The following is a 1,153,433-nucleotide window of genomic DNA, read 5'->3' as shown; positions in this document are numbered from 1 at the left end:
CCTCCTCTCCCAGAACTTGGGAGGAGCAGGTCTTGGCTATACTGCATCCTGAGGGCCTCGCAGGAGTAGCTGGAGGAATGGACCTGGTAAGTCAAACCTTAAACTACCATATCCCCCACCCTACCTTCATGCTATCACCTACCCCCACCCTTGCCCTCACCTCCATCACTCCAACTCCTCACACATGTCCCACTATCACAAACCACACATCCCAAACCCAAGCCCTGCATGCAACACCAAAGCATGGACACCCATCACCAAAGCATGTCCACTGCACATACCCATACACCCCACTAAACCATTATCACAGAAGGTCCCACACAAGAATGGAAGCAATGGGGTACAGGGTCACCCACCCATTGTACATACAGATGCAATAATCATGCCTTTACACCCCTGCAGGACCCCTACCCAACGTCACCGGACAGGAGGGTCCAGACATGTCCACTCTACCCACAGAAGAGGCCCACAGTGATGACAGCAGCTCTGTCCAACTGGATCTAGATGACCAGCCCGGCCCATCTGGGACCTCGGGACAGTCAGTTCCCCTCACACTGGCACAGGCCACTACAGAGCTTCCCCCCTCTGGAAACACCAGCACAGCACCCACCCAGCGGGCCCGTACCTCTGTCCCCAGGACACATCAAGCAGCAGTTTATCCACCACTACAGGGAACCCAGGCTAACCCACCACCCCAACAACACCAGGGACCTGGGGGCAGTGGTAGTGGGCACACGGTTCAGGGGACGGAGGCCCAGGAAAGCAGAGGAACTGGGAGGGCTGCTGTGCGACAGGGGGAGGACAGGTCGAGAGAACCCACTCTCCACAAGGCCCCTCTCTAGGATCATGGGAGCCTACCACCATTCCCAGGAGACGATGGAAACGGTACTGGCCAAGTTTCAGGAGACCCAGCGGCTGCAGGAGGAACAGTATTTGGGGTTCAGGGAGGAACTCAAATCCATCAATTCCACTCTGGGCACCATTGTAGGGGTGCTGAATGAACTCGTCAACACCAGGAGGGACACTGTGGCACAACAAGGGGCCCCTGACACTAGCCTGGACGATGAACTGCCCACCACCTCCGCCTGCGCTAGTGGACAGGAGGCACCGCCACAGGATCACCACACCAGCACCTCACCCCCGGCAGATGGAGAACCAACCCGCAAGCAGTCCCTGAGATCCAGGACAAAGACAGAGAACAATGCCAAGACCCCCGCCAAGAAATGAGACCAGTCTGATTGTCATCCTTCTGTCCCACTTTGTCACCCTGTCCATACTTAAACTGCCCTAGTTCCACTTCCTATGCCCCTTTGGACAATGCACCTGTGAGACTAATAGACTGGACTCTGCCATGGACATTCCTCCACCATCACCCCTGACCATTTTACAACCCCCTCCACTATTTGGCACTTAAATAAACACCCTTAAATCACAAAACAATCTGGACTCAGTCTGTGCTTTCGAAAATGTGTATTTGCAATAACTGTGGAAAAATGCTGTATCCAATGTAATGTCAACATACCTATGTCACACAGCTTTAGTCCATGGGGAAACAAAGCAGAGGTCACACAGTGGGACCCACATCTGTGAAATCGAAAGGGAAAGTGACAACTCAGTGTCCATACACTGGGTGAAAATGACAGACAGAAGAGAGGTAGAAGAATTAAATCAGATGTAGCAGGCAGTGTTGTCTTCCTACCTGTGTCTCACTGAAAGTATTGTTGGATCACCGTGTTCCTGTTGTCTATGTACTCTTCTTCTGCTTCCTCATCTTCACTGTCCACAGGCTCCACAGCTGCCACAACACCTCCATCTGGACCATCCTCCTGCAGAAAAGGCACCTGTCGTTGCAAAGCTAAGTTGTGAAGCATACAGCAGGCCACGATGATCTGGCACACCTTCTTTGGTAAGTAGAATAGGGAACCACCTGTTATACGGAGGCACCAGAACCTGGCCTTCAGGAGGCCGAAGGTCCTCTCTATAATCCTCCTAGTTCACCCATGGGCCTCATTGTAGCGTTCCTCTGCCCTTGTCCTGGGATTCCTCACTGGGGTCAGTAGCCATGACAGGTTGGGATAACCAGAGTCACCTGCAAATGTCGAGGGACAACTGTTAGACACACACTAACTCTTAGGGACATCCCCAGACCCAGGCACCTAGTCACACTGTATTGGGTCCATGTCCTCACCTAACAGCCACACATGGTGCCTCTGGAGTTGCCCCATCACATGAGGGATGCTGCTATTCGCAGAATGTAAGCGTCATGCACTGAGCCAGGAAACTTGCCATTTACATGGGAGATGTACTGGTTGGCCAAACACACCGTCAACTCTTCCGGTTTCTGTACACCTGTTCACTCCTGCGTGGGGGGACGAAGGCCACATGTGTCCCATCAATGGCACCTCTGATGTTGGGGATATGTCCCAGGGCATAGAAGTCCCCTTTCACTGTAGGCAAATCCTCCACCTGAGGGAAAACAATGTATCTGCGCATGTGTTTCAGCAGGACAGACAACACTCTGGACAACACGTTGGAGAACATAGGCTGGGACATCCCTGATGCAATGGCCACTGTTGTTTGAAAAGACCCACTTGCTAGTTAAATGGAGTACTCACAGCACCTGCACTAGAGGGGGATTCCTGTGGGATGGCGGATAGCTGACATCAGGTCTGCTCCATTTGGGCACACAGTTCCAGGATTGTGGTACGATCAAGTCTGTAGGTGACAATTACATGTCGCTCCTCCATTGTCAACAGGTCCACCAGCAGTCTGTACACCGGAGGATGCTGCCATCTGCCCCAGCGGACGTGCTCTATGGATGAGAACAACGATCAGAGGGTCAGCCAACACTGAGGTACGTAAACACAACTTAATAGGAAAATGTTTGAAAATCGACATATGGCTGTATTCGTGTTTAAGCAAGGCCTAGATATTTGTGACGCAGTCAAAATTAATGCCATGTGGCCCCCTGAAATAGCGGCTGCCTGACCTGTAATGTGGGACAAGGGGATATGATGTAACTGCACTGGCGTTATACACCGTTGCGGTAGGCAGTCGAAGACCGCAACGCAATCCTGCATTGGTTAACATTGGACCCAATGGGTCCCAGGAGCCAATGACGATGTACACCGGCAGTAATGGTACGCACCGCCGCGGACTTCACCGCCATTTTCTGTCTGTTCAATCACTTGATACCTGATCTTCGACAGGAAGTACCTACACTGCTGTGACCTCAGTCTGGAGGAGACAATGGCTCCTGTGTCTGGGGGAAGGGCCCCTGCCTTCAGCACGATGGAATTGGAGAAACTAGTGGATCGGGTCCTTCCCCAGTACACGCTACTCTACGGTCCTCCAGACAAACAGGTGAGTACACTGAGAGCATGCTGTATGGGCAATGCCTGTTTGGAGTGGTGTTGAGGAAAGATAGGGGGGGGGAGAATGAGGCGTGAATGATACGACGGGGAGTGCATGAGCATCATGGCAAGGGTAGGGATGCGGGCCAATGACTGTGACGGTGCAGACGGTTATATCTTCTCCTTTTCCCCTGTACTATTCCTGTAGGTCAGTGCCCACCAGAAGAAGGATATTTGGTGTGCCATTGCCAAGGAAGTCCGGACCCTGGATGTCCACCACAGACAGAGCACCCACTGCCGGAAAAGATGGGAGGACATTTGCCGCTGGTGCAAGAAGACGGCGGAAGCCCAGTTGGGGATGGCCTCCCAACGTGGGAGGGGTGCCCGTCGCACCATGACCCCCCTGATGTTCCGGATGCTGGCGGTGGCGTATCTGGAGTTGGATGGGCGCTTGAGGGCTTCACAGCAGCCACAAGGAAGTACACGCTCATTCTGCTGATTCAGCGCGTATTGTAGGTGTCTGGGTGGGGGAGTTGGGCTTTGGGCTCTCCTAGGCCAGGGTGAGTTTAGTAGGCAAGGGCCCTTCTTAAGGCAGGCCCTGTGGCACCCCACCTGTGTTCAGAGCCAACTACACCTAGTCAGGCTCATGTGACTTCCATGTGTGCAGCAATCGGGCATAGTCCCTGTAACCTATGTCCCTGTGATTAATTAGGGAACTCTAAGTGCACGGCGTAGTGCAGGGGGCTTCTGTGTCTGTAGTGTCCGCCAACGGTAGTGGTATTGGATGCACTCAACATGTCTTTCTTCTGTGTGCCCCCCCTTTTTGTGGTCTCCCTGTTCTTGTGTGCATTAGCATCATCAGGCGGAGAAGCAGTGCCACCGGAGCAGGAGTGAGCTGCATCCCACATGGCCCTGGAGGGCGACACAACGGAGTCAGAAGCCACCAGCGGGACGGAGGGCAAGGGGAGCTCCACGGCAGGGACAGGAGCTGAGACCAGCGACACGGACTCCTCCTCTGATGGGAGCTCCCTTGTGGTGGCGGGCACCTCTGTGTCCCCCGCATCTACAGGTACAGCCGCCACCCCCCCCCACCAGCACCGCCCTCCCAGCAGCTCCTCAACGTGTGCCCCATGGCTGCTCACCCAGGAGGGTGGGCATCTTCTTCGCCCCGGGCACCTCAGCCCCTGCCCCAGTCAGCTCTGCTGCCCTCAGTGAGGAGGACATTGACCTCCTCAGGTCCCTCACTGTTGGGCAGTCTACCATTTTGAATGCCATCTAGGGTGTAGAGAGGCAGTTGCAACAGACCAATGCATACCTGGAGGGCATTCATTCTGGTCAGGCAGTCCAACAGGGAGCTTTTCAGAGTCTGGCCTCAGCACTGATGACAGCCATTGTCCCTGTCTCTAGCCTCCCCCCTCCAACTTCCTCCACCCAGACCCAAACCCATGTACCTCAGCCTATCCCAAGCACACCATCAGACCAGCATGCACAAACGTCAACACACAAGGGAAGCTCAGGCAAACATAAGCACCACACATCCCACAGGCACTCACGCAAGCATCATACACATGCATACATACCAACAGCCACTGCCTCAACTGTGCCCCTCTCCTCCTCGTCTCCCTCCTCCCTCCCAGTCTCGTCTCCATTCACCTGTATGCACTACATCTTCAGCCACTACCTCCATCACCAGCACACCCACCACCACACCCCGCTCACGTGCAGTCACCACCCCCACTACCATTCACACATTCCGTGTCCTCTCCCAGTGTGTCTGTGAGCCCTACCTCCCAAGGTACACAAACGCAGCCACACACCCACCCAACAGCCATCCACCTCACTACAACCTCCAGCCCATGCACCTTCACCCAAAGTCAGCAAACTTACACCTCCTACAACCACTACCTCATCCTCCACTCCCAAACCCCCTCCATCTACCCGTCCCAGTGTGGCCAAAAACGTTTTCCTGTCCAACCTTGACCTCTTCCCCTCACCTCCCCCACCCCTTCAGTCTCCTAGGGCTCGCCTTTCCAGGTCCCATCCCAGCACCTCAGCCACAACATCTGCGGGAACAGTAGTGCCAGTAGTAACCGGCTTCTGGAGTGCGCCAGGCAGCAGGGCAGCCAGTGTGCCAAGGAGCCAGACCAAGGACAGTCCCCCACCTCAAAAGCACAAAAAGTTGGCCAGTGCCCGGCAGGGGAGAGGCAAAACATCTACCACCAAAGCCTCTCCCAGGGGGACAGTTGGGAGTGTGTAGACAGCTGCGCTACCATCCAAGGTGGGGAAGGGGCACGGAAAAACAGTCAAGTCTGCGAAAACCTGCATGGCGGACAAGACCACCACCAGCACCGCTAAACAGGACACCGCCGCCACAAGCACCGCTGCCAAGGACACCGCTGCCACCAGCACCGCTGAACAGGACACCGCCACCACAAGCACCACTGAACAGGACACTGCTGCCACCAGCACCGCAGGTCAATGAGCGCCAAAGCTTCTGACGCTACTGAGGCCACCACGAGCAGGATGAATCACTCTGGGCACAAAGCCCACTCCAGAACCAGTGGAGTAAGGCATCCACTACCTCTGTCCTTGGCAGGATGAAGCCCTCTGGGCACAAAGCCCCCTCCAGAACCAGTGGAGAAAGGCTTCCACTACCTCGGTCCTTGGCAGGATGAAGCACTCTGGGCACAAAGCCCCCTCCAGAACCAGTGGAGATTTATATCCACTACCTCTGTCCTTGGCAGGATGAAGCACTCTGGGCACAAAGCCCCCTCCAGAACCAGTGGAGTAAGGCTTCCCCTACCTCTGTCCTTGGCAGGATGAATCACTCTGGGCACAAAGCCCCCTCCAGAACCAGTGGAGACTGTTATCCACTTGAGAGACTGTGGTTTTGCACTCCCCAGGATGCAGCAGTGGGCAGCCCACCCACTGGAAAGACTTGTGAGACTGTGGCTTTGCACTCCCCAGGATGCAGCAGTGGGCAACCCACCCACTAGAAAGACTTGTGAGACTGTGGCTTTGCACTCCCCAGGATGCAGCAGTGAGCAACCCACCCACTGGAAAGACTTGTGAGACTGTGGCTTTGCACTCCCCAGGATGCAACAGTGGGCAACCCACCCACTGGAAAGACTTGCGAGACTATGGCTTTGCACTCCCCAGGAAGCAGCAGTGGGCATGGAGCCCCCTCGTGGATCTGGCGTTGTGCACTCATCCGGCTGAGGTGCCCCCCTTCCCTTCCCCGTGAGTTGCCTGATATATTTCTATCTGATGCCCCAGCAGTGTTCTCTCCGCTTTGATCGGGTATTGAGTGTGGGCCTCGCCCATGCATTTTGGGCCCAGTGGTCCACGGACTATGATGGTGGAATACCTTAGACTTGTATTCTTGGTGTATATATTTGTTTATAGTGTAAATATATATATATATATATATATATATATATATATATATATATATATATTTATATGTATTTTTGATTACTGTATTTGAATAGATTGCAAACGTTCAACTCATTTCCTTTTGTCCTTGCATTCTTCCAGGGGGGGTTGGGGGTTGTTAATGTAATGTATCAACATGTACTTGTGTGTGTGTTGTAGTGGGTGAGGGTAGGGGTGGGAGTGTTGCGTGTTGCGTATGTGTGTCACTCTTTTTTCCCTCCTCCCTCCCCTGTGTCGTAGGTGCAGTACTCACATTGGTCTTCACCGCCGTCTTTGTTGTTCCTGGTAGAGGAGCAGGAAGATAAAGGCTGGGAGTATCTGGAGCTCGGGTTCCATGGCGGCCTGGTTCCTCGTGGGGTGTGTAGAGGTGAGCCTTTTTCCTTCCAAGTCCTGTTTCCGCCGTGTTTTTGTTCGCGGTGAATCCGCCCCGGAAAAGGTGGTGGATTGGACTGTTGTAATACAGTGGGCGGAACCTTGTCTTCCACCTGTCTGTTGGCCGTTACCGCCGCGGTGTTTGTTTGTACCGCCGTGGCGGTCTGAGTGTTAAAGTGGCTGTCTATGTTGGCGGTTTCCGCCGCAGTCGTGATTCCATTTTTTTTACCACCGGACTGTTGGTGGTTTTACTGCCGCTTTAACACCGACCGCCAGGGTTGTAATGACCACCATAATTTCTTCTTTTGTCTCCACTTCCCCTTTCCACTGAGTACTGATGAGTTTGAATCTTCAGTCAACACTCAAAGAGAGTCAGTGGTTGGTAGGCATGGGGACCAGCAGATCACATCTCATTTCCATGAGATTGCACTGCCTGAAAAAGAATCTAATGAACAGGTTAGTGCCATAACATTACTCACACTAGATTCTGACGCCCTTGCCAAGTACCAGCCCATCACTAATATACCCTTCATCAGCATGATTATGGAAAAGTAGTCTATACATGTAACTTAAGATCACTTCAATATTAAACATTGACTGCATGATTATCAATCCAGCTTTAGATCATGATAACCCCACCCTCTGACATTAATGGACCTCTCAACTGTCTTTAATACTCTTAACCCCCTCATCAACACCCTGAAATTTTGAATGGGATCAATTTGAAAAATCCTTCACTGGCTTTCCTCCTATCAATATAACCAAATCAAGTCTGTCTGCATGGGAACCTCCAGGTTCCAGAAGATCCCAATCAAAGACAGATGTTCCCAGGGAGGCATTTTCTTTGCTGTCATTTTTAACCCCTACATAAAGCCTACGGGAGCTTCACTCATGGATAAAAATTCCCCGAAACAATGCCAACACATACACAACCGTATTTGAAGGACTTTTCTGCTCCATTTAGGCAATGCTTCAAAAACTGCTTGCACTCCATCCGTACCTGGATGTCCAGCAGCTTCCTGATTCTTAACCAAACCAGAATCCTGCTGTTTGCCAAGAACACCAAGCAACAATCAGTCCAAACATGCCTCAATTACATGAAACTGGACGGATTTGAACACCAACTTTATTCAATGCCACTTTGCTCAGATTCACCCTGGGAACCAATCTCACCAGCAAGCATCTCTTCATCAAGAAACCTACGATGGCCTGGTGCAAACTCTCTCTACTAAAGAAAGTGAAACCATTCATCCCAGCAATGTCTTCAGAACTGCAGTTCAAACTCTCTTATTCTCATATTGTGATGGTGGCTCCACAGAATGCCTGATAGCACACTGGTCTCCTCAAGGGCATCCTGCATGCAGAACACCTAATCAAGGGCCAGAGGAAACATGAGCACATAAGCCTCACCCTGAGGTATCTCCAGTGCCAGCTCTTTCAAAACCATCTGCATCATTCACGAAATCATCACGATTCACAGTCTTGTCTATTTAGCTGATAAGATCACCATCTTCGATGGTTCTTTGCACATCCGCAGCTGAGACAGCAGCAGACAGTAGTAGAAGTGCAAGAATAGAGAACACGCCTTGTCAATCTATACACCTAAGATATGGTGTCTGACACCTCAGCATTTATCAGGACTTTCCCAACCCTTCTCCCATTCAGGAAACAGCTGAAGACAATCCTCTTTAAATAATACTACACTATAATACAACAGCAGTTCACTTTACCTCCTAGAAATCTGATGCCCCTCCTATCACATACTAGCTACAGGGAGTGCAGAATTATTAGGCAAATGAGTATTTTGACCACATCATCCTCTTTATGCATGTTGTCTTACTCCAAGCTGTATAGGCTCGAAAGCCTACTACCAATTAAGCATATTAGGTGATGTGCATCTCTGTAATGAGAGGGGGTGTGGTCTAATGACATCAACACCCTATATCAGGTGTGCATAATTATTAGGCAACTTCCTTTCCTTTGGCAAAATGGGTCAAAAGAAGGACTTGACAGGCTCAGAAAAGTCAAAAATAGTGAGATATCTTGCAGAGGGATGCAGCACTCTTAAAATTGCAAAGCTTCTGAAGCGTGATCATCGAACAATCAAGCGTTTCATTCAAAATAGTCAACAGGGTCGCAAGAAGCGTGTGGAAAAACCAAGGCGCAAAATAACTGCCCATGAACTGAGAAAAGTCAAGCGTGCAGCTGCCACGATGCCACTTGCCACCAGTTTGGCCATATTTCAGAGCTGCAACATCACTGGAGTGCCCAAAAGCACAAGGTGTGCAATACTCAGAGACATGGCCAAGGTAAGAAAGGCTGAAAGACGACCACCACTGAACAAGACACACAAGCTGAAACGTCAAGACTGGGCCAAGAAATATCTCAAGACTGATTTTTCTAAGGTTTTATGGACTGATGAAATGAGAGTGAGTCTTGATGGGCCAGATGGATGGGCCCGTGGCTGGATTGGTAAAGGGCAGAGAGCTCCAGTCCGACTCAGACGCCAGCAAGGTGGAGGTGGAGTACTGGTTTGGGCTGGTATCATCAAAGATGAGCTTGTGGGGCCTTTTCGGGTTGAGGATGGAGTCAAGCTCAACTCCCAGTCCTACTGCCAGTTCCTGGAAGACACCTTCTTCAAGCAGTGGTACAGGAAGAAGTCTGCATCCTTCAAGAAAAACATGATTTTCATGCAGGACAATGCTCCATCACACGCGTCCAAGTACTCCACAGCGTGGCTGGCAAGAAAGGGTATAAATGAAGGAAATCTAATGACATGGCCTCCTTGTTCACCTGATCTGAACCCCATTGAGAACCTGTGGTCCATCATCAAATGTGAGATTTACAAGGAGGGAAAACAGTACACCTCTCTGAACAGTGTCTGGGAGGCTGTGGTTGCTGCTGCACGCAATGTTGATGATGAACAGATCAAAACACTGACAGAATCCATGGATGGCAGGCTTTTGAGTGTCCTTGCAAAGAAAGGTGGCTATATTGGTCACTGATTTGTTTTTGTTTTGTTTTTGAATGTCAGAAATGTATATTTGTGAATGTTGAGATGTTATATTGGTTTCACTGGTAATGATAAATAATTGAAATGGGTATATATTTTTTTTTGTTACGTTGCCTAATAATTATGCACAGTGATAGTCACCTGCACACACAGATATCCCCCTAACATAGCTAAAACTAAAAACAAACTAAAAACTACTTCCAAAAATATTCAGTTTTGATATTAATGAGTTTTTTGGGTTCATTGAGAACATGGTTGTTGTTCAATAATAAAATTAATCCTCAAAAATACAACTTGCCTAATAATTCTGCACTCCCTGTATGTCTTTGCCTTGGACCCTGTACAGTGCTTCAATGTTTTTCAGCGACGTTCCTACTATATAAATTCCAAATAATGCTTACATATATAAAAATATGGGTGCAGTGGTCTTTAAATGAAATAGCGAGATTATACAACTTTTGCAATGTACATTTACACTAGGCACGTGTCAGGTTCAAACAGACATGTTTTATGAAAGACCACCTGTGTTGGAAGAGAGAGAGGTAGTCACTGTTTTTCCACTCTATTAGTAAATTACACACTTACCACACATTTCACCTCTAGTTCTATGTTTAGAAACCCATATTTTCTTACTTTTACTCGTTTTTCAGCATATTATGACGTCAGCATGAAAACTGGCAACTCTGAGAGTTGTTATCGAGCCTCTACGATGAGTAAATAGAACTCTAATTGGGAGCCACTTTTGACAGTTTGATGGGTTCTAAAATCTGGGTCGCTAACATGCACCAAATCCCAGTCTGTCACAACACGCGAAGTTGCCTCCTTTGTATTTTATTCAATGTGTCTTTTTATGATCTCCTAAAGTATTTCCCATTATCCTCGATAGGCTACCTCCTTTGGTTTCAAGAACAGAACTGCAGTCTGGCTTAATATGATACCTGTCAGTCTCACATCGTACGGCATGATAGCACTCTAATGCATTTTTAATAAAACAAGGGTTTGACTGTAATATCTTTTCTCAGGTTTGTGGGAGACAACCACTGTGGCAGCGCTTATCAGCCCTTCTTTCACAAAGTGGTTGCCGTGTCCCTTCAATCTGGCATTTCCTGAGCCAAATCTCAAACTGCTAATGATCATGACCCAACGTATTAAGAAATCAAGGTAAAAAGGGAAGGTTTTATCGCATCCAGTGCTGGGAAAAAGTGGGATCGAGCTGCATGATGGAACCAGCAGCTGTTCTCGAGACAGACCCCGGATCTGAGCCGTCCCATCTCCTTAATTTCGCGGGGCCAGGTTAACTAGCATTTTGAATGGTTGCGCTACGTTTGAGGTAGAGCCATGACACAAAATGTTAGTATTTACAACCATAGCTTTGTAAAGAAATGTAACTCAACGCAGCGTTTTACCCTGCATTGTGTTACATTTCCGTGTGGGAGGTTTTCCATGGGTGGAGCATGGCGTTCCCATGCACCCACCCAAAGATTTCACTCGATCCCATATTTATAAAGATTTGTAAACCTGGGATTGTGTGAAACCGCTATGCCGCCCAGTGGACGGTCTAACAAGTAGAAAAAACTATTTTTCCCATAGGTATTTTCTCCTTCTATGTATACTGAAGAATGCAGCACACATTTAAAGAGGAAAATGCCTGGAGGGCTTGTTTTGTACAGGAAGCTATCATTTCCTGCACAAAAACAATTCTCCTTGCTGTGCAGACCCTCTTGTACCACGGTGCAAGTGTGCATCAGTTGGTGCTAGGCTGCCTGAAGTGCACCAGCACTAACAGAGAGCAGATGTGGACCATATCTTAGTAGATCGGTGAATTTCTGCTCTCTCCTTTCAACCAACGCAATTCAGCAAGTTGTTTTGCTGCACTGCGTTGCATGAAAGGTTAGTACATCTGGCCCCTGGTGTAGTGTGCACACCCCATGCACATTCACTGAGTGCTCCGTTGCACCTGCCGTGGAGATGCGCCCTTTATGGACCAACAATTGCTTTTCTCTGAATTGCATCCTAATCCTGACCAGGAGCTGTTTAAGCTCAGATGAAGCCCAGTGCCGGGCCCATTAGAGGATTCAAAGATACAACTAGCAATGGCAAAGCCAAAATGTCTTGCCTATGTGAGATTTATTCAATTTGTTTATTTATTTTTGTGATGTTGTATGGAATAGTATAGTACGGTCAGGGGCACTAGAAGGATGCGATGTGTTGCTACATTCTCCATAGAATTATGGAACTGTCACATTTGCCTCATGATAAATTATCTGGGGCATACTCTGCAGATTTTACCCCAAAAAAGTTTCTTCTAATTCAAATGGATGAGAAGATACTAAAAACTTGATGGTACATGTTGCCGTGCAGTGGAAGGCCCTTCACAAAAGTTAAGTGGTCACCTTTCTTTTGCTTATTGCTCTATTTGCGTGTTACGCTGGTACTTAGGAGGTGAAACATTTAATCAGACAGTGCTAACATATTTGAAAATGTCAAAACAATGAAGTGAGATTATCACTAAATGTGCTAAAACCTTAACTGTGAGGATTACACGTCTACCAGTTCCTCTGTTTATTACTCTATTGCCATTAGGTATTTTGTTGTAAGATATTATTGTAAACCTTATTGTTATTTAAGCCTTATGTTTACTATGGCTCAGATACTATTTTTGTTTTGTGAATCACATAATTCAGTGTAATGTAGAAGATCCCCCCCCTTTCTTTAACAGTTCAGGGTATGCGGTGCGTGCTTGGATTGGCACATCGATTATGTCGTGCATTAACATGACACTGGTGCACCCCGGGGCCATGGCAGAGTGTTTTCGAGCGTCTGCACACTTCAGACAGTGATCTCTAAGTTGATATCCGGGTGTCTTGGAAGGTACCAAATAAGGGTTACAAGGACCAAGTACCTCCAATGGTCCTGTCCCTCTTACAGCAAAGTCTTCATCACAGGCTCCGGTGCAGTCACATGTCTGGTGCAAGGCACGCACAAACTGGGCTGGGAGCTGCATGTTTTTTCCATACCTTGGCTGTCTATCATGCGTATCTCAGGCAGTAGACACATTGCACATCACAGAAAGGGCATGTGGGTACAGCCATCTGCATATGGAACTGCAAAGATTTACGTATCTCCTAAAGGGCAATACGGCTAGCCCTGGGACACCCTATGACCACAAGAGCATGCATGAGAGCCTGGACCGTGATACCATCTAGTCTTTCGTTTGAGAGCCGGGGTCATTTATATCTCCAGTACGTTTAGTGCATGAACATGCCGCTGACCCTATCCTGACTAGTATCTAATGGAGAGACTCAGATCTGTGGTTATAGGATAATTCGTGTTGCACCACTGCTACATGTTATAAGGTAATTTTTCAAGGAGCCAATGCTTTACATTGGTAGACATTGTTCAGTGCTGAGTAACTGCACTTCTTTAATTGGAAAGGGAGAGCAGCTGCAGAAGTAAAAGGGTACTCTGAATAGTGAGTACAATCACAGCCACATTTCCATTTAAAGAACTGGTAAGGGCTCTGCTAGCATCATAATATTCAGGTGAAGGCATCACTAGCATATTCAAAAGAGAACTCCAGTACCTGGGTATCCTCACTTTCAAACAGATGATCGTTCCCGCCTTCAACAAATAGGATAAAGTTTCCAAAGTTAACCATCTGCTGTTGAAGTTTATGTGCCAAGTCACACACACAGCGCTTTGCGGTGCTAAACTTCTTACATGTTACTTAACCATTATTATTAGAGTAGGCTACTTTCAAACAACGTGGAACTGGTGTTAGGAGGATGCAGATATACTCGCATCTAGTCACACAAACTTGCAGACATACTCTCCCATACATGAACGGCACACTAACACATTCATGAGAATGCTAACTTTTAGAAACTGGGTTTCAGGTTGGCACAACCCTAGTCAGGGTAAGTCACAAACACAGCATAAATTAACCAGTGCTCACCCTCTAGTAGCTTGGCACAGAGCAGTCAGGCTTAACTTAAGCGGCAATGTGTGAAGTATGTGTGCAACACTTCAAACAGTAATACAGTGAAAACACCACACAAAATGATACCAGACCTGGTTATGAAAATATAGCTTCTTTTAACAAACAAGACAAGACAAAGCAACAAAAATTCAATAAGTAGAATTCGAGATATGAATTTGTAAAGAACAAACTCAGTTGTAGTGCTTAGAAACATAAGGCGCTGACTGGGGCTGTCTGGTCACACTGGTCTAGATCAAACCTGAAAAGTCATGCCGACTGCGATGGAGCTTGGGTCAGATACAGGGTCCAGCCTAGGCCAGCTGAAACAGTTCCTTTGTTCACTGTTGTGTCGATGTTGAGAACAAGATTGGAGGAACAAAGGAGGCAATGCGTCGGTGTCGATACCGAGGATGTAGGTGAGGCATCGGCTCTGAGTTGCACATTCAGGATGCATCAAGAACGGAAGCGATGTGCGGCACCAATGGAGATGTGATGTCCTCGATCTTTGTAGCAGTGGCAACGCATTGGCGTTGATGGAGATGCAACAGTTCTGATTGGCACAACAGCATCAATGCATGGATCTTGGCAGTTCCAGAAGTTTATGCCCACTTCCAAGGGCCCATGAGTGGATTAGCACCACTTGCAGGGCAAGATTCTCAGATAGTAGAGTCCAGGTGTTGTAGGTGATGAGTTGGAAATATTTTCTGCCCCTGAGACTTCAGAAGAATAGGAGGCAAGCCAGCAAGACCTTGGAGTAACTCTGGTTCTGGGTTCAAGTGTTGTGGATTCAGTCCTTCTCACCCAGGCAAGGACGACAGCAGACAGCAGGTCAGCACAGCATGAAAGCAGTTATTCTAGAGAAGCAGCTAGCAGAGTAGCAGTCCTTTTTATCAGTACACCAGTCCTTCTTCTTGGCAGAGTATCCACATGTTCAGAAGTGTACTGAGCTGATAGGGACAGAAGTCCAGTTCTTTTACCCAGTGGTGCCTTTGAAGTGGGGGAGACTTCCAAGAATCCAAGCAGAATGCCCAAGACTCGGGAAATAGTGGAGCCAAGAACAGACACAGGACAACCACAAAGCCTTCAAGAATGCCATCCGCAGACACCACCAACTCATCCGAACCGCCAAAAGAACCGCCTTCAAAGAAGGCATCGACAACAACACACACAGCTACAAGGAGCTCTTCAACATCGTGAAGGCTCTCTCCAACCCCGGCTCCAATATCAGCGCCATCCCGCAATCACAAGACCTCTGCGACTCCCTAGCCACCTTCCTCCACTGCAAGATTGCAGACATTCATGACAGCTTCAATACCCAGACCCCCCCGTCAACCACCAACACCACAGATTCATCACCCCCCAGCCACACCAGCATCCTGATCTCCTGTACCCACGTCAACAACGACGACACCATTAAAATCATGAACACCATCCACTCCGGCTCACCATCAAACCCCTGTCTCACCACATCTTCAACAAAGACAACGCTGTCATCGCACCCCAACTCCGGAAGATCATCAACAGTTCCTTCGAGAGAGCTGGATATAAGCCAAGTTCAGTGCCCTCCTCAAGAAACCCAAGGCGGACCCAAAGGACCTCAAGAACGTCCGACCCATCTCCCTGCTCGTCTTTCCGGCAAAAGTCATCACGAAAATTGTCAACAAACAACTGACCTGTTCCCTTGAGGAGAACAACACTCTGGACCCGCCCCATTCCAGATTCTGCAGCAACCACAGCACCAAAACCACCCTCATCGCCACCACCGACGATATCAGGACCGTACTTGACAATGACAAAACCGCAGCCCTCATCCTCCTTGACTTCTCGCCCGTGTTTGACGCCGTCTACCACCACACCCTACGCACACGCCTCTATGACGCAGGGTTCTGTGACAGAGCCCTGGATTGGATCACCTCCTTCCTCACCGGCAGAACCCAGAGAGTCTGCCTCCCTCCATTCCGCTCTGAAGCCACCAAAATCATCTGCGGCGTACCCCAGGGATCGTCCCTCAGCTTGACTCTCTTTAACATCTACATGGCTCTGCTCACAAACATCGTCCGATCTCACAACCTCAACATCGTCTCATACGCTGATGACACCCAGCTGATCCTCTCCCTCACCAAGGACCCACCACAGTCAAAACCAACCTCCACAAAGGAATGAAGGCTATCGCCGAATGGATGAAGAACAGCTGCCTGAAACTGAATTCTGACAAAACTGAGGTCCTCATCATCGGCTCCACCCCGTCCGTATGGGACGACTCCTGGTGACCTGCCACACTGGGAACCACACCCACCACGCACACAACATGGGACTCATCGATATCAATGACCCATCAAGTCAACACAGTTTCTTCCTCCTGCTTCAACACCATCCACATGCTTTGGAAGACCTTCAAATGGATCGCCACTGAAACCGGAAGGATGGTCACCCAAGCCCTCGTAAGCAGCAGACTGGACTACGGCAACGCCCTCTACACAGGAACCACAGCCAAGCGCCAGAAAAGACTGCAACACATACAGAACGCCTCCGCACGCCTGATCCTAGAAATCCCCACCACAGCCACATCACAGCCCAACTGAGAGACCTGCACTGGCTCCCCGTCAACAAGAGAATCAGGTTCAAACTCCTCACCCACGCCCACAAGGCACTGCACAACACAGGACCAGAATACCTCAATAGACGGCTCTCCTTCTACACCCTGACCCGACAGCTTTGCTCCGTTGACCTTGCCCTCGCCACCGTCCCAACCATCCACAGAATGACTGCCGGTGGCAGATCACTCTCACACCTCACCGCCAAGACGTTTAACACTCTTCCCACCCACCTGCTACAGACACAGTACCTATTTACCTTCAGGAGACACCTCAAGACTTGGCTGTTCAAGCAGTAGCAGCCCCTCCCCCCCTCATTGCCTTGAGACCCTCACGGGTGAGTAGTACACTTTACAAATGCTTTGATTGATTGATTGATTGATTGATTGAAATAAGGGTTTTGAAGTGCACAGAGGTCCTTCTTTCCTGCCCTGGATCCAGACTCACTACGGGGGTTATATGGCTTTTTGTGGGGCGACAGAACACAGCCTATTCAGGTATAAGTGTGAGGCTGTAGCGAGCACACCCCTTCTATCCTGCCCAAGATGGCCCATCAGAATGTTGATGGCCCATCAGTGGCACCTCAGCTCCCTTTGTGTGTGTGTGTCCAGAGGGAATGCCGAAGTCCAACTGTCACCCCACACAGGATGTGTATTGGAGACAGGCTGCAGGGCTAAGAGCAGGAAAATGGCAACTTTCTAAAAGTGCTATTTTCAAAATTGTAACCATAAATCTGACTTTATCATTGCAATTGCACAGGTACTAAACATGACAGGTTCACCCTTCACAATCAAGAATTACAGCCTATTAAATTAAATAAGAAATCCCCAATGTTATCCTGTGAGAGCAGTGAGCCTCACAGTAGCGAAAAACAAATTTGAGTGTTTTTCACAACCAGGATTAAAAGGTATATGTTCTGCTTTTTATTTACACTGCGCCATGCCCTATGGGCTACCTAGGGCCTACAATATGGGTGGCTTATATGTAATAGAAGAGGAGTTTAAGGCTTGGCCAAGTTGAAATGGCAGCCTGACTCTGCATTCATGCTGCCATGGTAGGCCTGGGATATGTTTTAAAGTGCTACTGAAGTGGATGGCACAAGCAGTGTTCCAGACCCACTAGTAGCATTTAATCTACAGGCCCTGAGCATGTGTTGTGCTATTTGCTTACGACTTATACGCAAATTAAAAATGCCATTTAGGTATATACCAATTAAACCATGTTTTAGGGAGATATCACATTCACTTTAGCACTGGTCAGAAGTGGTAAAGTGCAGAGAGCCCTAAGGCCAACAGAAATCATCTTAACACATTGCCTCTTAAATTAAGCCTGACCGCTCTAAGCCAAGCTACCAGGAGTGAGCACAGCTTAATTTAGGGTGTGTTTGTGACTTACTCTGACTGGGATTGTGGTTCCTGCTTGGACAGAGTGTATAGCTCTGCCAATCAGAAAACCAATTTCTAACACTCTCACATATTTAACCTTTACAAAGACACAGCATACATATACACAGCCTACACGTACATCCTCTTACGCTCTTACACAAAAAAGTGACCATTTGTTAATTTATTTATTCATGCATTTTTAAACAGTGTGTATATTACCCAAATGTGTTAGAGTACTTAACAGTAGACATATGTTATTACATGGAAGGTTACAGAGTGTTCAAAATTACCAAATATAGTTCCAGCAGGTCAAGGATTACAAAATGGTAAATCACTACAAAAAACAAATTGTACAAGAAGTATATACAACAGTGTAATGTTTGTAAGTGTCTCATGAAATGGAGATAGCGTTGTTCTGTGCTACGACGCAAGTGAACATATTTTCACTGGAGAGGACTAACTGCAATGTCTTAGCTAAAATAATGTTGAAGGAGGAGGGTTTTCAGTGCTGTTCTGAAGGTCGACAGTGAGGTGGCAGTGCATAGCTTTGGAGGTACTGAGCTTCAAATTCTGTTTGCACTACCTGAGAAGGATTGTGCCAGTAGTCATTTTAAAGGACCGGAGTTCTAGCAGCAAAGCTTTGGTGTTTCACAATGGTGTAGAATCTACTAAAAGTTTGAGTTTCTCTTCTGTGCGTGTAGGGCCTTATCAGTGATGCAAGCAGTCTTGCATACAATCCTGGCTTCAATGGGCAACAGGAAGAGACAGACCAGCATAAGGGTGAGGTGGTCATTCCTTTTGGCCCTGTAGATGAAACATGGTGCCAAGGTTAGGATCAATTTCAGGGGGGTAAGATGGGTTTTGGGGAGACTATTTAAGAGAGAGTTACAATAGTCGATTTTGGGGAGCACCATTGTATGAGCAAGAGAGTTCAGATCTTGCTCTGCACTGTAGCCACAGATTACCCAGAGAAGACACAGTTACTAGCACACTTGTCTGGCCATGGTGATGATTTGAGACTGCAAGTTGAGCTTCTTGTCTTTTATGACTCTCAAAGCACTGTCAAAGATGGTGGGTTTACTGTTGAAAATGTTGAGTGCGTCCATCCAGGACTGTAATGGAAGTGCTGATTTTGATTAGGAGATGAAAAGGAATTCAATCTTGGAAGGTTTCAGTTTTAGGTTATGAGATGTCTTCTAATTTTGATCAGACTTTAGGGTGATTGTGAGGCACAAGATGTTGTTTGGTGAGGACGTTTAGAAATAATTATGTGTAATCTGCATATTGATTGTAGAAAATACCTACTTTCTTAAGGAAAACTCCAAGTGGCTCGATGTACAGTTTGAATAGGGTCAGGGCAAGAATAGACCACTGGGGGACCCCTTGCTCAACCACCATCGGTGCTCAGAGACAGTCATCAAGTTATATTCTCTGCAATCTGTCCAGATGGATTAATTTGAACCACTTAAGGATCATGCCATCACTGCCCATTTGATTGGTGTGTGGGTGTCTAGGAGCATGTGATGATTGACTGTTTTGAAGGCTTATTATAGGTCAAGAAGAATCAGGAGGCAGGTGATGCCTGAGCTTAGTATTCAAAGTGCATCATAAACCACCTGTAGTAATGCTGTTTCTGTCCTGCGCTGTATTTGAAACCATATTAGTACTGATCAAGCAGGTTGATGTCTTTGATGTGTTTGGTGAGTTGCTCTGCTGCACAACTTTCAATGATTTTTGCAAGGAAGGCAGATTGGAGTTTGTGAGATAGTTGTTGAGGTCATTAGTATCTTCTGAGGGTTTTTTGAGGAGAGGGGCGACTGGTTCAGTTTTGAGGGAGTCAGGAAATGTTCCTTGGCTGAGGGACAGATTTGCCACTTTTGTCTAGTAGGAGAACATTTGAAAATAAAGGTCTTAGCAAGTTTATATGGGATTTGGTCTACAAAGTTATTTGAGAGTTTGGTTTTCATGATAATTTTGACTGTCGTCCTTCTTAATGAGTAATATTTGTCAGGTGTCTTTGGATTTGCACACTAACAGAGATGTAGGATGGGCGTAGAAGTGTTTTTACTTTGGAGTCAAAGAACTGTATAAACTCTTCTGCTTTCATAGATGAGTCGTCATTGCCAAGATGGCGACTGGAGCGGCAGCATAATCCGCAGCTCCGCTCCCGGACAGTAAAACCTCCTGATTTCAGGCGATCTCTGGACCTCTCTGGCAGATCGCTGTATGCCCTGCTGTTCCAGGAGTGCCTCGCTGAACTCTGGCCCCCACCGAGGAGGAATTGTGGCATAAACTGAGGTGACGCCGCTTCAGCGGCGTTCCGAGCGCCGAAGCAGCGTGGCCTATTGCAGAGACGTGTGCCGCCCCTGGTGAGTGGATCTGCTACCATCGCTGGGCGCTGTCCCGCTTGTGCGCACCGGCCTTAGACACCTGGGAGTTGCACACCCCGGTGCTTGTGACTGACTGGGAGATGTGAGGGCTCACGTTCCTGTAAGCTGGGGCCTCGCAGCTGTGATGCCACGCATTGGCGGCATTTATCGAGCCGGGACCTGACTGGCCTACGCATTCTGCGCTCCGTGGTCGTAGTTTCAGACCCAGTGCGGGACATGAGCCTGATCACCGGAAATGAGATCAAAGGCACGCAGCGACAGCTCGAGATCTGGAGCTGGGCCCTGGGGACTAGTGTTCTCTTGACTGCGCACTGGCATCGCATCTGGCTGGCCTACATCGTCGGCCCACTTGACCTCACCCAGCAGGGCCCAATACTTTGCCTGGGCCAGAGGCTTGCCCTATCTGGGCTCAACAAGCAGTGAGTTACGGGTGAGACATCAGGAGTCAATCATCCAGCGCCCCCTTTGGCAGCGAAGACCATCTCACCAGATTTATTTTGGGTGTTGCTCGTGCTGTGACCTGGTGCCCATGGCCCAGTCCAGTTCTTGGCCACGCTGACAGTTGTGTGCATTGTGCAGCCCAGTGGAGCGGGGCCCATGCCACAGAGGGGTGGAGGCCTCCTGGTGCTCCGGGGACACTTGGTGTGATGCCTGCTTCCTCCCCCTTGGCAGTCATCACTGGCACCAGCCTACTTGGCGCGAGATCGGTCGGGCAGCCCTCCAGGGCCCTCCCCAAGGCTGAGGAGGTCGAATGGGAAAATCAAAGTCAACTAGAATACCTGTGGGGACCATGGACGCGTCTGATGCCCGGCAAAGGGGCAGGATATGACCTCTCAAGCACTACGACAAATGGAAGTCACCCTGCATAACCACACCTTGCAATTCGAAAGGGTACTACAGGCCATAATGGACACCAAGACCATCCTGGAGATGAAAATCAATGCTGTAACACTTGATGATAACCTACTCCGGACCGACCATTGTGCTTTGGCTGAGCAGGTTACGGATGCAGAAAAGGATGTGGCCAGGCTAACCCCCACCATGAGAGCACTCCACGAGAAGATGCTTCACTTGACAACAGAGGTGGACAGGTTGCGGCGCAGGGCGGAGGATGCAGAGGGAAGATCGAGATGGAATAACATCCAATTGGTGGGCTTTCCGGAGACGGCAGAGGGTCCCAATACAGAATTGTTCATAGAAAAGTGGCTTACAGACATAGGGGGTCATTCTGACCCTGGCGGTAAAATCCACCAGGGCCAACGACCGCGGGAGCACCGCCAACAAGCTGGCGGTGCTCCCATGGGCATTCTGACCGCGGCGGTACAGCCGCGGTCAGAAACGGAAAACCGGCTGCGCCGCCATGGGGATTCCGACCCCCATACCGCCGTCATGTTCCTGGCTGTTTTGGCCACCGGGAACAGAATGGCGGTATGGGGTGTCGTGGGGCCCCTGGGGGCCCCTGCATTGACCATGCCAATGGCATGGGCACTGCAGGGGCCCCGTAACAGGGCCCCACAAAGATTTTCAGTGTCTGCCATGCAGACACTGAAAATCGCGACGGGTGCAACTGCACCCGTCGCACCCCTTCCACTCCGCCGGCTCCATTCGGAGCCGGCATCCTCATGGAAGGGTGTTTCCCGCTGGGCTGGCGGGCGGCCTTCTGGCGGTCGCCCGCCAGCCCAGCGGGAAACCCAGAGTAGCCGCGGCGGTCTTTTGACCGCGCAGCGATATTCTGGCGGTCCCCGCCAGGCCGGCGGCTTCCGCCGCCGGCCGGGGTCAGAATGACCCCCATAGTCTTCCTGGACAGAGTCCTGAAGTTCTTCTCAGTGGAGCGTGCCCATAAGGTTCCAGGCTGACCCCCGCCACCGGGAGCGTATCCCCGCCCTTTGATAGCCCGATTATTTAATTACCGGGACAGAGATCTAGTTCTACAGTTGTTTCGTAAGGAAGGCGCACTGAAGTTTGAGAATGCATTAATAACGGCTTATCCCGACTTCACTGCTGAAGTTCAAAAGAAACGTAGCTCCTTCTACCAGGTGCAGCAGCGCCTCTGCGAACATAACATTAAATAGGCCCTTCTGTTCTCTGTGAAACTTTGTGTTCAGGATGGCCCTAAAGCACATATTTTTGCCTCTCCGGAAGATTCATGGACCTGGCTCCATGCCACGGGTCTCGCCCAACCCACGCAGCTGGAAGATACATGGGGGAGATGGCCGCCTACCAAGGGGAAACGTAAGCGCCGGACTCGTTCTGAGATTAAACCCACCCCGACACAGGTAGTAGAGGAGCGCTCTCGCCTGTTACGAGAGACCACGCGGTTTGTGTCTAATCCCTTCTCGGCATTATGTGACCTAGTAGACGCTGAAGCTGACCATGAGGATCATTATGAATCTGAGGACTCACCCCGGGGCCCGCTGCTCACTCCACGCTCTGCAGATGACATTTGATCCAAACTCTCTATATTTATGGATACCCTGCTGTGACAGTGCCCCTCTGTTTTCTCCGCGGCTGGGCGTGAAGTCCCCCGCCGGACCGGCGACTGGGCAGAGCTGGATCTGTGACATATCTCTGGGGTCTTTTCGTTGGAGCAGAGGGCAGCAGGGCCTGAGATGCTATCCGGATGGCTGGGAGCGCGGACCCCGCGGTCTGGCTCTCATCCCCGCATCCTGTTCCATATGGACCAGTTCTCCCTCACGCCTGCTTGCAGGTTCTGTTCTGTTTTCTCATGTATATCATTAATGTGTTATATTGTTGTTTTTCTGCTATTCTTCCTTGGGGCTTTCCTTCTATTCTCCCATGGGATTGATTTGTTATTGCCACACAACATACACAGTATGAGGGGCTTGGGGTGTGCTCTTGATCCTAGGGGACGATGGTGCCTGAGAGGGTAGTGTAGTCAGTGCCCGTTGGGAGGGTGGTGGGTCAGGTTCATTGAGCTCCTCCAATGTCTTATATTACGATATAGCCATGACTACACAAACACAGGTACGCACACCACGATATAACATGATCACATGGAACGTGAGAGGCATGGCTACTCCACGTCTTAGATATCCATATTGACAGGTCCTTCCCCCCACTGCCGTGTGCCCCGAGCAGGCAGATCTCGCATGAGCTTGAGGCCTGGAAGGTGAAGAATGGCTTGTGTGACGTCTGGCTGCTGAGGCATCCGATGGAGCGTGAATACTCCTTCTACTCCCCTATTCATGACCTACACACCAAGATTGACTTGATCCTTTCTCCACCCACAGTAGTGCACAGGGTTCATGCCTCTGACTACTTGGCTCGTACTGCATCAGATCACTGCCCGTTGCGTGTGATTTTGGGTTGGGGCCGCCCGAGCACACGGATCCCTACTGGCATCTGAAGGTGAAGGCATTGGCCAACCCCCCTTCTGTGTGGAGCTCGCCCAATGCTTATCCACTTACTTTTTACACAATAATAACTCGACAATACACCGCGCGACTGAGTGGGATGCCCATAAGGTGGTAATACGGGGTCACTGCATGGTCGCTTCTGTGGGGGTTGACGTGCCCTGATTAGGGAGCTGACTGAACTGGAGTCTAAGGTGCGTGAGGTGGAGATTGCAGTGGCTAGGAACGAGGTGCCAACAGATGTGCTAAGCTCCCTGAGGGCCAGCCACAGAGAGGCCGATTCTGGACTGGGCAAAGATGACCATAGGCATTACATGACAAAACAGTATGCTGAGGGAGATAGATCGGGCCGCCTGCTGGCTTGGCTTGTGTGACAGAATCCTCATTCCTCTCCCATAGGGGCAATCTGTTTGGACTCAGGTGTGATAGTCAATTCCCAAGTGGCAAGTAACAAAGCCTTTTATACCTACTATCGGACATTATAAGCATTCCCTCCTCCTCCGGCGGAGCGAGTGGTTGGCTTTTTGAGCTCTATCCCCTGCGGCACCTGCAACCTGAGCAGGCGGATGCACTGGATGGCCCCATCTGTCTGGAGGAGATACGTCTCGCACTGACCCAAATGGCCGGCAACAAGGCACCTGGGTCGGATGGCCTCCCGGTGGAGTACTTCGCGTCTCAGGCAAATCACCTTTTACAGCCCTTGCTCCAGCTGTTCAATGAAGCGTACGACCAGGTGAAATTTCCGGGCTCGATGTGCGAGGCCCTCATAGTGGTGCTCCCAAAGCCTGGTCGCGATCCTCTCAAAGTTAGATCATATCGCCCTCTCTATCTGCTGAACACGGATTGTAAAGTGCTGGGGAAAATATTAGCCAATAGGCTCCTTCCATTTATACCACAACTGATCTATGAGGATCAGTCGGGTTTTATACCAGGTAGAAGCACTTTTGTGAACATTAGGAGACTGTTCCGTATATTACACAATAATAACTCCGAGTCGTGCAGTGGTGATTCCATTGGACATCGAGAAGGCGTTTGACACGCTGAGCTGGGACTTCCTTATTAAATCTCTTGGCGCAATGGGATTTGGCACAGGATATATAACATGGAATACAACATTATACTCTAGTAAAATGGCCCGTGTCAAGACGGGGCAAGTTATTTCAGATTCCTTCCCCATATACTGGGGCACCAGACAAGGTTGCCGTTGTCTCCCTTGTTGTGTGTCATAGCTATGGAACCATTGCCCGCCAAGTTACGCACACAGGCATGACAGTGGGGCATTCCAGAGCTACGCACACACTACATGATTTCCCTGTACGCAGATGATGCCTTAGTGTAATTGCGCGACCACACTGTCTCTGTACCCGGGATGATGGAAACACTTGATACCTTTGCAGACATCTGTAGCTTACGTGTCAATTGGTCCAAATCCTGTATTTTTCCCTTGACTCCTGTACCACTGGAGCTCCAATCGGCACTACCACACTACCACTTGCCGTGGTGCCATACCACCTTTAAGTATCTGGGCATACAGGTGTTTCACTCTATGGAAGACATAAGGAATGGTAATATAGACAGAGTTCTTCGTTCCGTACAGGGCTCATTGCCCTTTTGGGGGGCTCTTCCCTTATAACTCATGGGTAGAGTGGCTATCGCCAAAATGCTCATCCTTCCTAGGTTCCTATACTATTTTGCAGCGCTCCCGATTGTCTTACCTCACTCATTCTTGAAGTCCCTACAGTCAACAGTGACTGATTTATTATGGGGAAAGGACAGATGCCGGGTAGCACTGACCATGACACCGTACCCACAGGGGGAAGGGGGCTTAGGTATGCCCAACTTCGAACTGTATTATGCGGCTGCCCAGCTGCAGTGGCCAGTCGCTTGGGTGGGAGGGAGCCACACAGCAGAGCGTACAGTGTTGTAAGATACGCTTGCACCATTGCCAATGCTGGGTTGGCTGTTGGACAAGTCCTGCCCCGCTCCACGTGGCTACGTCCTATTGGAGGCTGCCAAGACATGTTGGCTGCGATATGTTCACAGTAAGGGCTCTAATGTACAATATTCTCCTTTGATTCCTCTGGCACACTTATCTAGGGCCCAAGCCCTGTTAGTGCATCACAACATGGCCCCGTGGCGTGAATCAGGCCTTGTGAGCATTGGGGAGATTTACTCGGACAATACACTGCTGTTCTTTGGTGAACTAATGGAGAGTACAAGGATACAAGCACTATACAATACTTACTGCGTACCACATGGGGTGCAGGCGACGATGAACCCTTGACATCACAGATCCTCACATTGATCCTCTCTATTGGTGGTACACGGGGAGCGATATCACGATTATATACTATGCTATTGTTGGGGTTTGCCCGGATCCGGAACGCGGGAGATCCCGTTGGGATGTAGTACTCCCTTACCCCTTATCACAAGCGGCCTGGGCAGCGGCGCTTTCCACTGTCAAAAATGTTTCTCAGAACCCTAGACTCCGCTACACCCAATTTAATTATATACACCACTCCTACTTATCCCCATCCCGCATAAAACAAATGTTCCCCGCGTCGGATCCAGCATGTCCCAGATGTGCAAAGCCATTAGCGGATTTCTATCACATGGTGTGGGAGTGCCCCCCGTTAGCCATGGCTTGGCAAGGCATCACTGACACAATGGCTGACATTACTGACCATGTTTTAAAGAGGGAACCTGAGTCCTGCTTGCGGGGTCTGTGTAGCCGCGCCAAGGGGGGGGTATACAATTACACTGATTTATTGACCTGGCCTTCATAGTGTTTAAGCATCTGATAGCGACCCATTGGAAGGCCCCACACGCCTCAGGATATGCCAGATGGCTACATGATCTGCTGCAGTGGTCCTATGCCAAGGCCTAAACTTTGCGTCAGCTACAGTACAGAGGGAGGCTTAGAAATAAGGGATGCCTTCATTGTAAGCATTGAGGCTAAGAATGACAGACGCCCACCTTAAACCCCCCGTACACATCATTACACTGGACAGGCACATGTTCTCCCTGCTCTTGGGTTTCTCGCAACCTGATGACGTTGCTTTCTTGGCTCCCTTGGTGCGGGCTGCTGTGCTAATATGGCGCCCATTCACGTGGCGTGTGCCAAATATGAGAGTCCCTCTCCCCATCCAACCGGTCATGATGTAGCTAAGGCTGTCCTCTTGTTATTATTACCCGGCACCACTCGACGAGTACAGTGGATCGCTTTAGATGCTCCGTTGTTATGTGACTGCACCCACTGGATCGGGAACTGACGTTCCACCCTCGCATAATACATTATATCACTAATTCCTATTATGTGGCACAGTTAACTGTTGGGGTTTCAATTGTATTTTTGTGTAATTGCTATAATTAATGTCTCTATGACTATGTAATTGGTCTGCTACTTTATGTGAGCATCTGCTCCGAGAGTCTTTGTTACAATTAATAAAGAGATTTGAAAAAAAAAATAGATGAGTCGTCATATTTGATGTGGACGTGGATGGGCTGTCTGTGGTTTTGACCAGATTGAAGGGTTCCTTCTCTTGATTTTTGTCTGAGTTCAAGAGGAATCTAAACGGATTAGGTTTCTCACAAAAGGTATGTCTTTTGTACATGGACATTGCATTTCAGAGGCAGCTGAGGTTAGTGGTGAATGGCGACTGCCTTTTCTTTTTCAGATGTCTTAATGATTTCTTTTCCTCATATAAGGCCTTGCTGAAATATGAGATGGGCGGTTTAGGTTGTGTCTTTTTTCTCTGGAGTGGAGCCAAATCATCAATAGCATAAATAAAAGTATAGGCTAATAGCTACATTTGTCAGTCACTGCCAGGTTGAAGTGAAAGGAAAAAAACATTGCTAGATTTGCACACTCTTAACCGGACCTGAGCACTGGTGGACCTTTACTGCTGATCGTGCAATGCCCGGTTTGTCTTTCTTGTGCCCGTGCCCTCCTCCCCCACCAGGCTCAGGGACTAAACAGTGAGCGGGCATCATGGAGACATGGGGAGAGAGAGTGAAAAAATGCTTCAGTGAAGAGCAGATGGTAAATGTAAATGTAAATTTAGCACTTGTATAGATCACTACTCACCCGTTAGGGTCTCAAGGCGCTGTACTCATACCGCTATGGAACCCCTTCTGGCTTTTCCCTGTGAGGTGCCCACTCCTGGGCACCCCCAGGGTGAAGCCAGGCATCCAAGCGCTGTTGGGGCCGTTGTGGAGATTAAGCAAGCTATTGCCCAGAGTTGCAGAGTGGGACCCATTAATTAGATTAGGCACCGAGGCGAGAATTATCTGGTCCAAGGGAATTGAGCCCAAGACCTGCCAAAGCGGGACTTGAACCCTGGTCTTGAGCCAGATCTCTGCTTCAGGGTCTGCCGCTCTAACCATTGTGCCACACTTCTCCACTCCATGGTCAGCCGGAGGGGGGGGGGGGGGGGGGGGGGGGGGGGGGGGGCTCATGGTGTCTGAAGGCCTTGTTTCTGCCACCCGTCCTTCTCCCCTTGCCCCCACTGTCCGGTGGCTGCCCTTTCCGTGCAATCAATGAACATTGAAGTTCAGTGAAAGGATGAATGTCTGGGGCTCGAGTCCCCCCATTGTTCCCCCCAGCTATTCCTTAGTAGGAGTTAATTTACTAGAGGCTCCCCAAGCAGCACTCAAGTTAAACAGTCTCGCCACCAGGCTGATCTGTGAAAGTACATATAGAGAGTGAACAAAGGGGGGCAAAGGCAAAGGTGGGGGGCGGACACATCAATGGAGCTTTCTGCTTGGTTTTACCGGTCCGGGTCACATGGCATGACTTAAGCTAATGAAGAGAACGTGCACGTGCATTGGGCAGGACTCCAATGGATTCCAATGCGCTTTTCAGCTACACTTTGCAGCAGTAATGAGGAAATCTGCGCTGTGTCAACTTAACAAATTAATGCAAACTTCTACATTCTGCTAAATGATGGGTTTTCTAGAATCAAGGATGGGTAGCTTTCGCACATCAATCTTGCTTATTCTATTGCCAGGATAATGGGTGTGGAGTTCCTTCATGTCACATGTTGTTAGCCAAGCCAGCACAGGTTTCTTCTTTTCAGTTTTAGCGTCCGTTTGCTTGACTCCAAGGAGTAGGATGCCACAAACAGGACCCAGCTGAGGTGATGTCTCTGTAACAGCACACTTTGAAGGAGGTGGACAGGTGCAAACAATCAAGTAGGAGGGCTGGGAAGTTATAGAGCACACACAGTACTTTGGTGTGTTTGCCAAATCTAAAGAATGTGAAAACCAAATACTTCAAAGCCGTCTGGAGCGAAACTGACAAATGAAAACAAGATGCCGCTAACTAATAAAAAGAAAAGAAATGAGAGAGACAATGAGGCCAACCAGTGATAAATATTGAGTGGGCTCCAAGCATTTCAGTTGCATTTGCATATGTATGTCTGCGATTATGCTACAAATTGCTGCCTATTTGGCACACGATGTAACCAGTTTTTGTTGGAACTTTTAAATGTGTTCAATACTATCCTACAGCATCTATTTAATCAATCTGTGAACAAGGTTTAAAACATATGCCTTGCCTGTTACAGGGAGATGTTTAACATAGTCACATTACTGATTCAACTATTTTCCATAAAACCCAAAGGTGTTTCCTAAACATTGCTTGCTGGCATCTGTAGCAGGCATATTAATGTTGTAATGAGTTTTTTATGTCTCACATGATTCTGCACATGCACTTTCACTTGTGAGACATTTTTTCATTTACAAGTGGGTTACAGCCCACCATTGCTTACCATTGGTTGGCTTCATCATCGCAGCTTTTTACTTGCTTGTCTTTGGTCATTGCAGCCTGGCTTCACTTTCTAGTTGTGTGTTTGTCCCTGCCCTCAATCATGGCTTAAGTACTGCTTCCTTGCCCAGTGTCCCTCTAGTGGTCATACTTTCGGAGCTACTTTTTTCATGTACTTTCAGCACTCTACATCTCTCCCCACATCCTGCACTGCATTTTTGCCTGCCCCTTCCGGTGTTGTTGTTTCCCAGTCGTTGTTGATTGCCCAGTCCCTCCAACCCTGTTCTGCATTGTTACTTGCTCCATTATTGTTGTATGCACTGTCCCTCCCACCCCACTACTTTGTTGTTGCTTGCTTCATCGTTGTTTGCCTTCTCACTTTCTTCCACTTCCGTAGGTGCCTGCCCCATTCCTCCCGCCCCTTTCTCATCCCTTTCTGCGGTGTTAAATATCACATCCTTTGCGCTCCTCTTCAGCATTGTTGCTTGCCCTGGACCTCTCCCCTGCCTCATTGTTGCTCATCCATCATTGTTGCTTGCCCCGTCTCTTTTGCCCTCCTTCCATGTTGTTGCTTGCTCTTTCCCTCCTGCCACCTCCTGTTGTTTATTATTCTATCCCTCCTGCCTGCACTGAGTTGTTGCTTGCCCAGTACCTTCCATGCCCTCCTGCAAAGTGGCTTGCCCCATCATTGTAGCTTGCACTGTCCTTCCTGCCCTCCTCCTGCATTGTTGCTTGTCCCCTTCCTCCAACCCTCCTCCAGGTTTGTTGCTTGCCCCGCCCCTTCCTCCCCATCCTGTATTGCTGCTTGCACTGTTCCTCCTGCCTTCCTCCCATGTAGTTGCTTGCAGCATCACTCTCGCATTCATAACTCTGGTGGGTAATGCACATAGTGGAGAGAGAACTTACTACTATTAGAACCCCGAAAATTGCTGCAAATGCATAGATTTATGTAGGTACCTTCATCCCAGTACTTTCAGTGAACTGATCCTGACAGTACTCTCAGCACTGGCAAGGTAAAATAAAAGGGGGTTTAGACGAGTGCCTATTGGGCTCTCATTTTCTGTCATCTCCCAGCATAAAAATCCAGAAGCCACAATCTACAGAGCTCTCACATTTCCTAGATCCATTCTTGGGTTGATTCATATTTTTGCTTTGCATTTTTTACTTGCCTTCTGGGACTTGAAGTCCTGATGTTGCCATTGGATAAACTGGATCACAGAATACAAAGTAAAACCCTGGATCGGATGAGCTACTCATGCAAGGGCCTGTGAAGCAGCAGGGGTCCGTAACCAGAAGTCACTAAATAAAAGATAGGCTTGGAAGCAGTTCCTGGGAAGAGTGAGAGGGGGACCTGGTCTTACCTGCAGGACCAGGATAACCAGGACGATAAGGACCAAGAGGACCCGGAGTACAAACAGGGCCAGGGGAACTGAGATTACTATGATTAAGAGGACTGGACTAGGGGAGTGCACAATTATCTTAATTTGCTTTCGAATAGTTACATTAAATTACTTTTAATTACATGAAACGCAAATCTGTCATTTTTAGTTACAGTTCAGTTTAAAATATGCCCTTGCAGCAGTTCTAGATACGAGAATGCATTTCACACTAAAAAAAGCACAAAAGAACAAAAGCACTGTGAGCAACAGCCACTTATGTTCTGTTGTTCCTGTGCTTTCGCACAGGGGGGATCTCCCACTCTAGAAATCTCATTACCCATATTGAACGTTGGTCCTGTTTAACATGTAAAAAACACAGCAAAAGAGATGACAAATGGCTCTTCGTGATTACTAGATACAGCTCTGCTATCTCCGCACTAAATAGTATTCTCAAACGTCATTGGCATATAAGGGACCTTCAATCACCCACAGCAGGGGGTTTACTCTGAGGCAGAGACTTTGTCCTAGTCATATCATGCCCAATACACAGGACAATCCTAGGATGTGGTTGACCAACAAACCGACAGGGTTCTGTAAGTGTGGAGGTGTATAACCTGTCAGTTTGAACTAGACAAAACTTTGACTTTTTTGTACAATACGAACAAGGTCTATCACATAAGGCAATGTATTAATTGTAAAATGAAGTTCACTGTATATTGTAATGTTTGTGTGTGTGGCAAGATCTACGTAGGAAGCACTGTCCGGCCTCTCAAAGAATGGCTCCAGGAACACATTAGAGCTATTAGAAATAACTACACTAACCACCCAATAGCTGTCCACTATAACGCTGTACCTAATAATAAGACGGAGATATTGAACATCATATTTCATGGTATTACCCACTTCTTGAATCATCCGAGAGGGGGAGACAGAAATGGGATGCTCAGAAAGTGTGAGGCCAAATGGATTATCAAATTATGGGCTGTTGACAAGGGACTCAATACAGATCGAGAATGACATGCGTTCCTAGACTAGTGGCCCTTGTGTGTTCTACTATGTTTATGATGCTCATATGTGGTATTGTCTGGCCCCGTTGTGGCATTGTCTGACTATAGGGAGGAATATGCTATCTGGGCCCATGCTCTTGTATTACTCCAAAGACACCTTATTTGTGTATCTACAATGTCTTTCTTCATGATATATCTTCATGCATCATATTTGTTAAAAACATACACCTTGTTAGTGTAATTATTTGTTGCTTCATACCCTGCAAATTATGTATTGTTCATTATGACATATGTAATTGGGGGGTTGTGTTTTTTTCATATTCATAACTCCTCACATGTATCCTGCGTCCATACTTGTACTTTTTACCATTGCTACTGTCTCCCCCTTTTTTTAGGATTGATCTCTATAGCAGTCACACATCCTTCTTCTCTATCTAAGCACTGTGTACCTTCTTGGGACCTATGTTTATATATTTAATTATATATATATATATATATATATATATATATATATATATATATATATATATATATATATATATATATATGTATATATATATAATATATATTGTTCTCTCTTTAAGTTTTAGGGTCCGTGTTGATCTCACATTTACTTCCTCCAGGTAGATATTATGGCTACTTACTTCGTTATACGTGTCACTGTCAGGACCTGGAAGGGATAGTAAACAAGTTACTAGACACTAATATTGCCGTTATGTTTATTAGATTATAGATTCTCTTCTTTGGTTTGGCAGTATGTGTATGTAGTATGTTTGCACACTTCTGTATATTTTTAAATGTGAGGGCCCTGATGGGCCAATACGCAGGATTTTGGATGTTCCAATATGGCCGCTATGGTTATCGGCTTGTGTAGTCCTTTCTTGCCCTCAGCAGTACATAAGCGCTTGCCAGTACATACACCCCTATTTATTGTCGGCAGTTACAAAATCCAGGTGACTTTTCCGGATGCAGCCCCGCCGGTCTACGCTCATAATACAAGGTAACTTTTCTAGTGGTGTGGCTGGAGTGCTTATCTTTATGTTCTTGGACTTTCGAGTCAGATACCCATATACTCAGATGGAACAATACAGTTCATTGGTCAGCGTCCCCTCACCTCACATTATGTTTTGGCTATACATGCTGTGTTTTCTGAACTGCAGCTATGTGTGCCTTTATATTTAGTGCACATCCAGTGTGACTACTTTCAAACATATGTGTATAATACAATTAATCATTGTGTCCTGAGACCATTCCACTATACACACAGGTGGTCATTATGACATTGGCGGTGAGTGATAAAGTGGCAGAAATACAGCCAAGCGGCTGGCAGTTATTACCCCCAAATTTTGACCATGGAGGTGAGAACTCCCATAGACAGCCAATGTACCACACTATCCGCCAGGGCGTTAACACCACTCACCACAGCTGTAGCCATCAACAGCCAGGTAGAATACAAGGTACCGCCCACCATATCATGACCTTCCAATCCACCATGATTTCCGGAGCAGAACCAACACCATCAAAAGCCTGACGGAAACACTGCACAGAAGACCAAAAACTCACCATCAGAGACACAGAGAAGAACCACGCCGCCATGAAACCAGAACTGCAAGTCTTCCCAATGCTCTTCTAAGCCATGCTCCACCTGGAACACCAACGCCGACGAAGACGACGACAGTGAGTACAGCCGCCTAGCACAAGGGAGAGAGGGAGGAAAAGGACAGTGACACATACATGCACAACACACACCATTCACACTCACACCATACACACAACTAGTTGCAGAGAAAAAACAATGGCACACGAAATACAGCATAATAAAACAAGGACTAGAATTCTGAAGTACTGAAAATGTATTAGCAAGACATAAGCCACCACATGAACCTGATATGTACAATTGTCCACAAAGGGCAAATGCCCAGTCCAAAGTACTAAGGGCTCACATGGCCATAGGGCACAGTCCAAGGCTCAACTTGTTTCCTGACGACATCCTCACAGAACTGTGCAGAGGCATCATTATTGAAGTGGCAGGCACCTCAGGGGGAAGGGGGTGGGGGTCACCTCAGCCGAAGTCAGGAACTTGCCCACTGGTTCTGGAGGGGGCTCCATGCCCATTTCCCGTTGCTGGGGAGTGCAAGGTCACAGTCTCCCAAGTGGGGAACTTGCACACTGCTCCTGGAGGGGGCTGATTACCCATTTCCCTTTGCTGGTGAGTGCAAGGTCACAGTCTCTCAGATGGGGAACATGCCCACGTGTTCTGGAGGGGGCTCCATGCCCATTTCCCTTTGCTGGAGAGTGCAAGGTGACAGTCTCTCAAGTGGGGAACTTGTACACTGCTTCTGGGGGGGAACTCCATGCCCATTTCTCTTTGCTGGGGAGTGCAAGGTCACAGTCTCTCAGGTGGGGAACTTGCACACTGCTTCTGGAGGGGGATTCATGCCCATTTCCCTTTGCTGGGGAGTGCAAGGTCACAGTCTCCGAAATGGGGAACATGCCCACTGGTTCTGGAGTGGGCTCCTTGCACAACAGTACCTGGCCGGTGGCCCACATGTCCGCTGCTGGAGGTGAGGGCTGCACCGTCTCAGCTGGAGGTGAGGACTCTGTGACAACTGTGCAGGGGCATCATTATTGAAGTGGGCAGGCACCTCAGGGGGAAGGAGGTGGGGGTCACCTCAGCCGAAGTCGGGAACATGTCCACTGCTTCTGCTGGGAGCTCCATGCCCATTTCCCTTTGCTGGGGGAGTACAATGTCACAGTCTCTCAGGTGGGGAACTTGTACACTGCTTCTGGGGAGGAACTCCATGCCCATTTCCCTTTGCTGGGGAGTGCAAGGTCACAGTCACTCAGGTGGGGAACATGCCCACTGGTTCTGGAGTGGGGCTCCTTGTACAGCAGTATCTGGAGGGTGGCCTACATGTCCGATGCAGGAGGTGAGGGCTGAACCGTCTCAGCTGGAGGTGAGGACTCTGTGACCACTGGTAGTGGTGATGGTACCCAGCCAGCCTCTGCTGGAGGTGAGGGCTGCTGTGTCTCAGCTGTGGAAGGTGCCTCCTGGGCAACCTCCATTGGAGGCAAGGGCTGCTGTGTGGCAGCTGAGTTGAGGGCTTCTTCACTTTCATGGCAGGAGGCGAGGGCTTCTTCCCTGTCCCAGCTGGTGGATAACGATCCTTCCCCTTCCTGGCTGGTGGAGTGGGATCCTTACCCTTAATGGCAGGTGGAGTGGGATCCTTCCCTCTCCTGGCTGGTGGAGTGGGATCCTTACCCTTCCTGGCTGCGGGAGTGGGATCCTTCACTGTCTTGTGTCCACGACTATGAGGTGCCTCCATTGTCCCCGTGGACTGTTTGGCTGAGGTGCTGGGCTGGGTCGTTGGGACCTTGCTCTTATGGGAAGGATGGGGGTGAGAGGGAGGGAAGTGGTTGAGTTGGGATTTGGGTGCTAGTGCATGGGGAGTGTGCTGATGCAAGTTGGATGGTTGTTAGGTGTCTGAGTGCCTGCGTTTGTGTCCTTTAGGAGGGAGGACAGACAGGGCAGGGAAGGACACAGGGAATTTGTTGATGGATGTTGTGGAAGTCTCTACAAGTGAGATGTGTGTGCTGCTTGGTGTGGTGATGCTGGTGGTGGATGTTGAAGCAGTGCATGTAGGTATGAGTGTGGACGTGACTGTAAGGGAGGTGGAGGAGGAGGAGGGGCAGACAGTGGAGGCAGTGCATGTTGTTGTGTGTGCAACTGTCTGGTGTTTACGTGAGTGCTTGTGAGCTGAAGTGTGGTGCCTGTGTTTGACTGTGCCACTCTTGTGTGTTGTCTTGTGTGCATGCTCATCAGTATGTGTGCATGGGATGGGTTGAGGTTGAGGAGACTGCGACTGGGAAGTGGTAGTTGGAGGGAGGACGGAAGGAACAGGGACAATGGCTGCCATCAGACAGAAGGCCAGAGCTTAAATTGATCCCTGTTGGGCTGCCAATCCACTGTGGATGCCCTCCAGGAATGCATTGCATTGCAGCATCTGGGATTCCAGCCCCTGGATGGCATTCACAATGGTTGACTGCCCTACAGAGATGGATCTCAGGAGGTCAATAGCCTTCTCACTCAGGGCAGCAGGGCTCACTGGGGCAGGGCCTGAGGTGTCTGGGGCAAAGGAGATGCCCACCCTCCTGGGTGAGCAGGCACAGGCAACTCACTGAGGGGCTACTGGGAGGGCAGTGCTGGTACGGGGTGGTGGCTGTACCTGCAGCTGGTGTGGTCACAGAGGTGTCTGCCACCACCAAGGAGCTTCCATTGGAGGAGGTATCTGAGTCACTGTTGTCACCTCCTGTCTCTGCTGTGGTGCTCTCTTTGCCCTCCATCCCACTGGTTCCCTCGGCATTGGTAGGCTCTGCCTCCTGTGGAATGCAGATCCTTCTGTCGCCGGTGCGCCTGCTCCTCTGCCAGATTATGCCAATGCACACATGGTCAGGATGACAGAAGGAAAAAGGGGGGGAGAGAGAGAAAGGGAACACTGGGTTAATTACAGCACCAACCCCACAGTTGGCATACACAGCACCGTCACACACAGGGATCAGGATTGAGCACTATGCATTGCACTGCCATTGATTTGGGTAGATGGTACAACAAAATGAGGGCCAAGCACACCAACTGCACCCCTCCTGGGACCCACGAAGCCCTGACTGACATGGAATTCAAACTAGCTAGGTTACCTGCATTTACCCTTGAGCTCGATCACGCTGCAATGTCTGGCCTGGCATTGAGGGGCATCCACTAACTCACAACCACCACCCGGATCCCATGCCACCTACCAATTATAGTAGTAATGCCCACTGTACTCACTCCTTTGTGGCTGCTGTGATGCCCTCAAGTGCCCATCCAGCTCTGGATAGGCCACCACCAGTATGCAGGCCATCAGGGGGGTCAGGTTCCAACAGGCACCCCTTCCTCATTGGGAGGCCATCCCCAGCTGGGTCTCCATGGTCTTCCGTGTCCAGCCTCTCAGGTCCTCCCACTGTTTCCTGCAATGGGTGCTCCACTTGCTGTAGACCCCCAGGGTCTGCATGTCCTTTGCAATGGCACACCACAATCCCTTCTTTTGATGGGTGCTGACCTGCAGAGGGAATGCAGACAGGAGGACACCATAACACATACAATCCATCCTGTCACACATATGGCCCACCAATCCCGTTTTCATCAACATTGGCACACACATCATCCAACGCACACCATGTACACTGCCACCAGACACTCCCCGATGATGCAATGCTTGCACACACATCCCCATGTATTCTTCCCACATGCATCATGCCAATGTTGTACTTACCTGTTGGTCTGGAGGCCCATACAGCAGTCCATACTGGGGTAGGACTCCATTCACCAGTCACTCCAACTCCTCCGAAGTAGCAAACGCAGCACACGCAGTGTAGGTGTCGTACTGTGGAAAGTCAGGAAACAAGTGAGGATTTGGATAGAAAATGGCAGTCACGTCCGCAGCGGTTTATACCGTCACCACCGGCACTGCTCCCCAATGGCAACTGTACTGTATAGAGTCCCATATTAGCCAATGAGGAAATGCACGGCAGTGCAATACCACCTTCGGTCAGAATGCCTAACGTCGGCGGAATTACCTCACTTCCACCTGTCCCAGGATACAGAACAGGAGGTCGCCATTTAATGGTGGTGGACAACGATCAGATAGACCATAACTGCGTCATTGCCTAAAATTGCACACGCATTGCCATTCCCACTGTCTCATCACATTGATGCTCTATGTATAGGTGGTCACATTGATCAAATTGTGACAGCCTACTCACTCTTGTGTGCCTTAGATACCTACCGCTGCGGATAAATAGGAGGAGGAGACAAACCCCCATGTACAGACCCCTTGTGGACTTGGCTACGCTGGAGGACAGGTATATTATACTCACCTATAGACTGGACAGGGCCACAATCACAGAGCTGTGTGCCCAGTTGGAACCTGACCTGATATCAGCCATCCGTCACCCCACTGGGATCCCCCCTCTTGTGCAAGTGCTATCAGTGCTCCATTTTTCCTGGCAACTGGTCCTTTCCAAGTGACAGTGGGCTTGACAGCAGGAATGTCACAGCCAATGTTCTCAGTCGTGCTGGCAAGGGTTCTGTCTGCCTTGGTGAAGCACATTTGCAGCTACATTGTTTTCCCCCAGATGGATGATTTTGCCACTGTTAAGGCAGGATTCTATGCAATGGGCCATATCCCCAATATTATTGGGTCGATTGACCGTACACATATTACGTTCGTTCGTCCCCCCCACCAGAATGAACAGATGTTCAGGAATCGGAAGAGGTTCCAATCACTGAATGTGCAAATGGTGAGCCTGGCCGACCAGTACGTCTCCCATGTGCCTGCCAAGTATCCTGGGTCGGTGCATGACGCCTTTGTCCTGAGGAATAGCAGCATCCCAAATGTGATAGCCCAACTACAGAGGCACAGGGTATGTCTAATAGGTGAGCCAGAGTCCCCACCCACTGTATGTCAGTGTATGCCTTGAGGTGTTATCTCCGTAGGATTGTTTAAGGCTAAAGTTTGTCCCTCACTATTTGCAGGTGACTCTGGCTACCCAAATCTTTCGTGGCTCCTGACCCCTGTGAGGAATGCCAGGACAAGGGCTGAGAACTGTTATAATAAGACACATGGGTGAATCAGAAGAATAATTGAAAGGACCTTTGGCCTCCTGAAGGCCAGTTTCAGGTGCCTCCATCTGACAGGTGGATCCTTGTGCTACTCACCCGGGAAGGTCTGCTGTGGCATGCTGCATGTTGCACAACCTAGCCCTCAGACGGCATGTGCCTTTTCTGCAGGAGAAGACTGGAGATGCCCCAGTGGCGGCAGTGGACCCTGAGGACAGTGAGGATGAGGAGGCAGAGGATGAGGAAGTGGACAACAGAACATCAGCTATACGTCAATACTTCCAATGACACACATGTGAGACAGTGGAACTGATCATTGCTCTGAATATTGATTTCATCTGTGTGACTATGGCATGATGGCATTCACTTCCTTTGCATCTAAACTTACTATCACGTATGGCTTGCCATTTTACAGATGTTGGTGAAATGACAACAGTGTCCTGGTGTGATTACTACAGACAGTTACAAGGCATTAATTGTATGCTATCAAAGTGTCCATATCATTTGCACCAGATGTGTCTGTTCCCCTAAATGCACATTTTCAACACATAAAATACTATTGGTCGAGTTGTGTTCAAGGGTGTTTATTGTGGTGCTATAACATTGAGGGTAAAGTGCAATGGAATGGGGTGATGGTAGAGGAAATTCCAGGGTATTGTTCCAGTCTGGTTGTAGCACAGGTGCAGTATCCAAGGGGCCATAGGAAGGGGAGTAAAGGCAGTTCAAAGTGGACAAGGTGACAGGGTGGGACACAAGGGGGACAATCAGGAGAGTCTCATTTCCTGGCGGTGGCCTTGTTCTTGGAAAGTGTTTCTGGCTTCTGTCTGGGTCGCAGGGAAGGTTTGCAGGATGGTTCACCTTCTGCAGCGGAGGGGTGCTGGTCGCCTGTGGGTCCTGTGGCAGGGCCTCCTGCCCACTAGCTGCAGAATCAATGCAAAGACACACTATGGGGCATATTTAAGGGCACCTATCACCATTCTAACGCCATGTGGCTTTAGAAGGCCAAAACGCCACAGAATAATTACAAAGTGGTGCAATGCATGCATTGTACCACTTTGTAACCCTTTGTGCTACACAATGCCTGCGCCAGGCATAGAAAGAAAACAGAAAAGCACAGGCAAGATAGGTGTAAGCAAGAGGTCACCGAATAAACATTTCACAGAGAAGCACTTTGAAAGAGGACCTGTCAAAACATGATCACCGTACACTTATTTGTATTACTTTCCCTCATTTCCAGGCCAATTTATCCCCCACCCAGAAAATAAGAGCAGGCACTGTTTAACTGGGTTTTATTCACAAAATGAAAAAAGTAGTTCAAATTTCTCGCACAATCAAGTACCTAGAGGTAAATAGTGGGTTTGGCAAAGTATTTACTGCATGCATTAATAGTTCTGGGGTGCACCAAACAATCACTTTCAGATACATTTAAATCATGGTGCTATTCCGCTGTCTGCTCAAGGTGTTGTTTTACACAAAGGGAAGTCTAAGCCTGCTAAATAGATTTCCCTATTTTTTTTCTTCACTTGGGGCCAGACGTATGACATCGAGTTTTGCTACTCACAATTTGCGACTCATTTGCGAGTCACAAAACCAAATGCAAAACAGTGTAACTCACACTGTTTGCGATTCCCAATGGGGTTGCAAATGACCTACCTCATTCATGAGGGAGGTGGCAATTTGCGATTCCATTGGGCATGGCTGCACTCAAAGGGATGGTGGTTCCTTAAAGAAAAACGAAATTGCTTTAAAAAAAAAAAAATGAAAAGTTTCAGTTTCATTTTTTCAGAATAGGCAGTGGTCCGTGGTACTACTGCCTGCTCTGAAAAAATATTTTCACATCCATTCACAAAGGGGAAGGGGTCCCGTGGGGACCCATTCCTGTTTGTGAATGGGTTAACACCGATTTTAAATTGGTCGTAACTGCGATTGTTTTGCAACCGGAGTTGAGGTCACAAAACAATCAAACATTCCCCTGAAGATCACAATTAGGAAGGGACACCCTTGGGACGCCTCTTCCTGATTGCGAGTCGCAATCACTATTTTGTGAGCCGGCTCGCAAATTAGGGATAGTACATTGGGAAAGGCCTTTTGTGATCACATAATGGCATCATACATCGGGCCGTTGGTGTTTTTGCTCTTGTTTTTTGGCTTCTAGGTGTGTAGTTTGCTGTCTCCTTGTGTGAAGTCTAACAGTTTGCTGTCTACTTATATGAAGTTTAACTGTTTCATAGGTGTTGCTGTTCTGCATTTGGTGTTGATGCTGGCTTACTTTATGTGCCTTTTGATGTTTCAGTGTCTCTTGTTCAATCTAATATTAACGGACATCTCTTGCAGCCAAATTCACAAAACATACACATTTACACCTATAGAATTAATTCTTCCAATGGCTGTAAATGTACTACTTTTTGAAATTCACAAACAGTAGCAGTGTATGCCTAGAAAGCTGAATCATTTGCAGTTTCTGGTCTTTCTTCCAGCAATGGAACATGTCATTTTTAGGTCGCAGCCTACCAGACAGAGCAGCTGCCTGCTGTGCTGAAGACATCCTGAGGACTTTCAGAAAGTTCATCTAGGAATGCATTCAGCTCATTGATTACTATTGGCTTTGTGGTTTGTAACTCACACTTCCTGGCTTTCCATTTGCTGGTGTTATGTGCTTTAGGCTCTCCAGGTTCAGTTTGTCCCTACCATTGCCTAAACTGTGTTTTTTTTATTCATCCGCAAACTCGCTTTTTATTAACACGTCTTTAAATCTTGTTCTTATCTCAGCACATTTGCTGTCAAATATCAGACGCTGTCTTCCAAGGGCACTTATTTACTTTTCTTTCTCTGACTTCAAAGTGAGAGGATTTATGTGACGATCTTGCTAGATACTTGGGGTAGGAAAGTGCCTTTTTCCATCACACAACAACCTTTAAATGAACTGCATAAGTATTTCAGAAAATATCAGAATTATGAATACACAACTGAAGCACATTTCTTGGTATTTCTGAAATGCGTTGGAAACAAATACTTTAATCTGATCAGAATGAATCATTAAACTAGGTGATGCAATTTTCACTCATTATCGCCTGTGCACTGCATAGTTTTATTAGTAAAACTGTATATCTGTGGAAATGTAATGGTCATTTCAACTGAAAATCTGTTGCCTATACTGGCAATGTGCTACCACACCATAAATGCTCCACTCTATGCCACTCCACTCTACTCTGCACCACTACACACCACTGCACTCTGAACCACTCCACTCTATGCCACTGCACTCTATGCCACTTCGCGCTATGCCTCTATACTCTACCCTATACTACTCTACTCTAGGACAATGGACTGTTCACTACACTACTCTACACCACTGCACTCTTCACCACTGCAATCTACATCACTCCATTCTAGGCTAAACAATCTATTCTGTGCATCTTCACTCTATGCCACTGTACTCTATGCCACTTTGTAACACTTCACTCTACTCCACTGCACTCTATGCCGGTACAATCTATGCCAATGCACTTGACTCTGTAACACTTAACTCTAAGCCCTGCACTCGACGCCATTCCACTGTACACCACTCTAATCTACTCCGCACCACTGCACTCTATGCCACTGCAGTGTACATCACTTTACTTTACGCCATTACACTCTGTGCCACTCTATGCAACTACACTCTACACTGCAACACTCCATTCTACAGAACTTCACACTACTCTGAAACAATCTACACTACACCACTGCACTCTGCTCCACTCAGCACCACTCCACTCTATGTAACTACACTCAATGCCACTCTACTCTTAACCACTGCAATCTACGTCAATGTAATCTACACAACTGCAATCTATGTCACTGCACTCTATGCCACCACACTCTCCTCTGCATCACTGTACTCTATGCCACTCCTCTCTAAGCTACTCTATTCCACTCTACACCACTGCACTTTATACCACCACACTCTATGGCACTATACTCTGTGCTGCACCACTCAATGCTGCTCTATTTCTCTACTCTACACCACTCTATGCCACTGCACTCTATGCCACTTAACTCTCCTCTGCACTCTATACCACTGCACTCAATACCACTCAACTCCAGTCTGTGCCACTGCCCTGCATCACTTAACTCTACACCACTCCACTCTGCATCACTCTACTCCACGCCACTGCACGCCACTGCACTCTGTGCCACTCTATTCTGCATCACTCTACTCTGAGTCACTCTACTCTGTGCAACACCACTCTGCACCACTCACTATGCACAATTCCAGTCTACTATGCACCACTTGAATCTATGCCACTGAATTCTACGGCGCTGCATTGTACACAGCCAAATTTAATGTCACTGCACTCAATGCCACTGCACTCTTCACCACTATACTCTGCAACACTGTATGCCAATACACTCTACCCCAACCTGCTCTAATGTATGCCACTCTAGTGTATGATACTCTACGCGACTCCACACTATGCCACTCCAGTATACATCACTCCCTGCCACTCCACTGTACAACACTCTACTCTTTGCCATTCCACTCTATGACATTGCATGCCACTGTCCTCTATGCCACTAACCTTTAGCCATTCTGAACAGTAGCAATGTTGGTGAAAAACATGGCTAAAACACATTGGCAAAGCCACTAGCTCTTGAATAACCGAGACTTATTGGCTTTGCCAATGCTTGTTTTAACTTGGTTTGGGATCATTTTTTTGTGATAGTTTTTACTTTATCACTGTTGAAACTGTTGAACACATATTTTACACATTGCTTCTTAGTTAGGCCTGACTGTTCTGTGCCAATCTACCTGAGGGCCGATCACAGGTTAATTTAAGATTGGTTTGTACCTTACCCTGACAAGTATTGTGGTAAATTCCTGACCACACCCCAGTCAATCATAAGCTCAGATTCTCTGAGCACTCACTTTCTCACTGTGCAAGAATGTTACAGGGAACAAAGATAACATTGGAATATGTCAAAACAATGATGCATTTTTAAGGGTGGGGGAGAATAATCGAATGGGTCACTTTTGAGGGATGGGATATAATAAAGTACCACAAAAATGCAATTTTGAGCCTGAAGATTTCTATGTTTCTTGTTATGTGTTGTGATTTTCACAGTTGTGAACTGTATGCAGGGTACTATACGTGTCAACAGGCTTGCTGTTCAAGCACATTTTTTTGAGGTTTTTTTTGTTTCTTCCTTTTTCACTCAGCATATAAGACCATGCCCCAGTGTAACATCCCCTTCATGTACACCCAGATAAAATGCTGGGGTATTCTTTGTCCTTACACAGATCTTTGTTGGAGCAAATGTCAAACCACTGCCAGGATGGAAAATGGTAGAGAAGAGTTTGTGAATGTTTACAAGGTCACAAGTTTCTCAAAGCAAAACGCACCTTTACCCTCCAACTACCTACACCATGCCTGGGTTTACTAGTGTGTAAATGTACATAGTCATGGTTTAATAGTACACATGTGAATAATCCACCAAGGAATTCCAGTAGCTCTGGCTTTGTAACAGTTTTCTGTATCGGCAATATGCCTCCGGTTGCACCCATTTTAATTGATGGCATATAACAATCTTGCAGCACAAAAAGATCTCATAGAACAGTGGAATTCTGAAATCCTAAGTCTAACCTGACATCTCCAAAAGACTATATTAATCCTAACTAGTCTTTTTTTAAAGAGGATTTGGTTGGATTTTAGGTTTTCTAGTTATTAGAATATAAGATTTGATAAATGGAGGAGGAGGCCTTTATATTTTCTCTGATGCTCTCATACATCAAGTTTTTCACTATCGTTGACTAACATAATTCTTATAATAGAAAAATGCAATCATTGATAGGTGAGAGATTTAAGAAGTATAAACACATACTTGTGCTCGAATATAGTATTAGCCAGAGCAAAAAAAAAAACAGCTAAGGAATTAATAGACATGAGCTGTTGTTCTGATCAAATGACCAAACATATCAAAGAAACTGTTTTAAGAGTTTGGGATGAGGTAGATTCAAAGTTCGGCCACAACTGCACATTGTGCAATGGCAGAGTTTCCTAGTATCAATAGAGCCAACTGTACATACTACATTAAGGGTTTTCAGCCCTTCATGGTTACTGTCAGACCATTCTTGTCACCCACACTAAAGCAAGTGGTATTGGGTTTAGCATGGACCATTCATATCAATGCTATTATCAATCAGTCACCATCAATGCTTGTCATCTATTTTGCAAGGTCTAGTTTCCCTTTGGCTAGGTGTGTCTCCATTATCAAAGACAATTTGTGAATGCCCAGTTTTAAACACAGTGCTATATCACTCTGTAACCAATAAGGCACTCAAGACCATACAACAAGCAATGGGGCAGGGACTGACCACTGGAATCCAATCTTTTTGCAAAGGGACTACAGCTAACCACAGGTGAAAACAAAATAGTAGAGTTATAAAAAAACTAAGAACAGGGGAATACAAGGATTTTTGCAGGGAGAAGATTGTCACAAGTAAAGAAGCACAGGTAAGAAAGAAGAAAACATAAGCGCAAGAAGGGGACTTGCAAGACAAAAGGGCAAATATAGAGACTTAATAAAGTAATGAGAAACTAAGAATTTTTATCACTCAAGCAAGCATGCAAGAGCAAAGTATGAAGGTGAAACTGTAGAACCAACAAGGCAGGACAAGGACAGACAGACCTAAGTCCTTCTAACAAGTAATGCAGTACAGAGCTGAAAACTACTCACATTCAAGACAAGCAAAAGGAGCCAGAAAATGTAACAAGCCAGAGGCATGAACTCAATTTCAAACTAAATACTGCAAGAGGGGAAATGCAAGCAACAGACAAATAGTGCGAGGAGGAAAAATAAGTAAACCGAGAAGCAGATGTATCTAAGGAGAAAGCTGAAGGTGCCAGCCACATCCAGTCCCCCCGAAGAGGCACACAGTGATGACAGCAGCTCTGCATGCCTGGATCACTATGACCAACCTAGTACATCAGGGACCTCTGGACAGTCGGCTACCCTGCAACAGTCCCAACCCTCCACAGAGCCTCCCCCCTCAGGAAACACCAGCACAGCATCCACCCAGCGGGTCCAACCTCTGTCCCCAGGACACATCAATCAGCAGTGTGTCCACCACTACAGGGACCCCAGGCAACCCCACAAACCCAAGACAATCATGGACCTGGGTCAGTGGCAGTGGGCACATGGTTCAGGGGACAGAGGCACAGGACAACAGGAAAGCTGGGAGGACTGCTGTGCAACAGGCAGAGGAGAGGCCCAGGGAACCCACTCTCCACGAGGCACTTGCAGAGATCCTGGGTGCATACCAACATTCCCAGGAGACCTTGGGCCAGTTAATGGCCAAGTTGCAGGAGACCCAGCAGCTGCAGGTGGGACAGTTCCTGGGGATCAGGAAGGACCTCAAACATATCCAAACCATCCTGGTCACCATTGCAGGGGTGCTGGCTGACATGGTCAACACTATGAGGGAGGCAGTCGCACACCAACAGGCCCCTGACACTAGCCACACCGATGAACAGCCCTCCACCTCTGCCGGCGCTAGTGGACAGGTGGCCACCAGCACCCCACCTCCTTCAGAAGGAGAACCACCCCGCAAACGGTCCCTGCGATCCAGGCAGAAGCCAGAGAACATTGCCAAGACCCCCCCAGGAAATAAGACTCTCCTAATTGTCACCCTTCTGTCCCACTCTGTAAGCCTGTCCACCTTGAACTGCTATTGCTCCCCTTCCTATACCCCATTGGACAATGCACCTTTAATATCAATAGACTGGACTCTACCCTGGACTTTCCTCCATCATCAACCCAGCCCATTGCAACACCCCCTCCACTTATTAGCACTTAAATAAACACCCTTGGAACAAATACAAGTATGGGGTCTGTCAATTGATTGAAATATGTATTTGTTTAACAAACTGTAAACATTGCAATTTAACTGTACAGTCATGTATACATAGGTGTGACCTGTAGTGGGCGGCAGTAAACACACCAGGATCCAAAGTGGGACACAGAGATCTGAAAATAGAGATGCCAAAGGTTACAGTAAGTGGCCATAGAAATAGGGAAATCAGGCTGCCATGTCAAACACAAAACTGCAATGGAAAGTGAAGTTACAGTGTCTTACCTGTGTGCCACTGGAATTACTGTTGTATGAGGGATCTTCTGTTGTCCACATCTTCTTCCTCTCCCTCCTCTTCCTCACTGTCCACAGGTTCCACCGCTGCCACAAGACCATCTCCAGACTCATCTTCCTGCAGACAAGGCACCTGGCGTATCAAGGCCAGGTTGTGCAACATGCAACATGCAATGATGATCTTGCACACCTTCTTGGGTGAGTAGTATAGGGATCCACCTGTCAGATGGAGGCACCGGAACCTGGTCTTCAGGAGGCCAAAGGTTCTTTCAATGATCCTCCTTGTTCGCCCATGTGCCTCATTGTAACGTTCCTCTGCCCTTGTCCTGGGATTCCTCACTGGGGTCAGTAGCCATGAGAGGCTGGGGTAACCAGAGTCACCTGCAAATATTCGAGGGATACCTGTTAGACACACACTCACCCTTAGGGACAACCCCATACCCATATACCTACATCAACTGGGTGGGGACCATGGGCTCTCCTATTAGCCACACCCTGTGCCTCTGGAGTTGAGACATCACATATGGAATGCTGCTATTCCTCAAGATGAAGACATCGTGCACAGAGCCAGGATACTTGGCATTCACATGGGATATGTACTGGTCTGCCAAACACACAATCTGCACACTCAGAGAGTGATAACCTTTCCTATTCCTGAACACTTATTCATTCCTCCGGGGTGGGACAAATGCTACATGTGTACCATCAATGGCGCCAATGATGTTGGGGATATGTCCCAGGGCACAGAAGTCAGCTTTCACTGTTACCAAATCCTCCACCTGTGGGAACACGATGTCGCTGCGCATGTGTTTCAGCAGGGCAGACAACACTCTGGTCAACACGTTGGAGAACATGGGCTGTGACATCCCTGATGCCATGCCCACTGTCGCTTGGAAGGAACCACTTGCCAGGAAATGGAGTACTGACAGGATGTGCACTAGAGGGGGGATACCTGTGGGGTGGCAGATAGCTGAAATCTGTTCTGGCTCCAATTGGGCACATAGGCCCTCCTTATGAACATGTCTGTGTGGGCCACCATGCCGGCGGTGACGGGAAATCCCACCAGTCAGCATGGCGGCCCACACCGCCACATAATGAAGCCATGGAGGGCTGCTTATAGGCAGCCTGGCGTGGCCGGTATCATTATCTGACAGGGCAGCAGTGCTGCCCCTCGGATAATGATCCCTTAGCCTCCAGCCTAACCTGCCAGGGAAAGGCTGGCAGAAGGGGTGCACTGGGGCACTCCTGGGGCCCCTGCACTGTCTATGCACTTGGCATGGGCAGTGCAGGGGCCCCTGTGCAGTGCCCAATCGCGCAGGTCACTGCCCCACTTACGGGCAGTGATCTGTGAAACGGGTTCAGCTGCACCCACTGCACAGAGGCATTGGCGGGGCAGAGGAATGTACATTATATGGTTGGCGGGGTTCTGGTGGCGCTGACGGTCACTGAGAAGACCGCCAGCATGAACACGGCGGTTTTCACCGCCGTGTTCATAAGGAGGGCCATAGTTCTTGGATTGTAGCCCTGTCAAGTCTGTAGGTTAGGATAATGTGTCTGTCCTCCATTGTCGCCAGGTTCACCAGGGGTCTGTACACTGGAGGATGTCTCCATTTCATATTAATCCTCAGCGGTTTAAGGCTAGGGAGGATAACGGTGAGCAGAGGGTCATATTCACACATCTATTGAAATAATGATGCATCTCGTCATTTACAGAACCAGTATGGGAATCCGAGAGTCAGTTTATGTGCCAATGTCTGCTGTGACGCAGTTAGGTGCCATGGCCTGTGCCCCCCTGGAATGGCAGCTGACTGACCTCTGAGGAGGGATAAGTAGAAATGAGGTAATTCCGCTGGCGTTGTGCGCTGTTGCGGTCGGCGATCAATGACCGCCGTGCAACTTCGCATTGGTTAACATTAGGCCATATGGGTTCCAGGAGCCAATGGCGATGTACGACGGTGGTGACGGTATGCACCGCTGCAGTCGTCACCGTAATTTTCTATCTTAACAAACAGTTTGTGCTGAGCCTTGGTTCATTTTCGTCATTTTCTATCTATTCACTCACTTGCTACCTGATCTTCAACAGGAGAGGACCTACACTGCAAGTGCTGCTGTGACCTGTGTCTGGAAGCGACCATGGCTCATGTATCTGGGGAAAGGGCCCCAGCCTCGACTTCGGAGGAGTTGGAGAGACTGGTGGATGGGGTCCTACCCAGCACACTTTACTCTATGGTCCTCCAGACAAACAGGTGAGTAAACTGTGAGCATGATGCGTGGGCCATGAATGTATGGAGTGCTGTGTGTGCAAGCCACATGTGGGGGGGGCTGAGGTGTTCTGGCCAGAGTGCTGCATGTATGGTGGTCAATGTATGTTTGTAAGGAGATGAGAGGGATATGCTGGACCGTCCAGACGGTATGACTAATCCCTTTTCTGCTGTATTTTTCCTGCAGGTCAGTGCCCATCAGAAAAAGGGTATTTGGCATGCCATCCCCAAGGAGGCGTGGATCCTGGGCGTTTTTGACAGGCAGAGCACACACTGCCACAAACGGTGGGAGGACCTGTGCTGCTGGGCAAGGAAGACGGCGGAGGCCCAGCTGGGGCTGGCCTCCCAATGAGAAAGGGGTGCCCATCTTACCCTGACCCCCCTGATGTTCCGCATCTTTGTAGTGGCCTATCCGCAGTTGGATGGGCGCTTGGGGCATCCCAGCAGCCACAAGGGGGTGAGTACAAATTCAGAATCATGACTTTGGGCGTGTTTAGGTTTTACCTGGGTGGGGATGTGGACTGTGGATGCCCCTGGGCCGGGCGAACATGTCAGGATAGATCCCTTTTTGGGTAAGCTCTGACGCACTCCAATGGTGTTAGTGGGTATCTACTACTGGTCAGGGCCCTGTTTGTTTCAGGTGTGCAGCTGATGTTGTTATGCTATGTACCCCATGGCTGGTGACTATCTTTGTAACTGGTAGTGCATGGCCTAGTGCATAGGTCTGCTCCCTGTGTGTTGTATACGCCAACGGTAATGTTGTTGCTGGCACTGACCAATTGTATCCTCTGTGTCTCCCCCCCTTTTTGTTTTGTCACCCTGCCCTTATGTGCATTAGCATCATCTGGTGGAGGAGCAGAGGCACCGGTGACAGCGGGAGCTGCATCCCACATGGGCCTGGAGGCCGAAGCCACTGACGGTGAGGGCACAGTGGGATGGAGGATAAGGGGGGCACCACAACGGAGACAGGAGGGGACACTACAGACAGCGACTCTGCCTCCAAAGGAAGCTCCCTGGTGGTGGCAGACACCTCTGTGCCCACCCCAACAACAGGTACAGCCGCCACACCCCCTACCGGCGCCGCCCTCCCAGCAGCCCCTCAGCGTGCTTCCTATGCCCCCTCGCACAGGTGGGTTGGCACCTCCTTTGCCCCAGGGACTTCAGGCCCTGCCCCAGTCAGCCCTGCTGCCCTCAGTGAGGAGGCTTTTGACCTCCTGAGATCCCTCACTGTTGGGCAGTCAACCATTCTGAATGCCATCCAGGGTGTCGAGAGGCATTTGCAACTAACAAATGCATACCTGGAGGGCATTCACTCTGGTGTGGCAACCCAACAGAGAGCATTTCAGGCTCTGGCGTCTACACTGATGGCAGCCATTGTCCCTCTCTACAGCCTCCCCCTCCAACTTCCTCTACCCAATCCCAATCCCCTCAACCCCAGCCTATCCCAAGCATACCTTCAGACCAGCATTCACCCAAATCAACACACAGGAGTGGCTCAGGCAAAAACAAGCACCACACTTCATCTCACAGGCACTCCCACAAGCACAATCCACAGGCAGACACACCACCATCCACTGCCTCCACTGTGTCCCCCTCCTCCTCGTCGTCCACCTCCCTCCCAGTAGAGTCTCCACTCACACCTGCATGCACTACATCCTCATCCACTACCTCCATCATCAGCATGCCCATCACTACACACCCCTCACTGGCAGTCACCACCCCCACATCCATGCACACATCCCCTGTCTCCTCTTCCTCTGTGTCTGTGACCGCTCCTCCCAAAGTACACAAACGCAAGCACACACCCACCCAACAGCCATCCAACTCACAACAGCATCCAGCTCATGTACCTGCACCCATACACAGCAGACAGACACCTCCTACAAGCACTCCCTCTTCCTCCACTCCCAAACTTTCACCCTCTTCCCACCCCAATGTCCCTAAGCAGATTTTCCTAGCAAACATTGACCTCTTCCTTACCCCTCCCCCCTGGTCCTTTACCTTTGGCCAGGGTGGCCAAAACCCAGCCCAGCACCTCAGCCACCAAGTCCACGTCCGCTGTGTTTTCTGCAGCTGTCAGTGGCTCAAAGAGGGCACCCATCAGCCCAGCCAGTGTGCCACCAACCCCTGCCAAGGCCAAGGACATTCCACCACCTGGCAAGGTGAAGAAGGGGACAGTATCCAGCATGGGGAAGGAGCCACAACCACCCAGTAAGGCCACCTCAAAGACTCCAGCTTCCAGACCCAAGTTGACACCACCATCTACCAAAGGCAGGAAGAGGCACAAAACACCAGCCAAGGCACTTCAGCCAACCGAGCCTGCAGGTGAAGGCATGGTGGATACCAGCACAACCGCCAGCACCGCCACCTGCACCACCGCAAGTGCCACCGCAAGCACTGCCACCTGCACCACCGCCGCAAGCACCGCCCCCTGCACCACCACCTGCACCGCCGCAAGCACCACTACTGTCAGCAGCAGGAGCCCCAGTGGGCAGCTGTCCGAGGCTGCAGGACAAGGGCTGGAGCCTCCCCCCACCACTGGCAGCACAGCACCTGCACTGTGGCCAACACCGCCACCTGAACTGCTGACAGTAGCACCACTGCCAGCAGCAGCAGCCCCAGTGGGCAGCCATTTGAGGCTGCAGGAGAAAGGCTGGACCCTCCCCTCACCACTGGCAGCACCCCCACCAGCACCAGCACTACCACCACTGTGAAGCTGTAGCCGTCGGCGGATGGACTGTAGCCCTACGTCCATGGACTATCATGCATCCGGCTCACTGCAAATCTCGTGGCTCTGACACCCAGGTGAGGGACTGTGACCTGGCACCCCCCAAGTGCTACATCACTGCGCACAAAGCCCCCTCCAGAACCAGTGGAGAAAGGCATCCACTCACCCTATCCTCGGCAGGTTGAAACACACTGGGCACAAAGCCCCCTCCAGAACCAGTGGAGAAAGGCATCCACTCACCCTATCCTCTGCAGGATGGAACACACTGGGCACAAAGTCCCCTCCAGAACCAGTGGAGAAAGGCATCCACTCACCCTATCCTTGGCAGAATGATGCACACTGGGCACAAAGCCCCCTCCAGAACCAGTGGAGAAAGGCATCCATTCGCCCTATCCTTGGCAGGATGAAGCACACTGGGCACAAAGCCCCGTCCAGAACCAGTGGAGAAAGGCATCCACTCACCCTATCCTTGGCAGGATGAAACACACTGGGCACAAAGCCCCCTCCAGAACCATTGGAAGAAGTCACACACTTGAGAGACTGTGACTTTGTACTCCCCAGGACCAAGCAGTAAGAAAACCACCCATTTGGGAGACTGTGGCTTTGCACTCCCTAGGACCAAGCAGTGGGCAAACCACCCACTTGAGAGACTGTGGTATTGCACTTCCGAGGACCAAGCAATGGGCAAACCACGCACTTGAGAGACTGTGGCCTTGCACTCCCCAGGACCAAGCAATGGGCATGTAGCCATCTCCAGGAGCAGTGGCGTAGTACCATCTTCTGGCTGAGGTGCCCCCCCTTCCCCATCCCTCTGAGGTGCCTCTGTGTTATCGACCTGGTGCCCCTGCAGTGTTCTCTCCATTTTGGGGCAGGAGTCAAGTGTGGGCTTGGCCCATGTGCTATAGCCCAGGGGGACACGGACTATTTTTGTGTGGACATTGTCCCTCATTTTGTACATATTGTATATGTTGTACATACTGTTTTTTTTTTTTTATGAACGCATTTCTCTAAATTTCTAATATTACAATGATTCGACTCCATTCCTTTTGTCCCTGCGTTATTCCTGAGGGTTACGGGGTGTATACGGAATGTTGTTGCATGTGCTTGTGTGTATGGTGTTTGGGGTGGAGGTGGGGGTGTTGCCTGTGTGTGTGTCACTCTCTTTTTCCTCCTACCTCCCTTGTGTACTAGGTGCAGTACTCACCGTGGACGTTGTTGCCGGCATTGGTACTTCTGGTATACGAGAAGATACACCAGCATGGGTAACACCTGTATTTCGGGCTCCGTGGCGTCCTGGTTCTTCCTTGAGCGTCGAGAGGTGAGTGGTTTACCTTCAGAACACTGATTACGCAGTGCTTTTGATGGCATTGGTACTGCCCCGGAAAAGGTGGTGGATAGGCCTCTTGTAATAGTGTGGGCGGAACCTTGTCTTCCGCCTGTCTATTGGTGGTTACCGCCGCAGTGGTTGTTGCTACCGCCGTGTTAAAGTGGCTGTCTGTGTTGGCGGTTTCCGCCGTGGCCAGATTAAATTTTTTTACCTCCAGCATGTTGGCGGTATTACTGCCACTTTACCACTGACCACCAGGGTAGTAATGAGGGCCTTTGTTCTCTTGCACAGGCAGAAGCAGCAACTGCAGGATAGCTCCTCAAAGCACAGTGACAGCCAGGGCAGAACTTCTCCTTAGCGCTTCAGCTCTTCTCCAGGCAGAGGTTCCTCCTGATGTCTAGAAGTGATCTAAAGTCTGTGGTTTTGAGTGACCTTCTAAAACCAACTTTGGCCTTTGAAGTAGGCTTACTTCAAAGGGAAGTCTTTCTTGTTTGTGAAATCCTGCCTTGCCAAGGTCAGGCCCCAGACACACACCAGGAGGTTGGAGACTGCATTGTGTGAGGGCAGGCAGAGCCCTTTCAGGTGTAAGTGACTACTCCTCTTCTCCCTCCTAACACAGATGGCTCATCAGGATATGCAGGCTACACCCCAGCTCCCTTTGTGTCACTATCTAGAGAGAGGTGCAAACAGCCCAACTATCCAACTGACCCGGACAGGGAATCCACAAACAGGCAGAGTCACAGAATGGAATGGTTTAAGCAAGAAAATGCCTACTTTCTAAAAGTGGAATTTTCAAACACACAATCTAAAAACCAACTTTACTAAAATATGTATTTTAAATTGTGAGCTCAGAGACCTCAATCCCCACATTTCTATCTGCTCCCAAAGGGAATCTACTCGTTAATCATATTTAAAGGTAGGCCCCATGTTAACCTATGGGAGAGATAGGCCTTGCAACAGTGAGAACCAAATTTGGCAGGACATATAAAACTCAGAAGTGCATGTCCCACCTTTCATACCTTTCCAGTCGTCTTTGTTCCCCATGCAATGTGGCCAGGGACCCTTTTTGTATAGTCAATGATAGTCCTTTACCTATCTGTGTTTTTTGTTTTCTGTTCATCTTGTTTGTCGTGTGACCATGTGTCTGGTGGCCATTTTGCTTAGGCAGCCAGTAGTCCTGCATGTGTTCTTCTTTGGTGTGGGGGCCATGCCTCCTTTCTGGTTATGGTTTCACCATGTGGCTGGTGGCCATTTTGTGTATACAGCCAGTGTGCATTAGGGCTGCATGGGTTATTCTTTGTTGTGGTGGCCATGCCTCCTTGCTGGTTGTTGTTTGACCACATGGCTGGCTGCCATTTTGTGTGTTATTCAGGCCTAATAGGTCAGTGCTTATTACTAAATGTACTGTATGAGCAGTTTTTTTAATTTTATTCTAAGCATTTTTTTGCATTTTTCTTCTCCACTGCTCCTTGCCTCCCAAATCCCTGTGGTTTTTCTTGCAAGTAGATCAGCAATTGAAATCTATTTTTTTTTTAATGTATTCTTTTTTTAAAACTTTTTCACAACCTTTATTTTATTTCAATGTATAATATCTGTCTATTACATTACATTACATTATTCAAGGATTATTATTCCATTAGTCACCAGCACCTCCCTGAGTGCCACATGCCAACTTGATGCAGACAGATAAAGCTCACAGTTACATTCCGTATGTTGTAGTTGTTGCTCTTTCTTATCCTTCTTGACTGTACATGATAATGAAAGTTAATGTTGGTGTGTTGTTTGCACAATGGATACACTGCATTTCATAATTATTTATAAGTTTAATTAAGTAACCATTAACCCCTTAGCTGCTGGGCCTTCCTCCCCTTGCCCGCCATCCCCCCAGTGCTGAGCCCTTTTTTGGCTATCTGGGGTAGTTCATGCTTAGGCTTTCATAAATTTTGTCCACATAAGCTATCCACACCAAATGTGCGTCCTTTGTTTCCAACATCCTAGGGACTCTAAAGGTACCCTGAGTTTGTGGGTTCCCCTGCAGGAGGCCAAGAAATTAGCCAAAATACCGCTAAAATGTAGTTTTTTTTTCTCAGAAACATAGGAACAAAGGGCTGCAGAAGAAAGCATGTGTTTTTTTTCCCTGAAAATGGCATCATCAAAGGGTTTGCGGTGCTAAAATCACCATCTTCCCAGCTCTCAGGAACAGGCAGACGTGAATTAGAAAAACACATTTTTCAACACTATTTTGGCATTTTACTGGGACATACCCCATTTTTACAGTTTTTTGTGTTTCAGCCTCCTTCAAGTTAGTGACAGAAATTGGTGTGAAACCAATGCTGGATCCCAGAGAGCTAAACATTTCTGAAAAGTAGACCACATTTTGAATTCAGCAAGGGGTAATTGGTGTAGATCCTACAAGGTTTTTCCAACAGAAAATAAAAAAATATTGAAGTTGAGGTAAAAAAAACAGTAACTTTTTCCGGCAACGTTATATTTTCAAAAGTAATATACCTTTACATCTGCTGGACTCTTCTGGTTGTGGGGATATATACAGCTTGTAGGTTCATCAAGAACCCTAGGTACCAAGAGCCAATAAAGGAGCTGCACCTTGCAATGGATGTTCATTGTATACCGGGTGTACAGCAAATTATTTGCTGAAATATAAAGAGTGAAAAATAGGTATCAAGGAAACCTTTATATTTCTAAAATGGGCACAAGATAAGGTGTTGAGGAGCAGTGGTTATTTGCACATCTCTTAATTCTGGGGTCCACATATTAGCATGTGAATTACAGGGCATTTCTCAACTAGATGTCTTTTTTACACACTGTCTTACATTTGGAAGGAAAAAATGTACAGAAAGGCAAGGGGCAATAACACTTGTTCTGCTATTCTGTGTTCCCCATGTCTCCTGATATAAATGGTACCTCGCTTGCATGGGTAGGCCTAATGCCCGTGACAGTAAACTCAACATGGACACATCACATTTTTACATTGAAATCTGACGTGTTTTTTGGAAAGTGCCTAGCTTTGGATTTTGGCCTCTGGCTCAGCTGGCACATAGGGAAACCTACCAGACCTGTGCATGTTTGAAAACTAGACCCCTAGGGGAATCCACGATGGGGTGACTTGTGGGGCTCTCACCAGGTTCTGTCACCCAGAATTCTTTGCAAACCTCCAAATGTGGCAAAAAAACACATTTCTCTCAGATGTCGATGCTGCAAAGTTCTGGAATCTGAGAGGAGCCGCAACCTTCCTTCCACCCAGCATTACCCCAAGTCTCCTCATAAAAATTATACCTCACTTGTGAGGGTAACCCTAGTGCCCGCGACCAGTAATGCCCCAAAACACACTGTGGACACATCACATTTTCCCAATGCAAATGGATGTGTTTTTTGCAAAGTGCCTAGCTGTGGATTTTGGCCTCTAGCTCAGCCGGCACCTAGGGAAACCTAGCAAACCTATATATTTTTGGAAACTAGACACATAGGGGAATTCTGAATGGGGTGACTTGTGGGGCTCTCCCCAGGTTCTGTTACCCAGAATCATTTGCAAACCTCAAAATTTGGCAAAAACAAATCCCTCAGATTTCGGTGCTGCAAAGTTCTGGATTCTGAGAAGAGCCACAAACGTCCTTCCACACAGCATTCCCCCAACTCTCCCAATAAAAATGGTACCTCACTTGTGTAACTAGGCCTAGTGCCCGCAACAGGAAATGCACCAAAATACAACTTGGACACATCACATTTTTACATTGAAATCTGACATGTTTTTGGGAAAGTGCCTAGCTGTGGATTTTGGCTTCTAGTTCAGCCGGCACCTAGGGAAACTTACCAAACCTGTGCATGTTTGAAAACTAGACACCTAGGGGAATCCAGGATCGGGTGACTTGTGGGGCTCTCGCCAGGTTCTGTCACCCAGAATTCTTTGCAAACCTCCAAATGTGGCAAAAAAACACATTTCTCTCAGATGTCGATGCTGCAAAGTTCAGGAATCTGAGAAGAGCTGCAAACTTAATTCCACCCAGCATTACCCCAAGACTCCCTATAAAAGTGATACCTCACTTGTGTGGGTAAGCCTAGTGCCCGCGACAGATAATGCCCCAAAACACACTGTGGACACATCACACTTTCCCAATGAAAACGGACGTGATTTTTTGCAGAGTGCCGTGCTGTGGATTTTGGCCTCTAGCTCAGCCGGGACCTAGGGAAACCTAGCAAACCTATATATTTTTGGAAACTAGACACATAGGGAAATTCAGAATGGGTGACTTGTGGGGTTCTCACCAGGTTCTGTTACCCAGAATCCTTTGCAAATCTCAAAATGTTTCCCTCAGATTTCGGTGCTGCAAAGTTTTGGACTCTTAGAGGAGCCACAAACTTCCTTCCACCCAGCATTTCCCCAACTCTCCCAATAAAAATGGTACCTCACTTGTGTAAGTAGGCCTAGTGCCCGCAACAGTAAATGCCCCATGACACACCATGGACACTTCACATTTTCCTAAAGAAAACTAATCTGTTTTTTGTAATGTGCCTAGCTCTGGCCTTTGTCTTCTAGCTCAGTCGGCACCTAGGGAAACCTAGCAAACCTATAATTTTTTTTAAACTAGACATATCGGGGAATTCATGATGAGGTGACTTGTGGGGCTCTCACCAGGTTCTGTTACCCAGAATTCTTTGCAAACCACAACATTTGGCAAAAAAAAACACTTTTCCCTCAGATGTCGATGCTGCAAAGTTCTGGAATCTGAGAGGATCCACAAACTTCCTTCCACTCAGCATTTTCCCAAGTCTCCCGATAAAAATTATACTTCACTAATGTGGGAAAACATAGTGCCCGCAACAGGAAATGCCCCAAAACACATTGTGGACACGTCACTTTTCCCCAATGAAAATGGACGTGTTTTTTGCAAAGTGCCTAGCTGTGGATTTTGGCCTCTAGCTCAGCCGGCACCTTGGGAAACCTAGCAAACCTATATATTTTTGGAAACTAGACACAAAGGGAAAGTCAGACTTGAGTGACTTGTGGGGCTCTCACTAGGTTCTGTAACCCAGAATCCTTTGCAAACCTCAACATTTTTCCCTCAAATTTCGGGGCTGCAAAGTTCAGGAATCTGAGAGGAGCCACAACCTTTCTTCCACCCAGCATTCCCCCAACTCTCCCAATAAAAATTGTACCTCACTTGTGTAAGTAGGCCTAGTGCCCACAACAGGAAACACCCCAAAACACAACATGGACACATCACATTCTCCCAATGAAAACTAATCTGTTTTTTGCAAAGTGCCTAGCTGTGGTCTTTGGCCTGCAGCTCAGCCGGCACCTAGGGAAACTTAGCAAACCTATACATTTTAGAAAACTAGACATCTATGGAAATTCATAATGGGGTGACTTGTGGGGGCTCTCACCACGTTCTGTTACCCAGAATACTTTGCAAACCTCAACATTTTGGAAAAAAACACTTTTTCCTAAAATTTTGGTGATGGAAAGTTCTGGAATCTGAGAGGAGCCACAAATTTCCTTCCACCCAGCATTCCCTCAGTCTCCCGATAAAAATGGTACCTCACTTGTGTGGGTAGGCCCAGTGCCCGTGACAGGAATAGATCACACAACGGTCAATGTTGGCCCTTACATGGGAGCAACTGTTGACCATGGGGTTATCCATTCATGACGCAGGCACTAGGTACAGGCACTCAAGTGGAGTAGCATTTTTATCAGGACAGGTTGGGAAACACTGGGTGGTGGGAATTTTGTGGATCCCAGCATATTCCTGTAGTTTGTGTGACAGAAATGCAAGAAACAATTGAGTTTTTATTTAACATTTCACATTTGCAGGGTATTCTGGGTAAGAAAACTTTGGGGAATCCACAGATGTCACACCTCTGTGGACTCCCCCAGATGTCTAGTTTCCAGAACTGTCTAGCTTTGGTAGGTTTCCCTATTTGGCAGCTGAGCCCAGGACCAAAAACGCAGGTGCCTGTCTTAAAAAAACCATGTTGTTTTGTGAAAGATAAGTTTGATGTCTCCACAATACGATTTGGGCGGTGGAATTTTGGGCTTAACTAAATTAGGGAGGTCCCAAGAAAGCACTCTCTCTGTGCTTGCTGCCGCATGCCCCTGCTTCTGGATTGGGTTAACCTGCTATTGTGCTGCTGCACAGACTGGGCTTAGTAAGGGGCAGCAGGACTGTCCTCATCACCTCCCTCATAATCAATGGAAGAGGAGTTATCGAATAGGACTCCTCCAACTGAAAAATCACTCCCAAAGTCTGCGCCATTGTCCTATCCCTCAAATGCTGTCTCAGTCTCTGATTCTACGTCAGAGCTGTCCTCTATTACCCGAGTGAGGGCTTGAGCAGAAGTCATCAAATGAGATGCCATCTCTGCTAGGGGCTAAACTGTCGCTCTTAAACACTAGTCTACATAGACAGTCACAAAATAGCTGGTGGGTGTGCGTGATACATGCAACAGTAGAGGTCACCTTACCTTCGCTTCTTCCCTCAATCAGCATGTTCTTTTAAGACACTCAAACAAAAGACACACTAATAATTCACCTTGTCACATACCAATCCTGATAGTCTTAAGCACCTCTAGCGCCCAGTCCAACAATCATTATTGGTACTCCCCCTCCCATGACCTCTTCCTCAGATTCCTTCACTACCGCCTAACAAAAGTGCCCTTCAGCTCTCCATAGCCGGATTTTATTTTAAATTATTATTATTTTTTTAACCCCAGGGAGGAGCGTTTCGGGCACGATCACGCTCCCCTAGGGGTAAACCTACCTGTTTTTTTTTTTAAACGCCCCCGTTGGGGGGGGGGGGCTGGCCGTTTTCCAAGGGGGCAGACCCCCCCACAAGTGAAATCCCTGGTGTCTAGTGGGGTTTCCTGGCTCTAGATCGCAGCTGTGCTGCAATCAAGGGCCAGGAAACTGGTACAGGAATGTCTTGTTTGAAAGAGGAGAATCTCCCCGGGGAGGCTTGTTTGGGACGCAAGGCCGCTTCCTGCTCCCATGGGGAAAACAGATAGTGACGTCAGCACGCCTTGTGGCGTGCTGTTGTCACCAAGGGGTGGGTGGGGTGGTGGCAGGGAAGATCTTCCATGTCTCCTGTTTTTTTTTAAACCCCTCCCTGGTGTTGGCCACTGGTTGTGACCTGCACCAGGGAGGTAGTGTTTGCTTTTAGGTGCATGAAGAGATAGGGACATCCACAGTAGTGCCAGACAGAAGGCCTGTGCTTGGCGTGACGCATGACCACACTCACAACCACACAGACATCTCTTCAGCTTATGAAGCTAAGTGCTACTGCCAAATGACAGCTTCAAGATGGCCCCAAAGAAAGCTGCTACCAAGAAAGTGGCTAGTGATAAGAAGGAGCTTCCCACCACTGGTATGTCGCCCAGACCTTTTTTGGGCAAAGATGTGTGCCTGCCACACCAGTCTCTAGGCAGTGAGCTGGGAGTACCACTCCTGCATCAGCAGCTCCATTCTAAACTAGACCCAAGCCCATGTCTAGCACAGAAGCAGCCTCTTTAATCATGGGAACACCGACAAGCAGTGATGTTGAATTGCACTTATCTCTTTCTCAAAGTAGTACCCAATTGTTGCCAGAAATGTAGGCCAGTGAACAACAACAGCCTCAGCCAGTAATAACAGTTCCTCCTGAATTAGGATCATATCAGGATGTTGAGCTTCATGCACCGGAAGCCAAAAAAGCCCCTCTATCACAAGATCCTCTGTCCTCCAGATCTCTGCCATCTTCTTCCTCAAGCCCCCCTTCTGATGACCAAGGCTCCACTTGGATGACACCTCAGTCTGAGACATGCCAGGAGAGGCAAGGATTGAAAAGGAAGGTTCCTTAAAGGCTTAGAGTTATGGATGAAGAAGAGGAGGTTGACGAGTCTGACAATGACCCAGTCATCATGAATGCTAGCCCAGCCCCAGTGGATAAACATTACCCCATCTTATCAACCTGCTCAGAGGGATGTGGCACCGATACCACCACCTCCACCTCCACCAGCTTCCATATTTACAAGGCCCTGGGTGTGACCTACATCCATAGCCACCTCAGTAGAAGAAGGGACTGCAGAGAGGCAAAGTCATCAAAACAACATTCACCTACCTGCCACTCCTTCAGACATTGACAGTGGCACCAGTGTTAGAAAGTTGAGCTCCCCAGTTTGGGACTTCTTACCGGTTAGTGAAAAGGAGCCAAACATTGCCATATGCTTCATTTGCCGAGCAAGTGTTAATCAGGATAAGCTTGGTACAAACTATGGAACCGGATGCCACACAACCCATTTGAGAAAATACCACAAATTCTGCTGGGAAGCGCACCTTAGTGTCCAAAAGGAAAAGCCTGCAAGTGGTGTTATTGAAGGTGTTGAAAACAGGGAATCTGATCTTATCATGATTGAATGTAAAGGTGAAGAAGAGGTGACATTTTTGGTGCACAAATCAGCTGTGTCCCTAGCAGTGCAGTAGTATTGTCTCCCACATCAGCAATATCGCACTGGCACAGGAAGACTCAGAGTCAGAACGAAACACCAAGGTATGAACCCACAGTGGTTGCCCCCATGAGATGCACATTGAGCCTACCACCACCTTCAAAGTCGCCTGCATCAGTGGCTCCAGCAAAGAAAAAAATCCAGTCTTCCATTACTGCCATGTTTAGGCAGGAGGGGCAGTACTAACGCAACCACCTGATGGCACGTTTGTACAACGAGAAGCTCCTCCCTCTTTCCTCCCTTTTTCCTTTGTGGAAGGAGTGGGTTTTCTGGAATTTGTGGTGGCTATCTGCCCGAAATGGAAGGTTCCCAGCCAGACCTATTTCGCCAGAGTTGCTGTTCCAGCCCTACATCACGATGTGCTAGAATTAGTTGAACAAGCTTTGAGAAGAGTTCTGTCCGCACAGTCCACCTGAAGAAAGACGTGTGGACAAGTTGCCAAGCCACTGATCACATGTGCATCCCTGCACACTGGATCTCTTTTGTGGGGGTTATAGAAATGATACTGGCACTTGTCGACACAGCTGAAATTTTTAATTGTGCTCAGAAGCATGCAACAGTAGCTATGTTCGCAATGGAGAAACCCCATTCAGCTGCAAACATCTTGGATGACTTCAACAACAAGGTCTTTAAATATCTGCGCCCCAGAGATCTTCACATTGGATTTGTAGCCATGGATAATATCAGTAAAATAGTTAAGGCCGTGTCAGATGGTGGCTATTTCAGGGTCCTTTGTTTAGCGCATTACATAAACATCATTGTACAGGACTTCCTCAAAAAGGAACACAGAGTCAATAACTTACTGTCCACATGCAGGACAATCTGCACTCAACTTAGCCATTCTTTAAAAGCCAGCAAGCTGTTGAGGATTATCTAGCATGATAATAGAATGCCAGTTAAAGCCCTCATACAGGAGGTGCCAATACATTGGAATTCTACTTAATACATGTAACAACATCTGTTTGAGCAGTACAGACCGATCAAGAAATATGTCATGCAAAGAGGGGATGCAACTGTGAAAGGCATGATCATTGAGATGGACCAATGGGGCCTGGTCAATTGTCTGCTAGAGATGCTGCTTCCTTTTAAAATGTTCACATGGGAAGTCAGCAAGGAGGACTGTACCATAGTCCGAGCTATCCCATTGGTGCATATGCTGCAGAAACAGCTAAAGTGCAGAGGTATCTGGAACGTATACAGGTGTGGATGAAAATACAGATGCTGGCCACTTTCATTCCTTTTTCAGATGGGGATGTTTCAACCTACAAAACATGCATTACTGAGCAAGCCAGAGACCTAGAAAAAGAACAGCTGGAAATTAGAGGCCCACTCACAGGCAGAAGTTCAACTTACATAAAGCCTGCAGACAGTGCTGTTAGCTCACAGCAGCCACAATCAACACCAACAACAACAAGAGGAACAGGAGGAGCAGCCCCAAAATCTGCATTGGTTGGTTTCTAAAGGCAGGGCTTAAGTCCACTGCAGAGGCGAAGGCAAAAGAGCTCGAGCAAGGTGAAGCACCAATGGCTATTGAGATGATGGTCCAGGCCTACCTAGATGACCCAACGGAGGTCTAGCTGGGTCAAAACCCATTGGTGTATTGGTATGGGAAGAGGTGCCAATGGCCAGTGCTCAGCAGGCTGGCAATAAAGAATCTGGCTTGCCCCGTAGCCAGTGTCAAAATAGATGAGGGTCCAGTTTCGACTTCCTGTATACAGTAGAATGCCAAGTCACTAGTGAGATTAAATAAACGTGGGAGCTTGAACCGGGGGAAATGGACCCTAATCCCCCATTTGTGAAATAAACTTATTGGTAAATGGTAAGTTCCCACTTATTTATTTTGATTTATGGGCATCTAATTGCCTTCAAGAATACCAATTATACAATATTTCGTGAGCATATGATGTTCCTTAGTTGATTAGAAGAATTTTCTGAGACATTTAGTCGAACTTGGGGTTTATAGAGCAGTTTTAATTTGCTTCATATCGTGCAACAAATAGGTGAAACGTAGAACATAAAGAGTACTCAGCCAACACGTGTTTCGCCCTATGATGTGCGTTCACCAGGGCTTTCTCAAGGCTGTAGAAGATGAAATGAAATAAAATTCAAAAATTGAAATAAAAACTAATTAGTCATTTAGATCAATAGATCAATAGATCAAAAACACCAAGGGGGTCATTCTGACCCTGGCGGTAAATACCACACCAACAGGCTGGCGGTGCTCCGCCGGGCATTCTGACCGCGCCGGTACAGCCGCGGCCAGAAGCGGAAAGCCGGCGGTGTACCGCTGACTTTCCGCTGCCCATGGGAATCCGCCATTCTGACACCCCATACCGCCATCCTGTTCCTGGCGGTTCGCCCGCCAGGAACAGGATGGCGGTATGGGGTGTCGTGGGGCCCCTGGGGGCCCCTGCAGTGCCCATGCCAATGGCATGGGCACTGCAGGGGCCCCCGTAAGAGGGCCCCACAAAGAATTTCAGTGTCTGCTTTGCAGACACTGAAATTCACGACGGGTGCAACTGCAGCCGTCGCACCTTCCCACTCCGCCGGCTCCATTCTGAGCCGGCTTCCTCGTGGGAAGGGTGTTTCCCGCTGGGCTGGCGGGCGGACTTTCGGCGGTCGCCCGCCAGCCCATTGGGAAACCCAGAATGACCGCCGCGGTCTTTTGACCGCGGTACGGTCTTCTGGCGGTTCCCGCTTGGCGGGCGGCTACAGCCGCCCGCCAAGCTTAGAATTAGGGCCCAAAGCTTTGTTGTGCTACCATATCCCAAAAGTTCTGTCAGTAGAAAAATTAACAAATATAAATACCCGTGAAAATAGAAGTGCGGTTGCACAGATCAATTCCTGGTAAAGAAAATCAGAAGAAACATATGAGCAATCTGTGATATCTGTTACTATCTGCGTGTTCCTTAAAAAGGCAGCGGACGAGGACGCAACTGAACTCCTGTAGCCAGTGTGTCTGCTAAGCGTGTGTTCAGTGAAGCTAGTGCAGTTGTGACAGTGAGAAGGAGCAGTCTCTCGCCCCAAAACGTTGAGAGATTGACCATGATCAAAATGAATCAGCACTTTCTACCACCAAATTACAGCATACCTGAAGTACAACAGGAGATGGATGAGGGTGATGATTGGTCGGACTCAGGTCATGGTAGGGTGACCAACTTCTGGGTGAACCACCTGAGTTTGAGGATGAACTCTACTTCCCTGAGTAGACCTGGGGCACCACAGAAATCTCTACTTTCTACTATGAACTGCTTTGAGAAAAAAATTGCTAGCTAGGGAACCTTATTATTTTCTATTGTTTGTTTCTGTCTAAATGACTAATGGACGGCAACTGTTATAGGCACATGTATGGCCAAATTGTAGTTGGACCAGTGTGCATTGAAGAATCCCCCAAAACCCTCAAAATCACTTCAAAGAGACTAGAGAGACTATGCCTGCCTCCATTCTGTGCCTATCCTTTCTTTTGTCCCCTAGCAGGACTGCCCCAGATTTTTGATTTGCAACTTACTGACCAATGTGTGTTTTGTTTCCTGAATCGGAGAGGATCACCAACGTACCACTATGCTTAAATGGAACAGGTAAGTAGTAATGTTATATGTCTCAGTGATTGATACGAGGGATACTTGTTTCAATGTTTAGATGGTTCACGTGACTCATTTCTAGTGGTGGCAGATAGTGAGAGTGGGTGTTTAATTTATATTGTTTACCTATATTATTACTCTAGCTTGAGTTTGTATCTTGATTGATTTACATTGTTGGTGGCATAATAATAATGTGTGATAATTTTATTTCTAAAGGTGCTTTTTTCCCTTTCCCTTTGACACTTAGCAACATTTTTTTGCAAGCGTTTTCACACTCCTTTGTTTTCTGGTTCACGTTTGTCAAAGAATACCCGACCAGCCCATTTAGCTAACAAACAAAATTCCAGTTCAGAAACAAAAATACTCAATGTTTATCTTGTTGTTAAACACAGCTATGTGCTATAAGTTGCTGTATCTCAATTGGGTCTCAGATTATGGAGAATGATGGAAGGAATCAGAGCGTGATTTGATAACTTAAAGAACTGCCAGAAGAAGGAAGTTATCAACATTTTTGGAAATCAACATGGATGATGTGAGGATGAGTCTAAAAGGTGTACTCCAATCTGTGGACTGATGATGAGAGGTGCGTCTATGAGTTGATTCAGGAAATGCTATGCTGCTGTGTGAGTCTGCTGGCTGGCTCAAACTTGAAACTATGTGGAGGTTGGGTGGGGGTTTGTAGGAAACTGGAGGAGACAGACATGTGATGGATGATAATGTCACATTATGCACATGATCTAGGCTAAATGTTATTTATGATGGTCATAACAGTTGTGAGTTTGATCATACGATACATGCTGCCACTTGTCAGTGATTGTTGGTTGTTGTAATTGCTCTAACTTAATTGATCACACTTCAGTCATAAAATGAATGATCGCAAAGGTCTTTGCTCTTGGTCTGCCACCTCTGAGTCTTCTTGGTACACTACTCCTCATAAAGCTTACCTTCCATTTCAATCCTTCTTGATTCTACAAAATTATGATAATCCTTTCTGTTTTACAATCCGCAGGCCTTCTCTTCTCCTGCACCATAAGACTCATGCTTACCTTATCGGACATCTTCAGGCAGGCACCCAATAAGGTTGATGGGCCAATTCAAGAAGATTGCAGTGGCACCACCCAATTTGTCAAGACAGACTAGTGTAATTTTTCATTCCATCTTCTTTTTTTAGAACTGTGTGTGTTGGCTTCACCCCAAAATTAATCATATGTACTATGTTGCAAACGTATGTGACAAACATTTTTAGATATATACAGCTTGGGTCTCACTGGGGCTGACAGAATGTAAACATTATCTCTGTGTCATACACATTCATGTTTTTCTATTCCTCCCACAACAGGCTGCTGATCATCCTTTCCCAGATGAATATAGTGTTTGTGTAGTGTTCATGAAAACCCTAACCATCTTCCCCGGGGCTGAGCGATTCATTGAGGTGTTAATTAATAATTTGCTTAATTGATTATTCACACACTTGGTGGGGTGGTTGCGGTAGAAGCAACCTCAACTCAGTGTGGAGGATCTCTATATGAGTTCACCCACGTGGAGTCTGACCTTGCTTCTGATCCCTTCACTGTTAGTGCGCTAGCATGCTATTACTACACAACCATGCAGCCCTCACTTCATCCATTCAGGTTACAGAATTATGGAGCACTGTTGTACTTTTTAGGCAATATAATTGGCAATGGCAAATCTCTTCTCCCCACTCCTATGGGTCAAATTTTACAGAATGCACTGCAGAGGCTAGAAGAGTATTAGGACAAGGATACCCATACATAACTGCATAAATAATTGTTATACAATGTCAGCAGATTTGTAAAAAGAGGTAGTGCTAAAAGGAATACACTTTCACCAGATTTGAAAAACATGCTGTGTAAAGACTGCAGTTAAACACCCCAAAAAAGATTTTACACATAAAGAACTGTAAATAACTGTTTATTTTTCCCCAACCCTTACCAAATGAATAACTACCCACGCCTTCCACCCACAACTGGCCCACCCGTATCCCCAAACAAGTGTCCTTTTCCCTGACCAAAGGTAAGAAAAAAAAACCTCTCCATTTGGCCACGGTGAGTAAAAAAAAGGAAAGTCCTGCAAAAACTCATTCCCACCCTCTCCAGCCACAAGTCGCGCCCACAAAAATAAAAGGTTAATAAAGGGGTAGAGGTGAGCGCTTGACTAAAGGCGGGCGAGTATTGTTCTGAAGAGTGCCTCCATACATGCCTGATAGGCCTCGATCAGTGCCAGCCTCCGAAGGACAAGACATTGGAACACAGTGTCTGAAGGGGGGCAGCATGGATGATGTGACGGCCGGCTGCTGCCCTAGCACTGTGGCATAGTTTTTGCTGGGCTGGAGGTGCTGTGGCCTGGCAGCGACCCTGAGTACTGCCAGCAACTGCTGCGGCCTCCTCTTCCCCAAGCATCACTAGCTGCTGGTACTCTGCCTGTATTGCCTCTAGCTTCGACCACCGTAGCAGAGCTGCTATTTCCTGCCGTGATGGTGGACCAGCATAATAGCAATATCAAGATAGAAGAAAGAAAGATAAATTGTAAACAATGATCTGAGCAAAACACTTGTTTAGAATCATGTAGTGCAGTGGCACAGTATCAGTACATTTGGTAGTCACCTTAGGCCATTCCATTTTAAGTTGATAACTGTCACAGCCATAATATGCACTATGGAATACAAGTATTTTTCTCTCTCCTGTTGTGCTAAATTAATGATGGCATTGCTAGCACAGCTGGCACCCTTGTCCTACTCGTTACTGTCTGAAGCTGGGGCAGCTGTACTAGAAGATTATTTTATTTCAATGGCCCTGTTCTTCTTTGTACCTGGAATGCAAGGTCGATGAATACTAAGAATGAAATATGCTATGCAGAACAATATAATCAATCATGCAGACATCCTGTCTGCTGTAAGTAGGCGGTGGGAAAAGTGATGCACTTTAGTACAAGGAAAGGATTAAGGAATGGGACATAAATTGTATTTGATGCATTCGCATCATCACAGACTATCCCATTCAGGAAAATCAAGGCACTTGCTTATGGACCACTTTACTCACTGTCCTCATGCCCCTGCCTTCACCACAGTTTGTAATAACTATTTTTGTTCCAAAATAATACATTTGCTTTGCAGTAAGGAAAGTAATCTTCTTAACACACTCAACTGCAGGGTAAAGTAGAGGGGATTAGGATGGGTAGGTAGAGTACACAATTTACTGATCAATCAATTCCTCATCATCGTGTGCCTAAGGTTTGGCTAGTAGTGTGACTCACTCTGGTTGGCAAATGTTGAAATGGAAAAACTAGAACAGAAGTAAATCCATTATGGAAGCCATAATGAATTATATTTATCATTTGAAAATGTGGTGCAAGCAAAGATTGGGTTTTTCAAATTATTCAGAAGTCTGGGACAGAACGTGAGAAAGATTAAAGTATTGAAGTACTAGGAAGTGACTGACACAGTGGGCACTGGGAGGAAAGGTTGTTTTTGCATTGCCATACATTGAAATGAGTTTGACACATTAACTCAACATAAGCTGACAGACGCACATTGCACAGCCAACATTGCATTGCTGATTCTGCCGAATTGAACCATGCAGCGGTGAAAGGTCACAGCGAGGGAGGGAGAAGATGGTAAATTGATGCTGACCTGGGTTATATATTACCTGCCTAGCTTGAAACGTACTGTGAGTCAAGGGAATATTCTGAAATACCATCCAAACTTTTGCATAAAACCTTTGATAAAAACATTCCAAGCAAGTAAATCAGATGAGAAGAATGCCCCCATCCAGAAAAGCTTCCTTGTTTCTTCATTCCAAGCATTTATCTACTCATCATTGCAAATGTGTTCTTGTAGTTTTATTCTTTCACCCTTGGCTTTAATACACACCACTTAAGCTAAGCCTTACATCCTCTCATCCATTTCTTTGCCATTTAAAACCATCCAAATTCCAAACATGGCTCTCTACTAACCTTTCACCAACATCCATTTACCCAATAACCACCCATGCATCCTTTCGCAGATTCACACATCCAAGAGATATAACCCACCGGAGAAGCCGGTTCACATACCCATGCATGGAATCCTTTTACCCATACCCTTTTACCCACCTGGGCTGGCATCCTTTCACCTGTATACCCATTTGTCCATCCTTTACCCACCTATTTATCCTATTTACCTCCTCATCTCCCACCTACATGATTATTATGCACCCTTTCACCCACACACACATCCTTACACTCATATTATATTTCACCCATCCATTCTACTTCCATCCTCCTTTCAATCTTCCAAAACACATCATAGATCAAGATAATTTTACGAACCTTAGACTGCTGAGTTGCAGATAGAAGAGGCCTTTAATACTTACTTAACTTCCACTGCATCCGCTAAAGCAGGGTATTGACCAGTTAGTCAACAACAACACTAGTACACCCTTGTATTGACTATATTACTAAATGTCAATAAGCAAGCAATAGGACTTACCACTGCTGCCGCAGAGACTCCCCGCTCATTGGCTCCTGCAGCTGCGTCTACTCTGGCACTGACACTGCTGGCCCCGGCAATGGTGGTCAGTGTGGGTAGGAAAAAACATTACACATTTTAGACGTCACATACACCTCCCACTAGTTTTTCTTTTGTAATAGCAAAATACAACCTCAATACATCACTATATTTCGGTTATAAACGTCTCTTGTATCAATTTATCAGGGGGAATTTTATTGATTGGCAATTTTTAAAAATCTATGTAGTCAAGTAATAAAAAAAACTTTGGTAATGGAGGGGCAGAAATGGCTATTGATGAATGTTTTTTTCAAGAGAAATAAAAGGGTGCACAACTTGGTCAATAAATGACATATGGTCTTGGCAGGCTAATGCAAAGGGACTATCCTTCTCATACTTCCAACCATGGTGGACTGTCATCGACTGTTAGTATATTAGTAATACATACACAACATTGGAGGGTAAAAATAATTACATGACCATGTTCAAAAACACTTTTTTCACCTTTTTTCTAATGATTGAGCTGCAGCAAGAAACAGAAAGCCTTCTCAAGAATAGCATGTGAAGCATAACTTACATGGCCATGCAATTTTCAGTACATGTGTTCCGTGAACTTTACCACCACTCCACAAGATAAAATACATAAGGGGAGAGAAAAAGCTCACTGACAAAGCAGAAGAAAGGAAGCTACTGACAGACTAGTACAGCCAGACAGGTTGAAGTAAAGAAACCTGAAAAATAGAAAAGAAGTAAATAGGATAATGCAGGGATAAGAATAATTTATGAAACAGATAAGTCAAAGTGGAGTTGGAAAGACAGGCACTGTAAAAGGTAGAAAATAATTCTAAGTGTGTAGCGGCAAAAGTTAGGGAAAAAACTATTAATATTAACAGCAACAGGAGGACTTACTGGGGCCAGCAAAGCCATCTACACCAGCACTTGTGGAGGGGCCACCTTCAGCTGCCTTGTCCGCTTCGTCACCACCGGCCCTCCTCCTGCTCCTGGATGCTGGAAGATGTAAAAAAAAAAGATTAGTGGTACTGTTAATCTCTCCAAGAATATAATTTTTTTTAATGAACAGGCAAGCACAATAACATTTCTACATCAGAGGTTCAGACCACCTGTATAATAATAATAATAATAATAATAATAATAATAATAATAATACTAGTATCTTGGACCATGCTATTCCAAATTTCCTAACCCTATTCCAAATTTCCTAAACTACATTTTGGAATTACTAATAAATAGCAATGAATGATTTCTACAGTTCTCATCTGATTCTAAATTTCTCAATTTATAGATTGGATATATGCAAAACTACTACACATCACTGGGAAATTGCTTAGTAGTTGGCACTGTACAAGCTACAAAAAAGTAAATGCACAGAGAAGTAAGAGAACATGCAAACTCACTAATATTAAAGATCACTATCTTAGTCAGGGCACAGAGGAGTCTCTGCATTTCTTCTTAATTAGCCCAAGCAAGCGCCAAAAACAAGTACAATTGGGCAGCGCCGAGGTACTTGTCTGGATGACGATCACGTAATATTATATTTGTAACATAAAGTTAACTTACCTGCATGTGAGCAGCATTTTTGATACTGGTGAAGAAACTATTAGCATAAACCACAACTAATAATTAATTATTACTCACCGAGCTCCACATCCTCGACACCAGGCCCGTCTCCCGATCTAGGATGTCAACCCACCAGTGTGTCAGCTGTTGCTGGGAATGCCGGGCCACAGAGCTGCAGAGCACAGGCCGGTGCACCCTCTCCCAGCGTTGCTGGCACTCCCAGAGGCTGTACCCAAACCCGGGCCTGTCACCAGCTGCCAAGGTGGAGGGGAGGTGGTGCTACACATAGATCACCTCCACCTCAGAAAATTTGGGGCATGGCATCACCACTTCACGTGCTGCCGCCCGCAAAGAAGACGGCTGGTGCTTGCAGTTGGGGGCCTGGCCATGGCACTGAGGATTTGGGGGGGAAGAGATAAGGAAGGATTAGTAAGAAGAAAGGGAAAAACAATTAAAGCAAAAAATTGTAAAAGTTAAAAAGTTGCAAAAAAACACACAAAAATTAGGAGAAAAGTTAAAATATAAAAAGAGAAAGAAAAAAGGTAATATAATAAAAAGGAACTAGGAGAATATAGGTTTTAAAATTGGGGGATGGGAGAGATATAGAGAAGAAATAACTAGGTCTCAGCACCATAACCAAACAAGATGGCCGTGCCCATGCGTACCACGTGGTGCCGTTCATGTGATAATTCCAGCGCGAGGACGTACTTTGTGTTGCCAGTGATGTTGAACATCACGCAAATGGGCACGGCAAGAAACTTCGCCCCCTAGCTGAACTCCACATAGCGCAACAGAGTTTTTTTGCAATTTTGCAGAGTTCCACATAGCACGGCTGCATGAATTCCGTCCAGGCCTTATTTGGGGTACCCGATGTAGAATACCTTAGCCATGTAGTTTTGTGGAAGGAGATTGCCTAGCGTTTTGGTTCCTTGAAAGCCAGTGAGGAGATGTCAACCCCAACATATTGTGAACAGCTTCAAGCATTTTTATGAATATGTGAGTACTATGCAAAGTTTATTGAAAACTTTTCCAACCAAGCAGAACCAATTGAGTCAAAATAAAGAAGGAATTTTCGAATGTCCCACTAGGGAGCCATATTCACCTGGTAAGCCATTGTCACTAATGTCACTACTGTCACTAATAATGGTAAGCCATTATCACTGCTGATGCCAGTCGAGTGGGGGAAGGAGACATTTTGTCTCAAGGCAAAGGTGAATCACAACATGTTATTTCATTTGCGTCGCGTACACTCAAAGCATAGGAGGGGTGGTAACCAGTCATTGAGAGGGGAATGTGTGCTTTGACGTGGGTTCTTGAACATTTTAAACCATATGTATGGGGACCCAATTTCTATTGCATACTGATCACAAACCCTTTTCCCAATCTAAAATGGGACTAACTTTCATTCCAGAAAGGCTACAGCGAGATAAGTCAGATTGAGTGTCAGATTCAGTACATTCCTGGTGGAAATAAAATTGAAAAATCTGATTGTATTTCGCACCATCCACAAGCTAATTTGATTTGTTCTAGATTGAGGGTGAGCAGCAGGATGTTGATTGCTGGGTAGCAAATATAGTGTGGGGTGGGAAAAAAGGTATTGATGACAAAAGTTGTGAAGAGGATCGAGTAGTGGGGAAAGATATTGAGCATACCATTAGGTAGTGGCCTAGAGAAGACAATCTTCTAATTGAATTACAGTCATATATCAAGGTACAGGACCTATAACGTGTAGAAATGGTCTGGTATTCAGAGGTGATAAACAAATTCCACCTTAGCTGATGAGGAACAGACTTGTTGACATTAATCATCATGGACATTTGGGTATGAATCTTAACAACAACAACAAAAAAAGGTTAAGGGAGACCAATTGATAGCCAAGAATGGACAGGAGTGTCAAATACTGAAATGAGAAATGTATCATTTGTGCACATAATGACAGAAATCTCAAGTGCAGTACTTCATCTAGGGCCGAGATTAATATACATGACAGTAGATTGAGGGGCATTCATTTTGTTGGCCCATTTCATGTTCTTCCAACTGCTCACCATATCACCATTGTTTTAATTGACAACTTATCAATGATTAGGGTGGGGGGTTGTGCGGGGATCCAACACCAAAAGTGTAATCATATTTCTCACTTACATTTTTTTTAAACAAATTTTATTGCTGTAATGTGGTGATGATTCATACAGACATTAACGAGCCAGATGTATCAAAATTCTCATTGTACATTAAGTATTGTTAGCTGTCGTTCGCTTCTTTGCAGAGCAATGGGATAACCGGTGTGAGCATCTTTATACAAATATAACATTTTCCATCAACTTTAGAGAGTTTAATTCCCATTGGTATCTCTATAGCTAGCGTGAGGGTCAAGCTAGCCTAGCTTGTTCACCCAAATGGTTGACGCACAGATAACAGCTAGATTGAAATGCACCTCGTAATTTAGACTATGCGTGTCCGTTGAGAGTGTGTGGTGCTCAAACAAAATGTAACTAGTCCCCTCCTTCCCCCCTCAGCTTGTATCCTGTGGTGACTATGGCGGTCATTACAACATTGGCGGTAAATGCCGCTTACCGCCGTGCAGAAGACCGCCAACACACCGCCGCAGAAATCCGCCACAGCTATTATGACACACAGCTCGGAATCCGCCAAAATTCAGACACCCACACAAGTTGGCCACACCAAAGGTCAGTGATAAACTGGCGAAAACAAAACCTCCACCATCACGCCAACAGAAATGCGCCCACACTATCACGACACACGAATCCACGCGGCGGTCTTTCAACCGTGGTAATCCGTTGGCAGTACACACCCCGTGCTCAAAATACACACACTTTTACAAAACACAACCACATTGCACAATTCGAAATACACACACCTGATACACATACCCACACCACTCCCACACACCCAATACAATATAAAACACACACCCACATCACCCACAAACCCCTACGACCACAAAAACCGAGAGAAGGCCAGAGAGAGACACTACAAACAACTACCAAGCATCCACAGGCACACAATACCATCACCCACATAACTTCCACGCACCTCACACAACACACCACTAAATACCACCCGCTTATCACTACACACACCACCCCACACATCACCCACACCACCCCATGGCATGGCAAAGACACCCCAGGTTCTCTGAGGAGGAGCTCAGGGTCATGGTGGAGGAAATTGTCCTGGTAGAGCCACAGCTATTCGGATCACAGGTGCAGCACACCTCCATAGCTAGGAAGATGGAGCTATGGCGCAGAATAGTGGACAAGGTGAACGCAGTGGGACAGCACCCAAGAAATCGGGATGACATCAGGAAGAGGTGGAACGACCTACGGGGGAAGGTGCATTCCGTGGCCTCAAGACAACACCTTGCGGTTCAGAGGACTAGCGGCGGACCCCCACCTCCTCCCCTACAACTAACAACATGGGAGGAGCAGGTCTTGGCGATTCTGCATGCTGAGGGCCTCACAGGAGTAGATGGAGGAATTAACTCTGGTAAGTCAAATCTTAACTATTACATCCCCCACCCTACCTGCATGCCATCACATACCCCCACCCTCACCCTCACCCCCATCACTCCAACTCCTCACAAATGTCCCAACATCACAAACCACACATCCTAACACCAATCCCTGCATGCATCAACAAAGCATGGACACCCATCACCAAAGCATGGCCACTGCACATACCCATACACCCCCCTAAACCACCATCACACAAGGTCCCACACAGGAATTCAAGCACTGGTGTACAGTGTCACCCACCTATTGCACACCATGGCACACACAGATGTAATAAACATCCTTTTATACCACTGCAGGACCCCTACCCACCGTCACCAGACAGGAGGGTCCACACATGTCCACACCACCAACAGAAGAGGCCCACAGTGATGACAGCAGCTCTGTCCAACTGGATCTAGATGACCAGCCCGGCCCATCGTTGACCTCAGGACAGTTGGTTCCCCTGACACAGTCACAGGCCACTACAGAGCTTCCCCCCTCTGGAATCACCAGCACAGCACCCACCCAGAGGGCCCATACCTCTGTCCCCAGGACACGTCAATCAGCAGTGTGTCCACCACTACAGGGAACCCAGGCTAACCCACCACCCCAACAACAACAGGGACGGTGGTAGTGGGCACACGGTCCAGGGGACGGAGGCCCAGGAACACAGGGGAACTGGGAGACCTGCTGTGCGACAGGGGAAGGACAGGCCTAGGGAACCCACTCTCCACGAGGCCCTCTCCAACATCATGGGAGCATACCACCACTCCCAGGAGACGATGGCAACGGTACTGGCCAAGTTTCAGGAGACCCAGCGCCTGTAGGAGGAACAGTACTTGAGCTTCAGGGAGGAACTCAGATCCATCAATTCCACCCTGGGCACAATCGTAGGGGTGCTGAAAGAAGTACTCAACACCAGGAGGGACACTGTGGCACAACAAGGGGACCCTGACACTAGCCTGGACGATGAACTGCCCACCACCTCCGCCGGCGCTAGTGGACAGGAGGCACTGCCACAGGATCATCACACCAGGACCCCACCCCCTGCAGAGGGAGAACCACCCCGCAAACGGTCCCTGAGATCCAGGACAAAGACAGAGAACAATGCCAAGACCCCGCCAAGAAATTAGACCACCCTGAATGTCATCCTTCTGTCCCACTTTGTCACCCTGTCCATCCTCAAACTGCCCCAGGTCCACTTCCTATTCCCATTTGGGCAATGCACCTGTGAGACTAATAGACTGGACTCTGCCATGGACATTCCTCCACCATCATCCCTCACCATTTTACAACTCCCTCCACTATTGAGCACTTAAATAAACACCCTTGAAGCACAAAACAATCTGGAGTCAGTCAGTGATTTCGAAATAGTGTATTAGCAATTACAGTGACAAAATGCTCTTTCAAATGTAATGTCAACATACCTATGTCACACAGCTCTAGTCCGTGAGGAAACAAAGCAGATGTCACACTGTGGGACCCACATCTGTGAAATCGTAAGGGAAAGTGACAACTCAGTGACCATACACTGGGTGAAAACAACAGACAGTAGAGAGGTAGTGGTGTTAAAGTACATGTAGTAGGCAGGTTTGTATTCTTACCTGTGTCTCACTGGAAATATTGCAGGATCACCGAGTTCCTGTTTTCGATGTCCTCTTCTTCTGCTTCCTCGTCTTCACTGTCCACAGGCTCCACAGCTGCAACAACACCGCCATCTGGACCATCCTCCTGCAGAAGAGGCACCTGTCGTCGCAAAGCTAAGTTGTGAAGCATACAGCAGGCCAAGATGATCTGGCACACCTTCTTTGGTGAGTAGAATAGGGATCCACCTGTCATATGGAGGCACATGAACGTGGCCTTCAGGAGGCCGAAGGTCTGCTCTATTGTCCGCCGAGTTCGCCCATGGGCCTCATTGTAGCGTTCCTCTGCCCTTGTCCTGGGATTCCTCACTGGGGTCAGCAGCCATGATAGGTTGGGGTAACCAGAGTCACCTGCAAATGGCGATGGACAACTGTTAGACACACACTAACCTGTAGGGATATCCCCAGACAACCATTCCCACTGACTTGCTTCCAGGTGCTCACCTAATAGCCACACACGGTGCCTCTGGAGTTGACCCATCACATAGGGATGCTGCTATTCCGCAGGCGTAAGCGTCATGCACTGAGCCACGGAATTTGGCATTAACATGGGAGATGTACTGGTCTGCCAAAACACACCATCTGCTCATTCATGGAATGATAACTCTTCCGGTTTCTGTACATCTGTTCACTCCTGCGGGGGGGTACCAAAGCCACATGTGTCCCATCAATGGCACCTATGATGTTGGAGATATGTCCCAGGGCATAGAAGTCACCTTTTACTGTAGGCAAATCCACCACCTGAGGGAAAACGATGTAGCTCCGCATGTGTTTCAGCAGGGCAGACAACACTCTGGACAACACGTTGGAAAGCATAGGCTGGGACATCCCTGATGCTATGGCCACTGTAGTTTGAAAAGACCCACTTGCTAGGAAATGAAGTACTGACAGCACCTGCACTTGAGGGGGGATTCCTGTGGGATGGCGGATGGTTGACATCGGGTCTGGCTCCAGCTGGGCACACAGTTCCAGGATTGTGGCACGATCAAGCCTGTAGGTGATGATCACATGTCTTTCCTCCATTGTCGACAGGTCCACCAGCGGTCTGTACACCGGAGGATGCCACCATCTCCTCACATGTCCCAGCGGATGGTGCCTATGAAGGACAACAGCGAACACAGAGTCAACCAACTCAGAAGTACGTACCCACAGCTTACACAGAACACGAATCATAATCCAAAATTTGGCCTGTATGAGTTTTGAGGCAAGGCCTTGGTATGTGTGACACAGTTAAAAATTAAGCCTTGTGGCCCCTGAAATGGCGGCTGCCTGACCTGTAAAGTGGGACAATGGGATGTGAGGTTACTGCCCTGGCGATGTACACCGTCGCGGTATGCGGTCAAAGACGGCGGCGCAATTGTGCAATGGTTAACATTGGACCCTATGGATCCCAGGAGCCAATGACGATGTACGCTGGTGGTGACGGTATGCACAGCCGCGGACGTGACTGCTATTTTCTATCTGTGCAATCACTCGATACCTGATCTTCAACAGGAGAGGACCTACACTGCAAGTGCTGCTGTGACCTCAGTCTGGAAGAGACAATGGCTCGTGCGTCTGGGGAAAGGGCCCCTACCTTCACATCGGAGGAGTTGGAGAAACTCGTGGATGGGGTCCTCCCCCAGAGCACACTACTCTACGGTCCTCCAGACAAACAGGTAAGTACACTGGGAGCATGCTGTATGGGCTATGCCTGTGTGGACTGGGGTGAATGAAAGATGGGGGGGGATTGAGGCGTGCATGAAACGACAGTGAGTCCATGTGCATCATGGCAAGGGTAGGGATGGGGACCAATTACTGTGACGGTACATTTGGTAATAACTTTTCTTTTCCCCCTGTACAATTCATGTAGGTCAGCGCCCACCAGAAAAAAGATATTTGGCGTGCCATCGCCAAGCACGTCCGGACCCTGGGGGTCTATCACAGACGGAGCACCCACTGACGGAAGAGATGGGAGGACATTCGCCGCTGGAGCAAGAAGATGGCGGAGGCCCAGCTGGGGATGGCCTCCCAACCTGGGAGGGGTGCCCGTCGCACCTTGACCCCCGTGATGTTCAGGATCCTGGCGGTGGCGTACCCCGAGTTGGATGGGCGCTTGAAGGCATCACAGCAGCCACAAGGGGGTGAGTAAACTCTCATTCAGCTGAATTTGCGCGCGGTGGAGGTGTCTGGGTGGGGGAGGTGGGCTGTGGGTTTCCCTAGGCCAGGGCGAGTGTGCTAATTAGGTCCCCTTGTTCTGGCAGACCCTGTGGCACCCACCCTGCCCCAGTCTGCCCTGCTGCCCTCAGTGAGGAGGCCATTGACCTCCTCAGGTCCCTCACTGTTGGGCAGTCTAACATTTTGAATGCCATCCAGGGTGTAGAAAGGCAGTTGCAACAAACAAATGCATTCCTGGTGGTCATTCATTCTGGTCAGGCGGCCCTTCAGCGAGCTTTTTTTACTCTGGCCTCAGCACTGTTGGCAGCCATTGTCCCTGTCTCTAGCCTCCCCGCTCCAACTTCCTCCACCCAGAGCCAATCCCCTGTACCTCAGCCTATCCCAAGCACCCCGTCAGACCAGCATGCACACACGTCAACACACAAGGGAAGATCTGGCAAACATAAGCACCACACATCCCACAGGCACTCACGCAAGCATCACACACATGCAGACACACCAACATCACTGCCTCTACTGTGTCCCCCTCCTCTTTGTCTCCCTCCTCCCTCCCAGTCTCATCTACACCTACACCTGCATGCACTCCATCTACAGCCAATACTTCCATCACAGCACACCCACCACCACACCCCGCTCATGTGCAGTCACCACCCCCACTGCCACTCACACATCCCCTGTGTCCTCTCCCAGTGTGTCTGTGATGCCACCTCCCAAGATACACAAACGCAGGCACACACCCACCCAACAGCCATCCACCTCACGACAGCCTCCAGCACATGCACCTTAACCCAGAGTCACCAAACGAACACCTCCTACAACCACAACCTCTTCCTCCACTCCCAAACCCCCTCCAGCTACCTGTCCCAGTGTTCCCAAGAAACTTTTCCTGTACAACCTTGACCTCTTTCCCTCACCTCCCCCACCCCGTCCGTCTCCTAGGGCCCAACTCTCCAGGTCCCAACCTAGCACCTCAGCCACAACATCTCCGGTACCAGTGGTGCCTGTAGTCACTGGAATCTGGAGTGCACCGGCCACCAGGGCAGCCAGTGTGGCATGGAGCCACAGCACGGACATTCCCACACCTGTGAAGCATCAAAAGGTGGCCAGTGCCCGGCAGGAGAGGGGGAAGACTCCAGCCACCAAAGCCCCTCCCAGGGGTACAGGTGGGAGTGTGGAGTCAGCTGTGACACCTTCCAAGGTGGGAAAGGGCCACAAGAAAGTCAGCAAGTCTGGGAAGAGCAGCACGGAGGAGAAGACCGCCATCATCCCCGCTGCCCAGGAGGCCACCGCCAGCACCAGCCCAGCTGGCCAGGAGGCGACCGCCATCATCCCCGCTGCCCAGGAGGCCATGGCCAGCACCAGCCCATTTCCTAAGCTCCCTTCGCGAGTCCGGGAGCCGCGGACCCCTCAGGGACTTCCAGTTCCTTGTCAGCTCCCTTTTGGCTAATATAAACGCAAGGTCTTGGAATCTGCTAGTGGCCTTATTCCTGGGTGTATGGGGGAAACCAATGATGTATGCATCTAGCGGGTGTGCGGGTAATATTGATCTCTGTGATGTTAGCAACTTCTGCGACCACTGTGTCCCAGTATGACTCCAGCCAGGGACAGGACCAAATCATGTGGAAGAAATCCACTGCCCCCATTTCACAGCGGAGGCATTTTGCGTCTCTCATTCTAAAGTGATCTCGTAGTCTGAGTGGGGTGAGGTAGGCTCTGTGTAGTATCTAAAACTGTATAAGCCGGAACCTAGCATTTCTGGACACGTTAGGCGTTCTTTCCAGAATGCGTACCCAGTCGGTATCCGGTAACTGCGTCCCCAGATCACTCTCCCATTTCTGCTTCATTCCCAGTAGGGGAATCCCTTCCTCCTCCTAAATCACACTGTACAGCCCAGTGACCGCCTTATGTGTGCACCCTGTCCTCAGCATATAATTACTGAGACCATGTTGACGAGGTTCAGCAGCTCCCGTCCTCCAATGTCGCCCAACGGTAAGGGTGAGCGCGCAGTGTAATAGAAAATGGCCCTGCGGGAGGTCATGTTCCTGCCTAAAATCCTCAAAGGGTAGTAGGTTGCCCCCTCTGTACAACTCCCCTAGCCGTGTGACCCCTGCCTCAACCCAGGTGAGTAGGCCCCTCCCATCCCAGGAAGCCAGCGAAGCCAGGACAATGGTACATCAGGAGAGTACGGCATACTCAGTCCTACCCTACTGAGGCATCGCCTCCAGCATCTGCGGATAACGGCAGGTTCAATAGACTTCGTCCGTCCTCTCCCTGTAGCATTAAAAAAGATTCCAGACAGTTCAGAAGTTGGGGGAACCATCAGGCCCCCTACATTCTCTCCAACACCGCCATCTCCCACCCATCTCGCTAGCCATTGCAGCTGCGCAGCAAGATAGTATGCTTCAAATTTGGGCACTGCCAAACCGCCCCCCGCACAGGGTCTCTTCAGTGTCGCCAATGCCACCCTGCATCTGCCCCCCCAGACAAATATGGTGACCGCCATGTTCAGTTCTCTAAACAAGGCGCGCGGTACCCAAAGGGGCAATGCCGCAAAATAATACAGCAATCTAGGCAGCCCCACCATCTTGAGGAGGGTGACCAGTCCAGCCACTGATAACAGGAGCGATCCCCAAAAACCAAAGCATGATCTCAGAGCCCCCACCGCCCTTCTGATGTTACAGTCTAGGATATCTGTCTGGGAGTGGAAGATTCTCACCCCCAAGTACGTGATACAGCGCGGATCCCATGTCACTCCGCCCAGCTCTGTTGGGGGTACTGCACCCGCTACCATCAGGAACAAAAATTATTTTTGCCAATTGATCCGTAATCCTGATAACTGTCCAAAGCATGCCAGTAGTGCCTGTGCCCCCTCCCTTTCCAGTCCGGTATTTCGTAAGAATAAGAGGAGGTCGTCAGCACAGAGTGCAATCACATGATGCCGGCCGCACCTGACCAGGCCTTGGTACCAGGCAGCCGTCCTGGGCTCCATCGCCAGAGCAAACAGAAGTGGAGACAGCAGACATCCCTGCCTGGTGCCCCTGCCAACTGTATATTGTGCTGAAATGCATGTGCCCGTCCTTACCCTTGCCTTGGGGTCAGCGTAAAGCAACTGTGTCCATCTAATAAAGCCTTCCCCAAGGCCCATGTGAGCGAGAACTCCATATAGGTAATCCCACTCCAGGCTGGCAAATGTCTTCTCTATATCTATGGCAAAGACTACAGAACCTAGGTCAGCAGGGGTCGCCAATTCCATGAGGGATAGCAGCCGGCATACATTCTGGGCGGTGCCCCTAGTGGGGATGAATACCGCTTGGTCTGAGTGGACCAGCTGTGTCATGTGTGGCAGTAATCTCATTGCTAGTACCCTACTCACTATTTTGTAGTCCGTATTAAGCATGGAGAGGGGACTGTATGCCCTTCATTCGTCAGGGGGTTTACCGGGCTTGATCAATGGAACAATTAAGGCTTCAGCCGTCGAGGCCGATAGACAGCCAGTCGATCGTGCCTCATTATACAACAACGCCAGCTTGGGGGTGAGTGTCCGTGCATAAGTTGCATATAACTCGATGGGAAGTCCATCAGTGCCCGGGGTCTTTCCGCGAGCCAGGCCCGCTATAGCTGCCCCGATCTCCGATACCTCGATATCCCCACTCCGCCTCGGTCAGCGCTCATGGCGACAGTGCCGATAGGAAATCTTGCAACTCCACTCCCGTCCCAGGGGACGAGCTGGTGTAGAGGGCGGAGTAATAATCGTGGAAATACAAGTTTATGTTGGCTTTATGATAAAGTTTTGCACCCAGTGAGATGGTAATCTCCATTATAGGGGTCCCTCTCTTGGCGGGGTTAGCCAACCATGCCAGCAGCGCCCCCGTTTTATCCCTTTCAGTGTGGGCCATTGCAGTGTACTGCTTATAGTCGAAGCATCTTAGCGTCTCGATAAGCTCTGCCACTTTTGCCCTGGCCTCGTGCACCTCCCCTCACCTCTCCGATGATCTAGTGCAATTTTCTCGAGTTGCCTAAGGTCCCTCTCCTCAACCATTATATCCTGTAGTAAGGAACCTCTAATCCCAATGGAAGCCGCCATACAGCGACCGCGCATCACTACTTTGAATGCCTCCCAGAGTGTCTGTGGTGAAGGAGCTGTAGGCTCGTTGTCTTCAAAGTAGTGGGTTATATGTTCCCTGATCTGTTCCCTGAAAGCGGGGTCTGTCAGCGAGTCTGGCTGAAGTCTCCAGGTGGGAATGCATGTGGCAGCTCTTGCCCAGGACAAGTGCAGTAGTAACGGATTATGATCGGAAATGGTTTTCACCAGATATTCCACTCCCCGCATTTGTGCATGCACCTCTGGAGTGCTCAGGAACGTATCGAGCCGTATATGGAGATCATGGGCAGCGGAATAATGAGAATATTCCGTGGATACAGGGTTCAGAATTCTCCATATGTGTATCAGATGCCACTTTGCCTGCCAATCTGTGAACTTTCTAGCAAGCGAGTAAATTGGGGATTCCCGCAGCGGTGGGTGGGATCTATCCATGCCTGGGTTAGCCATGCAATTAAAGTCCCTCCCTATCAACACCGAGTGAAGCATGTGGGGTGCCAGCATGGTTGTTAGTTTGTTGAGAAACGCGCCCTGGTCTATGTTGGGAGCATACACATTGATCAAGGTTATATCTCATCCACCCAGACGGCTGGTGACCAGTACATAGCGTCCGTCGGGATCTGTTCATGTGTTAGTGACCTGGAACAGGACCCCCGCCCTGATCCATATCAGAGTGCCCCTTGTGTAAGCTAAATAAGTAGTATAAAATAGTTGCCCCCTCCACCTCCTATGCAGTGCTGTGCCCTCAGCGGCCGTCAAATGGGTCTCTTGTAGCATTGCTATATGCACCCCTCTCCTGCGTAAATAGGAGTATACCTTGTACCGCTTGGTTATATTATGCATCCCTCTTATATTCCAGGAAATTACCTTGTATCCCTGCTGGTCACCCATGGCAGAGGCCCTCCAACCACCTCCCTCGCGCAACCACCACCTGGCCAGGCGACCTAGACTGGCGCTTCTTGTAGGCATAAATTCATCACAGGTTAGGCTGAAAACAATTCCCCCCCCTAAACAACCAAAACGCCCTCAACTCCCCTTCCCATGGGCAGGTTGCGAAACAGTCCCCCATCCAAACTGTATCAAACATAAGTCGTTTCTAGGTAGGTAGGCAGGTATAATCTCTCGAGCCATCTGAGGGATCAAGCCAGTGGCTAGTTTAAATGTTTTGCTACATGCCTTGAGAGTCGTGTGGGCCTCAGGTCTGGAGGACGAGGTACAGATCGGGTATCAGACGTCAAGCACCAGGGCCAGCCATCAGATAATGCAGTCCGAGGTTCCAGGTGTCACTGTAGGTAATTCTAGGCTTGTTGCAGCTGATCCTGCCGACTCCGCCTCAGAGTCCGATCCTTCGGGCCCTCTCATTGTATCAATTCAGCACGGGCTACCAACTCCCAAGCTGAAGGAGGCCACCGCTGCTCAGCTTCTCTCCGCTTGTGCTTCCTCCTGTGTGGGCACCACCGTGCTCCGCATATGCCCTTTCACGTCTCAGTGTCTGCTGCGGGGTCTGGGTTCTCAGGCGGTCCCTATCCCCGTTGAGTCCCCCTGCTCTTCCAGCCTGTCTCTCACTTCTTGTGGCGTGCGGAAAAATCGCACTCCCTGTCATTCGCCACCCTCAGCGTATCAGGGAACATCATTGCATACGAGATGTTCATTTGCTGGAGACGCTTTTTAATTTCCAAGTATGTTGCCCTTTGTTTCTACACCTCTCTGGAGAAGTCTAGGAAGATACGGATCAAAGAGTTTTCCAACCTTATTTCTCCTGCCTTTCTGGCCTGTGTCAGTATATGGTCATCATCAAACACAAGCTTTATTCAGTCATTTTTAACCATCAAAGCAATAGAATCACAACAGCTAAAATATAAAGTATACATAATAAATACAGAAAAGAATAATTTAAAAAAGAGGAAATAAAAAACATGTATACTAAAAATCCTTGCATGCTTCCCCTGAGTGCTATTTAGCCACCTAAACCCATCTCTCTTTCTCGTCCTCATTAACGTCTAGTAAAAGATCACAGTAATCATAAAAAGTGTTATATATAACCAAGAATTAAATAAGTTAAAAGCTATAATCACTTAAAATCATTTTGGCTTTTTAGATAATGTGTGCGTGTATGCCAAGCGGCCACAAGGAACTTGCTAACCGCACAGACTAAAAGGGTAGAAGTGTCCCTCATCATCAGCCTTAAAGCATCTTTGCAGTGTCTCATGCCCATATTCCTACAAGCTGGGCGGAGCCACTTCCGCCAAGCAATCCCATAAGTAGGACAAATAAACATGAAATGAACTACAGTTTTCGTAGTGCATTTACAGCTAGGACATAGATCTTTTGTCAAAGTAGGACTCCAGGTGCTGCTAAAAGACTTAAGGGATAAAAATCTGTATCTAAACGGAACATACAAGCTTTTGCTTAGTAGGTCGGAAATTAGAGTACCACTTGAAGTCAAGGAATTGGGATGTCAAATTGCCATGTGACATACGTAGCAAATAATTTTCCCTGACATAAGACTAATAGACTGTTTTCAAGTGTTGCTTCTGATCCCTCCTTAGGTTGTGGGGTTGGCTCCAGAAGTCTCTAAGGGCTAGATGTAGCAAAGGTTTTTCCCCATTCTGTGTCTATGGGAAAAAGTGTTTGTACATATGGCCCTAAGTCCCAAAGTATGAACCTATCTCGAAATGTGCTTGAACCAATGAATCAAAAGTACATTGGGTCTATCCAGGATGTCTTGTAGACACTCCTTGTATACAATTAATTCAGGAGTAGTACAAATGGGGAAACATCCTTTTTTACAACTTTTTTTTTACGAAGGTCGTGGTTAACGAAAGAGCAACAACGCTTTTTTTAACCACGACTTCGTTTTTTTGTGCCTTAACTACGTATGTTCTGAACAACAAACATGCGTGGTTAAGGTACAAAGAAGGGACTTGGCGAAGGTAAGTGGTGGGTTTAGGTTTTGGGGAGGGGGTAGGGGGTCAGGGGGTTTTAGGTTTTGGGGTGGGGTTGGGGGGTGGGGCATTTTTGGTTTTGGGGAGTGGGTGGGGGGTCAGGGGGTTTTAGGTTTTGGGGTGGGGTTGGGGGGGTGGGGCGTTTTTGGTTTTGGGGAGTGGGTGGGGGGTCAGGGGGTTTTAGGTTTTAGGGTGGGGTTGGGGGGGTGGGGCGTTTTTGGTTTTGGGGAGTGGGTGGGGGGTCAGGGGGTTTTAGGTTTTGGGGTGGGGCATTTTTGGTTTTGGGGAGTGGGTGGTCAGGGGGTTTTAGGTTTTGGGGTAGGGTTGGGGGGGTGGGGCGTTTTTGATTTTGGGGAGTGGGTGGGGGGTCAAGGGGTTTTAGGTTTTGGGGTGGGGTTGGGGGGGTGGGGCGTTTTTGGTTTTGGGGAGTGGGTGGGGGGTCAGGGGGTTTTAGGTTTTGGGGTGGGGCGTTTTTGGTTTTGGGGAGTGGGTGGGGGTCAGGGAGTTTTAGGTTTTAGGGTGGGGTTGGGGGGGTGGGGCGTTTTTGGTTTTGGGGAGTGGGTGGGGGTCAGGGGGTTTTAGGTTTTGGGGTGGGGTTGGGGGGGTGGGGCATTTTAGGTTTTGGGGAGTGGGTGGGGGGTCAGGGGGTTTTAGGTTTTGGGGTGGGGTTGGGGGGGTGGGGCGTTTTTGATTTTGGGGAGTGGATGGGGGGTCAAGGGGTTTTAGGTTTTGGGGTGGGGTTGGGGGGGTGGGTCATTTTTGGTTTTGGGGAGTGGGTGGGGGGTCAGGGGGTTTTAGGTTTTGGGGTGGGGTTGGGGGGATGGGGTGAGGGATGTAGGGTGAATGGTGCCTATTGCTAATGATTTTATCAGGAATGCCTTTACAACGAAATATCGTTGTTAAGGCATTCGTGGTAAAATCATTAGTAGTAGCAACGAGGTCGGTGTTCCGACCTCGTTGTTAAGGCAGTAGTTTTTTTTGCAGTCGTTGTTTCGTCGTATATTCGTCCAAATGCGTACCCAAAAAAGTAAGGGTCTTAAGGCAAGTACATCAGAGATTCGAGAGAACCCGAGATCCAGAAACACTGGAATCAATGGGGTATTACGAGGGCATGCCAAAAGAGAGCTTACAAAGCTGTTTTCTCCCACAGAAAGTTTACTAACATTAGAGAACCCACACCTCTGCACCATAGACCGCAGCACTTTGAGCCTTCGCTAATCAAATGTTGATAGCTGGAGAAACAGCATTCACAGTAGTGGATTTATAAAAATGCAGTGCTTTTATCAATCTGAGCCTCCCATTGTATGTTGTTACTAATTCTTACCCCTAAGTAGTCGATGGAACATACCTTACCTAGGGGGGTCTCATTAAAAAGGATGGTACATCTTTTGTAGAACAACAGCCCAGGGTCATAAGTTTGATTTTATTGAGATTGACCTCCAATCCATAATCTGCACAAAACGCACTAAACCTGTCCACTAGAACCTGAAGACCCATCGGTGTTTTAGAGATCAAAATAGAGTCATCGGCAAATAACAGAATCAGAATTTTTAGTTTATTCAAAGAGGGGGCATCATTTTGGCAATCAGTTCCAACTTGCACCACCTCGTTGATAAACAGAGTAAAGTGAGTTGTGGCAAGGACACAGCCCTGGTGGACCCCCCGCCTAATATCTATCCAGTATGTGGTCCCGATCCTTGTAGTGCAGTAGGCGAGTTATTACCAGCCGCGGTGCAGCCCCCGGAGGAGGTGCCCTCGCAGGGACCCTGTGCGCCCTCTCAATGGCGAAGAAGTGCAAAAGGCCCTCGGGTGCAACAGCTTCAGAAATCCAACACTCCAAAAACTCAGGGAGGTTGCGCTGACCGACCTGTTCTGGGAGGCCTATTATGCGGATATTATTTCTTCTGGACCTATTTTCCGCATCTTCAGCTCGAGCGGTGAGAGCTTCTGTTTCCTTCTCCAATTTAGTGATTCAGGCCTCTGCTGCAGTCAGCCCCGGGCCGAGGGTGCCCAGCGTCTGCTCCGTTGCTGTTACTCTTTCCACAAGGCGGCGCTGGTCCTCCCGGAGTAGGCCCAGATCAACCGCCAGGGAGTCGATTTTTGTATCCAGGCTCTCCCTAGTGAAGGTAATGGCCTGCATGATATCGGCCAGCGAGGGGTTCCCAGATGGGTCTTCATTCGTGCCATTCCGCAATGTCTCGGTAGGGGAGGACAGAGCGCAGGCCCGCCTGCTCCTTCTTCTTCCCAGTTTTGCCCATCCTAAGTGGGAGAGGGGGCCCTCTATTTTGAAAAGTCTGCATCGCCGTTCGCCCCCAGCCAAAACTGCCTGATGAAGCTGCTCTGCTCACCTCCTTGCGCCTCCCTCGGATTATGCAGCACAGAGCACTCTGTCCAGGCAGGCAACTGTACAGGCCCTAGTCCCCTGCAGGGCCGCAGGCCAGTGTCCAGAGTTCCTCATGCTGTAGGCCCCGTCTTACTGCGATCATGGGGAGAGAGTGTGTCTCCTGAGGGCCCCACAGTCCTTCAGGCCGCAGCTGCACCTTCCCTGCTCCTCTGCAGGTAAAGTGAATTCCAGGACCTTCCAAGATCGTATTAGAGCAGCTGTGCCTTCAGCATAGTCCCAATGTACGCGTTGACATCAAAGTCTAAAGCAGCCCCTGCCTCACCGATCATACCAGGCCCCTCTTCCATTTGCTGAGTCCCAGCACGGCCGCCATTTTGGGGACAGGCAGCTCTCAAGCTCTGCCGCCTCTGCTCCCCTGAAACACTCCTCTTCACTCAGGGGGTCGCCCCTGTTTTGGTCGTCTCAGCAACAGCCTCTTCCCCCTGCCGGGCACCAGTGCAGTTCGAGTCCGCTCAGCGGGGACAGGGGTCGTCTAGACCAGCACAGCCACCATGTTTAAGTCAGGCGGCGCGCTGTTGTCTCAACCACCGCCCTCCAGAGGCCATTTTTGTCCTCACCCGGGGCTGGAAAACTCCTGGTTTTTAAACCCCCGTCCTCCAGAACCCATCCGACAGGATGTGCTGCTGGTGTTTCAGGCAGCGCCGTCAGGATGGGCCTGTTACGGAGGTCCTGGGCCGGAGCTCCTCCTCGTGGCTGCTCACTCCATGAGCACCAAGCCACGCCCCTCCCATCATATTTCTCACATACATGTTTGATAGAGAAGGTTTCCCATCTGAACTTGTATCAGATAATAGGATACAGTTCATTTCTTTGGAAATAAATGGGTTTTGTGCAATGGGCAGCAGTTAAACACAAGAAATGCAGCCTCTAACAGGTCAATGGTCAAGTGGAGGGAGCAAACAGACTGATCACTGAGTGTGTCAGATGAGTGGGTGTAGATATTGGAGATGCAATTTGAGCTATGCTGTGGTTGTATCGCAACAAACCTTATGGTGTTACTATTATTTAACAATTTAAATCTTTACGTGGTAGAACTTGTTATGATTTGTTATGTCCATCCTGGCTTAACTGTTTGAAAAGAGTGAGAGCTAAAATTGACCGCATTTCCCATGATGATTTGATTGATAGTGCTCATAAAAAAACATGTCTCATTCAGGCAAAAGAGTAAAAAGTGATATGAAGCAAAAAAAAAACAAAGGCCCAAATTTAAGACGACCTTGCGCCACTTTAGCACCACCTTAGTGTCATTTTTTTTCTGCTAAGGAGGCCTTTTCCCTGCACCAAATTTACCTAGTGACGCAATGCATGCATTGTGCTATTTTGTAACCCTTTGCACTGCATATATGCAAAGAGGGCAATCCCCCGTTATAGGGGGCCGAAAAAATGGCGCAAAGGTATCTGAGAGATTTCTTTGCGTCATTTTTTTCAGCATTTTTAACGTCTGCTCAGAGCAGGTGTTAACCCCATAGGTGCATGCGTCAGCCACTGTCCAACACACGCACACCCTCTGTGGTGTGGGTCACGACCAGTGGCCGATGCCAGGGAGGGGTTTTAAAAATACTCTGGTGCACCAGAGGATTTTTTTTTTACCCCAGAAGACGCGCAAAAACTTCTGCGTCTCCCCCTGCCCCCCCTCCCGCCCATCTGTGATGTCAGCGCACCGTGATGTGTGCTGACATCACACTTATTCCCCGCCAGAGGATTGAAGAGCAGGTGAGTGTCCTTTCCCCACTCTGGTGAGGAAAAAAGGCCAAAATGGACTCCCCAGATGCCAAGAAGGCCAAGAAGTCGCCCCTTTCCATCAATGCTTTCCTCGCACTGTTTTCTGAAAATGGATCGCAGCGCGGCTGCGATCCATGGCCAGGAAATGGCCCTAGGCACCAGGGATCTTTTGTGTGGGGGTCGGCCCATGTGGAAGAGGGGCGCACCCCGTGGGGGAATCATTTTAAATAAAAGTAATGCTAGGGTTCTTCTGTGAGGCGGTCGCAACCCCAAGGGACTAAAATAGTTTTTTTTAATAAAATAAAAAATAAGCATTTCAAAATGGCAGGGTCGGCCCACCTTACACAGGCTAATTAGGGGGGGCACTACGTATTTTCTTTCAAAAATAGTTTCCTCTGGGGTGGGTGATCACACACCCCAGGGTATACTTAAACCAAAATGAAAATGTTGGGGTCAACCCTCCTGACATGGACTGAAACCCTATGGGGGCATATTTTTTTTTTATACATGTGTGGTTTGCCTTGGGGTCACGATCAACCCCAGGGAAAGCACACGTATAAAAAAAAAAAGTGATGTGTTTTCCTGGAGCCACAATCGGCCCCATGGAAACCGCACATATATAAAAGTGATATATATATATGTATATACATTTATAGAGTTAGATTCTCTCTATATTCAAATAGATCTGCCTTTTGCCTAGTGGAAGTTTTGACACCATAAAGTAGAGGAGATGGTTTATATGCCTGCTGCAAAGGGTATATATGTATTTAGCTGAGTGGATTAGTAAAGCCAGGCTTTACCTGTGCTTTAAAACAAATTAAGTGTATGTGAGAAGGGGGCAATGGAAAGATGACAGGCACTATTGCTGGGTGGTAGTGAGGGAATTAGAGGAGGAAGTCAAGGACGGGGAGCACCAACAATGACTGTTGCGCTAGGTACCACTAGCGGTAAAGGCTGTGATGATGGGTATGTGGTCAGGTGAAGTTATAGTGTGTCTTTTTTGTTTTTTTTAGTGTCTTCAGAGAATCTGTTGATTCAGAGAAGTGAAGGTAAGGTGACTTGACATTTATTGTTCCACACATCACACAAACAATCAATTTTGTGACCCTATCTGCCTTCTACATAGGCTAGTGCTTTAGAGGAACAGTTTAGCCAGTAGCAGAGATGGCGCCTCATTGGATGACTGCTGCTGAAGCGATAACTGGGGTTATGGTGGACAGCTCTGAGGCAAGATCAGAGACTGAGATAGCAGATACTGAGATAGTTTCTGAGGGAGAGGACAGTGGGGCAGAATCTGGGAGTGCTTTTTCAGTCGGCAAAGTCCCATCCGACAACACCTCTTCCAGTGATTCTGAGGGAGACGATGGTGACAGTTGTGCTGTCCCTTCGCAAGCACAGTCTGTGCAGTAGGACAACAGCAGGTTAGCTCAACCCAGAGAGCAGGTGCATGTGGCGGCAAGCCCAGAGAGCATGCTTTCTTGGCAGCCCCCCGATTTAGTTCAGCCCCAAATTCCACCTTTTATTGGTGATGCTGGATATAAAGTTGATACGGTCAACTTTTTGCCTGTCGACTACATCCATCTATTTTTGGATGTTCACATCCTTCAGCAAATTGTGTGGCAAACAAATTTGCATGCAGAACAACTTCTGAGGGATCATGGAGGCACTCTAGGGCCCGTTCTAGAACACGCCAGTGGACTCCCACTGCGCTGGTGGAGTTGAAGATATTTTTGGGCCTTATGCTCTAAATGGGGTTAGTGCAGAAACCCACCTTGCAGTCCTACTGGATGATTCACACGGTTTGGGTAACCTACATCTTGGCAGCATACATGAGCAGAGATCGTTTTTTGCTATTGCAGTGCATGCTGCATTTCAATTACAATTCTGCTGCATTGCCCTGGGACCATCCAGACAATGACAGATTGTTCAAAATGCAGCCTTTCGTGGAACATTTGTCTGTCAGGTTTCCAGAGATCTATAATCATGGAAAGAATATTGCAGTTGATGAGTCCTTGATCCTGTACAAAGGACAGCTGCTGTTCAGATAGTACATTGCAGGCAAAAGAACTAGCTATGGCATAAAGCTGTACGTGCTGTGTGAGAGCACTTCTGGCTATGTGTACAGCTTGAGAGTGTATGGAGGAAAGGACTCCACCCTAAACCCTGTAGGTTGCCCTCCCGCATTAGTGGTCACAGGTAGGATTTTATGGGAACCTGTCCTGCCACTCCTTCACAAAGGTTATAACCTTTATGTGAACAATTTCTTTACAGGAGTAGAGCTGTTCAATGAGCTCTACAAAACTAGCACCGTCGCCTGTGGTACAGTTCATTGTAACCACAAAGGATTCCCGCAGGAGCTTGTTTGCAACGAGCTCCAGAAATCCCAGAGTAATGCCTTGAATTCCAATGAACTGTTGGCAGTCAGGTTCTCTGATAGGTGTGATGTATACGTGCTCACTACAATTCATGATAAGAGCACTTCCCCATTACAGTTTGGGGTCAGATGGCTGAAGTCCACAAGCCCATCTGTATACTTGATTACAATAAGTACATGGGCAGAGTGGACAAGAATGACCAGGTTCTTCAACCTTACAATGCGAGTCGTAAAACTGGCACTTGGTCCAAGAAACTGTTTAACCACTTGAGCCAGATGGTAACCAACAGTGCGTATATTTTTTATCGTCAGACAACCACAGCGAGACTCATGACTTTCCTTGACTTCCTGTTGTCTGCAAATGAAAGCCTCTCTGCTCTTATAGGAGCAGCAGCCTCCACCTAATATGTTCTGGAGGATGTGGCAAGGCTGAAGGAGCGTCACTTTGCTGATCGCATTCCTAAAATACCCAAAAAGGATCGTCCATGTCGTCGCTGTAAAGTGTGTTCGAAGCATGGAAAGGGGCAGGAGAGTTGGTATTACTGTCCCAAGTGCCCATCTCAACTAGGCCTCCGTGCCCCTACTTGCTTTATGTTGTATCATACTAAATCAAAGTTCTGGGAAATTGACTGAGGTGGATCTGCCTTTGGATAATCCTTTCGGTGGCTATGCATGGATAACAAACGTCCATGGGCCACTGCTTTGTTAGGCAAGCAGCCACTGAATTTTGCTTCATCTACTTCAGGATCTCATGGACTTCCTTATGGCCTCCTCAACACCTATATTCACCGTCAGAATGTGGTAGGTGTTCTGTTCAATAAACGTGCATTATAGTCCCCATACTACACATACTAGTCGACAGAACATATGTCACATTGTCACGGAGTACCCTGTGTGGCAAAATGTTAAAGGCATGACTGAATTCTGAGGTGCTTGTTAGGGAACATATGTACGCTACGCAAGGACCACCATGATTGCCAACAAGAACAAAAGTAAGTGTAATAAGTCAAACAAATGTCCTGTTGGGCAAATTCACCAACATTTCTACAAACTCAATTTGTCGCTTTACTTTCAATAAGTGTAATAAGTCAAACAAATGTCCTGTTGGACAAATTCACCAACATTTCTACAAACTTAATTTGTAGCTTCACTTTCAAAGCAAAAGTAGAAGTGTTGGTGAATGAGTCCCACAGGATATGTGTTTGAATTTTTACTTTAGAGACCTTAGCATTTCATCACCAGCATGTCTGCCTTAGTTTCAATGGTAGATATGCTCGCCCAGTTTGAGGAATACGCCTCCCAAGGCATACTTGGACTCCCCCAACTTGCATCCACAAACTGGAAGGAGTTGGATTTAGCACAGTAAGGGCCAGATGCAGCAAAGGGTTTTACCCATTCTGTGTCTCTGGGAAAATGTGTTTGTACATATGGCCCTAAGTGCACTGATGGCGCATGAAAGACGTCTTCTTGAGCTTCAAGCAGCTAATGGCGGAAGGCATTAGTGAAGTTTCACTTGGCAATTATACAGGATTATTCAGGACTCGAATGAGGACAGAGACATGAACGGGTAGGGAAAGCTTATGGTACGTGTGCTTTCACAGGAATATTGCACAGGTAGAAGGCAGATCATAAAGGTAGCACAGATGCACATCATCTACACCTATGGATTCAAACCCATTGGTGCCATCCCAGCACTGAAGAACAATGACATGTATGGGTCAGTGTTTAACCTACTTTTCATGTTCATCCTCCACCAGAACTTAGTAGATGTTCAATTTGCTGTATGATAAGTGCATTACAGTCATGGGACTGCACATACTGTTGGCTGGGACATATGCTGCATTCTCATGGACTACCCTGTGTGCCAAACACTACCCTTTTTCATAGACTATGACCTTCTCTTTAGGGGACATCACAAGAATTCCCCAGCATCTCTGCCTTAGTTTCAAAGGTAGATATGCTCACTCAGTTCGAGGAATAGGCCTCGCAAGGCATACTCGGACACTATCAACTTGCATTCACAAGTTGGAGGGAGTTGGATTTAGCACAGTGAGTGTGCTAAAGGCACATGAAAAACATATCTTTCTGAGCCTCAGGTGGCTGTCATTTGAGTCATTAGTAAAGGTTCCTTATGCATGCCTTCGGTAATGTTCAGGAAGAAGGAGGCGGTTACTTGACAGGTGGTAAAATGTAGTCAAACTTATTCCGTCATGTGTTGTAGGAATGTGATTAGCCCTTGTCTGGCAGCAGTAAGTTAATGTGAGTGCAGTGATTGATTGGATTGGGCCCGTGGCCGGTGGTATGAAAGGGTTGTTTGTTGTGCGTGAATGACATGTGAATGGACATTAAGCTGTTGGTGCCTTGACATGGCTTTATGGCTCACCTTTAGAAGGCTTGGTTTCATTATTCAGATACTTTCATTAGTATACATGCTTTGAAACCATAATTTCTGGTGGTGCTAAAACCAATCAGTGTGAGTGGTGGATTAACTTTAACATACTAGTAAAAGGGGAGTCCAAGGGTGCAGGACTTGCGTGGCTCTCACCAGTTTTTCTTCGCCCAGAATCCCCTTGAAATAACAAACTTTGCATAAAAACACTTTTGCCTTGCATTTCAGTGAGGGGAAGTCCTGGAATCTGCAGGCAGCTACAAATTTTCCACCACCCAGCGTTCCACTAAGTCACCAGAGAAAAACATTGCCTCACTTATGTGGGTGGGCAAGTGACCACGACAGGGAAGTACCCAAAACGGATTGTGGAGACATCAAAATTACCTACCACAAAACAGCCTGGTTTTGTAAGACAGTCATCTGAGTATTTGGTCCTGGACTTGGCGGCCCTATAGGGAAACCTAACAAACCCAGACATTTCTGAAAACTAGTCACCAAAGGGCAGTCCATGGAAGTGTGGGGTGTTTGGATTCCACAAAGTTTTCGTACCCAGAATACCCTGCAAAGGTGAAATGTTGATTAAAAACAGTATTTGTCCTTGCTTTTTCATCACAGAAACTACAGGAATGTGCAGGGATCCGCAAAATTACTACCAGCCAGTGTTTCCACACTTGTCCTGATAAAAAACACAACCCCACTTATGTGCCTTTCCCTAGTACTTGCGTCAGGAATGGATCACTTCAGGGTCAACATTGGCTCTCATGGAAGGACTACCATTGTACCTTGGGTTTTCCATTCCTGTCTCGGGCACTAGGCCTACCCACACAAGTGAGGTACCATTTTTATCGGGAGACTAGGTTAAATGCTGGGTGGAAGGAAGTTTGTGCCTTCCCTCAGATTCTAGAGCTTTCAATCACCAAAATTTGTGGGAAAAGTGTTTTTTCCCCATGTTTTGAGGTTTGCAGAGGATTCTGGGTAATAGAACCTGGTGAGAGCCCCACAAGTAACCTCATATTGAATTCTCTTAGGTGTCTGGTTTGCAAAAATGCATAGGTTGGGTAGGTTTCCCTAAGTGCCAGCTGAGCTACAGCCGACAATCCACAGTTAGGCACTTTGCAAAAAAAACAGGTCAGTTTTCATTAGAAAAATGAGATATGTTCATGTTGTGTTTTGGGGTGTTTCCTGTCGCAGGCATTAGGCCTACCCACATAAGAGAGGTACCCTTTTTTGGGAGACTTGGGGGAATGCTGAGTGGAAGGGAGTTTGTGGCTCCCTTCAGGTTCCAGAACTTTGCATCACCAAATTGTGAGGGAACAAGTGTTCTTTTTTGTAGAAGTTTAAGCTTTGCAAAGGATTCTGGGTAATAGAACATGGTGAGAGCCCCACAAGTAACCCCATCCTGGGTTCCCCTTTAGGTGTCTAATTTAAAAAAATGCATAGGTTTGGTAGGTTTCCCTAAGAACCAGCTGAGCTACAACTCAAAATCCACAGCTAGGCACTTTGCAAAAAACAGGTCAGTTTTCATTAGAAAAATGTGATAAGTTCATATTTTATTTTGGGGTATTTCCTGTTGCAGGTACTAGGCCTACGTACAGAAGTGAGGTACCATTTGTATCAGGAAAGTTGGGGAAATGCTGGGTGGAAGGAAGTTTGTGGCTCCCTTCAGATTCCAGAACTTTCCATCACCGAAATGTGAGGAAAAAGTGCTTTTTTGCAAAATGTTGAGGTTTGCAAAGGATTCTGGGTAATGGAACCTAGTGAAAGCCCCACGAGTCGCACCATTCTGGGTTCCCCTGGTGTCTAGTTTTTAAAAATGCACAAGTTTGGTAAGTTTCCCTAAATGCCGGCTGAGCTACAGCCCAAAATCCTCAGCTAGGCACTTTCCAAACAAACTGTCAGTTTTCAATGTAAAAATGTGATGTGTCCATGTTGAATTTAGGGGCATTTCCTGTTGTGGGCACTAGGCCTACCCACACAAGTGAGGTACCACTTTTATCAGGAGACTAGGGGAAATACTGGGTAGAAGGACGTTTGTGACCCCCTTCGGATTCCAGAACTTTCCATCACTGAAATATGAGGAAAAAGTATTTTTTTATACCAAATTTTGAAGTTTGCAAAGGATTCTGAAAAATAGAAGCTGGTGGGAGCCCCACTTGTAACCCCATCCTGAGATACCCTAGTAGCCTAGCTTTAAAAAATGCATAGGTTTGGTAGGTTTCCCTAAGTGCCAGCTGAGCTACAGGCCAAAATCCACAGCAAGGCACTTTGCAAAAAACAGGTCAGCTTTCATTAGAAAAATGTGATGTTTTCACATTGTATTTTAGGGCATTTCCTGTTGCAGGTACTAGGCCTACCCACACAAGTGAGGTACTATTTTTATCGAGAGAGTTGGGGGAATGCTGCGTGGATGTAAGTTTGTGGCTTCCCTCAGATACCAGAACTTTCCATCACCGAAATATGTGAAGAAAGTGTTTTTGTTTGCCAACTTTTGAGGTTTGCAAAGGATTCTGGGTAATAGAACCTGGTGACAACCCCACAAGTAACCGTATCCTGCGTTTCCCTAGGTGTCTATTTTTCAAAAATACATAGGTTTGGTAGGTTTCCCTAATTTCCGATTGAGCTACAGCCCAAAATCCACAGCTAGGCACTTTGTAAAAAACAGGGCAGTTTTCATTCGAAAAATGTGATGTGTTCATGTTGTATTTTGGGGCGTTTCCTGTGGCAAGTACTAGGCCTACTTACATAAGTGAGGTGCCATTTTTATTGGGAGACTTGGGTGAATTCTGAGTGGAAGGAAGTTTGTGGCTCCCCTCAGATTCCAGATCTTTCCATCACCGAAATATGAGGAAAAAGTGTTTTTTTACCAACATTTGAAGTTTGCAAAGGATTCTGGGAAATAGAAACTAGTTGTAGCCTAGTTTTGCCAGGCCTCATGCAGCAGCTGAATTACTAGTGTGATGTAGAGAAGCTAATGTGCTGAACTGACGCTGAACTGCTTATTGTTTAACAAAATCTGCTCAGCAAAAATTCTATGCGTGAACCAACGGACAGGAGATGATGGAATCATAAATTTAACAAGAACTGTGTAAAGCAGACGAGATGTACTTTCCCAGGACTCGAACAATGGAGACACTGACTGGAGAAGAAGATGCAAAAAAAATTATACCTGACGGGCCGGATGATGAGAACATCGTACAGTGAACCAATCGACACTTTGAGAACCTTGTAATACTAGAATTAATAGATTTGAAAAACAGAAATTATTGGGTAGAGTCATAGCTGATGACTAATTGACCAATTAGGAATTGGGGGATAGTCTGGGTGACTTTGATATAATGCTGTCACAAGGGGAGAAAACTTCAGAATAGATGTTTGAGGTTAGGCATGGATGTTCGAAGAGATTTGAGATTCTGTTATTGGGCTTATGCTCTTGAGAGCCTGAGGTGATGCTGATCGATTAATGACCTAAAGACGAAGACTGACTTTGTTGCTGATCCATACCGTGGATAGGTAGCTATGACTATATGACTGATTGACTTTTTGTGCCTTTCCTTTCTAGGTACCAACAGCGCTGTTTAATAGTTTTTCTCCTAGCTAGATGTTTTTCCAAATTCATGTTCTAAACTGTTTTCGCATGAAGTCCCGCATGCTAATGCTAATCAGGGTTAGGTAGGTTTCCTATTCTGTGACGCTGACATATATTGGTGACAAATGATTGACAGACTGATTTGCTGAACTCTGCTACTCATGTTAACATATTCATAGTTATTGGCTTATGTTGAGCCATTAGAATGCATGTTTTCTCAAGTTCTGATTAGGTTATGTTATTGGTGGTCACTAATGAATTAATCTTGAGTGGATTTGAATAAAGATTTGAATTAACCTCATGATTTAGTATTGTAACTAATAGGGAAATAACATTTTTAAAATGCATATTGAGTTGTGGTTTTTCATGAATATTGATGTTATTGACTACTGAAAAAAGCACATTGGTTACACCGTACCTAGGATACTCCATGCGAATCAAAACGTTCATTGTCCTATACGCGTGCCCTTATAAGTTTACTTATTAAGGTGTGGTATCGCTAGCAGTTTTTGGTAGCAGCTTGATGGTTAGTTTCCTTGCAGAACTAGTTATGTGGTGACCAATGTTTATGGTGGTAGTTTAAATTAGGGTAGTTATTCATTTTATGAGATTTGAATTTTGTTTTCTGAAATGGCAGTTGTAGCAAAGATGATGTCCCCTTAAGCCCAGAAATGACTTTCCCAGATCCTGGATCCTGCAAGTAGAGTTGGGTATGCTCGCGGCGTCTTTGTGATAGTGTGAAAGTGGTAAATTGCGCTTACATAGGATTATGCAAATCGCAGGTGAATTGTGAGGGAAATAGGGGGTCTGCGTACTCCAGTTGAGGTTTAGTAGGAGTGTGCGTACTCCACAGTATGAGAGTAGGGAAGTCATCTAACTTCATATGTGTGTGGCGCTTTGTGCTAAAAGAATTGTCAACGTGGTTTTTGGTGATGCACGGACCCTGCGTGGTCTAAGACTCTGGAGTATATTGACAAGTGTAGGAGACACTTGGTTATATGTTGTAATCTGCCTGGTTTAGTAGGTTGATCAGGCGTGCTCAACAAGTCGGTGTGTGAGTTAAGTGGGTAAGAGAAAATTTCGACTGAGATTTGGCGAGTCCTATGTGCACCAGGACAGACCCATTGATCAGTTGAGAGTGAAATTTGCAGATCGAATTTTGCTTGCGAATGTGGGAGACTGAGAAAGAGGAATAGCTTCATGAGAGAAAAGGCCATCAGTGAAACTCCGTAAGGTCTCTGAAGTGATTGTGTTCCTTCCTCTAGTAAACCAGCAGGTTTGTTTTGGTTAATGGTTTTGGTCAGTGCTCGCAATAATTTGCATTAGTTTTGTGTGAGTTGGAGTTTAGGAGGATAAGCTGAAAGACTTTGTCAGCCACTTTGTGTGAGTGTGACGTCAGAGTAAGAAGCGCTGGGATAGGTTGGTTAGTAAGAAGAGTCGCAAGCAGATTGGCAGCCATCTGTGAGAGACAATTGGTTGAGAAGGCGGCTGATGGGAATCCTGGGAGTAAAAGTCATTTCCTTATTGAATTGAATAAAAACATAAGAGAAGATGAAGTTTTTCAAGGCGTTTAGGAGTGCCATGAAGGGTCATACATATATTAAGGCGACAGTGGGGGAGCCTACCCCACCGGAAAATTCTCCTGCTTATATTGTAATGGAGGAGCAAGGTGTCGCACAATGTCTGTGGTTAAAGTAGTGGTGTAAATTTTAGAGCTTTAGCTTTTCCAGAGCATGGAACATTTAATTTGAGAATTTTGGATCAGTTGTGAATGACATTGTATGAAACAAAGCCTCTTCTGAGACCATCACAGTTTGAGGCATTAGCAGATTGGGAGCTCATAGTGAGACAGCAACAAGAAATTAAATTCCAGAGAAGAATAAGGAAGGTAGAGAAGTCTCTAGCAGAGGCAAGATGGGATTGGGAACAGAAAAGGCGGAGAACTGAGACGTTGCAGCGTGTTAAGTTGTTTCCTGCTATCACAGAGGAAGTTGAGTGGAAAGGGAAAGAGGAAACTAGCAAGAGTGATAAGAGTTCGTCAGGGGGTAAGAAGAAGAAAAAGACCTATGTAGAAGAAGAAGATTCAGGTGATGAGGATCTTATTACTCAGGTATTAAGAGACCGACCTCCACCATATGCGATGCATGAGGGGGTCCAAGTACTAGTACTGCTCCAACTGCCCCAGCTTAGTTGTCGGGGACAGTGGGATCAATGCAAACAAATAATGGACAGGTACAAGAGGTAGTGCAGAGTACTCCTAATGTAGTGACTACTTCAGTAGTCCAAACGCAGATGCATCCACCACCAATACAGAGAATTTATCCAGAGATACCAATATTTGAGACAAGCTCGAACTTAGTGGTTCCTATGTAGCAAGTGGTCCCGAGGCCGATGTTAGTTCAGACCGAGCCGACTCCAATGTTGATGCCCCAGGCATAGCCACAGTTTTTGCCGAAGTTCAAACCAATGACAGGGACACAGTCAGATGTGACACCAGTAATGAATCAGAGCATGGGAGTAGCCCTTCCACAAAATGCGGGTGTCAGAACGGCACCAGATGCAATATCGCTGCTGATTACTGTTGTTCCAGCAGTACCATTATTTGCGCAGAAAAAGTCGATTGAAGGAGAACAGGGTGAAATGACAAAAAGCCTTGTGAGGAGGGGGGTTAAAGAGCATGTACAGGTGGTTTCATCTATGGGTCAAACTTTTGATGGATCTAGACCATTAATGGATCTTAGTCCACTTATTGCTCTTCCAGATGCGGTAAATGGCCTGAGTGTAAGACAGAGCTTGAAGCTTTTGACACCGCAAACTCCAGGAGCAGTGGTACAACAGGTGCCATTGCCGAACGCAAGTAATATTGCATTACAGGGATTGACAGCACAGCAGTTAAATGAGTGGTCTGATAGTCTGAATACCCTATGAAACATGTCCAAGGGTGAAGAGCAAATTGATTGCGTAAGGCTGGCTACAGAAGTGACTGAATTGGTCGAGGGATCAATGGGAGTGAATAGGTTAGATTCCTATACCGAAAAAGAGTTGAGATATTTGTGCCCAAGAATTACGAGAGAAGTGGCCAAGATACATCAGAAATTGGCTGACTTAGCAGAGAAGCATGACATAGAAATTGAGAAAACAAAGCATTTGAAACAAAGTTACAGGTTAGATTTTGAGGCAAAAGATTTTGAACACATGAGGTCAGCGGGGATGAAAGTGCATCTTACAGAGTTATTGCAGAGTGCTCATATCTGGGGAGCATTAGAAAAGTGGGAAGGCAGATGGGCAAAGAAGAAGGATAAATGAAAAGGAGATCACAAGAAGGGTCCGTTGAATGGTACCAGCAGACAGATAGATTTGTGAAGCTTTTCAAATGTCTGTGGGAAGACCTGAACACTCTGTTGGAGATAGTTGTGCCAGCTGATTTGTGGGTTGAGTGCAAGAGAGCAGTGGATTGGCCGACGAGTGAACCGGAAAGAGACAGAGTTATAGGTGCACCATAACCTGAAGTGATGAAACATTATTATAAGGTGATTGAGTTCCTGAAGACAATAATCTTGCCTAAAAATATTGATTGGCAGAGAATTGACAGAACAGTGCAGGAGGTAAAAGAGTCGATACATGCACACTATGAGAGGCTGTCGAAGGCGTTCAAGGAGTACAGTGGCAAGGAAGCTATTGAGCCGAAAGACATGCTACACTTCATGTTCAGGTTTGTGGAAGGATTAAGACCTGAAATAGGACAGATGATTAAGAGTCATTTGATTTGTTGGCAAGCAAAGCCAATTGATAAGGTGTTGCAGTATGCGAAATACTGTAGTGATGAGATTGAGTTGAAACAGAAAAAGCTGAAGGAGAAAGCAATGGTGATGCAAATTAAGGCAGCTCAGACAGGAGTGCAGGGAGCTTTTGTTCAGCAGATGCCGCAGCAGCAGGCAACTGTTATGTTCCAACCTCAGGTGAGAGGTAGAGGTCGTGGAGCTAATATGAATCATGGTCCAGATTTGAATACTGTAGTGGTTCAAAATGATGTGTAAGGGATGAAAAAGATGTTGCCATGTCATCTTTGCGGAAATGTGGGACACTGGAAACAGGGGTGTCTGATGATGGTGCAGGATGATGTTGTTCAGCAAAGTGGTGATGTCAATACGTTTCAAACTGTAAAAGTCGCTGGGATCAAAGGACTTAATCCAAATTTTCAGAATAACATGAATCAAGTGCAGAGTTTTCAACCCATGCAGCAGATGCAATTGACACGTGCACAAAGGACACAGTTGCAATCAATGCAGCAGCAGGTTTCTATGGTACCTAGACAGTAAATGCAGATACCTCAAGCCCCGATGGAGCAGCAAGAGTTGATGCTTACTCTGCAGGTCAGAAAGAAGACAGAAGTAGTGGCACAGTGCACCAATTCCAATTACACAGTGAGAATGAAATAAACCACAACTGGATGTGTGAGAGTTCGGATGAGGAGCTGTGCATGCTTGCAGCGTCCCTAGAGGAAGATCAGGGAGGGCCTTTTGTGAGAGGGAAGGTGATGTGGCATAGGGCCTCATTTCTGGTGGACACAGGAGCTATGCGCTGTACAGTGAGTAGTGCAGAAGTTCAAAACTTAAATCTTTCAGGCAGAACAGTTCAGGTTGTGAGGATAGCGAATAGACAGTTGATACATCCGATCACAGATTAAGTACATGAAGAGATTGGCAACTTACAGGGACTGCATACGTTTGTAGTCTGTGATTCAAGTCCAGTATCCCTACTGGGAAGGGACTTGTTGTGCAAGACCAGATGTTTGATTAATTGTTCAACTTCTGGAATAGAGGTTCAAATGAATAGTGATGACGAGGAAGAACAAACTCCTGAAACTGAGAATGAAACCACTAATGAAGAGTACCCAATGAGTGAGTTTTTCCCAGTGTTTACTGTGAAAGAATTACACACAGACTTGCAGGGAACAGTGCAGGAAAATGTGTGGGACCTGACAGGTAAACAAGTGGGTTTGATTAAGGGATTTGAGCCAATTTAGATCACTTTGAAGCCGAATGTAGTGTTCCCACAGCTTCCACAGTATAACATGGCACAAGATGTTCTGATGAAAGTGGCGCAGATAATTGGAGATTTTCTGAAACAAGGGGTTTTAAAAGAAGTGTTGAGCAGGCCATGTGATTCACTGATAATGGGCTTGAAGAAACCTTCTGGGAAAGTACGAATTGTGCAAGATTTGCAAAAAATTAATGACACGGTGGTCAAGTGTTGTTCCGTAGTGACAAATCCAGCAGTAATATTGTTTCAAATTCCATGTGATGCAGAATGGTTCGCAGTGGTTGATTTGTCACAAGCTTTCTTTTCTGTGCCTCTTCATGAGGATAGTCAGTTTATTTTGGGATCAAATTCCTAGACAGAGTCTACAGCCAGTGCAGGCTTCCTCAAGGGTACATGGAGTCACCATCCTTGTTCAATCAGATTTTGAAAAAGAATTTGGAGTCATTGGAATTGCCATACCAAACAACTCTGGTGCAGTACATTGACGACTTACTGATTGCATCCAAAACGAGGGACGAGTGTAAGTATGACTCGATTGCATTGTTAAATCATTTAAGAAAATTTGAACATAAAGTGTCACCATTGAAATTGCAGTACTGTCAGAAGTCAGTGAAATATTTGCGACACCAAATTGAGAAAGGGTCAAGGAGGATTTCCAGAGAAAGGATTACAATGATAATGCAGAGAAGTTCCCCGACTTCACAGAGAGATGTCAGAATGTTTCTGGGAATGGTAGGTTATTGTCGTCAATGGACTCCAAAGTTTTCTGAGATTGCTAAACCATTGTAGCAGTTGACACATAAGGATGTTACAGATCCCATTACCTTAGATCAGGCTCAGAGGAAGGTGTTCACTGAGTTGAGAGAGAGTTTGTACAGGGCTCCAGCATTGGGAATGCCTGATTACACGAAGCCATTCATATTGTTTTGTCATGAACGTGATGCTTATTCTTTGTCTGTCTTGACACAGGTCCATGGAGGTGCTTATCGCCCAGTAGCCTAATTTTCGGCTACCTTGGACCCACTTGCAGCAGGCTTACCAGGTTGTTTGTGTGCAGTTGCCGCAGTTGGTCAAAGCCTTTCACAATGTGAGGGAGTAGTGATGGGATACGCTTTAACGACAATGGTACCTCACTCTGTTGAGATCTTACTGACAAGGATGAAAACACACTACGTGACTGGTGCCAGACTGACAAGGTATGAGACGAGTATTCTAGGTGCTCCAAATGTAACATTGAAAAGATGTACAGTGCTGAACCCAGCAACATTACTTCCAAGTGGTACTGTTGAAATTGAAATGGAAAAAGACATTGAGCATGATTGTCTTGAGGTAACTGAGTTGTGCATGAAACCCAGACCTGATATCAGAGATACACGATTGGAAGAAAATGACCAAATTGTCTTTGTTGACAGCTCATGTCTCAGAGATGGTACAGGAGCATTGAGAGCAGGATATGCTGTGTGCACAATTAGAGGTACTTTAGAAGCTTTTTGGCTTCGAGGTGTATATTCTGCACAAGTAGCAGAATTGGTAGCTTTTACTAGAGCGTGCCATGTATCTGCAAGATTGAAAGTTACCATCTACACAGATAGCCAATATGGATTTCCAATTGTCCATGATTTTGGTCAGTTGTGGTCGCAAAGAGGTTTCCTAACCTCTACTGGTACACCAGTGAGAAATGGCGACAGAATAAAGGAGTTGCTGTATGCAATACAGTTACCTGAAGAAATTGCTGTGGTGAAATGCAGTGCACATCTGAAGTCACAAGACTACATCTCACTAGGAAATGGATATGCGGACCAAGTCGCAAGGTTTTGCACATTGAACTGTATATCGTTCAAAGACAAGTGGGAACTGATGTCAGATGAAGATAATACATGTACAAGTTTTGCATTATAAGTGATTGATACTTTGGAAGAGTTGAAAACATTGCAAAATAATGTTAACAAAGAGAAGAAACAATGTTGGTCTAAACTGAAATGTGTTCAAAGGCCTGATGAAATATGGGTTTCTGAGGAAGGTCAGATGGTCCTGCCAAATAGTTTATTGTCACAAATGGCCAGGTATTATCATGGGCAGACACACATTGGGAGGGATGCAATGGTTTGGGTGTTCAAAATTGACTGGTTCAATCCTAAATTTAGGCAGGCAGCAGAAGCAGTATGTCATCGCTGTATAATCTGTCAGCAGCTAAGTGTGGGAAAAGGGACAGTGGTGAATTTGAGCCACATTGGAAGAGCAGAAGGTCCATTCAGAAGAATATAATTGGATTTCATTGAGATGCCTGGGTGTGGAGGTTTGAAGTATGTGATGGTGATTGTGTGCATTTTTTCGTCATTGGATCGAAGAATACTCCACAAGAAGAAATGACATTCTCACCGTAGCAAAATTGTTGCTCAGGGAGTTGATACCACATTTCGGGTTTCCAATCTCTTTAGAATCAGATAAGGAAACCCCCTTCAACAATGAGGTGATTAAATTCTTGTGTGCAGCACTAATCATTGAGCAGAAGTTGCATTGTAGTTACCGCCTTGAAGCATCAGGACTAGGGGAGCAGATGAATGGTACTTTGAAATCCAGAATTGCTAAGATGTGTGCAGCCACGAATCTGAAATGGCCAGATGCATTGCCTTTGGTGTTGCTGTACACCTGACAGGAAGACTGGGCTCTCACCCCACAAGATCCTTATGGGCAGAGCAATGAGATTACCAGCAGTTCCAACATATGAACTTGTAAACATTACAGATTATATGGTGTTGGACTACTGCAAGGGGCTGGCTGATGTGGTTCACTCTTTCTCTCAGCAGGTGCAGGCCACTACTCTGCCACCCATCCATGATCCAGGGCACAATCTGAGAGCCTGTGACTGGGTCGTTGTTCGATAACATGTTCGCAAGACGTGTTTAGAGCCACGCTGGAGAAGGCCATACCAGGTGGTCTTAACAACTATGACAGCTGCGAAGTGTGCAGGACTTCCGAACTGGATTCATGCGAGTCATACGAAGAAAGTGGCATGTCCACTGGATCGTGAAGAAGTGTTGTTTAGAGCACCAACAACAGTGAAACAGGTTGTCGCACCTGAACCAGAAAAAGAACCAAGAGAGCCTGAAATTGAACAAGAGCTTGTGGAAGATGGTTCTATGACCCCCGTAGGAGACGAAAGTGAAGAATTACAGGAGGGTGCGGAATAATCAATCTCCATGGATACAGCAGGAGAACCTAGCTCAGCAGGGGTTCTCTCAGAAGTAGACGGTGCTGAAAAGCAGACAGAGCAAGTGCCAGACCACAAAGGAGAGGGAGTTAAGACGCAGCAAAGTCAAGGTGATTCGACTCCTTCTGAGCCTGTTGCAGGTCCATCAAGAGAGAACACCATAGAAAAGGAGAAGGAGAAAAGTCGAATCTTGAGAAGAATATTAACAGAATTATTGAGAAGAGGAGATAGTTGGCCTGAACCACAAATAGAGAAAAGAAAGGAAGTGATCATAAATGAAACAATAGAGGAAGAAGTAGATACCTCGAGACAAGAAGAATTGAGTGAAGGAGAAATAAGTGGTGATCGAAAGTTGAAAAGAAAGAGAATAGCAAGTCGGTGTTACACAGGTCCTGAATGGGTGGATGCAACTACTAATGAATGGCAACAGAAGTTTATGTCCTTTTGCTTTGATAGAGAGGTTCTGAGTCAGTACTTTGATGTATCCTGAAGGTGAACAAGGAGCTGAATTGTTGAACCAGTCTGAAATACCTTAAAGAGACTGTTGAAAATAAACCGGAAGAGACATTGATAGCCTGATTTGACATAAAACCGGATGTGACAAGCTGCTAATCGATTTTGACAAGGGAAAAGGGTTCCTGGATATGAAACTGAACTGTGAGAGAAGAATTTTTCCTTATTTTTGATTTTTACCGCACTTATATAAGAGTTTCTTCTGCTTTCTGACACTTTACAGATCATGGCTGATTTAAATAATCAAGTTAGAAATGCTAGGCGCCTTAGATATATGAGCATTGGATTGGCGATTATGTGTGGGATTTTGTTTATAGGAGTGATTGGGGGAATGTCTGTTCTTGATATGAAAGGAGACAATCCTACTTCTGCTCCTGAAACTACTACACTAACGGCTTTAGAGAGGTTTAAGTTAGATAAGAAGTATTTGCATAAATATACTATTGATCAAAGAGAGCTTTCTACTAATGTCTTCTATCGCTTGTTGAGCTGATGGATGCAAGGGATTGTCTTGTGTGTACGCAAATTCCTTCATCAGTAGGGCAAGGAGTTATGTACCACAGCCTACCATTAACCTGTGGAATAAGCTGTAGTCTGCTTAGAACAAGAACAGAAAAGATTATAGAACAAGGTTCTATAATCAAAAATATATACAGTATTTTTACTCTAACTATGATGTGGTGTTTTCATTTGTTCCTATTATTCGATATCTGAGTAGAATAGCTAAGGATCATGATATAGTATTAGTTAGAGGATTCATTGAGTCTACACTAACATTTGGAACTGCTTACGCACATAAAAGTAATCTCACATGCTTGCTTACGCCTTTTGAAAAGAGCTTTCTAGAGCATACTGATGATAGGAGAAAAGCACTCAAAGAAAAACTAGAAAAAAGCTTAGAGAAAAGAACTTGCTTACACTGCAATTAAGATGCAAGGGAAATTAGCTTTAGATGCATTACATGTAGTAAAGCTTTGTAAATATAGGCCATAAATCACTCACTGACACTTTATTTGTGGGAACAATTGAATGTAGGCATGTGTTTTTGTTCCAGAGTAAATGGACTTTTATGTTGAATGGTCAGGGCCCTGCAATTCCTGGTATCTATTATATATGTGGACTTAACACTTATTATCGTCTTCCAAGAAAATGGTATGCGAGATGTTATTTGGGAATAGTTTTCCCAAAGATTTATCAGATAGATGATTTAAAGAAGTTTCCGAAATTGACTGAATTACAACATAAGCGACAGAGGAGGGACTCCTCTTCTGCTATTGTGGGAGATATATTTGTTGTGGTGATTCCTTCACTGGGAGTCATCCTCAACTCAATCAGGATACAAAAGTTGTCTACTATTGTCGAAAACATGCTGACAAATTTTACAGGGGTAATAATCCTGAGAGATACAGAATTAGCTGCGGATAGAGCTATGACGCTTCAGAATCGCCTTGCTTTAGACATCCTTCTAGCAAAGGACGGAGGAGCCTGTAAAAGGATTAGCTCTAGGCATTGTTGCTCGTATATTTCTAACAATAGTAAAGAGATAAGAGATTTACTTACTAACCTGACTAACTCAAGTAAGGATTGAAAGAATTGAAAGAACCAGGTGTTTGGGAAAAGTTTGGAAAGGGATTTGCTTCAGTGGGAAATTGGCTTAGTAACATTTGGAATGGGATATTATTAAAAATCATACAGGGAATATTAATTGTGATTGCTTGCATTTTAGGATTATGGGGTTCATGTAAATTGTGTCAAAAGATTAAACTGAAAAGGTCTCAAAATAACCAGAGGAGGTAAGAATGAAACAGAGAAAGAATTTATAGGGAAGATTTGAGAAGTAGATAAATACTGAAGAAATTGAGCTATGAAAATGTTTATGGGAAAAGTAATGTGATGATATATTTAGTCATCAGAGGAGGGACTGTTGAAGCCAATATGTTAATTTGTAACATTAATGAGTGTTTATGCATTTTGAATAATAATAATAAAATGTAGAGAAAAATAATGTCGAACAATAATGTGCACGTTTGAAAATGTGCCCTCGGAGAGTGGTCACCAAGATTCACAAATGTACTAATAATATGAATAATATGTATGAAATATAGAAAATATATTAAAATTATGTAGTAGTATGTCATATTGAGATATATAATGTATGTTTCGCATTATATTGTAGAGTTAACTTAGCCAAAGTTGTGGCCTAGTTTTGCCAGGCCTCATGCAGAAGCTGAATTACTAGTGCGATGTAGAGAAGCTAATGTGCTGAACTGACCCTGATCTGCGTATTGTTTAATAAAATCTGCTCAGAGAGGAGATGATGGAATCATAAATGTAACAAGGATTGTAAAGCAGACATGATGTACTTTCCCAGGACTCGAACAATGGAGACACTGTCTGGAGAAGAAGATGCAACATTTTTTATACCTGACGGGCCGGATGATGAGAACATCGTACAGCGAGCCAATCGACGCCTTGAGAACTGTGTAATACTAGAATTAATAGATTTGAAGAACTGAAATTATTGGGTAGAGTCATAGCTGGTGACTAATTTTCCAATTAGGAATCGGAGGATAGTCTGGGTGACTTTGATATAATGCCGTGACAAGGGGAGAAAACTTCAGAATAGATGTTCGAGGTTAGGCGTGGATGTTCGAAGAGATTCGAGATTTTGTCATTGGGCTTATGCTCTTAAGAGCCTGATGTGATGCTGATTGATAGATGACTTGAAGACGAAGACTGACTTTGTTGCTGATCCATACCGTGGATAGGTAGCTATGACAATATGACTGATTGACTTTTTGTGCCTTTCCTTTCTAGGTACCAACTACGCTGTTTTATAGTTTTTCTCCTAGCTAGATGTTTTTCCAAATTCATCTTCTAAACTGTTTTCGCATGAATTCCTGCATGCTAATGTAATCAGGGTTAGGTAGGGTTCCTATTCTGAGATGCTGACATATATTGGTGACAAATGATTGACAGACTGATTTGCTGAACTCTGCTACTCATGTTAACATATTCATCGTTATTGGCTTATGTTGAGCCATTAGAATGCATGTTTTCTCAAGTTCTGATTAGGTTATGTTATTGGTTATTGGTTATGTTATTGGTGGTCACTAATGAATTAATCTTGAGTGGATTTGAATAAAGTTTTGAATTAACCTCATGATTTAGTATTGTAACTAATAGGGAAATAAAATTGTTAAAACACACATTGAGTTGTGGTTTTTCATGAATATTTATGTTATTGACTACTGAATAATGTTTTGCTTATTGGTTATTGGTTTGTGTATTGATTATTGATGCCCATTGGTTACACCGTAGCTAGGATGCTCCATGCGAATCAAAAGTTTCATCGACCCAGCGCTAGCACTTCCCAAAATGCCAGCTAAGCTACAGCCCAAAGTCTAAAATGAGGCACTTTGCAAAAAACAGGTCAATTTTCATTAGAAAAATGTGATGTGCTCATGTTGTGTTTTGGGGCATTTCCTGTCGCAGGCACTAGGCTTACCTACACAAGTGAGGTTCCATTTTTATCAGGAGAGTTGGGGAAATGCTGGGTGGAAGGAAATGTGTGGCTCCCTTCAGATCAGATTCAAGAACTTTGCATCACTGAAATGTGACGAAAAGGTGTTTTTTTGCCAAGTTTTGAGGTTTGCAAAGTATTCTGGGTAATAGAACATGGTGAGAGCCCCACATGTCACCCCATCCTGGGTACCCCTAGCTGTGTAGCTTTCAAAAATACACAGGTTTGGTAGGTTTCCCTAAGTGCCTGCTGAGGTACAGCACAAAATCCACAGCTAGGCACTATTCAAAAAATAGGTCTGTTGTCATTAGAAAAATTTGCTGTGTTCACGTTGTGTTTTGTGAAGTTTCCTGACGCGGTTACTAGACCTATCCACAAAAGTGAGGTACCATTTTTATTGGGAGACTTGGGGGGATCCTGGGTGGAAGGAAGTTTGTGACTCCCCTCAGATTCCAGAACTTTGTGTCACCGAAATGTGAGGAAAAAGTGTTTTATTTGCCATATTTTGAGGTTTGCAAAGGATTCTGGGTACAGAATCTGTGGAGAACCCCACAAGTCACCCCAATCCTGGGTTCCCATTTGTGTCTAGTTTTAAAAAATGCATAGGTTTAGTAGGTTTCCCTAAGTGCAGGGTGAGCTAGAGACTAAAATCCACAGCTAGCCGCTTAGCAAAAAGCAGGTCAGTTTTCATTAGAAAAATGTAATGTGCTCATGTGTATTTTCGGGCGTTTCCTGTCACCGGTACTAGGCCTATCTACACAAGTTAGATAACATTTTTATTGGGAGAGTGTTGGGTGGAAGGAGGTTTGTGGCTCCCCTCAGATTCCAGAACATTACATCATCGAAATGTGAGGAAAAAGTGTTTTTTTCCAGGTCTTGAGGTTTGTAAAGGATTCTGGGTAATAAAAACTTGAGAGAGACCCACAAGTCACCCCATCCTAGGTTCCCCTAGCTACCTTGTTTTAAAAAAAGTACAGGTTTGGTAGGTTTCCCTAAGTGACAGCTGAGCTACACCCAAAATTTACAGCTAGGCACTTTCCAAAAAACCCGTCTGTTTTCAATGTAAAAATGTGATGTGTTCACGTTGTGTTTAAGTGTGTTTCCTGTCGTGGGCACTAGGCGTACCCACACAATTACCACTATTGGGAGACTTGGGGGAATGCTGGGAGGAAGGAAGTTTGTGGCTCCCCTCAGAATCCAGAACTTTCCATCACCGAAATATGAGAAAAAGGTGTTTTTTTGCCAGATTTTGAGGTTTGCAAAGGATTATGGGTAATAGTACATGGTGAGAGCCCCACAAATCACCCCATCCTGGGTTCCCATCTGTGTCTAGTTCCAAAAATCCATAAGTTCGGTAGGTTTCCCTAAGTGCCGGCTGAGTTGCAGCCCAAAATCCACAGCTAGCCACTTTGAAAAAAACTGTTCAGTTTTCATGAGAAAAATGTGATGTGTTCATGTTGTGTTTTGGGTTGTTTGCTGTCATGGGTCCTAGGCCTACTCACACAAGTGAGGTATCATTTTTATCAGGAGACTTGGGGAAATGGTTAGTGGAAGGTAGTTTGTGGATTCCCTCAGATTCCAGAACTTTCCATCACTGAAATATGAGGAAAAGGTGTTTTTTTTGTGCAAATTTTGAGGTTTGCAAAGGATTCTAGGTAACACAACCTGGAGGAAGCTCCAAAAGTCACCTCATCCTGGATTCCCCTAAGTATCTAGTTTTGAAAAAATGCACAGGTATGCTAGGTTTCCCTAGGTGTCGGCTGAGCTAGAGGCCAAAATCCACAGCTAGGCGCTTTCCAAAAAACACATCAGATTTCAATGAAACAAATGTGATGTGTTCATGTTGCATTTTGGGGCATTTCCTGTTGTGGGCACTAGGCCTAACCACACAGGAGAGATACTATTTTTATCTGGAGACTTGGGGGAACACAGAATAGAAGAACAAGTGTTATTGCTCATTCTTTCTCTAATTGTTTTCCTTTCAAATGTAAGACAGTGTGTAAGAAAGAAGTCTATTTGAGAAATGCCCTGTAATTCACATGCAAGTATGAAGACCCCCGAATTCACAGATGTTCAAATAACCAGTGCTTCTCAACACCTTATACAAAGGTTTCCTTAATACCTATTTTTCACTCTTTATATTTTACGAAATGAATTGCTGAATACACGGTATACAATGAAAACCCATTGCAAGATGCAGCTCATTTATTGGCTCTTGATGAACCTGCAAGCCCTACATATCCCGTAAACAAAAGAGTAACAGCATATTGCCTTAAAAAATCTGCCATAGCTGGAAAAATTTACTGACGAAAACTTAGACATAAATGGTTGTTTTTTCTACTCAGTTTCAATATTTTTTTTATTTCAGCTGTTACTTTCTGTATGAATACCTTGAAGGATCTACACAAATGATCCCTTGCTGAAATCAGAATTTTGTCTAATTTTCCATAAATGTTTATCTGTCTTGGATCCTCCATAGGTTTCACACCCATTTCTGTCACTAACTGGAAGGGGAGAGAAAGCACAAAAATAGTAAAAATAGGGTTTGCCCAGTAAAATGCCAAATATATGTTGAAACATTTGTTCTTCTGGTTCAAATCTTCCTGTAACTGAAAGTTGAGAAGAGGGTGACTTTAGCTCCTCAAACCATTAGATGATGTCATTTGCAGGGGAAAAAAACAGATGCTTACTTCTACAGCACTTTTTCCCCTTTTTTTTTAATAACTGTGTTTATTGAGTTTTATAAATTTTGAACATACAGTGCAGTGCAGGCCATGCAAGATATAATATTCATATTGTATTACAATACCAAAGATATAATTGAGCAAATTCCAACCAGAGCCATTTGTGTCCACTATATTATTGTGGCCTATCCACCCCCCAAACCACAAAAAATCCACATGAAACCAAACATGACATGTAACTTGTTAAAAATTGATAAATGTCAATACCATAGTTGGCCGTCACCTGATCGAAAGGCTCAATGTGTGATATCACCCCCCTCATCCTCTGTACTATCTGCAGAGCTTGCATCCTCCCCACCCAAGAACAGGTCCAGTAAGATTCCCCAAGCCGCCAAATCAGTGAGTACCTTTTCATTTCTACGTACAAGGTGCACATGCTGCTCCTCAGCCACACCCCACTCCATTAAGTCCTGTATCCAATCGGGGAGCAATGGATTCTGGGTGCTCATTCATCCAATCGCTACCCTGCACCTGGCCAGCACCAACGCCAGCTGTGCTAATTTATATAGAATACTCTGACCCTGCGGTTTCTGCACCACTCCCAGTAGGCAGGCCAGTGGTGTTACCTCTATCCCCAAGCCCGTCACCTTCTCTATTTTCGCCACTACTTTGTGCCAAACATTGTTTACCAATCTGCAAGTCCAAGCCAAATGCAGGAAGGAAGCACCCAGCACACCACACCTGGGACACCCCGCTCTACGCCCTGTGTCATTCTTACTTAGACGACTAGGCATGAGGTACGTTCTGTGTACAAAGTTAAAGTGCAGTAGCTTAAATCTGTTATTACATGACAACTTACGAACCATGGATAGGGCCAGATCCCAATCAGTATCCGATATGGGTGCCCCCAGGTCCCTTTCACACGCCCTGCGACTCACACCCATTACAGTCTGCTGATCCTCCCAAAGAGCTTTATAAAACCAGGTGATCAAGTGCAACCCCTCACCCCAGTTAAGCAGGCCATATAGCACTGCAGAGGCCCCAGGGGCCACCGGGAAACCACTCCAGATCTCACGTGCCATACTTTCAAGTTTAGCGTATTGCAGGAATTGACCAGATCCCACACCGAAAAGTCCCTCTTCTCAGTGAAAGAAATGAACTCCCCATTAGGGTAAAGATCCCCAGCTACCTCGCAACCATCCAGTCTCCAGGCTTCTACAGACAATAACTGTTCCATTTCCCGAAAGGGCGCTAGATCCCATATTCTCAGTTTCCGGTCGAAAGGAGCTCGTCGGAGCACGCGTTTAACTACCTGCTCCCAGATCCCTGCAGTGGACCAAATAAGGAGCAACGGTGACAGACCTACCCCCGCCACCAAAAGATACATCAATGCCTGCCTATCCAACACTCCAGTAAACAGTCTCTTCTCCCAATTATCGGAAGCTGTCATCCATTTAGCAGCAAATTGCAGGTGTGCTGCGTAATAATAATGTCTACGATTGGGAATTGCTAGTCCTCCCGCCTCAAAATCCCCCTGCAGGACCGATAGAGCCACCCTGCTATGTCGTTCAGACCACACCAAACAAAATAAAAGGCTGTCTAGCCTACAAAAGAACCGAGCAGTCAATGGATACATGGAATTCTGGACCAAGTACAGGCACCGTGGCAGGAAGACCATCTTTGCCACCGCAGCTCTACCGATGACAGAAAGAGGTAATCTATTCCAAAAAGAGACCGAACGCTCCAGACCAGCATCCACCCGCTCAACATTATGTTTATTGTGTGCAGCAACAGTGTGTGTGACCCAAATGCGCAAGTATCGGAAACTCTCGATCTCCCACCTGAGGCCAGCCTCAGGTAAGTCAGCCTGGGGGACACCGCAGAGGGATCCCAAGGGGAACACAAGTGATTTTTTCTGATTGACCCTGAGGTCAGAAACTCCCCAAAACACCTCCATCCTCTATAATAACATCAGAACCAAGACACTGGGTTACCGAGATAAACCAGTGCATCATCTGCATATAGAGAAACCACATGAGTGACCTGCCCACCCGGATCCCCCACAGAACCATGCCCTCCCAAAGCCATATCACCAGAGGCTCCACAGCGAGAGAAAAAAGGAGAGGTGAGAGCAGACAAACCTGCCTCGTACCCCTACCAATCTCCCATGAGTCAGATAGTTCCCCCCCACCCGAACCTGCGCAGTGGGAGCAGTGTATAACAGTCGCACCCAGGCACAGAACCCAGGACCAAACCCCATACCACGCAGAACCTCCAGCAGATACCCCCACGTATCGAAGGCCTCCTCAAGGTCCAAGGACACCAGTGCCAATTCAGTTTTCTCACCCTCCGTCTCATGCAGAACATGCGCCAGACGACGCAGATTGTAAGATGTGCTGCGCCCAGTATAAACCCACACCAATCCTCGTGTACCAGACCCTGGATCGCCCCACGTAGTTGAGAGGCCAGGATCTTGCAAAGTATCTTAACATCGCTATGTAACATGGTGAGTGGGCAATATGATGAAGGATCACTGGGGTCCCCACTCGGCTTAAGCATCAAGCACACTATTCCCTGTCGCATAGAGTCTGGCAACCTGCCACACTCGCGGGCTTCATCAAACACTTTCAGAAGCCTCTCCTGCAGGGACAAAGAGAACATCTGATGCATCTTGATTAGAAACCTGTCACCACCTGGAAACTTAGACTTATACATTGCAGCTATTGCTTCGCTCACCTACTCAACAGTGATCGCCACTTCCAGGGCATCCCTACTCTCCTCAACCAGCAGAGGAAGACACATCAGCTTCAGAAATCCCCCTACGCCCTCTTCCGGGGGTACCGGACCAGCCCTTGAGACCTTCCGCAGGTGATCTACCATTTGTAAATGTTTCACCCTCCACATTCCGAATGTGCAGTATAGGAGGGGACTCCAACTCCCTCCTCAGAATCCACGCCAGGAGCTTCCTCCTGAAGCAGGCGCTGCCTGTATGCTTTGAGGGTGACCCAACTCAAGGTATCCCAACAATCGTTAACTTCCTTGTATAATCTAAGTTCCTCCCTTTCAGCTGCTCTTGTGACTGGAAGCTTCCACTGCAGAGCCCCTAGTCTCACCTTTAACCCTGTGAGCTCTCGCTCCATTCGCCTGTGCATCCTGAATGCCTTACCAATGCAAACCGCTCACACCACAGCCTTCATAGCCTCCCACTCCAATCCCCTAGAAGCCGTTGTATTCCAATTCAATTTCATATAACCAATAATGGCCTCCCCCACCCTATCTCTGCACCCCATATCCATAAGAAATTCTGCAGGTAAGCGCCAACTACACGCAGCACTGATGCTCGTTGCCCCCCATTGTAGTTGCATCAAGACAGGTGCGTGATCAGACAGAAACCGACCCAGATGTGTGACCTCTAATACCTGAGAACCGTGAAGACCGGCCAGAAGAAACCTATCCAAACGAGTATGAGTATTATGGGTTCTAGAGTGACTGGTGAATTCCTTACCCTCTGGGTGTAACTCCCTCCAACTATCCCATAACCCTAACTGGCTCATCACATCCATTCAGTATGCAGTTGTAATCCCCTGCCCACAGAATAGGCTTATCCACACTCTCCCCCAGGATCTCCAGTACTTTGGTGTAAAAGGAGGGATCATCAATATTGGGTGCATAAGTGTTAAGAATAATGATGGGTGAGCCATCCAGCATGCCCTCGATTAGAACATATCTCCCCTCAACATTAGCCTCACTATATGTGTGGGTAAAAGGAACCCCTGGAGTCACCCACACTGTCACACCCCTCGCTTAAGACGAGAAGGAGGAAGAAAACATTTGACCCCACCATTTCTCAGAAAGCTTTTGTGCCTCCTTCTCCATCTTGTGTGTCTCCTGAAGACAGGCGACGTGCACATTCTGTCTCTTTAAGAAGGAGTTTACCCTATTTTGCTTGGAAAAGCTCTTCAACCCCCTGACATTCCATGTCAACATGTTAATCTTGCGACCCATATTGGTACTGAAATACCAACCCCCGTGCACTCATGCCTCCCCCTGACGTCCATCCCCCCATGTGGAGGTAAAGAACGTACAGCATGCATGTCTTGCCATTATACCTACAGTGTAAAACCAACATCAAATATTGATGAACTGTGCCCATCGAACCCCTCAAACATTCAACCCCCCACCCTGGACATACATTATAACAACCAAAACAAACCACCATACTGCAGATCCAGTCCGTAAATGCTGCCAGGACAACAGCCTAATCCCCACCCACCCATTTAAAGACCTACCACAAACGTGGAGCAATTACCCCCTACCCAGGCATCAATGTAGTGTTGCCCACACGTGAACCATAATTACTACATATTATCAGCATTGCCCCCCCCTTAATGTCCAACATCGCCCAAGCACCGACAGTGCCCCTTCAGGACCCCATGCACCATCTCGCAGCACCATCGTCCAGAAGCAGACCGCTCCCACACAGACCTAGGCCCCCCAATAGAGGGCACGACAAGCAGCTCCAAGTGTCAGCAATAAAGTCAGACCTGTGCGGAGGCCAACAAGAAATCCGGCTCCGGCCTTCCGCCAGAGCCATCCACCGACCCAGTAGGCAACACAGCCATCGTCCCATCCTGTTGTATCCCAATCCTGAGGCCAGGGTCCTCCACCGACCCCCGAGCCACAGTGTCCTCCGATAGGCCACCTCCATGGATTTTCCAGTCAGGGCCAAACTGCCCGGAGCGGCCTTATCCCACATCTCCAGCCATTTCCAAACATCCTCTGGGTTCTCGAAGAAATGGGACCTGCCTCCAGAGAGTACCTTTAATCGCGCAGGGTATAGAAGCATATATCTGACATTCATGGCCTGAAGCTTTGCCTTCACTTCGAGGAAGCTCTTCCGTGAGTTCTGTACCCTGTTGGGGTAATCAGGATAAATTGAAATTTTCCCGTTCTCAAATACAGCCTTGTCTGAATCACAGGCCACCTGTAGAACACAGTCCTTATCTCTATAGTTTAGGAGACGGGCGATGATAGCCCTCGGGGTGCACCAGGTCGTGGAGGCGCCACAAGCACCCTATGAGCCCTCGCCACCACAAACACTCTGGAGAGTCCCACCGGTTGCAGCACATCCTTAGTCCAATTTTCCTCAAAGGTTTTGGCCGCTGACCCCTCCGCACGTTCCGGGAATCCCAACAGTCTTATATTGTTCGGCCTTCAGCATCCTCCAGCCATGCCTCAGTCTTCCGACCGTGGAGGTAGCCTGCACCATCTGCTTACGCAAAATCCCCACCTCTGTCTGCAGTTCCACAATAGAGCCATCTGCCACCTTGACCTTGTCCTTGCCCTTTCTGAGATCTGCCCTGAGGAGGTTCATCTCCACCGCCACTATTTCTATCTTGCCTTTGTTAGAATAATGATAGCCTACGCGACATGGCGCCCAACTTGGGGCATGTCGCGTAGGCTCTCATTATTTTAATGAGACTACTGGATTTTGAGCAGCAAGATCGTCCACAGTGTGGGAGACTGACTCTGACCCACGGTGGATGACACTTGTCGCTCCAAATCCGGGCTTTGCTCCGGCTAACTAGCAGTGCCTCATCTCTCCCAAAAGGTAGAGACGATTGGGCAGCCGAGCGCATGACATACTGGTACTTCTCAGGGAAGTCGTGGTCACTCAGGTCACAACCGATTCTCTCATACACAGTGCGGTCTCATATATAAATGACAATAGAAGCAGTATAAGTTTTAAAGATTGGTTTAATAAAACAACTGCATTTTAGATAGCAAAGCGCGAGCAGCAATAACCAGAACTACACAACACAACAATATTAAAATAGTGATGATGAGAGTGAAGCATAAGAATAATGCTATCATAGTGCCACTAAAGTCGATGGACTATTCTCTATCTAGATCATATTTCGAGCACAGCATGTTAAGCTCTAATCCTGCCTTTCAGGTTCCCCGGGATGACATCAACCCTCATACCTGAGCAAAGGCCTGTGATCTGCGTCAGCATCTGCAACGGAGCATTCAGCATACAGTTGTGGTTCCCTGGCTGGAATCTCCCTCTTGACGTGTAATAGGACTAGAAAGTGTTTTCATAACTAACACAGCAGATGTTCTAAGAAAATGTCCCTATGTAAGGATGTGGATTTTCTACGAATGTTTGAGACTAAAATTCTACCATGTTTACCGGCAATGTACCAGACTATAGACTATAGCCTTGGCTGAAGCACAGGGTGATCAAGAATGCGTTGTTTGAGAACACAGTGCTGAACTAAGCAAAACAGTTTGATGAAAAAAATTAAAACAAGACCGTAAAACTGGTTATTGTAAAAATAACAATGCGAAGCTGAATAAAATATATCTGGGTCAAGGTGCACAGCGGCCTAGTGTATTAAACTAACGTGCATGGAGCTATACTTAAAATGTTTACACAACACCCTCAAGAGCCACTCTCAAGCCCTGAATAGCATCAATAATCTCGGCTCGTGAAGGTTCTTCAGCGGTCGTCATCCCACTCTGGCCATCGTCAGGATCCCCCCAGCCGGACAGGGTGCTGCAGCAGGGGTACCGGAGTGGTATATTATTCCATAGTGTTTCCCTGCAAGACATTGGTCCGCCGATGTCGCCCCATCCCAAGGCAGTCGTAGACCTAGACCGTATTGTTCTGTGTTTAAGCCTGGGAAGCCAAGAAGACATCCATAGATCACTGGATCCGAGTGTCACCTCTGCAGTCTCAAGGTGCCAAAACACCCCAGCACCTGTTAGGCTGTCTCAGACCAGGGAAGGTTAAGCACCCACATAGGTACCACCGCAGGCCCAGCACCCTCATTTCCTGGAGGCCCAACACCAGGCAGGTGCCCTGATATCTCCTTTGTCCCTGGCGACTCCAGGGGGTCCCCCCATTCAAACTGTGCTCCAACCTGTTCAATTGCAACCAGGCACTCCCTCAAATGTCTCCTCAGCTGCTCTGTTGGCTGATAGTGGCCACTCAGCAACAGGCGGTACCGAAACAATCACCATCCCACGCCACTGCAATCCACTGTACGGGCCCAGGTCCCATAAGCCAGCATCCGCAATGTGACCAAGCAAAGTCCGAGGGCCCCCTCCTCACAGGGGTCAGCAATTAGCTCCCGAGCAGGCACAGCTCTAAACCTGCAGCTGACATCTCCCAATCTCATTCGCGGGCTCCAGGGCCCCCCTCCGTTGAGCGCATGGGCCAAGCCACCTCCAGGCCTCCAGGTGCTGTACAGGCCCGGCTGGGCCAGCCCGATTCGGGTTCCTGCTGTTCCAGCCACCAACCTGGGACCCCCGGAGACCACAACAAGCCCCCAGATGGCCGCCGGCAATTGAAAATTCCACAGGGGAGAGGGATCCCCCCTCCGGACCCAGCTGCCGCGAGTGACAGTCACTGCGGCCCAGCGTCTTCAGCCCACGCCGTCCTGCGCGCAGATCCAAGAGCACCTATGTGCTCCGGAACAGGCCGATTCCAGCGGGCAGCAGCAGCCCGCGAACCTCAGGGCTCCGGATCACGTTGCTGAGGGGGTGCAAAATGTCGAGGGCACCCCAGGATCAGTACAGTACATTGCGGGAGCTCACTTGGAGCACATCCCGCCAGCCATCTTGCCTGGCCAACTCCCCTTTTTCCCATTTAAAAAAAAAAATGTTATCTTTATTTTGGCTAATTTCTTGGTGTCCTCCAGGGGAACCCACAAACTCTGGTTACCTTTACAATCCACAGATTGTTGGGAAAAAATGACGCAAATTTGGCCTGGATGGCTTATGTGTATAAAAAGTTATGGGGGCCTAAGCATGAACTACCCCAAAGAGCCAAAAAAGGACTCAGCAGTGGGGAGGAAAGGGCCAGCAGCTAAGGGGTTAAAAGGGGGCCCACCATTGTTTACAGTGGGCCCCTTTGTACTGTTCAAGGTTAGTGCCAACATTTTGCCACTAACCCTGAATGGTACATCAGCAATGTTGCCGCTATTGCCCCCACTCTGCACCATGGTGCACCGTATCTTGGGTACGGTGCACTCATGGTGGCAGTAGGCGGTGCTAAGGGGGCACACGTAAAGTGACGCTGCACTGGGTGCAGCACCACTTTCCTTAAATCTGCCCCTATGTTTGTTTGCTTCAGGAAAAGGGACTGGGTGTGGGTCAAATTACCCAAATCCAAGGTGCTGAAGAGTGAAGTTTGATTTAGCCCCTATTATGAAGTAGATGACGTTAGTCAAGATGTGTGTGTCTAATAATATGTATGGCATACATAAAGAACAGCTTTACTTTAATGCTGTCTCCAAACGCAGCAGGATATGCAAAAGTCAGATTAAGCTCAATGACTACGTTGTTTGGGAAATCATTTTTCACATTTCTGTCGTTTTAATATTTCTGCTTATACTGTATTTTTCTTTCTCGCTATCGTTCTCTGATGATTATTATCAGGGCCACTGGAATTATGCAATTGCGCGGCAGCTGCATTTTTCGCCCAATCACGTATTTGCTGCATTTGCCACATATACCATATAAAAATTGTTTCTAGTTCTAATGCTTCAAAGGTTATTAAAAACATAGTGACATGAGTTGCTATGCAGAGAAAGGCCATTGCTGTGGCTTGTTGTTCTAATTGGATGTTAAACTGGTGCTGGTGAGGTGCAACTTATGCCCAGACAGTGTTAACAAGTGCAATAATTGGAAATATCACAAAATATGCGCATTACGCCGCACAAATTGCCTGTCTTTGCAGCATAATTTTGTCAACCCTGCTGCTTATATTGGCCCTCCCCTGCCGCATAATTCCAGAGGCCCTAATTATATGTCATACGCATGTACACTCTATTTTTTTACGTTTCTTTTTATTTTTAATGTTGAAAGGAAGGAAATGTGTTGTGACACTTCTCTGCAGTCTCGTTTCTATGCCTCGCTGTGAAACGTTTGTTTCGCTCCCTACTCTAGAATCTGGACTTCGGGAACGTTACAAACGGTGCTGGGAGGCGAGGAGGCAAACGGACGGTGGTCGTTACCTTTTCGTCTCGTAAAGTGGTTGCCTTTATGCTATACTCTACCTGAATAAAGCAAATATATTTACCTCATGTCAGCGTAGTGTTGGGGGCATCTCCATAACTGTTTCCAAAACAAAAATTAATCGACAGGTCGCTGTTTTTATCTATATTTTCGCATTACAATATTTTTACTCGTATAAATCACAATCAAATACAAATCCGGCCAATACCCATATACATCACTCATGCTTGTAGACAGAAAACCTATCATATAAACCTCAGAAGTAATCTGTATGAATAAAAATAGGGGCTTCACCCATGAAAAACTGTCATTGTGCTCATATGAGCAGCAAAATAGCCCACAGAACTTAATGATGAATACTTCATGAAATAACGTCAATATGTAACTCCTCAGATAGAATAAATCACTGGAATGTTGGGAGTGCCATTAAGGACAATGGAGACGCCTATGGTCAATAATGGCTGACATAGACCAGTATTTGTCTTCCTGTTTTTTCTTGCTAACCTTCGTGTATGTTTGCCCTGAATGTGTGGAATGTCCTAATAGTAATATAGCCTTTTTGGCTCGGGCTATACCATATGTGAATGGCCTTCGTCCTTGTTTTATGTAGGCCTAGGAGGAACATACGGGGTTTCATTCCGTAGAATTTGACTGAGTTGCCTTAAAACTGTGTGAGATTCCGCAGACCCCAGCTGCTTGTGCTGATTTTTGCACCTGGAGATTGACCCACACCATAAAATCGGTGCGGATGGCTTCACTTATCGCACCAGTGGGCACTACTTCCTTTTGCCACTCGAGTCACATTTCTACTGGAGTCACAGCTTCTTAAACACGAGCAGCAGCTTTCTCAACACGAGCATTAGCAACCTGCAGGGACCGCTAATATTGAGAAATCTTGCCAGGAAGCGGTCTAGCGCATGATTTCTTGATCGTGCTCACCAACTTAATGTTGGCGAGACGCATGCAACGCAAAACTCTGCCACGCCATGGTTGGCAGAGTTTTTCTGGAACTCTGCCCTCCGCTTGTAGCGCGGAGTGGGCAAAACTCTGAAAAACTCTCCTGGAGGAGAGGATTTTACCGTCCACCCCTAGTGTTTTTTATGTCATTGTTTGCAGTCTGAGCATGTAATTCGGGTTTAGGACTTTTATCAACCTGCATAACCCTCAGCCCTATAATCCTCTGCTATGATATGGAACATTAGGCCACCCATTAACAACAGAAAAATACCCTTATTTCTATCCCTCCGATTGCAGTTCCTTCCATACAGTCCAGACAAAAAAGACGAACAGAGCAGAGATTACCTGAATATAAAACAGCGGCACAACAAAGGTCCCCTCAGCACAGTACACTGTGTATGGGTGGCAGGCCACAGACTAGATCAAGGGGGAGGGGCCCCCTTAAGGTACTTTGCAGGGTGGCCCCTTCGAGTTTCGTTACGCCACTGATATCAATGTGTGTTAATTTTACATGCAACCTATCACATGATATCACATGATATGGAAAAGTACTTGGGCCCAAAATATGAAAGGGCCTAGCCAGCATCAAGTGCTTAACGTGTCACCATCTCCCAAATACAATTAAGAACGCCGATGGACACAGCTGAGAAAGTATTAACTACCCACATCGACTGATCTGACCACATAAGGAATCTGTGGCACTTGGCTGGTGAAGTTTCTGAGCTGTAAAAATAAACTCTTTGGATATATTTAATGAAATAATAGTTATATGTTGTAATCTTTCTGTAAAATGCCCAACTGCCAAATCCTTTTTGGTGCTAATGGCAAGAAAACAGAAATACGATGACTTACTTGGAGAATAACTAGTGTTGTGAGAAGATCATAGTTTGCTGCTTCTCAACTTTATGTAATTTAGGGCCTGATTTATGTTTTAACGGATGATCTGTTGTTCTAACATGTGGTAGGAGGAAACTACTCTTTCCCCATGGGAGATGGACTGCCCGCCAAATTTATAAATGACTGCCAAGCAGGCCGTTATTTATGATGCATTGGTAAGAGCCGCCGTCACTGCACCAGTTCATTTGTTTATTCGTTTTTAGGGTTAGGCTCTTGCGCATGCGTATCGCTAGCGAGACGCTTTAGGTATTAGAAAAGGGTTCGGAGCCCCGTCAACGTCACGTCAGTGTCTTTCATTGGCACTTTGGCTTGCCTGTTAGAAGCTGCTTGCTTTGATTAGTGGAAGGCACGCATACGTCATGCCTTTTCCGGTGGTTAGCCCTCCTCGAGCGCACTGCCCAAGGACAGAAAACATGCAAGGCTCGCTGTTTCCCGTCAGGTTTGTGGACTACTTTTTCTCTATTTTCGCAGTGCGATCTCGCTGGGCAGAAGTCGAGCACTTACAGTTAATTGCACTTTTGCTGATTACGTTCATAATTGCACTTTTGCTGATAGGTATCATTACAAGTGAACTGATGCTTATACTGCGTACGTCTTAAATGTACCTGCATAATGTATATAAGTGAAGCTTGCACTTAAACTGGCAGTGCACTTAAGTCCGTTGCTGTTGTACATGCTGCAGAGATCCTTTAGTACCCTGCATGTCACCGAATAGAATCCACCTTCAGCGTTCCTAAATAAGCACCATTAAATGCTTTAATATTACCATCTGCCGTTGTGTGGGAGAAGTAAATGGACTAGGAGTAATGAATATGTAAACCACGGCTGTAGAGTTTTGTGGATTTTGCACGCCCCACTAATATACAAGGTGCTAACAGAGCGTGTGTAAAGCTTGAGGGCAAAATGTGTGTCTAACATGTGCATCAATTATGCACGTTACCAAATGCAGAGTTTGTGTGCAGATGCTTTTTGGCTGCGTGCTGCGCTTATGTAAATACTGCATAAATGTGTTTCAAGGTGTTAGCACAACTCGAGTACAGCTGCTTGCAAAGTTTGGGCACAGAATGTATTCCAGATACACGCAGATTGCAGCAAAAATGTATCACTTGGTTGTTTCCAGAGTCTGTTTACAAAAGGCACATTCAAAGTTAGTACGATTGTGTGCAAGTTGATTAAGGGCTGTACATTTTCATCAGGGTGAGAAAATGCAAGTAGAGAATCAGTATATTTTTGTGCACGTGTGCACGTGTGTAGAGCTTGTGCAAATGCTGTGAAAAGATGGTCTTCAGAACAAAGTAAAGCCTATTTACAGGCAGTACGCAGTGCAGGCTTCATGCTCAATGTGTGTAGTCTGTGCACATTTTGAGTGCACAGATTATGATATGCGCAGATGCTGAGTGTAACTTGCCGAATACAGATTTATTGTGCAGAACATGCTATGGCTAATGTGGGCTGCGTGAAAGACACCTACAATTTGTCCGTATAGCTACATAAATTGTGAACATGTGGTGAGAAGAGGATGTGTTCAGGCAGCTTGAATACCGATTGTGCCTAGTCTACTTCAGGGTGGAGGTTGGTTTTGTGCAGTAGAAGTACAGAAGGTGTGAGTAGGGAATATTTAATAATTGTATAGAAATTGTACTTATACAGTCTGTGAACATCTTGTTTTCAGAACTTTAGGACAGGCTGTCTATAGAGTTAGCGTTTCCGTAAAGCAGAAAACTGCATAAACGTTGTTGGCAGACCTTGAGTAAGTGATGTTTGCAGAGACTGTAGTTATCTGGTATTTACAAGCTGTGTACAGGCTCGAGTATGTTTTGTGCATGTTGTCAAATCAGGCCGATAACATTTAATGTTAAATTCAATGAGTTACGACAATTTCAAATATATTAATTTTAGTGTGTCTACAGCGCATGGAACGTCTCTTTATGATAATCTAAGTCTGGTGTGGTGTTATGGGATGTTTCCTAAAATATCTCCTTTCTTAACTAACTGCAGATGTGCATACAAAATATGACTTTCATTGAAGCATGTACCACAAAACACAATTTTCACTTCTCTCCCCATACAAGCTACCTGGTTAAACAAATTTTGCATATTATCAGATTCAAACCTTGGTCTTTGGGAGTAAAACGCAGTGCTGTAACAACTGCACTATATGGACTGCTCTTCATTGATGGCGGATGAAACCACTAATTAGCATTTATCCTGCTCGGACATTTTGCCGTGTTAAGTAATGAATCATGTTTTATCAAAGCTGCATTCAGCACACAATCTCTCATACTTACGTAGCAAGCGCCAGGAATCACAGACTATATTAGATAGCCCAAATGTAAAGAGATAATGTAGTAAACTTGTACAGACAGCTGTGCATGGAAGGAGGACGTTCTGAAAGTTTGGCGAAAATGTGCAGCATAATGGTTTGTCTGACATCCTTTAGAAACATATTTAGAGAGAAGCGTTATCAAGCACTAAAATGGCACACGCAAATGAGAGTGGAAGCCACAGACAAAATGTTCATTTTTATCTATAAAGTGTACACATACGGAGCAGAACATACAGAGTAGCATTTTTCAAATCTTAGGAATAAATGAAAAAGAGAAAAGGTTTCTTTTTTAGGTTGAGCGTGCAAGAGCTTTGACTTGTAGGAAGTAAGCACTGTGTGCTTTTAAGCATGCCCATCACTTTCACTTGTTTGTGGGCTTGCCTTTCAAAAATCCATTATCATCACTGGTAAATGTTCTACGTTTGTCCTTCCTTCCCGCGGTTTTGTTTCCGCCTTGCAGACTGCCCTTGTTACATTGATAACTGCACGATTGCCGATATGTTTGACTAAGAGCAAACAGCTTTTTCTTTTTGTGCCTCTCCTTCGCGCTCATGCTCATGGCAGCGGTGGCGCTTTGAATCAGCTCGCTATGTCAGCTGTTTTACTTTCCATTTTCAATTTAAGTGGCAAGAAAAGTCGTTAGGAATTTACAATGCTAATAGCTTCAACTAGAGCAAATGCGAGACCCATTGCATTCCAAATGCTTGTTTTATTAAAATATTCAATTTTTTGCTCCCTCCTATAGGAGCCCTAAGGGCCTTAAAATGATAGTAGATATTCTTCTATTAATTCATTTGATTTTACCTGCCTTCCCCTGCCTCCTCCTTGGGGCCCAAAGGATCTAGAGGGACACTGGCTTTTTAAAAATTATTTTGTTTGAATTGTGCCTCCCTTGTAGAGACCCCATGGCACCTGGAAGGACACCAGGTATTTTAAAATTAATCGAGCCCTCGATTGATACCAGGCATTTTTATGTTAATTCTTTCAATGTTATCCTGTCTTTCCTTCCTCCCATAGGGGCCCCATTGGCCCTGAACGGACCCCAATTATTGCTTTTATCAATTTATTAGATTTTTATAATTTTGTTATGAAGATGATGGTGATTTTGACATGCATTGCATTGACAAGACTTGCCAAGACTCCATCCCTTCCTGATATTTTTTGCCTGCAAGTTCACAAGAGGCTACTGACTGAGGCAGACATAAGTCTGACAATTAGATGGCCTCAGAGACTAGGGACCTCTCTGCTGAGTGCTTCGGCTCATGCTGCTGCTCATACTAGCAGTACAGATAAGGAACCCAAAGCAGTAGTTTCCTGCTAAGAAAGTGGTCTGTGAGGAGAAGAAGTCTGTTTCCATCATTGGCATCAAGCTCTCATCCTTTTTCCGGTAATGCAGTATGCCTGCTGTACCCTCTACAGGGAAGGAAGAGTCTGGGGTTAGAATCATCCCAGGATTAACAACAGCACCACCATCAAAACCGAAACAGATGTCTCTCAACACTACAGTGACTGCAGCCACAGCTGAGAACAGTGAGTCTGAAATCGATTTGTCCCAGGAGATAACAAAATCTTCTCTACAGGAAAATCAACAGCAACCACAGTCTGCTATACTTCATCTTCTGGAGGTAGGATCATTGAAGAACAGGAAGTTAAGCTAGCTATCAATCAAGATGTTTTTGTAGTTTCTCTTCCATTGGACACATTGGGGCACATTACAACATTGGCGGTAAGTGCCGCCTACCGCTGCGGCAATGGCCTCCAAAAGACCATCAACGCGGCTAACATCCATTCACCAAATTATGACCACACCCGGATTTTCGCCACAAGAAGGGCAGAAATCCGTCTGTGGCCATACTGGCGGATGGTGTTAAGGTGGCACTGCTACCACCAGCAGCGCCAAGCCAGTAGACCAACGCCAGCCATATTATGAAAAATAATACGGCCTGGCGTATCTGCTGGGGAGTGTTAGGTAGGGTGGGTGGGTCTCCTATCAGTGGTAGAGAAGGAATACCCCATCACTGGTAGGGGCTACCGCCATGGTTTTCGTGGCGTGACGAACACCACAAAAACCATGGCGGTGGGCAGGGTCAAAATGCCACCGGCGGTACATTAGCGGCCGCTGGGCTGGTGGTTCTTATCTCTGGACCAGCGGTTGCTACCGCCATGGCTGTCGGTATGGTATATTGGCGGGTAGGCTTCAGCTAACCGGCCAATGTCATAATGTGGCGGTATGTACCGCCAGCCTGTTGGCGGTACTACCGCCACATTATCACCGACCGCCGGGGTCATAATTACCCCTATTGTCTTCACAATCAACTGAAAGGAAAAGAAAGAGCAGTCCATCATCTTCTCTTAGACCCTCTTTCAATGATGACATAAATTGGACCCCGACCGCAAATGTGACCTGTCATGAAAGAAAATTGAAAAGGAATGTTCTGAAAGAATTGGAAATTAAGAAGATGATGAATTAGTGTTTTTTAGTGTGGAGAGTGGCACTGAAGAACTGCAGTTCACCACTAGTCAACCTGCCCCGAGTCATATATCACCACTAAGACCACCTCCTTCCAAGAGCCCAAAAACCTGCAGCAACAACCACCACCCAACCACCACAGTCACAACCTATACTAATAAAGGGCAAATAAAAACACTTACCTCCATCACAACAAGTTCTTCAGACACTAGCTCAATAAGAAATTTCTCCTCCTCAGTTTGGAACTTCTTCACACGTAGGACGCATTAGAAGCACATTGTAGAATTGTCAGTTTGCCAAAAAGCAATGCATTGTGGTAAGCCAAGGGGATATTATGTTACTGGGCACAACTAGCCCATCTGAAAAATCACCACACAATCATATGAGAATAGCACCTCAAAATTATAGCTGACGATGAGAGAGGCAAAGAAGCTGAACTGATATAAGGAGGTGGTGGTGAGAAGGAAGATGCTGTAATGAGAAGCAACCCTGTGGCTGTCGCTGAAAGTGTGCAGTCATTTGGTCTTGATCCTTGTTTCTTTTCTCTTGGCTAGCAGAGTGGCCCTGACCAGGCTGACCAGACAATATGAGGAGGGTGGTCTGAAAGTGCCACAACTGATTTGTATTACTATGCTATGCACATGCAGCACGCAGAACAGTGGCTGGAGTCTAAAGACAGCCGGAAGTAGCAGCTGCTGGTGGGGATAGCCGACATCTGGCAGCTAGCAGTGATATTAATGAAGAGAGCTCAGGCCCCAGGTGGCATGCCGTTTGTGGTGCAGCAGACAGCGTGAATTTGGCAATGACTCATCACAGTGGTGTTGAGGTACACCCCATTCCACCGGGAGTTGCTGTTGTGGATACTGGCAACGATACAACAAATGGCTGACAATATGTTCTATCGGTCATGGATAGATGGTGGCTGTGACTTACTGGGGGACCTGTAGCCCAGTGAGAATTTTATTACCTTCAAGTATGGATGCATAGTGTTTGCACTGGGGACGGAACACTATTCACACTACATCGGCTTAGCAGAGGTGGCTAAACCTACATTCTTCCCATGATACCCAGGCTTCCTAAATCTTGAGCACCGTGTTGTCTTGCGGGTCGGGCAGACATTTTATCTCCTTGCTATATAAAACCATGAGGTCAGACACGGCGGGTGGCAAACTGTGGGCTCGTGCACCTTGGGATGCAGACCTTAGAACACCCTAGGAAAACAAGTATTGGGCACGCATCTGCAAACATAAGCAGTTTGTTTTGTGCAACACCTGCAGGGTTCTTTATCACCTATTACATGCTCACTCTGTTTGAAGCTGTTGCTGGGGAACCCAGGGAGCAGATTTCCTCCACTTGACCTGAGGCTAACAAGCAGTACATAACTTCTGGAACCGGATGGTGGGTGAACTAGTGCAAGTTGCTTCCCTGTGGGTGGAGGTGACCCCTCAGTATTGCTCGTTAGGGAACATAAAAAGGCCTAAATGCCATAAGATGGCATATTCATTCTTGAAGTTAGCATTGGTGCTTGCTATGAGCAGGGTAGACATCACTTGAATGAGTCAGCACGCCCCAGAGATAGCTAACTGGCACAGGGATGTGGCAGAATGGTCCTTAGCTGAGGAAGTTCATATGATGCACAGTAGATGTGATGACAGGGTAGAAGAGGATCTCCTAATTTGGCAAAGTTTGTGCAACAGGCTCCTGGACCCTGGCTCCACCTCAACAAGTGATGATCGTGAAACCTCTAACAGCTCTGAAAGACAGCCATATTGCCGTCGGGTTAATTACGAGGCTGCTGCAATGTTAAGACCCTGTTCACTGCAGGGCCGGTGGTTGGAAATGCTGTTTCTACCCACCCGCCCCACAGTGAACTCCAAATAGGGCCTGCTGTGTTCGGACCGCACAGGCGGGCTCTTGGCGGTATGAGTTTGGTGGGCGGCCTCCCCTGCCCGCCAAACTCATAATGAGGGCCTACATCTCCTTAAAGGGGGAGAAGCAAAGGCTAGCCACTGGTCTCAATCCTGAGGATGCTTTTTGAGGTATTCGGTTTATGCAACAGTTGCATAGTTCTCGATGGAGAAATTACATACAGCTGCCAACAATTTGGATGAATTTAGTATCAAAGTCAATGAATGGTTTCACCCTAAAGGTCTCATCAATGGATTTGTTGCAGCTGGCAATAACATTGGCAAAGCCATGGCTGATGGAGGATACTTCAGAGACATATGCATACAACAATATATCAACCTAATTGTGCAAGATTTCCTCATAAATGAAATAGTATTCACCATCATACTGGTCATCTGTCACAAGGTTCGCACACATTTACACCTTTCTTTCATAGCTGTAAAGCAGCTGACGATGATTCACCATGCTAATATAGTCCATGCAAAAAAACTATTAAAAGAGGTGCCAACACATTGGAACTCCACCTACTTCACACTGCAACACCTGTTTGAACAGTGCAGGTCTATCAATTATCATGCATTTCAAAGACGAGGGGATTCAACTGCCTAAGCCATCATGGTGGAGGTTGACAACCGGGGACTAAAGGAGTGCCTGATCCGAATGCTGGTACCTTTTGAGATTTTGACAAGGAGGTCAGCAAGAAGGACAGTGCCATAAACAAAGTGATCCTGTTCTTGCACATGCTGCAGGAACATTTGCAAATGTGTAAAAACATTTACCACTGTCAATGAAGAAGCAACTGCTCTGGTCAACAGCTTAATCCTTTGTGTGAACACAAATCAAATGTGGCTTAAAAGAGATTGTGTCCTCTGAAGAGTAGATCTGTGCCATGATATGGTACATCCATGGTCCAAATAAAGCACTGTCCTCTTTCATTTCTTTTTCAACTATAGATGTCTCAATTTACAAGAATTGGATTGCCAGGAATTGGGGTGACTTAAAAGATGAACAATTGGAAATTTGAGGCCATAGCAAAACTGAAGTGCTGGCTTCAACCTCCAGAAAGTGCGGTGTTGGCCCAGAACTGAGAAGCATGTTGTAACTGCAACAGTAATACACACCAGTGGTAACACCATTGCATGCTAAACTTACAGCATCAACAGCTCCACTTCCAACATCTGCAATGTGATTTTTATGGATATGGGAGGACTAAAGTTGAGTGGTCAGATGCTGGCAATGTAGAAGCAAGTGGCAACAGCTATGACATATGAGAAGATTGTACAAGGTTATTTTGAGGGTCCAGCAACACACAAGGATAATGGACAGAGTGCTGAAACTTTTCAAACACTCACCCCCAGTCACAGATCTTTGATTTAATCCATTGTTCTTTTGCTTACTATGCCACCCTTATGGTCATCCATAGAGTTTGAAATGACATCAGCAAAGGTATGTAAGGGGGAAAGTTAGAGTTTGGTGGACAATGTACTCTGCCACAGTGTCCCTCCTATTAAAAGGCGGGTAGGCAACCAGGTTTATGGTGACGGAGTACAATTTACTCGGTCAGTGTACACCTTCTCTAATAGTCTGAGGGAGTAGGAACCACCCGAGGTAAGCCATCCAACCATCTGCCCTATTTAGGCAAGCGGATGGATGTTTTTTTTTTCACTGCCTGGTATATACTGGCTGTGAGGGGCTGTAAAAAAATGACCCTCCCATAGCATGGAGAAAAACTCCTATGATGTGGGGCCCATTATTATTTTATTTTTTTAAACCAAATTTCTGGTTTGAGGGTTTGTTTTTGAAAAACAAATCGTTGAAAACATTTGACGGCTGGTTTTCATATTTGGTGATGTCATCTAGCACATGTTTCCTACATTGCAATGATGATTCCTGCCAGTGTACAGAGATATCCTGTGGACCTGTCTAAAATTTGCATTCGGTTACAGGGAGAATTGCAGATGTGAAGTTCCTCCCCCGCCTGCCTGTACTCCATCTGCCAAACCCTGAATGAGGCCCTCTGTCTGCCATGGAAACTTCTAATTCCTAAAAAGAAGAAGATGCCAATTCCCATGCTCGGCTGTCAGTAAAGATTCAAAGGGCTGCACTGCTTAATTATGTATATTGCTTCCATGCAAAACAGAAACACGTAGTTAAATGGACACTGCACCTGGAGCACGTAACTTACATCAATAAATGTCAAATGATGACTGATGATTCATGTGATGGAAGGGAGGTTTTAAGTAAACTTAGGGGGTCATTATGACCCCGGCGGATGGCGTTAATATGGAGGAAAGTACTGCTAACAGGCTGGCGGTACTTTTCTCCATATTAAGACATTGGTGGTTTGGCTAAAGCCCGACCGCCAATGTACCACACCGACCACCACAGTGGTAATGACCACCGGGCTGGAGACTTCAGTCTCCAGCTCAGCTGCTGTCACTTGCCCGCCGGTGGGATTATGACCCCATCTACCACCATGGTTTTCATGGCAACCTTACCCCCACGAAAACCATGGTGGTAGGCACTGTCAGTGATAGGGAATCCCTTCCCTGTCAGTGAAAGGGGTCTTTACCACCCTCCTCCCCCTCCCCAGATTCCCCCTCCCCAGACTCCCACTACATACATGCACCTTCATTCACACACGAACACATGCAAACACACTCATTCCCACATTTATCCACGCATGCATACATCCATTCACACACATCCACACACACTGACATACATACAAGCACAGACACAATCACACAACACAACATACACGCACTCACACATCCATACATGCACACACATACAACATGCATCACACACATGCATACACGCACGCACAGACATACACCCTCACACCCCCACACACACAACACCCCCACCCCCTTCCCCTGTCGGAGCACCCGACTTACCTGTTGTCAGAGAGTCCTCCGGCAGGAGACGGGACAGGGGACTGCTGCCAGCAGCAGCGTCCGCCAGCAGAACACGCCAGGCCGTATCATGAGTCATGATACAGTCTGCAGCGGTCTACTGGCATGGTGCTGCTGCTGGCAGCAGCGCCTCCTTACCACCATCCGCCGGCATGGCCACAGCCAGATTTCTGGCATCCTTCTGGCGGAAATCCGGCTGTGGTCACAATAGGGTGGACGGCTGGTAGCATGGCAACCTTACCGCGACAAAAACCATGGTGGTAGGCACTGTGAGTGACAGAGAATCCCTTCCCTGTCACTGTTAGGGGCCTTTCCCACCCTCCTCCCCCTTCCCCAGATTCCACCCTCCCCAGACCCTACCACTACATACATGCACTATCATTCACACATGAACACACGCATACACACACTCATTCCCACATTCATCCACGCATGCATACATCAATTCACACACACATCCACACACACAGACATACATACAAGCACACATGCAATCACACAACACAACATACATGCACTCACACATCCCTACATGCACACACATACAACATGCACCACACATCCGCATACACGCATGCACAGACATACACCCCTACACACACAACACCCCGCCTCCCTCCTCTGTCGGAGCACCCGACTTACCTGCTGTCAGGGGGTCCTCTGGCAGGAAACGGGACAGGGCACTGCAGCCAGCAGCAGCGTCCTCCAGCAGAACATCGCCAGGCCGTATCATGGGTCATGATATGGTCTGCGGTGGTCTACTGGTGTCCTGCTGCTGGCAGCAGCGCCACCATACCGCCATCCACCAGCATGGCCACAGCCAGATTTCCACCATCCTATGGTGGAGATCCAGCTGTGGTCATAATAGGGCAGACGGCTGGTAGCATGGCAACCTTACCGCCACAAAAACCATGGTGGTAGGGACTGTCAGTGACAGGGAAACCCTCCCCTGTCGGAGCACCCATTTACCTGCTATCAGGGGTTCCTCTGGCAGGAGACGGGATGGGGCGCTGCTGCCAGCAGCAGCGTCCGGCAACAGAACACCGCCAGGCTGTATCATGGGTCATGATACAGTCTGCAGCGGTCTACTGGCGTGGTGCTGCTGCTGGCAGCAGCACCACCTTACTGCCATCCGCCAGCATGGCCACAGCCGGATTTCCGCCATCCTTCTGGCGGAAATCCGGCTGTGGTCATAATAGGGCAGATGGCTGGTAGTAGCGGCGACGGTCTTTCGGCGGCCGTCGCCACGGCGGTAGGTGATTTTTATCGCTGGGGTCGTAATGTGCCCCTTAGTATTTAATGTTTGAGTGATCATTCTGGATCAATGAATCAATGTTTGCTTTTTCTTTAACTGAAGCCCATCATTTCTTAGTTCTTCTGAGACCACTCATTTTCCCTAGACCAGACTAACACTTGCATTTTCTTGGTGAACAGGCTTGTCTATTATTGGACAAAAAAGTCTGTAAGGATCATTAACAACATCTTGAAAAAAGCATCAATGCCTATCTAATTTCAATGGCAAAATCAGCGACTCATAGAACAGGCCTACCCCTGTGGACAGGAAAGAGGTGAGTTCATTAGAATAATTCAAACTATTGGAAATTAGTAATTAATTGGTTGTGGACCTGCTGGGCAAGGCTGAATTGTGTTATTGTTTGGGTGATCAGGGTCCCAGAAGCCAGTTTTCTGAGATCAGTAGGAGATTGGCTCTCAGTTAATGTTATACCAGGAAGTTCACCACACTCTGTCTCCTCATTCACTATGTAGAGTAGTCTCTCCATTATTTTTATTTTATTTTCTCATTCCAAGGTCATTCTCTTCTTCAAGGAACCTCCATGGCACTCCTGCTTTGCAGTCCACTCCTGCTCTTAAAACTGACAATGCCAGAAGAATGCAGTGGCATGATTTGTAAACAGTATCACAGTTCTTTAATTTTTAATCTTTAATCATAAATAAAGTTTAAACTGTGTGGATGGTCCCTCTTTTGCATTCCAGTCAAGGTAACTAAAAACAAACTTAGGAGCCTGTGAGCTGCTAAAAAATCCTGAAATAGGCTACAGAGGTGTTGGGCTCATGAAGTTGGTGAATGCTGTGTTGGTCTCTCTCTCTCTCTCGTCTTTCCCTAATTCTTCCCACCCATCCATTCCTGAAATCCCTGTCCCTCTTCCTCCACGTTTTGCAATCTGTTGTCATATTATCAATGTGTCCTCAACAGATCCCACACTTGGCGGGCGGATGTATTATAAACCAAAATAAATGTTTCATGGGGTGGTGCCCCAAAATTTCAAATTTACCCTAGCCGCTCCTCTAGTTTACTCTTACTTTGGCAAAAAGGGACAACATAGTGAAGAAAATAAATTATATAACAGTGTTAGGTCAAAGATAGTTGATGTACATTATTTTCCACAATCAATGTCGTACAGCAAAAAAATATATAAAATGGTTTTACCAAAGCTAAATAACTTCCTCCTGAGACCTGAATGTTTATTACACTTAGGGCCAGATGTAGGTAGCATAAAAATTGCAAGTCGGAAATTGCGATTCAATGCAAATCGCAATTTCTGACTTGCAAAATGGAATCCAAGAAAAAAGTGCTACACCAATTTGCGAGTCGCAAATGTGTTGCACTGCATTTTGCAAGTTCACTTTTAGCGAGGCCGCATTTTGCGACCTCGCTAAAAGCGAGCGTGCAATTTGCGAGAAAGGTGTCGCAAATTGTGACTGGCTCACAAATAGCCTGCAGGTGCTGCACAACAGTTTGGAAATTCACTTCCTGGCTCTTGGTGATGACATCAGAACCAGGAAGCCATCAAATACACCTGGGAGGAGGGAGGACCACACCCTTTGCAAACTGCTGTGCAACACCAAGGAGAGTGGACCTGCTGGTACAAAGGAGGAAACAGGCAGTGCTGGAAGAAGAAGAAAGCTGAAATTTTCAGACAAAGAACTGGAGGTGCTGACACAGGAATGCTACATCACAAAATAAAATGATGGACGGAGTGTTGAAACTTTTCAAACACTCACCCCCAGTCACAGATCTGGGTTTAATCCATTGTTATTTTGCTTGCCACGTCACCCCAGTTTGGACCCAGCTATATGCAAATCAGTCTTGACCCTGCTCCCGATGGGAGCAGTCCAGCCTGAACTGCCAAGCCAGGTCCTCCCTGGACAGGATTCAAGCATCCTGGGTCCAGTTTCAGGGTTTCACCCTTCATCAGCCAGGTTAGCTTGAATCCAGTGGTGCAGCAAGCAAAGGACCCACGTCTGGGCATACCCTAGCCACTTAGGGTGCACAAGGCAACATCACAAAATAAAAGGATGGACGGAGTGTTGAAACTTTTCAAACACTCACCCCCAGTCACAGATCTGGGTTTAATCCATCGTTATTTTGCTTGCCACATCACCCCAGTTTGGACCCAGCTATATGCAAATCAGTCTTGACCCTGCTCCCGATGGGAGCAGTCCTGCTCAAACTGCCAAACCAGTTTCACCCTTCATCAGCCAGGTTAGCTTGAATCCAGTGGTGCAGCAAGCAAGGGACCCACGTCTGGGCATACCCTAGCCACTTAGAACAGAGGAATGCTGCCTGCACCACGACAAACTGTTTGGGAAGGCAGCCTTGAGTGTCCCAGACACAGAAAAGACAATGATTTGGCAGCAAATTCAGGAACGGATTAATGCCATAGGGGTGAGCCACCGCACCCTTGAGGAAATCAAGAAAAGGTGGTATGACCTGCGCTCCAGGACAAAAGAGTGGGTAGCAGGGCGGCTGAGAGAGATGAGGGGCACCGGAGGAGGCCCATCCATTGTCCTACCACCAACAGCCATGGAAGCAATGGTCGAGCAGACCCTGGAGCCTGAGGCCGTAATCAGAATGGGAGAAGTGGACAATTCTGCGTCAGGGACATCCAAAAGTAAGTACCATGAGATACGCATTCACACCCACAAATGTAGTATACACACTCTCCCAGTACACAGCAGCAGGCACCACCAGACTAGCTCCATTCCAGTCTAGCAACCTCTAGAATAGTGCATTATGGGAAATGTAGTACAGTAGTCAGCATTTAGGCAAATGTTTATTATGAGGCATAAAACAGATGTGAGAGACTGTAGTGTATTCCCTATGTCCCACAGGTCTCCCACAAGACACCCCCAGCAGCGACAACAGGCAGGGAGGAGAGCATGGGCCAAAGACAGTGCAGGAGGATGCTGCAGAAATTCCTGGTTGCAGACAGACAGTATGCAAGGCACAGGGAGCGCCACACAGTGGCACAATTCGACCGCATGGCTGCTTCAACTGGGCGTCTTGCAACAAACACAACTGGCCTCTCTAGACGGACAGTGAGCTTACAGGTTGAACTTGGCCCCTTTGTGGGCGATGTGGCACGTGGACTTGGCCGCATCAGCCACGCAGTGGACTTGATGGAAGCTAGGCAGGTGGCAAGGGGCACAGTTGAGACCCCTCAGGACAGTGAGGATGGGTCCACAATAAGTAGTGTGTCTGCCAGTGAGTCCCGTGTGCTAAGGAGTGGAAGTGCACAGCAGGGGTCAGGTGACCCACCTGGGATGAGCCATGTTGGGCGCACAAGGAGGAGGGTGTGAGCCACCAGACAGCATGATTCATGAGGCACATGATGTTAATGTGTCCTCATAACATTAGGACAAATACAGACTTTAACGGACAGCACTTTTCTTTCACCATATAGTTTACAAATAAAAAGGTTTTGATTGTTCCATTACACAACTGGGCTCTGTGTGTCTGACATCAGTGAGTGTGGTGACAATTGTCACGTACCTGCCAAAGTATTGGGTTGCAATGTGGTTCCGTCTCTGTCTGCCTTATTTTGCAATGTTTCTATCCCCAGGCTGTCGGTGTGGTAGCTCTTGCTCCTCATCCTCCGAATCTGTGTCTTCAGGGGTGGGATGTAGCCAACGTCTGGTGGCAATGTTGTGTAGGATTGCACAGGCGGCGACAATCTTGAATGCTGTTTCTGGGGCATGCTGGAGTGCACCTCCACTTTTGTAGAGGCATCTGAATCTTGCCTTTAACAATCCAAAGGTCCTCTCGATGACAGTTCTGGTCCGCCGATGGGCACTGTTATATCCCCTCTCGTTCTCATTGCCAGGTGTTAGGTACAAGGTAAGTATCCATGGTCTTAGAGCATATCCACTGTCACCTGTTTGCCAAAAATAAGCAATGTTAGCAGGGCATGGATGGTTTCCACAGTGACCTGTATGTAAGGCTTCAGGGTGTATTCAGCAATACCTAATAGATATCCGTCTCCAAACTCCCCACATTCTAGGCGTTGATGTATCCCACTGTGACTGAATATGTATGTCATGTGTACTCCCTGGAAATTTGGCTACAATGTCAGTAATGACATTATGACGTCGCATACCGCCTGGATGTTTAGTGAGTGGGTACATTTCCTTTTGTGGAACACATATTCCAAATTTGCAGGAGGGCAGATTTGTATATGTGTCCCGTCCACACACACTATTACATGGGGGAAGTTGGCAATTCTGTAGAAGTCCAACTTGGTGCTGTTAATTTCTGCCTCATTCCTGGGTAGGTATATGTATCTGGACATGTGTGTGAGTATGGCATCTAGGAAACATCTGAAGAATCGTGAGAGTGCACTTAGGGATACCCCACCTGCCATGGCAATCACCCCCTGATAGCTACCCGAGGCCAAGAGGTGCAGTAAGCATAGCACTTGCACATGTGTAGGGATGGCGCTGCCACGCATTGTCTGTCATTCAAGCTGCGGATTGAGTAGTTCAATTAATTCTAATATTGCTGCACTGCTCAGTCTATATTTGTCATAAATCTCCTCCTCAGTTTATTGGAATAGTGTCTGCCTGGTTCGGTATATCCTCTCCTGTCTCTGCATCCTCCTCCTCCTCTGCTGGGCAGCGTGGACTCTCCTCCTCCATGCTGTCACATGCAGTTCAGCCATTTTGAGTAATCCAGATGCCTTGTGGGTCTCCTTTTATACTTTCGTTCTGGTTACCACATGCTCTGAATCAGTGGTAATCTGGATGTGCAAAATGGGCTTTTTGCGACTAGACGCAATTTGCGACTGGCTTTTTCATATGGTTTGCGATTCGCAAATTGTGACTTCCTATTTGCGGGTCGCAAAATCAGGTCACACATTTTGCGAGTCGGTAATGGCTCGCATAGCTATTTGCACTTCGGAAATGGGATTTTTGCATCCCATTTCGGATTTTGTGAGGTCACAAATTGCGAATCGGGCCATTAGCGACTCGCAAAACTTTGCTACATCTGGCCCTTACTTTGGTAAATGTCTCCCCCTTTCCACAGGGCTGATTTATGTTGGTCTTTTTCTTGAATTTTCCACTAACTCAGTTTCTTATTTATGTTTCAAGTTGCAGATTTAAAATCCTTCTTTGCTGGTTCACCTGCTCAATTCTTTTAGGACCAGCTCTGTGAAATGTTCCTGATTTCATTCTGTTAGGACCACCAATAGTTAACTGTTACAGCACCAAGCCTTGGGGGTTGTGGCAGATAATACAATTCTGCTCAGGTAAGTACTGGAAGGAGGGAGTTACGAGGTTTGAGTTGGACTTTGCTGTGTGTATAATATAATCTTCTGCATTCCATTGGTTGTTGTAAGCAGTATGTTTCCTCAGTGTAGTGATTAGGTTCAGACAGAGGGTAGGGCAGAACACAGGTATTACTACTACTGATTGGTGGGAGGGTGGGTGTTCTCAAGTAATATCAAGCTATGAAGGAGCGAGGCAATGGCAATCGATCATCAGCTTTCCACCACTGGTTGTAGTGGGGTGGATTAGAGAGATGCACTATGGTGAGTCTGGAGGTATGGGAGCTCATATCAAATAAAGACTAGAAAGTAAACTAGAGCAATGAAGAGAGTGGACAATTTCTTTGTGATGGGCCAGGTTTGGGGCTTAGAGTCTGCTTTGATGATTGATATGTGGAGAATCCTGCTTTACAAATATTACAGTAAACAGAACAACAAGAGGTGTGGCCTAAACAGTCAAGATGCTGGACTTGTTTTGAAAAGGCTCCTGGATCTCCTCCGCCATCCACCGCATTCTTCTTTTTGCGCTGAGCACCTACCTCATGCAACCTACCATGAAAATTCTACATGCCCAGATCTAGGCTGTGAGGCTGTGAAAACTCACCTCTGCTTGCAGACTGATGAGGAAGAATGAGCAATGAGTGAGAATGCGGACAACATGGCACCTTACCAATGACACTGACAGAGCCCGCCATGCTTTTCTAGTGGCCCGATAAAGCTTGACCCGGAAGGGCCGATATCACTTGTCTCGGCAAGGCATGGTGGCACGTCGGTGGTCATTGGGAGGCGGCACGGGAGCCAGGAGCTGCTGACGCATCTTTGCTGCTCTGTGGTCTCATGCCTGAACCAGAATCTGATTGAATGATGTGGGCAGAGTCCCGGCTGGGTGGCACATATCAAATCAAATCATTAACATTTATAAAGCGCGCTACTCACCTGTGCGGGTCTCAAGGCGCTAGGGGGGAAAAAAGAGGGGTTATCGCTGCTCGAACAGCCAAGTCTTTAGGAGTCTCCGGAAAGCGGAGTGGTCCTGGGTGGTCCTGAGGCTGGTGGGGAGGGAGTTCCAGGTCTTGGCCGCCAGGAAGGAGAAAGATCTCCCACCCGCCGTGGAGCGGCGGGTGCGAGGGACGGCAGCAAGTGCAAGGCCAGCGGAGCGGAGGGGGCGGGTGGGGACGTAGAAGCTGAGGCGTCTGTTGAGGTATTCCGGTCCCTTGTTGTGGAGGGCTTTGTGTGCGTGGGTGAGAAGACGGAAGGTGATCCTTTTGCTGACTGGGAGCCAATGCAGGTGTCTCAGGTGTGCGGAGATGTGGCTGTTGCGGGGTACGTCGAGGATGAGGCGGGCCGAGGCGTTTTGGATGCGTTGCAGGCGGTTTTGGAGTTTGGCGGTGGTCCCGGCGTAGAGGGTGTTGCCGTAGTCCAGGCGACTCGTGACAAGGGCGTGGGTCACGGTTTTTCTGGTGTCGGCGGGGATCCAGCGGAAGATCTTGCGGAGCATGCAGAGAGTGAGGAAGCAGGCGGAGGACACGGCGTTGACTTGCTTGGTCATGGTGAGAAGAGGGTCCAAGATGAAGCCGAGGTTGCGGGCGTGGTCTGCGGGGGTCGGTGCGGTGCCGAGGGCCGTGGGCCACCAGGAGTCGTCCCAGGCGGACGGGGTGTTGCCGAGGATGAGGACTTCCGTTTTTTCAGAGTTCAGCTTTAGGCGGCTGAGCCTCATCCAATCTGCGACGTCCTTCATACCCTCTTGTAGATTGGTCTTGGCGCTGGCGGGGTCCTTGGTGAGGGAGAGTACAAGTTGGGTGTCGTCGGCGTAGGAGGTGATGATGATGTCGTGCTTGCGTACGATGTCGGCGAGGGGGCTCATGTAGACATTGAAGAGTGTCGGGCTGAGCGATGAGCCTTGAGGTACGCCGCAGATGATCTTGGTGGGTTCTGAGCGAAACGGAGGGAGGTAAACTCTTTGGGAGCGGTTAGCGAGGAAGGAGGCGATCCAGTCCAGGGCCTGGCCTTGGATCCCGGTGGAGCGTAGGCGGGTGATTAGGGTGCGGTGACAGACGGTGTCAAAGGCAGCCGAGAGGTCGAGGAGAATGAGGGCGACTGTTTCACCGTTGTCCATCAGGGTTCTGATGTCGTCTGTGACTGAGATGAGGGCGGTTTCCGTGCTGTGGTTGGTTCGGAATCCGGTTTGTGAAGGGTCGAGCAGGTTGTTGTCTTCCAGGAAGGTGGTCAGCTGTTTGTTGACGGTCTTTTCTATTACCTTGGCTGGGAAAGGTAGAAGAGAGATGGGGCGGAAGTTTTTCAGGTCGCTTGGGTCAGCCGTAGGTTTCTTTAGTAGGGCGTTGACTTCAGCGTGCTTCCAGCATTCGGGGAAGGTAGCAGAAGAAAAAGAAGAGTTGATGACGGTCTGGAGGTGCGGGGCGATGATGTCGTCGGCTTTGTTAAAGATGAAGTGCGGGCAGGGGTCCGAAGGGGCGCCGGAGTGGATAGAGTTCATGATGGATTTGGTTTCTTCCGTGTTGATGTGGGTCCAGTTGTTGAGGGTGATGTCCGGGGAAGCGGGTTCAGTGGTGTATGGTTGGGTCTGGTGTCCGAAGCTGTCGTGGAGGTCGCTGATCTTGCGATGGAAGAAAGTGGCGAGGGATTCGCACAAATCCTGTGAGGGCGTGACGGCGTTGGCGCTGGCGCTGGGGTTGGAGAACTCTTTGACGATGCTGAAGAGTTCTCTGCTGTTGTGGCTGTTTTTGTCTAGTCTGTCGGTGAAAAAGTTCCTTTTGGCAGTGCGGATCAGGTGGTGGTGTTCGCGTGTAGCGTTCTTGAGGGCGGTCATGTTGTCCGCGGTGTGGTCCTTGCGCCAGGCCTTCTCAAGGGCACGACAAGTTTTCTTTGATTCTTTGAGGGTGTCAGAGAACCAGAGAGGTTTTTTGGTGTTGGTCTGTCGATGCGTGCGTTTGAGGGGAGCAAGGTTGTCAGCGCAGTTGGAGATCCAGTTTGTGAGGTTGAGAGCTGCGTCGTTGGGGTCGGTGGTGAGGGTGGGTTGTATGGGTGAGCAGCCTGGGTGGACCAGCTATTCTACCCTCCTTCACTGCCTCTGTGATGTGGCAGGGCCTACCAGTTCTATTGGGCCTCACCTGGATTTACTGGAGGAGCTGTATTGATCAGGCTCAGTCTCCTGGCTGCTTGAGCTGCTCCTTGCAACATAGCATGGGGGCAGCAGGCCGGGAGGTGAATCATATAGCCCTGCATCCTGGGCCTACCCCACATTGTCACTCCTGCCAAGGCTCCATCAAGGATGGAAGCCCTATCTAGACCAATTTCAGGCTGTAGGGGCTAATACATCTGTATGGCCTAAACACCTGCTGGACGCAGATGGTCAATACTCCTCCACGGTACAGAGATAAACATCAAAATCAGACCCCTAGGTGCTTGTGCTGCCGCTATGGTTCTCAAGGCAAGTGGACCAGGGAGAGGCCTACTTTTTGGACAATCTCCTAACCATATCCCTCTTGAAGAGAGACATGAATTACCAGCAGAAGAGCTTGCACTATAGACTCGGTCCTGGTGACCCTCTCTGCTTGACACCTCACTTGATCAGGATGGGCACTGCGGGTGCTCCCACAGTGCGATCAAAGTGCGCATCTAAAACAAACAGATCACGCTCCTCCACAAATCGGGGCAACCTCTAAGGGTGAACCCCGGCTGCTTGTGCTACCTCTGCAGATCTTGAAGCAAGCAGGCCAGGTTGAAGCCTACCCCTAACAACCGCCCCTTGGGAAACACCATGACTTAATCTATGGATGTGTTGCGCTGTCGCCCAAAGCTTGTCAGCCGTCTCTTCATCTACACTGTTTGCAGCAGCGATGGGGAAGGATGAAAGCCCACCTCTGGGAGCCCAACTGATAATTGATAACATTACCACTTACCCCCCGAAGGCCACCAAGCATCAGGCCATTTTCCCTCTGGCCTCAAAGCCCCTAACAGAAACAGAAGAGGTAAGAGTGTACTTTGCCATCCTCCATCAAGATCTATGCCATGTTGGCAGGAGGGTCACTGAGGTGGAAGATAGAGTCTCTATCCTTGAAGATGATGTCACTGACCTTAAGACAAAAGTGACTGCATTGACCTCCACCACTTGCATTCTGGAGGCAAGGGTGGAGGATGCAGAAACCCGATCTAGATGTAACAATCTTCACCTTGTGGGATTGCCAAAAGATGGGGAATCCCTCTGGTCGCAACTATTTATAGAAAATTGGATCAAGTCTTGGCTTTCGAAGGGGATTCTTTCCCCCTGGTTCATTGTGGAATGAGCTCTACCATGTGCGCCCTTGTGCCCTATCATTGTTAGAATCCTGAATTACAGAGACAAGAGCATCATCCTGTGCTACACGTGCACTTAGGAGAACCTTACTTATCAATCGACCCCCATTATGAGCTTCACAGATCACACAATGACTATCTAAAGGCAAGGCAAATCATTTGAGGGGATAAAACTTAAACTGAAGGCAAAGGCCCTGCAATTTATTTTGCATTTTCCAGCTAAACTGAAGGTGATCTTCAAGTCCTGTACCTACATTTTGATACACCAGAGGTGGCCTGAGAGTGGGCGGCAGAAAAGAGTGTCATGATCCTTCAGGTCAGGCCCCTGGAGAATAACTGGTACCGCCTGTCACCTCCTCCACGCTGCTCCAGCCATGCCGGCAGACCAAATCCAGATGGGGACAGACTCTTGCAAACTTTCACCTTAATTCTCATACACTGAACCTGGGGCATCCAGATGAGGTGGGAACGTTCCCTACTGCTTCACCAGTCAACACGGGTCTTGACACCTAGCATGCTGGTGAAGAGGATTCCCCAGAGAGACAGGAGCAGCAGCTGTGAGACACCTCCGGACCTATGCTGTCTCTAGTTACTTGTCCTGGGTTCAGGGTGCTCGATGTATGTGGAAAAATGATTCTGCTTCAGAGGAGGTCCACCTTGAATACTCTGCAATGAATTCTGTTTTTGTGGTTGCTAGAGATGTTAGGGCAATAGATGCTTCTGGGGTGGAAGTGTGGGGTGGTGGTTTGTTGTTAATTTGTGGGATGGGATTTCTTTACAGTTTATAGTAATCCACATTTGTTATATAATTCTGTGCACATGCACATCCACCACCGCAAGTCTAGTTTCTCGACACTGCGCCACAAGAATCAGTTCCTAATAAGCCCTGTGGCTGAATTTCACCTCTTTGATCGTATCAAGTGCACAGCAGTTTTTCGCTTCATCAAGCGGCATCTGCCAGGTGTCGTTCTGCTACAGCAAACCCACCTCTTAGGCTCCTGTTGCTCCTTTTGCACAGATTCGGTTATGCCTGGGACTTTCTCCAACAGGCTCTCCCTCGAATATTTTGGTAAATTCTGTGACATTCTCTCTCCACAGTTAGGTACCTTTTATCATGAAGTGGCGCAACTCGACTCTTTCACTCTCGATCTAGACTTAGCTACAATAGTGGCCCTCCATAAAGCAGGCCACCCCCCCAGGATGCGTGCCTCATATCACCCCATCCTACTGATAATCACCAATATCAAGATCTTCACTAAAACCATGGCTACTAGGCTCCAACAGGGTCAGGGTGGGTGGCGGGGGAAATATTAATAACATTTTAAAAATAAACATACCAACACACTTTACTCTGCTGCCGCTCCTCCATCTCCTCAGCATGCTGCAGGCACAGGCTCCCAGCCTACCCTGCAGCTAATCCTGATGCTGGTCTGAGCAGTGTCAGGATTGGCTGGGAGCGCCCAGCCAGGGTGCTCCCAGGCAGACTGGAAGCCTGTGCAGACTCTTGCTGGGCTGGAGAGAGCCCTGTGCGCACTTTTGTTTGGCCGTCCCAAGACGGGCGATCAAACGCACATGCACTCTGAGGGGGAGTGCTGAGCACTCCCCCTTACACTCGTCAGCCCTGTGGCCCCACCCATTTACAATGAAACAATAATAAACACTGTTTATTATTGTTTCCTTGAAAAGTTTTACAGCTGCCGCTGCCGGTGCTGGCAAAGGGGCAACGCTCCACCCCCCTATCAGAGGAGCCACACCTTTTGGATTCTCTAGTGCATTCAGATTAATTCAGCTTTTACCCCATCATAGCACCAGGCACTGTATCAGGTGCGTCCACACTGCTCTGGCCCATATCCATGACATACCTGACTCCACAGTGTTTCTTTTAATCTACTTCAAAAAAGCTTTCCACTCAGTCGACAGGACTTATTTAGAATTAGTTCTCCAGCGTATGGGTCTTGGCTCTACCATTCATAAATATGTCTGGCTCCTACATAAAGTGCACTATGCGCACATCCTCATTCATGGGGTCCTGTCTCGTACCGTCGTGTTTCGGCTTGAAACCAGGCAACGGTGACCTCTTCCCCATTTCTCTTTGCTCTGGCCATACAACCTTTGACCCAGATTATCCGTTGTTTTGCCTGGGTAAAGGGTTGGGGCTGGGCGCAAGAAGCTAGAATGGCACTGGATGCAGACAATGTTCTCCTTTTTTTGGCAGACCCCAAGGCATCTGGCCCTATGGTGCTAGACATCCTCAGGGTATTTGAAGAGGCCTCCATACAAAACCACATAAATCGCCCCTTGTGCCAGTGCATGGTGACAACGCCACGGTCTCCTGGCATTCAGATATCCTGATCCATCATCTCAGTTTTAAATACCTGGGCGTACATATCACTATGGTGTGGGAGCTCACTTGTCACTTAAATCAAACTCCTCTACTAAATACTACTAAAGTTCACTTGTACACCTGGAATAACCTCCCTCCTCACACCTTGTGACAGGCAGGATTGGCACTTGAGGGCATCACAGCAACCACAAGTTGGTGAGTACAGTAGCTATCACTACAACCTACTGCTGATGGGGTGGTATCCAGGTGGTGGTTGTGTGTCAGTGGGTGCCCCTAGGCCAGGCCACACATAGCAACGTAGGGTTGAATGGAAAATACTGCTTACCTAGCTTGTTAGAATTCACTTCTGGGCAGGGCATCCTGGGTCCCAGGTGTGCTGCAGTTGGCAGTGTGTGCCCGTCCCCCTGCATTGGTGACTAGCCATTTCACTGGTAGTGCAATGCATGGTGCATAGGCCTGTTCCCTGTGTGTGAGGATGCTGTGTACGCCAACAGTGGTATTGGTGCAGTCATTGACTCTGTATATTCTTTTGTCTCTCTCCTCCCCCTTTCTTGTCCTTGTGTGCATTAGCATCATCTGGCGGAAGAACAGAGGCACCGGTGACAGAGGGAGCTGCATTCCACAGGACCCTGGAGGCAGAGTCCACCGATGCTGAGGAAACCAGTGGGACAGAGGGTGAGGGGAGCACCACAGCAGAGACTGGAGGGGACAGCACAGACTCTGATACCTCCTCCAATGGTGGACACCTCTGTGACCACCCCAGCTGCAGGTACAACCGCCACCCCGTACCAGCACCACCATCCCAGTAGCCCCTCAGCAAGTTGCCTGTGCCCGCTCACCCAGGAGGGTTGGCATCTCCTTCGCCCCAGGCACCTCAAACCCTGCCCTAGTGAGCCCTGCTGCCCTATTGAGGAGGCTATTGAGCTCCTGAGATTCATCTCTGTAGGGCAATCAACCATTGTGAATGCCATCCAGGGGCTGGCATCCTAGATGCAGCAATGCAATGTACTCCTGGAGGGCATTCACCATGGATTGGTGGCCCAACAGAGCTCGATTCAGGCTCTGGCCTCCTCTCTGATGGCAGCCATTGTCCCTGTTTCAACCGTCCACCCACCAACTTCCATTTCTCAGTCCCATAGTCCTCAACCTCAACCCATCCCAGGCACACAGACAGAGGAGCTTGCACACAAGACAACACCCAAGAGTGGCACAGGCAAACACAAGCACCACACTTCATCCTACAGGCACTCGACAAACACCATTCAGTTGCAGACACGATAACATCCACTTTTTTCCACTGTCTCCCCCTCTTCCTCCTCCTCTACCTCCCACCCAGTTATGTCCAAACTCACACCTGCATGCTCTACATCAATATACACTACCAACATCATTACCACACCAAGCAGAACACACACCTCACTGGCAGACACCTCCACAACATCCATGCAAGCGTCCCCTGTGTTCTCTCCCACTGTGTCTGTCCTCCACCTCCTAAAGGACACATACGCAAGCACTCAGACACCCAACAGCCATCCACTTTACAACAGGATACAGCCCATGCACCTGCACCCAAATCCAGCAGACATACACCTCCGACGACCACCCTTTCATCCTTCACTTCCATTACTCCTCCCTCCTCTCACCCCAACGTCTATAAAAAGCTTATCCTTTCCCAGATTGACCTCTTCCCTACCCCTACCCCTGTCCTACACATATGGGCAGGGTAGCAAGGACACATCCCAGCACCTCAGCCAAACAATCCAGGGGCCAGTGGTAGCACCATCTGGTGGTAGGGATACCAGAACAACAACACTGAAAGGGAAGGAGGCAGCACAACCTAGAATGAAAGGGAAGAGTCCGGCACCAGCTGTGAGGAAGGGGAAGGAGCCTGCATCAGCTGTGAAGAAGGGGAAGGAGCCTGCACCAGCTGGGAAGAAGGAGAAGAAGCCTGCACCGGCAGGCAGAGAGGAGAAGATCCCATCCACCCCTTCCAGGAAGGGTAAGGGATCCCCAACCCATGACCAGGAGGAGAAAAGGCACTCTACGCCAGTGGAAGCTGTCAAGCAAGCACCGCCACCACCACCAGCTGTCACAGGGCCCCCACCGCCAGCCATGGATGTGCTGCCATCACAGAGTGCAGGGGCTGACCAGGAGCCTCCCACAACCACCACCACAGTGCAGCCATCACTGAGTGCAGGGGCTGCCCAGTAGCCTCCCCCAACCACCACCAGCATGCATCCATCACAGACTGCAGGAGCTGACCAGGAGCCTCCCACAACCACCACCACCGTGCAGCTATCACTGCGAGCATACACCATGTAGTCCAGCCTCCAGGGGCTGCTGTGCGGGCTGCCCCCTCCAGAACCAGTGGGGTATTCACCCACTCGAAAGATTGTGGCCTTGCACTCCCTAGGAAATAGCAATGGGCATGTTGCCCTCTTCAGAACCAGTGAGAAAGACACCCACTCGAGATACTGTGGCCTTGCACTCCCCAGGACAAAACAATGGGCGTGTTTCCCCCTCCAGAACCAGTGCTAAAGACACCCACTTGAGAGACTGTGGCCTTGCACTCACCAGGACAAAGCAATGGGCATGTTGCCCACTCCAGAACCAGTGGGCTTGTTCCTGCATCGCATCCAGCTGAGGTGCCTCCCTTCCTCCTAAGGTGCCTGCCTATTTGGCAACTGATACCCCTGCAGTGTTCTATCTGGATTTGGGCTGGATTTGAGTTGGGCCTTGGACTGTGCCCTGTGTCCATGTGGACCCTTTGAACTATGGATTGGGCAGTGTCCTTTTTTTATACAAGTGTACATATCTGTTTCATGGCCAAATTTGATTATTAATTTTGTTGTTGAACTGATTACAATCACTTCTGTCAATTCCTGTTGTCCTTGCATTATTCTGCAGATTTTCTGGGTCAAATTGTTTTGATAATGCAGCTGGTTGTGTGTATTGTTTGTGTGTGTCGGGTGTGTGTTGTGCGTGTGTGTGTCACTCTCTTTTTCCTCCCACCCTCCCTTGTGTGCTACGTGGCTGTATTCACCGTTGTCGTCTTCGCCAGCATTAGTTTTCCAGGTGGGGCACACCATAGAAGGTCATCGGGAAAACTTGCAATTCGGGTTCCATGGCGGTGTGCTTCTTTCCTGTGTCTCCAATGGTGAGTCCTTGTTTCTGCCAGGCTTTTGATGGCATTGGTACCGCCCCGGAAAAGGTGGCAGTTTGCAGGGCATTATTATGGTGGGCGGAATTTTGTCTTCCGCATGGTTGTAGGCAGCTACCGCCGTAGTGACTGTTGTTTCCACACTGGCGGTCGGTGTGGTATATTGGCTGTCTATCGGAGATATCACTGCCATGGTCATAATTTGGAGGTAGTTACCACCAGCCTCTTGGCGTTATTACCGCCACTTTATAACTCACTGTCAGGATCGTAATGAGTGCCTTAGTCTTTAAGAAATGCAGCAGATCAGTTTATGACAGGGGTTGAGGTGACAGACACTATTATTGGGCATCCAAGCTTCTTGTTCTCAGTGATTAGTTGACTGGGGGCTGCGATGACCTGACATACCAACTTCAACTGGTCCACCTAGGTCTTGATAATGTGATATACCAGACCCTATGGCCAACCCATCCTCTCCCATACTGTGGAAGTCACCAAGAAAGTTTTTCTTGTTTGGCCAGTCGCTAGCATGTTTCCTGGCTGGGACAAAAGGATAATTCAGCAAACACCTCTCTGAAGAGGCCTATGGCTCAGTCTTAAGATACAAAAGGAGCGCTTCCAATGCTAGGATTTGATTGGAATGGTGTTACAACACTGGGTCATGTTTGGAGTGAGTCACACATACACTCATTTCAGGACCTACAGATGGCTTTTGCACTCTGATGTAATCAGGCCCATAACTATTTACAACTCCAACATGCATTCACAGTGTACAAAGCAGAACTCACTGATATACATGAACTTAGTCCACTTGAGGAGAAGTTGCTCTTGGGACTCCTGGGCCATGGTGGCATAGCTCAGATTTACCTCTCCCTGGTCTGCAGTGTCCCAAAGGTGCTTGGGAAGCTTTGGCACAAATGGGAGCAATGGCTGGGCAGTCCGGAGGACAGTGAATGGCGAGAGACCTGCATGACCCCGTGAAATTGCTATGCCAATGCACCTACGAGTAATATTACTGCATTATCTGCACATTACTTAATTTACACTGCAGCAGCTCTGGCATGCTGGAATTCTGTCCGCCTCTCACTGCACACGCTGCTTGTTTCAAAACACTGATTTCTTTCACATGATGTGGCAGTGTCCTTCTGTGGCTTGTTATTGGGAGCGTACAGCCCAGCCTATGTTTCCAGTGCTGGGTAGATCGATCAAGGTAATGCCTAAAGTGGCTTTGCTGGGCATTCTAGATGAGATTGGGGGAGCCAGTGGGGACCGGGCATTTGTTGACCTTGCAACAATGATTGCAAAGAAGAACATTGTACACAAATGGAAATGTCAACACTGTCCAATGCTATTGCAATGGAGGGCTGATATGGACTGGCATGTCGAACAGGAAGAACTGATTTACATAGCTAGAGACTGCCCCCACAAATTTTCTAAGATATGGGCCAAATGGAGGTAATACTATGGCCTTTCGATTCTGTCTGGAAGCGCGACTCTTATATTCAATGTTTCAAACTGAATGCTTGAAGACCTGGGCGCAGATGGTGTATGGTGTGGTTAAAGTACCTTATTTTATGGCTGTAGTGTGCAGCAAAATCGATAACATTTGTTCATGAAAGGAAAGAACAATAAACTGAACAACTAATCATAATAATACTAATTAGTAACTAGAATATATAAAAAAACATAATGTAATTAAAAATATTTTTTTAACAAAAATAAACTCACTCCATCGACAGGCCCACCCATTCCCTAGTGCCTCAGAAAACTATCTTAATAAATAAGCCTACCTCTTTCTTAACTGTCCCACCCTCACATCCCACAACAGTCCCAATCCCCAAACTCTCAAAAAGAATCCTAATGGGTCTGCCACTTCTTCAACTGTCCATCATCACCAACCACAACAGGCCCACCCTCTCCCTATATCTGCCTCTTTATATATATCTCAGTCTTTTCATTATCGTCCTCTGGTTATTTTTCACTTCCTGCAGCTCTTTGACAATTTACTGATGGAGGACTCTGGTTGGGGTGGGGGTAAGTGAAGCCAAACTCAGCTGCATACTTTTCCTACCATGATGGCAATGTCTGGGTTCCACTGGCTGCATACTGGAGGCAGCGGCCACCATTGCCTCCTCTTCTTCCTCCACATTAGAATTATACACACACATACACACACACACACACACATATACCTTGCCATAGAAAAATATGGAGCATTACATTTATGCTGCGCAATTTATTGGACTACATATCATGCAACATTGATTAAGCAAACCTGGATGAATGGCATTATGCCAGTACAAACACTGGCACATAGCAATACTTCTAATGACCCTATTCTTTCCCGACTCCTGAAGTTCCACATCAAGCTGCACACCACCATACAACACCCTCCTTTGTACAGCAAATGCATTATTATTCCTGGATTAAGGTCTAAAAAGTTAGGTCTTGGCCAAGGTTGGGTTATGGACAGGTGAGGTCACATGACTCATACCACACGTTTAATGGAATTTAGAAGACGGACCACTGTAAGAGTTGGCCTATGAGAAAACAAACTTAGGAAGAAGCTGTGGGAAAATGTGGCACATGTGGGTATCAGAGGGGCAGGATAGCAGGTAGTGATAGGTATGGGTGGGCTGAGACAGTGGGCAATGGATAACACACCTCTCCTAGACCCTAATTTAAAAGGCAGCAAGGCAGAGACAAAAACAAACCTAGGAAGGTAGATAATTTAAAACGGATTGGGGACCAGGCTTAGAGGCAAGGAAGAAGCACATTAATAAATACAGCAATGATTAATGACAAAGGAAATGTCCTTACCACCACGCGTCCCAGCAGCCGCAGCTTTCCTCTGATCCCCCCACGACAAGTTGGTCAACCTGGGCCTCACCCTCCTCTATGGTGCGAGTGTGGACCTGGGTAGGAACTTCTAGATAAAAATTGAAGGCATTTCCTTAGTAATAATATTATCACCAACAGCAAGATCTCAAGCTAAAGTGCTACTTTAAAATGACGTATTTCTATATTTTAAAAATCAAATAGGCAACACGAACAGCGGGGCTGAAGCAACATAGAGGATTGAGGTGGTGGAAGCAACAAAGAGAGTAGGAGAGACAGTGAAGATAAAGGCAAGAGAGAAAAATGTGGAGTATGTGGGAAGGAGGCAGAAACACATGGAAAAGGAAGCAAGTGGGTATAAGCACACCAAGGAGAAAGCAACACAGAGCGGTCTAGTGGGAAACATACGGGTGAACAAAAACAACACAGGGCATGGCGGGGGAGAAGTACACTAGGAAAACAGATGGAAAAATGTGCACTCTCTCATGGCTTGCTTAGCCAAAAAGAAAAAAATTACTTATAGTATGCAGTGTAAGGACATAATTAATATGGTCATGCTCCAGAGGAGGGACAAAGATACAAATGTTAAAAAAGGCTTACAAAAGCAAATGAATAAAAAGCAATCAAATAAGGGTGAAAAAAAAGCCAACCAAAGGTAAGGAATGGATGAGCCCTAATCCCACTGTAAGGTGACAATACATCTGTTCGCAAACAAACTGCTTGCACTGTCTAGTAGATAAGACCTAAAAAGGAAGGTAAAAAGGAAAAAGAGATAGAATGAAATATTAACGGTACACTAGAAGGTGTTTGAGGTAAACACACACTAAAGCAGATAAGTTGGGAAAATGTTAGAGAAAAAAACAAAATAGAAAAAAGAGAAGACAATGGTGTATATTAGGTGATATTAAATTGTTCAATCTAAGAAGAGTAAATTAATAAATATGACCTACCAGCAACAAAGAGAGTGCTTCTTTAACTAGGAGGTGACACGTTTCTATGCTGGTAAATATATCACTGCAGATACGAGGTTAAATACTCTCAAACAGTACCTAATTTGAGTCAGTGGGGTCAGGTAGGAGCCACCAGCATATACTTTTGGGTACATGCACTGGTTTCCAAGCATCCGATATTTGCTGAGCGCAAGGGAGGGAAAAACACACAGATCGGAAAGACAGAGGAATAGGAAGAGAAAGAAAAAGATGGCAAAACCATCACAAACAAAAATCAGGAACCTGCAAGAGTGACAAAAAGGGTCAGGGTGTGTTTGGTAATAGATTAAATGCTACCAATCTTGGTATTTGGCACTCCAACGTTTAACTGCTCTGGTCGTCAGCCTCTTAGCAAAGGTTCAGGCATTGGCACTCTTTAGATCACAAATTAACCACAACTATCTACCCTCATTTGCATAAAAACTTACAGGTTATTGCGTCATGAAGTAGAGGTTTTTGTGGCTCAAAAAATGGAAATCTTCAGGCTTGAAATTGCATTTTTGTGGCACTTTAGTATGTCCTGGCCCTCAAAAAGTAACCATCTGATTATCCTCCCCAACCCTTGAAAATGCACCATTGTTTTGACATGTTCCATTGTTAGCACTGCTCCCTGACACATTCTTGCGATAAAATCGGTGCAGTGAGAAACTGAGCTGTTGGTTGACTCGGGTATGAGCTGGGTCAAGCATTAACCACAGTGTTTGTCAGGGTAAGGCACAAGCCAATCCTTAATTAACCTGTGATCAACCCTCAGGTAGATTGGCACAGAGCATTTAGGCTCATCTTAGAAGCAGTGTATAAAGTAGTTGTGCAAATTTCAACAGTAATAAAGTAAAAACTACCTCACAAAAAGGATCCCACACCAGGTTAAAACAAGCATTGGCAAAGCAAATAGGTCTCGCCTACGCAAGAGCTATTGGCTTTCCCAATATGTTTTAGCAATGTTGTAAACCAGAGTGACTGCTGTTCAGCATGGCTAAAAACTAGTGGGGTAAAGAAGTGTCGCGTGGAGTGGAGGGTTATGGAATGGAGTACAGTACAGTTGGGTGGCATAGAGAGGAGTGAAGTGGAGTGCCATGGAGTAGCGTACAGTGTTCTGGAATGTCGTGAAGGGAGTAGAGTCCCGTAGAGTGGAAGGACGCAGAGTTGAGTGGTGAGAGTGAAGTACAGTGTCAGAGTTGAGCAGAGTGTTGTAGAATAAAGTGGCATAAAGTGGCAAGAAGTAGTCTAGAGCAGAGTGGAGAGGGGTATACGGTGTTGTGTAGAGTGGAGTAGAGTGCTGTAGAGTAGAGTGGCATATAGCAGAGTTGCATGGAGCAGAGTAGAGTGGAGTAGTGTAACATAGAATAGAGAAGAGAAAAGTGCCATGGAGTGCCACAGAGGGAGCTGCATAGAGCGTTGTAGAGTGGAGTAGTGCAATAGAATGGCATGATGTGAACTAGAGAGTTATAGAGTGAAGTGACGCAGAGTGGAGACGTGTCAGTGGAGCAGAGTTTAATGGAGTAGAGCATCAAAGAGTGGAATATCATGTAGTGGAGTGCTGTAGAGTGGAGTGGAGTAGAATGGAGTAGAGTGCCCTTCAATGAAGTGGCATAAAGTAAAGTGGAGCAAAGTATATTGGTGTAAAGTGCAGTGGCACAGAGTGCATTGGTTTGTAGTAAAGTGGTGTAGTGTATTGTCATAGAGTGCAGTGACGTTGAGTATCTTAGAGTGCAGTGGCATAAAGTAGAACAGAGTAGTTTGCAGTGGCATCGAGTGGAATGGCACAGAGTAGAGTGGCATGGAGTAAAATGGCATCGAGAGGAGAGGTGTGCGGTAGTGCAGAGTAGAATGCAGTGGCATGTAGTGTCTTAGAGCGTAGTTGCATAGATTGCAGTGGTGTAGAGTGCAGTAGACTGGGATAGAGTTGAGTGGTGCAGAGTAGAGTGCAGTGGTACAGAATACAGAGTAGAGTGTCCGAGTGCAGGGTTATAGAGTGCAGGGTCATAGAGTAGAGTGTTGTACAGTAGAGTGGTGCAGAGAGCAGTGACAGAGTACAGTGTTGCAGAGTAGAATAGGGTGGCATAGAGTATAGTGACATAGAGTGCAATGGTGGAGAGTGACATCATGCAGTGGCAAAGAATGCAGTAGCGGCATAGAGCAGAATGTTACAGTAGAGTATAGTGGCATAAAACGCAGTGGTGCAAAGTAGTTGCGTAGGTAAAGTTGCATATGGTGCATTGGTTTTGCTTAATGTGGTGTAGAGTGCACTGACATGGAGTGCAGTAGTTTAGAGTACAGTGGCATAGCGTAGACTGCAGAGGCATAGAGTGATGCAGCACTGAGTGTAGTGGTATGAGTAGAGTGGCATAGAGTGCAGTGGCATAGAGTAGATTGTTGTAGAGTGGAGTGGTGCAGGGTAGAGTATAGTGGTGCAGCATAGAGCGCAGTGGCATAGAGTGGTATATAGTAGAGTGGCATAGCATTGATTACCGTGGTGTAGAGTGGAGAGGTGCAGAGTGGATAGAGTGGTGTAAAGTGCAGTCGCATAGAGTGCAGTCGCATAGTGTAGATTGCTTCAGAGTAGAGTGAAGCGGTGAAGAATGTAGTTATGCAGAGTGTTGTGGAGTGGTATAGAGTGAAGTGGTGCAGGGTGGAGTGGCCTAGGCTGGAGTGGTGTAGAGAGCAGTGGGAAAGAATGCAGTGGTGCACAGTAGAGTGGGGTATAGTCACTGGCATAGAGTAGATGGTGCAGAGTAAAGAGGCGTAGACTGTAGTGTCATAGAATTCAGTAGTGCAGAGTAGATTAGAGTGGCATAGAGTGCATTGTTATAGAGTGGCGTAGAGTGGTGCAGAGTAAAGCGCAGTGGCATAAAGAGAGCGGCATAGACTTTGTTGGCAGAGAATTCAGTGCCTGCAGAGTAGAGTATCGTAGAGTGCAATGGTGTAGAGCAGAGTGACTTAGAGTACATTGGTGTAGACTGCAGTGGCATAAGGGTGCTGATTAAAGTAACAGTGTGCAGTAGTGTAGAGTGGCATAGAGTGCAGTGGCGTACAGTGCAGTGGTGCAGAGTACATTGGCATACAGTGCAGTGGCGTAGAATGTATTGCTTTTGAGTAAAGTGGTGTAGAGCATTGTTGTGGAGTGCAGTGGAATAGAATGCAGTGGTGTAGAATAGAGTGGCGTAGAGTGAAGCTGCGTAGAGTGGAGTGATGCTGAGTGGAATAGAATGGTGTAAACTGCAGTGGCATAGAGTAGATTATTTCAGAGTAGAGTGAAGTGCCTTAGAGTGTATTGGTATAGAGTGCAGTGTTAAAGAGTGGAGTGGCGTGGCATAGAGTGGAGTTGTGCAGAGTGGAGTGGCCTAGACTGGAGTGGTGTAGAGTACAGTGGTGAAGAGTGCTATGGTGCATTGAAGAATGGGTTAGAGTGAACTGGCATAGAGTAGAGTGGTGTAGAGTAGACAGGTGTAGAGTGAAGTGGCACAGAGTGCAGTGTCAGAGTGTAGTGGTGCACATTAGATTAAAGTGGCATAGAGAGGATTGGCGTACAGTGTAGTAGAGTGGCAAAGAGGTGCAGAGTAGAGGCCAGTGCTGCAGAGTACAGTGTCATAGAGTGCAGGGGTGTAGAGTAGAGTGACACCAAGTTAATTGGTGTAGAGTGCAGTGTTGGAGTGCAGTGGTGCACAGTAGACTAGAGTGGCATATCATACATTGGGATAAAGTGCAGCAGAGTGGTGCAGAGTAGAGTGCAGTGGCATTGAGTAGAGTGCACAGAGTAGAGTGTCACAGAGTTCAGAGGTGTAGAGTGCAGTGCTGCAGAGTAGCATACCACAGAGTGAAATGGTGTAGAGTAGAGAGGCATAGAGAGCAGTGTCAGAGTGCAGTGGCAAAGAGTGCAATGGTGCAAAGTAGACTGGCATATAGTTAATTGGTTTTGAGTAAAGTGGTGCAGAGTGCAGTGGCGTAGAGTGCTGTAGCATAGAATGCAGTGGCATACAGTATAGTGGCATATAGTGCAGCTGTGCAGAGTAGATTGGCATAGAGTGCAGTGATGTAGAGTGTGTTGGTGTCAGGTGTAGTGGCGCAGATGGCAGTGGCATAGAGGAGATTGTTTCAGAGCAGAGTGAAATGGTGTAGAGTTCAGTGGTATAGAGAAGAGTGGTGTCTGGTGCAGAGTAGATTAGAGTGGATTGACATAAAGTGCTGTGACATAGAGTGGAGTGATGCAGATTAGAGTGGCATTAAGTAGAGTGACATAAAGTAGAGAGGCAGAGAGTGCAGTGTTGCAGAGTATACTGTTTTAGAGTACAGTGGTGTACAGTAGAGTGGCATGGAGTGGATTGGCGTAGAGTGTAGAGGTACAGAGTGCAGTGGCACAGAGTAGAGTTTCATAGAGTGCAGTGGCATAGGGTGATGCAGAGAGCAGTGACAGATTACAGAGTGATGAGCGCGCAGTGGTGTAGAGTGCAATGGTGCTGAGCGGAATGTTGCAGAGTATAGTGGTGTGAAGTGCAGTGGTGCAAAGTAGTTGGCACAGGTACTGTGGTTTAGGATGCATTGGTCTTGAGTAAAGTGACATAGAATGCAGTGATTTAGAGTAGAGTGGAAAATCATAGGGTGCAGTGGCATAGAGCAGATTGTTTCAGAGTAGAGTGGAGTGGAATGGTGCAGGGTAGAGTATGGTGGTGCAGGGTAGAGTGAAGTGGCATAGAGTAGTGGTGTGGAGTGCAGTGGCGTAAAGCAGAGTGGCATAGAGTAGAAGGGCATATAGTGGCACAGCGCTGCTTGCAGTGGAATGTAGTGCAGTGGCATAGAGTATAGTGGTGCACAGTGCAGTGGTGCACAGTGGATTGGCATAGGGTTCAGTAGCATAGAGTTCATCGCTTTTGAGTGGAAAGTGGTGTAGAGTGCACTGGCACTGGATGCATTGCTGCAGAATGCAGTGGCATAGAGTACAGTAGTATAAAGAGCAGTGCCGCAGCGGGAAAATGAAGGGTGGTTCGGAGGGGCTGAGGGCAAGCCAACAGAGGGTGATTGGTAGAAGAGGAAGACAAGTAGCCACAGCCAGACAACAGACGCGTGTGGGGAGGGGCTGGGGCAAGCACATGGCCAACGGAGGGCTGGGCGGGGGCTGAGGCAAGCCACAACAATGAATGGGACTAGAGAAGAATACACGGTGGGAAACGTACATAAGTGAGTCACCTGATAAGCACACACACTCTCGTAGATTGATTAAACAAAAAAGGAAAATGTATTGCCTCATAAAGCAAGTAGTAGGACACACGTAATTTATCCATATTCCAGAGGAGGAACAAACATAGGAAGAGGAAGGAAGCCTAAGGAAGCTGACATATAAGAAGCAAGCAAATGAAAGTGACAATGAAACCAACCAATTGTAAGAAATAGGCGGCCCCTGAGCCCCAGTAGGATAAAAAAGGTCTCGCAATAGACAGCTCATGTGCTGTCCTAGGCGAGATCTGAAAAGGAGGCTGTTTAACATTTTACACATTATTTGTTTTTCACAAAAGTGTCAGTCCAGTCATTTGGGAGGTTATCATACATTTTCTGACTTAAGAAGGCCTCAGCACAAAATGTTTCAAGACCACTGGGTTATTAGGATGTCACCCCACTCAATGGTGGAGATATTCACCTGCCCCATGGAAATTTTCAGTGGTGGCAACTATTTTTGGAAGTTGGCCGAACGAATAATGGTATTAGCAATGGAGAAATATAAACAATGTTAAGTCATTTCACCTTTTAACTACTCGAAACTCTTCGGCAAGTGTAAAAAAGCTGCAAAATAAAACAGAACATTTAATTTGTAACTGTGTAAATGTATAGTACACAGTAACTAAACTTTCTAAATTACAGCCTGAGAAAATAATGCGAAAATGCCTTTTTCCCCATCACGGTTTTATAGAAAACCTTGCAAATCAGTGTCTTAAATAACTTAAGAGATGGTGCCAGAGGTAGGGTGACCAGAAGTTTTAAAGTTAAAAAACGGGTCATTTTATTAAAATAAAAAATAACTAAAATGTTACTACAATCAAGCGCGCAGAATGACAGTGGTCATAAGAATAGAATTACAGCAGAGGCACTAAGGACATGAATAAAATCAAATTTTTTACAGTCAGTATCATGATTGTTTATTGAACTGCTTTCTAATAACAGCTTCTACCCATCTCTGATTTGGAAAACATAAAAAGGCATCTCCCACCGTTTTCAGCTGACCCTCTTTAAAAACACGGACATAAGCGAAATTTCCCAAAATCTGCTGGGGCAGCTGATGGAAAAACTGTGGCTGTCCCAACAAATCCAGGATGCCTGGTCACCCTAGCCAGAGGACCTTGCCATTATTTACCGAAATGTGTGCCGTGGGATTCGACCCACTGCCCTCATTCCTTCTGGATTCCAAACACCCTTCCAACCAGTAGCACTGCGCCCAACTGCACCTGGAGTTGTAATCGCTTAAAAAGCCTGCCCTTTCATTCAGGTGTGTGAAAAGCAGGGGTGGGGTAGACCCCTTGATAGATGATAGACACGCAGGCAAGACACAAGTAGGGGGCCTTCTTACTACAGCGGGAAGAACAATTCACAACAAAATATTTTAATGCGATGGTCCGGTGGGTAGAGCTGAGAAAAGGTGGGTTGGAGTGGTTGAGGGCAGAATGTAAGGAGAAAGAATGCAACAGACAACAGAGGCCATATAGAGGAAGACAGAGGAGTAGGATAAAAATGGGGATGAAGGAAAATAATGCAAGATTACTCCATGTTATATGGAAACCATTTTCAATGCTGTGCATTCATTATTTACTACTTCCTCTACTTATTATTAACTACTTAACTTAGCACTGTGCAGCTTGCCCTCCTTCTATTTGTACAGCACTCTGGCTTAGTCGCACTTTATACAATCACTTAATAAATAAATAACCCGATTAAATTATGTGATTTGTATCCCTGGTTTATGTCAACGTAACCAGTTGCACTGTTACTAACATAACTAAAAATAAGGATTATTAAAATGAAAAGGCCTGGGCTCAAACACAGCATCCAGATGACAAGATGACACCTAGCCGCTTTAGAGACAAGCAATAGAAAAAGGAGTGGGGCATAAGGCAAAAAGTGAAACAAAAAAATGAGATAGAAGGATGCAAGCAACAGAGAGGGGTAGTGTAAGAGAGAGATGCAAACTAGAATAAGATGCCTTGGGCGCGGGGCACGGGGCACGGAAGGGAGCAAGTGACAATGGGAGGAAGGTGTTTGGGGATGGAGACAAGAAAAAATGCAGAGCAAAGAGCAATTTCAAAGGCATTTGAAGAGTATGGATGGAGCAATAGGCAGGGGGAGTGCGATAGTGGAAGAACAAATAGCACCTCAATCATGTCGGGAGCATTGGGCAAGCACAGGTTAAGATGAAATAATCTATGCTTGCTCCTGTCATCCGGTGGGGTTTGGGGGTCTGTGATGCCTCACCACGGGTCATGGAGGCATTGCTGGAAAGTAGAGAGTCTCCCCTTTTCAACTATGCCTTTCTGACTTGTTTTCCTGGCTATGGATCACGACACTTAGCACAATCCACAGCTAGGAAAACCAGTCGACCACCAGGGACCTTAGAAAGGGGGTTTGTCTGCGTGGTACCGGGCTGGCCACCATGGAGGGGACAATTGTGTTTTTTTAAATTGGTGTTTTTTTTCCCTTAGGGAGAGCGATTGCACCCCCATAAGGGAATATATAAAATGTTTAAATGAAAAATAAATAATAATTAAAAACAGTAATGAAATTGTCAGGATGTCAGCCCTATTGATCACAGGCTGACCCTAATGGGCTCCAATTTTTTTTTTTTAAATGTGTGGTTTCCCTAAGGGCTGTGATCGGGCCCGAGGGAAACCACACATTTAAAAGAAAAGAAAAATAAAGCCACCTTGGGAATGAAATCCGTCTCTCTTGGACCACCAGGGTAAAACACACATTTCTAACCCTGTTGCATAATTTGATGCTCTTGTGCTGCACAATTCCATTGACCCTAGTAATAGCATTGTGATTTTCACAAGGAGCATGCCTGTGAATAAAGTTGCAGTGGTTACTAATTGACTCTGTCCTTCCTGATATCAAAGGTGGATAAGTAACTTTGAAGGATTACTTTTATACTGGCAAATGCCCACCTTCCCCCCAACAATAAAGTTATGCATAAACCACGTTAAAAATATGCTGTAATATTGGGCATGTGAAAAGGTAAAGTAATGCTGTGTCTTTTCTGTCTTTTTTTAGTGTCTTTGGAGAACCTGCACATTTAGGAAAGAAGATTAGGTACGCTAACTTTGTCTTATTTGCTGTTGCACACATCTGACATGCACACACCCACTGATTGTTTTAGACCAACAAATCTGCCTTCTATGTAGGACAGTGTTTTAGAAGGAGGGCTTTAGCCAGTACCAGAGATGAGGTCTTGGTGGATGACTGCTGCCCAGGCCCTAATGTGGATTATGGAGGGCAAGCTCTGAGACAGGATCGTAGAATGTGACTTCAAATACTGAGGCAGCATCTGAGGGAGAGGAAAATGGAGCAGAATCAAGAAGTGGTTTTTCAGTTTGCAGACTTCCATCCTACGATTCATTGTCCAGCGATTCTAAGGGACACGATGATGCAGCTGTGCTATCCCTACCAAGCACAGTCTGTGCAGTGGGGCAACCGTAGCAGGTTAGACCAACCCAGAGAGAAGACACATGTGGCTGCAAGCACAGACGGAGTACTTTCTTGGCAGCCCCCCAGATTAGGTCAGCCCCAAATTTCACCTTTTACTGGTGGCACTGGATATACAAGTCGATGTGACCACTTTTTTGTCAATTGACTATGTCCATCTCTTTTTGGATGTTGACTTACTTGAGCAAATTGTGCAGCAAACAAATTTGTGTGGCAAACAATTGCCGCAGGAGCATGGAGGCACTCAAGGGCCTCATTCTAGGGTACACCATTGGACTACCACTTTGCTTGAGGAGTTGAAAATAGTTTTAGACCTTATTCTCAAAATGTGGTTAGTGCAGAAACCAACTTTGCAGTCCTACTAGTCTACTCACATGGTTTGGGTAACCCCTATCTTCACACCGTACATGAGCAGAGATTATTATTTGCTATTGACAATTCTGGTGCATTGCCTTGGAACCATCCAGACCATGACAGGCTGTTCAAATGTGTCCTGCTATGGAACTTTTGTCTGCCAGGTTTCCAGAAATGTACACTCCTGGAAAGAATGTAGCTATCAATGAGTCATTGATCCTTTATAAAGGGTGGCTGCTGTCAGGCAGTACATTGCGAGGAAAAGAGCTCACTATGGTATCATGTTGTACATACTGTGTGAGAGCTCTACTGGATTTGTGTACAGCTTGAGAGTGTATAAAAGAAAGGACTCCACTCTAAACCCTGTAGTTTGCCATCCCATGCTAGGAGTCACAGGAAAATTTGTATGGGAGCATGTCCAGCCACTCCTTCACAAATGTCATAACCTTCAGGTGGACAATTTCTATACAGGAGTAGAGCTGTTCAGTGAGCTGTACAAAGCTGCCACTATTGCAGGCAGTGCAGTTCGTTGTTGTCACAAAGTATGCCCCAAGGAGCTTGTTTGTAGGACGCTCCAGAAATCCCAAAGCACCGTATTGCATTCCAACGAACTGGTCACAGTCAAGTTCTCTGATAGGCGTGATTTGTACGTGCTCACTACAATTCATAATGAGAGAATTTTCAGCATCACAGTTTTGGGTCAGCTGGCTGACGTCCACAAGTCCACCTGTATACTTAATTACAACAGGTACATGGGGTGAGTGGATAAAAATGACAAGGTTCTTCAACGATGCAATGCGAGTCATAAAACATGCACTTGGTATGATAAATCAGATGGTAATATACAATGCATATGTTGCTTATTATCCAGCAACCACAGGAACAGTCATATTTTCCTTTGTCTTTCATTTTTCAGTCATTGAAAGTCTTTTTGCTACAGAAACGGCGGCTTTCACTTCATATGCTCTGGAGGACGTGGCACGACTGCAGGACTGACTCTTTGCTGATCACATTCTTGAAATAGCTAAAAAGACTCAACCATGTTGTTGTTGAGGAGTCTGCACTAATTAAGCAAAAAGAAGGCAGGAGTCCTGTTTACTGTCCCCAGTGCCAATCTCAACCAGCCCTGTGTTCACCTACTTGCTTTGTGTTGCACCTTACAAAAGTGAAAAGTGAAGTATTGGGAAATTGATCGAGGTGGTGCTGCTGTTAGGTAAACCTTTCAATGGCTGTGCATTGATGCCTAACTTCCATGCCACAACTTGACTAGGCAAGCAGCTGTAGATGTTTTGTTCCTCTACTTAAAGAAATCATAGACTTCCTTATGGCCTGCTCAACACCTTTATCCGCTGTCAGGATGTGGTAGCTGTCCTGTGTGAGAATTGACAAGTGCATTGTAGTCCCCACACCTCATATAATGTTGAACAGAACATAGTCCACGTTGTCACAGGGTACCCTGTGTGGTAACTTTAAAGGCTTGACTAGATTTTGAAGTGCTTTTTAGGCAACTTATGAATACAACACAAGGACCACCCTGATTGCCCACAAAACTAGAGTAAGTGTCATAAGTCAAACAAATGTCTTGTGGGACTTTTACCAACATTTCTATTTGCTTTGAAAGTTTTTAAACTCAAATAGTAACTTATATCATAACTAATGTTATTGAAAAAGGGTACAGGACACACTATCTTGTACAATGATTGTTCTCACATCCTTATTGTATGGACCATATACAACTTCCTATATTTCCACATTAGTGCAGACAGCAATGCTCAGACAGTGAACAAGTATATGTACAACAACGTAGAACAAGATGCTGAACATGTCCCAAGGTTGGATAGGATGTTATATCAAGCAAATATAAGAGAAGATTCTGTCTGTTTATATATGGTATCTCCTGGTGAACCATAACATGTTTTGAAAGCAACTTAGGGAGAGGATATTGATGATTTGACCTGTAGATAGTCTTTGAATCTAATCAGAACAAAAATCGTCTGACTAAACTTTCCTAGAAGTCATGAAATCTTGGGACTTTCAATGAAGCATTCTATAAGCAACATGTACAAGAATAATTCAACACTGGGGGCCTCATTACGAGTGTGGCGGTCTAACCACCGCGGACCCGGCGGTAAAGACTGCTGCATTACGAGTCTTGCAGTTTGGCTAAGTCAAACCGCCACAACGCTGCCAGTGCCGCCGGTCATGTCAGACCGCCACGGCCTAAGACCGCCAGCCATATTAGGAGTTAGCAAACTACCAGGCATTTCGCGGTGGTTGCCCTGCCATGAAAACCCTGATGGTAATGCACTCGGCAACAGGAATTCACATTCTTGTCACTGGCGCACGCACCTCCACCCGTCCACACACTTTCAAACACCCCCCCACCTGTCCACATATTTACAAACACACCCCCACCCATCCACAAACTTGCAGACTCACCCTCCACCCGACCGCATCCATACATACAAACCCCCCCATCCGACCATACGCATACATACAAACACCCCATCTGACCACGTGCATACATACAAACACCCCCAATTGACTGCTCGCATACATACAAACACCCCCACTCGCTCTCACACTGACATACACACACCCCCACTCGCTCTCACACTGACATACACACAACCCCACTCGCTCTCACACATACGCACCCTATCCGCATTCATACGCATACACATACATATCCCCCTCCAGATTCATACACACCCCCACCCCCTCTGCATTCAAACACATACAAATTCTTCTGTGCATTCACACACTCACCTACTCCTCTTCGCATTCATATACATACATATCCCCCTCTGCATTCATTCACACACTCCTCCCTACACGCATGCATGCAGTCACACACGCATGCACACCCATTCCCACACACACACACACACATACTCGCACACATACACACACACAAGCACCTGCCACCCCCCCCCCCCCTTTTGGTTGCTCCACCTACCTGTCTGGGCCGCACAGCAGCCTACATTGAGGTGGGTGTCCAGGAGGGTTTAGATATTGATGTTTCCACCATCAATGCTGCACCAAAGTGCAAGGACCGCCGGGCTATATTACTGATCGTAATATGGCAGGCAGAGTCCTTGCAGCATGGCGGTTCTGGTGGTGGAACCGCCTCTCTCTGGCCCTCGGCCGGCCTGGCCGTGTCGGGTTTGTGACTGAAATCTGTGGCGGTCTTCAGTCTCTGACTCATAATATGACATTCGTGAGACCGCCGACACTGGCCGGATTTTGGTGGCCGCCAGCACAGCGGTCTTCCAAAAAGACTGCCAATGTCATAATGAAGGCCTGAGTCAACAATGTATACCAGGCCACTCAGTTAGTCAGACAGTTCCAATGAGGTAAATAAATTATTCAGGAGATGTAGACTTTTGTATTGTGTTAAAAAAGTGGTCACACCTACATGTACAAGAGTTTTCCTAGACAAAGCCAACAATGCGAAACGGTGGCTTGGTTCCTTAGACAGTCACGTAGAGGTAAATAGATTACTTAGGAAAATCAGAGCTTTGCATTGTACCACGCCACTAACATGGTTGCAGATCATGTGACGGCATGACACAATCTAAAGGAGTGCTTTTCCCCTCACCAGGGGACTCCTACTGATCAATCAGTTTCTGTCATGGGTACTAAGCCTAGCCACACAAGTGAGGTACCATTTGGGGGAATGCCTGGTAGACAGAAGTTTGTGTCCACCCAGATTCCAGAATGTTCCATCACAGGAAAGAAAAATGTGTTTTTTGTTAAAGTTTGATGTTTGCAAGGCATTCTGGGTGAAAAACCCCAGTGAAAGCCACACAAGTCAGCCCACGCTGGATACCCCTAGGTGTCTAGTTTTAAAAAATGTACACGTCTACTCAGTTTCTGTAGGTGCTGGCTGAGCTAGGGTCTAAACACTACAGCTACCTACATTGAAAAAAAGTTCATTTGTAAGTGGAAAAATGTGATGTGTCCATGTTGAGTTTTGGGCCATTTCCTGTCACAGGCACTAGGGCTAGCCACAGAAATGAGGTACCATTTTTATTGGAAACCTTGGGGAAATGCCGGGTAAATGGACGTTTGTGGTTCCCTGCAGATTCCAGAACTTTCCATCACAGAAATGAGAGGAAAATTGTTTTAGTCAAAGTTTGAAGTTTGCAAGGGATTTTGGGTAAACATCCCATGCGAGGACCACGCAGTCAGCCCACTCTGGATACCCCTAGAGGTCTAGTTTAAAAAAATGTACAAGTTGGCTAGTTTTCACTAGGTGCCAGTTGAGCCAGGGGTCCAAAATCTACAGCTGCCCCATTGGTGAAAAAAAGAATGGAATTTTGTGGCTTTCTGCAGATCCCAGAAATGTCCATCCCGGAAATGTGAGGAAATGTGTTTTTTAGTCAAAGTTTGAGAATTGCAATGGATTCTGGGTCAAAAACCCTGGTGGAAACCATGCAAGCCAACCCACCCTTGATACCTCTAGGTAAGAAATATACAGGTTTCACATAATGGTATAATGCTTTTGTAAATCAGCCATTGTGGCAAAAAGTTACATATGAAAATGCTTACACAAATTGACTTTTTTGTCCTATTCATTTTCAATATTTCTTTATTTCAAGTTATTTTCCTTAGGAAACTCTTGCGGGATCAGCACATATGACCCCTTGCTGAATTTGCACTTTTGTCAACTTCTCAGAAATCTATGCTTGCCTCACCCACCCAGGGGTTTTCTGTTGTTTTATAACACAAACTGTAAGTAGGTTGAGAGGCCAAGAAATAGGAAAAATGGGCTTCCTCTTTGATAAATGCCAAAACTGTGATATAAAACTTGGGCCCATATTTATACTTTTTTAGCGCTACATTTGTGACATTTTTTGATGCAAAAGCAGGGCAAACTTACAAAATACAATTGTGTTTTGTAAGTTTGTGCCACTTTTGCATCAAAAAATGACGCAAATGTAGCCCTAAAAAAGTATAAATATGTGCCTAGGTTTTTTGTTTCGGCTCTGCATGTTCTTGAAACCTGGAAAGATGGTGACTTTAGTAAAGCAAACCTTTAGTTGATGCCAGTTTTAGAAAAAAACACTTTCATCTGGAGCACTTTTTTCCTATTTTTCACCATATATTCTAAAGTTGCTATATTTAGCCTTTTTCTCAGTCCTCTGCAGAATACTGCACAAACCATGGGTACCTTTAAAATCCCCTGGATGTTGGGAAAAAGGACGCATATTTGATGTGAATACCTTATGTTGAAAAAAGGCATGGAGCCTGTTGGACTTGGCCCTTTTTGCAGGGTCATCCGAAATCTTTTTGGCTCCTTCCTCCTATTTGTTCTGACCTGTTTTTGTTGGCCATATGACCCTGGGCACTTTACCTAAGCTAAACAGTGCTAAGGTGTATATGCTCTCTGTGTAAATTGTATTGTTGATTGGTTTATCCATGATTGGCATATCTGATTTACTATTAAGTCCCTAGTAAAGTGCACCAGAGGTGCCCTGGGACTGTAAACCAAATGCTACTAGTGGGCCTGCAGCACTGATTGTTCCACTCACCTAAGTAGCCCTATAATCATGTCTCAGGCCTGCCACTGCAGTGTGTGTGCGGTTTTAAACTGCCAGTTTGAATTGGCAAGTGTACCCACTTGCCAGGCCTAAACCTTCCCTTTTTATACACCTAAGGCACCCCTAAGGAAGGCCCATGGTTGCCCAATGGGCAGGGTGCAGTGTATGTGAAAGGTGGGGCATGTACTTATGTGTTTTACATGTCCTAACAGTAAAATACTGCCAAATTTGGTTTTCACTGTTGCAAGGCCTATCTCTCTCATAGATTAACATGGAGGCTGGCTTTAAATATTATTACAGTGTAGCTTCCCTTTGGGAGCAGATAGAAATTGGAGTTTAGGGTCTCTGAATTCACAATTTAAAAACACATCTTTTAGTGAAGTTGTTTTTTAGATTGTGTGTTTGAAAATGCCACTTTTAGAAAGTAGGCATTTTCTTGCTTAAACCATCTGTGACTCTTACTGTTTGTGGATTCCCTGTCTGGGTCAGTTTAACAGTTGGGCTGTTTTCACCTCTCGCTAGACAGTGACACAAAGGGAGCAGGGATGTATCCTGCATATCCTGATGAGCCATCTTTGCTAGGAGGGAGGGGAGGAGTGGTCACTTACACCTGAAAGGTCTGTGCCTGCTCTCATACAATGCAGTCTCCTACACGTGGTGTGTGTCTGGGGCCTGGCCGGAGCAAGGCAGGATCTTGAAAACAACAGAGACTTCTCTTTGAAGTAGGCCTACTTCAAAGGCAGAAAGGGGTATAAGAAGAGCACCCAAAGCTCCTGAATCTCAGATTACTTCAAGGATTCAAGAGGAACCTCTGCCTGGAGAAGAGCTGGAGAGCAGAGAAGTGATGCCCTGACCTCTGACTGTGCTGGGCTATCCTGCAGTGGCTGCTTCTGCCTGTGCAAGGGGACAGAGACTGGACGTTGTTGTATTCCTGCTTCAGAAGTGATTCCCAGGGCTTGAAGCCTCAGGGACAGCAAAGGCTTCATCAACCAGATCTGAATCTACTTGCTGTGGACTCTAGCTTGCCAGAGGGTGCCATTCCAGTTCCTGGACCTCTGGAAGTGAATTCCTGAAGTAGAATCAGTCTGGCGACACTGGACGACGTCATGCAACTTTGCAAAGGATTCCACGGCCTGGAATCGCGACCCCACTTGCCACAAGGCTGTAGACCTCACTGAACACGAATCCGACAAACCTGGGAGCTGACATCGTAGAAGTTTGATGACCCTGTAGGCCACTTGTCGCTGCTACCACTGATCCTGCCCGACTTCGCTGACACCGGAGTGCTGTAAGTCCAACGTCCATGACAATCCATCACCATTGTAGCGCCTGGAGCCCTGTGATGTCATTGCGACCCCATGAGGTCTTCCCGAAGCATCGTAACTCCCCTGGACTTCTCATCTGCTGGAACCAAGTGACTGACTTCTCAGCTGACACCGCCTCAACTCCACTGCCCTGTAAAGAGGACCCAACGCCGCTGCGGAGCCGCTTTCCCCGACTCTGTGCACCAGCATGGCTTCCACTTGTTCTGAAGGTACTGTACCTGGGGGTCGACCGACTCCCTGAACAGCGCCATTGGCGTCGCATTGTAGTAAATGACTCCATTACAATGAAGCATTTTACCAACTTGCAGTGTTTTTACCTCAAATCAGAATTTTTCTTGCTTTTAAGTGCTAAATTCGTTTTTTTTATTGTATATTGTGTATTTTTATTTTATTTGGTCTTGTTTATTTAGATAAAATAATTAACATTTTTCTAAACCTGTGTTGTGTCATTTTGTAGTGCTTCACTATAACACTGTGTGTGTTTGTCCAAATACTTAACACATTGGCTCTGAGTTAAGACTGCCTGCTCATGCCAAGCTACCAAGGGGGTGAGGGGGGTTTGACTGAGTGTGATTCTCCTTTACCCTGACTAGAGTAAGGGTCCTTCCTTGAAAAGGGGGTAACCTGACTGCCAACCAAAGACCCCATTTCTAACAAAGCCCTAAGTTGAAACTACTCCAAATAGCCAAAAAAGGGGCTCAGCACAGGGGTGAAAAATTCCCAGCAGCTAAGGGGGTCAATAAATAAAACAAGACCAAAACAACAAAATGGAACCAACCAATAGAACCAGCGATATTAGTGACAATAGCACCATAAAGCACAAGCGCCAACTTTGGGTATTTGGCTGCACTGGACTGGGGCAAATTCACAATTTTAGGCCGACAGTGATGGCCTGCACACTGGCTACAGGGACCGAGCTAGGCCTACTAAACAGTGTACCTTAAATCCTGGTTTGAGGAGAATTGCGTGGATCGCCGTTGAAGATGCATTGTGAAGGCAAAAGGATGCACGGTTTCCAAGATGTAGCGAGGCTGCAATGTGTGGGCCTCCATTAGCGTCCAGGACCCTATAGACAGAGCTTGCGATGAGAGGTCAAGTATCGGGGATGTGGCTCACAGTCGAGACGATTTGTCGATTCTAAATAGCTGGAGGCTGAGATGCAGATTCTGGTGTCATCGTCAATGCTGCCATCAATAAAGGTTAAGAGGGCCTGTGCTGGGAATGTGTTGCACAGTTGGGGGGATACAGCAGGTCTAAAGAGCTGTGATGCAACATGGCTTCTTTGCGACAGGTCCAATACGCACAGCAGCGGTGATGAATCATTTCTGCTTGGCTTTGCACCATGCAGGACAGGAAATGAGTCGGTTCCATTGGATCCACAGAAGCTGGCAAAGCCCCTTAAACCCACTTTCAAGGGTCTAGGCCCAGGGCTGCATCACTTGGCAGGGCAGACTCACAGATGGCAGTACCAAAATGTAGGTGCAAGGTTGTTTAACCCTGTTGTGTCCCTGAGGTTTCAGCTCAGGAGGCCAGCCAACTATACCTTGGGGTCACTCTGGGTTCAAGAGATTTAGGTCCAGCCTTCTCACCCAGGTAAGAGGGCAGCAGGCCAGCACAGCAGGGTAACAGTTCCTTCTGAGCAGCAGTCCATCAGAGTGGCAGTCCTTTCAGCAGCACAGCAGTCCTTCTTCCTGGAAGAGTATCCACAGGTCCGAAAGTGTTCTGAAGAGTTGGTGTCCGAGGTCCTTTTATGCAGAAGTGGGGTATGTCTTGGTTTCCAAAGGCCTACAATATGGATGCCCAACCTTTCAAATGGGTTTCCTATGAAAGGAAAGGTTTTCGAGGGAGCCTTGCACTCCCCTACAGACCTGTTTCCGTCCTGGCAGGTAAGACAGGACCTGCATAAAGCATCAGAATCCCTCCTCACCGGGGGCCAAAAGAAGTAGGTGACAAGTCTGTCAAAGGTCTTATCTTGCCTAGATGTCCTGCCAGAGGAACATCATTAGTCAGATCAAGTAGGAAATACGAAGGACCTATAGCACTGAGGGACCAACAACACATTGGTTGCACCAGGCTCATGAACCTTTAGACTTGCTATACAGGAGACCATTTTCCCAGTAAATCAGGTGATCACCAGAGGTAGCACCAGCTGTCTGAGCCTCGGCTTGTCGCCATATTGCCATAAAGTGAGGCACTCCATCTGTGACTTGTAGAACTCCTTCCAGGTGGGTCCCTCTTCCTGCTGCCAGTTGGTCAGCTCAGGTAGGTTCTCCAGGGCAGCAACATTGTCCCCATAGGCTCTGGTGCGGCCCAGTTTAGCCCCTTCCCAAACTGCTGGAGTTTCAGGAGTGGGGTTTCCCATGCCCCTTGACATTCCTCTTTTTGGCAGGCACCTAGGTCATTCTTCCAGTGCTTCAGGTCCTCCTGACTACCCTCTCGGGCAGCCATGGACTGTGTGGTTAAGCACACCCACTCAGGGAACCCTAAAATCTCCAAGTGTGACCAGCGTTCTACCTCATTCCAGATAGTGTGCTGCAGGTCATTGCGAAGCAGACAATCCACATGCATGAACAAATTCACTTTCAGAATTGTTATTTAAAATCTGACTTCATCATAAGTTAGAATTGTTCATTATGATTCCAGAGACACCAAATATGAACTGGTCTCCTGTTCCTGTTTAGAAATTGCACTTATAAAAAGTAATATGTTAACCCCAATTTTATCCTTTGGGAGAGATAGCCCTTGTGTCAGAATTGGGATAGTGCACAGTCTAGGGTCTGCCCCAGCCATGGTTCCCACTTCTGTCACAAGACCAACTAGTATCATGCCCCCATGCTCCAAGTCGCATCACAATAAGCTGACCCTATGTGGCAAAGCTCATAAGGCTGCTGGGCCAGGGCATTGGTGGGCACGTTGTGCTCATAATTATCACTAAGTCCACTCAAAATGGGCACATAGACTACATTTTCCACTTTTCCAGGGTGGCAGCAATTTTGGGCTTGCAGATCTTTAAAATCCAGCCACACCCTTGAAACATGCTCACTATTGGTTGACTCTTCCTGGTGACGAAGCTGGAGCTGGGAGCGGCTTCAGCGTTTCTTCCCATTCCCTGGAGTCAGAGTTCTGGTGACATTGTTTCTGTTCCAGCGCTGCTTCTTTCTTGCCTCGTGAATCTTTGAGACAGTGCATTGATCTTCATTCAGAGGGCAGGCCATCTGGCGGTAAGCGTATCAAGAGAGGGAGGCATTGCATGTTTATTAAAGCCGCAAGTCAGGGTATCAGAAAGGTAACCCGATGTGCTGGCTTATTTTTGTTTTGCAACAGAGATTTCTTTAGAAAAGCGATAGAACTTTGGAAATTTTGTTTGACATTTTGTAGTTCATACTGCTGTCAAAGTTAACAAGTCTTTTACCTGTTTTCAACCGAGCGTACTTATACTTTATCCAATAGCACTTCTGTGGGGGTTTCTTTCACGCATGATTACTCTGAGTGTAGGAGTGTCACAAAGATACATTTGTGGAAAGGAGATTCAGCGCTAACCATTCATGTGTTTTAACTACAGTCTTAGTCTGGATGTTTGTGAGTAGGATTAAGCGCTTGGTGGGTGAAGTTATGAGTGGAAACATAAGCCTGTTGATAATTACGAATTATTCTTTATGCTCAGCCCGATATGTGGGGAATGAGATAAAACCTCTATTATCCATTTTAGATTTTTTTTTTTTACTTTGATTAGTGGCATTTTCAAAAATATTATACCCTGTGCTCACTATTCATATGGTGTAGTCCTAGTTTCACATACATTATGAGTATTATTGTCTCATGGTTGGTACTGCAGTGGGGCCATGCCCGTAGCAGGTGATGGTAATGGTTCTGAGTCAATCATATAATATGTATATGCCTGTACATCATATCATTAAGGATTACATATCGGATATCAAATGCACAATATAATTCCAATTTATACGAAATAAACTTTAAACAAGACTCTAAACATTGCACCTGTGTGTCTTATCATTGCAGGAGTTCACATGGTAAATCATGTTGGGGAGGAGGCTTCCAAAGCAGGGAGCTAGTGCTTCATTGCAGCATAGTCCCAAGTAGTAGAGGGTATCCACATTAGCAGAGTGCGGTGGATGTTTAGCTTCTGCACGTGCAGCCAGCATGCATGGCAGCGACGCACAGCTGGTGGGCACCATGTATCTGTCACTGCTGCCAGTCATGCAAATGTGTGCTTCTAGGGTGTTCATTAGGTGTGACCCCCTCCTGGGGTCTCATATGCTCAAGTGTCGAGCCTGGCTCTATCCAGAGTGTGTACACTATAGCATTTTTCTCTCTGTCTGTGTCTCGTCCCCTCAACTCCCATGCCCCCAGCACCAAAGGCCACAGCGGGGCAGGGGATCACGTGCACACCCCCTATGCCTCCTCCCTCCTCGATGCGTGTGCCTCTGCCTGTGCCCATTTCTCCACGTCGCGCCTCCAGTCTTCCAGTATTGGGCCCACAGGGGACATCCTGACCATGGCTATCTGGTGTCTGGCCAGTACCAAGGCCAGATCTAGGAATCTGTTGCCAACCTTCTTAGACATTGGTCTAGGGAATAGTCCTAACAAAATGAGAGAGGATGCAGCCGCCAGTGACCGATTCATTGTGCCTCCTAGCATTCCCAGTACCCTGAGCCAGAACTGTTGAAAACTGGGGCACCCCCAGGTCATGTGGTCAAAGTATGGGTCCATAGCGTTTCATCTAGGGCACCCCCTGGGTTCTCCTCCGTACGGTGTTCTGAGCCTGTGTGGTGTTAAGTACGTTCTGTGGATGTAATTGTATTGAAGGTATTTAATCCTTGAATTGGGAGAAACCCTATGCGGGTAAGCCAGGACTTTCCGCCACTCAGGGTCCGTGATCTCCCTTCTCAATGTTGCCTCCCATCTAGTTCTTAGCGCATGCAATGACTTTAAGGTCAGTTAATTTATTTCTCTATAGAGCCAGGTGAGTAGGTGGGAACCTTTGTCCATAGACAGATAGAGCTGAAGCACTCTGTGCACGTTGGTTTCAGCATTCACTGTATCCCACAGGCCCTGCATAGTGCGTGACATCATGCAGTAATTAAGGAACTGCCCTCCTGGCAGGCCAGTTTCGGCAGTCAGGTCTTCTAATTAGATTACAACATCAGCCCAAAAACAATCCCCAATGTCACCAATCCCACTTCCGTCCAGGGCTTCATTTGGCATGCCGTTGAAAACTGCACCGGTACACCAGGAGGTACGCCCACCACCGGCAGCTCAGGTGTGTTCGGGGCTCCTACACCAGTGCGCCTCAGCCAGGGCCACAGTCAGGAGGACACCCGGGGCCAGAACGAGAAACCCGGGGTCAGGCATTTTAGCCAGCAATAGGCCACTAATAATCTTCAAAGATATTGTACCTAGGTCAGAGAGATTTCTGCCCCCCAACCACTTCACAAACGACTGTAATTGGGCTACCAGGTAGTATAACTTGAAGTCTGGCAGAGTGTGAATAGGGATGTCCGCTGGCAACCACCTTCACAAAGTACTTCTCTAAGGATGCCATCAAGGCCCTTAAACCAGCACACCAAGACAGACACTGGAAGGTTAATAAAAAAATATAGTAAGTGGGGTAGCATGATCATTTTAGATAGTGACATGAGCCATCAGATGAAGCTTGAGGGAGCACCAGAACGCCACGCTGGATTTCAGAGATCTGTTTACTTTACCCAGATTTCCATCTCAAAGGTCCCCCGGGTCATGGAATATTTGTATCCCCAAGTATTTAAATGTGCAGGCCAGGGAATATCAGGAAGGCAGGTGTTGGGACGGGCAGCATCCACAAGCAGTGGGAACACATATGTTTTTCTCCTAATCACCTTTAGGCCTGAGGGTCCCTCAAACTATTCAAGTATTTGTAAGACCCTGGGGATCCCAGTTGACTTGTCTCGCAAGTAGACTAACAAGTTGTCCGCATACAATGAGATAACATGATTAATATCACCCCTCACTACCCCTTGGTCATGGCCTTGTATGCAAAACTGCACTGCGAGGAGCTCAATGGCTAAAGCAAACAGAAGGGGGAAGAGGGGACAACCCTGCCAGGTAGAGGGAATATGTTGTAGGTATTGGATATTGTTATTCCAGTCCTTAACTGTGCTACTGGATAACTATACAGTAACTCCACCCATCACACCTAACACTCGCCCAGTTCCATGCAGACCATCAACATTCTCAGATAGTCCCACCTCAATGAGTCAAACGCTTTCTCCAGGTCGACCAATAGGAGCATGGCGTTGGGTTGCTGTAGGTCACCGTGGATGTGCAAGAGCGAGTGCAGAAGTCTAAGATGCAGGGAGGTGCTGCGTGCAGGTACAAAACCATTTTGGTCTTCATGTATTAGTTGAGGCATATGGGGGAGCAATAGCCATGATCTTGCTCGATATCTTGAAGTCGCAATTCAGCATGGATAATGGTCGGAAATCAGTCACCGATGACTCTTTAGATTTGGTTTTGGGCAAGAGGACCACCAGTGCCTCCCTCATTGTCTCTAGAAGTATGCCTTTGCATACGCTTCCATGTACAGCTCAACCAATTGGGTGCTAGGATACCATCAAACGACTTATAGAACTCCATAGGGAGCCCATCCGTACTGAGCATTTTGCCAGCTGCCAGCTGTTTAATGGCTGCCATGACCTCCTCCAGTGTTATTGGCTCACCCAGGGAGTCCGCTGCTTTCAGGCCAAGAGATCGCAACAGTAATGCCCCTAGCAAAGCTGCAGTGCGTCCTCGGGCTACCAGTAGAGGGACATGTAATAGGTTTTAAACGTGGTGTTGATGCCTGAAGGGTAGTAGTCATGCGTCCCATTCACAAGCTAGTGACTGGGTTGTTCTCATTCCCTGGGCGAACCAGCTAGGCCAGCATTCTGCCTGACTTACCCTCTTCCTTGAGTACTGACGTCAGGTATTTCTGGTAGTTATCACATCATAATCTTTCCAAGGTCTCATTGTATGCCTCACATGTACTGAGCAGCTGTTGCTGCACACCCTGCCGTGTGCCATGTTCATTGTCTCTTGCATGAATTTCCAGTTCTAGGCAGGAAACCCCGCATCACTACTTTTAAAGTCTCCCAATCTATACTCCGGGACGGAGTGGTCCCCTTGTTAATAGTGATGTGTTCTGTTAAGTGTGTCTTGAGAGAGTCTCTGAAGACCACATCCTCCAGTGGTGCCGGATGGAGCTGCCATGTAGAGTTCAGGGGCCTATGCTTGTGCAGCACCAGGTTGGCAATAATGGATGATGGTCTAACAGGGTCCGTCCCAGGTATCCGGTATGCGCAACATCAGAGCTAAGCGATTTAGTGCGCACAAGCAATCTATTCTAGTGTGTAGGCAGTGGAGACCCGAATAATAGGAGTAATCCCTGTCTTGGGGGTGCCGGGTTCGCCAGACATCCTCCATACCCCAGTGGTCCATCCAGACTGCCAGTTCCTTTGACACCTTGTGAGCCACAGCCCCACACAGTGGAGGTGTAGAGCGATCCATCTCAGTGTCAAATGTACAATTAAAGTCCCTGCCCAGCAGTAGCTGCCCCCCGGACAATCGAGCCATCTGGCCTGATGTCAGGATACTTCAATTCGATTTCCTCAGAAGCAGAAGATAACTGCTCAGTCCCGACCCGAGCTACTCACAACTAATTTTAATCCTTCGTGCTGAGTACCCCGGAGGGGGAAAGGGGAATGGGATGGTAGAGAGACTGCCACAGAGATGATGAACGCCAGTACTCAGTCTGCCTCTTCACATCTAAGATTGGATGCAGCACCTGCAAGAGTCACAGTCGCAATTACTAGGGACATACAACATCAGTTTTTCACTTTCTACTCTCAACACTTAATTCTCTTTAATTCGATTATTTTTTCACTCACCCTGAGTTCTCTGTAGCCTTGCTTCTCTCTATGAATGATAGCTCTTCTTGAAAAATGCTTATTACTGATTCTGGAAGAACTTCTCAACCTTTGTTAGAGATTGGTTTTATGTTGCTATATATATATATATATATATAGTTAGTGATCATACGTTCTCCAAATCAGCTGATGTTATTTAATTTCTCCTGTCTTATTGTGACTTCTGTCAATACTTGTATTTGTAAATGCTTGTTTATTAAAGTTCGTTTCTCCTTTCGTACTTCGACATTTGCTGATAACTTGTATTTGTAAATGCTTGTTTATTAAAGTTAGTTTCTCCTTTCTTACTTCGACAACTGTCGATAACTTGTAGTTGTAAATGCTTGTTTATTTAAGTTTGTTTCTCTTTTAAACTCTATTTTGGTTTATTACCATTGAATTTGTAAATGCTTATTTGTTAACAGTTCGTTTCTCCTTTAAACTTGGCCTTCGTTTATAACCTTGACATTTGTAGATACTTGCTCTTTTAAAATTCGTTTTTTCTTTGACTTTAATATCTTAAACAAGAACCTACTAAACATAAGGTTTATTCATACATTAACTCTGTAGCCTTGCCGACTTCCACGGTAACGGTCTACTATCAAACTCTTCGAATAAACCTTGACAATATTTATCCGTTTTCTGTAATATAATCTTCAAATGTAATTTTACCTCACAGGAGTTTCTGCTCTGAAGCGCGCTCTCTCTCCACACAGCTGATTCCTGTCAGACCTCAGTTGAAGTGCAAGGCTTCCAGCTGGAGAGCTCGTAACCTAGCAACCAACCGATTGCAAGACTAGAACTGTAACTAACCTTCAGGACTCACAGCGGCCATCTTGGATCTTCTCTCCTTGATTCTTCCTTTGAAATAAGCGCAAGATTACTCTACAAACCTTCTTCCAGTTTGGGCTTTGCTGTCTCCACTGAGGATATCTCTTTGCTTTTCTCATGCACTTCTTTGATTTGACTTGGCAAGTTTGTGTGGTCATGACACCTGATAGGACATGTAGAAAAGGGACCTTGTCTTCGTTTGGTGCATAAATATGTCCCGGGGTGGTCACGTGCCTCCCATGAAATCTCCTTTCCACTAGCCCATATCGGCCATCTTCGTCTACATCCATAGCGATGGCTTCAAAAGGGACATCCGCCCTCAACCATATCAATGTGCCCCTTGGAAATGCAGAATATGTGGTGGTGTATATTGGGCCCCTCCACCTGCTCCGCAGACGGTTGCCCTCCTGCGCGGTAATGATTGTTTCTTGGAGTAGTGCTATGTGGACCCCTCTCCTCTTAAGATATGCCAGGATCTTATGGAATCCAGCAATGATCCCCATTCCTCAGATACTCCATGTCACTAGTTTGTAATCAGCCAGACTGGTGAACAGTGGTCAGTTCGGGGCATGTGTCCCCCAACAGAAGCTTTCCATCATGAGCCATCACCATCCTACTGCCCACCCGGATCTTTGCTGATTCATCAATATTCGAACACACAGGCACAAACTGATAATTCAACAACAGGACCCAACTCCCACACCCCAGGTCAAACCCGCAATCGCCAGATGCACAAACCATAAAGATTGAGGCCCAAATTTATACTCATTGACGCAAAACTGGCCGGCGCAGTTTTGCGACAGAAAATATTACCGCCGGCTAACGCCATTTTGGTGCGCCGTGCGGGCGTCAGATTTATACTTTGACGCACGGCGGCGCAAACAACAGGTGGGAGTCATTATTTTTGACGCACACTGCAGCGTCAAGTCGTAAAGGAAAACGACGTTAACGCAGCAGAAATTACTGTGGGTCGATTTACAACACCGCAAACCAGATATGCGCCGTTTTGTTTTATGCAATAGCGTAAAAAAACACAGCGAACACAGCCATTTCACCAGAGGAGAGCCAAAATGGATCCCAGATGCCACTACAGACCCCAGGAAGATGACAGCAGACCAGGAACCAGCCAGGAGGACCCACACAAGAACCAGGACACTTTTAAGAAGAAAAGAAAGTGTCGCTTCATTGCAGAGGAGCAGGAAATCCTGGTTAAAGAGGTGACGGAACACCAGCACCAACTGTTGGTCACTTCAAAGTTGCCAATTAGTAGGAGAGAGGCTATATGGCAACAAATTGTCGACAAGATTAACAGTGTGGCTGAAGTACGCAGAACTGTCATCGAGTGCAAGAAACGCTGGCATGACTGCAAATGCAGGACCAAGGAAAAGATGGCCAGGAACAGGAAGGCAGCACTGCAGACTGGAGTGGGGAGTCCAGCACACCAAGAGGCCCTGGACCACATGGAGCAGATGGTCGCAGCCGTCATCCCTGAGGAGATCGTCACAGGGATTCAAGGACAAGACAGCGCAGACTACCAGGAGACAACGCACATGCAGGGTAAGTCGCATGGGGAATTATAATGCAATAATGTCAACTTTGAGCATGGGGGGGATACCGACCACTAAATGCATGGAAGTCATCTAATACATGGAGTGGCATGGGTAAAGGGGCACGGCATAGGAGTATGGCCCTTCAGAGAAGACCTGGTGCACACCATTACACAACACCAACAACAGTCCCATGGGGGCATGCTGTCATGCCAACGATGGAGAAAAGGGAAAGCCACGACAGGAGGGAAGGCCACTACGTCAAACTTACATCCTGGCACTCGTCAGCCAACATTCCTCCTACATTAACTAGGGCCCTATTAGCAATCCTCTAGCCAAACCGACAACTGCAATATAACTGCGACAACAGTTGCCACTACCACCTCTAATCTGTGTGCAGCTCAAGTAGCCAATGGCAGTAACCTCCCCATGGAACATACACACCTAAATTAGGGGGTGAGGATGACATCTGCAACAATCCCCTGAAACAAGACAAAGGCCCCAGTACACTCAAATGTCAATGCCCATAGTTGTCACAAACATCAGCCAATGTAAACAACAATAGGAGCGACACAGCACTAAGGATACACCCATGCTGCATATGTCAGGGTCCATCCTGTGCTTGGGTAACAAGGCAACATCCCAAATGTCATACTGCTCAGACAACAGCATTAAGGAGGGGACACATGTAACTGCTCACTGAAATACACCTGCAAAGTCAGAGGACGAAATAGGACACTGATACGACTATCAGGGCAATCCAATGTAACACACATTACCCAACATCAGCAGGACCCTTTAACAATGTCAACATCCATATCAGATCATAACATTGCCATGCATAGGATATGCAACATGTCAATTACATTTAAGTCGATGTGAACGATCAGGGATTGGGGCAGGTCCAGATTGTTAAGTGTGCTGCCAGGGCCATCAGAACACCCACAGCCAGTGAAAGGTCTCACCATGAGAATGGATATACACGGAGGGTCGAGTAGGACAAGAAGGTGGCAATTCTCTATTTGGCATAAACCAACACCTAGAGGCGATGAGGCTGACAAGTCTGATAACTCAATAACATACATATGACACACAGGTGGGCCATAGGCCTGAAACAATGCCCATCTGAAGGACTGCAGATATTAATACAAAACAAGATCACAAAGTGAATTCATCAAAAGGCAGGCACGTCACGTCAAAATTGTCACAACACAGACACACTAATTGCACCCTGTTTCATTGCAGAGGAAGATGGATCTCCTGCCGATATGCCTGTCCCAGATTTCGCTGATGACTTGGATGACGAGCCGATAAACATTCCCCAGGAGACTATCCAAAAGGTCCTTGAAACCCTCCAGACCCCACCTTCTTTCACAAGGAGGAGCACAGAACAAGCAGCCGTTGCAGAGGAACCACCCACCACCCCAATTGTAAGACCTGCCAGCTCCAATACAGCTGAGGACTCAGACGACACTGGCACCAGCTTTGGGAGAACTGTAGTTGGAGTACAGCGGGAGCTGGCCAAGGAGGTGCGGGTGGGGATGCAAAATATGGCAGTCAGCCTTGAGGGGATGCATTTGTGCATGATGTCATCTGCAGATCAGGCAGCTGCTATGCAAGCCCTAACATCTATCTTGCAGGAACTGCAGAAAACCCAGAAGGAAATCAGCACAGCTGTAATACAGTTGACCCAACACCTACAACAGCAATCCTGTCAACGCATGCACGAATGCAACATTGAACCCCTCAGGGCCGATCTGACTGCCTACCATCATGATGCGGCTGCTATTCTCAAGAACCAGCAGGCCCTCCTTGCAGCAGTACTGCCCTTAAGACCTTCACAGGGAGCAGCGACCGGGATGTCTGACTCCACGTCTTCTAACACTGAGGTGTGTGTTGCCCCTTCACAACCAACAACAAGGACAAAGCAGGCAACACACACATCAGAAGAAGAAGACATGGAATAGATCACATTCACAAGGAAAATGACCCGGAAGCACTAGTTCCTGCCACATGGCCAACTATTACTAAAGTCCTGCGTTCTGAAACATGACAGTCTTACAACAACTGTACTCAAGCACTGTTCTGCTAACCACTGTATATCTTGTCACCCAGCCCAGTGATTGTCTCTCTCCTACTCATTGGCTGAGTCTGTCCCTCTGCACTGTCTGAAACAGCAACCCCAGCATGACAAAAGCATTTTGGTAAACCCTTGTGTTGGATCACACTGAAAGATATCACTATAATGGACTCACAATCATGGACAATGTACATATAGCACTACAGCACTTTTCAATAAATAGCACTTACAAAACAAATCTGTCTCTGGGTAATGTGACATATCAACTGCGCAGTAGATAATTGAAATGTCCCTACTGTCAAATAACGTAGCCAGATATTATGTAGTTAGAGAAATCTGCACAGTGACCATGATTGCATCATACTCTGCCCATCCTGAGGGAATAATCTGATGAAGTGAGAAACCATACACCACCATGCTGTGTTGGACAGAAGAATGCTTCCTCATGGGATAACTAAGTCATCAAATAGTGCCCGCTAAATGTTGTCAACATGCAAAAATAACACAATAAACGTGCCACACTAATCTAAGTAAATACTAAAAAAACTGCACAAATGAAGGTGTCTGAGTTAACATACAAATAGGTAATCATGCCGAACTGTGTCACAAATGATGTATGAGGGTCATGAAGACAAGAATACAAGATTGCCAATGAGAACTCATTTTATAAGGGTGTGCATGATCATCACACTGCAGTCAGACCTAAAACTGTTTCCCCAATATCAAGTCTGGAAGCACTGTTAGTGACTTTGAAAACACACTTATCAACAGAAACACATTGGGAACCATATTAACTGTGATTGGTAGTTGCAACAAAGGGTAGACACTTTGCAAGGTAGCTCTGGGTTAGCTGCCAATCGTACAGCTCAGTTGGGATTTGTTTTTGGCATTGGACACAGATGTTATAGTACAAAAGAGATGTACACCGAATCCAAACCCACGATCAAGTACCATTCAACACATACTATTAAGGGGTAGCCAAATATTTATTAAAAGCTAACCATAGATGAGGAAACTGAAGGAAAAATCTTACCTACCCCAATCTACCCTGACTACTCATTACCCACAACTGTCCCTAACTAACCTAAGCTACACTTACTTATCACATGTAACGAAAAGTTCTAAAAATCTACCCCCCACCCCCCTTATGAGACGGGACACATTGAGGACAACACATACTAACCTAAACACATACTATACTATCCTAAACAAAGAGATATATTTTTGGTAAATTTTTGTTTTTTTGTTGTTGCTTTTTTTCTTTTTTGTTTTACACACAAGAACCCCAACATAGCCAAAACACATGTAATAAGTCAAAAAAGAAACAAGCAGGACCCCCTACCCCCCACCCACTAACACTGACTAAACTAACAGCCTATACTAACCTAACACTAAGCCCCCTAAGCCCACTAACTATAAGAACAAGGAAAGAGGAGGGAGGGGAGGGTATCATGTCCATCTATTCAACTGTCTAGAGGTTGGCCCTCCGGAGGGTCCTCTTTATATCCTTGACCCGCCGTTTAATGTGCCGCACGTTCCAGCTCAGGTGGCTCACCTTGCGCAGCACTTTGCCCATCTTGTGTTCAAGTCTATTGAAGGCTGCAGGGTCAACAGCTGGAGCAGTGGCAGTCTGGGTACCGGTGGAGGAGGTCTGTGTGGGCTGTCCTTCACCGGTGGCAATGCTGGGGCCAGGAAGTCCAGCAGATGTAGAATCAACAGAGGCAGCTGTGGGTGGGGCCACCTGGCTCTGATTGGTGTTTGTTTCTGTAGTGGCTGTGGTGGGCACAGTAGGCCCACCCTGTGAGAAGGCTTGCCATGCCCCGGAGGCACGTTCATGGCGATATCGCCGGGCCATCCTCCGGAACCCCGACTCCACCAGCAGGATTTGCTGGTATCGCATGGCCCGACGCTGAAATTCACGGACCTGGTCTGGAGTCATGTTAGCTGCTGTGAAGACAAATGCAGATATGCCACATTAGTAACTGCATTGTGTGAAACGGCACAGCAAGTTAATCAGACATTACATCTACTGTACTTCTAACAGCTCATATCACGATACAGAGCATCGAATGTCCCTGAGGAAGTACATGGCAGGCCAGACAACAAAGGTCACATCACACAAAGCACACCCATAACCCACAAGATGGGTAACAACTGGCCTTGACTTGCAATCTGAGTTCTGACAGTTAACATCTAAGAATCATGCTGCATATCCTCCACCAAGAGCTGGGCTACAAATGTCAGTGTACGGAAAGCAAAACTAAAGCCACATGGTCTGCAAGTTGTAACTGGACTGTCCAGTATGGTACCAAGTGCCAAACCTGAGTGTATATACTACTATGCAACCAAACCGTCACTTATTCACAGGTATGTGTAACATACTGGTAGCATCAATACTAGGTACCCCATTCACAAACCCATGGCCGTGTTTGAGGGGGGGCAGTGGATACACAACTATAATTTGCCAACAACATGTACACCGAGGAGTGTATAGGCTAATCCACACACATTTGTCTCTACAGACACACCACAGGTAAGGTCTATCTACAATTTGGAGTCAGCAAACCCTAGACCACTCATAGGGTCAGACATGTCAGGAAAATCAGAACTTAGTACACAACATATACTTCCAGTGAGGCCTGACTTACATCAGACACAGAGTTGCTAGAACACCCATGATCATGAATTGCATGCACACCTAGGCCATGAAACTCAGGTTCCACAGACTTGATGCACTACATGCTGCTAGGAGGTTCTACCTACTGTTTCAAAATTACGTAGGTAAATAGTGAAGCAGATGTCTATTGGGAAGCTATTAGCTCCACCAATCTTAGGGAATGTGGGTCTGACAGGCTGACTAAATAGGGGCTGACTTCCATTGCGACTCTTGGTGATACAAGTGTCAGAGACATTACTATCCCCTGTACTCACAGTGGGGCCTACAGGGATGTCCTACAATCCCTACATGATACCATTGGATACGCATTGGCTAACTCAAAACATGTGAGAACTGCATTCCCACTCATGGAACAAGTGAAAAACTTGCCCAACGCATCACACCTTGCTATGCGTCCAACTCACGCGAGTCCATAACCAGCAAACACAACACATAACAGACATATCAACACTTACTGTAGTGGTCGGGGTCCTCAAATGTCGCCACCTCTCCCACAGTGTAGGGCGCCGGTCCACCTGTAAGGTATGGAAGGAAGAAATGTGCTCAAAATCTTTGCACAGTGCAACATTTTCAGTATCATTTACAATGTGTAGGCTGAATAAGGACATGGCAGCCATTCAGACATGATGGTACTGCATCTGATGTTTCACGGCCAACTTGTACATAGCATGGGTCTCCTGTGACAGTTACACACATATCTGCACACATACATTGGCCCTAACTATCATGTGGTTGCAAACTTGCCCCATAATTGGTGAGCACTAAAAAATATGGAGTGTAATCGTCTCATCATGTGCATCCAAGATAAACATCCAACGCCTGGTTACTTGAGGACTGCATTACCAGTCAAACATGCCTTGTGGCCATGACACATTTAGTGCACATAGGCCCAATATACAGAGGGAGGGGCAGGGACTCCTGTAAGCCATCCTGTTGTTACAGTATAGTCAATTGATGTGGCCCAGCTATGGTGATTTGCACCAACCATGGAGATGTAAAGCCATGTGCATACACTTGGACTGCCATCCATATTTGGATTGTGGCTCAACCGATTCCAACAAACATCTTAAGATGTTAGCTGAGGGCACCTTACACCTTTTGACGATGTTTTCAAATCATTAACTGACATGTATCCAAAAAGATCAAGAAACACAATAATCCCACACATTCATATTACTTCTGTGAACGCTTTCCTTCTACACTCACCAGACTAACATGAGAACAATGTTTGAGCCACTTTGCTATTATCAATTGACGTGAAGGCAGCACTCATTTTCAGCATCATGTAGTGATTCTAAAGTCAGTCTAGCAATTGCGTCAACATTGTTGGCCTACATGTTGGTACATCTGTACTTCTCTGTAAATAATACCCTATATAGACATGATTGGCTCCTATTTTGTTAGCTGTGCTAACAAAAAGGCCGCACCAATTTCCTTCATGGTAAAGTTACCTGTAAGTTTGCTGAGCACGTGCTACCTGACAGCTAGCAATTGTGATCCTTGCCATAGTGCATCAATGATCCCCTTATATTTCCCCAGCATTACACACAGTCATCAAGTTAGCTGGCAGACATTGCACTAATCCACTGATGTCACTACAGAGCATTTAATCGTGCACAATATCAATAGTCGTACTCACCAACAGTGCCACCAATCATGATTCCCAGGTGGTCCAAGAGATCCTGCTCCCTGGTGATGAGGTCAGCCACCGGTGCTTCAGCTGGTGGTCACTCCTCTGGCTGGCATACACACGCTGCAGGTGATACAGCACCTTTCCCCACCGGATTCTGCGCGCCTCTGTCGGGTACCCCTGTATGACCCTGCCCCCTGCCTGGATCATGAGTGGCAAGAAATGTGTCACCAGCCAGATGAAGCCCCCCAACTCCTCTTCCCCCATCCTGCCAAGACGTGGCCTACCAGACATACTTATAATTGAAGAGAAGGAATAGGGGTAAAAGAAATAGAAAGGGGAAATGGGTGAAAGTAGGGGTAAAAAGAAAGAAAAAAAGTAAACCTAAACACTAAAAGAGCCCAACTATCCCCAAACTAACACTACCCACAACAGACTCCCAGAAACAAGAAATACACTAGATAAATGGACAAATGTAGACAAAACACAGTACTACAGTATACACAAACAATATTTATTTCACAAAAGGACTTTACAGATAGCACACAGGACAAATACAGCACAAAATCTCTGGACAACACTCTCTACACAGCCACACAGTCTAGAAGGATCATAGACTGCAAAGTGAAAGTGAAAGTACACCCACTGTACATGATCTGTAAACAGGATATCCTATTACATCACTTCCTGTATGAAAAGTCCCCCCTTTTTCGCGTTATGCATAATTTTTTGTTGCACAAAACTGTATTTGCGTCATTTTTTTTGACGCACAGACGTGAATATTAACCCGCATCCACATAATGATACCTGGACTGTACAAATATCTGGATGCGGGCTAAATTTCACTCCTGTGCGTTGAAAAAAATGACGCAAATACAGTTTTGGTAAAAAAAAATGACACACACCGCTAGGGACATCAAAATTAGAGTGCGTTAACTGGTTTGGGGCATTTTTACTTGTTTTTTGGTTATTTTACATTTGGAACACATCAGAGATTGGCTAATTGAAGACAGTATGGTGTTGATGGTGTATGTTCACATGTGTGACATCATACTGCAGCGGAACATCATCCACTACACCCTTCACAGTATGTTCACAGATGGCTGACGTCATAGATGGTCATATGTGTGCCCTACATATATGTGTGGCACAAATTGTGCATGTTTGCCATAAGGAGAGGATAGCAATGTGACGCACATATGTACAATACCTAATTGACTTTGGCTCAAAGTGTGTGCTTTGACAACTAATTTGTCGGTTGACCAAGTGTGTGTGTACATCACAGGAAGCATTATTGTACATTTGGTTGTATGAATGTGACATCCATGTGTCCAACCCTAAGATGCAAGTAAAAATTGGAATGAGAAAGGGCATGTGTTAGTCATACATGTAACAACACCCGCAAAGTATACTTCCAAGTTTTAGGGTCACGTAGACACCACATGTGACATAGCATGCACCAGATGGATGGCAGACGCATCTTCATGTTCATGTCAAAGGTCCACAATTTCTACATCCTATGTCCTGGAGTATTGGTAACAGCTTCCTAGGCACTAGTTGATGAATCCCACAGTGAGTCATACACATGCATTGAGGAAGTGGGTACCATGTTGTTTGCACAGACAGACAAGGGTCAATCTCATATGTATGATGACACCACAGTTGAGGCCATAGAAGTAAGCCCCAACTATGAAGTGGCTGTGGTGGACCAGCATACAAGACCGCACATGTCCACATATTTCCAGTGATCAATTGCACATAGGTGTCTTGTTCATGTGTGTGGTCCAATGATGATCCTGTAGATTGTTTGGGGTGTAATTTGTCACAGTTCGGACCAGGACTCATCATGAGTCAGTGGCAGCTATTCCTGTAACTACTGAGTATCCTTTGATGATCAATGTGAGTAAAGTAGATGTGGACATGTGAACCAACACTAAAGACGTGTAATGAGACAGTCAACAGGGCAACCTTGGTGTGCTGAGTGAGATAATGTCTCAATTGTCATGTTCCGACAGGTGTCATTACAACATTTGTACACAGGTTGGCCTCTGCACTTCCCACTGTATCTGGGAACATCATAGCCTATGTGCTGTTTATTCTCGCATCTATTCACCACACACAGCCCATCACTATGTTGTGCGCACTGTGATGCTGTGTGTGAACTGTCATGGTTCTGACATTTGTGTATTAGTCATGTACATTATCAGAGGTTCCTGGTTGTGCTGAAAGCCCCGTACCCAATCCCTGCCTATGACCCTGGGACACTGTCACACTTTGTCATTCATGCATAACTGCAACCCAGACAAGGGATGGGCCATGAATTTTGCATTTCCAAGAGGATTTAACTCAAATGGTACAGTTAAAAGGCAGATGATGCTATACAATGTATTTGTGTATGCATGGAAGAAGCCCATGCCCAATGCCCCATGATGAATGGCAGATTTGCTAACGCAAGTGTGGTACATATGTAGACACAGGGATACTTTAGTGTGACGCACAGACAGTTGCCAGTCAGGCTGACAGAATGCAAGATGATTCAGGAGCCAGCTACTGGACAAGTTACATAATCAGTGGTCTGACTGAGACTGTTTGGAGGACAAACTAGACAGTTGACATGTCAATCTGTGTACGTCCTGTGTTTTTGAAGGTGACAAATGAACCCAAGGGCTGTGTTACACGGCTTAATTACTATGAATGGTTGACGGTGTATTTGACATATTGGCGACTCCTATGCCGTTCCAGGCATCATCAGGGGCAGTGCTTTTTGTAATGGGTGGTGTGCATGGAGGTGATCACAAGTGTGGGCTGCATTTGTTTCTCACCAGTCCTGTAGGTGAGACTTGCATTCTAAGGGCCAACAGACATTTTCACAAGGGGAAGCAATCTACATGTGCTAACAGGGCTTTGAAACTAGAAGTCAGTGTATAAATTGACCTGACGTCCATGTAGTCAGATGTTCTATGACAATGGCATACCTTAGGAAAGGGTGTAGCACACTGGTTTGCTAATGTTGGTTTGTGTGTGTAGAGGAGGTATTATCAGGGTACACATCTTAGTATTCCAAGAACCTCTTCCGACAGGTGGGTTGTGACCAGGTGCATGGGTGTGTCAGGAGTTAGGAAATGGGCTGACATGTGCATGGAATGTCATGTGCGCAATGCATGTCATATGTGTGGCACTTGTGCTGTCTATGATCTGCTTCTATGGAACTCTAGTCACAGATATTCCTTGCATATATTGGATGCAGTTGGACTAACTGCTGTCAAGGGTCTTGTCAGACATTCCTGTTAGTGATGCCAAAGCACATTGACTGCCTCATGTATGAGGCTTGTTTTCCCCTTATTGAGTGATGGTGTCATAGTTGTGTGCCATATGCTGTGTTGGACCTCGCTTTCAACATGTATGTGTGAAATAGTTGTGGTCCTCTGCTATAGGCCTTCAAAGGAGATATGTACATGATATATGTCATTAAGAGTGTGTGTGTGTGTGACCATTTTATGTTAGGCATCACATAAGCTCTGGGATGTTCTGTGTCCTACTCAGTATCTCAGCAATGCTCCATGAGGCAACACTCTTATTCTGATGAGTAGAGATGAAGGTGTGTAAAAAGGAATAGCCAGACCATGATATGGTGATTGTAATAGGTATTCATTTAAATTAGTTAACTAAAGTGGTGAAGGTGATCATATTCAGAAGAAATGATTTACAATCTGTTGCCACCTGTGTATACCAGCAGCTGTGTTCTGTAGTTCCCCCTCTTGTTGCAGGCCAGCATCCTCCTCTTCTCCTCTTCAGGCATGTGTGGCTCTGGTTCCAGGAGGGGAATGTTTCTTCTGATGCAAATGTTGTGCAATATTGCACATGTGAGGATGATCCTACAGACCATCTCGGGGAAATATAGGAGGCTACCACCAGTGATGTCGAGGCAGCGGAACCTTGACTTGAGGATGCCGAAGGTCCGCTCGACAATGCTGCGTGTCCTCCTATGGGCCTCGTTGTATGCACGCTCTGCAGCTGTACTCGGGTTGCCAAATGGTGTCATAATCCATGGCTGGATGCCATACCCGTGATCAGCTGCAAGAGAAAATTAATGGGATCATGTTGATGTAGATGGCACTATTGAAAAGACCTTTAATGACAGTAGTTGTCTTGTGTTGTCTGTGACTCTTTTGTGTGCTAATGTGACATCCTATGCTTGTAGGCTATACCATCTGCATTGTGTTGCTTCCTTGGCTGAACAAGTGTTTGTCTGCTAACCGTTTGTCAGCAGTATGTTTTGGGATTTGCAGTACAGTGTGCCATCCCTAGCATTGTGACTTGTGATACAGGTGTCCGTGTGTCTTCACTGGGGGTGAGATGATAGTTCCATGCACAGTTAAAATTGAAAGTGTTGTTAACACGTTCATATCAAAGTACCCTGGACATCCCATACCTTTAGACTTAGGCAATGTATAAATGTAAAGGTCATTGGGACACTTACAATTTGCAAGGTGACATTTCGGCAACCACACTCATTGGCGTCTTCACATTAGGCTGTACAGTAAATTCCGATGTGTGACAGGTTCAATGGTGACTTAAGAAACATGGCTAGCGATGTCACGACCTCAGTGTGTTCCTGTCGACATGTTGCTGTTGTGGTGTATGTGTTGTGTGTCCTAGAGGGTTGCTGTGCAGTGTGTATATATATGTAGGTTTTTGTACTTACCAACAAGTAGTCCATTGCAATACCGTCCATCCTGGAAGTGTTCATTGATGGTGCAGTGACGGATGATGTATGAGTCATGTACACTCCCAGGATATTTAGCCACAATGTTGGTGATCAATCCCCGGTGATCGACAATGGCCTGCACATTGATGGAATGTGTGTGCTTCCTGTTGCGGTAGAGGTCTTCAGTTGCAGCAGGTGGCACAAGGCGTACATGTGTGCAGTCGATTGCACCAAGGACGTGTGGGAAGCCACTGATTGCGTAGAACCCCTGTTTAGTTTCCTGCTGCATCTGGAGTGTGTTAGGGAAGCAGATGTGGCGGGGTGTCAGTCGAATGATGGCGTCCAGTACTTTGGGCAAAAAGGCGGAGAATGATGGTTGTGATATTCCGCCAACCAGGGCACCAGTTGTTTGAAAAGAGCCACTTGCCAGCATATGAAGTACGGCAAGCAGCTTTGTTTCTGTTGGGATGGTCCGGGGTGTCACCAAAGTGGGGGCCAACTGCTGTTCAATGTTTCGCAGCAGCTGCTGAATGGCCTGCCAGTTCAACCGGTACCTCTGTATGATGTTGTGTTCCCTGAGGCCCTGAAGGGTTGATCTTGGGTGGAAAATCCTCTCCTGCCTTCTGTGCTGCCTTTGGGGTCCCAGTGGGTGTTGTTGTAGCTGCTGTTGTTGCTGCTGGACTCTGCGTCTGCGTGCACACTGGATTAGAATCACCTCCATGTCTCCCTGTTGCTGCTCTGCTGCTTGTTCTGTGTGTTCTGATTAAATACAGGTGTATTTGCCCCATTTTAACGCCTGCCCTGACCCAGTCGTTAATTTTTGACGCAAATCAGGCTGTGCGTCATTTTCTGGCTCCGCCTCCCGGCCGTGCGTCATTTTTGCCCAAAAGCATAAGTACGACGCACGGCCGTTTAAGCCATTTTTTGGACAGGAACGCCTACCTTGCATATAATTAACGCAAGGCGGGTTGCCGCATCCAAAAAATGATGCACACAGCGGAATTTTGTCGTCCGCGCGCAAAACATCTCTGCGGCAGCTTTTGCCACCAATGGACGGGGCGGGCGGCCTGGGGCTAGGATCTAGCTGGCACTCGGTGCACTCACTCCAACACAAAAAAAAGAGTGAGCCACTGCTCAAGTAGGATACCATATCGGTCCCTTTGGTGACCTCTAGGAGGCCAATAATGCGAACATTGTTCAGTCGATTGCGGCTTTTTGCATCCTCCGCCCTGCGCTCCAATGGAAAGTGGTCAGTCAGTTGCGCTAGTTGGGCTTTCATGTCTTGGTGGGATGGGTTCAGGTCCGTTAATACAGTTTCATTGTTCCAAACCCTATCAGATAATTTCTGGTGGTCGGCTCTCAGTAGGCCCAATTTGACGGAGATAGGGCGCAGAGCTGCATGCGCAATCACACTGCTTCAGCAACTCAGCACCCACGGGCTGACAGGTGCCTGTGGTCAAGGGTCAGCTGGGTCCCTCTGCAAGCCCTCCGCTGCACAACAGCCGTGCTTGCCCAACACACTGGCTTCCCACCCAGTGCAGGCCTCCACGCAGGTGCCGCAGCTCCTCAGCTGCTCACGGCCGGTGGCTCGCTCCCCCATGTCACAGGGGGGACTTTGTTTCCACCACCACACCGCCCTCTCCTCCGCGATCGAGTGGGGGTCAGGAGCAGGGCCCCGAAGGAGTGCTACATGCAGGATACATGTTGGGCTGACGCAGAGCTGGTGTATCACGAGTCCGCCATGACAGTCAGCCAGGCCATGCCCTCCCATCCATTCTTGATAGTACTAATCTTGAGTGAATTGAACTCAAGGAAAGAATTATATAATATATACGCACAACCAGATTTGTCTCGAATCTTGAGAGCAGAGTATTATTTTGTTTGCTTCTTCTTTTATTTTTCAGGTCTCCTTCTCCGCAGTCCCAAAATCCTTCCCTTCACCTGGCAGCTCCAAGACTCAGTGCTTTAATAGCCGTCTGAGTTGGTGGTACCTGGAGGTGGGACCCCTGTTGAGCATCGTGTAGGTCCTGAGGAAACTATTGACACCTTGCAGTAGTGAAAAACACATTTAAGAGTTATTCACTACCAGGACATGTATAACTTAATAGTACATGCCCTACGAGATTCAGCGGAGTTCCACGAACACACAGAAATCAGCAAGTATCGCTGTTCATGCTGATTTGTAATGCCGGGAGCTTGTTCTTTGGGAAAAATCAATATGAAAGGACCACACGGCGTACCAAAGGGCGCTGCCACGCAAATTGATTTTTCTGCTGCTTGAGTAGATTTTCCACTCGAGCAGCAGTTTTCTCATGGCGACTGCCTGTGTTGGGAAAATCTTGCCAGGTGCCATCCTAGCAGCCACCAATCACACTAGGGGATGCCAATTCTTGCTTGCCAACTTACCGTTTTATGACCCGCACACAAGAAAAAACTCCACTAAGGGGGAGTTGGAGGAATTTGACAGGACATTGCAAGCAAAACGAGTATTGGTAAAAATCCCACCAACTCTGCCAGCGGAGCAGCATTTATCAGTCAGTCAATCAGAATTCTCATAAAGTATGACTCCTCACCTGTAAGGGTCTCAAGATGCTGAGTGGGGAGGGGTGGATCTGCGGTTTAGTTGAAGAGCCAGGTCTTGAGGTCCTTTGCAGCTGTGATGGTGACTGCCTGAGTTGCAGAGGCAAGGAGTTCCGGGTCTTTGCAGCGAGGTAGGATAAGGATCCTCCTCCACCCATGGTCTTGCAGATCCGTGGGATGGTAACTAAGGCCAGTTGGGTGGAGTGGAGGTCTCTGGTGGGAGTGTAGAAGGAGAGGCGGTGGTTGAGGTATGCAGGTCCAGTTTTATGGAGGACTTTGTAGATGTGCATGAGAAGCTTGAATGTAATTCATAGGTAACCAGTGAAGGTTTCTCAGGTACTGGGATGTGGCTGCAGCGTGGGGTGTTTGGGATGAGTCTGGCAGAGGCGTTCTGGATGTTCTGCAGTTTCTTTAGGAGTTTCTGGGTGGTACCAGCGTAGAGTGCGTTGCCATAGTCGAGTCGAGCATTTATCACCCACTCCTACTTATATGTATTAAATAGGAAGGTTTGTTGCACTAAATGTGACCTGAAATCACCCACCGTCTTGAAATGAAAGCCTGAGAGAACGAGACTGGTCCAGTGTTGGACTTGCCTTTCAGGTCTGGCACTGCAAGATGGATCAGGTTGTACTGGTCAGATATTGAGCATCTATGTTTACTGCGTGATTCATTACAGAACCAGAAAAAACTGTCTCCTTCAATCTGACAGTGCGAGACTGCCCAAAAGGACGATACTGTCAAATACTGGGCAGGTCTTATTTGCAGTCACGACTCTTCGGGGCCGCAGGGGGCGGGGCGGCACGCTGGGGCAGAGGATTTGGGAATAAATTAATACAATTAAAAAAAATGAATGAAAAACTTACCTCTGCGCTGTTGCTCCTTCCTCACAGGAGGCACATGCTCCCAGCCTGCCCTGCAGCCAATCCCGACGCTGCTCAGAGCAGTGTTGGGATTGGCTGGGAGACCACAACCAGGGCGTTCCCAGGCAGACTCGGAGCCTGTGCCTGCTCTCTCCAGCCCGGCAACACAGTGAGAGAGAACACTGTGCATGTATGTTTGGCCAGACAGAGACGGCCGGCCTAGCATACATGAGCAATGAGGGGGAGTGCTAAGCACTCCCCCACAGTGCTGTCATCCCCAGTGCCCTGCCCCCCTAATAAAAAACGATAATAACACTACAGTCTTAGTGAAAGGTAGTAAAAGGTTTGCAGCTGCTGCTGACGGAGAGAAGAGGGGGCGCTCCTCCGCCTTCCATAGCGGAGGAGCGGTCACTGCTTATTTGTATTCAAGTCTGTTGTGTCCATTCAGCTAGCTCAAAAGAGACAGATCATGCCAATGGGGCGTTGATCTGTTACACTTGAGCTCACCCAAGGATACTTTCTGAGGGTCAGGGACAGGTGGGCTCTTAGGACAATTAAGAGAAGCGTCCGGACAGTAGTGACTCCTGCTGACATGACGAACACTGACGGCCTACTCTTTGCACAACAAAAGTGACTCTGCTCTGATTCGTTTGCCGAAAACTGTGTCAGCTGGAGGGCTCTGCTCGCCTGTTATACTCCCTCTCTTTCAATTAGAAAGTTTTAAATCTCATTCATCACAGACCCACCGCGCAGTTTGAAATGAGGGGAGAGGGCAGCAGACAGGCCCCTCAGATCTTTTTCATTGTTTCACGCATAAAAGTAAGCACTTCCGACATCCTGTTGCCCACTCTGCCTTAATTGGGATGAGCTGGAGCTCCAAGACCAATAATAGGGGGGGTGTGGGTTCCTTTTTTGGTTATTTGGCAGGAACATAATGTAAAAAGTACAGACTATTTACAAAAGTGTTGATTTTTCAATTTATTTAGCTAGTGAATCATGAAATTACAGAATTCAGGATGTTCCGAGCAAAGCAAAAAAGTCTTGCAGGGTGAACTAAAGCATTTACACTAATGAAAACTGTAAAGTTAGAACCATTTTGTTGGCTAGTGATTAACATTTAAAAGAACATTGGAGCTCTATTGAGGACAATGAAGTGGCGTGCACCAAGGATATCTTTCTATTTCTCCCTTTTAATTAGTAACATTTTACCCGCAGTGGGTAGAATGTTCTAATAGTCTTGTAGCCCTCTTCTGCCTCGGGCTATAATGCATTGTCATGCTATTTTCTATGTTTTTACTGAATATACCAGACAACATAAAACGCAGGTAGCAATTTCTGCAGTTTTCATTGTTTTTCTGGTGTTTTCGAAAACGTTTTCTTTACAAATCCTTTGCATTTTTGTGAGTTTTTAGCGTGAAAATCTATGGTTTTATCTCTGGATCAGCTTGTGGGCAGAGTGTGTATTTGTTTCCCCCAATGGCCTGCTGAGACTGGAGTCTAGGAGTGAGTGTTCAGATGTGTAATTTGGCAATTACATCTGAGCACAAAAATTGCCGAAAGGCATTGGAGATTTCCCATTGAGACAGTATAGGCTGCAGTTTTTCTTTCTTATCTTTCACTAATAATAAGTCCGTTTCGCAGAGGGATGGCTGTCTGAATTTCCCAAAGACTGATTAAAGAGCTGAAATTCTGTTAACAGGGTTCAGTATTCAAGTCATAATATGGTTGGGTGGCAACTCTATATAATTTCTATGATGCTAGCCACCAATTCAACTTTCCATAGTGCAAAGCCCTATCAAGAGGGGGCAGAGAAGGTAGAAAATGAACAGGCCACAACAGTGCGTAACATAGGTCCCTGCTGCCTGGGTGGAGGGACGTCAACCCCTCAAGATGGCCCTATCCCTTTAAGGGGAACTCATTAAGCCCATATCTGTGAGATGTGGTAGAGGCAAGGGCCTCTCATCACAACCTGCAGGGGTCCATCATTTAGGTTATGCCAGTAGGGGTTGGATATGTGAAGCTCTTTCACCAGTCACAAACAGCCCATAGGGACCTTTGCGACTGGTGAAAGGCTTTTTGCCATGTGCCATCCTCATTTTGCGAGTCAGTAACCTGTTATCAACCCGCAAACTAGGAATTGCGACTTGCTGTTAAGAAAGGGTGTGCCAACGGCGTCCCTTCCTAATAGTGAATAGCAGGGCCATGTATGTTTGTTTTGCAACCGGTAATACGGTCACAAAACAATCACAGTTACCACCAACTTCAAGTTGGTGGTAAGCCATTTGCAAACTGAAAGGGGTCCCCAAAGTACCCCTTCTTCTTAGCAAATGAGGATGCAAACATTATTTAAGAGCAGGCAGTGGTCCCACGGACCACTGCCTACTCTTACAAAACAAAAAGAAACTTTTCAGTTTTCATTTTGTAAAGCATCCCATTTTCCTTTAAGGAAAATGGACTCCATTACAAAAAAAGTTTGCTTTATTTAAAAGCAAACATAGACATGGTGAACTGCTGACCCCAGCAGGCCACCATCCCTGTGATTGTAGCCATTCACAATGGGTCACAAATTGCATACTGCCTCATGAATACTGATGAGGCAGGTCCATATGCGACTCACTACGAATCGCTAACAGTCTCAAACACTCATACATCGCAGTTTGTGATTTCCTTATAGTGAATCGCTAAGGTTCGCTATTAGGAAAGCACTTTTTGGTACAGCTGGCCCTAGAGGCCCCTGTCACCTTAGGAAGGTGGACTACATGCCGCTACAACAAGGTGTCAGGGAGTGAGGGGAACACTATTCTCATATCATAACTACAGCAAAACAACTTCTGAAAAAACAGCCAGGTCAGGGACAATGTAGTTTCTACAAGATTCTGATAAGGTCAACCTTTGGAAATCATTACTCGGAAATGGTAAGGCGACTGTGTGCATCTAAGGTGCCTGGCCTGAGACGACAGACAATTTCTGCCAGCTAATGTCCCCTCCTTTTATTTCATTTAACCAGCGATAAGTAAATCCAATCAAGAGCGCCCGAGTGAGACCAATATTTATGATGCATTTGTTTACTCTTTGTGTGTCTGCTCGAAATAGCATTCGTAATGCAGAATTAACAGTCCCTGACAAATGCAGTGAGTTCGATGTCTTTTGAGATTTACTGCTGGCAAAAAAGGCTCCCACAGTTCCCGTACATTGCTGTTCCAGAGAAAATGAAAATTGTTACAGTTCTTGTCCACCTAATACAGGATCAGGCTGAAACAAAAAATAGGCCAGGGCACCAAAATAAAAATGGCCCCCATTTGTGAATTAGATGGCTGAAACAGAGGCCCATATTTGCAAATTGGGGCCATTTTGGACTAAGGGGCTTTTTTACAAGCCCCTCTGTGCGGCATTGTAAGTTTTAGTGACAGTCTGATGGCACATACTGCAGAGCCATATTAACAAGTGCAAATAAATCCACCCAGCATGGCTTTTCATGGCCTTGTAAATATGGACTGAGGCAACGCAGCTCAGTCACTCCGTTGCCTCACCTTGCAATAGGGAGGTGTGCCATGGGTGTTACGGTGGGTGTTCCCATGTAACACCCCTGACATTTCACACATTGCTAGATTTACGAGAAATTTAGTGAAGCTATAAATGCATCAAAAGCCTGCACCTCTTCAGGGGAGGCATAAGGGAGGCACAATGAGGAGAAATACCTTTATTTCTCTTTGTTTTCCTTTTTCTATGTACGCTGTATTCTGCAGTACACATAGAAAGAGGAAAACACATCTTGTGACTGTATTTGTGCAGGATGGTGTCCCTTCCTGCACAAAACCAATTATTCTTGCAACGTAGACACCTTTGCACCATGGTGCCAGAGTGACTGCATTGGCGCTAGGCAGCCCATTGTGCACCAGCACAGGGGGAAAGGACATGAAAACACAGTATCTTATACACACAGCACATTCCTGCCCTTTTCTTTTGATGCCGGCCAGTGCAGCAAGAAGGCTTGCAGCGCTGCCATGCACTAAAAACATGTAAATATGCCCCTAAGTGTTTTAAAAGGTATGGATTTAAATGTTCTGCAGGCAATGATTGTATTAATAACAGGGTAATCAACAGTAAAAATCAACCCAGCAGACCATAAAATAGGCCCACAAACAGCTAATAAAAAGGCTATCACACTGACCTTTAAGACCATCCCACGACATTGCCTGATTGACCTACAGGTCAGTCCGAATTTGGCATAAGTAAAGGAAATCAATGTGGTTCATTACGTTTTTACCTCTTGTGAGCAGGAAACCATTTTGCTCTACTTTTTTCAAAAAATGGCTTCAAACTGCCGTTTTGTGGCATTGTTAGCAGAGATGCCAAAGACTATGTACATATTGGGCCCAATTCACAAATCTAATTTCAGCCCTAAAATATATCTTTGCGGACAAAAATGTCTCAATTTACACCTTGATGTGTACACGAAAGGCTACCTATCAGGTGTTAATGTTTTTACTGCTGTGTAATTGAATGCCATGACTGCGTGCAGTTATTCAGAAATATATACCCATGGAAGGGGTGGGGAGAGGGCAGATCAAGGTGCAGTGTACTTTGAGTGTTGTGAAACCCACAAACCCATAAGTTTGTGGCCATTCATAAACTCTTGTCTGACCCTTTCCCAGTCTGAAAATGGTTGGAGATTTGCTTTAGCAAAGAGCTGGAGTAACTTCCCCTTCAGGTTTAGAATGGCAGTCCTCAATCTTTGGGGGATGTATGGAAAGGGATTCTCCACAGAAAAAAATGTTTTCCCCAGGAGAAAAATAGAAAAATAACAAAATCTGTATTTGGAAGTTGGCCTGCCATCTCTCCAATGTGATGTTCTACTATGCACAAGACTTCACATCAGGGAAACTTGGGAACATGTCATATGGGGTAAATTTATCTTTTGTACATTTCCTAAAAATCTAAAATGGATTTGATTTGCACCTATTTTGAACATACCATGTGGGAAAATCATCCTTTAAGCCTGTTCATCCCATTTTTTTCCTGACTGATACTGGGGGACTCTGATTGTGTCATGGGCTCTGCTAACCAGGCCCAGAGCCAGTAGTTTGATGGAAAAGGTACATGGTACTGTATATACTTACAATTGTCACTGACAGACCTCTGTAAGTGCCTAGAATACCATAGGGCAGGCAGGTTTAGAGGCCCAGTAGATTTCCTGCACTGGAATGTGCACTTCTGTGTTGCCTACTGTCACTTTTGAAGGCAGCCCTGCTTTGCAGACTGTCTTTAAAAGTAAAATATTTGCAAACTGGACTTTAGAATTAAAGGTACTTTCCAAAGTGGTAATCTACCTTATTTTTATATATGCCATCGCTAAGGTCTCCCCTAGTTTCCTCAGGGGGTTGGTGCCATGTAACTGTAAGCAGGGACATTAAAAAATATGTTTTATGTGCCCTTTTGAGGTAAAAACTGCCCATTTCGTTTTACCCCATTGTAGATATGAAGAGCCAGATGTACAATGCTTTTTTCTGGTTGCAAACAGCCTGATTCGCAGAATCAGGACATTAACAACTAGAAAAAAAGCATTTCTGGATGTACAGACCCCATTTTGCAATTCAGTAACCCATTACCGGATTGCAAAATATTTTTGCGAGTCACTATTAGGAAGGGGCATGCCAAGGGTGTCCCTTCCTAATAGCGAGTCCCAGGGCAATATGAGATTGTTTTGAGAGTGTGAATGTGGTCGCCAAACAATCGCAGTTACCACCAACTTCAAGTTGGTGGTAAACCATTCACAAATTAGAAAGGGTCCCCATGGGACCCTTTCCCCATTGTGAATGCAAGTGAACATATTTTTTCAGAACAGGTGGTTCGGACCACTGCCTACCCTGAAAAAATTAAAATAAATATATATATATATTTTTTTTAAATGTATTCCGTTTTCCTTTAAGGAAACTGAACTGCATTAAAAAAAAAAAGCTTTATTTAAAAAGCAGTCACAGACATGGTGGTCAGCTGTCCCCAGCAGACCACATATCTGTGAGTGCGGCCATTCTCAATGGGATCGCAAATTACGACCTACCTCATGAATACTGATGAGGTAGACTGAATGGTTTTAGCTCTCACAGATTCAGGGGGGGGTCGACGACCACGGAAGCACCGCCAACAGGCTGGCGGTGCTTCCTTTGCTATTCCGACCGCGGCTGTAAAGCCGCGGTCGCCCAGCCGGGTCCGGCGGTTTCCTGCCGGATTTCCCCCGGCTGGGAGAATCCTCCATGGCGGCGCTGCTTGCAGCGCCGCCATGGGGATTCCGACCCCCTTCCCGCCAGCCTGTTTCTGGCGGTTTTCACCGCCAGAAATAGGATGGCGGGAACGGGTGTCGTGGGGCCCCCTAACAGGGCCCCAGCAGGATTTTCACTGTCTGCTTTGCAGACAGTGAAAATCGCGACGGGTGCAACTGCACCCGTCGCACCCCTGCAACACCGCCGGCTCCATTCGGAGCTGGCTTCAATGTTGCAGGGCCTTTCCCACTGGGCCGGCGGGCGCTCTGTTGGCGGTCGCCCGCCGGCCCAGCGGGAAAGTCGAAATGGCCCCCGCGGTCTTTTGACCGCGGAGCGGTCTTTCGACGGGGGAAGTTTGGCGGGCAGCGGTCGGAATGACCCCCTTAATGCCTTGATGACTGTGCAGAACTATTGCAGGATTTGTATCAATTGGGTTACACAGTTCCCCATGGTTGCATATGTTCGCAAAATCCACCGGCATTATTCCTGATCCCAAAATGTATTTTTCCCATTCAATATAGGGTGAACACAATTCTGCTCCTTATAGTATTGTTGGGGTAATTTTGTTAGTTTGAATCATGGGGATTCGCTGGGCATTTCTGGGCCTGGTGTGGATGGTGGGTGAAAGATGGGGGATTTTTTGTATTAAATATGTTTGTCTGTTTGTGTAGAAGGAAGGACTCACCATACTGGCAGTTAGATACTCATTACTATAGTCGCACTGTATGAGCATGTGACGTAATATAACTGACCTGCCGATTGAGTTCCCACTCATGACATGGAACATCAGGGGCATTAACAACCCCACAAGGGGAAGCAGGTATGGCAATATCTCACTCGTCATGGTGTAAAAATGGTGCTTTTTCAGGAGACCCACCTGCCCCCCAGTGCGCCAAAAACATTTGCTTCACCCCGGGGCCCACACTGGTACTTTTCAGTCTACAGCGCATACTCTCTTGGGTTCTTCATATTAATACACCGGTCAGTTCCCTTCACCCCTAGAGTCAGCTACATAGACCGGGATGGCAGATACATAGCAATCACAAGATTTTTGGCAGGCATAACATTTTGTTACCTAATGTTTATGCCCTGAATGTGGATGCCGCTGATTTTTTCCTGGAACTGCAATCAGCGGTGGAGTGGGCTGACGTCTATCACATTATACTGGGAGGCACCCTAAATATATGCCTAAGTCCTCTACTAGACCCTACCTCTGCAGGCGCCCTGCAGCAAACTGAGATTGCTCCACATTCTGCAGGATATTTGTGCTAACCACTCCATCCGGGATGCATGGTGTTATCGCCAGAACGTGAATCCAGGACATACGTTTTACTCCACACCGCACAATTCCTGGTCCCGCTTAGATTACTCGCTACTATCACTGGCGAGCCATTCCTGGCTGAGCAACGTAACCTCCCTCTCATTCACCCTCTTAAACCACACCCTGGTTCAGGTTGTGTTGGATGTCGCCTTTGGGGGAAATGTGGAGCAAGGCTGGCGCTTTCCCTACAATGCCCTCCATGATGATGTTTTCCGTGAAGAGCTCCGTGCATCCATAATCGAATTCTTTGACCTCAATGTTGGATCAGTGAAAACACAGGCCACCCTATGGGAGGCCTCTAAGGTCTACATCCCAGGTAAAGGTGTATCCAAACATGCCGGTGTCCTGCCCACCATATGAAGTGCTCTCTCATGAATAGAAGCAGCTCTGCGCAAACTTGGCAAAGCAGGTGCGCAGCACCCTTCTGAGCCACAACTCCTGCATTATGCATCCTTGAAGGATTAACTTTGCGAGCTAGGCAATCAAGAGGTGACCCATCTGGGTAAATATGCCAAGGTGCGGTGCTATGGTGAGGGCGAACATGCAAGTCGCACACTGGTGCAACTGCTCAGCCCACAGAGCAGTAGTGACTATATTCCAGAGCTCCTACTTGACGATGGGACACGAGTAACAAACAATAGCGCTGTGCTTGCGGAGCTCTCAAGATACTACGCTAGTTTATATACTTCTTGCTATTTGGAAGAGGCTAGAGATATGGCAAATTACCTATCAAAGATAGCTATTGTCTGCCTCTCCACACCACAACAGTTCCTTAGCAAACCAGTTTCTGAGGAGGAGATAATTAATGCAATAGACTCCCTGGATTAATCCAGAGCCCCTGGACTGGATGGCCTTTTGGGTGTTTTTCAAAGAGGCTACAAACATCTGCTTGCACCCCATCTGCTGGTCATGTATGCTGAGTCACTTGATACTGGGGTCTTACCCCCGACTCTTCACAAGGAGGTGATAATACTCATAGTTAAACCTAGTAAAGACCCACTGCACTGTCAATCCTATAGACCACTTTCATTGTTAAATTTTGATAATAAGATTCAACCCAGCTATCTCTCTTACTGGAAACCATTATCTCACCATTGTGGTCGGGAATTGTTCCTTATTGTTCCACGTCTCTGAATTTGCATACATTATTTTTTGTTCTTAACAGAGTTTCTCCTGAAATTCCTGCAATAGTGGCATTCCTCGATGCCGAGAAGGCCTTCGATTCGCTGGAATGGCCTTTTTTGCTGGGTACCCTCCAGAAATTTGGCCTGCCCCAAGTGTTTCACTTCCCTCATAATGGTTCTTTACTCACAACCAACAGCTCGAATTTGAGCCAGTGGTTCACTCACAGCTCCATTCACATTAGCTAGAGGGACGGGACAGGGATGTCTATTGTCCCTGATATTGTTTATAACGGCCATGGATTCACTGGTTTGGGATTTACAAGAAAAACACCCCCACCGATGTTCACAGTTTTTGACCGGTCCTGTGCTTCTCTCTTTATATGCAGACAAACATTTTGTTGTTTGTATGACAGCCCACGGTTAACCTTGCCCCCATCGTTCGAGAGGTCTTAAGATTTGGTCGATTTTCTGGTCTTCAAATGAATTGGGATTAATCTGATTTGTTCCCGTTAACTGATGTTACAACTCCAGTAGAGTGTGAATACCCTTTAAAGTGGTAGAACAACATGGTCAAATACTTGGGCTCTCATGCACAACGCAATAAAGAACAGGTCATTCAGTTGAACTATGGCTTGACGATTGACCGATTGACGATGCAGATTGAGGGATGGATTTACCTGCAGTTCTCTATGGCCGGCCGGATAGCCATTATTAAAATGGTGTCCTACTTTGTTTTTTATATATTTTCCTCAACATCACAATCCCCCCAAAGAATGCTTTGTTTGCCACGCTTTGGAGATTACATCTCAAGTTGGTCTGGGCTGGCCGTAGACTATGAATGGGATGGGATATTTTAGTGCTCCCCTATGAGCGTGGTGGGTTAGGGGTACCATATTACCGACTTTATTATCTAGTCACACAATGTCAATATGCACACAATTGGTATCACAGAGATGCATGTCTTCCATACAACAAACCAGAACACGAGCAAGCGGTTGGAGCCCTGGTGGACTCTCTCTTTCTCCAAGGGATTCCAATGGACCCTACAGACATTAGACTCTCTCTACCACATGCAGGGCCCAACAAAAGCTTCTTCAACTTCTGGGCTGAGATCTTTTATATTTTCCATCAATACCCTTTGCAGATAACCAATGGCTACCCCTATATAGGAGACACTTGATAAAAATGCACTGAGGTATACGTTGCACACATTCGGAGACCTTTTTCCTGATGGTCAAATTCTTTCCCATTCTGACAATGCGTGCTTTGCTGCAGTGACTCCAATAGACCATTTTCTATTGGGACAAGTTCATAGTGTTCTACGTGCTCAGGACCTCTCTTACCCACTAGGCCCTCAGGAGATCACCCCACTTACAGCTCTAATCGAGAATGTGGACGGTGGTCATCTAGTTTCTAAACTCTATCATACTTGCTTGGCACTGCTGCCAACCAGAGATGGCCATATCTGGGGCTTATGAGAAACTGAATTACAACACCCTTTACTGGACAAGATTTGGTATTAATGCAGTCAACAAACCAAGCTAATCTTCTCCGATCATAGACACTAAATGATGCACTTTAATTATCTCAGGTGTACATACACTACTTCCAGTTAACTAGCCAAGACTGACCACAAAAGTTCCTCTGCATGCCCTAAATGTCTTGTGACGACACCAGTTTTGAACATCTTACATGGAAGTGAACCCACATTGAGAATTTGTAGATGGCAGTTGTCTTCCAGCTCTCTTCCATATTAGGACTTTTTCTTACTCCTGGTCCCCTCCTCATCCTGTTAGGCTATGTGCATTATGTACTGAAGGGGGTGAGCAGATTCACTGCACCAGCACTACTACTTACAAAGAGTGAAATAGCTCTGCACTGGGGAAGCAGGCACTGCTCGACTATGGCTAGGTAGCTTAAAAGCCTCACTTTCTGTGATAACACTAGTGAAATCCATGCCTCGCTAATGCTACCTTTGTCCCCCCTGAAGGACATTTGTCAACAATTTGGAACCTACTTACAACAACTTGAACAACAAGAACCTGACCGAACAGACACTTAAACACACAACCCAGGTGTCACAGACCACACATGCAGCCTCTCACTCCACGGTGCACTGCATGATCCAGGAGTGTTTCTGTTTTTGACTACCTGTTGTTTTTACATAGAATAGATAGTTTATTGACATGCTTCCCACTATGCAATTATCGTGTCCTTGTTTGTATAGTCCTTTCACTATAATGTTCAGATTATTGTGCATGCTCTATTCCCCCACGATGTTAGCTGTTGTATGTTTTTTTCTTTTTCTTTTTTTGTACTCCTTACTGTTTAGCATGCAAAATGATATATAAAATGTTTTTTAAATCCTGTCTGCTTGCAGCTAGCTACCAGGTGTTGAGCCAGGGGCTGATGTATTGTTATCTCGACTGGACTTTAGTTTGGAGTAGTGCCTTATTGCTAGTGGTAGCTATGTACTTATCCCTGCTAACAACCGGTTGTATGACAGAACCATGCATGCCTTAACAACACGGTCGGATCAACAACAGTGCCTTTTCCACGCATGCCTTTACCATGCATGCCTTTACAATGAGTTTTGGTGTAAAAGCATCCTTAGTAAAGGCACATGTGGAAATGGCTTGCGTGGTTCTGTCATACAGTACCCTCACCTGCCCTGAGCCCCAAACTACCCCCACCCCTAATAAATAAACTACCTAGACACCTCGCACCTGCCCTGAGCCGTAAACCCTTCCCCCACCCGAATAACAAAACTACCCCGACCCTCCCACTCACCCTAAGCACTAAAAACTAAACTAATGAGACACCACCCTAAGCCCTAAAAAAAAACTATCCCAACCCCCCACTACGCCACTAAAAATGAAACTACCCGAACCCCCTGCCTGCCCTGAGCCGTACAAACTAAACTACCCCAACACCCCCAACCACCCTGAGCCTCAAAACCTTCCCCCACCCCTAATAACTAAACTACCCCGAAGCCATAAAACTATCTCCACCACCCAACCATGCCCATAAAAACTAAACTTTCCGAAACCCCCACATCTGTCCCTAAAAACGGAACTACCCCAAAAAGCCCACCCACCCTGAGCCCTAAAACGTTCCCGCCCTAATAAGTAAAACTACCCTGGCACCCCACCCACCCAAAGCCCTAAAAAAAACTATCCTGACCCCCAACCTCACCCCTAAAAAAGAAACTACCACATCCCCCCGCCATGAGCCCTAAAAAAAACTGCCCGACCCCCCAACCCTGCCCCTAAAAACTAAACTACCCCAACACCCCACCCCGTACCCTAAAACCTCACCCCTAATAAGTGAGCCCTAAAACCTCCCCCAATAAATAAACTATGCTGACCCCCACCCACCATAATCCCTAAATCCACCCCACCGCCAAAACCTCTCTCCCGTTCCTTCCTCCTCTTCTCTCCTCCCTCCTCCCACCCTTCCTTAAAACTTTGTGCCCCTATAAAAATAAACTACCCTGCCCCGACCCTAAGCCCTAAAAACATACCCAACCCCCCCACCCTGCCCCTAAAAAAATAACCCAACCCCCCACCTCCCCACCTCCCCAAAGTCCTTATTCCACCCCACACCCATAAAAACTACCCCCAACCCCTCCCCAGCACCACTTGCCTCACTGCATACTCTCCTGATCCACTCTGCCTTTTTATGTGCCTCAACCATGCATATGCGTAGTTTGACACATGCATGGTTAAGACATGGAAAAAGGCTGGTGTTGTTCGAGCAAGCGTGCTTACGCCTGTGTGGTAAACGTCCGCATTGTTCACAACAAGTTGTTTAGGATGTTTCCCCTAACAACTCAGCTTCCAACATACCTATTCTAGATCCACTCAAGATTAAATTAAGGTGCACCAGTGGGGCAGTATGACAAAATGCACCCAGCTGTCTGCTTGTTGGCCAGGATGTGCAGGTGGAGAGGGGGGCAAGAAATCCATGAGCCTGTATGGGAGGAGATTAAAAGCCCCCCCGTGTTGTGGGCCAAATGGGTTGATGGACTCTCAGACCCAGGCCTCTGTCTATAGCCCGAGGCTGTTGTTGCCTGTGAGTTGGTATAAGGGTGCAAGATCACCTTTCAGCCACTAGGCTCATCGTATGACCTGGGGATGTTGCTATTCAGGGGGTGGAGGTGGGAGCAATGCTGAAGGCAGTGTCAGGAAGGCTGGGGGAGGTAATGGGTGCACATGAGTGATGTGTCATGGAGCAAGCACCAGCCACTATCCCAGAATTATTTTGTGGGTACAAAGCCTCACCTGTAAAACAAAGTCCAGTATTCTTGATCTGAAACTACCAAGCCTTGATTTTGTACAACTGACAATTTGGGCTTTGGAACCACCAGATAACATGAAATGAGGCTCAATGGTATCTTCGGCAGCGACAGTGCTCTGCCTAAAACATAATCAGGCCCATTACCTCTGTCTACCTGCACCTGTCTTCCCATACTACATCCTTATGTAAAATAGTATGCAACTTCCCTTTCTTTTCCTTTGTCACTGTGGAAGCAAATTCCACAACTGATTATTTTGTACCTTTAATTAACATTAGAGGGGAAATGCTATGTTTTATTGTGTTTAATATTACGAATTGTTAAGTTTTAAACATGTGTAGGATTAGTCACGTTTTCAATCACACTTTAAAATATGTATGAGCATTGTTAAACATTGACTTCTTTTCTCATTTGTATTCTGTGTAACAAAGAGTCTCAAAAGTGACCATCACTACTATACTTGTACGAAATTAACTTAGCCCTATAGACCTGTTAGCGATGTAAGCTTTTAAAGTGTATTATTTACTGTTCATGTTGTTCCTGAAAAAAGGACCAATTTCACCTATACACATTTGAAGGCAATTTCCTTGAGGCCGAACAGAGATGCTAATTATATCTTAGATGTGCTTTTGTTTTCTGTTGTAGGGCATAATACAGAATTATTTAATAGATGTACAGTAAAATCATATTACTATGTGACGTCTTTTCTATTTCACTATTTAATAGTAATATGTTCCTTTTATGTCTAACCACAGTAATTGTATAATTTCAATGTTTAAAAAGTGTATAAAAATTATCTTTTAAGAGTCAAGCCAAATTCCATTTCGGTCTCCTAAGAGTGCAGATACCATGTTAGTCTGTTTAATGGTCTATACTTGAAAAATTTTCATATTCCTTCTCTCCTGTTAAATTGGGCAGTACTTGAGACAGTATGCTCTTTGACTCATTATTTGCTTGTCAATGCCAAATTTGGTCCTGACAACGGACTATATTAGGGCTCAGCTTGTACTACAAATGCGGGTTTACATTTATTTACATTTTGAGGTTTTTTTATTGTGGGACTAACCATTATTCTTTTTAGCCTTCTGTAATGATTAAGTTTAAAAAAACAAAAAAGCAACAACATGGACTGCATCTTTAATCTTCTCTCGTGTGTATTTTACTGTGTGGACTTCCTTTTGTGAATTATTTGGGTTTACATGAAATACTATTGCTCTCATCTTTAAACACTCGCACATAACGCTGGTTCATCAATCAGCCCTTTTATATAGAAATGTGTCAACATCGCAATTGCTTTTTTGTATTTTTGTCAATGCTGTCAGGAAGCAAAAAAGGCTATGAGCAAGAAGCATTAATTCATGACCTGAATGGGCACAATAGATTTACATAAATGGAACTCTAATTTTAGTTATAAAGATGATATTAAATCGACGATGAAGGTTCATCTGTTAAGGAGCATTGACAATCAAACCTTTGTTTTTTAGTACAAGTATACAGCCATTTCCTTATTACCTTTGTGATCTGGTAATACACTACCCAACATAGAGAGCGACTCACCTAAATGACCAAGATAAAGACAGTGGCATCATCTGCCCTTTGATCCCCATTGGCATAATAGGGCTTGCCCCTTTCTCACACTTAACCCCTCAAGTGCTCAGGACAATGAGCGCAAAAAACAGAAAGTGAAAATGATGCCCACATCCCTACTTACTTCCTGATCCTGCTGCTGATATTGTCATGACCCCTGGTATCAGGGATCACAAGGATTGTGCTAGTGGTACCAAAGAGCTAGCCAGGGAGAGCTACTTTATAAGCTCATGTTGGTAGTTCAATTAGCATCTTAGATCCACGGATCTCAGGTAAGTTAAGTTATTAACCGATACTTTCCCTAACAAAAAGTCAAACATAAGGGCTTTCATAGTGCTTATTTTATAATGTAATCGTGTACGTTCACTAATTCATTCTTTCCTGTTCACCTTTTGTACGCACAATGTGTGCATTACTATAAATAGCACAGATCATTTCTTCAGTACCCCTGGTCTGGGCACCTTCCTCCAGGCAAAAACGACCTCAGCTCTGGCCTGGGGCCTGCATGACTCAAAATAAAGAGATCGTATCCCCGTGTCTCCCAATTCAAATTTCAAAATGCGAGCCTTGATGGCCTGATAAAATGTTGTTGCACAAAACTGAAAGATTGACTTAAAACAGGTGACGTCATCTTACGCACCACATCAAATGTATTGGCAAGCACACTGGCAATACTGCATTATGTATTACATTTTTGGTGACAACTTGTGATATCAATGAAATTAAGTAATTTAAACTAAATCTCAAAAAGTAAAGTGATAGTTCTGTGAACTCACCTAGCTTAAGTCACATGGAAAGAAATGAGCGTCCCTTTAACATCTATTTGGAGGACAGCACAACCCTTGTTAAGGCAAGGGCAGAGATATCAACACCCCTGACAATGCCTCTGAAAGATTTTTTTCTTCACAAAACTCCACCCCATATTACTTCATAATGTGGTCTAAAATTAAGTCATTTAATCCGAATAAAGGGGAATTAACACACCAGTTAGTTGAAAGTGTTATTTTGGCTGTGGAGAAAATTTGGGCAATGAATAATATGTGGTCCCATTCATTATTAATTGTAAATATTTTTGCTCGGTCTGTACTGATTTTTCTGTAGCTGAAATACTAAAACAACTAGTAGCCTAATTTATCATATAAATATCATCTATGGAGACACACACATGGTATCTGTTTAGGGGAAAACGAGTTACACAGGTCTCTACCACAAGCACTCAAAACACAAAGCTACTTTTAATGACTGAAATAGAGCCACGCATGCACATCCAAGTATCCAATAGTAACTGAGAAATACACCTAAGAAAAACTTGATTTTGAGACTATCACTGGTTTGGTACGAATGAGTTTAATTGGCCTCACGTCTAAATTTAAATAGAGATGGATCAGGACTTCTTCATTCGTCTGGAGTCCACCCAGTAGTGGGATGTTAATGGCTTTTTTTGCACTGTTTATAGGAAATCGTTTCGTTGTGTGCCGTGTACAGGGGTAACTTGGTAACATCGCGTTCATACTGGCTGAGTCTTGAGGGACACTCTCCCTGCACCTGTCCCTACGATGCTACTCACAGCCTAGTTTTAATGAGGCTTTCCCACTAGTTTCAGCTGAAGTGCGTGAGTTCCCGGATACCGGCTACACAATAATGCTCGTGTTTGAATGACAACCAATAACTAATGTGCTGTTTCCCAGTGCTTTAAATGGGCAGGTACTGTCCCGTACTGAGTACCTCCACTTCTTTCATTTGGAAGGGAGAGTACCTGCACTTCTCAGCACTGATGCCATATATTTAAATGGAGAGTAACCGTACTTCTCAAGAGCAAACGGGTGACCTAGAAGAGTGAGTACCTGTACTGCGACATTTCCATTTAAAGAACTGCTGTTACCTGAAGCGATATGTAAATAATCAAGAAAAAGAAGCCTGTGTAAACTTTAATGCTGAAACTGAAAGGACGAATATGAAATAAACCTCGCAAATGATCGTTTTGTTATTTTTCATATAGCGCTGTATATAAGGACACACCTTTTTCTCGCACACTCGTTGTTTTCTATGAAGGAAGCTGCTCTGAGTCAAATCAATGAGAAATACAAGAACACATTTCAGATTTTGTTTGACATAGCAAAATGGCCGTGATGCTTGTACAAAAATACAGTCGCTCAGTCGGTATAATTTGAAATTACTTATTGGTCTGGTAGATATCCTCTAATTCTTCTTAGCACATGTAGCCTTATACAGTACAGATCATATACCTTATTCAAAGATGACTAGTTATTGCATCTCAGTACTGCATGCTGCATAACCCAGTTTACGCTCAACAGACCTCTATTATGTTTGAGCATTAAAATGCGTCTGTGTCCTGGTCTGAACATAGAGCAACTGGCCTTTTGGGTTGCAAGGTGGAAGTATGCCGATCAAAGCACATTGGCGATGGGTATAACAAATACATAAATCTACATAAATATATATGCACGCACCAGAATTGGCAGTTTGAAGCCAGAATGTGAAATTAGTCCCCTAGAATTACCCAGGAAATGCCATGTGTGATGTATTTTTCTCATGAGGGCATCACTGCCTACAGGTTTTAAGCACTGGAGCGGACAAGTCACTGACGTGCAATGCACTAAAGTTTATGTTTCTGTATGCCCTACTTCATCACATTTAGTGGTAAAGTGGGATCAGCGCAGCCAATCAGAAAGTTAATAATGCTGGCTCTAACTACTGCTGTTAATGCACAGTGGGCACTAATGTCAAACAAATTCTCTGTTATTATGGTGTTAAAAGCAGTGGTGTCACCAAGATCTAATAGTTTCAGTGTGCAACACAATACTCAACTGTGGCTATTGACAAGATTAGGGTTCAGTTTCCATGCTGATTTACATTTGTTTACATTTTGAGTTTTTTAAATTTGATTGACTTTCCAATACATTTTATGCCTTCTGCAATGATTACTAAGTTTTAAATCAACATTTATGGTTTGCACCTTGAATCTTGTCTCATGTGGATTTTACAGTGTGGACTTTCTAATGTGACTTTTTTGGGGTTTACATGAAATGCTATGGCTCTTGTCTTTAAAGACTCACACATAATCCTGATCCATCGTTTAGCCCTTTTATGCTGAAAAGTGTCAACATCTTTATTGACTTTTTTGCATTTTTTTCAGTGCTGTCTGGAAATAAAAAGGGCTAAAAGACATGAAGCACGAGTTCATGACCTGAATGGACGCAGTAAATTTACATTAATGAAACTCTAATTCCTTTTGTAAAGTTTATATTATATTATATGATATTATATTATATGATATTATATTATATTATATTATATTATATTATATTGTATTATATTATGTTATATTCTACTATATTATATTATGAAGGTTAATCTGTTAAAATTAATTGCCAATCTTTGTTTTAGTACAAGCCTACATCTATTTCCTTATTATCTTTCTGACCACCTGGTAACCCACTTTATTTATGGAGAGTGAATTACCAAAATGCCCGAGATCAAGACATTGGTATCATCTGCCTTTTGATCCACAGTGGCACAACAGAATTGATCCCTTTCTCACTTGCTTCGAACATTAATGATTTTATGTCATTGTTTCTGCTAATTTGCAGGTTTTGTTGGCAGAAATATATTTGCTAACTAGGGCAAACACATGTTGGCACAGGAACGTGGATTGCCACAACCAGCACAGAACAGAGGGAGGATCAAATGTGGCAATCTTCACTCTTCAAAGATCAAACCAAATACAAGCTAAATTTTTTGCCAATCTGTTAAAAAGCTGTGACCGCTTATAAACCCTGTCTGTCATCCTGGTGCAGTGAACCAATCTCATCAAAATGTGATGAAAGGGCTACATGTGACACGAACAAACGTAACACACATATTACACTACCCTAAAAATGAGTAGTCGCCTGAAGAAAGCAAGCAATGGTGCATTCATCAAACTTTGCAATGTCCCAGGCTTATCCTCATCAACATGCTCTTATAAATAAAATGAGAGAGAATAGGCCACCTAAATGTGGTGCCACAAGTAGGTGGTAATTAGGTGGCAAGCTGTTGGTAATGGCCCTTGACCTGCAGGGTCATCCCCTGAATTTTTGCCTTCCTCCTCCTCGCTTTTTGACCTCCTGTTTTGACTGTGTTGATCTTATTTTTTGCTGGCTTCAGAAGTGGATTCTGTTCACTTCTTCCACTGCTGATCAGTGCTAAAGTGCATACGCTCTGTGTCCAAACTGTGATAAACTGGGTCTCTTCATGGTTGCCATATATGATTTTTTGGTAAGTCCCTAGTAAAGTGCACTATCTGTGCTTAGGGCCCATAAATCAAATGCAACTAATGGCCCTGCAGCACTGATTGCATCACCCACTACAGTAGTCCTTCAAACATGGCTCAGGCCTGCCACTTCAAAGCCTGTGTGTGCTGTTTTATACTGCTACCTTGACCTGGAAAGTGTCCCCACTTGCCTGGCCAAACCTAGCTTCCTTATTACATATACGTCACCCCTAAGGTAGGCCCTAGTTAGCTCCAAGGACAAGGATCAGCATATTTAAAAAGTTGGACATGTACATTTAAGTTTAACATGTCCAGATAGTGAAAATCCTTAAATTATTTTTCCGCTGTTGCAAGCACTATGTCTCCCATAGGATAATATTGGCATTACCTTAGAACAACTTTTAAGTGTAATATCCAATTGGGAAAATATAGAAAAATGAAGTTTGGTGTCTCTGGACTTACAATTTAAAACACATATTTTGGTAATGTTGGTTAATAAATCACAGGCCTGAAAATGCCACTTTTTAGAAAGTTGGCATTTTCTTGCTTTAACCATTCTGTGCCTTAACCTGTCTCTGAATACACGTCTGGGTTTAGGTGACAGCTACACTTGTGCATGCTCTCTAGACAGCCATGACGCAGGAGGGGCTAGGTGTGACAGGGTATACATCTGCATTCTTCTGCATACTGATAGTCTTCCTGGGGAGGGAGAGGTAGTTCACACTTACGTCTGAATAGGTTGTGTCCTGCCCTCACACAAAGGGTTGATTTACACCCCACTAGTGGTCTGGGGCCAAGGATGGGTTGTAAGGGATCCTGGTGCACTTCAGAGAGTTTCTTTTGAAGTCATCCCTACATCAAATGCCTTCTTGGGTGTAAGTACTGGACCTCTGACACCATATACTAAGAGCACTTCTGGACTGATGACATTCTGCCAAGAAGAAGGACTGCTGTACTGCAAGGAGGGACTGCCACTTTGCTGTTTGCATTGCTGTGTTGAATTGCTGCCTAGTGCTACTTGTCTGGAAGTGAGAGTACTAAAAACAAACTATCTACATCTTGCAATTCAAAGTTTCTTCAAGGGCCTGACAGAGCTTGCCTCCTGTTTCTGAAGTCTCAAGGTCATCAAAGACTTCAGATGCACATTGCTACCAGCACTTGGGCTCCTCTGCTGTGAGTCCTGCTCTGCCAAGTGGTGCCAAATCCAGTCCTAGGCCCTGGGAGGAGAGTGTGCTGCTGCAACTCAAACTGATGTATCGACACGGCTTGTCAATTGGAACTGATGCATAAGACCCAGCATGTTGATCAAAACCTCTGCATCCCACTGCAGAAGCGATGCCCGCCGCTGCCTGCACCAAAGCCGTGGATGCTATTCGCCAACTGTGTAATGCAACAACACTGAGTTACAACGCAGCTGTGACTTGACCGACACAGCACCAATGCATCGGAACTGGTACACATCGCTTCTGGACATCAACGCATAAACAACAAGAGTGTACCCTTCTTGCCCTGACTAGGAATGTGATATCTACTTGAACAGGGTGCAAACCTCTGCCAACTACAGACCCAATCCCTAACACAAGTGTCCTCTGATGCAATGTGTTAAATGCACATCAGATTTGCTTCTCTTCCTAAACAAGGTCATCTAATGATGCGCCGTCACTAATTAACATAGAGCAAAATTCATAAAAATGTGTCAGGGCTAATCTGTTGCCCATGCTGTAAATAACTGAAATACACATGGCCAAAAACGTTTGATTTTTATGCCCTGTGTGAACTACTGGTCAACATGCTTCACTGCCTTGCTTTATGGCAACTTCTTCAAGGAAGATGGACCAGTTGAAAGGTTATATTAGCTGTTGTGTCCTTAATCTACTGGTGCTCCACATAACTTACTATACAGTGCCAGCATGCAACTCAGGGCCAGATGTACAAAGCTTTTTTCAGGTCGCAAACCACCTATTCGCAGAATAAGGGCATTTGCCACCAGAAAAAAGCATTTTTGGATGTAGTAAACCCTATTTTGTGATTTAGTAACCCCTTACCGATCACAAAATAGCGATTCCGTTTCAGGAAGGGGCATGTTAAGGGTCCATTCTTAATAGCGACTCGAAGTAGTATGCAAGAATGTTTTGCCACAGAATTGCAGTAGCAAAACATTTGCTTTTTACCACCAAATTCAATTTGGTGGTAACCCATTCGCAAGTGGGAAGGAGTCCCAAAGGGATCCCTTCACTTTTGTGAACACATGAAAAAAAATTTTTTAAGGGCAGGCAGTGGTGGTACAGACCACTGCCTACTTTTAAAAAATGAAACTGAAATGTTTCATTTTTCTTTTTTAAATGCATCCTGTTCCCCTTAAGGAAAAACGGATGTATTTAAAAAGATAAAAGTTGCTTTATTTAAAAGCAAACACAGACATGGTGGTCTGCTGTCCCCAGTCGGAATATTAATGAGGTGGGTCAATTGCAACCGAGTGGGAATCGTAAACAATGCAAAACACACTGCAGACATAGCTGTTTGTGATTTCCTTATTTTGAATCACAAAGATTTGCAATTAGAAAATCACAGAAACGAAGCTACATGCATATTGCCCTTAGTGCTTAATTTGTATCAGTGATTGAAGATGTTGGGAGCTGCTACTCATGTTTTGGGACTGGAACTTACTTATTTTTTATCATACGTCTTTCCCAGAGCAAGAGAGAAAGAAAGGAAGAAAAAGTATAAAATAAAGATAAGAAAACTGTGAAAGTGGAACAAACAGGGAAGAAAAACTTTTGAAAAAGATAGAAAGTGTGGAATGAGGAATAAAGAAGCTTGATGTGTAATTAAGATTAGGCAACTTTGACATCCTGCAGCCTTATCAGTCGTCAGCACAGGTGCAGGCTCCTAAAAGACTTGCTGGACCCCTTAATCTGTTATTTTACATTGAGGACTGGATTTTATCCCTGTACCACTATTCGTGGCAGTGTAGCAGTTGCGCCAAGCAAAATCATGCCCCTCTGTAGAATGCGATGAGGGCCCCTATTTGTCCCATATCTCACAGATATTCATTGGCCTGTGCCTGAATGGGATCCCCTTGAAGGGTTGGAGGTCTTACTGTGCTCCAGGGGCTGCAGGGGTTTGTCTTTCACTCCTGGAGGGTAGACACAGGAGATCCTTTCCACCACAGAGAGTTTTGTGCAGAGGTAATCTTGATCGCTAGGTGTATAAACAGAGACAGAGGTGGACTGCTTCAGCCAATACCTGAATTGAGAGTCATGGCTCAGTCCCTTGCATGCTGGCAGTGCAAAATTCAGGGTTCAATACAAAATCAAATGTGGTGAAACTCACAGGGATAAGTACGATTTCAGGTCTCAGTTTGTGGTGTCAATTACGTATGTTGGCAAATCTTGCAACAAGCAAACCACCTACTATTTCATATAGTAATAATGCCACTGATAAAAAATACTTTATAAATATTGCAGTATTTTCATCATGATTAACCCCTTGCATGCATCAGATGGCTGGAAACCTTCTGATGCAGCTGTGGGCATTTGCGTTGGATGGCTCCCTGCATTTGTGCACACCCCCACCGGGCATGGCAGCGGAAGCACTTCTGCTGCCACCTCCCCACTTGGCGAGCTGATGACTTCAGTACGCAAGGCGCACCAACGTCATCAAAACCAGCCATGGCCATGCTGAAGCCATTTGCTTCCAGCGCGGTTAGAGGAAAAGTAGGTTTTTTCTCTCCGGGGAGGCTTTGGGGCCGCCAAAAAAGCATTGGCAGAAAGGAAAGGCTTTCCTTTCCCCTAATGTCTCTTTGCAGTGCATTCCTGCTGCGTGATCTCTAGTATCACCCAACAGGAATGCAATTACAGGGCCACCAGGGATTTGTTTGTATGTTTTGGAACAATATTGTTTAGTCTGAGGAGTGTTCCCTTTGGCTCCCGTCCCGTCTGGCTGTCTCTGGCAATTGAGTGGTATCGTTTTTGAGTATATAGTTCTTTGTGATAAAGCTACACTTTGTTATCGCTTATTTTACACAGTGTTGGTTGTGTTGCTTTTATTAGTAAGGATTATGACTAGCTGCAGGATTACCCCTCAGCAGGTTGTTGCTATGCTTTTTGAATCTTCCTCTGACCATTATTATGACACTAACTCTGCATCTGAGGCAGAGGAAGAAGTGCAGGATTCTGCCAGTGAATTTTTGGTCCGAGAGAACTTTTCTGATAATGAAGCCATCACTACACACACTGCTATCCAAACACCAGTACACACACTCCATCAGCAGTGTGATTGCTGTGTTAGGCAAGCGGGCACATGAAAGTGATGGGCCCTTGAATGGCTCTGTCTTTTGATGTGAGTGTTGTAATGTGCTGGGCCCACAGCTGGTGGTGTGAATGGTCTTGAGTGTGTCACATATGTAAGGTGTGTGAATGGACTGTAAAGTGGTTGTTGCCTTGATGTAGCTTTACAGCTCATGATATGTGAGTCATTGTTTCAGTTTTTCGACCTTTCAATTATTAACAGTGCATTTAATTTGTGTTAAATCTCTTGTTAATAAAATTTATATATTCAACCATCACTCACCCTTGTGCCAAATCCAGCCTGTAAGTGTGTGTAGTTGATAAATAGATGGTTGTGCAGTAATAATTGTTTTTTATGTCTTTCTCTGCCAGGGTGTGCATTTTCTCTACATTGTCTCTTGTTATGATTGTTGTACTGTGCTGGGCTAGTGGCTAGTGAAGTGATAGTCTTGTATGTGTTACGTATGAAAAGGGTGTGAATGGCCTATAAAGCGTTTGGTGACAAGTCAGGTTTTTACAATTCACAAGCTGTGAGCCATTGGTTCAGTTTTGTGACCAATCAATAATTAACAGTGCATTTAATTTTTGTGTAATCTCTTATTAATATAATTTTATATATTGAACCATCACTCACCTTCGTGCCAAATCCAACCAGTATGTATGTGTACCAAGAATGAGAGTGAGAAGAGTGAGCTCGCTCATCTTCCAAAATTACTATCAACAACCACAAGAAATGAGCACACTATCAAGTCTCTTACTTCTGTGATGTACCAAGCACTCAAATTATGAAAATCACAGTTTTTAACCTTTGACCAAGGTTACCACGACTAAAAACATGCCCCACATGGCCAGTTTATTGCACTTTTCTCCATTGTTAATTCAATTTACAAGAAAACCCATTCCACTGTAATCAGGCATCAAAGCACATCTCTGACATGCTAGGTGTCTCGGGTGGGACCCCAGTGATGAAACGTGCCACCAACTAGGTTGGTAGGTGAGGGGTCTTTTTAACACTAAAGGGTGTTTGTTCCACACTTTGAGTGTTTTGACATCACAGAAGCAAGAGACTTGGTAGCGTGCTGGCTTCTAGTCTACGGAAAATCAACAAACTCTAGATATGTTAAAAAACTAGACACCCTGGGGACTACAGGGTGGTGTGCCTCTCGCAAATCCTAACAAGTTTTCTTACCCACAATGGCCTGCAAACCTCAAAATGTTACTAAAATGACACATTTTCCTCTAATGACTGTGCCTATTCTCCACAAACAGATATATAAACACAAATTTCCTACCACCCAGTGCTCCCCTTGCTCTCTAAATAAAAATTATACTTTACTTGTGTGGGTGCCCACAACAGACTCAGCCTAAAACATATTAAAAAAATACCCTGCCCTTTTGGACCTGCTTTTGTTCCCACTCAAACTCTACATTTGTTTGTCCCTTCCTTGTTGCACCCACACAAGTGACGTATCATTTTTATCGGGAGACTGAGTGATAGGAAATTTGTGGCTCTCCTCAGATTCCAGAAGTTTCCATCACAGAAATGTGAGTTAAATGTGTTTTTTAGACACATTTTAAGATTTGCTAGGGATTCTGGGTGAAACAATGTGGTGCGAGCCACAGAGGTCAGCCCATTCTGGATTCACCTAGGTGTCTAGTTTAAAAAAATGTACAGGTATGCTAGGTTTCATTAAGTGTTGGGGGGGCTAGAGTCCAAATTTCACAGCTAGGCACACTACAAAAAAAGTGTCTGTTTTCAGTGGAAATATATGATGTGTCCATGCTGCATTTTGGGTCATTACCTGTCACAGGCAGTAGGCCTACCCGCGCAAGTGAGGTATAATTTGTATCGAGAGACTTGGGGGAATGCTGGGTGGAATGAAGTGTGTGGTTCCTCTCGGACTTCAGAACTTTCAATCACAGAAATGTGAGAAAAATGTGTCTTTTTAAACAAGTTTTGAGATTTGCAAGGGATTCTGGGTAGCAAAATGTGGTGAGAGCCACACAAGTCACTCCATCCTGGATTCCCGTTGGTGTCTATTTTAAAAAAATGTACAGGTTTGCTAGATTTCCCTATATGCAGAGTGAGCTAGAGTCCAAAATCCACAGCTAGGCACATGGCAGAAAAAGGTCAGTTTTCAGTGGAAAAATGTGATGTGTCCATTCTGCGTTTTGGGCCATTTCCTGTCCCAGGGACTAGGCCTACCCACACAAGTGAGGTATCATTTGTATCAAGAGACTTGGGGAAATGCTGGGTGGAAGGAAGTTTGTGGCTCCCCACAGATTTCAGAACTTTCAATCACAGTAAAATGAGGAAAATGTGTCTTTTTAGACAAATTTTGAGTTTTGCAAGGGAGTCTAGGTAAAGAAATGAGGTGAGAGATGCGCAAGTCACACCAATCTGGATTCCCTTAGGTTTCTACTTTTAAATTTTTTTACATGTTTGCTAGGTTTCTCTAACTGCTGGGTGGGCTAAAGCCCAAAATCCACAGCTAGGCACATTGCAAACAAAAAAAGGTCAGTTTTCAGTGGAAAAATGTGATGTGTCCATGTTGCGTTTTGGGATGTTTCGTGGCCCAGGCGCTAGGCCTCCCACATTAGTGAAGTATCATTTTTATCGGGAACCTTGGGGGAGTGCTGGGTGGAAGGAAGTTTGTGGTCCCCTCAGATTCATAACTTTCAATCACAGAAATAATGGGAAAATGTGTTCTTACACAAATTTTGTGGTTTACAAGGGATTCTGGGAAGCAAAATGTGGTGAGAGCCACACAAGTCATCCCATACTGGAATCCCCTAGCTATCTAGTTCTCAAACATGTACAGGATTGGTAGGTTTTACTGGGTGCTGGGTGAGCAAGAGCTCAAAATCTACAGCTAGGCACATTGCAAAACAAAGGTAAGTATTCAGTGGAAAAATGTGATGTGTCCATGTTGCGTTTTGGGCTGTTTCAAGGGGCAGCTCCTTGGTATGGTGATAGAGCGTGGCCCCACTGGCTGAGCCAGAAGCAGAAAAAAAAACAATAGCTTACTATTGTTTTATTTTTCTGCTTCTGGCACAGCCAGCAATGCAGGGAGGGGCAGGGCTAAGCCACAGGGGGTGGGAGCGGAGAGGTGCGGAGAGCACACCTAAGTGCACATGTGTGTTTTGCCAGCTGTCTGAGGCCAGCCAAACACACATGCGCACTTAAGCCCATATTAAGACTTTTTTAGCGCTGCATTTGTGTCATTTTTTGACGCACAATCGGCGCAAACTTGCAAAATACAATTGTATTTTGTAAGTTTGCGCCACTTTCGCATCAAAAAGCAGCACAAACGCGGCATTAAAAAAGTATAAATATGGGCCTTAGAATTCTCCAACCCACCGTGTTTACCAGCCAGGCTGGAGAAACTGCACAGGCCCATGGGCTGTGTCTGAGCAGCAGTCCGAGCCACTCAGACCAATCTTGGTGCTGCTTTCATGCTCAGTTTAGCATGAAAACAGCACCAGGATTGCTGGGGAGCCTGTGCTGGTGTCCCAGCACTGAATGCTGGGACACCAGAAAAGGAGGGAAGAGTGAAGCGGCAGGGACAGAGTGAAGGTAAATGTGTATTTTTTTTTAATTTTCACCTCGTCTCCGTCCCCCACCTCCCCTCCCCTTGAGTTATTTGGCGGCCGCCACTTCCCATTTCCTGTCGCAGGCACTAGGCCTCCAAAAGGAGTGAGGTGTCATGTTTATTGGGAGACTTGGGGAAATGCTGGGTGGAAGAAAGTTTTTGGTTCCCTCAGATTCCAGAACTTTCCATCACAGAAATATGGGGGAAATGTGTTTTTACACACATTTTGAGGTTTGCAAGGGATCCTGGGTAACAAAATGTGTCGAGAAACACACATGTCACCCCAACCTGGGTTCTCCTAGATATCTACGTTTCAAAAATGTACATGTTTGTTAGGTATCCCTGGGTGCTTGGTAAGCTAGAGCCCAAAATCCACAGCTAGGCACCTTGCAAAAAAGGGTCAGTTTTCAGTGGAAAATTGTGATGTGTCTACATTGTATTTTGGACCACTTTCTCTCGCAGGCACAAGGCCTACCCCACACAAGTGGGATACCATTTGTATTGAGAGACTTGGGGAAATGCTGGGTGGAAGCAAGTTTGTGACTCCCCTCAGTTTTCAGACCTTTCCATCATAGAAAAATATGGGGAAAGTGTGTCTTTTTAGACAAATGTTGAGTTTACAAGGGATTCTGGGTAACAAATGTGGTGAGAGCCACACATGTCACTGCATCCTGGATTCCCTTAGGTGACTACTTTTTTTTAAATGTACAGGTTTGCTAGGCTTCTCTAGGTGCTGTGTGAGCTAGAGCTCAAAATCCATAGCTAGGCACATTGCAAAAAAAAAGATCAGTTTTCAGTAGAAAAATGTGACATGTCCATGTTGCGTTTTGGGCAAATTCCTGTCGCAGGCACAAGGCCCACCACATAACTGAAGTATCATTTGTATTGGGAGACTTGGGGGAGTGCCTGGTGTAAGGAAGTTTGTGGTTCCCCTGAGATTCCAGAAGTTTCCACCACAGAAATATGGAGACAATGTGTATTTACACACATTTTGAGGTTTGCAAGGCATTCTGGGGAACCAAATGTGGTGAGAGCAACACAAGTCACACCATCCTGGATTCCCCTAGGTATCTAGTTTCCATAAATGTGCAGATTTCCCACGTTTCCCTAGGTGCCGCATGAGCTAGAGCCCAAAATCCACAGCTAGGAACACTGCAAAAAAAGATCCAGTTTTCGGTGGAAAAATGTATCCGTGTTGTTTTGAGCCATTTCCTATCATGGGCACTAGACCTCCCACACAAATTAGGTACCAGTTTTACCAGGAGACTTGGGGAATTGCTGGGTGGAAGGAGGTTTGTGGTTCCCCTCATTTTTCCAGAAGTTTCCTTCACAAAAATATGAGCAATATGTGTCTTTTTAGACAAAGTTTGTGTTTTGCAAGGGATTCTGGTTTAACAAATGTGGTGAGAGCCACACAAGTCACCCCATCCTGGATTTCTTTTGGTGCCTAGTTTTCAGAAATGTACAGAATTGCTAGGTTTTCCTAGGCGCCAGGTGAGCTAGAGCCCAAAATCCCATGTCAGTTTTCAGAGGCACAATGTAATTTGTCCTCATCGCTTTTTCGGCAGTTTCCTGTCACAGGCACTAAGCTTCTTCACACAAGTTAGATACCATTTTTATTGGGAGACTTAGGGTAATGCTCGGTGGAAGGACGTTTGTGGCTCCCCTCAGATTCCAGAAGTTTCTACCACAGAAGTATGAGGAAAATGTGTTTTTTTATACAAAGTTTGAGTTTTGCAATGGATTCTCGGTAAACAAATGTGGTGAGAGCCACAAAAGTAACCCCATCCTGGATTTCCCTAGGTACCCAGGCCCATATTTAAGAAAAAGTGGCACATCCGAGCTGATGTGCTAATTTTTCTGTGCCTCCCACTACCGGCACCTAACGACACCATGGTTGTGCCATGTTTATAATAGGGCACACCATGGCGGTTGTTAGGACAATAGGGTCAAAAAATGTTATGCTATTATGGCGCTTTGCTACACTAGCATCAAAAATGTTGACACTAATGTAACAAAGTGCAAGGAGGCTCATGGGTTTCTATGGGAGGGTCTTTTTACCGCCTGCTCTGAGCAGGCATTTTGCTGGCCTTGTAGCGTCAAAATGCCCACCCCTGCATACATTATGCCTGGCATAGGCATAATGTGGCACAAGGGTTTACAAAACAACGCAATGCATGCATTGTGCCACTTTGTAAATATGGCATGTAGAAAAAGCCACTTTAGCACTGCCTTACCATCAGAAAAATTACGCTATTGCAGAGCAAAGGTGGCGCTAGGGGCTCTTAAGTATGCCCCCTAGTTTGCAAAAATCTACAGGGTTGATAGATTTCCCTCAGTGCTGGGTGAGCTAGGGCTCAAATTCCATAGTTAGCCGCATTGCAGAAAATGAGTTAGTTTTCAGTGGAAAAATTGAATGTGTCCATGTTGTGTTTTGGGCCATTTCCTGTTGCGGGCACTAGGCATACCCACACACATGAGTTACCATTTATATTGATAGACTTAGGGGAATGCTGGGTGGGAGGAGATTTGTGACTCCCCTCAGATTCTAGAACGTTCCATCACAGAAATATGGGGAAAATGTTTTTTTAGACAAATTTTGTGATTTGCAAGGTATTCTGGGTAAACAAATGTGGTGAGAGCCACACAAGTCACCTCATCCTGGATTCCCACAGTTGTTTAGTTTAAAAAAGCACATGTTTGCTAGGTTTCCTTAGATGCCAGGTGAGCTAGGACACAAAACCAACAGCTAGTCACATTGCAAAAAAAGGGTCAGTTTACATGGATAAATGTGATATGTCCACATTCCATTTTGGGCCATTTCCTGTCACGGGCACTAGGCCTCCCACATAAGTGATATACCATTTTTTATCAGGAGACTTAGTGAAATGCTGGGTGGAAGGAAGTTTCTGGCTCTCCTCAGATTCCAGAACCTTCCATCACAGAAATATGAGGAAAATGTGTATTTTTAGACAAAGCTTAAGTTTTACAAGGGGTTCTGGGTTAACAAATTAGGCGAAAGCCACACAAGTCACCCCAGCCTGGATTCCCCTAGGTTCCTACTTTTCAGAAATGTATGGGGTTGCTAAATTTCCTTAAGTGCCAGGTGAGCAAGAGCCCAAAACCCTAAGCTAGGCACATTGCAAAATAGTCTGTTTTCAATGGAAAAATGTGATGTGTCCAAGGTGCCTTTTGGGCCATTTCTTGTCAGGGGCACTAGGCCTACCCACACAAGTGGGGAACCATTTTTTTTGGGATAATTAGAGGAATGCTGGGTGGGAGGATGTTTGTGGCTCCCCTCAGATTCCAGAACTTTCCATCAGAGAAATATGAGAAAAACATGTTTTGTGAACATATTTTGAGATTTGCAAGGCATTCTGGGTAACAAAGTGTGGTGAGAGTCACACAGTTCACCCCATCCTGGGTTCCCTTAGGTGTCCAGTTTTTAAATAAGTGGAAAAATGGGATGTGTCCATGTTGCACTTTGGGCGTTTTGGGCCGTTTCCTATCACAGGCACTTATCAGGAGACTTAAGGGAAATGCTGAGTGGAAGGACGTTTGTGGCTCCCCTCATATTCCAGAAATTTCCATCACAGAAATATAGGGAAAATGTTTTTTTGGACACATTTTCAGATTTGCAAAGGTTTCTGGGTAAATAAGGAGAGCCACACAACTCAACCCATACAGGAGGCCCTTAGGTGTCTAATTTAAAAAAAAGTGCAGGTTTTCCCTAGGTGCCTGGTGAGGTAGATCCCAAAACCCACAGCTAGACACATTGCAAAAAAAGGGTCCATTTTCAGTGTAAAAATGTGATGTGTCCATGTTCTGTTTTGGGCCATATCCTGTCACGGGAAATAGGCCTCCCACACAAGTGAGGTACATTTTTATCAGGAAACTGCAGAAATGCTGGGTGGAAGGAAGTTTGTGGCTCCCCTCAGATTTCAGAACTTGCCATCACAGAAATGCAAGGAAAAAGTGTCTTTTTAGACAAAGTTTGAGTTTTGCAAGGGATTCTTGGTAAACAAATGAGGTGAGAGCCTCACAAGTCACCCCATCTTGGATTTCCCTAGGTGCCTAGTTTGAAAAAATGTACAGGTTTGCTTGATTTCCATAGGTGCCGGGTGAGCTAGAGCCCAAAATCTACAGCTAGGCACAATGCAAAAAAGGTCTGTTTTCAATGGAAAAATGTGATGTGTCCACACTGAATTTTGGGCCATTTCCTGTTGCGAGCACTAGATCTCCCACACAAGTGAGGTACCATCTTTATCAGAAGCTTTGGGGAAAGGCTGAGTGAAAAGAAGGTTGTGCTTCTCCTCAAATTCCAAAACGTTCCATCACAGAAATATGAGGGAAATGTGTATTTTTTGACAAAATTTGAGTTTGCAAGGGACTCTAGGTAAAGAAATATATTGAGAGTCACACAAGTCACCCCATAATGGATTCCACTAGGTTTCTAGGTTTCAAAAATGCACGTTTGCTAGCTTTCCTTAGGTGCCGGGTGAGCTAGAGCCCAAAGTCCACAGCTAGGCACATTGCAAAGAAGGGGTCAATCTTAAGAGGAAAATGTGATGTGTCCATGTTGCATTGTGAACCATTTCCTTTAGCAGGCATTATGCATCCCACACAAGTGAGGTGTCATTTCTATCGGGAGACTTGGGGGAAGGCTGGGTGGAAGGGAGTTTGGGAGGTTTGCAAGGCATTCTTGCAGAACCTGCTCAGAGCCACACAAGTCACTTCATTCTGGATTATCTTTTGGGTATAGTTTTTGAAAATATACATATGTGCTAGGTTTCCCTAGGTGGCAGCTGAGCTAGGACCTTAAGTCCAGAGCTAGGGTCATTGCAGACAATCAGTCCGTTTTCAGTGGAAAAATGGGATGTGTCCACATTGCATTCTGGTCTGTTTCCTGTTGTGGGCACTATGCCTACCCACACAAGTGGGGTACCATTTTTATCAGGAGACTTGGGGGGAAGCTGGATGGGAGGAAGTTTATGACTCCCCTCAGTTTTCAGAACTTTCCATCACAAAAATGTGTGGAAAATGTGTTTTTAAACTAATTTTCAGATTTGCAAGGGATTATGAGGGATTATGGGTAAGAGAACCTGGTGAGAGCCACACACGTCACTCCATTCTGGATTCCTGTAGGTGTCTAGTCTTTAAAAATGTACAGGTTTTTTAGATGCCAGGTGAGCTAGAGGCTAAAATCCACAGCTAGGCACATTGCAAAAAAGGGTCCGTTTTCAGTGGGAAAATGTGAGAAGTACACATCGCATTTTGGTCTGTTTCCTGTCGCTGGCACTAGGCCTAACCTCACAAGTGAGGTACCATTTGTTGGGAGACTTGGGGGAATGCAGAATAGTAGAACAGGTGTTATTAACAGTTGTCTTTCTCTGCATTTGTACCTTTTAAATGTAAAACTGTGTAAGAAAAAAGTTATTTATAAAAATGTCCTCTAATTCACATGCTAGTATGGGTACCCACAAATTCAGAGATGTACAAAAAACACAGCTTTTAAACTCCACATCTTGTGCCCATTTCAGAAATACATAGGTTTCCTAGATACTTATTTTTCAATCGCATTGCTGTATACCCGGTACACAATAAAAATCAATTGCAAGGTGCAATTCATTTATTGGCTCTGGGTACCTCTGGTTCTTAGTGAACCTACAAGCCCTATATGTCCTTGCAACCAGAAAGGTCCAGTGGACATTACAGTATATTGCTTTTGAAAATCTGCCATAGTCAGAAAAAGTTACAGATAAAAATGAGGACACTAATGGCTGTCTCTTTCAACTCAATTTCAATATTTTTTTATTTCAACTGTTACTTTCTAAGGGAAAACCTTGAAGGATCTACACAAATGACTTGTTGTTGAGTTCATACGTTTGTCAACCTTTCAGAAATGTACAGCTTTCTGGGATCTGCAATTGGTTTCACACGCATTTCTACCACTAACTGGAAGGAGGTTGAAAAAAAAACATGGAAAAATGGGATATGTCCCAGAAAAATGCCAAAACTGTGTTGAAAAATGTGGTTTTCTGATTCAAGTCAGCCTGTTCCTGAAATCTCAGAAGGTGGGAATTTTAGCATCACAAACCCTTTGTTGATGCCATTTGCTGGGGGGAATACAGATGCTTTCTTCTGCAGCACTTTTTACCCATTTTGTCCCCCCCCAAAAAAAAATTAGCTGTATTTTGGCTAACTTCTCGATCCCCTTCGGGGGAATCCACAAACCCTGGGTACCTTTAGAATCCCTAGGATGTTGGAAAAAAGGACACAAATTATTTGGTGTGGATAGCTTACTTGGACAAAAGGTTATGGGAGTCTAAGCATTAACTACCCCAAATAGCCAAAAAGGCTTAGCGGGGGGGCAGGAAGGCCTAACAACAAAGGGGTTAACTGCTTAAGAGAAACATGAGTAAATAAAAAAATATATTTTTGAAACATTGGTCTCTGTTACAAGTTGGCAACAATTTCAAAAGCATCTTTTCAGAAAGAAAACATTTTTTGTCATTCAGAGACTCCAAAATATCAAACAAGTGATCTACTCAAACAAAAGAAAGTTCATAGTCAACTTCATTACATCATCCCCAGGCAGTCTTGTCTTAACTGGGGGCATTGCAATGCTAGCATCAGAATTAGCCTGGTATCACACCCATAAACTGTTCAGCAGAACAACCTTTAGCACTATGTCACCCAAGACATTCCTGTTTCAATGCCCATGTGAAAAAGTTAGAGTAACCAGTTGCCTCTAGCTCATTGTGTACACTGATTTCAGTCTTGGGCTTTTTTGCGATCACTTCCTGCTGTTTGGTGCCATAGTCTTGTTTTACCTTCATTGGCCTAATTAGACCTATAGCACCTGAAATAAATGATTTTAGGTGAAAAGTTCAGGACCTGAGACACTGTCCTTAATGGCCTGAAGTGTGGTGGTTTCCCTAGGAAAAGCATACTTAGGTAAAGCGGAAGTCTGACTAAATGAACATTAAAGCATCATATGGATTTCCAATGAAAAATCAACAGTAGGTGCACACTTGAAATACGCATCCTTGATAACCAAATTAAGTTTCAAATGTTGTATATTACCGAAAAAAGATGCCAGCAAAGACAACAATAAAACATTACTGTAAAGTTTTTTTTATAGTTCATGGAGAACATAACTGGTGTTCCTGTTTCCTTATTTCCTGTATCCAAATCTGAGGTTTCTTTGACCCAGAAAGGAATGGGTGTAAATGTTTTTTCTAAACCTGAAAATCCCAGTTGTTAAAGCAACTGGTCATTCAGGGATATAGTACTCCTGTTAGACTCTTCCTCCTTGGGGTGGTTTCCCCCTAACTTTTTCCTTCAGGCCTCCTGTTTTTCCTGACTTAGTGTTTGCTGGCCTAAGGAGTCTGCACATGTTACCACTGACAGCCAGTAGTAAACTGCTTGTGCTCTTCTCCTAAACCATGGAAACATTGGTTGAGACCAAATTGGCATATTTAATTTACTTATAAGTCCCTAGCAAAGTGCACTATATGTACCCAGGGTTTGTAAATGAAATGCTACTAGTGGGTCCGCAACACTGATTTTGCCACCCACCTAAGTAGCCCCTTAAACATGTCTAAGGCCTGCCATTGCAGAGCAGGTATGTGCAGTTTCAAACTGCCATCTCGACCTGGCAAAATCAACATTTTGCCAGGCTCAACCCGTTGTTTTTAATGCATATAAATCAGGTTGGCCCTGAACAGCCCAGAGAGTAGAGTGCAATTTGCTTAACAAGTAGGACATGTACTTTAAAGTTTTGCATGTTCTGCTAGTACAAAACTCTTAGGGGCATATTTATACTCTGTTTGCGCCGAATGTGCGTCAAAAAATTTGACGCACAATCGGTGCAAACACTGCCCCATATTTACACTTTGACGCCCGACCCCGCTGGCGTCAAAATTCCACCATGTGCGTCATTTTTTGGAAGGGGGAACCAGCCTTGCGTTAATTATATGCAAGGTAGGCGTTCCCTTCCAAAAAATGACTTTAAGGCCTGTGCCCCTTATTTATACTCTGGCGTCATTTTGACGCACAGGAGGGGGTGGGCCTTAAAAAACGGCGCACAGCCTGATGTGCGCCGTTTTTTAACGCCTGGGTCAGGGCAGGGGTTAAGGGACCTGTGGGCTCGGAAGGAGCCCAGAGGTGCCCTCCCCTGCCCCCAGGGACACCCCCTGCCACCCTTGCCCACCCCAGGAGGACACCCAAGGATGGAGGGACCCATCCCAGGGAAGTAAAGGTAAGTTCGGGTAAGTATTTTTTCCGATTTTGTTTGTGGCATAGGGGGGCCTGATTTGGGCCCCACTACATGCCACTATGCCCAATGACCATGCCCAGGGGACATTAGTCCCCTGGGCATGGCCACTGGGCAAGGGGGCATGACTCTTGTCTTTGCTAAGACAGGAGTCATGTCAATGGAGGTTGGGCGTAAAAAGAAATGGCGCAAATCCGGTTTGAGGCCTGAATTTTGCCTCAGACCTGACTTGCACCATTTTTTGACGCACACCAGTCCGCAGCGCCGGCTAACGTCATTCCATTAATAAGGCGCCCGCATGGCGCGTTGGAATGGCATTAGCCGGCGGTAAAATTTTTGACGCGCAGCTGCGTTGGCGCAGTTGTGCGTCAAAAAGTATAAATATGGGCCTAAAATTCGTTTTTCACCACTGCAAGGTTATCTCTCACCTAGGATAACATTGGAGTTGCCTTATAACATTTTATAAGTGTAATTTCTAAAGGAGAGGAGATAACTGGTTCAGTTCATATTTGATGTCTATGGCATCCTAATTTAAAATCCTAACTTAAGGTAAAATCAGATTTTAAATTAAAATTGCAATTCTGAAAATGCCACTTTTAGAAAGTAGGCACATTCTTATTTTAGCCATTTGGTGCCTGCAGCCTGTCTCTGGTCACATGACTAAGGCCCTCATTCCAACCCTGGCGGTCTCTGACCGCCAGGGCGGAGGTCAGCGGAAGCACCGCCAACAGGCTGGTGGTGCTTCCTGGGCTATTCTGACCGCGGCAGTAAAGCCGCTGTCAGAAAAGGGGAACCGGCGGTTTCCCGCCGGTTTTCCCCTGGCCCAGGGAATCCTCCAAGGCGGCGCTGCTTGCAGCGCCGCCATGGGGATTCCGACCCCCTTCCCTCCAGTCTGTTTCTGGCGGTTTTCACCGCCAGAACCAGGATGGCGGGAACGGGTGTCGTGGGGCCCCTGCACTGCCCATGCCACTGGCATGGGCAGTGCAGGGGCCCCCTAACAGGGCCCCATACAGATTTTCACTGTCTGCTTTGAAGACAGTGAAAATCGCGACAGGTGCCACTGCACCCGTCGCACCCCTGCAACTCCGCCGGCTCCATTCGGAGCCGGCTTCCTCGTTGCAGGGGCTTTCCCGCTGGGCCGGCGGGCGGCCTTTTGGCGGTCGCCCGCCAGCCCAGCGGGATAGTTGGAATGGCCCCCGCGGTCTTTTGACCGCGGGGCGGTCATTCGGCGGTAACCGCATGGCGGGCGGCGACCGCCGCCCGCCGCAGTCAGAATGACCGCCTAGGTGTAGTTCACATTTGGGCATTGTATATTCCTCCTAGACAGCGACACTCAACGGGAGTTTAGGTGTGACTCAATGGGCCATCACTGGCAACATGGGAGTAAAGGGCTGGGCCGACCCTCAAATACACCTGAATAGGCTGTGTCCTGTCCCCACACAAAGGGATGCATAGCCCCTGAAGTTAGTCTGGAGCCTGAGCAGGGAAAGCAGGGCATCTGTGTACTTCAAAGCATGTCTCTAGAAGTTTCTTACCACTTCAAAGGCACAAATGTGCATAAAAGAATGACGTCTGAAATCACAGCTTCAGTACAATTCTGGGCCTGTGGATACTCTGACAGGAAGGACTGCTGTGGTGCTACAAGGACTGCCACTTTGCTGAACTGCTGCTCTGAAAGAACTGCTGCTCTGCTGTGCTGACCTGTTGGCAGCTTCCCTCTTTCTTGCCTGGAAGAGAATTACTGGACCTGCATCTCCTGAACCCAGAGCATAAAATGACTGCAAGGGATAATTAGCTGGCCTCCTGATCTAAAGCCTCAGGCTTCCAACTGCCTTGCTTCTACACCTGGACTCTGCCATCTGTAAGTCTACCCTGCAAAGTGTTGCCCCCATTCTGGACCCTTAGAAGTGGACCTAAGGTGCTTTCCAGCAGAGCCAATGCACTGTCTTTACAGAGCAGTGCACTCCGAGCAGAACCGTTGCATCTCCTCTTCGGATTAGTGAATCCTGAGCAGAGCTGGCACATCGCTGCTCCTCCATTGATTAGTCCTGAAGCAAAGATCCTCCATCGCCTACATAGTCCTCAGAACTAACTCATCACCCGTAAGGTGTAGCGCATCCACAGTCCAGGTCCTCACATCCCTCATCAATGTCATACCAGGCTCAGTGCTTCTCGGAAACCACACATCACCAGCTGCAAGTCGCATCCCTCACATCGGACCTTGCACCAGGTTGATGGGATCGTACACAACGACACAACAAGACCTTTGACCACAGCCTCGCTGCATCACGGAACTGATGTATCACTTTGGCTCTGTGGTGCGTCTTTGACTCAGCTCAACACAGTGTTCAGCAGCCCTAACTGAGTCCCTGAGATGGCCATGCTCCATTGTGGTCAGCCTGAACTTGTGACTTTGTTCCGGTCCGGTGCAACCAGATATCCCCGGTTGGCTAGCTATGCTTTTAGGTGCTATTATACAGTTCATTCTTTAAAAATCCATAACTTGGATTCTACTGATTGGATTTTTGTAGTTTTGATCTTGTTTCATTTACTAAATTGAGCTCTATTTTCCTAGCATAATGTGGGATCTGTTTTGTGTGGTTTTTCGCTGTTTTACTGTTTGAAGTGTTGAACAACTATTTTACCCATTACCTTCAAGCTGAGCACAGGTTAATTTGAGGTTTGTGTGTGTTTTAGCCTGACAAGAATTGTGGGAGCTACTTGACATGGGCTCACTCCCCAGTCAACCAACAACCTAATTTGTCACATCCCCTAAAATGGTGACTGGTATGGCTCTCCATGTACATAGTTAATACAGTTCATACAACTGTCAGAGATTAGAAGATCATTCAGACACCTATGTGAAGTTTCCACAGGTTCATTTGGAAAAACAAACAACTGTGAATTTGCTATGCAAAGCAACAGTATGTCCCCTCTATTAGCAGTAAGCATCTAGTGCTATCGCCTCCCCAGTTTGAATGTCCTTTTAAAGGATTACCACATATATGCTTTGAATGAGAATATACATGTTACAAAAGCCAAATCTGAGACAGCAGGTGCATGTCATTATCGTGAGAAGACTGCAAAGGGACCTTGAATGAGATATAAGAAATGCAAACTTCCAGTCGCTGAGCAAGCCACATGTAAATCCTCGCTTAGTAGTGCCAAGCATGAAATTGAGGCTAAATATATATGAAGTGATAGGGCAGAACAATCTGCATATAACATGGGCACAATATGGAAAACAAGATGGCAGTAAATTAATCAATGTGGCCTCAGCCATTACAGTGATTTAAACAAAGCAACTTTTTGTGCATTTCCCACAACGGTATCCCATCATCATGCACCTACATCATTGGTGAACTCATCAATCAACCCTTTGTATACAGAGTATTTAACGAACCACACTAAAGTAAAAGATTTGCACTAGAACACACCAAGGTTATATGTGACACACAGCGTCCTCTGAGAGGAATGCCAGTCAGTGTTCAGCTACCAGCCAGGGGCGGCTCCTCCGCAATGGCAGAGAAGCGTTTCCCCACTGGCCAAGAGTCAGGAGAGGAAAAATGAAACAATAGTTCCACTATTGTTTTAATTTTCATTTCAGCCAGCAGTATAGGGAGGAGAGGGGCGGGGCTGGGCCATGGGAGGTGGGAAGGGGGAGGAGTACAGAGTGCACATGTGTGTATGGCCGACTGTCTCAGGCCAGCCAAACACACATGCGCACTTAGTAACCGCACAGATCCCAGGGCTGTGTCTGAGTGACAGTCTGAGCCATTTAAGATTGTTTTGTGCAGGAACGTTTTCCTTCCTGTAGAAAAACAATCTCCCCCTCAATGCAGCCATCCTTGCACTTCGGTGCAAGGGTAGCTGCTTTGGTGCATGGCAGCAAATTTAGAATAGGCACAGGGGTGCGCTGTATTCTAGTACATCCCTGCGTTTTGAAAATGATGGTGCGTGACGCTTCAAAATTTGGCGCAGCGCCTCACACCATCATTTTCTGTTGAATCTGGCTCTGTATGTTTTAGAGAGTCAAATAAAGTATTATATTTTACCAACCAAGAATATCGATGCCTCAGAGCTATGATTCGAAGATTATGATAATTGGCATAAAAACTGAGAATATCTCTCTAATCGTGGTGCAAAATGAGACATGTTTTACAATAGAAACAATGTAGTTTAAGGAGCATTCACATCCTTGACAAGGAGGTTTTTAGCGTAGTATGGATCTCATTGTTTCAAAAGCCGAACTTAAAATTCAGCACAGGAGTGCAAACCAAAATGGAATTTCTTCATACTGGTGAAATGTAGGGCTCACAAGTCACTCAATAAGCAATATGAGACCGGTGTGCGTAGGCCTCATGTGGGAAAGTCTGGATGTCTCCTCACTGAACACGAAATTGACAAAAGTGGTCACAGTCTGCAAAGTGCTCATCACTGAACAACATGTAAAACAGAAACCCTGTGACTAAATCACCAGATTCTTGGTTCGTGAGATGTATTTGATGTGTTGCAAGGATCCATTACGTTCCATAGACCCTGCCAAGAACAAAGTGACTGGTGGTAAAATGATAGTCATTCAGGTTATGGCTATTTTCGATTTTGATGTGGCTTGTGTCATAGTCACTTTTCAGTTTGTTGCACACTGTTTTTTTGTTGCATGAACATGTTACTGGTCTTGGGCCATGATACCGTTGGCTAAATTAACCAAACAGACTAGGACAGGGTATACCGGGAAGCTAAAAAGCTTTAGAAAATTCATGTTTTTTTAGAGGTCCTCTATTAATACAGTGAAAAACTCAAGATATCTGACATTGAGTAACTGGAGAGTGGAAGGGGTTGATCACATTGGACTACACGCTAGCCAGAACCATTACCAAACCAGAGCCTGGCTGTCCAAGTGTTTATTTTAGAGAATCATAGAGCAGTGGCTCCTAATTACGAGTGTAGGGGTACGATAATAATAGCATCTTTTAAAATACTATACCGTTGGGATCGGAATATAAAAATTGTGATAATTATCACCTACTACAAACCGTGCCCTTAAAAATGGGACATAACATGTAGAGTTTGGTATTTTGTGTAGCAAAATGTTAAAAAATGCCACCTACCAGGTATTTTTCTGCTGGAAATGTATCTGGGGAAAATTGCAAGGGATGTGGTAATTATACAAAACTTGTAATTCCAGTCAATTTGCAATCAGTAGTTGCAGAGGGATCAGAAAAAATAGGTCACGCATGATGATTTCCTGACGTTTTGTGATTCTGGCTTTTGAACTACTAGGATAATGTTCAGGTTTGTCCCCTTCTCTTTTTATGAGTCTAGTCTTATCCTACTAGAGTCATGTTCAAGGTTGTCTCCTTCTCGGTGCCAATGTAAGCAATCTCACTTTATAGAAATAATTTTAAAAGATGTATTTTGCCTATTTGAATCCACTACAAAAACATTAAAATAAAAAATGCATCTTTAAAAACTTAATAAAGTTGGTGGTTTGATTTGCTAATGATACCTCTGGCTGTGGTGTGATGTCCATCTCTATCCACGTGCCAATTCATTTTGTCTTATTTATTGTGAGGGAAATTTTGATGGTGATACAAATAATATTAAATATATTTAAAAAATACAAATTGATATAGTTAAACATCAATTAACAGTCTTATAATACTTCAAATGTGGAGGGAGCAGCCTACAGCACTCTAGGCAGCGCCTAATCAAATTTTCCAACCCTGGTCACCACTGTGAGATTATGGCGTCAGGGAGCGAGGTAGAGTTAGTCAGAAAAATATTCAAGCAATTTATGAGCCTGATGTGCTGTTTGCTGTGCTCCGAAGGCTCTAAACTATGCAAATCCAATATCGCCGGGAGGGAAAAGCAGGCGCCAGAAGAAACAAGCGAGCGCGGGAATTTCTGCGTATGCGAGTGAAAGTGCTAACACTGACTAGACTCTACCGTCGGAGGAAGAAACTCCGAGACGGGAGATATCCTGTAATAATGCACGTTACACGCAGCGCGAGGAAAGCAAGCACTAATGACAAATCAGCGAACAACAGCACTGTAGAGAAAACTATGTAAAACGGAGCAAAGTACTTAACTGGCTGCGGAAGCAGCAAAGAAAGAGGGAGTTCCATTGCCTCTGGGGTTTATATAGACTATGGTGGTCATTCTAACCCTGGCGGTAAAAACCGCCATGGCGAATGACCGCGGTAACACCGCCAACAGGCTGGCGGTGCACCGCTGGGCATTCTGACCGCGGCGGTTCAGCCGCGGCCCGAAACGGAAAGTCGGCGGTGTACCGCCGACTTTCCGCTGCCCTTGAGAATCCTCCATGGCGGCGGAGCGCGCTCCGCCGCCATGGGGATTCTGACACCCCCTACCGCCATCCTGTTCCTGGCGGGTCTCCCGCCAGGAACAGGATGGCGGTAGGGGGTGCAGCGGGGCCCCTGGGGGCCCCTGCAGTGCCCATGCCAATAGCATGGGCACTGCAGGGGCCCCCGTAAGAGGGCCCCAAAAAGAATTTCAGTGTCTGCCTAGCAGACACTGAAATTCGCGACGGGTGCTACTGCACCCGTCGCACTCCAGCAACTCCGCCGGCTCCATTTGGAGCCGGCTTTATCGTTGCTGGGTCTTTCCCGCTGTGCTGGCGGGCGGCCTTTTGGCGGTCGCCCGCCAGCACAGCGGGAAAGCCAGAATGGCCGCTGCGGTCTTGTGACCGCGGTGCGGTCATTTGGCGGTAACCGCATGGCGGGCGGCGACCGCCGCCCGCCGCGGTTAGAATCACCGCCTATGTGTTCTCTATGGTTGTTGTTTATACTTTGAACTCTATGATATGTTTTCGTTCAATAACATCTTCTCTGATTGGCTGCTGTGTTGATTAAAGCATAGAAAGAGAAGCATAATCTGAGCATAGAATTGAAAATTCTTGACGCGTAAGCTTGAAATTTTTTCATTGATATAGTTAAACATCAATGGCACCGGAAAAACTCTTTTCAAAACTTTCAACATCTGTAAACAATTTGTAGTAAACCATGTGACTGAACAATTGTCAAAAACTTTAATTTGAATTGCTCCATATTATGACATAATCCACATGTTTCGAGAATAGGTAAAGGAAGGATGGATCCCTGGAAAAAAACACACAGTAAAAGTGAACTTATAATTACAAAAGAAAGCCAAAAACCACTTGTAATTGGCATCTCTATACACCTATATTAACAGACAAATAACATAAGTTGTGTACAGTCTTAAACTATTCTTGAAGAACGCAGTGTTTATATAACATTCAGAAAGGACAATTAGACTCTATGTACCCTGTATAGGTAGAGATAGACAACTTCATCTTGTTGTAATGTAGTACATGAGTGACGGGTTGACAACCTATACTGTGATTTAAGAATGTTAAAATTTGTATTATATGTGCTACACAGAAATGTTTTGGGTGTACAAGATGCAAAACTCTTAAATAGCAGCTTCAGAAAATTGGTTCTCTTCTTTGTAATTTTGTCATCAAGTGGCCCACTGTACAGGCCCTTTGCCCATCTTCTATTGAAGCCAATCCCTGCTGTGCATGGCTTTTATCCTTTGGCCATTCAAAGAGGTAGTTGGCAGTAGGGCCTGTGCGCATCTTTTTTGTGGCCAGTCCTCACTGTGCAAAGGGGGGACAGAGGTGGCTTGACCAAAGTCTAGGCCCTACACCCAAGCCAATGTGTGGTCTACCCCAAAGGTTCAGCAAGAGCTGACAACAGGGCCTGGCCTGCACCTAGAACCAGTACACAAACATTGGTGTGGTGTATCCCTTCAGTTTACAAACTTTGGCCCCATACATGCAAGCTCGGGCATGAGACCCATGGACATGCCTTGCATAAGCTCCATGTACCACCAAACCAGCTATGCATGGCTGTCATATGTATGGAGTGGGTTCTGCATGAAGAAACTGCACCAATGCATGTACCACAAGCCAGTTGCTCATGGCAGCTGGTTCTGGGTGCGGAGCCTGGTCTATGGCCAGGCCCTTACTTAGGGCATGTGCAATAATTTCTAGACAGCACTGAGCACAAACCCTCACCTACAGCCAGGTCTTGGCAGCCCGGGACTCTAATGCTCACTCTACATGGTCTTTGAGTTGTATAGGTGCACTGTGAATTGTTTTGGTTTCATTTTCTGGGTCAATCGCAATATAAGAATAGTTTTTCTTTTGTTTTCTGGTGGTTTCTGCCCTTCAGCAATACACCACATGCTCACAAGGATAGGAGGTACTTCCCTGGTCCTCGTCAGTCTCCAAAAACTTTCCAGGCTTTGGTTCAGCAAACAAAAGTGTACTTAAAAAGGCTTGTTGACACCAGAGTGAAGCATTGTTTTCTTCTGTGTGAAACTGGTCCTGTTAGTCTTCCCTCAACTTACAATAAATTACATCTCATGTTCATCTCTTTGGTAATTTGACGAGATGAGGATAACTACAACAATGCATTAGTAGGATGGCCATCTATGCTTTGTGTATTTGTCTGCTATTTGTCTTCTCCTGACTGATGGTATGTGTGTATTACGGCAGTGATGTACTATAGTGGCATTTTTTAAGTGTAGACATTATCATGTAGGCCGATATGTGCAAGCTCTGAATTTATTCAAATAATATTAAGTAACATTAATATTTGCATTCCATGTTTTCAGTTAAAGGCTCCACTCTTTTTACTTCCCCCAATGTCCATGCTCAGAAAATGCAGTGCCATCTTTCTCAGGGTAATCAATCATGTTTGCTGTTTCAGGCCTGATAAAGGGTGTCGACTTTATTATGATAAAATAGCTTGTTGTAGGAATCAGAACAGCAACTCAAGAAAGGACTTTATACCAATTAATGCTGATATGAACTATTGTATGACTGGCTGCAAGTGAGACCAAAAACAGACCAGTCAATGTGGCAAGCTCAATGGAATGACTTTAAAACCAAATTCAATTTAAAGCTCTCTGCCTTAGTTAAACAAAGATTATGAGATTACGTCTGCACTCTTGCAAGAAAGAATTGCCCACGTGTATGCATGTAAACTCTGCGCATATCTAAGATGGTGTTGTTACAGACTTAGGGCCTCATTTCAACATTGGCAGTCCAAGGACTGCCAATGTTGCAGTGGCGTTAAGTCTGCCACAATTCAGGTGGGTGGCCCTCCAGGGTACCATCTTCCCCGCCTGGAACATGGTTCCCGACAGGCTGACAGCGGTCGGAGTCGTGTTCAGCCACTGAGCACCACCATGCTGATCACAAGTCCAGTTTCTGCCATCCTTTTCATTGAGAGGACCCCACCATGAAAAGGCTGGCAAAAAAACAGTGCTGGGGCCCACAGGGGGAGCCCGCACTGCCCACAACCATGTTGCGTGCATTGCAGGGCCTCCCCTGCCCAGCATCCTCAGAATGCTCACTTTCTGCTACGGCAGACTGTGCATTCGGAGGGTGCTGGGGGCACCCTCCGTGAGACAACAGTGGCCTCGGCTCCATGAGGAGCCAAGGCCAGTGCCACCACATGGTTTCCACTGGGCTGACTGGCAGAAACCTCTTACTTCAGAGGTTTCTGCCAGTCAGCCCAGTGGAAGAATTGTAATGAACCCAGGGAAGAAACTGTGTATCCTCTCCACGGGGCTGGCAGGCTGACGGTCGGCCCTGAAGCCGTGTAATGAGACCCTCAGATGTGATCCAGCTTGGTCTATATCTCCAATTGCTGACTCCAATTAATTTTTACTTCTCTGTTCCGAGGGGTGAAGAGACTCACTTCCAAATATTTCAATTAATTTCAGTGCAACCAAATGGTCACACATTCAATCTCAGAGACCAACTTAAAGTTTCAAAGGGCTTTGTTACAAGCTCAAAGTCAAACTTCCATAAATGAGTCTCAAAACCATGGTATAGTTATACAGAATCACTAAAGGAGAGTTAAAGCGTTGCACAATATTGAATCGGATTAGCATATGCAATACCAATAGCTCAATAGCAACAATGCAGAAAATTGAGAAAAATGTTTGGTGTTTAAAATCCAGATCAAATTCTCCTGCCTACTCGTTGAATCTTGATTCCTAACTAGTCTACTATCTAGAAGGACTTCATAGAAAGGTCAGTATAACAGACCTTCTGTAGAACATTCTGTCAAGAGAGGTGTGTGCAGCATAAAGCCGCTGAATCTTTAGGAATATGAGGTCTATACCTCTAAAGAGGTCTGCTCTGCTCAAAGGAATAAAGGCATCTGAACCTTTCACTAACTAAACCACACTTAAATCTCAATCCTTCCACAAATGACATCATTGTTGAGCTCTTTGTGAATGCCTTGCTGTTCCCACTCTGGGAAGAAACTTCACACCTGATCTTGTAAAAAGAGTTTTCTTTAGGTAGGTGCAGCTTCACAGTATAAAAAACACATTTCAAGGAAAATTCTGCTATAACAGCTAGTACTGGAATAGGTGATTGGAACAGTTTGAAGCAATTCCAAATTAACACCCATAATACACCTAAATTATTAATAGCAATTTAGTAACATGAAGCTAACCAATGAATTATAAATGGACAGCTTTCGATGCATGCGAGGGAAACATCAACCTACATTTCACAAAAATTAAATTAGTTTGAGATACTAAAGAGGAGAGAAAATTGGGCTCTTGTGGAAGTGGTGTTATTTCACCAAAATCACCGATAGAGCTGCTTACCTGCCATTAGATCTCCAATGTGGAAGTTTTGTCACAAGAAATTAGACCTAAATCCCTGCCCATACTAAATCATCCTCACTCAAAACTGCACGATATTTCACACACAGTGACTGATGACAGGTACAACGAGCTAATAAAATGACCACAAGCTAAACCTATTTGAAAATCTGTATTTTAAATAGGTAAGTTAACAGGGATTTCAGTGCATCAAGTTAGGTATAGCAATTGCTACTGAGGGTTACATTCATATGAGACCACCAATGATGGGGAAGGAGGCAATAAAAGATCACTGAAGGCTGCTTGTGAAACATTGCTGAGCATCTCCTGTAAAGAGGTGACAGATTAGCCTGGGAAAAATAAATAAATATGTATACTGCAGGGCGCCAATAAATCTCAGCAGTGGCTCTGTGTCATTATTCATAGGTATTTCTCAGGGCACTTATGTGTAGATAGTTGAATGTTGCTGAAAGCCTCTGAAAGTAGGTTATACTTTTATTAAGTAGTTATACAGGCTTCTTAGGTTTAAAATGGAAAACCGCTGCCTCAACTTTGTGTTTGTGGGAAAATGGTGCTTAAAGAATCTTTGTTATTTTAGGGCAGGGCCAAGAGGGCGACCGAGTAAGTCACTCAGCTCTGCGCTCCAGCAGCCTCACCTCAGTTACCAACCTGAACTGTGCTGATCATGATCCTGACAACCTGCCTTGGTCTTCAGGGACCGCGGGCCATGGGACCTGCTGGCTGCTGTTTGGAAACCCCTGCTGCATGCTGCAGCCTGGACACGAGGTGTCCTGGAACAAACACTGCTGGAGGAGATGGATGGCTGAGCATGGCATGTAACACCCAGGATCTCGCTCCCTGCCCCCTGTTTGACCAATCACTGTATCCCAATCAGCACCGCATAGAGGTCCTGGTGCTGTCTCCACCGTGTCATACTGATGGGCCAGTCCCAGAGAAAGAGGCAGGGAGCCAAGGAGCCTGACACAGCTTAGCTGGGGCTTTGATGTGGAGAAGGAAGGCACTGGGCCCTGGTGATGCAGGCCCAGTGGCTTGGCTGGGATTGGTGGGGACCATGACTACAGTAGCCGTGCCCTCTCCACCAGAACAGACATATAGGGTCCTACCACCCTATGGAGTGAACACGGTCACCCATGTTGAAGTCTGGGGCTCTGTGCATGGACATGTTTCATGGTGGATGAGGACACTCTTCATCCCCCACTGGTGAGCGCACATGGAGTGGCACTGGGAGAACAGGGGTTACCTCATTACTTGTCAGACCAGTGGGCACTGAGGATCCAGCATGACATGGTGAGGCCTGAAACACACAAGGATCCAGAAATGGGCTGATGTGACGCAGAAGTGTAGAGGCTCTTCAATGAGCAAACTGCTAAAAAGGTGGAGAGCCCTAGTGCTAAACCCTTTTCTCAGTTCACGAAAGGGAGGTACTAGGAGTTTGGTATCTGCACAGCTGCAATCATTATGGTAAAACAAAAAACTGCAAAACCTAAAAGCCACAGTGGCCTCCTGTAGGAGGCTGGACTAGCTTGTAGTGAGTACCAAGGGGTACTTGCACCTTGCACCAGGCCCAGTTATCCCTTATTAGTGTATAGGGTGTCTAGCAGCTTAGGCTGATAGATAATGGTAGCTTAGCAGAGCAGCTTAGGCTGAACTAGGAGACGTGTGAAGCTACTACAGTACCACTTAGTGTCATATGCACAATATCATAAGAAAACACAATACACAGTTATACTAAAAATAAAGGTACTTTATTTTTATGACAATATGCCAAAGTATCTTAGAGTGTACCCTCAGTGAGAGGATAGCAAATATACACAAGATATATATACACAATAGCAAAAATATGCAGTATAGTCTTAGAAAACAGTGCAAACAATGTATAGTTACAATAGGATGCAATGGGGAAACATAGGGATAGGGGCAACACAAACCATATACTCCAAAAGTGGAATGCGAAACACGAATGGACCCCAAACCTATGTGACCTTGTAGAGGGTCGCTGGGACTATTAGAAAATAGTGAGAGTTAGAAAAATAACCCTCCCCAAGACCCTGAAAAGTGTGTGCAAAGTGCACTGAAGTTCCCCTAAAGACAAAGAAGTCGTGTTAGAGGAATAATGCAGGAAAGACACAAACCAACAATGCAACAACTGTGGATTTCCAATCTAGGGTACCTGTGGAACAAGGGGACCAAGTCCAAAAGTCACAAGCAAGTCGGAGATGGGCATATGCCCAGGAAATGCCAGCTGTGGATGCAAAGAAGCTTCTACTGGACAGAAGAAGCTGAAGTTTCTGCAGGAACGAAAAGGGCTAGAGACTTCCCCTTTGGTGGACGCATCCCACTCGCCGTGGAGAGTCATGCAGAAGTGTTTTCCCGCCGAAAGAACGCCAACAAGCCTTGCTAGCTGCAAATCGTGTGGTTAGCGTTTTTGGACGCTGCTGCGGCCCAGAAGAGACCAGGAGGTCGCAAATTGGACCAGGAGAGAGAGGGGTCGTAGAGCAAGACAAGGAGCCCTCTCCAAAGCAGGTAGCACCCGGAGAAGTGCCAGAAACAGGCACTACAAGGATGCGTGAAACGGTGCTCACCCGAAGTCGCACAAAGGAGTCCCACGTCGCCAGAGACCAACATAGAAAGTCATGCAATGCAGGTTAGAGTGCCGCGGACCCAGGCTTGGCTGTGCACAAAGGATTTCCGCCGGAAGTGCACAGGGGCCGGAGTAGCTGCAAAAGTCGCGGTTCCCAGCAATGCAGTCTAGCGAGGTGAGGCAAGGACTTACCTCCACCAAACTTGGACTGAAGAGTCACTGGACTGTGGGGGCCACTTGGACAGAGTTGCTGGATTCGAGGGACCTCGCTCGTCGTGCTGAGAGGAGACCCAAGGGACCGGTAATGCAGCTTTTTGGTGGCTGCGGTTGCAGGGGGAAGATTCCGTCGACCCACGGGAGATTTCTTCGGAGCTTCTGGTGCAGAGAGGAGGCAGACTACCCCCACAGCATGCACAAGCAGGAAAACAGTTGAGAAGGCGGCAGGATCATCGTTACAGAGTTGCAGTCGTCGTCTTTGCTACTATGTTGCAGGTTTGCAGGCTTCCAGCGCGGTCAGCAGTCGATTCCTTGGCAGAAGGTGAAGAGAGAGATGCAGAGGAACTCTGATGAGCTCTTGCATTCGTTATCTAAAGTTTCCCCAGAGACAGAGACCCTAAATAGCCAGAAAAGAGGGTTTGGCTACTTAGGAGAGAGGATAGGCTAGCAACACCTGAAGGAGTCTATCACAAGGAGTCTCTGACGTCACCTGGTGGCACTGGCCACTCAGAGCAGTCCAGTGTGCCAGCAGCACCTCTGTTTCCAAGATGGCAGAGGTCTGGAGCACACTGGAGGAGCTATGGACACCTCCCAGGGGAGGTGCAGGTCAGGGGAGTGGTCACTCCCCTTTCCTTTGTCCAGTTTCGCGCCAGAGCAGGGCTAAGGGGTCCCATGAACCGGTGTAGACTGGCTTATGAAGAATTGGGCACATCTGTGCCCAAGAAAGCATTTCCAGAGGCTGGGGGAGGCTACTCCTCCCCTGCCTTCACACCATTTTCCAAAGGGAGAGGGTGTCACACCCTCTCTCAGAGGAAGTTCTTTGTTCTGCCATCCTGGGCCAGGCCTGGCTGGACCCCAGGAGGGCAGATGCCTGTCTGAGGGGTTGGCAGCAGCAGCAGCTGCAGTGAAACCCCAGGAAGGGCAGTTTGGCAGTACCAGGGTCTGTGCTACAGACCACTGGGATCATGGGATTGTGCCAACTATGCCAGGATGGCATAGAGGGGGCAATTCCATGATCATAGACATGTTACATGGCCATATTCGGAGTTACCATTGTAAAGCTACATATAGGTAGTGACCTATATGTAGTGCACGCGTGTAATGGTGTCCCCGCACTCACAAAGTTCAGGGAATTGGCTCTGAACAATGTGGGGGCACCTTGGCTAGTGCCAGGGTGCCCTCACACTAAGTAACTTTGCACCTAACCTTTACCAGGTAAAGGTTAGACATATAGGTGACTTATAAGTTACTTAAGTGCAGTGTAAAATGGCTGTGAAATAACGTGGACGTTATTTCACTCAGGCTGCAGTGGCAGGCCTGTGTAAGAATTGTCAGAGCTCCCTATGGGTGGCAAAAGAAATGCTGCAGCCCATAGGGATCTCCTGGAACCCCAATACCCTGGGTACCTCAGTACCATATACTAGGGAATTATAAGGGTGTTCCAGTAAGCCAATGTAAATTGGTAAAAATGGTCACTACTCTGTTAGTGACAATTTGGAAAGAAATGAGAGAGCATAACCACTGAGGTTCTGGTTAGCAGAGCCTCAGTGAGACAGTTAGGCACTACACAGGGAACACACACATATAGGCCACAACCTTATGAGCACTGGGGTCCTGACTAGCAGGGTCCCAGTGACACATAACAAACATACTGAAAACATAGGGTTTTCACTATGAGCACTGGGCCCTGGCTAGCAGGATGCCAGTGAGACAGTGAAAACACCCTGACATACACTCACAAACAGGCCAAAAGTGGGGGTAACAAGGCTAGAAAGAGGCTACTTTCTCACACCCCCCCCCCAAACGAAGGACAATAAGGCTAACCTTGGCCAGTTGAGACTTTATTGTCTAATTGGTGATAAGTAGAGAGTAGCTCTGCAATAGACTGGTTACTCCCTTTATCATCCACTATATGGTTACTTCCCTGTGGGGATGTAAACCACCCTGTTTGAAGTTTTTTAGCTAAGCAACAATGTGAAGATGTATTTTCAGAGTTTCTATCAGTAAGTTTTAGTTTAGAGCAGTGGGAATTGTCCACTGAACCTATTTGTAGTGATGGAAATGCCAGACAGGGATGCTGTCTCAGAAAAGCCATAGCTGGGCAAAAACTTTGTCCATATGGCTGGAAGAGAGACCAAGGATGCTGTTTCTCTTGGGTTGGAGCAGGGCAGGGATGCTGTCCTATGAGCTCCACACTAGGGCAGGGATGCTGTCCTAAGTGTTGTGAGGCAGTGCAGAGTTTCTGCACTAAAGTTTCTCTGGGAGGGTTGGAGGGATGCTCCATGTTAACTAAAATGGTGCTCTTTTTCTCACCAATGTTAGTTATCCCACAGAGAGGTGCTTCCACCTCAGGGAGTACAGTTTTGCCAACTGATGATTCCCTTGGAACAGGTGCCACCCCAGGAGAGGTTTCTCCCACCACAGGAATGGTATCCTGAATGGTAGGGTGGTTAGGGGATACTGTGATACCCTTTTTACCTGTTGATGGAGAGGGATCCTGAGTTTTCAGGCCTTCTCTCCTTTGCTTTTTCATTTCAGTAGAAATGAGAGGGAACAATTCCTCAGGGATGCCCAGCATGGCTGCATGGGCATAAAACTCTACATCAGCCCAACCTGAGGCCTCTAGGTCATTACCTAAGAGACAGTCTACAGGTAAGCTAGGTGATACCACCACCTGCTTAGGGCCAGTAACTCCACCCCAACTAAACTGAATTATATCTAAGGGAAGAAACTTAGTGGAGTCATGGACATCAATAATCTTATACTGTTGTCCAATGATGTGTTGATCAGGGTGCACTAGGTTTTCAGTCACCAAAGTGATACTGGCACCTGTGTCCCTGTAGGCCAAGGCCTCAACACCATTTATTGAAACTGTCTGCCTGTACTTATCCATTGTAAGGGGACAAGCAGCCAGTGTGGCAAGGCCAATGCCACTAGGTGTGACAGAAACTGTCTTGGGACTGACTACCCCAGTTTCTATGATGGACCCATAAGTGAACCCAACTACACCCTTTGCTTGACTGTTGCCAGCAGTCCCACCACTAGTACCACTACTGCTAGGGGCACTAGAGCTTGATGTATTAGTGGTGGTAGGCTCAGGGGGTTTACCTGGACAGGACTTATCCCCTGGCCTATGGCCTCTGTTTTTACACACAAAGCACCAAGGCTTTTTAAATTGTGTAGGTTGAGAAGAAGAGGAAGAATTTGTTTTATCCCCACCCCCTGAAGAGTGTTTAAGATTTGAAGTGGAATCTTTGGTTTTACCCTTGTCCCCATGCTTATCTTGAGATTTTTCACCATCTTTCTTCTTATTGTTCTCTTTGTCACCACCTGTATGAACTTTTCTGTTCACCCTTGTTCTGACCCATTTGTCTGCCTTCTTTCCCAATTCTTGGGGAGAGGTCAGATCAGAGTCCACCAAGTACTGGTGCAACAAATCAGACACACAATTATTAAGAATATGCTCTCTCAGGATCAAGTTATACAGGCTGTCATAATCAGTAACTTTACTGCCATGTAACCACCCCTCCAAGGCCTTCACTGAATGGTCAATGAAATCAACCCAGTCTTGTGAAGACTCCTTTTTGGTCTCTCTGAACTTTATCCTGTATTGTTCAGTGGTTAAGCCATAACCATCCAGGAGTGCATTCTTAAGAACTTTGTAATCATTAGCTTCATTTTCTTTCACAGTAAGGAGCCTATCTCTACCTTTTCCACTAAATGATAGCCATAGGATAGCAGCCCACTGCCTTTGAGGGATATCCTGTACAGCACAGGCTCTCTCAAGTGCAGCAAACCACTTGTTAATGTCATCCCCCTCCTTATAAGGGGGAACTATCTTGTGCAGATTCCTGGAATCATGCTCTTTTGCAGGATGACTATGGGGAATACTGCTGCTGCCACCATGGGTTTCTAAACCCAGTTTCTGTCTCTCCTTCTCTACTTCTAAAGTCTGTCTATCCAAATCCAGCTGTTGCTTCTTGAGCTTCAGTCTGGTTTGTTCCACTCTCAATCTATTGAGCTCCCTTTCTAACAATCTGTCATCAGGGTGGGTGGGAGGGACATGCCTTGAAACAGAAGTATGGTGAGAATGGACAGAAGGAGACCTGTCCCTTACAGAGGGCACCCTAACAGCTTGGCTGACAGTGTAATGTGAGAGCACATCATCTGGATGATGTGACTCCACCTCAGTACCAACTATGCTAGACTGTCTAGTAATGGGCAGGCTAAGAAATTTCTTTCCTGAACCTTTTCCTGGGGGAGTCCCTGGATCAGATTGAGAACCATTAGCTACTTTTTCAACAGATGGGGCACTTTTAGCCTTATCCTGTTCTCTAAGCATATTAAGTAACAGTTCCAAGGAAGGATTCTTCCCTACACTCAAACCTCTCTCTATGCAGAGACTCCTTGCTCCTTTCCAGCTAAGGTGATCATATGCAATCTTAGACAGGTCAACATTTTGGCCTGTGCCAGACATTTTTAGAGAGAGTTAAAGTGATAGAAAAAGAGAAAAAAAAAGTTTTCAGAACTTTTTAGAAAGACAGAAAGATTTTTTACACTTTTAAGAACTTTTTGAAAGTTTAGAAGTACTTTTCAGCACTTTAGAAAAGAGTGAAAAGAGGAAATGCAAGACTTTTTAGCTATGTGTACACACACTGAACTTGTTTTGTATATTTTTCTCTTATGAAAAGTACAATGACAAGAGTGGTAAGTAGTCTCAAAGCACTTATCCCACCGCTGCACAACCAATGTAGAAGGCTGGACTGGCGTGTAGTGAGTACCAAGGGGTACTTGCACCTTGCACCAGGCCCAGTTATCCCTTATTAGTGTATAGGGTGTCTAGCAGCTTAGGCTGATAGATAATGGTAGCTTAGCAGAGCAGCTTAGGCTGAACTAGGAGACGGGTGAAGCTACTACAGTACCACTTAGTGTCATATGCACAATATCATAAGAAAACACAATACACAGTTATACTAAAAATAAAGGTACTTTATTTTTATGACAATATGCCAAAGTATCTTAGAGTGTACCCTCAGTGAGAGGATAGCAAATATACACAAGATATATATACACAATAGCAAAAATATGCAGTATAGTCTTAGAAAACAGTGCAAACAATGTATAGTTACAATAGGATGCAATGGGGAAACATAGGGATAGGGGCAACACAAACCATATACTCCAAAAGTGGAATGCGAACCACGAATGGACCCCAAACCTATGTGACCTTGTAGAGGGTCGCTGGGACTATTAGAAAATAGTGAGAGTTAGAAAAATAACCCTCCCCAAGACCCTGAAAAGTGAGTGCAAAGTGCACTGAAGTTCCCCTAAAGACAAAGAAGTCGTGTTAGAGGAATAATGCAGGAAAGACACAAACCAACAATGCAACAACTGTGGATTTCCAATCTAGGGTACCTGTGGAACAAGGGGACCAAGTCCAAAAGTCACAAGCAAGTCGGAGATGGACATATGCCCAGGAAATGCCAGCTGTGGATGCAAAGAAGCTTCTACTGGACAGAAGAAGCTGAAGTTTCTGCAGGAACGAAAAGGGCTAGAGACTTCCCCTTTGGTGGACGGATCCCTCTCGCCGTGGAGAGTCGTGCAGAAGTGTTTTCCCGCCAAAAGAACGCCAACAAGCCTTGCTAGCTGCAAATCATGCAGTTAGCGTTTTTGGACGCTGCTGCGGCCCAGGAGGGACCAGGAGGTCGCAAATTGGACCAGGAGAGAGAGGGGACGTCGAGCAAGACAAGGAGCCCTCTCAGCAGCAGGTAGCACCCGGAGAAGTGCCAGAAACAGGCACTACGAGGATGCGTGAAACGGTGCTCACCCGAAGTCGCACAAAGGAGTCCCACGTCGCCGGAGACCAACTTAGAAAGTCGTGCAATGCAGGTTAGAGTGCCGTGGACCCAGGCTTGGCTGTGCACAAAGGATTTCTGCCGGAAGTGCACAGGGGCCGGAGTAGCTGCAAAAGTCGCGGTTCCCAGCAATGCAGTCTAGCGAGGTGAGGCAAGGACTTACCTCCACCAAACTTGGACTGAAGAGTCACTGGACTGTGGGGGCCACTTGGACAGAGTTGCTGGATTCGAGGGACCTCGCTCGTTGTGCTGAGAGGAGACCCAAGGGACCGGTAATGCAGCTTTTTGGTGCCTGCGGTTGCAGGGGGAAGATTCCGTCGACCCACGGGAGATTTCTTCGGAGCTTCTGGTGCAGAGAGGAGGCAGACTACCCCCACAGCATGCACAAGCAGGAAAACAGTCGAGAAGGCGGCAGGATCAGCGTTACAGAGTTGCAGTAGTCGTCTTTGCTACTATGTTGCAGGTTTGCAGGCTTCCAGCGCGGTCAGCAGTCGATTCCTTGGCAGAAAGTGAAGAGAGAGATGCAGAGGAACTCTGATGAGCTCTTGCATTCGTTATCTAAAGTTTCCCCAGAGACAGAGACCCTAGATAGCCAGAAAAGAGGGTTTGGCTACTTAGGAGAGACGATAGGCTAGCAACACCTGAAGGAGCCTATCACAAGGAGTCTCTGACGTCACCTGGTGGCACTGGCCACTCAGAGCAGTCCAGTGTGCCAGCAGCACCTCTGTTTCCAAGATGGCAGAGGTCTGGAGCACACTGGAGGAACTCTGGACACCTCCCAGGGGAGGTGCAAGTCAGGTGAGTGGTCACTCCCCTTTCCTTTATCCAGTTTCGCGCCAGAGCAGGGCTAAGGGGTCCCCTGAACCGGTGTAGACTGGCTTATGCAGAATTGGGCACATCTGTGCCCAAGAAAGCATTTCCAGAGGCTGGGGGAGGCTACTCCTCCCCTGCCTTCACACCATTTTCCAAAGGGAGAGGGTGTCACACCCTCTCTCAGAGGAAGTTCTTTGTTCTGCCATCCTGGGCCAGGCCTGGCTGGACCCCAGGAGGGCAGATGCCTGTCTGAGGGGTTGGCAGCAGCAGCAGCTGCAGTGAAACCCCAGGAAGGGCAGTTTGGCAGTACCAGGGTCTTTGCTACAGACCACTGGGATCATGGGATTGTGCCAACTATGCCAGGATGGCATAGATGGGGCAATTCCATGATCATAGACATGTTACATGGCCATATTCGGAGTTACCATTGTGAGGCTACATATAGGTAGTGACCTATATGTAGTGCACGCGTGTAATGGTGTCCCCGCACTCACAAAGTTCAGGGAATTGGCTCTGAACAATGTGGGGGCACCTTGGCTAGTGCCAGGGTGCCCTCACACTAAGTAACTTTGCACCTAACCTTTACCAGGTAAAGGTTAGACATATAGGTGACTTATAAGTTACTTAAGTGCAGTGTAAAATGGCTGTGAAATAACGTGGACGTTATTTCACTCAGGCTGCAGTGGCAGGCCTGTGTAAGAATTGTCAGAGCTCCCTATGGGTGGCAAAAGAAATGCTGCAGCCCATAGGGATCTCCTGGAACCCCAATTCCCTGGGTACCTCAGTACCATATACTAGGGAATTATAAGGGTGTTCCAGTAAGCCAATGTAAATTGGTAAAAATGGTCACTACTCTGTTAGTGACAATTTGGAAGGAAATGAGAGAGCATAACCACTGAGGTTCTGGATAGCAGAGCCTCAGTGAGACAGTTAGGCACTACACAGGGAACACACACATATAGGCCACAACCTTATGAGCACTGGGGTCCTGACTAGCAGGGTCCCAGTGACACATAACAAACATACTGAAAACATAGGGTTTTCACTATGAGCACTGGGCCCTGGCTAGCAGGATCCCAGTGAGACATTGAAAACCCTGACATACACTCACAAACAGGCCAAAAGTGGGGGTAACAAGGCTAGAAAGAGGCTACTTTCTCACACAACCCCCTCCCCCCCCCAAACGAAGGACAATAAGGCTAACCTTGGCCAGTTGAGACTTTATTGTCTAAGTGGTGATAAGTAGAGAGTAGCTCTGCAATAGACTGGTTACTCCCTTTATCATCCACTATATGGTTACTTCCCTGTGGGGATGTAAACCACCCTGTTTGAAGTTTTTTAGCTAAGCAACAATGTGAAGATGTATTTTCAGAGTTTCTATCAGTAAGTTTTAGTTTAGAGCAGTGGGAATTGTCCACTGAACCTATTTGTAGTGATGGAAATGCCAGACAGGGATGCTGTCTCAGAAAAGCCATAGCTGGGCAAAAACGTTGTCCATATGGCTGGAAGAGAGAACAGGGATGCTGTTTCTCTTGGGTTGGAGCAGGGCAGGGATGCTGTCCTATGAGCTCCACACTAGGGCAGGGATGCTGTCCTAAGTGTTGTGAGGCAGTGCAGAGTTTCTGCACTAAAGTTTCTCTGGGAGGGTTGGAGGGATGCTCCATGTTAACTAAAATGGTGCTCTTTTTCTCACCAATGTTAGTTATCCCACAGAGAGGTACTTCCACCTCAGGGAGTACAGTTTTGCCAACTGATGATTCCCTTGGAACAGGTGCCACCCCAGGAGAGGTTTCTCCCACCACAGGAATGGTATCCTGAATGGTAGGGTGGTTAGGGGATACTGTGATACCCTTTTTACCTGTTGATGGAGAGGGATCCTGAGTTTTCAGGCCTTCTCTCCTTTGCTTTTTCATTTCAGTAGAAATGAGAGGGAACAATTCCTCAGGGATGCCCAGCATGGCTGCATGGGCATAAAACTCTACATCAGCCCAACCTGAGGCCTCTAGGTCATTACCTAAGAGACAGTCTACAGGTAAGCTAGGTGATACCACCACCTGCTTAGGGCCAGTAACTCCACCCCAACTAAACTGAATTATAGCTAAGGGAAGAAACTTAGTGGAGTTATGGACATCAATAATCTTATACTGTTGTCCAATGATGTGTTGATCAGGGTGCACTAGGTTTTCAGTCACCAAAGTGATACTGGCACCTGTGTCCCTGTAGGCCAAGGCCTCAACACCATTTATTGAAACTGTCTGCCTGTACTTATCCATTGTAAGGGGACAAGCAGCCAGTGTGGCAAGGCCAATGCCACTAGGTGTGACAGAAACTGTCTTGGGACTGACTACCCCAGTTTCTATGATGGACCCATAAGTGAACCCAACTACACCCTTTGCTTGACTGTTGCCAGCAGTCCCTCCACTAGTACCACTACTGCTAGGGGCACTAGAGCTTGATGTATTAGTGGTGGTAGGCTCAGGGGGTTTACCTGGACAGGACTTATCCCCTGGCCTATGGCCTCTGTTTTTAAACACAAAGCACCAAGGCTTTTTAAATTATGTAGGTTGAGAAGAAGAGGAAGAATTTGTTTTATACCCACCCCCTGAAGAGTGTTTAAGATTTGAAGTGGGATCTTTGGTTTTACCCTTGTCCCCATGCTTATCTTGAGATTTTTCACCATCTTTTTTCTTAGTGTTCTCTTTGTCACCCCCTGTATGAACTTTTCTGTTCACCCTTGTTCTGACCCATTTGTCTGCCTTCTTTCCCAATTCTTGGGGAGAGATCAGATCAGAGTCCACCAAGTACTGGTGCAACAAATCAGACACACAATTATTAAGAATATGCTCTCTCAGGATCAAGTTATACAGGCTGTCATAATCAGTAACTTTACTGCCATGTAACCACCCCTCCAAGGCCTTCACTGAATGGTCAATGAAATCAACCCAGTCTTGTGAAGACTCCTTTTTGGTCTCTCTGAACTTTATCCTGTATTGTTCAGTGGTTAAGCCATAACCATCCAGGAGTGCATTCTTAAGAACTTTGTAATCATTAGCTTCATTTTCTTTCACAGTAAGGAGCCTATCCCTACCTTTTCCACTAAATGATAGCCATAGGATAGCAGCCCACTGCCTTTGAGGGATATCCTGTACAGCACAGGCCCTCTCAAGTGCAGCAAACCACTTGTTAATGTCACCCCCCTCCTTATAAGGGGGAACTATCTTGTGCAGATTCCTGGAATCATGCTCTTTTGCAGGATGACTATGGGGAATACTGATGCTGCCACCATGGGTTTCTAAACCCAGTTTCTGTCTCTCCTTCTCGACTTCTAAAGTCTGTCTATCCAAATCCAGCTGTTGCTTCTTGAGCTTCAGTCTGGTTTGTTCCACTCTCAATCTATTGAGCTCCCTTTCTAACAATCTGTCATCAGGGTGGGTGGGAGGGACATGCCTTGAAACAGAAGTATGGTGAGAATGGACAGAAGGAGACCTGTCCCTTACAGAGGGCACCCTAACAGCTTGGCTGACAGTGTAATGTGAGAGCACATCAGCTGGATGATGTGACTCCACCTCAGTACCAACTATGCTAGACTGTCTAGTAATGGGCAGGCTAAGAAGTTTCTTTCCTGAACCTTTTCCTGGGGGAGTCCCTGGAACAGATTGAGAACCATTAGCTACTTTTTCAACAGATGGGGCACTTTTAGCCTTATCCTGTTCTCTAAGCATATTAAGTAACAGTTCCAAGGAACGATTCTTCCCTACACTCAAACCTCTCTCTATGCAGAGACTCCTTGCTCCTTTCCAGCTAAGGTGATCATATGCAATCTTAGACAGGTCAACATTTTGGCCTGTGCCAGACATTTTTAGAGAGAGTTAAAGTGATAGAAAAAGAGAAAAAGAAGTTTTCATAACTTTTTAGAAAGACAGAAAGATTTTTTTAACTTTTAAGAACTTTTTGAAAGTTTAGAAGTACTTTTCAGCACTTTAGAAAAGAGTGAAAAGAGGAAATGCAAAACTTTTTAGCTATGTGTACACACACTGAACTTGTTTTGTATATTTTTCTTTTATGAAAAGTACAATGACAAGAGTGGTAAGTAGTCTCAAAGCACTTATCCCACCTCTGCACAACCAATGTAGGAGGCTGGACTGGCTTGTAGTGAGTACTAAGGGGTACTTGCACCTTGCACCAGGCCCAGTTATCCCTTATTAGTGTATAGGGTGTCTAGCAGCTTAGGCTGATAGATAATGGTAGCTTAGCAGAGCAGCTTAGGCTGAACTAGGAGACGGGTGAAGCTACTACAGTACCACTTAGTGTCATATGCACAATATCATAAGAAAACACAATACACAGTTATACTAAAAATAAAGGTACTTTATTTTTATGACAATATGCCAAAGTATCTTAGAGTGTACCCTCAGTGAGAGGATAGGAAATATACTCAAGATATATATACACAATAGCAAAAATATGCAGTATAGTCTTAGAAAACAGTGCAAACAATGTATAGTTACAATAGGATGCAATGGGGAAACATAGGGATAGGGGCAACACAAACCATATACTCCAAAAGTGGAATGCGAACCACGAATGGACCCCAAACCTATGTGACCTTGTAGAGGGTCGCTGGGACTATTAGAAAATAGTGAGAGTTAGAAAAATAACCCTCCCCAAGACCCTGAAAAGTGAGTGCAAAGTGCACTGAAGTTCCCCTAAAGACAAAGAAGTCGTGTTAGAGGAATAATGCAGGAAAGACACAAACCAACAATGCAACAACTGTGGATTTCCAATCTAGGGTACCTGTGGAACAAGGGGACCAAGTCCAAAAGTCACAAGCAAGTCGGAGATGGGCATATGCCCAGGAAATGCCAGCTGTGGATGCAAAGAAGCTTCTACTGGACAGAAGAAGCTGAAGTTTCTGCAGGAACGAAAAGGGCTAGAGACTTCCCCTTTGGTGGACGGATCTCTCTCGCCGTGGAGAGTCGTACAGAAGTGTTTTCCCGCCGAAAGAATGCCAACAAGCCTTGCTAGCTGCAAATCGTGCGGTTAGCGTTTTTGGACGCTGCTGCGGCCCAGGAGGGACCAGGAGGTCGCAAATTGGACCAGGAGAGAAAGGGGACGTCGAGCAAGACAAGGAGCCCTCTCAGCAGCAGGTAGCACCCGGAGAAGTGCCAGAAACAGGCACTACAAGGATGCGTGAAACGGTGCTCACCCGAAGTCGCACAAAGGAGTCCCACGTCGCCGGAGACCAACTTAGAAAGTCGTGCAATGCAGGTTAGAGTGCCGTGGACCCAGGCTTGGCTGTGCACAAAGGATTTCTGCCGGAAGTGCACAGGGGCCGGAGTAGCTGCAAAAGTCGCGGTTCCCAGCAATGCAGTCTAGCGAGGTGAGGCAAGGACTTACCTCCACCAAACTTGGACTGAAGAGTCACTGGACTGTGGGGGCCACTTGGACAGAGTTGCTGGATTCGAGGGACCTCGCTCGTTGTGCTGAGAGGAGACCCAAGGGACCGGTAATGCAGCTTTTTGGTGCCTGCGGTTGCAGGGGGAAGATTCCGTCGACCCACGGGAGATTTCTTCGGAGCTTCTGGTGCAGAGAGGAGGCAGACTACCCCCACAGCATGCACAAGCAGGAAAACAGTCGAGAAGGCGGCAGGATCAGCGTTACAGAGTTGCAGTAGTCGTCTTTGCTACTATGTTGCAGGTTTGCAGGCTTCCAGCGCGGTCAGCAGTCGATTCCTTGGCAGAAAGTGAAGAGAGAGATGCAGAGGAACTCTGATGAGCTCTTGCATTCGTTATCTAAAGTTTCCCCAGAGACAGAGACCCTAGATAGCCAGAAAAGAGGGTTTGGCTACTTAGGAGAGACGATAGGCTAGCAACACCTGAAGGAGCCTATCACAAGGAGTCTCTGACGTCACCTGGTGGCACTGGCCACTCAGAGCAGTCCAGTGTGCCAGCAGCACCTCTGTTTCCAAGATGGCAGAGGTCTGGAGCACACTGGAGGAACTCTGGACACCTCCCAGGGGAGGTGCAAGTCAGGTGAGTGGTCACTCCCCTTTCCTTTATCCAGTTTCGCGCCAGAGCAGGGCTAAGGGGTCCCCTGAACCGGTGTAGACTGGCTTATGCAGAATTGGGCACATCTGTGCCCAAGAAAGCATTTCCAGAGGCTGGGGGAGGCTACTCCTCCCCTGCCTTCACACCATTTTCCAAAGGGAGAGGGTGTCACACCCTCTCTCAGAGGAAGTTCTTTGTTCTGCCATCCTGGGCCAGGCCTGGCTGGACCCCAGGAGGGCAGATGCCTGTCTGAGGGGTTGGCAGCAGCAGCAGCTGCAGTGAAACCCCAGGAAGGGCAGTTTGGCAGTACCAGGGTCTTTGCTACAGACCACTGGGATCATGGGATTGTGCCAACTATGCCAGGATGGCATAGATGGGGCAATTCCATGATCATAGACATGTTACATGGCCATATTCGGAGTTACCATTGTGAGGCTACATATAGGTAGTGACCTATATGTAGTGCACGCGTGTAATGGTGTCCCCGCACTCACAAAGTTCAGGGAATTGGCTCTGAACAATGTGGGGGCACCTTGGCTAGTGCCAGGGTGCCCTCACACTAAGTAACTTTGCACCTAACCTTTACCAGGTAAAGGTTAGACATATAGGTGACTTATAAGTTACTTAAGTGCAGTGTAAAATGGCTGTGAAATAACGTGGACGTTATTTCACTCAGGCTGCAGTGGCAGGCCTGTGTAAGAATTGTCAGAGCTCCCTATGGGTGGCAAAAGAAATGCTGCAGCCCATAGGGATCTCCTGGAACCCCAATTCCCTGGGTACCTCAGTACCATATACTAGGGAATTATAAGGGTGTTCCAGTAAGCCAATGTAAATTGGTAAAAATGGTCACTACTCTGTTAGTGACAATTTGGAAGGAAATGAGAGAGCATAACCACTGAGGTTCTGGATAGCAGAGCCTCAGTGAGACAGTTAGGCACTACACAGGGAACACACACATATAGGCCACAACCTTATGAGCACTGGGGTCCTGACTAGCAGGGTCCCAGTGACACATAACAAACATACTGAAAACATAGGGTTTTCACTATGAGCACTGGGCCCTGGCTAGCAGGATCCCAGTGAGACATTGAAAACCCTGACATACACTCACAAACAGGCCAAAAGTGGGGGTAACAAGGCTAGAAAGAGGCTACTTTCTCACACAACCCCCTCCCCCCCCCAAACGAAGGACAATAAGGCTAACCTTGGCCAGTTGAGACTTTATTGTCTAAGTGGTGATAAGTAGAGAGTAGCTCTGCAATAGACTGGTTACTCCCTTTATCATCCACTATATGGTTACTTCCCTGTGGGGATGTAAACCACCCTGTTTGAAGTTTTTTAGCTAAGCAACAATGTGAAGATGTATTTTCAGAGTTTCTATCAGTAAGTTTTAGTTTAGAGCAGTGGGAATTGTCCACTGAACCTATTTGTAGTGATGGAAATGCCAGACAGGGATGCTGTCTCAGAAAAGCCATAGCTGGGCAAAAACGTTGTCCATATGGCTGGAAGAGAGAACAGGGATGCTGTTTCTCTTGGGTTGGAGCAGGGCAGGGATGCTGTCCTATGAGCTCCACACTAGGGCAGGGATGCTGTCCTAAGTGTTGTGAGGCAGTGCAGAGTTTCTGCACTAAAGTTTCTCTGGGAGGGTTGGAGGGATGCTCCATGTTAACTAAAATGGTGCTCTTTTTCTCACCAATGTTAGTTATCCCACAGAGAGGTACTTCCACCTCAGGGAGTACAGTTTTGCCAACTGATGATTCCCTTGGAACAGGTGCCACCCCAGGAGAGGTTTCTCCCACCACAGGAATGGTATCCTGAATGGTAAGGTGGTTAGGGGATACTGTGATACCCTTTTTACCTGTTGATGGAGAGGGATCCTGAGTTTTCAGGCCTTCTCTCCTTTGCTTTTTCATTTCAGTAGAAATGAGAGGGAACAATTCCTCAGGGATGCCCAGCATGGCTGCATGGGCATAAAACTCTACATCAGCCCAACCTGAGGCCTCTAGGTCATTACCTAAGAGACAGTCTACAGGTAAGCTAGGTGATACCACCACCTGCTTAGGGCCAGTAACTCCACCCCAACTAAACTGAATTATAGCTAAGGGAAGAAACTTAGTGGAGTTATGGACATCAATAATCTTATACTGTTGTCCAATGATGTGTTGATCAGGGTGCACTAGGTTTTCAGTCACCAAAGTGATACTGGCACCTGTGTCCCTGTAGGCCAAGGCCTCAACACCATTTATTGAAACTGTCTGCCTGTACTTATCCATTGTAAGGGGACAAGCAGCCAGTGTGGCAAGGCCAATGCCACTAGGTGTGACAGAAACTGTCTTGGGACTGACTACCCCAGTTTCTATGATGGACCCATAAGTGAACCCAACTACACCCTTTGCTTGACTGTTGCCAGCAGTCCCTCCACTAGTACCACTACTGCTAGGGGCACTAGAGCTTGATGTATTAGTGGTGGTAGGCTCAGGGGGTTTACCTGGACAGGACTTATCCCCTGGCCTATGGCCTCTGTTTTTAAACACAAAGCACCAAGGCTTTTTAAATTATGTAGGTTGAGAAGAAGAGGAAGAATTTGTTTTATACCCACCCCCTGAAGAGTGTTTAAGATTTGAAGTGGGATCTTTGGTTTTACCCTTGTCCCCATGCTTATCTTGAGATTTTTCACCATCTTTTTTCTTAGTGTTCTCTTTGTCACCCCCTGTATGAACTTTTCTGTTCACCCTTGTTCTGACCCATTTGTCTGCCTTCTTTCCCAATTCTTGGGGAGAGATCAGATCAGAGTCCACCAAGTACTGGTGCAACAAATCAGACACACAATTATTAAGAATATGCTCTCTCAGGATCAAGTTATACAGGCTGTCATAATCAGTAACTTTACTGCCATGTAACCACCCCTCCAAGGCCTTCACTGAATGGTCAATGAAATCAACCCAGTCTTGTGAAGACTCCTTTTTGGTCTCTCTGAACTTTATCCTGTATTGTTCAGTGGTTAAGCCATAACCATCCAGGAGTGCATTCTTAAGAACTTTGTAATCATTAGCTTCATTTTCTTTCACAGTAAGGAGCCTATCCCTACCTTTTCCACTAAATGATAGCCATAGGATAGCAGCCCACTGCCTTTGAGGGATATCCTGTACAGCACAGGCCCTCTCAAGTGCAGCAAACCACTTGTTAATGTCACCCCCCTCCTTATAAGGGGGAACTATCTTGTGCAGATTCCTGGAATCATGCTCTTTTGCAGGATGACTATGGGGAATACTGATGCTGCCACCATGGGTTTCTAAACCCAGTTTCTGTCTCTCCTTCTCGACTTCTAAAGTCTGTCTATCCAAATCCAGCTGTTGCTTCTTGAGCTTCAGTCTGGTTTGTTCCACTCTCAATCTATTGAGCTCCCTTTCTAACAATCTGTCATCAGGGTGGGTGGGAGGGACATGCCTTGAAACAGAAGTATGGTGAGAATGGACAGAAGGAGACCTGTCCCTTACAGAGGGCACCCTAACAGCTTGGCTGACAGTGTAATGTGAGAGCACATCAGCTGGATGATGTGACTCCACCTCAGTACCAACTATGCTAGACTGTCTAGTAATGGGCAGGCTAAGAAGTTTCTTTCCTGAACCTTTTCCTGGGGGAGTCCCTGGAACAGATTGAGAACCATTAGCTACTTTTTCAACAGATGGGGCACTTTTAGCCTTATCCTGTTCTCTAAGCATATTAAGTAACAGTTCCAAGGAAGGATTCTTCCCTACACTCAAACCTCTCTCTATGCAGAGACTCCTTGCTCCTTTCCAGCTAAGGTGATCATATGCAATCTTAGACAGGTCAACATTTTGGCCTGTGCCAGACATTTTTAGAGAGAGTTAAAGTGATAGAAAAAGAGAAAAAGAAGTTTTCATAACTTTTTAGAAAGACAGAAAGATTTTTTTAACTTTTAAGAACTTTTTGAAAGTTTAGAAGTACTTTTCAGCACTTTAGAAAAGAGTGAAAAGAGGAAATGCAAAACTTTTTAGCTATGTGTACACACACTGAACTTGTTTTGTATATTTTTCTTTTATGAAAAGTACAATGACAAGAGTGGTAAGTAGTCTCAAAGCACTTATCCCACCTCTGCACAACCAATGTAGGAGGCTGGACTGGCTTGTAGTGAGTACTAAGGGGTACTTGCACCTTGCACCAGGCCCAGTTATCCCTTATTAGTGTATAGGGTGTCTAGCAGCTTAGGCTGATAGATAATGGTAGCTTAGCAGAGCAGCTTAGGCTGAACTAGGAGACGGGTGAAGCTACTACAGTACCACTTAGTGTCATATGCACAATATCATAAGAAAACACAATACACAGTTATACTAAAAATAAAGGTACTTTATTTTTATGACAATATGCCAAAGTATCTTAGAGTGTACCCTCAGTGAGAGGATAGGAAATATACTCAAGATATATATACACAATAGCAAAAATATGCAGTATAGTCTTAGAAAACAGTGCAAACAATGTATAGTTACAATAGGATGCAATGGGGAAACATAGGGATAGGGGCAACACAAACCATATACTCCAAAAGTGGAATGCGAACCACGAATGGACCCCAAACCTATGTGACCTTGTAGAGGGTCGCTGGGACTATTAGAAAATAGTGAGAGTTAGAAAAATAACCCTCCCCAAGACCCTGAAAAGTGAGTGCAAAGTGCACTGAAGTTCCCCTAAAGACAAAGAAGTCGTGTTAGAGGAATAATGCAGGAAAGACACAAACCAACAATGCAACAACTGTGGATTTCCAATCTAGGGTACCTGTGGAACAAGGGGACCAAGTCCAAAAGTCACAAGCAAGTCGGAGATGGGCATATGCCCAGGAAATGCCAGCTGTGGATGCAAAGAAGCTTCTACTGGACAGAAGAAGCTGAAGTTTCTGCAGGAACGAAAAGGGCTAGAGACTTCCCCTTTGGTGGACGGATCTCTCTCGCCGTGGAGAGTCGTACAGAAGTGTTTTCCCGCCGAAAGAATGCCAACAAGCCTTGCTAGCTGCAAATCGTGCGGTTAGCGTTTTTGGACGCTGCTGCGGCCCAGGAGGGACCAGGAGGTCGCAAATTGGACCAGGAGAGAAAAGGGACGTCGAGCAAGACAAGGAGCCCTCTCAGCAGCAGGTAGCACCCGGAGAAGTGCCAGAAACAGGCACTACAAGGATGCGTGAAACGGTGCTCACCCGAAGTCGCACAAAGGAGTCCCACGTCGCCGGAGACCAACTTAGAAAGTCGTGCAATGCAGGTTAGAGTGCCGTGGACTCAGGCTTGGCTGTGCACAAAGGATTTCCGCCGGAAGTGCACAGGGGCCGGAGTAGCTGCAAAAGTCGCGGTTCCCAGCAATGCAGTCTAGCGAGGTGAGGCAAGGACTTACCTCCACCAAACTTGGACTGTGGGGGCCACTTGGACAGAGTTGCTGGATTCGAGGGACCTCGCTCGTCGTGCTGAGAGGAGACCCAAGGGACCGGTAATGCAGCTTTTTGGTGCCTGCGGTTGCAGGGGAAGATTCCGTCGACCCACGGGAGATTTCTTCGGAGCTTCTGGTGCAGAGAGGAGGCAGACTACCCCCACAGCATGCACAAGCAGGAAAACAGTCGAGAAGGCGGCAGGATCAGCGTTACAGAGTTGCAGTAGTCGTCTTTGCTACTATGTTGCAGGTTTGCAGGCTTCCAGCACGGTCAGCAGTCGATTCCTTGGCAGAAGTTGAAGAGAGAGATGCAGAGGAACTCTGATGAGCTCTTGCATTCGTTATCTAAAGTTTCCCCTGAGACAGAAACCCTAAATAGCCAGAAAAGAGGGTTTGGCTACTTAGGAGAGGGGATAGGCTAGCAACACCTGAAGGAGACTATCACAAGGAGTCTCTGACGTCACCTGGTGGCACTGGCCACTCAGAGCAGTCCAGTGTGCCAGCAGCACCTCTGTTTCCAAGATGGCAGAGGTCTGGAGCACACTGGAGGAGCTCTGGACACCTCCCAGGGGAGGTGCAGGTCAGGGGAGTGGTCACTCCCCTTTCCTTTGTCCAGTTTCGCGCCAGAGCAGGGCTAAGGGGTCCCCTGAACCGGTGTAGACTGGCTTATGCAGAATTGGGCACATCTGTGCCCAAGAAAGCATTTCCAGAGGCTGTGGGAGGCTACTCCTCCCCTGCCTTCACACCATTTTCCAAAGGGAGAGGGTGTCACACCCTCTCTCAGAAGAAGTTCTTTGTTCTGCCATCCTGGGCCAGGCCTGGCTGGACCCCAGGAGGGCAAATGCCTGTCTGAGGGGTTGGCAGCAGCAGCAGCTGCAGTGAAACCCCAGGAAGGGCAGTTTGGCAGTACCAGGGTCTTTGCTACAGACCACTGGGATCATGGGATTGTGCCACCTATGCCAGGATGGCATAGAGGGGGCAATTCCATGATCATAGACATGTTACATGGCCATATTCGGAGTTACCATTGTGAAGCTACATATAGGTAGTGACCTATATGTAGTGCACGCGTGTAATGGTGTCCCCGCACTCACAAAGTTCAGGGAATTGGCTCTGAACAATGTGGGGGCACCTTGGCTAGTGCCAGGGTGCCCTCACACTAAGTAACTTTGCACCTAACCTTTACCAGGTAAAGGTTAGACATATAGGTGACTTATAAGTTACTTAAGTGCAGTGTAAAATGGCTGTGAAATAACGTGGACGTTATTTCACTCAGGCTGCAGTGGCAGGCCTGTGTAAGAATTGTCAGAGCTCCCTATGGGTGGCAAAAGAAATGCTGCAGCCCATAGGGATCTCCTGGAACCCCAATACCCTGGGTACCTCAGTACCATATACTAGGGAATTATAAGGGTGTTCCAGTAAGCCAATGTAAATTGGTAAAAATGGTCACTACTCTGTTAGTGACAATTTGGAAAGAAATGAGAGAGCATAACCACTGAGGTTCTGGTTAGCAGAGCCTCAGTGAGACAGTTAGGCACTACACAGGGAACACACACATATAGGCCACAACCTTATGAGCACTGGGGTCCTGACTAGCAGGGTCCCAGTGACACATAACAAACATACTGAAAACATAGGGTTTTCACTATGAGCACTGGGCCCTGGCTAGCAGGATCCCAGTGAGACAGTGAAAACACCCTGACATACACTCACAAACAGGCCAAAAGTGGGGGTAACAAGGCTAGAAAGAGGCTACTTTCTCACACAACCCCCCCCCAAACGAAGGACAATAAGGCTAACCTTGGCCAGTTGAGACTTTATTGTCTAAGTGGTGATAAGTAGAGAGTAGCTCTGCCATAGACTGGTTACTCCCTTTATCATCCACTATATGGTTACTTCCCTGTGGGGATGTAAACCACCCTGTTTGAAGTTTTTTAGCTAAGCAACAATGTGAAGATGTATTTTCAGAGTTTCTATCAGTAAGTTTTAGTTTAGAGCAGTGGGAATTGTCCACTGAACCTATTTGTAGTGATGGAAATGCCAGACAGGGATGCTGTCTCAGAAAAGCCATAGCTGGGCAAAAACTTTGTCCATATGGCTGGAAGAGAGAACAGGGATGCTGTTTCTCTTGGGTTGGAGCAGGGCAGGGATGCTGTCCTATGAGCTCCACACTAGGGCAGGGATGCTGTCCTAAGTGTTGTGAGGCAGTGCAGAGTTTCTGCACTAAAGTTTCTCTGGGAGGGTTGGAGGGATGCTCCATGTTAACTAAAATGGTGCTCTTTTTCTCACCAATGTTAGTTATCCCACAGAGAGGTACTTCCACCTCAGGGTGTACAGTTTTGCCAACTGATGATTCCCTTTGAACAGGTGCCACCCCAGGAGAGGTTTCTCCCACCACAGGAATGGTATCCTGAATGGTAGGGTGGTTAGGGGATACTGTGATACCCTTTTTACCTGTTGATGGAGAGGGATCCTGAGTTTTCAGGCCTTCTCTCCTTTGCTTTTTCATTTCAGTAGAAATGAGAGGGGACAATTCCTCAGGGATGCCCAGCATGGCTGCATGGGCATAAAACTCTACATCAGCCCAACCTGAGGCCTCTAGGTCATTACCTAAGAGACAGTCTACAGGTAAGCTAGGTGATACCACCACCTGCTTAGGGCCAGTAACTCCACCCCAACTAAACTGAATTATAGCTAAGGGAAGAAACTTAGTGGAGTTATGGACATCAATAATCTTATACTGTTGTCCAATGATGTGTTGATCAGGGTGCACTAGGTTTTCAGTCACCAAAGTGATACTGGCACCTGTGTCCCTGTAGGCCAAGGCCTCAACACCATTTATTGAAACTGTCTGCCTGTACTTATCTATTGTAAGGGGACAAGCAGCCAGTGTGGCAAGGCCAATGCCACTAGGTGTGACAGAAACTGTCTTGGGACTGACTACCCCAGTTTCTATGATGGACCCATAAGTGAACCCAACTACACCCTTTGCTTGACTGTTGCCAGCAGTCCCACCACTAGTACCACTACTGCTAGGGGCACTAGAGCTTGATGTATTAGTGGTGGTAGGCTCAGGGGGTTTACCTGGACAGGACTTATCCCCTGGCCTATGGCCTCTGTTTTTACACACAAAGCACCAAGGCTTTTTAAATTGTGTAGGTTGAGAAGAAGAGGAAGAATTTGTTTTATCCCCACCCCCTGAAGAGTGTTTAAGATTTGAAGTGGGATCTTTGGTTTTACCCTTGTCCCCATGCTTATCTTGAGATTTTTCACCATCTTTCTTCTTAGTGTTCTCTTTGTCACCCCCTGTATGAACTTTTCTGTTCACCCTTGTTCTGACCCATTTGTCTGCCTTCTTTCCCAATTCTTGGGGAGAGGTCAGATCAGAGTCCACCAAGTACTGGTGCAACAAATCAGACACACAATTATTAAGAATATGCTCTCTCAGGATCAAGTTATACAGGCTGTCATAATCAGTAACTTTACTGCCATGTAACCACCCCTCCAAGGCCTTCACTGAATGGTCAATGAAATCAACCCAGTCTTGTGAAGACTCCTTTTTGGTCTCTCTGAACTTTATCCTGTATTGTTCAGTGGTTAAGCCATAACCATCCAGGAGTACATTCTTAAGAACTTTGTAATCATTAGCTTCATTTTCTTTCACAGTAAGGAGCCTATCCCTACCTTTTCCACTAAATGATAGCCATAGGATAGCAGCCCACTGCCTTTGAGGGATATCCTGTACAGCACAGGCTCTCTCAAGTGCAGCAAACCACTTGTTAATGTCATCCCCCTCCTTATAAGGGGGAACTATCTTGTGCAGATTCCTGGAATCATGCTCTTTTGCAGGATGACTATGGGGAATACTGCTGCTGCCACCATGGGTTTCTAAACCCAGTTTCTGTCTCTCCTTCTCTACTTCTAAAGTCTGTCTATCCAAATCCAGCTGTTGCTTCTTGAGCTTCAGTCTGGTTTGTTCCACTCTCAATCTATTGAGCTCCCTTTCTAACAATCTGTCATCAGGGTGGGTGGGAGGGACATGCCTTGAAACAGAAGTATGGTGAGAATGGACAGAAGGAGACCTGTCCCTTACAGAGGGCACCCTAACAGCTTGGCTGACAGTGTAATGTGAGAGCACATCATCTGGATGATGTGACTCCACCTCAGTACCAACTATGCTAGACTGTCTAGTAATGGGCAGGCTAAGAAGTTTCTTTCCTGAACCTTTTCCTGGGGGAGTCCCTGGATCAGATTGAGAACCATTAGCTACTTTTTCAACAGATGGGGCACTTTTAGCCTTATCCTGTTCTCTAAGCATATTAAGTAACAGTTCCAAGGAAGGATTCTTCCCTACACTCAAACCTCTCTCTATGCAGAGACTCCTTGCTCCTTTCCAGCTAAGGTGATAATATGCAATCTTAGACAGGTCAACATTTTGGCCTGTGCCAGACATTTTTAGAGAGAGTTAAAGTGATAGAAAAAGAGAAAAAAAAAGTTTTCAGAACTTTTTAGAAAGACAGAAAGATTTTTTAAACTTTTAAGAACTTTTTGAAAGTTTAGAAGTACTTTTCAGCACTTTAGAAAAGAGTGAAAAGAGGAAATGCAAGACTTTTTAGCTATGTGTACACACACTGAACTTGTTTTGTATATTTTTCTCTTATGAAAAGTACAATGACAAGAGTGGTAAGTAGTCTCAAAGCACTTATCCCACCGCTGCACAACCAATGTAGGAGGCTGGACTGGCTTGTAGTGAGTACCAAGGGGTACTTGCACCTTGCACCAGGCCCAGTTATCCCTTATTAGTGTATAGGGTGTCTAGCAGCTTAGGCTGATAGATAATGGTAGCTTAGCAGAGCAGCTTAGGCTGAACTAGGAGACGGGTGAAGCTACTACAGTACCACTTAGTGTCATATGCACAATATCATAAGAAAACACAATACACAGTTATACTAAAAATAAAGGTACTTTATTTTTATGACAATATGCCAAAGTATCTTAGAGTGTACCCTCAGTGAGAGGATAGGAAATATACACAAGATATATATACACAATAGCAAAAATATGCAGTATAGTCTTAGAAAACAGTGCAAACAATGTATAGTTACAATAGGATGCAATGGGGAAACATAGGGATAGGGGCAACACAAACCATATACTCCAAAAGTGGAATGCGAACCACGAATGGACCCCAAACCTATGTGACCTTGTAGAGGGTCGCTGGGACTATTAGAAAATAGTGAGAGTTAGAAAAATAACCCTCCCCAAGACCCTGAAAAGTGAGTGCAAAGTGCACTGAAGTTCCCCTAAAGACAAAGAAGTCGTGTTAGAGGAATAATGCAGGAAAGACACAAACCAACAATGCAACAACTGTGGATTTCCAATCTAGGGTACCTGTGGAACAAGGGGACCAAGTCCAAAAGTCACAAGCAAGTCGGAGATGGGCATATGCCCAGGAATTGCCAGCTGTGGATGCAAAGAAGCTTCTACAGGACAGAAGAAGCTGAAGTTTCTGCAGGAACGAAAAGGGCTAGAGACTTCCCCTTTGGTGAACAGATCCCTCTCGCCGTGGAGAGTCGTGCAGAAGTGTTTTCCCGCCGAAAGAACGCCAATAAGCCTTGCTAGCTGCAAATCATGCGGTTAGCGTTTTTGGACGCTGCTGCGGCCCAGGAGGGACCAGGAGGTCGCAAATTGGACCAGGAGAGAGAGGGGACGTCGAGCAAGACAAGGAGCCCTCTCAGCAGCAGGTAGCACCCGGAGAAGTGCCAGAAACAGGCACTACGAGGATGCGTGAAACGGTGCTCACCCGAAGTCGCACAAAGGAATCCCACGTCGCCGGAGACAAACTTAGAAAGTCGTACAATGCAGGTTAGAGTGCCGTGGACCCAGGCTTGGCTGTGCACAAAGGATTTCCGCCGGAAGTGCACAGGGGCCGGAGTAGCTGCAAAAGTCGCGGTTCCCAGCAATGCAGTCTAGCGAGGTGAGGCAAGGACTTACCTCCACCAAACTTGGACTGAAGAGTCACTGGACTGTGGGGGCCACTTGGACAGAGTTGCTGGATTCGAGGGACCTCGCTCGTTGTGCTGAGAGGAGACCCAAGGGACCGGTAATGCAGCTTTTTGGTGCCTGCGGTTGCAGGGGGAAGATTCCGTCGACCCACGGGAGATTTCTTCGGAGCTTCTGGTGCAGAGAGGAGGCAGACTACCCCCACAGCATGCACAAGCAGGAAAACAGTCGAGAAGGCGGTAGGATCAGCGTTACAGAGTTGCAGTAGTCGTCTTTGCTACTATGTTGCAGGTTTGCAGGCTTCCAGCGCGGTCAGCAGTCGATTCCTTGGCAGAAAGTGAAGAGAGAGATGCAGAGGAACTCTGATGAGCTCTTGCATTCGTTATCTAAAGTTTCCCCAGAGACAGAGACCCTAAATAGCCAGAAAAGAGGGTTTGGCTACTTAGGAGAGACGATAGGCTAGCAACACCTGAAGGAGCCTATCACAAGGAGTCTCTGACGTCACCTGGTGGCACTGGCCACTCAGAGCAGTCTAGTGTGCCAGCAGCACCTCTGTTTCTAAGATGGCAGAGGTCTGGAGCACACTGGAGGAGCTCTGGACACCTCCCAGGGGAGGTGCAAGTCAGGTGAGTGGTCACTCCCCTTTCCTTTGTCCAGTTTCGCGCCAGAGCAGGGCTAAGGGGTCCCCTGAACCGGTGTAGACTGGCTTATGCAGAATTGGGCACATCTGTGCCCAAGAAAGCATTTCCAGAGGCTGGGGGAGGCTACTCCTCCCCTGCCTTCACACCATTTTCCAAAGGGAGAGGGTGTCACACCCTCTCTCAGAGGAAGTTCTTTGTTCTGCCATCCTGGGCCAGGCCTGGCTGGACCCCAGGAGGGCAGATGCCTGTCTGAGGGGTTGGCAGCAGCAGCAGCTGCAGTGAAACCCCAGGAAGGGCAGTTTGGCAGTACCAGGGTCTTTGCTACAGACCACTGGGATCATGGGATTGTGCCAACTATGCCAGGATGGCATAGATGGGGCAATTCCATGATCATAGACATGTTACATGGCCATATTCGGAGTTACCATTGTGAGGCTACATATAGGTAGTGACCTATATGTAGTGCACGCGTGTAATGGTGTCCCCGCACTCACAAAGTTCAGGGAATTGGCTCTGAACAATGTGGGGGCACCTTGGCTAGTGCCAGGGTGCCCTCACACTAAGTAACTTTGCACCTAACCTTTACCAGGTAAAGGTTAGACATATAGGTGACTTATAAGTTACTTAAGTGCAGTGTAAAATGGCTGTGAAATAACGTGGACGTTATTTCACTCAGGCTGCAGTGGCAGGCCTGTGTAAGAATTGTCAGAGCTCCCTATGGGTGGCAAAAGAAATGCTGCAGCCCATAGCGATCTCCTGGAACCCCAATACCCTGGGTACCTCAGTACCATATACTAGGGAATTATAAGGGTGTTCCAGTAAGCCAATGTAAATTGGTAAAAATGGTCACTACTCTGTTAGTGACAATTTGGAAGGAAATGAGAGAGCATAACCACTGAGGTTCTGGTTAGCAGAGCCTCAGTGAGACAGTTAGGCACTACACAGGGAACACACACATATAGGCCACAACCTTATGAGCACTGGGGTCCTGACTAGCAGGGTCCCAGTGACACATAACAAACATACTGAAAACATAGGGTTTTCACTATGAGCACTGGGCCCTGGCTAGCAGGATCCCAGTGAGACATTGAAAACACCCAGACATACACTCACAAACAGGCCAAAAGTGGGGGTAACAAGGCTAGAAAGAGGCTACTTTCTCACACAACCCCCTCCCCCCCCAAACGAAGGACAATAAGGCTAACCTTGGCCAGTTGAGACTTTATTGTCTAAGTGGTGATAAGTAGAGAGTAGCTCTGCAATAGACTGGTTACTCCCTTTATCATCCACTATATGGTTACTTCCCTGTGGGGATGTAAACCACCCTGTTTGAAGTTTTTTAGCTAAGCAACAATGTGAAGATGTATTTTCAGAGTTTCTATCAGTAAGTTTTAGTTTAGAGCAGTGGGAATTGTCCACTGAACCTATTTGTAGTGATGGAAATGCCAGACAGGGATGCTGTCTCAGAAAAGCCATAGCTGGGCAAAAACGTTGTCCATATGGCTGGAAGAGAGAACAGGGATGCTGTTTCTCTTGGGTTGGAGCAGGGCAGGGATGCTGTCCTATGAGCTCCACACTAGGGCAGGGATGCTGTCCTAAGTGTTGTGAAGCAGTGCAGAGTTTCTGCACTAAAATTTCTCTGGGAGGGTTGGAGGGATGCTCCATGTTAACTAAAATGGTGCTCTTTTTCTCACCAATGTTAGTTATCCCACAGAGAGGTACTTCCACCTCAGGGAGTACAGTTTTGCCAACTGATGATTCCCTTGGAACAGGTGCCACCCCAGGAGAGGTTTCTCCCACCACAGGAATGGTATCCTGAATGGTAGGGTGGTTAGGGGATACTGTGATACCCTTTTTACCTGTTGATGGAGAGGGATCCTGAGTTTTCAGGCCTTCTCTCCTTTGCTTTTTCATTTCAGTAGAAATGAGAGGGAACAATTCCTCAGGGATGCCCAGCATGGCTGCATGGGCATAAAACTCTACATCAGCCCAACCTGAGGCCTCTAGGTCATTTCCTAAGAGACAGTCTACAGGTAAGCTAGGTGATACCACCACCTGCTTAGGGCCAGTAACTCCACCCCAACTAAACTGAATTATAGCTAAGGGAAGAAACTTAGTGGAGTTATGGACATCAATAATCTTATACTGTTGTCCAATGATGTGTTGATCAGGGTGCACTAGGTTTTCAGTCACCAAAGTGATACTGGCACCTGTGTCCCTGTAGGCCAAGGCCTCAACACCATTTATTGAAACTGTCTGCCTGTACTTATCCATTGTAAGGGGACAAGCAGCCAGTGTGGCAAGGCCAATGCCACTAGGTGTGACAGAAACTGTCTTGGGACTGACTACCCCAGTTTCTATGATGGACGCATAAGTGAACCCAACTACACCCTTTGCTTGACTGTTGCCAGCAGTCCCTCCACTAGTACCACTACTGCTAGGGGCACTAGAGCTTGATGTATTAGTGGTGGTAGGCTCAGGGGGTTTACCTGGACAGGACTTATCCCCTGGCCTATGGCCTCTGTTTTTAAACACAAAGCACCAAGGCTTTTTAAATTGTGTAGGTTGAGAAGAAGAGGAAGAATTTGTTTTATCCCCACCCCCTGAAGAGTGTTTAAGATTTGAAGTGGGATCTTTGGTTTTACCCTTGTCCCCATGCTTATCTTGAGATTTTTCACCATCTTTTTTCTTAGTGTTCTCTTTGTCACCCCCTGTATGAACTTTTCTGTTCACCCTTGTTCTGACCCATTTGTCTGCCTTCTTTCCCAATTCTTGGGGAGAGATCAGATCAGAGTCCACCAAGTACTGGTGCAACAAATCAGACACACAATTATTAAGAATATGCTCTCTCAGGATCAAGTTATACAGGCTGTCATAATCAGTAACTTTACTGCCATGTAACCACCCCTCCAAGGCCTTCACTGAATGGTCAATGAAATCAACCCAGTCTTGTGAAGACTCCTTTTTGGTCTCTCTGAACTTTATCCTGTATTGTTCAGTGGTTAAGCCATAACCATCCAGGAGTGCATTCTTAAGAACTTTGTAATCATTAGCTTCATTTTCTTTCACAGTAAGGAGCCTATCCCTACCTTTTCCACTAAATGATAGCCATAGGATAGCAGCCCACTGCCTTTGAGGGATATCCTGTACAGCACAGGCCCTCTCAAGTGCAGCAAACCACTTGTTAATGTCACCCCCCTCCTTATAAGGGGGAACTATCTTGTGCAGATTCCTGGAATCATGCTCTTTTGCAGGATGACTATGGGGAATACTGATGCTGCCACCATGGGTTTCTAAACCCAGTTTCTGTCTCTCCTTCTCGACTTCTAAAGTCTGTCTATCCAAATCCAGCTGTTGCTTCTTGAGCTTCAGTCTGGTTTGTTCCACTTTCAATCTATTGAGCTCCCTTTCTAACAATCTGTCATCAGGGTGGGTGGGAGGGACATGCCTTGAAACAGAAGTATGGTGAGAATGGACAGAAGGAGACCTGTCCCTTACAGAGGGCACCCTAACAGCTTGGCTGACAGTGTAATGTGAGAGCACATCAGCTGGATGATGTGACTCCACCTCAGTACCAACTATGCTAGACTGTCTAGTAATGGGCAGGCTAAGAAGTTTCTTTCCTGAACCTTTTCCTGGGGGAGTCCCTGGAACAGATTGAGAACCATTAGCTACTTTTTCAACAGATGGGGCACTTTTAGCCTTATCCTGTTCTCTAAGCATATTAAGTAACAGTTCCAAGGAAGGATTCTTCCCTACACTCAAACCTCTCTCTATGCAGAGACTCCTTGCTCCTTTCCAGCTAAGGTGATCATATGCAATCTTAGACAGGTCAACATTTTGGCCTGTGCCAGACATTTTTAGAGAGAGTTAAAGTGATAGAAAAAGAGAAAAAAAAAAGTTTTCATAACTTTTTAGAAAGACAGAAAGATTTTTTAAACTTTTAAGAACTTTTTGAAAGTTTAGAAGTACTTTTCAGCACTTTAGAAAAGAGTGAAAAGAGGAAATGCAAAACTTTTTAGCTATGTGTACACACACTGAACTTGTTTTGTATATTTTTCTTTTATGAAAAGTACAATGACAAGAGTGGTAAGTAGTCTCAAAGCACTTATCCCACCTCTGCACAACCAATGTAGGAGGCTGGACTGGCTTGTAGTGAGTACTAAGGGGTACTTGCACCTTGCACCAGGCCCAGTTATCCCTTATTAGTGTATAGGGTGTCTAGCAGCTTAGGCTGATAGATAATGGTAGCTTAGCAGAGCAGCTTAGGCTGAACTAGGAGACGGGTGAAGCTACTACAGTACCACTTAGTGTCATATGCACAATATCATAAGAAAACACAATACACAGTTATACTAAAAATAAAGGTACTTTATTTTTATGACAATATGCCAAAGTATCTTAGAGTGTACCCTCAGTGAGAGGATAGGAAATATACTCAAGATATATATACACAATAGCAAAAATATGCAGTATAGTCTTAGAAAACAGTGCAAACAATGTATAGTTACAATAGGATGCAATGGGGAAACATAGGGATAGGGGCAACACAAACCATATACTCCAAAAGTGGAATGCGAACCACGAATGGACCCCAAACCTATGTGACCTTGTAGAGGGTCGCTGGGACTATTAGAAAATAGTGAGAGTTAGAAAAATAACCCTCCCCAAGACCCTGAAAAGTGAGTGCAAAGTGCACTGAAGTTCCCCTAAAGACAAAGAATTCGTGTTAGAGGAATAATGCAGGAAAGACACAAACCAACAATGCAACAACTGTGGATTTCCAATCTAGGGTACCTGTGGAACAAGGGGACCAAGTCCAAAAGTCACAAGCAAGTCGGAGATGGGCATATGCCCAGGAAATGCCAGCTGTGGATGCAAAGAAGCTTCTACTGGACAGAAGAAGCTGAAGTTTCTGCAGGAACGAAAAGGGCTAGAGACTTCCCCTTTGGTAGACGGATCCCTCTCGCCGTGGAGAGTCGTACAGAAGTGTTTTCCCGCCGAAAGAACGCCAACAAGCCTTGCTAGCTGCAAATCGTGCGGTTAGCGTTTTTCGACGCTGCTGCGGCCCAGGAGGGACCAGGAGGTCGCAAATTGGACCAGGAGAGAAAGGGGACGTCGAGCAAGACAAGGAGCCCTCTCAGCAGCAGGTAGCACCCGGAGAAGTGCCAGAAACAGGCACTACGAGGATGCGTGAAACGGTGCTCACCCGAAGTCGCACAAAGGAGTCCCACGTCGCCGGAGACCAACTTAGAAAGTCGTGCAATGCAGGTTAGAGTGCCGTGGACTCAGGCTTGGCTGTGCACAAAGGATTTCCGCCGGAAGTGCACAGGGGCCGGAGTAGCTGCAAAAGTCGCGGTTCCCAGCAATGCAGTCTAGCGAGGTGAGGCAAGGACTTACCTCCACCAAACTTGGACTGTGGGGGCCACTTGGACAGAGTTGCTGGATTCGAGGGACCTCGCTCGTCGTGCTGAGAGGAGACCCAAGGGACCGGTAATGCAGCTTTTTGGTGCCTGCGGTTGCAGGGGAAGATTCCGTCGACCCACGGGAGATTTCTTCGGAGCTTCTGGTGCAGAGAGGAGGCAGACTACCCCCACAGCATGCACAAGCAGGAAAACAGTCGAGAAGGCGGCAGGATCAGCGTTACAGAGTTGCAGTAGTCGTCTTTGCTACTATGTTGCAGGTTTGCAGGCTTCCAGCGCGGTCAGCAGTCGATTCCTTGGCAGAAGGTGAAGAGAGAGATGCAGAGGAACTCTGATGAGCTCTTGCATTCGTTATCTAAAGTTTCCCCTGAGACAGAAACCCTAAATAGCCAGAAAAGAGGGTTTGGCTACTTAGGAGAGAGGATAGGCTAGCAACACCTGAAGGAGCCTATCACAAGGAGTCTCTGACGTCACCTGGTGGCACTGGCCACTCAGAGCAGTCCAGTGTGCCAGCAGCACCTCTGTTTCCAAGATGGCAGAGGTCTGGAGCACACTGGAGGAGCTCTGGACACCTCCCAGGGGAGGTGCAGGTCAGGGGAGTGGTCACTCCCCTTTCCTTTGTCCAGTTTCGCGCCAGAGCAGGGCTAAGGGGTCCCCTGAACCGGTGTAGACTGGCTTATGCAGAATTGGGCACATCTGTGCCCAAGAAAGCATTTCCAGAGGCTGGGGGAGGCTACTCCTCCCCTGCCTTCACACCATTTTCCAAAGGGAGAGGGTGTCACACCCTCTCTCAGAAGAAGTTCTTTGTTCTGCCATCCTGGGCCAGGCCTGGCTGGACCCCAGGAGGGCAAATGCCTGTCTGAGGGGTTGGCAGCAGCAGCAGCTGCAGTGAAACCCCAGGAAGGGCAGTTTGGCAGTACCAGGGTCTTTGCTACAGACCACTGGGATCATGGGATTGTGCCAACTATGCCAGGATGGCATAGAGGGGGCAATTCCATGATCATAGACATGTTACATGGCCATATTCGGAGTTACCATTGTGAAGCTACATATAGGTAGTGACCTATATGTAGTGCACGCGTGTAATGGTGTCCCCGCACTCACAAAGTTCAGGGAATTGGCTCTGAACAATGTGGGGGCACCTTGGCTAGTGCCAGGGTGCCCTCACACTAAGTAACTTTGCACCTAACCTTTACCAGGTAAAGGTTAGACATATAGGTGACTTATAAGTTACTTAAGTGCAGTGTAAAATGGCTGTGAAATAACGTGGACGTTATTTCACTCAGGCTGCAGTGGCAGGCCTGTGTAAGAATTGTCAGAGCTCCCTATGGGTGGCAAAAGAAATGCTGCAGCCCATAGGGATCTCCTGGAACCCCAATACCCTGGGTACCTCAGTACCATATACTAGGGAATTATAAGGGTGTTCCAGTAAGCCAATGTAAATTGGTAAAAATGGTCACTACTCTGTTAGTGACAATTTGGAAAGAAATGAGAGAGCATAACCACTGAGGTTCTGGTTAGCAGAGCCTCAGTGAGACAGTTAGGCACTACACAGGGAACACACACATATAGGCCACAACCTTATGAGCACTGGGGTCCTGACTAGCAGGGTCCCAGTGACACATAACAAACATACTGAAAACATAGGGTTTTCACTATGAGCACTGGGCCCTGGCTAGCAGGATCCCAGTGAGACAGTGAAAACACCCTGACATACACTCACAAACAGGCCAAAAGTGGGGGTAACAAGGCTAGAAAGAGGCTACTTTCTCACACAACCCCCCCCCCAAACGAAGGACAATAAGGCTAACCTTGGCCAGTTGAGACGTTATTGTCTAAGTGGTGATAAGTAGAGAGTAGCTCTGCAATAGACTGGTTACTCCCTTTATCATCCACTATATGGTTACTTCCCTGTGGGGATGTAAACCACCCTGTTTGAAGTTTTTTAGCTAAGCAACAATGTGAAGATGTATTTTCAGAGTTTCTATCAGTAAGTTTTATTTTAGAGCAGTGGGAATTGTCCACTGAACCTATTTGTAGTGATGGAAATGCCAGACAGGGATGCTGTCTCAGAAAAGCCATAGCTGGGCAAAAACTTTGTCCATATGGCTGGAAGAGAGAACAGGGATGCTGTTTCTCTTGGGTTGGAGCAGGGCAGGGATGCTGTCCTATGAGCTCCACACTAGGGCAGGGATGCTGTCCTAAGTGTTGTGAGGCAGTGCAGAGTTTCTGCACTAATGTTTCTCTGGGAGGGTTGGAGGGATGCTCCATGTTAACTAAAATGGTGCTCTTTTTCTCACCAATGTTAGTTATCCCACAGAGAGGTACTTCCACCTCAGGGTGTACAGTTTTGCCAACTGATGACTCCCTTTGAACAGGTGCCACCCCAGGAGAGGTTTCTCCCACCACAGGAATGGTATCCTGAATGGTAGGGTGGTTAGGGGATACTGTGATACCCTTTTTACCTGTTGATGGAGAGGGATCCTGAGTTTTCAGCCCTTCTCTCCTTTGCTTTTTCATTTCAGTAGAAATGAGAGGGAACAATTCCTCAGGGATGCCCAGCATGGCTGCATGGGCATAAAACTCTACATCAGCCCAACCTGAGGCCTCTAGGTCATTACCTAAGAGACAGTCTACAGGTAAGCTAGGTGATACCACCACCTGCTTAGGGCCAGTAACTCCACCCCAACTAAACTGAATTATAGCTAAGGGAAGAAACTTAGTGGAGTTATGGACATCAATAATCTTATACTGTTGTCCAATGATGTGTTGATCAGGGTGCACTAGGTTTTCAGTCACCAAAGTGATACTGGCACCTGTGTCCCTGTAGGCCAAGGCCTCAACACCATTTATTGAAACTGTCTGCCTGTACTTATCTATTGTAAGGGGACAAGCAGCCAGTGTGGCAAGGCCAATGCCACTAGGTGTGACAGAAACTGTCTTGGGACTGACTACCCCAGTTTCTATGATGGACCCATAAGTGAACCCAACTACACCCTTTGCTTGACTGTTGCCAGCAGTCCCACCACTAGTACCACTACTGCTAGGGGCACTAGAGCTTGATGTATTAGTGGTGGTAGGCTCAGGGGGTTTACCTGGACAGGACTTATCCCCTGGCCTATGGGCTCTGTTTTTACACACAAAGCACCAAGGCTTTTTAAATTGTGTAGGTTGAGAAGAAGAGGAAGAATTTGTTTTATCCCCACCCCCTGAAGAGTGTTTAAGATTTGAAGTGGGATCTTTGGTTTTACCCTTGTCCCCATGCTTATCTTGAGATTTTTCACCATCTTTCTTCTTAGTGTTCTCTTTGTCACCCCCTGTATGACCTTTTCTGTTCACCCTTGTTCTGACCCATTTGTCTGCCTTCTTTCCCAATTCTTGGGGAGAGGTCAGATCAGAGTCCACCAAGTACTGGTGCAACAAATCAGACACACAATTATTAAGAATATGCTCTCTCAGGATCAAGTTATACAGGCTGTCATAATCAGTAACTTTACTGCCATGTAACCACCCCTCCAAGGCCTTCACTGAATGGTCAATGAAATCAACCCAGTCTTGTGAAGACTCCTTTTTGGTCTCTCTGAACTTTATCCTGTATTGTTCAGTGGTTAAGCCATAACCATCCAGGAGTGCATTCTCAAGAACTTTGTAATCATTAGCTTAATTTTCTTTCACAGTAAGGAGCCTATCCCTACCTTTTCCACTAAATGATAGCCATAGGATAGCAGCCCACTGCCTTTGAGGGATATCCTGTACAGCACAGGCCCTCTCAAGTGCAGCAAACCACTTGTTAATGTCATCCCCCTCCTTATAAGGGGGAACTGTCTTGTGCAGATTCCTGGAATCATGCTCTTTTGCAGGATGACTATGGGGAATACTGCTGCTGCCACCATGGGTTTCTAAACCCAGTTTCTGTCTCTCCTTCTCTACTTCTAAAGTCTGTCTATCCAAATCCAGCTGTTGCTTCTTGAGCTTCAGTCTGGTTTGTTCCACTCTCAATCTATTGAGCTCCCTTTCTAACAATCTGTCATCAGGGTGGGTGGGAGGGACATGCCTTGAAACAGAAGTATGGTGAGAATGGACAGAAGGAGACCTGTCCCTTACAGAGGGCACCCTAACAGCTTGGCTGACAGTGTAATGTGAGAGCACATCATCTGGATGATGTGACTCCACCTCAGTACAAACTATGCTAGACTGTCTAGTAATGGGCAGGCTAAGAAGTTTCTTTCCTGAACCTTTTCCTGGGGGAGTCCCTGGATCAGATTGAGAACCATTAGCTACTTTTTCAACAGATGGGGCACTTTTAGCCTTATCCTGTTCTCTAAGCATATTAAGTAACAGTTCCAAGGAAGGATTCTTCCCTACACTCAAACCTCTCTCTATGCAGAGACTCCTTGCTCCTTTCCAGCTAAGGTGATCATATGCAATCTTAGACAGGTCAACATTTTGGCCTGTGCCAGACATTTTTAGAGAGAGTTAAAGTGATAGAAAAAGAGAAAAAAAAAGTTTTCAGAACTTTTTAGAAAGACAGAAAAACTTTTTAAACTTTTAAGAACTTTTTGAAAGTTTAGAAGTACTTTTCAGCACTTTAGAAAAGAGTGAAAAGAGGAAATGCTAAACTTTTTAGCTATGTGTACACACACTGAACTTGTTTTGTATATTTTTCTCTTATGAAAAGTACAATGACAAGAGTGGTAAGTAGTCTCAAAGCACTTATCCCACCGCTGCACAACCAATGTAGGAGGCTGGACTGGCTTGTAGTGAGTACCAAGGGGTACTTGCACCTTGTACCAGGCCCAGTTATCCCTTATTAGTGTATAGGGTGTCTAGCAGCTTAGGCTGATAGATAATGGTAGCTTAGCAGAGCAGCTTAGGCTGAACTAGGAGACGGGTGAAGCTACTACAGTACCACTTAGTGTCATATGCACAATATCATAAGAAAACACAATACACAGTTATACTAAAAACAAAGGTACTTTATTTTTATGACAATATGCCAAAGTATCTTAGAGTGTACCCTCAGTGAGAGGATAGGAAAAAAACACAAGATATATATACACAATAGCAAAAATATGCAGTATAGTCTTAGAAAACAGTGCAAACAATGTATAGTTACAATAGGATGCAATGGGGAAACATAGGGATAGGGGCAACACAAACCATATACTCCAAAAGTGGAATGCGAACCACGAATGGACCCCAAACCTATGTGACCTTGTAGAGGGTCGCTGGGACTATTAGAAAATAGTGAGAGTTAGAAAAATAACCCTCCCCAAGACCCTGAAAAGTGAGTGCAAAGTGCACTGAAGTTCCCCTAAAGACAAAGAAGTCGTGTTAGAGGAATAATGCAGGAAAGACACAAACCAACAATGCAACAACTGTGGATTTTCAATCTAGGGTACCTGTGGAACAAGGGGACCAAGTCCAAAAGTCACAAGCAAGTCGGAGATGGGCATATGCCCAGGAAATGCCAGCTGTGGATGCAAAGAAGCTTCTACTGGACAGAAGAAGCTGAAGTTTCTGCAGGAACGAAAAGGGCTAGAGACTTCCCCTTTGGTGGACGGGTTCCTCTTGCCGTGGAGAGTCGTGCAGAAGTGTTTTCCCGCCGAAAAAACGCCAACAAGCCTTGCTAGCTGCAAATTGTGCGTTTAGCGTTTTTGGACGCTGCTGCGGCCCAGGAGGGACCAGGAGGTCGCAAATTGGCCCAGGAGAGAGAGGGGACGTCGAGCAAGACAAGGAGCCCTCTCAGCAGCAGGTAGCACCCGGAGAAGTGCCAGAAACAGGCACTACAAAGATGCGTGAAATGGTGCTCACCCGAAGTCGCACAAAGGAGTCCCACGTCGCCGGAGACCAACTTAGAAAGTCGTGCAATGCAGGTTAGAGTGCCGTGGACCCAGGCTTGGCTGTGCACAAAGGATTTCCGCCGGAAGTGCACAGGGGCCGGAGTAGCTGCAAAAGTTGCGGTTCCCAGCAATGCAGTCTAGCGAGGTGAGGCAAGGACTTACCTCCACCAAACTTGGACTGAAGAGTTACTGGACTGTGGGGGCCACTTGGACAGAGTTGCTGGAGTCGAGGGACCTCGCTCGTCGTGCTGAGAGGAGACCCAAGGGACCAGTAATGCAGCTTTTTGGTGCCTGCGGTTGCAGGGGGAAGATTCCGTCGACCCATGGGAGATTTCTTCGGAGCTTCTGGTGCAGAGAGGAGGCAGACTACCCCTACAGCATGCACAAGCAGGAAAACAGTCGAGAAGGCGGCAGGATCAGCGTTACAGAGTTGCAGTAGTCGTCTTTGCCACTATGTTGCAGGTTTGCAGGCTTCCAGCGCGGTCAGCAGTCGATTCCTTGGCAGAAGGTGAAGAGAGAGATGCAGAGGAACTCTGACGAGCTCTTGCATTCGTTATCTAAAGTTTCCCCAGAGACAGAGACCCTAAATAGCCAGAAAAGAGGGTTTGGCTACTTAGGAGAGAGGATAGGCTAGCAACACCTGAAGGAGCCTATCACAAGGAGTCTCTGACGTCACCTGGTGGCACTGGCCACTCAGAGCAGTCCAGGGTACCAGCAGCACCTCTGTTTCCAAGATGGCAGAGGTCTGGAGCACACTGGAGGAGCTCTGGACACCTCCCAGGGGAGGTGCAGGTCAGGGGAGTGGTCACTCCCCTTTCCTTTGTCCAGTTTCGTGCCAGAGCAGGGCTAAGGGGTCCCCTGAACCGGTGTAGACTGGCTTATGCAGAATTGGGCACATCTGTGCCCAAGAAAACATTTCCAGAGGCTGGGGGAGGCTACTCCTCCCCTGCCTTCACACCATTTTCCAAAGGGAGAGGGTGTCACACCCTCTCTCAGAGGAAGTTCTTTGTTCTGCCATCCTGGGCCATGCCTGGCTGGACCCCAGGAGGGCAGATGCCTGTCTGAGGGGTTGGCAGCAGCAGCAGCTGCAGTGAAACCCCAGGAAGGGCAGTTTGGCAGTACCAGGGTCTGTGCTACAGACCACTGGGATCATGGGTTTGTGCCAACTATGCCAGGATGGCATAGAGGGGGCAATTCCATGATCATAGACATGTTACATGGCCATATTCGGAGTTACCATTGTGAAGCTACATATAGGTAGTGACCTATATGTAGTGCACGCGTGTAATGGTGTCCCCGCACTCACAAAGTTCAGGGAATTGGCTCTGAACAATGTGGGGGCACCTTGGCTAGTGCCAGGGTGCCCTCACACTAAGTAACTTTGCACCTAACCTTTACCAGGTAAAGGTTAGACATATAGGTGACTTATAAGTTACTTAAGTGCATGTGCATGTAAATGGCTGTGAAATAACGTGGACGTTATTTCACTCAGGCTGCAGTGGCAGGCCTGTGTAAGAATTGTCAGAGCTCCCTATGGGTGGCAAAAGAAATGCTGCAGCCCATAGGGATCTCCTGGAACCCCAATACCCTGGGTACCTCAGTACCATATACTAGGGAATTATAAGGGTGTTCCAGTAAGCTAATGTAAATGACACAGGGTGCCAAACAGAGCAGCACCTCCTGGGAGCACCACTGCCATTTGCGGTAAGACTCTTCAATTACTGGGATAGAGATCACATGCTACAAGCATCCAGAGCAACAGGGCCATGGGTGATTGAGTACAGTCAAGTAAGCATTTCCCAGACTACACCACTGAGACACAACATTGCCAGTAGTTATTCAGTGTGGTCAAGCAGCACCTTAGAGCCCTCTGCATGAGATATGCCCTCATGTTCCTGGCCAAACTCTGAGTCATGGATAAGGGAAAGGTGCACTTTTTTGAAAACCTGGCAGAAGCACACTCATGGTTGAATGCCATGGGGGTCACTGAGGCCAGAGCTCACAGTGACTCTGCTGGTTCTATGACACAATATTGAAACCACAAATATTGTGTCAAAAATATTGATCACAAAAATATAGTTTTGCTATACATATAAAGGTAAGTAAAAAAATATCGAGAAAAATCATTTAACACTAATATCGAAAACAATAATTTTTTAATATATATGTAAATAAAAACAGTAAATCTTAAATAATAACATATAACATTAATATAATGTACATTAAATATATTTAAGCAATATCTAACAATATATAAATATATAGGGCCTCATTATGGCCATGGCGGCCGGAGTGACACCGGCGGTAACACCGCCAACAGGCTGGCGGTATACCGGCAGTGTATTATGACCGTGGTGCATTAGCCAAGGCCATACCGCCGGCCCCTCCAACTGACCGCCAGGCTTCCACCAGGCGGTCATATTCCCCAGCGCAGCACCGCTACCCTGGGGATTATGAGTCCCCAACCGCCAGCCTGTCCATGGCAATTAACACTGCCATGGAAAGGCTGGCGGCAAGGGGGACTCGGGTGCACAGCCCCATCGCGCATTTCACTGGCCGAATTTCGGGCAGTGAAATGCGCGACGTGTGCTGCTCCACCCGCTGCACATCAACATTGCCGCCGGCTCTATTATGAGCCAGCGGCAATGTTGATGTGACTTTCCCGCTGGGCTAGCGGACAGAAACGGTGTTTCCGTCCACTGGCCCAACGGAAAAGTCATAATAGGGAGCCACAAATACCGCCAGCACTGGCGGTATAGTGGGGCCTGTGGTTTCGGTGGTCTTTTTGTAAGTCCCCCGAAGTCGTAATGAGGGCCATAGTTATTTAAAGAAACACGCACATATATGTATAAGTGGATGTTTATATACGCATATCATGTAAAACTATTACAACAAATATTAATTTTAAATTATATTATATAACTATATATATATATATATATAATGTTGTCCCATAAACACAAAACAATAAAAAATAACAAATAAAAATCAAATAAATTTAAAAGATTTCCAAATTAATTATACATAAAAAGTAAACAATAGATCAAAATACATTTAACTAAAAATATGTGAAAAAACTACATACATTTATACATATTAATGATATAAAATTGAATACACGTACACACAATAGTAATATATATCTATAAACAATATTAACCAAATTATTAGGCTACAGCAATAATATAATAAATATACTATTCCCACTCCAATCTATACAACAGTAGGGAAAGCATTCCCTCTGTAGTTTATGCATCAGTAAGGAAAGTATTGTACTTAGAACAAGTAACATTTACTATTCCCACTCCGGTCAGTGCAACAGTAGGGAAAATGTTGGACTCATGAAGGGCAAAATTTACTATTCCCACTCCAATCTGTTCAACAGTAGGGTAAGCGTTGGACACCTGAATGGTCAAATCAACTATTCCCACTGCAGTCTGTGCAACAGTAGGGAAATTGTTAGGCTCAGGAGGAGTACAATTTACCTCCACCTCCAGTGTGTGCAACAGTAGGGAAAGTGTTAGACTCAGGAGAGGTTACATTTACTATTCCCACTCCAGTAAGTGGAACAGTAGAAAAAATGTTGGACTCGGGAAAGGGAAAATGTAATATTCCCACTCAAGTAAGTAAAAAAGTAGGGAAAATGTTGGGCTCAGGAGAGGTAAAATTTACTATTCCCACTCCAGTATCTAAAACAGTAGGGAAACTGTTGGACTCAGGAGAGGTTAAATTTTCTATGCCCACTCCAGTAAGTTATACAGTAGGGAAAGCGTTAATCTCTTGAGGGGTAAAATTTGCTATTTCCACTCCAATGTGTGCAAAAGTAGGGAAAGCGTAAAACTAATGAGAGGTCGAATTCACTATTCCCACTCCATTGTGTGCAACACTAATGATTTTGTTGGACTCAGGAGGGTTTAGGTTTACTATTCCCACTCCATTAGGTGGAACAGTAGAGAAAACATTGGACTCAGGAGGGGTAACATTTACCATTCCCCACTCAAATGTATGGAACAGTTGAGAAAGTGTTGGACTCAGGAGTGTTAACTTTACTATTCCCATTCCAGTGTTTGCAACAGTAGGGAAAGTGTTAGACTCAGCAGAGGTTACATTTACTATTCCCACTCCAGTAAGTGGAACAGTAGGAAAAATGATGGACTCTGGAAAGGGAAAGTGTAATATTCCCACTCCAGTAAGTAAAAAAGTAGGGAAAATGTTGGACTCAGGAGAGGTAAAATTTACTATTCCCACTCCAATATCTAAAACAGTAGGGAAACTGTTCGTACTCAGGGGAGGTTAAATTGTCTATGCCCACTCCAGTAAGTGATACATTAGGGAAAGCATTAATCTCAGGAGGGGTCAAATTTACTATTTCCACTCCAATGTGTGCAAAAGTAGGGAAAGCGTAGAACTCATGAGAGGTTGAATTCACTATTCCCACTCCATTGTGTGCAACACTAGTGATTTTGTTGGACTCAGGAGGTGTTAAATTTACTATTCCCACTCCATTAGGTGGAACAGTAGAGAAAACATTTAACTCAGGAGGAGTTACATTTACCATTCCCCACTCAAATGTATGAAACAGTTGAGAAAGTGTTGGACTCAGGAGAGTTAAATTTACGATCCCCATTCCGGTGTTTGCAACAGTAGGTAAACTGTTGGACTCAGGAGAAGTTAAATTTGGTACTCCCACACCAGTAAGTGCAACAGTAGAGAAAGCATTGAACTGAGGAGTAGGCCTGGGCAGGGTTCGGAGTTCTGCTCCCTGGAACTCCACGAAGTCCAGAAAAAACTCTGTTGCGCTACGCAGAGTCCCGCGAGCGGTAAAGTTTGGGTATGTCACACTGCTCAGGCTGATTTTCAGTGCCAGGGGTCTCTCGTGGGATATAACATCAGTGTGAATGGCATCACGCAGAGCGCTAGAGGGCGCTTACTTCTTTCCACTGCTTGAATAGATTTTCTACTCAAGAAGCAGCTTCCTCAATGTGAGCAGCAGCTTTCTCATCATCACGTTCAGAAATATCGCTCGCCAACTTAGAGATTTCTCTTGCTCGTGGTCGCCAACTTAGCTTTGGCAAGCGTGAGAAAAAACTCCGTTCCGTGCCACTTCGCAGAGTTTTACTGAACTCTGTTCGGAGCACAGAGTTGGGGAAACTTTTCAAACATCACCAGAGGATCGGAATTCTTCGCTCACCCCTACTTAGGAAGGGTAAAATGTACTATTACCACTCCAGTGTATGCAACAGTAGGAAAAGCACAGAACTCAGGAGATTTACATTTACTATTTCGACTCCAGTATGTGCAACAATAGAGATACTGTTGGACTCAGGAAAAATTGAATTAACTATTCCCACTTCAGTCAGTGCAACAGTAGGAAAAGGATTGGACTCAGGACTCAGGATCAGTAAAGTATACTATTCTTACTCCAGTGTATGCAACAGTAAGGCAAGGATTGGACTCAGAAGGGGTCAAATATACTATTCCCACTCCAGTTGGTGCAACAGTATGGAAAGCATTTGACTCAGAAGAGGTAACATTTACTATTCCCACTCCATTCACTGGTAAATTACAAAGAGAATACTTCAATTCAAACAAACAAAATATTTTGCCAACTCTTTTAAATACACCAAAATATAAAATTCTAATTGTAAAAATTAAGGACCTGATTACAACTTTGGCGGTTGGACCACCAGTCCTTTACAGTGGCAGTCGGAAGAACACCACCAAACTGGCAGCATCCCAACTGCTGCATTACAACATTTCTGGGTGGCTGGCGGTGGGTTAGCAGCATAGTCAAGGCGGCGGCATGCTTCAGCTGAAGCCAATGCTGGTTACACAGCTGCGCCTGAGGCAAGTCGTGCACGCTGTTTTCATGCACCATGCCGTGTGTGGCAAACACTGCATGCACCAATATTGCATGCATAGGAGGGAACAACATGGGCCCCATCTACAACCCTTATTGGTTTCTTCGCCATGGGGCCCTTTTTTGTGGCACTTTACAAGCCTTTCCGCCAACCTGTTCATTGTGGTGTTCCTGCCACGAAAAGGTCAGCAGAAAGGCAGATCTTAATAGACATGGAGGTGCCAATGCCGCCACCTCCATTGCCACCATTGACCACTGTTGTCCCTACCGCCGCTGCTGCGGTGCGCAAATGGCTGCATCTTGTGGTGGTCTGAACGCACAGTTCGTAATGGGCAGTTGGATCGCCGAGAAAGCAGCTGTTGGACTGCGAAAGATGGCACGGTTGTTCTAAGACAGCTAACGTCATAATCAGCTCCCGAATCTCTTCATTTTAACAACAATTTGAAAAAAAACCATAACTATTACAAATGTTAATAATTATTATCAATTAACATAAATAATGGTAATGTAATTAAAATACTACACTATATTCCTACAAACATAACAACCAACAATTAAAATGTAATAAAAATAAAGTATAACACAATTAACCTATGAAATAAAAAAATAAAAAATAAAAAAATTGAAAACTTTTTTTTATTTATAATTACTTAACTACCTTTCCCTCATTACTGTACGAACTAAACACACCCATAAAATATAACTTCCAGCCCTGTAACCCTAAAAACACAGCAGACACCTAACATATAATCTAAAAAATACCAGAAGTACACAATTTACATAATTAATTATTAATTACCTACTTAGTAATAATTGAAATCAATTATTGATTCATTACAGTTAATTTACTTCCCACCCTGTACCCCTATAAACCCCACAACCTGCACCTAAAACATAACTTAAAAATGAATTAACTAGAGAGGTGAAATAATTAATTCTCAATTGAATAATTAATAATAGTACAATATTAATTATTAATAAATTATGAAATAAATTACTTCCCACCGTGTATCCTAAAAAACCCACAACTTGCACCTGAACCTTAACTGAAAAAATAATTTAATTAGAGAATGTACATAATTAATCATCAATTAAATCTTTCATAATTTATAATGAATTTAGAATTAATTATAATCAAATTACTTCCTACCCTATATCCCTACAAAACCTGCACCTAAAACTTAACTGAGAAAATATATTACTTAGAGAATGTACACAATTAATTGGCAACTCAATCATTTATAATCATTAAAAATGAATTATTAATTAATTATAATTAAAGTACTTTGCACCCTGTGCCCCGAAAAAAAACCACAACCAGCTACAACACTAAAAATTACAATAAACAATTAAATTAAATTAAAAACAACTAAAAATGTACACAGTATATTTAAAAAAAAATAACAATAGTTATACAAACAATTTATGATATATGCAATTAAAACATATACTAAAATACATAAAAATAATTAAAAAACAAGATTATTGATGATATTTTTGAAAACGATATTAACAACAAAGATATTTTTAACATTGATGTTAACATCATAGATAATTCTGCAAACTATATTACCAACAAATATATTTTTAACATCTATATTTACAAAATAGATATTTTTAACTTTGATATTACATACCTCTAAAATGTATATTCTTGTCAAAGATTTTCCTGCATCAGGATATTTGTGAATCACAATATTTAAAACTTGAGAATTTTGTATCTCAAAATTTAAAATTTGATATTTTGATCGAATACCGACTCTGCTGCTGCTACGCAGCCCTGGATTCACAATAAAGGACCCTGCAGAGGATTCAAAGGCCGACCAACACAAGAACAAGCAGCCAAAGAGCAGGCCATGATAGTGTAAGAGATCGAAAGGTACACACTAGTCCCATATCTTCGAGCTAACGAGAGGAGAAGTGGCTACACATGAATGTTGACGGATACTGGAGGAGGCCCTGTTATTCTAGAGGCATGGCCACCCGCTTGAGCCCATGACAGCGGACTTTATGGGTTAACTAATGGACACTCCTATATCCTTGGTTGGTTTACTGTGTTGCCTGGGGTGTGAGCAAAAGCACTGTACAAGAACCCTACTATGTGGGGCTTGGGGGTGCAGAGTGAGAAGGGTGGGGTGATGCATCCTCTGGGGGGTCTGCGTGGAGCAGTAGGCAAAGAATTGAATGAATACATAGTGCCCCACTGACTACCGAATGCACACAACACTCAGGCACCGGTTTCGGGTGCTTAAGTTTTAGCGAGGCAAGTTTTGAGTCCTCAGCCAGAGATGGGCTTCACATAGTTCATAATTTGAGTGCACATGCTGGAATACAGAATGTAAAGATATCATATGTAGATCAGCCAAGCTCACTGGTGTGGAGGTGTGATGTATACTACATGACACATGGGATATAATGTACAATGCAATCACAAACATCCCCTTGTGATAGATTATACTCACCTGGAATGTTCGGGGCCTGGGCACCCTCATCAAGGACTACAGAATTCATTCCTACTTTAAATGGAGAGATGTACATTTTTCATACTTACAAAAAACACACATGATCACCATGGAACTCGACAAACTTCACAAATGTTAGTGGGTCACATTGGTGGGCACCATATACTCTAATTTCCCAGGAGGTTACTTATCTGGGGTGCACCTGGGCTTCTGTCCCAACTGACACACCTCAAGACACCAGGAGGGTTGGTAGATAACGCTGGAGTGGCTGCATGATGGAAAACGCATAGCTCTGATAGCAAAATATGCCCTCACACACAAGTTGTGACCTTTCTTACCACACTCACCCTCTCTTTACTTTTCGATCCCACTTTGCCATGCATATGGGGAGGTGATTTCAATGTGGTATCAAGCACTGACATCGACAGACTGCATACCCAAGTCCCTGGGGTGTAGTTGCTGGTAGCATCAAGGGGACTATCCCAAGAGGAGACAAATGTCACTGTCACAGAGATATGGAGAGCCTTCTACCCAGCCCACAGAGAATATTTGTACTATTATTTCATACACACCTTACACATGTGCATAGATCTGGTTTATTGTAGCGAGACATTAGTAGGTAACATGTTAAATGCGGAATAGCTGTGCTACATGCTCTCCGATCACAACACTCTGGAAAAATTGCTCCTTGTCATTTAATACAATTTAAATAAAATGTATAAAAATACTTTTATTAAAAAGGCAAAAAGCAGCTTACATTGCAGTATCTCCATACAAGAATTTCTATTCTCACTTCTGAAGCCTCCAGATTAATGTACCAAGTTCTAGGTCAGGACAATATTAGCCACATGCTCACTGTGTCAGCAACAGGGTGATGCATTTTGCACATACAAGCACAATATGTGGCACATTTTCAAGGGAATGGGTGGCATTTCATGTATGCCAGAAATATCACCTGCAGCTTCTAGCATTTAGAGGTTATGATTCTTATACAAAAGGCTTGAAATTACACCATTGACCACATCTCAAAAATGAAACTTTGTTTGGGTAAAAATCCTATTGCTGGAAAACAGGACGAGCGCAAACGAGCTAAACGGAGGTGTCTGTTGATTGTGTCACCCATTACTTTGCACTTTTTAGTGTAAAATGTGCCCTCGTGCAAAAAAGGGACACAAGGATGCATTTCACACCAAAAATGGTGCACGATGACGGCATTTAGCATAATAACGCGTATTTCACATTAATTTTTGCGCATTTCGCGTAACTAACTGCCACAGAGGAAATTGTGCACATTTTGCCAAGGCCTAGAAAAATGTCACAATGCTGTAGCCAATAAAAATACCTATTATGTGTTAGAACAGGGGCGTTTAACGAGGTCCAGTGAGGGAATTAATACACCCGGGAATCAGGATAACCACTGACTATGGAATGATGCCAAATAAATGAATTCAAATGTATCCAACGTGAATATTCTCAAAATCTGGCATCACACCAACCATGGAGGACCAATTACACCCCTTACACCCCTTGACAAAGACCTTGAATAGAAATTCGTCTCGCATTGCTACAGAAATCCTTCGCCCCTTTCCTACCTGCCCTCTACTTGATTGCATCCCGTGGCTCCGCTCCTTTCCACGCCGCTTTGATGCCTTTTGGGAAACCGTTCTATGACAGACTCTCCATAAAATGTAATTGCATTGTAATTCACACATAGATCCCTGAATACATTCCTTCTTGCAGTAATAGGGCACCACAAAGTGAAAGAAATAAAATGCCAAAAGCCAGCCTCAGCCTCGTAAAGAGCGAAATTGAGGCTGTGCTATTCAGTTGACTGCTGTGGGGATTGCTCCGCTTGCAATATTCGGGGTAGTCACTGAATTTGGGATCCCCGAATGACTCATAAATCCATTTTACGTGCTTTCTTGTAATTACCTCAGGGAGAGAGATTTAAGAAACAATAAACGATAAAAAGCCAGCATTGATCACTTTGGTGAACCACCATGAGTAACAATGCCATTTAAGACTACGGCTTTGACTGTATTATTTATTAGCGATAAAGGTGACTTTTGATGAGGGTGATATCAGCAAAATTTGTCATTCATAACAGAATCTGTGATGTTCAAAGGGTAGAAGTAAGAGCAAGTAACAACATTTTTAGAGACAACATAGACCTAATTAAAAAAAGAATGCAAATAAAGTGGTGCTTGGCATCTTCAAACTTCTTTATACTAAATGAAGAAAAAGAAAAATGCATAACCAAAAAGTAAATGAAAGGTAAAAGAGCTTAGGAAGGCATTTAAATATGAAAGTGCAGAACTATTTTTAAAATCAAATGGTTTGGGGAATCTAACATATTTACTGGCCAGAAAGTTTTACTCCTTGGACCCTAAACTGTATGTAATTATTACTTCATACTTACCTGCAAGAATGAAATGACACACCTCCTCTTAATTCAATTTCAGAATATTCTCAGTCTTTTTTTATTCATCTGTACTGCAATACTCTTTCCCTTCATCAGAGAGTATTTACTCCCTTGACAAAGCCTCTCCTTCTAGTTAAAGATCTCCAGCATCTACTTGGCCAACAATTAAAGCAATTAGGACAAAGGTGCTGATATCACACCTGCAAAAAGAATGGATAGTGGACGGAATGAGGATCAAATCAAACATTCACCCCGAGTCACAGATCTGGGTTTAATCCATCATTTTTTTTTTTGCTCACCGTGTCATTCCGTTTTTGACCCAGCCATAAGCAAATCAGTCTTGACCCTGCTCCCCCTGGGAACAGCCAATCCAAACTACCAGGTTAAGCCCCCCTTACCAGAAACAAGCATTCTAGGACAGGTTTTGGAGTATCAACCATCATCAACCAGGCTAGCTTGAACCTGGTGCACAATGAGCACGGAACCCACGTCTGGGAGTACCATTCCCACTTAGGGAAACAAATGCAAAAAGAACATATGATGGACTGAATACGGAACAAATCAAGCATTTACCCCCAGTCACAGATCTGGGTATAATCCATCAGTTGCTGTGCTCACCATGCCATTCCAGTTTCGACCCAGCCATGTGAAAATCAGTCTTGACCCTGCTCCCCCTGAGAACAGCTGGACCAGAAACAAGCATCCTGGGACTGGTTTCAGGATATCACCCCTCATCAGCCAGGCTAGTTTGAGCCTGGTAGCATAGCAAGAACGGGACCCTGTCTGGGCATACCCTTCCCACTTAGGAAAACAAATGCAACAAAGAAAATATGATGGACTGAATGTGGAACAAATCAAGCATTCACCCAAGTCACAGATTTGGGTTTAATCCATCAGTTTTTTTGCCATTCCAGTTTGGACCCAGCCATATGCAAATCTTTATTGCTCCCCCTGTGAACAATCCAACCCAAACTGCCAGGCCAGATCCTTTCTGGACCAAAATCAAGCAACCTGGGAGCAGTTTCAGGGTATCACCCCTCATCAGCAATGCTAGGTTGAATCTGGTGGCACAGCAAGCACGGGACCCACATCTGGGCATTCCCTTACCACTTAGGGTGACAAATGCAAAAAGAACAGATGATGGAAGGAATGCGGAACAAATCAAACATTCACCCCCAGCCATAGATCTGGGTTTAATCCATCAGTTGTTTTGCCTGCCATGCCATAACAGTTTGGACCCAGCCATATGCAAATCAGTCTTCACCCTGCTCTCCCTGGAAACAGTCCAGCCCGAACTTCCAGGCCTGGTCCTCTCTGGACCAGAAACAAGCAACTTGAGAGCAGTTTTGGGGCATCACCTCCTCGTCAGCCAGGCTCACTTGAATTTGGGGGCATAGTGAGCACAGGACCCACATCTGGACATACCGTTCCCCCTTAGGGTGACAAGTGCAAAAAGAACTGATGATGGATGGAATGTGGACCAAATCAAACATTCACCCCGTCACAGACCTGGGTTTAATCCATCAGTTGTTCTTGTCATGCCATTCAAGTTTAAACCCAGCCACATGCAAATCAGTCTTGAACCTGCTCCCCCTGGGAACATACCAGTCACAACTGCCAGGCCAGGTCTTCTGTGGACCAGAATCAAGCATCCTGGGACCAGTTCAGAGGTATCACATTCTTCTGCCCAATCCCAATTATTTTCTCACATTTACCCCACTTTCTTTTCTAACACTTCCTCCTTTTCTACTGTAAAATTACCCCTCAACAGGATGAATCTCACTTTCATCAAGCACGTGCTTTATTCAAATGAGCTCTTCTCCCACCTGACATGGTCAAATATGGTTTGCCAACCTACTGTGACTGAGGCCTTGATTTCTGTTTGGGACCTGGGAAAGAATAGGAGAAGCTGTCCCTGGCATCTCCAGGTCAAAATAGGTAGTGCTACATCACCCCCTTGGTCTTGTTCACTCCCAGATAGCTAGTCCATGCTAAATGGCCAGCAGTTAACAAGCAGTGGCCATTCCCGGAGCCAATAGTCGTTCATTGTCCTCTGAACCAGGGTTCGTAACTCTCCCAGCCAAGGATGTATATCTCAGCACAGGCAGCACAATGAGGGACAGAACTGGTTTCAAGCCAGATCTGGCTCAGGCTGCCAAGCATATATTTTTATAAACGTACTTTTCAACTTTCATTGTCACAAATTAGACTTCATCATTAAATCAGATTTAAAAAAAAACATTTTGTAGCCTTTTCCTAAAGGTAGATATAGAGCTCTAAATCTTCCTCAGGAAAGGTCTACAAGGTCTATCAAGTGAAAAGGTTTTTAGCTTCTATTTTACTGTAAGGACACATTATACCCAATATGTAGTGTGTCCTATTTGTATATACTACCACCCTGCCCTGTGGGCATACAATGTACACTATAAGGGTGGCTTGTGAATGTGTAAAATAGGTATTGCCTTTATAGCAAAGACATTTTCCCTACAACGTGCCGCCGCAGCGCATTTTAACTGTAGCCCAGCCAAAGGTCTGTGGAGCTCCTGACAGACATATATTATCATAATATACGCTGCCCAAATATGATTTTTAACTTCCCATGCTAACGGTGCCCTTTAGGCACTATTTACTATAGACTTATATGGAAGCTAAATAGGCCAATTAGGGAGAGTCTAAAGTACAGACCAGGCTTTAGAGGGGAAACACAGGCCCTTTCCTATTGTTTAGCAGTGGTAAAATGCATAGTCTAACGCCAGACAAGTTGGGTCCAGAAAACAGTGAAAAAGCTGGAGCGGCCAAGCAGAAAAGGCAGATTTGATACAGCGATTTTATGACAAGCCAATGTTTAAGTTTTGATAATTTCAAGGTAAAATGAAAGTTTTGCGCACATGGAGGTGGAACAGAATATTACTACCATCATAGAACCACTAGTTTTGTCTTGCAGCCCTGACTCTGATGAAAAAAACGAATTCTTTCATCCAACAACATCATTATTTCTGAGATAGCAAAAACGTCTGAACTTATTAGAAAACCTTTTGATAAAAGCAGAAAAAGAATATCTACTGTAAAAGGTCAGTCTAGGTTGGCCGAAAGTACTGCTGTCATGAAAGCTGCTGCTGGCAGCCCGAATAAACTAGCGCAGGTATGAAGAAGACTCACGGGGTCGGAATGGACGCAGCACAGAGACCACCTCGCTGTAGGCGAAGCATAAGTGAGAAAGCAAATTAGGGAATCAATGTGCGAGATCCTCTGCCTTGGTGAGGCGCATGAGCATTGGAGCATACAGAAAGGTCTCCCCTGCCTGTCAAAATGGTTGCCATAGTGAGGAAGTAGATGAGAGAACTCCAGCAGTGCTGAAAATTAGCCTAAAACAGAACACTCTGGGGTTGAAGAAAATGGTGTCTCATTTCACTTCTCCGTGCTCGACTACCCTTCTTTTCTCAGTCTCCACTTCTAATTATTCTTACTGTGGCATGTTTGTATAAACCCCAATACCTCGTGCGCGGACACACACACACACAGGACCATTGGCTATGATTTTTCTCACATTTAAAAATTATTTACACGTTTTCTAAAACTGGGATCTTTAACCAAAAAGTTAATCTGCTGCACAATGAAAGAAAGATCTTGATTCCAGTGGTGCTGGAATGATGTTTATAGTGGTTCAATAACGTCACCTCACTGTAGGTGCAGGGAACACTTGAAAAATGCTGCCTGAGGAAGCCTTTGAAGGGCCACTTCATTACCTATTGTCCACCTAAACTCTATTTTCATGGGGTGTTGCAGCACCTCACATTCGACTGCATGATTCACTCAGAAGTGGGCGATATTGGGATGAGTGCTGTGCTTTACACAATGGCCGATTTTAGGACAGGTTACCTGTTTCAGTAGATCTCTCACAGATTTAAATTTACCCTTTGGGGGAGATTGACATGGAATTTACATGATCTAACTATAGTTCCGGTGTAGTCTTTTTTCTTTTTACCTATGTGGACAAAAGCTTAGGAAATCAACAGAATGCCTAAGTACTCTTTTAATCACCTTTTTCCCTAGAAATATCTTCCTTCCCACAAACCCTCTAGGGACATTTGTTATTCAGGTGCATGTTTAGGTATGCAAATGTACATGTGTCAAATTATTTGTGTTCATTAATACCCACAAGTTTGTAGAAGTTAAAGCGTTGTATTCCCTTGATCACTGCACTGAAAAATCTGTGGGAACATCGACTTCTACTTACAGAGTTGCATGGCTCAAATTAACTCATAATAATAATAAAACTGTACTCATATTTCCCTGTACTAATCCACCACTAATTCCTTTTGGGTTCCGAAGTAGCATGCTACTCGCCGAAAAGTGCTTTGACACCTCCTCAGGGGCAGTAAGTGCTATATAAATACTATTACAATACAATACAATACAATACAATGTGTTGCATAGGCATACCATAAATAGGTGATACTGCTACATGATTGACTTAAAATTCTCTGTCTTTGTACATAGACACTAACTTGTGTCTGGTTAATATATGATGACATTTGGCATGGAAAACTTTGTGAATTGGGCCCTAGGCATGTTAAAAATGGACCAACACCAGCATGCCTCATATAAGCAGTATATATGCCAATAATAAATTATATTAATGTATCACAACATTTGCCCATTCAAATGAAAGGTGAAATCAAGAGTCAAGACTATGACCACATTTTCAATTAGAATAAAACTGACCAACTGATCCATTCTTAGCCATGTTACTTAAAATATAGCACAATGGCATCATTGTAAAATTATAATAAAATCCCGATTGCAAATCGGGAAACAATGTGGGGACGCACGTTTTGCTCCTTCTTCTAATTGGTTGCATGTGCTATGGTAAATAAACTTGAGCTATTTGCACTGGGGTCGCCAGTTTCGGAAAGGGAAAAACGCACAACTTGTGCTTGCGCTTCCTCATTTTAATGTGAGCAAACTAGCATGCTCTGGGTTTTTTGCCCTCCAGAGTTTCTCTAGGTATCACCTTGCAAAAATCACGAAGGGGATGTAAATTGCAAGGGTTTGACTCCTGATTACAATCTAAGGTATAATTTTGTTGTGAACACAAACCCTTGTTTGCACATATAATATGATTGCATCATGCTGTAAGTGCAGCTCCTTTGTGAAGTTAATGTTCCCTCTCATCCTTTTCAACCTTTTTTACTATCTCCTATTGAACACTCTCCCTAACCCATCTTTAGTCAATGTTTGTTTGCTCTTTGGGTTGGCAAAAAAGGCCAATGACGAATTTGATGGGCAGCATTTCATATAAACTGACTGATCGTTCGAGACAGTGAATTGAAAATCAAATACAGACCTTTTGGCCAGTCAATATGCCTAAAATGTATTTTACTGAATGATCCTTCCCATTTTTGTCAATCCTATTTTGTTCCCCAGTCATATTCTTGTCTATCCCACGTGCCCCAATTCTGAGACACCTTCGTCTATTCCCCTCTTAAATTCCATCCAGGCCGGTTTCCAAAACCCCATTTTGACTATTATACTCCTATTCATCACCCTTCTTCTTTTGGTCTGCATGCTCCCTCTATGTTTTTTCTCTTCCAGCTTCCCTGTCGCTTTCACCACAGAGCAATTGTAAAAACATGCAAGTGAAAAAGCTGGGAGAATCTACAAGAAATGTGGCCTAAGGAACAGATCTAAAAACCTTCGAGAAAGGCATGGGCTATGTTACTAGTGGCACAGCCTAACACGTGAAATAGAGTCATGTGCTTCGCAAAGTCATAAGTAGAGTTTAATGGACAAAGTAATATCCAAAATATACAGACAACAAACTACTAATTTAACAGTTTATATCCCGTGATGTGAGCAATGAAACTCTTGACACGGCAAATTTAAAAGTAAACGGGGATAACGTAGTTATTAGTTTGGAATGAAATAGTACCTGAGCGCTGGCACACCACGGTAAGCTCAACAGTATGCACCATGTTGCTTTTCCCATGTGACATAAAGGCGACTTCTATTGAAGTTCCCTTGCAGCTTCAGTGGAGGGCATACAGGTTGGTGCAGTGTGTTTTTGCTGTAGGTGAAGGACAAATATAATGGGCCACAAATGGGGTGGGACGGTGTCTGTATGTTTACTTGCTGCCCAATCTGGAACACTGGTGAGATTTCTACAGACTGCAGATGTTGTTAGACGATGATATTGGGAAGACATATGAGCGCCACTACAAACATACCTTGCAGAACGCTCCACTTGGCAAGATCCCATGAAGTGAGAATTTTTAATGTATTATTATATCTCCTATGACACAGACAAGGGAAACAGTGCCTGATTCAGTATGGTACTTATTATTTATCGCATGCGCCCCCTCCGCATATATACTGCTGCCTACTTATGTCATCCCTCTGCCTACTCTCCCAACCAGTAGGAATGTACTAATAACAACCACCGATCATTCCATGTATGTGGTAACCTGTTGCGTACTTGCTGATACTCTCTTCTAATTTCAAAACTTTAAATAAAGCATTAAAAACAGATAATGAAACTGGGCACAGCCAGATAGAGTAATGTGCTGAATATTAGTTTTGGCCAGCTGAAGACGCAATTCTTCTGGCAAACTGATGGCAGCTATTGTACTTCTGATGGGAGTAGACCTGGCATACTGAGCCCTTCTATCTGCAACTCATACAGTGCAAGGACTTGCAGCTATTGTCTATTCTCTTCAATAGTTATAGAAAAACTTTTAAAACTGCATCGGAGAATGGATACATTCTTTTATATCTATGCCAAAGACACTCATATTCTCTTTTATAGTTTTATAGTTTTACTCAACTGAATCAGAATATGATAACACAAATTAAAAAGATATAGATTGACTAAGCATAAACAAAGATCAACAAGACCCACTAAGGGCTTTTAAGGACAGCCATCGATGAAAACATCCACATACACATCCCTAGGGCACGCAAAGACACACTCATCCCAATAAAATATACAGAAAGCAGCAGTCCTCTTCACTCAGGAGGTGATGCCGGTATTCCAGGGAGCATTTGGTCAATACACTTATGGCAGACTTCCCTTCCATCAACGTGGTGCATTTCTATAGCAACCAAGGAGAAGAAACATCCTCACATAAGAGAGTTAAGAAGGTCCTGGTGAAATGTTTACTTTTGCGCAGTGTATACAACTGTTTTGAATTTCCACAGGCACTTACAAAAGATGACCGAAAATTAGCTAACACTCTCACTGTCCACATATCTGGGCTCCTAAAAGAGTGATGGCATTGCCCTCTCCTTCTATAATGGGTACCCTATACTTCTATTTATTGATAATTTTACACTATCTCCCTGGCAGTTATGCACAGAGTTAACTCCTACAGAAATGGTATCAGACCATCAGTTTGCCAACTAGTATGTTAGAATTTCTAGCTGAGTTACAAACAGCCGATGATCAATTTGTCAGTTTTTAGCAGATTTCCCATTACCATCCACTGGTAAATCAGGTCTTTAGTACTGAATAAATGGTATCTGTCCACATCATCCCTAATGCTCAATATACTACGCTGGATAACCTGCACTGGATAGTGATAAAGTATCAGTTTACCACCATTAATTACCGTACATAAAAAATAATAATACATAAAGCCCTCATTGTAACACATGTACTAAAAATTAACCCATTACACAGTGCCCCAATGCGTAAATACTACACGGAGAGTCAGACAACTGTCAATCAAACTATTCAACCTGAAACGTCTACCAGTGCTCTTGAATATTGAAGACCCATAGGTCAGCCTCCATTTAATAACACGTTTTTTTCTAGTTTACTAAACCCCAGTCCTCATCTTTGAAGAAGTCAAGAGTTAAGAAAAAAAAGATTTCATACTTTACAGACAAACTTCACACATTTTCTTCGCACGTGGGTGAAGCATAGTTGAAAGAAAAGTGTACTATGAACCCTCAAATGATAAACAGATCTTGAATCAACAGAACCTGCTTTCTGAATATTTATCAGCAGAGGTAACATTTTAAAATACAGAAGATGGGCAGGTTTTTCATGTTGGTAAATTTACCAACGATTTGTGAAAACCTACAAAAAACTTAAGGAGTGTAACTTCATGATATCCCAGTAGCCTTTTACACCGTTCTCGTATAGCTCACTTGTACACACAACTGTTTGTGTACGTGTGTATTTAGGGGTAGAATTAGCTTCAACAAGCCAATTTATTCTGTGATCTACGAGAAAGGAATTTTGCACATGGAAGAAAATTTCTATATCAGGACACGCAATGTCAATGTATCCAGGTATGGCTTATAAATGAAAGTGCCTTTTTAATCATTAATGGGCTATGGCACTCAATAAGTCATCACACATGCACTCTGTCACTCATACATTCATTGGTTCACCCAGTGACTCATTCTTGCATTCACCCACTTACACAACCACAATAAAACACACAAATTCAACAACATAGGCAAGATAAATTAATAGAATAAAGGTAGACAAAAGAAAACATGCTCTAACCTAAACATGGTGAGCACATGTTTACAATAACAAATATAGTTAAACATAGCAGTGGGGGGGGCTTCATGCAAGAGTATTGTCCATAGGGTATCACTGCTTAAAGTTACAGCATGGCTGCCTGTAGGAGGCTGGACTGGCTTGTAGTGAGTACCAAGGGGTACTTACACCTTGCACCAGGCCCAGGTATCCCTTATTAGTGTAGAGGGTGTCTAGCAGCTTAGGCTGATAGATAATGGTAGCTTAGCAGAGCAGCTTAGGCTGAACTAGGAGACGTGTGAAGCTACTACAGTACCACTTAGTGTCATATGCACAATATCATAAGAAAACACAATACACAGTTATACTAAAAATAAAGGTACTTTATTTTTATGACAATATGCCAAAGTATCTTAGAGTGTACTCTCAGTGAGAGGATAGGAAATATACACAAGGTATATATACACAATAGCAAAAATATGCAGTATAGTCTTAGAAAACAGTGCAAACAATGTATAGTTACAATAGGATGCAATGGGGAAACATAGGGATAGGGGCAACACAAACCATATACTCCAAAAGTGGAATGCGAACCACGAATGGACCCCAAACCTATGTGACCTTGTAGAGAGTCGCTGGGACTATTAGAAAATAGTGAGAGTTAGAAAAATAACCCTCCCCATGACCCTGAAAAGTGAGTGCAAAGTGCACTAAAGTTCCCCTAAGGACAAAGTAGTCGTGTTAGAGGAATAATGCAGGAAAGACACAAACCAGCAATGCAACAACTGTGGATTTCCAATCTAGGGTACCTGTGGAAGAAGGGGACCAAGTCCAAAAGTCACAAGCAAGTCGGAGATGGGCAAATGCCCAGGAAATGCCAGCTGTGGGTGCAAAGAAGCTTCTACTGGACAGAAGAAGCTGAGGTTTCTGCAGGAACGAAAAGGGCTAGAGACTTCGTCTTTGGTGGACGGATCCCTCTCGCTGTGGAGAATCGTGCAGAAGTGTTTTCCTGCCGAAAGAATGCCAACAAGCCTTGCTAGCTGCAAATCGTGCGTTTGGCGTTTTTGGATGCTGCTGGGGCCCAGGAGGGACCAGGAGGTAGCAAATTGGACCTGAAGAGAGAGGAGACGTGGAGCAAGACAAAGAGCCCTCACTGAAGCAGGTAGCACCCAGAGAAGTGCCAGAAACAGGCACTACAAAGATGCGTGAAACGGTGCTCGCCGAAGTTGCACAAAGGAGTCCCACGTCGCCGGAGACCAACTTAGAAAGTCGTGCAATGCAGGTTAGAGTGCCGTGGACCCAGGCTTGGCTGTGCACAAAGGATTTCTGCCGGAAGTGCACAGGGGCCGGAGTAGTTGCAAAGTCGCGGTTCCCAGCAATGCAGCCCAGCGAGGTGAGGCAAGGACTTACCTCCACCAAACTTGGGCTGAAGAGTCACTGGACTGTGGGGGTCACTTGGACAGAGTCGCTGGATTCGAGGGACCTCGCTCGTCGTGCTGAGAGGAGACCCAAGGGACCGGTAATGCAGCTTTTTGGTGCCTGCGGTTGCAGGGGGAAGATTCCGTCGACCCACGGGAGATTTCTTCGGAGCTTCTGGTGCAGAGAGGAGGCAGGCTACCCCCACAGCATGCACAAGCAGGAAAACAGTCGAGAAGGCGGCAGGATCAGCGTTACAGAGTTGCAGTAGTTGTCTTTGCTACTATGTTGCAGGTTTGCAGGCTTCCAGCGCGGTCAGCAGTCGTTTCCTTATCAGAAGGTGAAGAGAGAGATGCAGAGGAACTCGGATGAGCTCTTGCATTCGTTATCTGAAGTTTCCCCAGAGACAGAGACCCTAAGTAGCCAGAAAAGAGGGTTTGGCTACCTAGGAGAGAGGATAGGCTACTAACACCTGAAGGAGCCTATCAGCAGGAGTCTCTGACGTCACCTGGTGGCACTGGCCACTCAGAGCAGTCCAGTGTGCCAGCAGCACCTCTGTTTCCAAGATGGCAGAGGTCTGGAGCACACTGGAGGAGCTCTGGACACCTCCCAGGGGAGGTGCAGGTCAGGGGAGTGGTCACTCCCCTTTCCTTTGTCCAGTTTCGCGCCAGAGCAGGGGCTAAAGGGTCCCTGAACCGGTGTAGACTGGCTTATGCAGAATTGGGCACATCTGTGCCCAAGAAAGCATTTCCAGAGGCTGGGGGAGGCTACTCCTCCCCTGCCTTCACACCATTTTCCAAAGGGAGAGGGTGTCACACCCTCTCTCAGAGGAAGTTCTTTGTTCTGCCATCCTGGGCCAGGCCTGGCTGGACCTCAGGAGGGCAGATGCCTGTCTGAGGGGTTGGCAGCAGCAGCAGCTGCAGTGAAACCCCAGGAAGGGCAGTTTGGCAGTACCAGGGTCTGTGCTACAGACCACTGGGATCATGGAATTGTGCCAACAATGCCAGGATGGCAGAGAGGGGGCAATTCCATGATCTTAGACATGTTACATGGCCATATTCGGAGTTACCATTGTGAAGCTACATATAGGTAGTGACCTATATGTAGTGCACGCGTGTAATGGTGTCCCCGCACTCACAAAGTTCAGGGAATTGGCTCTGACCAATGTGGGGGCACCTTGGCTAGTGCCAGGGTGCCCTCACACTAAGTAACTTTGCACCTAACCTTTACCAGGTAAAGGTTAGACATATAGGTGACTTATAAGTTACTTAAGTGCAGTGTAAAATGGCTGTGAAATAACGTGGACGTTATTTCACTCAGGCTGCAGTGGCAGGCCTGTGTAAGAATTGTCAGAGCTCCCTATGGGTGGCAAAAGAAATGCTGCAGCCCATAGGGATCTCCTGGAACCCCAATACCCTGGGTACCTCAGTACCATATACTAGGGAATTATAAGGGTGTTCCAGTAAGCCAATGTAAATTGGTAAAATTGGTCACTAGCCTGTTAGTGACAATTTGAAAGTAATGAGAGAGCATAACCACTGAGGTTCTGGTTAGCAGAGCCTCAGTGAGACAGTTAGGCACCACACAGGGAACATATATGCACACCTATGAGCACTGGGGCCCTGTGTGACAGGGTCCCAGTGACACATACATATAGGCCACAAACCTATGAGCACTGGGGTCCTGACCAGCAGGATCCCAGTGACACATAACAAACATACTGAAAACATAGTGTTTTCACTATGAGCACTGAGGCCTGGCTATCAGGATCCCAGTGAGACAGTGAAAACAGTGACAAACACCCTGACATACACTCACAAACAGGCCAAAAGTGGGGGTAACAAGGCTAGAAAGAGGCTACCTTCTCACACAACCCCCCCCCAAACGAAGGACAATAAGGCTAACCTTGGCCAGTTGAGACTTTATTGTCTAAGTGGTGATAAGTAGAGAGTAGCTCTGCAATAGACTGGTTACTCCCTTTATCATCCACTATATGGTTACTTCCCTGTGGGGATGTAAACCACCCTGTTTGAAGTTTTTTAGCTAAGCAACAATGTGAAGATGTATTTTCAGAGTTTCTATCAGTAAGTTTTAGTTTAGAGCAGTGGGAATTGTCCACTGAACCTATTTGTAGTGATGGAAATGCCAGACAGGGATGCTGTCTCAGAAAAGCCATAGCTGGGCAAAAACTTTGTCCATATGGCTGGAAGAGGGAACAGGGATGCTGTTTCTCTTGGGTTGGAGCAGGGCAGGGATGCTGTCCTATGAGCTCCACACTAGGGCAGGGATGCTGTCCTAAGTGTTGTGAGGCAGTGCAGGGTTTCTGCACTAAAGTTTCTCTGGGAGGGTTGGAGGGATGCTCCATGTTAACTAAAATGGTGCTCTTTTTGTCACCAATGTTAGTTATCCCACAGAGAGGTACTTCTACCTCAGGGAGTCCAGCTTTGCCAGCTGATGATTCCCTTGGAACAGGTGCCACCCCAGGAGAGGTTTCTCCCACCACAGGAATGGTATCCTGAATGGTAGGGTGGTTAGGGGATACTGTGATACCCTTTTTACCTGTTGATGGAGAGGGATCCTGAGTTTTCAGGCCTTCTCTCCTTTGCTTTTTCATTTCAGTAGAAATGAGAGGGAACAATTCCTCAGGGATGCCCAGCATGGCTGCATGGGCATAAAACTCTACATCAGCCCAACCTGAGGCCTCTAGGTCATTACCTAAGAGACAGTCTACAGGTAAGCTAGGTGATACCACCACCTGCTTAGGGCCAGTAACTCCACCCCAACTAAACTGAATTATAGCTAAGGGAAGAAACTTAGTGGAGTTATGGACATCAATAATTTTATACTGTTGTCCAATGATGTGTTGATCAGGGTGCACTAGGTTTTCAGTCACCAAAGTGAAACTGGCACCTGTGTCCCTGTAGGCCAAGGCCTCAACACCATTTATTGAAACTGTCTGCCTGTACTTATCCATTGTAAGGGGACAAGCAGCCAGTGTGGCAAGGCCAATGCCACTAGGTGTGACAGAAACTGTCTTGGGACTGACTACCCCAGTTTCTATGATGGACCCATAAGTGAACCCAACTACACCCTTTGCTTGACTGTTGCCAGAAGTCCCACCACTAGTACCACTACTGCTAGGGGCACTAGAGCTTGATGTATTAGTGGTGGTAGGCTCAGGGGGTTTTCCTGGACAGGACTTATCCCCTGGCCTATGGCCTCTGTTTTTACACACAAAGCACCAAGGCTTTTTAATGTGTGCAGGTTGTGAAGAAGAGGAAGAATTAGTTTTATCCCCACCCTCTGAAGAGTGTTTAAGATTTGAAGTGGTATCTTTGGTTTTACCCTTATCCCCATGCTTATCTTGAGATTTTTCACCATCTTTCTTCTTATTGCCATCTTTGTCACCCCCTGTATGAACTTTTCTGTTCACCCTTGTTCTGACCCATTTGTCTGCCTTCTTTCCCAATTCTTGGGGAGAGGTCAGATCAGAGTCTACCAGGTACTGGTGCAACAAATCAGACACACAATTATTAAGTATATGCTCTCTCAGGATTGTGTTATACAGGCTTTCATAATCAGTAACTTTACTGCCATGTAACCACCCCTCCAAGGCCTTCACTGAATGGTCAATGAAATCAACCCAGTCTTGTGAAGACTCCTTTTTGGTCTCTCTGAACTTTATCCTGTACTGTTCAGTGGTTAAGCCATAACCATCCAGGAGTGCATTCTTAAGAACTTGGAAATTATTAGCATCATTTTCTTTCACAGTAAGGAGCCTATCCCTACCTTTTCCACTAAATGATAGCCATAGGATAGCAGCCCACTGCCTTTGAGGGACATCCTGTACAACACAGGCCCTCTCAAGTGCAGCAAACCACTTGTTAATGTAATCCCCCTCCTTATAAGGGGGAACTATCTTGTGCAGATTCCTGGAATCATGCTCTTTTGCAGGATGACTATGGGGAATACTGCTGCTGCCACCATGGGTATCTAAACCCAACTTCTGTCTTTCCTTCTCTAATTCAAAAGACTGTCTATCCAAATCCAGCTGTTGCTTTTTAAGCTTCAGTCTGGTTTGTTCCACCCTCAACTTATTGAGTTCCCTCTCTAACATTCTGTCATCAGGGTTGGTGGTAGGGACATTTCTAGAAACAGAGCTATGATGGGAATGAACAGAAGGAGACCTGTCCCTTACAGAAGCCACCCTAACAGCTTGGTTTACAGAAACATTACTACCAGTATGGTGAGAATAAATGCTTTTGCTATGATGTGAGACAACACTATTTATATGGTGTGGCTCATCATCATTACCATCTATGCTAGATTGTCTAGTAATGGGCAGGCTAGGAAGTTTCTTTCCTGAATCTTTTCCTGGGGGAGTCCCTGAATCAGATTGAGAACTATTAGGTACTTTTTCAACAGATGAGGCACCTATGGCCTTATCCTGTTCTCTAAGCATGTTAAGTAACAGTTCCAAGGAAGGATTCTTCCCTACACTCAAACCTCTCTCTATACAGAGACTCCTTGCTCTTTTCCAGCTAAGGTTGTCATATGCAAGTTTGGACAGATCAACACTTTGGGCTGTGCCAGACATTTTTTAGAGAGAGTTAAAGTGATAGAAAAAGAGAAAAAAGTTTTCAGAACTTTTTGGAAAGACAGAAAAAAACTTTTTAAACTTTTAAGAACTTTTTGAAAGTTTAGAAGTACTTTTCAGCACTTAGAAAAGAGTGAAAAGAGGAAATGCAAAACTTTTTGACTATGTGTATATACACTGACCTTGTTTTGTATATTTTTCTCTTATGAAAAGTACAATGACAAGAGTGGTAAGTAGTCTCAAGCACTTATCCCACCACTGCACAACCAATGTAGGAGGCTGGACTGGCTTGTAGTGAGTACCAAGGGGTACTTACACCTTGCACCAGGCCCAGGTATCCCTTATTAGTGTAGAGGGTGTCTAGCAGCTTAGGCTGATAGATAATGGTAGCTTAGCAGAGCAGCTTAGGCTGAACTAGGAGACGTGTGAAGCTACTACAGTACCACTTAGTGTCATATGCACAATATCATAAGAAAACACAATACACAGTTATACTAAAAATAAAGGTACTTTATTTTTATGACAATATGCCAAAGTATCTTAGAGTGTACTCTCAGTGAGAGGATAGGAAATATACACAAGGTATATATACACAATAGCAAAAATATGCAGTATAGTCTTAGAAAACAGTGCAAACAATGTATAGTTACAATAGGAGGCAATGGGGAAACATAGGGATAGGGGCAACACAAACCATATACTCCAAAAGTGGAATGCGAACCACGAATGGACCCCAAACCTATGTGACCTTGTAGAGGGTCGCTGGGACTATTAGAAAATAGTGAGAGTTAGAAAAATAACCCTCCCCAAGACCCTGAAAAGTGAGTGCAAAGTGCACTAAAGTTCCCCTAAGGACAAAGTAGTCGTGTTAGAGGAATAATGCAGGAAAGACACAAACCAGCAATGCAACAACTGTGGATTTCCAATCTAGGGTACCTGTGGAACAAGGGGACCAAGTCCAAAAGTCACAAGCAAGTCGGAGATGGGCAAATGCCCAGGAAATGCCAGCTGCGGGTGCAAAGAAGCTTCTACTGGACAGAAGAAGCTGAGGTTTCTGCAGGAACAAAAAGGGCTAGAGACTTCCCCTTTGGTGGACGTATCCCTCTTGCCGTGGAGAGTCGTGCAGAAGTGTTTTCCCGCCGAAAGAACGCCAACAAGCCTTGCTAGCTGCAAATCGTGCGTTTGGCGTTTTTGGACGCTGCTGGGGCCCAGGAGGGACCAGAAGGTCGCAAATTGGACCTGAAGAGAGAGGGGACGTCGAGCAAGACAAAGAGCCCTCACTGAAGCAGGTAGCACCCAGGGAAGTGCCAGAAACAGGCACTACAAGGATGCGTGAAATGGTGCTCGCCGAAGTTGCACAAAGGAGTCCCACGTCGCCGGAGACCAACTTAGAAAGTCGTGCAATGCAGGTTAGAGTGCCGTGGACCCAGGCTTGGCTGTGCACAAAGGATTTCCGCCGGAAGTGCACAGGGGCCGGAGTAGCTGCAAAGTCACGGATCCCAGCAATGCAGCCCAGCGAGGTGAGGCAAGGACTTACCTCCACCAAACTTGGGCTGAAGAGTCACTGGACTGTGGGGGTCACTTGGACAGAGTCGCTGGATTCGAGGGACCTCGCTCGTCGTGCTGAGAGGAGACCCAAGGGACCGGTAATGCAGCTTTTTGGTGCCTGCGGTTGCAGGGGGAAGATTCCGTCGACCCACGGGAGATTTCTTCGGAGCTTCTGGTGCAGAGAGGAGGCAGGCTACCCCCACAGCATGCACAAGCAGGAAAACAGTCGAGAAGGCGGCAGGATCAGCGTTACAGAGTTGCAGTAGTTGTCTTTGCTACTATGTTGCAGGTTTGCAGGCTTCCAGCGCGGTCAGCAGTCGTTTCCTTATCAGAAGGTGAAGAGAGAGATGCAGAGGAACTCGGATGAGCTCTTGCATTCGTTATCTGAAGTTTCCCCAGAGACAGAGACCCTAAGTAGCCAGAAAAGAGGGTTTGGCTACCTAGGAGAGAGGATAGGCTACTAACACCTGAAGGAGCCTATCAGCAGGAGTCTCTGACGTCACCTGGTGGCACTGGCCACTCAGAGCAGTCCAGTGTGCCAGCAGCACCTCTGTTTCCAAGATGGCAGAGGTCTGGAGCACACTGGAGGAGCTCTGGACACCTCCCAGGGGAGGTGCAGGTCAGGGGAGTGGTCACTCCCCTTTCCTTTGTCCAGTTTCGCGCCAGAGCAGGGGCTAAGGGGTCCCTGAACCGGTGTAGACTGGCTTATGCAGAATTGGGCACATCTGTGCCCAAGAAAGCATTTCCAGAGGCTGGGGGAGGCTACTCCTCCCCTGCCTTCACACCATTTTCCAAAGGGAGAGGGTGTCACACCCTCTCTCAGAGGAAGTTCTTTGTTCTGCCATCCTGGGCCAGGCCTGGCTGGACCCCAGGAGGGCAGATGCCTGTCTGAGGGGTTGGCAGCAGCAGCAGCTGCAGTGAAACCCCAGGAAGGGCAGTTTGGCAGTACCAGGGTCTGTGCTACAGACCACTGGGATCATGGAATTGTGCCAACAATGCCAGGATGGCATAGAGGGGGCAATTCCATGATCTTAGACATGTTACATGGCCATATTCGGAGTTACCATTGTGAAGCTACATATAGGTAGTGACCTATATGTAGTGCACGCGTGTAATGGTGTCCCCGCACTCACAAAGTTCAGGGAATTGGCTCTGACCAATGTGGGGGCACCTTGGCTAGTGCCAGGGTGCCCTCACACTAAGTAACTTTGCACCTAACCTTTACCAGGTAAAGGTTAGACATATAGGTGACTTATAAGTTACTTAAGTGCAGTGTAAAATGGCTGTGAAATAACGTGGACGTTATTTCACTCAGGCTGCAGTGGCAGGCCTGTGTAAGAATTGTCAGAGCTCCCTATGGGTGGCAAAAGAAATGCTGCAGCCCATAGGGATCTCCTGGAACCCCAATACCCTGGGTACCTCAGTACAATATACTAGGGAATTATAAGGGTGTTCCAGTAAGCCAATGTAAATTGGTAAAATTGGTCACTAGCCTGTTAGTGACATTTTGAAAGTAATGAGAGAGCATAACCACTGAGGTTCTGGTTAGCAGAGCCTCAGTGAGACAGTTAGGCACCACACAGGGAACATATACATGCACACCTATGAGCACTGGGGCCCTGTGTGACAGGGTCCCAGTGACACATACATATAGGCCACAAACCTATTAGCACTGGGGTCCTGACCAGCAGGATCCCAGTGACACATAACAAACATACTGAAAACATAGTGTTTTCACTATGAGCACTGAGGCCTGGCTATCAGGATCCCAGTGAGACAGTGAAAACAGTGACAAACACCCTGACATACACTCACAAACAGGCCAAAAGTAGGGGTAACAAGGCTAGAAAGAGGCTACCTTCTCACACTGCCATGCTTAGAAGCTATGTGTTGACTATTCTGGAATAGGTACACCGTGGACAATTCCATTCCATGATGGCCACCTGAGTTATAGACAGTCTGATTTACATGCAGCCGCTGCACGTGGTAAGGCACATTGCAGATGAAATGAGTGGAAAAGAAGAGGCCCCTTAGCATTATAAGGCGAGATGTAGAATGCTTTAAAAAATAAAAAAGGGAGGAGAAAAGAAATGAAAAACTGACTTACAGAAGCAGAAAATTGAATCTAAGGGACTGCCCTGACAGTTCTAGCACTGGGGTACACTCATTTTCAGGTGGACGTGCACATGTGATACGACAAATACCATCATTCACAGGGCAAGGGACCAATTTCTGAATTTAGCTGACCTCTTGTTCTATGCTGTCATGAATTTTAGCAAAATGTAAATGACACTCATACAGATCAATGTCTGATGCAGTATTTTGTACTGATCCTGCCAGGCGGGAGCATAGTCCAGTTCCTTGCCCAGGAGAGAATGGGCAGTGTATGTATGAAGCCTTCTGGGAAGGGAAACACAGTGTCCTGGAGTGGACTCCCCAATACACTGTGTTGTACTATGTCCTGGGGATTGTGGTCCCCTGGGCAGATAGCATCACAAGGAGGGGGGCGTGCTGCCCTCCTCCCCTTTTTGTAATTATTTGGCCCAGTAGATGAGTTCCCAGTAGAGGTACAAACAGGGGTGCTGCATGTACCCAATCCCTTTATAATTACATGTAGCCGTGGGGGGTGCATGGATGTATGCATTAGTGAGGTAGGGAGCTATCAAGCCCTGAAGGAGACCGTTGACCTGTACTGGATTAAAAATTGACCAAAACATGTTGGCAGTCATATGTGGTTAGGTGAATCATTAGTCTTCATCTTTGCAGCACTCAGATTTGTTCTTCAGACATACCGAAGGTGCCTGATTAAAAGAGGAAATCTTTTGGGTATACTTTTAGGTATTTTCACGACAACATCTGGAACCCTGCGATTGTCCACAAAAAAGAATACCTAGGAATTCCCACTTTAGGATGAGTCCACCATAGTGGTATTATATACTCTGGGGTTGGGGGTCGCCAAGGACGAACCATGCCATAATATGTTGTAGATGAAGCAACCTCTCAAATAATGTTTTATATCCATTAGGTTAGGATTCTGTTGACTCAGTGAAAATACAGCACCATAGTCCATTTAGCACTCAAGCATTTTTGGTGATTTCAGTGGTAACAAGGACTATCACAGTGCAAATATTCTATAACCACGGTTTGTTAGCAAGGCTTGCAAAACCAACACCATGGCCTATTATAGTAATCTCTGAGATTCCATGCAAACAACTTCTCCAACGGCTTTAATGCAGAATAAAAAGAATCCACCCTTAAATGCCTATTGCCTTTTAAATATGTTTTCCACAATAAATAAGTCAGGCCTTTATCATAACTTAGTCATGTAGTCTTTATTGGTGACTCACCACAACAACCATCACAGTCCTGCTCTAATAAGCATAATCTTTACCACAGGGCAAGAAGTTCAATACAAACACTTCTTTTCAGTAGAAGCACACAGCAATTTCCTAATCAGATTCTCAAGGAAACCAACACAGGGTTGTAGCCTTAGCCCCTCTCTGAATAGCACTTCTGAAAGCTCTTTTCCTGTTGATCACATAAGGTCTGGTGACAGCTTTGCTCACAAGCCAGACCTAAAAAATGGTAGGAAATGTACACAGATGCACACTTCCCCCAACTCTAGAAGTCTTGACTGGGGACCTACTGACCAGCTACGGAGGTTGGGTTAGATTCTGCCTTTGCTGGAGTAAATGAACTGCTGCCAAGGTGGGAAAGGGTCATTGTGGAGTTTGTGAATCCCAGAAACTCATTAATCTGTGGAAGTTCAGAAACTCTCAAGCGAAATCACGCCTTAATCCACCTACTCCCTATTCCTTGCATGAGGTTTAGTACTGCACCTGATAGACATCTTTTTGTTGGTAGCTGTCAGTCATAAATGTATCCTTTCTTGGCTTTATATATGGACCTTCTTAGTATACCCAAAATGGCTCTTTGACTACGGTCCTCCGAGTTTTTCCAGGTCTCAACCTGGCTTCCACGACCAATACGTTTATTGAGTCATCTTACCACTAAGTGCATTACTCCATTTAATAGATGAATTGCTTACACGTGTAAGTCTTTAATTCTTTTTAAGCCCGCTATTATGGTGGTGTCAGGCATGTCGACACTATCCAAATGGCATTTTTCTGTTTCAGTTCAGTAATGCTAATTTATAAGACCCCATTATAAATTTCAACAAAATCTCGCTCTTGAACGCGTCCCTCCACTGCTTTCAGACTTGCCTTTCTCCAACTTCCCCCTCCTCTGGAGCCATGTCTGCGGATTTCTAATTCAGTTAGAGAAAGCTTGGAAGACCGACATATTTCTCCGGCTCAGGGGAATTGATATTCAGCAGATTTTTGCTAAGGGCAGAAATAGTTTAAAACTAAAACGTGAAATTTGTTTCTTTTCATGACATAAAAGACGGTCGAATCTCGCAGCTAGAACCGCCACATTTCTTGAAATGGGAACAATCTGTCACCGGGACAAGCGGCAAGGGTGGATGGATGCTTAGGGGTGTCAATGAAAAAGATGAAGGCACCTTTTAATGTACTGACTCTATTCCGAGCTTACCCAAAAAGGTATGACCTTAGTTGACTCTAATCCCTATAGACAGGACTGCTAGAATATTCGCAAATGTGCAGGAGAAATTTAGGCGGCAGGGTTGGCTAAATTATGTGACAAAATATGCAAAATATGTGGCATGTCTGAAACAAATTTGGCAGCAGGATTATTGAGCTATTTTGTCATTTTAACACAGATCAATTTTGTAAGAGAAAATGTCAATCTCTTAGAATCAGTTTAACACTGAAACATAAGCAGTTAATCTATGCAAAGAGTTTATCAGTCAGTGGGATTTGATTTAGTAACTTTTAATCAATTTGAGCTACAAACAGTTTTTGTTGAAATCTCCAAACTATGCAGCAACTCATGGATTAAGTTGCAAGTATATTCACCCAGAAAACACCACAACCGCAGAATCACATAATTGTAATTCCATTGGGCCTACTATAGACAATGTCATAGCTATAAACATTTCAGTGGCTCCAGCAGTCCCAAAGTAAATATGGATTTTCCACACAATCCATCAACTGCTGCATAGTTTGTAGTTTTTACCAAAAAACATTTCTAGCAGAAATTAATTTATATTTATTTAAGGAGTTGTACAGTGGGTGCAGTACCACACCAGAGCGATTGCTGCATTCCGTTAAATAAAGAGATCACAACGGGTTGGCAGTGGTGCCAGTCATGGTCAGCCATGGTGGTGCCAAGTTCGGCAACGCCGTGCTAATTATGACTTGCCTTTCCACCAGCCTTTCCATGGCACCGGCCTTTCCATGGCTCCTGAGAGCCGAGACCATTGCCGCCGCACTGTTTCCTCTGGCCAACCTGGTGGAAACATCATTATAAGGGGTGGTGAGGCCACCAGCTTCGCAGCCACCTTCCCACTACAGTATTGAAGTTCTGGTGGTCCGACCGACAGACTCCTGATCAGGCCCAAAATCTTTTTACCTTTAGACCTGTTTTTGCTGATTTATTTTTGTTGACCTTAGGATTCTGCACACTGTACTACTGCTGACCAGTGCTAAAGTGCTTGTGCTCTCTCACTAAAACATGGTAACATTAATTTACATATATGTCCCTAGTAAAGTGCACTACATGTTCCTACTGCCTGTAAACTAAAGGCCTGCAGCACTGTTTAGGCCACCCACTTAAGTAGCCCTTTAAACATGTCTTAGGCTTGCCATTGCAGAGCCTGTGTGTGCAATTTTAAATTGCCATTTTGACCTTGCAAGATAACCTTTATGCCAGGCCCAAGTCTTTTTTTTTAATACATATTTCACCCCCAGGGTAGTCCCTGGACAGCCCTGCGGGCAGGGTGCAGTGTATTTAAAAAGTAGGACATGCATGTTTACGTTCTACATGGCCTGGTAGTGAACAACTCTATCTCTCCCATAGGATAACATTGGAGTTGTCTCATTATACTCTATAAGTGTAATTTCCAAATGGGAAGAGATATCCAGCTCATAGTTGGTTTCTCTGGAATCCTAGTTTAAGATCCTAATTTATGGTGAAGCCATATTTTAAATTGCTATTTTGAAAATGCGACTTTCAGAAAGTTGGCATTTACTTTCCTCCAACATTTGGTGCCTGTAGCCTGTCTCTGGCCACATGGCTGGGTGTAGCTGGGCTTTGTGTATTCCCCCTAGACAGACGACATATAATGGGAACTGAGGTGTGACTGGATTGACCATCACTGGCAGAATGGGAAGGAGGAGCTGGGCTCAGCTTCACGTACACATAAAGAGACTGTGCACTGCCTCCACATATAGGGCTGCATAATCTCCTGAATGCATAATCTGAATAATCTCCTCCAGTTAGTCTGGAGTCAGGAATGTAAAGCATCTGTGCACTTAAAAGCCATGCCTTTAGAAGCTTCTCCCCACTTCAAAGGCACAACTGGGTATTAAGAAAAAACTCAGACACCACCATTTCAGTATAATTCTGCACCTGATACTCTGAAGAAGCTGCTGCCTTGCTACACTGGCATGCTGCCGTCTTGCCTGGGGAGGAAGAACTGGACCTACAACCCATCTTGAGCTCAGGACCCAGAGTGACACAAAGGGTTAGTCCGTTGGCCTCCTGCTCTGAGCCTCAGGGACATAACAGGCTCCCCAATAGCTCCTGGACCAGTCGTCAGCGAGTCCCTGACCCCCCAAGAGGTACCTCGTAGGTTCTGAACCGTTAATGTGGCTGAAATCAAGCTTTTGGGCTCTTGATGACCATAAACGGGTGCGTACGTGCTGCTCGCACTGAAAATCAGTACAAGCAGCTGTCAGTCCATCTCTTCGCACATCGGTATTGAAGGCTCACAGGGACCACCAGTGCAAAGCACCATCCTGCCTGTCTATGATGTCCGGCCATTCCGTGCACCATGCCAATCACTGTCTGCGATGCTGTCCTTGTTCCTCGAGACTCTCACCAACATGAACAGGACTCTGGGCACAAAACCTGAAAAGTTAAACCTTTCACTCTCTATCCAACCTGTGCTTCATCGCAGTCACCTTGAAATGTTTAATTTTGACCCAGTCCATCGTGACCAAATAGCTGCAGCTGGCACTTTCCATTTCTAGATGCTATTTCACAAATCTTTAAAACTCATAACTTCGTTTCGTTCTTGTTTTAGTTATTAAATTTTGCTCAATTTTTATAATTTTGTTAATGATTATATTTCTGTGGTGTTTTCACTGCATTACTGCTTGAAGTGTCACCTAAATACTTTACATATTGACTCTAAGTTAAGCCTGACTTCTCTGTGATAAGCTACCAGGGGGTTGAGCACAGGTTAATTTGGGGCTTGCTTGTGCCTTAACCCTGACTAGGATTATGGTTGCTGCTAGACCAGGGCGCACACCCCAGTCAACCAGTAATCCAATTTGTAACACTTAGAAATTAGATAAATACTTGATAAATATAAACTATACTACTGTTTACTGTCTACAGGGCTGAAATAGAAAAAGGTGCTTCCACAGAATCTACAGTCTGAACACAGAATAAACTTGAATTGTACCCACAGGCATATATTTCTCTGGAAGTCTGGTGGATTGTTTTATGTGTCTCTGTGGTTCTCCCCAGAAGCACACTACCATGGTCTCTCAATCTCTGGCAGACTGCATCACTGAAGCAGTTCAGGAAAGACCTCACGAGCTGGCTATTTGACTGAAAAGCACACCAACATTCAGTGACTTGAGACCCTATGGGTGATTAGCCGCGCTCTACAAATCCTTGATTGATTGATTGGTCTGCATCTTTTATTGAAGGTGCGGCTATGCCAAGGCCTTTCCTATGAGCTGTAGCACCACAGGGCTCAGTGATGGGTCAGGCCAACCAAGGCTCCATGACAATCAAGTGTTTTCTGTTGTGAACAATAAGGGCAAGAGATTGCACAAAGGACTGAGGACCTAATTACTAGTGTGGCGGTCCTCGGACAGCCACCCTCGTGGTGGGTGTCGGACCGCAGTGGGTGTGGTGGACCGACCCCCACATTGCAAGCTTGGCAGCAGCCCCACCAACCTACCGCCTTCTCCGCCGGGATCAGAGAGCTCGACGGGCTGACGTCGGTGCAGGTTGGAATCAGCCAGGGCAGCGCTGAAGTCAGCACCGCCCTGCTGATTACAACCTGGTTCTCCACCAGACTTTTCCAGCCCTTTCATGGCACTTTCACTGCCATGAAAAGGCTGGGGGAGAACAGGTGCAGTGGGCCATGGAGGGCCCCTGCATTGCCTATGCCCGGGGCAAGGGTAATTCCGCGGTCCTCCTGCCCAGCACCCTCGTAACATTCACTGTCTGCTGTGCAGACAGTGCGTATTACGAGGGTGCTGGTGCTCCCTAAGGGCGGCAGCATTGCCACCGGCTCGATTGTGAGCCGGTGACAATGCTGCCGCCACTTTCTCACTGGGCTTGCCGGTCAGCCCAGCGGGAAAGTCTTAATGGGGCTGACAGAGAGGTAGTCATTACTGTGGCAACCGCCCCGTCAGGAGTTTGGTGGACGGATGTTCCCGTCCGCCAAACTCATAATCAGGCCCTGACTGTTCTGCCATGGTCCAGATGCTGAATACTGTAAATACACACCTCATGACATTACTGATTTCTTTCCACTGGAGCATGCCGATGGCCAGAGACTTTTACTATCCAAGTTAGCCAATGCTGAGGGCCCTTCCTATGATCTGATACTACTTTATTATAACTCCCACTCTTTCTGTAGACAATATGCTTTTTCCTGTTATTTAAGGAGCTATTTAAGGACCGTTGGCCCTTAAGTACCTCTGTCTCAAGACTCTTGGGTTCATTCAGTCGAGTATAGCCAGAAGGCACAAGCTGTCTTGTTGGAAAAGACATATTGCCAGCTAATAAAAAATGTACAGTGTGCCTAAAGCATGCCCACTGCTGACCATTGAATGGCTTTATTGGCGTTAGCATTCATTTGTTTGCATTTTATTCACAGCTTGCCTTATCATCTTGTGTTTGGCTCCCCGCTGGATCTTAGCCTTTTTATTTGTATCCTTTCATTGCTCACTTTTAGGCAAGTTCTTTTTTCTTTTTGCCTAAGCAGTCCATGAGACTGCAAGGGTTATCTACCTGTGTCCTTCACATGCTCTCTTACACCAGCACTCCATGCTGCTTTCTCTCATACAATCCCCTAAATGTTAAATTAATTGACACCTTACTTTCAACCTGGATCGAGAAGTGTATTTTAAGATTATTATCTCTAACCATGAGACCTGGAGAGAGGCTTTGATTTGCCACCCACAGGGCCTAGGAAAGATTTCTCCCAGTCACTAATTGACCTGGTTTTCCCCTATATCAGAACTACTGATAAATTAATACTGCTGGTCAACTTTACCCACCATAGTGAAGTTAACAATAACCATGGTAGTGCAACTACTAGCTGACATGGAGACAGTCAAGCTAACTCAAATAATGACAGGCCCCACATATAGGGCTGTAAATACCCTCAACCTTATTTTTACTAATGTAGTGAAGATCACCTGTGAACTTCGTTTGCTGATCACCTGGTCAGAGCATTACCTAATCAGGTTTTCTTTCCATGTATAGCTGTCTATGGCAAGTCCAAGATGGTGGAACTTAATCCCCAGGCTCCCCAGAGGTTGGTTTACCCTTCACCTTTTCTGAGGCATTTAAGGACCCTACTCTATCTCCCAACTTGGATGTTGACTCTGCACTCGCTGCCTACAATGATTCATTAACTAACACCTTTGATCTTATTGCACCTGTTAGGATCCTCTATCAGCCCCCCTTCAGGCATCAAACCCCTTGGTTTTCAGATGTGTTACATCAAGAAAAATCCAAGTGCAAATGGCTGGGGCACAGATGGATGGTATACCGGGCTGCGTTATGGTTTTACAACAATATCAAAGCAGCACAGAAAGTGCATATATCCACGACCATTGATCAAGCTAGCAACTCCACCATGGAGTTATACAAAGTACTAAATAATTCTCTGAAACCCCATGCCTGTGCAACTTCTATTCCGGCCCTTGAAAGTCTCTGTGACTCCCTCACAGATGTCTTCTAAGAGAAAGGCGATTCCATCTATAAGAGTTTACCAGTCCACTTATCCAGCTCTGAGTTGGAATTCAACTTGACTTCTCCGCATCCTAAGGTCACTGCAAGCCTGGGGGATTTCAATCTCCACCATACTGAACAAGTCCTGAGGTGGTTTACTTGTACCAAAACAGGCTTCCCTTGCGATCACAGCGCTGATCAATCTTTCTATCAGCTCTGCAAAACTACAGCTGAAATGGAAACATGTGCAAGTGTCTGCACTCTTGAAAAAGCCATTCTTAAATCCCAAAGGTTTAGCAAACTATAGGCCAATCTTGTTGTTACCCTTGGTGGCAAAACCCCTTGAAAGCTTCATCAACAGTTAACTTATAGATGTTTTGGAGACCCGTAGGATCCTGCACTCCTCTCAGTCGAATTTCCACACTCATCATAGTATGGAGACAGCATTGCTGGTAGTAATATATAACATCCGCACTTCCTTGATGCTGGATCTCCAGTAATGCTAGTGCTGCAGGACTTATCCATGGCGTTTGTTATGGTCTCCCATTACACTTATGCATAGACTGCATGCTGCAGGCATTTATGGAAGTGTTACTTTAGCTGAGGGACTTCCTAGACAAATGTACCCAGAATATGTGTCTGGGCCATTGCAAATTGAGGGTAATGTACATCAATAAAGAGGTCTCGTAGGGCATGTGTCTGAACCCGACACTTTTTAACATTGTGGTAGCACCTCTGGCTCAGATCATAAAATCATTTGGTGTGGAGATCGTGTCATATGCAGATGACACACAGCTTCTCATCTCCTTTGGCCCTGATCCAGCCAAAGTAAAACTGCAGTTCTCTTACTACATGACAGAACTCGCCAACTGGATGGCATCAAACTGCATGCAACTTAGTGCAAAATCGAAATCATACTATTTGTTAGGGCCCAAGAGCTTTGGTCAGCAGACTGGTGACCTCCAGAACTTGGGCCTGCACCTGTGCCTAAGCATGTGGTGAAGAACCTTGGCGTAACAAATGATCATACACTGTGCATGAGAGACCAAGTTAGCTCCACATGTGCCATGTCTTTTTCAACCATGAGGCTCCCAAAATTGTCTTCCCCTGGCAGCCTTCCATCCCTAGGAAAAGTCTTGTTCAAGTTCTCACAGTCAGCCGGCTGGATTATGGAATGCTTTACTGGTGGCCACTAATGTCTCTCTCTTGGTTAAACCGCAAGTGGTACAGAACACTGTCATCCGCCTCTATTGTAATCTTCCGTCACAGCTTCCTTCAGTGCCCATTCTGGAAAAACTACACTGCTGCCCATTAGCAAACGTATTGTTTTCATACTCTGTTATCTGACACACAAGGCCTTTTATATGGCTCAGCCATCCCTTCTGCACTCCAGGCCTAGATACTATCAGCCTCCTCCGCAGCTAAGGCTATCTAATAAGGCCCTTATTCAGACCCCTTGCATCTGTACTGTTAGACATGGTAGCAGGTCTTTTTCCGACCTAGCCCGACTCCATTGCAATTAACTCCCTCTTCACATACACTCCTGTTCTTTTAAGAAGATGCTGAAAACCTAGCTGTTCTGATTATACCTGCCCTTGCCTGGCATCGCAAACACTGAGATACTCCTGATGGGGGTGAGTCAGGTGCTATACCAAGTGCCAAAATCATAATGAGAATAATAATAACAATAATAATAATAATAGTAATGCGCTTCTCCCTTTCCTGCTCTGAGTTGCTCTCCCCTTCTCTGCTCCTCTGTCGCCCTCTTTATCCACCAACTGGGGTGCTATTGTTTTTATTTCAGCCTGTTTTGGGGGGAGAGCCAGCCATCTTTAGCAATAAAAGTACCTTTGCACTACTTCATTTGTCATATATATATTTTTTTATTTACTGATCTATCTCGGATTGATAAAAATGTTGTGTCCCTGTCACGCCCATGCATGTATCATGAAGCATGCACGTGTCTATAAAATAATGCAGCTGTGTGGTCGCACTTTCTTATTTTGTGTTCATGCTGTACCATCAGAGCTTTTGCCAATGCTGGAGAGCATCAGCAAGAATGCACTTTTCTAGTGGCCTGTGTATCTTATATCTTTCCTGTGTATCTCATATCTTTCCCATTCGTTTTGGTCTTTGCAGATTGGATTTGTGCTATTTCCACCTTCTGAGTCCTATACTGCGCCAACCTTTCAGTGCAGTTCAGTGACTGTTTTTTAGGTCGAGCCTAGACAGCGTGCACGCACTGTCTGCAAGACCTGTTGGGATGAGTATAGGACTTTGCTCACATCTGCCGCTGCCTGCCACTCACCATAGGTTGCTCTTGTTTTGCTGCCTTCTAACTGGTTTGGCAGCTGATACCTCACTTCCTGCACAGGGCCGAGGAGCACCGGCCAAGTAAAGTTTAATTACGCCTGGAATGTTTTTCTGTTGTTGGACGGACTAGTTTTTTTTTTGTTTCCTGCCTCCCGTGTTTATCAGTAACCACTTGTGTTCACACGTGAGGTTAATTTTCTGCATTTACCTTTCACTTGGTTCTTACTTTACATAATCAGTAAATACAAGTAGTTGTGCCATGCATGTGTTTTGTACATTTTTTTTCAGGCTTTATATAGCATTAAATCAACCTGGGAATTAATCCTCAACAGCGGCTCTTTACGCACAGCGGGAGAGCTGATACTACAATCTCCAATGCACTCGGGGAAACTCACCCGATTATGCTTTGCAGGTATTCCTTTTACAATACATTTTTGGCAATAACTCAGCCTGTGGTGGTTGTAGGGCAATGAGACTACCACAAAAACATTCAGGCTCATATTTATACTCCTTTAGCGCCGCATTTGCGTCATTTTTTTATGCAAAAGCGGCCCAAACTTACAAAATACATTTGTATTTTGTAAGTTTGCACTGCTTTTGCATCAAAAAGCGGCACAAATGCGACGCTAAAAAAGTATAAATACGGACCTCAGAGTGATGTGCTCTTTCTGTCCAGGTCTTCTTGTGGGTCACTCTATTGTAGAGGGGGCCCAAAAATCAAAACCTCTTCCACCATTCCATGCATATTTAAACTCCCTTGTAGCTGGAGCCTTTGTTTTTTATAGCTGAGAGGAGTTTGTGTTATAAGGTCCTTGTTTGTAATAATATTCGGACAGCTTGCATGGCCTGCAAATGTGTGATACACTATGCTCTCCAAGGGCTGAAAGATGATAAATGCCCCAAGACATTACTAACTCAATAGGCTCCAATGGGACATCTAGCCACAACCAGTGGTATGGCATCATCCGCTAATGCACTAACAGTTCATTTCTGATAAAGGTTTAATGTATTGACAGAAACTCACCCCATAATGCTTTGCAGGCATTTGTTTCACAACACATTTTGGCCATAACTCAGCCTGTGATTTTTCTAGAGTAATGGGACCACTACCAAAAACATTCAGAACAATGTGCTCTTTCTGTCCAGGCCATCTTGTGGATCACACTTGGTTAGGGGGGGGGGCAAAATCATAACCTTTTCCACCATTCAATGCATATGTAAACTTTTTTTTGTTTTTGTTTTTATAGTGGGAACTTTTTTTTTTTTTTTTTTAGCTGGTAGGAGTTAGTGTTATAAGAGCCTTGTTTATAATAATATTCTTGTATCCTTGTTCATCCTACAAATGTGCAATACACTATGTTTTCCAAGGGCTAAATGATGATAATTACCCCAAGGCATTACTAACTCAGTAGACTCTACAGGGACATCTAGCCACAACTAGTGGTATTGCACCTTCTGCTAATTTACAAACACAGTTTATTGCTGATAAAGGTTTAATGCATGCACAAACACAGTTTATTTGTGACAAAGGTTTAATTTACAGCATGGCTAAATATTTCAGCCAGTTCACTGAGGACCTAGTACTTCTCCAGTCGTTTCCAGGTTTGGGAGACATTCTGAGCTTCTGACATCAGAAGAAGTTCTGGCAATTTTTGAATGACACTGTACTCTGAGTGTTTCCACAGGGATATCTAGCCATGACCAGTGGTACTGCACCTTCTGCTGTTTACTCTGCAGGGACATCCAGTCATAGCCAGTGGTACTGCACCTTCTGCTATTGACTCTACAGGGAAATCCAGCCACACAAGTGGTACTGCACCTTCTGCTATTGACTCTCAAGGGGCATCTAGCCACGACCAGTGATACTGCACCTTCTGCTATTGACTCTACAGGGACATCTTGTAATGACCTGCGGCACTGCACCCTTGTGCCCCTGACTCCACAGTTAAATGATATTTATTAGGCCTGCTAGGCCTGAAAATGTGTAATACACTATGGCCTCAAGGTGCTGATTATATGGTTACACTGCAGTGTTCTGTCATTCTTTTTGATGTGATTATGCCCTCTCGGGCTGAATATATGGTTACATTACCATTTTTTTCCAAATGCTATTTTTTACAGTGGTGCTCAGTAAAGGCTGTTCAGACCATTACAGTCTAATGCTAAGTGTATGAAGGAATGCACAAACACGGTTTATTTCTGATAAAGGTTTGTGTGCTGCATGGCTAGATAGTTATAAGGTCCCAAATGCGAGGGGGTTATTATCATTTACAACGTCAACAGCTCTAACTCTCGCTAATGCGAGACCTATTACTTTGCAAATGCTTGTTTACCATCATTCCTGCTCTTAAATATTAGCCGACCTTCTTCCTGCTCTTACCAAAGGTGCCAACAGCACCTCCTTTGTCATCTGAGTTGTCATTTGAGCCACATGACTAAGTTAAATGTATTCAGGATGTCCTGGAGACACTTTTTTATGATGTTTATGTATGTCAATACGAAAGTCCAGGGTTTATTAAAAAGGTGCTCCTGTGCTTTCTTGAAAGGCCAAGATCATTAATTATCCGTCAGTAACATTTGAATAGGATCTACCCAATTAGACTTAGTATAGTTTTCTTTCTTTCAAGCCCTAAGTCATTTCTATGTCAATGGCATCCCTATGTTATCAATTATTGCTCAAATGTTTATACACCTACATCATATTGGTAATATTGCCCCAGAATGTGCTGCATAATTTCCCTTTCTTCACACTTGAAAGTGATCATGATTCCCTAATTGTAAAACTAGGCCTCAAACTAAAAACATTTAAGATATAACAGTACTAAGTTGCACCCTGACAACAGGGACAACCCTCTTACCAATAACAGTAACATTAAATTGGAGGGCAGAAAACTACCCAAAGTATGCATGAATCATAAACACCCAGCCCATTATTTGACCAAATGATTGCTAGAGCTCTCTCTATATTTTGCGCTGCTTTTGCATCACAACAAAAGTATAAATATGGGCCTTGACCTTTGCTAACCAGTGCTAAAGTGCTCGTGCTCTCGCCCTAAAATATGGTACAATCAGCTTCTACCCAACCTCATATTTAATTTACTTGTAAGTCCCCAGAGAAGTGGCACTACCTGTGTCCAGAGCCTGTAAACTAAATGCAACCAGTGGGCCTGCGGCAGTGATTGTGCCACCCACTTGAGTAGCCCTTTAAACGTGTCTCAGGGCTGTCATTGCAGCCTGTGTGTTCAGATTTAAACTGCCATTTCATCCTGACAAAATAAACCTTTTGCCAGGCTCAAACCTTCCTTTCTAATACAAGCAAGTCACCCCCAAGGTAGGCCAAAGGACATGGTCAATGTATTTAAAAGGTGAGAGATGTACCTTTTAGTTTTACATGTCCTGGTAGTGAAAAACTCTTAAATTCATTTGTCACCATTAAAAGGCCTACCTCTCCCATAGGCCAACATTGGAGTTATACTATTACAACTAATAAGTGATCATTTCCAAATGGAAGCAGATAACAAGTTAATGTTGGTGTCTTAGGAGTTATGATGAAAAATCCTCACTTATGATGAAGTCGGATTTTAAGTTACAATTTTGAAAATGCTGCTTTTAGAAAGTTGGCATTTTCCTGCCTTAGCCATTTACTGCCTGCAGTCTGTCTCTAGGCAAAATTACTGGTTGTAGCTGACAGATGGGCTTTGTGTATTCCTTCTAGACAGCAATAAACATTAGAGAGTTTAGGTGTGCCTGGATTAGCCATCACTGGCAGGATGAAGGGTGGATCTTCATCATACTTGCACTTCTTAAATAGGCTGCGACCTGCCTCCACAAAAAGGGCTGAACATCCCCTGTAGTTAGTCTGGAGCCAGGACAGAGAAGACAGGGTGCTTGTGGATCTCAATGGGAAACCTTCAGATGCTTCTCACCCCACAAAGGAAGGCCCAGGTATAAATTTTGGACGCCAGTCACCAACTTGACGTTGAGCCACATGGGAACCGCCATTTTGTGAAGCTTCACCTACCCTGGCCCTCGCAGCTCAAATCTCTTGCTGACGGCAGCCTTGATGAAGATGTAGGTTCTTGCATCACAGCCTCGCAACTCTTTGGACTCAACACATCCCCTCAACTGGGACAACGGAGTTATCATCGCAAGCTCTCATTGATAGGATTCTCGACGATGATGCAGGGCCTCACAAGGCAGCTTTACAACTCCTCAGGAACCAAAGCATCTCCTTGACTGCATCACACCCCCTTGATGTGGGACCTCACAATTCTCCGCAACCTGGAATTAAGGTACTCTTGTTGAGTGGGACTAACTGGGTCCCTACAGCTGGCTTGAGTTCCATCGCAGTCAGCCTGAGTTTGTGACTTTGTCCCAGTCAGGTGCAACCAGATTTCCACAGCTTAGTGCTTTTCAGCACTATATTTATTGAAATCTTTAAACCTGCATACCCCCCATTCTACTGATTGGATTTTTCATCATGTTATATTTATTAAAAGCTATTCTATTTTTCTAAGCTGGGGTGGGGTTTTTCATGTGTTGAGATTTCAGTTTATTACTCTTTGAAGTGCTGCATAAATTCTTTACACATTGCTTTTATGGTAAGCCTGACTGCTCTGAGCCAAGCTACCAGAAGGTTCAGCACAGATTAATTTAAGGTTTGCTTGTGCCTCACCCTGACAAGGATTGTAGTTGCTACTGGGAAAGAGTTTCACCCCCCCCACCCAACCAGTTATCCAATTTCTCACAATAACCAACATGATTAATGACCAATATGAATGGTTCAATGAAGAATGTTGACTAAAGGTTCCTTGAAACTGGCACTTAAAAAAGAAACACTGTTCCATGGACTGTGAATTAATTTTAAAGAACCACAGAAGACACTATAAAAATTGATATTGAACAAAAGAATGTCAATGACAATCTATGTGTTGGAAAATTGTTTATTGGTAAGAGAGGGTAAGTACCTACACTTAGCAATAGGCCACAAACCTCCACTTAGGTCTAGTTAGGTCTCAATAAATTAAACCTAGCTCAACCCTTGGTAGCTTGGCAACAAGTGGCAAGGCTTAACGTAGGAGACAGAGCGTAAAGCATTCAAATATCACAAAACAGTAATGAAATAAAACACAGGAAACAGTTTAAAAATCCAAAACCAATCTATAACAATAGTGTAGGGAAATGTCTCCCTTGGCATGGTTACCCCCTAACTTTTTGCCTTTTGTGGATGCCAGTTATGATTGAAAGTGTGCTGGGATCCTGCTAACCAGTCCCCAACACCAGTGTTCTTTCCCTAAACTGTACCTTTGTTCCCACAATTGGCACAGCCCTGGCACACAGATAAGTCCCTTGTAACTGGTACCCCTGGTACCAAGGGCCCTGTGGCCAGGGAAGGTCTCTAAGGGCTGCAGCATGTATTATGCAACCCTGGGGACCCCTCACTCAGCACATGCACACTGCCTCACAGCTTGTGTGTGCTGGTGGGGAGAAAAAGACTAAGTTGACATGGCACTCCCCTCAGAGTGCCATGTCCTCAACCCACTGCCTGTGGCATAGGTAAGTCACCCCTCTAGCAGACCTTACAGCCCTAAGACAGGGTGCACCATACCACAGGTGAGTGCATAGTTGCATGAGCACTATGCCCCTACAATGTCTAAGCCAAACCTTAGACATTGTAAGTGCATGGTAGCCATAAAGAGAATATGGTCTGGGAGTTTGTCAATTGCGAACTCCACAGTTCCATAAAGGCTACACTGAAATCTGGAAAGTTTGGTATCAAACTTCTCAGCACATTAAATCTACACTGATGCCAGTGTGGGATTTATTGGAAAATGCAAACAGAGGGCATCTTAGAGATGCCCCCTGTATACCAGTCCAATTCCTAGTGTTAGGCTGACAAGTTCCTGCCAGCCTGCCATAACCAGACGGGTTTCTGGCCACCTGGGGTGAGTGCCTTTGTCACTCTGTGGCCAGGAACAAAGCCTGCACTGGGTGGAGGTGCTTCTCACCTCCCTCTGCAGGAACTGTAACACCATGCGGTGAGCCTCAAAAGCTCATGCCTGTTGTTACTGTGCCCCAGGGAATCCCAGCTAGTAGAGATGCCCGCCCCTCCGGACACAGCCCCCACTTTTGGCGGCAACTCCGGAGGAGATAGTGAGAAAAACAAGGAGGTATCACCCACCAGTCAGGACAGCCCCTACGGTGTCCTGAGCTGAGGTGACCCCTACTTTAAGAAATCCTCCATCTTTGTTTTGGAGGATTCCCCCAATAGGAATAGGGATGTGCGCCTCTCCCCTCAGGGAGGAGGCACAAAAAGGGTGCAGCCATCTTCCAGGACAGTAGCCATTGGCTACTGCCCCCCAGACCTAAACTCACCCCTAAATTCAGTATTTAAGGGCGACCCTGAACCCAGGAAATCATACTCCTGCAACCTGAAGAAAGAAGAAGGACTGCTGACCTGAAAGCCCCGCAGAGATGACAGAGATGACAGAGACGACTACTGACTTGGCCCCAGCCCTACCGGCCTGCCTCCAGACTCAAAGAACCTGCACAGCGACGCATCCAGCGGGACCAGCGACCTCTGAGGACTCAGAGGACTGACTTGCACCTAAAGGACCAAGAACCTCCTGAGGACAGCGGCTCTGTCCAGAAACAACTATAAAACAGCAACAAGAAACCAACTTTAAAGAGACTTTAACTTCCCGCCAGAATCGTGAGACTTCACACTCTGCACCCGACTCCCCGGCTCGAGTTTGGAGAAACCAACACTGCAGAGAGGACTCCCAGGCAACTCTAACAATGTGGACACTCTGAGTCGACTTCCCTGCACCCCCACAGCGACGCCTGCATATAGGATCCAGAGGCTCCCCCTGACCGCGACTGCCTGGTAACAAAGGAACCCGACGCCTGGACCAAGCACTGCACCCGCAGCCCCCAGGACTGAGAGGAACCACCTACCAGGTGAGGGCCAGCAGGCGGCCCTCAATCTAGCCCAGTTGGTGGCTGGTCTGAGAAGCCCCCCTGTACCCTGCCTGCATCGTAAGAGTGACCCCCGGGTCCCTCCATTGTTTTCAATACAAAACCTGATGCCTACTTTGAACACTGCACCCGGCTGCCCCTGTGCCGCTGAGGGTGTGTTTTGTGTGCTTCTGTGTGTCCCCCCCAGTGCTCTACAAAACCCCCCGGTCTGCTCCCCGAAGACGCAGGTACTTACCTGCTAGCAGACTGGAACCCGAGCACCCCTCTTCTCCCTATGCGCCTATGTGTTTTGGGCCCTCCTTTGACCTCTGCACCTGAGCCGCCTTGTGTTGCTGGTGCAGTGGGTTTGGGGTTGCCTTGAACCCCAATGGTGGGCTGCCTATGCCCAGGTGAGTGACTGTGTAAGTGCTTTACTTACATGAAAAATGAACTATTACTTACCTTCCCCAGGAACTGTTGATTTTTGAACTGTGTCCACTTTTAAAATAGCTATTTGTCATTTTTACCAAAACTGTGTATACTACTGTTTTAAATCAAATTTCTATACTTACCTTACCTAAAATTTGAATCTTGTGGTTCTAAAAATAAATTATGAAAATATATTTTTCTATATAAAAACTATTGGCCTGGAGTTAAGTCTTTGAGTGTGTGTTCCTCATTTATTACTTGTGTGTGTACAACAAATGCTTAACAGTACCCTCTGATAAGCCTACTGCTCGACCACACTACCACAAAATATAGCCTTAGTATTATCTAATTTTGCCACTATCAACCTCTAAGAGGAACCCTTGGACTCTGTGTACACTGTCTCTCTCTTTGAGATAGTATATACAGAGCCAACTTCCTGCATCAGTTTAAAAATCCAAAACCAATCTATAACAATAGGAAATATTTATAGCTTTAAAATGACCCCAAAAAGAATAAAAATGGATAAAGGGAACCGGAGATATGAATTCTTAAAGAATTAATGCTTTTTAGCGGTTAGAAACTAATAGAGCCAATCTGGTCATCTGGTCGCACCTTGACCGGGGCAAAGTCAAAGTTTAAGGCCGACAGCGATGGAGCCCTGCTCAGCCACAGCCCACGGGAGGCCTCGTCAAAAGTTTACCTTAGGACTTAGTTGATTTTCTGGAGTTTGTCTTCAGCTGGACCAGTCCTATTCGACCTCCTGCAACTCTTCCTCGGATCCGCATCGCGGGAGCCCTCGGTGGAGAGTTTTACCTTCGGACGTAGATGATTTTTTAAGATGAAAATCCCTTAACTGGGGCAAACCTGAATCTTGATCTGACTTCCTTGGAGCCCTCTTCGGATACACTGCCTGGGGGGTCCTGGTCAACTTTCTACGTTCGGACATAGTCACTTTTTTTTCAGAGATTTTCTTCACCGGGACAAACCTGCAAGTCAGGCCACGTCGCTGTTGAGGCAAGCCGGCTAGAGTTGCCGTGGTGGGTCGGTCCCTTTATGGAGCTTCTTTCAAAAAGTTCTCCAAACGTCTGGATCTTCTACCAGATGTTCTTTTAACGTTCTTTTGAGGTCCACAGCTCACCCAGGTTCCAGAAGCTCTGGGATGCTACAACTCCCAGAAATCACCTGGCGCAAACTCCAATTTGGCCACTGGACAGTGGTCAGCTGGTCAGTTTCTTCAGGAGTAGGGGCAGGGGACTCTGGTTAGCAATTTTTCACCTGTAGCGAACAGGGATTCCCTCTTTGAACCAGTTGAAGCCAAGCAAAATCCTCCTTGTGGTGAAGCCCAAGTGTGCAGCTGGTGCATTCCTCCAGAGTGCAGTGTCCAGGTGCAGGTCATGGGTCTAGCAGGGCAGTCTTTCTTCTCCTGTAGTTCTTCCTTGTAGGAATCTGAGGTGTGGGTGCAGGTCTACCAGTTTTAGCCTTGCTCCTGGGTGAAAAACAGGGGGTCCTGGTTCTCCAATCAGGTGCAGGGTCCTTCCGCCTGTGATGACCACTTCCTGAAAAGTGCAGCAAAAATCAATCCCAGGGAGCAACATTCCTCAAAAATACATCATGGCTGAAAATAATTTTTAGAGGTTGCATCTGGCTGAGCCCACCCACTGGTGTGGCTAAAAATCCTAAACACACCCCTTTTCTGCCCTCTCCTAATCTAATCAAGGGGCACCTAATTGTCTGTGTTTGCCGGATGTGAGGGAGGTGCTAGGTTGCTCCAAATGTCCGTCCCTGCCTTTAAAGACCAGTTTGGCAGCCCTTCCTGCCTTTTCATCTGCTGAGGGTAGTTCTCCTCCCCAGGCACATCTCTTTCTGTTTAGCCCAGGCTACTTCACACCTCATCAAGGCAGCTTGGTCAGGCTGCCAAAGGCTGGCCAATCAAAGCAAAGCACTACAGGGCTAAAGTTGGCAACTTTGTAGGTAAAGTTTAAAACTCTTTGCCTGAACAAGTTATATTAAATCCAACAATTGTATGTTGTGGGATTTATTTTAACAATTCATTTGATACCAAACTTGAGGTATCTGTCACCCTGTCACTTAAGGGGAGATTATAAATTAAAATAAAGTCTCCCCATTATAGCCTATGAAGGCCATTCACTACAATGAGGGAAACAACGAATTTGGCTGTTTTACCTCACCATGGCTTATAAAACTATTTTTATAAGGTCCCTGCTTATAGTTACAGGGCACCTGACCCTAGGGGCCCATATGGCACACCTTAGGGGTGACGTATATGTAAAAAATAAGGTAGTATAAGACTTTGGAATTACCTTTAATTTCAAAGCCGAATTTGCAGGTAACTTTAATTTAAAAGCAGCCAGCAAGGCAGGCCTGCCTTTAAAATGACACTGGGCACCTCAGCAGTGCACCTATGGGGGCACTACCTATGCTGGGGTCCCTAAACCTACATGCCCTACCATATACTAGGGACCTATAGGTAGGTTAATATTGCCAATTATAATTAGCCTAATTTGCATATCCACTTTACACAGAGCACTGGCCCTGGGACTGGTAAGCAGCACCCAGGGCACAGCCAAGAGTCAGTAACCACTAGTATATGTCCACAACGTTTGGGGGTGACCAGGGCAAAAAGGAGGACTTTCCTACACCATGATTTAGGATTATCTTAAGCAGGCCACACATTTGAGACCAAGAAATTCTGGGAATTTGTGTCACCGGTTACAATGAACAAGAAAGTGCCCAGAGGTATGTATCGGGGTCCATGAATGGCTTGGCCACTTCAATTGATTGTACTCTTGAAGTACAAGTGATTAATTAAGAGGGCAAACATTAAGTATTGCTTAAAACTAGCATTTATGGTACCAGAGATGGAAATATTCATAACTTTCCAGAAACAAGCAAGCTCCCTAAACCAAATGAGGTACTAATGGATTTTCATAAAAATGAAACAAAAGTATGGACCCTTCGTCTTTATAGGGTAATGACGCATCATACACTAATGCCCCCAGATCTTGATTCACTATCAAAATTATCCCTTTGCACAAAAGGTTAGGGAAACAAACCTTGCCATTTACAGACCTATATTGCTACTGGACAGTGGGGGACACATTATGGCCAGGTTCTATTGGACTGTATAAAAGATTGGCTATAGCATTGGCAAGACTGACCAGGTTTGAGACATACATTAATTTGATTAAAATACACTCAACTGAAAAGTGTTCCATTACATATGAGTTCATAGACTTGAAATCTGCCTTTGATCTAGTGGACAGAGAGAAAGTGTGGTTTGCTCTACATTCTCAAGGCCTTGACAGTATTATGATAGCAGCTGTAGAGGACTTATATACTGACAACATGGCAGTAGTATGCTATGGGCTGCAAGATTAATGTATTGAAACTTTTCCTATCATGGCTGTGGTTCAATGTGTTCCTGTCCTTACTCTCCTACAATTGAGTTTATTTTTGAATGATGTGAGTACCTATCTTAACGACTTAAATATTGATATCCAAAGGATTTGCAAAAAAATGCTATTAATTCTATTATTTGCAAACAATACTTTCTTAGTGCCACTAGTAGATATGTTAATGTATAACCTAAGCAGGAGGTTAGTAAATAATTCTAACATGAAGCGTTTGACCACAAATGATATCAAACAAAATTTATGATTGTGAGATCTCTTAGTCATCTCCCAATAACGTTATGCATCTCTCACCAGCAAGCTGAAACAGCAGACCACTTTGATTATTTAGGCATCTGCTTTGACTCTAGATTGTCCTAGGTGAAACGAAGGGAATATCAACTACTGTACTTAGAAAGGCCGCAACAGATGTCTTAACATGCAAGGTAAGATTGGGAGGAAAACTGATTAGTACTGTACAGCACGTCTATAAAATGAAGGCAGATGTAGCAGCTGTTGATGGAGCTTTAGGGTCATCTGAATGTCAAATCAGTTAAAAGAGTGAAAAATAATGTTTTAAGATCAGTTCTTAGATCGGGCCAAAGTACTGAATAATCCCATTACATCTTAGGTTTGGTGTCAATTCAATTGCCAATTAAATAGCTCTACACCCAATAGTTTATTGGCTGAGGCTACACAAGATCTTACATGCCAAAGCCTATGGCAAGGCTATGTTTGAGCCTGAGGCTTCCCAAGGCAAAATAAGAATCTGGGTTCCGGCACGTTAAGGTTACCTTGAGGGAGGTGACCCTTGGGAATCTCTAGATCTACCCCTCTCCTGCAAAATCGTATACCACAGAAATGATCAAGGACAAGTATTTGAAAAATAAGCATATTCAGCTCCTACAAGTGGTTGAGCATGGGTCTCTGATAAGCAGTTATTGTAATTTCCAAAAACGTTTTTGGGCTGTGAACCATACTTAAATAAAATCTATCCTGAAGCCAGACATACCCTTTACTTCAAATTTCATCTTGGTGCATTATCCACACATGGCCGCAGGTGTTATCTGGCAAACTATTAGAATGGGCACTGTGGCTGCACCTTTGGTGGCAGAAATACTGTTTAACAGTTTATGATTTTCCGCTCCAAAGCAACAGCCCCTCCTAAGATGTGACTGACACCTCTTTTTAAGAACTAAATAGAGAAACTGCACACAGATATGTAGGCCCCTTGGTATATGCCTGATAGAGAATTCACATACTATTCCAGGCCTCTCACTACTGGGCTGTATGGAGAATTATAGGCAAGGAAAGAAGCATTGTCCATGGATAGAACTTACTTACGAACTAACCTCGGTGCCTCTTGATGAGTTGATCTCTATGAACAGTGTTGCACAGTTTAGCAGCCATATTCATTTATAGTTGGGTTTTTTTTTTATTATTTTTTAATATTGTTGCTCTTTATTTTTAATGTAATGTAGTTGTTACAATTAAGTAAATAGTATCAACTGCTAGTAGTTTTATTGTATAGATTGTGTAAGATTATACTGTCTGTTAGTGATTTTAGCTGAGAACATTAAAGACTGACTGGATTACAGGCAATACTTGTTGAGGTACCAGCAATAAAAAACCTCCCCCTTCTTTCTACTTTATGCTATACAAGTTTTCTTCATTGCTGCCTATTTATAATATCTTTTGGTATATAATTTCATCAACCTAAATGTACAGGATGGGGCACCCTTTATGCGCAAATCCAGTGGTTCTGCCTATAGAGAAGAAAGGACATTATAGAAGAAAGATAAATATGATTTACTTGTTATGTTCTGTGGATCAGCCACTAATTTATAGATCTCAAGCACGATTCAGTTATGGGGACTTTGTGATGTGGCTGTTCAAAAGCATCTTAGGAGGTGCATTTGGCAAACCAGATTTATGCTTGGTACAGCAATACTTTTTTTTCAGTGTTTGCTTTGGATGGGATAGAAATATTTGAAAGCATAGCCAAGGGGTTGAGATATCACTAAATTTACTGCACTCCCTATTGTAGTGAACAATGCCAAAAGACATCTGAGTTCTCCAAGAAAACTGTAGTGTCTACTGCATCTCACGATTGTTCTTACTAATTGTGGCAACCATTTAGTATTGAGTGACATGCAAATATTCTTTGATTAGGCACACCAGTTGCCTTTAGCATTAGGTCCCTCCAACAATAATTGATGTGTTGCATTGCTAGGTGCCCTCAGCCTCCTCTCACACTCTTCTCTCTCTTCTTGTTAAAAGAACTCCACTGATCTCTGTTTCAATCAGCTAAGAACTAGATTACACTGGGGCAGTATAAATAACATGGGTGTGTGTGATTTTTAAGTTCCTGTTTTTTAAGTTCATCTGTTATTATGTCAGGTATGGCCAACGTCATGCACGGAGCAGCATTAAACTACTTCCTGCCGCCATAATATCTTGATCAGTTTATGATACATATGTGATACATTCATATTCTGTGCCATTACTTCTTATTTTTAAATGTAGTTCATGAAGGGTTACATTTTGCATGAAATACTACCCATATATTCTTACTGTACTCTAAAAGAGTGCACATATATTATGTTATGTCAGTGGGTATTTGTTAAGCGCACATACTCCAAAAATGTCTCTTGGTGCTTTTGGGGTTGTTGACTTAGCCGACCAACACCGTGCCTGCAGTCAATAAATTAACTATGTGTCTCCATACCCTTGTACAATACTCTGGAGTCTTAAGCCTCGCAAGACCTTTTACAACAACAACACTTGGACAATGTTTTAGCACAAAGCGCAACATTCACTTGGAGTATGCCAACTCCTCACTCTCTTACCTGGAGTATGCAAATTCCTAATCAATTACCTTGGAGTATGCAAACTCCTTAATTTCACTCCCTACTTCACTCATACATCACACTTCACAGTGATTTGCCAAAGCATTGCAAGTGCAAAACCCTCCTCAAAACACATACCGTACACTTATACCACAACGCTGAGATTTCATCAACCTTTTCACTACACCAAGAACAACTCACAACGTGGCCAAATTCTGACTCTCCTCCTCACAAGACAAAAATATCCTCTGCTATCAAAACTGCTGGAGCGCTGGGGCCCAGGAAAATTCATACTCCCAAGCTCCTGCCTCAACAACCACTAGCGCTCAGGGTGAGACACCAACACCAGTCTCACCCGCTGAGGTCAACTGGATCTTTGGACTTGGCAAAAAGTTTAGTGGTCAGAATTTGTCAATCACAAATAGGTGACAATATTATATAAACAATACTAAACAGCATACCAATTTAAACACTAAAAGATACTCCAAACAAGTAAAGTGTCAAAGCTTTATTACAATCCCAAAATCAATGTCACATAAATGGTGCGCAAAACTAAGTTATAAACATACATGCAAACCATAGGCGGACCAAAACGTCTGAAAAGATTCAACCTGCTAAACATCAATATGAATAGACACTCCAAAAGAATAATATAGATTAGCAACAATACAATATGCACATGATTATTAACATTCAAAGCAGATGATGGTGACATAATTAAATCATCATAATACAATTTTAATAATCAATTGCTCTGAGCTGGGCCATTCCTAAACCTAACTAAAATTGGGACTTGCATGAGTGGGAACGGTCTAACACATGCAGGCAAAAGCACAAATTATAGAAAGACAAAAACAGTTTGGAAAACATCTAACCAAGATAACTAACTAAAATTATGCAGGTGTAATTGACTAAGGTAAAAAGGGAAACAAGAAACCACATTTAGTTATACCTCTCCACAAGGGACAGCACACAGCAGCAGAACACCAGCTGCACATAGGACAGATAGGCATTTTGGAATTAGTTGGGCATATTAGTTCTGAACCACATAACAGAGTAGGGCAGTTAAGACTATGATGACAAAACTCACCAGGAGACTCAGAATAGGAACGTGAGATAGCAGACATAAACAAGCATGGAACTCACTCTAAGGAGATCTCAAGACGGACTAACTTCAAGTAGGTTTTGAAGGGCTATGACTTCCATTCCAAAGATCTTCTCTAATTAAAATATGCACAATTCATTCATTGGTTCTTCAGGTGGGCACACTCTGAGGGTCAATTTCAGCATCCAGTCACTGCAGATGACACCACCAAGTTCTGATACTATGAAGAATCTTCTCAACAAGAGTGTATTGTTTGCTGAATGATTTCATACAATTCCTCTGAAATATTACATTATCTAATGATTTGCTACTTGCAGTTCCTTTCACAAGACCTACAATAAACTAAATTAAAACATTTCACATGAGAAGCGCAGATTTCCTGCTCCATTCGACAGCTAGAACAAATATTGTTAAGTTATTGCATCTGAAACATATCCTTTGCCTACAATACATTGGGAAATTCAACATTACATTAGCTGCCTAAGGAAAGAATTCAAGTCGGAGGTGACAGAATAAAGAAGTTATTTTCCATTGCTGCAAAATTAATCTTCAGGCCTAATCAAGATAGGAAACCTAAATACACAATAATACATTAATAAAACCTATTGCTCATGTTACAATTCATATATGTAAAGCACATTATTTAATTACAAATATTATTCATGTTATGTCAAAGCAGTTCTAAACATATATTTATGATTCTTCGCATTTAATGAAATTCATTTAATTCAATCCAAGGTGTTTAATTCATATTCATTTAATACTCATATACATTTTATATCTACTATTTCTTCAAAAAATAATACTTTCAGGTAAATGCTTATAAATAATTCACTCATTTATGAATGCACAATAATTTAATATCAAATGTGGTGTCAAAATACGAATGGTAGGTACAAATGTCCACCATCATTTTAAACATAAACATTTTCATTTCCACGTTATTTTCTCTGTTAAACTTTTGAAACTATCTATTTATATCTGCCATATTCTACTTCTAAGGCACTAATTTATTATTAAAAACTTGATCTCTCCCAATTTCAACTTTTTCCTGAAACCCCCACAGTTATCTGTGGATCTCATCTCAGCGGAGAGGATGTGCCACATGTGAGGAGCTGTTACAGAGAACCTATCCCTGCCCTACCTTTTCTTTTTATATCTAGGAACAGTCAGTAGATTGAGGTAGGCTGACCTGATGGTTCAGGGTGTAGCAATGAATTCTGGAAGAGATAAAAGCAGGGAATTTGCAGAGAAGACTAAACAACCTGTTTTAAAGCTAGGTCTCTGGGCAACCAGCAGCCAATGTAGTTTTTCCCTTAAGGGTTTAGGGTGGCAGTATCTAGGCTGAGGAAAACCCAGCCAAGCTGCTTGATTTTGTCCAAGTTGTAGTCCCATCAGGGAGTCCCAAGTAAAGAGTATTTGGAAAGTCAATACGGGACATCACTAAGGCAATCACAATCTGAATGATTGTTACTGCTTTCTGAGGGTAGAGCTCCCATCTCAGAAGGCCAAAAGGAGGGGTTCTAATGTTGAAATGTATTCTTAGTCACCACGATCTCGAATTTATCTGAGTTCAATTTTGCTTAATGATTATTTATCCAATTCCGGACATACAATATGGACTTTTGAAAGAACTCTTTGGATTCCAGCATGTTATCAATGATGCAAATCAGCTACATATCATCAGCATAATTGTATATCTTCACCTTTCGCTGCTGGAGACAGTGCATTAAGGGACGGATGTAGAGAATAAAAATGGTGAGGAGAAAGGGAGGAACCTTGAAGCACACTGCAATTAAGTTGAACAAAAATGGGGGAGGTGGACCGATTGAGATCAGTCATCAAGAAAGGATACCATAGAATTGACGGCAGTACTTTGCAAGCTTGCCATCCTGACACGGTTGATAAGAATGGAATGATCGACCATATCACAGGCTGCTGATAGCTCTAATAGGACCAAGGCTTGTGTGGTGTTCTATCTGCTCCTGGTCTCAAGTCATCCATAGCTGCCAAAATAACTACTTCTGTAGAGTGAGCAGGACAGAACCCAGCCTAATGGGGGTCAAGAAAATCAGACTCCTCCAAAAAGGTGCACAGATTGCTGGACCACGTTTCTCTAGTATTTTTGTCAAAAAAGGGGTAACCTGTGGGGAGGTCATGTAGTTTTTCAAATTATTTGAGTCATCCCCAACTTTTTTAGAGGGGGAGTACAATAGCCTCTTTGAAGGAGTGAGGGGCCTTCCCCTAATTGAGGAAGGGATTAAGAAGAGTAAAAGCAATATCGGGAAAACAAGGAAATTGTTTTTTTTTTTAATCATGGGGGACAGATATGGTTAAGAGAGCCCAATTTTACTTTGCCCATCAGCTCACGGAAATGAGCATTGCTAATCTCCGTGAAGGCTGACAGTACCATTGAATTGCTATTGTCTGGTAGGGTTGCCAAGTTTAGAGTACTGGAATTAATACTGTATTTTATTATCTTTATTTTTTCTCTGAAAAATGAGTTTAAGGCACTGCATCATTTTTTAGACAGAACCACTGGGAAGGTTACTCTGTTTAGACTGGGCAGTTACTTTACCATCTTGAAAATAGCTTTGGCTTTGTATTCAGAATTCAGTATTTTGTTAGAGAAAAAATAGATTTTGCCTGTAATATTAGTTTTTATAGTTTCTTAGTTATTGACTAAATGATTCCCTCTTTTCAGACGAGTAAGAGGACTCCATTTTGGTTCAGCTTGCTGGAGTTCCAATTTTGCAATTTTTTAATTATCAGCGAACCATTTGGATGCTTGATTACAATGAGATTTTTTTATTTCTCGCAGAGGGGCATGGGTATCACTGGCTGCTATGAACCAGTTGGTGATTGCCTCCTCAAACTTATCCATCTTCTCAGTAAGAGTAGGCAAGGAGAGTGCTATGGTGTCACACAGTGTCTTAATGTTTGTTCGGTTCCAGTTCCTAGAGAAGATACCTGGGCAAGGAAAAGATTTCTGGCAGGTAGAATCTTTCAGAAAAAACTTAATAAAATAGTGGTCTGACCTTCAGCAGGGAGAGATCATGAGGCCTAAAATGGTTAGCTTCGAAAAACAAACTTGGTCTAAGGTATGGCCTTTTACATGAGTAGGTTCGTTCACATGTTGATCAAGATTGAGGCTAATAAGAGTGTCCATTAGTTCGATGGCAGTACGGCCTCCAAAGACCTAATTCGCCAAGTAATTTAAATCTCCTAGAAGCAGAATTCTTGCATGGTCAATAATTAAAGCGGCTAATGAATCACCTAAAAGTTGAGGAACTTGCTGCATATGACCCAGCAGTCTATACATGAGGACAATTAATAAGGAGCTGGAGGAGGAGGCTAATTGATTCAATACATTATCCACTATATTAATTGGAAAAGGGGTGAGTTTGTTAAAAATGAGGTGTATTTTTGCGATTGCCACAACTCCTTCTCCCTTTCTCCCCAGTGGTCTGTTAGAGTTAAGTAAGTAGTATTTTCCAGGAAGGGCTTCTAGAATATATGGCATGGATTCATCAGTATGCCAAGTTTCTGTCAGAAGTAATAAATCTGGAGGAATCTGGTGTAAGTAAGTCAAATATTCCTAGCTGATGCTTCACCACTGAGTGAGGATTAAGGTAGATAAGTTTTAAGAAGTAATATTCTTATTATTTAACACTGGAGCATGTCTTCATGTGCCTCAGAATAGGCTGAGATGTGCCAGGAGTATTAATGGTAGATGTCTGAGTTGGCAGTGAGATAATCACTGGATTTTCATTTAGGGTACCCAAATTACTGAGTTTAGTTAATAAGACGGGATCAAGTTGATAGTTCCCTGATGATATGTTTTTAAGCTCACCTACATATAGACCAGCTTGCCGGCAAGGTGACTGGCCCTTGGTCTCGGATGGGCACAGACAGGCTTACCTTTGGTGCTTCTTCAGTGTGCCAGTGGCGCGTCCAAGCTGTCAGCGCTCTTTTGTGGAGCAGGAGCTCTTACAGACTCCACACACCTAGTCCTCACAGCCAATAAGCAATGCACCAATCAGTGTGTTTGAAGTGGCGATCTAGCAAGAAAGCAGCAACGATTATGGCAATATACTGAAGTGCAAAGAAGTATATTAAAACAGAGAACAGATTTTAAAACAATGTGCAAAAAGCAATAAAACAAGTTTAACAATTGCTTGTACTGACCATACATATGTAAAGTTAGAGTTCCATTTCATTGACAATGAGCATGACCAATGAATCTCATCAGTGGGGAGACCAAACATAGTTTCTGACTGTTGGTGAATCAAAGTTTTTGACCAATCGTAGTTTCAGGTGAATGTGAAGATGCCAATTGTGAATTCATACCAAATGGAAAGACATCCATCACAGATTTTGAAGAATTAGTAGACACGCAATCATGTGCTCTAACTAATGAGAAGAGAGAGTCTCGTGAGCCTATTGTGCTGCACTTCACTGGCAGGGCTCAAAAACATCACAGCTAATCTGGAAGTGCTTTTCTTCCTGTATAGATGAGATATACCAGGTTTGTGCCTGCTGTAGCAGAGCCTAGGCTCAATTATGTATAGCTGGTCTCTGCCTAGAGTAAGCAAAAATATGATGGACTGGAATGGCGCCTTGAGTGATCACATGTGGCTGTAAATTAATCAAGCACTCCACCCATCTCTCCCGTGATTGGTTCAGTTACCAGCTGTAGGAAAGTACCATCTTGCCTGGCATGTTACCCCCATTTTTCACTGTATATATGTTGTTTTAGTTGTATGTGTCACTGGGACCCTGGTAACCCAGGGCCCCAGTGCTCATAAGTGTGCCTGAATGTGTTACCTGTGTAGTGACTAACTGTCTCACTGAGGCTCTGCTAATCAGAACCTCAGTGGTTATGCTCTCTCATTTCTTTCCAAATTGTCACTAACAGGCTAGTGACCATTTTTACCAATTTACATTGGCTTACTGGAACACCCTTATAATTCCCTAGTATATGGTACTGAGGTACCCAGGGTATTGGGGTTCCAGGAGATCCCTATGGGCTGCAGCATTTCTTTTGCCACCCATAGGGAGCTCTGACAATTCTTACACAGGCCTGCCACTGCAGCCTGAGTGAAATAACGTCCACGTTATTTCACAGCCATTTTACACTGCACTTAAGTAACTTATAAGTCACCTATATGTCTAACCTTTACCTGATAAAGGTTAGGTGCAAAGTTACTTAGTTTGAGGGCACCCTGGCACTAGCCAAGGTGCCCCCACATTGTTCAGAGCCAATTCCCTGAACTTTGTGAGTGCGGGGACACCATTACACGCGTGCACTACATATAGGTCACTACCTATATGTAGCTTCACAATGGTAACTCCGAATATGGCCATGTAACATGTCTATGATCATGGAATTGCCCCCTCTATGCCATCCTGGCATAGTTGGCACAATCCCATGATCCCAGTGGTCTGTAGCACAGACCCTGGTACTGCCAAACTGCCCTTCCTGGGGTTTCACTGCAGCTGCTGCTGCTGCCAACCCCTCAGACAGGCATCTGCCCTCCTGGGGTCCAGCCAGGCCTGGCCCAGGATGGCAGAACAAAGAACTTCCTCTGAGAGAGGGTGTGACACCCTCTCCCTTTGGAAAATGGTGTGAAGGCAGGGGAGGAGTAGCCTCCCCCAGCCTCTGGAAATGCTTTCTTGGGCACAGATGTGCCCAATTCTGCATAAGCCAGTCAACACCGGTTCAGGGACCCCTTAGCCCCTGCTCTGGCGCGAAACTGGACAAAGGAAAGGGGAGTGACCACTCCCCTGACCTGCACCTCCCCTGGGAGGTGTCCAGAGCTCCTCCAGTGTGCTCCAGACCTCTGCCATCTTGGAAACAGAGGTGCTGCTGACACACTGGACTGCTCTGAGTGGCCAGTGCCACCAGGTGACGTCAGAGACTCCTGCTGATAGGCTCCTTCAGGTGTTAGTAGCCTATCCTCTCTCCTAAGTAGCCAAACCCTCTTTTGTGGCTATTTAGGGTCTCTGTCTCTGGGGAAACTTTAGATAACGAATGCAAGAGCTCATCCGAGTTCCTCTGCATCTCTCTCTTCACCTTCTGATAAGGAAACGACTGCTGACCGCGCTGGAAGCCTGCAAACCTGCAACATAGTAGCAAAGACGACTACTGCAACTCTGTAACGCTGATCCTGCCGCCTTCTCGACTGTTTTCCTGCTTCTGCATGCTGTGGGGGTAGTCTGCCTCCTCTCTGCACCAGAAGCTCCGAAGAAATCTCCCGTGGGTCGACGGAATCTTCCCCCTGCAACCGCAGGCACCAAAAAGCTGCATTACCGGTCCCTTGGGTCTCCTCTCAGCACGACGAGCGAGGTCCCTCGAATCCAGCGACTCTGTCCAAGTGACCCCCACAGTCCAGTGACTCTTCAGTCCAAGTTTGGTGGAGGTAAGTCCTTGCCTCACCTCGCTGGGCTGCATTGCTGGGAACCGCGACTTTTGCAGCTACTCCGGCCCCTGTGCACTTCCGGCGGAAATCCTTTGTGCACAGCCAAGCCTGGGTCCACGGCACTCTAACCTGCATTGCACGACTTTCTAAGTTGGTCTCCGGCGACGTGGGACTCCTTTGTGCAACTTCGGCGAGCACCGTTTCACGCATCCTCGTAGTGCCTGTTTCTGGCACTTCTCCGGGTGCTACCTGCTTCAGTGAGGGCTCTTTGTCTTGCTCGACGTCCCCTCTCTCTTCAGGTCCAATTTGCTACCTCCTGGTCCCTCCTGGGCCCCAGCAGTGTCCAAAAACGCCAAACGCACGATTTGCAACTAGCAAGGCTTGTTGGCGTCCTTTTGGCGGGAAAACACATCTGCACGACTCTCCAAGGCAAGAGGGATCCGTCCACCAAAGGGGAAGTCTCTAGCCCTTTTTGTTCCTGCAGAAACCGCAGCTTCTTCTGTCCAGTAGAAGCTTCTTTGCACCCGCAGCTGGCATTTCCTGGGCATCTGCCCATCTCCGACTTGCTTGTGACTTTTGGACTTGGTCCCCTTGTTCCACAGGTACCCTAGATTGGAAATCCACAGTTGTTGCATTGCTGGTTTGTGTCTTTCCTGCATTATTCCTCTAACACGACTTCTTTGTCCTTAGGGGAACTTTAGTGCACTTTGCACTCACTTTTCAGGGTCTTGGGGAGGGTTATTTTTCTAACTCTCACTATTTTCTAATAGTCCCAGCGACCCTCTACAAGGTCACATAGGTTTGGGGTCCATTCGTGGTTCGCATTCCACTTTTGGAGTATATGGTTTGTGTTGCCCCTATCCCTATGTTTCCCCATTGCATCCTATTGTAACTATACATTGTTTGCACTGTTTTCTAAGACTATACTGCATATTTTTGCTATTGTGTATATATATCTTGTGTATATTTCCTATCCTCTCACTGAGGGTACACTCTAAGATACTTTGGCATATTGTCATAAAAATAAAGTACCTTTATTTTTAGTATAACTGTGTATTGTGTTTTCTTATGATATTGTGCATATGACACTAAGTGGTACTGTAGTAGGTTCACACGTCTCCTAGTTCAGCCTAAGCTGCTCTGCTAAGCTACCATTATCTATCAGCCTAAGCTGCTAGACACCCTATACACTAATAAGGGATAACTGGGCCTGGTGCAAGGTGCAAGTACCCCTTGGTACTCACTACAAGCCAGTCCAGCCTCCTACACCAGCTACTTGCCCAAAAAGTATGCTCTTTGGTCTGGCTCTTACCCTTCAATAAGTAAAGCACTGTGTCTATTTCTTTGCGTTTTCTTCTGCGCTGTACTCATTTTTTGGATACTCAGAAGCTTTTGCAGTGCCATAGCATTTAATCACAGATGTTTGTGCTTTGTAAATAAAGACATGAATAGCAGGCTGGAAAACAGAGCTATGAATTAATAATGCCTACTGTTCCAGTCGCTTGCGCTACCCAGAGTGAAGGTGGGGCGGTGCAAATTTTTCAAATAAAACTGTGTGCTTTTGCAAACCCTACCAATTGCATCTTAATGAAGCTCTCGAGATTGGAAGCATTATGTTTTAATAAAAGGTTTGATCTCCCTAATTATAAGTGTATTAATGCTCACTTACGATAAGTCCAATTTCTCAGCACTAGTGTGTGGGCTAATTTGACAGTCTGATGACTCGCCTGACAATTAGTCCTCAATGACAGGCAGAGAAGACAGGGAAAGTCAGACCTCTCGGGTCCCTTTTCTTCTTTGCCTCTCATTTGACTTCTAGTTTACTATTTTTTATTACTATTATGGTTACTAGACACCCACCCTGAGTTCCTAGCTTACTTTGAACAGTTCCATTTTAGAAGGATGTTTTCTTCTACAACGTAATGATGTTGTTTTATTTCTTACTTTATCTGTCCTACTGTATCCCACTCTTCCATTTGTCTCTGCCTCCTTCCTCTATGTTATTCTTCAGTGACCCTTCATGCTCCTGTTCCTCAGTGACCCTTCTTGTTCCTGTTCCTCAGTGACCCTTCCTGCTCCTGTTCCTCAGTCATCCTTCCTGCTCCTGTCCTGTGTGCTTTACACTGGTCTTTCCTCCTGCACCCTACCCGAAAAGCAGTTATCTCGTTTTTGCACCCCCTTCTTTCTTCTGTTTTTCCTCAGCTCTTGACACTTTTGGGGGTGTGGCCAGTGTGGATGGTTAGCATATGCCTAGTCCCTGATGACAGTATAGCCCTCTTTCCCCTATATGCGAAACCAATGTCCCATCCCTCGGGCAGCATACTGTGTGGCACAAACCTGGACGGAAGAGGTCTTACATGTTTGGCCCATCGCGCTAGGGCATCCTGCAAAAATAAAACTTCATCATATAGCTTTTAAAATTTTGTTGGGTGTCAGAAAAACTTACACCCTACAGCCTTTCTTTTCACACCAGCAACATTGTCAAATACTTCATATTACAAAATCCTCTTACTTTTCGAACAGAGAAAGAAATGTAAGCACTAAGGCCCTGATTTATAGTTTTACATGCAAAACATCACAAACGCAGTTTTGCGTGTAAAAGTATACCCCCGGCTAGCTGCATTCCTGGACACCGGAGGGGCACCATATTAATGGAATGGCAGTAGCCGGCGGTAATGCCTGGTTAGTGTAATTGGAAATTACACTAAACGGGTGAGGGAGGCGTAGGGGTAACTGGAGGTTGTGCGCTGAATTACGGTGCTATACTGTTTAGAAGCTAAAAATAGCCTCTAAGCAGAGTAATGCCATTTCCTGGACCACAACCCCCACGGACATGGCTCCTTTCTTAGTAAAGACAGGAGTCATGCCCACCACCCCAATGGCCATGCCCAGGGTACAAATGTCCCCTGGGCATGGCCATTGGAGCCAGTGCAATGCAAGGGGCTCAAGATGAGGGCCCACGAGTGGGAAAAAAAAGTTAAAAAAAATACTAGCCAGGACTTACCTAGGATGGGTCCCCCATCCTGTGGTGTCCCTCTGGTGTGGGTGGGCCTGTCCCTGGAGCCATGGAAGGCCATTACATTAGCTGCCTAGGGAAAGGATTCATGTCAGAGGTGGCAGAATAAACAAGTGATTTTCCATTGTTGCTTGCAAAATGAATCTTCAGGCCTAATCAAGTAAAGAAACCTAAATGCACAATAATACATTAATAAAACCTATTGAACACCTTACAATTCATGTATGAAAAGCAAATTATTTAATTGCAAATATTATTCGTGTTATGTCAAAGCAGTTCTAAACAGATATTTATTTTTCTTTGCATGTTAATGAAATTCATTTAATTCAATCCAAGTGTGTTTAATTCATATTCTATTAATACTCATAATACATGTTATTTCTACAATTTCTACTAAAAATAATAATTTCAGGTTAATGCTTATTAATAATTTACTCATTTATGAATGCGCAATAATTTAATATTAAATGTGGTGTCAAAATACGAAGGTAGGTACAAATGTCCACCACAATTTTAATCATAAACATTTTCAGTTCTACCTTATTTTCTCTGTTAAACTTTTGAAACTGTCTATTTATTAGCTGCCATATTCTACTTATATGCCACTAAATTATTAATAAAAACTTGATCTCTCTCAATTTCAATTTTTTCCTGAAACCCTCTTAGTTCTCTGTGGATCTCATCTCAGCGGAGAGGATTTGCCACATGTGAGGAGCTTTTAAAGAGAACATAGCCCTCCATAACCATTTCTTTTTATATCTAGGAACAGTCAGTAGATTGAGGTGGGCTGATCTGACTTGACGGTTCAGGGTGTAGCGATTAATCCTAGAAGAGATAAATGCAGGGAATTTACAGTGAAGGCCAAACAACCTGTTTTAAAGTTAGGTCTCTGGGCAACCAGGAGCCAATGTAGTTTTTCCCTCAATGGTTTAGGGTGGCAGTATCTAGACTAAGGAAAACTCAGCCAAGCTGCTTGATTTTGTCCAAGTTGTAGTCCCAGCAGGGAGTCCCAAGTAAAGAGCATTTGTATAGCCAATACGGGACATCACTAAGGCAATCACAATCTGAATAATTGTTACTGCTTTCTGAGGGAAGAGCTCCCATCTCAGAAGGCCAAAAGGAGGGGTTCTAATGGTGAAATATATTCTTAGTCACTACAATCTCGAATTTATCTGAGTTCCATTTTACTTGATGATTATTTATCCAGTCACGGACATACAATATGGTCTCTTGAAAGAACTCTTTGGATTCCAGTGTGTTATCAATGGTACAAATCAGCTATAAATCATCAGCATAATTGCATATCTTCACCTTTTGCTGCTGGAGAGAGTGCATTAAGGGATGAATGTAGAGATTAAAAAGGTGAGGAGAAAGGGAGGAGCCTTGAGGAATTTTGCAGTTAAGTTGAACAAAAATGGGAGAGGTGGACCGATTGAGATCGGTCTTCAAGAAAGGATACCATCCAATTGACTGCAGTACTTTGCAGGCTTGCCATCCTGACATGGTTGATCAGAATGGAATGATCGACCATATCAAAGGCTGCTGATAGATCTAATAGGACCAAGGCTTGTGTGGCAAATCTTTCTGCACATGGTCTCAAGTCATCCATAGCTGCCAAAATAACTACTTCTGTAGAGTGAGCAGGACAGAACCCAGCCTAATGGGGGTCAAGAAAAGCAGAATCCTCCAAAAAGGTTTACAGATTGCTGGACCACATGTGTCTCTAATATTTTTGTCAACAAAGGAGTAACCTGTAGGGAGGGCATGTAGTTTTTCAAATATTTTGAGCCATCCCCAACTATTTTGGAGGGGGAATACAATAGCCTCTTTGAAGGAGTGATGGGCCTACCCTGACTGAGGAAGGGATTAAGAAGAGTAAGAGCAATATCTGGAAAACAAGGAAAGATTGTTTTTTTTAATCCTGGGGGGACAGATATGGTTAAGAGTGCCCGATTTGACTTTGGCCATTAGTTCATGGAAATGAGCCCCTCTAATCTCCAAGAAGGCTGACAGTACAATTGGATTGCTATTGTCTGGTAGGGTTGCCAAGTCTAGAGTACTGGAATTAATACCATCTTTTATTATCTTTATTTTGTCTATGAAAAATTAGTTTAAGGCATTGCATAATTTTTGGGATGGAACCACTGGTGAGGTTACTCTGTTTAGATTGGGCAGTTCATTCACCATCTCGAAAATAGCTTTGGCTTTATATTCGGAATTCAGTATTTTGTTGGAGAAAAAAGTAGATTTTGCCTGTAATATTAGTTTTTATAGTTTTTTAGATATTGACTAAATGATTCCCTCTTTTCAGATGAGTAAGAGGACCTTCATTTTGGTTGAGCTTGCCGGAGTTCCAGTTTTGCAAATTTTAAATTACCAGAGAACCGTTTGGATGCTTCATTACAATGAGATTTTTTTATTTCTCGTAGAAGGGCATGGATATCACTGGCTGCTAAGAACCAGTTGGTGATTGCCTCCTCAAATGTATCCATCTTCTCAGTAAGAGTAGGCAGGGAGAGTGCTATGGTGTCACACAGTGTCTTAATGTCTGTTTGGTTCAAGTTCCTAGATAAAATACCTGGACAAGGAATAGATTTCTCTCAGGTGGAATCTTTCAGAATAAACTTAATAAAATAGTGGTCTGACCTTAAGCAGGAAGAGATCATGAGGCCTAAAATGGTTAGATTCGAAGAACAAACTTGGTCTAAGGTATGGCCTTTCACATGAGTAGGTTCGTTCACATGTTGATCAAGATTGAGGCTAATAAGAGTGTCCATTAGTTCCATGGCAGCATGGCCTCCGAAGTCCTCATACGCCAAGTAATTTAAATCTCCTAGAAGCAGAATTCTTGCATGGTCAATAATTAAAGCGGCTAGGGAGTCACCTAAAAGTTGAGGAACCTGCTGCATATGACCCAGAGGACTATACATGAGGACAAATAGTAAGGAGCTGGAGGAGGAGGCTCATTGATTCAATATATTATATACAATATAAATCAATAAAGGGGTGAGTTTTTTTTTAAAAAGAGGTGTATTTTGGAGATTGCCACAACTCCTCCTCTCTTTCTCCCCAATGATCTGTTAGAATTAAGTAAGTAGTATTTTCCAGTAAGGGCTGCTAGAATATATGGCATTGATTCATCAGTAAGCCAAGTTTCTATTAGAAGTAATTCATCTGGTGGAAACTGGTGTAAGTAAATCAAATATTCCTAGCTGATGCTTCACCAGTGAGTGAGGATTAAGGTAGATAATTTTTAAAGAATTAATATTCTTATTATTTAACGTAGGAGCATGTCTTCATGTCCCTCAGAATAGGCTGAGATATGCCAGGAGTATTAATGGGAGATGTCTGAGTTGGCAGTGAGATAATCACTGAATTTTCATTTATGGTACCCAAATTACTGAGTTTAGTTAATAAAATGGGATCAAGTTGATAGTTCCCTGATGATACGTTTTTAAGCTCATCTGACATATAGATCAGCTTGCAGGCAAGGTGACTGGCCTTGGTCTCGGATGGGCACAGACAGGCTTACATTTGGTATGCCTTCAGTTTGCCAGTGGCGCGTCCAAGCTGCCGGCACTCTTTTGTGGAGCAGAAGCTCTTACAGACTCCACACACCTAGTCCTCACAGCCAATAAGCAATGCACCAATCCGTATGTTTGAAGTTGCGTTCTAGAAAAAAGCCAGCAGCGATTATTGCAATATACTGAAGTGCAAAGGAGTATATTAAAACAGAGTACAGATTTTAAAACAATGTACAAACAGCAATAAAACAAGTTGAACAATTGCCTCTACTGGTCGTGTGTTGGTGCTACTGCCAGTCCTTTGTGGAGCAGGGGCTTTTACAGACTCCACCAACCTAGTCCCTCAGGCCAGTGAGCAATGCACCAATCAGCCTGTTTGAAATGGCCTTCGACGCAGAAAGCAGCAGAGATTATGGCGATATACTAAAGTGCAAAGGAGTATATTAAAACAGAGTACAGATTTTAAAACAATGTGCACACAGCAACAAAACAAGTTAAACAATTGCTTGTAATGACCATACATATGTAAAGTTAGAGTTCCATTTCATTGACACTGAACATGACCAATAAATCTCATCAGTGGGGAGACCAAACATAGTTTCTGACTGTTGGTGAATCGAAGTTTCCGACCAATCATTGTTTCAGACGAATGTGAAGATGCCAATTGTGAATTCATACCAAATGGAAAGACACCAATCACAGATTCTGAAGAACTAAGAGACACCCGATCATGTGCTCTAACCAATGGGAAGAGGGGGTCTTGTGAGCTTATTGTGCTGCACTTCACTGGCAGGGCTCAAAAACGTCACAGCTAATCTGGAAGTGCTTTTCTTCCTGTATAGATGAGATATACCAGGTTTGTGCCTGCTGTAGCAGAGCCTAGGCTCAATTATATATAGCTGGTCTCTGCCTAGAGTAAGCAAAAATATGATGGACAGGAATGGCGCCTTGAGTCATCTCGTATGGCTGTGAATTAATCAAGCACTCCACCCATCTCTCCCGTGATTGATTCAGTTACCAGCTACTTGACCAAAGTATATGCTCTTTGGTCTGGCTCTTACCCTTCAATAAGTAAAGCACTGCGTCTATTTCTTTGTGTTTTCTTCTGCGTTGTACTAATTTTTTGGATACTGTAGGAGGCTGGACTGGCTTGTAGTGAGTACCAAGGGGTACTTGCACTTTGCACCAGGCCCAGTTATCCCTTATTAGTGTATAGGGCGTCTAGCAGCTTAGGCTGATAGATAATGGTAGCTTAGCAGAGCAGCTTAGGCTGAACTAGGAGACGTGTGAAGCTACTACAGTACCACTTAGTGTCATATGCACAATATCATAAGAAAACACAATACACAGTTATACTAAAAATAAAGGTACTTTATTTTTATGACAATATGCCAAAGTATCTTAGAGTGTACCCTCAGTGAGAGGATAGCAAATATACACAAGATATATATACACAATAGCAAAAATATGCAGTATAGTCTTAGAAAACAGTGCAAACAATGTATAGTTACAATAGGATGCAATGGGGAAACATAGGGATAGGGGCAACACAAACCATATACTCCAAAAGTGGAATGCGAACCACGAATGGACCCCAAACCTATGTGACCTTGTAGAGGGTCGCTGGGACTATTAGAAAATAGTGAGAGTTAGAAAAATAACCCTCCCCAAGACCCTGAAAAGTGAGTGCAAAGTGCACTAAAGTTCCCCTAAGGACAAAGAAGTCGTGTTAGAGGAATAATGCAGGAAAGACACAAACCAACAATGCAACAACTGTGGATTTCCAATCTAGGGTACCTGTGGAACAAGGGGACCGAGTCCAAAAGTCACAAGCAAGTCGGAGATGGGCAGATGCCCAGGAAATGCCAGCTGCGGGTGCAAAGAAGCTTCTACTGGACAGAAGAAGCTGAGGTTTCTGCAGAAACGAAAAGGGCTAGAGACTTCCCCTTTGGTGGACGGATCCCACTCGCCGTGGAGAGTCGTGCAGAATTGTATTCTCGCCGAAAGAACACAAACAAGCCTTGCTAGCTGCAAATCGTGCAGTTAGCGTTTTTGGACGCTGCTGTGGCCCTGGAGGGACCAGGAGGTCGCAAATTGGACCAGGAGAGAGAGGGGACGTCGAGCAAGACAAGGAGCCCTCTCAGCAGCAGGTAGTACCCGGAGAAGTGCCAGAAACAGGCACTACAAGGATGCGTGAAATGATGCTCACCCGAAGTCGCACAAAGGAGTCCCACGTCGCCGGACACCAACTTAGAACGTCGTGCAATGCAGGTTAGAGTGCCGTGGACCCAGGCTTGGCTGTGCACAAAGGATTTCCGCCGGAAGTGCACAGGGGCCGGAGTAGCTGCAAAAGTCGCGGTTCCCAGCAATGCAGCCCAGCGAGGTGAGGCAAGGACTTACCTCCACCAAACTTGGACTGAAGAGTCACTGGACTGTGGGGGTCACTTGGACAGAGTCGCTGGATTCGAGGGACCTCGCTCGTTGTGCTGAGAGGAGACCCAAGGGACCGGTAATGCAGCTTTTTGGTGCCTGCGGTTGCAGGGGGAAGATTCCGTCGACCCACGGGAGATTTCTTCGGAGCTTCTGGTGCAGAGAGGAGGCAGACTACCCCCACAGCATGCACAAGCAGGAAAACAGTCGAGAAGGCGGCAGGATCAGCGTTACAGAGTTGCAGTAGTCGTCTTTGCTACTATGTTGCAGGTTTGCAGGCTTCCAGCGCGGTCAGCAGTCGATTCCTTGGCAGAAGGTGAAGAGAGAGATGCAGAGGAACTCGGATGAGCTCTTGCATTTGTTATCTAAAGTTTCCCCAGAGACAGAGACCCTAAATAGCCAGAAAAGAGGGTTTGGCTACCTAGGAGAGAGGATAGGCTAGCAACACCTGAAGGAGCCTATCACAAGGAGTCTCTGACGTCACCTGGTGGCACTGGCCACTCAGAGCAGTCCAGTGTGCCAGCAGCACCTGTGTTTCCAAGATGGCAGAGGTCTGGAGCACACTGGAGGAGCTCTGGACACCTCCCAGGGGAGGTGCAGGTCAGGGGAGTGGTCACTCCCCTTTCCTTTGTCCAGTTTCACGCCAGAGCAGGGCTAAGGGGTCCCCTGAACCGGTGTAGACTGGCTTATGCAGAATTGGGCACATCTGTGCCCAACAAAGCATTTCCAGAGGCTGGGGGAGGCTACTCCTCCCCTGCCTTCACACCATTTTCCAAAGGGAGAGGGTGTCACACCCTCTCTCAGAGGAAGTTCTTTGTTCTGCCATCCTGGGCCAGGCCTGGCTGGACCCCAGGAGGGCAGATGCCTGTCTGAGGGGTTGGCAGCAGCAGCAGCTGCAGTGAAACCCCAGGAAGGGCAGTTTGGCAGTACCAGGGTCTGTGCTACAGACCACTGGGATCATGGGATTGTGCCAACTATGCCAGGATGGCATAGAGGGGGCAATTCCATGATCATAGACATGTTACATGGCCATATTCGGAGTTACCATTGTGAAGCTACATATAGGTAGTGACCTATATGTAGTGCACGCGTGTAATGGTGTCCCCGCACTCACAAAGTTCAGGGAATTGGCTCTGAACAATGTGGGGGCACCTTGGCTAGTGCCAGGGTGCCCTCACACTAAGTAACTTTGCACCTAACCTTTACCAGGTAAAGGTTAGACATATAGGTGACTTATAAGTTACTTAAGTGCAGTGTAAAATGGCTGTGAAATAACGTGGACGTTATTTCACTCAGGCTGCAGTGGCAGGCCTGTGTAAGAATTGTCAGAGCTCCCTATGGGTGGTAAAAGAAATGCTGCAGCACATAGGGATCTCCTGGAACCCCAATACCCTGGGTACCTCAGTACCATATACTAGGGAATTATAAGGGTGTTCCAGTAAGCCAATGTAAATTGGTAAAAATGGTCACTAGCCTGTTAGTGACAATTTGAAAGAAATGAGAGAGCATAACCACTGAGGTTCTGGTTAGCAGAGCCTCAGTGAGACAGTTAGGCACCACACAGGGAACACATACATATAGGCCACAAACTTATGAGCACTGGGGTCCTGACTAGCAGGGTCCCAGTGACACATAACAAACATACTGAAAACATAGAGTTTTCACTATGAGCACTGGGCCCTGGCTAGCAGGATCCCAGTGAGACAGTGAAAACACACTGACATACACTCACAAACAGGCCAAAAGTGGGGGTAACAAGGCTAGAAAGAGGCTACTTTCTCACACAACCCCCCCCCCCCAAACGAAGGACAATAAGGCTAACCTTGGCCAGTTGAGACTTTATTGTGTAAGTGGTGATAAGTAGAGAGTAGCTCTGCAATAGACTGGTTACTCCCTTTATCACCCACTATATGGTTACTTTCCTGTGGGGATGTAAACCACCCTGTTTGAAGTTTTTTAGCTAAGCAACAATGTGAAGATGTATTTTCAGAGTTTCTATCAGTAAGTTTTAGTTTAGAGCAGTGGGAATTGTCCACTGAACCTATTTGTAATGATGGAAATGCCAGACAGGGATGCTGTCTCAGAAAAGCCATAGCTGGGCAAAAACTTTGTCCATATGGCTGGAACAGAGAACAGGGATGCTGTTTCTCTTGAGTTGGAGCAGGGCAGGGATGCTGTCCTATGAGCTCCACACTAGGGCAGGGATGCTGTCCTAAGTGTTGTGAGGCAGTGCAGGGTTTCTGCACTAATGTTTCTCTGGGAGGGTTGGAGGGATGCTCCATGTTAACTAAAATGGTGCTCTTTTTCTCACCAATGTTAGTTATCCCACAGAGAGGTACTTCCACCTCAGGGAGTACAGTTTTGCCAACTGATGATTCCCTTGGAACAGGTGCCACCCCAGGAGAGGTTTCTCCCACCACAGGAATGGTATCCTGAATGGTAGGGTGGTTAGGGGATACTGTGATACCCTTTTTACCTGTTGATGGAGAGGGATCCTGAGTTTTCAGGCCTTCTCTCCTTTGCTTTTTCATTTCAGTAGAAATGAGAGGGAACAATTCCTCAGGGATGCCCAGCATGGCTGCATGGGCATAAAACTCTACATCAGCCCAACCTGAGGCCTCTAGGTCATTACCTAAGAGACAGTCTACAGGTAAGCTAGGTGATACCACCACTTGCTTAGGGCCAGTAACTCCACCCCAACTAAACTGAATTATAGCTAAGGGAAGAAACTTAGTGGAGTTATGGACATCAATAATCTTATACTGTTGTCCAATGATGTGTTGATCAGGGTGCACTAGGTTTTCAGTCACCAAAGTGATACTGGCACCTGTGTCCCTGTAGGCCAAGGCCTCAACACCATTTATTGAAACTGTCTGCCTGTACTTATCCATTGTAAGGGGACAAGCAGCCAGTGTGGCAAGGCCAATGCCACTAGGTGTGACAGAAACTGTCTTGGGACTGACTACCCCAGTTTCTATGATGGACCCATAAGTGAACCCAACTACACCCTTTGCTTGACTGTTGCCAGAAGTCCCACCACTAGTACCACTACTGCTAGGGGCACTAGAGCTTGATGTATTAGTGGTGGTAGGCTCAGGGGGTTTACCTGGACAGGACTTATCCCCTGGCCTATGGCCTCTATTTTTACACACAAAGCACCAAGGCTTTTTAATGTGTGTGGGTTGAGAAGAAGAGGAAGAATTAGTTTTATCCCCACCCTCTGAAGAGTGTTTAAGATTTGAAGTGGGATCTTTGGTTTTACCCTTATCCCCATGCTTATCTTGAGATTTTTCACCATCTTTCTTCTTATTGCCATCTTTGTCACCCCCTGTATGAACTTTTCTGTTCACCCTTGTTCTGACCCATTTGTCTGCCTTCTTTCCCAATTCTTGGGGAGAGGTCAGATCAGAGTCTACCAGGTACTGGTGCAACAAATCAGACACACAATTATTAAGTATATGCTCTCTCAGGATTGTGTTATACAGGCTTTCATAATCAGTAACTTTACTGCCATGTAACCACTCCTCCAAGGCCTTCTCTGAATGGTCAATGAAATCAACCCAGTCTTGTGAAGACTCCTTTTTGGTCTCTCTGAACTTTATCCTGTACTGTTCAGTGGTTAAGCCATAACCATCCAGGAGTGCATTCTTAAGAACTTGGAAATTATTAGCATCATTTTCTTTCACAGTAAGGAGCCTATCCCTACCTTTTCCACTAAATGATAGCCATAGGATAGCAGCCCACTGCCTTTGAGGGACATCCTGTACAACACAGGCCCTCTCAAGTGCAGCAAACCACTTGTTAATGTCATCCCCCTCCTTATAAGGGGGAACTATCTTGTGCAGATTCCTGGAATCATGCTCTTTTGCAGGATGACTATGGGGAATACTGCTGCTGCCACCATGGGTTTCTAAACCCAACTTCTGTCTTTCCTTCTCTAGTTCAAAAGACTGTCTATCCAAATCCAGCTGTTGCTTTTTAAGCTTCAGTCTGGTTTGTTCCACCCTCAACTTATTGAGTTCCCGCTCTAACATTCTGTCATCAGGGTTGGTGGGAGGGACATTCCTAGATACAGAGGTATGATGGGAATGAACAGAAGGAGACCTGTCCCTTACAGAAGCCACCCTAACAGCTTGGCTGACAGTGTAATGTGAGAGCACATCATCTGGATGATGTGACTCCACCTCAGTACCAACTATGCTAGACTGTCTAGTAATGGACAGGCTAAGAAGTTTCTTTCCTGAACCTTTTCCTGGGGGAGTCCCTGAATCAGATTGGGAACTATTAGGTACTTTTTCAACAGATGGGGCACCTATAGCCTTATCTTGTTCTCTAAGCATGTTAAGTAACAGTTCCAAGGAAGGATTCTTCCCTACACTCAAACCTCTCTCTATGCAGAGACTCCTTGCTCCTTTCCAGCTAAGGTGATCATATGCAATCTTTGACAGGTCAACATTTTGGCCTGTGCCAGACATTTTTAGAGAGAGTTAAATTGATAGAAAAAGAGAAAAAAGTTTGTCAGAGCTTTTAGAAAGACAGAGAAAAAAACTTTTTAAACTTTTAAGAACTTTTTGAAAGTTTAGAAGTACTTTTCAGCACTTAGAAAAGAGTGAAAAGAGTGAAAAGAGGAAATGCAAAACTTTTTGGCTATGTGTATATACACTGAACTTGTTTTGTATATTTTTCTCTTATGAAAAGTACAATGACAAGAGTGGTAAGTAGTCTCAAAGCACTTATCCCACCGCTGCACAACCAATGTAGGAGGCTGGACTGGCTTGTAGTGAGTACCAAGGGGTACTTGCACCTTGCACCAGGCCCAGTTATCCCTTATTAGTGTATAGGGCGTCTAGCAGCTTAGGCTGATAGATAATGGTAGCTTAGCAGAGCAGCTTAGGCTGAACTAGGAGACGTGTGAAGCTACTACAGTACCACTTAGTGTCATATGCACAATATCATAAGAAAACACAATACACAGTTATACTAAAAATAAAGGTACTTTATTTTTATGACAATATGCCAAAGAATCTTAGAGTGTACCCTCAGTGAGAGGATAGCAAATATACACAAGATATATATACACAATAGCAAAAATATGCAGTATAGTCTTAGAAAACAGTGCAAACAATGTATAGTTACAATAGGATGCAATGGGGAAACATAGGGATAGGGGCAACACAAACCATATACTCCAAAAAGTGGAATGCGAACCACGAATGGACCCCAAACCTATGTGACCTTGTAGAGGGTCGCTGGGACTATTAGAAAATAGTGAGAGTTAGAAAAATAACCCTCCCCAAGACCCTGAAAAGTGAGTGCAAAGTGCACTAAAGTTCCCCTAAGGACAAAGAAGTCGTGTTAGAGGAATAATGCAGGAAAGATACAAACCAACAATGCAACAACTGTGGATTTCCAATCTAGGGTACCTGTGGAACAAGGGGACCAAGTCCAAAAGTCACAAGCAAGTCGGAGATGGGCAGATGCCCAGGAAATGCCAGCTGCTGGTGCAAAGAAGCTTCTACTGGACAGAAGAAGCTGAGGTTTCTGCAGGAACGAAAAGGGCTAGAGACTTCCCCTTTGGTGGATGGATCCCTCTTGCCGTGGAGAGTTGTGCAGAAGTGTTTTCTCGCCAAAAGAATGCCAACAAGCCTTGCTAGCTGCAAATCGTGCGGTTAGCGTTTTTGGACGCTGCTGTGGCCCTGGAGGGACCAGGAGGTCGCAAATTGGACCAGGAGAGAGAGGGAATGTCGCGCAAGACAAGGAGCCCTCTCAGCAGCAGGTAGCACCCGGATAAGTGACAGAAACAGGCACTACGAGGATGCGTGAAATGGTGCTCACCCGAAGTCGCACAAAGGAGTCCCACGTCGCCGGAGACCAACTTAGAATGTCGTGCAATGCAGGTTAGAGTGCCGTGGACCCAGGCTTGGCTGTGCACAAAGGATTTCCGCCGGAAGTGCACAGGGGCCGGAGTAGCTGCAAAAGTCGTGGTTCCCAGCAATGCAGCCCAGCGAGGTGAGGCAAGGACTTACCTCCACCAAACTTGGACTGAAGAGTCACTGGACTGTGGGGGTCACTTGGACAGAGTCGCTGGATTTGACGGACCTCGCTCGTCGTGCTGAGAGGAGACCCAAGGGACCGGTAATGCAGCTTTTTGGTGCCTGCGGTTGCAGGGGGAAGATTCCGTCGACCCGCGGGAGATTTCTTCGGAGCTTCTGGTGCAGAGAGGAGGAAGACTACCCCCACAGCATGCACAAGCAGGAAAACAGTCGAGAAGGCGGCATGATCAGCGTTACAGAGTTGCAGTAGTCGTCTTTGCTACTATGTTGCAGGTTTGCAGGCTTCCAGCGCGGTCAGCAGTCGATTCCTTGGCAGAAGGTGAAGAGAGAGATGCAGAGGAACTCGGATGAGCTCTTGCATTCGTTATCTAAAGTTTCCCCAGAGACAGAGACCCTAAATAGCCAGAAAAGAGGGTTTGGCTACCTAGGAGAGAGGATAGGCTAGCAACACCTGAAGAAGCCTATCACAAGGAGTCTCTGACGTCACCTGGTGGCACTGGCCACTCAGAGCAGTCCAGTGTGCCAGCAGCACCTGTGTTTCCAAGATGGCAGAGGTCTGGAGCACACTGGAGGAGCTCTGGACACCTCCCAGGGGAGGTGCAGGTCAGGGGAGTGGTCACTCCCCTTTCCTTTGTCCAGTTTCGCGCCAGAGCAGGGCTAAGGGGTCCCCTGAACCGGTGTAGACTGGCTTATGCAGAATTGGGCACATCTGTGCCCAACAAAGCATTTCCAGAGGCTGGGGGAGGCTACTCCTCCCCTGCCTTCACACCATTTTCCAAAGGGAGAGGGTGTCACACCCTCTCTCAGAGGAAGTTCTTTGTTCTGCCATCCTGGGCCAGGCCTGGCTGGACCCCAGGAGGGCAGATGCCTGTCTGAGGGGTTGGCAGCAGCAGCAGCTGCAGTGAAACCCCAGGAAGGGCAGTTTGGCAGTACCAGGGTCTGTGCTACAGACCACTGGGATCATGGGATTGTGCCAACTATGCCAGGATGGCATAGAGGGGGCAATTCCATGATCATAGACATGTTACATGGCCATATTCGGAGTTACCATTGTGAAGCTACATATAGGTAGTGACCTATATGTAGTGCACGCGTGTAATGGTGTCCCCGCACTCACAAAGTTCAGGGAATTGGCTCTGAACAATGTGGGGGCACCTTGGCTAGTGCCAGGGTGCCCTCACACTAAGTAACTTTGCACCTAACCTTTACCAGGTAAAGGTTAGACATATAGGTGACTTATAAGTTACTTAAGTGCAGTGTAAAATGGCTGTGAAATAACGTGGACGTTATTTCACTCAGGCTGCAGTGGCAGGCCTGTGTAAGAATTGTCAGAGCTCCCTATGGGTGGCAAAAGAAATGCTGCAGCCCATAGGGATCTCCTGGAACCCCAATACCCTGGGTACCTCAGTACCATATACTAGGGAATTATAAGGGTGTTCCAGTAAGCCAATGTAAATTGGTAAAAATGGTCACTAGCCTGTTAGTGACAATTTGAAAGAAATGAGAGAGCATAACCACTGAGGTTCTGGTTAGCAGAGCCTCAGTGAGACAGTTAGGCATCACACAGGGAACACATACCTATAGGTCACAAACTTATGAGCACTGGGGTCCTGACTAGCAGGGTCCCAGTGACACATAACAAACATACTGAAAACATAGGGTTTTCACTATGAGCACTGGGCCCTGGCTAGCAGGATCCCAATGAGACAGTGAAAACACCCTGACATACACTCACAAACAGGCCAAAAGTGGGGGTAACAAGGCTAGAAAGAGGCTACTTTCTCACAGATACTCAGAAGCTTTTGCAGTGCCATAGCATTTAATCACAGATGTTTGTGCTTTGTAAATAAAGACATGAATAGCAGGCTGAAAAACAGAGCTATGAATGAATAATGCCTACTGTTCCAGTCGCTTGCGCTCCCCAGAGTGAAGGTGGGGCGGTGCAAATTTTTCAAATAAAACTGTGTGCTTTTGCAAACCCTGCCAATTGCATCTTAATGAAGCTCTCGAGATTGGAAGCATTATGTTTTAATAAAAGGTTTGATCTCCCTAATTATGATTGTATTAATGCTCACTTATGATAAGTCCACTTTCACAGCGCTAGTGTGTGGGCTAATAAGACAGTCTGACGACTCGCCTGACAATTAGTCCTCAATGACAGGCAGAGAGGACAGGGAAAGTCAGACCTATCGGGTCCCTTTTCGTCTTTGCCTCTCATTTGACTTCTAGTTTACTATTTTTATTACTATTATTTTTACTAGACACGCACCCTGAGTTCCTATCTTACTTTGAACAGTTCCATTTTAGAAGGACGTTTTCTTCTATAACATAATGCTGTTGTTTTATTTCTTACTTTATCTGTCCTACTGTATCCCACTCTTCCATTTGTCGCTGCCTCCTTCCCCTGTGGCATTCTTCAGTGACCTTTCCTGCTCCTGTTCCTTAGTGACCCTTCCTGTTCCTGTTCCTCAATGACCCTTCCTGCTCCTGTCCTGTGAGGTTTACACTGGTCTTTCCTCCTGCGCTCTACCCGAAAAGCAGTTATCTCGTTTTTTGCACCCTCTTCTTTCTTCTGTTCTTCCTCAGCGCTTTGACACTTTTCGGGGTGTGGCCAGTGCGGATTGTTAGGATATGCCTGGTCCCTGACGACAGTATAGCCCTATTCCCCCTATGTGCGAAACCAATGTCCCATCCCTCGGGCAGTATACTGTGTGGCACTAACCTGGACGGAAGAGATCTTACATGTTCGGCCCATCGCGCTAGGGCATCCTGCAGAAATAAAACTTCATCACATAGCTTTTTATATTTTGTTGGGTGTTAGAGAAACGTACACCCTACATATAGCCGTTCTTTTCACACCAGCAACATTGTCAGATACTTCATATTACAAAATCCTCTTATTTTTCAGACAGAAATTAATGTAAGCACTAACTCAATTTTACAAGAAAAAGCAGTGATATTTCAAAAGACAGGATGGAACAAACTTTAAAGGCATCTTTATCGTTCGTTCGTCTTCATTATTTCAGCATGAATATTTTTTGGGGGGTATCACTTCCAGCAGCGCTACTTCCAACGCTATGCACGTGATTTTAAACCCTTCACAACCGCTGTGTCCTCGCTTGAACCGAAATTAGAGCGGCCACATTCGCAACCTGAGCTGCTCGATGTATGAAATTATTGATAGGCGTCCCAGCTGTAGTTGAAAAGCTAAACTGCGTAAGCAGCCAACAACAAGCGGTACGCAACTAGGCCACTCATCGGTGCAAATGCAATCGTAGCGGACGGTCGGAAGGCAGTGGCGTCTTGCAGTCTGCTTGCTTCACAGATCGCAGTGTGGAGTACAACTCAGCGGCTGCTCTTTGCAAGCAATACCTTGGTCTCCAGCGCCGCTCGCTTTGCATTCCAACAGCATACGCCTGCTCAAGGAAGAGTCGAAGCTGCAATGCGGATGTAACCTTTCTTCACTGTAGGTAATTTGCACAATTTCTTCACCTTGCCAAAGGGAAAAGGTGTGCTGAGCTCCCCATGCCCATAGACCCGGGGTTTTCAAACATTTTGTTGCTGTTTTATTTAAGTTACTGGCCCTGGGCGATGGAAGGCTGAGTCACTTGCTCAGTGGTAATACTTTTTACAAAAAAATGAGGACAAAATCAGGAAAAACCAAACACTGATTGACAGAGCGGCAGATGTGAAATGTCATTCACAGGCTTTTACATGTGCCTTTTTAATGATTGAACTGCCAACGAGACGGCTCTTCGGTTCCAAGGCCAGAAAATATGACACTCACTCTACATGCGACGGGTATGACATTTAAAATGAAAACTCAATCTACAAATCATGCCAGAAACATTCCATTGCGGTGTGTGACGTTACCTTTCAATTAAATTGACTCCAATGAATAAAGGTGTGTGTACATATCGGAACTGTTTCGCTTTGACCCTGTTCAGCAACCGAAAACCATATTTAAAAATACACAAATATCTACCACCCATCCATCTATCCATCTCACTGTAATTTACCAGTTACAGTTTAGTGAGGTAAGTATAGCTTTCGCTCCCAAAAGGCTCTTCTTATGACCTTGCATATGCCATCACTCATGACATGTTAAATGACTTTCCCGATGACATCTTAAATGCCAGTGATTTAGTCAATTATGCCAGTATTTTCAATGGGGGCCACTAGGGAGACCGAACGCCCACAGAGACCTGCCAGCTTTCTTCCTTGTTTCCCACAGGAAGTAAACAACCCTTCATTCTGCTCGCAGTCAGGGCATACAGGAGACTTCAGACAGAGTCCCCCCTCAGATAGGGGCATGAGGGGGTAGGAGAAGCTCCCTGTATGATCTGCTTCTGGGTCCCTGGGGAGACTGGGTCCCCGGGACTGATAAGAAAGGAGTACAGCAGTGCTAACACCATTTTCCATTTCCCTGGCTCCCAAAAATATGGGGGCCCCTGCGAGCAAATGGACTCGCGGCGTAACAAAATTTGAGGGGGGCCCCATTCAAACTTAATGGAGGAACCCTCCTCGGTTTTCATCCAGGAGCTCTCAGGCCAGGGTACTATGCTGATGGGGCCCCTGAAGCTCGGGCACCCAAACCAGAGGGGCCTATGTTGCGCAACTGTCATGGGGAGTGCGCTCCCACATGCCTCCTTCCAGTTTCCATAAGTTTATACTTCCTGCCTTGACCACTGGGACCTTGACATACACTGGTGGTTAAGGAAACTTCACTAGAGGGGCACTATGCATGCCTGTGAAAAGTAGCCTCTTTCTAGCCTTGTTACCCCCACTTTTGGCCTGTTTGTGAGTGTATGTCAGGGTATTTTCACTGTCTCACTGGGATCCTGCTAGCCAGGGCCCAGTGCTCATAGTGAAAACCCTATGTTTTCAGTATGTTTGTTATGTGTCACTTGGACCCTGCTAGTCAGGACCCCAGTGCTCATAAGTTTGTGACCTATATGTATGTGTTCCCTGTGTGATGCCTAACTGTCTCACTGAGGCTCTGCTAACAAGAACCTCAGTGGTTATGCTCTCTCTTTACAAATTGTCACTAACAGGCTAGTGACCAATTTTACCAATTTACATTGGCATACTGGAACACCCTTATAATTCCCTAGTATATGGTACTGAGGTACCCAGGGTATTGGGGTTCCAGGAGATCCCTATGGGCTGCAGCATTTCTTTTGCCACCCATAGGGAGCTCTGACAATTCTTACACAGGCCTGCCACTCCAGCCTGAGTGAAATAACGTCCACGTTATTTCACAGCCATTTTACACTGCACTTAAGTAACTTATAAGTCACCTATATGTCTAACCTTTACCTGGTAAAGGTTGGGTGCTAAGTTACTTAGTGTGTGGGCACCCTGGCACTAGCTAAGGTGCCCCCACATTGTTCAGGGCCAATTCCCCGGACTTTGTGAGTGCGGGGACACCATTACACGCGTGCACTACATATAGGTCACTACGTATGTGTAGCTTCACAATGGTAACTCCGAATATGGCCATGTAACATGTCTAAGATCATGGAATTGCTCCCTCTATGCCATCCTGGCATTGTTGGCACAATCCCATGATCCCACGGGTCTCTAGCACAAACCCGGGTACTGCCAAACTGCCTTTCCAGGGGTTTCACTGCAGCTGCTGCTGCTGCCAACCCCTCAGACAGGTTTCTGCCCTCCTGGGGTCCAGCCAGGCTTGGCCCAGGAAGGCAGAACAAAGGACTTCCTCAGAGAGATGGTGTTACACCCTCTCCCTTTGGAAAATGGTGTTAAGGCAGGGGAGGAGTAGCCTCCCCCAGCCTCTGGAAATGCTTTCATGGGCACACATGGTGCCCATTTCTGCATAAGCCAGTCTACACCGGTTCAGGGACCCCTCGGCCCTGCTCTGGCACGAATCTGGACAAAGGAAAGGGGAGTGACCACTCCCCTGACCTGCACCTCCCTTGGGAGGTGCCCAGAGCTCCTCCAGTGTGCTCCAGACCTCTGCCATCTTGGAAACAGAGGTGCTGCTGACACACTGGACTGCTCTGAGTGGCCAGGGCCAGCAGGTGACGTCAGAGACTCCTTCTGATAGGCTCCTTCAGGTGTTGCTAGCCTATCCTCTCTCCTAAGTAGCCAAACCCTCTTTTCCGGCTATTTAGGGTCTCTGCTTTGGGGAATTCCTTAGATAACGAATGCAAGAGCTCATCGGAGTTCCTCTGCATCTCTCTCTTCACCTTCTGCCAAGGAATCGACTGCTGACCGCGCTGGAAGCCTGCAAAACTGCAACAAAGTAGCGAAGACGACTACTGCAACTCTGTAACGCTGATCCTGCCGCCTTCTCGACTGCTTTCCTGGTGGTGCATGCTGTGGGGGTAGTCTGCCTCCTCTCTGCACTAGAAGCTCCGAAGAAATCTCCTGTGGGTCGACGGAATCGTCCCCCTGCAACCGCAGGCACCAAAGAACTGCATCACCGGTCCTCTGGGTCTCCTGTCAGCACGACGAGCGAGGTCCCTGGAATCCAGCAACTCTGTCCAAGTGACTCCCACAGTCCAGTGACTCTTCAGTCCAAGTTTGGTGGAGGTAAGTCCTTGCTTCCCCACGCCAGACTGCATTGCTGGGAACCGCATCTTTTGCAGCTACTCCGGCTCCTGTGCACTTTCCGAGGGAATCCTTTGTGCACCGCCAAGCCTGGGTCCACGGCACTCTAACCTGCATTGCACGACCTCCTGAGTTGTCCACCGGCGGCGTGGGACTCCTTTGTGCAACTTTGGGTGAGCACCGTTGCACTCCACTTTGTAGGGCCTTTTCCGGCACTTCTGCAGATGCTGCCTACTTCTGAGAGAGCTCCTTGTCTTGCTGGGCGCACCCTCTGTCCCCTGACGCAATTGGCGACATCCTGGTCCCTCCTGGGCCACAGCAGCATCCAAAAACCCTAACCACACGACTTGCAGCTAGCAAGGCTTGTTTGTGGTCTTTCTTCAGGAAAACACTTCTGCACAACTCTGCACAGCGTCAGACATCCATCCTCCAAAGGGGAAGTTTCTAGCCCTTGTCGTTCCTGCAGAATCCTCAGCTTCTACTGCCTAGTAGCAGCTTCTTTGCACCCACAGCTGGCATTTCCTGGGCATCTGCCCACTCTCGACTTGGTCGTGACTTTTGGACTTGGTCTCCTTGTTCCACAGGTACCCTCGTCTGGAAATCCATCGTTGTTGCATTGCTGGTTTTGGTCTTTCCTGCAGAATTTCCCTATCACAACTTCTGTGCTCTTTGGGGAACTTTAGTGCACTTTGCACTCACTTTTCAGGGTCTTGGGGTGGGCTATTTTTCTAACCCTCACTGTTTTCTTGCAGTCCCAGCAACCCTCTACAAGGTCACATATGTTTGGGGTCCATTCGTGGTTCACATTCCACTTTTGGAGTATGTGGTTTGTGTTGCCCCTATCCCTATGTGTCCCCATTGCATCCTATTGTAACTATACATTGTTTGCACTGTTTTCTAATACTATACTGCATATTTTTGGGATTGTGTACATATATCTTGTGTATATTTGCTATCCTCATACTGAGGGTACTCACTGAGATACTTTTGGCATATTGTCATAAAAATAAAGTACCTTTATTTTTAGTATATCTGTGTATTGTGTTTTCTTATGATATTGTGCATATGACACTAGTGGTACTGTAGGAGCTTCACTCGTCTCCTAGTTCAGCCTAAGCTACCTGGGCCTGGTGCAAGGTGTAAGTACCCCTTGGTACTCACTACAAGCCAGTCCAGCCTCCTACAATGCCCATTTCCAAACTGTTTTCCTGGGGACTGAGCTTCTTTTGGTTTTTACTTGGCCACTGTGAGGCAGTTTTAGACACAGTTCTTGTCCTTGTGTTCCTGATGGAGTGATCTAGCCATCAGGGAAATAATGTTTTAGTTAGTGAATAGGTCAGTGACAATAGTAATGTTTTGAACTAAAAAAACAAAGAAATTCACCAGTTACAGTTAGCAGAGCTAAGTATAACTTGTGCCCCACCGTACACTTCTTATGACCTCATTTATTACATCACTTACAAAATGTTCTATGGCATCATTTATGACATCACTGAAGAAATTAGGCCTGGATGGAAATGTAACTTTCACTGGTGGACTCAGAGGAATTTGGTAATTCCGTGTTACTCTTGTAACATGGAGTTACTGATAAATTCTGCCCCTCCACTGGCATAATTAATCTGCAGTGGTTGTGTTGTTTCTAAAACAAGGTTGGACGAAGGAGAAGTACCTCTGTGTGTAAACATCAGTGCTGTGTTTTTTTTAACATAGAGGGATTGCTCTGTCTTGCAGCCCTGTTTAGACCAAACCACTGCAGTGCATACCTGTCCACTCTCTTACATACTCTGCAGTAACAACTGCAGAGTATATAAGGGTGCTAAGGGGCATACATTGCAGTGCATACCCCTCAGCTCCCTTACAATTTCTGCAGATTACTGCAGAGTACATAAGGGTGCAGAGGAGTATAATTCAGTGATCTCTAAACAGAGTGGGCAGAGGGAGCAGTCCCTGGTTTTTAAACACAGAAGGATTGCTCCCTCTGCCTACCTGCACCTTTCATACTGTGGTGAAACTTTACATATAGCACAACTTCTGAAGCAAAAGAAGCACAAGTACATAGGTTCGAACCTGGCGCGTACAGTCTTCTATGTTATGCAGCCTTGTCATTTTTAGATGATTCTGTCTAATAATTCAAGTCTTCCTACAATACCTATTATCTACTACGTAGAATCTTTGCCCTGTCGAAGTGTTTTCTACAGAACCAAAATACTTGTGTGGAACATACTGGACATAAGTCGTCAACTATTATCTGCTCACAGAGACACTCTTCAATAGAAATATTTACAACATGCTCAATACCTCTACACACTTATGATGCACTAGAAGCACATAGAAGCACATGCATTTTCTACACTTACACCCATTAGCTGGGCATAGGCTGTACAAAATTAGGTAGAAAATTAATATGGTAGCTACCCTCCACTATGTAAAGTATGAAAAAACGAACACGCTCATTGGATGATGTCATCAGTGATGTCATTTGATAGCAGGGGGATGGCAACAGGGATTGGCCTGTGGCCAAGCCCTGTGGTCCACCCACCCATAGGTAGCCAACCCCCTCGCAGGCAGCTAACCTTAATCTGTGCACAGCCATTCATTGGATGTAGCGTGGGGTTGGCTGCAGGGCCCGGCTTGCATCTAGGCATTGCATCAAACTCCTTATAGGCAGCCACCCAGAGGCAGACAACCTCCTGCCACATTTGGCCTTTTCTCGTTCGTGGTGTGGGATTAGCTGCAGGGCCTGTGTTGCTACCTGACTCTGCTTCCAACTCCTGCGGCAGGCAGCCAACCCCATGCTGTGCACAGCCTTTGGCCATGCATAGAGGGGATTGATCACAGGACTTTGCCTGCCTTCATGCCCTTTGGCCATGCCCCCAGCAGGTTGACAACTCTACATCACACACAGCCTTTGCCACGTGCAGCATACTGTTGGCCTTTGGGCCACAGAGACCCCATCTCATGGGGCCATAACATATTAAAGAGAGAGAGGCATGCAGTCCCTCCCCAACCTTTAATTCGCCCTGGAGACCCCATCTTACAGGGTCAAATACAACTAAACAAGGGAAGAGGGCAAGCAGATTCCCCCCGAGCCTCATTAGGCCATGTGACCCTATCCCCAGGGGCCATTTCTTTATTTAAAGGGGAGGAGGCAGCCCTCTCCTCAAACATATTTTGGCCCTGGGACCTCATTCCCTGGGGCCCACAATATTTGAAGGTGGGCGCCAAAGTGTATATCCACGGCATCCACCATGTACAACATGTGGGGCTACAAGAGGAGCCCTACGGCCCCAGTGGCCCCAGCCAGCTCCCGCATGCTGTCACCCGGCAATGCTCCAAACAGGAGGGAGCATCTATTTATGCAGCTCCATCTGGGCCGGAGTATTCTGTTGATCTGTCTCCCTGCCCGCATCAGTGCAGGCAGGGAAACAGATCTCAAGTCTGCACTTAGCTGGCGGGAGCATTTTTAAAGCTCCCACCACTGGGAGCAAACTATGTGCTTGCTCCCATTTTGCAGGAATTTAAAAAATGCTCCTGTGAGGTGGGAGCAAACACAAGCTCTTTTCTTCAACTGCAAAGCACTGGTGGATGGAGTCCTCAGGGCACATTTAGGGCTCAGGGAGGGTTCAGGGCCCCCTCCCTTAAAAAATATTGTGGGCCCTAGGGCACATGGTTCCAGGGGATGAGAATGGCTTGGGGTGGGGGTTGTGAGTCCCAGTCCATTAAATAATGATATTGGGCCACAAGACATGGGGTCCCGGGGACCAAATTCAGGCTCAGGGAGAGGGCACGTGCATCCCCCCATAGTAAAGTAATGTGGCCTGAGCCACCATTTGTTTTGCCCTATCCCACAGGAGTCTTGCAACAAAAAATGGAGGTTTCTTTCTAACTTTGTCTCCAGGGGAGTATTCCTACCCTGCCCCCATATAATATTTTTATTTATGACTTTAGGACAGGGGACTAAGATGCAGAGTCCTATCAGCTGCCAGCAACATTTTTCTCATGTTGTTGGCAGCAAAACAGAGCTCTCACTCCTGTGAGAGTGAGATGGCCCATGGGGAAAAAACTGCATGGGCCAATCAGAAAACTGTATTTTGTGTAGCCATCCAGCTACACATTTCTTTTTATACCTTAATGTCTCAAAAACTACTGAATAGATTTACACCAGATTACAAAAGGCACAACCTGTGTACTCAGATCTAGCTTCCTGCCACATTTAGAGTAATTCCATTCAGCAATTTTTGCTGTGGCCCTGCCTAAAGAAGTCTATAGAAAATGCATGACTATATTGTGTTTTGGGACCCCCACTTGTTTTCCTATGAGGTGAACAAATTTAGGCCCATTTATATACTTTTTGACGCAAACCAGCGCCGGCGCTGGTTTGCGTCAAAAATGTTACCGCCAGCTAACGCGATTCCTACGCGCCATGCGGGCGCCTTATTTAAGGATTGACGTTAGCCGGCGCTGCCGGCTGGTCAGAGTAAAAACAAGTTGCTCAAACCAGGCAGCGCCCGCATAGGGAACAATGGGGGTTGTGCGTCAAAAAATGGTGCAAGTCAGGTTTAAGTGTAAAATCATGGCTAAAACCGGACTTGCGCCATTTTTTTACGCACAACCCCCATTGAAATGACTCCTGTCTTAGCAAAGGCGCGGGGTCGGGCGTCATAGTTTAAATATGGGGCAAGGTTTGCGCCGATTGTGCGTCAACATTTTTGACACACATTCGGCGCAAACAGAGTATAAATATGCCCCTTAAAGTGTTGTTGGAATTGTAGGATGCTCTATAATGGAACTTCTCTCGACCTAACATGGGAACTACCCAGAATTCTCTCTTCTTTTTTGCATATTTTATGCATCACTCTAAGCCTGAAAGGGTATTGATTTGACTTATACTGAGTTCTCCCTTGTGTCTGGACAAAGCTAAGCCTCTCTGAAGAGCTACAATGATAGTGGAGAACACGGGAGGGGTTGCTTTTGATAATTCCAGGTTGGCTTAGATGGTAGTTTACCAATTCAAAGCTGTAAAACTGTGCCTGGAGTGGTGAAAGACTTTTGTCATTATACAGCTTGGCGAGGATGCCTGTGTGCTCATCCTATGCTTAAAGAGCTTGCTGTATTAAGGCCAAAGGACATTGTCCCTTTCTAGCTTGGCATGGATGATACTGTGCTAATCCTATGCTTAAAAACGTTTGCTAGAAAAAAACAGACATTTGTGGTGAACAAATTTAGGTACATATTTAAAAGCCCCTTGGGACTCCTTTCCCCACCCTAGCATAATTTGTTTATGCTAAGGAGGCGTTAAGGAGGCCCCCACCATGTGTCATATTTACAAAGTGGCGCATTGCAGGCAAATATATCTCTCTCCCTCACTTTCTTTTTCTCTTTTAGTCTCTATTTCAATCAATTTCTCCCACTCACACACCCACTCAGACACTTACGCACCCACTCACAGACCCACTCAGACCCTCATGCACTCACTCACAAACCCAGTCAGACCCTCAAGCACCCACCCAGAGACGCACTCACAATTGCTCACCTACTTACACACCCACTCAGACTGTTACACACCCACTCACAGATCCGGTGACACACTCGTGCACCCACTCACAGACCCACGCACACACTTACCCACTAAAACACTGCTGTATGCACTCTTGCACACAGATAGACAATCTGACAGCTGCGCTCACCCTAGATACACCCTCTCACTCCTATTCTCACACCCTGAGAGGCTGTGGACAACTCCAGCCACTTACAGCCAATGGGCAATGCCCATTATGTGGTCAGGTGGTTAGGAAGGTTGGTCGCAGGGTCTGGCTGCAGGCCAGGTCTTGCAGGCAACCTCCGTTGCACATGGGTGAAGACCGTGCACAGTGTAAGGTTGGGTGGTCAACTGTCGCCACGCACGGCCGAAGGCCTGGCAAGGCAGTGGTATGATTTACTTATAGTAAGGAAATTTACTATACGTTAAAATAACATAGAAAGTCACTGAAAAACTGAGGGGTATATTTAAGAGCCCCTAGCATCTCCTTGTGCCACATTAGCATAGTTCTTTTTTACGCTAATGTGGCCCAACAAGGCCAAAATCCCACGCCATATTTAGAAAGTGAAGCAATGCATGCATTGCCCCACTGTGTAACCCTTTGCTCTACATTATGCCTGCACCAGGCATAATGTATTCAAAGGGGGCATTCCCCAGTTAGGGGGGGCTGAAAAAATGATGCAAGGAAATCTCAGAGATTTCCTTTCACCATTCTTTTCTGCACTTTTAATGCCTGCACAGAGCAGGCGTTGAAAGGAGGCTTCCATTGGCTACAATGAGAATCTGGGTGCTTTGCAGGATTAGCGTCAAACTTTTTGACGCTAACCTTGCAAAGCCCCAGACTAGCATCAACAATTTTGAAGCTAGTTCCCTAACTACCATCATGGTGTGCCTTTTTTTAAAAATACGGCACACACATGGTGTCATTAGGAGACACTATAGGGCGCAAGAAAAGTGGGGCTGCACTCTGTGCAGCCCCACTTTTCTTAAATATGCCCCCAAAGGTTACAGGGACGTTATAGATAGGCTCACATTTTAAATGTACAAAACCTTAGAAATTCACCAGTTATAGTTAGATTTAACTATAACTTTTGCCTCAAGGTAACTATGCCTCGCGCCTCCACCATGCACAGTTTTTTCATCAAAACTTTCACTGCAAATATTACATTGATATTATCAATGATGTTATCAAAGATGTCATGAGTGCCCTAATTTTTGGGGTAATCAGCTGTGCATGGCGAGAGTGTGAGTTATAGTTGCCTTAGGGCACAAGTTATCGTTACTTGAGATAACTCTAACTATAAAATGTGAACTTCCATGGTTTTGAACATTCAAAATGTGACTATAATGAACCTGTAAACTTGTTTTTTTCAGTGAATTTCACTGCTTTTTAAATTCTATTTCCTAACTATAACATCCCGAAAACCTTTGTTTTTTTCAGTGAATTTCTATGATTTTTTTAATGTAAAGTAATTTTAATTACTATACATTAATCCAACCACCTCCCCGGGACAACAGTAAAAAAATATATATCGGGGGCTGCACGCTGCCCTGGGCTAGATGGCCACCACCTCCTCCGGTGTCACATAAAAAAAAATAGCGGCCCCCTCAGAACCCCCCCTATGTATGGGGGACCACCACCTCCCAAGGACAACATTTAAAAAATAAATATATGGGGGGACACACGGACCCTCAGGGCCCCAGGGACCACCACCTCCCTGGGGCTAAATTTTATAATTATGTTGTTGGGGCTACATGAACCCCCAGTTCCCAGGGGCCACCATCTCCCTGAGGCTACAATTAAAAATATTTATTAGGGGTGGCCTCATGGATCCCCGTGCCCTGGGACCACCACATCCCTGGGGCCAAATAAGTTTTCCAAAAGAGAGGGTGGTGATGTTGAACCAACTAACTAGGCCGATTTTGGCTCCAGGGACCCCATCCTCCAGGGCCTGGCCATATCTTCAAGGATGCCAAGGGCACCCATATAAGCATTTGGGGACAACAAGGGGAGCCTCAAGGCCCCTGCATTTCCAGTCGGCAACCAACTCCTGCAGGAGCCAGCATTGTTCCCACAAACAGAGAGCTGCTTTTAAATAGCAGCTCCATGCTTATGGGAGCAATAGTTTCATCTGTTTTACTGCATTCATATTTGTATGCAGGAAACAGATGAAAGCTCTGCTTTCTGCAAGCAGGAGATGTTTGACAGCTCCCACTGGCAGAAAGCTGAGTCATGTTTGCTTTTTCAAGGGTGGGCACCTCAGAAGATTGCAGGAGCCAGTCTTGGGGGATGGCTGTCCCCATGGCCATCTATGGTTCCACCAACGTGGGCCCCTCCAACTTTAGAATTTAGCCCTGGGGGAGTAGTGGTCCCCGGGGCTGGGGTTCAGAGACAGACCCCCCCTGCTTGACTTCCGTTAAAGCCCCAGAGAGGTGGCATTCCCTGGGACCCCTACTATCTCCTACTATTTTAAAACTATTTTCTGCGGGGAGGTGGTGGTCCCAGGGACTCCAGGGGCTGTGCAACCCAATGCATATAATAGAACCTTAGACCTGGGAAGATGGTGGTACCTGGCGCTGGAGGGGTGGGGGTCTGCAGGATCCCCCTTACTATTTTTAAGGCATTTGCCCCTGGGAAGGTGGTGGTCCCTGAGGTGCGGGGGCCACATGACCCCTGCTTATAAAGGAAACTTAGCTTCGGCAAGGTGGTGGTCCCAGGGCCTGGGGGGCCCACAGTACCCCCCCCTACTATTATAAATGTATCTTGCCCCAGGAAGGTGGTCATCTCCAGGGCGCAGGATGGCGTGTGGTCTCCCCACATATTTTTGTATCCTCACCCTGGGGAGGTGGTGGTCCCTGAGGCTAATATGAGCCATACGAGGGGGGCCCGTGCACCCCGTTCTTTTTTTATGCCCCCAATGCCCCTGGGACCTGGCCCAACCAGGGACAAAATAAAAGAAAAAGGTGGGTAACCACCCTTTTTATAAAAAAAAAAAAAAAAGAAAATCCATGGATCCATCTACAGATTTGTTTCATGATTCTTTTTTTTTAAATACTTTATAGCCCTGACGTGGTCCTTTGGAGCCCCCTGCACCAAAGCTAGGGTCTCAGGGTGCTCCTACCCTGGCCCCATTTCTTTTTTTGTGGGACTCGGCTGAAGCAGAGACCCAAAATGGCTGCCAACACTTCTTTGTTGAAGCATTTAAAAAAAGAATCAGTATAATCCAGGGAGGATCCGCGGATCTGCCATAAAGTAAAAAAAAAAACAAGCATGGTCTCCCAAACTTGTTGTAGTATTAGCCCTCAGGTGGGCCAGGTCATGGGGGCATTGTATATTAATGGAGTGGAGCTCACGGGGCCCCCTCCAAGGGCTTGCTAAATCCCTGGGGACCACCACCTCCTGGGGCTAAACTTTACCTTCCCGGGACAAATACAAAATGATTGCAGGGGAAATTATTGCGGGGGCTGCACTAACCACCCACAACCCGGGGACCATCACCTCCCTGGGGCTTTTTACATTTTTAAACAAGGGAGAGGGGACGCGCGTACACCCTCCTGGGCCGTATATGGCACTAGGGACCACCACCTCCATGGGGCCTGCCTGTGCACAACAAAGGAAGGTGGCCAGGTGGCCCCCCTCCTGGAACCATATATGGCTCTGGGTACTGCCACTCCTTGGGCCAGCTCCTGCAATGTCCCGAGGTGCCCACCTTCGGCGGAACCAGTGACCCTCCAAACAAAAGCAAACACTCTGCTTCCAGCAAGCAGGAACTATCAAAATGCTCCTGCTTTCTGGAAGCAGAGTTTTCATCTCTGTCCCTGCCCGCAGACATGCAGGCAGTGAAAGAGATGAAAGTATTGCTCCAGCACACACGGAACTGCATTTCCTGCAGCTGCCTGTGTGTGGGAGAAATGTTGGCTCCCACAGGAGGCAGCAAGCAGGCAGGGACTGCGAGGGCCCTGATGCTCCTCCTGCAATCTCCAACAAGATTAAAAAAAGAGAAAACACCCAAATGTGTTTTCTATGCAGATCCACCTCAAAAAGTTATCTGACGAAAATGCGTGAGGAACAATCACACTGGCAAAGTTACAGACACACAAGGTTACTGGATACGTTACTTGGGCATCCTTCAGTGGCTGTAGTGTAGGAGATGCACCATACGTTTTCCTAGCAATGAAGCCCTTACTGATTAGCCAGTAGAAAGTACTCCAGAAGGGTAGACATTCTGCAGAAAATGGTGGGCTCTTCTTGGAGAAATACGCAGGGCAGGATTCATTCTGGCATGATGCTCATTTCACAGAAATCAAGCCTCAGTGGGAAGCCCTTATATATAACAGGTGCTCGGGTTCAACTCCACTTTTGTAAAGTACTAATCATCCTAATTTCTTGGGGAAGGTCAAGGCAAGAGAAGGGTTTTTGCTCTGCATTTGCATCTTGAAACTTATTTGTAAATCTTGACGGTGGTGTTTACTTCCTTGCTGTTTTTTTAGCGCAATGTCTGATGTACTGACTGTGATGAGTGGGTACTTTCTTGTCCTCCACCACTCCTTGGGCCAGCTCCTGCAATGTCCCGAGGTGCCCACCTTCGGCGGGACCAGTGACAGCTCCCGCCAAACAAAAGCAAACACTCTGCTTCCAGCAAGCAGGAGCTATCAAAATGCTCCTGCTTTCTGGAAGCAGAGTTTTCATCTCTGTCCCTGCCCGCAGACATGCAGGCAGTGAAAGAGATGAAAGTATTGCTCCAGCACACACGGAACTGCATGTCCTGCAGCTGCCTGTGTGTGGGAGCAATGTTGGCTCCCACAGGAGGCAGCAAGCAGGCAGGGACCCCGAGGGCCCTGATGCTCCTCCTGCAATCTCCAACAAGATTAAAAAAAGAGAAAACACCCAAATGCGTTTTCTATGCAGATCCACCTCAAAAAGTTATCTGACGAAAATGCTTGAGGAACAATCACACTGGCAAAGTTACAGACACACAAGGTTACTGGATACGTTACTTGGGCATCCTTCAGTGGCTGTAGTGTAGGAGATGCACCATACATTTTCCTAGCAATGAAGCCCTTACTGATTAGACAGTAGAAAGTACTCCAGAAGGGTAGACATTCTGCAAAAAATGGTGGGCTCTTCTTGGAGAAATACGCAGGGCAGGATTCATTCTGGCATGATGCTCATTTCACAGAAATCAAGCCTCAGTGGGAAGCACTTATATATAACAGGTGCTCGGGTTCAACTCCACTTTTGTAAAGTACTAATCATCCTAATTTCTTGGGGAAGGTCAAGGCAAGAGAAGTGTTTTTGCTCTGCATTTGCATCTTGAAACTTATTTGTGAATCTTGACGGTGGTGTTTACTTCCTTGCTGTTTTTTTAGCGCAAATTCTGATGTACTGGCTGTGATGAGTGGGTACTTTCTTGTCCTCTGCCGCTGAGACCAGAGATCATGATTTCCCTTTAATAAACTACATGTATGAAAAATGGCCTAGATGCCCTGCCCTTTTGGCCCCACCCAATATACATTAGTGGTATGCAACATCTTACCTCCATTTTCTCAGAATGATGGACAGCTTACTAAGAGGACCCTGTGAGTGCGTTTCCCTCTGATTTTGGAGATGCATTCTTGATGCACAGCAATATGATCACATCTCCACCAAACAAAGAAGCACTTAATAAGTGGTATGGGTTTGAGTGGGTATAGAGGGTAGGCCATCAGGTTCTGCGGCCAACCCTTTCTGTGCACGGCCAAAGGCAGTACGTGACATGGGGCTGGTGGTTATAGGGGGTAAGCCGCAGGGCCTGGCTATAGGCCAGACTCTGTGGACAATCCCCAACACGTACGGCCAAAGGCAGAGGGTGGCGTGGCATTGGGTGCTTATAGGGGTTGGGTGCAGAGCCTGACCACAGGCCAGGCCCTGCGATCGACCCTTTCAAGGTACATTCAAAGACTGTGGTTGGAATAACATAAAGTAATTACAATTACTTTACATTAAAAGAAAATAGATATTCACTGAAAAAAACGAAGGTTACAGGGATGTTATAGTTAGGAAATGGAATTAAAAAAACATAGAAATTCACTTAAAAAACAATGGTTACAGGGACCTTATGGTTACGTTCTGAATTTACTCACACAAAACCGTAAAAATTCAGCAGTTGTAGTTATGGTTATCTCAAGTCACTATAACTCATGTCCTAAGATAACTATAACTCACATCCTCACCATGCACTGCTAATTACCGCAGATATTACAGCACTCATTACATCTTTAATAACATTATTAAAATAGCAATGTAATATTAGCAGGCAAATTATTGATGAGAAAACTGTACATGGCCATGGTGCGAGCTATAGTTACTTTAGGACACAAGTTATAGTTACTTGAGATAAGGATAGCTGTTGAATTTCTATAGAAATAATGTCCTTGCAAGCTTTGTTTTAGTGATAATATATATATATATATATATTTTACACGTTCATCTGTGGCATAAAAGTTAAGTCCAAATCAATTGTCCATTTAAAAAAATGTCCATACTTTATTTGTTGTGGAGAATTATAACCAAAAATATCTTGAATAGATGATGACCATCATATCATATTTGCAGGGAAATATTACAGTTGAAAAGTGTTGAACATCAGTTTTGTGTTTGCATAGTAGAACACAACAGCTAACACATGTTTTGAGACTCTGGTAGTCATTCTGACCTCGGCGGTAAAAGGCGCCTACCGCCGGTCAGAAATCCTCCATAATCCCGCCGTGGTCGCGGAAACCCGCCACGGTCATTCTGACCCACAGAAGGCAAACCTCCGAAAATCCGACCGCCACAACAGACCGCCAGACCAGCGGTCGGCGGAAAAGTGGAGGTGACAAAACCTCCACCGTCACGCCAACAGAAATACGCCCATGCCATTACGACCCACGAATCAACGCGGCGGTCTATCAAACGCGGTATTCCATTGGCGGGACACACCGCCGCGGTCAGAATACACACAAACGAACAAAACTCAGCCACATTGGACGATTTGAATCCCACACACCTGATACACATACACACACCACTCCCACACACACAATACAATATAAAACACACACCCACATCACCCACAAACCCCTACGCTAAAAAATTCTGAAAGAAGGCCAGAGCGAGACACCAGCATCCACAAACTACCAGCCACAGCCACTCAACACCATCACCCACACACTATCCACACACAAAACAACACACACCACCACACTCAACTCACTTAAATACACATACTCCACCCCACACATCATACACACCACCCCATGGCACCCCAAAGACAACCCCGCTTCACAGACGAAGAACTCAGGGTCATGGTGGAGGAAATCGTTTGTGTAGAGCCCCAGCTGTTCGGCACACAGATACAATACACCAGCATTGCCCGGAGGACGGAGCTATGGCAGAGGATTGTCGACAGGGTCAACGCAGTGGGACAGCACCCCAGAAATCGGGAAGACATCAGGAAGCGATGGAACGACCTACGGGGGAAGGTGCGTTCCATGGTATCCAGGCACAACATCGCCGTGCAGAAGACTGGCGGAGGACCCCCACCTCAACCCCCACAATTCACATCATGGGAGGAGGAAGTCTTGAACATCCTGCATCCTGACGGCCTCGCAGGAGTCGGCGGAGGAATGGATACTGGTAAGTTGAAGCTTCAATACTGCTTCCCCCCCACCTGCATGCCAAATCAGACCCCAACCCTCACCCCCATCCTCGAACCCCACCCTCACCCCCACCCCCATCCTCACCCCCACCCTCACCCCCACCACCATCCTCACCCCCACCCCCAGCACACCTATTCCCCGCCAATGTCTCACCATCACAACCCACACATCCCAAAACCTAGGCCTGCATGCGTCCACTAAGCATGGACACCCATCACCAAAGCATGCCCAATGCATATACACATCCCCCCCACAAGCCACCCTCACCAAAGCCCCCACACACGAATGCCAGCACTTGGGGACACGAGAACCCATAGATACACCCATATGCCACTCATTGAAACTATAACCATACCTCTATACCCCTGCAGGACCCGACCGTCAACACACCGCGGCGGAGGGGCCAGAATTCTCCACACCCCCCACCCAAGAGGCCGTCAGCGATGACAGCAGCTCTGTCGACCTGGACACCGATGACCAGCCCGGACCATCGGGGACCTCTGGACAGTCGGTTCCCCTCACACAGGCACAGGCCACTACAGACCCAAACCCCTCTGGGAACACCAGCACAGCTCCCACCCAGCGGGCCCATGCCTCTGTCTCCAGGGCGCGTCAATATGCGGTGTGTCTACCACTACAGGGCACCCAGGATAACCCACCACCCCAACAACAACAGGGACCTGGGGGCAGTGGTAGTGGGCACACCGGCCAGGGGGCAGAGGCCCAGGGAAACAGGGGAACTCGGAGGGCAGCTGTGCGACAGGGGGGGGAGGAGAGGCCCAGGGAACCCACTCTCCACGAGGTCCTCACCACCATCATGGGAGCATACAACCGCTCCCAGGAGACGATGGCGACGGTACTGGCCCGGTTCCAGGAGATCCAGGTACTGCAGGAGGAACACTATCGGGGGTACAGGGAGGACATCAGAGCCATCAACACCACCCTGGTTACCATGGTAGGGCTGCTGCAGGACCTCGTCAACACTAGGGCGGACACTGAACAACACCCAAGGGCCCCTGCCACTAGCCTGGACCAAGAACAGCCAACCACCTCCGCCGGCGCTAGTGGACAGGAGGCCCCCGCACAGCAGCAGCCCACCAGACCCCCACCTCCTGCAGGAGAAGAACCACCCCGCAAGAGGGCCCTGAGATCTCGCAAGAAGACAGAGTAGGATGTCAAGACCCCCGCCAGCAATGGATACCACCTGATGTCATCCCACTGTCCCACATTGTCACCCTGTCCATCCTTGAACCGCCCATGCTCCATCTCTCCACAGGCCTCTGGACAATGCACCTGTGTGACTGTTACTCTGGACTCTGCCATGGACATTCCTTCACCATAGCCCCCACCCACTTGAAACCACCCATCCCATTTTGAGCACTTAAATGAACACCTATTTTGCACCAAAATATCTGGAGTCTGGCTGTGATTTCAATATATTGTAATTGACATGACAGTGCAAATATGTCCTTGTACATGGTGAAGTCAACAAACAGCTGCCACAAAGCTGTAGTCCATGGGGAAACGAAGCACAGGACTCGTAGTGGGGACCCCAGATCTGAAATAGGGAGGGAAAAGCCAAAACTCAGTCATCATACACTGGGGCAAATAGACAGGCAGCAGAGATGCAGGAGAGTAGTTAACATTTACTACATTATCTTTGAAATGTTACCTGTGTCCTATTGGAAGTACTGTTCAATGATTCTGTCCCTGTTGTCTGTTTCAGCCCCGTCGTCTTCCTCCTCGTCACTCTCCTCAGGTTCCACCGCTGCCACAACACCACCGTCTCGACCATCCTCCTGCAGGAAAGGCACCTGGCGGCGCAAAGCCAGGTTGTGAAGCATGCAGCAGGCCACGATGATGTGACACACCTTCTTAGGTGAGTACATTAGGGATCCACCTGTCATATGCAGGCACCTAAACCTGGCCTTTAGGAGGCCAAAGGTGCGTTCGATCACCCTCCTAGTACGCCCATGGGCCTCATTGTACCGTTCCTCTGCCCTGGTCCGGGGATTCCTTACTGGGGTCAGTAGCCACGACAGGTTGGGGTACCCAGAGTCCCCCACTAGCCATACACGGTGTCTCTGTAGCTGTTCCATCACGTAAGGGATGCTGCTATTCCTGAGGATGTAGGCGTCATGCACTGACCCTGGGAATTTGGCATTTACATGCGAGATGTACTGGTCAGCCAAACACACCACCTGGATGTTCATTGAATGGTAATTTTTTCTGTTCCTGTACACCTGCTCCCTGTCTCTTGGGGGAACCAAAGCCACATGGGTCCCATCAATGGCACCAATTACGTTGGGAATATGTCCTAGGGCGTAGAAATCACCCTTCACTGTAGCCAATTCGCCCACCTCAGGGAAAATGATGTAGCTCCTCACGGATTTCATCAGGGCAGACAACACTCTGGATAACACCTTCGAAAACATGGGCTGAGACATCCCAGAAGCAATTCCCACGGTTGTCTGAAATGACCCACTTGCCAAGAAATGGAGTACTGACATGACCTGCACCAGAGGGGGAATCCCTGTGGGTTGGCGGATGGGGGACATCAGGTCGGGCTCCAGCTGGGCACACAGTTCATGGATAGTGGCACGGTTAAGACGGTAGGTCAGGATAATGTGGCGTTCTTCCATTGTCGACAGGTCCACCAGCGGTCGGTACACGGGAGGATTCATCCGTCTCCTCGCCCAACCCAGCGGACGGTGCCTAGGAAGGACAACATGGAGCACACAGTCAAGCAACCCACAGGTACGTACTCACAGCTAGCACAGTAAACGATTCTCTATGCAGTGAATGGCGTGTCTGAGTGGCTATGCAAGGCCTAGGCCTGTGTGACGCAGTTGAAATTGAGCCATGTGGGCCCTGGAAATGGCGGCTGCCTGACCTGTGAAGTGTGACAATGGGATGTGAGGTCAATGCGCTGGCGTGGCACACCGCGGCGGGCCAAGACCGCGGCGCCAAGCCGCATTGGTTAACATTGAAGCCTATGGGTTTCAGGAGCCAATGGCGAAGGGCGCCGGCGGTGGCGGGACGCACCGCCGCGGTACGCACCGCCGCGGACGTGACCGCCATTTTCTATCTACTTATCCACTTGCGACTTGAACTTTCACAGGAGAGGACCTATACTGCAAGTGTTGCTGTGACCTCGGTCTGGAAGGGACAATGGCTGCTGCGCCTGGGGAAAGGGCCCCTGCCTTCACTGGAGAGGAGTTGGAGAAACTTGTGGATGGGGTCCTCCCCCAGTATGCGCTACTCTACGGTCCTCCAGACCAACAAGTGAGTTTAATTCAATCTGGATTTGGGGCCACTGGCTGGCTTGGGGGCCTGGCGGGGGGCCTGGCGGGGATGGGGGGCATGTTGGGCCTGGCGGGGGGCATGGCGGGGGGCCTGGCGGGGATGGGGGGCATGTTGGGCCTGGCGGGGGGCATGGCGGGGGGCATGGCGGGGATGGGGGGCATGTTGGGCCTGGCGGGGGGCCTGGCGGGGGGCATGGCGGGGATGGGGGGCATGTTGGGCCTGGCGGGGGGCATGGCGGGGGGCCTGGCGGGGATGGGGGGCATGTTGGGCCTGGCGGGGGGCATGGCGGGGGGCCTGGCGGGGATGGGGGGCATGTTGGGCCTGGCGGGGGGCCTGGCGGGGATGGGGGGCATGTTGGGCCTGGCGGGGGGCATGGCGGGGGGCCTGGCGGGGATGGGGGGCATGTTGGGCCTGGCGGGGGGCATGGCGGGGGGCATGGCGGGGATGGGGGGCATGTTGGGCCTGGCGGGGGGCATGGCGGGGGGCATGGCGGGGGGCATGGCGGGGGGCATGGCGGGGGGCCTGGCGGGGATGGGGGGCATGTTGGGCCTGGCGGGGGCATGGCGGGGGCCTGGCGGGGATGGGGGGCATGTTGGGCCTGGTGGGGGGCATGGCGGGGGGCATGGCGGGGATGGGGGGCATGTTGGGCCTGGCGGGGGGCATGGCGGGGGGCATGGCGGGGATGGGGGGCATGTTGGGCCTGGCGGGGGGCATGGCGGGGGGCCTGGCGGGGATGGGGGGCGTTGGGCCACTGGCAAGGAAAATGCTGACAAACTTGAACGTGGTATTTCTCCCTCCCTGTACGTGTCACATAGGTCCGCGCCCATGAGAAGATCGGGATTTGGCGTGCCATCGCCAAGGAAGTCCGGACCCTGGGGGTCCACCATCGACGGGGCACCCACTGCCGCAAGAGGTGGGAGGACATCCGCCGCGGGACCAAGAAGACCGCCGAGTCTCTGCTGGGGATGGCCTCCCAACGTAGGCGGGGTGCCTGCCGTCAACTGAGCCCCCTGATGTTCCGGATCCTGGCGGTGGCCTACCCTGATTTGGATGGGCGCGTGAGTGCAGCACAGCAGACACAAGGGGGTGAGTACAAGCATTATCTACTCTGTTGTCGCGCAGTGGAGGTGTCTGGGTGGGGGAGGAGGGCTGGGGGTCCCCCTAGGCCAGGGCGATATCTGTAGGCTGGGCACCCCCGTAAGCCCCTGTGTCCCCAGCCACCACCCTCAGTAGTTTGTCAGTACAGCCATCCCTGGGCCGTGTCATCCATGGGTGCAGTTGTCAACTCTAGGCGTGTAGGGCATGTTCCACGGAATGCGTAGCGGACCCCAAGTGCGCAACTTAGTGCAGGGGGCATCTGTGTCTGTCATGTCCGCTAACTGTACCGGAGATCCATGTAATCAATATCCCTTTATTTCTCTCTCCCCCCCCCCTTTTTGTTTGTCTTTCTGTGCTTGTGTGCATCAGCATCATCAGGCGGAGGAGAAGTGGTATCGGGGCAGGAGGGAGCTGCATCTCACATGGCCCAGGAGGGCCATGCCACAGAGTCAGACTGGACCAGTGAGACGGAGGGCGAGGGGAGCTCCACGACGGGGACGACTGGACCCTGCAGCGACACGGACACGTCCTCGGAAGGGGGCTCCCTTGCGGGGGTGGCACCATCCGTGCCCCCCGCCATTACAGGTACAGCCGCCACCTAGCGCACCATCTCCGCCCTCCCAGCAGCCCCTCAGCGTTCGCCCCGTGCCCGCTCTGCCAGGAAGCCGGGCATCTCCTTCGCCCCAGGCACCTCAGGCCCTGCCCCTGTTACCCCCGCTGCCCTCAGTGAGGAGGTCATTGACCTCCTCCGAACGCTCATTGCTGGGCAGACTACCCTTTTGAATGCCATCCAGGGGGTGGAGAGGGAGGTTCATCGCAGCAATGCGTACCTGGAGGGCATTCATTCGGGTCAGGCTGCCCATCAGCGATCGTTCCAGGCTCTGGCCTCAGCACTGACGGCAGCCATTGTCCCTGTCTCCTGCCTGCCTCTACTAACTCCCTCCTCCCAGTCTCCTGTTCCTCTGCCTGTCCCACCCACACCATCAGACCAGCCTGCACACACCTCAACACCCAAGAGAAGCTCATCCAAACATAAGCACCACAGATCACGCAGACATTCACACACGCAACATTCCGATGCAGACATGCCAACAGTCACTACCACCTCTGTGACCCCCACCGCCTCGTCTCCCTCCTCCCTCCCTGTGACGTCTACACTCACACCTCCATTCACCTCACCATCAGCCAGTGTTTCCATCACCAGCACACCCTCCACTCCAGTCCGCACACGTGCAGTCACCACCCCCACTGCCATTTACACGTCCCCTGTGTCCTCTCCCACTGTGTCTGTCACCCCCTCTTCCACACCACACAAACGCAGCCACCCACCCACCCAACAGCCATCCACCTCACGACAGCCTATCCCTCCTGCACCTGCACCCGAAGACAGCAAACGTGACTCACCTACAACCACATCCTCTCCCTCCACTCCCATTCCCACTGTACCTACCACTCTCCATTGTCCCAAGAAGCTCTTCCTCGCCACTACTAACTTCTTTCCTGACCCTGAGCCCCCCCCTCCTTCTCGTTGGGGTAAGAAGAGCACCTCAGCCACCACGAGCCCTGCAGCCCCCTTGACAAGGGTGCAGGGGTATTGGAGCCCGCCAGCCCGCATGTCTGGATCTTCGCCCAGCAGCAAGGGGACAGCCAGCCCACCCCCTGGGAAGAGGAGCAGAAGGCGGAAGGGCCGCCGCAGGAGCCCGCCTTCTACATCCCCCCCGGACACCACCCAGAGACAGTCACCAGCCACAGCTCCAAAGGGAGGAAAGGGCCACAGGGCCACGACTAAGGAGGGCAAGGGCAGCAAGTCGGAGAGGTCAGGCAGCAGGCCTGCTGCCCAGGAGGAGCCCACAACCCCCATAGCCGCTGCCCCGGGAGGAACCGGCACAGCTGCCCCGGGAGAGCCCACCATCCCCATAGCCGCTGCCCAGGGAGGACCCAGCCCAGCTGGCCAGGAGGGCCCCACCACCCACAGCCCAGGTGGGCATTGAAGGAGCACCATCCCCGCTGCCCAGGAGGGCACCACCAGGCAATTAGCAGTTGGCCATAGACCGGCCGCCGTCTCAAGAACCGCTGAACTGGGCCCCGCCGTCTCAAGCACCGCTCCGCTGGGCCCCGCCGTCTCAAGAACCGCTGAACTGGGCCCTTCAAGGCAAGGACCGCTGAACTGGGCCCCGCCGTCTCAAGCACCGCTCCGCTGGGCCCCGCCGTCTCAAGAACCGCTGAACTGGGCCCCGCCGTCTCAAGCACCGCTCCGCTGGGCCCCGCCGTCTCAAGAACCGCTGAACTGGGCCCTTCAAGGCAAGGACCGCTGAACTGGGCCCCGCCGTCTCAAGCACCGCTGAACTGGGCCCTTCAAGGCAAGGACCGCTGAACTGGGCCCCGCCGTCTCAAGAACCGCTGAACTGGGCCCCGCCGTCTCAAGAACCGCTGAACTGGGCCCTTCAAGGCAAGGACCGCTGAACTGGGCCCCGCCGTCTCCAGAACCGCTGAACTGGGCCCCGCCGTCTCACGCACCGCTCCGCTGGGCCCCGCCGTCTCAAGAACCGCTGAACTGGGCCTTTCAAGGCAAGGACCGCTGAACTGGGCCCCGCCGTCTCAAGCACCGCTCCGCTGGGCCCCGCCGTCTCAAGAACCGCTGAACTGGGCCCCGCCGTCTCAAGCACCGCTCCGCTGGGCCCCGCCGTCTCAAGAACCGCTGAACTGGGCCCTTCAAGGCAAGGACCGCTGAACTGGGCCCCGCCGTCTCAAGCACCGCTGAACTGGGCCCTTCAAGGCAAGGACCGCTGAACTGGGCCCCGCCGTCTCAAGAACCGCAGAACTGGGCCCCGCCGTCTCAAGAACCGCTGAACTGGGCCCTTCAAGGCAAGGACCGCTGAACTGGGCCCCGCCGTCTCCAGAACCGCTGAACTGGGCCCCGCCGTCTCACGCACCGCTCCGCTGGGCCCCGCCGTCTCAAGAACCGCTGAACTGGGCCCCGCCGTCTCAAGCACCGCTCCGCTGGGCCCCGCCGTCTCAAGAACCGCTGAACTGGGCCCTTCAAGGCAAGGACCGCTGAACTGGGCCCCGCCGTCTCAAGCACCGCTCCGCTGGGCCCCGCCGTCTCAAGAACCGCTGAACTGGGCCCTTCAAGGCAAGGAGCGCTGAACTGGGCCCCGCCGTCTCAGGAACCGCTGAACTGGGCCCTTCAAGGCAAGAACCGCTGGCCCTTTGGCAGACGTGGCAGGGCAGGATCTATCTCGGGCAGGGCTGCAGGATGTCCTCTGGCCAACTTGCCTCCTCCAGTGGCAGTGGGGTCTGTTATGGACTGTATGGACTGTGGCTTTGCTCTCCCCAGGATGGCCCAGTGGGCAGGCCACCCACTGTATGGACTGTATGGACTGTGGCTTTGCTCTCCCCAGGATGGCCCAGTGGGCAGGCCACCCACTGTATGGACTGTATGGACTGTGGCTTTGCTCTCCCCAGGGTGGCCCAGTGGGCAGGCCACCCACTGTATGGACTGTATGGACTGTGGCTTTGCTCTCCCCAGGATGGCCCAGTGGGCAGGCCACCCACTGTATGGACTGTTTGGACTGTGGCTTTGCTCTCCCCAGGATGGCCCAGTGGGCAGGCCACCCACTGTATGGACTGTTTGGACTGTGGCTTTGCTCTCCCCAGGATGGCCCAGTGGGCAGGCCACCCACTGTATGGACTGTATGGACTGTGGCTTTGCTCTCCCCAGGATGGCCCAGTGGGCAGGCCACCCACTGTATGGACTGTATGGACTGTGGCTTTGCTCTCCCCAGGATGGCCCAGTGGGCAGGCCACCCACTGTATGGACTGTTTGGACTGTGGCTTTGCTCTCCCCAGGATGGCCCAGTGGGCAGGCCACCCACTGTATGGACTGTGGCTTTGCTCTCCCCAGGATGGCCCAGTGGGCAGGCCACCCACTGTATGGACTGTTTGGACTGTGGCTTTGCTCTCCCCAGGATGGCCCAGTGGGCAGGCCACCCACTGTATGGACTGTATGGACTGTGGCTTTGCTCTCCCCAGGATGGCCCAGTGGGCAGGCCACCCACTGTATGGACTGTTTGGACTGTGGCTTTGCTCTCCCCAGGATGGCCCAGTGGGCAGGCCACCCACTGTATGGACTGTATGGACTGTGGCTTTGCTCTCCCCAGGATGGCCCAGTGGGCAGGCCACCCACTGTATGGACTGTTTGGACTGTGGCTTTGCTCTCCCCAGGATGGGCCAGTGGTCATGGAGTCCCCTCGTGGATCTGGCGTCGTGTACTCAAGTGGCTGAGGTGCCCCCCCTTCCCTTCCCCCTGAGGTGCCTGTCCTATTTTCTTTCTGATGCCCCTGCAGTGTTCTCTCCGTGGAGTTCTTGTCGTGGGACTGGGCCTTGCCCCTTTGCACAGGACCCCTGTGATCCACGGACAGTGGTTGGACTACATTTAGTAGCTGTATATATTTTGTACATAGTTTATTTATTTATTGGGATTACTGGTGTCCATATTTCAATATATCTGCCCGTTTATGATCTCTTCTTTTGGTCTTTGCATTATTTCGGTGGGGGGTGGTTTGTGGGTTGTGACAGTGATCTGTGGGAATGCATTGATGTGTGTGTTGTAGTGGGTGTGGGTGGGTGGGTGTGTGCCGGTAATCTTTTCCCTCCCCTGTGTCGTAGGTGCAGTACTCACCGATGTCTTCCGCGCCGCCGGGCGTGCTCCTGGTATATGAGCAGGTATAGGAGTGCGGGGATGACCTGCAACTCTGGTTCCATACTGCCGGAATCTCGCGTGGAGTGCGTAGAGGTGAGCGTTTTCCCGTTCGTAGTCTGTTTCCGCCGTGTTCTTATCGGCGGTGCTCCCGCCCCGGAAAAGGTGGCGGATTGGTGGGTCGTAATAGGGTGGGCGGTACATTGTCTGCCGCCTGGCTGTTGGCGGGAACCGCCGCGCTGTTTGTTTGTACCGCCGTGGCGGGCGGAGTGTTAAGTTGGCGGGCTGTGTTGGCGGTTCCCGCCAGGGTCAGAATTGCATATTTTAGACCGCCGGCCTGTTGGCGGCTTGGCCGCCACTTTATCACCGACCGCCAGGGTCAGAATGAGGGCCTCTGTCTCTTCTCCAGGGCTGCACATTACTAACATAAAACAAGCCAGAAAGAACAAAACTAGCTAGAGACATGTTCAATTTCTCTTGACCAGTGAATGTTTTGGAAGATCTAGATTAGACTCGAAATAGGTCAAGGTAGGAGCAAGGTTCTTAGAACATAAATAAATGCGTATTGAGAAACAATTTAATGTGAGCTTTTATCAACACTAAGAGAAGACATATGTCATTATTTCTTATTCATGGGGAGACTTCCCACGGCAGGGCACCAAATATTATTTTTATTGGACTGCATTTATCTTGTTTTTGGATGTTTTCTTGCCATTGTATAGTTTTCTGAGATTATGCAATATGGGAGAATGTGAGGGGAGACCCTCTATGGATTATGTGATTTAGGTATTATACAATATGATGCAGGTCATATGTTTTTTCTTTGCATATGATTATTTACGTAATTTTGTATTATACATTTCTGTTAAATTATGATCCAAGATTATTGTTATTTTAATGTAAAATGAAGGTATAACCCTTCGTACCAGAGTTACGAAGTTTTACCGTTGTATATAGTATGCGTAATATTTGTTGTTTCTTTGTTTTTAATTGATGTCAACAGCAGAGTGTGACAGAAATTGAACATATTTCTAGCTAATTTAATTCTTTCTGGCTTGTTTTATGCTAGTAAGGTGCAGATGGAGTTTCAAAACATATGTTTGCTGTTGTGTTCTGCTATGCAAATAGAAGATTGATGTTCTACACACTTCAACTGTAATATTTCCCTGAAAATGTAATTTGATGCTCATCATCTATTCAAGATATTTTTGGTAATTTTGCTCCACAACAAAGGATGGACTTTTTTTTAAATGGACAATTGATTTGGACTCCCAAGGCCCCAGGAGCCGGTCTGTGGGAGCAGCATCACCTGAACAGCTGTGTGGTGTTATATATAGTATGCTTTCTTGTCTCCCAGTGTGGGTTCATATTTGCGGTGTGTGTGACCTGAACTTCATCTCCTAGAACCCCCAGGGACCCAGGATGCAGTCCATGGGAGCAGCATCACCTGAACATCTGTATGACGCAATATAGCACAAGTTCTTGTCCCGCAGCATGGGTTGATCTTTGCAGTGTGTGTGACCTGAACTTCATCTCCCAGAACTCCCAGGTCCCCAGGAGGCAGTTTGATGAAGCAGCATCACCTAAACAGCTGTGTGGCGCTATATAGCGCACTTCCTTGTCCCGCATGACACGCGCAGTTCGTGCCTGGGTGAAGCCTGGGCCAAGGGCAGGCCCGTCCTGCACCCATCAGTGACAGGAAATGGCAGGACCACTCCCTTGGCTCCTCTCTTTTGTACCATTGTGCCAGATAAGAGAATAAGGACGTGGGTGTTGATGTACTCGTAACTGTATAGTGGCCATTTCCTGCGAGACAGATTAGCAGGTTCCCACAACCTGCGGACATACATGTCCCTTAGCTGTTTGGGCCACCGGACATTTAAAACAGGAAGGCATTGATTCTTAGGTTTCTCGTTTTATACTTTGACTGATTCTCCTATGCTCTCCTTGTAATTTTGGCTCTTTTTGCTCCTGCTCATAAGGATGTTTGCTGTGAGCTGAGCAATTAAGGCCTTGTGGTGGTTGCGGCTACCTGACATGTGGGTACAATTGCATTTGGCTTGTTTGGTTTTTATAATCAATCAAGCAACGTATTGATAAATGTATTTGCTGCCCTCAGGGTGGCTACTATATATCTGTATAGGTGACTGTACCCATTCTGTAATGTATACAGCTGCTTTAATCTTGGGGGGGGTAAGAATGGGAGTAAAATGGGTCAAGGCCTCTTGTCATAGCCACAAATAGCTGGCATTGAGTCATTAGCCAGTGCAGCGAATCATAGTTAAATGAAAAGCCTCGTAGAAACTACTGTGGGTAGAGGAAGCGAATAAAGTACCCAGACACTCCATAGAGAATTGTACTTTGAGTAAAATAGATGTTTTGGTAGAAGAGGTTGCGGGTCTACTTGCTATGAGCGAATCGGGAGGACAATCTAAAAAGGGGGAGGGGGCCTCTGCAGTCAAATCCAACCTGTATCAATGGGGCTACCCCAAAGGAAAAAAGCATCAGTAATCCCCCCTCAGGGAATTTGCTAGAATGCGCCCCTTTAGCCACAACTCTTGTCTTCTCCCCGTAAAAAAATGCACAAAGTCACCACTCCTACAGTTAAAATTGAATACTGAAATCCTTATGCGGCTTTAGAATCCATTAAACATACAAAACCCATAGGTAACATACTGGTCCCTGCTCAGTCTGGGTCTGAGTCACCTAAAGCAGATACAAAAGAGGGTGGTGGGGTAACAGCTGCACAACTACATCTACTAAGTAAGGAGATTGTTAGCCTGCATGAGTGTATGGGTAAGTTGGCCAAAGGGCTAAATGATAAATTGGCTAAACTATCAGTGATGGTAGCAAGTATTAGCAATAATCTAGATGTAAAAAGGAGTAAACCACCCAGACCCAAATAGAAAACAAGATACTCCCAAATGCTTAACCTGTTGTGCAGCTAACACAGCTGATACGGGTAAAGGAGATCCTCCTGGATTGACATTGGCTACACATAAAAGCTACACTAGGGGGAACTGATTGAAGGCAGTTACATACCCAAGCAGAGTAGGAAACCAGTTAGACATACACTATCCACACATAACATTTTAAACCTGCATAGGAATTTAAATAAAATTAAATCTAATGGGGTCTTGTTTAATGCCTGTGATATCTACATGATAAATGTGTCCAAATTGCCACAGGGCGGTTAAGAAACCCCCAACTCATGTGTCAATAAAGCGATTCACTGGCTGCAATGTAACAGTTGATGCAAATCTATAATTAGGGATGACACCATGCATGCCATCACCCATAGTGTTAACAACTCTCAATTTGATTTTATAGGGCTGAAGCTCAAGAATCATAACATGGCAAAAGGTCTAATTGCAATGGAGTTGAGGTTAAGTCCTGTCATAAAGTTGCAAATTAGACTAAAGCTTAATGCCTCAAAACCTCAAACAGAAACTATGGAGGCAGTGTTTTGCCAAATACCCGGCACCCTAACAATGCTCACCCATTCCTGTTGAGTGTTCCATTCTGTCCAAGATTGACTGTCTACAGGGGAGTTTCAGAGGTCTGTCAGCATTCAATATACCAACACAGGGCAGTCTTGATAATTCTTGTGGTCTTGTGTTACCACAGCACATAGTTGCTAAACAAACTACAGGGGAAACACTAGGTAGTTTTATGCATGAATGGAAGAACGTGTGTGAATCTTTGGGCTAGAATCGCGCCTTAACAAGCCTGAGTGCGGAAAAGGGGGAGTTAGGAGATACTTTCTCCAGACTACTTTCTTGGAATCTGGTGGGTATCAGAGCTAAACTATCAGACCCTGACTGGGGGGAGTTTGTCGACCAACATCATATTATTCTCTTTCAGGAGACTTGAGCAGTGTTTTCAGTATTCAGGAGTGGCTATATTACATTCTGTGCTAATGCGATTACATCCTCATCGGGAAGAGCGTCAGGCAGTCAATTGATTTTGTTAAGACTGGATCTCTACCCAGTAGTGAAAATATTACCATTGACGTGTAGTGATTTGCGGGTCTGGAAATTAAAATAAAACTCCTTATGACATATTGATATTATTAATATTTATGTCAGATCAGTCCCTCCAAATATTCAGTCACCCTTAGTAGACTTCCTCTCAGATGTGTTGAATCATTTAGATTGTAATGCTGTAAAACTTATTGCAGGAGACTGTAATACAAGATTTACAAGGGATCAGATGTCTTTAGATCATTCGCTGCAAACTTTTAATATGCTGGACAGCCCAGGGGCCCCTGAGCAAGTTACAACAAAGTCAAAAGCAGTGGAAGTACAGCTGGAAGATCTTATAGCAGAATATGGCTTAAGAATTGCTAATAGCAACACTAAATCTTATTTCACCCCTCGTCCAGCTTTTAAAAGAGGCCATATCACAAGCCACATTGACTACATACTAGTGGATCAGCCCTTATGGTCTTCATTGGTTGACAGTTCTGTTGTTCTAAGAACAGATAGTGCCATCAAGCTCTGAGTGCTAAATTTACAACCTCTTTTTCATGAAATCAAACTAACCTCTCTAAAGACTAATAACCTGGTCGAGACAGTTTACGATAGGAGAAGTGTTGAATGGGCAGACGTTTTGGCTGATTCTGCTGTAGAAACACAAATATATGAACTATTTGTGGAAAATGTATCTTCATTAGCTACCCCAGATATAACTAAGACACAAATTGTCACTGTGCACTGTCAATTGATGGAATAACTGAGTTGTTTGTTAAAAAAACATGTATGGGGAGTCACCATAAACCTACCCCTAGTTGGTATGACAAAGAATGCCGATCATCAAAAACATATCTCTTAAATGCTATAAAGAATGGTACCAAGAATTTAATTTCTGCCAGTAAAAGTTATAAGACTGTTATGACTAAGACTAAAAGGAGTTGGCAGGAAGACCAGTGGCTAGAGCTTACTAATGTTCTCGAGAATTAGTACTCAAAGGCCTTCTGGAAGTTCAATGCAGCAGGCACAAGATAATTGATAATCACTTAGAAGCAGTAGCACAGCCTGACACGTGTGTGGCTCATTGTAGGGCCCTATGCAGGGAGTGGGGCCCAGAAATTGAACAGTATGAGAACGGAGAAGGAACCCTCTATAGAGCAAGTATATTTTAACTATAGAGAACGGGGAATGGTTACCAGAGAGTAGGAGTCTTTATATTTTACCTGGACTGAAACGGCGGCTGTCGCAAAATTAATGGAAAAAAAAAGGCTCCTGGGCTGGATGGCAAATCAGGCGATCTTTTTTGTCATATCCTTATCTTAACTTGCTAAGTAACTCATCATGACTGGAAGCAAAGTTCCTCCTACTTAGGTTGGCACCACCACAATCCCTATTTACAAAAATGGAAACAGAGACTCACCCTCCAACTATAAACCTATAAGTCTATTGGACATTCGCCAGAACAAAATTTTGTAGGCAGGTCCTGACAAGGTTCCAAACATGGGTTACTGATAATAATATTCTTGTTGATTCCCAGGCAGGATTTAGGAAAAAAGTTTGTACCCTTGTTGTGTGGTTATTTTAGCGTTTATGTAGGCACATTTACTTTAGCTTGGGTCTGAGGCCTGTGCCATCTCACCTAGTCACTTGTCATTTTATTCCACTTATTACTTTAGCATGGCTTCATTTTAGTAGAAATGTTTTATTATCTTTATCAGTTGCCCTTCCATGCAGACTGTATTAAGGGGGTGATTCTGACCCTGGCGGTCCTTGACCGCCGGGGCCAGGGTCGGCGGGAGCACCGCCAACAGGCTGGCGGTGCCCCGCAGGGCATTCTGACCGCAGCGGTTTGGCCGCGGTCAGATGCGGAAAACCGGCGGTCTCCCGCCGGTTTTCCGCTGCCCTGGGAATCCCCCGTGGCGGCGCAGCTTGCTGCGCCGCCACGGGTGATTCTGACAGCCCATACCGCCATCCTGTTCCTGGCGGTTCTCCCGCCAGGAACAGGATGGCGGTATGGGTTGTCGTGGGGCCCCTGGGGGCCCCTGCAGTGCCCATGCCAATGGCATGGGCACTGCAGGGGCCCCCGTAAGAGGGCCCCACTTTGTATTTCAGTGTCTGCATTGCAGACACTGAAATACGCGACGGGTGCCACTGCACCCGTCGCACCTTCAGACTCCGCCGGCTCAATTCTGAGCCGGCGTCCTCGTGGGAAGGTGGTTTTAAACTGTGCTGGCAGGCGGCCTTTTGGCGGTCGCCCGCCAGCCCAGTGTAAAACTAAGAATAGCCGCAGCGGTCTAACGACTGCGGTGCGGTATTCTGGAGGGAGGAAGTCTGGCGGGCGGCCTCCGCCGCCCGCCAGACTTAGAATGAGGGCCTATATGTTTCTTTGCACAGCATTTTCATTTTGTGCTTACTATAAGGCTGCACACAATAGTTTACCAGGTATTGCTGGTTCAGAGAATACAATGTCTGCCCTACACAGAAAAATAAGTGTTGTCATACCAGGGTAGTTCTCAGCACAATAAGATGTTTTATCATGAAACAACATGCTGGTCCCACCAACTTAGAGGGGACATTCCAGCCAGCCTGCCATCTCATACTGTACGTCATAGCAGTTTCTGCTGGATCTCCACACTTCCTCTTTGTCTATGTGGGAGGACTCCCAGCAGACTAACAGACCTCTTCCTTACCTCTGAACATAGGTATGGGGATTGGGCTTCCTTTCCACGACTGGATGGGTGAATTAGGGCTATCACTGCTATTTCCTCTCATGTAGAAACTTAGGCCCAAATTTAAGAAACGTTTGCACCGCCTTTGCACCATTTTTATTAATGCAAAAGTGGAGCTAAGCCAGTACCATATTTATAAAGTGGCGCTAGAGCAGTCTAGCGCCACTTTCCTGTCTTTAGCATAATTTTTCAGGAGCACCACTTCACCTTACGTCCTTTAGCAACAATGATATGCAAGGTAGGTGTTCCCTCCTAAAAATTACGCTAGCCTGCTAGCGCCATATTTACAAGCCAACGGAAAAAGGCGCATGCCTAGGATCGCACCAAAAAAATTTCACTAACTCCTGGACACCATAATCCGCCTCACACCCCACCACATCCTGTACCCAACACCCAGCAACTGCAGCAGGAGACAAAACAAGGATTCTAACAAATTGCTTGGTTCCTGTTTTGCTGCGTGCAACGAACTACACACATGTCCAACTTGTCCATCACCATCATCCGCCTCACACCCCACCACATCCTGTTACCTAACACCCAGCAACTGCAGCAGGAGACAAAACAAGGATTCTACCAAATTGCTGGGTTCCTGTTTTGCTGCGTGCAATGGACTACACACATGTCCAACTTGTCCCCCCTGCTGCTAGGGAACACCTTTATATTAACAGGAAACACACCCACTCAGTGAATGTGCAGGCCATTGTGGAAAAGTTGCAGGATATTCACCAACATCCTTGATAAATATCCGGGCAACGTAGGTAAGCCAGCATACACTACATTACACAGACAATACACTAAACATGTGGGGCAAACAATACATACACCACACTGCACACACATGGACAAGGAAGCACACATGTTCTGAGAACAACACATATGCCACATGTATCACTCCACCACATTCAGTGTACATCACTCTCACATGTGGCCACATGTACAACTCCCTAGCACCACCAAACTGTCACTTTTAATGATGCTCTGCATCCAAAAGGTGGAATCAAGCCACCTCATCTCTTCCCATGTAGTATGGAAAATATGGATCCTTCACACTATCATTTAGTGTGGAATTGGTCAGTAATGGGTTTTACAATGGCCATTCCACCGTCAAAAAACTTGCATATTGGCACTGTCCCACATTTACCATAATGTAGAAGCCTGAGGCTGCAGCAACAAATAATGCCACCTTAGTGCTGGCATCACAATTTACTGATCAAGAAAAATACCTGATACTCTCATTGTGTAGACTTTTCCCATGTGTGGTGCATACTGCAGCACACATTTAAATACGACATCGCTATCGCTGATTGATCATATATAGGAATGGACACCTGACAGCACAACAACACTCAAATCCGTAAATCCGTCATCTCTCTACCATGCCACAAGAGTGTCTACAGTGGACTTTGGCATCTTAACTACTGCCAGCGCACTGGTAGAGGTCAGAAACGCACAATATCAAGGAGACATGGCACAATTTGTGGCCTGTACTTGTGTTTAGGGCAGTGCAGAAAAGCCTCACATGCCCTGTCCTGTCCCACAGGTGTCTGTAAACTTGTCACATACATGATGGCAATACATCCCAAACAACTATGTCACACTGTGCATATTCACTACATACCCATATGCATGCTACCCTCTAAATTGCTAAAACAACTCTTTGTGCAAGGGAGGTCTTCCATGTCCAAGGGAGAAGGATTCATATGCAACTCACAGGGTGCAACACATGTGTCATGGCACACACCACATAAAATAGATACAAACCTAGCCAACATAACTCGTATGCAGGTCTGAAGTAATGGGACTAAGGGACAAATATATACAACATCACACATATTCTGCATGGGTGAACTGTCATGCCAGAAAATATTCTACAATCACCATGCCCCTTGGGCACAACACATGACTGAAAAGTGCACCACCACATGCCAATACAACCATGCATGCAAACAGGAACATACACAATGCCAGATGCAAGTCAGGTTCACCACTCTACTAAAAAACACAGTGCTTGGCCATTTAGCAATAAATATAGATGCATGTCTGACAATGTTCCTCCCATTCCACTGCAGCAGAACAAGGTTATGGCATCCAGCCATGGGGCATGACCCCATATGGAAACCTACATACAGATGCTGAAAAGGCTTACATTGAATCACACAAGAGGGCCAGGAATGTGGTGGAGAGAACATTTGGCGTGTCGAAAACCAGGATCAGGTGTCTAGGCCTAACTGGATGAAATCTTTATGTGCACCACCCATTGTGTGCTAGTCTGTTTAGTTTTGCACAACATCTGTATACGCACCATCGTCCCCTTGGATGAACAGGTAGAGGTCCCTGGGGACGGGGATGAGGACAATGATGCACAACAGTATGATAGGGATCAACACATCTCTGCTGCTGGAGCACACAGAAGGGACAATATTGTGAACAACTTCTTCACTTAAAGACTGTACTCTAATCATCAATGAGCAAAGTTTTGTCAATAAATCCCTTGAACTCAGATTTGCCATGGAGTACTTCTTTTCACCTTCACATACCTTATCAAGTCACCCACATCTTAGCCACATAACTAGACGACAAAAGATATAAATAAATTAGGACCACACTGGAACAAGAAACAACTACACACAATGCACTACTACATGAATGTGCTGGTAAAATGTAGGCATAGCCAGATGCACAAATAAATTACATTGCCACATACATATCACACAAGTGTGTTTGGTTGACATTTGACAGGAGCACCCCTGGAACAAAAATGTGAAGACTGCTGTTCAGATGTTTGGCCTAGGTAGGATAAGAGTAGACAGTACCTACAACAGTAGGTCTGTGTCTGCTATGTAACAAATCAAAAGAGAGCTAAATACAGAGGACAAAACACCTGAATGTCTAGGTCTGTCAGACTCTAGTCAGTTTGTATTGTGCATGCATATCATACAAAGTCAAAACAAGTCACAAAGCCTTGGCAAACTATGCGTGCAATGAAGGACACAGAAAAGATTAAACTTGCATGTTCTACTCACAGCTGTCAGGAGCATTCACGCAATCTAAATACACTCATAGTGCACGTGACAAAGTTTAGATAATGCAGCCTTGTGTGAGGGCTCATGTCAAACAAAGAAGTGGGGAGGGACAGCTGGACACTCCTTTACTTAACTTTGACATCCAATATGTGCAGGTGACTGAGATACTACACAAGTGCTGTGGCTGGTGTTCAGTAATGGGTGGGGGCAGTCATCTCATCGTGCAAACACTGGAAATGTCATGGCAAATATTGCTTAGCCTGTAGAAGAAGCAATATTCATTATTAAAGTTGACAAGTATGACTTACTAAGATGTGCATCAATGAAGGGACAGTAAGGATCAGGAAGATGTGTACTAAGGGAAATCTGCAGAAAGTGTGCCAGCAACGTTGTCCTAGGAGCATACATCACACAATCTGCCTTCAATGTGTGTGAATGATCACACATTGTCAATACTCAACATAGTAAACAACAATGTTGCCATGTAACATCAGACACATATTCACACACATTGTGTATGACAATACATATCCCAGTCACATTGCCAACAACTATAACTGTCTGCTTGGCCAGCACAAACAGAAGCAAGTGGCAACTGACACTATCTGTTCCCCGGGTCTATATATATGATCCGGTTCCACTATCTACCAATGACCTAACAATGCATCAGAGGAACAAATCTCACATACGTAGACATAGTCATATCAATCCCTTAGTAAATGATGAGACAAGTCCAAAACAAACAACTTGTAAGCTTCTAATGCAAAATAGAGTAAGGCTGACATCAACAACTTAAAAGTCACCAAAACACAGCTGGGCATGGGACTACAATTGTGCAGTTGGATGTCTGCAGTTGGCTGTGCACTGCAGTGCTGAATTTAAATGCCACCCCAACCCCCTATCCCCAGAGGGGACTACATCCTCGACACAGTCAGGGGCCTGCCGCCAGTGCACAGTGAACTGAGAGCAGCCCTGCCATACAGATTGTATGCTAGAAGGGAAGTCTTGCAAAGCATAAGGGTGAGTAATTGTTCAGTCAAAGTGTATGTGCTAATAAATTATCACTAAAATATATCGCACATGTCCCACCTAGATGGTCCAGGCTTAGTGTGACCTATAACAATTCACATGGATAAATGAAAACATTCACCATATGGCAGTGTGTCTGTTAAAAAAAAAAATCTGAACATTTAAGTACATTACATGTTTGTTTACATAGGGCAACATGTTAAACACTGATATGAGCACACAGCTTTGCTACGATGGTGCACATTTATCCATGATGGAATTGAAAATTTGTAGTAGTCACAGCCCTAAACACACCACTGTAGTATGCATTACTGATCACACATGAAAAACACTTTTCACTCACTACCATATCAAATACATTACAACTATGACATATGTCAGTACACCATATTCAAGATATTGCATTCATGGGGAACTGTACGTTACATGTGTTACATTACATCATGATGTCTGACCCTCGGGGCACACCGGAGTTTGTCATACACTTTCACTTACATTGTTCTGGGTTAGCAGGTCATAAACCAGTCCAAGTCACCACCATCCCTAGGTAAACATTTGTCAAAGCTATCATGTGCATGAACATGTTTTGCACATGGGCCAGCCATCATATGCTGTGTGGTAAAAAAAACTGTAAATTTTGAAATGACTTTGTGTAAGACCAACGATAGGAGTTCCATCACATATGTACACTCACAGTACACACATTGTACACATGTGAAGACATGAATGTGGGAAAATGTGTCATACACATGCACATTTGCAACCAATATCAGCCCTCCCATGCATCCCACAGACCTACAAAAAATACAATGCATGCATTCATATTTAGCCATAGTGTTCAATATGAAAGACGCATGGCACCTATGTGTGGCCCACAGTAAGTCTGTGAACGTTACGATTAAGGACCATGTGAAGAGGTAACTAAGAAGCTTATCAATGAGCCACTTGCACCGCCGGTGTCTCACCTCTGTTTGGTAAAAAAGTGATGCACCGGCCACGCAAGAAGCTTTTTGAGAAGACCCATAGTTAGTTGAGTCCACAATGAAGTTGTAGCCCTTGTTCTGATGAGTGTAGTGCATGTATAAAGATCAAACCAAAAAGATGTATGTGTAGGGACATACGTGAGCTATCCAGCATGATAACTGTGACCGAGCATGGTCACATTACTGGTGTATGGAATGTTCATGGTGAATGTTTACCTGATACTTAGGAGATGTTACAAGCTTGTGCACTGATAGTGTGCAACATTGGTGAGTCTTTATACCTGGGACATGAACAATATGTTGAAGATGGTTGTGAAGCGGAATTGTATTAACTTTGGCCTTGATGTTTTGTGAGTTGTGGTGGACAACATGCGTTATCTGAGGATGCTGTTTCCATTGAATGCTTGTTTTTCCTCTGCCCAACGCTGATTTTCATGACATGTTTCCTTCATGTTTTAGCGAACACAATGAATCTAGCACAGAATGATACAGGAACATCCGTGCTGTTGTGAAAGGGTACTGCAGGATGGCTGGAAGGTGTAAGCGTGAGAAAGCATTTGGGTCCTGGAGGGCATTTCCTCATAGAGGAGCGGCTAAACAGGCTGCAACCAGCACCCACACAAGTGACAAGTCAAAGCAGAAAGACAGGGGTGGCTCTGCAGGTTCTGCTCCCTCAATATCTACCGGCCCTACTCCAGCACCATCACGTCCCCAGCCAAGACCTGCACTCATGGCTCCCACATTTGAACAGTAAATGTGGAAGGATATGGCAGACCTGAAGTTGAGGTTGGACAAATTGGAGGCAAAAAGTGATAAGATGGTCAAGATGCTGCAGTACATCAAGAAGAAGGTTAAGAGGTGCAGACTTTTGACCCTCAATTGCTATCATTACCTTCCCTTTCCCTAGCTTTAGCAGTGGTTTGCTATATTGGGTTTTAGATAGGTTGGCATATGTTAGTTAGCATAGTGTAGGTTAGTTTTAGGACATTGTTTGTATAGTTAGGGGGGTGGGTATTTGAGATTTTACTTTTTTTTTTTTCTAGGGGGTAGGTTATGTTCTTGTGTATATATGCAAAAAATTATTAAAACAATTTTTTTCAAAAAAATAAAAACATATGTATATTTGTTTAGGCAATAGGTTTAGTTAGTCAATCTGTAGCTGAAGTTACTGTTGTCCTTGGTGACTGATGTCTCTTAAGGAGGGTGGAGGGTCAATGTTTATCATGTGGCATTACATGTATAGGATAAGTTAGGATAAGATAAGTTAGCTGTAGGGATAAGTTATGATTAGATACTATAGGTTAGGTTATTGAAGCTTAGTATGTAGTTTAGCAAATTTTGGGTAGAAATATTTTGGTGTTATTAAATCTTGTTTTTGGTACAAAATGGTCTCCATAATTATGAACTATCTGGGAGGCATCATGTCTACACAGCTCAGATTAGACAAATGCCTTTGGGTGTGCATCCAGTAGTGATGGTATCTGAATGGCATCGAGGACATCCTGGAGAGTGTCAGCATTGATGTTTAGCATCTCGTCATCCAAATCATCAGAGAAATCCAGGACAGGCAGCTCTGCAGGAGGTAAGGCATCATCCTCTGGAATGGGATAGTGAAATGTCAATCCTGGACTGTAGTGGCTGTTGACAACAGGTCATCATGTTCTTGATACTGGTGCCTTAGTGACACTGTGCAGACCCACACATCAAGGCACTCATTTATGGGCCTCTAGTGGCACACTGTGCCCCCTGAGCATAATTTTTATTTAGTCACCATTGGCACAATCTGCCAGTCCAAATTTCCCAGTCTGTTACACCCACCGAGCATATCTTATCATGGCCCAGTATTCATGTGCCCCTCTCACACCTGACGCTGCATGTAGTTGACATTCCATGTGTGTTGTTGGAGGTCTTCCCACGCAACACATGTGTAACACACCCATGCCTTCCAAATTTGTCACATCTGGGTTTGCTTCAGTTTGGTCCAAAAACTCAAGGGTGGTGTGGGAGTGCCAAGTGGATGTGTGAGAACTATGTATGTCCCATGAATTTAGTTGTTCAATGTGTGTTGCATTGTGCATCACACATAGGGCGAAATGTATATGTATATATATGCAAAAAATTATTAAAACAATTTTTTTCAAAAAAATAAAAACATATGTATATTTGTTTAGGCAATAGGTTTAGTTAGTCAATCTGTAGCTGAAGTTACTGTTGTCCTTGGTGACTGATGTCTCTTAAGGAGGGTGGGGGGTCAATGTTTATCATGTGGCATTACATGTATAGGATAAGTTAGGATAAGATAAGTTAGCTGTAGGGATAAGTTATGATTAGATACTATAGGTTAGGTTATTGAAGCTTAGTATGTAGTTTAGCAAATTTTGGGTAGAAATATTTTGGTGTTATTAAATCTTGTTTTTGGTACAAAATGGTCTCCATAATTATGAACTATCTGGGAGGCATCATGTCTACACAGCTCAGATTAGACAAATGCCTTTGGGTGTGCATCCAGTAGTGATGGTATCTGAATGGCATCGAGGACATCCTGGAGAGTGTCAGCATTGATGTTTAGCATCTCGTCATCCAAATCATCAGAGAAATCCAGGACAGGCAGCTCTGCAGGAGGTAAGGCATCATCCTCTGGAATGGGATAGTGAAATGTCAATCCTGGACTGTAGTGGCTGTTGACAACAGGTCATCATGTTCTTGATACTGGTGCCTTAGTGACACTGTGCAGACCCACACATCAAGGCACTCATTTATGGGCCTCTAGTGGCACACTGTGCCCCCTGAGCATAATTTTTATTTAGTCACCATTGGCACAATCTGCCAGTCCAAATTTCCCAGTCTGTTAAACCCACCGAGCATATCTTATCATGGCCCAGTATTCATGTGCCCCTCTCACACCTGACGCTGCATGTAGTTGACATTCCATGTGTGTTGTTGGAGGTCTTCCCACGCAACACATGTGTAACACACCCATGCCTTCCAAATTTGTCACATCTGGGTTTGCTTCAGTTTGGTCCAAAAACTCAAGGGTGGTGTGGGAGTGCCAAGTGGATGTGTGAGAACTATGTATGTCCCATGAATTTAGTTGTTCAATGTGTGTTGCATTGTGCATCACACATAGGGTGAAATGTATATGTATATATATGCAAAAAATTATTAAAACAATTTTTTTCAAAAAAATAAAAACATATGTATATTTGTTTAGGCAATAGGTTTAGTTAGTCAATCTGTAGCTGAAGTTACTGTTGTCCTTGGTGACTGATGTCTCTTAAGGAGGGTGGGGGGTCAATGTTTATCATGTGGCATTACATGTATAGGATAAGTTAGGATAAGATAAGTTAGCTGTAGGGATAAGTTATGATTAGATACTATAGGTTAGGTTATTGAAGCTTAGTATGTAGTTTAGCAAATTTTGGGTAGAAATATTTTGGTGTTATTAAATCTTGTTTTTGGTACAAAATGGTCTCCATAATTATGAACTATCTGGGAGGCATCATGTCTACACAGCTCAGATTAGACAAATGCCTTTGGGTGTGCATCCAGTAGTGATGGTATCTGAATGGCATCGAGGACATCCTGGAGAGTGTCAGCATTGATGTTTAGCATCTCGTCATCCAAATCATCAGAGAAATCCAGGACAGGCAGCTCTGCAGGAGGTAAGGCATCATCCTCTGGAATGGGATAGTGAAATGTCAATCCTGGACTGTAGTGGCTGTTGACAACAGGTCATCATGTTCTTGATACTGGTGCCTTAGTGACACTGTGCAGACCCACACATCAAGGCACTCATTTATGGGCCTCTAGTGGCACACTGTGCCCCCTGAGCATAATTTTTATTTAGTCACCATTGGCACAATCTGCCAGTCCAAATTTCCCAGTCTGTTACACCCACCGAGCATATCTTATCATGGCCCAGTATTCATGTGCCCCTCTCACACCTGACGCTGCATGTAGTTGACATTCCATGTGTGTTGTTGGAGGTCTTCCCACGCAACACATGTGTAACACACCCATGCCTTCCAAATTTGTCACATCTGGGTTTGCTTCAGTTTGGTCCAAAAACTCAAGGGTGGTGTGGGAGTGCCAAGTGGATGTGTGAGAACTATGTATGTTCCATGAATTTAGTTGTTCAATGTGTGTTGCATTGTACATCGCAAATAGGGAAAAATGTATATGTATATGGTGCATTGATCCAGAGGCACCACTTTCCTTGTGCCCCCCACTTTGCCCCAGCTAATGACATCATGGAAGTATCTTATTTCCATTACTGTTCAGCATGGCAGATATTTCCCCAGTAGCCTCATGAGTTATGGCACTATAGTGGTGCTTTACTGGATTGGCACTATAAATGATGGCACTAGTGCTAGCAAAGCACAGGGAGGTCCATTCATTACAATGTGTGCGTCACTTTAACATCTGCCTCTGGCAGGCCTTTCAAATGACTATAAAGGATAGCACCGTGAAATCTTTATGAATTTTCTGCCCCATTTGTTCTGCCATTCCTGCGGGTGGCTGTCCGCTTTGCATACATCATATCTGGCACAAGCATATTGTGGTGCAAGGATTTACAAAGTGAAGCTATACATGCATTGTTCAACTTTGTTAATGTGTCAAAAGGGGAATGGGCAGCTCAGGCCACATTGGCATCAATCAATATGATGATAACGTTGCACTAAGGCCTTGTAAGTATACCCCCTAGTGAGACGGTGAGACCACTTGCAGCTGATGTTATGCAGGTAGGTGTCCCATTGTGAACAACACCAACCATCTCCACTAAACAGGCAACCTTGCAGCATTGTGACATGGGGGTTACTTGTATAGCAGTACAGATGATGCATGGAGGTGTATCTCAGTTCTTGCTAGCCCACCCTGTGCAACAGGCCTTGTACATGTTGCCCAATGAGTGTAACACATGGGCAGTTGGCACAGTTGTAACTGTGAAGGGAGTGATGTGAGAGTTGAGAAATGGTCTGTGCTTTTAGGGAGGAATGTGAGAGGCAATTACAAATCTTTAACCATTTTTGTGCCCCTATGCAACCCTTTTGCATGCATGTAGTATGTCCTATGTGCCCACCCTTTCTGTAATTTGTTAGTTACAAGATTGATCCCCTCTGCAACTTACACTGCATCTGTGGTAGTTCTTGAAAGGCTGCACTGTCCTGTCTTGAGACTCCGGTCACCACCTTCTCTGGGATGACCACTGCCACCATCTCCTTTAGCTCATCCAGGTCCTCCTGGGTTCCGGGCTTCCACCTCTGGTCTGCAGTGCTGCCTTTCAGTTGCTGGCCAGTTTCTCTTTGTTCTGCACTTGTAATCATGCCAGCGTTCATTACAATTGGTCACAGTCCCCTTCATCCCTGCTACACTATTGGCTTAATTGACTATTGACTACCATATGGTCTCCTTATTACCTATTGGCAATTTGGAGGTGACAAAGAGATGGTGTTGGTGCCCCGTTCCCTCTGGGATCAAGATGTTGTTCTCCTCCTCACTGAACCCCCACTTCCTCTTCGTTTTCCCCTTCTCCTGTGATTCTGTCTGTCCATCTTTGCTTGTGCTGGACTGATTGAAGTCTTTATGTGGTCTCTCATGTCCTGCACTCTCCATCTTGGGTCCTGGTGGCTTCTGTTTGTTGTTTTCGCTGGCTTTTTTTACACTTTTGAAGCAGAAATGGCACTATCACGATTAGCATCAATTAACGTGCCACAAATCATGCTAACGTCATTTTTGCAGCATTGGCATCATTTTTCTTAGTTACCTGTTGCAAAGGTTAGCTTCATTGTTTTGACGCTAACCTTTCTTTAGTGCCATGGTGCACTATTTTATGAATACAGCATGCGCATGGCGCTAAGGAAAGTCATTATGCAGCATTAACATTTTTCTTAAACATGGGCCTTTGTAGTATTGGTAGGGATATTACATAACCTATTGTGACAATATGGTTGGACTTTTCCTGTGTTTCACTTTCCTGGTCACTGCTGTGATAGTGTTGTGTTTCATTATCCTACTAATGTCAATTCATACTTTTTTACATAGAACACAGTTCAATCCTGCTTCTGTTTGTCTTTGCATGTATGGGACTTGTATAACTGAGAGAAAAGGGTATGATCTCTTCTGCCGCAACTTCCCTGTCAAGTCTTAGAGTGTCATGCGATAGGCTGCTACAAATCACTTTTACCTCTGGTACTGGTGAGGTGCTAGCGAGCTGGAAGGGTTAGGCCGACAACTGTCACATGGTGTGAGATCAGACTCAGTCCCCAACCAAAATCCAGCAATCTTGTTACTACAACAGGAGTCCTACGACACACTCGACCAGGCCTTCCACTACATGGTGATGTACCTGAAGTATGTCACCCTGAAGAGGGATCATCTGTATGTTGCCTTTATGGAACTGAGGTCGCCGTTTGACCTGGTTCCGAGGGACAGCTTATGGAGGGTACTGGATGCCTATGGGATACCTGGTGACTTTCTGCGGATTTTAAGAGTCCTTAATATGAACACTTACGCAAAGGTGAGGTCGAACATGGGTGGGAACCTAACTGATAGAATCCCCATTAAGTAGAGGAGCATGCAAATTTGCTCCCACACTTTTAAGTCTTTATGTAAATGAGGCAGTTAACTGGCTATCTAAGTGTACGCATGAGGAACCCAAGATAGCTGGAGTACCTGTCCCGATCTTAATATTCACGTTCAACACTCTACTTATCTCATGAACTCCCATGGGCTGTCAGGCGGAATTGGACTATTTTTCAGCTTTTTGTAAAAAGAGGGGCCTGAAAATAAATCCACTAAAAAGTAAGTACATGGGATTCATCCACACAGGTCCTTTAGAGCCAAAATGGTGATTGAGGCTCCACAAAAGAACAGGTCAAACTTTTGACTATTTAGGAAAAATAATGTCTGACACTATGACCTGGGGTCACCAAATTCCTAAGAGCAAAATTGTCCTTAGCCAGAGAGCACTCCAAATTAGAAAGAAGCATATGTCTACTACAGGCGGTGCGGTGTTACCGGCCCTCAAAATATATATATGGCCATGACAGTGGCGGCAGCCATTATCAGGGCAGAGATATGGGGGTATGCTGATGGATCTGCTCTTACAGCTGGTGAGAATAAATATATTAGGGGTTTGCTCAATTTACCAGTGGGTACACTCTTAGTTTCCCTGAGGCTATGTCTAGCAGTGAACTCTATTCACTTGGTGCCTGCCCTTAAGCCACTAGTATATTCAGTGCGGATCAGGAGAATCCCGGACTGGCTCTGTGTAGGGACTTTCTAGTAGACTTAAAGTCCACACCCCATGGCTGAAAAAAATCAAAATGCAGTGTGACCTTTTGAAAATGGAAGAATTTTGGAATTCGCCAGTAGAAGCTGCTAATTGTGCTTCCAGAAACTGAAAAAGGTATATTAGGAAAACGTTTTGCTTCAGACCTGTGTGAACCACAAGGATGGGAGCCTAACAGGGCAGTTCTTGAGCTTTAAATGCTCACCTAACTTTGAATATTATATGGATAGAATATATCCGCCTTCAGCAAATTGTTTGTATGTTCAATTTAGATGTGGTACATTACCCTTAAGAACACTCCATCTGCCATATCTAGTTGGGACAAGTCAGGTTGCCTCCCACAACATTGCCCCTTCTGTCCACTGGTAAAAGAAAAGGTAGATCACTTCCTCTAGTTTTGCCCCAGCTACTCACTGCCATGCAGGAAATGGTTAATTGCAGTTTGCAAGTTGTAGGGCGTAAGGCACTACTGGGAGGATTTAAGAATTTAAAAAAAGAGACAATAGTCTTTGCAGTAGTATGTTTTTTAGAGCGGGCCTGGAAAATTAGATTGACAGGGGTGCCCCTTGGGAAACTCTAACCCTGTAGGGTCACTTAAGGTTTTATCCATAATTTGAATCCATTTCTAGCTCCTCTGCCATAGAGGGACATGACAGAAGACTATATTATCTGTATGGGAACTTTTAATTCTGTATGTCCACTCCAGGCTTTACTCGTAATTTGCATACATTTTCAGCTCATTTGCAGCAGAGGGACATGATAGAAGAATGTATAAATTGTTTGCTTGGAATCTCCTACATTAGTGTGCCTAAGGAAGCACTTGTTTTTTATTTGGGTTTTAGCTTGTAGATTGCTTGCACTAGTGACACAAATGAGACCCTAGGGCCTGCCTAACTTCCTGATGAGTGGGATCATTCAGACAGCATAACAGACCCTTCCTAACCCATTTTTAGGCCTTCATCGAGGTTGTTGCTGCTAACGGTTATACTGGTATATTTGGGACGATGGTTTGGTAATGTGGGCTATCACCTGTGGTTTCATTTTTGATAAATGTTACTGTGTTCGTAGTATGTCCCTTTTATTATATTTATATCATGTAATTTATTATATGATGTATTTTTATGGTCATTTTGACTGAAATAAAGTTATCATTATTGCTCACTCCACTCTGAGCCCCACCACTCTAAGGCACTCTCGGACATGCCTCTCTATGACACCCCACACCACTCCACTCTACTCTGCGCCACACCACTCCACTCTATGTCCCCCCCACTCAACAACATTTTACTCTACTCTATTCCCCTCCACTCTACACTACTCTACTCCCCTGGACAACAGACCACTCCACTCTACAACACACCACTCCACTCTATGACACTTGACTACACTGTATGCTAAGCCTCTCCACTTTACTACACTTCACTCTACTACAGTCTAAGACAGTTTACTTCACTTTATGCCACACAACTCTAAGCCACTCCACCTTTTGCCACTCCAGTGTACATCCCTCTACTCCACTTTGTGACACTCTACAACCATGCACTCTACGCCATGCTATGCCCTCTCTGACACTATACTCAACACAAAAAAACTATCTGCAACTCTGTCAGTGCCCTCCACGCTGCTTTACTCCATCTACTCTATGACACCCTGCTCCACTCAACCCCACCCTACTCTCCTACTCCACTATACACCACTCTAATCCATTGTATGACACTCAATGACATGCCACTACATTTTACTCTACAAATGCCACTCTGTTACATGCTACTTCACTGCGTGACATGCCTCTCCCCTGTACGCCACTCCATGCCCCACCACTCAAAGCCAGTCTTCAACACACTACTCTATGGCATGGAACTCCACTCTACTGCACGATATGCCACTCCACTCCACGCCACTCCACTCTATTCTATGACTCACCATTCAACTCTATGCCACGAAACTCTACGCCACAACACTCTACGCCACAACACTCTACGCCATGACACTCTACACCATGACACTATGATACAACACTGTATGACACTCCACTCAATGCCAATTCACTTTAAGCCACTTCACTGTACTCCATTATATAATATTCCAATCCACTCTATGACATGCCACTCCACTCGTTGACACACCACTGCACCGTACGATACTCTAGTTCTCTCTATGACACTCCACGCCACTCCATTCTGTGACATGACACTCCACTCTATGACACACCACTCTACAATATACCACTCTACTCTGCGGCATGCCACGTTACTCTATGGAACTCCAATTTAAGCGCCTCCTCTCCAAAACTCTCTATGACATGCCACTCTATGACATGCCACTCGGTTCTACTCTATGGCACACCACCACATTCCATGCCTTTACTCTGTACATGCCCTCCACTGTATGCCACTCTACTGTACCCACTCCAATGTATGCCAGTCCTCTGTATACCACAACATTCTATGCCACTACACTCCAAGGCTTAACACTCTATGACATGATACTGTACGAGACTCCACTGTACGCCTCTCTGCTGTATGCACCTCCTCTCTACTAAGTTGTATGACATGCCCCTCCTCCCCATGAAACACTACTTCACTCTATGACACATAACTCCACTGAACACCACACCACCCTACGACACGTCACTCCACTCTATGTCATGCCACTCCACTCTACAACACTCCACTTTATGCCCCTACACTGTAAAACATTCTATGCCACTACACTCTATGCCACTACACTCTACGACACTTCACCTCACTGTATGGCACTCCACTCTATGCCACTCCAGTCTCTGCATCTCCTCAGTACGCCGTGCCACTCTACACCACAACACTTTATGTCACATTACTTTATCTCACAATAATCCATGTAACAACAATCTATGACACTTCACTCTACAACACTCCATTCTATGCCACTCCATTGTATTCCAGTCTGTGACACTACACTCTATATCACTCTTCTTATCCACTGTACTCTAGGACACTCCACTCACCAGAACTCCACTCAATGACACTCCACTTTACAATTTGAAACACATTTCTTTTTTAATTGAATTTCATACAAAAAAAACTCAGGTACACAAAATGTAGAAATTCTAACTTTATAGTCATAATTTAAAGCTGTCTGCTTCCCTCCCAATAATTACTATCTTTCTCGCCCCTCCGTACACAGTATACACAACCTAGCCAGACTACATGAACAATAACATGCAGTGCAACTCAGAGAGCGTAGCATATATAATCTATATTAACATGACATGTTTATGAATTAATGTACAATAATGCTGCATAGAAACTGTATTAATATGTTTTGCTAAAACGTGCACTTGAAATGTGCCCACGGGGAGTGGCCGTCAACATATACGGGGACTAATAAAATTTACTAATGTTGATGACATTTTGCATTTAGATGGTTTTACACTAATTATTAATGATTATGTTATTAAAGTTTTGCTAATAAATATTTTAGGCCTTAGTTAGCATGGGTCGAGGCCTAGCTGCCTGACTCTCATATTAAATGTATTTTTCTAAACGTGCAGTGTGCTGACTTGCTAAAGGACATGAACTCTTCATTTTTTTCTTCAAACTAGAAGCTGAATGTAACTATAGTAGATCCGTTATCATGAAGTTCGACTTGCTTGTAGAAATATTCTAACTGAATGCAACAGTGTAGATTAATGTTAAGCACAAGGTCGCCCAAACCGGTACAGACAATGGAGCTACTGACCGAAGATGCGCAAGGAATTACAAGAGGATGAAATCATACCGGACATTCTACCTCCAAAGACGTCAATCATATGGACCAATAAAATGCCTGAGAACTGTTATGGGGTGACAAATTCAATGACCTAATGTAAAGTTAAGTGGTTAAAGATAGCGGGGTGCAACCCCTTGTCCAATCAAATTTTAGGGGAATGTACAACTAAAAGAGGATAAAAACCCTTGACACCAGGAAGCAAATCAGAACAGGAGGGATATGAGATTGATTAGGGGAGATGCTGATGCGAATTGCTATGATCCAGACACTTTGGGGGTCATTCCGCAGGGCCGGGGACCACGGAAGCACCGCCAACAGGCTGGCGGTGCTTCCAGGGCCATTCTGACAGAAAAGGGGATCCGAAAAGGGGATGCAGACAGTGAAAATCGCGACGGGTGCATCTGCACCCGTCGCACCCCTGCAACTCCGCCGGCTCCATTCGGAGCCGGCTTCCTTGTTGCAGGGTCTTTCCCGCTGGGCCGGCGGGTGCCCTTTTGGCGGTCGCCCGCCGGCCCAGCGGGAAAGCCAGAATGGCATCCGCGGTCTTCTGACCACGGAGCGGCCATTTGGCGGGCTCCCGCCGCCCGCCAGGGTCAAAATGAGGCCCTTTGTCACTTTGACTAGTGACTTGATAATTTTACTTAGAACCGTCCTTGTCATTAGATTACCCATTTACACTTTACCTCCTTATGAGGGAAGTGCCCCCTTTACCTGAGAGCTGAGTTCCTGACTGACGGCGAATCAACTGATGTCCTGAAGACGAAGACCGTCCTGAGTGCTGACCCAAACTTGGAGGGTAACTATATGACAATGAAATTGTGATTGTCTGTTTGCTTTTCCCTTCTAGGTACCAACTGCTTTTCTTTTGACAGAGACCATAGTTAGATGTTTTCCAAATTGGTGTTACTAAATTATTTTGCATGAAACCCAACATGCCAATGCTAATTAGAGGTTAGTTGAGAGGGGTTCACAATCTGCTGCAAATAGACAAATTACTGAATCTATGTTTTGTTGAATAGCGTGCTAATGATACTCTGCTAAGGATAGTCTATGTTCACGCCTTGCTATATTTTGATGTTTGTGATTCTTGCTTTGATGAAATCTTATCAGAGTTGCCATATTGTGACTATGCTAATGTGTTTTCTGGTTTTGAGACTAATAAACTTATTAGTAGAATTGTAACCAATAGGGAATAAATATCATAAAATTCATACTAAACTGGTGTGGTTATTCATGAGTGAAAGGTCATGGTGGTGTCTTGAGTTTAATTAAATGTTATTGACTAAGGTGAAACGCATTGTGGTAATAAATATTGTTGATATTATTGACGTATTGATTGACATGTTGATTAGCTATCTCGTCCTAAGGTGTCTTCAATCAGGGTCAAAAGATTCATTGGCCTAAAACGAGTCCCAAAGTGTATAAATTAATCATAGAGGGACGCGTTAACAGTTCTGGTAGCAGAGCGACAGTTTGGCCCTTTGGGGCCCTAGGACGGAGAATCATTGTTTAATTTTGTCTTTTCGAGATAGTGCAAATTGGAGGTATGATGTGTTTCTAAATTCCCCATGACTTTCCCGGAATCTCTGAGCCTGCATAAGTGAGTTGGGAATGTTCTCAGAGTTTTAGCATGTGTGGTGTAGAATTTGCGCTTGCTCAGCTTATGCATATTGCAGGTGATTTGTGAAGTTTGTGTGTTTAGGCCAGGTAATGTTGTTTTAGTAGGAGTGGGCGTACTCCGCAGTATGAGAGTAGGGAAGTCAGCGTACTTCATTTGAGTGTGGCGCTTTGTGCTAAAAAATTATCCACGTGGTTGGTTGGTTATGTACGGACCCTTCGTGGTCTTAGACTCCAGGGTTTATTGACAAGTGTAGGAGACACGGGGTTTATGTTGTAATTTGTTCGGTGTACTAGGTCAATCGGGCGTGGTTGACAAGTCGAGTTTGAGTTAAATTGTGTGAGTGAAACCTTCCATGGAGATTTGGCAAGTTCTAAAGTGCACTAGAACAAACCATTGACAAGTAGGATTTGCGGGTTGAATTCTGCTTGCATATGCGGGAGCTGAGAAGGAGAGAGTAGCGGCCGAGGCTTCAAGTGAAATCTCTGCAAAGTTTTGAAGCGATTGTGTACCCTATAAGACAAACCCAAAAGGCGGTGCACCGCCAAGCAAATAAGCACGTAAAGTTTAATGAACAATGAGTCCAGTACTCCAGTAGTAGAGATGCGAAAATCCTCCTTTTAATTGTGTTTAGGTCCAATACTTGAAATTCACACAATTCCGTACATACATCGATGAGTGCAATGAGTAGAACAGCCAACGCGTTTCGCCCATCAAAAGGACTTCTTCAGGGCTTTAATACAATATAAGGCAGTGATGTAGAATGTATAATACAAAGAAAAAATCAATTTATAAAAATGCAAATATAGTGAAACTAGATGAGCGGTGAAATAATAATAAAAAAAATAAATAAAGATAAGTTATGACATATATATGTACCAGCACAGAATGAAACACCATATACAGCAAAGTACACATGAACAAAAATATATAAAAGTGCCAAAAAATTCTTATTATTATTGTATAGTACAATGTCAAAACAACATATGATATGAAAGCCAAAGGGCAAGTAGATGGGGCCCATAGCGAGAAGAACTCAGAAAATTGACGAGAGAAGACTATGGGGGTCATTCCGACCCTGGCGGTCCATGACCGCCAGGGCCGGGGACCGCGGAAGCACCGCCAACAGGCTGGCGGTGCTTCCTGGGCCATTCTGACCGCGGCGGTAAAGCCGCGGTCAGAAAAGGGGAACCGGCGGTTTCCCGCCGGTTTTCCCCTGGCCCAGGGAATCGCCGCCATGAGGATTCCGACCCCCTACCGGAAGAACGAGAAACAAGTAGTGACTAGAAAGATCACCAGTAAAATATGTTAACACCCAAGTGCAGATAAATATGAAGAAAAGCAAGGGAAAATGTAATATAGAAAAGAACAGCGAATGAAAATGAGCATACCGCAGCAAACAGCCAGTCAGTCATGTAATTTAATTCCATGTGATAAAAGGAAACCTGATGAGAAAAACAGAAAATTAAAGCGAGTGGGCAAAAAATATATATAAGTATGCTAGTGGGCGATTGTGTACCCTTCCTGTAGTAAACCGGCAAATTCGAGTTTTTGTTGTTAAAGGTGCTCGCAATATATTGCATTAGTTTGGTATGAATCCAGTGTAAGGAGGACAAGCCACAAGACTTTGTCAGCTGCTGTGTGTGTGAGTGTGACGTCAGTGGTGCCGCGCTGGGATAGGTCAGTTGCCGAGAGGGGTCGCACACGGATTGGCAGCCGTCCGTGAGAGACAATAGGTTGAGAAAGGTGGGTGAAGAGTGTTCTGGGAATTAAAGTCACTTCCTGATTAGGTTCAAAGCAAAATTAAAGACGTAAAAATTAAGTTTTTCAAGGCGCTAAAGAGTGCTCTGAAGAGAGATACATATATTAGGGCGAGTGAAGGGGAGCCTACACCGCCTTAGGGTACTCCAGCTTATATTGTAATGGAGGAAAAAGGGAGTCACGCCATGTCTTTGGATGAAACAGTGGCGTAAATTAACAGAGAAGGAGGGATGTCTAGCGTTTCCAAAGCATGGAACGTTCAATACAATAATCTTAGAGAACTTGAGGTGGATGTTAAGTGTGCAGAAGCCACCTCCGAGACCAGCTCAGTATGAGGCATTAGCAGTCTGGGAGTTAATGGCCATACGACAAAGACTGCAATTTTTTTTAAGAAGAATGAAAAGGGCAGAGAAGACTTTAGCTGAGGCTAGATGGGACAATGAGAGCAAGATGTGGAGAAGGGGAATAATTGACGGACTTAAGTTGTTCCCGGCAATACCCAAGAAGGTGAGACACAGGGAAGGAAAGCCACCTGTAAGACAGACAAGGGCTCTAGCAAGACAAAAGAAACTCAGAGGTCTTGGGTGGATGAAGATGATTCAGATGATGAGGAGTTTCTTAATCAGTTGTTACATGATCGCCCGCCACCTTATGCTATAAATGACAATGCTCCGAGCACTAGTGCGGGTTCTGAAGATTCTACACAAAGTAAGGGAATTACAAGTACAGTGCAGACAAGCGATACAGTTTTGATAAAGAATGGTGTCAGTGTACCCACTGCACCAGGCATGCAGACACAGTTGCAACCTCCGCCACAGATACAGAGCATTTATCCAGACGTCCCAGTATTAGAGACAAGTACGAGTCTGACGGTGCCGCCTGATCCAATATACACCAGATCAAAGCTAGTGCAGATTGAGCCAATTCCACAGTTGCTGCCCCAGCCGCAGCAACAACTGATTCCGGGTTACAGTCCAGTGGCAGGACCTCAGTCAGTACCTACACCAGCCACAGTGAGTCAAGCTTTGGGAGTTACTGCTCCACGGGGTTTGGGACCAGGTGAGACACCAGCTGCCATATCATTACCAATTACTGTTGGTCCGCCAGTACTGCTGTATGCGCAGGGTAAGCCTGACGTATGTGACCAGGGGGTGAGAACTCGAGAGGTGATAAGAGGAGGGTTCACAGGAACTCCTCAACCACTGACATCAAGGGAACAAGCAGCAGAAGGACTCAGGTCCTTCCTAGACCTCAGTACGATTGGGGCTCCCTTAGAGGCAATGAGACAAGCAGGGCTAAGTGTGCTAGCCCCGCAGACACTGAATACAAATACATTGCAGTCACCATTAATGCAGTAAGGAAACATTTTGTTGCAAGGCTTTTCCGTGCAACAGTTGAATGCGTGGTTGGAGAGGACTATCACTTCACAAACTACTACAGTGACTGCAGAGAAGTCAGAATGGGATGAATACCTGAATTTTGTGAGATTGGGTGTAGAAGCTGCAGAACTAGTGGAAGGAACAATGGGGGTGAACAGACTAGAGTCATACACACAAGCAGAATTGAGGTATCTGTGCCCCAAAATCACTAAAGAAGTGAGTAAGGTGCATCAGAGGTTGGCAAACCTTGCGGATAAATACAACATTGATATTGAAAACACTAAACATTTGAAAAGAAGCTACAGATTAGACTTTGATTCTAAAGATTTTGATCACATGAGGTCTGCCGGAATGAAAGCGCATCTTAAAGAAATACTGCAAAGTGGGCAGATCTGGGGTGCCTTAGAGAAATGGGAAGGCAGATGGGCAAAGAAAAGAGATAAAGAGAAAGGTGATGATCCAGAACCAAAGCAGGCTAAAGCCGCACCGGACTCGGAGACAGTAAAAATGCTACCAATGAGAGAAACAGCCGGAGGGGCTCTAGTTCATGTCTGTGGTCTAGAGGTGACATTCTATCATTCACAAATGATTATCCCAGGTTGAAGGAGAAGCCGATAGAGTGGTATCAGCAGACAGACAGATTTGTAAAACTTGCGAAATGTCTCTGGGAGGATTTGAATACCCTGTTTGAGATTATCGTTGCACCTGATTTATGGCTTGAGTGCAAGAGAGGTGTGGATTGGCCGACACAGGAACCAGCAAGGGATAAGGTGACTGGAGCACCATCTGAGGAGGTGATGAAGTATTATCATAAAGTGATAGAGTTTTTGAAACAGAAAGTGTCGCCGAAAGTGACTGATTGGCAGAAAATCGATCGAACCGAGCGTTCAAGCACTACAGTGGCACTGAGACCATAGAACCGAAAGACATGAATCATCTTGTGTTCAGATTTGTTGAAGGGCTGAGACCAGAGATTAGCCAGATGATTAAGAATCATTTGATCTGTTGGCAAGCAAAGCTGATTGATGAGGTGTTGCAGTATGCGAAATACTGTAGTGACGAGATTGAGCTGAAACAGAGAAAGTTAAAGGAGAAAGTGATGGTGATGCAGATTAAGGCAGCGCAGGCAGGTATACAGGGAAATGGAATCCAGCAGATGGTATAGCAGCAACCACAAGGGAATGGCATGTTTCAGGTGCAACCAAGAGGGCGAGGTCGAGGTTTTGTGAACCGTGGTCCAGACCTGAATACTGTTGTGGTTCAGAATGATGTGCAGGGGATGATAAAGGTATCACTATGTCACGCGTTTGGGGGCGTGGGGCATTGCAAGCGGAAATGCCGAAATGTGGTGCAGGATGGTGTTGTTCAACAAAGCAGTGATGTCAGTACATACCAAAATGTGAGGGGTCCAAAGATGAGGGGCCAAAATCAAAACTTCCAGAATAACATGGTCCAGATGCAGGGGTTACAGCCCGTGCAGCAAATGCAAATGCCGTGTGTCCAACCAGCACAAATGCAGCAGGTACAACAGCAGGTTCCCATGGTACCTAGACAGCAAATGCAATTACCATTAGCTCCAATGGGACAGCAACAGGTGATGCTTCCTCAACAGGTCACAGGCCAAATGATGGGTCAAAATAACACAGTGCAACAGTTTCCATTGCGTGGTGAGGATGGAATAAATGATGAATGGTCAGATGATAGTTCAGACAGTGAAGAGTGCAGACTTGCAGTGTCCCTAGAAGTAGATCAGAGAGGACCCTATGTAGAGGGAAAGGTGATGGGTCACAAAGCTTCATTCCTGGTTGACACGGGAGCTACACGCTATACAGTCAGAAGTGCAGAGGTTCCAAAATTGCCACTTTCAGGGTGTACCATAAGGGTGGTAGGAGTGGCAAATCAGTATTTGACAAACCTGATTACAGACCCGGTTCAAGTTGAGATTGGAAACTTCCAGGGATTACATAAATTTGTAGTCTGTGATTCTAGTCCAGTATCTCTACTGGGAAGAGACTTAGGGTGACGTGTAGCAAACGTTTGCGAGTCGCAAATGGCCCGATTCGCAATTTGCGACCCCGCAAAATTGGAAATGGGATGCAAAAGTCCCATTTCCGACTCGCAAAATGCGACGCAAGCCATTACCGACTCGCAAAATTTGCAACCCCATTTTGCGACCCGCAAATAGGAAGTCGCAATTTGCGAGTCGCAAACCATATGCAATAGCAACTCGCAAATTGCGACTAGTCGCAAAAAGCCCATTTTGCACTTCCAATTTACCACTAACTCAGAGCAGGTGGTAACCATTACCAAAGTATAAAAGGAGACCCAGAAGGCATCTGGGTTACTCAAGATGGCGGAGATATACCTGATAACAGTGAGGAGGAGAGCCCACGCCGCACAGCAGAGGAGGAGGAGCCAGAGACAGGAGAAGATATACAGAACAAGGCAGACACTTTTCCAACAAACAGAGGAGGAGATTTATGATAAATATAGACTCAGCAGCGCAGCTATACTAGATTTAATAGAATTACTCAAACCACAGCTACAACACCAGACTGTGCGTGGCTGCGCCATCCCTACACATGTGCAAGTGCTATGCTCACTGCACCTCTTGGCCTCGGTTAGCTATCAGGGGGTCATTGCTGTGGCAGGTGGGGTATCCCAAAGTGCACTCTCACGGTTCTTTAGGGCATTCCTAGACGCCTTACTCACACACATGTCCAGATACATAGACCTACCCAGGAATGAGGCAGAAATCAACAGCACCAAGTTTGATTTCTACCGGATTGCCAACTTCCCCCATGTCATAGGGAGTGTAGACGGGACACATATTAAAATATGCCCTCCTGCAAACCTGGAATATCTGTTCCGCAATCGGAAGTGTACCCACTCACTCAATATTCAGGTGGTATGTGACGCCCATTATGTCATCACTGACATGATAGCAAAATTTCCAGGCAGTACTCATGACTCCTACATTTTTAGGCACAGTGGGATACACCAACGCCTAGAACGTGGGGAGTTTGGAGACGGATACCTCCTAGGTAGAGCTGAAAACACCTTGCAGACATACACACAAGTCAAGTGGAAACCACCCATGCCCAGCTAACATTGTACTTTTTGTGCCAAACAGGTGACAGTGCATATGCACTACGACCATAGATCCTTACCCCGTACTTAACACCCAGCAATGAGTCAGAGAGGCGATACAACAGTGCACATAAGAGGACCAGGAACATCATCGAACGTACCTTTGGACTGCTGAAAGCAAGGTTCAGATGCCTCCACAGAAGTGGAGGTGCCCTCCAGTATACCCCAATAACAGCTTTCAAAATCGTTGTCGCATGCGCTATACTGCACAACATTGCCACCAGACGTGGGCTACCTCTCACACCTGAAGACCCTGATTCTGAGATTGAAGAGCAAGAGCTACCACATCGCTATCATGGGGATAGGAGCATCGCAAATCAAGGCAGACTGAGACGGGAACACATTGCAAACCAATACTTTGGAAGGTACGTGCTAACTTTTACCATACTCACCAATGTCACACACAAAGAGTCCAGGTGTTAAGTGGAAAGAACAAGTGGTTTAATAAGTGCAAACAAAAAAACGATATACAATTGGAACAGTTCAGGGGCTTTAATAGTCCACCTGGCATGGGACACATTGACGTCATGTGCCCCAACCCCAGGACTGTGTGGAGCTCAAACCCTACGCCGGGCTCGGCCAGCATGGCTGGTACTAGGGGTGTCAGCAGTGCCCTGCCTTGTGCTTCCACTGCGAAGCACCCTGGTGTCACCGGCAGAGACACTGCTGACAGTGGAGCCCTCCTCACTATCCTGTGGCGTGTCGCCTGTGCCCCTGGCCACCTGCCGTGCCTCCATTATGTCTACTGCGTGACTGAGACGGCCCAGTCCACGTGCCACGTCACTGGCAAAGTGGCCCATGTCCACTTGGAGGCTGACAGTGCGCCTAGAAAGACCTGTTGTGTTCATGGATAGCCTTACAATTGAGGATGACATCCTGTCTAGGCGGTTCAGCAGCTGGGGTCCCGACGCCGTGCACTCTCTGTCTACGTTAGCAGTCCTGCCACTAGTTGACGCATGGAGAGTGCAAGGTCGCCCATGTGGGAACTGATCAGTTGCAGCTCTGAATGTACTTGCTGCATGCTATTACCATGATTGCGCTCCATGCGCCGCAATGCCCCGGTAATCCTCCTGATTTCCTGTGCCTGCAGGCGCTGACCCCGTAGGAGTGCGGCCTCAGTTTGTGACATGGAGGCATCCCCTGACTCTGCCTGCCGCTGTGAGGATTGAATCCCCGTCGCCTGCGATGCGGTGGAGGCCCTTGGACGTCTCCTGTGGCACTTTGGCTGGTACCTGGTGCTGGCTCACACACCACTACTGCAACAGGTGTTTCGTGAGGGGACATGGTGTCGGTGGTGCAGGTCGCAGTGGTGGCTGGTCCTGTTCCCTCCTGTGTCTGCTGGCTGACCAGTGGCCCCTGGCTGCTTGGGCTGGTGGGGGTGTCTTGTGGGAGACCTGTGGGACATAGGGAACACACTGTCAGTATGTACTATCTGTTATCTACTTCCTAATAAACTGTTGCCTATGAACTGCCTACTTGACTACATTGCCCATAATGCACCATTCTGGTGTTTGCTACTCTGAAATGGAACTATTTTGGCTGTGCATGCTCCTGTGTACAAGGTGGGTGGGGGTATGGCATTAATGAGGGTACATGCATGTCACATGGTACTCACCGGTTGATGGTCCTGGCTCAGATGTGTCCAGATCTCCCATCCCACATACAGCCTCAGGCTCAAGTGTCTCCTCTACCCTTTCCTCCAGGGGTGTGGGTGGTGGTACTGTTGATGGTCCCCCTCCTGTGCCTCTCATCTCCCGGAGCCGCTCTGCCACCCTCTCCTTGGTCCGGGAGCACAGGTCGTACCACCTTTTTTTGAGTTCCTCAATACTCCGGTGGCTGACTCCCAGGGAGTTGACTTTCTCCTGGATCTCCATCCACAGTCTCCTTTTTTCTGTCTCTGGCACTGTGAGGGCTGCCCTGCCAAATAACTGGTCATGGAGCTGACAACACTCCTCAGTCAACACCTCCAACTCTTTTTCAGCAAACTTCAGTTTCCTCTTTCTTGGGGTCTATGCCATGGTTGCTGGAGCTCTGTGTCTTTGCAGTGCTGCAGTTGAAATGGGTGTGGTCCTCCATCCTCCCAGGTGTATTTGTAAACTTCCTGGCTGTGATGTCATCATCATGTGCCAGGAAGTGTTTTCCAGAGTGTTCTGCAGCACCTGCATTCAATTTTCAGCACAGTCGCAATTAGCGACACCCACTCGCAAATTGCGTGTTCGTTTTTTGCGCGGTCGCAAAAAGCGACCTCGCAAACAGCGGACTCGCTATCTGCGGTGCGACTCCATTTGCGAGTCGCAAATTGTCCTCGCGTTTTCTTCCTGCATTGCAGTTAGCGAGTCAGAAATTGCGAGTCGCAAAGAGTTGCATTTTGCGAGTCGCTAATTTTTCCCTACCTACATCTGGCCCTAACTGTGCAAAACGAGGTGTTCGATTACCTGTTCCAGTGAGAGAATTGAGGTACAAACAAACAGTGATGATGAAGGGGACGATGGTCAGTTTCTAGAGTTAGAAACGGAGACTGCAAATGAGGAATACCCTTTGATAACTTTATTCCCGATGCTTACAGTGACTGACTTGCCAGCCGAGTCGCAGGGAACAGTGACAGAGAAAGTGTGGGACCTGACAGGAAAGGACTGATAAAAGGAGTAGAACCGGTTCAAGTACAGGTAAAGCCGAATGCAGTGTTTCCCCAGGTGCCGCAGTACCACATGGCACAAGATGTCCTCATTCAGGTATCACCGATAATCGCGGACTTTGTGAAGCAAGGGGTTCTGAAGGAGGTATTGAGCACCCCATGTAATTTGCTAATAATGGGTTTGAAAAAGCCTTGTGGGAAGGTTCGAATTGTGCAAGATTTGAGGAAAATAAACAAGATTGTGGTAAAATGCTGCCCCATAGTGCCAAACCCAGCAGTGATCATGTTTCAGGTTCCGTGTGATGCAGAGTGGTTCACAGTTGTAGACTTGTCTCAAGCATTCTTTTCGGTGCCTCTTCATGAGGATAGCCAATTTCTTTTCAGTTTCAAATTCCTGGACAAGGTGTACAGTTGGTGCAGAATTCCTCAAGGGTTTTCTGAGTCGCCTTCCATCTTCAGTCCGATATTGAAGAAGGACTTAGAGTTGTTAGAACTGCCTTTCAGTTCGACTCTGGTACAGAACATTGATGACTTGCTGATTGCATCCAGAATAAAAGATGACTGTAGGTATGACACAATTGCCTTACTGAACCATTTGGGAATGAATGGACATAAAGTGTCCCCAAAGAAGCTGCAATACTGTCAGAAAGAGGTGAAGTACTTAGGTCATTTGATTGAAAAGGGCTCTAGGAGAATATCAAAAGAAAGGGTGACAGCCATACTGCAGATGAATCCCCCGACAACCAAGAGAGATGTCAGAATGTTTTTGGGAATGGTGGGCTATTGTCGTCAGTGGATTCCCAACTTCTCGATTATCTCTAAACCATTAGTGAAACTAACAGGCAAGGAAGTTCAGGATGAACCGGGTACCATAATCTTGTCCGAAAAAGAGATGGAGGCATTCATGGAATTGAGGGAATGTATGTGTAGGGCACCAGCTTTAGGTATGCCTGACTACACAAAGCCTTTCCTACTGTTTTGTCATGCACATGATGCTTGTTCTTTATCTGTCTTAACACAGGTCCATGGAGGTGCAAACCGCCCAGTAGCATATTTTTCAGCTACTTTGGACCCAGTCGCAGCAGCCTTACCGGGTTGTTTGCGCGCAGTTGCAGCAGTTGGTCAAAGCCTCACACAGTGTGAAGGCATAGTGATGGGACATTCCCTAACAGTAATTGTTCCACATTCAGTTGAAATTCTGTTAACCCGAACCAAGACTCAGCATATGACAAATGCTAGGCTGACAAAATATGAAACAATCATTTTGGGGTCGCCTAACGTTTCACTCAAGAGATGTACTGTATTGAACCCGGCAACTTTACTTCCTGTTGAAAATGCTGAGATTAATAATACTGAGGAAGTGGAACATGATTGTCTTGAGGTAACAGAACAATGCACTAAACCAAGACCTGACATCAAAGATACCTAATTAGAAGAAAATGACTACATTATGTTTGTTGATGGTTCATGTTTAAAAGACTCATTAGGAGTACTGAGAGCTGGGTATGCCGTGTGTACAATCACCGGTATTCTAGAAGCTTCCTGGCTCGAAAGAGTGTACTCTGCACAAGTGGCCGAATTAATTGCACTTTCTAAGGCATGCCATGCAGCTGAAAACCTGAAAGTCACTATGTATACTGACAGCAGATACGGATTCGGAATCGTACATGATTTTGGCCAATTGTGGTCACAGAGGGGTTTCATGACCTCTTCTGGTTCACCAGTGAAAAATGGTGAAAAGATTAAGGACTTGTTGCATGCGATTCAGTTACCTCTTGAAATAGCTGTGGTGAAATGCAATGCTCATGTTAAGTCACAAGACTTTGTGTCAATGGGAAACGGTTATGCAGATCAAGTCGCAATGTTTTGCGCATTGAACTGTATATCGTTCAAGGATCAGAGGGAATTGTTACCAAAAATTGAAAATGAAACCTGCCTAAACTTTGCATTAAGGGTGGTTGATACATTAGATGAATTAAGATCACCACAGGGTTGTGCTAGCAGAGAGGAAAAACGTTCTTGGCAGAGAATGCAATGTATACAGAGGTCTGTCGACTTGTGGGTCTCAGAGGAGGGGAAAATGGTTTTGCCAAACAGTCTTTTGTCACAGTTTGCAAGGTTTTACCGTGGTCAAGCACATCTTGGCAGAGACGCAATGATTAGGTTGTTTAAAATCGACTGGTGTAATCCGAAATTCAGACAAGCTGCAGAGGTTATCTGTCACAGGTGCATCATCTGTCAACAGATGAATGCAGAATAAGGGACTGTTGTAACTTTGAGCCACAAAGGGAGAGCTGGAGGTCCGTTTAGCAAGATGCAAATGGATTTTATTGAGATGCCTGTGTGTGGAGGCTTGAGGTATGTGTTGGTGATTGTGTGTGTTTTCAGTCATTGGATTGAAGCATACCCTACATGTAGGAATGACAGTCTCACAGTAGCAAAGCTGTTGCTCAGAGAATTGATACCACGTTTTGGATTCCCGATCTCTTTAGAATCAGATAGGGGCAGACACTTCGACAATGAGGTGATAAAGCTCTTGTGTGCTGCATTAGACATTGAACAGAAGCTGCATTGTAGCTATCGCCCTGAAGCATCAGGACTAGTGGAACAGATGAATGGTACCTTGAAGTCGAGAATGACAAAAATGTGCGCAGCTACCATTTGATGTGGCCAGATGCATTGCCCTTAGTACTGATGTCAATGAGAAACACACCTGACAAGAAAACAGGACTATCTCCCCATGAGATACTGATGGGTCGAGCTATGAGATTACCCGCAGTGCCTGCAAATGCTCTTGTGAATATCACGGATGATATGGTGTTGGACTACTGCAAGGGTCTGGCTGATGTGGTCCGCTCTTTTTCTCAGCAGGTGGAGGCTACCATATTGCCACCGATCAGTGATCCAGGTCACACCCTGAAAGCCGGTGACTGGGTGGTTGTCAAGAAACACGTGAGGAAGTCGTGTTTGGAGCCGCGCTGGAAGGGGCCGTATCAAGTAATACTGACAACAACCACTGCTGTGAAATGTGCAGGTGTTCCAAACTGGATACATGCCAGTCACACAAAGAAGGTGACGTGTCCAACTGATGAGGAACTCGAAGTGTCCAGAACAACAACTGCAGAAAAGGAAGTCTCAGGGCCAGAGAGTATTCAAAGGGAAAGTGAGACTGAAGGAGAGCCCGCTGAGGACGCCTTAGTCCCTCAAACAGTAAACGAGTTCGAGAGAGGTGACAGTGAGCCTATCTCAGCGGAGGCAACAGGAGAACCGAGGCAAAGAGAGGTTCTCCCAGAAGTAGACGGATACAGGTTTGAAGTTGAGCCCATATCAGACCATGAAGACGAGGGGGAAGAAGTAGAGGGAGGCCAAAGTGCACCAACTCCCCCTGAGCCACTTGCAGGTCCGTCAAGAGAAAACACCATAGCACAAGAGGAGGGCACTGTTCAATGTTCTGAAAGGCCAAGAAGGAAGAAAACACATAAAGGAGACAACTGGCCGAAGCCACAAGCTGCAATAGAAAAAGTGGTCCCTGGTGACACAATAGAGGAAGAAGTTGATACAACCAGAAAGGAGGATCTTAGTGAAGAAGAATTGCAGAGTGAACGCAGCCTGAAAAGAAAAAGAGTCGCAAACAAAAGGTACGCAGGTCCTGAATGGGCGTACGCAACATCAGCTGAATGGCAACAAGAATTCTTGGCGTTCTGCTTTGATCGAGAGGTACCAGGTCAATACTACGGCACCTGAATTAAACTTTAGAAAAGAGACTGTGTTAAATTGAAATTGAAAGCCGAAAAACTGAGAAAAGAAACTGATAAATTACTGGATGTGACACTATTAACCTGAATTGACTCTAAAAACCGATTATGACAAACTGAATAACCTGATTTTGACAAAAGGGGGTCCTGTAGTGAGTGAAACGCTGTAAATACTTGCAGAGAGAGAGAGGGGCTACGCACAAGAAAAAAAAAAAAATATGATATCGTCCTCAAATTGATTGTTTGCTTCATATTATTCTGCTATCTGATTCTTTACAGATCATGGGTTACACTAAGAGTAGAAAGGGTAGGATGTATGGTTGGTTGAGTGTCATTCTAGGTATTGTATGTGCAATAATAATTATAGGTGTGATTGTGGTAATGCCATGGATTGACAAGAAAGTGACTAACAATGCTTCAAAACCTGAGACTGCTGCACTAACACCGTGGGAGAAGTTTGAGCAGGATACAAAATACTTACATGCAGGAACTAATTAAAAGGGGGAACTGTCTACTAATGTCTTCTGTCGCTTGCTGAATGAGTATGTTGATACTATGGATGCGTGAAATTGTTATGTGTGCACAAAGATTCCTTCATCAGTACAAGAAGGGGTTACTTATCATAGCCTGCCTCTAACATACGGGATAAGCTGTAACTTGCTACTAACAAGATTCTATTATCAAGAACATGTGCAATATTTTTACTCTTGTTTAGATGTAGTGTTTTCTTTTGTGCCTGTGATTGAGTTTCTGAACAAGTTAGCTAAAGAGCATAGCATAAAATTAGTTAGGGGTTTCTTTGAGCCGACACTAACATTTGGGACAGCTTATGCGCACCGCAACAATCTAACCTGCTTACTAACACCTGTGGAAAAGAGCTTCTTAGATCACACTGATGATAGACGCAAAGCATTGAAAGAAAGGCTAGATAAAGGGTTAGAAAAACGCACAATTGCAAATGATTATGCTTACACCGCAATAAAGAGACAAGGTAAATTAGCTATAGATGCATTACATGTAGGTAGGCTTTGTATATATAGGCCGAAATCTGATCATGACACTTTATTTGTGGGAACGAGTGAATGCAGGCATGTGTTTTTGTTTCAGAGTAAATGGACATTCATGTTAAATAGACAGGATCCAGCGATCCCTGGGATCTACTATATTTGTGGGCTTAATGCTTATTACCGTCTCCCTAAGGGATGGTATGGGACATGTTATTTGGGAATAGTTTTCCCAAAGATTTACCAGATTGATGACTTAAAGCAAATACCTAAATTATCTGAATTACAACATGCTAGACCAAAACGAGAGACAGCGGCTGCTGTCGTTGGTGACATATTTGGAGCCATAATTCCTTCAGTAGGGCTTATCTTAAACTCCATAAAGATTCGAAAGTTGTCTACTATTGTGGATAACATGCTGACTAACTTCACAGGGGCTATACTCCTGATGGATACTGAACTTGCTGCGGAAAGAGCTATGACTCTTCAAAACCGGCTTGCTTTAGACATTCTTTTAGCGAAGAGTGGCGGAGTCTGTAAGATGCTTAACGAGCGCCATTGCTGTGCGTTCATACCGGACAATAGTAAAAAGATCAGAAGTATGCTTACTAACTTAACAAGAGATAGTGCAGATTTGAAAGATTTGAAGGGACCTGGAGTTTGGGAGAAAGTTGGGAAAGGAATTACAAAAGTAGGGAATTGGTTTAGTAATATTTGGAATGGGGTTCTTGCAAAAATACTAGGGGTCTATTGATTGTTCTGATCTGTTTATTAGGAATATGGGGATCATGCAAAATTAATGAAAGAATTAAAAGAAATCTGACAAAACGAAGCAAAAGAAATGAAGAAAATGAAAGGGAGAAAATGTTTAATGAAATTTGGGAAAGTTCACACAAGGAGTAGGATGTTGAAATGCGGGTTATGGGGAAAGTGAGAGGTTGACAAGGTAAAGGTTTGTGTGATGAAAAAGGTCATCAGGGGAGGGACTGAGAGAGCGTAGCATATATAATCTATATTAACATGACATGTTTATGAATTAATGTACAATAATGCTGCATAGAAACTGTATTAATATGTTTTGCTAAAACGTGCACTTGAAATGTGCCCACGGCGAGTGGCCGCCAACATATATGGGGACTAATAAAATTGACTAATGTTGATGACTTTTTGCATTTAGATGGTTTTACACTAATTAATAATGATTATGTTTTTAAAGTTTTGCTAATAAATCTTTTAGGCCTTAGCATGAGTTGAGGCCTAGCTGCCTGACTCTCATATTAAATGTATTTTTCTAAACGTGCAATGTGCTGACTTGCTGAAGGACATGAACTCTTGTTTTTTTCTTCAAACTAGAAGCTGAATGTAAATATAGTAGATCCGTTCTCATGAAGTTCGACTTGCTTGTAGAAATATTCTAACTGAATGCAACAGTGTGGATTAATGTTAGGCACAAGGTCGCCCAAACCGGTACAGACAATGGAGCTACTGACCGAAGATGCACAAAGAATTACAAAAGGATGAAATCGTACCGGACATTCTACCTCCAAAGACGTCAATCATATGGACCAATAAAATGCCTGAGAACTTTTATGGGGTGACAAATTCAATGACCTAATGTAAAGTTAATTGGTTAAAGATAGGGGGGTGCAACCCCTTGTCCAATCAAATTTAGGGGAATGTACAACTAAAAGGGGATAAAAACCCTTGACACCAGGAAGTAAATCAGAACAGTAGGGATAGGAGAGAGATTAGGGGAGATGCTGATGCGAATTGCTATGATCCAGACACTGTGGCCCTCATTCTGACCTTGGCGGGCGGCGGAGGCCGCCCGCCAAAGTCCCGCCGTCAGATTACCGTTCCGCGGTCGAAAGACCGCCGCGGTAATTCTGACTTTCCCGCTGGGCTGGCGGCCGGTCGCCTTCAGACCGCCCGCCAGCCCAGCGGGAAAGAGGCTTCCACGATGAAGCCGGCTCGGAATCGAGCCGGCGGAGTGGAAGCTGTGCGACGGGTGCAGTTGCACCCGTCGCGTATTTCACTGTCTGCGCAGCAGACAGTGAAATACATGTAGGGGCCCTCTTACGGGGGCCCCTGCAATGCCCATGCCAGTGGCATGGGCACTGCAGGGGCCCCCAGGGGCCCCGCGACCCCCCCTACCGCCATCCGGATCCCGGCGGTCGGACCGCCGGGATCTGGATGGCGGTAGGGGGGGTCGGAATCCCCGCGGCGGTGCAGCAAGCTGCGCCGCCGTGGAGGATTCAATGGGGTCGCGGTACACTGGCGGGAGCCCGCCAGTGGTGCCGGTCCGACCGCGGCTTTACCGCCGCGGTCGGAATCCCCATTGGAGCACCGCCGGCCTGTCGGCGGTGCTCCCGCGGTCCTCCGCCCTGGCGGTCAAAGACCGCCATGGTCAGAATGACCACCTTTGTCACTTTGACTAGTGACTTGATAATTTTAGTTAGAACCGTCCTTGTCCTTAGATTACCCATTTACACTTTACCTCCTTATGAGGGAAGTGCCCCCTTTACCTGACGGCTGAGTTCCTGACTGATGGCGAATCAACTGATGTCCTGAAGACGAAGACCGAACCTGAGTGCTGACTCAAACTTGGAGGGTAACTATATGACAATTAAATTGTGATTGTCTGTTTGCTTTTCCTTTCTAGGTGCCAACTGCTTTTCTTTTGACAAAGGCCATAGTTAGATGTTTTCCAAATTGGTGTTACTTAATTATTTAGCATGAAGCCCAACATGGCAATGCTAATTAGAGGTTAGTTGAGAGGGGTTCACAATCTGACGCAAATAGACAAATGACTGAATCTATGCTTTGTTGAATAACGTGCTAATGATACTCTGCTAAGGATAGTTTATGTTCACGCCTTGCTATTATTTTGATGTTTGCGATTCTTGCTTTGATGAAATCTTATCAGAGTTGCCATATTGTGACTATGCTAATGTGTTTTCTGGTTTTGAGACTAATAAATTTATTAGTAGAATTGTAACCAATAGGGAATAAATATCATAAAATTCATACTAAACTGGTGTGGTTATTCATGACTGAAAGGTCATGGTGGTGTCTTGAGTTTAATTAAATGTCATTGACTAAGCTGAAATGCATTGTGGTAATAAATATTGATGATATTATTGACGTATTGATTGACATGTTGATTAGCTATCTCATCCTAAGGTGTCTTCAATCAGGGTCAAAAGATTAATTGGCCTAAAACGAGTCCTAAAGTGTATAAATCAGTCATAGAGGGACGTGTTAACACACCCATGCCCAGTGCTCTCATAAATCATGCCATTTCAGATGTCATGACTGATGCTATGAATGCTATGATTTAATGTGGTACAAGTGATATAATATGAAAGGGTATAAGCTGTGCAGCATGGGGAAGGAGCAAGTTTTTTATGTGTTATCTATATATATATATATATATATATATATATATATATATATATATATATATGTGTGTGTGTGTGTGTTTGTATATGTAATATATATGTATATGTACGTATATACATGTGTGTATGAATATACATGCCTCATCCCCAGGATAAGATAAGAACTGCTTAGACACTCCTCTCCACTGCAAACAGTGTTTTATTGTGGCCTCTTCTGACGCGTTTCAGTCCCACCGGACCTTTCTCACAGATAACGGGAGTGCAGTGCCATAGTGAATAAATGTATTCAAACATACAAACATAGTGAAAGGACTACATCCATGGCAAAAACATGTAGTCACCATTTTGAAAAAGTACATTGAATGTGAACACATCAATATAAAATACGAGATGTGAGTTGCCATTCTAAACTGATAAGCACCATATATACACATACAAATTGGTATACAGATAGTTTTGTGCTGCACAATTATTGACACAAAATCAATGTAAATTTTCAATTAATATACAATTGTTACCCTTCTAAATGTTTTAAATTGCGCAATGTCATGGAGTCTATTATCTAGCACATAATTCATATTGAAATGGCAACATTAATTCACATGTCCACAAAGCATATATTTAAGTATGTACAAACGAAAAACTACAACAATTTGAAATGCACAAATCAATCTAGCCCAAGTGGGCAATCCATAACATTATATACAACCTTATTGAACCAGCATATAAAATCCTAGGCGCCATAATTATGTGTGGCATTATATAGTTGGCAATTCAAAAATATATCCAAATCCCATTTAGCATCAGCAGAAACTCCAGCCCAAGTGGGCAATCCATAACAAACAAAATTAAGCAATCTCGCTTGCAGTAGCTGTAGCACCATGCAGAAATCACAATTCAGCCCAAGTGGGCATGTGACGACAACACACATCCTCACGATCAATCTGCCCATCCACCGTATTAAGCACTGACCTCAATAGATTCAAAAGATTAAACAACTGAACAATGCAAAAAACAATGCAGGCGACACAGCTCCCTACACCCTCCTATTGTAGATATACTACTATCTCCTCATCTGAATTCAGTCCTTGGGGAATAGGGGTATCAAAGTCCAGGATATACCTGGACAGCGATTTCCGCAGTTCCTCCCTACCCCCTCCTTTACTGTGAAGAGTAACACTGTCAATCACCATGAATTGAAGTAGCCTTGACTTTCCAAAGTGAACTTCAGAAAGGTGTCTAGCAACAGGGTGTGAAGCATTGTTGTGCGTATTGGCCCTCATGTGCTCCAATGCATGCTTTTTAGCCCTATGGATGGTGCTACCCACATACATACGCTCACATAGACATACTAGGCAATACACCCTATATTCTGTTTGACAAAAAGTGTGTTTTCTAATGACAAACTCTCTATTGCTGTTAGGAATAATAAATTTGCTAACATCATGGCTCTTCATCCATGCCTTACATTTTCTGCAGCAGGAACAAAACCTTGTATCAGTTTGGGGGGAGTTGCCTCCATAATGAAATTTCTGCATAGTTTGCCTTTTAATGAGTGACATTGTCTAAAAGTAATTTGTGGAGTTGATCAAATGCATTTGCTAAGGGTGCTATCTGTGTGAAATGTGTGTCAATGTTTGGATAAGATTTTTCAAGCTCAGGCTTGATTAGAAAATGTGCCAATTAATCTTACTTTATTATCATTCCCCTCCCACCCCCGCCAGGGGCTGAGGTTCTGGATACAATAAATTCTGGTGAGATATTTCTTCCACCTTCTTGATGGCCTGTTTAATCGTTTTATCAGAATATCACCCGCCCTGAATCTGTCTGCCATCACCTTTTTCTCATGTTCAAAAGCAGCAGGAGAGCTACAGTTTCTCTTAGCTCTTAAAAGTTCTCCGCATGGAATACTATTAATCAGGTTCCGGGGGTGAGCACTGGTGGCAAAAAGGATACTAGTACCTGTCGTAGGTTTGCGGAATAATGTAGTTCCCAACGGTTCACCAGCTACCTTCACCTCCATATCCAAGAACTCAACTTTTTCAATTTCTCAGTGAATTGTAAATTCCAATCATTGTCATTGATTTTTCTAATAAAGTTTCTGGCAGCGTTTTTCTCACCTCTCCAAATAGCAAAAATGTTGTCAATAAAATGAACCCATAATACAACATGATCTATAAATTCAGGGTAGCCATACAGGACCTGCTTCTCCCACCAGCCCACAGCGAAATTGACATAGCTGGGGGCGAAGCAGGTTCCCATAACTGTCCCCAGAGACTGTTTATAGATCCTGTTGTCAAAAAAGGAAAAAGTTAATATTTAGCAAAATTCTGTCACCTCGAGGAGCATTTCTGAATGTAAAAGGTAAGAGACCAGTCTACTCTGCAAAAAATGCCTATAAGCTCTAAGGCTAGTTTCATGTTTAATACTGATATGCAAACTAGTTATATCCAGTGTCATCAGGACAAAATCCTTCTCCCATGGTATATCCTCTATAATAGTGAGAAAGTGTTGTGTATCCTTCAGGTAAGTAGGAAGAGCCATCACAAATGGTCAAAGAAAATGATCCACATACATTGAGGTATTCTCAAGAGGCGACCCAATGGAGGAGACAATAGGCCTTCCTGGAGGATTCCTAGAGCTCTTATGAAGTTTTGAGAGTAGATATAGAATGGAGACCGTAGCTTTATCAGGTTTAAGAAACAAAAATTCTTCCCATTCTAAAAGACATTTGTCCCTCCAATCTGTGAATAATTCAACATAGGTTTGTTCCACCTGTCTGAATTCCATCCTACTAGAGCTTGTATAGCAAGTCACATCAGCCAGCTGCCTCCTAGCCTCCTTTAGATACATATTTATAGACATTGCCACAATAGTACCACCCTTATTTGATTCATGTATCATTATCTGAGGATCAGATTTTAGACTTTGCATTACATGAAATAGTTTTGTTGTCAAGTTTTTGCATATGTGTGACTGTACATATCTAATATTTTTTTTAATCTTTTATCACCCCCTTCTCAAATATATTGATAGCATCACACAATATCATAGGCAAGAACGTGGTATTAGGTTAAAAGTCAGTAGGACAGTTTGTACCAAGTTCTCTGTCCAAATTAAGTAGATGAAGATAAGGTTGTTCATGATAAAGTTCGCTACCCTCTAAAGCAGATAGAGTATGCAACATTTCAATGTCACCAATTTGTAAATCGCTAATTGGCGGGACAGCGTCTCCCAAAATTTTCACTTTTTTAGTTTTAGTTTTCTCGTGAAGTAAAATAAGTCAACCTTACTTTGGACAAAGTTAAAATCCAATGAGGGGTGAAAAGATAAACTTAGAGACAGTAATGTCTTATCCTCATCAGTTAAAATATGATTGGAAAGATTTACCATATTCATAGCACCTTTGTCTGGCCCCTTGTTTTCATTCCCACTGGGGTTTTGTCCTCAGACTTCTGATTGGCACTTGGCTTTCCTTTGCCTCTTTTTCCTATGCCTCCTCTGCCTCTGCCTCTTTGATAGTTTTGATGCGATCGTTGATCTGTCCTGTTTTGGTTTAAAAATTGGAGCTGTTTTTGAAAATAAGGTGCTTGAACTTCTCTGTTCACTTTGAGCCAAAGTCGTGTCTGCTGCATCAGAAGTGTTGCTGTCTGAAAATTCATTCCCCAAACTGGGCTGAAGATCCTTTCCTAAATGCTCTTTATTATTCAATATCTCATCCTTGTATCCTGTGGAAAGTCAGAATGTGCTCTGTTTGGTAGTCTCTATAATCCTTCATAAATTTGAGTTGTTTTTTATTTGTGATTTCTGTTTCCAGTCTCTCTAATTTGTCCTGCACATTATTCATGAAATCTTCAAACTGATCCTTTGGTACCAAAGCTTTGGTAATTCCTGTTTCAATTTATCAATTTCCACTAAAAGTTTTGCTCTGTCTTTAAATGCATTTGTGATTAAAATGTGCATCATGATCATTAAGCAGTTTTTCGATGTCCCCACCCATTCCACCAACATTTCAAAATCTTGATTGTCAGATCCACCAACATTTCAGAATCTTGATTGTCGGATTGTCGGCAGTAAAAATATGTGTGTGTGTGTGTATATATATATATATATATGTATATATATATATATATATTTAGAAATATATATATATATATGTTTGTTTAAAAAAAACAAAAGATTACAGGGATGTTATAGTTAGGCTCACATTTTAAACATACAAAACCATAGAAATTCAGCTGTTACAGTTAGTTATCGCAGGTAGCTATAACTCTGATTATCCCAGATATTACATCACTCATTACATCTTCCATGACATCATTGATAATATCACTGTAACATTTACAGTGAAATTATTGATGAGAAAACTGTGCATATCTGGGGGGGCAAATTATAGTTACCTTAGGGCACAAGTTTTTAGTTACTTGAAACAACTCTAACAAAAAAAGCTGAATTTCCATGGTTTTGTATGTTTAAGATGCAAGCCTAACTATAACGTCTCTGTAACCTTTGTTTTTTTCAGTGAATATATATGTGTGTGTAAAAACTGAACCTAACTATAACGTCACTATAACCTTTGTTTTTTTAGTGAATTTCTAAGGTTTCTTTATTCTATTTCTTCACCATAACATTCCTGTAATCTTAGTTTTTTTGCGGTGAATTTCTAGGATTTTTTAATGTTAAGTATGATGCCCATTGCAATGCATGGTGAGGGTTGGGCACAAGGTTTGGCCTGGCAGTGTGTGGCCCCCACCTAAGCCTGCTGCTCATGCCCCCCTTCTCATTGCCATCCATTGTCTAAGTCCAGGCCCCTGCTCCTTCATTACCGAGCTGTGTGGCCGTTGTTTGGCACCTGGCCTTCCCGCCTGCCCTGAACAGTTAGTTTACTGCCACATCCACCTCCTCCCTACCCTCTGTTGTCTCAGTCCATGCACCAGGCCCCTCCCACCTGCCCTACGTTGTCTGATGTGCCACTGCCCCCTCCCTCCTGCCCTTCATGGATCGTGACACTGCAACATTCCCTCCTGTCTGTCCAGTATGGTCAGCTTGTTGCCCTTGCCTCTTTTCCCTATGCTCTCCGTTGTCCATGTGCATGGCCCTGTCCCCCTTTTTTATTGCATTCCATAGTTTATTCTGCTACATCAGTGGTTCTCAACCTTTTGACTTCTCTGGACCCCCACTTTATCATTACTGGAGCCTGAGGACCCCCACTGGCTCTTTATTGGAATCCAGGGACCCCCCCAACTGAGCCCTTACTGAAAGTTGGGGACTTAGTCTATTAAAATGATTTAACTTTTAATGCAGCCAGGGAACCCCTGAGGAGGCTTGGCGGACCCCCACGGGTCCCCGGACCACAGGTTGGGAACCACTGTGCTACACTGTTGTCCCGCATGCCCTGTGTAATGTTTTGTGCTGCTACAGCCCCTGGCGCTTGGCCTTTGAGTTAAGTTTGGTGCACCTTCCAGTTTCCCTCCTGCCTCTTTTATCTGACTCTATGTCCCTACCCCATTACTCCTGCCCTCTGTGATCCAATGTACCATACTTGCCAACACTTTGAACTTGGTAAGAGACAGAGATTACAAAAATACCTGGGAATTCATTTTCTCCATTGACTTACATTGAAAAAAGGATATTTTAGGCAGTGGCAAGATAAAATAAGGCCCGTTTGGACTTAAAAACATTTGGAGTTTCCTGCCTGAATTGGGTCGGTTGGCATGTATGGTTGTACTACCACTACCTCATCCTTTGGCCCTCAATGGTCTGTTATATTGCCACAGCCTCTCTTTCCCATCCTGCATGATTGGTTTGTTGCCCTTGCCCCCCTTTTCCTGCCCTCCATGGTCCATTGTTCTGCCCCTCTTCGTCCCATCTGCCCAACATGGTCAACTTGTTGTCTGGGCACCCTCCACTCTGCACTCCAGTATCTTAGACTGTGCTCCTGACCTCTGCCTCCCCACAGAATTCTAGTGAACACCTAGATTGCTAAAATTCTATATTTATTTTAAAAGTGTGGCATGCCTGACATCCTCTTGATGTAACCAAAACTGTAATACCTGAGGCATTTCCTTTAAAAAAAATATAAAAATGTCTTATTCACATTGAAATTATGGTTAGTGCTGTAAAAAACTAAAATTAGGACATATTTTCTGAGTTCTCAGCAACAAAACACTTTTAAATTATTTGCTATCTTTATGTTTCTTTGTCCAGTTGATCAGTTATTTGTTGCACTTAGGGAAGAGGATGTGGCGTTACGGCCAGAGCTGCAGACTTTGCAACTGGGGAACCAAGTTTAAGTTTCGGCATCAGCTCGATATCCTGTGATTTGGGGCAAATCACTTAATCTCCTTATGCCTAAAACCAAAATGAATGTGTCCTTGTGTATTGTAACTGGTGCTCATGTAAAGCACTCTTAATACCTTCAGGTCAAGCCTGCGCTGTATACAACTGCAAAAACAAAAACAATTAAGTGTTTTGCACACTTCTGTCATTGGGATATACTTGGGCTACATTTGGGCTCATTGTTCTCTGGTGGCCATCTTGGGAGATTCCTCTGTTATGAAGCTCCCTATTAACTGCAGTATCCTCAGTAGAAAATACTTTCAGTTTTCCAATTTCATTCCATCAAAAAGGTGGTCAGATGTGCTACACTTCTGGTATAAATTCAGAATGTGCATGTTTCAGTCTACATGTCAGAACACTCTGGAGGGCTGCAGTAGAACACAAGGGAATCAAATGACAGGCTGCTCCTGTTTAATTAGAACAGGAAGATATTTGAGAACTCACTTAAAATGTATCCTAATTTTTCTTTCTACAGCACTAAGCATACTTTATATGACAAACTGAGCCCCCCCTCATGTTCTTCTTTTCTAAATTAAATGTAGTAATATTTACCAGTTTGATTCATTCAAGATAGCTTCATGTGTGCCACACTTTTGCCATAAGTAAGACTGTTAGTGCTCTAGTTGTTCTTTAGAACACTCTGGGAGGCTGTAGTAGAACACCAGGGAGTCTGACAGGCTACTACTGTTGAAAGTACATGTTTTAATGAAAATGTCAGACTTCATTCTCTTATGGCTGATAGAGATAGTGTGAATTTACAGAAAATATGCTCTCATGTTAACTTCTGGAACACATTCCATAGCCTCTATGGGAAAATCTTGAGAAAACAGTTTTCTATCAAACGTGATTCATGAAATCCCAGCAGAAGGCTTATTCACAGGGTAAGTTCACCTTAGAGCACACTACACTTCTTAAAATTAGTGTGATATCATCAAAAAGTATTTATATTGTAACTCAAATTTGTTATTACCCTTTAGACGTTCTCCTTTTTGTGATGGGGTATTATCATGTTCACTGGTCCCAAGATGGCTGCCAGTCCCCCTTAAACGGGACTGTTGGCAGATTTCTTGAGAAGGTAAAACTTCAATAAGACTAATCTGGGACTGTATCCGCCCCACTCTCCATCGTGGTTGGTTTGAACTTTTAACTTTGACAAGGTCCAGCGTGACCAGATAAACCTGGTTGGCGCTTTATGCTTATAGGCATTATATTGCAGTTTATTCTTTAAAAATGAATTACTCTGGTTCTACTGATTGGATTTTTGGCCATTTGTTATTGTTTCATTTACTAACCTAAGCATTATATTTCTAATCAGGTGTGGAATCTTTTTGTGAGGTGTTTTCACTGTTTTGCCGTGTTAAGTGTTGCACAAATACTTAATGCATTGTCTCTAAGTTAAGCCTAACTGCTCTGTGCCAAGCTACCAGGGGGTTGAGCACAGGTTAATTTGGGGTTTGCTTGTGCTAGGATTTTGGGTGCTGATCACATCCTAGTCAACCAGTAACCCAATTTCTAACAGTCAACATTAACGCTTTGAACTAAAATAAGCACAGAAATTTACTGTTTATAGCTAGCAGCGGTAACCATAGCTTGCTCCCCCACCATACACTGCTTGAGCATCTGATATCACTGATAACATGTTCTATGACAACATTTATGACATCACTGATGACATCTCAAATATATATATATATATATATATATATATATATATATATATATATATATATATATTGTTCACATTCTAGGAAATGGTTGATCTCTCCATTATATTAATTTTTCATAGTATGTACTCGCAAAGGATTTGTAGTACTCATGGCATACCTTGGTGTAACATTTGCTGTAATTCAGCTGATATTTGGCTACATCTATAAACCTTTGTCTCAGGTATAGCAATACATTCTCTCCTTTATCTGAGGGCTTAATTGCCAGTGTGGCATCATTTCCCTACATTTTCAGTGCTTGGTATTGATGCTATGTTGTGTTCCAACTTAACTTCCAACTTCTACTTACAGTGTTGATTTTGAATCCCAAATAATAAAGGATATTGATCTCAGACATGGTATTGTTTTCATCATCAAAATCATAACGGTCTAAGCTCTTGTTTTCAGCAGTTAGATCATATGTTGTTCAAAGTCCTTCCATATCTCTTATTGTCCCAGGTCCTTCTTGTTCCAATGTAGATTTTTGGATTTTAAATATTTTGTTTTAGTTTGTGCTTTTTACAACTTGAGTTTATTTATCAACTGGAATAAATCTATTCCAATGCTAACAGGAATAAAATCACTGCAAGAGCAAAAAGATAAACTGAGTTTTAAAACTTCCTTTTCCCACTAGATTAAAGTCTCATCAGTTAAATTAACAATTGTTATGTTTTTAATCCCTTATGATTGTGAAGCTGTCATGAATATTTGTTCTGTCTTAATTCTTTTCTTTCTCCATCACTTCTACCTCTTCTTCTAATGCATGTGTTTTTAAGCTTAAAATGTTGTGCTGCTACTGAATATTTGCCTCCCATCTTCCCCTGTTGTCCTGTGCCTCTGGCCCCTGAACCGTGTGCCCACTGCCACTGACCCCAGGTCCATGATTGTCCTGGGTTTGTGGAGTGACCTGGGGTCCCTGTAGTGGTAGACACACTGCTGATTGACATGTCCTGGGGACAGAGGTATGGGCCTGCTGGGTGGGTGGTGTTCTGGTGTTTCCTGAGGGGGGAGACTCTGTGGTGGTGTGAGAGTGTGCCTGGGTAACCAACTGTCCAGAGGTCCCTGATGGGCCAGGATGTCCATCCAGATCCAGGTGACCAGAGCTGCTGTCATCACTGTGGGCCTCTTCTGTGGGGGACTGGATGATGCTGGCACCTCTTCTCCGGTGACATTGGCTGGGGTACCTGAGGGGATGTAAATGCAATGTTATTGTTTCTGTGTGTGACATATTTTGCATAGGTGGGTTGCCCTCTATGGTTGTTATTGCCCTGGCAACTTTGCTTTGTGTGAGTTGTTATTTGGTGGGCTAGGTGATTCTCTCTAGTGTGCATGCTGTGGTGATAGGTGTCCGTGCAAGTCTGTGAGTGGTGTCCATGCATTGGTGCTGCATGCAGGGCTTGGCATTGGGATGAGTGGGTTGTGATGGTGGGGTGTGTAGGAGGAGGTGGGCTGATGGGAGTGAGGGTGAGGGTGGGAGTATGTGATGGCATGCAGGGGGGGTGATAGTAGTAAAGAGTTGACTTACCAGAGTCCAGTCCTCCTGCTACTCCTGCCAGGCCCTCAGGATGCATGATTGCCAAGACTTGCTCCTCCCATGTTGTTAGTTGTGGGGGAGGAGGTGAGGGTCCACGCCAGTCCTCTGTACAGCGAGTTGGTGTCTTGCTGCAATGGAACACACCTTCCCCTGTAGGTTGTTCCACCTCTTCCTGATTCCATCCCTTGTTCTGGAGTGCTGTCCCACTGCATTTACCCTGTCCACGATCCTCCGCCATAGTTCCATCTTCCTAGCAATGGATATCTGCTGCACCTGTGACCTAAATAGCTGTGGCTCTACCGAGATGATTTCCTCCACCATGACCCTTAGCTCCTCCTTTGAGAACCTGGGGTGTTGTAGTGGTGCCATGGGTGTAGTGTGAGTGGTGTGGGTGAGGGTGTGTAGGGTGATGTGTTGGGGTGTGTGATGTAAGGTGCATTGGTGGTGTATAGGTGATGGTGTTATATGGCTCTGGTTGTGTGAGTGCTCTTGCTGTCTCTCTCTGCTGGCAATTGTTTGTCGTCATAAAGTGTTGTGGGTGTGTGTTTTATAGAGGTGTGGGTGTGTGAGTGTGGTGTGTGCATGGGTGTTAGGTGTGGTTAGTTTGAAGTGTCCAATGTGGTCTTGTTTTGCATGTGTGTGTGTAATTTGAATGCGGCAGTTTGTACTGCCAATGGTTTACCGCCATTGAATTCCGTAGTGGTGATTCGTGGATCATAATGTTGTGGGCGTTGTTCTGTTGGCATAATGGTGTGGGTTTTGCTACCACCAGTTTATCACTGACCTTTGGTATGGGGGATTAGTGTGTGTGGCTGAATAGTGACGGATTGGGGTGTGTGTGTGTCATAATACTGTATGGTTAGCGGATATCTGCTGCGGCGGCAGTATGATGTCGGCAGTCGGCATGGCGGTAAGTAGAATTTACCCCGGGGACCTCCACCACAAGAAAGTAGTGGGGGCCCCGTGCCCTGGGGTTCATCACCTGCCCGGTGCTAAACTAAATTGTATGCCAGTTTCCCAGGAAAAAAACTTTTATAATAATAGGGGTCTCCTGTGGCTCCCCTTGAACCCAGGCCTGCCACCTCCCCAGGGCTTAAACTTAATAATATGCTGGGGGGCCACATGGCCCACCACGCTCGTCACCACCACATTGCCAGGGCAAAATACTTTTATAATAATAGTGGGGTCCTAGGGACCCCCTGGCGGGCCCCAGGGACTGCCACCTTCCCGGAGCTACTAAATGAAATTAGGTGGAGGTCCATCGTGGACCCCCGGCCCTAGAGATTACTACCTCCCCAGTGTTAATTTCAAAAGATGGAGGGGGGCCACGCAGCCCCCTTCTTAGAGTTATACATGACCCTTTGGACTGCCACCCACCAAGGCCAGCTCCTGCTACCTCCTGTGGTGCCCACCCACACAAGGTAGCTGTTTGCTTTTGCTTGGAGGGAGCTGACAGTTCCCACCAAGCAAAAGCAAACATAACTTTGCTTTCAGCAAGCGAGAGCTGTCTTTTCCGGCACGCAAACATGTGTGCAGGGAAAAAGTTTAAAACAGTGCTTCCCACAAGCAGGGAGCTACTATTTAAAGCAACACCCTGCTTGCGCACCAATACATGATTTTGCAGAAGACAGGAGCTGGCTGGGACCCCAGGGGCCTTGAGGCTCCTCCCGCAGTCCCCGGGATAAAAAAATATGTGATCAGCAGTTCCACCTTGAAAAGTTATCTGATGAAGATGGTTGAGGAACAATTATATTGGCAAAGTTGAACACACAAGGTCACTAAAGGCATTAGTACCACAGCGTCGTTTAACCAGCTGTAGTGTAGGGGACGCACTATACATATACCCAGCGAGGTATCACTTACTAATTACCCAGTAGAAAGTACACAAGTTGGGTAGACGTTCTGCACAAAACGGTGGCATCTTCTTGGATAAATACACAGGGTAGGATTCTTTGTGGCATGATGCTCATTTGACAGAAATCAAACCTCAACGGGAATCATTTATACATATCAACAAAGGAGGTGCCCAAGTTCAGGGTCATTCTAATTTCTTCTGCATGCTGAAGGCAAAGCAAGTGTCTTTTTCTTTGCATTTTCTCCTTGAAAAATATCTGTAAACTTTGAGGTGTTTGCATCCTTGCATTTTCTGGAGCACAATATCTCAATTAAAGACTGTGACAAGTGGGCTCTTTCTTGTCAGCTGCTCCTAAGAGCCAACCCTGCCGCCCATTGCCAAAGGCTGTGCGTGACGTAGTGTTGGGTGGTTATGAGGGGTTGGCCGCAGGGCCAGGCCACAGGCCAGGCCCTGCGGCCGACCCACCCCACGCACTTAACTTGAGGCCTGCCAGAATGCAGGGGGGGTGAGTTGTACGCTCGTACCTAACTGTATGTATCATCCAACTCCTTTGTATGCTGTAACAAAGAGATGGCACTCTGGGCAGCATTAAATTACTTTATTTCGAACTTCAGGACTGGGCATCAAACACGTTTCGGCTCACTTGACAAAGGCTAATGCCCAGTTTTACAGAAGTGCTGAAGTTTGAATAGAGGAATCTAACACTGCCCTGCCAGAGTGCCATCTTCTTACAGCATATAAAGAAGTTGGATATATATATATATCTACATCTATATCTATATCTACATGTGTATATATATATATATATATATATATATATATATATATATATATATATATATATATATATATGCATGTATATTCACTTAAAAACCAAAGGTTAGAGGGGCGTTATAGTTAGGCTCACATTTTAAATGTACAAAACCATGATGTTACTTGAAATAACTAACTATAACTGCTGAATTTCTGTGATCTGTGCATATAAAATGTGTTTTAAAAAACTCCTTTGTACGCTATAACAGAGAGACAGCACTTCGACCAGCATTAGATTCCTTTATTCGAACTTCGGCAGAACAGGGTGTCAGATGCATTTTGTCTCACTTAGCCTTTGTCATGCGAGCCAAAACGCATCTGATGCCTAGTTCTCCAGCAGTGCTGAACTTCGAATAAAGGAATCTAATGCTGCCCAGAGTTCCGTCTCCTTGTTACTGTGCACAAAGGAGTTGGATGATACATACGCTTGGACGTGAGCGTACAATGTGCACCCCCGGCGTCTGGCAGGCCACCATTTACGCAATACAATTTGAAGAATATATATACATATTCACTGCAAAAAAATTAAGGTTAAATTGACGGTATAGTTAGGTGTAGAAAAAGGCATTCACTCAAATTTTAAATAAATCATCAAAATTGACTGAATAAAACAAAGGTTAAAAGAATGTAATAGTTAGGTGATGATGTCAGTTATAGTGTTATGCTTAAAACATGAGAAAACACTGAAATCCACCAGTTATCGTTCAGTGAGCTAGCTATAACTTGTGCTCCCCCATGCACTACTTATGACCCCACATAAAACTTCACTCTTGACATGATCAATGACATCATCAGTGGCATCTCTCAGGACATCTCTATAAGTCTGGTGAAATTATAAAGCGTTATAGTTGGCCACTGTCACTAGAAGTCCAAGATTATAAAATAGGCACATATTCCAGAAGTTACCCAATTCGCCTTCACTTTGTTACACTCTTTTAGTGAAATTAGCACAGAAACAGTAGTCATTAGAGCCAAGAAAGGTTTTTTGAAATAGTTCCTGGCTTTTGGACTCAGTGCAATGTATAACTAGCCAGTCAGAATACTTTATTACCTTTATTTCCGGACATCGCCATCCCCATAACCAGCGACTACAAACTGCTTTGCAATGACCGGCCTTCTCGCCCTGGGGGCGGCCTGGCCATCGTACACAAATCCTCCCTTCGCTTGGCAACCAACGCAAAAGAACACTCTCCCCTCATGGAGCACCTCCATTTCCCAGTCAACCTTCCATGGCACCTTCATTTACAGGCCACTCTGCCCTGTCTAGCCTTCAGCGACTCCATCGTCAACATCATCTCTCCTCACGCTCTTGCCTCCTCGATCTACTTCCTCCTCAGTGACCTCAACTACTACATTGACAAGGATAGCAACACCAACACCGCTTTCCTGCTCCACAACCTCTCCACAATAGGACTAAAGAAACTAGTCATCTCGCCAACACACATCACCGGACACACATTCCACACCATTTTCTTCACCAGCAACACCTCCACACTTCACTGGACTGACCACCACTGCATGTTATGTTATGTTATGTTAAATCAATTTATACAGCGCATAGCTACCCGAAGTCCTCCCAGCGCTTCAGCAGAACCTATCAGTGAATATAAAAGAGATCAGTATAGCCATGTTTTCAGTAGCCGCCTAAAAATTATTTCCTGGTCGGTGGGCCGCAATGATAAAGGCAATGAATTCCATAGCTTCGTACCTAGATACGACAAGGACCTTCCGCCCCATCTGGCCTTTTTTACAGAGGGGATAGCTGCTAAAGCTGCTGATGAAGACCTAAGGTGTCTCGAAGGCTTATAAAATGTGGACAAAGACCGCTGATGAGGGGGCCCTTTATCATGTAGGGCTCTATGTAATTAACATAGGGCCTCGAATTTAATTCGCTGCTCAACTGGGAGCCAATGCAGGGTAAGAAATGCAGATTTAACTGATTCATATTTAGGGATATTAAAAAGCAGTCTAGCAGCGGTGTTGTGTACCACTTGGAGTTTCCTCTTTACATATTTTGGAGACCTTAAAAAAAGGGGATTCCCATATTCCAGGCGTGAACTAATCAATGCCTGTATAATTAATCTCTTGGCCACGAACGGAAGGATTTTAAACACCTTCCTAAGGAGTCTGAATATGGCAAAGCACGAGGCCGAGGTTTTCTTTGCCTGTTGATCCATGGCTAGCCACGGGTCAAGCCAAATCCCAAGACTCTTAATATGTTCCTTGGGTGCTGGAAGCTCTCTCAAAAAAGACAGAGCAGAGGAAAATGGCGCTAAGGAACTTGAGAGCCCAAGAACATGACCTCTGTTTTGTCTGCATTAAGTTTAAGTTTACAATCTGACATCCAATTGGATACTGCATAAAAGCAGGGGCCAAGCGAGGTGTCAAAGGAGTTGTGGTTTGAAGTCAGAGAAAACTCCAATTGTGTATCATCAGCGTAGGTTATCAGAGAGAGGCCAAAAGGCTCCACAGCCTTAGCAAGGGGCAGCATATAGATATTGAACAATGAAGGGCTAAGGGAGGAGCCCTGAGGTAGATCCCATCTACTATTAAAACTGTGTGAGTGGAAAGATCTATCCAGTACCTGGAATGACCGTGTGCTTAAAAACTCACGAAACCAGCTTAGAACAGTCCCCGTGATGCCTATCTCCTTCATCCGCCGGAGAAGGATACTATGGTCTACTGTATCAAAGGCGGCACTTAAGTCCAGTAACACTACTGCTGACGCCTGACCATCATCAAGGCGCCGTCTAGCCCCTTCCATCACTGTGCTCAGAGACGATTCGGTACTGTGCAAGGGTCTAAAACCCATTTGGGTGGAGTGTAAAATATTGTTGTCCTCAAGATAGATAGACAGCTGGCTATTTACATGTTTTTCTAATATTTTAGCAAAGACTGGCAGCAGGGAGATGGGTAAAATTAGGGGGTCTAAATTAGGTTTTTTAAGGAGAGGTTTAACAATCGAATGTTTCCATTGAGAAGGAAAAATGCTGTTCTCCAGTGACAGATTCAATAACTCAGTAAGAATCAGAGCTATTATTGGTGATCCTTGGGCGAGGATCGCCGGAGGGACAGGGTCGATTAACTCTTATGACACTTTCAGGCGTGATCGGGGAGAAATCTGAGAACCCAACTGTCCAATTAACCCCTTCGCTGCCAGGCCTTTTCCCCCTCCTGTGCCAGGCCTTTTTTTGCCTATTTGGGGCAGTTCGCGCTTAGGCCCTCATAACTTTTTGTTCACATAAGCTAACCAAGCCAAATTTGCGTCCTTTTTTTCCAACATCCTAGGGATTCTAGAGGTACCCACACTTTGTGGGTTCCCTTGAAGGAGGCCAAGAAATTGGCCAAAATACAGTGAAAATTTAGTTTTTTTAAAAACAAATGGAAAAAGTGGCTGCATAAGAAGGCTTGTGGATTTCCCCCCGAAAATGGCATCAACAAAGGGTTTGTAGTGCTAAACTCAGCAGCTTCCTAGCTTTCAGGAACAGGCAGACTTGAATCAGAAAACCCAATTTTTCAACACAATTTTGGCATTTTACTGGGGCATACCCCATTTTTGCAATTTTTTGTGCTTTCAGCCTCCTTCCAGTCAGTGACAGGAATGGGCATGAAACCAATGCTGGATCCCAGAAACCTAACCATTTCTGAAAAGTAGACAAAATTCTGAATTCAGCAAGGGGTCATTTGTGTAGATCCTACAAGGGTTTCCTACAGAAAATAACAGCTGAAAAAGAAAAATATTGAAATTGAGGTGAAAAAAACATCAATTTTTCTCTATGTTTTACTCTGTAACTTTTCCCTGCAATATCAGATTATGGAAAGCAATATACCGTTACGTCTGCTGGACTCCTCTGGTTGCGGGGATATATAGGGCTTGTAGGTTCATCAAGAACCCGAGGAACCCAGAGCCAATAAATGAGCTGCACCCTGCAGTGCGTTTTCATTCTATACCGGGTATACAGCAATTCATTTGCTGAAATATAAAGAGTAAAAAATTGCTATCAAGAAAACCTTTGCATTTCCAAAAAGGGCACAAGATAAGGTGCTGAGGAGCAGTGGTTATTTGCACATCTCTGAATTCCGGGGTGACCATACAAGCATGTGAATTATAGGGAATTTCTCAAATAGATGTCTTTTTTACACACTCTCCTATATTTGGAAGGAAAAAATGTAGAGAAAGACAAGGGGCAATAGCACTTGTTTTGCTAATCTATGTTCCCCCAAGTCTCCCGATAAAAATGATACCTCACTTGCGTGGGTAGGCCTAGCGCCCGCGACAGGAAACACCCCAAAGCGCAACGTGGACACATCCTAAATTTTGGAAAAAAACAGAGGTGTTTTTTGCGAAGTGCCTACCTGTAGATTTTGGCCTCTAGCTCAGCCGGCACCTAGGGAAACCTACCAAACCTGTGCATTTCTGAAAACTAGAGACCTAGGGGAATCCAAGGAGGGGTGACTTGCGGGGCTCGGACCAGGTTCTGTTACCCAGAATCCTTTGCAAACCTCAAAATTTGGCTAAAAATACACATGTTACTCACATTTCTGTGGCAGAAAGTTCTGGAATCTGAGAGGAGCCACAAATGTCCTTCTACCCAGCGTTCCCCCAAGTCTCCCGATAAAAATGATACCTCACTTGTGTGGGTAGGACTAGCGCCCACGAAAGGAAAGGGCCCAAAACACAACGTGGACACATCACATTTTTTTATAAAAAGCAGTGCCTACCTGTGGATTTTGGCCTGTAGCTCAGCCGACACCTGAGGAAACCTAGCAAACCAGTGCATTTTTGAAAACTAGAAACCCAGGGGAATCCAAGATGGGGTGACTTGCGGGGCTCTGACCAGGTTATGTTACCCAGAATCCTTTGCAAACATCAAAATTTGGCCCAAAAAACACTTTTTCCTCTCATTTCGGTGACAGAAAGTTCTGGAATCTGAGAGGAGCCACAAATTTCCTTCCACCCAGCGTTCCCCTAAGTCTCTCGATAAAAATGGTACATCACTTCTGTGGGTAGGCCTAGCGCCCACAAAAGGAAATGGCCCAAAACACAACGTGGACACAACATATTTTTTCACAGAAAACAGAGGTGTTTTTTGCAAGGTGCCTACCTGTGGTGTTTGGCCTGTAGCTCAGCCGGCCCCAGGGGGGGGGCAGAAATGCCCTAAAATAAATTTTCCCCCCCAACCCCCACCCTCCCCCGCCGGGAGCGACCCTTGCCTACGGGGTCGCTCCCCCTGCGTGACATTGGCACCAAAAAACAAATCCCCGGTGCCTAGTGGTTTCTGCCCCCTTGGGGGCAGGTTGACCTAAACTCAGCCAATCTGCCCCCAAGGGGGGCAGAAATGGCCTAAATACAATTTGTCCCCCAGGGGAGCGACTTTTGCCTGATGGGTCGCTCCCCATCTCTAAAAAAAAAAAACAAAGAAAAAAAAGAAAAATTCCCCTGGCGCCTAGAGGTTTCTGCCCCCCCCCCGGGGGCAGAAATGGCCTAAAATAAATTTGCCCCCCAACACCCACCCCCCCCCCCCGGGAGCGACCCTTGCCTACGGGGTCGCTCCCCCTGCGTGACATTGGCGCCAAAAAACAAATCCCCGGTGCCTAGTGGTTTCTGCCCCCTTGGGGGCAGATTGACCTAAAATTGGCCAATCTGCCCCCAGGGGGGCAGAAATGGTCTAAATACAATTTGCCCCCCCAGGGGAGCGACCCTTGCCTGATGGGTCGCTCCCCATCTCTAAAAAAAGAAACAACAAAAAAAAAAAACACACAAAAAAAATTGCCCTGGCGCCTAGAGTGTTCTGCCCCCCCCCCCCCCCCGGGGGGCAGTTCGGCCTAATAATAGGCCGATCTGTCCCCCGGGGGGGCAGAAATGGCCTAAAATAAATTTGCACCCCCAACCCCCACCCCCCCCCCCCCCGGGAGCGACCCTTGCCTACGGGGTCGCTCCCCCTGCGTGACATTGGCGCCAAAAAACAAATCCCCGGTGCCTAGTGGTTTCTGCCCCCTTGGGGGCAGATTGACCTAAAATTGGCCAATCTGCCCCCAGGGGGGCAGAAATGGTCTAAATACAATTTGCCCCCCCCAGGGGAGCGACCCTTGCCTGATGGGTCGCTCCCCATCTCTAAAAAAAGAAACAACAAAAAAAAAAAACACAAAAAAAAAATTGCCCTGGCGCCTAGAGGTTTCTTCCCCCCCTGGGGGCAGATCGGCCTAATAATAGGCCGATCTGCCCCCAGGGGGGGCAGAAATGGCCTAAAATAAATTGCCCTCCCCCCCAGGGAGCGACCCTTGCCTAAGGGGTCGCTCCCTTTGCGTGAAATTCACGCAAAGAAAAAACTCCCTGGTGTCTAGTGGTTTCTACCCCCCTTGGGGGCAGATTGGCCTCATCAAAATAGGCCAATCTGCCCCCAAGGGGGGCAGAAATGGGCAAAATATAATTTTCCCCCAAGGGGAGCGACCCTTGCCTAAGGGGTCGCTCCCCACCAAAAAAAAAAAAAATGAAACATAAAAAAAAGAAAAAAAAAAAAAAGTCCCTGGTGCCTAGAGGTTTCTGCCCCCCCTGGGGGCAGAAAAGGCCTTCCCGAAAATATGCCCCCCCTGGGTGCGACCCTTGCCCAAGGGGTCGCTCCCTTTTGTCAATAACAATTAAAAAAAAAAAAAATCCCTGGTGTCTAGTGGTTTCTACCCCCCTTGGGGGCAGATTGGCCTGATCAAAATAGGCCAATCTGCCCCCAAGGGGGGCAGAAATGGCCAAAATATAATTTTCCCCCAAGGGGAGCGACCCTTGCCTAAGGGGTCGCTCCCCACCAAAAAAAAAAGAAAATGAAAAAAAAAAAAAAAATGGTCCCTGGTGCCTAGAGGTTTTTGCCCCCCCGGGGGGCAGATCGGCCTAATAGTAGGCCGATCTGCCCCCAGGGGGGGCAGAAAAGGCCTTCCCGAAAATATGCCCCCCCTGGGAGCGACCCTTGCCCAAGGGGTCGCTCCCTTTTGTCAATAACAATAAAAAAAAAAAAAAATCCCTGGTGTCTAGTGGTTTCTACCCCCCTTGGGGGCAGATTGGCCTCATCAAAATAGGCCAATCTGCCCCCAAGGGGGGCAGAAATGGCCAAAATATAATTTTCCCCCAAGGGGAGCGACCCTTGCCTAAGGGGTCGCTCCCCACCAAAAAAAAAAAAAATGAAACAAAAAAAAAAAAATGGTCCCTGGTGCCTAGAGGTTTCTGCCCCCCCTGGGGGCAGATCGGCCTAATAAGGCTGATCTGCCCCCAGGGGGGGCAGAAAAGGCCTTTTCAAAAAAATGCCCCCCCTGGGAGCGACCCTTGCCCAAGGGGTCGCTCCCTTTTGTCAATTTCAATGAAAAAAAAAAAAATCCCTGGTGTCTAGTGGGGTTTCAAAAGCCGGATTGCAAGCAATCCGGCTTTTGAAACCCTCGGAGGGACTTCAAAGGGAAGGAAATACTTTTCCTTCCCTTTGAAGCCCCTCCGGGCCTCCCAAGTGATTGAAAAAGAAATGCTTTTGCATTTCTTTTTCAATCGCGCTGGAAGCAGAGCTTCCAGCGCGACGAGGGAGGCCCCTGTGACACATCAGCGCGCGCGCGCGCGCTGACGTCACAGGGGGGGGGGGTCGGGGGTGGAAGGGGAAGGTCTTCCCCTTCCATCCCCGACTTGGGGGGGGAGGGGGGTGTACGGGGGGCGCGCTAGCACGCCCCCAAGTTCCCCTGTGCCATGGACGAGATGATCTCGTCCAAGGCACAGGGGAACTGTAGCCTTGGACGAGATCATCTCGTCCAAGGCACAGAAGCGGTTAAAAGACTGTACCTCCATATGTGCATGACTTGTGGGGTTGGCCTGAAAGGCTGAATAGATCTCAGTGATTTTATCCTGAAGAAAGGAGGCTAAATCATTACTATGCTTATGAGAAGCTTCTACCCCTTCTACATGAAGCTGAGGGAAAACAATATCTTTTAATAACTGAAAGATTACTTTAGGAGAGTTAGCATTCTGTTCAATTGCTGCTGAATAATAAATTCTTTGAGCTGCTTTAATTTCCAAATGGGAATGTCTAATGCCTCTCCCATAGTCTCGTTTATCAGAAGCACTATATGATTTTCTCCATCTCCTTTCCAACCTTTTGCAGTCTCTTTTGAGTGCTTGCAACTGAGAAGAGAACCAAGATTCCCTTTTCTTTCTGGTAGATGCCCCCCGCTTCACTGTGTAAGGTATGAGGTCGTCCAAACTATTCGTGATCCAGTTATTTACAGAATCTATGGAACTACTCAAGTTCTTATAAACAGAGGGTTTAGTGCTAGTTAATATATTAGACCAGTCAGTTACACTAAGCGTATACCAACATCTATGGGGTTTAAATGTAGTCGGCAGAGATTTTCCAGCCTGCTGGATAGGGAGACTAAAATTGATTTAAAAATGGTCTGACCATGCTAAGGGGGTCAGAGAAGAGACCGTAAGATTCGTTATATTGCTAAAAATCAGATCAATCGTGTGGCCTTTGTTATGTGTCGGACCTGTAATTAATTGTGAAAGGGCCAGAGCTTTCATGTCAGACAAACATTTCTGGGCTGTGGTCATGTCCTCGTTTTCTGCTTGTACATTAAAGTCCCCTAAAAAAGTGAAATTAGGCTTATTACAAATTAACTCAGCAACATATTCTGGGAACAATTCTATAAAATGTTGCACTGGTCCCAGAGGACGGTAGATTAGGGCTCCTGAAAAACTAAAACTGGGGGTTAAGAAAAAAGAAAAAATAAACCCTCACAGTCTGGGATGTCAATGGGGGATGAGGTTACCTTAAGCGTGTCCTTAAAAATAATAGCAATTCCTCCCCTTTTCCCCCTCACTCTGTCCACCCTAATGATTGAGTAGTCACTAGGCAGAGCCAGTGACACATCTGGTCCTGAGCCCTCGTGTAACCAGGTTTCAGTTAGGAACAGTGCTGTAGGTTTCTGGGTGTCCAGGAGCAGATTGATGTCTAGCTTGTGGGCAGCTAGTAATCTGCAGTTGATTAGTAGAAACCTGATTTGCGGAGAATTATGAGAGCGATTCCCAATATATGGGAGTCCTGTATTTGTGATGCCTGAGCTCATCCCGTGTTCTGTCTCCCATTCCTTGGCTATAGGTAGAGAAGTATCCCTAAGAGAAAGTAAAAAATCTGCATCATAGGTGTTCTGACCTGATTTGGGCATGGTTACTGGCCTCTGGTCCCGGCTGGGGGCGGAAGGGCGCAGACGGGCTTGCCTTAGGCACGCCTTCGGTGCGGGCGCAGCATTGCCGGAAGAAATAGGTTTCCCTTGTCTGGGAGAGTGCGGCCACTAAAGCGCTGACCTTCAAAGATGGCACCCGCTCGGGTGCCGAAAAACATGAGTAAAAATGGATACTGCCGCCCCTGCTACCACCAGCCTCTGAACACGGACCGGAGGTGACACGGGGGCAGGCAGAGAAAAAGAGGGCAAACAGAGGTATGCTCATAAAAAGTTTTAAATATGATTACCTTGTACAAGGTTTAAAAATTATAAAACAGACTGGCCTGTTAATTATTAGAAAATAAATCCAATTAAAATACAAATATAACCCCCCTGTGAAATCAGTAGGAATAAGCTTCCAATGAGCTAACACTACATAAAACTACTTGAAATAACAGAGACTGTCTCAATTCAATCTCACCTTCTGGTTCAGCTGTGCGGTCGCAGCATTGCCGGGAGAAATATCACCATCCATTTCACCATTACCTCACCGACCATCCACCTCTACACAGTCCGAGCCAAAAGCAGAAAAGTGAACCGGATCACTGAGAAACAGCTCTCCAACACCTTCAGCAAGTCTCCCTGTCCCCTCACCGCAGAAGCTAACATCTCAGCACATAACTTCCACCAATGGACCACTGACACATTAGCACCCCTCTGTAAGACCTCAGCTAAAACCACCTCAAGAAGGCCAGCTGGTTCTCCCCCACACTCCAGGACTCCAGGCACACCTGCAGATGGCTAGAGAAAAGATGGAGGAACAGCAAGTCCCTAGAAGACTTTGAGTCCTTCAAAGCTGCCACCAAATCCAAACACCACCTCATCAGAGTCACCAGGAAAGCTGCCCTGCAGGACTGTATCAGTGCCACCACTCACAACACCAAAGAGCTCTTCGCCATATTCAAGGAGTTTGCCAAGAGGAGTTCCACAGGGCTGCTACCTGAGCCTCACACTCTTCAACATCTAAATGGCCCCACTCTCATCCATCGTCAGGGACCAGGGGCTGAACACTGTCTCCTGCACCGATGATTCCCAACTGATCATCCTACTGGCTGAAAACCCCACTACTGCCAATTAGAATTTCCACAATGGGGAGGAAGCCGTCGCCGCCTGGATGAAGGACAGCTACCTCATGGGAAACTCCGACAAGACCAAGATCCACATCCTGGGACCATCCATATCAGCCTGGGACGACTACTGGTGGCTATCGACCATTGTCACCCCTTCGACCGCAACAATCCACATACGCAACCTCTGCTTAATTTTGGACTCACCGCTCACCATGGCCTACCAAGTCAACTCAGTTGCATCTTCCTGTTTTCACACACTCCAACTTCTCTGCAAGATCTGCAAATGGATCCCAAAGGACTGCCGCAAACCCGAAAGCCATGCCCTGGTTATCAGCTGAGTCAACTATGGAAATGCCCTCTATGCTGGTACCACCCAGAAGAAGATGAAGAAACTACAACTCACCCAAAACACCGCTGCCAGACTCATCCAGGACTTCCATGTCACAAACATATCTCTAATCACCTAAGAGACTTCCACTGGTTTCCTATCGAGAAAAGAATTAACTTCAAACTCCTCCATGCTTACAAGGCCCTCCACGACCTAGGACCTGCCTACTTCAACCACTGCACCACCCTCTACTCCCCCACCAGACCTCTCTGCTCCTCTCAACAAGCAGTAGCCACATTACTCCACATATGGAAGACCTCTGCTGGTGGAAGATCCTTCACCTACCTTGCGGCAAAGAGATGGAACACCCGGACCCTACTCCTCAGGCAGTCACCAGCACTACCTCAATTCAGGGAGGTCCTTAAAACCTGGTTCTTCAACTGAAGCTCAGAGGACAACCCCCCCTTAAGGGTGAGTAGCTGTGCTTTGTAAACCCTGATGTGATTTATTTTGAAGAAATAAATTCTTACATAAATATTGCACATTACCCAATTCACTGATTTCAGCAATTACAAATACCATAAAATCAATAATGCACAGCATACATTTAAAACAATTCAATCACACGTGGCTTCAGTCTAAAAAAGAAAAACATGAGAAAATGGACATTTAAAATTTTACAACACACCAAAGCTCAATAGACAGCCCACAACTCAAAGTCTCACAACCATTAAAACATTCGAAAGGGAAAAGTAACAAATTGTCTAGCAGCATACAACTCGCTCTGTCTCGGTAAGATATTATAAAGTGCAATGTGTCTAACAACTTATCACATTAACTCCCAAGTACTTTAAAATTATTATCACATGATCCCTCTTGCTGGAGAGAGGTGACAGAATCTCAGGCAAATTTGACACCAACAGTTTATCGCCAGGGATCACATTCTTGATCCAAGAATAAGAAACGCAGGGCTCTGACATCCGCCAGTGCACTCCATGCAACAGTTCTCAACTCCCGCCTTACACCTTGGATGTTTTTAGGTAAATCAAGAAGTAAATTAAAGACACTACCTTCCAGGCCTTCCCACGAAACCTGTCTATCCATTGCCAGCACCTCTGCTCCATAAAGAGCCCGGGGAATCAATTTGCCCCAGGGCAATATCATTGATCCCTTACATCCCTTGGTGTGAATTAACTCCACTGTCCCCAAGCCACTGGCTAAGGAAATTCCCAAAGACCTCTCAGACTTCCTACAGTTTACAGACTGGGAGAAGGGGGTTACAACCTCTGGCTACAGACATCCTCCTTCCACTTTCTTTTTCATCATCATAGAGGTTACACCCTAAGAATAGCCCTTTATCTCAGAATCTGTACCTTGAGAATGAATACTTGTTTGACAGTCCAGGACTTCCAATGGGGATACTAGAGAGATACACTATGTCTGCGTCATGTCAGGTCTGGTGTAGCTTCCCATATGCTCCTGATGTCTGCCTTCATTAAACTACAAGTAGCACCTTGAGAACAGAGGTGGCCTCAGCAGTGCTAGTCTTTGGATACTCTCCTGCCCAAGTAGGTATTCCCTGTCCCATTCATCCTCCCACTGAAGGTGCTCTAGCCTCTTACCTCTATTTTGCTTTTAAATCCATGTACCCTAATTGTAGGGCCAATACCCTCAGAGACCCATGGTTGGGCAATGTGGACACTCTCATCCACTGATTTCCTTTTCACCAGTGGCAGTTGACTGCCAAGGAAGCAATCCACAGTCAGGCAGGGACACACAGCAACCTTCCTTTGGACAACTCTTCCCTTCCACTATAAGAAGACCATGGCCATTAGGTAGTCATACTCCTCACTATACCCCCCTCTATGGACATTCCTTACATAATGATCACTCCCTGCAGGAACTGTGCTTGGGAGTCCAACTTTTCCCTCACCAGTGTCCGGCTGACACAGGTATCTCACTGAACAGTGGACCCCATTCACTATGACCCTCTGGAAGCACTTCCTAGAACTCTGTAGGATCAGCAGAATGCCTTCTGGGTCCACTTCCTAACAAATCAGCATTAGGGCTTCTCTACTCTTTGTTTCTGGAAATCAACTTCTCTTAGCATTACACCAGTCAAACCTTCAGAGAGCTCGCTATGGAATATCACACGCATTCACTGTGTAACCGTCTTCTGAAGGGCATCAGTACATTAAAATGTAATAGGTAATTTTTTAATATCATTTTCAATAGGCTGATAGGATGATCTGCCGGTTTTTAAGTGCTCCCAATATGGCCTGATTAGCAGACTGAGAGTCAAGCATATCAGGGGGTCTTCTTTTTAGGTGACCTCAACCTTCAAAGTCTGGCTTGGATTGCTACAATGTCACCATAAAGTTGTCATAATGGAGAATTGGTCAACATTTCTGAAAGCACAGAACTAAGGGCCAGATTTACAAGGCCCTAGTGCCTCTTAGCGCCACACTAGCATCTTTTTTTACACTAATGTGGCATTAAGGAGGCCATTCTCCCTCGCCATATTTACAAAGTGACGCATTGCTTGCATTGCGCCTTTTTGCTCCCCCTTGTGCCATATTATGCCTTCGCCAAGCATAATGTAAAAGGGGGCAATTCTCTCTCAGGGAGGCCCGTAAAAATGGTGCAACATTTCACTGCGTCATTTTTAGCATCATTTTTTACGCCTGTGCACAGCATGCAATAAAATTACTTGCACAATACTTTAAATGGGCCTCCCTTTACTTTGCAGGGTGAGCCCCATCATTTCTGGTGCTAATCATGCAAAGTCCCACAATAGCGTCATCAATTTTAATGGTATTGTCCTAACGTGCGCCATGATGCACCGTATTGTAAATATGGTGCACAGATGGCGCTGTTGGGGTGACGCAAGGGGGTGCAAGGAAAGTGGAGCATCACAGCTGATGCACCACTTTCTTGTAAATCAGGCAGTAAGTGCTTCAGCTCATAACGGATCCGTGACACTTTGGGCACATCACATCAGCGTTGAGCTCTCTCTTCCATTTGCTGTCATTTGCAAAATTCCATTGCCCACAAAGCCTTAGCCATATACAATGCGACCTCTTCAGGGAACTCGAACACCGCATTCTTGCCAGTAATGTACGGTCTAAATTGATTTTTCACTGTTTTTGATTTTGTGGATTTTTGTAACTCGGCCAATTAAGCAATCATAATAATTGAATGGCAATTGTTTAATTTTCATATTTTAATTAGTATTATACACTATTTCCAGGATTTTTGCAATGACTTTCAAGATGTAGCATTGTATTGTATTTCCTTTTAACATTGGATAAATGTATTCATATACTTATCAATGTTCTCTATTTTCACACTTCTCAACGTATGCGTTAATGTGGAAAGTCCTACATTTTCACGATAAACCATTTAAAGTCCCTTCCTGAGCACCTAAGACTTTGAAAAGTTGCTCATATTTGTTCCTATAAACAAGTCAAGTTTTAGAGAAAGACACTGAAGAATTTATTTCACCAAATGCTTTCTTCCTACCTGAAGCGGCAGTCCGGAGAGGTGCAACACTATTAAAGGGTGAAGAGAACAAGAGATGCTTGGTGACAGAGGAGAGACTTTAAAATTAAGTGGGCAGCTACAGTATTTTAATCTATTGGCTGGATGAGCTGGAAAGTTGATGTATTTCTCTCATGTTATGTTAATGGTTTTGTAATTTGATGTATGTCACATAAAGGCCACTTTCCTGCGCAAGGGAGACAAGGGGAAGCAAACAGCAGCCCTTATGAAGAGTTAAACTTTTTCTGTGGATTCACAGGCAATAATGGTGATAGGCTACCAGCCAGAAGCACAAAGGATCATACACTGATAAACACATAAGATGACATGGAGGGGCATATTTATACTCTGTTTGCGCCAAATGTGCGTCAAAAAATGTTGACGCACATTCAGCACAAACCTTGCCCCATATTTAAACTATGACGCCCGACCCTGCGAATGTCAAAAAAACTCAGTGTGCGTCATTTTTTGGATGCTGGAAACAGCCTTGTGTTAATGACATGCAAGGTAGGCGTTCCCGTCCAAAAAAATGACTTTAAGGCCTGTGTGCCTTATTTATACTCCTGCGTCATTTTGACACACAGGAGGGGGCAGGCCTTAAAAAACGTTTTTTAACGCCTGGGTGAGGACAGGCGTTAAGGGACCTGTGGGCTCACTTCTATGGTCTGAGGCCATGGAAGCAGTCCAGAGGTGCCCTTCCCTGCCCCCAGGGACACCCCCTGCCACCCTCGCCCACCCCTGGAGGACACCCAAGGATGGGGGGACCCATCCCAGGTAAGTACAGGTAAGTTGAGGTAAGTATTTTATTTTTATTTTTGAAAGTGGCATAGGGGGGCCTCATTTGGGCCCCCCTACATGCCACTGTGTCCAGTGGCCATGCCCAGGGGACAGAAGTCCCTTGGGGATTGGCCATTGAGCAAGGGGGCATGACTCCGACCCACATAAGTGCTTTGCTGGGCAATATAGAGAAATTCATCTCCTGCATAGCCCTACTGTCATACATACGTACTCAGGAACCTCCCTGATCCTCCTTTACATGCAGTATTTACCATTGGTTTGGGATACAGCGCAACCTGCAATTTGGGGCCTAGTGCTTTGGCTATTTAGGGGAGTTCTCATTGGCTGGAGACCCTAGTGGATTCATTTCACCCTGGGCTGCAACTTCAGCTGGCACAGGGGTATCATCACTTCTGTCAGATCACAATACTGGGTAGCGATGGCTTCAGCCTGAGGCTCCTGGAGTGACCATCAGTGAAGTTTCCATTCCTGTTTGTTGCTGTGAGGTGATCCCAGGGCCTGGCCCACTGCGGCTCTGCGTCATGGTGGGGGCCCTCTTGGTGGCCATAGAAATGGCCTGCTGTGCACAGCTGTTTGGGGTACGATGGCCCTTGGGATTCTTCCTGGCAGAGGCATCTCTTCCCAAACCCCACCTCCTGTTATTGGAGAAACTGTCTGTTTCTACCCACCACCGGTCCTGCCGCTCTCATGTGGGCTTGATCGTCAGTCACAACAACATGATGCCTCAGAGGCAAATCCTCTAAGGACAGCTCATTTGCTTCCCTGTGGGCCAAAGCTCCCCACCTACCATGTAAAAGGGCCTTCCTCCTCCCCACCTCCGGAATCATCTGACCCTTCATTATCACACGGGATTGCATGTGAAATTTCTCAATTACATTAAACAGGAGATAGTCTTCTTAAGAGCAGACTTCAAAACATGCCTGCAAGCCCTGCGGAGAGATTTGACCGAAGTGGGCATGCGCTGTCGATGATTTCGAGTGCTCACTGGACTCCTGCACACAGGGTCAAGAAATGCTCATGCAATGAGGGTTAGCCCTGGAAGAACAACAATACGAACTACAGGCCAATCAAGAAGAGCTAAAAAACCGCAGTCGTAGAAATAACCTCTGCATCCACGGTATCCCACGAGGCCAGAGGGAGACGACATCCTGACTTTCACCAGAGACTTGATGAGTACAATCCGTGGAGAAGAGGGAGACCAACCACTTATCCTGGACCACGCCCACTGGGTCTCCTTTGACAGATCCAAAGCAACCCCCAACGTCCTCACCAGGGTACATTTCTTTCAAGATAAGGAGACTCAGGTGGCCATTATGACATTGGCGGTGTCTGTTAAAGTGGCGGTAATACCACCAACAGGTTGGCGGTTATTACCACCAAATTAAGACTGTGAGAAAACAGGGCTGATTGCAGAGGCCCCCTGACTTCTTGCCCCCATTTTTCACTTTTTGCTGGTGTTTTCCTGACTCTGATGGTGCCCTGGGTACTGCTAACCAGTCCCACGGCCTGTGCTCTGAATAAAATGAGTATGCAAATTAGGCTAATTATAATTGGCCAAGTCAAGCTACCTACAAGTCCCTAGTATATGGTAGGGCATGTAGGTTTAGGGACCCCATCCTAGGTGGGGCCCCCATAGGTGCACTGCTGAGGTGCCCAGTGTCATTTTAAAGGCAGGCCTGCCATGCTGGCTGCTTTTAAATTAAAGTTACATGCAAATTTGACTTTGGAATTAAAAGTAGTTTCAAAGTCTTAAACTACCTTATTGTTACATATAAGTCACGCCTAAGATGTGCCCTATGTGCCCTTAGGGCTGGGTGTCATGTAACTATAAGCAGGGACCTTATCAAAATAGTTTTATAAGCCCTGGTGAGGTAAAACAGCCAAATTTGTTTTCCCTCATTGTAGTGAATGTGCTCCTTTTGCTAGAATGGGCAGACTTTATTTTAATTTTAAAAGTCCCCATAAGTAAAAGATAACTCAAGTTTGGTATCAAATTAATTGTTATAAAAACTCCCACAACTACCAGTTGTTGGATTTAATATAACTTGTTCAGGTAAAGAGTTAAAAACTTTACCTGAAAAGTTGCCAACTTCAGCCCTGCAGTGTTTGAGCTGCTTTGCTCTGATTGGCCAGCCTCTGGCAGCCTGGCCAGGCTGCCTTAATGAGGTGTGAAGTGGCCTGGCTCAACACACAGATGTGCCTGGGGGAGGAGATATTCCCTTAGCAGATGGAGAGGCAGGAAGGGATTGATTGATTTTTGCGACACTTCCCAGGAAGTGGTCATTACAGGGGGAAGGACCCTGCACCTCTTTGGAGAACCAGGACCCCCCTTTTTTTTACCCAGGAGCAAAGATAAAACTGGCAGACCTGCACCCACACCTCAGATCCTTACCCGGAAGAACTCCAAAAGAAGGACTGCCCTGCTAGGCCCCTGACCTGCACCTGGACACTGCACTCTGGAGGACTGCACCAGCTGCACACTTGGGCTTCACCACAAGAAGGACTTTGCCTGGCTTCAACTGGTTCAAGAAGGGACTCCCTGTGTGCTACAGGTGAAAACTTGCTAACCAGAGTCCCCTACACCAACTCCTGAAGAAATTAACCAGCTGACCACTGTCCAGTGGCCAAAAAGGAGTTTCCACCAGGTGCATTCTGGCAGTTGTAGTCCACACCCTCAATGGGCATCTCAGAGCTTCTGGAACATTGGGGTGAGCTGTGGACCTCAAAAGAACCTTTTAAAGAACCTCTGGAAGAAGATCCAGAAATTTGGAGAAGTTTGGAGAACTTTTGGAAAAAAGCTTCATAAGGGGACCGACCCGCCGCGGCAACTCTAGCCGGCTTGCCTCAACTGCAACCCGGCCTGACTTGCAGGTTTGCCCCGGTGAAGAAAATCTCCGCAAAAAATGACTAATGGGGTCATTCTGACCTCGGCGGTAAAAGCCGCTTACCGCCGGTCAGAAGACCGCCATAACACCGCCGCGGTAAACCGCCACGGTCATTCTGACCCGCAACTGGCAAACTGCCAAAAACCCGACAACAAAAAAAGTCCGCCACACCAAAGGTCAGCGGGAAACTGGCGATGACCAAACCTACACCGTCACGCCAACAGAAATACACCCATACCATTCCGACCCACAAATCCCCGCAGCGGTCTTTCAACCGCGGTATTCCATTGGCGGTACACACCGCCGCGCTCAAAATACACACACCTTTACAAAACACAACCACATTGGACAAATCAAAATACACACACCTGAGACACATACACACACCACTCCCACACAACCAATTAAATATAAAACACACACCCACATCACCTACAAACCCTTACGACCACAATTGCGACTGAAGGACAGAGAGAGAGAGCACAGCATAGAGTAGACCATCACACAGAGGCAAATCACAACATCACCCACACAATTTCCACACACAAAACACCATACACCACCACACTCACCACACTCTACAACACATACACAACCCCTCACCTCATCCACACCACCCCATGGCACCCCAAAGACACCCCAGGTTCACTGACGCAGAACTCAGGGTCATGGTGGAGGAAATAGTTTGTGTAGAGCCCCAGCTCTTCGGGGCACAGGTGCAGCACACCACCATTGCCAGGAAGATGGAGCTATGGCAAAGAATAGTGGACAGGGTCAACGCTGTGGGACAGCATCCACGCAATCAGGACGACATCAGGAAGCGGTGGAACGACCTACGGGGGAAGGTGCGTTCCATGGTATCAAGGCACAACATCGAGGTGCAGAAGACTGGTGGCGGACCCCCACCTACTCCCCCAGAATACACAGCATGGGAGGAGGAAGTCTTGCACATCCTGCATCCTGAGGGCCTCGCAGGAGTAGGCGGAGGAATGAACTCTGGTAAGTCAAATCTCCACTACTTCATTCCCCCCACCCCACCTGCATGCCAAATCATACCCCCACCCTCACCCCCACCCCCATCACACCAACTCCTTGCAAATGGCTACCCATCACATCCCACCCATCCCAAAACCTAGCCCTGCATGCGTCCCCAAAGCATGGACACCCATCCCCAAAGCATGCCCACTGCACACATCCATCACCCCCACAAGCCACCGTCACAAAAGCCCCCACAAGGGAATGCCAGCACTGGGGTACAGGGCCACCCACCCATTACACGAAATGCCACACACAGAAGCAATAACCATACTCTTATACCCCTGCAGGACCCGAACACCACCACACCGCCACAGAGGGTCCAGAGATGTCCATCCCACCCCCAGAAGAGGCCCCCAGTGATGACAGCAGCTCTGTCTCCCTGGACCCAGATGACCAGCCCGGCCCATCGGGGACCTCGGGACAGTCGGTTCCCCACAAACAGCCACAGGCTACACCAGACCCAACCCCCTCTGGGAACACCAGCACAGCTCCCACCCAGCGGGCCCATGCCTCTGTCTCCAGGACACGTCAATCAGCGGTGTGTCCACCACTACAGGGCACCCAGGTTGACCCACCACCCCAACAACAACAGGGACCTGGGGGCAGTGGTAGTGGGCACACCGTCCAGGGGACAGAGGCCCAGGGAAACAGGGGAACTGGGAGGGCTGCTGTGCGACAGGGGGGGGACAGGCCCAGGGAACCGACTCTCCAAGAGGTCCTCTCCTCCATCATGGGAGCATACCACCGCTCCCAGGAGACGATGGCTACGGTACTGGCCAGGTTCCAGGAGATCCAGGTACTGCAGGAGGAACAGTACATGGGGTTCAGAGAGGAACTGAGGAACATTAGTTTCGCAATGGGGACCATCGTCGTGGCCCTTAACCAGATAGTCACCACATTGCGGGACCATGTGGCACCACAAAGGGCCCCTGTCACTAGCCTGGACCAGGAACAGCCTACCACCTCAGCCGGCGCTAGTGGACAGGAGGCCCCCACACAACGACAGGCCACCAGAACCCCACCTCCTGCAGAAGAAGAACCACCCCGCAAGCGGAACCTGAGATCTCACAAGAAGACAGAGTAGGATGCCAAGACCCCCGATAGCAAACGATACCCCCTGATGTCATCCCACTGTCCCACATTGTCACCCTGTCCAACCTTGAACTGCCCCTGCTCCATCCTTCCACAGGCATATGGACAATGCACCTGTGAGACTGAGAACTGGACTCTGCCATGGACATTACTCCACCATCACCCATCACCGTTTTACAATCATGTTCCTAAATGTAGCACTTCAATTAAATCACTTATTGCACTTAAAAAATCTGGAGTCTGCTTGTATTTTGAACAAATGTATTAGACATAACGGTGCAGAAATGTTCAGTTACATTGTGATGACAACATACCACTGTCACACAGCTGTAGTCCATGGGCAAACAAAGCAGAGGTCACGCAGTGGGGCCCACAGCTCTGAAAACGGAAGGGAAAGTCACAACTCAGTTAACAGGAACTGGGGGGGAACTCAGACAGTAGAGAGGCAGGAGACTTTAAGTAAATGTAAAATGGCGTGGTTGATTCGTACCTGTGTGCTACTGAAAATACTGTTGTATCACTGTGTTCCTGTTGTCTGTGTCGTCCCCGTCGTCTTCCTCCTCTTCACTCTCTACAGGCTCCACAGCTGCTACAACACCACCATCTGGACCATCCTCCTGTAGGATAGGCACCTGGCGTCGCAAAGCCAGGTTGTGAAGCATACAGCAGGCCACGATGATATGGCACACCTTCTTTGGTGAGTACATTAGGGATCCACCTGTCATATGCAGGCACCTAAACCTGGCCTTCAGGAGGCCGAAGGTTCTTTCTATAATCCTCCTAGTTCGCCCATGGGCCTCATTGTACCGTTCCTCTACCCTTGTCCTGGGATTCCTCACTGGGGTAAGTAGCCACGACAGGTTGGGGTAACCAGAGTCACCTATTAGCCACACACGGTGACCCAGAGAACTTGGCATTTACATGGGAGATGTACTGGTCAGCCAAACAGACCACCTGGACATTCATTGAATGATAACTTTTTCTGTTCCTGTACACCTGCTCACTTCCACTGGGGGGAACCAAAGCCACATGGGTCCCATCAATGGCACCAATGATGTTGGGGATATGTCCAAGGGCATAGAAATCACCCTTCACTGTAGCCAAATCGCCCACCTCAGGGAAAACAATGTAGCTCCGCATGTATTTCATCAGGGCAGACAACACTCTGGACAAAACCTTAGAAAACATAGGCTGAGACATCCCTGATGATATGGCCACTGTTGTTTGGAATGATCCACTTGCCAAAAAATGGAGTACTGACAGAACCTGCACCAGAGGGGGAATCCCTGTGGGTTGGCGAATGGGGGACATCAGGTCTGGCTCCAGCTGGGCACACAGTTCCTGTATAGTGGCTCGGTCAAGTCTGTATGTCAGTATGACATGTCTTTCTTCCATTGTCGACAGGTCCACCAAGGGTCTGTACACGGGAGGATTCCTCCATCTCCTCGCAAGTCCCAGCGGACGGTGCCTAGGAAGGACAACATGGAGCACAGAGTCAAGCAACCCACAGGTACGTAACCACAGCTTGCACAGTACACGATTCGCTATGCATTGAATGGCTTGTATGAGTGGCAATGCAAGGCCTAGGCCTGTGTGACGCAGTAGAAATTAAGCCATGTGGGCCCTTGAAATGGCGGCTGCCTGACCTGTGAAGTGTGACAATGGGATGTGAGGTCAATGCGCTGGCGTGGCACACCGTGGCGGTAGGCGGTCGAAGACCGCGGCGCAAAGCAGCATTGGTTAACATTGAACCCTATGGGTCTCAGGAGCCAATGACGATGTGCGCCGGCGGTCGCGGTACGCACCACCGCGGTACGCACCGCCGCGGGCGTGACCTCCATTTTCTAACTGCTTAATCACTCGAGACCTGATCATCCACAGGAGAGGACCTATACTGCAAGTGCTGCTGTGACCTCGGTCTGGAAGATACAATGGCTGCTGCGACTGGGGAAAGGGCCCCTGCCTTCACATCTGAGGAATTGGAGAAACTTGTTGATGGGGTCCTCCCCCAGTATGCGCTACTCTACGGTCCTCCAGACCAACAGGTAAGTACACAGGGAGCACGTAGTATGGGCTATGCCTGTGTTGAGTGGGGTGGATGTAAGATGGTGGGGAGGGGAGCGAATGAGGAGTGCAACGTACGACAGATGAGAGCATGTACCACATGGCAAGGTTGGGGAGGGGGGGCCACTCACATCGACCATGCAGAAAAGTGATGATATTTATTTTTCCACCCTGTACATGTCACATAGGTCAGCGCCCATCAGAAGATCGACATTTGGCGTGCCATCGCCAAGGACGTCCGGGCCCTGGGGGTCCACAACAGATGGGGCACCCACTGCCGCAAGAGGTGGGAGGACATCTGCCGCAGGAGCAGAAAGACCGCCGAGGCTCTGCTGGGGATGGCCTCCCAACGTAGGAGGGGTGCCAGTCGTCAATTGACCCCCCTGATGTCCCGGATCCTGGTGGTGGCCTACCCCGATTTGGATGGGCGCGTGAGGACATCACAGCAGACACAAGGGGGTGAGTATCAGCACATTCTGCTATATTAGCGCACAGTGGAGGTGTCTGGGTGGGGGAGGAGGGCTGTGGCTATCTCTAGGCCAGGGCGGTTTCTGTAGGCTAGGCCCCTCCGTTAGGCATGGCCCTGTGCCCCCGCCCCCCACCTCTGTAGGGTGCTAAGTACAGCTATCCATGGTCCGGGCTCACCTATGTGTGTATTTGTCATCCATAGACTTGTAGGCCAAGTCACAATAATTGAGTAGTGTACCCCGAGTGCGCGGCGTAGTGCAGGGGGCTTCTGTGTCTGTCCTCTCCGCCAACGGTGCCGCCAATGCATGCACTCAACATGTCTTTCTTTCTTCTCCCCCCCCCTTTTTTTTGGTTTTCCTGTTCATGTGTGCATTAGCATCATCAGGCGGAGGAGAAGTGGCATCAGCGCACGAGGGAGCTGCATCTCACATGGCCCCGGAGGGCCCTGCAACCGACTCTGACTTAACCAGTGAGACGGAGGGCGAGGGGAGCTCCACAACGGGGACCCGTGGAGACGTCAGCGACACCGACACGTCCTCGGAAGGGGGCTCCCTTGTGGTGGCGGCAACATCTGTGCCCACCGCAACAACAGGTACAGCCGCTACCCAGCGCACCAGCTCCGCTCTCCCAGCAGCCCCTCAGCTATCGCCCCATGCCCGCTCGGCCAGGAAGCCGGCCATCTCCTTCGCCCCTGGCACCTCAGGTCCTGCCCCAGTTACCCCTGCTGCCCTCAGTGCGGAGATCATTGACCTCCTCCAGACGCTCATTGTTGGGCAGTCTACCCTTTTGAATGCCATCCAGGGGGTAGAAAGGGAGGTGCATCGGAGCAATGCATACCTGGAGGGCATTCATTCGGGTCAGGCTGCCCATCAGCGATCGTTCAACGCTCTGGCCTCAGCACTGACGGCAGCAATTGTCCCTGTGTCTAGCTTCCCCCCTCCAACTTCCTCAACCCAGTCCCACTCCCCTGTTCCTCTGCCTATCCAAGACACACCTACAGACCAGCCTGCACACACCTCAACACCCAAGGGCAGCTCATCCAGACATAAGCACCACAGATCACACAAGCATTCACACAAGCAACATCCACATGCAGACATGCCAACAGCCACTGCCTCCTCTGTGTCCCCCTCCTCCTCGTCTCCCTCCTCCCTCCCTGTGACGTCTCCACTCACACCTGCATGCACACCACCATCAGCCAGTATGTCCATCACCACCACACCCACCAGAACAGTCCGCACACGTGCAGTCACCAACCCCACTACCATTTACACGTCCCCTGTGTCCTCTCCCAGTGTGTCTGTCACCCCCTCTTCCAAACCACACAAACGCCGGCAGCCACCCACCCAACAGCCATCCACCACACGACAGCCTCCGTCACAAGCACCTGCACCCAAAGACAGCACACTTGACTCTCCTACAACCACATACTCTTCCTCCACTCCCATACCCACTACAACTACCCGTCCCTGTCTTTCTAAATTGATTTTCCTTTCCAACCTTGACCTCTTTCCAACAACTGACCCACCCCCTCCATCTCGTAAGACTCCAATCAGCACCTCAGCCACCACAAGCCCTGCACCTACTAGGACCATCGTTCAGGGCTATTGGAGTCCACCAGCTCCTAGGGCAGGAACATCGGCCAGCAGCAAGGGGACAGCCAGCCCACCCCCTGGGAAAAGAACCAAAAAAGGGAAGGGCCGGCGCGACAGGCCTGAGACGGCTGCCCCCAAGGACACCAGCCTTGCACCGTCACCTGGCCCATCCACAAAGGGAGGCAAGGGCCCCAGAGATTCTGCCAAGGAGGGCAAGGGCAGCAGGGCGAAGAAGTCCGGCAGCAGGCGAGCTGCCTAGGAGGGCCCCACCAGCCCCATTTGGGGTGTGACGGAGGACACCCACGGGCCCAGGACTCCAGCACAGGAGGGCCCCGCAAGCGAAAGGTCGGATGGCGACTGAGCGGGAATTACTGGCCAGATCTGGTTCCCTAGGAACACAAGACAAGCACCGCTGAACAGGGCCCCGCCGTGAGAAGCACCGCTGAACAGGGCCCGCCAAGACAAGCACCGCTGAACAGGGCCCCGCCGTGAGAAGCACCGCTGAACAGGGCCCCGCCAAGACAAGCACCGCTGAACAGGGCCCCGCCGTGAGAAGCACCGCTGAACAGGGCCCCGCCGTGAGAAGCACTGCTGAACCGGGCCTCGCCGTGAGAAGCACCGCTGAACAGGGCCCCGCCAAGACAAGCACCGCTGAACAGGGCCCCGCTGTGAGAAGCTCCGCTGAACAGGGCCCCGCCAAGACAAGCACCGCTGAACAGGGCCCTTCCTGTCAAGCACCGCTCCGCTGGGCTCTTCCTGTCCAGCACCGCTCCGCTGGGCCCTTCATCTCAAGCACCGCTCCACTGGGCCCTTCAACTCAAGCACCGCTCCGCTGGGCCCTTCATCTCAAGCACCGCTCCGCTGGGCCCTTCATCTCAAGCACCGCTCCGCTGGGCCCTTCATCTCAAGCACCGCTCCGCTGGGCCCTTCATCTCAAGCACCGCTCCGCTGGGCCCTTCCTGTCAAGCACTGCTCCGCTGGGCCCTTCCTGTCAAGCACTGCTCCGCTGGGCCCTTCCTGTCAAGCACTGCTCCGCTGGGCCCTTCATCTCAAGCACCGCTCCGCTGGGCCCTTCAACTCAAGCACCGCTCCGCTGGGCACCGCCGTCTCGGAACTGCTCCGCTGGGCCCTTCCTGTCAAGCACCGCTCCGCTGGGCCCTTCAACTCAAGCACCGCTCCGCTGGGCACCGCCGTCTCGGAACTGCTCCGCTGGGCCCTTCCTGTCAAGCACCGCTCCGCTGGGCCCTTCATCTCAAGCACCGCTCCGCTGGGCCCTTCATCTCAAGCACCGCTCCGCTAGGCCCTTCAACTCAAGCACCGCTCCACTGGGCACCGCCGTCTCGGAACTGCTCCACTGGGCCCTTCCTCTCAAGCACCGCTCCGCTGGGCTATTCATCTCAAGCACCGCTCCGCTGGGCCCTTCATCTCAAGCACCGCTCCGCTGGGCCCTTCCTGTCAAGCACCGCTCCGCTGGGCCCTTCCTGTCAAGCACCGCTCCGCTGGGCCCTTCATCTCAAGCACCGCTCCGCTGGGCCCTTCATCTCAAGCACCGCTCCGCTGGGCCCTTCATCTCAAGCACTGCTCCGCTGGGCCCTTCCTGTCAAGCACCGCTCCGCTGGGCCCTTCATCTCAAGCACCGCTCCGCTGGGCCCTTCATCTCAAGCACCGATCCGCTGGGCCCTTCAACTCAAGCACCGTTCCGCTGGGCACTGCCGTCTCGGAACTGCTCCGCTGGGCCCTTCCTGTCAAGCACCGCTCCGCTGGGCCCTTCCTCTCAAGCACCGCTCCGCTGGGCCCTTCCTCTCAAGCACCGCTCCACTGGGCCCTTCATCTCAAGCACCGCTCCGCTGGGCCCTTCATCTCAAGCACCGCTCCGCTGGGCCCTTCATCTCAAGCACCGCTCCGCTGGGCCCTTCATCTCAAGCACCGCTCCGCTGGACCCTTCATCTCAAGCACCGCTCCGCTGGGCCCTTCATTTCGAGCACCGCTCCACTGGGCCCTTCAACTCAAGCACCGCTCCGCTGGGCACCGCCGTCTCGGAACTGCTCCGCTGGGCCCTTCATCTCAAGCACCGCTCCGCTGGGCCCTTCATCTCAAGCACCGCTCCGCTGGGCACCGCCGTCTCGGAACTGCTCCGCTGGGCCCTTCATCTCAAGCACCGCTGGCCCATTGGCAGGGCCGGATCTGTGTCGGGCAGGGCTTCACGAAGCACTCTGGCCAACATGCCTCCTCCATAACCAGTGGAGTCTGTAATCCACCTGATGGACTGTGGCTTTGCACTCCCCAGGATGGTACAGTGGGCAATCCACCCACTGTAGAGACTTGAGAGACTGTGGCTTTGCACTCCCCAGGATGGTACAGTGGGCATGGAGGCCCTTCGTGGATCTGGCGTCGTGGACTCATGTGGCTGAGGTGCCCCCCCTTCCCTTCCCCCTGAGGTGCCTGTCGTTTTATTATCTGATGCCCCAGCAGTGTTCTCTCCAATGGAATCGGGTCTCGTGTATGGGCTTTGCCGTTGTGTTTATGCACATTGGCCCACGAACAATGGAATGTTGCCAATATGTGCCGGACTTTTGGACTATGTATATATTGTTCATGTTGTAATATATTTATTTAATAGATTTCATATTTCACTTAATTTTAAATATGCTATAATATACTTCAATTTTAATGATCTTTTTATTTTGTCTTTGCATTATTCCAGGGGGTTTGGGGGGTGTCACTCTGACTTCTTGCTCTACATTGGTGTGTAGGGATTTTGGGGGGGGGGGGTGTCGCGTATGTGTGTGCAATCCACCTTTTCTCCTCCCCCCTCCCCTGTGTCGTAGGTGCAGTACTCACCGTTGTCTCCTGCGGCGGCGTTCGTGCTCCTGGTAGAGGAGCAGGTAGACAATAGCTGGTAGGATGTTTAATTCGGGTTCCATGCTGTCCAGATTCCTCGTGGAGTGTATAGAGGTGAGCGTTTTCCCGTTCATGCTCTGTTTCCGCCGTGTTTTTATTGGCGGGGCTCCCGCCCCGGAAAAGGTGGCAGATTGGTGGGTCGTGATAGGGTGGGCGGTACATTGTCTGCCGCCTCTCTGTTGGCGGTGACCGCCGCGCTGTTTGTTTGTCCCGCCGTGGCGGTCGGAGTGTTAAAGTGGTGGGCTGGGTTGGCGGTTCCCGCCAGGGTCAGAATTCAATTTTTTTTACCGCCTTCCTGTTGGCGGGTTGGCCGCCGCTTTAACACCGACCGCCAGGGTTGGAATGACCCCCTAAGTCTGAACGTAGGAAGTTGACTGGGACCTCCCAGACAATGTATCCGATAAGGACTCCAGGGACGTCGGATCAAGATTCAGGTTTGCCCCGGTCGAAGGATTTTCATCTCTAAAAAATGACTAAGGGGCATATTTATACTCTGTTTGCACCGGAATTGCGTCGTTTTTTTTGACGCAATTTCGACGCAAAACTAACTCCATATTTATTCTTTGGCGTTAGACGCGTCTAGCGCCAAAGTCTATGGAGTTTGCGTCATTTTTTAGCGTGGACACCTACTTTGCGTTAATGATATGCAAGGTAGGCGTTCCCGTCTAAAAAATTGACTCCGAGGCATGTGCGCCGTATTTACACTCCCGGGCAAAATTCACGCCCGGGAGTGGGCGGATCAAAAAAAATGACGTACGCCGCTTTTGCGCCGTTTTTTAGCGCCTGGAAAAGGCAGGCGTTAAGGGACCTGTGGGCTCTGAAGGAGCCCAGAGGTGCCCTCCCATGCCCCCAGGGACACCCCCTGTCACCCTTGCCCACCCCAGGAGGACACCCAAGGCTGGAGGGACCCATCCCACGGACATTAAGGTAAGTTCAGGTAGGTATTTTTTTTTTTTTTTTTGTGGCATAGGGGGGCCTGATTTGTGCCCCCTACATGCCACTATGCCCAATGACCATGCCCAGGGGACAGAAGTCCCCTGGGCATGGCCATTGGGCAAGGGGGCATGACTCCTGTCTTTGCTAAGACAGGAGTCATTTCTATGGGGTTTGGGAGTCGAAAAAAATGGCGCAAATCGGGTTGAGGCGAAAAATTTGCCTCAGCCTGACTTGACCCATTTTTTGGCACCCAAGCTCCATATCCCCCTACGCCGGCGCTGCCTGGTGTATGTCGTTTTTTTCCACGCACACCAGGCAGCGCCGGCGGCTAACGCCGGCTAACGTCATTGATTAAATACGGCGCCCGCATGGCGCTTCAGAATGGCGTTAGCCGGCGCTAATTTTTTTTACGCAAAACTGCATTAGCGCAGTTTTGCATCAAAAAGTATAAATATGGCCCTAAGTCTGAAGGTAAAAATCTCCAATGAGGGCTACCGCGACACGTATCTGAGGAAGAGTTCCAGGAGGTGGGATTGAACTGGCGACTTGGCCCTGCTGAAGAAAATCTTCAAGAAAACGATTAATTCCGAAGGTAAACTTTTGACTGAGGCCTCCTGCGAGCAGTAGCCAAGCAGGGCTCCATTGCAGTCTGCCTCAAACTTTGACTTTGCCCCGGTTGAGTTGCGACCAGATGACCAGATTGGCGCTATTCGTTTCTATACGCTAAAAAGCATTAATTCTTTAAAAATTCATATCTCCAGTTCCCCTTATCCGATTTTAATCACTTTGGTGTCATTTTAAAGATAAAAATAAAATCTATTTTTATAAATTGGTGTTGGATTTTTATTGTGTTTTTTTGTTTTCCTTATTTCCTGTTTTGTGATTTTTAAATGCTTTACACATATGTCACCTACGTTAAGCTTTGTCGCTTGTTGCCAAGCTACCAAGGGTTGAGCTGGCTTTAATTTATTGAGACCTAACTGGACCTAAGTGGAGGTTAGTGGCCTATTGGTAAGTGCAGATACCTGCCCTTACCAATAACCCAGTAGCCATCAACAGCCAGGCGGAAGACAAAATACTGCCCACCACATTATGACACACCACACCACCACAATTTCCGGGGCCGTACCAACGCCATCAAAAGCTTGGTGGAAACACATCACAGAAGACCAAAGATTCACCAACAGAGACACAGAGAAGCTCAATGCTACCATGGAACTGGAACTTCAAGTCATCCCGATGCTCTTCTATGCCATGCTCGACCTGGAACACCAACGCTCTGAGAAAGTAGCCTCTTTTTTACTTTGTCACCGGGATCCTGCTAGCCAGGACCCTGGTGCTCAGAGTGAAAACCCTATATGTCAGTGTGTTTTGCCTGTCTCACTGGGATCCTGCTAGCCAGGACCCCAGTGCTCATAGTTTGTGGCCTAATGTGTGTGTTGTCAGTAGTGCTTAACTGTGTCACTGAGGCTCTGTTAACCAGCACCTCAGTGCTTATGCTCTCTCTACTTCGAAATTTGTCATTATAGGCCAGTGATTTCATTTACCAATTCCAATTGGCACACTGCCCCCTGTATAAGTCCCTAGTATGTGGTACCTAGGTACATGGGGCATTGAGGTTCCGGGAGATCCTTATGGGCTGCAGCATTTCTTTTGCTACCCATAAGGACCTTAGACAAACCTTTTCACAGGACTGCCACTGCAGCTTGCGTGAAATAGTGCACACACTATTTCACAGCCATTTTCACTGCACTTTAGTAACTTATAAGTCACCTAGATGTCTAACCTTCATTTACTGAAGGCTAGGTGCAAAGTTACTAAGTGTGAGGGCACCATTGCACTAGCAAAGGTGCCCTCATGCAGTCCAGGGCCAATTCCCCGGACTTTGCGAGTGCGGGGATACCATTACACACGTGCACTACATATAGGTCAATATCTATATGTAGCTTCACAATGGTAACTCAAAATATGGCCATGTAAGGTGTCTAAGATCATGGAATTGTCCCCCATTCCGAATTTGGTATTGGGGAGCCAATGCCATGCATCCTGGGGGCTCTACCATGGACCCCCAGTACTACCAAACCAGCTCTCTGAGGCTTGCACTGCAGCTACAGCTGCTGCCACCTCACAGACAGGGTTCTGCCCTACTGGGGTCTGAGCAGCTCAGTCCCAGGAAGGCAGAACAAAGCACTTCCTTTGGAAGGAGGGTGTTACACCCTCTCCCTTTGGAAATAGGTGTGACAGGCTTGGTAGGGGTACTCTCCAAGAGCCTCTGGAAATGCTTTGAAGGGCACAGATGGTGCCCTCCTTGCATAAGCCAGTCTACACTGGTTCAGGGACCCCCCAGTCCCTGCTCTGGCATGAAACTGGACAAAGGAAAGAGGAGTGACCACTCCCCTGTCCATCAGAGCTCCTCCAGTGTGTCCCTGACTTCAGCCATCTTGTTTTCCAAGGTTTGGGGACACTCTAGAGGCCTCTGAGTGGCCAGTGCCAGCAGGTGACGTCAGAGACCCCTCCTGATAGGTGCATACCTGGTTAGGTAGCAAGTCCCCCTCTCAGGGCTACTTAGGGTCTCTCCTGTGGGTTTATCTTCAGATTCTGCTTGCAAGTTTCCATCAGGAATCCTCTGCAACTACTACTGCATCCTCTGACCTCAGATTGACTGCAGACTGCTCCAGGAACTGCTGTATCTGCAACAAAGTATCAAGAAGGGCTACCTCGACTCTGCAACTTCAGCTCCAGCCAGCAACTGCAAACTTTTCCACAGGGTGCACACTCTGGGGACTCCCTGTCTTCACCCTGCACCAGAAGGACCAAAGAAATCTCCTGTGGAGTGACGGAGTCACTACCCTGCTCCAGCAGGCACCTTCTAAGAGGACGACCAGTTCTCTTGGACTTCTCGCCTGGCAATGAGCATGCTCCTTGAAACACAGGTGGTGGACCCCTTCAACACAGACTGTCCTAAGGTCCTGCTGTCCAAATTTGGAGGAGGTATGAGCTTGCCTTCCCCGTTTGTGACAGAACCCATGTGCACCACGTCATATTCACCTCCTGAGGCTATTTGCAAGAATCCTTTGGGCACAGCCTGGCCCAGCTCCCCAGCACTCTATCCTGAAATGCTCAACTCGCTGAGTTGTTCTCCGGGGGTGTGGGACCTTCTTTGGTAGTGCTGCAGCAATTGCACTTTGCACCTTCTTTGTCCTGGTGTCCTGGAACCTCTGGAGGTGCTGCCTGGTCATCTGTGGGCTTCCTCTAGTTTTGGGAGCCCCCACTGCATCCTCAGTCTGAGTTAAGGTCCCCCGGTACCTCCTGGGTCCAGGCAGTGCCATTTTGATGCAGTCCGCAACATTGCTTTAACCAAGGCTTGTTGGACGAATCCAGTGCTGCAACTCGCCTGCATCCAACATCTCCACGTGGGACATCCTTTGCGTCATGCAGGAACCCGCAGCCATCTTCTTGAGTGCTCTTCTGCAGACTTCTTCCAACCGGTGAATCCTCTTTTGCACCATTGTGTAGGTCGGCAGGGGCTCCTGTCCTTTCAGGAATCTTCTGTGACTTCTGGACTTGGTCTCCTCTCTTTACAGGTCTTCAGGTCATGAAATCCACCATTTGTTGCTTGCAGTCTTGCTTGGTTCTTGCAATAACTCTAATCACATCTTGTAGTGTGTCCTAAGGAAACTTGCTGTACTTTACTCCTACTTTCATGGGCTCTGGGAAGGGCTATTTTGCTCACCTTTGTGGTTTTCGTACTCTCCCAGCAATTCTCTACACACTACACCTGTCTAGGGGGAAATTTGTGATTCACATTCCACTTTTTTAGTATATGGTTTGTGTTGCCCTTAGACCTATTTCTGCCTATTGCATTCTATGATATTTAATATTGTTTGCACTATCCTATGATTATTTACTTACCTTATTTTGGTGTCTAGTGTATATATTGTGTATAATACTTACCTCCAGAAGGAGTATTGCCTCTAAGATATTTTTGGCCTTGTGTCACTAAAATAAAGTACCTTTATTTTTGGTAACACTGAGTATTGTCTTTTATTGTGTATAAGTACCTTGTAACTATAGTGGTATTGCAGGAGCTTTGCATGTCTCCTAGTTCAGCCTAGGCTGCTCTGCTACAGCTACCTCTATCAGCCTAAGCTGCTAGAACACTACTACATTGCACTAATAAGGGATAACTGGACCTGGTATAAGGTGTAAGTACCCAAATTACCCACTACAAATCAGGCCAACCTCCTACAAACGCCAATGAAGATGACGACGGTGAGCACAACCGCCTAGCACACAAGGGAGGGAGGGAGGAAAAGGTGAGTGACATACAAACGTACAACACACACCATTCACACACACACCATACATACAACCAGCTGTAGACGTAAACCAATGGCACAGGACACACAGCATAATAATACAAGGACTAGAAGTCGAAGTTACTGAAAATGTCATTGCAAGGCAAAAGCCACCATATGAACCAATTTTAGAACAGACATAAAAAAATAGCCCAGAGAGGGCAAATGCCCAGTCCAAAGTCCATACGGCCCACATGGCCACAGGGTACAGTCCAAGCCCCAACTTGATACTGACTAACTTTGCACAATACTGTGCACGGGCGACATCACGGAAGTGGACAGGCACCTCAGGGGGAAGGGGGTGGGGGAGCACCTCAGCTGAAGTCGGGAACTTGCCCACTGCTCCTGGAGGGGGATCCATGCCCATTTCCCAATGCTAGTGAGTGTGAGGTCACTGCACTGAGGTGTGGAACTTGTCCACTGGTTATGGAGGGGGCTCCATGCCCATTTCCCAATGCTGGGGAGTGCAAGGTCACAGTCACTGAGGTGGGAAACTTGCCCACTGTTTCTGGAGGGGGGCTCCATGCCCATTTCCCAATGCTGGGGAGTGCAAGGTCACAGTAACTGATGTGGGGCACTTGCCCACCAGTTCTGGAGGGGGCTCCATGCCCATTTCCCAATGCTGGGGAGTGCATGGTCACAGTCTCTGAGGTGGGGAACTTGTCCACTGATCCTGGAGGGGGCTCCTTGTACAACAGTCCCTGGAGGGTGGCTTACATACCCTCTGCTGAAGGTGAGGGCTTCTGTGTCTCAGCTGAAGGTGAGGGCTGCATTGTCTCTGCTGGAGGAGGTGTCACCTGGGCAGCCTCTGCTGGAGATGAGGGCTGCTGTTTCCCAGATGGAGGTGAGGACTTCTTGCCTGTCATTGGTGGTTGAGTGGGAACCTTTTCTTGCATTGGTGGTTGAGTAGGAACCTCTTCTTGCATTGGTGGTTGAGTGGGAACCTTACCCCTATTGGTTGGTGGAGTGGGATCCTTCCCTTTCCTGGATGGTGGAGTGGGATCCTTCCCTTTCCTGGCTGGTGGAGTGGGGTCCTTCCCTTTCTTGGCTGGTGGAGTGGGATCCTTAGGGTGCGTACTCGCAACGGAGCGTTTCCTTAGCATGGAAACGATGTTTCTGGTTCGTTTATGATTTAACAGCTTTGAAATATACAGCTCGTAATTACAGAGCACATGAGAACCAAGGAATTTGATATATGTTGGTGCACTGATCAATCATATTAAGAACATTACCTACCGTTTGAAGTAATTTTTGAATTTCCACTTATACTTCACTTGACTTTTGGCTTGAGCCCTGAAGAAGTCGTTGGGACTAAAGGACTTTCCCATGACGAAACACGTGTTGGCTCGGAGTGTATTTCCATGAAGAATGCTGTAAATTTGAAGATATGATCCAATAAACTTCTGGATTGGATTGGACTTTATAAAGACTGGCGTGAAATTTCAGGTTGTGTTTCTTTTGAACTTTACTCACTTGAGTTTTGACTTACTTGATTTGTGATTAGAAAACTCTGGGTGAGGGGGGCCTCACGTTGTGTTAATCCTTCCCTGTCCTGGTTGGTGGAGTGGGATCCTTCAGTGTCTTGCCTCCACGATTAGGAGGTGCCTCCACTGTCCCTATGGACTGTTTCACTGAGGTGCTGGGCTGGGTCGTTGGGACCCTGCTCTTATGGGCAGGATGGGGGGAGGGAAGAGGTCAAGACGTGCAAGGAAAAGCTTCTTAGGGGCATTGTGGCGGGACGTGGGATAGGAGTGGAGATTGAGGGAGTGGTTGTTGGAAGAGTATGTCTGCTGGACTTGGGTGCCGGTGCATGGGCAGTGTGCTGGTGTGAGGTGGATAGCTGTTGGGTGTCTGAGTGCCTGCGTTTGTGTCCTTTAGGAGGGGGGACATAGAGGGTGGGAGAGGACACAGGGGACACGTGGATGGATGTTATGGAGATGTCTGCTAGAGAGGTGTGTGTGCTGCTTGGTGTGATGATGCTGGTGGTGGCTGTTGAAGCAGTGCATTCAGGTGTGAGTGTGGATGTGACTGTGAGGGACGTAGAGGAGGAGGAGGAGGGGGAGACAGTGGAGGCAGTGGATGTGGATGTGTGTGCAACTGTCTGGTATTTGTGTGAGTGCTTTTGGACTGAAGTGTGGTGCCTGTGTTTGACTGTGCCACTCGTGTGATGTCTTGTGTGCATGCTTATCTGTGAGTGTGCATTGGATGGGTTGGGGTCGAGGTAACTGGAACTGGGAAGTGGTAGTTGGAGGGGGGACGGTAGAAACAGGGACAATGGCTGCCATCAGAGAGGAGGCGAGAGCCTGAATCGAACTCTGTTGGGCCTCCAATCCACTGTGGATACTCTCCAGGAATGCATTGCATTGCTGCATCTGGGATGCCAGCCCCTGGATGGCATTCCCAATGGTTGACTGCCCTACAGAGGTGGATCTCAGGAGGTCAATAGCCTCCTCACTCAGGACAGCAGGGCTGACTGGGTCAGGGCCTGAGGTGCCTGAGGTGAAGGAGATGCCCACCCCCCTAGGTGAGCGGGCACGGGCAACTCCGTGAGGGGCTACTGGGAGGGCGGTGCAAGTACAGGGGTGGCGGCTGTACCTGCAGCTGGGGTGGTCACAGAGGTGTCCGCCACCACCAGGGAGCTTCCATCTGAGGAGGTATCTGAGTCAGTGTTGCCACCTCCTGTCCCTGCCGTGGGGCTCCCCTCACCCTCCGTCCCACTGGTTTCCTCTGCGTTGGTGGACTCTGATTCTTGGTTCCTGTGGGATGCAACTCCCTCTGTTGCCAGTGCCCCTGCTCCTCCGCCAGATGATGCTAATGCACACATGAACAGAATGACAGAAGGAGAAGGGGGGAGGGAGAAAAAGGGAGCACTGGGTCAATTACAGCACCACCACCAAAGTTGGCATACACAGTACTGTCACATTCAAGGATCAGGAATGAGTAGTATGCATTGCACTTGCATTCAATTGATAGATGCCACAGCAAGGTTAGGGCCCTCCACCATCAACTGCAGCCCTCCTGGGACCCACAAAGCCCTGACTGACATGGAATACAACTGAGCTAGGTTACCTGCATTTGCTATACACCCACCCATGCCACCTACCACTTTTTGTAGTAACGCCCACTGTACTCACCTACCAAAAGTCTGAGGATGACCCTGCAGAAAGGCCATTTCTAACACCCACATGATGGTGGTGACCTACCCAGAGCTGGATGGGCACTTGAGGGCATCACAGCAGCCACAAGGAGGTGAGTACAGTGGGCGTTACTACAAAAATTGGTAGCCTGCCCTCACATAAAGGACTGCCACACCCCCTACTGGGACCCTGGCAGACAGGATGGAACTGAAAGGGGACTTTGTGCACTTCTAAGCCATTCTTTGAAGTCTCCCCCACTTCAAAGGCACATTTGGTAATTTAAGCAGGGTCTCTGACTCTACCAAGTTAGACACGTATTGGGGTAGACACTCTACCTCACAGACACTTCCTGGAAAAGAAACTTGTAACCAGCACCTGCATCCTGCCATGAAGAACTGCCTGGCTGCCCAAAGGACTCACCTGACTGCTTTCTGTGAAGGGCTGCTGCCTTGCTGTTGCCCTGCTGCCTTGCTGCTCTCTGGCTGAGGTGAAGAAGTGCTCTTCAAGGGCTTGGATAGAGCTTGCCTCCTGTTCCCTGAAGTCTCCGGGCCTAAAAGACTTCGGGGGTTATTACAACTTTGGAGGAGATGTTAACCCGTCACTTTTGGGATGGATTAACACCTCCTCCAAAGTTGTAATAACCCCCTTCATCTCTTCAAGAAGGACTCCTTGTGCGGTGAAATGCGACACACAGCCTGCCAGAAACAACGCACAGCCTGCACCGCGGTGAACATTTCACTGCACGCCGAACCAGAACGACACAGCCTGACTTCGCAATGAGAAAATCGATGCAGCACCAGCGTAGCCACCGGAAATTTGACACACGGCCCACTGGACCGACGCATAGCCAAGGCGGAATGACGCAGCCCAACTTCCAGAGAGGAATTGATGCAGCGCCTGCCGTGCAGTAGAAAGTTTGACGCAATGCTCACAGGATCGACACAGCTCCTGTGACTTCGTCCTGCCAGCGCAAGAAATCCACGCACCGTCCCTGTGCGTATGAAAATCCCGCAACCCAAAGAAGATCCACGACCGAGCCCTGGAATTCGACACGCAGCTGTCCCTGCATGAAAATGAAATGACGCATCGGCGTGTGCGGCCCGAGAAATCGACACACACCACTTTGTTTCCACGCATCTCCTCCTCTGCGGTTCTTTGTGGAGATTTTTCACGCGAACCAGGTGCTTTGTGCTTGAACTATCTTGGCGGTTAAAACCGCGGAGATCCGGGCTGGCGGTCAATAGATGACCGCCAGCGCGACTACCCTCCCGCCTTCTGTATAATGTTTCTGCCCGCCAGCCCAGGCGGCCTTGGGGGACACTGAGGTTTTTCCTTTCTATTCTGATGACACACTTGCCAAGACCAAGACCGCCACCAGGAAATGAGGCTCTCCTGATTGTCCCCCTTGTGTCCCACCCTGTCACCTTGTCCACTTTGAGCTGCCTTTGCTCCCCTTCCTATGGCCCCTTGGACACTGGACCTGTGCTACAAACAGACTGGAACAATACCCTGGACTTTCCTCTACCATCCCACCATTCCATTGCACCTTTCCCTCAATTCTTTGCACTACAATAAACACCCTTAAACACAATTTGAGTGACACCATTTTATGTGTTGAAAATGTGCATTTATGGGAACAGTGACATCTAGTGCAAATTAACACCATGATAGCATAAAAATAATGACCTGTAGCTGTCTGCAGTAAACACATCAGGACACTGTTGTCATATCACCAACATCTGTAGAAGGACAAGCCATAGTTGACAGTACGTTGAGATGCAAAGGACGTGAATGCCTTCATGCTGCAGCCACACTGAAAACATCAATAGTCAGAGTAATGGTCAGTTGCACTGTCTCACCTGTGTGACATTGGAAGTATTGACGTATAACTGATGTTCTCTTGTCCACATCCTCATCCTCTGCCTCCTCATCCTCACTGTTCTCAGGGTCCACTGCTGCCACAGGGGCATCTCCAGTCCCCTCCTCCTGCAGAAAAGGCACATGTCTTCTGAGGGCCAGGTTGTGCAACATGCAGCATGCCACTACTATCTGGCAGACCTTCTCGGGTGAGTAGCACAGGGATCCACCTGTCAGATGCAGGCATTTAAACCTGGCCTTCAGGAGGCCGAAGGTCCTCTCGATTATTCTCCTGGTTCACCCATGTGCATCATTATAACAGTTCTCAGATCCTTGCCTGGCATTCCTTACAGGTGTCAGGAGCCACAATAGGTTTGGGTAGCCAGAGTCACCTGAAAATATTGAGGGACAAAATTTAGCCTTACACAGTCCTATGGAGATAACACTTGAAGGCATACACTGAGATACAGTGGGTGGGGACTCTGACTCACCAATTAGCCACACCCTGTGCCATCATATTTGGGATGCTGCCATTCCTCAGAACAAAGGCATCAAGCACCGACCGAGGATACTTGGCAGTGACGTGGAAGATGTACTGGTCCGCCAGGCATGTTGGGCCCAGTTAGTTTGCTAATTGTTTGTTGGGTCCTATCCTGCCTTCCCCATAGTAGATATGCTATGCCCTGGGTAAACCCTCGCCATCGGGACCACACTTTTCTCAACACAAGTCACTTGTAGACATGGGGCACTGCTCTCATTCCTGTTGGGGCAGTCACTATTACTACACCCTGCATGACTTAGATATGGGAACCCTGCCCAAAATGTGACTCCTCTCAATAAACGTGAAAGACTCAATTCCCTCAATAAGAGGAAACAGACATGGTGCTAATTTTTACAACACAAACTCGACATAATCTTCATCTAGAAAACTCACCTCTTAAGGAGGGACTGCTGCCTTATGTCTCATCCCAGATACCCTTCATAATATTGGACACACACTGACACTAAAACAGCTGGGTTGGTATACTGCTCAAATGGGGCTTTCTCTCCACACTAACCCAGGTGATTAGGGACCCCTGAAGAACGCTTCCTGCTGGTCATAATACAAAAAGGGTGTAATACCCTTACACTCTTTAATTAATATGCCCTCAATCATTCACAGAACCCTTAAAAGACAGCTCACTTTTGCCCGGCGTGAAACATTTCTGGGAGGCGATTTTAATTCAGTCTGGGACGCTTCTCTGGATAGACATTCCACATCATTTGAATTGTTGGGAATTATTTTGGTGCGACTGAAGAAAGAAATCACAGATGCAGGCCTAGTAAGTGCTTGGTGCTATTTACATCCTGACGCCCAAGATTATTAGTTCTACTCTCATGTCCATCGCACATATTCCTGTATCTACTATGTTTTCGTCTTACATTCCTTGCTACATCAACTAGAATCAGCACAGATATCTGACATCTCCATCTCAGATCATGCTACATTGCACTGACCTGGCCCTCACACATAGGAGAGAAGGACACACACCCCCATTGGTCCCTTCCACCTCACTTATTATGAGACCCTGTACAAAGAACTGCTATCACTGACGCTATCAGGGAAAATTTCAAGCTCAACGCTTTACCTTCCACCACCACACATGCTTTGGAGTGGTTTTAAGACTATGATTTGCGAGGTCATTACTTGTATTGTTATAGCGCATGCCTGTGAAGCCCGCCTCTTTGATACCAAGCTTACACATTTCATCAAAAACCTAGAAGGCATAGACAAACTAACACCATCCCTGCCCACCAAACGACAATTGGCGTTACTTAGGCGACAGCTTCGCACCCGCAGGGTCAATAAAGCAGAATGCTCCCTTTTGCCACTCAAGCAACGATATTACAATTGGCTCCCTCTTGGACCGTTGCATATGACACCAAAATGCCCGCTCTCACAAAGCTAAAATCAGCACACCATACGGTGGATATTCCGTCAAGAAAGCTGACAAGCTTCAGGCCTTCCAAGACTATTATTGTGCCCTATACTCAGATGGTGGAAGACACAGAGGCTATCTGAGCATACTTGAGAGATTGTCCATGGATGCCCCTGAACACCCAACATACTTGAGACTTAGAATCGCCCTTCACCATATCTGAACTTAAAAAAGCACTTTGGGGACTGCCAGTGATGAAAACCCCAGGCTCTGATGGCCTTCCAATTACCGTTTATAAGCATTTCTTCCCATTCTTGAGGGACCACCTGCTCACCTTGTTCAAAGACTTCACCCACCAGTCTGGCCTCACGCCCACGATGCCAGCAGCAGATATATCCCTACTCCCGAAGCCTGGCAAGGACTCCACCTTATGCTCTTCCTACAGGCTGATAGCACTTTTAAATTTGGACGCCAAAATATATACTAAAATGCTAGTCAAGCGATTGGATGCTTTTCTCCCAGGCCTGATCGATCCTGATCAGGAAGGCTTCATAGATCAACACCAAGGCTCTGAAAATACTGGATGCCTGGTGCACCTTACAGAGAAGGTCCACATGCATAATATTCCTGCCCTTCACCTTTTACTTGATGCAGAGAAGGCATTTGATAGGGTCAGCTGGCCCTTCCTCCACGCTGTCCTTGTCAAAATAGACCTGGGTCCTAACATGATTAGTACAATTATGGCTTCTTACTCTGCCCCTACTACCGCGATTAGGGTAAATTGATGCACCACATCCTCAATTCCCCCAAGACGGGGCACTCGTCATGGCTGCCCTTTGTCCCTGCTTCTTTTTGCCCTGGTAGGCGAGCCCCTGGCAATTCTTCTCAGTCAGGTTTCCGATATCTCAGGCATTCCTTTCTGAGGAAGGGATCATAAGGTTCTCCTATATGCAGATGACCTTCTACTGACCCGCACCATTCCCGAGAAGACCCTACCAGCGATCACCCGGGTGCTTTGTGAATTTGCATTAGTCTCTGGGTACAAAATCAATATGTCAAAATCGCAAGCTCTCAACCTCAACATACTTGCACAAAATCTTCACGCCTTGCAGAGCCTAGCCCCATTCCAATGGATCACGCAGTCCATCCGTTATCTGGGGCTCACCATCACCAACTCCTTACGTACTTGGATGTGCTCTAATGGGCCTCACTATCGCAAGTCCATCCTAGAAAACCTTCATAGGTGGAAAACCCTTCATATATCCTGGCTAGGTCGAATTAATGTAATCAAAATGAATATACTGCCCGTATACTCTATATGTTTCAAGATCTTCAGACCTCTATCCCTGCAGAAGACATCTGTCGCCAGCAGAAGGACATACAAGCTTTTATCTGGAAGGGGAAACAACCTTGCATATCTGAAAACATACTTATGCTCCCCAGAAGTTGAGGTGGTCTCTCATGCCCTAATCTACTCGATTTCTATTGAGGGGCCCGACTATGGTCTATTTCTGAGTTGGTGGTCAGGGAGAGTGAAAAACATTGGCTGCACATGGATCGGGCTGTGGCTTGCAGATCTCTCTGGGACCTAGCCTGGCTAACCAAACCCTACCAGCGTCGCAGTGCATATCTGGCAACGCCCACCGGGACGGTGCTCTAAATCTGGGACAGGACTGTGACCACCTTTGTTCTCCCTTCAACCCCCTCACCAAATACTCCTCTCCTGAGCAAAACTGAATTTTACCCTGGGACTTCTCCTGGGCTCTCTCCCGGAGTGGGAAAGGGGCGAGTGTAGGATATTGCAAGACCAATCCCAGGGCCCTCTAATTAAGTCATTCAAACAATGTAGATCTGAATTTAACATACCCGAGAAACTTAGACATCAATACTTTCAACTCTAACGCTGGGCACTCCACCCCTCCAACATGGTTGGGGCAACCCATTTGCTCACTCCCTTTGAGGCATTGGTCTGGAACTAAGAGGGCACCAAGGGGCTGATTTCCAAGACCTACAGTATCCTTCAGCAATCCCACTTAGTGCCTAGACACCCATACCAGACGAATTGGGAGGAGGAGGTGGACACAGGAATCTTGCAAACAATGTGACACACTGTGGCTGGAGATGCCCAAAACTCACCATAGCATTCTACATCGGGGATCCACCAAATAGGCTCATGTTCCAATGTTACTATGCCCCGGTTTGTCTCCATACTATGTTTCCAGTGGCCTCCTCCTCCTGCTGGCGCTGCAGTGCCTCTGAGAGTACCTTCAAATGTATTTGGTGGTCATGCTCTCAACTTACTCTTTTTTGGAAAGAATTATTGAGCCACATTAAAAGCACCTTAGGCTTTCCAATCCCGGCAGACTTTCACATGGTAATTCTGGGCTTACGTCTCACCACCCTTGAAACCCTTATACACGCTTACTGGTATCTTATCCGCCACATGACGGGTGCTGCCAAACAGTTCATCACTTTGGCTTGGAAATCCTCTTCCCCTCCTCCTGTTGTGATCTGGTTCACCAGGCTTTGGCAGACAATGGCAATGGAACATCTCTCACACAAACTTGCCCTAAATGAAAAGCCGTTCCTTCGCCATTGGCAGCCCCTCTTGGATTTTTTCTCACAGCTAGAACACCTTCACTTCCAGCCTCCTAAGCTCCGTGCTCTGCAACTATTTGACTAAACTATTAGTGCCAATATATCCTTACTTACGCTCCCCTCTGCCCCTGCTATGATATTAGAGTCCCAAGTAGCCATCTCGGGAGCCCCCACAGTGAGCCTCTATCTTTCCCAGGGTCTGGACCCATGGGAGTACCCAAGCCCCAGCTATTCTTAGGTTTACTGAGATAACCCTCCCCTTGGCATCAGATGCACAGACTATCCACCCTGCCCCCTTCAGTTTTATGGTTGGTCAGTTGTTTGAAATTTTCACCTTCTTCCCTGGAAGCATACTGGGGGCAGCAATTGCGACAGCCAGCTTAACTATGTTCTCACACCTTGAGTCAGTTGTGATCCTCATACTGGACTGTGCCCTTCTGCCATTGCCCAGTTCTTAAAACACCCACCACAGGTACTTACCGCATTCCTTCACATGGGATCACTGTATTGATAGTGACAAATAGGCACATAAGTATTACCTGGTGGTTCATGGAACTGAATGTAGCGCTACTTGGTCAGCCTGCACCACCCTAATGATTATACTCGTCACCAACCCTCAAACTTTCATGTTGTACCCTGTAAGCGTGGATAATTTAGTTATGTGCGGTCATTGAATTTAACCCCTTTTATCTGTACAATGTTTAAATACTACTTGGAAATGCAATAAACAGATTTTGAGCATAAAAGATACTCCGTACCCAGGAAAGGGGGAGCACACCTCAAGAAGTAGAATTATCTTCCCTGCAGAAGCACCTAAACCTCTCCCCTTGTACTGAAGTCGGGACATTGATTTAAATGCATTTCAAAGTACATTGTGCTCCCATTAACAACAGAAGAAAGCTAGCATAATGCTAGTGCTTGGTTTTCCTATTTTGCAGTCGTCAGCGATGGCCTTTGAATTATCCCAGGATCAGAACATTTCTCTTTTGATGATGAGTTTGTCAGAAAAGGTACTTAATTACCGTTGCCGCATTCAGATCAAGAAAGGAAGGAGGCGGACTGCCGCGGACCAGGATTCTTTATTTGAGATGAATATGCAATACAAATTCTGGTAAGTGTTCGAGCTCGGTCTCTTTTCTTCTGGTCTGTCAAGGATAGACATCTATGATTAGAGGGTTAGCGACAATAAAGCAGCACTAGTATACACACAGAGCGGAGCATATTCGCTGCTTCGCGGAACAAAGCAAAATGCACACTGTATCTGCCAACTCTGGTGGAGTGGATTTTTTTGGTTGAGAACAATGGTCAACATATTTGTAGCTCCCCCAATCTTAGTGCTTAATTTATGAAGGATTGTTCTTAGTTTAAGTTTTAAACCGGTATCGAAGTATTTGTGCATCTGGCTGGATAGTCACAACACTGTCTTAAGTCAGAATTGTCTACAACATTTTTTTTTTTGGTTTATTAAGCTTTTGAAAAAAGAGTAACAAGCAAAAGAAAATGTCCCACGAATATCGGCGACAACAATTTCATTTGCATTAAACGATTTATGCCAAGGGTGGCAGCCAGCTCCTTCTCATGTCTTCGACATAATTTCATATATCTCTTCAAGTCATACAGCATATTGTAGCAATACAAATTCGATAGTCGGCAAGAGCCACGGGGCAAATACAAATGGGAGCAAATATTGAAAGCAACCATGGCACTTTAGTATTGCAACAGTGCACAGGGAAACATCCTAAACAACTACTTGCCTAAACCACTACTGCTAAACAACTACAACGAAGTACTGAACAACTACTGTCTAAACAACAATTTTGCCTGAACAACGAATTTTAAGGTAAGTTTTTCTTTTCTTGTTATGGTTTATTAGTTGTTTAGAATTTATATATATATATATATATATATATATATATATATATATATTTAAAACAAGAAGAAGAGATGGAGCACTCACGGGTACTTTAGATCCAATTTATTGCGCCACAGACGCGTTTCAGCATTCTTTGCCTTTCTCAATGTGATTTGCGCAAAAATGAAAGAAAAACAGTCACTTGAGCAGCCTTTAAATAGATTACTCCATACTTTAAGTGAAAAGACAGATGACGGACTCGCATTTGCTTCTTCAAACCTTGTCATCACGGTGCCGCCATCACTCTGTGTGTGTTGTACTCATTATTTCAAATGTAATGCCCGCGCTTTCATATTCTGCAGTAGAGGTCACCCCTTTAAATGGGTACAGGTCATTACACAGTGCCAAGTTTACAAAAAGCCCAGAGAAATAATGCTTTCCACTTTGCCCAGCAGTTCGAGTTTCATTTTTGCGCAAATCACATTGAGAAAGGCAAAGAATGCTGAAACGCGTCTGTGGCGCAATAAATTGGATCTAAAGTACCCGTGAGTGCTCCATCTCTTCTTCTTGTTTTAAATGAATAATGTGCTGCCACTTGCACACAATGGATGCACCCGTCAAGAGTTCGGCATTTTTTAGTGGACTTTGGTTAGGAATTCAAATTAACAATGCCAGAACCACCGCTTGCCAAAGGAATGCCATATCGACTGACATAATGTCACACATTACTATAATGTGAAGGCTCTGATTACTAAATTGGCGCTTTGAGGCATGTGATGTTTCTAAAGAGGCAAATTGCGGCAAACGAGGGATGTTTGATTCTGTTATATATCAACTTGACAAGTAAGAAAAACTGGAACTGCTGGGCAAAGTGGAAAGCATTATTTCTCTGGGCTTTTTGTAAACTTGGCACTGTGTAATGACCTGTACCCATTTAAAGGGGTGACCTCTACTGCAGAATATGAAAGCACGGGCATTACATTTGAAATAATGAGTACAACACACACAGAGAAATAATGAGTACAACACACACAGAGTGATGGCGGCACCGTGATGACAAGGTTTGAAGAAGCAAATGCGAGTCCGTCATCTGTCTTTTCACTTAAAGTATGGAGTAATCTATTTAAAGGCTGCTCAGGTGACTGTTTTTCTTTCATTTTTGCGCAAATCACATTGAGAAAGGCAAAGAATGCTGAAACGCGTCTGTGGCGCAAAAATTGGATCTAAAGTACCCGTGAGCGCTCCATCTCTTCTTCTTGTTTTAAATGAATAATGTGCTGCCACTTGCACACAATGGATGCACCCGTCAAGAGTTCGGCATTTTTTAGTGGACTTTGGTTAGGAATATATATATATATATATATATATATATATATATATATATATATATATATATATATATATATATATATATATATCAGAATTGATAGCAGTCAGTTTGCACACACCGAGCAGTACGCAGTGCATCTTTAATATATCCCATCTGCTCAACCAGGGAGCAATGCTGAGCATTATTGTCCAATAATTTGTTGATGCAAACCAAGACTAGTGCCCAGAATCCAACCACAGCAGGATACGCCCAAAACGTTGGCATCAATAGCGCCACAGCGTACACATCATGAGTTCTATGACAATCCCACGCTACATAGCATCGCAATACATGTTGTGGAGGTATTCGACGTATATCAGGCACAGCCTATCATTTAGTGACAAGGCTCCAGTCTGGGCACAGCAGAAGCCCCACTGCTCATTGTAATTGTCTGGGTGGTGATACGACTGCCATGCGAGTTGTGCCTTAGTGCTGGCCACTGGCACTAACTTGTCTTGAATATGAAAGACAGTCTTCAGAACGTCGTCAGCACTGATTATTTATTTAAGGAGTTTTATTTAGCACTAACGTCACCCTGCAGCCTCTTCAGAGCAATAGGTGGTTTTGGACCAGTCTAAATAGGGATCAATTCCAGACACAAGGCAGGTATAAACAGATTACGATGACGCAGTGCACAGCAATGTGTGGCGGGAACCAACATGAGGGATCCGAGTATACCTGAGTTCTTTCAGAGACGTCTGGAGTGGGGTGTTCTTAATGGAGGTCCAAGCCCGGTCCCCGAAACCGAGGGTGGGTGGTCACGTGCAGGCAGCGGTTTGTAAAAAGGGTATTTAAAAATATAGCGTTTGAGGTCTTTGCTAAATTGTAAATAGTTTAGTCAGAGGCGAGTGCCGAGGATTCCGAGAGACCTTCCTCCATTTTTGAACAGCCAGGAAAATCATTTATCGATCTGCACCAAAGCAGTAACACCTGTATGAAGATAAAAAATACCACACACGGGCAAACACTAGAGGTAATAATACGTGTTTTAGGGCCCTGTCGGACAAAAACAATACAGGTCAGCTTTCACTGTGCTCTGTTGCACAGCCCCATGCCTGCGAAATCATCTACTTATAATTTGCCCCAACACACTCTGCACAGTGGTGTAATGTTGGGAAGCGGCCCGATGACAGCGGCACTGCTTTTAGCTTGTGGCACCCATGTTGTAGGGGGAAAACCAGGGTGTGAGTAGTGTCACATACACGCTGGAGCATGTCAGCACCCTACTGCACACCACCTGAGGTGCCATGTGATAATATTAGCCCACTGTCTTAAGGCAGCCAGAAAGGGCTGTGTGCAGGTCAATACCTCCCAAAACCTCAGGCGACCAATCACCTGATTGTGTATATATACACTGAAAGTCCATTGTGATTGATGGAGCCCCTTGATATAGAGGGAAATCTATACCCAATGCTGGATACGGTGAATTTTGTGGCAGAATTGATAGGCTGGATTGGTCTAATGTATATAGACCCAGTGGCATGGTTCCTTAAGGGAAGAATTACATCAAGTCAGTGGTAGGAGCATGTGGTACTAAACATGGTTGCCCTTTACATTCCTGTGGGCCACCCTTGCATAAAGCCCAGGCTTATGATGCCTGGGTTGTGGGATTTTAAAGAGGGATCAGTCTGTTTAAAGAGCAGTACTATATATCGCTAGATGTCGATGTTGTTCTCCTTTAGGTACAAAGCCAGGTGACTGATTTCCCTTCAGTGATGCCGATGGCAAAAAAATTGTCTTACTATCTGGACTCCATGTTAATTGGCTAAGTCATGTTTATTGCCCTTCAGAGTAGTGACTGCAGAGTTGTTGGAAGACACTGCATTGACTCCCACACAGTCAACTTCACTCACCTTTACATACCTCGCCATGCAAATATACCACAGTGATAACCTGTGTGAGAAGGTAGCCTCTTTCTAGCCTTGTTACCCCCACTTTTGGCCTGTTTGTGAGTGTATGTCAGGATGTTTGTCACTGTTTTCACTTTCTCACTGGGATCCTGATAGCCAGGCCTCAGTGCTCATAGTGAAAACACTATGTTTTCAGTATGGTTGTTATGTGTCACTGGGATCCTGCTGGTCAGGACCCCAGTGCTCATAGGTTTGTGGCCTATATGTATGTGTCACTGGGACCCTGTCACACAGGGCTCCAGTGCTCATAGGTGTGCATGTATATGTTCCCTGTGTGGTGCCTAACTGTCTCACTGAGGCTCTGCTAATCAGAACCTCAGTGGTTATGCTCTCTCATTTCTTTCCAAATTGTCACTGACAGGCTAGTGACCATTTTTTCCAATTTACATTGGCTTACTGGAACACCCTTATAATTCCCTAGTATATGGTACTGAGGTACCCAGGGTATTGGGGTTCCAGGAGATCCCTATGGGCTGCAGCATTTCTTTTGCCACCCATAGGGAGCTCTGACAATTCTTACACAGGCCTGCCACTGCAGCCTGAGTGAAATAACGTCCACGTTATTTCACAGCCATTTTACACTGCACTTAAGTAACTTATAAGTCACCTATATGTCTAACCTTTACCTGGTAAAGGTTAGGTGCAAAGTTACTTAGTGTGAGGGCACCCTGGCACTAGCCAAAGTGCCCCCACATTGTTCAGAGCCAATTCACTGAACTTTGTGAGTGCGGGGACACCATTACACGCGTGCACTACATATAGGTCACTACCTATATGTAGCTTCACCATGGTAACTCCGAATATGGCCATGTAACATGTCTATGATCATGGAATTGCCCCCTCTATGCCATCCTGGCATTGTTGGTACAATTCCATGATCCCAGTGGTCTGTAGCACAGACCCTGGTACTGCCATACTGCCCTTCCTGGGGTTTCTCTGCAGCTGCTGCTGCTGCCAACCCCTCAGACAGGCAGCTGCCCTCCTAGGGTCCAGCCAGGCCTGGCCCAGGATGGCAGAACAAAGAACTTCCTCTGAGAGAGGGTGTGACACCCTCTCCCTTTGGAAAATGGTGTGAAGGCAGGGGAGGAGTAGCCTCCCCCAGCCTCTGGAAATGCTTTGTTGGGCACAGATGTGCCCAATTCTGCATAAGCCAGTCTACACCGGTTCAGGGACCCCTTAGCCCCTGCTCTGGCGCGAAACTGGACAAAGGAAAGGGGAGTGACCACTCCCCTGACCTGCACCTCCCCTGGGAGGTGTCCAGAGCTCCTCCAGTGTGCTCCAGACCTCTGCCATCTTGGAAACAGAGGTGCTGCTGGCACACTGGACTGCTCTGAGTGGCCAGTGCCACCAGGTGACGTCAGAGACTCCTTGTGATAGGCTCCTTCAGGTGTTAGTAGCCTTTCCTCTCTCCTAGGTAGCCAAACCCTCTTTTCTGGCTATTTAGGGTCTCTGTCTCTGGGGAAACTTCAGATAACGAATGCATGAGCTCAGCCGAGTTCCTCTGCATCTCCCTCTTCACCTTCTGATAAGGAATCGACCGCTGACCGCGCTGGAAGCCTGCAAACCTGCAACATAGTAGCAAAGACGACTACTGCAACTCTGTAACGCTGATCCTGCCGCCTTCTCGACTGTTTTCCTGCTTGTGCATGCTGTGGGGGTAGTCTGCCTCCTCTCTGCACCAGAAGCTCCGAAGAAATCTCCCGTGGGTCGACGGAATCTTCCCCCTGCAACCGCAGCCACCAAAAAGCTGCATTACCGGTCCCTTGGGTCTCCTCTCAGCATGACGAGCGAGGTCCCTCGAATCCAGCGACACCGTCCAAGTGACCCCCACAGTCCAGTGACTCTTCAGCCCAAGTTTGGTGGAGGTAAGTCCTTGCCTCACCTCGCTGGGCTGCATTGCTGGGAACCGCGACTTTGCAAGCTTCTCCGGCCCCTGTGCACTTCCGGCGGAAATCCTGTGTGCACAGCCAAGCCTGGGTCCACGGCACTCTAACCTGCATTGCACGACTTTCTAAGTTGGTCTCCGGCGACGTGGGACTCCTTTGTGCAACTTCGGCGAGCACCGTTTCACGCATCCTTGTAGTGCCTGTTTCTGGCACTTCTCCGGGAGCTACCTGCTTCAGTGAGGGCTCTTTTTCTTTGCACGACGTCCCCTCTCTCTGCAGGTCCAATTTGCGACCTTCTGGTCCCTCCTGGGCCCCAGCAGCGTCCAAAAACGCCAAACGCACGATTTGCGTGTAGCAAGGCTTGTTGGCGTCCATCCGGCGGGAAAACACTTCTGCACGACTCTCCAAGGCGTGGGGGATCCATCTTCCAAAGGGGAAGTCTCTAGCCCTTGTCGTTCCTGCAGTATTCACAGCTCTTCAGCCTAGTAAGAGCTTCTTTGCACCAACCGTTGGCATTTCTTGGGCATCTGCCCAGCTACGAGCTGCTTGTGACTTTTGGACTTGGTCCCCTTGTTCCACAGGTACCCTCAGACAGGAATCCATCGTTGTTACATTGCTGATTTGTGTTTTCCTTGCATTCTCCCTCTAACACGGCTATTTTGTCCTTAGGGGAACTTTAGTGCACTTTGCACTCACTTTTCAGGGTCTTGGGGAGGGTTATTTTGCTAACTCTCACTATTTTCTAATAGTCCCAGCGACCCTCTACAAGGTCACATAGGTTTGGGGTCCATTCGTGGTTCGCATTCCACTTCTAGAGTATATGGTTTGTGTTGCCCCTATCCCTATGTTCCCCCATTGCATCCTATTGTAACTATACATTGTTTGCACTGTTTTCTAAGACTATACTGCATATTTTTGCTATTGTGTATATATATTTTGTGTATATTTTCTATCCTCTCACTGAGGGTACACTCTAAGATACTTTGGCATATTGTCATAAAAATAAAGTACCTTTATTTTTAGTATAACTGTGTATTGTGTTTTCTTATGATATTGTGCATATGACACTAAGTGGTACTGTAGTAGCTTCACACGTCTCCTAGTTCAGCCTGAGCTGCTTTGCTAAGCTACCATTATCTATCAGCCTAAGCTGCTAGACACCCTATACACTAATAAGGGATAACTGGGCCTGGTGCAAGGTGCAAGTACCCCTTGGTACTCACTACAAGCCAGTCCAGCCTCCTACAACCTGCTTTCAGAAACCATTACTAGAACATTGGGTGGCCTCAGCAGGTCATGGGCCTTTTGGAAGTTTCCCACTATGTATAATGAGATGGTCATCACATGAGTTGGAGAATCCCCCAGTGGATCTTACACTGTGATTTTTCAGAGAATTGAATGTCCTGTTTACTGGCCTGGTGTAAACTGATGTCCGAAGAAGGGCTGCTTTAGATAAACCTCAGCTGCCAATAGTTAATTATGGACTGGGCAAACTGGATCTAGTGCTAAGCATCTGGCTACCCTGCACGGCTCCTGTATATGGCTACGTGAATAGCAGAAGAAAGCACCCATAAGGTTCTGTTCCAGGAGAGAGACTTGGGGCCAGTGTTCTTCATGGAAGCCTTTCTGGGTAGAGTCCACCCTGGTCACGCTCTCTCCTGATGCCTCCATGCCTGAATGAGTTGTGTGATAAGAACAGGGGTACTCTTAGCATCCACAGCTGGGATCCCTTCTTAGTGCTTGCCTTGTGTTAGTGACTTGTATGGTTCTGGGATTCAGCGAAGATGTGATGAAATAAGGTGGGCATATGATAGTGTAGCAGTACTGCTTCCAGCATAACAGTTACTAAATGACCTGGGAGGGGAAAGCAGTATCACCCATAACAGCTAAGTGTATGTGCAAACAAGCACTCAAAATAATAAGGCGTGAACAAAGAAAGCACATTTGCACATGATATAAATATTCAAACTAGTAAATCCTTTATGAAGAAAGAACTACCACACATGTGTAAACTCTCAGACAAGCTATACCTCCGTGAGATAACCAGTGCTTAATTTGTGCTTGTTGTTTCCGGTGTGGAGCACCTGCACTTATTTTTGAGGGCCGGCGCTTAGTTTTCTGCCTCAGGCATTTACTGCGAGTAAAAGACACATATGGGAAAGGCAGAGGAAGAGAAAAACGAAAAAGCATCACAATGGGAGAAAGTAGAAAGCTGCTAGAGTGAGCTGAAGGGGCAGGGAGTGGCCTTAAATGGATTAAAGAGGCCCGAGATGGCTTCAGAATCAGGCTGCCTCAGTATTCGCACATTTAATTGCTGCAGCCGCGTGTTTAAAAGGAGAGCTTTGGGCACCGGCACGTTTTTATTTACAAATTAAGCAGTGGATAAAACTATCAGGCATGAGAAAACACTGAATCTAGTGACAATTGCAAGGCGAAAGGCCTACTACACATGCATAGCACTCAGCCTAGTGAGACCCGGTCGAAGATCAAAAATCGTGCATTTCTAAACTCAGCAACCCATGTATGAAGAAAGAACCACCACTCAAATCGTGAGAAAGGTTGTAGCAAATACCCACTACACATGCTCAATCATTCCGAGACCTGAAAGAAGAAAAACATCTTTAAACGTACAAATGCTTACATTTAACCCCTAAATTCTCAAAAATAATTAATCCATTTTGGAAACACTGCTAAATATTCTACCCATCAGGGACATTACGCCTGCAGGGTTTATGGTCTAATTGTACACTTGACTTTGTTTTAGAAAACAGGAATCACCATGGTTTAAAACAATATACAGTTTCAAAACGCACAGTTGTTTATTGCAATTTATCACTGCATAAAGCAAACCTTTGATATATATTTTTGGAATTTTCGCTCCTGAAACACTTAATTACTAGCCGAATGTTCAAAGTTGGCAGAATTATGGGCAAACCGTTTTATAAACAATGTTACTTTCAAAACATACTTTGGAAGCAGAATGAAGTTCTTAATAAAATAAAGCGTGACGTAAGAAGCAGAATCAATAATTACATTCGCAGTGAAAGGGTTGTTTTTTCAAAATTGCAAATACATTTACATAAATCTAAACGCGAAGATTTGCATAGAGGTGAATGCCAATCCTAGCCATACATAATGCCGAAGGAAGAGGGGCAACAAGACTACTCAGGGTTTGCCTGCCTTCGATGACTGGCGCCGTATATCTGGTTTATCCTGTTACCAATTTGCAATTATCCTTTTCTTATCATTTCACAGTGCCGTACTATTTCTCCTGAGGCATCTCGCATGGTAATGACACGTCATAAAAAAAATTCTAATGCAGTGGTAGCTCACTCCTCGAGTAAAACCTCAAAAAAAATGTACTGGACTGGCTACGCGTCTACGCGAAGAAGAAGCATCTTTGCAGGGACAGTAGTTAGCTAACTGCATACATCTACTTGGAGGATTCAGGACGCAAGTCTGAGCCATTATATCACTTCTGGGGAAAAAATGACAGCTGTTTCTGCGAGCTCACCCAACATGTCGATACACATAGATTTCATTGCTGGGCTGTCAGGCTACAGACTTAATGGGTGGTCTGATGGGAAGATGGCTTCGACAAGCACAACTTGTAATAATATTAAGGCCCATATTTATACTTTTTGACGCTAAACTGCGCTAACGCAGTTTAGCGTCAAAAGATTTTGCGCCGTCTAACGCCATTCTGAAGCGCCATGCGGGCGCCGTATTTATGGAATGGCGTTAGCCGGCGCAAGCGGACCGGCGCTGCCTGGTGTGCGTGGAAAAAAACCACGTAGACCAGGCAGCGCCGGCGTAGGGGGAAAATGGCGTATGGGCGTCTTAAAATGGGGCAAGTCAGGTTACGTCGAAAAAATCGTCGTAACCCGACTTGCGCCATTTTTTTTCGACGCCCATCCCCCATCAACATGACTCCTATCATTGTAAAGATAGGAGTCATGCCCCCTTGCCCTATGGCCATGCCCAGGGGACTTCTGTCCCCTGGGCATGGTCATTGGGCATAGTGGCATGTAGGGGGGCACAAATCAGGCCCCCCTATGCCACAAAAAAATTAAAAAAAAATACTTACCTGAACTTACCTTAATGTCCATGGGATGGGTCCCTCCGTCCTTGGGTGTCCTCCTGGGGTGGGCAAGGGTGGCAGGGGGGGTCCCTGGGGGCAGGGGAGGGCACTCTGGGCTCATTTTGAGCCCACTTGTCCCTTAACGCCATGCCTGACCCAGGCGTTAAAAAGCGGCGCAAAAGCGCCGTTTTTGGCCACGCCCACTCCTGGGCGTCATTTTTGCCCGGGAGTATAAATACCACGTAAAGGCCTGGGAGTCATTTTTTAAGACGGGAACGCCTCCCTTGCATATCATTAACGCAAGGAAGGGGTTCACGCTAAAAAATGACGCACTCTCCGGGCACTTTGGCGCCCGAAGCATCTAACGCCATAGTATAAATATGGCGTTAGTTGGCGTTAGTTTAGCGTCGAATTTGCGTCGAAAAAAACGACGCTAATTCGGCGCAAACGGAGTATAAATACGGGCCTAAATGTACCTTCTTTTTATAGAGCAATTCATGCTGCATTTCTGCAGTGTCTAGGAGTTGTAAACGACAGATGTCGCTGTTTCCCAAATTAATGGTACTCAATCTACTGACCTAGGAAGAAAAGGTGTGTTAATGTTAGTTGAATTTAAACTTGTTATCTACAGATCACAGCAAACACCAGCATAGTTCATATGTCCATTGAATAACATGAAGTGAGCAGCTGAATACTCTTGTAGGGATCATAGTTGAAGAAAAGCTGAACTCCTGTAATTGACTAAAATGATTGAATTATCACTTTCATTAAAAAAAAACATTTGCAATACAATAAGTCTCGCATTTTCATGAGTTAGAGCTATTGGCACTGTAAGTTTACAACTGGACTTTTCTTTCCACATAAATTGGTCAACCCTGCCTCATAATTTTGTCTTTTCCTGCCGTATAATTCCATTGGCCCAGCACTTAGCTAAAGCACTTCCATTTATCTTCTCCCTCTATCTTAAAACATATACAATTATCATATAAACTTTTATCAAAAATAAACTTTTGGTTTTAAAGTGTAATGCTCAGCCACCATTACCAAAATATAATTTGAAATGGAACGGTGGGTGAAAGGAAAGAGGGAGTCGGAAGTAAAGATGGAGAGGACAAGTGGCGTTGTAACTTTTTCATGGGCCCTGGAGCAAGAAATGAAAATGGTTGACTGGAATTTCAGTAGGAAAATACAGCAATAATTAGAGTTCAGTGAGGTCCGTAGGACTCTGGGCCCCAGGGCCACTGTGCCTGTTGCTCCATTGATAACTAGTCCTCAGGAGAGAAAGCAGATGGGGCAGAAAAAGAGAAGCTAAAGGAATACAATAAACAGAGAAGGAAGAAAGTGAAGGGGTCACAAAGTCATAAAAGAAAAAGGAAAAGAAAGAACGAAAATATGAAAACACAACTGGGAGAAGAAATAGAGCAAACGTGTGAGACAAAAGTAAAAAAGGAAGCAAACTAGCGAACAAAAGATAAAGATAAAAGTCGAATACGAGCAAGGAAGTTTCTCCAGACATAATCAAAACTTTAAACATTTTAGTGGGAATTAGATGGCATCATGTGGTGTCATTATCTGGCATCCAAAAGAGGTGTGTGTCACGTAACAGGTCCAAGGTTTTACTTTGTTAATTAAATCTTTATCTTGACTTGCAAGAGGCTGGCTTACTTTGAAGTCTTATGTCCAAATGAAAGTAGAAGAAGCAGAAATTTAGAAAGGTGTTTGGCAGTAATTAGGATGGTATATGTGGGACTTAGTGGTCCCGTCACATCATTCAGAGGTTCAGGAGCCACTGGATCCCCCAAGGGCACAGCCACCAATGGCTCCATTGTGGGAAATCCTTCACCAATAGTTCATCTGCATATTGGAAGATCCATCCTATACAGCGCGATCCTTCTGGTGTAGATTTCTCTTGTTCCAATTTGGGTCTACACAGGACCTGGGCAGGATAAGTCAGCAATGTCCCAAGTACATAGTAATTGTTTTTCTTGTTTCTGCAAATCCCAAAAATATGGGCTGCCTACCTTGGCATTGTAGGCGCTAGCCATTACATTTTCATCAAAAGTGCTCACACCATGCTGGTGGGAACACTTTCGGCAGGAAAACTGAAGCAGTGCTGGGAACTTTGAATTTGCCAACTAGTTCATGACCAGAATTGCGCAAGCAGGCCACCACAGTGGCCTGGTTGACCATCCACCATATTGTTTGTACAGGAACCTTGCAGAACAGCTTCCTGGAATGGTTTTTCTGCTGAATGGATGGTTGTTTAATATAGGTAGATGTATTCCAGGGGTCTCCAGGTAATTGCTGTCATTTAATCAATACTATGGGTTAACTATGGCATAATCAGCCAAATTCCAACTTCAGAAACTTTACATTTTTAAAACACATATATTCAGCCTATCATTTGAAACTGACAGTTAAACCAATGATCTGCTGCCAGCTTTTTGACTACTACAAAAACAGTGGTCATAATTTGTTTGCCTAATGTCCATGGCCTTTAATTTGATTGAGGAATGATGTTCCAAGGAAAATGAAACCCTCATATACATGGCTTTGGGTCTCAATATGTCTGGATATATAACTCAAACACTTGCAATATGTGAAGACAGATGGTTCTTGGAATAAAAAGCAAAAGCACCTATCTTCACTTAACTTTTCAAGAAGGTCACAGTGCATAAGTCCTTTTTGAGATAAACACCAATAACCAGGAAGGCGGTCCCTCCTCGTAAGAGAAATGTCATATCTCCAAATCACTCTTGTGAGAAAACAGGGCTGATTGCAGAGGCCCTCTAACTTTTTGCCCCCATTTTCCACTTTTTTCTGGTGTTTTCCTGACTCTGGTGGTGCCCTGGGTACTGCTAACCAGTCCCAGGGCCTGTGCTCTGTGTAAAATCAATATGCAAATTAGGCTAATTATAATTGGCTTAGTCAACCTACCTATAAGACCCTAGTATATGGCAGGGCATGTAGGTTTAGGGACCACAGCATGGGTGCACTGCTGAGGTGCCCAGTGTCATTTTAAAGGCAGGCCTTCCTTGCTGGCTGCTTTTAAATTAAAATTATATGCAAATTCGACTTTGGAATTAAAAGTAGTTCCAAAGTCTTAAACTACCTTATTCTTTACATATAAGTCACCCCTAAGGTGTGCCCTATGTGCCCGTAGGGCTCGGTGCCATGTAACTATAAGCAGGGACCTTATAAAAGTAGTTTTATAAGCCCTGGTGAGGTAAAAACAGACAAATTCGTTTTCCCTCATTGTAGTAAATGGCCTTCATAGGCTAGAATGGGGAGACATTATTTTAATTTTTAAAGTCCCCTTAAATGATGAATACCAAGAGTTTGGTATCAAATTAATTGTTATAATAAACCCCACAACTTCCAGTTGTTGGATTTAATATAACTTGTCCGGATAAAGAGTTTTAAACTTTACCTGAAAAGTTGCCAATTTCAGCCCTGCATTGTTTTTGCTACTGTGCTCTGATTGGCCAGCCTCTGGCAGCCTAGCCAGGCTGCCTTGATGAGGTGTGAAGTGGCCTGGCCTGAACACAAAGAGATGTGCCTGTGGGAAGAGATTTCTCCTCAGCAGATGGTGAGGCAGGAAAGGGGAGGGCTACCAAACTGGTCTTCAAAGGCAGAGAAGAACACTTGGAGTACCCCAGCAACGCCCCCACATCCTGCAACCCCAGACAACTAGGTGCCCCCTTGATTAGATTAGGAGAGGGCAGGAGAGGGGTGTGTTTTGATTTTTAGCCACACCAGTGGGTGGGCTCAGCCAGATGTAACCTCCAAAAATCAGATTCAGCCATGATGGCTTTTTGAAGAATGTTGCCTCCTGGGATTGATTTTTGCCACCCTTCCCGGGAAGTGGTCACCACAGGGGGAAGGACCCTGCACCTGATTGGAGAACCAGGACCCCCCTGCTTTTCACCCAGGAGCAAGGATAAAACTGGCAGACCTGCACCCACACCTCAGATCCCCATCAGATTCCAACAAGGAAGAACCAAAGGAGAAGGACTGCCCTGCTGGACCCCTGGCCTGCACATGGAACCTGCACTCAGAAGGACTGCACCAGCTGCACACTTGGGCTTCACCACAAGAAAGACTTTGCCTGGCTTCAACTGGTTCAAGGAGAGACTCCCTGTTAGCTACAGGTGAAAAATTGCTAACCAGAGTCCCCTGCACCAACTCCTGAAGAAATCAACCAGCTGGCCACTGCCCAGTGGCCAAAAAGGAGTTTGCACCAGGTGCATTCTGGGAGTTGTAGTCTGCACTCCCAAGGACCATCTCAGAACTTCTGGACCCTTGGGGTGAGCTGTGGACCTCAAAAGAACCTCAAAAGGACATCTGGGAGAAGCCCCAGAAGTCTGGAGAACTTTTGAAAAAAGCTCCATAGAGGGACCGACCCGCCGCAGCAACTCTAGCGGCTTGCCTCAACCACGACCCGGCCTGATTTGCTGGTTCGTCCCGGTAAAGAAAATCTACGAAAAGGAGACTAAGTCCGAAGGTAAAAAGTTGACCGGGACCTCCCAGCCAGCATATCTGAGGAGGGCTCCAGGGACGTCGGATCAAGATCCAGGTTTACCCCGGTCGAAGGATTTTCACCTCGAAAAAAATGACTAAGTCCGAAGGTAAAAATCTCCACAGAGGTTTCCCGCAACGCGTATCTGGAGAAGGGCTCCTGGAGGTCGGATTGGACTGCAAGGTTCGTCCCGCTGAAGAAAATCTTCGAAAAAGAGACTAAGTGTGAAGGTAAACCTTTAACCGAGGCCTCCCGCGGCCTGTAGCCAGGCAGGGCTCCATCGCGGTCGGCCTTAAACTTTGACTTTGCCCTGGTCGAGGTGCAACCAGATGACCCAATTGGCGCTTTTTGTTTCTAGGCACTAAAAAACAATAATTCTTTAAAAATTCATATCTCTGGTTCCCCTTATCTGATTTTATTTGTTTTTGTGTCATTTTAAAGATACAAATATAATCTATTTTTATAAAGTGGTTTTAGATTTTTAAACTGTTTCCTGTGTTTTATTTAATTACTGTTTTGGATATTTGAATGCTTTACACTCTGTCTCCTAAAGTTAAGCCTTGACGCTCGTTGCCAAGCTACCAAGGGTTGAGCTGGGTTTAATTTACTGAGACCTAACTGGACCTTAGTGGAGGTTAGTGGCCTATTACTAAGTGTAGGTACCTACCTGCCCTTACCAATAACCAATTTTCCAACAACTCTTAAAGAACTTGCTCTTTAAGAAAATATTTATTTTAACTGTATGTACTCATGGGTTTTGTCTCCACCGTGAGTACTTGCATACTAAGTTCCTCCAACTTTTAATGCATTCTTAATGTCATGTTTTTTATTCTCTGCTTCTGTTCTTACTTTTCTGCTTATCTGTTTGTCTGTATAATCTCATGCCTACTGTTCTTCATTGTTGTAGGAAACTGGGTTGCTGGTTGAGGGTACGGGAACCCAACTCAAGCAGTGACTACAAATCTCTTCTGGGTGAAATGCAATCAAATCCTAAATTAACTTGTGCTTAACCCACTGGCAGCTTGACAGAAAGCAGCTAGGCTTAACTTAGAGGCATTTTGTAAAGTATTTATTGAGCATTTCAAATAGTAATAAAGTGAAAACACAACACAAAAGAAAAAGAAGAAAAATGGTGTAAACGTGAACAAATCATTTGACACCAAAATGACAGAAATCAAATCAGTTGAACAGGAGATACACAATTTTAAAGGTTTAGATAAAAAATAGTGCTTAAAAGCACAAAGAGCTAACTGTGGTTACCTGGTCGAGCTGGACTGGGTCAAAGTCACATGCTCAGGAGCGTGAACTGGGTACTGGGACCAAGTAAGAATAGTTGAGGTTTGTGCCACATGTCTTTGGCGTGCGTTCTGCATGGTGTTGCTTTGCAAGGTTTTTCATTGTTTCTGGGAAACTGAGAGGGCTGCAACATCTTGCATTGACTTGTGTCATGCTGCGTTGGTCCTGATGAGTAGCCGGGAGGGCTACGATGTGAGGTTCTGCATTGAGTGGTGTCATACTGTGTCATTTCTGATGAGGGCGGCCACTAGGCTTTGCAGGACTTTGCATCATGTTACATCAGTTCCATTGAAACTTGTAACTGTGAGGCCAGGATTTGCAGGGCTTCACAACACTTCATTCCAGATTTAATGGGGACCATAGTTGGGGTGGCAAGACACCTCTATCCCCACTTCCAAAGGCCTAGGACTGGATGAGTACCATTTGGGGACTCACAGCAGACAGATTTCAGATACAGAGGTCAAAATGGTTGGGGCTTTTCCGTCCCGGAGGTTCTGATCAGGAGTTCAGCCAACTAACCCTTGGAATGACTCTGGTGGTCTTGGCTTCAAGATGCAGGTCTAGTCCTTCTCACTTAGACAGCTGGACAGCAGACTAGCAGGGCAACAGGACAGTCCTTCATGCAGTAGAGCAGCACAGCAGTCCTTCTTCTGAGTTATCCACAGGTCCAGAAGTGTACTGAAGAGTTGGGTCTGAGTGTCCACTATTTATACTAGTTGGCCACTTTGAAGTGGGAGAATGTTTTAGAGTCCTTCCCTTACAGAGGTGTCTGAAATGTCCTTCCTTTTGCTTCCTACCCTGGCTATAGCTTGTCTGGGGGCACCAACGACTACTGCGAAGTCCTTTGTGAGTGAGATAAGGCAGAGCCTTTGTAATGTGAAATTGTGTTAGGTGATAGCTCCTCCCCCTCATCCTGACAGAGATCGTCCAGTTTGACAACACCTACTCCCCCATTGATTCAATGAATGGGAGTAATACACAAAGTCCAGCTGCCAGCCACACCTCTTTGTGTGACCCAGGATACAGCCTGCAGGACACAAATGGTTGGAACAAGAAAATGGCAACTTTTTAAAAGTGATATTTTCATAATTGTGACTTAAAATCTAACTTTACCATTAAAGAGGTTTTTAAATTACAATTCTTTAGAGACAAACGCAATGTTCCTATCTGCTCACAATTAAAGTTGTCACTTTTTAAATGTAAGAAGGGAACACACTGTTATCTTGTGGGAGAGGTAGGCCATACAATTGTGAAAAACGAATTTTGGAGTTTTTCACTACTTGGACATGTAAAACTTAAAAGTACATGTCCTACTTTTTAAATATACTGCACCTATGCCTAGAGCTATTTAGGGCTTCCCTAGGGGCACCTAACATGTATCAGAAAGGAAGGTTTAAGCTAGGCAAAAGGTTTATTATGTCAAATGGCAGTGTAAATGTGTATGCAGAAGCAGCAGTGGAAGGCCTGAGACATGTTTAAAGGGCTACTTAAATGGGTGGCACACGTAGTGCAGTTCTAAGGTCAAGAAAAATTAATTCAGCAAAATCGGAAGGAGTAAGGCAAAAAACTTCAGGGAAGACCACTCCAAGGCTGATAGTTCTAGCAATTGTTATTGCCCTTGTCTCGCTCAAGTGACTGCCACCAACCTTTGATCCATTCATAATGCTGTTTTGTGCTGCAGATCATTATTTGATTGAGTTACTGTATTGAGTTGCAATATACATCACTTGGGTTTAACTTATTCTGGACTGGCAGGGGGCATTAATTCATACATATTGACTATTCATCTTTTTATTTAATTGGTTCTTTGTATCCTTCTATGTTATGTACACATCAGCCAATTCTTAAATGTAATACTCTCATATAATAATGACCACTGAGAGTCAAAAATGCACAAAGTTATTATACACATGTTTTTTGTTTTAAACATCAAAAGCTACAACTTTCTGATACCTTGGTGGGTGGATTCACTCACTTTACTCCCTTTTTACTGAATGTTTCAGAGACAAGATATGATTGATTATCTGTACCATGAGTTAATGTTAACTTTTCTGAAATTGTGAGGAATAAGCATAGTGTTGTTCCCTCTCTAGCCACTTCCTGGTATAAATGAATTACCTAAGCTCCTTCACAGTCGTACCTCCCACTGTGTAAAGATTCCATGTTCTCTGTATTGCATGTACATACTTGTTTTGATGCAAATTATCCCTTTAAAACCAATGAGAAATGTGGGTTAAATGTTGTTATGGGCAAATCATGGTTGACCGAATGTAAACTTTCATTGGGCAGAGCTCTGAAATACAACTGAGTGGATTTTGCCATACAAATAGCAATTAACAAATAATTCCACCTCCAACCCCTTAATTACTTGGTCGTTCAATGCAGTGAAACTCACAGAGTTGATTGTGCATCTTTTCTCGTTTTACTGTTAATATTTTGTTTTTCATGGAGGACCCAGAGTGTAGTGCAACTTTTGTGAAGACCAGTTTAATACCAGTTCAATGAAGACTTGATTTTTAATCTCCTGCACAGGAGGGGGTCTGGTCAAAATTCAGCACACATTAATTCCTTTGCTCCTTCACCATCAACAAACAATAATTCCATTATTTCTAGGCCCTTCATTATGAGTGACCTGGTGTGGGATGCATTATTTATTGGCCCTGATAAATGCCAAATGCCTGGGCATTGGTATTTATTGAAGCAGATAAATATCACCAACTTCCCCATCCAGATGTGGAATTACATGCAGAATTTGGTACTTCTGCACCAAAATCCACATGACCCATAGATTACAGTGCATGTTTTACCCATTACATTTTGGCAGGCTTGATCTGCTGAACTTTAACTGTGGGGTACAGACTTGATGATGGCACAGCAGCTGCAATGTACTGAATCATTGGTAAAGATAGCCTAAGAAGAGAAAAGCTGAGGTAACTACCAGCTGGCATGCGCCTTCCCCTCAATAGGCAGAAAAAGTGGAATAATATTTCCATCGCAGAACAATGCTGTGGAGATCATAGTCTGTTTCACATGTCTATGTTTATAACTGTCAAGGGAATTCTCTGTCTTAAGCATAACTGTAAACAATTATGCTTGGAGCGATAATTATATTGTATTTAAAATTATGCTAGGCGATGTACCTCTTGGATGGTTAATAAAAAAGCAATAAAACTGGCTACTGCAACAATTGCTTTCAAACATAGGGGCATAATAACAAGCCCCTTGTGCCTCATTGCACCGCCATAGTGTCATTTCTTTACGCTAAGGAGGTGTTAAGGAGGCCCCCACTGTGAGCTATTTTTACAAAGTGGCACAATGCGTGCATTGCGCCACTTTGTAACCCCTTGTGCCACATTATGCCTGTGCCAATATAATGAATGCAAGGAAAGGTGTTCCCATACAGGGAGGCACAAAAAAATGGCACAGTGAAATTTACAAGATTTTACTGCGCCATTGTTTCAGTCATTTTCAGTGCAGGCTTTAAAGTAATGCTCCCATTGTGACCTATCAGCCTAGCTGTGCTTTGCTGGAGTAGAAGCCATAATTTATGGCGCTAATCCAGCAAAGCACCACAAAAGCATCATAAATGATGACGCTGATGTGCTAACATGTGCCATGGTGTGCTGTATGGTAAATACAGTGCTTCCATGATGATGTTAGGGGGGACGCAGGGTGGCCCAAAAAAAGTGGAGCATCAGAGCTGATGCACCACTTTCTTGTAAATATGTCACATGAAATCACCTAAATACATTGGACGACGCTAAAGGTCAAGTATGATAGCACAGCAAACATGGCTCCAGCCCTGAGTTTTAACAGGGCGCTGAGGATAACACAGTAGACACTAGACATTCTCCCACTTTGACACTTCTGCAGTAGGCTGTAGGTTTGGGATCGTCTTTTAGCACAGGATGGGCTGTCTGGACCCAACCAAACCAACCTGGTTCCAAGGTACTTGCAGCCTCCAGCAGAGTGGGGCTGTTTTGAAAATTTTTGCCCAGTTTCTTGTCCAGTCTTGGAGTTACTTCACAGAAGAATCCATAAGTTTTGCGTGATAACACACCGATGCACTGCCACTTACTTCACACATGAGACCACAAGGGGAGTTCAGCACAGTGAATGCAGCCTCCGTCCAAGTGCAGCAACACAGGAGATACAAAGACTGTTTGCAATATGATGGGCAGAACTCCACAGGCTCAGTCTGACTTCATGGGAGTAAGCATTTGGGACTTACAGGCTTTGTCGGTGAATTTTGCCATGTTACAAAGCATCTATAGTGGTGTGCAGCACGGCTAAAAAGTGGCAAAAAACACGAGTCTACTCGGCTGGCCCCATCATTTTGTAGGTGCATGTGCCAAGCATGTGTACTCCTGACAAAATGATGCAAGCATTTTCTTTGTTTTGTTTATTGAGCCAAATTGAATCGATAAAGAAAAAAGTAAAAAAAGGAATGAGAGTGGGTGGCAGAAATAAAGTGCGTAGGGGAAAGAACGCATTTGAGAAAAAAAGCAACATAGAGGAAGGGAAAATGGGGGTGGTGAAACACATAAGGCTAGTGAAAGCATCCCAGAGAGTAGAAGGGAGCAACATGTGGGACTCTGTGAGGAAGCAACACAGAGGCTGTGGGTGAGGAGCACAACATGCACAGGCGGAGAGGGAAGCAGAGACACAGCAAAGTGGAGGGGGGTGAACGTGAATGAACAAGGGAGTGCACAACATGGATTTAACCACATCAGTGCGGGTGTCAGCCACTGGCCGATGCCCGCACTACCTCCCTCCTGCAGGTCAGGACTAGTGACCAACACCAGGGAGGGGGTTAAAAAATCCTCTGGTGCGTCCCACCTGAGGATTTTTTTATTTTAAAAAACCCCAGGAGACACGGAAGATCTTCTGTGTCTCCCCCACCCCCTCCACCCACCCCTTTGTGACGTCAGGACACCGCGAGGCGCGTTGACGTCACTGTTTGCTTTCTCCACCGGAGCAGGAAGCGGGGAAAAGAGGCCTAACCGGCCTCACCGACGTTCGGGAAGGCCTGGTTTTGAAAGGGAGATTCTCCCTTTTCAAACAAGGCCTTCCTGAGCTGGTTTCCTGGCCATCCTCGATTGAGGGACAGGAAACCCCACTACACACTAGACACCAGGATTTCACTTGGCGGGGTCAACCCCCTCGGAAAACAGTCCACATCCCCACCGGGGGCATACGTTTTTAAAAAAAAGGTAGGTTTACCCCTGGGACCCGATTGCTCCCCCCAGGGGTTTAAAAAAAAAAACAACAAAAAAAACAATAACTTTTTTTTTGTAGTTTTATGGTTTCCCTGGGGGCCACTATGGCCCCTAAGGAAACCATACAGCTATAAAAAAAATATATAGATCTATATATATATATATACACATACATCTATGTATATATATATAGATCTATATAGAGACATATCTATATATATATATCTATATATATATATATATATATATATATATATATATATATATATATATATATATATTCACCAACAGTTCTCTTGCAGTTGCAGCTTGCATCTTCAAAGCAAAGCATATACTTCAACTGATGCATTTCAACAGTAGCTTTTAGGCAGCAATACAAAAGTCAAGTAAGTCTTGTGATTATGGGGGTGATTCTGACTTTGGAGGAGGTGTTAATCCGTCCCAAAAGTGACGGAAAAGTGACGGATTTACCACCAGCCGTATTTCGAGTCCATTATATCCTATGGAACTCGTAATACGGCTGGTGGTATATCCGTCACTTTACCGTCACTTTTGGGACGGATTAACACTCCTCCAAAGTCAGAATCACCCCCTATGTTTCTGCTACAAAAGGATGGGACTTTTGTCTAGTGGCAGTTTTGATGCCATAAAGTGGTGCAGAAGGTTTATATGCCTGCTGCAAAGATAAAATCTGTCTCTTATGTAAATAGCTGACTAGATTAGTATAGTCAGCCATTACCTGCGCTATAATACAAATGAAATGTATTTACTGGGGTCTATGGAGAGATGAAGGGCACTTTTGCTGGGTGGTAGTGAGGGAATCCGAGGAGGAGGTCACGGGAGTGGGAGCACCAATAATGATTGCTGGGCTGGGCACGTGAGGCGCTAAAAACTGTGACGATTGGTATATGACAAGGTGAAGTAATAGTGTATCATTTTTGAGTGTCTTGAAAGGAGGTGCTGATTGAGGGAAGAAGAGGAGGTAAGGTGACCTCTACTGTTCCACTTATCACACACAAACACCCACCAGCAATTTTGTGACTGTCTACGTAGGCTAGTGTTTTAGAGCAACAGTTTAGCCAGTAGCAGAGATGGCATCTCATTGGATGACTGCTGCTCAAGCCCTCTCTCGGGTTATAGAGGAATGCTCTGACGTAGGATCAGAGGCTGAGACAGCAGATACTGTGACAGCATCTGAGGGATAGGACAATGGCACAGACTCTGGGAGTGATTTTTCAGTCGGAGGAGTCCCATTCAATAATTCCTCTTCCAATGATTATGAGGGAGGTGATGAGGACAGTCCTGCTGTCCCTTCACAAGCACAGTCTGTGCAGCGGGACAATAGTGGGTTAGTCCAACCCAGAGAGCAGGTGCCTGCGGTGGCAAGTACAGAGAGAGTGCTCTCCTGGGAGCTCCCCAATTTATTTCAGCCCCAAATTCCACTGCCCAAATCATATTGTGGCGACATGAAAATTATCAGAAAACAACCTGGTTTTGTAAGGCAGGTACCTGCGTTTTTGGTCCTGAGCTAGATGGCCATATAGAGAAAACTACCAAACCCAGATATTTCTGGAAACTAGACATCCGGGGGAGTCCACAGAGGTGTGACTTGTGTGGATTCCCCAAAGTTTTAATTTCTAGAATACCCTGCACAGGTGAAATGTTGAATAAAAACTCATTTTATTCTTGCATTTCTGTCACACAAACTACAGGAATATGCTGGGATACACAAAATTCCTATAACCCAGTGTTTCCCCACCTGTCCTGATAAAATCACTACCCCACTTGAGTGCCTGTACCTAGTGCCTGCATCAGGAATGGATCACCCCAGGGTCAACAGTTGCCCTCATATATGGACCAACATTGACAGTTGTGTAAACTATCACGGGCACCAGGCCTACCCACACAAGTGAAGTACCATTTGTATCTGGAGACTTCGGGGAATGCTGGGTGGAAGGAAATTTGTTGTTTCTCACAGATTCCAGAACATCCTATCACTGAAATGTGAGGAAAACGTGTTTTGTTGCCAAATATTGAGGTTTGCAAAGGATTCTGGGTAACAGAACCTGGTGAGATCGCCACAAGTTACCCCATCCTGGGTTCCCCTAGGTGTCTAGGTTTAAAAACTGCACAGGTTTGGTAGGTTTCCTATGTACAGTCTGAGCTAAAGACCAAAATCCACAGCTGGGCACTTTCCAAAAAACACGTCAGTTTTCAATGTAAAAAATTGATGTGTCCATGTTGTGTTTTGGGGCATTTCCTGTCACGGGCACTATTCCTACCAACACAAGTGAGGTACCATTTTTATCAGGAGACTTAGGAGAATGCTAGGTGGAAGGAAATTTGTGGCTCCTCTCAGATTCCAGATCCTTCCATCACCGAAATGTGAGGAAAAAGTGTATTTTTTGCTAAACTTTGAGGTTTGCAAAAGATTCTGGGTAACAGAACCTGGTGAGAGCCTACAAGTCACCCCATTCTGAATTCCCCTAGATGTCTAGTTTTTACAAATGTATAGGTTTGCTAGGTTCACCTAGTTGTTGCTTGAGCTAGAGGCCAAAGACCACAGCAAGGCACTTTGCAAAAAACAGGTTAGTTTTCTTTGGGAAAATGTGATGTGTCCATATTGTGTTTTGGGGCATTTCCTGTCCCGGGCACTAGGCCTACCCACACAAGTGAGGTACCATTTTTATTAGGAGACTTGGGGAATGCTAGGTGGAAGGAAGATTATGGCTCCTCTCAGATTCCAGAACTTTGCAGCACCTAATCTGAGGGAAAAGTTTTTTGCCAAATATTGAGGTTTGCAAATGATTCTAGGTAACAGAACCTGGTGAGAGCCCCACAAGTCACCCCATCCTGGATTCCCCCAGGTGTCAAGTTTTCAAACATGCACAGGTTTGGTAGGTTTCCCTAGGTGCCGGCTGAGCTAGAGGCCAAAATCCACAGCTAGGCACTTTCCAAAAAACATGTCAGATTACAATGTTGAGGTGTGATGTGACTCACTTGCATTTCCTGTCGGGGACATTAGGCCTACCCACGCAAGTGAGGTACCATTTTTATCAGGAGACTTGGGGGAACACTGAATAGCAGAACAAGTGTTATTACCCCTTGTCTTTCTCTACATTATTGCCTTGCAAATGTAAGACAGTGTGTAAAAAAGACGTCTATTTGAGAAATGTCCTGTAATTCACATGCTAGTATGGGCACCCTGGAATTCAGAGATGTGCAAATAATCACTGCTTCTCAACACCTTATCTTGTGCACATTTTGTAAATACAAAGGTTTCCTTGATACCTATGTTCACTCTTTATATTTCACCAAATAAATTGCTGTATACCCGGTATACAATTAAAACCCATTTATTGGCTCTGGGTACCTAGGGTTCTTGATGAACCTACAAGCCCTATATATTCCCACAACCAGAAAAGTCCAGCAGACTTAACAGTATATTACTTTTAAATATATGACATTGCAGTAAAAAGTTACAGAGTAAAACGTGGAGAAAATTGGCAGTTTTTTTTCACCTCAATTTCAATATCTCTTTATTTCAGCTGTTATTTTCTGTAGGAAAACGTTGTAGGAGCTACACAAAGGACCCCTTGCTGAATTTGTTATTTTGTCTACTTTTCAGAAATGTTTAGCGCTCCGGGATCCAGCATTCGTTTCACACTCATTTCTGTCACTAACTGGAAGGAGGCTAAAAACACAAAATATAGTAAAAATGGGGTTTGTCCCAGTAAAAAGCCATAATTGTGTTGAAAAATGTGATTTTCTGATTCAAGTCTGCCTGTTCCTGAAAGCTAGTCAGATGGTGATTTTAGCACCACAAAGCCTTTGTTGATGCCATTTTCTTGCGAAAAAACACATGCTTTTTTCTGCAGCCCTTTTTCCAATTTTTCTGAAAAAAACTAACTTTTAGTTGTATTTTGGCTAATTTCTTGGTCTCCTCTAGGGGAACCCACAAACTCTGGGTACCTTTAGAATCCATAGGACGTTGGAAAAAACAGGATGCAAATTTGGCTTGGATAGTTTATGTGAACAAAAAGTTATGAAAGCCTAAGCATGAACTACCCCAAATAGCATAAAACGGGCTCAGCACAATAGGGGGGGGGGGAGGTGGGTGGAGGTTGGAGCCCCAGCAGCTAAGTGGTTAAAGTACCTTCATGTCTTTCCGTAAGAAAAGATGATAGTTATTTTGGACTGTTTTTGCTACTTATGTAACAAAAATGGAAAATCATTCTTTGACTTAAAAGTACACACATACTTCAAATTAAACGGTGAACTACATGTATTTTCTTCTTTTGTTATAATGTAAACACCACAATAATATTTCAAATCTAAAAGCTGCTGGCTGCTGCCGTGCACCAAATCGAAGGATTTGTCGGTTACAGACCGGAGTCAGCAATCTCCCCACTGACACTTTATCACCACCTCTCATGCCGTATCCAAAGATTGCTGACACAAAAGGCTGTTGCTCAATTAAGTTACTTATTCTTAAACTGCTCTTGTGTTACTGTCGACCTGTTTTGGCTGCCCTGCAGCCTTGATCACAAACAGGGGCGCCATATTGTTACGTGATTTTAAAGTGCCTATGCATTACATCATCAGGAACAAAGAAGGCAGACTTCATCACTCATTTCCATGAACACTTTCTCATAGATTTTTTTTAAGTGGTAACAGACTTAAATGTTATCAATATAACATTTATTTGCGCATTTACGATCTGACAGCAAATTTGCACAGTTGAATAAATTACAAAGCAATAAGACTTCATAAAGCGCTATATTTCATTTGTAAATAACGACCAGGTGAACATTCGGCTTATTGTGCAAACTGGCTGAACATTACCTTTTAAATTTAGCCATGCTGTAATTAAGCGCAAGTGGGCATGCCTATGTGTCACATGTACTTATTCAGTTATTTACAAAAATGCATTGCCTCCAATTCTCCTAATACATACAATTTGTTTTCAAATTTACTAAACTGTCCTGATTAAAGTGATTGGTGCGAACCAAAGTCCTAAGTGCTAGATTTAAAACCATGTTAAATACTTTTACAATTGCCTCTCCTGAGTTAAAATAAATCTAAAGCAGGTTTACGGGTGAGTATGGAGATCTTCTTTCATATTCAGTCCTCAAGGAGTACTAAGGACAGATTTACAAGGACCTTGCGCCTCCTTGCCCCACCCTAGCGTCATTTTTTTAATGCTAATGTGGCATTAAGGAGGCCATTTCCTCACGCCATATTAACAAAGTGGCGCAATGATAGCATTGCGCCACTTTGTAACCCGTTGCGCCCCATTATACCTGCTCCAGGAATAATGTATGTTCCCATGCAGGGAGGCAGCAAAAATGGCACAGTGAAATCTACAGGATTTCACAGCATAAGTTTTTCTGTCATTTTTAATGCCGGCTTGGGGCAGCCGTTAAAGTGATGGGCCCATAGTAACCTATGGGCTTCCTTAGCGCTTTGCTGAACTAGCGCCATATAATCCAGCAAAGCGCCACAATAACGTCATAACTTAATATGCCATGGCACCGTATTGTAAGTACGGCGTAACCACTGTGTTATTAGGCAGGGCAGGAGCGGTGCAAGAAAAGTAGTGCCTCGCTCCTGATGCACCACTTTCTTGTACATCAGGCCCTTAGTGTTTAGCTCTATAGTATATTGAGATTCCAGCTGCCTCAAACTCTTTTCCCTGTTGCCTCCTCTGTTACTTTTCAGTACAGTGTCCACAACAAAATACTGCAGTCCTCTCACTTCACTCATATGTTTTTCCTCAATATGGCAGGCCACTGGATATATTCTGTCTTTACTTCTTACTGCCCTTATATGCTGTAGATTTCTGTTTTGCACTGGTAGCGTAGTGCTTCCCATGTAAATCAACTCACAAGGTCAATGTAAAATATACACCGCGTACTCAGTTTTACAAATATAAAAAACATTTATCTTCTTTATTTTCCTAAGAAAGGGTAATTCATATTCACTCTTTTTAGTTCCATATTGACAGGCCTTACATCTACCGCACTTTTTAAAACCCTTACTTTTCCCAAACCAGTTATTTCTTTTGCCTACATTCAGGACTGCTTTTAATTAGGCATGGGCATTGTCCAGGGAGTTCAGCTACATGGAACTCCACAGAGTAAGGGAAGCACTCTATGAACTTGGCCTAACTCTGCACGAATGGGCGGAGTTGTGCTTGCCACCCATTCTTGCTGATTGGTGGAATTCTCTCGCTCCGTGTGACAAGTGGGACTGCAAATAACACTGCAGGGTCGTCCGCATGGCCATCTTGTTTTTCCTATTCTGTGCATGGTGCTTGGCCTACTTTTAAATCCATTCTCTATATTTGCAACCCTTGCAACCCTTACTTTATCCCACTAACCTATCCTGTTGTACATTTATTTCATCACAGCACATATTTGTATTTGTGTATTTTACGTTTTCGACTCTTTTTTAAATTTTCTTTGACTTTTTGTCCATTTATCAGTTTTCCCCTAACCTCTTCTAAGTTATTTTTCCCTCTCTGTTCTTTCATTTCCGCCTGTCTTTTTTATATCACCCCAAGCCCCATGGCAGAAGATGGGGGACATGGTGGTGCGGCAAACAGCACTCCCTGCAGGTGCTGGCACCACTGAGGAGTGCAGACTCACACCAACTTTAATGAGAAGGAGGTAGCTGCACTAGTTTTGTTTGTGCATCGCCACCTCACCTCCATGCTGGCAGCAGGCAGCAATCCCGGCAGTGGGTACAGCCTGCGGGAACATCGGCTGCTGTGGGGAAGGGTGTGCTGTTGTGTCCTCTTACTCACTGAGAGTCAGAACACCCAGCAGCAGCTGATGCACCGCTGGGCCAACATTATTGAGTGTGAAAGGGACCTGCTAAACCTGCTGGGCATCCAGGTTGCCGGGCTTGGTGAGTAATAGTAATTCATTTTCACTTATTTTGTTTTGTTCTGACCAATATTGCTGAATTTGTTTCAAATAGCATGCTGCTCACACTCAGAGGTAAATCAAGTTCACGTAACATTACGAATATTATGTGATGAAATTTTAGTAAGCCAGGTGCTCTGTATTACCTAGTTCTGCTAGTTGCTGTAGGCACTTGCTTGGGCTCATTATGCTGATTATGCTGGTTTTGGTGATTTCTTTCTCCTCTGTCATTAAGATAATGGAACTGTGGTAGCAGTAGAAGTTAATAATGCATTTCAGTGAGTTAGTGTCCTCTGTCTTTCTTTTTATGTAGCTTGTACAGTCCCAAGCATTCTTCCAGTGATGTATGCATGCTCCTATGCATTGAAAAAAAGTAAACTGAATCAATTGGCCCATGAAAGGGGGTTTGTGAATACAATCTGTGAAGGAAAGCTCATCTGTTGCATGCATTAGTTTTTCCGAATGTAGTTTAGGAAATTTGAGATAGGACTTAGGCAAAGTGTTGGAAATAGGTCAACATGATCATATAGGTATTAGGCAATAAGAAAAGTAGTAAAGTACAATGTCAATATGTTACTGCGTTTGCCTTTCCCTGTCAAAATATTTTGTAGGAGATTAACTGTACCACTAACCTATTTTTGTTATCTTCTTTATTTCTTACAACAGTACCAAAGGGCAAGAAGAGGGCATGAGAGGGTCGGGCCGAGGAGGATGCCACAACCTGCGCCACGGCTGGTGGAAGTTTCACCACCGCAATCAGCGCCATGGCAGATGGCTCCGCTGACCCCTGTAAGTTCTTTTTCATATTTATTTCTCTAACTTTTAACTCTCTCTAATTAAATTTATGTTTTCTCCTTTCTTTCATGCTGTGACTCTCTTTTAAATTATGTTTGTTCTATTCAATGCTTAATCATGTTATCCCACACTGCATTATACTTTTTTTCTGTATTTCTTTTTTCTGTAGCTGACTTCCTCCTGTTTCTAAAATCTGTAGCATAAGCTTTCTTCTGCTTAGTTATGCTTTCCCTCTACCCTAAGTTTTATGATACAATGTGGACTGGAACTGTAAGACTAAGGCACTAGATTGAGTAATCTACTGTGAAGATTGCGGAGTTTGCAGACCCAGGAAAGCTTTTCTATGCTTGTTTGTTGAGAGGCAACAAACAAGCTCATGCTCAAATGGCAAGAGCATGGCCAAAGTTATAGTGTACCCCTCACAATGCTGTGTTGTATTATCCCAGCAGTTTCAATGACAGTGCAGCATGGCAGTAAAGTAGTATGAGGACAGTCCCAGTGCATTTGCCAAAATTGCCAACCGAAACCAAACCAAATGTCCTACGTTGAGCAATTTATTATACCCCTTCATTGCGCTTGAAATGGCTCACAGTCACCTCCATTACGGTTGGCTTGATTACTGGCTGTAGTTTTCTATCATTGTCAACCAGCAAAATGCCCAAAGTGATATTTTAGATGGGAGGCGAGATACCGCAAACTCAACTGTAGTCATGTGTTGTGGGTAAGGGGAAAGTGTATGTGGCCCCTAAAATGTGTAATTTTTTTTTAGTTACACAGACAACTAGTGCTGGATGCAGCCGCAGCACCTGAAGGGGAGTCTCTGCCGCGGCAGGGATGGGTGATGGTAAGTCGCATTGCTTGATTATTGACAATTACTAGTATACCCACTGTATTTTTTTTAAATCAGTCTGATACAATCCCTCTATCATCATCCATTACTTCCCTGCCCATGGCACTTTGCGAGTCGCGAGTCTGACCCATGGGCCTTGGTTTGATGATAATGATGATGACCCCACCCAACTGCAGCATAGTTCTAGCCAGCACTGCAGTGTTGGCTGTGCAATGTTTATCTGTTTCTTTTAATGTAGCATTTACAAAGCTATCAATGGATTGCAAACTGAAATAAAAACAAGGTATCTTTCTCTTCCCTCCCAGTGCCCACTCAGTCACTTCCCCTAGTACCAGGTATATACGTTCCTAACTTCTGTCCACATTGAGAAAAAAAGATTTTTGGCATGTGGCAACTGTTGCGGGCTCGCAAGTAGTTCATTCTTCATATGACTTCCATAATGAAATTTTATGTCTGTTCAAATTTGACTGTCAACAAATTTTAACAGAGACTGACTTAGCCTAGCTACATCATCAGTGAGCCACCCCCCTCAGCATTCTAAGGAAAACCTCCACCGTACCTATCTGGACTTTTCCCTGTACTTTACCTGGCTGCAGCAGACTAAGGGCCTGATTGAGAAAGTTTGGAGGAGGACGTTACTCCATCACAAATGTGATGGATATCTTGTCCCCCATATTACAACATTTAGTATGGTGGATGGGATATCTGATGGAGTAACCCCTTAGCCAAACTAAATCAGCTCAACACAACATTTTTTTACCATGGAAAAGCTGATATATTTATATATATATATATATGTGTGTTTGTGTGTGTGTGTGTGTGTGTGTGTACGTGTGTGTATATATATATATATATATTTATGTATATCTCTCTCTATATATATATTATTATATATATATTTATGTATATGTCTCTCTCTCTCTCTCTATATATATATATCTATATATATATATATTTATATTGTTCCTTTCCCTCTATTTAAGCCAGACAGGATACCTATTATCCTCAGGTTTTACATAATGTGTGTGATATATAATCATCATGTGTCTCTTGTAGTCAGGTTAGAATTGAATGGCAATTGGAGAAGAGCAGGGCCATTGGAATCAAAGATATGTTTTGTCTAGTGCAGCTGTCCCAGTTGCACACTACATAGTGTAACAAATTTGTAATGTACTTGATTCATTAGCTAGCACGCTCCAGTCATCATTTAGCACAACAAGAATAGAATATTTTTACTCCATAGTGGATGATGCTTCACTCATTAAACAGATTTCTTTATAGTTTTCCATGCAAAGTGTCTGTGTGGTGTATTTTTTTAGGAAATCCTTTACCAGAAAAAAAGATTTTTTGCTGCCTCCTATCAGCCAGTCAGTGGTTTTCTGAGGCAAAATTAATCATGTCCCTTCCTGTGACTGACTTTCGTAATCATCACATCAAAAGTTCCAATGGCCCTCAATGTACATATACTGTGCCACTATTTAATTTAAAAAGGGATTACATAAAAAGTTCTTTAAAAGCGTCTTTTTATTTATTTTCATTCTTGATATAGCTTCTGATGGTCCACCACCAAACCAGCAGGAGATCACTGCCCGGCGGCAAAGGCTGAAACCCACCAGGCAACATCACCAGTGGCAGGAGGAAAACGAGGGCCCAGCAAATGCCCCTGATTCTAAACCTAGTCCCATTTGCACCAGCCAACCGCCATCCAAGCTATACCAGCGCCTTTGCCAGCCTGGAGCTGCCTGTCCCCATGCCACCCACCCTCCACTTTCAGATCGGCTGTACCATCACCATGTGCTGCGTGAGCTGGCACAAGTGAGACGTCAGTTGACACGCCTCAGACCATCCTTGAAAATGCCCTCTTTTAGCCCTTTTAAAAAAAGATTTTTGAGGGAGTTGGTGTTGGTATAGAGGGTGGGAGTTTGGGAATGGTGTTTGGATATTGAACATTTATTTGGACAATGGTTGGGAATGGGTAAGATCTGGGAGAGCGGTGGGCCTGTTGTAGGAGAGAGTGGGGGGTTTACAATTTATTTATATTTTTATATTTTAGTAAAGAGAAGTTTTTGCAATTCACTTTATGTCTTGAGATTTTTTGTGTTTTACTATTAACTTTACACTGAACTGATGCCTTTTCGCGCAGCCTGTCTTTTTAATGTATATCTCTCTAAGTGTATGCCAGTTAGGAGTGTATGCTGCCAACACTTATATTGCCTAAGGAAACATAGATAAACAAGCGAGCACTTATCTCAACTGCAGTATATTAGTTACACACTAAGTAAAGTAGTTCACTTTACCCCCTAGTTCTCTTACCTGAAAAGATGAAGTGATGGCTGGTGGCTGCTCCCTCCATCAATTTTCCAAGTTCAAACAACTTACTGAAGAGTTTCCCACAGTGCATTCTTTATGGTAGTCTGCTAACAGGGAAGACATCACAGCCTAGGTGATCTGATCCCCAACTGTAGGATTAATCAGAAGGATCACAGGCAACTAAATTGAAAGAACAACTGATTGTTAGTACGTACATATTCATGTATATTATAGCTTTAGAAAGACTGAGGACAGACTACTACCATAATGACACCTAAAAGAATACTTCATATCAGAAACTAGCAATAGTAAATTTGAAACTTCAAAACCAAATGTATGAAATCCTCATGTCAAGAAAAATGTTATCAAAGACTGTACTCTGTAGTCAACAAGGTGAGGAGGTTTATTAACACATAACAAATACCTGAATGATCTTCGGTCTTACTTATGCGTGGTTGGGTAAGTGGGACTGGTATGGGCTATTGTACATGTAATACAAGATTGGTGTAGCATTTAACCACATTAGCCCCACCAATTGTGGGATCTATTTGGTGTAATTAACTTAATTTATACCTCAATAAATCACACAGCCCATGGGAAGAGGGTTAGGGGTTTGATGAATGGCTGGGGAAGGAAATCTGGGGAAAGGTGTGACAAAGACAAACACAACAACAGTATATATTAGGGCAATGAGCAGCACATCATTATCAATCAGTTCTGGAAGTAAACAAATGAAGGAAGGAAAGAGTATGACACAGTTCAATTAAATTAATTGCAAACAGTACTTCTGCCTCAGAGACCCAAGGTATTAGATACCCAAATGTTCTGCCATCTAGGTTTGAAATGGCGGAGTGAAATCAATTCACCTAATTCTAAAAAAAATGTGATTGTTAAAAGAAAATTGATACTGCACTGCCAAATTGGGCAGTACATCTGCATTCTCCTTGGAATGTCCATCACTCTTGGGTGCCTGACTCAAGACCAGACCGGTAGGTAAGCAGGAATATTGAACTCATTTTTCACTTTTCATTCAAGCCATGTTTGTGACTACAAATCGGTGGGGCAGCATAAAATTGAATCCCAAAACAAAGAAAGAAGAACAACAAGAAATAATAAAAAAGTTCTAGGGTGGCGCTGGCACACTCAGTCCTTGAAGTAGAGTTCATCCTCAAACTCAGGTGGTTCACCTAGAAGTTCATCAGCTAACACACTTGAGTCTAGCCAATCATCCTCTTCCCTTTCCTGTAGTGTTTCAGGAACTGTGTAATCAGATGGCATAACATGTTGGTTCATTTTGATCATGGTTAATCTCTCCACGTTTTCAGGTGAGAGACTGGTTCTTCTCGCTGTAACAACTGTGTCAGCTGCACTGAACACACGATCAGCAGATACATTGGCTACAGGACAAGCCAGATACTTTATTACCAACCTGCTGAGCTCATGTCCATTGGTGCATCTTCCCATACCAATACACTAATGGGTTTTGATCCACATACACCTCTTTTGGGTAATCCAGATACTCCTGCAACATCCTCTGAGTGGTCATTGGTGCTGCCACTTGCTCTAACTCTTTTTATTTCGCCTCCGCTCTGGACTTAAGACCTGCTACTTTAAACCAAGCCAATACAGAGGTTGGGTCTGATTCTTCTGTTGCTGTTGTTGCCTGTCTTCTTGTTGCTGATGTTGGCTGCTGTAAGAAAATAATTCCCTCTCTGAAAGTTGAAGGCAGTACCCCAGAAATATAGACTCAATATTGTTTACCTAATCACATACCACATGCACACTTTTTGTGCACATAAAGTCTATACTAGCTCTCTAATCTCTGACCATTCCATTCAGGTGAATATTCCTTCTCCGAGTTGTTTTCCTAACTTAGGGCTATCCATACATTATGGAGGAGTGGAGCAGGGGAGTCTTGTAATCATACATTGATCAAAGGTCACCCCCGACTGGAACACTTATTTGCTATTCTTTTCTCCTCCAGATGTTCAAGAGTCACATAAGGTCTATTTGGTCATGATGAAAGCCCTGGATCCCTTCGGGGACCACATAAGGGCTGAAGCATGTTGACGTAAGGGGGACAAGGACGTCATAATTGCATCTTCTTTGCCCCGCTGTTTGTTTTAATCATCCCTCTCTCATGCCTGAATGAAGTTTAGATTGCACTTTTGGTTGGTAGTAGGGATTTGTAGTTGGATAGCCTGATTTTCCTTGATTTTCCCAAGTTAGTGCACCTCAGTAGGGCGAGGGGGGCCCGTCTACCATTAGAGTATGCTTTGGCGAGCTCATGATGGTTGATGGTGAAGCATGACACTAGGCGGTCTGTGAGGCCATCCCAACTTTTTTGGCAAATGCACTGTGTCCTTTAAAGGTGGGCAACTAGGAATTAGAAAAAAAACCATTATAGATTAAGGGCCAGATGTAGGAAACTCCAATCTTGCGAATCAGAAATTGCGAGTCGGTGCGACTCGCAATTTCCAATTCGCAAAATCGGATGCAGAACGGTGTCTCAGACACCGTCTGCGATTCGCTATGGGGTCGCAAAGACCCACCTCATTAATATTAATGAGGTGGGTCGCATTTTGCGACCCCATAGCGAGTCCCTGCACTCACAGGGATGGTGGCCTGCTGAAGACAGCAGACCTCCATTTCTGTGACTGCTTTTTTCGCAGTTTGCACCATGCAAAATGCTTACTACATCTGGCCCTCAGTTCTCTATTAGTAGGGTGATAGAAGCTTCAAAATAGAAGGGCTTCCAGATTTTAACAGCACGTTTGTTTCTTTGTGTGTTAGTAAATGGAAAAAAGTCTAACCTTTATGGATACAAGACCACTTGGTCTTCTTACCCCTCCACCTTGCTGCCCAGCTCTTTGTTAGTTGAGAAATTTGAGATTCACACCTTCCGAATTTCATGGACTAAGGTATGCCCCTGAATGCATGGGAAAGTGGCTTGAAGGGTGAAACCCTATGAGGATGAAAGCTCAAGTAAGAGGGTTTCAAAAGCAAGCATTGTAGAACATGTTTTTAAAAAAAATGCTATTATGAGAAAAGTATTGATATAAGTGGGCAAATATTCTGAATAGTAAAAATGCATGCACTTTCATGGTGAAAGAAATGCATACAGTTACAAACAGTGCTTTTAGAAAACGGAAAAAAAATAAGTTCCTGAACGACAGACACTTGTGGAAGATTAAAAGGAAACAATCAGGCAAAAAGTAAACAGGCTATCCTCAACAGGAGGGACAAAGACTAAAAAAAAAACATTGAAAAGAACACAAGATAATAAGAGTAACAAAAAGCCAAAGAAAAGCAATGGGTGGAGTTGCTTTCCAGGTCAGCTATTGTCATGTTCCCAATAAGTCTTTAACAACCAAACAACTGCTCACTCTGGCCAGCTTGTACCTAAAAGGCCTGTGAGTAGAGAAGAAAGTTTACAGAGGACTTGATTCACAGGCTGTTTTTACAGATAGTGCAAGAATACTATTCCTGTTTGTGTTTAGTAATTACTGCTGTCTCTGTCTATTCGATGGTGGTACACCATGTCTCTACCAACAAATGATTCAGCAGAGAATGGGATGCTCTGACATATGGTCTAGAACTGCACCTCTTCGGTCTTCAGGATATCCTTGGTCACCTCTATGGCAAACCACTGCCTCTTACAACTCCCTCATGTACCGGAGTGAAAATGCTCTGCTGCAGGTCATCACTGCACATTAATGGTTGGAGTTGCCACCTTACAGACATGACACCACTGTGGAAGGGAGCCTGACTTGAGCAGGTGTTAGGGCTTCAGGGATTTGCCTACTAGAACTGTATTTGGATCACATACCTAGGGGATATTTGTCGCAGTGGAATACTCATGTCCTTCCAAGAAATGTGGGAGCAGTGCAGTCTTTCCCATACATAGTTCTTCCATTATTTGCAGTTGCATCACACTCTATTTGTCCACCTTCAGGTAGATGCTCAGAACCCCAAATATGGTTCTCTTGAAGCTAAAATATTATTAAGGAGACTATATAAGGGATCTTTATCACAGTCCTATCGCCCCCTGTTGATCAACGCCCCAGATCAGTTTCTCTGTCTCCGGTGGAGATGGGAAAGTTGGGTGAGGGAGTTTGATGATGATGATTGGAGGTAGGATCGCAAGTCCCCAAGAGAGCAGGGGATTTCCTCACATCTTTGAATGATCCAAATTAACTACTTTAATGTGACATATCTGACTCCCCAGCGGAAGGGAGCCTGACTTGAGCAGGTGTTAGGTCTTCAGGGATTTACCTACTAGAACTGTTTTGAGATCACATACCTAGGGGATATTTGTTGCAGTGGAATACTCATGTCCTTCCAAGAAATGTGGGAGCAGAGCAGTCTTTCCCATACATAGTTCTTCAATTATTTGCAGTTGCATCACACTCTATTTGTCCAACTTCAGGTAGATGCTCAGAACCCCAAATATGGTCCTCTTGAAGCTAAAATATTAATAGGGAGACTGTGTAAGGGATCTTTATCACAGTCCTATCGCTCCCTGTTGATCAACGCCCCAGATCAGTTTCTCTGTCTCCGGTGGAGATGGGAAAGTTGGGTGAGAGAGTTTGATGATGATGATTGGAGGTAGGATCGCAAGGCCCCAAGAGAGAAGGTGATTTCCTCACGTCTTTGAATGATCCAAATTAACTACTTTAATGTGACATATCTGACTCCCCAGCGGTTACGGCAGATGGACCATGAGCCAGAGGCCATATGTTCAAGATGCTCGCTCCCTGCCGCTGACTTCTTTCACATAGCCTGGTCCTGCCTGGACCTGGTGCTCTTCTGAGAGTGGGTGGAGTGTGAGATTTCCTACATCCCGGGTCACCCCATTGCCTTGGGTCCTCAGGTGGCTCTGCTGGGTCTCCAGGAAGAAGTTGGGGGGCCAAGAGCCAAAAGAATCTTTGTAGGGGTGCTCTCCTTAGTAGCCAAAAGGGACATCGCCTGCAATTGGAAAGGGCCAGAGACCCTCTCTCTTGCAGTCTGGAGAAAGAGTGTCGACTGATGTGCACACCAACAAAAACCACTATGTGAGGGGAGAGGCTGCCCTCAGAAACATATAAAGATATGGGGGAGGGAGAGGGCATATCAATGGAAAGATGAGGTTGCCGTTCATGACGATGTTTATGTAATGACTTGCTCTGACTCTTATGTGATGATACTGTATGATCGAAAACTCCTGTCATCCCCCTTCAAAATAAGATCAGCTCTGAGCAGATCTCAAAAAGGGTCAGCATTAGATCCAACAGGGACCACATGAAGCAACTAACAACCCTTTTTTAGAGATATTATACAAATCCTAATATCCCCTTTGTATCTTATAATAGTAGGGTACATGTATTCAACACACAACAGGCAACCTGAAAGGGGTAAATTCTGCTACATATCTCAATCACAGCCTCCATAAATCCTAAATCAATGCTGGCCAGCTGCAATTTTGACCACCAAGATTCACTTTTTAACCAGGACAGCATTTTTTTTAACCGGAGCACCCATTCGTGGCAGAAAAATTATATGTTCCGCTGGTGGTATTCTCAGTGCTGACAGTCATTGACTCTAGTGGCAATGCCATGTCATTGTCGATAATGTGGAAAAGCATCACTGTCCCCTGTGGCGGTATTCTTTGTCTAGTGGTAAATTCGAGCTGGTACTCTATATGCTTCTCTCTCCTTTGGACCATGCTACTTTGACCAAAGATCTTTTGGTGGTCTAAGCAGTAACTATAAGGTACCAAATGGAAGATGAATGTATTCGACTTTTGTGACTGATACTTCTTCATAGTGAAGAAATTAAGGCTCAAGATAATTCAGTCAATGCAACTCACACCATGTTTCGATGGCAGCTATGTAACTATGTCCACAATTTACACATTGAGCCACATTTTATTCACTCCTTTTCTGTTTCACCTGTGTCTGGGAGAAATGAACACATCACAAAATGATCCGCATTCACGATTTCACTTACAGTGAGTGCCTTCCTTCGCTGTGTAATGAAGTCATGTGTGTAATTCGCATGATGTGCTATTTGTGATTCGATCCGGAGCACTTTGTAGTAGCAGTCATGTACCATTATTTATTTAGCACACTAAGGAAATAATGTTATGAAAAATTTATTAGAGCCCTTCCATTTCCAAACTCGCATCAAGGGCCTTGCGGATTACATCCACTTTATTCTCGAAAGAGGAAGGAAATTATTGACGATGTGTCGACTCAAGTGTTTCTTTTTACATAACCTTCTGATATGTTGATGCGTTCTTGTCTGTATTTAAGGTAAGCTGTTACCGAATGTCAAAGATGAACCTCTCTTTGTGGAAAACGATTCCCTGAGAGGACTATCAACATCATATTGACTGAAACCACTTGTCACAGCCCTTATTTCAGCCTCCGACCCTACCTCATCAATGACATGAACGCCATCACATGATTTGATGAGGCCTCAAGCACCATCAATAGAGGCTCTTAGGCCTCAGTACCCATTCACTGATCTGCAGTCTTCTGCGTCACTGGCTCTCAGACTCTGAAGGCATCCGTGTTTCACGACATGGGCACGACATGGGCATACCGAATCTATCCGGGGTTTGTGCATAATGCATTATTTTAGAAGTCTGATCCTGGGTTCCGATAAATGGCTACAGGAAGCTTGCACAGTTACCCGTTTTCTTTACACCTATGCCAACAGCATATATATCTAATACCTTGCAGGAGCTGGGAAACTGGATGTGTGCAATACACTGCACTAGCAATCTTCTCCCACTGATTTAAAGAAATCAAAAATGGATAGTCGTTGAGTAAATGTACTCCAGACAGTGTACGCTCATGAATAGATGGTGAGAGTGGGAATTTCAAGAAGGAAACCATTGCATTAGTGCCAGTTTTTACATGGACAGTCACCCTTATGTATCACACATAAACGTTTTAGTTTATGAATTACGCTTGCTAAATTAAAAAAACGTGACACTGATTTGCCCACCAGTACTTGATTCTAGAACGGTTCCGCTTATTTCTCTCACATAGTCATCAATTTTTTTTTATGGGAAATGTAACGTTCTGCCCTTTACCATTACCAGCATAGACCCTCAGTGTACACCCTCTGTGTTATGCATTTTCCCTCATGTTGTTTTGGGTTCTCAACAAATTGGGCATATCCCTCCAGATAGACTGACAACACTAAACTCTGTATCGAAATGTCATTGATTAATGACTGTTCATGATTGGACATGGTCAACCTTTAAATGTCTAGAACTCAAACATGCTATTTCAGTTAATTCTCATGAATGATAGCACACTTCTACCATGGACTAATGCTTTGCTGACCTACATGAGACTTGAAGGTTTTCTTTCCTTACACATCTAATATATCAAGCAAAGCCACTTGGCTTCTGCATATAATTGAATCTGTCCTTGAAGAACCAACTATAGTAGAATGGCCAGCTGTTTGGTTTCTAAATCTTTCTTTTATATAAACTTTTACCAGTCCTTCTTCATCTCCCAGACCTCTATCTGACCCAAACTTGTGGCAACACATGGCTGCCACTCTTACACTTCATGACCTGCCTGATCACCACACAGAGGAAATTCAACATCACCACCCTCCCCCCACATTAAAGTAATTTCACTATTACTTCCCCCTTCTGGCCTCTTAACATTTAAATACCCCCACATGACCTACAATATCTGGATCCATAAAAACTCAATAGAAATACACAGACCCCAAAACTATGGAATGAGCTACTCCTGTATCTCAGCCTCTACCTCCTTTTCATCACTACCAAAAAGAACTGAAGAAATCTCTTTACCATACTCATCCTCCATGTATGGATGATATGAACCATCCCACAATATGCAATATATTCTTTCTCATTTTGACCTACATACACACCATCATCTTTGAGCATTACAACTCTGATCTTTCTAGTTCCTCTTCGTGATGGTGGTGCTGGTGATCAACAAAATTTGAATGTGGCAATAGAGCACTCCTCCTATATGATGATCTTTACCCACCTTAGGCTAAACATCATTATATTGTGGCATGGACTCTGTTGTTTTGAAACTGATATCTAAAATGTTGTTGCTGCAAAAGTCATTCATTCCTGATTTAGGGTTCTCTGTTTAGCAGCTTTCTTCTTCTGTGAGGCTTCTAAATGGCTGTGCACCAGTATTTGTGTTCTTGTTTTTCTTGTTCTGCTTGTTTTCTTTTCCTTCATTTCTGATTTATTTAGTTGTTTATTGCACCTCTCCCTTTAATTGTCCTTGTTCCCACTGTTGCCTTGTGTCTTTGCCACATATTCGGGTACAAAGAAAGTGGGTTTATTTGTAGATACAAGATACATGTTCTGAGAACCCAGGTCTTTTTGTAGTGTCCCCCCCACCTTTTGCCCCATTTGTGACCCCTATGCACTGATTTTCTGACTCTGAGGGTACCCTGTGGTCTGCTAACCAAACACAGGGTCTGTGCATATTCACATTAGGCACAATTGTAATTGGCATGACAACCTACCCTCAAGTCCATAGTGTATACTAGGGCATAGTTGGTTAAAAACCCAGTGCATTTAATGCACATTGGTGTGCACTGCAGTGGTGCCTGGTGTCATTTTAAAGGCAGCCCTGTTTTGTAAATTATATGCAAATTCAACTTTGGAACTAAAGATACTTCCAAAGTCTAACACTACCTTATTTTTACATACGTGACCCTTAAGGTCTCACTTAGGTGCCCCAGAAGTAGGGTGCCTTGTAACTATAAGCAGGGGCAGCATAAAAGATGTTTTATATGCCCTGGTGAGTGAAAACTACCAATTTCATTTTCCCATCATAGTGCATTAGCTCCATAGGCTAACATTGGTAAACTTTATTAAAATATAACTATCACTAGAAATGGGATGCAATTTCCATTCTTGGACTCAAAATGATAGTTACAATAAATCCAACAATTTGCCACTGTTAGATTTATTATAATTATCACAGAAAAGAAGTTATAGGACGTTCTTTTCTGTATTCCAAAATCCATCTCTCCCACTTCTCTTCTCTGATTGGCCAGCCTCTGCCAGGCTGCCTTAATGAGGTGTGAAGTGGCCTGCATTGAGACAATGGGATATCTGGTGGGTGGAGATCTGCAATCTTTTGAGCAACATGCAAGAAGGGGACTGGGTAGCCTAATTGGTGTTCAAAGGGAAAAAGACACTTAGGACAGGACAAAGGCTCACTCCCTCTTCCTGTCACCCCATCCAGATGGGAGACCCAGTAATTAGATTAGCAGAAGGAATGAAGAGGGACTGTTTAGGGTAAAAAGCCCCACCAGTGGGATGGCTTAGCTAGATCCTGACCTCAAAAAGAGATTTTCTCCATCTTGGATATTAGAAGTATAATGCTCCCTGGGATTGATTTTTGCACACTTCACATGAAGTGGTCCTCCAGAGGGTGACACCCTGGACCCCATTGGTCATGGGTGCCCCCCCTCCTTGCCAACCCCGGAACACTGGATAAATATGGGTGAGTGGCTCAGCAACTAAGAATACTTCCTGATCTACAAGGAGAAGAAAGACTGCTCTGCTGGAACCCTGGTCTGCACCCCAAAGGACTGTAATCTGCATAACTGCACCTGCTGCACACTGAGGAACTACAGCTCTAAGGATTTTGCATGGCTTCAATAGAGGGAAGGTGTGGACTCCCTAACAGCAACAGGTTGAAAGAGCTTCACCTGCAACTTCTCCACCAAGGAGAACCCTGCTGACCACCTTCAGCTAGATTTCTGAGAATTTGCTAGGTGCATTCTGGAAAACATAGTCCCAACATCTCAGGAACAATCTCAGATCTTCTAGACCCTTGAACTGGTGTTGTGGACCACTGGAGACCCAAAGGAGGACTTCTGGAAGGAGATCCAGAAGTTTGGAGACGATCAGAGAACTTTTGGAAAAACGCTTCATAAGGTAATCGACCCGTCGCCGAGAGGCAAGTAGCTGATTTAGAACCACGATCCGGCCAGAACTTCAGATTCATCCCTCTGAAGCTTCAGAGACTTTTCCCCTCAACGAGACTTCCAGGAGTTGACTTGGAGCCCGTACTGAGCCAAGCCAATGAAGTTGGATCGAATACTGGCCGAACAAAGAGCCTCGCCTGGCGGCAAGAGAAAAAGCTCCAGAAAAACAACTAAGTGCGAAAGTAAAACTGTGACTGAGGCCTCCCGCTCAGTTTACCCGAGCAGGGCTCCTTCGCAGTCTGCCTCAAATTGTGACTTGGTCCCGCTAAAGTTCAACCAGATATCCCCAGTTGATGGTATTGGCTTTTAAGCACTAGAAAGTCCTTTTTTTTATTTATTCTTCAAAAATTCATATCTGTGGTTCCCTACATTGGATTTTTTTCAGTTTGGTGTCATTTTAAAGATTAACATATTTCATATTTTTATAAATTGGTGTTGGATTTTTATTGTGTGTTGTGTCTTGCGTAATTATTGTATTGGTGTTTTTAAAAGCTTTACACACTTGTCTCCTAAGTTAAGCCTGCCTGAATGTTGCCAGCAACCAGAGGTTGAGCAAGGGTTTTATTTATTGAGACCCTGACTGAACCTTACATTGTGATTGTGCCCTTGTTACTAGTGGTAGGTCACTTCCCAACACATATAAGGTCCAATATCTTAGGGAACACTAAATTACTCCCTTGCAAGGAGCTGCTGATGTTTGCAGTCAAGCCTTCAGGTCCTCTCTGACCCTTCCAATAGGCACTTGTGAAATCTGGAAAAGGAAAGTTTCCACCAAAGAGAACATTTTAAGCACCAGAACAGTCAGCCAAGGCAGCGGAGCGTAGTGTGTACTACAGGAATCTATGACAGAGAGAAACTTTACCTTGAGCAAATTCAGGAATCTCCATCGACTTTGCAAGGGTCAAGCTCTCCAAATTTAAATACTTCTGTGGTCAACCTTTTGCAAGCCTATCACCTCCCTACAACCACCACCTTACTTACAGCTAATGATTTCAGGTGCTAATAAGAACATTGGGCCTCTTTTACAAAGGAGGAACACAAAAGTGTGGGTGGAAATTTCTGTAATTTTGGCATTCACAAACATTCCTAAAAGTACACCTGCTAAGCTAAGCAAGGCACAGGTTTTCAGTTCTCATAGCGGAAAACTCCCACACATGAGGAAAACATTTTTCACTGGGAGAAAGTCGTTCCCTTACACGTGGAGCAAATCTGGGGTGATCTATTCTCTTTTCTGTCCTGGAAGGGGAGTTACTCCAGCCTTTGTTTTGAGGAAATCTATGACCACTTCCAGGGTGGAAAGACTCAGCTTGTAGTTTGAGAATGCCCACAATCATACTAATTTGTGGGCATTCCTAACCTTACAAAGCAAATCACACCTTAGAAAGCCCACTTTAAGCCGTTGATTGGAATTTACCACAGTTTATTTGGCAGTATCTGTGGCAGAAAAATTGGTGATAGTTACAGGATTTACCTCCGCCGGTAATTTATGGATTCCCAATGGGTGTAAAAAGGGTACCTTCGCTCGTAACTAAATTTACTTTGTGAATAGTGTTGGCCTGCATCTCTAGCTCCACTTCAGATAATAAGTCCAGCAGCAATATTATTACTTTTTGGCCCTTTTTGCAGGGTCATCCCCAAACTTTTTGCTTCCTTCCTCCTATTTTTTCTGGCCATTTTGTGTTGGCTTGAGGGCTCTGAGCACTTTACCACTGCTACCAGTGCTAAAGTGCATATGCTCTCTGTGTAAATTGTATTGGTTTATCCCCGATATTTGATTTATTAATAAGCCCCTAGAAAAGTGCACTAGAGGTGCCAGGGCCTGTAAATCAAATGCAACTAGTGGGCCTGCAGCACTGGTTGTGCCACCTACATGAGTAGTACTGTAAACATGGCTCCGACCTGCCACTGCAGTGTCTGTGTGTGTAGTTTTAAACTGCCAATTCGACCTGGCAAGTGTACCCCCTTGCTTGATCCATACTTTTTTCACATGAAAGGCACCCCTAAGGAAGACTCTAGGTAGTCCCATGGCCAGTGGGCAGTGCATGTTAAAGGTAGGACCACCTGGTTCACCACTGACCTCCGGACCTTCAAACAGGTCTGCCGCAAACTCGAGAGGAAGTGGCACCAGGAAAAGACTCCATCCGCCCACACAGCCTTCAAGAACACCATCTGCAAGCACCACCAGCTCATCAGATCCACCAAGAGATTCTCCTTCAAGGAACGCATCGATAACAGTGCACACAACAGCAAAGAGCTCTTCAACATCGTAAAGGAACTCGCCAGCTCCTGCACCAATCACATCCCACCTTCGAAAGACCTCTGCAACTCCCTCGCCACCTTCTTTCACCACAAAATCACCGACATCCATGACAGCTTCAACAACATGACCTCACCAGCAGCCACCAACACCTCTGACTCACCTCCCCCAACCACACCAACCTCCTGCACTCCTGGACACACGTCAATGACGCCGACACCATCAAAGTAATGAATACCATTCATTCCGGCTCTCCATCTGACCCCTGCCCTCACTACATCTACAACAGAGCAAGCTCCATCATCACCCCCCAACTCCGTTTGATCATCAATTGCTCCTTCGAGACCACCACTTTCCCGGAAATCTGGAAGCACGCTGAGATCAACGCCTTACACAAGAAACCCCAGGCGGACCCCAAGAACCTCAAACACTACTGGCCCATCTCCCTGCTCCCGTTACCGGCAAAGGTACTCAAGAAGATTGTCAACAGGCAACTGTCCCACCACCTGGAGGAAAACAACACTCTGGGCCCGTCTCAATCCGGCTTTCGCAGCAATCACAGCACCGAGACCGCCCTCATCGCTGCAAACGACGACATCCGGACCCTCCTGGACAAAGGCGAAACAGCAGCCCTCATCCTCCTGGACCTCTTGGCCGCCTTTGACACCTTCTGCCACCATACCCTGCGCACAAGCCTCCACGATGCAGGGATCCACAACAAGACCCTGGACTGGATCACCTCCTTCCTCACCGACAGAACACAGAGAGTCCGCCTCCCACCATTCCAACTTCCACGAGGGAGTGAAGGCTGTAGCCAACTGGATGAAGAACAGTCAACTAAAACTTAACTCAGACAAGACGAAGGTCCTCATTTTCGGCCCCACCCCCTTCACTAGGGATGCCTCCTGCTGGCCGCCCTCACTGGGAGTGGCACCAACGCCCACCAACCACGCCGCAACCTGGGTTTCATTCTTGACTCATCGCTCTCCATCACCCAGCAAGTCAACGCCATCTCGTCCTCCTGCTTCAACACCCTTCGCATGCTCTGCTAAATCTACAGGTGGATCCCTACCGAAACCAGAAGGACGGTTACCCAGGCCCTCGTCAGCAGCAGACTGGACTACGGCAGTGCCCTGTACGCAGGAACCACAGCAGCTCTCCAGAAAAGACTGCAACGGATACAGAACGCCTCTGCACGCCTCATCTTCAACATCCCCCACCACAGCCACATCACAGCCCACCTGAGAAACCTACACTGACTTCCCATCAACAAAAGGATCACCTTCAAACTCCTAACCCAAGCACACAAAGCACTCCACAACGCTGGACCAGCATACCTCAACAATCGTCTCACCTTCTACACCCCAATCCGTCAGCTCCGCTCTGCCGATCACGCCCTGTGAAATACTGCCAAATTTGATTTTCACTGTTGCAAGACCTATCTCTTTCATAGGTTAACATGGGGGCTGCCTTGAATGAGGGCGTGACCAAGATGGCGACCGGAGCGGCATCATAATCTGTAGCTCCGCTCCCAGATGTATCAATAATCCTGGGAGCGGCGCCTCCCGGCTTTCTCGGGGCGGGCGCCGACCTCCCCGCTGCCCGGGACCCCCCGTGGAGCTAGAGGGTCGTTATCCCGTCGGCAAAGGTGACTTCTGGAGAAAACGGCGATCCGCATGGAGGAAGGACGCTGCCCGCAGCCAAGACGCGTGCCGCTCGTGAGGCCGGAGCTCAGCGCTGCTACAGAGGAATCGTCAAGGCGGTGAGTGCCGGTCCCGTTCGGCTACAGTTAAATGGGACCAGAAAGCGTGCTCCGGCCCGAGCGGGCCTAGGCACATATACGTACGCCGGCGCCAGAAGATAGATACAGCGCATACAATGCTGGCCGATTCCCGCTCTGAATCGGAAAGTTCACCCACTGGCAGGGAATCTAAAAGGGGCAGCCATAACAGCATCAGAAACCCCTTAAGCCCTACTGGCGGGAAACCGGCTCTGCCACCTCCCGGGCTGCCTCCGAAGCCGGGCGTGAGTGGGCCTCAGTGCCCCCTCCTTCCCCAACTTTCAAGCACCCCGACGTTTGGAAGACCTGGGGCGAGGTGAAACAAAGACACCGTAGGCCCCTCCTGAGGACTTGAAAAACAAGGCCTGTGACCCAGTTATACTCAGCCCGTGCAATAAGGCTGTGCCGCTGATGGTCGCCCAACAAGTAGTAGGGAAAAACCTGGATCCAGACCCTACCCCGACAACGTCTGGACAAAACTATAGATAAATGAGTGTGTGAGCAGCCCACTGAAGGAGCTCAGTCTGCGGCGCAGACCGAGCCGCAGTAAGGGCCACGAGTTCCACACTACCATCAGGACTAAATTGCCTCACACTTTGCATGGACCAATGGCATTACCCGACACGTAATAGAGGCCCACATTTATTCTCCATTGTCGCACAGCTACCAACTAACCAGCACAGAACCACGCCATCCCTGCTGTGCTGTCTCGTCTGGGAAGCAACCGGTTGAGCGCTGAATACCCTTAGACTCTTCCTGTTGGTGGTGGCGTCAAATGGACAAGCCAAAGACCCCGCGTGCACCCTGGGGGACCATGGAATCAACTGCTGCACCTCCAGGAGACCAAGATGCGACATGTCAAGCGCTACAGAAAATGGAACTTACCCTACACAATCATACAGAGAGTTCGAAAAAATACTACAGGCCATCACGGACACCAGGACTACTCTAGAATTGAAAATAGGAACAGTTGCGGAGGACGTTAGCATAGTCCGGGCAGACCAACATGCATTTTCAGATCGAGTGGCCGAACTGGAAAAAGACATGGCAGTCCTACCCCGACTGTGAAAGATCTACAAACACAGATGAGACAGCTGTCAATGGAGGTAGATGACCTAAAATGCAGAGCGGAAGCTGCAGAAGGAAGGTCGAGGTGCAATAATATCCATCTTGTGGGGTTTCCTGAACGAGTTGAAGGCCCCAGTACAGAGCTATTCGTGGAGCAATGGCTCACAGAAATGGTATTAAAGGATAAGATCCCGAATTTCTTTTCAATAGAACGCACCCATAGAATACCTGGCAGGCCTCCACCACCTGGAGCGCAACCTCGCCCCCTGATAGCACGGGTACTTAACTACCGAGACAGAGACCTCTTATTGCGGCTATTTCACAAAATAGGACCTGCACGCTTCGAAAACGGAATGATCACAGCCTACTCAGACTTCACCGCAGAGGTACAAAGGAAACGCAGCTCTTTCAATCAGGTTAAGGAGCGGCTCCGTGAGCACAATATCAAATATGCACTGTTGTTCCCGGCCAGGCTCCGTGTGCAAGATAACTCTCGAGTTAATTTCTCCACTTCACCGGAAGACGCCTGGACCTGGCTACACGCCAAGGGCCTGGCCGGATCAGCAGGTGCTGAAAACGCTGAGGAAAACTGGTACCCCCCAAAGGCAAAAGGCGACAACAAAAAAGACGAGGAACTAAACTCACACCAGAACAATTAGTCGAAGAGCGCTCCCGACTGCTACAGGCCACGTCGCGATTTGTAACTGAATCACCGACAACTATGTCCAGCCAAACAGATGCTGAAACTGACCAAGACACTCACTCCGACTCCATGGACTCCCCCCAGGGCCCATCCCTTACTCCGCACTTGGCCGACGATATTTGATACACACCTACTGCCTGGACACCCAAGAAAATCACGCTGTGATGTGCCCGCAGACCCTAGAAATTGCTCAAGCAGAAACCCAATCGCCAGGCTGTCTGCTGCAGAGAGCTCGCAACTTGGCTCTCCTTTACGGCGCCTGCTCCTGGGGTCTCGGGTGGCGGGTCGAGGGCTGACACTTGGAGGGCCAGGAGCTCGGACAACCGATCCTCAATCAGGTTAAGGAGCGGCTCCGTGAGCACAATATCAAATATGCACTGTTGTTCCCGGCCAGGCTCCGTGTGCAAGATAACTCTCGAGTTAATTTCTCCACTTCACCGGAAGACGCCTGGACCTGGCTACACGCCAAGGGCCTGGCCGGATCAGCAGGTGCTGAAAACGCTGAGGAAAACTGGTCCCCCCCAAAGGCAATAGGCGACAACAAAAAAGGCGAGGAACTAAACTCACACCAGAACAATTAGTCGAAGAGCGCTCCCGACTGCTACAGGCCACGTTGCGATTTGTAACTGAATCGCCGACAACTATGTCCAGCCAAACAGATCCTGAACCTGACCAAGACACTCACTCTGACTCCATGGACTCCCCCCAGGGCCCATCCCTTACTCCGCACTTGGCCGACGATATTTGATACACACCTACTGCCTGGACACCCAAGAAAATCACGCTGTGATGTGCCCGCAGACCCTAGAAATTGCTCAAGCAGAAACCCAATCGCCAGGCTGTCTGCTGCAGAGAGCTCGCAACTTGGCTCTCCTTTACGGCGCCTGCTGCTGGGGTCTCGGGTGGCGGGTCGAGGGCTGACACTTGGAGGGCCAGGAGCTCGGACAACCGATCCTCATTAAAATTATACACGCCCCACGTCATATGGACCAGTTTCTCCAATTGTCTGTTGGTGGAACTCTCCCCGCTAGGACACAGTTAATGTTAATGTTTAACACTGTTGTTTCTTTCTTATTCATTGGGTCTTCCCCATGACATTTACATGGGTCCACATTATCAACATTACACGTCACATTTATCCCACAATCCGATGTACGGCTGACAGAACCGAGGGTGCAAACATTTCAGCAATGTGTGTTTCCCAGACATGAAAGGGGCGGGGGTCCTGTCAGATCCTCAACTAGATATACAACTCCCACAACCTCACATGACTGCTCAAGGTCAAAAATATATCCCACGTTATAACGTGCTTACATGGAATATAAGGGGAATGGCGTCACTGCGCAAGCGCCAGCGGATACACGCTTATCTCAAGAGACACCAGATACACTTAGTTATGCTACAAGAGACACACCTTCCAGATGCCACACTAGAAAACACACGAGTAAATGGAAAGGGCAGCTATATGGGACCACATCCTCTTCATTCGCCCGTGGAGTGGCGATCTGGATCACCCTGGGAGTACCTTATGTGACTGCTCGCACACAGATTGACCCTAACGGCAGATACGTGGTGCTGGAGGGCGCCCTAGATGGTTTACCCTTATCACTGGTAGCGTTGTATGCCCCCAACACCAACCAACATGACTTCCTACGCACATTATCAACTGGGACTCTTTGTGACCCGGCAGTAGACAGTATATGGGGCGGGGATTTTAATTGCGCCTTAGATATCCACACGTATCGCTCCCCCCACTCACTACCGCCCGACCAATCGCGCCTCCTGTGATCTGGCAACTTGGGTGTCGAGAAATGGCTTGAGGGATGTTTGGAGATTAGGGCACCCAACTCACCGGGAATACTCCTTTTACTCCCCAGTGCACTGCCTACACACCAGGATAGATATGCTCCTCACATCAGCGGCAGTGATTCACAAGATATATACATCAGGCTATCTGGCCTGCACCATATCAGACCACAGCCCGCTATGTTCAACACTAGATTGGGGTCGCACACACACACGCATTCCCACATGGCGCCTGCAAACAGAGGCACTCGCAGCCCCCCCCACACAGAACTTGTCCAGTGCTTGACCACTTATTTCTCCCTGAATAATAACACAACTGCATCACGTGCAACCGAATGGGATGCCCATTATGTAGTGGTGCGGGGTCACTGTTTAGCAGCCTCAGTAGGGGTAAGGCGTACGCTGATCAAAGAGCTGAAAGGATTAGAAGCTAAGTTACGTGAGGCAGAGATGGCAGTCTCCAGAGATGAGATGCCAGTGGATGAGCTGAAACTATTAAGAGCCAGTCACAGGGAGGCAGACACCAGAGTGTGTAAACACGATTACAGACACTACACGACACGTCAATACGCAGAAGGAGATAGATCAGGATGGCTATTGGCATGGCTGGTTCGCCAACCATCGCAATCCCTACCCATTGGAGCGATCCGACTGCAATCAGGTAACATAATTAACACCCAAGTGGAAATCAATTATGCCTTTTATACATACTACTTCTCTTTATACTCACCCCCTCCTCCATCATCCGCACAGCAAATGGCCAAATTCTTGATGACAATTCCCCAGAACCAACTGCTAACCGAACAAACAGACGCATTGGATGGCCCAATCAATATGGACGAAGTCCGTCTGGCGCTGTCACAGATGACGCGCAGCAAAGCGCCTGGCTCAGATGGTCTGCCAGTAGAATATTTAAATTCCCAAGCAGTCCATCTCTTGCAGCCATTACTTAAGGTGTTTAACGAAGCGTACGACCGGGTGCAACTACCAGATTCAATGCGCGAACCTCTAATAGTGGTGCTCCCGAAGCCAGGCCACAACCCTCTAGATGTTCGATCAAATCGCCCTCTTTCCTTGCTCAACACTGACTGCAAGCTTCTGGGGAAGATCTTAGCAAATAGACTTCTTCCCTTTCTGCCAAGTTTGATCCATGGCGATCAATCGGGATTTATACCCAGGAGAAGCACCTTCTTAAATATTAGAAGATTACTTTGCATAATGCACAACAGCAAGTGCGGGGAAGCGGTAGCGCTGTCATTGGACATAGAAAAAGCATTCAACACGTTGAGTTGGGATTTCCTTGTGAGCACTCTGCAAGCGCTGGGTTTCGGTTCCAGCTACATAAGGTGGATAAAACGCTATATGCTAAACCCACAGCCCGTGTCAAAACAGGACAAGTTATCTCTGACTCATTCCCAATAGGTAGAGGCACGAGGCAGGGGTGCCCACTGTCCCCTCTATTGTTTGCGATCGCCATGGAAACACTAGCGGTCAAGATTCGCAGCCAGGCCCAAATATGGGGCATCCCAGAACTCAACACATACCATATTATCTCTTTATACGCGGACAACGCACTGTATATCTACGCGATCATACCACCTCTATAGCTGGGGTAATGACAATACTGGACACCTTCGCATCCATCTCCGGCCTACGGCTTAATTGGACTAAGTCATGTATCTACCCTCTTTCTCCTATAGGACCCGAATTACGGGGGGCACGACCGGATTATCAATTACCATGGTCCCACTCCACCTTCAAGTATTTAGGTATACAGATATATCACTCCATAATAGACCTCAAAGAGGGCAACATCAATAGAGTCCTTAGCTCTGTCCGAAGCTCCTTACCGTTCAGGGGATCGATCCCCCTATCCCCTGTGGGATGGATGGCCATTGCCAAAATGCTTATTCTCCCGGGATTTCTATATTATTTCGCTGCGCTCCCGATACTCCTACCAAGATCGTTCTTTCAATCCTTGCACTCCCTAATGACTGATGTACTCTGGGGCAGAGACAGGCGTAGAGTTGCACTATCCATAACGCAATACCAGCAGGATGAGGGTGGGCTGGGTATGTCAAATTTCTAATTATATTATGCTGCCGCCCAACTGCAATGGCCATCCACGTGGCTCAGCGAGACCCCCTCAGAAGAGCGTAAAGCGATAAAGGAATCACTAGCACCCCTCTCCATCCTAACCTTCCTACTAGATAGCCACTACCGCCCACAAAGAGGGTGCATACTACTAGATGTTGCCAGATGATGCTGGCACAGATACGTTCATGGTAATACCCTTGCGAATCCATACTCTCCATCGCTGCCGCTGTCACAACTACCGGGGACCCAAAAGCTAACAATGCATCATGATATACGCAGCATAGGGCTATCAAGCATAGGCGAATACTACTCGAGCTCTACATTAAGATCTTTTAGGGAACTTATGGAATCAGTGGGGAATCACGCAGGGGCCTTCTTGACATACGGCGCAATCAAACTACTACTCAATAATATATGGGAGCTCTGTAACACTGAGCCACAGGAATTACAACTGCTCACCACGATTCTCACAATGGGTAATACAAAAGGCATTATATCAAGACTATATAAGTTGCTCCTAGCCGAAGCCTGCCCGGAATTGCCATATGCTAAGGCCCGCTGGGATGTAGCCCTCCCTTCCCCCCTTGCTCCAGAGTGTCTGGCCCGCTGCATTATCAATGGTTAAAAATGTTTCTCGCAATACCAGACTGCCCTACACTCAGTTTAGTTACATACACCACTCCTACTTATCTCCGTCCTGCATAAAAAAGACACACCCAAACTCAGACCTAGAATGCCCCAGATGCGCAACCCCAGCAGCGGATTTTTATCATACAGTGTGGAGCTGCCCCCCCGTGTGCACGTCCTGGCAACGTATTACCGACACCATAGCTAACATTACCGGGCATACCCCAACATCAACACCAGAATCTTGCCTACTGGGTATACGCCGGCGCAGCAAAGGTCACAAACAGCTCCATAAATTTATTGACTTAGCCCTTGTGGTGTTCAAACGCTTGATAGCTACGCACTGGAAGGCTCCACATGCCCCGGTATACACCACTTGGCTACGTGATCTGCTAAGGTGCTCACAAGCAGAGGCTCAGATATTACATCAGCTACAATACAGGGGATTGATACAGGGTGGAGGTGAAATATGGGATACGTTTGTCGTGGATATCGAGGCTAGAAACAATACATATCTACCATGAGTCCCATGTAAACTACACGACATAGATCCCGTTAAGCCTTCTTACCAAGCATCTACCCAAACGTCACCGTAGATAACCCAGGCATCATACTCACCACACATTACTTAAGGCCCACGCGCGCTAGACATATGGCCACAAGTTAAGTAATGTCTCCCTTGCAGTGGAAATTTCCACTACCTCGATAGTATCACTTCCAGTGTAATACCCATCCCAGACTAAACTGAACCTCCCCTAATCTGTCGACGTACACTGTGCACCATCTCCCTACTCAAGACATGGGCAGTTCAACCCACTCCACACACCCGGTAAGCCACATCAGGGACATTAATGTGACGTTATTCAACAGTTTTATGTTATGTGTTATCTCGCAGTACAATAATATACGAACTGCTCTATATAAGATTATATATGTGTGTAAATAGTACATCAGAATTAATGTACCAACGCTTTCTCATCAAGATTAATAAACAGATATTAAAAAAAAAAAATGGGTGTTGCCTTTAAATATCCTTGAAGCGCAGTTTCCCTTTGAGAGCAGAGGGAAATGGGGGGTTTGGGGTCTCTGAACTCACAATTTAAAAATACATATTTTAGTGAAGGTGGTTTTTAGATTGTCAGTTGGAAAATGCCACTTTTAGAAAGGGGGCATTTTCTTGCTTAAACTATTCTGTGACTCTGCCCGTTTGTGGATTCCTTGTATGGGTCAGACTGACAGTTGGGCTGTTTGTGAATCTCCACTAGACAGTGACACTAAGAGAGCGGGGGTGTAGCCTACATATCCTGATGGGCCATCTGGGCTAGAGTGGAGGGAGGAGTGGTCAATTACATCTGAAAGGGCTGTGCCTGCCCTCACATAATGCAGTCTCCAACCCCCTGGTGTGCGTCAGGAGCCAGTTGGGCAACTTCAAAGGCAGAAAGGGGTATACGTGTTGGACCCAAAACCCCAGACTTTAGATTATTTCTGGACTCTAGAGGAACCTCTGTCAAGAAGAAGAGCTGGAGGAGGAATACTACCCCCTTGCCTGTGCTTTGCTGGGTTGGCCTGCAGTTGCTGCTTGTGCCTGAAAGAGGACTTTGTGGTATATTCCTGCTTATGAAGTGTCTCCAAGGGCTTGAACTGAGCTTGCCTCCTGTTTTGACGTCTCAGGGCCATCAAAGACTTCCTCAGCCAGCATCTGGACTCTCTGCTGAGATTCCTGTCCTGCCAAGTGGTGCTCTATCCAGTCCCTGGGTCCTTGAAAGGTGAAGTTCGTAGAACAAGAACTGAAATCTATGCACAGGAAGTCGCGCAGCGAAAATTGCGACGCACCACCTACAAAGCAGCTGTAAAATAACGCGCCACCCACCTCCCAGCTAAAATCGACGCAGCACCTGCATCGCGACTGGGAGTCAAGGCATCACTTGCATCACGGCTGGAGAAATGACGCAACACCCGCTTTCAGTTGCTGAAAATGATGCAAACCCCACACAGCGTGGTTTTCCATCACAATGCTGCCGGACTTTGCACGCATCATTGCTGGACATCAAAATAAACGCGAACCTGTGTGGATCCGAGGTTCCCCGTTCGGAAATAGATGCATCGCTCTCTTTCAGGAGAGAAAAACGACGCATTGCCTACCCGCCCGGAGAAGAAACAACACACAGCCTCACTTGTGAGTGAGGAATCAACGCATTGCTGACTTTTCCAATGCACGCTCTCTCGTGTAGCTTTTTTTTTTACGCAAACCAGGTACTTTGTGTAACAACAACATTTCCATTGCTTTCTATGGAGTAAGATTCCTTTATTTTAAAAATTCATAACTTTACTTGTGTATGTTGGATTTTTGTCATTTTGGTCTTGTTTGATTTAGATAAATATTGGCTATTTTTTAACCTGGTGTGTGTCCATTTTGTAGTGTTTTCACTGTGTTACTGTGTGTTTTGGTACAAATACGTTACACATTGCCTTTGAGATAAGCTTGACTGCTTGTGTCAAGCTACCAAGGGGGTGAGCAGGGGTAGTCTTAGGAGTGTAACTCCCTTACCCTGATTAGAGTGAGGGTACCTGCTTGGACTGAGTGCAAACTGACTGTCAACCAGAGACTCCATTTCTAACCTTAACCTATTACCTTTTTTAAACACATAATTAATTGGAATAATTGATAATTGTTTGCTTCATTCAAGTGAACAGCACCTGGCTGTCCGCACCTGCTCCACGCTGACCGGTCTGGGAGAGCGGGCTGGAGCATGACACATACCGCTCAAATGAATAACTCACTCTCACCACTAGTAAATTAAAACAAATCCACTCTGTTTTCTTTTTTTTTTTTTATTATTATAGACGCCTTGCTGCTCTGCTGCTACAAGACTCAATTAGCAGCTTTGCTTTTCTGTTGGTTTTTGTTGTGTCAATGCGCTCTGTAGTTTCAAACAGGGAAATTTAGACCAGCTGAGTTTAAAGGACTGATCTGTTTATTATTGTTTATCATTGCTTTCAGGTTTCAGAAATTCTAGGGATGGCTCTTTGAAGGCAGTTCAATTCTTCAGGAAATTGTGAAAACTGTTTTGTCTTTCAGTTAGTTTGGAAGCTTGAAAACTGTATACAAAGCTTTTCCTCTCTCTTTTATCTTTCCCTCCTCCCTCTCCCATCTTCTAGCTCTCTCGACCAAAATCTTCTTCTGTGTCTTTCTATAACATTCTCTATATATTACCTGTTTTCTTTCTCCCTCTCATCACTTAAACATATTTACGCATTAAACAGGAGCTAGGCTCTGTCAAAACCTCTCTGTTTTACTCTCGTTTTGTGATTCTGAAGCATGCTGTGCTACCTCACAGTTGCACGCTGCCCTCTTCTTATACGAGGAAATGGTGGCGTGGAAGCCCTTAGCTGCTCGGATACCCTGGTTTGTGCCTTCCACTTTCGCTGTGGCATAGTGTCTACAAGGTAGTGTTGAAACGTACCCACCCTCGCCCCTGGTCAATGCAGTGCGGGTTGGCAGAACATGTAGCACCCACCTCCCTTAGACAAGACATGGCGAGAGTGCAAATTTACACTCACTGCTCCTGGACAAGGCCTGCTTTTTAGCAATCTCCTCACCCTTGAATTAGGACTGGGAGGTGAAAGTTGCAAATGTTCTCTCCTCTCCGCTCGAGGGGTGGATGCAAAATATTACAAAACATTCCACCCGTTGCGATATGGACTATCCTGCCCCGCTCCGTCCCACTCCTCTTTGGAGTCCAACACGTGTCAGGCTATCCTCTGCCCCTGCAAAATTTTCGCAGTAGCAAATCGGGCTTAGAGGCAGCTAGATGCAAGCTAGACTGCTCCTTTGTGGACTGCACAATGCAGTTATTCACATAGAAACAGCTGCCCCTGACCATCTCTGCTGTAACCTATTACCTACAGGCCAGAGAGGCAACTAATGACTTCCCTGCTCGTCCAACGCCAACCAAATGGTGCCAGCCAGAGATAGCAGGGAAGCTGTTAGGTGTCTCATGTATTTTTCCTCCCTCATCTTTGGAAAAGACGAGAGGCCTTTTATTCCTATACCTTTAGGTAAGGCGAGGAAAATGTAATAACTTCAGGGTCGGACTGGCCTAAAGGATAATTTGCCAGTTTAGGATGGGCCAGTCTGACAGGGCAGTGTGTGGGTCGATTTTGTGGCAGTGTGTTGACACATTTTGTTGGGTGGTGTGTCGATTTTGTGCCGGTATAGGGGCTGGTGAGTGTGCGTTTTTTTTTTTTAACAAACTATTTTGTTTTGTTTTATATACGATCAACCATACAGTGCAAACGGTCAAGTACACACATACGGTGTTGTCATTCAGATCAGCCCAATCCATAATCATTAACACTTGCCCCAAATTCTCTAATGCTTATGGGCATCCTCTTGCAACATAAATGGGTTCCTCTAATTTTGCAAACCAGTCAAACGGCTTGCATCATGCCGACAGTGGGTTAGCCGTTGTGGGTTCCTCACAGGAAATATCTGAGTACCACCAAGGAGCTTTCACCCCAGCTCTCCCCATATCTACCAGTAAATCAAGAAGGGCTATTCAGGGCGAGGGATCAAAGGGAAGCTTCAGAACGTGGGATAGGGGACGGAAAATAGCTACTGAGTAGTTTCTAATCACAGAACAGGTCCAGGCAACATGAAAGAAATCAGCCCTCTCATCACCACATGGATGGCATGCCGGGGAGGCGCGTTCGCTCACCCTCCATAGCCACAGTGGTGTCAGGAAAGCAATATGCAAAAAAATCTATTGGATCAAGTGAATCCTGGAGGAGATTGCCGGCTCTCTCTGTGCCATAACAGCTTCTGTCCACTCACTGTCCTGCATGGGGCCCAACCAAGATTCCTATTTCTCCCCCACAGGGCCAAAGAAACCTGGTTAGCTGATAACTTAGGATTTGTAAAGATGGGAGATGCCTCCTTGTCCCAAGGCCCCTATCTATAACTTCAAAAACAACAATGTGATGGATGGAATGCTTGAAATAATCTCAGCCACTAGCAGTTGCTCAGGCTGCATCCCAAAGTATCGTTTTTTGCCCACCATGCCACCTCAGTTTGGACCCAGCCATATGTAAATCAGTCTTCACCCAGATCTTCATCGGAACAGTCCAGCCCAAACTGGTGCTTTTAGGCAGAAAGTGCTAAAACAACAAGGTGATGGATGAAATACTTACATTAATCTCAGCCATTGGCAATCATTCATGGCCGCATCCCAATGCATCATTTTTTACCACCATGCCACCTCAGTGTGCAGAGTATGCCGAGACATGAGTCCCAGGCTCATTTTGCCACTGGAAGCAAGCTATACCTGGCTGAAGGGGCCTAAGTAGGGCAAAACCAGTCCTAGGTTGCTTGTGCCCTGGTTCAGGGAGGACCTGGCTTGGCAGTTGGGGGGGACTGTTCCCATGAGGAGCAGGGTCAAGTCTGATTTGCATACGGCTGGGTAAAATCCAGAGGGCTGAATCAGAGGTCCTTGTCCAATTGACTTCAGGTGTGACATCAAAGCATGCCGGAGTTGAAGGAACTTATACAATTAGGATCTATGAAGGGTGAAGTCCCTTGGTAACACTTGGAAGGACCGCTTGCATGATCCTAGCTACATGTCTCTAACCTAGAGATGGTGATAAGGTCTCATCCACTAAATCCCTCCAAGCAAGCCACTCAGGCCAGACATCTACCTCTACAAAGTGGGGTCTGGAGAGTGGTCTTACTATCCCACCCCGTCCATTGCATTGCCAACCTCCACACTAATAAGATTTGTCTTGAAAGTTCAGAGAAGGAGAGTGGCACTGGTGCACAGAAGATCATATCTAGTATAGTGTCCTCTCCCAGGAAAGTCTTCCCAGCCCCCATAGAGCCAGTCTACCACACTACAAGCTGTGAGGCCCATTACTATAATCATACATTCGCTGCTGCTATGCCTCCATCAACACTGGATTGAACGCATTCTCAAAGGCAATGTAGGGGACCCGATCGGCCCAGAGAAAGGAGCGCACCTTGTACTCTACCTCAGAAGACCACTGTTTAGGGATCGAATATGGAAAGTTTTGCAGAACATACAAAAAGCATGAAAGAGCTGTCTTCTTGAAGAGCGCCACTCTTCCCAAGATGCTGAGTGGCAGCTGGTTCAATTTCTCAAGGTCTTTCCACTTTTTATTGACCAATGGCATGAGGTTGATGAGTGACAGCAGACGGAAGATATTTATACCCAAATAGAGGAAATTGAGATGGATGGGTACCCTGGTCTCCCAAGCTGTTGCCTCTGTCTCTCCAGGCAGGGGGACCAAAAGGTATTTGGACCAATGGACTAACAGGACAAAGACCATCCTTCATAGTTCCAACGTATATGGAGCAGTCTTGGCCGCGTGGACTTGTGGTGGAACACAAAAATTCATCATCTGCTTATAGGGATACGCAGTCTTCAAGTCTGCTCCCTCATTTAAACCTCCACACCTGCGCTTCACACCTGATCCACTCTGCCAGAGGGTCTATCTATAACATGATAGCAGGGCAGACAGTTGGCACCCCTGCTGAATGCCGTGTTTTATTGGGAAAGCATGCAACAAAACCCTATTGACACATGCTTTCGCCGGGATTGGCATGTAATACCCTTGTAAGAAATTGCATTACTGGGTCAGTGGGGTGAAACCCTTCTCAAGCAGCAACTACAATCCTTGGCAGAGTGAAGTCACAATCAACTCCAAATTAACATGTGGTCAACCATCTGGTACCTTTGCACAGAGCAGTCAGGCTTAACTGAGAGACAATGTGTAAAGTATTTCTGCAACAATTCAAACAGTAACAGTGTGAAAACACAATACAAGTGTAGGAGGCTGGACTGGCTTGTAGTGAGTACCAAGGGGTACTTGCACCGTGCACCAGGCCCAGTTATCCCTTATTAGTGTATAGGGTGTCTAGCAGCTTAGGCTGATAGATAATGGTAGCTTAGCAGAGCAGCTTAGGCTGAACTAGGAGACGTGTGAAGCTACTACAGTACCACTTAGTGTCATATGCACAATATCATAAGAAAACACAATACACAGTTATACTAAAAATAAAGGTACTTTATTTTTATGACAATATGCCAAAGTATCTTAGAGTGTACCCTCAGTGAGAGGATAGGAAATATACACAAGATATATATACACAATAGCAAAAATATGCAGTATAGTCTTAGAAAACAGTGCAAACAATGTATAGTTACAATAGGATGCAATGGGGAAACATAGGGATAGGGGCAACACAAACCATATACTCCAAAAGTGGAATGCGAACCACGAATGGACCCCAAACCTATGTGACCTTGTAGAGGGTCGCTGGGACTATTAGAAAATAGTGAGAGTTAGAAAAATAACCCTCCCCAAGACCCTGAAAAGTGAGTGCAAAGTGCACTAAAGTTCCCCTAAGGACAGAGAAGTCGTGTTAGAGGAATAATGCAGGAAAGACACAAACCAACAATGCAACAACTGTGGATTTCCAATCTAGGGTACCTGTGGAACAAGGGGACCAAGTCCAAAAGTCACAAGCAAGTCGGAGATGGGCAGATGCCCAGGAAATGCCAGCTGCGGGTGCAAAGAAGCTTCTACTGAACAGAAGAAGCTGCGGTTTCTGCAGGAACGAAAAGGGCTAGAGACTTCCCCTTTGGTGGACGGATCCCTCTTGCCGTGGAGAGTTGTGCAGAAGTGTTTTCCCGCCAAAAGAATGCCAACAAGCCTTGCTAGCTGCAAATCGTGCAGTTAGCGTTTTTGGACGCTGCTGAAGCCCAGAAGGGACCAGGAGGTCGCAAATTGGACCAGCAGAGAGAAGAGACATCGAGCAAGACAAGGAGTCCTCTCTGAAGCAGGTAGCACCCGGAAAAGTGCCAGAAACAGGCACTACGAGGATGCGTGAAACGGTGCTTGCCGAAGTTGCACAAAGGAGTCCCACGTCGCCGGAGACCAATTTAGAAAGTCGTGCAATGCAGGTTAGAGTGCCGTGGACCCAGGCTTGGCTGTGCACAAAGGATTTCCGCCAGAAGTGCACAGGGGCCGGAGTAGCTGCAAAAGTCGCGGTTCCCAGCAATGCAGCCCAGCGAGGTGAGGCAAGGACTTACCTCCACCAAACTTGGACTGAAGAGTCACTGGACTGTGGGGGTCACTTGGACAGAGTCGCTGGATTCGAGGGACCTCGCTCGTCGTGCTGAGAGGAGACCCAAGGGACCGGTAATGCAGCTTTTTGGTGCCTGCGGTTGCAGGGGGAAGATTCCGTCGACCCACGGGAGATTTCTTCGGAGCTTCTGGTGCAGAGAGGAGGCAGACTACCCCCACAGCATGCACAAGCAGGAAAACAGTCGAGAAGGCGGCAGGATCAGCGTTACAGAGTTGCAGTAGTCGTCTTTGCTACTATGTTGCAGTTTTGCAGGCTTCCAGCGCGGTCAGCAGTCGATTCCTTATCAGAAGGTGAAGAGAGAGATGCAGAGGAACTCGGCTGAGCTCATGCATTCGTTATCTCCAGTTTCCCCAGAGACAGAGACCCTAAATAGCCAGAAAAGAGGGTTTGGCTACCTAGGAGAGAGGATAGGCTACTAACACCTGAAGGAGCCTATCAGAAGGAGTCTCTGACGTCACCTGGTGGCACTGGCCACTCAGAGCAGTCCAGTGTGCCAGCAGCACCTCTGTTTCCAAGATGGCAGAGGTCTGGAGCACACTGGAGGAGCTCTGGACACCTCCCAGGGGAGGTGCAGGTCAGGGGAGTGGTCACTCCCCTTTCCTTTGTCCAGTTTCACGCCAGAGCAGGGCTAAGGGGTCCCCTGAACCGGTGTAGACTGGCTTATGCAGAATTGGGCACCTCTGTGCCCAACAAAGCATTTCCAGAGGCTGGGGGAGGCTACTCCTCCCCTGCCTTCACACCATTTTCCAAAGGGAGAGGTTGTCACACCCTCTCTCAGAGGAAGTTCTTTGTTCTGCCATCCTGGGCCAGGCCTGGCTGGACCCCAGGAGGGCAGATGCCTGTCTGAGGGGTTGGCAACAGCAGCAGCTGCAGTGAAACCCCAGGAAGGGCAGTTTGGCAGTACCAGGGTCTGTGCTACAGACCACTGGGATCATGGGATTGTGCCAACCATGCCAGGATGGCATAGAGGGGGCAATTCCATGATCATAGACATGTTACATGGCCATATTCGGAGTTACCATTGTGAAGCTACATATAGGTAGTGACCTATATGTAGTGCACGCGTGTAATGGTGTCCCCGCACTCACAAAGTTCAGGGAATTGGCTCTGAGCAATGTGGGGGCACCTTGGCTAGTGCCAGGGTGCCCTCACACTAAGTAACTTTGCACCTAACCTTTACCAGGTAAAGGTTAGACATATAGGTGACTTATAAGTTACTTAAGTGCAGTGTAAAATGGCTGTGAAATAACGTGGACGTTATTTCTCTCAGGCTGCAGTGGCAGGCCTGTGTAAGAATTGTCAGAGCTCCCTATGGGTGGCAAAAGAAATGCTGCAGCCCATAGGGATCTCCTGGAACCCCAATACCCTGGGTACCTCAGTACCATATACTAGGGAATTATAAGGGTGTTCCAGTAAGCCAATGTAAATTGGTAAAAATGGTCACTAGCCTGTTAGTGACAATTTGGAAAGAAATGAGAGAGCATAACCACTGAGGTTCTGATTAGCAGAGCCTCAGTGAGACAGTTAGTCACTACACAGGTAACACATTCAGGCACACTTATGAGCACTGGGGCCCTGGGTTATCAGGGTCCCAGTGACACATACAACTAAAACAACATATATACAGTGAAAAATGGGGGTAACATGCCAGGCAAGATGGTACTTTCCTACAACAAGAAAAATGCCACAGAAAGTTAGAAACCTAGGGTAAGTTGTAATAAATAAAACAAGACCAAAACAACAAAAATCCAATCTGTAAAGCTGGAGATATGGAAGTTTAAAGATTTCAGTGAAAATAGTATCAAAAAGCACAAGGTGGCAACTGTAAATATCTGGTTGCGCTAGGCCGGGACAAAGTCATATGCTCAGGCTAACCGCGATGCAGCACGGGCCGGCTACAGGGACCCGGTTAGGCCTGCTGAGTGAGGGTACCTTAAATTTTGGTTACGAAGATCTGCGTAGTCCCGTATGGAGAATACATTGTGCAGCTGAAGCAATGCGAGGTCCAGGTTGGAGATGCATTCAGCAGCATAGGTTGCTAGAAGCTGTGAGGCTGTGATGAAAGGTCCTGTGTTGTTGTCTAGGAAGCCCTTGATGAGGAGGCTTGTGATGCAAAGTGCTACATCAAGGATGGGTCATACAATGGCTGGTTCTGAAGAAGCTACAGGTCCTGAGGTGCTGAGTCCTGCTTGTTGCCAAAGCAGCTGTCGAAAAGAGGCTTGCAAAGCGAGGACCTGCATCAGGGATGTATCACACATCAGCAGTTCAATTGAACTGTGGGCTGCAATGTGAAGTCCTTGCAGTGGGAAAGTCAACGCAACAAAGGCAATATGTTGGTTCTGCTGAGGGGTGCCCAGCACAACAGAGAATTTGCGTTGTTACTGCTGAATCCACACATGGGCTGGCAGAGCACCTTCAGGCCCACTTCCAAGGCTCCAGGATTGGGGTGACTCCACTTAGCAGGGTAGGACTCACAGATGGCAGAGTCCAGGTGCTGGGTTCAAGGTTGTTGGAGCCTTCCGTCCCTGAGGTTGTAATCAGGAGGCCAGCCAACTAGCTGTTGAAATCACTCTGGGGTCCTGGGTTCAACAGATAAAGGTTCAGTCCTTCTCAACCAGGCAAGAGGGCAACAGGTCAGCACAGAAGGGAAGCAGTCCTTCACAGCAGTCCAGCAGAGTGGCAGCCCTTTCCACAACACAGCAGTCCTTATTTCTGGCAGTGTCCTCAGGTCCAGAAATGTGCTGAATGGTTGGGTCTAATGGTCCAAAATGTATACCCCATGCCCTCTTTAAAGTGGAGGAATCATCTAGAGGTTTCCACCCTCCTGAGGTGTCAATCATCCCCTTCCTCCCTGTATTGGCCCCAGCTTGTCTGGGGTCACAATAGACTAGTGACAAATCCTTTATCAGGGTGCTCAGTCAGAGCCTTTGTAATGTACAAGTGTGGTAGGTGACAGCTCCTTCACATCGTTAACTCAGAGTGGCCCATCCTGCCAACACCTAGTTTCCCTTTCTCTCACTGTCTGGGACCAATACACAAATACCAACTGCCAGTTACACCTAGTCATGTTGCCCAGGACCAGGCTGCAGGCACCAAAGGGTTAGGACAAGAAAGTGCCAACTTTCTAAAAGTGGCATTCTCAGAGTTGTGACTCAAAATCCAACTTTACCATTAAAGAGGGTTTTTAATTACAATTCTTTAGGGTCAGAACTCAACACGTCTACCTGCTCCCAATTGGATGTTACAGCTTCTTAAATGTAATAAGGTAACCCTAATGTTATCCTTTGGGAGAGTTAGGACTTGCAGTAGTGAAAAACAGATTTAGGAGTGTTTCACTACCAGAGCATGTAAAACATAAAACGACATGTCCTACTTTTCAAACACACTGCACGCTGCCCTCTGGACTGTTCGTGGACAAACTTAGGGGTGACATATATGTATTAAAAAGGAAGGTTTGGGCCTGGAATAAGGTTTATGTTGTCAGGTATAAATGGCAGGCAGTTTAAAACTGCACCCACAGTCTGCAGTGCAGGCCTGTGACATGTTTAAAGGGCTAATTAGGGGGGTGGCACAATCAGTGCTACAAGCTTACTATTAGCATTTAATGTACAGGCCCTAGGCACATGTAGTACCACTTTACCAGGGACCCACAAGTAAGCCTGAAGCGCAACATGGACAAAATGGAAGTGCTGATTTTCGACAACAACATCACCCCTTGGAATGACTCCTGGTGACCCTCAGAACTTGGACTATCACTCAATCCGAATGACTAGGCCAGAAACCTCAGCATAATCCTGGACAGCAAACTGACCATGAAGTCCTAGATCAACACAGTCACCCTGCCTACTTTCAAAGTCTTCAAATGGCTCCCCCTGAATATCAGCTGTACCATCACTCAGACCATAATCACCAGCCGATTAGACTAAAGCAACACACTCTACACTGGAATCACCACACACCTTCTGCAGAGACTCCAGAAAATACAGAACTCCATTGCTAGACTCATGCTCAACCTCCCCAGATGGACCCACATCACTGCCCACTTCAGAAAACTTCACTGGCTTCCCATACAGAATAGATGCTAATTCAAGTTGGTGATCCACATCTACAAAGCGCTGCACAACCAACGATTGGCCTACATCAACTGTCACTTGAACTTCCACCACCCTACTAGACAACTACACTCCACCTTCCTCTCACTCTGTTGCATCCCCCACTTCCACCGAAAGAACAGCCTAGGACACTCCTGCTAACTTGCAGCAAAATCCTGGAATTAGTTCCCTCTGCAACTATGGACCTCCAACTTTCTACTGGAATTCCAGCAAACACTCAAGACCTGGCTGTTCGACTGAGTCACCTAAACCATCGTGACCCCCAAGAGCGTGGATGCCCTCTCGGGTGATTAGTCACACTTTAAAAGTCCACTTGATTGAAATTGAATAGGACAATTAGGTGTAAGCCAGTTCTACCATGTTTTAAGAATAGAACACAGGCACTCTAGCTCTGGTTAGCACTGGTAACATGTGCAGGGTCTTAAAAGCCAACACAAATGGGTTCAGAAGACAGGAGGATGAAGTCAAAAAGTTTGTGGGATGACCCTGCAGAAAGAGGCAAGTTCCCGACACAAAGCAGGGGTCAAAGCCCATATGCACCAGCACATCCCTAAGAAACTCTCAGTTAAGGGAGTCAAAAGCCTCTCATACTCTTGATTTACAGGCCCTGGGCACCTCTAGTGCACTTTACTAGGGGCCTACTGGTAGAAAGCACAGGGCTTGCCAATGTGAAGTCAGTGTGCCATGCTTACATGCACCATGTGGATACATTTCCTTGTGCTGGGCCATGGCATAAAGCCAATTGATCTAGGTTGACCAGTGTAGGTAGGACTTTGAGGAGTCTGTTCACCAGAACCTTAGCATATAATATTAATAAGAGACATTGGGCGGTATGAGGCACAGTTATTAGGGTCTCGCCTTGTGCAGGACCATTATTGTTGGTAAGTCTAGTTCTTCTCTTTGTTATAGCTTCATTATACATAGTCAACAGGTGAGGCAGAAGTGGCTTCCAAAATTTCTGATAATACTTGATAGGGAAACCGTCGGGGACTGGTGTCTTGCCTGTGTTCATATCTTTGGAAATCTCTTCCTCCTCATCTATGGAAAATGGTCGTTCCAAGTCCAGCCTTTCAAAGCCAACAAGATAGGTAACAATAAATCTGTGACCAGAGGCGCCTACATCTCATGCTGTTGTGTCACCCATTTCACGTGCAGGCCGCTATAGTGCCTCTCAAAAGCAGACACAATCTCCTCAGCCCTCGTGACTCTTCCCCAGGGCGGGTCCAAAACGATTGGGATCACCCATTCCACTGCACCATGGTTTGCCAGCCAGTAAAGAGGTTTGTTGGATTTGTCCCCCCACCCATAGACCCAACTCTGGATGCAATCAAGCAATGGCGTTCCTGGTTAAGGCACAACTATGTGGGCTGGTGTTGTAAGTATAAATAAAGACCAGACCGCAATAGCAAGCAGCACGGTGTATGCTTTTTGTGCTGTTATCTATTTGTCTGCAGTGTGGATGGACCAATTGCACTTTGTTGGTAGAAGATAAGGGGTGTGTCAATGTTTTAATCTTTTTGATAGAGAGAGAGAACATAGTGAATTTCACTGCTGCATTTCTCTAATATTATCACTCGCATTACCTGCAGCAGGCACAAGTACATGTGGTTCACCACCCTACTCGACTGTCCAGGCAGCATTTCTTAAAAAATCCAGACCTGCTCGATTTAGAAATGTGGGCCACACTTTTTACTACCGAACGCATAAATGTGGCCCACTTTTAGTTTGGTGTCAGGATGTATTTTCTTCTCCAGTGCGACCGTGAACGGCTTTCCTCTTCCACACCTATCTGCACACCGATTTCGAGTGATTAGGAGCAAACACATTTTACGGATAGGTTAGAGACAAACAGACAGAGCTGTTTCCATGAGCAGTCAGATTACGTTTCAAATTAGAATTTAAGACTTTACTGGATTTAGAGTAGTTCAGACAGAAAATTATAAAAAGTATATACAGACCTTTGTAAATAACAAAGTGAAACCTTTGCCCCCAGTTGAAGGGAAGATAATGTTTTATTAGCAAAGAGTTGTGAGTGTACGATATGAATGCAAGATGGCCTTTGCCCATATTGGAGGAAAAAGTACTGGGATATGTTTAGTCAAAGTAGGCAAAATGAGGCACTATAATCTAAAGTAAGATCCCCCACCAAATAAGTACGCACAGGAGTTTCAAATATAGGTAACATTCTGGAGTCAAACAGTTCAAGGGGGGGCTAGCCTCAGGTGGCTGAGAGGTTGAGACGCCATCTCCTGCTTTCACCTCACAGCATCAATAGATAAACTGGATAAACTGGGAAAACCTTTTAATTTTACTCATTTGAGTGCATAACTTGTATAATATTCCTTTATTTCAGTGATGACGAGGCAAGCTAAGAGTGCTACATTAATCTATTGTGGAAATTGTCAGTAGTTTATCTTTTTTGCTCACATTTGTTTTTGGATTTTTTAAATTTGGGCACCTGGTACTTGGGCCTCTGGGCTACCATTTAGCACTCAGTTGAATGTACAATTGCGTTAAAATTAAATTTTATTTTGTAATTAAATATAATTACATTTGACACTTTGGTAAGTCAGTTGTAATGTGAAGATATGTAGTGCAATGTGCACTAAAATGAAATCCCAATGCATGCTTGCGAAGTTTATTGCTCTGCTCATGCGTAGACAAAATGTAACTTGTAATTAAACAGCACACTTGCTTCTGTGTCTGTGATCAAAAGGAAAAGGAAATACAATTTTCCCATCAAGATTAAAACTTTAGAAGATCAGCTTTAAATGTGTCCACATTTCCGCTTTGTGTTCAAATATGAAACATAAAATGTTTCTCTCCTTGCGATTAAAATGTAATATGCTTGCAAGCCAGGGGTGCTTGGGCCAGCTTGCCCTTTATTTTTCAAAGGCCATTAAAGTAAGTATTCTTGATTTGGGAAATTGTAGCAGATCTTATTGCTACATTTTGCTTTACGTTTTCAATATTTATATTAGAAAGTAATATGAAAAGGAAGCTATAATAATTAATTGTTTACATGCCTAGCTGCACAAATGTCAAAGTTCTGGCCCGCTGTGCCATATCCTCAGCTACACTGTGTCTGCCTGTCTCGAGAGACAAAATCCCTTTAGGGATGGACTCAAAAGAACACATCTTTACTGTCTCCACTGATGAAATTAACTCCAGTGAAACTGGATTACATATTGAGCTAATGGTATTATCTACTCACAATCAAGTATGCCTGTCCGAAAACATAATGTACAGAATGTAGGAATGTCTCAGGTTGCAACGTGACAGGCAGTGTTGCGAAGACCTTCAAGGAGACATAGCATACAATACAAACTAAATAGACAAATCAAGTAAAAAATATGTAAACGATTGTGTATGAATTGATCACAACTACCGGGCCAGGAAGCGCAAAAGGATGCAAGTAGAAATGAGGTGTCTACATTAAAAAGATATGGCAGGGAATGAAGAGCTAAGCCTGGCTAGGATAGCTGTCTCCTGATCTAGCTCTGCTGATCAACACTGCACCTGAGGTAGTTTCTCACACAGTGGTGGGCCTTGCAGTGACCACAGAAGGGCTGCTAGCTCCAGAAGCCTGGCAACAAAGATGTAGGGACAGAAATGTCTGTGATCCTCCATGGATGCCGACTGACCGACCAATGTCTTGGTGCCTGCTCATTGACACACTTTGCCTGCTGAGTGCAGCCTACACTCTAACCACTCAGCTGCACATCAAAACTGTGGGCCGACCCACAGAAGATCTCATGGAGTGGGCTCTATGCCTTGAGCTTCAACCAAGCTGCTGCTGCCGCCTGTGCAGCGGGAAAGTGTCCTGAATGCGCCTTTGTCAGCCTTGGTGTGGTCTGCTCATGAGTGACGGTCCAGTCTCCAAGGTCTTGAGCTGTATTTGCAGGCCGCAGAGACAAGCCTGTTATGTAGAAGCCATCCAATCACCAGGAAACATCAAAAGAGCAGCAGCCTCAGAAACACCTTTAAAAGACTGCACCCAAAACACCTAAACACTGACCGGCCAACTTTCACAGGGATCTTTCCTAAATTAGGCATGGTGACTGATCATTCAGGAATTCATAAGTAAGTGCTGAAAGTCTCGGTGCTGAACCCTTGTGCCCTCTTCCAAAATTGCGGACCGTGAGGACATTCACTGGGCCTTTGTGCCGTGCAGCTGTTGCCTGGAAATCAAAGGCATATTTATGAGTGATTTGCTCCATGCTTGCGCCATGCAATGTAGCACATGCATGGCACAAACCACTAAGTCATATTTTTGAAGCCATGAAAAGTGGCTTTGCGTGGCTTTCAATGGCTACAAAAATATGGAGTAAGACAAGGCAGCGCAAAACATTGCATTGCCTTACTCTGCACAAGGGAGGCATTCCATGGGTATTGTGTAGGTGTTCCCACGCAACTCCCATGGGTTTTAATGCATTTCCATATTTACCAAACCTGGCAAAGCTGGATATTTGCCATAGAGATATGCCTCCCCGCAGAGGTGTAACAAAGAGAGGTTTCTCTATTTGTCCTCGTTTTTCCTCTTTCTATGTGTACTTCATTTTGCAGCACACATAGAAAAAGGAAAAAACCTCTCAGGATTCTTTTTGTGCAGGAAGGTGTCCGTTCCTGCACAAAAACAATCCTGCATGCAACACATGCACCCTTGCACTATGGTGCAAGGATGCCTGCATTGGTGCTAGGCTGCCAAAAGGTCACCAGATTAGGGGGAAAGGACAGGAATGTATGTATTGGATAAATACAATGCATTCCTGCCTGTTAGAAATGGGGGTTTTGGTTGACAGTCAGGTTACCACCTGTTCAAGCAAGGACCCTCACTCTAGTCAGGGTAAAAGAGAATCACCCTCAGCTAATCCCTGCTTACCCCCTTGGTAGCTTGGCAGAGCATTAGGCTTAACTTCAGAGTGCTAGGTGTAAAGTCTTTGTACCAACACACACAGTAACTTAATGAAAGCACTACAAAATGACACAACACCAGTTTAGAAAAATAGGAAACAAAACAAGACCAAAATGACAAAAATCCAAAATACACAAGTGAAGTTATGAATTTTTAAAGATTAAACTCAAAAATAGCGCTTAGAAACACAAAATGCTTCAATGAGGTGTTAACACAGCGTTGTGACGGAGTCGTTCACAACAAGCCGACACCAGCGGTGCCGGACACGGAGTCGTGTAGAATCCCAAGTACAGTACCTTTGGTGAAGAGTGAAAACAAGTTGATGTGCGAAGTCGGGGATCGCGGCGTCTGTGCAAAACGTTGAATCCGCGCACTTCGAGCGGCGTTGGTCACGACGTGGTGCGGCGACTTCCATGGAGTCGCGGACTTCAGCAGGGCTGCAGAAGTGTCGGGCCTGCGAAGGTCGTCGCGTTCCAGCGAAGATCACGGAGTTGGTTGCAGGCGGCATCACCGAATTCAGCAGCGGTGTCTGTCCAAAGTCGTCCGAAGTCGATTTCCTTGGATTTCCACCAGCTTTCCTTTCAAGGGTCCAGGGACTGGATAGGGCACCACTTTTCAGAGCAGGAGTCTCTCCTGAGACTCCAGATGCTGGCAGAGAGAAGTCTTTGCTGTCCCTGAGACTTCAAACAACAGGAGGCAAGCTCTAAATCAAGCCCTTGGAGATTTCTCCACAAGATGGAAGGCACACAAAGTCCAGTCTTTGCCCTCTTACTCTGCCAGAAGCAGCAACTGCAGGATAGCTCCACAAAGCACAGCCACAGGCAGGGCAGCACTTCTCCTCAGCTCTTCAGCTTTTCTCCAGACAGAGGTTCCTCTTGTTTCCAGAAGTGTTCTAAAGTCTGTGGTTTTGGGTGCCCTTCTTATACCCAATTTCTCATTTGAAGTAGGCCTACTTCAAAGTAAAGTCTCTTTTGAATGTGAAATCCTACCTTGCCCAGGCCAGTCCCCAGACACTCACCAGGGGGTCGGAGGCTGCATTGTGTGAGGACAGGCACAGCCCTTTCAGGTGTAAGTGATCACTCCTCCCCTCCCTCCTAGCACAGATGGCTCATCAGGAAATGCAGACTACACCCCAGCTCCTTTTGTATCACTGTCTAGTGTGAGGTGCAACCAGCCCAACTGTCAAACTGACTCAGACAGGGAATCCACAAACAGGCAGAGTCACGGAAATGGTGTAAGCAAGAAAATGCTCACTTTCTAAAAGTGGCATTTTCAAACGCACAATCTTAAAATCAACTTTAAAAGATGTATTTTTAAATTGTGAGCTCAGAGACCTTAAACTCCACATGCCCATCTGCTAGCAAAGGGAATCTACACTTTAATCAGATTTAAAGGTAGCCCCCATGCTAACCTACAGGACAGGCTTGCAACAGTGAAAAATTAATTTAGCAATATTTCACTGTCAGGACATATAAAACACATTACTATATGTCCTACCTTAACCATACACGGCACCCTGCCCTTGGGGCTACCTGGGGCCTACCTAAGGGGTGTCTGACATTTAAGAAAAGGAAAGGTTTAGGCCTGGCAACTGGGTATACTTGCCAAGCTGAATTTACAGTTAAAACTGCAGACACAGACACTGCAGTGGCAGGTCTGAGACATGATTACAGAGCTACTTATGTGGGAGGCACAACCAGTGCTGCAGGCCTACTAGTAGCATTTGATTTACAGGCCTTGGCCTACTAGTGCACGTTACTAGGAACTTACTAGTAAATCAAATATGCCAATCATGGATAAACCAATTACATACAATTTACACAGAGAGCATATGCACTATAGCTCTGGTTAGCAGTGGGAAAGTGCTCATAGTTCAAAAGCCAACAGCAACAGGTCAGAAAAAATAGGAGGCAGGAGGCAAAAACATTGGGGATGACCCTGCATAAGCAAAAAAGTCCAACACTGCCCTTTTCCTGTGACGAAGGACAGCACAGTGTGGTGACTTGCTGATGTGCCCTGTGCCATAAAACCCATAAATATGAGCCTCTGTCTTTACTCTAAGTGCTACTGAATGTGATTTAAAATACCCTTCCTCCCATGTCAGTAGCGCTCCACTGGTGCTGTCACATGCTACATTGGTTAGGGGCTGATGGGTAACGTGGGGCTGGCAGTAACACAGAAGTCCAGTGCCCTATGTTGACACTGCATAGAGCATACCTAAATGAATGTTACATTGACCACCTGGTCTGACCATCATGTCTTCCGGATGTCCTGCATGCCAACAACTATTTTCAGAGGCACTTTCTGGTACACCTGGGAGTCTAAAACAAGACAAGATGGCTGACATTACCCCTGAATGGATTCTATAAGAGATCTCAGGTATAGGATCTACTCTGTATCAACTGGAAACAATGGACCAAGATGTGTTCTCCAAAATGAAGTCAATTCAAGTTGATCTGGAGTTCTTCTACAAAGTTATTGAAAGAGCCAAAACGTGAATGGATGATTTAGAAAATAGCTCTGACAAAATGCCTGATTGGGGGCAAGATATCTGGTACCTGAAAACTAAAGTCACTGATCTCGGAGAAAGCACCAGGTGGGACAAGATATGTCTCAATGGAGGTCTTGAAATGACGGCCTTGAAAAAGAAGAAGACAAAGATATGATAAGGTTTCTGTGTAACCTCATCAAGAGACTACTTCCCAGAACCATTAGAATTCCACAGGATGCATAGGATCAAAGCATAGTCTCAGCCAACAAAAAATGCCCTTGTTACCTACCTTCTGAATCAATAACGCCCACAGCTTATACTCCAAATGGCAAGAAAGAAGAATGCCCATAGATTTCTCAGTATGTTTCTGAAGTGACACAAGTGTCAAGAGGAAAAGGTTCCTGGTGCTTCCCCCAAGCTATGACAATGGGACACTAAATATTTCTTGATGAACACTGGCAATGATTGTGACTGTGGATTGGGTGACCACTGAATATTCAGTCCCTGATGACCTTAAAACCTCAATGACTAACCTGAGCAATGAGGCCATGGAGAGTACCTTCACCTCTGGCAACCAGCAGCAGAAGAAAACAAGATAACCACACATGCATCTCAGAGAAAGCCAACCTTCTTCAGACAATACCTCTTGGGTGACACTCAGACCTTTCAACTGGGCTGGACTGAACCAGATGTGAAAAAACTCACAAGGGAAAGAGATACGTTCTGGTCTTCTCTAAAAGGGTACCCTTGATGAAAGACTGACTGTTGATCCGCCTGGGTATTCTTCACAGACTGAGTTATTTGCCCTACTGATGCCCCCATTTGTTGTATTGCTCCCCACTGTCTTGTGGTGAGACTGATCCTAGTTTGTCTAACTTGTCAGTCAGTTGCTACTGTAGGATAGAATGCCAAGCCACACTTCATAGAAGTTCACTTTCCACGAACCATGTGTCCTAAGCTTCCCCATTCTGTCTCTCCGATGGCTCCGCTTTCTCCTTGCATGCATTGATGTCAAATGTGTGCTTATGTAAAGTAACTGTTGCTCATGTAAAGCATTCTAATACCTTCAGGTCAAGTTTGCGCTATATAAAAGTGAAAAAAATACATCCACACATTCTTGACATTTTTGACTTATAGAATAAACTGGAGGAAATGAGAAGCATCACCTACAACTTGCACCCCCATTAGCCCATGACTAGGCACCAGAATATCCAATGGGTACCTAAAATCTTAAATACCTAGGAATCTGTCTTAACAGAGGCCTTGAGAGTATGGTAGAGGACAATCTGACCCCACTGATGGCCAAAGCTAAAAAGAATTTGGCAATCTGGTCACATATTAATTTATCAATGTGGGACTAATTTCAAACAATTAAAATATTAGCTGTGCTCAGATACAGTTACTTACATGAGGTTTTCAGGTATTGCTGGTGTTTGAACCAGTGCTTGCCCAAACTGATTCTGGCTTTAAATTGTAAATTTGGGGATGGAAGAAATCAGTCTGAAATCTGAGAAACGGATCACACTGCCTCCAGAAGACCCTGCCTCTTTCACATACGACATGCAACTTAGTACATCAACTATTGCAGTTGGCCTGTTTTATGTCAGGGACATGTAAACTGCCTCAATGAGAAGCTGTTGAGTAGAACAGGTTTGGATGCTCAAAGAACATACTCTCAATTTACACACACTAATCACTGCCGTCGGTTGTCGATGATCCAGTCCCCCAATCCTTCTTTGCTGCTTTCAGGTTGGTTTTTAGATTACTAAAGACCAACCTGCTGATACATCACTCTTCACCAGTTTGGCACAAGATGGATACATAGGTGGGTGGGAAATCTCTTGTCTAAACTAATTAGTCACTGAAGGAGATTCTTGCTGTGAAAAAGTTATAATAATGGTGCACTTAAATCATTCCGCAATCTCCGGAATTCAACTCGAATGACTCCTACAATTGGAAATATCAGAAATTCACCCACTGCCTAAAGAGAGACTTAGCTAATGACGAGCCACTCTACAATCATCTCTGTTCTAATTTAACATCTGTAAATGTGAACTATTTCATAGTCTAGTGGCTTGTAGGTACAGTGCCCTTATTGTGGAATAGTTCTCAAATGCCACCATCAATGCCTTCTGTCTCTTCATGCATGGTTGGGAATACCTTTTGGGTGATTGGTCTTCTTTTCTCCTTGAGCGTGATAAGGTTGTAGGAGAGATAACATTTAAAATCCTGTAATTTAAAATATTACATGATTGGTGCTGTAGCCCACCCCCTCAAATTACAGAGAGCCTCATTGCTTGCACATGCAAGTGGCATGAAATGTGGCCAAGGAGAATGCGGCTGATGCATGTGATTTGTGAAAGCTCAAGGACACAACCTTACCAGTCACTGGTGTGGGATCCATTACCAAGGGTGGACAAAACAGTGTCCCCTCCCCCTTTCGCACTTTTGTCGCTACTGCATGATGTCTCCGGTGTGGAGAGTTTGTCACATAGCGATCAACTGGGTATCTTTGATACTGAATGTGCCCCTTTCAAAGAGATTTTGACAAAAATGACTGTTAAATCTGTCACCCTTAGGGTGGTCTTCTCCCAGACTTTTTGCCTCTCCTCCATGTTTGCTGGGCCTATTTTGTTGGCCTTAGGACTCACAGCACTTCACCACTGCTAATCAGTGTTAAAGTGCAAGTGCTCAACCTTAAAACATGGTAATTTTGGCTCATCAACAATTGGCAAGTTTAATTTGCCTATAAGTCCCTAGTAAAGTGCACTACAATTGCCCAGGGCTTGTAAGCTAAGGCTCATATTTATACTTTCTGGTGCAAACCTGCGCTAACGCAGATTTGCATCAAAAAGGCTAGCGCCATTCCTAGCTGCCAGCCGGGCGCCATACTTATGGAATGGCACTAGCCGGCGCTAAAGCCCTGTTAGCATCCTTAGAAAGGGAAGGCATAGGGGGAACCAGCGTTTGTGCACCACAATATAGTGCTACACTGTTTAGAAGCAAAAACATTGCCTCTAAGCGGTGTAGCTCCATTTTCTAGCACACAAGCCCCATGGACATGGCTCCTGTCTTTGTAAAAATGGGAGCCATGCCCACCACTCCAATAGCCCCTGGGCATGGCCATTGGGGCCAGCACTTTGCAGGGGGCCCCAAGTCAGGGCCCCCGAGCAGTGCTGGGAACAAAGAAAAAATATTTACCCTGCCTTACCTTGAATTGGTCCTCCATCCTCAGGTGACATCCTGGTGTCGGTAGGGGTGGGTGGGGTGTCCCTGGGGACAGGGAAGGGCACCTGTGTGCAATTTCTATGGGCTCTGACCATTAAATTCTGCCTACAGGTCCCCTTATGCCTGCCAAGACTCAGGCATTAAATAATGGTGCTAAGCAAGCTTAACACCATTAGTTAAGGCCCCATGCCCCCATGCTGGATTTTAGCAAAGACCATATTGTCTTTTTCTGGATGGAAATACCTATCCTGCATCTCATTGACGCATTGGTAGGTTTTCCCCTCCAGAAATCTACGTGAACTCCATAATTTTGGCGTGTCTAGCGCCAAAGTATAAATATGGAGTTAGGTTTGCACTGAATTAGCTGAAAAAAATTACACTAATTCAGCGCAAACCAAGTATAAATTTAGGCCTAAATGCTACTAGTGGGCCTGCAGCACTGATTGTGCCACCCAATTAAGTAGCCCTTTGTAGGAGGCTGGACTGGCTTGTAGTGAGTACCTAGGGGTACTTGCACCTTGCACCAGGCCCAGTTATCCCTTATTAGTGTATAGGGTGTCTAGCAGCATAGGCTGATAGATAATGGTAGCTTAGCAGAGCAGCTTAGGCTGAACTAGGAGACGAGTGAAGCTCCTACAGTACCACTTAGTGTCATATGCACAATTTCATAAGAAAACACAATACACAGATATACTAAAAATAAAGGTACTTTATTTTTATTACAATATGCCAAAAGTATCTCAGTGAGTACCCTCAGTATGAGGATAGCAAATATACACAAGATATATGTACACAATACCAAAATATGCAGTAATAGTATTAGAAAACAGTGCAAACAATGTTAAGTTACAATAGGATGCAATGGAGACACATAGGGATAGGGGCAACACAAACCATATACTCCAAAAGTGGAATGCGAATCACGAATGGACCCCAAACCTATGTGACCTTGTAGAGGGTCGCTGGGACTATTAGAAAATAGTAAGGGTTAGAAAAATAGCCCACCCCAAGACCCTGAAAAGTGAGTGCAAAGTGCACTAAAGTTCCCCAAAGGACATAGAAGTCGTGATTGGGGAATTCTGCAGGAAAGACACAAACCAACAATGCAACAACGATGGATTTCCAGTCGAGGGTACCTGTGGAACAAGGGGACCAAGTCCAAAAGTCACAAGCAAGTCGGAGATGGGCAGATGCCCAGGAAATGCCAGCTGTGGGTGCAAAGGAGCTGCCACTGGACAGTAGAATCATAGGTTTCTGCAAGAACGACAAGGGCTAGAGACTTCCCCTTTAGAGGACGGATCCCTCATGCCGTGGAGAGTCGTGCAGAAGTGTTTTCCCGCCGAAAGACCACCAACAAGCCTTGCTAGCTGCAAATCAAACAGTAAGGGTTTTTGGATGCTGCTGTGGCCCAGGAGGGACCAGGATATCGAAAATTGCGTCAGGTGACAGAGGGGACGTCGAGCAAGACAAGGAGCCCTCTCAGCAGCTGGCAGCACCCGGAGAAGTGCCAGAAACAGGCACTACAAGGATGCGTGAAATGGTGCTCACCCGAAGTCGCAGAAAGGGGTCCCACGTCGCCGGAGAACAACTTAGGAGGTTGTGCAATGCAGGTTAGAGTGCCGTGGACCCAGGCTGGACTGTGCACAAAGGATTTCCGCCGGAGGTGCACGGAGGCCGGAGTAGCTGCAAAAGTTGCGGTTTCCAACAATGCAGTCTGGCGTGGGGAGGCAAGGACTTACCTCCACCAAACTTGGACTGAAGAGTCACTGGACTGTGGGAGTCACTTGGACAGAGTTGCTGGATTCAAAGGACCTCGCTCGTTGTGCTGAGAGGAGACCCAAGGTACCGGTGATGCAGTTCTTTGGTGCCTGCGGTTGCAGGGGGACGATTCCGTCGACCCACGGGAGATTTCTTCGGAGCTTCTAGTGCAGAGAGGAGGCAGACTACCCCCACAGCATGCACCACCAGGAAAACAGTCGAGAAGGCGGCAGGATCAGCGTTACAGAGTTGCAGTAGTCGTCTTTGCTACTATGTTGCAGTTTTGCAGGCTTCCAGCGCGGTCAGCAGTCGATTCCTTGGCAGAAGGTGAAGAGAGAGATGCAGAGGAACTCGGATGAGCTCTTGCATTCATTATCTAAGGAATCCCAAGAGACAGAGACCCTAAATAGCCAGAAAAGAGGGTTTGGCTACCTAGGAGAGAGGATAGGCTAGCAACACCTGACGGAGCCTATCAGGAGGAGTCTCTGATGTCACCTGATGGCACTGGCCACTCAGAGCAGTCCAGTGTGCCAGCAGCACCTCTGTTTCCAAGATGGCAGAGGTCTGGAGCACACTGGAGGAGCTCTGGGCACCTCCCAGGGGAGGTACAGGTCAGGGGAGTGGTCACTCCCCTTTCCTTTGTCCAGTTTCGCGCCAGAGCAGGGCTAAGGGGTCCCTGAACCGGTGTAGACTGGCTTATGCAGAAATGGGCACCAAATGTGCCCATGAAAGCATTTCCAGAGGCTGGGGGAGGCTACTCCTTCCCTGCCTTCACACCATTTTCCAAAGGGAGAGGGTGTAACACCTTCTCTCAGAGGAAGTCCTTTGTTCTGCCATCCTGGGCCAGGCCTGGCTGGATCCCAGGAGGGCAGATGCCTGTCTGAGGGGTTGGCAGCAGCAGCAGCTGCAGTGAAACCCCGGGAAAGGCAGTTTGGCAGTACCAGGGTCTGTGCTACAGACCACTGGGATCATGGGATTGTGCCAACTATGCCAGGATGGTATAGAGGGGGCAATTCCATGATCATAGACATATTACATGGCCATATTCGGAGTTACCATTGTGAAGCTACATATAGGTAGTGACCTATATGTAGTGCACGCGTGTAATGGTGTCCCCGCACTCACAAAGTCTGGGGAATTGGCCCTGAACAATGTGGGGGCACCTTGGCTAGTGCCAGGGTGCCCACACACTAAGTAACTTTGCACCTAACCTTTACCAGGTAAAGGTTAGACATATAGATGACTTATAAGTTACTTAAGTGCAGTGTAAAATGGCTGTGAAATAACGTGTGCGTTATTTCACTCAGGCTGCAGTGGCAGGCCTGTGTAAGAATTGTCAGAGCTCCCTATGGGTGGCAAAAGAAATGCTGCAGCCCATAGGGATCTCCTGGAACCCCAATACCCTGGGTACCTCAGTACATATACAAGGGAATTATAAGGGTGTTCCAGTAATCCAATGTAAATTGGTAAAATTGGTCACTAGCCTGTTAGTGACAATTTGAAAGAAATGAGAGAGCATAACCACTGAGGTTCTGGTTAGCAGAGCCTCAGTGAGACAGTTAGGCATCACACAGGGAACACATACCTATAGGTCACAAACTTATGAGCACTGGGGTCCTGACTAGCAGGGTCCCAGTGACACATAACAAACATACTGAAAACATAGGGTTTTCACTATGAGCACTGGGCCCTGGCTGGCAGGATCCCAGTGAGACAGTGAAAACACCCTGACATACACTCACAAACAGGCCTAAAGTGGGGGTAACAAGGCAAGAAAGAGGCTACTTTCTCACACAACCCCCCCCCCCCCCCAAACGAAGGACAATAAGGCTAACCTTGGCCAGTTGAGACTTTATTGTCTAAGTGGTGATAAGTAGAGAGTAGCTCTGCAATAGACTGGTTACTCCCTTTATCATCCACTATATGGTTACTTCCCTGTGGGGATGTAAACCACCCTGTTTGAAGTTTTTTAGCTAAGCAACAATGTGAAGATGTATTTTCAGAGTTTCTATCAGTAAGTTTTAGTTTAGAGCAGTGGGAATTATCCACTGAACCTATTTGTAGTGATGGAAATGCCAGACATGGATGCTGTCTCAGAAAAGCCATAGCTGGGCAAAAACTTTGTCCATATGGCTGGAAGAGAGAACAGGGATGCTGTTTCTCTTGGGTTGGAGCAGGGCAGGGATGCTGTCCTATGATCTTCACACTAGGGCAGGGATGCTGTCCTAAGTGTTGTGAGGTAGTGCAGTGGTTCTGCACTAAAGCTTCTCTGGGAGGGTTGGAGGGATGCACCATGTTAACTAAAATGGTGCTCTTTTTGTCACCAATGTTAGTTATCCCACAGAGAGGTACTTCTACCTCAGGGAGTACAGCTTTGCCAGCTGATGCTTCCCTTGGAACAGGTGCCACCCCAGGAGAGGTTTCTCCCACCACAGGAATGGTATCCAGAATGGCAGGGTGGTTAGGGGATACTGTGATACCCTTTTTACCTGTTGATGGAGAGGGATCCTGAGTTTTCAGGCCTTCTCTCCTTTGCTTTTTCATTTCAGTAGAAATGAGAGGGAACAATTCCTCTGGGATGCCCAGCATGGCTGCATGGGCATACAACTCTACATCAGCCCAACCTGAGGCCTCTAGGTCATTACCTAAGAGACAGTCTACAGGTAAGCTAGGTGATACCACCACCTGCTTAGGGCCAGTAACTCCACCCCAACTAAACTGAATTATAGCTAAGGGAAGAAACTTAGTGGAGTTATGGACATCAATAATCTTATACTGTTGTCCAATGATGTGTTGATCAGGGTGCACTAGGTTTTCAGTCACCAAAGTGATACTGGCACCTGTGTCCCTGTAGGCCAAGGCCTCAACACCATTTATTGAAACTGTCTGCCTGTACTTATCCATTGTAAGGGGGCAAGCAGCCAGTGTGGCAAGGCCAATGCCACTAGGTGTGACAGAAACTGTCTTGGGACTGACTACCCCAGTTTCTACTATGGACCCATAAGTGAACCCAACTAAACCCTTAACTTGACTGTTGCCAGCAGTCCCACCACTAGTACCACTACTGCTAGGGGCACTAGAGCTTGATGTATTAGTGGTGGTAGGCTCAGGGGGTTTACCTGGACAGGACTTATCCCCTGGCCTATGGCCTCTATTTTTACACACAAAGCACCAAGGCTTTTTAGATTGTGTAGGTTGAGAAGAAGAGGAAGAATTTGTTTTATCCCCACCCCCTGAAGAGTGTTTAAGATTTGAAGTGGAATCTTTGGTTTTACCCTTGTCCCCATGCTTATCTTGAGATTTTTCACCATCTTTCTTCTTATTGTTCTCTTTGTCACCACCTGTATGAACTTTTCTGTTCACCCTTGTTCTGACCCATTTGTCTGCCTTCTTTCCCAATTCTTGGGGAGAGGTCAGATCAGAGTCCACCAAGTACTGGTGTAACAAATCAGACACACAATTATTAAGAATACGCTCTCTCAGGATCAAGTTATACAGGCTGTCATAATCAGTAACTTTACTGCCATGTAACCACCCCTCCAAGGCCTTCACTGAATGGTCAATGAAATCAACCCAGTCTTGTGAAGACTCCTTTTTGGTCTCTCTGAACTTTATCCTGTATTGTTCAGTGGTTAAGCCATAACCATCCAGGAGTGCATTCTTAAGAACTGTAAAATTATTGGCATCACTTTCTTTCACAGTAAGGAGCCTATCCCTACCCTTTCCACTAAATGATAGCCATAGGATAGCAGCCCACTGCCTTTGAGGGACATCCTGTACAACACAGGCCCTCTCAAGTGCAGCAAACCACTTGTTAATGTCATCCCCCTCCTTATAAGGGGGAACTATCTTGTGCAGATTCCTAGAATCATGCTCTTTTGCAGGATGATTATTGGGAATACTGCTGCTGCCACCATGGGTTTCTAAACCCAGTTTCTGTCTCTCCTTCTCTACTTCTAAGGACTGTCTATCCAAATCCAGCTGTTGCTTCTTGAGCTTCAGTCTGGTTTGTTCCACTCTCAATCTATTGAGCTCCCTTTCTAACAATCTGTCATCAGGGTGGGTGGGAGGGACATGTCTTGAAACAGAAGTATGATGAGAATGGACAGAAGGAGACCTGTCCCTTACAGAGGGCACCCTAACAGCTTGGCTAACAGAACAATCATTTCTACTTTGATGAGAATGAATGCTCTTGCTATGATGTGAGACAACACTATCTGTATGGTGTGACTCAACATCAGTACCAACTATGCTAGACTGTCTAGTAATGGGCAGGCTTGGAAGTTTCTTTCCTGAATCTTTTCCTGGGGGAGTCCCTGGATCAGATTGGGAACCATTAGCTACTTTTTCAACAGATGGGGCACTTTTAGCCTTATCTTATTCTCTAAGCATGTTAAGTAACAATTCCAAGGAAGGATTCTTCCCTACACTCAAACCTCTTTCTACACAGAGACTCCTTGCTCCTTTCCAGCTAAGGTGGTCATATGCAAGTTTGGACAGATCAACATTTTGGCCTGTGCCAGACATTTTTAGAAAGAGTTAAAGTGATAGAAAAAGGATAAAAAGTTTGTCAGAGCTTTTTAGAAAGACAGAGAAAAAAAACTTTAAAAAACTTTTTAGAACTTTTTGAAAGTTTAGAAGAACTTTTCAGCACTTTAGAAAAGAGTGAAAAGAGGAAATGCAAAACTTTTTAGTTATGTGTACACACACTGAACTTGTTTTGTATATTTTTCTCTTATGAAAAGTACAATGACAAGAGTGGTAAGTAGTCTCAAAGCACTTATCCCACTGCTGCACAACCAATGTAGGAGGCTGGACTGGCTTGTAGTGAGTACCTAGGGGTACTTGCACCTTGCACCAGGCCCAGTTATCCCTTATTAGTGTATAGGGTGTCTAGCAGCATAGGCTGATAGATAATGGTAGCTTAGCAGAGCAGCTTAGGCTGAACTAGGAGACGAGTGAAGCTCCTACAGTACCACTTAGTGTCATATGCACAATATCATAAGAAAACACAATACACAGATATACTAAAAATAAAGGTACTTTATTTTTATGACAATATGCCAAAAGTATCTCATTGAGTACCCTCAGTATGAGGATAGCAAATATACACAAGATATATGTACACAATACCAAAATATGCAGTAATAGTATTAGAAAACAGTGCAAACAATGTATAGTTACAATAGGATGCAATGGAGACACATAGGGATAGGGGCAACACAAACCATATACTCCAAAAGTGGAATGCGAATCACGAATGGACCCCAAACCTATGTGACCTTGTAGAGGGTCGCTGGGACTATTAGAAAATAGTAAGGGTTAGAAAAATAGTCCACCCCAAGACCCTGAAAAGTGAGTGCAAAGTGCACTAAAGTTCCCCAAAGGACATAGAAGTCGTGATAGGGGAATTCTGCAGGAAAGACACAAACCAACAATGCAACAACGATGGATTTCCAGTCGAGGGTACCTGTGGAATAAGGGGACCAAGTCCAAAAGTCACAAGCAAGTCGGAGATGGGCAGATGCCCAGGAAATGCCAGCTGTGGGTGCAAAGGAGATGCTACTGGACAGTAGAAGCATAGGTTTCTGAAAGAACGACAAGGGCTAGAGACTTTCCCTTTGGAGGACGGATTCCTCACGCCGTGAAGAGTCGTGCAGAAGTGTTTTCCCGCCGAAAGACCACCAACAAGCCTTGCTAGCTGCAAATCGTGCAGTAAGGGTTTTTGGATACTGCTGTGGCCCAGGAGGAGCCAGGATGTCGCAAATTGCGTCAGGGAACAGAGGGGATGTCGAGCAAGACAAGGAGCCCTCTCAGCAGCAGGCAGCACCCAGAGAAGTGCCAGAAACAGGCACTACAAGGATGCATGAAACGGTGCTCACCCGAAGTCGCACAAAGGGGTCCCACGTCGCCGGAGAACAACTTAGGAGGTCGTGCAATGCAGGTTAGAGTGCCGTGGAACCAGGCTGGACTGTGCACAAAGGATTTCTGCCGGAAGTGCACGGAGGCCGGAGTAGCTGCAAAAGTCGCAGTTTCCAACAATGCAGTCTGGCGTGGGGAGGCAAGGACTTACCTCCACCAAACTTGGACTGAAGAGTCACTGGACTGTGGGAGTCACTTGGATAGAGTTTCTGGATTCAAGGGACCTCGCTCGTCGTGCTGAGAGGAGACCCAAGGTACCGGTGATGCAGTTCTTTGGTGCCTGCGGTTGCAGGGTGACGATTCCGTCGACCCACTGGAGATTTCTTTGGAGCTTCTAGTGCAGAGAGGAGGCAGACTACCCCCACAGCATGCACCACCAGGAAAACAATCGAGAAGGCGGCAGGATCAGCGTTACAGAGTTGCAGTAGTCGTCTTTGCTACTATGTTGCAGTTTTGCAGGCTTCCAGCGCGGTCAGCAGTCGATTCCTTGGCAGAAGGTGAAGAGAGAGATGCAGAGGAACTCGGATGAGCTCTTGCATTCATTATCTAAGGAATCCCAAGAGACAGAGACCCTAAATAGCCAAAAAGAGGGTTTGGCTACCTAGGAGAGAGGATAGGCTAGCAACACCTGAAGGAGCCTATAAGGAGGAGTCTCTGACGTCACCTGATGGCACTGGCCACTCAGAGCAGTCCAGTGTGCCAGCAGCACCTCTGTTTCCAAGATGGCAGAGGTCTGGAGCACACTGGAGGAGCTCTGGGCACCTCCCAGGGGAGGTACAGGTCAGGGGAGTGGTCACTCCCCTTTCCTTTGTCCAGTTTCGCGCCAGAGCAGGGCTAAGGGGTCCCTGAACCGGTGTAGACTGGCTTATGCAGAAATGGGCATCAAATGTGCCCATGAAAGCATTTCCAGAGGCTGGGGGAGGCTACTCCTCCCCTGCCTTCACACCATTTTCCAAAGGGAGAGGTTGTAACACCCTCTCTCAGAGGAAGTCCTTTGTTCTGCCATCCTGGGCCAGGCCTGGCTGGACCCCAGGAGGGCAGATGCCTGTCTGAGGGGTTGGCAGCAGCAGCAGCTGCAGTGAAACCCCGGGAAAGGCAGTTTGGCAGTACCAGGGTCTGTGCTACAGACCACTGGGATAATGGGATTGTGCCAACTATGCCAGGATGGTATAGAGGGGGCAATTCCATGATCGTAGACATATTACATGGCCATATTCGGAGTTACCATTGTGAAGCTACATATAGGTAGTGACCTATATGTTGTGCACGCGTGTAATGGTGTCCCCGCACTCACAAAGTCCGGGGAATTGGCCCTGAACAATGTGGGGGCACCTTGGCTAGTGCCAGGGTGCCCACACACTAAGTAACTTTGCACCTAACCTTTACCAGGTAAAGGTTAGACATATAGGTGACTTATAAGTTACTTAAGTGCAGTGTAAAATGGCTGTGAAATAACGTGTGCGTTATTTCACTCAGGCTGCAGTGGCAGGCCTGTGTAAGAATTGTCAGAGCTCCCTATGGGTGGCAAAATAAATGTTGCAGCCCATAGGGATCTCCTGGAACCCCAATACCCTGGGTACCTCAGTACCATATACTAGGGAATTATAAGGGTGTTCCAGTAAGCCAATGTAAATTGGTAAAATTGGTCACTAGCCTGTTGGTGACAATTTGAAAGAAATGAGAGAGCATAACCACTGAGGTTCTGGTTAGCAGAGCCTCAGTGAGACAGTTAGGCATCACACAGGGAACACATACCTATAGGTCACAAACTTATGAGCACTGGGGTCCTGACTAGCAGGGTCCCAGTGACACATAACAAACATACTGAAAACATAGGGTTTTCACTATGAGCACTGGGCCCTGGCTGGCTTGATCCCAGTGAGACAGTGAAAACACCCTGACATACACTCACAAACAGGCCTAAAGTGGGGGTAACAAGGCTAGAAAGAGGCTACTTTCTCACACCCTTTAAAATTTCCCAGGCCTGAAATTGCAGAGCCTGTGTGTGAAGTTTAAATTGCCATGTCGATTTGGCATTTAAAACCCCTTGCCAGGCCTCAAATACCTCTTTTCTTGCATATGTCACCCATAAGGTAGGCCCTAGATAGCCCATAGGCCAGGTGCTGTGTAATTAAAAAGTAATACATATAACTTTAAATTGTACATGTCCTTGTAGTAAAAAACTCTCAAATTTGTTTTTCACTACTGTGAGGCCTACCCCTCCATTGGATAACATTGGGGATTCCTTATTCCATTTAATAAGCTGTAATTTCTGATTGAGAGGAGGTGGATATATCATATTTAGGGGCATATTTATACTCCGTTTGCGCCAAATTTGCGTCGTTTTTTCCGACGCAAATTCGGCGCAAAGCTAACGCCATATTTATACTTTGGCGTTAGACGCATCTAGCGCCAAAGTATGAGGAAAGAGCGTCATTTTTTTGCGTGAACGCCTTCCTTGCGTTAATGAGATGCAAGGTAGGCGTTCCCGTCTAAAAAAATGACTGCGACGCAAATGCGTCGTATTTATACTCCCGGGCAAAAATCACGCCCGGGAGTGGGCGGGGCAAAAAAACCCGCATTTGCGCCGGATTTTAACGCCTGGGTCAGGGCAGGCGTTAAGGGACCTGTGGGCTCAAAATGAGCCCACAGCTGCCCTCCCATGCCCCCAGTGACCCCCCCTGCCACCCTTGCCCACCCCAGGAGGACACCCAAGGATGGACGGACCCATCCCAGGGACATTCAGGTAAGTTCAGATAAGTATAATTTTTTATTTTTTTAATATTTATTTTTGGCATAGGGGGGCCTGATTTGTGCCCCCCTACATGCCTCAATGCCCAATGACCATGCCCAGGGGACATAAGTCCCCTGGGCATGGCCATTGGGCAAGGGGGCATGACTCCTGTCTTTACTAAGACAGGAGTCATGTAAATGGCGTCTGGGCGTCGTTAAAAATGGCGCAAATCGGGTGGAGGCGTTTTTTTTTACGTCAACCTGACTTGCACCATTTTAAGACGCCCTAACGCCATTTTCACCAACGCCGGCGCTGCCTGGTGTACGTGTTTTTTTTCCACGCACACCAGGCAGCGTCGGTCTGCTAGCGCCGGCTAACGCCATTCAATAAATACGGCGCCCGCATGGCGCTTCAGAATGGCGTTAGCCGGCGCTAAACTTTTTGACGCTAAACTGCGTTAGCGCAGTTTAGCGTCAAAAAGTATAAATATGGGCCTTAGTACCTATGGAATTGTAATGCTAAATCCTCTAAAATGGTGAAGTCGGATTTATTGTTACAGATTTGAAAATGCCACTTATAGAAATTTTGCATTTTCCTGCTATTAGCTCTGTGCACCTGCCGCCTGTCTCCAATACACGTCTGGGGTGGGGGGACATCTGGGTTTTGTGAATTCCCTCTAGACAGCCACACACAAAGGGAGGGAGCTTAGGTGTTGCTAATAGGCCATCCAAATCCTGATGAGCCACCGTGGGCAGGAAGGGAGGGAGGAGGTGGCTACAGCTGCCAATGCACAAAGGGCTTAACAACCCTTCATTGTCACTCCAGCCAGCTTGGAGCCAGCGCAGGGAAATAAAGAAATTCCTTGCACTTCAAAGCCACTGTCTAGAAGCTTCTTCCACCTTCTAGAACCAGGGTACCAAAGTATAAATAATGGACCACAGACACCATCACTTCAGTACACTGCTGAACCAGTGGATACTCTGCCAGGAAGAAGGACTATTGTGTTGCTGAAAGGACTGTCACTCTGTTGGATTGCTACTCTGAAGGAGCTGCTGCCCTGCTGTGCTGACTGCTTCCCTGCTGCCTGGGAAAGGAAAACTGGACCTGCAACTCCATCGTGCTCCCAGGTCCCCAGAGTGACTCAAAGGGCTTGTCTGCTGGCCTCCGGATCTGAGTCTCGGGAACATACCAGGCTCCCCACAGCTCCTGGATCCATTTTCAATGAGCTCCTGACCCCCAGGAGGTGCCTCTCAAGTCCCAGGCCCTTGGTAGATATCTTACAGCTCTTCAAGTCAAGCTTTTGGGCTTGTCAAGTTGACAAGCCTGTTCAATCCAGAACCTCGTAGTTCACCCAGAAATCCAGAGTGAGCAGTTGCAAACTTGTCTCTTCTCTCAGCAAGTATCGCAGCTCATGACTGCAAGGCTCCAGCCTGCCCATCCATGACACCCTGCAGGGTCTTCGCGCCCCACTGACCATTGCCAGCGATGTTCTCCCTGCACCCGGAAAACTTCTTCCACGTGAACAGGACTCTTGGCTCAATTCTTGAGAAGGTATAACTTCAGTGGGACTAACCTGGGACGGTATCCAACCTGGGCTCCATCATGGTTAGCTTGGACATTTGACTTTGACCAGGTCCATCATGACTAGGTAGCTGTGGTTGGCACTTTATGCCTTTAGGTGCTATATTGCTTTTTATGCCTTTTTATGCCATAAAAATTGATATCTCAATTTCTGCCTATTGTATTCTTTTATTTTGGTCTTGTTTTGTTCATTAACTTAAGCTCTATTTTTTAAACCAGGTGTGGTATCTTTTTGTGTGCTGTTTTCACAGTTTTTTACTGTTTGAAGTGTTGCACAAAAACTTTACTTATTGCTGCTTAAGTTAGGTCTGACTGCTTTGTGCCAAGTTACCAGGTGGTGAGAACAGGCTAATTTATGGTGTGTTTGTGACTTACTCTGACTAGGATTGTGGTTTGTGCTTGGACACAGTGCATACATCTGCCAACCAGAAACCCAATTGCTAACAATGTCTGCTTATGTCCCCTACATGCTACTCCCCAATTTCGACCTCCTTGCCCAGTGGCTTTAGCTCACAAATGGGAAACTGCCTTCTTTTACCACTCTCTCTGACAGGGCAGGGACATTGACTATGGTGTATTTCCTCCTCCTTCTTACTTTAAGTTACCCATGAATGCTGATAAACATTAGGCATACGTTCCCAGATTTAGGCCCCACCTTGACTTCATTCTCTCCTAGACATGATACCATGCTCCTCTTGTCCAGAGATTATGAAGGAGACCGCCCTCCCTCTGATGACTTATTTGACATGTATACATGCCATGTGATATAGAACTTTGAAGTATGCACCTGTGTAGGCTGCAATTATATACATATTCTCAAGTTACAACGGAATCTGAAGTACCACTTCTGAAGCTGAGGCAGCAGTGTTGACCCTTTTTTGACACACCTGGATACACCAATTTCCCATAGTACATCTGACAAGGGACATAGGAGACACACTGTCCTACCGTCTGGCAGGCTCTGTAGTAAAGTTGGGAATAACACTCACATCCTAGTCAGGGGTGTAACCAATATAAATGAAATATACTGTCGTGCATGACCCATTGATACAACTCATGCTAGTGAGTGCTCGATGGATCATAAAAGCAACCAACAACTGAATTTCCCGATAGTGTCTCTCATGGTTGGCTTGATTGAATATGACCTGGGTAAGCTGCTTAATGAATGTCGAACTTCCTCTTTTGTCCCTTCAATTTGGTAGCCTTTTACAACTGATTCTAGACCCACCAGAACTAACTTGATGGATTGGATATTTATCTTACTTCCTAGCTGATAAGGTCTCATCTGTATATAGTGTTTTACTGGATACTGTACACCAGGCATGACTATGGTGTACTCATGCTCTGTATGCCATTATGTTGTGGAAATCTGAAAAACAATAAATAAATATTGCAAAAAATAAAAACTATAAGGTTAAGGGTATATTTTTAAGAACTATCGTTCACTTGAACAGAAGGACTAAATAGAAAAATTACAGTGTTCGAAACCTTATGACGACCTGCTTTGTCAAGTTTAGGTGGTTTTCATGTCTCGCTACAAACACATTTAGCTGTTTCCTACCAACTGATCTATTGTATCTAATATTTAAACATATACTTGGGTGGGCCTTGGGTCTGTTTACTTCAAAAGCCATTGTCTTTTGCGTTTTTCATCTTGAAACAATTGGCTTGAGACATTGTTCAGCCCAATTGGTTCTCTCATCCCATTCAGTCGGAAGGTTTTGTGTCCTTCTGCCTCCTTTAGAGAGTCTGTATTCCAGTGCACGAGGGACTACTTTCTCTTCTGCCTCGACCTGTCTCCCTGATCATTTCTGCTTTTTTGTCGCTCCTTAGCCCCTGCTGTCTTTCTTTCGGGTTCCACTCGCCAATTGCTCTACCGTCTTCTCCCTTCCTGCCCCAGCCCTCCTAGCTATTTTTTTTTTTTTTAATTGGCATGAACCCAGCTGCTGCACACTGTTACCCAGACACTTAGTCCCATATTTATACTTTTTGACGCAAAACTGAGCTGGCGCAGTTTTGCGTCAAAAAAATTACCGCCGGCTAACGCCCTTTCGTTGCACCATGCAGGAGTCATTTTTATACTTTGATGCACGGCGGCGCAAACAACAGGTGGGAGTCATTATTTTTGACGCACACCGCGGCGTCAAGTCGTAAATGAAAACGACGTTAACGCGGCGGAAATGACTGTGGGTCGATTTACGACACCGCAACCCGGATATGCGCCGTTTTTTGATGCAATAGCATTAAAAAAAAACGCGAACACTGCCAGTTCACCAGAGGAGAGCCAAAATGCATCCCAGATGCCACTACAGACCCCAGGAAGATGACAGCAGACCAGGAACCAGCCAGGAGGATCCATTCAAAAACCAGGACCTTTATAGAAAGAAAAGAAAGTGTTGCTTCAGTGCAGAGGAGCAGGAAATCCTGGTTAAAAAGGTGACAGAACACCAGCACCAACTGTTTATCACCTCAAAGTTGCCAATCAGTAGGAGAGAGGCTATATGGCAACAAATTGTTGACAAGATTAACAGTGTGGCAGAAGTACGCAGAACAGTCATTGAGTGCAAGAAACGCTGGCATGACTGCAAACGCAGGACCAAGGAAAAGATGGCCAGGAACAGGAAGGCAGCACTGCAGACTGGAGGGGGGAGTCCAGCACACCAGGAGGCCCTGGACCACATGGAGGAGATGGTCACAGCCGTCATCCATGAGGAGATCGTCACAGGGATTCAAGGACAGGACAGTGCAGACTACCACGAGACAACGCACATGCAGGGTAAGTCGCATGGGGAATTATAATGCAAGATTGTCAACTGTGAGCGGGGGAGGAAATACCTACTACACATTGCATGTAAGTCATCATATACAGGGAGTGGCATGGGTAAAGGGGCACGGCAGGGGGGCATGGCCTGCACAAACATAAGCTGGGGCACACCATTACACTACACCAACAACAGTCCCATGGGGGCATGCTGTCATGCCAACGATGGAGCAAAGGGAAAGCCACGACAGGAGGGAAGGCCACTACGTCAAACTTACATCCTGGCACTCGTCAGCCAACATATCTCCTACATTAACTAGGGCCCTATTAGCAATCCTCTAGCCAAACCGACAACTGCAATGTAACTGCAACAACAGTTGCCACTACCACCTCTGATCTGTGTGCAGCTCAAGTAGCCGATGGCAGTAACCTCCCCATGGAACATACATACCTAAATTAGGGGGTGAGGATGACATCTGCAACAATCTCCAGAAACAAGACAAAGGCCCCAGTACACTCAAATGTCAATGCCTATAGTTGTCTCAAACATCAGCCAATGTAAACAACAATAGGAGTGACACAGCACTAAGGACACACCCATGCTGCATATGTCAGGGTCCATCCTGTGCCTGGCTAACAAGGCAACATCACAAATGTCATACTGCTCAGACAACAGCATTGAGGAGGGGACACATGTAACTGGTCACTGAAATACACCTGCACAGTCAGAGAACGAAATAAGACACTGATACGACTATCAGGGCAATCCAATGTAACACACATTACCCAACATCAGCAGGACACATCAACAATGTCAACATCCATATCACATCATAACATTGCCATGCATAGGATATGCTACATGTCAATTACAATTAAGTTGATGTGAAAGATCAGGGATTGGGGCAGGTCCTGACAGTTAAGTGTGCTGCCTGGGCCATTAGAACACCCACAGCCAGTGAAAGGTCTCACCATGAGAATGGATATACACGGAGGGTCGAGTAGGACAAAAAGGTGGCTATTCTCTATTTGGCATAAAGCAACACCTAGAGGCAATGAGGCTGACAAGTCTGATAACTCAATAACATACATGTAACACACAGGTGGGCCATAGGCCTGAAACAATGCCCATCTGAAGGACAGCAGATATTAATACAAAACAAGATCACAAAGTGAATTCATCAAAAGGCAGGCACGTCACGTCAAAATTGTCACAACACAGACACACTAATTGTACCCTGTTTCATTGCAGAGGAAGATGGATCTCCTGCCGATATGCCTGTCCCAGATTTCCCTAATGACATGGATGACGAGCCCATAAACATTCCCAGGAGACCATCCAAAAGGTCCTTGAAACCCTCCAGACCCCACCTTCAGTCACAAGGAGGAGCACAGAACAAGCAGCCATCGCAGAGGATCCACCCACCACCCCAATTATAAGACCTGCCAGCTCCAATACAGCTGAGGACACAGACGACACTGGAACCAGCTTTGAGAGAACTGTAGTTGGAGTACAGCGGGAGCTGGCCAAGGAGGTGCGGGTGGGGATGCAAACTATGGCAGCGAGCCTTGAGGGGGTGCGCTTGTGCATGATGTCATCTGCAGATCAGGCAGCAGCTATGCAAGCCCTAACATCCATACTGCAAGGACTACAAGAAACTGTCAAGGAATTCACCACTGCAGTAAGGGAGTTGCCACAACACCTCGCACCCCAAACCTTCCACTGCATGCGCGAATGCAATCATGACTCCCTCAGGGCCGACCTGGCTGCCTACCATCGTGATGTGGCTGCTATTCTCAGGAACCAGCAGATCCTCCTTGCTGCAGTACTGCCCTTAAGACCTTCACTGGGAGCAGCGACCGGGATGTCTGACTCCACGTCTTCTAACACTGAGGTGTGTGTTGCCTCTTCACAACCAACAACAACAAGGACAAAGCAGGCAACACACACATCAGAAGAAGAAGACATGGAACAGATCACATTCACACGGAAGAGTATCCGGAAGCACTAGTTCCTGCACCATGGCCTACTTTTACCAAGGTCCTACGTTTTGTCAAATGCCAGTCTTACAACAACTCTACTCAATGACTGTTCTGCTAACCACTGTATATCTTGTCAGCATGCCCAGTTAATGTCTCTCTCCTACTAATCGGCAAATCCTGTCCCTCTGCACTGTCTGTAACATCACCCCAGCATGTCAGTAGCATTACCTACACCCCTTCTGTAGGATCACAATGTAAGATTTCACTAGAACGGACTCATCAAACATGGACAATATACATATTGCACTACAGCACTTTTCAATAAATAGCACTTGCACAACAAATATGTCTCTGTGTAATTTGACACATCAACTGTGCAGTAGATAACACAAATGTGCCTGTGTTCCAATCATGTAGCTTGTCAATACAACTGTCCTGACATCATGTAGTCAGATACATCTGCACAGTGCCCAGGATTGCATCATAGCCTGCCCATCCTGAGGAGAATAACTGATGAAGTGAGAAACCACACACCATCATGCTGTGTTGGACAGAATAATGCTTCCTCAAGGGATATCAAAGTCAACTAATAGTGGCTGATAAATGTTGTCACCATGCAATACTAACACATAGAACTGTGCAGTCTAATCTAAGCAAACACTACAAAACACAGCATGAATCAATCTTTCTGAGTTAACATCCAAATAAGTAATCATGCTGAATATTAACACTAATGATCTATGTCAGTTATGAAGACAAGAAGACAAGAGTGTTAACAAGAACTCATCTTAGAAGGTGTCCCTGAACATCACACTGCAGTCAGACCTAAAACTGTCCCCACAATACCAAGTCTGGAAGCACACTTTGTGACGTAGAAAACATACTCATCAACAAAAATCCTTTGTGATCCATGTCAACTCCGATTGGTGGTTCAAACAAATGGTGGATTCTTACCAAGGTAGCACTGGGGTAGCTGCTATTTTACACCTCAGTTTGTATTTGTTTGTAGCATAGGACACAAATGTCATAGAACAACAATCATATACACTGATGCCAAGGCCATGATCAAGTAGCAGTTAACACATAATGTAAAGGGTTATCTATATATTTATTCAAAACTAATCACACAAGAGGAAACTAAGGGAAAAGTCATACCTACCCTAATCTAACCTGACTACTCATTACCCACAACTGTCCCTAACTAACCTAAGCTAAACTTACTCATCACATATAACGAATCGTTCTAAACATCAACCCCCCACCCCCCATTATGAGACAGGACACATGGAGGACAACACATACTAACCTACACACATACTATACTATCCTAAACAATAATATATTTTGTTGTAAATTTTTTGTCATATTTTTGTAATTTTGTTTTTGGGAAACACACAGGAACCCCAACATTGCCCCCCACCCACCCACCCACACACTTAATAAGGAAAGTAGAAAGAATCAGGACCCGCCACCCCCCTCCCTAACACTAACTAAACTAACAACCTATACTAACCTAACACTAATCCCCCAAGCCCACTAATCATGAGAACAAGGAAAGAGGAGGGAGGGGAGGGAATCATGTCCATTGCAAAAAGATATTCGCAGAGGTTGGCCCTCCGGAGGGTCCGCCTGATCGATTGGACCCGCTTCTTTATGTAGCTGACATCCTGGCTAAGATTGTTCACCTTCTTTAAAACTCGGTCTATCTTATGTTCCAAAGCCAGGAATGCCGCTGGGTCGACTGTTGGTGCTGGTGCCGTTTGTGTCCCGGCCGAGGTGCTCTGTGGCCATGTGGAGCCTAGCCCACTGGACTGTCCTGCAGCTGTCACACTGCTGGGGCCTGGGTGTGCTGCAGATGTAGGGACAACTGTCCCCGCTGTGGGTGGGGCCACCTGGGGAGAACCGGTGGTTGTGGTGGTGGTGGCTGTAGTGGGCAACCTTGGGCCACCCTGTGGTGAAGCCCACCATGCTCCGGAGGCCTGATCGGACTGGTATGTACGGGCCATCCTTCGGAACCCCGACTGCACCTGCAGGATGTGTCTGTATCTCATGGCCCGCCTCTCAAATTCATGCTTCTGGGTGGGTGTCATGTTTGCAGCTGTGAAGACAAAGGGCAACTATTTACCATAGGAACTGCATTGTGTGAAATAGCACAAGTGATCAATCTGACAATACATCTACTTTACTTGTAACAGCTCATATCACCATACAGATCTTTGAAAGTCTCAGAGGAAGTACATTGAAAGCATGCCTACAAAGGTCATCTCACACATAGCACATCCAAAACCTACATGATGGGTAACAACTGGCAATAACTTGTCATCAAAGTACTGACAGTTGTCAGCTAACAATCATGCTGCACATCCTCCAGCTATTGCCTGGACTACATATGTCAGTGTATGTGATGATAATCACAAACCACAAAGTCTGCTATTTGTAATAGGATTTTCTAGTACAGTACTCATATGCCATACCTGAGTGTGTACACTAGGTTCAAAACAAACTTTCAAATAGTCACAAGTATGTGTAACATACTGGTTGCTTCAGTCCTAGGTACCCTATTCACAAACCCATGCCTGTGTTTGGGGGGGGGGGGAGAACAACAAACAATTCCAAACTACATGCACACCCAGGAGTGTATAGAAAGCTCAACATGTGTTTGGCTCTACACACACAACACCAGTAAGGGATATCAACAAATTGGAGTCAGCTAATCCTTGTCCTATCCAAGGCCCACACATGTCAGAATGTACTGACCTAGGTCAACATCACATACTTCCAGTGAGGCATAATTTTCAACAAACACAGAGTAGCAAGAACACCCATGATCATGAATAGCATGCACACCTAGGCCTTTGCACTCAAGTTCCACACACTTGTAGTACAACATGTGGAAGTACATGCTCCCAGAAGGTTCAACCTACAGTGTACTCAGTACATCGGTTAATAGGGAAGCAGCAGTCTTCAGAAAAGCCATTTGCAGAAGCTATCTGAGAGAATGTGAGTCTGACATGCAGACTCAGTCAGAGACGAGTCCCAGTGCAACTCTTATTGTAACTAGTGTATTCCACATGACTCACCTCAGTTCTCATAGCGGGCCCTACAGGAATGGCCTACAAACCCTAGATCAGACAAATGGATAAGCATTGGTCAACTCAAAATTTTCTAAGAACTGAAATCCCACTAATGGAAGAAGACTAATGATTGGGCAGCGCATCACACCTTGCAAGGTGTTCAACACACAGGAGTCCATCACACATCACCAGCAAACACAAAACATAACACACATGTCAACACTCACTGTAGGTGTCGGGGTCCTCAAAACGAGCCACCTCTCCCACTGTGTACGGTGCAGGTCCACCTGTAAAGCATGGATGGAAGAATATGCTCAGAATCAGTGCACTGACAAACAATTTCAATTACAAAAACAATGTGTAAGCTGACATGAGTAATGAAACACTTTCAGACATGCTCATACTGCATGGAATATTTCACGGCCAACATTTACATAGGATGCGTCTCCTGCTACAGTTACACACACTTCTACACACATGCAGTGGCCCTGACTGTCATGTGGTGGCAAACATGCACCTCCATTAGTGAGCAACATGCACCTCCATTAGTGAGCAGCAACAATATTGGTGTGTATTCGTCTCATCATGTGCATCCAAGAGAGACATCCAAAGGCTGGTTACTTGAGGACTGCATGACCTGTCAAACAGACTATGGCCCTCATTCTGACCTTGGCGGGCGGCGGAGGCCGCCCGCCAAAGTCCCGCCGTCAGGTTACCGTTCCGCGGTCGAAAGACCGCCGCGGTAATTCTGACTTTCCCGCTGGGCTGGCGGGCGGTCGCCTTCAGACCGCCCGCCAGCCCAGCGGGAAAGAGGCTTCCACGATGAAGCCGGCTCGGAATCGAGCCGGCGGAGTGGAAGCTGTGCGACGGGTGCAGTTGCACCCGTCGCGTATTTCACTGTCTGCGCAGCAGACAGTGAAATACATGTAGGGGCCCTCTTACGGGGGCCCCTGCAATGCCCATGCCAGTGGCATGGGCACTGCAGGGGCCCCCAGGGGCCCCGCGACCCCCCCTACCGCCATCCGGATCCCGGCGGTCGGACCGCCGGGATCTGGATTGCGGTAGGGGGGGTCGGAATCCCCGCGGCGGTGCAGCAAGCTGCGCCGCCGTGGAGGATTCAATGGGGCCGCGGTACACTGGCGGGAGCCCGCCAGTGGTGCCGGTCCGACCGCGGCTTTACCGCCGCGGTCGGAATCCCCATTGGAGCACCGCCGGCCTGTCGGCGGTGCTCCCGCGGTCCTCCGCCCTGGCGGTCAAAGACCACCAGGGTCAGAATGACCACCTATGTGGTTATGACACATTTGTGACAGATAGGTACATTGTACAGAGGGGCAGGGACTTTGGCAATACCTCATGTTGTTAAAGTTTCATAAATTGATGTGTCCCAACAATGGTGATTGGCACCAAACATAGATGTTTGTACCCTAGTCCATACCTTTGGACTGCCAACCCTAATCGGATTTTGGCACAAGAAACAAAAAATACCTGTCTAAGATGTTAGCTGAGGGCACCTGACTCCTTTCCAAAAATGGTTCATGTTCAGATCTGGCATGTATCAATAAAATATGAAGGAGCACAGTAATCCCTAACAGGCATAGCACTTCCATGAACACTTTGCTTACACACTCACCAGACACTGTGGAGAAGTGTGGCTCAATGGTTAGAGCGGCAGACCCTGAAGCAGAGATCTGGCTCAAGACCAGGGTTCAAGTCCCGCTTCAGCAGGTCTTGGGCTCAATTCCCCTTGACCAGATAATTCTCGCCTCGGTGCCTAATCTAATTCATGGGTCCCACTCTGCAACTCTGGGCAATAGCTTGCTTAATCTCCACAACGGCCCCAACAGCGCTTGGATGCCTGGCTTCACCCTGGGGGTGCTCAGGAGTGGGCACCTCACAGGGAAAAGCCAGGAGGGGTTCCATAGCGGTATGAGTACAGCGCCTTGAGACCCTAACGGGTGAGTAGTGCGCTATACAAGTGCTAATTTACATTTTACATTTACACATGAGACATATGTCTGGGCCACACTGCTATCATCAATTGACGTGAAGGCAGCACTCATTTTCAGCATCATGTAGGGTTTCCAATGTCAGTCTAGCTATAGCGTCAACATATGTAGGTATGATGTTAGTACATCCATACTTCACTGGCAATTGTGACCTGTAGAGTCATGATTGCCTCATTAATGTTTTGCTTGTCTGACACAAAGGCGGCACTAAATAACATTCAGCAACAAGCAACCTGTAAGTTTGCAGAACATGAGCTGCCTGACTGCTAGCATTTGTCATCCTTCACATAGTGCATCAATTACCCTGTATGTTTCCTCAGCATTACACACAGTCAGCTACTTATCTGGCAGATTGTGTACCAATCATCTCATGTCACTACACAGCTTTTAATTGTGCAGATTTACATGATCTGTACTCACCAACATGGCCATCAATCATGATTCCCAGGTGGTCCAGCAGATCTTGCTCCCTGGAGATCAGGTCAGCCCAGCGGTGCTTCAGCTGGTGGTCATTGCGTTGGCTCCCATACAGACGCACCAAGTGATGGCGCACCTTCCCCCACTGGACTTTTCGGGCCTCAGTGTGATACCCCTGTATCACCCTACCCCCAACCTCGAGCATCAGTGGGAGGAAATGGCACACCAGCCATATGAACCCCCCAATTCCTCCTCACCCATCCTGGAAAGACGTGGCCTACCCGACATTTCTGCACAGAAAAGGGGAAAATGTAGTGGGAAAAAAAGAAGAAAGGGGAAAATGGGGAAAGTAGGAGTAAGGAAATACAAAGTAAATTTAACAAATAGAAGAGCCCAACTATCCCCTATATAACAGTACCCACAACAGAATCCCACAGACAATAAATACAACACTGGACTGAACAAATGTTAACAACACACACTCAGACAGTATTCTACAACAATATTTAAATGACAAAACAACAAGTAAGATGGCACTCTGGACACAAAAGCACAAAATCACAGGACAACACTCTGCACACAGCCACACAGTCTAAAATAATCACAGACTGCAAAGTGAAAGTGAAAGTACACCCACTGTACAGAATCTGTAAACAGGATATCCTATTACATCACATCCTGCATAACATGGCCACCGTTTTTTTCCATTATGTGTCATATTTTCATGCATACAGCTTGTGCGTCATATTTCTTGACGCACAGGAGTGCAAATAATGCTGCATCCAAATATTTTTAATAATTGGTAAATAATATTTGGATGCGGCATAATTTTAACTTCCAGAGGTGAAAATTATGCCGCATCCAAATATTATTTACCAATTATTAAAAATATTTGGATGCAACATTATTTGCACTTCTGTGCGTCAAAAAATATGACGCACAAGCTGTATGTGTGAAAATATGACGCATAATGCCAATTATGTATTTTTTATGTCCAAAGGAGTCATGCAAATTTGATTTACCTAACGGTGCTAAATGCTAAATACTGGGCTTAGCGAAAGCAAATGTGCCTTACAGGATGTATGGAAGGCATTCACAGTGCAATAGTAATGATTGGCCAAAATGGAGATTACTCATAATTGCGCACACATGTAGATAATTGCTAATTGCGACTCTCCAAATATGAAAGAGCTAACAGGATGTCTTTATTAGCTAATTTGTGAGCACATGTATCAAGCTTTTTAGCCTCTGAAGAAAGAGAGGTTTTGAACAGCAAGTGTGGTCCATATGTGGCCACCGGGAATCTTTAGGGTGACCCACGGACAGGTGCCAGTCAGGCTGACAGGATGCAGGGTCAATCAGGATCAAGCACTTTCACAATTGACATGATCAGTGGTCTGACTAAGACTTTGTCGGAGGGAGCAGTAGACAGTTGACATGTCAAACTGTGTATGTCCTGTGTTGTTTTGAAGGTGACACATGAACCCAGATACAGTGTTACATGGCTACATTAGTAGCAATGCTTAACGGTGTAATTGCCAAAATGACAACATCTATGCTGTAGGAGGCATCAGCAGGGACGGTGCATGTAAATTTGGGTGGTGTGCATGGAAGTGATCACTGGTGTGGCCTCCATCAGTGTCTCACAAGTGCTGTCGAATGAGATTTGCTTTCAAATGGCCTACAGTACCTTTCACACAGAAAGCAATCGACAGGTGATACCAGGCCTTATAAACTCCAAACCAGTGTATTATTTGAGCTGACGTCCATGCAGTCAGATAGTACTATGACAATGGTATACCATAGGAAAGGGTGTGGCACACTGGATGACTCTTGTTAGTGTGTGTGTGTAGATGAAGGAATATCAGGCTACACATATTTGTATTCCAGGGATCTCTTCAGACAGGTGGGGTGTGACCAGGCGCATGGGTGTGTCAGGTTTTTAGAAAAGGGCTGACATGTAGATGGGATGTGATGTGCTGGATGCTTGTCATATGTGTGGCGCTTGTGCTGTGTATGTTCTGCTTATGTGTAACTCTAGTGACAGATAGTCTTTGCAAAGAATGTATGTAGTTGGACATACTGCTGTCAAGGGTCTGGTCATACATTCCTGTTTCTGAAGCAAAAGCATGTCAACTGCCTGATGTATGAGGCTTGTTTTCCCCTAGTTGAGTGATGGTGTTTTAGTTGTGTGCCATATGCTGCGATGAACCATGTTTCCAACATGTATGTGTGTAATAGGTGTGGTCCTCAGCTATTGCCGTTCAAAGGTGAACTGTACAGGATGTCAGTCATTTACATTGTGTGTGTATGTGACCGTTGTATGATAGGCATCACATTTGTAGTGGGATTTTCTGTGTCCTGATTGTTATATCATCAATGCTCCATGAGGCAACACTCTTCTTCTGATAGTTAGAGCTAAAGGTGTACAGAAATGATTAGCCAGACCATGATGTGGTGTTTCTTATCAGTGTTTATTTACTATAGTTCATTAAGTTGTGATGGTGATAATATTTAAAAGAAATTGTTCACAATGTGTTGGCGCCTACGCACTCCAGCAGCCGTGTTTGGTTGTTCCCCCTCATGTTGCAGGGCAGCATCCTCCTCTTCCTCGTCTTCAGGTATGTATGGGTCTGGTTCCAGGAGGGGAATGTTCCTTCTTATGCAAATGTTGTGCAGGATGGAACATGTTAATATGATCTTACAGACCATCTCGGGGGAATATAGTAGGCTACCACCAGTGATGTCGAGGCAGCGGAACCTTGACTTGAGGATGCCGAAGCTCCGCTCGACAATGCTGCGTGTCCTCCTATGGGCCTCATTGTATGCACGCTCTGCAGCTGTACTCGGGTTGCCAAATGGTGTCATTATCCATGGCTGGATGCCATACCCCTGATCAGCTGCAAGAGAAAAAGAATGGGATCATGTTGATGTAGCTGGCACTTTTGAAAAGACCTTTAATGGCAGTAGTTGTCTTGTGTTGTCTGTGACTCTTTTGTGTACTAATGTGACATCCTATACTTGTAGGCTAAACCATCTGCATTGTGTTGTTTCCTTGGCTGAGCAAGTGTTTGTCTGCTAACCATTTGTCAGCAGTATGTTTTGGGATTTTCAGTACAGTGTGCCCTCCCTAGCATTGTGACTTGTGATACAGGTGTCCGTGTGTCTTCACTGGGGGTGAGATTATAGTTCCATGCAGAGTTAAAATTTAAAGTGTTGTTAACACGTTCATATCAAAGTACCCTGGACATCCCATACCTTTAGACTTATACAATGTCTTAACGTAAAGGTCATTGGGACACTTACAATTTGCAAGGTGACATTTCGGCAACCACACTCATTAATGTCTTAACATTGGGCTGTACAGTAAATTCCGATGTGTGACAGGTTCAATGGTGACTTAAGAAACATGGCTACTGATGTCAGGACCTCAGTGTGTTCCTGTTGACATGTTGCTGTTGTGGTGTATGTGTTGTGTGTCCTAGAGGGTTGCTGTGCAGTGTATATATAAGTAGGTTTTTGTACTTACCAACAAGTAGTCCATCGCCATACCGTCCATCCTGGAAGTGTTGATTGATGGTGCAGTGACGGAAGATGAATGAGTCATGTACACTCCCAGGATATTTAGCCACGATGTTGGTGAACATTCCTTGGTGATCAACAATGGCCTGCACATTGATTGAATGTGTGTGCTTCCTGTTGGGGTAGAGGTATTCAGTTGCAGCAGGTGGCACAAGGCGTACATGTGTGCAGTCGATTGCACCAAAGACGTGAGGGAAGCCACTGATTGCGTAGAACCCCTGTTTAGTTTCCTGCTGCTTCTGCAATGTGTTAGGGAAGCAGATGTGGCGGGGTGTCAGTCGAATGATGGCAACCAGTACTTTGGGCAAAAATGCGGAGAATGATGGTTGTGATATTCCGCCTACCAGGGCACCAGTTGTTTGAAAAGAGCCACTTGCCAGCATGTGAAGTACGGCAAGCAGCTTTGTTTCTGTTGGGATGGTGTGGGGTGTCACCAAAGTGGGGGCCAACTGCTGTTCAATGTTTCGCAGCAGCTGCTGAATGGCCTGCCAGTTCAACCGGTACCTCTGTATGATGTCGTGTTCCCTGAGGCCCTGAAGGGTTGTTCTTGGGCGGAATATCCTCTCCTGCCTTCTGCGCTGCCTTTGGGGTCCCTGCTGGTGTTGTTGTAACTGCTGTTGTTGCTGCTGGGCTCTGCGTCTGCGTGCACGCTGGATTAGAATCACCTCCATGGCTCCCTGTTGCTGCTCTGCTGTGCTGTTTGTTCTGTGTGTTCTGATTAAATACAGGTGTGTTTGCCCCATTTTAACGCCTGCCCTGACCCAGGCGTTAATTTTTGACGCAAATCGGGCTGTGCGTCATTTTCAATTTTTGCCCGAAAGCATAAATACGGTGCACGGCCGTTTAAGCCATTTTTTGGACGGGAACGCCTACCTTGCATATAATTAACGCAAGGCGGGTTGCTGCATCCAAAAAATTACGCACACGGCGGAATTTTGTCCTCCTCGGGCGTCAAAATTTAAATACGGGGCAACGTTTGCGCTGAAAGTGAGTATAAATATGCCCCTTACTTGGATATTTGCGCCAGATGTCTCGCTCATCCTTTGTTAATAATATAACATTTGAAAATGTCTGTTTGCCAACTTGAAACAGGTAATTCATACTAAAGTATATAAAAAAGATGTCAACCCAACGCATCTGGAGGCTTGCACACTGCAGCCATCTCCCAATGATTTATTTACACTTTGACAGAGTGGACATTCAAGAATGGCTTTATGATAAAGTATAATAAAAAGTAACCTTGAAATATGAGCACAGCCAGCCATCATTCAAGGTTTTTTCCATAAATAATGGCAAAAACAAACAAGCAGTGGCAAATCCAAAAGCTCTTTTGCCCTGGTCTGAAAGGTAACACCTAGTGGCTTTGCCAGTGCTTGTTAACATTATGTAACTGTGCTCATGTGGGTCGGAAGACTCCCGGCCTTTCGCGCACATGGCACTTAAAGTCCCTCTGGTGCTGGCCCCAGAGGGTTTTCTTTTAAAGGGTTTTATAGGGTTTTGCTTTTAGAAAGAAACAGCCTCAGGAAAAGGGAGAGAGCTTCCCCAACTTCCGAGGCCGTTTCATATTTTTCATTGAAATGACAACATCATTTTACTAAAACCAAAAGTGAAATGAGACGATATTTCACTTTTACTGCCTCGGTGTTCAGGGTGCTATCTCAGCCCCCAAGCACAGAGGCAGACGGGAGGGATATCACTGGAAATAACAGAATCTCCCCTTTCCAATGGTATCCCTCCCTAGTGGATCCCTGCTTTGGGCATAGCTGCAGGAGGGGCGATCCCCAAGCAGGGATTGACCCACCAGGCACCAGGGGGTGGGTGGGGAGCGGCCCCTTGGGCAAGGGCTTTTGCTCCCCCTGTATTTTTTGGACATTTTCAGTCTTTCTGTATTCCCCCCTGCTGGGGGGCAGATGGGGGCATTATCCCCACTCTAAAACCCCAATGGTTAAAAAGCCCACTATGTACAAATAAATATTTTCTTAATGTAAATTTAGGGGTGTGGGCTGCCCTGAATAGGCATTATAATGCCCCGCCACCCTGAAATAGGCACAGTCTTTCTGTCCCCCCTTGGGGGCAGAAAGCCTATTGGGACCAGGGGTTAATTTTGTACGTACATTTAGGGATGGGGGATGCCCTGAATGGGCATTGTAATGCCCCCATCTCTTTCAGAAACAGGCACGGTCTTTTTGCCCTTTCTGGGGTGGAAATGCGGGCAATAGCCCCCGATCTGACCTGCGGGGTACAGAAAGCCAACTAGGAACCAGAGAGTCTTTTATGTAAATGTAGGGGTGGGAGCTGCCCTGAATGGGCATTGTAATGCTCCCACCCATCCCAGAAATATGCACAGCCCAGTAGGCATCAGTAATTGTTTGTATGCATTAGGGGTTACCCAAAACGGGCCCCCATCCCTCTCTCCAAAATCGTCAGTCTCCCTGCCCCCTCCAGGGAGCAGATGGAGACAATAGGCCCCATTTGCCCCCACCCGGGGGGCAGAAAGCCCACTATGCACCAGGGATTTCTATTTTGGCAGTGTAGGGGTGGGAGCTGCCCAGAATGGGCATGGCAACGCCCCAACATGAATTGGTGCAGTCTTTCTGCCTCTCCTGGGGGGCAGATGGGGATTAGTACTATCGATCTGCCCCCTACGACAGGCACAAAGTCCACTACACACCAGGGAACTATTTTCGTTTAAAATATGTAGTGCACGCGTGTAATGGTGTCCCTGCACTCACAAAGTCCGGGGAATTGGCCCTGAACAATGTGGGGGCACCTTGGCTAGTGCCAGGGTGCCCACACACTAAGTAACTTAGCACCCAACCTTTACCAAGTAAAGGTTAGACATATAGGTGACTTATAAGTCACTTAAGTGCAGTGTAAAATGGCTGTGAAATAACGTGGACGTTATTTCACTCAGGCTGCAGTGGCAGGCCTGTGTAAGAATTGTCAGAACTCCCTATGGGTGGCAAAAGAAATGCTGCAGCCCATAGGGATCTCCTGGAACCCCAATACCCTGGGTACTCAGTACCATATACTAGGGAATTATAAGGGTGTTCCAGTATGCCAATGTAAATTGGTAAAATTGGTCACTAGCCTGTTAGTGACAATTTGGAAAGAAATGAGAGAGCATAACCACTGAGGTTCTGATTAGCAGAGCCTCAGTGAGACAGTGAGTCATAACACAGGTAACACATACAGGGAACACTTATGAGCACTGGGGCCCTGGCTGGCAGGGTCCCAGTGACACATACAACTAAAACAACATATATACAGTGAAATATTGGGGTAACATGCCAGGCAAGATGGTACTTTCCTACACAACCCCCCCCAAACGAAGGACAATAAGACTAGCCATGACCTGATGAGTCTTCATTGTCTAAGTGGAAATATCTGGAGAGTCCATCTGCATTGGAGTGGGTACTCACAGGTCTATGTTCCACTGTATAATCCATTCCCTGTAGGGATATGGACCACCTCAATAATTTAGGGTTTTCACCTTTCATTTGTTTTAGCCAAAGTAGAGGTTTGAGGTCTGTCTGAACAATGAAGTGAGTGCCAAACAGGTATGGACTCAACTTCTTCAGTGCCCAGACCACAGCAAAGGCCTCCCTCTCTATGGCAGACCAACGCTTTTCTCTAGGGGTCAACCTCCTGCTGATAAAAGCAACAGGTTGATCCTGGCCCTCAGAATTAAGTTGTGATAAGACTGCCCCTACCCCTAATTCAGATGCATCAGTTTGGACAATGAATTTTTTGGAGTAACAGGGGCTTTTCAGGACAGGTGCAGAGCACATGGCCTGCTTCAGCTCCTCAAAAGCTTTCTGACAGCTAGCTGTCCACAATACCTTTTTAGGCATTTTCTTAGATGTGAGGTCATTAAGAGGGGCTGCAATGGAGCCATAGTTCTTTATGAACCTCCTTAATACCCAGTGAGGCCTAAGAAGGCTCTCACCTGGGTCTGAGTTGTGGGGGGAACCCAATCTATAATAGTTTGGATTTTCCCCTGAAGTGGTGCAATCTGTTCTCCACCTACCAGGTGTCCCAGATCAACCACTTTCCCCTGCCTTATCTGGCACTTTGAAGCCTTGATAGTGAGGCCTGCCTTTTGCAGGGCCTCCAAAACTTTCCATAGGTGGACCAGGTGATCATCCCAGCTGGAGCTGAAGACAGCTATATCATCTAGATATGCTGCACTAAAAGCTTCCAGCCCTTGCAGGACTGTATTCACCAACCTTTGAAAAGTGGCAGGTGCATTTTTCAATCCAGAAGGCATTACTGTGATTTGGTAATGGCCTCCAATGGTTGAAAATGCAGTTTTTGCTTTTGCATCTTCTGATAACTTGATCTGCCAATACCCTGCAGTCAAATCAAAAGTGCTTAGGTACTTGGCAGATGCCAGTGTATCTATTAGCTCATCTGCCCTGGGTATAGGGTGAGCATCAGTTTTGGTTACTTGGTTGAGACCTCTATAGTCTACACAAAACCTAATTTCCTTCTTTCCATCCTTGGAATGAGGTTTTGGTACAAGTACCACAGGAGAGGACCATGGACTTTCAGAGTGCTCAACCACTCCTAGTTCAAGCATTTTCTGCACCTCTTGCTTTATGCAGTCTCTGACATGGTCAGGCTGCCTATAGATCTTACTTTTGACAGGCAAGCTGTCTCCAGTATCTATAGTGTGCTCACACCAAGAAGAGGTGCCTGGCACAGTAGAGAAGAGTTCAGAAAACTGACCCAGGAGATTTATGCAGTGGTCTTTCTGCTCAGCAGTAAGACAATCTGCCAAAACTACACCTTCCACTAGAGCATCTTGTTCTGTGGAAGAGAAGAGATCAGGGAGAGGGTCACTCTCTTCTTCCTGTCCCTCATCTGTTGCCATGAGCAGGGTGAGATCAGCCCTGTCATAGTAGGGTTTCAGGCGATTGACATGGAGCACCCTAAGGGGACTCCTGGCAGTGCCTAAATCAACTAAGTAGGTGACTTCACCCTTCTTCTCAACAATTATGTGGGGTCCACTCCATTTATCTTGGAGTGCTCTTGGGGCCACAGGCTCCAAGACCCACACTTTCTGCCCTGGTTGGTACTGAACCAAAACAGCCTTCTGGTCATGCCATTGCTTTTGGAGCTCTTGGCTGGCCTGAAGGTTTTTACTGGCCTTTTTCAAGTACTCAGCCATCCTTGATCTTAGGCCAAGTACATAGTCCACTATGTCTTGCTTTGGAGCTTTTAAAGGTTGTTCCCAACCCTCCTTAACAAGTGTTAGAGGAACTCTCACAGGGTGTCCAAATAGGAGTTCAAAGGGTCTGAAGCCCACTCCTTTTTGGGGTACCTCCCTGTAAGCAAAAAGGAGGCAAGGTAACAGGATATCCCATCTCCTGCGGAGTTTTTCAGGGAGTCCCATAATCATGCCTTTGAGAGTTTTGTTAAATCTCTCTACCAGTCCATTTGTTTGTGGATGATAGGGTGTGGTGAACTTGTATGCCACACCACATTCCTTCCACATGGCCTTTAAGTAAGCAGACATGAAATTGCTTCCCCTGTCTGATACCACCTCTTTTGGGAAGCCCACCCTGGAAAATATTCCCAGGAGGGCCTTTGCCACCGCAGGAGCTGTAGTGGTCCTTAGAGGAATTGCTTCAGGATATCTGGTGGCATGGTCCACTACCACCAAGATAAACCTATTGCCTGAAGCAGTAGGAGGGTCAAGGGGGCCAACTATGTCAACCCCTACCCTTTCAAAGAGAACCCCAACCACAGGCAGTGGGATAAGGGGTGCCTTTGGAGTGCTACCTGTCTTGCCACTGGCTTGACAGGTTTCACAGGACTTACAAAATTCCTTTGTGTCCTCTGACATTCTAGGCCAATGAAACAAGGGGACAAGCCTGTCCCAAGTTTTCATTTGCCCCAAATGTCCAGCTAAGGGAATGTCGTGGGCTAGAGTTAGGAGGAACTTTCTGTACTCCTGAGGAATCACCAATCTCCTGGCAGCTCCAGGTTTTGTATCCCTTGCTTCAGTGTACAAGAGGTTGTCCTCCCAGTAAACTCTGTGAGAGTCACTGACATCCCCATTTGCTTGTTTGACAGCTTGCTGCCGTAGACCCTCTAGTGTGGGACAGGTATGCTGTGCCACACTCAGCTCCTCCCTGGCAGGCCCCCCTTCACCCAAAAGCTCATCAGTGTCTGCTTCCAGCTCCTGTGGTGTAGGTTCTGCACAGGGTGGAAATTATTCTTCCTCAGAAGCAGAATCCACTGTAGAGGGAGGGATAGTAGGTAGTGATTTACTTCTACTAGCCCTAGCTTTAGGGAGCACTTGGTCCATTCTTCCAGGATCCAAGTCAGCCTGTCCTTTTTGCTTTTTGGCCTGAGCCCTGGTTAAAGCAAAAATATGCCCTGGAATGCCCAGCATTGCTGCATGGGCCTCCAACTCCACATCTGACCAAGCTGATGTCTCTAAATCATTTCCTAGTAGACAGTCTACAGGTAAATCTGAGGCAACCACAACTTTCTTTGGACCAGTAACCCCTCCCAGTTGAGATTTACAACAGCCATGGGGTGGCTAAGTGTGTTGTTATGAGCATCGGTTACTTGGTACTGGTGTCCAAGTTGGTGTTGTTCAGGGTGGACCAGTTTCTCTATTACCATGGTAACACTGGCACCTGTGTCCCTGTAGGCCTGAACCTCAACACCATTTATTAGGGGTAGTTGCTTGTACTTATCCATGTTAAGGGGACAAGCAACCAAGGTGGCTAAATCAATAGCCCCCTCAGAGACTAACATAGCCTCTGTGGTCTCCCTAACAAGACCAACCCCAACTAAATTACCAAAAGTGAGCCCAGCTACTCCCTTGGATTGGCTATTAGTAGGTTTGCTCCCACCACCACTACTATTACTAGGGGCACTAGGTGTAGCAGCAGGGGTTGTAGTGGTAGGAGGCTTGGTGCTTTTCTTTGGACAACTGGAATCTGTTGTCCAATGGCCTTTTATTTTACATAAATAGCACCATGGTTTCTTTTCTTTGTTTTGATTTGAAGAGGATTTGGGCCCACCACCCCCACCAGGTGTTTTTGTGGGCCTGATGACGACTCATTTTTAGATTTGTCCCCACCCTTGTCAGAAGACTTACCATCCTTCTTCTTGCCATCTTTGTCACCCCCTGTATGAACTTTTCTGTTCACCCTTGTTCTGACCCATTTGTCTGCCTTCTTTCCCAATTCTTGGGGAGAGGTCAGATCAGAGTCCACCAGGTACTGGTGTAACAAATCAGACACACAATTATTAAGAATATGCTCTCTCAGGATTAAGTTATACAGGCTTTCATAATCAGTAACTTTACTGCCATGTAACCACCCCTCCAAGGCCTTCACTGAATGGTCAACAAAGTCTACCCAGTCTTGTGAAGACTCCTTTTTGGTTTCTCTGAACTTCATCCTGTACTGTTAAGTGATTAAGCCATAACCATCTAGGAGTGCATTCTTAAGAACTTTGAAATCATTGGCCTCACTTTCCTTTACAATAAGGAGCCTACCCCTACCCTTTCCAGCGAAAGATAGCCTTAGGATAGCAGCCCACTGCCTTTGAGGGACATCCTGTACAACACAGGCCCTCTCAAGTGCAGCAAACCACTTGTTAATGTCATCCCCCTCCTTGTAAGGGGGAACTATCTTATGCAGATTCCTAGAATCATGCTCTTTTGCAGGATGACTATTTGGAATACTGCTGCTGCCACCATGGGTTTCTAAACCCAATTTCTGTCTTTCTCTTTCTATTTTTAAAGACTGCCTATCTAAATTCAGCTGTTGCTTCTTGAGCTTCAGCCTGGATTTTTCCACTCTCAATCTATTGAGCTCCATTTCTAACACTCTGTCATCAGGGTGGGTGGGTAGGGCATGTCTTGAAACAGAAGAATGGAGAGAATGAACAGAAGGAGACCTGGCCCTAACAGATGTCACACTAACATTCTGGCCTACAGAGGTGATACTTCTACTGTGATGAGAAACAACACTATTACTGTGATGTGAATTCACATCGGAACCAGCTATGCTAGGTGGCTTGCTAGGGGGCAGGTTGGAAAGCTTCCCTCCCACCTCTTTTGCTAGGGGTGCCCCAGAATCAGAGTGGGAACCATCAGCTAATTTCTCACCTGAAGTGCCACCTAAGGTCTTATCTTGTTCAATGAGCATATTAACCAACAGTTGTCTTGAGGGATTCTTCCCTACCCCTAAACCTCTATCTACACAGAGACTCCTTGCTTCCTTCCAGCTAAGGTTGTCATAAGTTATGTTGGACAGATCAAGAGTTTGGCCTGTACCAGACATTTTAGACAATGTTTAAGGGATAGAAAAAGTGAGAAAAAAGTTTTTCATAACTTTTGGAAAGACAGAGAAAAAACTTTTAAAACTTTTTAAGAACTTTTTAGAAAGTTTAGAGGTACTTTTCAGCACTTAGAAAAGAAGTGAGAGAAGAAAAGCAAAACTTTTTTGGTTAGGTGTACATACATTGAACTTGTTTTGTATATTTTTCTCTTATGAAAAGTACAATGACAAAAGTGGTAAGTAGTTGCAAAGTACTTATCCCACCGCTGCACAACCAATGTAGGAGGCTGGACTGGCTTGTAGTGAGTACCAAGGGGTACTTACACCTTGCACGAAGGCCCAGGTATCCCTTATTAGTGTATAGGGGTGTCTAGCAGCTTAGGCTGATAGAAAAGGTAGCTTAGCAGAGCAGCTTAGGCTGAACTAGGAGACGAGTGAAGCTCCTACAGTACCCCTAGTGTCATACGCACAATATCATAAGAAAACACAATACACAGTGACAATATGCCAAAAGTATCTCAGTGAGTACCCTCAGTATGAGGATAGCAAATATACACAAGATATATGTACACAATACCAAAATATGCAGTAATAGCAATAAAAAAACAGGGCAAACAATGTATAGTCACAATAGAATGCAATGGGGGCACATAGGGATAGGGGCAATACAAACCATATACTCTAGAAGTGGAATGCGAACCACGAATGGACCCCAAACCTATGTGACCTTGTAGAGGGTCGCTGGGACTGTAAGAAAACAGTGAGGGTTAGAAAAATAGCCCACCCCAAACCCTGAAAAGTGGGTGCAAAGTGCACCTAAGTTCCCCAAAGAGTCGTGATAGGGGAATTCTGCAGGAAAGACCAACACCAGCAATGCAACAACAATGGATTTCCAGATGAGGGTACCTGTGGAACAAGGGGACCAAGTTCAAGAGTCACAATCAAGTCGGGAGTGGGCAGATGCCCAGGAAATGCCAGCTGTGGATGCAAAGAAGCTGCCACCGGATGGTAGAAGCTGAGGATTCTGCACGAACGACAAGGGCTAGAAACTTCCCCTTTGGAGGATGGATGTCCCACGTCGTGAAGAGTCGTGCAGAAGTATTTTCCCACAGAAAGACCGCAAACAAGCCTTGCTAGCTGCAAGGGTTGCGGTTAGGGTTTTTGGATGCTGCTGTGGCCCAGGAGGGACCAGGATGTCGCCAATTGCATCAGGGGACAGAGGGGTCGCCCAGCAAGACAAGGAGCCCTCTCAGAAGCAGGCAGCACCCATAGAAGTGCTGGAACAGGCACTACAAAGTGGAGTGAAACGGTGCTCACCCGAAGTTGCACAAGAGAGTCCCACGCCGCCGGAGGACAACTCAGGAGGCCATGCAATGCATGTTAGAGTGCCGTGGACCCAGGCTTGGCTGTGCACAAAGGAAATCTTCGTGGAGTGCACAGGAGCCGGAGTAGCTGCAAAACACGCAGTTCCCAGCAATGCAGTCTGGCGTGGGGAGGCAAGGATATACCTCCACCAAACTTGGACTGAAGAGTCACTGGACTGTGGGAGTCACTTGGACAGAGTTGCTGAGTTCAAGGGACCTCGCTCGTCGTGCTGAGAGGAGACCCAGAGGACCAGTGATGCAGTTCTTTGGTGCCTGCGGTTGCAGTTGGAAGCTTCCATCGACCCACGGGAGATTTCTTCGGAGCTTCTAGTGCAGAGAGGAGGCAGACTACCCCACAGCATGCACCACCAGGAAAACAGTCGAGAAGGCGGCTGGATCAGCGTTACAGTGTCGCAGTAGTCGTCGTTGCTACTTTGTTGCAGTTTTGCAGGCTTCCAGCGCGGTCAGCAGTCGACTCCTTGGCAGAAGGTGAAGAGAGAGATGCAGAGGAACTCTGATGAGCTCTTGCATTCGTTATCTAAAGAATTCCCCAGAGAAGAGACCCTAAATAGCCAGAAAAGAGGGTTTGGCTACTTGGGAGAGAGGATAGGCTAGCAACACCTGAAGGAGCATATCAGAAGGAGTCTCTGACGTCACCTGCTGGCCCTGGCCACTCAGAGCAGTCCAGTGTGCCAGCAGCACCTCTGTTTCCAAGATGGCAGAGGTCTGGAGCACACTGGAGGAGCTCTGGGCACCTCCCAGGGGAGGTGCAGGTCAGGGGAGTGGTCACTCCCCTTTCCTTTGTCCAGTTTCACGCCAGAGCAGGGCTGGGGGATGCCTGAACCGGTGTAGACTGGCTTATGCAGAGATGGGCACCATCTGTGCCTATCAAAGCATTTCCAGAGGCTGGGGAGGCTACTCCTCCCCAGCCCTGACACCTTATTCCAAAGGGAGAGGGTGTAACACCCTCTCTCTGAGGAAGTCCTTTGTTCTGCCTTCCTGGGCCAAGCCTGGCTGGACCCCAGGAGGGCAGAAACCTGTCTGAGGGGTTGGCAGCAGCAGCAGCTGCAGTGAAACCCCAGGAAAGGCAGTTTGGCAGAACCCTGGTCTGTGCTAGGGAGCCGGGGAATCATGGGATTGTCTCCCCAATACCAGGATGGCATTGGTGGGGCAATTCCATGATCTTAGACATGTTGCATGGCCATATTCAGAGTTACCATTGTGAAGCTACACATAGGTAGTGACCTATATGTAGTGCACGCGTGTAATGGTGTCCCCGCACTCACAAAGTCCGGGGAATTGGCCCTGAACAATGTGGGGGCACCTTGGCTAGTGCCAGGGTGCCCACACACTAAGTAACGTAGCACCCAACCTTTACCAGGTAAAGGTTAGACATATAGGTGACTTATAAGTTACTTAAGTGCAGTGTAAAATGGCTGTGAAATAACGTGGACGTTAATTCACTCAGGCTGCAGTGGCAGGCCTGTGTAAGAATTGTCAGAGCTCCCTATGGGTGGCAAAAGAAATGCTGCAGCCCATAGGGATCTCCTGGAACCCCAATACCCTGGTTACTCAGTACCATATACTAGGGAATTATAAGGGTGTTCCAGTATGCCAATGTAAATTGGTAAAATTGGTCACTAGCCTGTTAGTGACAATTTGGAAAGAAATGAGAGAGCATAACCACTGAGGTTCTGATTAGCAGAGCCTCAGTGAGACAGTTAGTCATAACACAGGTAACACATATAGGGCACACTTATGAGCACTGGGGCCCTGGCTGGCAGGGTCCCAGTGACACATACAACTAAAACAACATATGTGCAGTGAAATATGGGGGTAACATGCCAGGCAAGATGGTACTTTCCTCCAAGGATCCATGTGTGACACGTACCTGTGTACCAGGAATCAAAAGTGGGTAATCTGAGGAGGTCTGAACACATAAAATGGCATGAGCCTAAGTCATATGATGTGTGACACTCTGCAGATACACAACTCTCATCAGGAAGTCATGGGGGGAATGTAAGTGAGCCAAACTGCACAGTAGGACAGAAGCCCATCTCCTCAAAGTGCCTGTGATAACAATCCATTAGCAGAGTAAATTTAAGAAACTGTGCATCAATACCCATGCCCAACATGTGTACTACAAATTACTGTCCAACTCAGGGACAAATGTATGGGGAAATGATACAACATGGTGCTGTACCACAGCTTACCATGCTGCTCTGCACAGTTTTGAAAGTACAGGGTTGTGTTGTATTAACCTAAATGCCACCCATGCCTGTACTTTTCTCTGTGATGGTCTACTCACTGCTGCCTAGCACCAACACAGGCATTCTTGCATCATGGAGTAGGGGCACCTGTGTTGCATGGATGGCTGCTCATTTGATAAAAGGGACTCTTTCTTGAGCATGAACAATCGTGAATGTTGTCTTCCACTTTCCATGTGTGCTAAATAATGCAGCAAACATTGAAATAGGGAAAAGTGGGGACCAAAATGTCAAATATCTATGTTGCACCACTGCAATGTCACCCCTGAGATTGCGGAGGAATATGACACATCTCCAGATATCCAAATCTGGGAATGTGTCACATCCCTTTGCATTCCATTGGTGTTGCAGGGGAACAGCCACAGCAACACCCAAGAAACTCACCCTGTATGCAGTGTAATGCATGAAAGGAGTCCAGAATTACAGGGCCATGACAAGCTACACAAGTTGGTGTGGTGTGGTTTTCTAAATTAGGGGCCTGCACACTGTGGCGCTGGAGCATCAAATTCTATGACTCCAGTCGCGAAGTGTGCTGCCAGGGCCCTGAAATGAGTCCTTGAAAGTGCTCCGTTGGAAACCTTGCTTGTAAACCTGATCACTCATGTCAACATCTAGCAGATCTCAACATTAACTTCCTCCGTTTCATTGCTGAGGATGACACCATACCTCCTGGCCAGCTTCCTGTCCTGGACTTCTCCAATGATGTGGCTGACCAACTGCAAACCATTAATTTGGAATCCTCCCAACAAATCCTGGGTGCCATACAGACAACATCTTCAGTCACAGGGAGGCTAGACAGTGTCTCGGCCTCTCTGCATGAACCACCCAACATTCAACATACAACACTTGCAAGCTCAATCACAGCCCTAGACTCCCAGGACCCAGCACTTACATTTAAAAAAAACAGCAGTAGAAGTCCAGCGGGAGCTGGCAGATACGATGTGGGCGTAGATGGAGAGAGCGGTGGGTACCCTGGCTTACATCGCTGGCGTCATGAGGCTGAGGTACGAGCAAATGCCCAGCCCAAGTGCCACCAGCAAGCTTGCCAACAGGCTGGGGGTAATACAAAATATCCTGGCGTCAATGGAGCTAAAGCAGGACTCCCTCATTGCCACCTTTGGTGCCTTTCACCATGATGTTGTTGCAGTGTTGCAGAGCCTGCAGGTCCTCCTTGCTGCTACGCAGTCTCATGTGTTCCCATAGATGAGAGCTGCCATGGACACGGCATCCACATCTTCAGCCTCTGATGTGTGTGTGCCTCCCTCTACTTCAGCACCTACAACACCTGTGTCACAGGAGGCACCACATACATCAGAGAATGAAGATGTGGAAGGAACATCTTTTACCAGGAAAACTGCCCAGTAGCTTTTCTCTGTGACACGTGGCCCTTTTCTCCTTTGCTCTGTGCTAAAGATCATGCCAGTGTCAAAACACCTGGCACCGTTTTCAATTGGAATCTCCTACTGTTGACCTCTCACATATGTGGACTGTCATTGTGGTCAATCTTCCCTAATGACAATGTGGCCATCCTCCTCACTAAAGCACTCCTCTCCTACACGTCACATGACATGTTCACACCCCTGGACTCTGTTTGGACATCCAATGGCTAAATAAATCTTTTGGGGTTGTTGTCTCATGTAATGTTCATCAGTACTTCAGGTAAATTAACACATGTAAATAAAATCACTTTCTACAACCTTTGTGTTGTATGTGTGTCTGACGCAGGAACAACGTGAACATGTTACATTGTATAAAGCTAATGCACTGACTGTTCACTTAAAGGTTATCTGTGGATTGCAATCCAAGAAAAAGCCACACAGACTGAGTGAACATACTTAGAGGATGTGATATGAAAAAACATATTTTGGGCTCCTAAGTTTGTAATGTAACAGGTATCATGCCGTCATTGTGACAGATGATGTAACTCACAAGTGGCTGGTCTTAACAAGGACAGTAGTAAAAATCTCACATTGATGTGGCAACCAAATGTTGCTAGTTCAGTCCGTGAGGGGCAGGTATAAGTGTGTGAGTAACAAATCCATGATTTAGGGTGCGTGTAATGACAACAACATTCCACAAATCCATGTCGCATGACTTACCAACACAGAGCAAATGCACATGAATACCTGTGATGGGATGTGTATACATCCAGATTGTCACTCACATTGCTAACTTAAATTTGTAGATAGCTGATGGGATCCCATTGCCAACCTTACATGTAATTGAAAAAAAGGAATATACATTGTCACATATTTCCACATACTGCTTTCAAAGCCATATGCATGTACCAATCATACCCTGTGCAGACATGCTAAATCCGAGACAGTAAATCATGATGGAGACCATAATGTATGAAACAACAAAGTCTATATAAAACTATCTATCTTACGCTAAAAACTACCCAAACTACCTAACCTAACTATCCTTACCTAACCTTACCTAACCTACACTACCTTACAAAATGTAATAACTACAACTAACTTAACTTATCCTACACATTTAATGCCACATGATAGACATCAACCCCCCGCTCTCCTCAAAACACATCTGTAGTCAAGGATAACAGTAACTACAGCTATACATAACTAACTAAACATCTAGGCCTAAACAAATATATATTTTGTTGTATTTATTTATTTGTTTCTCAAAAAGTACACAGACCTAAAGCATCACCCCCCTTAACAACACCCAATAATTAGAAACCCCCCAAAAAGTACCCACCCCTAACAAAAGCTGCTACAGACTAAAATTACTCTACACTACGTTAACTTACCTAATACTAACTATCTAACACTCCAACTAAAAAACTATACACAAGGGGAAGGGGTGTAAGTCTTTCTTTGGCCCATCCTGCTCCTCATTTCTTCATGCCAGTGGCCTTGAGTTCATGAAGGACAGTGAGCACCTGGTCCTGTTTGTGCTCCAAGTTAGAGAGGCATAGCTTCATGTCAGCTATTTCAGTTCGGATGCTGTACTCAAAATCCACCCAAAAGACTTGCAGTGGGGCCTGTGGTGACATTGGGGCAGTTGCGATGGAGGTGATGGACCGGCCCTTGCAGGCCCACCTCTGTCAGTGGCCCGATACGTGCCCTGTTGATGGTGGCCTGAGGTGGCTGTGTCAATGATTGGAGGCCTTGGGGAAAAGCACTCCAGGACCCCGATGCTCTTTCATGCTCATGGGCCTTCGCCATCCTCTTGTATGCCTTCCTCACATGGTGGATGTGCCGAAAATGGTCAGCCCTTTTTTCAAAGTTTTTCTTCTGGGATGGGGTGATGTTGCCTGAGGAAACAGGAGTAATACATATCATAAAAAGACTCTTGGGCAAATGAACATCAAGCATTCCATGTTGACACTATCAGCAGACATTACATGATGCACATCACAAATCACAATGACATCTTGAAGGACAATCTGAATTGACATCTGCCCAATATCCTTCCTCTCCACATTGAACATGGTCAATATATCTAGGCCAAACAAATGGTACACAACAGCAATGCCACCTCTTGGGACATCTTTGAATGACCATGTCTTAATTGACAATGGTTATGAAAAATACTGTCTTGTGAACGTGGTATGGCACTCAATGTTCCTTCTGCATACACCATTACCTTTGGATCCATTGGCATTCAGCTGTTGTACAGCCCTGTACTATAACACACATTTCCAGATCTCTGAAGGTGACAGAGGATGGCAATGTTGTCATACACAATATAGAGTATGGGGCATCACACCACAGGAGTGTGCAAATCAACTGAAAATCCAAGTGTGGTATGTTGACCACTGTCCTCCTAATCTTTGGGTCCTATTCACATGATACTCAGTCCTAGTAGTACATGATTTACTGTGATTTTACTCTGGCACACACAGCAGGAATATGTCATGTGAACCACATATTGTCACCCTCCATAGATGTGTAGGACCCTGTACTCCTGGTACATGTTCTTACTATCATCGCTGTATTTTTACTTATACACCATGTGTGTGCAAGCCAGACACATCAGTCATAAAATGCACCCTGATTAACAACAGCTTATCTGTGCATGTGAAAAGGTTTAATGTGGTATACAGTGCCCTGCCATGTTCAATTATGATTCTACTACCACATATGTTCACACCTCCTGGCATTGTGGTCATTGTCCTTTGGTCATATCGGCATATTTGTGGGCCCTCAGTTATAGCAATCAGAAACACCTTGACATTTGTCAGATGCAAAGGCACTTTCTGGACCCAACCTCCACCTTACTGTCCATACACATTTATAGCTTATGGAATTTCACTTTGTATACATGCACTTTGTACGTAGCATTGCACACTGCAAACCACATTGCAACCAATCCTTTCACTATCCATTACACATAAAGGATGACACTGGCATTGGGGTCACGGAAGCTCTCCACCTCTCCTTTTGTGTATGGCTTGGGTCCACCTGCAAGAGATAACATGAGACATACCACTGTGAATGTTGAACAATGAACACTTTGGTAAAATATTGCACATTACAAATGACTTGCAAATGAACTTCATGGCTTTATGGTTGTGACAACTCAAATGGGCCATTGGTCCTGTCTCAATATCATACATTGGTAGGCAAGGATGATATGTACAGATATGTTTTGGCACCGTACATACATGTCTTAGGTACATAGTGTAATGCTTTCAAACAACCAAGTACCCCAAGTTTTGTCATGAGTAGCTGAGTATAGTGGCACTGTGCACCTACATGACTCCAAGAACACACTCAGCCGTGAAAAGCAATACTCCTGTATGATGCTCATCATCACATGTACATGACTATGCAACATACAACAGTAGTTAGACATCCTTGTCTACTCATTTGAGAGACATCTGGCCAGATGCATCAAAGGATTTTGCATTTGCAAACGGTGCAAATCAGTAAATTCCACCATTTGCGAATGCAAAACCACCTTTCAGGATGTATGAAAGGCCCTGCAGTGCAATTTTAGGAAATTGCAATTTTTAATGATTCCCTAAAATTGCAACTGTGAATAGGGAATCTGAAATTGCGTTTCCCTAAATAGGAAATCCCAAATAGTGAATTCCTATTTGCGATTTCAAAAGCACATGTATCATGCATTTCTTAAATGTGAACTGTGCATTTATGAAATGCAATTACCACCAAACCCAATTTGGTGGTAACCATATGCAATTTTAAAAATGCATTTAAGATGCATTTTTAAAAGTGCTGTGTAGCGCACAGATGCCGGTAGGGCATATGTGCACTTTATATGTGCGCAATTTCTTTGGGGGGGTGCATCAAAGGGAGCTTTAGGCCCCCAGCACCCATGGATTTGCAGAAGCTAAATTGCAAATTCCAAAAGGAATTTGCAAATTGGGATATGCAAAACCATTTGCACCTATGGGCCTTCAGGCATATAGGGATGAATGGAGTCCCATTCCCTAATAGCGATTCCCTAATAGTGATTGCGACTTTTAAGAAATCGCTATTAGGGATTCGCTATTTTCTTACATCCCATTTTGCATTTCTCAAATAGCGATTTCTTAAAATTTGCTATTTAAGAAATGCAAACCGGGACTTTGATACATCTAGCCCATCATTTGATGTCATTGCTGCATACTCAAAGAAAACAAACACACATGTTTTCTACATCCAGAAAACACCATGTTATCATTTCAGGTACAAACATATGTGTGACATAATGACATTCAACATATTATGACTATGTTCATTGTCACACAAATCATGCCTCATCTATGTGAGACATGATCCACTGAAGTGTTCAAAATGTGGATCTCCGATGCCAAGGGACATCTCCTAGGGTGGCACATGCTGACATCTGCCGTGGCAGCAGGCTACAAATAGGAATTGTGCACATTTCCACAGGGGGTGATGGTTTTTGTGCAGGAAAGGACACCTTCCTGCACAAAAACAATCATTAATCACGTTTTGCTACTATTTGTGTTGCAGAATGCAGCACATGAAGGGGCTCATTTACAAGCCCCTTGCGCCACCGAAGCAACTTTTTGCAATGCTCCAGTCGCGCTGTGCTCTGCTCTATATTTACAAGGCTGTGTTAAGGCACTTTTCATGGCTTAACACGGCCTTGTGAATATGAGCTGCCGGAAACAGCTTTCTGTGGCAATGGGGCATGCAATGGGTGTTGCTATGGGCGTACCCACGCAACACCCATTGCTTTTTTACACTGCCCAAGTTTACAAGGAAACATACACCTGCGGCAGCTCCAAAAACTCTTGCCTCCCCAGGGGTGGCGTTAAAGTGGGGCAACGAGGAGAATTACGTTTCTTTCTCCTCATTTATTTGCTCCTTCTATGTGCACTGCATTCTGCAGCATACATAGAAGGGGCAAATCACCATCAATGATTGTTTCTGTGAAGGAAGGTGACCCTTCCTGCATATAAATGATCACCACCGCAATGCAGCCATCCTTGCATCATGCTGCAAAGGATGCTGCATTGGCTCTAGGCAGCTGATTTTGCGCCCCCGCAGCGGAAAACACAGGGATGCAGTGTACTCTGGTAAATATGACACATCTCTGAGTTTTTGAAACAACGCAGCTTAGTGCAACTAAACTGCTTGGAGCACCCTGCTGCGCTATTTGCTTGTAATTGAGGCCCATATAAAGACCAAAATGGAGGATTTAAAAGTATTTCTCCTTGTTGTGCCACTCTGTTGCCACCCCTGGGGTGGCATTTGTTTTTGGTGCTGCCTCAAATTGACATTTCCTTGTAAATCTGGGGCAGTTTCACAAAGCAATGGGTGTTGCGCGGGTATGCCTGCAGAAGCACCCATTGCACGCCCCTTTGCTGCAGAAAACTGCATTGGGGCAGGCCATATTTACAAGGCTGCGTTAAGCCACGAAAAGTGGCTTGAAGTCGCCTTGTAAATATAAATATAGAGCAAGCACAGTGCCACTGCAGCATGGCAAAAAGTGATGCTGCGGTGGTGCAAGCGTCTTTTAAATAAGCCCCTTAGTACACACATCTGTATGGATATGTGAATGGTGCAATTTGCTCATGTTCCCCCCATCCAGGGGCCTCCCATCAGGGGACACACTACCAGTTTGCTACAGGATATGGTATCTGCACCTGGTACCACATTTGACATCCCGCGGACAGTCAAAACATATAGGTAGTAGGATTCAACCCTGCCCTATTATCTACTAGGGACTTATAGGTAGTAGGATTTAACCTTGCCCTATTATATACTAGGGGCTTATAGATAGTTGGATTCAACCTTGTACGATTTTTTACTAGGAATTTATGGGTAGCTGGGCTCAACCTTGCCCTATTATCTACTAGGGACTTATAGGTAGTTGGATTCACCCTTGCCCTATTTACTAGGGACTTACATGAGTCTGTTGTTGGCAATTTGTGCGTATGCCAATATAGCATATGCCTTTTGTTCAGAGTAGTGGCTCTAGCCTTGATTACCAGACCCAGGGTACTTGCAGGATCAGTCGTCAACCCCTTTTCAGTGGCTACAAATTTGTAGTATATGCAAACTGGATGACTTTCTCACACTGTGACTGGGCAGGTAATTTGGCCACATACTGGTTGTGATGCTATGTGTTATGTTACATATGTACACTCTTTCTTGTTATCACGCTGTTCTATCATAGTGCGAGTCACTCATGCATGTACCACACACATGAATATTTTTTGTTACCTCAGCAATGTTGCTGCTAATGATGTTACATTTTGTGCTTGCTCCCCATCTTCCACATACTCATTGTCAAGCTGTTCCTGCTCCTCATTATCATTGGGCCATTGGAGTTTATGGGCTGTACATATGTTTGGCAATATGCAGTACAGTACTATTGTTTTAATAGCTATTGGTGGTGAGTAGTGTAAATGCTCCCAAAACCTATCATGAATCCAGCTGTAATAAAGGGGTACTCTGGGAGTCCCCTACACAATGAAGCAGGTCCTGTTTAGGCCATGATTTGTACTCTACTGGGCTTCCCTGTGAGTGTGTTTGTGAGGAGTATTCACCCACAGTTACAGACTCTATCCTTTGTCAGCTGCACAGTGAGTAGGGGTTGTTTGGGGTAATGGTCTTTACAGTTAATGTTCTCTCATACATATACAAGTCATTCTATGCCCTGATGTACTCAGACCTATTGCCAACAATATGAGACATGCTATGGCCTTTATTGACATACATGCAAGATGATCACTGATATTTGGGACACTGTGCTACACATACAGATTTACTGTCCTCTGTGATACACTTACTATTTTTCTTACACATGATTACAGAATATATTGATGTTGTGAGTTGTCAGCAGTGTTATCAATCTTTCACCCATTGTATTCGATACATATCTCACACTAATCAACTTTTGCAGTTCCTGACTACTATTTACAGATCTTGGCATACAGTTTTCCCTGATGCATCACATAGTGATTCCCATACATCTGTTTTCCTTTTGGAACAACAGTTCAATGGCAGATATTACTTTTTTCAATAAAACATATTTGTTTGGCAGACAATGCAAAAATTACACACCACACTTTACAGAGCTCAGTGCATTGTGTCTGGTACTTAGAAGATCACAACAGTGTTTACACTAGATTTGCAACTCTTGGGGCCTACTCATGGTTTCCTGGATGTTGTTTTTCTGGACATGGGACTGTGCCAAATACTTCAAGACATATGTTTTATAGGATAATTTATTTACATGTTTTGCAGTCATGCCTTACTCCACATGTTTTCAGGTATAGAAATGCTGCACAATGTGGGCACATCACTGTGCACCGGCAGCAGTGTTCTGTATGTCCGGATGATTTGACCTGTCATCCTCCTCCTCTTCCTGGGGAGCCTCGTACTCCTCATCCCAGGGGACATTGATTTTTACACAGATATTGTGCAAAATGTCACATGCCAGGATAATCTTGCAGACCATAATTGGGGAATACAGCAGTCACCCACCTGATACATCAAGGCAGAAAAAGCAGGCTCTTAGCAAGCCAAAGGGCATCTCCACAATGTCCCTGGTCCAAATATGGTCCCGGTTATAGGCCCTCTCCGTGTCTGTTTGTGGATTTGGAAAAGGTGTCATTACCCATGGATGGGTGCCATAAGCTTGGTCAGCTAAAATGTTTTTTGCTATGGTTTACTGCATTTGCATACATCCTGCACATGTGTGTTATGTGGATTTGTATTGTCATACACTTCTCCCAATTATGGACACATGATATGTATATCATGCCAGTGTAGTGTTGTTTCCAGGGGCCTGTTCACTCACTGTATGTAAGGTCCAGTGCAGTGCCTGGGCAGATACATCATACAAATCAACTTCCTGACAGGCATATTAGTGCAGCAGGGTTGGATGGTGTCTGATTCCCATCACTCTGGTCCACTCAATGTTTTGTGTTGCCACGACATTGTGGTGAAACAAAATGGGGCAGTGTAGGAGGCTGAACAGGGGAGTGGTCACTCCCCTTTCCTTTGTCCAGTTTCTCACCAGAGCAGGGGCTGGGGGTCCCTGAACCGGTGTAGACTGGCTTATGCAAGGGGGCACCATCTGTGCCCTTCAAAGCATTTCCAGAGTCTGGGGGAGGCTACTCCTCCCCAGCCCTTAACACCTATTTCCAAAGGGAGAGGGTGTAACACCCTCTCTCAGAGGGAATTCTTTGTTCTGCCTTCCTGGGACTCGGATGCCCAGACCCCAGGAGCGCAGAGGCCTGTCTGTGGTTTGGCAGCAGCGGTAGCTGCAGTGAAAACCCCAGAGAGCTGGTTTGGAAGTACCCGGGGTCCATGCTGTAGCCCCCGGGATGCATGGGATTGGTACCCCAATACCAGATTTGGCATGGGGGGACAATTCCATGATCTTAGACATGTTACATGGCCATATTCGGAGTTACCATTGTGAAGCTACATATAGGTATTGACCTATATGTAGTGCATGCATGTAATGGTGACCCAGCACTCACAAAGTCAGTGGAAATTGCCCTGAACTATGTGGGGGCACCTTTGCTAGTACCAGGGTGCCCTCACAGTAACTTTGCACCTAACCTTCACTAAGTGAGGGTTAGACATATAGGTGACTTATAAGTTACTTAAGTGCAGTGTAAAATGGCTGTGAAATAACGTGGACTTTATTTCACTCAGGATGCAGTGGCAATCCTGTGTAAGAATTGCCTGAGCTCCCTATGGGTGGCAAAAGAAATGCTGCAGCCATAGGGATCTCCTGGAACCCCAATACCTAGGTACCATATACTAGGGAATTATAAGGGTGTTCCAGTGTGCCAATCAGAATTGGTAAAAATGGTCACTAGCCTGAGTATAAGCACTGATGTTCTGATTAGCAGAGCCTCAGTGACACAGTTAGGCACCACACAGGGAACACATTCAGGTCACAACTATGAGCACAGGGGTCCTGGCTAGCAGGATCCCAGTGAGACAGGCAAAAGCAAACTGACACACAAGTTAAAATGGGGGTAAAATGCCAGGCAAGATGGTACTTTCCTACAGGCAGTGAATCTTTTTTGTATGTCCAGCCTAGGTTGTTGGTGACATACCAGAAATGGCTGACACAGACACATGAATGGGTCCATGCTCCTTCCCAGATATTGGTATTGCCCTACGTTACATTTTCCCATGTCTTTGATTGTCCTACATTGTCTATGACAGTTGACTTGATGCCATCCACACGGTATGCCCTCACACATCCCAACTAAGTGACATGATGTGACAACTGCCACTTCTGAATACATGTTTGCATGTCACAGTGTTGTAATATTTTGAGCATGTGAGACAGATTTGTACCAAATTTGTGCACGTGCGACATGTACCCTGCTGATTTGTGTGTAGTCATCTATAATCCAGCTACACAACTTCCTGCACTATACTACATCTCTAAGAAGGGGAACTGGTGCACATTACTTGGGTTCTCATGTCAATTTGGGGTCCATAAAACTGAACTTACACACAGGTTGCCTCTCAACTACATATTCACACTTGCATCAGAGGTTGTAGGTGCACTTTTTAGCTTTCAGGATGGAATTTGTGTATGCAGGTGCACCTTCAAGCCAAAGGTGATGCCTCATTAGCATAGCTTGTGAAATATGTGTGTAGCATAACACTTCATACATGTAAGATGTAAGTTATTTGACATTGCATTAGACATTTGTACAGCTACACTTTACCTGTCCCTGGGCGTTTTGTTTTCATCTAACACCTAGGGCCTCATTTATAAGGCACATGGCACAGGGTAGCTTAGCAAGTGCTTTGATGTGCTGCCATGAATCACCAGGGAAGGCCAGGAATGCACTATTTCCACAAGATATGGCACCTTTCTGACTCGGACCTCTAACCCTGCACTGATGAACAAATCGATGCTTGGCGCCAAGGCAGACAGAATTGCACCATGGTGCAAGGGTGCCTACATTTTGTGGATGATTGTTTTTGTGCTGGATGGAACACCTTCCTGCACATAAGCCATCAAAGGAGGTATAATAGGAAGTGATTCCCTCTTTCTGTGTGTGATACAGAATGCAGCATACATAGGAAGAGGAAGATATGGGGAGTGATGAAGATGTTTCTTCCCATTGTGTCACTCTTACACCACCCCTGAAACTGTGTAAAATTGTGATACATTCCCAGGCCTGTAAATCTGGAAATATGTCAGATAGCTTTGTCTTCCATGGGTGTTGCATGGGTATTCCCCAAGTAACACCCATGCAACAACCCATTCACACAGTGTTCTGCATCTAAGTTGTCCATATTTACGCAAGGTGGCTTTGCTTGGCCTTGTAAATATGGCCTGGCACACTGTGCCAGTGGAGCGTCAAACAAATGTTGTTCCGTTGGCACAAAGTGGCACAAGGGTCTGGTAACTGAGGACCTTAATCCCTGATGTATAAGGCATGACATGGCTGATGTCCCATGTGTTTTGCATGTGACCACCCCCCAGTGAAGATGTTTCACCTCCCTTGCACACAGGGATGTAGAGCAGATTTCCTGTCTGCCATGCAAGGCTGTGTGCCTTTACATCATGCAATGTATGCAAAAGTGGCTTGAGATTTCTTCACCTATATGTCAGGGTGATTTGCATTAGAAGTGTGTACAGAAGCAGAGAGTGACAGGCCTCCTCATGCAGCTCCTATCTGTGCATGCAGTGGGTGATCTCTGTATTGTGTCCCCCATATCTATTTGCATATCTATTTAATCTTGGTTCTGTTAAGTACTTGCTGTTTGCTTACCTACAAGCAGGCTATTGCCATATTGTCCATCCTGAAACCCCTGACTGATGATGGAGTTGTGGAAGCACATTGAGGATTACGTTGTGATGATCCACAATGACCTGCACATTCGTCAAGTGTGTGTGCTTCTGGTTGTGGTACACATGTTCTGTTGGCATAGGTGGTGCAAGAAGAACATGGGTGTAGTCTATGGCTCAGGGGACATGGGGAAACTCAGCAACTGCACAGCCATGTTTAATCTCCAACTGCAATTGCTGGGTGTTGGGGAAGAGGATGTGTTGGGGTGTGAGGCGGATGATTGCATCCAGAGCAGAGGGCAGGAATGAGGACAGGGAGGGCTGTGATTCTCCACCCACTCACGCTGCTGTGATCTGAAAGAATCCAGATGCAAGGAGGAGAAGCACAGCCAGGAGCTTGGTCAGCAGACCGGATGGTGGTGGCTCACTCAATCGTTGCCTGCAGTTGTGGTGCAATGATGTGAAAGAGCTATACGATTGACTCCTGGTGCAGCCGGTAGAAGGTGATGACCTCCTCCTCCTCTCTGAGGGCAATCAGGGATGCCCGCTGGTGGTAGATATGCTCCCTTCCCCTGCACTACCTCTTTGATCTGGGTGGTGGTGTCAGTGGTGGTGCTGGATGACGTGGTGGTGATCCTGGGGGTCACACTGGTCTGCTTGGTGCCCCAAGATGTAACAGGAGTATGTCCATGTGTTCTCCTTATGTACCTGTGCCTGAGTCATGTTAACGCCTGGCCTGACCAGGCATAAAAAAAATTATGCTAGTCAGAGGTAGGGCGACTTTTCCTAGGCACACGTCATTTTTCGTAAAGCTTGTAGATACAGTGCTAGTGTAATTTTTTTAGGAGGGAATACCTACATTGCATATCATTGTTGGTATTTGACGCAGCCAGATCTGACAGAAAATTAAGTAGCCCAGAAAAAGTGACGTTAGAGGCCTCTACCATCACATTGCACATCTCGAGTTAATTTAGCACCACTGCAGCGTCAGGAAAAATGACGCCAAGGCGGCACAAAATCCTCGTAAATGAGACCTTAATGTCTAATTAGCCCTGCTCTGATTTCAGCCACGAACAGATCTTCACACGAGCTACCTATGTCACTAAGCCGCATAGCACGATTTCAAGAGACACTATCTTGACGGTAGTAAGAGGTGCCTCACTCAATGTGTACTCAAATCATTTAATCGCCTTTTGATAAATGAGTAACCGCTGTGGAACTGGAACCTGTGACATGCAAGATGGCTCAGTCAGTTCAACTATCACAACTGACATCTATCTATCTATCTATCTATCTATCTATTTGAATATTTATTTGCATGCATTTATTTCTGGAAAGCCAATTCAGTCCTTTCATGTGCCCGGTCCATAATCCGAAAACCATTAAATTGCGCATTTCAGACCCACATAGAACAGTTTTTTGATATTGCCTACAGGTACCATACACTGATCCGGGGGTTCTTTCACGTTGAGATCATTAATAAGCACATACTTTCTGCATGTACCTGTACAGGGCAGCTTGGGCTGTTTTCAGGCGAACGTGTGCTCACGCAATATCATCAATGTCAGTATTACTGAAAGTTAACATAAATTGATGCGATTATTTATACAACCTTAGCAGTGCATAGACTTTTAAAATTACTGCCTAAATAATCTTCTCCCATTCCGTTTAATCTGAACTTCGCAAAATATTGCATAATTATTCACTATAGTCTTAACAAGAATAAATGGTTGTAGTATGAGCTGTATTATTTTTGCACTATAAAATCTTTTTTTGTTTAGGATGACATTCACTGAACTATGGATGCAAGTGGTAGATATGGTAGGTTGGCATTTTCTGGAGGTTGGGGATTCATATTAAATACTGGTTTCTCCTGATGAAGCCCCAGGTGGCAGAGCCTCCAGGGACTGAAACATATGTCGACCGCATGTACAAAGGAAGCTCGGAATGATTGGCACTTTGGCCACTAATGAGTGTTGACGATCTGGCCATAACGTCCTTATTCTTTCTTTCTTTTTTTATAATCTTTAAATGTTGATATGGCATGTAGCAGATGTTAATATATTGTAATTTTAATCGGTGCTCCTCTCAATACCAAAACTACATTGACTTTTTGCAGTAGGGTTTACATATTATTATTGTTTATTATACATTTATTTTTTAAATTTTTCAATGTATATTGTTCAGGAAGTTAATTTTTATATATATATATAAAAATGTAAGAACTATAGCATGCGGCCATTTAATATGGTGCAGTAAGCCATTTTAGAGACATAGAGATAAGCCTTTGCATTTGTCAGGGATGTTTATTTTCTGACCTCGTTAAATATAACCATTTTTTGAAAGACTAGATCATACCTTAGTAATTGTTTTTATTACCGTATTCCCTATTTCTCGATAGTACCCATTTAGCTAGCTTACATCTTCAACAAGAAAATACATCTCCTTTTGCTAGGAGATTCTTTTTCACGTTTCTGATGAATGGATAAACGAAGAAGAATGAGTCAAGCGGTAAAGTTTTATACCGCAGACTACAAATGTAATTGCCTCTAGGCACGTTCCAAACTCCGGAATAGATGGTGGGAGCAGGGCAAGATCAGTTGTTTTTCAGGGTCTTTCCTATAAGCTATGTGGAATGCCTCAGTGTCAAGGGGGCATCCTCTGTAATATAGCTCCATAAACTGCAAAGCGCCTTTCGCCTTTAAGCTGCACCATGTTCTGGGGATGTGATGTACATTTTACTGGGAGAAGTAGAGACTGAACTGAAGGACACAGGCATCTGTTGTGGTTCTGATGTTTAAGGTAGGTTCTTTGTGGATGTGTATAAGGAAGAGGTTTTTGGGGGGCACCTGGGGCCTTACTGGGGATTTTGTGGAGTGTGATCAGAACCATTGACGATAGGGTCCAAAACACCCGTGAAATAAGTGACTTGGCATTGTAGCTGACCTAGGGTGAGGACATTGGTGTACTTGCACGGTGGAAGTTATGGTAGTTGTGATTACTACTACTTGCCTCCCGAGGTCGGAAGGAAGATGCTGGATGAGAAAAGAAGTAATAGGGAAAGGCGCCGCCCCTCACATATTCCTTGTGCATCTTCACATAGATGTTTGAAAAGCAACACCTACGCTTTTGATTTTGGGTCTTTGTACTAGATCTTTGCTGTGTAGTGATGAAATGGCTCACATGGTGCGGTGAAAATGTTGTATATGCCAGGGTGATATTGCATTATTTATGGCTTTTGGTGTTACACTTGTTACAGAAAATGGCTGAGATGATGCCATGTAGTGTAATTAAGATTTCGTCATGGTAAAAATCCTATAATAAGCACTGTATCAATGTGAACAGAACGTGAGCGCTGTTGTGCACATCATATGCAATTGTGTGCCTTTTTTTAATACGAAATACGTCCTTGTTTCCAAGATGCATGTGATAATGGATTCTGAGCTAAAACAAATAGCACAAAATACCAGTGACCCTATTACTGATAGGGTGCACTTTCACTGTTTGTTCCACAACACACCTTAAAACAGGTGCATTGGGCACAAAGAAAGAAAGTGTGCCCTATTACCTTGAATGTGCTGCCCCCAGGTCAACCGCAAACTCACGCAGCACTGGGGCACCGCATTCAAGTGAAAAATGGAGAGTCTGCTATAAAACTGCTCTGTGTTTGTGCAGGTGGCAACCCTACTGCACTTTTAAGGGGGGCTTAGAGATCCCCTTGCAGGCAGATGCAGTGAGTGACTGCACCTGCATGCAAGGGGGAGTCTAGGGAGTCTGTAGATCACTCCTTTCGCCCCTCCAGAGGGCTGCCATCAGGGGGCACACTATCAGTGCACCTCCTGACAGCTTCTTTGCCTCTGCGCTTGCGTCTGTAATATAGCGCAGGCACAAAGGCAAAGGGATTCCCTTGATTGCATGGGGACATGCCTCCATGCAAATGTGGAAATACCCTCTGGTGACAGCGCTGGAGCTATAGGTGCACCAGAGCTATCTGTATTACAGAAAGGGCTTCACAGCATCTGCAGCCCTATTCTATAATAGCAAAGTGCCATGGGGAGCACAAAGAGGGTGCACATGTCCGTTGCGCCCCTGGGGCACTTTACATCATACGGCCCAGGGGCCCCACTGCAGATAGGGTGCTCTTTTCCTGTTCGCGCTGCAGCACACCTTTAAGCAGGTGCGCAGGGTGGAAACAGGGTAAGTGCACCCTTTTATGTTGAATGCTCTGCCCTCAGAGCAGCCGTAACCTTGCGCTGCCCCTAGGGCAGCACATTGAAGCAAAATATGGAGCAGCTGTTTAAAAGCTGCTCCGTATTTCCCTGTGCAGACGGCAATCCACCTGCACTTTTAGGGGAGATTAGAGATCCCCTTGCAGGCAGATGCAGTGAGTCACTGCACCTGCCTGCAAGGGATGTTTGGGGGACCCATGGGACCCCCTTTATCCCCTCCAGAGGTTTTAGAAGGCTCCACCTTTTTGTGGCACGCTTTCAGTGCTCCTCCAAAAGGCGTTTTACCTCTGTGTCCAGGTCAGTAATACCGCCTGGGAGCAGAGGCAAAGCAATTCCCTCATTTCCATACGGCCTCGCCGCCATGCAAATGAAGGAACGCTCTTTAACGATAGTGCTGGAGTTAGGTATGGGCCAGCACTGTCTGTATTACAGAAGGGGTTACACAAGCGTTTGCAGCCCCTTCTGTAATACTAAAGTGCCCAGAGGTCGTAGAAAGCGGGTGCAAACGCCTGTTGCGCCCCCGGAGCAGATTGGCATCTAGCATAATTTCGTGCAGGTTTTTGAGAATTTCACGTAAGGTTCGGAAAAGAAAATAACACGAATTTCGAACAGACCAAGCATCTGTGTTATTGAGAAACAGCATGTGCTACTTGATCGCCTCCAATGTTTCCCCTCTCCATCTTCGCCTTTTGCCGAGAACTACCTAGCTGTTCAGCGCATGGGAATACCGCCTACGAACGACACAAGCGTAAATTGTCCTGAACAAAAGAAGTGATGTTGTACAATATGCAAACACTGCCTACCAAGTGGAAAAGCCGGGGAACTGGGAACTACTATTTACAAAAGCAAATTCAAGAGCCTGATGGTATTAAGTGCTCCATCTTTCTAGTATTAACCGACAAGCTGTTGTGAGTGGTGTTCTGCCCCTTGGGTGCCAACGGCCCCATGAATATCACTCCTTCTGAAGGTTCTCGAGTTTACTCTTTTAAGTAGACATTTTCTTAAAACATGATTGGTTCTGCTACAGGAAAGAAATTGGATTTTCACGTGGCAGCCTCAGTGGAGTAAAGTGCATATGATGGGGCCCAGGAGAGAAAGGCTTTCCAATTTTACCTTATGTATTAAATAAACACGGAAATAGAGAGAGAGAGATAGTTATTGTGAGCTCACCTGTACATCAGAAAGAGCTGTGAGCAAGAATCATAGCTGCCAACTTTCCCAGGTCCATGCGTGATATACCGCTTCATTCCAGTTTTTTTTTGGCTTACTGTCCTCTTTTCTAATAGATTAAATAAAACTACAATTCCCAGAATTCAAAGAAAAAACTGGACTGGGCAGCACATCATGCGTGGACTTGGGAAACATAGCAGGGCTGAGGGAGATGTGGGAGTGAAAATTGTAGAGGAAGAATTTTCGAATAAGAAGAGGGGTGGAGCATAAATGATGAGTCTCTAGCACTGTCTGTATTCCAGGTTGTTGTGATGTTTGCATTAAGTCGCATCTATATTCCAGGTTTCTCTGATGCTTGTATCAAGTGGTGTATGGCAGGCAAAGGCCATCATTCAAAACATACTGGAGGAATGTCTACCACTGGATGTCATGGAACTACAACATTCAGAGCCAACACTGTGTGGGAAATAACGTTTATAACACAGTTGTAAGCATGCAATGCCTTTACCATGCAGCTTTTACCACACATGCATTTTTTGATGCTTTTACAACGCATACTATTACCATGCATGGTAAGTCTTGTTAAGTTAAACGTGTGTGTGTGGTTATAGTCAGGTGTGATAAAAAGACCTTTTTGTTTTTAAAAAACCTTGGAAATTCACTGAAAAAATCAAAGGTTAAAGTAGCGCTATTGTTAGGTGAATATGTCAGTAAAAACTTGAATGTTTTGAAAACACAGCTATTTAAGAGCTCACCCCTGGGCCTACACTTACAATAAAAGGGAGGGGGCCAAGTGCCTCCCCTCCCCAGGCTTTATTAGGCCCTGGGGATGCCATCCCAGCGATTTTTTTTTTTTTAAAGGGGCCCCTCCTGAGTCTATCCCCATCTCCAAGGGCCTTTATTTTTTTATTAAATGGGAGGGTCCGGGTGACACCCTCCCTGATATCGCTGAGGCTTATTGGGCATCCCATCTCCCAGGGCTGTTTTTTTTTTTTAATTAAAGGGGACGGGGGCAAGTGGCCCCTCCCCCTGAGCCAATTCCAGCTCTAGGGACCCCATCCCCAATGGCCAAGCTTATTAAAGATGGATGCCCTGGTGCCCACCTCGGGCATCCACCATACACTTATATGTGCCAATCGGACAGCCCTAGGGCCCAGTTGGCTCCCTGCATGCAGCGGGAGCCAGCATTTCTTCCACCCGCAGGTAGCAGCTACTTATGCTGCTCCCTTCGGGCGGTAGCAATATTTTGATATGTTTCCCTGCCCACATCAGTGCAGGCAGGGAAACAGATCAAACGTTTACTCCCAGCTGACAATGCTCTCACCTGCTTGGAGCAGACTTTACGTTTTTCTCCTACTTGGCAGGGGTTTCAAGCAGGATCAAGCACAGTTTTCCCAGGCCCACAGTGGTGCGGGCAGGGAAACTGCTTCGTCCCGGGGGTAGGCTACTCAGGACTTAGCCACTGAGCCCGTCCTGTGGGATGGTGTCCCTAGGGCCAATAATGGCTCAAGAAGCAGGAGCCATGCAGTCCCCCCTTTGAATTAGTTTAGCACCCAGGGGGTTAGGGATTTTAGAAGCTCAGTGGGAGGGCATGTAGTCCTTGCCCTTTTTGGCAAATTTTGGCCACGGGGTGGGCTCCAAGGGGCCTGTGATGGCACAAGAAAGGGGGCCACTTTGCCCCCCCAACTTATGGAATACCTTTGGCCCCAGGGGTGGGCCCACCGAGCCTGTGATGGCATGGGAACGGGGTTTCACAGCCTGTGCAGCATTTTCTCAAGTTGCTGGCAGACAATCAGAGTGCACTCTCCCATAGGAGTATGACTTCTTTGGGAGTGAGATGGCCCAAGGCAAATAAATCTCCCTGGGTCAATCAGAATGCTCCAGTGCTTACATTGATTCTTCCGCAAGAGGCCCTCGAGGCTTGCAGACCCAACTATCCAGATAGCTATATTTTTTTTAACTTGATTTTACAAAAACTGCTGAACAGAGTTACACCTAATCAGAAAAAGCACTATCTGCAGACAAAGATATAGCTTCCTGACAAATTTTATGTATTTACATCAAGCAGTTTTTTCTTTAGCCCTTCTTAAAGAAGTCTATGGGAAATGTATGGGGATTTTGGGGGCCTCTTTTTTCTCAGCCTCCACTTGACAGATCACCCCAAAACCTTCCATTCACAAACTAGTTTGGTGGAGAGTCATCAAATATATATATACTCACTGACAAAACCAAAGATTACAGGGATGTTATAGTTAGGGAATAGAATAAAAAAAAAACCTTGGAATTCACTTAAAAAAACAAAGGTTAGAGGGACGTTATAGTTAGGCTCACATTTTAAATGTGGAAAACCCTTGAAATTCACTTGTTATAGTTAGAGGGGTGCGATTTATAGTTGTGTTAGGGCATGAGTTATAGGCCCATATTTATACTTTTTGACGCTAAACTGCGCTAACGCAGTTTAGCGTCAAACAATTTTGCGCCGTCTAACGCCATTCTGAAGCGCCATGCGGGCGCCGTATTTATGGAATGGCGTTAGACGGCGCAATCAGACCGGCGCTGCCTGGTGTGCGTGGAAAAAAACCACGTAGACCAGGCAGCTCCGGCGTTGGGAAAAAATGACGTTAGGGCGTCTTAAAATGGCGCAAGTCAGGTTGACGCTAAAAAATCGTCGTAACCCGACTTGCGCCATTTTTTTTCGACGCCCATCCCCATCAACATGACTCCTATCATTGTAAAGATAGGAGTCATGCCCCCTTGCCCAATGGCCATGCCCAGGGGACTTCTGTCCCCTGGGCATGGTCATTGGGCATAGTGGCATGTAGGGGGGCACAAATCAGGCCCCCCTATGCCACAAAAAATAAATAAAAAAAAACTTATCTGAACTTACCTTAATGTCCATGGGATGGGTCCCTCCGTCCTTGGGTGTCCTCCTGGGGTGGGCAAGGGTGGCAGGGGGGGTCCCTGGGGGCAGGGGAGGGCACTCTGGGCTCATTTTGAGCCCACTTGTCCCTTAACGCCATCCCTGACCCAGGCGTTAAAAAGCGGCGCAAATGCGCCGTTTTTGGCCACGCCCACTCCCGGGCGTCATTTTTGCCCGGGAGTATAAATACCACGTAAAGGCCTGGGAGTCATTTTTTAAGACGGGAACGCCTCCCTTGCATATCATTAACGCAAGGAAGGGGTTCACGCTAAAAAATGACGCACATTCCGGGAACTTTGGCGCTAGACGCGTCTAACGCCATAGTATAAATATGGCGTTAGTTGGCGTTAGTTTAGCGTCAAATTTGCGTCGAAAAAAACGACGCAAATTCGGCGCAAACAGAGTATAAATACGGCCCATAGTTACTTGAAATAACTTTAACAATAACATCTGAATTTCTGTGGTTTTGTACGTTTAAAATATGAGCCTAACGATAAAGTCGCTGTAAACGTTGTTTTTCAAGTGAATGTATGTGTGTGTGTGTGTGTGTGTATATATATATATATATATATTCATGAGCAAGGTGCAGGGAACAGAGATGAAATGCTTCAGCAAGCACGGAGCTGCTGTCAAAGCAGCTCCTTGGTTGCTAAAGCAAATGCATCATGGGGGAAGCCTTAAGATTTCTCACGCAGTGTCAGATAGCCTGCAAGGGCATTTTTGTGGAATAAAAAAAAAATGTGTATGGGGAGACCCTGGGGGAACCCTTGAGGGCTCCCTTGTTGTCCCAGATAGCCCATAAAGGGTTACATTTTTTTTGTAAACAAATAAAAACCTATAGCTCAGTGTGAAGGTTGCAGACCTTCACACTAAGCCCTAAGGGTTCAATCCCCGCTAGACTCACTTCTTGCAATTGTTTTTGTAAATTGCAAATTATTTAAATTTGTAAAAATCACTGAAACGTTTTTTATTTTAAGGTACACAGAAATATAATATCTCATTCTAATTGGACGATACATTAAAACCTAAAACAAAGTCTGTCTCTCCCTCTCTCTCTCTTTCAATCACAAGCACTCAGACCCTTACATGCCCACTCACACACCCACTCAGACACTCATGCACCCACTCAGAGATCTACTCAGACCCTTGTGCATTCACTCACAGCCCTAGTCAGACCCTCACGCACCCACTCACAGATCCACTCAAATAGTTATGCACCCACTCACAGACCCACTCAAACTCTCACACACCCACTCAGAGACCCACTGACACCCTCATGCACTCACAGACCAGCGCACACACTAACGCACCCACTAAAACACTGATGTACGCACTCTCACACCCAGACCAACACTCTCACAGCCACTCTCACCCCCAGATGCACCTATCTAACACCCAGAGAGGCAGCAGCCAATTTCGGGGGCGCACAGCCAAAGGGCTGTGCACAGCATGAGGTTGGGTGGTTAGGGGGTTGGCCGCAGGGTCTGGCTCTAGGCCGGGTCTTGCAGGCAACCTCTGATGCGCCTTTGTTTTTTCAGTGAATTTCTATGTTTTTTTAAACGTATAGTAATTTTAATTGCTATACGTTAATCAAACTACCATGCACAGGTCCATTGGCCGTGCATGGTGGCAGTTGGCTGCAGGGCCTAGCCTGCAGTCAGGCCCTGTGGTGAGCTCCCTATAACCATTCAACCTTGCACCCCGTGGCCCCCCTCCCCAGGCTGATCTCGCCCACAGGGACCACATCCCCTGGGGCCCCCCAGGCCACCCATTCATCACCACTGGGAACCAAAGGGGGAGCCAGAGGGCCCCTGCAGGCACTGCTGGCCTCTAGCTTTCTGCAGGAGCCAGGATTGCTGTCAAAGATAGGGAGCTCGTAAGCATGAAGCTCCCCCTCTGTGAGAACAATTGTTTATACAGCCGAGGGGAGACGGTGGTTACCAGGCGGTGGTTCTGAAATGGACACACTATCTTTTTTAAATTTAGTTCCAGGGAGGTGGCAGTCCCCAGGGCTGCCGGGAGGGGGACTGGTTGCCCCCCTGCATTTACTTAGATGAAAACTCTGTGGTGCCCCCCCCCCCACACATTTCATCACAGATTGTGCCCTGGGGAAGTGGCAGTCCGCGGGGCTTTTCCCCACATTTCATAACAGATTGTCCTCCAGGAGGGTTGCGGTCCCCAGGGGTGCGTGGGGGGGAACCCCACCACATTTCATCCCAGTTTGTGCCCCAAGCAGGTGGTGGTCCCCAGAGCTGTGCGGGTGAGCAAGAAGGCCCCTGCGTTTACTTAGATGAGACCCCGGAGAGGTGGCAGTCCATGGGGCAGCATGGGAGCTGAGCGGCTCCCTGTACTTCAACACAGATTGTGCCCCAGGGAGGTGGTGGTGCCTGGGGCTGCAGGGAGAGCTGGCACCCCCTGCATTACAGTGCATTACCCCCTGGTGGCGCAGGCTGCTGACCCATATCTACAAGGCCATGCAAAGCCACTCTGCATGGCTTTTCGTGGCCTTGTACATATGGACTGAGGCAACACAGTGCAACTCACTGCATTGCCTCACTTTGTGTCAGGGAGGTGTTTCCATGGGTGTTGCATGGCTATTCCCACGCAACATCAACGGCTTGTGATGCATTTCCAAATTTACAAGGTTTTGTAAACCTGGGAATGCGTCAAAAGTCTACCCCCACCCTAAGAGTGACATAAGAGTGACGCAACTGGGAGAAATATCTTTATTTCTAAGTGTTTTTTCCACTTTCAATGGGTGCTGCATTCTGCAGCACACATAGAAGGAGGAGAACGCCTTCATTGACTGTTTTTGTACAGGAAGGTGTCCCTTCCTGCACAAAACCAATCATCCCCACAACGATGGGAACCTTACACCAGCGTAGGGGGAGAGGACAAAAATGCACCGTAACTTGTAGATACAGTTAATTTCTGCCCTTTTCCGGTGGCGGAGCAAGCCACTTGCTGCACCACCCTGCACCACAGGGTTTTGTAAATATGGCTATGATGACTACCTAGTGTTGATACCAATATATATATATATATATATATATATATATATATATATATATGTATGTATATATATACATATATATACATATATATATATATATATATATATATATATATATCCCCTCCAATTCTGTGTATCACAGAAGTTTAATTGCACTCGTGCTCCAGTTTAATCAGCGTTCACACTCATGCTCCAATTTAATCAGCATTTATTATTCTTTCAAAAACAGAAAATGCAGGATCAAGGCCAAACTCTGATGCGTTTCGGTCACATGGAACTTGCTTATGAGTATATATCTATATATATATATATATATATCTATATATATATATATATATATATATATAAATATATATATAAATATATAGCAACTTTATCGTTAGGCTCACATTTTAAACGTACAAAACCACAGAAATTCAGCTGTTATAGTTACAGTTATTTCAAGTAACTATAATTCATGCCCTAACATAACTATAATTGCCGCTACCATTCACAGTTATCTCATCAATTATTTTACTGCAAATGTTACAGTGATAGGGCGGCTCCTCCATATGGGTGGAGGAGCATCGCCCCCCGCCAGCATCAGAAGCTGCAAACTTTTCACCACAAAGTGATAATAAACTATGGGGCATGTTTATACTCTGAGCTGAATTAGCAACAATGTTTTTACACTAATTCAGAGCAAACCTAATTCCATATTTATATTTTGGCGCTAGACATGTCTAGCGCCAAAATATTGGAGTTAAAGTAATTTTCTGCCTGCCGAAAACTACCTTGCGTCAATGAGATGTAAGGTAGGTGTTCCTGGCCAAACAATGACTCTAAGGCCCTAGCGCCTTATTTATCCTCCTATGCAAAAATGGTGCACGGGAGGGAGGCAGGCCTAAATAATGTTGCTAAGCTTGCTTAGCTCCATTATTTAACGCCTGGGTCAGTGCAGGGGTTAGAGGACTTGTGGGCCTATTTCCATGGTGGAACACCATGGAATAAGCCCATAAGTGCCCTCCCCAGGCCCCAGGGACACCCCCACCCACACCAGAGGGACAGCAACGGTTGGGGGACCCCATCCAAGGTAAGTATAGGTAAGTACAGGTAAGTATTTTTTTTTTTGCACTGGGTGCAATGGCCATGCCCATAGGACCGTTGTCCCTTGTGCTGGCCATTGGGGTGGTGGCCATGACTCCTGTCTTTTATAAGCTAGCCGGCGGTATACTTTTTGATGCTAAACTGCATTAGCGCAGTTTAGCGTAAAAAAGAATAAATAAGTGGCAATGTTTATTATCCCTTCATGGTGGAAGGGGAGGGGCGACAGGGTGCCGAGCATTGAGGGGAGTGTACTGTGCCCTCCCCTCAGAGCGCATGTGTGTTTGGCCGGCCGTCTCAGGCCAGCCAAACACACATGCGCTGTAGGCTCTCTCCAGCCCAGCAAAACGGTTACTGGGCTGGAGAGAGCCTGCACAGGGTCCCAGTCTACCTGGGAGCACCCAGCTAGGGCGCTCCCAGCCAATCCTGATGCTGCCAATCCTGATGCTGCCCTGAGCAGAATCAGGATAGGCCGCAGGGCAGGCTGGGAGCCTGTGCCTGAGGGAGGAGACGGAGGAGAGGAGAGGAGCAGTGCACGAGGAGCAGGTACATTTTTATTTTATCATTTAAAAAAAAATTATTATTAAGATCCGCTCCCACATGCCACATTCCCCCCACCCCCTGCCTCCTGCCCCCTGCGCACCGCCCCACGCTCCTCCTCATTAGGGAAGCAAGCCATGATTGACAGTGACATTATCAATCCTGTTATAAAGGATGTCAAGTGTGTGTAATGTCTGAGGTAATTAAGCTTTTAGGGGTGGGTGGGGTATGTGGTGGTAACGGTATTTTTAGGGTTTAGTGATGGGTAAAGGTATTGGGTTGCAAGGGTATTTTGAAGGTTTTAGATGTAGATAAGTGTATTCGGTTGTAAGGGTGTTTTTAGGGTTTAGGGCTGGGTAGGGGTAAAGGGTTGCGTAGGGGTATAGCAGGGCAAATGTAGTTAAGTGTTTAAAGGTGGATAGTGGCATAGTTTATTTTTAGGATTTAGGGGTGGTTACAGGCATATGGTAGTATGTGTATTTTTGGAGGTTTATGGGTAGTTATGGGTATAATATGATAGGGTTATTTTAGGGTTTTGTATCGGTATGGGGTTAAGGTGGTAAGGGTAATTTACAAATGGGATGTTGGGGGTTCCCTCAATAAAAATAAAATGAATTTATTGAAAACAATAGGGTGTTTGGGGGTCTCCTCTCTAGAGTTAAAAACAACAACAATTTTATATATATTACCTAGTGGCGGTTGGCACTAGGTATATATACTTAGGACCACGTTTCCATTGAAAAAGCATTTTTGACTTGCCAACATCTTTGGCCCAGTTTGAGTGTGCCTGTGACTCTTGGTTTGCACAGAAAGGTTTGGGTTGATCCCTTAAGTCGGGCCGAGAAAAAGGGGGGGGGGGGCCAAACAAGTTGTGTTTCCCATGTTAATTCCCTAGGGACCTTTAGACACGACTGCAGTCTGAACCACTGGACGGAATTGCACCAAAATTGGCAGAAAGCTAGCTTTCGGTATACAGATTACGCTTACAGTTATTTGATGTAAATCCATTCAGTGGTTTTGGAGATATTAAAGGGAAAACAAATTTGTTCATCTAGGGCCTTGGATCCTTCTCAATGCAGCATGAAAAAAGATAAGCTCTTGAAGAAAAAATTAAAAAGTCCTGATTGGCTGCCAGGAAGTATTGGCAACCATCATGGGACTTAGCTTCAGACGAGTCCCACTAAAAAATGGGAAAAAAGGAAAAGGGCCCAGGGTAGCGACAACCTGACCCCTTGGCTTTGGTGTTGGGGTTCCCGAGAGACCCCCCAGGGTTTAAAAGCATTTTTGTAAAAAAATGTTGCAGTGAATATGTGGCAATTTCTTTTTTTTTAAAACAAGTGTGGGGCTCTTGTTTCTGTGAGACCCCTGGGTGGGCCAGGTCCCAGGGATTTTTACATTTTTAATCCGGTGGGACCTCCACAGCCCCGGGGACTGCCACTTCCCCGGGGCTTTAAAAAAAATGAAATGCGGGGGCCCCCTCACAGCCTTGGGGACCATCACCTCCCTTGGACTTCAAACAATTTACCCCCGCGCAGTCCCCGGGACCACCACCTCCCTGGGGCTTTAAAAACAATATAACACGTGAGGGTGCCTGGCCCCCTGAAGCCCCAGAGACTGCCCCCTCCCTGGGGCATTGCTGAGATTGTGTGCAGGGGACCACACCACCCCCTTGCAGCAGCAGATACTGCCCCCTCCCCAGGCCATTTCTCAAAGTGCACAAATTGTATGGGTGAGGTGTGTGGCCCCCCTAAGCCCTGGGGACCACTACCTCCCCAGGGCATTTCTCAAAATATGTGTGGGGGGTCACATGGTAACCCCACAGCCCTAGGGACCACCACCTCTCTGGGGCATTGCTGTAATTATGTGTGGGGAGCCACGCGGCCCGTGCAGTCTCTGGGACCTCCACCTCCCCGGAACAAATATTAAAAAAAGAAAAGGGGTCAGTTTTAGACCCCAGCATCCCTGTGGAGCATCACCTCCCTGGGGCTATTTTGGTTGGAAGTGGGCCACACGGCCCCCTTCGAGGAGTCACTGATGGCCTGGGGACCGCCACACCCCAAGCCTGGCTCCTGCTATATCCCAGAGTGCACACTCCTGGGACATAGCTGTTTGCTGTGGCTGCAGCTTTACAGCTGCCAACAAGTCACTGCAAACACTCAGCTTGCAGAAAGGGCGAGCTGTCAAACAGCTCTCCCTCGCTGCGAGTAGAGGTTTCCTCTCTCTCCTTGCCTACAAAGATGCAGGCAGGGAGACAGAGGAAACTGCTCTCAAAGCTTCTCCCCCTCTGTGACAACAATGCTGGCTCCCATAGGAGTTCAGGAACCAGCTGGGACCATGGGGACCTTCAGGCTCCCCTACAGTTCCCAACATTGCGACATTGCGACACCCTACCCCCCAAAAATAAATAAATAATTAGGCTATGCCCCGGGGGATGTGGTCCCCAAGGACAAGATCAGGTGGTGCCGCCCCCCTCCCCAATAAAATGTAAATGTTTTGGCTGGGCTATGGGGGTTGGGGTCCCCGGGGCCGAGACTGGCCTGGGGAGGCATGCCCCTCCCAAAACAATTAAGTCCCTGGGGCCGAGAACGACCTGGGGAGGGGGGGCTCGCAGCTCTCCCTTCCCTAAAAAATGGTGAAATGTTTCACCTGGCCACGGGGAAGAGATCCCCAGGGCTGAGATCAGCCTTGGGGGTGCTGTGCGGGGTTGGGTTTTTATAGGGGTTGGGTGCAGGGATTCTATTTCCTAACTATAACCTCCCTGTAACCTTTGTTTTTTTCAGTAAAGTTCTATGATTTTTTAAACTTAAAGTAATTTTCTTTACTATACGTTAATCCAACTACCACCATGCACGGCCAAATGCCATGCACGGCGGAGGTTGGCTGCAAGGTCTAGCCTGCGGCCTGGACCTGCGGCTAACCCCCTATAACCACCCAACCCTGTGCTGCCTTTGGCCGTACACAGCGGGTGTTGACTGCAGGGCCTGGCCTGTGGCCAGACCATGCAACCAACTTCCCTAACCTTCCAGCCCCACTCTGCGCATGGACTTTGGCTGTACGCAGTAGGAGTTAGGTGCGGCCTCTCTGGGTGTGAGAATAGGTATGAGAGGGTCTATCTGGGTATGGGAGTGTCTGTGAGAATGTCTGGGTGTGACAGTGGGTGCATCAGTGACTTAGTCGGTCTGTGAGTGGGTGCCTCAGTCTCTGTTTAAGTCTGTGAGTGGGTACATAAGGGTTTCAATGGGTCTGAGAGTGGGTGTGTAAGAGTCTACCTGGGTCTGTGAGTGGGTGCGTAAGTGTCTGAGCTGGTTTGTGAGTGGGTGCATGAGGGTCTGAGTGGGGCTGTGAGTGGGCGCCCAAAGGTCTGTGAGTGGGTGCATGAGTGTCTGAGTGAGTCTGTGAGTGGGTGCGTATGGGTCTAAGTGGGTGTGTGAGTGGGAGACAGATTGAAAATGAGAAATTGAGAGAGAGAGTAAGAGGGAGAGAGATGGAGAGCTTTTAGGATTTGATGAATTATATATTTAGAATGAGAAATTTCTGGACAAATTGAAAAGAAAAACATTTTTGTCAATTAAAAAGAGTGAGATCACCTTTCGGTATGAACCTTAAACCTTTTAAGTTTCAAAGAAATTAATGAAGGTAAATGACCACAGACACACCTGGAGTAGAACCCTCAACTTTCAATGTGAGGGTCATTGATCCTGACCATTAGGCCATAGGTGACTCCGTATTGTGCTACTTCTAGACACACCTGTGACAGCCAACCCACGCATGTTATTGAAAAGAAATGCGAAAGTTCCATCACTAGGAATGTTTAACAGTCAAAACACTAGTAAATAAACAAACACACTGCAAAGCGATACTAGGATTTGAACATTCAGCCTACTGAGGGGCAGCTCAAGACCTTGACCATAAGGCCAGAAGTGACTCTGTTCAACTCTGCATCCAAACGTAACTATAACATTCATACCAAACATCTTGCTAGTCTTACTCTTTGAAATCATTACATGGCGAGACCATTGCAATGACAATCTGTCTCTCTCTCTCTATTTCTCTTTCTTCCATCCCATTATGGGATGGAAGAGAGAGAGAGTGACAGGACCACAGGGGAGCCTCAAGGCCCTCATAGACCTAGCCAGCTCCCCACATCCTGCGGGAGCCGGCATTCCTCCCACAAGCAGGGAGCTGCTTTAAAGAGAAGCTCCCTGCGGAGGGTGCCATGTTTTCATCTGTTTCCCTGCACACATATTTTAATGTAGGGAAACAGATGAAAACTTCACTTTCTGCAAGTGAGAGCTCAAGAGAAGTGTTTGCTCTGTCTTGCCAGGAGCTGTCAAAACTCCCGCCAAGTCACAGCAAACAGCTATGTCCTTAGGGTGGGCAGCCCAGGACATAGCAGAAGCCAGCCCTGGGGGGTGGTGGTCCCCAGGGCCACATATGGTGACATATGGTTCCTCGATGGGGGCCACTGGCCCCCCTCCTACCTATAGAGCCCCAGGGATGTGGTGGTCCCCAGAACTGTGGGGGCAGGCCACCTCGTGTATTACATTTGCGCAAAGTCCCAGGGAGGTGGCAGCCCCAGGGACTGCAGGGGGATGGGGGCCCCCCACATTCCATTTTGTTAAAGCCCTTGGGAGGTGGAGGTCCCTGGGGCAACAAGGGGCCGGGCACCCCCCACTTTTAAACAAACACTAGCCCAGAGGAGGTGCTGGTACCCAGGGCTGTGGGGGGGGGGGCATGAGGTCCCCAGCATACCTTATTAGTTTAGCCCTGGGGAGGTGGCGGTCCACAGGCCTTTGGCAAGCCCACAAGGGGGATCCCGTAAGCCCCTCCTTAGTTTTTGGTATGCCCTCAGGACTTGGTCCACCCAGGGGCTTTTAGAAAAGGGCAGGAAACCACCTATTTTTATTTAAAACATCATAAACGTCCTGGATACATCTGCAGATTTTACAGGCATTTTAAGAAAAACATTTTTTTTATCTCCTGGCGGGGTCCCTCCCTTAGGGGTCAGGTCCCCTTGTCTTTTTTTTTAACTTTTTTTCCTGGCACTCTACTGAAGCTGAGTGTCAAGATGGCTGCCAACACTTCCTGTTTGAAGTGATGGCAGCTAATCAGATATCAGCACAGTGATAATTGGATAGGTGGAGGATCTGCGGATGATCTGCGTCCCTAGATATCCATATTTTGTAACTCTAAGTTCTCCAAAACTACTAAACAGATTTTCATAAAATCATAAAAAGCATGCTTTCTGGAGAAAGATCTTGCTTTCTACCAAAATTGGTGTAATTCCGTTCAGCGGTTTGGGCTGTAGTCATTCTCAAGAATGTGAAAAATTCCATTGACATAAAATAGGGAAAAAATGTTTTGAGGCCCTCTCTTTTTCTTGACCCCCACTTGACAAATCATCATGATGAAATCTTCTAGACCTGAATTGACCAAAGTATAGCTTTTGAAAATTCATGAAGATTTATCAAACTGCCTCAAAGTTAGTGGCAAAACAAAAAATGCTCTGTGCTCTGTCTCTGGTAAAAATGGCCCTAACTAACTACCTAGTGGCTACTGCCAATCGATAATATATATATATATGCATATATAGTTACATGTGATCAAGGCTGCTTGTCAGCCGAAACGCGTTGTGTATGAAATAAATACTCTCTACTTATGATTTCCTGAGAGTGCGGTCTTATGGTTACTTTTATTGTGAATATATATATATATATATATATATATATATATGCAAAAAAGAAGGGCAAACTCTGGGTAGTTCCCAAGTTGAGGTGGAGAGCAATTAGCAAGGAGCACCCTGCTGCAACACCAGCAACTCTAGATTTGCTCACCACAAATGTCTGTTTTTCTAGCAAAGTTTTTAAGCATAGGATTAGCACAGTACCATCCACTTCAAGCTAGAAAGGGACAGAGTCTTCTGCCATTAGTACAACAAAATCATTAAGCACAGGATTGGCACAGTGCCATCCTCGCTGAGCTGTAAAATGACAAAAGCCTTTCACCACTCCAGGCACAGTATTACAGCTTTGGATTAGTAAAATACCATTCAAGCTAACCTGGAATGAGCAAAAGCAACCCCTGACATGTGTTTTGCTATCATTATATCTCATCAGAGAGGTTTAACTTTGTCCAGACACAAGGGAACACCCAGTTAAAGTCAAAACTAAACCCATCCAGGGTTAGAGTGGTGCATATACAATGCAAAAAAGAAGAGAGAACTCTGGGTGGTTCCCAATTTGAGGTGGAGAGCAGTTCAAGCAAGGAGCACCCTGCAACACCAGCAACACTCTAGATTTGCTCACCTCAAATCTCTGTTTGTCTAGCAAAGTTTTTAAACATAGAGATTTCACAGTACCATCCATGCTGAGCTAGAACGGGACAAAATATTTTGTTATTAGTACAGCAAAATCATTAAGCAAGGGATTGGCACAGTGCCATCCTCTCAGAGCTGTAAAATGACAAAAGCATTTCACCACTCAAGACACAGTATTACAGCTTTGGATTGGTAAACTACCATCCAAGCCAACCTGGTATGAGCAAAAACAACCCCTGCCACATCTTTTGCTATCACTATAGTTCATCAGAGGGGTTTAGCTTTGTCCCGACACAAGGGAACACTCAACGTAAGTCAAAACAAAACCCTTTCAGGGTTAGAATAATGTATAAATTATGTAAAAAAGAGGCGAGGACTTTGGGTAGTTCCCAAGTTTAAGTGGAGAGCAGTTCCAGTAAGGACCACCCGGCAACACCAGCAACACTCTAGATCTGCTGACCTCAACTGTTTTTCTTGCAAAGTTTTTAAGCATAGAATTGGCACAGTTTTAGACCCCAGCATCCCTGTGGAGCATCACCTCCCTGGGGCTATTTTGGTTGGAAGTGTGCCACACGGCTCCCTTCGAGGAGTCACTGATGGCCTGGGGACCGCCACACCCCAAGCCTGGTTCCTGCTATATCCCAGGGTGCACACTCCTGGGACATAGCTGTTTGCTGTGGCTGCAGCTTTACAGCTGCCAACAAGTCACTGCAAACACTCAGCTTGCAGAAAGGGCGAGCTGTCAAACAGCTCTCCTCGCTGCGAGTAGAGGTTTCCTCTCTCTCCTTGCCTACAAAGATGCAGGCAGGGAGACAGAGGAAACTGCTCTCAAAGCTTCTCCCCCTCTGTGACAACAATGCTGGCTCCCATAGGAGTTCAGGAACCAGCTGGGACCATGGGGACCTTCAGGCTCCCCTACAGTTCCCAACATTGCGGCCCCCTACCCCCCAAAAATAAATAAATAATTAGGCTATGCCCCGGGGGATGTGGTCCCCAAGGACAAGATCAGGTGGTGCCGCCCCCCTCCCCAATAAAATGTAAACGTTTTGGCTGGGCTATGGGGGTTGGGGTCCCCGGGGCCGAGACTGGCCTGGGGAGGCATGCCCCTCCCAAAACAATTAAGTCCCTGGGGCCGAGAACGGCCTGGGGAGGGGGGGCTCGCAGCTCTCCCTTCCCTAAAAAATTGTGAAATGTTTCACCTGGGCCACGGTGATGGGATCCCCAGGGCTGAGATCAGCCTTGGGGGTGCTGTGCGGGGTTGGGTTTTTATAGGGGTTGGGTGCAGGGATTCTATTTCCTAACTATAACCTCCCTGTAACCTTTGTTTTTTTCAGTAAAGTTCTATGATTTTTTAAACTTAAAGTAATTTTCTTTACTATACGTTAATCCAACTACCACCATGCACGGCCAAATGCCATGCACGGCGGAGGTTGGCTGCAAGGTCTAGCCTGCGGCCTGGTGAAGTACTGGGTTTTTCAGAACCCAGTGGTGCCAGGGAACACACCCTAAGACTTCGAGTCCTTCCTGTTTCAGACTACAGAAACACAGAGTCTTCTTGGTGAAGTCAAAGATCTTGTTTATTGGCTGCAGCCAGTAACAGGTATCCTAGAAGTACAACACAGTGTATATTCTCAGGAGACTGCTCTCTTTGCAAAGCTAACCTTCTCTTTTATACAAAATATTATGCTTTAGGCAAACATTCCTTATTTTACAGTTGACCATTCACATATTTTCACTACAAAGAAATAGCAGGGTTATGATGACAAGCCCATATTTCAGTTTGTCCAGCCCTCAATCAATTACCTGGCAAGGCTTAGTACTTTCATCAGATATCGACGGACCCCCAACATAAACGGGCACCTCCTCCTTGTAAAGCAAGTCATAAAGAAAGAAACAGGGACAGGTGTGTGTAAGATTAGGCATGGTTTGTGTGTGATGAAAGGTTTATGATGTGTTGTGCCTTGATACTAATCTCATTCGGCCACTGGGAAAGAAACTGGCCGAACAGGTTTGGCTTAAGGCAGTGGAGTCAGCTTGCCCAGGTCACAGAGGAGTCAGCAAAGATGTACGTGTCCTTCAGACTCGTTTTCGGCATTAGTCATTGGCCTATGTGAGGGCAATCACAAAATGGCTGTCGTTTAAATGGAACCCGAGGGTTCAGGACGGAAACTCTGATATTCGGGTGATTTCGTCACCCGAATATGAATACAATGCTTGTGCATACTATTCTAATTATTCTCGGTCTGCTGATACCAAAATCGTTGTGATACGACGACGTTTATAACACGGGTCCAGAATTTTCAGTACCACAGACCCTCCTTTTGCCCTTACATAGGCAATAACCTATACTCACGCTAATCGGAGTCCAGGTCTATATTCATAAAGTCGTTGAGATGTTGCTGTAGCATCATCCTATTACTTAGCTCGTCCCTTGATACAGGTTTCCTTACACATGATGTAGCACAGAGGCCATATATTGCAGGAGCACACTGTACACACAGACAGGACAGGAAAAGAATGGCTAAGATCATCCCAATGACTACCAGAGTCTTCTATCCCCAGGCGGATATCAGCTCCCAGAACCACCCCATCAATGACCAATCTCCTTTATCCACGTGAATAGACTCGGAGATCTTATGCAGTTTGAAAATGGCCTGGTAGACTGTCGGAGCGTTATCTGGGATGAAAACACAGCAACTTGATTGGATCACTTTACATACCCCACCTCGGTCTGCAAGTATGACGTCTAATGCGACCCTGTTCTGAAGAGTCATAAGGCGATCCGACTGGAGCTCAGCAGTCAAATTACCAAGGGCACCGGCGGTTTCAACTACTGTGGATTCAACCACCTTTGTCAACTGCCTTATGTTCCTGCTGCTAACCATAGGACCCCAAAACGGCAGAAAACCCTTTACGAAATCTCCAAATTCTTGTCCTGTAGTGTCTTCTTTACTTATGACACCTCAAACTATTCTTGTCTTATGGTAATCTGCCGCGGCCGTGTAGGTGGGAGGTAACAGGAACGAAACAAAACATGTGCCTGAGATGTCAGGGGGCAACCATGTATAGGCTCTATTATGGCAGATGAAATAGGTACCCTTAGCTGCTAAGAACGAAGGAGAAGTCTGAGACCCAAAAACATATGTTTCAGTGCAGGTACTTTTCTCTAACTGAGCTCTGGGATTCTTGCCATTACCTTGCAGACATAGGTGACCCTGATGGGGTACAATCCAAATCGGGGAGGATCTCTTTGCTCGCTGGTTCCCACTCAGAGTAACTCCATATCCTGTTATGTTCCATCCAATATATGCTAGTGTCTCATCTCTCGGGATAGTCTCATAGGAAATATCTTCCCTAATCATATCTACTATACCCTTAGCTAGAGCACTATTCTTAGGATTATCTTTCACAGAACGTAGGGGGTTGGCTTCATACGCATATATGAACACCGTTCTATATGCCCACACAGAACCATTATGGCTGAAAGGTAGGACCAGATAAGGGATACCTTTATCGGTAGTATGAGGCATAAGACCACACACCCAACAGTTAGTTGTGTTCACTACTAATTGGTGTTGGTGTAGAAGCTGAATGAATGAATTGTTGACAAATTCTAATTTTCGGGCAGACTCGTGTTCAGGCAGGGGGTGAAAAGAATGCGAGGAAACAGTAGAAGGAGGTATGGGCTGTGTAATGGGTGCAAATGTCACTTGAAAAGAGAATAAAACATATCCTATTAAAAACGTCATTACACTAAGCAACATGAAAATACATAATATCAAAAATCGTTTCTTTGTCATTATTATACACATTCTGGCTTTAAAGTCCATCTGTCTGGCAGGTCTCTCATTCTTGAAAAACTCCATCCTCTATAATTGCTGCTCGTGGTGGTAGGGTGTTCTATGCTAGGGAATGCTTCTGTCAGTCCAGGGCAACTCCCTTAGACCGACCAGAACTGTCGACCTAACGTCTTCAGCTGCACTCCAAAGACTTGGGCAACCACGACCCTACAGCTGAACCCGGATGGCGGTTCGAAAAGAAAAAAAAAAAAAGAAGAAAGTTTCTCAGATGAGAGAGCCGCACTTTTAAAAAAAGTAGCAAAGGAACGGGAAAAATTATTTGTACTTAGTTCTTGGTCTCAAATTATAACGGCTTTTTCCAGGTACTGTCTGGTTTTGGAACAAGAGTTCAGGCTCTGTAGTGTTCAATCGAATTGACGGTGGCACAGCTTCTTGCAAATTATTGTCACTTTCTCGTTCAGAAATTGTTCCTTTTACACATGCATCACTAAATGGCAAAAAACGAGGCACAGTCTCAGTCTCAGAGTCAGCGATCCCCTCCTGGACCCATCGGTCGTACGGTAGAGGAAAAGGGACCCTCTTGCAGTGTACGCCGTGGATCCAGTTCTTTTTCCCTTCCACTCGAACAGCTGATCTTGTTGAGAGAAGGATGAGGTGGGGGCCTGTCCAACGGGGCTGGTCATTCTTTGTCCGCTGGAAGTTCTTGACCAGCACCCATGATCCAGGATCGATAAGATGTCCTGGAGCTTCAGAGACCTGAGGCAGAGTATCGTGAACCTGTTGGTGTAGAACACGCAATTTAGCCGTCAATTCATACAAATAATCAAGCAGTACAGGGTGTTCGATCTCACTGAATTTTGTTGGTCTTGGCACTCCCCATATGTTGGCCGGGTGGCCGAACACAATTTCATAGGGACTAAGTCCCACTCGTGAATGCACAGTCATTCTTGTTGATAGGAGTGCTAGAGGCAGAGCGTCAGGCCATTTAAGACCAGAGCTCGCTTGTATCTTTGCCAACTTCAGTTTTAGCGTGCCATTATAGCACTCTACTAGTCCACCTGATTGGGAGTGATTTGCAGTGTGGAATTTTTGCTGGATACCTAGCCCCTCACATACTTTTTTCATCACTCGACCCACAAATTCACTCCCATTATCACTCCAGACCATTCTCGGCATTCCAAACCTAGGGAAGAATTCTTTGACAAGGGCTTTAGCTGTGGATAAGGCAGTGTTGTCTTTTAAGGGATATGCTTCTACCCATCTTGAAAAAGCACAAACAACAACGAGTACGTATTTCAGATTGTTGCACCTTTCCATGTGGATGAAATCTAGCTGCAAAACCTCGAACGGATACGTTGGAGGCGCAAAATGACCAGCTGGAGTTGGGGTTCCCCTACCAGGATTGTATTTCAGACACACCATGCAATTCTTGACCACATTCTCTGCACATTTAGGAATTCCAGCATTTTGCCATACTGGAGCCAACAACTTACAAATCCCTTTCACACTGATATGGGCCATTCCATGAGCCATTGTCACCACTGCAAGCACATACGCATCGGGTAACAACCATCGCTGATGTTCTGACAAGTCAACCCAACAACCATTTTCATCCAATTTACCCATACTTTCTTTCCACACACTCAACTCTTTCTCTGAAGCTTCAGCTTGAAGAGACTTCACACCCTCTATCGTATCTTCACATATTCCAACGTTACCAACCCATCTTGCGGGGCCTGCAACATACATTCGATTCATCACATCTTTTGCTGTTTCTTTTGCGATTTCGTCAGCAAATGCATTGCCACGACCGACATCATCAGTAACCTTCTTGTGTGCACTGCATTTCACAATCGCAACTTGTAATGGCAAGGTCAGTGACTCAAGAAGCTCATTCACCAACTGACCATGCTGAATTTTAGCTCCATGCGAAGTCAGGAACCCACGTTCTTTCCACAATCGTCCAAAACTATGGGCCACACCAAACGCATACTGGCTATCGGTATATATGGTCACTTTCATTCCTTTCGATAACACACACGCTCTTGTAAGTGCAATCAGCTCTGCTGCTTGAGCTGAATTATGTGGTATACTTGCAGCTTCAACAATCGTATGCAAAGTTGTGACAGCATATGCTGCAGTCGTATCACCATTCGGAAGCTTGAAGCATGAACCATCCACCCATAAGGTACCATCACACTTTACAAGAGGAGTATCTTTAAGATCTACTCTCCCTTTCGTTTCTTCTTCTGTCCTAAGAAAACAATCATGTTGTTCAACATCATCTGTCTCTACTGAAATCGGCAATAACGTAGCTGGATTCAAAAATTCGGTATCCATTGTCTGCAGTATGATGTAATGCCCAAGAAAGCACGTACTTCTCTCTGTGTCCTTGGCACACTCAATTTTGCAATTGCCTGAATTCTTTCTGAGGTCAGTTTCCTTCCCTCCTTCGATAAGAGATGACCTAAGTAGGTCACTTCTTGTCGACAATATTGCAGTTTTGAAAGGGACACTTTGTGATGTAAATCAGACAAATGACGCAACAACAACAAGGTGGCTTCTTTACAAATCTCTTCAGTATCTGTAGCGACTAGCAAATCATCAATGTACCGAATAAGGGTAGCGCCGTCAGGTAAAACAATTGCATCAAGCTGTGTTTTTAAAGCCTGACTATATATTGATGGACTTTCACAGTAGCCTTGTGGAGCGCGTTTGAAGCGGAAACTTCGGCCTCCTAAACTGAAGCCAAAAATATCCCTGCTCTCCTCTGCAATCGGGATGCTGAAGAAAGCATTCTTTAAGTCAATCACCGAAAACCAGGTGGCGGAAGCTGGAATCATAGTCAATAGGGCAGTGATATTAGGAACAACTGGAAACTGTGGCACAACTATTTTATTTACCTCTCTAAGATCAATCACGAGCCTGTAAACAGGTGGCTTAGATTGGTCAGTACGTTTCAAAACAGGCAGAACAGGACTATTACAAACGTTGCCTCTTGTCTCTTCAATCACATCTTTTTCAATTAAATCATAAATGATCGCTAGCAACGCCTTTTCACCTTCACTAGAGATCTTGCATTGTTGAATGCGTGGTAATTTAACATTGGCTTTCAATGTCACAACATAAGGCGGTATTTCCAACAGACCACGTCATTAGGACCAGTAGCCCAAATGGTATCAGGAAGAAACGACAATTCGGTCGGAAGTTTATCCTTCGACAAATACATTGGAGAGACCAATTTCCTACCCAGTGTAAGTTGTACTCCAGAAGGAGAACAATATAATGTCGCACACAATCTTTTCAACAAATCCAATCCTAACAAGTTTTCACCACAACCTGTCGTCAGAATAAGGGGTGCTTCCAATTCACAAGGTCCAACAGAAAGGGACATAGGACTAGAAATCGGGTTCCTAACCGGGGCGCCAGAAAAACCTACTGAAACATTCATCTCGCCAGACAAAGGTGCGCCAGGGAGTTTTGAGTGCATAATAGAACTCTTTGTAGCACCAGTATCTAACAGAAAAGGCTCCGACACACCTGAGGTAATCACCTTAACATAAGGTCCATTCTGATTTACTGGAACTAAAAAAACTCCCTCTCTTCGTCTATGGCTGTCCTAGCAATTATTACCTTCCAGATTCTCATCTTCTGCATAGTAGTCATCAGCATAGTACGGAGCCGTCCTACCAGACGCGTTATGTTGCTGGTCAAAAGTATTCATTGAGTTTTGAGACGGAAAGGAATGCGTGTTCTGGGGAAAACTTCCACGTCCTCTACCTCTAGGAGCTTGTTGAACACCTCGACCTCTTGCGCCAGAAGCACCATTCGTACGCTGTAACAAAATAGGACAACTATACTTGAAATGACCCTCTTCTTTACAATATGAACACTGATTGGGACCTACAGGAACACGTGGTTGAGAAAACTCGAACCTTTGCGAGTTTCTCTGGAACTGTTGAGGTTGCTGATAGTTACTCTGACCACCACGTGGCGGATACGCCTGTTGTAAAAGAACCTTCGTCTTTAATTCTTTAGTTTTCTTGTCTGCTCTATCCTTCTCATCTTTATCCCTATTTTCGTAGTACTGTGCAGTAGCCAATATTTGTGCTGAAGAGGAAACGGCCCAAGAACTCTCTGAATCCTTCAATTTCTTACACAGCTCGGCAAGCAAATTGTGCACAAACTTGTCGACGAACAACCGTTGACCACCTTCTGTACTCATATCTTGACCACTGTGGTCGATAAACGTTTCCTCAAACCTGGTGAAGAAATCAGACACTGTTTCATCTTTCTTCTGCTTACACGCAGACAATTTATCCCAATTCACACGCATCGCAGGCATTAAAGTTTTCATGTAAGTAATGATCCTAGCAGGCAGTTCTGCTACCAAAGGCTCAGGCTTGGCACCACCAACTTGTCTATCATTTGCAGCACTAATATTAGCCCATGAGTCACCTAACTCTTGTGCATGATCTGTATGGCGAATCAATCCCCACAAAGGCTGTGGAACAACATTCCCAAATAACATGTCTATGTCGGCTAAATTCATAATGCATGAGTCTGCAGTCTGTGATAATTCCTTATAATACCCTGCAGGGTTTTTACGGGGATCAGGCAAAGTCTGCTTAAGGGCTAAAACTTCAGCTCGCTTCCACGGAACATGTACCCAAACACGCTGAAAATGAGCTGGGACAGCATCAATTTGATTAGCAACATCAGCCGCAACGGCGTCCTTCCATACCGGAGGGACTTCTCTCATTGGGTACTGTCGCACCTTTTTTTTTAACAGAGGAGTCATGTTGGAACAATGACTGAGAAGGATCCTTATTCCTAAAGGACAACAACGTCGCAACTGCTGTCTCAACATCGGGACCCACAATCGTGCCTTTTTCAAACTCAAACCGTACACGGCACAAATCAGGCGGATTTGTTTCCAAATCATTATCCTCCAATTCCTCACAAAGGAATGCACACATTTTCTCAAAAACGTATCTTTGTTTTGGTGCTCCCCATTGACGGAAGACATCCATAACAGACTCTACATCGTATCTTAAAGGGTAAACAATCCATTTACGCGCCATACGGTCAAACATTTCTCTCTCTTGAGAATTAGGCAGTTGACTACGCGACTGTTTACGCTCCGAATCTGGGGTCACACCAGACGACCCAAAGAGAGGAAATATAAGGCTGGCAACAGTATCTGTCACTCTCTGTCGGACAGAAGGAGAAGTTGATGAAAGAACAGGAGGAAAAACAGAGGGAGGCAAGGCAGACGCAGAAGCAGACGCAGAGGCAGTATCAGGAAGAACACCAGAAGAGGCAGTCGATGTAGTACATAAAGTCGCAGGAGGTACAGATGGAGCAGGTAGCGAAGTCGGCGGCCCTTGAAGGGGCTGCGCCATAGTAGTAGGAGCCAACTGAAGAGGAGCTGGCGGCTGTGGAAGAACCTGAGGCACAATAACCGGAGGTTGCACAGCTAAAGGTTGCGGAGGTGCTGTAGCATTCTGCGCATAAGGGGGTGGCGAACTCAACAAGTGTGACATTAAAGGATCTTTCTCAAGTTCTTTTGCTGCATCTTGCTGAAGAAGCGGAAAAACTGGATAACATTTATCGGTCACCAATTTACGTTGCCTGTGCAACTGCTCATTCATCTGTTCTTCTTCATCATCTTTAAACTGCATGGCAGCTTGCATTATCGAGATACCCTCTTCCCTCTTATTTCTCTTTGCTAATTTAATTTCCTTCTGTTTGGCTTCCTTACGCCATAGGCGGAAAGAGTCAAACATCGCCGGCCAGGCTTTCTTCTTAAAAAGTTTAACCTCCAGATTATCCAGAATCTCTGTGTCAAAACTACCATATTGGGGCCATTTTAAAACACCATCTTTCCTGGTGTATCGGATCCATACTTCATTATATGTGATGGGGCCTATGCCTTGTTTCACATATAGTTCATAGGTTGGAGTTCCAATCGGAGGAACCGGACACAAGTCCTCCAATCGGGAATCCCTATTATAACCAAGACAAAACAAATTTCCATATCTGCTAAGACCAGACATCTTCGCTCTCTAGTCTAGCCTCAAACTTCAAAGGATTATCGAATACGATAGTCTCGTGAATACACGAATCCCTCGGCTTTGGTACTTGCAAGTTCCAAATCAAAGATCCCAAGGGGATTACAAACTAAGAACCAAACTAAGGACTGGGAGACGCTCCACTTATACTTAACTGAGGTATCGATGACGTCACCAGAAGACTCGTTTATCGTTTTGCTCTACCAAATCATCAAGGGTCCAAAACAGGGCGATAGTCAGGGCAGCAGTCCTTCGTAGCCGTCGGGAAGCGGGGAACCTCGCAGCAAAGACTTTCGGACCACGTTGACATACAGGGGTCGATGAAGTGGCGGCCTCCCTCCAGAATTTTCACACGAAGCTCCTCACAAACCTCTGGCTTGGACTGGTACCGCTGAAATCGCCCCACGTTGGGCGCCAACTGAAGTACTGGGATTTTCAGAACCCAGTGGTGCCAGGGAACACACCCTAAGACTTCGAGTCCTTCCTGTTTCAGACTACAGAAACACAGAGTCTTCTTGGTGAAGTCAAAGATCTTGTTTATTGGCTGCAGCCAGTAACAGGTATCCTAGGAAATACAACACAGTGTATATTCTCAGGAGACTGCTCTCTTTGCAAAGCTAACCTTCTCTTTTATACAAAATATTATGCTTTAGGCAAACATTCCTTATTTTACAGTTGACCATTCACATATTTTCACTACAAAGAAATAGCAGGATTATGATGACAAACCCATATTTCAGTTTGTCCAGCCCTCAATCAATTACCCGGCAAGGCTTAGTACTTTCATCAGATATCGACGGACCCCCAATATAAACGGGCACCTCCTCCTTGTAAAGCAAGTCATAAAGAAAGAAACAGGGACAGGTGTGTGTGTAAGATTAGGCATGGTTTGTGTGTGATGAAATGTTTATGATGTGTTGTGCCTTGATACTAATCTCATTCGGCCACTGGGAAAGAAACTGGCCGAACAGGTTTGGCTTCAGGCAGTGGAGTCAGCTTGCCCAGGCCACAGAGGAGTCAGCAAAGATGTACGTGTCCTTCAGACTCATTTTCGGCATTAGTCATTGGCCTATGTGAGGGCAATCACAAAATGGCTGTCGTTTAAATGGAACCCGAGGGTTCAGGACGGAAACTCTGATATTCGGGTGATTTCGTCACCCGAATGTGAATACAATGCTTGTGCATACTATTCTAATTATTCTCGGTCTGCTGATACCAAAATCGTTGTGATACGACGACGTTTATAACACGGGTCCAGAATTTTCAGTACCACACTGGACCTGCGGCTAACCCCCTATAACCACCCAACCCTGTGCTGCCTTTGGCCGTACCCAGCGGGTGTTGGCTGCAGGGCCTGGCCTGTGGCCAGACCATGCAACCAACTTCCCTAACCTTCCAGCCCCACTCTGCGCATGGACTTTGGCAGTAGGAGTTAGGTGCGGCCTCTCTGGGTGTGAGAATAGGTATGAGAGGGTCTATCTGGGTATGGGAGTGTCTGTGAGAATGTCTGGGTGTGACAGTGGGTGCATCAGTGACTTAGTTGGTCTGTGAGTGGGTGCCTCAGTCTCTGTGTAAGTCTGTGAGTGGGTACATAAGGGTTTCAATGGGTCTGTGAGTGGGTGTGTAAGAGTCTAAGTGGGTCTGTGAGTGGGTGCTTAAGTGTCTGAGTTGGTTTTTGAGTGGGTGCATGAGGGTCTGAGTGGGGCTGTGAGTGGGCGCCCAAAGGTCTGTGAGTGGGTGCATGAGTGTCTGAGTGAGTCTGTGAGTGGGTGCGTATGGGTCTAAGTGGGTGTGTGAGTGGGAGACAGATTGAAAATGAGAAATTGAGAGAGAGAGTAAGAGGGAGAGAGATGGAGAGCTTTTAGGATTTGATGAATTATATATTTAGACTGAGAAATTTCTGGACAAATTGAAAAGAAAAACATTTTTGTCAATTAAAAAGAGTGAGATCACCTTTCGGTATGAACCTTAAACCTTTTAAGTTTAAAAGAAATTAATGAAGGCAAATGACCACAGACACACCTGGAGTAGAACCCTCAACTTTCAATGTGAGGGTCATTGATCCTGACCATTAGGCCATAGGTGACTCCGTATTGTGCTACTTCTAGACACACCTTTGACAGCCAACCCACGCATGTTATTGAAAAGAAATGCGAAAGTTCCATCACTAGGAATGTTTAACAGTCAAAACACTAGTAAATAAACAAACACACTGCAAAGCGATACTAGGATTTGAACCTTCAGCCTACTGAGGGGCAGCTCAAGACCTTGAACATAAGGCCAGAAGTGACTCTGTTCAACTCTGCATCCAAACGTAACTATAACATTCATACCAAACATCTTGCTAGTCTTACTTTTTTAAATCATTACATGGCGAGACCATTGCAATGACAATCTGTCTCTCTCTCTCTATTTCTATCTCTTCCATCCCATTATGGGATGGAAGAGAGAGAGAGTGACAGGACCACAGGGGAGCCTCAAGGCCCTCATAGACCTAGCCAGCTCCCCACATCCTGCGGGAGCCGGCATTCCTCCCACAAGCAGGGAGCTGCTTTAAAGAGAAGCTCCCTGCGGAGGGTGCCATGTTTTCATCTGTTTCCCTGCACACATATTTTAATGTAGGGAAACAGATGAAAACTTCACTTTCTGCAAGTGAGAGCTCAAGAGAAGTGTTTGCTCTGTCTTGCCAGGAGCTGTCAAAACTCCTGCCAAGTCACAGCAAACAGCTATGTCCTTAGGGTGGGCAGCCCAGGACATAGCAGAAGCCAGCCCTGGGGGGTGGTGGTCCCCAGGGCCACATATGGTCACATATGGTTCCTCGATGGGGGCCACTGGCCCCCCTCCTACCTATAGAGCCCCAGGGATGTGGTGGTCCCCAGAACTGTGGGGGCAGGCAGCCTTGTGTATTACATTTGCGTAAAGTCCCAGGGAGGTGGCAGCCCCAGGGACTGCAGGGGGATGGGGGCCCCCCACATTCCATTTTGTTAAAGCCCTAGGGAGGTGGGGGTCCCTGGGGCAACAAGGGGCCGGGCACCCCCCACTTTTAAACAAACACTAGCCCAGAGGAGGTGCTGGTACCCAGGGCTGTGGGGGGGGGGGCATGAGGTCCCCCAGCATACCTTATTAGTTTAGCCCTGGGGAGGTGGCGGTCCACAGGCCTTTGGCAAGCCCACAAGGGGGATCCCGTAAGCCCCTCCTTAGTTTTTGGTATGCCCTCAGGACTTGGTCCACCCAGGGGCTTTTAGAAAAGGGCAGGAAACCACCTATTTTTATTTAAAACATCATAAACGTCCTGGATACATCTGCAGATTTTACAGACATTTTAAGAAAAACATTTTTTTTATCCCCTGGCGGGGTCCCTCCCTTAGGGGTCAGGTCCCCTTGTCTTTTTTTTACTTTTTTTCCTGGCACTCTACTGAAGCTGAGTGTCAAGATGGCTGCCAACACTTCCCGTTTGAAGTGATGGCAGCTAATCAGATATCAGCACAGTGATAATTGGATAGGTGGAGGATCTGCGGATGATCTGCGTCCCTAGATATCCATATTTTGTAACTCTAAGTTCTCCAAAACTACTAAACAGATTTACATAAAATCATAAAAAGCATGCTTTCTGGAGAAAGATCTTGCTTTCTCCCAAAATTGGTGTAATTCCGTTCAGCGGTTTGGGCTGTAGTCATTCTCAAGAATGTGAAAAATTCCATTGACATAAAATAGGGAAAAAATGTTTTGAGGCCCTCTCTTTTTCTTGACCCCCACTTGACAAATCATCATGATGAAATCTTCTAGACCTGAATTGACCAAAGTATAGCTTTTGAAAATTCATGAAGATTTATCAAACTGCCTCAAAGTTAGTGGCAAAACAAAAAATGCTCTGTGCTCTGTCTCTGGTAAAAATGGCCCTAACTAACTACCTAGTGGCTACTGCCAATCGATAATATATATATATATGCATATATAGTTACATGTGATCAAGGCTGCTTGTCAGCCGAAACGCGTTGTGTATGAAATAAATACTCTCTACTTATGATTTCCTGAGAGTGCGGTCTTATGGTTACTTTTATTGTGAATATATATATATATGCAAAAAAGAAGGGCAAACTCTGGGTAGTTCCCAAGTTGAGGTGGAGAGCAATTAGCAAGGAGCACCCTGCTGCAACACCAGCAACTCTAGATTTGCTCACCACAAATGTCTGTTTTTCTAGCAAAGTTTTTAAGCATAGGATTAGCACAGTACCATCCACGTCAAGCTAGAAAGGGACAGAGTCTTCTGCCATTAGTACAACAAAATCCTTAAGCACAGGATTGGCACAGTGCCATCCTCGCTGAGCTGTAAAATGACAAAAGCCTTTCACCACTCCAGGCACAGTATTACAGCTTTGGATTAGTAAAATACCATTCAAGCTAACCTGGAATGAGCAAAAGCAACCCCTGACATGTGTTTTGCTATCATTATATCTCATCAGAGAGGTTTAACTTTGTCCAGACACAAGGGAACACCCAGTTAAAGTCAAAACCAAACCCATCCAGGGTTAGAGTGGTGCATATATAAAAAGAAGAGAGAACTCTGGGTGGTTCCCAATTTGAGGTGGAGAGCAGTTCAAGCAAGGAGCACCCTGCAACACCAGCAACACTCTAGATTTGCTCACCTCAAATCTCTGTTTGTCTAGCAAAGTTTTTAAACATAGAGATTTCACAGTACCATCTATGCTGAGCTAGAACGGGACAAAATATTTTGTCATTAGTACAGCAAAATCATTAAGCAAGGGATTGGCACAGTGCCATCCTCTCAGAGCTGTAAAATGACAAAAGCATTTCACCACTCAAGACACAGTATTACAGCTTTGGATTGGTAAACTACCATCCAAGCCAACCTGGTATGAGCAAAAACAACCCCTGCCACGTCTTTTGCTATCACTATAGTTCATCAGAGGGGTTTAGCTTTGTCCCGACACAAGGGAACACCCAACGTAAGTCAAAACAAAACCCTTTCAGGGTTAGAATAATGTATAAATTATGTAAAAAAGAGGCGAGGACTTTGGGTAGTTCCCAAGTTTAAGTGGAGAGCAGTTCCAGTAAGGACCACCCGGCAACACCAGCAACACTCTAGATCTGCTGACCTCAACTGTTTTTCTTGCAAAGTTTTTAAGCATAGAATTGGCACTGTGCCATCTGCGCCGAGGTAGAAAGGGACAAAGTCTTCTGCCACTAGTACAGCAAAATCTTTAAGCATAGGATTGACCCAGTGCCATCCTTGCAGAGCTGTAAAATAACAAAAGACTTTCACCATTCCAGGCACAGTATTACAGCTTTGAACTGGTAAAATACCATCCAAGCCAAGCTGCAATGAGAAAAAACAATATATATTTTTTTAGATAGAGAGAGAGATAGAGATATACATAGGGATAGAGAGAGAGATAGAGATATACATAGGGATAGATAGATAGATAGATAGATAGATAGATAGATAGATAGATAGATAGATAGATAGATAGATAGATAGATAGATAGATAGATAGATAGATAGATAGATAGATAGATTACCTACTGGCAGTCACCAGTTGGTAGCTATAGCTAGGGCCTCTGCCAAAAACGTTGGCGCCGTTTGCTGTATCTTCACAAAATTTTCAACTCTATTTTGACGATCACTTCAGCTGCTTTCTTGTAAGTTTGGAGGTCATACGTCAAGGGGCGGCTGAGAAAAAAGGGGGTAGCACAACTCTTTTTACCCATGCAATTTCCTGTAGGAATTCTTTTAACGACTACAGCCCGGACCACTGGATGGAATTACACCAAATTTGGCAGAAGAGTTGCTCTTAGTCAAAAAAAGAGACAAGCCCTTTTTGTTATTTATTGTAAATCCGTTCAGTAGTTTTTGAGATATTAAATATTAAAGAAAAATAGATATCTAGGGATGCGGATCCTCCACGGATCCAGCAATCCCGGTGCTGATATGTGATTGGTTGCCAATACTTCAAGCAAGAAGTATTTACAGCAATTTTGGGACTCTGACAGATTCGAATTCCAAAAATAAAGTAACAAAAAGAAGAAAGAGAAGGAATACCCTGACCCCCTAACTTTTTATTCATTTTTCACCAAAAACTACAGTGGATCCACGGACCCAGCAAAAAATGGAGAAAAAAAAAGTGTGGGTTCTCATGCTTGTTTTTGTTCACCCCCCAGGTGGGCCAGGTGTCAGGGTCATATGCAATTATTACATTTTGGAAGGGGCGCATGCAGCTTCTTTTTTTCAAGCACTTTTGGCCCCAGAGACCGCCACTTCCCCTGGGCCTTAACACAATAAAATTTAAGAAGGGGGGTCAAGCACCCCCCCTCTGTAAGCCTTTAAAGGCCCCGGGGACCACCACCTCCCTGGGCTAGGCTTAGGAGTAATAGAGGGGGCCGTGCAGGCACATCTCTTTAATAGCAAATTGCTCTGAGTTGACTAAAGTGGGAAGGGCCCACTCGGCTCCCCTCCCAGGCCATATTTGGCCACAGTATCACAACCTCCCTGGGGCCAGCCCATGCAAAGTGAAAGGAGGGTGACCGCACAGCCCCCCCTCACCTGGAGCCATTAGTGGCGCTGGGGACCACCACCCCCAAACACCTGCTCCCTATATCCCGAGGTGGCCTGCACCCTCAGGCAATAACAGTTTGCTTTCACTTTTCCAGAGATTTGACAGCTCCCACCAAGCAAGAGCAAAATAAGGGGCATATTTATACTCTGCCTGTGCAGAATTTGTGTCAAATATTTGTACGCAAATTCTGCAAAAACCCTACACCATATTTTTCCTTTACGCACAACCCCACGAATGCCAATATTCTGCCGTATGCGTCATTTTCTGGATGCATGAAACTGCCTTGCGTTAATGACATGCAAGTTAGGCGTTCCCACCCAAAAAATGACTTAAACACCTGTGCGCCATAGTTATCCTACCGCGCAGAAATCGCTCACGCCTGGGAGGCGGAGTCGGAAAAAGACGCACAGCCCAATTTGCGTAAAAAAATAATGCCTGGGTCGGGGCAGGCGTTAAAATGGGGCAAACACACCAGTACTTAAGGAAAACACACAGAAGCAACAGCAGAGCTCCAAAGGAAGACATGGAGATGCTATTCATCCAGCATGCACAAAGGCGCAGAGCACAGGACGAACAGCAGCAGCTTTCACCACACCAGCAGGGACCTCAAAGGCAACGCAGAAGGCAGGAGAGGATATTCAGGACCAGGGCAACCCTTCTGGGACTAGGCAACATGACATCATCCAGAGGTATAGACTCAACTGGCAAGCCATTCAGCAGCTGCTGCGCCACATTGAGCCACAGTTGGCACCCAGCTTGCAGACACCCCACATCATTCCACCAGAGACCAAGCTGCTAGCTGTCCTCCACATGTTGGCAAGTGGCTCGTTTCAAACCACTGGTGCCTTGGTTGCCGGGATCTCACAGCCCTCATTCTCTGCCTTCCTACCCAAGGTATTGGATGCCATCATCTCCCTCACACCCTGCCACATCAGCTTCCCCAACACACAGCAGAAGCAGCAGGAGACCAAACAGGCCTTCTACCAAATCAACGCCTTCCCACACATGCTTGGTGCCATTGACTGCACACATGTACGGATTGTGCCATCTGCAGCACCCGCGCATCTATACCGCAACACACACTCCATCAATGTGCAGGCCATTGTCGATCACCAGGGTTTGATCACCAACATCATGGCAAAGTATCCTGGGACTGTACATGATTCATTCATCTTCCGCCACTGCACCATCAATCAACACTTCCAGGATGGAAAATATGGAAATGGCCTACTTGTTGGTAAGTACAGAAACCTACTTATCTACACACAGCACGGCAACCCTGTAGGACACACAACACATACACCACTACTGTGGCCAAGAAAACACTGAGAATGTGACACTGGGAATCATGTTTGATATCCTGACCCAATGGGATACACACCTAGGGAAAAATGACAGATGCAAACAACAACAGATGTCAGGCACCAGACACAAGGGAACAATTTAAAACCACACAGTGACAATGACATGGCCTTAACTGCCAGTACAACTTGGAAGATTAATCCTACAATATCACATCAATAACACTCAATCACACACCCTTCCAAACAATATTTACTGTGTATGGGGTATGAAATGTGTTTCACTGCAGGTATAATACCATGACACACATAGCATGATGATGATGATTCTAATGAATGGGACATGGAATCACTGAGGCTGTACCAACATCTCACATCACTCCTGGTCTGACATTGCCCACTACCAATAAGCAAGTGGACTGTGCTAAGAACACATATCAATGTGACAATATTGCAAAGTGCATATTCCTACACATACAGTTTGAGAAAATGACACATATACACAACAGATGTACAGGCATATGGACCATCTGACACTTAAACCGTCAACCCCACAGCCAAGTTAGCCAGCTGAACTGGACCAGGTTCAGTGGTATAGGTACACGTTTGAACATGAGTCAACTCGGTAATGGCAGATAAACAGGTCTGCAGAGAACTTGTCACACATGGGATATTTGTGCATCGTCAATTGTCAACACTTCAGTGCTGCCAACTTATGGAGATGTGTTGTACAATGTCACCTAGCCAAATTAAAGGGCCTCACTGATGTTTAACAAATTCTATTGAATATGTTAAATTGGATGGGATGGCCAGGCCATATGGATGCAATCGTGTAACCACAACTGTGGAATTGATTCTGTGTATGGAAGTATCATGTCACCCCCAGTTAAGACACATGGACACCTCTTTCACATGACATAATGCATGGGAGTACACAATGTACTGCAAGTCTACAAAAATACCGCTGATATGCGGACAATCAGCCAAACACCAGTTCAGATGATGAAACATCCCAATGCCTATGGTGCATCCTAGAAGCCTAGGATTCCACACAATAACACAAACACAGATGAGTCACAAACAACACAAGAGAACAACTGCCATGCAACGTGACAATCATGGTGCAAGCTCCATCACATTTTTCACTCATTTTCTCTTTTAGCTGATCAGGGGTATGGTATCCAGCCATGGACCGTGACCCCATTTGCAAATCCAAGCACAGCATCAGAGCGTGCCTATAGTGATGCACATCGGAGGACACGCACCATAGTAGAGAGGACCTTTGGCATCCTGAAGTCAAGATTTAGGTGCCTCAACATCACCTGAGGCAGCCTCCTATACTCACCTGAAATGGTCTGCAAGATCATTCTGACCTGTGCCATCCTGCACAACATTTGTTTAAGGAGGAACATTCCGCTCTATGAACCAGACCCACAAATGCCTGAAGAGGATGATGTTGTCCATCAACATGAGGGGGACCATCCAAACACTGCAGCAGGATTGCGTCGGAGACAACACATTGTACAAAACTTCTTTTAAGTCTAGTCACCATCACCACTGACTTATCATATGTCATTAAACACCTATTCTAATCACTATATCATAATTTGGGTAATTATTTATGCATCACATTATCCCTAGGATTCAGAAACAGAGTTTAGCCTCATGGGACATTGCAGATATACAGATTAGGATACTGAAAAATCCACATCACATTTGATGGGTATGAATGTACACCCAACTTCACACACAGTGTAATTACATATATCCTGTCCATTTCACATTTGAAGGTCAATATCAGAGGACCACAAATATGACACACATACATGTTGGCAACATGGTTCATTGCAGCATATGGCTCACAACTAAGACACCATCATTCATAAGGTAAACAACTGCCTCATACATGAGGCAGTGGATGTGCTATTGCATTAGTAACAGGAATGTATGACCAGACCGTTGATAGCAGTAAGTGTGACATCAGCTATCTCTGCAAGGAGTATGTGTGACAAGAAGTCCATGTAGGCTGCAAATGGATAGCACGAGTGCCCCAGGAATGACAAGCATTGCTCACAAGACATGCCCTGCATGCCATCCCAGGTCATAAGTCCTGCCACTGCCATGTTTTCAGTCTCTCCCCACCCTTCTCTAAGGGGCCCTGGAAATGGACTATTTGTACCCAGATAACCCTTCATCTACAAACACCCAGACTCACATTCTGACTCCAATGTGCTTCCCTCTTTAGTATGGCATGCCATAGTCATAGTTCATCTGTCTGCATGGACTTCAGGTCAGATAATGCACTGCCTGGTAGTCTGTAGGACCTGTAATCACCTGTCCATTGCTTCCCATGTGAAAGGTGCTGTTTGCCATTTGAACTTGATTCTCACCTGCAGGACTTGTGAGAGACTGAAGCTGCACACACCTGTGAGCACTTCCATGCAGACCAGCCGTTTGAACCTGTACTGCCCTTGCTGCTGCCTGGAACGGCTTAGAAGCTGCCATTTATGTATATCCTTGTTATGCATTGCCATATAAATCACTTGTGTAACACAGGTTTTGGGTGAATGTGTAACGTTGCAGCCCACAGAACAAATACAGTTTTCATTTTCCACAGTGTTGTTCCTGCTTTTCCCAGTCCCAGTCTGCTCAGTTGTGTATTTGCCTTGTTCATGTTAGTTCCTGACAGAGCCTCCATCCTGTTAGCCTGATTGGTTCCTGTCTTCCTGTTACCATAAAGGTTCCCTGTGGCTACATTTGTCTCATAGTTGCTTTCCATGCCCTCACTTTCCTCCTGGGGTATTGTGTCTGGCAGGTCTACAATGAATCCTCAAATAGATTGTGTAGCGTAGTCAGTTTACTTATCGTATCATGGTGTGGGACATGTCTTCAAATAGCCTAATCACGGCCCATCCCTTGTCTGGGTTTCATGTATGCATGAGTGATAAACGGTGACAGTGTACCATGGCTGTATGCATGGATTGGGTATGGTGCCTCCAGCACAACAAACAATGTTTGCTAATGTGCATGAAAGGACAAAACCTGTTTGTGCCCTGACGGTCCACACACAGATTCACATCGGCCCCAACCTATTGATGGGGCTTGCGTGGTGAATAGCTGTGAGATTAATCAGCACAGAGGCACTGATGTTCCCGGGTGCAGTGGGAATTTTAGAGGCCACCCTGTGTACAAATGTTGTGATGAAACCTGCTGGTTTAAAATGACTGATTCCTCAACTTTGTGAGCACACCAAGGTTACCCTGTTGTCAGTCTCATAAAACTTCTGCAGTGCCATAGCTGGACTATCCCCATGTGTTTTTTCAATTCCTCTTTGGCTTTCATTCAATTCTGCTTTGAAGGATACTCTGTTAATGCAGGGAATGGCTCCACATACTCATGACTAGACCTGCACGTAACTGTGACAACATGGACCCCAATAATGACACAGGGTACACATGGCCACACACTTGAACTGGACCCCTTTGTGCAATTAACCACTGGAAATATGTGAACACATGCTGCTTGGTCTGCTGGTTCTCCACTGCCACAAGATAAACATAGGTCATTTATATGATTCAAACGGTGGAGTGACATAACATTTTTGTTTTTGCTTTGGGAATTTGTGTCACAAACACTGTACAAACATAGCATTTTCAAATACCTGACTGATGGGTAGTATACAAACAAGTGACCGGGAAGTGGTATCCAACATTCCAGTACATGCGATGGCTTAGTCTAGTAACATTGCTATTATCCCCCGTCCTCTATCTATCCTGTGCATAGTTTGTCATGGGAGATGCTTTTGTCCCAAAAGTCATGGAAGTTCACACAGCATTTGTTGCTACGTGTATTACAAACACATTTCCTGACTCATTGCCACACTGAATAGCATTTGATGGTTATCAACATTTACAACACATGCATACAAGCACATTTATGAAAACACGTCTTGTGATGTTCACACAGAAGGCCAACTAAAATTGAAATAGCCAATGCGTAAAAATTCGCCGCATATGCATAGAAAAATTACGCTCACAGCCATGATACATCCATTGGCCCTGAGCGGTAATTCCTACACTGTACCCCATGAAATTGGTTACCAAGGCAAATTATTTAGAACTATGGATGTGGGGGAATTTTTAAGCATGTGCGTCAAAAGAAATTGACGCACAGACTGTAAGCGTCATAATATATTGATGCATCATATATTGAGGCAGGAAGTGATGTAATAGGAGATCCCGTTTACAGAATTGGTACAGTGGGTGTACTTTCACTTTGCAGTCTGTGATTTTTCTAGATCGTGTGGCTGTGCTCAGAGTTTTGCCTGTCCCAATTGTGATTTTGTCTCCTGTGTGCCATCCAATTTGTCATCTGTGTTATTTGTAAGTGTCTCATTTGTTCTCTGTAAGTGTTTAATTGTCACTTTTGGTGTCAAATGTTGTCTTTGTACTGTTGGAAGTCTGTTGTGGGTATTGTTAGTTTGGGTATAGTTGGGCTGTTTTAGGGTTACTTTTTTTTTCATTTTCCTCCCTCCTTTCCCTTTATTATCCTCTGTACCCTTTAATTTTCATCTTATATCTGACATGTTGGGTAGGCCACATCTGGGGAGAATGGATGAGGAGGAACTGGGGGAATTCATTTGGCTGGTGTGCCACTTCATCCCCTTGATGATTGAAGCAGGTGGCAGGGTGATACAGGGGTATCACACAGAGGCGAGGAGGCTCCGGTGGTCAAAGGTCTTGTACCATCTGCGTCGCATCTACAACACACCGCACAACTAAAGCACCTCTGGGCTGACCTTGTTGCCAGAGAGCAAGACCTGCTGGACTACCTGAGTATTGTGATTGGTGGCTCTGTTGGTGATTACAGTTCAGAGTAATGTGCACATTTAAATGCTTTGTAGTGACAGTAGCAGATTTGTTGATATGCTGCAGGCAATGTTTTTGCACATGTGGAATGCAAGTTAAACATACAGTTGCCCTGAGTTATACAATAATTGCTAAACATTACTGTCATTTGTTGACACAACAGCTGCACTAAGTTACAAAACACAACTGGAGCTTGTAAATGAGTGCTGCCTTCACATCAATAGATGATGCTAATGCGGCTCTAACATATATTTTATCCATGGTCTGTGAGGGTACCAGGAAAGAGATGTTTTCCACAGCTATTTCAAAGAATTAATGTGTTCCCCAATCATTTTGAATACACATCTGAACTGTATTCTGGCCCATACGTACCAATTTCTTTCGAACCTCTGGTAATACCTTAGGCTGATAGTTTGACTTAGTTGTGCTGCAATTAAATTAGGAATGAATGCCAAAGTAATGCACACGGGTTCATTTCTAGATGTTTGGTGCTACTTTCCATAGCTGTAGCAAATAACATGAAGCAATGATACAAAATGAGGGATAACAACTATCCCTGGCCCTCTGTTCATTGGACCTGTGTGTTTTAAATTGGTCTTGGGCACAATAGCTGGAACAGAGATAATGCATTTCCCACCTGTGTTACTCTATTGCCATGCACTTCTCATAAGTTATGGGGTCATCATGGGATACCTGACGTTTGGCAATGCATGGTCACAATGTATTACATGCATGATGTTGTACAAGGGACCTCTGACCAATTCCATCATCCATATAAAGTTCCCTAATGCTAGTTTCGTTTGGTACACCCCTGCTGATCTAGTGCAGCATATGTACAATAACTAACTTCCCAGTATGGAGGCTATCACAGACATGGGTGTATGCTAAGATCAGAAGACCAGCATTCCTGTGACTGCTGCCATTCTGAAGGTACATACAAAATGAAATCTACATCATCATGACTGACACAGTGGTACATTTGCAAAACCATGTTTTGATAATGTGACAGTGTCAGTTTGCTGTATACCCCTTGATCTCCGAACTTGCCAAATGTAAGATGAGGAATGTGGCTAACTGTGATTTCCAAAAACCCATTATGGGTACACAGGGCAATGAGTGACATATTTCAGGTGCAATTACTACACCTGTGCCCATGCATTCTGTCATAGATGACCACAATATACACTGTCAGCATATATCTCTTTGTTGTTGTGATTTAGATAAATGACCAACCCATGTTTAGCGTAAGATTGTCATCAAGTAACATACAGGATCCCTGCCATCATGGTGTCATAGGGGGCATATACGGCTCTGGGTACACTGGCAATGTGGCATATGTAACCTATAGACAACATAGGCCCACATATAATGGACCATGAAATGGAGTACCCTCTATAAATAAATCTGCACCCAATTGAGTAATCATGTTTGTCACCACATGATTGTTAGGGCCACTGCATGTGTGCATATGTGTGTTCATCACTCACTGGAGTGACAGGGTTAATACATGTTTCCAGTGGTATGTCTGTTGGGGTGACTACATGCCTGAGGTGCTGGTCTATCATATATAATGTCACACACAGTGCGTTTTTGTTCCAAGTGTTGTACAGTGCGCAGACATTGAGCACATTTCACCCATGTTTTACAGGTGGACCTGCCCCTTACACAATTGGAGAAGTGGCTCGATTTGCAGACCCAGACATATCCAGTAAGGGTTGATATTTCTGTTCTATGTTGTATTTGCAGCTGTTGTGTGATTGACTCCTGTGTGTTGCTTACATAGCAAGGTATGATGTGCTGGCACATGATCTGATATGTAACTTGATTGGAGTTTCACTTTTGTTTCCATATTTGAGTTGGACAATCAGTAGCGTACAGCCATATTTTGGGATTGTAGTGCAGCACTGTAGGCATGGCAATGTGACGAGGGTGACATTTGTTGATAACATTTTTATAGAGAAAAATTAGCAGAGGGCCATATTCATGATTTAGTCAGCAAGTCAGGCCCTGAATCTCACAGAATAGGGATGCCAAAGTCTTACCCACAGACTTGAGCCTCCCTGTTCACTAATGAACATGTTCAACTGTATGTTTGACTTCCTAGCAACATGTAGCTCCACATGTTTTGCTACGCGTATGTGGCACTTGAGTACAATGTCATAGGTGTGAATGCAGCTCATGCCCAGATGTGTGGTTGCATCTACCTTCTTGTTTTAGGAGAGGTATTGGTGGTATCAAATGATGTTGATAATTGCCTGCAATTACAAACATAAATGTGGATGGGATTGTCCAAGGCTTGTGTCTATCCTAGTTTGACAGCCTCCTTACCTGTGGTGGACTGACTTACCTCCTTACCATGCTGTCCAAAGCTTCCTGTGTGTCCTTGATGTTTGAAAGTATGTGTTGCTTGTCCATCCCCCCCTGAGGCACAGGCTTAGGGTTATGAAATGTGTACCTAGGTGTGATGATCCAAGTGTAGTACACAGACATGTAAATCTGTAAATCACTTGTCCAAACCTAGGATACACACTCTTGATTTGCAACTGCATACCATCCTGGCAATTCCATTTACAAATCACAGATCTTGTGGTCCTTGATTGTCATCCAGAAGATAGTCATTAATTGTCCTGGCACATGTGGAGGACTAGCAGCATTTGTTATGTGACTAATGGCTGAACAATGATGCTTAGATCATTTAAGTTGGTACACAACTTTTAGAGCATTGCTCTGCTGTTAGCTAGGACATGTGTAGGCTGCGTTGGTATGTACTTCCTCAGGGAGAATCTGTGATCTGTATGGTGATATGGCCTGTTTCAACTACATTAGATGTATTTTCTGATTATCATCAGTAGCTGTATGACACAATGGTGTACCTAATGTTTAACTTTATCTTTTTTAACAGCAGCCAACATGGATGCCAGCCAGATCTGTAAATTTCAGCGGCGGACGATGCGTTACCGCCACATTCTGGATGTGGAGTCTGGGTTCCGCCACATGGCACTGCTTTATCGCCATGAAAGAGCCTCAGGGGTGTGGAGGGCATTTGCCCAAGGGGGCCTTTCTGTGTTCACAACAGCCGCCACCACCAACACCACCACTACGACCCAGGTGGCACCAAGGATGTCAGCAACCACTGCAGGACCTTAAACTTCCTCAGCTCCAGGACCACTGACAGCAGCAACTGCACCTCCCCCTCCAAGCATGGCACCACCAAGTGGACAACCAACAACAACTGGCACTCAGACCACCCCTGCTGCAGTCATTGACACTGCTGATTTTCATGCTCTGCAACGTGACATGCAACGGATGTTGCACAGACTGGACAGGCTGCAGCAGGAGGTGTCGCAAGTAAATAAGAGGGTGTGTGCCATAAAGAAGACCCTGCAGAGCGCAAACTTGTGACTATTATACCCTCACACATGATTCCCTCCCTCCCCTCCCTCCTCTTTTCTGGTTCTTTTAATTAGTGGGTTTAGGGGGGCTTAGTGTTAGGTTAGAATAGGCTGTTAGTTTAGTCAGTAGTTGTGGGTTGGGGGTGGAGGGTATGATCATTCTCCAATTTTATTTTATGTGTGTGGGTGGGTGGGGGATGATGTTGGGGTTTTTGTGTATAAATATATATATCTATATATATATTTATTTATTTATTTATATGTACGTACACTCATACACATCCATTCCTGCTGTATGATGTGTGTGATGACAAATTTGAGTCAAATGTCACATAAGTAAAGATTGGCTGGAAGAAAAATTATTAGACAATATTTTTCTGCTTAGACATCCCTTGAAGAAGACTTATTCTGTCCAGCACAGCATTATACTGTGTATTTTCTATTTACCTCAGAATTAACCCTCAGGAAGGGCAGATGATGGTACAATCCAGACCCCAGTGCATAGTTACCAGCCCACAATCTTTCAAGGCAGTTATATTGACATTCTATGGGCATTGACATGAGGCAGACATCACTAATCTCCCTCCCGTTTGATGTGTCATATTACACAGAGACAAAGTGGTTGTGTAAGTGCTATTTATTTTAAAGTGCTGCAGTGCTATGTTTACATTGTCCATGATTGGGAGTCCATTAGTGTGACACCTTCCATTGTGATCCTACACAAGTGCAAAAGAGCATTGCCATTGGACATGCTGGGATGAAGTGTCATACAGTGCAGAGGGACATGAATTGCCAATGAGGTAGTGAGAGACAATCACAGGGCATTGTGACAAGGTAAACAGTGGGCTGGAGAACAGTGCTTGAGAGCAGATGTTGCAAGACTGGCATGTTACAAAGCACAGGACCTTGGTTATAAGTGGCCAGGTGGCAGGGACTAGTGCCACTGGGTTCTCTTACGGGTGAACGGGATCTGTTCCACATCTTCATCTTCTGATGTGTGTGTTGTTTCCTCTGCCCTTGGTGGTGGTGGGTGAGAAGGGGCAACACACACCTCAGTGTTTGAAGACGTGGATTCAGAAATCCCGGTAGCTGCCAACTGTGGGGCTATTAAGGGCAGTTCTGCAGCAAGGAGGAGCTGCTGGTTCTTAAGAATAGCAGCCACATCACTGCGGTAGGCAGCCAGGTCAGCCTGAGGGGGTCAATATTGCATTTGTGCACGCGTTGAAAGGTTTGTTGTTGGAGGTGTTGTGTCAGCTCTCTAACTGCTGTACTGATTTCCTTCACACTTTTTTCAAGTTCTTGCAAGATTTATGTTTGCCCTTGCATGGCTGCTGCCTGTTCTGCAGTTGAGATCATGCACGAACGCACTCCCTCTAGGCTGGCTGCCATATTTTCCATCCCCACCTGCACCTCCTTGGCCAGTTCCCACTGTACTCCAACTAAAGTTCTCTCAAAGCTGGTGCCAGTGTCATCAGAGTCCTCAGCTGGGTTGGAGCTGGCAGCTCATACAATTGGGGTGGTGGGTGGGTCCACTGTGATGGCTCTTGTATCTGTGCTCCTCCTTGCGACTGAAGGTCGGGTCTGGACATCTTGGAGGGTCTGCTGGCTGATGTTTGTCAGCTCGACATCCATGTCATCAGGGAAGTCCAGGACAGGCATATCCCCAGGAGAGCCATCATCCTCTGCAATGAGATATTGTACAATTAGTGTGTCTGTGTTGTGGCATTTGTAATGTGACATGCCTGCCTTCCTATTAGTTGCACATTGTGATATTGGTTCCTGTTTATTGTTCCTGTCTTTAATATTACCATTCTCCCAGGCCTATGCCCCACCTGCATGTCACATGTATTGTGGCCAGTTTGGGGACTTGTCAGCGTCACATCCTCTAGGTGTAGGTTCTGCCCAAATTGTATATTGCCACCTTCTTGTCCTACTCAACCCTCCATCTACTTCCATTCTCATGGTGAGGCCTTGCACTGGCTGTGGATGTTCTGATGGCACTTGCACTTGCACCACACTTAACAATCTTGAACTGCCCCAGTCTATGATATTTCACATCCAGCTATATGTTGCTGAGACCTAGCATATACTATGTATAGCATTGGCATGACACACTACATATATCAGCATTGGTAGTGTATAATGTTGATGTTGGGGAATGTGTGCTACATAGGATTGCACTGATGGTCTTAGTAGTGTTCCATTTCCTCTTCTGACTGTGCGGGTGTATTTCACTAGCCGGTGACATATGTCATCCCCCTCAAAGCTGTTGTCTGAGCAGTATAACGGTTGGGATGTTGCATGGTGTGTTTGCAGCTATTGTGACCCAGGCGCAAGGTGGACCCTGACATATGCAGCATGGGTATGACATTAGTGCTGTGTACCTCATAATGTTTCTGACAATGGCTGATGTTTGTAGCAACTTTGGACATTCACATTTGACAGGATTAGCGCATTTGTATTGATTACAGGGGATTGATAAAGTTGTCATCCTGAACCCTCTAATTTGGGTGTGTTTGATCCATGGGCACGTAACTGCCATTAGCTACTTGACCTGCACACAGAGCAGAAGTGGTAGTGGCAACTGTTGTCAATATTACATTCCACTTGCGGATATGGCCTGAGACTGTTAGTTGAGCCCTAGTTCATGTAGGGAGAATACCAGCTGTTGTGTGACAGCAGGTCAGTTTTACGTTGTACCCTACCCTCCTGGACTGGCTTTACCTTTCCAACATCCTTGGCATGGCAGCATACCCCCATGCAAAGGTTGTTGGTGTAGTGTAGTACTGTGCCCCAGGTTTCCTCTGAACAGGCCATGCCCCGTGCTGTGCCCCTTTACCCATTCCACTCCCTGAATATCATGACTTACATGCATTGTGTAGTAGGTATGTTCACCCCCCCTGCTTACAGTTAACATTTGTGCATTTTAGGTCCCCATGCCACTTACCCTGCATCTGTGTTCTCTCCTGGTAGTCTGCGCTGTCCTGTCCTTGAATCCCTGTGACAATCTCCTCAGAGATGATGGCTCCACCATCTCCTCCATGAGGTCCAGGGCCTCCTGCGGTGCAGGACTACACCTCCAGTCTGCAGCGCTGCCTTCCTGTTCCTGGCCATCTTTTCCTTTGTCCTATGCTTGCAGTCATGCCAGCGTTTCTTGCACTCGATGACTATTCTCGACTTCTGCCACACTGTTTATCTTGTCAACAAGTTGTTGCCATATTGCCTCTCTCCTACTAATTGGCAATTTAGAGGTGACAAAAAGTTGGTGCTGGTGTTCCGTCACCTCTTTCACCAGTATTTCCTGCTCCTCTGCACTGAACCGACACTTTCTTTTCTTCTTCTCCCTTCCTGGGTTTTGTGTGGGTCCTCCTGGCTGGTTCCTGGTCTGTTGTCATCTTCCTCGTGTCAATCCAAGCTTCTGGGATCCATTTTGGTTCTCCTTTGCACATTTTGCAGTGTTTGCGCCGCTTTTTGATGCAATTGCATAAAAAAAAGGCGCTTATCCGGTTTGCGATGTCGTAAACTGGATCAAAGTAATTTTCGCTGCTTTAACGCTGTTTTTCTTTACGACGTGACGCATTGGTTTGAGTAAAAAAAAGTGACTCACACCAGTGGTTTGCGCCGCCGTGCATCAAAGTATAAAATTGACGCCCGACCGGTGCAAAGAAATGGCGTTAGGCCGGTGTTAAAAGTTTTGACGCAAAACTGCGTTGATGCAGTTTTGCATCAAAAAGTATAAATATGGGCCTAAAACTCCCCTCCCAGTGGGAGTGGGCAGAACAAATGCTCCTGTTTGCTGGGAGCAGACTTTTCATATGGTTTCCTGCCCGCTATCAAGTAGGCAGGAAAACAGATGAAAAGAATGCTTCTGCATGCAGGGAGCAACATTTTTAGCTGCACCCTGCGTGCAGGAGCAATGAAGGCTCCGGCTTGAGGTGGGTAGTAAATCTCCCAAGTGGGTTCTTCTTGTCATCTCCTGTTGAGACCACAGATCATCGGTCTCCTTTTTAACCACTTTTATTATGCAAATTGACCTAGACGATCCAAAAATTTGGCTCCACCACATATACCTGAGGGGTATGCAGCTTCTTCCCGTTTTTTTCCGGATGACGGACAGCTTGACAAAGCTCCCTCTGCACATTTCCCGCCAATTTTGGAGATGTGTTTTTAATGCATACGATTATGAGCCTGTCTCCACCAAACAAAGAGGCACTTACTATACATAATTAAGGGGAGGTATTGTTGTTTGGTGGAGATTCAACTCTTTGTACTCACATCATCTTCTCTACATCAGGATTTGTTATTGCAGATAATTCCGTGGCTTCTTCTTGGATAAATAAGCAGATCAGGATGCATTGTGGCACCAATGCTCATTTCACAGAGATTAAACCACAACCCCTCCCTAAGGTCCCTGAGGGGGATGGCCACAGGGCCCGCCCACAGGGCCTGGTCACAGACCATGTCCTGCTCCAACCTCCACTGTGCACCACTGAAGAATGTACGTTGCACAGTGTTAGATGGCTGTAGACCAGGGCCTGCGGCCAACTCCCCAACATGCATGGGCAAATGTCATGTGTGGCATGGAGCTGGATGCTAGCAGGGGGTTGCTTGCAGGGCACTTATGGCCGCCCCTGTGGCCAAACCCCCGCTGCGTTAAGAAAACCATAGCAAGTCACTGAAAAAACAAAGGTTACAGGGATGTTATAGTTAGGAATTAGAATTTACAAAAACTTAGAAATTCACTGAAAAAAATGAAAACGGTACCTGGACGTTATAGTTAAGTTCTGAATTTACATGCGTATTACAAAGAAATTCAGCTGTTATAGTTACAGCTATTTCAACTACTATAACTCATGCTCTAAGGTTACTGTAACTTGCACCTTCGCCATGCACAGCTATTTACCCTACAGATTACATTACTGATGACATCTTCCATGGCATCATTGATATTATCACTGCAACATTTGCAATAAAATTATTGATGAGAAAATTGTGCATGGCAGGGGCAAAAATTATATATATATTTTTTTCACTTACCTTGTTCATATCTTCCTGTGTGGTAAAGGCATGCGTGGTAAAAACAGATGTGTGGTAAATGCCTGTATTGTAAAAAATGAGTGGTAAAAGCATGCAATGTATTGTCATAAACCAATTTTTGTGCTGTTTGTAAACCATTAGCTGAGATAAAAATGAGGCGATAATAAATCTTAGAACCTTGAGGCTCAATAAATGACTGCCAGATGTCTCACAGACCTATATCCTTGTCACGTGTCACCATGTTTTCTTGAAAGCATCGGAATAGTGGATGCTGAAATGCCTTCTCCATTCCTGAGATGAAAATTCCATGGAAAGTGAGTTAGTTGGTTTTATGAACACTATGGCCCTCATTACAACCCTGGCGGTAAATCCTGCTTACAACCATGCAGAAGACCGCCAACATACCGCTGCGGCCGCGGAATTCCGCTACAGGTATTACGACCCACAGCCCGGAATCCGCCACAATACAGACACCCACACAAGTCCGCCACACCGAAGGTCAGTGATAAACTGGTGATAAAAAAAACGACACCATCACGCCAACAGGAATATGCTCACACTATCACGACCCACGAATCAACGCAGCAGTCTTTCAACCGCAGTAATCCATTGGCGGTACACACTGCCGCGCTCAAAATACACACACATATACAAAACACAACCACATTGGACAATTCGAAATACACACACCTGATACACACACCACACCCACACACCCAATCCAATATAAAGCACACACCCACATCACCCACAAACCCTTACTACCAGAATTCTGAAACCGTGCCAGAGAGATACACCACCTAAAACAACACCAGCATCCACAGACACAAAACACCAGCACTTACACAACATCCACGTACCTCAAACAACATACACCAACACATCCCCTCACACATCACAACAGGAACCACCTCACACATCACTCACACCACATCATGGCACCTCAACGACACCCCAGGTTCTCTGAGGAGGAGCTCGGGTTCATGGTGGAGGAAATCGTCAGGGGAGAGCCACAGCTATTTGGATCACAGGTGCAGCAGATCTCCATTGCAAGGAAGATGAAGCTATGGCGCAGAGTTGTCGACAGGGTCAACGCAGTGGAACAGCATCCAAGAACTAGGGATGACATCAGAAAGAGGTGGAATGACCTACGGGGGAAGGTGCGTTCTGTGGTCTCCAGACGCCAGATTGCTGTACAGAGGACTGGCGGTGGACCCCCACCTCCTCCCCCACAACTAACAACATGGGAGGAGCAAGTCTTCGCAATACTGCATCCTGAGGGCCTCGCAGGATTAGCAGGAGGACTGGACTCTGGTAAGGCAAATCTTTACTACCTTATACACTCCCACCCCACCTGCATGCCATCACATACTCCCACCCTCACCCTCACACCCATCACCCCAACAACCCACAGATACCCCACCAACACAACCCACACATCCCAAAACCAAGTCCTGCATGTGACACCAATGCATGGACACCCATCACCCATGCATGTCCACTACAGAGACTCACTCATGCCCCAAAATCACCAATCACACAAGGACCAAGCCAATAATGCAAGCACTGGAGTAGAGGTTCAACCACCCATTGCACACGATGGCACACACAGATACAATAATTATGCATTTACACCCCAACAGGACCCCTACCCAACGTCACCGGACAGGGGGTGCCAGACATATCCAGTCCCCCCACAGAAGAGGCCCACAGTGATGACAGCAGCTCTGCACATTTGGATCAAGATGACCAGTCCGGCCCATCTGGGACCTCGGGACAGTCGGTTCCCCTGACACTGTCACAAACCACCACATAGCCTCCCCCCTCAGGAAACACAAGCACTGCACCCACCCAGCGTGCCCATCCCTCTGTCCCCAGGACACGTCAATCAGCAGTGTGTCCACAACTACAGGGAACCCAGGCAAACCCACCAACCAAAGAAAATCAGGGACCTGGGGGCAGTGGGCACACTGTTCAGGGGACAGAGGCACAGGAAAACAGGGAAACTGGGAGGACTGCTGTGCGACAGGGGGAGGACAGACCCAGGGAACCCACTCTCCACGGGGCACTCTCCAACATCATGGGAGCTTACCATCATTCCCAGGAGATGATGGCAACGGTACTGGCCAAGTTTCAGGAGACCCAGCGGCTGCAGGAGGAACACTACCTTGGGATTAGGGAGGACTTGAAGTCCATTAACATCACCCTGGTCACCTTTGCAGGGGTGCTGGCAGACCTTGTCAACACCAGGAGGGACACAATGGCACAACAAGGGGCCCCCGGCACTAGCCTGGATGATGAACAGCCCTCCACCTCCGCCGGCGCTAGTGGACAGGAGGCACCGCCACAGGAACAATAGGACACCAGCATCCCACCCCCTGCAGATGGAGAACCACCCCACAAACGGTCCCTGAGATCCAGGAACAGGACAGAGAACATTGCCAAGACTCCCGCCAGGAAATGAGACCCCCCTGAATGTCATCTTTCTGTCCCACTTTGACACCCTGTCCATCCTTAAACTGCCATTGTTCCACTTCCTATGCCCCTTTGGACAATGCACCTGTGAAACAAATAGACTGGACTCTGCCATGGGCATTGCTCCACCATCCCCCAGCCCATTTTATAACCCCCTCCACTTATTTGCACAGGAGTAAACACACTTCAATCACAAAACAATCTGTGCTTTCACAAATGTGTAATTGCTATAACTATGGAATATAGCAATGTCAATTTACTTGTTCACATACCAATGTAACACAGTTGTAGGTCAGCAGTAAACATAGCAGAGGGCACAAAGTGGGACCAAAATCTGTGAAATGAAAAGTCAAAGTGACAAGTCAGCATCCATACACTAAATGAAAATGACACACTTATGCTAGTTCCAACAATAGAATGAGATGTGGAAAGCAGTGTCATCTTCTTATCTGTGTCTCGCTGGAAGTATTGCATGATGATGTTGTTTTGGTTGTCGATATCCTCTTCTTCTCCCTCCTCTTCTTCACTGTCCACAGGCTCCACAGCTGCCACAAGACCACCATCTGGCCCATCCTCCTGCAGAAAAGGCACCTGGCGTCGCAAAGCCAGGTTGTGCAGCATACAGCAGACCACGATTATCTGGCACACCTTCTTCGGTGAGTAGTATAGGGAGCCACCTGTCAGATGGAGGCACCAGAATCCTGCCTTCAGGAGGCCAAAGGTGCGTTCGATCACCCTCCTAGTTCACCCATGTGCCCCATTGTAGCGTTCCTCTGCCCTTGTCCTGGGATTCCTCACTGGGGTCACTAGCCATGACAGGTTGGGGTAACCAGAGTCACCTGCAAATGTCGAGGGACAACTGTTAGACACACACTAGCCCTTAGGGACAGCCCCATACCCAGAAACCTATGTCAACTGTATTGGGACCTTGCCCTCACCTATTAGCCACACATGGTGCCTTTGGAGTTGGCCCATCACATGAGGGATGCTGCTATTCCTCAAAATGTAAGCGTCATGCACAGAGCCAGGATACTTGCCATTGACATGGGAGATGTACTGGTCTGCCAAACACACCATCTGCACATTCATAGAATGGTAGCTCTTCCGGTTTCTGTACACCTGTTAATTTCTGCAGGAGGGTTCAAATGCCACATGTGTAGCATCAATGGCCCCAATGATGTTGGGGATATGTCCCAGGGCATAGAAGTCACCTTTCACTGTGGGCAAATCCTCCACCTGAGGGAAAACGATGTAGCTGCGCATGTGTTTCAGCAGGGCGACAACACTCTGGACAACACGTTAGAGAACATTGGCTGGGACATCCCTGATGCCATGGCCACTGTTCTTTGAAAAGACCCACTGGCCAGGAAATGGAGTACAGACAGGACCTGCACTAGAGGGGGGATTCCTGTGGGATGGCGGATAGCTGACATCAGGTCCGGCTCCAACTAGGCACACAATTCCTGGATTGTTGCACGATCAAGTCTGTATGTGACCAGGATGTGTCTCTCTTCCATTGTCGACAGGTCCAACTGGGGTCTTTAAACTGGAGGATGCCGCCATCTCATCACCTGCCCCAGCAGACGTGCACTATGGAGGAGAACAGCGAGCAGAGAGTCATCCAACACTGAGGTATCACAATGTCTTATTTTCAGAAACGTTATTAATCCGCAATGTGCCGGTATCTGTCAATATTCCCAGCCTAGATAGGTGTGACGCAGTTAACATCCATCCCATGTCGACTCCTGAAATGGCGGCTGCCTGACCTGTAAGATGGGACAAGGGGATATGGGGTAACTGCGCTGGTGTTCTACACCGTTGCGGTGGGCGGTCGAAAACCGCCGCGCAATTCAGCATTGGTTAACATTGCGCCCTATGGGTCCCAGGAGCCAATAACGATGTACGCCGGCGGTGACGGTACGCACCTCCGTGGACGTGACCGTCATTTTCTGTCTGTTCACTCACTTGATACCTGAACTTCAACAGGAGAGGATCTACACTGCAAGTGCTGCTGTGACCTCAGTCTGGAAACGGCGATGGCTCATGTGTCTGGGGAAAGGGCCCCTGCCTTCACCTCAGAGGAGTTGGAGAAACTAGTGTATGGGGTCCTCCCCCAGTACACGCAACTGTACGGTCCTCCAGACAAACAGGTGAGTACACTGTGAGCATGCTGCATGGGTAATGCCTGTTTTGAGTGGTGTGGATGGAAGATACAGGGGGCTGAGGCCTGCATGTGCGGATGGGGAGTGTATGTGCGTCAGGGCAAGGGTGGGAACTGGGGGGCAATGAGTATGATGGTCCGGACGGGTAAGTAATTTCCTTTTCCCCCTGTACCATTCCTCTAGGTCAGCGCCCACTAGAAGAAGGGTATTTGGTGCCATCACCAAGGACGTCCGGACCCTGGAGCACCCACTGCCGTAAAAGATGGGATGACCTGCGCCGCTGGAGCAAGAAAACGGCGGAGGCCCAGCTGGGAATGGCCTCCCAACGTGGGAGGGGTGCCCGTCGCACCATGACCCCCCTGATGTTCCGGATCCTGGTGGTGGCCCATCCGGAGTTGGATGGGTGCTTGAAGGCATCACAGCAGCCACAAGGGGGTGAGTAAACTCCCATTCAGCTGACTCTGCACGCATTACGAGGTGTCTGGGTGGGGGAGGTGGGCAGTGGGTTCCCCTAGACCAGGCCGAAGTTGGTAGGCAAGGTCCCTTGTGAGGCAGGCTATGTGGCACCCCAACCCCACCAGTGGTAAAAGCCATCTTCACCTATTCAGGCTCCTGTGACTTCCAGGTGTCCAGCAATTGGTCTTAGGCCTCGTACCCCATGGTCAGCTGATATTTCTAGGAACTGTTAGTGCATGGCGTAGTGCAGAGGGTTGCTCCATGTGTGTTGTATCCGCCAACTGTAGTGGTGTTGCATGCACTGAACATGTCTTTCTTCTGTCTTCCCCCCCCCCTTTTTGTGGTCTCCCTGTTCTTGTGAGGAACAGCATCATCAGGCAAAGGAGCATTGGCACCGGATGAGGAGGGAGCTGCAACCCACTTGGCCCTGGAGGGCGAAACAACAGAGTCTGAAGCCACCAGTGGCACGGAGGGCGAGGGGAGCTCCACGGCGGGGGCAGGAGCAGACAGCAGTGACAGCGACACAGACACCACCGCTGACATGGCTACCATCCCCAGTGGTCAGTCGTATGAGGCTGGAGGAGAGTTCCTGGCCCCTGGGCAGCTTCCATGAGGCATTTCTTCCATCACTGTTTACACCTGCAGGTGGAAGCCGCAGCCGCAGCAGTGTGGGGTATGTCGCTGCCTCCATGGCGTATCATGCTACCTGAACCTCGCAAATATCGTGGCACGCACACCCAGGTGAGGGAATTGTACCGGCCACACTGCACGTGGAGCACTCTGGGTACCATGCCCCTTCCAGAACCAGTGAAGAGATACATCCACTACCTCAGTCCTTTGCAGGATGAAGCACTCTGGGCACCAGGCCCTCTCCAGAACTAGTGGATCATGACATCCACTACCTCAGTCCTTGGCAGGATGAAGCACTCTGGGCACCAGGCCCCCTTCAGAACCAGTGGAGACTGTTATCCACTTGAGAGACTGTGGCTTTGCACTCCCCAGGATAAAGCAGTGGGCAAACCACCCACTGGAGAGACTTGAGAGACTGTGGCTTTGCACTCCCCAAGATACATCAATGGGCATGAAGCCCCCTCGTGCAGCAGTGGCATCGTGAGTTCATTAGGCTGAGGTACCCCTCCTCCCTCTCCCCCTGAGGTGCCTGTATATTTTTTCGATCTGATGCCCCAGCAGTGTTCTCTCTGTTTCGAGTCAGGTATCATGGGTGGGCCTCGCCCATGCATTTTGGGCCCAGTGGTCCACAGACAATGATTGGTACACTATCCAGACTTGTGTAGTTGGTGTACATATTTGTATATACTGAATTGTGACTTTTGACTAATGGTTTTTTCTTGATTACAATGGTTACAATCATTTCCTTTTGTCCTTGCATTCTTCCAGGGGGTGGGGAGCTGTATCTGTAATGTAGCTGCATGTATTTGTGTGTATGTTGTTGTCTGTGAGGGTGAGGGTGGGGGTGTTGCGTGTTGCGTGTGTGTGTCACTCTGTTTCCTCCCCCCCTCCCCTGTGTTGTAGGTGCAGTACTCACTGTGGTCGCCGCCGCCACCGTTCGTACTCCTGGTAGAAGAGGAGGTAAACCAATATTGGCGCTACGTGTAGTTCGGGCTCCAAGGCGTCCTGGTTCCTCGTTGGGTGTCGAGATGTGAGTGTTTTCCCTTCTGTGTACTGTTTCCGCCGTGCTTTTGATAGCGTTGGTTCCACCCCGGAAAAGGTGGCAGATAGGCCTCTTGTGATAGGGTGGGCAGTACTTTGTCTTCCGCCTGTCTGTTGGCGGTGACCGCCGTGCTGTTTGTTTCTACCGCTGTAGGGGTCACAGTGTTAAAGTGGCTGTCTATGTTGGCGGTTTCCGCCACGGTCGTAATCCCATTTTTTTTCCACCGGCCTGTTTGCAGTATTACCGCCGCTTTAAAACCGACCGCCAGGGTAGTAATGAGGGCCTATGTTCAGTACTCAGATGGATGCCTTATGATCTTCCTTGTGCAACAAAACTTGGCAGTCTGCTGAAAAACAAAGGTGCTACTCAGGCTTTTTGTTTTTAAATTGGCTGCATTGTTATTTAGTAATTTACAAGAGTTAAACATTATAGCCATAAATAGCGGTTTTGTTTTGCAAAGTTAAGATTCCCCTTCAAGATGCTCACTCAGTGAGCCTTCCTGGATTCACACCGACCCTGTAAATCAGATTCAGTTATAGCCTGGCATTTTATACAAAACCATAAAAATAAATTTACAAAACTGGCCAAGAGTTTCAGTTAATAGAACACATACAGTTATGGTAGCTACACGGTGTATGGGGCTAGTGCTATTGGTTTTTTTTTCTGAAAAATCATTCCTACATCCGTCCCTTTGGCCTACCAATAAGTCAATCATTTGCTGTCACCCCCCCTTAGCCAGCAACAGGGGCCAGATCAGTGAATCTAGAACTTGCTTTCTTTGGTTTTACTACAGTGAAGACGCCAAGGAGGTAGTCCAATGGGGTACACAGCCCTGTTATCTCGTTATCCCATTATGTCAAGTTCTCAGTGAATGCCTCGTAGTAAGGTCCCAACTCAGGGCCTTTACACACCATGTCGCAATACCCAGCTTCATTAAGAGAGCACCCGGGACAGGAACCTAAGGTCATCCTCTAAATTTTGCTTATCTTCCTAGGTGTTAGGTAGATGCAACACTGTAGTTGGATTTGCTGTATTTGAAACAGGAGTTTCCGTATATCTTCCCAGCAAATGCCAGAACTTTCTGCAATTGTTTTCACGTCCCTTCCGGGGTCTGTCTCGCAGTTCCATTTCAACCCATTTAAGTACGTTTTGGACAATGTATTGGGCTTCCTATACAATATCACCAATTGCCCACCATAGCCAATTGTGTAAAGCAATTGTAGGATCTCATAGACTTGCAGCTCACCAGTCAAAGTGCCACCCAACTCAGAAATGAGCCCTTCATTTCTCCTATCACAGAAATTATCCTGCTGGGAGGTTATTTCACTCATAATCTCAAGGATAGACCTTAAAGAGCCTGATGCAGAACAGTCCCCACTGTTTCCATTCACTCCTCTGTCCAGTCCCATAGTTGCTCCTCCATGATCTCAAATACCACCAGAAGTATCGCTGGTGATATAAGCTGGGATACAGTGCATTCTTCAGAAAAATCTTTTCAGCACTCTGGGCCCACTGTGGAAAGCGAGGACGTGAAAATGGAGCAGTTCCACCGAAACACCAAATTGTTCAGGAATTCTTGTCGAAACTAAAGTCACATCTTATCATTCAAAAGCGAGTGTAACAAGTCCCTGTCAGCAACTGGGAGCCCCAAAAACAGCTATTCTCGCTCTCTTAACTATGATCCAACAGAGCAGATTAATGAAGCATTTTGGCTAGGGGATGCGTCCAATTAATGACAAAAGAAATGTTAGTAGTAGGAAGGGATACCTTTAATCACCATATTAAAAGTGACAGTTGTCCCGCCCCGGAAATGACGTCATATCCGGTGGCTGGGACTTCCGGTGTCCCAGAAAGCCCTCCCCGGAAGTGACGTGCATGGGGGTGTCACGTGGTTTGTGAACACGTGGTGTCATGTGTTAGCCCTGTGTCTGGGTCCTAGCCCCTGGGTTTTGGCCTATGAGTTGTGTAAAAAAAAAAAAAAGTATGACTTAGTGCTGTGCAAGTGGTTTCAGAGCCTGAGAGGGACAGGTCTGGACATGTCAGACATTCATGCCCAAGTGCCAGTTAGGGGGCCTCTGCACAGGGCTGCAAAGTGGGCGGTCTGGTCAAACCTCCACACTGTTGGCTAATCCAAAAAATAAATAAAGTGGGAATGGTCAAATGCTGCTTATGTTAGAGCCAGCCTATCAATGTAGAGAGGTAAATCTAAAACAGAGGTGGGCCTGCATTCTTTCATGGGTTCCCAGATGGTTTAAATTAGAAAACTGACCCTGTAATTAAAAGTTTGAAACACCCCAGAAGTTGTTGTGGCATGGCTAATCTAAAACAGAGACATGTCTGCATTCTTTCAGGGGTTCCCAGAACTGGCCCAGTAATTAAAAGTTTGAAACACCACAGAGGTTGAGGGGCATGGCTGATCTAAAACAGAGATGGGCCTACATTCTTTCCAGGGGTGACAGAGGTGGGGTTAAATTAGAAACTGACACGGTAATTAAAAGTTTGAAACACAACAGAGGTTGAGGGGCATGGCTGATTTAAAACAGAGATGGGCCTACATTCTTTCAGGGGTTCCCAGAACTGACACGGTAATTAAAAGTTTGAAACACAACAGAGGTTGAGGGGCATGGCTGATTTAAAACAGAGATGGGCCTACATTCTTTCAGGGGTTCCCAGAACTGACCCTGTAATTAAAAGTTTGAAACACAACAGAGGTTGTTGTGGCATGGCTAATCTAAAACAGAGATGGGCCTACATTCTTTCAGGGGTTCCCAGAACTGCCCCTGTAATTAAAAGATTGAAACACAACAGAGGTTGTTGTGGCATGGCTAATCTAAAACAGAGATGGGCTTACATTCTTTCCAGGGGTGACAGAGGTGGGGTTAAATTAGAAAACAGACACAGTAATTAAAAGTTGAAACACAACAAAGGCCAAATATTGCTAACCTATAACAGATGCCTATTTCCAGGTCCCACCAATCACAGAGCCCAGGCATAATTACCACTGTGATCCTAGTATAAGAACCCCCCAACTTCACAGGCCTCTTTTTTTCTGAACTACATACTGACATTTGTGGCAAGCAGGGACGCATCAGGACATAATGGCTGGAAACATGAAGGGCAGAGCTCAGACTGGTGATGCTGAACATCTTCTACTTAAGGTCTGTAACAGTGTGATGTGTGTATGTGTTTTACTAAAGTTTAACAATGACATTAGCACCAATCTGTTTAACTATACATAGAGATGTAAAATGCCTGCTTTTAAAAAATAAATAAAAAATAAAAAATGTAAAAGCTGCTATTAGTGTATTTTTGAGATACTGTAATTACTTTGTGGGGTGATTTTGTTTAAATGGTACTAGTAGGGTCTTGTGCTATGTATTTGTCTGTATTTTTATGGGGGTGCAATTATTTTGGGGATTGTATTGGTACTGCTTAACTTGTACCTGCTGGTTCTGGACCTGTGTATGGACATGTATTTTTGAAAATCTGCACTCATTTTGTGGGATGGTGTTCTTTTAATGTGTACTTGCTGATTCTGGGGCTGTGTATCTGTCGGTATTTTTTAAAGTCTGCACTTGTTTTGTGGGGCTAGGGGTTGTTTAATTGGTACTTGTGGGTTAATGTGCAATGTATAGGCATGTATTTCAGGGCGAGTGCACTTACGATGTGGGGTGTATTTGGACTGCTTAATATGTACATATTGGTTCTGGGACTATGTAGGGGCCTGTATTTTTGTGGGGTTGCACTTATTTTGATGGCAGTTTGGTGGGCTTATTGTGTACGTCATGGTTCAGGGGGTTGTGTAGCTAAGGGTATTAGTGGTGGGGCTGTATTTAATTTGTACAGGAAATGTTATGGGGCTCTTTATGTATTTTTTTATGTGTATTTTATGGTATGGGCCAGTATTATATGGCCGCAATAGTGTGTTTAAGTGGTGAGCTTTTGGGGGTGGCCTAGTTGTTAATTTTAGAGCTCAGCGCAATGAGTTCCGGGGTGCAGAGCTCTAAAATTAATAACTACGCTCCAAGGGGTCAACCATAGCTCTGGGGTGCCCAGGTTATGAACTTTTGCGGCGTGGCTCTCAAGAGACCGCGTGGCCTTTTGAGAGCAGCGCCAAAATGTTCATAGCAAGGGCCCCCCAGAGCCGGCCTGAGCTCTGGGGCCCTTGTGATTAACTTAGCAAAACTGGTCTCAGAGGCCACTAGGTCTCTGAAAGCTGTTTTGTTAAGTTAATCACTAGGTTCCCAGAGCCATACTGCGCTCTGGGGCTCGAGTAATTAACACAGCAAAACTGCTCCCAGAGACCTGCAGGTCTCTGAAAGCAGCTTTGCTAGGTTAATAACTCGTGGTTCCCAGAGCCGGTCTGTGCTCTGGGGACCGGTGTTATTAACCTAGCACAACTGCTTTCAGAGACCTGCTGGTCTCTGAAAGCAGCTGTGCTAGGCTAATAACGCAGGTCCCCAAACCCGTCCTGGGCTCTGGGGACCGGCGTTATTAACTTAGCAAAACTGGTCCCGGAGACCTGCAGGTCTCTGAGAGCAGCTTTGTTAAGTTAATAACGCGGGTCCCCAAAGCCGTCCTGGGCTCTGGGGACCGGCGTTATTAACTTAACAAAACGGCTCCCAGAGACCTGCAGGTCTCTGAGAGCCGCTTTGTTAAGTTAATAACGCCGGTCCCCAAAGCCGTCCTGGGCTCTGGGGACCGGCGTTATTAACTTAACAAAACGGCTCCCAGAGACCTGCAGGTCTCTGAGAGCCGCTTTGTTAAGTTAATAACGCGGGTCCCCAAAGCCGTCCTGGGCTCTGGGGACCGGCGTTATTAACTTAACAAAACGGCTCCCAGAGACCTGCAGGTCTCTGAGAGCCGCTTTGTTAAGTTAATAACGCGGGTCCCCAAAGCCGTCCTGGGCTCTGGGGACCGGCGTTATTAACTTAACAAAGCGGCTCCCAGAGACCTGCAGGTCTCTGGGAGCCGCTTTGTTAAGTTAATAACGCGGGTCCCCAAAGCCGTCCTGGGCTCTGGGGACCGGCGTTATTAACTTAACAAAGCGGCTCCCAGAGACCTGCAGGTCTCTGGGAGCCGCTTTGTTAAGTTAATAACGCGGGTCCCCAAAGCCGTCCTGGGCTCTGGGGACCCGCGTTATTAACTTAACAAAACGGCTCCCAGAGACCTGCAGGTCTCTGGGCTCCGCTTTGTTAAGTTAATAGCGCGTGTCTCCAGAGGCTGTAAAAGCCCGGAGACAGCGTTATCAAGTTAGGAGATCTCTTCTCGGAGGTCGCGATGCCTCCGTGAAGAGATCTCCTAACTTGATAACGAGGTCTCCGAGCTTTTACAGCCTCGGAGACCTCTGCCGGCAGTTTTTTTTTTTTTAAATGGGCTTATTAACAACGCGGCTCTCAGAAGCCGCTGGGGAACACCCCAGCGGCTTCTGAGAGCCGCGTTGAAAGTTTAATTAGAGAGAATGCCGTGCGTGTTTCAGCGCGGTATTCTCTCTAATTAAACCATCCGATCGGATCCCCAAGACCTCGTGGGGTTCCCATGGTCTCGGGGATCCGATCGCTTGCCGCCAGAGTGCGGCATTTGCTTGTTTTAAAAAAAAAAAAAAAAAAAAAAATAGTAATGGCGCGAGGCCTGGGTCTGTGGGCCCTGACCTCGCGCGCTAGGGCCCTAGGGCCCATACAAATATAAAAAAAAAGAAATAAAAATGAATAGCGTTTTGGGGGCCTTGGGATTGGGGCCCCCAAGGCCCCTTAGGGCAGCATTTAAAAAAAAAAAATACAAATACAAATATGAGGTCCCTGAGCACAGGGCTCAGAGACCCCCAGGCCATCATGTGACAGCCTTTTAAAAAAAAAAATATATATATATATATATATATATATTTATTTATTTATATATATATATATATATATATATATCTGTGTGTGTTTGTGTGGCAAGTGTGGACAGGGGTTTAGGGGCCTACAAGGTCGTTTTTTTAAAAGCATATAAATAAAAAAAAATATTGAATTAAATTAAAATAATAATGATTAAAAAATAACTATCCCTGCTAAAAGCTTTTCAGACCCCTCAAGTACCACAGCCCACTCACCTTAGTTCAGGATGGCTTTGGATCTGATTTTGTTGCCTTGAAAAAACCCAGGACCTCACACATGCTGCATCCACATCCGGCCATTTTCTTTTTCTTTTAAAACAAAGACTGTGTGGTGTTGGAATTGGCTCAGCTAGGAGTTTAGACTGAGCTCCGCCCCCACACATGGTTCACAGCCTTGTTCAGCTAAGGTGAAAACCAGGCCTGGATCCTAGGATCCACTTTCCAGTCTATGTCTTATAGAGACAGTCCTAGAGGTAGTATTATGCAAGAGCGCCACCATGTGGAATTTGTTTATTAAACCTTGTATAGTTTTTGAGAAAAGTTTTACAGTTGTCAATATGTATTTATACTTACAGAACATAGGGATTCAACAATTTGAATCTTGATAGATACATTTTTTTTTTAAAAAAAATTTTTTTTTTTTATTTATAATTTTTTTTTTTTATTTATTATTATTTTTTTTAAATTTTTTTTTAAATTTTTTTTTTTTCTTTTTGTCCTACCCTTGTTGTGCTTTTATGAAGGGTTCGGACGTAGAAGATGAATTGTGGTATGTTTAAAGGTAAATCTGTCTCTCTTGTACACAGGACTGTCAAGAGTCTGGGGAACCCCCTGTGCAAATGGAGACCGTGCAGCAAGGTGAGTTACAGGACCTTGGTCGTTCTGAACGACGTTGTCAGGAATGTTATTTTTTTATTTTACTTCTAATGGGCACCCATGTGTTTGCATAGGTTATGATGCAGAACTCAGGTGCGCGATTGCCTCTCTCCAACAAATCCTCCATGTTCAAGAGGGGTCAAGCACCTTGTCACAGGATAACGTTTCTGCAGGTATATATTAGGGGTCTTTTTGTACCCCCATTGAAAACCTAACAGGGTCTAACAATCAGACCTATATTTGGTCATCTCAGTGAGTTCGTATAGTCTATGTATTATATTGTATGTGTAACATTATTTTTTTATGTTTTTTATCCCGAGGGGCTCCTATGGATGAAGCGAGCCGGGATATGGATGGAAAGCTTAAAAAGCAGCCCCGCAAAAGGAAGTCCCCTGGTTCTAAGGACGGCCCGCCCATTAAGAAGGGACCCTCAAGCCGGAAAAACCATGGTGAGTTTAAGAAAATGTAGAGTTTGGTGTATACAGTGCAGCGTGTGTCTAAACGTCTTTCCGACCCATAGGTATAGCCGCTCTAACTAGCCCTAATCTATATTTTGCTATCTTTACGTCCTAGAATCATCACACCAGAGCTCCGGAGACGCCTGCCCTCAGCCTAAGCCGCGGATGTCATCTTTAAAGGTCTACACTGGGACTGTTCAAAACCCCACAAAGTCATCGGTACTCGTGAGCCAACCCGAGCACCGAGACCCGCCCTGCAACATCTCCACATCCGTCGCTCCTGGACCAGGTACAACTCATAACGACACCACATCATCCATCATAAAGGGAATACCTAGTACAGCGGGCACTTCTGCAACAACTATCCAGGGTTTGGGGTGTGACCATCCGGACATTATCGTTCTTACAACGCCAAGCGCCCAACTGATTGCACCTTGTGAAGCCTCTGGAGGGTCCCCAAAACAGTGCAGCAACCCTAAAATAAATCGGCTGTCCTTAAAGAATCGTAGGAAGAAGTTCCAGAACCCTGAGCAACAATCTGGGCCTCTAGACCTGTCTTTTAAAAATTTTGTTGAGGTACAACCGGCTCCCCCTAGGGTCCAGAGTTCTAATACCGGCGTGCCTGGCCTCGACCTAACCTCTCCAGGGTGTACAACTATCCCCGCTGTGTTATGTGACCCCTCCATGGAAAATGATCACCCTGCAGAGGATCCCTACTCCCACTGTATAGAGCTTCTTAAGGCTCTAGCTGGTACTACCCAAAGTTCTGAAGCCCCGGCATCCCCATGTCTGATGTCCCCCGATACACCCCCGGGGGCATACGACCCCACCAGTCCTGCGCCAAGTGCCCGTGCGCAATGGTCTTCACCATCATCATCAATATACCCCGACAGCAGTATAGGGTGTAGCGGAACGCAAAATCAGAGTTTTGGAACACCCTCGAGCGATGATCAGGGCTCTCAAACTCCTGGATGTTCACACTGGAATCCTGTTTTTACGTCCCGCTCTGATCCCTCAGCCGTGATTGGGGGTGATAACAACGGCCGCTGTCCTATAACTGGGGATGCTCAGGGAGTTGGCAATCACCCCTCTAGTGTCACAAGTACTGGCCTTGAAACAAACCTTTCAAGCCGGGCTAGAGTTCTAGACAACTACGTTAAAGAAATCCATCATTCGTTCAGACAGTTAAAATGCCAACTCCATCTAAAAACTTTAAAACTATGTAAGAACGACGGTAATAGAGGGGCATCCAGAGCTAGCATAAAGGCTTTAAAACAGCTGATGGCTCGGTGTAGAAACACAATGGCCCAAACTTGCGCTTCAACAATTGTGGCCATGGGTAACATCCCGTCATGACTAGGTGAGCGTACATACCCGGGGAATGTTAGAACTACATTTACCAGTACAGGGGGCCATAGGTCTAAATATGAAAAGAAGCCCCAGCACCTGCTTAGTAGAGCTCTAAGAGTTTTACGAGCGCTCAATAGTCAGAGGTCATGTCAACCCCCAAGCCCTGCACCCATAAGACCTCAAAATATAGAGTTAGGAGGTGCTGCTGGTCTTTACAGGCCGTCTGGGGGTGGCGGTCCGAGCCGTCTCAGCCTTAAGCAGTCTGGAGGAGCCCCGTCCGAAGTCGGTGTAGTGTCAGTGTCACCATTTGTAAACAAGCCAGACATTGTTCAGATCGGCGGGGGTCGTTTACCAAAAACCAGATGGGCCCATAAGAAGCCAGAGTGGCTTGGTAGCTCTAGAAAACGCAAGCTGGTAATAAAAAAGTTAAAGAAAGCCAGACTCTGCGTTACCAGAAGGTCTAAAAACACACCTACATCTAACCACACCCCTGGGAGCTCTCCAACAACCAGTAATTCTCAAACTGAGGCTTCAGAACCAGTTTTTATGGAAAGTGTGAGACGGTATAGTCGTGCTGTAGAGCGGTTTAACGCTACAGAACACTATGAGGAGTTTAGGTTCGTTAACCTAGATCGCCTACACTCCTCAGATCATGGCATCATAGCTATACATCAGGCTGTGCAAACGCTGATCGAACGATTGTTACACGATGTGGGTCCTAATGATTTCTTTCAGATGCGTTTTCAGGGACAGGGTCTCAATAGTCCCCTGTTCACCAGACGGTCATCTCGGGATGTGTTTGACGCTGTAACGTTTTTAGAAAACCTATCTAAACTTTTACAGAGCAAGGCTGAATTACTGGCGTACGGGTCCTTTAGAATCATCTCCCTCGTTGTTAGGGGGCGCGAGGGGGGTGCTTCCAGAGCCTTAAAGAGCGTTATGTACAGTAAAATCATTGACAAGAAATCACGATGGTTGCTCGATTTTAATACCGGAGCTACCAACATGTGTCTGGCCGCAAGCATTGCAGGCTTATTGATGGACCGCTCTACCCCAGACGCCGTCATTATGGCGATGGCTGTAGCAGCACATGAGGCGCTTCAGATACCGACTGACAAAATGGTCGGTTTTGGGGATCTGGGACTTTTTGAGAATCACTTCGCCGTGACGGTTAAAGTTCTATACCATGCAGGTTCTTGGAAGTACTTCACTACCAATGAAGGTGTGAAAAACAAGACCGTGTATGTGCTACACCATGAAAACCACTTTTACGGTGTCTTGAACCTGAAGGGTTTTCTAGGCGCCAAGTATGTGTGTGAGCATTGCGATCACATATACAACAACCGGACCAAACACCAGTGTGAATTACACTGTAAAATGTGTCAGAGGGACGGTTGTGTCAATGACAATGCTCTGAAAGTGAACTGTCCAACGTGCAAGCTGTTTTGTCGGTCGCAAGACTGCTTAAACACGCACATAGGCCTCGCCCAATGTGTTCTTAAAGCCGACTGTGGGACTTGCGGCCGTTATAAACCTGTCGATCACAAATGTGAAGGTATGCAGTGCCCTAGGTGTACAGCTCCTTTTATAGCCGGAACAACCCATGAGTGTTACATGCTCAGAAGTCACTACCAGAAAAAAACAGAAGACTATATCGTATTTGACATAGAGTGTACGCAAGAGACGGGGGTGCACCAACCAAACTATATTTACGCCCACCATCTAACCGGTGATGGGAGCTGGGAGTTTGAAGGTAGGGCTTGCGTGAATGATTTCCTCCTCACATTTATGCAACCCCGATACCAGGATTATACATTTCTGGCTCACAACTCCAAAGCATATGATTCTTTTTTCATTATCAGGGACCTGATACATGAAAAGCTTCCCGTTAGTCTCATAACCCAAGGTTCCAAACTAATGCTGCTTAAGGTTGTGCCTTTTGACATTAGGTTCATAGACACCTTGAATTTTCTGCCCATGAAGTTGAGCAAACTGCCAAAAGCCTTTGGGTTTGAAGGCTGTAAAGGTTATTTCCCACACTTTTTTAACACATGGGCTAATCAGAATTACTTCGGGCCTATGCCTCCGCCCGACAGTTATGGTTGCGATTATATGATGCCCTCTGAAAAAGAGAGTTTTCTACAGTGGTACGATGAAAACCGTGAAAAACGGTTTCATTTCCAAACTGAATTGAGAGCATACTGTCAGGCGGACGTTATGATATTGCGAAAAGCATGCAACCTATTCAGAGATGTTGTGGTGGCTATGACGAAGCGGGTCGTGTTTATTGAAACAGATCCGTGCGAGCGTGAAAAAAAAATAACTGTATACCTGGACCCATTTCAAAACATTACTCTGGCTTCAATGTGCATGTCTATTTATAAACACATGTTTTTAAGGTCTGAAACTATCGCCTTAATACCACCTGACCTCTATAACGGCAAGCAGAAACGTTACTCCACACCTTCTATTCAGTGGCTCATGTACGTCTCTGCGAATGAGAGCATCTTCATTCAGCACGCTTTGCAGGGCGGCGAATACCGTCTAGGCCGCTACTATCTAGACGGGTATGCATTAATTAACGGTGTTCCAACGGCCTTTGAGTTCAACGGGTGTTTTTACCACGGTTGCCCTCAGTGTTACAAACCCCATGAATTTAATAGACTGCAGGGCACCACGTTTGAACATCTGTACCGCCGGACTCTGGCAAAGGCGCAGTATATTGAGAGTTGTGGGTTTGTTCTGAGAACTCTCTGGGAACATGATTGGGTAACTGAGCTATCGAAAGATGGCGCACTGAGCACTTTTATTAAGAGCCAGCAGCTACCTTCACCGCTGGAGCCCCGTGACGCCTTATTCGGCGGCCGTACAAACGCCATTCAATTGTACCGTGTAGCTGGCCCTGGTGAGAAAATACATTACTACGACTTCACTAGTCTGTATCCATTTGTGAACAAGGTGAAGTTGTACCCTGTGGGCCACCCTACAATTGTATACAGGAACTTTAAACCTCTCAAAGAGTACTTTGGAATCATTAAGTGTCAGATTCACCCTCCGCGGAAACTTTACTTTCCGGTGCTCCCTTATAGAGTCGACGGTAAGCTAATGTTCCCCCTATGCCGTACCTGCGCTGAAAGTAAACAGCTTAGCGAATGTCGGCATAGTGATGAGCAGAGGCTGCTGGAAGGGACGTGGTGTACCATTGAGGTGCAGACGGCCCTAGAGAAAGGGTATCGGCTTGGTAAAATCCTGGAAGTCTGGCACTTTCCAAATACAACAACACAGCTCTTTTCTGAGTACATAAACTTGTTTCTTAGAGACAAGCAGGAGGCCTCGGGGTATCCAGAATGGTGTGTCGATGAGCCCTCAAAGAAAAAGTATATCGCTGATTACAAAGCGCGCGAGGGTATTAAACTGAGACCTGCGTTCATTAAGGTTAACCCCGCCCGCCGGCAGTTAGCTAAGCTCTGTCTCAACTCCTTGTGGGGAAAGTTCGCACAGCGGACCAATTTGTCAAACACATCCATCGTCACAGATCCGGATGAGCTTTTTAAGTACATATTCACACCTGTTTATGACGTATCCAGTTGTGAATTTATTGACGACGAGACGGCCGTTCTATGCTGGAAATACGCCAAAGAGTACCCCACAACGTGTAACAATATAAACATCTTTATAGCATGCTTCACAACCGCTCACGCCAGGTTAGAGCTTTACAGGCTGTTGGACCAGCTTCAGGAACGGTGTTTGTACCATGACACAGACTCTGTTATCTTTGTGAGTAAAGAGGGTGATGAAGATCCTCCGCTGGGTGATTATCTAGGGGATTTGACCAGCGAGCTCGAAAAGGGGGAGTATATACAGGAATTTACCTCATCAGGCCCTAAGACGTACAGTTATAAGACCTCAAGCAACAAGGTTTGCATGAAAGTCAAAGGTATCACTTTAAACGTCAACAATCCGATTAAAATAAACTTTGACAGTCTGAAGGGCCTGGTGCACGAATACTCTGCATCGAGCGATCACAAAAATAGCAAAGCCATTGTTGTAAACCATCCGAGCATAGTCAGGTCCAAGAAAAAATGGGAAATTACAACACAGCCTATGTTTAAAACCTTAAGAGTAGTGTTTGACAAACGGGTCCTCACAACGGACTACAAAACACTGCCTTACGGTTACTAAAAGCCATTAGAGGTTTGAACATCGCCCAGATATGGACACCAGACTGCAGCACCCATTCTCCTGCGTTTTAGCGGGGCCCTCCAATAGCGGTAAAAGTTTTTTTATAAAGAAACTGTTAGAAAACGCTCCCGGTGTTTTATCTCAGACCCCCAACAACATCGTGTGGCTTTATTCATGCTGGCAGGATCTTTACACTGAGCTCACCCTAAAATTTCCCCACATTCGATTTATAGAGGGTATCCCCGATAATCTCAACGACGATGACTTGCTACCAAAACACCTTGTAAACATGGTCGTGGTGGATGACCTCATGCGTGAAGGAGGGGACCACCCCGAGCTTGAGCGGGCTTTTACGCAATATTCACACCACCGCAATCTGAGCATATGCTATATAGTGCAGAACCTGTTTTACAAGGGCAAGAGCAGCCGGTCCATAACTCTCAACGCCTCATACCTGGTCTTATTTAAAAACCCTAGAGACAAACTTCAAATCTCAATTATAGCTAAACAAATGTACCCCGGCAACACCCAGTTTTTCATGGATGCCTTTAACGATGCTACAGCAAAACCCCACGGCTACTTACTGGTGGATTTGAAACCCAACACTTTTGAAGACTACAGACTACGATCCGGCATAATACCCCCGGACTTCCCAGTCGCCTACACGCCTAAAACAGTGTCCAAAAACTATAAAAAGAACAAGTAAAAAGCTGCTTATAACATTTACACTCTAAACCTTGTAATATAAGGTCCCCACAATGTCGGCTCGGTTACGACGTAATTTAGGACTTCTAAAAATGTTGATCACGGCTAGCCCCGCGAGAAGAAAAGCCATCCTCTGCGCTGCCACGGATGATTTAGTGGCCGCCATTTCAGAAATAGCCCTAAACACCCTAAAAGGTAATGTCCCTATATCAACGCGCCAGTTCCGGGTTCTGAAGAAGAAACGCCACATTATTAAGAAGCTCAGCAATAAGAGGGCTTCACTCCTTTCCAAAAGAAAACTGTTCAAACAGTCAGGAGGCTTTATAGGGTCGTTGTTAGGTATAGCTATACCCCTAATCACAGGGCTACTGTCGCGATCCTGATGGAGCACGCCCACAAAATGTACCTCGTGCCCCGGCAACAGGTGGATCATCTGTCCCCTTCTAACACGGACGTCTGGGACATACGCAAAAACGAAACACATCGTCTCGATGCGGAAATCAAAGCCATTTTGAACCGGACTGATTTAAAACCCCACGACAAGGCAGGGCTTTACTCAGGAGCCCTTCAAAACTTTCTACAATACTACAAGCAACTCACCTCTGAAAAAACCAAACTGACGCTGTACACCCCAGATGCTGAACAGCCGCCTGGACCCTCTACGCAGGCTCATGACATAGGTCCCACACCCACAACTGATGCCTTTGTCTTAGACCTTTTAAAAAATATCAGTCAGAAATATAGAGGGGCTGCGCAAATGTTACTCAGTAAAATGAGTACTACTAAAGATTTGACCACTTGGAACGCCCGGGGTGAATTCGTTTACAAAGGGCAGCCGGTTGCTGGTTCCCATATGTATGATCTGGTCCGGGGTCTCACACACGGTAAAACCCTAACAACACGAGAAGCTCCTAGAGGCTGGGAACAGTTCCTAAATGCAGCTGCGGAACTCAACATTCCCTCCACGATCATCGGAAATGCCGAGAATCGCCGTAAGCTTGAAAGTTTAAAAGACCCGGCCCCTGCTATTTTTACAAGGAGCCCCGCTATATCGACATCGCCTTTCTTTCCACAACTAACACCCGCTCGGGACCGTGCTGATCTTCCTATGGGGCCTAAAAAGAGACTATTCAAAATGAACACATGGCTACCGATCTAATTTTGCACACATGTATAGTTTTTTTTGTTAAAAGTTTTTACGGTTCGAAAAAATGTGCTTCATTTTATATGTTTAACCATGTAAATGTTCGTGTTGAAACATGCTTGTAATAAACACTTTTAAATTTTCAGCCAGAGTATGCCATCTTTTTATTTATGAATGGTTTGAAAATGTACACAGTACGGATTAAAAAAAAAAATGCCTAGGATGAAAGCTTGTTTAAGATGTTTTTTATTTTAGACACTCACAAGTACAAATAACAGCTTTACAAGACCTTACACTTTTGACAGAGACCCGAGTCTGTTTTAACAACGTGTGACATTGTCCTGTAGTTTTCATTCACATATTTCATAACAACATCATCGTTGTTTACTAAATCGTCTGAGTATAGATTTAAAAAATTTCTAAACGTTATACCTTCAGACATTTTACTAATAAAGTATATACAATGTTCCCCACATGTGATGGCCATAGGATCCTGTACCCGCAGTTTATTATACACAACAGTGGGTGATGCTTTTTTTACATATTTGAATATCGGCTTTGTATAAATACTATGCTTAGGGAATTCAGCTAAACTATCAAACACTATAACCTTGTCCACATCCAGAAACAGTGCCGCCCAATGTGCCCCACCCTTGTAATGGGGATCGGTGTTAAAGACGAGGGTACGGGGCCTTTCCGGACCTATCTTTTCAGGTAGTCCATCGCTAGGGTATACCCCTAGAAAGTATTTCTTAGCATATTTATGTCTACTTAAGAAGTCACGTATCTCAGTAGTGTCCATTTTATATATTTTTTTTAAAAAATAAAAACAAATTTTTAATTTTTATTTTACACTTTTTCAATGGTAGTCAAACATGAGCTGACGGGCGTGGTTGATCTGAATAACACTGTCGAATACAGAGAACACAACCATGTTCACATTGGCCGCCAGTGCCTGTGTAAAACGTATTTCCGCTTTTAGATTTCCGTTTTTGATCAGGTTGTAATGGTCGCCATCTTCCATGTCCGGCGTCAGGTCGAACGCAAACAGCGTGTAGCCTGCAGCATACCCTTCCCTTGAAACAACTACTCCTGAGTCCCGCAGCTGTTTCCCCGTTATCGAGACCAGCCCTAGATATTCCCGGACAAAATTTGATGTTCCAAAATTCGGCGTGAAAGGTTTTGCGGGGATCACAGCACCCTCGTGAACCAGAGCGGCATAGTTGATATCATAGTGTTTGAAGTTGAAAGGGTTTGAGTTGTAGGCGCCACTAAAAGCGGTATTGTCCACAAACCCTATGATGATGAGTTTCGGTAACTGCCCCAGAAATAGATTCTGCTGCTGCGTTAATCGGGTTCCGGCGGGGATGCTGAATATCTTCAGAGCAACTCTTTCAATGGCATACTTGGCGTTCGATAATTGTAAAGCTTCAGCATGGGCTAGTCTGACACTTGGGGACACTTTCACTCTCTTTACAAACAGGCTCGCTGACAATATAACCAGTTTATACTGCTCTGCATCACCGCTGATGAGACAGAAAGAGTCCTTGTTACGATTGAGTTTGATCTTAAGATCAATACCGTTGACTAACAGTTTGTCTTGGAAGAAAAGGTCTGAATGTACGCGCCCCAGGAGGTCAAACTGCCTACTGCCGGCGACGAAGCTGGCTCTTTTTTTAAAACCCTCGTTGTCTCCGTCCAAAGCTGTGTTCTCCAAATGCGCTTCGGTATCTCGGTAGAAGAGCCCCGCTGAAAGATGTGTGTCCAGCGCATCACGACTATAATTTAGAATACTCTCTATGTAGGCCCTGTAGGCATACATGTTATCACTCTGTGTGACGAGGCGATCGCCTAGGTTAATGTCCACTTGATTAAACATTGTTGCGATGGGATAGGCTATAGGGGCCACTCTAGCATCATCCTCGATGTTGTCACCGTTCGCTTTGGTTATTTTACAGACGAGGTGCAGGAGAGTATTGTTGAGATCAAGGTACATATCCGTGGATCCCGACACATAAAACTCTATCGGTGCAAGGGGTGTCAGAGCGGCCATCGGTGACACTTCCATGAAAAAACTGTTTTCAATGCTTGTCTGTGTGGGTTTGAGAGAAAACAGATCTAACTCAGATTTGGCGCATTCACCCGATGCACAGTGTACGAAGGCCATGATCGATGTTTTAAAAAATATTCGCACTAGAACGAGTTCTCTTCTTCTTGGTTGATCTCTTCCGTCTTATGACTCTTCTTTTGTGAGGGCCTTTTGAAGTAGTCCGGCGCTTCTTATAGGGCCTTGGCGGCCCCCTACGCAGCGATGCCCTTCGCTTCCTTTTAACAAAACCATGCGCTTTATACAGCAACCCCGCTCCTTCTTGGGGCTGTCTATTCATGCGCTCTGCTACCGCAGACGTTACACTGCCCACAACGTCCTGGGCTATGTTTGTAGCTGCCGCTTTAACATGAGGTTTTGCAATTTCGAACCCTCTTCTCAAAAAGGGCATGGCACGTCTAAACATGCTTCGGAAGAAACCCCCCAATCCCGCCCCATACATAACCGGAGCCCCTTGAAAGTAGGGTTGGGGACCGCCATACCCGGCCTGAACTCTATAATAGTCCCTGTACATCGAGGGATCCCCGTAGGTTTTCATGGTGACCATTGCAGCTGTCTAATAGTCACCTTCGCGCCGTGGCCTTAAATGAAGCTTAACAATAACTTTCCCGTATTTAAAGGCGACCGGCTCCGACTGATCGTTGTACACCATGATGGTTATAGTGTCAAAATGGTTTTTAGAAATTGCAACATAGTCGAGTTTGTGATGTTGTATATTAACCATTGCGTTATTTTCACCCTGCACCGGGACCCACCTCAACAAAGGGGAATAACTATCCCCGACCCTCTGCGGCTCTACAATGTCGCTATAAACGTAGAGTGTATAAAAACCGCCGTTAATATCGGGGCATGTAGGGTCTGGATCCATCTGCCTTTGGTGATGCTGTACGGTCCCTAAAACCCTTTGTAATTTACCACTACATTTAAACACTGTACTGAACTCTGGGGCTTTAAGAACCACCTTTCTTCTAACGTGATCCAATACCAGATATATATTAGCATACGCTTCAGTGCTGGCTATAGACTTGTTGATGGCATCGACCACCGTTGCGACGGTAGGGTAATAGCCGTGCGGGAAAGACAAGTTATAGGTCAGTGCATCCTGAGGTCGCTTTATATGAAATTTAACATCGGCCTTTGTAAAGGTATTCCAAGTTCTAGGGTACTGTATTTCCGTTAGTGCCACCTCCCACGGGCCTTTCAAATCCACTGGCTTTGCAAGTTTCACCGTATAACTCGAAATCTGATTGTCTGGGAACATGTCCTTCGAAGCGTTGGATGGCAGCGTGATATAAAAAGGGGAGTTCTCCATCATAGCGTTTACAGCTATACCTCACACACCGTGCAACGAGCTGGCCAGAACCCAACTGTTAAATTTCTCGGGCCACCCGCGCCATTTGACCAACGCCTGTCGCCGGGCTCCGCTCCCTTTTCTTTTCAGAACCTTTTCAACCCTGTACACCCTGTTCGGGTCGTAGGGCACCTCTTGTAACTCTTCTGTGTAAAAGACACCCGATACCTCTTCCCCAGCGTAGTCCTTTAACCTGTAAATATATACCCCTTCTTTAAGCTGCACACTTTCCACTACGAATATCTCATCGCTGAATGTTTGTTGGTAGCCTTTGGTGAAGACCCCCTTCAACTTTGAAACCCTGACATGAGCCCCTTCTTTTAAATCCGGTTTATTGACCTTCTGTGTGAGACGCCTACCGTACACCGTTCTCCACACCATTAACGAATTATCCCTTGTTACCTTAACAGGGGCCATTTTGATTGTCCTGTGGTAGGTGGCGTTATAAACATCTATAAAAGCCTTTAGAACATCCACGTATCTGTAGGTGTTGTTGGCGGTGAAATATCGCCACATCTTCGACTTTAAAGTACGGTTAAAACGCTCTACAACAGCAGCCTTTACCTCTGTGTGCGTTACAAAATGTTGAACAGCGTGCAGGTCTAATAATTTTTGGAAATGTTTGTTTAAAAATTCCTTTCCGGCGTCTGTTTGTAGTTTCTGGGGCACACGCCCGCTCGCGAAGATGTCTTTAAAAGCAGCTGTAACGCTGGTACCACTTTTATCGTTTAACGCCTCTGCATATGCGTATTTGGACAAGACGTCTATGACGGTTAATATATACATGGCGCCATTGTTATGTTTTGCTAGATCTTGAAGACTGATTATGTCGGCCTGCCACTGATAATCGAGCTGTGCGTTAACAACGGTGGCCCGCCTCTTAAAGCGCCTCCTGGCAGGTTTGTGCAGCGAATAAGCCTCTTCCCCAGCTAACCAAGTCTTCACACTGGCACGTTTTACAGATTCATTTTCAGCTCGAGCCCTTCTAAATAGAGCTTCGGAGCCTCCGAAACTTCCAACCCCCTGTTTATCGTAATAAAGCTTCCTTAAATCAGCATCCGTCATGCTGTCTCACATCAACACCCCGAAATGAAAGACACCTGTTTTGTGTAAGGTCATTTTATTAAACATAAAAAACATACATGTGCGGCTGGGGTATACAACCAGCGTGTATTTGACATTTTGTGCTACATAGCTTATAAATGTCAAAACCCGGATCCAATGTGGCTTTTTTTTTTTTACAAACGTATACATAGTACAACATCCACTACACATGTTACTCAGAGCATGTTCCTTTACAAACCCTAAGCGACACAAACATTGATATTTTTATAGCTATACTCTCAATAGCTCTAGACATGACTTCCCGTTCCCCACGTCTATAACTCTGAACGCTCAGGATACTGATATAATTCAACAGTTCATACAGTTCTAGATAGGACAATGCAGAACCTTTATTTGTGAGATAATCTACAGTCATGTTCTCCAAAGCCTCATGCACCCCCGTCTCAGGTGAAAGTCTTAACTTGCGCTTGTGGTCTTTGTCCAAGGCCCAGCATTTAACAGATGCGTTTAGCCGGCCATTGATACACCACTTGGCGATACACTCATGGCAGTTACATTGCAACAAGGCAGAAGGTTCCGAAATGTTCAGACATCGCAGAGTCACAGGCTGTATTTCAGCTATTCTTTCTTTAACCAGCACAAAAATCAATCTCCCGATACAGATGTAGCCCGGTTGTAACTCATAGACATCTTGCACCTCGATACCCGGAATCCCCTCCTAAAAGTGAGTAAGTATGGAGCGTTAAGTAACATATTTATGGTCTACTTTTTTTTTTTTTTTTTTTTATTTATTTTTTATTTATTTTTTTTTTTATTTATTTAAAACAGTTTTCGAGGGGCTAAAGACAACATTCTTCTGTTTTTATAATAAATGTCACACATTCGTCTTTCTATAACCCGTTCTACCATACGTTTGTCAAAGGGGGGACACAACCCGTGCATGCGGTCGAGTTTTGAGCATGGCTCTGCAGCGTATCGGATCTCAAGGACAGCCGCAGCCAAGACCTTCATCATGTCACAGTGGACACTTTTCTTCACAGCAGACAGCCCATACACAACCCTTAACAGCTTATATACCCGATAAGTGTCTATCCGGTTACAAACGTGACGAATTGTTCTTGCAGTGTATGCATCGTATAGACATTCGTGAGCCTCCTGTTGAGGGTCATTAATTTTATGCCCGTAGCAAAGGTCATAATAATCCCTTTTAACACACGCGTTCACAACGCCAGCTGCAAAGCCTTTAACCGGCCATATGGTGTCACAGGGGACGCCCGGAGCTTCCTTTTCAAGATCGTGGCTAGTGTAGGTGCAAACACATTTCTTACGAGGCTCTTTGTTCTGGCTTGTAATACTTTCAGACTGTCTGGAACAGCATAAGCAGAAAAAATTTACGGTGTTAACCTTTGGAGCTGACCCTTCTAGAGGCTCTCTTTCTTCTGTTATGTTCTAGGGTTCAAACAGAAAGCACAAGACACATTATTAGTTAAAAGTATGACATTAGAGTATACAGGCATAAAAAAAAAAAAAAAAAAAATGTCTTTACTAACCTCAGCATTCGCTTCACACTCAGCGGCTCCTCTGAAATCTTGGGAGTCGCAGAGGTCCATTGGGACAGAAACAGCGCCTGAACTCACACCTGATGGTTGTAAAATAAAGGCCTCTGCATCGGGGTCCTCCTGGAAGCCCATGTCTTCATAGACGGGCGAATTCGGGGGTGGTACACATTCTTCAACTTCAATGTCTACGACGTTAGATGCCCCGCTTAATCCATCTTTCGAGACATCGCTGTCACTGCCGGACCCCTTAATAGGGGATATCAAGGGCGACACATCCTTGAGGTCAAGCTTTTCAAGCCGATGGCAAAGTTCCTCTTGAAAACCTGTAACATCGGTATCCCGGGTGTCTGGGAAACCCTGTTGTGCATTCTCATCCATCGTACGAGGGGCGAGGGTCCGGTAATATCTACCAATAGTGTTCAGGGCCCCTGAGGAGACGGCTTTTCTGGCGATCGGATTGTATCTCTTCATAGCGCCTTGGCAAACTGATTCAGCCCTGGTTTGCGGTTTGACAGCCGGTTCTAACCAGCTCCTTATATGCAGCATTTCAAAAAAAAAAAAAAAAAGGGTGGCTCTACCAGCCAACAACACGTGTTCACAAACAATGTGACACCCCCATGCACGTCACTTCCGGGGAGGGCTTTCTGGGACACCGGAAGTCCCAGCCACCGGATATGACGTCATTTCCGGGGCGGGACAACTGTCACTTTTAATATGGTGATTAAAGGTATCCCTTCCTACTACTAATGTTTTCCAAAATGCAATGCTGCTCCTCAGGACTGTAAGAAAGTTACCCAAGCTCCATCCAACATGTCAGTCTCTTTGTGATAAATCCGAACTCCAAGATATTGGAACGAATGGAGCTGACACACAAGATCTAGGTCATGAACTCTGGTGGCTGCCTTTGTCTTACCCAGGACAATAGAGTAAGTACATGTCTTGCCCCAGTTCATCATTATGTCCGAATTGCGAGTGAAGTCAAGAGCTTCAACAGTGTCATCTAGTCTTGAGCGTCCATCTCTAAATAATATGAGAATGTCGTCGGCATACAAAGATATAGCATGTATATTGTCTAATAGGGCTACGCCTCTATCCCTCCTCTCTCTTCTCATGTAGAGCCAGTGACTGCACAGCTAATGCAAAAAGCATATTGGATGAAGGGCGCCCTTGCCCAGTGCCCCTACACACTTTGATTTTCTTGGATGAAAACAAGAAAATTATTTGAGACGTTTTAAAGGTTGCAGAGTAACGCGATACAATGTACATTTTTTTATTCTTCCCTTTATTCGTGTAAAAAAAACTAAGGCTCAAATGTGAGGCATTCAGCAGTGATTGAGAGGCAATGCCTTCTGAGCTCTGTTCAAGAGCAACGTCTCCAGACTCGCTTGATTCCACAGCGGTAGCGAATTGACACCGTGTCATGCACCTTGAGAGTGGTGTCGTCAGGTGATCTTGGCAGTAACAAACTTTTCCTACAGTTGTACACGTTTCGCGTCTCCCACCACCACGTCAGCCAAGCCACATTTCTTTCTTGTAAATTACAATTTCCCAGAAGCGACATAATACCGCTTGCCTGCTCTGAATTGCAGCCGTTGGAGGGAAGCAGGAGAAATAATGGAGCTCTCGCATGGAGTACTCCCAGTAGTGCTGTCCAAATAGTTTCTAATTTGCACAAAAAGGATTCTTTCCACCTGAGCTTTCTGTAGTAATGGCTTCTCGCCCTCTTTGGCTCTTTGCATACATAAATACGAAGGGAGGAAGCAACAGCAGACAGACACAGCAACAAATGCCCAGTGACGTATTATTAACCCTTGATTGGCATGTGGTTGCCTGCAGTAATGGTGCAAGGGATTGGTACACAGCGTAAAGATAGTAGGTCTGCCACAGGCAATAAGGGAGTTTCAAAAGCGTTTTAAACTATGACATTAAGGGGCATATTTAAAAGCCCCTCGCGCCACCTTAGCAATGCCGGAGTGTAATTTTTTTTTTATACTAAGGCGGCACTAAAGGGGCTTTTCTGCTTGCATTGTGCCACTTTGCAACCCCTTGCGCCACATTATGCCTACATCAGGCATAATGTATGCATATTGTAATCAAGGGGGCGTTCCAGGGCAGGGAGTCCCACAAAAATGGCGCAGTGACGTTTTCAAAATTGCACTGAGCCTTTTTTTCTGTCATTTTAATATCTGCTCAGAGCAAGCATTAAAATGACGTACCCATTATACTCAAAGGACCTCCCTGTGCTTTGCTGCACTAGCATCAACATTTTTGATGCTGGTGTAGCAAAGCGTCACAATAGCATCAAAAATATTGGTGCTAACAACTGCCATGGTGCGTCGTCTTGTAAATGTGGTGCAACCATGGTGTCGTAAGGTGCAGGGAGGGGTGCCCAAGAAAAGTGCCACATCATCTATGATGCGCCACTTTCTTGTAAATATGCCCCTTAATATCTTCTATTATTATGTGACATTATTTTGCTTACTGCTTCTTTTTAGGTCCAGATGAAATTTAAATTATGACGGTTTAATATCATGTAATTTTGAGAATTTTGTGTTAAGCTTATTAAACAAAATTACCCAATTACGCCATGTCATGTAATTACATTGCTGTTTGTGGCAAAATATACTACAAGAGCTCTGGAACAATGAGAACAGCAGAACACGAGCGAGCGGCTTATGTTCACGGAAAAAAGTGTTTTTTTTGGTTCTGTTTTAGACAGAAATGTGTTCTTGTATAAAAAAATGAACACGAGGATGCATTTCATGCTAAGTTATAGTGCTAAACGACAGATTTCCATTTCACATAGTTACGTGTCATATTTCACAATTTTCCTAAAATTTCTTGTAAATATGTGAAAGCACATTACGCAAATTTCGCACACGCCTACTTCCTTTAAGACGAGCACATTCATAGTATGTATAAACACACTAGTCGATTTCCTAAACTTTTGCAAAGTGTAAAAAGGAGGTGCAAATTTGAACATTGTATGTGCATTGGTGCAAACAATTTGAGCAGAATAACAAACATTTAAACAAAAAACAATTGAAGTGCAGTTAATAATTGTAGTTATTGGAAGTTGTGCACAAAAACCTTGGATGTGTTGGGCAATTAATTGGAGTATTCAAAAGTTAACCAGAAAAGTTCACAAACCTAATTAAAAGCGTCAGGTACAAACAATTGATTCACTAAAAGTGGTCGCAAATTGCCCACCCAATTTTACTGAAATGTTTTCGATCATGCCAGCTAACCTATGTACTAATAGGTCAGTTCACAAAATACTAAACCATAGTAGGTTTAGTGCATTTCAGAAAGTGTTCTAGCAGTCACAAACCCTCAGATTTGCTGAATCTGGGACAATTAACACAATTTGCACATGAGGCACACAGGGCCTCATTTACAAGAAACTGGTGCATCGGTCACAATGCATCAGTTTGCTTGTGCCCTCCAGGACCCCCCCACCAATGACACCATGGTAGCACTGTATTTACAATACAGCGCACCTTGGCGCTCGTTAGCACAGCTGCGTCTGACGCAGTTGTGGTGCTTTGCTGGACTAGCTTCAAAAATGTTGATGCTAGTCCAGCAATGTTAAGGTGGCCCCATTGAAAACAGCACAGCGTCATTTTAACGCCTGACCTGAGCATTAAAAAATTACTCTAGAATGACGTAGTGAAATCTTGTAGATTTCACTGCGGCATTCCTGCGGACCTACTAGCGGGGGAATGCCTCTCTTGCATACATTATACCTGGCGCAGGTATAATATGGTGCAAGGGTTTGCAAGCTGGCACAATGCTCCCATTGTGCCATTTTTTTAAATATGCCGTGCAGTGGGGGACTGTTCTGCACTGCCGTAGTATCCAAAAAATTACGCTACGGCAGCGCAAGGTGCTTGCAAGTGAGCCTCTAAGTGCTCTATATAAGAAATCATGATTCATGGAGATTAAGAAATTGGCTTTTCTTACAAAAATGCACAGTGCATCATTTCATCAGTTCCAAACTATTGCTGCTTAAAAAGGCCAAAGGTTTATCCTGCTGCACTTCATAACTTTTGTGTACCCGATAGTTAGCGTTCTGTTAGTTAGTTATGGCTAGAGTATTCCACATTGACATGTTCCTGCCACACATTCTTGAAATTCCCCTGGACGCCCTAAACTCGCAATTATATGCTCAATATATATTGTTATATAAACCTAAGACAATTTCTAGCAGGCCTTACAGAATATTCACATAAGAAAGATTCCAGCAGAAATATTGTAATATAAGTATGCAGTTCAACTCTAAATACAACTTACAAAAAATAATCAGCTATGATAATTATGTCCATTATTTATAAAATAGCAACATACGTCAAATCCCAGCACGGATTGTATAGTGATGACTAGCTAAAACAATCCTGTCAGTTCTCATAAAAAGATCACCTACAGCGTTTTTGAGCAAGTGTAACAAAGTAACCGCCTAGAACAATTTCTAAATGGGATAATCAAATAACTACATAGCATAATAATGATAACCACTTAGGACAAATACTAGCAGAGGTTGTGCAATAACTACCACGGACAATCCTGGGCAGGTATAAAAACTCTGTAGTTCAATTTCTAGATGCAACTATACCTTATAATGTACAGCACAAGTACTTTATTACTGAAAATAAAAGGCCACATCATATCCCTTCTACCAAATCACGTGTATGCTTGATGTGGGGGTCGTTCATATGAATGAAAGTATCTTTATAAACATGAAGAATAAAGTTAGAATCCACAGCGAAATTAAACACACCAAGAGGCAGTTAGATATTTGTTACATAAAGATATTAGGATCAGGTTAATACAAGTTAGATTTTTTTTTTAAATCGCCATAGCTCAGAATGTTTAGAAACATAGAGAAAGATTCTTTCTTTTTTGTAAGTACCTAAAGTGTGGAATAAATAAACATATTGTCATAAACAATGGGCGAGCCACCCACAGAACTGGCGGTATTTTGGTCACTCCAGTTTACTCTTTAATGCAGCATTCCAGCCAAATTCTGATAATCGCTACATGGCAGACTTTTTCTCCTGAGAAGCTCCAGAAAAGGCGAGCTAGCAAGCACAAGGGAGATTTTGCATCCATTACCACATTTTTGGCACTAAGAGGCTCAGAGAGCCCGCGCTTAGGCAGTGGCGCCTTTGCACCGTTGGGTGCTTGTCTTCTCGGGGCTCCTCTGGGCAAGGTTGGGACCATGCAACTACTCGGCAGCCGGCACCACTTTGGGGATGTCTGTGTGACTCCCCTTACATGGCAGGAGTTCCCCTGGGACAGCGGGGAATGGAGCAGCTGTTCCGGCCATAGGTGATCATCCCCTATCACCTTATCACCTAAGTAGCAGTACAGTGAGTGTCCATGCATCCATCTTACTGGGTCTGATGCCAGCCCTGTTTCTCACCACTCAACATTACTGCATCACTAGGTCCCACTACTATACCCAGGGCCAGAGTTCAATACTAACTGTAATTTGCTTACTTCACCCCCTAAGGCCCACTGCCAAAGCTCATTGTCTCAGCCTTCACTGCCCATTGCAGCTTGCCTTCTCTGGGGGATTGTGGCTATGCTGTGATGTCATTCTAGGCGGGCTGTTGAGTGATTGAGGGGGCAGATTGCTGTGGTGCTGGCTCACCGTTTGCTGCCTGCACCTCACAATTGTTTGCAACCCAGCCCCCTCCTATATCAGACACCTCAGCACTCCTCACTGTAGTGCCCTGCAGACCACATGACTGTTAGCATTGTGACCTGCGCTACCAGTGCTGCCACTTACCAGATTGCTGTTCTCTACCAGGGAGTCAGCCACACACAGCTAACTTGCTACTCTGTTCCTGCCTCCAGGACTGGATGTAAAAAATGGGGGGCAGGGACCCAAAGCAGAGAAAAATCAGGTTCAAGCATGCCAGAGACCCGGAGAGATCTGAGAGTGTGACAGATAGGGCTGATGTGATGACAAAAGCCCCTGACTCTGAGAGGTCAGGTGGCACCGACACCCTCACGGTGGAGATCCATTCCGGATTTTGCGCATGGATGTATGATTCAACACTCTAGCTTGCAGGCTGGATGGCATGGGTGAGCACCTGGGTCGTCACCAGGTCTGCTTAGATGGAGCTGAAGAATGCCTCTTAGCGCTGGAGACAATAAAGTGTCTTGACAAATTAGAGCGCCTCCAGTTGCTATTAAAAATGAGGATTTAGAAGCCAAATTGTGCTGCAATAACCTACGCATAGTAGGGGTTGTGGAGATGACAGACACATGTAAGATGGACTTTTTGTGGAAAGCCTATCAGATTACAAAAAACAAGCCTAGAGTATAGCATCTAAACTGGAGGCTAGGAAATACCCCCAAAGAATAGTCAACTGAGCCATGAAGCGAGCTCGCAGTAACAACAGAGAAGCCCTTTTCCTCTCCCCAAAAAGAGAAGGAGGAAAGACCGATATGTATCACAACATTTAACATAGCCCCCAATCAAGTAAGCAAAATCATCAAAAAACATTGGCGTATCTCAATAGTCGCTCATTAAATATTCCTTAACCCATGTTTTCACATAAACGGGGAAAGAGTCTTAGAGACATGCTTGTACACACCCGCCCACACCATCTTCGTAGTAACCCAGGAGATATCAACTACCTACCACTACCCAATGGACATTAACCATATAGGAACTGTAGTGCGTGCCATCTAACAAAGGTCACTAAACAGGTCACCTTTAACGACAGCACAGCATAGGACATTATAGATTTCTCCAATTGTAACACTAAGTGAGCAGTATACATGATCACTTGTCTATGCAACCTACATTATGTGGGGATGACCACCTGAAAGGTTAAGACTCGAATCTGCGAACACTGTAGTAACCTGAGATGTGGACAGGCTACGACTGAAATGTCCACTCATTTCAAAGAGAAAGCACACACAGTGGAGGATTACCAGTGGGTTATCCTACACCATAAAGAGATTAATTGTGAGTCTACACTGTTCGAAAAAGAACAACGATGGGTTTATAAATTACACACACACCAATTTGGCCTCAATGAGAACATACCTTGGAGCCAGCTGATGAAGTATTAACATCACATTAATCATTAGTCGGATATACATCTCCTGAAATGAATGGTACATCTAAGCAGCGCAAAAGGTCTTATGTCCATCTCATTCCTTTACATTCCATAGTGTCAAAAAGAGCAAACCCTCAACAATAAGTATTAGCCACTCACATATATGTTACCATCACAGTAAGATGAGAACCAGTAACCCTTCATTAAACACAAGAAAGAAACTGACAAATAATTATCAAATTGATATGGGAATCCCAAGTTCTACCTCTGTAAGCCCATGAAGCCCCAATGACCTCTGTGCAATTACAGGCGCCCCCATCGATACCAACTTTTAGGGTCCTTGCGGACCCCCCTTCATTCCACTGGAGGCCACCATCTTGGGGAAGTTAGCGGTCTAGTGTTGCACGCTTTAGCATGCCGAGATGCAAGAGCTGCTGAACATTTGAACTCGGCTGTCATGTGAGCGTTCAAGTTTCAGACCCTGGGGAGATGAGCATTAGGTACAGAGCAGGAGTGTCGGTTTGAGGAAGTAAGTGCTTTTTGAATATTGTTTACATGGCGCTACAGAAACGGTAAGATGAATCGATTCTAAAACGTTGCCAGATCTTTATAGTGTGACTGCAAGCACACCCCCCTCCCGGAGGAGCTATGATATGAGAATCCAAATACTACCAAGTAGGTTACGCATGCACCGCATGTGTGCTGTTTGGTGTGCTTCATGTGTTTACATGTTTAAAAGTTTTAAATGTAGTATGTCTTTTACTGTTGATTGTGAGAGTACTTTAGTCTTTCAGTCCTGATATTCACGAGTGCCGTTTCCCACGAGTGGAGTGCAGTTTGCAAATAGGTGGCACCACACCCACAAACAACATATATAGCAGCCCATTACAAATGGGGCTATGATAACTATGCCTCTCTTGTATTTCCACAGGTATCAATGACGGACACCATAAATGATGGGTATCATCTGATAATACCACATTAGAAAGGTGAATTGCACCATATCACAGAGCATGTATTATTTCTGCTTTCATTAGAGTTAGTCAAACAAGGAGTGGCACCAGGGAATGCACCCTGGTCCTGAAGAGGAGCCCAGGGGTAAGGCTCCGAAACATGTAGACTAGGAAGTCAGGTACATTCCATCCACGACTTCCAAAGCCCCTTTTTAATCATACTCTCTCCGAGAGATCTATTAAATCATTGGAATCACTAGGAGACAGGTATTTTTAACTCACCCAAGACCCCACCACTCCTACCCCACCTGTGATTCACATTGACGAGACTACATCAGTGCTCCCACTTATCCCAGAGGTCGTAGCACGCCCTGCTCCGTAGCAGAACAGGAAGAAACCCAATGATAAAGCATGCCACCAAGGGGTAACCTTGGTGGGTGAGGGTTTTTCTAACAGGAAAATCATTTGTCCTCTCCAACTTGTGGTAGTTCTTTTAGCTGGGCCTCTTTGTAATGTTATATGGGATGCTGGAGGGCCACAGTGTGCTGTTACTCAATGTGTATGACCCTAATGTTGATACTCCAGAATTGTTTTCATGATTTGCAATCCCACTTGCGCCATGTTGAAGCTGACCATGTTATACTGGGGGTGACCTTAATATGTTCCTGGCCAATTAACCAGATTCAACTGCCACAGCACCCAGCAGTAAACCAAAATCCCTCAAAGTTCTCAGAGAGGTTTGCAACAATTATTCTCTCTGGGAAGCATGACGTTTCCAACACACTGCACTCCCTGAATTCATATTTTATTCTGCACCCCAAAACACATCATCCTGCATAGATTATTGGCTGCTGTCTTCCATGATGTTTCCCTGGCTGAGCTGCATCTCTCAACTCCCTCGCACGTTCACTGATCATTCCCCGGTTCGTTTGGCACTGGTTGTGCCCTTAGGCAGTGGCAGAGAGTGCAGTTAGCATTTCCCTTGCGATGCCCTCCATGATGATGTTTTCCATGAAGAACTTTGCACTGCTATAATTGACTACTTTGGTCTGCATGTGGGATCATTCACGAATCAGGCTCCCCTCTGGGAGGTCTTCAAAGCTTACATTCGTGGGATTTGTATCTCAAAATCGGCAGGTGTACTGCATGATATCAAAAACACCTTATCGCGAGTCAAGACCTCCCTACATGACTTAGATGATGCTGTGTTGCAGCGGCCTGATGGCCCACAGTTTCTCTGCTGCGCATCCCTCCTGGACGAGTTTCGGGACTTAGCCGATTGAGAGGTGGCACACATGGGGTGGCATGCTCTGGCCCGGCGTTACAGTTAGTGCGAACACCCAGTTCGTATGCTGGCACAATTGCTCCATCGACGACGGGATGGGAGATATATCCTGGAACTGCTGCTTGATGATGTAATACACACAACATATAACACCGCAGTGCTCAGGGAGCTCCATCATTATGACACTCATTTGTACACTTCCCACTACAAGGCGATGGGAGTAATGTTGCTGTATATCTCTTGGAGATCACTATTGTCTGGCTTACAAACGCACAGCAGCAGTTCCTCAGTGAACCCATTTCCGCAGAAGAAATCATATACGCCATCGACTCTCTAGATGGTTCCGAGGCCCCTGGCCTGGACGGCCTTATGGGAGTTTTCTATAAGACCTATAAACACCTCCTAGTGACACACTTACTCTCCATATACACGCAATCGCTAGGTGCCAGGGTTCTGCCCCCTTCCCTGTGAGAAGCTTTAATCACACTCCTTTTGAAACCTGTAAAGACACACTTAACTGAACATCCTTCCCTGTGAGAAGCTTTAATCACACTCCTTTTGAAACCTGTAAAGACACACTTAACTGAACATCCTTCCAGTCACTGTCACTCCTCATTTCAATAACAAAATACTGGCCAAAATTATTGCAACCTGACTGTCGCTTCTATTTGAGACCATTATCTCATCCTTACAGTCAGGCTTTGTTCCTTATCGCTCCACCTCTCTTAACTTGCACACCCTTTTTTCAATGTTCAATAGAATCTCACCAGATGTTCTGGCAGCAGTGGCACTTCTTGATACTGAGAAGGCTTTCGATTTCCTTGAGTGGTCTTTTTTGGTTGCCACACTACTAAAACTGTGGCTACCCTGTGGATTTACCTCCCTAATCAAACTCCTCTACTCTGGACTTCTGGCCCATAAACGTGCTAATGGCTCCCTAACTGTCCAATGCGCAGTTTCCAGAGGGACAAGACAGGGCTGTCTGCTATCCCCATTTCTATTTATAATTGCCATGGACCCTCATCAGGCATCTTCAGGAGAAGCAACTCCAACTTGGCCTGCAATTTAAACCTGGTCCACTTCTCCTGTCACTATAAGCCAATGACATCCTGATTGTTCGTCACCATACAGCAGATAATTTAGCTCCCATTATCTGTAAGATTCTACAATATGGCCAACTCTCTGGTCTCCATTTAAACTGGGAGAAATCTGAATTATTTCCGCTCACATCCTCTGAAATGGTGCACTGATTCAGTCAAATACTTGAGTATTCACATCCATCAGGATTAGGAGCACATTCTCTTATTAAATTATGGCCTGGCAGTTGAAGGGGTAGATATGACTATCACCGCTATTACTGGTGGGCCATGTAGTAATTTTTAAAAGTGGTGGTACTCCCTTGTTTTTTTTAACCTTTTTCTCAATAGACCTATTACTCCCACCAGTGCCTTTTTTTCCACATTGCAGTCTTCTCCTCTGATTGATTTGGGCTGGCACCAGGCCCCAAGTGGGATGGGACACTCCCCTACAAGCAAGGAGGGGTCAACGTGCCACCTCACCATCTCTACAATCTATTGGCACAGTGCCAGTATGCCCATCATTGGTACCACAGAGATTCCTGGCTCCCTCATGATAGGCCTCACAGCTACCAGGCGGAGGGGGTTCCGCTGTGCACTATCCTCTGTCACTGGATCCCTTTGGACCCCCACAGATATCCACACACTTTCTATCACATGGTGCAGGCTCCTCAGAGCGTTAGGTGGAGACCTTTTACATTCTCCCACCCTACCATTGCTGGTAGCCCATTGCTGCCTCCTGCATCAGAGACTCTTGTCAAAAATACCCTGGCATGCCATGGAGTGCGCACAATTGAGGATCCCTTTCACGTCATTTTCAATGCAGATAAAGTGCGTTTTGCAGTGGTGACCAGTATGGACTATTTTGTATTGCGACGTGTGCATAGTGCGCTATTATCTCAGATCCCCTCTTATTCACTCACCCCTGCAGAATTTGCCCCATTGACTGCAGTGATTGATGACACTGATGAAGGGCACCTGGTTTCCAAACTCTATCATACTAATCTTGCCCTCCTCTCAATCCGGGATGGGCATCTTCATGAACACGGACAGCGCAACTTGCAACTCCCCATGCCAGATCCGATTTGGTATTATTGCTGTCAGCAAACAAAACTCATTTCACCCAATCACAGGTATAATCTTCTACATTTCGAGTTCCTTAGATGCACATACACTACATCTACCTCCTTGGCTAAAATTGACCGTAGAAAGTGCTGCCATAAATGCCATAAGGAAGATGCTGATTTTGTACACCTTGCTTGGACGTTCATCTAGGTAGGGAGGTACTGTACAGCGGTTTTAACACAGCTTTCATTGATTGCGGGGTTCAATCCAGGCACTGCTGGGATATGTTTGAGGTGCCTAAGGGGGGTTGACGCTTTACTGCAATGGTGTTATTATTAGCAAAGAGAGAAATCGCCCTGTATTGAGGCAGCCGATGTTGCCCAACAGTCCATGGCTGGATACACAGTTCTTTACTTCTGTGACACCACCAGCAAAATATATTCTTCACTACAGCTGCCCTCAGCCAGGCCCAAAAATATATAGCAACCACTGCGTGACTACTTACTACAGCGTGACCAGCAAGACTCTGAAGGAGAAACTAGTGTACAGTAACGGCCGTTCTTTGGAATGTGTAGTGTTTTGCAAGCTTTTGATCCTGATATGCCTATTATGATGATTATATGTTCCTTACCTGGAGTTGCTTTTTTATTCCTTTTTCTCTGTATCCTTGTTTCGTGACACAAATGTTTTGTAACATGTGGCATTTTTTTGGTATATGAATCACAATCCGGAATGGATGTACTTTCCAATATTGTTGCCTTTAAATCAATACGTGCCTATTTTCCCACAAAAGTTGAATCTTGTATGTATGTGTTGTGTAAAATCGAAGAATGATAAATACAATTTAAAAACTATATATATATAGGTTGTGGTCTCCAATGCATTAAATTTGCCAAGTACACATAGGACAATTCTGAGAAGGGCACATAGAAAAGAACACTATGGATTGTTCCTAGCTAGGATTATAAAATATTCACCTAGGGGAATTCTCAGTAGGAGCAAGAGTCTGCTAAAATGGAGATTTAAAAAGGCAACAACTTGTGTTGTGTCCTAATGAATGCCACCATGTTTATCTTTTGATGGTTTTAGAATCTGTTTTAATTTTCAGTAAGGGAAACACCTAGTAGGATTCTAACGTGGTGTGCAGTTACTTCTGCTGTCCTTATTACCTTTGTGAAATTACTCCAGGGGTGATTTCTTAAGGATTCAAAACTTTGTGAAGTTTTGCCTACAAACTAGCTGGGTTAGTTTCACTAACATTCTACGTTTCGCCTTTGAGACTCCTACTCACCAAGGCCTACAGTTAATGAGGAATCACTTGAAGCGGAAAGATGGTTGTCACTATGACTGATTAACTTCTTTGACTCAGAAGATAAAAGAAAAGGACTGCTCATGACTGTGAGGACTGCTCATATGAATGTATTTCTGCAACATGATGTATGATCGGCTGAGGGTTTGGATGCCAGTCCTAGTGGACAAACCAACTACTTCCTGAATTCAATGTAGTTCATTAATGAAGCTCAATGAGCCCTGAGTTTGTAAGTGTGGCCGGTACCTGCAAAGTGTCAGGGCCACTCCAGATCAGTACATGCTCTTCTAATTCCCCAAACAGGGACATGCTTTGGCTGTGTATGTTGAGTTAGGGGTGGGCAAATAATTCTGCTCCACCGGGGGAGTTCACAGAATTTTCCCCCCTCCGAGCTCCAGCAAGATTTCTGAATGTGGGCGGTCGTGGTACTTCAGTACCACTCTCATTGAGAAAGCTGTGCTCGCGTTTAGGAAACTGCCACTGCAGTAGAAAATCTACTTGAATGGCAGAAAGAAGTTAGTTCCCTCTGGCGCTCGGCGTGATGCCGTTCTCACTGATTTTACAGCGTGGGAGAAAGTCCTTGCTCTGAAAATCAGAGTGTGCAGTGTGACTTACCTAAACTCTGCTGCTCACAGAACTCTACGTAGCGCAGCAAAGTTTTCCACACTTCCTAAAGTTCCACGTAGCAGAACTCCGCGAACTTCGCCCAGGCCTAATGTTGAGCCAGCTTCCAAAAACCAATGGCCATGTATAACAGATGACGATTCTGAAGAAGAGTAAATCTGTCAGAGTTATCAACTAAGCATACTGTGGCTCAGTTACACACATATGGCACAGGATAGATTTCTTATTTGCTTGACTACAACAGTCATTTTAATTTTAGTATTTAATCTGGGTGTTGAGTTGTTTTTTCTTTTGGAATCACTGTATTTCCTTGACTTTAAAAATATGGTAAGTTGGACTGTACCTATGCCTCTTTTCTTCATTTTAAAGTATATCTACTAACAACTATGCAACTTATAAATGTATTATACTATTTTATATTTCAATATTATTTGAATTTTTTTTAGAGAAGTGAATTATTATTTTATTTAATCAGATATGATCAAATGTGATACATAAAATATACTTTATTGGACCTAAACAACACAAGGCATGGATTACTGAAATATCCTTCTCTCCTAAATATATCGCACTCTTTCAGATTTAACTGTACATTTTCTTGAATAGAGGCCACCTTTCTTAAATTACATTAAACAATCCACATTTTGAAGGCAACATATTCATATTGATTGTTTGCCAAGCAGTTCAAACCAATTGTAAACAGTTAGTTGTTATATAGATTTTCACTTTCTCAGTGTTTTACAGATTTATAGCAAGTATAGCATTTGTCGCTTTTTCCTCAGAGATCTGCATTCATCCTGTCAGGGAAGTGACTACCCGGTGTTGCACGTGTTGCTCAGTTTCCTGTGATACAGGGAAAAGGCACCAGATATATTTTTTCCTGGACCACAAATCAAAGAGCTTATGTCACCCAACTCTCTCTTAGCCCAACACCAAGTGAGCATTTCAGATGTATGCTAAACTCTCATCTAACCCCATTTCTGTTTCAGCAAAGGATTGTAAGTTCGATGAACCTGCTATGGGGTTCAGAAATGTGGTACTGTTGGTCAGTGTAGGTATAAACCTCTGATACATGATGGCAAAGGTGATAGGGCCTGTTGGGTTTGGCCCTCTCTGAAAGGCATTCCCCACACCTTTTGCCTTCAACCTTCTGTTTTATTAACCCATTTTTGTTAGCTTTTAGAACTGCTTAACAGTGCTGAGGTGTTTGTGCTCCCTCCTTTAAACATGGTGAAATTGGCTTACACACAAATGGCACATTTCATGTACTTGTAAGTTTCTAGTAAAGTGGTACTAAATATAACAAGGGCCTTTAAATTAAATGCTACTCGTGGGCCTGCAGCACTGTGCAACCTACTTAAGTAGCGTTTAAAACATGTCTCTGGCCTGCCATTGTTGGTTTCTAAACTGCCATTTCGACCTGACAAAATAAACTGTTTCCAGGACTTTTTAATACAGATAAGCTATCCCTAAGATAGGTCCTTAACAGCCCATTGGGCCTGGTGCAGACTATATTTACAAAGTTGGACATGTACTATTTTTCTTTCACAGGTTCTGCTAGTGAAAAACTATTAAACTGGTTTTTCACTATTGCAAGGCCTACCCCTCCCAAAGGATAACATTGGGTTACATTATGATATTTAATAAGTGTTAACTTTCAATTGGGAGCAGGTAGGAATGTTGAGATGGGTCCCTAAACAATTGTAATTTAAAACCTTCTTTAATAGTAAAGTTGGATTTTAAGACATAATTCTGAAAATGCCACTTTTAGAAAGTTGGCATTTTCTCGTCCCAACTATTGTCTGCAGCCTGTGTCCTGTATCACATGACTAGATGTAGCTGGCAATTGGTCTTTGTACAATGCTCCCAGACACTGAGACAAAGAGGGACTAGGTGTTGGCAAGACTTGCATATCACAAAGGCTCTGCGTCAGCACACCCAGAAAGGGTTTCACATGAGTATGTTTTTCTCCCAGACAAGCTGGGACCTGGGCAGGGAGGAAGGAAATTCCAAACACCACTGCTGATGGAACCTTCTAGAAAAGTCTCATACTTCAAAGCTGACATCAAGGGAAAATAGTGGACTTTCAGACCGAACTGTTCAGTACACCTCTGGACCTGTGAAAGACTCAGAAGGACTGCTGGCCTGCTGTACTGCAAGGAGCACTGCTACTCTGCTTCCCTACTACTCTGCTGTCTTGCTGCCCTGCTGCCTTAATGAGAAGGACTGGCCCTGCATCTTGAACTAAGGACCACCAGGGTGACTCCAAGGGCTATCTGGCTGACCTAATGATAACAGCCTTATAAAAAAAAAGACTCCAACCACATTGAACCCTGCACCTCGACTCTACCTGCTGTAAATCTAACCACCCCAAGTGTTGCCACCCCCTATCCTGGGCCCTGGGAAGTGAGCCTGAAGGTGCTCTGTAAGCTGAGCTGTAGTCCTTTGGGCAGAACTGATGCAGCGCAATGCATCTCTTCGCAGCTCTGCACCAGAACATCTGCTGTGTGACGCATCCCAGATGCAGGACTCCACAGCTCCTTGGAACCGCCACTGTACGACGCATACTTGATGCAGGACCAAACCTCGCAGCCCTGTAATCTTTCAGACCCGCTGCTGTGTAAAGTATCGTCGACACAGGATCTCTCATTGTAGCCCCATAACTCTGCAGAATTTCCCCAGTGTGACACATCCTCAATGCAGGACCTCGAATCTCAACCCTGCAGCTAATTTCAACTGTCACTGTGCGACACATTCTCAATGCAGGAATATGCGATGCTCCACAACCAGGATTTAAGGTACTTTGTTCATCCGGTCTAGCTTGGTCCCTGTATCCAGCTTCATCGCGGTTAGCCTGAACTTGCGGTTTTGTCCCAGCCCGGTGCAACAAGATAACTATAGCTGGCGCTTTGTACTTTTAAGCACTATTTTTACCTAAACCTTTAAAATTGCATATCTGCTGTTCTACCAATTGAATGTTTGTCATTTTGGTGTCAAATCTTTTATTTAATTTTACTCTATTGTTTCTAAACTGGTGCAGGATTTTTCGAGTTGTGTTTTCATTTTATTACTGTTTAAAGTGATGTATAAATACTTTACACATTGCCTTTTTGTTAGGCCTGACTGCTTCTTCCAAACTACCAGAGGGGAGAACACAGTTTAATTTGGGATTTGCTTGTGTCTCACCTCGACAAGAATTGTGGTTGCTGCTTGAGCAGGATTTCACCTCCCCTCAACCAGTAATTCAATTTCTTAACGTGCCAAACTTGTGATTTTTATAAAGGGATAAGAATCTACAAGCTTGGTGAAGGAGGAAGAGGGTGCTATGTCTCTGTTGGTAATGTATTAGAAGTTTTGTAAACCCTCCTCTCGAGAAATAACAAAGTTACAAAATATTATGTCTTTGTTATTGTTTGAATGCCTAAGGCAAAGCACTAGAGCAGTGACTAGAAAAAACTTCTGCTAGATTTTGCTATGCTGCTAAAAGCAGCACCTGATGATGAGTGACATTGGAAAGGCGCCAATCCTTTCCCCATTGGGAAGTCTGGCTAAAGATTAGCATGGCGTGTCGCATCGTACAGAAGGCAGAAACAATTATTTTCAATTTAAGATGCAAATGGCTTCTGCTATGAGAGGGATTATGGGACAGCGCGTGCGGCGTGCAGAGAAACAGACGCCACAGATGAAACGCTTAGATCCCATGAAGCCAAGAGAAGTTTCTGGAACATAGACCATTGTGGAAACTTTGAACAACAGGAAAACCAAAGCCTAGTTGCCATTTTTGGTAATATATCCCTTGTTCTCCAATGATGCATGGAATACATTCCATAAAGAACACAACTGATTAAAACCCCGTATCCTTTGCCTCTTTCTGTTTCTAGCGCCTTCATTGAGAAACTGCAGCACAGAAGCTCTGAAAGGGATAATACCCATCTGATGAGATCCCCTTAGGTCATCAAATATGAAAATGTATTCATGATTCGAGACAATTAGGTGATCACACAGATGGGAGGCAGCTTGCAGAGATTTGTTTGGGAATTGGAGGGCATTAAAGGTTTCCATTAACAACTTTTTATGGTTTTCCTTGAAATGAAGAATAGGCTTCCATAAATAGCTTCTGATTAATTGCTGCGGCGCTCTGAGGAGCTCTGTTGGCCGAATGGCAGGCGCGCATCAGCCTAAATGGCTTTTGCTCCACGACTGACGGCTGTTCAGTGATAATGGGGCGAGCACTGTGCCAGCGCGGGCAGGTGGTACTCAAGGGGTCTTTGTTCCAAGATGCCTTTTCTGTGTAGCCAACAACAAAGGCTTCTGTCTGACTCACACCTATTCAATGTGCTGATTTTTAGCTTATTTTCATTTTGATTGGCTGCTTCAGATCAGTTTCAATTGCCCAATTGATATAAAACACTGAGTGGCATTGAAGTGCTAGGAAAATGGCCCCCATCATTACGAGGATTGTTCTCAAGTAAGGTTTCTTGCCAAGAAAACATGGCTTCATCACACAGAGCTGTACATTTCCACTACTATTAAAGGGCCTTCTCATGTTTTTTTTTTCCCCCAACGACGAATAATTCGCTGTCTTGGCCTGAAACCTTTATTTTGAGTTCCCAGGAATCAGCTAGTAATCTCTTACTCCTCCCGCAGTTATTGATACCGGGGTTGCGAGGATTACCGTTACACTAAATTGAATCCTGAGGGCCTCGTGGGAGATTGTTGAAAGATGAGGCAATACTTTAAATAAGTGATTCTGGCCCAAATCCCCTGTTTATTTCTCATCCCTCAACCCCTATGTTTCTGCAGATAGAGGCTTCCTGTGAAATGTATCAGCCCCAAAACGTGGGTCCTGTAATTCCAGTGAAGCCAGTAGCTCCTCTTACTGGAACGCAGGAATAAAGAGGACACTCATTATGAGGTCCTCAGTTGCTTTTGCACGCTTCTGCACTTAGCTTTGGTATAGGTTTTGAACTGATGTCATACACCAACATGATCATTTTCTGGCAACAGGAGCATCAGTCAAATGCACAGGTGAGATACTGGTGGGGCAGTAGCAGAATATACACAATCTTAATGAAAGGCCTCTATCTTTTTGTCCTCACCTTGAGATCTTTATGGCAGTATCTGGGCATTTGCAGAAATGGCACTCCATAGGAGGTTGGAGAATCAATAGTGTTGTAGATTGACACAAGTGGAGATTGTATTAAAACTCACTGAGGTAACCTTTGCATAAGAATATCACTGCGGCTTCCTTCGGCTGCAGTCTTTTATATCAGTCATCAGGGACTGCGTGGGACCAGATTTCATAAGTAACCCCGCTTAGTGCCCAGGTATGTTGCCCAATAAACATTTTTACTGGAGCAGATCTACCAGTAAATGCATAATAATACATTTATTGCTATAGTAGAAAGGACAGATTCCATGTACGTAGCCCAGCAGAGCTCCATTGTCAATGCCATTACACTTTTGGATTTTAACTGCTTGCATCATGGCCTACTGTGAGAAAATGCATCATTTTGGCATGGTTAGCCCCCACTTTTTGCCTGATGTTTGATGCAGCCTAAATGTTGTAGTGCCCGGGGCCCCATGTTAACCAGGTTCCCTGGGCGAATGTAGTTTCTCTAAAACTGGTGTGATGCATTGGCACAATTGGATACACCCTTACCTACAATTATAAGTTCCTAGTAGGTGGGCATCTATGTGCTCAGGGCATGGGGTACTATGGGTAGGCCTCCAAGGGCAGCAGCACTGATTGTGCCAGCCTCTAGAGTCATGCATCCAGATGAACCCAGTACTGCCATTGCAGGCTGAGTGTCCTGGTGCAAACCTAAAACACAAACTCGACATGGCTCACTGCTTGTGGGCCCTGTCCACCATACACTGCATTTACTATGGGTAAGACAGCCCTAAGGCTGTAAGGGTGTTCCATATTATATGTTAGTGCATAGATGCATGAGTAATATTCCCCCACTATATCCTTGCCAAACCTTGGACATAGCGAATTAACAAAGCAGCCCTTTTAATACCTGTGCTGGACACTGGTCAACATGAGTTTCACAGCTACATGATGGTCACTCTGAACCCTGGGTTGTTTGGTATCAAACAACGCAGAATGATAAATCCAAACTGGTGTCCCTAAATGTACCCAGGGGTCACCTTAGAGGCTACCATGCAAAAGCTAACTATCCTGGAATAGTTGCTGACTGGTTCCATCCAACATGCCATCTCCTGACAGCCAATATACAAACCTTGGGGGAGAGCCCTGTCTCTCTGGTTTGTAAAACAATGCCCTTCCTGGGTGGAGGAGCTAACACTCCCTTCCTCAGGAATGTTCACTGCCCTGGTGTTGAGCTTCAAAGGGCTACTGCCCTTGAAACTCCACCACCAGGCTTTCTGCTAGCAGCAGATAGCCTCCTCATTTGCAAACCCCCACTTTTAGCGGGAGAAAAGGTGGGAAACCACTCAAGGGGTAGGACGAGTGGCCCCACCTGGTATGCACTACCTCTAAGGTGTTGCCTGTGAGGTGGACCCTCCATTTCATTTTCCTCCATCTTAGATAGAAGAATAATAGCCAATTAGGTTTAGGGAAGTGACCGGTCTCAAAGGAAGTTGTCACTATAGTGGGTGTAGCCACCCAAAGATAAGTGCCACATTGGACACTAGCCGGTTCCCCCTAAAACACCGACTAAATTCAGTATTTATTGGGCATCCCTGAGCCAAGAAATCAGATTCAAAAGACACAAAGAGGACCAGCACAAAGAAGATTCAAGGCACGAGAACTGTGGACCTGCTGCATCAAGAAAAGGCACCAAACCCTGCCTGCTGCACCCAGGACCAGACAATCGCCACTGTGGAGAAGCTGGACACTGGACTGACTCAAGAAACCCAGAGGACCTCAAGGCTTCACCAATCATCGAATCACCCTGCAACCAACCAAGAACCAACAACCCAGTGTGGGTCACTTCACTGACTGACCAACATCTCCCAAATCAGAAGTTGCAGCCAGAACTGATGACACACCAACAACCAGGAGGACAAACCCCACATGTGTGCCAAGTTTGGTGGCGCTGCGCCTTGTAGTGGCTCAATCATGCTAATACCCTGGATATTGGTCAGCTGATGTCAGACACCAGGAAAACCAGCTTGCCCAGAGCTGAAAAAGGACCAAGAGGAAGCCCTCATTAAGGGTCTTCAGGAACACCCTGGGCCTCCTGTCAGAGTGCCCTTGTAGTCCTGTAAGCGACCTTCAAAAAGACCTACCTCCAGATCAAAAGGGCATCTTTGCACACAGCATCTGGCCCACCGATTTGCTCTGCACCCGGCTGCCCTGCGCCCTGCAACGAAGAACCAGCTGTGCCCCAAGGGTCCCTCATCCCTTGTGACCTTGACACTACAAGGGGACCCCAAGGAACCACTTTAACTTGACCATAACAGACCTTTTCCAAGTGGTCCCTCTCAGTGGCCCTGCACCAGCTCCAAGGGAATTTTCACTGTTGCTCCGCCAAAACCGGGAACCGCGTGAACTTCTCCAGCTGTGACAGCATGCCTACTAATGACCGCGATCAACCTGCAAAAGTGGAACCTGGTGAAGCAACTGTGTGATTTTATATGAATTTTTATAAGTGTCTTCTAGTGATTCCTATGGTGCGTAAATACGGACAGAAAAACTGCATTTATTAAAATTTCAAAAATCCATACCTTAAAAAGTACTTAACCAATTTTGATAATCTTGGTCTTAAAATTCATATAAAAATCTGAAGTATGTTTATAAATTGGTCTTGAGTTATCCCTTCGAATGTGTGGGATGCATGATTGATACTGTTAGTACAACAAATTCTTTGTTCTTCTCCAAGATTGGCCTAACTGCTTGACCAAGCTACCTCAAAAATTAGAGTATTAGGTGATCTAGTTTTTACCTCTGGAAACCAATGTGTGTTTGCCTGGAACCCCTGCACAGCATGCCCAATTTTACACACTAACCAGAGGGCCAGCCTCCTACATCTACATAGTCAGGTTGTACTTTGGCTCTTCTTAAAAAACTCTTTTTCAACTAATACACATGAAAAATAACATCATGGTGTGAACCATATATGCAGATCAGCATTCAAGTAGTGTGCTTTTTCTTCCCATTGTTGAGGGAGGTATGGGCTTCAACCTCTCGTGAGTCTTGGTCATCTTCCCATACACAACAATGGTAGGCTGTCTGTCAGTGCGTTCATCCGTCCGTCTCAATATGCAATCCAACTGAAGTAAGCATGCCAGTCAGAAATGCATAGGCTGTTTCTGCACATATTTTGATGGGGTTCATGCACACTCAGAAATAAGAAATTGTGTCTGCCGACTATTACCCCAACACCCAGCACCCCAGATTCTGTCTGTGGCAAATGATGTCTAAGATGTAGCCATGAATGTACAGGTACATACTGGGAGAACAGTCAAATTGCAACTGACTAATTAAATTATCAAATACTCGCCTAATGTTGCCACTCTGATGTGAGAAGGTGTGATATCCTGTTAGAAGGTTGGTCTAAAGCCAGGTTAAGGTACTTAATTTCCTTCCTTGGGGTATATAGCTTAATGTCCAAGCACAGAGACATTCCAGCTTCTCTTGGGTCACAGCCATCACAGACTGAAGGCAGAGCAAAAGTGTAATCGGATAATAAGGATTTTGAGAGTCGCCTACAATGGCCCCAAATCAATATGAAGGATTTATTTTCTATCTTCTTGTCCTGCACACAATGCAGTCCAAGTTGTCTCCATGAGTTATTTGGCCGGATAAATTAAGGTGTCTACCTGGCGCAGAGTAAGGCAACACAGTGACTTGCTCTGCCTTGCCTTATTCCATGGGGGTCATTAAAACATTGGCGGTAAAAGCCGCTTACCGCCGTGCAGAAGACCGCCAACACACCACCGCAGCTGCGGAATTCCGCCACGGTCATTATGACCCACAGCTCGGAATCCGCCAAAATCCAGACACCCACACAAGTCCGACACACCAAAGGTCAGTGATAAACTGGCAATAACAAAACCTCCACCGTCACGCAACAGGAATACGCCCACACTATCACGACCCACGAATCCACGCAACGGTCTTTCAACCGCGGTATTCCATTGGCGGTACACACCGCCGCGCTCAAAATACACACACATTTACAAAGCACAACCACATTGGACAATTCCAAATACACACACCTGATACACATACACACACCACTCCCACACACCCAATACAATATAAAACAAACCCCCACATCACCCACAAACCCTTATGACCACAATTGCGACAGGAGGCCAGAGAGAGACACCACCTGAAAGAACAATAGCATCCACAGGCACCCTACACCATCACTCACACAACATCCACACACCTCACACAACACAACTCTAAATATCACCCCACAACACACACCACCCCAAACATCACCCACACCACCCCATGGTTCCCCAAAGACACCCCAGGTTCTCTGAGGAGGAGCTCAGGGTCATGGTGGAGGAAATCATACGGGTAGAGTCACAGCTATTCGGATCACAGGTGCAGCACACCCCCATAGCTAGGAAGATGGAGCTATGGCGCAGAATCGTGGACAGGGTCAACGCAGTGGGACAGCACCCAGAACTAGGGATGACATCAGTAGGAGGTGGAACGACCTACGGGGGAAGGTGCGTTCTGTGGTCTCAAGACACCACATCGTGGTACAGAGGACTAGCGGCGGACCCCCACCTCCTCCCCCAGAACTAACAACATGGGAGGAGCAGGTCTTGGCTATACTGCATCCTGAGGGCCTCGCAGGAGTAGCTGGAGGAATGGACTCTGGTAAGTCAAATCTTTCATTACTTCATCCCCCACCCACCTTCATGCTATCACATACCCCCACCCTCACCCCCATCACTCCAACTCCTCACGTATGTTCCAATATCACAAACCACACATCCCAAACCCAAGCCCTGCATGTAACACCAAAGCATGGACACCCATCACCAAAGCATGGCCATTGCACATACCCATACACCCCCCTAAACCATTATCACACAAGGTCCTACACAGGAATGCAAGCACTGGGCTACAGGGTCACCCACCCATTGCACACCATGGCACACACCGATGCAATAATTATGCCTTTACACCCCTGCAGGACCCCTACCCAACGTCACCGGACAGGAGGGTCCAGACATGTCCACTCCCCCCACAGAAGAGGCCCACAGTGATCGCAGCACCTCTGTCCAACTGGATCTAGATGACCAGCCCAGCCCATCTGGGACCTCGGGTCAGTCGGTTCCCCTCATACTGGCACAGGCCACCACAGAGCCTCCACCCTCTGGAAACACCAGCACAGCACCCACCGAGCGGGCCCATACCTCTGTCTCCAAGACACGTCAATCAGCAGTGTGTCCACCCCTACAGGGAACCTTGGCTAACCCACCACCCCAAAAACACCAGGGACCTGGGGGCAGTGGCAGTGGGGACATGGTTCAGGGGACAGAGGCCCAGGGAAACAGGGGAACTGGGCGGGCTGCTGTGCGACAGGGGGAGGACAGGCCCAGGGAACCCACTCCCCACGAGGCCCTCTCCAACACCATTCCCAGGAGACAATGGCAATGGTACTGGCCAAGTTTCAGGAGACCCAGCGGCTGCAGGAGGAACAGTATTTGGGGTTCAGAGAGGAACTCAAATCCATCAATTCCACCCTGGGCACCATTGTAGGGGTGCTGAAGGAACTCATCAACACCAGGAGGGACACTGTGGCACAACAAGGGGCCGCTGACACTAGCCTGGACGATAAACTGCCCACCACCTCCACCGGCGCTAGTGGACAGGAGGCACCGCCACAGGACCACCACACCAGCACCCCACCCCCTGCAGATGGAGAACCACCCCGCAAGCAGTCCTTGAGATCCAGGACAAAGACAGAGAACAATGCCAAGACCCTGCCAAGAAATGATACCACCCTGATTGTCATCCTTCTGTCCCACTTTGTCACCCTGTCCATCCTTCAACTGACCCAGCTCCACTTCCTATGCCCCTTTGGACAATGCACCTGTGAGACTAATAGACTGGACTCTGCCATGGACATTCCTCCACCATCACCCCTGACCATTTTACAACCCCCTCCACTATTTAGCACTTAAATAAACACCCTTAAATCACAAAACTATCTGGAGTCAGTCTGTGCTTTTGAAAATGTGTATTTGCAATAACTGTGGAAAAATGCTATATCCATTGTATTGTCAACATACCTATGTCGCACAGCTCTAGTCCATGAGGAAACAAAGCAGATGCAACACAGTGGGACCCACATCTGTGAAATCAAAAGGGAAAGTGACAACTCAGGGTCCATACACTGTGCGAAAATGACAGACGGATAGGAGGTAGAAGGATCAAACAGATGTAGCAGGCAGTGTTGTCTTCTTACCTGTGTCTCACTGGAAGTATTGTTGGATCACCGTGTTCCAGTTGTCTATGTCCTCTTCTTCTGCTTCCTCGTCTTCACTGTCCACAGGCTCCACAGCTGCCACAACACCTCCATCTGGACCATCCTCCTGCAGAAAAGGCACCTGTCGTCACAAAGCCAAGTTGTGAAGCATACAGAAGGCCAAGCTGATCTGGCACACCTTCTTTGGTGAGTAGAATAGGGAACCACCTGTCATATGAAGGCACCATATGGAGGCCAAAGGTCCTCTCTATAATCCTCCTAGTTCGACCATGTGCCTCATTGTAGCGTTTCTCTGCCCTTGTCCTGGGATTCCTCACTGGGGTCAGTAGCTATGACAGGATGGGGTAACCAGAGTCACCTGCAAATATCGAGGGACAACTGTTAGACACACACTAACTCTTAGGGACATCCCCAGACCCAGACACCTAGTCACACTGTATTGGGTCCATGTCCTCACCTAACAGCCACACACGCTGCCTCTGGAGTTGACCCATCACATAAGGGATGCTGCTATTCCTCAGAATGTAAGCATCATGCACTGAGCCAGGAAATTTGGCATTCACATGGGAGATGTACTGGTCTGCCAAACACACCATCTGCACATTCATCGAATGGTAACTCTTTCGGTTTCTGTACACCTGTTCACTCCTGCGTGGGGGGACCAAGGCCACATGTGTCCCATCAATGACACCTATGATGTTGGGGATATGTCCCAGGGCATAGAAGTCACCTTTCACTGTAGGCAAATCCTCCACCTGAGGCAAAACGATGTAGCTCCGCATGTGTTTCAGCAGGGCAGATAACACTTTGGCCAACACGTTGGAAAACATAGGCTGGGACATCCCTGATGCTATGGCCACTGTTGTTTGAAAAGACCCACTTGCCAGGAAATGGAGTACTGACAGCACCTGCACTAGAGAGGGGATTCCTGTGGGATGGCGGATAGCTGACATCAGGTCTGGCTCCAACTGGGCACACAGTTCCTGGATTGTGGCACGATCAAGTCTGTAGGTGATGATCACATGTCGCTCCTCCATTGTCGACAGGTCCACCAGCGGTCTGTACACCGGAGGATGCCGCCATCTCCTCACCTGCCTCAGCGGATGTGCTCTATGGAGGAGAACAGCAAGGAGAGAATCAACAAACACTGAGGTACGTGAACACAACTTTATATGAAAAAATTTCAAAATCGACATATGGCTGTCTTAGTTTATAATTAAGGTCTATTTATGTGTGACGCATTTAAAATGAATGCCATCTGGCCCCCTGAAATGGCGGCGGCCTGACCTGTAAGGTGGGACAAGGGGATATGAGGTAATTGCGCTGGCGTTGTACACCTTCGCGTTAGGCGGTCGAAGACCACGGCGCAAACCTGCATTGGTTAATATTGGACCTTATGGATCCCAGGAGCCAATGACGATGTTCGCCGGCGGTGAGGGTACGCACCGCCGCGGACATGAATGCCATTTTCTCTCTGTTCAATCAATTGATACCTGATCTTCGACAGGAGAGGACCTACACTGCAAGTGCTGCTGTGACATCACTCTGGAAGAGACAATGGCTCGTGTGTCTGGGGAAAGGGCCCCTGCCTTCAGCACGGAGGAGTTGGAGAAACTAGTGGATGGGGTCCTCCCCCAGTACATGGTACTCTACGGTCCTCCAGACAAACAGGTGAGTACACTCTGAGCATGCTGTATGGGCAATGGCTGTTTGGAGTGGTGTGGATGAAAAATGGGGGGGGGGGAGAATGAGGCGTGCTTGAAACGAAGGTGAGTGCATGTGCGACATAGCAAGGGTAGGGATGCGGGCCAATGACGGTGACGGTGCAGGCGCTTATATCTTCTCCTTTTCCCCTGTACCATTCATGAAGGTCAGCGCCCACAAGAAGAAGGATATTTGGCGTGCCATCGCCAAGGAAGTCCGGACCCTGGGGGTCTACCACAGACGGAGCACCCACTGCCAGAAAAGATGGGAAGACATTCGCCGCTGGAGCAAGAAGACGGCGGAGGCCCAGCTGGGGATGGCCTCCCAACGTGGGAGGGGTGCCCGTCGCACAATGATCCCCCTGATGTTCTGGATCCTGGCGGTGGCGTACCTGGAGTTGGATGGGCGCTTGAGGGCATCACAGCAGCCACAAGGGGGTGAGTACACTCTCATTCAGCTGATTCAGCGTGCAGTGGAGGTGTCTGGGTGGGGAGGTGGGCTGTGGGTTCCCCTAGGCCAGGGCAGGTTTAGGAGGCAGGGTCCCTTCTTAAGGCAGGTCCTGTGGCACCCCACCCCACCTGTGTACAGTGCCAACCACACCTAGTCAGGCTCCTGTGACATCATGTGTGCAGCAATAGGGCATAGCCTTGTAAACCATGTCCCTGGTATTGATTAGGGAACTCCAAGTGCATGGCGTAATGCAGGGGGCTTCTATGTCTGTAGTGTCCGCCAACGGTAGCGGTATTGCATGCACTCAATATGTCTTTCGTCTGTTCCCCCCCTTTTTGTGGTCTCCCTGTGCTTGTGTGCATTAGCATCATCAGGCGGAGGAGCAGTGGCACTGGAGCAGGAGGGAGCTGCATCCCACATGTCCCAAAGGACATCTTCTTCTCCAGTCAGTGTCTTCATTGTTCGATCCTGGAAAAATACATCTCATGCACGTTGCACATTATTAGTCACATTACTAGAAACATCATCTCCTGTCCATCAGTTCTCACAGAAGCTCTAGTTAAGCATTTTCTTAAAACAATGAGCAGTTCACGGTCAGTTCATTTTGGCAAGACACTCGCTAAGTTAAGGCCTACAATTATTGCAAGACATAGGTTATAACTCTCAATATGACATACTACTACATAAATCTAATACATTTTCAATACTTTATGTATATTAATCACTCATTTAGTACAATTTGTGAATTCTGTTGGCCATTCTTCGAGGTCACAATTTCAAACGTGAACAATATTTGTCTACGTTAATCATTTTCTACTATATTCGTTTATTTAAAATACATAAACATTCATTAATATTTTCTAATTAAGCCATTTGCGTTAACAATCCCTCCTCTGATTACTAAATATGTCATCACACTACTTTTCCCTTTTGCCATTTCATGTTACAATTTCCTAAGCATTTTGTCTTCTTCTTAAATCTTCCCTACAGATTCTTTCCCTATTTCGTTCTTCCCTCCTCTGATTATTTTTAAACCTTTTCAATTTAATCTTTTGACACAATTTACATAATCCCCATATTCCTAATATGCAAGCAATTATAATCAATAATCTCTGTATGATTTTTAGTAGTACCCCATTCCAAATATTACCAAGCCAATTCCCCACTGAGGCAGATCCTTTTCCTACCTTTTCCCAAACACCTGGTTCCTTCAATTCCTTCAAATCGCTCCTTGAGTTAGTCAAGTTAGTAAGTAAGACTCTTATCTCCTTACTATTGTTAGGAATATATGGACAGCAATCAGAGTTAATCATTTTACAGACTCCGCCATCCTTCGCTAGAAGGATGTCTAAAGCAAGACGTTTTTGAAGAGTCATAGCTCTATCCGCAGCCAATTCAGTATCTATCAGGAGTATTGCCCCTGTAAAATTTGTTAGCATGTTATCCACAATAGCAGACAACTTTCGCATCTTGATCGAGTTCAGGATGACTCCCGGTGAAGGAATCAGCTCACCAAATATATCTCCCACTATTGCAGAAAAGAGGACTCCCTCCTCTGTCCCTTATGATGTAATTCAACCAATTTCAGAAACTTTTTCAAGTCCTCTATCTGGTGAATCTTTGGGAACACTATTCCCAGATAACATGTTCCATAACATCATCTTGGAAGACGGTAATAAGTATAAAGTTCACAAATATAGTAGATTCCTGGAATCGCAGGGTCCTGACCATTCAACATAAAAGTCCATTTACTCTGAAACAGAAAAACCTGGCAACATTCACCTGTACCCACAAATAAAGTGTCAGTGCATGATTTTGGCCTATATCTACAAAGCTTCTCCCTATTTGTAATGCATCTAAAGCTAGTTTCCCTTGTGTTTTAATTGCAGTGTACGCATAATCATTCTTGTAAGTCCTTTTCTCTGAGCCTTTTTCTAGTTTTTCTTTTAATACTTTTCTCCTATCGTCAGTATGACCTAAGAAGCTCTTCTCTAAAGGTGTAAGCAAGCATGTTAGATTGTTTTTATGAACATAAGCAGTCTCAAACGTTAGTGTAGATTCAAAGAATCCTCTAACCAATACTATGTCATGATCCTTAGCAACTCTACTCAAATACCTAATAATTAGAACAAACGGAAATACTACACCATGATTTGAGTAAAAATATTGAATATATTCCTGGTCATAAAATCTTGTTAGTAGCAGACTACAACTTATCCCGTAAGTTAATGGAAGACTATGGTACCTAACTCCTTCCTCAACTGATGAAGTAATTTGCGTACACACAAAACAATCCCTTGCATCCATCGTCTCAACATACTCACTCAACAAGCGATAAAAGACGTTAGAAGAAAGTTATCCTTGAGCATTAGTATAATCATTTCTCATCTAACTTAAACTTCTCCAAAGCTGTTAGTGTAGTAGTCTCAGAAGCAGAAGTATGGTTGTCTCCTTTCCCATCAAGAACAGACATTCCCACAATCACCACTATAAACAAAATCACACACATAATTGCCAATCCAATGCTCATATATTTACAGCGCTTAGCATCTCTAACCTGGTTATTGAACTCAGCCATGATCTCTAAAGAATCCAAAAGTAGAAGTAACTTAGAAAAGTGCAGCAAAAATCAAAAATAGATAATTCTTCTTTCAGCAGGTCAGTTTTGCATCCAGGACCCCTTTTACCTTGTCAAAATCGATTAGCAGCTTGTCACATCCTGTTTTCAAATTTCAGATCAGGTTATGAATGTCTTTTCCAGTTAACCTTCGTCAGTCTCTTTGCTCAAAATAATTTTCAGATTAATTTCAACAGATCAGTTTCTTGCTCATCTTCAAGTTACATCAAAATATTAACTCAGAACTTCCCTATCGAAACAAAAAGACATAGGCCCTCATTCTGACCTTGGCGGGCGGCGGAGGCCGCCCGCCAAAGTCCCGCCGTCAGGTTACCGTTCCGCGGTCGAAAGACCGCGGCGGTAATTCTGACTTTCCCGCTGGGCTGGCGGGCGGTCGCCTTCAGGCCGCCCGCCAGCCCAGCGGGAAAGAGGCTTCCACGATGAAGCCGGCTCGGAATCGAGCCGGCGGAGTGGAAGCTGTGCGACGGGTGCAGTTGCACCCGTCGCGTATTTCACTGTCTGCGCAGCAGACAGTGAAATACATTTAGGGGCCCTCTTACGGGGGCCCCTGCAATGCCCATGCCAGTGGCATGGGCACTGCAGGGGCCCCCAGGGGCCCCGCGACCCCCCCTACCGCCATCCGGTTCCCGGCGGTCGGACCGCCGGGATCTGGATGGCGGTAGGGGGGGTCGGAATCCCCTCGGCGGCGCAGCAAGCTGCGCCGCCTTGGAGGATTCAATGGGGCGGCGGTACACTGGCGGGAGACCGCCAGTGGTGCCGGTCCGACCGCGGCTTTACCGCCGCGGTCGGAATCCCCATTGGAGCACCGCCGGCCTGTCGGCGGTGCTCCCGCGGTCCTCCGCCCTGGCGGTCTTTGACCGCCAGGGTCAGAATGACCGCCATAAACTTGTGTTGCCATTCGTTTGTAGTTGCATATGCACATTCAGACCTGTGTATCTTCGACTTGCTATTCTCTTTCTCTTCAACTTTCCATTACCACTCAACTCTCCTTCACTTAATTCTTCTTTTCTCATAGTATCTACTTCTTCCGCTATTGTTTGGTCGACAACCACTTCCTTCCTTTTCTCTAGTTGTGACTCAGGCCAATTATCTCCTTTTCTCAATCCTTCTGTCAATATTTTCTTCAGAATTGGACTCGTCTCTTTCCCTTTTTCTATGGTGTTTTCTCTTGATGGACCTGGAACAGGCTCAGGAGGAGTCAGATCCTTTTGACTTTGATCCAGCTCTACTCCCTTTCCTTCTTGGTCTGGCACTTGCTCTGTTCGTTTCTCAGAGCCGTCTACTTCTGGGAGAACCCCTGCTGTGCTAGGCTCTCCTGCTGTATCCGTCGAGATTGATTCTCCAGCACCCTCCTGTAATTCTTCACTTTTGTCTCTTACAGGGGTGATGGAACCATCTTCCACGAGCTCTGGTTTGATTTCAGGTTCTCCTTGTTCCTTTTCTGGTTCAGGTGCTGCAACTTGCTTCGCAGTTGTTGGTGCTCTCAACAACGCTTCTTCATGATCCAGTGGACATGCCATTTTCTTTGTGTGACTCGCGTGAATCCAGTTCGGGATTCCTGCACACTTCACAGCTGTCGTAGTCATCAAGATCACTTGGTAAAGTCCTCTCCAACTTGGCTCCAAACATGTCTTGCGAACATGTTTTCGGACAACAACCCAGTCGCTGGCTCTCAGGTTGTGCCCAGGATCGTGAATCGGTGTCAGTGTGACCTGCTGAAAGAGCAAACCACATCAGCCGGACCCTTGCAGTAGTCCAAACCCATATCATCTGTAATATTGACAAGTGTATTGGATTGGCTGGAACTGCTGGAAACCTCATTGCTCTGCCCATAAGAATCTCAAAGGGCGACAGTCCTTTCTTCCTGTCAGGTGTATTTCTCATTGACATCAACACCAGAGGCAATGCATCTGGCCATTTCAAATTCGTAGCTGCACACATCTTGGCAAGTCTTGATTTCAAAGTACCATTCATTTGCTCCACTAGTCCTGATGCTGCAGGACGGTAACTACAATGCAACTTCTGCTCAATGTTTAGTGCTGCACACAAAAGTTTATTCATTTTGTTATTGAAGTGCATTCCCATATCTGATTCTAAAGAGATCGGAAATCCGAAACGTGGCATCAACTCCCTAAGCAGCAGCTTCGCTACTATGAGGCTATCATTCCTTCTTGTAGGGTATGCTTCAATCCAATGACTAAAAATGCACACAATCACCAACACGTATTTCAAACGTCCACAAGCAGGCATTGCAATAAAATCCAATTGCATTCTGCTGAATGGACCTCTGGCTCTTCCAATGTGGCTCAAGTTCACCACGGTCCCTTTCCCTGCATTTAATTACTGACAAATAACACAGCGATAGCATACTGATTCTGCTGCTTGTCTAAACTTGGGGTTAACCCAATCAATTTTAAACAAACGAACCATGGCATCCTTCCCAATGCGTGCCTGACCATGATAGTACCTCGTCATTTGTGACAGCAAACTATTTGGCAAAACCATTTGACCCTCTCCTGATACCCATAGCTCATCCTGTCTTTGGACACACTTCATCTTAAGCCATGACCTTTTTTCCTCCTTGTCAACATTGCTTTGTAAAGTTTTCAATTCTTCCATTGTGTCAATCACTTTTAATGCAAAACTTGCACATGTAGTGTTTTCTTCAAACATTAATTCCCACTTGTCTTTGAACAATATACAGTTCAATGCGCAAAACCTTGCAACTTGATCTGCATATCCATTTCCCAGTGACATGTAGCCCTGTGACTTTAGATGTGCACTACATTTCACCACAGCAATTTCTTCAGGCAATTGTATTGAATTTAGCAACTATTTTATTCTTTCACCATTTCTCAGTGGTGAACCAGTAGAGGTCAGGAAACCTCTTTGAGACCACAATTGACCAAAATCATGAACAATTCCAAATCCGTATTGGCTATCTGTATAGATAGTAACTCTCAGTCTAGCAGACACATGGCACGCTCTTAAGAGCAACCAATTCTGCTACTTGTGCAGGATATACTCCTCGAAGCCAAGAAGCTTCTAAAGAACCTGTAATTGTGCACACAGCATTGCCTGCTCTCAATGTTCCTGTACCATCTCTGATACACAAACCATCAACAAAGACAATTTGGTCATTTTCTTCCAATCGGGTATCTCTGATGTCAGGTCTCAGTTTTGTGCACAACTCAGTTACCTCTAGACAATCATGCTCAATGTCTTCCTCTTTTTCAATTTCAACAGTATCACTTGGAAGTAAAGTTGCTGGATTCAGCACTGTACATCTTTTCAGTGTTACATTTGGAGCACCTAAAATGCTTGTCTCATAAATTGTCAGTCTGACACCAGTCAAATACTGAGTTTTCGTCCTTGTCAGTAAAATCTCAACTGAGTGAGGGACCATTACCTTCAGGGGATATCCCATCACTACTCCTTCACATTGTGAAAGACTTTGACTAACTGCGGCAACTGCATGCAAACAACCTGGTAAGGCTGCTGCTACTGGGTCCACGGTAGCTGAAAAATAAGCTACTGGACGATAAGCACCTCCATGGACCTGTGTCAAAACAGACAAAGAACATGCATCACGTTCATGACAAATCAATTTTAATGGTTTCGTGTAATCAGGCTACTAGAGCTCTGCACAGACTCTCTCTCAACTCAGTGAACACTTTCATCTGTTCCTGGTCTAATATTATGGGATCAGTGACATCCTTATCTGTCATTTTCTGCAATGGCTTTGAAATCTCAGCAAAATTTGGAATCCACTGATGACAATAACCCACCATTCCCAAGAACATCCTGACATCCCTCTGTGAAGTCGGGGGACTTCTCTGCATCATCATTATAATCCTTTCTCTGGAAATTCTCCTTGACCCTTTCTCAATTTGGTGTCCCAAGTATTTCACTGACTTCTGACAATACTGCAATTTCAAAGGTGACACTTTATATCTGAATTTTCCCAAGTGATTCAACAGGGCAATCGAGTCATACTTACACTCATCCCTTGTTTTGGATGCAATCAGTAAGTCATCAATGTACTGCAACAGAGTCGATTGGTACAGTAGTTCCAATGACTCCAGATTCTTTTCAAAATCTGATTGAACAGAGACTGTGACTCCGTGTACCCTTGAGGAAGTCTGTACCAGCTGTAGACTCTGTCTAGGAATTTGAAACTAATCAGAAACTGACTATCCTCATGATAGGCACAGAAAAGAAAGCTTGTGACAAATCAACCCCTGTGAACCACTCTGCATTGCATTGAATCTGAAACAATATTACTGCTGGGTTCGGCACTAGAGGACAACATTTGACCACCAGGTCATTCACTTTTCGCAAGTCTTGCACAATTCGTACTTTCCCACAAGGCTTCTTTAGGCCCATTATCGGTGAATTACATGGACTACTCAGCACTTCTTTCAAAACCCCTTGTTTCAGAAAATCTCCAATTATCTGCGCCACTTTCATCAGAACATCCTGTGCCATGTTATACTGTGGAAGCCGCGGAAACACTACATTCGGCTTCAATGTGACCTTAATAGGCTCCACTCCCTTGACCACTTCTTTACCTGTCAAGTCCCACACATTCTCTTGTACTGTTTCCTACAAGTCTGCATGCAATTTTTTCACAGTAAACATCGGGAAAAACTCAATCAACGGGTACTCTTCATTAATGATTTCATTCTCAGTTTCAGGAGTCTGCTCTTCCTCATCATCACTATTCGTCTGAACCTCTATTCCAGCAGTTGAACAACTAATCAAACATCTGACCTTGCACAACAAGCCCCTTCCCAGTAGAGATACTGGACTTGAGTCACAGACTACAAACTCATGCAGTCCCTGGAAGTTGGCAATCTCAACCTGTACTGGATCTGTGATCGGGTTTATCAACTGTCTGTTCACTACCCCTACAACCTGAACTGTTCTGCCTGAAAGAGGTAAGTCCGGAACTTCTGCACTTCTCACTGTGGAGCACGTGGCTCCTGTGTCCATTAGAAATAAGACCCTATAACCCATCACTTTTCCTTTCACAAAAGGTCCTCTCTGATCTACCTCTAGGGACGCTGCAAGCATGCATGGCTCCTCATCCGAACTCTCACACATCCATTCGTCGTTTATTTCATTCTCACTGTGTAATGGGAATTGGTGTACTGTGTCACTACTTCTGTCTTGTCTCTGACCTGTGACCTGCTGAGTAAGCATCATCCGTTGCTGCTCCATCTGGACTTGAGGTATCTGCATTTGCTGTCTAGGTACCAAAGGAACCTGCTGCTGCATTGGTTGCAACTGCGTCAATTGTGCACGTGGCATTTGCATCTGCTGCACAGGTTGAAAGTTCTGCACTTGATTCATGTTATTCTGAAAATTTGGATTAAGTCCTCTCATTCTAGAGACTTTTACAGTTTGAAATGTATTGACATCACCACTTTGCTGAACAACACCATCCTGCACCATCATCGGACACTCCCGCTTCCAGTGTCCCACGTTTCTGCAAAGATGACAAAGTAACATCTTTTTCATCGCTTGCACATCATTCTGAACCACTACAGTACTCCAATCCGGACCACGATTCATATTGATTCCACAACCCCTGCCTCTCACCTGTGGTTGGAACATAACAGTTCCCTGCTGCTGCGGTATCTGCTGAACCAAGGCTCCCTGCACTCCTGTCTGAGATGCCTTAATTTGCATCACCATCGCCATTGCCTTCTCCTTCAACTGTTTCTGCTTCAACTCAATCTCATCACTACAGTATTTCGCATACTGCAATACCTCATCCATCGGTTTTGCCTGCCAACAAATTAAATGACTCTTAATCATCTGACCTATTTCAGGTCTCAATCCTTCCACAAACCTGAACTCAAAGTGCAACTTGTCTTTCGGCTCAATCGCTTCCTTACCACTGTACTCCTTGAATGTCTTCAACAATCTTTTATAGTAAGTATGTATCTACTCTTTTACTTCCTGCACCTTCCTGTCAATTCTCTGCCAATCAATATTTTTAAGCAAGATTCTGGTCTTCAGGAACTCAATCACCTTGTAATAATGTTTCATCACTTCAGGTGATGGTGCACCTGTAACTATGTCCCTTTCTGGTTCACTCGTCGGCCAATCCACTGCTCTCTTGCACTCAACCCACAAATCAACTGGCACTACTATCTGTAGGAGGCTGGACTGGCATGTAGTGAGTACCAAGGGGTACTTACACCTTGCACCAGGCCCAGGTATCCTTTATTAGTGTATAGGGTGTCTACCAGCTTAGGCTGATAGATAATGGTAGCTTAGCAGAGCAGCTTAGGCTGAACTAGGAGACGAGTGAAGCTCCTACAATACCACTAGTGTCATATGCACAATATCATAAGAAAACACAATACACAGACATACTAAAATAAAGGTACTTTATTTTTATGACAATATGCCAAAAGTATCTCAGTGAGTACCCTCAGTATGAGGATAGCAAATATACACAAGATATATGTACACAATACCAAAAATATGCAGTATAGTAGTAGAAAACAGTGCAAACAATGTATAGTTGCAATAGGATGCAATGGGGACCCATAGGGATAGGGGCAACACAAACCATATACTCCAAAAGTGGAATGCGAACCACGAATGGACCCCAAACCTATGTGACCTTGTAGAGGGTCGCTGGAACTGTAAGAAAACAGTGAGGGTTAGAAAAATAGCCCACCCCAAGACCCTGAAAAGTGAGTGCAAAGTGCACTAAAGTTCCCCAAAGAGCACAGAAGTCGTGATAGGGGAATTCTGCAGGAAAGACCAACACCAGCAATGCAACAACGATGGATTTCCAGACGAGAGTACCTTTGGAACAAGGGGACCAAGTCCAAAAGTCACGATCAAGTCGAGAGTGGGCAGATGTCCAGGAAATGCCAGCTGTGGGTGCAAAGAAGCTGCTACTAGGACGTAGAAGCTGAGGATTCTGCAGGAACGACAAGGGCTAGAAACTTCCCCTTTGGAGGATGGATGTCCCACGTCGTGAAGAGTCGTGCAGAAGTGTTTTCCCGCCGAAAGACTGCAAACAAACCTTGCTAGCTGCAAGCTTGCGGTTTAGGGTTTTTGGATGCTGCTGTGGCCCAGGAGGGACCAGGATGTCACAAATTACGTGAGGGGACAGAGGGGGTGTCCAGCAAGACAAGAAGCCCTATCAGAAGCAAGCAGCACCCGGAAAAGTGCCACAACAGGCACTACAAAGTGGAGTGAAACAGTGCTCACCCGAAGTTGCACAAGAGAGTCCCACACCACCGGAGGACAACTCAGGAGGTCGTGCAATGCAGGTTAGAGTGCCGTGGACCCAGGCTTGGCTGTGCACAAAGGCTTCCCTCTGAAAGTGCACAGGAGCCGGAGTAGCTGCAAAAGACGCGGTTCCCAGCAATGCAGTCTGGCGTGGGGAGGCAAGGACTTACCTCCACCAAACTTGGACTGAAGAGTCACTGGACTGTGGGAGTCACTTGGACAGAGTTGCTGGATTCAAGGGACCTCGCTCGTCGTGCTGAGAGGAGACCCAGGGGACCGGTGATGCAGTTCTTTGGTGCCTGCGGTTGCAGGGGGACGATTCCGTTGACCCACAGGAGATTTCTTCGGAGCTTCTAGTGCAGAGAGGAGGCAGACTACCCCCACAGCATGCACCACCAGGAAAACAGTCGAGAAGGCGGCAGGAGCAGCGTTACAGAGTTGCAGTAGTCGTCTTCGCTACTTTGTTGCAGTTTTGCAGGCTTCCAGCGCGGTCAGCAGTTGATTCCTTGGCAGAAGGTGAAGAGAGAGATGCAGAGGAACTCGGATGAGCTCTTGCATTCGTTATCTGAGGAATTCCCCAGAGCAGAGACCCTAAATAGCCAGAAAAGAGGGTTTGGCTACTTAGGAGAGAAGATAGGCTAGCAACACCTGAAGGAGCCTATCAGAAGGAGTCTCTGACGTCACCTGCTGGCCCTCGCCACTCAGAGCAGTCCAGTGTGCCAGCAGGACCTCTGTTTCCAAGATGGCAGAGGTCTGGAGCACACAGGAGGAGCTCTGGGCACCTCCCAGGGGAAGTGCAGGTCAGGGGAGTGGTCACTCCCCTTCCCTTTGTCCAGTTTCGCGCCAGAGCAGGGCTGGAGGATCCCTGAACCGGTGTAGACTGGCTTATGCAGAAATGGGCACCATGTGTGCCCATGAAAGCATTTCCAGAGGCTGGGGGAGGCTACTCCTCCCCTGCCTTAACACCATTTTCCAAAGGGAGAGGGTGTAACACCCTCTCTCTGAGGAAGTCCTTTGTTCTGCCTTCCTGGGCCAGGCCTGGCTGGACCCCAAGAGGGCAGAAACCTGTCTGAGGGGTTCGCAGCAGCAGCAGCTGCAGTGAAACCCCTGAAAAGGCAGTTTGGCAGTACCCGGGTCTGTGCTAGAGACCCGTAGGATCATGGGATTGTGTCAACAATGCCAGGATGGCATAGAGGGGACAATTCCATGATCTTAGACATGTTACATGGCCATATTCGGAGTTACCATTGTGAAGCTACACATAGGTAGTGACCTATATGTAGTGCACGCGTGTAATGGTGTCCCGCACAAACAAAGTCCGGGGAATTGGCCCTGAACAATGTGGGGGCACCTTGGCTAGTGCCTGGGTGCCCACATACTAAGTAACTTAGCACCCAACCTTTACCACGTAAAGGTTAGACATATAGGTGACTTATAAGTTACTTAAGTGCAGTGTAAAATGGCTGTGAAATAACGTGGACGTTATTTCACTCAGACTGCAGTGGCAGGCCTGTGTAAGAATTGTCAGAGCTACCTATGGGTGGCAAAAGAAATGCTGCAGCCCATAGGGATCTCCTGGAACCCCAATACCCTGGGTACCTAAGTACCATATACTAGGGAATTATAAGGGTGTTCCAGTATGCCAATGTAAATTGGAAAAATTGGTCACTAGCCTGTTAGTGACAATTTTGAAAGAAATGAGAGAGCATAACCACTGAGGTTCTGATTAGCAGAGCCTCAGTGAGACAGTTAGTCATAACACAGGTAACACATACAGGGCACACTTATAAGCACTGGGGCCCTGGCTGGCAGGGTCCCAGTGACACATACAACTAAAACAACATATACACACTGAAATATGGGGGTAACATGCCAGGCAAGATGGTACTTTCCTACACAACCCCCCCCCAAACGAAGGACAATAAGACTAGCCATGACCTGATGAGTCTTCATTGTCTAAGTGGAAATATCTGGAGAGTCCATCTGCATTGGAGTGGGTACTCCCAGGTCTATGTTCCACTGTATAATCCATTCCCTGTAGGGATATAGACCACCACAGTAATTTAGGGTTTTCACCTTTCATTTGTTTTAGCCAAAGTAGAGGTTTGTGGTCTGTCTGAACAATGAAGTGAGTGCCAAACAGGTATGGCCTCAACTTCTTCAGTGCCCAGACCACAGCAAAGGCCTCCCTCTCTATGGCAGACCAACGCTTTTCTCTAGGGGTCAACCTCCTGCTGATAAAAGCAACAGGTTGATCCTGGCCCTCAGAATTATGTTTGTGATAAGACTGCCCCTACCCCTAATTCAGATGCATCAGTTTGGACAATGAATTTTTTGGAGTAACAGGGGCTTTTTAGGACAGGTGCAGAGCACATGGCCTGCTTCAGCTCCTCAAAAGCTTTCTGACAGCTAGCTGTCCACAATACCTTTTTAGGCATTTTCTTAGATGTGAGGTCATTAAGAGGGGCTGCAATGGAGCCATAGTTCTTTATGAACCTCCTGTAATACCCAGTGAGGCCTAAGAAGGCTCTCACCTGAGTCTGAGTTGTAGGGGGAAACCAATCTATAATAGTTTGGATTTTCCCCTGAAGTGGTGCAATCTGTTCTCCACCTACCAGGTGTCCCAGATAAACCACTTTGCCCTGCCCTATCTGGCACTTTGAAGCCTTGATAGTGAGGCCTGTCTTTTGCAGGGCCTCCAAAACTTTCCATAGGTGGACCAGGTGATCATCCCAGCTGGAGCTAAAGACAGCTATATCATCTAGATATGCTGCACTAAAAGCTTCCATCCCTTGCAGGACTGTATTCCCAACCTCTGAAAAGTGACAGGTGCATTTTTCAATCCAAAAGGCATTACTGTGAATTGGTAATGGCCTCCAATGGTTGAAAATGCAGTTTTTGCTTTTGCATCTTCTGATAACTTGATCTGCCAATACCCTGCAGTCAAATCAAAAGTGCTTAGATACTTGGAAGATGCCAGTGTATCTATTAGCTCATCTGCCATGGGTATAGGGTGAGCATCAGTTTTGGTTACCAAGTTGAGACCTCTATAGTCTACACAAAACCTAATTTCCTTCTTTCCATCCTTGGAATGAGGTTGTGGTACAAGTACCACAGGAGAGGACCATGGACTTTAAGAGTGCTCAACCACTCCTAGTTCAAGCATTTTCTGCACCTCTTGCTTTATGCAGTCTCTGACATGGTCAGGCTGCCTATAGATCTTACTTTTGACAGGCAAGCTGTCTCCAGTATCTATAGTGTGCTCACACCAAGAAGTGGTACCTGGCACAGTAGAGAAGAGTTCAGAAAACTGGCCTAGGAGATTTATGCAGTGGTCTTTCTGCTCAGCAGTAAGACAATCTGCCAAAACTACACCTTCAACTAGAGCATCTTGTTCTGTGGAAGAGAAGAGATCAGGGAGAGGGTCACTCTCTTCTTCCTGTCCCTCATCTGTTGCCATGAGCAGGGTGAGATCAGCCCAGTCATAGTAGGGTTTCAGGCGATTGACATGGAGCACCCTAAGGGGACTCCTGGCAGTGCCTAAGTCAACTAAGTAGGTGACTTCACCCTTCTTCTCAACAATTATGTGGGGTCCACTCCATTTGTCTTGGAGTGCTCTTGGGGCCACAGGCTCCAAGACCCACACTTTCTGCCCTGGTTGGTACTGAACCAAAACAGCCTTCTGGTCATGCCATTGCTTTTGGAGCTCTTGGCTGGCCTGAAGGTTTTTACTGGCCTTTTTCATGTACTCAGCCATCCTTGATCTGAGGCCAAGTACATAGTCCACTATGTCTTGCTTTGGAGCTTTCAAAGGTTATTCCCAACCCTCCTTAACAAGTGTTAGAGGACCTCTCACAGGGTGACCAAATAGGAGTTCAATGGGGCTGAAGCCCACTCCTTTTTGGGGTACCTCCCTGTAAGCAAAAAGGAGGCAAGGTAACAGGATATCCCATCTCCTGCGGAGTTTTTCAGGGAGTCCCATAATCATGCCATTGAGAGTTTTGTTAAATCTCTCCACCAGTCCATTTGTTTGTGGATGATAGGGTGTAGTGAACTTGTATGTAACACCACACTCCTTCCACATGGCCTTTAAGTAAGCAGACATGAAATTGCTTCCTCTGTCTGATACTACCTCTTTTGGGAAGCCCACCCTGGAAAATATTCCCAGGAAGGCCTTTGCCACTACAGGAGCTGTAGTGGTCCTTAGAGGAATTGCTTCAGGATATCTGGTGGCATGGTCCAATACCACCAAGATAAACCTATTGCCTGAAGCAGTAGGAGGGTCAAGGGGGCCAACTATGTCAACCCCTACCCTTTCAAAGGGAACCCCAACCAGAGGCAGTGGGATAAGGGGTGCCTTTGGAGTGCCACCTGTCTTGCCACTGGCTTGACAGGTTTCACAGGACTTACAAAATTCCTTTGTGTCCTCTGACATTCTAGGCCAATGAAACAAGGGAACAAGCCTGTCCCAAGTTTTCATTTGCCCCAGATGTCCAGCCAAGGGAATGTCGTGGGCTAGAGTTAGGAGGAACTTTCTGTACTCCTGAGGAATCACCAATCTCCTGGCAGTTCCAGGTTTTGGATCCCTTGCTTCAGTGTACAAGAGGTTGTCCTCCCAGTAAACTCTGTGGGAGTCACTGACATCCCCATTTGCTTGTTTGACAGCTTGCTGCCTTAGACCCTCTAGTGTGGGACAGGTATGCTGTGCCACACTCAGCTCCTCCCTGGCAGGCCCCCCTTCACCCAAAAGCTCAGCAGTGTCTGCTTCCAGCTCCTCTGGTGTAGGTTCTGCACAGGGTGGAAATTCTTCTTCCTCAGAAGTAGAATCCACTGTAGAGGGAGGGATAGTAGGAAGTGCTTTACTTCTACTAGCCCTAGTATTAGGGAGCACTTGGTCCATTCTTCCAGGATCCAAGTCACCTTGTCCTTTTTGCTTTTTGGCCTGAGCCCTGGTTAAAGCAAAAATATTCCCTGGAATGCCCAGCATTGCTGCATGGGCCTCCAACTCCACATCTGACCAAGCTGATGTCTCTAAATCATTTCCTAGTAGACAGTCTACAGGTAAATCTGAGGCAACCACAACTTTCTTTGGACCAGTACCCCCCCCCCCCCAGTTGAGATTTACAACAGCCATGGGGTGGCTAAGTGTGTTGTTATGAGCATCGGTTACTTGGTACTGGTGACCAAGTAGGTGTTGTTCAGGGTGGACCAGTTTCTCTATTACCATTGTAACACTGGCACCTGTGTCCCAGTAGGCCTGAACCTCAACACCATTTATTAGGGGTAGTTGCTTGTACTTATCCATGTTAACCCCTTCGCTGCCAGGCCTTTTCCCCCTCCTGTGCCGGGCCTTTTTTTGCCTATTTGGGGCAGTTCGCGCTTAGGCCCTCATAACTTTTTGTCCACATAAGCTAACCAAGCCAAATTTGCGTCCTTTTTTTCCAACATCCTAGGGATTCTAGAGGTACCCAGACTTTGTGGGTTCCCTTGAAGGAGGCCAAGAAATTGGCCAAAATACAGTGAAAATTTCATTTTTTTCAAACAAATTGGAAAAAGTGGCTGCAGAAGAAGGCTTGTGGTTTTTCCCCTGAAAATGGCATCAACAAAGGGTTTGCGGTGCTAAACTCAGCAGCTTCCCAGCTTTCAGGAACAGGCAGACTTGAATCAGAAAACCCAATTTTTCAACACAATTTTGGCATTTTACTGGGGCATACCCCATTTGTGCAAATTTTTGTGCTTTCAGCCTCCTTCCAGTCAGTGACAGGAATGGTCATGAAACCAATGCTGGATCCCAGAAACCTAAACATTTCTGAAAAGTAGACAAAATTCTGAATACAGCAAGGGGTCATTTGTGTAGATCCTACAAGGGTTTCCTACAGAAAATAACAGCTGAAAAAGAAAAATATTGAAATTGAGGTGAAAAAACCATAAATTTTTCTCTACGTTTTACTCTGTAACTTTTCCCTGCAATGTCAGATTATCGAAAGCAATATACCGTTACGTCTGCTGGACTCCTCTGGTTGCGGGGATATATAGGGTTTGTAGGTTCATCAAGAACCCGAGGAACCCAGAGCCAATAAATGAGCTGCACCCTGCAGTGCGTTTTCATTCTATACCGGGTATACAGCAATTCATTTGCTGAAATATAAGGAGTAAAAAATTGCTATCAAGAAAACCTTTGCATTTCCAAAAAGGGCACAAGATAAGGTGTTGAGGAGCAGTGGTTATTTGCACATCTCTGAATTCCGGGGTGACCATAGTAGCACGTGAATTACAGGGAATTTCTCAAATAGATGTCTTTTTCACACACACTCCTATATTTGGAAGGAAAAAATGTAGAGAAAGACAAGGGGCAATAGTACTTGTTTTGCTAATCTATGTTCCCCCAAGTCTCCCGATAAAAATGGTACCTCACTTGTGTGGGTAGGCCTAGCACCCGCGACAGGATATGCCCCAAAACACAACGTGGACACATCACAGAAAACAGAGCTGTTTTTAGCAAAGTGACTACCTGTAGATTTTGGCCTCTAGCTCAGCCGCCACCTAGGGAAACCTACCAAACCTGTGCATTTCTGAAAACTAGAGACCTAGGGGAATCCAAGGAGGGGTGACTTGCGGGGCTCGGACCAGGTTCTGTTACCCAGAATCCTTTGCAAATCTCAAAATTTGGCTAAAAAAACACATGTTCCTCACATTTCTGTGGCAGAAAGTTCTGGAATCTGAGAGGAGCCACAAATTTCCTTCCACCCAGCGTTCCCCCACGTCTCCCGATAAAAATGATACCTCACTTGTGTGGGTAGGCCTAGCGCCCGCGACAGGATATGCCCCAAAACACAACGTGGACATATCACAGAAAACAGAGCTGTTTTTAGCAAAGTGACTACCTGTAGATTTTGGCCTCTAGCTCAGCCGCCACCTAGGGAAACCTACAAAACCTGTGCATTTCTGAAAACTAGAGACCTAGGGGAACCCAAGGAGGGGTGACTTGCGGGGCTCGGACCAGGTTCTGTTACCCAGAATCCTTTGCAAACCTCAAAATCTGGCTAAAAAAACACATGTTCCTCACATTTCTGTGGCAGAAAGTTCTGGAATCTGAGAGGAGCCACACATTTCCTTCCACCCAGCGTTCCCCCACGTCTCCCGATAAAAATGATACCTCACTTGTGTGGGTAGGCCTAGCGCCCGCGACAGGATATGCCCCCAAACACAATGTGGACATATCACAGAAAACAGAGCTGTTTTTAGCAAAGTGACTACCTGTAGATTTTGGCCTCTAGCTCAGCCGCCACCTCGGGAAACCTACCAAACCTGTGCATTTCTGAAAACTAGAGACCTAGGGGAATCCAAGGAGGGGTGACTTGCAGGGCTTGGACCAGGTTCTGTTACCCAGAATCCTTTGCAAACCTCAAAATTTGGCTAAAAAAACACATGTTCCTCACATTTCTGTGGCAGAAAGTTCTGGAATCTGAGAGGAGCCACAAATTTCCTTCCACCCAGCGTTCCCCCACGTCTCCCGATAAAAATGATACCTCACTTGTGTGGGTAGGCCTAGCGCCCGCGACAGGATATGCCCCAAAACACAACGTGGACATATCACAGAAAACAGAGCTGTTTTTAGCAAAGTGACTACCTGTAGATTTTGGCCTCTAGCTCAGCCGCCACCTAGGGAAACCTACCAAACCTGTGCATTTCTGAAAACGAGAGACCTAGGGGAATCCAAGGAGGGGTGACTTGCGGGGCTCGGACCAGGTTCTGTTACCCAGAATCCTTTGCAAATCTCAAAATTTGGCTAAAAAAACACATGTTCCTCACATTTCTGTGGCAGAAAGTTCTGGAATCTGAGAGGAGCCACAAATTTCCTTCCACCCAGTGTTCCCCCACGTCTCCCGATAAAAATGATACCTCACTTGTGTGGGTAGGCCTAGCGCCCGCGACAGGATATGCCCCAAAACACAACGTGGACATATCACAGAAAACAGAGCTGTTTTTAGCAAAGTGACTACCTGTAGATTTTGGCCTCTAGCTCAGCCGGCACCTAGGGAAACCTACCAAACCTGTGCATTTCTGAAAACTAGAGACCTAGGGGAATCCAAGGAGGGGTGACTTGTGTGGCTCGGACCAGGTTCTGTTACCCAGAATCCTTTGCAAACCTCAAAATTTGGCTAAAAAAACACATGTTCCTCACATTTCTGTGGCAGAAAGTTCTGGAATCTGAGAGGAGCCACAAATTTCCTTCCACCCAGCGTTCCCCCACGTCTCCCGATCAAAATGATACCTCACTTGTGTGGGTAGGCCTAGCGCCCGCGACAGGATATGCCCCAAAACACAACGTGGACACATCACAGAAAACAGAGCTGTTTTTAGCAAAGTGACTACCTGGAGATTTTGGCCTCTAGCTCAGCCGCCACCTAGGGAAACCTACCAAACCTGTACATTTCTGAAAACTAGAGACCTAGGGGAATCTAAGGAGGGGTGACTTGAGTGGCTCGGACCAGGTTCTGTTACCCAGAATCCTTTGCAAACCTCAAAATTTGGCTAATAAAACACATGTCCCTCACATTTCTGTGGCAGAAAGTTCTGGTATCTGAGAGGAGCTACAAATTTCCTTCCACCCAGCGTTCCCCCAAGTCTCCCGATAAAAATGATACCTCACTTGCGTGGGTAGGCCTAGCGCCGGCGACAGGAAACACCCCAAAGCGCAACGTGGACACATCCTAAATTTTGGAAAAAAACAGAGGTGTTTTTTGCGAAGTGCCTACCTGTAGATTTTGGCCTCTAGCTCAGCCGGCACCTAGGGAAACCTACCAAACCTGTGCATTTCTGAAAACTAGAGACCTAGGGGAATCCAAGGAGGGGTGACTTGGGGGGCTCGGACCAGGTTCTGTTACCCAGAATCCTTTGCAAACCTCAAAATTTGGCTAAAAAAACACATGTTCCTCACATTTCTGTGGCAGAAAGTTCCGGAATCTGAGAGGAGCCACAAATTTCCTTCCACCCAGCGTTCCCCCACGTCTCCCGATAAAAATGATACCTCACTTGTGTGGGTAGGCCTAGCGCCCGCGACAGGATATGCCCAAAAACACAACGTGGACACATCACAGAAAACAGAGCTGTTTTTAGCAAAGTGACTACCTGGAGATTTTGGCCTCTAGCTCAGCCGCCACATAGGGAAACCTACCACACCTGTACATTTCTGAAAACTAGAGACCTAGGGGAATCCAAGGAGGGGTGACTTGTGTGGCTCGGACCAGGTTCTGTTACCCAGAATCCTTTGCAAACCTCAAAATTTGGCTAAAAAAACACATGTCCCTCACATTTCTGTGGCAGAAAGTTCTGGAATCTGAGAGGAGCTACAAATTTCCTTCCACCCAGCGTTCCCCCAAGTCTCCCGATAAAAATGATACCTCACTTGCGTGGGTAGGCCTAGCGCCGGCGACAGGAAACACCCCAAAGCGCAACGTGGACACATCCTAAATTTTGGAAAAAAACAGAGGTGTTTTTTGCGAAGTGCCTACCTGTAGATTTTGGCCTCTAGCTCAGCCGGCACCTAGGGAAACCTACCAACCCTGTGCATTTCTGAAAACTAGAGACCTAGGGGAATCCAAGGAGGGGTGACTTGGGGGGCTCGGACCAGGTTCTGTTACCCAGAATCCTTTGCAAACCTCAAAATTTGGCTAAAAAAACACATGTTCCTCACATTTCTGTGGCAGAAAGTTCCGGAATCTGAGAGGAGCCACAAATTTCCTTCCACCCAGCGTTCCCCCACGTCTCCCGATAAAAATGATACCTCACTTGTGTGGGTAGGCCTAGCGCCCGCGACAGGATATGCCCAAAAACACAACGTGGACACATCACAGAAAACAGAGCTGTTTTTAGCAAAGTGACTACCTGGAGATTTTGGCCTCTAGCTCAGCCGCCACATAGGGAAACCTACCAAACCTGTACATTTCTGAAAACTAGAGACCTAGGGGAATCCAAGGAGGGGTGACTTGTGTGGCTCGGACCAGGTTCTGTTACCCAGAATCCTTTGCAAACCTCAAAATTTGGCTAAAAAAACACATGTCCCTCACATTTCTGTGGCAGAAAGTTCTGGAATCTGAGAGGAGCTACAAATTTCCTTCCACCCAGCGTTCCCCCAAGTCTCCCGATAAAAATGATACCTCACTTGCGTGGGTAGGCCTAGCGCCGGCGACAGGAAACACCCCAAAGCGCAATGTGGACACATCCTAAATTTTGGAAAAAAACAGAGGTGTTTTTTGCGAAGTGCCTACCTGTAGATTTTGGCCTCTAGCTCAGCCGGCACCTAGGGAAACCTACCAAACCTGTGCATTTCTGAAAACTAGAGACCTAGGGGAATCCAAGGAGGGGTGACTTGCGGGGCTCGGACCAGGTTCTGTTACCCAGAATCCTTTGCAAACCTCAAAATTTGGCTAAAAAAACACATGTCCCTCACATTTCTGTGGCAGAAAGTTCTGGAATCTGAGAGGAGCTACAAATTTCCTTCCACCCAGCGTTCCCCCAAGTCTCCCGATAAAAATGATACCTCACTTGCGTGGGTAGGCCTAGCGCCGGCGACAGGAAACACCCCAAAGCGCAACGTGGACACATCCTAAATTTTGGAAAAAAACAGAGGTGTTTTTTGCGAAGTGCCTACCTGTAGATTTTGGCATCTAGCTCAGCCGGCACCTAGGGAAACCTACCAAACCTGTGCATTTCTGAAAACTAGAGACCTAGGGGAATCCAAGGAGGGGTGACTTGCGGGGCTCGGACCAGGTTCTGTTACCCAGAATCCTTTGCAAACCTCAAAATTTGGCTAAAAATACACATGTTACTCACATTTCTGTGGCAGAAAGTTCTGGAATCTGAGAGGAGCCACAAATTTCCTTCTACCCAGCGTTCCCCCAAGTCTCCCGATTAAAATGATACCTCACTTGTGTGGGTAGGACTAGCGCCCATGAAAGGAAAGGGCCCAAAACACAACGTGGACACATCACATTTTTTTATAAAAAGCAGTGCCTACCTGTGGATTTTGGCCTATAGCTCAGCCGACACCTGAGGAAACCTAGCAAACCAGTGCATTTTTGAAAACTAGAAACCCAGGGGAATCCAAGATGGGGTGACTTGCGGGGCTCTGACCAGGTTATGTTACCCAGAATCCTTTGCAAACATCAAAATTTGGCCCAAAAAACACTTTTTCCTCTCATTTCGGTGACAGAAAGTTCTGGAATCTGAGAGGAGCCACAAATTTCCTTCCACCCAGCGTTCCCCTAAGTCTCTCGATAAAAATGGTACATCACTTCTGTGGGTAGGCCTAGCGCCCACAAAAGGAAATGGCCCAAAACACAACGTGGACACAACATATTTTTTCACAGAAAACAGAGGTGTTTTTTGCAAGGTGCCTACCTGTGGTGTTTGGCCTGTAGCTCAGCCGGCCCCAGGGGGGGGGGGGCAGAAATGCCCTAAAATAAATTTGCCCCCCCAACCCCCACCCTCCCCCGCCGGGAGCGACCCTTGCCTACGGGGTCGCTCCCCCTGCGTGACATTGGCACCAAAAAACAAATCCCTGGTGCCTAGTGGTTTCTGCCCCCTTGGGGGCAGGTTGACCTAAACTCAGCCAATCTGCCCCCAAGGGGGGCAGAAATGGCCTAAATACAATTTGTCCCCCAGGGGAGCGACTTTTGCCTGATGGGTCGCTCCCCATCTCTAAAAAAAAAAAAAAAAAAAAAAAAAAAAAAATTCCCCTGGCGCCTAGAGGTTTCTGCCCCCCGGGGGGGCAGAAATGGCCTAAAATAAATTTGCCCCCCCAACACCCACCCCCCCCCCCCGGAGCGACCCTTGCCTATGGGGTCGCTCCCCCTGCGTGACATTGGCGCCAAAAAACAAATCCCCGGTGCCTAGTTGTTTCTGCCCCCTTGGGGGCAGATTGACCTAAAATTGGCCAATCTGCCCCCAGGGGGGCAGAAATGGTCTAAATACAATTTGCCCCCCCAGGGGAGCGACCCTTGCCTGATGGGTCGCTCCCCATCTCTAAAAAAAGAAACAACAAAAAAAAAAAACTGAAAAAAAAAATTGCCCTGGTGCCTAGAGTGTTCTGCCCCCCCCCCCCCCGGGGGCAGTTCGGCCTAATAATAGGCCGATCTGTCCCCCGTGGGGGCAGAAATGGCCTAAAATAAATTTGCCCCCCCAACCCCCACCCCCCCCCCGGGAGCGACCCTTGCCTACGGGGTCGCTCCCCCTGCGTGACATTGGCGCCAAAAAACAAATCCCCGGTGCCTAGTGGTTTCTGCCCCCTTGGGGGCAGATTGACCTAAAATTGGCCAATCTGCCCCCAGGGGGGCAGAAATGGTCTAAATACAATTTGCCCCCCCAGGGGAGCAACCCTTGCCTGATGGGTCGCTCCCCATCTCTAAAAAAAAGAAACAACAAAAAAAAAAAACCAAAAAAAAAAAATTGCCCTGGCGCCTAGAGTGTTCTGCCCCCCCCCCCCCGGGGGCAGTTCGGCCTAATAATAGGCCGATCTGTCCCCCGGGGGGGCAGAAATGGCCTAAAATAAATTTGCCCCCCCAACCCCCACCCCCCCCCCGGGAGCGACCCTTGCCTACGGGGTCGCTCCCCCTGCGTGACATTGGCGCCAAAAAACAAATCCCCGGTGCCTAGTGGTTTCTGCCCCCTTGGGGGCAGATTGACCTAAAATTGGCCAATCTGCCCCCAGGGGGGCAGAAATGGTCTAAATACAATTTGTCCCCCCAGGGGAGCGACCCTTGCCTGATGGGTCGCTCCCCATCTCTAAAAAAAGAAACAACAAAAAAAAAAAACACAAAAAAAATATTGCCCTGGCGCCTAGAGTGTTCTGCCCCCCCCCGGGGGCAGTTCGGCCTAAGAATAGGCCGATCTGTCCCCCGGGGGAGCAGAAATGGCCTAAAATAAATTTGCCCCCCCCAACCCCCACCCCCCCCCCCCCCGGGAGCGACCCTTGCCTACGGGGTCGCTCCCCCTGCGTGACATTGGCGCCAAAAAACAAATCCCCAGTGCCTAGTGGTTTCTGCCCCCTTGGGGGCAGATTGACCTAAAATTGGCCAATCTGCCCCCAGGGGGGCAGAATTGGTCTAAATACAATTTGCCCCCCCAGGGGAGCGACCCTTGCCTGATGGGGGAGACCCTGTGACTAATCAGCGCGCGCTCGCGCGCTGACGTCACAGGGGGGGTTGGGGGGGTCGGGGGTGGGAGGGGAAGGGCTTCCCCTTCCATCCCTGACTTGGGGGGTGGGGGGGAACCCCACAGAGGGAGCGAGAGCGCTCCCTCTGGGCTCTGTGCACAGGACGTAATGGTTACGTCCTGGGCACAGCAGCACTGTGCCTCAGGACGTAACCATTACGTCCTGGGCACAGAAGGGGTTAAGGGGACAAGCAACCAAGGTGGCTAAATCAATAGCCCCCTCAGAGACTAACACAGCCTCTGTGTTCTCCCTAATCAGACCAACCCCAACTAAGTTACCAAAAGTGAGCCCAGCTACTTCCTTGGATTGGCTATTAGTAGGTTTGCTCCCACCACCACTGCTATTACTAGGGGCACTAGGTGTAGCAGCAGGGGTTGTAGTGGTAGGAGGCTTGGTGCTTTTCCTTGGACAACTGGGATCTGTTGTCCAATGGCCTTTTATTTTACATAAATAGCACCATGGTTTCTTTTCTTTGTTTTGATTTGAAGAGGATTTGGACCCACCACCCCCACCAGAGTGTTTTTGTGGGCCTGATGAAGACTCATTTTTAGATTTGTCCCCACCCTTGTCAGAAGACTTACCATCCTTCTTCTTGCCATCTTTGTCACCCCCTGTATGAACATTTCTGTTCACCCTTGTTCTGACCCATTTGTCTGCCTTCTTTCCCAATTCTTGGGGAGAGGTCAGATCCGAGTCCACCAGGTACTGGTGCAACAAATCAGACACACAATTATTAAGAATATGCTCTCTCAGGATTAAGTTATACAGGCTTTCATAATCAGTGACTTTACTGCCATGTAACCACCCCTCCAAGGCCTTCACTGAGTGGTCAACAAAGTCTACCCAGTCTTGTGAAGACTCCTTTTTGGTTTCTCTGAACTTCATCCTGTACTCTTCAGTGGTTAAGCCATAACCATCTAGGAGTGCATTCTTAAGAACTTTGAAATCATTGGCTTCACTTTCTTTCACAGTAAGGAGCCTATCCCTACCTTTTCCACTAAATGATAGCCATAGGATAGCAGCCCACTGCCTTTGAGGGACATTCTGTACAACACAGGCCCTCTCAAGTGCAGCAAACCACTTGTTAATGTCATCCCCCTCCTTATAAGGGGGAACTATCTTGTGCAGATTCCTAGAATCATGCTCTTTTGCAGGATGACTATGGGGAATACTGCTGCTGCCACCATGGGTTTCTAAACCCAATTTCTGTCTTTCTCTTTCTATCTCTAAGGACTGCCTATCTAAATCCAGCTGTTGCTTCTTGAGCTTCAGCCTGGATTGTTCCACTCTCAATCTATTGAGCTCCCTTTCTAACATTCTGTCATCAGGGTGGGTGGGTGAGGCATGTCTAGAGACAGAAGTAAGCTGAGATTGAACAGAAGGAGACCTGGCCCTAACAGATGACACTCTAAGATTCTGGCCTATAGAAGTAATACTTTTACTGTGATGAGAAACAACACTATTACTGTGATGTGAATTCACATCAGAACCAGCTATGCTAGGTGGCTTGCTAGGGGGCTGTTAGGGTTTGTGCACAGCAAAGAGCATGTCCCCTCTCACTGCACTAGTGGGTTCTGTAATAGCTCCCTTTTAAACTTACTATTGAAAGCCTTTCTTGTTATCTCACCTTCCCCCCCCTAGGCTTCTGTGTATGTTGTTTAATGTGCTGTTTTGTTTACACATTGGGCCTTGCTTTTACCAAGGCTTCTTTAAAACACTCCGCTCTAGGCCATGTGTTCATTTAACTCATTTGCATAATAACTGAAACTCTGCACACCTTTCAAGAACATGTGCAGCATGTGAGGACCACACCCAGCTCTTCAAACCACACCCAGCTCTGCACACCTTTCAAGAACATGTGCAGCATGTGAGGACCACACCCAGCCCTGTCTATAAAAGGCAGCCCCCGAGCCTCACCCAGTGCTTGTGCTCGTCTACCTCCCGCTTACCTGAGGACAGATCCCTCGGCACTGGCACTCCTGCTCTCTACAGACTTTCATTGGCTTCAATGGGCGCAGCTGCTGGCTCTTCCTTCTTCCGGTTTCCGGTTCCTCCTTGCCTCAGCCTCTCTCCTACAAGCAACCTGCAAAAGAGAAAGAAGACAAGGTTAGACTGATCAGTATCTCTTGCCAGCAACAAGTAAGTGCAAAACTTTTATTACCTGAAAGAACTTTGACAACAATTTCTGGATTCGTGTATAGACAATTTGAAACAAGATACCTTCCACGAACATTGTGATTCAAACTCTTTGTTACAAGAATACTTTGCGGAACTTTGTGAGGCAAACAGTAAATCAAGGACTTGCACAAATTACATGCTGTATTTTGACGTAAAAGTACAGTATTTGTTTTATAAAAGATTCTGGAAATATGGGAAAAGTGAGTCTGCTATTGGGAATTTAGGCTTTAGTTATATTAAGATGAATGTTTGATATTGGTAATTCTGATAACGGTATTTGTTTAATGTTTTAGAAGCTTTAGAGTAATAGAAAGCACATCCCAGAGCAGTAACACATTCCAAACCTGGAAACTAGAGACCAGGATCCAAGAGGTACTTTTAGAAGAGAATTTCTAATAAATAAAGAGATAGTCAGGAACCCATTTAGGAATAGGTTGCACTTATCTGTTCTTTATTTATGTTTCATTAGGCACCAGTTTCTACAGAAGTCAGAAAGGGCCGCAGATTTGTGCAGCACTTCAACAGTGGAAACGCAAGAACGGTGTTGTCTCTTTTTTTTATTTTATCCACTTCCCCCCTTCCCTTGAGCTTCTGTTCTTAGTGCACTGTTTTAAAAACTAGTGTGCTGGAACAAGCAGTTTCAGGGTGGGGTCGGATTGTCTTCAACCTCCATCAGAACTGAAAAAGAACTCAGGTGAGCTGGGCTTTGACAGAAGCACAAGCCTTAAAAAATTTCAGTTCTGGTGGACGATGAATACCGGGGAAGAAATAGAGGGCATTGACGTCACGGATATGGCGCAGGCCCTAAATGAAGACTTGGCTCATAATGAATCAGTGTCTGGCATCTTGCAACATATGCAAGAGGAAATAGAGAAACTAAAGATGGAGAATACCTCTTTAAAACAGGATTTAAGCAGGTATAAATTTAGGGGATCTCAGTGGAACACAGCTTTTACGCCTTTGTTTAAAACCTCCTCAGAGACAGGGGTGCCATCGAAACATACAACTTTGCCTCCCCCAGTTGAGGTTACTGTTAATGTTCCTAATGCTGTGCCCTTAGCAGCACCTGAACGTTTTCATGGAGATAGTAACAAATTCCATGTTTTTATCCATCATTGTCAATTACACTTCGTTTGTAAGCCACAACAGTTCCCTACTGATGATACGAAAGTGGCATTCGTCTTGTCTTATTTGGGTGGCACAGCAGCCAATTGGTCAATTCCTTTCGTGGATAGAGATGATCCCATCCTCCATAATTGGAATCAATTTAAACGTACCATGACCAGCCTTTTTGCAAAACACACTTTCATGCAGGCAAGTGATAATGAGCTTTTAAATCTTAAACAAGGTAACAAGGATTTATTGACCTATCTCACTAGTTTTAATCGTTTACTCACCGAGACACAGTGGCCAGAAGAAAAGCGTGTCTCCCTTTTTTATAAAGGTTTGAGAGACGAGTTAAAAGACGCGCTGGCTCATATCGTTGATTTGCCAGAAGACTATTCGGACTTTGTAGATTTAGTTGTGAAATTAGAACATAGATTAGGAGAAAGAAAGGGAGATAAATACAAACTGGAATCACGGTTAACTTTTATTAGACACGAGAAGAAAGACACAGATAATAAACTCCCTGAACCAGAGCCTATGCAAATAGGGACACTCAGAGGTCCACTCACATCAGAGGAAAAAGAAAGAAGGAGAAAACTTCAATTATGTTTATATTGTGGCAGGGCAGGTCACTTTGCCAGAGAATGTCCAGTAAAGCCTAAAACTCCACGAAAGGGTGCTGTTTCCTCCACCTCCTCAACTGAATCAGGGAAACGATTAAGCTCGACAAGGGGAGAGGTTACTTGTTCGAGAAAACATCTGAATCAAACCTCTAATGCTGCAGCCTTCAGGGTACCGCACATACCTAGACATTTCATAATTCAGGTCGTTTTAATTGTTACTACCCAAGTGAGGCATTCTCTCCCTGTCCTACTGGACTCAGGCGCGACAGGAAATTTTGTGGATAATAAGTTAGCTGAAAACTTAGGACTTCCTATGTGCCTAAAGCCTTGTCCAGAAGCAGTATGTGCAGTGGATGGGTCAGAATTGACCTCTGGATTAATCACAAAACAAACAAGTCCACTTGTTATGGTCTGTCAGAACGGGCACACAGAGGTGATTAGCTTTGATCTGATAGATACTCCTAATTTTGGTTTGATTCTCGGGGTACCCTGGTTAACAACTCATAACCCAAAAATTGATTGGGTGAATAGAACTGTTACTTTGGATTCCTCTTTCTGTAGAATCAATTGCTATCAAGAAGCAGGTACAGAACAGAGCACAGTATTACACTGTGCTAGTCTTACACAAGATGAACCAAGTCTCCCTCCTGAATATTCTGACTTTAAAGACGTCTTTGATGCAATAAAGGCTAGTGTGTTGCCCCCACATCGGTCTTATGACTGTCGTATAGATCTTATCCCAGGGGCCCCTTTACCTAATAACAGAGTATATGCTTTGACTGACGAAGAAACCAAATACTTAAGAACCTACCTAGATGACCTACTACAGTCTGGGTTCATCCGTCATTCCACATCTACGGTGTCATCTCCACTCTTTTTTATCCCAAAGCCGGATAAATCCCTGCGCGCGTGTATCGATTATAGAGGACTAAATAAGGCTACAATAAAGAATAAATATCCTCTTCCTCTAATACCTGTGTTGTTGGATCAATTAAGACATTCTATTGTATACACTAAACTAGATCTGCGGGGAGCTTACCACCTGGTCCGAGTAAAAGAGGGGGATGAGTGGAAGACAGCTTTCAAGACAAAGTTTGGTTTATTTGAGTACACAGTAATGCCCTTTGGGTTATGTAATGCCCCTGCGGCCTTTCTGTTCTTTATAAATGAGGTCCTACACGAATTCCTGGACATTTGTGTCATAGTATACATAGACGACATCCTCATTTACTCTAAGAACTCAGAAGAACATACCCAACATGTTCGTGCAGTATTATCAAAGTTAAAAGAAAATCATCTTTTTGCTAAGTTAGAAAAGTGTACTTTTAATGTCAGCAAGGTGGACTTTTTAGGATACTGCCTGTCACCTCAAGGAATAACTATGGATGTAAAGAAAATCAGTGCTATTGCTGATTGGCCAGAACCATCCTCTGTAAAAGATATTCAGAAATTTCTGGGTTTCGCCAATTTTTATAGGAGGTTTATTGCACATTTTGCAGACATTGCGGCCCCAATAACTACCTTGTTGCGGAAAGGGCAACGATTTCTTTGGACTGATGAGGCGGCACACGCCTTTCAACTCCTAAAAGAAAAATTCACTTCAGCCCCAATTCTGAAACATCCTGATCCTGACTTGCCCTTTTTTGTTGAAGCGGATGCTTCACAAGTAGCTTTAGGAGGAGTTCTCTCTCAACGAGATGCAGTAGATGGCCAGTTACATCCTATAGCCTTCTATTCCAAAAAGTTATTACCAGCTGAACAAAATTACACTGTGGCTGAAAGGGAACTACTAGCTATCAAAGTAGCCTTTTCAGAATGGAGGCACCATTTAATGGGAGCCAAGTACCCAATTACAATCTTTTCTGACCATAGGAACCTACAGTTTTTTGGATCACTTAAAGCACTAACACCACGTCAGATGCGCTGGTTAAATTTTTTTAGCACATTTGACTTTGTAATAACCTATAGACCAGGTGCACAACAAATTCAATCTGATGTGTTATCTAGATACGGACATACCTCAGACATGAAACAAGATAAAATAGGAGAACCCATTATTCCTCCCCAAAAGTTTTTGGCACCAGTACAACAGAAGGATTTCATCACAGATCTATATAATGCACACATGCAAATAGCACCTCAGGATTGGTTAAAGGATTCCCATAACACAATACAACGAGGTTTATTGTATCACGACAACATGCTGTTAGTGCCCACCTCTGAATTACAAACACAGGTGATAATTTGGCATCACGCCTCACCGTTGGCAGGTCATCCTGGTTGGGTAAAAACCCTGGAAAATGTGCAAAAACACTTTTGGTGGGACACTATAAGAAAGGACATTAAGCAATTTGTCACTACCTGTCCAATTTGTGCAAGACATAAATCTTCTCATAAGGCCCCTGACGGCTTGTTAATACCAATGCCAACACCCAAACAACCTTGGCATACTGTGAGCGTAGACTTTATTGTAGGTTTACCACCTGTAAAATCTTTCACAACAGTGTTGGTTATAGTGGATTTTTTATCTAAAATGGCACATTTTGTACCATTACGGAAATTACCCACGGCGGCAGAATTTGCCGATATTTTTATAAGGGAAATTGTGCGTTTACATGGTTTGCCAAGCAAAGTGGTGTCAGACCGAGGGAGCCAGTTCAACTCTAGATTTTGGAAAAAATTATGTGAAAAACTGAAAATAGATGTGGCATTATCCACTGCTTTCCACCCAGAGACAGATGGACAGACTGAACGACTGAACCAAACCTTACTTCAAACGCTACGTTGTTTATTAGCTGATTATTCTAGTGAATGGTTGGAAGCTCTCCCTGTAGCGGAGTTTGTTTATAATAATACTGAGCATTCAGCTCTACTTTGCTCACCATTCTATTTCTTGCAGGGGTATCATCCAAGAGCTATACCCATTTTGTTAGAAGATTCCCTGTTACCTACAGTAACGGATAGACTAACGAGGTTAGGTGACATACAAGACAAAGCCAGGAAACATTTATTAAAGTACAAGGAAAGCATGAAAAGACAAGCAGACAAACATAGATCTGAGGCCCCAATGTATAAAATTGGTGACAAGGTATGGCTCTCCACAAGGAACCTAAACATAGAGGGATCCCGAAAGCTGCAACCACGTTTCATTGGACCCTTTAGTATAACTGCCATAGTAAACCCGGTAACAGTAAAATTAGATTTACCAAAAGAATATCCAGTACATACTACATTCCATGTGTCCTTGCTTAAGCCGTACAACCCAAAAACCCGACCAGAACCACCACCTCCACCCATACCAATTAAGGGAAATCTAGAATATGAAGTGAAAAGCATAAAAGACTCAAAAAGAATTAGTGGACGTCTGTTTTATTTAGTAGAATGGAAAGGATATGATGAATCTGAGAATTCATGGGAACCAGCATCATATGTACATGCCCCACAGCTGATTAGACGGTTTTATTTAAAAAATCCAGGAAAACCCCGTCCTGTAGGAGGGCCTTTGAGGGGGGCAACTGTTAGGGTTTGTGCACAGCAAAGAGCATGTCCCCTCTCACTGCACTAGTGGGTTCTGTAATAGCTCCCTTTTAAACTTACTATTGAAAGCCTTTCTTGTTATCTCACCTTCCCCCCCCTAGGCTTCTGTGTATGTTGTTTAATGTGCTGTTTTGTTTACACATTGGGCCTTGCTTTTTCCAAGGCTTCTTTAAAACACTCCTCCCTAGGCCATGTGTTAATTCAACTCATTTGCATAATAACTGAAACTCTGCACACCTTTCAAGAACATGTGCAGCATGTGAGGACCACACCCAGCTCTTCAAACCACACCCAGCTCTGCACACCTTTCAAGAACATGTGCAGCATGTGAGGACCACACCCAGCCCTTCAAACCACACCCAGCTCTTCAAACCACACCCAGCCCTGTCTATAAAAGGCAGCCCCCGAGCCTCACCCAGTGCTTGTGCTCGTCTACCTCCCGCTTACCTGAGAACAGATCCCTCGGCGCTGACACTCCTGACTTTCATTGGCTTCAATGGGCGCAGCTGCTGGCTCTTCCTTCTTCTGGTTTCCGGTTCCTCCTTGCCTCAGCCGCTCTCCTACAAGCAACCTGCAAAAGAGAAAGAAGACAAGGTTAGACTGATCAGTATCTCTTGCCAGCAACAAGTAAGTGCAAAACCTTTTATTACCTGAAAGAACTTTGACAACAATTTCTGGATTCGAGTATAGACCATTGGAAACAAGATACCTTCCACGAACATTGTGATTCAAACCCTTTGTTACAAGAATACTTTGCGGAACTTTGTAAACAAACATTGTTTTTTTTTTATGGAACCTTTAAGAATCGAACAGTGGAAACCATTAACAGCAAGGCAAACAGTAAATCAAGGACTTGCACAAATTACATGCTGTATTTTGATGTAAAAGTACAGTATTTGTTTTTATAAAAGATTCTGGAAATATGGGAAAAGTGAGTCTGCTATTGGGAATTTAGGCTTTAGTTATATTATGATGAATGTTTGATATTGGTAATTCTGATAACGGTATTTGTTTAATGTTTTAGAAGCTTTAGAGTAATAGAAAGCACATCCCAGAGCAGTAACACATTCCAAACCTGGAAACTAGAGACCAGGATCCAAGAGGTACTTTTAGAAGAGAATTTCTAATAAATAAAGAGACAGTCAGGAACCCATTTAGGAATAGGTTGCACTTATCTGTTCTTTATTTATGTTTCATTAGGCACCAGTTTCTACAGAAGTCAGAAAGGGCCGCAGATTTGTGCAGCACTTCAACAGTGGAAACGCAAGAACGGTGTTGTCTCTTTTTTTTATTTTATCCACTTCCCCCCTTCCCTTGAGCTTCTGTTCTTAGTGCACTGTTTTAAAAACTAGTGTGCTGGAACAAGCAGTTTCAGGGTGGGGTCGGATTGTCTTCAACCTCCATCAGAACTGAACAAGAACTCAGGTGAGCTGGGCTTTGACAGGGGCAGGCTGGAAAGCTTCCCTCCCACATCTTTTGCTAGGGGTGCCCCAGAATCAGAGTGGGAACCATCAGCTAATTTCTCACCAGAAGTGCCACCTAAGGTCTTATCTTGTTCAATGAGCATATTAACCAACAGTTGTCTTGAGGGATTCTTCCCTACCCCTAAACCTCTATCTATACAGAGACTCCTTGCTTCCTTCCAGCTAAGGTTGTCATAAGTTATGTTGGACAGATCAAGAGTTTGGCCTGTACCAGACATTTTAGACAGTGTTTAAGGGATAGAAAAAGTGAGAAAAAAGTTTTTCAGAACTTTTGGAAAGACAGAGAAAAAAAACTTTTAAAACTTTTTAAGAACTTTTTGAAAGTTTAGAGGTACTTTTCAGCACTTAGTAAAGAAGTGAGAGAAGAAAAGCACAACTTTTTGGTTAGGTGTACATACACTGAACTTGTTTTGTATATTTTTCTCTTATGAAAAGTACAATGACAAAAGTGGTAAGTAGTTGCAAAGTACTTATCCCACCGCTGCACAACCAATGTAGGAGGCTGGACTGGCTTGTAGTGAGTACCAAGGGGTACTTACACCTTGCACCAGGCCCAGGTATCCCTTATTAGTGTATAGGGTGTCTAGCAGCTTAGGCTGATAGATAATGGTAGCTTAGCAGAGCAGCTTAGGCTGAACTAGGAGACGAGTGACGCTCCTACAGTACCACTAGTGTCATATGCACAATATCATAAGAAAACACAATACACAGATATACTAAAATAAAGGTACTTTATTTTTATGACAATATGCCAAAAGTATCTCAGTGAGTACCCTCAGTATGAGGATAGCAAATATACACAAGATATATGTACACAATACCAAAAATATGCAGTATAGTAGTAGAAAACAGTGCAAACAATGTATAGTTACAATAGGATGCAATGGGGACATATAGGGATAGGGGCAACACAAACCATATACTCCAAAAGTGGAATGCGAACCACGAATGGACCCCAAACCTATGTGACCTTGTGGAGGGTCGCTGGGACTGTAAGAAAACAGTGAGGGTTAGAAAAATAGCCCACCCCAAGACCCTGAAAAGTGAGTGCAAAGTGCACTAAAGTTCCCCAAACAGCACAGAAGTCGTGATAGGGGAATTCTGCAGGAAAGACCAACACTAGCAATGCAACAATGATGGATTTCCAGACGAGAGTACCTGTGGAATAAGGGGACCAAGTCCAAAAGTCACGATCAAGCCGAGAGTGGGCAGATGCCCAGGAAATGCCAGCTGTGGGTGCAAAGAAGCTGCTACTAGGATGTAGAAGCTGAGGATTCTGCAGGAACGACAAGGGCTAGAAACTTTCCCTTTGAAAGATGGATGTCACACGTTGTGAAGAGTCGTGCAGATGTGTTTTCCCGCCAAAAGACCACAAACAAGCCTTGCTAGCTGCAAGCTTGCGTTTTAGGGTTTTTGGATGCTGCTGTCGCCCAGGAGGGACCAGGATGTCGCAAATTGCGTGAGAGGACAGAGGGGGCGTCCAGCAAGACAAGGAGCCCTCTCAGAAGCAAGCAGCACCCAGAGAAGTGCCGGAACAGGCACTACAAAGTGGAGTGAAACAGTGCTCACCCAAAGTTGCACAAGAGAGTCCCACGCCGCCGGAGGACAACTCAGGAGGTCGTGCAATGCAGGTTAGAGTGCCGTGGACCCAGGCTTGGCTGTGCACAAGGGCTTCCCTCTGAAAGTGCACAGGAGCTGGAGTAGCTGCAAAAGACGCGGTTCCCAGCAATGCAGTCTGGCGTGGGGAGGCAAGGACTTACCTCCACCAAACTTGGACTGAAGAGTCACTGGACTTTGGGAGTCACTTTGACAGAGTGGCTGGATTCAAGGGACCTCGCTCATCGTGCTGAGAGGAGACCCAGGGGACCGGTGATGCAGTTCTTTGGTGCCTGCGGTTGCAGGGGGACGATTCCGTCGACCCACGGGAGATTTCTTCGGAGCTTCTAGTGCAGAGAGGAGGCAGACTACCCCCACAGCATGCACCACCAGGAAAACAGTTGAGAAGGCGGCAGGATCAGCGTTACAGAGTTGCAGTAGTCGTCTTCGCTACTTTTTTGCAGTTTTGCAGGCTTCCAGCGCGGTCAGCAGTCAATTCCTTGGCAGAAGGTGAAGAGAGAGATGCAGAGGAACTCGGATGAGCTCTTGCATTCTTTATCTGAGGAATTCCCCAGAGCAGAGACCCTAAATAGCCAGAAAAGAGGGTTTGGCTACTTAGGAGAGAAGATAGGCTAGCAACACCTGAAGGAGCCTATCAGAAGGAGTCTCTGACGTCACCTGCTGGCCCTGGCCACTCAGAGCAGTCCAGTGTGCCAGCAGCACCTCTGTTTCCAAGATGGCAGAGGTCTGGAGCACACAGGAGGAGCTCTGGGCACCTCCCAGGGGAGGTGCAGGTCAGGGGAGTGGTCACTCCCCTTCCCTTTGTCCAGTTTCGCGCCAGAGCAGGGCTGGGGGATCCCTGAACCGGTGTAGACTGGCTTATGCAGAAATGGGCACCATGTGTGCCCATGAAAGCATTTCCAGAGGCTGGGGAAGGCTACTCCTCCCCTGCCTTAACACCATTTTCCAAAGGGAGAGGGTGTAACACCCTCTCTCTGAGGAAGTCTTTTGTTCTGCCTTCCTGGGCCAGGCCTGGCTGGACCCCAGGAGGGCAGAAACCTGTCTGAGGGGTTGGCAGCAGCAGCAGCTGCAGTGAAACCCCTGAAAAGGCAGTGTGGCAGTACCCGGGTCTGTGCTAGAGACCCGTGGGATCATGGGATTGTGCCAACAATGCCAGGATGGCATAGAGGGGACAATTCCATGATCTTAGACATGTTACATGGCCATATTCGGAGTTACCATGGTGAAGCTACATATAGGTAGTGACCTATATGTAGTGCACGCGTGTAATGGTGTCCCCGCACTCACAAAGTCCGGGGAATTGGCCCTGAACAATGTGGGGGCACCTTGGCTAGTGCCAGGGTGCCCACACACTAAGTAACTTAGCACCTAACCTTTACCAGGTAAAGGTTAGACATATAGGTGACTTATAAGTTACTTAAGTGCAGTGTAAAATGGCTGTGAAATAACGTGGACGTTATTTCACTCAGGCTGCAGTGGCAGGCCTGTGTAAGAATTGTCAGAGCCCCCTATGGGTGGCAAAAGAAATGCTGCAGCCCATAGGGATCTCCTGGAACCCCAATACCCTGGGTACCTCAGTACCATATACTAGGGAATTATAAGGGTGTTCCAGTATGTCAATGTAAATTGGAAAAATTGGTCACTAGCCTGTTAGTGACAATTTTGAAAGAAATGAGAGAGCATAACCACTGAGGTTCTGATTAGCAGAGCCTCAGTGAGACAGTTAGTCATAACACAGGTAACACATACAGGGCACACTTATGAGCACTGGGGCCCTGGCTGGCAGGGTCCCAGTGACACATACAACTAAAACAACATAAATACAGTGAAATATGGGGGTAACATGCCTGGCAAGATGGTACTTTCCTACACTATCTCCAACAGAGTATTCAAGTCTTCCCACAGACATTTCGAAAGCTTCACAAATCTATCTGTCTGCTGGTACCACTCAACCGGTTTATCTCTCAGTTTTGAATAATCATTTGTGAATGACATAATATCACTTCTGTGCCAAGGAACATTAACAAATTGCCCACCTGCAATTATCCTCATTGGTAAAAATCTTACTGTTTCTTTTTCTTTCTGAACGCTTTCAGACCCTTCCTGTGAATCTCGTTCCATTTATCCTTCTTCTTTGCCCATCTGTCTTCCCACTTCTCTAATCCTCCCCAAATCTGAGCACTCTGCAATAATTCTTTGAGATGTGCTTTCATCCCTGCTGGCCTCGTGTTCTCAAAATCCTTTGCCTCAAAATCTAACCTGTAGCTTCGTTTCAAGTGCTTTGTTTTCTCAATCTCTATGTTATGTTTATCTGCCAGATCCGCCTATTTCTGATGTATCTTACCCACTTCTCTCGTAATTCTCGGACACAAATATCTCAGCTTTTCTTCGGTATAGGATTCTAACCTATTTATTCCCATCAATCCTTCAATTAGTTCGGTTCGGTAGCCAGTCTTACACGTTCAATCTGCTCTTCACCCTTGGATGTATTTCGAGGGGTATTCAGACTATTTAACCACTCATTTAACTGTGCTGTTAATCCCTGTAATTAAATATTACTCAAGTTCGACAATGGCATCTATTGTACCACTGCACCTGGAGTTTGCGGTGTCAAAAGCTTCAAGCTCTGACTTACACTCTTGCCATTTACGACATCTGGAAGCGCAACAAGTGGACTAAGGTCCATTAATGACCTGGATCCATCAAAGGTCTGACCCATAGATTAAACCACCTGCACATGTTCTCTCATCCCCCTCTTCACGAGGCTTTGTGACATTTCATCCTGTTCTCCTGCAATTGGCTTATTCTGCGCAAACAATGGTACTGCTGGACCAACAGTAATCGCCAGCGATATCGCATCTGGTGCCGCTCTGACACCCGCATTTTGTGGAATGACTATTCCCATACTCTGGTTCATCACTGGTGTCACATCTGACTGTGTCCCTGTCATTGGCGTGAACTTCAGCAAACCCGGTGGCTGTGCCTGAGGCAACAACATTGGAGTCAGTTCAGTCTGAACTAGCATCGGCGTCGCAACCACTTGCTCCGTAGGCACTACTAGGTTTGAGGTTGTCTCAAGGAATGGTACCTCTGGATAAATTCTCTGTCTCGATGGTGGGTGCATCTGTGCTTGGACTACAGAGGTAGTCTCTGCATTAGGAGTACTCTGCACTACACCTTGTACCTGTCCATTATCTGTTTGTACTGGTCCCACTGTCCCCAACACCTCTCTTGTTTTGGATGCAATTAGCAAATCATCAATGTATTGTACCAGAGTCAACTGAAACAGCAATTCCAATGACTCCAGGTTCTTTTTCTGGATCTGGTTAAACAGGGATGGTGACTCTGTGTACCCTTGAGGAAGTCTGAACCAACTGTAGGCTCTGTCTAAAAATGTGAAACTAAAGAGAAACTGACTATCCTCATGAAGAGGCACAGAAAAGAAAGCTTGTGAAAAATGAACCACTGTGAACCATTCTGCATCACATGGAATCTGGAACATTATTACTGCTGGATTTGGCACCACGGGACAACATTTGACCACCATGTCATTTACTTTTCTCAAATCCTGTACAATTCGCACCTTCCCACAAGGCTTCTTCAAACCTATTATCGGTGAATTACATGGACTGCTCAACACTTCTTTCAAGACTCCCTGCTTCACAAAATCTCCAATTATCTGTGCCACTTTCATCAAGACATCGTGTACCATATTGTACTGTGGAAGCTGTAGAAAAACTACATTTGGCTTCAAAGTAACCTTAATCGGCTCCACTCCCTTAATCAAACCCACTTCTTTACCTGTTAGATCCCACACGTTTCCTCTACTGTTCCCTGCAAATCTGAATGAAGCTCTTTTACTGTAAACATTGGGAAAAACTCAATAAATGGGTACTCTTCATTGGTAGTTTCACTCTCAGTTTCTGGAGTTAGTTCTTCATCGTCACTATTTGTCTGAATCTCTATTCCAGCAGTTGAGCAAGAAATTGAACATTTGGTCTTGCAAATAAGTCCCTTCCCAATAGGGATACTGGACTTGAATCACAGACTACAAACCTATGCAGTCCCCGGAAGTTGCCAATCTCGACTTGTACTGGATCTGTGATCGGATTTGTCAAATGCTCATTCGCTACCCCCACAACCTGAACTGTTCTGCCTGAAAGAGGTAAATTCTGAACCTCTGTGCTCCTCACTGTAGAGCGCGCAGCTCCTGTGTCCACCAAAAATGAGACTTTATGACCCATCACCTTCCCTTTCACAAAGGGTCCTCTCTGATCTACCTTTAAGGAGGCTGCAAGTATATATGGCTCCTGATCCGAGCTATCACTAATCCATTCACCATTTATTTCATTTTCACTGTGTAATGGGAATTGGTGCTCTGTATCACTACTTCTGTCTGATCTCTGACCCGTGACCTGTTGAGCAGGCATCCCCTGTTGCTGCTCCATCGGGGCTTGAGGTATCTGCATTTGCTGTCTAGGTACCACAGGAACCTGCTGCTGCACTGGCTGTAACTGTGTCATTTGTGCACAAGGCATTTGCACCTGCTGCATGGGTTGGAAATTCTGCATCTGATTCATATTATTCTGGAAATTAGGATTGAGACCTCTCATTCTTGGTACTCTTGCATTTTGAAATGTATTGACGTCACCACTTTGCTGAACGACACCTTCCTGCACCATCATCAGACACTCCCGCTTCCAGTGTCCCACGTCCCCACAAATGTGACACGGTAACATCTTCTTCATCCCTTGCACATCATTCTGAACCACTACAGTACTCAGATCTGAACCACAATTTATATTGACTCCACGACCCCTACCTCTCATCTGAGGTTGGAACATGACAGTTCCCTGCTGCTGTGGTACCTGTTGAACAAAAGTCTTTTACACTCTTGTTTGAGCTGCCTTAATCTGCATCACTATCGCTTTCTCCTTCAGCTTCTTCTGCTTCAACTCAATTTCATCACTACAGTATTTCGCATACTGCAACACTTCATCAATCAGATTTGCTTGCCAACAAATCAAGTGACTCTTAATCATCTGGCCTATTTCAGGTCTCAGTCCTTCCACAAACCTGAACACAAAATGCAACATGTCTTTTGGCTCGATTGCTTCCTTGTCACTGTACTTCTTGAACGCCTTCAACAATCTCTCATAGTATGCATGTATTGACTCCTTTACATCCTTCACTGTCCTGTCAATCCTTTGCCAATCAATATTTTTAGGCGAAATTCTCATCTTCAGGAACTCAATCACCTTATAATAATGCTTCATTACTTCATGTGATGGTGCACCTTTAGTTCTATCACTGTCTGGTTCACTTGTCGGCCAGTCTACAGCTCTTTTGGATTCAACCCATAAATCAGCTGGAATCACTATCTCCAATAAAGTATTCAGGTCTTTCCACAGACATTTTGAAAGCTTCACAAACCTATCTGTCTGCTGGTACTATTCGACCAGTTTCTCCCTCAATTTTGGATAATCATTTGTGAATGACAAAATATCACTCCTGTGCCAAGGAACATGAACAAACTGCCCTCCTGGAATCTCCCTCATTGGTAAAAAAATTACCGGATCCTTATCTTTCTGTACACCTTCGGACCCTTCTTGTGAATCTCGTTTCCTCTTATCCTTCATCTTTGCCCATCTGCCTTCCCATTTTTCTAATGCACCCCAAATCTGAGCACTCTGCAATAATTCTTTAAGATGCGTTTTCATTCCGGCTGACCTCATGTGTTCAAAATCCTTTGCCTAAAAATCTAACCTGTAGCTCCTTTTCAAATGTTTTGTTTTCCCGATTTCTATATCATGTTTTTCTGCTAAGACTGCCAATCTCTGATGTATTTTACCCACCTCTCTTGTGATTCTCAGACATAAGTATCTCAGCTCTTCTTCCGCATAGGATTCTAACCTATTCACCCCCATTGATCCTTCAACCAAATCAGTTATTTCCGTACTCAACCTAAAAAGATCAATCAGCTCCTCACTTTTAGACATATTCTGTGGGGTGTTCAGCCTATCTAACCACTCATTCAACTGCTGTGCTGTCAATCCCTGTAACGTAATGTTACTCGCATTTGGTGACAGCACCTGCTGCACCACTGTACCTGGAGGTTGCTGTGTCAAGAGCTTCAAGCTCTGACTTACGCTCGGGCCATTTGCAGCATTGGGAAGTGCAACTAGTGGACTGAGATCCATTAGTGACCTCGATCCAACAAAGGTCTGACCCATGGAAGAGACTACTTGCACATGCTCTCTCACTCCCCTCCTCACGAGGCTCTGTCACATCTCATCCTGTTCTCCTGTGTTTGATTTCTTCTGTGCAAACAATGGTACCGCTGGACCAACAGTAATCAGCAGCGATATTGCATCTTGGGCTGCTCTAGCTCCTGCATTCTGTGGAAGAGTTACTCCCATACTCTGATTTATTACCTGAGTCAAATCTGACTGTGTTCCTGTCAATGGTGTAAACCTCGGCATACCCTGTGGCTGTGCCTGGGGCATCAATATCGGAGTCAGCTCAGTCTGGACCAACAATGGTCTTGGAACCACTTGTTCTGTAGGCACCACTAAGTTTGAAGTTGTCTCAAGAATTGGCACCTCAGGATAAATTCTCTGTATCGGTGGCGGATGCATCTGTGCCTGGACTACCAAAGCAGTCAACACATTAGGAGTACTCTGCTCCACACCTTGTACCTGTCCATTATCAACCTGTACTTAACTCACTGTCCCCATTGCCTGTGCCGAGGCAGTTGGAGCAGAACTAGTACTTGGACTCCCCACATGCACCGTATATGGTGTTGGTCAGGCTCTCAGTACCTGAGTAATAAGATCCTCGTCATCTGAGTCTTCTCCTACTCTGGAAGCCTTTTTCACCTCCTTACTTCCTAACAAACTCTTATCGCTTTTGCTAGTCTCCTTTTTCCCTTCTGTCTCATCTTCCTCTGTGATAGCAGAAAACAACTTAACATCCTGCAATGTCACTATTATCCACTTCTTCTGTTGCCAATCCCATCTCGCTTCCGCTAAAGACTTCTGTACTTTTCTTATTCTCTTTTGGAACTTTATTTCTTGCTGCTGTCTCACTATCAGCTCCCAAACTGCTAACGTCTCAAACTGTGCCGGTGTCGGAAGGGGCCTTGTTTCATACAGCGCAACTGATCCAAAATTCTCAAATTAAACGTTCCATGCTCAGGACACGCTAAAGCTCCTTGTTTCTCTTTCAATTTGCACCATTGCTTCAACCAAAGACACGGAGCAACACCTTGATCCTCCATCACAATGAAAGCTGGAGAATTTTCCGGTGGGGTAGGCTCCCCCACTGTCGCCTTAATGTATGTATCTCCCTTCAGGGCACTCTTAAATGCTTTGAAAAACTTCATCTTTTCTATTTTTGAATGTTTGAATAAAATCAGGAAATTACTTTTACTCCCAAGATTCCTTTCCCCCACGTTCTCAACCAATTGCCTCTCACGGACGGCTGTCAATCCGTGTGCGACCCTTCTCACTAACCAACCTATCCCAGCGCTGCTCCAATGACATCACACTTGCACACACAGCAGCTGACAAAGTCTTGTGGCTCGTCTTCCTCAACTTCAATTCACACAAAAACTAATGCAAAATATTGTGAGCACTAACCAAAACCCAATAACCAAAAACAAATCTGCTGATTTACTACAGGAAGGTAACACAATTGCTTTAGAGACCTAACGGAGTTTCACTGATGGCCCTTTCACTCATGCAGCTATTCCTCTTTCTCAGTCTCCCAGATTCACAAGCAAAATTTGACCCACAAATTCTACTCCCAACTGATCAATGGGTCTGTCCTGGTGCACATAGGACTTGCCAAATCTCAGTTGAAATTTTTCTCATCCACTTTAACTCACACACCAACTTGTTGACCATGCATGATCAACCTACTAAACCAGACAGATTACAACATATAAACAAGTGTCTCCTACACTTGTTAATATACTCCGGAGTCTTAGACCACGCAGGGTCCATAAATCAACAACCACGTGGAAACATTTTGAGCACAAAGCACCACACACATGTGAAGTTCAACTACTTCCCTGCTCTCATACTGCGGAATACGCACAGGCCTATAAAAACTGCATTTGGAGTACGCAGACTCCCTATTTTCCCTCACATACGTCACAATTCACCTGCGATTTGCAAAAGCTGTCTAAGCGCAACCTATCTCTCTCATACTATCACTAAAACGCTGAGAACATACCCAACACTACTAGCAGGATCCAGGATCTGGAAAGTCTTTTCTGGGCTCAAGCGAACAACATTCTTGCTGCAATTGCCACTTCGAAAAAAATAATCAAAATCTCAATAATGAATAACTAACCAATCTTAAACTACCACTATAACCACCGGTCACCACATAACTAGTTCTCTAAGGAAACTAACCATCAAACTGCTACCAAAAACTGTTAGCGTGTCTGGTACTTAATAAGTAAATTTACAAGGGGATGAACATAGGTCAATGAACCTTTTGATTCGCATGGAGAATCCTAATTAGCGTGGGGAATGGCCGATGTTCCCCAATAATCAATACACAAAATTCAATAAAAATTTGTCATCATCAATCAATAATCAATAAACATCACACCATGACCTTACAGTCATGAATAACCACAACTATGTATACGTTTTAGTAATTTTATTTCCCTGTTAGTTACAATACTAAGTCATGAGATTAATTCAAACACAATTCAAATCAATAAAATTCAGCATCAATTTGTTAAAAGTCGCCCAAAAAAATAATCTAATCAAAACTTGCATCAGAATACATTCTAAAGCATTAGCATAAGTCAACAAATGAATCAAAGGCAATAAGTCAAATTGTGTCATAGAGTTAAGCAATTTAGTTTGTCAACCATTTATCTCTGTAATCTGTCAACATCATGTAAGGAAACCTCATCTAACCCATATTAGCATCAGCATGTGGGACTTCATGCAAAAACAATTTTGAGAACAAGAATTTAGAAAAACATCTAGCTAAGAAACTATTAGACAGCGCAGTTGGTACATAGAAAGAAAAGGCACAATAATGCATTTCAGTCACATTGTCATATCTACCTATCCACGGTATGGGTCAGCAACAGGGTAATTCTTCGTCCTCAGGTTATCAGCCGATCAGCATCATATCAGGCTCTCAGAGAGTATAAGGCCAATGACAGAATCTCGAGTCACCTCTACGATCTTGCAGTCTCGCTCCCCTAGCATCAGTCTCTTCTGAACTCTCTTCTCTCTGTCACGTTGTTATATTGAAGTTTCCCAGACTATCCCCCAATTTCCAATTGGTCAATTAATCACAAGTTATGACTCTACCCAATAGTTGTACTATTCCAAATCTATGTATTCTAATATTTCACAGTTCACATGTTGTTGATTGGTCCGCTTTACAATGTCCTCATCATCCGGCTCGTCAGGTACCAACATTTTTGCATCTTCTTCTGCAGTCAGAGCCTTCATTGTTCGAGTCCTGAGAAAGTACATCTCATGCACGTTACACATTATTAGTTACATTACTAGCAACATCATCTCCTGTCTGTGGGTTCTCACAGAAGCTCTAGTTAAGCATTTTATCAAAACAATGAGCTGTTAATGGTCAGTTCATTTTGTCAGCATTTTCCATCAAACGTTAAGAAATTCAGCTTTCTCCATGAGGCCTGGCAAGACTAGGTCAAGACACTCGCTAAGTTAAGGCCTACAATTATTGTAAGACATAGGTTATAACTCTCAATATGACATATTACTACATAAATCTAATACGTTTTCAATATTTCATGTATATTAATCACTTATTTAGAACAACTCGTGAATTCTGTTGGCCATTCTTCGAGGTCACAATTTCAAATGTGCACATTATTTTTCTACGTTAATCATTTTCTACTCATTTTGTTTATTCAAAATACATAAACATTAATTTATATTTTCTAATTGAGACATTTGCGTTAACAGAGCTGTGGTAATCTTGCAAGAGCTGGTAACCGACATTACCAGCCCCTTTGAGAGTACGAGTTCCTGAAGATCAAAGACAGTAGTTTAGCCAGTGTGTCAACGCCTTAGTGCAAAAATGGAAATTGGCCCTGTGGCAGCTGTTTGAATGATAAACCACAGCACTGATCAGGGTTCAGTGGACCTTTCAGGCTCTGGGCCACAGTGTCACTGCACCTGCTGCATCAATGGAAGCCAAGCCCATACCTAGAGCTTTCTCCTTTTGCAAACAGTTAAAAATACTGGGCGACACTGTTCTCTGTTCGTAGGTATTTTCAACTTTAGTTCGGTCCAAATTAACATACAACGTTGGTATTGGTAATTCAACAGTGTAGGAAACACTGGGCAGAAAAACACCACAACTTGAAGAGAGCCCCAATAGTGGCTAAAACCATGTACTTGGGATTTTCCTAATGTTGAGAACTAGCTCTTAGCTGTATCTGTCCTGACCAGATGCATACGCCAATTAAGAGGACGACAACCCGCTGTAATTTGAAAACATATTTATGGGTACCACAAAAAGTGATTCCCCATATGTCGCCTATTTAAGACATCATTGTTTTACATAAGAGAAAAGGCCTAGGTCATGCGTCCGTTATAATCAAATGCTGTTTTTACTCACAAAGTGGTTACATGAGGTACTCCGATTTTAATGCTTAAGGTGTTAATTCGGTTGTGTGATTACTCAAACAGGTAGGCGTTATCCATGATAATCAACTCCGCACACAAAGACACAGATAAAGCTCAACACAATTTAAGAAGAAAAGGAAATATGATTATAGAACAATACATTTTCACCTTTAGTAAAAAATGCTTATATGGAAATAAGATATTACGTGTAATAACGATAAACTTGAACACACAGTTAAGAGATTCAACACAGTACTTGGATCACACCATTCTTGGCTTTATTTAGGCTTATTCGCATCTATTTGACCCCTGATCTCACATATAAATATGCTAATGCTTTCTTTAAAGCTTCATTCATACATATGCTCATCAGATTTTCTTTCTTTCTTTCGAATTAACAATAAATTATGTTTTCATTGAGGCTCTGAAGAACGGAATAGTCGTAAATGTTCCTGCATAACTGCTAATCATGACAGACTTCTTCAGGGCACAACAGATGATAACAAATCATTTTAAACAAGACATAAAGGACAACATCTGGATGATCAGGACGTACAGTCCCATTCGAACAAATCAACACACTATTTAATAAATGTAATGGGGCAGGCAGTTCATACATCACAGTATAATGTGAAAAACAAAGTGGGCTCAGCCAAAACGCTGAACGACAGCACAACAGTGATGCCAAATTCATAGTCAAGAATGCAGAAGCACTTGCATTCGGATAGTAGGATCTGTATTGTTTATTCATCAATGGAAGCTACAAACTGGGTGCAAAACATGTGCAGGGCCATGCTCCGTCAGTGCACACAATAAATTCACCGTGTAAGAAATTAAATTAGGCTATTGACTTATTTTGGCTTGGTTTCCTATTGTTTACTGCATAGCATCTTCTATTTTTGTTAAAATAAAAAATTTTGCCCTGCTGGAAAGTTATATGGTTTGTTCCCTATAGGCAATAAATGATACACTGATTTTATTGGATAGTATTCGTCATCCCATATATTTTGCATGGTAAAAGGGAAAATTAAAGGAGAAAGAAAGGTGAGGCGAAGATCAGTGTATACAAATCATATTCCTTTCTCCTTGACTGTAATTCATTGCTCTCACTGTTGACCACAGTAAAGGGTTGCCTGATTAGATTATCTTTTTTTTTCTGAAGGTTAATCCATAGATTTCATAGTCAATGCAAACCAGAACATAACATATACTTGTCCTATAATATTGATTTAGCAGGTGCAATTAGAAACAAGCATTTGCAATGCAATCGGTCTCACTTTTTTCAAAGTTAGAAAATGGCATGGTTTTTATGGTCCAAACTCTGTAGTTTTGGCACATTGTAATGGCGCAGCCGCCATTCATAAACATAATTAAAGAAGCTGAAATGCCTCATGTGCTCCACTGAAACCTGCTTGAAGAGGGAGAAGATGTGGTGCAAGGACTAGAGCTGCCAGCTTTGGAACTGAGGACCTGGGTACGACTCACTGTGTCAGCTCAACATCACTTAATCTACCCGTGCTTACAAAAAATATGTCCTTGTGTAATGTAGCTGGTACTCATGTAAAGCCGTCAAAGTTAAAACAAGTATTAAATAAACAAGCAGGCCTCCGCCCACCTCCCACCACTGGGGACTGAAGAGCAAATGTGACCAAGATAACAGCCTGATTTACAGCCTTGTTTACAATGAAGGTAATCTGAAAGGAAGATTGCTCTGGAAATATAAACTGCAGCTGAGAAAACAAAAGTAGAGAGATCCACAGGAGGAGTCTACATCTTTCTTTGCTTCCAATTTTACTTTCTAACTTTAAGAAGTAAATGAACAATCTGAACAATCATGTGGTGGGGACATACCCCCACACACTCACCTCACTGCCTTCTGTCACTCCTGACTTGAATAAACTCAGAAGAGGGGAGATGGGAGAATGGGGCACTGCTCCACAGGAAGGGGAGGAGAGAGAACTGCCCTCCAAAGTTAAAACAAGTAATTAAATAAGAAAGCGGGCCTCTGCCCTCCCTCCCACCACAGAGGAGAGCACGCAGGCACGCTCAGCTCCACAAATGTGCAAATAGAAGAGAAAGACAAACAAGGCAGGTCTTATTTGGGTGATGGATGGTACAGCCAGCGTCCAGGAGGGTCTCCATTGCCAGTGGCCTTGATCGCTGCCTCTCTCTTTCCACTGCTCCCAGGCTTCTGAGGACAGTGAAAGAATGGAGGCCTGGATACAGAGCTGATGGAGGTGTAGCCCCTCAGCAGCATCTTGCAGAAGCTTCTCTCCGACAGGCAGATAAAGTGCAGCCCAGTTATGGGCCACACAGCGCAAGCGCAGATTGTCTGCTCTTGTGCTGTGTGGCCCATAACTGGTCTGTAGAGTACTTATGGGCCAGACAGCGCAAGCACAGACAATCTGCGCTTGCGCTGTGTGGCCCATAACAGACTGGTGCGATGACCTCCGCCCGGGCTAATGGAGCTTTTGGCTGAACTCCACGCTCCAAGCAAAGCGCAGAGTGCTAAAAACTCTGTTAACTCTGCCAACAGAGCAGACCTCACAGCCCACCCCTATTAGAGATTAGATGCCCAGCAGAATTTCTGCACTTGCATGTGTGCACTGCTGTGTGCTTTCTGTCTTTATAAATTCAGGCCTGCTTACAGCCTGTCTTCAAAAGTTAACTTCTTATCATTTGCATGACAGCCCCTATAAGTCCCTAGGAGATAATAGGTCAAAGGGGTGCCAACTATCTATAAGACCCTAGTACATAACAAGGCATGGAAGTAGAGCCCCCACAGAATTGCTGCCCTTTGCATGTGGGCACTGCTGGGGGCTTTCTGTCATTTTAAAATGCAGCCTGACTCTGCAGGGTCCCTATAAAAGATGTTTTTTTATACTCTGGTGAGGGAAAAAACTGTTCATTTAATTTCCCCCCAATGTAGATACTAAGCTCCATAGGCTAACATTGCAATATTATATTTTATTGTAAATATAGGAGGGGAAAGCCCAGACACGTCATTCATGGAGTTTGATAAATCCAGCAATTTGCCACTGGTGAATGTATCATAACTTGTACAGAAAAGAAGTTGTAAGGCTTTTCTTTCTGTAAGCCAAAAGCCAGTCTTCTGAAGGTCCCCTCTGAACGGTCAGTGCTTACAGGATTAGCAGAGCTGCTTTATTAAGTGATAAGTGGCTGTCCACAGGAGAGGCTATCTGGTGAAGGGCAGTTCCGGGGCTACACAGTAATGCCAGAACAGGAGGATAGGTAATAAAACATACAGCTTCAAAGGGGAGCTGGACATGCAGGGAATGCCAGATCACCTAACCCCCACCTTCTGGACCCCTCAGCCAGATACCAAGCTTGAGGAAGGAATTTGCTGATGTTAGGAGGAGAAGAGCTATGGAAATGAGACACACTGGGGGTTGGTTTAGTAAGCTCTGACTGCTCTGCTGAAATTTCAGTTATCATGGATTTTGGAGGAATGTTGCTTTCTGGGACAGGAATATGCCACACTTTGGAGGAAGTGGTCATGCATCTGGGTGTCACCCTGCAGTCTATAGGTCAAGTGTATCCCCTTCTTGATGCCCAGAAGCTGGGAATAATATGTGAAAGGTGCATGCCCCTTCTGATCGGCTGTTTGAATCTACAAGAGGAAGAAGGACTGCCTTGGGGGAGTCTGGATCTCCACCCTTGGCCTGCACTTCTGAGTGAACTATGCCTGCTGCACAATCTGGTACACCAGAACTGGGGACGAGGCCTTGCTTCAAGAAGGACTCAGGAGTTGACTCTCTGCAGCTACAGGTTAACAGAGCTTCACTTGCATCATCCCCAGCAAGAGTCCTCCGCCTGGAGTGCATCCAGTGGACTTTTAAGGATTTGGCCAGGTGCATTGTGGGTATTGTGGTCCAACTTTCCAACGACCATCCTGGAGATTCCAGACCCTTGGATTTGTGTTTCTGACCCTTTGAACCTGCATGGAGAACTTCAGGAAACACCTTCTGAAGTTTGGAGTAGTTTGGAGAACTTTGGTAAAGTTGGCGCTTTGTGTTTCTAAGCACCAGAAAATGTTTATTCTTTAAAAATTCAGACCTCTGGTTCCCTACATTGGATTGCTGGTGTTTTGGTATCTATTTACTCATAAAAAGATAACCTATACTGGTGTGGGATTTTTATTGTGTGTTGTGTGTCACTTATTTACTGTATTGGTGTTTTTGAATAGTTTACAATCTTGTCCCCTAAGTTAGGCCTGCCTGCTCATGAGGTTTTTACTGAACCTATATTTGGTTAGCAGCCTTATTGCCAGGGGTAGGTTCATACTTACCACTACCAATAACCTATTTTCCAACATTTTTTATAATTTCTTTTTCTAGCCCACATCTCTTCGCCTATTCATCATTAATCTCCAAAACAAAGTCACTCCCTGGAAGTATATTGATTTTCCAAAATCAATCATAGCCAAGCATTTCTCAAAAAAACATAAACGATTTATTTTCAATGCCCCTTTGTTCTGCAGTTTCTCTCTCACTGGCAACATTCAGTTTATTTGCTCATTTCCATTAACTCTTCATTTTTTTATTAGAGGTGCATCGAGTTTCCCCTTTTAGTGAGGTGACATTCCTTTCTCCTTTCAGTGTGGTGCTACTTGTCTCTCTTTATTTAGCCAGTGCAAGTTTTTCACCTTAAGGGCCAGATGTAGCAAAGGTTTTTCCCCATTCTGTGTCTATGGGAAAAAGTGTTCATACATATGGCCCTAAGTGCGGTACTTTGTAGTGAGGTGCTGTTTCCCTCGCCATCCCTTTCCTGGGTTACTTGCATGCCCACAATCCACAGCGTGGTCTTGGAAGAGGTCCTGTAGACGGCTGGACTCGTGGGTGCCACTAGTCTTCTCCAGGTTTCACTTCGTAGTCTTCCTTCGGGGCTTTTTATCAGCTCCTCTTTCTACTCCCTTCTACATTGGTACTATTCCCATCTGGCACGGAAGTAATTTAGGGTCACCAGGGGTCGCAGCTGCGACCCCTGGCTTGCCCCTTGCAACCACTATGACTGTCCTTGCAACCCCTGGCATGAGAGGTGGCAAATTCAGTGCCTGGAACACAGCAGCAGCTCATATTTAAAAAATATTATTTGAAATGTATTTTGTGTGCGTGCTTGCAGGTGGGTGTGTGTTTACATAAGAGAGCGTGTAGGTGTGAGTGTGTTTCTGTGTTTATGCATGTGTTTGAGAGTGAAATTTAAGGACAAAGGGAGCATGACAGGCGTGTGATGTCACTTCCGCTCCCCCTGGCATTTTGGTGAAATGACGTTAATGCCATCTGGTTCTCTCTACTGTTCCTTATTCATCTATGAAGGGCATGTTCTTCCTTCCATGGTGCGCAGTCATTCATGGGAAGCCTGATGCCCTTTTGCATTCCCGTTGAATCAGGATTTCCAAGATTCCTGAGTCTTGACTCTGCGTCATTCCGCTGCCATAAGGAGGCTGTTCTGTCGGCCCTCTTTCCCTCTCTTCTCTTTTATTATTTCTCATTATTTACCTCCTTCCTCCAGTGGTTCCTCAATTCTATGTCAGGACCAGAGGCTCCAATTATGCCCTGCTGAAGATGTGATTGGACATAATTAGTGACCTCCGGCAGGGAAGACCAATTGGTGGACCGAGGGTGCGCAATCTCCGCGGGATCAAAAGTGACAACCTTAGGGGGACTTGGACCGAGATCCGATCCGTGATCTTGATGCTTTTTCTTACTGGGGCCCGGAGCATCATCCTGATTGCTGTCAGATGAAACACTCAAAGAAGTGACTGACCCCACTGGATCTGGATATTTAAAAGAACCATCTGATGTTGCAGCCTGGGGCTTGTGAATGGCTATTCTCATGTTCTTCCATGATGGAAGCTGAAAACTGTTTGAAGGCATCAGAGTGCCAACGTGTACTCTTTGACTTCCCTTTAGCTTTTCCCCCAGATGGATTGGCAGTTTGAGGAATGGCCCCGGACGCAGCACGAAGAGGGGAAAGCCAGCCTTGCTGGCGCGCAAATCCTTTGAGATGAGACGTCATAGAACCTAAAGCCTTAGCTAAGGCTTTATTGACTGAGAGCTGCACATTAAAATCTAGTGCCTCGACGAGGCTGACCTCAAACGAAGGGCCAAACTCTTGACCTTCACCCCATGCTCCTCATAAAGATCATATTGGGCCATAATTTCAGATCAACAGGTAGAAACACCTAGCAATTTGATCAAAAAATATGCAAAGGCTATGATCAAGGGAGAGTGTGGCACCTACCGGCGAGATATGCTTTAAAACGTGGAGGAAGATGCCTGCTCTAGGTAGAGCCTATGCCAAATTTTACTACCTTGGACACACTCAGATGTCTCAGGGAATCAGGAGACAAAAATCTGCACACAGGTGGGAACAGACACACTTGGGCCGAAGTGAAATGCACAGAAAGCAGTGACGTACACCGCCTGACTCTCTCCCAAGCCTCCTCACCGCTTTAAAACACATGCAGCATTAACACGCATGCGCGCGTGTTGAGAAAGTCCCGATGGACTAGTACACATTGATCATGGCCAACCAAGATGGTGGCCCCGATTGGCTCCTCTCCCGCTCCACAGTAAAAGAAGGTACGTGAGAGCCTCGCGACCCCGGAGACTGTAGTGCTCCACCTTTATAAGCAATAAGTTATCAATGTGATCACCAACACAGCGCGATTGACAGCACAACCCAAAAGGATCGAAACAAATAACATGCATATAAATAGACTAAAGAAGAAACGTGACTTAACTGGCTGCGGAGCAGCAAAGAAAGAGGACGAGTATTCATGTCGCCTGGTTATCTAGGGGGGTTACTCAGTGGTTGGTCAGGTGATCAGTATGTTTTACTGGGAAATGTATTTTTTTTTAATAAAGTCTTTTTATTGGCTGCTGTGAAAATAAAGCATAGAAACAGAACCATAATCCTCGCTTCTGTGTCCTTAATAGAATTGAAAATTTTCGACGCAATAGCTAGAAAATGTTATACCCTTCTCTGCTTCCTTTCTTGTAGTCTGTTCTCTCTGCCTGTGCTGTCATGGTTCTTTCTTTCTTTTTTTTCTCTTCGTTTCTTTTTTTCTGCCAGCAGTTGGTATTCCTTTGGTCTGAACACTACGACTGACTACCCCGCTTATTTGGCAAGTATTCATCTAACCTTTCACAGAGCTCAGTTAGTTATTTTCTTCAAATTCAAAATATTCTTTATTCGTTCTTGATAAAAGAGATCATAAAAGATAGGGCATAATTAAATCACAATAAAGCATAGAAGCTAATTGATAACAGCACTCACAAAGGCATAAAAAAAGATCCAACGCGTCCTACGCAGAAGTGCTGCAAAGTGCATCAAATAGGGATCAGCGTAACAAGAACATTGTTTACTGCAAATAAAGTGCATTCTTTAAAAAAAGTACCAACTGGCTTACAGGTAAAAGAGCTCTACAATTGCCGAAGAAAGATCAGTGCAACTCTGCATTTTCTAAATTTATATTTCCGTAATATTGGTAATGAAAACTTTTTGGTAAGGGGAAGGTAGCATTTACAAAACAATAACAGTGTAGAACGATTTGCAGGGATGATTCATTGCAGGAGCAGATTAATATATCTGAAAGGACAAATTGGCCTTGGACGAAACATAGTATCCATCTGAAAAAGCTGACTCTAAAGGGTTTCAGTAGCATCTAGTCCCACATATTCGGAACAATGATTAAATAAGGGGCCACTGCTTTTGTAGTTTGGGGGAGGCAGTATAACCTAACTGTTGGCTTCATTACTTCCTCCCCATCCCCTCTAGGATCGTCTATAAAATAAAATACCAATCTTTAATCCACCCCTTATCCCTCTTTTCTGGCTTCTCGAAAGTGTGCAGGCAAGCCAAGGCAAGAGTAATCTCTGTAATGTACCTAAATCAAGGGACGTTGAAGCCGTGTGCACAAGAAAGACAATCCAATGTAATATCGTGATTTACGCCGGCCTCGCCATTTGACCACATTGAGCACCATAATAACAAAGGGAATAGATTTAGTTGATCCGCCACATATTTAAGGCCTAACTGCTGATGGGCTACAAAATCAGGGGTTGGGGGAGGAACACCCATAATCTGCCGGCAGAGTGGTATTCCCATAACCCCAAACCCCCGCACCATGGTTCAAATAGGGGAGGCATTTCCTCTTATATATCTCAAGAATGGGTGCAATTGCTTTTCCTCCTATGGTGGTGGCCAATGAGAAAATGGGTCCAACTGCACAGGACTAGTGACTTATTCTGTTCTCCACGCAGGATGCCCAGGTGCATGTGTCATCAAAAAATATGAGGAAAACTGTGTTACTCTCTTGATTTAGATGCCCCAATGCGTAGTGGTTGAGGTTTTGTGTTTTTCGGACCACATACACCTATAAAGGTCTGTGTGAGATTATTCTGTAATTCAAGTTTATCCATGAAGCTCACAATCCTAGAAATCAGCAGCTTTAGCCCGTTTTTGGTTCTGGCAAGCAGCAGGGCGTCATCTGCATAGACGAGCACCGCCAAGAGCTTATTTTTAACCACTGGCATGTCAGCCCCCACTTTGATGTGAGTTGATTCCGGATCATTTATATAAAGCAGAAAACATTATCTGGGCAAGCACGCACCCCTGGAGTATAGCTCGATTTGCAATTACTGTGGGGGAGCACTCATTATTTTCCCCAAATCTTACGGTCGCCTTTAAGTCCCAAAGGAGATGCCCAGGGAAGATAATATGCTCCACAATTTGAAGCAATTCACTCAGTCAAAGTCATAGATCCGTGAACAGCAGCTGCAGAGAGCCGTCCTTGGCCCACTTATATTTAGAAACAAGCAGATGGAGATTTAAACACACTCGACAGTGCCAAGCCCTTTCCTAAATCCGTACTAGGCTGGGGACATTATATTTCTCTCCAAGGACCACTGAAGCAGGCAGTCCAGAATAACATGCCAAACTGTTTTTTGTGGCAGAGTCAAGCAGGGAAATTGGCCGGTAACATTTAGGATCATCCATATTGCCTCTTGTAAAGACTGGTGCCATAATGGACTTGCACCATGAAAGAGAGACACCAACTATGCATACAGAATTAAAGACATTAGCAAGTAGTGGTGGTCAAAACCCAGGATTTGCCTTAAATAAGTCAACGGGTACATCATCCAGGCCAGGAGCTTTTTTTGAGGGACTGTTGGGATGGCCTTCAGGACTTTGTTACCGCTGATGCACAGTGGTAAAGATGCATTCCCCAGCCCATCCTCAAAACAATGGATACTAGACTGATATATTTGGCTGAAGTGCTCAATCCAAATTTCAGGGCCAATGTGGGTGGTCGCAATATCAGGGCAAGGTCCTAAGGGAAAAAAATGCACAAACAGATTTTCAAAAGGCCTGCGTTTCCTCGGCCTGGAATGAGACTACTAAGTTGTCCCATCTCTCTATCCTGATATCCATCTTCCTATTTTAACAAGTCAAGGCCTTTCTCCAGGCACTAATGAACTTCTGATCTCTGCAAGAGTGATTCAAAGCCCAATGCCACTTATGGTTTTCAGTCCTACAGGCTTTGTTGAACCATGATTTTGTGTTACCAGCCTTGGTTTTCATAGGTTTTGACAAGATATCCCTAATGTAAAGGTTAGATCAGTAAAGCTAAATAGGACTTCCGAAGGCCCCAAAAACTCCACTGTACTCTCCAGTTCAGGACAGTCATCTGACACCACCTCCAATAATGTGTTCCTATCTGCAGAGCGCTAGACTAGCCTGAAGTCCTTATTGGTGCATTCCCTCATTCCAATGGCAATGGAAAGGACTAAGGGATTGCGGTCCCTATACAATGAAGGGAGAACCCTTCCATCAGAGACGAAGAGCTGCGTACTCTGTGACACGAAAGTCATTTTTTCATTTCAGAGGAAGTCACAGAGGCGTTATTAAGTGGTCCACTTTGAGTTGCAATACAAAGCAATCATTCTGTCTTTGATAGTAGATTTTGCATTGTAAAGTTTCATAATGCTTGAAAATTGGCACCTGGAATTGGATGCGCAAAATTCCAGGCGCCCATCTCTGGTTCATCTAGGATGTTTAGGGGGTGCTATATTCAAGGGTAGGAGCCTTCATTGAGGTGGGATGACTGGAAATTGCAAAGGTTGAGCCTGTGATTGGTTTGGAATGAGAGTGGTTTTACTCTGAAACTGAAAAAGCTCTAACTCATAGAGAAAGAAGAAAGAAAAGAAAGCCAGTTTATACTTTGGTTGGAAAACGTTGGAAAGCCTTAACCTACTCATAAGGCGTTTTTTTAAAAATGTCACCAACTTTGTGAGCATCATATAGGTGTGAAAGTTTAAAAAATAGTTTAACATCAGTTAAAAATAGATTTATTGAAACGCAGCAAACCCTTCTTTTAGCAACAATATTTTCCCGACTGATTCTTTTTTTGCTGTGCAATTCTTTTGGAAAAGTCAAGTTTTTTGGGGGCAAACATCTTTGATAAAATCCTTTGCTCGCAGACCATGACATCTATTAAGGAAACAAACTTCATGAGTAGCAAATGCTGTGTACCTGTCAAAACCTCACAGGCAAATGTACTAGTTTGCTTACATTCCCTTTATATATACCTTTGGCTGGATCTACCATCACTGATTGGATAATAGCCCTTCTCTACATCTTCAATGAAAACAATTTGAGCAAACATTAGGCAGTAATGCTTGCTTTCAAAGCTTTCTGATTGGCTGAACCAGTATCCGCATACCACAGAGGATATCGATAAAACATTATTCAGACATTAACTTCTGTTAATTCCACATTAACATCATAATCATAATTACTATTTCGATATCCGGGATCATAAAAGTACAACATACATAAAAGAGCATAAAATAATCCTTGCAAACTTAGAATAATAATCACCAGAGATCAAAAACATTTTTACAATAGAGAGAAAAACATTAGCATAAAGGTCCAAAATCCCGGTATACACAATAATATAAGATTTAAAAACCTATTGACAATATACTTAGTACAGATATAAAGTGCAATTTTAAATCACAGAAAGTGCAAGTGCTCATTTAATATATTATAAAAGAACTAAGAGATTAAAGTAAGAGGGGAAGGACTTGGTGCCAAGCATACGGGATCATTGTGTTACAGGGTTACAGAACACCAAACTAGGAGTTGACAAAGCAAGCACCATACATGGCACTGCAGGTGCAGCCATAATAGCATTCTAAAACAGGGGCTTTTTAATTCCTATGGTATATTTCCTCCTGAAGTAGACCTCATCAGGCACCCTTCAAAGCGTGCCTGAAGGATATGGAGGCTCTCAATAAGGGTTCCACAGGGGGAAGGATGTACAGGGGGATGATTTACCTGTCGAAACCACTCGAGTCCCTCGGGCCCTTTCACCATCCACCTGTGACAGTCACATCTAGGAATAAGTTCTCCCTTGGCGCGGCACCTTGCCTAGATTGTTTACCATATGGGAGGGAAATCGTGGTGAGACACCCTCAGGTAGGACAGTGGAACCACAAACTCTAGGTACAGGATTTTGGTGCATGGCTCTCACACTATGGGATTCCCCCCGGTCCTCTCACCCCACCTCTCTCATGCGGGATTACATATTTCAGTACTGGTGCTTCCCCAATCTTTCTTTCCAAGCCTTCAAAACAATTTTTGAGAGTGATAACATTCTCTTTCAAGCCACTAATTAGGTCAAGAAGACTACCAGTAGTGTTCAGACCCCGTGCATGTGCGTCCCTATTATCAGCCAGAATCCCGTCCACCTGGTTCGCTTCGTCACTACAAAGTGCAGAGAAGCGATTATTTCACTCCACTACTAGACTGTCATCATCCATAGTTGGAGCCCTTAGGTCTACAGCCTGGACATTGGTCTTCTGGGTGTTTCTCATCACATTAGGTTATATAGCTGGTAAAGCCTTGGTTGTTGTTTTCTCCAACATTTGGGTATACTCTTATTACTAACACTTGGAGACGCTACTGGGGGGGGGGGACATGAGTTGGAAGTCCCTAGGAGGGGTGTATTAATAGTACCACTACATTGAACAGGTAAGGTATCAATTGTGTCTAATACACATTTATCTCTTGCTGATCTCAGTGATTTTTTGGTTCTGCCTGGGCCCCTAGCCCCCTCCAAAGTCTCCCTTGTACCCATTGGGTGAGTTATGCACTGGACAGTCAACACTGCTTAGACTGATTCAACAATTCATGTGAGCAACAGGTACAAGCAAATAAGACAGTCCCACCTCCCAAGAAATTAAAGTACTGGGCAAATCTTCACTCATGATATATCTTGCAAGTAAAATATTATGTGAACATCAATTTTAAGTCCCACCTCAGATTGGATACAATTCTAAGCCACTTACTAAATACCACTATGAACAACTGTTAAAAAGTACCATCCAAGTAGAAAAAGTACATTGGGGGTTGGCCCAGCCCAGCTCACAGGCTTGAGGGCGTATGGTCAGATGTTGCAACACTGAGCTAGCTAGGGCTACCAGACCCCCATGACCCTGAGTCACACAAAGTCACCACGTGCTGCAGGTCTCAGTTGGCATGTAAAACAAGTAGTCAAGTGGTATGGAGTCTCCTGGCGCAGAACAATCCGGGACTTACAGAACTCCTACAACCTTAAAGCACAAGAGTCCTTCACCCAATGGTTTCATTCACAATCAGTGTCTTACACCACAGTGTTCAAGGCCCAGCTAGTGCACCATTTACAAGACCCCACCTTCTGGCTGCTGCAGGTTCTAGAGACTGGAGCCCTCCACCCAACTGACAGCAGTAGCCCATTTCCTCCTCTTGGTTCAAGTCGCACATAGCCCTCTCACAACAAGACAAGCAGAGATAATTAATTAAGATAGTAAGGAGTAAGGCTGAATGGTACTAAAAAAACTTTTACCACAGATAGCAAAAAGTATCCAGTTGTAGAATTAAGGGGTGGTCCTGCCCTGCCTCTCCCTGGCACTGACGGCCACAGGATGGCTTTCCCTTGGCCTGGGATTTGCCAAGGGGTGGCCCTCATGCATTCCTTTCTCTGAGCATGGGAACAGTGTGGGCCCCACCACCTCAGCAGCAAATGGCATTCCTGAGACACGTAGTCCCCACAAATGCAGTGTCCATTTCTCCCACGATGCGGGAATGACCCAAAGTGGAATATTGCAGGCCCCACCGCCTCTGCAGCAGGTGGCATTCCGGGACAGGCAGTCTCTACAAATGCAATGTCCATGTCTCTGCGTTGCAGAAATGCACACTGCACTTTCCTGGGAAATGTAGTTCCCACAAATACAGTGTCCATGTCTCCTGCGCTGCAGGAACACCAAAAGCGCTTTGTACACAGGAATAGTGCGGGGCCCACCTCCTCAGCAGCAGATGGCATTCCTGGGACACGTAGTCCCGATAAATGCAGTGTACATGCCTCCCGTGCTGCGGGAATGCCCAAAGCACTTTATAACATGGGATTATTGCAGGCCCTGCCTCCTCAGCTGCAGGTGGTGTTCCTGGGACACGTAGTCTCCACAAATGCAACGTCTATGTCTCTGCATTTCTGCAATGCCCAAAGCACTTTGTAGCACCTGATTACTGTGAGCCCTGCCTCCTTAGCAGCAGATGGACTTCCTGGAACACATAGTCCCCACAAATGCAGCGTCTGTGTCGCCTACTAACAATATTTAGGTAAAAAAGGAATCAACAGCTGCTAGCGCCTAACAACGTTTGCACACCAAAGCTATTATAAGTGGCCCCTGTAATGTGATCTTTGATATTGGAATTCAGACACTAAACACACATAGGAAACCAGGTCTCATTTATAGAAAGGTGATTATTCCCATAACCTGAATCGAAAAAGGCATTTTCACAAGGATGGTTGAGCCTTTGCTGCTCATTACCACTCTGGACAGTTTTTAATCATGTCTATGGTATTCCAACAGTAATGGGAAACTTCCCTGGGTATACCTTAAGACATTTTAACTTTTCTAAATCCGTGCTCCAAATCCAGTAGTGATTTGTCTAAGAGCTCCCATATATGGTTGAGTCCACCATGGTGGTATTCACCTAACATGGTGTGGATAGATGCCTATGATGAAGCATGCCTCAATACGTTGTGGGTGAGGAATCTAGCCCAAAATAGTTTTTTTTATTCTGTTCATAGGAATGACCGCCTGTAAGAGCGACCTCTGACCCTGCATCCTTGCAGGCAGGTCGCTTCCTCCCCACCACTGCTCCGGTAAGTGCTGCCATTGTTTTGGGCTTGTTTGGGCTTGTCTGGGCTTGTCTGGGCTTGTTTGGGCTTGTTTGGGCTTCTTGGCTTCTCCTCTCCCGGAAGGCCCCGCCCCCCTCCCTCCTCCTCAGAGCTCTTCCTGCTCCTGACTCCTGCTGCCCCGCCCCCCCAGCACTCCCATTGGAGGTTTCCCTCCCTCCTCCCAGCTGCCACTCCCTCCCACCTCCCCTCTTATGCCAGCCGCAGCGCGAGGTTAGAAGCGACCTCTGACCCTGCATCCTTGCAGGCAGGTTGCTTCCTCCTCACCACTGCTCCAGTAAGTGCTGCCATTGTTTTGGGCTTGTCTGGGCTTGTCTGGGCTTGTTTGGGCTTGTTTGGGCTTGTTTGGGCTTCTTGGCTTCTCCTCTCCCAGAAGGCCCCGCCCCCTCCCTCCTCCTTGGAGCTCTTCCCGCTCCTGACTCCCTGCAGGCAGGTCGCTTCTTCCTCACCACTGCTCCGGTAAGTGCTGCCATTGCTTTGGGCTTGTCTGGGCTTGTCTGGGCTTGTCTGGGCTTGTTGGTACTTGGCTTTTCCTCTCCCGGAAGGCCCGCCCCCCTCCCTCCTCCTCAGAGCTCTTCCCGCTCCTGACTCCTGCTGCCCGGCCCCCGCACTCTCATTGGAGGTTTCCCTCCCTCCTCCCAGCTGCCACTCCCTCCCACCTCCCCTCTTATGCCGGCCGCAGCGAGGACGCGCCGCTGGGGCGCTGAAGGCATGCCAAAGGCAAGCCCATCTGCGCCCGTCGCGCCACAACCGCGCCCAGCACCAGATCCCCCTGGCCAACACGCCTCCCGCGCCACTGAACACCTTTACACTGCCAACGAACTCCATGCCCTTAATCCAGGACGCTCCTCCATCTACTTCCAGTCCACACCGACGCTCACCAAAGGACCCTTCTCCTGCAAAGCCTGCAATTTCACCTACAACCTAACCTCCAAACTCCAAATCAAAACAGACAACCACCTAAGATGCATCCTACTTAACACCCGCTCCGCCCACAAACATGCAATTGAACTCTGGGACCTCCTGACCACATACTCGCCCAACGTCGCATTCCTCACCAAAACCTGGATGAATTCGTCGTCAGAACCAGACGTAGCCATGGCCATACCAGAAAGCTACAAGATCACCAGGAGAGACCGAATCAACAGACTAGGAGGAGGAATCGCCATAGTCCACAAAAACACCATTAGAGTCTCCACCAACTTCCACGACACCATTAACTCCGCCGAGCACCTCCACTTTAAAATCCACATCAACACCAACAACACACTCAGAGGAACACTTGTCTACAGACCCCGTGGGCCCAGACCGCAGTTCTGCGACGACATCGCCGCCATCAGCTCCCAAGCCCTCGCCTCAACAGACTACATCCTCCTCAGTGACCTAAACTTCCACCTAGAAAATAACAACGTTATCAACAGCACCAACCTAATCGACAACCTCGCCAACTTCGGCCTCAAGCAACTCGTCACTACACCCACCCACTCCGCAGGCCACACACACTACCCCATCTTCTCAGCCAGCAAACACATCTCTTTCAGCCACACCACTGAACTCAGCTGGACAGACCACCACTGCATCCACTTCTCCTTCCAGAAACCAGTCACTCACCACCACCGCACACAACCCCCCCGACAGAACTGGAGCAAAATATCAACGGATCAACTGATCTCCACTCTCACCTGGGCCCCACCCCCTGGGACCCCGGACCCCAACACAGCCACCACCAACCTGCATCGCTGGATAGAAGATTGCGCCAACACCCTTGCACCACTCAAAAAATCCCCAAACACCTCCCACAGAATCAAGGACAGCTGGTTCACCCCAGAACTACAGGAATCCAACCGGCTATGTCACAGAATGGAAAAAACCTGGCACCTGGACCCTACCAACTCCAACCACATCACTTTCAAGGATGCCCTACGCAAACATCACCAACTGATCCGCACCACCAAAAGGACCCACTTCAAAAAAACGCATTGACGCCAACGCTCACAACAGTAAAGAGCTCTTTGGCATCGTCAATGAACTCTCCACCCCCAGGACCGGCTCCAACGAACCCCTGCCATCACAGGAGTTCTGCAACTCACTGGCAACCCACTTCCATCGAAAGATAGAAGAAATCCACAATAGCTTCAAACCCCAGACCCACCAGCTGACTACAAACACCAAAGAACCCAATTCTCCAAGCAACACCCACCTCCTCCACACCTGGACCCCCGTCAACATAGAGGACACCACCATGGCCTCCATCCACTCCGGATCACCATCGGACCCCTGCCCACACCATATCTTCAATAAGGCAAACATCATCATTGCCCCCCACCTCTGCAAAACCATCAACAGCTCCTTTGAGTCAGCCACCTTCCCAGAAAGATGGAAGCACGCAGAAATCAACGCCCTGCTGAAGAAACCAAAGGCAGACCCAGACCACCCCAAGAACTACCGGCCGATCTCCCTCCTCCCCTTCCCAGCCAAGGTCATCGGAAAAATCATAAACAGCCAACTATCCCGGTTCCTGGAAGACAGCAAGGTACTCAACACCTCCCAATCTGGATTCCGCAGAAACCACAGCACCGAGACTGCACTCATCGCTGCCACAGACGACATTAGGACCATGCTCGATGAAGGAGAAACAGCAGCACTCATCCTCCTAGACCTCTCTGCAGCTTTCGACACGGTATGTCATCACTCTTTCCCACACGCCTCCACAACGCTGGAATCCGCGACAAGGCACTCGACTGGATCTCGTCATTTCTCTCAGGCAGAACCCAGAGAGTCCCCCTCCCACTGTTCCTGTCAGAAGCCTCCAGAATCATATGTGGCATTCCCCAAGGATCTTCGCTCAGCCCCACGCTCTTCAATGTTTAGATGGCCCCCCTCACCAACATCGCACAAACCCACCACATCAATATAGTTTCCTACGCAGAAAACACTCAGCTCATCCTCTCCCTCATGAACGACCCTACAACTGCAAAGAACAACCTCCACAATGGACTTCACGCCATCGCCAGCTGGCTGGAGTCAAGTTACCTCAAGTTAAACACAGACAAGACAGAAATCCTCATCTTTGGCACCAACCTCTCAACTTAGGATGACTCCCGGTGGCCCACCTCCCTAGGAACCGCGCCCTCACCCACCACCCATGCATGCAACCTAGGCTTCATCTTGGACTCCACACTCAGCATGACTCAGCAGGTCAATGCCATCTCCTCTTCCTGCTACAACACTCTCCGCATGCTCCGCAAAATCTTCAAGTGGATTCCCGTCTAAACCAGGAAAACTGTCACCCACGCCCTGGTCAGCAGCCGACTGGACTACGGAAACGCCCCATATGCAGGAATAACAACCAAACTCCTAACAAAGCTGCAAAGAATCCAGAACGCATCCGCCCGCCTCATTCTGGACATCCCACGCCACAACCACATTTCCCCCCACCTCAGAGACCTTCACTGGCTACCAGTATCAAAGAGGATCACCTTTAAACTCCTCATCCACACACACAAGGCCCTCCACAACACAGGCCCAGCCTACCTCAACCACAGACTCACCTTCCACACCCCCACCCGCAATCTTCGCTCCGCCAGCCTTGCCCTCGCCTCCATCCCCCGCATCCGCCGCACCACCGCCGGAGGAAGATCCTTCTCTCACCTAGCCGCCAAGAACTGGAACTCCCTACCGCTCCACCTTTGCCAGACCCAAGACCTCTTGACATTCAGGAAACGCCTCAAGACATGGCTCTACGACCAGTAGCTCCCCCCCAGCGCTTTGAGACCCTAACGGGTGATTAGTGCACTCTATAAATCCTTGATTGATTGATTGATAAATCCTTGATTGATTATATAAATGAGACCTGGTTTCCTGTGTGTGTTTGGTGTCTATCTTAGGGAGGATGCAACCAGGCATTCCTACCCTTTCGCCCTCTTATGTGTCACGTGCATATAGGAGACACTTCTATAAAAACACATCCACTGCTCTGTCATGACCCTGCATCATTGGCTTACTAAACTTAGACTGCAGGCAAACAACCAGAGCCAATGCTACATTAAAGCAATTGAAAGACGTCTTTTACAATGCCACCACAAGGAGGTGCCAGATTACTGTAAAATCCTAAAAAATACTGCATAGTTAGGGGCAATGAGTGACAAAGGGGCAAAATGTAAATTCAATAAATACTCTAAAATCTTGTTTCTCTAGCGCTGTTGAGTTGTTATTGCCTGCTTTCTAAGTTTTGTGATTGACTGCCCCATACAAGAATGTCAGTAGGTGGCAGTTTAGCTACTCATTGAGTCATCCCATCCTCTGTTTGAACTTATGACTAGCAGTGCTTAATATGAGGCAGTGGTTTCCAGTGCGGTGCACCAGCACTTATTTTTGAGACCCTGCACTTAGCTTTCTGCATCAGGCATTTACTGTGAGCAAAAGACACATATAGAAAAGGTGGAGTAAGAGAAAAACGGAAAAACGGCACAGAGGGAGAAAGCAGAAAGCTGCAAGAGTGGCTGGAAATGGATTAAAGAGGCCCGATATGGCTTGCAATTTAAATGCAGAAATAGTGTGTTCCAAAAGAGAGCTTTGGGCACCAGCACATTTTTATTTCAAATTAAGCACTGGTGACCAGTAAGCAACACACAGATCTGTAGTAAACACTCAAAACAAAGCAGAAAAGGTAACAGGGCATATTTATTTCAAAATCAGAGACTCCTCAAGCCACCTCCCAAATGTGCTTCTCGCTGTCACCAACTTCCGCTCTCCTTCACCAACATTCTATTGTGAGCTCTAATACAATCCATTGTTAGGGAAGGGGTGGGGGATAGTAGGAAAGGGACAAACCATGCAACCTGTATATAACGCTTATTTGATGAGACAATATATAAATGTTCTGTACAACACATCTCCCTTCCATTAATAATAGAGAAGATAGTCCTTGTGCATGTAGGTGCTGCCTTCCTCCTAGGGGGTCCTTGAGCCCTATTTTGCTCTGACGCGCTAGGAGGCTTATCTTGCGTCACCTCTGATATTTGTGATGAGTATGAATCACATTTAGACAACCTGTCCATACTCCAAACTTGTCTGTCTTCTGTCACAACATTTCTTTGGACGCTCACCATCTTTAAGGGTTTAAAGAACTTACTACTCTCACTTTGTCATGTTCTTGAGAGTTCTATCATTATCCATTACCCATCTTCCATTGCCTATTCTTAGTTCCTTGTCTTGCATCATATTTGTTCTTCTATCGCATCTGATGTCTTTGTACTCTTACACTAGCTTCCTCCTTGGGTATCCGTTTAGGTTCACCTCCCTTCAACCAGATGGCGTTTAACTTAGTTCCAGGAACCCTCCCCTTCAAAGATAAGAAAGGAGAAATACCCGTGACCGCATTAGGAGTGGGATTTTCTGACCATAGCATCTTTTAGGGGATTAATCTCTGAATTCTCTAGTGCTTGCGGCAGGTTGTAAACATTCTTTACTCATTCTGCTTACTCTCTCTACCAGTCCATTGGCTCTCGGACAGTACAATGCTGTTTTGAAATGTTGTACTGATAACTTGCATAGAAATTCTTCATAGTGTCTGATGTGAACTGCACCCCTTTATCTGTTATTAACGTGCTTGATTTACCTTCAGTCATGAAAGTGTCTGACAAAAATTCAATAAGTTCCTGTGTGGATGCATCATTCACTACCCTAGTAACTATCCAGTGGGAGTGGTAGTCAACTAATATCAACATGTATTTCCCCACATGTATTTCCCCATAGGATGATTTAAAGGACCTAAAACATCCAAGCCCAGCTCGTCCCATGGTTTAAGGGGTACTTCTATAGGTGATAATGGGTTTTTTCTCTTGTACTTGGTTTTGTCACTCATAGCACACTTGACACATTCCTTTACCTTGCTTTCGACTACACTGTCGATTGTAGCGAACCAATGTGTTGCTCTGAGATTAGATTTGTTGGCACATCTTTCCAGATGGCCTTTATGGGGTAATGTAGGAAGTTGGCTCTGTATGTGCTATTTCAAAGTAAGGAATAGCATGCACAGAGTCCAAGGGTTCCCCTTAGAGGTAAAATAGTGGTAAAAAAATAGATAATACTAATGCTCTATTTTGTGGTAGTGTGGTCGAGCAGTAGGCTTATCCAAGGAGTAGTGTTAAGCATTTGTTGTACATACACATAGACAATAAATGAGGTACACACACTCAGAGACAAATCCAGCCAATAGGTTTTTATATAGAAAAATATCTTTTCTTAGTTTATTTTAAGAACCACAGGTTCAAATTCTACATGTAATAGCTCATTCGAAAGGTATTGCAGGTAAGTACTTTAGGAACTTCAAATCATCAAAATTGCATGTATACTTTTCAAGTTATTGACAAATAGCTGTTTTAAAAGTGGACACAGTGCAATTTTCACAGTTCCTAGGGGAGGTAAGTATTTGTTAGTTTTACCAGGTAAGTAAGACACTTACAGGGTTCAGTTCTTGGTCCAAGGTAGCCCACCGTTGGGGGTTCAGAGCAACCCCAAAGTCACCACACCAGCAGCTCAGGGCCGGTCAGGTGCAGAGTTCAAAGTGGTGCCCAAAACACATAGGCTAGAATGGAGAGAAGGGGGGTGCCCCGGTTCCGGTCTGCTTGCAGGTAAGTACCCGCGTCTTCGGAGGGCAGACCAGGGGGGTTTTGTAGGGCACACAAGTCCACGCAGAAATTTCACCCTCAGCGGCGCGGGGGCGGCCGGGTGCAGTGTAGAAACAAGCGTCGGGTTCGCAATGTTAGTCTATGAGAGATCTCGGGATCTCTTCAGCGCTGCAGGCAGGCAAGGGGGGGGTTCCTCGGGGAAACCTCCACTTGGGCAAGGGAGAGGGACTCCTGGGGGTCACTCCTCCAGTGAAAGTCCGGTCCTTCAGGTCCTGGGGGCTGCGGGTGCAGGGTCTCTCCCAGGTGTCGGGACTTAGGTTTCAGAGAGTCGCGGTCAGGGGAAGCCTCGGGATTCCCTCTGCAGGCGGCGCTGTGGGGGCTCAGGGGGGACAGGGTTTGGTACTCACAGTATCAGAGTAGTCCTGGGGTCCCTCCTGAGGTGTCGGATCTCCACCAGCCGAGTCGGGGTCGCCGGGTGCAGTGTTGCAAGTCTCACGCTTCTTGCGGGGAGCTTGCAGGGATCTTTAAAGTTGCTGGAAACAAAGTTGCAGCTTTTCTTGGAGCAGGTCCGCTGTCCTCGGGAGTTTCTTGTCTTTTCGAAGCAGGGGCAGTCCTCAGAGGATGTCGAGGTCGCTGGTCCCTTCGGAAGGCGTCGCTGGAGCAGGATCTTTGGAAGGCAGGAGACAGGCCGGTGAGTTTCTGGAGCCAAGGCAGTTGTCGTCTTCTGGTCTTCCGCTGCAGGGGTTTTCAGCTGGGCAGTCCTTCTTCTTGTTGCAGGAATCTAATTTTCTAGGGTTCAGGGTAGCCCTTAAATACTAAATTTAAGGGCGTGTTTAGGTCTGGGGGGTTAGTAGCCAATGGCTACTAGCCCTGAGGGTGGGTACACCCTCTTTGTGCCTCCTCCCAAGGGGAGGGGGTCACAATCCTAACCCTATTGGGGGAATCCTCCATCTGCAAGATGGAGGATTTCTAAAAGTTAGAGTCACTTCAGCTCAGGACACCTTAGGGGCTGTCCTGACTGGTCAGTGACTCCTCCTTGTTATTCTCATTATTTTCTCCGGCCTTGCCGCCAAAAGTGGGGCCTGGCCGGAGGGGGCGGGCAACTCCACTAGCTGGAGTGTCCTGCTGGGTTGGCACAAAGGAGGTGAGCCTTTGAGGCTCACCGCCAGGTGTGACAATTCCTGCCTGGGAGAGGTGTTAGCATCTCCACCCAGTGCAGGCTTTGTTACTGGCCTCAGAGTGACAAAGGCACTCTCCCCATGGGGCCAGCAACATGTCTCGGTTTGTGGCAGGCTGCTAAAACTAGTCAGCCTACACAGATAGTCGGTTAAGTTTCAGGGGGCACCTCTAAGGTGCCCTCTGTGGTGTATTTTACAATAAAATGTACACTGGCATCAGTGTGCATTTATTGTGCTGAGAAGTTTGATACCAAACTTCCCAGTTTTCAGTGTAGCCATTATGGTGCTGTGGAGTTCGTGTTTGACAGACTCCCAGACCATATACTCTTATGGCTACCCTGCACTTACAATGTCTAAGGTTTTGTTTAGACACTGTAGGGGTACCATGCTCATGCACTGGTACCCTCACCTATGGTATAGTGCACCCTGCCTTAGGGCTGTAAGGCCTGCTAGAGGGGTGTCTTACCTATACTGCATAGGCAGTGAGAGGCTGGCATGGCACCCTGAGGGGAGTGCCATGTCGACTTACTCGTTTTGTCCTCACTAGCACACACAAGCTGGCAAGCAGTGTGTCTGTGCTGAGTGAGGGGTCTCCAGGGTGGCATAAGACATGCTGCAGCCCTTAGAGACCTTCCTTGGCATCAGGGCCCTTGGTACTAGAAGTACCAGTTACAAGGGACTTATCTGGATGCCAGGGTCTGCCAATTGTGGATACAAAAGTACAGGTTAGGGAAAGAACACTGGTGCTGGGGCCTGGTTAGCAGGCCTCAGCACACTTTCAATTGTAAACATAGCATCAGCAAAGGCAAAAAGTCAGGGGGCAACCATGCCAAGGAGGCATTTCCTTACAGGTAAGTTGACTTATTTGTCCCACAGTTCCTTAGGGGTCACAACTCTATCTCCTCTCATTATCATGTCCCCGGATATGTGGAGGGCCATCCCTGTAATACTTTTTCTCTAATGAGTTTCAAAACTGGATCATTTTTTACTTCTCTCTCCCACTCCTCCTTTGATAGGCCAGGTAGATTGACATATAGCACGGGGTCTGGAAAGACTTGAGTTTCACTCTCCTCTTCTTCCCTTGGTACCCGAGATACGCAATCAGCCACAATGTTTTTTTGCCAGGTACATATTCCATCTTAAAATTATAGCCTTCTAGCCTTACTATCCATCTCGATATGCGTGGAGTAGTATTCTCTCTGCCCTTAGTTGAAAAGATGGAGACAAGGGGTTTATGGTCTGTTCTTAATGTAAGAGGCAACCCCCAAAAGAAGAACTTTAAGTGGGTTATGACCCCAAAGCATGCCAATGCTTCATGTTAAATAGTGGAGTAGTAGTGTTCCACTTCTCGGAGTGATCTAAAAGCGAATGCTACGATTTTTTCCTTCCCATCCACTAATTGCGCCAGCATGGCACCTAAACCCTTCCCTCTAGCGTCTGTTGTTAGTATTGTTTTCTTACTGGTGTTAAAATTCCCTAGATTAGGAGCCCTGGCTATGGCTTCTTACACTATATCAAAAGATTCTTGGCAACTTTGATCCCATTTGAAAGAGTTATTTTTTAACAGCACTCTCACAGGTGCAGTTACATCAAAGAAGTTTCTGACAAATTTAGCCATATACTCCCCCCAACCCAAAAAAAGGACCTCAACTGCTCCTTAGTGGTGGGCATGGGTGCTTCTCTCACCGCATTTAAAAGATTCTATTTAGGTTTCACTCCATCCTTCGAGATTGTGTGTCCCAGGTAATACACTGATCTCACTCCTATCTAGCATTTGTCCATTTTTAGAGTCATACCTGTTTCATCCAGAGCTTTGAGCACTTTTCTCAATGTAAGATTGTGGGGGTGATTCTAACCCTGGCGGTCGGTGTTAAAGTGGCGGCCAACCCGCCAACAGGCTGGCGGTCAAAAAAATGGAATTCTGACCCTGGCGGGAACCGCCAACACAGACAGCCACTTTAACACTCCGACCGCCACGGCGGTACAAACAAACAGCGCGGCGGTCACCGCCAACAGCCAGGCGGCAGACAATGTACCGCCCACACTATCACAACTCACCAATCCGCCACCTTTTCCGGGGCGGGAGCACCGCCGATAAAAACACGGCGGAAACAGACTACGAACGGGAAAACGCACACCACTACGCACTCCAGGAGGAAGGAGGACAGAATGGAACCCGAATTAAACATCCTACCTGCTCTCGCCTACCTTCTCATCTACCACGAGTACGAAGTCCGGCGCAGACGACAACGGTGAGTACTGCACCTACGACACACGGGAGGGGGAGGACGAAAGGTTACGGCCACACACATAAGCGACCCCCCCCCCCCAACTATGTACACACCAATGCAGAGCAACAAGTCACAGTGACACCACCCAAACACCCCTGAAAAATGCTATGACAAAATCAAATTTGGAATAAATATTTATGTACCAAAAAGCTCCTGAAAATTATCGTACAACCATGAAAGATATTTACAAGAAAACAAATGATATACACATCAGTGTATAACTGAAGTAACAAGTCCTGCACATCCTACGAATTCATCATGTCCGTGGGCCAAAGTTTTGAGAAACAAGGGCAAAGCCCACACAGGAGACCTGAGTCCTTTGGAGAGAACACTGCAGGGGCATCAGATGTAAAAACTACAGGCACCTCAGGGGGAAGGGAAGGGGGGGGCGCCACAGCCACATGAGTCCACGACGCCAGATCCACGAGGAGCCACCATGCCCATCCTGGGGAGTGCAAAGCCACAGTCTCTCAATGTCTCTACAGTGGGTGGGCTGCCCACTGTACCATCCTGGGGAGTGCCAAGCCACAGTCTCTCAATGTCTCTACAGTGGGTGGGCTGCCCACTGTACCATCCTGGGGAGTGCCAAGCCACAGTCTCTCAATGTCTCTACAGTGGGTGGGCTGCCCACTGTACCATCCTGGGGAGTGCCAAGCCACAGTCTCTCAATGTCTCTACAGTGGGTGGGCTGCCCACTGTACCATCCTGGGGAGTGCAAAGCCACAGTCCATCAGGTGGATGACAGTCTCCACCGGTCAAGGAGGAGGCATGGTGGGCACAGTGAACCATAAACAGTGCTTGAGACGGCGGTGCCCAGCGGAGCGGTGCTTGAGAAGAAGGGCCCAGCGGAGCGGTGCTTGAGACGGCGGTGCCCAGCGGAGCGGTGCTTGAGATGAAGGGCCCAGCGGAGCGGTGCTTGAGACGGCGGTGCCCAGCGGAGCGGTGCTTGAGATGAAGGGCCCAGCGGAGCGGTGCTTGAGACGGCGGTGCCCAGCGGAGCGGTGCTTGAGACGGCGGTGCCCAGCGGAGCGGTGCTTGAGATGAAGGGCCCAGCGGAGCGGTGCTTGAGACGGCGGTGCCCAGCGGAGCGGTGCTTGAGATGAAGGGCCCAGCGGAGCGGTGCTTGAGACGGCGGTGCTCAGCGGAGCGGTGCTTGAGACGGCGGTGCCCAGCGGAGCGGTGCTTGAGATGAAGGGCCCAACAGAGCGGTGCTTGAGACGGCGGTGCCCAGCGGAGCGGTGCTTGAGACGGCGGTGCCCAGCGGAGCGGTGCTTGAGACGGCGGTGCCCAGCGGAGCGGTGCTTGAGATGAAGGGCCCAGCGGAGCGGTGCTTGAGACGGCGGTGCCCAGCGGAGAGGTGCTTGAGATGAAGGGCCCAGCGGAGCGGTGCTTGAGAAGAAGGGCCCAGCGGAGCGGTCCTTGAGATGGCGGGGCCCTCTTCAGCAGTGCCTATCTTCACGGCGGGGCCCTCTTCAGCGGTGCTCTTCTTCACGGCGGGCCCTGTTCAGCGGTGCCTATCTTCACGGCGGGGCCCTGTTCAGCGGTGCTCTTCTGCACCGCGGGCCCTGTTCAGCGGTGCTCTTCTGCACCGCGGGCCCTCTTCAGCGGTGCCTATCTTCACGGCGGGGCCCTCTTCAGCGGTGCTCTTCTGCACGGCGGGCCCTCTTCAGCGGTTCCTATCTTCACGGCGGGGCCCTCTTCAGCGGTGCCTATCTTCACGGCGGGGCCCTCTTCAGCGGTGCCCTTCTGCACGGCGGGCCCTCTTCAGCGGTGCTCTTCTGCACGGCGGGCCCTGTTCAGCGGTGCCTATCTTCACGGCGGGGCCCTGTTCAGCGGTGCTCTTCTGCACCGCGGGCCCTGTTCAGCGGTGCTCTTCTGCACCGCGGGCCCTCTTCAGCGGTGCCTATCTTCACGGCGGGGCCCTCTTCAGCGGTGCTCTTCTGCACGGCGGGCCCTCTTCAGCGGTGCCTATCTTCACGGCGGGGCCCTCTTCAGCGGTGCCTATCTTCACGGCGGGGCCCTCTTCAGCTGTGCCCTTCTGCATGGCGGGCCCTCTTCAGCGGTGCTCTTCTGCACGGCGGGCCCTGTTCAGCGGTGCCTATCTTCACGGCGGGGCCCTGTTCAGCGGTGCTCTTCTGCACCGCGGGCCCTGTTCAGCGGTGCTCTTCTGCACCGCGGGCCCTCTTCAGCGGTGCCTATCTTCACGGCGGGCCCTCTTCAGCGGTGCTCTTCTGCACCGCGGGCCCTCTTCAGCGGTGCTCTTCTGCACCGCGGGCCCTCTTCAGCGGTGCTCTTCTGCACCGCGGGCCCTCTTCAGCGGTGCTCTTCTGCACCGCGGGCCCTGTTCAGCGGTGCTCTTCTGCACCGCGGGCCCTGTTTAGCGGTGCTCTTCTGCACCGCGGGCCCTGTTCAGCGGTGCTCATCCAGCAGGTCAAGGGAGCCAGACCTGGCCTGGACTCCCTGCTCAGTCGCCCTCGGACCGTGACGTTTCTGGACCCTTCGGGGACGGACTCCTGGCCTCTTTAGTGTCCTCCTTCCCAGCTGGGATGTGACATGTGGGGTCCACCTTCTCCGCGCTCCTGCTGCCCTTCCGCTCCTTTGATGGGGCTCTCGGGCCCTTGCCTCCCCTAGATGGTGTGGCTGGTGAAGTGGCCGCACATTGCTCCTTGGGGGCAGCCCTGTCAGTCCTCGCACGGCGGCCCTTGTTTTTGCGGGTCCTCTTGCCGGGGGGGGGGGGGCTGGACGTGTCCTTGCTGCTGATCGATGTGTCACTGCTGGCAAAGGGTGGACTCCAGAACCCATGCACAACAGTGACACTCGAAGCTGGGCTGGTGGTAGCTGAGGTGCTCTTGGGACTCTTTGCAGATGGAGGGGGGAGCTCATCGGAGGGAAAGAGGTCAAGATTAGCCAGGAAAAGCTTTTTAGGTCCAAGGTAAAGGGTAGGAGAAGTGGTGATGGGAGTGGAGGAAGAGGATGTGGTTGTAGGAGAGTCAGGTGTGCTGTCATTGGGTGAAGGTGCTGGTGCTGTAGGCTGACGTGAGGTGGATGGCTGTTGGGTGGGTGGCTGCCTGCGTTTGTGTGTCTTGGAAGAGGGGGTGACAGACACAGTGGGAGAGGACACAGGGGACGTGTAAATGGCAGTGGGGGTGGTGACTGCACGAGTGTGGACTGTACTGGAGGGTGAGGTGTTGATGGAAGCACTGGCTGATGTTGGGGTGCATGCAGGTGTGAGTGTAGACGTCACAGGGAGGGAGGAGGGAGACGAGGAGGAGGGGGACACAGAGGTGGTTGTGACTGCTGGAATGTCTGCATCTGTGTGTTGCTTGGGTGAGTGTTTGTGGGATCTGTGGTGCTTGTGTCTGGATGAGCTGCTCTTGGGTGTTGAGGTGTGTGCAGGCTGGTCTGATGGTGTGGATGGGATAGGCTGAGGAACAGGAGACAGAGACAGGCTGGAGGCAGTAAGAAGAGGGAGGCTGGAAACAGGGACAATGGCTGCCGTCAGTGCTGAGGCCAGAGCAGTGAACGCTCGTTGATGGGCAGCCTGACCCGAATGAATGCCCTCCAGGTACGCATTGCTCTGTTGCACCTCCCTTTGCACACCCTGGATGGCATTCAAAAGGGTCGTCTGCCCAACAATGAGCATCCTCACCAGGTCAATGAGCTCCGCACTGAGGGCAGCAGGGGCAACAGGGGCAGGGGATGAGGTGCCTGGGGCGAAGGAGACGCGCGCCTTCCTGGGCGAGCGGGCACGGAGCGTAGGCTGAGGGGCTGCTGGGAGGGCGGTGCTGGTGCGCTGGGTGGCGGGTGTACCTGTAGAGGCGGGGGGCCCGGATTTTGCCGCCACCGCTAGGGAGCTCCCATCCGAGGACGTGTCTGAGTCGCTGGTGTCACCACCGGTCCCCGTTGTGGTGCTCCCCTCGCCCTCCGGATCACTGGTGCCCTCGGTGTCTGTTCCTGGGCCCACCGGGGCCTTGTGTCCTGCAGCTCCCTCATGCTCCGATGCCAAATCTCCTCCGCCTGATGATGCTAATGCACACATGCACAAGAAGATGAAGAGAAAGGGTGGGGGGAGAAAAAAGAAGACCAGGTTGAGTGCATGCAATGTCAACACCGTTGGCGGAGAGGACAGACACAGGAGCCTCATGCACTAAGCCGCGCATTCGGGGTACACTACTCAGTACTACTGACTAGGACAACAGGCCAAGAGACGTCAAACGCGCACATGGGTGATGCTGGACCAACAATGGCTGTACTTGTCACCCTACAGAGGTGGGGGCCGGGGGCACAGGGCCATGCCTAAGGGAGAGGACTACACTACAGAAAGCCTAATGTCACCCACAGCCCTCCTCCCCCACCCAGACGCCTCAACTGCGCAGAAAGATAGGAGAATGTGCTGATACTCACCCCCTTGTGTCTGCTGTGATGTCTTAAAGCGCCCATCCAATTCAGGGTAGGCCACCGCCAGGATCCGGGACATCAGGGGGGTCATGGTGCGACTGGCACCCCTCCTAGGTTGGGAGGCCATCCCCAGCAGTGTTTCTGCGGTCTTACTTGTTCCGCGGCGGATGTCCTCCCACCTCTTGCGGCAGTGGGTGCCCCGTCTGTTGTGGACCCCCAAGTTCCGGACTTCCTTGGCGATGGCACGCCAAATCTCGATCTTCTGATGGGCGCTGACCTATTTGACATGTACAGGGTGGAAAGGAGGAAATCATCAATGACCTGCATGTTAGATGTGATTCGCCCCCCACCCCACCAACTTACATCCACCCCAATCCACACAGGCATAGCCCATTCCATGTGCACCCGGTGTACTCACTTGTTGGTCTGGAGGACCGTAGAGTAGCGCATACTGGGGGAGGACCCCATCCACGAGCTTCTCCAACTCTTCAGACGTGAAGGCAGGGGCCCTTTCCCCAGTCGCAGCAGCCATTGTCACTTCCAGACCGAGGTCACAGCAGCACTTGCAGTATAGGTCCTCTCCTGTGGATGATCAGGTCTCGAGTGATCAATCAGCTAGGAAATGGCGGTCACGCCCGCGGCGGTGCGTACCACGGCGGTGCGTACCGCGACCGCCGGCGCACATCGTCATTGGCTCCTGAAACCCATAGGGTTCAATGTTAACCAATGCGGCTTTGCGCCGTGGTCTTCGACCGCCTACCGCCACGGTGTGCCCCGCCAGCGCATTGACCTCACATCCCATTGTCCCACTTCACAGGTCAGGCAGCCGCCATTTCAAGGGCCTACATGGCTTAATTTTGACTGCGACACACAGGCCTAGGCCTTGCATTGCCACACATACACGCCTTTCAACCCATTGCCATTCTTTAACTGTGCAAGCTGTCTGTACGTACCTGTGGTTTGCCTGACTCTGTGCTCCATGTTGTCCTTCCTAGGCACCGTCCGCCGGGACTTGCGAGGAGAAGGACGAATCCTCGCGTGTACCGACCGCTGGTGGACCTGTCGACAATGGAAGAACGCCATATAATACTTCGATACAGACTTGACCGTGCCACTATCCATGAACTGTGTGCCCAGCTGGAGCCAGCCCTGATGTCCCCCATCCGCCAACCCACAGGGATTCCCCCTCTGGTGCAGGTTTTGTCAGTCCTCCATTTTTTGGCAAGTGGGTCATTCCAGACAACAGTGGCCATGTCATCTGGAATGTCTCAGCCTATGTTTTCAAAGATTTTGAGCAGAGTGTTGTCTGCCCTGATGAAACTCATGCGGAGCTACATCATTTTCCCAGAGGAGGGTGACTTGCCTACAGTGAAGGGTGATTTCTATGCCCTTGGACATATCCCCAACATCATTGGTGCCATTGATGGGACCCATGTGGCTTTGGTACCCCCAAAAGACGATGAGCAGGTGTACAGAAACAGAAAAAGTTATCATTCGATGAATGTCCAGGTGGTCTGTTTGGCTGACCAGTACATCTCCCATGTAAATGCCAAGTTCCCAGGGTCAGTGCATGACGCGTATGTTATGCGAAATAGCAGCATCCCCTATGTGATGGAGCAGCTACAGAGACAACGTGTGTGGCTAATAGGTGACTCTGGTTACCCCAACCTGCCTTGGCTACTGACCCCAGTGAGAAATCCCCGGACCAGGGCAGAGGAACGGTACAATGAGGCCCATGGGCGAACTAGGAGGATCATCAAAAGGACCTTTGGCCTCCTGAAGGCCAGGTTTAGGTGCCTGCATATGACAGGGGGATCCCTGATGTACTCACCAAAGAAGGTGTGCCATATCATCGTGGCCTGCTGTATGCTTCACAATCTGGCATTGCGACGTCAGGTTCCTTTCCTGCAGGAGGATGGTGCAGATGGTGGTGTTGAAGCAGCTGTGGAGCCTGCGGAGAGTGAAGAGGAGGAAGACTCAGAGGACGACACAGACAACAGGGACAGAGTAATAGAACAGTATTTCCAGTAGCACACAGGTAATAATCACCCATGTCATTTTACATTTCCTGAAAGCCTCCTGCATCTCAACTTTGTCGATTTCCCCCCAGAACTATAAACATGATGTTTGATTTTCCCTTCCCTTTTCTGTGCTGTATGAGCCACTGCGTGACCTCGGCTTGGTTGGCCCATGGACTAATGCTAAGTTACCTCGGTATGTGTAATTCACAATGTTAAAAATACGTAATTGATATGTAATGTGTCATACATTTGTAAATAAGACAGGCTGAGTCCTGATTGATTTCAGTGCAATGTGTGATTTATTATTAGTGCATAGATATTGGTACATGATAGTGAAACAGTGATGGGTGGGGGTGGAGTAATGTCCATGGCAGAGTCCAGTTCTCAGTCTCACAGGTGCATTGTCCATATGCCTGTGGCAGGATGGAGCAGGGGCAGTTCAAGGTTTGACAGGGTGGCAATGTTGAACAGAGGGAGGACTTCAAGGGGTATGTGATGCTGGCGGGGGTCTTGACATCCTACTCTGTCGGTTTTTTTGATCTCAGGCTCCTTTTGCAGGGTGGTTGTTGTTCAGCAGGAGGTGGGGTTCTGGTGGGCTGTCGTTGTGGTGGGGCCTCCTGTCCACTGGCGCCGGCGGAGGTGGTAGGCTGTTCCTGTTCCTGGCTAGTGACAGGGGCCCTGTGTGATGCCACATGGTCTCGAAACGTGTCCTCTATACGGTTCACGGCCTGGACTATGCTCCCCATAGCGGTTGAGATGTTGGTGAGTTGGTCGCTGAACCCCATGTAGCGTTGCTCCTGCTGTGCCTGGATCTCCTGGAACCTGGCCAGTACCGTCGCCATCGTCTCTTGTGAGTGGTGATAGGCTGCCATGATGGTGGTGAGGGCCTCTTGGAGAGTGGGTTCCCTGGGCCTCTCCTCCCCCCCTGTCGCAGAGCAGCCCTCCGAGTTGCCCTGTTTCCCTGGGCCTCTGTCCCCTGGACGGTGTGCCCACTCCCACTGCCCCCAGGTCCCTGTTGTTGTTGGGTTGGTGGGTTACCCTGGGGGCCCTGTAGTGGTAGACACACCGCTGCTTGACCTGTCCTAGAGACAGAGGCATGGGCCCGCTGGGTGGGAGCTGTGCTGTTGTTCCCAGAGGGGGTTGGGTCTGCAGTGGCCTGTGTCTGGGTGAGGGGAACCGACTGCCCAGAGGTCCCCGATGGTCCGGGCTGGTCATCAGGGTCCAGGTCGACAGAGCTGCTGTCATCACTAGGGGCCTGTTCCGGGGGTGGGATGGACATTTCTGGTCCCTCCTGACCGGTGTGTTGTCGTTCGGGTCCTGCATGGGGTAAGAGGGTATGGTTATTGTTTCTGTGTGTGCATTAGCTTGCGTTTTATGGGTGCCCTTGTCCCCCAGTGCTGGCATTCCCTTGGGGGAGGTGTTGTGAGGGTGTTTTGTGGGGGGGGGATGGGTATGTGCAGTGGTCATGCTTAGGTGATGGGTGTCCATAGTTTGGGGATGGCATGCAGGGGTTGGTGTTGGGTGGGTTGTGCTGGAGAGACATTCTCAGGGAGGATGTGTGCTGGGGGGTTGGGGGTGAGGGTGGGGGTTAGCATGCTGGGGGGGGGGGGTGAAGTGGTTGGCCTTGTACTTACCAGAGTCCATTCCTCCGTGTACTCCAGCGAGGCCATCAGGATGCAGGATGTTTAGTAACTCTTGCTCCCATGCTGTGAATTCGGGTGGAGTGGGTGGGGGTCCCCCGCCAGTCTTCTGCACTGCGATGTTGTGTCGCGAGACCATCGATCACACCTTCCCCCGTAGGTCGTTCCATCGTTTGCGGATGTCGTCCCTACTTCTGGGATGCTGTCCCACCGCGTTCACCCTGTCCACGATCCGCTGCCAGAGCTCCGCCTTCCTTGCTATGGTGGTGTGCTGAACCTGTGAGCCGAAGAGCTGGGGTTCCACTCTTATGATTTCCTCCACCATGACCCGGAGTTCTTGGTCCGAAAAGCGTGGGTGCCTTTGTGGTGCCATGGGGTGGTGCGTATGAGGTGTGGGGTGGTGTATGTGATGATGTGTGTGTTGGTGTGTGGTGCTTTGTGCTTCTATGTGGTGTGTGTGATGTTGTGGTGTGCCTCTGTGTGTCTGGCTATCTATTCTCTGATGTGTCTCTCTCTCCTTCGTCTCTGGTTTTTGTTGGTAGGGGTTTGTGGGTGATGTGGGTGTGTGTTTTATATGGTATTGGATGTGTGGGAGTGGTGTGTGTATGTGTTTCAGGTGTGTGCCTTTCAAATTGTCCAATGTGGTAGGGGTTTGTAAAGGTGTGTGTATTTTGACCGCGGCGGTGTGTACCGCCAATGGAATACCGCGGTTGAATGACCGCCGCGTGGATTTGCGGGTCATAATGGGATGGGCGTATTTCTGTTGGCGTGGCGGTGGAGGTTTGGTCTTCTCCAGTTTACCGCTGGCCGCTGATGTGGCGGACTGCACTGGAGGGCGGATTTTTGGAGGTTTTGCAGTTGTGGGTCAGAATGTCCGTGGCGGCTGACCGCGGCGGTATTGTGGCGGTCTTCTGACCGGCGGTAAGCGGCTTTTACCGCTGAGGTCAGAATGACCCCCTGTGTGTTGTTTCCATTTCACCGTACATCAGGATGTCATCTTGGAAGCACATCACATGCTCCATTCCTTCCAAGATGGTTTGCATGGCTCTTTGAAATACGGCAGAGGCCGAAGCCAGACCAAAGAGTAGAATACAAAATCTGAATGCCCCACGTGGCTTTATAAAGGAAGTGAGAGGTTTGGAGCTGGGATGTAGTTCTATTTGATGGTAAGCTGATGATAAGTCAATGACACTAAAGCAGAGGTTTCCAAACCTTTTAATGCCGCGGCCCCCCAGTTCAAAAATAAAAATCATTGGCCCCCCCCTCAGAATTTTTCACAATTATTTTATAAACATGACAATGTTTAAATATGTCTAAACCTATTTAAACATTGCAGTTAATGTCTTTTACCTTTTTAAAACTGCAATAACATGCTTCTACTTCAAACAAAGACCTGTTAGCTGTATAATATTTATTTTGGCCAGAGTCTGGGACCCTCCCCCTGGGATCACATGAGGCCCCCCTAGGGGGGGGCGGAACCCCAGTTTGAAGACCTCTGCACTAAAGCAACTTGCTTCCCCTATCGTACTTAACATTTCATTTATTCTGGGGAGGGGAAAGCAATCAACCAAAATGTTGGCGTTGTCTCCATCCCAGTAAATTTGATCCCTTCTCCACCACATACACCTTCCCAATGGTCTGAGGGTTTTTAAATGTAATGCTTATTGCCTATATTCCTACTAAGGGTGTTGGGTCCCTATGGTATCCTCCTCTTTTAAGAATAGTACTTAACATTTTTCTTAGAGTTTATTTTCAAAAACTTTCTCATCAATAAATGTGAAAGGAGAACAAGAATCAACAAGGATGCTTACCGGGATATCATCTAGGGCAGAGGTCTTCAAACTAGGGGGCGGGCCCCCCAAGGGGGGGGCCTCAAGTGATCCCAGGGGGGGGGGAGCCAGACACTGGCCAAAAGAAGCATTATACAGAGAACATACCTTTGTTTTAAGCAGAAGCTTGTTATTGCATTTTTAAAAAGGTAACAGTACTTAACTGCAATGTTTAAATAGGTCTAGACATATTTAAACATTGCCATTTTGCCCAATGTTTTTTATTTTTCAACTGGGATGGCGCAGCATTAAAAAGTTTGGAGACCACTGATCTAGGGTAATATCACATTTGGGGTATATATTGTCCATGTCTCCTTCCCCTTCTTTCAGCTGAAAAACAAATGTATTCTGGTTCTCATTTAAATTTTCAATGATATGAATAGATTTCTTATCACTCTTCACATTTTTACATACACAAGCATAGTGGCCACGTTTGTTGCATTTTCTAAATTCACTATTTCGAGCCAGACACTGTGGATTGTTTGCCAAGTGACATGTGCTAGTAACTATAACACTTGTTCTTGCACCCCTCTCTGTCTGATTCTGTCCCTTTTTTGTAACAAACTTCCTGTACTTTTTGGTCTTCCCCTTGGATGTTCATTATTTTTGCTTGCTTAGTATGGTCCCTTACTTCACTTATGGTTTCAGATGCCGAGGTTTGTTTTATTTCTCCTATGCACTTAGCTGTGTGCTCAACACTTTGAGCTATATCTATAGCTTCTTTTAAATCCTGATTGCGAGCTAACAATTTATTCTGCACCCTAGGGTTATTAGTGCATCTAACTAATTGGTCTCTAATTAACAAGTCTCTTCAGGCCCAAAATTCACAGTGTTTGCTAAACCTTTGAGACAAGCAACATAGCTAGAAACCTTTTTAGTTTTTTCCTTGTATTCTGCTAAAGAATTTATGCCTTTTTAGTATTACATTACCTTTGTGAGTGAAGTGACATTCTAATCTACAAAATTATTTCTGATACACATCTAAAGCCTCGTCTTCATCTTCCACTTCTACCTCTGGTTTGGTTCTCATAGGTTTTTCTCCCTTGTATGCCCAAATTTTGCAGCAGGATGTGTTGTTTTCTCAAGGGTATACATTTCCCCCCTCCCAATTGTTATAAGATATGACTCAAACAATTTTGCTCATTCCTTCCAAGATATAATGGGTTCCCCCACCTCATTGAGAAATGGTGGCGATTGAGATATGCTGGCATCAGCCATAAGAATAGGAACACTAAGCAAAGGTACCAGTAAAGAAGGACTGAATAAGACTTTACCTATTTTAAATATCTCAACTGTGATAGGCTTCCCCCAACATTAAGTGGAAATTCTCAGATTTTAGAAGCACATTGTCCGTGTAAGTGTAAGTGTAAGTGTATGCCTGTAGATAACTAGCACTAGCACCATACAGTAACACCTTAAGAACACAGTACCTAATCTCCCAAGTGCCAATTGAAATATTGCATTGGACAGGTTAATTTCACACCCCAAATATGATTCTCATATAAGGGCACATTTATGTCAATGTACGCTTGTGATATACAATCACCTCATTGCTAATTCCTTGGTGCCGTATCAGACAGAAGTTGGTGTCGTAATGTTCCACTTTTGCCTATCTACACTGGATATTGGCCTAAATTCCTTAATTCCACCTTACCTTAACCCATGTGAAGGTAGTGTCGAAGACAGCCTCTGAGGTGGTCTTTTCTCCTGGTGCTACGCCCTTTGCAAAGATTGCAGAAGAAACCTTCAGTCAGCCAGTCGCTCGCTGCTGCTACAGCCTTTCTATTCCACCTTACCCTCTCAGATGTGAAGGCAGTGTTGAAGACAGTCTCTGAGGCCGTCTTTTCCTCTGGTTCTCTGCCTCATTGTGAGGACTGAGGAAGAGACCTTCAGCCAGTCAGTCGCTTGTTACAGTCGCAGCCGCTCACAACAATGTCCAATACAGCAGCATTAACATCCTCCTCACTCTTGCTTCAGGACTATCGGAGGATCACTTGCACAGATAAAAATGGCTTGTTAATGCAAAAGTCTTAATTAGAAATTATTAATGAATGTTTATGTATTTTTAATAATGAAATTAGTAGAAAATGATTAACGTAGAAAAATAATGTGCACGTTTGAAATTGTGACCTCGGAGTATGAACACCAGAATTCACAAATTGTAATAAATGAGTGATTAACATATATGAAACATTGAAAATGTAATAGATTAATGTAGTAATATATCATATTGAGGGATATAACCCATGTTTTGCAATTAATGTAGGCCTTAACTTAGCAAGTGTCTTGGCATAGTCTTCCCAGGCCTCATGCAGAAGATGTATTTCTTAGCGTTTAATGAAAAGTGCTGACAAGATGAACTAACCGTGAACTGCTCATTGTTTAATAAAATTTGCTTAGCTGGACCTTCCATGTGAACCGACGGACAGGAGATGATGGAACTAGAATTGTATCGACTGGTGTGTAAAGTGCACTGGGTGTACTTTCCCAGAACTCGAACAATGAAGGCACTGACTGGAGAAGAAGATGCAACATTTTCGATACCTGACTAGCCAGATGAGGAGGATATCGTAAAGTGGACCAATCAATGACATGTGAGCTGTGGAATATCAGAATTCATAGATTTGATTTACAGACTTTATTAGTTAGGGGTAAACACGTACTATTAACTGACCAATTAGAAATTGGGAGATAGTCTGGGTGACTTTGATATAACAACGTGGCAGACGGAAGAGAGTTCAGATGACGATGTTGGTGATAGGTGAACGCAACTGCGAGATCGAACAGGTGATTCGAGATTCTGTCATTGGGATCATACTCTCTGAGAGCCTGATGTGATGCTGATCGACTGATGACCTGAGGAAGAAGACTGACTCTGTTGCTGATCCATACTGAGGATATGTAGATATGACAATGTGACTGAATTATATTTTTGTGCCTTTTCTTTCTAGGTACCAACTGTAATGTCTAGATAGTTTTCTTAGCTAGATGCTTTCTAAATTATTGTTCCAAAATTGTTTTGCATGAAGTCCCACATGCTGATGCTAATCTGGGTTAGGCGAAGGTTTACCTTCCATGACAATTGATAGATTACAAAGACAAATGGTTGACAAACTAATTTTCTGCACTGCATGACACAAATTTACTTATTGCCTTTGATTCATTTATTGACTTATGCTACTGCTTTAGAATGTATTCTGATGCACGTCTTGATTAGGTTATTTTTTTGGCGCCTTCTAATGAATTAATGGTGGATTTTACTTGAATTGAATTAACTTTGAACTAATCTCGTGATTTAGTATTGTAACTAATAGGGAAATAAAATTACTAAAATGTATACTGAGTTGTGGGCATTCATGGCTGAAGAGTCATGGTGTCATGATTATTAATGATTGATTAATGACTCGTCTAATGGTTATTGAATTTGGTGTGCTGATTATTGGGAAACATTGGTCATACCATAGCTAGGATACTCCATGCGAATCAAAAGGTTCATTGACCTATGCGCGTCCCCTTGTAGGTTTACTTATTAAGGACCAGCGCGCTAGCAGTTTTTGGTAGCAACTTGATGGTTAGTTTCCTTGGAGAACTAGTTATATGGTGACTGATGGTGGTAATTTGAGATAGGTCAGTTATGCATTTTTATTGAGATTTGGATTTTGTTTTTTTTAAATGGCAATTGTAGCAAGAATGATGTCCCCTTAAGCCCAGAAATGACTGTCCCAGATCCTGGATCCTGCTAGTAGAATTGGGTATATTCTTGTTGTTCTAGTGATAGTGTGAGAGAGATAGGTTGCTCTTGCACAGCTTATGCAAATCGCAGGTGAATTGTGATGTATGTGAGGGAAATTAGGGAGTCTGCGTACTCCAGGTCAAGTTTTAGTTGAAGTGTGTAATCCACAATCTGAGTAGGGAAGTCGTCGAACGTTACATGTGTGGGGTGCTTTGTGCTAAAAAATTGTCCACATGGTTGTTGATGTAAGGACCCTGTGTGGTCTAAGACTTTGTAGTATATTGACAAGTGTAGGGGACACTTGGTTACATGTTGTAATTTGTCTGGTTTAGTAGATTGATCTGGCGTGGTCAACATGTTGGCGTGAGAGTTAAAGCAGATGAGAGACAATTTCGACTGAGATTTGGCGAGTCCTATGTGCACCAGGACAGACCCATTGATCAGTTGAGAGTAAAATTTGTGGGTCGCATTTTGCATGCGAATCTGGGAGCCTGAGAAAGGGGAATAGCTGCATGAGCGAAAGGGCCATCAGTGAAAATCAGTAACGTCTCTGAAGCGATTGTGTTACCTTCCTGTAGTAAACCAGCTGATTTGTTTTTTGTTTTTTGGTAAGTGCTCACAATATTCTGCATTAGTTGTGAGGTTCAGAATGTTAGGAGGACAAGCCGCAAGACTTTGTTAGCTACAGTACGTGTAAGTGTGACGTCATTTGGAGCCGCGCTGGGATAGGTTGGTTAGTGAGAAGGGTTGCGCACGGATTGGCAGCCGTCTGTGAGAGGCAATTGGTTGGGAATGTGGGTGAAAGGAATCTTGGGAGTAAAAGTCATTCCCTGATTTGATTCGAATATACAAAAAGTAGAGAAGATGAAGTTTTGAATATATGTATATTAAAGCAACAATGGGGGAGCCTACCCCACCGGAAATTTCTCCATCTTACATTGTGATGGAACAGCGAGGTGTTGCGCAATGTCTTTAGTTAAAGCAGTGGTGCAAATTGACAGAGAAAAAGAGAGTTTTTGCATTTCCTGAGCATGGAACGTTTAATTTGAGAATTTTGGATCAGTTGTGAATGGCGCTGTATGACACAAGGTCTCTTCCGAGACCGGCACAGTTTGAGGCATTAGCAGCTTGGTAGCTGATAGTGAGACAGCAGCAGGAATTAAAGTTTCAAAGGAGAATAAGAAAGGTAGAGAAGTTTCTAGCAGAACCAAGATGGGATTGGGAACAGAAGAAGTGGAGAACAGTGACATTGCAGGATGTTAAGTTGTTTCCTGCTATCACCGAGAAAGATGGGATGGAAGGGAAAATGGAGACTACTAAAGTGCTAAGAGTTCATCTGGGAGTAAAGAGGCGAAAAAGGCTCCCATAATAGAGGAAGACTCAGATAACGAGGACCTTATTACTGAGGGACCGACCTCCACCATATGTGGTGCATGAGGGGGGTCCGAGTACTAGTTCTGCTCCAACTGCCATTGCACAGGCAATGAGGACAGCAAGTCCAGTACAGGTTGATAATGGACAGGTACAAGGTGTCGTGCGGAGTACTCCTAACGCATTGACTGCTTCGGTAGTCCAGGCACAGATACATCTGCCACCGATACAGAGAATTTATCCTGTTGTGCCGATTCTTGAGACAACTTTGAACTTAGTGGTGTCTGTAGGAAAGTACCATCTTGCCTGGCATGTTACCCCCATTTTTACATGTATGTAAGTTTGTTTTTGCCTGTCTCACTGGGATCCTGCTAGCCAGGACCCCAGTGCTCATAGTTTGTGGCCTGAATGTGTGTACCTGGGTAGTGACTAACTGTGTCACTGAGGCTCTGCTAACCAGAACCTCAGTGCTTATGTTCTCTCTGCCTTTAAAATTGTCACTATAGACTAGTGACCATTTTCACCAATTCTAATTGGCACACTGGAACACCCTTATAATTCCCTAGTATATTTTACCTAGGTACCCAGGGTATTAGGGTTCCAGGAGATCCCTATGGGCTGCAGCATTTCTTTTGCCACCCATAGGGAGCTCAGACAAATCTTACACAGGACTGCCACTGCAGCCTGAATGAAATAACACACATGTTATTTCACAGCCATTTTCACTGCACTTAAGTAACTTAAAAGTCACCTATATGTCTAGCCTTCACTTGCTGAAGGTTAGGTGCCAAGTTACTAAGTGTGAGGGCACCCTTGCACTAGCAAAGGTACCCCCACATAGTTGAGGGCCATTTCCCCGGAATCTGTGAGTGCGGAGACGCCATTACACATGTGCACTACATATAGGTCAATACCTATATGTAGCTTCACAATGGTCACTCCAAATATGGCCATGTAACATGTCTAAGATCATGGAATTGTTCCCCCATGCCAAATCTGGTATTGCGGTGCCAATTCCATGCATCCCCGCGGCTCCACTATGGACCCGGGTACTGCCAAACTAGCTCTCTGGGGTTTTTCTGCAGCTACCGCTGCTGCCAACCCACAGACACTGTTCTGCCCTCCTGGGGTCTGGGCAGCCCAGTCCTAGGAAGGCAGAACAAAGAAGGTCCTCTGAGAGAGGGTGTTACACCCTCTCCCTTTGGAAATAGGTGTTAAGGGCTGGGGAGGTGTAGCCTCCCCCAGCCTCTGGAAATGCTTGGAAGGGCACCGATGGTGCCCTCCTTGCATAAGCCAGTCTACACCCGTTCAGGGAACCCCCAGTCCCTGCTCTGGAACGAAACTGGACAAAGGAAAGGGTGACCACTCCGCTGTCCATCACCACCCCAGGGTGGTGCCCAGTGCTCCTCCAGTGTGAGGGCACCCTGGACACCTCTGAGTGTCCAGTGCCAGCAGGTGACATCAGACACCCCTCCTGATAGGGGCTTACCTGACTAGGTGGCCAATCCTCCTCTGAGAGCTATTTAGGGTCTCTCCTGTGGGCTTTTCCTTAGATAACGACTTGCAAGAATTCACCAGAGTTCCTCTGCACCACTCTCTTTGACTTCTGCCAAGGATCAACCGCTGACTGCTCCAGGACGCCTACAAAACTGCAACAAAGTAGCAAGAAGACTACCAGCAACATTGTAGCGCCTAATCCTGCCAGCTTTCTCGACTGTTTCCTGGTGGTGCATGCTTTGGGGGCTGCCTACCTTCATCCTGCACTGCAAGCCATGAAGAAATCTCCCGTGGGTTGACGTAGTCTTCCTCTTGCTCCAGCAGGTACCAAACTTCAGCATCATTGGTACTCTCAGACCCCTCTCATCCTGATGAGCGTGGCCCCTGGAACTCAGGTGGTGGACCCAATTGACCCAGACTGTCCAGTAGTCCAACTGTCCAAATTTGGAGGAGGTAAGTCCTTGCCTCCCCTCTCCAGTCAGTAATCCTGTGCACTGCATGAACTGCAGCTGCTAGGGCTCCTGTGCACCTTTCCAAGGAATCCTTTGTGCACAGCCAAGCCCAGGTCCCCAGCACTCTGTCCTGCATTGCTCAACTCCCTGAGTTGACCTCTTGCTTCTTGGGACCCTCTTTTGTAGTGTTGAGATGACTGCCATGCTCAGTCTTCTTGAACCCGTGTTCAAAGACTTCTGTGGGTGCTGCCTTCTCGTGCATGGGCTTTCAACATTGCTGAGAGCCCTCTCTGTCTCTTCTCCTAAGTGGTGAGATCCTGGTCCTTCCTGGGCCCGGGAAGCACCCTTTTTCTTTAACCGTGACCTTTGCAACTATCAGGGCTTGTTTGTGGCCTTTTGCCAAAGAAACAACTGTGCATCCCCTAGCACTCCGTGGGACATCTTCTGCATGAAGGAGAAGTTCCTAGCACCTTTCGTTGTTGCAGAATCTTCAGCTTCTTCCATCCAGAGGCAGCCATTTTGCACCTTCATCTGGGGTTTAGTGGGCTCCTGCACCCCCCTGGACACTTTCACGACTCTTGGACTTGGTCCCCTGCCTTTGCAGGTCCTCAGGTCCAGGAATCCATCTTCAGTGCTTTGCAGTCTGTTGTGGTCTTTGCAAAATCCTCTATCACAAGTTTAGTGTGTTTCTGAGGAAGTAGCAGCACTTTACTCCTACTTTCCAGGGTCTTGGGGTAGGGTATCTTGGGCACTCTTAGTGTTTTCTTACACTCCCAGTGACCCTCTACACACTATACTAGCCTAGGGGTCCATTCGTGGTTCGCATTCCACTTTCATAGTATATGGTTTGTGTTGCCCCTAGGCCTATGAATCCAATTGTATTCTACAGTGTTTGCACTACTTTCTGGCTGTTTTACTTACCTGATTTTGGTTTGTGTGTATATTTTGTGAATTTTACTTTCCTCCTAAGGGAGTATATCCTCTGAGATATTTTTGGCACATTGTCACTAAAATAAAGTACCTCTGAGTATTGTCTTTCTTATGATATAGTACCTATATGATATAAGTGGTGTAGTAGGATCTTTGCATGTCTCCTAGTTTAGCCTAAGCTGCTCTGCTATAGCTACCTCTATCAGCCTAAGCTTCTAGAACACTACTAATCTACTAATAAGGGATAACTGGACCTGGCACAAGGTGTAATGACCATCAGGTACCCAGTATAAGCCAGGCCAGCCTCCTACAGTGCCCACGGAGCAAGTAGTTCTGAGACCATTGCTGGTCCAGACTGAGCCAACTCTGATATTGATGCCCCAAGCACAGCCACAGGGTATTCTGAGGTTTACACCAATGATAGGGACACAGTCAGATTTGACTCCAGCAATGAATCAGAGTATGGGAGTAACTCTTCCACAAAATGCAGGAGCTAGAGCAGCCATTGTTTTTGCAGAAGAAACAGGGTGAGATGTCACAGAGCCTCGTGAGGAGAGGGGTGAGAGAACGCGTGCAGGTAGTCTCTTCCATGGGTCAGACCTTTGATGGATTGAGGTTACTAATGGATCTCAGTCCACTTGTTGCATTTCTGATGTTATAAATAGCCTGAGTGTAAGTAAGAGCTTGAAGCTGTTGACACCGCAACCTCCAGGTGCAGTGGTACAACAGGTGCCATCAGCAAATGCGGGTAAGATTAAGTTACAGGAATTGATGACACAGCAGCTGAATGAGTGGTTATATAGTTTGAACACTCCACAGAATGTTTCCAAAGTGAAGAGCAGATTGATCGTGTTGGGTTGACCGTGGGAATAACTGAACTAGTTGAAGGATTAATGGGGTGAATAGGTTAGAATCCTATACAGAAGAGGAGCTGAGATACTTATGTCCGAGAATCACAAGAGAAGTGGGCAAGATATATCAAAGGTTGGCAGGCTTAGCAGAAAAACATGATATAGAAATTGGTAAAACAAAGCATTTGAAAAAAAAAGCTACAGGTTAGATTTTGAGGCAAAGGATTTTGAACACATGAGGTCAGCCGGAATAAATGTGCATCTTAAAGAACTACTGCAGAGTGCTCAGATTTGGGGAGCATTAGAAAAGTGGGAAGGCAGATGGGCAAAGAAGATGATAAATGGAAACAAGATTCATAAGAAGGGTCCGAAAGTGTACAGAAAGATAAGGATCCAGTAAAATTTTTACCTATGAGGGAGATTCCAGGAGGAGTTTGTTCATGTTCCTTGGCACAGGAGTGATATCCTGTCATTCACAAATGATTATCCAAAGTTGAGGGAAAAAACGGTCAAATGGTACCAACAGACAGATAGGTCTGTGAAGCTTTCAAAATGTCTGTGGGAGGACCTGAATACTCTATTGGAGACAGTGGTTCCAGCTGATTTGTGGGTTGAGTGTACGAGAGCAGTAGATTGGCCAACAAGTGAACCGGAAAAGGATAGAACTATAGGTGCACCATCACCTGAAGTAATGAAGCATTATTATAAGGTGATTGAATTCCAGAAGATGAGAATTTCGCCTAAAAATATTGATTGGCAGAGAATTGACAGGACAGTGCAGGAGGTAGAGGAGTTGATATATGCATACTATGAGAGATTGTTAAAGGTGTTCAAGGAGTACAGTGGCAAAGAAACAATCGAACCGAAGGACATGTTGTATTTTGTGTTCAGGTTTGTGGAAGGACTGAGACCTGAAATAGGTCAGATGATTAAGAGTCTTTTGATTTGTTGGGAAGCGAAGCCCATTGATGAAGTGTTGCATTATGCGAAATACTGTAGTGATAAAATTGAGTTGAAGCAGAAAAAGCTGAAGGAGAAGGTGATGGTGATGCAGATTAAGGCTACTCAAACAGGAGTGAAGGGAACTTTTGTGCAACAGATACCACAGCAACAGGGAACTGTCATGTTCTAACCTCGAAAGAGAGGCAGGGGTAGTGGGGTCAATATGAATAACGGACCAGATTTGAGTACTGTAGTGGTTCAGAATGATGTATAAGGGATGAAGAAGATGTTAGCGTGTCACATTTGCGGAGCCATGGGACATTAGAAGCGGGAGTGTTCGACGATGGTGCAGGAAGGTGTCATTCAGCAAAGTGGTGATCAATACATTTAAAAATGTAAGAGTACCAAGAATGAGAGGTCATAATCCAAATTTCCAGAATACCATGAATCAGATGCACAATTTTCAACCCATGAGCAGGTGCAAATGCCTTGTGCACAAATGACACAATTGCAACCAGTGCAACAGCAGTTTCCTATGGTACCTAGACAGCAAAAGCAGATACCTCAAGACCTGATGGAGCAGCATCAGATGATGCTTATTCAACAGGTCACGGGTCAGAGACAAGACAGAAGTAGTGGCACAGTGCACAAATTCCCATTACACAGTGAGAATGAAATAAATGATGAATGGATGAGTGATAGTTCGGATGAGGAGCCATGTATGCTTGCAGCCTCCTTAGAGGTAGATCAGAGAGGACCTTTTGTGAGAGGGAAGGTGTTGGGTCATAAGGTCTCATTTTTGGTGGACACAGGAGCTATGCGCTCTACAGTGAGGAGTGCAGAAGTTCCAAACTTACCTCTTTCAGGCAGAACAGTTCAGGTTGTGGGTGTAGCGAAGAAGCATTTGACGAATCGGATCACAGATCCAGTGCAAATTGAGATTGCAACTTCCAGGTTCTGCATACGTTTGTAGTCTGTGATTCAAGTCCAGTATCCCCACTGGGAAGGGACTTATTGTGCAAAACCAAATGTTCGATTACTTGTTCAACTACTGGAATAGAGATACAGACAAATATTGATGATGAGGAAGAACTAACTCCAGAAACTGAGAATGAAATTACCAATGAGGAGTACCCATTGATAGAGTTTTCCCCGATGTTTTCAGTAAAAGAGCTTCATTCTGATTTGCAGGGAATGGTTCAGGAAAACGTGAGGGATCTGACAGGTAAAGAAGTGGGTTTGATCAAGGGAGTGGAGCCGATTAAGGTAACTTTGAAGCCGAATGTAGTGTTTCCACAGCTTCCACAGTACAATATGGCACAGGATGTTTTGATGAAAGTGGCACAGTTAATTGGAGATTTTGTGAAGCAGTGTCTTGAGGGAAGTGCTGAGCAGCCCATGTAATTCACCAATAATGGGTTTGATGAAGCCATGTGGGAAGGTGCAAATTGTACAGAATTTGAGAAAAGTAGATGACATGGTGGTCAAGTGTTGTCCTGTGGTGTCAAATCCAGCAGTAATAATGTTCCAGATTCCATGTAATACAGAATGGTTCACACTGGTTGAACTGTCACAATCTTTTCTGTGCCTCTTCATGAGGATAGTCAGTTTCTCTTTAGTTTCAAATTCCTAGACAGAGTCTACAGCTGGTGCAGACTTCCTCAAGGGTACAGGGATTCACCATCCTTGTTTAACCAGATCTTGAAAAATAATTTGGAGTCATTGGAATTACTGTTTCAATCGACTCTGGTACAATACATTGTTGATTTGCTGACAGCATCCAAGACAAGGGACGAGTCTAAGTACGACTCAATTGCCCTATTGAATCACTTGGGAAAGTTTGGTCATAAGGTATCACCATTGAAGTTGCAGTACTGTCAGAAGGTAGTGAAGTATTTGGGACACCAAACTGAAAAAGGGTTGAGGAGAATTTCCAGAGAAATCATTACAATGATATTGCAGAGAAGTCCTCCGACTTCACAGAGAGATGTCAGGATGTTTCTGGGAATGGTGTGATATTGTCGACAGTGGATTCCGAATTTTGATGAAATTTCAAAGCCATTGTGGCACTGACATAAAAGGATGTCACTGATCCCATAAAATTAGACCAGGAACAGATGAAAACGTTCACTGAGTTGAGAGAGACTTTGTGCAGAGCTCCAGTTTTGGGTATGCGTGATTACATGAAATCTTTCACATTGTTTTGTCATGAACGTGATGCATGTTCTTTATCTGTCTTGACACAGATCCATGGAGGTGCTTATCGCTCAGTAGCATATTATTCAGCTAACTTGGACCCAGTTGCAGCAGCTTTACCGGGTTGTTTGCGTGCAGTTGCCGCAGTTGGTCAAAGTCTTTCACAATGTGAGGGAGTAGTGATGGGATATCCCCTGAAGGTAATGGTCCCTCACTCAGTTGAGATTTTACTGACAAGGACGAAAACTCAATATTTGACTGGTGCCAGACTGACAAGGTATGAGACAAGCATTTTAGGTGCTCAAATGTAACACTGAAAAGATGTACAGTGCTGACCCCGGCAACTTTACTTCCAAGTGATACTGTGAAATTGAAAAAGAGGAAGACATTGAGCATGATTGTCTTGAGGTAACTGAGTTGTGCACGAAACCAAGACCTGACATCAGAGATACTCGATTGGAAAAAAATGACCAAATTGTCTTCGTTGATGGTTCATGTCTCAGAGATGGTACGGGGACATTGAGAGCAGGATATGCTGTGTGTAAAATTACAGGTACCTTAGAAGCTTCTTGGCTTCGAGGAGTATATTCTGCACAAGAAGCAGAATTGGTCGCTCTTACTAGAGCGTGCCATGTGTCTGCGAGACTGAGAGTCACTATCTATACAGATAGCCAATACGGATTTGGAATTGTTCATGATTTTGGTCAATTATGGTCCTAGAGAGGTTTCCTGACCTCTACTGGTTCACCAGTGAGAACTGGCGAAAGAATAGAAGAGTTGCTGAATACAATACAATTGCCTGAAGAAATTGCCATGGTGAAATGCAGTGCACATCTAAAGTCACAGTACTATGGCCCTCATGACAACCCTGGCGGACGGGGAGAAGTGGCGGTAATACCGCCAACAGGCCGGCGAAAACTAAAATGGAATTATGACCATGGCGGTTACCGCCATGGTCATCCGCCACTTCTATACTCCGACCACCAGGGTGGTGACGACTGCTGGGCTGAGACTTCGGTCTCCAGCCCGGTGGCCGTCACCAGACCGCCGGCGGTATCAGGACCCTGCATACCGCCATGGATTTCGGGTGGGTTGGAACCGCCACGAAATCCATGGCGATAGGCACTATCAGTGCCAGGGAATTCCTTCCCTGGCACTGATAGCTATCTCCCCCACCCCTGAGTCCTCCCCCCACACCTCCCACACCCCTGCCACCCCCCAAAGGTGACAGGACCCCCATCCCTACCCCCACCCCCAACATGCGCATACACACCCCCCTCCCCAACCCCACCCCCAACATGCACATACACCCACCCCCACACGCACACATACACTACAACAACTCATACCCGCACACATACAAACAGACATGCACACAGACCAACCCGCACACATTTCCCATACACACAACACACCCCGCATGCATACACGCACACACACACCTCCTCTACATACTCACACTCCCATGCACACACACAACACCCCCCACCCCCTCCCCTAACGGACAATCAACTTACCTTGTCTGTTGATCCTCCGGGTGGGAACGGGATCCATGGGGGCTGCTCCACCGCCAGCACCCCGTCACCAGAACACTGCCACACCGAGTCATGGGACTTCCCCGCTGACCGCCAGTATGGCTGCGGGCGGCTCTCTGTCCGAAAAAGGACAGAGGGCTGCCAGCAGTCATAATACGCCGCGCAGAAAGCCATCTGCACTGGCGATCTTCAGCACGGCGGTACCTCGGCGGTCTTTACAAAAGACCACCGAGGTCGAAATGAGGGCCTATGTGTCACTGGGAAATGGATATGCAGATCAAGTCGCAAGGTTTTGCGCATTGAACTGTATATCGTTGAAAGACAAGTGGGAATTGATGTCTGAAGATGACACTACATGTACAAGTTTTGCATTAAAAGTGATTGACACAATGGAAGAATTTAAAACTTTGGAAAGCCATGTTGACAAGGAGGAAAAACAGTCATGGTTTAAAATGAAGTGTGTTCATAGACAGGATGAGCTATGGGTATCAGAAGAGGGTCAAATGGTTTTGCCAAATAGTTTGCTGTCACAAAGGCAAGGTACTATCATGGTCAGGCACACATTGAGAGGGATGCCATGGTTCGTCTGTTTAAAATTGATTGGTTTAACCCCAAGTTTAGACAAGCAGCAGAAGCAGTATGCCATCGCTGTGTTTTTTGTCAGCAATTAAATGTGGGGAGAGGGACCGTGGTGAACTTGAGCCACACTGGAAGAGCAGGAGGTCCATTCAGCAGAATGCAATTGGATTTCATTGAAATGCCTGCTTGTGGAGGTTTGAAATACGTGTTAGTGATTGTGTGCATTTTTAGTCACTGGATTGAAGCGTATCCCGCAAGAAGGAATGATAACCTCACAGTAGCAAAGCTTTTGCTTAGAGAATTGATATCACGTTTCGGATTTCTGATCTCTTCAGAATCAGATAGGGGAACGCACTTCAATAATGAGGTGATTGAACTTTTGTGTGCAGCACTAAACATTGAGCAGAAGTTGCATTGTACTTACAGCCCTGAAGCATCAGGCCAGTGGAGCAGATGAATGGTACTTTGAAATCAAGAATTGCCAAGATGTGTGCAGCTACGAATCTGAAATGGCGAAATGCATTGCCTTTGGTGTTCATGTCAAGGAGAAATACACCTGACAGGAAGACAGAACTGTTGCCCATGAGATTCCTATGGGCAGAGCAATGAGGTTGCCAGCAGTTCCAGCCAATGCACTTGTCAATATTACAGATGATATGGTGTTGGACTACTGCAAGTGTCTGGCTGATGTGGTTCGCTCTTTCTCTCAGCAGGTGGAGGCCACCACACTGCCACCAATTCACGATCCAGGCCACAACCTGAGGGCCGGCAACTGGGTCGTTATCCGAAAACATGTTCGCAAGACGTGTTTGGAGTCACGTTGGAGAGGACCTTACCAGGTGATCTTGACAACTACGACAGCTGTGAAGTGTGCAGGAATCCCAAACTGAGAGCACCAACAACTGTGAAGCAAGTTGCAGCACCTGACCTAGAAAAGGAACAAAGAGAATCTGAAATCGAACAGGAGCTTGTGGAAGATGGTTCTATCACCCCTATAAGAGACGAAATTGAAAATTACAGGAAGGTGCTGGAGAATCAATCTCAACAGATGCAGCAGGAGAGCCTAGCACAGCAGGGGGTCTCCCAGAAGTAGACGATTCTGAGGGACGAACAGAGCAAGTGCCAGACCAAGAAGGGGAGGGAGTAAAGCTGGATCAAAGTCAAAGTGATCTGACTCCTCCTGAGCCTGTTGAAGGTCCATCAGAAGAAAACACCATAGAGAAGGAAAAGGAGACAATTCCAATCCTGAAGAAAATATTGACAGAATGATTGAGAAAGGGAGATAATTGGCCTGACTCGCAAGTAGAGAAAAGGAAAGAAGTTGTAGTTAATCAAACAATAGAGGAAGAAGTAGATACTATGAGAAAAGAAGAATTAAGTGAAGGAGAGTTGAGTGGTGATCGAAATTTGAAAAGAAAGAGAATAGCAAGTCGAAGATACGCAGGTCCTGAATGGGCATACGCAACTACAAACGAATGGCAGCACAAGTTTATGGTGGTCAATACAACCCTGGCGGATGGTGTTAAAGCGGCAGTAAGACCGCAAAAAGCCCGGCGGTAAAACAATTGGAATTACAACGTGGCGAAAACCGCCAACAAAGACAGCCACTTTAACATTCCGACCACCACGGTGGTACAGACAAACAGCTTGGCGGTCACCGCCAACAGACAGGCGGAAGACAAAGTACCACCCACAGTATCACAACCTACCAATCCACCACCTTTCCCGGGGCAGATTCACCTCGGACAAAAACACGGCGGTAACAGGATCTCGAAGGGAAAACGCTCACCTCTACACACCCCACAAGGAATCTGGACGCCATGGAACCAGAGCTGCACATCCTGCCAGCCCTCATCTTCTTGCTCCTCTATCAGGAGCACGAATGCCGGTGGCGAAGACAACGGTGAGTACTGCACCTACGACACAGGGGAGGGGGGAGGGAAAAAACAGGGACACACAAACGCAACACGCAACACCCCCACCCCCACCCACAACACACACACTAATACATATTTATACATTATAGTTACACCCCCAACCCCCCCAGGAAGAATGCAAAGACAAAAGGAAATGAGTGTAACCATTGTAATATATTAAAATCAAGTGCGCAAAAATATATCTATACACCATACACAAAATATACACCAAGCTTAGTAGTCCAGGTAGTGCTCCAATGAAGTCTGTGGAACACTGGGCCCACAGGGTATGGGCAAGGCCCACACAAGATCCCCGACCATGACGGAGAGAACACTGCAGGGGCATCAGAGAGCAAGAAAACATGCACCTCAGAGGGAGGGAAAGGGGGGGCACCTCAGCCGGTTGAGTGTACGATGCTAAATCCACAAGTGGGCCACATGCCCACTGTTCAATCATGGGAAGTGCAAAGCCACAGTCTCTCAAGTCTCTACAGTGGGTGGGTTGCCCACTGTTCAATCCTGGGGAGTGCAAAGCCACAGTCTCACAAGTCTCTGCAGTGGGTGAATTGCCCACTGTTCCAACCTGGGGAGTGCAAAGCCACAGTCTCTCAAGTCTCTACAGTGGATGGATTGCCCACTGTTCCATCCTGGGAGTGCAAAGCCACAGTCTCTCAAGTCTCTACAGTGGGTGGATTGCCCACTGTTCCATCCTGGGGAGTGCAAAGCCACAGTTTCTCAAGTCTCTACAGTGGTGGATTGTCCACTGTTCCATCCTAGGGAGTGCAAAGCCACAGTCACACAAGTTTTTACAGTGGGTGGGTTGCTCACTGTTCCATCCTGGGGAGTGCAAAGCCACAGTCTCACAAGTGGATGACAGTCTCCACTGGTTCTGGAGGGGGCATGGTGCCCAGAGTGCTTCATCCTGCTAAGGACAGAGGTAGTGGATGACAGTCTCCACTGGTTCTGGAGGGGGCATGGTGCTCAGAGTGTGTCAACCTGCTAAGGACAGAGGTAGTGGATGACAGTCTCCACTGGTTCTGGAGGGGGCATGGTGCCCAGTGGATGACAGTCTCCACTGGTTCTGGAGGGGGCATGGTGCCCAGAGTGCTTCATCCTGCTAAGGACAGAGGTAATGGAGGACAGCCTCCACTGGTTCTGGAAGGGGCATGGTGCCCAGAGTCCTTCATCCTGCTAAGGACAGAGGTAGTGGATGACAGTCTCCACAGGTTCTGGAGGGGGCATGGTGCCTAGAGTGCTTTATCTCTCCACTGGGTCTGGAGGGGCTCTGTGCCCAGAGTGCTTCATCCTACTTGTGACAGACTCAGTAGCGTCAGTGCCCTTGGCGATCACGGGCCAGCGGTGCTTGTGGCGGCGGTGCCCTGTTCAGCAGTGCTTGAGGCGGTGGTGCCCTGTTCAGCGGTGCTTGAGGCGGCAATGCCCTGTTCAGCGGTGCTTGAGGGGGCGGTGCCCTGTCCAGCGGTGCTTGAGGCGGCGTTGCCCTGTTCAGCGGTGCTTGTAGCGGCTGTGCCCTGTTCAGTGGTGCTTGAGGCAGCAGTGCCCTGTTCAGCGGTGATTGAGGCGGCGGTGCTCTGTCCAGCGGTGCTTGAGGCGGCGGTGCCCTGTTCAGTGGTGCTTGTAGCGGCGGTGCCCTGTTCAGCGGTGCTTGAGGCGGTGGTGCCCTGCTCAGCATTGCTTGAGGCAGCGGTGCCCTGTTCAGCAGTGCTTGTAGCGGCGGTGCCCTGTTCAGCGGTGCTTGAGGCGGCAGGCTCCTTTGCAGCGACTCAGCTGCTGGCGGTCCTCTCTGTCCCAGCGGGGCTCGTGCTGGCGGTCCTCTCTGTCCCAGCGGGGCTTGTGCTGGCGGTCCTCTCTAGCCCAGCGGGGCTTGTGCTAGCGGTCCTCTCTAGGCCAGCGGGGCTTGTGCTGGCGGTCCTCTCTGTCCCAGCAGGGCTTGTGGTGGCGGTCCTCTCTAACCCAGCGGGGCTTGTGCTGGCGGTCCTCTCTGTCCCAGCGGGGCTTGTGCTGGCGGTCCTCTCTAACCCAGCGGGGCTTGTGCTGGTGGTCCTCTCTATCCCAGCGAGGCTTGTGCTGGCGGTGGCCTCCTGGGCAGCAGGGCAGGTGCTGGCGGTGGCCTCCTGGGCAGCAGGGCAGGTCCTGGCGGTGGCCTCCTGGGCAGCGGGAATGATGGCGGTGGCCTCCTTGGCAGCGGGGATGATGGCGGTGGCCTCCTGGGCAGCGGGATGATGGCGGTCTCCTCCGCCGTGCTGCTCTTCCCAGACTTGCCGGGCTTCTTGTGGCTCTTCCCCACCTTGGAAGGTGTCGCAGCTGACTACACACTCCCACCGGGACCCCTGGGAGCGGCTTTGGTGGCTGGAGTCTTCCCCCTCTCCCGCCGGGCACTGGCCAACTTTTGATGCTTGACAGGTGGGGGACTGTCCGTGCTGTGGCTCCGTGCCACACTGGCTGCCCTGGTGGCTGGTGCACTCCAGATTCCGGTGACTACAGGCACCACTGGTCCGGAGATGTTGTGGCTGAGGTGCTAGGTTGGGACCTGGAGAGTTGGGCCCTAGGAGACGGACGTGGTGGGGGAGGTGTGGGAAAGAGGTCAAGGTTGGACAGGAAAAGTTTTTGGGAGACACCGGGACGGGTAGCTGGAGGGGGTTTGGGAGTGGAGGAAGAGGTTATGGTTGTAGGAGGTGTTCATTTGGTGACTTTGGGTGAAGGTGCATGCGCAGGAGGCTGTCGTGAGGTGGATGGCTGTTGGGTGGGTGTGTGCCTGCGTTTGTGTATCTTAGGAGGTGGCGTCACAGACACACTGGGAGAGGACACAGGGGATGTGTGAATGGTAGTGAGGGAGGTGACTGCACGTGAGCGGGGCGTGGTGGTGTGTGTGCTGGTGATGGCAGTAGTGGCTGTAGATGTAGTGCATGCAGGTGTGAGTGGAGCGAGACTGGGAGGGAGGAGGGAGACGAGGAAGAGGGGGACACAGTGGAGGCAGTGGATGTTGGTGTGTCTGCATGTGTGTGATGCTTGCGTGAGTGCCTGTGGGATGTGTGGTGCTTATGTTTGCCTGAGCTTCCCTTGTGTGTTGACGTGTGTGCATGCTGGTCTGAAGGTGTGGTTGGGATAGGCTGGGGTACAGGAGATTGGGTCTGGGTGGAGGAAGTTGGAGGGGGGAGGCTAGAGTCGGGGACAATGGCTGCCATCAGTGCTGAGGCCAGAGTCTGAAAAGCTCGCTGAAGGGCCGCCTGACCAGAATGAATGCCCTCCAGGAATGCATTTGTTTGTTGCAACTGCCTTTCTACACCCTGGATGGCATTCAAAATGGTAGACTGCCCAACAGTGAAGGACCTGAGGAGATCAATGGCCTCCTCAGAGGGCAGCAGGGGTGACTGGGGCAGTGCGTGAGGTGCCTGGGGCGAAGGTGATGCCCACCCTCCTGGGGGAGCCGGCATGGAGCAAAGGCTGAGGGGCTGCTGGGAGGGCGGTGCTGGTAGGGGGGGTGTCGGCTGTACTTGTAGATGCGAGGGCCACAAGGGAGCTCCCATCAGAGGATGAGTCCGTGTCGCTGGTGTCAGCTCCTGTCCCCGCTGTGGAGCTCCCCTCGCCCTCGTCCCACTGGTGAACTCCGAGTCCGTAGTCTCGCCCTCCAGGGCCATGTGGGATGCAGCTCCATCCTGCTCCGGTGTCACTGCTCCTCCGCCTGATGATGCTAATGCACACAAGAACAGGGAGACCACAAAAAGGGGGGGGACGACAGAAGAAAGACATGTTGAGTGCATGCATTACCGCTACCGTTGGCGGACACGACAGACACAGAAGCCCCCTGCACTACACTGCGCTCTTGGGCTCCACTGTTCAGTCCCTGGGAAATGGCCTACAAGGCTATGGATGACATCTGCACACATGGATGACACAGGGGCATGACTAGGTGTACTTGGCACTCTACAGAGGTGGGGTGGGGTGCCACATGGCCTGCCTTACGGAGGGACCTTGCCTACTAAACTCGCCCTGGCCTAGGGAAACCCACAGCCCACATCCCCCACCCAGACACCTCCACTATGCGCAAAATCAGCTGAATGAGAGTGTACTCACCCCCTTGTGGCTGCTGTGATGCCCTCAAGTGCCCATCCAACTCTGGGTACGCCACCGCCAGGATCCTGAACATCAGGGGGATCATGGTGTGACGGGCACCCCTCCACGTTGGGAGGCCATCCCCAGCTGAGACTCCGCCGTCTTCTTGCTCCAGCGGCGAATGTCCTCCCATCTTTTCCGGCAGTGGGTGCTCCGTCTGTGGTAGACCCCTAGGGTCCGGACGTCCTTGGCGATGGCACGCCAAATATCTTTTTTATGGTGGGCGCTGACCTACATGAATTGTACAGGGGGAAGAGAAACTTAGTACCAACTGCACCGTCACAGTCATTGGCCCCCATCCCTACCCTTGCCATGAGGCGCATGCACCCACCTTCGTTTCATGCACGCCTCAATCTCCCCCCCATCTTACATCCACCTCACTCCACACAGGCATAGCCCATACAGCATGCTCCCAGTGTACTTACCTGTTTGTCTGGAGGACCGTAGAGTAGCGTTTTTCTCCAAATCCTCTGATGTGAAGGCAGCCCTTTCCCAAGACATTCGAGCCATTGTCTCTTCCAGACCGAGGTCACAGCAGCACTTGCAGTGTAGGTCCTCTCCTGTCGAAGATCAGGTATCGACTGATTGAACAGATAGAAAATGGCAGTCACGTCCGTGGCGGTGCGTACCGTAACCGCTGGCGTACATCGTCATTGGCCATGGGACCCATAGGGCCCAATGTTAACCAATGCAGCATTGCGCCGCGGTCTTCGACCGCCTAGCGCGATGGTGTACAACGCCAGCGCAGTTACCTCACGTCCCACTGTCCCACTTTAGAGGTCAGGCAGCCGCCATTTTAGGGGCCCACATGGCTTAATTTTTAACTACGTCACACATACCTAGGCCTAGACTCAACACACATACAGGCCACTTTTCGGATTAGGATTCGTGTTCTGTGTAAGCTGTGGGTACGTACCTCTGAGTTGGTTGACTCTGTGCTCACTTTTGTCCTTCATAGGCACCATCCGCTGGGACATTTGAGGAGATGGTGGCATCCTCCGGTGTACAGACCGCTGGTGGACCTGTCGACAATGGAGGAAAGATGTGATCATCTCATACAGGCTTGACCGTGCCACAATCCATGAACTGTGTACCCAGCTGGAGCCAGACCTGATGTCAGCTATCTGCCATCCAACAGGAATCCCCCCTCAAGTGCAGGTGCTGTCAGTGCTCCATTTCCTTGCAAGTGGGTCATTTCAAACAACAGTGGCCATAGCATCAGGGATGTCCCAGCCTATGTTTTCCAATGTGTTGTCCAGTGTTGTCTGCCCTGCTGAAACACATGCGGAGCTACATCGTTTTCCATCAGGTGGAGGATTTGCCTACAGTGAAAGGTGATTTCTATACCCTGGGACATATCCCCAATATCATAGGTGCCATTGATGGGACCCATGTGGCTTTGGTCCCCCCGCAGGAGTGAACAGGTGTACAGAAACAGGAAGAGTTATCATTCCATGAATGTGCAGATGGTGTGTTTGGCAGACCAGTACATCTCCCATGTGAATGCCAAGTTCCCTGGCTCAGTGCATGATGCCTACATCCTGCGGAATAGCAGCATCCCTTATGAGATGGGTCAACTCCGGAGGCACCGTGTGTGGCTAATAGGTGAGCACCTGGAAGCAAGACAGTGGGAATGGTTGTCTGGGTCTGGGGTTATCCCTACAGGCGAGTGTGTGTCTAACAGTTGTCCCTCGCCATTTGCAGGTGACTCTGGTTACCCCAACTTGTCATGGCTACTGACCCCTGTGAGGAATCCCAGGACAATGGCAGAGGAACGCTACAATGAGGCCCATGGGCGAACTCGGCAGATTATCGAATGAACCTTCTGCCTCCTGAAGGCGAGGTTCAGGTGCCTCCATATGACAGGTGGATCCCTATTCTACTCACCAAAGAAGGTGTGCCAGATCATTGTGGCCTGCTGTATGCTTCACAACTTAGCTGTGCGACAACAGGTGCCTTTTCTGCAGGAGGATGGTCCAGATGGTGGTGTTGTTGCAGCTGTGGAGCCTGTGGACAGTGAAGACGAGGAAGCTGAAGAAGAGGACATGGACAACAGGAACTCGGTGATCCAGCAATATTTCCAGTAAGACACAGGTAAGAGTACAGACCTGCCTACTACATGTACTTTGACACTACTACCTCTCTACTGTCTGTCCTTTTCACCCAGTGTATGGTCACTGAGTTGTCACTTTCCCTTACTATTTCAGAGATGTGGGTCCCACAGTGTGACATCTGCTTTGTTTCCTCATGGACTAGAGCTGTGTGACATAGGTATGTTGACATTACAATTGAAACAGCATTTTGTCACTGTAATTGCTAATACACAATTTCGAAATCACAGACTGACTCCATATTGTTTTCTGCTTCAAGGGTGTGTATTTAAGTGCTCAATATTGGAGGGGGTTGTAAAATGGTGAGGGGTGATGGTGGAGGAATGTCCATGGCAGAGTCCAGTCTATTAGTCTCACAGGTGCATTGCCCAAATGGGCATAGAAAGTGGAGCTGGGGCAGTTTGAGGATGGAGAGGGTGACAAGGTGGGACAAAAGAATGACATTCAGGGCGGTCTCATTTCTTGGCGGGGGTCTTGGCATCGTTCTCTGCCTTTCTCCTAGATCTCAGGGACCGTTTGCGGGGTGGTTCTCCCTCTGCAGGGGGTGGGGTGCTGGTGTGTTGGTCCTGTGGCAGTGCCTCCTGTCCACTAGCGCCGGCAGAGGTGGTGGGCAGTTCCTCGTCCATGCTAGTGTCAGGGGCCCCTTGATGTGCCACAGTGTCCCTCCTGGTGTTGAGTACTTCCTTCGGCACCCCTACGATGGTGCCCAGGGTGGAATTGATGGTTCTGAGTTCCTCCCTGAAGCCCAAATACTGTTCCTCCTGCAGGCACTGGGTCTCCTGAAACTTGGCCAGTACCATTGCCATCGTCTCCTAGGAGTGGTGGTAGGCTCCCATGATGGAGGAGAGGGCCTCGTGGAGAGTGGGTTCCCTTGGCCTGTCCTCCCCCTGTCGCACAGCAGCCCTCTCTGTTCCCCTGTGTTCCTGGGCCTCCGTCCCCTGGACCGTGTTCCCACTACCACTGCCCCCAGGTCCCTGTTGTCGTTGGGGTGGTGGGTTAGCCTGGGTTCCCTGTAGTGGTGGACACACTGCTGATTGACATGTCCTGGGGACAGAGGTATGGGCCCGCTGGGTGGGTGCTGTGCTGGTGTTTCCAGAGGGGGGAAGCTCTGTAGTGGCCTGTGACTGTGTGATGGGAACCGACTGTCTCGAGGTCCCCGATGGGCCGGGCTGGTCATCTAAATCCAGTTGGACAGAGCTGCTGTCATCACTGTGGGCCTCTTCTGTTGGTGGTGTGGAAAGGTGTGGACCCTCCTGTGCGGTGACGTTGGGTAGGGGTCCTGCAGGGGTAGAAAGGATGTTTATTACATCTGTATGTGCCATGGTGTGCAATGGGTGGGTGACCGTGTACCCCAGTGCTTGCATTCCTGTGTGGGACCTTGTGTGATGATGGTTTAGGGGGGTGTATGGGTATGTGCAGTGGGCATGCTTTAGTGATGGGTGTCCATGCTTTGGTGTTGCATGCAGGGCTTGGTGTTGGAGTGTGTGGTTTGTAATGTTGGGACATTTGTGAGGAGTTGGAGTGATGGGGTGAGGGTGAGGGTGGAGGTATGTGATGGCATGCAGGTAGGGTGGGGGATGTAATAGTTAAGATTTGACTTACCAGAGTCCATTCCGCCATCTACTCCTGCAAGGCCATCAGGATGCAGAATCACCAAGACCTGCTCCTCCCATGTTGTTAGTTGTGGGGGAGGAGGTAGGGGTCCGCTGCCAGTCCACTGAACCGCAAGGTGGTGTCTTGAGACCACGGAACCCACCTTGCCCCATAGGTCGTTACACCTCTTCCTGATGTCATCCCGATTTCTTGGGTGCTGTCCCACTGCGTTGACCCTGTCCACTATTCTTCGCCATAGCTCCATCTTCCTAGCAATGGAAGTGTGCTGCACCTGTGCTCCGAATAGCTGTGGCTCTACCCGGACGATTTCCTCCACCATGACCCTGAGCTCCTCCTCCGAGAACCTGGGGTGTCTTTGCCGTGCCATAGGGTGGTGTGGGTGATGTGTGGGGTGGTGTGTGTGCTGATAAGTGTGCTGATATGTAGTGGTGTGTTGTGTGAGGTGCGTGGAAGTTATGTGGGTGATGGTATTGTGTGCCTGTGGATGCTTGGTAGTTGTTTGTGGTGTCTCTCTCGTAGGGGTTTGTGGGTGATGTGGGTGTGTGTTTTATATTGTAATGTGTGTGTGGTAGTGGAGTGTGTATGTGTATCAGGTGTGTGTGTTTCGAATTGACCAATGTGGCAGTGTTGTGTAAGAGTGTGTGTATTTTGAGCCGGCGGTGTGTACCGCCAATGGAATACCGCGGTTGAAAGACCGCCGCGTGGATTCGTGTGTCGTGATAGTGTGGGCGTATTTCTGTTGGCGTGACGGTGGAGGATTTGTTTTCGCCAGTTTATCACTGACCTTTGGTGTGGCGGACTTGTGTGGGTGTCTGAATTTTGGCGGATTCCGTGCTGTGGGTCATAATAGCTGTGGCAGATTTCCGCGGCCGCGGCGGTGTGTTGGCGGTCTTCTGCACGGCGGTAAGCGGCTTTTACTGCCAATGTTGTAATGAGGGCCTATGTCTTTTTGTATTGATAGGGAAGTTCTGAGTCAATATTTGGATGTAACCTGAAGGTGATCAAGGAGCTGAATTGTTGAAACAAATCTGAAAATATTCTGAGAAAAGACACGGTTAAAAATAAACTGGAAAAGAAATTGATAACCTGATTTGACGTTGAAAACCGGATGTGACAAGCTGCCAATCGATTTTCATAAGGAGAAGGGTTCCTGGATGTGAAACTGAATTGCTGAAAGAAGAATTGTCTATTTTTGATTTTTGCTGCACTTTTCTAAAGTTACTTCTGCTTTCTGATTCTTTACAGATCATGGCTGAGTTCAATAATCAGGTTAGAGATGTAAGTGCTGTAAATATATGAGCATTGGTATGGCAATTATGTGTGGGATTTAGTTTATAGTGGTGATTGTGGGAATGTCTGTTCTTGATGTGAAAGGAGCCAACCATACCACTGCTTCTGAGACTACTATACTTATGGATTTGCAGAAGTTTAAATTAGATGAGAAATATTTGCATGATTATACTAATGCTCAAGGAGAGCTTTCTTCTAACGTCTTCTATCGCTTGTTGAGTGAGTGTGTTGAGACGATGGATGCAAGGGATTGTCTTGTGTGTACGCAAATTCCTTCGTCAGTCGAGGAAGGAGTTACATACCATAGTCTTCCATTAACTTACAGGATAAGTTGTAGTGTGCTACTAACAAGGTTTTATGACCAGGAGAATATTCAGTATTTTTACTCAAATCATGATGTACTGTTTTCGTTTGTTCCTATTATTAGATATTTGAGTAGAGTAGCTAAGGATCATGACACAGTATTAGTCAGAGGATTCTTTGAACCTACACTAACGGTTGGGACGGCGTATGCTCATAAAAACAATCTAACATGCTTGCTTACATCTTTAGAGAAGAGCTTCTTAGGTCATACCGATGATAGGAGAAAAGCATAAAAAAAGAAATTAGAAAAAGGCTTAGAGAAAAGGACTTACAAGAATGATTATGCTTACCCTGCAATTAAGACGCAAGGGAAATTAGCCTTAGATGCATTACACGTAGGGAAGCTTTCTATATATAGGCCAAAGTTGTGCACTGACAGTGAATGTAGGCGTATGTTTTTGTTTCAGAGTAAATGGACTTTTATGTTGAATGGTCAGGACCCTGCAATTCCGGGTATCTATTATGTTTGTGGACTTAATACTTATTACCGTCTTCCAAGAGGATGGTATGGGACATGTTATTTGGGGATAGTGTTCTTAAAGATTTACCAGATAGAGGACTTGAAAAAGTTTCTAAAATTGACTGAATTACATCATAAGCGACAAAGGAGGGAATCCTCGTTTGCGGTAGTGGTAGATATATTTGGTGCGGTGATTCCTTCAGTGGGAGTCATCCTGAACTCGATCAAGATACGAAAGTTGTCTACTATTGTGAATAACATGCTGACAAATTTGACAGGGGCAATACTCCTGATAGATACTGAATTGGCTGAAGATAGAGCTGTGACTCTTCAAAATCGTCTTGCTTTAGACATCCTTCTAGTGAAGGACAGCGGAGTCTGTAAACTTATTAGCTCTAGGTATTGTTGTTCGTACATACCTAACAATAGTAACGAGATAAGAGACTTACTTACTAACCTGACTAACTCAAGTAGTGATTTGAAGGAATTGAAGGAACCAGGTGTTTGGGAAAAGGTTGGAAAAGGGTTTGCTTCAGTGGGAAATTGGCTTGGGAACATTTGGAATGGGGTGCTATTCAAAATCATACATGGCATATTGATTGTAACTGCTTGCATATTAGGAATATGGGGATTATGTAAATTGTGTCAAAAGATTAAATTGAAAAGGTCTAAAAATAATCAGAGGAGGGAAGAACGAAACAGGGAAAGAATCTGTAGGGAAGACTTGAGAAGAAGACAAAATGCTGAGGAAATCGAATTATAAAATTGTAGAGGGAAAAAGTAGTGTGATGACATATTTAGTCATCAGAGAAGGGAGTGTTAACGCAAAAGTCTTAATTAGAAATTAATAATGAATGTTTATGTATTTTGAATAATGAAATTAGAAGAAAATTATTAACATAAAAAAATAATGTGCACGTTTGAAATTGTGACCGCGGAGAATGGACACCAGAATTCACAAATTGTACTAAATGAGTGATTAACATATATAAAAATATTGAAAATGTAATAGATTAATGTAGTAATATATCATATTGAGAGATATAAACCATGTTTTGCAATAATTGTAGGCCTTAACTTAGCGAGGGTCTTGGCCTAGTCTTGCCAGGCCTCATGCAGAAGCTGTATTTCTTAGCGTTTAATGAAAAGTGCTGACAAGAACTGTGAACTGCTCAATGTTTAATAAAATTTGCTTAGCTGAAGCTTCCATGTGAACCGATGGACAGGAGATGATGGAACAAGAATTGTATTGACTGGTGTAAAAAGCTCACTGGGTGTATTTTCCCAGGACTTGAACAATGAAAACACTGACTGGAGAAGAAGATGCAACATTTTCGATACCTGACGAACCAGATGATGTGGACATCATAAAGTGCACCAATCAACGACATGTGAACTGTGAAATATTAGAATTCATAGATTTGATTTAGAGACTTTATTGGTTAGGGTAAACACGTACGATTAACTAACCAATTAGAAATTGGGGGATAGTCTGGGTGACTTTGATATAACAATGTGACAGAGAGAAAAGCATTCAGATGATGATGTTGGTGTTAGGTGAATGAAACTGTGAGATCGAAAAGGTGAATCAAGATTCTGACATTGGGCTCATACTCTCTGAGAGCCTGATGTGATGCTGATTGACTGATGACCTGAGGACGAAAACTGACTCTGTTACTGATCCATACCGAGCATAGGTAGATATGACAATGTGACTGAATTATATTTTTTGTGCCTTTTCTTTCTAGATGCCAACTGCGCTGTCTAGATAGTTTTCTTAGCTAGATGTTTTTTAAATTCTTGTTCCTAGATTGTTTTGCATGAAGTCCCACATGCTGATGCTAATCTGGGTTAGGCAAAAGTTTTCCTTCCGTGACAATTGATAGATTACAAAGACAAATGGTTGTTGGACTAATCTGCTGAACTCCATGACACAAATTGACTTTTTGCCTTTGATTCATTTGTTGACTTATGCTAATGCTTTAGAATGTATTCTGATGCAAGTCTTGATTAGGTTATGTTTTTGGCACCTTCTAATGAATGAATGCCCGATTTTGCTTGAATTGAATTAAATTTGAACTAATCTCATGATTTAGGGGGTTATTACAACTTTGGAGGAGGTGTTAATCTGTCCCAAAAGTGACGGTAAAGTGACGGATATACCACCAACCGTATTACGAGTCCATTATATCCTATGGAACTCGTAGGTGAGCCCCTTGAAGGGGATGATCTTCAAGCTACAGGGGCAGGGAGTGTAGTGGAGTCTTTGCACAGTAGGAAAGATTCGACAGCCTATCTGAGTCCTACTTCCAATGTCACGACCCTAAACGGAAGGGGCCCTATCACCATGATCTCCTGGAATGTAGCCGGCTTAAAAAATAAGCTTATAGACCCCAAAAGGCAGGACTATATTGATCAACATCATGTCTGTCTCTTTCAAGAGACTTGGCTTAAAGATCCACCGTATAAATTAGGATATAGAACCTACTTTATTAGTGCAACTTCAGCTGCCAGAGGGAGACCGTCTGGGGGGTTGGTTGTATGGGTGAAAATCTCATTAAATGTCGAGATACGTATGCAAGCCACTGAGTCAGAGGACATTCTATGGTTGGTGGTGGGGAAAAAAAATAAGATAATAACCCACTTGTTCAATGTATATATAAGACCTAGAAGGACAAATTTGGAGTCTCCTGAAATAACTCTACTAGACGACCTGCTCAATAAGATCCCAGTAGGAGAGACAATTATGATAGGGGGTGACCTTAATTGTAATTATGAACCTATAACTGGATTTGAACATTTAGCAGAAGAAGAAGATCGAATGAGAGCAATTCCTCATTTAACAATAGACAAAACTGTTCCGGGCACAGTGGCCGCATTGCAACTCATGGGCCTTACATTAAAGCACGGACTGAGAGCGTGCAATGGCAGAGTGGGTGAAGGAGGCCTTAATTTGGATACCTTCCAGAGAGGCAACTCAACCTCGAAAATAGACTACATTTTGCATAGTATAAGTACATGGGGAAGATTAGCGACTTTTAAAATAGATAAAAGAAGGGACAGCGACCACTTTCTGCTAATAATTGAACTCAGGGCCCACCTCCTGGATTTGGATTTGGAATATACAGAACACGATAAGGTGGAGTTACAACCCACCCTCAGTAACAATAGAAGGGTTGTAAAATGGCCAGCAATACTAGGCAATTTGGATACTACGACTAATAGTTACAATACATTTTCTGATCTCCTGGAGCCGTATGCAGAAAATAAACCTATTGACATCCCTATTTTGGCCATCCATCAATCAATGAGTATTGCACTAAGACCCGTCCTGACCAAACAGCTACAGAATAAGCATAAAAAGGAGAAGGCGCAAACCACCCCAAGCAGTCCATGGTACACTATCAAATGTAGGGAGAGGAAAAGAGTACTGATAGAGGCTCTAAAGCAAAAAAATCAACTAGCCGTACAACAGGCAAGGGCCAGCTACAAGAAAACGCTGGCAACTGCCCAAAGTAACTGGGAGGATCAAAAATGGCAAGACCTGCTGGAAGCAGCAAAAAGCAATGATACTAGGATCTTCTGGAAAATAGTTACCCATGGTAGCAAAGAGGGGATATTCACTACAGATCATCATATAGATCCCAAAACATGGGTTAACTATTTTACACATCTTTACTCTGATCCCCCCACCTCCGATTTCTATCCCTCAAGACATAAAACCCTAGCTACTTGGGGCACCTTACCCGAGTTACAATTTAGTCTGGAGGAGACGGTGAATGCCATTGAAGCAATCAAGCCAGGAAAAGCCCCCGGTTTGGATAAGATCCCGGGGGATATGTTTAAACATAGCATTGAAATTTGGGCACCTTATTTAAATCTTTTAAGTAACGCTATAGCAAGGGGAGGCCCAATGCCTGCGACATGGAAAGGGGCAGAAATAATCCCAATCTACAAAAAAGGATCCAGGGAAGACCCAGGGAACTATAGACCAATCAGCCTCATAGATGTCATGCAAAAAATCTATGCTAGACAGATGCTGAATAGAATTAGTAGCTGGATAGAAGAAAACAGCATATTGACTATATATCAAGCAGGCTTTAGACAGCAGACGAGTACAGTAGACCAGGCCTTTAGGCTATTGACAATAATGTGGAAATATACTAGACTAAGGAAAGGTCACCTCTATATCGCGTTTGTGGATCTGTGTGCAGCCTTTGATCTGGTGCCAAGAGACTCTTTATGGGCAGCACTAGGGATACAGGGCATGCCAGGGAACCTCCTGGGCCAGCTAGAGAGGTTACATGAAAATACATTTGCAAAGGTTCGGTGGGGGCCAAAGGGGGAGTTGACAGACCCAATACCTATCAAGAGGGGGGTGAGACAGGGCTGTGTGCTTGCCCCAACACTTTTCTCATTATACATTAATGATTTGGTTCATCATTTGAAACAAAGCAACCATGACTCACCAAGATTGAACGGTGATCCAGTCCCCGCCCTCCTTTTTGCAGATGATACCATCTTATTATCTCAAACTCCCATGGGCTTGCAAACTCTATTAGACAAATTCAGTGAGTATTGCAGCTTGAAGGGATTAGAAATAAATACAAACAAGACTAAATACCTGACTGTCAACCCCCATAAAGCACTCAAGAGAAACATCTGGATTAGAGGGCAGGGATTGGAAGGAGTAAAATGTTTTAACAATCTAGGGATAATGCTTGATGCCAAATTGTCATGGGCACCGCACATCAATAAAGCTGCTATCTCCTTAACTCATAGTTCCATGGCAATTAGCAAAAATTACAAATGCTCAAGGTCTAGCATTGGTTACCCAGAAAATAATTTCATGAGGGGGGTACTGGGTCTCCCTCTATCCACTCCGTTGATTCCCTTAACCTATGATATTAACATGAAACAAATAGGTAAATTGGCAGCCCTGAGGCCCTTGCTTTACTGGTGTAGACTTTGGACAACCCCTGAATTGATCCAATACAGGCAAGCACTAATTGAGATCATGGACTTGGACAAGGCCATCTCCCTCCCGTGGCTCCACTGTATAAGGCAATGCTTTTACAATCTAGGGCTGAAATTTTATTGGGATGAACCGCATACACTTACAACACAATCCAAGATCCGACTAAAGCAAGTATTTTGGGACTTCACCCTAAATAGCCCTCTCTATAGCAAGGATCTAGGTAGACTAACCTTAAATTTCCTGGATATCAAACCATTACCGAGTGCTGAGGAATGGATCGATACTATCCAACCTAGACGAGCAAAAGTTTTATTCATGAAGCTTCGATATGGGACTCTCCAGGTTAAGGCCTTTACTTTTAAATGGGGCCCCTTGAATGGGAGAAGTCATGAGGCGACTTGCGAGCTGTGTAATATGGAGACTCCTGAAACGACGGATCATGTACTTTTAAATTGCAATGCCTACGATAAACCAAGGAGGAAATGGATTCGACCTATTTGCAGGAATGTTGGAATCAGGAATTGCAATGAAGCAGCAAGATTCTTGAGATCTAGCACGATACCATATGTTGTTTTTGGTCTAAGCCGGTTTCTACTAGCAATTTCATTCATTAGAGACAAGGCGGGCCTGAGGCTATAGGCGCTTAACTCAGGCAAAACTCCCACGGTTAATCTACGGTCCCCAAACTGATAATTGGGAGCCAACTTTGGTAATCCAATGGTCTCTGGTTATACAAACAGCCAAGGATATATTTAGCCCAGGGGTTATTGACAATGCCCGGGAAGTACTTGAATTATAACTTTATCTTGCCCCCTGGCACCAGGACGTAGTCCTTGGGAGTTTTTTCAAGTTATCTAGAATGGTCATTTGTCTCCTATGAAACTAGTTCTTAAATCCAGTTATTTATTTTTTTGTATTCTAAAAAATCCCCCCTTAGCCAAGCAAATAAGTGACCGATGGCACGGAAGGCAAATTTTATGGGTTTTATGGGTTTTATAAATTAAATACTGTAATTGATTCTTACTTATTGTTTTTAAGACCAACATCAGATAGTCTGTTTTTAGTAGTTAAGTGAATATTAATTGTTGTTGGAATAATGTGCCTTTTTGTATTACTTGATTGTACCCCTTTTTATGGCCTTTAATTGAATATAGGCATGTATGAAAGAAAGAAATCGTTGGGTTCTAGGGACTGTCAACCGGCTCTTAAAATTAGCAAAACAACCCCTCATGTGATGGTGGTATGCACATTGCCAAGATTTTGGAGGCAATTTGATATGCTAGAGGCAAATGTTTTTCTAAAAAGCATGAATCCTATTTTTACAATGGTCACTATTTGTGCTTACTCACAGTTCTAGAGACTAAGTGAATTTTCTTTTTTAGTTCATAGTTATTGCTACTAACAGTGAGATAACAATTCCAATTGCTTCTTGCACAAAGATCTGTATTTATAGGTATTTATAATATTTTTATGGTGATTTGTATGATGATGTGTATTGTGTATTTTTATAGTGTTTATATTGAACAATTGCTTATTCTTATAACATTCATATTCACAACTTTCCCATCTGTATTGTATGGCCCTGGGGGAGTCCTGGTCTAGATTTTTTTTTAACATCATGATGGGTATGATTTTATCGACTTTCTCAAAGTGTTTTCGTTCCTTTTTAGAAATGTAAGAATTTTGTCAGTATGCTTTTATGGGATTGTTTTGTCGAAATAAAGCTGAAAACAAAAAAAACAAAAAAAGATTAACCCCTTCTCGTCCAGATACAATTCAGCACGGTACAGTTCTCAGCATGGCATGCGTAGATTGCGTATTGCCTTGGACTAGTGACCCGGTCAGCAGGGATCCCGCAAAGGTGCCTCCCTGACCTATTCTCCCTTGCCAAGAGGTGGTTCGCACCTCAATGTCTGGTAAGTATCCTCAGTATGCAGGTATATCCTTATACCTCGCCAATATGACTACAATACATGCATGCCAGTACTTTCATTGAAATACATCTATCGTTGTGACCAAATAGGTCTTTGTACCTTGATTTCAGTGACTCTGCGTAGCTGGTAGAGATTTCTCACACTTGTCTTCACAGGCTTCCCCTTGCTGGTGAGTTGAGGTGGCTTTATGTCATGGCCAGGGGTGAGGAGTCTCACGCTGCCCCCCTGCACAGCTGAATCCCACTCTCATCGTCAAAATGATGGTGTAGTAAACACTTTAGACGAAGTAGAAAAGATGAGAGGACATATTTATTCCAAAATCAAAGACTCCTCAAGCCACCTACTAGATGTGCTTCTCTCTGTCACCAAACTCCGCTCTCCTTCACCAATAACCTATCCTGAGCTCTAGTACAATCCATTGTTAGGAAAGGGGTGGGCGAGCAGGGAAGGGACCTATATTTAACGCTTATTTGGTGAGACAATATATAAATGTTCTGAAATATATTAATCAACATTCATCATAAATAACACTTGAATAAAAAAAAGATCCCTTACTGCCGGTGATCAACCCACCGAACTGTGGTGACAGAAGTATCACACCTAGCGTCGCCCTCCCTGATTTCTCTGGCTGGTGCAAACCATCAGCCTCCGTGCATGCTTTGACAGATATCAGGGACTGCGACTATTTCTGTCACTTTATTATGAGAAAAGATGCTGTTCTGGTTGCGGTTTATGCATTAAAGATGCGGGACTTGGCTCCGTCAGCAGCTCACACACTGTCATTTATCCGGAGCTCTTCTGTCAGTAGAGCTGGAGAAACAGGCACAGTACTGAAAGGCGGAGACTCGTTAATACAGCTGTCCAGGGTGACAGGTCGCATCAGTGGTTTGCCCAGAACCGAGAGGCTGACCCGAAATGCCATGCATCAAGCGAGTCGAGGCAAGAAGGCTATGTATGTATAGTGTGCCGTAATATGAGTGTGCTGGCAGATGTGTCGTCATATTACGGCAGAATGGAAGGGGTGGAAGAAGGAGAGATTTGTCTTCTTCGACTTATTTGTTTCGCATGTTGGGCCACATTTACTAAGGTTTGTGAGGTGCAATGCAATGCGATGCAACTGAGCACAGGCCTTTAAAATGGTAACGAGCAAAACTTTATTAAATGGAGCCACCTTTGTTCCTCGAACTTTTCTGGGGCAGGTGGCGTTATGTCATTCTGCTTTATCTGCCGCCTGAGGCCTAGGCCGCCCTCTCCCCTCACTGCCATTACTGGCTCAAAAGAAACAACTCTGACCATTCCCAGCCATCACAAAAGCCTCAGTGGCTTGACCATTCTGGCTACAACACCTAAAGGGGGTCATTCTGAACTCCCGCCGCCCGCCAAGCGGGAACCGCCAGAATACCGCTGCGCGATCAAAAGACCGCTGCGGTAATTCTGAGTTTCCCGCTGGGCGGGCGGGCGACAGCCAGAAGGCCGCCCGCCCACCCAGCGGGAAACCCCCTTCCACGAGGATGCCGGCTCCGAATGGAGCCGGCGGAGTGGAAAGGGTGCGACGGGTGCAGTTGCACCCGTCGCGATTTTCAGTGTCTGCTATGCAGACACTGAAAATCTTAGTGGGGCCCTGTTAGGGGGCCCCTGCAGTGCCCATGCCATTGGCATGGGCACTGCAGGGGCCCCCAGGGGCCCCACAATATCCGTTACTGCCATCCTGTTCCTGGCGGTGAAAACTGCCAGGAACAGGATGGCGGTAAGGGGTCGGAATCCCCATGGCGGCTCTGCAAGCAGCGCCGCCGTGGAGGATTCCCTAGGGCAGCGGGAAACCGGCGGGACACCGCCGGTTTCCCGTTTCTGACCGCGGCCCATGGGAGCACCGCCAGCCTGTTGGCGGTGCTCCCGTCATTTTAGCCCTGGCGGTCGTCGACCGCCAGGGTTAGAATGGCCCCCAAAATGAATTCGTGGGCGGTGTCCAAACAGCTTTGCGGAGCTACAGCAATATCAATAGTTCCCGGTCAGCTGTTCAAAATCCTATTAATTTATGAGGCTGAGCATCAAGATTCTTTCCTATAATACGGGTGAGACCCCCCACTAGCACTCTCTGACCGGGTTGTGCCGTGCCTGGGCAGCAACTGTGCTGGGTCAGCTGACCTGGGGCTACAGCCATAAATTGAACCGGTCAAGCTGGCCATGGCCTGCGACATGATCCTCGACCTCTCCTGCCACTGGTGCTCAAATGGAAGCGCAGAGATAGAACACGGGCAGCCCCGAGGAGCAGGCCGATCCTACGGAGGTCCAAGATTATCCATAGAGGGCCAGAAAGTTAGCCCAGAAGGATAGAATACCATCTAGGTGCTTGAATTGAAATGGTGGTTTGCGAAGCTCTGCCTGGCACACCAAACACGCCTGGCAGTGAGATCATGCTGTCTCCTTTATGAGCACCTCAAAGCAGACCTTGCAACTCACATGAGGCCACCGTGTGTCACACGATTTCGACTCATTTCACTCGGTCTCACGGTGAAGCGCTGGAATTGCACAGCGGCAGGGAAAAACAAGGGGATAACCACTGTAAACAGTGGGTTTCCAGCTCATTTGGGAAATTCTCACACGTCTTCTCACAGACACTGCATTGAGAGCCAAACTGTGGTGTATCCGCATGTAAAACTTCAAGAAGACAAACGCACTCCAAAAGGTTCACTGCTCCACACACCAGGGAAAAACCTCCCCAGGATATTTATTAACCAAACAATTAAACAATTAGGACACTAATTACCTACGTCACGGACTCAACCATCGGGAGGGGGAATTAACACCATTCCCCTTCCTTAGTTCCTCGATGGAAGAGCCCTCTAAACATAACATTCCTCCTTTACCAAAAATTAAACATCACCAAATCATATACAAAAACACACAAAATATATAAAATCAATTCACTACTAAATCACGAAACCTGGTAGAACATTGTGGACGAGGGCGTAGATTGTATGGACCATCCCCTCGGGTTGAGGTAACCGGACCAGCCTGCCCGGATCCAGATGTACTAGATTCCTCAACCAACCGATCACCTGAGCCATGATCCAACTCCATACTACCACCAGGGTTTTGCACATCAGCACACAAACCACCATCAATAAAAGCACCATTGGTTTCAAAACCTGAACTTTGCAACATAACATCATCATAATCTTGATCCCCAGATGAAAAGTCTATTGGCACTGGAAAGTCCGAAGCATTTTCCTTTTTGTAAAATGAAATGTTCCGGGTAATTGACTCCGAACCCCGTTTAGCAGTGATCATGGTCCCTTTGACATCACTCACCACCCAAGGATCCTTCTCAAAGGGCAATAAAAACTTTCTTCCCCCTTTTCTACATTTCACCAACACCATATCACCAACACAAATGTCACGTTCCTTAGCCCCCCTCTTCTGGGACATCTTATCATTACTGTCTTTCCTCCGTGATAATGCTTTCCCCACCTGTTGGTGCAGATCATTGTGTTCCAGAATAGTAGGAATGGTATCCCGCACTGGTCTATTGATACAAATAGTACTTGGCGCTTCTCCAGTAACAATATGAGGGGTCAGACGATATTCTCTTAAAAACAAATACACAGCACACTCCACATTCTGGCCTTCAGCAATGGCTATACGCAGTACTTTATTCAAAGTCCTCATAAACCTCACCACTTCTTCATTTGCTTGAGGCCACTGAGGAGTAGTTTTCCTATGCACAATTCCCCTAGATGATAAATAATCAGCAAAGTCCTGGCTGGAAAATGGAGGACCATTATCAGTACGGATCTCCTGCAACAGACCGTGAGTGGCCATGATTTTCTCCAGCCGTGGAATCACCTGGGCTGCAGTAACAGAATCAATAATTTTCACCTCTGGATATTTCGAAAAATCATCTATCACCACAAAGGTGTAACGACCATCTGGCAAACTGCCAAAATCAGCACTAGCTCTAAACCAAGGAACAGGAGGAATAGGCTCAGTAATAATCGGTGGAGGCCGTTCACCAGGACCAACAGCTTGACACATCATACACTGCCGTACCACCCGCTCCACTTGATCATCCAGTCCCGGGAACCACACTTTACTTCTCAATTTGGTCTTAGTTTTCACCATGCCTTGATGGGAGGCATGGGCCAGGTCCACAACTGACTATAACAAGCCTGTGTCCTCTCAACAAACATCCATCAGATGACATAACTAGTTCATGTTGAACTTTATATAATGAGGACAACATGGTACGTGCTGCAGCTGTTCGAAGAGCCAAATTCCTCAAAAGGGAATGCCACTTTCCAGATGCCACAGCTGATATCACCAACTGTAAGCACTCATCCTCCTTCGTGGCTAATCGAATATCATCAAGAGACATAGGCAATGGACGAGACCGTTCCATGATCAAACGTACATATTCCTCAACATCCTCGGCATCTGCAACTTCACGAGATGTAGCAGGTCTAGCATGTCGTGACAGATAGTCAGCAGGATTCAAACTACCAGGACGAAATACCACCAAGAAATTATAGTCTTGTAATTGCAAAATCCACTTTTCAATACGTGGTGGTGGCTTAGAGGAAGATCCATTAAACAACGGAATCAAAGGTTTATGATCAGTATACACAACAAATGGCTGACCATAGAAATATAGATGAAAATGTCTACAGCTTCAATGGACAGCAATGGCCTCTTTTTCAATCTGTGAATAACGTTGCTCAGTGTCTGTTAAAGCTCTACTGGCATATGCAACAGGAGCCCATTCCCCATCTGCCTGTTTTTGGGCCAACACAGCTCCTAACCCGGTAGGATTAGCATCAACAGACAGTTCAGATTCTTTAATAGGATCAAAGTAAACCAGGGTGGTATGTTCCGAGAGCGCCAATTTAGTGGCCTGAAAAGCAGCTTCCTGATCAGGCCCCCACTCCCAAACAGCATCAGTTTTGATCAGATCTCTCAAAGGTACCGTTAAAGCTGTCAAATTCTTAATAAAGCACCCACAGTAATTCAGCATACCTAAATAACTGCAAACACCAGACACATTGATGGGAGGCAAAGCAGCTTGAATGTCTTTAACTTTATCAGGATCAGGTAACACTCCATCTCCTGAAAACCTATATCCAAAGAAAGCCACTTCTGATTGCAAGAACAAACACTTATCTTTGTGAAGTGTCAAACCATTTTCATGGAGTCTCTGAAATGTGGCCCTCAATCGTACTAAATGTTCTTCTTTACTTGGCGCATGCACCAAAATATCATCACTGACATTGATGACCCCTGTCAGACCAGCAAGCACTCCACGGATAGTATCCTGAAAAACTTCAGCGGCACTAGAAATCCCAAAACTTAACCGTTTGTAGCGCCTAAGACCCATATGAGTCGAAAATGTTGTAATGTCCCTAGAATCTGGATGTAATAGCAACTGATGGTATCCTGCCCTTAGATCCATCTTCGAAAACCATTTCGATCCTGACACCTCAGCAACAAGATCATCCACTGTAGGTGTCAAATGCCGTACACGCTTAATAGCGACATTGGGCAGGCGCATGTCAACACAAATCCTCACCTCCCCTGGCTGACGGGGCTTTCTCTCAACCACAATGGGTGACACCCAAGGCATAAGTCCATCAACTTTTTCAATAATATCAGCAAGTTCCAGTTTCTTTAATTCATCCTCCACCTTAGGTCTCAGATGGAATGCAACCCTCCCATGCTTCAAAGCCACGGGTTGTATAGATTTATCAATATGTAAACGCACCATTCGATCCTTCAGACAACCAATGCCTTCAAACAAAGATTGGAACTCAGTCAATAAGTTCTCCACAGTCCCCAAATGAACAATGAAGGCAAAGGATATAAGATTAAGTTGTTCTACAGTCGGGCAGCTTAATAACATGTCTGACCCCATGGTGGTAACAAACACTTTTGCTGGTATTGACTGGTCTTCATGAGACAATACCGTAGTAAACACCCCCGCCAACGGCAATGGCTTTGATCCAAATGTATAAACCTGAGTTGTTGTAGGCCGTAAATGGGGCTGAAAAGGAATGCGCTGCAAAACTGAATTTGCTATAACATTGATGGAAGCACCAGTATCGATTAGCGCATCAACTTTATAACCAGCCAACAAAACTGAACATCGTGGCACTCGCTTCCTAGGATGACCACCAGGCTGCAATGCATGAATCATATGAACGGCACCCTCACCATTCTCAACATCATCCAGATCGTCATCATCATGACAACGACCGGCTGCACCGAATGAACAGCCTTGAATTTCTGTGGTCGAGAACGGGACATAGACTTACAGACCTTAGCAAAATGATTGAGTTTCTGGCAATTAGAACTTGCCTTGCGCCGGACACACCCCTTGATGAGGGAAAGGACCCCCGCAAGAATAACAAAAATGGGTCAACGTAGAAGTCCGAGGTTTATACCTCCTTCTCTCCCCAGGTGTAGTAGTGTCAACATTCACCAGCTCCACTTTCACCTGAGTCTGCAATGCTGTTTCCATGTGAGCTGCACGCTCTTTAGAAAGTTCTTTAGATCATCCCAATGTGAGGATATTCACCATTGACATACCAGGCACTTGAAGTATATGTTCCCTCAACATCCACCAAAGTGCAGGAGCGAGCCAAATCCTTAAGTCTAGCGTAAAAGACATCCACCGACTCATGCGGAAATTGCTTCGCTTGTCGAAGAAGAAACCGTTCATAATCAGGATTTGCAAAAGGTTCAAAATGCGCAGTCAGTGCCTGTTTCAATGATTGATAAGTATATGGCGGACCCTCCTCCACTACGGAGCGGCCCAACTTATGAACCGCCGCACCCCCAAGATGTAACAACATGGGACGGCGCCGATCATTCTCCACAGCTGTTGCAGCAAAATAAGTCTCCAAACGATCCACCCATTCCTTCCACCGGGCAGCGAGGGCAGATGGAGGGCCATCAATGACAAAAGACTCCAATGCAGGGATAGATGCCATAATGACACCACCCCTAAAAACCACCAAATGAAGTGGCAATCACACTGCCGCACCAAATTCCTAAAACACATCCATGGGAAGGAAAAAAAAGATCCACCTCCCAGGACACCAGCAATGGAGGGCAGGACACACCACCAGGAAAGAGAAAAAAAACACCAAAAACTCTTACCGGGCAGAAACAACAAACTGAATCACAGGACTTGCATCGAGGCAAAGAAAAACAGGCAGAATCCGTGAGGAAACAGGCATCATCAAAAGAACGCCAAACGTGAACCAAGCAGCAGCCTCCAGGCACTGCCAGACGCGTTCCAAACAGTTTCCAGGCAACAGGGAAACCCACACGTAGCTCCGGCGGTCTCCCGGCAACACAGGAAGCAGCTTCCCCTGCGGCGTCAGGCAGCTTCAAAGAAGAAACACGGGAGCGCTCCAGCCTCCAGCACGCACTCCTCCGCACGGCTCCTCCAGCACAAAGCAGGAGAGCCACAAGGAAAAGCCCAACAGGTCCGACCGCCTCGTCGCCAATCTGTGGTGTACCCGCATGTAAAACTTCAAGAAGACAAACGCACTCCAAAAGGTTCGTTGCTCCACACACCGGGGAAAAACCTCCCCAGGATACTTATTAACCAAACAATTAAACAATTAGGAAACTAATCACCTACGTCACGGACTCAACCATCAGGAGGGGGAATTAACACTATTCCCCTTCCTTAGTACCTCGATGGAAGAGCCCTCTAAACATAACACCAGACCATGAAACACTCCTCCAAGGCATAAACATGGACATGCCCATGCCTGTGCAGTCGTAGGGGTCAGATAGCACTCTACAGGCGATCCAAATTTACATGTAACTTGTTGTGATTACACTTGTGGAGCCCAGGCCATTTGGGTGCCTCTTGCTGGGGCAGTTGACCCCAGGGGGCGAGAGGGGGGGGAGGATGACAGAGGGAGCCCGTTGCTGGCCTCTCTATTGACAGGGTAGCATGAATCAAGAGGTGTGCACACAATGATGAACACTGAGAGAAAGATAGAGAGCCTATCTCCACTTTAGCCAACAACAGTATCAGAGTGGTAGGGGTTCCTACATAGATCCAACAACACATCAACTACAGGAACATCAAGTGCATTTGAAACCTTGCTCCCTGAATTATAAATCCTGCCCTGTATTGGCTGGCACCAAACTCCATAGTGAAATTCCTGCAGTGGGCTCCTCTGGCCCCTGCCTTTATATTGCTACATTTTTTGCTCCCCGGTTGTTCCCGGATCCTGCACACCATGACCAAAACAAAGGTGCTGTGCAGTTAAACAGTCATGAAAGTGTCCCAGTTCTACTGGACTAAGGATTCAATTCAATTTCTGCGGTGTTGATCCCCATAACAGGACACCCCCCTCACACAGGTCAAGCTACAGATACTCAGAATTGGTATGGCCAACAGAGACTCCCACGTAGCACTTGAACTTAAAATCTATACTGTTGAAACAGACTCGTTACTCACAGACCACATACATTATCCAACATGCTTAAAGACCAAGCAAAGACATTATTGACAATTCAGCCTTCTTTGAAGCCTTTAATCTACAGGTGACAGACATGGAGGTGGATATCCATTTTTTTAGAATACAGGACAGAAGATACAGAGGGGCAATCAAGGAGAAATAATCTTCAGATTGTTGGCTTACCAGAGAAGTTCAAAGGTCCCTCAATGGCTCTCCTTTAGGAAGATCAGCTACTTACATACCTGGGGGTGGGAGGTGTAGGAGGCTGGACTGGCTTGTAGTGAGTACCAAGGGGTACTTGCACCTTGCACCAGGCCCAGTTATCCCTTATTAGTGTATAGGGTGTCTAGCAGCTTAGGCTGATAGATAATGGTAGCTTAGCAAAGCAGCTTAGGCTGAACTAGGAGACGTGTGAAGCTACTACAGTACCACTTAGTGTCATATGCACAATATCATAAGAAAACACAATACACAGTTATACTAAAAATAAAGGTACTTTATTTTTATGACAATATGCCAAAGTATCTTAGAGTGTACCCTCAGTGAGAGGATAGGAAATATACACAAGATATATATACACAATAGCAAAAATATGCAGTATAGTCTTAGAAAACAGTGCAAACAATGTATAGTTACAATAGGATGCAATGGGGAAACATAGGGATAGGGGCAACACAAACCATATACTCCAGAAGTGGAATGCGAACCACGAATGGACCCCAAACCTATGTGACCTTGTAGAGGGTCGCTGGGACTATTAGAAAATAGTGAGAGTTAGAAAAATAACCCTCCCCAAGACCCTGAAAAGTGAGTGCAAAGTGCACCAAAGTTCCCCTAAGGACAAAATAGTCTTGTTAGAGGGAGAATGCAAGGAAAACACAAATCAGCAATGCAACAACGATGGATTCCTGTCTGAAGGTACCTGTGGAGCAAGGGGACCAAGTCCAAAAGTCACAAGCAGCTCGGAGATGGGCAGATGCCCAAGAAATGCCAGCGGTTGGTGCAAAGAAGCTCTTACTAGGCTGAAGAACTGTGAATACTGCAGGAACGACAAGGGCTAGAGACTTCCCCTTTGGAGGATGGATCCCCCACGCCTTGGAGAGTCGTGCAGAAGTGTTTTCCCGCCGGATGGACGCCAACAAGCCTTGCTACACGCAAATCGTGCGTTTGGCGTTTTTGGACGCTGCTGGGGCCCAGGAGGGACCAGAAGGTCGCAAATTGGACCTGCAGAGAGAGGGGACGTCGAGCAAGACAAAGAGCCCTCACTGAAGCAGGTAGCACCCGGAGAAGTGCCAGAAACAGGCACTACGAGGATGCGTGAAACGGTGCTCGCCGAAGTTGCACAAAGGAGTCCCACGTCGCCGGAGACCAACTTAGAAAGTCGTACAATGCAGGTTAGAGTGCCGTGGACCCAGGCTTGGCTGTGCACGAAGGATTTCCGCCGGAAGTGCACAGGGGCCGGAGTAGCTTGCAAAGTCGCGGTTCCCAGCAATGCAGCCCAGCGAGGTGAGGCAAGGACTTACCTCCACCAAACTTGGGCTGAAGAGTCACTGGACTGTGGGGGTCACTTGGACGGTGTCGCTGGATTCGAGGGACCTCGCTCGTCGTGCTGAGAGGAGACCCAAGGGACCGGAAATGCAGCTTTTTGGTGCCTGCGGTTGCAGGGGGAAGATTCCGTCGACCCACGGGAGATTTCTTCGGAGCTTCTGGTGCAGAGAGGAGGCAGACTACCCCCACAGCATGCACAAGCAGGAAAACAGTCGAGAAGGCGGCAGGATCAGCGTTACAGAGTTGCAGTAGTCGTCTTTGCTACTATGTTGCAGGTTTGCAGGCTTCCAGCGCGGTCAGCGGTCGATTCCTTATCAGAAGGTGAAGAGGGAGATGCAGAGGAACTCGGCTGAGCTCATGCATTCGTTATCTAAAGTTTCCCCAGAGACAGAGACCCTAAATAGCCAGAAAAGAGGGTTTGGCTACCTAGGAGAGAGGAAAGGCTACTAACACCTGAAGGAGCCTATCACAAGGAGTCTCTGACGTCACCTGGTGGCACTGGCCACTCAGAGCAGTCCAGTGTGCCAGCAGCACCTCTGTTTCCAAGATGGCAGAGGTCTGGAGCACACTGGAGGAGCTCTGGACACCTCCCAGGGGAGGTGCAGGTCAGGGGAGTGGTCACTCCCCTTTCCTTTGTCCAGTTTCGCGCCAGAGCAGGGGCTAAGGGGTCCCTGAACCGGTGTAGACTGGCTTATGCAGAATTGGGCACCTCTGTGCCCAACAAAGCATTTCCAGAGGCTGGGGGAGGCTACTCCTCCCCTGCCTTCACACCATTTTCCAAAGGGAGAGGGTGTCACACCCTCTCTCAGAGGAAGTTCTTTGTTCTGCCATCCTGGGCCAGGCCTGGCTGGACCCCAGGAGGGCAGCTGCCTGTCTGAGGGGTTGGCAGCAGCAGCAGCTGCAGTGAAACCCCAGGAAGGGCAGTTTGGCAGTACCAGGGTCTGTGCTACAGACCACTGGGATCATGGAATTGTACCAACAATGCCAGGATGGCATAGAGGGGGCAATTCCATGATCATAGACATGTTACATGGCCATATTCGGAGTTACCATTGTGAAGCTACATATAGGTGGTGACCTATATGTAGTGCACGCGTGTAATGGTGTCCCCGCACTCACAGAGTTCAGGGAATTGGCTCTGAACAATGTGGGGGCACCTTGGCTAGTGCCAGGGTGCCCTCACACTAAGTAACTTTGCACCCAACCTTTACCAGGTAAAGGTTAGACATATAGGTGACTTATAAGTTACTTAAGTGCAGTGTAAAATGGCTGTGAAATAACGTGGACGTTATTTCACTCAGGCTGCAGTGGCAGGCCTGTGTAAGAATTGTCAGAGCTCCCTATGGGTGGCAAAAGAGATGCTGCAGCCCATAGGGATCTCCTGGAACCCCAATACCCTGGGTACCTTAGTACCATATACTAGGGAATTATAAGGGTGTTCCAGTAAGCCAATGTAAATTGGTAAAAATGGTCACTAGCCTGTTAGTGACAATTTGAAAGTAATGAGAGAGCATAACCACTGAGGTTCTGGTTAGCAGAGCCTCAGTGAGACAGTTAGGCACCACACAGGGAACATATACATGCACACCTATGAGCACTGGGGCCCTGTGTGACAGGGTCCCAGTGACACATACATATAGGCCACAAACCTATGAGCACTGGGGTCCTGACCAGCAGGATCCCAGTGACACATAACAAACATACTGAAACCATAGTGTTTTCACTATGAGCACTGAGGCCTGGCTATCAGGATCCCAGTGAGACAGTGAAAACAGTGACAAACACCCTGACATACACTCACAAACAGGCCAAAAGTGGGGGTAACAAGGCTAGAAAGAGGCTACCTTCTCACAGGAGGTAATTCAGGTTCTTCTCTAAGTTTAAATTCCATCTGGATGGATTCCACCAGGAACGGCATCAGGAGCCATGGAAGCCAAGCCCCTTATTTATCAAGACAGGGATGCAATTCTTCCAATTAGACCGCTAATGTCCACAAATTACTGTTCCCAGATTATACAACAGCTATTTAGCAGAATGCAACCAATTCCAAGAGGTGAAACAACTCTGAAAATATTAAACCTTATGTTTATGCTGATGTTTCAAACAGAACTTATGTTTCCTAAAGACCATGACTTTTTGGGCCAGATGTAGCAAAGTACCGTTTAGCATTTCCTAAGTAGCGAATTTTAAGAAATCGCTATTTGAGAAATGCAAAATGGTATGTAAGAAAATAGCAAATTCCCCAATATTGATTGATTGATTTCTCAAAATGTTGACGCACATTCGGCACAAACAGAGTAAAAATATGCCCCTTAATATTGATTAGAAAGTTTTTAACAAAATCTTGGTGACCTGCTTGCTGACATAACTACCTACACTGATATGTCCAGGCTAATCAGGGTCTGTCCCCACTCAGAGCACAGCAATGTTAGGTGGCTATTCCAAGTATGGGTGAGCCTTGAATTGCCGGGGGCACACCAGTGGTGGTGTCTATTGACATGCAAAAAGCATTTGACTCCCTGGAGTGGAATGATATGTATGCAGCATTGGTCAGACTGCAGTTAGGCCCCAGAGTGATAACATGGATTTGCTTCCTTTACACAAACTCTTTGGCTTTGGTCAAAGGGGGGCGCTGTACAACCATGAAATTTGCAGTTGTGTGGGGCACCCACAAGGGATATGCTGTTTCTCCCGTCCTTTTCTCCCTAGATACAGAGCCACTCACTGCTGTCTTTAGAGCGGCCGCGGAGTGATGGAAGGTGTGCACAGAGGTTTTATAAACAATTTCCTTATACTCTGAGGACATCCTGCTATACTTCTGTGACATGAGGTCCATTCTGCCGGAGGCATTTCAAATGTTGGAGCAGTCCAGTGCACTGTCGAGACCTCATGTTAAAAGTGTCAAATCAAGCATCCTTCCTTTGAGACCATAGACCCCGGGGGGCTCAGTCAGACCAACTACCCCTGTTGCCATTGCGATCAAAGATAACCTACTTATATGTCAGGACCTTCCATGCACACAAGGCATGATTGATGGCAACCTACAGAGTTCAGTATCTAACATAAAAACCTTAATGATGTTCTGGCAACAGCTTCTGCTGTCAAGAATGAGCAGACTTGTCATCTCTAACATAACCTTGCTACTACGCCTTCCTTATTTTGTCCCAACATTACCCGTATGATTAACATCAAGATAATTGAAGAATTTGTACTCTCTTGTGCAAGATTTTCTCTGGAATAGCAAACTTGTTATAGAGAGATTCTACAGTGCTATGGAAAAATGGGAGTGCAACATGAACGGATAGTGCAATAGCTTTCAGAGCATGTGCCATCTGAGGCTTCGAGACGTAGGGCCATATTTACGGCAAAGTCATGCAGTGCAGCAAGTCGCCTTGCTGCACTGCATGACAGGGAAAGGCCAGGAATGCACCATAGTTAAAAGAATATGGTGGATTCCCACCTTAGTCCCTGCACAGGTGCCATTTTGGCTGCCCAGCACCAACACAGACACCCTTCCACCATGGAGCAAGGGTCCCTGTGTTGTAAGGAGGATTGTTTTTGTGCAGGAAAGGGCATCTTCCTGCACAAAAAAATCTCCTGAAGTATTTCCACTTTGTATGTGTGCTGAAGAATGCAGCACACATAGAAAGAGGAAAAAACAAGGAGAAATGATTATATTTCTCCTTGTTATACCTCACCTGGGAAAGCTTGGCTTTTTGGGGCATTTCCAGGTCTAGCACTTAAGGTACATCTGGGAAAAAGTCAAAATCCATGGATGTTGCGTGGGACTAACCACACAACAACCATGAAATGCCACACTGGAGCATAGTAAATCAATGCTGCGATTTACACTGCCTTGCATTACTCTAAATTTATAAAGCCACTCAGTGCCACTCAAGAATGCCTTGCATGGCTTGATAAACTGCATTTTAACCTTGCGTCTTACATGCACCTTGTTACGTGGTGCAAGAGTGAAGCAACTCCAGCTATAAATAAGCCCTCTAATGCTCTGCTTGATGACAGATCTTCAATACTAGAAGCCTTGTCCCCAATTTGGTTTAAGAGATCTCCTTTTTCACACAGCTTGTTATTGCTGGAAATGGGGGCGCTGCATATGTCACTTTAGCATCTACAACAGCTGTTAGGAGGGGTCTCCGCTTTGAAGAGGTGTATGGAGTCTGGTGTCAGTGGATTTAATCACTGAAAATGGCTACCATACATTTGAAACATTAAGGGGGTCATTCTGACCTCGGCGGTAAAATGCACTTACCGCCGGTCAGAAGACCGCCATAACACCGCCGCGGCCGCGGTAAACCGCCACGGTCATTCTGACCCGCAACTGGCAAACCGCCAAAAACCCGACATCCACAAAAGTCCGCCACACCAAAGGTCAGCGCAAAAATGGCGATGACCAAACCTCCACCTTCACGCCAACAGAAATACGCCCATACCATTCCGACCCACAAATCCACGCGGCGGTCTTTCAAACGCGGTATTCCATTGGCGGTACACACCGCCGCGGTCAAAATACACACACACATAGAAAACTCAGCCACATTGGTCAGTTTGAAATACACACACCTGATACACATACTAACACCACTCCCACACACCCAACACAATATAAAACACACACCCACATCACCCACAAGCCCTTATGACCCGAAATTATTGACGAAGGCTAGAGAGAGAGCACAGAATAGACAATCCCACAACACAGAGGCACACAACACCATCACCCACACAGAATCCACGCACCAAACACCACACACCACCACACGCACCACACTCATCACCACAAACGCCACCCCACACCTCACCCACACCACTCCATGGCACCCCAAAGACACCCCAGGTTCAGTGACTCCGAACTCAGGGTCATGGTGGAGGAAATAGTCCGTGTAGAGCCCCAGCTCATCGGGGCACAGGTGCAGCACACCACAATTGCCAGGAAGATGGAGCGATGGCAGAGGATAGTGGACAGGGTTAACGCGGTGGGACAGCATCCACGCAATCGGGAGGACATCAGGAAGAGATGGAACGACCTACGGGGGAAGGTGCGTTCCATAGTATCAAGGCACAACATTGCGGTGCAGAAGACTGGCGGCGGACCCCCACCTACTCCCCCCGAATTTACCGCATGGGAGGAGGAAGTCTTGCACATCCTGCATCCTGAGGGCCTCGCAGGAGTAGGCGGAGGAATGGACTCTGGTAAGGCAAATCTTCACTACTGCTTCCCACCTGCATGCCAAATCATACCCCCACCCACACCCCCTCCCCCATCACACCAACACCTAGCAAAAGGCTCACCATCACAACCCACCCATCCCAACACCCAGCCCTGCATGCGACCACAAAGCATGGACACCCATCACCAAAGCATGCCCACTGCACACACACATCACCCCCACAAGCCACCCTCACAAAAGCCCCCACAAGGAAATGCCTGCACATGGGTACACGGACACCCACCCATCACACGAAATGCCACACACAGAAGCAATAACCATACCTTTATACCCCTGCAGGACCCAAACGCCACCACACCGCCACGGAGGTGTAGGAGGCTGGACTGGCTTGTAGTGAGTACCAAGGGGTACTTGCACCTTGCACCAGGCCCAGTTATCCCTTATTAGTGTATAGGGTGTCTAGCAGCTTAGGCTGATAGATAATGGTAGCTTAGCAGAGCAGCTTAGGCTGAACTAGAAGACGTGTGAAGCTACTACAGTACCACTTAGTGTCATATGCACAATATCATAAGAAAACACAATACACAGTTATACTAAAAATAAAGGTACTTTATTTTTATGACAATATGCCAAAGTATCTTAGAGTGTACCCTCAGTGAGAGGATAGGAAATATACACAAGATATATATACACAATAGCAAAAATATGCAGTATAGTCTTAGAAAACAGTGCAAACAATGTATAGTTACAATAGGATGCAATGGGGAAACATAGGGATAGGGGCAACACAAACCATATACTCCAAAAGTGGAATGCGAACCACGAATGGACCCCAAACCTAGGTGACCTTGTAGAGGGTCGCTGGGACTATTAGAAAATAGTGAGAGTTAGAAAAATAACCCTCCCCAAGACCCTGAAAAGTGAGTGCAAAGTGCACTAAAGTTCCCCTAAGGACAGAGAAGTCGTGTTAGAGGAATAATGCAGGAAAGACACAAACCAGCAATGCAACAACTGTGGATTTCCAATCTAGGGTACCTGTGGAACAAGGGGACCAAGTCCAAAAGTCATAAGCAAGTCGGAGATGGGCAGATGCCCAGGAAATGCCAGCTGCGGGTGCAAAGAAGCTTCTACTGGACAGAAGAAGCTGAGGTTTCTGCAGGAACGAAAAGGGCTAGAGACTTACCCTTTGGTGGACGGATCCCACTCGCCTTGGAGAGTCGTGCAGAAGTGTTTTCCCGCCGAAAGGATGCCAACAAGCCTTGCTAGTCGCAAATCGTGCGTTTGGCGTTTTTGGACGCTGCTGGGGCCCAGGAGGGACCAGGAGGTCGCAAATTGGACCTGAAGAGAGAGGGGACATCGAGCAAGACAAAGAGCCCTCACTGAAGCAGGTAGCACCCGGAGAAGTGCCAGAAACAGGCACTACGAGGATGCGTGAAACGGTGCTCGCCGAAGTTGCACAAAGGAGTCGCCGGAGACCAACTTAGAAAGTCGTGCAATGCAGGTTAGAGTGCTGTGGACCCAGGCTTGGCTGTGCACAAAGGATTTCCGCCGGAAGTGCACAGGGGCCGGAGTAGCTGCAAAGTCGCGGTTCCCAGCAATGCAGCCCAGCGAGGTGAGGCAAGGACTTACCTCCACCAAACTTGGACTGAAGAGTCACTGGACTGTGGGGGTCACTTGGACAGAGTCGCTGGATTCGAGGGACCTCGCTCGTCGTGCTGAGAGGAGACCCAAGGGACCGGTAATGCAGCTTTTTGGTGCCTGCGGTTGCAGGGGGAAGATTCCGTCGACCCACGGGAGATTTCTTCGGAGCTTCTGGTGCAGAGAGGAGGCAGACTACCCCCACAGCATGCACAAGCAGGAAAACAGTCGAGAAGGCGGCAGGATCAGCGTTACAGAGTTGCAGTAGTCGTCTTTGCTACTATGTTGCAGGTTTGCAGGCTTCCAGCGCGGTCAGCAGTCGATTCCTTATCAGAAGGTGAAGAGAGAGATGCAGAGGAACTCGGATGAGCTCTTGCATTCGTTATCTAAAGTTTCCCCAGAGACAGAGACCCTAAATAGCCAGAAAAGAGGGTTTGGCTACCTAGGAGAGAGGATAGGCTAGCAACACCTGAAGGAGCCTATCACAAGGAGTCTCTGACGTCACCTGGTGGCACTGGCCACTCAGAGCAGTCCAGTGTGCCAGCAGCACCTCTGTTTCCAAGATGGCAGAGGTCTGGAGCACACTGGAGGAGCTCTGGACACCTCCCAGGGGAGGTGCAGGTCAGGGGAGTGGTCACTCCCCTTTCCTTTGTCCAGTTTCGCGCCAGAGCAGGGCTAAGGGGTCCCCTGAACCGGTGTAGACTGGCCTATGCAGAATTGGGCACCTCTGTGCCCAACAAAGCATTTCCAGAGGCTGGGGGAGGCTACTCCTCCCCTGCCTTCACACCATTTTCCAAAGGGAGAGGGTGTCACACCCTCTCTCAGAGGAAGTTCTTTGTTCTGCCATCCTGGGCCAGGCCTGGCTGGACCCCAGGAGGGCAGATGCCTGTCTGAGGGGTTGGCAGCAGCAGCAGTGAAACCCCAGGAAGGGCAGTTTGGCAGTACCAGGGTCTGTGCTACAGACCACTGGGATCATGGGATTGTGCCAACTATGCCAGGATGGCATAGAGGGGGCAATTCCATGATCATAGACATGTTACATGGCCATATTCGGAGTTACCATTGTGAAGCTACATATAGGTAGTGACCTATGTGTAGTGCACACGTGTAATGGTGTCCCCGCACTCACAAAGTTCAGGGAATTGGCTCTGAACAATGTGGGGGCACCTTGGCTAGTGCCAGGGTGCCCTCACACTAAGTAACTTTGCACCTAACCTTTACCAGGTAAAGGTTAGACATATAGGTGACTTATAAGTTACTTAAGTGCAGTGTAAAATGGCTGTGGAATAACGTGGAATTTATTTCACTCAGGCTGCAGTGGCAGGCCTGTGTAAGAATTGTCAGAGCTCCCTATGGGTGGCAAAAGAAATGCTGCAGCCCATAGGGATCTCCTGGAACCCCAATACCCTGGGTACCTCAGTACCATATACTAGGGAATTATAAGGGTGTTCCAGTAAGCCAATGTAAATTGGTAAAAATGGTCACTAGCCTGTTAGTGACAATTTGGGAAGAAATGAGAGAGCGTAACCACTGAGGTTCTGATTAGCAGAGCCTCAGTGAGACAGTTAGGCACTACACAGGGAACACATACATATAGGCCACAAACTTATGAGCACTGGGGTCCTGACTAGCAGGGTCCCAGTGGCACATAACAAACATACTGAAAACATAGGGTTTTCACTATGAGCACTGGGCCCTGGCTAGCAGGATCCCAGTGAGACAGTGAAAACACCCTGACATACACTCACAAACAGGCCAAAAGTGGGGGTAACAAGGCTAGAAAGAGGCTACTTTCTCACAGGAGGGTCCAGAGATGTCCATCCCACCCCCAGAAGAGGCCCCCAGCGATGACAGCAGCTCTGTCTCCCTGGAGCCAGATGACCAGCCCTGCCCATCGGGGACCTCTGGACAGTCGGTTCCCCACAGACAGCCACAGGCTACACCAGACCCAACCCCCTCTGGGAACACCAGCACAGCTCCCACCCAGCGGGCCCATGCCTCTGTCTCCAGGGCACGTAAATCAGCGGTGTGTCCACCACTACAGGGCACCCAGGTTGACCCACCACCCCAACAACAACAGGGACCTGGGGGCAGTGGTAGTGGGCACACCGTCCAGGGGACAGAGGCCCAGGAACACAGGGGAACTGGGAGGGCTGCTGTGCGACAGGGGGGGGACAGGCCCGGGGAACCGACTCTCCAAGAGGCCCTCTCCTCCATCATGGGAGCATACCACCGCTCCCAGGAGACGATGGCGACGGTACTGGCCCGGTTCCAGGAGATCCAGGAACTGCAGGAGGAACGGTACATGGGGTTCAGGGAGGAACTGAGGAACATCGGTTCCGCAATGGGGACCATTGTCGTAGCCCTTACCCAGATCGTCACCACATTGCGGGACCATGTGGCACCCCAAAGGGCCCCTGTCACTAGCCCAGGCCAGGAACAGCCTACCACCTCCGCCGGCGCTAGTGAACAGGAGGCCCCCACACAACGACAGGCCACCAGAACCCCACCTCCTGCAGAAGAAGAACCACCCCACAAGCGGAACCTGAGATCTCACAAGAAGACAGAGTAGGATTGCAAGACCCCCGCCAGCCTAAGATACCCCCTGATGTCATCCCACTGTCCCACATTGTCACCCTGTCCAACCTTGAACTGCCCCTGCTCCATCCTTCCCCAGGCATATGGACAATGCACCTGTGCGACTGAGAACTGGACTCTGCCATGGACATTACTCCACCCCCACCCATCACCGTTTCCCAATCATGTACCTATATGTAGCACTTAAAATAAATCACTTATTCCCATTAAAAAAACAGCAGTCTGCTTGTATTCTTAACAAATGTATTACACATAACGGTGCAATAATGTCCAGTTACTTTGTGATGACAACATACCAATTTCAATAAGCTTTAGTCCATGGGCAAACAAAGCTGAAGTCAGGCAGTGGGTCATACAGCTCTGAAAAGGGAAGGGAAAGTCACAAATCAGTTAACAGGAACTGGGGGGAAACACAGACAGTGGAGACGTGTGAGGCCTTAAGTAAATGTAAAATGGGGTGGCTGATTCTTACCTGTGTGCTACTGAAAATATTGCTGTATGACTGTATCCCTGTTGTCCGTGTCGTCCCCGTCGTCTTCCTCCTCTTCACTCTCCACAGGCTCCACAGCTGCTACAACACCACCATCTGGACCATCCTCCTGCAGAAAAGGCACCTGGCGTCGCAATGCAAGATTGTGAAGCATACAGCAGGCCACGATGATCTGGCACACCTTCTTTGGTGAGTACATGAGGGATCCCCCTGCCATATGCAGGCACCTGAACCTGGCCTTCAGGACCCCGAAGGTCCTTTCTATGATCCTCCTAGTTCGCCCATGGGCCTCATTGTACCGTTCCTCTGCCCTGGTCCGGGGATTCCTCACTGGGGTCAGTAGCCACGACAGGTTGGGGTAACCAGAGTCACCAATTAGCCACACACGGTGTCTCTGTTGCTGTTCCATCACATAAGGGATGCTGCAATTTCGCATGACATACGCGTCATGCACTGACCCAGGGAACTTGGCATTTACATGGGAGATGTACTGGTCAGCCAAACAGACCACCTGGACATTCATCGAATGATAACTTTTTCTGTTTCTGTACACCTGCTCACTTTCTTTGGGGGGAACCAAAGCCACATGGGTCCCATCAATGGCACCAATGATGTTGGGGATATGTCCAAGGGCATAGAAATCACCCTTCACTGTAGCCAATTTGCCCACCTCAGGGAAAATAATGTAGCTCCGCATGTATTTCATCAGGGCAGACAACACTCTGGACAAAACCTTAGAAAACATAGGCTGAGACATCCCAGATGATATGGCCACTGTTGTCTGAAAAGACCCACTTGCCAAAAAATGGAGTACTGACAGAACCTGCACCAGAGGGAGAATCCCTGTGGGTTGGCGGATGGGGGACATCAGGTCTGGCTCCAGCTGGGCACATAGTTTATGTATAGTTGCTCTGTCAAGCCTGCATGTAAGTATGATATGTCGTTCTTCCATTGTCGACAGGTCCACCAGCGGTCGGTACACGGGAGGATTCATCCTTCTCCTCGCAAGTCCCAGCGGACGGTGCCTAGGAAGGACAACATGGAGCACAGAGTCAAGCAACCCACAGGTTCGTTCACACAGCTTGCACAGTACACGAATCGCTATGCATTGAAAGGCTAGTATGAGTGGCAATGCAAGGCCTAGGCCTGTGTGACGCAGTAGAAATCATGCCATGTGGGCCCTTGAAATGGCGGCTGCCTGACCTGTGAAGTGTGACAGTGGGATGTGAGGTCACTGCGCTGGCATGGCACACCGTGGCGGTAGGCGGTCGAAGATCGCGGCGCAAAGCAGCATTGGTTAACATTGAACCCTATGGGTCTCAGGAGCCAATGACGATGTGCGCCGGCGGTCGCGGTACGCACCGCCGCGGTACGCACCGCCACGGGCGTGACCGCCATTTTCTATCTGATTAATCACTCGAGACCTGATCATCCACAGGAGAGGACCTATACTGCAAGTGCTGCTGTGACCTCGGTCTGGGAGATACAATGGCTGCTGCGACTGGGGAAAGGGTCCCTGCCTTCACTTCCGAAGAATTGGAGACACTTGTTGATGGGGTCCTCCCCCAGTATGCGCTACTCTACGGTCCTCCAGACCAACAGGTTAGTACACAGGGTGCACGTTGAATGGGCTATGCCTGTGTTGAGTGGGGTGTATGTAAGATGGTGGGGAGGGGAGCGAATGAGGAGTGCAACGCACGAAAGATGAGAGCATGTGCCACATGGCAAGGTTGGGGAGGGGGCCCACTCACATTGACCATGCATAAAACTGATGCGATTTCCTTTACCACCCTGTACATGTCACATAGGTCAGCGCCCATCAGAAGATCGACATTTGGCGTGCCATCGCCAAGGACGTCCGGGCCCTGGGGGTCCACAACAGACGGGGCACCCACTGCCGAAAGAGGTGGGAGGACATCCGCACGGGACCAGAAAGACCGCCAAGTCTCTGCTGGGGATGGCCTCCCAACGTAGGAGGGGTGCCAGCCGCCAATTGACCCCCCTAATGTCCCGGATCCTGGCGGTGGCCTACCCCGATTTGGATGGGCGCGTGAGGACATCACAGCAGACACAAGGGGGTGAGTATCAGCACATGCTGCTATCTTTGCGCGCAGTGAAGGTGTCTGGGTGGGGGTGGAGGGCTGTGGCTATCTCCAGGCCAGGGCGCATTCTGTAGGCTAGGCCCCTCCGTTAGACACGGCCCTGTGCCCCCGCCCCCCACCTCTGTAGGGTGCCAAGTACAGCTATCCATGGTCCGGCCTCACCCATGTGTGCATTTGTCGTCCATAGACCTGTAGGCCTAGTCACAATAACTGAGTAGTGTACCCCGATTGCGCGGCCTAGTTCAGGGGGCTTCTGTGTCTGTCCTCTCCGACAACGGTGTTGCCAATGCATGCACTCAACCTGTCTTCATTTCTCCCCCCCCATTTTCTTTGTCTTCCTGTTCATGTGTGCATTAGCATCATCAGGCGGAGGAGACGTGGCATCGGCGCACGAGGGAGCTGCATCTCACATGGCCCCGGAGGGCCATACAACAGACTCCGAGTACACCAGTGAGACGGAGGGCGAGTGGAGCTCCACAACGGGGACCCGTGGAGACGACCGCGACACCGACACGTCCTCGGAAGGGAGCTCCCTAGCGGTGGCGGCAACATCCGTGCCCACCGCTACAACAGGTACAGCCGCCACCCAGCTCACCAGCCCCGCCCTCCCAGCAGCCCCTCAGCCTTCGCTCCGTGCCCGCTCGCCCAGGAAGGCGGGCATCTCCTTCGCCCCAGGCACCTCAGGCCCTGCCCCAGTTACCCCTGCTGCCCTCAGTGAGGAGGTCATTGACCTCCTCAGGACACTCATTGTTGGGCAGTCTACCCTTTTGAATGCCATCCAGGGTGTAGAAAGGGAGGTGCATCGGAGCAATGCATACCTGGAGGGCATTCATTCGGGTCAGGCTGCCCATCAGCGATCGTTCAACGCTCTGGCCTCAGCACTGACGGCAGCCATTGTCCCTGTCTCCTGCCTCCCTCTTCTGACTCCCTCCACCCAGTCCCAGTCTCCTGTTCCTCTGCCTATCCCATCCACACCATCAGACCAGCCTGCACACACCTCTACACCCAAGGGCAGCTCATCCAGACATAAGCACCACAGATCCCACAAGCATTCACCCAAGCAACATCCAGATGCAGACATGCCAACAGTCACTACCACCTTAGTGTCCCCCACCTCCTCATCTCCCTCCTCCCTCCCTGTGACGTCTCCACTCACACCTGCATGCACACCACCATCAGCCAGTACTTCCATCACCAGCACACCCTCCATTACAGTCCGCACACGTGCAGTCACCACCCCCACTGCCATTTACACGTCCCCTGTGTCCTCTCCCAGTGTGTCTGTCACCCCCTCTTACAAAGCACACAAATGCAGGCAGCCACCCACCCAACAGCCATCCACCTCACGACAGCCTCCGTCACAAGCACCTGCACCCAAAGACAGCACACTTGACTCTCCTACAACCACATCCTCTTCCTACACTCCCATACCCACTACACCTACCCGTCCCTGTCCTTCCAAAGTCCTTTTCCTTTCCAACCTTGAGCTCGTTCCAATTACTGACCCACCCCCTCCATCTGGTAAGAGTAAAAAAAGCACCTCAGCCACCACCAGCCCTGCATCTACTGTGACCATAGTGCAGGGCTATTGGAGTCCACCAGATCCTAGGGCAGGAACATCGGCCAGCAGCAAGGGGACAGCCAGCCCACCCCCTGGGAAGAGGACAAAAAAGAAAAAGGCCCGGCGCGACAAGACTGAGACGGCTGCCACCAAGGACAGTAGCCTTGCCCCGTCACCTGCCACATCATCCAAGGGAGGCAAGGGCCACAGAGCTTCAGCGAAGGACGGCAAGGGCAGCAGGGCGGAGAAGTCAGGCAGCAGGCGTGCTGCCCAGGAGGGCCCCACCAGCCCCATTCCGGTTGTGACGGACGACATCACAGGAGGGCCCCGTGACCGCAAGTTCGGATGGTGAATGAGCGGGAAGTCTTGCCCAGGTCTGGCTCCCAAGACACACAGGACAAGCACCGCTGAACAGGGCCCCGCCGGGAGGAGCACCGCTGAACAGGGCCCCGCCGGGACAAGAACCGCTGAACAGGGCCCCGCCGGGAGGAGCACCGCTGAACAGGGCCCCGCCAGGACAAGAACCGCTGAACAGGGCCCCGCCGGGAGGAGCACCGCTGAACAGGGCCCCGCCGGGAGGAGCACCACTGAACAGGGCCCCGCCGGGACAAGCACCGCTGAACAGGGGCCCGCCGGGACAAGAACCGCTCTGCTGGGCCCTTCCTGTCAAGCACCGCTCCGCTGGGCCCTGCAGTCTCAAGCACCGCTCCGCTGGGCCCTTCCTGTCAAGCACCGCTCCGCTGGGCCCTTCATCTCAAGCACCGCTCCGCTGGGCCCTTCATCTCAAGCACCGCTCCGCTGGGCCCTTTCTGTCAAGCATCGCTCCGCTGGGCTCTTCATCTCAAGCAGCGCTCCGCTGGGCCCTTCATCTCAAGCACCGCTCCGCTGGGCCCTTCATCTCAAGCACCGCTCCGCTGGGCCCTTCATCTCAAGCACCGCTCCGCTGGGCCCCGCCGTCTCAAGCACCGCTCCGCTGGGCCCTTCCTGTCAAGCACCGCTCCGCTGGGCCCTTCCTGTCAAGCACCGCTCCGCTGGGCCCTTCATCTCAAGCACCGCTCCGCTGGGCCCTTCATCTCAAGCACCTCTCCGCTGGGCCCTTCATCTCAAGCACCGCTCCGCTGGGCCCTTCATCTCAAGCACCGCTCCGCTGGGCCCCGCCGTCTCAAGCACCGCTCCGCTGGGCCCTTCCTGTCAAGCACCGCTCCGCTGGGCCCTTCCTGTCAAGCACCGTTCCACTGGGCCCTTCATCTCAAGCACCGCTCCGCTGGGCCCCGCCGTCTCAAGCACCGCTCCACTGGGCCCTTCATCTCAAGCACCGCTCCGCTGGGCCCTTCATCTCAAGCACCTCTCCGCTGGGCCCTTCCTGTCAAGCACCGCTCCGCTGGGCCCTTCATCTCAAGCACCGCTCCGCTGGGCCCTTCATCTCAAGCACCGCTCCGCTGGGCCCCGCCATCTCAAGCACCGCTCCGCTGGGCCCTTCCTGTCAAGCACCGTTCCGCTGGGCCCTTCATCTCAAGCACCGCTCCGCTGGGCCCCGCCGTCTCAAGCACCGCTCCACTGGGCCCTTCATCTCAAGCACCGCTCCGCTGGGCCCTTCATCTCAAGCACCGCTCCGCTGGGCCCTTCATCTCAAGCACCGCTCCGCTGGGCCCTTCATCTCAAGCACCGCTCTGCTGGGTCCCGCCGTCTCAAGCACCGCTCCACTGGGCCCTTCCTGTCAAGCACCGCTCTGCTGGGCCCTTCCTGTCAAGCACCGCTCCGCTGGGCCCTTCATCTCAAGCAACGCTCCGCTGGGCCCCGCCGTCTCAAGCACCGCTCCGCTGGGCCCTTCCTCTCAAGCACCGCTCCGCTGGGCCCTTCCTGTCAAGCACCGCTCCGCTGGGCCCTTCATCTCAAGCACCGCTCCGCTGGGCCCTTTCTGTCAAGCCTCGCTCCGCTGGGCCCTTCATCTCAAGCACCGCTCCGCTGGGCCCTTCATCTCAAGCACCGCTCCGCTGGGCCCTTCATCTCAAGCACCGCTCCGCTGGGCCCTGCCGTCTCAAGCACCGCTCCGCTGGGCCCTTCCTGTCAAGCACCGCTCCGCTGGGCCCTTCATCTCAAGCACCGCTCCGCTGGGCCCCGCCGTCTCAAGCACCGCTCCGCAGGGCCCTTCATCTCAAGCACCGCTCCGCTGGGCCCTTCCTGCCAAGCACCGCTCCGCTGGGGCCTTCATCTCAAGCACCGCTGGCCCATTGACAGTGCCGGTTCTGTGTCGAGCAGGGCTTCAGGAAGCACTCTGGGCACCATGCCTCCTCCATTAACAGTGGAGTCGGTAATCCATCTGATGGACTGTGGCTTGGCACTCCCCAGGATGGTACAGTGGGCAAGCCACCCACTGTAGGGACTTGAGAGACTGTGGCTTTGCACTCCCCAGGATGGTACAGTGGGCAAGCCACCCACTGTAGGGACTTGAGAGACTGTGTCTGTCCCGCTGTAGCGGTCGGAGTGTTAAAGTAGCGGGCTGTGTTGGCGGTTCCCGCCAGGGTCAGAATTCCTTTTTTTTGACCGCCTGCCTGTTGGCGGGTTGGCTGCTGCTTTATCACCGACCGCCAGGGTCAGAATGACCCCCTAAGTCTGGACTTTCCCACACTTCCAGGAAAATGTTTACGATTTCTATTGACGATCAATAAACTCAAAACTATATGCTCTGCTACCCCAACATGACCCGTTCTCAATGCATTTAGTATGAGAAATCCTGCTGACCATGCAGAACACAGGGGGCTGGTACCCTTTGAAAGTGGTTGGACGAGTGAAGAGCGCAACCACTTCCACCCCCCAAAAAAAACACCTTCTCCCTCCAAAACTCCAAAGTAAACCACTACTCCCTAAAAAAGCCTAAAATAAAAAAAAACCTCCCTCGAAAAGCCCAAATAGAAAAAAATAGCCACTACAATTAAATACATTACACATTTCAAATAAAATAAAATAAAATGGTACTTACCTGAGGGCTGCACGTCCTCCTCGTGTTCTTCTGGTGTCCGATGAATGAAGAAATCCCCTAACCAATCTGGATGCTGCTCTCATGCTGCTAATCAGCATGAGAGAAGTGCCTGGATTGGATGGAGTGGGCTGGCTGGATGTTCCTTCAGGCCCTGGAGCCCTGAGCTGGGTCTCATCGCAAAACAGTCGGCCAAAGTGACATCCCCACTTTTGAGTGTTCAGTCACCCCTGCTTCAGCCCTCTGCTGCCAATCAGCAGCAAAGAATTAGCAGCAGAGGACACTCCCAGCATGTCTCTTTGCTGGTGCCCCTGCAGTGCACACTGCACAGGTAAAAATCAAATGACAATGAAATTCTTCTAATCAGACAATTTGCGACCTCTAAAAGGTTTTGTACATGTGGCCCTATAAGCCTAAATTTTAGATAGCATAGAAAAATAGTCAAGACCCTGGGTCCAGTGAATGCCCATACCATGGGATCAACTTGGAAGCATGTCTGGTATTTCCAGATAAAGGCTGTTAAAGTTTAGTACCTCCACAAGACAATCTAACAAAGCTGTTCATCCGTCTTAAAACATTTTAAGAACCCTGAATTTTTTTGTGGGGAGGAGGGTTGGCCAAAACTACTTGTTACCTGGACACCAAGACTCCATCTCCTTCCAAGTAGCCATGATCTGGAATGTAATGCCCAAGGGTCTAAGGGCCAGATGCACATAACACTGATCTCATAATATTGGGTGGAAATTATGACAAGTATTTTTGCAAAGAGTGTGGTATTTTCCGATCAGACCTATGTATTATTAGGTTGATCCCAAAAATTCCAAATCAGCTTATGTCCCAATTTGACCTATCTTTTCAATATTCTTGAGTTAGATCACAAATTGCAACTCACTTCGATTGGTTGCTATTATAGGGATGGTGGCCTTCTTGGGTCAGCAGACCTCCATGTCTGAGATTGCTTTTTAAATAATTATGGGGCTGTTAAAAAAAAAAAGTTTAAACTTTGTAAAACATTTGTTTGTTGTAGACAGTGGTTATTTGAACCATCGCCTATTCCTCAGCAGGTTTTTTTTACATTCACAAAGGGGAAGAGAACCCTAGGGGACACCTACCCTTTTACAAATGTCTTATCACACTACGTTGGGAGTCGGTAAAGTTTCAACGTTTTGCAACTGAATTTCAGTTGCAAAACATTAATACATACCACAACAAATCACTATGTAGAAAAGATGCACTCACCACGCATCTCTCAAATGGCAATTTGTTATGCCCAGCTAAACCCATTCACAGATTTGGTAATCTGGGTAAAATAGGTTCTGTACATCCCACAAACAATTTAGCAGTTACAAACCTTTTGATTTAGAGAATCGCAGTTTGCAACCACTAAATGCTTTGTGCATCTGTCCTTTGGCTCAGCGACCAACATTTTGGTCTTCAGGAAAGCTCTTAAAACCCAGTGCTTTAAACTACAATGTAAGACTATGGTGCTACATGCTGGAACTAGGATTTTTTCTAACACGAGGATGCTTTATTTGTGTTAGCACACTCAATAAAAACTGTAAATAAGTAAATATAAATACATCAGTAAGGCCAATAATAACCAATTGGAATGGACCCTCCTACTCAACTCCTCTCACTCCGGATCCCACATCAACCACAGCATGGAGACAGCCCTCATCTGGGCCACCAACTACATCTGAGCCCTACTTGACCGAGGAGAGACTACAGCTCTAATCCTCTTAGGCTACTCTTTAGCCTTCAATACATTCTCCCACCACACACTCATCACAAGGTTGGACAACATAGGCATGCAAGGAGCTGCTCTCAGATGGATTGCCTCCTTCCTCATCGAAGAGCGCAAAAGGTCTGCCTTTCCCCCTTCACCTCTGAACCTAAGGAAATCATCTGTGGAGTACCGCAAGGATCCATGCTCAGCCCCACCCTCTTCGACACTTAAATAACACCTCTGGCCAGCATTGTCAATACCCACTGACTCAGCATCATATCCTACGGCGACAACGCACAACTCATCCTCTCCCTCTCTGAAGACACCACCAATATCAAGACCAACTTTCACAACTGCGTGACAGACGTCACCAACTAGGTGAAGGACAGCTACCTGAAGCTCAACACAGACAAGATAGAGGTACTAAACTTCAGAAACAAAAGCTCCCCATGGGAGACATCCTGGTGACTCTCTGAACTCAGATCCACTCCTATCCCTACTGTCCACACTAGGAACCTAGCCACCATTCTGGACAATAAGCCAATTATGTCGACTCGGATCAACTCCATCTCCTCCTCTTGCTTCTTCATTCTCCACATGCTTCATTAGATATTCAGTAGATATTAGTTGGACCTGGCCCTTTTTGCAGGGTTATCCCAAAACATTTTGCCTTCTTCCTCTTATTTTTTCTGACATGTTTTTGTTGGCTTCTGGGCTCTTTACCATTGCTAACTGGTGCTAAAGTGCATTTGCTCTCTGTCTAAAATTTATTGGTGATTGGTTTATCCATGATTGGCATATTTGATTTATTGGTAAGTCCTTGGTACACTATGGGGGTCATTACAACATTGGCGGTAAAAGCCGCTTACCGCCGTGCAGAAGACCGCCAATACACCGCCGCGGGCGCTGAATTCCGCCACAGCTATTATGACCCACATCTCGGAATCCGCTGAAATTCAGACACCCACACAAGTCCGCCACACCAAAGGTCAGTGATAAACTGGCGAAAACAAAACCACCACCGTCACGCCAACAGAAACATGCCCATGCTATTACGACCCACGAATCCACGTGGCGGTCTTTCAAACGCGTTATTCCATTGGCGGTACACACAGCCTCGCTCAAAATACACACACATCTCCAAAACACCGCCACATTGGACATTTCAAAATACACACACCTGATACACATACAAATACCACTCCCACACACCCAACACAATATAAAACACACACCCACATCACCCACAAACCCCTACGACCAAAAATTTGAGACGAAGGCCAGAGAGACACTACAGCAATAGACAACCCCACCACACAGAGGCACACAACACCATCACCCATACAACATTCACGTTCAAAACACCCCACACCACCACACATCACCTCACTCATCAACACATACACCACCCCATACATCACCTACACCACCCCATGTCACACCAAAGACACCCCAGGTTTTCCGAGGAGGAGCTCAGGGTCATGGTGGAGGAAATCCTACGGGTAGAGCCACAGCTATTTGGAGCACAGGTGCAGCACACCTCCATAGCCAGGAAGATGGAGCTATGGCGAAGAATCGTCGACAGGGTCAACGCTGTGGGACAGCATCCAAGAAATCGGGAGGACATCCGGAAGAGGTGGAACGACCTATGGGGGAAGGTGCGTTCAGTGGTCTCCAGGCACAACATTGCGATTCAGTGGACTGGCGGCGGACCCCCACCTCCTCCCCCACAACTAACAACATGGGAGGAGCAGGTCTTGACCATCATGCATCCAGAGGGCCTCGGAGGAGTCGGTGGAGGAATGGACACTGGTAAGTCAAATCTTAACTATCATATCCCCCACCCTACCTGCATGCTATCACATACCCCCACCCTCACCCCCTCCCCTATCACTTCAACTCCTCACTAATGTACTAATAACACAAACCACAAATCCCAACACCAAGCCCTGCATGACACAACAAAGCATGGACACCCAGCACTAAAGCATGCTCACTGCACATACCCATAACATCCCCCCAACCATCATCATACAAGCCCCCACACAGGAATGCTTGCACTGGGGTACACGCACACCCACCCATTGCACACTATGACACACACACATGCAATAATCATGCTCTTATACCCCTGCAGGACCACTACGTAACGTCACCACACAGGAGGGTCCAGACATCTCCACTCCACCCACAGAAGAGGCCCACAGTGATGACAGCAGCTCTGGCCAACTGGATCAAGATGACCAGCCCGGACCATCGTGGGCCTCGGGACAGTCGGTTCCTGTTGGACCTGGCTTTTTGACAGGGACATCCCCAAACTTTTTTTGCCTCCTTCCTCCTATTTTTTTCTGACCTGTTGTTGTTGGCTTTTGACCTCTGAGCACTTTACCACTGCTAACCAGTGCTAAAGTGCATATGCTCTCTGTGTAAATTGTACTATTGATTGGTTTATCCATGATTGACTATTTAATTTACCTGTAAGTCCCTAGTAGAGTGCACTACATGTGCCTGGGGCATGTAGATTAAATGCTACTAGTGGGCCTGCAGCACTGGTTGTGCCACCCACCTCAGTAGCCCCTTAACCTTGTCTCAGGCCTGCCATTGCAAGGCCTGTGTGTGCAGTTTCACTGCCACTTCGACTTGGCATTTAAAAGTACTTGCCAAGCCTAGAACTCCCCTTTTTTCTACATATAAGTCATCCCTAATGTGTGCCCTAGGTAACCCCTAGAGCAGGGTGCTGTGTAGGTCAAAGGCAGGACATGTACCTGTGTAGTTATATGTCCTGGTAGTGTAAAACTCCTAAATTCGTTTTTACACTACTGTGAGGCCTGCTCCCTTCATAGGCTAACATTGGGGCTGCCCTCATACACTGTTGAAGTGGCAGCTGCTGATCTGAAAGGAGCAGGAAGGTCATATTTAGTATGGCCAGAATGGTAATACAAAATCCTGCTGACTGGTGAAGTCGGATTTAATATTACTATTCTAGAAATGCCACTTTTAGAAAGTGAGCATTTCTTTGCACTAAAATCTTGTTGTGCCCTTCAATCCACGTCTGGCTAGGTTTAGTTGACAGCTCCTTGTGCATTCACTCAGACACACCCCAAACACAGGGTACTCAGCCTCACTTGCATACATCTGCATTTTGAATGGGTCTTCCTGGGCTGGGAGGGTGGAGGGCCTGCCCTCACACAAAGGACTGCCACACCCCCTACTGGGACTCTGGCAGACAGGATTGAGCTGAAAGGGAACTTGGTGCATTTCTTAGAGACTCTTTGAAATCACCCCCACTTCAAAGGCACAACTTAGTATAAAACAGGGCCTCTGCCCTACCTCATCAGACACTTGCTGGAGAAGAAACCGGAACCAGAAACTACATCCTGCCAAGAAGAACTGCCTGGCTGCTCAAAGGACTCACCTGTCTGCTTTCTCCAAAGGACTGCTGTCTTGCTGTTGCCCTGCTGCCTTGCTGAACTCTTGTCTGGCTGTGAAAGTGCTCTCCAAGGGCTTGGATAGAGCTTGCCTCCTGTTCCTTGAAGTCTCAGGACCAAAAAGACTTCTGCCTTTCACGTGGACGCTCCGTGCGCTGAAAATTTCGACGCACAGCTTGTTTCGCGGCGAGAAAAACGCCGCACACCGACGCTGATCAACGCGACGCCCTCGGGACGATCGAGACTTCGACGCACAACCTCGCAAGGACAAAGCCGCCCGACTTCCAAGGAGAAATCGACGCGACGCCTACCGTGAGTGCGAAACTTTGACGCACGGCCTCGCAAGGACAACGCCGCCCGACTTCCAAGGAGAAATCGACGCAACGCCTGCCGTGAGACCAAAATTTCGACGCACGGCCTCGCAAGGACAACGCCGCCCGACTTCCAAGGAGAAATCGACGCGACGCCTACCGTGAGATCGAAACTTCGACGCGCAGCCCCGCAGAACGACGCGCAGCCGGAAAATAAGCAGGAGAATCCACACACAGACCCGGGACATCTGGTAATCCCCGCGATCCACAAAAAGAGACTGTCTGCGCGCCGGAAAATGACGCCCGACTTCCCCGCGTGGAAAAGAACGACGCAAGTCTGTGTGTGCTGAGGAGAAATCGACGCACACACCCCTTTTTCCACGCATCTCTTCTCCTGTGGCCCTCTGAGGAGATTTCCCACCAGAAACCAGGTACTCTGTGCTTGAAAGACACTTTATTGCTTTTTAAAAGACTTAAAGACACTTAGTATCACTTTTCAGTGATATCTTTACAAATTCGTATTGCAACTTTGATCGTTTCGACCTACAAGTACCCAGATAAATATTCTATATTTTTCTAAACACTGTGTGGTGTATTTTTGTGGTGTTATACTATGGTGTTGTATGATTTATTGCACAAATGCTTTACACATTGCCTTCTAAGTTAAGCCTGACTGCTCGTGCCAAGCTACCGGAGGGTGAGCACAGGCTGATTTTGGATTGTGTGTGACTTACCCTGACTAGAGTGAGGGTTCTTGCTTGGACAGAGGGCAACCTAACTGCCAACCAAAAACCCCATTTCTAACATTGGTGATCAGCGGTGAGGATAGGACTTGTGTTTGTGCAGTGACATACAGTAGCTAAGTATTTCACTACCTACCCACAGTTGAAGGTCAACTTGATTTTTTATCTCTTTTTTGACTTTTGGTCTCTGATGTCCTCCTGGATATACTATTGATATTTTGGACTTTGGATTTTGGTTTTTGCTGGTAAGATCCTATCAGAATGGGATCGCTTACCTACTTATTCTTTTTGCCTACTGACCACCTCACTAAGGCTGACCTAAGGAAGCTTTGCAGAGAATGTGGCCTTCCTGTAGCAAAGAGATCTACTAAAGCAGAGATGCTACATGCCTACATAGTCTGGGAGGAAGACAGATGGGCAGAGAGAGAGGCAGCAAGAAACCAAATGACTAAGTACCCCTCAGAGGAGGAGGAGGACGACTCAGATGAGGAAAGAGACCCAGTGAAAAAAGAATGGCTCATGGCTCAAGCACGGTGGATGGAAGAGCTAGATGAGTTTATTGAAAGGGCTGAGGCAGCAAGTCTCTTAGCCCTGGAAGAAGAAAAGATTGCAGCTCAAGAGCTGAGCTGTAAAGAGCTGAAACTGGAGGCCGGAAGGGCTGAGTCCAGTTCAGATGGTGGCAGCAAAAATCTTGCATCTAGTACTGCTGAAGAAGGGCACAAGCCCAGAGATGTGGTACCCAACTTGAAGAAGAGAGTTGACACACCCCAGGCGGTTCAAGGGTATGAGGTAGTTCCCGTTATGCACAGGGTCCCTGAGAAGGATTGGGGAACTGGCACAGGGAGTCATATTCCTACTGGGGGGAGGGACACTTTACTGACTCTAGCAGAGAGTGACAGAGAAAAGGGTTCCCCCCTGGTGGACGTCCTGGATATAGAGTGTAGAGACATCCCAGAAGAGTTTGGGTTGAGTGTCAGGGACAGACAGATACTGTCTCACCAGTCTCAGGAGGGTGAAGTAGAGTGCTTTTCCAAGGTTGAGTTACTGGGTGGTTGGGTGAAGGGTACTGTGGTTAATACATGTGAAGGGCAGAGTGATGTAATTGCTGGAGAGCATATGTCTGGTCCTTATTTTCCAGAGCTACGCCAACACCAGGTGGAGTGTGAGTTCTCTGACCCCAGGGAACTTACAGTGGAGGCAGACTTTTGGGTGAGTACCAGAGAGTCTGAAGAGGCATTTGGGGGTGCTCCTGAAGGGAGTGGTCTAGGTGGTTCCCGACCAAGTGAGGTGGGAGAGGATTGTAGTGTCCCAGGTAGGTCTCAGAGCCTAACCTGTACCGTAGGGCTACCTTTTGAGGGAAGCCCCGCAGTGTCAGAAGAACTTGGGGGGATGACTGTAGACAGCATCCCAACAGTTCTGGTGTCTGGCAGTACCACTCCTAGTGAGGGGGTGCAGAAGTCCAGACATAGGGTTGAGAGGGGGTGGCCGACCCCAGTGGAGGATCTTGAAAGTCAGGGGTCAGCTCTGAGAGCAGAGCCCCCCAGGAATGACCCAGGTGAAACCGTTTCTGGTTTGGGGGAAACCCAGACTCTGCCGGATGGGCAGAGGTCGGGAGACCTGCGCCAACCAGACTCTTGTGTGGCCCTTGGGGACGGCGTGTCCCTTGTGGGGGGTGAGAGTGCCCCCCAGGAAGTCCTGGCATGCCAGGCAAAGATTCAACCTCAGGGTGGTGACTCTGGGTTGGATAACCGGGTTCAGAGGTTAAACTTTGACCTGGTGGGGGGTAGATGTGCCCCCCAGAAAGTCCTGGAATGCCAGGCAATGGTTCAACCTCAGGGTGGTGACTCTGGGTTGGCTTACCAGGTGAAGAGGTCAAACTCTGACCGGGTGGGAGGTAGGTGTGCCTCCCAAGAAGTCCTGCTGTGCCAGGCAATTGTCCAACCTCAGGGTGTTGACTCTGGGTTGGATGGTCAGGTTCAGAGGTTAAACTCTGACCTGGTGGGGGGTAGGTGTGCCCCCCAGAAAGTCCTGGCGTGCCAGGCAGTTGTCCAACCTCAGGGTGTCGACTCTGGGTTGGATGGCCAGGTTCAGAGGTTAAACTCTGACCTGGTGGGAGGTAGGTGTGCCTCCCAGAAAGTCCTGGGGTGCCAGGCAATTGCCCAACCTCAGGGTGGTGACTCTGGGTTGGCTAACCAGGTTCAGAGGTCAAACTCTGACCTGGTGGGGGGTAGGTGTGCCCCCCAGAAAGTCCTGGTATACCAGGCAATGGTTCAACCTCAGGGTGGTGACCCTGGGTTGGAGAACCAGGCTCAGAGGTTAAACTCTGACCTGGTGGGAGGTAGGTGTGCCTCCCTGAAAGTCCTGGCCTGCCAGGCAATGGTTCAACCTCAGGGTGGTGACTCTGGGTTGGATATCCCGGTTCAGAGGTTAACCTCTGACCTGGTGGGGGGTAGGTGTGCCCCCCAGAAAGCCCTGGTGTACCAGGCAGTTGTCCAACCTCAGGATGGTGACCCTAGGTTGGAGAACCAGGTTCAGAGGTTAAACTCTGACCTGGTGGAGGGTCAGTGTGCCCTCCAGGAAGTCCTGGCATGCCAGGCGATTGTTCAACTTCAGGGTGGTGACTCTGAGTTGAATGGCCCAGTTCAGAGGTTAAACTCTGACCTGGTGGAGGGTCAGTGTGCCCTCCAGAAAGTCCTGGCGTGCCAGGCAATTGTTCAACCTCAGAGTGCTGACTCTGGGTTGGATAACCGGGTTCAGAGGTTAAACTCTGACCTGGTGGGGGGTAGGTGTGCCCCCCAGAAAGTCCTGGCGTGCCAGGCAATTGTTCAACCTCAGGGCGGTGACTCTGGGTTGGATACCCAGGTTCAGAGGTTAAACTCTGACCTGGTGGGAGGTAGGTGTGCCTCCCAAGAAGCCCTGCTGTGCCAGGCAATTGTCCAACCTCAGGGTGTTGATTCTGGGTTGGATGACCAGGTTCAGAGGTTAAACTCTGACCTGGTAGGGGGTAGGTGTGCCCCCCAGAAAGTCCTGGCGTGCCAGGCAATTGCCCAACCTCAGGGTGGTGACCCTGGGTTGGGGAACCAGGCTCAGAGGTTAAACTCTGACCTGGTGGGAGGTAGGTGTGCCTCCCAGAAAGTCCTGGTGCGCCAGGCAATTGTTCAACTTCAGGGTGGTGACTCTGAGTTGAATGGTCAGGTGCAGAGGTTAAACTCTGACCTGGTGGAGGGTCAGTGTGCCCTCCAGGAAGTCCTGGTGTGCCAGGCAATTGTTCAACTTCAGGGTGGTGACTCTGAGTTGAATGGTCAGGTGCAGAGGTTAAACTCTGACCTGGTGGAGGGTCAGGGTGCCCTCCAGGAAGTCCTGGCGTGCCAGGCAATTGTTCAACTTCAGGGTGGTGACTCTGAGTTGAATGGGCAGGTGCAGAGGTTAAACTCTGACCTGGTGGGGGGTAGGTGTGCCTCCCAGGAAGTCCTGGTTTGCCAGGCTGTGATCCAGTCTGAGGGTACAGACCCTGGGCTGGAAGACCAGGTTCAGGGTGTCCCCCCGGACCTGGAGGGAGGGGCTACTGATAACAGTGCCCCTACCATGTTGTCTTCTGAGGAGGCCACTCCTAGTTGGAGGGTGCTGGACCCCAGAAGGGAGGGCAGGGGGAGGGAAGCCTCACCCCGGGCCCTAGTCCAACCTGAAGGTACAGGCCCCAGGTTGGAGGGCCAGTGGCAGGTTAACAGCCCTGCACTGGTGGAGGAATGGTACAGGGTGACTTCTGTAAGCACCCTGACCATGTTGGACCCTGGGGGTACCGCTCCAGGAGGGAGGGTACAAAGCCCCAGAGGGGAGGACCAGGTTCAGGCTGTCATCCCTGACCTGGTGGAAGGGAGAGTGGTTAAAGGGTGCCCAGCACCTGGGGCTACCGCCCCCCACTCTCCACAGCCACAGTGGTTGGAGAGCTTTGAGAGGCCTGGGGCCTGGCTCTCATCCCTGGCAGCTGTCAGTAATCACTGTGGCTTGCTGTCCGGGTGGACAGAGTTATCCCTGGGGAGGGGACAAGTGTCACACCCCAGGGGTAGAGTGGGCAACACCACTATGTTGGTCATGGTGGTACTATCCTGCTCCTGGGATACATCTGTGAGCAAAGTAAGGTTAGGTGCTACACAGATGGGATCCGCAGGAAAGGAGAAAGGTTCCCCATGGATGGGCTTAGTGGGCCCTGAGAGTATGGACAGAGGGATCCAATGGGAGTCAGGAAGGCGAAGAACTGGAGCATGCCCCTGCTGTTGTGGGCCTGGGTCCTTGTTCTGTCGCCTCAAACAGGGAAGTACATCAGGATAGTGATTGTTCTCCCCTGGCTTTAGGCTGGTGGGGGGTCATGTTGGACCTGGCTTTTTGACAGGGACATCCCCAAACTTTTTTTGCCTCCTTCCTCCTATTTTTTTCTGACCTGTTGTTGTTGGCTTTTGACCTCTGAGCACTTTACCACTGCTAACCAGTGCTAAAGTGCATATGCTCTCTGTGTAAATTGTACTATTGATTGGTTTATCCATGATTGACTATTTAATTTACCTGTAAGTCCCTAGTAGAGTGCACTACATGTGCCTGGGGCATGTAGATTAAATGCTACTAGTGGGCCTGCAGCACTGGTTGTGCCACCCACCTCAGTAGCCCCTTAACCTTGTCTCAGGCCTGCCATTGCAAGGCCTGTGTGTGCAGTTTCACTGCCACTTCGACTTGGCATTTAAAAGTACTTGCCAAGCCTAGAACTCCCCTTTTTTCTACATATAAGTCATCCCTAATGTGTGCCCTAGGTAACCCCTAGAGCAGGGTGCTGTGTAGGTCAAAGGCAGGACATGTACCTGTGTAGTTATATGTCCTGGTAGTGTAAAACTCCTAAATTCGTTTTTACACTACTGTGAGGCCTGCTCCCTTCATAGGCTAACATTGGGGCTGCCCTCATACACTGTTGAAGTGGCAGCTGCTGATCTGAAAGGAGCAGGAAGGTCATATTTAGTATGGCCAGAATGGTAATACAAAATCCTGCTGACTGGTGAAGTCGGATTTAATATTACTATTCTAGAAATGCCACTTTTAGAAAGTGAGCATTTCTTTGCACTAAAATCTTGTTGTGCCCTTCAATCCACGTCTGGCTAGGTTTAGTTGACAGCTCCTTGTGCATTCACTCAGACACACCCCAAACACAGGGTACTCAGCCTCACTTGCATACATCTGCATTTTGAATGGGTCTTCCTGGGCTGGGAGGGTGGAGGGCCTGCCCTCACACAAAGGACTGCCACACCCCCTACTGGGACTCTGGCAGACAGGATTGAGCTGAAAGGGAACTTGGTGCATTTCTTAGAGACTCTTTGAAATCACCCCCACTTCAAAGGCACAACTTAGTATAAAACAGGGCCTCTGCCCTACCTCATCAGACACTTGCTGGAGAAGAAACCGGAACCAGAAACTACATCCTGCCAAGAAGAACTGCCTGGCTGCTCAAAGGACTCACCTGTCTGCTTTCTCCAAAGGACTGCTGTCTTGCTGTTGCCCTGCTGCCTTGCTGAACTCTTGTCTGGCTGTGAAAGTGCTCTCCAAGGGCTTGGATAGAGCTTGCCTCCTGTTCCTTGAAGTCTCAGGACCAAAAAGACTTCTGCCTTTCACGTGGACGCTCCGTGCGCTGAAAATTTCGACGCACAGCTTGTTTCGCGGTGAGAAAAACGCCGCACACCGACGCTGATCAACGCGACGCCCTCGGGACGATCGAGACTTCGACGCACAACCTCGCAAGGACAAAGCCGCCCGACTTCCAAGGAGAAATCGACGCGACGCCTACCGTGAGTGTGAAACTTTGACGCACGGCCTCGCAAGGACAACGCCGCCCGACTTCCAAGGAGAAATCGACGCGACGCCTGCCGTGAGACCAAAATTTCGACGCACGGCCTCGCAAGGACAACGGCGCCCGACTTCCAAGGAGAAATCGACGCGACGCCTACCGTGAGATCGAAACTTCGACGCGCAGCCCCGCAGAACGACGCGCAGCCGGAAAATAAGCAGGAGAATCCACGCACAGACACGGGACATCTGGTAATCCCCGCGATCCACAAAAAGAGACTGTCTGCGCGCCGGAAAATGACGCCCGACTTCCCCGCGTGGAAAAGAACGACGCAAGTCTGTGTGTGCTGAGGAGAAATCGACGCACACACCCCTTTTTCCACGCATCTCTTCTCCTGTGGCCCTCTGAGGAGATTTCCCACCAGAAACCAGGTACTCTGTGCTTGAAAGACACTTTATTGCTTTTTAAAAGACTTAAAGACACTTAGTATCACTTTTCAGTGATATCTTTACAAATTCGTATTGCAACTTTGATCGTTTCGACCTACAAGTACCCAGATAAATATTCTATATTTTTCTAAACACTGTGTGGTGTATTTTTGTGGTGTTATACTATGGTGTTGTATGATTTATTGCACCAATGCTTTACACATTGCCTTCTAAGTTAAGCCTGACTGCTCGTGCCAAGCTACCGGAGGGTGAGCACAGGCTGATTTTGGATTGTGTGTGACTTACCCTGACTAGAGTGAGGGTTCTTGCTTGGACAGAGGGCAACCTAACTGCCAACCAAAAACCCCATTTCTAACAGTTCCCCTTGCACAGGCACAGCCCAACACTGACCTTCCACCCTCTGGTAACACCAGCACAGCACTCACCCAGCGGGCCCATACCTCTGTCCCCAGGACACGTCAATCAGTGGTGTGTCCACCACTACAGGGAACCCAGGCTAACCCACCACCCCAACAACAACAGGGACCTGGGGGCAGTGGTAGTGGGCACACGGTCCAGGGGACGGAGGCACAGGAACACAGGGGAACTGGGAGGGCTGCTGTCCGACAGGGGGCGGACAGGCCAAGGGAACCCACTCTCCACGAGGCCCTCTCCTCCATCATGGGAGCATACCACCACTCCCAGGAGACGATGGCTACGGTCCTGGCCAAGTTTCAGGAGACCCAGCGCCTGCAGGACGAACAGTATTTGGGGTTCAGGGAGGAGCTCAGAACCATCAGCTCCGCCCTGGGCACCATCGTAGGGGTGCTGAAGGACATACAAAAGACCATGAGGGACACCGTGGCACTCCAAGGGGCCCCTGACACTAGCATGGACGATGAACTGCCCACCACCTCTGCCGGCGCTAGTGGACAGGACGCCTCGCCACAGGACCACCACACCAGCACCCCACCCCCTGCAGATGGAGAACCACCCCGCAAGCGGTCCCTGAGATCCAGGAACAGGACAGAGCAAGATGGCAAGACCCCCGCCAGGAAATGAGACCACCCTGATTGTCCTCCCACTGTCCCACTTTGTTACCCTGTCCAGATTGGAACTGCCCCAGCTCCACTTCCCATGCCCATATGGGCAGTGCACCTGTGAGACAAATAGACTGGACTCTGCCATGGACATTCCTCCACCTTCACCCATCACCATTTTGCCACCCCCTCCAATAATTAGCACTTAAATAAACACCCTTGAACCACAAAACAATCTGGAGTCAGTCTGTGATTTTGAAAATGTGTATTAGCAATGACAGTGACAAAATGCGTTTTCTAATGTAATGCCAACATACCTATGTCACACATCACAAGTCCATGAAGGATGCAAGCAGATGACACACGTTGGTAACCACACCTGTGAAACCGTAATGGAAATGTACAACTCAGTTAACAAATACTTCTACTAATTGACAGACAGGATAGAGGTAGAAGTGTGAAAGTGAATGTAATAGTAAAAAAATTGTTCTCACCTGTGTGTCACTGGAAATATTGCTGTATGACTGACTCCCTATTGTCTATGTCTTCTTCCTCAGCTTCCTCCTCATCACTGTCCACAGGTTCCACAGGCTCCACAGCTGCCACAACACCGTCATCTGGACCATCCTCCTGCAGAAAAGGCACCTGGCGTCGCAAAGCAAGATTGTGAAGCATCGAGCAGGCGATGATGATCTGGCACACCTTCCTTGGTGAGTAGAATAGGGAACCACCTGTCATATGGAGGCACCTGAACCTGGCCTTCAGGAGGCCGAAGGTGCATTCGATCACCCTCCTAGTCCTCCCATGGGCCTCATTGTAGCGTTCCTCTGCCCTGGTCCTGGGATTCCTCACTGGGGTCAATAGCCAGGACAGGTTGGGGTAACCAGAGTCCCCTAATAGCCACACACGGTGCCTCTGGAGTTGACCCATCACATACGGGATGCTGCTATTCCGCAGGATGTAGGCATCATGCAGTGAGCCAGGGAACATAGCATTTACCTGCGAGATGTACTGGTCTGCCAAACATACCATCTGTACATTCATGGAATGATAACTCTTCCTGTACACCTGTTCACTCCTGTGGGGGGGACCAGAGCTACATGGGTGCCATCAATAGCACCTATGATGTTGGGGATATGTCCCAGGGCATAGAAGTCACCTTTAACAGTAGCCAAATCCTCCACCTGAGGGAAAACGATGTAGCGCCTTACGTGTTTCAGCAGGGCAGACAACACTCTGGACAACACGTTGGAAAACATAGGCTGGGACATCCCTGATGCCATTGCCACTGTTGTTTGAAATGATTCACTAGCAAGGAAATGGAGCACTGATAGAACCTGCACTTCAGGGGGTATTCCTGTGGGATGGCGGATTGGTGAGATCAGGTCTGGCTCCAACTGGGTACACAGTTCCTGGATTGTGGCACGGTCAAACCTGTAGGTGATGATCCAATGTCGCTCCTCCATTGTTAACAGGTCCACCAGCGGTCTGTACACCGGAGGATTCCGCCATCTCCTCAAATGTCCCAGCTGACGGTGCCTAAGAAGGACAACAGCGACCACAGAGTCAACAAATTCCCAGGTATGTACCCACAGCTACACAGAACACGACACCAAATACAAATCTCTTCCTGTATGTGTGTGGAGTGTAGGCCTAGGTATGTGTGACGCAGTAGTAAATGAAGCCATGTGGGCCCCTGAAATGGCGGCTGCCTGACCTCTAAACTGGGACAATGGGATGTGAGGTAACTGCGCTGGCGTTGTACACCGACGCAGTAGGCGGTCGTAGACCGCGGCGCAATGCTGCATTGGTTAACATTGGACCCTATGGGTCCCAGGAGCCAATGATGAAGTGCGCCGCCGGTGATGATACGCACCGCTGCGGACGTCACCGGCGCAGACGTGACCGCCATTTTCTATCTGTTCAATCACTCGATACCTGATCTTCGACAGGAGAGGACCTACACTGCAAGTGCTGCTGTGACCTCGGTCTGGAAAAGACAATGGCTGCTGTGTCTGGGGAAAGGGCCCCTGCCTTCACTGATCAGGAGTTGGAGAAGCTAGTCGACGGGGTCCTCCCCCAGTACACGCTACGCTGAACAGGGCAAAGCACCGCTGAACAGGCCAGAGACCGCCATGGCAAAGCACCACTGAACAGGTCAGAGACGGGGAGCGTGATGCACTCTGGGCACCAGTCCCCCTCCAGAACCAGTGGACACCTGCATCGACTCTGTCTGTCCTTCACAGGATGAAGCACTCTGGGCACCAGTCCCCCTCCAGAACCAGTGGACACCTGCATCCACTCTGTCTGTCCTTCACAGGATGAAGCACTCTGGGCACCAGTCCCCCTCCAGAACCAGTGGTGACCTGCATCCACTTGAGAGACTGTGGCTTTGCACTCCCCAGGATGGTACAGTGGGCAAACCACCCACTGTAGAGACTTGAGAGACTGTGGCTTTGCACTCCCCAGGATTGTACAGTGGGCAACCCACCCACTATAGAGACTTGAGAGACTGTGGCTTTGCACTCCCCAGGATATGTCAGTGGGCAAACCACCCACTGTAGAGACTTGAGAGACTGTGGCTTTGCACTCCCCAGGATATGGCAGTGGGCAAGCCACCCACTGTAGAGACTTGAGAGACTGTGGCTTTGCACTCCCCAGGATACATCAATGGGCATGGAGCCCCATCGTGGATCTGGCGTGGTGCTGTAATCCGGCTGAGGTGACCCCCCCATTCCCTTCCCCCTGAGGTGCCTGTTGTATTTCTATCTGATGCCCCTGCAGTGTTCTCTCCGTTTGTGGACAGGTATCTAGTGTGGGCCTCGCCCATGCATTTTGGGCCCAGTGGTCCACGGACATTGATATGTGCATACCTGCAGTACTACTCATGATGTATGATTTTCGATTGTTTATATATATCTGTATATATTTGGTTACTCTATTTTAATACATTACAATGTTTGGACTGATTTCCTTTTGTCTTTGCATTCTTCCGGGGGTGTTGTGGGTTATTACTGTGCTGTTTGGAAATGCATTGGTGTGTGTGTTGTAGTGGGTGAGGGTCGGGTTGGGGGTGGGGGTGTTGAGTGTGTGTGTCCCTGACTTTTGCCTCCCCCCTCCCCTATGTCGTAGGTGCAGTACTCACCGTTGTCTTCGGCGCCTACGTTGCTGATGTTCGTAGAAGAGCAGGTAGACAAGCGCATTTGGAGTTCGGGCTCCATGGTGGCCTCCTTCCTCGTGGCGTGTGTTAAGGTGAGCGTTTTCCCATTGCAAAAGCTGTTTCCGCCGTGTTTTTATCCACAGTGAATCCGCCCTGGAAAAGGTGGCGGATTGGTGGGTTGTAATACTGTGGGCGGTACATTGTCTTCCGCCTGTCTGTTAGCGGTGACCGCCGCGCTGCTTGTCTGTACCGCCGTGGCGGTCGGAGTGTTAAAGTGGCTGTCTATGTTGGCGGTTTCTGCCACGGTCATAATTCCCTTTTTTTGTCCGCCGGCCTGTTTGCGGTATTACCGCAGCTTTAACACCGTCCGCCAGGGTTGTAATGACCCCCTATGTGTGCCCAGGGCCTATAATCCAAATGATACTAGTTTGCCTGCAACACTAATTGTGCTACCAACATGAGTAGCCCTGTAAACATGTCTCAGACCTGCCATTGTCTGTGTGTGCAGTTTTAAACTGCCATTTGACCTGGCAAGTGCACCCACTTGCCAGGGCCAAGACTTTCCTTTTACCACATGTAAGGCACTCCTAACGTAGACCCAAGGCAGCCACATGGGAAGGGTACGGTGTATTTAAAAGGTAGGATGTGAACTGATGTATTTCATATGTCCTGGTTGTGAAATGCTGCTAAGTTCAATTTTTCACTGTTGCAAGGCCTATCTCTCCCATGTGATAACATTGGGATTGTCTTGAAATATTTTTTAAGTCTAATTTCCCTTTGGAAGCAGATATGGTGTTTGGGGTCTCTGAACTCACAATTTAAAAATAAATATTTTGGTAAAGTTGTTTTTGAACTGTGAGTTTCAATGCCACTTTTAGAAAGTGGGCATTTCCTTGCCACCTTTGCCTCTTGCTTGCCTCTGCCTGTCTTCTAAACACATGTCTGGGTCAGGCTATTTGTGCATTCACTATAGACAGTAACATAAAGGAAGCTGAAGAGTGCCCTGCATATTCTGATGGCCCATCACCAGGCTGATTGGTCTTCCTGAGCTAGAGTGGTGGTAGATGTTGACACTTGCACCTGAATAGGGCTGTGCCTGTCCTCACACAAAGTATTCTCCAACCCCTGGAGTGTCTGGAACCAGGGCAGAGAAAGGCAGGGTCTTGTGGGCTACAGAGACTTCTCTTTGAAGTTCGCCTACTTCAAAGACAGAAATGGGTATAAGTACTGGACCTCTGACCCCACATAGTTAGAACACTTCTAGACTGAGGACATTCTGCCAGGAAGAAGAGCTGGGTGCTGTAGGAGGGACTGCCACTCTACCTGTTGCTTTGCTGTGCTGGCATGCAGCTTGCTTCTTCTGTCCTGGGAGTGAAAGGAATGGACTTTGCTTTCTCCTTTCTGCTTTCCAAGGTTCTCCTTTGGCAGAGGTCTTCAAACCTTTTGATGTCGAGACCCCCCTGTCAAAAATGTTTAGGTGTAAGGATCCCCCTCCTGGCAAAATGTTCTAGAACCTGATACTACCTCATCTTTGACAACCATCACCAACCATAAACACCCTCAATTCCCCGGACAAATCATTTTTATGGTGGGGAAATAACATTAAAAAGTGTTTAGCAAACCAAAGGTTAGTGGGTGACAGTGATTCAAAGTTGTCAAAGGCTTACCACACAGGTCAAACAAAAAGTTTCCAAAAGGAATTACCCAAAAACTGCACAATGTTACTTTATTTTTCACAAACAAAACATAATTTGACAAAACCTATTTGGTTGATAACACCTTCCTGAACTAATTTAATGGGTGTGCCTGTTTTACACCAAAGAGATGGTCAGTCTGTGGCTGCACTTCATTAGTACCAGTTTAACACCCAAATATAAAAATAAGCAACAAAAAGGTGATCAGTCCAGATTTGCAAAAGGGCATTCTGCTGCACAACAACATGTGTCGCTGCTTTTTAGTAGCTTTGCAAGTGGTCCCTTATTTTTCTTTCACACTATTTTTCAACAAAGTGTTTTTGTTTAGCATTATGAAAACAGATGTTTCTATTTTAGTAAAAACTGATTCCTGGTTATGTTAGTTTGGTGTTGTTGACTTCAGTTTTTAGGTCATTCACCATCAAGTAGCTACATATAAAATAACGGGCTAACTTAAATGAAAAATATATTTTAAAATGTTTTTACAGAGTGGGAATTGCACTATAGTACATTATGAAACATCTATTAGTTAATGCACTGCAGAGGTCTGTGTGTAATCAGAAAGTCACAGAATTAAAACTTGGTTGGTGCAGTGGAGAACAGTGACATGTATTTTTATTGCTACGAGGTCACACAGCCTGTCACAAAAAGCACTGTGAATATGTAAGTCATATTTCATACTTGCATTACACACAGTATAAGAGAGACTGCTACAAAATGTGCAAATGTTTTCATGATAAAATGGCACTTCCAAAATATACATTTTGGTAACACTGAGACTATATTTAACTGTTCCTTCAAAACCTCTTCAGGGATATAAGCGCTGTGTAAATAATTAAATCATGCACTTCACAGCTCAGTTGTCAACTCTTTGCACCACCATTCAAAAAGAATAAACCTTTGTTGTCACAAAGCTTCCATTGATTCTATCAATTAAAGCCAGAACACACTCCCAAGCATCCTTTACATTTGAAGATTACCTCCGTAGCACACATTTGCATTTCCTTCAGGCATGCAGGGGCCCTGGCTAGGCTTTGGGTACGCAGCAGAGGACACTCCCAGAATGACATTTCAGGTGAAGCATTTTACCTACTGGATTTAACCACCCTGGATGGAAGTCTTTTTCCAAAATGAAAAGGAAAGGTTTCAGATTTCAGTCAGAAGTGAGAGTAGGGAAATGCGCGACCCCCTTCCCTTGACTCCATGTCCCCCCCCGGGGGTCGCGTCCCACAGATTGAAGACCTCTGTCCTATGGCTTGAACTGAGTTTGCCTCCTGTTAAGTGGTCTCAGGAACATCAAAGACTTCATCTGCCAGTGCCTGGGCTCTGCTGCTGAGAGCCCTGACTTGCCAAGTGGTGCCAACTCCAGTCCCTGGGCCCTTGGAAGTGTGAGCTGGGGACTAGATGGAGAAAATCCATGCACTGACATGATGAAGCTGAAAAACTGATGCAGTGCCTGCCCCGCGCCTGGAGAATCGATGCAACACCTGTTTTGCAGCTGTTTAATTGACACAGCGCCTATTTCACCTTGGCTCCATCAACACAGTGTCTGGATTTTCCACGCCTCGTCCCAGGGGAGTCAATTTTTTATCAACCCTGCACTGCACTAAGTAATCGAGACTGCATGTCCAGAAATCAATGCATTGCCTTTCTTGTTTCCTGTGAGGAAATAATCAACAAATCACCTCCCCTGCCAGTAAGGAACTGATGCATCACCTCTCCTGTGAGGAAAAAACTATGCATCAGCTCCCCTGCACAGTAAGGAACCACCGCATTTCTTTGCTTTTCGGTGCCTCACCTCCCCTGTGGCCCGCATTGTCTTTGTTTTTGACGCATCCCAGGTACTTTGTGCTAAAAAGATACAACCATTGATTCCAATTAATTAAGACTCATTCAAACCCATTCATGACGTCTAATGCCAATGATCTTGTGCAGCCATATCACCATCCCAGCACTTTTCCATGCTTTTCGCACTTTCAGCACTTTGTCACACTATACATGTAAGCAGGAAGGGGTGATAGGTCCTTCTCCCTTCTTCCTGCGTAGTTGGAGTTTTCCTATGTTCCCTTACGCGGTGCTCAGCAGAAAGCAATGCTTAGGCATTGTTAACAGTGCCTGACACCATGAATCAGCATCATCTCTGTTTCAGTGGTTTCTAAGTAGTACTTTGGTGCTTGTTTGGTATATGTTAGCAGTGTCCAACGCCCAAGCAGTGTCAATAACACTCACTGACTCCAGCAGGCACCAACTTCCAAAATTAAATTGCCAATGGCTGGTTTGATACTGTTTCAATAATACTGTTTGATACTGTATACTGCTGTATATTTATATGATTGCATGATGGCTTTAGGCTCTGGGTTGATAACAGTTGACTGATCACAGTTGTTTGCCACTATTTTATACTGCTTAATATGCTCTATACACTGGGATTGCAGTGTTTGCAGTGCTATATGCCTTAATTGCCCCTGCTCTCTCTCCTTAGCTTCTTAGCTGCCTCTTGGCTTCACCCTCTCCGGCTGATGAAGGTTGGATTTTTACTCAGATAAATATTGGCTATTTTTCTAAACTGGTGTGGAGTACTTTTGTGGTGTTTTGCTGTGTTACTGTGTGTGTGTGTGTGTGTGTGCAAATACTATACACATTGCCTCTGAGATAAGACTGGCTACTTGAGTCAAGCTACCAAGGGGGTGAGCAAGGGTTATCTTAGCTGTCTGGCTTCCTTAGCCTAACTAGAGTGAGGGTCCCTACCAGGACAGGGTGCAAACCAGTGCCAACTAGAGACCCCATTTCTAACAATATTCAAGTGGCTATCCCAAAGTTCAAGACGCAGCATCACCCAGGCACTCATCTCCAGCCAACTGGTCTACCACAACGCTCTGTATGCAGGGATAGCAGCTCACCTCCTGATGATTACAGACCATACAGAATGCCGCAGCCTACTTGCCCTGGAAGTCCCAAGATGAACCCACATTACCCCCTGCTTCAGGGGACTCCAAATGGCTCCCTGTACAGAAAAGATGCCAGTTCAAGCTCCTGACCCACGCTTACAAGGCCCTACACAACTGCGGACGTGCCGACTTGAACCACTGTTTGAAATTCCATCAGCCTACCAACACCTCCACTCCGCTTCCCTTTCTCTAACCGTCCACCCCTGCATCTGATGTAGCAGATGTGGAGTTCACTCCTTCTCCTACCTAGCAGCAAAGATATTGAATGAGCAACCATTTAATTTCCGGACCTCCCCATCTCTTCCAGAGTTGCGAAAGTCCCTGAAGACTTGGCAATTGAGCTAATCAACTGGACCCTGCCAGCGCTGGATACCCCCACGGGTGACAAGACGTGCTCTACAAATGTACTTATTGATTGAGAGTACTAGGACGCCAGTAGTAAATAACAGTATGCACTCTGAATACTGTCTTGGACTCACACAGAAAAGGATCTCTCAAAATGTGTAGATTTTCTTTTGAATGACTGCGGTGGCACAGTTCACCTAACTCTCTCAGATGAGACTTACTGTGAGGTCCACAAAAGTGGTTAATTATACTGTTTAGGGCCACTTGCTTTTGTTTCATTCCCATTAACTCCAAGTACAAGACAATTGGATGATGTAACTCAAAATTACATTGTACATGTACCTTCAGTCATAGTGTATATGGTGCCTAAAGTATAATAAATATAAATAAGTAAATAGATGTCTGCCGTGGCTGAAATTACACACTCTATAAAGTAGTGTAAATTGGTGCAGGAGGAAAATCTCTTTATATTCCCACCCTATACCTGTGGAAGATGAAAGGTGGGATCTGAGGGGAGCATAGAGGCTTTCACGCACTATGTAGGTATGGTCACATATAATTGGAGAGGCAGATCGTAGGGTGTGGCACCTGGCTTTCTGAGCCAAGGAACTCTGAATCATGGGGCCCAGATTTTGAAACCAAAAACTGGGACTTTCTACAAACATTGGAGTAAGTCTATGATTTTTCATTGGCCGAGGAAGACAGAATGATTTAATTTACAAGACTCACCAGCATTGAAAACACAGATAATGAAGCTCTAAGGGAAATATGTGCACAGTATCATCTTTATTAATTGCAGAGCTTTCTGACACAGTCCGTCCACTACCTAACCTTGCACTGGACACATGAAAACGTGGCGCCTTCAGTATTCACTCGACCCGCTCCGCTAAATTTACTGACATTTGTCGAGACCATGGTGAAAACCGGGTCTGCGCCTGTCAGCCAGTAAGCCTGGACACTCTTCCCTATGCCGGGAGACAGGAAAGGTGAGTGCTGTCAGTGACTGCATCCTTCCCGGACAGACCCTCAGGCCTTGACTCAAGGCAGGAGAGGGCATGACTCCACATCATCACAGAGTACAATAAAAAGATGTAGCCCTCTACAAAGGCGCTTGTCTTTGTACAGCACAAGGCAATGCAGTCTGAAGTAATTCTAATGCAGCCCACAGGCCATATATGTATGTGTGCTTTGGCGTACAGCAGCCCACCTGTTCGAAGACATAAAATAACGTGTATTTGTTATGCCCACGTTCACTTCAGCAGGGGCATGTGGGCACTAACTGAAATAATGTTTATTGTTACAAACCTTGATGGTACTCATTTTATTGACCATGGAAGGATGAAAGCTGAGTGGGCCAACTGGAATTGAACCCTTTGGCTGCACAGTCAAGCACAGATTCCTGTAGTGAGTGCAAGTACACTGAGGCACCAGACAAAGCACCTCCTGCAATTCATTTCATTGCACTGTGGGCGATTTAGATGTGCGCTGCATTGGACAAAGGCAGGCAGCTCTGTTATTTAAATGGAAATATAGAAGTGCAAGTACTCACCAACTAGATTACATATTTGCTGCTGAAAGTATTGGTACTCTCCCATTAAATGTATTGCAGCAGTGCTGAGAAGGACATCCCTTCCAAATGAAAGAAGTGCAGGCACTCATTACCGGACAGTTCCTACCTTTTTAAAGTACCGATTATGAGCCAATGCGCCGCTTTATGATACGGCCCCAAGTCTTTCGTGATATCCCATGGACAGACGACGCAGGTGGTCTCATATATGTAGGATATACCCTTTGTGAATAAACGTGTGTTTATGCTGCTGGGAGGATTGCTTCGGATTAGCCTCGATATCCGGCCCACATAAATGTATTAAGACTGAATTGCAATAATATAGAAGAAAATAACGTTTTAGGCCTGATTAACAACATTTCGCATGTTAAATCCTGGGTTTATTCCAAAACCCTGTGCCTGGTTTTCAGTCCAAATGAAATCTCAGGCGAGGGATTTGTGTACGAAGCTGAAGGAGCGCGTGACCAGAATTCAGGGCAAGTGTAGCAGCACACAGCCTCTATTGCCCTCTGCTGGCCGCAGGTCATCGATTCAGGCGAATGTTTACTCGTCGAATCTCGCAAACACAACTTCAACTGCAGGCACCCAACCAAATACGAGATCTATTTTAATTCATTCTTTGTACGAATTTAAATACTTTGTTAATCATTTTACTGTTATCTTTTCTGATTTCCCTACACCCTTCTGCAGGGTCTCATTTTATGTATTTTGGGGCAGATTTACAAGAAGGGGGACCAGCGGTCAGGATGTGCCAGCTTTCTTGCGTCCCCCTATCCCCACGTAAGACACCATGGTTGCGCCGTATTTATAATACGGCGCACCACTGCGTCGTTAGGACAATAGCGCCAACATTTTTGACGCTATTGTCGCGCTTTGCTGCACTAGCCTCAAACGTTTTGAAACTAGTGCAGCAAAGCACAGGGAGGCCCATTGGTTAGGTGTGTCATTTTAATGCCTGATCTGTGCAGGCGATAAAAATGACAGAAAAAATGGCACAGTGAAATGTTGTAAATTTCACTGCCCCATTTTTTCGTGCCTCCCTGCGTCAGAACACCCCCCTTGAATACATTATGCCTGGTTTAGGCATAATGTGGTGCAAAGGTTTACAAAGTGGTGCAACGCCTGCATTGCACCACTTTGTAAATATGTTGCAGGAGCAAAACCTCCTTAATGACACCTTAGTGTGAAAAAAATGATGCTAGGGCAGCGCAAGATGGCGGACGGGAATTGTAAATATGCCCCTTTATGTTTACCGATTTGACACGGTGGGAACTACCTAAAGAGTCTAATATTTGCATGGGCAATGACTGCAGAGATCATGCAGAAGGCAAGGGAACATTGCTGAATAGTGTTAATCAAGGAACGGATTTGCTCACACCTTCGAACTGCTAACAGGCAATGTCATTTAACAATTTCTTAAATATTCCCTATGATCTTCATGCATAGAGAAGAGCAGGGTTGGTCAACAGGGAGCCTCACAAAGTGAACTTAACACCTGTGAGTAATTTACACATTTGACTAACTTTACTACTTTTGGCTATTCACAAAATGAAAGTGTAAAGATACTCAGGCTGTAGACATATGCAATGTTACCTCTTCAAAAACGGGGTGGAGCCAAACTTATCAGTGTAATTTATTACTGGCTGAACAAAATCAGTAGGAAGTCCAGCACCACATAAGGCCAACCTTTGACACTGCAACATAGGTTGGAGACAAGGATTTACGCTAAAACCACATAGGAAATAATGTTAAATTAAATTACATTATTTAAAATGGTTAAAATATGAATAAGTCTAATTTTGTGTTACAAATTATAAAACGAAAGTGTTATTTAATTATTAAAACATTAAGAAAGTTTTAAAGATGATTGTAACATTAAACGTTGATAAAATATACCTAAAATACTGTCCATTAATTATACACAACATTTTGAATAATTGTTACTGCATACCAAAAATATTATTTCTTTTAGGTGGAAATACATTTGATAATTTAAATTTCAGAAAAATAATTGTAACTTAATTTAACGTATTTAAACTAATTATATATTGAATTCAAAATTAAATTAATAGTGCTACAGAATTTTATCTTTTTCTCTAAGTTTAAAATAAATATATAAAAACAATTTACAATAATATTTAACATAATATTTTTCTACCTTTTTCCAAGTTGAATTAAGTTTTCTACTTTTCTCTATATTGTATCAAACAGAGATCGCCACCCAATTGCTAGTCTCCCTATGGTAAAATGTAGGGAATAGTCCCTCTTTAACCCCCTTCTAGCCATCCTTTAACACCTCCTCACTCATCCCTAATCCTCTCCCCTTTAGTCATAAGGGTTTCCCATTTTCCAGCCACTCACCCATGTCCCTCCCACCTTTACTTCTAAAACATATACTAATGTATGTAGAGACTCTGCAGTCATGGTGGAGATCTCCATAGAGAAATAGATACTAGAGGTGGAGGCAGACACTCCACACATATGTTTATGAATACCATTTTGTAGTATGTTGATAGTATTTCAAAACATACTGCAGTTGCAGTTTGTGACCCGGACCCCTCTTCTTTGACTGTGTCAACCAGACTAGTACAAGGGCTCTTGCCCTTGCTCACTGGTCTCTGCAGTCAAGCAGGGGTGTTGTCCAACATATTATGCAACCTCTCGTCAAAGAAGTGATCATCCACAGGATCCTCCAAAGCAGAAGTCACCATTCAATGATGCTATCTTTAGAAAATTGAATATTCCAGTTCCTCACCTATTGTTACCAGAATTGCTTTCATTTCAGGACTTATTCACAGAGGTATCTCAAAAGGCAGCCAAAATGTGATTTCTGTGTGGCAGTCCGTGACAAGAACTATATCCCCTGCTTCTGGTTTAGCCTTGAGCATTCTTTATCTGGCCTGATTTGTCATTGTTCTTTTTGTGCAGCAAGATGCTACCTCATCATCCAAAAGCAAGGGCTCTGCAATGGGCAGGTCTGAATATTACAAGAGCATCATTAGGCTGGGAGGTTATCAATCTGTAGGTTGGCCACTACTAACACAATGTATTCTGTAATTTTCGGTTACGAGGGAGGTAATGGCTAATCTCCACTGACACTGGTGGTGTACGCAGTTTGTATAGCTTTAGTAAGTGTGCACAAAACTCTCTTGGCTTTGCTGTTACCTGAAGCAAGTGAAGTATGAATTTTATATACTTCAATTGCATTGACTCAAGATATACAGCTAACACTAGCTCTTGCTCCTGGAATGGTGGCCATTATCAGTGTGCAAGTGTCGAGCAGGAGAATGAATGTCCAGTAACTTCTTATTTTTTGGGGTGGCCTCATTGGCTGCAGTTGTTTGGATGATTCCTCCTCGAGATACTTGGTGAAGTAATCAATCATGAGCCAGAAATAACATTCATTAGAATTGCTGCCAAAAGCACCACTCATCAGTGTGCAGGGGCAGCGGGAATGTCTTCACTGACTCTTGGCATTGGAGGATCAAGTGACCCTGATGCTTGACAGATGACACATTCCTTTGCTAGGGATTACAGCCATACATCATGGTGAAAGAACCAGACTTTTCTTCAAATGTTGGCCCAGGTCTTTACAATGCTATGGTGATGCATGCACTAGTTGAAAGACAAGGTCATTCACAGTTCCTGGTATGATGAGGTCAGCACCTCTGAAATGAGCTCATCCTACATGAACAACAGTTTCAGGCAAACATGGTAGCGCACTGAGAGGACTTGCCTTGCAGCTTTGATATTGTGCGGCTGGTCTTGACCGGAGAGATTCCTGGGCTGATCCCACTAATGGCCCTGCCTAATTATTCCAGTTTTTTTCTATAAAATACTAAGTACTCCATGGGTTTATTGGTGTGTTCTCCTGCAGCCCATAGTGTGTCAAGTATTACAAAAGGAAGGGGCTGTTTGTCTCTGATGTCCCAGGGCCCATCCTACCATGGCTCGGCAAACTGGGCCAAATACAACCCCTTCAGCACTTGATTCTCAGTGGTAGCGATGGTGAGCAGTCACAGGCTTCTAAGGGAGTTACTGTGGGGTGCTCAAGCTCAGATTTCTATAGTCACACAACAGTAAAATAAAAAAATGTTCAACGTGGTGCTTTACTTTGATAAAAGAAAAACATGTTCACATACTTTAATCTACACACTTAAAACAATTCTTTACAGCATATAAAATAGGCAGGTTTCATACTGATGCAAAGACTACTGCGCATTGTATTCTTCTCCACCTCACCCTTCTTCTAGGGTTTTACCCCCTTGGCAAGTCTAAATAAGTCTGCCCCGGGGTTCAGTCTCTCAGGAAAGTATCAAGGCTTAGGCTAATATTACTATTATGTTCACTTCTTAGCATTCAGTGCATTTGCCAAGTTTTGATTTCACAGTCTCCCCACAGAAATGGCCTCAGAGTCTGATCTAGTAGAAGCCAGCAGCATGCATCTCACTTGACTCTTGCTTCTGTGAGAGATGCACTGGCTGGAGACTTGACCCAAAATCTGGGGAGGAGGACCACAGTATTACAACAGCAGGAACCAGCATCCTTGCAAGGAGGTATCAAATCTGGTGAGTAAAGGATCCTTTTGTAGATTACTTTTGAATTGCCTTCAGCAGGCTGCCAAGGCCAAAGGTCACAGCAGCGTAACATTAGCCACCGAAGGGGTCTCTGGTGCAGTGACACAACACTCCTCAGCCACTGTCATTGTATGACGGTTGCACAGTACACCTCGGCATAAATGTCTGCATGTCAGCCTTGATACAAGGGGCATATTTATGATACCTTTGTGTCACTCTTGCTCCACACAGCATGTTGCAAGAGCGACGCAAATGAAAAATTAGATTTATGAAGCCACACAACTCCACCTTGGATGGCCCTGCATGACTTCATAAATGTAAAGCAGCACAAATTGTTGTGTTGCATTACTCTGTGCCATGCAGGCATTTCCATAGGTGTTGCATGGGTGTTCCCATGCAACATCCATGGATTTTGATGCATTCCCAGATTTACAAGAACAGATAAACCTAGGAATGTGGCAAAAAGATATGCCTCCTCAGGTGAGGCATAACAAGGAGAAATATCTTTATTTCTTTTTGTTTTTCCTCTTTCTATGTGTGCTGCATTTTGCAGCACACATAGATAAAAGAAAAGCCTCAGGTGCCCCTTCCTGCACAAAACAAACCTACATACAACACAGCTACCCTTCCACCATGATGCAAGGGTGCCTGCATTGGTGATATGCAGCACATTGTGCACCAGTGCAGAGGAAAGTACAGGAAGTCACCATATTTACTGAACCCTTAAATACAGTTCATTCCCACCCTTTCCCTGTCACGCAGTGCAGCACAGCACAGCAAGGTAACTTGCTGCAGCACACTGTGTGACTTGGCCATAAATATGTCTTGACAGAGGCACACTACGTCTTAGGAATAAAACTTCTTCACAGTGGGATGCTCTGCCTTGGGCACATGCGTCTTGGGGCAGCAGTGATGACTGAGGTTCCTGATTCCTTCAGGAATCACACATGTGGAGAGTTTGCAGTCCACAATTTAAAGGGAACACTGAATGGAGTTCCTCACTGCATGGTAGTCTCCAATCTGAAGTACACACAACAATTGCGCAAAGAGGGTTGAGCTTTTAACACCTAGATCATAACTAACCACACTGACAAGTGATCAAGGGGAACACTAAAGGCTGGTCTCACCTAAATGACACTTCTCATCCCTTACAACAAAAACTGCAGTTCCACCCTTCACCCACACCATCCACCAAATGACAGAGCTCAAGAGGAACTAATCAGCAGCTCAGCAGCAGCTCCTCTCAGCAAAAGGACTGAATCAAATCTCTAAAGGAGCCACTTCTCCTGTTTACCCACTTCATTGTTTGGGTCTCCTCCCTCCAACTACATTAATGTAAGGTGTACATTTTCACTGTCTATGAAAACAATCACATCTCCACCTGCACAAGAACATGCCTGGTACTTCAAAACTGGAACTTGTAGTCCTCCATTGCTCTGGTTCACACATACAAGACACATGTAACACACCAAAGCCACATACAGGCATGGCATACATTTGGGATGCGAATTCTAGAATCTGGGTTACTGCATAGAAACAGCACTTTACACGAGTGGACCAGTAAGCCTCCACCCCAATACCACAGATAAAAAGGTCTGGTCAAAACTAGTGATTCAGAAAACATACCTTGCTCCCATATAATACATCGAGGGGATTCCTCTGTCAGTTAAATGAAAGCAGGTTGACCTGCCTCAACTGGGCAGGCTCCCCTTCAGATCAGACGACAGGTCCAGGAACTTTCCCATGAGCACAGACCGGATTAGCATAGGACTAGAGCTACTACTGAAAACCAGAATATAAGATACTCACAGTTGGGCATTCCAGTCAGGGGAACACAACTGTATAGAATGCAGGAGATATTCCAGTCCCAACATGCATCAAACAATGTTCAAAGTAGATGTGCCTGTGTTGCATTGTTGATTTTTAGTCATTTTATGGTTCCATTCACCATATGGTTTATCCTATTCACCAGTCCACCAGTAGAACCCTTATGGACCGAAACCCCCAGTTTTTGTATTCAACAATTTACAACGAAATATTCATAGTAGTGTGCAAGAATTCTCTTCCCCTTTTGTCATCAGTATCTAGATTTAATAGCCGCAGCTACTAGCCAAGTTCTCGGTGACTACAGTGCTGGCTCTCAAGTCCTAAATGGGCATTAGTATCAATCACGAGCCTTTATCCACTAACCACATAAATGCATCTTTTTTCTCTCAGTGCTCGGCTTTCACTTCCAACGCATTAAGAAAGGCACATAGTTGAGTTGTGGGAAGCCTGGTTTGCAGAAAATTTGCAAGGAAAAATAATGCAGGTATCGGACACAATTCTGGATTCTCAGTGGCAGTTATGAGGAGGAGGATCCTCTGACTAGAGGTACCAGGCACATGTGATCAGTCAAGACCTGATGCAGATGCCTACATAAATAAAGGCCAATAACTGAAGGATGGCAATCATTCGAGTAACATTTCTGAGTTTGAATGGCTGATGTACACAGTAGGAGTCCCTCGTCACAGACTTTTTTTCTGTAGGCAGATGGCTCCCAGGCTCACGAGGCAGGCATAAATTGCTATCACAGTCTATTTGGAATGGTTATAACATGTGACTCTGGTGTTAGCGAAAAGTGTTCCTTTTGTGTGCTTCAACAGCTTAGACCTTCATCCTGCGATTCCCAAGCAGAAGTTGATTTCAGTACTCACAAAGTGGACCAGTGATGGAGGTCAGATTTTGGATATATCTCCTGCTGTACCTTATCATGCCCATGATACTTTGAAAGAAAAATTGTAAGGGCAGCAAATCTGAGAAGTTAGGAGTGATGCCAACGGTGGTGAAACTATAGCTGAAACAAATCAAAGCTGGGTTTCAGAAATTCACATCTCTTGTGATTGAAAGTGGAGTCACAATTCAGGAGTCATTGGAGCATCACTCGTAATCTTGTACTTTGATCATCAATGGTGTGACATGGACTACATTGTGTCGGCTGATGTTTATACGAAGTTGGAGACAACCCTTTTGACACAGCACTTATAGTCTTTGGCCAAATTAGAGATATCAAAGTGAAGGTGTTCATATTACCACAGACTCACATTCATTGTAAAGATCATGATATCATTTTGATCAGAAGAGCTGATGGTCACAATCTTTCAGCTCAATCTTGAAAACCACTGTGACCCATTTAGTACTGCAACAAGGTGATCAATAGTGGGTATGACAAGATGATCTCAGCAGATGGTGGCGTTGGGAGGAGCATATCTATAAAGATGTGCACCTCGCTGGGTGACTTCCGTATCAGAACATCACTATGGATGAGACCTTGGGTGTGGGGCATCAACAAATTCTGCAATGCCCACCCTATCAAGCTTGGCAAACTCCTCTCCAACGTTTTCTCTTATGCTGAATGGAACCCTTTGTTGTAATAGCCCATAGGGACAGTGTCAACAGCTAGATAATTAAATGTTTTAGGCATCGAATGCCATGAAAATACACACCATACTTCTGAAGCATGTCATTCAGCTAACACGCGTGGACGCTAAGGTCCATATTCATACTTTTTTTTTGCGCCGCATTTGAGCCGAATTTTGACATAAAAACGGCGCAAACTTACAAAATACAATTGTATTTTGCAAGTTTGCACCTCTTTTGCGTCAAAAAATGACGCAAATGTGGCGCTAAAAAAGTATAAATATGGGCCTAAGTGTGAACTGAAGAAGCCAAAACAGCTCCTTGGTATGACAGATGAGGAGGATACCAAAATCTATCTTCTTGATTGATACTTTGGACTTTAAGGAGCGGCAATCCTATGATATATATGCCATATATATTCCTCAGAGCAGGAGAGTTGAGGAGCAGCCATATGCAGAGATGTGGACAACAGTAAAACATAGTGGGGGTGGAGGCATAAAAGAAGCAAACAGCAATTATTTAATCTCATCAATGGAAATATTGGCGTATTTGGACAATGTTACCTAATGACCCTGGCTCATGTTCCCTCATTTTGGCTACAAGCCTGCACTGCAATATCTGATGACTTGCACTTAACACTGAAAGATTTATTTTGGCAGCTGATCTGTTCTCTTTGAAAGATCAAAGGGAATGCCTCATCTCTCCAATCCTCTCAGCTGTAGTCGAAGAACCTACAGAGAGATTTTAATGCAGCATATATTTTCGAGTTTTATTTAAAGAAGAAGGGCCAGATTTACAAGGCCCTAGAGCCACCTTGTGCCACATTAGCGTAATTATTTTTACGCTAATGTAGCTCAACAAGGCAATTCATGCATTGCACCACTTTGTGACCCCTTGCGCCACATTATGCCTGTGCCAGGCATTATGTACGCAAGGGGGCATTCTGACATTAGGAGGCCCGCAAAAATGGCGCAATGAAATCTACAAGTTTTAATTGTGCCATTTTTGGCATCATTTTTAATGACTGAGTGCATGCTTTTAACCCTCTGGGCCTCCTTGAACTTTGCTGCACTAGAGTCAACATTCTTGATGCTAGTGCTGCAAAGCGCCACAATAGCATCAAAAACGTTGGTGCTATTGACCTAACGTGTGCCATGATGTTCTGTATTATAAATACGGTGCACCCATGGTGTAGTTAGGTGTGGGCGCAAAATATCTGGCACATCAGTACTGATGCGCCAGATTCTTGTAAATCTGGGCCGGCGTATTTTCTTTATACAAGTTCATAAAAATGTGCAACAAGAGACAGCAGACACTTCTGAAGAGGGTGCACCCTTCTGTCCTCAAAGGAGGAAGCCAAAATAATATGTACTTTGAATGCACAATGCGTGTATTGCAGTTATAAGTGGATACTTTTGTTGAAAAGGGACATGCATGTAGCACACAACAATTATTTATTGGCCCTTAAAAATGTATAATCTATCACTCAACTCAGTTGTTTTAATTTCATCACCCTCAGATACGAACATCCTATGTTGATCCAGCACAAATTAAACCTTGCACTCTATGCATCACATGATGGTCTCGACAGCAGGTGCATTACCCAATTAGCACTTTTAAAATAACTAGATCTTGTAACTTGTAGGTTACACCTGGATCTCTGCAAAAATAAGTAATCCATTGAGCAGTCTTGTGTATCCTAAGCCATTAAGATGTGTTGGCAGCTGGTCACTTGGCCAACAGATTTAGGTGGTCATTACAACCCTGGCGGACGGTGTTAAAGCGGCGGTAAGACCGCCAACAGGCCAGTGGTAAACAATTTGCAATTACGACCATGGCGGAAACCGCCAACAAAGACAGCCGCTTTAACACTGCGACCACCACGGCGGTACAAACAAACAGCGCGGCGGTCACTGCCAACAGACAGGCGGGAGACAATGTACCGCCCACACTATTACAACCCACCAATCCGCCACCTTTTCCGGGGCAGATTCACCATGGATAAAAACACGGCGGAAACAGGAATTCCGAAGGGAAAACGCTCACCACTAAACACCCCACAAGGAACGAGGACACCATGGACCCGGAACTCCAAATTCTACCTGCAATAGTCTTCCTGCTCCTCTACCAGGAGCACGAACGCCGGCGGCGAAGATAACAGTGAGTACTGCACCTATGACACAGGGGAGGGGGAGGGAAAAAACAGGGACACACACATGCAGCACCCCCACCCCCACCCTCACCCACTACAGCACACACACTAATGCATATTAATACATCACAGTTACACCCCCAACCCCCCCCCCGGAAGAATGCAAAGACAATAGAAAATGAGTGTAACCATTGTAATATATGAAAATCAAGTAGGCAAAAATATATATATACACCATTTACAAAATATATACCAAGCATAGTAGTCCAGGTAGTGCTTCAATTAAGTCCGTGGAACACTGGGCCCACACGGTATGGGCAAGGCCCATAAAAGATTCCCGACCATGATGGAGAGAACGCTGCAGGGGCATCAGAGAGCAACTAAACAGGTACCTAGGCGGGAGGGAAAGGGAGGCACCTAAGCCGGTGGAGTGCATGACGCCAAATCGACGAGGGGGCCACATGCCCACTGTTCAATCCTAGGGAGTACAAAGCCACAGTCTCTCAAGTCTCCACAGTGGGTGGCTTGCCCACTGTTCCATCCTGGGGAGTGCAAAGCCACAGTCTCTCAAGTCTCTACAGTGGGTGGCTTGCCCACTGTTCCTTCATGGGGAGTGCAAAGCCACAGTCTCTCAAGTCTCTTCAGTGGGTAGCTTGCCAACTGTTCCATCCTGGGGAGTGCAAAGCCACAGTCTCTCAAGTCACTACAATGGGTGGCTTTCCCACTGTTTCATCCTGGGGAGTGCAAAGCCACAGTCTCTCAAGTCTCTACAGTGGGTGGCTTGCCCACTGTTCCATCCTGGGGAGTGCAAAGCCACAGTCTCCCAAGTCTATACAGTGGGTGGGTTGCCCACTGTTCCATCCTGGGGAGTGCAAAGCCACAGTTTCTCAAGTCTCTACAGTGGGTGGCTTGCCCACTGTTCCATCCTGGGGAGTGCAAAGCCACAGTCTCTCAAGTCTATACAGTGGGTGGCTTGCCCACTGTTCCATCCTGGGGAGTGCAAAGCCACAGTCTCTCAAGTGGATAACAGTCTCCACTGGTTCTGGAGGGGGCATGGTGCCCAGAGTGCTTCATCCTGCTAAGGGCAGAGGTGGTGGATGGATCTCTCCACTGGTTCTGGAGGGGGCATGGTGCCCAGAGTGCTTCATCCTGCTAAGCACAGAGGTAGTGGATGGATCTCTCCACTGGTTCTTGAGGGGGCATGGTGCCCAGAGTGCTTCATTCTGCCCGTGACGGACTCAGTAGCGTCAGTGCCCTTGGCGCTCATGGGCCAGCGGTGCTTGAGGCGGCGGTGCCCTGTTCAGCGGTGTTTGAGACGGCGTGCCCTATTCAGCGGTGCTTGAGACGGCGGTGCCCTGTTCAGCGGTGCTTGAGACGGCGGTCTCCATTGCAGGGACTCGGCTGCTGGCAGATCTTCATGGCCCAGCGTGGCTTTTGCTGGCAGTCCTTCATGGCCCAGCGGGGCTTGTGCTGGTGGTCCTTCATGGCCCAGCGGGGCTTGTGCTGGCGGTCCTTCATGGCCCAGTGGGGCTTTTGCTGGCGGACCTTCATGGCCCAGCGTGGCTTTTGCTGGCAATCCTTCATGGCCCAGCGGGGCTTGTGCTGGCGGTCCTTCATGGCCCAGCGGGGCTTGTGCTGGCGGTCCTTCATGGCCCAGCAGGGCTTTTGCTGGCGGTCCTTCATGGCCCAGCGGGGCTTTTGCTGGTGGTCCTTCATGGCCCAGCGGGGCTTGTGCTGGCGGTGGCCTCCTGGGCAGCTGGGCTGGTACTGGTGGTGGCCTCCTGGGCAGCTGGGCTGGTGCTGGCGGTGGCCTCCTGGGCAGCTGGGCTTGTGCTGGCAGTGGCCTTCTGGGAAGCAGGGATGATGGCGGTCTTCTCCCCTCTGCTGCTCTTCCCTGACTTGCCGGGTTTCTTGTGGCCCTTCCCCAACTTGGAAGGTGTCACAGCTGACTCCACACTCCCACCGGGACCCCTGAGAACGGCTTTGGTGGCTGGAGGCTTCCCCCTCTCCCGCCGGGCACTGGCCAACTCCTGATGCTTCACAGGTGGGGGACTGTCTGTGTGTGGCTCAGTGTGAGAAAGTAGCCTCTTTCTAGCCTTGTTACCCCCACTTTTGGCCTGTTTGTGAGTGTATGTCAGGGTGTTTTCACTGTCTCACTGGGATCCTGCTAGCCAGGGCCCAGTGCTCATAGTGAAAACCCTATGTTTTCAGTATGTTTGTTATGTGTCACTGGGACCCTGCTAGTCAGGACCCCAGTGCTCATAAGTTTGTGGCCTATATGTATGTGTTCCCTGTGTGGTGCCTAACTGTCTCACTGAGGCTCTGCTAACCAGAACCTCAGTGGTTATGCTCTCTCATTTCTTTCAAAATTGTCACTAACAGGCTAGTGACCAATTTTACCAATTTACATTGGCTTACTGGAACACCCTTATAATTCCCTAGTATATGGTACTGAGGTACCCAGGGTATTGGGGTTCCAGGAGATCCCTATGGGCTGCAGCATTTCTTTTGCCACCCATAGGGAGCTCTGACAATTCTTACACAGGCCTGCCACTGCAGCCTGAGTGAAATAACGTCCACGTTATTTCACAGCCATTTTACACTGCACTTAAGTAACTTATAAGTCACCTATATGTCTAACCTTTACCTGGTAAAGGTTAGGTGCAAAGTTACTTAGTGTGAGGGCACCCTGGCACTAGCCAAGGTGCCCCCACATTGTTCAGAGCCAATTCCCTGAACTTTGTGAGTGCGGGGACACCATTACACGCGTGCACTACATATAGGTCACTACCTATATGTAGCTTCACAATGGTAACTCCGAATATGGCCATGTAACATGTCTATGATCATGGAATTGCCCCCTCTATGCCATCCTGGCATAGTTGGCACAATCCCATGATCCCAGTGGTCTGTAGCACAGACCCTGGTACTGCCAAACTGCCCTTCCTGGGGTTTCACTGCAGCTGCTGCTGCTGTCAACCCCTCAGACAGGCATCTGCCCTCCTGGGGTCCAGCCAGGCCTGGCCCAGGATGGCAGAACAAAGAACTTCCTCTGAGAGAGGGTGTGACACCCTCTCCCTTTGGAAAATGGTGTGAAGGCAGGGGAGGAGTAGCCTCCCCCAGCCTCTGGAAATGCTTTGTTGGGCACAGATGTGCCCAATTCTGCATAAGCCAGTCTACACCGGTTCAGGGGACCCCTTAGCCCTGCTCTGGCGCGAAACTGGACAAAGGAAAGGGGAGTGACCACTCCCCTGACCTGCACCTCCCCTGGGAGGTGTCGAGAGCTCCTCCAGTGTGCTCCAGACCTCTGCCATCTTGGAAACAGAGGTGCTGCTGGCACACTGGACTGCTCTGAGTGGCCAGTGCCACCAGGTGACGTCAGAGACTCCTTGTGATAGGCTCCTTCAGGTGTTGCTAGCCTATCCTCTCTCCTTATTAGCCAAACCCTCTTTTCTGGCTATTTAGGGTCTCTGTCGCTGGGGAAACTTTAGATAACAAATGCAAGAGCTCAGCCGAGTTCCTCTGCATCTCTCTCTTCACCTTCTGATAAGGAATCGACTGCTGACCGCGCTGGAAGCCTGCAAAACTGCAACAAAGTAGCTAAGACGACTACTGCAACTCTGTAACGCTGATCCTGCCGCCTTCTCGACTGTTTTCCTGTTTGTGCATGCTGTGGGGGTAGTCTGCCTCCTCTCTGCACCAGAAGCTCCAAAGAAATCTCCCGTGGGTCGACGGAATCTTCCCCATGCAACCGCAGGCACCAAAAAGCTGCATTACCGGTCCCTTGGGTCTCCTCTCAGCACGACGAGCGAGGTCCCTCGAATCCAGCAACTCTGTCCAGGTGGCCCCCACAGTCCAGTGACTCTTCAGTCCAAGTTTGGTGGAGGTAAGTCCTTGCCTCACCTCGCTAGACTGCATTGCTGGGAACCGTGACTTTTGCAGCTACTCCGGCCTCCGTGCACTTCCGGCGGAAATCCTTTGTGCACAGTCCAGCCTGGGTCCACGGCACTCTAACCTGCATTGCACGACCTCCTAAGTTGTTCTCCGGCGACGTGGGACTTCTTTGTGCGACTTCGGGTGAGCACTGTTTCACGCATCCTTGTAGTGCCTGTTTCTGGCACTTCTCCGGGTGCTACCTGCTGCTGAGAGGGCTCCTTGTCTTGCGCGACGTCCCCTCTCTCTCCTGGTCCAAGTTGCGACCTCCTGGTCCCTCCAGGGCCACAGCAGCGTCCAAAAACGCTAACCGCATGATTTGCAGCTAGCAAGGCTTGTTGGCGTTCTTTCGGCGGGAAAACACTTCTGCTCGACTCTCCACGGCGAGAGGGATCTGTCCACCAAAGGGGAAGTCTCTAGCCCTTTTCGTTCCTGCAGAAACCTCAGCTTCTTCTGTCCAGTAGAAGCTTCTTTGCACCCGCAGCTGGCATTTCCTGGGCATCTGCCCATCTCCGACTTGCTTGTGACTTTTGGACTTGGTCCCCTTGTTCCACAGGTACCCTAGATTGGAAATCCACAGTTGTTGCATTGTTGGTTTGTGTCTTTCCTGCATTATTCCTCTAACACGACTTCTTTGTCCTTAGGGGAACTTTAGTGCACTTTGCACTCACTTTTCAGGGTCTTGGGGAGGGTTATTTTTCTAACTCTCACTATTTTCTAATAGTCCCAGCGACCCTCTACAAGGTCACATAGGTTTGGGGTCCATTCGTGGTTCGCATTCCACTTTTGGAGTATATGGTTTGTGTTGCCCCTATCCCAATGTTTCCCCATTGCATCCTATTGTAACTATACATTGTTTGCACTGTTTTCTAAGACTATACTGCATATTTTTGCTATTGTGTATATATATCTTGTGTATATTTCCTATCCTCTCACTGAGGGTACACTCTGAGATACTTTGGCATATTGTCATAAAAATAAAGTACCTTTATTTTTAGTATAACTGTGTATTGTGTTTTCTTATGATATTGTGCATATGACACTAAGTGGTACTGTAGTAGCTTCACACGTCTCCTAGTTCAGCCTGAGCTGCTCTGCTAAGCTACCATTATCTATCAGCCTAAGCTGCTAGACACCCTATACACTAATAAGGGATAACTGGGCCTGGTGCAAGGTGCAAGTACCCCTTGGTACTCACTACAAGCCAGTCCAGCCTCCTACATTGGTTGTGCAGCGGTGGGATCAGTGCTTTGAGACTACTTACCACTCTTGTCATTGTACTTTTCAAAAGAGAAAAATATACAAAACAAGGTCAGTGTATATACACATAGCCAAAACGTTTTGCATTTCCTCTTTTCACTCTATTCTAAGTGCTGAAAAGTACTTCTAAACTTTCTAAAAAGTTTTAAAAGTTTTTTTCTCTGTCTTTCTAAAAGCTCTGACAATCTTTTTACTCTTTTTCTATCACTTTAAATCTCTCTAAAAATGTCTGGCACAGGCCAAAATGTTGATCTGTCCAAACTTGCATATGATCACCTTAGCTGGAAAGGAGCAAGGAGTCTCTGCATAGAGAGAGGTTTGAGTGTAGGGAAGAATCCTTCCTTGGAACTGTTACTTAACATGCTTAGAGAACATGATAAGGCTAAAAGTGCCCCATCAGTTGAAAAAGTAGCTAATGGTTCTCAATCTGATCCAGGGACTCCCCCAGGAAAAGATTCAGGAAAGAAACTTCCAAGCCTGCCCATTACTAGACAGTCTAGAATAGTTGGTAATGATGATGAGCCACACCATACAAATAGTGTTGTCTCACATCATAGCAAAAGCATTTATTCTCACCATACTGGTAGTGATGTTTCTGTTAGCCAAGCTGTTAGGGTGGCTTCTGTAAGGGACAGGTCTCCTTCTGTTCATTCCCATCATACCTCTGTATCTAGGAATGTCCCTCCCACCAACATTGATGACAGAATGTTAGAGAGGGAACTCAATAAGTTGAGGGTGGAACAAACCAGACTGAAGCTTAAGAAGCAACAGCTGGATTTGGATAGACAGTCTTTTGAACTAGAGAAGGAAAGACAGAAGTTGGGTTTAGAAACCCATGGTGGCAGCAGCAGTATTCCCCATAGTCATCCTGCAAAAGAGCATGATTCCAGGAATCTGCACAAGATAGTTCCCCCTTATAAGGAGGGGGATGACATTAACAAGTGGTTTGCTGCACTTGAGAGGGCCTGTGTTGTACAGGATGTCCCTCAAAGGCAGTGGGCTGCTATCCTATGGCTATCATTTAGTGGAAAAGGTAGGGATAGGCTCCTTACTGTGAAAGAAAATGATGCTAATAATTTCCAAGTTCTTAAGAATGCACTCCTGGATGGTTATGGCTTAACCACTGAACAATACAGGATAAAGTTCAGAGAGACCAAAAAGGAGTCTTCACAAGACTGGGTTGATTTCATTGACCATTCAATGAAGGCCTTGGAGGGGTGGTTACATGGCAGTAAAGTTACTGATTATGACAGCCTGTATAACTTGATCCTGAGAGAGCATATTCTTAATAATTGTGTGTCTGATTTGTTGCACCAGTACTTGGTGGACTGTGATCTGACCTCTCCCCAAGAATTGGGAAAGAAGGCAGACAAATGGGTCAGAACAAGGGTAAACAGAAAAGTTCATACAGGGGGTGACAAAGAGAACACTAAGAAGAAAGATGGTGAAAAATCTCAAGATAAGCATGGGGATAAGGGTAAAACCAAAGATTCCACTTCAAATCTTAAACACTCTTCAGGGGGTGGAGATAAAACTAATTCTTCCTCTTCTTCTCAACCTACACAAGTTAAAAAGCCTTGGTGCTTTGTGTGTAAAAACAGAGGCCATAGGCCAGGGGATAAGTCCTGTCCAGGTAAACCCCCTGAGCCTACCACCACTAATACATCAAGCTCTAGGGCCCCTAGCAGTAGTGGTACTAGTGGTGGGACTGCTGGCAACAGTCAAGTTAAGGGTGTAGTTGGGTTCACTTTTGGGTCCATAGTAGAAACTGGGGTAGTCAGTCCCAAGACAGTTTCTGTCACACCTAGTGGCATTGGCCTTGCCACACTGGCTGCTTGTCCCCTTACAATGGATAAGTACAGGCAGACAGTTTCAATAAATGGTGTTGAGACCTTGGCCTACAGGGACACAGGTGCCAGTATCACTTTGGTGACTGAAAACCTAGTGCATCCTGATCAACACATCATTGGACAACAGTATAAGATTATTGATGTCCATAACTCCACTAAGTTTCTTCCCTTAGCTATAATTCAGTTTAGTTGGGGTGGAGTTACTGGCCCTAAGCAGGTGGTAGTATCACCTAGCTTACCTGTAGATTGTCTCTTAGGTAATGACCTAGAGGCCTCAGGTTGGGCTGATGTAGAGTTTTATGCCCATGCAGCCATGCTGGGCATCCCAGAGGAATTGTTCCCTCTCATTTCTACTGAAATGAAAAAGCAAAGGAGAGAAGGCCTGAAAACTCAGGATCCCTCTCCATCAACAGGTAAAAAGGGTATCACAGTATCCTCTAACCACCCTACCATTCAGGATACCATTCCTGTGGTGGGAGAAACCTCTCCTGGGGTGGCACCTGTTCCAAGGGAATCATCAGCTGGCAAAGCTGGACTCCCTGAGGTAGAAGTACCTCTCTGTGGGATAACTAACATTGGTGACAAAAAGAGCACCATTTTAGTTAACATGGAGCATCCCTCCAACCCTCCCAGAGAAACTTTAGTGCAGAAACCCTGCACTGCCTCACAACACTTAGGACAGCATCCCTGCCCTAGTGTGGAGCTCATAGGACAGCATCTCTGCCCTGCTCCAACCCAAGAGAAACAGCATCCCTGTTCTCTCTTCCAGCCATATGGACAAAGTTTTTGCCCAGCTATGGCTTTTCTGAGACAGCATCCCTGTCTGGCATTTCCATCACTACAAATAGGTTCAGTGGACAATTCCCACTGCTCTAAACTAAAACTTACTGATAGAAACTCTGAAAATACATCTTCACATTGTTGCTTAACTAAAAAACTTCAAACAGGGTGGTTTACATCCCCACAGGGAAGTAACCATATAGTGGATGATAAAGGGAGTAACCAGTCTATTGCAGAGCTACTCTCTACTTCTCACCACTTAGACAATAAAGTCTCAACTGGCCAAGGTTAGCCTTATTGTCCTTCGTTTGGGGGGGGGGGGTTGTGTGAGAAAGTAGCCTCTTTCTAGCCTTTATACCCCCACTTTTGGCCTGTTTGTGAGTGTATGTCAGGGTGTTTTCACTGTCTCACTGGGATCCTGCTAGCCAGGGCCCAGTGCTCATAGTGAAAACCCTATGTTTTCAGTATGTTTGTTATGTGTCACTGGGACCCTGCTAGTCAGGACCCCAGTGCTCATAAGTTTGTGGCCTATATGTATGTGTTCCCTGTGTGGTGCCTAACTGTCTCACTGAGGCTCTGCTAACCAGAACCTCAGTGGTTATGCTCTCTCATTTCTTTCAAAATTGTCACTAACAGGCTAGTGACCAATTTTACCAATTTACATTGGCTTACTGGAACACCCTTATAATTCCCTAGTATATGGTACTGAGGTACCCAGGGTATTGGGGTTCCAGGAGATCCCTATGGGCTGCAGCATTTCTTTTGCCACCCATAGGGAGCTCTGACAATTCTTACACAGGCCTGCCACTGCAGCCTGAGTGAAATAATGTCCACGTTATTTCACAGCCATTTTACACTGCACTTAAGTAACTTATAAGTCACCTATATGTCTAACCTTTACCTGGTAAAGGTTAGGTGCAAAGTTACTTAGTGTGAGGGCACCCTGGCACTAGCCAAGGTGCCCCCACATTGTTCAGAGCCAATTCCCTGAACTTTGTGAGTGCGGGGACACCATTACACGCGTGCACTACATATAGGTCACTACCTATATGTAGCTTCACAATGGTAACTCCGAATATGGCCATGTAACATGTCTATGATCATGGAATTGCCCCCTCTATGCCATCCTGGCATAGTTGGCACAATCCCATGATCCCAGTGGTCTGTAGCACAGACCCTGGTACTGCCAAACTGCCCTTCCTGGGTTTCACTGCAGCTGCTGCTGCTGCCAACCCCTCAGACAGGCATCTGCCCTCCTGGGGTCCAGCCAGGCCTGGCCCAGGATGGCAGAACAAAGAACTTCCTCTGCGAGAGGGTGTGACACCCTCTCCCTTTGGAAAATGGTGTGAAGGCAGGGGAGGAGTAGCCTCCCCCAGCCTCTGGAAATGCTTTGTTGGGCACAGATGTGCCCAATTCTGCATAAGCCAGTCTACACCGGTTCAGGGGACCCCTTAGCCCTGCTCTGGCGTGAAACTGGACAAAGGAAAGGGGAGTGACCACTCCCCTGACCTGCACCTCCCCTGGGAGGTGTCCAGAGCTCCTCCAGTGTGCTCCAGACCTCTGCCATCTTGGAAACAGAGGTGCTGCTGGCACACTGGACTGCTCTGAGTGGCCAGTGCCACCAGGTGACGTCAGAGACTCCTTGTGATAGGCTCCTTCAGGTGTTGCTAGCCTATCCTCTCTCCTAATTAACCAAACCCTCTTTTCTGGCTATTTAGGGTCTCTGTCGCTGGGGAAACTTTAGATAACAAATGCAAGAGCTCAGCCGAGTTCCTCTGCATCTCTCTCTTCACCTTCTGATAAGGAATCGACTGCTGACCGCGCTGGAAGCCTGCAAAACTGCAACAAAGTAGCTAAGACGACTACTGCAACTCTGTAACGCTGATCCTGCCGCCTTCTCGACTGTTTTCCTGTTTGTGCATGCTGTGGGGGTAGTCTGCCTCCTCTCTGCACCAGAAGCTCCGAAGAAATCTCCCGTGGGTCGACGGAATCTTCCCCCTGCAACCGCAGGCACCAAAAAGCTGCATTACCGGTCCCTTGGGTCTCCTCTCAGCACGACGAGCGAGGTCCCTCGAATCCAGCAACTCTGTCCAGGTGGCCCCCACTGTCCAGTGACTCTTCAGTCCAAGTTTGGTGGAGGTAAGTCCTTGCCTCACCTCGCTAGACTGCATTGCTGGGAACCGTGACTTTTGCAGCTACTCCGGCCTCCGTGCACTTCCGGCGGAAATCCTTTGTGCACAGTCCAGCCTGGGTCCACGGCACTCTAACCTGCATTGCACGACCTCCTAAGTTGTTCTCCGGCGACGTGGGACTTCTTTGTGCGACTTCGGGTGAGCACCGTTTCACGCATCCTTGTAGTGCCTGTTTCTGGCACTTCTCCGGGTGCTACCTGCTGCTGAGAGGGCTCCTTGTCTTGCGCGACGTCCCCTCTCTCTCCTGGTCCAAGTTGCGACCTCCTGGTCCCTCCAGGGCCAAAGCAGCGTCCAAAAACGCTAACCGCATGATTTGCAGCTAGCAAGGCTTGTTGGCGTTCTTTCGGCGGGAAAACACTTCTGCTCGACTCTCCACGGCGAGAGGGATCTGTCCACCAAAGGGGAAGTCTGTAGCCCTTTTCGTTCCTGCAGAAACCTCAGCTTCTTCTGTCCAGTAGAAGCTTCTTTGCACCCGCAGCTGGCATTTCCTGGGCATCTGCCCATCTCCGACTTGCTTGTGACTTTTGGACTTGGTCCCCTTGTTCCACAGGTACCCTAGATTGGAAATCCACAGTTGTTGCATTGTTGGTTTGTGTCTTTCCTGCATTATTCCTCTAACACGACTTCTTTGTCCTTAGGGGAACTTTAGTGCACTTTGCACTCACTTTTCAGGGTCTTGGGGAGGGTTATTTTTCTAACTCTCACTATTTTCTAATAGTCCCAGCGACCCTCTACAAGGTCACATAGGTTTGGGGTCCATTCGTGGTTCGCATTCCACTTTTGGAGTATATGGTTTGTGTTGCCCCTATCCCAATGTTTCCCCATTGCATCCTATTGTAACTATACATTGTTTGCACTGTTTTCTAAGACTATACTGCATATTTTTGCTATTGTGTATATATATCTTGTGTATATTTCCTATCCTCTCACTGAGGGTACACTCTGAGATACTTTGGCATATTGTCATAAAAATAAAGTACCTTTATTTTTAGTATAACTGTGTATTGTGTTTTCTTATGATATTGTGCATATGACACTAAGTGGTACTGTAGTAGCTTCACACGTCTCCTAGTTCAGCCTGAGCTGCTCTGCTAAGCTACCATTATCTATCAGCCTAAGCTGCTAGACACCCTATACACTAATAAGGGATAACTGGGCCTGGTGCAAGGTGCAAGTACCCCTTGGTACTCACTACAAGCCAGTCCAGCCTCCTACATTGGTTGTGCAGCGGTGGGATCAGTGCTTTGAGACTACTTACCACTCTTGTCATTGTACTTTTCATAAGAGAAAAATATACAAAACAAGGTCAGTGTATATACACATAGCCAAAAAGTTTTGCATTTCCTCTTTTCACTCTATTCTAAGTGCTGAAAAGTACTTCTAAACTTTCTAAAAAGTTTTAAAAGTTTTTTTCTCTGTCTTTCTAAAAGCTCTGACAAACTTTTTACTCTTTTTCTATCACTTTAAATCTCTCTAAAAATGTCTGGCACAGGCCAAAATGTTGATCTGTCCAAACTTGCATATGATCACCTTAGCTGGAAAGGAGCAAGGAGTCTCTGCATAGAGAGAGGTTTGAGTGTAGGGAAGAATCCTTCCTTGGAACTGTTACTTAACATGCTTAGAGAACATGATAAGGCTAAAAGTGCCCCATCAGTTGAAAAAGTAGCTAATGGTTCTCAATCTGATCCAGGGACTCCCCCAGGAAAAGATTCAGGAAAGAAACTTCCAAGCCTGCCCATTACTAGACAGTCTAGAATAGTTGGTAATGATGATGAGCCACACCATACAAATAGTGTTGTCTCACATCATAGCAAAAGCATTTATTCTCACCATACTGGTAGTGATGTTTCTGTTAGCCAAGCTGTTAGGGTGGCTTCTGTAAGGGACAGGTCTCCTTCTGTTCATTCCCATCATACCTCTGTATCTAGGAATGTCCCTCCCACCAACCCTGATGACAGAATGTTAGAGAGGGAACTCAATAAGTTGAGGGTGGAACAAACCAGACTGAAGCTTAAGAAGCAACAGCTGGATTTGGATAGACAGTCTTTTGAACTAGAGAAGGAAAGACAGAAGTTGGGTTTAGAAACCCATGGTGGCAGCAGCAGTATTCCCCATAGTCATCCTGCAAAAGAGCATGATTCCAGGAATCTGCACAAGATAGTTCCCCCTTATAAGGAGGGGGATGACATTAACAAGTGGTTTGCTGCACTTGAGAGGGCCTGTGTTATACAGGATGTCCCTCAAAGGCAGTGGGCTGCTATCCTATGGCTATCATTTAGTGGAAAAGGTAGGGATAGGCTCCTTACTGTGAAAGAAAATGATGCTAATAATTTCCAAGTTCTTAAGAATGCACTCCTGGATGGTTATGGCTTAACCACTGAACAATACAGGATAAAGTTCAGAGAGACCAAAAAGGAGTCTTCACAAGACTGGGTTGATTTCATTGACCATTCAATGAAGGCCTTGGAGGGGTGGTTACATGGCAGTAAAGTTACTGATTATGACAGCCTGTATAACTTGATCCTGAGAGAGCATATTCTTAATAATTGTGTGTCTGATTTGTTGCACCAGTACTTGGTGGACTGTGATCTGACCTCTCCCCAAGAATTGTGAAAGAAGGCAGACAAATGGGTCAGAACAAGGGTGAACAGAAAAGTTCATACAGGGGGTGACAAAGAGAACACTAAGAAGAAAGATGGTGAAAAATCTCAAGATAAGCATGGGGATAAGGGTAAAACCAAAGATTCCACTTCAAATCTTAAACACTCTTCAGGGGGTGGAGATAAAACTAATTCTTCCTCTTCTTCTCAACCTACACAAGTTAAAAAGCCTTGGTGCTTTGTGTGTAAAAACAGAGGCCATAGGCCAGGGGATAAGTCCTGTCCAGGTAAACCCCCTGAGCCTACCACCACTAATACATCAAGCTCTAGGGCCCCTAGCAGTAGTGGTACTAGTGGTGGGACTGCTGGCAACAGTCAAGTTAAGGGTGTAGTTGGGTTCACTTTTGGGTCCATAGTAGAAACTGGGGTAGTCAGTCCCAAGACAGTTTCTGTCACACCTAGTGGCATTGGCCTTGCCACACTGGCTGCTTGTCCCCTTACAATGGATAAGTACAGGCAGACAGTTTCAATAAATGGTGTTGAGACCTTGGCCTACAGGGACACAGGTGCCAGTATCACTTTGGTGACTGAAAACCTAGTGCATCCTGATCAACACATCATTGGACAACAGTATAAGATTATTGATGTCCATAACTCCACTAAGTTTCTTCCCTTAGCTATAATTCAGTTTAGTTGGGGTGGAGTTACTGGCCCTAAGCAGGTGGTAGTATCACCTAGCTTACCTGTAGATTGTCTCTTAGGTAATGACCTAGAGGCCTCAGGTTGGGCTGATGTAAAGTTTTATGCCCATGCAGCCATGCTGGGCATCCCAGAGGAATTGTTCCCTCTCATTTCTACTGAAATGAAAAAGCAAAGGAGAGAAGGCCTGAAAACTCAGGATCCCTCTCCATCAACAGGTAAAAAGGGTATCACAGTATCCTCTAACCACCCTACCATTCAGGATACCATTCCTGTGGTGGGAGAAACCTCTCCTGGGGTGGCACCTGTTCCAAGGGAATCATCAGCTGGCAAAGCTGGACTCCCTGAGGTAGAAGTACCTCTCTGTGGGATAACTAACATTGGTGACAAAAAGAGCACCATTTTAGTTAACATGGAGCATCCCTCCAACCCTCCCAGAGAAACTTTAGTGCAGAAACCCTGCACTGCCTCACAACACTTAGGACAGCATCCCTGCCCTAGTGTGGAGCTCATAGGACAGCATCCCTGCCCTGCTCCAACCCAAGAGAAACAGCATCCCTGTTCTCTCTTCCAGCCATATGGACAAAGTTTTTGCCCAGCTATGGCTTTTCTGAGACAGCATCCCTGTCTGGCATTTCCATCACTACAAATAGGTTCAGTGGACAATTCCCACTGCTCTAAACTAAAACTTACTGATAGAAACTCTGAAAATACATCTTCACATTGTTGCTTAACTAAAAAACTTCAAACAGGGTGGTTTACATCCCCACAGGGAAGTAACCATATAGTGGATGATAAAGGGAGTAACCAGTCTATTGCAGAGCTACTCTCTACTTCTCACCACTTAGACAATAAAGTCTCAACTGGCCAAGGTTAGCCTTATTGTCCTTCGTTTGGGGGGGGGGGGTTGTGTGAGAAAGTAGCCTCTTTCTAGCCTTTATACCCCCACTTTTGGCCTGTTTGTGAGTGTATGTCAGGGTGTTTTCACTGTCTCACTGGGATCCTGCTAGCCAGGGCCCAGTGCTCATAGTGAAAACCCTATGTTTTCAGTATGTTTGTTATGTGTCACTGGGACCCTGCTAGTCAGGACCCCAGTGCTCATAAGTTTGTGGCCTATATGTATGTGTTCCCTGTGTGGTGCCTAACTGTCTCACTGAGGCTCTGCTAACCAGAACCTCAGTGGTTATGCTCTCTCATTTCTTTCAAAATTGTCACTAACAGGCTAGTGACCAATTTTACCAATTTACATTGGCTTACTGGAACACCCTTATAATTCCCTAGTATATGGTACTGAGGTACCCAGGGTATTGGGGTTCCAGGAGATCCCTATGGGCTGCAGCATTTCTTTTGCCACCCATAGGGAGCTCTGACAATTCTTACACAGGCCTGCCACTGCAGCCTGAGTGAAATAACGTCCACGTTATTTCACAGCCATTTTACACTGCACTTAAGTAACTTATAAGTCACCTATATGTCTAACCTTTACCTGGTAAAGGTTAGGTGCAAAGTTACTTAGTGTGAGGGCACCCTGGCACTAGCCAAGGTGCCCCCACATTGTTCAGAGCCAATTCCCTGAACTTTGTGAGTGCGGGGACACCATTACACGCGTGCACTACATATAGGTCACTACCTATATGTAGCTTCACAATGGTAACTCCGAATATGGCCATGTAACATGTCTATGATCATGGAATTGCCGCCTCTATGCCATCCTGGCATAGTTGGCACAATCCCATGATCCCAGTGGTCTGTAGCACAGACCCTGGTACTGCCAAACTGCCCTTCCTGGGGTTTCACTGCAGCTGCTGCTGCTGCCAACCCCTCAGACAGGCATCTGCCCTCCTGGGGTCCAGCCAGGCCTGGCCCAGGATGGCAGAACAAAGAACTTCCTCTGCGAGAGGGTGTGACACCCTCTCCCTTTGGAAAATGGTGTGAAGGCAGGGGAGGAGTAGCCTCCCCCAGCCTCTGGAAATGCTTTGTTGGGCACAGATGTGCCCAATTCTGCATAAGCCAGTCTACACCGGTTCAGGGGACCCCTTAGCCCTGCTCTGGCGCGAAACTGGACAAAGGAAAGGGGAGTGACCACTCCCCTGACCTGCACCTCCCCTGGGAGGTGTCCAGAGCTCCTCCAGTGTGCTCCAGACCTCTGCCATCTTGGAAACAGAGGTGCTGCTGGCACACTGGACTGCTCTGAGTGGCCAGTGCCACCAGGTGACGTCAGAGACTCCTTGTGATAGGCTCCTTCAGGTGTTGCTAGCCTATCCTCTCTCCTAAGTAGCCAAACCCTCTTTTCTGGCTATTTAGGGTCTCTGTCTCTGGGGAAACTTTAGATAACGAATGCAAGAGCTCAGCCGAGTTCCTCTGCATCTCTCTCTTCACCTTCTGATAAGGAATCGACTGCTGACCGCGCTGGAAGCCTGCAAAACTGCAACAAAGTAGCTAAGACGACTACTGCAACTCTGTAACGCTGATCCTGCTGCCTTCTCGACTGTTTTCCTGTTTGTGCATGCTGTGGGGGTAGTCTGCCTCCTCTCTGCACCAGAAGCTCCGAAGAAATCTCCCGTGGGTCGACGGAATCTTCCCCCTGCAACCGCAGGCACCAAAAAGCTGCATTACCGGTCCCTTGGGTCTCCTCTCAGCACGACGAGCGAGGTCCCTCGAATCCAGCAACTCTGTACAAGTGGCCCACACAGTCCAGTGACTCTTCAGTCCAAGTTTGGTGGAGGTAAGTCCTTGCTTCACCTCGCTAGACTGCATTGCTGGGAACCGCGACTTTTGCAGCTACTCCGGCCTCCGTGCACTTCCGGCGGAAATCCTTTGTGCACAGTCCAGCCTGGGTCCACGGCACTCTAACCTGCATTGCACGACCTCCTAAGTTGTTCTCCGGCGACGTGGGACTTCTTTGTGCGACTTCGGGTGAGCACCGTTTCACGCATCCTCGTAGTGCCTGTTTCTGGCACTTCTCCGGGTGCTACCTGCTGCTGAGAGGGCTCCTTGTCTTGCTCGACGTCCCCTCTCTCTCCTGGTCCAAGTTGCGACCTCCTGGTCCCTCCAGGGCCACATCAGCATCCAAAAACGCTAACCGCACGATTTGCAGCTAGCAAGGCTTCTTGGCATTCTTTCGGCGGGAAAACACTTCTGCACGACTCTCCAAGGCGAGAGGGATCCGTCCACCAAAGGGGAAGTCTCTAGCCCTTTTCGTTCCTGCAGAAACCTCAGCTTCTTCTGTCCAATAGAAGCTTCTTTGCACCCGCAGCTGGCATTTCCTGGACATCTGCCCATCTCCGACTTGCTTGTGACTTTTGGACTTGGTCCCCGTGTTCCACAGGTACCCTAGATTGGAAATCCACAGTTGTTGCATTGTTGGTTTGTGTCTTTCCTGCATTATTCCTCTAACACGACTTCTTTGTCCTTAGGGGAACTTTAGTGCACTTTGCACTCACTTTTCAGGGTCTTGGGGAGGGTTATTTTTCTAACTCTCACTATTTTCTAATAGTCCCAGCGACCCTCTACAAGGTCACATAGGTTTGGGGTCCATTCGTGGTTCGCATTCCACTTTTGGAGTATATGGTTTGTGTTGCCCCTATCCCTATGTTTCCCCATTGCATCCTATTGTAACTATACATTGTTTGCACTGTTTTCTATGATTATACTGCATATTTTTGCTATTGTGTATATATATCTTGTGTATATTTCCTATCCTCTCACTGAGGGTACACTCTGAGATACTTTGGCATATTGTCATAAAAATAAAGTACCTTTATTTTTAGTATAACTGTGTATTGTGTTTTCTTATGATATTGTGCATATGACACTAAGTGGTACTGTAGTAGCTTCACACGTCTCCTAGTTCAGCCTGAGCTGCTCTGCTAAGCTACCATTATCTATCAGCCTAAGCTGCTAGACACCCTATACACTAATAAGGGATAACTGGGCCTGGTGCAAGGTGCAAGTACCCCTTGGTACTCACTACAAGCCAGTCCAGCCTCCTACACTCAGTGCCACACTGGCTGCCCTGGTGGACAGTGCACTTCAGATTCCGGTGACTACAGGCACCACTGGTCCCGGAGATGTTGTGGCTTAGGTGCTAGTTCGGGACTTATGAGATGGACGGGGTGGGGGAGGTGTGGGAAAGAGGTCAAGGTTGGACAGGAATCGTTTTTTTGACACACTCGGACGGGTAGCTGGAGGGGGTTTGGGAGTGGAGGAAGAGGTTGTGGTTGTAGGAGGTGTTTGTTTGCTTACTTTGGGTGAAGGTGCATGCGCTGGAGGCTGTCGTGAGGTGGATGGCTATTGGGTGGGTGTGTGCCCGCGTTTGTCTATCTTTGGAAGGGGCATCACAGACACACTGGGAGAGGACACAGGGTATGTGTGAATGGTAGTGGGTGTGGTGACTGCACGTCGGTGTGTGGTGGTGGGTGTGCTGGAGAGGGATGTAGTGGCTGTAGAGGTAACACATGCAGGTGTGAGTGTAGACGAGACAGGGAGGGAGGAAGGAGATGAGGAGGAGGGGGACACAGTGGAGGCAGTGGATGTTGGTGTGTCTGCATGTGTGTGATGTTGCGTGAGTGCCTGTGGGATGTGTGGTGCTTATGTTTGCCTGAGCTTCCCTTGTGTGTTGACGTGTGTGCTTCCTGGTCTGTAGGTGTGCTTGGGATAGGCTGAGGTACAGGGGATTGGGTCTGGGTGGAGGAAGTTGGAGGGGGGAGGCAAGACACAGGGACAATGGCTGCCATCAGTGTTGAGGCCAGAGTCTGAAAAGCTTGCTGAAGGGCCGCCTGACCAGAATGAATGCCCTCCAGGAATGCATTGGTTTGTTGCAACTGCCTTTCTACACAGTGGATGGCATTCAAAATGGTAGACTGCCCAACAGTGAGGGACTTGAGGAGGTCAATGGCCTCCTCACTGAGGGCAGCAGGGGTGACAGGGGCAGGGCATGAAGTGCCTGGGGTGAACGTGATGCCCACCCTCCCGGGTGAGCGGGCACAGGGCCATGGCTGAGGGGCTGCTAGGAGGGCGGTGCTGGAAGGGGGGGTGGCGGCTGTACCTGTAGATGGGGGTGGCACAGATGTTGCCGCCACCACAAGGTAGCTCCCATCAGAGGACGACTCCGTGTCACTGGTCTCAGCTCCTGTCCCCGCTGTGGAGCTCCCCTCGCCCTCCGTCCCACTGGTAAAGTCAGATTCCGCAGTGTGGCCCTCCATGGCCATGTGGGATGTGGGATGCAGCCCCCTGGTGCTCCGGTGTCACTGCTCCTCCGACTGATGATGCTAATGCACACAAGAACAGGGAGACCACAAAAAGAGGGGGGGGGGTGACAGAAGAAAGACATGTTGAATGCATGCATTACCACTAACGTTGGCGGACACGACATACACAGAATCCCCCTGCACTACCCCGCGCTCTTGGGCTCCACTGTTCAATTCCTGGGAAATGGCCTACAAGGCCATGGATGACATCTGCACACATAGATGACACAGGGGCATGACTAGGTGTAGTTGTCACTCTACAGAGGTGGGGTGCCACATGGCCTGCCTTACGGAGGGACCTTGCCTATGGAACTCGCCCTGGCCTAGGCCCAGCCCACAGCCCACCTCCCCCACCCAGACCCCTCCACTGCGCGCAAAGTCAGCAGAATGCGAGTGTACTCACCCCCTTGTGGCTGGTGTGAAGCCCTCAAGTGCCTATCCAACTCCGGGTACGCAACCGCCAGGAACCTGAACATCAGGGGAGTCATGGTGTGACAGGCACCCCTCCCACGTTGGGAGGCCATCCCCAGCTGAGCCTCCGCCGACTTCTTGCTCCAGCGGCGAATGTCCTCCCATCTTTTCCGGCAGTGTGTGCCGTCTGTGGTAGACCGCCAGGGTCCGGACGTCCTTGGCGATGGAACGCCAAATATGTTTTTTCTGGTGGGCGCTGACCTACATGATTTGTACAGGGGGAAGAGAAAGTTATTACCGACTGCACCGTCAAAGTGATTGGCCCCCATCCCTACCCTTGTCATGTGGCACATGCACTCACCGTCGTTTCATGCACGCCACACTCTCCCCCCTTCCTTCTTACATCCACCCCTCTCCACACAGGCATAGCCCATACATCATGCTCCCAGTGTACTTACCTGTTTGTCTGGAGGATGTAGCATGTAGGGAAGACCCCGTCCATGAGTTTCTCCAACTCCTCCGATGTGAAGGCAGGGGCCCTTTCCCCAGACACTCGAGCCATTGTCTCTTCCAGACCGAGGTCACAGCAGCACTTGCAGTGTAGGTCCTCTTCTGTCGAAGATCAGGTATCGAGTGATTGAACAGATAGAAAATGGCGGTCACGTCCGCGGCGGTGCGTACCGTCACCGCCGGCGTACATCGTCATTGGCTCCTGGGACCCATAGGGCCCAATGTTAACCAATGCAGCATTGCGCCGCGGTCTTCGTCCGCCTACCGTGACGGTGTACAACGCCAGCGCAGTTACCTCTCATCCCATTGTCCCACTTTTGAGGTCAGGCAGCCGCCATTTCAGGGGCCCACATGGCTTCATTTTCAACTGCGTCACACATACCTAGGCCTAGACTCAACACACATACAGGCCACTTTTTGAGTATGAATGGTGTTCTGTGTAAGCTGTGGATATGTACCTCTGAGTTGTTTGACTCTGTGCTCGCTGTTGTCCTTCATAGGCACCATCCGCTGGGACATGTGAGGAGATGGCGGCATCCTCCGGTGTACCGACCGTTGGTGGACCTGTTGACAATGGAGGAAAGACATGTGATAATCACATACAGGCTTGACCGTGCCACAATCCAGGAACTGGGTACCCAGTTGGAGCCACACCTGAAGTCAGCTATCCACCATCTCACAGGAATCCCCCCTCAAGTGCAGGTGCTGTCAGTGCTCCATTTCCTTGCAAGTGGGTCATTTCAAACAACAGTGGTCATAGCATCAGGGATGTCCCACTCTATGTTTTCCAACGTGTTGTCCAGAGTGTTGTCTGCCCTGCTGAAACACATGCAGAGCTACATCGTTTTCCCTCAGGTGGAGGATTTGTCTACAGTGAAAGGTGATTTCTATGCCCTGGGACATATCCCCAACATCATAAGTGCCATTGATGGGCGCCCATGTGGCTTTGGTACCCCCCCACAGGATTGAACAGGTGTACAGAAACCGGAAGCGTTATCATTCGATGAATGTACAGATGGTATGTTTGGCAGACCAGTACATCTCCCATGTGAATGCCATGTTCCCTGGCTCAGTGCATGACGCTTACATCCTGCGGAATAGCAGCATCCCTTATGTGATGGGTCAACTGCAGAGGCACCGTGTGTGGCTATTAGGTGAGCACCTGGAAGCTAGTCAGTGGGAATGGTTGTCTGGGTCTGAGGATATCCCTCCAGGTTAGTGTGTGTCTAACAGTTGTCCCTAGCCATTTGCAGGTTACTCTGGTTACCCCAACCTGTCATGGCTACTGACCCCAGTGAGGAATCCCAGGACAAGGGCAGAGGAACGCTACATTGAGGCCCATGGGCGAACTAGGAGGGTGATCGAGCGGACCTTCGGCCTCCTGAAGGCCAGGTTCAGGTGCCTCCATATGACAGGTGGTTCCCTATTCTACTCACCAAAGAAGGTGTGCCAGATCATCGTGGCCTGCTGTATGCTTCACAACTTGGCTTTGCGATGACAGGTGCCCTTTCTGCAGGAGGATGGTCCAGATGGCGGTGTTGTTTCAGCTGTGGAGCCTGTGGACAGTGAAGATGAGGAAGCAGAGGAAGAAGACATGGACAACAGGGACTCAGTGATCCAGCAATATTTCCAGTGACACACAGGTAAGAATACAAACCTGCCTACTACATGTACTTGAACACTACTACCTCTCTACTGTCTGTCGTTTTCACCCAGTGTATGGTCACTGAGTTGTCACTTTCCCTTACGATTTCACAGATGTGGGTCCCACTGTGTGACATCTGCTTTGATTCCTCATGGACTAGAGCTGTGTGACATAGGTATGTTGCCATCACCAATGAAAAAGCTTTTTGCCACAGTTATTGCTAATACAGTATTCCGAAATAACAGACAGAGTCCAGATTTTTGTGTGCTTTAAGGGTGTTTATTTAAGTGCTCAATTTTGGAGGGGGTTGTAAAATGGTGAGGGGTGATGGCGGAGGAATGTCCATGGCAGAGTCCAGTCTAGTAGTCTCACAGGTGCACTGCCCAAATGGACATAGGAAGTGGAGCTAGGGCAGTTTGAGGATGGACAGGGTGACAAAGTGGGATTGTAAGATGACTATCAAGGTGGTCTCATTTCTTAGCGGGGGTCTTGGCATCGTTCTCTGTCTTTGTCCTGGATCTCAGGGACCGATTGCGAGGTGGTTCTCCATCTGCAGGGGGTGGGGTGCTGGTGTGGTGGTCCTGTGGCGGTGCCTCCTGTCTACTTGTGCCAGCGGAGGTGGTGGGCAGTTCATCGTCCAGGCTAGTGTCAGGGGCCCCTAGTAGTGCCACAGTGTCCCTCCTGGTGTTGAGTACTTCCTTCAGCACCCCTACGATGGTGCCCAGGGTGGAATTGATGGTTCTGAGTTCCTCCCTGAAGCCCATATACTGTTCCTCCTGCAGGTGCTGGGTCTCCTGAAACTTGGCCAGTACCGTTGCCATCGTCTCCTGGGAGTGGTGGTAGGCTCCCATGATGGAGGAGAGGGCCCCGTGGAGAGTGGGTTCCATGGGCCTGTCCGCCCCCTGTCGCACAGCAGCCCTCCCAGTTCCCCTGTGTTCCTGGGCCTCCGTCCCCTGGACCATGAGCCCACTACCACTGCCCCCAGGTCCCTGTTGTTGTTGGGGTGGTGGGTTAGCCTGGGTTCCCTGTAGTGGTGGACACACTGCTGATTGACGTGTCCTGGGGACGGAGGTATGGGCCCGCTGGGTGGGTGCTATGCTGGTGTTTCCAGAGGGGGGAAGCTCTGTAGTGGCCTGTGACTGGGTGTGGGGAACCGACTGTCCCGAGGTCCCCGATGGGCCGGGCTGGTCATCTAGATCCAGGTGGACAGAGGTGCTGTCATCACTGTGGGCCTCTTCTGTTGGTGGTGTCGACATGTGTGGACCCTCCTGTCCAGTGGCGTTGGGTAGGGGTCCTGCAGGGGATAAAAGCATGATTATTGCATCTGTGTGTGTCAAGGTGTGCAATGGGTGGGTGACCGTGTACCCCAGTGCTAGCATTCCTGTGTGGGACCTTGTGTGATGATGGTTTAGGGGGGTGTATGGGTATGTGCAGTGGGCATGCTTCAGTGATGGGTGTCCATGCTTTGGTGTTGCATGCAGGGCTTGGTGTTGGGATGGGTGGTTTGTGATAGTGGGACATTTGTGAAGAGTAGGAGTGATGGGGGTGAGTGTGAGGGTGTGGGTATGTGCTGGCATGCAGGTAGGGTGGCGGATGTAATAGTAAAGATTTGACTTACCAGAGTCCATTCCTCCACCTACTCCTGCGAGGCCCTCAGGATGCAGAATTGCCAAGACCTGCTCCTCCCATGTTGTTAGTTGTGGGGGAGGAGGTGGAGGTCCGCCGCCAGTCCGCTGAACCGCCAGGTGGTGTCTGGAGACCACGGAACGCACCTTCCCCCGTAGGTCGTTCCACCTCTTCCTGATGTCCTCCCGATTTCTTGGGTGTTGTCCCACTGCGTTGACCCTGTCCACTATTCTTCGCCATAGCTCCATCTTCCTTGCAATGGAGGTGTGCTGCACCTGTGATCCGAATAGCTGTGGCTCTACCCGGACGATTTCCTCCACCATGACCCTGAGCTCCTCCTCCGAGAACCTTGGGTGTCTTTGCCGTGCCATGGAGTGGTGTAGGTGATGTGTGGGGTGGTGTGTGGGGTGATAAGTGTGCTGATATGTAGTGGGGTGTTGTGTGAGGTGCGTGGAAGTTATGTGGGTGATGGTGTTGTGTGCCTGTGGATGCCAGTGTTGTTGATGGCGGTGTCTCTCTCTGGCTTTCGTTCGAGATTTGTGGTCGTAAGGGTTTTTGGGTGATGTGGGTGTGTGTTTCATATTGTATTGAGTGTGTGGGAGTGGTGTGTGTATGTGTATCAAGTGTGTGTATTTCGAATTGTCCAATGTGGCTGTGTTTTGGAGATGTGTGAGTATTTTGAGCACGGCGGTGTGTACCTCCAATGGAATACCGCGGTTGAAAGACCGCCACGTGGATTCGTGGGTCCTGATAGTATGGGCGTATTTCTGTTGGCGTGATGGTGGAGGTTTTGTTTTTGCCAGTTTTTCACTGACTTTCACTGACTTTTGGTGTGGGTTTCTGAATTTTGGCGGTTTACGAACTGTGGATCATGATAGCTATGGCGGAATTCCGTGGCCGCAGCAGTGTGGTGGCGGTCTTCTGCACGGCTGTAAGCGGATTTTACCGCCAAAGTCATAATGAGGGCCTTAGTGTATTTGATGGCTACATGAGCTAAGATTCCTTCTGTAGAGAATAAACGTTTATCTTCGCCCCAAGGTGAGCTGGTGAGACAAACCCAGGGTCATGATGATGGCAACGTTCCTGCGGGCTGATTTGTGTCCCCTTGTAAGGTACTGAGAGTTCTGTGTGCACCTTGACAAATGTACTATTGCTAAATGTAAATGAGCCTTTATGAGGGCCCTAAGTAAGTTTCATACCTTGTTTGTTCATTGTAGCTTTACTCTCCGAGGTTCTCTTTAATCATCATATTTTTCAAACAGATACATCATTAGGCCACAGGTGGAACACCTACCAGAACCATGTCATCAAACTCATTTACTCTCCGTTCTCTCATTTGTTTGCTGCACGCTCTCATTATATAATCTGTGCTCAGAATATTCACAGTGGTGTTGTGTATCTTCTTTGAGCACACCATTAACCTCATCATACCCTTTCCCCTTACTAACCAGCCAATGCTGTGGTTCACAAATGTGGGCCACTTTTCTGTTGCGGCCCAAGCTTATTTTTGTTCCCAATCTGATCCTGTCCACAGGGCGGCTCCTCTGCTATGGCGGAGGAGTGTTGCCCTCCCACCAGCAGCAGCTGCAAACCTTTCAAAATAAGATGATAATAAACAGTGTTTATTATCGGTTACTTTTAAAGGGGCGGGCCATGGGGGAATAACTGCCAAGGAGGGGAGTACACAGAACCCTCCCCTCAGTGCACATGTATGTTTAGCCATCCATCTCGTTGGAGACAGCAGTCTCAGGCTCCCAGTCTGCCTTGAAGCACCCAGCCAGGGTGCTCCAGTCAATCGTACCACTGCTACGAGCAGCATCAGGATTGGCTCAGGGCAGTCTGGAAGCCTGTGCCTCAAGCACGGTGGAGAGCACCGGTGAGCTTAAGATATGTTTTTTTTTTATTTTTATTACCCCCCCACACCACTGTGTCCAGTCGCCAGCCGCGTCTGCCTGTCAGCTTTTTGGTGCATTACATCGATTGTTGAAGTAACAAATGTTCATAGTCAGTATTAGAAAATGGTGAGAAGGGAGCATTCACTATTGCCAGAGCAGTAGATGAGGATTGGGGAAAGTTCTAAAAAGTTTCTAGATGGTTTCTACTAAATGAAGCCATATGAACCTATTTATGTTGTCCTTTATGGCCAAGAAGTAAATTTCAAGGAAGGTAACTCTTAAGTTCCATATGTATGACAGGTCAAAGGGTTGCTGGAAGGGGCCCTAGGTATACTGTATTAACGAGGAGAAAGCCCACACAATCTAAGCCCTACTCAGATTAGTTCAAATATGAGGATAGCGGTATGACACAGCAGTATTATAAAGCAGGCATAGAATAGTTGGTGTTTAGGGTTTCTCCTGAGGTGCTAAAGGAAATAACGTTCATATGAGGCACCACAAAGGATCAGGCCAAGTGTATATTATACTAACTGAGTTAGAGTGGGAAACAAAAGTGCTGCATTCAAATGCTTTCTTGCTATGTACCAAGATGGGGTAGCTATGGAGTTTTAGTCAATCTGGGAAATTATATGTGTTTTCTTAATATGCCATCAAGTTTGGCCCTCCCTCACCTCACCTTTAGCAGAGCGTGTGTGCCGGATTGTCAAATGACTAGTTCGGGCTGAGATGGTTAAATCTTGGAATGAGACAGCAAACTTGTTGCAGTCAGTGTTATCCTGGGCTACCTACCAAAAAGGATGAAAAATATAAGGGGCCAAGGGCGAGATAAAATGTATAGCTGCTGTAGCATGCAGGCCCAACTCCTCCATTAGGGGGCAGGAGCATCGCCTCCCACCAGCAGCAGCCGCTGCAAATCACCTTTAACAAACAAAACGATAATAAACCATGTTTATTATTGTTTTGCTTGTTAAAGTGGCAAGGCACTGGGGATGACGATGATGAAGGGAGTGCACTGTGCACTCCCCTCACTGCATATGTATATTTGGCAGGCCATCTCGGGCCGGCCAAACATACATGCTCAGTAGGCTTCTCCCCCCCAGCAACATAGTTGGTGAGCTGGAGAGCGCTTGTACTGGCTCCCAGTCTGCCTGGGAGCACCCTGGCTGGGAGCACCCTGGCTGGGCGCTCCCAGCCAATCCTAATGCCCCTTTGAGCAGTGTCAGTATTGCCACAGGGCAGGCTTGGAGCCTGTGCCTGTAGTGCAGCAGAGAAGCAGCGTGGTGATGGCGCTGGCGGTGGCGACGGAGAAGCAGGTCAGGAGTTAATATATATTTTTTTTATTCCGTTCCAACCCCCCACCCCCACACCCCATGACGCTCCTCCCCCACAAAGCCCTGTGAGTCACTCATGATAGTATGACAGGTGAGGTGCTTTGCAGGTGAGGTAGATTTGGGTGCGCACACGAGAAGCCAGCCATGACCTACGGATGCAGAGAAATAGAAGAGCGCTTAAAGGGCTCATTCATCCTCCAGTTCAGTACTGCATTAGGTTTTTGCACAGGCTGTAAACGGTGGGCTCCTACAGCATACAACGAGCCAGCATTGACTTTTGATACCAGTCGTGGATTTGCCTACTCCATAGGGCTGACAGTGGAGTGATTCAAGTGTAACAAACCTTTTATTCAACACCATCTGTTATGGGGAAAGCATTAAATTCATTGCACTAGAGCCCATGACTCATTGACTACGCTACTGAATTCAGTGACATTACACCACCTTCCTATAAGGTTCTAATCACAATACAATATATAGAATAATGTCCCACAACTGTAAATGATAATTTACAGAGAAATGCGGTTCTACATAAAACCCTAAACCGTGGTCTTTTGAAAGGCAATTTCTTCTTTCTAGAAAGCTGGTTTGTCTGGGAAATTATTATAATGTGCCCAGGTTATTTTCTCAAGGAGTAAATGGGGCTTTGAGCCTCACAGAGGGCACAGCAGCGATGGGGGTTCAGGAGGGACAGGAGCTGTTTTGATGACTTGGGAGGCAATGTGGTGAGTGGACCATATATTTCTTTGGGGTGCTAAGAATGAACTTTGAGGTGAGGTACTTTGCGTATGAGCTTTAGCTTTAGGCCAATGCTTTGGAAGGAACCTCTGCTGCACCAGCAGGATAGAATTGTGCATCTGAACCTGCGCCACTGTTAGAGTGGAGGAGCGTCGCTCCCCGCCAGCAGCAGGAGCTGCAAAACCTTTCACAATGAAAGGATAAGAAACTGTGTTAATTATCCTTAAGTTATGAAGGGGTTGGGCATTGGGGGTGATGAGCAGCGAGGGGAGTGCACTGTGCACTCCCCTCAGAGCGCATGTGTGTTTGGCTCGCCGTCTCCGGCACGCCAAACATAAAATGTGCAGTGTGCCACCCTGGAGAGAGCAGGCACAGGCTCCCAGTCTGCCTGGGAGCACCTTGGCTGGGTGCTGCCAGCCAATCCAAACACTGCTCTGAGCAGCATCAGGATTGGCCACAGGGCAGGCTGGGGGCCTGTGCCTGCCTGCAGCAAGGGGAGAAAGAGGATCAGTGCAGCAGCGAAGCAGGTATTTTTTAATTTTTTTAATTAAAATGTACCCTTTTCAACCTTCAAACCCCTCCGCCCCTTGCACTGCACCCACCCCACCCCGCCCCTTGTGAGAGCAGCGAGCTGTGACTGACCTGTGCATCACTCACCTTCATGCATGGAGATTAAATGGTTGGGGTTCAACTCCTTTAGCTTTCTTCCTGAAGATGTTGATGTATTCCTAGGTGCTGGGTGCCTGTGCACAAAAACAGTGTCTGCAGAGAGCTGGGATAATTATGTGGCTTGGTGCAGCACCCATCAGACAGACCCAAAGTAGGCGAAACTCTCAGATGTACTGCTGGTTGTTCTGTTTCTGGTCTAGCAAGGATGTGTTGTACACATAGTTAAAGCTTACTTATCAGCCCTTTTGGCCTTTTTATGTGTGCCACACCAGGTGTCATGGTTTAAATCACTCAATGTGATGTGTTTTCTAAAGGTTTACAACATTTCCAGAAACCCTTTCTGATGCTACAATGGAACTTAAATGTAATCATCACTTTCCTCATGTGTACCTGTTTGGAACCAATGAGCAGTATTCAATGGAGCCTTCTCATCTTCAAAGTTGCTTACTTGATTACAGTGACATCAATAGACCATTTGAGTGAGCTTCTAATCCTGTGGGTCCAGTCTCCTTATATGACTTTTTTTTCCAGACAAACTGGTGTTACAGGTTCGAGCAGCTTTCCTATCAGGTGGTGTAAAGTTTTCATTTTGGTCAAACCACTCCACATCTGACATGTTTTGCTCTGCCTTATCCCTCATACAAGGAAGAGAGACTCCATTGTATGGACCCCAAGAGAGCTCCCAGCGTTTATAGTGATTGCAACAAGGATCATTGGGTGAGTGATCAGCTCATTGTAGGGTTCTCTGGAGCAAAGGGAGAGGAGTGCAGAAGTGGACCATCAGTCCACTACATAAAGATCTGCTATGCTTTGGTTTAGAAGCATGCTCTAGAATGTTTGAGTCCTCATTCCATCAGCACTAAGGACGCTACCACTATGTTGGCACACAGAGTGCCTGTCACTGATATCTGTGAGGCAGCTACAAATTACTACTGCCTTGACAGGCAGGTCTGCAGGGATGGACAGTTTGCCCATCCAACACTGCAAGACTTAGTCATTCAAAGAACCACAGTCTTAGGAGGAATTACTTTGGTATCTATTCACAAGGTGAAGAACCTGCTGTTAGAAATAGCCATCAGAACAAGTTTCTTACTTTTGGTAATCCTTTTACTGGTGAATACTCACTCTAACTGTAGATTCCGCCCACCCTCCTACATTCTGGTACTGTGGACTGCTCTCCTTTCCATCTAGAACAGTCCCAGTTTAAGCAATATGTACACTGGTTCTTCCAATTCACTTAACAGCTCTGCATTTGAAGGTGCGGACGAGTTCATGATAGAAACGGACATCAGCGCATGTAGGTGGTGCTTAAATGCCGCTCTGCGCTTCACTTCTGGAGGGGAGCAGAATCAATGCAGAGTCACACTGCACCACCTACCCACATGCAGGAGTTTCTGGATACATTTTGGCACCTGGCAATATTCACAAGATAAGCAATCTGAGGTTCACCAGAAAGAATGTTACCAAAGGTAAGTAATTTGCTTGCTTCTGCCATGGAGACTTTCATGTGTATTATATACAAAAAGGTATTTAACCATGATCAGGATGCAAGGAGTTCGTTTTTTTTCAGTGAGGTCAATCAATCAATCAGGATTTATTAAGCGCGGCTAATCACCTGATAGGGTATCTAGGTGCTTGCAGGCCCCAGAGGCTTATTCGAACAGCCAAGTCTTGAGAACCATTCGGATTTCCAGAAATGAGGTGATGGTCTGGAGGTGTGTGGGGAGACAGTTCCAGGTTTTTGCTGCAATGTGAGAAAAGGAGCACCCTCCACTTCTGCTTCAGTAGATGCAGGGAGTATGAGCAAGTGAAAGAGAGGCAGAGCATAGTCTTCTCGACGGTTGTTGGAAATTCAGGCGGTGGTTAATGTAAGCAAGTCCTTGGTTGTGTAGAGCTTGGAGTGTGTGGGTCATCAGCTTGAATTGGCATTTCTTCTGTACGGGGAGCCAGTGGAGTTGCCTGATGTGGGGTGTGATGTGGGTTCGTCGGCGAAGGCGAAGGATGAGCCTGGCTCTGGCTATCTGAATGGTCTGAAGTCTCTGTAGGAGGTACACAGAGATTCTTACGTAGAGGGCATTGCCGTAGTCCAGTCGGCTAGTGATGAGGGCCTGTAACACAGTGAGTCTCATGTGCAGAGGTAGCCACTTAAAGATCTTACTCAGCATATGCAAAGTGAGGAAGCAGGTAGAGGAGATGGCGTTGATCTGTGATTTCATGGTGAGCTTGTTGTCAATGATGATTCTGAGGTTTCTGGCATGGTCGAAGGGAGTGGGTGTGGGTCCTAGGTCTGATGGCCAACAGGAGTCATTCCATGTGTTCCTGCTGTTGCCAAAGATCAGTACGTTTGTCTTGTCTGTGTTCAGCTGCAGGCAGTTGTTCTCCATCCAATCAGCGGCACTTGCCATGCCTTTGTGGAAGCTGGTTGTGGTGGTGGAGGGGTTGTCAGTGAGTGAGAGGATGTGTTGGTTGTTGTGAACACTGAATTATTACTAATAAATATTCAAGTACTTTGAATTTTAAATCTGCATAGAATTTAACTAAACATAGAAAAAAATGTGCAACATGGAAAATGTGCCCACTTGAAGTGGCCGTCATTATTCATGAAGTGTCTTTATTAAAAGGCGTATTCATATTAATTGAACTATCTGCATTAAGAAAATGTAGTAGAGTGATATATTAATGCTTTTCTATTATGTATTAGATTTATTAATCATAGGCCTTAAGTTAGAGAGGTTTGGGTCTAGATTTCCACAACCTCATATTAAGTTGTACTGTTCTAATAAATTGTGGGAGTGTATGACTAGAGAAATTAAGTAATGTATTGTTTTTCACTGAGTTGACCAAATGTTAGAAGATGTCTTTAACTTTTTCATGAGAACTGCTTGCTAGAAGATCTTGTATTAGTAGTTACTGCATTGTATAGTTTAATGCATGCGACAGTGATGGTCCCAGGAGCTAACTATGAAAGCACTGACTGGAGTACGGATGGATACAAAAATGTTACCTGACGAGCCTGATGGTGGGAACAGGAGAAAAGGAGCCAATCATCAACATGTGAAAGACAGTTCAGTTATGTCTACAATTATAAATGAATCCTCATTGGACTAATTGTAAACATATGATTCTTTGACCAATGGTAATGTGGGAAGTTCTTTAGGTGATTTTAACTGAGCCCAACTGCACAGAGAGAAATGTGCTAATTCCTATTTTGATTACCTCCTTATAGGAGTTTATTCTATTCTGTCTGAGGAGCTGAACAGTTCCTGATGACTTTATTTCTATATTTGACTTTATTGCTTAGACTTCGATGCTGAATTCAGATCCCTTAGACGACATTGCCTCCCTTATGGTTCAGATAGTGCAGAATTGCCATTTCTGAACTCCCTTTCATTTCACATTGCAGATGCTGACCGAATTGATGTCCAACTGACGAAGATAATCAATGTTTGTTGATCCACATGAGGAGAGGTATAACAAAATGCTATTGTTCTTGATGTGAGTTGTCTTTTGTTTCTAGGTACCAACCTCTATTTTGATAGAGCCACAGTTAGATGTTTTCCAAATTTATGTTGACTAAATTGTTTTGCATGTAGCCCAAACTTGCTATTCTAATCAAAAGGTTAGTGAGGGAGACCCTGATATGTTAACAGGTTGCTGTCAATAAAAATTGATGTTGCTGAACATAGATGTATGTTATTTCTATTGCGCAGTTATTCTTGCTATTGATTTGTACTGTAACTCTCGAAGGTTTAGTGATAAATGTTCTAATTAAATTGAGATTCTTTAAAAGGTTTGGTCAACCAGTGTTGTTCCTATATGTATATTAGATGGTTTTAAGACTAATTTAGGTGATATTAGCATTTTTAATATAAGGATATGAACATTCTAACTTTTATACAAATGTGTGGTTATTCGTGACCTAGTGGGCCATGGTGCATAAAGTTTCTGACTCCTAAGGTTATTGATGTTGTTCATTGATATTATTGCTGATTTTGTGTTGTATTAGAGATTTATGGTGGGAATTACTCTAAGCGCAGTAAAAAGGTCTATCGAACCTCTAACAAATCCCCTTATAAATTAAAGGTAAGAAACCAGATAAGGTCTGACGTGCTAACAGTGTAATCTGCGTAGGAAATTATGTTGAGACTGTGGGATCTGACGATGTTGGCCCTTGGGGTCATATATGCATTGAAGAGTGTGGGGCTGAGGGATGAGCCCTTGGTGACACACAAGTGATCTCCTTGGGTTCGGAGATGAAAGGTGGGAAGTAGATCTTCTGGGTTCTTCTGGTGAGGACGGAGGTGATTCATCTGAGCTCATCCACTTGAATGCCAAGGTGGTTGAGTCTTTCGATTAGCATGTGGTGGGATACTGTGTTGAAGGCTGCTAAGAGATCAAGGAGAATCAAAGCTGCTCTTTGTCCTCTGTCGAGGAGGGTTCGGGTGTTGTCGGTGGCTGCAATCAGTCCAGGTAAAATCACATTGGAAAGGCCTTGTGACCATTATGAGAGCTGTTTTCATCTGTAATATTAATGCTACATACAATCTGTGAGACATGTTTTTATCATGTCACTTTTTCTTAAATGTGGTAATAGCCTCCAATTTGACCTTTGCACTGTAGTAATAAATACACAAATGTGCCTTTATGAGTACAGTTGTTCTAAATAACGTATTATTGGACCACATTCATTTTCATTTTCATGGTCTGCGTGTATGGAGATATACTGAATATATTATGTTATGTTATATTACTGGTGTCCTGCGTTGTAAATGTCCAAATGAAGCAATGTCTGTGAAGCAAATGCTGCACAATGACATTTTAAAACAGAAGTGTTCATAATTGATCCTTGAGTATTTTCAGATTACCCAAAAGAGGTAATTTGATACAAAATGAATTTAAATGATAGTTAACATAAAGTAGAGGTTATCAACCAATCAGAATGAATTGCCAATTCCTGAAAGCAGCAGTGGAAGGACTACCAATCTGAGAGCAATTTACACACTAACTAAAGGAGAAGGCAGCTCTTCAGGGCCATAATTTTGGACAGCGTATCCCATATGAGAGGGTTGAAAAAAAACGACTGCTCAGTTGAAAGCCTGGATCCAAGCATTGGTCCTTTTAGTCACATGGTCAGAACCCTTGAAGTGCAGCAACTTGTGAATCACTGGAAGGAAACCAAATGTTACTGGTGCTGGAGTGCCGCTTCCGATTCCTTTCGGCATTGCGTGCGACTTTCGCTGCATCTCTCGCTCCCTTAGCCCCCGGCAAAAAGCGCAATGAATCCTATTAAGCTTATGAAAATACCAGACAGAAGGAAACTGAGTCGATTGTGATTTTTTTTCAGGATGCCACATTTTTAATTAATGCTCAGTTGTGCTGCTTATTTGAAGAAGCGAGGGTCTTTGCAATGCCGTTCCTGTAGATTAATTTTTGAAGTTACTTTAGATTAGTGCTGCTTGACTAGAGTTGGCAATTTCATAAGCGGTTGATGTCTCGGGTGTCCTTTGAATTAATAAACAACAGAAAAACATTTAATGGTGAGACAAAGCAATACATTGATAATTGGATTCAAAATGGTGACGATTTTCTTTCGACTCACATAGATATCTGTTACCTTGTGTTCTCTGATGATTGGAGGGGTGTCTGTTTTGGTGGCCACCGATTAATGCAGATTGTTGATGACTGGGTTTTACCAGTTAAAAGTAAGGGTGCGCAAATTGGATAACTTCACTTATACAATTTTCATGACCCTCATATGAATAAAGGAGGAGATCATTGAATGTCATTTCACCAAAATGCCAGGAGTACCGGAATCAACATCACATGGTCTTTGACCCTCAGTTTCACTCACAAACACACATATGCTTACAAATAAACACAGCCACACATACACACACACTCTTTCTCTCATGTAAACACACAATCTCACGGAAGCACTCACACAGCATATATTTTAAATCATTGTTTTGTTTACCTCGGCTGCCAGGGAAGGTTATATCCCAGCAAACTGCACTCAATGTTTTAACTACACTAATAGTAAAAAACGAAATTTTATTAAGTATTAGTGTAATAAAAAATGGACATCGGTTTAGGCTCCACACCCTTTGTCTTCTTTCTTTTCTTAATTCACCAATAGTGAATAATGTTTCACTATCAGTGTAATACAAAATTGAGAGAATACAAGGAGAGTGGAAGCCTAACCTATGGACGAGCTGCCACTGTGTTCCTGGCACTGATTTTGCCACCTCTGAGTCCAGGAGTCACAAAGACCATGCTAGGACAGCATGGGGCAAGCCAGTGGGGTCGGAGGAGCGACCCCTAAATGACCTGCATGAGGAGATCATGGGGAGCGGCCAGGAGATTTTGTCCTGCAAGTAAATCCTATCAATTTTGCTTGCTGTTAACCTGTAGTTTTCTCCTTTATCACGTTTGACTTTAAGGGCCTGATTATGGGTCAGATAGAGTGATGTCCCCAGCTTGGATACCGCTCTACTGGATTAACTGGATTAACTGGCTGGGTCCTCCTGCACTCAGAGTTCGGGAGTGTGGGAACATTGGTTTCAGTTTTACTGGTTGGAAATTTATGGGGAAATATCAGATGCAGATAGTGTTGCAAGTGTAGCCTGGACCTACCCAGCCATCTCCTACATCACGTAGGTAGCACAGAACTCTCCCCCTGGAGCCATAAGGAATTGGGAATTTCTTGTGTAATTTGACCCATAAAAATTGGGTTCACAAAGTAATTCCATATTCATTGGAATTAACTCTTAATTGTAATGCACAGATGGCTGTTTCCACAGGGTATAGGTGTTTAAAGGTGCAACATTTGCATTCAACCAGTTCTCTGAAACTAGCAATCAGACCCTAAGCTGGTTGTCTTACTTTTGAGAATTCATAAAGAAATAATTCCAGGGCTTTTTAGCCTGTACATGTAGCACTGTGTTCCTCCTATTTTTATGGATTTATTGGAACCTGTAACTTCAATGTAGTGTGGTGTGTGGGATGCAAGTGCTGTTTTATGTTAGTGTATTTGGCAGCTCCAAAACATTGGAAGTGACTCTTTCGGACAGAGGACAAGAAACAAACCAGCAGCTGAGGTGGAACTGTTGGGCTCCCTGGTTGGGTGACCATTGGCATCCAGGCAAACTTTGGGCAGGACAGTAGAAATTCAAGACATAGGGTTAACATTTAGGACAAAATTTCAGAACAAAATGTCAGTTTTAGGGATACATCCAAGGAGAAGCTACACCCCACTAGTTATTGGTGCAATTATTTACTATTTTTTAGATCATACTATTTATTCATTGTGCTCTGTATGTGATTGCCTCTAGGTATGGTACATTAAGGTGGCGCACTATGCTCTTGTTCAATAGTAAATTGTTGCCCTTGAGCATGGTACCCAAATCTACCATATCTTTCTTGGAGAAAAACAATGGCAAAACTTTGATTATGGTTCTAAATATTTTAAAACCCATTCCAAATGTTTGGGAAACATTAGCGTAAGTTACTTCTTCATCTTCTGCTATTTGAGACAATTTGAACAAGAGCATCTGGCTCACTTCACACCCCACTAGACATCAAGCCATAAACAAATAATGAGGCAGAGCAGATGGTGTGGGCAACAGTCTCACACCTAATGTCAGGATGTGAGGTACCCACAACTTGTCTGTAGTCTCACAGCACCAAGAAGGCCCGACTTCTGCATTAGAGAGTGCATCAGGGAATCTACATTTATCTCGGAACTGGGAGCCTGGACCACCAGCAAAAGAATTAAAGAACACGATGAAGTCAAGATCAAATGAGGCTATTCAGCAACTGGTTCAAAGGATTGGTGCTAAGAACTGGACAAATAAGGAAGAGAAGAACAAGGGGGAACAATTCCTAAAACCAGACAAGATGGGTCCACCATCAGTATCTGAGAGTATTGGGTACTTGGTGAGTAGTCTTAAAAGAAAGGCCAGAAACAGAAGAGACACTGTCAAGTGATTAAACAAGCAGCACCCACCCACCCTGGCAAACTGTGCTGGTGCAATCTTACACTGATTGTGCTTGTGGAGGGTGGGCAGGGACTAGGGGCCAGATGTACCAAAGGATTTTACCCATTCTGTGTCTATGGGAAAATGCTTTAGTACATATGGTCTTAGGTCCCTTGGAAGGTTGGGCACTGGGCAGGTACCTACTCGGTTCATGTCTTAAAATGGCTCTGCAGTCAAGCCAAAGCCTTTCTCATCCCTGAGTGCCAAAGAACATGTAGAATATAAAGGCCCGTATTTATACTTTTTTTAGCGCCACATTTGCGCCACTTTTTGACGCAAAACAGCGCAAACCTACAAAATACAATGGTATTTTGCAAGTTTGCGCCGTTTTTGCATCAAAAAACGATGCAAATGCGGCGCAAAAAAAGTATAAATACGGGCCAAAATATATTTGGGATATATATTATACAACAAAAAAAATGCAAAAACATGATAAAAAATTTAAAATGTAGAAAGTGTCTCTTTAATATGGAAGTGTTTCAATTTAGTACATCAGATCACAACATTGCACTGACATTATTTGAATTGAAAGTTTCTAAGGACAAAGTTTAAAAAGGCATTACCCATTCTTTATGACAACACCTTGAGTAAACAAAGTGAGCCAATTATACGGCATTTATTAGATCATAGCCTATATTATTGTTATGGACATGTAACATTACAGGCTATAAACGCATATACATGTGAGATTTTTGTGCAGGATCCACCTTCAACTAAATCACTTGAAGGTGCTAGCAAATCTCACTATCAAGAAAAGTAGACACATGAAGTAAATTGATTTGTCTTAGATCACACAATTAAGTTGTGTTGGGAAGCCAGGATTTGAACCCAGATTCCCTGGTCAAGCATGGTGCAAGTAAGCCACTGACTAGATCCATCTCTTTTTCTCAATCACCTGTAACTCCTGTGGGCAATTGTTTTGTACAGTTCTGATAGAAAAATAGTACACTGTGAAAAATAAATACAGATCACAGGTTAATCTGACCCAATATCTGAAACAAGGCACATAGTGAAGGTAAGGGAAGTTTGAGCAACATATGCTAATATCACTGCCTTTCTCAGATGTAATGTAACTCATTTGTTGAAGTGCATATGAATGGTGGATACTGTGATCCTGTTTGCAATGAGACAGTTAAGTGAACCTGGAGACAAAATCAAAGGTGTGGCTAAAAAGAACTGAAGAGCTTGCTGATTTTCACCACCAGGTAAAAGCATATAAAATAAAGCCAACCTTAAATGAAATATAAATGCAAGTGAAACTAAACAGTGGGAAATGCACTACTTTGAGTTATAAAACCTCTTTTAGTTTATGTGATCACTGCAGATGTCTGTGTGTGCAACCAAAGGCTAATAGAATCAAAACCTGTTTGGTGCAGCAGGAAATGGTGATTTGTGTATTGTTAGTGCTAGGGGGGCCCTATAAGTCACAGAAAGCACTATGATTGTGTAGGACATTATTTAATACTTGCAATACACACAGTGTAAGATAGGGTGCTGCAAAATGTGTAAATACATTTAGGTTACAGATAACAGCTTCCAAACTCTAGATTTTAGTAATACACAGATGTACCTAGTGCAATTTTTTTTTTATTACTGCCCATAAAAAGAACACAATCCACAGCTCTGAACGCCCTTACAATACCTCACACATAGGATAAATCTTTGTCCGCAGGAATGTTAAAGTGACTCCATCAATTAACACCTACAGTTGCTTCCAAGCAGCCTTTACATTTACATATTAACCAATTGCACATTTTCATTTCTTTCTGGCAGATGGTGCTCTGGCAAGAAAGCTTGTTTTTTGTTTAGCTGCCCGACCCTCCCTTGAGATCACAGTACAGGAGACTCCTTCCTGTTCACTCCAGCTGAGTCATCTCAAATTAAACCTTGATTTGTACTAGAAATTCTAAAATTACAGGACAAATGTCATGAGCTGAAACATCAATCATGGACAATGGTCATTAGGGTTCAGTTACAAGCATTCCTTTAAAATTACGGCAAGATGGTCACCCTACTCCAGGGTACTGAGGTGCCCAGATTCTATTATTCTGGTGGCAATACTGGGAGGGAAGTAACAGTAGCAAGAGGTTCTGAGGTTCACTGAATGATAGGATGTTCATATTGGTTTGACGAGACTCATGAACCAGGTGACTCAGTCAGAGCTGAATGCTCTAGGAAAGAGCATGGACCTGCACATTGGACTTCAGCTGTAGAGAGCTAAGGGCAGAAGACCAGAGGACTCACACAGCGAGGTTAGACACAGTGTTGACACAGAGAAGGTAGTGGAAAGAGAGTGGACAACTTGTAGCCCCTGAAATCATGGCATAAAGACCTGTAGATGGGGGCCTTCAAACACAGGAGATCAATAAGAGTCTTAATGAAAGGTTAAGTACTAATAGGCCAGAAGATCAAGTCCCGGTCTCTAGTCCCTTTAAAAGTAAAAGTAAATGGGTACAGCGAAGAGTGAGGGTTAAAGAAAAAAAAGTAAATACCTCATCAGCTACATTATTTTTCAAAATGTTTTAATTCAAAACAGAATCCAGAAAGTGTGGAACCAATTTTTAGCATGCAAATGAAGGAAACACTCAATCCACTTTTGATGTCGTAGCTATTTGAGAGTCTCTAATAAATAGATATGATCAGGGCCTGGGGCACAAGGCAAGAAGGAGAGAAGCTCTTAGAGTATGTGTTCCAAAAAGGAGTAGATGTCATCTGCCTGCAAGAAACTTCCCTCACAGAGTAAGTGGTTAATGCCAAGGTGGTTGACTATTTCTTCACAGAATACGTGGACAAGACACATTGCAATTTGAGTATGAATTGGGTAGGTTTTTGTTAGACTTTTCATCCTTGGCGTGGTCTCCCATAACATTTTGCCTCTGTTTCCCAGGTTGTTGATGTGTGCTGGACTCTGTTTTTGATGGTTTTGTTACTCTGGGCACTTTACTACTGCTAACCAATGCTACAGTGCAAGTGCTCCTCTACAAAACGTATATGTAATTGGTTTATCCATGACTGGCATATTTGATTTACTAGTAAGTCCCTAGTACAGTGCACTAGAGGTGCTCAAGGCTTGTAAACCAAATGCTGCTAGTGGGCCTGCAGCACTGGTTGTGCCACCCACATAAGTAGCTCTGTATTAATTTCTCAGACCAGCCACCTGCATTGTTTGTGTGTGCCGTTTTAACTGTCAATTCGACTTGGCAAGTGTACCCACTTGCCAGGCCTAAACCTTCCCTTGTCTTACATGTAAGACACCCCTAAGGTAGGCCCTAGGTAGCCCCCAGGGTAGGGTGCAGTGTATGGTTAAGGTAGGACATATACTAATGTGTTTTATATGTCCTGACAGTGAAATATTGCTAAATTCGTTTTTCACTGTTGCACGGCCTGTCCCTTTCATAGGTTAACATGGGGGCTACCTTTAAATATGATTAAAGTGTAGATTCCCTTTGGGAGCGGATGGAAATGTGGAGTTTGGGGTCTCTGAGCTCACAATTTAAAAATAATTTTTTTAGTAAAGTTGATTTTAAGATTGTGTGTTTGAAAATGACACTTTTAGAAAGTGAGCATTTTCTTGCTTATTCCATTTCTGTGACTCTGCCTGTTTGTGGATTCCCTGTCTGGGTCGTGTTTGACAGTTGGGCTGGTTGCACCTCATACTAGACAGTGACACAAAGGGAGCTGGGGTGTAGTCTGCATTTCCTGATGAGCCATCTGTGCTAGGAGGGAGGGGAGGAATGGTAACTCACACCTGAAAGGGCTGTGCCTGCCCTCACACAATGCAGTCTCCAAACCCCTGGTGAGTGTCTGGGGCCTGGCCTGGGCAAGGTAGGATTTCACAATCAGGAGAGACTTTGCTTTGAAGTAGGCCTACTTCAAAAGAGAAAATGGGTATAAGAAGGGCACCCCATACCACAGACTTTAGAACACTTCTGGAAACCAAGAGGAACCTCTGCGGGAGAAGAGCGGAGGATGAAGAGCTGCCCTGCCTGTGACTGTGCTTTGTGGAGCTATCCTGCAGTTGCTGTTTCTACCAGAGTAAGAGGGCAAAGACTGGACTTTGTGTGCCTTCCATTTTGTGAAGATCTCCAAGGGCTTGACTTAGAGCTTGCCTCCTGTTGTTTGAAGTCTCAGGGATAGCAAAGACTTCTCTCTGCCAGCACCTAGAGTCTCTGGAGAGACCCCTACTCAGCCAAGTGGTGCCCATCCTGTTCCTAGGACCATGAAAGGAGTAGTTGGCAGCCTAAGAGGAAGAAATCCACGCACAGAACTCCGTGAGGGGAAAAGATTGACGCGACTTTGCTATGCGGCCGAAAAATCAACGCACCACCGGCTTTGCGGGTGAAAATCGACGCTCGCCTGCAAAGCAACCCGAAGATCGACACCCGTGGCTGGAGAAATGACACACAGCGTCTCTGACAGAGACTTGTGAGATCACAACCCGCGCTGCGTGGTTCTCGGATCATCGTGCGGCTGGATTTCCGACGCAAGTACCGCTGGGCGTGTAAAAACAACGCAAGGCCTGCCTGGACCCGAGAGTGCTGACTGGATTGACGCACCGCTCTCCTGCGGAGAGAAGAAACGATGCATCTGACCCGAGGAAAGGAGAAACAATGCAAGGTCTCGCTCGTGAGTGAAATTGACGCATCGCAAGCCTTTTTTGACGCACACTCGCCCGTGCAGTGTTATTTTTGATGCACCCAAGGTACATTTTCACGCTAACAGTGTTAGCGTTGTGATTAAAATTACATGAAGACTCTTTTTGCATTTTTAGTGATAACTTGACTTGTGTATTGTGGATTTTTGTCATTTTAGTCTTGTTGTGTGTAGATAAACATTTTCTATTTTTCTAAACCTGTGTTGTGTTATTTTGTAGTGTTTTCATGGAGTTACTGTGTGTGTTAGTACAAATACTTTACACCTAGTACTTTGAAGCTAAGCCTACTGCTCGTGCCAAGCTACCAAGGGGGTAAGCAGGGGTTAGCTGAGGGTGATTCTCTGTTACGCCGAGTACAGTGAGGGTCCTTGCTTGGACAGGGGGTAACCTGACTGCCAACCAAAGACATTATTTCTAACAGTTTTGATTTGGTAAAAGCATGAAAATTGATCCAATGGGGAGATGGACAACCACACTTTTAGCAGCTCATGGCACTCCAATAATCAGGATATAAGTATATGGCATGTATTTGCATGAGCCACGTTGCTATTATAAATCATTATTAAATATGACACAATTTCCTTTCCAATACAGAGTGACTGGGGATTTTTAAGACATGTGGTTATTAGTTGTGGAGAATATGAGGCCTGTGCAAGTAATAGGTCCACAAGTGCCTCCTTAGTGGGAACCAAGTACCCCATTGTAGCAATTGACTCTTTCAGACTAGTGAAGCAGATCAATCCAAGGCCTTCTCAGGAGACGTGGTTTGGGCTAGTAACCACCATTCAATGCAGCAGCTGTACATTTTGCAGTATGTTGCAGATGAAGTGAGCCGCAAGCAAGCAGCCAGTTAGAACTCTGGAGGTGTAGCATCCTTTATCATGAAACTAAAAAGAGGAGAAGGGAAAAAATGAAAAGGGAACTGTAACTAGAAAATAGAAACTTAAGGGACTGTCCCACCAGCTTAAGCACTGAAGTGCATTCATTTTCAGGTAGCTGGGCACATGTTATCAGACAAATGTCACTCACAGGGCAAGAGAATCAATAACCTAAGTGATATATTTACCACTGGTATATGTAGCAGTGGTATGTATTTTTTTACTATAAGATCCCAGAAAACAACTAAATCTGACAGCTATTAGAAGAGATTCCAGGGGAAATTATTACAGTGCAAATATTGTACCACTAAGTTTTGTCAAAGGGGTTGATAAACAGAAAAAATCTTGCTTAAAAACTAATCTGTGAGATTAACTTCAAAGCGGCCACATCTGTCACAGACAGATGTAGGGATCCTTTTCATTGTTTGTTGCTGTATTTGAGTGTTAAACCGGTACTAATGAGGTGATCTCCTTATCCAGGCTTAACCTATGCAAAAATACCAAAATAAGGAAGCAATGCTCTGACAAAATGTGCTGCATTACGCCTGATAATGTGTCCGTTCTTGCTGCATAATTCAGTCAACACTGTCACTTATTTTGGTCCTCGCGGCCACATAATTCCAGTGGCCCTGACTATAGCAAAATAGGAATGTAGTACTTCTCTACGTAACCTATTTTTTACTTTGAATAAATGACCCCGAAAAGAGAATTGTTTAAGTAGTAGGACTATGAGGATTAATTTTTCTGATTGTTTTTGAAAGTATGAAATCTGCAACAATGAAATTCAAAGGAACTTTGAATCAGAATTTAATTTAGGAGCCACCAGAGGAAATCCTGCAGACCTGGGCCCAGGCACCCTTGCACCTGCTGCACAGTTTCTATCCATGTCGCCTTTTAAAACAAGAGAAGTGTCAGCATTGAAAATACCTAGCCTGTCATCTGGCAATTTTTAAAACCATCCTCGTCCAAAACTGATGGCTCTCAATTAGTTATAAAGTTTCAGCCTCTGGGATGTTACTGTTGGCTGACACCGGAAAGGTGAATGAGTGCTGCAACTTCCAAAGTATTTTAATGTCTGGGAACTACCACAATTCCCAGAGTTTGCCACAGATTGGTCTCTGGGATGCAGTGAAGGTTCTAGGGCTGCTTTCCTGCTGCTTCAGGACTACCCCTCATTGTAGGTGTTTACATTTCCTCAATGAACAAAAACACATCTTTAAAATGTGCGTAGCACTGCAGCGTCATCACTACAGAGGCATTAGAAAGGCTCCAATTAAGCAGTTTAAAAACGCAGAGGGATTCTTTGTGGTGTACAGTGTTTTTAAGTCTCCCCACAGAGAGAAAGCTATGTGTGTGGCTCTCAAGTACACAGTTCACAGGGAGCTATGGGCCACTGATTTAGGAGCCAGGCTAGCTAGCAGTACAATAGAAAGGACAGGGCCCTATGTCAGCTACTTCTGTCTGTGACAGGGGAGGCCTCTTTGAAGTTAATCAGGTTAGTAGGCACAGCTCCCAGGCTGTCTTGTTAAGGAGGAACCTGCCGCTACTTACCCAGGGCCCTCTGTCCACCGTCCAAGAGCAATACACATCTCACTACAGGGGAGTCATTAACAGGCATATGACCCTCAACACTGGCATAAAGACATTTTGGTTTTAGGCAGGAAAATAATAACTTTCTAAAAGTATAATTTCCAAAATAGTAAATTAAAATCAGACTTGACCTTTATGTTGGATTTTTATTACCTATTAAAATGAGCCCTTGAATTATTTCCCTGCCTGCTACCATTCCAAATTTAGCATTTATCAACCGTAACAATGTAGTCTATTGTTTCCCTATGGAAGCTGCAAGGACACGTTTAGCAAACATTTCTACGTGTCACTTTTAAATATCATATTCTCTGTTTTTATTGGAAATAAGACCTACTTTATGGTGACATTATTATTTAAAAGGAAGTTATTTGGCAAGTCAAAAGAGGTTCTTTTAACAGGTTGAATTTGCAGTTAAAAACTGCACAGGGAAATTACTTGTGCACAGTTTCATGTTAGTTTCTCAGGTGCAGGCTGCACACGTGTACACATGCATGTGCACACATGTTCAAGTTTAACCAGCTCAGTGTTTCTTACCTTAGCTGCATTGCAGAATCCCTATCGTAAGAAGAGAACACTGTGGGTAAACACACTTCATCCAATTACCATGAAATTACTGTGAGTGAGGCCCATGTATTGATGAAAACCCACAATAAAGATCCAAAAACCAGGAGATCAAAAGCAAAAATACCCGGCCTACTAAACAGGCAGACCACATTTGCAACATGATTCCAAAGTAGAATAAGATGAGGAGCTAGATATATCCAACTACAGATTTCACTTGTTAATCAGTAAGACTGATGTTGCCATAAAGACATAAAGGTCTGATTTAAGTTTCAGGGTCACAAGAGCTATACCGGTGAGGGATTTTAATAATGCTTATATTAGAAGTTGCATGGACTATTTTAATATTATTAATGTTAATATTAATCACCATTCCACATAAAGATTAAGATATTAAAACATGATAGAGACCTTAACGACACATGGGGCAAGAGCAGCTGTTAATTGTAATAAGAGGGAGATAACATTATTGCAATTTCACAATGTAAGTGTTATACTTCAGAAAATGGTAGAATCTGTTACATTTAAGTAGGGTGGGGCCATCAAAATGAAAAACTTGTAATACGGAGCAAAGGCTTGTCCTCACTTAGATTGGAATCCTAAGGCAGAAAGATCCCATAACCCCATAAAGAGTTATGTAAAAAGATATGCTTACATATACTAATTCAGACAAAGGGATTAGGGAGCTTTTCAGCTGTTTTTTCATCTTTGGTACAAGAAGAAGATACATTCAGATATAGATGTGACAAATAGGTGGCTGCTAGATGTGGGACTTCTAAAACTTGCGTCCAAACAGCTAGAAGCTTTGGAGGTGACCATTCCAGATCAAAAAGTGCTGGACATGCAGCTTGATGGGCTTCCATATGAAATATTTAAATTACTGATGAAAGCTTATTCCACACACTCATGAGCTTGAATAATGGTGTGCAAGGGCAGCATAACTCATGCAGATGTTGGTCAAAATCTACAATATACCTGATCTTGAAATCAGTTAAACCCCTGTCTGTTGTGAAAATGACCATTCAATTGCTCTTTACTCCTTGGACCATAAACTGTTTGCTAACATTTTGGCTAAGCTATTACAGGAAGCTATGGAATAACTGAATCATGTAGACCAAGACGGTTTTCTTTAAAGTTTACATTTGGGCTATTTCTATAGAAGGTTTTCTGAGACTTGAGTTTGGGCAAATATTCATCTGGCTGCACAGGGAGGAAATCACAATCCAAAGGCAGGAACGCTGGTCAGCGCTGAACATTAAAAAAAATCCATATTTAGGAGGGGCAAGGCAAAGTTATTGGCTGTCTCCTTTACTTTTCAAGTTGTTCTTGGACCACTTTCTTGTAGGATAATACAGACAGTAGGAATGTATCTAGTTAAGTATAATGGATATGAAAAAATATTACTACATGCTGTTGATTTAGCTATTTTCACTACAAGCCAAGAAATCAGCATATCTAGCCTCAATGCGTATTTCAGTGCTTAAAATCACCAACAATAAATTGGAAACAATGGTCTGGAAAATAAGTTACAATTCGCCCACTGTACAGTATCAGATTAGAAATGTATATATCACATTTGTACCTACGGTAGACAAGAGAGTTCCTATCAAATTGAAAGAGTTATATTGACATTCAAACATTGCTTCCGAATTGGAAGGATATTACTCTGATTCAAATTGGTAAAATAAATATACTAATGATTACAATCTTTCCTAAATATGGACTTTACCTACTTTTTGACAAGCATGAATATCAGCAAGTGCATTAGTGATTAATTCCTTTGTTTGGAGGAGAAGCAAGGGGCACAGGATGATCACTGCAAAAATGTGAATAGTCATTGGTGACTTTTCAGCAAAATTGCTGGGCTTACAAGATAAAAATATTGAGATATCTTGTTGAGATATGCTATTAGGCGGAACCTACCTAGGTTTTGCATTTTGTCCACGTTTCACTTAGGTCTTAGGAGGCTGATATAAGGGTGCTGCTCCAAAGTTCTTTAACCCCTTCTATGGCGGTAATGGTTACGTCCACTGGCATAGTGCTCCTGTGCCGAGGACGCAACCATTACGTCCTCGGCCTGGAGCTCGGAGGGAGCGCTAGTGGCTTCCCTCCCACCCCCCAAGGCACGGATAGAAGGGGAAGCCCTTCCCCTTCCACCGACCTCCCTAGTGACGTCTGATGACGTCAGCGCGCATTCGTGCGCTGACCTCATCAGAGGCCACCTCCCGATCGGAAGAGAAATGCTCAGCATTTCTCTTCCGATCATGTGATGGGGGCCTGAGAGGCTTCAAAGGAAAGGAATTTCCTTCCCTTTGAGGTCTCTCAGAGCATTTCAGAAGCCGGATTGTGAAGCGATCCAGCTTCTGAAATGCCCACTAGACACCAGGGATTTATTATAAAAAGGAAATTGGCATAAGGGGAGCGAACCCTTGGTTAAGGGTCACTCCCCAGGGGAGCAATTTTTTTAAAGACCTTTTCTGCCCCTCCTGGGGGCAGATCGGCCAATTGTTATTAGGTGATCTGCCCCCGAGGGGGCAGAAACCTATAGGCGCCAGGGATCTTTTTTGTTTGTTTTGTTTTTTGTTTTTTCAGAGGTGGGGAGCGACCACTCAGGCAAGGGTCACTCCATTGGGAGGCAAATTATATTTAGGCCATTTCTGGCCCCCTTGGGGGCAGATCAGCCTACTTTTATGAGGCCAATCTGCCCCCAAGGGGGGCAGAAACCCCTAGACACCAGGGAGGTTTTTTTTTTTAGCGAATTCACTGAAGGGAAGCAACCCCTTAGACAAGGGTCGCTCCCTGGGGGGGGATTTATTTTAGTCCATTTCTGCCCCCCAGGGGCAGATCAGCCTATTGTTATTAGGCCGATCTGCCACCAGGGGGGGCAGAAACCTCTAGGCGCCAAGGATCATTTTTTTTTTTTATTATTTTTTTTTTTTGGTTTTTACAGGTTGGGTGTGACCCTGTAGGCTAGGGTCGCTCCCCCAGGGGGTCAAATTATATTTAGACCATTTCTGCCCCCCTTGGGGGCAGATTGGCCCATTTTTGTTAGGCCAATCTTCCCCCAAGAGGTGTAGAAACCACTAGGCACGGGATTTTTTTTTTTGCGCCAATTTCATGCAAGGGGAGCGACCCCTTAGGCAACGGTCGCTAAACCACTAGGCGCCAGGGATAATTTTTTTTGTTTTGTTTTTTAGTGGTGGTGAGCGACCCCTTAGGCAAGGGTCGCTGCCCTGTGGGGCAAATTGTATTTAGAATAGATTGTTAGGCCAATCTGCCCCCAAGGGGGCCAGAAACCACTATGCGCCATGTTTTTTTATGCGCCAATTTCAAGCAAGGGGAGTGACCCCTTAGGCAAGGGTCACTCCCCTGGGGGGGGGGGGATTTATTTTAGGCCATTTCTGCTCCCCTTGGGGGCAGATCGGTGTATTTCTATTAGACCGATCTGCCCCTGGGGGGGCAGAACCACTTAGGCACCAGAGATTGGTGTGTGTGTATGTGTGTGTTTTCTTTAGGGGGGCAGCCCCTTGGGTAAGGGTCGCTCCCCATGGGGGCACATTACTGTTGGCCATATTGCCCCCCTTGGGTGAAGATTGGCCTGTTTCTGGCTCACCAGAGACCAGGGAAGTTTTTTTTCTCCAAAATAAGAGGGTGGGTTTGGCCATACCCCCACCCCAAATAAATGGGGCCAAAGTTGTTCTGCCCACCAGTGGGCAGATGGGGCAATTACCTCTGATCCACACCCTGGGGGGGGCAGAAATTCTACTAGATGCCAGGGAATAAAAAAAAAAAAATAGTGGGGTGGTGGCTACCAACCAGTATGGACCTGGTTATGCCCCGCCCCAACTGAAGGGGGTAACAGCCTTTCAGCTCTCCCCTGCAAACTAAAACATCTTATCCCATAGCAAGCAAGAAGACAGTTGATTATTTTGGGTTTTGGTTTTACATTTCGGTCATGAGAGCTTGGCTAACTCTCAAAATCATCCCACTTGGAATGGCGAGGGCTGCACTTTATGGAGTTTGGGACGCTGCCATGTAGAAAAATCCACAAGACCTAGACACATCTGAAAACTAAACATCTGGGTGATTCCAGGGTGGTGTGTTTCACATGCACCCGCACCATTTTCTTATCCACAATGCCCTGCAAACCTCCAACTTTGCTGGAAATCACACATTTTTACCACATTTCTTAGATGGTACCTTCCGGAATCTGCAGGAATCCACAAAATTCCTACCACCAAGCATTGTCTCATCTGTACCGATAAAAATTCTGCTGCACTTGTCAGCCTAAAAATTTTTTTTTTCAGACTGCCCTTTTGGATCCGCTTTGGTTCCCTGCTAAATTTCGACATGTTTTTGTCTCTTCCCTGTCACAAGCACTTGGCCCACCTACACAAATGAGGTATCATTTTTACCGGGAGACTAAGGGGAACGTTGGCTGGTATGAAATTTGGCCCAGTGCAGTGATCCCACACAGAAATGTGGGGAAAATTTGATTTTTTTAGCTAAATTTGAGGTTTGCTGAGGATTCTGGGTAAGAAAACATTGGGGGATCCACACAAGTCACACCTCCCGGGACTCCCTTGGGTGTCTAGTTTTCCGAAATGTCTGGGTTTGGTAGGTTTCCCTAGATGGCTGCTGAGCCCAGGACCAAAAACGCAGGTGCCCCCTCCGCAAAAACAGTTTGCTTTGTATTTGATAATTTTGATGTGTCCGGATAGTGTTTTGGGGCATTTCCTTTCACGGCCAGAAGGCCTACCCACAAAAGTGAAGCACCATTTTTATCGGGAGATTTGGGGGAATGCTGGGTGGAAGGAAATGTGTGCCTCTTCTCTGATTCCAGAACTTTCTGTCATGGAAATGAGAGGAAAAAGTGTTTTTTGGGCCAAATTTTGAGGTTTGCAAAGGATTCTGGGTAACAGAATCTGGTCAAAGCCCCACAAGTCACCCTATCTTGGATTCCCCTAGGTGCTTAGTTTTCAAAACTGTGCAGGTTTGCCAGGTTTCCCTAGGTGCCAGCTGAGCTAGAGGCCAAAATCCACAGCCAGGCACTTTGCAAAAAACAGCTCTGTTTTCTTTGTGAAAATGTGACGTGTCCACGTTGTGTTTTGGGGCATTTCCTGTAGCGGGCACAAGGCCTACCCACACAAGTGAGGTACCATTTTTATCTGGAGACTTGGAGGCTGGAGACACAGATTTGCAAAACAAGTGTTATTGCCCCTTGTCTTTTTCTACATTTTTTCCTTCCAAATGTAAGACAGTGTGTAAAAAATACGTCTATTTGAGAAATGCCCTGTAATTCACATGCTAGTATGGGCACCCTGGAATTCAGAGATGTGCAAATAACCACTGCTTCTCAACACCTTATCTTGTGGCCATTTCGGAAATACAAAGGTTTTCTTGATACCTATTTTTCACTTTTTATATTTCAGCAAATTAATTGCTGTATACCCTGTATAGAATGAAAACCCATTGCAAGGTGCAGCTCATTTATTGGCTCTGGGTACCTAGGGTTCTTCATGAACCTACAAGCCTTATATATCCCTGCAACCATAAGAGTCCAGCAGACGTCACGGGATATTGCTTTAAAAATCTGACATCGCAGGAAAAAGTTACAGAGTAAAACGTGGAGAAAAATGGCTGTTTTTTTTCACCTCAATTTCAATATTCTTTTATTTCAGCTGTTATTTTCTGTAGGAAACACTTGTAGGATCTACACAAATGACCCCTTTCTGAATTCAGAATTTGGCTACTTTTCAGAAATGTTTAGCTTTCAGGGATCCAGCATTGGTTTCTCAACCATTTCTGTCACTAACTGGAAGGAGACTGAAAGCACAAAAAATAGTAAAAATGGGGTAAGTCCCAGTAAAATGTCAAAATTGGGTTTTCTAATTCAAGTCTGCCTGTTCCTGAAAGCTGGGAAGATGGCGATTGTACTACAACAAACCATTTGTTGACGCTATTTTCAGGGAAAAAATCACAAGCCTTCTTTTGCAGCCCTTTTTTCCAATGTTTTTGAATAAAACAACATTTTTGCTGTATTTTGGCTAATTTCTTGGTCTCCTTCAGGGGAACCAACAAAGTCTGGGTACCCCTGGAATCTCTAGGAGGTTGGAAAAAAAGGACGCAAATTTGTCATGGAGAAAAAGTTATGAGGGCCTAAGCCCGAACTGCCCCATATAGCCAAAAAAAGGCTCGGCACAGGAGGGGAAAAGGCCTGGCAGCGAAGGGGTTAAAAAGAAAGACCTAAGGTTTATCACACTGCACCCAACACTAGGTGGGAAGTAATGACATTTTGAATAATATATATCACGGCCTTCACCCTCTATTTTGATGCTCACTGGGCATCCCTGGTAGTTTGAAAGATAGACGTAGTGCCCAACTTGAGTTGGGTTGAATAAATGTCATTGCTGAACTTTTGCTTCTGCGAAAGATTACGTTTTAGAATGATTTGAAATGTTGGGGCGGGGGGGCTCTCTATAATAAACTACAGTCAGCTGGCCAAACGGCTAAAATATGTCAGGATAGAAGACTCTTTCACCCACCTCATAACATTCAACATTCAACTGAGTCATGAAGTTCCAATGAGGACAAATGTTTCACATGTTCCGCAGATGTGATATGCTCTAACTATATTGGTCGATTGTAAGTAAAGTAACTCAGGAGAATATCTGAAGGAAAATTGAGGTGTGTTCGACTTTAATTGCTTTTGGGATCGAGGAATATAATGTAAATTTAGGGAAGGCAGAATGTTTGCTGTCATATCTGATATTGTTGCAAGAATGCACATTTGAAAATGGTGGAAGGGAGATAGTGTTCCCTCTATAAGTAGTTGGTGGAGGTTTATCGAACAGCCATGACAGGTAAACAGTTGACTAATGGGAATGTCCAAATTATTAGATAGCTTTTATACATTGGTTTTCATGGGACTCGAATAGTCCTTTTGGAGGTTATGACAAGTTCGGTTGTCCCATGTGCTTTTGCTGCATCAAACATATCAGATAATGAAAATTAAATATTTGTGCCTGTATTTATGAACGATTCTGCGCCCCCCAACCACCTGCACCTAACAACACCATGGTTGCACCATATATATAATACGCCGCACCATGGAGGTCGTTAGCACAATAGTGTCAAAATATTTGACGATATTGTGCCGGTTTGCTACACAAGCGTCAAAAATTTGGACACTAGTGTAGCAAAGTGCAAGGAGGCCCATTAGTTTCTATGAGCGCTTCATTTTATCGCCTGCGCTGAGCAGGCATTAAAAGTGATGCCAAAAATGGCTCAGTGAAATCTGTTAAATTTCACTGTGTCATTTTTGCGGTCCTCATAGCGCTGGAACGCACCCCCCCGGCGCAGGCATTATGTGGCACCCAGGATTACAAAGTGGCGCAATGCATGAAATGCATCACCTTGTAAATATTATGCGGGGAAAAGACCATCTTAGCACCGCGTTAGTAACACAAAAATGACACTAAAGCGGCACTAAGGCACTCTTGCTCCTTGGTATCCATAAGCCTTTGAAAGCTGGTCTCGGCGAATATGATGACAAAAAAAAATAGAAATTGTTGAAACACATTACAAATACCTTAACATTTAAAAAATTTACATTTTAAATTTAATCGACAGAGTTAAAAAATTGACGTTTTGATGATTTTTTTCAGAAAAACAATCAACACAACATAAGATGTCTCCTTTTTTGTAAAAGAAAGCATATTTGAAGGCTATGGTTAAAAACTTCGAGAAAACAAGACTTTTATTAGAGTCGTATTTAGATCACAAAATCATAAAGTTACATTACTGCTGGTGGAATTATAATTTTGAACACCTTGAATCGCAACTCTTACAAATCTGATACAAATATGTCCTTTACTCTTCAGAAAGGTTTTCGTTGGTAGCACGGTCAATTAAATATTCCTCCCTACCTTGTCTCCCTCCCCTAATTTCAGTGATGACACAAAATCTAAAGTGCTCCTGACTCCATGCATCATGTCATTCTCTGCCAATCTATGTTATTTCGTGCTAGGTAATTTCGTGCTATGCTCTGCTGCCTCGGTCTTTGTACATCACACGCCTGTCAACATTTTCTTGTACCCCTGCGGATTGTCACGTTCTTTATTTGTGACTATGCCCTGTTCATTGAGCTGGAGTGTGTGATGTTAGTGTATGAGAGGTGTAGCAAGTGGAGTTTGTCTCTTGAATTGTTGACCCATTTCCGGTGATTACAGTTAGAGTGACTGCTATCACAAGCTGGAGTAGCCGGGAAGAAAGAGATTGCTAGTTCCACTGCACCAATATAGGTCTGTGTTTGATAGATGTGAGATGTTTTGCCTAATGCACTGTATTTCGTTTCTGTGTGGTGTGTCTTGGTGTGTAGTGCTGTTTGGGCTGAACATGATCATAACTTTATGAACTATAATTTTGGGATAGGATGGATGTGCGTTGTTCCGTCTAATATGTTCAGTTGTGTTTAAATTGGGACATTTCTTAGTGCCTGGTGATGTCCAGCTCAAGGTGAACTCTGAACATACAGCATACGTGCTGTGCCTACTACTGTGTCATCAGCAAAAACTGTATCATCATCAGATAATAGAAAGTGGTTAAGACAGGTCACGTTCTTGTCAATCTAGCTTTAATTATTCACATGCAATGTTCTGAAGATATCAAAAATACACACGGGCTGCTATACTTTCTCTGCTAAATAGCCACCTCCTCCATGGTGATGACATCAAAATTGTTGCTGCCATCTCTTTCAGCACTGATAATCAGCTATAGTAAGTGGACTAGAACTTACATACTCTTCTCCACTGAACATCTACCAGCAACAACTTGCGTCTGATATTTTGGATCAAGTCACATCCTTACAATGGTCTCAACACGCTAGCAATGAGTTGCATTTTAACTGCGGAACTGGTCAAAATTAGGCTCAATCTAATGAAAAAACTCCATCGCATACCCCAGTACTCACAATGACTGAGGCAGATGCAGTAATTGGCTTGGTTATTGGGGTGTTTTTGAAGAAAAAAGCTTTGATACAAATTCCAAGCATTAATGACGCTTGATTCTACCTATCAGAACGCCTGGTAAAGACACTTACCAATTTCAGCAAGGCCGTTGTTCTATTAATACTATTGTTTTCCTGTTATGCTAAACTCAGCTACTACCTTGTCATGCATATCAGCAAATGCTTAAAGGTTGACTATTGATGGTCTGCAATTTACCTTTTTCTCAATATCTTCACATTCTAATAGCTAGTTTCTTTTCTCCAGGACTCAACTAAAAAGCGCTTGGCTTCCCCAAGTGTGCAGAGAATCTCCACCCATCATCTCACAGGAACTTAAAAAAGATTTAGACATCCTTTTCATTCCAGGAGGGTCTGTCCCGATTCAGCGCATTAATTGCTTTTAAGTCCTTAGACCAATGCAATGGAGATTCCCTATTTCAGTTGTTGGAAAAAAGCTTCGAATGAAAAGATGCAATTTTGTTTACCCCGATTTAGATATCTAGTTCACAAAATCTCAGCTGGAGAGAGACACATATGTGGTGAAAGCATTGATCCTGTTCTGCTTTACTCTTTCTTTTTGGTGGATGATGAGTTTTGCTTGACAATGAATCTTGGGATGCATGAATATTGTTAAACTGTTGCTTAATGTTATTAAAAGGAAACCCCAAACCATTGTCCTAATTCAAGAGGAAGAACAAGCCTTTGCGACTTTGAAATATATTTTGTCCTCTGCACCTGCTTTGGGACTACTCAATTACACCAAACCATTCATACATTATTTTCGTGCAGAGGACTTTACTTTAGGAGTATTGCTGCAAAATCATGGTGGCAAACAGAATCTGTTATACGGTTCCTATGAATTTGGTAGGACTGTGTCTCAGGTCAACATACAATTAGGAATATAGGGCTTTAGTCCGTCTATACCATCAGGAAATGTTGACAAAATTCCGAGCTAGCTTACAGTACCCCATCTGAACCCTTAAACTTACCAGAGTACCGGATGGTATCGGCAACCTCAAAAATGACTACTTGGATTCCCAATTAAATCTTGGAAACAGTTTTACCTTTTTATTGTCACTTACCATGCCCAAGGTTAGACACAAGAAAGATAAGAAAATGTATTTTTAAACATTTATTAAAACAATTGTATTCTTGTAGAGGAAGCATGCACTACGATTATTGAGCATGGTAACCAGCATTATAGGAATGGTAAAAAAAGATAAACAATTCAACTATGATAGTGTTATTGTGTTGTTACACTCTCTCTGTTACTACCTATGCAGTTGAGAGCATAGTTGGAGTCCTGCCCTGCCAGATTAGGGATAGCCAAACCCCTCATAGCTGAGTAAGATGTACTGGAAAGCCAGGAAGCTGGGTTGATGTAGTGTAGGCTATCGTTCTGTTCAGGAGGCGGGTCAGAGTCAATATGGCTGTATCTCCGTCACAGTGCACCACATTCCAAGATAAACCCAGCTGAAGTGCTCATCTGCCAAATGTAGTACAATAGCAGTTTATATAAGGAGAGCGCTGTTCGTATTGCACTGTGGCAAAGGTGCAGAGCAAATGCAATGGTTTTTCTGTAACATTGGAACAGTCTCCAACGGACAATCAGGATACTAGGGCATCGTGTTCTGTGTGTGTAACCTTGGACGAAGAGTACAGACTGCATGGCAGCAATGTTACAAGGAATAGGTTGCAGGTACAGTACATTATTGCATAAGTGGAAAACCATGTAAAAAATCACCATCAGAAAAAGATGTCAAGCTGAAATGTGCAAATTAAAATGAATACTCTGCGCAGGCCTTAACATGCTTCATCACAAAGCTGATTACTTACTATTCCTCTTTCCTTGATGCTTTGGTGGAAGTGTTACCTCTAGATGGTTTCGGTTGCTTCCCTTTTTGTTGAAATAGACTTGGATCACCGATCACTGTTTCTGTATCTTGTGCTGTTGCTATACTATTAATGACCACCAAATTGCAGCACCCAGCTATGTCTAGTTTGTCAAAGTATGAAATATTGTAGTACTCTGCTTTCCATATTGCATTAGCACAATGTATCATTAATTCTGCCTCTCTGTTTACTACTTCAGTTGAAGGAGAATCCCATGATTGTATCCTCACCTCTGTTCACCTAACCAAATCCTGTGTTGATCTTATGATTACACCCTCACTCTACTGACTCTTCCATGATCTTGTGTATTATCATGATGCATCTTACTTTAGAAAGGACGCACGGACCATGGCTGCAGGCTCTGATGATTGCACAATGTGTGAAATTTGAGAATTATTGTTTACCTCGAATACACTCTATTAAAGCAGCTGAATTAATAGCTCCTACATATACTTGCATTCTAGCCATTCAGAAGGCTCTGACGATTTTTGTTGATGCCAAGTACGCTTTGGGGTAGCTAAACAATTTGAGCTCCTCTGTATGAAGCGTGGGCGTTCTTCACTTCAGCAGGATCCCCATCCTATGTTAAAGGTTTGCTTGATGCTCGCCAATTGCTCATGAAAGTCACTGTTGCTAAATGTGCGGCTCACCAACCCTCTCAAGATCATGTGTCCAAAGCAATTGCTCACCATCTCGGAATTACCTATGAGTTTGCTGAGCCTCTCATGAAAACTCAATGATACCGTGGTCAATTAGAGGAACAAGCCCAGAACAGTGAAAATAATTCTTGGGACAAGAACGAATATCAAAGGCGCCTTTATGAACTAAAGAAGCATAAACACATTGCTTCCAAAGTGTTACTTTCATATGTAACCCAAAGGAACGGAGGCTTTGCTCATGTTATCCAGGATGGGATGATAGGTGCTGCTGGTTGTCCACTAGGTGCTCCCTAATTACCCTCTGCTGTTCAGCATTACTGCCATACTTGTGCCATTTGTCAAGCCTAAAATATTAAACAAGGTATCAGGAATGCCCAAACTGTTTATTGGCCCTACAGGGTTCCTCTATTGATGTGCTGGTTGATATCATACAGATGTCTCCACATAGCCCTTGTGTTTATTCAGTGGTACTGGTGTGCGTGTTCTCTTGATGGATTGAAGCTTACCCATGTACCCAGGCCTGTGCTATCACTGTAGCCATAATACTATTACTAGACTTAATCCCAAGGTTCAGAATCCAGCTAAGGATCAGGAATGACAAAGGAACTCGTCTGTGTCCACCATAGTCCAGAAACCATGCAAGCAGGGATCCAACATTGTTTTTATTGTGAACAGCACACTGAGTCTACTGAACAGTCAAGACGTACAATGAAACATTGAAAAATAAGGGGGCAGATTTATGGAAAGTGTCGCTGCACCAAGTGCAGCGCCACTTTCCCTGCGCCCATTAGCAGCCCCCTACCGCCACCATGTGTGCACCGTATTTAAAATATGATGCACCATAGCGCAGGGTAGGCGGCAATAGCATCATTTTTCATGACACTATTGATGTACTCTGTAGGAGTAATGCCAAAATATTGGCGCTACTCCTGCTGAGTACATAGGCCCCCATTCTAAAGAATGGAAGCCCCCTTTTAACGCCTGCTCTTGAGTAGGCTTTAAAAGTACCGTACAAAATGGCGCAAGGAAATCTCATAAATTTACTTACAACATTTTTCTGGCTCCCCTAACGGGGGAACACCCACTTTACATACATTATGCCTGGCGCAGGCATAGTGTTGCTCAAAGGGCTACAGAGTGGCGCAACGCATGCGTTGCGCCACCCTGTAATAAGGCATGTGATTTTGGCCTCTTTGGGCCACATTAACGTCAAAAACAATGAAATTAATGTGGTGCAAAGTGGCACTAGGGCATTATAAATATACCCCAAAATGTTTAGGATATGTAAAGAAACTGGGCTTACATCACCAGGCACTTTATCTTAGCTCTCCGCTTAATCAAAGAACTAAGGGGCATATCTATACTTGTTTTGCGCCAAATTTGCATAATTTTTTTAATGCACATTCGGTGCAAAGCTAACTCCATATTTATACTTTGGCGCTAGACCCGTCTAGTGCCAAAGTTATGGAGTTAAAGTCATTTTTTGGACGTTGAAACCTATTTTGCGTCAATGAGATGCAAAGTAGGTGTTCCCATGCAAAAAATTACTCTATGGCTTTAGCATCATATTTATCCCACAGTGCTAAAATCACGCACAGGGGTTGGAGGGGTCAAATAATGGTGCAAACCTTGCTTTGCACCATTATTTAAAGCCTGGGTCAGGGCAGACGTTAGGGGACCTGTGGCCCTATTTCCATGGTGGAACACCATGGAATAAGCCCACAGGTGCCCTCCTCAGGCCCCAGGGACACCCCCCCACACACACAAGAGGGACGTCAGAGGATTGGGGACCCCATCCCCGGTATGTATAGGCAAGTACAGGTAAGTATTTTTTTTTCCTAAAGTGACACTGGGTGCCCTGAAATGGGACCCCCTACATTGCACTGGGTGCAATGGCCATGCCCAGGGGACCCTGGTTGCCTGTGCTGGCCACTGGGGTGGTGGGCATGACTCCTGTCTTTTCTAAGACAGGAGTCATGTGGTGTGGATAGTTTTGCGTCAGAAAATTAAGCCAGGCTGGTTAGAGTCATTGTTTTTTACTCTAACCTGCATAACATCATTTTTTGGTGCAAAACCCCCTTCTTCCATACCGCCCGCCCCCCTCAGTTTACGTTATGTTTTTTGACATTAGCCTACCCTTTGCACCAGCTTGCACCATTCCATAATTATGGTGCCCGGCTGGTGCTCAGAAATGGTGCAAGCGGGTGCTAACTTTTTGGTGCAAAACTGAGTTGGTGCAGTTTTGCACCAAAAAGTATAAATCAGTCCCTAAGTCCAGTCCCCTACACCCTCTCTGGTGTCACTTTGCACTTAAATCATGATCAATCACTTTCGTTCTCAGGCCCAAACTGTTCTCCCACTGGTCCAACTGAAGCCTGCCATGATCTACAGTCTAGTGACTGCGGACACATCAAGATATATCAGAAGAAGTCACTGCTCTAGTCAGGGTGTTTAGGTCTGAGTAAAGTCTTGCTCACAACCAAGATTGCTGTGCAGTGCCACTGTGTCCCGATTCATGCACCACAGTGCAAACAGACCATGGAACTGAAAGACGCCAGGCCTGCTCACTGAAGCATTCTAGCTCCTACAAGCACAATGCAAGTACATCGTCATAATGCAGCCCCTCCTCATGCCAATGGCTTTGGATAGTGAGTGTGGTAGTGGCAAGCGCCGTAGCTTCCTAATCACAATACGGCCCTGTGTGAAGTGCAAAGCCATAGCATTTTAATGGGATGCATGAAGTGTAAATGCGCCCATCCCCAAATGCATTAAAACAATCCTTTTTCCTGTCTTTACTGATACTTAAATACCATGAACGCTCTTTTCTTCTAGTGTACTGTTCGCCATCACTGTCACTGCTAATCAGACCAGAACCTATCATGTCTGCAGCCCAGGGCGTATGTGTGGCTGCTCAAAGACCAGCCTGGTTCTTAGTACCGTGCCTATGCTGTCCTTGTCATTACACATTCCAAGCACATCCTCCTGCGCTGCATAAAAGACAACACAGAGATATTTCAGAGACTGACCATTACTTTGCCATCTTGATTCCAAACTACAGAATGGGGCTCTAGCTATAAAATTTGCAGAGCTGCTAAGGTGTTAAAGGAGGTAGCAAATTCAAATTCAAGTGTCCCAGAGTTAATTAGCACCAATTAGCAGCTTAGCGAGCTGTGACTTTGCGAAATTTAGTGGCTTTTAATTTTGTACTGACTGCTAGGTGAGGCGTGTATCTTATAACTGGAGAACAGTGCACCTTTATTCGGAACTTTTGTATGGACGTGCGAAAACATTGTCAAAATTCAATAGCAGGAACATTTACATACATTTGATGATGAGATAGGTTTTAAAGGGTAGGATCTTTAATTATGATTGGCAGGTACATTTGGACGATGAAGAATGAAGACTCTCGAAATGATTTTGATCATTTTCTCTTTGTTTTCTTTGTGAATTAATACCTTGTGTGAGTCTGTGTTGCCTCAATCTCAAACCTTAATAGAGAGAAAAGCATTTCCCCGTCTTAGTATTTTTCATCTCAAGATGATCACAATGGTTAAAAATGATTGGAAGTTTGAGTAAGGTGGTTTAGAACATCTTGAAAGTTATGTGGAACAGGAAGTGGATTGATCAATGAATACTGAATAACTTGATTGGCTGAAATGAAATAGCAAAAGAGGAAGCACTTGTGAAAGGTGTAAAACATACTTATTTGCATTAGTGTAAAATGTAAAAAGCCTCAACCATGTTGCCTTGCTCAGACTAACTTTGCCTATAGGAAGCGCCATTCTTGACATGCATTTGCATTTTGACTTGTGAGGAATAAATACTATCTGCAGGCAATTCTCTCTTCGTGGTGATCTCTTCCAGGGACCTACTTATGTTCATTCTAATAATTTACCACGTTATTACCTCTAGAATCTTGTGTGCAATGGGGTATACATTTGGGTCCTGCCTTCATTCTATGGCTTTACCTCCACTGGCCTCTGCTGGGGGGACCCCTGGCAGGATGACATTTGATTCATAGATGTATGAAGCTGGAATATTGGTTAAAGGGCTTGAGAATCAACTTTAAGTAATATTGCATTCCTTGTCAAGATGAACGACAACAATCACTAAATAAACTTGTACATAAACCTCTGTCAGCTTGGCATGCAAGCAGTCAGGCTTATTTTACGGGCAAAAAAGTATCTATGCAGTGCTCAAACAAAAATGAAGTGACAACCCAATACCAGAAGAATCCCAAACCAATTTAGAAAAATTTAGGATATTTTGAGAAAATAAGGGCCATATGTATGAAAACAGGAGCTTGCGAATCGCAAATAGCGATTTTTAAGAAATCGCTATTTCCGAGTCGCAATTGGCCATGTAACAATATTGCGATTCCGAAATAGCGATTTCTTAAAAATCGATATTTGTGAGGCCCATTTACCGAATCGCAATTTGCATTTTCGCAAATTATGATTTTTTTGCGATTCAGTAAAAAATCGCAAATTGCGAGAAAGTTCGAGAAAGCACACCTGGAGGAGCCTGATGACATCACCAGCAGGAAATGAGTCATCCCAGGCAGTTTCAGGTGCCACACCCAAACCAGCATCCTGAGAGAGAGCAGCCCAGCCACACAGAGCAGCACTCAGAAGGAGCTAGAACACCTGAGCAAGGATGGATACCCCAGGCCAAGCACAGGAGAAGGGTGAAAGAAAGCGCAAGCTGAAATTCAGCGAGCAGGAGCTTGAGGTGCTAACTGAGGAGGTAGTCAGGAGCTATGACCGTCTTTTTGGAAAAAGCTCACTCCAGGTGCCTGAGAGTGAGAAGAGGAGACTATGGTTGGACATACAGTCAAAAATCTGCGCGATTGGAGTGGCACAGCGCTCCATCGAAGAGATTAAAAAAAAGGTGGTATGACCTATGGTCCCATGCAAAGGAGAGGGTGACAAGGAGACTTGCGGAGGCCAGGGGCACAGGAGTCGGTCCACCCACAGAGGCACCATCCACACCATTGGAGGACCTAGTCGAGTCCACACTCCTCCCTGAAGCTGTGACTGGGGTCACAGAGATCGACACCTCCAGCACACCAAGTACCAGCCAAGGTAAGTGCAATATTGATTTGTAACCCCATATGTGTATGCACAAAAGCCCCTTAGGAATTAGCAAGTAATGTTATACAGTGAGAGAAGTAGTCCAGTCCACATCTTAGAAGCAGCACTACAATGCATTATGGTAGTGGCAGTCCACAACCCAGAACTGAAAGTAGCACAAACAATGTATTTAAGTAGAGTGACACCCAGAGGAACACAACACACACAACACCATGTAGAGAAGTACTGGTACCTTTATTACCATTGTCTGACCGTAAATGTAACATACATAACTGACATGCTGCATATTGTTGTTGCAGGTGGGCCAGGCCCAGCAGCCACAGAATCTGCACGGGTAGGCGAGACAGACACCCATCTGGCCTCCGATTCTAACACCAGTGGGTCCCTCAACATAGCGACTGTACGACGCAGGCCCAGGGCACTGCCACTGCTAGAGCACAGCAACGACTCCGATGAGCAGCAGGAAGGGCCAAGTACCCCATCAGCAACAGACAGGCGCAGCCAGATTCAGGAGGTCAGGTGTCATCCAACCACAGCACCACGCAGGATGGTGACAGATCCCTGGGCACAGCAGCATGAGGCAGGTGAGGGTCCCTCCTTATTTGGTGGCCTGGAAGCTGCTATGTTGCAGCAGCAGCGTCTACAAAATAAGGGGATCCTTGCATTAGATAAGAACATGCGCAAACATAACCGCAACATGATGGGCCTGCATCGCCAACTTGACTCCCTCAATAATAACATTGTACAGCTGCGTGAGAGACAGGTGCAGGCATCACAGGACACCAGGGACCTCACAAGTGCTGTCCGTGAACTCTGCCAGGAGCTGTGCCATGAGAGGGTGAGCCAGCGCAGACAGAAGCGCATATTTCATACCATGTTTGGCAGCTTCTGTCGTTCCTCGAAAAGGGTGGCAAATTCTACAGCACTGATTGCCCGTCGTGCAGTGGCTGCGCAAGTGGAGGCAGCACACATCAGCAGGGACGTTGTAAATGGACTTGTGCAGATCACCAATGTGATCGAACACATTATGGGACCAAGGTCAGCCACTACGAGTGAGCTAGGACTGGGGGACACTGAGGACAGTTCCAGCCTCAGCAGTGTTGCCGTACCAGCACCGGACACCAGACGACGCAGTGCCAGGCACAGCACTGCCACTGAGGGTGACAATAGAGATGCCAGTGATGTAACTGGGCACCCGAGTGGTGTGCTTGGGTGCAAAAAATGACCTTAGCTGCCAGTGGACTGTTGTTGACACTATGAAGTAATAATGCAGAACTCTGGTCCTTCATTGTTTTGCGTTTATCACATTACCTGTTTTTTGTTATTACTCACACGTACATTACCTGACTTAAGGTAATAAATGTATTTCACTACGGGTACAGTTGTCAGAGGATTTGTGTAATTGATACTCAACTCTGAAATGGTTGTGTGTGATGTTGGCACGCCTTTGCCTTCCCTCTGCTACACTGGTCCTGTCTGCTGGCTGTAGAGGTGGTATGGGATCATCATCCTCATCTGATTCAGTTTCACATATTTCTACAGGTATGCCCCTGGTGGTAGCTATATTGTGCAAGATTGCACAAGTAGCCACTATTCTACATGTAGTCTCTGGACTGTACTGTAGTGCCCCTCCACTTTTGGGGAGGCACCGGAAGCGACTCTTCAGCAGTCCAAATGTGCGCTCCACCACGTTGCGGGACGCCCTGTGTGCTGCATTGTATCTCCATTCAGCAGGTATTGTAGGATTGAGGTAGGGCGTCATCATGTAGGTGCGCACTGCGTAGGCACTGTCTCCTGGAAGGGACAGAGGGTATGATGAGTAACTGAGCCATCTGACATTGGCACGCCCTTAATGCGCCAGTGTACAGAGGGACAATACCTAGTAGATATCCTTCACCAAACTCCACAGCTAGCAGTCTTGTGTGAATCCTTCTGTGGCGAAAGATGTACGAATCATGTGTGCTCCCTGGGCACCTGGCCACGAGATCAGTAGGAGGCATTGCATATCACCTGTATATTCATGGAATGTTGGTATTTCCTGTTGCGGTACACATACTCTGCGGCTGATGGTGGACAGATTGCCACATGTGTGCCATCTATGGCACCTAGGACGTGGGGGAAGTGTGCTATCTGGTAAAACTCTATTTTTGTCTGCTGTAATTCCTGTGGGGGGTGGGTGAATCTGATGTACTGTTGTAGTTTGCTCAGCATGGCGTTGATGAATGCATTGAAAAATCTAGAGAGGGTACTCTGTGAGATCCCTCCAGCTGCTGCTATGACACCTTGATAGCTCCCTGAGGCGAGTAGGTGGAGGGAGCATAATACCTGCACATGGGTGGGTATGCTGTGAGTATGGGTTGCAGCTCAGCTATCAGATCAAGTATCATGGCTGCGTTCAAACGATACCTCTCATATATTTCCTCCTCTGTCAGGTTAAAAAGTGTAATGCGCACTCTGAAAATGTGCTCCTGTCTCCTCCTCCCTCTCCTCAAACCTGCCAAGATCCTCATCCTCCTCGCCATGACGTAGAGTGCAGCCATTATTGAAAAGAGTTTGAGGCATTCTGGGCCTCTTTATATAGGTTGCACCTGGTTACCACCTGGTTTCAGTTCAAGGTATTTTGCATGTGCAAAATGCCATTGTGCGAAAGATCGCAATTTGCGATTTTTTGATGCATTTCTTTGCGACTTGGATTTTGCGACTCGCAATTTGCGCCTCGCAATTCCCTACTGGAAATACCAAATCGCAAATTGCGACTCGCAAAACCAGGTCGCAACGCAAAAAATCGCAAATTTTGCGATTACTTATTTTTGGTCTGCGAATGTATTTCATGCATCGCAGACCACTTTTTTGCACTCGCAAACGGCCGATTTTTGCGATTTGCGAGTGCAAAAAAGTTTCAGACATCTGGCCCTAAATGACACATAAACAACTAAGAAATTAAATCAGTAGAACTGAACATAAGAGTTTTTAAACTTTAAGGGGAAAATAGGGCAAACTGTGGACATATGAGTGTGTTGGATTGGGGAAAAAGTCAAAAGTTCAGTCGCACAATGATGGAGCACAATTTGAGTAAGAGGCCAGGGCCTGCCTGCTGGAGTTTTACCTTTTGCTTTGGTGGGGGGCTGTGCTGCGATGCAAGGCTCTGCATTACAATGTATCGGGTCTCTCAAGCTGCTGGTCATGAGCTGCATGGAGCTGTGATGTGAGACTCTTTGGCGCTCTGCAATGAATCTGGTGAAGCCGCTGATCAAGGACTGTGCGTTGGTTCTGTCGAGTTGCGAGTTAGAAGCTCTTTGGTTCTGCAATGCAATGCTCTAAGTTGATCCCAGTGAAGCTACTAATCAGGAGCTGCATGGTGCTGAAATGTGAGGCTCTGCATCACTCTGCATTGAATCCGAGGAAGCCGCCAAACAGGAGCTGAATACTGCTGAGATGTGAGGCCCTTGTTTCATCTTTTGTCATTTTGCATCATATCTAGTGAAGCTATTGATCTGGAGCTGCAAGGTGCTGCAAAGCCAAGCCCTGCATTGGTCTGCCCTATGCTGTGTTAGATCCAGTAAAACCTTCAGATGAATAGTGATAGACCTGACAGCATTAAGGTAGTCATCCCCTTAGCCTTTTGTCTTCCTCCTCCATTTTTGCTGATCTCATTTTTGTTGGCCTTAGGACTCTGTTCACTTTACCACTGCTAACCAGTGCTAAAGTGTTTGTGTTCTCTCTTTTGAGCATGGTAAAATTGACACATCCACCTGGCATATTTAATTTACTTGTAAGTCTCTAGTAAAGAGGAACTACATGCGACCAGGTCCTGTAAATTAAATGCTACTTGTGGGCCTGCAGAACTGATTGTGACATTTACTTAAGTAGCCTTTTAACATTAACTCAGGCCTGCCATTGCAGCCTGTGTATACAGGTTGAAAACTGCCATTTCGATCTGACAAAAGAAACCTTTTGCCAGGTCAAAACCTTCCTTTTTAATACATATAAGTCACCCTAGGGCAGACCTTATACAGCCCATAGGGCAGGATGATGTGTATTTAAAAAGTGGGACATGTACTTTTAAGTTTTAGACGTCCTAGTAGTGAAAAGCTCTTAAATTAATTTGTCACTACTTCAAGGCCTACCACTCCCAAAGGATTACATTGGGTTAACCTTTAATAAGTGATACTTTTCAATTAGGAGCAGGTGAAAATTTAGAGTTTGGTATCTAAAGAATTGGAATTAAAAACCCTTTTTAATGGTAAAGTCTAATTTTAAGTCACAATTCTGAAAGTGCCACTTTTAGAAAGTTGGCATTTCCTTGTCCCAGCCATTTGGCATCTGCTGCCTGTATCCTGGGTCACATAAATAGGTATAGCTGGCAGTTGATCTTTGTGTATTGCTTCCAGGCAGTGAGACAAAGGGCCAATAGTGTTGGCAGGATGAGCCATCTCTGACTTGATGAGTGGGGAGCCGTCACCTACCATACTTTCACATCACAAAGTCTCTGCCTGAGCACGCTCGCAAAGAGTTTGTCATAAGTATGTTGTGACACCAGATACTTTGGGGTCAGGGCAAGGAGGCAGGAAATTCCAAGCACCTCTGAGGGTGGAAACCTTCAGAACCTCATCCTACTTCAAAGTGGCACCAGGTATAAATATTGGACCCTCAGACCCAAGTATTCAGCACACCTCTGGACCTGTGGAAAACTCAGGAAAACTGATGTGCAGCTCTGCCAGAAGAACTGCTACTTTACTGCCCTGATTCCCTGATGCCCTGTTGTCCGTGTGAAAGGCTGGACCTGCATCTTGAACCTAGGACCACCAGAGTGACTCCAAGGGCTAGTTGGCTGGTCTCCTGACTAGAGCCTGAGGGACAGAAGGCTCCAACCAACTTGAACCCAGCACCTGGGATCTGTCTGCTGTGAGTTCTACCCTCTCAAGCTGTGCCACTCAGTCCTCAATCCTTGGAAGTGGACCTGAGGGTCTTCTGCCAGCCCAGCAGTGGCCCCAGAAGAACTGACGCAGTGCAATGCAATCACCTCACAAAACTCCAAATCAGTACCACTGCTTGATGCATCCTCGATTCAGGCCTTGCATCGCAAGCCTCTCACGAAAGGCATCCTCAACGATGATGCAGGACTCGCATCGCAAGCCTTGTAACTTACTCTGAACTTGCCAGTGCACAATGCAGAACCTCATCACAGCCTCGCAGCTTCCTGGAATGACCGCTGCATGACTCAGTTCCACACCAAGACCTCACATCGCTTGCACTGTGTAATGCATTTCAGTGTGGGATCTCACAACACTTTGCAATCAGTATTTAATGTAATCTCTTTCAGTGAGTCTAACTGGGTCTCTGTAGCCAGCCTGTGCTCCATTACGGTTGGCCTGAACTTGTCACTTTCTCCCAGTCCTTGTAGGACCCGATAACCACAGTTGGTGTATAGTGTTTTTACTTAAATCATTAAAATTGATAGCTCTGGTTCTGCTGGTTGTATAATTTTCCTTTTGATGTCAAATACTTTATTACATTTTACTCTATTTTTCTAAACTTGTGTGGGATTTTTTTGTGTTGTGATTAGGGGTGGGCAGAGTGTGCAGAGTGGCACTGCACGGAACTCTTCGAAAATGCAAATAAACTCAAACACGCTATGAGGAGTTCTGCGAGCAGGCGGAGTTCTCTATGGTGCCAGTTCGCATTGCGTTTGACTTCAGACGCAACTCGGCATACAAAATTGTGTTGAAAATCACACACAAACAGCACCATGGAGTTTGCAATGGTGCGCCCATCTTGTTTTTCACTCTGTTTTTGGTTTTGGGCCTGTTTTTTCCATCACTTTTTATACTTGTAATCTTCCACCCTCCTAATTAATCTACCCCTAATTTGTATTTATTTTATTAGCCTCTCTTATACTCAATTTTTATTTTTACTTTTTTTTTAAAATCCTGCTCTTTGTGACTTTTTATATTATCATTTATTTTTCCTATTTCTTCCCTCCTTCATTCTCTTTTTCTTCTCTTCTTCACCGCACTCCACCCAGCACCATGGCAGATCAAGGTAGTAGCAGCCACCTATCTTGTGGGCAGCAGCGTTGCCCAATCTCCAGTGAGGAGGAGGTGGCAGCACTAGTTTTTTTTCTGCAGTGCCCCCTCCCCTCCATGCTGGCAGCTGGCGGGAGGCCTAGTTCTGGTTACACCCTTAGGGACCGTCAACTGCTGTGGGGGAGGGTGTGCCGGCTGGTTCATCTGCACACTGGGAGCCAGCGCACCCAGCAGAAATTGATGCACAGTTGGGTGGACATCATCGACAGGAAAAAGGAGCTGCTCAACCTGCTGGGCGTCCAGGTGTCGGAGCTTGGTGAGAAATAGTTATTTATTTATTGTTGTGTTTGTTGTCCCACAACGCAAGTCGCTGCGTTTCTTCACCCTGTGACAGGGAGTGTTACAGTGGAAAACTCCTCTTGTAATTGTTTTTTTTGCAGGGTGATATCCCTTCATGCACAAAAACATCCCCTCAATGCAGGCACTCTTGCAGCATGGTGCAGTGGTGCCTGCTTTGGCTCATGGCAGCCCATTGTGCGCCAATGTAGAGGAAAAGGAGGACAGGAATGCAGGGAAGCACTACAAGAAGGCTTGCGGCACCTCCCTGCATCAAAAGCTTGCAAATAATATGGCTTGTAGTTTAGGACATTTGGAGTAGGGCTTAAGTGTAAGAATTAGGAAAGTAAAAGTAGTAGGTCAATTCGAGTTGAGTACATCATACTATGCAATCTGATATAGAAAAGTACAACTTTACTGTATTTGCCTCTGCTTGTCAAAAAATATTTTTGGGGAGATTAACTGTAGCACTAATCTTTTATTTTTATCTTCTTTATTTCTTACCTCAGCACCCAAAGGGCATAAGAGGGCAACAGCATCGGCGGGACTGGGAGGAGAGGGTGCCAGTACTTGTAGTGCCACCACCAGTGCAGATGATGGCCGATCTGCTGACCCCAGCAAGTCTTCCTGTCAGGGCCAGCACCAGCGCACCAGATGCAGCAGCAATCAAAGGGGGAGAACTGGCAGCAGCAGGGACTTGCACTGATAAGTCCTTTTGATCTTGCTCATTGACAATTAATGATATATTCACTGTAAGGGTGTTGCTTGTGAAGCACCTGGTTTAGCAGCTGCAGTGAGGATTGAGTTCCTCAACTTAATAGCCTCTTCTCTCTGCAAATCATCAGACAAAAGCTCATCATAATGATTGAATGGAGGCTAAAAATGATGGGTTGATGCAAAAGCAAAGGATGGACGGCCAAAAGAAAGAATGGGTGAAATCGTATATGAGTGAAAGGATGTGTCGGTATTAGGAAAAGAAAGATGTGTAGGTGAATGATGGGAGATGGGTTGGTTGATGACGATAGATGAAAGGGGTGAATGAGCATAATCGGGTGAGGATTGGGTGAATGGTAATGAATGATACATGGATAAATGGACGGATATGGAAAGCAGGATGTTTGAAATGTTGGATGGTGTTGGATAGGTGAGTCTATGGATGGATGGGTGGATAAATATGGATGGTTGGATTGGAATAGTGAAAGACTAGAGGAGAGAGGGTAGAGCTTAAATCAAATGGTGGGTATCAAGGGGTGAGTAAAATAGATGAATGGAAAGATGAGTGTAGAATTGTTTGGATCAAGAAGAAATGAGGGAGCTGTTGTGGAGAGGGGCGTGTCTGCTGTTCACATAATTCACTCGGTTGGTTTGCATGGTTATCAAAGCTTTGGTTCAAAGTGGAGGTATTTTAATTTTTTGTCTTCTCCCTTAACTCCCTGTAGTTGAAGCAAGGCAGATATGTATCCTCTCACCCATTATGGCCATACCTCCCTTCCCATTAGTCACCAATGTTACTGTGATGTAACTGAGGTTTGGCAGTGTACAATAGTGTTTTATCTGCAATGTGTGCATCTGCTTCAGTTAAAGCAACATTTACAAAGTTGTCAATGCATTCAAACTTATAAAGGTGTTTCCCTTCCACACCAGTGCCCACTCTTTCACCTCCTAGTATTTCAGTCCTTTGTTTTTTCCCAAGTTCCACCCCAGGCACCCAAAACAAAAAAATCCCTTTTGGCATGCACCAAATTTATGTATAAGTTAATATTTCATGGCTTCCATAATGGATTCACGGCAATTCAAATTTTACCCTTTTGACATTCGCACGTCTACTCAACTATAGTGGGCCATGTGTGGGTAAAGAATGGCCCTGTGACTCGTCGTAAGCAGTCACATCAAATTCCAGTGGCCCTAAGGGACCAGCAATTTACTTCTACTGTGCCACTGTACTTTAAATAAATTGTTTGAACAGAGCATGGTTTATAATTTATCATTTTCCTTTTTTCTTTCCTGCCATAGCTACTCCTGGTGGACATCATCCAACTCGCCAGAAGATAGCAGCCCAGCTCTGGCAGCAGAGGCTGGAGGGCATCTGAAATAAATACCGGCGGCTGGTAACACTCCAGAAGGAGGAGGGGGGGGGCCAAGGCAGTACTCATGGCCACCGGCCCTAGCTTCTCCATCCTCCGAGTGGCAACACCATCCCAGCCAGCAGCCATTAACCCATCCCGGTTCCACCACTGCTTCCCCCTTCTTCACACCAGGACTGCATATTTCAACCGCCGGGTGGAGCACATTGAGGTGGCCCTCAATGATAACTTGGACGAGCCCTCTTTGGACCCTTTTTTAAATTTTTGGTTTTGGTCAGAGGAACACTTGTTGTGGATGGGGAGGGAGTTGGGACGAGGTTTGACTTCAACGTAGGAGTTTTTGGTTGGACTTTTTTGGGGATGGGGCTATTTATTTGTGGAGAGGTGTGGGCCTGTTGTGGGTGAAAGGGTGGGTATTGTATTTTATGCAATAATAAAGGGGATAATGTATTTGACCTTATTTATGCCTCAGTCAAATGTTTATGTTGGTGTTTTCGTTTTCACTGCTGTCTTTAAGTGTAGCCTGTTTTTAAATCTGCTAAAAAAGGGCATGTCATTTACTTATACTGTTACCCTTGCTCTATTGCCCTCAGCAACTGAACTAATTTGACTGCTAGTGGATGATTTTCCTATTTTGCCCCCCAAAAAAACTAGATACACAGACAAGTAAGACAGCATCTGTTTTAGTAGGAGTTACAATTACCAACAAAACAAGTTCACTACTTCATTCCATATTTCTTTTCTTACCTGAATAGATTAAGCCAGGGAGTCGTCTTCTTCTTACTGCAGGGTGTTTCCCAAGATGACATCTTAACTCTAAAGGGGGTGGTAGTAGTAGTGGGACAGCACATTAACATTGAAGTCAAAACTTCATAGAAGGTTCCACTCCAATTACAGGATAAATCAAAGGGTTATGAATCACTGTCAACTTGATTGAAAGAAAAGTAAAACAGAGTGTGGAGGGTCATAATAATATCATAACTTTAGGAAGACTGAGACAAGGCTACCACAATGACAGTATTTGACACAAAGCAAAGAAGACCTGATATGATAATAAAATCTAGCAATATCAATTTCTTCCTAGCAATGGTAGGGAACTATAAAAACTAAAGTTAGAAAATTAAATCATTGAGTCAGGAGAAGTGGGCCCAAACTTGAGTGGTAGGGTCAGGTTAAGTATTTAGGAAACACACAGACAAGGCATGAATGATGTTTTGATTGGGCCAGTGTGGAATATTGATCCGGTAAAAGAAGGCAGAAGGTCTTGCAATGAGAGGTGGTTTCGCTTTCGCCACATCCGCCCCAGCAAGTGTGTGATTCATGTATGGTGTAAAATTAAGTCATGCCTCAAAAAATCACCCGGCCTGAGAAAAGAGGGTTAAGGACTCAATGAATAGATGGGAAAGGGTATTTGGGGAAAGGTGTACAAAGACAAAGGCTACACACAAGGAACCACAGCAATATTTATTGGGGCGCTGAGAGGCACACCATCATCAATCTGTTAAAGAAGGAAAGTGGAAACAAAAGGATAAGTATGACACAGTTCAGGTAACTGCATGCAAACAGTCCTTCTGCCCCAGAAAGGATCCAGATAGTCTATATTAAATGTTATATCTTCTAGTTTTGAAAAATAGAAATTATGGAAAATTGAAGATAAACCACACAGTTCTAAAAATAAAGATTGTTAAAAGAAAAATTATACGGTATTGCAAAATTGTGCGATGCATCTCCATTCTTCTTGGAACGTTGGTCACTGTTGGGTGAATGTCTGAAGTCTCAACTGAACCTCTCCGGTAGGTAAGCTGGAGTCTTGAGCTTTCCCCAAGTTTCATTCATACAGGAGAGGACTAGGAAAAGGCCTGCGTAAAGGTGAAGGACAAAAGGAAGCAAGATAAGCTTCATGAGGAGTCAGAAGTGTACCAAGAAGACCCAGAGGCAGAACAAGAACATAAGGAGTTTCACATTTCAGCCAGCAATGCAGCAAACACATACTCAGCAGCATTTCCAAAATAAACGCATTTCTCTCCAGTTCACAGAGCTGAGTGAGTACTAGGCCTCAGTGCCATCGCCATCATCATGGTTTCGCTTTGAAGTCAATAACTTTCTCCTTCTAGCTGTGAGGTAATCCCGCACTGAGTCCTTCAATCCTCCTCCTCTAGATTCTGAGTAACTCTGTCCCAGTCCCAAACCGAACAAGGTAAACCTGTGAAGTGCACTGCAGTTGAAATGAAGAAAAAATACAGAAGCAGAACTGGAGTATTTTGCGAAGATTTGTGTTTGGTAACTAAAGTGTCTGGTCTTTTCTGAATAACCAGAAGAAAGGAGTGGACCCTTGTAGGAGGCTGGCCTGGTTTGTAGTGGGCACCTAAGGTACTTACACCTTATACCAGGTTCAGTTTTCCCTTATTAGTGAAATGTAGTCAGTGTCTAGAAGCCAGGCTCTCTAAGGGTAGTGTGGATGAGAAACCAAGGCCTAAAAAGGAGACATGCAAAGCTCATGCAATACCACTGTAGTCACGCAGTACTCACACACATGAAAGAAAATACTCAGTGTTGCAAAAAAAAGGTACTTTATTTTGGTGACACAAATGCAAAAAATACCTTAGAGACTATACTCCCTTAGGAGGTAAGTAATATACACAGTATAACACAGTATACTGCAGTAATAGCTGTAAAAACAGTTAGAAAACAGTGCAAATAGTGAAAATCACAATAGTTAGAAATGGGGGTTAGGAGGAACACAAACCATATACTAAAACAGTGGAGGGTGAAAGTCGGTTTCCCACCTAGGCAAGTGTAGTGTGTAGAGGGGCGCTGGCAGTGTTAGAAAACACCAAACGTAAGTAATAGAACCCACCCCAAAGCCTAGGAAATCAAGAGTAAATCACAGTAACTTTCCTAGAACACACAAGAACATGTGATAGGAGATTTTGCAAGAACCAGAGGAGACTGCAAGACACCAACAATGGATTCCTGGACCTGAAGACCTGTGGAAGAAGGGGACCAAGTCCAAGAAGCACTGAAGAGTCCAGGGAGAACAGGAGCCCCTGCTAACCCAGATGAAGGTGCAAAAGGTGCAAAAGAAAAACTAACGGTGAAGAACAACAGTCGGTACTGCCCCCAAGAAGATGGATGCAGGTTCCTGGTTGGTGCAGATGCTGTCCCACGCCAGATGGATGATTGCAGTTTGGTTTGTGTTGCTGGAGACCGCCAACAAGGCTTGGCACATGCCACGCTCGCAGTTAACGTAAAATTACGCTGCCCGAGACAAGGAGGTACCTGGTGGCCTCTACCCAGAAGGGGGAGATAGAAGGGGCTCTCAGCAACTCACAGAGCCCTCAGAAGACCACACACACAGGAGTCCCACAGCACAGGGACAAAGAAGGTGCAAAAGGAGGCCCACGCAGCACTACATAAAGGGATCCCATGCCTCCTGAGAACCATGCAGTAGGCTGTGCATAGCAGGAAGGAGTGCTCGGGGCTGGAGCTGCACGGTGCATGAAGAAATTCGTGGAAGGATGCCAACAAGCCTTGGCAACTGCAAAACACGCTGTGCACAGGGGTACTGTCTTGCGTAGGAAGACAAGCTCTTACCTCCACCAAAGTTGGACAGTAGGACGTCAGGACCACTTCAGTCCACCATCGGTGATGCTGGATCCACACGCTTCTTCAGGAGATGGGACCCAAGCCACCAGTCGTCGCTGTAGAGGGGTGCCTGCTGAAGCAGGGAGGTGACTCCTTCAGTTCAAGGAGGATTCCTTTGTTTTTCCTGTGCAGGCTGTAGAGAGGTAGTCCTCGAAGGATGTACAACCTGGAAACATTTGCAGTTGCTGGCAGGAGCTGAAGATACGATGTAGCAGAAGTTGTCTTTGCTTCTTTGTTGCAGTTTGTAGAGTTCCTGAAGGGTTGAGATGCAGTTTCTTCGGTAGAAGGTCAAGTTAAGGATGCAAAGGATTCCTGCTGGAGTCTTGCAATCCGAATCTGATGAAACACCCAGAGGAGAGACCCTAAATAGCCCTGAAAGGGGGTTGGTCATCTACACAGGTAAGCACCTATCAGGGGAGGGCTCTGACGTCACCTGCTGGCACTGGCCACTCAGATGCTCCCAGAGTGCCCCACCACCTTGAAATCCAAGATGGCAAAACCCAGGGACACTCAGGAGTAGCCCTGGGCACCACCACTGAGGTGGTAATGGACAGGGGAGTGGTCACTCTCCTTTCCTTTGTCCAGTCACACACCAGATCAGGGTCTGGGGGTCCCTGGACTGGTGTAGACTAGATTATGCAAGGAGAGCACCATCTGTGCCCTTCAAAGCATTTCCAGAGGGTCTGGGAGGCTACCCCTCCATGCCTGTAACACCTATTTCCAAAGGGAGAGGGTGTAACATCCCTCTCTCAAAGGAAATTCTTTGTTCTGTCTTCCTGGGCTCAAGCTGCTTGAACAACAGGAGGGCAGAAACCTGGCTGTCAGGTGGCAGTACCTGGGGCTGCCTGGAAAACCTCAGAAGGCTGGTATGGTACTGGGGGTACACTGTGTAGCCCACCGAGTGCGTGGAATTATACAACCATTGCTAGAATCAGCATTGGGGTATATTTCCAAGATGCTAGACACCTTACATGGCCATATTCAGAGGTACCATTGTCAAGCTGGACATAAGTATCGACCTATGTCCAGTGCACCCGTAAGATGGCATCCCCTCACTCACGAAGTCTGGGAAAATGGTCCTGGGCAATGTGGGGGCACCTCTGCTACTGCAAGGGTGCCCTCACAGACAAGTACTTTGCACCTAGCCTCCTAGATTGGAAGACCTGACATTTAGGTAGATGTCACTAAGTTTGAAAGGCCCATAACTTTCAGGAAAAAATGATCACCCATCAGCCCACAAACATTACAAATCTTGCATATATCACTACTTATTGGTGCAAAAAGAGTTACTTTAGTACTAGTAGTAGTTACCTCTTCCAATACAAGCATGGTGGTTGAACAAATTATATTCTCTTTGATTGCATCAACTCAACACATTGGAATTTGGCATTGGCACTGACAACCTTTTGTTTTAATCAATGATCTCCTAGGGATGCCCTGCTAGGTGATGTAAAACGAAAAATAGGATAGGCAATGGCATGTGAGGAGGGCAGGCATTGTCTCCAATGTCCTGAAGGGTATGTGCAGCTTCTTGACTGCACATGTGTCCAACTCCAATCGTGATTATATGTAACTATAAAATGGTGGGGCAGAATAACTCATACACAAACATAATGTTCCACTTTTTTTTGCCAAGAAAGAAAGAAAAAAAGAAGTTCAACGACAAATAATTAAAAAGTTCTATGGTGGCACTAGCAATATAATTATATTTTAAAAGTTTGCGCTGCTTTTGTGTCAAGAAATGACACAAAGGCGGCGCTAACTTTTTAGAAAATCATAAATATAATCATATTTTGTAAGTTTGCGCTGCTTTTGCGTCAAAAAATGACACAAAGGTGGTGCTAACTTTTCATAAATCAGGACCTCCATCTGGGACGTAGAGTTTGTCCTCAAACTTGATTCTGACCAATCATCCTCTTAATTCTCCTCTGGTGTTTTGGAAACGGTGTAATCAGGTGGTGTAAAATGCTGGTTCATTTTAACCTTGGTTAATCTCTTCACATTTTGAGGTGAGAAACTGGTTCTTCTCACTGTTACAACTGCACCAGCTGCCCTGAAAACACATTCAGCAGACATGCTGGCCACAGAACAAGCCAGATACTTTATTGCTAGTTTGCTGAGCTCTGGCCATTGGTGCATCTTTTCATGCCAATACACCAATGGGTTTTGATCCACATACACCTCTCTTGGGTCATCCAGATACTCCTGGAACATCCTCTGAATGGTGACTAGTACTACCCCCTGCTTGATTGCTTTTGCTTTCACCTCTTCCCTGGACTCGAGACCTGTCACTTGAAACCAAGCCTATGCAGAGTTTGGGTCTGATTCTTGTGTTGCTGATGTCACCAGTTTTCTTGTTGGTAGTGTTGGTTGGTGTGAGACAAGAATGACCTCTTTGGGAGTTGAGGGTGGCACCACAGAACTGTGGAGTGGGACTCTAAGTTCCAGTCATTTTTCCTCTAGTTCTCCTGCTTACTCAACAATCCATCTCTTGTATTGTGAAACATCACTTTCATAAAAAGGATTAAAAGTGTGAAGAATTTTTTTGTAGCGTGGATCAAGTAGGGTGGCACATATGTACGCTTTGGAGGAGATAATGGGGGTCATTCCAACCGACAGGCGGCAGACAATGTACCGCCCACCCTATCACTACTCACCAATCCGCCACCTTTTCCGGGGCGGTAGCCCCGCCGATAAAAACACTGTGGAAACAGACTACGAACGGGAAAACGCTCACCTCTACACACTCCACGAGGAATCTGGACAGCATGGAACCGGAACTACACATCCTCCCAGCCATTGTCTTCCTGCTCCTCTACCAGGAGCACGAACGCCGGCGCAGACGACAACAGTGAGTACTGCACCTACGACACAGGGGTGGGGGGAGGCAAAAAATTACGGGGACACACATACGCCACACACCCATCCCCACCCTCACCCACTACAACACACACATCAATGCAGAGCAACAAGTCAGAGTGACACCCTAAACCCCCCGGAAGAATGCAAAGACAAAATGAAATGATCATTAAAAATGAAGTATATTATAGCATAATTGAAGTTAAGTGAAATATGAAAAATATAAATAAAATATATTACATCATGAACAATATATAAATAGGTCAAAAGTCCGGCCCATATTGGCTATCATCCATTGTTCGTGGGCCAATGGGCCTAAACACATGGGCAAAGCCCATACACGAGACCCGATTCCATTGGAGAGAACACTGCAGGGGCATCAGATAGTAAAACTACAGGCACCTCAGGGGGAAGGGAAGGGGGGGCACCTCAGCCTGTTGAGTCCATGACGCCAGATCCACGAGGGGCCTCCATGCCCACTGTACCATCCTGGGGAGTGCAAAGCCACAGTCTCACAAGTCTCTACAGTGGGTGGGTTGCCCACTGTTCCATCCTGGGCAGTGCAAAGCCACAGTCCATCAAGTGGATTACAGACTCCACTGGTTCTGGAGGAGGCATGGTGCCCAGAGTGCTTCGTGAAGCCCTGGCCGACACAGATCCGGCCCTGCCAATGGGCCAGCGGTGCTTGAGATGAAGGGCCCAGCGGAGCGGTGCTTGACAGGAAGTGCCCAGCGGAGCGGTGCAGAGACGGCGATGCCCAGTGGAGCGGTGTTTGAGTTGAAGGGCCCAGCGGAGCGGTGCTTGACAGGAAGTGCCCAGCGGAGCGGTTCAGAGACGGCGGTGCCCAGCGGAGCGGTGCTTGACAGGAAGGGCCCAGCGGAGCGGTGCTTGACAGGAAGGGCCCAGCGGAGCAGTTCAGAGAAGGCGGTGCCCAGCGGAGCGGTGCTTGACAGGAAGTGCCCAGCGGAGCGGTGCAGAGACGGCGATGCCCAGCGGAGCAGTGCTTGAGTTGAAGGGCCCAGCGGAGCGGTGCTTGACAGGAAGGGCCCAGCGGAGCAGTGCTTGAGTTGAAGGGCCCAGCGGAGCGGTGCTGGACAGGAAGGGCCCAGCGGAGCGGTGCTTGAGTTGAAGGGCCCAGCGGAGCGCTGCTTGACAGGAAGGGCCCTGTTCAGTGGTGCTTGTCTTGAAGGGCCCAGTTCGGCGGTGCTTGTCACGGCGGGGCCCTGTTCAGCGGTGCTTGTCACGGCGGGGCCCTGTTCAGCAGTGCTTGTCACGGCGGGGCCCTGTTCAGCGGTGCTTGACGTGTTCCCAGGGAACCAGATCGGGCCAATATTTTCCGCTCAGTCGCCATCCGACCTTTCGCTTGCGGGGCCCTCCTGTGCTGGAGTCCTGGGCCTGTGGGTGTCCTCCTTCACACCCGAAATGGGGCTGGTGGGGCCCTCCGGGGCAGCTCGCCTGCTGCCGGACTTGTCCGCCCTGCTGCCCTTGCCCTCCTTCGCCGATTCTCTGGGGCCCTTGCCTCCCTTTGTGGATGTGCCAGGTGACGGTGGCAGGGTAGTGCCTTTGGGGGCTGCAGTCTCTGGCCTCTCGCGCCGGCCCTTCCCTTTTTTCGTTTTTTTCCCAGGGGGTGGGCTGGCTGTCCCCTTGCTGCTGGCCGATGTTGCTGCCCTGGAAGCTGGTGGACTCCAATAGCCCTGGACTATGATCCTTGTAGGTGCAGGGCTTGTGGTGGCTGAGGTGCTGTTTGGACTCTTACGAGATGGAGGGAGTGGGTCAGGTGAGGCAAAGAGGTTAATTTTGGAGAGGAAAAACTTTTTAGGAGCAGTGGGAAGGGTAGGTGCAGTGGGTATGGGAGTGGAGGAAGAGGATGTGGTTGTAGGAGAGTCAAGTGTGGTGTCTTTGGGTGCAGGTGCTTGTGACGGAGGCTGTCGTGAGGTGGATGGCTGTTGGGTGGGTGGCTGCCTGCGTTTGTGTGGTTTAGAAGAGGGAGTGACAGACACACTGGGAGAGGACACAGGGGACGTGTAAATGGCAGTGGGGGTGGTGACTTCACGTGTGCGGAGTGTTCTGGTGGGTGTGCTGGTGATGGACTTACTGGCTGATGGTGTTGTGCATGCAGGTGTGAGTGGAGACGTCACAGGGAGGGAGGAGGGAGACGAGGAGGAGGGGGACACAGAGGAGGCAGTGGCTGTTGGCATGTCTGCATGTGGATGTTGCATGTGTGAATGCTTGTGTGATGTGTGGTGCTTATGTCTGGATGAGCTGCCCTTGGGTGTTGATGTGTGTGCAGGCTGGTCTGTAGGTGTGGCTGGGATAGGCAGAGGAACAGGGGAGTGGGACTGGGATGAGGAAATTGGAGGGGGGAGGCAGGAGACAGGGACAATGGCTGCCGTCAGTGCTGAGGCCAGAGCGTTGAACGATCGCTGATGGGCAGCCTGACCCGAATGAATGCCCTCCAGGTATGCATTGCTCTGGTGCACCTCCCTTTCTACACCCTGGATGGCATTCAAAAGGGTAGGCTGCCCAACAATGAGCGTCTGGAGGAGGTCAATGATCTCCTCACTGAGGGCAGCAGGGGTAACTGGGGCAGGGCCTGAGGTGCCTGGGGCGAAGGAGATGCCCGCCTTCCTGGCCGAGCGGGCACGGGGCGAACGCTGAGGGGCTGCTTGGAGGGCGGAGCTGGTGAGCTGGGTGGTGGCTGTACCTGTTGTAGCGGTGGGCACGGATGTTGCCGCCACCACAAGGGAGCTCCCTTCCGAGGACGTGTCTGTGTCGCTGACATCTCCACGGGTCCCCGTTGTGGAGCTCCCCTCGCCCTCCGTCTCACTGGTGATCTCGGAGTCGGTTGCATGGCCCTCTGGGGCCATGTGAGATGCAGCTCCCTCGTGCTCCGATGCCACTTCTCCTCCGCCTGATGATGCTAATGCACACATGAACAGGAAGACCAAAAAAAGGGGGGGGGGGAGAAAGAATGACATGTTGAGTGCATGCATTGGCGACACCGTTGGCGGAGAGGACAGACACAGAAGCCCCCTATACTACGCCGCGCACTCGGTGTACACTACTCAATTATTGTGACTTTGGCCTACAAGCCTATGGACGACAACTGCACACATAGGTGACCCAGGGCCATGGAAAGCTGTACTTAGCACCCTACAGAGGTGGGGGGCGGGGGCACAGGGACATGCCTTACGGAGGGGCCTAGCCTACAGAAATCGCCCTGGCCTAGAGATACCCACAGCCCTCCTCCCCCACCCAGACACCTCCACTGTGCGCTAATATAGCAGAATGTGCTGGTACTCACCCCCTTGTGTCTGCTGTGATGTTCTCACGCGCCCATCCAAATCGGGGTAGGCCACCGCCAGGATCCGGGACATCAGGGGGGTCAATTGCCGTGTGGCACCCCTCCTAGGTTGGGAGGCCATCCCCAGCAGAGCCTCTGCGGTCTTTCTGCTCCCGCGGCGGATGTCCTCCCACCTCTTTCGGCAGTGGGTGCCCCGTCTGTTGTGGACCCCCAGGGTCCGGACGTCCTTGGCGATGGCCCGCCAAATGTCGATCTTCTGATGGCCGCTGACCTATGTGACATGGACAGGGTGGGAAAATAAATATCATCATTTTCTGCATGGTCAATGTGAGTGGCCCCCCCTCCCCACCCTTGCCATATGGCACATGCTCTCATCTGTCGTGCGATGCATGCCTCATTCGCTCCCCTCCCCACCATCTTTCAACCACCCCACTCAACACAGGCATTGCCCACAAAGCATGGTCCCAGTGTACTTACCTGTTGGTCTGGAGGACCGTAGAGTCGCGCATACTGGGGGAGGACCCCATCAACAAGTTTCTCCAATTCCTCAGATGTGAAGGCAGGGGCCCTTTCCCCAGTCGCAGCAGCCATTGTCTCTTCCAGACCGAGGTCACAGCAGCACTTGCAGTATAGGTCCTCTCCTGTGGATGATCAGGTCTCGAGTGATTAAGCAGATAGAAAATGGCGGTCACGCCCGCGGCGGTGCGTACCGCGACCGCCGGTGCACATCGTCATTGGCTCCTGAGACCCATAGGGTTCAATGTTAACCAATGCTGCTTTGCGCCGCGGTCTTCGACCGCCTACCGCCACGGTGTGCCACGCCAGCGCATTGACCTCACATCCGATTGTCACACTTCACAGGTCAGGCAGCCGCCATTTCAAGGGCCCACATGGCTTAATTTCTACTGCGTCACACAGGCCTAGGCCTTGCATTGCCACTCATACAAGCCATTCAATGCATGGCGAATCGTGTTCTGTGCAAGCTGTGGTTACGTACCTGTGGGTTGCTTGACTCTGTGCTCCATGTTGTCCTTCCTAGGCACCGTCCGCTGGGACTTGCGAGGAGATGGAGTAATGTTCCCGTGTACAGACCGCTGGTGGACCTGTCGACAATGGAAGATAGACATGTCATACTGACATACAGACTTGACCGAGCCACTATACAGGAACTGTGTGCCCAGCTGGAGCCAGACCTGATGTCCCCCATTCGCCAACCCACAGGGATTCCCCCTCTGGTGCAGGTGCTGTCAGTACTCCATTTTTTGGCAAGTGGATCATTCCAAACAACAGTGGCCATATCATCAGGGATGTCTCAGCCTATGTTTTCTAAGGCTTTGTCCAGAGTGTTGTCTGCCCTGATGAAATACATGCGGAGCTACATTGTTTTCCCTGAGGTGGGCGATTTGGCTACAGTGAAGGGTGATTTCTATGCCCTTGGGCATATCCCCAACATCATTGGTGCCATTGATGGGACCCATGTGGCTTTGGTTCCCCCCAGTGAAAGTGAGCAGGTGTACAGGAACAGAAAAAGTAATCGTTCCATGAATGTCCAGGTGGTCTGTACACTCCCATGTAAATGCCAAGTTCCCTGGGTCAGTGCATGACGCGTACATCATGCGAAATAGCAGCATCCCTTATGTGATGGAACAGCTACAGAGACACCGTGTGTGGCTAATTGGTGACTCTGGTTACCCCAACCTGTCGTGGCTACTGACCCCAGTGAGGAATCCCAGGACAAGGGCAGAGGAACGGTACAATGAGGCCCATGGGCGTACTAGGAGGGTCATCGAGCGGACCTTCGGCCTCCTGAAGGCCAGGTTTAGGTGCCTGCATATGACAGGTGGATCCCTAATGTACTCACCAAAGAAGGTGTGCCATATCATTGTGGCCTGCTGTATGCTTCATAACCTGGCTTTGCGACGCCAGGTGCCTTTCCTGCAGGAGGATGGTCCAGATGGTGGTGTTGTAGCAGCTGTGGAGCCTGTGGAGAGTGAAGAGGAGGAAGATGACGGGGACGACACAGACAACAGGGACACAGTGATACAACAGTATTTTCAGTAGCACACAGGTACGAATAAACCCCGCCATTTTACATTTACTTAGTGTCTCCTGCCTCTCTACTGTCTGTGTTTCCCCCCAGTTCCTGTTAACTGAGTTGTGACTTTCCCTTCCGTTTTCAGAGCTGTGGGCCCCACTGCGTGACCTCTGCTTTGTTTGCCCATGGACTACAGCTGTGTGACAGTGGTATGTTGTCATCACAATGTAACTGAACATTTTGGCACCGTTATGTCTAATACATTTGTTCAAAATACAAGCAGACTCAAGATTTTTTAAGTGCAATAAGTGATTTTATTAAAGTGCTAAATTTAGGGACATGATTGTAAAACGGTGATGGGTGATGGTGGAGTAATGTCCATGGCAGAGTCCAGTTTTCAGTCTCACAGGTGCATTGTCCATATGCCTGTGGAAGGATGGAGCAGGGGCAGTTTAAGTTTGGACAGGGTGACAATGTGGGACAGTGGGATGACATCAGGGGGTATTGTTTGCTGGCGGGGGTCTTGGCATCCTACTCTGTCTTCTTCTGAGATCTCAGGTACCGCTTGCGGGGTGGTTCTTCTTCTGCAGGAGGTGGGGTTCTGGTGGCCTGTCGTTGTGTGGGGGCCTCCTGTCCACTAGCGCCGGAGGAGGTGGTAGCCTGGTCTGGGTCCATGCTAGTGACAGGGTCCCTTTGTGGTGCCACATGGTCCCGCAATGTGGTGACTATCTGGTTAAGGGCCACGACGATGGTCCCCATTGCGGAACTAATGTTTCTCAGTTCCTCTCTGAACCCCATGTACTGTTCCTCCTGCAGTACCTGGATCTCCTGGAACCTGGCCAGTACCGTAGCCATCGTCTCCTGGGAGCGGTGGTATGCTCCCATGATGGAGGAGAGGGCCTCTTGGAGAGTCGGTTCCCTGGGCATGTCCCCCCCCTGTCGCACAGCAGCCCTCCCAGTTCCCCTGTTTCCCTGGGCCTCTGTCCCCTGGACCGTGTGCCCACTACCACTGCTCCCAGGTCCCTGTTGTTGTTGGGGTGGTGGGTCAACCTGGGTGCCCTGTAGTGGTGGACACACCGCTGATTGACGTGTCCTGGAGACAGAGGCATGGGCCCGCTGGGTGGGAGCTGTGCTGGTGTTCCCAGAGGGGGTTAGGTCTGCTGTAGCCTGTGGCTGTCTGTGGGGAACCGACTGTCCCGAGGTCCCCGATGGGCCGGGCTGGTCATCTGGGTCCAGGGAGACAGAGCTGCTGTCATCACTGGGGGCCTCTTCTGGGGGTGGGATGGACATCTCTGGACCCTCCTGGGCGGTGTGGTGGCGTTCGGGTCCTGCAGGGGTATAAGAGTATGGTTATTGCTTCTGTGTGTGCCATTTCGTGTAATGGGTGGGTGGCCGTGCACACCAGTGCTGGCATTCCCTTGTGGGGGCTTTTGTGACGGTGGCTTGTGTGGGAGATGGGTATGTGCAGTGGGCATGCTTTGGTGATGGGTGTCCATGCTTTGTGGACGCATGCAGGGCTAGGTTTTGGGATGGGTGGGTTGTGATGGTGAGCTATTTGCAAGGAGTTGGTGTGATGGGGGTGGGGGTGAGGGTGGGGGTATGATTTGGCATGCAGGTGGGGTGGGGGGAATGAAGTAGTGAAGATTTGACTTACCAGAGTCCATTCCTCCGCCTACTCCTGCGAGGCCCTCAGGATGCAGGATGTGCAAGACTTCCTACTCCCATGCTGTGAATTCTGGGGGAGTAGGTGGGGGTCCGCCGCCAGTCTTCTGCACCGCGATGTTGTACCTTGATACCATGGAACGCACCTTCCCCCGTAGGTCGTTCCACCGCTTCCTGATGTCGTCCAGATTTCGTGGATGCTGTCCCACAGCGTTGACCCTGTCCACTATTCTTTGCCATAGCTCCATCTTCCTGGCAATGGTGGTGTGCTGCACCTGTGTCCCGAAGAGCTGGGGCTCTACCCGAACTATTTCCTCCACCATGACCCTGAGTTCTGCGTCAGAGAACCTGCGGTGTCTTTGGGGTGCCATGGGGTGGTGTGGATGAGGTGAGGGGTGGTGTATGTGTTGAGGAGTGTGGTGAGTGTGGTGGTGTATGGTGTTTTGTGCGTGGATATTGTGTGGGTGATGTTGTGATTTGCCTCTGTGTGATGGTCTACTCTATTCTGTGCTGTCTATCTCTCTCCTTCAGTCGCAATTGTGGTCGTAAGGGTTTGTGGGTGATGTGGGTGTGTGTTTTATATTTAATTGGGTGTGTGGGAGTGGTGTGTGTATGTGTCTCAGGTGTGTGTATTTTGAATTGTCCAATGTGGCTGTGTTTTGTAGAGGTGTGTGTATTTTGAGCGCGGCGGTGTGTACCGCCAATGGAATATCGCGGTTGAAAGACCGCTGCGGGGATTTGTGGGTCGGAATAGCATGGGCGTATTTCTGTTGGCGTGACGGTGGAGGTTTGGTCATCGCCAGTTTTTCGCTGGCCGTTGCTGTGGCGGACTTTTGTTGATGTCGGGTTTTTGGCAATTTGCCAGTTGCGGGTCAGAATGACCGTGGCGGTTTACCGCGACCGCGGCGGTGTTATGGCGGTCTTCTGACCGGCGGTAAGCGCCTTTTACCGCCGAGGTCAGAATGACCCCCAATGTATTTTTGTAGCCTTGCATTTCAAGCCAATTGATTGCTTAGGCTCTCAACCAAGGAATGAGCTTTTGGGTTTTCGTGCCCTGAATGCAAACCTTTCAGACACCTTTTTTTAGCTGTTCCTATAGCAGATGCAATAAGAGGATAGCTTGGCCCATTGTACTGTTCTCCTTGGTAACTTTCCACGTGAAAACCTCAAAAGGGAGCAGCATCTGTGTGAGGCATTTGACTAGGCCTCATTTCTCTGCATTCATGATCATAGCTTTCCCAATGATATCCGCTCCTCTTTGAATGACATTGTCATTGATCTGTTTGTACTACTCAAACAGACGTTGCAACATATAATAGGTTGAGTTCCAATGTGTTGGCACCTCCTGTACCTGGGCTTTAACTTGTACTCTGTTATCAAGCTGAATAATCTGCAACTGTTTCCAGGCTTAAAAGCAATGGCTGAAATGAGTACAGATGCGTCTGCAGGTGGTCAGTAAGTTGCTGACTATGTCTTCTTTCTTAAGAAAGTCTTGCTCAACCAGGTTGATGCAGTGGGCCAAACAAAGGACCCTGAAATAGCCACTGTCTGCCATGGCCTTGACTATGTTACTGCCATTATCCGTGGCAATGAATCCAATTCGAAGACCTCTGGGACAAAGCCATTCTGACACATTGCTATTAAATTTGTCTCAGATGTTTGCAGCTGTGTGTGATTTTTCCATGGCAAACATGGCTACTCTTGCATTTTGCAAAACACTCTTAAAATGTATTCTTGGCCAAGACCTGTAGATAGCTTTTGTTTTACTCTCACAAAAGAGATGCACATGTAATCAGTCACCTGACAACTGGTCTATATGTCTGTTGTCAGGTGGATAGTGTAGACAACACTTTTCTGCCCAGCTTGTCCAACCAACTGCAGCACATCGAGATGCAGTGCTGGAACAGTAATTCTGTCAAAATAGGTCTGACTTGCAATCTTCCTTTTTGGGCAGATAGCTGATACAATCCCTAAGAATCCCAATCCTTTCACAAAAGAAAAAGGGAGGAGGTCCAGCGCTAACCTTTTGCCAGCTTTCCATTGTACAAACATGCCATTAGGTGGTTGCAGTCATAGAGCCCTTCCTCCCTAAACTTCCTAGTAATAGTAGCCTGGATTTTTTTCTTTTCCAGGGCCACTGACGCAGGTGACTTTTGAGCAATAGATGGAGGAAAACTCAATGTGTATCATGGGACAGTTACTAGATGCCGTGGTATCTCACTCTCCATCTGACTCTGAGTCTTCTTGTGCCATTGTGAGGTCGCTGAGGTGGATGATTCTGGCACTCTACTGGGGAATGGGCTGTTTTAAGTGAGGGTCATGTCACTCTCTTCTTCTTCACCTTCCACCCTGATTTGACCAGTTGTAGCTGATGTTTCCTGGCTCCCCTCACCTTCATCACTGCTACCACGTTCAGCCACTTTTTAAGATGCTCTTCCCTCTGGGTTGCATGATGTATTTTCATATGGGTCGTCTGGCCTCAAGTACCATAATGTGAACCAGACTTAACTTGACAAACACTTGAATGGCAAATGGAGCATATTGCATTGTTCTCCTCCTTTTGGCTAATCGTAAAAAAGTCCCGAACTGGGGAAGAGTACTTTCTTAATGGGCCACTGTCAATGTCTAAAGAAGAACTGGAGGTAGGTGGATATTTTGCTAGCCTCTCTGCAGTGCATACTTCTACCAAGGAACAGGCTGGTGCAGGTCTCTGCTGGGGCTTTACAAATATGGGAGCTGGAGGTGCTGCCTGTGCCACATCCTTCAGAGCAGATTGGATAATGTCGGACTTCTCTGTGCCAACTTCACAATGACTGGCTCATCATCATCATCCTCATCATCCCCTTCCAAGGCTTTCTGGAACTTTTTTTTTTCCCTTGCCTCTCTTGGACTCTGCTGGGGTCCACTCCATGTACCTATCATCATCATCAGAAATGGTGCTTGGAGAAGATGACGGAGTAATACTCTTCCTTTTTGTTGCTGGAGATCTGGGATCCCTTGATTCTAAAAGAGGAGGCTTTTGCCCGACAGAAAGCTCGACCTCCTGTTCTGCTCCAACTTCAGGAAGATTTGGCTCTGGGTGCTGCCCACTTTTCTCTGTTTCCTAAAACAATTGGGTACTACTTTGCAAAAGGGACAAACCCAATTCAACATCACTACTCATCGGCGTCGTCATAATTGCAGTGGCTGCCTCATTGACTGACATCGTCTTGGGCCTGGGTTGGGATGGTGCTGTTGATGTGGGTATGCTCCCAGGTTCCTTCCCAGAGGCCGGTGTGGCAGGCACACATCTCCCAAAAAAGGTTGCGTTTGGCACACCACTGGCAGAAAACTGCTTCTTCTTACTGGCCACTTTCATAGGAGTAACTTTCTTTGGGGCCATTGTAACCTCTAGGTTGACAGTGGCACTAAGATGCACAAGTGAGAGTTTGGTGCCTGTGCATGGAAGTAACTGTAAGGCCTTCTCTTTGGCAGTACTGTAGGTGATGTGGGTCTCTTCTCTTGTACACCTAAAAACAACCAGGCAAGAAACACATGTAGTTAGTGAAACATGGCATTGTTGCAGGTTGAAAATAGTACAGAGAAATGCAACCTGAGTGTGGTTGGATACTTATGTAATATACCTATTTAATCAAATATTGTAAAGCCAAACCACACCACCACACCATAAAAAAATTACATTTATTACATCACAACAGGCAAATCTAACTCTTTGTTTTATCTTCATCTGTTTTAAAGGAGACACTTGGGGTAGTCAGAGAGAGGTGCATGGGTAAATGGAATAATCCTTTAAATAATCTATGGCGACAAGCAAGTCCAGGGCAAATAAAATAATCATTAACAAAATGATTATGCTGTTGATTTGTCTGCCATGCTCCACAGTCAGGGTGTTCTGGAGGAAATGGAATTACACTTAAGAAACTGAATGCTGTGGCGCAGCTGTTCGACTTTGATGGATGGATGGATGGAGGAATGGAATGGATCAGATGGATGTGGATGGGTGGATCAAGGAAAAATGCAGAATTTAATAAAAATGTAAGAACAAATTATTTAAAAAAGAAAGAAAAAATAAGTTAATTAAAAATCAAAATAAAAAATAAAAAATATATAAAAATTAAAATAAAAAAGAAATTAACAAACTAAAATTGAAAATCAAAATAAAAAATAGTAAAAATAGTAAAAAGGAATTAATAAAAAAATTATAGTGAAAAAGAAATTAAAGCATTCAAATTAAAAATAAAAATATAAAAAAGTAAAAGACATTAAAAAAAACAACTAAAATATAAAAATTAAAAGAAAAAAGAAATTACTAGATTTAGTGGCGCTGGGGTAGAAAATGTACTTTAGAAGTGAGTTTGCGCTCACAAGCAGCCTGCTTTGGCCTCCGGCATGGCTGGAAACAACATGAGAGAACGCAAAGTCTCATGCATGATCGCTAGCAACCCAGGAGTATTGTTGCGCTCGCGATAGAGTGCCAAAAGCTAATCTCGAAAGCGTGAACAAATTCTGCTCCATGCCGGGCTGCAGAATTTGGGGACTTTGCACTACTCCGCAAAGCGCAAATTCTGCAAACTCCACTGGTGGAGTGAAAGTATACACCCATGCCTAGTTGTGATTTCACTTTATTATTGTTTGAAATACTGCATAAATATTTTACCCATTTCCTCTAAGTTAAGCCTGACTGCTTTGTGTCAAGATACCAGAGGGTTTGCTTGTGTTTCACCCTGACAGAGATTGTGGTTGTTGCTTGAGGTGGGTTTCATCCCCCCCAACCAGTAAACCAATCTCAAACAATCAGCAAGGAGTACTCCCAGACTCCAGGCAAGCGTTCAGGACCTTGATAATGGAACTTGGGGGTCAGGACTCAGTCCTGCAGATGCCAGCAGAGGGGACCATGTCAGGTCCAGATGGATCTGGTCAGCCGAAAATCAGAGTAGTCCTCTGGAAGCTTGTGTGTCCTTACAGCTCAAACATTTCTGGGGTCCTGAGTTAAAGGCAGGCAGGTTTAAATAGTCCTTCTTTTGAATCTTCTCAGTGCCAGAAGTGTTTTGATTTCAGATTCAAAGGGTGGGACTGTTATACCCAGTTCAGCTTGTTTTATCCTACAAGTGGATCTGGTTGGTTCTTTTCTTTTCCCTGGGTCTGACCCCAGACTGTCTGGTGAAACAAAGAGTGGGCAGGCCAGCTGTTGGCTTCATTTGCTAGTGACAAGGTAGGTATCTTCTGAAGTTAGGAAGGTGCTAGATAGAGCCCTCAGGCTACCCTTTGTAGTTCAGAAAGGGGCTGGGGACAACCTCCTCTCATGGGACAACTCGGGAGAGGGACACCCTTCCCCACACACAGGTTCTTTTGTCAGGAATTGCAGTTACAGTCAGGTGACTCTAGTTGCTTGCAGAAAGGCACATTTGGTTTACGCAGAAAATGCAATTTTCTGATAGTGGCATTTTCAAAATAGTAATTTAAAAACAAATGTTCCAATTAAAGAAGATTTTAAATTTCAATTCAGTTGAATGGAAGAAGTATTTCTCGAACTGTTTCCAAACTAAAATGGTCACTTATGAGAGGCAAGCCTTGCCACAGTGAAAGTGACTTTGTGGGTTTTCAATGTCAAAACATTTAAAACTCAAGCACACAAGTCCTACTTTTTAAATACTGTGCACCCTGCCCAGTGAGACTATAAGCTCTACCATAGGTATATTTATGAGTATTAAAAAGTGAGGTTTAGGCCTTGCAAAAGCTTTATTTTCCCAGATCAAAATGACAGTTTTTTAAACTACACAGGATGCAATGGCACACCTGAGAAATGTACTACAGTTCTACGTTAGTTGATGGCACAATGAGTTCTGCAGCCCACTAGTAGCAATTAATTTACAGGCCCTGGGATCAAGCAGTACCCTATACTAGGGACTTATAAGAGCATCAAATGTACTAATCAAGGATATACCAAGTTTACAATGTTTGAAAGGTAGAGCACAAGCACATTACCACTGGTTAGCAGGAGTGAAGTGTGCAGTCATAAAGCCAACAAAAATGAGTTTAGCAAGAATAAGAGTGAAGGCAAAATTCTGGTGGAATACCATCCAAAAGATAGTAATTTCTAACAAAAAGACTGTTATTTTTTTTTAATGTCAATAAACCTTTTCAGTCTTTGATTGGTGTGTCAGATTTCTTTCACATTGGGAAAAATGAAGGGACCACAGCTGCAGTCATCAACATCAGGATGGAATTTAGGCCCATATTTATACTTTTTTAGCGCTGCATTTGCGTCATTTTTTTACACAAAAGAGGTGCAAACTTACAAAATACCACTGAATTTTGTAAGTTTGCGCCACTTTTGCGTCAAAAAGCAGCACAAATGTGGTGCTAAAAAAGTACAAATATGGGCCTTAGTCTGGTAGCTTAGGACCTAATTAAGAGTGTGAGTAAGGGTTACTCCATTACAAGTGTGATAGATATCCCGTCCACCTTATTACAAGTACCATAAGATGTAATTCAGTTGTAATCATACAGACTCTAAATAAGGCCAAAAGTCACAGGTCACCCATTCAGAAAACCTTTGCTTCAAATCCATGCACACAGTTCAAGTTTCCACTGCTTGTAGCTCTTACTTGGATTATATGAATGGGCTTTGCTTAGGAATATAGAAGTTCCTCCTAAAGAGATTGGAAAAAGTCCAGAATTCGGCAGCCAGCCTGCTTATACATTGTAAACACTGGGTTCACAGTACCCTAATCCTCTTGACTATGCCCTTGCTTACAGTACCTGGCTGGATTGCTTTTAAAGTACTTTGCTTTACACACCCAGCGCTCTATGGTACATGGCTAAGGATGCTCCTACAACATTTGTGACATTCCATCCAAGAGGCAGACTTTTTTCCAGCACACTTTAGCAAATTAAAGTGCCACCAATCAACAAACTATAAATTGAAGGCCCCCTTCAGTCCAAGCCAAGAAATTCTGGAACTTGCTCCCCATCCAGATAAGGGATTTGCAAAACTACCTTGCCTTCTGAAAACCATAACAACAAATCTGTCAAGGTTCATGTCAATGAGTAATTCTCTATACTCCAATAAGACAGCACCAAATAACACCTAAAAACAACAACCTTCTGCACAGTAGCTGATCCAAACAGCCATAACTGGATACATACGAGAAACACTGGTGACATCTTCATTAGAGAACCTAGTTATCCTAACCTCAGACAGAAATGACAGGGTAGTGTACTCACCTTATGATGATTTATCAATCAGATGCATTAAAGAAATGATGCACCAGTTTCACTGTCTCTCTTACAATGCACAATATAAACATAGGCACATGACCCACAAGTGTCAAGTTTGCCTGACACAATTAGACCATGTGTCATCTCCCCTACCACACCCTGCATAGAAGATACTACAACCATACAAACTTCAAACAAATATACATATGCTCCTGCAATCACTCTGGACAGTTTTGGGGGCATATTTATGAAAAGTGGCGATGCACCTAGAGCAGCACCACTTTTCTAGCACCCCTTAGCGCCATCCTAATGCCACTATGTGGGCATTGTATTTAATATGCTGTGCACCGTGGTGGTAGTTAGGGAACTAGCATCATAATTTTTTAAGCCACTTCGGTGCTTTGCAGGATTAGCATAAAAAATGTTGACGCTAATTGTGCAAAAAACCCAGAGGCCCATTGTAAATAATTGGGAGTCTCCATTTAAAGCCTGCTCAGAGCAGGCATTAAAGTGCTGAAAAAAATGACGCAAAGAAATCTCTTAGATTTATTTGAGCCATTTTTTCAGCCCCCTAATGGGGGAACGCCCCCTTTGCATACATCATGCCTGGCACAGGCATAATATAGTGCAAAAGGTTACAAAGTAGTGCAATGCATGCATTAAGCCACTTTGTGAATATGGTGCTGTGTTTTTGGCCTTATAACGCTACATTAGCATCAAAAGAATTACGCTAGTGTGTTGTTAGAATCGTGCTAGGCGCTCAAAAATCTGGGCCCTAGTGCTACCAAGCCTCTCTAGAGGCAGTTGTGCACTAAACAAATATGAGGTAATATATCATAATACCAGCGGCAAAACCTGAAAAACAATCAAATGATTCTGGACAAATCAAGTTTTCTCTGTGTCTCAAATTAAAAATATACCTAATATAATGTGTATATGTATTATAAAAAGAAGTTATAGTTTACTGTCCCTCCTGCATGTTTTCACCATCATCTCTCGATTATCTACTGTTTTTATAATCTGGTTTCTCCCGGAACCCTTACATACTATAATGTCCTTTTCACAGTACGTTGTGTTTTATTTACTCCTATGGCAATAAAAAGGCTTCACGTACAGCTCCCCGCTGTTTTTAGAAATTAGTTTGCACTCAAATACCTAAATTAAAATAATTAGCAAAGTTCCATCTGCTGCACTTACAGCGCTATTAGACTTCTGTGATGCCTGCTGAGCTGTGTTGCAGGCTGAGATAGCAGTGGGCATCCACACAGTGGGCCTCATTATGACTTTGGCGGCCTTTTGGCAAGACTCTGTGGCCGCCAAAAGAACACCAGGTTGGTGATCATCTGACCCCAGTATTACAACCCACACCGTGAAGACTGCCAAAACGCAGCCAAAAATCCGAAACTGCCAGGGCAGTGGGAAAGAGGCGGTTCCACCACCAGCACTGCCAGCTCGACACAAATCCACCCACCAGATTACAATCCACAAATCACCACAGTGGTCCTTCCATGGCGGAAAAACATTGCCGGCACAAGCCGACGTGGTCAGAAACCACCACTGACAGAACACAACACCACATTGGACAGTTTTAATACTCCACACCTGACACACATCCACACACCCGATTCACCTACATACACCACTATAGAACACACCCCACACAACCCACAGTCTTTTGCAACAAAACCGCAATACTGAGAAACAGAGAGCAGGCACATACACAGAGCGAGCACCTTAACACTAGAGGTACACACATCACACGCATCACACACCAGCTAAACAAACACAAGACACAGATAACGAGCACACAAATTTCACAACTACCTTCATTCCTCACAATGCACCACCCACACCCCATAAATCACCCAACACTGCACCCTTTCACACATAACACCCCCCTCCCCCACAACGGCATCACTTTCACAACCATGTCCCCACAAAAGCTCCCACGATTCACAGACGATGAGTTGGGGGTCATAGTAGATAAAATTGGCAGGGTAGAGCCACAACTGTTTGGAACACAGGTCCGGCAAACATCAAGTACCAGGAAAAAGGAGCTATGGCTAATAGTCAACAGGGTCAACTCAGTGGCCAGCTATCTACGCACAAGGGATGACATCAGGAAGAGGTGGAACGACCTACGGGGGAAGGTGTGTTCCATGGAATTGAGACACCAGATAGCTGTGCAGAAGACTGGTGGTGGGCCCTTCCCTTCCTCCCCCACAGTTCACATCTTGGGAGGAGAAGGTCTTGGATATACTGCATCCTAACAACCTGACTGGAATACCTGGGGGACTGGAGTCTGGTTAGTACCCACAACATCAATGTCACACTATTGTTGTGTTCTGCATGCTTCCTCACCACCCAAATATCCCCTAATTCACTAAATATCCCACTACACCTGCCTGCCAATCACCAAATGCCCCTCTCCTGCATACCACCACCGCACACAGCCCTACTGCACACACATCCCTTGGCAAGGGAATGGATACCACAGGCTAATCCTATCACTACGACACCCACAATGCACCAACCTATCAATGAGAAAACCTGCAATGTGCACATCACGTCACATTTCATGCATGTATGACTATTGTACCACCTACACCAACTAGAATGTACAACTGAGGACCTGTACATGGCTATAACAGCAAAGCAATGTACACCACAATGGCAAGCAAGGCTAAACACAGCTACAGCTCAGTGACAAATCCAAATGGACACTGATCCATATCCCATAATGGACTGACCATGAGTATTGAAAGTGAGATGCCAGACTCCAGGCACATGCACAACATCCAGAGAAAGGAAAATTACCCTTGCTACGGAAGCACTTATTGTGTTCCCAATGGGACATCATGGTGCAATGTGTAGCCATAATGTGTGACAGCGGCCATGCCACACTTCTCACTATATAGCAGAGTTCACTAGTCATGTCAAGCATCAGATAGTAACATAACCCATCCTCAGTGCCATATGTACTAAACAAAGATGACGGCACCCAAAATGGACTATGGTTCTCCTGTCACAGGCTTGTATGTACTTCCAAGCTGTGCTGTGCAGCATCTGTTATTGCTATTGCAAGGAATCATGCTAAGCCTCGGTCTGCATCTCGCAAAGGGAAAAACACTCACACTTTCTCAATTGTACTTTGTGTCTAACTCCATCCACAGGTAACCCTGCCATTGCCACTATGGAGAGGATACCAGACACTGCCAGCCCTCCTCAGGATGAAGGCCCCAGTGAGGACAACACGCCTGGATGTCTGGACAGAGATGACCTACCTGGCCCATCTGGAACACATCGTCAGTCGACGACTCTCAGCCTCACCCTTCCCTCGACAATCCCCCCGCCGCTGTCCCTCCACCATCACAGCCACCCAACCACCCCCAAACTTGTGTCTCAAGGGCTGTTTAATCAATTGTGTGCTTCACAGTACAGGGACCTGAGTCAGATCTTCAAACCCCAGACAATGATGGTCCTGCTAACACTGGGAGTGGGCACACCGTGCCAGGGACACAGGCACCTGGGTGCAGGGGGCGTGGGAGGGATGCTGTGGGCAAGAGGATGGGGCACCCAAGGCACTCCACTGACCAGGAAACCATCCCCCAAGTCCAGGGAGCATACCAAACTTCCAAGGACAAGATAGACCAGATCATCACCATGTTGGGGGAAAATCAAAGGCTGCAGAGGCAATACCACCAGGAGGCCATGCAGTAGTGGAAGGTACACAATGCCACCATGGCCTCCATAGCAAGGGTGCTGAGGGACATGACCAGCACCCTGCATGCTTTAGCAACCCACCATCAGGTCCCTTCCACTAGCAACGTGACTTCTGCCCCTCTACATCAGTGGCAGCTAGAAGAATGAAGGCCCTGTCTGTAGAACCCCAAGCCTCAGACATCCCTCCCTCTTTAGCTGAAAAACTCCCCGAAAATGTGGACGTCCATCCAGACATCTGGCTGGTGCAGATGCCAAGACCAAACCCACTGCCAGGAGGTGAAGCTCTCCTGATTTGTCTCTCTTGTGTGCCAGGACTGTTTGAGACAGGTCTCCATTTTCCCATGCTACAAGGGCACTGGACCTGTGTGACCAAATGTTGCAGCAGCTACTCTGATCAATCCATCTATCATGACTCCTCTCATCACCTGTTTGTTATGTTGTTCACATTTTTTCAGTGTCATAACACTTAAATGCACAATAAATCACATATGGACATAGCTACTGTATATGTGTGTTTAACAATACAAAAACAATTATCCTACTACCCTACTGTGGTCTGGTAACACCCCCTTGATTTGAACTGGCAGTGTCATGGCCATCAGATGGAGACTCCCTCAGCAGGACACATATGACAACAGTGATGTCACTGGACAGATGTCAGAGAGCAAGACAGAGAGTACCATCAGGATGGAAGACACAATGACACAGTAAGCACAGGTACAGGTATCAACTGTGTGCCTACTGTAGTATAGTCCAATTCATGGGTACCCAGATTGGACCTATACAGCACCAGGCTCAGGGCATTTCACTAGATCCATTTAACAGGCTATATGTCATGTATTCCTCTCAGAACTGTACTCAGTCACCATTGACTACTGACAATGTATACCTCAAGCCTTAGGTGGCGCCCACACATAAAATCCACATCCAGTGGGTGGGAGGAGGTGGGAATAGAAGAATGCAGGAAATCCATGAGAGAAGTGAATGTTGGAATCAGTTGCTTCAACCCATATTTGAGGTCAACCACTAATACTGTACATGTTACATTCTATCTGTCTGCTTCCACAACTCACACTTAGGTATTGGACATCATTAATTCATCACATATACTAAAGGTCGGGAGGTGTAATGTCAGTTATCCACTTCTGATTGTGCACAGACAAGACTTGAAAAGGCCCACCTCACATACCTGTATGTCACTGGAAGTACTGATGGATAAGCTCAGACCCTCAGTCAGCTGCTTCTTCTTCCTCTGGCTCTTCATCACTTTCCATATCATCATGTGCAGCCACAGGTACAGCTGCCTCACTATCATCAGCTAGCAATGGTATCCATCGTCTCAGGGCTTGATTGCGGAGCATGCAGCAGGCAACGATGATTTGGCAAACCTTGTGGGGCAAGTAGAGGAGGGCACCTTAAATAGGTCCAGGCACCTGAATCTTGCCTTCAGGAGGCCAAAGATTTGGTCGATTGCACATCTTGATCTCCTGTGGGCCTCATTGAAACAGAGTTCCCCTGGTGTGGCTGGGTACCTCACAGGTGTCAACAGCCAAGGAAGGTTTGGATAGCCAGAGTAAGCTGTGAACATAATGGTTGAACTATTAAAAATGAAGGTTCATCAAGTGGGCAAATTTTGATGACATGTCACATTACATACAAACACATTACAATGCTTACTTTCCAACCAGCCAGGCCCTCTCTGTGTGTAGTCGTGCCATCATGTGTGGGACACAGCTGTTCTGCATAATGTAGGAGTCATGCACTGATCCAGGAAACTTGGCTGTCACTTGGGAGATGTACTGGTCTGCAAGACACCACCTGCACATTGATGGACTGGTAGCACTTCCTGTTCCTGTACACTTGTTCATTGACACTGGGAGGAACCAGGGAAACATGGGTGCCATCCCTGGCCCCTACCACATGAGGAATCTGTCCCATCTGATAAAATTCAGCCTTCGCATAGGCCATATCCACCCTCTGGGGAATCCTGATGTAGCTGCCAAGGTGTTTCAAGAAAGCACACACTACATCCCTCAACACCAAACTGAACATGGGCTGAGACATCCCTGCTGTTAAGCCAGCTGTATTCTGGAATGACCCTGTGGCCAGGAAGTGTAGCACTGATAATATTTGAACGATGGGAGGAATGCAATATGGATTGTGATTGCCTGGCTTCAGATCTGGCTCCAACTGCCTATTCACATCCATGAGGGTCTGGGGAGTCAGACGATAGATCTGGATGATATGCCTGTCCTCCATGGTTGCCAGGTCTACCAGTGGATAGTACACTTGCAGTTGTCTTGTTTCCCTCATGGCAGTATGCCTATGTTGAGAGGACAGAATGTACAATAAGTCATGCAGTAGGCACAAGTCAGCAGCACGTTATTGTAGCTGACACCTAACGTGTAGGGGATGCGTAGCTGTGCTGACATAAAAATTACAGAACATGGAAATGCACATCATACACTGTCATTGCAGCACATTGGCAGAAATACCAGTCGAATAAGACATATGACACATATGTATAAGAAATTATGTGGGTCACTGATCAAACATAGGTAATTAATCAAACCTATAGTTATCTGATGCCTATGTACCGCAGAGTAGCTACACAGAACTATCCATATATATACAGGCTCAACACATCATATTCTCATGATTGGCCTATCATGTAGCACAGCCATTAAGTCATAACATTGTGTGATACAGTTATCTGGACAAATAGGTGTCTGACCCACTTATTTAAGCACATGGATTGAGTATATGTGCCCAAAATGGAAGGCTCCTGGTCTACTGTTCTGGACAGTTGGAAGGTACCTAAATCCACCAGAGGAAGTCGTCATGATGCTAGGCGGTCACAGCCGCCGTACAACTTGTCATATGTTAACATTGCTGCCTTTGGTGGACTGGGGCCAATAGTGATGTGGCGGCCGTGACTGCCATTTCCTACAGTCTTGTTCACATGACTCCTGACCCCTTTGCTAGCAAGACTTCCATGATGTAAGCTGCTGTGCCGTTGGGAGCCATCATGCTACAACTTGCAGGTGATAGAGCCCCTACCTTCACACAGGAATAGCTGGAGAAGCTGGTGGAGGAGGTCCTACCCCTGTGTGGACGGCTATATCGGGCACCAGAGGAACAGCTGAGTCCAATGGCCCAGCCATGTGTGCTTGGTGTTGTGTGTGATGGTGAGTCGGCCATATGAACTATAGCTGGATTAAAATCATGCATGTGGCATACCGTAAAGGAGTGTGTGCTGAGAGATTTGGTATGTGTGCTCACTTGCTGTTACAGTTGTTTAGTGTCAACTCCTATTGTAATGGGGCATGTGTACATGACTTTCTCCTTTTATCTGTGTCATCCATGCGGGTGAACGCCCATCAGAAAAAGGGGGTTTGGTGTGCCATCGCTAAGCAAGTGCGGACCCTGGGGTACCACAGCCAGCAGAGCACCCATTGTCGGAAGCAATGGAAGGACCTGAGACCCTGGGCCCAGAAGACCGTGGGGACCCAGCTGGGGATGTCCTCCCAATGAGGGAGGGGTGCCCGTTGGACCCTAACCCCACCTAAAGGCCCACATTTTGGCAGTGGCCTACCTTGAGGTGGATGGGCATATGAGGGCAGCACAGCAGCCACAAGTGGATAGGTAATGACTGTTTCATGGTATGTGGCTCTGGTTGTATGGTGTATGCTGTCTCACTGTAGCTTCTGTGATGATGTAGTAGGTGAGGGATGTTTGTTAACCAGTGTGAATCTGTTGGTACCACCTTGCCTGTGTATGTGATGTGGATCTGGCATCTTGGTTATCTATGTGTAAGTTTTGGACTCCTGTATCAAGACATCATTCTGACTGCATGTGAAGTTGCTGAAATGTCAATGCCACATGTGTTGCCCCATCCTGCCATTCCTATGGATGTGAGCTGGTGTTTCACCATACCCATTGACTTATACCTGGTCCATCCATCTGCATATGAGTATTGGTGGCTCTAAGGTGTCTGACCACTCCTATCTGTGCAACTCACCTGTTGTATCAACTAGGTCACTCAAGTAATTGGTACAGGGTCCAAACATAACCAGTACAGGGATGAACTCCATCTCACCATGTGAGGCTGCCATCTAATTTACACCACAGATATGGGCTGTGTAGGACAGTACATATCTGTGTTTGTTGGTGTACCCCCATTGGCCATTAATCTCCATTCCATGGGGTATGTGAAGGTTGTAACGAAAGAACATTTTACATTGGGTGTCTGATTTGTGTATTTAGACTCGTCATGCTTTTCCATCTGATTAACATGTGGGCATTTCATTTCTATCCCAGTGGGTTGGTTCTAAAGGAGGTACGTTTTTTGACAGAGTTAGCCTTTTCCAATATGCTATGTCAATGCTATGTGTGGGAATGCCCAACCAATTCCTTTGCAACTTTGGTAATATGCTGCCTACATCATGTCTCAATGGTTACTTGGGGGCACAACATATGAAGTGGGACAATCTTTGCTACCCTTGGCCTAGCTGATATTTTCAGTCTGGTGAGGAATAGGTATAGCATCACTTATATGATCATGAAGTAATGGTTGTGTTATTCCACGATTTCAGAATTCTGTATTTGTCATGATGGCAGTTGTTGTATATGCACCTGCAGTCGTGTAGGTTCCTGTGTACATCATGTGTACATGTCATTTCCATCTGCAATTTGTGTAGTCTTGAGTTACGTACAGGTAATCACATGTCAGGATGTGAGTGGTGGAGGTTTACTCATGTTGTCAAGTCCTGGTACTGTAGCTGCATGTCAAGTGGAATGGTAGGTGGCCTATAATGTGAATTGTTGCTGCATGAAGAGTAGTTGTTGTGACACTGCACTCAAAAATTGCCAATGGTTGTATCATGTGTGCTATGTAGGCCACTGTAGCTGCACATGCATTTATGCACTGATGTGGTGTATCTGTATTTTGTGTCTGCAGATATTCCTCTGTGAATGTTTGAATGTCATGTCATGCCTGTACTCCAGACATGTATTCTACATATCAGGAGTCCCAGCTTGTTCCAGCTTCATTGGTTCAGGTACCCATGTTGCCATATATGTATAGGGGATCAGCCAGCCATGTGATATGTATGGCAGGTGCTGTGTGAATTATGAATAGGGTCGCCTACACTATCAAGGGACATTGCTAATTGAGATGGACTGGTCAGGTGTTGTTTCAGGAAATGCATGATGTGTTGTGATCAGTCACCTGCCCTTCCAATTGGTGATAAGGGTATGGAAAAACAAGATCAGGAATATGCTTGATATACCTACTTCTGGCAGGGCATGAATAGCATGCTGACATGAATTTACAGGTGTTCATTTGGATTACTTCATTCATGCTAACTTACTTGGGATCTGATGTGGATGTGAAGGATGACATAAAGGGGTGGATAGTAGTAACATGTTGTGACATGATGTAGGATATGTGTAATGCCAACAGAGATAGCCTAGCCTGGAGATGTTTACCTACAGTTGTGCATGCTTACATGTGTGTATGTAATGAATATGAAAACCCTTTCTCTCCCTCTCTGCCTATTCCTCCCTCCCTCTCTATTTGTGTGCATCAACATTGGCAGGCAAAGGAGAAGGGGCATGGGCGAGTGGGGATGCTGCTGGCCACGGGACTCGGAGTGCTGCAACCAGCGACAGCGAGGGACACAGTGGCCTGGAGGGTGAGGGGAGTGCCACTGAGGAGACCGGATCTTCCACATCATCATCTTCAAAATCCTCCTCCAGTGGACTCTCCCTGGCAGTGGTGGACCCATCTGGGACCACCCCAGCACAATCTTTGTCCATTCCCCTCTTTACAACCACCGCCCTCCCTGTAGCTCCACACCCAGTTGTCCAATCCCACTCACCCAGGAGGGTTGGCGTCTCCTTCACCACAGGCTCCTCTGCCCATGCCCCAGTCAGCCCTGCTGCCCTCAGTGAGGAGGCTGTTGACCTTTTTAGGTCGATCTCTGTGGGTCAGCCGACCAACGTGAATACCATCCAGGGACTTGCAACTCACGTCCACCAGAGCAATGCCTTACTGGAGGGCATTCACGGTGCACTGGCTGGCCTACAGAGATCCTTTCAGGCTCTGGCCTCCAAACTGACGGCTGCCAATCACCCAGTCATCAGTCTTCTGTCCCCCCTCCATCTTCCTCTTGCCAATCCCACACCCCTCTTCCCCATCCCAGCCAGAGCACACTGATAGACATGGATCCACTTTAACAGCCAAGGGTTCCGCAGACAAACATAAGCACCACAAGACCCACCACCGGCATGCACACAAACAACACCTGTCTGCAGACACACCAACACCCACTGCCTGCAAAGACTCCCTCACCACCCTAACCTTCACAGACTATACCGGACACACCTACAGACACCACACCCACATTCACCAATACAGCCACGACTCCTATCCTACCCACAGTCAACACAATAGGAGACCTGCAGACATCTACCCGTCACCACATTTGCAGACACCACAAACACACCCACATGCAGCACATCCACCATACCTGCAGTCACCACCCCAAAAGTCACTCATCCAGCATGGCAACTCCAAGCTCCTCCACCCCCCTCCTCCCAAGACACATAAACGTCCACACTTGCCCACCCAACAGACACGCAGCACACACAAGCATTCCTCAAACACACATTCACCCAAAACATCAACCAAGACACTTCCTACAAGCACTCCCTCTCCCTCCACTCCCAAACCCTTTTGTCATGACCATCCCTGTGTGTCTAAGAAATGTTTCCTCTCAGAGTTGTCCCTTTTCCCTACTCCTCTCCCCCCGTGTGACCCCCAAAAGATCAGTTTCGCTCCCCAGGTCCAGCCCTACCACCTCCAAGTCCTCCTCTGACCCCAATGCTACTACCCATGCCCCTCCCCCACCAAGAAGTCAGGTGGGGGGTGTGTGGAGTGTTGACAATGCATATGTGGTGTTGCGGTTGTTGTGTAGTTCTGTACTTTGCTGGTGTTGTGTGTTGTTGTGTTTGACAGTGCCGGTACTGTGTGTCTGCGGATCGGTGTGTATTTTGGTAGTGTGTGTTGACTGTGGTGTGTGTACATAATGTGTGCATGCATGTATGTGACTGTGTGTGAATATCCATGTCAGTGCAGGAGTACGTGTATGTTTCGCCATCGCCACCAGTAACGGATGTGTATGTTGTGTGAGTCGCATCCTTGGCATTATGCAACAGTAACAGGTAAGTGTGTGTACTCACGGTTGCTGTCATTGCCGTCATTCCTGGTTCCGGAGTCGTTTGGGAGCAGGGGCAGTGGGAATATGTGTATTTCAGGTTCCATGGCGGCTCCAGATGGATCCAGATCCTAAAGGTGAGTGTCTCCATTTGTACAGTTGGTTTCTGCCAGGGTTTCCGTGGTGGTGCGACCGTTACGGAAACCATGGTGGTGTTCAACTTCGTAATCTGTCCGGCGGAAACATGGTCTCCCTCCGTCTGTGGTGCCCAGTCCGAACAGGCAGTGCCGGCGGTGCTCTGGCTTATTTCTGTAGGGTATACCGTCATGGTCATAATTTGGCAGTCTTCTCTGCCAGCCTGTTGGCAGTACGACTGCCAACATGGCAGTCATGGAACCGCCAAACTCGTAATGACACCCAGTGAGTCTGAGCGGAAAAAGATATTCAATATGAGTGACTCAATCACCCACTAGAGATTCACTCCTATCCCCCATTATTATACACTCTCACGGGCACACACATTCACATGGAGGTTGAGAAAAGATGTGTAAGAGTGCATAGACTGTGACACTGGGGCACAGGAGGCTGATATGAAGTGTGTGAGATTGCATAGAAGGTTCAGAGACTATGGGCCTCATTCTGACTTTGGCGGGCGGCGGAGGCCGCCCGCCAAAGTACCGCCGTCAGAATACCGCTGCGCGGTCAAAAGACCGCCGCAGTAATTCTGAGTTTCCCGCTGGGCTGGCGGGCGACCGCCAGAAGGCCGCCCGCCAGCCCAGCGGGAAACCCCCTTCCATGAGGATGCCGGCTCCGAATGGAGCCGGCGGAGTGGAAGGGGTGCGACGGGTGCAGTTGCACCCGTCGCGATTTTCAGTGTCTGCTTGGCAGACACTGAAAATCTTGGTGGGGCCCTGTTAGGGGGCCCCTGCAGTGCCCATGCCAGCGGCATGGGCACTGCAGGGGCCCCCAGGGGCCCTGCGACACCAATTACCACCAGCCAGGTTCTGGCGGTCAAAACCGCCAGAGCCACGCTGGCGGTAAGGGGGTTGGAATCCCCATGGCGGCGCTGCCTGCTGCGCCGCCATGAAGGATTCCCCAGGGTAGCGGTGTCCCACCGGTTTTCCGTTTCTGACCGCGGCGGGACCGCCGCGGTCAGAATGCCCATGGATGCACCGCCAGCCTGTTGGCGGTGCATCCGCAGTCGTTGGCCTAGCGGTAGTCTACCGCCAGGGTCAGAATGACCCCCTATGTCATTATTGTACATGGAGGCTGAGGTGAGGTGCCTGAGAGTTCAAAGACCGTGATATCAGAACACAGGAAGGCTAAGGCGAGGTGAGAGTGAGAGCAGAGTCCTCAGAATCACGACTAAAGGATTCCTAAATCATGTCTGTAAGAGAGGCCCAGACCTTTGCCTCAGACTATAGACTGGTGAGAAGAATGGTGTGTGAGGGATCAGAGGGCCTAGCACCAGGTCACCAGACTGAGGTCAGAGAGAAAGAGATCTTTACATTAGGTGGTCAAAGGAGTCTGAGGGAAGGTATGTAGGGGAAAGTGGCACTAGGGTGTACAGAGGTAGGTGAGATGGGTGAGTGAGCAGAAACTTTGGCATCAGGACATAGAGAGTCTAAAGTGTTAGATAGATAGACAGAAGAGTGGGCTGAGGTTAGGTTTATGAGGGACTAGAGACTGGTGATATCACTGAAAGAGGCTGAGATGCAGTTTTTGAAGGTGGAGAGATACAAGCATCAGAACAAAATAAGGCTGAGGGGAGTTGTGAGAGGGTGCAGAAAAACTGGTTTATTATGATAGAGATGCTGCTATGAGATATGTGAGTAAGGCAGAGACAGTGACACCAGGATGGGCTAAGTTTAAGTGTATGAGTGTGCAGAGACCCTGACATCAGCACTCAAGGAGGCTGAGATGGGGTGGTGCAAGAGATAGAGACGTTTTGATTACTGTGCAAAGATACAGGCGAGGTCCAGGATGATGAGGAGACCATGGCATCAAAACACCTGCAGGCTGAACGCAAGGCATGTGAGAGAGAGACAAAGGGCCTGATTTAGAGTTTGGGTGACAGGATACTCTGTCACACTCAGATTTTATGTGTATGTCCTTATCTCTTGGTCCCAAGGATTCGTCTATTTAAACCATGTTTTTTAAGATTGGGGGTTCAGACAATCAGAGAGGCACTTTCCATCTGTGTGCTGGGTCAAGATCACAGTGGATTTGCAGAGTTGTCAAATTTATATATGCTGTGGAAGAGTCATGAAAATCAACAGCCTCAACTCATGCTAGTGACTACAAAGTCACAGTTATAAGTCAATTGTGTTCCTCCTATTATGCCAGCTCATCCTTGCGTATTAAATATTTCAGTTAAATTTTCCCCCCTGAATCTATCTGATGGTTGTTGTCTTATACCCCTCTACGATGTGCTTTTTGCACAACGTATTTTATGCAGTTTTCTTTTAATATAAGGTGGGCATCAATGTTGAATTGAGAAGACTTATTAAGAACTGTAAGTTGCATTAATGAATACAGGGTATTTCTTTGCTACTGCCTACAATGTGCTTACTGCTTCCACCTCTTCTAAGCCCTCTACAACTATGCACTTTATGCAGTTTTCATATGACATCAGTTGAAAAATAATGGTGCATTGAGAAGTTCTATTAAGAACTGTGAGCTGAATTAATGAATAATGTTTACTGCTCCGTAAGTTTTTGGATCTTTCTCTTGAACATATGTTTTGGTTGTTGTCATTGATCTCTTTATAAAGTTGTTTCCAATCTTAGGTCAATACTAAGGGTGCAATGTGATGAATTTATAACAACCATAAGCAGTATCAATGAACTATGTTTTAGTTTACTATTTGAATTTACACATTTGAATATTTTTAAGTATGTCAGACGAGCGGATCTTGTTGCACATTATAGATTAAAGGTTAGTTATATTTAGGAAATCCTATTTAGTTATTTTCCTTACACAAACCAGGTTTAAATTGTCCAAACTTTAGAAAATTCCAAATGTATAGTTATAATTTAAATTTATAATTTATCCATCACCTTCAAATTATTATAAGTAGCAGACCTCGTTATGCACTCTTTTCACCTCGCTAACTAGACACCAGTAACTATAACTTGCCACTCTGACATGCACTTTGTTGTGACAAATAATGCCATTAGAGAAGTTATAAGTGTTGTTATGAATGCTATCACTTCACATGCTATAAGTGACATAGTATGCAAGGGTAGAAACGGTGCATGGAAAAGGCAAGAGTTATTATTAATATAGTGTGGCGAGTGAGGTGATAAACTTGTGTTTCAGTGGTGCGTGACCTATAGTAATTTGAAGGTGGTGCATGAATTCTAAATGGAAGTTATAATTGTAACCTTACAATTTTTAATGTTTCTGAAGTTTTTTGTTGGATTTGTATAGAAAGCATACATACGGCTTTTCTATAAACTATCTCAAACCTTTGTTTTTTTCATTGTATGTTAATAGTTTTTATCTTTTTATTGAAATGTGTTTCAAATCACATTGTGGAGTGGCATTGGTCAGAGTGTTGTGAAGTAGAGTGTAAGCTACAGTACAATGGAGAGTGTCATAGAGTCTAATGTTGTAGAGTGAAGTATTAAACAATGGAATAGAGTCCAGTTTTTTTCATTGTATGCTAATGGTTTTTATTTTTTAATTGAAATGTGTTTCAAATCACAGTGTGGAGTAACATTGGTCAGAGTGTTGTAAAGTGGAGTGTAAGTTACAGTATAATAAAGGAGAGTGTCATACAGTCTAATGTTGTAGAGTGAACTATTGTCCAATGGAATAGAGTTCAGTCAAGTAGAGTAGAGTGACATAGCATACAGTGGAGTAAAATGTTATACAGTGGAGTGGCGAGGTGTGTTATATCATGCAGTGGAGTATTGTAGTTTGGAGTGGTGTGTTGTACAGTGTAGTGGCGTGTCGATCAGTAGATCTGAGTGTTGTACAGTGGAGGGTCGTTGACTGGAGTGCCATGAAATAGAGGGTGGTGGACTGGAATGTCATCAAGTAGAGAGTCAAAGAGTGGTTTAGAGTGTAGCAGAGTGTTGTAGAGTGTCATGGCAGAAAGTGGAGTTCAGTGGAATAGAGTGTTGTATAGTTCAGTGTTGTTGAGTGTAGTGTTGTCCAGTACAGTAGCAAAGAGTCTCGTAAAGTGTAGTGTTGGACAGTGGAGTATCATTATTTGTGATAACACAATGAATGTCAGAGTGATGATTTATAGTTAGTGTTGTCTGGTTAGCAAGCTCCAGAGAGTATGCAATGAGGTCCACTACCTATAATAAGTTAAAGGTGGTGGTTACATTATAAATGAAAGCTATAACTATACCTTTAGATGTTTTATAGTTTTTGTAGTGTAAACTTGCTTTGCATAGGGAAAATGAGCTTTCGTAACTACAACTAAGCCTTAACCTTTGTTTTTTCCATTGAATTTCAATGTGTTTTTTACATTTTTTAATAAAAAATGTTTAAAATTGTAGAGTCCAGTATTTTGTGGAGTGTTGTACAGTAGAGTGGAGGAGAATGTTCTAAAGTCTATTGTTATAGACTGGAGTATTATAGATTGAAATTGAGTGGGGTAGAGTGTAGTAGCGCATCGTACAATGTAGTAAAGAGTTTTTTTTATCAATAATTTTTATTTATTTTATTATGATACAGCAGGTCATAAGCACATCAAGCATGTAGTCACTACCACTGTTGTATACATGTAATGTGATATTTAGTATTGCACCCTGGGTGATGGCTATCAGGACTGCCAAATAAACAACATAATGACAGAATCATATATCAAATGCATTCCGGAATCTCCCCACCAATAGTTCCATATTTTTCCATGTTTAGCGGGACATCCCCGGGCCTCATACAATAAATTCTCCTGCTGGGCGCACCAGTCCATCCCTGGGTGCCATTGAGCTACTGTAGGAGGCTCAGAAGTTTCCAGCAGGACAATAAAGTGTAATATAGTGTAGTGGCATGGTGTCTTATATGTTGGAGTCAAGTATCATAGACTGCAGCAATCAGTTCTACAGTGGAATAGCATGTTGAACAGTAGAGTAGGATATTATAGTCTGTCATTGAATGGAGTAGAGTGGTTTACGGTGGAGTAGGGTGAACCAGTTTGTCATACAGTGAAGTATTGTCAGTGTTGTACAGTGCAGTGGAGGAGAGTGTTATATAGTGGCGTGCCATGTCATATAGTGGAGTGGGGTATCGTAGAGATGAGTTGAGTGGTGTTTTGTTAAATTTCATACAATGTAGTACAGTGGCATAGTGTGGATGGGCAAAGAAAGGAGTACAGTGCCATAGAGTAGCATAGAGTGTAGTACCGTGTTGTAGAGTGGAGTTGCAAACAGTGAAGTAGAGCGTTGGACAGTGGAACGGCATACAGCAGAGTATAGTACAGTGGCATAGAGTGGGAGAAAGTGTAGTAGAGTGGCGTATAGTGTAGTGGAGTACACTGGTGAGGGGTAGTGTTAAGTGGAGGGAAGCCAAAAAAGTGGAAAGTCACTTTTCCATTTGTTGTACAGTGTTACATATGAAAGATGTTTGGCTTGTTTTGTCATTTTTATTTTGTGAGCCAGAAAGCATGCAAAGAAAACATATGTATAGTAAGGTATGTTCTATGTGTTATATATTTGTTTATAGGTTTCCATTTCCATTAGCATGTGCCCATAAATGGGTCTTTCAGTTGCTCATGTAGTAAATCTGAATCTTTACATATGCAGTCTATTTTATTTTTTGGGCTTCCTTGCTACTTCTAGCAGGATTATACTACGTATGAAGGCCAAAGCGAATGAAAGCAATTATTGTTATTAAAATTAAGATTCTTTTTTTTTTCCTAGTGGTCAATTATCATGTCCTTGAAATGGCTTTGTGTGGCTCACTGTTAGATCATTTTTTCATTTTGTTGCACATGGTGCAAAAGAAAGATGGTTTTCGTTTGGCTTGTTGGGCCAGTTTTATTTTGTGAGCCAGAGAACATGCAAAGAAAACTTATGCAGATTAAGATGTATGCTATTTGTTGTGCATATGTTTATAGGCTTCCATTAGTATGTGATCATAAATGAGTCTTTCAGTTGTTCATGTTATAAATCCCTACATAAGCAGTCTAGTTTATTTTCTGGTCTTTTTTGCTACTTTTAGTAGTATTGTGCTACAAGATTCCAGAAAGTTAAAAAAACGTAAGAAATACATGCTCTACTTACCCGCATTATCCAAAAGTATCATCTGCGCACCCTAATATTAAGTGCTGCCCATTTTCAGCAAAATTCCACTGGCCGTATTTGTGCTACACAAAATCCAAAAGTCTTTGTCGAATACATTGGATTTCAAGCTTGATTTTGAATCCCCCTTTTATTTGCCTTGACCAAACACTGCAAAACATTCAGGGGCATATTCAAGAGCCCCTAGTGCCTCCTTGTGCCACATTACTATCCTTTTTTCACGCTAATGTGGCCCAACAAGGCAAAATCGCGGCGCCAAATTTACAAAGTGCTGCCATGCATGCATTGCACCATTTTGTAACCCTTTGGGCAGGCATAATGTATGCAAAAAGGGCGTTCCCACATTAAGTGGGCCGAAAACATGGAGCTTTGAAATCTAAGCGATTTCTTTGTGTCATTTTTTTCTGCACTTTTAACGTGTGCTTAGAGCAGGCGTTAAAAGGAGGGATACCATTGTTTACAAAGGGCCACAATGGTCAACATTTTTGACTGTAATCCTGCAAAGTTCTGAACTAGCGTTAACATTTTTTTACGCTAGTTCCCCTAACTACCTCTGTGGTGCGCCGTATCTTAGATATGATGCACACATGGTGGTATTAGGTGATCGCTCAGAGGCGCAAGAAAAGTGGCTCTGCACTGGGTGCAGCACCTCTTTTCTTAAATCAGGCCCTCAGTACTCTAACAATGAAAGAGGGGCAGCAGGCTTGAAATGTTTCAAGCACATTTGTCAAATTGGTACCATGTTATTGAGGGACAAAATTAAAAAAACATCCCTATCTCTGGTCACCCTATCTATAACTACAGTGGCTACAGCAACTCTGTAAGAAAAAAAAATATATATATATATATATTTTTATATATATATATATATATATATATATACTAGAGACACTGTGAGGGTCATTCTGACCCTGGCGGCGGCCACCGACCACGGGAGCACCGCCAACAGGCTGGCGGTGCTCCAATGAGCATTCTGACCGCGGCGGTTCAGCCGCGGTCAGAAGCGGAAAGTCAGCGGTCTCCCGCTGACTTTCCGCTGCTCTTTGGAATCCTCCATGGCTGCGGAGCGCGCTCCGCAGCCATGAGGATTCTGACCCCCCCTACCGCCATCCAGTTCATGGCGGGAAAGCCGCCATGAACAGGATGGTGGTAGGGGGGGTCGCGGGGCCCCTGGGGGCCCCTGCCGTGCCCATGCCAATGGCATGGGCACGGCAGGGGCCCCCGTAAGAGGGCCCCGAAAAGTATTTCAGTGTCTGCCTTGCAGACACTGAAATACGCGACGGGTGCCACTGCACCCGTCGCACCTTCCCACTCCGCCGGCTCGATTACGAGCCGGCATCCTCGTGGGAAGGTCGTTTTCCCCTGGGCTGGCGGGCGGTTTTACTGGAACCGCCCGCCAGCCCAGGGGAAAACTCGTAATACCCGCCGCGGTCTTTTGACCGCGGCGTGGTAATTTGGAGGGCGGGATCCTGGCGGGCGGCCTCCGCCGCCCGCCAGGGTCATAATGAGGCCCTATATATATATAGTGTCTCTAGTGGCAGTCACCACTAGGTAGTTATAGTTAGGACCTAGTTTCTATAGATGGAGCATTTTTGTTTTGCCTATAACTTTGGCGCCGCTTGACGAATCTTCGCGAAATATTCTAAACTTATACTCTGGTCAGTTCAGCTTCTGTTGTGAAAGTTTTGGGGTGATGTTAAGCGGGGTCGAGAAAAAGGAGGGATCAAAAACTCGCTTTCTCCATTAATTTTTCCATAGGACCTTTAGACATGCCAACTGCCCAAACCACTGAACGGGATTACACCAAATTTGGCACAAAGCTAGATTCTGCTCCACAGATTCTGCTTTTTGTAGTTTGGTGTGAATCCATTCAGTACTTTTGGAGTCATTTAAGGCCAAAACATATAGATATCTGAGGACATGGATCCTCCACAGATCCAACTGCCCCAGTGCTGATATCTGATTGGAAGCCAGCACTTCAACAAGGAAGTGTTGGTAGCCATCTTGGTGCTCTGCTTCAGCCGAGTCAAGGAAATAAAAGCCAAAAAAGGAAAAGGGGCCAGGGCAGAGTCACCTTGAGCCATTAGCCCTGTTGCAGAGGTCCCTGAGTCACCCCGCCAGGACTAAAAAGCATTTTTTTTTTTTAAACTGAAAAATCTGCAGATGAATCTGAGGATTTTTCAGAGATTTAGAAAAAACTGGTCTCCTGCGCTGTTTATTTTTTTGCCTCAGGGTGGGCCATGTCCCGGGGGCTTTTGGGGCTTAACAGAGGAGGGGGTGCAAGGGGCCCCCCTCCTTGTGCTTTTATTAAGCCTTGGGACCCACCACCTTCCCAGGTCGATTGGAGTAATGTGAGCCCCCCGCACCACAGGAGGAATACAGAAATATGAGTGGGGGCATGCAGCCCCCAGGGGGACTACCACCCCTGGGACAAAATGCTTTTTCAAAGTGGGGGAGACCCTACGGCCTCCCCCACAGCCCCAGAGACTACCACCTCCCTGGGGTGAATATTGAAATATGAGTGAACGGCCACGCAGCCCCCTGACCCTGAGGACCACCACCCCCCAGGCATTTAGGAAATTATGTGTGGGATGGCTGCTCTGGCCCCCCTGCAGCCGTGGGGGCCATCACCTCACTGGGGCAAATGCAAAATAATGTAAAGGGGGGACCCCATTAGCCCCGGTGACCATCACCTCCCTGGGGCTTCTTGTAAGTTAGACGGAGGGCCACACTGCGCCACTCAAGGAGACACTAATGGCCCTGGGGCCTGCGACCCCCAGGGCCGGCTCCTGCTATGGCTGTGTCAGTGACCATATGGGAGAGTATGTGGGTGTATGAGTGGCTATATCCTAAAGTGAGTGGGTGTGCAGTTTTTACATGGGAGAGAGAGTGGATGTGTGAGTACTTGTATTGGTCAGTGAGTGGGTGTGTGAGTGGCTACATGGGTGACTGGGTGTGGGAATAGTTGTATACTCGAGTGATTAGGTGTGTAAGTGACTGTATTGATGAGTGAGTGGCTATGCCAGTGACTGTATTGGTGAGTGTGTGGGTGTGTGAGTGGTTGCACAGCTGATTGTCTGGATGTATCAGTCAATGAGTGATCTATTAATGGGTTTTGTGAGTGATTGTATGGGTGTATGAGTGGGTGTGAAACTAGCTGTATGAGTCTGAATATGTCAGTTAGTACAGTATGGGTGACTGAGCGTTTGTATCAGTAGCTATTTGAGTGAATGAATGTGTGTATATCACTAGTTTTATGTTTCTGTGAATACGTATGTGAGTAGATGTGTGTCTGTGGATATACAAGAGTGTGTATGTGTAAATGAGTGGATGTGTGAGTGTTTATGTGGATTGTCATGAGTGATGCCATCAGTGATGTCATTTCAGATGGCATCAGTGATGTCACTGACCATGTCATGAGTGATCTAATATGTGACATCATAAGCAAGTGCATTACGGGAGCGCACATTATAGTAAGCTCGGGTAACTATAACTGCTGAATTTCTTAGGTTTTTGTACAAGTAAATTCTATCACGTCCATGTGACCTTTGTTTTTTTTCAGTGAAAAAAAAAACATATATATATATATGCATATATATATATGCATATATATATATATATATATATATATATATATATATATATATATATGTATATATACACTAGAAATATGTCAGAAATCCTGTTGACCCATTGCAAATCCTGAAAGATATAGGGGGTCATTCTAACCCTGGCGGTCGGTGATAAAGCGGCGGCCAACCCGCCAACAGGCAGGTGGTCCAAAAAATGGAATTCTGACCCTGGCGGGAACCGCCAACACAGCCCGCCACATTAACACTCCGACCGCCACGGCGGGACCGACAAACAGCGCGGCGGTCGCCGCCAACAGGCAGGCGGCAGACAATGTACCGCCCACCCTATCACAACTCACCAATCCGCCACCTTTTCCGGGGCGGGAGCCCCGCCGATAAAAACAGACTACGAACGGGAAAACGCTCACCTAGACACACTCCACGAGGAAGGAGGACAGCATGGAGCCCGAATTACACATCCTACCGGCTATTGTCTACCTGCTCATCTACCAGGAGTACGAACGCCGGCGCAGACGACAACGGTGAGTACTGCACCTACGACACAGGGGTGGGGGGAGGAGGAAAGCTTACGGGCACACACATACGCGATACACCCACCCCCCCAACCCCCCTCCCAATACCTACACACCAATACAGAGCAACAAGTCAGAGTGACACCCCCCAAACCCCCTGGAAGAATGCAAAGACATAATTCAAATGAAGTTTAAAATTTATGTATAAAATAGGTTCATTTAAGTCATGGTAAATATGCCATATGAAATATACAAAAGTAATAATGAACATAGTGCAAAGTATAAACATAGTCAACAAGTCCTGCACAGTCCGTTCAATATCCATAGTCCGTGGGCCAATGTGTACAAACACATGGGCCAAGCCCACACAGGAGACCGGAAACCATTGGAGAGAACACTGCTGGGGCATCAGATGAGAAAACAACAGGCACCTCAGGGGGAAGGGAAAGGGGGGCACCTCAGCCACATGAGTCCACGACGCCAGATCCACGAGGGGCCTCCATGCCCACTGTACCATCCTGGGGAGTGCAAAGCCACAGTCCATCAGATGGATAACCGACTCCACTGGTATTGGAGGAGGCATGGTGCCCAGAGTGCTTCGTGAACACCTGCTCGACACAGAACCGGCACTGTCAATGGACCAGCGGTGCTTGAGACGGCGGTGCCCAGCGGAGCGGTGCTTGAGATGAAGGGCCCAGCGGAGCGGTGCTTGACAGGAAGGGCCCAGCGGAGCGGTGCTTGAGATGAAGGGCCCAGCGGAGCGGTGCTTGAGATGAAGGGCCCAGCGGAGCGGTGCTTGAGAGGAAGGGCCCAGCGGAGCGGTGCTTGAGATGAAGGGCCCAGCGGAGCGGTGCTTGAGAGGAAGGGCCCAGCTGAGCGGTGCTTGACAGGAAGGCCCCAGCAAAGCGGTGCTTGAGATGAAGGGCCCAGCGGAGCGGTGCTTGAGAGGAAGGGCCCAGCAGAGCGGTGCTTGAGATGAAGGGCCCAGCGGAGCGGTGCTTGACAGGAATGGCCCAGCGTAGCAGTGCTTGACAGGAAGGGCCCAGCGGAGCGGTGCTTGAGATGAATGGCCCAGCGGAGCGGTGCTTGAGATGAAGGGACCAGCGGAGCGGTGCTTGAGAGGAAGGGCCCAGCGGAGCGGTGCTTGAGATGAAGGGCCCAGCGGAGCGGTGCTTGAGAGGAAAGGCCCAGTGGAGCAGTGCTTGAGATGAAGGCCCCAGCGGAGCGGTGCTTGACAGGAAGGGCCCAGCGGAGCGGTGCTTGAGATGAAGGCCCCAGCGGAGCGGTGCTTGACAGGAAGGGCCCAGCGGAGCGGTGCTTGACAGTAAGGGCCCAGCGGAGCGGTGCTTGAGATGAAGGCCCCAGCGGAGTGGTGCTTAACAGGAAGGGCCCAGCGGAGCGGTGCTTGAGATGAAGGCCCCAGCGGAGCGGTGCATGACAGGAAGGGCCCAGCAGAGCGGTGCTTGACAGGAAGGGCCCAGCGGAGCGGTGCTTGAGACGGCGGTGCCCAGCGGAGCGGTGCTTGACAGGAAGGGCCCAGCGGAGCGGTGCTTGAGATGAAGGGCCCAGCAGAGCGGTGCTTGACAGGAAGGGCCCAGCGGAGCGGTGCTTGAGATGAAGGCCCCAGCGGAGCGGTGCTTGACAGGAAGGGCCCAGCGGAGCGGTGCTTGAGACGGCGGTGCCCAGCGGAGCGGTGCTTGACAGGAAGGGCCCAGCGGAGCGGTGCTTGAGAGGAAGGGCCCAGCGGAGCGGTGCTTGAGACGGCGGGGCCCAGCGGAGCGGTGCTTGACAGGAAGGGCCCAGTGGAGCGGTGCTTGAGACGGCGGGGCCCTGGTCAGTGGTGCTCTTCACGGCGGGGCCCTGTTCAGCGGTGCCTGTCTTGGCGGGGCCCTGTTCAGCGGTGCTCTTCACGGCGGGGCCCTCTTCAGCAGTGCCTGTCTTGGCGGGGCCCTGTTCAGCGGTGCCTGTCTTGGCGGGGCCCTGTTCAGCAGTGCTCTTCACGGCGGGCCCTCTTCAGCGGTGCTCTTCACGGCGGGGCCCTGTTCAGCGGTGCCTGTCTTGGCGGGGCCCTCTTCAGCGGTGCTTGTCCTGTTTTTCAAGGGAGCCAGACCTGGCCAAGACTCCCCGCTTAGTCGCCCTCCGACCTTGCGGTAGCGGGGCCCTCCTGTGATGGAATCTTGTGCCCGTGGGTGTCGTCCATCACACCCTGTATGGGGCTGGTGGGGCCCTCCTGGTGCGCTCGGCTGCTGCATGTCTTCTCCGCCCTGCTGCCCTTGCCCTCCTTCGCTGCAGCTCTCGGGCCCTTGCCTCCCTTAGTTGATGCGGCAGGTGACGTGGCAAGGCCACTCTCCGTGGTGGCAGCCGTCTCAGGCTTTTCGCACCGGCCCTTAAGTTTTCCTGTCCTCTTCCCAGGGGGTGGGCTGGCTGTCCCCTTGCTGCTTGCCGATGTTCCTTCCCTAGGAGCTGGTGGACTCCAATAGCCCTGCACTATGGTGATACTAGATGCAGAGCTGGTGGTGGCTGAGGTGCTCTTTGGACTCTTACCAGATGGAGGGGGTGGGTCAGGTGAGGCAAAGTGGTTAATTTTGGAGAGGAAAAGTTTTTTAGGAGCAATGGGAACGGTAGGTGCAGTGGGTATGGGAGTGGAGGAAGGAGAGTCAAGTGTGCTGTCTTTGGGTGCAGGTGCTTGGGCTGGAGGCTGTCATGAGGTGGATGGCTGTTGGGTGGGTGGCTGCCTGCGTTTGTGTGGTTTGGAAGAGGGGGTGACAGACACAGTGGGAGAGGACACAGGGGACGTGTAAATGGCAGTGGGGGTGGTGACTGCACGTGTGCTGACTGTAATGGAGGGTGTGCTGGTGATGGAAGTACTGGCTGATGGTGGTGTGCATGCAGGTGTGAGTGGAGACGTCACAGGGAGGGAGGAGGGAGACGAGGAGGAGGGGGACACAGAGGTGGTAGTGACTGTTGGCATGTCTGCATCTGGATGTTGTTTGTGTGAATGCTTGTGGGATCTGTGGTGCTTATGTCTGGATGAGCTTGCCTTGGGTGTTGAGGTGTGTGCAGGCTGGTCTGATGGTGTGGATGGGATAGGCTGAGGAACAGGAGATTGGGACTGGGTGGAGGGAGTTAGAAGAAGGAGGCTGGAGACAGGGACAATGGCTGCCGTCAGTGCTGAGGCCAGAGCGTTGAACGATCGCTGATGGGCAGCCTGACCCGAATGAATGCCCTCCAGGTATGCATTGCTCAGATGCACCTCCCTTTCCACCCCATGGATGGCATTCAAAAGGGTAGACTGCCCAACAATGAGCGTCCGGAGGAGGTCAATGACCTCCTCACTGAGGGCAGCAGGGGTAACTGGGGCAGGGCCTGAGGTGCCTGGGGCGAAGGAGATGCCCGCCTTGGTGTGCGAGCGGGCACGGGGCGAACGCTGAGGGGCTGCTTGGAGGGCAGAGCTGGTGCGCTGGGTGGCGGCTGTACCTGTAGTTGCGGTGGGCACGGATGTTGCCACCACCGCAAGGGAGCTCCCTTCCAAGGACGTGTCGGTGTCGCTGACGTCTCCACGGGTCCCCGTTGTGGAGCTCCCCTCGCCCTCCGTCTCACTGCTGAACTCGGAGTCCGTTGCATGGCCCTCCGGGGCCATGTGAGATTCAGCTCACTCGTGCGCCGATGCCACTTCTCCTCCGCCTGATGATGCTAATGCACACATGCACAGGAAGAAAAAGAAAATGGGTGGGGGGGAAAAATGAAGACAGGTTGAGTGCATGCATTGGCAACACCGTTGGCGGAGAGGACAGACACAGAAGCCCCCTGAACTACGCTGCGCAATCGGGGTACACTACTCAGTTCTTGTGACTAGGCCTACAGGTCTATGGACGACAAATGCACACATGGGTGATGCAGGACCATGGATAGCTGTACTTGGCACCCTACAGAGGTGGGGGGCGGGGGCACAGGGCCATGGCTAACGGAGGGGACTAGCCTACAGAAAGCGCCCTGGCCTTGAGTTACCCACAGCCCTCCTCCCCCACCCAGACACCTCCACTGCGCGCAAAGATAGCAGAATGTGCTGATACTCACCCCCTTGTGTCTGCTGTGATGTCCTCACGCGCCCACCCAAATCGGGGTAGGCCACCGCCAGGATCCGGGACATCAGGGGGGTCAATTGGCGGCTGGCACCCCTCCTACGTTGGGAGGCCATCCCCAGCAGAGACTCGGCGGTCTTTCTGGTCCTGCGGCGGATGTCCTCCCACCTCTTTCGGCAGTGGGTGCCCCATCTGTTGTGGACCCCCAGGGCCCGGACGTCCTTGGCGATGGCACGCCAAATGTCGACCTTCTGATGGGCGCTGACCTATTCGACATGTACAGGGTGGGAAAGGAAATATCATCACTTTTCTGCATGGTAGATGTGAGTGGCCCCCCCTCCCCAACCTTGCCATGTATCACATGTTCCCATCTGTCGTGCGTTGCACTCCTCATTCGCTCCCCTCCCCACCATCTTACATACACCCCACTCAACACAGGCATAGCCCATTCAGCGTGCACCTTGTGTACTAACCTGTTGTTCTGGAGGACCGTTGAGTAGCGCATACTGGGGGAGGACCCCATCAACAAGTTTCTCCAATTCTTCGGAAGTGAAGGCAGGGGCCCATTCCCCAGTCGCAGCAGCCATTGTATCTCCCAGACCGAGGTCACAGCAGCACTTGCAGTATAGGTTCTCTCCTGTGGATGATCAGGTCTCGAGTGATTAATCAGATAGAAAATGGCGGTCACGCCCGCGGCGGTGCGTACCACGGCGGTGCGTACCGCGGCCGCCGGCGCACATCGTCATTGGCTCCTGAGACCCATAGGGTTCAATGTTAACCAATGCTGCTTTGCGCCGCGGTCTTCGACCGCCTACCGCCACGGTGTGCCACGCCAGCGCAGTGACCTCACAACCCACTGTCACACTTCACAGGTCAGGCAGCCGCCATTTCAAGGGCCCACATGGCATGATTTCTACTGCATCACACAGGCCTAGGCCTTGCATTGCCACTCATACAAGCCGTTCCATGCATAGCGATTCGTGTACTGTGCAAGCTGTGTGAACGAACCTGTGGGTTGGTTGACTCTGTGCTCCATGTTGTCCTTCCTAGGCACCGTCCGCTGGGACTTGCGAGGAGAAGGATGAATCCTCGCGTGTACCGACCGCTGGTGGACCTGTCGACAATGGAAGAACGACATATCATACTTACATACCGGCTTGACAGAGCAACTATACATGAACTATGTGCCCAGCTGGAGCCAGACCTGATGTCCCCCATCCGCCAACCCACAGGGATTCCCCCTCTGGTGCAGGTTCTGTCAGTACTCCATTTTTTGGCAAGTGGGTCGTTTCAGACAACAGTGGCCATATCATCTGGGATGTCTCAGCCTATGTTTTCTAAGGTTTTGTCCAGTGTGTTGTCTGCCCTGATGAAATACATGCGGAGCTACATTATTTTCCCTGAGGTGGGCGAATTGGCTACAGTGAAGGGTGATTTCTATGCCCTTGGACATATCCCCAACATCATTGGGGCCATTGATGGGAACCATGTGGCTTTGGTTCCCCCCAAAGACAGTGAGCAGGTGTACCGAAACAGAAAAAGTTATCATTCGATGAATGTCCAGGTGGTCTGTTTGGCTGACCAGTACATCTCCCATGTAAATGCCAAGTTCCCTGGGTCAGTGCATGACGCGTATCTTATGTGAAATAGCAGCATCCCTTATGTGATGGAACAGCTACAGAGACACTGTGTGTGGCTAATTGGTGACTCTGGTTACCCCAACCTGTTGTGGCTACTGACCCCAGTGAGGAATCCCAGGACAAGGGCAGAGGAACGCTACAATGAGGCCCATGGGCGAACTAGGAGGATCATAGAAAGGACCTTCGGGGTCCTGAAGGCCAGGTTTAGGTGCCTGCATATGACAGGGGGATTCCTAATGTACTCACCAAAGAAGGTGTGCAAGATCATCGTGGCCTGCTGTATGCTTCACAATCTTGCATTGCGACGCCAGGTGCCTTTTCTGCAGGAGGATGGTCCAGATGGTGGTGTTGTTGCAGCTGTGGAGCCTGTGGAGAGTGAAGAAGAGGAAGACGACGGGGACGACACGGACAACAGGGATACAGTCATACAACAATACTTTCAGTAGCACACAGGTAAGAAACAGCCACCCCAATTTACATTTACTTGAGGCCTCATGTGTCTCCACTGTCTGTGTTTCCCCCCAGTTCCTGTTAACTGATTTGTGACTTTCCCCTCCCTTTTCAGAACTGTATGACCCACTGCCTGACTTCAGCTTTGTTTGCCCATGGACTAAAGCTTATTGAAATTGGTATGTTGTCATCACAAAGTAACTGGACAATATTGAACCGTTATGCGTAATACATTTGTTAAGAATACAAGCAGACTCCTGTTTATTTAAGTGGAATAAGTGATTTATTTAAAGTGCTAGATATAGGTAAATGATTGGGAAGCGGGGATGGGTGGGGGTGGAGTAATGTCCATGGCAGAGTCCAGTTCTCAGTCGCACAGGTGCATTGTCCATATGCCTGTGGAAGGATGGAGCAGGGGCAGTTCAAGGTTGGACAGGGTGACAATGTGGGACAGTGGGATGACTTCAGAGGGTATCTTAGGCTGGCGGGCGTCTTGCAATCCTACTCTGTCTTCTTGTGAGATCTCAGGTTCCGCTTGCGGGGTGGTTCTTCTTCTGCAGGAGGTGGGGTTCTGGGGGCCTGTTGTTGTGTGGGGGCCTCCTGTCCACTGGCGCCGGCGGAGGTGGTAGGCTGTTCCTGGCCTGGGCTAGTGACAGGGGCCCTTTGGGGTGCCACATGGTCCCGCAATGTGGTGACGATCTGGGTAAGGGCCAGGACGATGGTCCCCATTGCGGAACCGATGTTCCTCAGTTCCTCCCTGAACCCCAGGTACCGTTCCTCCTGCAGTTCCTGGATCTCCTGGAACCGGGCCAGTACCGTCGCCATCGTCTCCTGGGAGCGGTGGTATGCTCCCATGATGGTGGAGAGGGCCTCTTGGAGAGTCGGTTCCCCGGGCCTGTCCCCCCCCTGTCGCACAGCAGCCCTCCCAGTTCCCCTGCGTTCCTGGGCCTCTGTCCCCTGGCCGGTGTGCCCACTACCACTGCCCCCAGGTCCCTGTTGTTGTTGGGGTGGTGGGTCAACCTGGGTGCCCTGTAGTGGTGGACACACCGCTGATTTACGTGCCCTGGAGACAGAGGCATGGGCCCGCTGGGTGGGAGCTGTGCTGGTGTTCCCAGAGGGGGTTGGGTCTGGTGTAGCCTGTGGCTGTCTGTGGGGAACCGACTGTCCAGAGGTCCCCGATGGGCCGGGCTGGTCGTCTGGCTCCAGGGAGACAGAGCTGCTGTCATTGCTGGGGGCCTCTTCTGAGGGTTGGATGGACATCTCTGGACCCTCCGTGGCGGTGTGGTGGCGTTCGGGTCCTGCAGGGGTATAAAGGTATGGTTATTGCTTCTGTGTGTGGCATTTCGTGTGATGGGTGGGTGTCCGTGTACCCATGTGCAGGCATTTCCTTGTGGGGGCTTTTGTGAGGGTGGCTTGTGGGGGTGATGTGTGTGTGCAGTGGGCATGCTTTGGTGATGGGTGTCCATGCTTTGGGGTCGCATGCAGGGCTTGGTGTTGGGATGGGTGGGTTGTGATGGTGAGGCTTTTGCTAGGGGTTGGTGTGATGGGGGAGGGGGGGAGGGTGGGGGTATGATTTGGCATGCAGGTGGGGTGGGGGTGGGAAGCAGTAGTGAAGATTTGCCTTACCAGAGTCCATTCCTCCGCCTTCTCCAGCGAGGCCCTCAGGATGCAGGATGTGCAAGACTTCCTCCTCCCACGCGGTAAATTCTGGGGGAGTAGGTGGGGGTCCGCCGCCAGTCTTCTGCACCGCAATGTTGTGCCTTGATACCATGGAACGCACCTTCCCCCGTAGGTCGTTCCATCTCTTCCTGATGTCCTCCCGATTGCGTGGATGCTGTCCCACCGCGTTGACCCTGTCCACTATCCTTTGCCATAGCTCCATCTTCCTGGCAATTGTGGTGTGCTGCACCTGTGCCCCGAAGAGCTGGGGCTCTACACGGACTATTTCCTCCACCATGACCCTGATTTCAGCGTCACTGAACCTGGGGTGTCTTTGGGGTGCCATGGGGTGGTGTGGTTGAGGTGTGGGGTGGCGTTTGTGGTGATGAGTGTGGTGCGTGTGGTGGTGTGTGGTGTTTGGTGCGTGGATTCTGTGTGGGTGATGGTGTTGTGTGCCTCTGTGTTGTGGGATTCTCTATTCTGTGCTCTGTCTCTAGCCTCCGTCAATGATTTCGGGTGGTAGGGGCTTGTGGGTGATGTGGGTGTGTGTTTTATATTGTGTTGGGTGTGTGGGAGTGGTGTTAGTATGTGTATCAGGTGTGTGTATTTCAAAGTGACCAATGTGGCTGAGTTTTCTATGGGTGTGTGTATTTTGACCGCGGCGGGGTGTACCGCCAATGGAATACCGCGTTTGAAAGACCGCCGCGTGGATTTGTGGGTCGGAATGGTATGGGCGTATTTCTGTTGGCGTGACGGTGGAGGTTTGGTCAGCGCCATTTTTTCGCTGACCTTTGGTGTGGCGGATTATTGAGGATGTCGGGTTTACGACGGTTTGGCAGTTGCGGGTCAGAATGACCGTGGCGGTTTACCGCGGCGGTGTTATGGCGGTCTTCTGACCGGCGGTAAGCGCCTTTTACCGCCGAGGTCAGAATGACCCCCATAGTGCACAGTTGTAACATGGCGGACAGGACATCTGTCACATTTGTGACAGATTATCGCATCTGCCAACCTCTAAATCAGGCCCACTGGCCTTAAGGTTAGAATGTACAAAGGGGCGCTTAGACAATGTGTGTGAGGGGGCAAAACTGGCTTCAAAACGCACGTTCTGAAGCGGGAGGTGTGTGTGCCTACTTGCGTGCATGTATGTGAGAGAGAAGCCCCACATCTTTCATTAGTTTGCTCTCAACATTCAACAATCTCGAACATTTAGAAACGGTGTGAATTTAGTTTGGTTCTTAATTTTTTGTATTAAATTGAAGATTCTCAAACCATCTTTTCAATTTTGTTTCTTCAGATTTTCGTTTTTTTTTTTTTTACCTTGCTAAATCAAGAATATTTTTGCATGAGCAAAAAAGACCTGACAGAAATGGATCAAGTTGTGTGAAAATTCTCCACAAAATTATTTCAGCAGGATATGTCACTTTCCGCATGGATAGGCTAACACTCATCTTCTTAAAGTACAAGTGTTTCAACGCCTCCTTAGAGGCAATAATCACCATATATATGCAGTTATGATCTTTTCTGCATAGTTGTCGGTAGAAAAAAATTTAAATAGAGAATTTTGGTTTAGTGATATAATTGTTCACCGTGGCTAAATACGCAACGAACTGTGCAAAGATAATTTCATGGAAAGGCACGTTTTATGAATATAAATATGCAGCATGAAAAGGCATGACAAACACTGATCTCACTCATCTTAAAGAATTAGCCCACTCATCTTAAAGAATTAGCTAAAATATTGTTTATGTCACGAAATCTGTGTTTCAGACTTTTTGGCTATAAAATACTCTAGATACTTTAATTCTGTTCCAATTAATTACACCATCTCACAGTGCACAGCAGTTATCAGAAGCATTTTTGCAGTTTTTTCAGATCCTATGGCCGACGCGAGAAACCTCTCAACACGTCGCATTCACCTGCGCCCCTTCAAGATTAGCTGTCATCAGTTCAAGCTTCCTGCTCGCTTGCTCACCCACGGCGCGCCACCTTCGCGCTCTCCGAGCATCCTTGCTCCGTCCTGGCAGCTGTGCAGTGCGGTGACGTCCTTGCGACGAGCAGTGCCCTCTGAGGTGTCAGCCTGTATGCTTACACCTTCGTGTGGAAGAGTTCAGGCTGGCTGGTGTTTGAGAGCTCTCGGCCTCACAGTATGGCATTTTTCCTGACCTCATCGAACCCTTATTTGCTATTTTAATCTCTCCCCGACTCCAAGAGTCTTCTCAGTGGACCAGATGCCACACAAGCAGAATTAAAAGGCCTGGCGCTGCAGCCAGCGAAAACGTGCGAAACGTGCCTTTCTGCTGCTTGTTTGGTCTACCCTGTCTTGCGAGTTTCTACTCTTGTATATTACATATCATAGTTTTTCCATTGGAGCAGATTTCCTATAACAACCAGCTACTTAATAGGAAATAGGCACCATTATTTTCTATTTGCGCCCTTGTATGTTATCCAAATACAACATAAGAAGTCTCAACAAAATTTTCATTATGGTGGTGAAAACATTTTGAAATTTTCCATTGTGTAACTCTTAATCTAATATGCAGATATTCCTTACCTTAGAATTTCGCCCAGGCCTCCTTCTGGATCCACAGATTTTCCATTAAGTGGCTTAGATCGGCTCTGTATCGTCATCGGCATTGTCTGAGCCAGATGTGACATCATGAGTCCTAAATAGGCATCACCCTGATGCGCTGATGTCAGTTCTTTTCTGTCTGTGCCAGCAAGAGCTGATCTGAAGAAAGAGCTACCCCTCAGTTACTTTTAGACTGGTCTGTTTCTGGCTTTTGTCAAAGCTTTTTTGAGTGTTAACACTCCTGGTGCATCTAGGGATGTTTCTGCTTAAGACCGGTTTCAAGCCCTAAGATCCCAACATCAGGCGATGTCCGTGACGGATAAGCACCTCATGTGCCTTTGGCGTTTGGAGCAAGACCACAACCCAAAGTCATGCTCCAAGTGTTGGGCAATGAATCCGAAGGCTTTGAGGGAGCAGTCCCTAAATCTGATGGCGGCCCTGCACTTGGTTCCCGTAAGTCCCGATCTTGGTCAAGATGAAGGTCTTTGGATCGGTTGCAGAGCCCCCCATCTTCTTCGTCCCACTGGAAGTCCTTGGTACGTTTGGGTAAGTCAAGGCATAAGAAGAATGTGAAGAAGGTGAAAAGTTCTTTGACTTCACCTCGTCCATCAGCTGATGAGACGAGGGAGCAGGGGTGCTGTAGATCAAGGCCTCCATCTGCGGAGCCTGCGTCTGAGCAAACTTCGCGCTTCTCTGAGTTTACGTGAGCCAGACTGACCCCTACCCAGCTAAAAGAATTTTATGAGGCCATGCACCTAACTTTTGGGCGGTCTGACTCTGCTGGCATGCCTTCAAGCCCTACCGAGTCAGAAGGGGCCCCTTCGGGTTCCACGGTGGCGGATTAGGCCTCAGCTCCGAGAGGCACCCAGGGATACATTCACAGAGCAGAATCAGCAGCAGTCATACTTCAACCTCCCCTGGTGCTGGTCCAATGTTGACGCTCCTGCCACTGCCCGTGACCCCAGGGGCTGCCACCCCACCCCTGTTGCTGACTCTGACTCCGTTGACAGCAGGGTACTTGCCCCTATGTCGGATCCTGAGCCTTATATTATGGGCTAGGTTACGGTGAGGAAGGCAAGGGGTCACTGGACCCTCTAGAATACTAGGTCCAAGACCCAATGGACTGGCGAGCGGACCTTGGTGAAGCCAGTGAACTGGATACCTCCCCAGATACTGGCATGTTCGCTCCCCCTCCAGTGGCTACGGAGGAGGATGCTTCAAATTCAATAGTGGTGTGGAGAGCATCCGAGGACCTGGACCTTGAGTTGCCTTTGGAAGCAGTCAGGACAAACCTCCTGACAGAGGTGCTTCAGCCTGGGGCTTTATCCTCTGAACCCCCGCCCCCCCTTAATGAAGCCCTTGTGAATGTACATCTGGGTCTTTGGGCCTAACCCAGAACAGGAGCTCCTGTGAACAAGACTATTGCCCGCTGCCATTGTCCTACACTGGGTGACCCAAGTTTCCTGATGAAACACCCCCTCTGAGAGCTTGGTTATCCAAGCATCCACTTCCCAGGTCGTAATCCTTTACACATTCCCGGACAGGGAATCCAAAAGGCTGGACACATTTGGGAAGAAGATGATTTCTTCTGCCAGCCTGGCATTGTGATCCATGAACATGCCTTTTGGGCCGTCATTCCCACACACTATGGGATATGGTTGCACAAGTGCTCCTACAGGTTCCAAAGGAGGGCTGGTCTGCACTTTCCCAAGAAGTTGCTGATGGGAGAGATGCAGCAAAATTCACTATCCAATGTGGACTGGACACAACCAACTCCGTGGGCAGAGCGGTTGCATCAACAGTGGCCCTTAGGCGCCACACATGGTTGAGGTTGTCTAGCTTTTCGGGGGATGTCCAAGCTAACCACTGTCATCTTGGATCAGGGGCCAGCAGTCTGGCCAGTAACCACCACCCCCCTGCATCTCCCTCCAAACCTTCCTAGTTTGACCCTTCTCCACCAGGGTCCAGTCGGAGGCAGAAGCTGCCATCAACTGCTCCACTGGCAGGCCCTCACTTCCAACATGTGGGTTTTGTGGATAGTCCAAAGTGACAACTCCTTACCCTTCAAGTCTATACCTCCATCCATGTCACTGTACTATGATCATATGATGGCGAATCACTTGGCACTTCTCTGAGAGGAAGTTACGGCTCTCTTTGCCAAGGGAGCCATAGAGAGGGTCCCTGTGCCAGAAGTAGGTCATGGTTGTTTTTCCTGCTACTTTTTGGTGGCCAAAAAGGACTAGATCCTCCGCCCTATTGTAGATCTTCAGTCCCTCAAACTCTTTCTCAAGAAGGAGAAGTTCAAACTCTAGCTCAGGTTTTATCTGCCCTGGACCGAGGAGACTGGATCGTAGCGTTGGACTTGCAAAACGCTTATTTCCATATTCCCGTCCTGCCTGCCCACAGAATTTACTTCTTGTTCACAGTGGGCCATGAACACTTTCAGTTCATCGTGCTCCCCCTTGGCCTTACCAGTGACCCTTAGGTGTTCACCAAGGTGATGGCTATCGTCACAGCTCATCTGCACAGGTCAGGGGTTTCAGTCTTCCCCGTACTTCGACTACTGACTGTTGCAGGTGGGCTCACCCCAAGCTGTCGTCTCCCACCTCCAGACTACGGCGGACCTCTTGCATTCACTAGGGTTCACTATAAACATGCCAAAGTCACACCTGACTCCCTCTCAGATGCCCCCTTTCATCTGAGCTGTTGTGGATGCAGTGCAGGTTTGGGCTTACCCCTCTGAGTGGCAAGTCCAGGATATTCAGGCTATGATACCGATGTTTCAGCCTCTATCCTGGATTTCAGTGAGAATGACTCTGAGGCTGCTGGGTCTCATGGCCACCTTCATCCTCTTGGTGACACATGCCAGATTGCATATGCGGGCTCTGCAGTGGGGCCTGACGTTTCAGTGGGTACACCATCTGGGTAATCTCTCCAACGTGGTCCAGAGCCCGGAGGAAACTGCGCAAGATCTGCAGTTGTGGACAACAAACCGCGATTGGGTCAGAGGCAGATCCCTCTCCCTTTCCCAACCAACTCTGACAGTAGTGACAGATGAGTCACTCCTGGGATGATGTGGCCACCAGTGAGAGGTGGAGATCAGAGGCCTGGTCTCTGGTGGATTCCGGACTCCACATCAACCTGTTGGAACTGAGGGTGATCAGACTAGCATTGAAATAGTTTCTTCCATCTCTTAAAGAGAAGGTAGCACAGGTGTTCACAGACAACACCACCACCAAGTGGTACTGCAACATGGAGGGCGGAGTGGGGTTGTGGACCCTTTGTCAAGAGGCTCTGTGCCTCTGGGCCTGGCTGAAACATCTGGGCATTTCCCTGATGGTTCACAATCTGGTGAGCTCTCTGAACATCAGAGCAGACAAACTCAGCCAACAATTCTTAATCAATCTCGAATTCCTTCTCGTTCAGCAGTGAGGACAGCCTTGGTTAGATCTGTTCACCTCCGCAGACAACGAGCAATGTCAGCAGTATTGCATGTAGGAGCTTGGAAGGCAGCCATCGCTCAGCAATGCTTTTCATCTTGAGTGGAACTTAGGCCTCCTGTATGCCTTTCCACCCATACCACTTCTGCCCAGAGTTCTCAAGAAAATCAAGAACGACCAGGCCCAAGTAATCCTTGTGGCTTCGGACTGGGCACAAAGAGTCTGGTATACCAAGCTATTGAGCATGGCCATTGATCGACTGCCCCTTTGGGAGGATCTTCTCTCACGGCAGCAGAGAAGGACTCTCGACCCAAACCTGTCCAGTCTCCACCTTCTTGCGTGGAGATTGAGCGGTGGCAGTTGACAGCTTTTGACCTTCGGCCAAAGTCTCTAAGATTATCTTGCCAGTCAGGCATCCCTCCACTAAAATGGTACATGCCTGCCCATTACTTTGCCTACTTTTTACGCAATCCCCACATCCTTCTAAGGAAGACGAGAGTCTCCACCATCTGGACCCAAAAAAAGCATTGGTGTTCTACCTTGATCGTACAAAAGAGTTCCCGGTGGCTGATCAACTCTTTGTCGGTTATGTGAGAGTGAAGAAAGGTCGGACAGTGCAGAAGCAGACCACCGCCGATGGATCGTACTCTGCATTAAAATGTGCTATGCATTGGTTAAGAAGCAACCCCCTTAGGGTTTGCATGCTCATTCTACCACAGCTAAAGCTGCAACCACTGCATTAGCACACAAAGTTCCAGTCCTTGACATCTGTTCTTGACATCTGTCAGGTGCAATGTGAACATCTCTGTACACATTTACCAAACACTACTGCTTGAACAGGCAGGTCCATAGGGATGGGCACTTTGCCCGTTCAGTTCTGCAGGAGTTTCTACTTTCTAAGATGAGGAATCTGCAACTAGATGTCTCTATCAGATGAACAAGTTACTCACCATTGGGATGCCTTATTTGGTAGAGACATTATCTAGTTGCAGATAACTTATCGACCCACCTATCCTCCCCATTCTGCGAACTGATTTCCAGGGACAGGGACTTCCTTTCAATGCCCTAGTTTTGACGCACCAGTGGTCAGTGTTCTTCATGGCTCTGTTCTTCTGGAGTGGAAAGTTGTGATGAGATACTGACCTCAGTGTGCCGGGGTGGCACCTACATAGGACCCACAAGATCATATCCGGCGTGAAGGACACGAACGAGGAACGCAGAGCCGATCAACACCACCTAATGGCATGCAGGCATACTACTCGAGAAAAATCTCCAGATCCAGACTGACTCCTGGGGGAAATTCTAAAGTAAGGAATCCGCAACTAGATATGGTCTATACCAGATAAGGCATTACTTAAGGTAAGTAACTTGTCCTTTATAGAAGTATACACCTTACATAAAACATTCTTATGAAATACCTGCAAAAGATTCACTACCTCAGAAAATGTCTCTCTGTGGGACTTTTTCTGCTTAAATCAGGTTCCTCGAAGCATCTTTAAAACTTTGTTATGTTAGTGCACACTCAAGTAAAAAAAAAAACCACTGCACGATTAAATCAAGCCATTTTCACTAAAAACATGTAATTTCCAGGGGTGGGCTCTGCTCCACTGGTGAAGTTAACAGAGTTATCTGCCAAAAACTCTGCTAGTCCAGCAGCTGAGCAGAGCTCACTGGCGTGGACACTGCAGCCCAGTTATGGGCCACAACCAGTCTGTGCTTGCGCTGTGTGACCATAACTGGGCTGCACTTTACATTCAAAGCTGCTTCAATTTGCTACTGTGGGGCTGTACCCGCACCAGCTCTGGGTCCAGACCTCCCTCCGCTCACTGTCCTCAGCAGCCCGGGAGCAGGGGGCAGAGAGCCAGGTCGATGACAACAGGGACCCTCCTGGGCCAGGTAAGACCCTCATTTCACTTTCTATTCTATGTGCACATGGGGGCCGGCACTGGGCATGGACAGTATTTGCATATGAGGAGAGTCTGTGCTTGGAAAAAAGTAAGGCCCGTATTTATACTTTTTGACGCTAAACTGCGCTAACGCAGTTTAGCGCAAAAAAGTTTAGCGCCGGCTAACGCCATTCTGAAGCGCCATGCGGGCGCCGTATTTATTGAATGGCGTTAGCCGGCGCTAGCAGACCGGCGCTGCCTGGTGTGCGTGGAAAAAAACCACGTACACCAGGCAGCGCCGGCGTTGGGGAAAATGGCGTTAGGGCGTCTTAAAAATGGTGCAAGTCAGGTTGACGCTAAAAAATCGCCTCCACCCGATTTGCGCCATTTTTAACGACGCCCAGACGCCATTTACATGACTCCTGTCTTAGTAAAGACAGGAGTCATGCCCCCTTGCCCAATGGCCATGCCCAGGGGACTTATGTCCCCTGGGCATGGTCATTGGGCATTGAGGCATGTAGGGGGGCACAAATCAGGCCCCCCTATGCCAAAAAAATATATAAAAAAAATAAAAAATTATACTTACCTGAACTTACCTGAATGTCCCTGGGATGGGTCCCTCCATCCTTGGGTGTCCTCCTGGGGTGGGCAAGGGTGGCAGGGGTGGTCCCTGGGGGCATGGGAGGGCAGCTGTGGGCTCATTTTGAGCCCACAGGTCCCTTAACGCCTGCCCTGACCCAGGCGTTAAAAAGAGGCGCAAATGCGGGGTTTTTTGCCCCGCCTACTCCCGGGCGTGATTTTTGCCCGGGAGTATAAATACGACGCATTTGTGTCGCTGTCATTTTTTTGGACGGGAACGCCTACCTTTCATCTCATTAACGCAAGGAAGGCGTTCACGCAAAAAAATGATGCTCTTTCCTCATACTTTGGCGCTAGACGCGTCTAACGCCAAAGTATAAATATGGCATTAGTTTTGCGCCGAATTTGCGTCGAAAAAAACGACGCTAATTCGGCGCAAACGGAGTATAAATATGCCCCTAAACATGTTGTCACAGCTCCACTTGAAAAGAACCTGTCTCCCCAGAGTCCCTGGGAAAGGAAGTGGTATTATGGGGTGTGGTGCTGAGACCAGCAGGGAGAGCTGGAGACTGTGTGACCATCAGCTGCTGAGTTGCAGACTGGCAGCCCCTGCAACAAAGAGGTGTGGGTAGCCTAGAGAGTGCCTTAGAGCCCAGTGCAAGCCAGGGTAGGCACTTTGTGAACATGCTGGGCTGCTAGTAGTGAGATGGTTTGATGCTGCTAGTGCTGGGCCCTAAAGAAAGGGAGGTTTGAGGCTGTATGCAAGTGATTGCAAGGCTGATGCAAGACATGGGGTGTGCTTCGCCCTCCATAGCAAGTTTGAGAAGGAGGGCAGTTGGTGAAGAAAAGTGTGCAGGTGTGGTTGAGAGCAGCAGGTTCCAGACCGGCGGGCTGTGTCAGCAGCACAAAAGGCCTGAAACAGCAACTTTGGCTGCCTACGGCATACCACCCAGGCCTGAATGTGCCCGATCTCAGAAGCTGTAAGAAGGGTCAAGTCGCTTCCGAGGTTGGGTGTATTCAGGCCAGAGTGGTGGGGCAGGCAGCACTCTGCGGCAAGCGGAACTCCACAGAATTCCGCTGACTTTTTATACAACTCCGCGGAATTCCAAGAAGTAGAACTCCATGAGCTCTGCCCATCACAGCTCAAAGAATTTAGCAATTTCTTTCCTAAACTATATACCATGATTTGGCATACCCCACTCACCAGTACTAATGAAACTTGGGTTTTCCAGTTCTAACAGAATTGTACTAACCACAACTTGGAACTGTTGGTGTAGTTTAACTGGCCTGGGCGGAATTTCAATTATGCAGGAATATTCAGACTAATTTAGGTAATTCTGCATTACTCTTTGATGCAGAATTACCTATAATTATGCAATTACTCCTGCTTACATCCCACAGCGAGAGCACATTTAGCAAGCACAAGAGAGCACATGGGAATCATGTTCTTCTACATTTAGCACTATTTCTTAGCACCAAAATGCATCTTCACATCCATTTTAGACACAAGGGTTTATTTTGCTCTAAGACTTTAGCGCTAAGTGGCAGAAGTAAGTTTGGGAAAAAGTCTGTGTCAATAGCACATATAGTGAGTGTGAGCAGCCGCTTGCTAATCGTGTTATTGCTTACCACACAAATGCATCCTTGCATCCATTTTGGATGCAAAGGTGCATTTTGCACTAATAAAATAGCGCTAAATGCTGGAAATAAATTGGAGAAATATCCAACCTCAAGAGTACATTTAGCAAGCATGAGGCGGCAGCTTCCACTCAATAATTATATTCTGCCTGCCGTAATTAGCACTTATTCTTAGCGCAAAAATGCAGCCTCATGCCCAATTTGGATGCGAGGGGGAATATTTGTGGTAAGAAATAGTGCTACACACAGAACTACTCTTCTCATGTAATTCTGTGTAATCTCAGAATTCTTAAGTAATTCTGTGTAATTCCACCACAAAGAATTATGCAAATTATGCTAATCCCTAATTTTAACTCGAGCTAACTCATCTAGCACTGCAGTGGGAAAGCAAAGGTATGCTTTAATACTGAAGTAAGATTTTCCATACACATACACAAACACGGCCTGGAGAGACTGTCTGCCTTTAGGATGCAAAAGCTCAGTCACTCCTTGACCAGAGAGAGGTAAGTATCCCTGTGTTAGTGTCCAAGACCAAAGACCAAAAGCCCACTTGAACATTTGCTAATTTCAACTCCTTGGTGAAGGTTAAGTGGCACTCCTTGAAACTCAGAATACATTTATTTAGGAGGTTTTTTTAATACAAAGAGGGGCAGACTTAGAAGCCCCTTGCACCACATTAGCGTCTCCTTAGTGTAATTTTTTTTACACTAATGTGACCTTTTTCCCGCACTATATTTACAAAGTGGCACAATGCATGCATTGCACCACTTTGTAACCCCTTGCACCACATTATGCCTGCGCCACTTTTTGCGACATTTTTTGTGGCATTTTTAAGGCGCTAAAAAGAGGCACCCAGTTATTTATAATGGGCTTCAATGTGCTTTGCAGGATTAGCATCAATTTTTTTTTACGCTAATCCTGCAAAGCATCAAACTAGCATAAAAATGTTTGCCGCTAGTTCCCTAACTACCAACATAGTGCACTGTATCTTAAATATGGCACACACATGGTGGCATTAGGGGGGGCGCTAAGAGGCGCAAGCAAGGTGGTGATGCATTGAATGCTGCACTATTTTTCTTAAATCAGGCCTTGAATATTCAATGGGAATCAAAGGCATTTCAGAGCCAAGGGCCCCTTGTGACTCATTGTAGACCTGACAGCCTTAGGGTGGTCTTCACCCCAATTTTTTGCCTACCTCCTCCTCTTTCTTGCCTGATTTAGATCTTGGCAGTAGCACCCCCAAGCCACGTCCACAGTAGACCCAAAAAGACCATCAAGTCGACAATGTTTTGCCTGCCATATTTGGATTTTACAGCTCTACAAGCGGTGAACTGGTGGTGGTTCGAACATTTGGACCCAAATGGACAGCAGAAAAACGCAGTGGCTGTGGAATTGAGGTAATTTACACACACAGACACTCTACCTTTGCCATGTGTGCCCCCCTGCACAACACACAACACACCACATCACATACACACCATTACCCTTTGCCATTCCACCACAACATAACAGGTACACGCTGCAAACATACATTGCTATCCATCCATGACACAATATAAATTCATCATTGACACTGCACCCACACACTACAAAATTACAACAACTAACACAACTACACACATCATGAAAATGACAACCACACAACACCACTCACCTGAATGTTGCACCAAGCAACACAACACAACATACAAAACAACATCACAACCATATGCAGGTAACACACATACCGACACAACCTCAGCCTTCACACCATCTCCCTCCCCCTCACCCAGCAAATTGCGAGCATACACACATACATGTACTGACTCACACACACAACTCACAGCACAACATGACAGGCACAGGTCCTCTGGCAATGTGTACACATGGACACCGTTTACAGGTGTGAATGCACCATCATTGTGGTGCCAGCAATCATTTGCCAATGAATACTGTCACCATGATGATGGTTGTGTATGTGTGCGATATATATTGTGTACCAGTGTGTCCCCATCTGTGTTTGACCCACTTGTGCCCCCGACATATGCATTTCCCAGTGACTTAAAACAATTACTGTGACAGGTATGTGTCTGCAGTGGTCCCGACCTCCTGTGCAGGGCCCAAGCAACCAACCTAGCAATGTGGTGTTCCTCCCTTCGAGTCCGACGATGGGGAAGGTCGTGTTTTCTCCGTGGGTCGGTGGCAGCAGTGATGGCAGGTGTTGTTCAGTCATGTCCAGTCAGGGTGGAATGGGGAAAAAAGGTGAGTTTTCACCTCTTCCCCCACAATTCGCCAACTCAGAAGTGGAGGTTGGACCACCACTTTTTTCTTGGCAGTAAGGCACATCCAAATCTGCAAGGCGGGAAGGTGGCTGGGAGTTCTGCCAGCATCCCCTTTTCCCTCTCCCGCCATCGACGCAGGCAGTATTTCTTCGAAGAGACAGTAGTTGAATGTGGGCTTTCATCTACGGGACTGCCAACAACTAACTACTGTGGGCGGACCATCACAGCGGCAGACATGTTTTCAGTTGAAAGGTCAACGGTGGGACCGTGGCCGCCAGCATCAAAATCAGGCACTTTGTTTTTGCTGGCTTTAGGACTCTGTGTACTTTGCCACTGCTACCAAGTGATAAAGTGTTTGAGCTTTCTCCCCTAAATCATGGTAACATTGGCCTAACCCCAATTGGCAGATTTGATTTACTTGTAAGTACTTAGTAAAGGACACTATGGGCCTGATTCTTACCTTGGCGGGCGGCGGAGGCCGCCCGCCAAAGTACCCCTGCCAGAACACCGCACCGCGGTCGTCAGACCGCTGCGGTGATTCTGGGATTTCCACTGGGCTGGCGGGCGACCGCCAAAAGGCCGCCCGCCAGCCCAGTGGAAATCAACCTTCCCACGAGGACGCCAGCTCTGAATGGAGCCGGCGGAGTGGGAAGGTGCGACGGGTGCTGTTGCACCCGTCGCGTATTTCAGTGTCTGCAAAGCAGACACTGAAATACAAAGTGGGGCCCTCTTACGGGGGCCCCTGCAGTGCCCATGCCATTGACATGGGCACTGCAGGGGCCCCCAGGGACCCCACGACACCTCATACCGCCATCCTGTTCCTGGCGGCAGAGCCGCCAGGAACAGGATGGCGGTATGGGGTGTCAGAATCCCCATGGCGGCTGCGCCGCCATGGAGGATTCTTAGGGGCAGCGGAAAACCGGCGGGAGACCGCCGGTTTTCCTCTTCTGACCGCGGCCAAAGCGCCGCGGTCAGAATGCCCTGCGGGGCACCGCCAGCCTGTTGGCGGTGCTCCCGCCAACCCTGGCCCCGGCGGTCCATGACCGCCGGGGTCAGAATGACCCCCTATATGTGCTCCGAGCATGCATATTAAATGGTGTTTGTGGGTGCTGGCAGCACTTGAGTCATTCTCTATCCATGTGTCAGGTCAGAAAATTCAGAGCCTGTGTGTTCAGTTTTACACTGCCATGTCGACTTGGCAAAATAACCCTTTGCCAAGCCTACACCTTCCCTTTTTGTACATATGTCACACCTAAGGCAGGCTCTGGACAACCCAGAAGGCAGGGAGCAATGTATTTAAAATGCAGGACATTTACTATTCTGGTACATGTCCTGGTATTGAAAAACTGCCAAAGACGTTTTACTCTCCAGAAAGGCATATCTCTCCAATTGAACAACATTGGGATTGTCTTATTACATCTTATGAGTGCAATTCACAATCTGGAAGAGATATATTCGTCAAGTTTGGTCTCTTTGAACTAATAATTTCAAATCTCTCCTTATGGAGGAGTCTGATTTTAAATTGCAGTTCTGAAAATGCCACTTTTAGAAAGGTTTTCTTACTTTAGCAATTTGGTGCCTCCTGCCTGCCCCTAAACCACATCTGGGGTGTGATGACAGTTGGGCTTGTGTATATCCGCTAGACGGCCACACACAAAGAGGGTTTAAGTGTGACTGATGGACCATCCACAACCTGATGGGCCATCCTAAGCAGGATGGTAGGGACGGGATGACACACCTGAATAGGCAGTGCCCTGTCCCCATGCAAAGGTCTACAGACCCCACTGTAGTGAGTCTGGAGCCATGGCAGGCCTTTCTTTGAAGTCTCCCCCACTTGAAAGGCACAACTGGGTATAAGTTCTGGACCCCTGGCACCACTAATTCAGTACACTTCTCAACCTGTAGCTACTCTGCAAGAAAGAAGGACTTATGTGCTACTACAGGGACTGCGACTCTGTTGACCTGCTACACTGCTGTACAGGTCAGTGTCTGCTGCCCTCTTGCCTGGGAGTGAGAAGGACTGGACTTGCATCTTTACATCCCAGAACCAAAGTGACTTCAAGGGCTTGTTGCCTTGCCTCCTTTCTTCTGAATTCTCAGGGACACAAAAAACTTCCAACTCCTGCTACAGCTCCAGGACATGTCTTCAACCAGCTCTTGACCCCCAAGAGGCACCTCTCCAGTCCTGGGCCCTTGGAAATGTTTTTTTGACTCCTGAAATCAAGTTTTGGGGCTTTTTGCAACAGCAAACTGGTCCACACACACTGGAACTGTGCTGCTTCCCCGAAGAATCAGGGCAAACAGCTGCAAGTTCGCCTCTTCACACAGCAAGTATCACTGCTCACAACCATGGGGCTCCAGCCCGCCCATCTGTGACACCTGGCTGAGTCTTCATGGCCATGGACCACCACCAGCGATGCTCTCCTTGCTGCTTCTAGCGAATTTCTGCCCAGTGAATGGGACTCTTGGCCTAATTCTTGAGAAGGTAAAACTTCAGCTCGACTTATTTGGGACTGTGTCCAACCGGTGTTTGATCGCAGTCTGCTTGAACTTTTGTATTTAACCCGATCTAGCATGACCAGATATCCCAAGCTGGTGTTTTATGCTTTAAAGCACTATATTGCATTTTAATCTTTAAAAATTCATATCTCAAATTCTACTAATAGAATTTTTGTCATTTTAATATTGCTTTGTTTATTAAATTAAGCTCAATTTTGCTAACCGGACGTGGATTACTCTTGTGTGATGCTATCACTGTTTGAAGTGTTGCACAAATATTTTACACATTGCCTCTTAAGTTAAGCCTGCGGTCTGTGTGCCAAGCTACCAGAGGGTGAGCAGAGGCTAACATTGGATGTGTTTGTGACTTACCCTGACTAGGATTGTGGTTCCTGCTTGGACAGGGTCAATACCTCTGCCAACCAGGAACCCAATTTCTACAAGTCTTGATTTGCCTCTTTGTTTGGCATGTCCACCAACAAGTAATTGTTGATCCTGTTCACCCCAGGTCACGAGCCTCTGGAATTCACTGCTTACTCAATTCCAATGTCAAGACTGCATTGTATGACTTACAAAGGACTTCAGGACTTGGTTCTTCTCTCCAACCTGTTATGGACTTTGGCCTCTGTGGTGCAGTCGCAAATCATTTTCTGTGTTGGTTAAATGGGGCAAAGGGGCTAGCATGGTAGCGAAGGATATGTGCTATTAGCCGCAGTTAATAAACACATGTTTACTTGTCTTGCAGTACTGGTTAAGTTAGCTATCTGTTACCATCACTGCATATTTATATCAACATGTTAACTCATTAATGGTAATAAATAGCATATAACACTTTGTTCATCTGAATATATGGCTTATAGCCGTGGCATTTTTTCATGCGTATATCACTATGGCCATGACACAAGTGGTTACATGTGTGTAGTAGATTAATAGTGCATTGAAGCTGCCTCCTGATTATTAGGAGAATCATTTCTATGTGTAAAATAATTATAACATGCACTCTGTAAGGCAGTAAACAGTGTTTTTCTCATGTCAATGTTGTTGCACTGTGGCAGTAAAATTGAAATGTGACCTTTGCACTTTTAATAAATGCATGTACGTGTGTTTATTCAGTGTGATACATGTCTGATAGTATGTTTATTTTATATATACACATATATATGTATATATATATATATATATATATAGAGAGAGAGAGAGAGAGAGAACTTGTTAAGCCTATGTTTAAAAACTTTGTTGCACAAATTGGAAACATCTTTGACACTTTTCTAGCTCACAGTGGATGGCACTGTGCTGATTCTATGATTAAAAGTAAGTTTGGAGTACAGATAGTTGAGGTGAGCCGATTTAGAGTGTGAGTGGTGTTGTAGAGTGCTACATACATAGGAGCTGCTCCTTTTGATTCACTTTAAAAAAAAAAGGTTTAAGTAACATTATAGTTGAGTGAAAATTTCAGTGACAACATGACATTTTAAACTGAAAAAACTCTGAATTCACTAGTTATAGTTATCTGTAGTAACTGTAACTCATTCCTAAAATTAACTATAACTTGTGTCCTTGCCATGCACAGTGTTGACAGCAATAATGTCAGTTCAGTTGTTATCAGTAATGCTATCAATGATCTCATAGATCATGTCATGGGTGATGGTATATATGGTGTAGTTAGCATGGCATGGTGAGGGTCATTGTTTTTTTCAGTTTAAACTGTTACATTAACACCCATATTTTCACATAATCTTAACGTTGCTCTGATCTCTGGATTTTTCAGTAAATTTCTACGTTTTTTTAAATTGTAAAGTAAGCTATAATTACAATTCCTAAGTATAATTTCACTTTAACCTTTGCTTTTTTTTGGTGAGTTTCTGAATCATTTTTTTGCGTAAAGTAATATTTTATTACCATTTGTAAAGTCAACCCCAGCTTTGTATTGTCGGGGTTGGTCCAACCACCCGCTTGCAGGGCATTATTGGGTGCTCCTTGCAAGGAGGAGTGAGTGATAAATTACTGGTTCCTGCTGCTCTTTTATTATTCCTTTTTTTAATAGATATTTTGGGTGTCCTGGTGCCACCGAGGGCACCCTTTCTATAATTATTGGGGAGGGAGTGTGCTGCTCCCCCTGCCCAAGCTGTTACAGTACCCTGGGTTCTAATATGGGTCCCCCAGCGCCCACCCTGGGCACTCACAAAATGCAATGTTGGGGGTCACCTGGGGACCCCAGGACCTCCATCCCTTCACAAGCTTCTCATATGCACCCATCTTGGGTGCAGCGAGCCAGCATTGCTTTTGCCTGGCACAGTTAGGATTTTTCACTACTCCCACCAGGCTGAAGCAACTTAGGCCCTCATTATGACATTGGCGGTAAATCCCACTTACCGCCATGCTAACTGCCACCAACATACCGATGCGGCGGCGGATATCCGTTCACCATATTTTGACACACACACACACTGAGCTAGCCCAACACAAACCAACTCACACAAGTGAAAGACGCCAGGGTAAAAACAACTATAGAGGGCAACCCATCCATGCACAATATATCACACACAGAAACAATAACACTGCATTTACATCCTCACAGGTATCCCAGCTAATGTCGCCGGAGAAGAGGTACCAGCAGCATCCAGTCCCCCCCGCAGAAGAGGCCCACAGTGATACCAGTGACTCTGGTCGCCTGGATCTGGATATCCAACCAGGCCCATCAGGGACCTCCGGACAGTCGGTTACCCAGCCACAGAAACACACCACCACAGAGCCTCCCCCCACAGGAAGCACCACCACAGCACCCACCCAGCGTGCCCATACCTCTGTCCCCAGGACACGCCAATCAGCAGTGTGTCCACCACTACAGGGACCCAAGGGTACACCACAAACCCAAGACAATCAGGGACCTGGGGTCAGTGACAGTGGGCACACGGTTCAGGGGACAGAGGCACAGGACAACAGGGAAGCCGGGAGGACTGCTGTGTGCCAGGGGGAGGACAGGCCCAGGGAACAGACTCTCCAGGAGGCACTCACCGAGATCCTAGGAGCATACCAACATTCCCTGGATGCGCTGGGCCAGATCCTGGACAACGTGCAGGAGAACAGGTGGCTGCAGGAGGGAAATACCAGGGGATCAGGGAGGACTTGCAGGCCATTAACAACACCCTGGTCTCCATTGCAGGGGTGCTTGCAGACATGGCCAACATTATGAGAGAGGCGGTGTCACACCAGCGGGCCCCTGCCACTAGCCAGGCTACTGAACAGCCCTCCACCTCCGCTGCCGCCAGTGGACAGGAGGCCCCACCACAGGACCAACAGACCATCATTACCCCTCCCCCTGCAGAAGGAGAACCACCCCGCAAACGTTCCCTATGATCCAGGCAGAAGCCAGAGACTACTGCCAAGACCCTGCCAGGAAATAACACTCTCCTGTCACCCTTGTGTCCCACTCTGTCCACCTTAAACTGCCATTGCTCCCCTTCCAATGCCCCCTTGGACAATGCACCTGTGCTACAAATAGACTGGAAGTATACACTGGACTTTCCTCCATCATCACCCCCAGCCCATTGCCCCTCCCCCTTTTCTTTTTAGCACTTGTCAACATCAGGGCAGTGCTTGCTCTACGAGCGAGTAGAATGCAAAAATCCAGCACTTCCAAGATCACGTAATTCATGCATTATGCTGATGTGCTGTTGTTTAACCTTTTGCATTGCAGAGTTTAATCCTGAAGACTTATATTCAAGGTGCTTATAAATACTGTTCATTTGCAATGTATTGCTGCAGGCTTTCAGAGCGTGTCAGGGTGAGCCAGCCCAGCTCCACATGCTCACTATTCAGAGGTCCTGGTGCAGAGCAGCAGCAACTTTCTGAGCTCCTGTTCTGGAGGCCTACTTTGATCTTCCAGGCCTTGCGCTTCACTTTGTTGGTGATTCTTGATCAGGGCGGTAAGATGGAGGTCGGGTTGGGCCCCCGATCCCGTTCTCGAAGGCTTTCGAGCTCTTGGGCCTAATTTTCATGATAAATGATTTTACCTTGTGCGTGTGAATGTGCGCTTGGCTTTTTCTGTCATTTGCATGCTAGCATTCGAATCAGCAAGAAGCGCAATTCATTTCTTGTGGTTAACTCATGATATTCATGGTACGCTACCATTTCATGGCATTTACAAGGTAGCATTCGAATCGGCAAGATGCGCGATTCATTTCTTGGGCTAAATCCATGTTATTCATTGTGCGCCACCATTTCATGGCATTTACAAGGCAGCATTCGAATCGGGAAGACGCGCAATTCATTTCTTGTGCTTAACTCGTGATATTCATTGTGCGCTACCATTTCTTGGTATTCACATGGTGGCATTTGAATTGGCAAGACGCACGATTCATTTCTTGTGTTGAACTCGTGATATTCAGTGTGTACTACCATTTCATGGCATTTACATGGTAGTTTTTGAATCGGCAAGACACGCTATTCATTTCTTGTAGTTAACTCATGATATTCATTGTACGCTACCATTTCATGGCATTTACAAGGTAGCATTCGAACCGGCAAGACGTGCAATTCATTTCTTGTGCTTAATCCATGTTATTCATTGTGCGCTACCATTTCATGGCATTTACAAGGTAGCATTCGAATCGGCAAGACGTGCGATTCATTTCTTGTGCTTAACTCATGATATTCATTGTACGCTACCATTTCATGACATTTACAAAGTAGCATTCGAATCGACAAGACGCGCGATTCATTTCTTGTGATTAACTCATGATATTCATTGTGTGCAACCATTTAATGGCGTTTACATATTCTTGTGGAAATCAGCAATGTGCGCAATTCATGTTTCTGCATTTAAAAACTAAGTATTAGAATTCTAGATGTTACATTATGTGTGCATAATAAGCCCCTTAATACAACTCCTATGGTGTTCCAGAAAACGTTCAGATTATTTCCTTGTCCTCATGCAAAAAGACTGTGTTTGATTCTGAAGACATAATTCTAGAGGGTGCTTATGTTTCTAAGCAATGTGTAACAATTTATTAAGAGGTTTTATTGAGAAGTTGTATTAATCATTCTTAATTTCTTCCCAGGTAACCAGACGTCTTGAGGCCTAGTTAATTAGTCCATGCTTAAGTTATCCATGGTTACAATATCACAATGCTTAGAATCATAGTCTAGTAAAGATTAATATGATATAATTTTGATATTGTGTGTTTTAACCTTTTGCTTCCTACAGGTCTCCTTCCCAGCTGTTCCCTACCTAATCCCCTTTTTCCCACTTGGACTCTCTTCGACTCTGTGACATTCTATTCAGAGTATTGGAGCTGTCTTGTGGTGGACATGTTGGGAATGTGCGCAGACCCAGAGGATCTGGTGACTCTGACAGCACTGCAATAAACACAATTTGAAAAAATACAACTATGAAGTATGTCAAATGATTGAAGTATGTATTTGTTTAACAAGGTTTAAATATTGCAATTTAACTGTACAGTAATGTTAACATAGGATAGATCTGTAGTTGGCTGCAGTGACAACACCAGGAGCATAGTGGGGCACCAACATCTGCAAAAAGAGTTGCCAAAGGGTACAGTGAGTGGCCATAGAAGTTGGAAATCACAGCCTGCCAGTGACAATGTGAAACAAAAAACTGACAATGAAATGTGAAGTAACACTGTCTTACCTGTGTGTCATTGGAAGTATTGTCTAAGCACTGCAGATCTGTTGTCCTCATCCTCATCCTCTGCCTCCGCGTCTTCACTGTCCACTTGGTCCACTGCTGCCACATGGCCATCTCCAGCCTGAGGGAAAATAATGTAGCTGCATATGTGTTTAATCAGGGCACCCAACACTCTTGTCAGCACTATTGAGAACATTGCTGTGACATTCCTGCTGCCAAGTCCACTGTCACTTGGAAAGAATCAGTTGCCAAGAAATGGAACACAGATAGCACTTGCATAAATGGGGGGGATCCCAGTGGGTTGACGGATAGCAGATATCAGGTCAGGTTCCAATTGGGCACACAGCTCCGTGATAGTAGCCCTGTCAAGTCTGTAGGTGAGTATAATGTGCCTGTCCTCCATTGTTGCCACGTCCATCCGGGGTCTGTACACGGGGGGATGTCTCCATCTCCTATTCATCCACAGCGGTTGCAATCCATGGGGCAAAAGGGTGAGGAGCCGGTCACAAAATGTACATAGTAGCCGCTACAGTTCAATGCGTGGTGTGTATTGTAAATGTATTACTGGCATATGTCCTATATGTACAATTGTGATATGTGACGTAGTTATGTTCCATACACTGCCCCCCTGAAATGGCATCCGCTTGTCCTGTATGAAGGGACAGGTGGAAGTGAGGTAATTCCGCTGACGTTGTGCACCATTGCGGGAGGTGGTCGGGAACCGCCGTGCAACTACTCATTGGTTATAATTGGGCCCTATGGGTTACAGTGGCCAATTGTGATATACGCCGGCCGTGACGGTATGTGCCGCCGTGGACGTCACCGCCATTTTCTATCTTTTCACTCACTTGCTACCTGACCTTCAACAGGAGAGGACCTACACTGCATGTGCTGCTCTGACCTGTGTCTGGAACCTACCACGGCCTGTGTGACTGGGGAAAGGGCCCCTGCCTTTACCTCAGTGGAGTTGGAGAGTCTAGTGGATGGGGTCCTACCCTAGTACAGACTGCTGTACGGGCCTCCAGACCAACAGGTGAGTACACTATGAGCACTATGCAGGGGGCATGAATGCATGGAGTGGTGTGTGTGAAGGCCTTGTGTACGGGGAGTTAGTGGATGGGCCCTGGGCAGCATGCAGCATGTATACTGGGCCATGTCTGTGCGAAAGGGGATGGGAAGGGCTATGGTGGGCCATGAGTGTAACAGGCAGGACAGTCTAACAAATACCTTTACATGTCTGTATTTTCTCTGCAGGTCAGCGCCCATCAAAAGAACACCATATGGCGTGCCATCGCCAAGGACGTGCGGACCCTGGGGTCTACGGCAGGCGGTGCACCCACTGTCACAAATGGTGGGAGGACCTGAGACGCTGGCCACCGAAGACGGTGGAGGCCCAGCTGGGGATGGCCTCCTAACGAGGAAGGGGTGTCCATCGAACCCTGACCCCCCTAATGGCCCACATACTGGCGGTGGCGTATCTGGAGCTGGATGGGCACTTCAGGGCATCACAGCAGCCACAAAGGGGTGCGTACAGTGCCCATCATTACAACTTACACATGGTAGAGTGGTATCGTGGTGCGGGATGTGTGTCTGTGGGTGCCGCTAGGCCAGACCTGATGCCGCAGAGTAGGTCCAATGTTGGCCAGGGTTCTGATGGGTAAATGCCTCAACCTAGCTAGTAAGAATCCACTACTGGGCAGGGTTGTGTGGGTCCCAGGTATGCTGCAGTTTGCGGTATGTGTCCCTCCCCATGCCCTGGTGACTAGCATTGTTACTAGTAGTGCATTGCATAGTGCATAGGGCTGTTCCCTGTGTGTGAGGGTGGTATGTGCGCCAACGGTGGTTGTTGGTGTAGCCATTAACCAAGTGTATCCTTTGTCTCCCCCCCCCCCCTTTTTGGTTTGTCACCCTGTCCTTTTGTGCATTAGCATCATCTGGCGGAGGAGCAGAGACACCGGCGATGGCAAGGGAGCTGCATCCCACAGGACCCAGGAGGCAGAGCCCACCGACGCTGAGGGCACCTGTGGGACGGAGGGTGAGGGGATCATCATGGCAGAGACTGGAGGGAACAGTTCGGACACGGATACCTCCTCCGATGGAAGCACCCTGGTGGTGGCAGACACCTCTGTGACCACCCCAGCTACAGGTACAGCCGCCATCCCCGTACTAGCACCACCCTCCCAGCAGCCCCTCATCGAGTTTCTCCTGCCTGCTCACCCAGGAGGGTGGGCATCTCCTTCGCCCCAGGCACCTCAGGCCCTGCCCCAGTTAGCCCTGCTGCCCTGAGTGAGGATGCTATCTCTGTAGGGCAGTCAACCATTGTGAATGCCATCCAGGGGCTGGCAGCCCAAATGCAACAGACCAATGCATTTCTGGAGGGCATTCACACTAGCTTGGTGGCCCAACAGAGATCAATCCAGGCTCTGGCCTCCTCTCTGATGGCAGCCATTGTCACTGTTTTCACCCTCCTCCCTCCAACTTCCTCTGCCCACTCCCATTCCCCTCAACCCCAACCTATCCCAAGCACACAGACTAGCCAGGGTCGTCCTTCACGTCTGGCCAGGGTGTGTAACACCCAGGCAAGCACCTCAGCAACCCAGTCCATGGGCCCAGTAGTGTCCACAGCAACTTGTGATGGTAAAGGATCCAGGCTACCAGCTGGCCACACGGAAAGGGTGCCTGCCCCAAGTGCTGCCAGGAAGGGCAAGGAGCCCTCCCCAGCTGCTGCCATGAAGGTCAAGGTGCCACCCCCAGCTGCTGCCAGGAAGGTGAAGGTGCCACCTCCAGCTGTTGCCAGGAAGGGCAAGGAGCAATCCCTAGCTGCTGCCAGGAAGGGCAAGGAAGAATCCCCAGCTGCTGCCAGGAAGGGCAAGGGGCCTGCACCAGCAGGCAGAAAGGACAAGAGGCCTGGTGCTGGGACTCAGTCGAAGCCCCCACTACCAACAATGGTGTTGCAGCCATCCGAAGCTGCAGGGGATGGGCGGGAGCCTCCCCCCACTACCATCAGCAGCAGCAGGAGCACCACCACCAGAAGTGGGCAGCCATCCGAGTCTGCAGGGGATGGCCTGGAGCCTCCCCCTACCACCATCAGCAGCAACACCACCACCACTGAGCAGCTGTCACAGCCGGTGGACAATCTATAGTTCTGCCTCCATGGGCTGTTGTGCGGCCTGCCCCATGCAAATCCAGTGGGTATGACACCCACCTGAGAGATTGTGACATTGCACTCCCCGGGATCAAGAGCACAGGGCACGATGCCCCTTCCAGAGCATGTGGGCAAGTCACCCGCTTGAGAGACTGTGGCCTTGCTCTCCCCAGGACCAGGCACAGGGCATGTTTCCCCCGCCAGAGCTAGTGGGCAAGTCACCCACTTGAGATACTGTAGCCTTGCACTCCCCAGGACAAAGAGCACAGGGCATGCTGCCCCCTCCAGAGCATGTGGGAAAGTCACCCACTTGAGAGACTGTGGCCTTGCACTCCCCAGGACAGTGCACAGGGCATGTTGCCCCCTCCAGGACTAGTGGTGTTGTACCATCTGCCAGCTGAGGTGCCCCCCGTTCCCCAACCCCCTGAGGTGCCTGCCTATTTAAGAACTAATGCCCCGCAGTGTTCTCGCTGTGTTGTTGCAGGAGTCAAGTGGGGCCTTGGACTTGGCCCTGTGGCCCACGCAGATTGAGGACTGGGCAGTGTCCCTTGTTTGTACATATGTATATACGTTTAGATTGAATTTTCTTATTTCTACTATATTAATATTCTTGCACTCACTTTCATGTATTCCTGTGATCCTTGCATTTTCCCTGAGGGGTACGGGGTAAATATTTTATGTTAGTGCATCTGCTTGTGTGTACGGTGTAGGCGTCTGTACTCACCGTGGTCATCTTTGCTTTTGTTGGTGTTTGTGGTGGAGCAGGACGTAGAAAATAATTCTACCCTGAGTCTCCAATGGTGCAGTGTTTCTACCACGCTTTTGATGTCGTTGGTACCGCCCTTGAAAAGGTGGCTGATTGGCCTGTCATAATACAATGGGCGGAACATTGTTTTCCACCTAGCTGTTGGGGGCTACCGCCGTGGTGCCTGTCAATTCCGCCCTGGCGGTCGGTGTGGTAAAGTGGCTGTCTGTCTGAGCTCTTTCTGCCATGGTCATAATTTGGCGGTATTTACCGCCAGCCTGTTAGGGGTATTACTGCCGCTTTATCACCGACCGCCAGGGCTGTAATGAGGGCCTTCGTTTCTCTAACTGCAAGAGCACGGGCAGAGAAACAAAGGTCTGTTCCCACCTGGCTGCAGCATATTGGCAAGAATTCGAGTTCTAGTGACTTTGGAGCACACGTTATAGTTGCCTGAAAAACTGTACCTGGTGAATTTCAGTGGTTTTGTTAGTTTAAAACATTATGGGGGTCATTATGGCCCCAGGGGTCGGTGTTATAGTGGCGGTAGTACCACCAACAGGCTGTCGGTACAAACCGCAATATTATGACATTGGCGGTTTGGCTAAAACCAAACCACCAATGTACCACACCGACAGCCATGGGGGTAACGACCACCAGGCTGGAGACTACAGTCTCCAGCCCAGTGGCCGTCACTAGCCGCCCACAGTAATATGACCCCACCCACCGCCATGGTTTCCGTGGCTTTTTTACAGCCATGAAAACCATGGCAGTAGGCACTATCAGTGCCAGGGAATTCCTTCCCTGGCACTGATCGGGGTCTCCCCCACCCCCTCCCAAGAGTCCTCTTCCACCCTCCCCCTTCCGACCTCCCCCCGACATACACACCTACACACACAGACATACACATGCATACACATACACATACCTACATTCACCCATGCATGCATACACCCATGCACACACACACATCCACATACACTTACATACATACAAACACGCACGCATTCACACATCACAACATACACGCACAGTCACATCCATTCATGCACACACGCATTTCCAATACACCACACACACATGCACACGCACACAGAAACATACAAACACACCCCTACACATACACAACATCCCCCCGTTCCCCTCCCCTGTCAGAGCACCTGACTTACCCGCTTGCAGGGGGTCCTCCGGCAAGAGACGGGACGCGTCGCTGCTGCTAGCAGCAGCGTCCGCCAGCAAAACACCGCCAGGCGGTGGTCTACTGGCATGGCGCTGCTGCTGGCAGCAGCACCACCTTACCGCCGTCCGCCACCATGACCGTAGCCGTAATTCCCACTTCCTTCTGGTGGAATTACGGCTCGGTCATAATATGGCGGATGGTAAGTAGCCATGGCGGCGGTCTTGTGGTGGCCCTCGCCGTGGCGGGAGGCAGCATTTACCGGCTATGTCACAATCTGGGCCTGTTTTAACTGACATTTTGAACTAAATATAGCATTCCTTTAACTTTTGTATTTTTCAGTGAATTTGTAAGGGTCTTTTAACATAAAGTAGGACGTCCAGCACCATACACAGGGTGGGATGTAGGGCATGGCAGGTGCCAAGGCTCTGCAGCCAACCCCTCGCAGATACCTAACTCCACCAGCGCACATGGCATGGCTGACTATGTCATATAACAATATAAAGGTTGCAATTATAAGTAAGGCAGATCTACTGGCTTTGTCAATGGGTTAGAACACCTAAAAGTGAAGGGCCTATTGCTTTAAGTCAGGGTGACCACATAAACAAATATAAACCAGACCTACTGTTTTTGTCAAAAAGTGACAAATAACTAAATCAAATGTACTGTATATTTAAATACATACACATTACAATGTTTAATAATAGTGATTGAACACAAAGGGTGTTATTCCAACTTTGGAGGAAGTGGTAATCCGTCCCAAAAGTGACGGTAAAGTGACGGATATAACACCAGCCGTATTACGAGTCCATTATATCCTATGGAACTCGTAATACGTCTGGTGGTAAATCCGTCACATTTGGGACGGATTACCACCTCCTCCAAAGTTGGAATAACCCCCAAAATCTTTTCCATTAACGATTTTCTAAAAAAAACAATTAAACATGATTTTGAGTATTTGTTTTAACAGTTTCAGGCCACAAAGTGCAGCCAAAGAACCAACCTAATGTCCATGCACTTCAGCTAAAGAGCATACAGCTCCAGCTTGGAGTGCTTTAAAATAATATGATAAGGTCTCTTGGGTCATGGTTTCAATGGGCCAGGGGATTTATTGAGTTTTTATTTTTAAATGTAGCAGGGGCTGCTTCACTCCCTGCAGCCCTCCACAACACAAACAAAATGATTGATGGTGCCCCTGCCCCTTCCAGGAGCACCACAAGGATCAACCAAATTGCTAACAAATCCCTCATAGGGCATTCTGGGGTGCTCCTTGTCTGGAACAGTGAATAATAAATGAGTTGGTTGGCCCCCTCATTTATTTTTCCTTTAGTTTTGTTTCTATGAGGTTTTGTTGAATGCCCCAGTGCCCACTGGGACACTCACACCCTTTTTTTTTAATGTTGTGGTTGTGGGCATGGGGGGCCCAATGCCCCTGCAGCCCCAGCTGGCTTCTCAGCCCTGCTGGCAGGAGCTGGTGATTGTTTTACCTTACGTATCCTGTGCCCACATGGAAAACCAACAACATTTCAATAGTTAACGGCCACATGGGAGCCCTAAGGCACTTGTGGCTCCTGCAGGTTCCCCAGACTATATCTATTATGGGTGCTGGCTGGAGCCAGTTATTACCTTATTGTGGGTGCCCTAGTGCCCACCCAGGGTACCCACAACACCCATATTGTTAGGAGACATAGGGGAGCCCAAATGTCCCCGCAGCCCCAGTAGGCTTCCCAGCTAGCAATCATAGTGGGGTCGGCAGGAGACAGCTTTTACTTTGCTCCCATCCAAGGGAGAGCAACATTTTTCTCTGCTCCCGCACTGGCAGGAGTACAGTTTTATTTCCTGCAAGGGAGGGTGCATGTAGGCAATGCCCATGCGCTCCTAAGCAGGAAGCAGCAGTGTCCCAGAGGATGGGGTCCCAGGACACTGATTGGATTGGGCTCCAGGAGATGGGGTCTCTGGGGCTCTGTGAGACTTGGGGAGGGGAGCCAAAGGCCCCTGTCCTGAATTTAGAAATCAACCCCAGGGAATGTGGTCCCTGGAGCCTTTTAAAAGCCTTGAGAAATGCATGTCCTCCTATACATATACACAATACCTACAGTGGACCATCATCTCCCCAGGGCTAAACAAACAAAAGTGCCTGAGCCAAATACAGAATTAAACAGGGATGTGCCCCCAGTCCATACATGGAAATATAAACCTTGGCATCCCTGATGCAGCTGTAGTGTAGGAGAAGCACTATACATTTACCCAACAAGATAGCACTTACTGATTAGACAGTAGAAAGTACTCTAATGGGGTAGACATTCTGCAGAAAACGCTGGCCTCTTCTTGGATAAATATGCAGGGCACGATTCATTCTGACACAATGCTCATTTCACAGAAAACAGACCTCAACTAAAAGCATTTACGGATATAACCAAAGAAGGTGCCCAAGTTAAACCTCTACTTCTGTTAAGTACAAATCATCCTAATTTTGTGCGCATTGCCTAGGCAAATCAAGTATATTTTCTCTGCATTTCCACCATGAAAAGTTATCTGTAAAGTTTGAAGAAGGTGTTTGCATCCTTGCTTTTTTTTAGCTCAATATCTTATGTAGTGACTGTGATGAGAGTTCTTTCTTGTCATCTGCTGCTGAGACCAGATTTTGGGCCTGATTCTGACCCTGGCGGCCGGTGACCGCCAGGGTCACCGGCCACGGGAGCACCGCCGACAGACCGGCGGTGCTCCGAAGGGCATTCTGACCGCGGCGGTTCAGCCGCGGTCAGAAAGGTTAAACCGGCGGTCTCCCGCCGGTTTACCGCTGCCCTTCTGAATCCTCCATGGCGGCGGAGCGCGCTCCGCCGCCATGGGGATTCAGACACCCCCTACCGCCATCCTGTTCATGGCGGGAAACCCGCCATGAACAGGATGGCGGTAGGGGGTGCTGCGGGGCCCCTGGGGGCCCCTGCAGTGCCCATGCCAATGGCATGGGCACTGCAGGGGCCCCCGTAAGAGGGCCCCGCAAAGTATTTCAGCATCTGCTATGCAGACACTGAAATACGCGACGGGTGCCACTGCACCCGTCGCACCTTCCCACTACGCCGGCTCAATTCTGAGCCGGCGTCCTCGTGGGAAGGTTGATTTGCCCTGGGCTGGCGGGCGGCCTTTTGGCGGCCGCCCGCCAGCCCAGGGCAAATCTCAGAATCACCGCAGCGGTCTTTCGACCGCGGTGCGGTGTTCTGACGGGGTTACTTTGGCGGGCGGCCTCCGCCGCCCGCCAAAGTAAGAATGACCCCCATTGTGTTATCCCTTTCCCAAGGAAAATTGACAGCTTACTAATAGGACCCCCCAAACGATTTTGAAGATGTGTGCTTGATGAATAGGAATATGATCACATCTCCACCTACAAAGAAGCACTTCATGAGGTCCGTGGGGTAGGCTGCAGGGTTTAGCCACATACCAGGCCCTTCGGCCAATCCTCAGCACACTTGACCAAAGGCTGTGCGTACCACGGGGTTGGGTGGTTAAAGGGGGTTGGCTGCAGGGTCTTGCAACAGGCCGCTAACTATAGTGACTATTGTTACTGAAACAAAGATTTCAAGGACATTATAGTTGAGAAATAGAAAAAAACATAGAAATTCACTTAAAAAAACAAAGTTTATAGGGACGTTATAGTTAAGCGCAAATTTCAAACGTTCAAAACCATAGAAATTCAGCAGTTATAGTTGGAGCACTGCTCAGATATTACATAACTCATGTCATCTTCTATATCATCACTGATAATATCAATGTAACATTTGCAGTGAAATTATTGTAGAGGTAACTGTGCATGGAGTGGGCACGAGTTATAGTTACCTTAGGGCATGAGATATAGTTACTTGAAATAACTGTAACTGCTGAATTATATATATATATATATTTATATATATTATATATATATGGTAAACCTCTCCAGTCGTCACGAATGCAGACTGATTTCCAGACTCTTTGTGTTTTTTTGCAGTGGTGCGTTTCAGCCAGCAGGGCCATGCCAGTAATGTGCAAAATTATTTGGAAAGTTACAAAATGAGTGCAACGCCTGACATGTTTCATCCCCCTGGACCTTGTTCACAGGATAAAAATGTTCGTCTTTCATTATTTTTTATGTCCCACACAGTTTGATTGTCAGTTTCGCCTAATGTCCCAAGCCAGATGAGAGTTGAAATCTCTTTCTATGGCTGTAGGGAATCTTTACCAAAGTGTTCATGTGCAAGATGCAAATAAGTTATCTAGGGCCACATGTACAAAGCATTTTTCTAGTCGCAGAATCGGCCCGTTTGCGACTAGAAAAATGCTTTTTGGGATGTACAAGGACCAAACTGTGATTCGGTAACTTGTTACCGAATCTAAATTTGGGTTTTGCGATTCAGTATTAGGAAGGGGCATGTTCAGGGTGTCCCTTCCTAATACCGAATCTAAATGTTATGTATGATTGTTTTGTGACCGTGAATGCGGTCGCAAAACAATCACAGTTAGCACCAATTTCAAATTGCTAACTGTTTGTGAATGCATGCGAAAACGTTTTTGAAGAGCAGGCTGTGGTCCCACCGACCACTGCCTACTCTTCAAAAATGAAACTGAAACGTTTTATTTTCTTTTTAAACACAACCTGTTTTCCTTTAAGGAAAATGGGGTGCTTTTAAAGAAAAATAATGCTTTATTTAAAAGCAATCACAGACATGGTGGTCTGCTGACACCACCAGGCCACCATCCCTGTGATTTTTGTGATTCACAGTAGGTCGCAAATTGCGACCTACCTCATTAATTTTAATGAGGCAGGTCTATTTGCGACCCATCGGGAACCACAAAAGAAACTCAATGGAGTTTCTTGCATTTGGAATTGCTATTCCCTAATTGCAATTCGCATGGAATCGCAATTAGGGAATTGCAATTCCAAATATATACGTACATGTGAATGTCGAAGCATTATATGGTACGATGAATGATAAAATCAGGAAAAAGTTTATTCAAGATTGTTTATGGCCTTGCTTTCAACTTTTAATAGGTTGTCTGAAAACATATCTTTTTGCCAATTACAATTGTATTTTACCACCAAAGATGGGCTTGGGTCATACCAATTGTTTCTCCTGAGAACTGATCCTCACAACTGCTGCTCATTGCATGTTCAGGGAGTGGGGCATTTTGGGATTTGTAGTACCCTTAGGAATGTTGTTTGAATTTTAACAATCCTGCTCAATGTTCCTAATTGGAATAGGCCATCTATATTCCAGATGAGGTATCCACAGTTAGTTCTATAATTTGACATATCATACTGATTTTTTGTCATGGAGAGTCCTTTCACATAACCCCATTTATACTGCAATTGAATTTTAAGGTTTTCCTCTGAAGTGTTACATACAGGCCCTTAACATGCTAGGAACATACGTCTACCTCATTTTCGATTTTGCTTGCCCCACTGATGCATTATTTGTTTGTCCTCTAGTGGACTGTCCTTGTATCTGCCCATCTTATTTTTGGTTGTATTGTGATTGTGAAAAGCACTCAGTGGGTTGATGCATTGTTTCACAAGTGCTTTGTATTTTCTGGTCATTTTTCAATTGTGTTTTTCACTATCTGTGTGTGTCATTGTTCACTGATGGCTGGCTGCAATGTCTTTTGTTTTCTTCACATTGATGGTGTTGAGATTTTGAACAGCACTGTGTATAAGAGTTTGGTGTTTTTTTATAATGATTGCTACCATATTTCGCTGTTTTGGAGGTGAGCATCTATGAATGGTGAAAAAATACTTCTTGATTTTTTCATAAGATTTCTCCTTACAAATGGATATACAGTTCCTCATCCTGGTTTGGGACTCTTGGGCCCATATTTATACTTTTTGACGCAAAACTGCGCCAACGCAGTTTTGCGTCAAAAAAATTAGCGCCGGCTAACGCCATTCTGAAGCACCATGCGGGCGCCGTATTTATTGAATGACGTTAGCCGGCGTTAGCCGCCGGCGCTGTCTGGTGTGCGTTAAAAAAAACGACGTACACAAGGCAGCGCCGGCGTAGGGGGAAAATGGCGTATGGGCGTCCAGAAATGGTGCAAGTCAGGCTGAGGCAAAAAAATCGCCTCAACCCGATTTGCGCCATTTGTTTACGACGCCCATCCCCCATTGAAATGACTCCTGTCTTAGCAAAGACAGGAGTCATGCCCCCTTGCCCAGTGGCCATGCCCAGGGGACTTCTGTCCCCTGGGCATGGTCATTGGGCATAGTGGCATGTAGGGGGGCACAAATCAGGCCCCCCTATGCCACAAAAAAAAATAAAAAAAAATACTTACCTGGACTTACCTTAATGTCCCTGGGGTGGGTCCCTCCAGCCTTGGGTGTCCTCCTGGGGTGGGCAAGGGTGGCAGGGGGTGTCCCTGGGGGCAGGGGAGGACACCTCTGGGCTCATTCTGAGCCCACAGGTCCCTTAACGCCTGCCCTGACCCAGGCGCTAAAATCCGGCGCTAATGCGGGTTTTTTAGACCAGCCCACTCCCGGGCGTCATTTTTGCCCGGGAGTATAAATCCGACGCAATAGCATCGGAGTCATTTTTTAAGATGGGAACGCCTACCTTGCATATCATTAACGCAAGGAAGGTGTTCACACCAAAAAATGACGCTAACTCCATGAACTTTGGCGCTAGACGCGTCTAACGCCAAAGTATAAATATGGAGTTAGTTTTGCGTCGAATTTGCGTCGAAAACAACGACGCAAATTCGGCGCAAACGGAGTATAAATATGCCCCTTAATGTTAAGGTGTGTAATGCTGTGATGTATCTGGACTCTTTCTCAAAGAAGATTCCCTTTCCGGTTTCATTATTTGGTCAATTGCATAACATTTTAAGTCCTCCCATTTGCTCTTATGATCTTTCTCAATATGTGTGGCTACTGCGTTGCCTCTGTCTTTGTGGCCCTGGATATATTTGAGCATCCTTTTCTTCATTTCATAAGTAGTGCTTCCTACATATTTAAGTTTGCATAGGCTTTCAATTACATACACTACGTACAGAATCTTGCAGGCGATGTGTTGCTATATTTTCTATGTTAGGCCATTTTCTGCAATAAATTATTTTGTATTGATGGCTATTTTGCATGCTTTGCTTTTGGAGAGGACATCTCTCGAAGCTGGGATGTTCATCCATGTCTGTTTATTTCATTTCTAAAGGGCTGTGTAGTAATTCGTCTCTTAAATCATGAGCGTCTCTATGTGTTAAGGTGGGGTGATTACCCATTATTTCGGCTATAGGTCGATCCAATTTTAATAATCCCCAATGTTTTCTCAGAATTTGATTTAACGTGGCTTCTACGGTAAATGCAGTAATTAATCTAATATGGTTAGTTTCTTGTTGTCTCTCTTTTACGAGCAAGTCTTGCATTCTGTTTTTCAATTTAGCTTTTAGCCTGATTTGATCACATTGGTTGGATATTTATATGATTTAAAATGAACACTTGCTGCTTGGCTATGTTTTCAAATTCTAAGGTTTCTGATCAGTTCCTTCTTATTCTCAAAAAATCACCATATGGTATGCTCCGTTTCCAACTTTTTGGGTGAAAAAAAAAAAAAAAAAAAAAACAATATATATATATATATATATATATATATATATATATATATATATATATATTTGTATCCAAGTTGCCACATTGAAATTGTCAAACTCTTCATGACGGGTGCCTCCTTCTGTGAGAGTGGCAAGCACGACATATATTTTCAAACAAAATAGTTCCTAACAAGAACCATTGGAGCACTCAGAGGGTTCACAATGCCAATCTTTTTGTATCAACCATGACGACGTTCGTTCCTTTATCAAATGCTGCTCATAAAAAATACATTAACAATTAAGTCTTAAATAGTCTCCCTGAACTCCTGTTTCAAAAGATGACTCGTGTGCACCCCATCTTTATGTGTTTTAACAACATCGAACAAGCCTCATGTTTTAAGTAAACTTTCATTCCCTAGTGGGCACAGGCAGTTCATAACCTTTATATACTGATAGCGCTTCTATTTGTACAACTGTACACTACCACCAAACGGGAGTGCTATCACTTTTTTAATTAATTGCAATGTCTCTGCCCTGCGTCCAACAGCATACTGTTGTTTACAAAATTTTCATTCCATACGGCATACCTGAGAGCGTTAATTTAAGTGGCTGGCGCTTCTCCATATCGATATGGCCTGACTGGTGTCAGCAGGTATCCATTCTTCTTTTCCTTTTTGGCTGCGGTGGTTCTGACAGATATAAATATTTGTGACCCAATTGCCACATAGAAACTCTTCATGATGGGTGCCTCTTTCGTGAGAGTGGCCTGCACGACATACATTTTCAAACAAAATAGTTCCTAACAGGAACCATCGGAGCACTCAGTTTTATTGTATCCAGCATGACTCGTTTTGGATTCTGTGCCTTTATCAAAATGCTGCTTATAAAAAAGACATTAACAATTAAGGCCCTCATTACGAACACAGCGGTAAACAACACAGCTGCAGCGGTGGCGGTAACAACCGCCAACAGTCATGCGGTCTTGACCACCTAATAATGAACCACCTTAAACACAGGCAGCCTGAAAAGCACTCACCGCCAGCAGAGGAGTGCCGACAATGGCCAGTCCAGTGTACATAGTCCAATGGGCCAAATTGGCCCTAAATTGACTCCCACAAGTGCAAAGGTACTCCACCTCATAGGGGCAACACCGGGGCATCCAGGCACCTCAGGGAACAGGGGCAAGGGGTGGTGGGGGTGGGGACTTATGACATGGGAGGGTGGGCTTGTCCTTACGTTTGGATGGTGGAGGGGGCTTGGATCTGGACCTTGAGGCAGGTGGAGTGGACTTGGCCTGGGGTGCGGCAGATGTTCCAGGTCCAGCACGGGGTCTCTTGCTCACAGGGGAGGTAGCACAGGAATGGGAAGGGTGGACAGGGGCGGGCTGTGACGTGGGAGGAGTGGACAGGGAAAGGAGGTGGGCACTTTTAGGGACGAGATGGGGTGGGCCAGTGGGTTTGAATAGGTCAACACCGGATAGGAAACATTTTTTAGGGGCAATTGGGGTGGACCTGGAGGAAGGCGTGGGAGTGGAGGTAAAGGAAGTGGTTGTGACAGGTGTAGGTGTGCGTGACGTGGGTGCAGGTGAATGGACAGTATGCTGAGGTGTGGTGGATGTGGGATGGGTGGGTGTTTTGGTGCATTTGAGTGTCTGCTTAGGATGTGGAGGTGCATTGTGGGTGGTGTAGTGCCTTTGTGATGTTTTGTAGGGTAGGTGGCTGTGCACAAGGGGAGGGATGTGGGCCTGTTAGTGGGTTTGTGGGCATACAGAGTGACTGGGTGTTGTGAATGTGGGCTGGGTAGGGTAGTGGTCCTGGTGGCTGTTTGAGGGGTGCAGTGGTGCATGCATTAGAGGTGTGATGGATATGGGGTAATTATAGATGACTTACCCGAGTCCATTCCTCCAGTGAGTCCAGGGAGTCCCTGAGGGTACAGGATGGCCAATACATTTTCCTCCCAATCAGTGTAGTTAGGTGGTGTTGGTGGAGGTCCTCCCCCAGTCTTCTGGACTGCAATGTTGTGCCGGGATGCCATGGACCTCACCTTCCCATGCAGGTTGTTCCATCTCTTGTGGATGTCGTCCCTCGTGCGTGCACTGCATTGACCTTGTTCACTATTGTCTGCCCTAGCTCCATCTTCCTGGTGATGGGTGTGTGCTGGACCAGTGCCCCGAATAATTGTGGCTCAACCTTCAGTATCTCGTCCACCATGGTCCTTCACTCCCTTTCTGTGAAGCATGGGTGTTTGGGGGGTGCCATGGTGTGTGTTGTGAATGGTGTGTTGTGTGGATCTAGGTGAGGGTGCTCTTGTGTGGTTGGGTGTATGTATCGTGTATTGTGGTGTTTGGTGTCTGATTCTGGGGTTCTCTGTATCAGTTGTCCTAATTTTGTTGCAAGGGATTGTGGGGTGTGACTGTAAGTGTTTTATAGTGTTGTGGATGTGTGTCAGGTGTGTGGGTTTCGAACTTGCCAATGTGTGCATTTCTTACTGTTGGGTCCACTTGCTGGGCGTGTCTGTACCGCCAATGGTCGTTCGGCTTCCACTGACCGCCATGGTGATTTGTGCATCATTATTTGGAGGGTGCAGTTTTGTGTGCTCGGTGGTGGCGGGTGGGAAGTCCAGCATTTCCACCGACAAGGTCATTGTGGTGACTGTTGGCAGTCAGACTTTTGTCAGTTTCAGATTTTTTCATCCTTATATGGCGGGTTTCTGTTCACCGCCAATGGCGGTTTTCTGTTCGCCGTCGCCACGGCGGTCAACGGTGTTTACCGCCTGTAGGAAAGTACCATCTTGCCTGGCATGTTACCCCCATTTTTCACTGTATATATGTTGTTTTAGTTGTATGTGTCACTGGGACCCTGGTAACCCAGGGCCCCAGTGCTCATAAGTGTGCCTGAATGTGTTACCTGTGTAGTGACTAACTGTCTCACTGAGGCTCTGCTAATCAGAACCTCAGTGGTTATGCTCTCTCATTTCTTTCCAAATTGTCACTAACAGGCTAGTGACCATTTTTACCAATTTACATTGGCTTACTGGAACACCCTTATAATTCCCTAGTATATGGTACTGAGGTACCCAGGGTATTGGGGTTCCAGGAGATCCCTATGGGCTGCAGCATTTCTTTTGCCACCCATAGGGAGCTCTGACAAATCTTACACAGGCCTGCCACTGCAGCCTGAGTCAAATAACGTCCACGTTATTTCACAGCCATTTTACACTGCACTTAAGTAACTTATAAGTCACCTATATGTCTAACCTTTACCTGGTAAAGGTTAGGTGCAAAGTTAATTAGTGTGAGGGCACCCTGGCACTAGCCAAGGTGCCCCCACATTGTTCAGAGCCAATTCCCTGAACTTTGTGAGTGCGGGGACACCATTACACGCGTGCACTACATATAGGTCACTACCTATATGTAGCTTCACAATGGTAACTCCGAATATGGCCATGTAACATGTCTATGATCATGGAATTGCCCCCTCTATGCCATCCTGGCATAGTTGGCACAATCCCATGATCCCAGTGGTCTGTAGCACAGACCCTGGTACTGCCAAACTGCCCTTCCTGGGGTTTCACTGCAGCTGCTGCTGCTGCCAACCCCTCAGACAGGCAGCTGCCCTCCTGGGGTCCAGCCAGGCCTGGCCCAGGATGGCAGAACAAAGAACTTCCTCTGAGAGAGGGTGTGACACCCTCTCCCTTTGGAAAATGGTGTGAAGGCAGGGGAGGAGTAGCCTCCCCCAGCCTCTGGAAATGCTTTGTTGGGCACAGATGTGCCCAATTCTGCATAAGCCAGTCTACACCGGTTCAGGGACCCCTTAGCCCCTGCTCTGGCGCGAAACTGGACAAAGGAAAGGGGAGTGACCACTCCCCTGACCTGCACCTCCCCTGGAAGGTGTCCAGAGCTCCTCCAGTGTGCTCCAGACCTCTGCCATCTTGGAAACAGAGGTGCTGCTGGCACACTGGACTGCTCTGAGTGGCCAGTGCCACCAGGTGACGTCTGAGACTCCTTGTGATAGGCTCCTTCAGGTGTTGCTAGCCTATCCTCTCTCCTAGGTAGCCAAACCCTCTTTTCTGGCTATTTAGGGTCTCTGTCTCTGGGGAAACTTTAGATAACGAATGCATGAGCTCAGCCGAGTTCCTCTGCATCTCTCTCTTCACCTTCTGATAAGGAATCGACCGCTAACCGCGCTGGAAGCCTGCAAACCTGCAACATAGTAGCAAAGATGACTACTGCAACTCTGTAACGCTGATCCTGCCGCCTTCTCGACTGTTTTCCTGCTTGTGCATGCTGTGGGGGTAGCCTGCCTCCTCTCTGCACCAGAAGCTCCGAAGAAATCTCCCGTGGGTCGACGGAATCTTCCCCTCTGCAACCGCAGGCACCAAAAAGCTGCATTACCGGTCCCTTGGGTCTCCTCTCAGCACGACGAGCGAGGTCCCTCGAATCCAGCGACTCTGTCCAAGTGACCCGCACAGTCCAGTGACTCTTCAGCCCAAGTTTGGTGGAGGTAAGTCCTTGCCTCACCTCGCTGGGCTGCATTGCTGGGAACCGCGACTTTGCAGCTACTCCGGCCCCTGTGCACTTCCAGCGGAAATCCTTTGTGCACACCCAAGCCTGGGTCCACGGCACTCTAACCTGCATTGCACGACTTTCTAAGTGGGTCTCCGGCGACGTGGGACTCCTTTGTGCAACTTCAGCGAGCACCGTTTCACGCATCCTCGTAGTGCCTGTTTCTGGCACTTCTCTGGATGCTACCTGCTTCAGTGAGGGCTCTTTGTCTTGCTCGACGCCCCCTCTCTCTTCAAGTCCAATTTGCGACCTCCTGGTCCCTCCTGGGCCCCGGCAGCATCCAAAAACGCCAAATGCATGATTTGCGGCTAGCAAGGCTTGTTGGCATCCTTTCAGCGGGAAAACACTTCTGCACAACTCTCCAAGGCGAGAGGGATCTGTCCACCAAAGGAGAAGTCTCTAGCCCTTTTCGTTCCTGTAGAAACCTCAGCTTCTTCTGTCCAGTCGAAGCTTCTTTGCACCCGCAGCTGGCATTTTCTGGGCATCTGCCCATCTCCGACTTACTTGTGACTTTTGGACTTGGTCCCCTTGTTCCACAGGTACCCTAGATTGGAAATCCACAGTTGTTGCATTGCTGGTTTGTGTCTTTTCTGCATTATTCCTCTAACACGACTCTTTTGTCCTTAGGGGAACTTTAGTGCACTTTGCACTCACTTTTCAGGGTCTTGGGGAGGGTTATTTTTCTAACCCTCACTATTTTCTAATAGTCCCAGCGACCCTCTACAAGGTCACATAGGTTTGGGGTCCATTCGTGGTTCGCATTCCACTTTTGGAGTATATGGTTTGTGTTGCCCCTATCCCTATGTTTCCCCATTGCATCCTATTGTAACTATACATTGTTTGCACTGTTTTCTAAGACTATACTGCATATTTTTGCTATTGTGTATATATATCTTGTGTATATTTCCTATCCTCCCACTGAGGGTACACTCTAAGATACTTTGGCATATTGTCATAAAAATAAAGTACCTTTATTTTTAGTATAACTGTGTATTGTGTTTTCTTATGATACTGTGCATATGACACTAAGTGGTACTGTAGTAGCTTCACACGTCTCCTAGTTCAGCCTAAGCTGCTCTGCTAAGCTACCATTATCTATCAGCCTAAGCTGCTAGACACCCTATACACTAATAAGGGATAACTGGGCCTGGTGCAAGGTGCAAGTACCCCTTGGTACTCACTACAAGCCAGTCCAGCCTCCTACATTGGTTGTGCAGTGGTGGGATAAGTGCTTGAGACTACTTACCACTCTTGTCATTGTACTTTTCATAAGAGAAAAATATACAAAACAAGGTCAGTGTATATACACATAGCCAAAAAGTTTTGCATTTCCTCTTTTCACTCTTTTCTAAGTGCTGAAAAGTACTCCTAAACTTTCAAAAAGTTCTTAAAAGTTTAAAAAAAAATTTTCTGTCTTTCCAAAAAGTTCTGAAAACTTTTTTCTCTTTTTCTATCACTTTAACTCTCTTTAAAAATGTCTGGCACAGGCCAAAGTGTTGATCTGTCCAAACTTGCATATGACAACCTTAGCTGGAAAAGAGCAAGGAGTCTCTGTATAGAGAGAGGTTTGAGTGTAGGGAAGAATCCTTCCTTGGAACTGTTACTTAACATGCTTAGAGAACAGGATAAGGCCATAAGTGCCCCATCTGTTGAAAAAGTACCTAATAGTTCTCAATCTGATTCAGGGACTCCCCCAGGAAAAGATTCAGGAAAGAAACTTCCTAGCCTGCCCATTACTAGACAGTCTAGCATAGATGGTAATGATGATGAGCCACACCATAGAAATAGTGTTGTCTCACATCATAGCAAAAGCATATATTCTCACCATACTGGTAGTAATGTTTCTGTAAACCAAGCTGTTAGGGTGGCTCCTGTAAGGGACAGGTCTCCTTCTGTTCATTCCCATCATAGCTCTGTTTCTAGAAATGTCCCTCCCACCAACCCTGATGACAGAATGTTAGAGAAGGAACTCAATAAGTTGAGGGTGGAACAAACCAGACTGAAGCTTAAAAAGCAACAGCTGGATTTGGATAGACAGTCTTTTGAATTAGAGAAGGAAAGACAGAAGTTGGGTTTAGATACCCATGGTGGCAGCAGCAGTATTCCCCATAGTCATCCTGCAAAAGAGCATGATTCCAGGAATCTGCACAAGATAGTTCCCCCTTATAAGGAGGGGGATGACATTAACAAGTGGTTTGCTGCACTTGAGAGGGCCTGTGTTGTACAGGATGTCCCTCAAAGGCAGTGGGCTGCTATCCTATGGCTATCATTTAGTGGAAAAGGTAGGGATAGGCTCCTTACTGTGAAAGAAAATGATGCTAATAATTTCCAAGTTCTTAAGAATGCACTCCTGGATGGTTATGGCTTAACCACTGAACAGTACAGGATAAAGTTCAGAGAGACCAAAAAGGAGTCTTCACAAGACTGGGTTGATTTCATTGACCAGGCAGTGAAGGCCCTGGAAGGGTGGTTACATGGCAGTAAAGTTACTGATTATGACAGCCTGTATAACTTGATCCTGAGAGAGCATATTCTTAATAATTGTGTGTCTGATTTGTTGCACCAGTACTTGGTGGACTCTGATCTGACCTCTCCCCAAGAATTGGGAAAGAAGGCAGACAAATGGGTCAGAACAAGAGTGAACAGAAAAGTTCATACAGGGGGTGACAAAGATGGCAACAAAAAGAAGGATGGTAAGTCTTCTGACAAGGGTGGGGACAAATCTAAAAATGAGTCTTCATCAGGCCCACAAAAACACTCTGGTGGGGGTGGTGGGTCCAAATCCTCCTTTAATCAGAACAAGGAAAAGAAACCATGGTGCTATTTATGTAAAATAAAAGGCCATTGGACAACAGATCCCAGTTGTCCAAAGAAAGGCACCACTGCTCCTACCACTACAACCCCTACTGCTACACCTAGTGTCCCTACTAATAGCAGTGGTGGTGGGAGCAAACCTACTAATAGCCAATCCAAGGGAGTAGCTGGGCTCACTTTTGGTAATTTAGTTGGGGTTGGTCTGATTAGGGAGACCACAGAGGCTACTTTAGTCTCTGAAGGGGCTATTGATTTAGCCACTTTGGTTGCTTGCCCCCATAACTTGGAGAAGTACAAGCAACTAACCCTAATAAATGGTGTTGAGGTCCAGGCCTACAGGGACACAGGTGCCAGTGTCACAATGGTGATTGAGAAACTGGTGCACCCTGAACAACACATACTTGGACACCAGTACCAAGTAACCGATGCTCACAACATAACACAAAGCCACCCCATGGCTGTTGTAAATCTCAACTGGGGGGGGGTAACTGGTCCAAAGAAAGTTGTGGTAGCTTCAGATTTACCTGTAGACTGTCTATTAGGGAATGATTTGGAGACATCAGCTTGGTCAGATGTGGAGTTGGAGGCCCATGCAGCAATGCTGGGCATCCCAGGGCATATTTTTGCTTTGACAAGGGCTCAGGCCAAAAAGCAAAAAGGACAGGGAAGCTTGGATCCTGGAACAATGGACCAAGTGCTCCCTAAAGCTAGGGCTAGTAGAAGCAAACCACTTCCTACTATCCCTCCCTCTACAGTGGATTCGACTTCTGAGGAAGAAGAATTCCCTCACTGTGCAGAACCTATACCAGAGGAGCTGGAAGCAGACACTGCTGAGCTTTTGGGTGAAGGGGGGCCTGCCAGAGAGGAGCTGAGTGTGGCACAGCAAACCTGTCCCACATTAGAGGGTCTCAGACAGCAAGCTGTCAAACAGGCTAATGGGGATGTCAGTGACTCTCACAGAGTTTACTGGGAGGACAACCTCTTGTACACTGAGCATAGGGATCCTAAACCTGGAGCTGCCAGGAGATTAGTGATTCCTCAGGAGTACAGAAAGTTCCTCCTAACACTGGCACATGACATTCCCCTAGCTGGGCACCTGGGTCAAATGAAAACTTGGGACAGATTGGTTCCATTGTTTCATTGGCCTAGGATGTCTGAGGACACAAAGGAATTTTGTAAGTCCTGTGAAACCTGTCAAGCCAGTGGCAAGACAGGTGGCACTCCAAAGGCACCCCTTATCCCACTGCCTGTGGTTGGGGTTCCCTTTGAAAGGGTAGGGGTTGACATAGTTGGCCCCCTTGACCCACCTACTGCTTCAGGCAATAGGTTTATCTTGGTGGTAGTGGACCATGCCACAAGATACCCTGAAGCAATTCCTTTAAGGACCACTACAGCCCCTGCAGTGGCAAAGGCCCTCCTGGGAATATTTTCCAGGGTGGGCTTCCCAAAGGAAGTAGTATCAGACAGAGGAAGCAATTTCATGTCGGCATACTTAAAGGCCATGTGGAAGGAGTGTGGTGTAACGTACAAGTTCACAACACCCTATCATCCACAAACAAATGGACTGGTAGAGAGATTTAATAAAACTCTCAAAGGCATGATTATGGGTCTCCCTGAAAAACTCCGCAGGAGATGGGATTTCCTTCTACCATGCCTCCTTTTTGCCTACAGGGAGGTACCCCAGAAAGGAGTGGGCTTCAGCCCCTTTGAACTTCTTTTTGGACACCCTGTTAGGGGTCCACTCACACTTGTAAAGGAGGGTTGGGAACAACCTTTAAAAGCTCCTAAGCAGGATATTGTGGATTATGTACTTGGCCTCAGATCAAGGATGGCTGAGTACATGAAAAAGGCCAGTAAAAACCTTCAGGCCAGCCAAGAGCTCCAGAAGCAATGGCATGATCAGAAGGCTGTTTTGGTTCAGTACCAACCAGGGCAGAAAGTGTGGGTCTTGGAGCCTGTGGCCCCAAGAGCACTCCAAGATAAATGGAGTGGACCCCACACAATTGTTGAAAAGAAGGGTGAAGTCACCTACTTGGTTGACTTAGGTACTGCCAGGAGTCCCCTTAGGGTGCTCCATGTCAACCGCCTGAAACCCTACTATGACAGGGCTGATCTCACCCTGCTCATGGCAACTGATGAGGGACAGGAAGAAGACAGTGATCCTCTACCTGATCTCTTCTCTTCCACAGAACAAGATGCTCTTGTGGAAGGTGTAGTTTTGGCTGATTGTCTTACTGCTGAGCAGAAAGATAATTGCATAAATCTCCTAGGACAATTTTCAGAACTATTCTCTACTGTGCCAGGCACCACTTCTTGGTGTGAGCACACTATAGATACTGGAGACAGTTTACCTGTCAAAAGTAAGATCTATAGGCAGCCTGACCATGTCAGGGACTGCATAAAGCAAGAAGTTCAGAAAATGTTGGAACTAGGAGTGGTTGAGCACTCTGACAGTCCATGGGCTTCTCCTGTGGTACTGGTACCAAAACCCAATTCTAAAGATGGAAAGAAGGAAATGCGGTTTTGTGTAGACTATAGAGGTCTCAACTTGGTAACCAAAACTGATGCTCACCCTATACCCAGGGCAGATGAGCTCATAGATACACTGGCATCTGCCAAGTATCTAAGCACTTTTGATTTGACTGCAGGGTATTGGCAGATCAAATTGTCAGAAGATGCTAAACCTAAGACTGCATTTTCTACCATTGGAGGACATTACCAGTTTACTGTAATGCCTTTTGGTTTGAAAAATGCACCTGCCACTTTTCAGAGGTTGGTGAACACAGTCCTGCAAGGGCTGGAAGCTTTCAGTGCAGCATATTTGGACGATATAGCTGTCTTTAGCTCCAGCTGGGATGATCACCTGGTCCACCTATGGAAAGTTTTGGAGGCTCTGCAAAAGGCAGGCCTCACTATCAAGGCTTCAAAGTGCCAGATAGGGCAGGGTAAGGTGGTTTATCTGGGACACCTTGTTGGTGGGAAACAGATTGCACCACTTCAGGGGAAAATCCAAACAATTATTGATTGGGTTCCCCCTACCACTCAGACTCAGGTGAGAGCCTTCCTAGGCCTCACTGGGTACTACAGGAGGTTCATTAAGAACTATGGCTCCATTGCAGCCCCTCTTAATGACCTCACATCCAAGAAAATGCCTAAAAAGGTATTATGGACAGCAAACTGTCAGAAAGCTTTTGAGGAGCTGAAGCAGGCCATGTGCTCTGCACCTGTCCTGAAAAGCCCTTGTTACTCTAAAAAATTCTATGTCCAAACTGATGCATCTGAATTAGGAGTAGGGGCAGTCCTATCACAACTTAATTCTGAGGGCCAGGATCAACCTGTTGCTTTTATTAGTAGGAGGTTGACCCCTAGAGAAAAGCGTTGGTCTGCCATTGAGAGGGAGGCCTTTGCTGTGGTCTGGGCTCTGAAGAAGTTGAGGCCATACCTGTTTGGCACTCACTTCATTGTTCAGACAGACCACAAACCTCTACTTTGGCTAAAACAAATGAAAGGTGAAAATCCTAAATTGTTGAGGTGGTCCATATCCCTACAGGGAATGGACTATACAGTGGAACATAGACCTGGGAGTAGCCACTCCAATGCAGATGGACTCTCCAGATATTTCCACTTAGACAATGAAGACTCATCAGGTCATGGCTAGTCTTATTGTCCTTCGTTTGGGGGGAGGTTGTGTAGGAAAGTACCATCTTGCCTGGCATGTTACCCCCATTTTTTACTGTATATATGTTGTTTTAGTTGTATGTGTCACTGGGACCCTGGTAACCCAGGGCCCCAGTGCTCATAAGTGTGCCTGAATGTGTTACCTGTGTAGTGACTAACTGTCTCACTGAGGCTCTGCTAATCAGAACCTCAGTGGTTATGCTCTCTCATTTCTTTCCAAATTGTCACTAACAGGCTAGTGACCATTTTTACCAATTTACATTGGCTTACTGGAACACCCTTATAATTCCCTAGTATATGATACTGAGGTACCCAGGGTATTGGGGTTCCAGGAGATCCCTATGGGCTGCAGCATTTCTTTTGCCACCCATAGGGAGCTCTGACAAATCTTACATAGGCCTGCCACTGCAGCCTGAGTGAAATAACGTCCACGTTATTTCACAGCCATTTTACACTGCACTTAAGTAACTTATAAGTCACCTATATGTCTAACCTTTACCTGGTAAAGGTTAGGTGCAAAGTTACTTAGTGTGAGGGCACCCTGGCACTAGCCAAGGTGCCCCCACATTGTTCAGAGCCAATTCCCTGAACTTTGTGAGTGCGGGGACACCATTACACGCGTGCACTACATATAGGTCACTACCTATATGTAGCTTCACAATGGTAACTCCGAATATGGCCATGTAACATGTCTATGATCATGGATTTGCCCCCTCTATGCCATCCTGGCATAGTTGGCACAATCCCATGATCCCAGTGGTCTGTAGCACAGACCCTGGTACTGCCAAACTGCCCTTCCTGGGGTTTCACTGCAGCTGCTGCTGCTGCCAACCCCTCAGACAGGCAGCTGCCCTCCTGGGGTCCAGCCAGGCCTGGCCCAGGATGGCAGAACAAAGAACTTCCTCTGAGAGAGGGTGTGACACCCTCTCCCTTTGGAAAATGGTGTGAAGGCAGGGGAGGAGAAGCCTCCCCCAGCCTCTGGAAATGCTTTGTTGGGCACAGATGTGCCCAATTCTGCATAAGCCAGTCTACACCGGTTCAGGGACCCCTTAGCCCCTGCTCTGGCGCGAAACTGGACAAAGGAAAGGGGAGTGACCACTCCCCTGACCTGCACCTCCCCTGGGAGGTGTCCAGAGCTCCTCCAGTGTGCTCCAGACCTCTGCCATCTTGGAAACAGAGGTGCTGCTGGCACACTGGACTGCTCTGAGTGGCCAGTGCCACCAGGTGACGTCAGAGACTCCTTGTGATAGGCTCCTTCAGGTGTTGCTAGCCTATCCTCTCTCCTAGGTAGCCAAACCCTCTTTTCTGGCTATTTAGGGTCTCTGTCTCTGGGGAAACTTTAGATAACGAATGCATGAGCTCAGCCGAGTTCCTCTGCATCTCTCTCTTCACCTTCTGATAAGGAATCGACCGCTGACCGCGCTGGAAGCCTGCAAACCTGCAACATAGTAGCAAAGACGACTACTGCAACTCTGTAACGCTGATCCTGCCGCCTTCTCGACTGTTTTCCTGCTTGTGCATGCTGTGGGGGTAGCCTGCCTCCTCTCTGCACCAGAAGCTCCGAAGAAATCTCCCGTGGGTCGACGGAATCTTCCCCCTGCAACCGCAGGCACCAAAAAGCTGCATTACCGGTCCCTTGGGTCTCCTCTCAGCACGACGAGCGAGGTCCCTCGAATCCAGCAACTCTGTCCAAGTGACCCCCACAGTCCAGTGACTCTTCAGCCCAAGTTTGGTGGAGGTAAGTCCTTGCCTCACCTCGCTGGGCTGCATTGCTGGGAACCGCGACTTTGCAGCTACTCCGGCCCCTGTGCACTTCCGGCGGAAATCCTTCGTGCACAGCCAAGCCTGGGTCCACGGCACTCTAACCTGCATTACACGACTTTCTAAGTGGGTCTCCGGCGACGTGGGACTCCTTTGTGCAACTTCGGCGAGCACCGTTTCACGCATCCTCGTAGTGCCTGTTTATGGCACTTCTCCAGGTGCTACCTGCTTCAGTGAGGGCTCTTTGTCTTGCTCTATGCCTCCTCTCTCTTCAGGTCCAATTTGCGACCTCCTGGTCCCTCCTGGGCCCCGGCAGCGTCCAAAAACACCAAACGCATGATTTGCGGCTAGCAAGGCTTGTTGGCGTCCTTTGAGCGGGAAAACACTTTCGCACGACTTTGCAAGGCAAGCGGGATCCGTCCTCCAAAGGGGAAGTCTCTAGCCCTTTTCGTTCTTGCAGAAACCTCAGCTTCTTCTGTCCAGTCGAAGCTTCTTTGCACCCGCAGCTGGCATTTCCTGGGCATCTGCCCATCTCCGACTTACTTGTGACTTTTGGACTTGGTCCCCTTGTTCCACAGGTACCCTACATTGGAAATCCACAGTTGTTGCATTGCTGGTTTGTGTCTTTTCTGCATTATTCCTCTAACACGACTCTTTTGTCCTTAGGGGAACTTTAGTGCACTTTGCACTCACTTTTCAGGGTCTTGGGGAGGGTTATTTTTCTAACTCTCACTATTTTCTAATAGTCCCAGCGACCCTCTACAAGGTCACATAGGTTTGGGGTCCATTCGTGGTTCGCATTCCACTTTTGGAGTATATGGTTTGTGTTGCCCCTATCCCTATGTTTCCCCATTGCATCCTATTGTAACTATACATTGTTTGCACTGTTTTCTAAGACTATACTGCATATTTTTGCTATTGTGTATATATATATTGTGTATATTTCCTATCCTCCCACTGAGGGTACACTCTAAGATACTTTGGCATATTGTCATAAAAATAAAGTACCTTTATTTTTAGTATAACTGTGTATTGTGTTTTCTTATGATACTGTGCATATGACACTAAGTGGTACTGTAGTAGCTTCACACGTCTCCTAGTTCAGCCTAAGCTGCTCTGCTAAGCTACCATTATCTATCAGCCTAAGCTGCTAGACACCCTATACACTAATAAGGGATAACTGGGCCTGGTGCAAGGTGCAAGTACCCCTTGGTACTCACTACAAGCCAGTCCAGCCTCCTACATTGGTTGTGCAGTGGTGGGATAAGTGCTTGAGACTACTTACCACTCTTGTCATTGTACTTTTCATAAGAGAAAAATATACAAAACAAGGTCAGTGTATATACACATAGCCAAAAAGTTTTGCATTTCCTCTTTTCACTCTTTTCTAAGTGCTGAAAAGTACTCCTAAACTTTCAAAAAGTTCTTAAAAGTTTAAAAAGTTTTTTTCTGTCTTTCCAAAAAGTTCTGAAAACTTTTTTCTCTTTTTCTATCACTTTAACTCTCTTTAAAAATGTCTGGCACAGGCCAAAGTGTTGATCTGTCCAAACTTGCATTTGACAACCTTAGCTGGAAAAGAGCAAGGAGTCTCTGTATAGAGAGAGGTTTGAGTGTAGGGAAGAATCCTTCCTTGGAACTGTTACTTAACATGCTTAGAGAACAGGATAAGGCCATAAGTGCCCCATCTGTTGAAAAAGTACCTAATAGTTCTCAATCTGATTCAGGGACTCCCCCAGGAAAAGATTCAGGAAAGAAACTTCCTAGCCTGCCCATTACTAGACAGTCTAGCATAGATGGTAATGATGATGAGCCACACCATAGAAATAGTGCTGTCTCACATCATAGCAAAAGCATATATTCTCACCATACTGGTAGTAATGTTTCTGTAAACCAAGCTGTTAGGGTGGCTCCTGTAAGGGACAGGTCTCCTTCTGTCCATTCCCATCATAGCTCTGTTTCTAGAAATGTCCCTCCCACCAACCCTGATGACAGAATGTTAGAGAGGGAACTCAATAAGTTGAGGGTGGAACAAACCAGACTGAAGCTTAAAAAGCAACAGCTGGATTTGGATAGACAGTCTTTTGAATTAGAGAAGGAAAGACAGAAGTTGGGTTTAGATACCCATGGTGGCAGCAGCAGTATTCCCCATAGTCATCCTGCAAAAGAGCATGATTCCAGGAATCTGCACAAGATAGTTCCCCCTTATAAGGAGGGGGATGACATTAACAAGTGGTTTGCTGCACTTGAGAGGGCCTGTGTTGTACAGGATGTCCCTCAAAGGCAGTGGGCTGCTATCCTATGGCTATCATTTAGTGGAAAAGGTAGGGATAGGCTCCTTACTGTGAAAGAAAATGATGCTAATAATTTCCAAGTTCTTAAGAATGCACTCCTGGATGGTTATGGCTTAACCACTGAACAGTACAGGATAAAGTTCAGAGAGACCAAAAAGGAGTCTTCACAAGACTGGGTTGATTTAATTGACCAGGCAGTGAAGGCCCTGGAAGGGTGGTTACATGGCAGTAAAGTTACTGATTATGACAGCCTGTATAACTTGATCCTGAGAGAGCATATTCTTAATAATTGTGTGTCTGATTTGTTGCACCAGTACTTGGTGGACTCTGATCTGACCTCTCCCCAAGAATTGGGAAAGAAGGAAGACAAATGGGTCAGAACAAGAGTGAACAGAAAAGTTCATACAGGGGGTGACAAAGATGGCAACAAAAAGAAGGATGGTAAGTCTTCTGACAAGGGTGGGGACAAATCTAAAAATGAGTCTTCATCAGGCCCACAAAAACACTCTGGTGGGGGTGGTGGGTCCAAATCCTCCTTTAATCAGAACAAGGAAAAGAAACCATGGTGCTATTTATGTAAAATAAAAGGCCATTGGACAACAGATCCCAGTTGTCCAAAGAAAGGCACCACAGCTCCTACCACTACAACCCCTACTGCTACACCTAGTGTCCCTACTAATAGCAGTGGTGGTGGGAGCAAACCTACTAATAGCCAATCCAAGGGAGTAGCTGGGCTCACTTTTGGTAATTTAGTTGGGGTTGGTCTGATTAGGGAGACCACAGAGGCTACTTTAGTCTCTGAAGGGGCTATTGATTTAGCCACTTTGGTTGCTTGCCCCCATAACTTGGAGAAGTACAAGCAACTAACCCTAATAAATGGTGTTGAGGTCCAGGCCTACAGGGACACAGGTGCCAGTGTCACAATGGTGATTGAGAAACTGGTGCACCCTGAACAACACATACTTGGACACCAGTACCAAGTAACCGATGCTCACAACATAACACAAAGCCACCCCATGGCTGTTGTAAATCTCAACTGGGGGGGGGTAACTGGTCCAAAGAAAGTTGTGGTAGCTTCAGATTTACCTGTAGACTGTCTATTAGGGAATGATTTGGAGACATCAGCTTGGTCAGATGTGGAGTTGGAGGCCCATGCAGCAATGCTGGGCATCCCAGGGCATATTTTTGCTTTGACAAGGGCTCAGGCCAAAAAGCAAAAAGGACAGGGAAGCTTGGATCCTGGAACAATGGACCAAGTGCTCCCTAAAGCTAGGGCTAGTAGAAGCAAACCACTTCCTACTATCCCTCCCTCTACAGTGGATTCGACTTCTGAGGAAGAAGAATTCCCTCCCTGTGCAGAACCTACACCAGAGGAGCTGGAAGCAGACACTGCTGAGCTTTTGGGTGAAGGGGGGCCTGCCAGAGAGGAGCTGAGTGTGGCACAGCAAACCTGTCCCACATTAGAGGGTCTCAGACAGCAAGCTGTCAAACAGGCTAATGGGGATGTCAGTGACTCTCACAGAGTTTACTGGGAGGACAACCTCTTGTACACTGAGCATAGGGATCCTAAACCTGGAGCTGCCAGGAGATTAGTGATTCCTCAGGAGTACAGAAAGTTCCTCCTAACACTGGCACATGACATTCCCCTAGCTGGGCACCTGGGTCAAATGAAAACTTGGGACAGATTGGTTCCATTGTTTCATTGGCCTAGGATGTCTGAGGACACAAAGGAATTTTGTAAGTCCTGTGAAACCTGTCAAGCCAGTGGCAAGACAGGTGGCACTCCAAAGGCACCCCTTATCCCACTGCCTGTGGTTGGGGTTCCCTTTGAAAGGGTAGGGGTTGACATAGTTGGCCCCCTTGACCCTCCTACTGCTTCAGGCAATAGGTTTATCTTGGTGGTAGTGGACCATGCCACAAGATACCCTGAAGCAATTCCTTTAAGGACCACTACAGCCCCTGCAGTGGCAAAGGCCCTCCTGGGAATATTTTCCAGGGTGGGCTTCCCAAAGGAAGTAGTATCAGACAGAGGAAGCAATTTCATGTCGGCATACTTAAAGGCCATGTGGAAGGAGTGTGGTGTAACGTACAAGTTCACAACACCCTATCATCCACAAACAAATGGACTGGTAGAGAGATTTAATAAAACTCTCAAAGGCATGATTATGGGTCTCCCTGAAAAACTCCGCAGGAGATGGGATATCCTTCTACCATGCCTCCTTTTTGCCTACAGGGAGGTACCCCAGAAAGGAGTGGGCTTCAGCCCCTTTGAACTTCTTTTTGGACACCCTGTTAGGGGTCCACTCACACTTGTAAAGGAGGGTTGGGAACAACCTTTAAAAGCTCCTAAGCAGGATATTGTGGATTATGTACTTGGCCTCAGATCAAGGATGGCTGAGTACATGAAAAAGGCCAGTAAAAACCTTCAGGCCAGCCAAGAGCTCCAGAAGGAATGGCATGATCAGAAGGCTGTTTTGGTTCAGTACCAACCAGGGCAGAAAGTGTGGGTCTTGGAGCCTGTGGCCCCAAGAGCACTCCAAGATAAATGGAGTGGACCCCACACAAGTGTTGAAAAGAAGGGTGAAGTCACCTACTTGGTTGACTTAGGTACTGCCAGGAGTCCCCTTAGGGTGCTCCATGTCAACCGCCTGAAAACCTACTATGACAGGGCTGATCTCACCCTGCTCATGGCAACTGATGAGGGACAGGAAGAAGACAGTGATCCTCTACCTGATCTCTTCTCTTCCACAGAACAAGATGCTCTTGTGGAAGGTGTAGTTTTGGCTGATTGTCTTACTGCTGAGCAGAAAGATAATTGCATAAATCTCCTAGGACAATTTTCAGAACTATTCTCTACTGTGCCAGGCACCACTTCTTGGTGTGAGCACACTATAGATACTGGAGACAGTTTACCTGTCAAAAGTAAGATCTATAGGCAGCCTGACCATGTCAGGGACTGCATAAAGCAAGAAGTTCAGAAAATGTTGGAACTAGGAGTGGTTGAGCACTCTGACAGTCCATGGGCTTCTCCTGTGGTACTGGTACCAAAACCCAATTCTAAAGATGGAAAGAAGGAAATGCGGTTTTGTGTAGACTATAGAGGTCTCAACTTGGTAACCAAAACTGATGCTCACCCTATACCCAGGGCAGATGAGCTCATAGATACACTGGCATCTGCCAAGTATCTAAGCACTTTTGATTTGACTGCAGGGTATTGGCAGATCAAATTGTCAGAAGATGCTAAACCTAAGACTGCATTTTCTACCATTGGAGGACATTACCAGTTTACTGTAATGCCTTTTGGTTTGAAAAATGCACCTGCCACTTTTCAGAGGTTGGTGAACACAGTCCTGCAAGGGCTGGAAGCTTTCAGTGCAGCATATTTGGACGATATAGCTGTCTTTAGCTCCAGCTGGGATGATCACCTGGTCCACCTATGGAAAGTTTTGGAGGCTCTGCAAAAGGCAGGCCTCACTATCAAGGCTTCAAAGTGCCAGATAGGGCAGGGTAAGGTGGTTTATCTGGGACACCTTGTTGGTGGGGAACAGATTGCACCACTTCAGGGGAAAATCCAAACAATTATTGATTGGGTTCCCCCTACCACTCAGACTCAGGTGAGAGCCTTCCTAGGCCTCACTGGGTACTACAGGAGGTTCATTAAGAACTATGGCTCCATTGCAGCCCCTCTTAATGACCTCACATCCAAGAAAATGCCTAAAAAGGTATTATGGACAGCAAACTGTCAGAAAGCTTTTGAGGAGCTGAAGCAGGCCATGTGCTCTGCACCTGTCCTGAAAAGCCCTTGTTACTCTAAAAAATTCTATGTCCAAACTGATGCATCTGAATTAGGAGTAGGGGCAGTCCTATCACAACTTAATTCTGAGGGCCAGGATCAACCTGTTGCTTTTATTAGTAGGAGGTTGACCCCTAGAGAAAAGCGTTGGTCTGCCATTGAGAGGGAGGCCTTTGCTGTGGTCTGGGCTCTGAAGAAGTTGAGGCCATACCTGTTTGGCACTCACTTCATTGTTCAGACAGACCACAAACCTCTACTTTGGCTAAAACAAATGAAAGGTGAAAATCCTAAATTGTTGAGGTGGTCCATATCCCTACAGGGAATGGACTATACAGTGGAACATAGACCTGGGAGTAGCCACTCCAATGCAGATGGACTCTCCAGATATTTCCACTTAGACAATGAAGACTCATCAGGTCATGGCTAGTCTTATTGTCCTTCGTTTGGGGGGGGGGGGGGTTGTGTAGGAAAGTACCATCTTGCCTGGCATGTTACCCCCATTTTTCACTGTATATATGTTGTTTTAGTTGTATGTGTCACTGGGACCCTGGTAACCCAGGGCCCCAGTGCTCATAAGTGTGCCTGAATGTGTTACCTGAGTAGTGACTAACTGTCTCACTGAGGCTCTGCTAATCAGAACCTCAGTGGTTATGCTCTCTCATTTCTTTCCAAATTGTCACTAACAGGCTAGTGACCATTTTTACCAATTTACATTGGCTTACTGGAACACCCTTATAATTCCCTAGTATATGGTACTGAGGTACCCAGGGTATTGGGGTTCCAGGAGATCCCTATGGGCTGCAGCATTTCTTTTGCCACCCATAGGGAGCTCTGACAAATCTTACACAGGCCTGCCACTGCAGCCTGAGTCAAATAACGTCCACGTTATTTCACAGCCATTTTACACTGCACTTAAGTAACTTATAAGTCACCTATATGTCTAACCTTTACCTGGTAAAGGTTAGGTGCAAAGTTACTTAGTGTGAGGGCACCCTGGCACTAGCCAAGGTGCCCCCACATTGTTCAGAGCCAATTCCCTGAACTTTGTGAGTGCGGGGACACCATTACACGCGTGCACTACATATAGGTCACTACCTATATGTAGCTTCACAATGGTAACTCCGAATATGGCCATGTAACATGTCTATGATCATGGAATTGCCCCCTCTATGCCATCCTGGCATAGTTGGCACAATCCCATGATCCCAGTGGTCTGTAGCACAGACCCTGGTACTGCCAAACTGCCCTTCCTGGGGTTTCACTGCAGCTGCTGCTGCTGCCAACCCCTCAGACAGGCAGCTGCCCTCCTGGGGTCCAGCCAGGCCTGGCCCAGGATGGCAGAACAAAGAACTTCCTCTGAGAGAGGGTGTGACACCCTCTCCCTTTGGAAAATGGTGTGAAGGCAGGGGAGGAGTAGCCTCCCCCAGCCTCTGGAAATGCTTTGTTGGGCACAGATGTGCCCAATTCTGCATAAGCCAGTCTACACCGGTTCAGGGACCCCTTAGCCCCTGCTCTGGCGCGAAACTGGACAAAGGAAAGGGGAGTGACCACTCCCCTGACCTGCACCTCCCCTGGGAGGTGTCCAGAGCTCCTCCAGTGTGCTCCAGACCTCTGCCATCTTGGAAACAGAGGTGCTGCTGGCACACTGGACTGCTCTGAGTGGCCAGTGCCACCAGGTGACGTCAGAGACTCCTTGTGATAGGCTCCTTCAGGTGTTGCTAGCCTATCCTCTCTCCTAGGTAGCCAAACCCTCTTTTCTGGCTATTTAGGGTCTCTGTCTCTGGGGAAACTTTAGATAACGAATGCATGAGCTCAGCCGAGTTCCTCTGCATCTCTCTCTTCACCTTCTGATAAGGAATCGACTGCTGACCGCGCTGGAAGCCTGCAAACCTGCAACATAGTAGCAAAGACGACTACTGCAACTCTGTAACGCTGATCCTGCCGCCTTCTCGACTGTTTTCCTGCTTGTGCATGCTGTGGGGGTAGCCTGCCTCCTCTCTGCACCAGAAGCTCCAAAGAAATCTCCCGTGGGTCGACGGAATCTTCCCCCTGCAACCGCAGGCACCAAAAAGCTGCATTACCGGTCCCTTGGGTCTCCTCTCAGCACAACGAGCGAGGTCCCTCGAATCCAGCGACTCTGTCCAAGTGACCCCCACAGTCCAGTGACTCTTCAGCCCAAGTTTGGTGGAGGTAAGTCCTTGCCTCACCTCGCTGGGCTGCATTGCTGGGAACCGCGACTTTGCAGCTACTCCGGCCCCTGTGCACTTCCAGCGGAAATCCTTCGTGCACAGCCAAGCCTGGGTCCACGGCACTCTAACCTGCATTGCACGACTTTCTAAGTGGGTCTCTGGCGACGTGGGACTCCTTTGTGCAACTTCGGCGAGCACCGTTTCACGCATCCTCGTAGTCCCTGTTTCTGGCACTTCTCCGGGTGCTACCTGCTTCAGTGAGGGCTTTTTGTCTTGCTCGACGCCCCCTCTCTCTTCAGGTCCAATTTGCGACCTCCTGGTCCCTCCTGGGCCCCGGCAGCGTCCAAAAACGCTAAACGCACGATTTGCGGCTAGCAAGGCTTGTTGGCGTCCTTTCAGCGGGAAAACACTTCTGCACGACTTTCCAAGGCAAGAGGGATCCGTCCACCAAAGGGGAAGTCTCTAGCCCTTTTCGTTCCTGCAGAAACCTCAGCTTCTTCTGTCCAGTCGAAGCTTCTTTGCACCCGCAGCTGGCATTTCCTGGGCATCTGCCCATCTCCGACTTACTTGTGACTTTTGGACTTGGTCCCCTTGTTCCACAGGTACCCTAGATTGGAAATCCACAGTTGTTGCATTGCTGGTTTGTGTCTTTTCTGCATTATTCCTCTAACACGACTCTTTTGTCCTTAGGGGAACTTTAGTGCACTTTGCACTCACTTTTCAGGGTCTTGGGGACGGTTATTTTTCTAACTCTCACTATTTTCTAATAGTCCCAGCGACCCTCTACAAGGTCACATAGGTTTGGGGTCCATTCGTGGTTCGCATTCCACTTTTGGAGTATATGGTTTGTGTTGCCCCTATCCCTATGTTTCCCCATTGCATCCTATTGTAACTATACATTGTTTGCACTGTTTTCTAAGACTATACTGCATATTTTTGCTATTGTGTATATATATCTTGTGTATATTTCCTATCCTCCCACTGAGGGTACACTCTAAGATACTTTGGCATATTGTCATAAAAATAAAGTACCTTTATTTTTAGTATAACTGTGTATTGTGTTTTCTTATGATACTGTGCATATGACACTAAGTGGTACTGTAGTAGCTTCACACGTCTCCTAGTTCAGCCTAAGCTGCTCTGCTAAGCTACCATTATCTATCAGCCTAAGCTGCTAGACACCCTATACACTAATAAGGGATAACTGGGCCTGGTGCAAGGTGCAAGTACCCCTTGGTACTCACTACAAGCCAGTCCAGCCTCCTACACCGCCGTGTTCATAATGAGGGCCTAAGTCTTAAATAGTCTCTCCTGCACTCCTGTTTCAAAAGATGAATCGTGGCTAATGAAAGTAGACTGGACAAGATGGATGTAACTTTGGAGTAAGTGGAGTCCACTTTCTTTAGCCACGAGAAAGAGAGTGAGAGGGAAAGAGATAGGGACATATTTATGAGCTCCACCTTGCGCCACATTAGCGTCATCATTTTTCACGTTATTGTGGCCCAACGAGGCAAAATCCTGCGCCGTAATGTATGCAAAGGGGGGTGCTCCCCTGTTAGGGGGGCCGAAAATATGGCGCAAGGAAATCTATGAGATTTCCTTACACCATTTTTTACTGCACTTTTAACGTCTGCTCAGAGCAGCCGCTAAAAGGGGGCTACCATTATTTAGAATGGGCCCTATGTACTCTGCAGGAGTAGCGCCAACATTTTAGTGCTAGTCCTGCAGAGTACATCAATAGTGTCACAGCAGCTCCCTGCTTGCTGAAGGATTTCATCTCCGTTCCCTGCACGTGAGATGAAAGCTTCACTGTTTGAAATTGGGACCTGCTTTAGTGGTCCCACTGTCAAAAAGCAGAGGGTTTGATTTGGCTTGGCTGCTGCTGCAGAGCTGCAGCCAAGCAGCAGAAAACATCTACGTCTCGGGGTGGGCACCCCGGGACATATCAGAAGACGCCCCTGGAGGGTGGCAGTCCCAGGCCCATTATTGGCTCCACAAGAGGGGCCACATGCCCCCCTCCGAAGTGAAGATAGCCCCGGGGCCCGGGGGCTAGTGGTCCTCAGGGCTAATGTGGTCCAAAACTGACCTCTTTTCCATTTTTTTATTGTTCCCCCCAGGGAGATGGTGATCCCCAGGGCTGTGGAGGGGTCTGTGCACTCCCCACAACTTATCTAAAGATTGCCCTGGGGAGGCGGTGGTCCCCAGGGCTCGGGTGGTCACGTCCTCTCCCCCCACTGAATTTATTATAACTATAGCTGTGGGAAGCCAGTGGTCCCTAGGGCTGTGGAGGAGGTCGACGAGCCTCCCCCACACAGCTAATAAAAATTACCCCAGGGTGGTGGTGGTCCCTGGGGCTGTGGGGAGGTGTGTAGGCCCCCCCACACTGAAAATTGTTAATGCCCCCAGGACCTGGCCCCCTGGGGGCTATCAAAAACAAGCACAGGAGCCCGTGCTTGTTTTTTTATTTTCGTTGCCTCAAATTTGCACATATCATGCATTTGTGGCAAAACAATAATTTAAAACATGCTTTTTGCTCTAGGGGATCCCTTCTGGGACCCTCTCACCAGAGCTAAGGGGTCAGGGTGTCCCTACCCTATCCCCTTTTCTTATTGTTTTACTTTTTTAGTAAAGGCGATTCCCAATATGGCTGCCAACACTTCCTGGTTTGAAGTCTTGGCAGCGAATCGGAGCTGTGCATTTCCCTGAATGAGCTCATCTTTGTGCATGAATACTTTGCAGGCAGAGATATATCAATCTGAATTTCCCTAAATTTCTCAAAAGCAACTGAGCGGGTTTACACTAAATAACAAAGAGCATAATCTGCGTACCGGCAAATGGTTCGGGCTGTAGACGTGTTGACAGGTCCTATGGTAATTAACATGGGAAACTCAATGTTTTTTTAGCCCCTTTTTTCTCGCCCCCACTTGACGGATCACCTCGAAACTTCCTGTGTGCAACAAGAATCACCTGGGCACTTTTTTGGGAAAATTTCTTGAAGATTTGTCAAACAGTGCCAAAGACATAGCCAAGTCCAAAAACACTTTTTATATGGAAACATGATCTAACTATAACTACCTAGTGGCAACCACGACTAGGTAAAATATATATACATATATATATATATATATATATATATATACACACACAGACTGGACAGGAACACGCCATCCCAATGTAATTCCAATTGCTACCAAGGTAACAGAATTAAGTTACACTCACAGGCAGAGATTCATCTGTGTTATTTATTAAATATAAAACACAGAGCTATGGCAGACAAAACCCCACACATTTCAGTCCCCCTGGACCTTGTTTACAGGTGAATTGCCAAGTCCTGCACCACTGTTTATGTCCCCCAGTTCTCAATACAACTTTCAAATTACTCTCCCAGTTGTACTGGGAGGTGTAGTCCATATTGTTTTTATTCTGGGGTCTTCAATCACTCCCGAAAAAAAGTGCTCATAGTGCATTTAGTACAAAATTATGCTGGAAAGTGCAAATGGTGAAACGTGCTGTGCAAGATTACAATTCTAAAACCTAATTACCTTGCTAAAGAGGCCTAATTTTTTTACACGAGTAATAGATGTTCATTGTTTTACACATCTGTCAGGTGATACATGATTTGTGCTTTCTTGTAGTTTCATAAAGTTTTATTAATTTGGTAACCATGCCACCTACTTAGTTCTTTCCATTACAATGTGTTTACATTTTTTGTTTCTTACAACACAATTCTATATGTGTAATCGATCGCAATGCCTAATAAAGGTTGTAGTTATTTTTGTTCAGAGTACGGTGCAAGACGCATGTCTTTTGACGTTTCATAAAATCTTTTTTGATTTAATAACAACACCTCATTCTTTGTTATCCATTATCTTACGTGGTGTTTTTTGATTGTTCTTTCGAGCACAACTTCATGTACCAACAATTGCAAGGCATGCTGGAAGTTGTGCTTTTTTTGTTTTTCAAAAGGAATGTGTCTGCATTCTTACATTAGTTGATCAATGCATGGTTCCTTATCCTGTGTTTCAATGAGTCTTACAATTTCATCAAACATCTTGGCTCTACATTGTTGGGGTCCAACAATGTGTAATGATAGTCTTATTTTCTAGCCCTCCAGTGGGCAGCCTGTAGCATTGTTATGAACTTGCTATACCATCTTTAGCCGTTGTTATTATCCCACGGATATTCCAGATATGAAGTGCGAGAAAAGGCTTCTTTTGTCATGGTTAGCCCCCAGGTTTTGCCTGGTATTTCATGTGGTCTCAAAGTTGTTACTGCCAGGGCCCCTACTAACCAGGTTCCCTGGGCCAGATATATTTCCCAAATTGATTGTGAGTTATAGGCATAATTGGCAACACCCTTATCTACCACTATGAGCCCCTAGTAAATGGTGCTTAGGTACCCAGGACATGGGGTACTAAGAGTAGGCCCCTGAGAGCAGCAGCACAGATTGTGTCCCCTATTGGGCCATGCATCCAGATGCACCCAGCACTGCCATTTCAGGATGGGTGTCCTGGTGCAATCCTAAAATGCAAACTCGACATGGCACAAAGCTTCTGTGCCCTGTCCTCTCTACATTGCATGCAATATAAGTAAGTCACCTCTTCGGCGGGCCTTCCAGCCCTAAGGCAGGGTGCACTATACTATGTGTGGGGGCATAGATGCATGAGCAATACACCCCCACTGAGTCCTTGCCAAACCTAGGACATAGTAAGTCAACAGGGCAGCCATTTTGAATGCATGTGCTGGACATTGGTTTGGATGCGTTTCACAGCTACATGATGGCCACTATGAACCATGAATTGTTTGGTATCAAAAAACATAGAATAATAAATCCAAACTGGTACCAGTATAGCATTTCTTGAAACATGTACCCAGGGGCCCCCCTTAGATATGACCCCTGCAAAGCTAACTAACACTGGCATGGTTGCTGGCCCATTGCAACCAGACTGCCACCACCAGACAATATTCTGGAACCCTAGGGTGAGAGCGTCTGCTCTCTGCTTCCCAGAACTGAGCTCTTCCTGGGGGGAGGTGTCACACCTCCCTCCTAAGGAATGTGCACTGCCCTGCTAGTGAGCTCTAAAGGACTTAACGTCTTTGAAGCTTGACCCCAAGCCTGATGTTATCAGCAGATGGCCGCCCTAAGGGCAAACCCCCAATTTTGGCAGGACCAACAGCGGGACAACATACAAAGGGCAGAAGGAGTGGTCAGCCCCAGCTTGCACCACCCCTAAAGTGCTGCATGCGAGGTGACCCCTCCATTTCATTTTCCTCCATCTTGCATGGAAGGAAAATAGCCAATCAGGGGTATGGAAGTGACCTCTGCCCACAGGAAGTTGTCACTTAGTGGGTGTAGCCACCCTAAGTTAGATGACCCACCTGTCACTACTAGCTACTTCCCTAAACGCCCACTAAACACACTATTTAGTGGGCACCCCTAGACCAGGGATTCAGATTCCAAGGACTCAAGAAGATCAGCAACAACGAAGACTCAAGGCTCGAGAACTGAAGTCATGTTGCACTCAGAAGAAGGTGCCAAATCCTGCCTGCTGCAGCCATGACTCAAAATCACCATGTAAAAGGCTGGCCTGGTTTGTAGTAGGTACCAAAGGTACTTACACCTTATACCAGGTCCAGTTATCCCTTATTAGTGAAATGTAGTCAGTGTCTAAAAGTCAGGCTCTCAAGGGGAAGTGTGGGGGAGCAGCCAAGACCTAACTAGGAGTTATGCAAAGCTCATGCAATACCACTGTAGTCACACCGGCCCATATTTATACTTATTTAGCGCTGCATTTGCGTCACTTTTTGACTCACAATCGGCGCAAACTTACAAAATACAATTGCATTTTGTATGTTGTGCCATTTTTGCGTCAAAAAGCGGCACACGTGCGGCGCTAAAAAAGTATAAATACGGGCCACAGTACTTAGACACATGGAAAAAATACTCAGTGTTACAAAAATAAAGGTACTTTATTTTGGTGACACAGATGCCATAAATACCTTAGAGACTATACCACCTTAGGGGATAAGTAATATACACAGTATATACACTAGAATGCAGAAATAGCTGTAAAAACAGTTAGAAAACAGTGCAAATAGTGAAAATCACAATAGAGAGCAATGGACTTAGGGGGAACACAAACCATATACTAAAATAGTGGAAATGCGAAAGTCAGTTTCCCACCTAGGCAAGTGTAGTGTGTAGATGGGCACTGGGAGTGTAAGAAAACACCAAAGGTAAGTAATAGAACCCACCCCAGAGCCCAGGAAAGCAGGAGTAAATCACAGTAAATTTCCTGGAACACACAAGAACATGTGATAGAAGATTTTGCAAGAATCAGAAGAGACTGCAAGACACCAACAATGGATTCCTGGACCTGAAGACCTGTGGAAGAAGGGGACCAAGTCCAAGAAGCACTGAAGAGTCCAGGGAAAACAGGAGCCCCTGCTAACCCGGATGAAGGTGCAAAAGAAGAACCACTGTTGAGGAAGAACGATCAGTACTCCACCCAAGAAGACGGATGCAGGTTCCTGATTGGTGTAGATGACATCCCACGGCGGATGGATGATTGCAGTCTGGATTGCGTTGCTGTGTTCTGCCAACAAGCCTTGGCACACGCAAGGCTCGCAGTTAGCAGAAAATGGTGCTGCCTGGGACCAGGAGAGACCTGGTGGCCTCTACCCAGCAGGGGACACAGAGGGGACTCTCAGCAACTCAGAGAGCCCTCAGAAGATAAGGCAGCTTGTGCAGGAGTCCCACAGCACGGGGACAAAGAAGGTGCAAAAGGAGGCCCATGCAGCAATACACAAAGGGATTACACTGTGCCGGAGAACCACTCAGGAAACTGTGCATCGCAGGATAGAGTGCTGGGGGCCGGAGCTGCACAGTGCATGAAGAACTTCTTGGAAGGATGCCAACAAGCCTTGGCACCTACAAAACACACAGTGCATGGGGGTACTGTCTTGCGTGGGAAGGCAAGCTCTTACCTCCACCAAAGTTGGACAGCTGCCTTCAGGACCTTCTGGACCACTTCAGTCCTCCACCGGTGTTGCTGGACCCACGCACTTCTTCGGGAGAGGGGCCACAAGCCACTGGTCCTCACTGCAGAGTGGTGCCTGCTGAGGCAGGGAAATAACTCCTTCGCTCCAAGGGAGATTCCTTTATTCTTCTGGTGCAGGCTGAAGATAGGCAGTCCTCAGAGGATGCACGACCTGGAAACAGTTGTAGTTGCAGGCAGGAGATGAAGATACAATGATACAGAAGACATATTTGCTTCTTTGTTGCAGTCTGCAGAGTTCCCGGAGTGTCCAGATGCAGTTTCGTCGGTAGAAGGTGAAGTAAAAGATGCAGAGGATTCCTGCTGGAGTCTTGCAATCTGAATCTGAGGAAACACCCAGAGGAGAGACCCTAAATATCCCTGAAATGGGAATTGGTCAGCTACACAGGTAAACTCCTATCAGGGGAGGGCTCTGACGTCACCTGCTGACACTGGTCACTCAAATGCTCCTAGAGTGCCCCACCACCTTTGAATCCAAGATGGCAAAACCCATGGACACTCTGAAGGGGCTCTGGGCACCACCCCTGGGGTGTTGATGGACAGGTAAGTGGTCACTCCACTTTCCTTTGCCCAGTTTCACACCAGAGCTGGTACTGGGGGTCCCTGAACTGGTGTAGACTGGATTGTGCAAGGAGGGCACCATTTGTGCACTTCAAAGCACTTTCAGAGGCTCTGGGAGGCTACCCCTCTCATGCCTGTAACACCTGTTTCCAAGGGGAGAGGGTGTAACATCCCCCTCTCAAAGGAAATCCTTTGTTCTGCCTTCCTGGGCTTGAGCCGCTCAAGCAACAGGAGGGCAGAAACCTGTCTGTGAGGTGGCAGAATCTGGGGTTGTCTGGAAAACGTCAGAAGGCTATAATGGCTGTACTTGGGTCCTCTAAGGTGCCACCAGAGTGCATGGAATCATACAACCAATGCTTGCAAAAGCTTTGGGGTATGATTCCAATATGTTTTATTCCAAACATGGCGATATTGGAAGTTATCATTGTCAAGCTGTACCTATGTATAGTGCACGCATAAAATGGCATTCCCGCACTCACAAAGTCTGGGAAAATGGCCCTGGAGATGTGGGGGCACCTCTGCTAGTGCAGGGGTGCCCTCACACACAGGTACTCTGCACCTAGCCTTCAGGGTTGGAAGGCCTGTTATATGAGTGACTTATAAGTGACATGGGGCAGTGTAAATGGCTGTGAAATGGTGCATGCACCATTTCACACAGGCTGCAATGTCAGCCCTGTGGAAGCCTTTGCATGGGCTCCCTATGGGTGGCTAAAGAAATGCTGCAGTCCATAGGGATCCCCTGGAACCCTAATGCCCTGGGCACCTAGGTACCATACACTAGGGACTTATAAGGGGGCACCAGTATGCCAATTATAATTGGAATACTGTGTTAACAGTATCCAACAACTAGATGTAAAGGGGTGAGAGCATAAGCACTGGGGTCCTGGTTAGCAGGATCCCAGTGACACAGTCAGACACACTGACAAAAAGGCCAAAAATGGGGGCAACCATGCTAGAAAGAGGCTACTTTCTCACACACTGCTTAAGGGTTGCTCGGAAATCAGACAGACTCTACAAACACCCAAAGAACCTCCACTCTTGTAAAAATCACTGACGATCTCCCTCTAGAGTGAAGGCATCACTCTCCTGCAACCAAGACCAAAAGACCAGTGAAGTCCAGTTCATTGACCGGCTAGTAACCAAGGAACCGGATACTGCAGCTGGGCCAAATTTCACCCGATGTACTATGAGGACAGAATCTACAATTGTGCCTAGTTTGGTGGCACTGCAAATTCTAGTGGCTGAACCATGCAATAGCCCTAGGTACTTGTCACTCAACATCGGACACCCAGAAGGATGGGCCGCTCCAGACTGAAAAAGGACAAGGAGGAAGCCCAAGCCCCAGTCAAGGGACTTCAGAAAATACCAGAACCTCCCACCAGAGTGCCCCTACTGACCTGCAAGTGACCCTCAAAATGACCTACATCCTGCTTCTAAGGGCACGTTTGAGCACACCTCCTGGCTCACCGATTCGCTCTGCAAACGGCCGGGCCGTTTACTGCACAGAAGATCCAGCTGTTTTCTAAGGGTCTCCCACCCCTTGCAACCTTGACACTCCAAGGGGACCCACCGGACTCACCTTGAAGTCCACCTGTACAGAGATTTTCCAAGTGGTCCCCCGCAGTGGCCTTGCACCTGCTCCAATGACTTTCTGCAGCTGCTCCTGCCGAAACTGGGAGCCACCCAAACTTTTCCAGCTGGTCCACAGGGTCAACTGACGACCTCAACCTATCTGCAAAAGGAGACATTAGTAAACGCATTGCCTGATTTTATATACATTTTTTAAGTATTTCTCTATTGATTCCTATGATGCTTATTTCCGCTCAGAATTGAGACATTTTCTAAATTTTAGAAATTCATAACTTAAAAAGTACATGGCCAATTTTGATGATCGTGGTCATAAAAATTTATAAAAATCTGAAGTATTTTTGTAAATTGGTCTCAAGTTATTCTTTCGAATGTGTCTTGCTTTATTGATACTGTGAGTACAACAAATGCTTTGCACTTCTCCAAAATAAGCCTAACTGCTCGACCAAGCCACCATAAATATTAGAGCTTTAGGTGGTCTAGTTTTTTCCTCTGTAAACCGATATGTGGTTGCCCGGACCCTTTACACAGTGTGCCTGGTTTTGCACTCTACCCAGAGGGCCAGCCTCCTACATGAAGTTGCCAATCCCTTATCATAATTACGATTGAATACACCATCCAATTTACTTTCCTTTTATGGCTTACCAGTTAACACTGTGTCAACAACCATGATCAATGTGCAGTGATGATTTGTAAATTTATTTGGACTGCTTATTCTGTCTTTGAATAACATAACAAAGTATGTGCTTGTTTTACCCTGATTAGTGAATTTAATTGTACAACATGATAGGTTCATAAGAATGAAGTGGCAGTTGTTTATCTTGTTCTGACCAGTCAGCTGTACAAAATTAGACAGAAATGTAATATAATAGTTACTGCTACTACATAACCCATAAAACAAATTCACACATTCATTGGGTTATAGCATCAGTGAGATCATCAATGATGACATTTGTTTGTTATAGTTCTCTGCTAATTATAACTGGTGAATTTCCGTGTTTTTTTTGTTCAAAAAATGAATGTTGTCACTGACATATTCACCTAACAATAACGTTGCTTTGCCCTTTGTTTTTTTCAGTGAATTTATATTTAGATAGATAGATAGATAGATAGATAGATAGATAGATATCAGTAGTTATAGTTAGGACCATGTTTCCATAGAAAAGGCACTTTTTGACTTGCCTATATCTTTGGCGCAGTTTGACCAATCTTCACGAAGTTTTCCAAAAAGAGTGTTCTTGAGAATCTTTTTGTACATGGGATACTTTGAGGTGATCCCTCAAGCGCGGCTAAGAAAAATGGTGGGAGGAGGGATTAAAAAAGTGTGTTTGCCACTATAATTTCCAAAGGGAATTTGAACTGCTGGACGAACTGACAGCAAATTTGGCAGAAAGGTAATGTTTGGTCCAGAAAGAAGCCTTTTTGTTGTTCGTTGTAAATCCACTCAGTCATTTTTTAAATATAAAAAAAAAAGAAATATAGATATCTAGAGGTGTGAAGGCTTCGCAAATACTCCCGATCCTGTGCTGAGATCTGATTTGCTGCCAACACTTCAACTAGGAAGTGTTGGCAGCCATCTTGGGACTCGGCTTCAGGTGAGTCCCCGAAAAAAAGGTAAAGAAAGAAAAGGGGGCAGGGTAGGGACACCATGACCCTTTAGATCCCAGGTCAAAGAAGATTTCTTTTTTTACATTTTCGCCAATCTGCGAATTCGATGAAAATGTTTAAAAAACTAAGAGTGGGCTCCTGCGCTTGTTTTGATTAGGGCTCCCAGGTGGCCCAGGTCCCGTAGGCATTTGGTAAATAAAAGGAAGGGGGTGCACAGAGCCCCCCCTCCTAAGGATCTTTGCACTTTGGGGACCACCACCTCCAGGAGCTGAATATCAAATTAATGTGGGGGACTGTGCAGCCCTCCTCCCCACAGCACGCGGACTGCCACCTCCCTGGGGCTGAAAGAAAATGAAGAAGGGGGAGGTTGTGGATCGCCAATCGCCAGCCCCGGGACCCACCACCTCCTCTGGGAAAAGTTAAATGTTGGAGGAGGGCTGTGTAGCTCCCCTCACATAGCCAATAATGGCCCTGGGAACCCCCAGGCCTCCCGGGCGGGCTCCTGCTATGCCCCAGAATGTCTACTCCTGGGACACAGCTGTTTGCTCTGACTTGGCAGGTTCCAGCAGGAAGGAGCTGCTAAACTGCTCCCGTCCACTGGAAGCAGAGGATTCCTCTGCTTCCCTGCCCGCAGAGATGTGGGCAGAGAAACAGAGGAAACAATTGTGTTTGCAGACAGGGAGCTTGCATGTTTAGCAGCTCCCTGTGTGCAAAAGAAAGGCTGGCTTCTGCAGGCAGGGAGAAGACAGACTGTGGGGACCTTAAGGCTCCCCCGTGGTCCCATTGCACAGTGGCTGCCCTCGGGGCACCCAGGACAGATGGCCAGGACCCGTGGGATGGGGTCCCCGGGCTAAAGTCTGCCTGGGGTTGTGGGTGCGTGCAGCTCCCATCCCTATTGTTTGAAGGTTAGGCCCATTCCCCGGGTCAAAATCGGCCTGAGGAGGGGGGCTGCATGGCACCCCTCTTCCATTATCAATGGGCGAGCCACATGGGTCCCTGGAGATAAAATTGGGCAGGGGAGGGGGACAGTGTGGTCCCGCTTTCCTATTGAATGAAGACCAGGCCCTGGAGGATGGGGTCTGGCTGAAATCAGTTGGGTGGTTATAGGGGATGGCTGCAGAGTTTGGCTGCAAGCCAGACCATGAGAGGCACGGGGTGGAGAGGTTATAGGGGTTGGCTACAGGGCCTGTCTGATTGTGTGTGGGGTTGGGTGGTTATAGGGGTTGGCCACAGGCCAGGCCCTGCGGCCAACCCCTGCCACGCATGGCCAAAGGCCGTGCACACCATGGGTTGGATTAACGTATACTAATTAAAATTACAAAAACATTCACTGACAAAAAAAGGTTACAGGGATGGTATAGTTAGGAAATAGAATTAAAAAACATAGAAACTCACTGAAAAAAACAAAGGTTACAGAGTTGTTATAGTTAGGTTCTGAATTTATTTGTACAAAACCCTAGAATTCAGCAGCTAGATTTATTTCAAGTAAAAATAACTCACGCCATCGCCACTCACTGCTAACTACCCCAGATATTACAGTACTCGTGACAACTTCAATAATGTTATCAAAAATATGAATGAAGCTTTAGCAGTCAAATTAATTAAGAAAAAACTGTGCATGGTTGGGGCGCAAGTTATAGTTACCTTAGGGTGCAAGTTATAGTTACTTGTAATAACTATAACTGCTGAATTTCGATGGTTTTGTACAAGTAAATTCAGAACGTAACTATAACGTCCCTGTAACCTTTGTTTTTTTCCAGTGAATATATATATATATATATATATATATATAAAGATAGATAGATAGATAGATAGATAGATAGATAGATAGATAGATAGATAGATAGATATGAGGTTTTAATAAAAAACAGATGACTTCAGTGCAACGAGCAGCTTCTCTCTTTCAGAAATATCTTGCATGGAGTCCCATAAGAAATAAATATTGGAGCACCCATTACAACTTTGTATAAACAAACTTATAATATGGCACCCTGATAAGTTTAGTTTGATCCATTTAGTAGCATTTTAGTCCTTTTTTACTCCTCTTGAAATTAGTAGTCCAGAACTTATGGAAAGTGGCTGGTAATTTCTTTCTTTGCTCAGTCTTTAACAATGAATACAGTTGGTTCATACATACAAGATACGGATGATTCAGTCGACACGTTTCATCCAACCTCTGACTTTTTCAAGGCTATATACAGAAGACTGTATTCCAGTAATACGATAATAAATCAAAGAAAGCGTAACCACTATAAATGTTATGCCTAACTTAATTGAGAAACGACCTGTTTTGGTTGAACATTAGACGCACACAACTATTTACTGTGTCCGTAAGGTAAACCTTGGACTTATCAAGGTCGAAGACATTTATTGATGTACTAGGTTCTATATTATGGAATTGATTGTGAAATGTATGTGGGAACGTAAAAAAACTGGACTGTCTCTCACTTACAAAGGGAGATAGATGGCCAGGCATCTAATACATATTATTTGGCAGTACATTTCTAGAAGCAGCTATGGACTTTAAGCCCTTCGGATAAAAACACGATGGCGACTTTTTATGAATTGGTGTAGAAACACTATTTGGTTGTTTTGGAAGCTACATAGTTGACAACAGGTCGGTTTCTCAATTAAGTTGGGCATACTATTTGAAGCGGATATGCTTTCTTAAATTCTACTAAATTGCTGACACTAAACTTACCAGGGTGCCTTATCATAAGTTTGATTATACACAGTTGTAATGAGTTCTCCATTATTTATTTCTTATATGAATTCAGCAGTGATTACCATGGTTGTGGGATCACGCTTAGGTACATCGTGGCAATAGATGTGAAATACTGTGTGAGCATCAATTTCTAATGGACAGGCTTCAAGGGGGGGATGTGCGACACTTTTGGCTGGTTTGTATATGATGTTATGGAGTCTTACCTGCTTTTAGAGTAATTCTTAGGCCCATATTTATACTTTTTTTGCGCCGCATTTGCGTAATTTTTTGATGCAAAAGCAGAGCAAACTTACAAAATACAATTATAGGCCCTGATTTATACTTTTTTGTGCCGTAGTTTCGTAATTTTTTGACACAAAAGCCGTGTAAACTTACAAAATACAATTGTATTCTGTAAATTTGTGCTGCTTCTGCGTCAAAAAATGACACGAATGCGGCACTAAAAAAGTATAAATATGGGCCTTATCTTCAACAGGACTGGCACGGGGACCTTAACCTCAAGAGTCACAATCAAAAGGTTTATGAAATTGGACGATTCAGGAAACACACTATCAAACCCATGTTAGCTGCCTCTTAGCAGTAGAAACAACCGTTGGAGCTATTGACACCTATGAAGTGTAGAGAGTCTAAGTCCAATCGCATAAACTATTTCAATTACCTACCTACGGCCCAAGCGTTTTGGTTTAATAGATTAATGAACATTTTCCCTATAAACTATGCTGCTGTTCCTTTAAAAGGAAGCATCTCTACTGATTTTGAAATTAAAAAATGACCCCAAAAAAGGAATCAACAAATGCGTACTTACTGGGGTACCATCTTGAACACAGGTGTCACCTCATTCCATGTCTTTATGGACACTGTTTCCAGTTATTTGCTTTGCTGTTACAACCCAATACATTCTGGGGAGTGTAGTCTTTCTTGACTTTCATTGACCTTCATAGACTTCAAAGCAATTATTTGAAGGTAAAACGGCAAGGGCAGATAACAGTGTCACTGATGTCCTGGAGGGAGGTGACCACTCTAGCTTTAACACCTGCACCCTCCATGATAGGTCATAGAAGTAGGGTGTTGCAATGAGAGGCGGATATGTAGACACATTTTAATGTCCATACCCCTCCGTATTATAAAGATCTCTACTTCAGCCCTTGCTCTCACGGTATTTCTTCTTCAGGTGGTTGGAGCCTTTTTCAATTTTGAAAGTCATGTCGAAGCCCCCAGTGGTCTGGAGGATTGCCCTCTTTGACACTGAAATGTCTGAAGTGTGCAGTAAATCGACTCAGAATCAACGTTGAGTAAGCTTGCCTAACTTTTTACCTGGTCCATATATACAAATATCTACAACCATTGCTCTCTTTATGACCTTCTGTATTGCCAACTGCCATTCAACCACTAACTCAGCTCCAACTTACCATTGCCAATCTCCCCTCACCCCTACACCAGTACAGCCGCAACACTTCCACCTGCAGTGGAATCCACAAATGTCTTCAAGGTCAACGCCAAAGGCACCAAAACTGTTCTTATACTACACCAGAAAAAAAACACACACACACACTCACATATCACTCATGCATGTCACCACCTGTACTAGTTCCTACCTCTTGCTTTCTTTTATCTGTTTATAGACTGTCTCATCAAGACACTCTTTGCAGCTGAATAGATGTAAAAATGAATGAATCCAGACAAGCCTATAAAAGAAAACGATACCTTATCTTACGGGAAATCAGGGTGAAAAAGCAAAAATGTTCTTCAGACTTTAAATGCCTACTTTTATAACTTGTATTAGCCTCCAGCCCCAAAAGTTTGCTGCAATTTTCTCTGCAGATGTGATTTAATCAGAGTGTGTCTCCTTGGCTGATAATGTCTGGTTCCGCGATCAATCAGTGAATCTCAATCCCGATCCAATGTCCTATGCTTGCAGAAGTAATAGAATAATGATAGATTTTTCTCCTCGGTGTCTTTGGTACTAAGGGATGCTCATACGCCTGCCCTTAACTGCCTGAGACAGAAAGATGGATCCATGAAATTTGCAGTAATGTCATGAAATCCATTACAAAATTGTTACTTCACCAGCTAATTTTCTTCTAATTAAAGTGTCACACAGGCAAGCAGTCTAACAGATAGGTCAAGCAGGGATAACCCTATAACACATGGCTGTCAGTCGGGACTGATAAAACGAGGGTCATAAATTATTATCCTTTTTAGCTTTGTGAAGTGCATCTTTGAGGTCTTACAATAATAACCATATGGTAAGCATGATATGTGTTTATTACACATACAAACATGGATGCCCTATGTCTTCCAATAAAACAATAATTTAACACTGAGCTAAATACATAACCCCTCGAATTAGGCTACAATGGATTATCAAATTATGCTACAGGGTTGGCTAAATTAATCATTCAAACCCTGCCGGCTCTTAAAGGCCAGAGAGATAATCTTGTAAGTAGTTCCGTATCTAATATGCAACTGTGCAATAATCGACTAACGGCAGAGACAAACAAGCATTGGCAAAGCCAATGACGTGGAATTCGGTGTCAGCTTTTGGCTTTGTCCATGTTGGTTTTGTTCTCATATTGTTTTTGTATAACTTTATTATTCGCAGATCAGCTGCCCCACACCAATATAAAAAAAAACTAAAAGCGAAAATATATTTTCGGTCTCAAAAAGAACACATTAACTTAGCAGACTCTGGTACAGAAGGGACCTACTGTAGCTGGAAATGTGCTCCTTAAAAGGAGAAAAATGCCCTCACTCACAGTGAAGGTAGCCAATAGCTAAAGTGGGCTGAGCCATTGCCCCATGCTGTAGTGGGCAGAAGGAAAATGTGAAAGACACGACAACAGAACAATGGATAAAGAGGGCTGACCAGAAGCCCCTGTAAGTAAAAGGCCTTGGCTAAAGCCAGACCGAAAAATTGAATTAACAATTTTTAAGACAATCTCCCTGCCTCAGGGGTTGATTACAGCTTTCTTCGATTAAGGGCAGGACTAACAGTGTGCATGAAAGTAGGATAACTGTTTTACTGTTGAAAACAGTGGTAATGAGCAAAGGGGGTATAGATCCGTTTTTAATGACCCTACGGCTTTTAATCTCATATGTATCATATCAATGCAATATTACTTACAATGGGGAAGCAAGTCAAGATTTGTTTGGTTAAAACTGTTAGCAAGATGCCACATGTAGATTTTTCAGCTATAGCAGTTAGTATCTAAAATACTAAAATATAAGAAGCAAATGCAACAAGTATCAACCAGGTAGCATACTTAGCTAACATGTTTTGGGCATAAATTGTAAAAAGTATCCAATGCATACAAAAAATAAAGTATAGAAGAGTAGCTTTGAAAAGGCTGAGGCAGTCATTCTGACCGCAGCGGGCGGCGGTAGCCGGCCGCCATGCGGTCACCGCCATTTGGCCGCTCCGCGGTCAAAAGACCGCGGAGGCCATTCTGGCTTTCCCGCTGGGCCGGCGGATGCCCGACAAAGGGGCACCCGCCGGCCCAGCGGGAAAGACCCTGCAACACAGAGGCCGGCTCCGAATGGAGCCGGCGGTGTTGCAGGGGTGCGACGGGTGCAGTTGCACCCGTCGCGATTTTCACTGTCTGCTATGCAGACAGTGAAAATCATGCTGGGGCCCTGTGAGGGGGCCCCTGCACTGCCCATGCCAGTGGCATGGGCAGTGCAGGGGCCCCCAGGGGCCCCACTACACCCGTTCCCGCCAACCTGTTCCTGGCGGTAAGAACCGCCAGAAACAGGGTGGCGGGAAGGGGGTCGGAATCCAGCAGCGCCGCCATGGAGGTTCAGCCCTGCCAGGGGTATTCCGGCAGGAAACCGCCGGATCCCCTTTTCTGACCGCGGCTTTACCGCCGCAGTCAGAATGGGCAATGAAGCACCGCCAGCCTGTTGGCGGTGCTTCCGTTGCCCGCGGCCCTGGCGGTCTAGGACCGCCAGGGTCGGAATGAGGGGCTGAATTTTTAAAATAGAGATTCTCTGTAGAAAACTGATCCTTATGGCCATTCTTCTTAGACCTGGTTGGCTGAATGCGTTAAAGTTATGTATTTCAAAATCGGTCTGGCTTTTTCATATGATCTTCCCTGTTTAATGCTGACGCTTTTCTCTTGGTGTGTGTGGCATTAGATAATATTTTTGTGTTTTAATAGTTATAATAATCTATATATTTACTTCTTTGCAGAATCTATAAATGCAGTGCTGCATTTGGTGTTTAAAATTAATTTAGAAACCAATTTTATACAAAGTAGCGCTGCTGTTGTCAGCTTAAGAAGCACCCACAACAAATGGTTACATTAAAATTAATTAGGCCAATTTCCTTTCATCGCCTATCCTTCTCTCGGCACTCCGCTTCCCTGCTGCCCCTGTGGCCCTGCACCCCTCCCTGTGAAGTGCTTTCCCACTCTTCCACCCCCAGCTGACAGAACCTTCACATCTCCCTCCCCTTCTTAATTGCGGCCGAGGCACACTGAGAGGGCGACACCTCTGACCTCCTGGTCAGCATCTGCTTGCTCTCCTCTGCGCAGCTCCTCCTGTGGGGTCTGCTGCAATCAAACTAAGAGCCTGCCTGACTCTCAGTTCAAGGCCCGCCTCCACCTGCAGGCTCCTGCCTGTGCCTCATCCCTGGTGGCCTAGTAACCATCTGTGTGTGAGTATCTGTGTTTGTCATCTTTATTTTTGCATTCGCTCTGAAAGACCTCAACAACACACAACATCAAGAAGGCCAGCTGGTTCTCCCCTGCACTCCAGGCGCACCTGCAGACGACTAGAAAAAAAGATGGAGAAACAGCAAGTCCCCATAAGATCTCGCTGCCTTCAAATATGCCGTCAAATCCCACCACCATCTCATCAGATGCATCAGGAAAGCGGCCCTGCAGGACTGTATGAACACCACGGCACACAACACCAATGAAGTTTTCACCGTGGTCAAGGAGTTTGCCAAGCCCCAAACGGAAGCGGCAAACATCCCTCCATCTCAGGACCTCTGCGACAGACTAGCCACCTTCTTTCACCGAAAAATCAAGACATCTACGATAGCTTTGGACCCAAAGTCCCTCCGAGACCACCAACAACCCTTCAGCTCGGACTTTCCGAACCTTCACAGATCCTGCACTGCTAGACCACCCTCACTACAGACTAAACCTGCTCCATCATGATTGGCATCCACTATGGAGCCCCTACTGACCCCTGTCCTGACCACATTTTCAACAAAGTCAACACCTCCATTGCATCCGAGCTCCTCCACACTCTCTCAACTGTTCCATGGAGATGGCTACCTTTCCTGAGGACTGGAAGCATGCTGAGATCTGCCTGATCCTGAAGTAATCCACAGCTAACCCCCTGAACCTCAAGAACTATCACCCCATATCTCTGACAACAACATCCTGGACATCTCCCAATCAGGTTTTAGGAGCAGCACAGAGACTGCCCTCCTCGCCGCCACAGATGATGTCCGCTCGCTCTTCAACTGCGGCCAAACAGTAGCCCTCAACCTGCTGGATCTATTGGACGCCTTTGACACGGTCTCACATCACACCCTCTGCTCCAGCCTCCAAGCAGCTGGCCCTACAATGGATGCACTCCATCCTGACCGGCAGAACACAGAGAGTCAGACTGCCACTTAAGCTGTCAAAACCTACAGAGATCAGCTGTGGAGTTCCACAGGGCTCCTTCCTTAGGCCCACACTCTTCAACATTTACATGGCCCCATTCACATCCATTGTCAGGAACCATGGACTGAACATTGTCTACTATGCCGACGACGCACAGCTGACCATCTCACTGACTGAAAACCCCACAACGCTAAAGAAGAATTTCCACAACGGGATGGAAGCTGGATGAAGGACAGCTGCCTCAAGCTCAACTCTGACAAGACCAAGATCCTCCTCCTGGGCCCCTCCACATCAGCCTGGGATGACTCCTGGTGGCCTCTTGGCACCCCCACTCCCCACACCAACAAACCACACCCTCAACCTCGACTTCATCCTGGATTCATCACTCACCATGACCCTCCAAGTCAACTCAGTTGGATCCTCCTGTTTTCACACACTGCGACTTTTCCAGAATATCTTCAAATGGATCCCTAACAACTGCCACAAAACCGTAACCCACGCCTTGGTCACCAGCAGATTCGACTATGGCAACGCCCTCTACACCGGCACCAACCAGATGAACCTGAAGAAACTACAGCACATCCAATACACCTCCACCAGACTCATCCTGGACGTCCCCCGTCGCGAACACATCACCAGACACCTAAGGGACCTCCACTGGCTCCCTTTCGAGAAGAAGATCAACTTCAAACTCCTTGTCCATGCATTCAAGGCTCTCCAGGATCTAGGACCCCCCTACCTCGACCACCAAATCACCTTCGACTTCCCCGCTAGAACTTTCCGCTCAGCACAACAGGCGCTAGCCACCCTACCCCACATACGGAATACCTCAGCTGAAGGAAGATCCTTCACATACCTCACGCCAAAGAGCTGGAACACCTTGCCTCTTCATCTCTGTGAGTCACCATCATTGCCTCAATTCAGGAAGGACCTTAAGACCTGACTCTTTAACTGAAGCACAGAGGACTGACCCCCCAGCGCCATGAGACCCTTACAGGTGACTAGTTGCGCTCTATAAATATGATTGATTGAAGGCTATGATCTGGTGTCTAAGACGGCAGACATAACCAGAAAACTTGTAACTCAAAAATACAAAAGCATTTCTTTGGAATGTTTGGAGTTATAAGTGTTCATGGGGTCCTCTTGGGCCACTGTTGTCTCTTCCTTGGGTAGTAGGACATATAATACCACTTAGCACCACCTGGACAAGAAGTGCTTTGATATACTTTACCCACTTCTAATGTTTGATAATTGGAGGTGCAATATACACTTCACTACTACCTATTCTTGACAGTACCCTAGGAAAGCTCCTGCACTATTAAATACCCTCAATCATAAAAAGACATTAATGCCAAATTTTCTCTGCCTGTAAGATTTGTGATTGAAACCATGACAAAGATGAGATTCACCTGGTTAGTTTGATAAATTGGAGGAAGATCAGAACGTGATGGGTAAGAGTGTAGCTTTGTTTTTCCCTCTCTGTTCTGTGAGTGCCTCATGGCTTCATGCCACGAGTGACTGCATCAGAAGGTACCCCATGCCAAGACAACAAGGCTGTTGCTTTAATTACCAGAAGCAATTGTACAGTTGACTAAGCACCACAACCCACTTTGTCCTGTTACTCGGAATGTATCAGTACAGGAAGGCTTCTTCTATATAAATCTCAACCCCTCTATGGACTGCTGCAGAGAAAAAAAGATTTAAAACCAGCCCACCTTTTAAACATTTTGAAGTTATTTCATTTACTGTGGGGATAAGTCTGTGTCTCCTGTTGTAAAAATACTGATGCAAAATATAGTATTTGAATAAGAAACAAATTACACTAACATGACAAAAATCCAATCAGTAGAACCTGAGTTATGAGTTTTTAAGTTTAAAGGTAAAAATAGTGCCAAAAGTCATGAGGCACCAACTGATGGTATGTGGTGTGAGGGACTGGGAAGAAGTCACTAGTTTAGGCCGACCTCAGTGGAGTGCTGGTCAAGTAGGAAACCAGATGATGGTGGTTACTGGCAGTGCTTTAGAAATTACCATCAGCATGATGGTGGCTTCTAAATTTGGTGGTTGGAGTACCTCGATCTAGCAGCCGTTAAGTCCTGTTCCTGGCTGTGAAAAAACAGGACTTCATGCACTGTTCCCCCTCTTTTTGCCCACATGGTTGACTACTAGATGCTGTATTTCTGACTCTGAGGGTGCCCTGTACTCTGCTAACCAGACCCAGGGCCTGTGCACTGATTAAAAGTATATGATAATTAAGTAGAATTACAATTGGCATGACAATCTACTGGTAAGTCCCTAGTATATGGTAGGGCATGTAGGTTTAGAAGCCCAGTATATTTAATACACTTAAGAGTGCACTGCTGTGGTGCCTGCTGTCATTTTAAAGGTAATCCTGCTTTGCATGCTGCTTTTAAAAGTAAATTATATGCACATTCAACTTTGGAATGAAAGGTACTTCTAAAGTCTTAAACTACCTTATTTGATGACATATACATCAACCCTAAGGTCTCCCCTAGGTGCCCCAGGGGCAAGGTGCCTTGTAAATACTGTATAAGCAAGGACATTATAAAATATGTTTCATGCCCTAGTGGGTGAAACACTGCCCACTTTGTTTTTCCCCATTGTAGTACATTAGCCCCAGAGGCTAACATGGCAATACTTTACTAAAGAATAACCATTTATAGGAATGGGCTAAAAATATCATTTAAAGACTTAAAATGATAGAATAAATCCAACAATGTGCTGCTGTTAGATTTATTATAACTATCACAGAAAATAAATTATAGAACTTGATTTTCTGGGGAGCCAGAATCAAGACTTCCAGCAGGTCTTCTCTGATTGGCCAGTCTCTGCCAGGCTGCGCCAAGCTGTCTTAATGAGGTGTGAAGTGTCCTTCATTGAGACAAAGGGACATCTGGTGGGTGGATATCTGCAAGCTGTAGAGCAAAAGGTAGGGAGGGGACTGGGTAGCCACACTAGTCTTAAGAGAGGGAATGAAAGTTCAAGATACAGGCTCACTCCTACGTCCTGCCACTCCAGCAAGATGGGAGCCCCAGTAATTATATTAGCACAGGGGCTGGAAGGGAAGTGTTAAAGAAATGTAGCCACACCAGTGGGATGGCTTAACCAAAGCTTAACCTTCAGGAGAGGGTTTCTCCATTTTAGCTTTTGGAAGAATAGTGCTTTCTGGGACAAGAATATGCTACACTTTGGAGGAAGTTGTCATACTTCTGGGTGTCACCCTGTACCCCATTGGTCAGTGGTGCTCCCTTTCTTGTCAGCCAGGAACATTGGATAAATATGGGAGAGTTGTCAAGCAACTCAGATCCCTGCCTGAAACTACAAGGAGAACGACTGACCTGCTGGAACCATGGTCTGCACCCCAAAGGACTGCACCCTGGAAGACTGCACCTGCTGCACACTGTGGAACTACAGCCCTAGCCATTTTTCCTGGCTTCCAGAAGTGAAGGAGTGGACTTCCTGACAGCAACAAGTTACAAGAGCTCCACTTACACCAACTCCATCAAGAAGAACCCAGTTGGACAGCCTCCAGTGACCTTTGAAGGGATTGGCCAGGTGCATTCTGGGAATCCTAGTCCTAACATCCCAAAGACTATCTCAGAGGTTCTAGACCCTTGCATTTGTGTTGTGGGCCCTTGGAGACCAAACTGTAGAAGACAAACTGTACTGCTGGACCCTCAGACTGCACAAGAGAGGACTGCACTTAAAAGGACTGCACCTGCTGAACTCACAAGGCTTCACCATAAAATGACTTTGTCAAGAGCACAGGCTATTCCTTTTTCACAGGACTGAAATGACACAAAATAGTTTACCACTTCCCTGTGAGTCAAGCGGACCATAAAATGGCCAAGGACGAAGGGACAAAGCTTTGTCAAGGTAGACACCAGTCTTCCACTGGACAACATCTGGATTGGCTTTACAGTTTCTGGAAAATAAATAACACAGCTTAGAGATAGAGATAGAATATGCACAAAGAGGTTGTTATAATAATGTGATCCACTCCTGCTTACCTAAAGTCCCTTCCTCCTTTAATGATTAGGTGGTTCCTTTGGCTGAATCCACAATGTGTTATAACTAGGGTACATAACTGAGAACCGTTAATTCATAGTTCTGATACAGGGAAATATACTCTCTCTTTCTCTCTCTCTCTCCCTCTCGCGCTCTCTCTCTCTCTCTCTCTCTATATATATATATATATATATATATATATATATATATATATATATATATATACATACATGTTGTTGGACTTTTCTGCCTCCTTTTTTCTGACCTGTTGCTGTTGGCTTTTGAACTCTGAGCACTTTACCACTGCTAACCAGTGTTAAAGTGCCTATGCTCTCTGTGTAAATTATATGGTCAATTGGTTCATCCATGATTCGCATATTTGATTTACTAGGAAGTGCCTAGTACAGTGCACTAGAGGTGCCCAGGGCCTGTAAATCAAATGCTACTAGTGGGCCTGCAGCACTGGTTGTGCCACCCACATTAGTAGCTCTGTATCCATGGCTCAGACCTGACACTGAAGTGTCTGTCTGTGCAGTTTTAAACTGTAAAATTCGACTTGGCAAGTGTACCCCCTTGCCAGGCCTAAACCCTCCCTTTTCTTACATGTAAGGCACCCCTAATGTAGGCCCTAGGTAGCCCCAAGGGCAGGGTGCAGTGTATGGTTACGGTAGGACATATAGGCCCTCATTACAACCCTAGTGGTTGGTGTTAAGGCGGCGGTAAGACCGCCAACAGACCGGCAGTAAAAAAAATGGAATCACAACCATGGCGGGAACCACCAACATAGAAAGCCACTTTAACACTCCGACCACCATGGCGGTAGAAACAAACACTGCGGCGGTCACCGCCAACAGACAGGCGGAAGACAATGTACCGACCACACTATTAGGAGAGGCCAATCCGCCACCTTTTCCGGGGCGGAACCAACGCGAACAAAAACACGGCAGAAACAGGACTTGGAAGGGAAAACACTCACCTCTACACATTCCACGAGGAACCAGGACACCATGGAGTCAGAACTTCAAATACTCCCTGCGATGGTATTCCTGCTCATCTACCAGGAGAACGAAAGACGGCGCCGATGACCACGGTGAGTGCTGCACCTACAACACAGGGGAGGGGGAGGGAAAAGAGTGTGACACACACACGCAACACGCAACACCCCCCCAACCTCACCCACAACACCATACACACAAATACATGCTGCAACATTACATTTACTCCCCCCACCCCTCCTGGAAGAATGCATGGACAAAAGGAAATGAGTTGAACGATTGTAATAAATACAAATCCATTAGTCAAAACTTGAAATACAGTATAAACAATTATGTACACCAACTACACAAGTCCGGATAGTGCACCATTCATAGTCCGTGGACCACTGGGCCCAAAATGCATGGGCGAGGCCCACACTCGATACTAGACTCCAAACAGAGAGAACACTGCAGGGGCATCAGATCGAAATGAAACAGGCACCTCAGGGGGAAGGGAAAGGGGGGCACCTCAGCCGGATGAGTGTAAAACGCCAGCTCCACGAGGCGGCCCCATGCCCACTGCTCTATCCTGGGGAGTGCAAAGCCACAAGCTATTAAGGGGGTCATTCTGACCCTGGCTGTCAGTGTTAAAGCGGCGGCCAACCCGCCAACAGGCTGGCGGTCCAAAAAAAGGTATTCTGACCCTGGGGGAACCGCCAACACAGGCCGCCGCTTTAACACTCCGACCGCCACGGCGGCACAAACAAACAGCGCGGCGGTCACCGCCAACAGCCAGGCGGCAGACAATGTACCGCCCACCCTATCACAACTCACCAATCCGCCACCTTTTCCGGGGCGGGAGCCCCGCCGATAAAAACACGGCGGAAACAGACATTTCCAATGGAAAACTCTCACCTCGACACACTCCACGCGGAATCGGGACAGTATGGAACCAGAACTCCACATCCTCCCAGCCATTGCCTTCCTGCTCTTCTTCCAGGATCACGAACGTCGCCGCAGACGACAACGGTGAGTACTGCACCTACGACACAGGGGAGGGGGGAGGAGGAAAGGTTACGGGCACACACACATACGCCACACACCCACCCCCACCCTCACCCCCACTGAAATACCTACACACCAATGCAGATTGAAAAGTCAGAGTGACACCCCCAAACCCCCAAAACAAAAATGCAAAGACAAAAGGCAATGATTGTAAAAATAGAACTATATTATATCAATAATTAAGTATAGCGAACTTACCAATATATAAAGAATTAATACACATCTAGAACTATATATATAAAAGTAGCAAAAGTCCGGCACAGTTTTGCAAAGTCCAAATGTCCGTGGGCCAATGTGCAGCAACACATAGACAAAGCCCACACACGAGATCGAGTCCATTGGAGAGAACACTGCTGGGGCATCAGAAAAATAAAATACTGGCACCTCAGGGGGAAGGGAAGGGGGGGCACCTCAGCCACATGAGTCCACGACGCCAGATCCACGAAGGGCCTCCATGCCCACTGTGCCATCCTGGGGAGTGCAAAGCCACAGTCTCTCAAGTCTCTACAGTGGGTGGATTGCCCACTGTGCCATCCTGGGGGGTACAAAGCCACAGTCCATCAGGTGGATTACAGAGTCCACTGGTCATGGAGGAGGCATGGTGGGCAGAGTGCCTCGTGAAGCCCTGCCCGACACAGAACCGGGCCTGCCAATGGGCCAGCGGTGCTTGACAGGAGGGCCCAGCGGAGCGGTGCTTGAGATGAGGGCCCAGCGGAGCGGTGCTTGACAGGAGGGCCCAGCGGAGCGGTGCTTGACAGGAGGGCCCAGCAGAGCGGTGCTTGAGATGAGGGCACAGCGGAGCGGTGCTTGACAGGAGGGCCCAGCGGAGCGGTGCTTGACAGGAGGGCCCAGCGGAGCGGTGCTTGAGATGAGGGCCCAGCGGAGCGGTGCTTGACAGGAGGGCCCAGCGGAGCGGTGCTTGACAGGAGGGCCCAGCGGAGCGGTGCTTGACAGGAGGGCCCTGTTCAGCGGTGCCTGTCTTGGCGGGGCCCTGTTCAGCGGTGCTCCTCACGGCGGGGCCCTGTTCAGCGGTGCTCCTCACGGCGGGGCCCTGTTCAGCGGTGCTTCTCACGGCGGGGCCCTGTTCAGCGGTGCCTGTCTTGGCTGGGCCCTGTTCAGCGGTGCTTCTCACGGCGGGGCCCTGTTCAGCGGTGCTCCTCACGGCGGGGCCCTGTTCAGCGGTGCTTCTCACGGCGGGGCCCTGTTCAGCGGTGCTTCTCACGGCGGGGCCCTGTTCAGCGGTGCTTCTCACGGCGGGGCCCTGTTCAGCGGTGCCTGTCTTGGCGGGGCCCTGTTCAGCGGTGCTTCTCACTTGCGGGGCCCTGTTCAGCGGTGCTTCTCACGGCGGGGCCCTGTTCAGCGGTGCCTGTCTTGGCGGGGCCCTGTTCAGCGGTGCTCCTCACGACGGGGCCCTGTTCAGCGGTGCTTCTCACGGCGGGGTCCTGTTCAGCGGTGCCTGTCTTGGCGGGGCCCTGTTCAGCGGTGCCTGTCTTGTGTTTCGAGTGAACCACACCTGGCCAATACTTCCTGCTCAGTCAGCATCGGACCTTTCCGTTGCGGGGCCCTCCTGTGATGGAGTCCTGGGGCCCTGGGTCTCCTCTGATACCCCCGGAATGGGGCTGGTGGGGCCCTCATGGCCAGGTCGGCTGCTCCCTGCCTTCTGCGCTTTGCTGCCCTTGCCCTCCTTGGCAGACTCTCCGTGGCCCTTGGCTCCCTTACCCGATGTGGCAGGTGACGGTGCAAGGCTACCCTCCTTGGGGGCAGGCGTATCAGGCCTGTCGCGCCTGCCCTTCAGTTTTTTGCTCCTCTTCCCAGGGGGGGGGGCTGGCTGTGCCTTTGCTGCTGGCCGATGTCCCTGCACAAGGAAAGGGCGGACTCCAAAAACCAGCCACGACGTTCTTGGGAGTTGCTGGGCTGGTGGTGGCTGAGGTGTTCTTGGAACTCTTACGAGATGGAGGGGGTGGGTCAGGTGAGGAAAAGAGGTCCAGTTTATAGAGGATTAGTTTTTTAGGAGCCATGGGAAGGGTAGCTGGAGTGGGTATGGGAGTGGAGGAAGAGGATGTGGTTGTAGGAGAGTCAAGTCTGGTGTCTTTGGGTGCAGGTGCTTGGGCTGGAGGCTGACGTGAGGTGGATGGCTGTTGGTTGGGTGCCTGCCTGCGTTTGTGTGGTTTGGAAGCGGGGGTGACAGACACACTGGGAGAGGACACAGGGGACGTGTACATGGCAGTGGGGGTGGTGACTGCACGTGTGCGGACTGGTGTGGAGGGTGTGCTGGTGATGGGTGTACTGGCTGATGGTGGTGTGCATGCAGGTGTGAGTGGAGACGTCACAGGGAGGGAGGAGGGAGACGAGGAGGTGGGGGACACAGAGGAGGTAGTGGCTGTTGGCATGTCTGCATCTGTATGTTGCTTGTGTGAATGCTTGTGTGTTCTGTAGTGCTTATGTCTGGATGAGCTTCCCTTGGGTGTTGAGGTGTGTGCAGGCTGGTCTGTAGGTATGGATGGGATAGGCAGAGGAACAGGGGAGTGGGACTGGGTGGAGGGAGTTAGAAGAGGGAGGCTGGAGACAGGGACAATCGCTGCCGTCAGTGCTGAGGCCAGAGCGTTGAACGATCGCTGCTGGGCAGCCTGACCCGAATGAAGGCCCTCCAGGTATGCATTGCTTTGATGCACCTCCCTCTCCACACCCTGGATGGCATTCAAAAGGGTAGACTGCCCAACAATGATGGTCCTCAGGAGGTCAATGACCTCCTCACTGAGGGCAGCAGGGGTGACTGGGGCAGGGCCTGAGGTGCCTGGGGCGAAGGAGATGGCCGCCTTCCTGGCCGTGCGGGCACGGGCCGAAGGCCGAGGGGCTGCTGGGAGGGCGGAGCTGGTGCGCTGGGTGGCGGCTGTACCTGTAGTATCGGTGGGCACGGATGTTGCCGCCACCGCAAGGGAGCTCCCATCCGAGGACGTGTCGGTGTCACTGACGTCTGCACGGGTCCGTGTGGTGGAGCCCCCCTCGCCCTCCGTCTCACTGGTCATGTCGGAGTCAGTTGCATGGCCCTCCGGGGCCATGTGAGATGCAGCTCCCTCTTGCGCCGATGCCACTTCTCCTCCGCCTGATGATGCTAATGCACACATTCACAGAAAAACAAAGAAAATGGGGGGGGATGGAGAAATAAAGACAAGTTGAGTGCATGCATTGGGGACACCGTTGGCGGAGAGGACAGACACAGAAGCCCCCTGCACTACGCTGCGCACTTGGGGTACACTACTCATTCCCTGGGACATGCCCTACAAGCCTATGGGCGACAACTGCCCACACAGAATACACAGGTCCATGAATAGCGTTACTAGGCACCCTACAGAGGTGGGGGGCGGGGCACAGGACCATACCTCACGGAGGGGCCTAGCCTACAGAAATCGCCCTGGCCTAGGGATACCCACAGCCCTCCTCCCCCACCCAGGCACCTCCACTGCGCGCAAATTTAGCTGAATGTGCTGGTACTCACCCCCTTGTGTCTGCTGTGATGTCCTCAAGCGCCCATCTAAATCGGGGTAGGCCACCGCCAGGATCCGGGACATCAGGGGGGTCAAGGTACGACTGGCACCCCTCCTAGGTTGGGAGGCCATCCCCAGCAGAGCCTCGGCGGTCTTCCTGCTCCCGCGGCGGATGTCCTCCCACCTCTTGCGGCAGTGGGTGCCCCGTCTGTTGTGGACCCCCAGGGCCCGGACGTCCTTGGTGATGGCACGCCAAATATCGATCTTTTGATGGGCGCTGACCTATGTGACATGTACAGGGGGGGAAAAGAAACATCATCACTTTTCTGCATGCTCGATGTGAGTGGCCCCCCCTCCCCAAACTTGCCAGGTGGCACATGCTCTCATCTGTCGTGCCATGCATTCGTAATTCGCTCCCCTCCCCTCCATCGTACATCCACCCCACTCATCACAGGCATTGCCCACCATGCATTGGCCCCTGTGTACTCACCTGTTGGTCTGGAGGACCGTAGAGTAGCGCATACTGGGGGAGGACCCCATCCACAAGCTTCTCCAACTCTTCGGAACTGAAGGCGGGGGCCCTTTCCCCAGTCGCAGCAGCCATTGTCACTTCCAGACCGAGGTCACAGCAGCACTTGCAGTATAGGTCCTCTCCTGTGGATGGTCAGGTCTCGTGTGATGAAGCAGAGAGAAAATGGCGGTCACGCCCGCGGCGGTGCGTACCGCGGCGGTGCGTACCGCGACCGCCGGCGCACATCGTCATTGGCTCCTGAAACCCATAGGGTTCAATGTTAACCAATGCTGCTTTGCGCCACGGTCTTCGACCGCCTACCGCCACGGCGTGCCACGCCAGCGCAATGACCTCACTTCACATTGTCACACTTCACAGGTCAGGCAGCCGCCATTTCAAGGGCCCACATGGCTTAATTCCTACTGCGTCACACATGGCTAGGCCTTGCATCGACACTCATACAAGCTATTCAATCCAGAGAGATTCGTGTACTGTGCAGGCTGTGGGAACTTACCTGTGGGTTGATTGACTCTGTGCTCCATGTTGTCCTTCCTATGCACCGTCTGCTGGGACTTGCGAGGAGATGGAGGAATGTTCCCGTGTACAGACCGCTGGTGGACCTGTCGACAATGGAAGAACGACATGTCATACTCACCTACAGACTCAACACTGCCACTATACAGGAACTGTGTGCCCAGCTGGAGCCAGACCTGATGTCACCCATCCGCCAACCCACATGGATTCCGCCTCTAGTGCAGGTGCTGTCAGTACTCCATTTTTTGGCTAGTGGATCATTTCAAACTACAGTGGCCATTTCATCTGGGATGTCTCAGCCTATGTTTTCAAGGGTGTTGTCCAGAGTGTTGTCTGCCCTGATGAAATACATGCGGAGCTACATCATTTTCCCTGAGGTGGGTGACTTGCCTACAGTGAAGGGTGATTTCTATGCCCTTGGACACATTCCCAATATCATTGGTGCCATTGATGGTACCCATGTGGCTTTGGTCCCCCCAAAAGACAATGAACAGGTGTACAGGAACCGGAAAAGTTATCATTCCATGAATGTCCAGGTGGTCTGTTTGGCTGACCAGTATATCTCCCATGTAAATGCCAAGTTCCCAGGGTCAGTGCATGACGCGTACGTCATGCGAAATAGCAGCATCTCTTATGTGATGGAACAGCTACAGAGACAGCGTGTGTGGCTAATTGGTGACTCTGGTTACCCCAACCTGCCTTGGCTATTGACCCCAGTGAGGAATCCCAGGACAAGGGCAGAGGAACGGTATAATGAGGCCCATGGGCGTACTAGGATGATTATAGAAAGAACCTTCGGCCTCCTGAAGGCCAGGTTTAGGTGCCTGCATATGACAGGTGGATCCCTAATGTACTCACCAAAGAAGGTGTGTCATATCATCGTGGCCTGCTGCATGCTTCACAACCTGGCTTTGCGACGCCAGGTGCCTTTCCTGCAGGAGGATGGTCCAGATGGTGGTGTTGTGGCCGCTGTGGAGCCTGCGGAGAGTGAAGAGGAGGAAGACGAAGAGGACGACACAGACAACAGGGACAGAGTGATACTGCAGTATTTCCAGTAACACACAGGTAAGAATCTACTCCTGCATTTTATTATATCTGTAACAGTACTGGCTCTCTACTGTCTGACCTTTCACCCCAATGTATGGTAACTTAGTTGTGAATTTGCCTTCCTATTTCAGTGATGTGGTCCCCACGGAGTGCCCTCTGGTTTATTTCCCCATGGACTACCGCTGTGTGACATTGGTATGTTGTCATCACAATGTATTTGGACATTTTTGGTTGGTTATATCGAATACATTTGGTTTAAAAAAATAAATAGCAGACTCCAGATGGTTTTTGTGCAATAATTGTGTTTATTGAAGTGCAAAAATTGGGGTATAGTTCAAAAAGGGTGATGGGTGATGGTGGAGGCATGTCCATGGCAGAGTCCAGACTCACGTTTGCACAGGTGCATTGTCCATATGCCTGTGGAAGGTGGAGCAGGGGCAGTTCAAGGTTGGACAGGGTGAACAAGTGGGACAGTGGGATGACATCCGGGGGGATCCGTGCATGGCGGGGGTCTTGACATCCTACTCTGTCTTCTTCCTCGATCGCAGGCCTTTCTTGCGGGGTGGTTCATGTTCTGCAGGGGGTGGGGTCCGGGTGGGCCGTTGCTGTTGTGTCGGGCCTCCTGACCACTAGCGCCGGCGGAGGTGGTGGGCTGTTCTTCCTCCATGCTAGTGGCAGGGGCCCTTTGGGGGGCCACATGGTCCCGCAATGTGGTGACAATCTGGTTGAGTGCCACTACGATTGTACCCATTGCGGAACTGATGCTGCGCAGTTCTTCCCGGAACCCCATGTACTAGCCCTCCTGCATGGCATGGATCTCCTGGAACCTGGCCAGGACCGTCGCCATCGTCTCTTGGGAGTGGTGGTACGCTCCCATGATGGTGGTGAGGGCCTCTTGGACAGTGGGTTCCCTAGGCCTGTCCTCCCTCTGTCGCACAGCAGCCCTCCCAGTTCCCCTTTGTTCCTGGGCCTCTGTCCCCTGGACGGTGTGCCCACTACCACTGCCCCCAGGTCCCTGTTGTTGTTGGGGTGGTGGGTTGCCCTGGGTGCCCTGTAGTGGTAGACACACCGCTGCTTGACCTGTCCTGGAGACAGAGGCATGGCCCCGCTGGGTGGGTGCTGTGCTGGGGTTTCCAGAGGGGGGTAGGTCTGCTGGGGCCTGTGGCTGCCTGAGGGGAACCGACTGTCTAGAGGTCCCCGATGGTCCGGGCTGGTCATCAGGTTCTAGGTCGACAGAGCTGCTGTCATCACTGGGGGCCTGTTCTGGGGGTGGGATGGACATTTCTGGACCCTCCGGGCCGGTGTCTTGGCGTTCGGGCCCTGCAGGGGTAAAAGAGTATGGTTATTGCTTCTGTGTGTGCCATGGCGTGCGAATTGTGGGTGCCCTTGTCCCCCAGTGCTGGCATTCCCTTGTGGGAGGAGTTGTGAGGGTGGTTTGGGGGGGGGATGGGTATGTGCAGTGGTCATGCTTAGGTGATGGGTGTCCATGGTTTGTGTTGGCATTCAGGGGTTGGTGTTGGTTTGGGTGGGTTGTGCTGGTGAGACATTAGCAGGGAGGATATGTGCTGGGGGGTTGGGGGTGAGGGTGGGGGTGTGGGTTGGCATGCTGGTGGTTGGGGGGGGGGTGAAGTAGTTGAGATTAGACTTACCAGAGTCCATTCCTCCGCCTACTCCAGCGAGGCCCTCAGGATGCAGGATGTTCAAGACCTCTTGCTCCCATGCTGTGAATTCGGGTGGAGTGGGTGGGGGTCCGCCGCCAGTCTTCTGCACAGCGATGTTGTGTCTTGACACCATCGCCCGCACCTTCCCCCGTAGGTCGTTCCAGCGCTTTCGGATGTCTTCCCGATTTCTGGGATGCTGTCCCACAGCGTTGACCCTGTCGACGATCCTTTGCCATAGCTCCGCCTTCCTGGCTATTGTGGTGTGCTGCACCTGTGTGCCGAAGAGCTGGGGCTCTACCCTAATTATTTCCTCCACCATGACCCTGAGTTCTTGGTCCGAGAACCTGGGGTGTCTTTGGGGTGCCATGGGGTGGTGTGGATGAGGTGTGGGGTGGTGTTTGTGGTGATGAGTGTAGTGGTGTGTGGTGTTTTGTGCGTAGATGTAGTGTGGGGGATGATGCTGGGTTCCTGTGTGTGTTGTGGTTTGCGTTCCCTGTGCTCTCTCTCTGTGTATTGCGCCTTGTCTCTGAATTTCGATTTGTGGGTGATGTGGGTGTGTGTTTTATATCGTATTGATTGTGTGGGAGTGGTGTTTGTATGTGTATCAGGTGTGTGTATTTTGAATTATCCAATGTGGCTGTGTTTTGTAAAGGTGTGTGTATTTTGACCGCGGCGGTGTGTACCGCCAATGGGATACCGCGGTTGAAAGACCGCCGCGTGGATTGGTGGGTCGTAATGGCATGGGCGTATTTCTGTTGGCGTGACGGTGGAGGTTTGGTCATCTCCAGTTTATCGCTGACCGCTGATGTGGCGGCCTTCAGTGGAGGTCGGGTTTTTGGCGGTTTGGCAGTTGTGGGTCAGAATGACCCTGGCGGGTTACCGCGGCCGCGGCGGTGTTATGGCGGTCTTCTGACCGGTGGTAACTGCCTTTTACCGCCAGGGTCAGAATGACCCCCTAAGTCTCTCAAGTGGGTGGGTTGCCCACTGCTTTATCCTGGGGAGTGCAAAGCCACAGTCTCTCAAGTCTCTCAAGTGGGTGGGTTGCCCACTGCTCCATCCTGGGGAGTGCAAAGCCACAGTCTCTCAAGTGGATAACAGTCTCCATTCGTTCTGGAGGGGGCTTGGTGCCCAGAGTGCATCATCCTGCCAAGGACTGAGGTAGTGGATGCCTTTCTCCGCTGGTTCTGGAGGGGGCTTTGTGCTCAGAGTGCTTCATCCTGCTAAGGACTGAGGTAGTGGATGCCTTTCTCCACTGGTTCTGGAGAGGGCTTTGGGCCCAGAGTGCTTCATCCTGCCAAGGACTGAGGTAGTGGATGCCTTTCTCCACTGGGTCTGGAGGGGGCTTTGTGCCCAGAGTGCTTCATCCTGCCAAGGACTGAGGTAGTGGATGCCTTTCTCCCCTGGCTCTGGAGGGGGCTTTTTGCCCAGAGTGCTTCATCCTGCCAAGGACTGAGGTAGTGGATGTGATACTCCGTTGGTTCTGGAGGGGGCTTTGTGCCCAGAGTGCCTCATCCTGCCAAGGACAGAGGTAGTGGATGTGATACTCCACTGACAGTGGTGCAACATGCAAGCTGCCCAGGCTCCTGGAACTGACCACCAGCCTTGTACGACTGACCACTGGGGATGGCAGCCATGTTTGCGGTGGTGCCACTGGCTCAGGTTGTCGCGGGGCCGCTGTCAGTGCTGGCGGTGCTGGCGGCACTGTCAGTGGCATCGGTGCTTGCGGCGGACTCTGTGGCATCGGTGCTGGCGGCGGGCTCTGTGGCATCGGTGCTGGCGGCGGGCTCTGTGGCGGCGGTGCTGGCGGTGCTCTTTGTGGCGGTGGTGCTGATGGCGGGCTCAGTGACTGCGGTGCTGGTGGCGGTCTCAGGGACTGTGGTGTTGGTGGCGGTGCTGGTGGCGGTCTTGTCTGCCGTAAAGGTTGGCATCGACGTGGACCTGCCCTTGATTTTCTGGCCCTTCCCCACCTTGGATGGTGGCGCAGCTGTCTTGCCACTATCCACTTTTGTTTTGTCTGAGCCCTTGGTGGCAGGTGTTTTTGCCTTCTCCCTCTGGGATGTGGACAACTTTTTTACTTTTGGAGTTGGCGGAATGTCCTTGCCCTCGCTCTGTGGAACACTGGCAGCCCTGTTGCTTGGCACACTCCAAAAGCCTGCAGTTGCTGGCACCACTGTGCCCAGTGATGTGGTGGCTGAGGTGCTGGGTTGGGACCTGGAAAGGCGGGCCCTTGGGGATGGATGGGGGGAGGTGTAGGGAAGAGGTCAATATTAGACAGGAAAAGCTTTTTAGACACACTCGGACGGGTAGATGGAGGGGGTTTGGGAGTGGAGGAAGAGGTAGTGGTTGTAGGAGGTGTACGTTTGCTGACTTTGGGTGAAGGTGCATGGGCTGGAGGCTGTTGTGAGGTGGATGGCTATTGGGTGGGTGTGTGGCTGCGTTTGTGTAGTTTGGGAGGAGGGCTCACAGACACACTGGTAGAGGACAGAGGAGATGTGTGAATGGTAGTGGGGGTGGTGAGTGCACATGAGCGGTGTGTGGTGATGGGTGTGCTGGTGATGGAGGTAGTGGCTGAAGATGTAGTGCATGCAGGTGTAAGTGGAGACGAGACAGGGAGGGAGGAGGGAGACGTGGAGGAGGGGGACACAGTGGAGGCAGTGGATGTTGGTATGTGTGCATGGGTATGATGCTTGTGTGAGTGCCTGCGGGATGTGTGGTGCTTATGTTTGCCAGAGCCACCCTTGTGTGTTGAGGTGTGTGCATGCTGGTCTGATGGTGTGCTTGGGATAGGCTGAGGTACAGGGGATTGGGTCTGGGTGGAGGAAGTTGGAGGGGGGAGGCTGGACACAGGGACAATGGCTGCCATCAGTGCTGAGGCCAGAGCCTGAAATGCTCTCTGTTGGGCTGCCTGGCCAGAATGAATGCCCTCCAGGTATGCAAATGCCTCTCAACACCCTGGATGGCATTCAGAATGGTAGACTGCCCAACAGTGAGGGATCTCAGGAGGTCAATAGCCTCCTCACTGAGGGCAGCAGGGCTCACTGGGGCAGGGCATGAGGTGCCTGGGGGGAAGGAGATGCCAACCCTTCTGGGTGAGCGGCCACGGGACACACGCTGAGGGGCTGCTGGGAGGGTGGTACTTGTAGGGGGTGTAGGAGGCTGGCCTGGCTTGTAGTGGGTACCAGAGGTACTTACACCCGTTGCCAGGTCCAGTTATCCCTTATTAGTGTAGAAGAGGTGTTTCTAGCAGCTTAGGCTGATAGAAGGTAGCTATGGCAAAGCAGCTTACGCAGAACTAGGAGACATGCAAAGCTCCTACTATACCACTGGTGTCATATGCACAATATCATAAGAAAACACAATACACAGATATACTAAAAATAAAGGTACTTTATTTTTATGACAATATGCCAAAAGTATCTCAGTGAGTACCCTCAGTATCAGGATGCCAAATATACACAAGATATATGTACACAATACCAAAAATATGTAGTAATAGCAAAAGGAAGTAATGCAAGCAGTGTAAAGTTACAATAGATTGCAATAGGAGCACATAGGCATAGGGGCAACACAAACCATATACTCCAAAAGTGGAATGCGAACCACGAATGGACCCCAAACCTATGTGAGCTTGTAGAGGGTCGCTGGGATTGTAAGAACACAGTGAGGGTTAGAAAAATAGCCCACCCCAAGAACCTGTAAGGTAGGTGTAAAGTGCACCTACAACTCCCAGAGAGCACAGAAGTCGTGATAGGGGGATTCTGCAAGAAAAACCAACATCAGCAATGCAACAACAGTGGATTTCTGGACCTGAGTACCTGTAAGACAAGGGGACCAAGTCCAAGAGTCGCGGCAGTGTTGAGAGTGGGCAGGAGCCCAGGAAATGCCAGCTGAGGGTGCAAGGAAGCTGCAACTGGATGGAAGAAGCTTGGTGTTTTGCAAGAACAAAGAGGACTAGGAACTACCCCTTTGGAGGATGGATGTCCCATGTCGTGAAGAAGCTTGCAGAGGTGTTCCCACGCAGAAAAACTGCAAACAAGCCTTGCTAGCTGCAAGGGTTGCTGTAGGGTTTTTGGACGCTGCTGTGGCCCAGGAGAGACCAGGATGTCGCCACTTGGATGAGGAGACAGAGGGGGCGCCCAGCAAGTCAGGGAGCACTCACAGAAGCAGGCAGCACCCGCAGAAGGACCGGAACAGGCACTTAGAAGACGAGTGAACCGGAGTCCACCCGAAGTCACAAAAGGGAGTCCCACGACGCCAGAGGACAACTCAGAAGGTTGTGCACTGCAGGTTAGAGTGTCGGGGACCCAGGCTTGGTTGTGCATGAAGGAAATCCAGGAAGAGTGCACAGGAGCCGGAGCAGCTGCAAATCACGCGGTACCCAGCAATGCTGTCTAGCGTGGGGAGGCAAGGACTTACCTCCACCAAACTTGGACTGAAGAGTCACTGGACTGTGGGAGTCACTTGGACAGAGTTGCTGAGTTCCAGGGACCACGCTCGTTGTGCTGAGAGGGGACCCAGAGGACCGGTGAGGCAGTCTTTCGTTGCCTGCGGTTGCAGGGGGAAGATTCCGTCGACCCACGGGAGATTTCTTCAGAGCTCCTGGTGCAAGAAGGAGGCAGGCTACCCCCAGAGCATGCACCACCAGGAAACAGGCGAGAAAGCCAGCAGGATGAAGCGATACAAGGTTGCAGTAGTCATCTTTGCTACTTTGTTGCGGTTTTGCAGGCGTCCTGAGCAGTCAGCGGTCGATCCTTTGGCAGAAGGTGAAGAGGGAGATGCAGAGGAACTCTGATGAGCTCTTGCATTCGGTATCTGAAGAATTCCCCAAAGCAGAGACCCTAAATAGCCAGAAAAGGAGGTTTGGCTACCTAGGAAGGAGGATAGGCTAGTAAGAAAGGTAAGAGCCTATCTGAAGGAGTCTCTGACGTTACCTGCTGGCCCTGGCCACTCAGAGCAGTCCAGTGTGCCAGCACACCTCTGAATCCAAGATGGCAGAGGTCTGGGGCACGCTGGAGGAGCTCTGGGCACCTCCCCTGGGAGGTGCAGGTCAGGGGAGTGGTCACTCCCCTTTCCTTTGTCCAGTTTCGCGCCAGAACAGGGCTGGGGGATCCCTGAACCGGTGTAGACCGGCTTATGCAGAGATGGGCACCATCTGTGCCCATCAAAGCATTTCCAGAGGCTGGGGGAGGTTACTCCTCCCCAGCCCTGACACCTTTTTCCAAAGGGAGAGGGTGTAACACCCTCTCTCTGAGGAAGTCCGTTGTTCTGCCTTCCTGGGCTTGGCCTGGCTGGACCCCAGGAGGGCAGAAACCTGTCTGAGGGGTTGGCAGCAGCAGAGGCTGCAGTGAAACCCCGGGAAAGGCAGTACCCGGGTCTGTGCTAGAGACTCGGGGGATCATGGAATTGTCTCCCCAATGCCAGAATGGCATTGGGGTGACAATTCCATGATCTTAGACATGTTACATGGCCATGTTCGGAGTTACCATTGTGACGCTATACATAGGTAGTGACCTATGTATAGTGCACGCGTGTAATGGTGTCCCCGCACTCACAAAGTCCGGGGAATTTGCCATGAACGATGTGGGGGCACCTTGGCTAGTGCCAGGGTGCCCACACACTAAGTAACTTTGCACCCAACCTTCACCAGGTGAAGGTTAGACATATAGGTGACTTATAAGTTACTTAAGTGCAGTGGTAAATGGCTGTGAAATAACGTGGACGTTATTTCACGCAGGCTGCAGTGGCAGGCCTGTGTAAGAATTGTTGGAGCTCCCTATGGGTGGCAAAAGAAATGCTTCAGCCGATAGGGATCTCCTGGAACCCCAATACCCTGGGTACCTCAGTACCATATACTAGGGAATTATAAGGGTGTTCCAGTATGCCAATGTGAATTGGTGAAATTGGTCACTAGCCTGTTAGTGACAATTTGGAAAGCAGAGAGAGCATAACCACTGAGGTTCTGGTTAGCAGAGCCTCAGTGAGACAGTTAGTCATCACACAGGGAACACATACAGGGCACACTTATGAGCACTGGGGCCCTGGCTGGCAGGGTCCCAGTGACACATACACTAAAACAACATATATACAGTGAAATATGGGGGTAACATGCCAGGCAAGATGGTACTTTCCTACAGGGGGGTGGCGGCTGTATCTGTAGATGTGGGTGGCACAGAGGGGCCCGCCACCGTAAGGGAGCTCGCATCAGAGGAAGAGTCGCTGTCGCTGAAGTCACCTCCTGTCCCTGCCGTGGAGCTCCCCTCGCCCTCCGTCCCACTGGTGGCTTCAGACTCCGTTGTCTCGCCCTCCAGGGCCATGTGGGATGCAGCTCCCTCCTGCTCCGGTGCTACTGCTCCTCCGTCTGATAATACTAATGCACACAAGAACAGGGAGACCACAAAAAGGGGTGGGGAGACAGAAGAAAGACATGTTCAGTGCATGCAATACCACTATCGTTGGCGGACACTACAGACACAGCAGCCCTCTGCACGACGCCATGCACTTAGAGTTCCCTAATTAATCACAGGGACATGGGGTACAAGGCCTATGCCCGATTGCTGCACACATGGAAGTCACAGGAGCCTGACTAGGTGTAGTTGGCTCTTAGCACTGGTGGAGTTGGGGTGCCACATAGCCTGCCTCATAAAGGGACCTTGCCTACAAAACTCGTCCTGGCCTAAGGGAACCCACAGCCCACCTCCCCCACCCAGACACCTCGTAATGCATGCAGAGTCAGATGGATGTGACCGTACTCACCCCCTTGTGGCTGCTGTGATGCCCTCAAGCGGCCATCCAACTCTGGATAGGCCACTGCCAGGATCCGGAACATCAGGGGGGTCATGGTGCGACAGGCACCCCTCCCACGTTGGGAGGCCATCCCCAGCTGGGGCTCTGCCGTCTTCTTGCTCCAGCAGTGAATGTCCTCCCATCTTTTCCAGCAGTGGGTGCTCGGTCTGTCGTGGACCCCCAGGGTCCGGACATCCTTGGTGATGGCACGCCAAATATCCATCTTCTGGTGGGTGCTGACCTAGAGGAATAGTGCAGGGGAAGAGGAAAAACTTTAACCGTCCGGACCGTCACAGTCATTGAGCCACGTTCCCACCCTTGCCCTGACGCACATACACTTACCGTACGCTCATGCAGGCCTCAGTCCCCCCCTGTATCTTCCATCCACACCACTCCAAACAGGCATTGCCCATACAGCATGTTCACATTGTACTCACCTGTTTGTCTGGAGGACTGTAGAGTAGCATGTACTGGGGAGGACCCTATCCACTAACTTCTCCAACTCCTCCGAAGTGAAGGCAGGGGCCTTTCCCCAGACACATGGGCCATCGTCGCTTCCAGACTAAAGTCACAGCAGCACTTGCAGTGTAGGTCCTCTCCTGTCGAAGGTCAGGTATCAAGTGAGTGAACAGACAGAAAATTGCGGTCACGTCCGCGGCGGTACGTACCGTCACCGCCAGCGTACATCTTCATTGGCTCCTGGGACCCATAGGGTCAAATGTTAACCAATGCAGGATTGCACTGCGGTCTTCCACCGCCTACAGTTACCTCATATCCCCTTGTTCCACCTTACAGGTCAGGCAGCCTCCATTTCAGGGGGCCATATGGTATTAATTTTAAATGCGTCACACCTATCTAGGCTTTGCATACACACAGTGACAGGCACATTGTGGATTGACGAATGTGTGCAATAATACATTTTTTAATACCTCAGTGTTGGCTGACTCTCTGCTCGCTGTTCTCGTCCATAGGGCACGTCCGCTGGGGCAGGTGAGGAGATGGCGGCATCCTCCGGTGTACAGACCACTGGTGGACCTGTCGACAATGGAAGAGAGACACGTAATAGTCACCTACAGACTTGATTGTGCAACAATCCATGAACTGTGTGCCCAGTTGGAGCCGGACCTGATGTCAGCTATCTGCCATCCCACAGGAATCCCCCCTCTAGTGCAGGTCCTGTCAGTACTCCATTTCCTGGCAAGTGGGTCTTTTCAAACTACAGTGGCCATTGCATCAGGGATGTCCCAGCTTATGTTCTCAAACGTGTTGTCCAGAGTGTTGTCTGCCCTGCTGAAACACATGCGCAGCTACATCATTTTCCCTCAGGTGGAGGATTTGCCCACAGTGAAAGGTGACTTCTATGCCCTGGGACATATCCCCAACATCATAGGTCCCATTGATGGGACACATGTGGCATTGCCCCCCCCGCAGGAGTGAACAGATGTACAGAAACCGGAAGAGCTACCATTCAATGAATGTGCAGATCGTGTGTTTGGCCGACCAGTACATTTCCCATGTGAATGCCAAGTTCCAAGGCTCAGTGCATGACGCTTACGTTTTGAGGAATAGCAGGATCCCTTATGTGATGGGGCAACTCTAGAGGCACCATGTGTGGCTAATAGGTGATGACAAGGACCCTATACCGTGTGAATAGTTGTCAGGGTCTGGGGTTGTCCCTAAGGGTTAGTGTGTGTCTAACAGTTGTCCCTCGACATTTGCAGGTGACTCTAGGTACCCCAACCTGTCATGGCTACTGACCCCAGTGAGAAATCCCAGGACAAGGGTAGAGGAACGCCACAATGAGGCACATGGGCGAACTAGGAGAGTGATCAAAAGGACCTTCAGCCTCCTGAAGGCCAGGTTCCGGTACCTCCATATGACAGGTGGTTCTCTCTACTACTCACCAAAGAAGGTGTGCCACATCATCGTGGCCTGCTGTATGCTGCACAATCTGGCTTTGCGACGACAGGTGCCTTTTCTGCAGGAGGATGGTCCAGAAGGAGGTCTAGTGGCAGCTGTGGAGCCTGTGGACAGTGAAGAAGAGGAGGCAGAAGAAGAGAATATCGACAACAGAAACAACGTTATCTAGCAATACTTCCAGTGAGACACAGGTAAAATGATGTCACTGGCTCACACATCTCATACAATTGTTAGACCTATCATATGTCTGTCACTTTCAGAAAGTGTATGGACCCTGACTTGTCATTTTGCCTTTCCATTTCACAGATGTGGGTCCCACTGTGTGACCTCTGCTATATTACCTCATGGACTAGAGCTGTGTGATATAGGAATGTTGACAATACAATCGACATTGCTATTTTCCTTAGTTATTGCAAATACACATTTGTGAAAGCACAGACTGACTCCAGATTGTTTTGTGATTCAAGGGTGTTTACTTCAGTGCAAATTAGTGGAGGAGGTTGTAAAATGGACAGGGGTGATGGTGGAGGATTGTCCATGGCAGAGTCCAGTCTATTTGTTTCACAGGTGCATTGTCCAAAGGGGCATAGGAAGTGGAGCTAGGGCTGTTGATGGATGGACAGGGTGACGAAGTGGGACAGAAGGATGACATTCAGTGGGGTCTCATTTCCTGGCGGGGTCTTGGCATTGTTCTCTGTCTTTGTCCTGGATCTCAGGGACCGTTTGCGGGGTGGTTCTCCATCTGCAGGGGGTGGGGTGCTGCTGTTGTGGTCCTGTGGCGGTGCCTCCTGTCCACTAGCGCCGGCGGAGGTGGTGGGCTGTTCATCATCCAGGCTAGTTTCAGGGGCCCTTTTTTGTGCCACAGTGTACCTCCTGGTGTTCACAAAGTCCTTCAGCACCCCTACAACGGTGACCAGGGTGGTGTTGATGGACTTGAGTTCCTCCCTGATCCCCAAATACTGTTCCTCCTGCAGCCGCTGGGTCTCCTGAAATTTGGCCAGTACCGTTGCCATTGTCTCCTGGGAATGACGGTACGCTCCCATGATGTTGGAGAGGGCCTCGTGGAGAGTAGGTTCCCTGGGCCTGTCCTCCCCCTGTCACACAGGAGTCCTCCTAGTTCCCCTGTTTTCCTGTGCCTCTGTCCCCTTAACCATGTGCCCACGGCCACTGCCCCCACGTCCCTGATTTTCTTGGGTTGGTGGGTTTGCCTGGGTTCCCTGTAGTGGTGGACACATTGCTGCTTGACGTTTCCTGGGGACAGAGGGATGGGCCCGCTGGGTGGGTGATGTGCTGGTGTTTCCTGAGGGGGGAGGCTCTGTGGTGGCATGCGCCAGTGTCAGGGGAACCGACTGTCCCGAGATCCCTGATGGGCCGGGCTGGTCATCTTGATCCAGTTGGATAGAGCTGCTGTCATCACTGTGGGCCTCTTCTGTGGGGGGAGTGGACATGTCTGGAACCTCCTGTCCGGTGACGTTGGGTAGGGGTCTTGCAGGGGTGTAAAGGCATGATTATTGCATCTGTGTGTGCCATTGAGTGCAATGGGTGGATGACCCTGTACTCCAGTGCTTGCATTCTTGTGTAGGACCTTGTGTGATAGTTGGTTTGGGGATCTGTGTGGGTATCTGTAGTGGAGATGCTTTGGTGAAGGGTGTCCATGCTTTGTTGTTACATGCAGGGCTTGGTATTGAGATGTGTGGGTTGTGATAGTGGGGCATATGTGAGGTGTTGGAGTGATGGGGGTGAGGGTGAGGGTGGGGTATGTGATATCATGCAGGTAGGGTGGGGATGTAATAGTTAAGATTTGACTTACCAGAGTCCATTCCTCCTGCTTCTCCTGCGAGACCCTCAGGATGCAGTACAGCCAAGACCTGCTCCTGCCATGTTGTTAGTTGTGGGGTAGGAGGTGGAGGTCCGTCGCCAGTCCTCTGAACTGCAATCTGGTGTCTTGAGACCACAGAACGCACCTTCCCCCGTAGGTCATTCCACCTCTTCCTGATGTCATCCCTAGTTCTTGGATGCTGTCCCACTGCGTTGACCCTGTCTATGATTCTGTGCGATAGCTCCATCTTCCTAGCTATGGAGGTGTGCTGCACCTGTGATCCGAATAGCTGTGGCTCTACCCAGACGATTTCCTCCACCATGACCCTGAGCTCCTCCTCAGAGAACCCGGGGTGTCTTTGCTGTGCCATGGTGTGGTGTGGGTTATGTGTGGGGTGGTGTGTGTTGTGATGTGTGAGGGGATATGTTTGTGTGTTTGTCTGAGGTGCGTGGATTTTGTGTGAGTGATGGTGTTGTGTGCATGTGGATGCTAGTATTGTTGATGGTGTCGTAGGGGTTTGTGGGTGATGTGGGTGTGTGTTTTATATTATATTAAGTGTGTGGGAGTGGTGTGTGTATGTGTATCAGGTATGTGTATTTGGAATTGTCCAATGTGGGTGTGTTTTGTAAAAGTGTGTGTATTTTGAGTACGGCGGTGTGTACCGCCAATAGAATACCACGGTTGAAAGACCGCCACGTGGATTCGTGGATCCTGTTGGCGTGACGGTGGAGGTTTTGTTATCGCCAGTTTATCACTGACTTTTGGTGTGGCGGATTTGTGTGGGTGTCTGTATTGTGGCGGATTACGAGATGTAAGTCATAATACCTGTAGCGGATTTCTGCTGCGGCCACGGTATGTTGGAGGCCTTAAGCACGGCGGTAAGCGGGATTTACCACCAGGGTTGTAATGAGGGCCTAGGTGCAGTACTCAGATGGATGCCAAATGATCTTCCTTGTGCAAAAAAACTTGGCAGTCTGCGGACAAACAATGGTGCTTCTTGGCTACTCAGGCTTTTTGTTTTTAAATTGGCTGCATTGTTATATAATAATTTACATGAGTTAAACATTATAGCCATAAATAGCGGTTTTGTTTCGCAAAGTTAAGATTCACCTTCAAGATACTCACTCAGTGAGCCTTGCTAGATTCACATCGACCCTGTAAATTAGATTCAGTTATAGCCTGGCATTGTATACAAAACCATAAAAATAAATTTACAAAACTGGCCAAGAGTTTCAGTTAATAGAACACATACTTACAAGTTAAGTTATGGTATCTATACGGTGTATGGGACTAGTGCTATTGTTTTTTTGCTGAAAAATCATTCATACATCCGTCCCTTTGGCCTACCAATACATCAATCCTTTGCACCCCCCCCCCCCTTTGCCAGCAACAGGGGCCAGATTAGTGAATCTAGAACTTGCTTTCTTTTGTTTTACTACAGGGAAGACGCCAAGGAGGTAGTCCAATGGGGTACACAGCCCTGTTATCTTGTTATCCCATTATGTCAAGTTCTCAGTGACCGCCTCGTAGTAAGGTCCCAACTCAGCGCCTTTACACACCATGTCGCAATACCCGGCTTCATTAAGAGAGCACCCAGGACACAAACCTAAGGTCATCCTCTAAATTTTGTTTATCTTCCTAGGTGTTAGGGAGGTGCCACACTGTAGTTGGATTGGCTGTATTTGAAACAGGAGTTTCCGTATATCTTCCCAGCATAAGCCAGTACTTTCTGCAATTGTTTTCACGTCCCTCCCGAGGTCTGTCTCGCAGTTCCATTTCAACCCATTTAAGTACGTTTTGGACAATGTATTGGGCTTCCTATACAATATCACCAATTGCCCACCATAGCCAATTGTGTAAAGCAATTGTAGGATCTCATAGACTTGCAGCTCACCAGTCAAAGTGCCACCCAACTCAGAAATGAGCCATTCATTGCTCCGTATCACAGACATTTTCCTGCTGGGAGGCCATTTCATTTATGATCTCAAGGATACACCTTAAAGAGCCTGATGCAGAACAGTACCCACTGTTTCCATTCCCTCCTCTGTCCAGTCCCATAGTTGCTTCTCCATGATCTCAACTACCACTATAATTATCGCTAATGGCGGACTTATGTGGGTGTCTGGATTTTGGCGGATTCTGGGCTGTGGGTCGTAATAGCTGTAGTGGAATTCCACCGCCACAGCGGTGTGTTGGCGGTCTTCTGCACGGCGGTAAGCAGGATTTACCGCCAATGTTGTAATGAGGGCCATAGTAATGTGTTTTATATGTCCTGACAGTGAAATACTGCTAAAATAGTTTTTCACTGTTGCAAGACCTGTCCCTCTCATAGGTTAACATGGGGGCTACCTTTAAATATGATTAAAGAGTAGATACCCTTTGGGAGTGGATAGACATGTGGAGTTTGGGGTCTCTGAGCTCACAATTTAAAAATACATCTTTTAGTAAAGTTGATTTTAAGATTGTGTGTTTGAAAATGCCACTTTTATAAAGTGAGCATTTTCTTGCTCAAACCATTTCTGTGACTCTGCCTGTTTGTGGATTCCCTGTCTGGGTCAGTTTGACAGTTGGGCTGGTTGTACCTCTCACTAGACAGTGACACAAAGGGAGTTGGAGTGTAGTCTGCATTTCTTGATGAGCCGTCAGTGCTAGGAGGGAGGAGTGGTCACTCACACCTGAAAGGACTGTGCCTGCCCTCACACAATGCAGTCTCCAACCCCCTGGTGTGTGTCTGGGGCCTGGCCTGGGCAAGGTAGTATTTCACCAACAAGAGAGACTTTCCTTTGAAGTAAGCCTAGTTCAAAGGGCAAAATGGGTATAAGAAGGGCACCCAAAACCACAGACTTTAGAACACTTCTGGAAACCAAAAGGAACCTTTGCCTGGAGAAGAGCTGAAGGGCTGAGGAAGAAGAGCTGCTCTGCCTGTGACTGTGCTTTTTGGAGCTATCCTGCAGTTGCTGCTTCTGCCTGTGCTAGAGGACAAAGACTGGACTTTGTGTTGCTTTCCTTCTTGTGAAGATCTCCAAGGGCTTGATTTAGAGCTTGCCTCCTGTTGTTTGAAGTTTAAGGGACAGCAAGGACTTCTCTCTGCCAGCACCTGGAGCCTCTGGAGAGACTCCTACTCTGCCAAGTGGTGCCCATCCAGTTTCCATGGCCCTGAGAAGAGAAGCTGGCAACCCAAGAGTGAGAAATCTACGCACAGACCCCCGTGCAGGGAAAAGATAGACGCAACTCCGAGCTGCGGCTGAAAAATTGACACGCCGCCAGCTTCACGGCTGCAAATCGATGCTCGCCTGCAACGCACCCGAAGGTCGACGCCCATGGCTGGAGAAACGATGCGCAGCATCGCTGACAGAGGCTGGTGAGATCGCAACCCGCGCTGTGCTGTTTTCAGACCATTGTGCGGCTGAATTTCTGATGCAAACACCGCTGGCCGTGTAAAAACGGTGCAAGGCCTGCACAGACCAGAGTGTGCTGACTGGATTGACGCATCGCTCTCCTGCAGAGAGAAGAAACGATGCACGCCGACCCAACTAAAGGAGAAATTATGCAAGGTCTCGCTTGTGAGTAAACATTTATGCATCGCAAGCCCTTTCTGACGCACACTCGCCCGTCCGGAGTTATTTTTGACGCACCCAAGGTACATTTTTACGCTAACAGTGTTAGCGTTGTGTTTAAAAGTACATGAAGACTCTTTTTGCTTTTTCATTGATAACTTGACTTGTGTATTGTGGATTTTTGCCATTTTGGTCTTGTTTTGTTTACATAAATATTTTCTATTTTTCTAAACCAGTTTTGTGTCATTTTGTAGTGTTTTCATTAAGTTACTGTGTGTGTTGGTACAAATACTTTACACCTAGCACTCTAAAGTTAAACCTACTGCTCGTGCCAAGCTACCAAAGGGGTGAGCAGGGGTTAGCTGAGGGTGGTTCTCTTTTACCATGTCTAGAGTGAGGGTCCTTGCTTGGACAGGGGGCAACCCGACTGCCAACCAAAGACCCCATTTCTAACATATATATATATATATATATATATATATATCAAACCAAAACCCTTTCAGGGATAGAGCGACGCATAAATTATGCAAAAAACAAAGGAGAACTCTGGGAAGTTCCCAATTTTAGGTGGAGAGCTGCTCTAGTAAGGAGCACCCTGCAACACCAGCGACACTCTAGATTTGCTCACCTCAAATGTCTGCTTATCTAGCAAAGTCTTTAAGCATAGGATTAGCACAGTGCTATCCTCGCCGAGCTAGATAGTGACAAAGTCTTTTGCCATTTGTACAGCAAAATCTTTAAGCATAGGATTGACATAGTGTCATCCTTGCCGAGCTGTAAAATGACAAAAGCCATTTACCACTCCAGGCACAGTATTACAGCTTTGGACTGGTCAAATACCATCCAAGCCAACCTGGAATGAGTAAAGCAACCCCTGACACGTGTTTCGCTCTCATTAGAGCTCTTCAGAGGGGTATAGCTTTGTCCAGACACAAGGGAGCACCCAGTATAAGTCAAACCAAAACCCTTTCAGGGATAGAGCGACGCATAAATTATGCAAAAAACAAAGGAGAACTCTGGGAAGTTCCCAATTTTAGGTGGAGAGCTGCTCTAGTAAGGAACACCCTGCAACACCAGCGACACTCTAGATTTGCTCACCTCTGTTTTTTTGCATGTATATATATATATATATATATATATATATATATATATATATAATTTTCAAAAACGGTGCAACTCGATTAAGCACCAAAAGGCTGCACAATATCCAGAAGCTCCTGGAAAGTAGAGAATGAAAGCAATCACCAAAAATCGTTCATGTGAAGAATCGTCGGCTTCATTTATTAGAAAAGTTCATGCAATAAACAAAATTAAATAGGTGGCCCTTCCCAAAAATATATGAAATTAAAATCCATTAAGTGCCCAAGTTGAACAACAAACACACGCTGTCCCTGCCAAAATGTATAGATATATACAAAGAGGAATCATGAGCATCCTTAACAACAATTCCTAACTGGATCATAATTCTGTATTAACATCATTCCTCGTTTTTTAATAAATGTGCATCTCCTGATTTATATAGAGGTCGATAGTTCATCACCCAAATACTAAGGCCCTCATTATGATCATGGCGGTTCGGCTCGCCATGCCGGCAGTGGCGGCTGAAGCCGCCAGCCGGCATGGCGGGCCGAACCGCCATATAATAAACATGGTGATGGCCGCCAGCGGCAACCGTCACCCACCGTCAGGGAGCCTGGCGGTGGGATGAACACCATCCGCCAGGGTAGCGGCGCTACCCTGCGGATAATGTTTCATTTTCCGCCAGCCTTTTCCTGGCGGGATGTCCCGCCAGGAAAAGGCTGGCGGAGGGGGTGCCCCCGGGCAACCCTGGGGGCCCCTGACCTGCTCATGCACTTTGCATGGGCAGTGCAGGGGCCCATGTGCAGAGCCCCGTCCCGCAGGCCATGATCTGCACGACAGGTGCAACTGCACCTGCCGCACAGAGGCATTGACGGCAGCTCCATGTAAAGCCGCCGTCAATGTCCCAGCCGAGACTTTCTGTGAGCCTGGCGGGTGGAAACAAGGTTTCCGCCCGCCGGCTCACAGAAAAGTTCATAATGTGGCCGGCGGGGTTCCGGGGTCACTGGCAGTCAGTGTTTTGACCATCAGCATGAACACGGCGGTTGTTTCCGCCGTGTTCATAATGACCCCCTAAATGTAGTTTTAATTCAAAGTCCATCTCCTTCTAAGTCAATGGTCATCAGTTCATCAAATTAGGTATCAAATAATATGTATTACTCCTTAATTTCTCACAAAATAGTCAGTTCATCAACCTTGAAAAACAATAGTAATAAATCTTTCTTGTCCTTTTTATGTAGAGAAAACAAACTGAAGGCGGTTAAGTTCACCAATTCATCAATAAAGGAAAAACAATCAGATGAGTCTTTGTAAAATTGTATCACAGTTTGGAATTAAGGGGGTCATTTTGACTTCGGCTGTCTTTTTCCAAGACCGCCGAGGGACCGCCGTGCGGAAGACCGCCAGTGGTGGCTGTTTGCCGCTCGGCCTATTATGACCGTTGGCAGCTCTCCGTCCTTTTACGGATGGAGAGCCGCCAACAGCCATACTGGCGGGAGGCGGGGAAGTGGAGGTTGCTCCACCTCCACCGCCACGCCAACAGAGCACCGCCCAGCGAATCACATCCTGTGATTTGCCGTGGCGGTGTTCTGTTGACGGTGTGGTGTCAGCAGAGCAGCCCCCATGGCTCCTGTCCACTCCCGGAGGATCGTCGGACCAGGTAAGTCGATCGTCCGTGAGGGGAGGGGGTGGGGGGTGTTGTGTGCGTGCATGGGGGTGTGCGTGTGTGTACGTAGAGGGGGTGTGTGAGTGCATGTATGCTTGCGGGGGTGTTGTGTTTGGGAATGAGTGCGTGTATGTCTGTAGGTATGTCTGTATGGATGTGTGCGTGTATGTTTGAATGTGATTGTGCGTGTCTGACTGTGTGTGTGGATGTTGGCATGTATGTCGGTGTGTGTGCGTGTATGTGTGTTGGTGGTGCCTGCGTGCATGTCATGTGTGTATGAATGATGTTATGTTGGGGGTCAGGGTGGGGAGGGGGGTCCTGCCACCTTTGGGGGTGGCAGGGGTGGTGGGGGGGTAGTGGAGGGAGTCGGGGCGGGTGGGGGTGGGGGAGACCCCTATCAGTGTCAGGGAAGGAATTCCTTGGCACTGATAGTGCTCACCGCCATGGATTTCATGGCGGTTTCAAACCGCATGAAATCCATGGCGGTCAGCAGGGTCCAAATACCGCCGGCGGTATAGTGACGGCCGCCGGGCTGGAGATCCAGGTCTCCAGCCCAGCGGTCGTCTCCGCCCTGGCGGGCGGAACGGAGAAGCGGCGGATGACCATGGCGGTAACCGCCATGGTCATAATCCAAAAAAAAAGACCACCAGCCTGTTGGCGGTCTTACCGCCGCTTCTCCGTCTTCCGCCAGGGTCATAATGACCCCCTAAGTTTCCCAAATTGGAGATATTGTAGCTTAATTCGATGTTCCTTTTTGTAATGTTTTGCAGGTCACCAAGAGGTGAGGAGTGAAGTCCAGAGAAAACAGGAAGCCCCACGAACCTGACACCAATGGAAGAACCCGCCGAAACCAGCAGGAGCTGAGGACGTTGCACGCAAGGGCAAGAAGGAAGGGTAAGACTGAAAAAACGCAGTCAGAGCAGCAAGTGATGCTGACATCAATGCAAACAGGTAAGGGCAGGGGAGTACGGGGGAATGCACAATAACAAGCAAGCGTCCCGGTGGAGCACGTAGCCTTTAAGGCTACGCGCTTCACCCCTTAAAGGGACCACACAGCCAGGCATAAAGCACAGCTGGTGCGGCACACCTGACAATACAGCTCTCTCAAGCCCTTCCCCACAGGTTTGGGTTTATCAGGATATCGAAGATGAAAAAGGCAAAGAAGATGGCGGGGTACGTGACACGCACGTTCCCACGTGCGATCCTTGGATCCATATCCCTTCCAATGAATCAAACCAAACAGTCTGTGGTGTATACGTTTGGAGTTCAGGATTGCCTCTACTTCAAATTCTGATTCATTATCCACCATAATAATTGGATGTTTTTTTAGGAAGTACAGTTACAGGGGTAAATGGTTTCAACAAAGACACATGAAAAACAGGGTGTACTCATATTAGTGGAGGTAAATCTAGACTCATGGCAACATCAGTGATCCACTTGATAATTTGATAAGGGCCTATGTATCGTGGTTGGAATTTTTGTGGCCCCTTCAATATGAGGTGTTGTGTTGAGACCCATACTTGATCTCCCAATTGATAGTCAGGACTTGCTCCTCGATTTTGATCTGCATTTTTGTTATATGTCAGCTTTACTTGCTCCAAATTGGTCTGTGCTGTGTGTTGGAGAACCCTTATTTGTTCTATATAATTATTGACTGCTGGAACTTTAGTAGTATGGGTGGATGAAAGCAACAGAAAATGGGGATGCAGATAATAATTACATTCAGACGGGGTTACCTTGGTAGAACTATGTTGTGCATTATCATGGGCAAATTCTGCAGCCCAAAGCATTTTGTCCCAATCTGTAGTATCACTCAATACTTGGCACCAGGGCGTGGCTTGGTGCCACTGGTGTGAGGAGCAAAAAAAAGAGAGCTCTGGCACGGGAACCCCCATCCGAGCCCATCCTACAGAAATACCCCCAGAGCTGTAGCAGCCCTGACCCTCTAACAGGGTGTGGGGGTGAGGTGCACAAAATTGAGGAGCGAGGCACTGCGGCGGGGCTAAAAACCAGCCCATACATGAGAGGGGACCTGTGAGCAGCAATCGCTAAAATGGTGCATAGTGGAGAGCAAGCAAGGGCCCTGCCGGACTCTGACGTGGGTGAGAGTGTCAAGTAGGCTCTCATTATTCTAATGAGCCTACTGGATTTGAGCGGCAGAATTGCCTGTGATGTGGGGGACTGAGTCTAACCCACTACAGGTGACACCTGCTGCCCCAATCTGTTTTTTTTGCTCCGGCTAACTAGCAGTGCCTCATCTCTACCCAAGAGCAAGGATGATTGGGCAGCCAAGCGCATGACACAATTGACTCCTCAGGGAAATCGTGATCACTCAGATCTGATCCGTTTCTCTCAGTTACATTGGTCTCACATATACAAGGACAAACAGAGGCAGTATATGTTTCAATAAGGTTTTAATGAAGCAACTGCATCTTAGATAATAAAGCATGTACTGCAATAACCAGGACGATAAAGCATGACAGGATTAAAATTGTGACAAGGAGAGTACAGCATAGAAATAATACTACCATATTGTCACTAGAGTCAATAGACTAATTCCTACCTAGGCTATATTAGAGCACAGCATGTTAAGCTCTAGTTCTGCCTTCCAGGTTCCCCTTGGAAGACTTCATCCCCCATACCTGAGCAAGGCCTGAAGTCTGCATAAGCAGCTGTAGCAAAGCACTCAGCAATCAGCATACAGTTGTGGTCATCTGGTTGGAATCTCCCTCTAACGTTTATGGGACAGGAAAGTGTTTTTATAGTAAAACAGCTAATGTTCTGAGAAAATATCCCTACGTAAGGATGTGTATGTTCCTATGAATACCAGAGACAAAACGTTGCCACGTTTACTGGCAACCTATCTTAATGCAGCCTTGAGAGAAGCACGGAGTGAAAGAAATGTCCTGTTTAAGAACACAGTGTTGTCCTAGGCAAAGAACAGATAGATATAGAGAAATAAAACAAGACCGCAGATGTGGCTATTGTTGAAATCATAAATGAAGCTGAAAAAAATATATCTAGGTTAAAGTGCATAGCAGCAGGCTTAGTGTGCTAAAATAATGTGGAGCTATATGGAGCTATAACTAAAATGACTACTCAACAAGAATGGTGCGGGAGAAGAATGGAGGGGGTTGGGCAGCACCACCTTGAACCCAGGTGAGCGGGGGCCCAGGACCCCGTGCCAGAGAGAGGCAGACAAGAGTGGGCCCGACAGCGATGAGCGAGAGGAGCGATAAATGGACGGGAGGCATTGTTGCCTTTTCTCTGTTCGGGTGCTGACAGTGTGTGAGGGGGGCTGGGGTGACGGGGGCGGGCACCTGTGGCACGGGCCTTTGTTTCCCCCTCCCACCCTGGTGTTACCTGAAGGCCAAGAGGAGCGGATGTAGGTGGCGCCCTTGTGAAGGAGCGGGAGCGGTGTGTCTGAAGAGCTGAGTGTGGGTGCCGACTCCCGCAGCTGAAACCACCCGGATCTGGGTAACTGGCGATCGCCGGACCCGGAGGTGGGGCGGGCCTGGCCTTTGTGAATGCTGGGAGCGGACTGGGGTGGGTTGTGCCACTCCTGCTCCTTCTGCCTGCCGGGATCGGCAGAAAGACAGCAAGAAATAGGAGGGGGGGTGATGCACTGGTGGCGAATTGCCCCCAGCAATAAACTTGGCACAGACATTAACCTCACGAAGGAGGCGTTGGAATATCCCGCAATATCTGAAAGTGTGTGCTCTCCAGTGATGTGACACGTGTAACTCCACATTGTCAGGAGCGGGAGTGGGAGAGGAGGGGCACAAGGGAGATAAGCCGTGCCTAAGCCACCCCCTACTGAAGCCCCTGGCGTGACTCTCCGCAGGAACCTCAGGTGTCTCTGCCACTGACTATGGAAAAACTCAACAGGAAAAGAGAGATGGCAGGGGACACCAGGTTGCAGCCCGGCAGTCCTGAGACACCTACCACCAGAATTGAACAACTGGCCTCCACGGGCAGGCTGATTGCCCTTGGTACATACTGCAGGCTATCACGACGTCTGGCAGAGAGAATCACACGGCGGAACAGGAAGTGGTGGACATCAAACCATTACTCTCAGCAGCAGGGGACCGACTGACCGCCTTGGAACAACCGGTGAAGGTCCTTGCGGTCCGCGCCGAGGACGCCGAAAATAGGTCACGCCAAAATAATATCCAAATAGTGGGGCTGCCCAAAAAGGTTAAGCACAATGATATGACATCCTACTTGGAGAACTGGATCTGCACAGAGGTGGCGCCAGAGGGCCTAATTCAGTTCTATGCATTTGAGAGGTCACACAGAGTACCGACTAGGCCTCCTCCTCCTGGGGCCCGCTGCAGCCGGTGGGGGCCCGGCTGCTGCATTACAAAGATCATGACCACATCCTCAGACAATCCCGGAAACGAGAAGAGATAAAAGTGGAGAACAGCGTGGTCCACATTTTTCTGGATTTCTGCAACAACATCGTGCCACATTCCTAGAGGTAAAAAAGCAAGAAAGAACATTAAACATTCTATATGCTAGGCTCTTCCTTGCCACGCTGAGGGTGGCGGAGGGGCGGGGAGCGAGATTCTTCCAATTCCGCAAAAAGTACGAGACTGGATAGATGGTCGATCAGGAGCAGTTGACACCTGCACACACCGGAGAACCCGACCCATGAGTCGGCGACGACGGTCCGGGGGACCCCGGTGCAGTGAAGCAGCACCTTCTTTGGAGGATGCATGGAGGGAGAGAATACGTGCTACTGCAGATGTGGCATCGCTGAGTGTGGGGGAGGAGTCCAGCCCCGATCAGTGGCTACTGGAAGAAATGTGCAGCAATCAGAATCTGGAGGCTCGACAGCACCGAGCGTGGAGCTACAAGTGGTGACACTAGGGACTGAAGACATCATATGACACCCCGGTGAGAGACTGGGAAACACATTAGGAAACCCGCCACAGTGTGCCTAAGAGTAGACAGGTTACGCAACTCCAGGACCAGACGAGACTGGACGGGGTGTGACCTGGAGCCGAGGGCCCTGCACTTCCATGGGTCTGACCACATGCACCTAAAAGAGCGTTTATTGATCACAAATAGTTTAAATGAGGGGTTGTTTTTTCACCTGTCCTGGGGTAGGGGAGTTGGGAAGTTTGTTGGTTGCTGTTTTAATGGAACCCGGCTGCTGTACCTCCCGACGAGTAGTCCTGAAGAAGGATACTGTGTCAATATAACCTAGCTATGGAAAGGAGATGCATAATAACAGTCACATAACAAGAAAACCTAATGAAGGACTCACAAAACTATAAGGTGGTATCCTGGAATATCAGGGGTATGCACAATATGACTAAATGGTACAAGGTATTCTCGTATCTACAGAGAAGAGGGACCCATATAGCGATACTGCAGGAAACATACCTCATGGCGGCAGAGGGGGTGGGGCAGAAGAAATGGAGGGGCCAAGTGTACTATGCAACCTACTCAGCATACACGCGGGGAACTCTAATATGGATCAGGGCAGGAGTTCCTTTTCAGAAAACAGGAACACTCATTGACACAAATGGTCGCTATGTAGTAGTCACTGGCTGCCTAGAGGGAAAGGATATTACACTTATTAGTATATGTGCACCATGCACAGAACAGGGTACATTTTTGGAGCACCTCTCAGGCACGTTGGCCCCTCACCTTTTACACGCAGTATTGATCAGGGCATTTCAACTGTGTGGCTAACCCTAAATTAGACAGATCACACCCCACTAAGGGAATCACCAGTGGGCAAAACAACTAAAATGTCTCGAGGGTGGCAATCTGAGTGGCAGCTGATAGACTCCTAGAGACACCTTTACCCAAACACCCGAGATTATTCCTGTTTTTCTACTATGCATGACTTACATATATGCCTAGATGCTTTTTTCTGCACAACTGAAGTACATAATCAGGTCTGGGAAGTGGAATATTTGGGGAGGATAGTTTCTGATCACAATCCTGTCCTTCTCCAATTGGCCTGGGAGAGAACCAAGCCACTAATACCAATTGGGCACCTCAAGCCGGCATCCTTAGAAGACCCAGACTTTCAGGAGTAGGTGGGGGGGACATATCAGAAGCTATTTTGAGGAAAACGAGGCTACTGCCCCCTCTCCCCAGATAATATGGGACGCATTTAATGTAGTGATTAGAGGGAACTGCATAACCACATCGATGGGCATTCAGAAGTCAATACAAGGGGAGGTCAGGACTACAGAAGATGAATTACGCATGCTGGAAAACAAAGATCAGAACACCCTGAGCTGCAAAGGGAGATGGGTGAGGCCAAAGAGAAGGTAGCGGAGTACACTGAGAGACTCTGCTGCTTCGACAATAAAAATTACATGGTAAGAGCCTATGCTGAAAGGGACAAAACAGGCACGCTACTAGCGTGGCTGGCGAACCCTTCAAAGAGAGTGACACCCATTGTAGGGATCACCACCCCCACGGGGCACAGAATATTCTGACAGGAAGAGATCAACCACAGTTTCCTAGAACACTACACCACTCTTTACACGAGCGTCACGCAGAGGGAGGAGGGGGACATCAGGGCTTTCCTGGAACCTCTCGAACGCCAACACCTCACTGAGGAAGAGAAGGAAACTATGGGAGGAAACATAGAGGAGACAAAAATCAGAGATGCCATCAAGGGCCTAGCACGAGGAACAACCCCAGGCACGGACAGACTCCCCATTGAATTTTATGCCGCATACATTAACGATCTGGCCCCTAAACTTGTGCAGTTCTATGACGCATAAGTAAACAGAATTACCTCCCAGATTTGACCAGGGAGGCACTGATATTTCCACTACTGAAACCAGGTAAACCAGCAAATGATAGTAGAGCCTCTAGGCCCCTATCCATGCCTAATATGGACTACAAAATTCTTAGCAGTACACTATCGACAAGTTTGCTGCCATTCATGACTCATCTGGTCCATACAGACCAAGCAGGATTCATTGCCACCCGAAACATAGCACAGAATATCCGTGGGTTATCCACCTTTTAGACTCTGACACACCAAACAAAAGATCTGCGACGGTCTTTGCAGTAGACATAGAGCAGACATTCAATAGCCTGGAATGGAAATACCTATATGCAGTTCTAGGGCATATGGGGTTGGGCGAGGGATTCATTAGATGGGCTCAGTTGCTATACACAGATCCCAAAATCTGAGTTATAACCGGGACTACCATATCTGAACTATATAGGGTGGAGAGGGGCACAAGGCAGGGGTGCCCCCTCTCGCCCTTGCTATTTGCATTGGCAATGGAGCCATTGGCTGTCCAAGGACGGACTGCTACTTGGTATCAGGGACTACTATACAAGGGCAACCCCCATCGAATAGCGCTCTTTGCGGACGACCTACTCATGCTCTTACGGGATACTGGATCGGACCTTGAGGGAGCCCAGGCACTTTTAGCACAATTTGGCAGACTAACAGGGCTACGAGTAAACTGGTAGAAATCCAACCTCTATCCACTTTCAACAGACTATGACCCACCTTGATAGCTGGGACATGTATCTTGGGAACCTCAGTGCATGGCCTACCTGGGAGTCAGGGTTTATCACACTAGGCCTGATATTCTAGAGGGCAACATAGGTAGCGCCATTAGGGCACTGAAAACCAGTCTGGACTTTTGGAAGACACTTCGATTGTCAGTAGCTGGGAGGATAGCACTCCTTAAGATGGTGGCCCTATCAAGACTCATATACTATTTTGCAGTCTTGCCGCTTTGGATCCGTGCCACGCTTTTCAGGGAACCGGACTCCCTGATAACTGCATTCATATGGGGGTCCAGGAGATGCCGGTTGGCTCTCACAGCACTGAAAACACCACAAGAGGAGGGAGGCCTGGCAGTTCTGGACTATGAATCACACAATCTGGCTGCCCAGCTCCAATGGCTGATCCAGTGGACGGCGGCACACCAACTCCAAATGGCTGGGAAGACCTTAACGATTCCTTCTCTCCCTAAATTAGTTGGTCTGCTCTTTTAATTCAATGGGACTGATCCATTGGATACCCCATAGGCCTGTGTCCTTCTTAAATGTTGGAAGAGATGTCTCCAAAATACTGACACAGGCACGCCTTACTCACCTGACATCCCAATGACTTGGCTAAGATGGATACTCCACAGAAGCAATTGGGGAGGACTGGTAAATTTGGAGAAAGCTGGGGCCACAGGTTGGAGATTTGTACAGGGATGGGAGGCTGTTGCCCTTTGAGGACTTCAGACAGGAATATGATCTTCCACAAGGACAATTCATGCTACACCGAGTGGTCACCCATGCCATCCAAACGCATTTGATATCTGGAAGGCATAGAACCCCGACCCCATGAGGTCAGCAGCAATAAATTAACCTTGGAAGGTAAATATAAGACCACAAACGGCTTGTAAGGGGCACTTCGTATAGGAGCATGGCGCCCCCTAGAAGGCCTGCGAATGAAGTGGGAAAAGGAAATGGGGATCCAATACCAGAGAAATCCTGGGGGCAGATACTAGAGAGGGCACCAAAGGTGTCTCGAAATGCCTGGTTTCAACGAATAAACTTTTATGTAGCACACAGAGCATATCTTACCCCGAGGCGGCTTCACGACCACCTTTGAGTGGCGGACGTACAGTGCCCATGCTGGAGAGAAGCAGCTGTAGACTTCATACACATAATGTGGGCTTGTGCAAACTTAACAGAGTAATGAAATGGAGTGACGACACATGTAGCGGAGATCATAGACTGCAATGTATCTTGCACACCAGTCCACTGTCTCCTCCATTGGTTCCCACATACCCCAAGAATAAAGCCACTAGTAGACTGCAGGACCTCGCTTATATTTTAGTCAAAAGAGAGATAACAAGGAACTTGAAAAGACCACTAGGCCCCAGGCTCCATTGCTGGGAGAGGGAATTAGAAAGATGGGCAGAATACCAAAGCTTAGTGTTACAACGAGAAGTCAGACAGGGTAGGGGCTCACCGGAGCTAACGCATGCCTGGGAGAAGTTGGTTACAGCCCTAAAAGATGTGACTAGAATATCCCTTACTGAATCCAGAGAACCCACAGCATTAGCCACAAACTGAGACTGAACATCGCCTACAATAGTGTAAGAACTAGCCCAATGGGGAACTCACCCAACAAGACTATTGAGATTGAAATCCCAAGCAGCAAAGCAGAACTATGCATGAGCCTGCACAAATAACATACAACATGATATAGGTCAGGATGGGGAGGCGGCACGGGAATGGGAGGTGGGGAAGGGGGGACATTAGGAAACTGTTACTCCCTATGGTATGAGTGTTGAACAAGATGCCACATCAACAAACCTAATTTTAGTATCATCTTAGCAAGCAATGGACTTAGGGCCACTCTAGGGGAAGGGGGGTTAGCTTACTAACCGACAGCAGTATCACCTAGACTGGCAAGAAATATATAAGGGGGTAGACAGAGTACACCTAACTACTTTGGAACAGTGTATATAACCCACACAGTTGCCAAAATCTATATTTGTAGATGAACTACAATGGCTACAGTGAAGACATATACAGGTGTTGCGAAGTGGCACAGTTATGAAAATTAATGTATTTGTACTTAAACTTCAATAAGATCTGTTTAAAAAAAAAACACTCAATGCTTGGCACCTAATGTATTGCTCTAAACATTGATTCACCTTCTCTGTTTGACCGTCTGTTTGTGAGTGGTAACCAGTAGACAGATGGACTTCTATCTGTAATACCCCACACAAGACTTTCCAAAACTTTGAAACAAATTGAGGACCCCGATCGGATACAATTATGGATGGTAGACCATGTAAACATACTATGGATTGCAAAATTACTTCTGTGAGTGTCTCAGATGTAGGCAAACCTGATAATGGTGTAAAATGGGCCATTTTGTATAACATGTCTACTCTGGCCATGACTTTAGTATAGTCGTGGTCTGTTTTGGGTAGTTCTACTATAAAATACAGAGAGAGTGGATGCATGGGTGAGGAGGAGTGGGTTAGGGGTGTAATAGGCTAGCAGGTGCTGAATGTGAGTTTTTATTATGAGCTCAAACAGCACATCTTTGTACAAACTGTCTTGTATCATTCACAAGTGTGGGCCACTAAAAATACCTAACCAATTTTAGCATCTTCTTTTCTCCAGGCTTCCCTGCCAGTATATGATTGTGACACCAGTATAATGCCTGTTGCTGTAAGAATGTAGTGGGAACAAATAGACCATTTTGTACATAAGACATATTGTTTATAACCTCATTATCTTGTCTATGTATGATCTCTTGTGTTTCTCTGCTTTGCTGTGCTATAGCTACATCTGCCAAAAAAGATTGTTCAGTTGTTGCAGGCCCTAAGATACGATCAGTGGGTATGATTGGAAGACCTACAGATTCTTGTTCTCCTAATTTCTAATATTGGAGAAGTGTGGCACCATGGTTTGAGCAGCAGACCCTGATGCAGATATCTGGCCCAGGACCAGGGTTCAATTCCTGCCTTGGTGGGTCTTGGGCTCAATTACCTTGGACTAGATCATTCTTGCCTCGGTGCCTAATCTAACTAATGGGTCCCACTCTGTAACTCTGGGCAATAGCTTGCTTAATCTCCACAACAGCCCTGACAGCTCTTCCTGTCTTCACCCTGGGGGTTGCCCAGGACTGGGTGCCTCAGAGGGAAAAGCCAGGAGGGGATCTACAGCAGTATGCATACAGTGCCTTGAGAACATAACTGGTGAGTAGTGCACTATACAAGTGTGAAGTTTACGTTTTAATTCATGTCCTAAACATGACAATGCATCTGCTTTACCATGTTGTCTGCCGGCTTGGAATTGAATTACAAAATCATAGGCAGTAAAGCATTGGGTCCAGCATAACTGACTCATAGATAGAGCCTTAGCAGGTTTCAGCAATTTGAGATTTCAGTGATCAGTGATGGCAGTGACTTAAATAATGCTGCCATTCCCCAAAGGCCTTCTTAATGACGAGAGCTCCATGTCACCTACAGAATAATTCAATTCAGCTGAACTAAATTTGTGAGAAAAATAAGCTACTCTGTGAAGTTGACATGTTTCCTTGTTTTGCTTTGATACGATACTCACCAACTACCTCCAGAGAAGCATCTGCCTCCACAATAAATGGTTGTGTAGTGTCAGGATGCTGTAGAATGGGGGATCGATAAAAGCCATTTTTAACTGCTGGAAAGCCAGTTCAGCTGCCTTAGCACAAAACACAATTTTTCAATCACCCCCCTCTCTCACTAGATAATAGGCCCCTTTCAGATCTAGGTTGCCAAAAACCGGAGCATCCTTTATTTGATCTAATACACTGAAAATGAGAGGGAGAGGATATTGGTTCTTCACGGTGACATCACTGAGTGCTCTGTAGTCTATACGGCATGTAACCCACCCCCTTTTTAGCTACAAAGAATAAAGAGGAAGAGGCAGGGGAACAGGAAGGCCTGATAAATCCTATTATTAACATTTTGTCTAGATATTTCCTGAGATGGATGGTTTCTTTTTCTATGAATGCATAGATCCCAATACAGGGTATGCAGACCCCAGGGATCAGATCAATCTGGCAATCATATGGGTGATGTAGGGGAAGAGTAGCAGCTTTTTGTTTATCAAAAACATCTGCCAGATCTTGATAACATGAAAGAATCTGAGGACCAACTACATCGAGGGATAATGCTACAATTGTGTCTGGATTTAGACTAAGGCCCAAATCTATACTTTTTTAGCGCCGCATTTGCGTCATTTTTTGATGTAAAAGTGACACAAACTTACAAAATACAATTATATTTTGCAAGTTTGCGCTGTTTTTGTGTCAAAAAATGATGCAAATTTGGAGCTGAAAAAGTATAAATATGGGCCTAAAAGTCTTTGGAAAGCAATGCTCACTACAATAGGAAGAACAAAAGTAAGTTCATGAATTTTCCACCTATGACTGAATTATGGGTCTCCAGACATGGTATTCTCAAAATAGCCTGGAAGTGCGGAGCTTGTTTCAGAACAAATTTTATCATCTCCGTACGAGTTCCATGAATGTCAAGACTCAAAGCAGTAGTAGCATGTGTTATGGGACCTGACTTCACGGTACTCCTGTCAATGGTTTTAACTTTGTCAGTCTGATCTTTCTGTTCACATTTAATACTATGCAATGAAGCTAGGGTTTGATCCATGAAATTCTTCGTAGCACCTCAATCAACCAGTAATTGGAGGCTAACTGATGCCCAATTCGTAAACAAGTAAGCAGTTACATAAAAATGACAGTATTGTTGTATGCTAAAGGTTAGTGCTGAAGTACTTGAGGCTAGATCAGTCTGTGTACCTGAAACACTCACCTCACTGGGGTCCGGGTGCCCTAGTTTCCCTTCTCTCTATTTCTCCTAGATTTAACAGGAAATTGACGTCGAAAATTACCTTTGATTCAACAATACAGACAGTTTTAATGTTCTAAATCATTGTCTTTCTTCATCACTTAAAGGTCCTCACAGATTCCCTATCTGCATGAATTTTTAGTTCATCAGTTTTATCCGGTTCAGCTCTTTTTTCTTTAAAAAACAATATCTTAATGTCAGATCGACCTTTGTCTTGCCTACACTCAGCCAAATGATGGTCCACTTTCACTACTGTTGTGTAGCCATTTTAGCTATAGCTCCATGCACATTATTTTAACACACTAGGCCAAGCTGCTGTGCACTCTAAACTAGATATATTTTAACCGGTTCTGTGCCCAGGACGTAACCATTACGTCCTGGTCACAGAGCCCAGAGGGAGAGCTAGCGCTCCCTCTGTGGGGTTCCCCCCCACCCCCCAAGTCAGGGATGGAAGGGGAAGCCCTTCCCCTTCCACCCCGGACCACCCTCACCCCCCCTGTGACGTCAGCGTGCGAGCACGCGATGATTTGTCACAGGGTCTCCCCCATCGCGCTGGAAGCTCTGCTTCCAGCGCGATTGAAAGAGAAATGCTCAGCATTTCTCTTTCAATCACGTGGGGGAGGCCCGGAGAGGTTACAAAGGGAAGGAAATGTATTTCCTTCCCTTTGAAGTCTCTCCCAGCGTTTCAAAAGCCGGATTGCTTGCAATCCTACTTTTGAAACCCCACTAGACACCAGGGATTTTTTTTTTTTAAATGGACATAAGGGAGCGACCCCTTGGGCAAGGGTCGCTCCCAGGGGGGGCATTTTTTTGGGAAGGCCTTTTCTGCCCCCCTGGGGGCAGATCGGCCTATTATTAGGCCGATCTTCCCCCAGGGGGGGGGGCAGAAACCTCTAGGCACCAGGGATCATTTTTTTTTTTCTTTTGTTTTGGTTTTGGTTCTTTTTTAGGTGGGGAGCGACCCCTTAGGCAAGGGTCGCTCCCCTAGGGGGCAAATTATATTTAGGCCATTTCTGCCCCCATTGGGGGCAGATTGGCCTATTTTGATGATGCCAATCTGCCCCCAAGGGGGGCAGAAACCACTAGACACCAGGGATTTCTTTTTTGTTTTCGTGAATTTCACACAAGGGGAGCGACCCCTTAGGCAAGGGTCGCTCCCCTGGGGGGGGGAATTATTTTAGGCCATTTCTGCCCCCCTGGGGGGTAGATCAGCCTATTTTGATTAGGCTGATCTGCCCCCTAGGGGGGCAGAAACCACTAGGCACCGGGGATTTTTTAGTTTTACAGATGGGGAGCGACCCCTTGGACAAGGGTCGCTCCCCTGGAGGGAAAAATTGTATTTAGAGATGGGGAGCGACCCATTAGGCACGGGTCGCTCCCCTGGGGGACAAATTGTATTTAGACTATTTCTGCCCCCTTGGGGGCAGATTGGCCGATTTTGGGTCAATCTGCCCCCAAGGGGGCAGAAATCACTAGGCACCTGGGATTTTTTTTTGGGCGCCAATGTCACGCGGGGGAGTGATCCCGGAGGCAAGGGTCGCTCCGGGGGGGGGGGTTAGGTGGCAAATTTATTTTAGGCCACATCTGCCCCCCCTGGGGGCAGATCGGCCTATTGTCATTAGGCCGATCTGCCCCCAGGGGGGGCAGAAACCTCTAGGCGCCAGGGCACATTGTTTTGTGTGGGGTTTTTTTTTTTTTAGATGGGGAGCGACCCAATAGGCAAGGGTCGCTCCCCTGGGGGGCAAATTGTATTTAGACCATTTCTGCCCCCCTTGGGGGCAGATTGGCCGATTTTAGGTCAATCTGCCCCCAAGGGGGCAGAAACCACTAGGCACCGGGGATTTTTTTTTTGGCGCCAATGTCACGCAGGGGGAGCGACCCCGTAGGCAAGGGTCGCTCCCGGGGGGAGGTTGGGGGGTGGGGGGGCAAATTTATTTTAGAGGCCAAAATCTACAGGTAGGCACTGTTTTCTATGAAAAAATGTGATGTGTCCACGTTGTGTTTTGGGCCATTTCCTGTCGCGGGTGCTAGGCCTACCCACACAAGTGAGGTATCATTTTTATCTGGAGACTTGGGGGAATGCTGGGTGGAAGGAAATTTGTGGCTCCTCTCAGATTCCAGAACTTTCTGTCACCGAAATGTGAGGAAAACGTGTTTTTTTAGCCAAATTGTGAGGTTTGCAAAGGATTCTGGGTAACAGAACCTGGTCAGAGCCCCACAAGTCACCCCATCTTGGATTCCCCTGGGTGTCTAGTTTTCAAAAATGCGCTGGTTTGCTAGGTTTCCCTAGGTGCCGGCTGAGCTAGAGGCCAAAATCTACAGGTAGGCACTTTGCAAAAAACACCTCTGTTTTCTTTCAGAAAATGTGATGTGTCCACGTTGTGTTTTGGGGCGTTTCCTGTCACGGGCGCTAGGCCTTCCCACAGAAGTGAGGTATCATTTTTATCGGGAGACTTGGGGGAACGCTGGGTAGAAGGAAATTTGTGGCTGGTCTCAGATTCCAGAACTTTCTGTCACCGAAATGTGTGGAAAACGTGTTTTTTTAGCCAAATTTTGAGGTTTGCAAAGGATTCTGGGTAACAGAACCTGGTCAGAGCCCCACAAGTCACCCCATCTTGGATTCCCCTAGGTCTCTAGTTTTCAAAAATGCACAGGTTTGGTAGGTTTCCCTAGGTGCTGGCTGAGCTAGAGGCCAAAATCTACAGGTAGGCACTTTGCAAAAAACACCTCTGTTTTCTTTCAGAAAATGTGATGTGTCCACGTTGTGTTTTGGGGCGTTTCCTGTCACGGGCGCTAGGCCTACCCACACAAGTGAGGTATCATTTTTATCGGGAGACTAGGGGGAACGCTGAGTGGAAGGAAATTTGTGGCTCCTCTCAGATTCCAGAACTTTCTGTCACCGAAATGTGAGGAAAATGTGTTTTTTTAGCCAAATTTTGAGGTTTGCAAAGGATTCTGGGTAACAGAACCTGGTTAGAGCCCCACAAGTCACCCCATCTTGGATTCCCCTAGGTCTCTAGTTTTAAAAAATTCACAGGTTTGGTAGGTTTCCCTAGGTGCCGGCTGAGCTAGAGGCCAAAATCTACAGGTAGGCACTTTGCAAAAAACACCTCTGTTTTCTTTAAAAAAATGTGATGTGTACACGTTGTGTTTTGGGGCGTTTCCTGTCACGGGCGCTAGGCCTACCCACACAAGTGAGGCATCCTTTTCATCTGGAGACTTGGGGGAACGCTGAGTGGAAGGAAATTTGTGGCTCCTCTCAGATTCCAGAACTTTCTGTCACCGAAATGTGAGGAAAACGTGTTTTTTTAGCCAAATTTTGAGGTTTGCAAAGGATTCTGGGTAACAGAACCTGGTCAGAGCCCCACAAGTCACCCCATCTTGGATTCCCCTAGGTCTCTAGTTTTCAAAAATGCACAGGTTTGGTAGTTTTCCCTAGGTGCCGGCTGAGCTAGAGGCCAAAATCTACAGGTAGGCACTTTGCAAAAAACACCTCTGTTTTCTTTAAAAAAATGTGATGTGTCCACGTTGTGTTTTGGGGCGTTTCATGTCACAGGCGCTAGGCCTACCCACACAAGTGAGGTATCATTTGTATCGGGAGACTTGGGGGAACGCTGAGTGGAAGAAAATTTGTGGCTCCTCTCAGATTCCAGAACTTTCTGTCACTGAAATGTGAGGAAAACTTGTTTTTTTAGCCAAATTTTGAGGTTTGCAAAGGATTCTGGGTAACAGAACCTGGTCAGAGCCCCACAAGTCACCCCATCTTGGATTCCCCTAGGTCTCTAGTTTTCAAAAATGCACAGGTTTGGTAGGTTTCCCTAGGTGCCGGCTGAGCTACAGGCCAAAATCTACAGGTAGGCACTTTGCAAAAAACACCTCTGTTTTCTTTTAAAAAATGTGATATGTCCACGTTGCGTTTTGGGGTGTTTCCTGTCGCGGGCGCTAGGCCTACCCACACAAGTGAGGTATCATTTTTATCGGGAGACTTGGGGGAACATAGATTAGCAAAACAAGTGTTATTGCCCCTTGTCTTTCTCTACATTTTTTCCTTCCAAATATAAGAGAGTGTGGAAAAAAGACATCTGTTTGAGAAATGCCCTGTAATTCACATGCTAGTATGTTCACCCCGGAATTCAGAGATGTGCAAATAACCACTACTCCTCAACACCTTATCTTGTGCCCTTTTTGGAAATACAAAGGTTTTCTTGATAGCTATTTTTCACTCTTTATATTTCAGCAAATGAATTGCTGTATACCCGGTATAGAATGAAAACGCACTGCAGGGTGCAGCTCATTAATTGGCTCTGGGTACCTAGGATTCTTGATGAACCTACAAGCCCTATATATCCCCGCAACCAGAGGTGTCCAGCAGACGTAACGGTATATTGCTTTCGAAAATCTGACATTGCAGGAAAAAGTTACAGAGTAAAACGTAGAGAAAAATTGAAGTTTTTTTCACCTCAATTTCAATATTTTTCTTTTTCAGTTGTTATTTTCTGTAGGAAACCCTTGTAGGATCTACACAAATGACCCCTTGCTGAATTCAGAATTTTGTCTACTTTTCAGAAACGTTTCGGTTTGTGTGATCCAGCATGGGTTTCATGCCCATTTTTGTCACTGACTGGAAGGAGGCTGAAAGCACAAAAAATTGTAAAATTGGGGTATGTCCCAGTAAAATGCCAAATTTGTGTTGAAAAATTGGGTTTTCTGATTCAAGTCTGCCTGTTCCTGAAAGCTGGGAAGCTGGTGATTTTAGCACCGCAAACCCTTTGTTGATGCCATTTTCAGGGAAAAAACCGCAAGCCTTCTTCTGCAGCCACTTTTTCCCATTTTTTTGAAAAAAACGAAATTTTCACTGTATTTTGGCCAATTTCTTGGCCTCCTTCAAGGGAACCCACTAAGTCTGGGTACCTCTAGAATCCCTAGAATATTGGAAAAAAAGGACGCAAGTTTGGCGTGGGTAGCTTATGTGAACAAAAAGTTATGAGGGTCTAAGCGCAAACTGCCCCAAATAGCCAAAAAAAAAGGCTCGGCACAGGAGGGGGAAAGGCCTGGCAGCAAAGGGGTTAATCAGCTTTATTTTATTGTTACAGTAGCCACTTTTACGGTCTTGTTTTATTTTCTGTTTATCTAACTGTTTTTGCCTAGGCCAGCGCTCTGTTCTCAAACAAGACATTCTTGCTTACTCTGTGCTTCTTCCAAGGCTACAGCACGGTACATTGCCGGTGAACGTGGTAGAAGTTTAGTCTCCAACATTCTTAGAAAACACACGTTCTCACGTAGGGACATTTTCCCAGAACATCAGCTGTGTTGTTATAAATACACTTCCTTGTCCCTTACACGTTAGAGGGAGATTCCAGCCAGAGAACCACAACTGTATGCTGATTGCCGAATGCTTTGCTACAGAAGCTAACGCAGACTGCAGGCCTTTGCTCAGGTATGGGGGATGATGTCTTCCCAGGGGACCCCGAAGGGCAGAATTAGAGCTTAACATGCTGTGCTCTATTATAGCCTAGATAGGATTTAGTCTATCAACCGTAGTGACAATATGATAGCATTATTTGTATGCTTCACTCTTCTCGTCACAATTTTAATACTGTCATGCTGTGTCGTCCTGGTTATTGCCGCTCATGCCTTGCTATCTAAGATGCAGTTGTTTTATTAAAATCATTATTAAAACATATACTGCCTCTGTGCGTCATTTTATATATGAGTCTAAGGTAACTGAGAGAAACGGATAAGACCTGAGTGACCACGGCTTCCCTGAGAAACTAATTATGTCATGCGCTCGGCTTCCCAGTCATCCCTGCCCTTGGTTGGAGATGAGGCACTGCTAGTTGGCTGGAGCAAAACCCGGGTTGGAGGGACAGGTGTCACCTGCAGTGGGTCAGACTTAGGCCCTCATTACAACCCTGGTGGTTGGTGTTAAAGTGGCGGTAACACCGCCAACAGGCCGGCGGTAAAACAAAATGAGATCACGACCACGGGGGAAACTGCCAACATAGACAGCCACTTTAACACTCCGACCGCCACGGCGGTAGCAACAAACACCGCGGCGGTCACCACCAACAGACAGGCGGAAGACAATGTACCGCCCACACTATTATGAGAGGCCAATCTGCCAGCTTTTCCAGGGCGGTACCAACGCCATCAAAAGCACAGCGGAAACAGTACATCAAAGGGGAACCACTCACCTTTCGACACTCCACGAAGAACCAGGACGCCATGGAGCCCGAATTGCAGATCCTCCCCATGTTGGTGTATATTCTCATACACCACGAAGTAGAAAGAGGGCAGCGGTAGCAACGGCGATGACGGTGAGTACTGCACCTAGCACACAGGGGAGGGGAGGAGGTAAAAGAGAGTGACACACACACGCGACACACAACACCTCCATCCCCCCACCCTCACCCACAACAACATACACACAAACACATCCAACAACAATACTGATAAACCCCGTCACCCCCTGGAAGAACACAAGGACAAAAGGAATGAGTCTAACCAGTGTTTATTGGAACATTCAGATATAGCAGTAGAATTTAAATAAACAATATATACAATATTTACATTATATGCACAAGGCGTACACTGTCCCTTGTAAATTTCCATTGGTCCAAAAAAGCATGGGCGAAGCCCACACATGACACCTGCAACCTACAGTGGCCATGGCATCTGGGATGTCGCAGCCAATGTTTTCTAACGTGTTGAGCAGGGTGTTGTCTGCCCTGCTGAAACACATGTGCAGCTACATCGTGTTCCCCCAAGTGAATGATTTGGCCACAGTGAAAGCTGACTTCTATCCTCTGGGACATAGGAAGAAGATGTTGACAACAGAACGAACATCATCATGCAGTAATTCCAGTGACACACAGGTAAGAGACTGTAACTCCTCTTCACATTTCAGTATACTTTAGGATATTGTACATGGCAGCCTCTTAACCTCTGTCTATGGACACTGACTGTTCCCTTTGGATTTCATTTTTTCAGATCTGTCTACCCCATTCTGCCTTCTGCTATGTGTATTGCTGCCCAACAATTGTTATACATTGGTATGAGTAAATGAACATTTACATTACAATTTGCTGATAATGTTGTGATAATACATTTGTGAAAGATCAGACTGACTCCAGATTGATTTTTGATTAAAGGGTGTTTATTTAGGTGCTAATGGGTATAGGGGTATGTGCAAGGGGCTGGGTGATGGTGGAGAAAGGTCCATGGTAGAGTCTAGTCTCTTGGTATCACAAGTGCACTGCCCAAGGGGGTATAGGAAGGCAGTTCAAGGTGGACAGGGTAACAGAGTGGGACAGAAGGGTGACAATCAGGAGTCCTATTTCCTGGCGGGGGTCTTGGCAATGTTCTCTGTCTTCTGCCTGGATAGTAGGGACCATTTGCGAGGTAGTTCTCCTACTGCAGGGAGTGGAGTGCTGGTGGCCTGTTGGACCTGTGGTGGGGCCTCCTGTCCAATAGCGCCAGCGGAGGTGGAAGGCTGTTCCTTGGTTTGGCTAGAGTCAGGGGCCCTTTGTTGAGCCACTGCCTCCTTCATGGTCTTGCCCATATCAGCAAGCACCCCTACTATGGTGACCAGGATGGTGTATATTTTTGTGAGGTCATCCCTGATCGCCATGTAGTGTCCCTCCTGCAGGCGCTGGGTCTCCTGAAACTTGGCCAGTACCATGCCTATGGTCTCCTGGGAATGGTGGTATGCTCCCATGATGTTGGAGAGTGCCTCGTGGAGAGTGGGTTCCCTGGGCCTGTCCTCCCCCTGTCGCACAGCAGTCCTCCCAACTTCCCTGTTGTCCTGTGCCTCTGTCCCCTGAAATGTGTGCCCACTGCCACTGACCCCAGGTCCCAGATCGTCCTGGGTTAGTGGGGTTGCCTGGGGTCCCTGTAGTGGTGGACACACTGCTGATTGACGTGCCCTGGGGACTGTGGCATGGGCCCACTGGGTGGGTGCTGTGGTGGTGTTTCCTGAGGCGGGAGGTTCTGTGGTGGTTTTGGACTGTGGCAGGGGAACCAACTGTCCAGAGGTCCCATATGGGCCAGGCTGGTCATCCTGATCCAGGTGTGCAGAGCTGCTGTCATCACTGTGGGCCTCTTCTTGGGGGGGGGGGAGAGTGGATATAACTGGCACCTCCTGTCCGGTGACATTGGGTAGTGGTCCTGTTGGGATGCAAATGCATTGTTGTTATACCTATGGGTGCCATCTTGTGCAATAGGTGTGTTTCCCTGTATAAATGAGTGAAATGGGGTGTAATGACAGGTCGCCTTGGCCTTGTGTCATTGCTGATTAGGTGGGCTGGGTGAGTCTATCTAGTGTGCATGCTGTGGTGATGGGTGTCCATGCAGGTCTGTGATGGGTGTCCATGTATGGTTGTTGCATGCAGGACTTGGTATTGGGATGGGTGAGTTGTGCTAGTGGGGTATATGTGAGGTGTTGGAGTGATGGGGGTGAGGGTAGGGGTAGGAGTTTGTGATGGCATGCAGGTAGGGTGTGGGGGATTAAATAGTAAAGATTTGACTTACCACAGTCCAGTCCTCCTGCTACTCCTGCGAGGCCCTCAGGATGCATGATCGCCAAGACTTGCTCCTCCCATGTTTTTATTTGTGGGGGAGGAGGTGGGGGTCCACCGTCAGTCCTCTGTACAGCAATCTGGTGTCTTGATACCACAGAACGTACCTTCCCCCGTAGGTTGTTCCACCTCTTCCTGATGTCATCACTGGTTCTTGGATGCTGTCCCACACCGTTGACCCTGTCGACGATTCTCCGCCATAGCTCCATCTTCCTTGCAATGGATGTCTGCTGCACCTGTGACCCGAATAGCTGTGGCTCTACCCGGATGATTTCCCCCACCATGACCCTTAGCTCCTCCTCAGAAAACCTGGGGTGTCTTTGAAGTGCCATGATGTGGTGTGGGTGATGTGTGAGGTGATGTGTGGGGTGCTGTGTTGTGATGTATTATGTGATGTGAGTGGATGGTGTATGTGTGATGGTGTTCTGTGCCTCTGGGTGAAGGTGTGGTCTTTGCTTTTCTCTCTCTGCTTTGTTCTAATTTGTTCGTTGAAAGGGTTGTGGGTAATGTGGGTTTGTGTTTTATAGTGGTGAGGGTGTGGTCTGTGTATGTGTGTCAGGTGTGTATTTTGAATTATCCAATGTGGTTGTGTTTTGTAAGTGTGTGTGTATTTTGAGCGCGGCAGTGTGTAACGCCAATGGATTACCGCAGTTGTAAGACTGCTGTGGTGATTTGTGGGTCGTGATACTGTGGGCGTGTTCCTGTTGGCGTGACGGTGTGGGTTTTGCTATCGCCAGTTTATCACTGACCATTGGTCTGGTGGACTTGTGTGGGTGTCTGTATAGTGGTGGATTTCTCAGTGTGGGTCATAATACCCATAACGGAATACCACCGCGCTCACTGTATGTTGGCGGCCGTTGGCACAGCTGTAAGCAGAATTTACCGCCAGGGTTGTAATGAGGGCCTTAGTTTCCCACACCACGGGCGATTCTGCTGCTCAAAATCCAGTAGTCTCATTAGAATAATGAGAGCCTATGCGACATGGTGCTGCCAACGTTTGGTCAGGCTTTAATTTTCGGGTCCTCCGGAGTATCTCTGTCTCATTATATATAATGACACTGCAGTACCGTATACAGAGACGTCTGTGGTACTGAGGATTTCCACCCCAGCTACTCAGATTATCCTATCTGAGGCTGGAGGTTGTTCAAGCTTGAACTTTAAAAGAAAAAACCCTATTTGGTGTGCCTTACCACCAGTAAGGTTAGGTCCTCTAAGTAATAATGGTCCTACCTGGCCTTTATTGGCCACTTATACACCACACCCTGTAGTAGCGACTTTAGCAGTAGCTGAGGTCCGTTGCTTATATACTGAATTAACAGCAACATATAGACGATTAGTACAGTTTGTGATGCAAACATTAAATACAAACCCAGCACGTGCTGCTCCAGCACATCCGCATGCAGCTATGCCAGGTATTAATCCTGCAACGGTAGATTCGATCATGGGTAAAGTACCCGCCACAAGAGAGGAAACTCCGTTTTGGTTAGCACAAAAAATAAATGCGCTAGAAGCAGTATTTCCCCATACGGGACCGCAGGATAGACATAGAATTATAGCAATGTGCTTGCCATTTGGGATGGTGCCTACAGTGGATAACTGTAATACCAGGGGTGCGGTATTTGCCGTGCTGTATACAAGCACACACGGTACACCGACACTTGCCAATTTGCCAGAAGTGTTGAAGCAAATACAAGATGAATACGGGGCTCCCTGGACTTGAGGATGCAACTAATGGGCAATTTTGCCACAGTATCCTCAATTATTTTAAGTAATCTGAAAGGGGAAGCGGTCGCACTAACAGTGCACATGCAGCTCCGTGACGTTCCTCAACAGGATCAGGAACGCAAGCTGCCTAAGATTATCGCAGAGACCTATTCTAGCATTGGCCGAGATAGTTTAGGGGCCAGACCAACTAAACCACAATTGCAGGGCAAATCTAATAAAGATTTCTCCAAGCAAGCTCCTGAGGTTAATAAGAAACGCTGGGATAAAAAACAATAAACTTCTAAAAAAAGAGAGGGGAGAATCTCCGCGTATGGAGACCCCACAGAATAGATATAGGCCCATATTTATACTTTTTGACGGTAAACTGCGCTAACGCAGTTTAGCGTCAAAAAATTTTGCGCCGTCTAACGCCATTCTGAAGCGCCATGCGGGCGCCGTATTTATGGAATGGCGTTAGACGGCGCAATCAGACCGGAGCTGCCTGGTGTGCGTGGAAAAAAACCACGTAGACCAGGCAGCGCCGGCGTTGGGAAAAAATGACGTTAGGGCGTCTTAAAATGGCGCAAGTCAGGTTGACGCTAAAAAATCGTCTTAACCCGATTTGCGCCATTTTTTCGACGCCCAGACGCCATTTCATGACTCCTGTCTTAGTAAAGACAGGAGTCATGCCCCCTTGCCCAATGGCCATGCCCAGGGGACTTGTGTCCCCTGGGCATGGTCATTGGGCATAGTGGCATGTAGGGGGGCACAAATAAGGCCCCCCTATGCCACAAAAAAAAATAAAAAAATAAAAAAAATTATACTTACCTGAACTTACCTGTTCTTCACTGGGATGGGTCCCTCCATCCTTGGGTGTCCTCCTGGGGTGGGCAGGGGTGGCAGGGGATGTCCCTGGGGGCAGGGGAGGGCACCTGTGGGCTCATTCTGAGCCCACAGATCCCTTAACGCCTACCCTGACCCAGGCGTTAAATTCAGGCGCAAATGCAGGTTTTTTTGACCCGCCACCTCCCGGGCGTGATTTTTGCCCGGGAGTATAAATACGACGCATTTGCGTCGCCGTCATTTTTTTAGACGGGAACGCCTTCCTTGCATCTCATTAACGCAAGGAAGGCGTTCACGCAAAAAAATGACGCTCTTTCTTCATACTTTGGCGCTAGACGCGTCTAACGCCAAAGTATAAATATGGCGTTAGTTTTGCGCCGAATTTGCGTCGAAAAAAACGACGCAAATTCGGCGCAAACGGAGTATAAATACGGGCCATAATCTCAGAAATAGCAATGATATAAAAACGCCTGATAGATATTAATATACTGATACACGCCAATCTTGTTCCTTTCAGGACTCATCGGAAAAGTGAAATGAGAGAGGTGGACGATCAGAGAGAAGAACAGAGTACGTGAAACCAAGACAGGAATCACAACGCTCATCGGAGGTCTCTGTTAAAAAGAAAGAGAAACCTGACCATCAAAAACCCCAATTCAAAAAGAAAAAAGTGGCAGCAGTCGCAGTTCAACATGCCACTCAGGAAGAGGGTCCTCTTGAAGAACAGGAAGTGGGCACTAGCACTGCTAGACAGCGCGGCAGCGGTCACAATAGTTCGCCAGCATCTTCTAGAGCATCTGGAGGAGAAAGCAACTGATGACTTTCTACAAGTAGAAACTGCGGACATGTGTGTCTCCACGCCTGATAGGGTGTATAAAGTAATGCTACAGTTAGAAGGAGACATTGAGCACAAAATAGACGCAATCTTTTGGGATCGCGTAGTAAACATAGATGATGTTTTGTTGGCAGAACAGGATTGGCCACCTGAATTTGTCCGTACCTGCCCATATGAAGAAGATGTTATTAAACCTTCTCGCCCCTTGTTCCGGAGGAACTCGCTTAATCCTATGCCATTGATTGGGCTTTGGCACAGGTACCTGCTATATTTTGCAATCACATAGGATGGGATAAAGAATATCCCTACCATGTAAATCCTATTAAAAATCAACCCCAACCACAACCTCAGTATCCAATAAAACATTATGCTAAAGCACCTGTGAGGGAAATACTCACACAACTAGACTACCAGGGCGTAATTGAACCCTGTGTCTCCCCAATGAATAATCCTTTATTCCCAGTAGCCATACCGGACCATTCATACAGAATAGTCTTGGACTACAGACACTTAAACAGTCAGACACGCACATATGCTATACAAAATTCACATAGCACAGCACTAATGAACAACATAGTGCGTAAAAATTACAAAACAACACTGGACATTTCCAATGTTTTTTTCTGCCAGAATATAGCACCTGAGAGTAGAGACTTAACAAGTTTCAGTGCACTAGGCTCCCAGAAAAAACTCTGTTGTTTACCTTACGGGTATAAGAACAGACCAGGACTCTTCGCAGCTCGGGTCACTGCAATTTTGCACAAGATTGAGCATGAAGCATTGTCCTATGTAGATGATATTTATCTTACGGATGATGAATTATTACAACATTTAAGACGGGTTGCTCGCATTGTTGTCGAATTTGCTGAATTTGGCTACAAATTCAACTTTAAAAAAACTAAAATTGCCTTCTTTAGCGTCCTGTTCCTGGAATATGAGCTATCAAGTGAAGGAAAGAGCCTAGAGCCACAATTTTGAGAAAAATGCGCACAACTACAACCCCCAAATACAACCAAAAAACTCCAATCTCTATTGGGTTTTCTAAATTTTGGCAGAACTTACATTCCAGTTTATGCCTCAAGCATAAAACCTTTATATGACTTGATACGTCCTGATTTTTCAAGTAAATGTTGGACAATTGCACATACAAGCATTCTCAAAGATCTGCAGACAGATATGCTTGCAGCACAACATCTACACACAAGGAACAACGAAAAACATTTGGTCATCAGAGTAATTGCTGGTGCCATCGGTTTCACCTGTGTGACATTTACTGAAGGTGAAACAGTCCTGATTGCATACAAATCACACTTATACTCTGCAGCTGATCAACGTTTTTCTCCCACAGAGAAAATTGTCACTGCTGTACACATGGCTGTCATTAAAGAAAGACCTCTAGCCCAGGGCAAACGCATAATTGTTGTTTCTCCAATTCCAGCCCTAGAGACTGTCACAAAAGCCAGTGTTCCAAACGCAAAAGCATTACATCCACATTGGATACAATGGGCCATGTCTGTGACAGCCACTGATGTGGACTACATTTTTGACCCAAAATTACAAACTCAAGACTTTTTGCTGTTTGAACTAGAATACCCAGTTCCAGCACACACACTCTCTATCGAACAATATCATAGAGTCATGTACACTGATGGCTCTGCATAACCTGCAATTGGCACAAAAGACTAATATACCGCTGCTTGTGCAGTCGTAAGCGGCTATATGGAGGACAATAAATGTTGTCCCCTACACACATTCACGCAAACCCTAGGGCATTGCACAGCACAATTGGCAGAGCTAAACGCTCTGTCGATGGCACTGGAACATACAGATCCTGCACAGCCAACGCTGATTGTTTGTGATTCGTACTATTGTGTCCAGTCCTTCAATGAATACCTGTATTACTGGCACCAGAATGGGTTCAGAGATTCTAAAGGCAACACCATTAAACACTGATTACTGTGGGGGAAAAGTAGCAGATCTAAAAGAAACACTACCAAATGTCCATGTTGTACACACACTTGGACACCAGCGTGTTGGAATACACGTGGCTGGAAATGCACTGGATGATGAAGCCGCAAAGTCAGCAGTAGCCACGGCCACTGTTGCTGCATAAACCCTCTCAGGTGTGAAACTAGACAAAGACATATGGGCTGCCGTGAAAGCTACGGCTGATAGTATGCCCTATCCTGAAACATTTCTGGCTAAATATTCCTACTGAATGGGAGACCGCCTGAACGCTGAGGTTAGGATACCAGGTGTAGGTGTGAGAGATATTCCCAAGAAAGACATAAGACCAGAGTTGATTAAAGCAGCGCATGAAGGGGTGGCATCTGCCCATGCTGGTGTGGCAGCTACAATATCAATCTTGCAAGCCCGCTATCGGTGGCCAGGCCTCTACAAGGAGACCAAACAGTATGTCATTTGTTGTGACATCTACCAACAAATTAGAATTTCCACAGCTAAGTGCCCGCCGCAGATACCCCTCCTAATTTCAAACAAATATTTACAAATGTGTGTACTTGGACCATTGCGGTCCCCTAAACACCGGATAGTGCATACAAGTATATTTTGGTCGCTGTTGACTCTTGCTCCAGTTTTCTATGGATGTGACCACAATGCTCGTCTGACGCTCGGACTTTTATAAAAAAATTGTGAGTCTAGCGGTACATATGCAGTTGCGGTTTCCATTTGGACTAGGGCCCTGCTTTTGCCTCAAGGGCATTCAGGGATGCCATGACTTTGTTGGGGGTCCTACTCCAGTACCTGCCTCCATTTAATCCCGAGGGAAATAGTGTTGTGGAGCGATTAAACCGTGATTTAAAGCAATCCTGAACAGCCAGAGTCTTCGGTATGAGTCGTAGTTGGCTTAATCACCTGTATGGAGTTCAGAGAGCACTTAACAATCTGCCTAGAAGGTCCCTGGGGGTTCGTACTTCATATGAGTGCCTGTTCGGAACTCGAATGTATGTTCCAGATCTTGATGGTGCTGGCGTGGAGGCGGAAGAAACACCTTTTGACATAAATGACTGTGTCACTGTTTTACAGGAATTACAACAGTTCAGTGATAACAAATCTTCTGCCAGTACTGCCTCCGTAGTAATTAAGGATGAACTTGTAACATCTAACGGCTGGATTCCTATAGTCGGGGATCTAGTACTTGAAAAGGTCGCTGTGAAAAAGGAATTTGGTCCTTCCTATTGAGCAGTACCAGTCTTGGGGATACACTGGACCAGAACTGTGATTCTACCGATGTTGGCAGGTACCAAAAACAATCATTTTGTCTCCATCGACAATGTCAAACTACACCAAGTGGCCAATCGTACACAGCAGACCAAGAGGAACAGCCAGTAGTTCCCGAATCCCTCTCACTACTGGTCAAGAAGTTCCTCTACAAGTTGTAAGCAGCAACACTGACACCTCTCCGAGCTTGGGGAGGGTGGAAAATGATCTTGCATTGGTTCCACTAACATCAAATAATACAGAGATAGTAGATCGATTCAATACAGTTTCAACACAAACGGAGGGTGCTATTTATTCTGTTCTCCCACAAGAAACACCAACTCCACCAACTAACACAGCTCCAGCTTTTTCACGTACTGCTTCTGGATATTTTGCTGACATCAATGATGACGTCTCATTCACCTGAACTGTCAAAAACACGTAAGCTAATGAACTGGCTTAAAATTACATACTTCATTTTTCCATGGAACTATCTGTGGCCTTCTTTGACTGTATTAGCTTTCGTACTCTGGATTGGTTTTGCCATCACTTTCTTTTTGTTGATACATGGTCATTTTCTTCCTGAAAAGTCGACAGTTGAATTGGTGGATGAGGTCCTAAAACCACATTTTTCATCACACAAGGTCTGAAGAGACTTGTCCTTTGTGAACTTTTCCGCAATACCAATTCCTGATGGGATTGTTTGGGACAGAGTAACATTTGATAAATACGATCCCACGGAGGTTATTCAAATATCATATGTGTTCAAACTTTACATGAATGATATAATAATTCCAGGCATTGTTTCTGATGATTGGGATGTGAAAACAGTTGATTCTATGATGACTGAATTGCAGTATTATACTGTATTTGAAAACGAAGATGTTTATCAATCTAAAGAAAATTATGGTGACATGTTTTGCTATAATTATTATGGGCACCATTCCATACATAGAGCGAGCAGTCCCAAAACTGTTTTTAATTATACACAATGGGAACAATGTCCGACTCCACCACAAGAGAGTTCCAAAACTTATCCTGAAAAGTTTACATATTTTTCTGGGCATAATGTTAGAAATGCTGAGTCGTATTATTTTAAATTGCCACCTACTAAAAAAATACACATATTATTGATGAATACGAACTTTATATATTCGGAATCCTTTGTTCCCGGTTGACTATAGAAGGCTAGGAATATTGGCTGAAGTCGATTGACTTAAAAAGTGTGTGGGGAACTAGACATTGGCAAATAAGGGGGAAGGAAGCTTTATTCAGAGCATGCCTGATACCTGTACAAATGATATTCCTAAATGAAACAGTAGAAAAAACAAGTTGTCTAGGATTAGCAGAAATCAAATAATTGAATACGCCCAGTATACCTGCCCCCGAAATCTTTTACATATGGAAAAAAAATACAAATGCAACTGAAGAGCAGCTCGACGAATGGGTCCAGAATGGTACATTTAATGTTTCACTGACACGTCCTGGCGGGTGGTTATTGTGGCCAGTAGATACCAATGGGTGTCACCAATAGAACTAATAGGCCGGACCCTCGCTATATATCATTGTCAACATAAGGGCAGTGCGCGCTCTACGGGCGACTGGAATGCAAAAACCCAGCACTTATGAGATAACGTAATTCATTCAATATGCTGATATTGCTATGTTTAATCCTGAAGACTTATATTCAAGGTGCTTATAAATACTGTTCATTTGCAATGTATTGCTGCAGGCCTTCAGAGTGTGTCAGGGTGTGGTCCCTTTCCAGGGCCTTCTAGAAGCTTTCTCTGCAGCATGACCGGGTGTGGTTTGTGGGTTGGGCCAGACTCTATATAAGGGAGCCAGCCCAGCTCCACGTGCTCACTATTCAGAGGTCCCGGTGCAGAGCAGCAGCAACTTCCTGAGCTCCTGTTCCGGAGGCCTACTTTGATCTTCCAGGCCTTTGCCCTTCATTACATTGGTGATCCTTGATCAGGGCGGTAAGACAGAGGTCGGGCTGGGCCCCCGATCCCGTTTTCGAAGGCATTCGAATTCTTGGGCCTAATTTTCATGTTGAAAGATTTTACCTTGTGCGTGTGAATGTGCTCTTGGTTTTTCTGGCATTTACATGTTAATATTCGAATCAGCAAGACACGCGATTCATTCCTCGTGTTTAACTCTTGATATTCATTGTGCGCTACCATTTCTTGGCAGTTACATGGTGGCATTCGAATCGGCAAGACGCGCAATTCATTCCTTGTGTTTAACTCTTGATATTCATTGTGCGCTACCATTTCTTGGCAGTTACATGGTGACATTCGAATCGGCAAGACGCGTGATTCATTCCTTGTGTTTAACTCTTGATACTCATTGTGCGCATGCATTTCTTGGCATTTGCATGGTGATATTCCAATCGGCAAGATGCGCGATTCATTTCCCACATTTAAACCTTGATGTACAGATCGCTTACAAGGTGCCCGATCATTTCATGGCATTAGCATGTACTTGTGAGAATTGGCAGTGTGCGCGATTCTTTTCCCACATTTAAAACTTGATGTTCAGATCGCTTACAATGTGTGCGATCATTTTATGGCAATCAAAACTTTGATGTATAGTGTTTCCTGAAGTACACACAATTATCCAGGGGCCTTGAATTTTCTGCAGAGGTGTTAAACAGTCTGCGAAAGCGTACTTGCAGTTAATTAGTAGCTGTTTGAGGAGGAAGTCGGGGTCGATCTGTGACCATTTCAGGATGTACTGTTCATTTGCAATGTATTGCTGCAGGCTTTCAGAGTGTGTCAGGGTGTGGTCCCTTTCCAGGGCCTTCTAGAAGCTTTCTCTGCAGCATGACTGGGCGTGGTTTGTGGGCTGGGCCAGACTCTATTTAAGGGAGCCAGCCCAGCTCCACTTGCTCACTATTCAGAGGTCCTGGTGCAGAGCAGCAGCAACTTCAGGAGCTCCTGTTCCGGAGGCCTACTTTGATCTTCCAGGCCTTTGCCCTTCATTACATTGGTGATCCTCGATCAGGGCGGTAAGATGGAGGTCGGGCTGGGCCTCCGATCCCGTTTTCGAAGGCATTTGAATTCTGGGGCCTAATTTTCATGTTGAGAGATTTTACCTTGTGCGTGTGAATGTGCTCTTGGTTTTTCTGGCATTTACATGTTGATATTCGAATCGGCAAGACGCGCAATTCATTCCTCGTGTTTAACTCTTGATATTCATTGTACGCTACCATTTCTTGACAGTTACATGGTGGCATTCGAATCGGCAAGACACGCGATTCATTCCTCGTGTTTAACTCTTGATGTTCATTGTGCGCTACCATTTCTTGGCAGTTACATGGTGGCATTCGAATCGGCAAAGACACGTGATTCTTTCCTCTTGTTTAACTCTTGATATACATTCTGCGCTACCATTTCTTGGCAGTTACATGGTGGCATTCGAATCGGCAAAGACGTGCAATTCATTCCTCGTGTTTAACTCTTGATATTCATTGTGCGCTACCATTTCTTGGCATTTACATGGTGACATTTGAATCGGCAAGACGCGCAATTTATTCCTTGTGTTTAACTCATGATACTCATTGTGCGCAAGCATTTCTTGACATTTGCATGGTGACATTCGAATCGGCAAGACGTGCGATTAATTTCCCGCATTTAAACATTGATGTACAGATCGTTTACAGTGTGCGCGATCATTTCATGGCATTAGCATGTACTTGTGAGAATCGGCAGTGTGCGCGATTCTTTTCCTGCATTTAAAACTTGATGTTCAGATTGCTTACAATGTGTGCGATCATTTTATGGCAATCAAAACTTTGATGTATAGTGTTTCCTGAAGTACACACAATTATCCAGGGCCCTTGAATTTTCTGCAGAGGTGTTAAATTCAAGATGTTACATTCTATGTGCATGTTAAGTCTTTAGTACAATTCCTATTGTTTTCCAGGGAATGTTTGGATGGCCTTTTATCCTCATGTGATGAGGCAGTGTTTGTTCTGGGACATTGTTCTAGAAGGTTCTTGTAGTCCTAGACAGTATGTTACAACTCATAAAAGGTCCATATAAAACATTGTACTAACCATTCTTGATTCTTTTCCAGGTACCTAGATTTCTTGAGGCCTAATTAGAGTCTAGTTCTAGGCCATTCATGTTTCCTCAGCCTAAGTGTTATTTCATGTTCCGAGTATCATTGAACTCTAGATTCAACAGAGTGTTATTTCATGTTCTGAGTATCATTGAACTCTATGAACTCTAAACTCAACAGAGTGTTATTTCATGTTCCGAGTATCACTGAACTCTAGACTCAACAGAGTGTCATTTCATGTTCCGAGTATCACTGAACTCTCGACTCAATAGAGTGTTATTTCATGTTCCGAGTATCACTGAACTCTAGACTCAACAGAGTGTTATTTCATGTTCCGAGTATCACTGAACTCTAGACTCAACAGAGTGTTATTTCATGTTCCAAGTATCACTGAACTCTAGACTCAATAGAGGTTTATTTCATGTTCCGAGTATCACTGAACTCCAGACTCAAAAGAGTGTTATTTCATGTTCCGAGTATCATTGAACCCTAGATTCAACAGAGAGTTTTTATGAACCTAAATGTGATTTTATTCAGATGTTGTGTTGTTTAACCTTTTGCTTCCTACAGGTCTCCTTCCCAGCTGTTTCCTACCTAATCCCCTTTTCCCCACTTGGACTCTCTTAGACTCTTTGACATTCTAATCAGACTATTGGAGCTGTCTTGTGGTGGACATGTTGGGAAAGTGCGCAGACCCCGAGGATCTGGTCTCCCTGACAATCATCCAAACATGCAGATATAGTTACAACATATAGTGTAGGGAAACTGTGCCAGCAATGGTTAAGAACTTCCTCACTAGATGCGGTTAGAGAACACCTTAGTCTCCTGTCAAATAATACTGACTTACAGTATTTCCTGTTCGGCCCCAGAAAACACTGCAGAAAGCGTTTCTTATATGAAGTATATTATGAAATTTGGAAGCTTTCCCAACAAGAGGCAGCTGCCCGGTTAAGGTAAATAAACCAGGACAATCTAAAAAAGGCATTAGCTGTTGTGGATAATGGGATTAATACCCTGTACGACCGGATATACACCTTAAATAACATAGGTGGTCATTACAACCCTGGCGGACGGTGTTAAAGCGGCGGTAAGACCGCCAACAGGCCGGCGGTAAAAAAATTGCATTTACGACTGTGGCGGAAACCGCCAACAAAGACAGCCACTTTAACACTCCAACTGCCACGGCAGTACAAACAAACAGCGCAGAGGTCACCGCCAACAGACAGGTGGAGGACAAAGTACCGCCCACAGTATCACAACCTACCAATCCGCCACCTTTTCCGGGGCGGATTCACCACTGATAAAAACACAGTGGAAACAGGACTTCGAAGGGAAAACGCTCACCTCTACACACCCCACGAGGAATCCGGACGCCATGGAACCAGAGCTGCAGATCCTGCCAGCCCTTATCTTCTTGCTCCTCTACCAGGAGCATGAACGCCGGCGGCGAAGACAACGGTGAGTACTGCACCTACGACACAGGGGAGCGAAAAAACAGGGACACACGCAACACGCAACACCCCCACCCTCACCCACTGCAACACACACACTAATACAGCATGATACATTATAGTTACACCCCCAACCCCCCCGGAAGAATGCAAAGACAAAAGGAAATGAGTATAACCATTGTAATATATTAAAATCAAGTACGCAAAAAATATATATATATACACTATAAACAAAATATACACCAAGCTTAGAAGTCCAGGTAGTGCCCCAATGAAGTCCGTGGAACACAGGGCCCACACGGTATGGGCGAGGCCCAGAAGAGATCCCCGACCATGACGGAGAGAACACTGTAGGGGCATCAGAGAGCAAGAACACAGGCACCTCAGGGGGAGGGAAAGGGGGGGCACCTCAGCCGGTTGAGTGCATGATGCCAAATCCACAAGAGGGCCACATGCCCACTGTTCCATCCTGGGGAGTGCAAAGCCACAGTCTCACAAGTCTCTACAGTGGGTGGGTTGCCCACTGCATTATCCTGGGGAGTGCAAAGCCACAGTCTCTCAAGTCTCTACAGTGGGTGGGTTGCCCACTGTTCCATCCTGGGGAGTGCAAAGCCACAGTCTCACAAGTCTCTACAGTGGGTGGGTTGCCCACTGTTCCATCCTGGGGAGTGCAAAGCCACAGTCTCTCAAGTCTCTACAGTGGGTGGGTTGCCCACTGTTCCATCCTGGGGAGTGCAAAGCCACAGTCTCACAAGTCTCTACAGTGGGTGGGTTGCCCACTGTTCCATCCTGGGGAGTGCAAAGCCACAGTCTCTCAAGTGGATGACAGTCTCCACTGGTTCTGGAGGGGGCATGGTGCCCAGAGTGCTTCATCCTACTGAGGTAGTAGATGACAGTCTCCACTGGTTCTGGAGGGGTCATGGTGCCCAGAGTGCTTCATCCTGCTAAGGACTGAGATAGTGGATGTGAATCTCCACTGGTTCTGGAGGGGGCATGGTGCCCAGAGTGCTTCATCCTGCTAAGGACTGAGGTAATGGATGACAGTCTCCACTGGTTCTGGAGGGGGCATGGTGCCCAGAGTGCTTCATCCTGCTCGTGACGGACTCAGTAGCGTCAGTGCCCTTGGCGCTCATGGGCCAGTGGTGCTTGTGGCAGCGGTGCCCTGTTCAGCGGTGCTTGTGGCGGCGGTGCCCTGTTCAGCGGTGCTTGTGGCGGCGGTGCCCTGTTCAGCGGGGCTTGTGGCGGTGGTGCCCTGTTCAGCGGTGCTTGTGGCGGCGGTGTCCTGTTCAGCGGTGCTTGTGGTGGCGGTGCCCTTTGCAGGGACTCAGTTGCTGGCGGTCTTTCATGGCCCAGCGGGGCTGGTGCTGGCGGTCCTGTCTGGCCCAGCGGGGCTGGTGCTGGCGGTCCTGTCTGGCCCAGCGGGGCTGGTTCTGGCGGTCCTGTCTGGCCCAGCGGGGCTGGTGCTGGTGGTCCTCTCTGGTCCAGCGGGGCTGGTGCTGGCGGTCCTGTCTCGCCCAGCGGGGCTGGTGCTGGTGGTCCTGTCTGGCCCAGCGGGGCTGGTGCTGGCAGTGGCCTCTTGGGCAGCGGGGCAGGTGCTGGCGGTGGACTCTTGGGCAGCAGGGCAGGTGCTGGCGGTGGGCTCCTGGGCAGCGGGGATGATGGCAGTGGGCTCCTGGGCAGCGGGGATGATGGCAGTGGGCTCCTGGGCAGCGGGGATGATGGCGGTCTTCTCCGCCGTGCTGCTCTTCCCAGACCTGCTGACTTTCTTGTGGCCCTTCCCCACCTTGGAAGGTGTTGCAGCTGACTCCACACTCCCACCTGTACCTCTGGGAGCGGCTTTGGTGGCTGGAGTCTTCCCCTCTCCCGCCGGGCACTGGCCAACTTTAGATGCTTCACAGGTGGGGGACTGTCTGTGCTGTGGCTCTGTGCCACACTGGCTGCCCTGGTGGCCGGTGCACTCCAGATTCCGGTGACTACAGGCAACACTGGTCCCGGAGATGTTGTGGCTGAGGTGCTAGGTTGGGACCTGGAGAGTCGGGCCCTGGGAGGCGGACGGGGTGGGGGAGGTGTGGGAAAGAGGTCAAGGTTGGACAGGAAACGTTTTTGGGAAACACTGGGACGGGTAGCTGGAGGGGGTTTGGAGTGGAGGACGAGGTTGTGGTTGTAGGAGGTGTTGGTTTGGTGACTTCGGGTGAAGGTGCACGCGCTGGAGGCTGTCGTGAGGTGGATGGCTGTTGGGTGGGTGTGTGCCTGCATTTGTGTATCTTGGGAGGTGGCATCACAGACACACCGGGAGAGGACACAGGGGAAGTGTGAATGGCAGTGGGGGTGGTGACTGCACGTGAGCGGGGTGTGGTGGCGTGTGTGCTGGTGATGGCAGTAGTGGCTGTAGATGTAGTGCATGCAGGTGTGAGTGGAGACGAGACTGGGAGGGAGGAGGGAGACGAGGAGGAGGGGGACACAGTGGAGGCAGTGGATGTTGGTGTGTCTGCATGTGTGTGATGCTTGCGTGAGTGCCTGTGGGATGTGTGGTGCTTATGTTTGCCAAAGCTTCCCTTGTGTGTTGACGTATGTGCATGCTGGTCTGAAGGTGTGCTTGGGATAGGCTGAGGTACAGGGGATTGGGTCTGGGTGGAGGAAGTTGGAGGGGGGAGGCTAGAGACAGGGACAATGGCTGCCATCAGTGCTGAGGCCAGAGTCTGAAAAGCTCGCTGAAGGGCCGCCTGACCAGAATGAATGCCCTCCAGGAATGCATTTGTTTGTTGCAACTGCCTTTCTACACCCTGGATGGCATTCAATATAGTAGACTGCCCAACAGTGAGGGACCTGCGGAGGTCAATGGCCTCCTCACTGATGGCAGCAGGAAAGGGGATTAAGGGGAAAACAAATTTGTATATATAGCGCAAAGGATCCGCAACTCCTAACGATCTTGTGCAGAGATCTGATTGGCTGATCCCCCATAGGCGGTCCCCCATAGCCCGTAAAGGGCTTTAATATAAAAAAAAAATGTTATTAAAAAAAAAGTAGGGACCGCTTTTCAATATAAAGCCCAGAAAAGGCAAAAATAAAAAATAAAAAAAGTAAAGAAAAGCCTTATAACGACCTTCACACTGAGCTATGAGGACTCATTTCCATTTATATTTTAAGTTAAAAAACGTTTACTTTTTTAAATATATTAAATACATTTTTTGTTAAATCTAACATAAAATATTTAATTCTAAGTATATGAGAAATTAAAGCCTAAAAAAGCTCTCGTTCTCTCTCTCTCACTTTCTTTCTCTCTTTCTGTCTGTCTTTCAATCAATTGTTCCCACTCAAACACCCACTTAGACACTTAGACAATTATGCACCCTCTCACAGACCCACTCAGACACTCACGCACCCACTCATAGATCCACTGACACCCTCATACAGCCCCTTACATGTCCACGCACAGACTGACGCACCCACTTAAACATTGATGTACGCACTCTCACCCAGACAATCTCACAGCCGCTCTCACCCCCAGATACACCCTCTCACACCCATTCTCACACCCTGAGAAGCTGCGGCTACCTCCTGCTGCGCATTGCGAAAGTGATGTCATATGAGATGTCATCAATTATGTCACTGACCATGTCATGGGTGATGTAATATGTGAGGTCATAAGCAGTGAATTACGGGAGCACCAGTTATAGATAGCTCAAGAAAGTATAATTGCTGAATTTCTACGATTTTGTCCGAGTAAATTCAGAACCTAACTATAACGTCCATGCAACCTTTGGTTTTTCAGTGAATATACATATATATATATATATATATATATATATATATATATATATATATATATATATATATATTGAAAGAAGAGTGGCCAGGGCACACCAATAGCATGAATCCTGATCCTGATAATGTTCAAGAATAAATAGAAAGTTAGTTCTTGGAAGATGATGTGTAGATATTTATTATAAGTGCAGGTAGAAAGTAGAAATCTCAATCAAAAGACTGCGTTGTACAAAATGACCATGTGTCCAGAGCAGCCAGATGGTGATAAATGGTCAAAGTTACAATAGGATGTTCGAATGTAACAATAAGTCCATACAGCAAAACAGCCAACACGTGTTTCGTCTTCAAGACTTTGTCAAGGCTTCAGATGTATATAAAACATTATATGTAAACACGAAAGGTACATAGATCAAGCTGCTGGTAGTCATGAGTCCTTGGGAGAAATCAAATAGTATAGGCAAATGATGGCCATGATAAGCCTCAAGTATTTGTGGAGCGAATAAACCCGTGCCGTGCGCGTCGGGGTTTTGGTATATTTATAGATATATGTTGTCACCAAATGGCCGTATGCCAGTTTGCGCACTCTCACTGCCGGTGCCGATGTGGGGGTTGATGGCCAAACTCCCATAAATCTTTTTCAACAAGGATGAAACTTCACTGCATATGAATGCCACCATTTTTAGCATTTTCCTCAGCAAAATCCGACTACCCAGTTTCAGGTGTTACTGGAATATACTTTCCTCTAACAATGCTGCTTGCCACTGCATCACCATTTAAATATTATTGTTGAAATCCGTCATTTCAGTTTTAAATGATGCCGATTTGGAATGTATTTTTCTTCTTGTAAAGCTGCTTGCTGCTGTATAACCATTTAAACATTATCGGGCGCTGCAGACTAATTTTATATTCTCACCAAATGGCCGCATGCCAGTCTGCGTGCTCTCACTGCCGGTGCCGATGTGGGGGTTGACGGCCAAACTCCCATGAATCTTTTTTAACAAGAATGAAACATCGCACTACAGGAAGTCTGTTCATTAGCTTATTTAATTAATAATAGTATGTGCCCCAGCCACCTAATGCATTTCGACCAACCAAAGTCTTGATCACAGGTAGCCACTGTCTGTTTTTTCCACAATTTATATAGTCCCCCCTTTATGTCTTTACCACAGCATTCTGAGACTTATAGTTTATAATGTTATTGTTATACTTTTTGATTTGTTAAACATCCTAAGTATTTGCACATTTACAAACCTTAACCAGTCTCATTCCTTCTGTACTATTGGTTACTTCATAATACTATTTGCAAATTTGTATGCTATTATTCCTGATCATATTAATTTATTTTCTATCAATGGTGAAACGTATAATGACAATCGTCTCATATCTATAGTATCATTTTATATCTCATCCTATTATTTGAATTATACAATGTCACTATATCACTTCATCAAAGAGAGAAATCTGTTTCTAATTCATCTTTTCTATACACACAACGAAGACAATTGTGGAAATAAGAGACAAATATGCTTACAACCATGATGGTGTAAGCTAAAATCCCCAATATTAAATGACTTTTCCAAATAGGCAATAGTATATAAAGTCCATATTTTTTTAATTGTTTAAAATTTCACAATTTATAAATATTTATAGATAGTTATATAATTTCTTAGATTAATTTATATCTTTCAAAGTTTTTTTCTCTCTATTTATTTTCTTCCTAAGTGAACAAAAAGTTCTTCATCGGCATTCAAGCCACACGGGATATTAGTTCTTAGTTTTATTAAGTATCTGGATTCCAGACAATGCAATTACATATATATATATATATTTCACAAACATTAATCCTCAACATGAAGCACTTACAGATATAAACATAGCAGGTGCACCCATTGAAGCTGTGCTTCTCTAATGGAGAAATTATCCTGACTTCTGGGCCTGGTCAAGGTGAAGCCAATGTGTTTTCTTGGCAATTCCACATTGAAAAATTATCTGAAATCCTTCAGGGAAGTGACTGCATTGTTGATCTATTGGAGTGCAATTTGTATGTGACTGTGACCAGAGAGTTGTGTGTTGTCCTGTCCTGTTGAGAGTTGAGTCCATGGTGCTCCCTTTAAATTGCTAGGAATTGCTTAGGGAACATGCCCTAAGGTAACTATAACTCGTGCCCCTGCCATGCACAGTTTTTTCATCAAACATTTTACTAAAAATATTACATTAGTATTTTCAATTATGTTATCAAAGATGTCATGAGTGGCGTAATTTGTGGGGAAAAATTATCAGTGCATGGTGAGGACACAAGTTAAATTTACCTTAGGGCATGATTTATAGTTACTTGAGGTAACTCTAACTGTAACTGGTGAATTTCTATGATTTTGTAATTTAAAATGTGAGCCTAGCTATAACGTCCTTGTAACCTTTGTTTTTTTTAAGTGAATATAGATATATGAATATATATATATATATATGTATATATATACATATATATATATACATATATATATATATGAATCATGAGCTAGCTTAACAACAGTTCCTCATAGGATCATAATTCTGCATTGACATCATTCCTCATTTTTTCATAACTGTGCATCTACTGATATATATATATATATATATAGATTTCGACAGATCATCAACCAAATACTAATCATAGTTTTAATTCAAGGTCCATCTACTTCTAAGTCAATGTTCATCAGTTCATCAAATTATTTATCAAATAATATGTGTTACTCCTTAATTTGTCACAAAAGAGTCAGTTCATCAACCTTGAGAAACGATACTAATAAATCTTTATTGTCCTTTCTTGTTTAGGAAAAACAAACTGAAGAGGGTTGAATTCACCAATTCACCAATTAAAGAAAAACAATCAGATAAGTCTCTGTAAAAACTGTATCACAGTTTGGAATTGAGTTACCCAAACTGGAGAGATTGCTGCTCAAGCAATGTTCCTTTATTTTTTATTTTTTGCAGGTCACGAATAGGTCAGGAGTGGAATCCAGACAAAACAGGAAGCCTAATGCCAACAGAAGACCCTCCGAAACTAGGAGGAGCTGAGGATGTCATGCGCACGGACGAGAGGGATGCAGAAGACTGAAGAAACACCAACAGGAGCAGCAAGCGACACCAAAAGGTAAAGACAGGTGAGTATGGGGTGGTCCCGATGGGGAAACATCACTTACAATGCGGTAAACGCAACGAGATACATTTACCACGATGCCTTTACAGTGCATGTGCGTTTACCATGCATGGCTTTACCAAGCATGCCTTTACCACAAATATACCTTTACCATGCATGCCTTTACAACGAATTTCGTTGTAAAGGCATGAATGGTAAAAGGGTATGTGTGGTAAAGGTTTTAAAGGTAAGTACAGGTAAGTATTAAGTGGGTTGAGTGATATATATATATATATATATAAACACCCTAAACAGTATCTGTATATATATATATGTATGTATGTATATATATATATATATATATATACATATATATATATATATGTGTGTGTAGATATATATATATATATATATATATATATATGTTTAGGGTGGATAAGATATTGGTTGTAAATGCATTTTTAAGTTATAGGGTGGGTATGGGATTTATGGTGGTGAAGGCATTTTTAGGTTTTAGGGTGGATATGGCCTTTTGGGTGGTAAAGACATTTTTAGGTTTTAGGGTAGGACGGGGTTTTGGGGTGGTAAGGGCATTTTTAGGTTTTATGGTGGGCATGGGATTTTGGGTGATAAGGGTATTTTTAGGTTTTAGGGTGGGTATAGGATTTGGAGTGGTAAGGAGGTTTAAGTTTTAGGGTGGGTATGGGATTTGGGGTGGCAAAGGGTGTTTAGGTTTTAGGGTGGGCAAGGGTTCTGGGGTGGTAAGGGCATTTTTAGGTTTTAGGGTGGGCATGGATTTTAGAGTGGCAAGGGTATTTTTAGGTTTTAGGGTGGGTATGGGTTTGGAGTGATAAGGACATTTTTAGATTTTAGGGTGGGTATGGGTTTTGGGGTGGTAAGGGCATATTTTGGTTTTAGGGTGGGTATGGGTTTTGGGGAGGTGAGGGCATTTTTTTAGGTTTTAGGGTGGATATGGGTTTTGGGGTGGTAATGGCATTTTTAGGTTTTTTGGTGGTTATGGGTTTTTGGGTGGTAAGAGCATTTTTAGGTTTTAGGATGGGTGTGGGTTTTGAGGTGGTAAGGGCATTTTTGTACTGTAGGGTAGGTATGGGTTTTTGGGTGGTAAGGACATTTTAAGTTTTTAGGGTGGGTATGGGATTTGGGGTGGTAAGCAGTGTTTAGGTTTTCGGGTGGGTATGAGTTTTGGGGTGGTAAGGTAATTTTTAGGGTTTAGGGTAGGTAGGGTTTTTGGGTGGAAAGGGGTGTTTGTGTGTGTGTGTATATATATATATATATATATATAGAGAGAGAGAGAGAGAGAGAGAGAGAGAGTGAGAGAGAAAGAAAGAGAGAGCGAGAGAGAGATACATATATATATATATGCACACACATATGTATAGAAATATATATATTACACATATACTTTACTTAATTTTTCAGAAGACAACAAAAGGGTACCAAATCCAACCTCATTTGCTGTTCTTCCACCCCTACAACACAACCCCAGTGTTGAAGGTAAGGAAACTGATGCTATATTATTTTTACATGGTAGTCAAGGGGTAGGTTTGTGTTGCGTTCTACATGGTAGTGAGCAGGTAGGGTGACTGGGGTTACATAATTATCAGTTTGAGGCCTGAAACTGTGTATCAATATTGAAAGATTGAAATTTTGGGAGTTCCATTGAACACAATGAATTGGCTCAGGTATAATACTGGCTGGTGTAAGCCTTTTGCTCCAACATTCCATTGCTTATCGTTTTGCTTCTTCCTTTTTAATTTAGATTCTAGCCTAATGGATGTAATAATACTATGCTCTGGCTACATGGGTGTTAAAGACCCTCTTCCTTGCCGTGTTGTATTAGGCCCTCACCTGTGACTAAAGATGCATCTCTGGTTCAGGGCCTCCATAAAACCAGTGTGGCCCACTGAAACAGCAAGAGATTAGGCTATATATTTATTAGTTATGTTTTGCAAAGGGGAACTGGTGGAGCTATAATTCCTAAAATATGTTTTTGTACAAAAAAATAAGCTATGTTTTTACCACACCTTATACATTGTACTTTAACTATTGACAGGTAACTTTTGTATTGGTAAGACTGACACCATGAATACAGTGAAGCAGCTACGTGCAAAGCCATTCATTGGACTGAGACATGAAGAAAAACTAGTTCTAAAACAATTAGGACCTGATCGGCCAAACCTAAAACTGCAACAAAGTGCCCAAGACAGAGGAAAGACACACAAACGTACATTCTCAAACACATAGTACACAAAAGTTGATCTGCTTACAGGGAGTACTTCAACACATTTTCTGTTCTACTTCCCCTACTTGCAGTTTGGTGGTGATAATATTTGGACATAAAAGAGTAACAGACCTGAAGCACTTGCAGATAAAACAAAAAAGCATGCACACTCAAGAATCCATATGAAAAACCTGACTCGACTGTGAATCTTGGGAGACACACCACTTCAATACCACATAAGTCACGCATTCTGTCAAGCAATAAAGAAAAACAATGAGGCAGTCAATAGGAATAGACATATAGACCCTCATTTTGAGATTGGTGGTAAATGCCCCCGGCCGCCGCCGCGAAGGCTGCCAAAAGATCGGCTAACATCCATCTGCCAAATTATGACCACAGCTGGATTTCCATCAGAAGAAGGGCGGAAATCCGGCTGTGGCCATACTGGCGGATGGTGTTAAGGTGGCGCTGCTACCACCAGCAGCGCCACACCAGTAGACCGCCGCCAGCCGTATTATGACAAATAATATAGCCTGGCAGTGTTCTGCTGGTGGGCACTGCTGACAGTAGCAGCGCCCCCTCCCCTGCAGGAAGCCCCCCTGGATGCATGTAAGTTGGGTTTCCAAAAGGGGAGGTGGGTGGGGGGTATTGTGTGTGTGTGTGTGTGTGTGTGTGCATGAATGTGTGAGTGTGTGCGTGAATGCGAATGTGTGTGTAGTATTGTTTGCATGTGTGTGCATGTGTGAGAATGTGTGTATGAATGGAAATGTGAATGTGTTTCTGATTGTCAGTGTGATTGTGTGTACGGATGTGTGCGAGAATGAATGGATGCATGTGTGTATGAATGCGTGTATGCCTGTGTGAGTGAGTGTGTGTATGCGTGGTGTGTGTCTGCGAGTGTGCGTATATGGGGGCGATTAGAACGGGGGAGCGTGGATGGAGGGGGTGTGAGGGGCATCTGGGGAATATTTGGGGGGTTGGTGGACCTCCTACGAGTGTCAGGGAAGGAATTCTCAGTCACTGATAGGGCCTACCACCATGGTTTTTGTGGCGTTACGAACACCATGAAAACCATGATGGTAGGCAGGGTCAAAATGCCGCCAGCGGTACATTAGCGACCGCCGGGCTGGAGATTGTTATCTCTGGGCCGCCGGCTGCCACCACCATGGCGGTCGGAGTGGTATGTTGGCGGGTTGGCTTCAGCCAACCCGCCAATGTCATAATGTGGCTGTAAGTACCGCCAGTCTGTTGGCGGTCCTACTGCCACATTATCACTGACTGCCGGGGTCATAATGACCCCCATACAGTCAAAAATTATTGATTGTATTAATTTCTGTGATACTTTTGAATTGGCCTTATGAGGGCATGACGAATCTGATAGTTCCTCAAATCCAGGTATGTTCAGAGGCCTGGTAAATATGATAGCAAGAATAGACAGTGAAATGGAAGCACATTTAGTAACTGCTACAGTCTTTAAGGGCACCTCTAAAACAATACAAAATTAACTCATTGAATGTATGCTAGAGACTATAAGAGGCTATAGTGTCTAACAGTAAAAAAACACAGACTTTGTGGCTATTCAGGCTGATGACACCACTGATGTGGCCACTAAAACACAGTCCATATTATTTTTTTGGTACCATGACAATGACAGCAAAGTTGCAGAAAGGTAGGGGCATGGCTGGCAAGATGGCCAACCGGCAGCATTAGAGGAGTGCTCCCGGCCCGGGATTCGGAATCCTCTGTGATCATGCCGCCCTGGGCACGTGCGAACCAGGCAGACGAGTCCTGGAGCCCCCTGGAGCGGAGGGGGGGTGAGGGGAGCACCATCAACTGGTGTAAGGCATCGCGATCGCACCGTGGGGGAGCGCATGTGAAGAGCGCCTGACCCCAAGATGGCGGCCGTGGGTGCATTTTGAAAATCAGTAAAAAATCGACTGATTGCAGAGATGGTGAGGTGCAGTTTAGAGGGAGTGACCCAGTCGGGGGCCTTCAAGATCTGGACTCCGTGGTGACTTGGCGCCATACCCCTCCTGGCACCCCCCTATACCCCCTGCATGAAGCTGGAGGTGCCCTCCTGTAGGCCTGGAGGCCCATCATAGAGACTTGGATCCTGCAGGGTGTCAGTCCTTGAACAGCTGAAGAGGTCGCTTGGGCTGCCAGTGACGGACGGAGCTGCGCTGAACGTGTGAAGGTAGCTGGGGACTGTCGCTGGGCTTGTTTTGGGGAGATGCCCCCCTTCTGCGGCAGTGTTCTGATTGGATGACCCTGTGTTGGCCGGCTCCTGGAGTGCAGGGCTGGCTGGCTGTGAGACGGACACCTTGAACGGACGACGATGCCTGCGCTGCTACTGCCTGTGCCAGGGTTCGCTCTGTAGTGGTCTGGTGAGGGTGAGGGAGTTGGGGACCAGGCGGTGTTGTGTGGCGAGGGCTTGAGGTTCGACCACTTGCGCTGCGCCTGGTAGTGTGGTGGGCATTGGGAGTATTCGCTTGTAGCAGACGCCTCATCAAGTGCACACCATGGGCAAGGACAGAGCGAACAAGGGAATGCAGCAAACACAAATGGATCATTACACAGCCCAGAGTGCAGGAGCGAGCCTGCAAAAAGACACCCCTGGCCCGTCAGAGAAGGGAGCAGAGCCCACTGGAGCGCAAATCCTGGCTGCTATTGAGTCATCTAGCCAGGCAACGCAAACTCAGATTGCGGCCATAGCGGTAGATGTCAACCTGCTGAGAGCCGATTTGAGGGTAGTGGCGGAACGATCGGTGGCCACAGAGCAAAAAGTGACCAGCATGCAGTCTGATGTGGACACCCTGAAGGCTTCGGTGGCCATCCTCAAAGCTCAAACACACAAACTGGAAGCGCGTGTCAAGGATGCGGAGGGTAGGGTGAGACGCTGTAACCTCCGTGTTGTGGGCTTCCCCGAAGGAGTAGAGGGGGCGAATGTTGAGGCTTTCCTGAAGGACTGGATCCGTAAATCATTGCCTGCTGCTCCATTGTTGGCTGTGTTTGTAGTGGAGCATACACACGGGGCCTTGGCATCGCCGCCGGGGACCCCTATGCGAGCGATCATAGCCAAGGTCCTTAACTGTAGAGACCGCAAAGCAATCTTACAAGAGGTGCGCAAACATGAAGATCCTACATTTGAGAATCACATTATCCATTTTTTCCCTGACTACACCAGGGCGGTGCAGCTCTAACGACAGTCATATGCTGGTGTTAAACGTAAGCTGAAAGACCTGGGCTATACTTATATTTTTTCATATCCAGCCAAGCTTGAAGGTTCTTCATGCGGGCCGTTCACATTTCTTTCACTCTCCTGAAGCAGCGTGGGACTGGTTGGAGCAGAATGATGGGACAGGAACGCTGGACTCCCCGCAGGGGGAGAGTGGTGGGAGACTCCGAGGGCCGGAGGAAGTGCGCACTGCAGTGCGCAGAAGTACCAGACGCCATCATGCAGCTGACTCCACACTCCCACCTGTACCCATGGGAGCGGCTTTGGTGGCTGGTGTCTTCCCCATCTCCCGCCGGGCACTGGCCAACTTTTGATGCTTGACAGGTGGGGGACTGTCCGTGCTGTGCCTCCTTGCCACACTGGCTGCCCTGCTGCCTGGTGCACTCCAGAATCCGGTGACTACTGGCACCACTGATCCAGCCGATGTCGTGGCTGAGGTGCTAGGGACCTGGAGAGTCGGGCCCTAGGGGACTGTTGGGGTGGGGGAGGTGAGGGAAAGAGGTCAAGAGTGGACAGGAAAAGTTTCTTGAGAACACTGGGACGGGTAGCTGGAGGGGGTTTGGGAGTGGAGGAAGAGGTTGTGGTTGTAGGAGGTGTACGTTTGGTGACTTTGGGTGAAGATGCATGTGCTGGAGGCTGTCGTGAGGTGGATGGCTGTTGGGTGGGTGTGTGCCTGCGTTTGTGTACCTTGGGAGGTGCCGTTACAGACACACTGGGAGAGGACACAGGAGATGTGTGAATTGTAGTGGGGGTGGTGACTGCACGTGAGCGGGGTGTGGTGGTGATGGAAGTAGTGGCTGTAGATGTAGTGCATGCAGGTGTGAGTGGAAACGAGACTGGGAGGGAGGAGGGAGATGAGGAGGAGGGGGACCCAGTAGAGGCTTGTGGATGTTGCTATGTCTACATGTGTGTAATGTTTGTGTGAGTGCCTGTGGGATGTGTGGTGCTTATGTTTGTCAAAGCTTCCCTTGTGTGTTGACATATGTGCATGCTGGTCTGATGGTGTGCTTGGGGTAGGCTAAGAACAGGGGTATGGGTCTGGGTAGAAGAAGTTGGAGGGGGGAGGCTAGAGACAGGGACAATGGCTGCCATCAGTGCTGAGGCCAGAGTCTGAAAAGCTCGCTGAAGGCTGCCTGACCAGAATGAATGCCCTCCAGGAATGCATTCGTCTGTTGCAACTGCCTCTCTACACCCTGGATGGCATTCAAATTCACACCTGCATGCACTACCTCTACAGCCACTACGTCCATCACCAGTACACCCACCACCACACCCCGCTCACGTGCAGTCACCACCCCCACTACCATTCACACGTCCACTGTGTCCTCTCCCAGTGTGTCTGTGACGCCCCCTGCCAAGATACACAAATGCAGGCACACACCCACTCAACAGCCATCCACCTCACGCCAGCCTCCAGCGCATGCACCTTCACCCAAAGACAGCAAACAAACACCCTCTACAACCACAACCTCTTCCTCCACTCCCAAACCCCCTCCAGCTACCCGTCCCAGTGTCTCCAAAAAACCTTTCCTGTCCAACCTTGACCTCTTTCCCACACCTCCCCCACCCCGTCCGTCTCCTAGGTCCCGAACTAGCACCTCAGCCACAACATCTCCGGGACCAGTGGTGCCTGTAGTCACCGGAATCTGGAGTGCACCGGCAACCAGGGCAGCCAGTGTGGCACGGAGCCACAGCACAGACAGTCCCCCACCTGTGAAGCATCAGAAGTTGCCCAGTGCCCGGCGGGAGAGGGGGAAGACTCCAGCCACCAAAGCCGTTCCCAGGGGTCCAGGTGGGAGTGTGGAGTCAGCTGCAACACCTTCCAAGGTTGGGAATGGGCACAAGAAACTCAGCAAGTCTGGGAAGAGCAGCACGGCGGAGAAGACCGCCATCATCCCCGCTGCCCAGGAGCCCACCGCCACCAGTCCTGCTGCCCAGGAGGCCACAAGGCCAGCACCAGCCCTGCTGCCAGGAGGCCACCGTCAGCACGAGCTCTGCTGCCCAGGAGGCCACCGCCAGCACCAGCCCTGCTGTCCAGGAGGCCACCGCCAGCACCAGTCCAGCTGCCCAGGAGGCCACCGCCAGCACCAGCCCTGCTGCCCAGGAGGCCACCGAAAGCACCAGCCCAGCTGCCCAGGAGGACACCGCCAGCACCAGCCCAGCTGCCCAGGAGGCCACCGCCAGCACCAGCCCTGCTGCCCAGGAGGCCACCGCCAGCACCAGCCCTGCTGCCCAGGAGGCGACCGTCATCATCCCCGCTGGGTCATGAATGACCGCCAGCACAAGCCTCGCTGGGCCATGAAGGACCGCCAGCACAAGCCCCGCTGGGCCATGAAGGACCGCCAGCAGCTGAGTCACTGCAAAAGAGCCCGCCGCTCCAAGCACCGCTGAACAGGGCACAGCTGTCTCAAGCACCGCTGAACTGGGCACCGCCGTCGTCTCAAGCACCGCTGAACAGGGCACTGCCGACTCAAGCACCGCTGAACAAAGCACTGCCGCCTCAAGCACCGCTGAACAGGGCACCGCCATCTCAAGCACCGCTGAACAATGCACCGCCGTCTCAAGCACCGCTGAACTGGGCACCGCTGTCTCAAGCATCGCTGAACAGGGCACCGCCATCTCAAGCACCGCTGAACAGGGCACCGCCGTCTCAAGCACCGCTGAACTGGGCACCGCCGTCTCAAGCACCGCTGAACAGGGCACTGCCGTCTCAAGCACCACTGAACAGGGCACCGCAGTCTCAAGCACCACTGAACAGGGCACCGCATTCTCAAGCACCGCTGAACTGGGCACCGCCGTCTCAAGCACCGCTGAATAATGCACCGCCGTCTCAAGCACCGCTGAACTGGGCACCGCCGTCTCAAGCACCGCTGAACAGGGCACCGCCGTCTCAAGCACCGCTGAACTGGGCACCGCCGTCATCTCAAGCACCGCTGAACAGGGCACCGCCTGTCAGGAGGTCCAAGTTCTCTGGATCTGCACAATGCTGAATAAGGGTCCCACTTCCAGGCAACACCAAAGTCAGATGCTGTTATAGCGCTGAACTTTAGAGGGGCCCAGCCGGGGGAAGGGATAATCGGGAAGGAACAGCCAGGAGGGAGATCTGAAAAGGAAAAGGTTAATACAGAACATACAAAAATGGCTTTCACTGTAATGATTCACTGTCTCTCAAAGATCTCGCTAATTTCTATGAATGTCTTTCAGAAGAAACTATTTTCCTAAGAATATATTTTTAAAATTAAATTCTGCACAACTCTTAGTCCAGAAATCCAGAAAACCATAAGTTGAATTATTCCACCAAAATATCTTGCCTCATAGTCATTAAACAAAAAGACACCATTGATTCTTCAATGTCACTCATACAGGAGAAACAATAATATTTGTCTTTTTCTATGAATTCGAAATCACTCGAGTTTCAACAAAACAAGATTTATCCAAGCACAATGTCACTTTTGTTTTGAATCCTATAACATTGCGGAATGAAATTGACGCATTGAAAGCCTTAAAACAATTACACTATTTTTCTCAGCGAAGCATATATTAGCATGTAACCTTCTTCAAAAGAAAATGCCCCGGAGAATAATGGTTACTTTGAATTCACAGTGAATTCAAAACCCGAAAGAAACAATGTTGCTAAGCTACATTCTTGTAGCGTTTTTGTTCAAATAAACTTGGAGTTCACGGAAAGGGCAGGAATGCCCAAAAGGAATTTTCTCACCGCCGCGAGCCGGCCGCTCGCTAAATGAAAGACAGGTTTCAGAGAAATATTGTCAGCTGCTTGCACGGGACCCGCTCTTCACAGACGCTCAAAATAGGAAGCGTCGGTTGAACGGGTGTGGCAGGAATTTATAGCCTGACCACACCCAGAAATAATTAGTATCAGAGGAGGCTGGGAATTGAAGTCCTCCCTGACTTCCTGGTTCTTCTGTTACAGTGATGTGTGCTCAAATGAAGATGTAAGATCTTCATTTTACTGTTCTTGAGTAATAATCAGGACAATGATACCACCAATGACCTAATCTTTTAAGTAGATGACTTTTACCACACAAGATGTGTGGTTTCATAGAAATGGTGGCTGCAACATATGGACAATTGCGCCCACGCGTTATTAAGGTCCTGACACCGCCGTCTCAAGCACCACTGAACTGGGCACCGCCGTCTCAAGCACCGCTGGCCCATGAGCACCAAGGGCACTGACACTATGGCCCATGAGCACCAAGGGCACTGACGCTACTGAGTCCGTCACGGGCAGGATGAAGCACTCTGGGCACCATGCCCCCTCCAGAACCAGTGGAGATATCCATCCACTACCTCTGTCCTTGGCAGGATGAAGCACTCTGGGCACCATGCCCCCTCCAGAACCAGTGGAGAGATCCATCCACTACCTCTGTCCTTAGCAGGATGAAGCACTCTGGGCACCATGCCCACTCCAGAACCAGTGGAGACTGTTATCCACTTGAGAGACTGAGGCTTTGCACTCCCCAGGATTGAACAGTGGGCAACCTACCCACTGTAGAGACTTGAGAGACTGTGGCTTTGCACTACCCAGGATTGAACAGTGGGCAACCCACCCACTGTAGAGACTTGAGAGACTGTGGCTTTGCACTTCCCAGGATTGAACAGTGAGCAAAGCACCCACTGTAGAGACTTGAGAGACTGTGGCTTTGCACTCCCCAGGATTGAACAGTGGGCCACCCACCCACTGTAGAGACTGGAGAGACTGAGGCTTTGCACTCCCCAGGATTGAACAGTGGGCATGTGGCCCCCTCGTGGATTTGGCATCGTGCACTCAACCGGCTGAGGTGCCCCCCCTTTCCCTTCCTGTGAGGTGCCTGTTTTCTTGCTCTCTGATGCCCCTGCAGTGTTCTCTCCGTCATGGTAGGGGATCTTGTGTGGGCCTCGCCCATACCGTGTGGGCCCAGTGTTCCATGGACTTAATTGGAGCACTACCTGGACTACTATGCTTGGTGTATATTTTGTTAATGGTGTATATATATATATTTTTGCGTACTTGCTTTTAATATATTACAATGGTTACACTCATTTCCTTTGGTCTTTGCATTCTTCCGGGGGGGTTGGGGGTGTAACAGTGATATATCAATATGTATTAGTGTGTGTGTTGTAGTGGGTGGGGGT

The 1,153,433-nt window shown here is 46.7% G+C and overlaps 1 protein-coding gene across 1 annotated transcript; it reads left to right on the top strand.

The window, feature by feature from the left end:
- The first annotated feature begins 665,210 nt into the window (after window positions 1-665,210).
- LOC138292909 (uncharacterized) lies at window positions 665,211-671,336 on the top strand. Its single transcript, XM_069231782.1, has 5 exons — window positions 665,211-665,458; window positions 668,982-669,033; window positions 669,126-669,224; window positions 669,372-669,500; window positions 669,625-671,336. The coding sequence occupies exons 1-5, from the start codon at window positions 665,399-665,401 to the stop codon at window positions 670,863-670,865; spliced, it is 1,581 nt and encodes a 526-aa protein (XP_069087883.1). The 5' UTR covers window positions 665,211-665,398; the 3' UTR covers window positions 670,866-671,336.
- Window positions 671,337-1,153,433: the final 482,097 nt, after the last annotated feature.

This window comes from Pleurodeles waltl, chromosome 4_2 (assembly GCF_031143425.1).
Source record: "Pleurodeles waltl isolate 20211129_DDA chromosome 4_2, aPleWal1.hap1.20221129, whole genome shotgun sequence".
Classification (NCBI taxonomy): domain Eukaryota; kingdom Metazoa; phylum Chordata; class Amphibia; order Caudata; family Salamandridae; genus Pleurodeles; species Pleurodeles waltl.
This window is presented reverse-complemented; position numbering and strand designations above follow the sequence as displayed.

What these genes read in the sequence shown, in the direction of transcription:
- LOC138292909 (XM_069231782.1), top strand. Translation starts at nt 665,399, where the DNA reads ATGGCTGGAAACATGAAGGGCAGAGCTCAGACTGGTGATGCTGAACAT. An exon ending in AATGGAGACCGTGCAGCAAG is followed by an intron (nt 669,034 to 669,125) that starts GTGAGTTACAGG and finishes GTGTTTGCATAG; the next exon opens with GTTATGATGCAGAACTCAGG. An exon ending in ACAGGATAACGTTTCTGCAG is followed by an intron (nt 669,225 to 669,371) that starts GTATATATTAGG and finishes TTTTATCCCGAG; the next exon opens with GGGCTCCTATGGATGAAGCG.